The sequence below is a fragment of the Macaca fascicularis genome, chromosome 1 (genome assembly GCF_037993035.2).
Source record: "Macaca fascicularis isolate 582-1 chromosome 1, T2T-MFA8v1.1".
In the NCBI taxonomy this organism is placed as follows: Eukaryota; Metazoa; Chordata; class Mammalia; order Primates; family Cercopithecidae; genus Macaca; species Macaca fascicularis.
The window spans coordinates 29290636-30418807 of record NC_088375.1 but is presented as its reverse complement, the minus strand read 5'-3'; the positions used below and the strand labels follow the sequence as shown (position 1 = coordinate 30418807).

General features: G+C 38.3%; 7 protein-coding genes, 4 long non-coding RNA genes, 3 other non-coding genes and 5 pseudogenes across 60 annotated transcripts; 9 read left to right on the top strand and 10 right to left on the bottom strand.

Moving 5' to 3' along the window:
• Positions 1 to 145421: 145421 nt before the first annotated feature.
• Positions 145422 to 153295, bottom strand: FASLG (Fas ligand). The gene is made up of 4 exons (XM_045392855.3): positions 152731 to 153295; positions 152134 to 152179; positions 147914 to 147970; positions 145422 to 146669 (listed from the first exon to the last, which is right to left on the bottom strand). Exons 1-4 carry the CDS (start codon positions 153073 to 153075, stop codon positions 146275 to 146277), a joined length of 843 nt encoding a protein of 280 aa, XP_045248790.1. The 5' UTR covers positions 153076 to 153295; the 3' UTR covers positions 145422 to 146274.
• A 45412-nt stretch (positions 153296 to 198707) lies between these two features.
• On the bottom strand, positions 198708 to 280584 carry SUCO (SUN domain containing ossification factor). 7 transcript variants are annotated; one of them, XM_045392837.2, is made up of 24 exons: positions 280019 to 280584; positions 262216 to 262330; positions 260459 to 260569; positions 257695 to 257849; positions 256263 to 256400; positions 255890 to 256040; positions 244552 to 244675; positions 243523 to 243647; positions 242965 to 243032; positions 237008 to 237115; positions 235381 to 235486; positions 233387 to 233407; positions 233127 to 233182; positions 232549 to 232640; positions 231674 to 231739; positions 225895 to 225963; positions 225024 to 225114; positions 221020 to 222183; positions 219874 to 219961; positions 211342 to 211446; positions 208988 to 209142; positions 208422 to 208513; positions 201759 to 201814; positions 198708 to 200721 (listed from the first exon to the last, which is right to left on the bottom strand). In XM_045392837.2, the coding sequence occupies exons 1-24, from the start codon at positions 280393 to 280395 to the stop codon at positions 200278 to 200280; spliced, it is 4077 nt and encodes a 1358-aa protein (XP_045248772.1). In that variant the 5' UTR covers positions 280396 to 280584; the 3' UTR covers positions 198708 to 200277. The 7 variants fall into 7 exon arrangements, 6 of the variants coding, with proteins under 6 accessions (XP_045248772.1, XP_005540066.1, XP_045248775.1 ...); XM_005540009.5 differs by having other exon boundaries at positions 279597 to 280026; XR_006698295.3 differs by lacking the exon at positions 198708 to 200721 and adding an exon at positions 208058 to 208148 and having other exon boundaries at positions 201760 to 201814.
• Positions 280585 to 307605: 27021 nt separating this feature from the next.
• On the top strand, positions 307606 to 329376 carry LOC135968527 (uncharacterized). Its single transcript, XR_010583383.1, has 2 exons — positions 307606 to 307798; positions 327921 to 329376. It is a non-coding gene; the product is annotated as an uncharacterized lncRNA (long non-coding RNA).
• Positions 329377 to 349771: 20395 nt separating this feature from the next.
• C1H1orf105 (chromosome 1 C1orf105 homolog) lies at positions 349772 to 366120 on the bottom strand. Of its 2 annotated transcripts, XM_045397243.2 has the most exons (5): positions 365780 to 366120; positions 362483 to 362557; positions 356675 to 356742; positions 353210 to 353277; positions 349772 to 350152 (listed from the first exon to the last, which is right to left on the bottom strand). In XM_045397243.2, the coding sequence occupies exons 1-5, from the start codon at positions 365846 to 365848 to the stop codon at positions 350007 to 350009; spliced, it is 426 nt and encodes a 141-aa protein (XP_045253178.2). In that variant the 5' UTR covers positions 365849 to 366120; the 3' UTR covers positions 349772 to 350006. The 2 variants fall into 2 exon arrangements, 1 of the variants encoding a protein (XP_045253178.2); XR_010580080.1 differs by lacking the exon at positions 356675 to 356742 and having other exon boundaries at positions 350085 to 350152; positions 365780 to 365841.
• An 8748-nt stretch (positions 366121 to 374868) lies between these two features.
• Positions 374869 to 431752, top strand: PIGC (phosphatidylinositol glycan anchor biosynthesis class C). 3 transcript variants are annotated; one of them, XR_012422805.1, is made up of 2 exons: positions 374869 to 374977; positions 431576 to 431752. XR_012422805.1 is itself a non-coding variant. In XM_005540007.3 (2 exons), exon 2 carries the CDS (start codon positions 376340 to 376342, stop codon positions 377231 to 377233), a length of 894 nt encoding a protein of 297 aa, XP_005540064.1. In that variant the 5' UTR covers positions 374869 to 374977; positions 376125 to 376339; the 3' UTR covers positions 377234 to 377504. The 3 variants fall into 3 exon arrangements, 2 of the variants coding, with proteins under 2 accessions (XP_005540064.1, XP_015301010.1); XM_005540007.3 differs by lacking the exon at positions 431576 to 431752 and adding an exon at positions 376125 to 377504; XM_015445524.2 differs by lacking the exon at positions 431576 to 431752 and adding an exon at positions 376102 to 377504.
• On the bottom strand, positions 400557 to 963548 carry DNM3 (dynamin 3). 23 transcript variants are annotated; one of them, XM_045396821.2, is made up of 21 exons: positions 963239 to 963548; positions 879764 to 879837; positions 816452 to 816601; positions 815112 to 815315; positions 773833 to 773931; positions 773071 to 773231; positions 769341 to 769483; positions 764931 to 765066; positions 762609 to 762676; positions 758489 to 758627; positions 742270 to 742356; positions 730164 to 730234; positions 718916 to 718967; positions 718067 to 718096; positions 682766 to 682879; positions 563418 to 563527; positions 506019 to 506130; positions 439352 to 439516; positions 431188 to 431414; positions 430052 to 430288; positions 400557 to 400742 (listed from the first exon to the last, which is right to left on the bottom strand). In XM_045396821.2, the coding sequence occupies exons 1-21, from the start codon at positions 963397 to 963399 to the stop codon at positions 400706 to 400708; spliced, it is 2577 nt and encodes an 858-aa protein (XP_045252756.1). In that variant the 5' UTR covers positions 963400 to 963548; the 3' UTR covers positions 400557 to 400705. The 23 variants fall into 23 exon arrangements, 18 of the variants coding, with proteins under 18 accessions (XP_045252756.1, XP_073868276.1, XP_073868391.1 ...); XM_005539999.4 differs by lacking the exon at positions 400557 to 400742 and adding an exon at positions 406101 to 411048; XM_005540000.4 differs by lacking the exons at positions 400557 to 400742; positions 718067 to 718096 and adding exons at positions 406101 to 411048; positions 497749 to 497760.
• Positions 439391 to 442196, top strand: LOC102138416 (uncharacterized). The gene is made up of 4 exons (XR_010580043.2): positions 439391 to 440080; positions 440277 to 440404; positions 441865 to 441951; positions 442076 to 442196. It is a non-coding gene; the product is annotated as an uncharacterized protein (transcript).
• Positions 452552 to 452658, bottom strand: LOC123570874 (U6 spliceosomal RNA). Its single transcript, XR_006695093.1, has one exon. It is a non-coding gene; the product is annotated as a U6 spliceosomal RNA (small nuclear RNA).
• LOC135966532 (uncharacterized) lies at positions 598131 to 598359 on the bottom strand. The gene is made up of 2 exons (XR_010579868.2): positions 598240 to 598359; positions 598131 to 598209 (listed from the first exon to the last, which is right to left on the bottom strand). It is a non-coding gene; the product is annotated as an uncharacterized lncRNA (long non-coding RNA).
• LOC102134086 (uncharacterized) lies at positions 669284 to 675486 on the top strand. The gene is made up of 3 exons (XR_273008.5): positions 669284 to 669713; positions 671870 to 671944; positions 673480 to 675486. It is a non-coding gene; the product is annotated as an uncharacterized lncRNA (long non-coding RNA).
• Positions 696793 to 700089, top strand: LOC141408414 (uncharacterized). The gene is made up of 2 exons (XR_012422877.1): positions 696793 to 697077; positions 697603 to 700089. It is a non-coding gene; the product is annotated as an uncharacterized lncRNA (long non-coding RNA).
• A 16300-nt stretch (positions 963549 to 979848) lies between the features above and the next one.
• LOC123574121 (large ribosomal subunit protein P1 pseudogene) lies at positions 979849 to 980352 on the top strand (annotated as a pseudogene).
• Positions 980353 to 1001959: 21607 nt separating this feature from the next.
• Positions 1001960 to 1002491, bottom strand: LOC102132311 (small ribosomal subunit protein uS19 pseudogene; annotated as a pseudogene).
• Positions 1002492 to 1008318: 5827 nt separating this feature from the next.
• Positions 1008319 to 1024385, bottom strand: METTL13 (methyltransferase 13, eEF1A N-terminus and K55). Of its 2 annotated transcripts, none has more exons than XM_015445483.3 (8): positions 1023931 to 1024385; positions 1021578 to 1022337; positions 1019981 to 1020180; positions 1018123 to 1018318; positions 1015435 to 1015599; positions 1013809 to 1014027; positions 1011500 to 1011631; positions 1008319 to 1009553 (listed from the first exon to the last, which is right to left on the bottom strand). In XM_015445483.3, the coding sequence occupies exons 1-8, from the start codon at positions 1024081 to 1024083 to the stop codon at positions 1009279 to 1009281; spliced, it is 2100 nt and encodes a 699-aa protein (XP_015300969.3). In that variant the 5' UTR covers positions 1024084 to 1024385; the 3' UTR covers positions 1008319 to 1009278. The 2 variants fall into 2 exon arrangements, with proteins under 2 accessions (XP_015300969.3, XP_073867941.1); XM_074011840.1 differs by having other exon boundaries at positions 1022038 to 1022337.
• Positions 1024386 to 1038149: 13764 nt separating this feature from the next.
• Positions 1038150 to 1038255, bottom strand: LOC123571174 (small Cajal body-specific RNA 20). Its single transcript, XR_006695349.2, has one exon.
• A 3436-nt stretch (positions 1038256 to 1041691) lies between these two features.
• Positions 1041692 to 1061389, bottom strand: LOC102130382 (RNA-binding protein 3 pseudogene; annotated as a pseudogene).
• Positions 1061390 to 1061477: 88 nt separating this feature from the next.
• VAMP4 (vesicle associated membrane protein 4) lies at positions 1061478 to 1102418 on the top strand. 15 transcript variants are annotated; one of them, XR_012422304.1, is made up of 9 exons: positions 1061478 to 1061647; positions 1065118 to 1065228; positions 1072259 to 1072305; positions 1082623 to 1082673; positions 1091108 to 1091208; positions 1092173 to 1092252; positions 1095935 to 1095986; positions 1097821 to 1097968; positions 1100498 to 1102418. XR_012422304.1 is itself a non-coding variant. In XM_045392819.3 (8 exons), the coding sequence occupies exons 2-8, from the start codon at positions 1065163 to 1065165 to the stop codon at positions 1097847 to 1097849; spliced, it is 426 nt and encodes a 141-aa protein (XP_045248754.1). In that variant the 5' UTR covers positions 1061478 to 1061647; positions 1065118 to 1065162; the 3' UTR covers positions 1097850 to 1099863. The 15 variants fall into 15 exon arrangements, 5 of the variants coding, with proteins under 5 accessions (XP_045248754.1, XP_045248746.1, XP_015300963.1 ...); XR_012422372.1 differs by having other exon boundaries at positions 1092117 to 1092252; XR_001488636.3 differs by having other exon boundaries at positions 1065114 to 1065228.
• Positions 1102419 to 1107710: 5292 nt separating this feature from the next.
• Positions 1107711 to 1111340, top strand: LOC102129353 (large ribosomal subunit protein uL4 pseudogene; annotated as a pseudogene).
• Positions 1111341 to 1114352: 3012 nt separating this feature from the next.
• LOC102134856 (uncharacterized) lies at positions 1114353 to 1124806 on the top strand (annotated as a pseudogene).
• Positions 1124807 to 1128172: the final 3366 nt, after the last annotated feature.

Below are 1128172 nucleotides of genomic sequence, written 5' to 3'. Positions count from 1 at the left end.
GCATAATCACCAAGACAATGGGGAAAATGTCTCCAGGGCATGTAAGAGATGCAGCAGTCCCTCCCATCACAGGCCTGGAGGCCTAGGAGGGAAAAATGGTTTCATGGGCTGGGCCTAGGGCCCCCCTGCTCTATGCAGCCTCAGAACATAGTGCCCTGCATCCCAGCTGCTTCAGCTCTAGCTGTGGCTAAAAGGGGAAAATGTACAGCTCAGGCCATTGTTTCAGAGGGTTCAATTCCCAAGCCTTGGCACCTTATGCATAGTATTGGGCCTGTGGGTACATAGAAGTCAAGAATTGAGGTTTGGAAACCTCCACCTAGATTTCAGAGGATGTATGGAAATGCTTGATGTTTAGGCAGAAGTTTGCTGCAGAAACAGAGCCCTCATGGAGAACTTTTGCTAGGGTAATGCAGAAGGGAAATGTGGGGTTGGAGCCCCCACAGACAGTACCCACTGTGACACTGCCTGATGGAACTGTGAGAAGAGGGCCACCATCTTCCAGACCACAGAATGGTAGATCTACTAACAGCTCATACCATGCACCTGGAAAAGCCACAGAAACTCAATGTCAGCCCATGAAAGCAGCCTGGAAATGGGCTGTGCCCTGAAAAGCCACAGGGGCAAAGCTGCTCAAGGCTGTGGGAGTCCATCTCTTGCCTACGTGTGCCCTGGATGTAAGACACGGAGTCAAAGGAGATCATTTTGGAACTTTAAGGTTTAATGACTGCCCTTTTGGATTTTGTATTTGCACAGGAGCTGTAACCCCTTTGTTTTGGCCAATTTCTCCCATTTTGAATGTGTGTATTTACACAATGCCCTGTACCCCAACGTGTGTATTTACCCAATGCCTGTACCAAAACCAAGTAACTAACTTGCTTTTGAGTTTACAGGCTCATAGATGGAATGGATTTGCCTTGTCTCAGATGAGACTTTGGACTTGACCTTTTGAGTTAATGCTGGAATGAGTTAAGACTTTGAGGGACTGTTGGAAAGGTATGACTGTGTTTTGAAATGTGAGGACATGAGATTTGGGAGGGACCAGAAGTGGAATAATATGGTTTGACTGTGTACTCACCCAAATCTCATCTTGAATTATAGTTCCCATAATCTCTGTATGTCATGGGAGGGCCCTGGTGGGAGGTAATCAAATCATGGGGGCAATTTCCCCCATACTATTCTCATGATAGTGAGTAAGTTCTCATGAAATCTGATGTTTTATAAGGGGCTCCCCCTTCACTTGGCTCTCATACTTTGCTGCTGCCATGTGAAGGACATGTTTGCTTCCCCTTCTGCTATGATTGTAAGTTTCCTGAGGCCTCCCCAGACATGCTTAACTGTGAGTCATTTAAACCCCTTTCCTTTATAAATTATCCAGTCTCAGGTATGTCTTTATTAGCAGCATTATAATTAACTAATGCAAACATCTATAGAACACTGCTGCCTTCCACTCCTCCACCATATCAAGAGCAGAATACATGTTTTTCTCAAGAGTACATGTAGCATTCTCCAGTATTGACCATAAGTTAAGCTATAAAGCAAATCAATACAATTAAAAAGTTGAAATTATATGAAGTACATTTTGTGACTATAGGAAAAAGGCTGTTTTTCTGTACTCACAGAACTTCTGACAACAAATGTGTGGATTTTCCACAGCAAATAATTATCCATATATCTATATCTATATCTCTGTAGGTACCAACTGGGTATCATATAATTCAATTCAATTCTGACTCTATCTACCTGGAGTTAGCATCAGATCTCACAAATTAAGGGGCTCAGCCGCATACATACTTCAGTCATCAATTACATGTCCAGGCCTCCTGTACCTCTGGCTTACCAGCTATAAATCAGTTTCCCACAGCCCCCTCCTCAGGGTTGATCATTTGCTTTGTGAAAGTTATCAGAATCAAAATGGAATCACTTGTGTTTAAAAAAAAAAAAAAATACTAAAAAATAGAGCTGGGAAAGGGCATGAAGAGAGAGTTCTCACACTTGTATGCCTGATAACAAAACTATCACAAAAGAGAGCAAAAACCATAACCTTACCCAGAGGCCATTGCAGCCTTCCACAAAAATACTTCTGCAAGGATATCTGCCCAGAAACCACTTGGCACCACCCTTTTTATTGTAGCCAAGGATAATCATTTCAAAAAAAATTATATAATCCTCTTCAGTTTTCTTGTGAAAACCTGTGTCTTCCTTTGCCTCCCTGAGTATGCACAGTTTACTATGCACACATATTCCCATTGCAATGCCCTAGTCCCAAGTAAATATCTTTTTCTTTTAGAGAGCCTCTGTCTATTATTTAGGTTGACTTAAATGATGTCAGAAATGGGACCTGAAGAAAGATCACTATCAAGAAATTCTTGATTCTTGGAACCAATATGCAGTACTCAAAAGAGCTCTTTGAGCTCACCACTTCCATAGCTTGCCTTTTCTGCCCTGGTGAGTCTTTTCTTAGGCCAAGCCTTCCTATTTTTGGTAGAGGCTTTTGATATTATTTGAAATGTAGTTTGATTGTAAGGACCTCTTAATAAAGAACCTTACATGCCTCCCGCAATGATTTAAAAAAAAAATGCCTTTTGCCTTCTCTGGTAAATCCTTCCAGGTATAAAGACAGAGTACTCTGGTTTCTACTTTTTACCTGTGAGGCATATCTTTTCTGGTTAATTCAATTTGGCCTATATACCTAATTCAATATTTTATTTCATCTGCATGCCCAAGTTAAAACTTTTGTGACTACTTTTATCTTGGTTTGATTTAATTTGGTCTGTACATGATTTGGCTCTTTTCCATTGCTTATTTGCAAAAATCTTCCAAAGAGTGAAATAAGCATTCTAAGTGATGCATGCAAGATGGTTAATTAAAAGCCACTATGGCAGTCATTATCATCTAAACTCCTGACATTCCCTGACAGAATTTATAGGATTTTCTTTGCTCTTAAGAAATTAATAAGACATAGAATGGGTTTCTCAAACATTAAGGCATGCCAGGTTTTCTGGGAATCCAGCTAGCTACAGATTATGGTCTCTTCCCATGAATATTTTTAAATCGATGGGCAAATTATGTCAAGGAAAGTGTAGAATGCAGATGGCCGTTATTCAAAATCTCTTTAAAAATGTCTGCAACTATGGAGTTAACATGCAGAGTCTACTGAGTTCTCTATCTCTCTCTCTCTTTTTTTTTCCTGCTAATTTTGAATCTGCTGACTTGGCTACTGGTGTTGAGATAAAACTTACTGTCTATGGCATTCTAGCCAAGATTTTTTTAATGTCCTTAAAGGGCTTTCAAATTAATGACTTCACAAATTGCAACAGCTTCATGGTAACCAACAACCTAGGTGCCATTTGGAAAGGTAAATTTAGGTTTTCTTGATCAACAATCACTTAGGGGATGAAATAGCTAATTGAAAGATTAATCATCTAAAAGGAAAGAACTAGATAAATATGTTTATAAAGGTAAGGCTTTCAGATCAAACAGGTCACAATCCTGAACTCAGGGCAATAATATAAGGCATCTTTTTCCAGCACAAAATTTTTTGTGTCTGCCATATAGGGGCCAAAAAGAAAATTTAAAAACTGCTAAAATGCTCCCCTACCCACAATTGACTGACTAGTCAAACAAACCAGACCAGGAAACAAAATAGATCCAAGGCCACTTGGAGATTTTTGTTTTCATATACAATTCAGCCAGTCCTAGCTAAAATGTAAACACTGAAAATTTAAACTCATTTGAAAATGTAAAAAGAGGAACATGTGGTGAAAGAGGATTTTTAAAAATCAAACTGCTTCAGAATTGCTTTACCCAAAAGTTTAGTCCACAGCCTTCACTAGATTACCTATTGGGGCAAATAAAGTCTAGGCGTGTGAACAGGTTCCAATTTTGTCAGAAATACAATTTGGTCCCAATAGTTTTTTTTAATAGACAAGGAAATTTGTGTTACTATCTCATGACGAACATTCTGAGATGAAACCTGTAAGATCTTCGTGTATATGTGTGTGCATATGTGATTTGATGTGTTTAATGCATGTGTACATATATTATGTTGTATGTTGTGGCTACATGGTAATATCTAGCAGTCAGTCAGAAATTTCTTAAAGAATTCTATTAAGATTGGCTTACAAACCAGGACCATATTGATTCACAGCCAAGTTCTACCAGATATACTAAGAAGCTGGTACCATTCCTACTTAAACTATTTCTAAATATTGATAGGAGGGACTCCTCCCTAACGCATTCTCTGAGGCCAGTATCGTTCTGATATCAAAACCTAGCAGAGACCTAACAAAAAAAGAAAACTTCAGGCCAATATCCTTGATGAACATTGATGCAAAAATCTTCAACCAAATGCTAGCAAACTGAATTCAGCAGCACATCAAAGAGCGAATCCATCATGATCAAGTAGGCTTTTATCCTTGGGATATAAGGTTGATTTAACATACACAGATTAATAAATGTAATTCATCACATAAACAAAACTAAACACAAAAATCACATAATTATCTCAGTGGATGCAGAAAAGGCTTTCAATAAAATACAATACACTTTCAGGTTAAAAACCATGAATAAACTAGATATTGAAGGAATATATCTCAAAATAATAAGAACCATATATAACAAACCCACAGCTGACATTCTACAGAATGGGCAAAAGCTGGAAGCATTCTCCTTGAAAACTAGCACAAATAAGGGTGCCCTCTCCTACCACTCTTATTCAACATAGTATTGGAAGTCCTGGCCACAATGATCAGGCAAGAGAAAGAAATAAAGGGTATTCAAATAAGAAAAGGGGAAGTCAGACTACCCCTGTTTTCAGATGACATATTGCTATATCTAGAAAATCCCAGAGTCTCTGCCCAAAAGCCACTTGAGCTGATAAACAACATCAGCAAGTTTACAGGATACAAAATCAATGCAAATCAATAGCATTCTGTACATCAGCAACACCCAAGCTGAGAGCCAAATCAGAAATATAATCCCATTCACAATTGTCACAAAGAGAATAAAATACGTAGGAAAACAGCTAGCCAGGGAGGTGAAAGATCTCTACAATGAAAATTACAAAAACTTCAAAGAAATCAAAGATGACACAAAGAAATGGAAAAACATTCCATGCTCATGGATAGGAAGAACCAATATTGTTAAATGTCCATACTGCTGAAAGCAATTTACAGATTCAATGCTATTCCCATCAAACTACCAATGACATTCTTCATAGAACTAGAAAAACTACTGTAAAAGTCAAATGGAACAAAAAAAGGCCTTGAATAGCCAAATCAATCCTAAACAGAAAGAACAAAGCTAGAGACATCAAGTTACCCAACTTCAAACTATACTACACAGCCACGGTAACCAAAACAACATAATTTAAGCACAAAAGCAGACATACAGAACAATGGACTAGAATGGAAACCTATAGCCATCTGATCTTTGACAAAACTGACAAAAACAAGCAATGAGGAAAGGACTTCCTTTTCAATAAATGGTGCTGGGATTAACTGGCTAGCCATATGCAGAAAATTGAAACTGGACCACTTCTTTACACCATATACAAAAATCAACTCAAGATGGATTAAACACTTAAATGGCAAACCCAAAACTATAAAAACTCTGGAAGATAACCCTGGAAATATCATTCGGGACATAAGAATGGGTAAATATTTCAGGACGAAGATGCCAAAAGTGATTGTAACAGAAGCAAAAATTGACAAATGGGATCTCATTAAACCAAAGAGCTTCTGCACAGCACAAGAAACTATCAACAGAGTAAATGGATACCTAGAGAATAGAAGAAAACATTTGGAAACTATGCATCTGACAAAAGTCTGATATATAGCATCTATAAGGAAGTTATATTTACAAGCAAAAAACAAAAAATCTTATTAAAAAGTGGGCAGAGGACATGCACAGACATTTTCTAAAGAAGACACATGCAGTGCAATCAGCAAGCATATGAAAAAAATGTTCAATATCTTTAGAGAAATGCAAATCAAAGCCACAATGAGATATCATCTCATACCAGTCAGAATGGCTACTAATAAAAAGTCAAAGAATAACAGATGTTGGTGAGGGTGTAGCAAAATGGGGATGCTTATACTACTCCTGGTGGGTGTGTGGATTAGTTCAATCATTGTGAAAAGTAGTGCAGTGATTCCTCAAAGAGCTAAAAACAGAAATACCATTTGACCCAGCAATCCCATTACTGCATATATACCCAAAGAAATATAAAACTGTTCTACCATAAAAACACATGCAAGTGTATGCACTGCAGCAATATAAACAACAGCAAAGACATAGAATCAACTTAAATCCCCATCAACAGCAGACTGGATAAAGAAAATATGGTACATATATACCATGTAATACTACGCAGCCATAAAAAAGAATGAGGTCATATCCTTTGCAGAAACATAGATGAAGCTGGAGGCCATTATCCTTAGCAAACTAACACAGGAACAGAAAACCAAATACCACATGTTCTCACTTATAAGTGGAGCTAAATAATGAGAATCAATAGGCACAAAGAGAAGAACAGACACTGGGGCCTACTTGAGGAGGGAGGTTAGGAGGAGGGAGAGAATCAAAAAACTATCAGGTGCTATGCTTAGTACCTCAGTGATGAAATAATCTGCACAAAAAACCCCCATGACAAAAGTTTACCTATATAACAAACCTGAATATGTACCCTTGAACCTAAAAAATATATTTTAAAAAAAGACAATGGAAGAAAAAAAGACACTCCTGTTAATCCTGAAAATTCCAAGGGTTTTAAGAGTTATGTGCCAGAAACCAGGGACAATGATCAAACATATATTCCTTGTGATATGACCATATCACACTGACCACATAGAATGAAACTGGAAATCAATGACAAAAGGAAATCTGGTAATATGACAATATGTGGAAATTAAACAATGTTTTTCTAAATAATAAACAGTTAAAAATAATTAGAGGCTATATTGAGGTGAAATAAAGATGAAAGATGACAAAAATTTATGGGATGAAGCTGAAGCAGTGCTCAAAAGGAAAACTATAGCTGTAAATCCCAGTATTAAAATAGAAGAAGGCCAGATGTGGTGGCATGTACCTGTAATCCCAGCACTTTGGGAGGCTGAGACAGGAATATTACTTATACCCAGGAGTTTGAGGCTGCTCTTATTGTGCCACTTCACTCCAGTCTGGGCAATGAAGTGAGATCCTGTCTCTCTAAAAAAAGAAGTAGGATAACATTAATAAATATAATGTTCCACCTTAAGAAACTAGAAAAAGATAGCAAACTAAATGCAAAGACACAGAAGGAAAAGAATACTAAAGATTAGAGTGGAAATAAAATAACAAAACAATAGAAAAGCTCCACAAAAGAAAATTAGATTCTATAAAAAGATTAACAAATTGATAACATTTAGGTGAGCTGACCAGGGGAAACAAGACAAGGCTCAGTTATTAAAATCATGAATGAAAGAGGACACCATTACCAATTTGACTGAAAAAAAAGATGATAAGGAAATATTGGGGGCAATCATATGCCTACAAATTAGATAAATAAAATAGAAAATTATTGGAAAGATACAAGCTACAGAAACTGACTCAAGAAGGACTGGAATATCTGAATGGATTACAACAAATAAAGTGATTAAATTAGTCTCCCTCCAAAAAAAGAAAAAAAAAAAGCTCAATGGCCTCACTGGAATCTATAAATGTTTAAGGAAGAATTAATACCAACTGTTTGCAAACTCTTCCAAAACGTAGAAAAGAAGGGAACACTTTCCAATTTATTCTATGAGGCCAGTGTTACCCTAAAATCAAAGCCAGAAAAAAAGACATCAAGACAAAGGAAAACTACAGACCAATAACTCTTAGTCATAGAGAATCAAAAATATTTAACATAATACTAGTAACCTATTTCTAGAAACATATATAAAGGATTACACACTATGACAGAGTAGGATTTATCCCAGAAATGCAAGATTGGCTTAACATACAATAATCATTCAATGTAATACATCATATGAGTAGAATGAAAGACAAAAACCAGAAGACTATTTCAACTGAGGCAGTAAAAAGCATTTTAAACATTCAAGAAACCATGAATGGAAGGGGACTTTCTTGACCTAATGACTGCCTATGAAAAACCCACAGATAAGATCATAGTTCATGGTGAAGCTGAATGCTTTACCCTTAAGATCAGGGATAAAACAAAGATATCTGTTTTCACCACATCTATCCTACAGTGCACTAGAAATTCTGTCAAGGAAATTAGGAAAGAAAAAACAAATGACAGGAACTCAAGTTGGAAAGGAAGAAATAAAGCTATCTCTATTTGCAAACAACATAATTTTAAATATGGAGAATTCTAAGAAATTCTGAAATGACTATTAGAATTTAAAAAGGAGTCCATCAAATTTTCAGGATACAATGTAAATATACAAAAACTAATTGCGTTTTTATACACTAGCAATAAACAACCTAAAAAATTAAGAAAACAAATTTTACTTATAATAGCATCAAAAAATAAAATATTAACAAAAGAAGTACAAGACATACATTGAAATGACAAAACACTGTTGAAAGACATTTTATTTTATTATTTTATTCATTTACTTATTTATTTATTTTTTGAGATAGAGTCTCACTCTGTCACCCAGCGCCCAGGCCGAAGTGCAGTGGTGCGATCTCGGCTCACTGCAACCTCCGCTTCCCAGGTTCAAATGATTCTCCTGCCTCAGCCTCCTAAGTAGCTGGTATTACAGGTGTGTGCCACCATGCCTGGCAAATTTTTGTATTTTTAGTAGAGATGGGGCTATGCCATGTTAGCCAGGCTGATATTGAACTCCCAACCTCAAGTGATCCGCCCACCTCAGTCTCCCAAAGTGCTGAGATTACAAGCATGAGCCACCATGCCCAGCCCAAAGGACATTTTAAAATATAGAAATTAATGGAAAGATACCCCACATTCATGGATCAGAAAACTTGATATTGTTAAAATGGGGATACTCCAGATTAATTTATGGATTCAATATAATGCCTAACAAAAACAGGGTTTTTTGCAGAAATTGACGAAATGATTTTAAAAACACATATGGAAATGAAAAAGTAGTAGAATAGCTAAAACAATCTTCAAAAAGAACAAAATTGGGGGACTTATTTCACTATTTCAAAATCTGACTACAAAGCTACAGTAATTAAGGTAGTGTGATACAGGCATCAGGATAAGCATATAGATCAACGGAATAGAAATGAAAGTCTAGAAATACATCTTTACATTTATAGTTAACTGATTTTCAACAAGTGTATCATGACAATTCAAAGTAAACTAAATGAGGACAGAATAGTTTGTTTCATCAAATGATGCTGGGACAACTAGTTATCCACATGTAAAAGAATTACATTGGACCCTTCCCTCACAAGGTTAATTTAAAAAGGATAATAGAACTATATATAATGGTTAATACCATAACATTATTAGAAGAAAACAAAGGATTGAACCCTCATGGCCTTAAATCTAGGCAATAGGTTTCTAGATGTGACTCCAAAAGCATGAGAGAAAAGACAAAAACAGATAAATTGGGCTTTATTGAAATTTAAAGCATATGTGCTTCAGGAAAACAATCAAGAGCATGAAAAGACAACAAAAAACGAGACAAAATATTTGCAAGTTGTTATCTCATAAGGAACTTGTACCTTGAATATATAAAGAACTTTTACAACTCAATAATAAAAAGACAAGTAACCCAATCAAAGTTAAATAAATACATATTTCTCCAATAAACATATACAAATGGCCAATAAGCACATAAAGGGATGCTCAACATTAGTCAATAAGAAATTGCAAATCAAAACCATGATGAATGTCATTTTATTTCCACCAGGATAACTAAAACCAAAAAGATAAAAGCCAGCCAAGTACTGGTGAAGATTAGAGAAATTGGAACTCTATACATTGCTGGTGGGATTATAAGATGGTTCATCCATTTTGGAAAATTGTTTACCATTTCCTCAAAATATTAAACATAGAGTTATCATATGACCCAGCAACTCCACTCCTAGGTGTATTGCCATGAGAAATATAAACATATGTTACACAAATCCTTGTATAAAAATGAATATTTATAGCCTCATTATTTATTACAGCCCCAAAGTGGAAAGAACAAAACATCCATTACCTGATGAATGAAAAAAAATGTTATATATCTATATAATGGAATATTATTCAACAACTAAAAAGGAATGAAGTACTGAGACATGCTACAACATGGATGAACCTTGAAAACATAATGCTAAGAGGCCTTTCACAAAAGCACACATATTGTATAATTCCATTTAGAGGAACTGTCCAGAATAGGCAAATCCATAGGGACAGAGAACAGATGCGTTATTTCCAGGGACTAGGGTCAGGGATAATGGGGAGTGATTCCTAATGGATACAAGGTTTCCTTTGTGGGTTATGAAAGTGTTCTGGAATTGGATAATTGTGATGGTTGTATAACTCTACAACTCTGTGAACATACTAAAAACCAGCAAATTGTACACCTTTAAAAGGTAGACTTTTACGGTATATTAATATCTTACTAAAGCTATTATTGCGAAACAAATTAGGGGAAGTAAATAGGCAAAAATGATCATACTTAACTGCCCCCCTAAAAGTCCTTCTGTATTCTATGACCTTCCTCCTTTCTATCGTTCCTCATTCAGGCTGAGCTTTCCCTTCACTCTCTTTTCTCTTCCATCTTACTTATTCGGAGTCTCCTAGAATCATCAGCTTGGTTCACCCGGGGCTTTTGAAGGCCCTCTGCTTTGCCCCCTGTGCTTTGCATATGAGTACCCTGAATCACAGAGAGGACAGGTGACCCACCCAAGGCTTTGGAGTGAGGAAGTGATCAAGCAAGGGGATCTGCAATGAGAAGTTTTCTCTCTCTGGCCCCTCAGTGCTTCCTATTCACCTGCGAAGGAAAAGGGCCTGCTGAGGATTTAGGAATCCCCTGGATGGCCCTCCTTCCCGGAGAAGTTAACTAACTCATGGGTTAACTTCTGGGCCTTCCAGCCTAGACTTTTTTCTTCCTGGGCTCTCTCTTCCTCTTTCCTCTGTCCTCTGCCTCCCATTACATTTTCCTTTTCTCCCCAAACCTCTCTTCTACATCTTACCCTACCCACCTTTGACTCTAGCAGCTTTCCTCTGAACCTCCTTCCCTCCTCCACTTATCCCCACGTTTCCTCCAGAAATCCCTGCTGATGCTTCCCCAGGCTCACTCTCCCAATTCTGACAGTAGAACAAGAATATATAGGCAGTTTGGGCCATGTGCTATAATTATAGTTAATTGCCAAATTTCCTTGCTGCATATATAATGGATAAAAGTAGCAAGTAGTCTTTAACATGCATTATTAGCTTCTGAAGCTTCTTTATTCCTTGTACATATTTTATCTTCCTCCAAACACCTATGAGTATCATGAATAGCATCTAACAAACTTAGTTAAGCCTAAGAAAGTAACTGACACATAGACCATGAAAGTGAACATTTAACATCATTATACCACACACACACACATACACACTCACTCATACTCATACTCACACTCAGAGAGAGCGAGAGAGACTTGAATGCCTGGCATTACTGTAATTTTTGTCTCTGTGAGTGATCTTGCCTGCTACAGCTATGAGAGTTTCCTAAAAACTGATTAAATTGATTGGATTAGAATAGTTTTAGCCCAGTTTCTCTTTATTTCCCCTCAGAAGTGGGAGTGAATGTGGGGCTCTCTCTGACACCTCATATTTCCAGGTTCTAGGCTCCAGGGGCAGAGAGTTGCTAATAGCCAAGTAATAAACCCACGTGCCTTAAGTAGGCTCTGGGGTGGAAAAACAGACAAGTTGGCTTCATACTAACAACAGAAGAAGCTTCAACTTGTCACCTTCTTCCATTGCCCCAGGACTGGCAGCAGGGTCAGTGTTATGAACATGTAGACTGTGCAGTCACAGAGGTCCATATGCTTAGAACGACACTATGCTTGGTTTAATGCTCTGCTGTCACTGTCTTGAAATTCTTAATGATTTTTTAAGTGGGTGCCCTGCACTTTCATTTTTCATTGAATCCCGCAAATTATTTAACCAGTCATAGCCACAGTCACCTGTGAGAAGAGCGAGCATGTGCTAGGTCAGTATTTGGTCCTCTTCTCCCTCACCTCCTTGGTTTTGTAACAGATTTCTCTGATCTTCTCCTGCTCCTGATGTGGGGGATAGAAAGGTAAAAGGTAAGGGAGAGTTGAGAAGAATGTATTTTCCCAAGTATATAAATAATCAGTTGAGGGTCATCATTCTGTTCCCTAGGAAAGATGAGGGTTTTTTCAGCTTTTCTTTATAATTAAGGAGGAAAGAGTCAACCACGTAAGATGAGAGAATGAAGTGTGGTATGTGTATGTATGTGTGCATAGATTAAAGCAGTTGCATTTTCTTTGTGTCAGAGACTACATCAAGAATTTTGTGTATGTAATCAAATTTATTCCTCAAGATGAACTATGAGGTAAATATTACTATTATTCCAACTTACAGATGAAGCAAATGATTCCTGGAAAAATTAAATAGGCAAGGTGGCCGAGCAAGATGGTAGAATAGAAGGCTCCACTGATCATTCTCCCTGTAAGGACACCAATTTAACAACAGTCTACACCAAAAAAAAAAAAAAAATCACCTTCATAAGAACCAAAAATCAGGCGAGCATTCATAGTACTTGGTTTTAACTTCGTATTGGTGAAGAGGTAGGAAAAACAGTCTTGAATTGATGACACTACCCCTTCCCCATTTCCCAGCAGCAAATGGCAAAGTGCAGACATTTCTGTGCTCTGGGGAGAGGGAGATCACAGCAATTGTGAGGCGTTGAACTCAGTGCTGCACTATTATAACAGGAAATAAAACCAGACCAAACTCAGCTGATGCCTGCCCATGGACGGAGCATTTAAACCAGCCCTGGAGTTCTTGAAAGTCAGTCTAGGCCACAGGGACTGCAATGCTTTGGCAAGTCCTAGTGCTGAACTGGTCCCAGAAACAACTGACTGGGGGACCACAGGACCTACTGAGACACCAACTGGGGCAGCTAAGGGAGTGCAGGCATCACTCCTTCCCTCACCACAGGCTGCACAGCTCTTGGCTCAAAAAAAAAGTCCCCTTTTCTCCAGTTGAGGAGAGGAAAGGGAAGAATAGAGAAGACTTTGTCCTGCATCTTGGAAACCAGCTCAACCACAGCAGGATAGGACACTGGTCAGAGTCATGAGGCCCTCTTTCCAGACAACATTTCTCGATACACCCTGGGCCAGAAGGGAACTGACTGCCCTGAAGGAAAGAACTCAGTACTGTCAGTATTCCTCACTTGCTAACTGAAGAGCCCTTGGGCCCTGAATAACCAGCAGTGATACCCAGGTACTACATTGAGGGCCTTGGGTGAGACTTGGAGACTTACTGGTGTTGAGTGAGACTTGGCACGTTCCCAGCTATGGTAGCTATGGGACAAGATTGCTTCCACTTGAGAAAGGCAGAGGGAAAAATAAAGAGGACTTTGGCTTGCACTTTATGTACCAGCTTAGCCACAGGGGTTTAGAGCACCAAGCAGGCTTATGGAGTCCCCACTTCTGGTACTCGGCTTTTTGATGGCATTTCTGGACCTTCCCTGAGCCAGAGGGGAGCCCACTGCTCTGAAGGGTGAGTCTCAGATTAGGCAGCATTCACTGCAAGCTGAATGAAGAGCCCTCAGGATATAAAAGGACATCAACGGTAGTCTAGCCATACTCCTCATGGGTTTCTGGTGGCAGTGGCCATGGGGTGAGGCTCCTCTGCCTTTGGAAAGGTGAAGTAAGAGTAGAAAGGACCACATCTTGTGGTTTGAGTGGCAGCTCAGTGACAGTAAAATGGAACACCAAGTAGACTTCCAAGGTTTTTAACTCTAGTCCCTGAATCTCAGATGGCACCTCTGGACCTACCTGGGGCCTGGGGAAACTTGCCACCCTGAAGAGAAGGACACAGGCCTAGCTGGCTTTAGCCACCTACTGATGGTAGAGCCTCAGGGCCTTGAGTGAACATAAGATATAGCCATGGAGTGGTTTTGGGTGAGACCCAGTGCTGTGTGGTTTCAAGCCTGACCCAGTGCAGTCCTGGTGGTGGTGACCATAGAGCTGCCTGTGTCAGTTCACTCCAGCTCCAGGTGGCTCAGAACAGAGAGAAAGACTTCTTTCATTTGGGAGAAAATAAAAATAAATAAATAAATAAACAAACAAACAAGAATCTATGCCTAGTAATCCAGGAAATTCTTCCAGATCTTGTCTGGAAGAGCATTCTTCCAGATGGTAAGACCATCAAGGTGTTACCTCTATGAGTCTTCAAGAACCACAGCATTACTGGGCTTGGCATGCCCTCTAAAGCAGATACAGCTTAGATCACAACACCAAGCTTCTTTGAATATATGGAAAGTCTTCTCGTGAAGCACAGGTAGAAACAAGCCCAGACTGGGAATACTACTATAAATACCTAACCCTTCAATGCCCAGATACTGAAGAACATCTACAAGCATCAACACAATCCAGGAAGACATGACCTAACCAAATGAACTAATTAAGGCACCAGGACCCAATTCTGGAAAAAAAAAACAGATATGTAACCTTTCAGACAGATAATTCAAAATAGTTGTGTTGAAGAAACTCAAAAGAAATTCAAGATAATACAGAGAAGGAATTCAGAATTATATCAGATAAATTGAACAAAGAGATTGAAATAATTTGAAAGAATCAAGCAGAAATTCTGGAGCTAAAAAATGCAATTGGATTACTAAAGAATGCATAAAAGCTTTTTAATAGCAGAATTGATAACGCAGAAGAAAGAATTAGTGAGCTTGAAGACAAGCTATTTGAAAATACACAGTCAGGGAAGACAAAAGAAATAATAACAGAAAATGAAACACATCAACAGGATCTATAAAATGGTCCCCAAAGGGCAAATCTAAGAGTTATTGGCCTTAAAGATGAGCTAGAGAAAGAGATAGGGGTAGGAAGTTTATTCAAAGAGATAATAACGAAGAACTTCCCAAACCTAAAGAAAGACATCAATATCCAAGTACAAGAAGCTTGTAGAACACCAAGCAGATTTAACCCAAAAAAGACTACCTCAAGGTATTTAATAATCAAATTTCCAAAGGTCAAGGATAAAGAAAGGATCCTAAAAGCAGCCAGAGGAAACAAACAAATAACATAAAATGGAACTCCAGTATGTCTGACAGCAAACTTTTCAGTGGAAACCTTACAGACCAGGAAAGAGTGGCATGACATATTCAAAGTGCTGAAGAAAAAATCTTTTACCCTAGAATAGTATATCCAGTGAAAATATTCTTCAGACATGAAGAACAAATAAAGACTTTCCCAGACAAGCAAAAGCTGATGGATTTCATCAACACCAGAACTATCCTACAAAAAATGCTAAAGGGAGTACTTCAATCAGAAAGAAAAGCACATTAATGAGCAATAAGAAATCATCTGAAGCCACAAAATTCACTGGTAAGAGTAAGTACACAGAAAATCACAGACTTATTACACTGTAACAGTGGTATGTAAAGTCCTCTTAAGTAGAAAGACTAAATGATGAACCAATCAAACATAATAACTACAACAACTTTTTGTTTGTTTGTTTGTTTGTTTTGAGACAGAGTCTCGCTCTGTCGCCCAGGCTGGAGTGCAGTGGTGCGATCTCTACTCACTGCAAGCTCCACCTCTCAGTTTCACACCACTCTCCTGTCTCAGCCTCCTGAGTAGCTGGGACTACAGGCACCCACCACCACGCCTGACTAATTTTTTGTATTTTTAGTAGAGATGGGATTTCACCCTGTACAGTAACTTTTTAAAGATAGTACAATAAAATATAAATAGAAAAAAACAAAAACTTAAAAAGCATAGGCATGAAGTTAAGGTGTAGAGTCCTTATTAGTTTTCTTTTTGCTTGTTTATATGTTTATGCAAACAGTGTTAACTTGTTATCAGCTTAAAATAATGGGTTATAAGATAGTATCTGCAAGCCTCATGGTAACCTCATACCAAACATATGCAATGGATAAATAAGAAAATAAAAAGCAAGAAACTAAATTATATCACCAGAGAAAATTACCTTCATTAAAAGGAAGACAGAAAAGAAAGAATAAAGAAAGGGAAGACCACAAAACAACCAGAAAACAAATAACAAAATGGCAGGAGTGAGTCCTTATTCATCACTAATAACACTGAATATAAATAAATTAAACTCTCCAATCAAAAGACACAAAGTGGCTGAATGAAGGAAAAAGCAAGATCCAATGTTCTGTGGCCTGCAAGAAACACACTTCACTTATGAAGACACATATAGACTAAAAATAAAAGGATGGAAAAAAATATCCCACAGCAATGGAAACCAAAACAGAAAAGGAGTAGCTACACTTAGACAAAATCAATTTCAGAGAAAAACTGTCAGAAGGGACAAAGAAGGTCACTATATAATGATTACAGGGTCAGTTAAGCAACAGGAAGTAACAATTTAAAATACACATGCACCCAACACTGGAGAACCCATATATACAAAGCAAATATTATTAGAACTAAAGAGAGAGACAGACTCCATACAATAATAACTGGAGACTTCAACAATCCACTCTCAGCATTGGATGTGTCTACCAGACAGAAAATCAACAAAGAAACATTTGAACTTAATCTACACTATAGATCAAATGGATCTAACAGATATTTATGGAACGTTTTATCCAATGGCTAAAGAATACACATTGCTTACCTCAGCACATGGATCATTCTCAAGGACAGACCATATGTTAGGTTATAAAACAGTCTTAAAATGTTTTTAAAAATTAAAATAGTACCAAACATCTTTTCTGACCACAAGGGAATGAAACTAGAAGTCAATAACAAGAGGAATTTTGGAACTGTATGAACATGAGGAAACTAAACAATATGCTCCTGAATGACCAGTTGATCAATGAAGAAATTAAGAAGGAAATTGAAAAATTTCTTGAAACAAATGATAATGGAAACACAACATATCAAAACCTATGGGATACAGCAAAAGTAGCACTAAGAGGGAAACTTATATGAGCCTGATCAAAAAAGAAAAAAAAAAAACTTCACGTAAACAACCAAACAATGCATCTTAAGTAACTAGAAAAGCAAGAGCAAAACAAATCCAAAATTAGTAGAAGAAATAATAAAGATCAGAAGAGAAATAAATAAAATTTAAAAGATGAAAACAATACAAAGATCATAAGATAAAACAAAAGTTAATTCTTTGAAAAGTTAAACAAAATGGACAAATCTTTAGCCAGACTAAAAATAAGAAACAAGATCAAAATAAATAAAATCAGAGATGAAAAAGGAAACATTATAACTGATACCACATGAACTCAAAGGATCATTAGTGGCTGAACAACTATATACTATAAATTGGAAAACCTAGAAGAAATAGACAAATTTCTAGACATATACAACCTACCATGATTGAACCAGGAAGAAATCCAAAATCTGAACAGACCATAACAAGTAATGAAATCAAAGCTGTAATTAAAAATCTCTTAGTAAAGAAAAGCATGGGACTCAATTACTTCACTGCTGATTCCATGAAACATTAAAAGAATACCAATCTTACACAAACTAATCCAAAAAAATACAGGAGGAGGGAATACTTCCATACTAATTCTATGAAGGCAGTATTACCCTGATACGAAAACCAAACAAAGACACATCAAAAACAACAAAACTACAGGCCAATATCTCTGACAAATACTGATGCAAAAATCCTAAACAAAATACTAGCAAACTCAATTCAATAATACATTAAGGAGATTATTTATCATGGCCAAGTAGGATTTATTCCTGGAATGAAAAAAAATTGCTCAATATAAACAAATCAATCAATATGACACATCACATGAAGAAAATGAAAGACAAAAACCACATTATCTTTTCAGTTGATGCTGAAAAACTTTTGATAAAATTAAATATTCCTTCATAGTAAAACTCTTAAAAAACTGGATATATCAAAACAGCATGGTACTGGTACCAAAACAGAGATATAGATGAATGGAACAGAACAGAGCCGTCAGAAATTATACCACACATTTACAGCCATCTGATCTTTGACAACCCTGACAAAAACAAGAAATGGGGAAAGGATTCCCTATTTAATAAATGGTGCTGGGAAAATTGGCAGCCATAAGTAGAAAGCTGAAACTGGATCCTTTCCTTACTCCTTATACGAAAATTAATTCAAGATGGATTAGAGACTTAAATGTTAGACCTAAAACCATAAAAACCCTAGAAGAAAACCTAGGCAATACCATTCAGGACATAGGCATGGGCAAAGACTTCATGTCTAAAACACCAAAAGCAATGGCAACAAAAGCCAAAATTAACAAATGGGATCTAATTAAACTAAAGAGCTTCTGCACAGCAAAAGAAACAACCATCAGAGTGAACAGGCAACCTACAGAATGGGAGAAAATTTTTGCAATCTACTCATCTGACAAAGGGCTAATATCCAGAACCTACAAAGAACTCAAACAAATTTACAAGAAAAAAACAAACAACCCCATCAAAAAGTGGGCAAAGGATATGAACAGACATTTCTCAAAAGAAGACATTCATACAGCCAACAGACACAATGAAAAAATGCTCATCATCACTGGCCATCAGAGAAATGCAAATCAAAACCACAATGAGATACCATCTCATACCAGTTAGAATGGCAATCATTAAAAAGTCAGGAAACAACAGGTGCTGGAGAGGATGTGGAGAAATAGGAACACTTTTACACTGTTGGTGGGATTGTAAACTAGTTCAACCATTGTGGAAAGCAGTATGGCGATTCCTCAAGGATCTAGAACTAGAAATACCATTTGACCCAGCCATCCCATTACTGGGTATATACCCAAAGTAGTATAAATCATGCTGCTATAAAGACACATGCACACGTATGTTCACTGCGGCACTATTCACAATAGCAAAGACTTGGAACCAACCCAAATGTCCATCAGTGACAGACTGGATTAAGAAAATGTGGCACATATACACCATGGAATACTATGCAGCCATCAAAAAGGATGAGTTCATGTCCTTTGTAGGGACATGGATGCAGCTGGAAACCATCATTCTCAGCAAACTATCACAAGAACAGAAAACCAAATACTGCATGTTCTTATTCACAGGTGGGAATTGAACAATGAGATCACTTGGACACTGGAAGGGGAACATCACACACCAGGGCCTATTGTGGGGAGGGGGGTGGGAGAAGGGATGGCACTGGGAGTTATACCTGATGTAAATGACGAGTTGATGGGTGCTGATGAGTTGATGGGTGCAGCACACCAACATGGCACATGTATACATATGTAACAAACCTGCACATTGTGCACATGTACCCTAGAACTTAAAGTATAATAATAATTAAAAAAAAAACTGGATATAGAAGAAACATACCTTAACATAATAAAAGCCGTACGCAAAAACCCACAGGTAGTATCATACTGAACAGGGAAAAACTGCAAGTCTTTCCTCTAATACCTGGAACATGTGAAGGATTTCTACTTTCACCTCTGTTACTCAACATAGTACTGGAAATCCTAGAAAGAGCAACCAGACAAGTGAAAGAAATAAACGAAAATTGGAAAGGAAGAAGTCAAATTATCCTTGATTGCAGAGGATATAATCTTACATTTGGAAAAACCTAAATACTCCACCAAAAAACTATTAATACTAATAAACGAATTCAGTAAGTTGCAGGATACAAAATCAGTATACAAAAATCGGTAGCATTTCCATATGCTAACAGTGAACAATCTAAAAAAGAAATTTAAAAAGTAATCCCATTAACAACAGCCACACATAAAATTAAATACCTAGGAATTAACCAAAAAAGTGAAAGATTGCTATAATAAAAACTACAAAATACAGATGAAAGAAATTAAAGAGGACTATGGAAAGATATTCCATGTTCATGGATTGGAATAATCAATATTGTTACAATGTCCATATTATCCAAAGTAATCTACAGTTTCAATGCAACCTCTATCAAAATACCAATGACATTCTTCACAGAAATAGAAAAAAATCCTCAAATTTATATGGAACCACAAAAGACCCAGAATAGTTTAAATCATCCTAAGCAAAAGGAACAAAACTGGAGGTATCACATTATCTGACTTCAAATTATATTACAGAGCTATAATAACAAAAACAGCATGGTAGTGGCATGAAAACAGACACATAGACAATGAACAGAATAGAGAACTCAAAAACAAATCCACACACCTACAATGAACTCATTTTTGACAAATATGCCAAGAATATGCACTGAGGGAAAGATAGTCTCTTCAACTGAGACTGGGAAAACTAAATATCCATATGCAAAATAATGAAACTTGACCCATATCTCTTGCCATGTACAAAAATCAGATCAAAATGGACTAAAAACTTTAATCAAAGACCTCAAACTATGAAACTACTACAAGAAAACATTGGAGAAACTCTCTTGGACATCAGTCTGAGTGGAAATTTCTTGAGTAATATCCCACAGCATAGGCAACCAAAGCAAACATGGACAAATGGGATCAGATCAAGCAAAAAAGCTTCTGTACAGCAAAGAAAACAATAAACAAAGCTAAGAGACAATCCACAGAATGGGAGAAGATATTTGCAAACTATCCATTTGATTAATAACCAAAATATATAAGGAGCTAAAGTAACTCTATAAGAAAAAAATCTAATAATCTGATTTAAAAATGGACAAAAGGTTTGAATGGACATTTCTAAAAGAAAACATGCAAATGTCAAAGAAGCATATAGAAAGGTACCCAACATCATTGATCATCAGAGAAATACCAATCAAAACTACAATCAGATGTCATCTCGCCCCAGTTAAAATGTCTTATATCCACCAGACAGGCAATCACAAATGCTGATGAAGATGTGGAGAAAAGGGAACCTTACTATACTGTTGGTGGGAATGTAAATTAGTACAACCACTAAGGAGAACAGTTTAGAAGTTCCTCAAAAACTAAAAATAGAACTACCATATGATCCAACAATCCCACTGCTGGGCATATACCCAAAAGAAAGGAAGTCAGTATACTGAAAAGATATTTGCATTCCCATGTTTCTTGCAGCACTGTCCACAATAGGCAAAATTTTGGAAGCAACCTAAGTATCCATCAACAGATGAATGGATTAAAATGTGGTACTTATACACAACGTAGTACTATTTAGCCATAAAAAAAAAAAAAAAAAAAAAAAAGGATGAGATCCTGTCATTTGCAACAACATGGATGGAACTGCAGCTCATTATACTAAGTGAAATAAGCCAGGCATAGAAAGACAAACATCACATGTTCTCACTTATTTGTGGGAGCTAAAAATTGAAGCAATTGAACTTACGGAGATAGAAAGTAGAAGGATGGCTACCAGAGGCTGGGAAAATTAAAAACAAAATAAAAATAAATAACTTGACCTAGATCACATAGCCAGCAAGAGGCACAAGTGGGCTGACCCTAGATCCAGTCTAAGTACAAAATCCATGTGTTGCATTGCTAGGCTATGCAGCCTCGGCTAGGGGTCAGTTTGCACATAATTTCCGTGGGAAACAACTATTGAGTGCTTACCATGTGTCAAACATTTTGCATCTTTTAACTCACTTAATCTTTGCAATACTTTGTGAGATAGATTTTTTTATTATTTCCATTATACGTATGAGGAAACTGAGGCACAGAGAGTTTAAGTAAATTTCCCAAGGTTTCACAGCTAGTAAGTGGTGGAAACAGATTATTAAATCATACTATCTAGCTCAAGACTCCAGACGTTTAACCATTACCTTATACTGCTTCTGTGTGGGAGAGATTACCTAATAGAATATCGTCGAAGTTTTCTTCTGAGCACAAAGTAGTATAAAAAAAATACCAGTTTCTTTCTTTAAAATCAGCCCTTCTCTTAAATTGACTAAGGGTTATAATATTCCAATAAGAGAATACCCCTACACCATTTCCAAGGTCTACCACACAGGGACTGACAATCAACAATCCTCCCCTTAGCAGTCACCATGGCCTTATCTCCTGCCTTCCTCTCCAAAATTTGTCTACCAGCCCATGAAGATATCCCTTGAAGATCTCTTTCCTGCTCCCTCAGTCCTTAAGGGTATCTTAGCAGCAATCCTTGACTTTATTAATATAAGAACCACTAGGAAATGGACATTCAGCCCACACAGGATGACTGCTGTCTCCTCACTTACCCCACTTTGTCACACCATCCTTTCTCTGGCCTGGAGCCTGTTCATCTAGAAAAGGAACAGCTCACTGAGAACAAGAGCCACAGCCTGGGAGGGACAGTGACCAAATGGGAGGATTTTCGTATGAATAAGATGACCTTCAGGTTTTCCTGTGTTTTCTCATCCCATCATCTTTACCCAGTGTTTTCTTCAGTGAGCACGTTTCTTCATGAGAAAAGAGTCCTGCTTTCTCTCCCCGGAACGGCCACAGTGCAGGAAACCACACACTGACCTATATGCAAAATTGACCTTGACATATGTGGTTTAGAAATGTACCAGTCAAGCAGGGGTTGGGTTCCTAATCTTAGCAATATCACTGGACTGTTTTGCTGGTTTTTCATGAGAATTTTACAGACAGAAGGGGTTTTTCTTCACTGGGGTGTGGAGGAAAAAGAAGAATGAAGAAGGGGAATTATTTGTGACATTCACCTCTCACTCTACCAGATGATTGGTAAAATAATGTGAAAGGATACCACTGAATAGTATGAACAGTTCTGGCCCCCAGAATTGACAGAATTACTATTATGTCATATTCAAAGACACATTGGATTATTTTTCCTCCAAAACACCTACAGTATGCCTATAAAAGATTCTCAATAGGTGCATAAATTACTACTGACTTTTGTTTGTTTCTATGAATTGCATAGATGTACTTTTGCTCCCTACTTTCCAGGCTAGACTATAAGCTCCTTGAAGGAAGAAACTGATTCATAATTCTGTTGCACAGTCCATTATACATTTCACAATTCTGGGCATATTATAGGAATCCACAATCAAAGATCTCCTAGAAGAATCTAGGAGAAATAGATGCCATCAAGAGTACACCTTCCTCAGAGTACTTGGGCTAACTCAGAACCTTGTCAGATTTTCAGGGTACAAGCTATTGGTTTGTTAAGCTATCCTGAGATGAAAAAATGCTTGTGTTTGGGGCTTACTGTAAGAAAAGGGAATCTGACATCAGCCTCTTCAAAAAAGACATTTAATTGTACAAGAATTATAAGTGAATGAATAAACTGAGGTATGTGTACCCTTTGTCTCTCAGAGAATTCTGGGTTTGGTAATGCTTGAGGTATACACCACATCCTTAAGGCCCAAAAGAAGTTGAGAGTAGTAAACACCAACTATCATATCACACGTCTTTTTAAATAAAAAACTCTAACATTTGCACATAATTTTATATTTTTCAGTCTTTTCATATCCATTTTCAAATTTGAGTTCATATTGATTTTATGGGTTAGGGCAGGGAAACACACACAGAGAGAAATTGATTTCTCAAATGTCAAAAAGTTCAGAAAAACTAAGATAAAAATCTTAATGCAGTATTTTTCCTTCACAGCCATCCACTTCATTTGCAGACATTCCTTTAGGCAATCTATTGAAAATAATACCTTGAGTATGAATTTCAGCTTACAGTTTACAAAGCACATACATTATGTCATTATACATACCATTGTACATGGTATGTCACTATACAACTCTAGTTGTGTTAGCTCATTCCGGTCACATTAAATCCTGGTTGTAGTAAATCCCCCCAGACTCCAGTGCGTTTTATTTCTTTTTTGACTGTGGTCATTCTTGACTGTAGTCCACAACTTCTAATTTGTCATCTTCAGTTTGTTTATAATATGAAGAAAATTTTCTATTTTCTGACTTTGTGTCTCATCAAGTTATTTGCTTTTACTCAAGTTATCTTCCACTTGTTTAGACCAATCTGAGTGGGGAATGTGTGTGTGTGCATGTGTGTGTGCATGTGTACATCTGTTTTGACAACCATGTAGCATCTGTTTATTTGGTTTTTGGCTTATTTATTATTTTCATCTTACCAAAATCTGGATTGTACATGTAGTATCAACACATTTCTGTGTTAGATTTTCATGCTTCAAGGATTTTTTAAAAATGGTTCTGTATTAGAGTTACCCAAAAGCAGACACTGAAACAAGCAGTTGGGTACAAGTAGTTTATTTTGAGAGGTGATCTAAGAAACACAAGTGAGAAAGTGGGAAAAACGAAACAAGGAAAAGAGAAAAGCCGATAAGGAATATATTAACAAGTGGGTTATCAGTGTGGGCAACTGGGGCTGAGCTCTCTCGGGCACCTTATGAGAAACCATATGTAACGTGTGTCAGGAATCCTACTCCCCCTTCCCCAACACACACAAACACTTCTGGATAGCACTTGCTTGTTTTGATGGTTGATCTCAGAGACGAGGAACAAGGCTAATGTCAGGAATCCAGATGGTGCTCATATTTGTCACGAAAGACTCGCTAGCATGAGCTCATTGGTCTAAACAAGACTTTGCCAGAACTGGAAAAAGTTCACTTCTTCCCTCAGAACCTAAATGTCTCACATGTGATGAAAATAGTCAATTTTCTGGCCCATGAACTGAGATCTCCCTCTTCTTAGACTCAGTCTTCATATGGTGAGGCAAGCCAACATCAAGATCAGAGAATTATTAAGGGCAACTTAGCGCCAACCTCAAGTGCAATACCACTTGAGAATAAACTCAAAATGGAGTAAATCTAACAATAAACTTAGCAAAAAGCCTCTTTATAAAGTTTGGCTTAAAGGAAAGTGGCCTGCTCTGTCCCAGTTTGGGCAAAGTTTTCCAGATACCCGTGAGCTCATGCTCGAGCTTCTGCCTGACGACATGAGCACAATCTGGGTTTCTGACATTGGGCTTTTCCCTGACATATGAGATCATAAAGGATGATATGGGGCAATAAATTTAGTCATTTCTAGTACCTTTCACAGAAAAATTATCATCTTGGGAAACGTTGCCTTGTTTAGGTCTATGAGTAGCTGAGTGATATCCTATATCACCTGTAGATCCTTATCTGAAGTTCCTTCTGCCATTAGAAAACGTATTTATTCTAATGACATAACTGAAAATGAAGCTGAGAATCTTGAAGCTTTCCTTTTTGGCAGCTACGCTGGTTTCTGTTTGGAGACTGTCATTTATGTACCCCCTTGTGGAGCTATAATCTTACTGCAATATCTCATTGCCACGTTAACATATGCACCGTACAACATAAATGTCAGCTCTTAGGGGAAAACATATCTGACAAAAAGGATCAAAATAAGAGAAAAATACTGACAAGAAGACAAAAAATTTTTCCTTCCAGAATTAACCAGAAAATGGTAACAAAGAAAGTAAACAGACGTTAACATTTACACATAAAAGGGCTTTGCCATATGATGTAATCCAAGGCATTGCAGGAAAATACGTAAGTGGAAGTTCTCCCTAGAGGACCCTAGGTTAGTGACCCACTGTTTCTGTTTCTGTTTCTGTTTCTGTTTCTGTTTCTGATTAAGAACTGAGTTGCAATGTACCAGGTAAGGTATTTTTCACAAGCACCTCATATAATCTTCATGAGAAATTAATCGAGTATTATTGTACTAAATTTACATATGATAAAATGAAGCGCAGAAACATTAAATGATTCAGCTAAGGTCACACAACCAGAAAGAGCCAAAGCTGGGACTGTCAGAAACTCAGCTGAGAGAGAGAGAGAGAGAGAGAGAGAGACAGAGACAGAAAGCTGAGTGGCCAAGTATCAGAGCAGCCTATTAAAACAACCAGTCAAAAATGACAGGATTCAGCTTTTCATCACACGCTGCAATGGCATAAAGAAGAGGCTAAAACTGTTGGAGGCACTGACTCCCACGTTCCATTTTTCCCAACAGAAAGGCACACCAATTAAGAGTCAGATGGATCATCATAGACATGAGAAGAGGAGTGCTAGGGAGGGAAGAGGAGAAGGGCTAGCAGCGGGAAGAATCCTGAGTATTGAGTCAGAATGTGGAAAAGTGTCTTCAAGGTTTTTCCCTCCTCCTGCATAAGAAGCTTTCAGCAGAGGAACCTGAAGAACGCCTCTGTCAGGGGTGTCAGAGACCTTGGAATGAAGGTTCCTGGGTTAGGAAGGTAAATACGTGAAAGAGCATGATTGGCTGGAGGACCTGAGTCCTTGACTGCCACTCTCTCCTGAGGCTGCAGTGCATTGGCTGTAAAGTCTAGGGTGGGGAAGGCAGCTTTCCCCACAAGGCCTGCCAGGTAAAGCCATTGTAATTGCCTATGGTCAGGCCTGAATATGCACACATGGATTTTAACCAGGTGCTGAACTCTTCAGGGATTTCTTCTGAGGACTTGAGATTGTAGTTTAATTTCATTCCCGCTGCACTGGGACTAATTCCCACACATGGGGACACCATCTCTTTGTGTCTGTCCAGAATGGCATAAGCAGATTACTACTCAAATTGTCACAGAAATATTTTACATATGAGTACAAGAAAAGGAAGAAACAAGGTAGAAGAGGAAGCAAAATGGCAGAAGTGATTTTTTTTTTTTTTTAGATTTGAGAACAGTAATGGTTATTATGGCGAATTAAGGATAAATAAGCAATTGTTTAAAAACTTTCTTTGTCATGGTTCCAGATACATCACTCTCCTTTCTTCCTCCCAATTTCAGATCCTTTAATTCTTAACCCAGTGGACCAATCATGAAGTAACTGGTAACAATTCTTAAATGAAAAAATATTCGTATAACATGAAATTTAGATCTTCCTATGTTTGTAGAACATACTGAATTCATGTAGAATTCATTAACTCCTCTCACTCTTTGATGGATACATGACAGTGAAGCTTTCTGAAGCCTACTTTGATAACTGTCAAGTAGCCAACCCTCACTAAGAATCATGTCTTGTAAATTTTTCCCTAAATTCTTCCTTTTTAAATCACTTCCTTATGAAAACAAAATTATCTTCTGGCTATTTGAAATGATAGAAAATAACACTGAATATTTAAAATGTTATCAGATAAAAGATCCAACTTGAGTTCAGCTCTAAAACTATAAGCTCTTCATTGGCTTATTTTATCTTCCCAAGGCTATTATGCCAACCTCACATCTTTTCTGATCCTCTACTCCTGAAGATTATAGTCACTTCTCAGTTGCTTCACTTCCAAAATAACATTCCTTTAAAAATCACAGTTGCTTCACTTACAAAATAACATTCCTTTAAAAATCACAGTCAGCAAGGACTTGTGAGAGATTGTGTAGCCCCTCTGAAGTCCATAAAAGTAACAGTAAAAATTATTTGCTGCTACATGGGTAAAGACAGCATTTGAATTGTCTTCTTCAAATAGAGATATCCTTCAAATGGAAAATTAGAGTAACCTTGCCTCACTCTGACTACCCTCACACCCAAATTCAGCTTATTAGAAAGAAGTCAGTAAGGCAAAGGGAAGAGAAGTTTGCATCTCCACAATCTTCTTACATGTAGTGAGTTACTAGTAGGTTGGTGCAAAAGTAATTGTGGTTTTTGCCACTTCATAATATAAAGTGCTGAATGCAAGGTGTGTGTGTGTGTGTGATGTAGAGAAATAGCCATTAATATAAGATGGCCATTGAGAGCCATAATGGTATCAAGAAATGTTTAAGTTTGCTTATGGCTTTGCTCCCCCTTCCTATAGGATCCTGTCTCTGTACTTGAGCCAGCCAATTAAGAGTCAGCTTGTTGACGCACGTTAAATATGTGGTAATAAAGAAATGAGAAGAAAATAGTTTGCACAGTCCGAGTCAACGCTCATATTTCAAAAGAGAAACAAAGAATACAACTGGCCATATGTAATCCAAATCCTCCCACCTTACTTCTCAAATAAAAGCAGATAGCTGTCACATAAGTAATGCCCTTCTCTCAAAGACTATTCCTTCACTTTGATTAGGTTGACTCCCACCAAGAATTTGTGGTGGAACACATCGCTGGACATGCAATATTCACATAAAATAAATAAGAATGTTCATGAAGCTCACCGTTTTGAAGGAGTGGGTGCCAAGTGACCTATTATTTCTAGAGCCAGATGCCCCTGCGTCGCTGGATTCTGCCATCTTCTGCCCTTTACAAGCAAAAAAGTCCCTTGTTTCCTTCTCAGCACCACCATGGCATTCTCTTATCCGTGTTTTTCTCCCCTCTTCCACCTCCTTTCTCTGTTTTCACTCTTTGCCTTCTTTTCAGCCTCCTCCACTTCTCCAAGCAGGCTTCACACTCTTCTCTCTGCCAGTGTAAGGAGGCACAAATCCCAGCTGGCACATATCATTCCAATAGGCTCCATCTTGATTGCCTGGTAACAAAAATAAAACAAAACATAAACAACACAGTCACATTCTGTTCAAGAAAGATTAGGTCATTCACTTCTCAGAAGGATATGTATTATTTCTCCCCAAATCTCTGCAGTTACTTCAACCCAAAATGTGAGGAAGAAAATGGAGCTGGCCTTGCCTGAGAGCAGTGGACCTCTTCAGTATAATTTGGGGCCCTAGAGGGAATCCTAGGGGTTGCTGGAGGATAGTTGGGACCTGAATAAGACAAAATAAATGATATCGAATCACAGAGCTACTGAAAACTTCAGAGATGACCTGAGCCAATAGTTTAATTTTTACAGATGAGAAAACAGAGTGCCGTAGACAAAAGAGACTGTTCAAGATCATCTTACTGGTTACAAGCTGCCAAGAGTTAATTGTCCAATGTAGCCATGTTTTGTTTTGCTTTTTAATTGTATGCTTTCTGCAAAAAAAGAAGACATACTGTTAACACCAAACCAACTATATACTATATACCATATAACCAGACCCCCTCTTTACTTTCACCCTAATAACTATACCTTGTTTTTACCCACTCCATATCTAGCCATTCTATCTTATATCTGAGATACATGTGATATTCTAACCCTCTAATTTTATCTCCTTGTTTTAGTAATTTTAGAAGTGACTTCTGATCCCTCACCTGGCTCTGACTTCATCCCTGGTATTGATTCCCTCTCTGCTCAATCCTCCGACTCAACCCATGATGCAAATAGTTCTCATTCTCCATTTTCAGCTCCTTATCTCCATCCACTCCATAGGGCATCCAGAAACTGATATAGCTCTGCTCCTCAACCCCAGTCTGAGCTTATAAAAAACCCCACGGGATGACACACTTGAAGGGCCTCAAGGGTAACAGCTAATATGGATTCAATTAAATTGTACTGTGTACAACTCCTGGAGTCCATGCAGCAGTCCTAGTACAAAGTCTAACACCAGCAACTTTGACCCCAGAACCAATGCAATGAAGACCCACAGAGATCTGCATTGCCACACCCTCAACAACCAATATTCTGTCCAGGCGATGACTGGCTCTAGATGAACCTAAGTGCCTCTCACCACAGTCATCTCTCCAGGTGAAAGCTGGGGCCAATTGTCTTCTCAATTCCATAGCTCACCATGCCTCACATTCTGGTATCTTTACTTGTCTTCTGACACCTAAGCCCCTCCCTGTCTTAATCTTTTTTGTACCTTCATCATGATCACTGCTCTGTAATTCCAGTCTTGTGCCCTCCCTAACAGTCCTTTCCACAGGACATTTCTTCACTTTCAATCACCCCCAGACATGCCCAAAACTGTTTTACCTAGAATAGTTCCAGATTTAAAAGATTAAATTCAGTCACTCCACTCTCTGAATACACACTTTTACTTTTCACTCTTCAATTTCTCTCACTCAGTTACTCTCCTTATGCCAACTCTTCATCTTAACCAGATCTGTCATCCAATGACCCTCTGAACTTTCAGTTAGCCCCTTTCTACTGTCACTTCTTTCCCTACCTGGAATCTACTCTAAACATTGTAAAATGCAGTACACCTTTTTGAGCAATCTCATTCAGTCCCATTGGGTAAGACAATACCAAATATTATTTCTCCAACCAAGATTCCCCCGCCGAAACTCCCAATCCCCCCTGAAACTCTTGTTCTACATATCAAAGTGCTAAGTAGCTATTTCTTATTGAAGATTCCATAAACACCAAAAGCTCAGCATCTTCATAATTGAACTAGTAATTTTCCCAATAGACATTTTCTACTGAAATAGGGTGAGGTTCTGTAATCCATTAGGGAGTGAGCTGCCTTCATCTGCATAATGGCAAATTCCTGTCTGTTTACAAATGTAAACAAAAGATCCAAATCATAAACTATTTTTTACAAATGCCTTACACTGCTCCTGACATCCCAACAAAACAAGTTCTCATCCCTAGTGGGTTATCAGCAACAACTCTTAAGTAAGGCTACTTTCAAGCAATAGTGATGGAATTAACCAAAATGGTCATAAATCTGACAACTACCCACCATCATCCACACATTGCCTCGTTAATCATGTTTTGAGTCTTTCCATTGTGGATCCTGATAGATTTATTGTACTACATTACCTAATAATCTTCCTTCATTTCGTTAGTCTGGAATTTCAGCTACAGCTTGCCTATACTTTCTTTCCTCCAGGAATATTTTCTGCCCAAGCCACATATTCCTTATAAGTTAGTTTTCTACTGTCTGGTGACCCACCTAAAAAAATAATGTTTACAAGTTCATTAGTTATCTAATTGTTAATTGTTCATTATCTATGTATTTCACTAGACTATGAGCTCCATATAGATGGTGGCTTTTTAAAAATTTACCATGCTTGTGTCTTCAATACCAGGAATAGTAAGTAGTACATAGTAAGTGCCCAAAAAATAAGCATTGTTGTACACATGGAAATTTTACAATGATGGCTTTCAGGCTCATTGGTAACTGATGATTGGGGGAGAAATGAATAGAAGAATGATATTTTGGAGTGCCTGAAATAAAGAAAAATGAAAGATAAGATAAACACTGGGTAGGGAAAATGTCAAAGTATAAATATGTATATTAAGTAAGTAAATAAATACAAATAAGAGATTTGGTGTTAACAAGACAGTGGGATAAAAGTGATTAAGTAGTTCATAAGGGAAAAATATTAAAGAAAATGTGGACAGAAAGGGCAGGACCTAGAAGACTATGTAGATAATTGAGAAATATAAAACTGCAACTTTGATAATGTAGCTCTCCTTGGTTTTGTTGAATCTATTATAATAGTAATAATAACAACTACCATTTGTTAAGTTTGCATTATGTCTTTCACTATGATAAATGCTTTACATACAAAGATAACACACTTTGGGACAACCAGGTAGAGTAATCTGGGATAAAAATCAACTGAGTTGGGCATGGATCATAAAAACTGATTGTAGAGAAATAAAATCAGGAAATTTCTGTATAAGATTTACCAATGAAAGTGTACAGAACTGAATTGTGTAGCTACACCCTGGTACTAGGATTCTTCAATTCAAAATAAGGCAATTCATTGAATTCTCAATTGAGGACAAATTGGGATGCTGCGTGTGACTCACTAATCATTCCACAATGTTTATAACACTCCACTCTGTAAAAGGTAGTAGGAAACAGAAATGCATAAAATAAATCTCTGCTCCAGAAGCAGAAACCAGAAGGAAACTAGGTAATTGAAGTTCAGAACAATGAGGCCTATATAGGAGTACAAAAAAGAGGTGATGCCCTGACCATAACAGTAATAATCATAACATTTGGAAAGGATTTTTACATGAACGAGATCATACATGATGTTTTTCAGGTGGAGGAGAAAGTAGGGGAGGGCACCTTTTCTTCTAGCACCAAAGACAAACTCTGAGCGTATGTTCTTGTCTAAGAAATTGAAGCCTATCATGGGCTTCCACAACCTCTTACCCTATGTCTACGACTGCAGCCTCCCCTTTCCTTTTCTCCAGTCTCCAGAAAAGGGAAGAAACTTTTCTTGATCTTAGTTTCTCCCTTCTCCTTGTATACCTTGTTCTACTATTGATTATTGATTATTGAACTCCTCTTGCTACTATTCCTCAATCTCTCTACTATCTATAAACCTAGTCATATACTTTCCATTAAAAAAAAATTGTATAACCTTACACAACCATCCACCCAAGACACTGCCCTATCTTTTTCCTTCTCTTTGAGATCAACCTTATAGAAGGAGCAGATTATGCCTACTGTTTTAATTCTGCTCCTCCTTATTCACCCTTAAGACCCCACCATTCTATGGAAACCACTCAGACAAGGCCCCTAATAGTCAAATCCAAAGGAATCTTCTCAATGTTTACCTAATTGTTTATGGGTTAGCATTGTTTCACAGGATTCCTTGGGATCCAGTTCCCTGTACTATTATTAATAGTTGTTATGTAGGGGGAAAAGAGAGACATATGTGCCCAAATAAAGAGCTCTGGAAACTTTAATCTGGAAATTAAAATGTATGTATTTCTGTATAGCAAGACTTCTCAGAGACATTATTATGCTAATGTTTTGGGGGATTCTGCAAGAGAAGTATATAGATTTCCGTATTTATCTCACTAAATTGACCAGTTTTCCCAAAGAGTAAATCATGGAAGAGTTATTCCTTGGAACAGTCTTTGAGAAATTATTTATGCCTTGATGTAGGTGATCATTCCATTCAATATCTTTTCCCCTTTGATCCTATGATTCCTCACTTCTTGCTTTGCTCCTGCCTCCTAACACTTCTCAACCAAACTTTGCTTTACCCACTCAATCTTTAAACATTAGTATTTTCCTTGCTTCTATACTAGGCCTCTTCCTATGCATGTTCTTTTTGAATTATCTCATCTGCTATCCAGATATTACTACTTGCTATAAATTGATGATCTCCAAATCTATGTGTTTGACCAAGATCTCTTCATTCCACTCCAGGCCATATATCTACAGGTCTTTTTAATTTTTCCACCTGAATATATTCCCAGTATTTCTCACCCAGCATGTCTAAAGCTTTCCCCCAAATCCTGATTTTTTTCTTGTGTTTCCTATCATGTTTAAGGGTAACACTGGCCATTCAATGTACCAAACTACAAATCTGGGAATCAACCAAGACTTGTTCTCTGCCTTGCTTTCACATGTGATCAGTAACCAAATCCTATAATTATCATCACTAACCAAGTCTATTCATTTATTGAGCAAAAGATTATCGAGTACTAACTGTATACCAGCTATCAATCTAAGTGCTTTGGATATAGTATCAGACAAGAGACATAAGGTCTCCTCCACCATGGCACTTACATTTTAGCAGGGAAAACATAAATGATATACATGAGTCATGAGCTGAATTGTGACCTCCACTACAAAATTCATATGTGGAAGTCCTAACCCCAGTGTCTCAAAAGGTGAGTATATTTGGAGACAGGTTTTGCAGAAGTAACTAAGTTAAAATGAAGCCACTAGGGGGTCTCTAATCCAGTATCTCTGATGTCTCTAAAAGAAGAGAAAATTTTGACTCAGGTACAGAAGGAAGAAAGTGTGAAGACACAGGGAAAAGACAACCACCTACAAGTCAGGGAGAGAGGCCTTAAAAAAACCCAACCCTGCCAACACCTTGATCGCAGACTTCTGGAATCCAGAAGAGTTAGAAAATAAATTCCTGTTGTTTAAGCCACCCTTTTTGTTGTATTTTATGGCAACCTCAGCAAACTAATACAACATGTAAACAAACCAAAAAAGAAACTTATCGATGGTGAAACGTACTATTAAAAATCGTTAGGAAGGGTGCACCCAAGATGGCTGAATAGGAACAGCTCCAGCCTCAAGCTCCCAGAGTGAGTGACACAGAACAGGGGTGATTTCTGCATTTTCAACTGAGGTGCAGACACCTTACACCTCACATGGTGGGGTATACCCCTGAGACGAAGCTTCCAGAGTACGAATCAGACAGCAACACTCGCTGTTCAGCAATATTCTACCTTCTGCAGCCTCCGCAGCTGATACCCAGGCAAACAGGGTCTGGAGTGGACCTCAAGCAAACTCCAACAGACCTACAGCTGAGGGTCCTGACTGTTAGAAGGAAAACTAACAAACAGAAAGGAAATCCACACCAAAACCCCATCAGTATGTCACCATCATCAAAGACCAAAGGTAAATAAAACCACAAAAATGGGGAAAAAGCAGTGCAGAAAAGCTCGAAATTCAAAAAATCAGAGCACATCTCCCCCTCCAAAGGAACGCAGCTCATTGCCAGCAATGGAACAAAGCTGGATGGAGAATGACTTTGACGAGTTGAGAGAAGAAGGCTTCAGTCAATCAAACTTCTCAGACCTAAAGGAGGAACTATGTAACCAGCACAAAGAAACTAAAAACCTTGAAAAAAGAATGGATGAATGGGTAACTAGAATAATCAACACAGAGAAGACCTTAAAAGAACTGATACAGATGAAAACCATGACACAAGAACTACATGACAAATGCACAAGCTTCAGTAGCCAATAGACCAACTGGAAGAAAGAGTATCAGTGATTGAAGATCAAATGAATGAAATGAAGTGAGAAGAGAAGTGTAGAGACAAAAGAGTAAAAAGAAAAGAACAAAGCCTCCAAGAAGTATGGGATTATGTGAAAAGACCAAATCTGTGTATGATTGATGTGCCTGAAAGTGACGGGGAAAATGGAACCAAGTTGGAAAACACTCTGCAGGATATCATCCAGGAGAACTTCCCCAACCTAGTAAGGCAGGCCAACATTCAAATTCAGGAAATACAGAGAACACCACAAAGATACTCCTCGAGAAGAGCAACTCCAAGACACATAATTGTCAGATTCACCAAAGTTGAAATGAAGGAAAAAATGTTAAGGGCAGCCAGAGAGAAAGGTCGAGTTACACACAAAGGGAAGCCCATCAGACTAACAGTAGATCTCTCGGCAGAAACTCTACAAGCCAGAAGAGAGTAAGGGCCAATGTTCAACATTCTTAAAGAAAAGAATTTTAAACCCAGAATTTCATATGCAGCCAAACTAAGTTTCATAAGTGAAGGAGAAATAAAATCCTTTACAGACAAGCAAATGCTGAGAGATTTTGTCACCACCAGGCCTGCCCTACAAGAGATCCTGAAGGAAGCACTAAACATGGAAAGGAACAACAGGTCCCAGCCATTGCAAAAACATGTCAAAATGTAAAGTTCATCGATGCTAGGAAGAAACTGCATCAACTAGCGAGCAAAATAACCAGCTAATATCAAAACGACAGGATCGAGTTCACACATAATAATATTAACCTTAAATGTAAATGGACTAAATGGTCCAATTAAAAGACACAGACTGGCAAATTGGGTAAAGAGTCAAGACCCACCCGTTTGCAGTATTCAGGAGACCCATCTCACATGCAGAGACACACATAGGCTCAAAATAAAGGGATGGATGAAGATCTACCAAGCAAATGGAGAACAAAAAAAAGCAGGGGTTGCAATCCTAGTCTCTGATAAAACAGACTTTAAAGCATCAAAGATTAAAAGAGACAAAGAAGGCCATTACATAATGGTAAAGGGATGAATTCATCAGGAAGAGCTAACTATCCCAAATATATATGCATCCAACACAGGAGCACCCAGATTCATAAAGCAAGTCCTTAGAGACTTACAAAGAGACTTAGACTCCCACACAATAATAATGGGAGACTTTAACACCCCACTGTCAACATTAGACAGATCAACGAGACAGAAAGTTAACAAAGATATCCAGGAATTGAACTCAACTCTGCAACAAGCGGATATAATAGACATCTACAGAACTCTCCACCCCAAATCAACAGAATATACATTCTTCTCAGCACCACATCACACTTATTCCAAAATTGACCGCATAGTTGGAAGTAAAGCACTCCTCAGCAAATGTAAAAGAACAGAAATTATAACAAACTGTCTCTCAGACCACAGTGCAATCAAACTAGAATTCAGGATTAAGAAACTCACTCAAAACCACTCAACTACATGGAAACTGAACAACCTGTTCCTGAATGACTACAGAAATAAAGATGTTCTTTGAAACCAATGAGAACAAAGATACAACATACCAGAATCTCTGGGACACATTTAAAGCAGTGTGTAGAGGGAAATTTATAGCTTAAATGCCCCCAAGAGAAAGCAGGAAAGATCTAAAATTGACACCCTAACATCACAATTAAAAGAACTAGAGAAGCAAGAGCAAACACATTCAAAAGCTAGCAGAAGGCAAGAAATAACTAAGATCAGAGCAGAACTGAAGGAGATGGAGACACAGAAAAACCCTCCAAAAAATCAATGAATCCAGGAGTTAGTTTTTTGAAAAGATCAACAAAATTGATAGACAACTAGCAAGACTAACAAAGAAGAAAAGAGAGAAGAATCAAATAGACACAATAAATAATGATAAAAGGGATATCACCACTGACCCCACAGAAATACAAACTACCATCAGAGCATACTACAAACACCTCTATGCAAATAAACTAGAAAACCTAGAAGAAATGGATAATTTCCTGGACACTTACACTCTTACAAGACTAAACCAGGAAGAAGCTGAATCCCCAGCAATCAGGCAAGAGAAAGAAATAAAGGGTATTCAGTTAGGAAAAGAAGAAGTCAAATTGTCCCTGTTTGCAGATGACATGATTGTATATTTAGAAAACCCCATCGTCTCAGCCCAAAATCTCCTTAAGCTGATAAGCAACTTCAGCAAAGTCTCAGGATACAAAATCAATGCACAAAAATCACAAGCATTCTTACACACCAGTAACAGACAAACAGAGAGCCAAATCATGAATGAACTCCCATTCACAATAGCTTCAAAGAGAATAAAATACCTAGGAATCCAACTTACAAGGGATGTAAAGGACCTCTTAAAGGAGAACTACAAACTACTGCACAGTGAAATAAAAGAGGACACAAACAAATGGAGGAACATACCATGCTCATGGATAGGAAGAATGAATATTGTGAAAATGGCCATACTGCCCAAGGTAATTTATATATTCAATACCATCCCCATTAAGCTACCAATGACTTTCTTCACAGAATTGGAAAAAACTGCTTTAAAGTTCATATGGAACCAAAAAAGACCCCGCATTGCCAAGACAATCCTAAGCCAAAAGAACAAAGCTGGAGGCATCACGCTACCTGACTTCAAACTATACTACAAGGCTACAGTAACCAAAACAGCATGGTACTGGTACCAAAACCGAGATATAGATGAATGGAACAGAATAGAGCCCTCAGAAATTATACTACACATCTACAACCAACTGATCTTTGACATACCTGACAAAAACAAGAAATGGGGAAAGGATTCCCTATTTAATAAATGGTGCTGGGAAAATTGGCAGCCATAAGTAGAAAGCTGAAACTGGATCCTTTCCTTACTCCTTATACGAAAATTAATTCAAGATGGATTAGAGACTTAAATGTTAGACCTAAAACCATAAAAATCCTAGAAGAAAACCTAGGCAATACCATTCAGGACATAGGCATGGGCAAGGATTTCATGTCTAAAACACCAAAAGCAATGGCAACAAAAGCCCAAATTGACAAATGGGATCTAATTAAACTAAAGAGCTTCTGCACAGCAGAAGAAACAACCATCAGAGTGAAGAGGCGACCTACAGAATGGGAGAAAATTTTTGCAATCTACTCATCTGACAAAGGGCTAATATCCAGAACCTATAAAGAACTCAAACAAATTTACAAGAAAAAAACAAACAACCCCATCAAAAAGTGGGCAAAGGATATGAACAGACATTTCTCAAAAGAAGACATTCATATAGCCAACAGACACATGAAAAAATGCTTATCATCACTCACCATCAGAGAAATGCAAATCAAAACCACAATGAGATACCATCTCACACCAGTTAGAATGGCAATCTTTAAAAAGTCAGGAAACAACAGGTGCTGGAGAGGATGTGGAGAAATAGGAACACTTTTACACTGTTGGTGGGACTGTAAACTAGTTCAACCATTGTGGAAAACAGTATGGCGATTCCTCAAGGATCTATAACTAGAAATACCATTTGACCCAGTCATCCCATTACTGGAGATATACCGAAAGGATTATAAGTCATGCTGCTATAAAGACACATGCACACGTATGTTTATTGTGGCACTATTCACAATAGCAAAGACTTGGGATCAACCCAAATGTCCATTGGTGACAGACTGGATTAAGAAAATGTGGCACATATATACCATGGAATACTATGCAGCCATAAAAAAGGATGAGTTCATGTCCTTTGTAGGGACATGGATGCAGCTGGAAACCATCATTCTCAGCAAACTATCGAAGAACAGAAAACCAAACACCGCATGTTCTCACTCAGAGGTGAGAATTGAACAGTGAGATCACTTGGACACAGGAAGGGGATCATCACACACCAGGTCCTATTTTGGGCATTGGGGAGGGATAGCATTAGGAAATATACTTAATGTAAATGACCAGTTAATGGGTGCAGCACACCAACATGGCACATGTATACATATGTAACAAACCTGCACGTTGTGGACATGTACCCTAGAACTTAAAGTATAATAAAAAAACAAACAAACAAACAAACAACATCACTCCTGGTCTCAAGAGATTCTCCCACTTCTGTCTCCTAAAGTGCTGGGATTACAGGTGTGAGCCACCGTGCCCGATCAGTACATTTTTTAAGGCAACTTTAAATCTTTTTAAAAAAACTTTCACTAGGTGTTTTTTCTTATTGTAGCTGAAATAAAGTTTAAACTCCTTTTTGAGGGAGAAATGTGCTTTTTCGGTATTGTATTTGCCTTTTCTTCCCTAGTGGTTTAACCGAGGTTTAAATCCCTTTCACTCTTTTCTTTAAATGAAAGTTTTGTTTTCTTTTTAGTTGTCTGAAATAGGTTTTTATCGTTTACAAATATAAGCAGCTGCCTTGCCTGTAGGACAGCTCCAGAGAGGCTCGTTATAGACTCGCCCAGTCATCTTTTTTCATCTAAGGAGAATCTTCTTTCAAAGTTTTATTGCAGACTAGATGTGGTGGCTCACGCCTGTAATCTCAGCACGTGTGAGGCTGAAGTGGGATGATCTCTTGAGTCCAGGCATTCGAGACACTCCTGGGCAACATAACAAGACTTTGTCTCTAAAAAAAGTTGAAAACTTAGCGGGTTATGGTGGCATGCACCTCTAGTTCCAGTTACTTCCTGGAGGTTGAGGTGGGAGAATCACTTGAACCCAGGAGTTTGAGGCTGCAGTGAACTATAACTGTGGTACTGCATTCCAGCCTCAGCAACAGAGTGAGATCCCGTGTCTCTAAAATATAGAAATAAAAACAATTTAATTAAAAAAAAAAACATTAGGGAGATGTGATAGCAAAGTCAAATGCCCAGAGACAGAGACCAGCCTGGCATGCTGTAAGGAAGAAAGGCCTTTGCAAAGAATGAAGAGAAAAAGAAAAGAAAGGTGACAGCAGTTGAGGCTGAGAAGTAGGCAGGACAGATTCCAAAAGGCTTTATAGCCCAAAATAAGGAGCTTGGATTTTATAGAGTTCCTCAACCTCAGCACTATTGACATTTTAGATTGAAAAATGCTTTGGTGTTAGAGGTTGTACTACGCATTGTAGGATGTTCGGTGGCATCCTTGGCCTTTATCCACTGGACACCTGTAGGAGACCTTGCTCCTTCTCCCAACTCCATTGTGACAAACAAAAATGTTTTTAGACATTGCTAAATGTTACCTGGAGGTAAAACTGCCTTTGTTTTGGAATCACTGCTCTATAAGAAGCAGAAAGTCACTGAAAGGTTTTAAATGGGGGATAAAAATATTGGACTTATGTTTTCTGAATGCTACTATGACAAGAATGGGTTGGAAGAAATGAGGGTAGAAGTAGAGGGAGTTGGTAGTTTGAACTAGGGACTAGTTTAGTTCCAAAAAAGAAAGAATAAATAAAACAGAATGAAGAAATATGGAAGGTAGGGCCAACAAAACTTGCTGAACGATTCTATGTGGGGACAATGAAAAGGAAGGAAGGTTTGTGGGGAGGGCAGGGAGGCTGGGAAATCAACAGCTTTGTTTTAGACATGGTAAGTTTTAAATGACTGCTTGCTGTTGCAGAAGAGATGTCAATGAGCAGATGGATACATTAATTTGAAACTCTAAGGAGAGATCAGAACTGGAGACAAAAATTTGGGAATCAGCCTGTAGATGGCATTAAGCCACAAGCCTAGATAAGAACATCTCATGTACCCGATAAATATATATACTTTCTATGTACCCACAAAAATTAAAATAAAAAAATACTAGATGAGATCATCTAGGGATAGCATAACGACAGTGTAAAGAAGAGGCTACTTTTTTTTAAATCTATTTCTTATTTAATAAATTACCTATATATCTTTGACCATTTTTTAAATCGAGGATTTCATCATTTTGAGGGATTAAGAATATCAACTGTCTAGCTAATATGGTAATCAAATCTAGTCATTTTTTCCTCTATGGATTGTGAATTTATTACTGTGCTCCAAAAATGTCCTACTTGTTACCCTAAGATTATAGGAATATTCATAATGCTGGAACCAAGATGGGCCAAATCACTGTCCCCAATTCTTCTCTGGGTTGTAACTAACTATTGAGTAAATCTACAGTGAGCTAAAAGGAGAGTAAATATACATTAATGAAAACTCAATAATTCCTGTAGTACAGATCTCCCTGCTAAAACACTCAGCTTATAGCTGAGGCCAAAATAGGGCTTTCCTAAATCCAGAGTTCAGGAGAATATGGCCTACCAAGAAGATAACATTCCTAAATCCAGAGTTGGGGAGCATATGGCCTACCAAGAAGATGACATGAGTTTTTACCCAACTAGCTGCACCACAGGCTTATCAACTGTTGGACAGAAAGGCCAAGAAAGCCCGGCAGAGTAAGGCAACTCTAGGCCTGCTCCAACCTGACCCAGCTGCAACTCTCGTACAAAAGGAAGAAGAGCAGAGAGTACACTGTCCTTCCCTCTCCATGCTGTGGTCAGTGCAGGAGACAGAGTGTGAAGTCTGTTCCTGCTTTTAAAGCAAACCATACTTTCTATGACACTGGCCTCAACCTAGAGGATAACAGACTCTTACCCATCAGGTTAACTACTCCTCCTCCCTTAGAGAATACCATGCAAGTGATAGAAAGAAACACAGAAACCCCCTCTCAGGAACTCCCTAGAAAGGATGGAAGGATAGGTGGGATTTCCTTTTCATATGGGCTCAGAGAAATATGGGTGGGGAAGAAAAGAGTCTTCCCACTAGAATGCACCTAAATTTTTTGTTATTAATTTCAGAAAACATTACACTTTCAGGTTTTCTGCTAGTAAACAACATGCAAATATCTTCACCCCGTTCCTCAGCAAAGTTGATGCTGAATGACGGGATAGGAAAAGGTTTTGAGCCATCATGTGGTGGCCATTTCTGTGAACTAAGTGAAACAGTCTATTTATAAAGACTCTGCTACACATGGCCCAGGGCCTCATAATCTGCTTGAAGCATAAGCGACCTGGGCCGATTTTGTTCATCAGTAGCCAGAACAGCAGCAGCAGCAATAAACGTCCGCGGACTGTCTACTGGACATGGGGCACTGTGTGAGGTCCTGGGGGAAAAAAGGTATAAAGTTCTATCCTTATCTTCAACATCTGGTCAGGAGAACTATCCTTGCTGATAGAAATGTCTTTTCTAGGGAGTAGATTTTTTTATACCAGAGAACCTACCAGACTTTACTGCCATATGAAAAGGTTTAAGGCAGTTTTCTGAGTAATTATCTGGCACCCAGATATACCCAAAACCCATAAGGTAGGCAGACTTCTAAAGATGTCTCCCCAAGAGTTCCACACGCTGGCTATTCAATCAAACATTAGTCTAGGTACCGCTGTGAAGAGATGGTATTAAGGTTACTCATCAGCTGTCCTTAAAATAGAGAGGTTATCTTGGATTATCTGCATAAGTCCAGTGTAATCACATAAACCCTTTAAAGCAGAAACTGAGGCAGAAGACTCAGAGAGATGCGACAGAAAACATAGGCAGAGGAGCAATGAGGAAGAAAGGAAGGTCATGGAGAGATGAAGGATGAAAAGAACTCCAACTTCTGTTGCTAGGGGTGTGCATCAGAAAACGCAAGTGCTCTCCAGAAACTGGAACAACTCTGGACCAACAGGTAACAAGGAAATAAATCATGCAGTCCTACAACAGCATGGAACTGAATCTGGCCAATCTTGAGCGAGCCTGGAAGCTAGCTCATCCCCAGATCCTGGCATCTTCATTTCAACCTTGTGAGACCCAAACCATTTCAGGTGCTGTGCCTGAACCTCTGAGCTACAGAACTGTGAGACAATAAATGGATGCTGTTTTCCAATGGTAAATTTGAGGTAATTGGTATGGCAACAATAGAAAACTAATACAGCCCAAGAAAGTTATATCATGAGGCTAACATAAGGAGCATCTGATTAAGAAAGGAGCAGAGAGCGGTTAAGTATCCTTTTTCACAACATTATTTGAGGAGCACTAGGTTTGGGGTTATTTAACACTCTTGCCTTTCCATTAATATATTTGCCTCTCTCCAGACTCAGTGTTAGGGAAGGATATATTTCCAAAGAACTTAAATTAAACAAGGTCTCACCAGCAACCTAATCTGTACCTTTTAAAAATAACAGGATAGGCTGGGTGCAGTGGCTCATGGCTGTAATCCCAGCACTTTAGGGGGCTGAAGCAGGAGGATCGTTTAAGCTCAGGAGTTCAGCACCAATCTGAGCAACATAGTAAGACATCCTCTCTAGTAAAAATTTTAAAAATTAGCTAGGTGTGGTGGCACACACCTATGTCCTAGTTGCTAGGGAGTCTGGGACAGGAGCATTACTTGAGCCCAGGAGATTAGGGGTACAGTGAGCCATGATAGTGCCACTCCTCTCCAGCCTGGGTGACACAGCAAGCTCCTGTCTCAAAAAATAAATAAATAAATAATGAAATAAAAACAATAGGTGACTTTCAAGACATAAAGTAAGAAGAGTGTCCTTTGGGGGTTGTGATAGATGGCATTACTATTCTTCCAAATATTCCAGTTCCCCTTTCTGTGATGTCCTTCCCTGTAGGAGGATTATGTATTATCCTCCATGACATCAGCTTTAGCCATGTGATTTGCTTTTGTTCATTACATGCAAGCAGAAGTGATATTTTTTCACCTGTGAGCAGAAGCTTTAAAAGACAGCATGTGATCACTAGGCTCTATTTCCCTCTCTCATGAGCCCAGCAACACCACAGTTAGAGGCCACGCCATCATCCTGGGTCCCACAGTGAACATGGCACGGACCAGAGTCTCAGTCGGTCAATGATGGATATGTAACTTGAGCAGGAAATAAACCTGTATATCCCACTTGGATTTGGGGGTCATTAGTTACCACATAACTTAGCCAAGCTGACTGATATAAGTCCTATAACTTGCCAACCTCTTTAATGACTGGGAGTCATTAAACAAGGCCCCCTAAAGCAAACTGTTTCAGTTCAAGTTGAATACATGTAAAAGGCTCCTCTTGGTTATGCAGAGAAGTTGAGTGATATTTTCGAGGGACCGCAAAATGCCTTGAGTAATACCTATGTTGGTTAAAGAAGCATAGGCTCTGTCACAACAATGGGTAGATTCCCAAATCTCAGAAACTCACAAAATAAAAATTTCTCATGTAGACGAGCTCCAATTCAGGTTAACCACTCTCCTGATGGCTCCCCTCTAGGTAGTGATTTAAGTCTCATGCTGTTCCTAACTTGCGATGTAACCATTTTGGAATCCTTTATTTCCAAACACATAGTTAAAGAGCTCATGGAAGATCTCACAGGAAAGTTTTTATAGCAAAGCCCGGGAAAGGTAAGGCTCATATTCTCTAGGCAGATTTCATCACAGATTCCACCTAGATGTAAGGAGGACTGGAAAATGAAATTTTCCTATGTGACCAGGAAGAAAATAAAATAGTTCCATGAACATTTACATTTTATCTGCTATACTAAGGTAGTATTTTCACAGGAAAAAGATATAAAACATGTTGAATTTTGAGAGGCTTTAAAAAGACTGTGTTGCCACTTGAATGATAATGGTTAATAAGGAAGAACACTGAATATTGGTTCTTTGAGTAATAGTTATTGGAATCCAACCAGACCTCAGTATTGGTGAGCTTGTGCCTTTAGATGTGCCTGTGTGTGTTAACCAAAAGAGCTTTCTGCTAAAGCCATATCCACAGGGACTGAGTGTAGCACTTCAGAAACAGAGGTGTGTGGACGACCCAGGGCCATGCTGCTTCAGTGGACAAGCACCACTGGAGGGACGTACCTGACTTGTCTTCAGCAGCAACCCCAAGGGGTGATGGGCAATATACTGTTCAAAGCACAGTTCTCCCTATATCTAGCATTAGAAAGGACTGATCTCTCTTTGGGTCAAATAAACCCTGGAAGGAATTCTTAGGGGAATTTAAGTAGGGGAGCTTCAAAAGCTTCTTTTCACTTACAAGAAGAAACTTTAAGAGATAGCACGTGATCACTAGGCCCTACTTCCTTATCCCACGAGCCCAGCAGCATCCTGGTTAGAGGCCACACCAGCATCACCATAATGAAGCTGACATTGACCAGAGCCTCAACTGGTCAATGATGGACATGTAACTTGAGCAAGAAATAAACCTGTATGTCCCACTTGGATTTTGGGGTCATTAGTTACCACAGCATTTTCAAAAGAAAATGTGTTGCAACTCAAGAAAATAATTTGTAAACAAAAAGATGTCTCATATTTGAATAACAAATTTGTTGAGCAATTCATTCTGGTTTACTAAAAAGGGATATAGTATAAAGATAATAGAGGAGAGAAAGAAGAGCATCAGAATGAAAGAAATCTAATGTAGAGAAGTAAGCAATTCATCTTGATTAATTTTATTTTATTTTTAATCAATAACTCCCAACATGGCAGCAATGCAAACCATATAGGCCAGCAGGTCAGAACAGTGCCTACTGAGAGATGGACAGTTTTGTGGGAGGTCATTCCACTTTATAAATTCAGGGTGTAGAGAACACAGCAGCATATCTGCTCTGTGCAGTATTAAGACGTGGGTAGGAGCAAGAGGATACCCTTCTAGTATGTAATCAAAGCACTTGTGTGACTGTAGGCGTTAGATCAAACTTCCTACATAAACAGGATCTACATGTGAGAACACCTTCAAAGGTTGAATGTGGAGCTTTGCTAGAGACAGAGCAGCAGGTGGGCAGCCAGCCAACCAGTCACATGGGACTGAAACTGATGTTCTGAAGCCCATTAGTCTCCTCACAACCCTCTGCATTGGCTCAGCCCACTCAAATACAAACCCAAATGAGGTGCTTCTCACCTGTGGGTTGCCCCTACGCAAACCCCAACTGTGCATCTGATCTAATCTGAAGAGACTTTTTAATCAGAGAATAGACTTGGTCAAACACACCTCCCTCATGGGAAAATGGCATCTCTGCCCAAGAGCATGATTTTCCCTTGGGAACTACCAAATTATTTGTTCTCACTGAAAGGGTGGAATGATAGGTTTGTTAAGAAAGCTGACTGCTTTTCCATCTGTTTATCAAGTCAACTGCCTGACTCAAGGGGTCTATGATTATACAATTAGGTAGCTGTAACTCAAGCCCCCTGGCCTATGCTGGGTAGCAACTAAAGTATCTTTGATCTCTTCAGCTTCCGAACTGTGTTGACATGGCTCCAAGGCTCCCAAGTCTCATCCTTTCTCTAGTATCCCAGTGTCTACTGCTCTGTTGAATGGATGCTGATCTCTGTCACTGTGGGCTCTATCCCTACAGCTGGTGCTCTTCTCAGTAAAATGGTGGCCACTTGGCTCTGGACCCCTACTCCCACCAGAAATGAGAGACTAGCCCATAGTAGTTGCAAACCTCACCAATAAGATGCCTACATCCCCTGCCCTAGCTCTAAGTCAATACCCAAAGGAGGTTTAATGTTTTATCTCATAGCATTCTTATCAAAGAATCTGGGACATAGTCCCAAAGATTTGGCCAGAATGCATTAAAGTAACACCATACTAGGATCAACTCAAAACAGATCTCCCTAATTATAAGCCAGCATCCCAGCCACCACCACATTTTATTTTAGTGGCACTCGCTGCCCATCTCCCAAGACATCTCTCCTCCTATCCTGCAAGTCATTGTTCTCTATCTAAATAACTCTTCATTTGGTATCATCAATTCCAGAATGTCTCTCTCCAGTTAGCCCAGGAGATCCTAATGCAAACGCTACCTCTGGTCTGCCCTCATATAGCAGGTTTCCTGAGGTGGGCATGCAAACTAAACTCCTGGGCACCCCTAAGTAAAGTCTTCCTTTACAATGTGCCATCCCTGAGGATGAAGAGATGAAGAAAATGCTACCCAAGTCTTCAAGGAGCTTTAAGTCTGGTAAGCAGACAAGTCCATAAGCAGACAACTCCTTGAACAAGCACAGTGTTACTGATGACATAGATTATAGCGCAGAGTAAGGACAATTCTTGGTAAACCATAATTGTTGGAAAGAACCAAGAAATTCCCCAGCTGGGATCAGGGACAGCACCTTCTGTAGTCTTACAGTGGATTCTGTGGGATAGAGATGAATTGAACTTGTAGGAAAGGGGAAAACAGATTTATTCATTTGGGTATTTGGTTTTCCCTTCTGACAAGTTGCCAGAATCATCACTTTCATGAATAATTTGCTGTCCTAATACAACTGTGCTTTCTGAATAGCTCACTAGAGAATGACAAATCTAACTTCCAAGGAAGAATCTTCACGAAAACAAAACAAAACAAAAAAATGAGCTCAACCAATTACATCATGTCAGCATGCAAATACAGAACCTAGAACAATAAACTATAATGATTGAAAGCAACAATTATATATTATGTTAATATTACGGAAACACAGTCAAAGTAGTTTAGTTCCCACAATGCCAACAGGTACTTTATTACAAAAACCACCTAGGTTCTTCAAAAGTTTCCCAAAGTCAACTACGGAAACAAGAAGAGAACCCCACTTTTATTAACACATATGATAAGCCTAGGGAATACTGAAGGGTGAACTTGATCTCAAAACCGTTTACGTCTCTTCCTTTATTCCTCCTACTTTCTGAGGACATAAGAAAGTTTATGGCAATAGGCATGTTTGGGAGGACGTGGCTATGTATGGACTTGAGGAACCCTGCCTGTCTTTTCTAAAGGCATCTGAAGATGCCAGCATTTTCCTGAACTGGGAGAATGAGAAGCAAGAGGAATTATGAACGTAGCTAGGAGGAGAAAGAGTAGTATTGATCAAGGCTGGCAATAAATCAAATTTCTCAAGCTTATAAAATGTCTCAACAATACTGATCCTTGGAATTCAGCCACAAGTCACCCTATTGTCCTAATTAAAGCTTATATACTGCTGCTAAGTGATTCTCACTAGCCAATATGGGGTCTCTGGTAGACCATATCTCAGCCTCTCCAATTACTGCTTCTCTACTCCTTAACCACAAGTTTCTTCCATTTAATACAGAACGCCCTACCTTCCACTATAAGATAAAGGTCAGAGTCAAAACCAAAGAGTTTCACAAAAACAATAACCACCTTGTTCCCCACAACCTCTCTCTGCCTCATCACCTCCTCAAAGGGAACAAAAATGCAAGAAGGGATCTTTGTTTGAATGGAAATTGGTTAAACTTTTTTTTTCAGTTTCCACACTACTTTTTTTCTCTTGGTTTCTAGTGACCTTTCAGATACAGAATAATTAAATGCAGGAGCTGCCATAAATGAAAAATCCAAATTTAAAAGTGATGCAACAATTCTGCCATCTCTTATTTATGGGGCAACTGAGACTCTGAAATTCTGGAGATTCCCTGCCCCTTACCAGCATTGCCATGCCTTTTCAGTGATGCTGATGTTTTTTAAGCGATGAAAGAACTACAACTCACAGTTCAGAAATGTATCATAAGAATTTTGTTTTATGTCTAGAAACCTAGTAAGGGATGTTCAGGAAATATGTTCAGCTATAGATAGAGTTATCTATAACTGTAATATGTTGGAGATGCATGAGAAGTTTCTCCAATGATAAATACACACACAATCAGATTTCACTGCCTAGATCCCTAAACATTCCAGCCTTCCGAAGTATGTTTTTTAACTACCCAAATAAAATGGCCCTAGTCCAGTTCTCAAATCACCAAGTTCCAAACTGCAGGATTTCCTTGGTCATAAGACAGAAAAATGGAGTGATGTCTACTGTCCCTCCATCAGTTCATTCTGCAGAGCCTGACTCTCCATGACTACCAGGCTCTCACTCTTGGGCCTGTTCTCCCCTTCCAACACTGCCTTTCCCACCCTGAATACCAATCTTCTTTTTATTCCCTAAAGCACTTTGTTGTGTGTAATTAAATTTTAATGAAAGTTTAGGAAGAAGTACAGAGGAGCTGAGAAATTTATAGAGATATTAGTTTTTGCTATCCTAAAGATCCTTGACCATCTCCACCACAGACAATGCCTTACATGCCAACAATTTCCTCAGGCCTCATGTTGGATGCCTCTTCCGTGTATGTCCCCCCTTTTTTTTCCCCTCTGAACCTGTGAGAGAGACTGCCCATGTGTATTAGTCTCCATACTTTACCATGCAGGGTAATTAATCTCTCCCTTTGTTTTCCCCTCTCTCACCAGGTTACTCATCAAAAACACTAATAAAGGTGATTTTTCACAGCAAAACACTCTTTACTTAAGACAGATTTATACTATACCTGTGGAAGGTAGAAATGGGTGTAGCTGTTTTTGTTTTAAATAACATTCTTTTTCTTTTCACTATGAACACACACACACACACACACACACACACACACACACGCACTAAAATGTTCTGGAAGATGTACTCAATTATTAAAGAGATTATCCCCGATGGCTGTAATTTAGCAAAGTTGGGAGATTTGTGTGTGTGTGTTTGTATGTGTGTATGTGTTATAAGATACTTTTTAGTGCCCAAGTCCTACTTTTCAATAAAAAATTTAAAAGTAAAAAAATTGTTAGTGGAGACAGAAATTTGGGGATAATCCTTGATGTCTCTCCTTCCTCACATCCTATCCATTTGTAAGTTCTGCCTCTAGGATATCCTATGCCTACCCACTTCTCTCTTTCTGTACTATCACCATCCCCATTCATGAGCCACTACTTTTAACTTGAGTACCACAATAGCCTCCTAACGTGTTTCCATGCTTTCGCTTTGACAATTCATCCTTTCTACAGTAGCGATGCTAGAATTGTGTTTTGAACACTTCCCTGCTTAATATTCTTTGAAAGCTTCAAAAGGACTTAAGCCTTGCAGGACTTGACCCTGGCCTTCCTCTCCATCCTCCCTCTTGTTCACAGCGCTCTCAGTATGCCAGTCTGGAGCACACCGAATTCACCCCTGGGAGGACCCCAAACTCACCCCTGCCCCAAGAGCTGAGCCCCTGCTTATCCCCTGCCATGAGGCTGGTTTATTCATATTTTACATGTCAATGACACAACCACAGAAGGCTTTCTCCGAGCATGCTACCTGACATAGATCACAGCATCATTCTCCATCGGAGATGCTGGCAACAACATAACTGCTTAATTATTCATTTATCTGTGCCTCAAATGGAATATGAGCTCCACAGGACAGAGACTACATCTGTTTGTCCTCTGTTGCAGCCCCTGAAATTAATACAATATGTGGCTAACAGAATGTATGGATGAATAGATGAAGAAATGGATCACCTTCTTTTTGGAAGGTGTTGTGCTGGGAAATTCATACATAGGTATAAAAACATGATTTGTGCCTTCTAGGATCTTACCTCCAAAAGAGAGGAATAAGACATGAATAAATGATGACAATATGTTACAAAAATTCAGGAGAGGACGATATGCTAGTTAAGGTAACCAAGAGCTTTGCGGATGAGTGCATATTTGAGATGCACACTGATGGGTTAAGGATCAACATGGCAATAGTCCAGGTAGAATTAGCAAAGACGTGAACATATAAAGTACAAAGCACACCTGGGGATGAAGGAGGGTGATGGATTAAGCAATTTTGCTAGACGAGTTCTGTATAGCGTGACTTAAGTAGGGAAAGACAAGTTGGAACCAAATTTTCGAAGACTGTGAAAATCAGAATAAGAAGATGAAACATTTGGTTTTTAAAGAGAACATTAACATGATCACAGTAAATTTAAGCAAGGGGAATTTTGTTGTGGCCTATAAGAGCAATTGCAAGGTGTACTAGTTTGCTAGGGCTGCCCTAATAAAATATCACAGACTGGGTAACTTAAATAGTAGGAATTAATTTTCTCCCAGTCTTGAGGCTGAAAGTCCAAGACCAAGACGTCAGTAGGTTTGGTTTCTTCTGAGGGCTCTTTCCTTGGCTTGCAGATACCAGCCTTCCTGCTATGTGCTCACATGGTTTTCTCTGTGCATACCTGGGTCTGCTATTTCACTCTGTGTTCTCATCACCTATTCTTATTAGAACACCAGTCACAATGGATTAGGGCTCACCTTAATGGCATCATTTAACTTGACTGCCCTATCTCTAAATACAATCTTATTCTGAAGTACTGAGGCTTAGGGCTTCAACACATGAATTTTGAGAGGAAGCAATTCAGCCCCTAGCAGAAGGTGAGAGAGGAGAGGGGATTATGTATGTTTGAAGTTGAATGTTAAGATCTTCCATCTTCCCTTCTTGAGTGTCATGAGATCCCCTCCTTAGCTCCATGAGTCATAAAGAAATGCTGGGGGGGGGGGTGGTCTTTGATATATTCAATTTGAAAATAAACCTTGTAATTTTAATGTAAAAAAATTGAGTATGATGGGTTCTGGTTAGTGTATATTCTCTTTCTTCCTTCCTATAATACAATGAAATTCTTACAAAAGTCAAAGTCAGGTTTTTATATTCTGAATCTTTAATCTATAAAGAATGTGGGGAAAAAGCTTTTCATGGCTTTAGTATCAGGAATGAATGCTTTTCTCTTATACCACAGGTTGTTACCTGATGAATCCTAGAAATTTTGTGAACAATTATATTCACTTTGTGAACAATTATATCAGTTCCTAAACGGGCCCATCTCCAATAAGTGTAGTAAATTCTAGGATAAATTTTCTGCTCTAGTTTCACGCCTGAACCCACCTAATGTCCCACACATTTATTTTCCCAATGCCTTATTTTTCCTATTCATTTACTTTCTTTTTAGCTTTGTAAGCTTTCATAAATCCTCTTTGTAACAATGTAGAATTTTTTAAAGTATTGATTTAATAATCACATGGTTAAAGTCCTGCATATCACAGTTCTCACTAGATATATGGTCATGACCAGAAAAAAAAAAAAAAAAAGAAAAGAAAAAAGGAAAGTAAATTACAGAAAGAAAGTGGGAGGGGAGGAAAAGAGAAGTTCTCCTGTTCCAGGAGCCTATGCCTGATGGTCAGATTCTCCCCTAATCCCTAGAGCAACTTCTTTCAGTAATCCTCCAAAGATCACCAGTCTCCTCCTCCCAACTCTACTCACACACTGAATTATCCTCTCTCTTTGTTGTTCCTCATTATCAACCCCATCCTCATCTCCCTGAACTCCTTTAGCCAAGAGGTGTTACCCATGTGATATTCCAGTGAAAACCATGAAGCCATCGGCTCACGTTCTGACCGCACTTTACCTTTAGACACATGCTGTCTAATGTTGAAGTCTATTTTGTGTGTATATATCTTCTCTTCCTGAGTAGATCATCAATTTGAAGAGAAAATTTATATCTTTTGATTCTCTTAAGACCCACAGGTTTGTCACAATACTAGGAACATAGTGGTTCAACATCAAATACTTATATCACTGAATTCCTTAATTCAGAGCCTCTAAAAAGAGCAGAAAAGTTAGAAATAACAAAAATAGTAAAAGCTAAAAGGAAGGTGAAGATCCAAGAAATACCCTCCATTGTTCCTGTGTGGGAGCTTCATCTTGAGACCAGAAAAGACCACATGGGGACTGACCACAGGACATTTAAAAGAGAGAAAGTCAATAGGAGGGAGGAAGGAATGCTCACAGTGTTCTTTAGAGGAATATTCAGACTCAAGGAAAATTGTTAATCTAACAAACAAACAAAAGAGTGTAGGCTATGAAGGTAGAGAGAACCTAGAGGAAAAGAAAGGAGGATGAAAAAAGAACTGGCATTTGCTGAGCACCAGTGCCATCCAATGCACTGAATGCTTAATATGACTTAATCTTCTCAGTAAAACTGTGAGCTAGGTACACAAAGAAACAGGCTGCTGGATGCTAACAACTTCCTTAAAGTCACACAGTTCTTAAGTCACAAAGTTGAGTGCTAAGGCCCAATCTCTCTGGCATTAAAGCCCAAGCTCATGATTCAGTACCACACATTGGGTGTCAAACGCAGGCTTTCAGTGATATAAATGGTAGGAGATTCATCAAGAAAGAATGATCTTAGAAGAATGAAATAAAGTGCAAGATAGAGGTTTCAGAAGGAAAGATCGCAAGCACCAGACCTAAACAAGGGCATACATGGCCCACCAGGATGGGGCTCTCTTAAATGGCACCAAACACTGGCAGGATGTCCACTTTATTCTACAAAATTTGATAATTCACATAATCTCCCTTATGGCTCCTGTGATCATTCTCTTTAAGTTCCCATAGTTAAGAGAGTTTAACTTTTAAGTTTCCCCGTTTACCCCTTTCCTAACATTTTAATTGAGCACTCCCAGGAAACCAAGAATACTGCTTATTTGCATGACATATGTCATTTTTAAACTATGGTCCCTTCAGAGAATGAAAAGATGAGCCACAGAGAGGAAGAAAGTATTTGCAAAACAAATATCTGATAAAGGAATTGTATCCAAAATATACCAAAAACTCTTGAAATATCAAGTTAAAAAACAAACAACCCAATTTAAAAATAGGGAAAAGATGTATACATGTAGCAAAGATGGTATGCAGATGGCAGATAAATACATGGAAAGATCTTCAACATCATATGTCATTAGGGAATTGCAAATTAAAACAAGACACCACCGTATACCAATTGGAATGGCAAAAATCCAAAACCAAAATACAGACAACACTAAATGCTGGTGAGGGTGTGGAGCAACAGGAACTCTAATTTATGGCCTGTGGGAATGAAAAATTGTACAGCTGCTTTGGAAGATAGCGTGAAAATCTCTTACAAAGCAAAGCATGGTCTTACCACACAACTGCAATCCAGCAATTGCCCTCTTTGGTAGCTGTGTTTTATGTTTGAAACAAATCTTAAAGCTATTTGTCACTAGGAAATGCTGCTTACAATGAATATATCTTCTTTTCCATATGTAGTGACTCTACTAATAATAACTTTTGTATAAAATTTAACTTCAGGTTTTCAAAGAACAAAATGACATTTTGTTTCAAAATTCTGAGAATAAAGGGATGTTTATCTCTAAAGAGGTTAAAAGAGAAAGAGAAATCCCTTTTTTGAAAATCCACATCTCCTTTCATCCTTGTCCATCAAATCTTTTATTCAGGTTCAGGAACTGATTATCTTTGTTGTACCAATACCTAAAGAAAAATGAGAAAGGGGCAAGAGATTACACAGCTTCAACTAGAAATGCTGTCAATTTGAGACGAATTCCACTCCATCCTCCCACAAGACACACAGAAAAAAAAAATAATAACTGTAAAGTCCATGATGGAGTATGATCATTTGCTTGTTATGACTTTATGTGGTTTCATAAAAGGAGAGGGACAGTCATTGTGTCACCGTGTTTGCAAAAACGGGAAAGAAAGAAGAGGAAGCAATAGAACTCCTGGAAAGCTACAGACCCAGTGCAGAGTGAAACCCAGTGGGGCATTGGGACGTTGGGGAAATTCCTCCAAGTCTGGAAAGCAAAAAACTGAGACACCGGATTTCAAGTTTAGAGTACATTCAAATTAGAAGTTTAAGTTAAAAGTAGAAAAGAATACAGGTACAGGAGTGAATATTTCAGTTCAAGTGCCCTCTTTTTGACAGATTCACTTCTTTGGACAGTTTTTCACTAATGATAGATGTTTACTTCCTGATTCATGGTGGTGGTCTCAGTTGTGCGCCGGGATAGAGGGATTACGATTCGGCATTCCAGTGAGAGTTTACGCTTTGTGAGACCATTTGAATTGAGACTGTTGAGCCCTTCTTCTGTAGTTCCAGTCCATTCAGCAGGCCCCAGTGAGACCATCAATTCCTTCACGGAACCAAGAAGCGAACTAGGCAAAATATCAATTCCCCTACCGTAAGAATCATGATCCCCTGCTTTGTTCCTGAGAAAAGGGGTAGCTAGAAAACAGCTGGCCTTTTCCAACCTTCCAGAAACACCCTTGACATAGCTCCCGCATCCCCGTGAGCTACCTGGTCTATACACTCCTATCCAGGTCTCTGAATACATAAAACTTTTCCATTTTTCTTGGGTCTCTGCCTCCTCCAAGGAACCCTATGCTGAGTTCTAAGTAACTGACTGGGAACTACTGGATATCTAGATATTGCTAGTTATCGCTTCTGAATTTTCCATGTTCTTTTTGGAATAAGGAGGTGTGAAGTAATACATACAAGGAAATAAAAATTGCTCAATAAACAGTAAGCAGCAAATTAGAGAAGGTACAATAGAGGACACAAAGACTAAAAAGAAAATAATTTAAACTGGTAGTTCTCAAAATGGAAAAGCATCAAAATCACACAGAATGCCTCTCCAAAATAAATATGTCCAGACGGCAGCCAGATCCAGTGAATAAAAATGTCAGGGAGTGGAAAAAAGAGCGTGATTTTTACCAAGCTCCACAAGTGATTTGGATTATCAACCCTATCTAAAGTCACCAGCTGAATGCAGATAGAATTTGTAACTGAGCCTGAGCATTTATTTTTGTGTCTATTTTCCTCCTGTTCATTTTGAAATAAAAAGTGTGCAGTGATCAGGTATAAGGAAACAAAAATTATCCAATGCATATTAAGCAATTAGTTAAATTAAAATTAGAATATGATTCCTAGTTTTCATTGACTACATTTTCTTCTTGGATATGTAAAACAATGCTTTTAAAACTTCTTTTCAGTTTAAGAAAACAGAATACATGAAGTTTCACAGAAAGAAATCAATTAACCCGAACACATAGAGAAGAGAATTTTCAAGTTAATTCTGTGGTTAATCTGCAGTCACTTCCTTTTTTTTTTTTTTTTTTAATTTTACTTTAAGTTCCAGGATACATATGCAGAACATGCAGATTTGTTACATATGTATACATTGTTTTAATTTTTATTGCTCTAATGTTTTTGGCATTCACAAGTACAAAACAATCAACAATCTTTTTTTTTTTTTTAGGTTGTCAGCCTAATTATTTATAATTACATATATGGAAAATAGATGTAGAATAGAAGATTGGGGAGATTGAACAAAATCTGGATTGATCCCCTAGAAGTTTTATTTTGTCACTTGGCTTTTTGTCCTAAAAGTAAAATGCCTCCAAAAATTAGCTAGTAAATAGTTCATTTTAGTCGTGTACTTATTCGTAACCATTTACCGCAAGTGAACTTTAGAAGAAAGCCACCATGTTTATGTGAGGAGTTAGGATGGGGGTAGGTCACACTGGCACATCTATGAGGGGCAGCCCCCAGGGATGCTTTAATACTCTGCTAAACATTCTAAAAATCCCATAGGGCTTTGACCTCCCATATAACCTAATCCTAGTCAGAGGTGAGTTTACTGGCATCACCCAGCAAAAAAAAGGGCAGGTTCTGTGTGGGAGTAGAGATAATTAACAAGTAAAGTATGACTGGAGACTTGGGGGGCTGAGTAGTCAAAGCTGTGGTTTAACTAACAATTTCAGTTTTGAGTAGCTGGGGCCCCTCCGATGGCTAGGAAAGCGATATTTGATAGAGAGCCAGACACTAGCTCTAAAGACCTCCCGTCAGAAACTTCAGATCACCTAGAAGCAGGAAGTGCTTGGTAGAACCGTTGGCAGCTCAGAGTCTCTGGCCAATTTCTTAAAGCCACATTTTAGAGTTGGAGTTGGGCTTCTCTATCACTTTCTAGTTCTCAACCTTAGTTTTCTTTTCCCCTCAAGTCTAATTAAGGTAATAAGAAAATAGTTTTGTTTATGTGGCTTCTGTCACTTATTTCTTGGGGTACATTAAATTTTTAATTTACAAGTATAAATAACTCACCTGTCAAACTTTTATTCATTTTCCAAGACCCTGTTTAGATTTCACATACAGTATAAAGACTCCCCTAATTACCCCGGTAGTTAGGCACTCATGCTTTGTGCTGCCATTAAATTTTACAGATATACTTATTACAGAAAAAATATTACATTGTAGTTTATGACATGTCTATCTCCTTCGGGCAAAAACCATGTTTTATTCATATCCTATCTCTGTTCTTTGGTTCTAACCTCAATAAAGATTCTTGGGAAAAACAAAATAATGAGAGAAAAGAAGGAAGAAAGGAAGAGGAAAAGAAAAAAAATAAAACCTTCTTTATTTAAGCAATTATTTCTAGAGGACAAGAATTCAGTTCATTCTTTGCTCACATGAAGTGATTGGAATGAACAAAAACAGACTTTCAGACAATGTGTTGAGAGAGTAGGTCAACTTTTCTTTCTAGGAGGCCATCTCTCAAAAGCAGCTTATGTCTGGGAAGTGTTTCAGATCGCTGGTCTGGAAACTCTGTAGTTCCTTTCCCAGGAAAAAGACCAGGATGTCTGTTCGGCTTAAAAGCCCTTAGGAATAGCTTAAGTTATACATCCCCGTCCTCCAAATGAGTGGAAGTGCAAGGCTCTACATATAGCACCTCCTCAATAAATTCTTAGCAAAGTTACACAGGAATGCCTTGGAGAAATAGACAATTCATCTGAAATGAATTATATTTTCACTGGAGGGAAACAAAAGTCTGCACCAACTGCTCCAGAATGACCTAAGAAAGCAAGCTTAGGCTCAGCTTTCCAAGTTAGAACTGACGGCTAGTGCTCTCCCTAGCGGGGGGGAAAGGAATTCACAGTGAATAAATAGTTGGTTTTAGAAAAACTGAAAAATAAAAACTTTGAAAAGGAGATTATAGAGGCACAATCTGCAAAAGTTTCTTTACTATAAATATGGATTTGTGCCTGCCTTTTTTTTTGTTTTTTTGTTTTTTTGTTTTTTGTTTTTTGTTTTTTTGTTTTTTTGTTTTTTGACGGAGACTGGCTGTGTCCCCCAGGCTGGAGCGCAGCGACGCGATCTCTGCTCACTGCAAGCTCTGCCTTCCGGTTCACGCCATTCTCCTGCCTCAGCCTTCCCAGTAGCTGGCATTACAGGCGCCTGCCACCACACTAGGCTATTTTTTTTCTTTCTTTCTTTCTTTCTTTCTTTTTTTTTTTTTTTGTATTTTTAGTAGAGACAGGGTTTTACCATGTTAGCCAGGATGGTCTCAATCTCCTGACCTCATGATCCGCCCGCCTCAGCCTCCCAAAGTGATGGGATTATAGGCGTGAGCCACCGCGCCCGGCCGTGCCTGCCCTTTTAAAAGACAATTGGATAGAAGTTCAGAAATGTAGAATTCTAATTCTGTTGTTGACTGTTAATAGATAGATGACTTTAACAAGTCATTTTCATTTTCTGTACCTCAGTTTCCTGTCTCTTCGAGACGTATAACAATCTCCGATACACCTTGGAGTTGTGGTAATTCCAGTTATGTGATCAAATTCTCCGCAGTTCAAACTCCTCAGATCCTCTAACAGCCGCTGTTTGTGTCTAGACAATGAGAAAAGAATTGTTTGTGAAATAAGTGCAATGGGACAGGACAGAATGAATTTTCTGGCTTGATTTTCTGATTTTAAATAAACTTAGTCATTCTTTCAGAAAGATGTTTTGATCAATAAGATGAAAAGTATTCAGTAACATCCAAAAGCTTTTCAAAGCTCATGTCATTGTGAGATCTTTTTGTTGTTGCTGTTTCTGATTTTATTGACCATATAAAGAGATTTTCCTTATAATACATTTTGATATTTCACATTGTATTTCTTTACTTTCCATATTTCGTAATGAGATAAAGATGGCAGGAAAGAGGTAGATAGAAGAAATATCCCATCTGATAAATCATTTTCAGTCCTCATTTTCTCTCGACTATTAAATGAAGTCAATAAATTGTGAAACAAGGCATGACAGTTAAAGCATCACAGCTGCAGATATAAGAATCCAAGTACCAGACATGTGGGATGTTAAAGGGACAAACCACACTTTAACTCATCAAGAAGTTCTTCAATAATGTTAGCATAATAACTTTTCTTGAATATTTACCAAGTACAAATTGCTCAATTCAAATTTAACTTCATTTAAAACAAGAAATTATAGTCAGCTGGAAGGCCGACTAGCTGAACATGAACCAATGGATGACAGAAAGAAACTCTCCAATAAAGCAATTAAAATGACAGAGAGATGAGAAAATAATTGTGACTTTCTGGAAAGGAGTGAATTTTCTTTACTCAGAGAAGGTTAGGTAGACAATCGCTATTGTAAAATCCAAGTCCTTCCAAAAGACAACATCAAAGAAATGGCTGTCCATGCAGTCCAGAAGAGCAGTCAGGTCCTGTGGTAGAACCCTATGAGTGACTGCTCCACAGAATTTCACTAGTGTGATTCGGAAGAGGAATGAAGTGTATGGCTGTAGAATGAGGTGAGTGAGCTTTTCTGCACAAGATAACCCAAGAATCATCAGTATCGAATGGTAATCTGCACTGTATTTGGGATCTCCTGCCCCAATTATCAGATATTTGCATAAGTGCTCGGAAGAAGGAATATGTCACTTATTAGTAGTAAAAGGACACACAACACTTACATAAATAGAGATAACATAAGTGCAAAACTGAATAAAGCAAAAATTTCCCCTTCAAGAAGTTCACAGTCTAAAATTGGGGATCTTAACCTGGAGCCTATAAATAAAATTCGAAGAAATCCATGAAAATGAGTAGAAAAAAATATATGACTTTATTTTCACTAACTGCAAACTAAAATTTGGAATATTCTTTAATTATGAATGTAGGCATTAAACTAACCACAGTTGTAGAAGCAGTAATGACTTTGTCACTGGTTGAAATTACAGATAATATAATATTTCTAACACTCATTGCAGATATTGTAAGCTACAGAGCTTGTGGATAACCAAGATCCATTTATACTCATCACTACTGAAGTTACATTAATAATTAGACCCACCAGTTAACGTTATTTAATGCTTTAATAAGGAAGCACATATATTACCGTAGCATATATTTGGGATTTTTTACTACTTTGATAACCATATTTCAGTAGAATTGGTTTCCTTGGTAATCCCATGCACTTTGCTTTATACATTTTAAAATATTATTCTGAGAAGAGTTTCATAGGCTTTACCCTATGGCCAAGGGAGTTTACGTAACAGAAGATTAAGAAACCCCATTCTCCAGACCAAATGCTGCATGTTCTCACTTATAAATAGGAGCTAAATGATGCGAACGCACAGACACATAGAGTGGAACAACACACACTGGGGCCTATCAGACAGTAGAGGTTGGGAGGAGGGAGAGGATCAGGAAAAATAACTAAAGGGTACTAGGCTTAATACTTGGGTAATGAAATAATCTATACAACAAACCCCCATGACACAGGTTTACCTATATAATGAACCTTCACATGTACCCCTTAACTTAAAATAAAAGTTTAAAAAATACATTGTATATATGCATAGATATGTACTTAAAAATTTTTTTTAAAGAATCTCCACTCTCTTCTCTGAGAATCAGACAAGTACACGGCTCTTGCACCAGCCTGATGGAAGTGTGGTGACTGTCTTTTGATTGAAGTCTTATCTTCTAGATTTCTAGTTGCTTCTCTGAGCTACTCTAGAACCTTTCAGTAAGTCCTTTTTCTGCTTATATAATCTAGAGTTTATACCTATTAATTGCAACCAAGACTCTCAGCTAGAACAATATTTAATCAGTACTTGTCTATTATGATTTTAATAAATATATTTTATTAAGAAACACAAATAGCTATCACACACTAAATTTCAGAAATATTAAGAGTTTAGTAAGTCTCCCTACTGAATCTATTCTACCCTAATAGATGCTGTCATCTACTTTATAGCAACTACCAAATGACAGGCCTCGTACCTAACAAAAGTTGAAAGGGGGACCTGCCTTGCCTTGAAAATTCAGCCTCCTGTAATCCCAGCACTTGGGGAGGCTAAGGCAGGCAGATCACTTGAGTCCAGTAGTTCACAGACCAGCCTGGGCAACATTGTGAGACTCTATCTCTACAGAAAATACAAAAATTAGCCGGGCATGGTGGTGCATACCTGTAGTTCCAACTACTCAGGAGGCTGAGGTGGGACGATCGCTTGAGTCTGGGAGGCAGAGGTTGAAGTGAGCTGTGATCACTGTAGCATGGGCAACAAAGCAAGACTTCCTTTCAAAAAAAGAAAAGGAAGGAAGGAAGGAAGGAAGGAAGGAAGGAAGGAAGGAAGGAAGGAAGGAAGGAAGGAAGGAAGGAAGGAAAAAGAAGAAAATTCAGTCCCATGAAGTAAGAGCAATTTTTATAACTTATGAAATATAAACTGTCTTGAATATCTCACTAATTATTTAATACATGCTTCTTCACTACTGGGCTTTTCTTATTCTCTCCAATTGCACAAATGACTTACCAAGGCAACAGGTAGTGATGATGACTCAGTGATACAGAATTTGACAATAATTCTATTTGCACTTTCTTGGACCCAGAGGGATTTAATTATGGAGGAAAGAAAGACAGTCTCCTCAATTAGAGGACAATGGCACTCTTATGATTTGGATGCCCAAGAGCAAAGTTAAATGGAGATTCTAGGGCAGACATGCAAATGGGCTTCATCTCACTTATCTACTGTGATCTGACAGTAGTGGCTGTAAGGAGCATGGTGACGGGAAGTATCTTGAGGCTACATCCTGGCTAAGCAAGAAAAACATAAGACAATTAACAATGCTTGTCAAAGGCGCAGAAGTGGTGACAAGAGCCCATCTTGGATCTACACGTTATCATGAAAAAATTAACCAAATAGGACCACGAAGGAGAGTTAGATTACAAGAAACCCCTTATTCTGTATATTGGCCGACTATTTACAGCCTCAATTTTGATTCTCAATAGGCCTGCTGAGATTTCTTAGGGCCTGGATGAATAGTCCAATATCACAAGCCATTAACAGACACAAAAATTAAACATGTAATACTAGCAAGTGATCCTCTTGGAAATTTCCCCATCAGGTACCGGCTGACCAAATGTAAACTTATTTAAGTATGTTTGTAGATCTTGAACTCTTTAGCCACCAACATCACTTTAAATGATGAGTAAAAATAGATAAGTACTTCAAACATTGGCAAACACTCAAAGGTTCAAAACCAAATGCTTCTTCCTAGTTTACCTTGTTTAAAAAGATGACACAAACTACTCCTAAAATCTAGTGACTGCCTACATTGGTAAACATTCTGGTACTGGTGGCCTCTGGTGTTTCTTCTTTCTAGTCATATTGTCCTTTTGAGCAAGGGTCACTCTTACTCCTCAGAGGAAAGTCAACATGACTCACTTTCAGAAACTGAAAGTACACCATGTCCACATAAGCAGTGCTGCTTACTGTATAACCACAAAACCACATCAGAATAAGTCAGCTGCTCAGGAAGGAGAAGAAGGAGTGAGCTGAACAAACTCACCCCCATTCCAGACGGGGAGCCTTTAAGAGTATCCACAGACTTCTTTGTTAAGCAGAGACTTAGATCAGAGGAGAAATGTCAGTGGTGGGCAGTGTAAGCAGGGTCCCTGGCTTCAGGTTACTGAATACACTGAAACAAGAGCCCTCTCAAGGCCCCACTGTAAAGCCCTGAGGTTTTGGCTTTATCATCTCTTTCCCTTCCTTTGGTACTTTCTTTCCCTAGTTTTCATCTCTCTCTGAACATCAGGTGCTCTCTTGCCAAACCTTGTGTTAAGTGATTTTGGACAGAGTTTAAGGAAGTGGAACTTTTCTCTGTGTTGGATATTGTTGGGATCCCATGACTGGGTATCTTAATAATTCTTACCTAGAAGGTGTGAAGTATAAAACAAGACTGACTAAAGCATTTCTTGGTAAAGCAGCAGCAATCACTTATATCAATAAGGATAGGGGCACACTAGGCATTTTTGTGGTCACTTTTAGACAATGCTCTTGGTTTCATCTGTGCTCAGACAGAATTATAGAGTGGATTTTTTTTCCCCTATTGTGATCACAGAGTGCCTTTTCTGATGTTGGCATTCTATGAAATTGTTTCTGTTCAACACAAGAACACAGGCCTAGCCATGAGTGCAGCACTAGCTTTAGCAATATCAAGGTCTAGCCTGTTCTCCATTCTTTCCTTGGGACAATTCACTCTTCCAAGTGACATAAACTAATCAGAAGAATTAATATCAGTTAGCAAGAGTTAATATTTTGTCATTAAGGGGCTGGAGGGGTGTCCTGTACCTGCATTATAATAGTGACCTTTTAGAGAAAAGGCTGACCCCAGATAAACCATAATAGTGAAACTGGGTGGAAGAAAATAGATTCAGGAATTCTCCAATTAAATCGTATAGGTAACCAACTCCTCTGCCACCCTATGAGCTGATCCTACATTTCATACCCACATTTGAACTTGCAGGTAATCAAACTAAATGAAGTCCATTCATGTTACCCTACCACTCAGGCTTTTGGGATAGTTTGCCATCCACACTTCTAGAAGTCTCTCCTTTCACACAGAATCTCCTTTCATCTGGAAGACTGGTCTCTTCTTGTTTTTCTAGTTTCTAAATGAATTCATATTGGAGCTTAACTTGCCAACCCTAATGAGTTGCTTTCAGAATCATCGCAACTGTTCTCAACAAGCCACCCTTTTTTGCTTGACTTCCCACTATTTTGGAGAGTGATTGTGAATCCTTGTGACTTCTCTTCACAGCGCTCTTCTGCCACCTGTTGAAAGCTCGTAACACACAAGACACTAGAGTTGCCATTCACTTTCAAATTCTACACACCCGACACCAACACTAAGAAAACAGACACACTCACAGATGTCAGTCCATAAATACCTTGTAGGCATCTGATGCTCCCAGAAGAGGCCTGGCCCTAGGATTTCTGGGATGAGGCCCTAGGATTTCTGGGATGAGGCCCTCACCCATCTATTCTTCTTCCGCCTCTCTGAAACCCTAGCACTATAGGAAGGAAATAGCTGATTGAGAAGGATCCAGTTCTTTGCTAAGAGTTCACATTGAGACTGGAAAGGAAATGAGAATAAAAAGTATCTGGACTTCTGAAGGGGCCACAGTCAGCCCTGTGGGATAAGTGAAGCTGGAATTCCTGAGGACATCTTGCTGGTTCTCACCATCTTGTCTACAGTTGGTCTTAACAAATAAATCTGATGTCAACATTTATATCAAAGAAACAATAAATAAATACCTATCTGTTTACCTCCTGTTTATATTAGGCCAGACATTTTACTTAATCTTCAGAATAGCTCTATGAGATAATATATGTAATTGTGTAAATCTATGGGGTACAATGTGATGTTTTCTTCTATGTATACATTGTAGAAAGACTCAATCAAGCTAATTAAAATATCAATCGCTTCACCAACTTATCCTTTTTTGTAATGAGAACATTAAAAATCTATTCTTTTAGTAATTTTGAAATATATAATAACATATTATAAGCTATGGTCATCATGCAGTGCAATAGAACACTAAAATATATTCCTCTAATCTAACTGAATATTTATACCCTTTGATCAACATCTTCCCTTTCCCCACACCTCCCAGAGATATGTGAACACTCCCACTTCACAGAAGGAAAACTCAGGCATGGAGAGGCTAGGCAATGTGTCCAAAGTGACATCTCTGCTTAGCGGAAGAGTTGAGGCTGAACCTCAGAGAGACACGCCCTTGCAACTGCTGTACTTTTCTGACTTTTGCTATGCCACCTGGAGTACTGATCACTGGAGGAGAGAAAGAGGGAAAGAAACATCCTACCTCCTTCCTGAGTCGACATTCTGTGCCTCTTGGTACTGCATTTCTCAGGCACCCTAGTGCCCTTGGACCAGATTCCCAGCTTCCATGGCCTTAAGGAACGTGGAGTACTATTCATCCTTTTTCTTTGTCCTGGATAGTTGTAATAAGGAATCAGCAAGAGAAACTCAAAATCTAAATTCTCCTTCAGATCTAACTATTAAAAAATAAGAAACAAGTAAACAATTAATAAAGTATGTATGTAGACATGTAAATAGAATAATAATATTTTAAATGTAACCTAAATGTTTGAGGGAAATTTTAAATAGATTTAAAAAGAAAATTAACCTTTAAAATCAAAATAATTTCTGAATATTTTCTGCACATCAATGAACATTTAGGGTCGTGCTCAAACTGATGTATCTGAGATGTAAGAAGGACACCAGAAATGGAGTGCTTGAAACCCAGCCACCTGCCCTGATTGGCCAGCCTGGTGGCTCCTTCCTGGAGGAGAGATCAGGAGGGCTCACTGGCATGGAGAAAGGCTGATAAGTGTCACTCTCTTAAGGGAATCGCTGTACATAAGGAATGGGGAATGAAGGGGGCGGGGAAAGGAGGGACACTTTGGTCTGGATCTCATCCATGGCAGAGACCTTGAAAGGAACTCATAGATGACTCTCTGGAATAGAGACCATGAAGTGATGATGGTTCAAGAGCCAACTCTAAGCCCATAGATGTGTTTTGACTGACTCACTCAGTGCTCTGTAAACTGTGAATTAGTGCCAGCATTTACAAATCAGGAAATTTCATATCAGTTTGTATTTTTGATTTGTCATGAGAAATGGAAGATCTGGTAACACTGGGCCCACATCCCCACATGAGAACAAACTGAGTCCATCCAGGCCCTTCGGAGGGTCAAGTGACTACTACAAGCAGGCTACAGTAGTCACTCAGCTTCTGTCTGCGAACCTAGAAGCAATTGAGTCTTTGGCTTTTGATCCAGCAGTGGCTGGCCACCCCACCAACAAAGAACAGTGTACTGCAGCTAAAATCTGCCCAACCACCTAGTTCTCAGCCTGCAGACAGGGCCATGACCTCATGAATGTAGAGGCTATGGACTCTCACCCCGTTATGTCCGTAATTTAGTTATATGGCATATATGTCCATAATTTGGTTAATCTTTCTGTACTTGTCAACATGTGAATTGTTAACGGCCAGAAATTGACTCTTATTTTTCTTTGGACCCCATCCTCCTCCCCACTTTCACCCCTCTCAGTTCCTATTAAAGGGCCTTGCCCATAGTAGACTGTCAATAAGTGTTCAATACATTTTTTTAAAAAAATCACTGAGTGGGCACTGTCTTCTACTGCCATCTGCTGACCATAAAGTAGAATCATGCCTAAAGACTGACACACCTGTAGGAACCACATGTTCCTTGCCCATCCATCTATTCATTTTCTTTCCTCCTTCCTTTATTTTTTTTCATATTCTTATTTTGTCATTCCTTTGTTCATTCATCCTTTCACTCAATATGTAAGTTTTTCTCATCACCTAGGTGACAGGCGCTGTGAGTTATGAAGAATCAATACAAACGTGCATAGATACAGAGAACTCCCATTGCTAGCCAAGATAGAACAAGTCCACTACAGTCACTATCTCTCACATACTACAACTGAAAATTGTGAACAAAACATAAACTGTAACTAGTTGAGAGCTCTAAAAAATTAAGAATGCAAGCAGATTAGGAAGGAGAAGCTAAACTTGAAGAAAAATCCATTCACAGGTGAATTTCCTTAGTATTTTTCTTCTTTTGTTTTCCCACTTTGACTCAAGAGTGGTTCCATCATGGAACCAAGCAGTAAAAGCTCTAAGAGTATTTCTGATCAGAGGGCCCAGAAAAGAGGTCCCCATAAAAAGAGGACTGGGAAAAATGGGAAGGGTAGAAAATTCCCATCAGTTTTTCTATTTTTCCCCAGTTCTACACCAAGGGCAGCCCAGCCATGAACCTACAATATGGTGGCAACAATGGCTCCAGTACCTAACACCTTGAGGGAAAACCAGATTTCGGGCCAGAGGAACTAGAAAGAAACCAAAAGGAAATCCTGTAGTACAAAAAGCGTAGATGAATCACTTTTATTTTTATCTTCCTCTCTCTTTTCTCTACCACTTTGCCCTGAAGGCAGCCCCAATCATGGGGAATTATGGGTATTATGGTCAATATAGTTTCAAGTTAAATCTTATCTTTCTAGTGACCACATAACTAGGAAAAAAAGCCATTGGAAGTCAGAGAGTTTGGGGGAAGGAAATACTTGAGAGGAAAGAGATGGAGAAGGAAATCTTCTAATTCTGTGGCTAAAGACATACTGGAGTTATCTCTGAGTAGCACATGTACAGACAGACCCAAAGCAGCACAGCAAAAGCCTTGAAAATGTAACTAACATTGGAACCAGCATCCAGAAAGGTGAGCTAAAACTTGCAGCCTGAACCTAACAAAATTGAGTATCTACAAAAGCAAAATAACAACAATCAAAAAATAACCTTCCCCAGAGGACTTTCTTAGGACCTACGGTCTTCCCATATAATACTCAAATTGTCAATAAAATCCAAAATTATTTGACAAACATAGCACCAAAAACATCTAACCACTCATAAGGGAAAACAAAATCAACAGGCATCAATCCTGAGATGACCCAGATATGAGAATCAGACAAAGAATTTAGAGCAGCTACTATAATTGTGCTTCTAGAAGGAACCACTTTTGAAATGGATATAACAATAGAAGTGCTCAGTAGAGAAGCAGGAGCTACAAACACAGAACCAAATGGTGATTTTAGAACTAAAAAATATAATATCTGAAATATAAAATTTACTGGATGGACTCAAGGGAGATGACAGAAGAGTCAACAAGCAAGTATAGATCAATAAAAATTATTCAATCTGAAGAATTCAGAGGGAAAATATTTAAAATATTCAAAAGTCTAATATTCATATCACTGAAATCCCAGAAAAAGATGAGTGAGAGATTGGCACAGAAAAAAAATTTGAAGAAATAATGGCTTAAAAGATATAAATCATAAAATGAAAAACATAACATGTAGGGAGCAGGAAAAGTGTAGTTTTTCTATGCAATGGAATTTAAGGAGTTATCAGCTTAAAACATATCCTTATACCTATAAAACATTACATATACACATCATGGTGACCACAAAACAAAAACCTACAGTAGATATATAACAGACAAAGAAAAAAATCAAAGCATACCACTACAATAAATCATCAAATCACAAAAGAAGACTCAAAATAAGCCAAAAAAAAGAAAAAAGAAAGAAGAAAGAAAGAAAGAAAGAAAGAAAGAAAGAAAGAAAGAAAGAAAGAAAGAAAGAAAGAAAGAAGGAAGGAAGGAAGGAAGGAAGGAAGGAAGGAAGGAAGGAAGGAAGGAAGGAAGGAAGGAAGGAAGGATCTAACAAAATGGCAATAGGAAGTTCTTACCTATTGACAATTACCTTGAAAGTAAATAGATTAAATTCTCTAACCAAAATAGAGTGGTTGAATGGGGTGGGTTTGTTTGTTTGTTTGTTTGTTTGTTTGTTTTTGAAATGGAGTCTCACTCTGTCACCCAGCCTGGAGGGCAGTGGCACAGTCTCAGCTCACTGCAACCTCTGCCTCCCAGGTTCGAGTGATTCTCCTGCCTCAGGCTTCCAAATAGCTGGGACTGCAGGTGCACACTACCACACCTGGCTAATTTTTTGTAATTTTAGTACAGACACATTTCCCCATGTTGGTCAAGCTGGTCTCAAGCTCCTGACCTCAAGTGATCTGCCTGCCTCAGCTTCTCAAAGTGCTGAGATTACAGGGATGAGCCATCCTGAATGGATTTTTTAAAAACCTAACTATATGCTGTTTACAAGATACTCACTTCAGCTTCAAGGACATGTATAGACTGAAAGCAAAGGGATGGAAAAATATATTCCATGAAAATGGAAAGGAAAATACAGCAAACGTAGCTATACTTATGTCAAAATAGACTTTAAGTCAAAACTGTAAAAAGAAACCAAGAAGGCAATTTTTAATGACAAAGGAATCAATACATTAAGAAGATATTAACAATTATAAATATATACGCACCCAACATCAGAGTGCCTAAATACATAAAACGCATACTAATAGATCTGAAGGGAGGAATAGACAGTAAAATAATAATAGTGGAGGACTTCAATACCTCACTTTCAACAATTGATAGATCATTCATATAATCAATGAGGAAATATTGGACTTATACTACACTTTAGATCAAATGGACCTAACAGATATATACAAAACACTCTCTCCAACAGAAGCATGTACACATTTGTCTTGAGTTCACGTGAAACATTCTCTGGGATAGATCATATGTTGGCAACGAAAGAAGTAATTAAATATGTTAGAAAATTGAAATCATACCAAGTATCTTTTCTGATCACAATGGTATGAAAATAGAAATTAATAACAAGAAATTTAAAAATATGTGGAATTTAAATAATGTATTCCTGAACAACTAATGGGTGAAAAAAGAAATCAAAGGGGAAATTTTAAAATATCTTGAGACAAGCACAAATGGAAACAAACATACTAAAACTTATGGGATGCAGCAAAAGCAGTTGTAAGAGGGAAGTTCATGGCAGTTAATGCCTACATTAAAAAGAAAGAACTCAAGTAAACAACTTAATGTTACACTTCAAGGAACTAGAAAGAGAAGACCAAACTAAGCCCAAAGGTGGTAGAAGAAAGAACCAAGCAGAAATAAGTTAAATAGAGACTAGAAAGCAATATAAAAGATCAATAAAACTAAAAGGTTTTTTTTTTGAGAAGATTTTAAAAATTCAGCTAGACTAAGAAAAAAGAAACAAAAGTAAAAAAAAAAAAACAGTAATGAAAGAAGAGCCATTATGACAAATACGACAGAAATACAAAAGATTGTAAGAGACTACAGGAAACAATTATACACCAAAAAACTGAATAGTATAGAAGAAATGGATAAATCCTAAATATGTATGTGTGTGTACATATATATACACACATATATATGTACATAACCTATCAAGTCTGAATCAAAAAGAAATAGAAATCTGAACATATCAATGATGAGTAATGAGATTAAACCAGGAATAAAAAATCTCCCATCGAAGAAAAGCCCAATAATAGACGGCTTCACTGGTGAATTCTATTAAGCATTGAAAGAGGAATGAATACCAATCATTCTCAAGCTCTCCCAAAAAAATCAAACAGGAGGGAAAACTTACAAATGGATTTTTATAAGGCTAGTACTATCCTGATGCCAAAGTCAGACAAAGACACTATAAGAAAAGATTACAAGTCAATATTCCTGATGAACGTAAATGCAAAAATCCTCTAACAGAACAGCTACAGATTGAATTAAACAGCACATTAAAAGAATCCTACACTATAATCAAATGAGATTTATATCTATGATGCAAGGATGGTTCAACATATGTAACTCACTAAATGTGATGCATCACAATAACAAAATGAAGGATTAAAAGTGTATGATCATCTCAATAGATGCAGAAAAAGCATTTGAAAAAAAAAATCAGTATGCTTCTATGACAAAAACTCCCAACAAATTGCGTTTAGCAATAACGTACTTCCACACAATAAGGTCATATATCACAAGTCTACAGCCAACATTTATTCAATAGTGAAAAGTTGGGAGCCTTTCCTCTGGGATCAGGAACAAGATGAGGGTGCCAACTCCCACCACTTATATTCAACATTGCACTGGAAGTCCTAGCCAGAGAAATTAGGAAAGAAAAAGAAATAAAAGCTATCCAAATTAGAAAAGAAGAAATAAAATTTTCTCTCTTTGCAGATGACATGGCCATATATAGAAAACTTTAAAGACTCCAAACACAAAAAAACTGTTAGAACTAACAAGTGAATTCACTAAAGTTACAAAACAGAAAATCAACATACAAAAATAAGTTGCATTTTTATACATTAACAATTAACTATTCAAAAAAGAAATTAATAAAGCAATTCAATTTACGATAGCATCAAAAAGAAGAAAATACTTAGGAATAAATTTAACCAAGAAGATGAAAGATCTGTATACTGAAAACTTTAAAACATTAGTGAAAGAAGTGGAAGAAAAAGAAACCACAAATAAATGGAAAAATATCTTGTGTTTATGGATTATAGAATCAATATCAAAATGTTCATACTACCCAAAGTGATCTACAGATTCAATGTAATCTTCCACCAGCAAAAAGATTATGACTTGCTGAAGGCATAGTATACCTGTAATATAAAGCATGATGAAGAATGGTAAATAGAGAAATAAAAACCAGAGGGAAGAAATTATAAAATAATAAAAAAGTAAACCTAAATGTAGCCATATTGATAATTTCATTGAATATAAATGGTCTCAACATGCTAATTAAAAGATAGAAATTGTCAGAGTGGGAATACAAAAAAGATCACCTAAAAGCTCTGTATAACTGAAAATTAAGGCCAGGCACAGTGGTTCATGCCTGTACTCCCAGCACTTTGGGAGGCCAAGGTGGGCGGATCAATTGAAGTCAGGAGTTCAAGACCAGCCTGGCCAACATGTCAAAACCCATTCTCTACTAAAAGTACAAAGATTAACTGGGCTTGGTTGCACGTACCCATAATCCCAGTTACTCAGGAAGCTAAGGCAGGAGAATAGCTTGACCCTGGGAGGTGGAGGCTGCAGTGAGCCAAGATCATGCCACTGCACTCCAGCCTGGGCAACAGAGCAAGATTCTGCAAAGAAAGAAAGAAAGAGAAGGGGGGAGAGAGAGAGAGAAAGGAAGGCAGGCAGGCAGGCAGGCAGGCAGGAAGGAAGGAAGGAAGGAAGGAAGGAAGGAAGGAAGGAAGGAAGGAAGGAAGTTAAATAACACCCTTCTAAATAACCGATTGATCAAAAAGTCTCAAGAGAATTCAGAAAATATTTTGAACTACTTAAATATGAAAAAAAGTATCAAAAATTGGGAGATACAATTAAAGTCTACAAGCAGCTTACTATAAATATTATTATATAGATAGGCTAAAAATAAAAGAATAGAAAATGACAAACCATCAATGTACACTAATAAAAAGAATGCAAGAATGACTATATTGTTATCAAAGCAGGCTTCAGAACAAGGAACATTACCGGGGAGAAAGAGAACAAACACACCAAGAACACATAACAAAACAATCCAGGTATGTAAGTGTAAAACCATACAGCTTCAAAATACATGACTCGAAAACTGATGCAACTAAAAGGAAGAATGGACAAATCTACAATTATACTTGGAGACATCAAAGCACCTCTTGATAATTAATAGAAGTAGAAAATCAGCAAGAATTAAGAAGACCTGAACAACCAGAAAAGTGGACATTTTATAGCTGCTCAGTCCCTTCTTTGTTTTTTGAGAGAAAAAAAATATTCCAGAAAAGATAAAAATGGATTTATTTTATGAACAACCATATTTGACCCAAGTTCCATGAACACTATTCTTCATCAACTAAATACTGGTTGGAAAGGACTTATCTTTTATACAAAGTAACAGAAGTTATAATTCAATCTCTAGGTCATTTGTATGGCAGAAATATTACATATAGTTACTATTATCTACAAAGTAATGTTATTTTAACATTATGACAAATCGTGTCAGAAACGCCCAAAGTACCTCTCTTAGCTTTTTCCTGGGAGCTTAATTTTGTTTTTTCTTAGTTACGTCTAGATTTAACCATTGCTTCTGCCAATTCAGTTTCTAGGTTCTGATGTTATCAGTTGTGTATAATAGACTGTGAAATGTAGTGATCTGATAGTTTACTAGTGTATTTAAAGGAAATATCTTCTAAAAATAAATAATTTGTGGCAGATGTCAGTCTATAAAAGGGAAGACTAATTTTGAAAACGATAGGTTTTCATATTATATAATATGTGAAAATATCACATATGTGAAAACATGATCTCTGTGTATTTTTAATAGCATTATACCAGAAATTTTTAGATGATTACATACTTTTTAATTAAATTATAGCAGTGAAAATAGTTAACAAAAGAACTAGATTTTGGACAGAAGAAAGAAATACATAAAATCTCTTCCACCCTTTTTTCTCATTCTTTTTCAAAATAGCAAACTTTTGCCTGTCATGTCTGAAATGTATTACCAAATATGACTTTTCAAGATCTTTCATATTTCAAATATTGTATCAATATGCTTTATTTTTAATTCTCCAATTTATGATAATTTGTTTTTGTTGTTTGTGGTATGCAAAGATATGTACAGAGCCTTTCAAATAAAGTGACTCTGAACAAAAAAAAAGAAGATCTGAACGCTATCTGTCAACTTGACCTAATTAATATTTATGAAGTATTCTGTCCAACAATAAGAGAATATACATTCTTTTCAAGTGAGTGTGGAACATTCACCAAGGTAGACCAGAGATTAGCGAACTATAACCTGTGGACAAAATTTCACCCACCATTTATTTTTGTAAATTAGTCTTATTGAGACACAACCATGCCAATTTGTTTGTGTATTGTCTGTGGCTATTTTTGTGTCACAAAGGCAGAGATGAATAGTGCAAGAGAGACCATATGGCCCTAAAACCAAAAGTATTTACTACTGACCCTTTACAGAAAAAGTTACCTACCAATCTTCTGGACCATAAACAAACTATAGCCAATTTAAAACAACAGAAAGCACAGACTCTATTCTTTGACCTTAAGAGAATTAAATTAGAAATTAATAACGAGGGTATTTGGAAAATTCCAAACATTTTGGAAATTAAGTAACACCCTTCTAAGCAACCCATTGATCAAAAAGGAAGTCTCAAGAGAATTCAGAAAATTTTCTAAATTACCTAAATATTAAAATATAGGGCCAGACACGGTGGTTCCCACCTGTAATCCCAGCACTTTGGGGGGCCAAGGCGGGTGCTTCACTTGAGGCCAGGAGTTCAAGACCAGTCTGGCCAACATGGTGAAAACCCATCTCTACTAAAAATACAAAAAATTAGGGGAGTGGTGGCACACACATGTAGTCCTAGCTACTGAGACATGAGACATGGGAATCACTTGAACCCAGGAGGCGGAGGTTGCAGTGACCCGAGATTGCGCCACTGCACTCCAGCCTAGGTAACAGAGCAAGACTCTGTCTCAAAAAATAACTACATAAATAAATAATGTTGGGGTCCGTGCTGGGGGTGGTGGAGAATGAAAGAACACACAAAAGACAAAGACACACAGAGAACATGGCGGCCACACTCAGAGCCTCTGCCTCACTTTATTTATACTCCATAAACCCCACGTCAGCAGAAAGAATGCAATGCAAAACAAACTTTCTTTTCCCACATGTAACCTTCTACTCAGTTCCTTGTTTCTATGCTCTTCCTTATCTGCCCGCCTTCTTGGCGCCTACGGGAGTTCATTAAAAGTTCAATTGGAGATACTGTCCTTGAGCCCTATCTATTCTCAGCATACTGTTTTCAAAGGCCCTTGCAAAATAATGTTTCAACTCTGGACAATATCCATTGACTTCCAGCCAAGAAACATGGGGAAAAAAAGAAAAGAATAAAGCTTTTAAATTTATTTATTTATTTATTTATTTTATTATACTTTAAGTTCTAGGGTACATGTGCACAACATGCAGGTTTGTTACATATGTATACATGTGCCATGTTGGTGTGCTACACCCATTAACTAGTCAGTTACGTTAGGTATATCTCCTAATGCTATCCCTCCCCCACCCCCCCCATAATAGGACCCGGTGTGTGATGTTCCCCTTCCTGTGTCCAAGTGATCTCATTGCTCAATACCCACCTATGAGTGAGAACATGTGCTATTTGGTTTTCTGTCCTTGTGATAGTTTGCTGAGAATGATGGTTTCCAGCTGCATCCATGTCCCTACAAAGGACACGAACTCATCCTTTTTGATGGCTGCATAGTATTCCATGGTGTATATGTGCCACATTTTCTTAATCCAGTCTGTCACCAATGGACATTTGGGTTGATCCCAAGTCTTTGCTATTGTGAATAGTGCCACAATAAACATACGTGTGCATGTGTCTTTATAGCAGCATGACTTATAATCCTTTGGGTATATCCCCAGTAATGGAATGGCTGGGTCAAATGGTATTTCTAGTTCTAGATCCTTGAGGAATCGCCATACTGTTTTCCACAATGGTTGAACTAGTTTACAGTCCCACCAATGGCGTAAAAGTTTTCCTATTTCTCCACATCCTCTCCAGCACCTGTTATTTCCTGATTTTTTAATGATCGCCATTCTAACTGGTGTGAGATGGTATCTCATTGTGGTTTTGATTTGCATTTCTCTGATGGTGAGTGATGATGAGCATTTTTTTATGTGTCTGTCAGCTGTATGAATGACTTCTTTTGAGAAGTGTCTGTTCATATCCTTTGCCCACTTTTTGATGGGGTTGTTTTTTTTTCTTGTAAATTTGTTTGAGTTCTTTATAGGTTCTGGATATTAGCCTTTTGTCAGATGAGTAGATTGCAAAAATTTTCTCCCATTCTGTAGGTCGCCTGTTCACTCTGATGGTAGTTTCTTTTGCTGTGCAGAAGCTCTTTAGTTTAATTAGATTCCATTTGTCTATTTTAACTTTTGTTGCCGTTGCTTTTGGTGTTTTAGACATGAAGTCCTTGCCCATGCCTATGTCCTGAATGGTATTACCTAGGTTTTCTTCTAGGATTTTATGGTTTTAGGTCTAACATTTAAGTCTCTAATCCATCTTGAATATTTCAAGTTTATACCTTAAGAAACTAGAAAAATAAGAGCAAATTAAACACAAAGCAAATGGGAGGAAGAAAATAAGAAAGAGCACAAATCAATAAAATTTAAAAAAATTGAGAACATTTGTAAAAGCAATTGTATGAAAACATCAAAATTATTAATAAACCCCTAGCCAGACTAAGACAGAAAAAAGATAACACAAATTATCAATATTAGGAATGAAAGAAGGGATATTACTACAGATACTACAGACATTAAAAGGGTACAAGAGAATACTACAAATAATTTTATGCCCATACATTCAATGACTTAAATAAAATGGAATAAATCTTTAAAGATACACTACCAAAATTCACGTGAGAAGAAATAAGTAAACTGAATAGTCTATTAAAAACTGAATTTGTAGCCGGGCGCGGTGGCTCAAGCCTGTAATCCCAGCACTTTGGGAGGCCGAGACGGGCGGATCACGAGGTCAGGAGATCAAGACCATCCTGGCTAACACGGTGAAACCCCGTCTCTACTAAAAATACAAAAAATTAGCCAGGCGTGGTGGCGGGCGCCTGTAGTCCCAGCTACTCGGAGGCTGAGGCGGGAGAATGGCGGGAACCCGGGAGGCGGAGCTTGCAGTGAGCCGAGATCGCGCCACTGCACTCCAGCCTGGGAGACACAGCGAGACTCCGTCTCAAAAAAAAAAAAAAAAAAAAAAAAAAAAAACAAAAAAAAAAAAACTGAATTTGTAGTTTAAAATCTTCCAACAAAGAAAAGTACCACAAGACTTCACTGCTAACATCAACCAAACATTTAAGAAGGTAATAACATCAAATCAACATAATCTCTTCCAGAAAATAGACTAGGAGAGAATATTTTCTAAATTTTTTGTGAGGTCATCATTACCCTGATACCAAATCCAGACAAGATGTACGCAAGAGAATAAAATTACAAACCAATATCCTTCATGAACATGGTCATGAAAAATTCCCAATGAATTATTAACAAGTAATATCCAGGAACATATAAGAAGGAATATATACCATGAGCAAGAGAAGTTTATCTAAGAAATGAAAGGATGTTCTTCGTTTGAAAATCAATCAGTATAATTAATCATATCAACAAACTAAAAAAAAAGAAAAACTATGTGATTATCTTGATTATCTTAATAGATGCAGAAAAAAAAAAAAAACATTTGACCAAACTCAACGTCCAGTCATAATGTTTTTAAAAACTTACAGCACACTATAAATATAAGGTTGTCTTCTTAAACTGATTAAAGGCAGCTATGAAAAATGTACAGTTAATTTTTTTATGGAGAAATAGTGAATATTTGAAACCAAGACAAGGCTACCTGCTTGCACTACTCTTATTTGACATTGTACTTTATGTTTAGCTAGTTCAGTAACACAAAAAAAGGAAGTAAAAAACATACAGATTGGAAAGGAGGAAATAAAACTTTTTATTCAGATAGGTTTGTCTACGTGGAAAATCTTAAGGAATCCACAAAAAGACCTCAGGAATTAATAAGTGAGTTTAGCAAGGTTGCAGGATACAAGACCAATACACAAAATCGATTCTATTTCTCAATAACAGCAATGGTCAATTTTCTAATCTTTTAATTTTTTAAAATCTTAGATTCTGTTGACAATAGCACAGACAATAAAATATTTAAATATTATATATTTATTAATATAGCATATTTGATACACACACACATACATAGGATCTGTATGCTGAAAACACAAAATGAATGGAAAAAAATCAAAATAGACCTAAATAAATGTAGAGATATACTGTGTTCATGGATTGAAAGCCTCAATATTGTTAAGATGTCAGTTCTTCTCAAACTGTATAGATGTATAGATTCATGCAATATCAATCAGAATCCCCCCAGGATTTTATGTAGATGTCAACAAGCTGATTCTAAAATGCATATGAGAAAGCAAAGATATGAGAATATTCAAAACCATTTGGATAAAAAATTAAGTCTGATTTTCAAGACTTACTATAAAAAAGTGGTCCTCAATTGGAGACAGTCCCCACCCCCACCCCCACTGCCAGAGGATATTTAGTAATGTCTGAGAACATGTTTTTATTAATATACAATAATTTTACATATTTATGGGGTACATGTGATACCATGCATACAATGTGTAATGATAAGGGTAGCTGGTATATCCACCAGCTTGGATGTTTATAATTTCTTCGTGTCAAGAACACTCCACATCTTCTCTTTGAGCTTTTGAAATACACAATACATAATTGATAACTATTATCACATTACTGTGCCATTATTGAACACCAACAATTACTCTTTCTAACTAGATATTTTATACCTATTAACCAAACTCTCTTCATACCCCCTGCCCCCTACCCTTCTCAGCCTCTGGTGACCATTCTCTACATCCATGAGATTAACTCTTCTAACTCCCACATATGAGCAAAAACATGTCTTTCTGTACCAGAGTTATTTTAATTAACATAATGCCCTCCAAGTTCATCTGAAGACATTTTTGATTGTCATGACTCAGGGAATGCTACTAGCATCTAGTAAGTAGAAGTCAGGCATGCTGCTAAAATTTGCATGATGCCTTCCATGGCAAAGAATTATCTGGCCCAAAATATCAATAGGGCTAAGGGTGAGAAATTCTGCAACAAGGCTACAGTAATAAAGTCAGTGTGGTATTGACAAAAAGATAAAAAACTAAAGGAGAAAGGAAGGAAGGAAGGAAGGAAGGAAGGAAGGAAGGAAGGAAGGAAGGAAGGAGAGAGAGAGAGAGAGACAGAAAGAAAGAAAGAAAGAAAGAAAGAAAGAAAGAAAGAAAGAAAGAAAGAAAGAAAGAAAGAAAGAAAGAGAAAGAAAGAGAAGGAAGGAAGGAAGGAAGGAGGAAGGAAGGAAGGAAGGAAGGAAGGAAGGAAGGAAGGAAGGAAGGAAGGAAGGAAGGAAGGAAGGAAAGAAAGAAAGAAAGGAAAGAGAGAGAGAGAAAGAAAGAAAGAAAGAAAGAAAGAAAGAAAGAAAGAAAGAAAGAAAGAAAGAAAGAAAGAAAAAGAAAGAAAGAGAAAGAAAGAAAGAAAGAGAAAGAAAGAAACTAAAGTGTCTAGATGTAGACCAACACAAATTGACTTTGACAAAGATGCAAAGTCAATGTATTGGAGAAACGACAGTCTTTTCATAAAATGGTTCTAGGGAAATTGCACATTCATATGCAGAAAAATGAGTCTTGTCTCATATCATATATATATTTTTTTAAGTTACCTTAAAATGGATCATAGGCTTAACTGTAAATCTTCTAGAAAAAAAAATAGGGAGAAATCTTTATGAATCTGGGTTAGGCAAACATGGTATACTATATATACCCCATTTTCTTTATACAATCAAATGTTCATGAACACTTAGGTTAATTCCATGACTTTGCTATTGTGAATATGTTCATCAGAAATATTGGCCCATAGTTTTTTTTTTTTCAATGTCATTGCCTGATTTTGGTATCAGGGTGATACTGGTTTCATAGAATAAGCTTGGGAGGAATATCTCCCCATTAATGATGTGAAAAAACAGTAAAAGTGGTATCAGCCCTTCTTTGCACATCTGGTAAAATTTGGTTGTAAATCTGTCTGGTCCTGGGCTTTTTGTTGTTGTTGAAAGATTTTTTTTTATTACTGACTCAATTTCATTACTTGTCATCGGTCTGTTTAGGATTTCTATTTCTTCCTGGTTCAAATGTGGGAGGTTGCATGTTTCCAGGAATTTATCCATTTCTTCCAGATTTTCTAGTGTGTACATATAGGAATGTTGATAATTCTGGAGTTGCGTTGTTTTGTTTTGTTTTTTGAGACAGAGTTTCACTCTTGATGCCCAGGCTGGAGTGCAATGGCACAGTCTCAGCTCACCACAACCTCCGTCTCCTGGGTTCAATTGATTCTCCTGCCTCAGCCTCCAAAGTAGCTGGGGCTACAAGTACCCGCCACCACACCCAGCCAATTTTTAAATTATTATTGTTTTTGTAAAGACAGGGTTTCAACATGTTGGCCAGGCTGGTCTTGAACTCCTGACCTCAGGTGATCCACCCACCTCCGCCTCCCGAAGTGTTGGGATTACAGGCATGAGCCACCACACCCGGCCAGTTCTGGAGATCTTTTGTATTTCTGTGGTATCAGTTGTAATGTTGTCACCTTCACCATTTGTGATTGTACTTACATGATTCTTTTTTCTTGATTAAACTAGCTAGTCATTTACCTATTTTATTTATCCTTTCAAATAATCAATTTTTCATTTTGTTGATTCTTCGTCATTTCTTTTGTCTCAATCTCATTTAGTTCTGCTCTGATCTTTGTTATTTCTTTTCTTCTGCTAGCTTTGGGTTGGGTTTGCTCTTGCTTTTCTAGTCCCTTGAAGTGCAAAGTTAGGTTGCTAATTTTTTATTTTTCTATCTTTTTTATGTAGGTATATAGTGCTATAAATTTTCCTCTTAGTACTACTTTTGCTGCATTCCAGAGGTTTTGGTATCTTGTGCCTCTATATTATTTGTCTCAAAGAAAATTTGATTTTGGCCACAATTTCGTTTACCCAAAAGTCATTCAGGAGCAAGTCATTTAGTTCCCACTTACTTGTGTAAGTTTCAGAGTTCCTCTTGGCATTGATTTCTAATTTTATTTCCCTTTGGTCCAAGAAGACATTTGATATGATTTAAATTTTTTCAGAGTTATAGAGACTTGTTTTGTGGCCAAGCATATGGTCAGTTTTGGAGATTGTTTCATGTGCAGGTGAGAAAACTGTATATTCTGTGGTTGTTGGGTAGGATGTTCTGTAAATGTCTATTAAGTCCATTTGGTCTAGAGTTCAGTTTAAGTCCAGAGTTTGCTGACTTTCTACCTCAATGACCTCTCTCGTTATGTCAGGGGAGTGTTGAGGTCCCTGGCTACTACTGTTATGCTGTCCATTTCTTTTCTTAGGTCTGGAAGTATTTGTTTTATGAATCTGCATGCCCTGGTGTTGGGTACACATATATTTAGGATGGTTAAATCTGCTTGTTGTATTGAACCCTTTATAATTGCATAATACCATTTTTAGTCTTTTTTTAAATTTTGTTGGTTTAAAGTTCGTTTTATCTGATATAATAAGGATGGCCACTCCTGTTTTCTTTTGTTTTACATTTTCATGGTATGTTTTCCATCCCTTTACTTTGAGTCCGTAGGTGCTTCAACCATTAAGTGGTTCTCTTGTAGGCAAAAGATGATTGGATCTTGGTTCTTTTAATCCAGTTCTCCTAGATCTATAGTATATATATTTTATGTGGAGCATTTTGGCCATTTACATTTAAAGTTAATATTCAATGTGTAGTTTTGTTTCTTTCATAGCATTGTTAGCTAGTTGCCTTGGGTCTCAATTGTGCAATTGCTTTATAGGGTCTGTGGGCTTTCTATTTATATGTGCTTTTATAATGGCAAGTATTGTCCTTTTGTCTTCATATTTAGAACTCATTTGATCATTTCTTGCAGGGTCAGTCTAGTGGTGATGAATTTCTTTATCATTTGCTTGTCTGGAAAAGTCTTTATTTCTCCTTCATTTATGAAGCTTAGTTTGGCAGGATATAAAATTCTTGGCTGGCATTTTCTTTTCTTTAAGGAAGTGAAAAATAGCCCACTTTTCTCTTCTGGCTTGTAAGGTGTCTGCTGAGAAGTCTGCTGTTAGTCTGATGGAATTTCTTTTATCAGTGATTTAACATTTCTCTCTAGCTCCATTTAATATTTATTCTGTCACATTGACCTTGGATAGTCGGATGATTATATGCCTTGGTGATGTTTGTCTTGTATAGTATTTTCCAAGTGTTACCTGAATTTCTTCTCCCTAGATCTCTACATCTTAATAAGATCCGGAAAATTTTCCTGAATTATTCCTTAAATATGTTTTCCAAACTTCTTACTTTTTCTTCTTTTTCCTCAGGAATGTCTGTAATTTGTGGGTTTGGTCACTTTACATAATCCCATATTTCTTGAAGACTTTGTTCATTTTTTAGCATTTTTATTTGATTTTTGTCTGACTGGGTTAATTCAAACTGCCAGTCTTCAAGCTCTGAAATTCTTTATTCTGCTTGGTCTAGTCTATTGTTAAAGATTTCAACTGTGTTTTGAAATTCCTTCAGTAAATTTTTCATTTCCAGATATTCTTTTTGGGTTTTCAGAAAGATGTCTATCTTGTCTTTCATCTCCTGAATTGTTTTTCTGGTTTCCTTGTGTTGGTTTTCAACTTTCTTTTGGATATGATTGAGCTTTCCTATAATTCTGATAAGGTTTGAGTGTGCCCCTACCCAAATCTCATCTTGAATTTTAGCTCCCATAATCCCCATGTGTCATGGAAGGGACCCAGTGGGAGGTAATTGAATCATGGCAGTGTTCTTTCCTGTGCTGTTCTCATGATAGTGAATAAGTCTCATAAGATCTGATGGTTTTATAAAGGGCAGTTCCCCTGCATGTGCTCTTTTGCCTGCTGCCATGTAAGATGTGCCTTTGATCCTCCTTCACCTTCCACCATGATTGTGACGCCTCCCCAGCCATGTGGAACTATGAGTCCATTAAATTTCTTTTTCTTTATAAATTACCCAGTCTTGGGTATTTCCTCATAGTAATATGAAAATTGACTAATAAAAATCCATATCTTGAATTCTTTGTCATTTTAAAGTTTTCATTTTGGTTAGGATCCATTCCTAGAGAGCTAGTGTGTTTTTGGGAGACTGTCACAACATTCCATTTCTTCATGGTGCTGGAGTTCTTGTGCTGGTTCCTTCTCATCTGTAGAAGCTGTCACTTCTTATTTTGAATTTACTTTCATTTGGATGAGATTTTTTTTTCTTCCCCCCTTGAGGGTATGACTGTTGCATATATGGGATAGAGTCCTTTGGCTTTGTTTCTATGTGATTTTAGGGAACCAAGGCTCTATATGAATTATTTGGTCATAGATAGCCTTAGTGTAGTGGTTTTCACAAATGCTAGTTGCTTGTAGATTGTAGTGTTTGTGTGCTGTGCATGTGGTCAGGCTCACTACCTCCTATAGAAATGGGGATGTAGAAGTTTTGAGAGCCTTGTTTCCCAGCACTGCGCCCTTGTGTCAGCAGGAATCATGTTGGGGTTGTGCAGTTCACCCTACAGACCAGTAGGTGACACTTGTTGGTAAAAGCCAATCGAGTGCTATACACTGATGTCGGCAGTTGTGATGGGCCATGCAGTTTGACCTCCTGGCCAGCAGGTGGTGCTTGCAGGCAAAAGGCAGTTGCAGGGATGGCAGTGGAATTTTTACTTGGACTTTATTGATGGGGGAATGTACCAGGGTGTCCCTGGTGACTGGCAGAGTGTGGAGTTCTCAGGGGTTATGTCCCATGTTCTGCTGCCAAGGTGGCTGAAGGGGGGAAAGCTGAGCAAGGCTATGTTAGGTGAGCCCACAACCAAGCTCTCCTGTCTGGGTGCAAGCACCAAGCTTGGTGGGGTTCTATGGGTAGCTCTCAGGCCTCTGCTACAACCCTCCAGGGAGGGGCAGAGGTCCTTCAACTACACCACAGAGCACATTCAGGGGAAGAGAGGCGCCCAGGGTCTTCAGCCCAGCAGGCAGCTGTCGGGCCCACTCAGCTCCCACAACCCCAAGAACAACAGGCCTAACCCATTAAGATAGTCTCAACCCATCCATGCCAAGATCACCAAGCTATTCCACATATTCTAGACCACGAGACACCCTGCAACAGAAATCGCTATTATCAGGCCACACCCTTCCCACCAGCCTGGTGAAGAGAGGGGTGCCCAGCTCCCGCATCACCAGATGAACCTGACACACTTTTCTCTGTGTTCTGACAGAGGAGATCCTCCACTAGAGATCAGGCCATAGATCTTATCTCCATACCTCTGGGAGGAGTGCTTGAGTCCTAGAAAACCGGAACCAGGTCAACTTAATTACCCTCTGTCTCCTTGGGGTCAAGCACCAGCTGTGATGGGGGAGTGAACTGCTCCCAGGCTGCACCGAAAAACCACTCAGGCAGAGCAATAGAGGCTATATTGTGGGTCTCCTCCCAGCTCCTCCTGGGAATGGCCAGGCAAGCAGTCTTAGGAGCAACCAGCAGGCATGGGGCTATGTGGTTCGGATGCATCTTGGTCCTGTGGCAATGGCATTGAGGCTTGTCTTGGGTACATGAGAGTGCCTGACGTCCACTCTCTCCTGGCCTGGCAGACAACAGGAGCTGCAACTTCTTAGGGCAGGATGTAAAACCTTGGAGGGTGGGCACATAGAGTTGCATTTTGCTGCAACTGTGAAAAAAAGACCTTTAGGCTCCATGCAGTTTCAGGCAGTCCCTTGGTGTGGTCTCTAGGCAGCTCCCCCTGCCAGTCTGTGGAGGTCATAGGAACTTGTGTAGCTAGGAGCTCAGAGGTCCACAGCAGGAATGAGGTGTCCCAGGGCTCCTTCACTCATTGCTTCCTTGGGTCTGACCTGGGTCTAGGCGTCAGTCCTGATGCCAAGCAGGCAGCCCTGTTTCCTCTTTCTTCAACCACAAAGTCTTCTGTTACTTCTCTATTAAATTTCAGTGTTTTCTCTCAAAAGATCTGTTTGAAGTGTGAAGGTTTACTCAATATGTTGGTTTTTCTCCCTGGAAGAGGTGCATCCCAGCCACATGTAGTCAGCTATGTTTAATCCTTCCAGTTTTTACATAATTCTCGACAAATTGCAATGTCATTGAGAACCTAATATAAAGTACAAGTAAGCATTTAATCTACTTGTAGTTATAAGTCACTTTACTATTTGGTATACTCCTGCAGTTTTGACATTTGTAGTCAGAGGACATGCAGAGGAGTTCCCAGAAGTGAATTTTATTAACTGCGTAAATGAGCTGTAAACTAAAGAGAACCCTCAGAGAGTTACAGAGCTGAAGGACATCAAGATGATCATCCGTTTCAAATGCTTCAGTGTACAGACCAGAAAACTGAAGGCTGAGAAGGAAAATTACTGGTTTGCTACACTTACATGAGACTTACACATTGAGGGAGCCAGATCTTTAGAAATCAAGTCAAACAGAGAAGCAATTGTTAATTGTTAACAGCTCACATTGAAATCTCAGGATAGTTTCAATTAAATTGATCGAGGCACTTAAAAAATCATGAGTCTTAATTGTTGGTTCTAAAGTCAAGTCACCAACAATATTTAATAACTGATTCTATTCATTATCATAAATATAAATCAGACAAAATCACCCCAAACTTAAACACTAAAATGATCAAAATTAAGGTTTTGTGTTACCCATCTTCTTCCACTTTAACTTGTTGTTGCACTCGTAATATGTATTACAGCATGGGGAGGAGAGGTGTCTGATCTGTGCTTGACACAACTGGGGAACATAGACACATACCTACTGATACAATTTTATACCAGCAGACATGTTCAGCTCTAAATTCAAAGCAAGGCTGGTGTACAGCTATCTTTCCTTAATTCTCATGAGGTAATCATATATGTCTACAGTGATGGCAAAAGAAGTTTTGTTCTGCAGTCTATTTTTAAAAGGGTTTTTAAATCTTGTCTAAATAGTTAAAATATATTTTAAAAAGATATGACTCACAGATCAGATGGTTGTAGATGTGTGGTATTATTTCTGAGGGCTCTGTTCTGTTCCATCGGTCTATATCTCTGTTTTGGTACCAGTACCATGCTGTTTTGGATACATAGCCTTGTAGTATAGTTTGAAGCCAGGTAGCGTGATGCCTCCAGCTTTGTTCTTTTGTCTTAAGATTGTCTTAGCAATGCAGGCTGTTTTTTGGTTCCATGTGAACTTTAAAGTAGTTTTTTCCAATTCTGTGAAGAAAGTCATTGGTAGCTTGATGGGGATGGCATTGAATCTATAAATTACCTTGGGCAGTATGGCCATTTTCACAATATTGATTCTTCCTATCCATGAACATGGAATGTTCTTCCATTTGTTTGTGTCCTCTTTTATTTCGTTGAGCAGTGGTTTGTAGTTCTCCTTGAAGAGGTCCTTCACATCCCTTATAAGTTGGATTCCTAGGTATTTTATTCTCTTTGAAGCAATTGTGAATGGGAGTTCACTCATGATTTGGCTCTCTGTTTGTCTGTTATTGGTATATAGGAATGCTTGTGATTTTTGCACATTGATTTTGTATCCTGAGACTTTGCTGAAGTTGCTTATCAGCTTAAGGAGATTTTGGACTGAGACGATTGGGTTTTCTAAATATACAATCACGTCATGTGCAAAAAAATAATACCACACATCCACAGTCATCTGATCTGATCTTTGACAAACCTGACGGAAACAAGAAATGGGGAAAGGATTCCCTATTTAATAAATGGTGCTGGGAAAACTGACTAGCCATATGTAGAAAGCTGAAACTGGATCCCTCCCTTACACCTTATACAAAAATTAATTCGAGATGGATTCAAGACTTAAATGCTAGACCTAAAACCATAAAAACCCTAGAAGAAAACTTAGGCAATACCATTCAGGACATAGGCATGGACAAGGACTTAATGTCTGAAGCACCAAAAGTAATGGCTACAAAAGCCAAAATTGACAAATGGGATCTAATTAAACTAAAGAGCTTCTGCACAGCAAAAGAAACTACCATCAGAGTGAACAGGCAACCTACAGAATGGGAGAAAATTTTTGCAATCTACTCATCTGACAAAGGGCTGATATCCAGAATCTACAAAGAACTCAAACAAATTTACAAGAAAAAATCAAACAACCCCATCAAAAAGCGGGCAAAGGATATGAACTTTGATATGAACTCTTCTGAGACACTTCTCAGAAGAAGACATTCGTACAGCCAACAGACACATGAAAAAATGCTTATCATCACTGGCCATCAGAGAAATGCAAATCAAAACCACAATGAGATACCATCTCACACCAGTTAGAATGGTGATCATTAAAAAGTCAGGAGACAACAGGTGCTAGAGAGGATGTGGAGAAATAGCAACACTTTTACACTGTTGGTGGGATTGTAAACTAGTTCAACCACTGTGCAAGACAGTGTGGTGATTCCTCAAGGATCTAGAACTAGAAATACTATTTGACCCAGCCATCCCATTACTGGGGATATACCCAAAGGATTATAAGTCATGCTGTTATAAAGACACATGCACATGTATGTTTATTGTGGCACTATTCACAATAGCAAAGACATGGAACCAACCCAAATACCATCAATGATAGACTGGATTAAGAAAATGTGGCACATATACACCATGGAATACTATGCAGCCATCAAAAAGGATGAGTTCATGTCCTTTGTAGGGACATGGATGAAGCTGGAAACTATCATTCTCAGCAAACTATCACAAGGACAGAAAACCAAACACCACATGTTCTCACTCATAGGTTGGAATTGAACAATGGGAACACTTGGACACAGGAAAGGGAACATGACACACCGGGGTCTGTCATGGGGTAGGGGGAGGGGGGAACGATAGCATTAGGAGATATACCTAATGTAAATGATGAGTTAATGGGTGCAGCACACCAACATGGCACATGTATACATGTGTAACAAACCTGCACGTTGCGCACATGTATCCTAGAACTTAAGGTATAATAAAATAAAAAAAGAAGAAGAAAAAAATATATTTATGACTCACATTTTTATGGAATCCAGGAAATATTTTCACTGAACTCTTCTTTGGGATATAGTTTGAAAATCAGTAATATAGAGATCACTGGTTGTAAATGCAAACAGCTTGAGTGTCAGGTCTCTAGCCCTCTTCTCCTTAGGTCCACTCTAGTTTTCATACAGGTCCTGAGGACCTAGGCTTCTACTAGTAGCCATGCTAATTCCTTCCTAGAGGCAGTTTGAGGTGGCTTCAAGAGGAAGCAAGTCTTCTCTGCTTACCACCTGTGCTTGTAGATCCTCTAGATGAATTCAGACAAGATTGACTTTCAGAACGAATACAACTAAGGCTATTAATCTGTGACCTCAGTATACAGGAATTATTATCTGCATCATGAGGATGAGGCAGGTCATAGAAATTGAAGAGCTCACCCCAGTCACCTACCAAATAAATGGCAAAGTAAAGCTCTCTGAAGTGAGGTCTTCTCTGCTTACCACCTGTGTCCTATGTCCACTCTAGTTTTCACACGGGTCCTGAGGACCTAAGCTTCTACTAGTAGCCTTGCTAATTCCTTCCCAGAGGCAGTTTGAGGTGGCTTCAAGAAGAGGAAGGTCTTCTTTGTTTGCCAGCAAGCTTTGCTACTAGGTGACCACAGCACCCCTACAATCTTAGAGCATGAGACAATTGTACATTAGACATGACACAGATGGTGCTAGGGGAGATCGTGGGCTTCGGGGGTCAGGTAGATCTCGCTTCAGATAGCTTTGCTTTGCCATTTGTTTGGTAGGTGACTGCGGTGAGCTTTTCAATTTCTCTGAGCTGCCTCATCCACATGATGGGAATAATAATTCCTGTATACTGAGGTCACAGATTAATAGCCTCAGTTGTATTCATTCTGAAAGTAAGTCTGTCTGAATTCATCTAGAGAATCTATCAAGTAACCTCAAATACAAGGCAAGGAAGTTGTTCAAAGGCAGAAAGTTGTTCAAATACAAGGGAAGGAAGTTATTCCAAGGCAGAAAGAGTCCATGTGCCTGACTTTGGGCCAATGGTGCAATTGGAGAGATAGAATGGTGTGCCTTCTTATCCAGTGACAGGGCTCCACATGTTATGCCAGAATCTTGGAGAGGAGTGGCTCTAATAAAAAGAGAATTAAAAAATAAACTGTTTCCCCAAAATCTTTGCTATTACATCAAGAGTACAAAGGATTCTGATTTGAAATCCATAGAACAAAACAAGGATGAAAGAGACTTGCACATCTTTTCTTTAATTGAAATATATACAGTAAAGTGAAAACCTCACATAATTTCATCACATGAAAAGGACATAAATAACTAAAATACGTTTCCTTTCATTCCCAGAATGCTTTGAGCCTACCCCATCCCTAGTCATCTTAATCCCATCCCTCCCACTCCTAGGAAACTACAGTCATTTTGTTATATAACTTTAGAGACTTCTTTCTGTGATTATACACACACATATACACAAATGTTCTGTTTATTTTTTAATATTTTAAATTTTTAGACATTTGGGGGTAGAAGCACAGATTCCTTACATGTATGTATTGCTTAGTGGTGTTATTGCTTTTAGTATACCGATGACCTGAATAGTGAACATTGTAGCCAAGGGGTAATTTTTCAACTCTCACCATGCCCCTCCCACTCTCCCACCTTTTGTTATCTCCAATGTCTATTTTTCCACTCTCTATGTCCATGACATACACATATATTGTTCTTAAATGTGACTATGCTATGCATATTGGACTGAAATTGCTAAAAACATCTCATGCTCATGCTTTCAGGTCACTATTTACGGGTCACCATGCCAAAGCTCCTGGGAGCTTTCCCTGTTATTTCAGAGTCCTGAAAATGAATACTGCTATATATTTAAAAAAAAAAAAAAAAACATTTTCTATAAGCCTTCCTTAATCCTTTTCAAGAAGAGCAAAGTATCTCTTCAACTGTTTTCCAAAAACATGTGTGTTGCTTATATTTTCACTGTATCCTTAATTACATTCTATCTTTTAGTACAGGTGCCAGTTACCGGTAACAACAAAAAAAAATCAACCTCTGCCAGAATATCTAAAGAGGTTTATTCTGAGCCAATATGAGTGACTATAGCCTAGGGAAATCAAGAGGTCCTGAGAAGGTGTTCCCAAGTTGGGAACCCAAACGTTAACCCAATCCCAGTTGGGTTAACGTTTGGGAGGGAGACAGAAATTGCATGTCAAAACATAAATGAATACATGGGAGCTGTACATTGAATCTATCCAAAAAGGCAGGACTTCTGGCAGTGGGAGCTTACAAGCCATAGGTGAGTTTAGGGATTCTTTAGTTGGCAATTGGTTGAAAGAGTTTAGTTTTGTCTAAAACCCCGGAGCCAGTAGAAAGGAATGCTTCAGTTAAGACAAGGGGTTCTGTTATCTCTGACATGATGCCATACCAGAGTCTGGTTGCAAAAGTAAGTCACAATATACTGGGCCAAAAAAACTCAACATAATTTTATGTCTTGTAGATTTGACTCTCTCCGAGCCCCTTAAAAAGAAATCCGAGACTGGGCACAGCGGCTCACGCCTGTCATCCCAGCACTTTGGGAGGCCAAGGCGGGCGGATCAGGAGGTCAGGAGATTGAGATCATCCTGGCTAACATGGTGAAGCCCCATCTCTATTAAATACATGAAAAATTAGCTGGGAGTGGTGGCGGACACCTGTAGTCCCAGCTACTTGGTAGGCTGAGGTGGGAGAATGGTGTGAACCCGGGAGGCAGAGCTTACAGTGAGCCGAGAGCCAGACTCCGTCTCAAAAAAAAAAAAAAAAAAAAAAAGAAAGAAATCTGAGAAAGTAAAAATGTCAGAGTTCAGTCCTTACCTGTTTTTCTCCACTAGACTGCAAAGTTCTTACTGAAAAAGGCCTTCCCTACTCTTGACACCTGAACTTCCAAGGGTCCGGAATAAGGCCACTCAAGCCACAATATCTGAAAGAATATGCGATGGGAAGTCAGATCTGGGATTTACGCTCTACCCTGCTAATAATTTGCACCTCATCTGGAGAAGTTCCAGCCCACCTGGATTGTAGCTTCTTCATTTTAAAAATCTGTTTACAATCAAGGACTGGGATAAACTAGATGTCCTTTAAGGCCACTTCAAACATGTGAAACACAAAACTGATGTCTGCAACATGAAATAGTAATAGCTAAAGAGAAAAATGCATACTATCAAAATATTATTGTTGTCTGACACTAAAATACATATTTTGTGTATGAGACAGGGTATTGCTGTGTTGCCCAGGTCAGAGTGCAGTGGCATGATCTCTGCTCACTGCAGCCTCAACCTTCCAGGCTCAAGTGATCCTCCTGCCTCAGCTTCCTGAGGAGTTGGGACTACAGGAATGCACCACCATGCCTGGCTAATTTTTGTATGTTTTGTAGAGACAGTGCTTTGCCGTATGGCCTAGACTGATCTCAAACTCCTGGACTCAAGCAATCTGCCTGCCTTGGCCTTCCAAAGTGCTAGGATTACAGGTGTGTGCCACTGCGCTCTGCCTCTAAAATACACATTTTAGTCAGTAAAAGTTAGTTACATGTAACTATTCTTATTTGTATGTGAATAACTCTTAAATTCCCATCAGCAACATAGTGAGAAATTATTCTTTAGAGTAGGATATTTTACAGATGGCTTTGTGGCAGGCCAATTCTCCCTGACAATCACACAGACAGGCCTGCATGACAGTCACACAGACAGGCCTACATAACGCTCCAGTTACACAGACAAATTTCCATAGCACTGTCTTACTACCAAGCAAATCGTCAAACCTAGGGAAATCAATGCCCAGACATCAAAACTAGAAATGAAACATATGGTCAGTAGGAACCTTGCATGGGCTTCTCCCTAACCTGCAGCAAGCCAAAATAATAGAGACAGTCTTACATTCCTAGCGCCAAGAACCATCTCGCGTTGACAAAATCTGAGACAAGTCAAGGTAACAGAGGCAGCTGTTCGAATAGATTCACTGGAGAGTCTAAGGCAGCTCTCCAGACCAAGCTGTAAAGGAAGTATGATAGAAATAATCACAGTGCTACCACAGTAGACAGGCCTTGAAGGTACTGGGGCCCTTTTAATTGGACTTAGCAAGCATTTTTTGCCTCTGACCTTCTAGTTGAAACAAAATTAGTTACCAATAGACTCAGGTGAATGTTATACTGCACATAGGCACATAACCCCAGCCTACATAAGCACTAAGAAAATTGTAACACTTTGAGTTGGTGGAATTACCTCCGGCCTTCTCCGTGTATCTGGTTACAGCGATAAATTCCCTTCTTTCCTAGTTTGTCTGCTTTTCATTATTGGGCCTGGAGAAAATGCAGTCAGACCTGGCCTGGTTTGAGGAATAGCTTAGCAAACAAAATGTACTAATTATTGATTGATTTTCATTATTTTGTTTATTAAAAGGCAACTTTCCCTGACCCTGCATTACAATTCCAGGGGTTTCTCTATACTGCCTAATTGTTCTACAATCACCTAAAAGTATTACTACTATTACTAAAACTATTACTAGTATTAATTTTTATAATAATAAAGATAATAAATTATTACACGATGCTTCAAAGTTAATCTCTTTCATACCAAAGTTAAATAAAGTAGATAATATTGCTTTCTTGATTGCACAGCCTAAAAACCCTAAGCTAGAGAAATGAGATCACTTACCCAAGGTTACAAAGCTAATTACTATTGGCTCCCGGGTCAAAATCCAGGGTTTTTGTGCAAGAACAGAAAAATATGTTACTCCATCACTAACAAACAGTGGCAGTTAAACGGGGTTGGATTGCCAAAGAAGAGTCACAGGACCCAAAATGATGATGGCTCACACAAAGTATACACTATTGTAACAGCATTAATATAAGGATATACATCATGGCTAAAGCTTGACTCACAGGAAGGGGTCTGGGGATACTAGGTACAGGCTCCTACTATCCCCTCTCTGTGAAGGCTGTGACTGAACACACTTTCTCCAATTACAAACACATGGAACAACTTCAAACCAGAAAGCCCAAAATGAGATCTCAACTGAGGGTTGTTCTTTTATGTATATCTATTTTGCTGATCAAAAACGCATATTCCTGGCTGGGCACAGTGGCTCACACCTGTAATCCTAACACTTTGGGAGGCCAAGGCAGGTGGATCCCCTGAGGTCAAGAGTTCAAGACCAGCCTGGCCAACATGATGAAACCCTGTCTGTACTAAAAATACAAAAATTACTCAGGTGTGGTGGCAGACACCTGTAATTCCAGCTACTCGGGAGGCTGAGGCAGGCAAATCATTGGACCCCAGGAGGCAGAGGCTGTAGTGAGCTGAGATAGTGCCACTGTACTCCAGCCTGTGTGACAAAGAGAGACTCCATCTCAAAATAAAAATAAAAAATAAAAAACCCCTGCATATTCCTGCTATGCAACAAACCCAGTAGCAGAGCCCTCCAGAAAGCTCACTAACATCAGGTGCAAATCAACAATCTTACTCTCACAAGCCAGTACAAACTGCCCCAAAACTCCTCAGAGCAACACTCGTATTCAGTAACCAACGTAATGCCATGCAAGAACTTTAACAAAATGCCTCAGGCTAATTCCAGGCCTGCTGGAATTAACCCTGAGGACACATCTTCCTCCATTGTATTTAGCACCTAGAGAGTAAAGAAGTCCCGCAGTCTTTCGAAAGTAAAACAATTCTGCATTCTATCCTTCCCATTACTGAAGTGTTTGGACTTGTGAAAGAATTTATCCTGTTCCTACAGTGACAGGAATGCCATAGAAAGTATTATTTCAAAGTCTTTGGAGGTTTGATACATCATCAACATTTTCACATTAATACAGAGCACTCAGGTGTTTGGACACACGGTTGTACCTGAGGAACCTACCAGTAACAGCCCCTACTTTACAGGAGCTGGGGAGCTGTCTTGTCAATCTCGTCTACCAGCTCGATAACGCCTGTTCTCCAATTTATGTTCCCCTCAGATCTTCACACTCATCTGAATCCGTTCATCTCAGCTTGTTAAGGTAAAAAGCACTGATGTATTACAAAATTCCAGTCCCCAAAATCTGGTTTTGCTGACTAAGCTGCCAACTGGCAGAAGAATTCAAGCACTCATTATCAGGACAGGTTTCTTCCAAGCTCCCCAGCATTGAGCCTCACAGTTGATGCTCCATGGTTGGGATAGGGCAGGATCTCAACTTCAGGACTCTGTTAGGCTTTAAGGATCATACACTTCTTTAGAAGACTGATGCGGCCATCAAGCTTAAGTAATACGTACAATTGCCACTAGGTGGAACCAGTGAGCCAAAGGTACATGCAGGGATTAAAAAACAGAAACAAAAACAAAAATCCAGAAAAGAGAGAAGAAAAGGAGGGATATTGGTTGAATATTTACTAATACTGGTTGAATATTTACTTATATTTCATTTAGACCTATATGTGATGATCATCAGCCTGGTAGGGGAGGGAGACATGTGCCCTCTGATTTCACATCATGATATATCCACAGGTATTGTCCCAATTTAGCTTTCCAACATCTCAATATCCCTGAAGGGGAAAAATATGAAATCATCAGACAAATGATAGGACATTGAAAATTAAAGCAGATGAAATAATCAACGTATATTTTTTAAATGTAGGTCACTGTTCTATTTGTTCTGCCAGTGTATAAATTTTTTGTGCCTCATTTGAACTCTACCGTATTCATTTAAGTCAGCCTTGAAAGTTAGGTATTATTTATCGCTCCTTTCCTTGTACCATAAAGGAGGCTGAAGCTCAGAGTGATTAAGTTCGCTACCATCATAGCACTCGCAGATGCCAAGCAAGTTAGATATGCCTGACTTCAAAGTTTTTTCTTCAAGTTAAACCACAAAACAGCTCCTCAAACAACCAACTTTATGTGAGGCTTCCCAGAGAGCCAAGGGAAAAAAAAAATGCTACTTTATTTCTGGAGATGTACCTTAGCTCATATTTTATTCAAATTTCTCTTTGACAGATAGGAATTGAGCAACTTGGCCAAGGCCATCCAGCAATTCAGACACAGCACTAAGGCTAGAATCCAGTTCTCCACATGTGGTAAAGAGGAGAGGCAGGGATTACAGATGAAAGAACAAAAGGTGAGGTGGCACTGTTTCTTGGCTGAAACAGTGGCTCCACGTTCACACCAGAGTAATAATCACTAGTTATTTTATCTAGTTCTTCCAAGGGTCAGGCACTTTGCTAAGCCCTTCACAACCATCTTAGTATTGTCGGATGCCTGATAGCATCATTTTTGTCTTTTTCCTAGAACAATATGCATATTTCCTTTGGGGAATTGCCTCTTTTACATCCTTTGCAAGGTGGTTGATGTGAATTTGATTTCACTCTCCTATCTAGGAGTGAGCCTTAAGTCTAATATTCGATCTCTTTGGCCCAATGATTATTCAGAATTGTGTTTGTGAACTAATGCAGGACTTGAGACATAAGGAGACTTTTGCTGAAGACTTCTCAGAAATGATTTTTCCTTCTTCCATGGGAACTACCCGAAGAGAAATTCCCCTCTTTTATATGGTGCAATGTGAGGATGTAAGGTCCAGAATCATTGATGCTGCCTTGCAGCAAGTCTGCCTGAGCACATAGCTAATAGCAGAAGGGAAGTATAGTGAAGAGAATTGCAGAGTAATGACACAAGAGACCTTAGGGTGTTGTGAGCATCTGAATCAAACCACACCTGAAGTCAGGCCCACTTCAGGACTTCACAAATACAGTTCCTTTAAGCTGGCTTGGGTTAACTTTCTGTTGCTCACAATAAAAGGCATCTTTTTTATATATATATATATATACTTTAAGTTCTAGGGTACATGTGCACAACGTGCAGGTTTGTTACATATGTATACATGTGCCAAGTTGGTGTGCTGCACCCATTGACTCCATCTTAATTGACACATATAATTGCTAGCATTATCGCTGTTTTGTGGATAAGAAAATTGCCCAAGGTCATACCTTTTGTTAGAATAAGATTTGACCCAGAATGGTCTGGCCCCAAAACATTAACCATTAACTGCAAATTACTGCCTTCATATATCAATATCCCTAAAAGAGGAAACTGTGTCTTTCCCTTTGGCAATAGCAAGGGAGCTCTGCTTAGTCCTTTCCCTTAACCCTCAGGCTTTCTACGGACCCTCTTTTAAATAACTTCACCTAATCACACACATCCACAGGAATAAAATGCTGCTAGATTAATGATTAAGGCTCCTGGAAACAAATAGAATTGTTCCATGTGATTCCCAGGCCAGGAACTGATCACGTGTCTCCACATGATCTCTCTATGCTCAGAAGCAATCATTCCTGGAGCTCTGGTGACATCACAGAAAAATGTCTCTAGTCACTGACATTGCCAGGCAAAACAGAGTCAAAGCAAACATTGCGACAATGTGGCTTTATAAACACATTGCTGGTAGCACACTCACCAAGAAGATGAGAGCCAGATCACAAACAAACCCACAGCATCATCCAAAGCACCTCCAGGATATGATTTTGAATGGCTCGGTCTCCACTCTCAGACTGAGTCTGGGAAAAGGCTCTCAAATGTCCCCCAACCCCCACCATGCTCAAAGTGCCCATTGCCCACTTTCACTTAGCCAAGCTACAAATCACCCTTTTCTAAGGTGGATCTGTAAGGTTTATTTCATGATTAAAAAAATTAAAAAGCCCAAAGAGGGGGAAAAGTCATCAAAATATTTTCCAGTGATATCCCTCAGAAAGACTTTCTGAAAATAATTGCTCACAAAGTAAGATGACAATAAGAGGTCACCTACGTCTCTTGGCAGCTAAACTCTTCAGTCTTCGTGGTAGAAATATTCTGCCTCACTCCTTCCAGCTTGTTATTCAAGCAATTATTTTTCATTATCACCCTGACCTTTTCTGTATTTTTGCAAGCACGCCTCCTCCTCCATGACCCCCTCTGTATGTGGCCTCTGTAGTCAGTGGAATTTGAAAGGTATACCCCAGCAGCTGGGCTTTTGATGTGGGTTTTGCAACATGGTTTTCTTATTGACTATCCAAAATAATCTCAACCATTTTTTTCAATCATTCTATTTGGTCTTCTGTTTGTACTTTAGAATAGGCCTCCCCAGAGAGCAGCACAAGATGAATCTCCTCTGCATGTTTCCATCACATGACAGAGAGTCACAGGGAGGGAGAGGAGGAGGCGAGGATAGGAAACCCTGCCTATGCACAAGTGGAGGAAGATGAAAGACAGGACTCTAAATGACACCACGCCAGCCTATGCCAAGAGGGAGAGAAATAATGCTTTGAATGGGGGACAGTGATTACATATGGTTCTGGAGGGTAAGTCCAAAAGTCTGCAAATCAGTAACTTTATCTTCACATACACTGGGTGATACTCTGAACAATGATTATTAAAGTATGTTAAGAAGCTCAGCTCTGAAATTATGGGCAAGTCGGTTGACCTGAACAATAACTTCTGTGACAAACACGGAATAGACTGTGTCTGCGGGATGACCTTCCAGACTGTCCTGATCTCTCTCCAATGGCTCACTCTGATGAAATAGAAACTGGTTTGTTTTAGACATGCTGCTCAAGCGTCTCCCTAAAGGCACACAAAGGAGTCCATCAGGAGAGGTCACTGCTGCAAAGTCCCTAGGCCCCCAGATGGGCAGTAAAGAGGCGGTACCGTGGAGCCCTAAAGGCACACAAAGGAGTCCATCAGGAGAGGTCACTGCTACAGAGCCTCTAGGCCCCCAGATGAGCAGTAAAGAGGTGGTGCCGTGGAGATGAACTTCAAGTAAAAGAGCAAGACTGGGGTAGATTTCTCCTGGACTCACAGTATTAATGCTGCGTGTGGCCTTGGAAGTCATTTAGTACAAAAACCTGTTTTCTTTTCCTATTACTCTTAATTTTCTGCAGGCTACACACCCTTATTCTTTTGAACTCTTTACCTAGCTAAAGGATGAAAACCCCCTCAAATGTCCTGATCATTCTCTACTCAACATGCCACAGCTTGTCCAGGACATTCCTACGTGAGGCTCACTGAACTAGGCACAGAATTCCAAGTATAGTCTAACCAGCACGGAGAATGGAAGATCACCTTCCATGTTCTGGTCCACGGGGCAGCCGCTTGGACCACATTGGAGTCAGAAATATACAATCGTTGTTTCTGCCTTTCCTCAACAGCCTTCTCTCCAAAAGTAGGTAAAAATACTTAAACATTATAATCCACTGGACAAATATCCAGTTGTCCTTGGTTATATTTCAACTCTAGACCAACCCAATCCAGATGAGCAAAGGAGAACTGGCAGTCAAGAGTGTATGGAGGTCATAAGAAAGACACAGAAGCCAGTCCATATAAGTTAAGACAGACTCTCATCAGTCCTGCGTGGTTAAAACTTGTTCCTATTACACAGTTGATAAATAAAGTAATTTTTCAAAGAAACCTTGAATATTATGAAAAAAGAAGCAACTAGGAGTCAACTTAGCAACTTCTGAGAAGTCATTAAATATGAACAGATACCCACAGTACCACTAGGCAGTGTACACACAAGAATGAAAGATGATGTTGGTTGACTTCTCCATCTCTTCCAGCCTGTTTACAACTGTTAATTCGGTAATTAATGCTTCAAGATACTCTAAACTTTGAAGTGATGCTATATTATTTAACCTATAAAATAACAAAATGTTAGCAGAGTAATGTAGATTGACTAATTCTTAAGGTAAAGAGTCTGTCCTGAAAAGCATGACAGTGTGTCATTCAGGTGATTGGTAGAAAGGAATTATCATCATCCTCAAATAGATTATTTTTCCAGGATTTAGGCCTCTTTCCTTTAAATGACAATGATGCCAAGAAAACCAAGAAAGTGGTTAGTGCCTCAGTTAAATGCTGTAGAGCCAGTTTTGAAATTACTTAAATATCAGTGAAAGTGTTTTTCATGTGACAGATCCATATCGTGTCTAACAAGTAGGATAACCTGAATGTTGGTGGAAAAGTCCAGTCCCATGTAGTTTCAAAAGAAATATGTGAAGAATCTTCTTCAAAAAGAAATCACAGATTTCAAAAACACTAGTATTGTCTTTTTAAATTGTATTTTATTTGTTATCAGAGGGAGGTTGATAGTTTACTTCTGTCTCAGAATTTTGCACTTTCAAATAATGTCATTCTCATCTAATTTTGTTTCACTGTTAACATTTACATTTAAGGCATCTTTCTTTCTGATCTTGAGATGTGGAATGAGGCTAGAGAGGTGGCCGGATTGTCAGAGATCCTTTTAGTGTTGTTTGGTATCTCTGGGGAATTAATAGAAATATTGTGGACTAAAGAGAGCTTTGAAAAGTGCTCTAGATGATTTCTACAGTGAATACAGCTATTTTGGATACTTAAGCTTCATGAAGTACCCTCGTAAAAATGAAAAAAAAAAAAAGGAATTTTAAAGGAGGTTAAGAACACAAATCCCAATGCTAAAAGAAAAGGCAATATAATGAAGACTATGCTTTCAAAAGCTAATGTAAATTATTTGGGGGTTGGTTTTATAGCTCTTTCTCTCTAGAGAATAATACAAATGTACTTCAATATATAGATTTCTGCCTCTGCTAGCTATCATCCAAGAATGACTGGCAAATTCCCATGGGTAAAAATCTCCCCTAAACAAATTCACATACTCAGGATCAGCAGGAGAGCTTGATTCTGCCCCTTCTTTTCTTACAAGCTGAGGAGGAAAACAAGAGGCCCCTGCAAATGAACTCAAGTGTGCAAGCTACCATTTTTTCTTGTTAATCATTGGCTAAGATGAATAAAATGCTTAACCTATTATTTGCCCAAATGTCAAAATCCCTGAACTGTAGTGCAGTGTTGGTATCTGTGGGTGAAAAAGCAAATTTTCTTTCCTGCCTAATGCAGAAGGTGGAAATTAGATACACTTTGCCTTAGCAAGAGTCAACCAAGTTTTTACCTCTTAGCAAGATCAGTGGTTCTCCATGAGCACTGGAACTGCTTGGAAAGCTTGTAAAAATGCACAATCTTGGGTCCCATGGGGATTTTGATTCAGTACATTGGGAGGTAGGTCTAGGAAACTATACTAGAAACAAACACCACAGGTGTTCTTCAGTCCACACTTTGAGATACCTTTTTATAGAAACTTTATCACCCCATAGGTATACACAAAGCCACTACGAATGATCCATGTGAATGATGAAATGATAGTACATTTTTGGCACAACTAAGGATTCCTTTTATTTTTCTCCTCCTCCATCCCTTTGTCTCACTATTACTTTTCTGTTTTCTCACCACCCTTTCTGTCTTCCTCCTTTTACATTGTTTCTTTCCCCTCTGTCTTTGCACTGTCAGCTATGAATCATAGAAAAAGAAAATGGAAGCAGAAGAAAAGGCCTCACTTGTCTAGACTTTCTGAGTACCATACAGTCATTCACTGAAGTCCTTAAATTTAAGAAATTTCCATGAATCAGGTGCTGATGATACAATGACCTTAATATACAAATACATTATTTTTTATTGCTAAAAGTGTTGAAATCTTCACAAAGCAATAGATTGGAGAGATAAAAGAAAAGGAAATTCTATATAATCAATTTTTTTCATTTTTATACTAATTTTTTTTATTATACTTTAAGTTCTAGGGTACATGTGCACAAAATGCAGGTTTGTTACATATGTATACATGTGCCATATTGGTGTGCTGCACCCATTAACTCGTCATTTACTGTAATCAATTTTATGTATTGTTAGCATCTCAGAGAAAGACTTATTGAAAGAACTGAAGCTAGAGAATAAGAATATAAAGAACAAATTCATTCACTCATTCTTTCATTTATTCGAACATCAGCAAGTATATTTCTATCTTCTTTGCCAAGGCATGAGATAAAAATGAAATAAGGCATATTTTTCATTGTTGTTAAACAGTTATTCAAGAAATAATTAAAAATCAAGATAACAAAGAAAAGCAAATGGAAGACTGAAAATGTTTTTACAATATAATGTTAACTTTATTTCTTATTATCTAAAACTGAAGGATCTCTGCCATAATCCACAATTATATCTTTACTTAAGTCACTCAATCAGTATTGGGTTGACTCTTATTGAGCTCCTGACAAAATTAAGTGAAGATAGGTTATCTTACCTACTTTCATTTCTCAGAGTTATTACTTATCAACTGATGTTCATATATTCCAAGGATCCCATGGATAAAATACAATGGGTTCATTAACTCAGATGGAAAAAAAACCACATCTTTATTTTTGTTTACTTTTAACTAATATTTTACATTCTCTTCTTACATGAATGCACTAAATAAACCACAGTAATATTAGCAGTATATATGACTGATAAGGGAAATCACAGATATTTTTCTTATCACATTAAAGTTATACAAATTTGTTGAGATAGCACTTACATTTATCACTTCTAAACTATGGTAGTTTATACACAAGCTGATAGATCTTGTTATTTAATGTGTTAATATATATTAATATATCACAATTTTTCAGATAGTTCAATAACTGTATTTCAATATGATTAATTTCCTTGTAATCTTATATACTTTATTGTATCCATGTAAAATACTATTTTAAAAGAGGTCCATAGCATAAGAAAGTTAACTCTAGTAATAAATTGTCAATTCCAACAAAATGCTATTACCATGTCAAATTAGATAATCTTTAAACAAAATAATATTAGCTTAGCTCCCCATAAGATTTCCTTCAATGAGCATAACTTAATATTATGCCCTTGAATTTTGAGTGATTATAAGAGAATACCCATAGAATATCTGCACAGGCATTGCTGATTTCTGTATTTATTATCCATTATAAGGAAACCCACTAAGTTAATTTCTGTTAGAAACGAATTTTTATAGTTCTGTTTAACCAGACCACAGAAACTATGTGTCTTTTTTGTTTGCCTTTTAGTTGTTGCCATTGTTTTGCTAAGACTGCCGGGAAAGTCAGAGCGAAATGTAGTACCTAATGATAATGAAAATATCATCTCAGTTTTGCTGTAAAGTTGCCTCCTTTCCCTTAAAATAGTTTCTGTTATACTCTTTTACCTGTCCTATATTATATTTAAAAAAAATTATAGCTTGACACAAGATGTTTTTTGAAGTAGGAAGGGTGAGAAATACGAACAAATTATTCTTAATGGCTTTGCAGAATATATTATAAAGCCCTCCTATCAACATATTGTATGAGCTCTTTCCCATTCTGGGAAAGGAAAATCAAACGGTCTTTACTTCCTCCTCCCCCATCTAAGTTCTAGACACTTTCTGAGTCATCAGTGTTCATGAGCACTACAACCCTAATCCACTGCTAGAAATGGAGGGGCTTCTCCACCTGGATAGCATTTGTAGAAGCCCAGGCGGGTCATGCCCACCACAAGAAGATTCCACCAGGCCTAGTAAAAATAATCTGCCCTCATGACATTCCAGTGATTCAGTTCTCCCAAGCATTAATTAACAGTTATGCAAATATTCATGAACAGTGGAAGGACTTTGGCTTTTAAGGAGTTACTCACAAAACCAGCATCTGATTTTTTTGAATCAGTGTAATTGCCACCCACTTCCTACTCTCTTCCTCCCTTTCCCATCATCACTCTCATTCCCCCACAATCCAGATTCACTCATCTAAGGGAACTTCCAGAGGCTTCCTGAAGACTTCCCAGGAAAAACAAAGGAATAAAGGTTCCAAAAGAAAAGTGGCAACCAATTTGAATCATTTCAAATCAGGAATGAGACTCCTTGAGACTTCACCCTGAGTGAAGCACCCAATGTGCCCACCCACCAAGTGTCGATTTGGGCCTGACTCATTGGTATTGACAGGAAGCAATGAGTTTTCCTAGTGAATTCATGATTAGGAGTAAGGATAGCTGAGTGATGTAACTTTGCTCTGCCCTTGACCTGTTGGAAGATCCAAAGCATATTTTACCCATCAGTTTTTCAATGGGTGCTAAATGACTAGCCCTCCTTACAAAGTATTCTGATCTCTCAGGAAGAAAAATTATAACCAAACCCCACACAAGGCTCAACTTACAGTACCAAAGGGTAGAAAATATTTTCTGCTTAGGAAGTAGTGGTCATGGAAAAAGAAAAAGATAAAGAAAGAAGGAAAATAAGAAAGACAGAAAGGAAAACAGAAAGGAAGGATGGAAGGAAGGAAGGAAGGAAGGAAGGAAGGAAGGAAGGAAGGAAGGAAGGAAGGGCAAAACAATCCTGAGACTGAAGCCTAATTTCAAAATGTATCTTGTGTATTTTTCTTGTATTTGACTGTTTATCATAATGATGACTTAAGTTTTACCTTAGAGTCATAATTTCTCAATACAAATTCCATCCTTGAATAACTGATCAATGCCTCTCAGGAAGTCAGAAGGCTAAAAAGAGCATTAAATCATTCAACAGAGATATCATAAATAACTGCCATGTATCAAGCCCTAGAATAAAGAATCAGGTATATTTTAGAGAATAAAACAAGCCCTCAAATAAAAAAGCAGTTATATTTCAATGAATAAAAGTATATTCTACTGACTAAGGTAAATGTTAATTTCTGTAATAAACTTTCTGTAATAAACTTTAAGGACTGCAAGATTCTATCCTACATCAACTGAATGCAAATCAATCACTTTAATTAAGCTAAGCCCTCGCTCATGGAAACGTTTTTGGTCATTTTTCATAAGGTTAAATATGCATCTACCCCATGAGTCAGCAATTCCACTTCTAGGTAAATGCCCCCCCAAATGAATAATATGCCCATAAAATACTTGTTGTACAAGAATATTCATAACAAATTTATCCATAAAAGGCAAAAACTGGAAACGACCCAGATGTCATCAACAGAGAATGGAGAAACAATTTTTAGTGTATTCTTACAATGGAAGCTATTCAGCAATAAAAATAAATGAACTTCTGATACAAGCAACAACATGAATGAATCTTAAAGACATTACAACATAATGAAAGTAAGAAGCCAAGAACAGGAAAAACTGATGTATAGTGATATAAGTCCAAAAATGGTTACCTTTGGTGAGGGATTAACTGGAGAAGGGCATAAGGGAACTTTCAAGGATATTGGGAAAACTCCACATCTTATTATGCATGGTAGTTACTGAAAATTTAAAATATTCCTTATTTGTTTTATGTAAATTATACCATAACTTTTAAAATAAACCTATATATAAGTGTTTCTTCTAGTTTACCTGCTCACCTTAAAAAAAAAAAAAAAAGAAGAAAAAAGAAATGAAATGAAAACAGAGAAGAAAAGAGAAGAATAAAAGACAGGCATAGTCTTCGTAGTCCAGTAAGGAGAGGCAGACAACTCACAAGCAAATAAGCACACTGATAATCAAAAGTTATTGGTAAATGCATGAGATAATTGAACAGAGTGTGTAATACAGAGTAGCAGGGAGGGCTCTTGTTAGCGTGACTGCGGAAGGCCTTTCTGAGATTACCCGAGAGCAAACAAGCCATGTATGGAGTTTATAAGTAAAGAGAAGCATTTCAAAAAGAAGAAATAGCATGTGCAAAGACTCTGGGGTTAGACTGTGATGGTTCCTGGAGTTGAAGGAGCCAGTGCAGCTGAAGCATGGTGGTTGATGGAGAAAGTAGGATGAGATGAGGCTGGGGAGGTAGGAAGGGGCCAGACCACACAGGCCAGACAGGCCATGGTCAAAAGTTTAGATGTTATCCTTAGAGTAACAGAAAGTTATGAAGGGGTTAATGCTGGGGAATTGTACAATCTAATTTATGTTTTCTAAATCATTACTGTGGCTGCTGGCATGAACATGAACACGAGGAGCCCAAGTGCTTTGTAAATCAGGTTCTGTCATGAAAGTTATTAACTTCTTTGAGACGGGATTTAGTTTTTCGGTTGTATGAAGCAATTTTATTCTAACATTTTGATCTTAAAGGTTTGAGTGAGATGCGTAAAAGGATAGTCCTCTACTAATTAATTGAAATTGGTTAGCTTTTTTCTGATCATTTTATTTTGTTCTTCAACCCAAAGAGAAAATTACTCAAATACTCTTGATACCAGAATGGAGCTTGTTTGTTAATAAAATGCAGTCCCTACTGTTGAGGCTGAAGCTTCTGGAGGGACACAGAGAAAGGATAAAGAAGAAATTGCCCCCAACCAGCCAGTCCCATCCACTGGGTCATTTCACAATCACTTGGTGTAAGTATGGGGAGAAGGTTAGGTACAGACTTCAAAGCTAGATTGTCTTCTTCGGTATTCTGCAAGTATCTTAAAAACAAATGCATAGGTTAGCAGAAAAGAGAAGCAATTTTCTCATCTCTTCTCCCCCACATCTCATCTCCCAGCCTCATAAAGGGTAGACAATTCAGCCTGCAAAGCGAACATGGAAAACACCCATCAGATCTGCAGCTGAGGAGTCCCCAGAGAGAGACAATTTCATGCATCAAAGACTGCAAACATCCTCACGTTGTCTGATTGTGCACTACTTGGAACAATGAATAATATTCCACCCCCATGGGGTTACCTGATTAAACAAAAAGTAAAAGTTGACCAACAGTGTGGGGAAACAGTGACAAACTCACATACCTTATATCTGCAGTGGAAATCAATGCTCAGCAAATGTGAGGTGAGGAAATCCCACACCATGGGGGAGATCAAAAGAAAAAGCTCTAGCTGTTGAGCTTGTTTTCAGCCTGCCAACTGAAGCAGGTGTCTTCTCACTCAGAAACAGGTAGAGCAGGGAGTACTCAAGGTGACCTCCACCTCCCACATCCCACTTGGAAACAAAAGTTTTACTTGGGAACAGATTTCCCCAGTATCTTTAGATCACTAAGTTGTTTTAAGAACAATAAAATAAAAGGTTAGAAAGAACAACAATGCAGTCTCATCAAGTTATAAGCAAAAAAAAAAAAAAAAAAAGACCGTCAGAGAGAATGAGCTGTACCTACAGACACATCAGAACCTGATTCCCACACCCCCGGCCAGGAAAACATTTTTCTCAGAAGCCACCAACCAAGGGTTTTCGTTTACTTGAATCTGTCAGTGTCCGAGGATTCTTCATTCACCATGAATGAAGCCCTAGCCACAGTACTTGCCACGCTTTTGCCACTAAAGTCAATTCATGCTTTATTTATTGTCGAGATCTGTTCTCTCTCTCTCTGCTCCTCATATGTAAATTTTAAAAATTTAAATGTCTTGTCAAAGCAAAGAGTCTGAAGGTTAACTATTGGTTCCCACAGAATTTAGAAAATAGAAAAAGAGAATCTTGTTTCTTTTTAATTAGAGCATGAGGTTTTAACTCAGTGTACATAAATTCAGGCCCATTATCTAAAGGATAAAATAAATGTTAAGTACTGCTTGTTTATATTCAGGATCTAAACATCTCCATAGGATTCCAAAATGGAAATTTGGTGGCATTTTTGAAGTCACTAAGATGTCAAACATTCAGGAAGTCTTCATTTATTTTCAGAAAAGGCGAAATGGGTCCACTTCTAGCTCTCCTAGAAAAGAGGGTTTGCTTGCAAGTGTTTCAATTTGAATCCTTGGAAAATGAAGACAATCTGAGGGTCAATTTTGCTCTCACCCTCAGTTGATTTCACTGTCTTTTGTTCTTTTGCCAGAGAAGCCTGCGTTGAACTGAGAATGTGATGGTCAATACTTTATTTAAGAGATCTTCAATAAAGCACACTACCTAAGTGCTAGTTTTCGTGGAATCTTTGGGGTCTTGGAAACCACTGCTGAATTAGCAGTACCAGCAGGCAGGATGTGCCATGGCCAACCCATGGGGCCTCGTGCCTTCTGAAGGCCCTAAGCCTGGCTCTCTCTGATGCATCCATGGCCACAGTCACTTCCCACTCACTCTTGCTGAGAAACAAGGCAGACTCTGTGCAAGTATTCTGATGACCACACAGAGAAATTGACCCAAGAAGAAGCCAGCATGGTAGAAAGCAGAATGCTATAACCCTTTGAGCTGCGAAATCAACACTTTGAAACCTGCCCTACCTCTGAACTTTCTGACACGTGAAAAAATTGCAAACTTTATGTTAAAGGCACATTTGAGTGTGAGAATTCTGCTACTTGCTGGCAAAATCACCCTGGTCCAGGGAGTCAGCATTAGTCAGATAATGTTTTTTGGGTGCCTTTATGTGCCAGGCACAACACTGGACACTAGGTACACAGCAGTGAATAGAAGGGAATTCTTCCTTATGGTCAAGTGGAGAAGACACACATTAAATACACAAATACACATAACGAAGAAATTTCTAATATGCAAAAGTACTACAAAGAAGAATACTAGGGCCTCTGGACATGTACAACTAGGGGAACTTACAGGGTTTAGTGGAGTCAGAGAAGGCCTTCTTAAAGAAAGTCATATTTAATTTGAGCGTGAAACAATAAGTGGGAGTTATTTAAACAAAGAGTGTGTGACTTGAGGGAAGAAGGGTCAGGTAAAGGGACAGCACATGAAGGGACATTTCAGCACATGACCTTTAATTGGCCCTAGTATTCAGGTCCACACAGAAGACGGCAGGAACGGAAAGTGGGAGGCTTCAGTAGAGGCTGGAGGGGTAAGAGTCAGTGTAGCGGCACAAGTGGCCAGAGGCCACATCAGTAGGTGAGCCAAGTTAAGAAATTGGGGCTAACCTCAATGAGAAGCCCTGGAAGAGTTTTAAGCAAAGAAGTGAACAGCAGAACCAGATGTGTGATGTGTGATCTTAAAAGAATACTCCAATAGCAAGGCGAAGAATGGATTCCTGGACGTCAAGAGTAGGGCCAGAAGAGCAGGAAACTAAGTGAAAGGACAAGGATGGGAAAGAATCTGAGGGGATGGAAAGCACGGAGGTGGTAGACTTGATGATGGCTGGGAGAGAGGAGTAAAAGAGAGAGAGTAATCAGAAGAGATCCCTGATCCCTGGCCTCATGCATGTAGAATAATGCCATTTACTGAGATTCAGAGCAGGGAAGTTTGGTGGAGCAGGTGATAGGGAGGAGGACAAGGGCCATAATTTAGTTTAAGGAATGTTCATTTTCAGGTACATATGAGACAGCTAAGTTTGCTCTCTATCTCTCTCAAGAAATATGTTGATCAAATATTTATAAAGTAGGCTCAGAAATCTGGGGACCTTATTTTCAACACTGAATTTCGGTATACTCAGTTATATGCACAACAAAGCCTCCATGACCAATGCACACACCTGGCCCTTGTGGTTTTCTAGCTGGAGTAACTACCCAACATTCCCATTTAAGGTAGGGGCCCACAGTATGTTGCACTTTGCTTCTCTTTCCAGAAAATCAATAAAAGAACCATAATACAACACTCTGTACTTCTGAGACGACCAGAGATGATCTTCGATGAGATTGAAAAAATAAAATCTTAAAAAAGGGTTCTATCCCACTGTCTAAGCTCTTCCATGCTCAATACAGGCTGTCTTCGTGAAAGTCACACCGCCTGGACCATCATTGTTCTGTTCCAAAGAGACATCACAGGACATGTCAGCATATGACTTTTATTAGTCCTAGTATTTGGATCCCCACAGAGGAGAACAAAACAGCCTCAGAGAATAACACAGATACTTCACATTTGGATTGATGAGTATTCAATGGCATGATTAAATAAGATGTCTATATGCTCAGTTAAGGAGACCCTATTTCATTTATATTCACTATTATCTATATTTAATAACTACCACTACATACAAGCAAGTAAATGTGTTGCTATATACAAGCAAGCAAATGTAATAACTATTGACCACTATATACAAACAAGCAAATGACTTGAATTGTATTTTTCTTGAAAAGGAATAGATTTTAAACAACCATCAACCATATTTTAAAGTATTACAAGGTTCCTGGGAGTGTCCTTTATCTATGGCACACATTGTTCGGAATCTAACTAGGTTTTTAATTGGGAATCGAATGGGTTTATCATGTACAACATGATAATTGGAAATATGTATACACTGTGGCATGGCTAAATGAAAACGTCTCTCTCAGTCCAATGGCTATAACTATAGTGTTATAAGATGGAGCGGGCTTATCTATTTGTTTTTTTCTCCAGTGCTCCTCCCTGCTTTTGTTTTCCTATTTAATCTCTTGCAATGATGGTAAAATGGTAGCAGAACATGTCAAAATGAATCATCTATACCCCCAAATGTCTACTTACCAAAAGTAAATAAGGCTTACCTACTTGTAGCTCTTGTTCGTTATGAAAATTATTGAAACCTCAAGCAACTAAAGCCTACCTTCCGACAAGACCACAGCACACTGCCAGGAAATGTCTTTTCATAAGATGGGGCTCATAGGAAAGCAGTTTTCTATTCTTTTGTTCTGGGAGGAAAGAGACATTTGGCTATGTAGAAGAAGGGCTCAGAAAGGTAACTTAGGAGGAGAATGAGAGGTCTGGAACTAGAGAATTGTTTTTGACAACTGGCTCATCCTAACCACAGATAAGCAGAGGCTGGTTTCCTGACACAAAGGCCTGGAAGGTAACTGGGAGTGCACTTGGAAGAGGCCAGAGTGAGGGACAGGAAGGAAGCACTAAGAGAGTGCTATTGAGATGGGGAAGTGACAGTGGAAGGAGACAAAGCCAGGGCCTTCTTTTTGTGATTTTTATTCTACACATTGTTTTCATTTTCCTTTCCTTCCCTCCCCCTTTCCCCCACACCAGCTTATTCCTGCAAACCCTCTGAGGAAACAAGCATTTTCCCTATGAATTTCCTGGGCGGGTCTGAGCTGGATAATCTAGCAAGCTCCTTCAGTGTTCCTTCTCTTCACACAAGGTATAAAAGCTACAGAAGTTGAAAGGTGGTGTATGTATTGAATATGTCATTGATATGTTAATTTATAAGGGCATTTATACATTTAACTGACCTACAAAAATTCCTTTCCTCTACACACAGGTTAAGTCAATAAGACACAGTCAAAGACCAAGGAGCACTTTCTTAAAAGTCCTGGCAGACAGCAGGCTGTTGATCCCTCTGACCTGCCTGTCCTAGTGGTGTGTCACGTCCTCTTCCTCTCTCTGCCCATCTCTGGGTGTGCCATCTCTATAAGTACCACCCACAGCAGGGAAGAGGTGAGGGGATTTGCCTTTAAAGAACGGACAATTTCTTAGTTTTGTTTCTTCTTAGTGACTTAAAACTAAAGGTTCATTGAGTTCGGAAGTCACAACTATTGACTAGAAAGAGACCTTAAAAGGATTTATAGCTCTCATTGGTGTTTGTCCCACTCTTCCCCTATTCATGAAACATCTGCTCAGCACGGTGACAGAAGGAGGGATTTACTGGGCCTTGCCCACACCGAGAGCATTGCTGTTTCTTGTCTTTGCTCACATCTGTCTGCTGGGTCATTCTCATCCATCTCTCAAGGGATATAGGTCCAGTTCTTGACCCACATCTTCTCTAGAAATGAATCCCCTGACTCCTGTAATTCAGACCAGAGCTGATCCAGAACTTTTACTTGACGTTTGTCATGCCCAGAACTGCCATGGTTCTAATCTTTTTGTGATCATCTAAACATTTACATAGAAATCCTGTCCTACCAACGTGACTGTAATCTCTTTGAAGACTGAAGGGTGCAACACCCAGCCTAGGGCTGAGCATTCCTAATAAGGGCCTTTGAAAATCTTTAGAAGTATTAGTTTTCTGCTAATAAATAAATTTCTAATTTCCATCCTCCACTTTATTCTTCATCTTGCCTAACTGAATTGATTTCTTTTCCACTTCTCTTTCAAATTTCTTTATGTGGTTGGCTCTTTTTCCCTTAATAATACACTATATATTACTATAAAAGTCTTCGAGTGAATCTGTATCTGCTATCTCCAATTTTTATTCTCTTATTCTTTCTTATGCTCCTTCAAATCAGATGTTTGTTCTCAAAGCCACACCAAACCTGCTGTTATCAAGGTCACCAATGACCCCTATTTTGTTGGCTCAATTCTCAGCATTTCTAAGCACTTCATCATACTTCATCTATAAGAATCATTTGACATAGTAGACCATTCCCTACTCCTTCATACACTTTCTCCATCTGATTTCTAGGACCTCACACTCTGGTTTTCCTCCTACCCTGTGGGTCACTTCTTTTCCCTCTCCTTTACTGGTTTCTCCTCTTCTCTCCAATCTCTTTATCCCGGTGTATGCCAAGACTCAGTCCTTGGTCCTCTGTTTTTCTCTGTCAACATTAACTTATCCTGTCTCATGACTTTAAATAGTGTTATATTCCATGACTCTCAAATTTATACATCCAGCCCAAACCTCTCTCTTGAACTTTAGAATCATATCCAGAACTGCCTGCTTTATATTTTTGAATACAAAATGTTGAAATATAAAGTGTTGGAAACACAAGTCCCTTTAGGTTCAGCTTGTCCAAAACAGAACTTTTCCTCTTCTCTCTCACACCTGAACTCCTGGTCTTCCCCTGTCTTCATCTTGGTTAATTGTTACTTCATCCCTCCAGTCACTCAGGTCAAAAATAACCTGTGTGTGTCTGAGCTGGGTATCATCAAACCCACTCAGCATGCCTGACCTCTTTCTCTCTCACAACCCACATCCTATCAGTCAGTAAATCCTGTCACCTCTTGCCTTCAAAATACATCCAGGATCTGACCACTTCTCACTACCACTACTGCTCCCGCCCTGGCCCTGGTCACCCTCACCTATCGCTTGGATTGTTGTCACAGCTCTTTCCTGGTCTCCTCACCTTTACCTTTGCCCATCCGTAGTCTATTCACAATACAGAAGTCAGACCCTCTTAAAACATAAGTCAGATCATATCACTCCTTTAAAGAGGCTCCTTACCTCACTCAGAGTAAAACGCAAAGCCCTTAGAGTGCCCAATAAGGACCTGCCTGAATAACCCTTCACCTACCTCCTTAATTCTCTGACCTCACTTCATATGACTCTCCTCATCCCTCACTCCACTCCAGACAGACTGATCTCCTTGTGCTGCCTAGAACATTCCAGCAACTCTCCTTCCTTAGGTTCTTTATACCAGCTATTGCCTCTGCCTGGAAACACGCAAGCCCCTAAAATCTACCTGAATCATTCCCTCACCCCCTCTTAAGCCTTCACTCAAATGTCATTTTCTCAGCAAGACCTACTCTGGACTTCCTATGTAGTACTACAACCACATTCTACCCCATACTCTTATACTTTCCCTATCTTGCTCTACTTCTCTTTTTTTCTTAGCTCTACCATCTTATAACATGTAACATACTTATTTATTTCACTTATTATTTCTGTCTCCACCAGCAGCAATAAAAGCTTCATGAGGATAGAGGTCTATGTTTGTTCACCAGTGTGTCTCAAGTCCCTAGAATGATGCTTTCACATGTATGGAAGAATGAGTCAGTGTGTTCAGAAACCCACTCAATCCCACAGCAATAGAGAATGACCTGCTGCATATGCCCCTAACTCAGAAAAGACAAATCCCAAAAGGACCTGACTATTAATCAAAGTTAAGGCTTAGGACCCCATTTTCCCTCTGTGTTCCCACATAGGCATTGCCTGCCATCCCCTTCATACAAGTTACTGTGCAAAAAAGGAATTTATCTTGATATGTGAATCCCACTCTAAATACAGGACTGGGAATACATGAGAGAATGATGTTATGAACTGTTATCTACTTTTCTAAGAAAGAACATATTCTCTTCCTTCAATAATTATTAAGCTCTGACTCTGTGCCAAGAATGGGGAACATGCTATTAACAGGCAGAAAAGGACCCTAATCTCCTGGAGATTTAATTCTAATATAATTGCATATCCTCATCCTCAGTCTCTACCAAGGTCTGTCCTCAGATGGCCAGCTGGTAGAATGTTATTTCCCCTGGTGGGGAAAGAAGGAAAAACCCAGGCTCTACATTACTGTTATCCTTTAAAACCTTGCTACTCAAAGTGTGGTCCCCAACTAGCAGCATCAGCCTCAGCTGGAACTTACCAGAAGTGCAGTATCTCAGGTCCCATCCTAGGCCAACTGAATCAGAAACTGCATTTTAATAAGGCCTGCAGATGATTCTCATAAGCCAAAATGTTCATACATGTTGAGGTGTACTGCCTTGGAATTCTCTACTGAATGCACTCACATAGGTATTACATCAATTATGTGATAAGAAAAAATTGAAGAGTAGAAAGGAGTGAATTAACTTCATGTTTTCCTTTTGTGAAAGGACAAAATATCAATTGATTACATGAATGATAACATGAATTGTAGTAAAAAAAATCTAGATTAATGAGTCTGATCACTTAAACATTTACAGAACACAGGCTGATCTGAAGTAAACATGATAATCATTTGCTGAGATTTTGTGCTGTCATACACATTTAAAAGGCAGTATTTAAAATTATTTAAGTAAATATGCTTAAGAGGGTAGACTCTGAGGTCAGACTTTCTGATTTCTAAGCCTGTTATTCTATCACCACCTGTGTTTCCTGGGCTAATTTGCTTGGTCTCTCTTAAGTTTCAGTTTCTTCTTCTGTACAATAAGGATAATAACACTAGTACTTATTTCACAAGTTTATTATGAGAACCAAATGAGGCAATGTTTATAAAGAAAGAAATAAGCATACTGTTGGCACAATATGGTTGTTATATAATATACTGGGATGCATATAGTAAGAACTCAGTAAATGCTCTATTATTATTATTTCAATCAACATTTAATTTATCCAACAAATATTTTATTTATAGGATACAGTAATACAGAAAAATCAGGAAGGAGTATGAGGAGCCTACTTGGATAAACAGGTCAGTCAAGTCCTCTTTGGGGAGAGGAAATTTATATGGAAACCTGGAGAATGAGAAGTAGCCAGTCACAAAGCGAGAGATAAAAATCAAGCAGGTAAAGAGAAAAGCAGCTCAAGACGGGTCAAAATCAGGCAGGGCATCATAGTCCAGAAGAGGGGTTTGAATCATTTTCATAATCATTGTGAAGCTACTGAATCCTTTTAGACAAGGGAGTGAGTTAAATAGAAATGTGTGTTGGGGCTCCAGTGGGGACAAGGGTCTAGAAAAAGTTCCCAAGACATATGAAGATGTATCAACATACTGTTAGTTTCTTTTTTTTGTTTGTTTGTTTCTTTTTTTTTTTTTTTTTTTTTTTTTTGAGACAGAGTTTCGCTCTGCCGCCCAGGCTGGAGTGCAGTGGCCGGATCTCAGCTCACTGCAAGCTCCGCCTCCCGGGTTCACGCCATTCTCCTGCCTCAGCCTCCCCAGTAGCTGGGACTACAGGCGCCCGCCACCTCGCCCGGCTAGTTTTTTGTATTTTTTAGTAGAGACGGGGTTTCACCGTGTCAGCCAGGATGGTCTCGATCTCCTGACCTCGTGATCCGCCCGCCTCGGCCTCCCAAAGTGCTGGGATTACAGGCTTGAGCCACCGCGCCCGGCCCATACTGTTAGTTTCTAAGGAATTGTTACTCAAATAGTCTGACTTGAGGTTTCCTGCCAAAGTGGAAAATTCTCCTCCCAGGTCCTCCCACCCTTCATTTTGCTACCTGGTCCCTCCTCTTTTAACACGTCCAGAGCCCAGCCCACATGTCAGCTTCTTTGTGAAACTTGTCTTTGTGGAACTCTGGCTTCTGTCACCTCCATTCAGGGCTCTTTTTTCAGATCACTCAGAGCACCTGGCACATGCCTCTGTAGTAGAGCCTCTAGCTCGTGCAACTGTAAATAGCTGCAATTCCTTTCTCTCTGCCATACTTATTTAAGGCTAAATATATCCTTTCCAGCTTTATAATCTTAGCACCTATTATAAAATGGGCACACTGGCACATAGTGAGTACTCAATACATGTTATTTTGAATAAATGATCTAATCTTTAGTTATCATTTCTTTCCTTACTACAAAACTTGTGCCGAGTTCAACTTCTGCATGTCAATGGCAAACTGAGGACCCTGAGACTTGGAGTTTTCTTGAAAAAATTATCTCTTTTAGTGACAATCCCTTGGAAGAGAAAAATCTCAATTAGCAATGCATTTCACTAACAAAGTGGACATGTATTTTGCTCACTTTTTTTTTTAACTTCAGCTCAGGATTATTGCCATAGTAGCCACAGAAGAATTTCTATATCACCGGTGCTGTGTTCTGTTTTTCTTAGACTTTCCTCTCTGTAGCCCTCTGCGGTGCTTCTCATCTACAGAGGGGAAACTGAAGCACAGGAAGAGCCGGCCACACAGTGAGTCAGTGATCAGACAAGGCTTCCTGTGAGAAGGTGCTCCGGAGGCATCTCTGAGGCAGACACACTCATCCCTGACACCACCTCACCCTCCCTGCTGTCTCTCTTATGGATCCTCCCAGCTACAGCTTTAACTCTTCCCTCGTCCTATCAATCTTGGCCTGTGTTCTTGGCCACCCCAGAAAACACAGTCACCTCACCTCAGACCCCTCATCTGGGCCAAACCTCCTATGCTGTCCCCTGTCCTTATCCTCCTTCAGAACTACTCACTCTTCCTTGTCACCATTGCCTTCCTGCCACCCTTCCCCCATCTGGGCAGAGATACCCTTGAAGGCCCACTCTTTGAAACAAATATAGAACCTCAAGTTGACAAAGAACCCAAAGAATCACCAAATACCACCCCTGAAGGTATTTTCCAGAGTACTAGTTGCTAATCTGATCAACAAATCTGTGCTAATGGGAGGTTAAAGGAAAGAAGGAAAGGCCTAAACTGAAAGGAGCCAAAATTAAGTACTCTTTCAACTTTCAGAGTGACGTAACTGCTGTAACTGCTTAGTCAAGACCAGCATGCTAGCATGTTCACCGGAAGAGTTGGAATTCGTCTCTACCAAAACTTTTCTTGGGCCTGAAAGGACGGGAGAGAAGAAATTCCCTCCTGATGAATCTGTCACGTACATCCTTGCCAGAGAGTATTCGGGTTTAGGCAACCTAAAGCTTAAACAATTTTGGTGGCATCTTTTAGAAAAAAAAGAATACAACATTACAAATTACAAATACAGAATTAGGTACCAATGTGAGCATTTATTAAGAATAAGAAGAGAAATCAAAACAAATTGCACAGTTTTAAAAAGCCGAGAAATACCATTTATGGTATCATCACAAAATTCACGGCCTCCCAGGCCCAGAGTAGTGAGGAGCCCTGAAGTTTGTTTCACGGGCATGTGAAACTCTGACATCAACTCTGGAGTTCTTGTTCTCTTTCATTTCCTGCCTACATTTTTTGAAAGGTTGTCTGTCCTCATCTCCCCTGTTTTGTCACCACTGAATCACTCCCTATATGTAGGCACTTAGTTCCAGTCCATGTCACCTCAATGAAACAACTGTCTCCAACATTCCCAGTGGTTCCTAGTCCCCAAATCAGAGCCCTCATGCTCCTATCTCTCATTAGCCATAGGCACTCATAACCTTGTTTTCCTTCCAAAATTTAATCTGCCTTGGCATGCAAGAGCCTGTATCGTCACAGTTTTTCTATGGCATGTGTTCATCTTTGTTTTTCGTTGGTTTTACATCCTCTTTCCATTCACCAATCAGGTACAATCCAAGGCTCTATCATCAACATTTTTGCTCTTGTCATTCCATATGCTTCTCCATCACCTCTCAAATCTTCAAACCTACAGGTAGTTCCCCAATTGCCTCTCTGGCCCTGACATCTCTCCTGTGTGTCAGTCCTACCAATTTCACAGAACACCTCCCTGTGAAAGTACCCCTGGACCCCAAACTCAGTGTGCTCAAAACCAAACCAATTGCACTCACTCCTAAACTGGATATTGCCCTCACTACATACTGAAACTCACGGTTTCTAAAGTTGAACACTTCGTTCTCCCCCATCATTAGCTGCTTATCAAAAATTCCCCCTTTCTGTTAAAGGTTTGACCTAAGTTGGTGATATTCAGTCATAATCTCAGCATAGGAAATGACACTGTCTTTCTTTTGTCTTTTCTGCATAAAGAAATTCACTCGGGTTTCTTCCTCATGTGAACAGGAAGTTGCTCTGAAGGGCTGGCTGAGAGGAAGAGCATCTGCAACCCACAGGGTAAGGTCTGATTTAAATTTAATTCTGTCTCTGTCTCCTAGACAGCCCACCACAAGACTTACTCAGCCTAATATTCAGTCAATAGAGATGATGATTGCAAAGTCAGAAGGCCTCCTTGGCAGCATCCTAGAGACGCTTACTTCCTAAAGCTGGAAGGCAAAAAAAAAAAAAAAAAAAAAAAAAACTCTGAGGATCAGTTCTAGGTCTTAATGACAGGTTAGTAGACTCCAGGGAAACTGAAATCCTCAACTCTGGCAAGTCTGCTTTGCCAGACGAAGGACCCTAGTTGAAAAACAATGGTACCCCGAGACTTGGAAATAGGACCTTTGGGTCAATGTACTCAAAAACCTTGAAACACCAGATTCATTTGACCTTTCTAGATGAGCAGAACTATCCCACTCCTCCATATTAAAGGCTAACACTTCTCCTTGCATGAAGATGACACAGCAGCCACTGTCTTGAAAAACAATACTTTCAAAGATCAGAATTTACTCCCACCTCCCCTTCTGGCCACCTGGCCAATAACTAGGCTTATTCACAACATAATATATAATAGTGGGGAAAACCAAAGTCCACCACCACCACCACCACAACCACCCCTCAGTGAACACAGTGAATCCAAACTAATCTTGCATGCTAGGGGAAATGGCAGGGGTGGTAGTCCTTATAATATTTCCATTTAATTCACCAGTCCAACCCATCAAGAAACTCTATGGATCCTGTAGGATGCCCATGGACTGCTGCAAACTCCATCTGTACTGGCTCTAAGTGCACTTGCTGTGACAGATGTGATGTCTTTTTAGAACAGATTAGCACAGCCTCAGCTACATGTGCCATTGACGTAGCCAATGAATTCTTTTATATCCTTTCAAGACAATAGATCAAAAACAGCCCACATTCATCTGGAAGGGACAATAGTCTACATTTTTGGTCTTCCCCTAGGGTTATATTACCTTCTTTCTCTGGCATAATATAGTCTGAAGGGACTTGGACTGTCGGAACATTACAAAGAACATCATATTAGTACATTCTATAGATAACACCATGTTAATCAGCCAATGAGCAAGATGTGGCAAATATTTTGGAGGCCTTTGTAAGATGTGTGCACTCCAGAGGGTAGGAAATGTATGCTCAGAAGATTCAGGGGCCAGTCACATCAGTCAAGATTGTAGGGATCCGGTTATCTGGGGAATAATTTACACAACTCCTTTACCAGAATCTTCCTCTCCCCTTGCCCTTTTATCCTTCCACCACAATTCATGCAGACCTCCAACCACCCTATTCTTTAGCTCATGAGTGGCACCATAAACTAGAGATCCAAAACATAACTTATTATCTTCCCCAGAAACCCTCCTCCTTTTCTATTTTACATCTCTTGATGAGTGTCTTCATCACCCACTCAACTGCCCTGCCTGGAATCTGGGCATTCGCCCAGGCTTTATCTCTCTCTTTGCCCCTGCGTTCAGTTAGTCACTGAGTCCTAAACATTTCTCTTGTCTGGCTTCTCATCTGCTCTGCTACCCAAGTCAAGTCATAAGCATCCCTTTCTTGGACTGACACTGGAAACAAATATTACTTGAGAAGAATACCAACTTTGGAAACCTGTTGGTCTGTTGACTTGAGTTTAACTTTCATTTGCTTATTCTCCACTATGTGAACTTGGACAAGTAAATTGGCCTCTTTAAGCCTCAGTTTCTTCATTTGTAAAATAAGGTTGGCATGAAGATAAGATGAAACAAATGTGTAAAGTGCCTGACAGAGGAACAAGTTTATAAATGACAGCAATGGGCAAGAATGGGTATTAGTCAGAGTATAAGAGCCTTCCTTACTGATCTCACTGTCTTTAATGACAAGCCTCTAATTTATATTGCCTAAATGATTATTTCAACATGCAGATCTGGTTATGTTGCTGTGCTGCTTGTTGCCCCCTTGCATTGATTCCTATGGACTAACTGATAATATACAACCCCTTTGCATGATTAACGAGATTCTTTGAGGCCTTTCCCGTCTTTTCTCTACACTCTCTGAACCCTGTACCATCACCATTACATTTTTCATTTAGACAATAAAAACTTATCTGTGCTCCTCTGAACAACTAATGCTCTGTCGTGCCTCAATGTCTGCATATGCTAGTCTTTTACATAAAAATACAACTGCCATCTCTTCCTCGTCTCTTATGTCTTAACTAAAAGCTCTTTCCTCTGAGAAACCTTCACTGAATTTTATCTAAAGCCCCCATGAACTCTATACACTCCTCTGCTCTAGCAAGATGCCATTATATTCTGACTCTATTCATACCATTCTCCCCGACTTTAGTGCATCATCCTTGAGGTCAGGGAGTCCATCATGTTCATATTTGCCCCCTGTCCAACCCCATACCTAGTACATACTAAAAGCTGAACAAAAGAATGAAGAAATGATGGCCACCATCTCATGCAGAATTAAATGCATATTTAATTATATGTTAATGAGACAAGTCTCAACCCCCAAATTCAAGCATGAACAAAATGCAACTTTATTTTGTTACCACTTGTGATGGTTAATACTGAGTGTCAATTTGATTGGATTGAAGGATACAAAGTATCAATCCTAGGTGTGCCTGTGAGGGTGTTCCCAAAAGAGATTAACATTTGAGTCAGTGGGCTGGGGAAAGCACATTCACCCTTGATCTGGTGGGCACAATCTAAGCAGCTTCCAGCAAATATAAAGCAGGCAGAGAAACATGAAAAAGAGAGGTGGGCCTGGCCTCCCAGCCTCCATTTTTCTCCCATGCTAGTTGCTTCCTGTCCTAGAACTTCGGACTCCAAGGTCTTCAGTTTTGGGACGTGGACTTGCTTTCCTTGCTCCTCAGCTTGCAAACAGCCTATTGTGAGACCTTGTGATCATGTAAGTTAATACTTAATAAACTCATGTGTGTGTGTGTGTGTGTGTGTGCGTGTGTGTGTGTGTGTGTGTATCTCCTATTAGTTCTATCCCTGTAAGAGAACCCTGACTAATACAGATTTTGGTACCAGGAGTGGTTCTAGAGGAACAGAATATTAAGGATGGAGTTCTTTCATTGGTTTTGCGGTTTCTGGAGTTGGCTGCTTAATATGATTAGACCCCAAAATGCTAAGGACTCTACTTCTAATAGTATGGAGAACACTGATAGACCTTGGCATGAACTGTTTAGATAGTTATGCCAAATAAATACATTTGACACTCCTAGTTCACCACTCATGAGAGGCAAGGAGTTTAGTGACTCTATACATAATAACTTTGACCATATGTGTAGAACCAAGGAACATAATGAAGCTGGTTGATTGCTCCTAAGTTCAGTAGACAAAGTGATGAAAGAAAATGGTGAACTCAGGGATTCTGTCTCCTGGCTTCAGAAGCAGGTATTAAGCCTCAAATATGCTAAGATTGCCCTGAGTGAGAGTCTTATCTCCTGTAGGCAAATAGCTGAAATTGTGGAAAAACGGACACAAGCTCTTATCATGTGAGTGGCTGACCTGCAACCAAAGGTGCATACATAGCCTCTCCAGGTGTCTACTGTTAAAGTGAGGGCATTGATTGGAAAACAATGGGACCCAGCAACTTGGAATGGGGATGTGTGGGAGGACCCTGATAAAGTTGGGGACACTGAGTTTGTAAATTGTGATGAAACTATTTTTGCCAGAAGGAACAGCTTCTCCATCCCTAGTAGTGGCAACATCCCCTCCCTGACCCATGCTGCCATCAGCCTTTCCACCTTTGTCTGAGTATGAGATAAGCCCTGTGCTGCCTGAGGCAACAGTGATAGCCTCCCCAGAGGCAGTTGCCAGGCAAAATAATGTTGATTCTCCTCAGGAGCCACCCCCAAAGCCCCTGTTTGCTTCTAGACCTATAACTAAAGTCCCAGTGAGCCCCAGAGGTGAGGTTGAGAGTGTGACCCATGAGGAGGTGCACTACACTAGAAAAGAACTATTTGAGTTCTCTAATTTATATACACAGCAATCTGGAGAGCAGACATGTGAATGGATATTAAGGGCATGGGATAATGGTGGAAGGAACATAGAGTTGGATCAGGCTGAATTTATTGAATTGGGCCCACTAAGTAGGGGCTCTGCATTTAACATTGCAGCTTGGGGAGTTAAAAAAGGTTCTAATCATTTCTTTGCTTGGTTAGCTGTAATATGGCTTAAAAGATGTCCCACTGTGAGCAAGCTGGAAATGCCTAATCTCCTTGGTTTAATGTAGAGGAAAGGATACAAAGGCTTAGGGATATTGGGAAAGTGGAGTGGATTAGTCACTTTAGACTTACTCATCCCAGTTAGGAGTGTCCAGAAGATATACCTTTGACCAATGCCTTGCAAAATAGATTTGTGAAGTCATACCTACATCTTTGAAGAGCCTTGTGATTGCTGTTCTCTGTATGTCAGATCTAACCATGGGAACTGTAGTCACTCAACTACAAAATTTTAATACAATGGGAATAATTGGATCCCGACAGGGGCCAAGTGGCAGCACTCAACTGTCAAAGGCAAGGTGGGCGTAGCTACTGTAATGGACAGCAGAGGTGAAGCACCAATCAGAATAGTCTGATTTGTGTAGAGCTCTGGCATTGGCTAATTAATCACATTGTTCCTAGAAGTGAAATTGATAGGACACCTACTGCATTCCTACTTAAATTATACAAACAGAAAACTTCCAGGTCAAAAGGACAAAAGACTAATTTGAATTACAAAAACAGAGAATCACAGCTCCTCAATCAATTTCCAGACTTGAGTCAGTTTACAGACCCAAAACCCCTTGAATGAATGGGAGGCCAGGTCCCCTTGAGGAAGGACCCGACTACATCACCAGCAATTTATGCAGTGAATTTTTCCCCATCGTTTCCCAAAGAGACCTCCAGCCTTTTACCAGGGTAACTGTGCATTGGGGAAGGGGAAATGATCAGACATTTCGGGGACTACTGGACACTAGCTTTGAGCTGACATTGATTCCAGGGGACCCAAAACATCATTGTGGTCCTCCAGTTAAGGGTAGGGGCTAATGGAGGTCAGCTAATTAATGGAGTTTTAGCTCAGGTCCAACTTACAGTGATTTCAGTGGGTCCTCAGACACATCCTGTAGTCATTTCCCAACTGCTAGAATGTATAGTTGGCATAGACATACTTAGCAGCTGGTAGAACCCCCACATTAGCTCCCTGACTGGTAGGGTGAGGGCTATCATGGTGGTGAAGGCTAAATGGAAGACATTAGAGCTGCCTCTACCTGGAAAAACAATAAATAAAAAACAATATCGCATCCCTGGAGGGACTGTGGAGATGAGTGCCACCACCAAGGACTTGAAAGATGCAGGGGTGGTGATTCCCACCACATCCCTGTTCAACTCTCCCATTTGGGCTGTGCAGAAGACAGATGGATCTTGAGGAATGACAGTGGATTATCATAAGCTTAGCCAAGTGGTGACTCCTATTGCAGCTGCTGTACCAAATGTGGTTTCATTGCTTGAGCAAACTAACACATCTCCTGGTACCTGGTATGCCACCATTGACTTGGCAAATGCCTTTTTCTCCATTCCTGTCCATAAGGCCCACCAGAAGCAATTTGCCTTCAGCTGGCAAGGCCAGCGATATGCCTTTGCTGTCCTACCTCAGGGTGTATCAACTCTCTGGCTTTGGGTTTTAATCTTATTCCAAGAGACCTTGATCACTTTTTGCTTCCACAAGATATCACACTGGTCCATTACATTGATAACATTATGCTGATTGGATCCAGTGAGCAAGAAGTAGCAAACACACTGGACTTATTGGTGAGACATTTGCATGCCAGAGGATGGGAAATAAATCTGACTAAAATCCAGGGAACTTCTACCTCAGTAAAATTTCTAGGGGTCCAGTGGTGTGGGACTTGTTGAGATATCCCGTAACTTGCTGAATTTGGCCCCTCCTACGACCAAGAAACAGGCACAACGCCTAGTGGGCCTATTGGGATTTTGGAGGCAACACATTCCTCATTTGGGTGTGTTACTCCAGCCTATATATTGAGTGACTCAAAAGGCTCTCAGTTTTGAGTGGGGTCCAGAACAGGAGAAGGCTCTGCAACAGGTTCAGGCTGCTGTGCGAGCTGCTCTGCCACTTGGGCCATATGACCCAGCAGATCCAATGGTGCTTGAGGTGTCAGTGGCAGATAGGGATGCTGTTTGGAACCTCTGGCAGGCTTCCATAGGTCAATCACAGTGGAGGCCTCTAGGATTTTTGAGCAAGGCCCTGTCATCTTCTGCAGATAACTACTCTTCTTCTGAGAGGCAGCTCTTGGTCTGTTACTGGGCTTTCGTGGAAACTGAACATTTGACGGTGGGTCATCAAGTCACCATGTGATCTGAACTGCCTATCATGAACCGGAGACTTTCTCACCCATCTAGCCGTAAAGTGGGTCGTGCACAGCAGCATTCCATCATCAGATGGAAGTGGTGTATATGTGATTGTGTTTGAGCAGATCCTGAAGGCACAAGTAAGTTACATGAGGAAGTGGCTGAAATGCCCATGGTTTTCACTCCTGCCACCCTGCCTTCTCTCCCCTAGCCTGTGCCGATGGCCTCATGGGGAGTTCCCTGTGATCAATTGACAGGAAGAGAAGACTAGGGCCTGGTTCACAGATGGTTCAGCATGATATGCAGGCACCACCTGGAAGTGGACAGCTGCAGCACTACAGCCCCTTTCTAGGACATCCCTGAAGGACAGCAGTGAAGGGAAATCTTCCCAGTGGACAGAACTTCAAGCAGTGCACCTAGTTGTGCACTTTGCATGGAAGGAGAAATGGCCAGATGTGTGATTATATACTGATTCATGGACTGTAGCCAATAGTTTGACTGGATGTTCAGGGACTTGGAAGAAGCACAATTGGAAAATTGGTGACAAAGAAATTTGGGGAAGAAGTATGTGGATGGACCTTTCTGAATGGTCAAAAACTGTAAAGATATTTGTATCCCATGTGAGTGCTCACCTTAGCAGAGGACCTTAGCAGAGGTGACCTTAGCAGAGGAGGAGTTTGATAATCAAGTGGATAGGACGTCCCATTCTGTGGACACCACTCAGCATCTTTCCCTAGTCACCCCTGTCATTGCCCAATGGGCTTATGTACAAAGAGGCCATGGTTTCAGGGATGGAGGTTACGCATGGGCTCAGCAAAATGGACTTTCACTCACCAAGGCTGACCTGGCTATGTCCACTACTGAGTGCCCAGTTTGCCAGCAGCAGAGACCAACACTGAGCCCTCAATATGGCACCATTCCTCAGGGTGATCAGCTAGCTACGTGGTGGTAGGTTGGTTATATTTGACCTCTTCCGTCATGGAAGGGGCAGAGGTTTGTCCTCACTGGAATAGACACTTAATCCAGATATGGGTTTGCCTATCCTGCACGTAATGTTTCTGGCAAGACTACCATCCATGGACCATCATGATATTCCACACAGCATTGCGTCTGACCAAGGCAGTCACTTTACAGCTAAAGAAGTGTGGCAGTGGGCTCATGCTCATGGAATTCATTGGTCTTATCATGTTCCCCATCATCCTGAAGCAGCTGGATTGATAAAACAGTGGCATGGCCTTTTGAAATCACAATTATAATGCCAACTAGGTGACAATACTTTGCAGGGCTTGGGCAAAGTTCTCCAGAAGGCCATGTATGCTCTGAATCAGTGTCCAATATATGATATTGTTTCTCTCATAGCCAGGATTCTTGGGTCCAGGAATCAAGGGGTGGAAGTGGAAGTGGCACCATCACCCCTAGCGATCCACTAGCAAAATTTTTGCATCCTGTTACCATGACATTCCATTCTGCTGGCCTAGAGGTCTTAGTTCCAGAGGGAGGTACACTGCCGCCAGGAGATACAACAACTATTCCATTAAATTGGAAGTTAAGATTACCACCTGAACACTTTAGGCTCCTCCTACCTTTAAGTCAATAGGCTAAGAAGATAGTTACAGCATTGGCTGGGATGATTGACCCAGACTATCAAGATGAAATCAGTCTACTACTCCACAACGGAGGAAGAGTAGCATGGAATACAGCAGATCCATTAGGGCATCTCTTAGTATTACCATACCCTGTGATTAAGGTCAATGGGAAACTATAACGGCCCAACCCAGGCAGGCCTACTAAGGACCCAGACCCTTCAAAAATGAAGGTTTGGGTCACTCCACTAGGAAAAACCATGACCTGCTGAAGTGCTTGCAGAAGGCAAAGAGAATACAGAATGGGTAGTAGAAGAAGGTAGTCATCGATACCAGCTATGACCACGTGACCAGCTGCAGACATGAGTACTGTAACTGTCATGAGTATTTCTTTCTTCTTTTGTTAAAAACATGTTTGCACATGTATACACTTGTACTAAGAAAATATCTTCATTTTATTTCATTTCTCCTTTATCATGTGAGATAAGACTAATTAACTTCGTATCAGCATTTAAGTATTGTTAACTTTATGTAATAGTATTTGGATTGGAGATTGGTGCATTTCCTGTTGTATGAAGGATAGTTGTATTATGTTAGGTGTAATTATGACCTCATTATTGTCTTTATTTGAAGATTATATATCATCTCAGGAGATGTGTATGGGCTCAAATTGGCAAGGGGTGGATTTGTGATGATTAATACTGAGTGCCAACTTGATTGGATTGAAGGATACAAAGTATTAATCCTCAGTCTGTCTGTGTGGGTGTTGCCAAAAGAGATTAACATTTGAGTTAGTGGGCTGAGGAAGGCACATCCACCCTTAATCTGGTGGGCACAATCTAATCAGCTTCCAGCAAATATAAAGGAGGCAGAAAAACATGAAAACAAGAGACAGGTCTAGCTTCCCAGCCTACATTTTTCTCCTGTGCTGGATGCTTCCTGTCCCAGAACATCAGACACCAAGTTCTTCAGTTTTGGAACTCTGACTGGCTGTCCTCGCTCCTCAGCTTGCAGATAGACTATTGTTGGACCTTTTGATTGTGTAAATTAATACTTAATAAACTCCCCTTTATATAGGTATAAACTTACACACACACACACACACACACACACACACACACACACACACACACACACGCACATAATTCTATTAGTTCTGTCCCTCTAAGAGAACACTGACTAATCACCACTCATCTTAATTTTTGTTTTCTGCACCCATTCCTTTGCTGGAGGAAATTAAATCTTAATTTAGTTCGATTTTCTCAATTATTTGAATTTCTTTCTCCACCCTTCCCCCTGGTTGTGTCTAAGCATATCCCAGATCATAGAATGCATCAAGGCACAGGGAAGGACAATCACCTGACCTTCAGTCTTCACCTGTCCCCTTTGGCATCACCTGAGACACTGTCACACCCATCTGGTTTATAGTTTCTGTGCTGTACAAGACACAGCTACATACTTCTTGCCTTGCTCATAGATCTGCTTAGGTTGGGCTCTCTCTCAGAGACTTCCATACTGTTCTCAGTGGGCATCCAGAATATATTTAGTTGTTCTCTGCCTGCCCTATTGGGGTCTTTTTACTTAAATATAACACGTGGTCCCCTCTACTCCACTATTCCCACCTTATTCAGGGTAGAGGGAAATGCCAACAAAACTGTCACCATGCCTGGCTTCACTGAGATTATAAAGCATAGTCACTTTCTGCTCTCTGATCCCCCAAATACACATTGGATTTGTATCATATGCTCCTTTCATTTCCAGACTGAGCCTGAAGGAGGGAATGGAGAAGATCCTTTCTCAGGAACACACATCAGCATTTACTGCTGCAATACACATCACTGCTTCCCATCCAGAGCACATCTTTCCCACAGAGGTAGAAGAGTTTTCTAATCTATACTAGTAAAAACTAGCTCTGACTGATTCCCTACCCTTCCAAATCTATCATATTTGTCTTTAACTTGATTATCTGAGACTTTGGGACTACTGAAACTCCAGAACACAAGTTCTTATAACTTAAAATAAGTTCTTGAGACTGAACAGCCAAGAATCTGATTCTTCATTAATTTAACACATGTTCATTGAACACCACTATAACTGTTGCAGATTCATGGGACACCTGGCAATAAGTTGTCTCCTCAGAGAGCTTACATCCTGATGGGATCATATTTTCCTGAGTGTTTCTATAATAGCCCTTCTTTAAAGCAGCACACATACAAAATCCTAGCTAATTGTGCCATGGCAGGACAGTTCCTAGGTTAATCAAAAGGGAGAGAGGGGCTGGGCATGGTGGCTTACTCCTGCAATCCCAACAGTTTGGGAGGCTGAGGTAGGAGTATCGCTTGAGCTCACGAGTTCGAGACCATCCTGGGCAACAGGGTGAGACCTCATCTCTACTAAAAATAAGAAGAATTAGTTGGGCATGGTGGCGTGCACCTGTAGTTCCAGTTACTCAGGAGACTGAGGCAGGAGGCTCGCTTGAGCTCAGAAGAGTGAGGCTGCAGTGAAACATTATCGTGCCACTGCACTTCAGCCTGATTGACAGAGCAAAACCCTGTCTCTGAAAAAAAAAGAAAAAGAAAAAAAAAGAAAAAAACAGGCAGAAAGAGAGAAGCATATATCAGTTAATTTATTACTAAAATTTCAGTCGCTGTGGCATGCAAAACCTTCCATGAGATGCCCCACTCCTAAGCTACCTCCTGATACTCCCCCACAAATGGTCTATGTTCCAGTCACACACACTGCTGACAAAGGCAATAATGGGCTGCGCTCTCCTACTCCTTCATTCACTGATCCTTTCTTCTCCAAGACACTTTTTAAGCTGCTTCAATTGGACCTCGCCTTATGAAGCCTTCTCTGCCCACTAAGACTGAGTTAGGGGTCTTTTGTTGGTGCTGTGCTGTCATAGATTGTGTGCATTCCTTCCACAGTATTTGTCTCACAGAATTTGCTATGTGTCTGATGTTATCACCTCACCGTTAACCTCCTTGGAAACAAGGAATTGTTTTCCTTTATCTCTATATCCCCATACCTAGCCCAGAGCCTAACATATCAGATAGATTTTCAAAGAATATTTGTTAAATGATATGTAACTTTTGAAATGTACATATTTCCCAGATTAAAAATTATTTAGCATAGGTTGAAATTAGAAAATAAAATATTGGAATGATTTTAGAAAAAAAATCAAATACAGGTAGAGAATAGAGGTGTCTATTAATGAGGCTGGGCATGGTGGCTCACACCTATAATCCCAGCACTTTGGGAGGCCGAGGCAGGAGGATCTTTTGAGGCCAGGAGTTCAAGACCAGCCTGGCCAACATGGTGAAACCCCACCTCTACTAAAAACACAAAAATTAGTTGGGCATGGTGGCGCACATCTGTAATCCCTGCTACTCAGGAGACTGAGGCATGAGAATCGCTTGAACCCAGGCGGCGGAGGTTTCTGCAAGCCGAGATCATGCCACTGCACTCTAGCCTGGGCAACAGAGCAAGATTCCATCTCAGAAAAAAAGAGAGATAGATAGAGAGAGAGAGAGAGAGAGAGAGAGAGAGAGAAGGTATCTATTAATAAAAGGAAAACTGTGAGAAAATTAGAGATGGATTCCTTTACTCCTAGGTCTTAGGAACCACCTATAGACTCATAATATATTCCTAGGTCATATTATCTGTTAGTGCCTTGAGTTCAACCTGTGGTAATTATTTGATAAGTAAATAATTATCTTATATTTAATTTTTTGAAACGGGGCATTTCCTTTTTTAAAGATAAATCTCTCAATTATTCTGAATGTTGAATCACAATATCTAAAGATAAATATCTCAATTATTCTGAATGTTGGGTCGCAATATCCTTGGAATTAAGTAAGTTTGTTTTTATAATAATGACCAGCTTTTGGACTGTGCATTTAACATACAGCAAAGGTACTAATTCTGAATAATTTATTTTAGATTTGAAACAGCAGCAATGTGCATATGTGCATAAATAAAAGTATCAAAATTTAACTGATAGGTAATAAAATTTACTGGTAGCATGATCTCTGTGGTTCACTTTCACAATTGTGAATGCATGAGAATCAAATAAACTAATGGATAAAAGACTATTTGTGAAACAGAGCAACTTAAATAGAAATGAAAATTTCTAAAATTTTTACAGAAAATTTAAATTTAGCATGATAAGGAATCTAGTATTCCAATCTGTGACCTTTCCACAATCTAGGATCTTCAAACTCCCCAGTATCTAGTGTTGTGAAATGTTGCCTGGATTCTTCATGGGAAAAATGCCAACCTCCATCACTAATACGATTGCATCTTGTGTACAATTTATGTAACTGTACACCTACAACCATCCAATCTTCAACAAAGTCAACAATAACAAGCAATGCAGAAAGATTCCCTAGTGGATAAATGGTGCTGAGATAACTGGCTAGCCATATACAAAAGATTGAAACTGGACTCCTTCTTTTTACCATATACAAAAATCAACTCAAGATGGACTAAAGACTTAAACATAAAACCTAAAACTATAAAAGCTCTGGAAGAAAACCTAGCAAATATCATTCTGGACATTGGCCTTGGAAAAGATTTCATGACAGAAACTCCAAAAGAAATTGCAACAGAAACAAAAATTGACAAGTGGGGCCTAATTAAACTGGAGCTTGTGCAGAGCAAAAGAAACTATCAACAGAGTAAACAGACAACCTACAGAATGGGAGAAAATATTTGCAAACTATGCATCTGACAAATATCTAATATCCAGAATCGATAAGGAACTTAAACAAATCAACAAGCAAAAAACATAACCCCATTAAAAAATGGGCAAAGGTCATGACCAGACACTTTTCAAAAGAAGACATGAATCTGGCCAACAAGCACAGAAAAACATGCATCATTACAAGTTATTAGAGAAATGCAAATCAAAACCACAGTGAGATACCATTTCACACCTGTCAGGTTGGCTATTACGAAAAAGACAAAAAATAATAGATGCCAGTGAGGTTGCAGAGAAAAGGAGACATTTACACACTGCTGGTGGAAATGTAAATTAGTTCAGCCACTGTGGAAATCTGCTCAGAGATTTCTCAAAGAACTTAAAGTAGAACTACCATTCAACCCAGCAATCCCATTACTGGATATATATCCAAAAGAAAGCAAGTCATTCTACCAAAAAGACACATGCACATATATGTTCATCACAGCACTTTTCACAATAACAGAAAAGTAATTAACCTAGATGTCCACCAACGATGGACTGGATAAAGAAAATGTGGTATATATACACCATGGAATACTATGTGCCATAAATATAATAAAATTATGTCCTTTGCAGGAACATGGATGGAGTTGGAAGCCATTATCCTAAGCAAATTAATGCAGAAACAGAAAACCAAATACTGTATGTTCTCACTTATAAGTGGGAGCTAAACATTGAGTACACATATACACAAAGAGAAGAACAATAGACACCAAGGCCTACTTGAGGGTAGAGAGTAGGAGAAGGGTGAGGATCGGAAAACTATTTATTAGGTATTATGCTCACTACCTGGGTGACAAAACCATTTGTACACCAAATCCCAGCAACATACAATTTACCCATGTGATGAACCAGCACATGTACCCCCTGAACTTAAAATAACAGTTAGAAGAAAAAATACATATGTATATTTAATAAATGATTGGATAAAATGATTTATAAATAAGTGAAATGTCAACATGCAAGAAATTTCAAGGTCAGAAGCCTTTTTTTAACGTGAGATTCCAATTCCAAATGAATGGGGAAGGTTTAAGTCAAGTCAGGTCTTTTACAAGGTTTTATTATTGAGTATCTCAAAAGTGATGAGAAGAGTTTTCAATCAGTGATGTTACTGATGGAAGAGTCAATAATCATTGCACCAAAGGTTAGATATTCTTGCTCTAGAGCTGTCATTGAAGCTTCTAGATTGTAAACCCCAGAGGATTTGGGAACTCAGTGTATTCTGTTTGAAAATAGAAATAACACTAGTCACATACCCAGGGAAATTTAACCTGTATCACAACCTACTAGAGATAAAAGTAACCTTGAGTTTGCAGTTACATCTGCGACTCCCTGCCACAGTTAAAGTGTCATTCATTCAACAAGTACTTACTGAGCACACACTCTATGCTCACCTGAATGCAGGAACCGAGAATGTCATGGTGAGCAAAACAGACTGGATCCCTCACTAAGCTGTGAGCATGTCACTTCACAACTTCTGCCCCTCCCTTCCTCAACCCCCTGCATTTTCTGTATTTTGGCCTTATTAGGCCTGCACTACTCTCCGGCAGGAGGAAGAAGAGTGCTGGGGGCTTGCTGGAATGCTACAGATGCCTGGCTGCACCACAAAAGAGAAGCTATCTGCTGTTTGTGCTCTCTTCAGATCCCTTTACTGCTGAGGAATTGCAGGTGCGTAAAGGGAAATCAATAATCTCAATCCCCAGAGTCCCGCAAACAGTGGAAGGAACTCGAGAGGTTCTAAATGTTTCGAGTCTAAGTGTTTCATCTACTGAAAAGTAAAATTGAAGACTACTCAAGCAAAATGACCTGGCTGGTATAGTAGGAGAATTGGAACTAGGGTTCTGACTCCTCAGCCCATCTTAATGCCTCTCCATCAGAAGGGCTGTCTTAAGCCAAATCCACCATGGCTAACCCATGGGAACTCCAGCTGAGAATTCTGTCCTGCTAAGCAATGTGCTAGTGTGCAGTATGGCTAATCTAAAAATCAGATGCAAGGAGGTATGAGCACCCAGATGCTGGACTGCTAGAAGACACATCAAGCTCAAGAGGTCCCTGACACTTGATAAAAATCATTGGTACAAGTCCAATGTATGACAAAATTTCATAAGTCACACTTGTATGTGTGTCCTCTTCCATCAATCCCCACCTTGAAAACTCTCATGGAACTGAAGGCTACATTCAAGTATGGCCTAAAAACCATATTTTATGCAAGAGCTGAGATTCAGATACAACCCATGAGTGGAGCAGATGGAACCAAATGCTGTACCTGGGGCTGAAGTCAAAGACCCCTTTCTCCAAAAGGCTTTCCCACCTAACCCATGGAATTACTATAATCCCCACCACTGCAATGGTCCTGATGGGCCTTATAAGGAAAAAACACATTTTAAGTGTGTAAAGGCACTGAGTTACCTGAGAAGAATTACGCTTTAGCCTAATACTTTCTCCAGGGTGAATTTTGAACTCATTCAATCACCTCCCATTATCAAATGAGAGAATGAAACTCAAGAAGGATAAATTTTGATAAAAGGCAAAAGATAAAGACAGAAAGAAATGGAGCTTCCTGGCCTGGAGTGGTATAGCACCTTAGGTAAGGAGTATCAAAAACAAAGGGAAAAATTCCTAAAAGTGAAAAGAGATCACCAGGTATAAATGTTGCCTATTTAATCATCTTGAGCAAGTCTAAACATCTAGGGCCTACTTTGACCCACTTTCAGTTTGAGTTGAGAAAGAGTAAAATTAGATTTTAAAAAGAGTTGAAAGAAACATTAGTGAATAATGTTCTTTAAAGACACCAAACTACCAATAATCAAAATCAGACGCTATATTAAACAAGACTCTACAGGCGTGGCCAAGGCTTTGCAGACAACAGATAGACAGAGGCCCAGGCAGCATAAAGAGCCATTTCTGAACCTCCCAAGTGGTCAGTGTGGGCAAGACAGCAAGAGCACTAGGAAAATGTTGTCTATCTAATATGAATTTCACCATTGCAATTATACTATAAAATACTTTTTTGTTTCTTTTGGTTTTCAGAAGCAAAATTGTGTAGGTAGACCAAGGCTTGGCTACTTACAGTATGACATTAGCGTATGTGCATGCACCTGTGTTTTCTCATCTGTAGAAACGGAAATATCTACCACGCAAGACTGTTGTTAGAAAGTGCCTAGAATGGCCACTGTTATAAATTGGGTGTTAAATTACTGAGTTTCTCCTCTCTACCTTCCTCACCAACCTCCTTCTTCTCCTCCTCCTTGCCACCAACTGCAGAATCTCGGTCCCACAACAGCTGTCCTGCCTGAAATTCTCCCAGTAGACCTAACCACGCCATATACTTCATAGACTTGTTATGAAAATTCATCTTATTTCTTTCTGAATTCAAAAAACCTTTGAAAAAGTGTGTATCAGTGAGGGTCCAACCAGGAAAAAGAACAACACTGCAAGTGTTTAAAAGTGTTTAAAATAGCAAATGTTTGCACAAGTAAATGGAGAGCAGAGAAGGCAATGGGGGATGGTGGGGCACTAGTCCCATTAGTCAGGCAGTCAAAGGAAGGAGAAGTGATTACTAAAACCCAGTGGCCACTTGCAGAGGCTGGAGTCAAAGCCAGCCTCTCAGGCAGTAGCACAGCCATGGGGAGGATGCAGTTGTCGGTGGAGCTGCTGTGTAAATCAGGAAGGAAGGGAGAGAGGTCCCAGATTCCTCCTCTCCTCTGTCCCCTCTTCTCCCGCGAGTGCCTCCAGAAGTCTGGGAAGCACAGAGGGCAGCGGCCAAGGCAGAGCGGGGGAAGCAAAACACACTCTGTCAGGAGGCAAAGAGAGTAGGAAATGAACTGTCCCTAACACACTTCCCAATTGTCAGCCAACACCTTCATTAACAGCTAACGTTTTATTATGTACCTGTGGGTAGCAACCTGAGAGCAAAACCCTTTGGGAAAGCACTATTTGATGGTTTGAGTTCAAAAAGATGGAAAGCATCAAAGAATAAGAAAAAAAAATCTACCGCATTCATGATAAGAAGTTATAGAACTACAAAATACATAGGAAAAAGATCAAGAAATGCACAAAACCTATGTAAAGAAAACTATGACTTTTCTGAAGGACTGTAAGACACCTAAATAAATGCTGAGTCATACCAGATTTTCATAGAAAGGTAGACTTTATAGTGTAAGGCACTCAAATTCCCCCCAAGTTAAATTGTAATAAATTCCATGTAATTCTAATCAAATGGAATAGACTATGGCAGAGAAGTGGGAGGAAGGGAGGAGCGTTTGACAAATTGATTATAAAATCTGTATAAAGAATAAATATACAAAATTTGCCGAAATTTCTTTGAAGAAAAATGTTATAAGGTACATATTTAAATATATTAAAATATATTTAACATACATGCTTAACAGTAGACACATATATTAAAGTATATTTAATAATAATCTATTCATTAAAATAAAGTTATTAGTCCAGTAATAAATAATGGGATCCAAAGAACAGAAGAGAGTTCAGAACCAAACCCAAGCACAAAGGGAAGCTTAGCCTAAAATAGTACTGTCATTTCAAATGAACGAGAATTTTTTAAATGGCATTATTTGTTGTCAGTTCTCCATTTTGAAAAAATTAAGTTTACTATCTACCACACAGTAAATAAAAATAGATTTTTAAATACATCCTGGAGTTAAAACACCACAAAAACTTTACGTTAGAAACAAACAGAGAAAAGTAGATTTAACAATTTTGAGGTGAGGTAAGTCTAAGAGTGCCAAGAAGCTATAAGGGAAATAGTAGATTTGTTTAAAAAAATTAAACTTTCTGCATGGAAAAAGTTAACAGAATACACAATGGGAGGAAATATTTGTAATACATGCAACAGATAAAGAGTTACCTTCATGCCATATAAAGAGAGGCCATAAACTCTTCGACTGGGTAGTTAGGCAAACATGAACAGGAAAGGGGAGGGAATGTCAGGTGACTCCCAAATGAGAATTGGTTACAGCCGGTGCTAGGGGAAGATAATCTCCCAATAGATAGAAAACACCTGTAGCTGGTGATCAGCAGCTTCCTGATGAGATCTCAAGAGCTGAGTGAGCAGGCTCAAGCACATGCACTAAGAGGCAAAATGGCAGATGTATGACCTTTCTCTGGGGATATTTCACTGGTAAAGGAAAAATTAGCTCTAGAGAGCATGCACACACCTCAGTAAATGCACTATGCATGTGGCCCCTCCCAGGTACTGGCAGGCCACTGCACACATGGAGAGACCACCCTAAAGGAAGAATCAGGGGAGGAGAAATGCAAACCCCAAAACCAAGCCGATGTATAAAAATCCCAAGCCAAGGGCTCAACGGGGCACTTGGATCTCTCTCGGCCCTCTTCCAAGTATATTTTGCTTCCTTTTGCTCTTTCTCTAAAACTTTTTAATGAAGTCTCACTTCTGCTCTAAAGCTTGCTTCAGTCTCTCCCTCTGCCTTAAATCTACTTCTGTTCCTCAGCTGAATTTTTTCTTCCAAGGAGGCAAGGATCAAGTTTGCTGCAGACTCATACAGATTCACCACTAGTAACAAAACCAGTAACAAAAAGATAACAACTTAAATTTTAAGTGAGTAAATTACATTAGCCAATTCACTAGAAAGGAATTATAAATGGCAATAAATAAAGCTAAAAATGAAAGTTTCAGCTTCTCAAATATTTTTTAAATGCAAATTTTTAATAAGATATCATTTTTGCCTGGCAGTCTTATAAAAATTTCTACAAATGATTACATAGAATAGTGCATACAGTATAGAGAAAAGATACTCCTACATGACATGGGTGGGAATGTGAATTGGTACAATTACAGAGAGCAATTTGACAATAATCATCAAAAGTTATAACGAACGGCCTGGGCATGGTGGCTCATGCCTGTAATCCCAGCACTTTGGGAGGCTGAGGCAGGAGGATCACATGAGGTGAGGAGTTCGAGACCAGCTGGCCAACATGGCAAAACTCCTACACTACTAAAAATACAAAATTTGCCAGGCGTGGCGGCACGTGCCTATAATCCCAGATACTTGGGAAGCTGAGGCAGGAGAATTGCTTGAACCCAGGAGATGGAGGTTGTGGTGAGCTGAGATGGCACCATTGCACTCCAGCCTGGGCAGCAGAGTGAGACTCAGTTTCAAAAAAAAGTTACAGTGTATGTCTTATGCCTTGCCCTTCCAATTCTACCTTTTTATCCTAGGGAAATACACAAAGATGTATGTGTGAACGCTGCAGCAATTTGTTGTTGTTGTTGTTTGTTTGTTTTGTTCGCAAAGAGCAAAATTTGGGAATAACCTAAATGATCCTTAGCAGAAAACTAACTGAAAATGTGATGGTGTATGCAGGAAGCCATTAAAAAGAACAGGCAGGTCTGTATTTAAGGAGTAAGAGGAGACACCCATGTTGTTTGTTCACCTATTCATTCAGCACATTTACATTGAGCACCAGAATAAAAGTAGACATGGACCTAATTGGAGAAATAGAGAAATAGGAAAAAAAAAAAAAAAAAAAAAAGTCTAGGAAATAATTACCATAGGTGCTGTAAGGAAACAGATTAAAAAATAGTAGGTGTAATCCTTGATTCATCTCTTTCCCATGCACCCAACACCCAGTCAGAGGGCCTGAAAACTCTATCAAAACATGTGTCAAAATTTTCCACTTATCTCCAATTCCCCTGAAAAATAAATTATGCTTTTCAGTGGCTTCCCTTAGTACTAACAATATAATCTACATTCCTCACCGCAGTTTACAAAGCCCTACTGAATCAGTGTCCCGGTCTACCTCTCCAGCATATTCTGTTGCCATCCCTCGATCCCAGCCACACAGTTCTTTATTTTATTCCTGCTACATGCCAAGCTTTTTCTTATTTTTGGATCACTGATGTTGCCTGGTGGTTTTCAACAACCAGGGAGAAGGAAGGCGCGCCCAAAGGGCAGTTTGGAAATGAATAGGGGTCATAATTGGTTGTCACTGACTAGGAGACCTACTGTCATTTAGGCACTTAGGAATGCTAAGTGTATTGCTATGTGCATTACAGTCCCACACAATAATGCATTGTTTTATCCGAAATACCAAAAGTAGGCCAGGGAAAAGCTGCTTTCTCTATCTAAAATGTTATTTCATCTAATAATTGCACTGGCATTTTAAATGATACTTCCTCAGAGACTTCCTTCTAATGTAGCTACCTTGTCTCTCTTTCCATTAAAATTTCATTCTAATTATCTCCATAGCATTTATCAGCATTCGAAAATTTCCTGACTTATCTATTTGCTTGTTTACTTTTTCCATTCATCTTCCCCACTCCTCCAAACTGGGCTGTATATTTAAAGGGAGAAAGGAACATATATCTGTCTTGTTCACCATTCTATTACCTAAACAATGCTTGAGATCTAGTAAGTGCTTAACAAATGTGTGTTGAATAAATAAAGAATACTGGCATTATAACAGGGCAGTATTGTTACCGGGCCCCAACACTTACCCAAAGGTAGCTGTTGGGTCAGGGTGTTTGCACTATGGTCCTTTCTGTGGTCACCAGAAATAAGTTACAGGAAAGGGGTCATGATCCAGACCCCAGGAGAGGGTTCTTGGATCTTGTGCAAGAAAGAATTCAGGGTGAGTCTGCAGTGAAAAGTGAAAGCAAGTTTATCAAGAAAGTAATGGAGTAAAAGAATGGCTACTCCATAGAGAGAGCAGCCCTGAGGGCTGCCGGTTCCCCATTTTTATGGTTATTTCTTGATGATATGCTAAACAAGGGGTGGATGATTCATGCTTCCCCTGTTTAGACCCTATAGTGTAACTTCCTCACATTGCCATGGCATTCGTAAACTGTCATGGTACTGATAGGAGTGTAGTAGTGGGGATGACTAGAGGTCACTTTCACGGCCACCTTGGTTTTGCTAGGATTTAGCCGGCTTCTTTACTGCAACTTGTTTTATCAGCAAGGTCTTTATGAGCTGTATCTTGTGTCGACCTCCTATGACTTAGAATGACTCTTGTGACTTAGAAGGCCTTAACCACCTGGGAATGCAGCCCAGTAGGTCTCACCTTCATTTCACCCAGCTCCTATTTAAGATGGAGTTGCTCTGGTTCACATGCCTCTGACAGTATCAGTCTATTTGGGCTAAGAGTGCTTAGATCAAACCAGCCTGCTCTTGAATCCTAGTTCTGCTGTGACCTTGGGAAAATTACTTACCCTTTCTGAACCTCAATGAGGTTTTTTTGTTTTTGTTTTTGTTTTTTGTTGTTGTTGTTGTTGTTTTGAGGCGGAGTTTCACCCAGGCTGGAGTGCAATGGAACGATCTCGGCTCACCACAAACTCCACCTCCTGGGTTCAAGCAATGCTCCTGCCTCAGCCTCCCAAGTAGCTGGGATTACAGATGTGTGCCACCACATCCAGCTAATTTTGTATTTTTAGTAGAGATGGGGTTTCTCCATGTTGGTCAGGTTGGTCTCGAACTCCAAATCTCAGGTGATCCACCCACCTCGGCCTCCCAAAGTGATGGGATTACAGACGTGAGCCACAGCTCCCAGCCTCAATGAGTTTTTAATTTACAAAATTGAGTTAGCAATGCTTGACTTGTGGTTGATGAGGATTAGTAGACATAAATGTAGGGTGATTTGCATAATCCTTATAAAAAGAGAGTCAATAAATTAAAACTATCATTGCTTTATATATACTTCATAATTTGACTCAGGGCAAGAACAAGTCTTGTGTCCAATTATTTTTAGATAAAAGTTGATATTCTTATTCATCTAGTGAGTCATAAATGTGAACTTGGTAGTAGGGCGGAAAAAATCATGCCCACACTCATCTACTTTCAAAAGTGAATCCAGCTATCTGGCCATCTCCTCCCACTGACTACACTGCCTTCCAGAACTCCCTCCAAAAGCAGTCTTTTCCTGTACTTTTAGAAAGTTAGGAAGAGCTAATTGGCCAGCCTGGTCAACAATCACAGGGAACCCAGGAACAGAGCACTAAAGGAAGTATGAACCATCCCAGTCCCCTGCCTGGCTTTCTTCCGGTCACCACCCCTCCCAGACTCCTGCTAAGACAGACTTCCTTAGAAGCCAGAACACAGCCCACCCAAATGACGTAAAGAGGATGCTCAAGTTTGAGATAAGTCTTCCCTTATAGCTCACACTTCAGAGTTCTGTTTAACACCTTGTGTCTCTTTCTCACCATCTAGTCAAAACTGTCATCTCTTCTCAATGAAGTTGCAGTGAAGAGAATAAATACATTTCATGTTATCAGAATCCCCAGTCTCTACAGTCTTTAATCTCTGTTGGAAAAGTCTAGAATCTTAGTTCGTAGGTTTAGGGCCAGGGACAAGCTTCCTGAATCTTCCAGCAACCTTTTCTTTCAATCAGGACCAAGTTCTAAAACTTTTCCTTCCGAAAAATGTGTATGAAGTTCCCTCTCACAGACGAGAAGTGGTGCAGAAGTGGTGTTTGAGTGGAGTATGTGAGAAAATTGAACCTTAGACAAAATAAAACTAAAAGATCCTGGCCCAGAGAAATGTTTGCGACGCCAGTAGATGCTTATCTGATTCTCTACTCTTTTTGGCAAAAATTCTTGTCTTGTATCCAATGTTTTACATGTGTGGACACTAAAAGCTTGAAAATATCAAGAATGTCTCTTACTTCAACTCACATTGCCTTTGAAGTGATTCACCCACCAAAAGCCAGGGCTGCAACACAAGAACCAAGAATTTTATTCCCTCTGTGTCAAGCAGCACTGGAGGAGGGGATTTCCTCAGCAGTTCACATCCTCTGGGATGTCCCAGGTGGAGTGAAGTCTTTAACTAAGTATAAGGATAACAATGAGTTTAAGCATTATGTTACCCCAGTCAAACATTTAAATATTACCCTATTTAATTTTGTTTCAGGATTAAAATATGGGCATCAAAAAGGCTAATCAAGCCATGCGCAGTGGCTCACGCCTGTAATCCCAGCACTTTGGGAGGCGAAGGCAGGAGGATCACTTGAGTTCAGGAGTTCAAGACCAGCATGGCCAACATGGTGAAACCCCATCTCTACTAAAAATACAAAAATTAGCTGGGCATGGTGGCAGGCACCTATAATCCCAGCTAATTGGGGGGCTGAGGCAAGAGAATCGCTTGAACCCGGGAGGTGGAGATTGCAGTGAGCTGAGATCATGCCACTGCACTCTAGCCTGGGCAACAAAGCAAGACTCTGTCTCAAAAAATTAAAAAAAAAATGACTAATCATATTAATCTGTGCATGTAATGAGCACAAAATATATTAATGTATTCAAGTAACATTTATAGAGAATATGACACATACCCACAGCTGCTTTTCTGTGTATTATTTCACATTTAAAAAATAACCATAAAGACTAGAGGTATGAGAAGTTTTTTAATGGTTATGCCAATGTAAGATAGTTTTCTTTTATACCCAGAGAGTGAGATTTACCTACCCATTGTTCCTAACAGGTTTTTTTATGGTTGATGAGATTTTATGTGTGGTAGGTATATGGATGGTCAATTTTGTGGGAATATTGAACAGTCAGAATTTCTTTAACAATGACTCTATCAGGAAAGTTGATCAGGAATATAACAGTTCCACTGACCTACCTTCAGGAGGCATTTCCCAATCACAAACTGGCTTCATTCCATTTGGCATTAACAACATTTCTATAAAGTCGTAAGAATAGAAATCAGCTTCCTTATTTTACAGAGGGGACAAGTGAGTCTCAAGATGTTCATGTGACTTACTTAAGGTCACACACATAGCTAGTTGAATAGCAGGGGATGGACTCAAACCCAGGCCCTCTGATCCCAAGCTCAATTTCTTTCCTTCTTCTCTTATTAAAACTAGGATGCTATTGGTGGCATGGAGGCAATAGGGGCAATTCAGTTAGATCACAGGAGAGACAGAGAGAGGGAGAAACTGGTAACTGTCAGGAAGAAAGTAAAGAAGAGACTAAAGAAGACCACTATCTATTAGGTCACAATATCAAATATGTATTTATTAATATATTATCATATATTTATATTATATAGAGCTGAGTTATAGATATTAGGCAAAGTGAGACTGAAATTGAAATCAAAGAGATGAATGTAAAATAAGAGGTGTCACTGAAAATTAATGGAATGGGGCTTATGCTGAGTGCTGTATTTTAAGGCATAATTCTAAGCAGTCTCTTTGCATATGGAAACTCTAAAGATAAATTTTAGGTCTAGATGACTAGGATGAAGTTGCAGCACCACCATTTATTCGCTATGTCACCTTTCAGTTGTTTTCATGTATAAAATGAGGATAACAATTTACCTTACAGGATTGTAGTGAAATTTGAACACGATAAGGTACAGGAGAGAGATTTGTAAGTTATTAAATGTTGTAGGGGTATGAGGCAGCAAAACACTATGGCCAGTGTGTGGAACTTACCATATGGAGGATTTCAATTAAATCTAAGAAAGAATTTCCTACAGTGTAATAATACAGTCCAGGGCAGAATGGGCTCCCTCATGTTTCACTGAGTCCCTTCTCCAGGAAGTTTTCAAGCAGAGGCTGTGTGGCCATTTGTTGGAAATGTGGCAAAGAGGACTTCCATCTTAGAAGTTAGGGCACATAATATTATTTCTAATGATTACTTCTGAATCCAAGATCTGCGATGAGTGATATTTGGCAACTGGAGTGGCAGTTTCGGGTTTGGTACAAACTCAGTAATGTGTAGCAGGAAACAGAGTTCTCTGCCTCTATCACAGACTGTGCCTTCAACATGACAGCAGCAAAACCCTAACACGATAGGGTGGCACCAATATCCACCCAGAACGCATGTTTATGCACACACATATGTTTACACACATACACTTGTTTACACACACACACATTAATTGGGCCAAAAATCAGAGAATTATCATTTCACCCACTCCCACATCCAGTTGATTAGCAAATCTAGTTAACTGTAGTATCAAAAGTACTTCTTAACCACTTTATTACACTCAACACCCTGGTTCAAGCCACCATGATCTCTCACCTAGGTTGCTGAAGTAGCCTTTTTACTAGTATCCCAACTAAGTCTTGACCCACCACAGTCTGTTCTCCATAAGCAACTAGAAGAGTCTTTTTACACTGTAAATTCGGTCATTTCACTCTCTGCTCTCGGTCCTCTAACGACTTTCCATCACACTTAGAATAAAATCCACACTGCTTTTCAAAGCTTCCAGGGCCCTGCACCATTTGGTCCCTGAATACCTCTTCAATTTTGTTTCCTGCCAGCTCACTCCAATATACAAAGCCTTTTGGCCTTAAGATTTTGCACTTGTAGTTTCTCTGCTTGGTGTGCTCTTCCCTAGATGTCCATGTGGCTTGTTCTTTCGTGACTTATCATATGAACGTCCTTCTTCCATCACTCCCTACTGCCTTACCTTGTTTAATTTTTCTTTTTAGCACTTCCTACCACAGGACTTATTAAATATTTATTTGCTTTTTTTATTGTCTACTTACCATCCAACCATTAAAATATAATGCTATAAGGGATTTTATTCATATCATTGTATCCACAGTACCTAAAGAAGTTTCTGGTACATGATAGACATTCAATAAACACTTGTTGAATGAGTAAATGAATGAATGAATTATACTATTTCAAATACTAGAACTTTTAATGGTATGCTTAAGGAGATACTTGTAGCAAATTTAGAGAATGGTGGTGATGTCTAATACTCATTTTTAGGTGTAGTTTATTCTGTGTGTGTCGTAGGGTAATGTGTCTACATTGCCTCAAACCTTCAGTTGACTTTATACACAGCAATTTGTGGTAGTGATGCCTGGAAGGCAATAAAGGCATTCCACAGTGGGAGTGTCAGGAATGTAGATGGCATATCCACAGCAGAAACCAGTGAAAGCCAGGAAACTTGCAATAATGTGGATTGTCCAAGGGAATGAGGGTCTACCCTGACATTCTCAAAAAACCTGAAGACTAAACTTTCCCCAGAATGTGAAATGAGGCTTATGTCATTCTATGGAGAATTAGAAGAAAAGGGTGATCCCTTAGGGCAGAAGGAACCTCCAAGTAGGGGAGGAGGAATATCTGCATTGCCCTTTTTCTGAAGATGTACCAGCCAGAACTCTGGAAAAATGTTTCCCAGCAAAGGGGAAGCTTTGATAAAAGTCAAAAGTCATCACTGGGGTGATTCTTTCCTATCTTCTGGATGAACCTGTAGGGACAGAATACCAACTTAGCTATCTATATTGCCAAGGCAGATTGGTTTCCCAGTGAATCCCAAAGGTCCCTGGTACCATCAATGACTATCTTATTTCTAAATGGGATTTACTTCTGAACCCTCCCCCACAAATAATGGGGTTCTAATCTCCCTTCTCTAGAATCACCACATTCTGTCTTTGGATAATCCAAAACCTTGGGAAAGAAAAAAAATCAGAATGCAAAAATTTATCTCTGCAAACACAAGAACTTACCCAGACCCCTTAGAAAAATGTAATTCATTCAACATGTGGCCTCCATACTTCCTTAGATAAGGACCAGGGAAAGTCTAGGGATTAACCTACCAAGGAGAGTTTATACAATGGCTTTGGGGGAGGCAGGCAGCTTCTCTCTCCAATTCTTCTCTTTCTATGAGCAACTGTTTCACGTAAGTCACACTCACAATGATGTCCCCACAATAGAGCTCTTCTTCCGGTTAAGCTGTGGTAAGTCAAAACCTACTTCAGAGAAGACAAAGACACCACTTTGGGGGACCGAGAGAAGAGGTGGGTTTCATGTGTTTTTGGTTACTTGAAAAGAAAAAAAAAAAGAAAACCTCAAACTACTGAACTAGAAGCACCCTTTACGTATGTATGTGTTTGCCTGCGGTGTTCTATCTTGGATTTAGCATTTCACAGAGGAAAAATGCCAATCCAATTTTCAATAAGCATATTAAAAAGTTTTGAATTTTTTACATTTCTTATGTTCCAACTGAGGTTGAAAAAAAATCAAAGTTCCTAAAGGGAATGTCAATATCTCTTCTCTGGAATCAGTAAAGCATAGCGAGCTACAATCCTACCTTCAGAAAGTCCCAGAGGCATCCTAGAACATCTCAGACTTAGGGAGATGAAAGTGCCAGTAGTATCACTACCGGCCAATGGCATCGAGTCAGTGCAGGATGTCCAACCCCTTTCCCACTTCCTCTGTGCTGTGGTACCATTATCTAGAAGGGTCCATTAGCAAAAGAATCATGGTCTAGCAAACTTCCTATGACCCTTTGGAACTGGCATACTTGATGGTTGAAGCCAAAAGAGGAGAGACAGGATGAGGAGGATTTCACCCTGAGGGCTGAGATACAGAACAGCAGCCAGCCAAAGGAAGGGCAAATGTGCCTATCAGACTTTCTCCAGGAAGCACCTGCTCAGGAACCTGACCCTCCAGAGCAGATGAATAAATACAAAAGTTTTAGGGAGAGCAGATGACACATTCCAACGTGAAACTTTGGTTTTGTTCATTAACTTATTCAACAAGTATTTGAATATACTCTAAATGACAGTTTTACATCTCGTGACCCAGCAGTTTTCCTTGTCTCTGCCCTAACTCCTGGTAATGTCAAGGACCAAATATATCCTTCCTGTTTTCCAACGCCATGAATTAGAATGCATTATGTTTTTTCAATCTTTGGCCTCAAAATACCACTAGATAATTTACTCAAAGCTGGATAACCGCTCACACACATTCAAGATGTGGCACTAATATAGATTCAGAGTACTCTTAAAAACATATGCACATATATAAGCCGAGAGACACCTGCCTTATAACTAAGGTCAACAAATATATATTGAGTTTCTAATGTGTGTCAAGCACTAGGTGAGTTTATGTGGATGGAGCGGTAAATAAGGTATAAAAAAAAAAACAAACAAAACAAAACAAAAAAAAAACTTGCTTTTGGAAGTTTTATTCCAGTGGAAAAAAACAAATAGTTTTAAAGTGGTCAAAATATATATAATCACAAGTTTTGGTAAGTACTAAGAAAGAAAATAACAACCGTAAAATAATGAGAAAAAGAGGGGACTCTATTTAGGACACCTGAGGAGATGACACTTGAATGCCATATGAGAAACCTGCACCAGAGCAATCTGGTGATAGAAATGGAGCCCATGTGCATGGAGACAGCCTGTCCAGATGTTTGTCTCTCCTGGGAAATGAGAAATGCAGTCAGAGCTGAGGGATTATGAAGGGTAAAAAAAAAAAAAAAAAAAAAAAGTTTTCATCTGGTTTGGTCTGGAAGACGCAGGTGGTTTGGTTTGGGTTGTCTATTAAGGAAAGGGAATCTGCCCAGAGATTGCATAGCTCATAAGTGGAAGAATGAAGATTTTAATCTAAGTTTTTAGTCCAAACTCTATGTCCTTTCCACTATGCCACTGCTGTGCCCCCAGGCAAAAACAAGTAACCATCACATCTATAGAAAGTTGGGTGAGTATAACACTGGTCATAATATTGGTAATGGAAACTCTGGGAGGTGGAGAGGAAAGAGAATGTATATAGAGAAGGAAGGCCTGGAAAGATTTGCTTCATAGTTCTTCCTACCCGAATACATTATTCTTAAAGATATGTGCATATATGCATATAAAGATATGTACATATTTGAACAAATGTACATATTGTTGGAAAAGATATATACATACTTGAACAAATGTACATACTGTTGGAAATGATTTCATATACAGGGATAATTTGAGGATTCAGAGGAGAGAAGAAAATGTTAAAAAGGGACAAGGAAGGGAAGAGGAAAGGTGAGTCTAGCAGACAAATGAAAATTGTCCTATTTCTCCACTGAGACTGGATGGAAGGAAGAGATCATGCAGATGCCGGTGGAATTGTGTTTTTGTGTAGAAGAGAGTTGCATAGTGGGAGGAAGGCATGTGGTTGGTTTGCAAGAGGAAAAAATATGATATTATTGACTCTATGAGTAAAGAAAAATGCTTTCGATGGAACTGAAGAAAAGTGCTAGGCAATGTTGAATGACCATTGTGTTCATCAATGTAAGGTAGAGATTCTCAACCAGAGGCAACTTTGTCCTCCTCCCCGCCATGGGGACATTTGGCAATGTCTGGAGATATTTTTTGGTTGTCACAAGTTGGGGAAGGGAGGATGCTTCTGGCATGTAGTTGGTAGAGAGAAGGGGTGCTACTAAACATCCTACAGTGTGCAGGACAACCTCATAGTAAGCAATTTTTCAGCTCACAATGTCACAGATCCATGATTAAGAAACTATGAAGTAAAGTGATTTCATATTTATGTATATATCATCTCTGCAAGACAATGTTAAGAAACAGTGATCCTCTTTGGGGGCAAAAATGGAGCCACTAGACAGGGTGGAAAGAGGACTTATTTTCATCATATATCTTTGTATATCTTTTAAAATGTATACCATGTACATGTACTACCTATTCAAATCAATCAAAAAACAAAACTAAGTCAGTGACAGATCAATAATTGATTGATTTAAATTCGTGTTAGATAAAAATAAACTAAAACTAGGAAGCCTGTTTGGGTAGTTTTTGTTTGCAACATCCAACTTCTGAGATGACAGCTTAAAGAAAATAGGATTTTTGCAAGGGGAATACAGTGGAGGAAGAGAGTATTTTGGAGTTGAGAGTCTTTCCAAGGTACTGGTTGTCATGACAGATGATGAAATTTATGCTGGACATAGATGTCAAGATGTGGAAGGAGCTGATGTATGTATAAGAAAATAATAACGTTTATCAATTAGAAGTCTCAATATTTTCAAAAATATTTTAGAAAAGAAAATATTGGACCAATTCCACTGGAATAATAGGAGATGATATTGTGAAAATAAGACACCTAAAATCAAATTCCAAAGGAGTTACTATAATCTTTAATGATAACAAAGTCTAGGGAGAGCCCATGATAGCAAGTGGTTGAATAAAATAGGAAAAGGCCATTGTGAATGACAAGCATGAGAATACAAGAAACAAGGTGTTTACATGGATCCCACAGATCAGTGGCCTCTGGAGAATGAAGTGGCTCTAATAGGATGGCTTAGTAGTGGTAGAAACCATTTTTTGATATTCTATATGTCTGATACTTTCAGCTCTTTTTTTGTTCAAGGAAGGTCAAGTGACCTAACCAGTGATTACCTAGGCAGTACATGGAAGAACAAAGATTCAAATCTAAGTTTTTTAGTCCAAAGTGTGTGCCCTTTCCACTGTGCCGTAGTTCTGCCTTCAGGAAAATATAATTTCTCATCAAATCCATGGAAAGTTGGGTAAGCTTAACACTGGTCACAATATTGGTAACGGAAACTCTGGGAGGTGAAGAGGAAAGAGAATATATATAGAGAAGGAAGCCTTGGCAAAGGCAGAAAGATTTGCTTCATAATTCTTCTCACCCCAGTAAATTCTTCTTAAAGTTGTCTGACATCATAATGAATGAAGAAACCATGGAGGAAAGAAGTAATAAGCAAAAAAATTCAAGTATTAGTAAATTCTAAAAATTATTTGTATCCTAACATATACTTTTTATTATATGTTTTCTTTTCCCAAAAAGCACAACATATATATAAATATTTATTATATTATAGGAAAACATCTTCAGTAGCTGACAATCAATTATTTCTAAAGACTATTAGAGTTGATTGTCAGGAAGCATTCAAAATCTTCACCAAATGCAACCCATATTTTCCTAATATGTACTTCACAATATCTATATTCTCTCTTTAGACACACACACACACACACACACACACACACACCTACAATTGCACTGGAAATACACAGGCTGTGTTAGGAATGGAATGAGTCCCCAGAATATCTCTCTTGTTTCTATGTTAGCTTCACTGATGGCTCAGGAGATGCGTTTAGAAGTGAAGATGCTGCCAGTGGGGCATTGGCCTCTTTCAGCCTCTTTAGCTTATTATGCAAGCCTCTAGTCCTCCTTTTCCATCCCTTAAACCCTCAGGTCACAACCATGTATCTGAAAGACAGTCCCCCTTGAGGTAGCAAGGCCCACCCTGAGAGGTGAGTTAAAAGGTGTCCTTTTCAATGTGCCCAAATACTCTCAGGCACTAAGATGAGTGTAGAACACCTGGTGGCTGCTTTTTCATGCTTCTGCCTCTTCACATGGCAGCCCAGAGTTTTACGTTCTTCCGTCATATTCCTCCATTTGTCTGGCTCATAAACGTTAGGTGAGTTGAGGAGCTACAGACCTTTTGAACCCTGTGGTCTCAAGGTCCACTTGGTTCACGTCTTCTTACTTGACCTCAAATGCATGTAAGGAGACCCTCACTGAATACAACATTTTCAGTGCCTATAACAAAGAATAATAATGGAAAGAATCCCAAAGTGCTTTCCTTAGAGCTTATATAGGCCAAAAAATGTCTGAGATTCCTCAAAATTGACCAGAGAGAGCTCAGATACATTGACATATAAATGATCAGCACTGGTAAGATTGAACACTGCCCCCAGGTAGCTGCTGTGGGCCCACATCTGCCCAGTAGTGCAGTAGCTCATCATCTTCCCCTCCATCATCACCAGATCCTGGGGATACTTAGAGTTCCTCATGTAGACCTTGTGGCTCAGGGGCAGGTTGGTGCAAGATTGACCCCGGAAGTATACTTTGGAATATACAAAGTACAGCCCAGTTTCATTGATCACAAGGCCACCCTTCTTATATTTCACTCCAGAAAGCAGGACAATTCCATAGGTGTCTTCCCATTCCAGAGGCATGGACCTTGAGTTGGGCTTGCCTGAAATAAATCCGAAAGGAGCTTTCAGCCAGGAATAGTCATGCATCCAACAAACTAAGTTTCTAAGGCAAAACTGTGGGCCCTTCCTTGAACAAATGTTCTACTCAGAATTACAGCCTGTATAGAACTGGCTGAGGGGTCAGAACTTGATCCATCACAGAATTTCCTCAACATTGTTGTCCTATTTTGTCATCCACACAATTAGAACAATAGTATAGTCGCCTAATCCATTGCAGTAAGAAATTATTGAGAAAATATTAGCTCTCTGGAGCACAAAGATTTTATTATCTTCAGAACTAGCACCCAAACTGCTAGGCTTTGAAGTCCTTTCCTGAAGAAAAAAGCCAAATCCAAGGAACTCTAAAATTCTAAAGTTGGGAAGGATCTTAGGGACCATCTGGTCCATCATCTCACCTGCAGTAAGAATTATTCAGCCCCTCAGTTTGGGGTACAGTTTCCTTTTCTTTGTATCCCCACAACGTCATGAACATAACCTAAATCTCTGCAGTACTGAAATTATCATAAATGCCTGTCTTTCCCTATTAGATGTCAAGCTCCCTGAGGGCAAGAGCCATATGCTACTCATTTTCACATCCCCAAATTGGTGCACATCAGGTATTGAGTAAGTGTCTGCTGATGTGACCGGATCATTCTACAATTTCTGCCTAAATAATTCCAGGGACAATAGCCTACCACTTTCTGTGATATTTATTCCATTATTTATGATTTATTTTTTTGGGAGTTTATAATGGGAGTGCCCATACCATATCATTTCACTCCACTTTACAGGCACATATTGAAAGTCTACAAGTGCCAGGAGTGAGTCTCCCTTCTTGCTCCTGTTTATACTCTTGGACAAAGCAGAGTGAAGCTCTTCCAAAAAACCAAGAAAGCGCTGACTAAAACAAGTCCTCATTCCTCACCTTCTCAGCTCTCACCTCTTGGATCTGTGCCCCCAATCACCTAAGGGACTTTGGAATGACTGAAAAGAATGAGCTCCTTATGGGCACGGGTCATGTCATAATCAGCTCCAGGTCTCCAATTTAGAAGGCCTTGCCCAGAGAATAGGGGATCGAAGTGTGTTTATAAGACTGACTCGACAAGGAAAATGTTAGTATGATTGAGTTCAAATACTGTCACCAGGAAGTAACAACTCTCTAGCACCTGGTAATGGAAACCAGGCAGCCATTTTGCCTTTTGCCAAAAGCTTTCCCAAACCCCACCCGTACCTTCCAGATACAGACCTGTTAAATGGGCCACTTTCCTCTGCTCCTTTTTCTCAGGGGGTGGACTGGGGTGACCTGTATCATAGAGAGAGGAAAAATATATGTTAAAATGAAATACCAACTATTATTTTGGTGGGAATTTAAATCCCATCATTTAAAAAAAAAAGATTTTAAAACCATAAATGGCAACAGTCTAACATATACTAATCATGTAAGTCTGAACTGCGGGATTCACCGTGGTCTATATTTCAGAAACAAAGAGGTAAAAAATAAACCAAATTAAGATGGACACATGCATAAATTATAATGTTACAATAAAATATAATTAATATAAACGTTTATTCATAATGAGCTGTCATGTCAGTTATTGCATTTAGAACTCACCACAACCCTTTGAGGTATGTATTGTCCCACCCCTTATCAATTGCAAAATGAGCTTAGAAGTTGGGTGACTAATCCAACTAGTCAGCATCAGAGATGGGACCACACCCTGGTCTCCTGACTCCAATTCCAGGGCTCTGTCCACTCTGATTCTCTCGTCCCTAAGACTTACAGGAAAGAGACTGAAGAAGACCACTAATCTATCTGCGTGTCACCAGATCTTCCCCCAGGGACATTTTACAATCTTCCCCAAATTAAGTATCTTAAGTCCTCAGACAATTACCTCATATCACTGAGGCCTCAAACACCTTTAATGGCTCCTTCCTGAAGATGCAGTTGTATACAAGTCTCCCCATCACACAATCCCAGCCCATCTGTCCAGCCTTATCTCCTTACTCCCACTGAGCACTGCCACACAACGGGAGTTCTGTGGCCTACACGTACCCCCACTTCCCTTCCTCTGTGCCTTTGTTCATGCCATGCCTTTTGCCCATAATGTTCTTTCAAACAGATTTCTGTGTCAAATTCCTAAACATCCCATAAGGACTATACCTCTTTCTTTGGGAAACCCTCTCAAACCTTTTTTGATCAAATATGATCTTCCCCTCTTTTGAAATCTAGGATCATTCTGTCTTCCCCTCTCTTGTCATTTCTGACTCCTCTTCTCTGGGGTAACTACATAAATTATCTTATTCCGCTCAAATAATGACAAGTTCCTTACGATATGTTGAATTCACCAGAGAAGCCCAGTTCCTAACACAGGGCATGTTACTAGCAAATGTCAGATAAATTAAATGGAAGAATAGACAGTAGTTCTCAAAACAGACACTATTTCTCTGACTTCAACTATTTCAGACAAGATAGACAGCTGCCACTTAGCTAACGCATTCAGCTAACTGAGACCTCAATAAATATTCACACGAGATGCTTGAATATGTCAGGTTCGTGATTAGCCTGTAAAACTCACGTATGGTGTGAGAATGGCCCAATTCACAGAGAACATTACCTGAGCGATCATGACCTCTCTGGTCACCCAAGACAACCCACCATGAAGGAGGTGTTAGTGAACAGGAAAGGCAAAACTGAGTCTCTTCTGCATTCCTACACCGCAAACCACCCGAGCGACTCATCTGGCATTCAGCCATGCACCGGCAGGAAACAGAACCAAGAACCACATGTTGCCTATCTTTTTATCCCTCACAGAGCCTAGTACAACATTATTTTTACAGAACATGCTCACTAAGAATATCTGCTGTACATAGGCTGGAATAAATAAACTGCAGAGATACCTTAGACACTGGTGATGAGTGCTTCCTGCCCCAGGGTTTTTGCATGTGCCGTTCCCAGTGTTGAAATGCTCTCCCCCAGCCCCACCCCACTCCACAGCACATGCACACAGCCCTTCGCTCATCAGGCTTCTGACCCCCCAGGTGTCAGCATAAACACCTCCTTAAAAAGGATTCTCAGCTTATACTTAGTACAACTTTGGAATTGTATGGTCTGTTTGCTTGCTTTTGTTTAGCTTCTTCACCATGCTAAAAGCTCTATAAGGACAGGTCCCCTGGGCTGGCTCATCCTCGATCAGCGTCCAACACCCAACATCTAGCCTCACGCATGTGAATGAATAAAAGATTTAATTAGCTAACTGGAAAAAAATGGAAAATGTAAAAAGGAACAAGTTAGAAAGTATAAATAATCTATAGTAGTATCTCCCAGAGAAAATCACTGTTAGTATGTCAGTGTGTAGAACCTTCTAGTTCCTAAGAATATAAAAACGTGCATACATGGTTACATAGTCAGTATGAAACGAAATATATCCTTTTGTAACTTGTCTTTTTATCTAACAATACACACTGCACAATCCCCAAGGCATTAAATGTCCTTCTGATACACCATTTTTAGTTGCTGCTTATTATGTGCTTGTTTCAATACACCATAATGTATATAACTAATCTAGTATGAGGCATTCAAGTTTCTTCTGGATTGTTTATTATAAATAGGCTCATAAGGGAGTAATGAACATCCTTATATATAAATCTTCAGGCACATCTGATTATTTTCTTAAGAGAAATTCTTAGTGATAGGATTACAACATAAACTATTAGTTTCAAGCTTTTGATATGTATTTCTAAAGTGCTCTTCAGAAAAAGTTATAGCAATTTACATGTATACTGGCTGAAACTAATGTTTAAACAGCACTTTTCTTTCAAATCTTTGTCAGTCTGGGTTTTTGTTAACTTTACTAATTTGATGAAAATTGGTGTTCCCTATTTTTAGTTTGCATCTCTTTTCTTATTAGTAAAGTTACTGATTTGATTTCCTTGTGATAATTTAACAATTTCTGGTTCATCTGGGTTGATCTAGAGAAGATAATTGCTTACTGGGGTAGATGGACATGACTCGTCTGGTCATTTGATTTTTAATCACTAAATTGACTCCAGAGAGGAGGTAAAAGATGAATGCTTAGGTACCTATCAGACCAGGCACATTCCACAGGTTTTCAAAATGATCTTATTTGAGACATCCTCCAGAGGCTTTATTTTTCTAGCAAATATTTCCACTCTGCTTGTGTACATATGGACTTTCTAACATTTAAGGATTAGGACACAGACTCAGGGGCCAGAGCTTCCCAACAGTGGCTCCTATAAGAACTTAACAGTCTAGGACAGTAGACAGGCGACTGGGTTGCCTGCAGTAGCCACATCCAGAGAAACTGAAACTTACTTCACTTAATAGATGGCCAGTGCTGCCTTCTTCTTTATTCTGAGTTTCTAAGGATGCGATCTATCTATAGTCTTTGCAGAGGTATCCTGCTTTTCCTCTATTTCTCACTCCATGCTCACTACAGAGAGACAGGAGTTTCCCTACTTCATGAGGCACCAGTCCAGTACCGGAAAGCCCTGTAGGTGACAAGGCATCAAGAGCCTGTGTTCCTTCTAGCCCCAGTTCCATACTAGGGGTCTTGGGCATATTCACCTAATCTGTCTGGCATTTTGTTTCTCTTCCAAAAAAATGAAATGGCTGGACTAGATATTCTAAGCTTCCTTCCAACTCTAAACCTTCAGTGAATCTCATTGTAAATCTAAATCTAAAATTTCAATGAATCTTAGGCTAGTGAAGCACATTGTAAAATCCATCTGTACAGAGCTTGCAAAACTATGCCCTGAAATTTCACGAGATCAGTGTTCCAACATATCGTCTTCTTGCCCTAGCTCCCATACAAAGGATTTTCCTTTGTGATCAAGGGTACCTCATGACTGCCTCTGAAGCTGAACATCCTTTGAATGATGGCTGAAGTCTTCCCTTCAGCTTCTCAGTGACTTCAAGAAAAACCATTCTAATGTACGGAATTGATTAGCCACATTTTAAAAGCTTACATCCTATAAAACATTTTATAAATAAAGTTTCACTGTGATCTCTTTAGAGGCTTTAAAAGAGGAGAGGACGTTTCTCAGAAACATCTGTCTCTGCCTTCACTTCGCCTTCTCTTCCCAGAAGTCATAGCCACTGGCATGTGTGCCAGGACCAGGGTGTCTGTGGAAGGGGACAGGCCTGGAACCACTGCTCAGGGGGCAAAAGTCCACGGTTGTATATGTGTGTCTCTTTCCAAAGTCAAGCGGAAGTGATTTTGAATTGTGTGCCGTGCTCAGCTATATTGATTGTGAGCAATTCAATTCACTTCACATTTTTAAAGCAGCTCAAGGAATCATACTGACCAGAGATTCCGAATTAGCCAGGATTCCTCTCATAGTATACATAAGCCAAAGTGTAGGACAGAATATAAGGCATTCCATTAACATATTTCAGTGCTGAGGATCACCTTTAGGAACTCAATGTACATGTGAAAAAGGACTCACCTATTTGCTTCTCCAAAGATGATGCTGTATGCTTCTGGCTGGTAGACTAGTAAAAGAGAAAGAAAAAAGATGCATAATAAAAATAAAATTATTTAAGCAAAAGAGACAGAATCGTCAAATAAACCAAGCCCTGGAAAGAGAATCCAAATACCTCAGAACTTTTGCTGACTCAGGCTTTGGTCAAGCAATTTTGCTTCACTGTCCCTCAGTTTTGTGATTTGAAATCGTACCAGTATTTTAAGTATTTTCAAGATTTAGTTTGGTCATCTGAACAAATTTACTTCCAAGCAAAACTTAAAAGTTTTGTTTGTTTTTTACTCCTTAAATCACTAGGTATGAGGCAGTAAGTGGTTCAACAGACTGAGTTGACAACTGAGGAAAGAAAAACTGTTGGGCTCTGATTCTTTACAAAATAAAAAATATTCCCTTCACTCCTATGAGCCTCCATTTCTCTGCCTATAGAATAGAATAACTAGAACAACCCATTTCTAAGAAAAAAAAAAAAGGATTGAAAAGCACTTTGCAAGCCAGGCAGTGGGCCCTCCACCCCCTTATGCCTGGTGCCTCCAGGGCACAGCAGTCTGCCAGCAGGCTTACCTCTCGGAGTTCTGCCAGCTCTTTCTGTAAGTGGAAGAGCTGAAACATCCCCAGTCCCAATCCTACCAAGGCAACCAGAACCATGAAAAACATCACAAGGAGACAAAGGCCTGTGCTGTGGTTTCCCCTCTTCTTCAAGGGTGGCAGCGGTAGTGGAGGCAGTGGTGATGGCGGTGGAGGTGGTAGTGGCGGCGGTGGCGGCGGTGGTGGTGGCCTCCTTTGACCAGGCCTTCTGGGCACAGAGGTTGGACAGGGAAGAACTGTGCCTGGAGGGGCCCAGGGAGAGCTGGCACTGCTGTCCACCCAGTAGATCTGGGGATATGGGTAATTGAAGGGCTGCTGCATGGCAGCCGGTGAGTCAGGCCAGCCCCAGCAAACGGTTTTACTTCTCAATCCTGTAGAGGCTGAGGTGTCAAGGACAGGACTCCTGTTGCTGACTGCTCAAGAGGAGGCAAGCTGGATCTCTCTTATAGAGTTTCCATAGCTAAGGGAAACACCTCTGTCTTTCTCTTTCTCTATGTCTCTCTCTGATTCTGCTTCTCAAAGAAACACCCACTCACTTTGCAGCTGAAGCTGAGAAGCCTCAAGAAGCTCAGAGCAAACCCCTGGAAGTTTCCGCCCACAATCTTCTGACGAAAGCCTTGGAAGCCTCAGTTGCTATCGCTGTACTACCCAAACAGGTTGGTAGGCTATGCTCACCTTCCTGGGATCCTGTAGAGCAGGTCAGCATTGGGGTAGAGCCCTGTTGGCGTGAACTGCTCCCAGCTACAGGAGAATGGCCAGTGGGGCTATAATTTTATGAATTATAATTGTATCCTTTTTTATACATTATAATTGTATAATGTTAAGAATTCTACCATGTATACGACCAAAAAACTATTTAAAAATACCAAAATACCTCTAACAAAAATTGTTCAGAACCATATTTTTTAAACTATAAAAATTTTACTGAAATTGGCTCTGAGGGGAGAGACCATGGAGCCATGGCCAGAGAAGTCACTCCCACATTTTAGTTTTTGCAGGAGGAAAACACCTGTTGCCATCATCGCTTCCCCACACACAACTACCATTTACCCTGACCTGCCAATCACCATAATTTACAGGTTAAAAAACCTGCTACACCCTCTTTAGAAATTAGATCAGAGGCTGCAAACAGTGGAACCCACAGAACTGCTTTGTATTTCACAATGTTTTCATTTTCATTGTTTGCCCAGCTTATTTATTTACGTATTTATTTAAATAGAGACAGAGTCTCACTCTGTCACCCAAGCTGGAGTGGAGTGGTGCTATCATAGTTAACTGCAGCCTCAAACTCCTGGGCTCAAGCAATCCTCTTGCCTTGGCCTCCTAAGTAGCTGGGATTATAGGCATGAGTCACTACACCTGACTAATTTATTTATTTATTTATTTTTGTAGAGATGGGGACTCGCTATGTTGCCCAGGCTTGTCTCAAACTCCTAGCTTCAAGACATCCTCCCACCTCAGTTTCCCAAAGTGCTGGAATTACAGTCATGAGCCACTGCACTCAGCCCAATTGACCACTTTTAATATCAATATTAAAAATATTTTAATATATATACATTTTAAATACACATTAAAATACATATTTTTGTTCTGTTTTGCAATATCAGAATATCAGACACCCTCGAGGCCATCTCTGCAAACCCAATCAGTGGGAAGTAGGTAGCAGCTGCTCCTGAGAATGAGCGACAGGTGTTCTGGGTCACCCAGCCTCCGCCAGCGGCCTGTGTCTCACACATCACCTCACCATCTGAAAGGCCTGCCTGGTCCTTGCCGATATTTCTGTGTCCTGTCCCTGTTATGGTTGCCAGATTAAATACATGGTGCCCAGTTAAATTTGAATTTCAGATAAATAATACATAATTTTTAGGACGAGTATGTCTTAAACACGTCCAAACATGGAATACACTAAACAATTATTCATCATATAACTGACATTCAAATTTAACTCTGTGTCCTATTTCTTTGTTTTTCTGTTGTTGTTTAAAGTTGGCCTCTCTACTTGGGCTCACCTCACCCTTTCCTTTGGCCTCACATACCATTTTTATGCCAATAACTTCCAAGTAGTTAGCTTCAGTCTTAATCATTCCCCAATAGAAGCCAAATAAATCCCCCATAAATCCAAATTTTTCATTTTTTTCATGTTTATTACCTTTCAAATTTCATTAGTTTTTATATCATGTTTTGGGATTTCCGTGACTGTCATTCAGGCCCACTCACCTGTACCAAACCAACACCAAGGATACTCTTTCCCTGATATATTCTGCCCATCCCACCCCATCCCCATCCCCGTACAATCTGTTTCTCCTGAGGCCACTCTTTCTGGCGGCAACTTCATCTCCTTTCTTTTCCTCTCCCCCAATGTTTAACTGGTCACCCAGGACTGTTGCTTTTACCTGAGACCTGTTCCTTACCCTCCCCTCGGTTTACTGCTCCCCTCCCCCATCCTTACCACTCCCATTTTTCTTACTGCTATTGCCTGGGCTCAGACTTTTTATCTCTCACCTGAAATACTGCAATAATGACCTAACAGGTGCCCTGCCACTGACCTTTCCCAAGCCCAAATCACTCAGTAAAATGCTACAAGAAAGATGTTTTTTAAAAACAAACCTAATGATCTCACTTCCCTTCCTTGTGTTGGAAGGTTTGATTCCAAGAATAATGCAAGCTCCTTACCATTACCCAAGGCTCTTTAGCATCAGCTCCCACTGCCTCCTTATCAGGCACTCCTGCTCACATCCCACTCTCCACTCTTAAACAGTGCAAGGGATGAGACTTAACTCACATGTGGCTTTATTCATCATTATGAATTCAACTAACTTTAAACTTAGTAATAATCAGAAATTGTAATTTTAAGAATTCTATCATATATACAACAAAAATACTATTTGAAAATCCCAAAATAACTGTAACAAAAATTGTACAGAGCCATATTTTGTTTTTTATTTTTTTGAGACTGAGTGCCACTCTGTCCCCAGGCTGGCGTGCAGTGGCATGATCTTGGCTCACTACAACATCCGCCTCCCAGGTTCAAGTGATTCTCCTGCCTCAGTCTCCCGAGTAGCTGGGACTACAAGCACATGCCACCACACCCAGCTAATTTTTGTATTTTTAGTAGAGATGGGGTTTCACCATGTTGGCCAGGATGGTCTCGATCTCTTGACTTCATGATCTGCCCACCTCAGCCTCCCAAAGTGCTGGGATTACAGGCATGAGCCACCGCACCTGGCCCACATTTTTTAAATTATAAAAATTCTACTGAAAATGGCAAAGATTCAAATAAGTGGGAAAATATGCCATATCCTGGATGGGGAGGTGCTGTTGCATGATGTTTGGGGGTGAGTGGTTCTGGAGTTAAACTATGTGGCTTCCAATCCCAGCTCTTCTGCTCATTAGGACAGGTCAGCTTCCCTCCTCGATGCCACAGTTTTCTCATCTATAAAAATAAGCACGACCGTAATAGTACCTGCTTTATGGGGGTCGGGAGGAGTAAATGAGTCAAAGCATTTGATACACTTAGAATAGTCCCTAGCACCAAGGTAGGCACTCAACAGATGTTGTAAATTTAGTGAATCTTTCCCCAAATAATTTATCTATAAACATAATATAATTGACCTTCTTCCATTAAGGACAAAGTGGAGAGAGGGAAAGAGGTTGCGGGGGAAAGTGCAAAGTCAATGTTTGACACCCAATATCTCTCTGAGATCCTGCCCTGAACTGATGGGCCCCTCCATTTCAGACTAGTACCTCCCGACTTTTCTATCTCAAACTCCCCACAGAAACTTCCAGCACTGTCCAATAAGAATTATGCTGTATCTTTACATCTCCTTCTTCCCCGCTGCTTCTTTCGATTCATTCTGCAACGGAAGAAATTAGAAGCCCATACCTGCTCCCAACTCTCCTGCTATCCTCCAGGCATAGAGAGAATCTGAACTGAAATAGAGTCAAAGAGAGCATCTTTAAACACTCATATTGATCTTCAGTAATGCCACCAAACATCACAGGTCGGCAAAATCATGGAAAAATAAAACAACCCTATGTACAATAACAGGGACCCATTATGTTTTGGGGTACTTCCAAAACCTTATTAGTAAGGAGAAATAATTGTTACAAGTAGATTTTAGTTCTGTGAATGCTAAAGAAAATAGTATTTGCCATTGAGAGATGAACTTAATTATAAATCAAAGGCTGGTGGCTCCCACAGGCTGGGAATTTAAATGGAAGAGCTTTGCTAAGTCTTGCTCTACCCTCCCCAATTGCACCTGCAGAATCTTTGATTCTGGAACCAGAGGTTCCTTGAGGATAGACAGAGGAGAAATATTCAGAGCTGACAATCTCTTTTAGGAGGAGGGGGAGGCTTACCAGCCATAGAGATTCAAAGGGACCTGGGTGACACTTGGGAGCAAATTTATGTGGAGGCCCAAATAGGAGAAACCACCTTATACAAGTTGTTACAATTTTTTAAAGTATCTTCTCATTAGATGAAAATTCAAGTTATCTTTAATTGTGGTCGCTCTGGCATTGCAATTTCCTTCAGAAATTGTCTTAACCATCTAGAAAAAGGATTTAAGTATGCTGCTACACCTAGCATGTTAGTCACATGGAGGTTAAAAGGACAGGGTCATAAAGAGAACAAAGTTCCTATTTCTTTATTCCATCCAGTTAGTTCTAGCAGGGAAGTGGACTCAGTGGATTGTAACTCGGAGCTCCAGAGGTGACTCAGCAGTTGCAGAGAGTGATGCATAAGGAAAGTAGCTGCTATGAACCTTCACAAACCTAGAGAATTCCAAGGGCATCTGCCAAGTTAGTAAGAAAACCAAATCTGATTTTCCCCAGAGGTGAGCAAAGACCCCAGTACACTCCTAACTGAAACTTGTTTATTCACAGACATGCACCTACATATTTAATTTCACTAAGGGGTTTCTGGATGCTCATCTGAGTGGCTGAATGTCTTGACTCCACTACCAATTATGTAAGAGCTATTTTATCCCATGTCCTCAGCTCTACTTGGTATTATCCACCTTTTAATTTTTGCCAAGCATTATGACTGTAAAGTTATATATCATTGTCTATTGATCTTCCTTTTTCTGATCTCTTGTGAGGTTGGACATCTGATCATATGTTTGTTGGCATTCAGGTTTTCATTTCTATGTATATTTCCTGTTCATGTGCCTTGCCCATTTTTAAACTAACTGTGTTTCTTACCTTTTGTTGTGCTGATCTGCAGGATCTCCTTGTACTTAATATTCTAGATACTAATCCATAGTTGCACGGGTTTGTATTTAGACTTTAATCTATCTGGAGTCCACCTTGGTGAGATGAGACAGGAGCCTATTTTTCTCCGTGTATGGACTAACCCATCTTTTCTTCCCCTGAATTGGAATATTTATCACATATCAAGTTTCCACATATAGTTGAGTCTTTTTCTGAACTCTTATTTCTGTTTCATTGATCTGTTTATCGATTCTGATACCAGGGTCACATTGTTTCTGTAATTGCAGCTTTTTGGAATGTCTTGAGAGATGGTATGGCAAAATCCCCTCCGTTTTGTTTTTCTCTTTTCAAAATCAACTTAACTTTGGACATATTTAATTTCATTTTTTATATGTATATGCATATATATGACATATATATGAAAAATATGTGTGTGTGTATATATATATATGAAAAAACTATCAGCTTCCTAAAACATCCTACTGGCCATTAGCTGTAATTGCAATAATTTGGAGGAATTGTTATTTTTATCCTATCCGCAACAGTTTTTCATATTTTTATGACCTTTGAAATTTTTCTCCAGAGTAGTCTCATACACCGTTTCTTAGAAGAATTGCTTGATGCTTTGTAATTTTGTTGTGGTTACAACTGGTGTCTTATTTTCTGTGGTATTTTCAGATGCTGTGGTAGGTAGTCTCTAAAATGATGCCAACAATCGCCCACTTCCTGGTATTTATGCACTTCTATTATACCCTCTCCTTGACAGTGGCCTAGACTTACTGACTCAATTCTAGCTAATAGAATACAGCAGAAATGATGGGATTTCACCTCTAAGATTAAACTACAAAAAGAACTATAGTTTCCATCTCTTCCTCCCCTCCCCCATTCTAGGGGAAGCAAGCTTCCACTTTGTGAGCAGACCCATGGAGAGGCCCATGTGGCAAAGAAATAATTTTTCTGGCCAACATCCAGCAAGGACCTGAAGCCTCCAACAGCAACGTGAGTGAGTCACATGAGTGGATTCTGCTCCAGTTGAGCCTTGAGATGACTGCAGCCCAACCTATCTCATGGGTTAGCCCAAGTCACCCAGCAAAACCAAGCTTGGATTCCTGACCCACAGAAATTGTGAGATAATAAATATTTTTTTATTTCAAATAGTTATGCTTTGGGGAAATTTTTTATGCAGCAATAGAAAACTAATAACAGATGGTTATTATTGGTTTAGATGGGTGTTTTTTATTTTATAATTAATAATGTTGATTCTTGCAAACTTGTGGATCTCTCTTTTTACTTTTGATAGTGTGTCTGTTATTTCTGTTTTTTATAGAGATATATATTATCTCTATAAAATGACAATGTTTTATCTTTTTTCAATCCTTATACCTCATTCTTTTTCTTTTCATATTGTCCCAGACATCAAGAACTATTTAGAACGGTACCCGTGATTTTGGACCTGTTTATCTTCATCCTGATCTTGAAGAGTCTGCATCTGAAATTTCTCATAATAAATATGAGTATATTTTCCAAAGGTATTTGGTTTTTTTGTATGTTGCCTCTGTCACTAAGAGAATTTCCCTATTGTATCGATAGGATCTTATCTGCAAACTGATGAAACACTGAAATTAGAATAACTTAAGAAGGACTTAATAAAAGAGATTGTTTACAAACACAAAGGTGGGAAACCAAAAGGGATCATATGATGCTCTGGAGCTTGAAGGATCAGGGTTGTGATGACCACTAGGTGAGGAGAGAAGGAAGTTCTATTCTAAGGAATAGAAAATTGTGTGGAGAAGGCTGCCTAAACAGCAATCGTGACTTCCAGTTAAGAATTTCCAGCCAGTCTAAGGTGACCACACAAGGAGGAGCCGCAATCAGTACCTGTTCCACCATCTCCTTTCCTTCTGGTGGTACTCCACATTGAGCAAACTCTACTGAAGGCCAGAGAGCAAGGAAGCCCATTGAAGTGGTCCATACAGGTTAAGTTCTCAGGAGACAGAGCAAAATGTAGTCTGTATAATGTTGACCATTTGAAATTTATTGAGACTTTTCTTGCAGCTAATACTCTATTTTTGTGAGAGTGCCTCTTGTTTGAAAAAAAATCTATTTTCAATTTGCTATAAATCCATGTATTTGGTACAATTTACATATACGTATTTGTTGGGGCTTTTTAATTATGTCATTCAAGTGTGCTGTATCTTTGCTTGACATTTCAGTCTCTAAAATGAATATGTTAAAATTTCCAAGTGCAATTAATAATATATTTATTTATTTCTATATTTGTCATTTGATCTTTTGTTTTGAGCTATCTTGTTAGATACATATATGTACATAATTATTTTACTTTCATTCCTATGAGTGTATTTTTTTCATTTTGTAGCCTTAGAACATTTCTTTACCTTGGGTCTGTTCTGTCTGATACTAAAATTGCTACTGTGGTTATACTAGGGCTTATATATTAATACCATCTTATTTTGTGTTATTTATCAGGTTCCTCCTGCCCTCTTCCTTCCTTCTGCTAGATAGACCAAATTGTTTTTCTACTGGTAGGAAATGTGGATATTCTTATTTTTATTCTTCTGGTGCTAACTTTGAATTTTTCAAAAGCATGGGCTCTTGTCTATTTTTCTACCAATCCCTTAAATTTATAAATATCTATATAGTCCTCTGAACAACATTAGCACCTTAGTATACCACTCCATCCCCAGCCACTACCTCCATCATGCTGGTGAAGAGCCATGTTAATAGCACCTAAAATTTAAATTCTGGACTGTGTTGTATTTTTATGTTTCCCTTGCCTTCATACTTATATGATGGTTTACTTGAATATACATTTCCAAATATGACATACTTTTTTCTCCAAAAATTGGCAAATATAACTTTCTGTCTTCTTGTATCCAGGGCTGTTATTGAGAAGTCTGTGGTCAATCTAACTCTCATTTATTTTCAGGTGATTTGCCGTTTTCTCCAGAAGCTTTCAGAATGTTCTGTTTCTATAATTAATTACACTAATGAAATTATTAGTGTAATAATGTAATTATTGGTGTAATTGGTTATGAGAATGATTATACAATTACGATTATGTAACTATGGCAATGTGAGAAAGAGAAATGTGCAGAACCATAGCTTTGGCACCAAAGGTATCTGACACTCTTCCATTCTGAGCTGTTGTATGCGTCTACCCACAAACACGCCCAGACCCAAGCACCACCCTTCTCCCCTCAAGAGTTTCTCAGGTCTATGTCAGTTTCTCAGGCCCATCAAGATACTTCTTGTCTCTGGGGATTGAGTCTGAGTCAGAGAGTGGAGTCAGAAACCCATATTAGTATGTCACCTTGTCAGCCCTGCTACATTCCTTATCTCTGTTACTTCTAACATTATTGTGGGGATTAAGTACATGACTAATTCATGTGAGGCACTTAGAAGAGTGTTCAGCATATAGTAAATGCTCTACAACTGTTAGCTGTAATTATTATTTATCACTATCATCGTTAATAATATGCACTATGGTCCCATAAAAATTAGTATGCATATTATTTTCATAGATGAGTAATTGGACTCAGAGAAGAAAAGTAACCCTGGTGACGAGTGTAACCAGGATTCACTCACACCCCCGTCTGTCATCTCCAAGCTCTTTCTGCAGTTAAGTATCCCTTATCTCAAATGCTTGGGACCAGAAGTGTTTTGGATTTTGAACTTAATTTTAAGATTTTGGAATATTTCCACATGCATAGTGAGATATCTTGGCGCTGGGACCCAATTCTTAACACAAAATTCATCTATGTTTTGCATGCACCTTGTACACATAGCCTGAAGATGATATTATATGATACTTTCAATAATTCTGCACATGAAACAAAACTTTGATTTTGTTTTTTACTGTGATCCACGTGAGGTCACATGGGGAGTTTCCCACTTGTGGTATCAGGTTGGCTCTCAGAAAGTTTTGGATTTTGGGGCATTTTGGATTTGAGAGCATTTTGGATTGGAGATTTTGGGATTAGGAATGCTCAACCTGTATTATCCTTTATGTATATGGCCTTTTCTACTCCCACCTCACAAGATCTGATAGGCTCAGGAAATTTTGCAAGATATTAAAGATTGCTTATTGTACTTTAATAAGTAGATGGCCAAAACTTGCTTTATGCCTCAATTTGATAAGATTAGTCTCTAAGAGAAAAAGAACTTTATTGTCCTTTTCTACTGTGAAAGGATGAGTTGAGGGATAAGCTATCACACATAACTCTTTTTTCTCCAAGTTACAGGAGGTTGAAGGGGAGAATCCAGAGGCTGTGGATGGCAGTAGCAATGGAGTCAAAATTATCATTCAACTCTGACACCCCACAAAACGGTAATACTGTGATCTCAGGACTACGCCCTTTCTTTCCCTGTCCCATTTATATCAGTCGGGGTCTGCTCAGAAAAACAGAAGCCACTCTAAGTATATAGAGTAAGAAATGGTTTAATATAGAAATTAAAAGTTGGGCAAGTAAAGATCAGGAAGGCCACTTTTAGGAAACTTTGAAGTGCAGTGCTTGTGCCACAACCAATCATTTCAGTTGCCAGGAGCACTGACTTGGTGATTCTTAGGAGGATATACCCAAAAGCAGTGAGAAAATTCCACACTGCCTCTACTCTCCCAGTAGCTGCTGTGGAGAACAATGGCTTCCCCTTCTCTTCTACCCTCTAAATATCACGCAACTTCCTGTTATTGGTGAAATCCAATTGGGATCCCATTTGCCATGGAGGATAGAAATTGTAAGTGTAATTTCTAGACTTTATGCTCCTGGGGACAGGGAAAAGTATAGGATAACAGAGATGATACTGAGCACTAACAAATTATATGTGGTACTATTTGTTCACCATCAATAGTAAAAACTCACAAATACATGTTGATTGAATTAATGAATGCAGAGGGTCCCAGTTCTGGAACAGGATTCCTTGCTGAGAATCAAGATTCTTCTGCACCCTCATTCAGTGATGCCATGTGCTCCAGGCCCTGGTGGCACTCTGAAGCCCTTACTGGCTTGCTGCTGACTTTACTGTAGAAGAAGCAAGACAGCACTGTGTGTTCCCCATCTTTCACTGAGGTGGGCCCTGTCACTGCATCAGATGCCACTGATGTAAAGGTAAACCTAATCATGTCAGTTCACTGTTTCAAATAACACTTCGGTCACTTTCTGTTGACTTTAGAATAAATACAATGACTTCCAAGAACTTGCATTTTCTGGACTCTTTCTAACTCTCCAACTTGTCTCACTTTACTCTATTCCTCTCTCACCACATTATGTCTGCACAACTTTTCAGTTCATCAAACGTGGAAAGTTTTTTCCACATAAGGGCCTTGGCTTGAGATGCTCCCACTGCCTGGAATCCTCTTTGCCCCACTTCTGCCCATTCTTGTATGACCAGCTCCTAGAATCCTTCCATCTTAAACATCACTTCCTCAAAGAAGGCTTCCTGGTCACTCCATCTAGGTGAGATAATCCCTGTTAGTATTCTCTTTCATTATATTCTGTTTTTTTTTTTCTTTTTTAATACTTATCGCAATTTCTCATTAGACACACACACACATATATATACACACACATATTTACACATATTTTTATAATGTCTTTCTTCCTCACTGTACTCCAACTCCACAAATACAGGGGGTATGTAGACCCAGCCTAGCAGAGTGCTTGACAACTAATATGCACTCAATAAATAATTGTTGAAACAACTCTAACAGACTCCCCAAGTAATAGTTTTACAGTACCCTAAAATTACAATTCATTCACTTTTTCAACTTCTTATCCATTTTTGACCCTTAAATGCTGCAAAAGAAATGAGAAGATATTTAAGAGAAATTGCACAGGCTTACTCCCAACAGCATTCGTTCCCATTAATAATCCAACTGGATCCCATAGCAACTTTTGTTCTTTCCTGCCTCCAGATAATCTTCTTACCACCCACAACACATCCCAAAAAGCCAGGGTGCATCACTGTCCTCCCTCCTGGTGCAAAGGTTTAAATACCATTCAGTGCATTCACTATTGCTCTAGGGAAGCTCATCAGGCTCTCCTGCAGTTAGAACCCTCGTGACGAACCCTGATATGGTAAAGGTCAGGCAGTGACTCTGCAGATTGATCATCTTTTATTCTCAGGCCTCATATTCAAGCGCAATAAATTGTGCATGACTGAGAACAGTGTTAGAGGTCACACATGGGTTACTAAATCATATCATGACTAACAGTCTGAATTTCTCAAAAAGAAATGGCTAAGCATGAATTCCAAACTTAGATTAATGCCTGGTGTTAGAGGTATTCAACAAATATTTGTTGATCAGATGAATACAGATTAATACACTGACACTCAAATAAGTGACTTGCCTGAGATTATGCAGCCTGTTGGTGTTTCAGGCAAAATTCTAACTCAGAAGGCCCACTGTGAGAGTACTTATAAAAAACAGTGCTCCAAGTTGGGTGCAGTGGTTCATACCTGTAACCCCAGCACTTTGGGAGGCCGAAATGGGTGGATCACTTGAGGTCAGGAGACCAGCCTGGCCAACATGGTGAAACCAGTCTCTACAAAAAATTAGCCAGGCATGGTGGTGGGCACCTGTAATCCCAGCTACTTGGGAGGCTGAGGCAGGAGAATCGCTTAAATCTGGGAGGGGGAGATTGCAGTGAATCACTTAAATCTGGGAAGGGGAGATTGCAGTGAGGCGAGATCACACCACTGCACTCCAGGCTGGGCAACAGAGCAAGACTCTGTCTCAAAACAAAAACAAAAACAACAAAAGCAGTGCTCCAGGTAATGCAGTGAGTAGCACCCCCAAGTGACTAAGGCTGAAGGGACCATCACCTGCAGGGCAGTGAGGAGGTGGGATAAGGTGGGAGGTGCACTTCAAACAACATCTATTAAGACTGGAAACGCCTGGGTCTTGTGGGCTCTTTCATGCGGGCTTTTCTGGCGTTTGTAATGCTTCATTGCAAAAATATGTGTCATGGTGGGTTTGTGGGAAAGCAGATGCACCAAAGGCTGACTTAAATGTCAAAGACGTTGCTTTTGTCACCCACTGTTTCCTTTGAGTGCCTAGCAGATGTTGGTCAAGGGTGTGCAGTTGGATGCCTCGAGAGCCTTCCACCCCGGGGGGCTCATGAGAAGCAAGTTTTAAGCATATGGGCTCTGTGTCTGAGGTGTGGCTTGCTGTCTGTCACAGACCTGGGGACGATAGGAAAAGAATGGCCCCAGCCAATAGTGAAAAGGTCCCTAGCTCTTCTACCAGTTTTTACAAATGAGGTCTCTCTCCTGAGCCTTATTTGCAAGCCAGCTGCAGTACTGTTATCTTAGTCTGCTCACACTGCTATAATAAAATATTATAGACTGGATGGCCTAAACAACAGAAAGTTATTTTCTCACAGTTCTGTAAGCCAGAATTCCAAGATCAGCATGCCAGCATGGTCGGATTCTGGCCGGGCCGTCTTCCTGGCTTGCAGATTACCTCCTCACTGTGAGTTCACATGACAGAAAGTGATCTCATTCTTGCTCCTCTGATAAGGCCACCAATCCTAGCACATTCAGACCCCACCCTTTTGGCCTCATTTAACCTTAAGTACCTCAAGTGAGTCCTTTCTTCAGATATAGTCACATTAGGGATTAGGGTTTCAATGCATTAATTTGGGAGAGTACAACATTCAGTTCGTAACAACTGTCTTACCCACCTAAATCCTTACACAACTCTAGAATCTCAGCACTAGACTAACACGGAGATCATCCTGCCCTGTCTCTTATTTCAAAGATGTGGACATTGAGAGGGGAGAGGCTTTTCCCAAGACCACACAGCCAGTGTTTGGAAGAGTTAGAAAGAAAATCTGCCCTGTCTCCTAGTGCTTCCCCACCACATCTTAGATTTCTGGAAATAGAAAAATGGCAAGCATTTGTTTCTGTTCAATTCCACCCATATCTGTCTTGAGCACCTAATACACACATGGCACCCACAGGCGGTGCGAAGATGTAATGGTCACGGCACAATTCCTTAGGGAGCTCACAGTCTGGGGGCCACGTTCCTAATGTTGTCTTCACATTCCCTCAACTTCATGGGTTGTTTCCAGCCTTCAGAGTTAAAATACTAACTCAATATTCTTTTGGGATCAGTGATGAAGAAAAAGGAAAGGAAAGAAGCATTTATTTAGCACCTACTATATGCCAAGTACTGTGCCAAGAACGTTATACAAATTGTCTTATTTGGCTCCCAAGTCGTCTTCTAAGATAAGTATTATTATCCCCCTTTGCCAATGATCCACGGACGTTAAAGAACCCATGGAGTGGTTAAGCTTGGATTTGAATTCAGGTCTTTCCACCAGACCACACTGCTATTCGTCAGTTTTCTCCTCTTCTCGTGGTTGAAGAGGTTCTCATAGTTGTCCCCTCCTCTCTGTGGACTCTCACACGCCCTTAGAATGCCAAATAAGATTCCCCCCAACAAATAATACATTAAAATCTCTACTTGTTGTCCCAGGAATTCCAAATTGAAGTTTCTCATTGTCACTTTCAAACACCCCCACTCCCACTGCCATCACTTCTCCATGCCTCCTATTTTTATTTTTAAAAAAGATAAAGAAAAATTTTGAAAGCCACACTCTCAATCACTAGCTATAATCATCTCACTAAATTGTCTGTGCTCCAGGCTCTGAGCCTTCTCAGACTCACATCCTTCCCCTCACCAACAACAAGACACAGGGAGGCCAGGTGCTGTCACCTCTTCTATTTACAGAAGAGGAACTTGGGCCCCAACGAGGTTGTGTCCCTCTGCAGCGGAATCCCAAGATGAAGCACGCCTCAACTCTTCAGGGGTCCCTACTCCTAGACTTCACTGAACCCCACTGAGTGTTGGCTTTCCATGTCATGTTTGTGTGGTTTTTTTCCCATTTCCGGGGCAGTCTCTATCATTGAAGCCCCTTCATTGGTTTGTTCCCTTCATTCATAACTAATCCTATTTTATATTCTAGCTTCCTGGTTTGACATAGTTCTCCAAGTTGTGCCTGGGAATGTCCTCTGCTCAAAAAGTTCTTTCTTCTTCCTGGGGAACTCGTCCTTTCAAAAATCGGCTCAGACGTTACCACCTGTGTGAAGCCTTTCCAGGCACAGCGAATCCTTCTTTGCTCTCAGTTCCTGTAGCCTGTTTATTATAACACTTAACACACCAAGTCATTGGGAATCTCTCCTATTTCCTAAACTCAAGCATTATAACTGCCGGGACAATTTCTCGTTAATTTTGGAGTCTATAATTCCTAACTCAGAGACTGGTACACAGAAAATGCTCAGTATATATTTACTGAGTTTTGCTTGCCTATATAGACCCTATGGGGTAGAACTAGAACCAACAGCAGAAGGTTCAGCTCCACTAGACACTGAGTTTCTCAAGGACAGAAGGAACATCTTGCATCTCTGGATCCTACTGAGTTAACCATCAAAGTGCTGCAAGCAGAATGAGTTGCCCTGAGCAATGGTCGTTTGCCAGTTCCGAGAGATGTGTGAGCACCAGACAAATGATGGCAGGGGTTTGGGGCAGAGGGCTGCACTACATGTCCGGAGAGCCTCATCGTGCTCCAGAGTCCATGGTGCTATGGTGAGGGAGAGGTTGATTAAAGGAACGAAAGACAGATGAGAAAACAGGAGGACAGAGGAAGGCAGAAGTGAAAGAAGCAAAGAAAGAAAAAGAAAAGGTCAGTGAGGAAAGGGAGGTTGAAAACTGGAGGAAAAGGGAGGGGTTTGGAGGGATGGCAAGAAGAACCAAGTAAGAGAATGGGGCCTCCTGAACCTCAGGTAGGAGACCCCTCCAAGCCCATAGACACAAAGTCATATAGAGAAGAAAAGCTGAAATGCCACAAGCTGCTGTTATTAGAAGTTAGTCTGAAATAGGCCTATTACCCATCCCACCTAAACAGAAGCCAAAATCCAAAGAGGCCTGTTCTTCTGCCCCAGGCTATCCTTCCTGTGCCAGGTCCGGAGCCCCCCGATGCTGCCCTCTGACAGAGTCTCTGTCTGCCCTACTGCAGACAGCACCTTCTGGCTGTCTCCCATTCCCCTGCCTCGTCACTGTGAAGGCCAGCCTACCTGCTCTTCCATTGCCGGCTTTAGAAACTCACCCCCATCAGCACCGCGGAGGTTAAGCTTTGCATCTTGCCATCCACCTCTGATCTGCCCTTCCCCTAACAGGGCCTGGTTTTCACATACACTGAGATACTTCTGTCCATCTGCTGGACAGCTGTCCATATATGGCTCACTGGCTCAGCTGCTTCTTCCTAGACCTCTAACCAATAAACACCCTCAATCCTACAATGCACTTTACCTTGCCCCGTCCAGCCTCTCACACATCAAAGTGACTTAACCACAAAGAAAGAGAGCCCTGGCTCAGCCCTGGGGCAGTATTCCTTTGATGCCTGTACTGTAAGGGTGGGAATTTCAGCAAGGGAGCAAAGGTGACGGGGTTTCCTTTACCTCTGGATTAACCTTCCCTTACAGCTCTGTACCTCCCTCATTTCTGCATAGAAAGCACTTCTCTGGCTCCTCTGTCAAGTGTGTGTGTGTGTGTGTGTGTGTGTGTGTGTGTGTACATTTATGTGTGACCCCCTGCAGAGATTCCTGCTCCTTCTCCCTGTGCTCAGGTTACCCAGCACCAGACTCAGGGCAGAGGAGGGGGCCAGAGAGAATCAGGGGACAGAGAATAAAGACACAGATAAGGACCTAGTAACTGTGGTCACTAAAGTGGTTTCATTTCCCCAACAGTCCTTCAGTAGATTCTATCTCAGCTCCTGCTCCACACATAGGAGTGGGGGCAGCGGGATGGATGGGACATGGAGGAAGTGGTCAAAGGAGCATCAAGAGGTGCTTCCTTTTGCAGAAGGCCTGGGGGCAGAAGCTAGGCACCATGAGCTTTCCCTCCAAATCTCTCTCCTGCCCAACAGCCTCTTTCTGTGGTTCACAGACACATCTTTTCTGCATTCTCCATTTTTTCTCAATTTCCTACATCTACATACTGTTTTCTTTCTTGAAGGGAAATCCCTGTGTTCAGACATGACAGTCAGAACTAGGAGTAATTTTAGCACTCAGCCATCCATGCACTCATTCATTCATTCTGTGTGTCTACCACATGTCCCTCTGCTAGGTATGGACCCTGCCCCCGGGTCTCAACAATGTGATCATCCACCATCACTTCCTCACCATTCAGTTGGAAATCTGAAATGGAATGACCTTCGCAAACTGTACTGGGCATCGTGGTTGGCAGCCGGCCATTTCCAATAATGGAATGCCTCAGAGCAAACAGGAAAAGGTTAAATATTAAATATGTTTGGTTTAGAGATTTCCTGTGCACAGATGTCTCTCATTCCCTGCCTCATGTGGTCTGTGCTTCATGCATTCAGGGGATGATCGGATTATGGCTGGTGGGCAGCTTCATGCCACAGGGTCAGAGATACTGACAGTTGGTTGACAGTGTTCCAGACACTAAGTGTGGACCCTGTTGGGTCTGAAGATATCCATGCCCTAATGACATCTCTTGTCCTGAAGGAAGGGTTGAACATTATTATCTCTCAAACTCTCCTTCCTGAATCAAGCAGAAAATTTTGTTTTGTTTTTTTTTAACCTGTACAGCATTTAAGCTTCCTCACCTAGAAATATAGTCTGTAACTCAGATTACTATGGATTTGACTATCAGCTAAAAATCAAACTCTTTAGAAAAAATATAGACTACATTAGAGAGAGAGTATCCAGTCCAAATTGTAATATAAAAGATGAGAAAATTGAGGCCCAGGAAAACAGCGAATCACCCAGGCTCATTCAGTTGTGAGTGGCAGGGCCAGAGTCCAGACCTCCGTTCCCCCAGCATCAGTCAAGGCCAGGCACTCACCACAGAAGCACGAACCCTGGCTGCCCTGGAGATAGGAATCAAACCATATGAAAATTTACTTCTATCCAGATAAATCTGTGATGTCATTTTGCCCTTAGAAAACTGATCTTAGAAACTACACATTTGTCCTCAGCTGAGAAGCAGAGACTGTGCTTCTTGATTCTCTGAACTGGGGGGAAAAAATGATATTTGCCTTCCTCAAGAAAATATCCAACTTTTTAAAACCTGCTTATCTAAGGTATGAGGAGGGGTCTGGGGAGGGGGAGAACCAATTTCAGGAGCCCAGTCCTTGAAACATAGATAGAGAGAAATGAGTGTTTCTATATGAACACTCTTAAATATTTTTTTCTTTTTTTGAGATGGAATATCGCTCTGTAACACAGGCTGGAGTACAGTGGCACGATCTCAGCTCACCTCAACCTGTACCTCCTGGGTTCAAGCAATTCTGCTTCAGTCTCCTGAGTAGCTAGGACTACAGGCATGGGCCACCACACCTGGCTAATTTTTTTGTGTTTTTAGTACAGACGGGGTTTCACCATGCTGGTCAGGTTGGTCTCAAACTCCTGACCTCAAATGATCTACCCGCCTCGGCCTCCCAAAGTGCTGGGATTACAGGTGTGAGCCACCATGTCCGGCCAAACACTCTTAAACTGTTACACAGCAGAGTTCTTGTGGAGTGACTGCACTTGGCCATTGTAGTGTAAATTTGCCCTGCAACCATCACCCCATTTTTGCTAACAATCATCCGATTTTCTTTGAGCAACCACTTGTGCTTCCCCCAGTGCATGTGGTTCAGTCGTAGCTGGTCCCACTGCTCCAGGCATAAGCACAGAATCCAGCTTGCTTCATGAAAGCCGTGAGTCTCATCAGCTCCTGTGACTAGATTATGGATGGTCCAATGCCCCATCTCACTGTTTCTGAGCAGCACTGGGACCTTTGCTGAAGCTACTGGGAAAGAAGTGCTTTTGCTCTGCTGGGCTTGGCTGGTCATCCACATGGGAGTGTCTAAAGATGGCAGAGCTGAGAGATAGACAAAGACAGATTCGTGGATATCACCCAAGTATCTGATTCCAACTGGACCTTAATCTGGGAAATCTATCACTAAACTTTTTAAGTTGTAGAAGTCAGAATTTTCTTTTTCTTTTTCAGTGTAAGCCTATTTGAGTGGGGTTTCTGTCATTTGCAACCAAAAAAGACCTAATACACCCTCAACGAGGACATTGAGTAGATGCTTAAAGAGAATAAGAGTTTCAGTTAAAGGGCAATGAAAACGGCCTGAGTCCCGCCAGCTCCTGAGAAGAGGAAAGATTAACTTCACCCAAGTTGGGGTCCTGGCCCTAAGTAGGGTGCTTTAGTGGGAGAGCAGAGCTTACCAGGAGATGAGAGCTCATCCCGGGCTGACCTCTAGTTCCCCACCCACCTAACATTCCACTGAGTTTCAGTGTGAGAATATGAAACTGCTTTTGTTGAGGTTTCACCTCCTCTGACTCCCACAATGCTTTCCAGGTCCCCAGAATATAATTTTTCAATTAGAGGTACCCCTAAATGCCTGAAATTAGAGTTCATCACCACTACATTTTCTCTCTTGCTAAAACCCAAGTTTCCATCATTTATGATGGACATCCCGATCTCAAAGTCCTTCTTTCCCTGCCTTCATCCGGGACAAACAGGGTAGACTTCACTTCTTTCACAAAGACACAGCATTAAGCCTTCTTGACTCACTAGAATCCTACTTTTTGAGTAGAAGCCTTCACTTCTTATTGTCTCTCCTGGGTGATTTTCTGCTAACCTTCATTCCCTCCTCCCTCCCTGGAGTTTGGGGGGAGGTCAGTGGTGCAAATTATAGACTGATAAACCCCTGCAAAGCCAGGCAACCCAATCAACCATTCCACCAATCCTTCCTGAGCACCAGGCACCAGGTACCGTTGTGGGGATATAATGAAATGGAAAGTATTCCTTGTCCTCAAGGACGTTACACAGCTACCAGTGGTGGAAAGATTGTAGCTCTCAGACAGTAAAATAGCTATAAAGTTCATGGGGAGTCTAAGCATAACACATTTCTGAAGCTCATGCCATGCCGTGTGCTCTACCAGCGTGACCCGATCTGTTTGAAATGTGTAGGCAATCTGCCTGGAAATCTTCCTAGCATGTGACCAGTGCAGGTCATCAAGTCACTAGGAGTGGGCAAGGGAATGGCGAAAGGCTAAGAGCTCTTTAGTTCTACCAGTGGATCATTGAGTTCCTGTGACATAAAGCTCTACACTAACTGCTTCAGGGAGGCAAAGAGGAATGAGCCAGTCTAGGAACCCTGATTGTCCATGTTCAGAAAAACAGCACTGAAGCTGAGAAGTTCTTATATAACAGTAACTACATTAAAAAGAGAAAGTGCGAGAAACACTTTAAGGAGACTCCAAATTACTATTGTGTTAAAGAAGAGAGACGGCATATTTAGACTGGAGAAGGAGGAAAGAACAGAGTTGGGAGCTGAGGAGATGTTTCATGGAGAAGGCTGAATTTGACATGGGGCTTAAAGAATTATTACCTCCATTTATTTTAGCTTTATGTTTAAACAAATAACAACAACAAAACCTTTAGGCCCATTTTATTGAAAGCATCATATGAAGCAAATTACCAATTAAAGAGAAATGGTCAGTCTGGTAAGTGACCTGAATCCTCATTGCTACGTTTGCTCAGAACTCTCTGGGCATTCCTGCCAGCCTGGCTTAGTCTGCTCATGGAGCTACAACCATGACAGACCATCCTGTTACACAACCAGCCCTCCCTTAAAAGGCAAGGCACACACATGCTATGCCCCTGGGTGGGTATTTCTCCACAGCCAACCTTCTAGGGCACAAGCTTCACAGGCAGTCACCTGCCACCCAAGGCTGCTTCTCTCCTCAAGCAGGATTCTACCCTCGTTACTTTCCTTTGAGAGGCTCTGACATAACTTGAAAATCAGGGTTTCCAGAGATGAGACAGATCAGAGGCTGATCTGCCCACAGCACTCTGTGGTCTGGGCTCAAGAGCTCAAGCGTTCCAGAGTGCAGTGGAACATGTGTGTACTCCACCAAGCAACAGAAATTCAGCCGTCATCTTGTTCCATAGGGCAGCAACGTGCAGGGCAGAGGGAGAACCACTCTTGGGTCATCTAGAAAACCAAGCCGGCCTCCAGGCACACTCACAGGGAATCTCAGAATGTTAGACAAAGGACGCTTCACCCACCGGAAACACAGGCAGCAGAAGCCAGACAGAACCACCGCACACAGAAAGTCAAAGATACTGGGTAGATATAGAGCAGTGCCAGGAGTAGACTTTAGTGTTTGATTTTTGTCGATTATAAGTGTGCATCCTGTTTATCTGCCTAGTGAAATGCATAGAGATAAGTCACAGCCTATAGATATAAAGGACATGTCTTTTTTCATGCATGAGTGTCTGTATGAATATGCAAACAGAATGAATGTATTGATGTCTCACAACCAGGTAAAGTTAGCCTGGGTTCCTGTGACTCACCGAAAATATAAGACAACATTTCATACTCATGCATAACCAGCCCCCAAACCAAAGGAGATAAACCATGTCCTTTTACTTGGTTTTCAAATAACCTCATGCATGATGTTGTGCTTTGAGAGCAGGGGAAAGAACCTTTCTTATTGGAAAAGGAAAAGAAAAAAAACAGAGGGCGGGAGAATTCTTCTCCCATCAAGCAGCTCTTCCCCTGAAGATCTTTCCAAAGAGACTGTTCCTTTAGTCAACAAAGATTCGTGGAAAATTTAAGAATATACAGAAACCCTCAGTTTACTCACTACCTAGTGAAGGACATGGAAAAGTAACTATAAACTTAAAAAAAAAAAAAACAGTTATAACCATATGGTAAGAGTAGACAAAAGTACCTTACAAGCAAGGAGGGCGGTCATCAATTTCACACTTGCAGGATCAGAGGTGTCAGAGGCTGTGACCCTCAAGGTAGGCCCCCAAGTGATATGATAGGTAGAAGGCAGTTAAGCTGAAAGGAAGAAGAGTCATTCAAGGCAGATAGGAAAGCATGACAAGAGAGCAAGATACGTTGTGCAACCTGCCAGCTAGTGTTCACCTGGCTTTATTTTTCTCTATGGTACTTAGTGCCATCTGATATTTGACACAATTCTTTGTTTATTGTCTGTCTGCAACTACAATGTAAGCCCCCAGAGGGCAGGGACTTTGTTTTACTCTCTGCTACATCCCCAGAACATAGAATAGACTTGGTACATAGGAGGAATTAATAAATATTTGCTGGATGCACAAATGATAGAAAGGAGTGAGAAATGAGGCTGGACTGCCAGGCAAGGTAGCCCCGCAGGTCATGAGGGCCTTGTGTGCTGTGCTAATGCGTGTGGATGTTACCTTGGAGATCTAGAAGAGTGTTCACAAGCTAGCAGCTCACAAGCTAAACACAGAAGTGTTTTGATTGACCAGTATCATGTTTTTCATATTAAGATATTTTATATAAAAACCCAGGTTGCTGAATTTCCTTTAAAAATCAGAGGATGCGGTAACAAGGGGCCTGTAGTCTCGTAAGGCAAAGTCAGCTGGTGCTGAGAAATAAGTACCCCTTTAATAACACCTGTGTTCTTCAGTCCAGGACAGTCTGCCCCAGCCCCAATTGTCTTGCATCAGGCCTTCCTTGCTCATAATCATCTCCCAGTTCCAGGTAGATAAATGAGTTTGCAACCTCTAGCCTAGGTTCAGAATGTCTGGTTTAAAAATTCCACCATGCTAATGAGTCTCCAAAACACCCCCCCAACAATGAGTCACGCCTTCCAGTGTATTTATGCCCTCCCACAGTGAATGTGAGCTGCTCCTGTATAACTAACAGAATCAAGGGAAGTGATGCTGTGGGGCTTCCAAGGATAGCTCATGAGAAGGCAGACATCACATAAGAAGTCTGACTATCCTGAGGCCTCCATGCTGTAAGGAAGTCCAAGCTAACTATCTGGAGAGGCCACACAGAGAAAGAGAGTGAGATGCCCTAACAGTCCCAAGGGTTTAAGCGATCCCATCTGAGAAGCTAGATACGGGAAACCCATCTTGGACACCCAGGCCAGAAGCCATCTACCTGCAACCATTCACAGTCATGTGGGAGACCCCAAGAGAGAATTACTCAGCTGAGCCCATTCAATCCACAGAACCATGATAAATAATAGTACATTGATTTAAACCACTTCCTTTTTTGGTGGGTCATTACATAGCAATAGATTACCAAAACACCTACATTACCATTTATGAACTGTGTGGTCTTCTGAAAATTATTCGGCATTTTAAGCTTAAATGTCCTCATCTTTCAAGTAAGGATCATAATATCACTGCCTGCAGAATTTTTTGAAATTAATGAATGAGATCATGAATAGAATGTACTTAGCTGTGAAGCTAGAACAAATACAGTCAATGAATTATAAGTGCTCAATAATGGTTTATCATTATTTTACTTTGAGTCTCATTATTATTGTTATTGAAGTTTGTCTAGTGAGTAGCACACCTCAAAACCAGCATGCAGAAAAGGAAGAAGAGGGGAGAAGAAGCTGGGAAGGTGGTGACGGACAGATTAATCTCAAGGAGGGTTTCCAGGAGAAGACAGTTCTCAGTGTGGTGGGTATGACTTGATATCCCAGACTCCAGGGAGCCAGGCAACTGACTATTTCACCCATTTTGGTGTTCTGTAGTAAGCATTCTGGAAGCTCCTATAAGTCACAATTCATTAATTTGTAACTTATTAAAAATATTTATACAGCACAGATTATATATGTCAGGCATTGTACTAGGTGCTGGGGATAGCAGTGAACAAAGATTCCTGCCTTCATACAGCTTCCATTCTAAAGTTTATCAAACACATAAATGAGTAAAATAGAAAGTATGGCAGATGGTGATAAGTGATAGATACAGGAGGAAGATAAGGGGGAGGATCCCTGAAGAATATCTAACTGGCCTATGCACTGGGAGAACAGGGGGAAGTGCTGGGATTACAGGCATGAGCCACCACGCCCGGCCTAGTTTATCCTAGGTGGATAGGTGAATAAACAGAGATGATAGATGATAACAAATGATAGATAATTGATAGAAAGATATATGATTGGATAGATAAACGAAATGGAAACTGAGTCTTAGAAATGGTAGATAATTTGTCCGCAATCATACAGTTTGTAAGTAGCTGAGTTAAGATCAGAACACAGATCTGTTTGGATTTCAAACTGGTCTTAGTGACAGAGTTTGTGGACTCCATCATACTGAACAGAGTTTCGTGATACCAGGTTAGATGTTAGAAAATAAATGTGCCTTTCTGTGTTAGGTTTATCTTTGAATTTTGTTTTCATGAAGCACACTTTGAAGAACTCTCACACTTTTTTTTTCATTAAATTAAAACCCTGTCATTATTCAACTACTCTAGAGAGTACCTCAGCTCAGAAAACATGACTGTTCCACGAGAACATAGTTTGAGAATTGCCATAATTAAAGCCTCACTCTGAAACATTTTCCAACACCAACAGCTGGATTCTCCAAACACCAACTGGGTGTCCAACAATTCCATTCAATTCTGACACTAACTGCCCAGAGTTAGTGCAGACTCCACGGCTTAAGGGTCCAGTGCCACAAGACTATCCCTACTTCAGATGCTGGTCACAAGCCCTAGACCTCTTGTACTTCTAGCCAACTGGTTATTAACTGGGGGCTCCTATGATCCCCTCTTCAGGTTCAATAATTTGCTCAAACAGTTTACAAAACTCAGGAAAACACTTATGTTTACCAGTTTATTATCATCTTACAAGGGATACTAATGAATAGCCAGATAACGAGGTTCATAGAGTGAGGTTCAGAAGGGCCCCCAGGGCAGGAGCCTCTGTCTCCATAGAGTTGGGGTGGAACACCATCCTGGCACGTGGATACTTTTACCAGCCCAGAAGCTCTACAAACCCTGTCATTTAGTTGTTTTCCAGTACTTGGGCATAATTGATTAAATCATAGGCCACTGGTGTTTAGCTCAGTCTCTAGTTCCTTTCCCCATGCCAGAGATCTTGGTGTGGGGCTAGAATTTCAAACCTTCTATGCATTGGTCATTCCTGTGACCAGCCTCCATCCTGAAGCTACTTGAGTGTCCCGGAGCCACCAGTCATCATTAGCATACAAAAGACATTCTTATCACTCTGGATATTCCAAGGGTTATAGGAGCTGGTGCCAGGCAGGAACTAGGAAAAGACCAAAAAATTTTTAAAAATTGTATCACATTCACCGTGCTCAGACTAATTTTATTCCAGAATATTTAGAACTTACACCTCTGAATGTAGAGCCAATAAGCAGCTTTCAAGAAATGGATAACAGAAGGAGTGTGAGACATCGGAAAGAAACAATAAACCTCAGTATTTTATTTTATTTTATTTTATTTTATTTATTATTATTTTTTGCAACAGAGTTTTGGTCTGTCGCCCAGGCTGGAGTGCAGTGGCACAACCTCTGTTCACTGCAATCTCCACCTCCTGGGTTCAAGCAATTCTCCTGCCTCAATCTCCCAAGTAGCTGGGACTACAGGCGCCTACCACCAGGCCCAGCTAGTTTTTTTTTTTTTTTTTTTTTTTTTTTTTTTTTGTATGTTTAGTATAGATGAGATTTCATCATGTTGGCCAGCCTGGTCTCGAACTCCTGACTTCAGGTGATCCACCTATCTCTGTCTCCCAAAGTCCTGGGATTATAGGTGTGAGCCACCACACCCAGCATCCTCAGTATTTTAGAAGTTGTTCAACTGAATAGATTCTGGAAATGACTAAAACATAGCATCAATATCTGAATTATTTTTAATAGGTAGCATGTTCACACCTTCAATGTGGAGTCCCGATAAGTAAGCAACAAGGAGGAAGGGGCCCCAGGTAAAGGAAGACCTCAAGTGGGGAAGAACAATGAACAATTGTTCTAAGAGCTGGCTAATCACGCCTGCAATCCCAGCATTTTGGGAGGCTGAGGCAGATGGATCATGAGGTCAGGAGATTGAGACCATCCTGGCCAACGTGGTGAAACCCCGTCTCTATTAAAAATATAAAAAGTAGCTGTGTGTGGTGGCGCGCCTGTAATCCCAGCTACTTGGGAGACTGAGGCAGGAGAATCACTTGGACCTGGGAGGCAGAGATTGCAGTGAGCCGAGATTGCACCACTGCACTCCAGCCTGGTGACAGAGCGAGACTCCGTCTCAAAAAAAAAAAAGGCTAATCACAAACAACGGGATTAGTGCCCTTGTAAGAAGAGGCCAGCTAGCTAGCTCTCTTTCTATCATATGTGGTCACAGCAAGAAGCCAGCCATCTATAGACTAGAAGTCGGCCCTGCTGACACCCTGATCTCAGACTTCCAACCTCCAGAATTGTGAGAAGTAATTGTTTGTTGTTTAAGCCACCCAGTTTATGGTACTTTGTTATAGCAGCCTGAGCTAGACATTACCTTTCTAAAATGAAAACATTTTAAAATTCTGAAACACATTTGTTCCCACAGGTTGAATCAGAAATAGTGACTAGATTATTATCTTTTCTGTTGATGGAATTTTCCAGATATTTTGCCCACTGAACCAGCTTGAGAGCTGTTATTCTATTCCTTGTAATGATGTCTTTCCTACCTTCCCAGGCAGATATGGGACATGATTATTCTTCCTGCTCTCTGTTATCAGTGAATTATGTCACTTTTCCCGTGGCCTTTTCTCTTATTTATCTTCCTCTATTAAGACAGTGTACTCTTAGTTTTGCCATCTGTGGATGGCTTAAATGTTAGATAGCTCAGTGGAGGGTCAGTGTAATGACTCTTGTATCCTGCACCCAGATGTTTGTCCGGAATCCAGGAGGAATCAGGTCACATGAACAAATTGAAGATGGTAAATGTGGAGGAATTTATTGCCAATGAAAGTGGCTCTCAGTAGGATGGGGAACTGGAAAGGGGATGGAGTGGGAAGGTACTCTTCTCCTGGAGTTCAGCCATCCCCAGCCAAACTCTTCTCCAAGGTCCCACTGTCAAGCCGTCCCTCTGAAGTCAAGCTGTTTCTCTCCGACATTTGGCTGCTTCTTCTCTTCTCTCCTTCTCTGCCACTCTGCCATTCTGCCAGTAGAGCCTGGGTTTTTTATGAGTACAGGATAGGGGGCAAGGTGGGCCAGGTTTGTTTTAGAAAAGGCAACATTCAGGGGGTAAATGAGGAATAGATGTTCTCACTTTGGGCAGCAGGTCCAGGCTTGGGACCAGTAGGTCCAGAAATACTTCTGCCTAGTATTTCCCTAGTATTGCTTCCTGTCTGTATCAGTGCCACTCTTCTGTGTTCCTGCATAAAACTTCCTGCTCCTGGACATCTGAGCTAGTATAGAAATGTGGGCCTCTGAGGATGTTGGCTTCCCATTTCTTCCTCATTGGATACTTTGTGATTTATTGCCAGAATTTTGAAAACAGCCAGATTAAAAAAAAAAAAAGTCTCTGGTGTGATTTTTGCTCTGTCCTGGAGGTCTCTCTTTAGGGATATGTGATGCAGCACCAAAGGGAGTCTTCATTGGTTTTTTCTCTCACCCTCCATTACCCCACCAAAAAAAGAAGCAATATCTTGAAACACGTTATATTAAACTAGGGGTTTTAAGCCTATTTGGGAGTGACAGAGTCTTTCGTTAAATTAATGAAAGACTCCAAGAAAGATAAGACTTTTGGAAAAAATGTCTACAAAAATATGAACGAACTGAAATTTTTGCAAAGAATTTCAGGTTTCTCAGATACTCTCTGCTAAGCCCAGATTAAGAACTTCCATTCTAGACTGGTGATTCTCAAAGACGCCCTTGTAACAGTAAGAGAAATCTAACGTAACTGACTCCATCTTGTTTCTAACTTCACAAGCTGACTGCCTTTGCTCATCCCTGCATGTAGTCCAAGCTAAGTATGGCAGGAATTTAGTTTATAGTTCAAAGCAAGGATGATAATAGTCCCTTTCCAAAACTAAGCTCCCAAGGAGATAAGGAGGGTGTATGCACAAGTAACATTGTTATGCCAAGATTTATAGAAGCACTGTGACCAAACCAAAGACAAATAACTTTTGCAACTTCCTCGGACTCCTGCTGATGCTCGAGTGTCTGTGGTCATGAGTCACCTCCTGACTTTAACGTCCCCTTGTTCCGCCTTCCCCAACATAAAAAGAAGCTTGAGATATATGCCTTTTAAGATGGTTCTTCGACATTAGTCTATCTTCTTGGCTTGCTGACTCTCCAAAATAATAAGTAAATAAAGTCTCCTAAAAAAATAAAGTCTCTTTCCTTGCCCCAACACCTTGTCTCTCAACTAACTGGTTGTTGTCCAGTGAGCAATACCAGCTCTGGATGCGACTACAACCTGAGAGTTTCCTTAGATCCTTGGGCAGTTAGGTTCAAATTCTACACTACACTCCCCTCCCATGCTGAGACACAGGCCTGGCACCATCATCTGAGAAATCTTTTCAATAATGAGAAATGGATTCAACGTATGTCCCCAGTCTCATGTTACTCAAGTAAAATAAGTCCCCTGGGTGGGCTACCCCTTTCATCTGAAATCTTTTTTCTGTAAGAGACAGTTACCATGGAAGAGGGAAATTGTTCTGAGATAAATACCTATCAGGATTAATCTTGTCCTTGATTCAGACTTTTGAACTTAAGCTCCCTGGTCATTTGTATCTTTAGTTTCCTCCCTGTCAATTATTAAATACGATTTAACACTAAGATTTTCTCATATTTACTTTGGATTTTTTCTGTGTGCTCTATGGAGAAAAGCAATGAAGCAAGAGAGGAAGTGACTCACTTCTCTCCACTCCTTACCTGAAAGAAATGTAAAATTCCTAGGGTACCCACAGATTTTAGGAACAGAATTTAATTCAGTTGATTAGCCTAGAATACAACCAATAAGGATCCCATAAAGATCCCTGACCACAGCCAAAGACAGCTCCCCTCGCCCCAGCTAGCCATTGTCTCAAACATAAGCCATCATCTCAAACATGGACACAGGGAAGGCTCGAGAGTAATTGGAAGACTCACACCTACCAAACCCCATGAGCAGAAAAACACAAGATGGTGGCTCAGGAATTACATCTTCATATGCTGAGAAAAAGCCAAGAGGAGATATAAAAATTGGATGACTTTCACCCTAGGAAAGAAACTGAAATCCATTTGGTCCATGACCAGTTGTCGCTATGAAGCTCACTGCACTTTATGCCTCTGAGCTTCTACAGACTCTTTCTGCACAAAACGTCCTCCTGTTGCCTACTCCTAACTCCTACCCATCCCTGACAATGGTCCTCATGACTACTTCTGTTGCCTGGTAAACTCCTGCTTGTTATTCAAGACATACCTCAAGAGGCAGTTTCTCTGTGAAACCTGCCCTCCTCTGGTGGAATTATATCCTCCTGTTCCTATAGTTTTAATCATATCACTGCTAGAGCATTTAAACATGATATTATAGTAGTGGCTATTTGTTTGTGTTTCTTGGTCCACTCTCCTCACTAGATTGTAAGTTCCTGAGATTAGGGACTGTGTTTTATCCATGTACATAACACCTAAAACAGCATTTGGTCATGGTGAAGCTTCATAACTGCAAATGCAGATATTAGGTTGGTGCAAAAGTAATTGTGGTTTTCCCATTGAAAGTAATGGCAAAAACTGCAATTACTTTTTCACCAACCTAATATTAATATTTCAGACAAATATCTCCGATAATTCATAGATTATGACATTTAGCTGAATTATGCATATCTTTTGGCATTAGTTGAGGGCTTCAATTTTCCAGGAACCTCTCAGTTCTAATCAGGAGGAGAGACAGATAAGCAAATTGTCATCATCATGATAGTATGATTAAATGTTAGAACAGAGGCATTTCAAGGGTGAGGAAGATGGCTGGAACATTTTTTTCTAAATGTGTATTTAGACAATCTTTGTCTGAAAGTTATGAGATTTTTTTTCCTGAAAGGCATGTGTGTGTGTGCACAAACGTGTGCGTGTCCATGTAGACTTGTCCACATAGCACTCACAGGAGATGGAAGCAGGCCCAGGTAAAGCAGGAGGACAGGTAGGCCTGACCTTCTCCCTTCTCAGGCCGCCATGAAGGAAAATGGAGAAGGCTTGACACAACCCAGCATGACCTGAACTGGGCCTCCTGCTCCCCCACCCCCAACTCGGTGGGGGTGAATGTATTATTGGGAGAATGTATTATTGGACTATGAGGATTTTAAAGGACTGAGTTGAGCTGCTGAGGAAAAGTTTTGAAATGGGTCAAGCAATAAAAGATTTTCTCAGGCCCTTTTTTGAACTCAGGGCACTAAATCAGTTGCATATGATTTGGCAGTTACTAGGCCCCACAGAGATTCTGGAGACCTATAAAACACACAGTGAAACCCACATGATTACAAACATGGGGAGAAATTAGCTCACCTAAGTGGAAGTTTGTACATCTGTAACTCCTACTACAAGAGGCATGAAATGTATAAACAATTTATGTTTTTCAGTGGAAATTCTGGGGACAGTCAATCATTTCCTCACAATTTATTTCAAGAATTATCTTTTACTTATGTTACTACTCTTCGTTAAAAAATTTAAAAATTACAGAATGGAATTCATAACCACTTCCATACAAATTCGTGACCACTTTTCAAAAATGAATTTACTGATAATCTCTGTCAGAAATGACAGTCCACAAATCACCGTTTACAGAGTCACCATACGATTGACTAAATCTAATTAGCACCAAACTCAAAGAGGTTTACTAAATGTTCACAAATAGCCAGCAGAGATGGCTCTAAATTGACTCAGACCATAGAAAAGAAAATTAGCACTCTAAAATGCCCAGTTCTATTTATTTGATATAATTGTAACTAGGCAAACAACAGTGTGCTTCAGCTAGCCTGGGATAGGCAATGTGGCCCCGTGGCAAATATTTTCGTTATTGCTGAGCAACTTGATAAGCTCAGTTGCTCTGGGACACAAAGACATACAGACCTGAGCTAACAAAGCACATGTGAGTGGTGTTCTGGGGCTTTAGGGGGAGATCAGAGACTCTAAGGGTAAAGAGAGCCACAGCTTCCGTTCTCTGCTGTGTTCATAGTTGTTATTTTTAAATCAAGCCTCTTTGATCTGATGTATATTAGCATTTCATGCTCCCTCAAATCAATATTCTGTTTCATGTGGGGATTTTGAGTCATTTTTGTACTTTCTGTTTTAAAGTTCCATAAACCCCAATAAATAAGAATTCTGATTGCCTATTCCCGGGGTGGGGAGAATTTTCTTTACTCTGAATATAAATCCTGTTCATTTCTCCTGATTGATGCCTGGACTTTAGACCTTGACCGTATAGAGACTTCCTGACCCCTTAAGGCTGAGAGCTGTGGCAGACCCTGCCTAATCAATAGTGTTCCGAAAGTATTTATTGTGCCTCATGGAACAAAACACCTCTGTGAAAGAACTTTTATATTCTTATCTGATGACTACATGCTACATGTATTCTCAGCACTTTTCCTCTAAATTGGACATTTTAATACTCTTTAGACTCCCAATTCCCTGGACTAAATCTTTGCTTTAAAAAAAATATTTTTTCCCATTAAGAAATTTGGTACCCATAATCTGTTCAAAGAGCATTATGACTTTTTTCCAAAGTTCTATTGGAAAGTATGCTTTGGGAGGTTTTTGGCTAATTTTTTTAAAAGCAAAACTCAGAGGACAGATACTAAGTGCAGCATTCTGTCCCAAATAGGTATCAAAAGTATAAAGTTAATGCATTTCTGAGTTCTAGGTCTCACCAGGCTGTGACTACAAAATAAGGACTTTATGGGACAAGTTCCACTGGCTTAATGCCAGAAATTGATGCTTCTGCAAAGCATCCCACCTTCTGAATTCCTCAGAGGGCTGTCCCAGATATTCTCCGCTAGTGTCCCGTCATGTCTCCACCAGGAGGTGTTACAGCACGGTGGTTCCGGGCTTGGGCACTGAAGTCAGACAAATGGGGTTTGAATCCCACCTCTTTCACTTCTTAACTTTGTAACCTCATTATGTTTCAGTTTACCTATCTTTAAACTGAGACAATAACAACATATATGTGTGTGTGTGTGTGTGTGTGCGTGTGTGTTGCTAAATAGGAGAATACACATACAGTGCTTCAGCATTGTCTCAGCACATAGTACTACTTCGGTCAGATGGGAGGCTTTTGGCTGGAAGAAACACAAAACCCAGTTGCGGATGGCCTTAACGTAATAAGGATCTATTCTTCCATTTAACAAGGAGTCTTAAGGTGGAGTGGCTCCAGGATGGCTTGATTCAGTGACTCAACAATGTCAAAAGGCACTTCTTTTCCCACTCTGCAGTCTTCACCATGTCAGCTTTCTTCAGACAGGCTTCTGTCATATGTGAGAGATTTACACATATCATCCAGACAAGAAATTGTCCAGAAGGGGAAAAAAGTCCATCTTTTACTACAGCTTGCTTTATAAGAGTGAAGAAACTTTTCTCAAAAACATGCTTCTCCGCAGAATTCTCTACTTATCATTGGCTACAATTGCACCACATATCCATGCCTAAGACAGTCACTGGTAAAGAGAATAGATTTACAGTGACTGACATAAATTAACCAAAATTTACCCGATCTAGAGATAAGATCACTTCCCCAGGAATATGTGCCCCATGACGTTGGGAGAAAAAGCAACACAGGGGACTGGTATCTGAATCCCACCTAGAAAATGTAAAAGTTGAGAGAGGCTTGCTTACTATTCTGATGGCGTAGACAAAGAGTTTGCTATCACGTTGGGATTGGACAGCATTCCCAGAGTTAGTGAGCCAAGAATGCATGTTTTCTGGAGACAAAATACAAACGGCATATGAGAGCCATCTGGCAGAGATTAGATTGGGTGCATGAAGGAGCAATAAGGACTCAGCAGAAAGAAGCTAGAGGTATTGCTGGATCCTTGGTGCTGGGTAAAGAATATCAGATAAGCCAGAGATTAGTATTTCTTCCATATCAAGGGAACATAGGTGAGAAAACCTGAGCAAGACATTTCATGGGGAAACCCTCAAGAGTATCCATGAAGGAAAAATTCATTTTAAATGTCTGCTAGACCCAGAGAGCCTGAAGGCATCTTATGACTGCACAAGTCAAATCAGAATTCTCTTGCTCCCTTTACTTCTCTTTTCTTCTACTCCAGTCCTGGAGGTATCTGAAACTTCAGTTAACAAGCAAGAGGAGAATGAGTGGACAAAGAAGCAAGAAGGTGTCAACCATACTCGCCCAGGTGTCGAATCTGCCTCAGGTCTTAACCTGGGAACAGCAGAGTAGCTCTAAATTATGAAACGGAAAGTTTAGGTTTTATCTGGGACTGCATATTCTTTTATTTTTTTTTTTCTTGAGACGGATTTTCGCTCTGTCACTCAGGCTGGAGTGAAGTGGCGCGATCTCGGCTCACTGCAACGTCTGCCCCCTGGGTTCAAGCAATTCTCCTGCCTCAGCCTCCTGAGTAGTTGGGATTATAGGTGCCCGGCTAATTTTTTCATATTTTTACTAGGGGTTTCACCATATTGGACATGCTGATCTCGAACTCCTGAACTCAGGTGATCCACCCACCTCGGCCTCCCAAAGTGCTAGGATTACAGGCACGAGCCACCATGCCTGGCCTGGGACTGCATATTCTAAAAGGTAATTTGAGACTGCTTTGTAACTTACAGTGAGTGCCCAGAGCAATAATGAGGTCCACCTAATTTTTTCTCTATAAGCAAGGACAGAATTATTAAAAGTAATTGCAGTTTTTGCCATTACATATATGCATTACTATATATTATTAAATATATAGTAATTAATTATACATAGTATTACTTTTAATTGCGAAAACCACAATTAAGTTTGCCCCAACCTAATTAATGTATTACTATATAATTAAATATATAGTAATTATATACTATGTATATTTACATATTACAATGTATACTACATATACATGTTACATATATGTATATATACTATAAAATATATACCATAATACACATATTACATATATGTATATATACTATAATACACACATTACATATATGTGTATAACTATATAATTAAATATAGTAAATACTATATATTTGCAAATTACTATATATAAATATTACATATATGTATATATACACTATAAAATATATACCATATATACATATTACATATGTGTATACATATTACTATATATAATTAGACATATATAAATATATAGTGTATATAATTAAATATATACTATATATTTACTTAAATTATATATACATATATAATATACATATATACTATAATTATACTATATATAATTACATATATGTATATATAACTAACTATACAGTATATATAATTAAAATAAATTATAAATTATATAGATATATAGATTTAATTATAGCAATATATACTTAAATGTATAAATAAATATATTATATTAATATAGTTTACATTAATATTAAAATTATAAATAATTATATATTATAAAATAATTATATATTATAGAATAATAGTAAATAATATATTATAGAATAATATATATCATTAAATATATGTATATAGATAAGAATGGCAGATATATATGTATTAACTATGTATTTAATATATGTAATAACTGTATATTTATAGATGTATACATATGTATATTCATATAAACAGGTAATTAAATGCAATAATTAAAACAGCATTGGCTAAGAAAAAGATACAAAGATCAATGGAACAGAAAAGGAAATCCTGAAACCTGAGACATAAAAATAGGAAAAATGAGCATAGGAAGTGGGTGAATAGAGAGCAGAGGTTCTGGAATTGAACCCTGAGGCAGTCCAACATGAAAAGAGATGAGAACAAGGGACCAAAAAGGAGTCGCCATTGTGTATAAGGAAAACTGCAGTGCCCTGGAAGCCAAGTGAAGAAGGTGTTGCAGCAAGGGAATTATCAGCTGAGTTAAATGCTGCTAATGGGTCAGGTAAGATGAGAACTGAGAACTCTTCCCTGGTTTTAGTAACATGAGATCACTGATGCTCTTGACAAGGGCAGTTTCAGTAGTGGTGAGATTGATGACCTGATTGGGGTGAGTTCAAGAAAAAATGTTAAGAAATCAGTGGTGAGGGCAGCCATCTCTTTTGAGGAGTTTTGCTATAAAATAGAGCAGAGAAATAGGCAGTAGCTGGAGGGAAAAGTGAGGTCAAAGGGTTCATAATGGGCAGAAGTAACAGCATATTAGTATGCTGATTGGAGAGACCTATTTGAAGGGGAAAAAAAAGACGGTGTAGGAGAGAACAAAATGAGGCAATGTCCTCAGACAGGTTAAATGAAGAATGAAATTGAGGACTGAACTCTGACATGTTTTTCCTATCTTGCCAAATTCCTATCTAAGGGACCTGGGGAGTCACACCCTGCAAGTCATAAAGTCTCATCAGAGGGGCTTTATTTAACCGAGTATTAGGTGGCCTGCTTTCCAACCTGGCTCTGGCATAACATCACATAACAAATAAGGAAAGAAAGAAAAATGCTTAACCCCAAATATATTTTCTTGTCATATCTTGAAATTGCCCTGCAAAGTTGTCTCTTGTGGGAAAAATCTACATTCTGTAGAGAATCTCTTTTTGCTTTTTTTAAAAAAAATCTTTTGTTCCAGATCCAGGAGATAATTAACTAAAAGTCAGGCCCTCTTTTAGGTTCAATAAGAAAACATTTTACAACCTATTCTCTCTGAAGCCTACTAACTAAAATCTTCCTCTGCACAATAAAACTTTGGTCTCCACAATTCTTTGTCTTAATCCAAACATTTCCTTTCTATTGATCTCAGGTCCTTAGACAAACTCAACCAATTGTCAACCAGAAAATTTTAAAGTTTACCTGTGACCTGGAAGCCCCTGCTTCGAGCTGTCCCTCCTTTCTGAACCAAACTAATGTATATCTTGGATGTATTTGGCTGATGTCTCATGTCTCTTCAAATTGTAAAAAATCAGACTGTGCCCTAATCACCTTGGGCACATGTTCTTAGGACCTCCTGAGGGCTGTGTCACCAGCCACAGTAACTCATATTTGGCTCAGAGTAAATATCTTCAAATATTTTATGAAGTTGGACTCTGTTTTGTTGACACAATCTAGTTCACATGTAGAGCACTGGCTTCCAGGAGACAGGTACAGGAGTGAAGACAGATAATATGAACAGAAGTTGGTAGGTGGGAGCTTGTGAGAAGATTTTTAATTACTTCTGCATTTTCTCAGTGAAATAGGAAGGTCATCAGCTGACAGTAGGAACAGGGAGATGTGTGTGTTTTGAGGAGAAAGTTTGAAATAGTTCAGGACAATCAATAAATGCCCTAGAAAAATGTAAAATTGCCAGCGGCATTAAGGGCCTACTTGAGATAACTGTCATGAATTGATGTGAGAAGAGTCATGGCGATTCTTCCTGGTCAACTTTAGCTTTGTGAACAGAGGTGTGCAGTAGCAGAAAGTGGGAATTAACCAAGGTTTTGCTTTTCTCAGCAATATATCAAGACAAGAGATGACAAGGAAGGTGAAAATATATGAAAAAGAGCAGTGTTAAGGACTGACCATGGAATTCAAGCTGGGTAAGAAGAGTAAGGACTTCAAGGGAATGAGGGAGGGTGCAAAAGTGGTGTTGTAGGACTTTCCTTAGTTCAGCTAAAAATGGGGTCCTTGTCATATGACCATTAGGCTCACAGACACGTTGAAGGGTGAGAAAATGGAATTTATTGGGTGCAAAGGAAAAAAAGGGAAACAGGGACTCTCAGCAAAGCAAGAGTCCTGCTACCCAGTTTCCCACCTCACAGATTCAACCCCAGATTCCACCTCAGAATAGGAGAAACCAGGCTCCTCCCTGCTGCAAAGGGCATGAACTTCTGTGACTCCACCCCATTCTCCCAGTGCACAGGCTGGTTGGAGTTTCTCTGGGGACCCCTTTATACTTGGCTGTTTCATTCCTCCCTCTAAAGAAGTATATCCAAGTACCTTTAGAATAAGGATACGGACAAAGACCAATCCTAACTGCTTCCTGCTGACAGGGGGCACTGTTTTGGGGAAAATGACAGTCAGCGCTCCCTCAGAGTCCTAAGGGTTCTCAGCAGAAGGGGCCATCATCCAAGGCTCCAGTTGCATGACTGTTTGGAGTTTGATGACCTGAAGGCAAGAAGAGACAAACCAGGTCATTAGAAAACATGTATTAAAATGAGAAAAGTGGGAGGGGGGAGGGTAAGGACAGTTCAAAAATCCCAAGGTCTTTTACCATTTTGCCGGCATGTTGGACTCCTGGGTTCCCTTCCCCTGAGCCCAACCCTAAGCCAACCAGTTTGAGGTTTGGGAAATTAACTTTTCCCAGTTTGGAGGATGCATGCAAGGGGAGTGTCCCATAATATGGAGACACAATTACCTATCAGTGAAGAGAGAACAGAGGAAAAAACAAGAAGAAGGTTTTTTTTTGTTGTTGTTGTTTTTTGTTTTTGTTTTTTTTTTTAAAGGAGATTCAGGATGCTTTTGAAAGGGGTACAGACTGAAGATGAATGTCTACCCATCTAGAAAGAGGTAAGCAGGCATCCCTGGTTTCTTTCTCTTCCTAGCAGATACCCAGGGTTTGTGAGGGAGAGTAGGAAGAACATCCTCTTTTTTTCTCTGTCCTTGCAGCCCTGAGTCCCAGCGAACTTGGCAGGTACTACGATGAGTGCCAAACAGCTTGTACCCAAGAAGCAGGGAGGGCCTAGAGAATAGAAATTATCTGCTTTCACCCATGTCTCTTTCCCTCCTGCTATCAGTAGCCTTGGAGTTCCCTAGACCTCATTTTTGCAGTGATACTAGTATGACCTTTATCCATGAAACAGGAGGCTTATCTTAATCAGCGGGAATCAGCCATGCTCACCTGCGCTGTGCCTTTTAACTTCCATTATCATCTGCCTCTGGATCCTTTAGATCCAGTTTTCTTTCATAGGGATCCAAAGCTTAGAATTGACAAAATCTGGGGGGACAAAAATGTGTCTTAGTGTGGTAGAGGGGTTGCATGGGCTCCTTATCAATAAGCCAAATGCTACAGTGAAACTGTGGAACCGAGTCTTCCTCCAACAAGGGAGAGAAAAGGATGTCTTGTGACACATTCAGATGACTGGTAGCTAGTTATGCTTGCTAAGATTTGGGTGTGTGGTTCTTGGCTTTGGTTAGCTCCCTTAGTCTTACTTTCCCGAAACGAAACCTCTGAGTGATGGACATCCCGTTTATTCCCAACACCTGGCAGGATTTGCAGGATAATTGCTCAGAACTAGAATATTGATCCAGACTTCTACATTACCCATCCCTTTTGTTCTTTCTGAGCTGCAGCAGGAGATTGCTGGTTGGTTCACAGGAACAAGCAGAGTTGGTCTAAAAATTTAAGCGAAAACCTAAAAACAACTAATGAGCTTATGATTTAATGACAAATGTATGAGTTTTGATACATAATTTATCTCTCTCTAGTCCTCATTTTTGTTAAAAAAATCATGATGGGACGGAGTTGTTTGCAATAGATTTTAATCTTATACTTGATCTGATGATTTGCATAAAGTGCAACAAGAATATTTCTACACAGGCCTTTTGGATTGGCTTTGATGGAATTCTATTCTGCAAGGAATCTCAGATAAGACCTTTTAAAGCTAAGCCAAGCCAGGGGTTTGTATCCTCAAACACCTGTTAGTTGGGTGATCCTCTCCTCTTAAGGTCCCAAGATAAACTTGGAGCTCCTAGGCCTGTTAGAAAGTGATATTCTTCTGCCAATATCATACGGAAGAATATCACTTTCTAACAGGCCTAGGAGCTCCAAGTTTATCTTGGGACCTTAAGAGGAGAGGATCACCCAACTAACAGGTGTTTGAGGATACAAACCCCTGGCTTGGCTTAGCTTTAAAAGGTCTTATCTGAGATTCCATGCAGAATAGAATTCTAGAACTAGATGTACCATATGACCCAGCCATCCCATTACTGGGTATATACCCAAAGGATTATAAATTATGCTGCTATAAAGACACATGCACACGTATGTTTATTGCAGCACTATTCACAATAGCAAAGACTTGGAATCAACCCAAATGTCCATCAGTGACAGATTGGATTAAGAAAATGTGGCACATCTACACCATGGAATACTATGCAGCCATCAAAAAGGATGAGTTTGTGTCCTTTGTAGGGACATGGATGCAGCTGGAAACCATCATTCTTAGCAAACTATCACAAGAACAGAAAACCAAACACCGCATGTTCTCACTCATAGGTGGGAACTGAACAATGAGATCACTTGGACTCAGGAAGGGGAACATCACACACAGGGGCCTATCATGGGCGGGGGGAGGAGGGAGGGATTGCATTGGGAGTTATACCTGATGTAAATGACGAGTTGATGGGTGCAGCACACCAACATGGCACAAGTATACATATGTAACAAACCTGCACGTTATGCACATGTACCCTACAACTTAAAGTATAATAATAATAAATTAATTAAAAAAAATAAAATAAAATAAAATAAAATAAATAAATAAATAAATAAAAAAAAAAGAAAGTGATATTCTTTATTGACCACAGGTCAGGAACCCTGTAGAGAAACTACGTAGATAAGGGTATGAGCCCAGTTTTTTCCCCAAGGGGCTGTTATCAGCTCTGTAAGTCAGGCTTGATTCCTCAAAGGGAAGCATACCTTTCTAGTCAAAGCCTTGGTAAAACAACCAGTTTCTCAGTTGCATAGTGTTGCAAAAGAAAAATGGATTCTTATTGCAAGGACCCAAACAACTATATTACTATAAATTAAGAACACTCACAGATGGTTTCCAAATTCTAGAAGAACCAGGTAGAGAAAAACAAACATGCTCCAAATTTTGTTCACAGGAGTGTACCTTACTCAATTATTAAAGGCCATAAATAGGTCAAAGTAAGTTTCCTCAACTCTGAAAAACAAAACAAAGATCAGCAACATTTCAAGCCAAAGTAAAAAGTATTTGCTTTAGTTTCCTGAGTTCAGTCCATTTAGTTCTTGATTTGCTTGATATTCATGAACATTTCAGCTCTTCATGAGTCCTATACATTTTTCATTTATTCCAGTGTCACAATCTCCAAAGTTATCAAAAACCTGTGTTTGAGGTCACCTGTCTGTAGTTCTATAGCTTATTATAAACCGTCTTTTGAAAAAGATTAGGACAAGACAACAATTGTCTGTGAATAACAAAATGTCCAGGGTAGTTACAGTTAGAAACATGATTGACACAGAAGTGTAGTTATCTCCATGGTTTACAATAACTTAACATAACCTTAATTATGATTGATAGCATACATTTAGATATTAGAATTTTAGAAATCCCTTACAGTTTTGGAACATATATTAGTATTATTCACCAAAATATAACCTAAATAAGATTGAACATCATTTTGTCAATCCCATGTACCTAAACATGTAAAATAATCCTGTTTACCTCTCTTTTCTGAACACTCCAGAGGCCCTCTGATATATCCAAAAAGTCAGGTGTCAGGAAAGAAAATTTTGAAACTGAAGTTTGATTTTAAGAAGCTTGTCAAATATGTTAGCAGTTTAAAACACTCGATGTTATGAAATAGAATTCTAGATGACCATAAATTGCTTATTTTGCCAAAATGACTCAGAAATTTTAAAGAAGCAAAAGCCTTTTATAACACTTTACGAATTTTGCCAAAGAGCAGATCAGTTCCCCAAGAATACTCTGTTGTGCTTTAATTCCAATGCTCAACCTACAGAAAAACCACACAATATGTCCCCCTGAACCTAGTCAATATGTTCACACAGAGAACCTCTTTCACAAGACTAATTTCCACAATCCTTCCACCACTTTTTTGAACCTGAAGCTTTATCCTGTTTAAAACAATTCTTGAACCCTAGTCAAGAATTTACATTTTCATGCCTTTGTGTAATCTTTTATTAAAAACACATTTTACTGTTCTTAAACACCTTGCATGTGAATCTATTTTCAGTAGTTTCAATTACATGTTATAATGGTAACTCCTAGCAATTTTAACTTTAATGTAAAACCTGGTAAGTTGTTTTAATTGTGTGTCAGGTGCAGCCAAGGTTTGACTCCTTCCAGCATAATTAAGGGCATGGTTATTTCCATATGTCTCCAGGTCTTTACTACCAAAAAGCAGTTTGTAACCACAAAACACTTAGCAAAGCTTGCATCTGACCTGCATAATTTAGTCAACCCATTTTCATTTTGATGACATCTGCTTTTTACCAATAATCTTTAGGGCTGTTTTTATTTCTTAAATATTAAAGTAACGTGAACTGAAAGGTACCACAGCTTTTATCTTCCCTTTAAAAAATATTTGATCCAAGTGTTGTATCCAAGTATCTTCCTTTAGGCCAATTAATTAGAGCTCCTTTTCTAGACATCGCACACAACACATATATAGCTACACAGGCAGAAGAAAACCCAGTCACCAGCTGGAGCCCTTTAAGGGACAGGGCTAGAAAAACATGCAGATATCAAACCAGAAAGGACGAATTCCCTAAGGCAGGATTGCTAAACAAAGCCTTGCCACAGGGTTACAGGCCACACCCCCAAGATGCAAAACAAGATGGAGGCCTGAAGCAAAGTTTTCTGTGAACCATACAGACATGCAAAGCACACCAGTTGGCTACAGCTTAAGACCAGCCTCCAAATCCTTTTTCACAAGTAAAACTTTACAGAGAATATAAACAGTGATTCTTATCATTCTTAGCCTAGAAAAACATCTTCTAAAATGAAAAAAAAACCCTTTCTTAAAAGTCGACTCTTGACCTAGTGGAGAAAAGGAAAGAAAAAAAAAAATCTCTGGGTGAGAACCTCTAATTCTTATGCAACTGGGTTCCTCTTCAGGGGGGAGAAACTTAATTGCTGTCAGATGGGAGTTGAACCCCTTGGCAGGGGAAGATGAAGACACTGTGGATGTGTGGCATTCACCAGCCTCAAATGGTTGAGGAGGGGGAGTGAGGATCCACCACTCACCTGTCCATCCAAAAAAGGAAGGAAAAGGCCATGGAAAGACCCCTGACCCTGGGAGTAATGGGGGTGAGGGCATGGTTTCCCCTACCCTCAGAAGTCCAAAGACGAAAACACTTAGAAATGAGAGGGAAAGAGATTTCTTGGATTGCATCTCACTCTCCATTTCTTAAGCCCCATGTTGGGTGCCAATGCTGTTGTAGGATTTTCTCCTTAGTTCAGCTAAAAACAAGGTTCTTGTCACATGACCATGAGAGATTAGGCTCACAGACACTTTGAAGGTTGAGAAAAATGGAATTTATTGGGTGAAGAGGAAATAAAGGAAAAGAGGGACTCTTAGCAAAGCAAGAGTCCTGCTAGGCAGTTTCGTGCCTCACAGATTCAATGCCAAGTTCCACTCCGGAACAGGAGAGGCCAAGGTCCTCTCCACTGCAAAGGGCACAAACTTTTGTAGCTCCAACCTGTTCCCCCAGTGCACAGGCTGGTCAGAGTTTCTCCAGGGACCCCTTTATACTTGGCTGTCGTAGTGGTATGACTAATGGATTGTAGGATATGGTGGGATGAAAGAATTGTTAAGAGTTAGGGTGGGAATGGGGCATGAACCAGTAAAACAGGAGGTGGTAGTCAGAATCAGATGCTTGAAATTCATATTAAGAAAGAATTATGGATTTTGGTAATGATAAAAACTAGGATTTGATCATAGGAGTAAGTGGCCAATACAGTCTGGAGAACAAGATCATTATTAGAGAAAGCAAGGAACTGAGAAACTAGAAAAACTAATGTAAGATAGATATTGAAATCATCAAGAATTATAACAGAAGCAGCAATGGAATGAGTGACCCCAAGAATAAGGGTGAGAGAAAATGGGATCATTTGCAACAAGGAGAGACAGCAGGTGATATAGTTTGTTGACACAAGATTCAAAGAGAAATTTTAGCAAAAGTGGAGAGTAGTCTTATAGTGGCATTGAAGATTAAGGACAAAAACTAGTCTATCTTCAGGCCCATTGGTGTGAGGGGTATAGGAAAAAAAAAGTGACCTCCTGAGAAGGATTCAGGGAAGTAGTTTCAAATAGAACAGAGGCAAAGTAAAGGCTGAAAGAAATGAAAGATTCCAGGGAATTTTACTAATGATTCAATTCGAGTTCCAGAGGGCACAGAAGTGTTTTAGGCACTGGGGATGGAATGTGGATCCAGAAAAAAGGATGTTACAAGTCATATGAGGCTTCTTGTGGTTATAAAATTAACAAGAATCTAAGACATGAAATTCACCTTAATGGTTTTGAGGCACAAAGTTGGCAAGACTTATACTGGGCAGTAGAAAGGGGTGGCAACATCTTTGCAGGAGCTCTACAGAGTTCTGGGATGCCCTACTGACCCTCATGATGACAAAACTGAGGGGTGGTCTTTCTCAGAGTACACTGGACTCAAAGCTCCCTACTGACCTTTCAAATGGTGTTGATAATGGAGAGAGGCTGGAGATGATGGAAGTCTTACACCAAGCATAATGAGCTCCTTTCTTGACCCCTGCTGGTAGATGTACAGAAACCAAGGATCAGAACCCTGAGCATCTGAAAACTGATGGCTAATGTTTAGTGTGTACTATGCCAGGGACATGATAGTTATTAGCACTCTTGATTCTCAAAGCAATCCTTTGAAATAGGTGCTGTTATCTTCATTTACAGGTGAGAAAGCTCATGTTTAATGAGACTGTGGTTTGTCCAATGCCATACCCAGGAAGAGGTGGATAACTAATATGAAAACAGGCAGTCCGACTTTAAAGCATTTGCTTTTATTTTTGAGACAGGGCCTCATTCTGTTGCCTAGGCTGGAGTGCAGTGGTACAATCATAGCTCACGGCAACCTCAAACTCCTGGGCTCAAGTGGTCCTCCTGCTTCAACCTCCTGAGTAGCTAGGACTACAGGCATGGACCACCATACCCAGCTTTTATTTATTTATTTATTTATTTATTTATTTATTTATTTAGAGACAGAGTCTCACTCTGTCGCTCACCATGCCCAGCTTTTATTTATTTATTTAGAGACAGAGTCTCTCGCTCTGTCGCCCAGGCTGGAGTGCAGTGGCATGATCTTGGCTCACTGCAACCTCCACCTCCCGGGTTCAAGCAATTCCCCTGCCTCAGCCTCCCGAATAGCTGGGATTACAGGTGCATGCTATCATGCCTGGCTAATTTTTGTATTTTTTATTAGAGATGGAGTTTCCCCATGTTGGCCAGGCTGGTCTCAAAACTCCTGACCTTGTGATCCACCCACTTTGGTCTCCCAAATGCTGGGATTACAGGCATGAGCCACCACGCCCAACCATGCCCAGCTTATTTTTTAAAAACTTTTTGTGGAGATGGGGTCTTGATACGTTGTCTAGGTTAGTCTTGAACTCCTGGCCTCAAGTGATCCTCCCATCTTGGCTTCCCAACATACTGGGATTACAAATATGAGCCACTGAGCCCAGTCAGCACCCGCTCGTAAACTGTGTAATATGCCATTTCCGTGGGGAGCTGGCTATTTTAAACTATCTTGGGATTAAAACTTGCTCTTTATTCACTTTTTAAAAAAATCAGTATTTATGTTTGCTCAAAAGTCTTTACAAGTGTTATAAGGCATTTGTTTGGGTTTTAGCATTTGGTGATCTGTTGAAAAATATGAAACAGATTTGGTAGCCCAGGCTATATGACTTCAAAATAGCAGGAATAAACTCTGTTGTAAGCAAGTATTTGAAAGATTAACCTTTTTTTTTTTTTCCGAGATGGAGTCTCGCTCTGTTACCCAGGCTGGAGTGCAGTGGTGCAATCTCAGATCACTGCAACCTCCGCCTCCTGGGTTCAAGGGATTCTCCCACCTCAGCCTCCCAAGTAGCTGGGACTACAGGTGCGTGCCACCACACTTGGCTAATTTTTCTATTTTTAGTACAGATGGGGTTTCACCATGTTGGCCAGGCTGGTCTCGAACTCCTAACCTCAAATGATCCACCTGCCTTGGCCTCCCCAAATGCTGGGATTATAGGCATGAGCCACCACAACCAGCCTGAAAGATTAATTTTTAAAGTAATAGATTAAGTGGAGTGTAATGCAGAGGTTATTGCTCCAACAGGATATTTTTAAGCATGTGTTAATTATAAATACTCATGGGTTGGGATAAAATTTCAGTGACAACATTAACACATCACTCAAAAAAGCTCTTCCTGCTCACTTGGGCAGCTCATCCACTAAAACCAGGATGATTCAGAGAAAGTAAGTATGGCCCTTGTACAAGGACAATATGTAGTCAGGAAGTAGTCTATTTTTTTAAGACACTAAGTAGACAATACAACCAAATGAACCTTGAATGGACCCTGGACCAAAATAAACAAATCAGGGCAACTGAGAAATCTGACTATAAACTGTGTATTAGATATTATGGAGTTATTAATTTTCTTACATATGATACAGGTATTATGGTCACATAAGTGAAATGTCCTTAGTTTAGGAAAAAATATGCTACAGTTTAGGGGGAAAGGGTCATAATGTCCCAACTTGCTTTCAAATGGCTCACCAAAAAAATGTGTTTTTATATATATACACATAACATACATATCTTTATATATACATGTATATGTATAATACATATATACATATAAAACACATAAAGAAAACTAAAAATATTAGCAACTAGTGAATCTGGGCAAAGGTACATGGTGTTCAACTTATCTACGGATTTGAAATCAATCAGTTGAAGCAGTATTTCTAAGTTGACCTGTTGTATGATTTTGAATAGACTTATCCAATTACATTAACAAGTATAAGTTTATATATATTTTATGTTCATGCCTACAAGTTTATATATTCAAACTGAGGACACATCTAAAAATCAAAAAATAAGCAGCAAGGTAAGGGAAGCACAATAACTGGAGAGACAGAATCAAAAATGGTTGCTGCTGTGAAGCAAGAAATCTTTGATGGAGAAAGGTAGGTGGTGCTGGTAGTGTGTGTGTGTGAAATGGTACAGAATACTGTTTTCTGTTCTTACATTATAAGCCTTATAAAACTAATTTCTCAAATTATATGTATGCATAACTTTTTTTTTTTTTTTTTTTTGAGACAGTCTCACTCTGTCACCAAGGCTGGCGTGCAGGGGTGCAATGTCAGCTCACTGCAATGTCTGCCTCCTAGGTTCAAGCAATTCTCCTGCCTTAGCCTCCTAAGTAGCTGGGACTACAGGCATGCACAACCATGCCTGGCTAATTTTTTTTTTTTTTTTTAGTAGATACGGGTTTTCACCATGTTGGTCAGGCTGGTCTCAAACTCCTGACCTCAAATGATCTGCCTGCCTCGGCCTCCCAAAGTGTTAGGATTATAGGCGTGAGCCACAACTTTAATGCTTTTAAAAATTCAATTAATAGTTTTACTTTGCATCCTTGTTCTTACCAATCCCCTAGTTTCCTCTTATTTCATACTGTTTTAATGCTTTACTTAACATTAGAAGAAATAAAATGAGGTTGATCATCAGAGAACATTAAAATCCCATTGGATAAATATCTATATAGTTTTTGCTTCTTAATAGGCACAAAACTACTACTATTTTCACTTCTTAAGTTTTTTTCTCATGTAGTTATAGTGTGGGAGAGGAAAAAATAAACCTCAAGTTGCAAAATGTTATGCTGTATTTAGACATGAAACAGTTAAAGTGAAATTTTGATAGTATAGGGAGCAAAATGTTTATGTAAATGTATAATCATTTTGTAGTTGGCTGAAATGTGATCAATATTGAATGGAATGTTGCTATATTTAGTTTTAAAAGTGGCAAAAACTTAAATCTCTGTTCAAAGATTAATAATTTCTGACTTCTCTTTTAAAAGACAGAAGAGCCAGTAATTAATAAAGACAAGTGTTCAGATTTATTTGGAAATTCACAGTTTCTAATGGCACTACAGCTCCGTAGTTACATATTGAAAATTTTCTTTCCACAACACACAGACCACATAATTTCTCACTCTACCTCTGCTCTCATCTGGACCTCTTTTCAAGGGGCTTCTATAAAATCAGGCCCTCTTGCTCTGAATGACTAATTGTGCAGACAGGAAAGAAATTTAAATCTTCTAAAACACGCTGTTAACCTAAAGCAGCAACTTAAACAAACAAAAAAGGCTTTAAATAAGTCACATTACAAACAATACCCAAGAAAGGTATTAGACAAGTTTAAAAACAGTTATTACTAAAAGTGCTCAATAAGTTATAACTTAAACATCACAACACAAAATGGTCAATTCTCTCCCTTTCAAAAAGAAACATGTTCCACTTTCATTCATTACTGTACAATCACACTAAGAAATCATTGTATTCAAATACAGTTGCTGCCAATTGTTTTTTAAAGACAAAAAAAAAAAAGAGACACTGACATCACGTACGTATTACCTCTGCACATTTGTAGCCAATACAAAGCAAACATCAAGGAATAATAATCCCTTTAGACTTAACCAATTAGATGAAGCTTGACAAACTCATTAACTGGATCTGTGCATATGTACGCAGGCAGTGATTATATCATGAGACTTGTACTAATTGGCCAAACCTTCAAATTTTATATTCGTACTAATAAAAACAGTGAAAGTTTGGAGGATTAGTGTTTATTGTGTATGTTTAAAATGTAAGCTAAAGAAAACCTTCACAAATGGTTAAGTGTGTTTAAAAGGTGAATTTGTCAAAAATTTGTTTGCATATATCAGTTGTTTGCAAAAAAAGATCCTGTAGGGGTTTTTATTTTCCTCATTGAGTTAGTAACTAAGTAAGAAGTAATCCAGTCTGAATAAGTGAAAATAACAAGAGCATCACCATCTACCTAAAAGAACAGACTTAAAAATTCCATTAAGTGTTCATTTCCAGTGAGTTTGCTAAACAAAGATCCAGTTGGCAAGTCTTTAGGATCTTTAGACTGTCTGACCCACACTGCTGAGCTTCAGGCACAGACCCCTCCAAGCCTTGTAGTGTTTGTAGCTTCAAAAACCTAACACAGTTATAAAAGAAATCAAATAACAGAAAAAGTTCTCCCTCCTCTTCCAGTGGCATTATAAATAGACAAAAGGCACATAAATATGGGAAGGTGCAAGAAATAGGAACAAAGCTAAAGGAAGAGGTTTAGGCTTTCATTCCTATCCCACCTAAGGAACTGGGCTTCCAAATTACTTTTGTCCCAGTAATTAATCTTGTGAAAAAACATCTTTATAAAATGTCTACCATTGTCCTTATAGGAAGTGATCAGCTTTGTAAAACTGTAGCTCATTAACCAAGATTGACACAATCCCATCTACTTTTTAAAAAGGCAGAAACCATAATTTCTGAATGCCTTTCCCATTAATATTTTCTCCCTCCCCAAACCCTTCAAATACCACAGACTGTTCTCCAAAGAACAACAAAAAAGTCTTCAGTATGAAAAGTTCAATTAATTTTAGATATGTCCCGAGACTGCTGTAACACCAAATGTTCCCACGGTGATCTCTTTGTTTCCTTTGATTATGTCATGCAGGCTCGGCAATGATCCCGACTTAGTCTGTATTAGAGTTTTTATCAATTTTCCTTGGTCTTGAACTTTAGATCGCCTTCGTTTTAAAGCCCTCTTCTCAGTTTTTGTCTTTTGAGACTGTCCATTGCACAGACTTGTGCAAGCTGAAATGCCACAAAAATAGGACTCTTCTGACTGTGATGAAGTTTCTGAGCTTCCTTCAGATGGAGGACCTTTATAAGAAGAGTGATAAACTTCTCCTATATTAGAAAAATCTCTCTGGTTCGTAAAGGGCTTTCTTCCTTTTATGTCTCCATTGGCTATGGGGTGCAATGGTTCTGCAGGCTTTATGGTCTCAATTTTTTCAATTTTGTACTTGCAGCGCTTCTTCTATAACACAAGTAAAAGAAAAGTTAGTAATTATACTTCCCATAGTAACCTTATCAAACACCTAGAGAGCTGAGCAAATAGAGAAGTGCCACCTCCTGGTGAAAAGTAAAACAGTATTATAAACAGCACAGAACACATACCTTGTTATGTTCTATGTAGATACTACCATCACCTTCCCAATTTGTAAATACTACTGAATCAAAACTCTTTAAATTGCTTACCTGCTACCTATGAATATAGGTTTAGGGAATGATACTAATATCTGAATACCTACTAACTGCCAGATAGCATAGTTTGCTTTCATGTATTATGGCAGTTATTAACCCTGAAAGGTTGGTATTTTACCCTTGATTCTTAAATGAGAAAAGCAAGGTTCAGATGTTTGGTTCCTTGCCCAAGTTACAATGTAGTAAGTAGCCAGGTTGAGAAGGAATCTTAGGCTATTTTCCTACAAAGCCCAAGTTCTTTCACCTAGATAAAATTACTACTAATTAAAATTAGTATAACTTAATTTGAAAGGCAAAATGAAAAAGCAAAGACTTTGAAGCCAAAATATCCTAAGTACATTCCGAGTTGCTGTTTTTTCATTAAAAAAAAAAAAAAGAGGTAACATCATCTTCAGGTTGTGAGGATTTAGAGAAATGGTGTATGCTCTGTGCTTGGCATGCATTTGGTAATAAATAATGATAATCATCCAAGGATCAACAAATGTTTTTTGTAAAGGGTCAGACAGTAAATATTTTAGACTTCGCAGGTCACATATTTTCTCTCTTGCATGCTGTTCTGTTTTATTTTATCACTCTTTAAAAATGAGAAAATCTATCTGGCTCATGGCCCATATAAAATAGACTACATATGACCTGTGGGTCACAGCTTGCTGACCCCTGTAAATATTTATTTATACCATTACCATGATAGAAAATACACATTCAATTAAAGACTACTTAAAGGTAATTATACCTTGAACCTTTCAACCTCTTTTCTTCATTTATGATCACAAAATATAGCAATAAACTTAAAAAGAAATAAACAATTACCTTCTTTTCTGGAGAAAACTTGAGGGGTTCTACAATGTACAGATCATTTGGGTCTACTGTAAGTGAAAAAAAAGCAGATGTAAAATGTAAAGTGGATTTGGTGGATTTGCTATAATTACATACTGAAATAAGAAAAATCATTCCTTATTATCCTCTAGTAATAGAACCAATTAATTTATATCAGGTTAACTATATATTTATGTATTTTAAATTAGTAAGCAAAAAGAGGCAAGGTGGAAGATGATACGATTCCTATACTTGACTGGTTATCTTCAAATAACTATACTTCCTTAAGTTGTTAACTAGTAGCTGGTTATCATCAACCAATACAATAAGGATCTTTCTTTTTTTTTTTTTTTTTGAGACGGAGTCTCGCTGTGTCTCCCAGGCTGGAGCGCAGTGGCGTGATCTCGGCTCACTGCAAGCTCTGCCTCCCGGGTTCACGCCATTCTCCCGCCTCAGCCTCCCAAGTAGCTGAGACTACAGGCGCCCGCCACCACGCCCGGCTAGTTTTTTGTATTTTTAGTAGAGACGGGGTTTCACCATGTTAGCCAGGATAGTCTCGATCTCCTGACCTCGTGATCCACCCGCCTCGGCCTCCCAAAGTGCTGGGATTACAGGCTTGAGCCACCACGCCCGGCCGAATAAGGATCTTTCTTTGGGCCTAGCCCTACTTTTACCTGGTAAGAAAAGAAACATTCCTGGGTAAGCGAACACCAAACCTGCAGATCATCTGAATATTTCCCTGAAGGACTAGCCTCTAAACTGTGTCACAAAGGTAGATTAACAATGTGCAACAAGTAGTTGTGACCGTGTTTAGAAGCCAGTTAGAGAAATAAACACAAAAAGATATCCAAGATATTTTTCTCTGTTTATTACTATGATCAAAACTATGAAATCCAAATCTAAAAACAGCTTGAACGTGCAATATATATTACTAAGCAATAATGAATAAACACTTCTGGCATAGTGAATAAATTAGATTTATTAGTTTTAGCCCAAAGTTTCTAAGGTTTCATTACTCTAAGCAGATTCAAGATATATCCCTACCCCACCCCCATACTGACAAAATAGACACATATTTTTTAAAGAGAGGCTATGAGACTTTAATCCTATTCAATACACTAAAAATAAACAATTTAAGGTCTGACACAGACAAAAGCTTACACATAGCAAATTCACTATAAAAGCTTCCCATTTGGGAAATTTATTAATACAATTCAACCAACTGTAATTTTTTACATTATCTTTCAGAGATTTGAGAAAGTCATCAAATATATGAAAATATCAAAACATCCCTCTAAACAGTCATTTCTATCAGATTACTAATCTTAATTTACTTTCTTTAAAAATGATGTATATTTTTAGAAACGGCTATGTTATTCAGATCAACCTCTACAATGAAAGCAACTAGGTAATGATAGTTTGTTTTCTTAAAAAAAAATCACTAAAAGCATTGAAAAGCTGCCAAGAAAGTAATCCCTAGGCTAAAACTGAAAGAAAAGTGGGAACCCAGACAATCAAGTGGAAGACAAAAGTCATTTTTGCCCTGAAAACTTTTGCCAACACAAGAATATATGAACTTTGGTTCTCATGGTATCATAAGGGAATGGATCAGAAATCAGGTTCTAGGGCCCACCCAAAGTTTAGTGTCATAAGATACCATCTTCCTGTGTACAGCAAACTGAGACTCCAAAGGATTATACGCTCAGGGAAAGAATGAAACCATGCATGAACTTGCAGTACAAATTATCATCACCTGGTGGCCCAACAAACCTCAAGTCATGAATGTAAGGTATTACACTAATGTAAAACACACAAATTCCCTCTCAAATAAGAACCTATATTCTAGTCCTCAAATATCACTACAAATAATTTTTCAAAGAGAAAAAGTAGCACACAAAGACACAACGCACCTTGAGTAAGAGCTTACAAAGACAATGAACAGATTCACAAAAATTTAAGATACTAGATTTATCAAACACAAACTATAAAGACAATTATGCTTAATATGTCTAGAAAATAAGCTTGAAAATATCTGCAGGAAACAAATAACAAGGAAAATACAGACCTGGATTTTAAAAAAATACAAAAAGAACTCCTGGAAATGGAAAAAATAACTGAAATTGAAAAACCAACAAATAAACTTAGTAACAGTAAGACTGCTAGCCTGGAAGCATATCAGAAGATATCATCCAAAATACAGCACAAAAAGTCAAAAAGGTGGAATGTTTACAAGACAGGGAAGATACACAGAGAAGTAATAAATTAAATATGAGAATCTAAAAGAGACTGGAGCACAGGGAATATCTGGGAGGAAAAAATAATGGTTGAAAATTTCTCAATACCAATAAAAGAAACCTACCAATCCAGAGCTTCAAAGAGCCTCACGAATGTCAAAATGATAAAGAAAAAGGAGAACATTTGTTTTAACTAATGACAAATGAAAGCTCTCAAGAATAAAAAATTAGTAAACGTGGTAAATTTAAATGAACATTAAGTGTAAAAAGAAATACCTTGTTGAGTTAAAATTAAGCAGAAAAAATAGAATTAAAATATACAAGAACAGTAACACAAATAAGACTTGGGACAAATAAGAGTTTTAAGATCTATGTAGGCCGGGTGCAGTGGCTCACGCCTGTAATCTCAACACTTTGGGAGGCCGAGGAGGGTGGATCACGAGGTCAGGAGATCGAGACCATCCTGGCTAACTATAAGACATGAAACCCCGTCTCTACTAAAAATACAAAAGTTAGGCGGGCGAGGTGGTGGGCACCTGTAGTCCCAGCTACTCGGGAGGCTGAGGCAGAAGAATGGCATGAACCCAGGAAGCAGAACTTGCAGTGAGCCGAGATCGCGCCACTGCACTCCAGCCTGGGCGACAGAGAGAGACTCTGTCCCAAAAAATAAAAAAATAAAAAAATTAAAAAAAGATCTATGTATTGTTCAGGAGAAGATACAAGTATTGATGAACTTGAGACTTTGGCAAACATTAATGCTTGTGACTTCTAGGGTAACCAGTAAAAGAACAGAACCAGTACACAACTTCCAACATAATGGCAGTAAAAGGGAATATTTACTTCCCCCCAAGTAAAAAATCTTAATGAATGCATGGAAGGGGAAAAAAAAGAAAAATAAAAAGGGATACCCCTGCCCATCTAATTTTTATAACCCTTACATACCAAAATCCAACATGAGAAAATATTACATGCCAATCTTATTCATATAGGTGCAAAATTCCTAAATAATTATCTAACAAAATTATGTGGAAATAATACATACAATACAAAATTCACACACATATATATCATGACCAACTGGTATTTAAAATGCAATATAAGTTTAACATTAGAAAACTGAATATAACTCATGTTTGTAACATAAAAAATGGAAATAAAATCTAATATAAAAAATCTACAAAATACCTATGACAATAGGTAACACATAATGACAAAATACATAATAAAAAATCCACAAAACATCTATGACAAATACAATCTTAGCAGTAAAACACGGTAAGCTTTCCCTTTGGATCAAGACAAAGATGCCTATCAATTACTTTTATTTAACACTGCTGAAAATGCAAGATAACACAGTTAAGAAAGCAAAGGAAATAAAAGCTATAAGGATTGCAAAGGAAAAAACAAAACTGTCTTTGTTCTCAGTATGTGTACCTGTATTCACTGAAAATCCAAAATAATCTGCAAGTGAACTAGTAAAACGACATTGCTTATATAGAAAGTTCACCCTAAAATTCACGTAAAATCTTAAGCGACCTCAAATAAGGAAAAGAATTTTAAAAAGAAAGAAGTTAGATAACTCACACTTCCAGATTTCAAAACACATTACAAAGGTATAGTAATCAACGTGGTAGAGTACTGGCATAAACACAAATACACCAATAGCACAAAATAAAGAACCCAGAGATAAGCCCTGATGTACATGGTCAACTCATTTTTAAGAAGGGTGCTAAGAACACTCAATGGGAAAAGGACAGTCTCTTCAACAAATGGTGCTGGAAAAACGGAATATTCACATTCAAAAGAATGAAACTGGACCCTTATACTATATACAAAAATTAATATAAAATAGATTAAAGACCTAAATCTATAAAAGTCTTAGAAGAAAACATAGGGGAAAAGCTTCATGACCTTGAACTTGACGATTTCTTGGATATGACCCCAAAGTACAGACAACAAAAACACAATAGACAAACGGGACTTCATCAGACTTAAAAATTGTACATTCAAGGACACAATTCAAACAGTGAAAAAGCAAAATAAAGGATGAAAGAAAATATTCGCAAATCATATTATCTAATGAGGGTTATAATCCAGAATGGAGGTTATAAAGAATTCCCTGAACTTAAAAACAAAAAAATCAAACAATCCAACTAAAAAATGGGCAAAGAAATATTTGTATACCCCTGAACAGCACTACTCACACAACAGCCAAGAGGGGAAGCAATCCAAATGTCCACTTACAGATGAATGGATAAAGGAAATGAGGTATATAAATACCACAGATTGAATATTATTCACCCTTTAAGAGGAAAAAAATTCTATCACATGCTATAATATAGATGAACCTTGAGGACATTATGTTGAGTGAAACAAGCCAATCACAGAAAGAAAAATACTGTATGAGTTCACTTATGTGGGGTATCTGAAGTAGCTGGATTCACAGAAACAGAAAATAGAATAGTGGTTGCCAGGAACTGAGGAAAGGAGAAAAGGGGAATTGGTTAAAGGACACAGTTAAGGTTTGCAAGACAAAAGCATTCTGAAGATCTGTTTCAAAACAATGTAAACATACTTAATGAACTGTGCACTTAAAAATTGTTAAAATGATAAATTTTATGTGATTTTTATCACAATAAGAAAAAGACATGGTCTCTCCCACAGAGCTTAGAGGTAAAATAAGACAAGTAAAAATAGGTAAAATCAAAGCATACTATGATAAGTGCCATAACAAGAAAACTTATCCAACAATAGAAGAAATAAATGAATTAACTACTGGTAGAATCAGGACTAAAGTCAGTCTCCTACGTACTCTACTCAACTTTCTTTACTGGTAAAGATACACCAAGATGACACTGTTGTTTAAAATAGAAGTAATTCTATTATCAGGTGCAAAAAGCTAATCTGTTTGGCCCTAAAAAATTGGATAAAGAGAAGAGAAATTGTAAGATAGTCATGATTTCACTCAAGACTAGAAATGCTGAGAAGTAAAAATCTAATGTATTTTCTAATTGCACGGGTACACCTCAAATAAGGAATGTCTTAGAATATGGAGTAACTGTAAGTCTCATATGCAGCTGATAGAAGGGCAAATTCATAAAACAGTGTGGAAAACTGTATGACAGTATTTACTAAAACTGAACACACACATATCCTATGATCCACCAATCCCATTTCCAGTGTATACCTAACAGAAATGCACAGGTGTTTACCAAAAGTATGTAACAACCTCAAAATGAAAATAATCTAAATGTAAATGAATGATGTATAGTATATGTATATAATGGAGTACTGTAAGGAAAAAAACTAAACAAATGACTATAGTCAATGGCATGGTGAATATCACAATGGTTAGACATCAAAATACTGGCTATTTTGGGAAAGGATGGGCAGTGACTAAAAGAACACAAGTAAGTTTTTGAGGTGCTAATGTTCTACTTCTTAATTTAGGTGTTATTTGCACCTTATTAGCTTAATAAGCTTATTAGCTTAATTATTAGCTTAATTTAGCTGTATTCAGTTTGTGAAAATTCATTAAGTTTCACATATAATTATACTTTCTTGTATGTAATACTTAAATTAAAAATTTCACTTATAAAAAGACATGTCAACCAAAAGAAAAAGAAAAAAGCAAGAAGGAAGAAGAGATTTACTAGCCTTAAGTAAACACACATGTAATGGGTTAAGTCTGTAAAACTTTGTGATAATAATAAACCAGTGAAGCCCAGGAATGATTACTTGAATAATTTAATCAATTGAAACATGCCACTCAGTTACTAAATCCTACAACCAATGATTAAGAAAGCACTCCTAAATATGTAATTTAGTTATTTTAATATTAGTATGACAACAAATTCCTAATTCTCTTAATAAGCATTAACTACAAGATACTGAAATAGGAAAATATCCATTCAGTACACATCCAGTCATTTAAATGTAAGTATTTATTTAGCATTAGACAATGGAACCTAATTATAGGTTCTGGGGCTAAAAAAAGAGATCAGATTTTTGTTCAGAAAGTGCCTCATAGTCCTAAACTAGAGACAAAAGGGGTCCTACCTGTATAAGAAGAGAAGGCAGAAAAGCACAGGATGCTATGGGAGCACATTCAGGTTTTCCATATCTGTTGAACTTTCTCAAACATCCCTTTCTAAAAAGAAATACTTCTAAACAGGAGCATGTGCAAACAAAGCTACCAACTGCTAATTAAGCTAAGCCCCCCTCCCTACCCTCTGGGCTTTTAGGAACAAAGACAAATATAAAATGTGAAAATGATAAAGTGGCTTTGACACAGCACAAAGACAAAGGCTACTTGTATCCATTTTTTGTTGCAGATGGTCATGAACACAACACTGACATTGTATTTATGCCAGAAGCTAGTTTCATGTTTATATATACATATTATATATCCACAAAAATCTACCTTCTTTGCCAGTTAACTGTAGAGACTTGGATCTCATGAGCGGGAATGAAGTTCTTCTTTTCAAATTCATGTCATCGTAGGAAGAGAAGCACCTAACACATTAAGAAAAATACATATTGGTTACAAAGAGTAAAGTACTTATAATTTACTCTTTTGTTGAGGCTACACAGAGGTTATTGAGAACTGTGCATACCGCACAGGACTAACTCTAACACTCCAGTTATTGCTAATACAGGTGAAAAAAAATTTTAAAGATCTTTGTCTAAAAGGTATTGTATTAAAATATGTATTCTCTTCTTCCTTTGAATTCCACATTTGAGCATCTTTCTCAACCAAATATTTCAAGGGTTTCATGCACTTACTATTAGTGTTTTCTCTATTATAGTCTACAGAGCCAGGTTAGGCACAGGACCATCTTACTATCCAATGATGTTTTTAATGTTTTGGTTTCAAGATAATCATATAGGGAAAGAAATTACCTGTCTCCCTTTATTTGCTTAAAACTTCTCAAAAATATATAAAGCATAGTAAAAAAATAAAATTGTGAAATATAATGCTGATATTACCTTTTAGGGCTCGGATACTGATTACTTTTAGGAAGTTTTGAAATATAATCTCCATCAAATTGAGAAGTGTTTCGACAACGCTGCATACAAAGCATCAGTCCCAAGACAACACAAAGAACCAAAGATATGACAAGATAGCTTTGTCGATCTGAAACCTGAGATAAGAAGAGGGTTAAATAATAATCATAGGAAATCATATTAGGAAAAATATAAGGGTATCTAAAATTCAAAGGACCAATCATTTTAAGTATATACATATATATATATATATATATATATATTTTTATGAGACAGAGTCTCGCTCTGTCGCCCAGGCTGGAGTGCAGTGGCGCGATCTCCGGCTCGCTGCAAGTTCTGCCTCCCAGGTTCACGCCATTCTCCTGCCTCAGCCTTCCGAGTAGCTGGGACTACCACTGCCCGCTACCACGCCCAGCTAATTTTTTGTATTTTTTTTTAGTAGAGACGGGGTTTCACCGTGTTAGCCAGGATGGTTTTGATCTCCTGACCTCGTGATCCACCCGCCTCGGCCTCCCAAAGTGCTGGGATTACAGGCTTGAGCCACCGCCCCCAGGCCATTTTAAGTATTTTTTTTAAATGTGCTTCAAAGACCAGAAATGCAGGGCATGCTCTTTGAAAATAAACTATGACATTTTAAAAAAATTCTTTGCAGCATTCCAATTCTTTCTATAGGAGTGAAACCTATGGAAAAGTTTTAGAAATAAAACAATAAATATATTTACACCTTTATCCATCTCACCAATTGTTAACATTTCGTCACATTTGGTCTGTCTTTCCATTTACACTATCTACTCCTTAGGGAGAAAAAATAATTGTGCTTTTTACCCAGTCTTTCCCATCTTATAAAAATGAACTATCAACCACCCAGTTATTTAAGCCCACAACTTGGAGATCAACCTTAATTCCTCAAGGCTTATCTTTCTACAACTTAAAAATATTCTGAATTCAGTAAGTTTACACTATTCTCAACTTTTAAAATCCTACTGTAAATCAACACCATCTCATCCAGGTTACTGCAATTACTTTTTTTTTTTTGAGACAGAGCCTTGCTCTGTTGCCCAGGCTGGAATGCAGTGGTGTGACCTTGGCTTACTGCAACCTCTACCTCCCGGGTTCAAGCGATTCTCCTGCCTTGGCCTCCCAAGTTGCTAGGATTACAGGCACATGCCACCACACCGGCTAATTTTCTTGTATTTTTAGTAGAGACGGTGTTTCATCACGTTGGCCAGGCTGGTCTCCAACTCCTGACCGCGAGTGATCTGACTGCCTGGACCTCCTAAAGTGCTGGGATTACAGGCGAAAGCCATCATGCCTGGCCTGCAATTACCTCTTAATTGATTTCCTGTCTGCTTCTGCTCCTGCTGTTCCCCAACAGGCAATTCTCCACAGAGCAACAAATGGAGAGTTTCTCAAAGTGCTAAGCATTAATGACATGATCCATATCACTTCTTAATACTTTCCAATGATACAATCAATGATTCAAATAAAATTCAAACTCTAAATTGTCTACAAAGTCCTACATGACAAGGCCTCTGCCAATATCTTGAACCCATTTCTTAGCTTCACTTCTCTCACTTACTCCGCTCCAGTCATATCAGCTTTCTTTCTGCTCTCAAACACATTACACTGTTTCTACTCTCCAGTCCTTTGCCCTAGTTCTGCTATAAACAGGTTTGTTATCATTCCAGGCAATGTGCGGCTGCTAACTCCTCTTGAGTACTTAGTTGTAATACCACCTCCTGAGATAAGCTCTCCAAGATCACTCTAAAGTAGCATCCCTTACTGCCACCACCCTACACACACACATATTTAATTTTCTTCACAGTATGTATCACTAGGAGAAATTATCATCTATTTATTTATTTACTATATGTATTCTATCCCTCCCCCAGGACGTAAACCCTGTGAGGCCAGGGACTATTACCTACCGTATGCCACAACCTAGGTGTGTACAGCTCACACTTCACATATGCTAGATGCTCAATAAAAAGTTTTTAAATCAATGAAATTTTTGCTTTGTTAAGCAACTTTAAAAGCCGTTTTGAACTGAAAATGAAGTACGTGTTGCTACTATCAATGTTTACAAAAGGCCTGCTAGAAGTTTGATACCTATATTATAGGTATGGCCTAAATTATGAAAGCCATATTTTACAAAAGACTATGATAATGTATTTCCAAAACTTAAAACTTCCATATTCTGGTTTTTTAAAAAGTTCACTACAAATTACAATTTTGTTTGGTCAAAGTTTTAGGTACTATGTTCATGTTAACAAGCCTGACTTTATGACAATCTCTATACATGCACTGGGTCTCATAATACCAGCAGTAACAATTACCTCCCGTTTCAATTCTGCTACTGTTGCTGATAAATTTGAAACAAGCTGTGTCATGTTGGTCAGCTGTGCCTGTAGCAACTGGATGGCTTCAGTTTGCCGCTGATCCTACAATAAAGGAATTTATTTTTCTTTGAATATTAACTACAAACTATTAACGTTAAAAATTGAAATAAAATAATCTAAAAAAACCCCATTAAGTTATTTCAAAACAAATGTATTAATAGGAATCTCAATGAGTAAGTAAACTTTGAAATTTTAGAAATAAAACACTTGAAGTATCTGAGACTGTGTCTAACCCTCCCCAACAAGAATTATTATTTATTTATTTATTTATTTTGCCACTCACTGCTACAATGTAAAATACTGTAAAACAGAAGTTGGTAAATTACTTTTCAAATTAACATGGGTTCTATAAATAAACCAGCATATAACCAGAAATATTTAAAAAGTCACTTAGTGTTTTTAAAGCAAAGCAGTTGGCACAAAGACAAATTGAAAATTTTCTGAAGAATGTTTTTGGTTATAAAGTAGGCTCAAAACCAAGTTTTAAAAATTTCTTTCATAGCATATTATGTTGGAACTTAGGATGGGACACAGTGAAATATCTGTAATTGTTCATCTAACCAATGCTAAAATATCACCGATGAAAGAAATGCATCAAAAATGCCTATCTTTCCATTTGTTTTAGGCAGCACTGAATTTTAGAAACTTTTATAATCAACAAAGATGTCTTGTTTATAATATAATTGGCATGCATACTTTAGGGAATTATACATCACATTCATAGTTATGACTCTGTATTAGGGAGACATAAACTGAAAATTTGAACTTATTAATAAAGTTAGGGAGGAGGAAATGAGGGCAGGAAGAAGTCAAGGAAATATAAAACTCTTTTAGGACCCTATATGAAATATCTACATAACTATTATTCTAGACCTAAGTTTTTCATATTTTGATTCAAAAAAGTTTTAAGTCTCAGCTGTGTACCTGTGTGTGGAGAGGGTGTATAAAACTACAGCAAAAGATTTCACTTACTTCCCTTACTGTGATCCACTATGGTACTTTCTATCCTGCCTCATCTTTCCGAAATGCTAAATGTGACTTTTTAAATTGTTTCTTTTGAATCCTGACTTACCTTTGACTCTGATAAATTCAAGACATTTATAAACATTTAAAGGACAAGCTATTAAAGTTAATATGTTGTTTAACACTTCTAATCAGGATTAACTTCCAATACTATTAATATGCAACTTTGTTGAAAAGTACTTAAGTAAGTCTTTGAGACACAAGACATTGATGTTACATATCAACAAAGAGAAAATACACAGGAGGGGGCATTCGTATTCAAACTAATGAAAGCTAAATAAAACACTATGTTCATGAGTCAGAAGTCTTAATATTAAGATGACAATTATGCAAATTAATCTATAAATTCATCAACACAATCCCAATCAAGATTCAATTTTTTTTGGTAGAGATTAACAAGCTGAGCCCGAAATCCATACAGAAATGCAAAAAACTACTACAGCCAAAACAATCTTGTAAAATAATAAAATTGGAGGACTTAACATTACCTGACTTAAAATGTTAATATGAAGCTACAACAAACATAACATTGTGTTATTACCTTAAAGATAGACAAACAGATCAATAGAACAAAAGCCCAGAAACAGACCCACATATATATGGTTAACTGATTTTTATCAAATGTACAAAGGAAATTCTGTGGAGGAAGGACACTCATTCCAACAAATGATTCTAGAACAAATGGATGTCTATATGCTTTGCTCTTCTGACCTTGACTTTCCAAAAAGAACTTTGATCCATACCCTGTAACACACAAAAGTTAACTCAAAATGAATCATGGGCCTAATATAAAACTAAAACTATTAAGCTTCTAGAAAAAACAAAGGAAAAAATCTTTGTAATTTTGCATTAGGCAAAGATTCATAAAGCAAGAAGAAAACTGATATATTGGGCTTCAACAAATCAAAAGCTTCTGCTCTTCAAACCACACTGTAAAGAGAATAAGAAAACAAGTAATGGATTGGGAGAAAATATTTGCAAAGCGTATCTCCAATTTATAATGCGCCATGAATAGAAGAGTAAGATGCACCTAACAAAACTCTGCAGTATAAGGCCTCCTCACTTCACCATCCCCTAGTCCCAAATAACCTTTTAAAAAAGTATAAAATTTCTTTATTATGTGATAACACACATATCACACTAGAGGTGCAATATTGAAATAGTTCCCTTAAAATCAACAAGATAGGGGAATGGTCATAATTACCAGTCCTATTGCACCACTATATAGCTCTAGCCAAGAGATAGGGAAAAAAAATAAAAAGGTATGACAATCAAAAAGAAGAAACGAAACAAAGCTGTTCTTACTTGCAGTCAATAAGATTATCTACATTAAAAAAAAATGCACACACACACAAAATTTTAGAGTTTAACAAAGTTGCAGGAAAGTCCTCTGCATTTCTACCTAACACACACACACAATGTACTATGAATAATGCTCAAGAAAACTTCCTCAGAAGGTTCCAAGATGGCCGAATAGGAAAGCTCGTCTACAGCTCCCAGCATCAGCGAGGCAGAAGACAGGTGATTTCTGCATTTCCAAGTGAGGTACCAGGTTCATTTCACTGGGGCTTGTTGGACAGTGGGTATAGCCCACAGAGTGTGAGCTGAAGCAGGGCAGGGCATCACCTCACCCAGGAAGCACAAGGGGTTGGGGAATTCCCTTTCCTAGCCAAGGGAAGCTGTGCCAGATGGAACCTGGAAAATCGTGACACTCCCACCCAAATACTGTGCTTTTCCAATGGTCTTAGCAAACGGCACACCAGGAGATTACATCCTGTGCCTGGCTCGGAGGGTCCCATGCCCAGAGAGCTTTGCTCATTGCTAGCACAGCAGTCTGAGATCAAACTGCAAGGCAGTAGCGAGGCTGGGGGAGGGGTGTCCGCCACTGCTGAGGCTTGAGTAGGTAAACAAAGTGGCTGGGAAGTTTGAACTGGGTGGAGCCCACCACAGCTCAAGGATGCCTGCCTGCCTCTGGAGACTCCACCTCTGGGGGCAGGGCATAGCTGAACAAAAGGCAGCAGAAACTTCTGCAGACTTGAATGTCCCTGTCTGACAGCTTTGAAGAGAGTAGTGGTTCTCCCAGCACGGAGTTTGAGATCTGAGAACGGACAGACTGCGCCTCCTCAAGGAGGTTCCTGACCCCCGTGTAGCCTAACTGGGAGACCTACCTCCCAGTAGGGGTCGACTGATACCTCCTATAGCTGGGTGCCCCTCTGAGACAAAGCTTCCAGAGAAAGGATCAGGCAGCAACATTTGCTGTTCTACAATATTTGCTGTTCTGCAGCCTCTGCTGGTGATACCCTGGCAAACACGGTCTGGAGTGGACCTCCAGCAAACTCCAACAGACCTGCAGTTGAGGGTACTGACTGTTAAAGGGAAAACTAACACACAGAAAGGACATCCACACCAAAACCTCATTTGTATGTCACCAACATCAAAGACCAAAGGCAGATAAAACCACAAAGATGGGGAGAAACCAGAGCAGAAAGGCTGAAAATTTTAAAAATCAGAGCCTCTCTTCTCCAAAGAACACAGCTCATCACCAGAACGGAACAAAGCTGGACAGAGAATGACTTTGACAAGTTCACAGAAGTAGGCTTCAGACAATCAGTAATAACAAACTTCTCTGAGTTACAGGAGGATGTTCGAACCCATCGCAAAGAAGCTAAAAATGTTGAAAAAAGATTAGACGAATGGGTAACTAGAATAAACGCATAGAGAAGACTTTACATGACCTCATAGAGCTGAAAACCATGGCACGAGAACTACGTGATGCTTGCACAAGCTTCAGTAGCCAATATCTTGAGAAGAGTAACTCCAAGACACTAACTGTCAGATTCATCAAAGTTGAAATGAAGGAAAAAACGTTCAGGGCAGCCAGAGAAAAAGGTCGGGTACCCACAAAGGGAAGCCCATCAGACTACCAGCGGATCTCTCGGCAGAAACTCTACAAGCCAGAAGAAAGTGGGGGCCAATATAAAGAAAACAATGTTCAACCCAGAATTTAATATCCAGCCAAACTAAGCTTCGTAAGTGAAGGAGAAATAAAATCCTTTACAGACAAGCAAATGCTGAGAGATTTTGTCACCACCCAGGCCTGCCTTACAAGAGCTCCTGAAGGAAGCATTAAACATGGAAAGGAACAACCAGTACCAGCCGCTGCAAAACATGCCAAATTGTAAAGACCATCAATGTCAGGAAGAAACTGCATGAACTAATGAGCAACATAACCAGCTAACATCATTATGACAGGATCAAATTCACATATAACAATATTAACTTCAAATGTAAATGGGCTAAATGTTCCAATTAAAAGACACAGACTGGCAAATTGGATAGTGAAGACCCATCAGTGTGCTATACTCAGGAGACCCATCTCATGTGCAGAGACACACATAGGCTCAAAATAAAAGGATGGAAGAAGATCTACCAAGCAAATGGAAAACTAAAAAAAAAAAGAGCAGGCATTGCAATCCTAGTCTCTGATAAAACAGACTTTAAACCAACAAAGATGAAAAGAGACAAAGAAGGCCATTACATAATGGTAAAGGGATCAATTCAACAAGAAGAGCCAACTATCCTAAATATATATGCACCCAATACAGGAGCACCCAGATTCATAAAGCAAGTCCTTAGAGATCTACAAAGAGACTTAGACTCCCATACAATACTAATGGGAGACTTTAACACCCCACTGTCAATAATGGACAGATCAATAAGACAAAAAGTTAAGAAGGACATCCAGGACTTGAACTCAGCTCTGCACCAAGTGGACCTAATAGACATCTACAGAACTCTCCACCCCAAATCAACAGAATATACATTCTTCTCAGCACCACATCACACTTATTCCAAAATTGACCACATAGTTGGAAGTAAAGCACTCCTCAGCAAATGTAAAAGAACAGAAATTATAACAAACTGTCCCTCGGACCACAGGGCAATCAAACTAGAACTCAGGGTTAAGAAACTCACGCAAAACCACTCAACTACATGCAAACTGAACAACCTGCTCCTGAATGACTACTGGGTACATAACAAAATGAAGGCAGAAATAAAGATGTTCTTTGAAACCAATGAGAACAAAGACACAACATACTAGAATCTCAGGGACACATTTAAAGCAATGTGTGGAGGGAAATTTACAGCACTAAATGCCCACAAGAGAAAGCAGGAAAGATCCAAAATTGACACCCTAACATCACAACTAAAAGAACTAGAGAAGCAAGAGCAAACACAGTCAAAAGCTAGCAAAAGGCAAGAAATAGTAACTAAGATCAGAGCAGAACTGCAGGAGACAGAGACACAAAAAACCCTTCAAAAAAATCAATGAATGCAGGAGCTAGTTTTTTGAAAAGATCAACAAAATTGATAGACAACTCGCAAGACTAACAAAGAAGAAAAGAGAGAAGAATCAAATAGACACAATAAAAAAAGATGTAGGAGTTATCACCACCACTCCCACAGAAATACAAACTACCACCAGAGAATACTTTAAACACCTCTATACAAATAAACCAGAAAATCTAGAAGAAATGGATAAATTTCTGGACACATATGCCCTCCCAAGACCTCCCAAGACTAAACCAGGAAGAAGCTGAATCCCTGAATAGACCAATAACAGGCTCTGAAATTGAGGCAATAATTAATAGCCTACCAGCCACGAATGTCCAGGACCAGAGGAATTCACAGCTGAATTATACCAGAGGTACAAAGAGGAGCTGGTACCATTCCTTCTGAAACTATTCCAATCAATAGAAAAAGAGGGAATCCTCCCTAACTCATTTTATGAGGCCAGCATCATCCTGATACCAAAGCCTGGCAGAGACACAACCAAAAAAGAGAATTTCAGATCAATATTCCTGATAAACATCAATGCGAAAATCCTCAATACTGGCAAATCGAATCCAGCAGCACATCACAAAGCTTATCCACCACGACCAAGTGGGCTTCATCCCTGGGATGCAAGGCTGGTTCAACACACACAAATCAATAAACATAATCCATCATATAAACAGAACCAAAGACAAAAACCACATGATTATCTCAATAGATGCAGAAAAGGCCTTTGACAAAATTCAACAGCCCTTCATGCTAAAAACTCTCAATAAACTAGGTATTGATGGAACGTATCTCAAAATAATAAGAGCTATTTATGACAAACCCACAGCCAATATCATACTGAACAGGCAAAAACTGGAAGCACTCCCTTTGAAAACTGGCACAAGACAGGGATGCCCTCTCTCACCACTCCTATTCAACACAGTATTGGAAGTTCTGGCCAGGGCAATCAGGCAGGAGAAAGAAATAAAAGGTATTCAATTAGAAAAAGAGGAAGTCAAATTGTCCCTGTTTGCAGATGATATGACTATATGTTTAGAAAACCCCATTGTCTCAGCCCAAATCTCCTTAAACTGATGCAACTTCAGCAAAGTCTCAGGATACAAAATCAATGTGCAAAAATCACAAGCATTCCTATACACCAATAATAGACAAACAGAGAGCCAAATCATGAGTGAACTCCCATTCACAATTGCTTCAAAGAGAATAAAAAAGCTAGGAATCCAACTTACAAGGGATGTGAAGGACCTCTTCAAGGAGAACTACAAACAACTGCTCAACGAAATAAGAGGACACAACAAATGGAAGAACATTCCATGCTCATGGATAGGAAGAATCAGTATCATGAAAATGGCCATACTGCCCAAGATAATTTATAGATTCAATGCCATCCCCCTCAAGGTACCAATGACTTTCTTCACAGAACTGGAAAAAACTACTTTAAAGTTCATATGGAACCAAAAAGGAGCCCGCATTGCCAAGACAATCCTAAGCCAAAAGAACAAAGCTGGAGACATCACACTACCTGACTTCAAACTATACTACATGGCTACAGTAACCAAAACAGCATGGTACTGGTACCAAAACAGAGATACAAACCAGTGGAACAGAACAGAGCCCTCAGAAATAATACCACACATCTACAACCATCTGATCTTTGACAAACCTGACAAAAACAAGAAATGGGAAAAGGATTCTCTATCTAATAAATGGTGCTGGCAAAACTGGCTAGCCATATGTAGAAAGCTGAAACTGGATCCCTTCCTTACACCCTATACAAAATTTAATTCAAGATGGATTAAAGACTTAAATGTTAGACCTAAAACCATAAAAACCCTAGAAGAAAACCTAGGCAATACCATTCAGGACATAGGCATGGGCAAGGACTTCATGACTAAAACACCAAAAGCAATGGCAACAAAAGCCAAAATAAATGGGATCTAATTAAACTAAAGAGCTTCTGCACAGCAAAAGAAACTACCATCAGAGTGAACAGGAAACCTACAGAATGGGAGAAAATTTTCACAATCTACCCATCTGACAAAGGGCTAATATCCAGAACCTACAAATAACTTAAATTTACAAGAAAAAAGCAAACAACCCCATCAAAAAGGAGGCAAAGGATATGAACAGACCCTTCTCAAAAGAAGACATTTTTGCAGCCAACAGACACATGAAAAAATGCTCATCATCACTGGCCATCAGAGAAATGCAAATCAAAACCACAATGAGATACCATCTCACACCAGTTAGAATGGCGATTATTAAAAAGTCAGGAAACAACAGGTGCTGGAGAGGATGTGGAGAAATAGGAACACTTTTACACCGTTGGTGGGAGTGTAAAGTAGTTCAACCATTGTGGAAGACAGTGTGGTGATTCCTCAAGGATCTAGAACTAGAAATACCATTTGATCTAGCCATCCCATCACTGGGTATATACCCAAAGGATTATAAATCATGCTGCTATAAAGACACATGCACACGTATGTTTATTGTGGCACTATTCACAATAGCAAAGACGTGGAACCAACCCAAATGTCCACCAATGAGACTGGATTAAGAAAACGTGGCATACATGGAGTACTACACAGTCATAAAAAAGGATGAGTTCATGTCCTTTGCAGGGGCATGCATAAAGCTGGAAACCATCATTCTGAGCAAACTATCACAAGGACGGAAAACCAAACACCGCATGTTCTCACTCATAGGTGGGAACTGAACAATGAGAACATTTGGACACAGGGTGGGGAACATCACACACTGGGGCCTGTCATGGGGTCTAAGGTAAATGATGAGTTAATGTGTGCAGCACACCAACATGGCACATGTATACATATGTAACAAACTTGCACGTTGTGCACATGTACCCTAGAACTTAAAAGTATAATTAAAAAAAAAATAAATAAGAAAGCTTTCTCTAGAGAAGACAATGATGCTAATAGCTATGTAACTTTCCAAACATGACATCATATTAATATAACAGGCTTAAACACCAGCTAGCAGGGGGAAAAAGTGAAACTACAATACTTATCCTTTACCAGTGAGATCCTATAGAATTCAGTGGAAATTTATATAAAAAGTAAGTAAGGGATGAAGACGACTAACCTGCTCCTCTGCTATTCTTGAAGTATTCTGAAGTTTTACAATTGTTTTATTGAAAGCCTTTTGCATTTCTTCCATTTGTTTTCGGTACCTATGGAGTAAGAATTGGTTTAAATTAGCTTTAATTTCTTATTTATTCCACTTAGTAATGGAAACATACTTCTGATTTTGATATATGAGAGAAACCTATTTTTCTTAAAGTGACTCTTATTCAGGCCTATGCAATACAATTCTATGTATCTCTTGCTATGTAAAATTTAGTAATTTCTGTAGTTTCCTTGGGATGAAGATGGAGGTAGGAAAAAGTAAGAGCAGGTATGGGGTAGCTAAGTGGGCATGTCACACATGAACACACACACACGATTAGCCAATTAATTCTATGTATGGATTAGAAAAATTTCCTACTTCAGATATAAGACTGCCTTGGTGACACCTTATTAGTGGCATTTCAATTTCAGAGGTGTAAGAAAAGGTGGTGTTTCAGGAACTCTGGACACTTGTGCCTAGATGTTTGTAAAATGTTGGTAGAGAAGCCCTAAGGACAGACAATGAACACACAAAGGATAAAAAAAGAGTAAACAGTTTTAAAAAGCCACGCCTGGTGTCTTAATGAACTGGCACTCTCTCTGGCACTTAAAAGCAGAAATTATTACAACTAGAACTAGGATGCCGGGACCTGTTTAAAAGAGGGCAAACTGCAAATGTGCCCAGTCATCCAGTTCAGTCCATCCATGTCTTCACTTATCTAAACTCTTAAGCGATATCTGGTTAAATTCCACTAAAACCTTTAAAGTCTCTACATACTATCATTTTTTCCACGAGCTCTCTGGGAATCAGGCAGAAAAAGTGGCTAAAGTTAAGTAACAGAAAAAAGGTGAAAGTGAGTATAGATAATTCAAACTTGTTGTCAGCCTAATAATAAAAGTGGTCTTGTCACTGGGAAGTACTTTTAAAATTAAAAACAAAAAATTCATTAAGTCACTGATCAGCATTCAAGTAGCTTTCTTTCTCTCTCACTAAAATTGTGCTTACTTCTATTACACCATGAGATAATTAAATCCTCTCCTTCTGTAATCACAGGTCATACATACTCTACGCTACTTAACTCACTGTGTGAAGCTGACTGTGCTAATTCATAATAAAGCTTACCTTTGGCTAAGCTCCTCCAGATAGCGACCACTGAGAGACATGTTAACTTCTAAGGCTTTAATACGATTATTAAGTCTCATAAATACTGACTCCTTTTGGTTTGATCCATGTACAAGATTTCCATTAGCATATCCTAGATCTGTAGAATTTTGCAATTCAGCATAAAAATCTGTAGCTGTCCTCTGTAACCCTCTCAAAAGGGCATCTTCTGGAGACTGTTCTTCTTCTTTTACTTCAGGTAATGAAGAAGAATCCACAACAGAAATCAAAGTTTGCTTTGCTGTGTCAGCTACATTCATTTTGGCTTCCCCATCTTCATTGTCGGGTACAGTGGCTGTATTTATTGGTGGCACTATTGTTTCAGACAGCTTTGTGAAAATTTGCATGGAGTTCACATCTTCTTTTATAATATTATCCACTACCTCATTAACTTTATTTGTTTCATAGGTAACAGATGGTTTCTCAATAGAACTAAAGCTCTCAGACTTCTGTTCTGCTTCATTATCAATCTCAACAGAACTCTCTTGGGGAATCACTTGTGACGTTATATGTCCTGCCTCATATTCAACAGATTCAGATACTTCTATTTTAGGCAAGGGATTGATTTCTGGGGTAATATCTAAAAGAAGAGACTGAGAAAGAGTTTGAGAATGGCTTGGTTCAAGTTCAACTGCATCTACAGTGTGATTCACCAAGTCATCTTGGTGCATACTACTACTTAAATCACCAAGAACAACAGTTTCAGCTTCCCTTTCTATATTCTTATTTTCCAATTCTCCACTCAGAGGTTGCAATACCGAAATATCTACTGATTCTGCAGGTAGTAAGGGTGGTTGAGCTGACACAAGATAATCTTTTCCTTTACTCAAAGCAGTTCTGCTGCGCTGCCAATAAAGAGCAACTCTAACTGAACACCATTTATATATGTATTCCGAAAAACTAGAAATACAACAAATTGTGGTCAGTTCACTGCAAAATATTTGTGTCTCTGACTCAAACCAGGGTGATGATTCATCTTCCTGTTCACCGCTGCCCAGAAGCGTCACTGTAGATGGACTTGCCTCTTCTTCCTCCTCTTGAACTAATTGTACAATGGGACTCTCTTTTGGAGTATCTGGTGTTGACAGCTCCATGTCATTTGTGTCTACTTCAGTGGTTACATACCTAGAAATACATACATAATTATAAATCACTTACTTAGAAGTCTAAAGTTGAAATATGTTTAAGAAAAATAAATGTATCCATACATAAGACTAAAGGTTGGAAATACAGAAGAAATATAAGTTGTTTTTGGACAAATTTTCCACCTTCAAAACATTTTTATTATAAAAACAAATACTGCTCAGAAATAACAGAAATACTACAATCAAGTGACTAGCCAGACGACTCAAACCACCATATTTACCATATCAAACTTGCTTTCTTTTAATCTGTTTAAGAATTGTTTCTAAGTGAATACTTCCATTCACTGAATGTATAGTGTACCTTTCCTCTCACAAATATTCACTGAATCTTTACAAGCTTCACTATCCCTCATACATCAGAAAGTAAGTCAACTAAGAGCTAGCTTAATAAGCTAGTTTAAACAAGGTCCAGAGCTAGAACTAAAATCTAGGATTCTTAATACTTATGAGTGCACTTTGTACTTGAATATCGTATTTTCAAAAGGCAGCTAGATTTCTCAAACATAATTTTTCTAAGAATGATTTGAGGAACTCCAATGCAGCATTAAACACACACACACACACACACACACACACACACACACACACCCCTACACACATAGGATTATCTGCTTTAAGGACAAGAAACATATCTCCCTTCTTAAAATAATTTTGCTATCATCTAGGCTAATCTTCTATTATTAAAAGCCAAATACTTAACCACTTTAATAATAATTCTGGCTTATGATATGCTAATAGTGCTGCTATTAAACTACTAGCACCACTATTAATATTCTATCCCATTTTGAGGCTGTGGAGTATGTATGTGGCATACAGGAGAGTGGGGGGATGAAGCTTATGGAGACAGTGTTATAAATTATAATGCCTGTGATTCCTTCCAAGATAAAGATAGTTAATTACTGGGTGTAGCCTTATACACAAAAGGTCCAATATGAAAAAATATGGTAATTTAAATACCAAAAATAATTATGCTCAAACACACATTTTCCCATTCTGAAAAATTACTAAGCATGCCAGGAAATGTCTTCAAATAAACACGAATGTCAAAATAGCAAAGACAGAAGAAAGTAATAAAATAGACAGTATCTATGAGGTAGACTTTCATTTTGGCAGTAAAACAGTAAATGGACCAAATTAAAACATAATTAGACTACACTTTGGGATATTTATAGCCATATATATTTAGTCTCTAATAATATTTCTTACATATTCAAGTAATATATTGCTTTTCTACCAAATAATTTATGACAGTAAAAAGAAGTAATGTTTGAAGAAGGGGAGAGAAAAATTAAATTGAATTTGGTAAAAAATACTGAATATAAATGTTATATACCATCATTATACACTGTAATTAGAAATATACTTTAAAATTTTTTTCTCAAATTCACATGGCAAATCTTACTAAAACCTAGGAAAAGAAAATAAGTTGGCTTTCCATAACTTTAACAGTGACATCCTATCATGGATTCCTTCATTTTCATGCATTTGCTTCAAAAGATTGCTTCAAAAGCATTAAAAAGAATTTAAGACAAACATGAAGAAATATTGAATAAAAAATTATGGAAAGATTATCTATTAAAAATATGGAAAAATAAAAACTGCTACATTGGCCTGTGACTATAGCTTTCAACAAATATTCCTATCTACTTGTGCATATATGTATGTGTATTAAAATGTATACATATATATATAACCAAAGTAGTTTTATTTCGTTTTGAAAAATATGACATAGTGTGTTGTTAACTGAGGAAACCTAGTTACCAAATCAGGAACAGCAATCACAGCTCCACATAATTAGAAACACCAAGAATGTCTCTATCCTCAACAGATTTCTTAGGTCCTTTTAGGAATCAATAACACATATGCTATATTTTCTCTCTAATCACCCAATAAATATCTCCAGTAATTTTCAGGATTAACACAGGATAATATAATTTTCTCACTATGCCTTTCAAAGCATCAAAATCTCATTTTTGAAAGAGTATAGTTCTCAGGAATTGCAGTTCAAAGCATACCCACTGCAGGTCTCATTACATACTATCTTGAACTAAGCGGTTCATATTCAAATATCTTATACTCTTAAGTAGAGTTGTTCTAAGATAAAGGACTTGCAAAGTTGTGTAGGGAGTGTATCTAATGAAATATATATAAATTAAGTCTACAATAACTACCTGATTATCCAAATCATTATAAGCTTATTATTTATTATAGATAAGAAGTAGAGGTACCAAAAAAGTAACCACCTCTGGCAAAAAGACAAAAAATGAGTATATATTATATCTATTACCTATTTAGCTATATCCCTGCCCAAAGTGTCCCCACTGCAACCTGGGGAAAGGCCTACATGATTCAGAGAAATGAAACAGTTAAGAGCTTGCTGTGTGGCAAACACATTATTCAAGAACCACTGCTCTACGTATTTTGGTAGTTTCTAGGGATACCACAGATCAATGCTTTTAAACTTGAACTTAATTAAAAAAAAAAAGGGGGGGCTTTAAAATTTGTCTTCAAGCCTATACTTGCAGAGTAAGGTCAACTATTTGCAATATGGAGAAGAGTCACTGTTGTGAATAATGAAAGTTATATATAATACCCCCTCAAAAAAAAAGTTTGATCTGAATTATATTCCCAATATGCATGTACACTAATGGGAAGAAGCAACTCAAAGATTTTCTAAGTGGCCACAGAATGTCTATCCTATGATTCAGAGCTCTCTACAGGTAATCATTTCATACACAAATCACAAGTTCCTTTTTTTATACTAATATACTTAACCCTGCATTGCAATAAAATTCTATTTAATATCACATTATAACTTACGCAGGAGATGGAACAGGAGTTGAAACAGGAGTTGATTCAGGCATTTTAGGTGCAGCTGTGGCAGTGGCATTCTCAGATATACTTTTATTTCCTATTTTAAGAAAGATGCCCAATGTTGAGTTCAATTTTAAAAGCTGTACCATGAAAATATTTTACTAAAACAAATAAATTTCTTGGAAGAGAAGAAAAAAGCCAATTGGTTTGCTACTGCAGACTTTTCTTAAAAAATCAAAGTTCTTTTAGGAAGAAATGATCATATAAGATCACGACAAGTAATATATATTGTTTCTCAATTTCTCAGATAATTAAATCAAGTCAGATGACTATGAATGTTGTGTAATCTTATGTGATTAATATGCCTTCTAGATACTGAAAGAGTTGTTGAAGAGAATGAGAAGAAATAAATGAGTCATTTTTTAAATGTTCACTTGGATCTAAGCATTTTTTAAAAAACAAAAAGGCAAGACTGTTTCTTCTTGCCAATAATATTCTTATTTGCCACTCTCTAAGGAAAAGATGGCTTTGTAAAATCAAGTAGCTATTTAACACATGAAAGAAAAATATACTTGAAGTGCCATTAGGACGTCAAAATCTCAGCAAAGATATAAGGAATAAAATCATTGCTATTAATATTAGAGCCAGAAGTCAAAAAGCAAATTCGTAAGTTTTATATAGACAGTATCCTTTTATAAAAAAGAACGTGTGAAATTCAAATAAACAATGAATAATAAAGATTGGTAAGTTCCTCTGAATTATTTCTATATTTCTAAACGTAAAAAATCAAATTTTCTTAACTCATTACTTGATTTTCCTAAACATAAGGACCCCTGGAGTACCAGCTATTTAAAAGACTCATAAAATGATTAGGTACCTTCTGTCAGGTCTTCAGTTTTTGCTCCCAGAATATTAGCAGCAATATTCACCATATTTAGAATGGCATCTAAAACAAAATTCAATCAGAAAAAATACCAAATACCTAAATATTCTAATATAAATTAATATCAGATAGTCAAAAAATCATTTAGAATGATCTTTTGCATTTTTTGACTGGTTACTTTTGTATTCACCTCACAACTAAAGTCCAATATAGGACACAAATAAATTTTAGCCAAAAGTGTAAAGCATGTATCTAAATTTTTATGTTCAAAAGGAATTTTATATTTAAATACAGTTTTCTTTTTGAAGACGGAGTCTCGCTCTGTCGCCCAGGCTGGAGTACAATGGAGCAATCTCGACTCACTGCAACCTCTGCCTCCCAGGTTCAAGCAATTCCCCTGCCTCAGCCTCCCGAGTAGCTGGGACTACAGGCACATGCCACCACGCCCAGCTAATATTTTGCATTTTAGTAGAGACAGGGTTTCACTGTGTTGCTCAGGCTGGTCTCGAATTCCCGAGCTCAGGAAATCTGCCCACCTCAGCCTCTCAAAGTGCTAGGATTACAGCTGTGAGCCACTGCGCCTGGCCTTAAATATACTTTTCTTGTAAAACTACCCTAGACACTTTACCAAAACACTGTCTTCAGCATATTATAAATTCAAGTATAACTCAACATACAGTCTGTACCGGGACAGTGAGAAAATGTGATGATCAAAATTCTTATTTTACGGAAAAACCCATTTTTCTTTAAAAATTCTCTACAGTTTAAAATAAAAAAGCAAACGCTTTTCCTACATTATGTGATTATCACAGGTAAAACAAAACAGAGATTATCCGAAAAAAGCGGAAAATATTTTCAACGATTAGCCTATCATATCTATGGTAATATGGTTAAATTCTAAATTGATATTGCATATAATCAAATCTCTTTGATGACTTTAAAAAACTCATTGGCCAAAACTGCAATCTTTTTAAATCACAAAGCATACAAATTCTTTAGTTAATTGGTTGGGGCCAGGGATGGGGCAGATTAATGAAAAGTCAAGGTCATAAAGCAAAGTGTTGTAAAAAAGCAATCTGCATACCTGCTAACCCTACTTCTCTTTTGGAGGAGGGTATTTACATGAAAAAGTGGTACAAACCTCAATAACTACATAGATATATTTATACATGAGCATAACAAAATATCAGAACTCCATAAAACACTGGTACTGGGAATAGAAGACCTTCCTTCCAGTAATGTGATGTAATTTCAAGTGAAATTAACTTTTCATTCCCAATCTAACCTTTGAAATTCCACTAGAATTTAATTCTTTGGTATCGGGTACTCCTACTACTAAAATACTAAGATCTGGCAGGGGCTACATATTAATCATCATACATTATTTCTGTCTTAATCTCCTTTCCTAAAAGCGATCCACAGAGTATTCATCACTTTTTCAATGAAAACCAGAGATGTGAAAAGTAGAAAAGGATCTAAGAGAGAAAAATCTACTACATTAGGAAGGTTGCAAGTAAACCACAGAGTGCTGCCTGGAGCTCATCCTGTAAATACAATGCTTTAGGATGGGAGAAAGTAGTTGCAGATTTTAAACTGTTTTAAAGTGATAGCTAGGAATCAGCTATAATGTTGATCTTCACAAAATTATAAGTGTATACTCTGAAAGTCAACAAAGTAGTGGTACTTTGTTTCTAATCATTAGTATAACACACAAAGGTTCGATATTTGCCATTTTAAAATGCTTAAATAACATTTTTAATATTGTCCTTTGACCTGGCAAACTGATAAACAGAAGTGGCCTTGATTCTTACTTAAGCTAAAGAGATGCTGCAGTATGAAATAACAAAAATGGAAACTCCATATTCCCTCACAAACCAAGATGAAGTCTGGAATGGAAACTTATTTCCTCATACACCCTTTATAATGCCAACCAATACTGCAATATTATTTATGATCCCTCACCTACACTGCCACCTACAGTCAAAACTGACTGCTTCACAAAACTCAAATTGTGCAACCAACAGTTTATATACTTTGTGTTTCAAAGTGAGATCTTATCTGAGATTTCAAATTTTTTGACATTCATTATTAAATAATTCAAGAAGACAATGTATCTGTGTAACGAAAGCAGCTTTACAGTATTATTTCTGAACCTAAATTTTAACACCAGTACCTACAATAAAGAAGACCCTTCTATTCACCCTTTTAAAATATTATTTATTATCATCATTTCAGGAAACCTGGTAACAAAAGTAAAATGCAGCAAATTTCTTCTCAGTCCACTTAACCTAAAATAATTTCTCCATGTTTGCAGAACATTGCCTAATGTATCTTTTTTGAGAGAAAGCAGAATTGTGAATATTCTATTCTATGTTCAATTTGTATACAAACACATGATAGTCTGTATACGTCATGATTATCTGGCCATTAAAAACCTTCAGAATAGACTAAAATAACATCTTTGAATATAATTGCCAAACTAGAGATAAAAGTCCCTAATTTCTCCTGGATTTGTCAACTTTTAAATTTTTGAATTGGGCAACTTATTCATCCCACCTCATTCCTTTAGGAATAAAATGCTCCTAATATTTGGTCCTAAAGATCAAATATCTCCATATTATTTACTCAGTCTTCAGTGCTCCAATGGCTCTTTTTGATAAAGAAAACAAACATTTGTCCAGGCTGCTGAAGTTGAAGAGTTTATATGATACAACAGAAGATAAATCAACAAAAAAAGACTTCTTCCTATGTGTACTACCTATGAAGCATGCCCACATTTTCTAGGAAAATGGTCCTTCTAGCATCTACATTTTTTCCACAAAAATAAAACACTTTGACTTAAAAAGTAAAAACTACATTTTCTCTTAAACATACACATGCACCTATCTCCCTTTAGCAGATATAGTGATTTTAACAGAAACAAAAAACACATATTTAAGAGCAAAGGCAGACCTGCGCCAATATCAAAGCAGGCAGAGGTCTGGCAAATTCACATGAAAAAGAACAAGAAAATCAAGAGTGATATGGAGAAATCTTGTTGATGTGAAAGATTTAAATGTTTTAGTTCAAGAATATAAACAAAAGAATCAGGAAAGCATACACACAAAGCCAAGAATGCTGCTCTAAGATAACAGCTTCTCCCTTTTTAGCAGTTAAGAAATTATATAATATCAAGAATGTTTAAATATGCAGTGTGCATGCTCTTTGATATCCAACTCTCAGCAGTGGCAAAGTATTCCGGTGACATATTTCCTGTAACTATAAACTACTTGATAGCAAAAAGAAAAAGGAGTTTCTATTAAGATTAAAAACAAAGAATTCTAGCTTGTGGATACTATGTACACATTAAAAACAAGAAAAAAAACTACTTTCAAAATGGGCTAATTTCAAGCTAATTTAGAAAGCAGTGATGATTACAGTCAAACTCAGACATCCTTGTGCCAAAGACCAGTTCTTTGAATCAGAACTACTTAAGTTCTGATTCCACTTTATTATTTACTCTTCAAGTTATACCACCTTGGAGGCTATAGCTAATTCAGTCCCAAACTCTTCAGAGAAGAGTAGAAGGACACAGATACAGAAGGCGGCAGTGTTAGGCCATGTCTATAAAGTTTTGTAACAATAAAGTCTTATCACTCAGCTCTTACTGCCTCTCTTGTTCTAAAACTTCAGGAGGTGGAGATCATTTTAAATCTCATTTTAGAGACTCAGCTGACATCCTCCCACCCTTCTTATTTCTCTGTATAAATTCTTTCAATACCTAGGACACTGGAAGATAATCTAGCCCTCCCAGAGTTCTGTAAAAGGAAAATTAACCGATATACCTTCAAGGAGAAAGATCCAAACAGAAGTATCTAAATAAGATTCTATCTCTAATTAATTGATATACTGATCAAAGACATGAATAGAAACAGGGAAATGTCTTCCCCTGATATATGACTGGTTTTTTTGTTTGTTTTTTTTTGTTTTTTTTTGAGACAGAGTCTCACTCTGTCTCCCAGGCTGGAGTGCAGTGGTGCAATCTCAACTCATTGCAACCTTCGCCTCCTGGGTTCAAGCAATTCTCTTGCCTCAGCCTCCCGAGTAGCTAGGATTACAGGCGCATGCCACCATGCTTGGCTAATTTTTACATTTCTAGTAGAGACGGGGTTTCACCATGTTGGCCCGGCTGGTCTCAAACTCCTGACCTCCGGTGATCCGCACATCTCAGGCTCCCAAAGTACTGGCATTACAAGCATAAGCCACTGCGCCTGACCTATGGTTAGGTTTTAACGGCGTCTAGAAGTTAACCACATAGGAAGATACAGCAAGAAAATCCAGAATGTCAACACACTTTTCCTTTATCTGAAACTACAGTAAGACATTATTTCCTTAAGGTGTCCTCTCTTTTCCAGTAACCACCAGAAGCTAGAGATCTTTTAGTCCGGGGCTATTTTCTGACCCCAGAAAATAGCTAATTCAACTTACTGAGCTACATAAATGACAGAATAATGACTACTATGTAACATACAGAATGCAAATTAAGGGAAACAAAAACATTAATATCCAGACAGATAAGACATTTCTTTTATTCCTAAAAAATTACATCACATAGCAGTGAATGAGACTTACTTTTACATCAATAACTGGATAGCTAGGAATCCTATTTAAATGTAATCACTAATATCTAGAAAGTCAGAAGCCTAGCAATAAAGTAAAACAAAATATACTGAACTGATATGTAACAAAGTTGAATATTACTTTGCAATCACGAAAGATTTTCCTTCTACAGGTATTTTTAACACTCTTTTTCCCATTCCCTAGAAAGTCCACTGAAATCTTCACTCTTCTATGGAGGGGGAAGGAAGCAAGCAAGCAAGCAAGCAAGAAAAGGCTAAAAAGAGAGATGAAAGAGGTGATTTTAACTCTATATACTGTGGCTACACAAAATATCAACTTAAGTATTTAGATTACTGGTTGAATATCTAAAAAAGTTATAAAGTCAATGTTCACACTGACATTGGAATTCAAGTAATTCAATTCACTAAGAGCAAAAAGTGACAAGCACAAGCAACTCGTCTTCTATTTTACCAAGATTTGTTTTTATTAAATTAATAATTTTCAAATAAAAAGAAAACTACTTCTAGTTAATTTTACATTTTTCAGAAATAATCAAAAACATCATTGAAATATACCTACACAGAATCTAACCATGAAAAATAAAGTGCCAGTTGGGTAATGGTCTTTTCAGTAGTCTCCTTAGTGAGCCTACCACTAGGCTGGGATTATATTTTGGAATAACAACAAACTAAACCACTAGTATATCTTATTCACTGCTTCTTAGTGTACAAAGAGTATATTATTACTAGTATTCTTATTGGTATTCATTATTATCATGGTAGGAGCACCCTTTATATTTTGTAACTAAATGGCAAACTAACCATATTTATAAATTAACTGTTATATGGCTGTTTTAATAACTCTTCCCCCAAGAAAATCCACAGCCCTTTCTTCACTATAAGGAATTTGCCCCAAAATGTGAGTGCCTAATTAGAGTAGAAGAAACACCTTTATTATGCTTGCTTTTGTCTCTCTCCTCTTTCTTTTCATATATTTTTCTTATAGCATTTCTATAAAAATACTTTTCAAAAGTCAGTATCTTTTATTTCAATTCAAAGTTCAATACTGGGAGAAGTCTCCTCAACCATACCATGACAAAATGTCCATGTGTATCAGAATGAAAAAGTTGAGAAATGCTTTAGTAGACTGAAGAGAAAATCCTCAAAATACTCACTTGTAGCAGAACCAAGAAGATTTTTTGAGGATTTATCCTCTCCAGTATTATAATCCAGTGGATAATCTGTTTAAAAAGAAAACAAAAGTAATTATGCTGAGATCTAGCTCCAATGATAACATATTTAAAAGCTCAAATTATTGTCCTGTCAAAGTCAGCTAACATTTAAAACATTTTATAATAAATATGAATCATATATCTAAAACATGTTCACAAAAAGCACATAAGATTAAGAAACCATTTAGCAAACAATATAAACCAAGGAAAATAACTGTAATGCTTACCAGAATTTTAACCACATTTATAAGACTTTTCTATTCAAGTTTTCAATATACTTTACCAACTCTTAGTCAATGTCTTCATTTCACGCTTGAGAAAATTTAGATTGTTCAAACAATAGTATAAGACATCTTAAAACAAGGACTTAAATTGGAAATGGAGAATGTCATAAAACTTTCCTCCACCTCTGTAGAGTCACATGATTTCTCAATGGCTCACAGGAGGCCAAAATGTGCTTGCTCTTAGGCTCATGGGAAATCAAAGGAATTAAAGCTCATTTCTACTATTTCAGTATCTTGTGAGTTTAACAGATTTTTGGCCCTGGCATAGGGATATAATCATAATTTATACTATTAATATTATAGAAGGGAGTTTCAGTTACAAATAACTGATAAACTTGGAAAGCAATACGATTACAAGGCAATCATATTAGAAAACAGATTTAAGTAAAAGTTGATTAGAGCTAAAAGCAACAAAACAAAAGCCTGAAGACAACAGTCATATTGATTTAAGTAATCTATACTCCCCCATTACTATTCAATTTTTAAAAAGTAAAAAAAAATATACCTGACAGTCATCTGTTTGATGTCACTTACCATAGTCCTCATCAAATAGTTCCTGGCGTTCTGAGTGATACTGGGAATCAGCAATTTCTTCATATTCTTCCACCATGCTAGTGCCAAATACCCTATATAAACAACAATTTCATTAAAGACTTCCAAAACAAAACACTCATTAAGACTAATCTCTTCACAATATGACAAACATCAACTTTGGTCATATTTTGAGGGCCACTGGATTTTGGACTTAAAAATAATGGCTGTTCCTTACATTTTAGTCATCTACGGTTTCAATTAAAATGTAACACTAATCTATTTAAGGCATTTAGAAATATAATGGATGAGTTTTTATATCAGTCTAAAATGTTTCTGTGTAATATCATCATAGCAAAATAGCAAGCAAGTTAAAACAAATATACAAAACGAGGTTAATTTTTAAAGAGGGTATTTTGACATTTTTCCAAAATGCATTCAAAAGAAAGAAAGTTTCAGTTTTTATTTCCATGGTATTAACTAACGTAAGAGAAAATTATTTCTTCAATTTAAATATATCGAAAATTTTGTTTATCAATTTTTTTAAAAGCACTCAATAAATGTATTTTGTTCTGCATTACCTTATAAGGCTTAATGGACAAAAGTGCTCTGATCCAAAATGTGATACCAACTCAACCTAAAGAATAAAAGCACATAAAATGGGAAGCCAGCAGACAGCATGTAAGAACATCTAACAATATACTCACTTTCTTCATTATAACATTTCTAAACATTTCTATAAAGTCCTCATTTTCCCCAAAATCAATAATTGCAAAGTTTTTATAATGCATTAATATGCCATGTCCTGTTATTTAATAGTGCAAAAGAGAAGGTTGCTAACCTTTATGTACTTGATGAACATCTGAAGCAAGAGAAAGGAAAAGAAAAAGAAATCAGTTCCAAAGTCTAGACATCATGCAATAAGCAACTTTAAATACTTGTAAATTATGTTGTATAAAGTATAGAAAGCAATGTCATGTGATGGATAACACTGTAGTATTCTTAATTCCTTAAATAAAAGCAATGATTTAAATTTTTGCCATCACAACCTAAGAGTATAATCTAAATGACTGCAATGAAATAAATTAACTTAAACGTTATAAGTTAAATGATCTGCAAGCCATTGCTGTTATTTTATATAACTGTTAGATAGAAAGCATTCTAAAAGCAAATAATAAACAGTATCTAGAAACAATCTTTAAGTATTACAGACATGTATCAAGTATATATCCATATATGAATTTATTGATATATATGCACATATACATATATATTGTACACATATACATATTGATAACAGTCCATTATTAAATGGTATTTATACTTGTATACTATTATATATAACTTATTTCAGGGAAAGCATGAATTTTTGGTATGCTATGTTATTTCAAGTACAACTTACAGAAGTGGAAGATATATATCAATTGGTCTTTCAAATGTATACTATTAAAAAGTAGTAGATTTGGGTGTAGTTCTTTTAGGATAAGGAAAATCCAGGTAAAAAACTTATATAACATTATTACCATAAAACGAAAATCAGAAAGTAATTTTTCCCTGCTTTTCATGAGTTGTAAGTAAATGTTTCTTGCTTTTAGACTCAATTCTACCAAAGAGGGTTTCTTATAAAACTAATATTTAAAATGCTCTATAATCTCCCACCACAAAAGGAAGAAAGTGGAAAGTTTTGTAAGGCTTTTTTTTTGTTTCCAATAAAATATCCTTCCATTATTAACAAAGTAAATGGTACAAAGAATAATTCTCTAAAATTATTTCATTTATCTTACTTGCAAAATTAAATAAGATTTTGTTACCTAGTAAATGACTTTTAACGTTTTTGCTTCTTCGCAGTGCAGAAAGTGTACTGTATAAAGTCATTAATTGTTTCAGCACCCATTTTAAAAGGAATTGAAAACATTCTTAATTTTTTTGAATTAATAATTTTATTGAATTATTAACTGAGAATATCAACTGTATTTTAAAAATAGAATTTAGCATTTTTATAATGAGATTAAGAATACTACAAGTTTACCTATTAACAGAAATCGATTTAAAACATGCTTTAAAAAGAGATGGTAAAATCACAGAAGACAAAATTAGGTAGCTGTAAGTTCTCACATTTAAAGAAGAAAGGACAGAAATTAGAACTGCGGCCATTCCAAAAATGTCATAACATTAAATCAATAGTACTTTAAGATATGGCTATAATTTTAAAGAAGAAAAAAAAAGAGGGAAGGAAGGAGTAAGAACTTTCCCTATTTTGTCTAACCCAATTCAAAAGTGGTAGTTTTACTTGATTAGCTGGTAGAAGCAGCAGTGGAAATACAGAACATCAGTGTTTAAAAGTCTGTTTTATTTGAAACTGGTACTTGGACACAGAATATTTCATTTGGCTATACAACGAAAAAGACAAAAGCTGTAACAATGCCAAGTAAGTGGACATTAAAGATGAAATGATCTAAGAATCAGAGTCTAATAAGAAATTACACCTGCTTTAAAGACTTCACTTACCAGCAATGATTTCAGTTTCAAAATAGAAAGAAATATACTATGAAGATGACATTTTGCATAAAGACTCAAAAGACTTAAATAGTTATAATCTGGAATTTTATCAGAGCCATAAATAACAAAAAGCTGGCCTAGGCTTCCAGCAATACAAAAGGGAATGTAGCAATATTTCACTCATGAAATAATACACCCAAGTAAGAACTATCTATTAAGTGGTATAGTATAGTCTATTTCTTAATTTTTCTGATTTCTAAAAAGATGAGGTGTATAAAGTGTGAATAACACATATATTTTCAATATAGAACATAGTCCTGTATGTGTAAACATTACCTTGACATATTTTGCATACATCTGTTCATCTAAAGGGAAACTCTGTACATTCCGCTCATCTCTACCATGAAAAGTACCCAGCTTAATCCACTTATTTGTTGGATATCTACAAAATATAAAAAATATGTTTTTTAAAAATTATAAACCACACATTGAGAGGTTCCATCATATTTTCAAAATACAATTTTTTTCCTTTCCAGGTGAACATGCTGGCTTAACAGTTTAATACATAAATACATACATTTAATAAATACATTTTCTTTTCCAACTAAACTGACAGGTTTCTCTTTACGAGGAAAGAATGCCTTGAAAAATCACTCCATTACTAAAAGGTAAGACTAGTGCCACTTCTTGGGGTTTGGGAGGAGGTTTTAGAACAGAAAGTCACCAAGAGACTGTCTTGGAAGAAGGTGGCACAACTCTTTACATACTGACATGTGTGTAATAATGTAAAGTATAAATACAAGTACTGATGGAAAGAGAATGGGAAGAAAAAACTTTTAAAATCGCGTCTGAGTTTGATATATCTGTTTCCCTTTAAAGGGGAATTTAATATCTAATATAAAAGTCTAAAACTATTGTATCTGTTTACTGAAACATTATAAGAACTCCTCAAAATAATGAGCCCTCTCACCATATTAAAAAAAAATACACTTTACTTATCAGAGCTGTGTATGTTCATTTGACATATAAGAAAATTGCAGCTGAGAGAAAAGGAAGTGATCTGAGCAAGGGTAGTGGCAGGATAACAGACAGAATTCTCCAGAGGTCTTGAGAACTAATTTCAAAAACTGTATATACGCAATGCTGAATGTGAGGTGAAGGAAGAAACATCAAGGAAAACCCTTAATGATCAATGACAAAACAAAAGTGCCATAAATAAACAGCATCCTACATGGCATATCGTGGACACTCAAAAAGTATTTATGAAATGATGTAACACCTCTGTTGAACGAAAAATAACATGTACACATTAAAAAAGATATGTGTAAAAGATGAGAGTATTTCCAGGATGTAAAAAGTAAATATTTTTATAGAATTAATAAATAAGTGCATAGTAAAGACTGGAAGAAATATATTAAAATGCTAATAAGGGCTATCTCTGGTTGACAAAATGCAGTTCTAGTCTAAATTCCTCACAACATGTTTATTTCTTTTATAATCACACATGTATAAAAAAAGTTTTAGAATATATTTTAATAAAAATATACCTCATAATATAAAATAAAGCACCTATACATGTATGTTTTTAATAACTTTTAAAAGAAATGTTTAGAAGCAAGAGAGCATAATGACTGAAAGTGAGGACTTTGAAGTCAAGAGTTGTAGTTCTAAATCTTGGTTCTCAAACTCACAAGTCATGTGACCTGGGCAAGCTACTTAATCTCCCCTTTTCTGTTTCCCCACACTATAAGAGTATAATATCATATGGTTATGTTTAAAGCATCATATGAGCTAATCAAAGCAAAAGGTAAGTGATTAACAAGAGCCTACAATGCAGTCGTATTATCGCTATTACAAACTGACCTTTAAAAAATAAATGGACTGAAGTCAAAATAGTGACCCACTTTTTTGTTTTATTTCAGAGATCCAACATAGACCCTACAGACACAGCTTTAGAATTTACCTGTCACTGATAGAAACCAGAAAATCTTTAGGAGTAGAAGAAAATAATTCATAATTTGCAATATCAAGCTGCTTTACTTGAATTGGTTCACAAAGTTCAATAACAAACCTTCAAAAAGAACAAAAGACAATTACTTAAACCAATCAACAGTTCATTTTAAATATGACATTAACAGTTTCCATAAATTAGACTACCATGAAAAGTTGTTCATTAATATGTTAAGGAGGGTATGTAGCCTGAGTTGTCTATACGAAACATCTTTAAATACTTCCCAAGGATATCATTAGTGGGGCAAAAAAAAAAAAAAAACCTGTAAATAAAACAATACTGATTTTGTTCCACCATCGTTTTTAAAAGATTCTTTTTTTAGATAACACTCATTCTTGGAGAAGGGATGACTTTCCTAAAAACAGACAGTGATGGCGTAAAATGACTAGTCTGGAGGACAGTTTGGCATATACATTGCCTTAAAAAGTTATCATAGTCTTCAATTTAGTTCTCAGAAATTTATCTTAAGGATTCAAAGCTTCAGATGTCCACCTTTGTATATATATTTTGCTATATTGAAGCACACCAGTCTATAAGAGCGGGGGGGGGGGGGGGGGGAGGAAATCAACTTAAATATTTAGCAAAAAGAATTAACAAATTATGGTTCATCCAGACAATGAAATACTAAGCAGCCATTAAAACTGGTACTAAAACCTATTATTTCATTTACATAAAAATCTAGAGACTGTAAACTAATTTAGAGTAACAGAAAGCAGATCTGTAATTGCTGTGGGAGAAGAGAGTTTGTGAGAAATTACAAAGAGGTATGATGAAACTTTTGGGAATGATGGATGTTTGTTATCTTTATGGTGGTGATGATTTCAGATACATAAATGTCAAAACTTACCAAATTATACACTTTGACATGTAGTTTATTGTACATGCAATTTACTGTATGTCAACTATACCTCAATAAAGCTTTTTTTAAAATGATCCTATGATTTACATTTATTAACATGCAAAGATGTCAAAAATACTGCTGCTTAGGAAAAAATTAAAAGTATGGTTCCATGTGCATAAAATTGAATATAGCACAGCATTGGGGGAAAATAAATACCCATGACATCTAACACTCTAATCACTGCTTTGATAAATTATCAAAGGAGATTTATAGAAAGACAATTAAATGCTAAATAAATCAAAAGCATTATAATTAAGATAGTGTTTAATCTTGGAGAGCAACAGACTTAAGTCCCAGGAGATGGTTAAAAAACAAAATCAGGTTTCAGAGAAAGGCTCATGAAGAGAGGAAACTAACACCTGCTGAATGCTTACTCTGGATCAGATACCATGTTTTATGATTTTTACCCATCCTTTGATTTAATTCTTACAACCAAATTGCAAGGGATATTATCACCATTTCATAGAATAAATCAATAAACACTAATTGACTACTTCACATTTTTCCCCAGGATGTAGCTGAGCATATAGCCGTCCATCAGAGACTGTATCCTAAGCTCAGTCATGTTTATTAGTTCTCAAGGGTCTATCTAGCCAGCATGTTATGACTAAAAAAGTAAAATGTATTGGCTGGGTGCAGTGGCTCACGCCTGTAATCCCATTACTTTGGGAGGTTGAGGTGGGCAGACTAATTGAGGTGAGGAGTTCAAGACCAGCCTGGCCAACATGGTGAAACCCCATCTCTACTAAAAATGCAAAAATTAGCCAGGCGTGGAGGCGGGTGCCTGTAATCCAAGCTACTTGGGAGGCTGAGGCAGGAGAATCGCTTAAACACAGGAGGTAGAAGCTGCAGTGAGCTGAGACTGTGCCACTGCACTCCAGCCTGGGCAACAGAGCGAGACTCTGTCTCAAAAAAAAAATTACGAAAGTAACATGTAATAAAAAGGATCAGAAATTTTTTAATGGAAAAAAAATTGGTAGAGAAGGTCTAATTCTCCATAGAAACCACCGAAGAATCTGCATATTAATTACTAGAAAATAAGGCAATATAAGAAGGTAGTCCGATATAAGATCCATATGTAAAAACTGCATAATTGTATACAACAAAATGTAATTTTAAAGAGATATCATTTACAATAGTAACAAAACAAAAATTTTTAAAAAGCTGCCCGGGAAGAAAATAACCAAAGATATGTAATGCTTTCACGGAAATTTTTTAAAAAATAACTTTATTGAAAGACATTAAAGACAACAAAGAAAGATATGCCCTGCTTATGGATACAAAACCTCAGTATCTGAAAGTCATTTAAAGATCCAATAAAATTCCAAACAAAATTCCCATATGACATTCAAGGAATTCAAAAGGGAAAGTCTAAGATTTATTTTTTTACTGATTTTTTTTTTTTAGACGGAGTTTCACTCTTGATGCCCAGGCTGGAGTGCAATGGCGCAATCTCAACTCACTGAAACCTCCACCTCCTGAGTTCAAGTAATTCTCCTGCCTCAGCCTCCCGAGTAGCTGGGATTACAGGTGACTGCCACCACACCCAGCTAATTTTTTGTATTTTTAGTAGAGATGGGGTTTCGTCATGTTGGCCAGGCTGGTCTCAAACTCCTGACCTCAGGTGATCCACCCACTTCAGCCTCTCAAAGTTCTGGGATTACAAGTGTGAGCCACCGCGCCTGGCCAAAAGTCTAACATTTATAAGAAAAACCAGAAGCAGAAGAATAGCCGAGTGAGTCCTGAAGTACAAAACTTGCCTTATCAAATATTAAGAGCTACAAAGCTAAGTGGTGTCATTGCAGGTAATGGTAAATTGACCAATGAAAGAGAACAGAGAATACAAAAAAACAAAATGTATATAAGGGAACTTAACAATAAAGGTTGCATTCGAAATCAGAGGGGAACATGTAAACTACTGAATAAACAACTATCTAAACAGAAAAAATAGGGAGAAGGAATGAACCCTTCCTGTATACCATAAATAATATAAAACTATAAACAATTTCAGGAGAATAAAAACCTAATATAAAGTGCAAAGTTTTTAAATTCTAGGAAATACACGAAATAATATCTTTATAACCTCAGGGCAGGAAGAAATCTCTGACATTAAAAACAGAAAATCCCAACATTGTAAGATAGATAAATTCAACTATGTGAAAATTAAAATAGTTCGTTTCCTCAAAAGACACTATAAGCCACGTGCAGTGACTCACATCTGTAATACCAGGGCTTTGGAGGCTGAGGTGAAAGGATCGCTTGAAGCTCGCTGTTCAAGACTAGCCTGGGCAACATGGCAAGACCCTGTCTCTGCAAAAAGTTAAAAAATAAATTAGCTGGATGTGGTGGCACGCTCCTGGGAGACCATGGCACTGCACTCCAGCTTGGGCAAAAGAGTGAGACTCTGTTTCAAAAAAAAAAAAAGGCGGGGGGGGGGCTACTATAAAGAAATTAAAAGGACAGTCCATAAACCAGAGAAGGAAGATAAGTGTAACATACACAACTTAAATGTCCTATCCAGAGTTCTACAAAATAGACTAAGTTGTGCCCATTCTATAAGACAAAATGCCAAGTCTATCTAGACTTCTACTAGACAATAAGAAAAATCAAACACATAAATCAACAGAAAACAGAGGAAAAGATAGACTGCACATGAGAGGAAAAACTGAATGGCAAACACATGAAGATATGCTCAATCTCATTAGTGATCAGGGACTGACACCTCTCTAGGATACAAGTGCCATGGCAACAGAGATCTCAGTTTATGTTGTGAAAAAATGTTTTTCTAGTATCAGCGGCATAACAGGTACTCAATAAATATCAAATCAAAACATGAAAGAATAGGAAGACTCGGTATTCTAAAATGTCACTTAACCCAAAATTCATCTACAGAGTTGATAAAATTCCAATGGAAATGTCAGCATTTTTTATAGCACTTAAGATAATTCTAAAATTTAAAAGAAAAAACAATGGGGCAATAACAGTGAAGACACTTCTGAAGAGGATGAGGTATACAAATTCACTCTTTCAGATGTTAAGACTTATAAAGCTATTGTTAGAGAGTATGGTCTTACTGTTCCCTTAGATGGGGTTGGGGGGGGAGGGATCTACTTAAACCAGGTGAAATCAGTTAAAGATGTTCTGAGGCTCTTGAATCACACAATGAAAAGACACATACATAAATGTGCAAAAAGTAATATATAAATACATACCTACAAACATAAATATAATCATGTGTCACTTAACAGGGATACATCTGAGAAATGCATCAGTAGGTGTTTTGTCACAATCACAGAGTGTACTCACACAAACCTAGATGGTATAGCTTATTTATACATCTAGGCTATACAACTATTGCTCCTAGGCTACATACTTGTGAGCATGTTGCTGTATTAAATATTGTGGGCAACTGTAACACAATGTTAAGTATTTGTATGTCTAAACATAGAAAAGGCATAGTAAAAATACGGTATTATAACCTACGGGACTACCTTCATACATGCAGTCCATCGTTGACTGAAATGTATCATTATATGACATACACCATACATGCTGTCTGGAAGAAACATTAAAATACAAATGGGTAGCTATGATCACTCATTCTGCAAACCATAATAAAAAAATGACTGCTTCATATGACTTCATCCCAGCATGGCTTTGCTTGAAATACAAAATTTTTGAGCATAAAAATTTGTCACTGACAATAGAGGCTTTTACAAATAAAAACAAAAACCTCAAAATATTTAGATTATGATCTCAAATAATCATTTCTTCAATTCAATTTACAAATTGAATGGCATAAGGAAAAATTAAGTTTTCAAAATCCATCCCTTACTCCCCCTCCCCTTAAGTAGTATGATTCATTTTCAAGTGGAATCTAAACGTGCACATTTCCAAAAGAAATGAAAGCCAAGAGTAGAAAAGAATAAGCATTATTTTTAAGGTTTAAAGAGTGCCTCCTTAAGTTAAAAAAAAATTTATTAATTCATTAATTCATTCAATCTAGTGAATCAACACGATGGTGGTTTTCCTCAGTTCTTTTTCAAACAGCTGCTTTCTGCAATAAAATCAAGTAATCTAATAGAACTGTTAGTATATCACATTAATTTCCCCCATATATCTTTTCCTTTTCCTATATACTTAGTTAATGGCACAATCATAGATCCAAGCAGTGAGGCCAAAATTCCAGGAAATTTCCTGGGTGCCTCTCTCTTCTTCACATCCAAATACCAACCAAAAGCTGCCAATTTTAACTGCCATAAACCTCTTTCAGATATATTCCTCTCCTCTGAATCCAACTTGCCTATGTCTTAATTATAGTCCTTATTTCTCACTCAGGTTATGACAATAGGTTCCAAACCATGCTTACAATTCCATTCTGTAGGCCACCCTTTGAGGACAAGCCTTCCTAAAATGCCAGTGAGATCATGTCACTTCCTTACTTAAATCAAATACTGTACTTCATGGTCTTTAAGTTCAAAAATGTTTAAGTTGGGTATACATAGCACCGAATGGCCTACTTATAGATAAATGAATGCTCCAGGCTTATGTTCCACCCCTACTCTCATGGCACCTTTCTTCTTGTAATACCTAACAGTCACCCAGAAGAAACATACTCCTTTTCAGCATTACCCCCTTATTCTTACAGTTCCTGAATACTTCTGACTCATTCATCTGCCACTTCCTATTAATCCTTCAAGGTTCAGCTCAGGAATTACCTCTTCCAGGAAGCCTTCTCTCATCTCCTCTTCCAGTTACACATCACTCTTTCAATAACACCCTTTCAACAGTACTTTTTATACCATTTCATAATGGTTTAACCAGGTCTGTCACTTTTTTCTTTTTGTGACCTCCTCAAAAGGAAAGGAAGGCATTCTGTCCTCAGTTTTGCATAGTATCAGCACTAATCAATCATAAATGCTTATTAAATGATTAACCCTAATGCAAAAGCTTAACATAATATGCATATATATGCAGAATGTACTCTTTAAAACTGTCTATTACTCACCAAATTTTAGTGCTGCAAGGATTCAACATATAAAGATCCATATTTTCTATAAGAATAGCAGATGTGCTCTATTTTAAAAAGAGGAAAGGAAACAAATTACTTTAGGAATAATGAAGAAAGTATTTATTTTAACTTTAAAGTTTTCTAGGACTTCTGTATTTTTAGATCTTAAGTACACCTAAGACTTTAAAACACTCACTTGGGAAAAAAGCATAAAAGTAGCTAAGATTCACCATTCATGGCTACAGCATTAAATTAGTGTCACGACAATACATTTAAAATTCAATGTCTGTTACTTTAAAGAAAAAAATAATATTTTAGTTATTTCCTTTTTAAAATTTCATACGGTTTTTAAAAGTTAAAAAATGCAGGGTAAAATATATCAGTGAATATAAATAAGAATTCATACAAGATAATGTTTTGAAAAGCATATTCTGCTTTTGTTAGGGAATAAGGAAAATATCTCACATTAAAATATAGTTCCCAGTAAAAAAATGCCTATATTTTTAAAAGTTGTTAATTTCCTATATATATAAAATTTTATACTTAAGTACCTACCTTGGCTTCTGGATTAGCTGCTAGAATTTTGGCACCGCATTCTACTGAGGCATAATTATTTCGATTTTTCTGGACCTTTTTGGTGGCATGTGAACCTCCATTAGAAGATGGATGCATTGACTGACCTGCAGACAAACTTTATTATAAATATACATATATTTGATTATGACTGAAAATACCTCTAGCAACACTGATCTCAAAAGCAATAAGCTGTCTTCTAGAAAATAATAGGTTTTAACACTTAAGAGAATATTTTAAAAATTCACAAAAAATCAAAGTGCTCCACCTCAACAGCTTTAAAATATCCCCCAAAAACAAATTAACTACAAAATTCTACATTAATTTATGTCTAAGTAATATAACTCACAAAATGAAGCTTGTCCATGAGAATCAAAGCTTTCTGTATTTACATCTATTATAAACATCTATTAAGGATGTATTTTTTAAATTATTATTATTTTTTTACGCTCTGGGGTACACACGCAAGACGTGCAGGTTTGTTACATAGGTAAACATGTGCCATGGTGGTATGCTGCACCTAACAACCCATCACACAGGGAATAAATTAACTATAATTTTAGTCACCCTCCTCTCCCTCATAACATAAGCTTTTCTTTAGGTATGTTCTTGAAACACCATATGTAAAACACCTTTTGGTAAGTTAAAGAATATTTTAAACTCAAGGATTTTATGCAAGTACTTTTTGAGTTCCACATGAATTTTAAAATAGCTTCCATGCCTCAATTTTCCTTGTATTAACTGTGATGGAAATCACTGCTATGCCTTATTTTATGCCCGCTTAATAATTTACAAGAATGGATTTCAATTAAAACTAGAACTGTATGTAATTATATACAGGTACATGATATATGGATGGATCAACAGCAACTTGGTAAGTTTCACCTTTAAAAAGTTTTCAAAAGTAAGTTTTATTTTGTTTTACCAATCAAAAAAAGAAAGCATATTAAAACTACACCATAAACTTAAAAAAAAAAAGAAAATGTTTAAAGAACTCAAATACTTCCTTACTTTTTTCTTTTTCTACTTCCATAACTTTCTTCTTCCATTCATCAAATGTTGGTATATCTTCCGGATCTTTGGGACTTGTTACAGATGTAGGGTCAATGTCTCCTGGTTTTGTATAATCAGAGCTCTGAAAGAAACACCAAAAAATAAGACTTCAACTTTCAAATAATACAAATAAATTTTAGAAATAAATACAAATGTTTCTGTCAAATTAAAGTTCCAATTTATAATGAATGATTATATTTTGAAAAAATAAAAAAGGTAAAAAGAAAAGTTTTGGTTTACTGAAAGGCTGAATTTCTCTTGAGATAATTAAAACATTCTATTTAGGATGTGTTCCTTCACTTGTTAGTGATATAAGCATAGGTCGTTAAAAAAAATAATTACAATTACTCATACATAGTCTATACAAATGAATAAATTGTATACTTGTCATGCATCCACCTTAAAATATAAGTTAAGATAATACATCCATTAAAGGAATCTAGATAATTTTAGATGTTTTATTTCCACAAAATCCTTAAAAAGAAACACTGTGTACACAAAAATTTTAAGGCACATTAAAAAATCTAAATGTGAAAAAACAAGACTTTACATTTTAGAAGAAAATTTAAAAATCTTTATAAATCATGTTAACAAGATGCAGAATGCATATATCATTTTTAAAAGCTGATACATTTGGCTAGGCTAACCATAAATGACACGGAAGAATAAGTCACACACTGAGAGCAGTATCTGCAATACATTCAGTCAACAAACTATTATCAAGTATAAAGAGTATCAACAAATCAAATAAGGGGATGGGGTGGGTGGGAAGCAAAGAATAAAATCAATAAATCCACAAAAAGATATACAATTCAGTAATAATCATGGAATCCAAATGAAAGCCTGAGATATCATATAAATCAGTGGTCTACAATCTTTCTGAAACCAGTGGCTAGTTTCATGGAAAACAATTTTCCCACGGATGGGGTAGGGAGATAATTTTGGGATGAAACTGTTCCACCTTGGATCATAAGGCATTAGATTCTCATAAGGAATGCACAACCTAGATCCCTCACATGTGCAGTTCACAATAGAGTTCACACTCCTATAAGATTCTAACGCCACCACTGATATGACAGGAGGCAGAATTCAGGCGATAATGCTTGCTTACCCACCACTCACCACCTGTCGTGCAGCCTGTTTCCTAATAGGCCATGGACTGGTGCTGGTCTGCGGCCTGGGGGTTGGGGCATGCTGAGATAAATTATACAAATCTAATGGAGTTTAAAGTGTGATAGTCTGTGGCCACGTGTGAAATGTCTGTTGAGCCAAGAGAAATCTATCAGACTGCTAAAAGGTTTAAAATTTAACAATATTAAGATGTGCATAATCCCTAAATACACCCCATATATAAATCTAAGTGAAAACACTCACGTGTCCAAAAGATATGATAAGAATGTTCATTAGAGCATTGCTTTTAATACCAAAAATAATAACCTAAACATCCATTAAATGAGGAACAGATAACTGTAGTAGTCACTATAAACAGAGCAGTGGAAACAATGAACGAATCTCAAAAACAATGTTGAATAAAATGTTACTTATGGCAAGAACATCATTTATATTAAACTATGCCATATAATATTTATTGTTTATACTTATTGAAAAACTCTAAAACTAAACAAAAACCCACTAAATTCAAGATAGTGATTATATCTGAAGACAAGAGAAGGAATATTGGGGAAGAGCACACAATCTTGCGACTTTTTTCCCTCTTAAACTGAATAATGAATACACAGACATTTATTCCATTATTGAATCATGTCTAAAACAAAGTTTTGATGTATTCATTAATACTATCTTGAGAAGTGTACAAAATTAGATAGCAAACTCTGGTAAACAATATAAGTCTCATTTAGTATATATTTGCTATATAAGAGCATGCTTTTGAGCACTAACATGAAATATTCACAACTTCTGGGACTATTTCTTTTTTCTTCAAAGGAAGTAGAGTCATTTCCAAACCTCCTTTTAGGAAGACAGCAATTTGGTCCCCACCCAACTTCCATCTTAGAGTGCTTTACAGAACAAGTTGATTTACTAAATGAAGTCTATAGCTATTTAAAACAACACATGGCAGAAAAAGATAAAAGAGCTAGTATTACTACTAATTTAATTTTTTCAATTAGATAACAAAAATCTAGTTTGAATATAAGGAAGGAGACAGGACTTGATTGATTCTGCAGGCAGGGCTCAGACACTGAACCATATGGATGACTAGATAAAACAGGCCAGGAGCAGTTTCCAAATAAGACACGCCTACCAGCATGCCTTGTCAATTTAGCATTGCCATGGCAACACCTAGAAGTTACCACTCCTTTCCATGACAAGGATCCAGCAACCTGGAAGTTACCACCATTTTCCTAGAAATTTCTGCATAAACCACCCCTTAAATTTGCATATAATTAAAAGCACGTATAAATATGCAGAACTGCCTCTGAGCTGCTACTCTAGGCACCCTGCCTGTCGGGTAGCCCTGTTCTACAAGGAGCAGTACTTCTGCTGCTGCTGTATAAAGCCACTTCAATAAAAGTTGCTGTTTAACACTACCAGCTCGCCCTTGAATTCTTTCCTAGGTGAAGCCAAGAACCCTCCTGGGCTAAGCTGGGGGCTTCTCTGTCCTGAAACATCTGGTAACCGCGAAGGGATGAAGAAAGCAGAGATGGTGGTGAGAGGAAGAGAGGCAAGATGATGCAACAGCAGAGATGGAGAGAAGGTGATTGGCAAGAGCCAATGAGAGATGGCAGTCAGAGAAGCAGTGAGAAAACAGCAAGGGACAAGAGACAGCAGTTAACAAGACAGCGAGAGATGGCAGTGTGTGAGATGAGCAGAGAGGTAACTAAGCAGAGCTGTAATGCCTGAGCTCTAACACTAATCAAAGGCTCTTTTGAGAGCCACCATTTTTCCTGGCAGACAGCACAGCTGAGCAGATGAGAAAGTGGCTATAGTGCCACTGCCTCATATGGGACCCACTGCTCTGACAGGCAGACCAGTAGGTCACCAGTCCCTGTGCAAGCTCCTCCCACTGCAGCAGCTGAGCCCACTCTAGATGAGGGAACCTGGAGGGACCTTCGCCCAAGTCCCATGGGGAAGACTGGTCACATTTTGGCTTCTGTGGATGGGTGTGTCCCCTCTACCACCCCCCATAATATCAGGTAAGCTAGGGAACAAAAGCCTTTGGCTAAGTGGTCAGTTAAAAGCCCCCATCATTAGTGTGCCCTGAAACATATCCTAAGCACTTCTTCCACTGGTTCTCGCCCTTCTATTTTATTATTCCACCAGTCATTCCATTTTCAATCCTAAAATGTATGCAGTCTTATTGTTTGCTTTTAACTTTCTGTTAACTATATGTGGGCAACTGTTTAAGGTGGGACACTTAGTTGTGAGAGGTTCCCCCAGTGTGTTGACTGTGGGACACCAGAGTCACACTCTGTGACCTCAACTTGATTGTGGGACACTGCTGGTTGCACCCTGGGTACGCCAGGTTTTTCGGCATTAGTGAGGGGACCCTCATTGGCTGAAATGCAGGCACTCTGGGTTTTCAGCATTGGTATTCTAGACTGCACCCCAGATGCTCTGGGGTTTCTGGCATTAACATTCCCTTTAGGACTGTGGGTTATAGCCCCTCTCCCTAGGGGAATATTAGTCTTGCCCTTTTGTGTCCTAAAGTTAAAAGTATTATTTTCCTAATAGCCAGTTGCAAGCCCCTTCTTGGGAGCTGTCTTATAACTGCTTTGCTTGTAACTGTCCCTCTTGGTCAAAGGAACTGGGAGTTCACAGGCTTCTGACCTCAAATGGACAGACACCTACAGCAGCTGACAAGTGGCTACCTTTTTTCTCAGTGTCTCCGCTACCAGGTAGGTTCTCCAGCAAGTCAGGGCCTCTGAGGTCTCCCCTTTGGCAACCCTTTCCTAGGCAAATTATTTATGTTCATAGACTTTAAAATGTTTTAAATGGCATGAGAATAGAATAGAATAGAATAGAATAGAATAGAATAGAATAGAATAGAATAGAATAGAATAGAATAGAATATAGGATTGAGCTTATTGTATGGTATAAAATCTAAAAATGATAAAATGGTCCTCATCTATAAAATTCTAATGTCTGGTAGGCAGTTCAGGATTTCTTGCTAGGTTTACATAAAATGTGCTAAAGAAATGTATTTTTTATTGGGAAAACATTTTTTGTTTAATTTGGAAGTTATTAAAAGGGAAGTTCAAAATATGAGGAAACCATTAAGTAGAAAAGAGAGACATAAAGAATGTTATGGATAAAAATGTTTTCTCTCTGTTTTGCAAAGAAGGATATAAAAAAAGAGTAATTTTATATGAGGGAGAAATCTTGCATAGTAAATTCTTGTCCTAAAGTAAAATGTCTGGTTATTCAAGAAAGAGGTAACATAGGACAATGTATTAGTCCATTCTCACACTGCTATAAAGAACTACCTGAGATTGGGTGATTTATGAAAAAAAAAAAAAAAGGTTTAACTGACTCAGTTCTGCAGGCTGTACAGGAAACACAGTTGAGGAGGCCTCAGGAAACTTATAATCATGGTGGAAGTGTGAAGGGGAAGCAAGTACCTTCTACACATGGTGGCACAGGAGGAAGAGATTGAAGGGGGAAGTGCAACACACTTTTAAACAATCATATCACGTGAGAACTCATTCATTACCAAGACCCTGGGCAGCTCCACCCCTGTGGTTCTACAGGGTAGAGCCCCCATAACTGTATTCAGGAGCTGGTGTTGACTGCCTGCAACTTTTCCAGGTGCACAGCGCAAAGTGTTGGTGGATCTAACATTCTGGGGTCTGGAGGATGGTGGCCCTCTTCTCACAGCTCCACTAGGCAGAGCCCCATTTGGGATGCTGGGGGTTGGGGGTTCCTACCCCATGTTTCCCCTCTGCACTGCCCTAGTAGAGGTTCTCCATGAGGGCTCTGTTCCTGCAGCAGACTTTTGCCTGGACATCCAGACGTTTCCACACATCCTCTGAAATCTAAGTAGAAGTTTCCAAACCTCAATTCTTGCCCTTTTTGCACTCACAGAACCAATACCACATGGAAGCTGCAAAGGCTTGGGGCTTGCACCCTTTGAAGTAATGGCCTGATCTGTACCTTTGCCCCTTTCAACTACAGCTGAAGCTGGAGCAGCTGGGATGCAGGGTGCCATATCCTGAGGCTGCACAGAGCAGCAGGACACTGGGCCTGACCCACGCAACCGTTTTTCCCTCTTAGGCCTCCTGGCCTGTGATGGGAAGGGCTGCCATGAAGGTGTCTGAAACGCCCTAAAGGCATTTCCCCCACTTTCTGGGCTATTAACATTTGGCTCCTCTTTACTTATGCAAATTTCTGCAGGCTTGAATCCCTCCCCAGTAAAAGGGTTTTTCTTTTCTACCACATAGTCAGGCTGCAAATTTTCCGAATTTCTATGCTCTGCTTCCCTTTTAAACATAAGTTCCAGTTTTAGGCCATTTCTTTGTTTATGCAAATGAACACAGGCTTTTAGAAGTAACCAGGCCACATCCTGGATACTTTACTGCTTAGAAATTTCTTCTGCCAGATACCTTAAATCATCTCTCTCAAGTTTAAAGTTCCACAGATCCTTAAAGCAGAGGCACAACACCACCAGTCTCTTTGCTAAATCACAGGAAGAGTCACCTCTGTTCAAATTCCCAATGAGTTCCTCATCTCCATCTGAAACCACCTCAGCCTGAATTTCACTGCATATCACTATCAGTATTCTGGTCAAAACCATTCAACAAGTCTCTAGGAAATTCCAAACTTTCTGTTATCTTCCTGTCTTCTTCTGAGCCCTCCAAACTGTCCAACCTTGCCCATTACCCAGTTCCAAAGTCACTTCCATATTTTCAAGTATCTTTTGAACAATGCTCTACTTCTCTGGTACCAATTTTCTGTATTAGTCTGTTCTCACACTGCTATAAAGAACTACTTGAGACTGGGTATTTTATGCAGAAAAGAGGTTTAATTTTTAATTGACTCACCATTTCTCGGGCTGAACAGGAAGCATGGTTGGGGAGGCCTCAGGAAACTTAAGGGCAAAGGGGAAGCAAGTACCTGCTTTACATTGCCGTGCAGGAGGAAGAGAGTGAAGGGGGAAGCACTACACACTTTTAAACTACATCTCATAAGAAGTCATTCACTATCACAAGAACAGCAAGGGGAAATTCCACCCCCACGATTCAATCACCTCCCATCTGGCCCCTCCTCTAACATGTGGGGATTACAACTCAACATGAGATTTGGGTGGGGACACAGAGCTAAACCGTATCAGACAAGTCAGAAAATTCAAGCATGTTGTAGAGGGTCTGTGTTATGTCATGACAAGGTTCATAAAGGAGACTTTATAAAAGAAATTTTGTGTATGATTAAACTTGTCATAATTAGAAGGAAATTGTTTATAATACACTTGCTAAAGAACAGTCTAGCCGGGTGCAGTGACTCACCCCTGTAATCCCAGCACTTTGGGAGGCCAAGGCGGGTGGATCACTAGGTCAAGAGATAGAGACCACCCTGGCCATGGCCAACATGGTGAAACCCCGTTTCTACTAAAAATACAAAAACTAGCTGGGCATGGTGGCGCATACCTGTAGTCCCAGCTACGGGAGGCTGAGACAGGAGAATCGCTTGAACCTGGGAGGCGGAGGTTGCAGTGAGCAGAGATCGCACCACTGCACTCCAGCCTGGCAAAAGAGCAAGACTCCGTCTCAAAAATAAATAAATAAATAAATAAAAGAATGGTCTACATGTTAAAACTCAATTTTCTTAAAATGTTGATTTGCTAAATTACCAGAAATTTTGCTTTTTAATCCTGTAATCTACTCTTTTGAAAGCTTTTCGGATTCATTTTAACTCTTTTAGCTTTTTTTGTCAGCTCCTGTGAGTTTTTCTGCTGCAACTATGACTGCCGTTGTGGCCTGATGCTAAAATGTTTAGTCTTAGAGGTCTATGGGAGCAGTGTTTTCTTCCAGTATAGCTTAATTCTATGCTGTTGTTTCTTTTCTTGATGTGTAACCTATTTTGGCTTTTGGTTTTGACTCTTATATTGCTTAGAAGTGTTTGGGGGGCTCCTGCCCAAATCCATTCCCTTTGGCCAGGAAGGGAGCATCTGTTCAGTCTGTTGGGGGGCTATGGATTTTGATTTTTGTTCTGTATTCCTCCTTTTTGTCAGAAGGTGCTGGATGCAATGTTAATGGCAAAGATTTTATTTTCGCCTGTGCCGATGCTAAGATATTATGCTGCCTGCTCCAGGTCCACCGTATCCCTTGGTGGGAATCCTGTGGCCAGGGGACTTGGAGTCAGGAAACTTGTAGCCAGGGGATGTTCTGGGCCAGACAAGAGTGGAGGTGAGTGGGTACTCATCGGTCCTTGAACCCTTTTGAGCAGTGGGGGAGCAAAATAGTGTAATACTTCTTTTCAATCACTTTAGCCAACCTCCCAGGAAACACCGCTCTTGTCCTTGTTGGGTGTAGAGGCCATGCTAAGGTCCAATTGCAGACATCATGTTGTCACTATTAATCTTGTTTGCTCTCCCAATTACCCTGAGCTGGTGTGGCTAGAAACATAATTCTACAGTAAATGTTTCAAAAATTATAGCATCAGGGCACCACCTTCATGGTTGCTAGATTTGTCATCAACATCCCCAGGATAAAGATTTCAATCTTCTGGCTTATCCAGAAAAATCTCACAAACATGTCCCCCAAACTGCCTAACTAACCACAGCAATCCTGAAATACCCAAACCCCTACTTGATAAGTGGAACAAACTCTCCCTACTGAACAAATTCCACCTGAACCTCCCACCATTACCTGGACCTGGGAAGTTGGCTATGTATACCTCCAGTGCACTCATGATTCTACCTTCTGCACCTTTTGTGTTAAGGACACTAAAGCAGAAGTTTCCCTGCAATGCTCTGAATCCAACTCTAGATGCCAACATACCAATGCCACAGTGAGGTAAATGGGATTCCACTTGAAAACAAGGAGACTATATATGGTGGCTTTTCCTGGATTAGAATATACAGGGGAAAACAACTAACTACCTAGTCTGGGAAGGTGGCAGTGCCACCCTCTTTCAGAAAATAATTGTTCAACCACCCCTATTAGAATGGCGGAAAGTATCTCTATAGACTCAAGTTGGCAACAAAGAATAAAGATCACACCCCATAGGGTCTCCGTTTGTGCCCCAATTCAGCTCATTTTTCTTTGTGGCCATGAATGGGAAGAAGTCATACCCCATAACCACTCCTGACTCCCCAGGTAGTCATCTGCTCTTTGTCTTTTAATTCTGAATAGTTAAAAGTCAATATCTGCTCTTCTAGGGGTAGCTTTCCCTTATGTATCAAAACTTGGAACTGAGGTGAATGTATGTTGACCACTCTTGCCCCTTCAGGGGTCACTGTCATGAGACCCAAATAACACAAGAAGTAAATAAGCAATAGGATTAATTCTGGCAGGAATCAGGGCAGCAGTACCCTTGGGTGGCTTTGCTTACCACAAGTGAACCCTAAACAACTTGACTCAAACCCTAGAATCCTTAGCCACCAACACAGGTCATGCACTAAAGAGAATTCAAGAGTCCCTAGACTCTTTGGCAAATGTATTTCTCAATAACAGACTAGCACTGGACTATTTACTAGCTGAACAAGGTAGAGCATGTGCAGTTATTAATAAAACCTGCTGCACATATATGAACGACTCCAGACAGGTTGAGATTAACATTCAAGAGATCTATAAGTAAACTACCTGGTTACAGATACAACCAGGGCACTTATTGCAACTATATCTGGTCAACTATCAAAAGTGCCTTCAAAAGTTTCAACTGGCTTTTAGCTACCTCTTCTAGGACCTTTGAAGGCTGTCTTGTTACTAATTTTTGGTCCTTGCCTGTTTAACCTCTTTTGTTTCATTTTGTTTTGTCTTAAAACAGTTCCAGGTAAAGAAAATGTTAGCACAAGGCTTCCAACTCATCCTGTCTCTGGGCCCCTATCAGTTATCCAGAGATTTTCACTTCTCTGGTGCTAGACAGGGCCTACACCGTAAACTCAGCAGGAAGCAGTTACAGAAGACGGATCTCTATCCTTGTGTAGCCTTCTTAAGATTACGGAGGAGTATCTAATCTCTGAGGGAGGAATGAGGTAGGGAGGTGGGATTCAATTTTGGAGGCGGGTCTTGGACATCAGATCAAATTGAGTACCAGCTAAAACAGGTCCCAGACGGAAGCAAATTTCCATAAGCCAAGCCCACCACCAGTGTGCTATGTCTGTTTCCCACTGCCACAGCAACACCTGGAAGTTACCACATCTTTCCATGGCAACACCCAAAAGTTACCACCCCTTCCCATAACAATGGCCTGACAACCCAGAAGTTACCATCTTTTTCCTAGAAATTTCTGCATAACTACCCATTAATTTGGATATAATTAAAAGTACATATAAGCATGACTGCACAACTGCTTCTGAACTGCTATTCTGGGCACAATGCTTATGGGGTAGCGCTACTCCGCACAGAGCAGTACCTCAGCTGCTGCTGCTGCCGCTGCTGTACACTGCCACTTCAATTAAAGTCGCTGTTTAATACCACTGGCTTGCCCTTTAATTCTTGCCTGGGCTAAGCCAAGAATCATCCCGGGCTAAGCACTAATTTTGGGGCTTGCCTGTCCTGCATCAGATACATTGGGAAAATAAACAAGAAACATGCACTTAGAAAAATTTACCTAGCTGAGATACTAACAAAGTAAAACTCAAATACAAAACCTGCAACAAAAGGAACATACATTTACCCTTTGAAGCCCAGCCAAATAAATCACTATATCCTCCTGGCAACAAATAAGAGAACAAATACAATAAAAATCACTTTGTAATGCATTGTCTATAAACAACACAACAAAACCAGTTTGTAAAGCATTCTCCATATAAGCATATAAGCACGGCAATCAATGTCTCACAGACCCTTGAAATAAAAGGCTAGCACAAGGCATCAGAAAGCAAATTCTCTCCCACTCACATAAACTTAACTGGGCAGAGTTATTCTGAAGTGGATACTAAATAAAACTATTGGCTATTAGTCGTAATGTGCTCATTATCTGTCATGATTTTTCTGGGATACTAATTCATTTAGAAAGTAATTAATACAGTTAATTAAAATTCTACTCTTTTGCCTATTAGCATAGACTCACAAACAGTTTAAGTCTCTTAGGTAATAAAGAAGTTTCAGTCTGCTAAGTTAAGGAGAACAAGCAAATCTAGGACAAAGCTAGCTGCCATGCTTGAATTTTACATTTGACATTTTTATAAATACCTTCAAAGGAGATGTGTTTTAATGTTTGTCTAATTTTATTCATGGATGTGATATCTGACAACTAAACTTTAACATATACGTAATTTGGTATCATTGAGAAAAGTAGTTCCTTCAAGATGTATGAAATGCTGAGCTCCCATAAGAAGCATCATCAAAACAGTTGGTCCCATGATAGTGAAAGTCTCCAGAATGAAGTTTAGTTAGTCGTAAGTGAAGATTCACTGAAAATACGTGAAAAAGAAAGCAGAGAACAAAAGATCCCAAATTAAAGAGGAATAAATATGGATATGGTAGTCAGCACACTGAACTACCCTTGGACCCTATTTATTTTTGTTTTTGTTAAGTTTATGGAATATACTTCACCTCTTCAACTTAGTCATTGCTTACCTGAGGGAAGTTTAAATTGCTGTGCTGATACTACTTCAAGAAATTCTACAGTACATGAAGTCAAGGTACAACTCAGAAGGAGAAAAGAAAGTAAAACTGTTTCACTGTGATAAGCTCTGTCTTAATTATAAGAATCACACTCTAAAATATAAGGTGGTCTGGTTGTATTTTGCATACAAATAATGAAAGGTAAAATGTTCCATTAAAATAGTTCTGATTGAAGAGCCTAAATTTAACCTCGTACATTCTGAAGATAATTAAATGTAATTAGGCATATCTTCTTCTAGATAGCTTTCTAAGAAGCTGATTAAATAAGGACTTTATGTATCTGGTATCAAACAGCTGTGCATGGCACAAAATCATTTAATAATATATAACCAAGGAGAGTTCACGCTTGAAACAACTTTATGTAATAAACACTATATTGGAGACAGAATCACTTGCTCTCAGAGAGCACAGTTCCTGTTAGTTCCACATGTTGTTATCTACTTCATCTCCCTGATTTTACAAAAAATATAGTTAGCAAATTATTATGAGCTTAGCTAATAACAAAAATGCATTACATAAAGAAGAGATAGTGCAAGTTATATACTTACCTCATTTTTTACATTATCTGAAGCATTCAATGCAGATTTTTGATCACCACCATCCTGTTCACTTGCTGAAACTTTTGATTCAAATTCTGATTTTGTTATCTTTCCTTTACCATGTGAAGATGATACATTTTCTATATGCTGGCCAACAAGGCTATTTAAAACCAAAAGATATATTAAATAAACAGATTTTACTGGATAACAAATTCTATACAATCTCAATTCTTATAACTCATGTACAAAGTAAACCAAGGAAGAAACACAGAGAGATCAGCTTTCTCTCAAAGTGGAATTTAACATACACCAAAGTCTATTCAAACAGGACACTGCTGTTATTACAGAATCATAAGAAGGACAAACAACTGCTCCTACCCACCTGTCAGGTGGACTGACAAAGGAAGGTTGTTCAATTGGAGCACTAGCATCAAGGGCCTCACCAACATCACAATCAGTTTCAGACTGCTCGGTTTCACTTGGTTTGGCTATAGGAATAGTACCAGATTTTTCTATTTCACTAAAAAAAGAAACAAGAAACATAATCTGGTAATTAAATTAACTTGAGGTAATATACATTAAAAACACTATTAGTGATTTCCAAAACATAATGTAAACCAAAGAAAGAAAATTTTAAATCATGTCAAGTCAATTGCTGACTTGATCTGTTATTGTCCTCAGCTTCTAAATAACTACCTACCAAATATTAAAATATTAGAGGTTAATATTTGGTCGTATCAAAAATAAGATTTTTAAAAATTACTTATTCTCACTGTATCTTCTCTAAAGTTTAATTTCCATGTTACTATATTAATTCTACCAGCATTAAAGTTGTTACTTATGGCATCCTTCAAAAGTCATTATCTCAAGACATTTCACTAAAATTTTAAGGTGTTCTTAGAATTTCATTTTTACCCCTGCCTCACCTCCATTTCATTAATCAGTCATGTTTAATATAATGGGAGTATAGAATTCACTGTTCAGATATGTGGTATCTAGCCTTAAGTTCCTTCGGAATCATTTAAATTTAAAATACTATCATTAAAGTTAAAATACTATCATTATTTATCAACATGTCTTCTGTTCCCTGGCCCGTACTGAGACATGCTCCTAGCTGGTAACCATAACACCTTGTGCAACTCCTTCAACCCAGGCCCTTACATTCTTGAGAAGCAAGGGTGATATTAACGGACACATTTATCCTATGTACCAGTTATTCTTCTTGCACTTTATTTATATTAACTCATTTGATAAAGGAAATGCTTATGTAGTATTAAGAGAAGGACGTTTCGTTTTGTTCTTTGGACTGTTGCAGGAAGGAGCTAGGAGAAGTATCTAACAAATTTTCTAATTTAAGGATCACTTAAACCCAAACACTCTGAATATTTATTATCAAGTTTGAAAAAGGTAGCAATTCACACGAAGACATAAAAATGAATGAAATGGCAGTGATACTTAATGGAAATGAACAACCTGACATTTGAGTTGATAATTACAGGGAAGATAATTCAAATAAGCACTGTTTCCTAAGTAGAACCTTACTTTGCTTAGACTATATAGAGATTTCACACTTGGGATCTATCAACTTCATTGAGTTAGTTAGCTAAATAAACTTGTTATAAAATCATTACATTCAAAACACACAAAGGCATGCACACACATGCACACAAAACACAGTAACTGTAATTTAATTTAGGTCTGCTATATAGCCTAAACTTCAAACTTGAGTAGCAAGCTGCTTTATCTTTTAAAGAAATCTTTCTATCACTAACTAAGGAGATTCTTTTTTGTGTTTGTTTTTTGTAATGACTTACTCAAGCTTTGAGATTGGAGTGATTTCTGAGGTAGATGAGCTGGAAATATTTTCAACAGTTTCACTGTCCACAACTGCATTGGAAGACTCTTCATGCAAATCAACTGTAGGGAGTGTCTCCACCACCGGTGGACTTAACTTTTTTGACTCTGTATTCTGTTTAAAAAAAAAAGCCAACTAAATTAAATGTTGAGATTAATATATCATCTCTTTAGCAGAATAGGCATTTATGGAAAGCATTTCTGAAAAATGACAATATAAAAAATGTTCACTAAAAAAGTACTTTTATAAAAATCCTTTCTTCCAATATTACCACCCTAAGGAATATATTTCATATGAAAATACAGGCCCTACACATTGTTTCATGGCATTTCATAAACTAGGAAAGAACTTTCTCCCTACCTATTTCCTACTTTGCATCAGGAGCTACAAAGATTTCTGTCTTCTCTAATTGATGAACGCTAGTAGCAACAAAGAAACCCTATGGACAAGTACAAAACAGTACAATACATAGTTCTTGACCCTGAGCAGTTTAGGAAATAATGTGTATCAATAAGCAACAATATATGTTCAAGTAACAACACCAGGAAGCAATAAATGATTCTTGCTGCTCCTTTAGTCTCCAATGTCCTGGGCCTTTCAGTCCTCCAAAACACAATGTGAAATCTACCTAACACCTGTTCATATTTGAAAACCTCTATCAGCACCTCCACTTCCAAGACCAACCCTAAACAGAATTAACTACTCCCTTTCCTCTATGCCTCCACTGTTCTCTGTACACTTTTATTACTGTATCTGTAACAACTCAATTGCCATTATTCATGTCTCCCTCTCTTCTTCAAGTATACCATAAATGTCCTGAGTAAGAACTATGTTCTCTTGATCTTCATATTCCCAGTGTCTAGCACAGTACCTAGCACACGGTAGGTGTTTAAATGCTTCAATAAATGAATATCAAGTGAGAGGTACAAATATGCTCAGCTCAAGGAAAAAGAAACTAAGGACTATTATGAATTAGAAGAGCTAGGCCTTAAAGAAAAGAAGGGCCAGTACAAGAGCAGAAAAAAACCTCAAGGCATGTAGTCCAGAAAATATAAAGTATGATCATTTGGGGAATTATTTATACTGAGAAATTCACAAAAAAATATAAATAGTCGTCTGCATTTTTATGATGGAGGCCTTGAGAAAAGGACTACTGCCTTATTAGCAAATACTATATTACCATATGAACGTGTATTCATACTTTAAAAATTAGTGAGATACTTTACATGCTTTTTTTTTTTTTTTGAGACAGAGTCTCACTCTGTCACCCAGGCTGGAGTGCAGTGGCGTGATCTCGGCTCACTGCAACTTCCGTCTCTTGAGTTCAAGCGACTCTCCTGCCTGAGCCTCCTGAGTAGCTGAGACTACAGACATGCGCCACCATACCCGGCTAGTTTTTGTATTTTTGGTAGAGTCAGGGTTTCACCATGCTGGCCAGGCTGGTCTCGAACTCCTGACCTCAGATGATCCACTGTGCCCGGCCTACATGCTATTTTTTAATTAAGTCTTCAAAATCCGATGTGTATTTTATGCTAACAGTAAATTTCAATTTGGACTAGCCACATTTCAAGTGCTTAATGGCCACATGTGGCTAGTGGCTACTATAATGAACAATATAGGTATAGAAGACATGGTAAGCACTTGGAAGTATCTGAACACTACTACATCATAATAAAATTTTTATGAATAATGGTAGGAGTGTTCAGGATAGTCATACAATTGTAAGGGCTACAAGTATCACTTTTCTCTTACTCCTATGCATAAACCCTTGACAAATGTCTTGCAGAATCCAATAAAATGAAACTAATTCTATCGCTTTAGATAACTCAGTAAGTTATAAAATAGCCCTGGCTCTTGCAAAAAGTGCAAGGTTAAAAAATAAAAAACGAAAAAAAAAGAATAGCCAAGGCTGTATTTTTTTAAAAAGAAAGAATTCTCCCTCATTCTGAGTTAAAATGTGTGTTCTTTTTTTAATATTCGAGATTTTAGTTTTTCCTTAGTCCTTCTGCCTCCAGATCAAACATCCCCAGTTCCTTCAGCCATTACTGATATTAAATGGCTTCCAGATACCTCAGCATTAGCATTCTGATCAGTTTATGGTATATATATTCTAGACAATCAAATATCCCCAGTTCCTTCAGCCATTACTGATGTTAAACGGCTTCCAGATACCTCAGCATTCTGATCAGTTTATGGTGTATATATACTAGTTTTTAGTATTTTTCATAAAGTCTGGTGCACAAAGTAAACAATATTCAGAATGTAATATAAGAGAGGGAAAAAACATATTTTAACCTATTATCTATTCATACCCATAATAAGTAGAAATCTTGGTATCAAAATACTCCGAGTTCTACATAAAAATACTCCCTTTTGTTCCAAGTGATTCAGGTTAGAAAAAAATTTCCTAACAACTGAAAATCTGAAGAGACAAGATACATCATAATGAACCAAAATAGAACCGAGGAAGAAACGAGGATTTACACTCAAACCTTTACTACCAAGAGACTAGTCACATTTATTATTATTATTATTATCTGTAATTATACATGTACTCAAAAGTAGTACTATTCGCAGGTAAGCAATCTTAAGTCCAGTTACAGAGTACCTCAAAGTGAAAAAACTAACAATACACACACAATATGGTGACCGAACAGAGGTTTTCAACCTTGTGAAGTAGTTTGAAATGACATATTATTAAAAATCAAAGCAACATAGCTTACTTGTACATCCACAATAGAGTCATCTTTTAATTTATGTTCTTCTGGAGAAACAGGTAAATTTGAACCTGATTTTCCCAATGATTCAGCATTGATAGGTCCCTCTCTTTCATCCTATATAACAAACAACAACAAAAAAGATCACCTGATAAAACTGTTTTACAAAAGTTATAAAGCAATATGAAGACCATTTCTTTCCATACTTTAAAACCAAAAAATTGACTTGTGTATTTGACTCTAATTAATTTCATTTGTTTACAGGATTATTGTCTATTTCCTCCAATCCCCGCATTGCTACAACACTTAAAATGTGCAATACACCAGTTCAACAACTTCATTTGATTTCTTAATAAGCATTTTAGTCTTACCATCCAGCACTGTTTTAAGCACCTAGTAAAACTCCAATAAATATCTGACAAATGAAGGTACATAAAGCTCTTCCTTTCATCTCTTTTTTGACATACATTCGAGTTAGAATTTCTATACCTTTATGCCTTCTAGAGTGTAACTTTCATAAAAGTTCATATTCAATCTTTGTTTACCTGAGCCTATATAGCTCATACTAGGTATCTAAATGTTTGCTGAAAGAATATGCTTTCCCACTTAATGCTCTGCTTAAATTCATTTTTATGACATTTGTTTGCAAAATGCTTCATCAAAAAGGGGATTAAATCAAAATCTTACATACTGTGTGGGTGAAAATATAAAATCATAGTTTTTTTGGAGATACGTGGCAAGTCTTCAAATTTTAAATGCTCCATCCCAGAAATATATCCAACATAACTTAAATTTAAATAATCCACTCTAAATATGCAAAAGAAAACCCTCAAGTATGTAATTGTAAATATGTGTTGAAACACACACACACACACACGTGTGCACACATGGCAGGGAACAAAATGCAAAAGTTTGTCAATAAAGAAACAATTGATAAATAACATGTCTGTATAACAAGATTAAAATGCAGCCATTCAGAATATATCAACATGAAAAGATGATATATGAGCTATCACTGAGGGAAAGGGGGATGTCAATTTGTAATATATATATATACATGATATTTTCATAGAAATAAAAATATTAATTTGTGGGCATATATAAAGGTGTTATTTATACCCACAGAACAAGGTCCGAACATTTTCACAAGAGATAGTAAACTGTTGTTCCTTTGGGGAAAGGAATGAGACATAAATAATAAATATTTTATATCAATATAAATTATTTCAGTAATTTTAAATAAATACACTGAAGTTAAAGGCAAAAGCCAAATCAAGTCAATACTCACCATTTATCATTTAAAATGGTAAAATAACATGTTTTAAGATCATGAGGTTTTTTGGAGTCTTTATATTTACTGCACCTAATTACATAAAACAAACTACAAAGCCACTAACTGTAGATTCTCCCTGGAATACTCATTTCTAATAGTTTTTAATTTGCAAAATTGGGATTTCTTTAAAAACTCTAATTATTATAGATCATTAAAAACAAATCACTCGTTTTCAGCTCTCTGAACATGCACTACCCTATACTATAGGACTAAGGATGTTACAAAATTCCAAATACAAGCAACAAGAATAAACATATAAATATCTCTGAGCCATCAGAATGTAAGAATTACCTGAGTAATAGCAAAGAAAAATACAAATCTCCACCAAAAATTATGGCACAGCATTTTTGAAATTATTTTATTTTGAATGTTTTCAGGCACTCTCGGAAAGCTGACACACAAATTATAATGTTAACTTTATTTAAGGCACCTTTTTCGGGAATTGTACATCTTCATTTTCTAGCGCACAGTTGTCATCTTGAGAGTAATACGATGACGCTGAAGCTGAAGAACTCTCTTTACAACATACACGCCAGCTGGGAAGCCTGTAAAACACCCACCACCACCAGCGACAAACAGAAAAAGAGAAAGAAAAAGAAAGAAGAAGAGTTGTTAAGTCAACGTATTTCTGTATGGGCTAGAATTTGAGGCAATAAACAGACAGATGGTTCCTATCCTAATACCTTTTAACAATTTAATGATGAAAATCAATATGCATAAGAAAAACATAAACATTATTATCAGCATTCCAAGTAAGACATTACGAATTCCATGAAGGCACAACAGGGAAGTCTTCACCAGAAGCAGTATCTGATCATTATGACACAAGGAACAGAGAAAGCTGTCAAATAGCTAACCTCCTCGGAAAGCAACAGTTCTTATAAATTCTAACAAATATTTAAGAACAGATAATCCTAAAGTTACCTCAACTGTTTAAAAGCCTAGAAGCTTCCAAATTATTTTTGCATAGAGAACCTAACAGTGATATCAAAAACTAACAGAAACAGCACACACATAAATGAATACTAGAGGTGAATAGTACTTAAGAAATAACATGCAAAACTTACCAAGAAAACAATAAAAAAGAAAGTCTCTAGGAACATACCAAAGGAGAAATATACCACAATTATTATCAAGTAGAGTTCAGTTCTGACATTCAAAATTGGTCCAATATAATAAAATCAACTTGATTTGCTACGCAAAAATATCAAGGAAAAATATCTTATGATTATATCCACAGCTACTGAAAAACATCTGATAAACTTATATATCCATCAATGTTTCAAGAATCAATAATGAAACAGGAATAATTATATATTTAACATGGAAAATACATATGTAATACATAAAACTAAAAGTCAGTACTATACATAGTGAGGAAACCTAAAAAGACACCTATATAGATCTGAAATAAGACAAGAATGTCCATTTTCATTAGCATTACAAAACACGAAGATAAAAGAGGCATAAAAATGGAAAAGACAGTAAAATTATCTGTAGTTCCAAATAATGAGGGTATCTGCATTAATTGCAGACGAGTTTATATAAATGGAAAATTCAAAAGAATCACCTGTTAAAAGAACAGGTATAAAAATTATATTCCCAGATATAAAAATTATATTCCTAAGTATAAAATTAAGAAGCAAATCAACACTCTCAAACCATAACAAGTACTCATTTACAATAGAAACGATAAAGTGCCCAGATAGAAACTTGGCAAGAAATCTTCTAGTAAGTAGAAATGTTTGAAACTGCCAATATTTGACAATCTTTTTACTTGGAAAAAGTGTCAATTTCACAATTCAAAATAATAGGAGCAGTCTGAAAACCACATACTGAGGTGGTAAAAAGGGAGACTTTTTGTATAAAAAGTAAGCCAGAAATAGTCAAGAATATTCTGATATGAGGGGACTAGATCTATATGAAACTACAGTAATTACAGCAATATGATACTAAGATAACAGAGGCAAAGGAAACCCCCAGGGTGACTAGAAAGAGAAATCCCAGGAAGATAGCTGTAAACAAGGAATAGAAGGCAACCAGTCTAGGTTAGTTTATCAGAGCACCCAAATACCACCAGAAGAAATGGAATGCCTAGGTTTAAAGACTTTGGAGATTTCTTAAACCTACTGCTTTCATTTTAGAAATTGTATTTCTATTTTTTCCTTGAAGGAAGGTTTTCAACTTGAATGTGTGGTGAAAAGTTTTTCTTGTGGCAACCTACAGTCTTTAATACTTCTAGGCATCCTGCCATTTTAAGGGTGTATGTTACAACTATGTGTTTCAAAAAATAATGGTTAAGTGTTAGGGTAAAAGAGAAGTCAATTCATCCTTACTAAAAAGAATAGGAGAGGAACTCAGGAAAATTTTTCGAAAGGATATAGCAACTGAAGAGCCAAGGAAGATTTCATTAAGAAAGTGGAAAACATTCTTTATTGTGCCAAGGGAGATTTCTTTACGGAAGAAAGCATTCTTTAATGTGAAAGTGATTGAAAAAAACCATCTTTTTAAAATGGATATCCAATGGCTTGCAATGACAGCTTTTTACATTTGCCTAGCACAGAATTACTGAACCAGCTATCTTTTTGTTTTTATCATACTATCAAATAAATCTAGCAAAATAATGCAATAATGAATTCTAGAAAGACATTAATGTGCGATAAAGAATATGCTAATATGCAAATGAGCCAAGCTTAATAATCGCAGGGAAGGAGTCTGCAATTATTAAGCTTGACTAATAAAACTAAACTGGAGTCTGTCACTTTCAAATGAATTGTTTTCCTCTGAGTTTTAATGAAGAAACTTTACAAGCATGTAAGATTACCCAGTAAGTACCAATTATTATGTTAGATACAGGGCCCTGTTAGGAAACATTGGGGTAATTTTCAACTCATTTAAAAATTTGAGTAAGTACATATAGTTTTAAGAAAATATGAAAACAACAAAGCAGCCATTTTAATTAACATAGAAACCAAACAAGATGTAAAACATTATGTCATTAAGACAGCTATTTATTATATATGAGTAAAAAGAGGAAAGAATTACAAATATATATGCACCTAACAATGTAGAAAATACACTACAACCACGGGCAAAGCTACAGGTGGAAAGAGAATAATCAAAAATTATGGTGGCCTATTTTAAATTACCTCACAAAATAACAGATTAAGTGGACAAAATGATATTTATATTCCATGTAAGAAGCTCAATCAAAGATACAGAATTTTATACCAAATACAAATTAAAACATTCTTCTCGAGGACACGTGGAATATTTCCCAAATACCAATCATAAACTGAAGCCTCAAAAGAAGCCTCAAATTCCAAAAACTCAAGCTCTAAAAGATTATATTCCCCAACCAGGCTGCAACAAAATTTGAAATAACAAAAAGACAGCTAACAATATCCCAAGCCTGGAAGCAAGAAATATGTAGCAAAATAATCCTTAGGTTAAAGAGGAAACAACATTATGAAATAATCAGCAGAAGACTACCAATCAAAATTGGTGGGATGTAGATGAGACAATAGCAGGAAAATTATGCTTCTGAATATATGAAGACAAATGCTGAAAACAGAAGAGCTAATCATTCAACTCAAAAAGATAGAGGACAGTACAAATGCAAAGAAACAAGGAAGGATATATGGACAGGCACTGCTAAAATAGAGAACAAAAACAGCAAAGAAAATTAAGAAAATCAAAAGTCGGTTCTTTGAAGAAAGTATTAGACAAACTTCTGGCAAAATCAATAAATGGAAGATAGTAATGGAAATTAACAAAATATGGAATAAAAAGATAACCACAGAGAAAACATTTTTAAAATTATAAAATATTATAAATTATATATAACAATATATTTGGCAACAGGAGAAATGGATACGTTTCTAGAAAAACAGCAAAACTGCCATAAGGAATGGAAAAAACTGATAACAGACTGATAACAAATAAACTTGAATGGATCTATGAACATCTCACACATAGAAAATTCAAACCTGGTTTTTAAATTTTTTATTTGGAAATAGTTTCAAATTTCAGAAGAGTAGGCAGCATGGTACAAAAAAAAATCTACAAATGCCTTAGCTGTATCAACCCATTGTTAATATTTTACTTAATTTGTTCCATTATTTGTCATTTGCCCATGCTCACTCACTCATCCTCCCTCTCTCCCTCTGTTTCCTCTCTCCCAGTAATTTACCTCTAAAATACTGTGATATCTATTTCCACAGAAGAGGGATATTCTCTTGAATAACTACAATACAGCTATCAACTTCAATAAGTGTTACATTGACACAAAAATTTACTGTCCATATTGCAATTTTGTCAATTAAATAATGTCTTTTTTAGAATTCCATTCTCTAATACAGAATTAAATCTATGACCATGTCCTGCATTTGTCATGTCTATTCAGTATCATTTAATTTGGAACAGTTCTGGAGCTTTATTTTATGCAGCACTAACATTTTTGAAGGCTATAGTCCCTTTTCTTTTTAGATAGTATAGTCCTTATGTGAGATTTGTCTAATGTATCATGATGACCAGATTCAGATTAGGTATTCTCAGTCAGAAGCCTTTGTTGTGTCTTTCTCAGGATATTATAGTGATGTTGTGACTTTCTCAGGATATTGTATCGAGAAGCATATAATATCCATGTTCCAGCAGTTGCAATTCTACTTTTAGGTACTTCTTAACAGCAATGAAAACTATGTCCACAAAAAGCCTTGTACAAGCATGTCCCTAGTAGTTTCTACTCGGGACTAGATAGCCAAAATCTGGAAGCAGCCCAGATAACTACTAACAGAAGAATAAACAAACTGTAGTACATTCACACAGTGTACTACTACTCAGCAATAAAAAGGAACTAATTAATGACAAAGGAAACAAAATGGGTAAATCTCAGATATTACATTGAGTAAAAAGAAGTCAAACACATGAGTAAATACTGTATAATTCCATTTAGATGAAGGTCCAGAAATGGCAAAACTAATCCATGGTGACAGAAATCAGATTACTACTTGCCTCCGGGGGATTCACCAGAAAGGGACATGAGAGAACTTTCTGGGGTGATGAGAATATTCTATATCTTGAGAGGGTGTGAGTTACATATGTGTATGCATGTGTCAAAACTGATCTAACTATACAGTTAAGGTCTGTGCATTTTGCTGTACATTATTTATTTATTCTGAGACAGGGTCTCACTCTGTCACCCAGGCTGGGGTGCAGTGGTGTCATCTCAGCTCACCGTGGCCTTCCCCTTCCCGGGCTCAAGTGATCCTTCCACCTCAGCCTCCAGAATAGCTGGGACTACAGGCAAGCACCAACATGTCTGGCTAATTTTTGTATTTTTGGAAGAGATGGGGTTTTGCCACGTCGCCCAGGCTAGTCTCGAACTCCCGGGGTCAAGTGATCCACCTGCCTCGGCCTCTCAAAGTGCAAAGTGCCACTGTGCCTGGCCTATACAGGTTTTATTACCTGTTCAAGATCCTGCAACTAGTAAGTGGGGATCTGGGGTTAAAACTTGGATCTTTTTGACTCTGAAGCACGGGCCTCTTAGCTACTACACTACATGGCCTTCATCTTTATCACTTGTTGCCATTACGAAAATCAAGAAGTAGTTAATCAGAACTTCTCCTTTGTGATAGTTGTTTTATTTTTGTATTATGCTGTAACTAGCCTTGACTAGTATTACCGATTCTTGAGTGAATCTAACAGTGTTATCTTCTTACCTTTCTTTTCATTTATCTGTTGGATAGAAAATATTAAACATGAAATGTAGCAACATGGAAAAATCCAACACTTTGGAGAGAGATTTAAGTTTGCAAGGTGAGTGATGGGCAACTTATGAGCTTCAGTTTCCTTATTTGTAAAAATTAGATTAATACTTTAATCCAAGAGTATGGACAAATTTAAGAGGAGCCCAGGAGTCAAAGACCAGCCTGGACAACAAGGCAAAACCCCGTCTCTACAAAACATACAAAAATTAGCCAGGCATGGTGGCGCACACCTCTGGTCCCAGCTACTCAGGAGCCTGAGGTGGAAGGAGAATCACCAGTGCCCAGGGAGGTCAAGGCTGCAGTGAGTGGTGATCATGCTGCTGTACTCTAGCCTGGGGGACAGAGTGAGAAAAAAAAAAAAGCAAGTAAGCAAGCCTGTATGCCTCAACTCAGTATCAAAATTGTAAAATGGACTTATTAGGAGGAACTGAAATAAATGTATATGCTATGCTTAGCCTGGCACAGAATATGCACTGAAATGTCAGTTATTATCAGCCACTACCTTTTCTATCTACTTTCACTTACCAAATTTCACAGTAGTTTATACTTGTAATCTCAACTTCTTCACCTTCTACTTAGTCCTCAGCCTGCTGAAATCTAGTTTCTGCCCTCACTGTGCCACTCAGACTAGTATGGTGTGGCAGAAGTTAGATTTTTTTGATTCCTCGGCTGCATGTGGTACCTCTGACTGCTGTTTTAACTTAAACCACCTCCTTTTTGACTTGTCAAATTACACACTTCTGCTTCTCATCTCACGCTGACTCCTGCTTCTGAGTCTCCTTTGATATGCTGCTTCTGTTCACTATTTAAATTCTGATGCTCCAAGGGTCTGGTTCTGAATCTTCCCTTTATATTCTACATAGGAGACTTACCTACTCTCATGGTTTTTAGTTGACGGCTACTGAAACTTTTATCTTCAGCCCTTATCTTTTCCTAACTGGCCCATTCCTTAAAACCCTTCTGTGATACCCTACATTAATGTTGACAATACATAAAGCTCATTTAAAAGTTGCATCTCTCTTCCTTCATATTCCAAGATATCTCAAAAACATCTAAATCCAAAATTGAATACATTAGCTTCCTTTTCCAAATCTCTTCCTCTCATATCCTTGATCCCACCATCTGGTACTGCTGTCTACCCAGTCCTCAAACTAGAAACCTGAAAAACATCTGTGACTATTCCTTTGCCTTCACCCTCCCTTGACCATCTCGTTTATTCTACTCTAAATTTCTTTAAATCATTTCTCAATCCCCATTCTGACTGCCTCAACTCAAGCTCTTATCTCTTACCTAGAGCGAACTCCTAACAGATCTCCCTAATTCCTAACTTGCTACGTCTGCGAATCAACCATTAACACTGCCAAAAATCTAACAGTAAATTATCACACTACCATTCCCCTGCTTAAGACCTTTTATAGACTCCATTAACTACGTGACAAAACTCAAGCTTCTCTCCACATGCTATTTAAAAATCTCTAACAATTCTACTAACGTCTTCAGCTTCATACTTCCTGCCACTCTCCCTGCCTTTCACTTTATGCTTCAGTGATACAGAGCTACCTGTAATAGTTCCTTGAACACAGACTGTGCTGTCTCATGTCTCTGGCTCATGCTGTTTCCTCTTTCAAGAATGTTCTGTACTTACTCCCACTCCCACTATCTAAAACCTAACAAAATACCTATAATTCTCTCTTGGGGCAAGAAACTAGTAAGAAACTAAAACATTTTCCTGATTTCCACAATCTGGGGTTAGTGGGCGGCCCCTCTCTAAATTCTCACAGCCTGTTGGCTATCTCTACCTGAGCACATACACACTGAAATGAAATTAACTGTTTATTTTTGTTTCTCACATAAGACTAAGCAACTCCAAGGCAGAGAATACACTGCCCTCTTGCCAGCATGATGATCTGCTGAGCTCCTACTTTGACTATGAATTGGAAAAGCTTTTTCAGAGCTTTAAAAAGAATGAGAAAAGACTTTGTGGTAAAAGAAATAACTAAACTAGGCAATAAAGAATTGCTTCTTAAACATAAATTCAAAACTAATCCCTTGTACAGAAATATAGTGCCAGCCACTCAATTAGGGCAGTATGGTTAAAATTAACAGTGAACATTGTAGTTTTTGAGTATTACTTCCTGGATATCTGAAAAAAATTACAAAAATCCTTAAGTATTGAGAAACTTGTGGGAAATGGGTGAATAATACAGAAGCCACTTTGGTCAAACACTGGTAATAAAACAAGACCAAAAGATCACCAGGCCTCTAGTGCCTTTGCTTAAGCAACCTAGTTTCTCTCCATCACAATGTTTTATTAAAAGACAGATATTCTTCTAAACCATATTATCAGTCTGGAGTTCTTTTAAGGTTGCTTGTCTTCTGCTTGGTCTATCTGCTAACAGGTAAGAGCACACTGGACCTCTTTCTCCTTGCAGTTTTTATTCTATTTGGCTACTTCAACAGTCTTTAGTCAAACCACATGCAACTGTACAGCTTAGCTGAAGAAAGTTCTATCTTCTAGTGCCTGTTTCTAATTAAACCTTTGCATTTCAGTAGTTCTGACTTTTAATCTTCACTCTGATGTAGGATTGGGTCTTAAATTCTCTTAGCTTAATATTCCACATATCAAATTCTATTAGAAACTTGTTTCACTAAATTGGCCTATAATTTCATTGATCCAACATAGAGAAGCACTTAGTAAACAACGTGATATGTTCTGTTTTTATATCTTAACCTACCATTAGAAATTCAGTCAATACAATTTGTCCTCTAAGATGCTGGAAATAATCATACCCTATACTTGATAATAATATATTTTCAGAAATTGGGTACGGTGTATTTAGCCTCTAAAACACAAGTGACAGTACTTTTGTTACCTTAATTTTCAATTAGAAACTACAGAGTCCTCAAATCAATTACTACCAGGCCAACAGATCAGCCATGCTAAAACAAAGTCCCTATTAGGAAAAGTAGAAAATAAAGCTACAACAGTTGGTGTGGGTCAGACTGCAGGCATTTAAAAATTATCAAGGTTTAAAGTTTTATCCTTCAAGGAGCCTTTGAAAGATATTTCATTAGAGGACTGACATAATCAAAGTTGCATGTAAGATAAATCCAGCAGCACTGTGTAAAATAGGTTGTAGCAAACAAGTACGAAGCTACTCTACATGTTAACTTTTTTTTTTTTAAGTACTCTTCTACCTCCCCTCGCTGCCAAACAAATGTGTGGAATTCATGCCTATGAGCTCTCCAAGCATCTACTAATCTCCACTCCCAAAAGCTATCAATCACTTCCCTCTTTTGAAAACAAGGCCCGTTTCTCAGTTTTCAAGCTCTTCAACCTTATCTAAGACATTTTACATTGTTGACCACTCAAATGACTTACTTAAATCTTTCTCCATCTCTCTTTCCAGTTTCCTCCTTCCTTTCAGAGCTTTACTATGCTTGGCACCTTTCTTTATTCTGTTTCAAAAGTCCAATGATCTCTTTCAAAAATGATTCCCTCTATGACAGCGGTCACCAACCTTTTGGCACCAGAGACCAGTTTCATGGAAGACAACTTTGCCATGAATGGTGTTGGGGGGGTGCGCATTACATTCTCATAAGGAGCACAGAACCTAGCATGTGCGGTTCATGGTAGGGTTCGTGCTCCTATGAGAATCTAGTTCTGCTGCTAATCTGACAGGAGGTGGAGCTCAGGCAGTAATGCTCACTCACCTGCTGTTCACCTCCTGTCGTGCGGTCAGGGTCCTAACAGACTACGGACTAGCAACGGTCCCCAGCCCAGGGGTTGGGGACCTCTGCTTTATGAGGACAACGCCAAGCCAAATTTTCTTTCTTTTTTTTTTTTTCTTGAGATGGAGTTTTGCTCTTGTTGACCAGGCTGGAGTGCAATGGCACAATCCTGACTCACCAAAACCTCCGCCTCCCAGGTTCAAGTGATTCTCCTGCCAGCTTGCCAACCTTTCACAAAACCAAATCAGTTACGTCCTCAGAAATCTCTATTTATTGTACCCTCTTCTTTGTTTCTACTGCCAAGATTAAGTTGTTCTTATGACAAGCCTCAATTACTCCAAAGGCTTTTTAGGATCCGGGATTTGAAGATATTATTATCTGAGAATGCTCAAGTCTCTTATATAAAATGGCATTTGCATATCACCTATGTATATCCTCCCATATAAATATCTAGAGGTGATTTAAAATATCTAGAGGTGATTTAAAACATCTATGCATATCCTCCCATATAAATATCTAGAGGTGATTTAAAACCTAATGCTATGTAAATGCTATGTAAATAGCTGTTATACAACATTGTTTTTATTTGTATTTTTATTGTTGTATTGTTATTTTTTATTTTTTAAAATATATTTTCAACCTGAGGTTGGTTGCATCTGTGGATGTGGAAAGTCAGTTGTATTCATCCCTCTAAGTCTCTTTCCTCTAAAAAAAAATCTAGCACAATTATGTCAAAATAATGTTCTCACAACACCACTTTTCTTGCTGAATCTTTATTATCTAATTCTTTGGACTGGCTTGCAAAATCTACCAAAACCTCTGAAATCTATCTCTTTCTCCTCAAGCTTGTCTGTTTACTACCACTCCTACCCAAATCAACTAGATTATCTCTTTTATTCATAATTCTCTCTCTCCTTGACAATTAAGTGCCATCTACCCACTGCAAGCAGGCATACAGACATACACATGCACACATAAAGAAATAGCCATTTATTCATATTATCAACACCAGTATATCTTGTTTCAGCTCATGAAGCTCCTGTTTGCATAGAAGCAGAGTTTATAAACCACATATTTCCCTTGAACCCAAGTCAAGCCTTCCTTGAGAACTCTAGCCCTCATTTTCTCCTAAGCATTTACTATGCAATTCAGTTTTCTGTGTTGTTTACTAACATTCAAACCAGGTATCTTAGAATGTTAGATATACAAAAAATAAACTGAGTTAATCTAATACAGTAATACAGACTTGAATGCATAAGAGTATCCCAAACTTACTAACAAAATCTACAAGGTAAGAATCCTATGTATGTGTATTTCTTTTAAAAGTTTCATGAACAATTCCAATGCCCACTCCTTCCTAGGCCAATCCAGGCACCCACATTTCAGATGAAAAAAGTTGACACTTTGCCAGATAAAATTATTAACTAGAAAAAGTGAAGAAACTTGCCCGAGACCATCTACCAGCCAACTGGCAGCACAGCATACTGGTTAAGAGAACACAGGCTTAGAACCTGGCCTTCTTAGGTTCTGGCTCTGTTGCTTCCCGGCTGTGAGAACTTGGGCAAGCTGGTTAACTTCTCTGTGCCCACCTTTCTTCATCTTTAAAATGGAGTGTCTGCCTTAAAACATTGATACAGAGAATAAAATAATTTAATGTATATTACCTTGAATAGTATTTAGTACTTAGAAGAGAAATAATCACTCAATAAATGTTCATATTAATAATGCAAAGGAAGGACTACAACCAAGCTCTGATGTAGTTTTACGTCTTAAGCACTACACCACTATCTGTATTGTAACACACAGCTTTAATACAGAGCTCAAGTCTCACAATTCTTCTGTATCCTTCACCACACCAAATACACTGTGGATAATCAAATAATATTTTAAGTGGATTTATAAATTCCCATTTTTAACTCTGAAACCTGGGCCATCTTATTTCTACTCAACAAATTACCAAAGTATCTAGAGTCAATGAATAACTTATATAGTAGTGCTTACTATATGTGAGGCATTATTCTTAGCCTTTACATGTTTTTTCCCCAGTAGATTACAAACGCTACATAATACAAAATTAGCTTAGTACCTACAAACCGTATTAATGTTACAGAATACTTTCTAATAAAGCTAGGTGTCGCTTTCATGTAAAATATAAAATAATTTTAACTAGCAATTATAAAGTCCTAAATAAAACCAAATCTTCTTTCAAAAAAAACTTGCATTAAACAAATTTATCCCAAAGGATTAACACTCTTATACTGCAAATATTCAAAGCAATTTCCTATTCCCTTGTGACATGTACAATTTGACTTGTGAAATTAGTCTAAAATATGGCCTTGAAAAACAAAGACAGGTAACATAAAACTGGTGCTAAAGTATAACCCAAAACACGTAGATAAGTTTCAAGTAAAGAGATTTTGTCTCTTTCCAGTTATGCATAAACTACTAAACAAAAGCATCACGTGTTTCTATTTGAAGATGACTTGAGAATAATAAAGCACTTAAATTTTTATGTTTCCCTTTCGTTATAAGCATAACAGTATTAATTATACATATTGATTCATTTGTCCATTCAGACTGTTGAGAAAAGTGCAACAATAATGTACAAGTTCATGAACAAATGAAAAATGAAATAACCGATGCTCAAAAGAGCTGATACCTTTTATTTTTTCCATTGCCTGTCAACCCTACTACCTGCTTCCACTCCAGTATATCCTCAAATGTTTAATAACATAAAGGACCACCATGAAACATGTTATTTGCCATCTTTTACTGGACACAGTGTTCAGGTGTTATGCAAAGATGTCACACACCTTCTTTCACAGACCTTTTCCTATTAAGGCAAGCTGGCTTCATCTAACTTGTCTGAAGGGAATCTGACACTGTATGACCCGACACCTCTTATAAATATAAATACCAGGTGCTTTCTTTGGAATATATATCCCAGAGCAAAGATAAACTTTTTTTCCTCAGTCTTTCACATTAAGTTCCATTAAAAAAATCATTTTTGTAAAGGTCATCTTTCATTGGTTTATTCAAGGAAAGAAAAAAAAAGGGCATCGAATGATTTGGAGAAGTGGGACTATGTTATTATTTTACTTATTTCAAATATTATTCAGAGAAGAAATAGATTCAGAACCTTTAAAGTTAAGAGACAGAAGCAGAAACAAGCAAAAAATTCCTCCAGATTTTCTGGGGAATTTTCAATATGTTTTATCTATATATTTCCAATATGCTCTATTCATCACCTCAAAAAAGAAAAAAACAGCTTATATATTGTTCTAGTTTTTAAATTTTTTTCTGCTCACTTATGCATATTAATAGACCAGCAATTATGAGAGAAAAAGCAAAAGGGTACAGAAATATAATCACAAACCAGGAAATAAACCTCTTAAATTGATAAAAACTGGTCTGACATACTCAGAAAAATTACTACTAAGGTCAAAAATGCCAACATCTTGATTTAGATATCAACTCTCTTCTAGTGGGACCACGACTTAGGACCTCCTGCCTCCAAAGTATGTCCCCTACATTCCACTTTATCCTCCACATCGATCTAATTAAAAGATCCACGTGACCTCATGCTCCTGTTCTCCAGTTTAAATGACTTCACTTGCTCAGCCTCTGTCAGGTGGTTAGAATCAGAATTCATCTGCATGATAATCAAATCCCTTCAAAACCCAGCTCTAGCTTCTCTTCCCATCCCTGCTCACATACACTCACGCTCTAGATAACTGGGTAAGAGTGTTCTCTCTGCCTACAACAAAATTCTCTCATCGTGAACTATCCATCCTGCAGACCATTTTATGGATGAGAGTTGAGGTTCACAGAAGTAACTTGTCCAAAGACATACAGTTAGTGACAGAACCATAAGTAAGATATGAATTCTTCCTTTGCTATTCCTAAAGACCTTTGTAAGTACCTGCTACATTTGTCAAATGTATAAGACTTGTTTAAATGTCAAGCTCTTCCCGAAAGTCTAATATAAGCTTCTCCAAGATGATCCTTTGGGGTGAAGGAAGAACAGATTTGTTTAGTTTAAAAAAAATAAGTTTTACTAAGATTAATGTAAGGATTCATACTTGGTCTGAAGGGTCAGATGGTCACACATCAAGAACAGCAAGGACTATTGGCAGAAACCCAGGGAAAGAGTGGAAGTCTCACAAACAATAGGTTTTACTTACAGCACACCATGATTCACTGTGGTTTATGTTTGCCCAGTTAGGTAGACTTAGGAATTATTCAGTTTTAACTGAACTGACCCTCACAACATCGGGAAGCAGCTTTTTTAAAAAGTCCTGCAAAGAATTTAATAATGCAAGCACAGCCAACAAGAAAATGACAAGGCTGGCTCCTAAGTAGTTGAAGCTATTCCTCTTCTATACTACAATGTCATATAATCTAGTAGGTCAATCACGTAGCTCTTATTAAAAATTATTATTTTAATGAGAACAAAAGGCACCGTTAACGGAAATTATTTTTTTTTCTAATTTTCCTTAAATATCTAACTTGTATTATTATTACATACACTAATACACTATTATTATATTGGCACATGTATATAACGTGTGAACAATTAAGGGGCATGCACAGGTTTTACTAATTAGGGGATACACTCAGAATATCCACTAATTGTGTTTTTTTTTTCCTCTTGAAGGTAATGCAGCTTTCCCAGTTTGCCCATGACTGAGGAAGTATGGTATAGGGTATAGGCTGAATAATGCGCCCCCCTCAAAGATGTCTGCATCCTAATCCCTAAATACGTTACCTTACATAGTAAAAGAGACTTCGCAGATGTGATTAAATTAAGGATTATGAGATAGGGAGATTATCCTGGAATGTCTGGGTGGACCCAATGTAATCACAATAGTCCTTATAAGAGGGAGAGGCAGGAGGACCAGTCATAAGTAGACATAAGGAATGAAAAAAAAGGTTGGAGTGCTGATGTGAGGAAGGGGCCACAGAATACAGGCGGCCTCTATAGAAATATTCTCCCCTCAGAGCTTCCCAAATGAACCAGCCCAGTTGACATCTTAATTTTATTTAGCCCTGTGAGACATATCTTGGACTTCTCACCCACAGAATTGTAAGGTAATAAATGTTAGTTGTTTTAAGCCACTAAATTTGTGTCAATTTGTTACAGCAGGCATAGGAAACTAATGCAGGGAATTCCTAGGTTATGCGACTTCCAGTGTTAAAACCAAGACAAGCTGGTGACCCTCTATCTTAGATTTTCGGTGCTCATAAAAACATCTGGCACAGTAAGTATGAGAAAAAAAATGTGGTTGAATAATGTTATGATGAAATATTTACATAATACGCTGTTACTGTTACAAAGATCTCTCATTTGTATTATTTCATCGTCCTAACAACCCTGTGAAGTATGAGTGGATCAATTTCCCCATTCTGAGGATATAACAACTAAGGTTCAAAGAAGTTACATAACATGTCAAAGAACAGACATCTAGTAAATGATGGAGCCACATATATAAAATACAGGCCTTCTGACCTACAAAGGACTATGGTACTCAGGAGCCTGTGCTGCCTAAGTTCAAATTTAAGCTCCAAAGCTTAACAGCTGCTTAACCTTAGCCAAGTTACTTAACCTCCATACTTCCTCACATGTAAAATGCAAAAGGAAGTTATTAATAATACCTATCTTACAGGGCTCTTATAAAGATTAAAGGTGCTATTGTCAAGTAAACATCATGTGCCTGACACATAGACAGGTGTCAGTAAATATTAGCTATCATTGCTCTGTGCTGCAGCTATAGCGCATTTATGCCTAGAATACTCTATTCTACTTGATCAAAAATCATAAAGTATGCAACAGGAAAAAACAGCAAAAAAAAAAATGAGTAATGACATAGAATAGATGAAATAGTTTTTCTGTGAACATAATCTAAGGTTAGTACTCTAGGCTGGAAGATAAAAGCAGAGGGGAGACATAATCAAGATCTATGAAATTATGATAGTAAACTTACCAGCAATATTGGTAGCATGAGAGGGGAAACCTTAGAAACTAGAATACTGTAGAATAGACATACAGCACTCAAAATCTTCAAAACAAATGGATCACAAAATTTTGAGACAATTTGTGAATAACAAAAGAGTCAAAAGTGGCTACTAAAAGACACTCATCAACTCTTGCAAACGTTTTATCTAACCCTAGGACTTGCTGGTAGCCCTTTCTGTTAAAGGGAATGGGGTTGTTGGGAAAAGACATACCACACCAGATTGCAGCAAAAGTTAGAAATCCATTAAGTGCCATTAAATTCAACTTGGCAAGAAAGCAGAGTCTTCAAAGAAAAAACGCACCCTTTGCCAATCATCACCACGTACCACTCCTCTTCCCCAATTTCATTCATCATCACCCTTCAAAAAAAAAACCTTTAAGCCTTAATGTCCTATTTTAGTGCCTTTTAATCGTTTTGCTAAAGAATAATTAAAATGTCTCTAAATTTGGTGGTCTAAACAAATCTCAAAATAAACTAACCCAATAGTTTCCTAAGCTAAAGTTTCTTAAAATATTCACACTCTTTTCTTAAACTCTCCACATCCATTTTCCTCACTAGGAGTTAAAAAACTTTACAGAAGTTTATTACTACTTTCAATACCGGGCCAACCTATTTTTTCCCTAACAGGGAAATTCATTAGCTCTTCACTAGAGCTAATGATTGAAGATGAGAAAACATATTGAGGGTTAGCTTAATCAAAAGAGCCAGAAATTCCCAAAAGAAATAGAAGCAGAGTTAACTTAAATTTACAAATGATTGTAAGAATCACATTCTATTGCTTGATTTCATTTACACCATCTAACTTAAAAAAAAAAAAAAAAAAAAGCCAGAGATACTGGTGTTAGTTTTTAAACTTAAATGAAAGTGTTAACCTTTTCCTTATTCGCCATTTCAGAAAGTTTTGATGAATAAAAACATGGTTTAAAGATGGGCAAGACCAAGAAAAAAGAGGAAAGAAAATACAGTCTACGAGTATAACTAGGCAGCCCCAGAAAGAGATGAAAATGAATACAAGCTTCAGTATCTACAAATTTAAATTTAAAATGAGGTAAGTGGATTTATCTCTTACAGGCACTTCTCCGTACCCAACACAGTAAGTAGAAAGGGGAGGATTTTACTAAAAACGGGAGGTGGGTATTAAAAGGATTCAGAATGAAAGGTAAGAAGTCAAGTTTTTTTGTTCTCAAAAACTTCTACCATCCTTCCAATCAAAATCCCTCAGCCAGGCGAGACTTTTCTCTTCCCCTTGTTTATGTATTATTTTATGTGAGCAACAACTCTACAATTTCAGTGCCTCTGGAATCCATTAGGCATCCATAAGAATGAAAATAGTGTTGGTGCTCTGCAGAAATAAGCAAAACAGGAAACTTAATTTCTATTTTAATATAACAAACAGCAAATAGCCTTGACTAAAGAAAGATGTTTTCAGTCAATTGTCACATATCTTTGAAGAAATTCCCTGGGAGGAAAGAATGGCTTTTCCAAGTACGGTGAGAGCAGTCCTTCGACTTACAAGCTTTCTCTGCTCCTCAAAAAACTCCAGAAGTGCCTGCGATTAAACGGAAACTCCGTAAAACTTGGGGGGTGCTTTAGGGACAAAGCATTCTTCCCGCCTTCAAAATACAGTATTTACCTTCCCACTACTAAGGGACATTACCAAAAACTACTACACACACTACATCTAAGACACCCTCTCCACCAAACCAACTGAAAAAGTGCTTCATAACACACACACACACACACACACACACGCTCCCCCAAGTTTCCAAAAACAGTGGCCCAAGTGTACTTGGGATCAAACACTGTGCGAGAATTGTCCAGGAGAACTACTGCTTATACATTACTCTTACCTTCATGACCACTCAGTTTTAAAATCGCACGCCCGGAACGTATCACATCCGAAGTGCTTTATCCCCTTACCACACTAAGAACGCAAAGACTGGCGGCAAATCGGAGCAACTTACTTACCATCGATCTGAATACCCAACCCCAAACCCTGCACCGTCTCCAAGGGGTAGAAGAACTGAGTACAAAGGCACTTGGTGGTTCCTTCTACCTCGGCACCTCTCTCTCTCTCCCACTGAGTCTCTGTAAATTCCAAAATACACCACGGAAATCTCCGCACAGAGCACTACCAGACCAGTCAGATGGAGAGTCCAGAAGTAATCGGTTTGTCCCTTCCAAGGGGGCCTTGGAAACCCGGACCCTAAAAGCCAAGATGACTTGGGGGTGTGACCTGGGCTGCTCCCTCCCCTATACTCCCTTCACGGGACTCCCTTGTCGCGGCTACTCACCAGACCAGAGAGCACAGAAAGAGGCAGGAGACCAGGGCCAAGGCCCGCCGGTGCTTCTTCATCTTCTCCTCCTTCTTCCCCCTGTCAGAAGGCGGCACATCCTCCCGGCAGCCGCCACTGCCGAAGCCAAGATGGAGGAGCCGGAGCAGGAGCGCGAGGATGGGACCGATAATCCTAAAGGCTGTGGCGCTGGCTGAGCGGCTCCTCAGTGGCTCGCGTCCTGGCAGCCCTCTCCGAGGGCCCCACAGCCGCGCGGACAGGGGCGCTTCACAGGACTCCGGGGACCGCCGCTGCTGCGGCCGCCGGCTCGTCCACGCCCGCCTCCAGAAGCCGCCGCCGCCGCCACTGCCACCCCGTATCCTCCCCGCCCGCCCGGGGCCTTGCTCCGTGAGACCAGCGACCAACGGCCGCCGCGTACTCGCCTCTCAACAGCCAATCGCCGGCGGGGCCGCGACACCTCACACACCGCTGAGCTGGAAAGCGACGCGTCACCCACGTCCCGCGGCGCCCACACCCCCACCAGCCTCTGCGTAGGCCACGCCCCCTCCGACGCCGCAGGCGGAGAAGCCGGAGGCAGGAGACCACAAAACGCAGGAGCAGACGCTGTCGCTGCTCCGCCGCCCCAGGTCCCGCCCCCTTGCGGGCTAGCGTTCAAAAGAGCCCCGTGATCGTTCGCATTCCCCCTTACAGTGGTCCGCCCCTCGTCCCGTGCGCGCTGAGTCCGCGCAAGCGCCCTTGGGAGTTGTAGTTTGCCTTCCAGAACCCGTTTTCTTCTTTCCCTGTCCCTCCTAGAATCCATGGTTTTGTTGCGGAAGTCTGTAGTTTCGCTGCTCACCACGAGACTGATCAGCTTTGGAAGTGTTGCACTCTTTTCCTCTTTTGAGCACAGTTCGTGGGATGGCCTAGAATGACGTGGTTGAGGGTTGCGAGGGAAGCTGTACTAATAAAATTTAAAGACCCTTTCCCTGTATCAATGGACTGCCCCATCGAGCTAGATGTTGATTGGTAGATAGAAAGGGGCGAGCCAAGAATCTCTCATCTGATTGGTTGTAGCGGAAAACCTTTCGCTTTTTCTTTCCTTCAGCAAGAATTTCGCCGCTGGCCGGGTTCCTCACTTGAAGAGTGTTTCGTTGGTTTTCGTTCTGTTGCTTTCGAACTTTGGGTTCTCTGCGATGGAGTCGGAAGGGAGGAGTTGTCTCCGTTAGAGGAGCACCCACAGACGCTCCAAGTCCTGAGGTTCACCGAAAGTGGGGAAGGCAGTCGCTTACACTCACCTAAGAGCAAGAAGTGACCACTTCTCAATACTAAGTAACGGGCAGCATGCCCATTCCAAGTCTTTACGCCGCTGAGGGGACGGAGGCTGCAATGGTCTGTGCCTTGGAACATGGCATAATGTTTAGTGTGAAAAATGTTTAAAGGTGGTGTTACTTATTGTTCATGTGGCCGTAGGGAAAAAACCCTCAGTAAAATGCCTACCTAACGCCTAATTTTGAGCCGCGGAATTTCCTTATGAACCTTCTAAGTTGAATTGTATGTTAATTGTAGTCCCAAAGAACTGAATGATTTCACCCACTCTGTAATTCTTGGATATAAGTCAATTTGATGTTAGAGAAATTATACAAAGGGTGATAATTTTGGTTTTAAAGGTGTTCACCCTGAACTGCCTTTTCTGGCAGTAATTAGGTAACAGTTCCACTTATCTGCTGATGCTACTCTTAATATATGACAATAAAATCCTTTCATCTCTCACCTATTGCGGGAAGCAAATATTTATCTCACCCAAAAACAGTATCAAATGATTAATATGCAAGTTTAAAAGAAAGTAGGGGCAATGGAAGGGTAGGGATAAATTGACATTCTTTACCATGTTGGACACCCTTTTCCTCTTATTCCAGGAACTTTTATTCAGGATAGGAAACAGCTGAGGTATCCCTCAGCTGATCCTCAGTACATCACAGCCAAAGAAGTTATATTAGAATACATGCTTGTCTCAAATCTAGGAAGTTATCAAGCTACGTCTATCCCTCTCATCCCAAACTCACAGACCCATCCACTTATTTTCCACCAAGTCCCTGCAATGATTTTTTGGAATATGCAAGTACAAAGAATTTTACTTTTTTCTTTCTCTTTCTTTCCTTCCTTGACTGACTGCCTGCCTTCCTGCCTGCCTTTTTCTCTGGCAGTTGGAGCTTTATTAATACCCCCGTGGTAGGCTTCCCATTCACCTAATTATCATCCAATTATTAGCTTTTACTATTTCACTCTATAAATGTTCTTTTGTCTTTTTGAATTTCATTTCCATGGTTTCATGTTAAGGTTTAATCCTTCAGTACTCTGAGCTTTTTCCATTTTTCTCTTGGGCAAGTTTAATTTTCAACTATACTGTTGACTCCCAAACCTATTTCCCAACCTCTTCTCAAGTAGTTGCTGGACATATTAGTTAGATATTCTATCACTTCCAATTTTACCTGCACAAAATAGAACTCACTTTTCCCATAAATTAGCTTCTTTGCCTGACTTTCTATATTTATGTTGATTCTTTCCTATTCTAAGACTCCAGATGAAATAAATAGAAATTCCATAGAGCTGACCTTTAAAGAACTGGTAGACATTTTTCCACCTATCTGTTAAATATAATGAGAAAAAGAGGAGAGAAAATTTTCTTATAACTCAATAGACAAGTATAAGAAAGTAATAATTTATAAAATAAAACTAGTATAGATAAATGTCACCATACTTAAAAAGTATAACATATGCCAAAAATGGCAAGAAAGAATATAGGAAAAGTCAAAGCATGTATAATATATAATCTTTAATATATAATATTTAATTATATAATATATATAATCTTTTAAGGCTTAGGCTAATTAACCACCATCAACTACCCATTAACTATAATACAGTAATTCTCAACCTGGGGTAGACTTCCCCCCAGGGTGAAATTGGCATTGTGTGAACACACTTTTTGCTTGTCACATTGGAGAAGTACTACTGGCACCTAATGAGTGGAGGCCAGGGATGCTCTTTCACATCCTACAGTGCACAAGAAAGCCCTCCACAACAAAAATTATTTGGCCTAAAAGGTCAAAAGTGCCAAGGTTGAGAAACCCTGCTATAACCGAATCTCCCAATTCAATAAAATCTATAAAGCACTGACCACACACAGGATAACTTGTTTGCCTTGCAGATCCTTGGATTATTCAGCAAGTCACTAGGGCCTAAACTGCACAATTAACATGAGTTCTCCCATTCCTAAAAAGTTGACTAAACCAGAAACTCTAGGCAGCTCAAGTCCCTGCCTTGATAAAGATCTGATACTCTGTTTGCTTATGGTGAAAGAGAACAAGCAGACCTTAAAAAAGGAACCAACCCCTTCTGGCTATCTCGTTTGTTCTTTATCTCATATACAAATCATATTTAAGATACCCAAGAGAACTGTTTGTCTAAGTTGGTGGTATTTCATGAGCAAGCTTTTACGTATTTTGATTTAGTTGAAAAATTACCTGCTCCTTTCAATATTATAAAATGCTGAGATCCTATATGTCTCAGAAGGATCTTAGAGACCAATGACATTTAGATGCTTCCAGAGTAAAAGTCAGTTAAAACAGATGTTTCGTGGAAATCAGTCAAAGAAAGGTTGGGAGATTGAGAACACACAAATAGACAATAAAAGAGACTAAGATGGAAAATGGAAAAATGGTGAATGTAGCAATCAGCACTTAACAATTCAACCACATAAAAAGTATAAACAAAACTTTTAAAACTGTTTGTTCCCCCAATCATCTTCTTTATGTACATAAATATGTGTGTAGAATAGCATATACTTTCTTTATTTAGTTACTCCCTACCTAAAAAGAGCCTTAACTACTTAGCCAAATCTACCTTAACAGAGCACTGATAATTTGGCCACTTCAGGAGTTAAGGGTAGAAATCAGAAGGAGATAAGACATAGATTACTTCATTAGTACAGCCTGAGAACTCAGTCTCTTGAGGGCTGGAAGATCACAGAGTGCAAGGTTGGCATGCACGGTTCTGTTTTTACTGCAGATAACAAAAGGTAAGATTTCCCTTTTTAAAAATTCTACTTTGTGATCCCAAATTCAGTCTTCTATCACTGGGTTAACATATGTGTATTTTGAAGATACATGAATTGTAAATAGGCTCATAATGGAATCAACTAGAAGAAGGGAATGATTTACATGTGGGTGACAGAGAAGGAGACATCAAAGATGGTCCAATTTCTAAGAACATATGTGCCATTACATGAGTAGGAAAGTCAGGAGTTGCAGATTTACAAGTTAAGAAGACTAGTATGGTTTTGGAAGCACAGTATTGAGGTTCTGGTGGAAGTATCTAGCAAGAATTTACAAGTACAAGATTCAAAATATGGAGAGAAAGTAACAACTGAAGCAGCATGTTGGGTATTGTAACTGATGTGTCCTTTAGCACCTCCTGTATAACGCTCTCAGAAGAAGCTTCCTAAAACATTATCTTCATCATGTCCGTTCTTTGATGCAAAAATATCCCATAGGTCTGACATATTCGTCAAATAAAGTCCTGCCTCCTTGGCCTGGCATTCAAAACTTTCCATAATCAAACCCAGTTGATGTAGTTCAAGCTTTATTTCCCACTATTTTCTTTCATAACTCAACCTTCTGACCAGACTACACTGTTTGTTATGACCTGAAACACTGGTGCCTGCCCTTATTACACTGTTTTTATTTAATATTCATTTGTCTCCCCAAGCAGTGAATAAATTCCTTACTGCAAAGAGGTCATGTGTTTTATTGATATATATCACACAGTGACGTTTTTTATTACAGAGGCCCAAGAAATAATTTTTTACTTTTCACTTAACTATTTATTTGTCTAATCACCTTGAATTATAATTTGCCCTATAATTTAAACTCCTAGGAGTAGCAAGCCCTTAGGATGAGAACGTTTTATGCAATTGACTAGTCTAGAGCACCTAGTCAACTACTTCTTTCTCGATAAATTATCAAATTAGCTTTTCAGCATAACATTATTTGACTTATGTCTGACTAGATTTTCCTAGGTTCTAGTTACCCTAAGTAACCTGGAGAAATAAAGTGTTCAATAAATATTTATTGAGCCTTTTTTGTATTAAAGATGCTGAGGCAGATATTTGCTCCAGGAAAGCTTTAGTGTTCTAGCAGGGAGTCTTGATCTTCTGAACAGCACTCTTTTGGTAGTCTGGTGAAGCCCTTGAAACCCTTCTCAGAATGTTTATAAAGGTATAAAATAAAACACATAGATTACAAAGGAAACCAACTGTAGGGAAATACAGTTATTAAAATATTGCAAAGCAAATTTGTGATCTAATAAGGTGGGCTTTTTCATTAATGCATAAATAACAAGGTCTAACAGCAGGTCTCCTAATGTCAATAATTCCAAAATGGTGATGAGTATAAGAGATATTCCAAGATACCTACAATATGCATAATGTGATATGAAAATATCTGTGATTAATGTTGGTGACAAAGTTGTAGATAGAGCCAGTACTACCACAGTTTGTTACCTACATTCACAATAAAATCAAATTCTAAATTTCAGTAGAGGTTAGGAGAATAGAGATATAATTATTATTCCATCCATGGACCTGTGAATTATATACATGGATCGCAACTAAGAAGTCCTGCAAAAGAGCAATGTTTTTTAAACTGTGGGGTCACAAGTCATTAGAGAGTCAAGAAATAAATCTTGAGGGAATCCAGCAGCACTTTTTAAAAAATAAAATACAATAATTTAGAAAATATCAGAGTGTGTCTCAGCAAGAGGAAATATTTTTGTGGGGCACTCTTATTTCAGTAATATATGTGATGTGTGTATACGTGTGTGTGTGTACAGTTATATACATATATACATACTAGGTTGCAATATAAAATATACGTCTGCGTTTTTTTGTTTGTTTTTTGTTTTGTTTGTTTTTTTGTTTTGTTTTGAGACAGATTCTTGCTCTGTCGTGCAGGCTAGATGGAGTGCAGCGGCACGATCTCGGCTCACTGCAACCTCTGCCTCTCAGGTTCAAGTGATTCTCCTGCCTCAGCCCCCAGAGTAGCTGGGATTACAGGTGCACGTCACCATACCTGGCTAATTTTTGTATTTTTAGTAGAGATGGGGTTTTGCCATGTTGGCCAGGCTGGTCTTAAACTCCTGACCTCAAGTGATCTGCCAACCTCCACCTCCCAAAGTGCTGGGATTGCAGGAGTGAGCCACTGAGCCCTGCCAAATAGATGTCTTAAAGTGAGTTGCAGTCAAAATAATGTGAAAGCCACTGCACTAGGGGAAATGAAATACATAAGATGCATGGAATAAATGCCTCAAATAATGTGAATTGCGAGTGTCACAAGATTTTAGAGGAAAAGGAAATTATTATTTTTGTGAGGAAATTATCAAAGATTTAAAAGAGGCAGATTTGATGTGGTTCTTTAAAAATGAGTATGATATTCACAGAGATATGAAGAGAAGGTATTTCAGGTATAGGGAACAGTAAGCACTAGAATCCAATTTAAAACTATTTTAAAACCCTTATATGCCTTCTAATTTTAATTTACTTGACACTTATTTGGTATTCTGTGTTTGAAATAGTGAAAGTGAGCTCTAATCAAATAAAATAAACAGGTATTTTTTAAACACATAAAATACTTCACTATAGGTACTGTGGGGATTTTTTTAACAAGCATTAGAGATATTATTTTCTATGAAACAAGGTGTTCAAGAACATTAAAATAACAAAATGTGGTACAAATACAAAGTGATCAAAGTTCAAGATAATTAAATTGGGGTAAAGATAATATATTCATTGCACACATACAATTACTTTTACTCACAAAACCCCATAAAACAACAGAAAAGAGTCTGTTTGTTTGTTTGTTAATATCTAGGCTGCAAGGATGGGAGATCAGGTGAGAGGGTCATAAGAAAAAAACCTTGAAGCTGGAAAGCAGATAAGTAAGAAACGCTTCCTAACATGATGATATGCTGATCTGACAAGCGTAGTTTATCACCTTTAATAATCCTGACATAATTTATAATAGTACCAACTTTTACTTTTGTAGGAGTGGAAAAGATGTGATATTTTTACCCATCATAAGAGTCACAGCTGACACTCCTATAACAAAAGACTGGTTAACAAAGGAGAAGCATAACACATTTACTTAATCAAAAAGTTTTACTTGACACAGGAAACTTCAGAAATGAACACACAAAGACCTAGGTAAAACTGTCCATTTTTATGATTAGATTAAATGAAGAATGGACAGCCATATAGAAATGTAACTGGACAAAAAGGGTATGACAACAATAATAGATATTGTCTAATGGTACGATCATGTCTAATGATAATAGGCTGAGAGGGAAAACCCCAACAAGGACTGTCTGTTCAGATTCTTCTTGGCCTCTCTGTGTAGCATTTCTTCCTTGTGGGTATAGGGCATGACCTCTTTTAGAATGATAGTCTTATAATCTACAATCAGACATGGTAGACCTACAATCTACTATCAGACTTGGTAGGTCAGATAACTTCTTTATGGCCAGCTGCTACACAAAAAAGCAGGAGAAGATTAGAGTAGTATTTCTGGGTTTTATGACTAGTTTTGGGGAAGAGGAGCTCTAGTTTTCGTGACCTGCCTCAGGGAAGGAGAGGCAAGAGACAGGAGAGCACAGAGAGACTTTGCTTCTGAGTCCTTCCAATCTCCTTTGGTTCAAAGTGCTCAGCATGCCAAGGCTTCATACTTTAGGGTATCATTTCCTGAGCCCCAGTACTTTCAAATATGTTTTGGTTTGAACAATAAATACTGTGGTCAACCTCAACACAACAGACATGAGAAAACTGAACCTTAATTTAGCAATGAGAAATGGCAAAATTGATTCAATGTGTCATACAGAATCCCCAAAAAGCTCATTCAGGAAATAGCAGCACCAAGTCCAGCTGGCAGTGAGATTAAAGGTGTACGTGTTTGGGGCCCGGCACAGTGGCTCACACATGTAATCCTAGCACTTTGGGAGGCCGAGCTGGGTGGATCACTTGAGGTCAAGAGTTCGAGACCAGCCTGGCCAACATGGGAAAACCCCATCTCTACTAAAAATACAAAAAATAGCCAGGTGTGGTGGCACACACCTGTAGACCCAGCTACTCGGGGGCTGAGGCATGACAATCGCTGGAGCCCAGGAGGCAGAGGTCACAATGAGCTGAGATCACACCACTGCACTCCAGCCTGAGCAGCAGAGCAAGACCCTGCCTCAATAATAATAATAATATAATAAATAATAAATAATAAATAAAATTATGTGTGTTTGGTGCTTGTGGTGGTAGGAGGTAATTGCAAATTAAGAACTATCAGATACCCTCCCCAACTCTACATGGCTAAATGACTGTCCCTACCCCAGCCCCAGCAAAAGACTATAGATTTATTATCAGGGGAGAAAAAGATAAAGTCTGGAATTGGGAATGCCGAGCATAGTTTACAGCAGTGGTACCACACAAAAAAGTAAGTGCATTTTTGTGACAACTAGAGATTTGAATAAGAACTAGGCATTAAGTGATAAAAATTATTGTCATTTTTTATTAAATATGACAATACTACATGTGGTTATATAGGAAATGTTCTTATTTTTGAGGAGATATATGCTGAAATATTTTAAGAGTGAAGTCCATGATGACACTCTAGCTTCAAAGGTTTAGAGAGAAAGAGAACAGCTATGGCAAACTCTTAATTGTTGAATATAGATGGAGGATACAGTGGTAGTTGTTGTGCTATTCTTTCAATTCTTCTGTATGTTTGAAGTTTTTATAATAGCAATTTTGCGGGAAGAAATGAATGAGGACACATTTGAAGCTGAGACCTCAGGTGTCTTTCTGCATCAGCAGCCAGTGTCTCTCTCTCTCTCGGGAGAGGATTGGAAGAATCTTCTCTGAGAAATCTGATCATTCCAAGAGGACATAAATAAAAGATGACTGATATCTGACTTTTTCCAACCAGTTCACCCTACAGGGAAGATCATAGTCAAGCCCTAACCATGCACTCAGAGTATCCAGTCAGCATTTTAGTGCTCTGCTCTTAAAAAGGAGCACATAACTAATGATTACCGGGCATGAGAAAATGCTCTTACATGACAGATGGAGGTGAATATTCATAAACAGGAAAACAAAACAAAACAAAAAACAATATGGAGAATAATAAAAACTATCCATTGAGAGAGAAACTTCAAAAAAAAAAAAATTCTAACATTGCCAGATACTGCCACCCTACAATAGGAGCACGGTACTATAAGAAATGGAACTGTCAAGAACAGCAACAATCATCGAAAATGGTCTTGTAAAGCAAAGCTATGAAAGAAGAAAGAAAAAATTCAATAGAAGAATTAGAAAATAAAGTCAAAGAAATTATCAGAAAGTGGCCAAAAAGACAAAAGACTAATCCAGGAGGTCTAGTATACCTATACTAGAAAGAAAAGAGAGAAAACAGAGGTGAGAAAATAAATATTTTTGAAGACGTTTTCCTAGATTTGAAAAATCTAAGTTTCCAAACTGAAACTTAGACATCCTAGTCTAAATGCCTAGCACAGTGGGACTGTGCCTCAGTTGACATTAAGGCACATCATTGTGATATTTTGGAAACACTGGAGACAAAGAGATCATAGAAGTTTTAGAATTAAGAGAAAAAGATAGATCACACACACAAAGAACCAGGAATCAGAACCATTTCAGACCTCTCATTTACACAGAAAGTTGGAAGATAGTGGATTAATAATGTCTTTCAAACACTGGAGGAAGATTATTTCCAACCAAGAATTCTATGCTCAACTAAACTATCAATCGTCAGGGGCAATAAAGACATTATGAGACAAGCAGGACTCCAAGAAATTTACCTACTGTGGGCCATTTCTCATGAAAGGAGATCTTGCTCTACCAAAACAAGGAAGAATCCAAAAAAGAGGAAGACATGTGTTACAGGAAACAGGCAATCCAATACAGAGAAAAGAGGTGATGAGAATCCCTAGGGTGATAGTGAAGGAAGAACCCAGCATAATAACTGAATGTCAGGCATAGGAGGCAGCCTGATTGCAGCAGTGGGAGACACTGGGAGAGACCTCTTCAGGAAAATCACATCCATAGAATACCTACTGCATCTGAGCATCTTGAGGGCTAATGTACAGAATTGTGGAAAGTTACTAGAATTCATGAGAAATACTGTCTCAGTCTGTTTAGGTTGCTATAATAAAATACCATAAACTGGGTAGATTATAAACAACAGATATTTATTTCTTATAGTTCTGGAGGCTGGGAGGTCTAAGATCAAGGTGCCAGTCTAATATCTCACTAGTGTGTGAGAGCCCACTTTCTCATGCATAGACAGGACTTTCTTGCTGTGTTATTATAGGCTGGAAGGGGTGAAAAGTCTCTCTTGGGCTTGGGTCTTTTTTATAAGGATACTAACCCCACTTGTGAGGGATTTGAGCTCATGATGTAATCACCTCCCAAAGACCCCACCCCCAAATACTACCACCTTGAAGGGTAAAATTTTGACATACAAATTTGGGGGAAGACAAACATTCAGACCTTAGCAGCAAGCACTTAGAAAACTAAGAAAAAACAAAAACAATTTAGAAAAGAGAGCTATGCAGGAAAAGTTCATCTGTGAATGGTATTTATGTAATAGTCATAATAATATACACTGAAAATTAATCAAAATCATTATGTAAAATCATAATCAGGAAGATGAGGAGATAGGAAAGATTGTAAGTCTCTGGTTGGGGTTATTGGTCAGAGAAAAGGAAAAAAAGCAAAATCTCAACTTCCATAGCAGAATGTCAATAATGCCTAAAATTAAAAACTGCAACAACAGAATAACAACACATTATTTAGGACATGGAGGTAAATATCAAAATAGTTGGCTAGTAAGAGGTGAAAGCAGTTGCTTTTTAAACAGGGATAAATAGAAGGAGGTGATAGGGAACTGCTATTTTTCATAACAAATCTTTTTAGAATTATATGATTCTTGCGTATGCATATAACTGAATTTTTTTAAATTTAAGATGCTATGGTTATCATGATGTTTGTGATTTGTGGTCAAATGAGTCTGTATTTTTTATACTTTTTTCTATTGCATTCATCTATACTTCTATTACTGAATATATGGAGCAAAGAAAATTATTTATTATAATGTATAGATTTTGCAATTCTTCCGTTCAGTCGCTAGACATCAAAATCTAAAGAGAATGCAAGAAAATAATATTTGACTTTTTGAAAAAGAAATAGAGACGTGAAGCAAAGGATGAATATTTTCCTATGGATTATTTTTCTATTTTAGAATATAAAAGTATACTAGAATGCTCCCTGTAGTACCTGCTTTCAGAACTATTTAATGTACAAAATAAATTATTTTCCTTGCCTTGCATTTTCTTCTTTTTCTGTTATTTATGTGTGTATTTTATAACGATCTATTGATTCTATAAAGTTAAGCATTTAGCTAGATAATTAAGGAAAACTTACTTTACCACAGTTATTCGGACATTATACTGGTTTGAGGCCTGAATTGTAAAGATCATTATATGGATCAAATAATTTCTTCTCTTTATTTTGCACAGGGAGGTGATGTGATATTAGAGTGTGTCAGTCTGTAAATGGATCTGCATGAAATGATATTCAAGGTAAATGGATATTGAGGAGTCTTTGCAGTTTCTTTCGGTTACACAACTTTCATTTAGTTATACTTAAATGAGTCAAACAATTTAATTGAACCTTGGGAAAATCTGTTCCATAAGACAGCATTAAACATTAATCATTCCACATCACCAAATAATTAATGAAGAGTAACAGCGATGCTTCTAGGGAAGGTTAGTAACTGTTGAGAATAAAGCATTTTTATTTAAAGTTTTTGAAGGGCAGCTCAGAAGCCACTTTCTCCAAAGGGTCTTTCCCTCTTGCAGAGCCCTCCATTGCAATCCCTCCCCTCTGTGAACTTCCATGGTATGGATTATCACATTGTAACTTACACCAGTTAGTATATCCTTCCCTGGGAGAATGGAAACATCTCCACAACACCCACAGTCTTTGCATTATCCCTGGCACAAAGGAGGCAATTAACAAAGCCTAACTATGAGAATGATATCGTGATGATGATGATGACAGTGATTCAAGAAGTGGGAAATTTAAATTTCTGGAGCACCTTCTAAACACAGAATTTGAGCCTTTATGTGTATTCTTTAAAACCAAAACTAGAAAAAAAAAACCCTACAAGTAAACAATACAATCCTCATTATATTACGTATGAGCTAGAACATTAAAATCTGAGTTTTCAGAAACATTTGGCCTTTATTAGGACTATCAGTAGTTCTAGTCCCATCCTCCAAAACTGAAAAGAAAATCTATACTCCAAGGTGTTTAAAAGAAAAAGAAAATGCTTATTATTAAAGAACAGAAATGAGCTTTAAAAAAAGATTTTTGATAACTCTAAGTAGAATTTAGAATCCTGGATTAAGTTTAAAATAATTTTGGTTAATTTTAAGCATTGTATGTATTTTGATTTTTAGAGACAGGGTCTCGCTCTGTTGCACAGGTTGGAGTTCAGTGGCATGATCACGGCTCATTGCAGCCTCCATCTCCTCGGCTCAATTGATCCTCCCACCTTAGCCTCCCAAGTAGCTGGGACTACAGGTGCAAACCACCATGCCCAGCTAATTTTTGAAATTTTTTTTTGTAGAGATGAGGCTCTCACTATGTTGCCAAGACTCATCTCGAACTCCTGGGCTCAAGTGATCTGCTCACCTCGGCTCCCCAAAGTTCTGGAATTATAGGCATAAGCCACCTGCCTGGCCGAATGTTTTCACTTTTATTTTTTCCAGAGCTTACTTATCAGCTTAAAATTGTAATATGATGCATATATTTGCATAATTGCAATGAACTCTATCTGCTTTTCAATCAGAGACTTACATTTGCTGGAAATATCTTGATAAATGGACAGAATATTTTGAATTATTTTTATATTGTATTTATCTGCAATGTTGCCAATGTAGGTACAATTTGTATAATGTACATAAGGCATCTAGGAGGTGTTTTTTTTCTTTTTTTTTTTTTACTCATGCAAATAGTTCTTTGTGTTTTCATTCTTCTTTGGTCAGTTGTAATTTCTCCTAAATAGCAATTTCCCCAATTTTCCTTAAGATAGAATCTCCTGTAAAAGTATAGTTTCTTCAGCTTACCCTAGAACCTCAGAACCAGCATCTCCAAGAGTACCCTGAAATCTGTACTTAGTAGGTAGCTTTTACTGTCAGATAAGTTTGGAAACTGCTCTAGAACATTCTTTCCCAGGCTCCTAGAGCCATTATTTTTACAAAAGGAAATAAAACATTTCCAATGTACCGTACTCAAAATGTGATTGAAGAAAAAGTAGGTAAACATTATTTCTATTCTAATTTCACTCAGTGTTCTAGTTGTATCACCACTCATTAACTGGCAGCTCGCATTTCCATTTTAGGGTGAAACAGTAAGACATGTTGTATATATTATTCTGGGAATGATACATCTGATATTTCAAACAATAATGATATCTATGTAATTAGTCTGCTGTGACTCCCTCGCCCATCAAGTAAACTCTCTGAAGCCAGTTTCTCATTTTTTTTACCTGTTTCTCACAGACCCAAAAGAGGTCTATAATACATTTAAAATACATGTTTATTGAGTTGAAACAAATTAAATTGTGAAGTATTGATGAGGCTGAAAGTAAATGATAATTATGTCGGCACAACTTTTTCATTATGTTATTGCTTAGAGATCATTCTCTCTTCCATCTATCAAGATCCAACTGCTATCACTCAAGATTCCACATGGCAAAGGAAGAGTATACAGAAGCTCTTTCCACCAATCCTCCCTCCCTTAATGAACTCACATTTCTCCTTTCTCTGCTCTTTTTCCAAGCTCACTCTGTTGACTCTGTTTTATCCATTCACACCCAAGTAATGGCTTTATATCTGTATTCACAATATATAACCTAGAGTGAAAACCTCATTGAGGCAGAGATTCTCTTAGCAGAGCTTTCTGGTCTTGGTCAGAACATTAATAAAATAAATAAGCCAGCCCCAGGCTATAAGCTAAGCCATTTCAATAATGAAGGTGGAATGTTTCTTTCTCTAGTGGGAAAGTAACTTGAAACAAATACATGGTATTCTGAAGCAGGGGGTCTGTCTCTGCCATCTAAAATAGCTCTGGGCCTAAAACGCTGTGGTTCATCAGGCCCTACAGCATCAAACACCTGTGTAGCAGATACTAAATATTTGTTGAAGAAAAGGAAAATTGGAAAGGAAAGAAAAAAAGGGAAGGAAGGTTTTATCATTTTATTAAAAGTATTATCTGTAATTTTTAATATAATGTTATACTTTCAATGTTAATTTCAAAGTTCTTTAATCTGAAAACCACAAGTTGTCAATAATCATAAATTTGACATGTGTGGACATGAATATATATAAATATGAATATATAACATGAATACCTTTAGGATTTCATCTGGAAAAAGTATTGTAAGGTCTACAATTTTTCCATTATCTAATCACAAACATGTCTTTGTTATAGAAGCAAAATTGGGTCCTCAAATGGCTTTTTCACATTCCTGTTGCTTACAGAGTATATAATTACTACAGTCTAGGGATATATATATAAAGTATTAGAAAACGAAGGTAAAAAAAGAAATAAAGAACTTGGGGTTTGTTTGTTGTGTTGAAGTCTTCAGTGTATGTGCAGACTGCAGGATGACACAGGAACTGTCTGGAACTGTTTTAATATGAAGAAGCTAGGACTTTCAGGAAAAGCCTGGAAAGTCAAAGGGAGAACAACATAAGCTATTCAGTTTTTTGTTTTGGTCAAGAGGATACGGCTGGAGCCCAAAGTAGCAGCATTTATTAAGTTAAATGCAATTTCCTGAACATGTCGGTATTTTGAGTGTAGAACCTGTATGTGCCTGTTTATGTGTGTAGTGAGTGGTCTCTCCAAATTAAGAAGATAGTTTAAAAATACGAAATTAGAGTTGGAGAGGTCTTGGTGCATTTCTGGCATTTATAAGACTAACAACTGTAGGATGAAAGCCGAAGTAGAGTGAGGGATATCTAGCATGTGAGAAGACTAGTGAAAACGGGTTTCTGTAAGATACATGATCAATACTGGAAGGTGACATTTTATTTTCATCACTTTTCTCTATCTATTCTCTCTGTATTCATCACCTCTTCTCCAGACTCTCTCAGCCATGTATCTGCTTGCTTTCAGCTTCTTCACCAAGACACACACACGCGCATGTGTGCAAACACATCACACACTTTTTCAAAGTCTGGTGAGTTTTATCGAGAGCATCGCATTTGGTTTCAGAGCCAGTTTATTTTCATTATGGAGATTAACTCTCACCTGACACAGGATAAGCGTAACAGGTGTTCAGAGGAGAAAGAGCGGGATGGAGTAAGCTGAGCTGCTCAAGGAAGCTAAAGGGAGAGATGCACCTAGGACTGGGCCTCAAAACATAGATCCATTTTCACTGGCAGAGGAGGCATGTGTGTATGCCTATTAAGTTTAAGGGATGGGGTGGCACTTTCCAGGCAGTGGGAAGGGAATACAAACCAAGACATGTAAACAATGTCCCATTTACTAAAGGAAAAGAAGGATGTTCAATTTACCTTGAGACAAGGCTATGTGTGTATGTGTGTGTGTGTATGTGTATATATATACACACACATATATACATATGTACATACATACACATATACACACACACATATATACACATATATGTATATAGGCCCCATATATATACACATATATAGGCCCCATATATACACACATACACATACATGTGTGTATATACATATAGACATGTGTATATATAGGCCCCATATATGTGTATATATACACACACATGTATTATATATATACATATATATATCAGGGAGTTATAGGAGGCAAAAGTGAAAAAAAAGTGAAAAGGTAGTTTGGGAAAGATTACAGAAGACCTTAAATGCCCTGTTAAGATCACCCACCACCACCATCCCTTCTGACACACACACACACACACACACACAGACATACACATGCACACATATGCATGTGTGCTGCTCTTTTACTTGTCCAAGGATGGAATTGTCCAAGTTGTTTATATTTCCTTCCAGCAAGAAGCCACTACATATTCTCAACCTTAATCTTGGAAAAAAAAATCACTGACTGAATCTCTCACCTCCTGAAGCCCAACGGATAATTACTGTGCTGGAGAACTAATTTGCCAACTGAATGAGAAAAATTGGTCACCAGAGAACCAGAAAACTCAAAAGAACCTTCTGAGGTCATCAGAACATGTAGGTATTATTTCTTTAATATCCTTACAACATTAAAAACCTGTCCAGATAAATTGATATAGGGAGAGAGGGAAGGAGGAAGAATATGACCAATGAATCGGGAGAGACAAAAGGAGGAGTAATGGAGGGAGCTGGGGCAAGGAGAAGAGGAAGTGAATAAAGAACATGGCAAGCCCTCTAGCTTTGTATTTATCATGGAGACCCTCATGAAGCCATTACTCTGTTTCCCTGCATATTCTGAGAAAAACAATCTTCGAAAGATTGGTCTATAGTAGAAGGAAGCCTAATGAACAGTGGAAGAGATACTACTATGTCTTTTTTGTTTTTCATTGCTTTTGCAGGCAGCAGTAGATATATAGTTTTTGATGTCACATTTTATTTTATTTAGACGGAATCTTGCTCTGTCACCCAGGCTGGAGTGAGCATGATCTCGGCTCACTGCAACCTCCGCCTTCCAGGTTCAAGCTATTATCCTGCCTCAGCCTCCTGAGTAGCTGGGATTACAGGCATATGCCACCACGCCCAGCTAATTTTTATATTTTTAGTAGAGATGGGATTTCACTATGTTGGTCAGGCTGGTCTCCAACTCCTGATTTCGTGATCTACCCGCCTCAGCTTCTCAAAGTGCTGGGATTACAGGCGTCAGCCACCGCATCCGGCATTTTTTCTTTTTTCTTAAAAAAGAGGGATTTATTTAAAAATGTAAAAAGCTAAAAGCTGGATTATGATAGGAGCAATGGAGCGATAAACATAACATATTATAGGAAATAGGGCCTAGTCTCATGCCTTCCTGTTGCAGTTGCTTAAGACACTGCAAATACATAATCAGGAAGCAGTCCCTGGGTTCTTCCTTTTGCACCAGAAATGACTGGTGAAAGCCGGGGATAGAGAGAAATAGTTCCTCCTTAGCATGTTTGCATTATTATTAGCATATTTGTTTGAACATCCAAGCACTATCAGGGATTGCATAAAAGGACAAACACTGTGCAATTGTACTGCCAAGGGCCACAGTCTGACAAAATAAACCATAAGATCAGCCACTGCAACTCTCACAAAGTGTCATTTATAAGAAGAGACCATGTGAGTCAAAGTGATGCACTCTAACAACAGCGATGTTCCCAGGAAGAGAATACACAAAAAATGAAATTAACTTTATTATTAGGGAGATGTGTTTAAGGATAGTTGATTTTTCCTGTTTAATACTTCACTTGATACTTCTATTTTAAAGTTAAAAATACCAACATGTGTCCATCCAACGTTTCCCTAAAATAATTTTGTATTTGCCAAAGGACATTTCATGTGGATTTGGCAAATAGCATATTGATTAGGACAGGCTGTGTAGAAAGAACACTTATCTTTAGGATCCATATGGCTACATGATGCTCTGATATTGTCAGTGTATGTTGGAGCTTCTTCAAAGACACAGCTGTCTTCAAACTCATGCTAGCTAGGGCTTTTGATGAGTAAATAAAATTCTGGGGGAAGGGAGATAGCCCACACTTATACACTCTGCAATTCAAACCTGCTGTGTTTCAGCCTTCACACCTTTCTGCAACACAGAAAACTTGCTTACACTACAAAAATCACATACACACACATGCATTGACATGGGAAAGAACAGACGGTTTTATGTCATGCCTAATGACTACTGAAATTATAGGTGACTTTATTATCTATTGTTTCTATGCAGACTACTTAATGTTTGTTCATAAAACTAAAATTAACAAAGAAAGAGTATTTTTCTCCCACTACTCTTTAGTATCTGAATGTCACTGCTGCTCATTTGACTCTGATAAAATGAAGACAGTGCAGTCAGTGGAAGAGACACAAAGTATGGTATCAGAAAAAACCTGAACTAGAATGCCAGAACTCCAGAATCCCATTCACCACTTATGTGACCTTAGGTTAGATTCTTAATTTCTCTAAGACTCTGTAAAATTGTAATCACCCCATGTGTTCACCTTGCCTGCTGCCTAGACAGAGCTAATTTTTCATGACGGGAATTGCAATAGAGAAAGAGTAATTCACACCAAGCCAAATGTGCAGGAGACCAGAGTTTTACTATTACTCAGATCAGTCTCCCTGAGCATTCAGGGATCTGAGTTGTTAAGGACAGCTTGGTGGGTGGGGGGAAGCCAGTGGGCTCCCCAATCAGATGAGACAGTTTATCCATCTGGGTGGTGCACTTGATGGAGCCAGTTTATCCATCAAGTGCAGGGTCGGCAAAATATCTCCAGCATTGGTTTCAGGCTTTACAATAGTGATTTTTATCCCCAGGAGAAATTTGGGAAGGGTCAGAATCTTGTAGTCTCCCGCTGCATGACTCCTAAACCATAATTTCTAATCTTTTGACTAACTTGTTATCCCTGCAAAGGCACTCTGGTCCCCAGGCAAGAAGGGGGTTTGTTTTGAGAAAGGGCTGTTATCATCTTTGTCTCAAACTATAAAATAAGTTTCTCCCAAAATTAGTTCAGCGTACACCCAGGAATGAACAAGGACAGCTTGGAGGTTAGAAGCAAGATGAAATTGATAAGTTCAGATCTCTTTCACTGTCTCAGCTATAATTTTGCAATGGCAGTTTCAAACTGAGAATAATGAGACTCCTCTGGAGTTGAAGTGAGAATCGAATGAGGTAACAGCAGTATCTAGCAAAGTGCCCAGTACCAAGTAGTCATTTAGTAAATATTGAATCTGGATGTTCACTAAATGTTCAGAATCAGTTGAACGTGAATCTGAATCAATGGAGTAGAAGAGAACACGAAATGCTTGAAAAACATCCATTAGGACTATTTTTAGTCCTTAAAGCAATTCAGGTGGTTGAAGAATATGTTTGGTGTGTTGTGTTCTATTAATCTGGAGATCAATAGTAAAGTTCCCTTGTATGACTTTTTCTCAGTAATGAATCTAATCTTTTCTGTATCCCTGGCTAAGATCTGCACACAATAAATTAGACATAAATATAATTCTTTAAGTCTATATTTCCTTCCTTCCTTGTACACGTATTTCCAAAATTCTACTTATAATGATAGTGTCCTTACATTCTGCTTTACTTCTAACTATTCACTAATTACTTTTGCAAACTCCTTTCATTAACGAGGAGAAAAATATCCTTAAGCTGTGTGAACTATGACAATACCTTTAGAATATTTAAAGTTGAGGGATATAACTTAAACGTATGATGTCTATGTTTTAGAATGTCTAAATGTCTATATTATTCCTCAGGGCTGGAGAGGAAGCAAGTCCTCCCTTAAATCAGCCATGAAAGATGAAATGATAGCACAAAAGCTTGTGTCAGCAGACGAGGTGGAGCTGAAGTTTCCTATTCCTGAGCTCACTCATTGTGACTCTGTAGGCGGGGTTCTCACTGAGATCACCATGGCTAATCCAGATGAAGACAGGCCTGTAGCAAGAAGAGTCTTGCTGGCCAAGATAAATTTATTATGAGTATTTTCCTAGTACTTTATGGGAAGTAGAGGGAAGCTGACTCTTGAGGATATATCCAGAAATAACCAGAAGTACTCCTGAGGATGTACCTAGAAATACCCAGACATACTCTTAAGACTGTACCCAGAAATGTGAACACCTAATCACATACTGCTATTTGTTTATGAAAAATAAAACCGGAGAACTAATTAAAACCAAAGCTAACTCCAGTTTTAAACACGATAGTTAGAATAACTTAACATGGACATTGGTAAAAGGATCTATATCTACTATCGCTTCTAACTCACAAAGATCGGAGCCAATTTTCTAATGCCTTTGTGTTTCACTTTTCGCATCTGTGAAAGAAGCGACTACACTTAGGTAGTAGATTTTTATTATTTGTTTCAGACCATCACCAGTTTTCTTGAGACTGGACATTCCCTGTGCTTTCTGGGGTTTGACTTTGTGAGACAAGGCAATCCTTTTTTGCCTAAGCTAGTTCAAGTTGAGCTTCTGACCTTTGGAATCAAACGAGTTCCAATTTACATGCCCTAACTATTCAGAGATGACAGAAGCATATAATTTCTCAGATGAAAGGAGCAACATAATATTTCACATAATAGAGTAGTGATAGATAAATTGTTTTTTATTATTTAATCAGTTTCTAGAAAATAATTAGAAATGACAAGCAATGCTTTTGTTGACTTTACTTGACAGGATGCATAACTCATAAAAGGAATAACTGGATATTTGTTAACAACTGACTTCCTCTGTGAAATCTAAGTTATAAAGCTATTTCAAACAACATTATTTCCTACTCATCAAGCCCAGTGATTATTTTCTTCCTTTTCTTATGTCTCAAGTTAACTTACCCAACTGTGTTTGTAATCTTTCCCTTTTTGGTTCCGTGGGAAATTTTGTCCCATAATTTCCAAGTTCCCATCAATTAGAACTTGTCTTTTTGTATCTTCAATCTCCATCTCTACTGCTGTCTTCCCATCTGGTCACATGTATTATTTTATCTTCCCTGTCTTAATCTAAAAATGTCACCCTAACTTCATTTTTCTCGTAAGATAAAGATAAAACTATTTTTTCCTCTGACTTAAATAAATCTCTAAAAAGAAAGAGAGGCACAATAACCTAGTAGTCAAAACTGTTGCACAAACCTGAATTTGAATTTGAACTTCATCAGTTCCAGATTATCAGGAATGTAATGTTGTAAATCAACTTGTGTAGGTTACTATTCAGTCTGTGTTGGGATTTGCTCATCTTTAAGACGGGGATAATAATATACCTGCATGCCGAGTGTTCAGTGGAATACTGGACACACAACTAAACCTCTCCAATAAACATTAGCTGTCATTATCATCATTATTATTATAACCCCATCTCCATTTCTTTACTAGCTGCCTTTTTTCTCTATGTATTGCACTCTGTCTTTTCTCCTCTCATTCTTCTTAGCTCAACATTTCTAATTAACCTAACTCCTCAGTTGTTCAACATTACTCTTCAGCATTTGGCCTAGTAAATTACCATCTCCTTTTTGAATCTCACCCCTTCTTTGACTTTTCTCATTCTCTTCTTAGCCCTCTAAATTCTTCTGTGTTTCTTGACTAGTTCTATTTTCTTCTTTAATGGGAGTTTTATGCAGTTAATTTATTGGCTCTTTTCCTCTGTGGAGAGCAGGGCCATTGAGTAGTTGGATCCAGAACCCAAGTGCTAATGAAGTGTATTGTGTGGGGAGAGGTTTGGACCACGGGGTTCTCACCAAGAAAGTCAGGTCTTGTGTGGTGTCCAAAGATGCAGTGGAGTAAAGGACTGTAAGGGGCGATAGAAGAAGGTCAAGGACAAGTCTTCATCCATTCAGTATTCAATATTATCACACGTAGTTTTGGGCCAAATTATAATTAGACATTATAAAGGAAGATTTAAATTTGATAAAACATTTATCAGCAATTTGACATGCATCTAAATGTTAGCTTTTTATAATCATTAGACTACTTTTATAGTATAGTATAGTAATTAGTAACATAATTGCTGCAAAATGAATACTGTACATAGCTAATTTCTTGAGTCCGCATCATGATCTGCCATCCTTCTTTCATTACAAATTCCCCTGAAGTTGTCCAGCTGTTTCTATTTTCCAGAGTTCTTTCTATAATTTTATTTCTTCTTCATGTCTCATTGCAACTTTGATTATTGTCTCCTTAAGGATTCTTAAAATCTGAACATGAGAAACTTCACATTTGAGAAAGTGTGAGGATAAGATCCAAGCCATCCCCAAATCAGACAAGGAACTCCATTTTTCTGGGAGATCTGTTGTTTAGCTCTGTAAGAAATGAGGCCTGATGCATCTCATCAGGTGATCAGAGTAGTTTTTCAGTATTTGTTCAAATATGTCTTCTAATGTTTTGAATTAATCTTGATTAATCTTGATTTGAATTAATCTTGACTCTGATATAATTAACTAATAAAGATCTATAGGTTGAGTGTGGTGGCTCATGCCTGTAATCCCAGCACTTTGCAAGGCTGGGGCAGGAAGATCACTTGAGTCCAGGAGTTCAAGATCAGCCTGGGTAACATGGGAAACCCTGTATCTACACAAAATATAAACGCTAGCCAGGCATGGTGGCATGCACCTGTAGTCCCAGGTACCCAGTTGGGTGAGGGGAGGGAAGGGTGGGCTGAGGTGAGAGGATCACCTGAGCCTGGGAGGACGAGGCTGCAGTAAGCTGTAATTGTGCCACTACACTCCAGACTGGGCAACAGATTGAGACCTTGTCTCAGAAAAAAAAAAAAAAAAAAAAAATCTATATTTTTCCATTGTCTGTTTTGTGAACTATTCCTCCCTGACTTCCACTAAGGGGTCATCTCCTTTGTGCAATATTCCTTGAAAACAGGTTTGCCTTTTTCTTTTTTTCTTTCTTTCTTTTTTTTCTTTCCTTTTTTTTTTTTTTTTGAGACGTTGTCTCGCTCTATTGCCCATTCTGGAGTGCAGTGGCGTGACTCCTTGGCTCACTGCAACCTCCGCCTCCTGGGTTCAAGCGATTCTCCTCCCTCAGCCTCCCGAGTAGCTGGGACTACAGGCGCGTGCCACCACGCCCGGCTATTTATTTTTTTATTTTTTATTTTTAGTAGAGACGGGGTTTCGCCATGTTGGCCAGGCTGCTCTCAAACTCCTGACCGCAGGTGATCTGCCTGCCTTGGCCTCCCAAAGTTCTGGGATTATAGGCATGAGCCACTGCGCCTGGCCCCTGCCTTTTTCATCTTCGAAGTCCAATATCTTTCATGAGTTAGACACCTAGTCAGAAACAGGGAAATACGCTGCAAAGATTCTGATAAAACCTGCTTCTGTTGTAATAAAGGCTAATGATCCACTGAGACTCAGACTCTGCGGGATGGTTAGCCAATGAAAGCACATAATTTACCTCTTGTTTCTCTTTCCTCACAGCGATTGGCCAGAGCAGTGCAGCCTCCTGCCCATCACTTCCCTCTCTCTGAACGTGGTCTCTGTGAACTGGGATTTTGGAAGCGGATTTGCAGGATTGATTACTGGGTATGGAGAAAATGCAGTATCTACATTTTCAGGTCTCATTTGATCCTTTATACTATCAAATGAGTCAGGTAGATTAGATATAACCACATTTCATAAACAAGAAATCTAGAGTTTAAAAAGGTCAAGAGGGCTCTGTAAGATTATTCTGCTAGTGGTTACAAAATTATTCCAATAGTGGCAGTCAGGTCTTCAGACTTATATCCAATCACTGTTACTCTACACACATAGTGTAACAGGTAACAATACCCTATTGTAATGAGTATTATGGAACAATATTACTCTATGTGGTGTCAGTGTGTAACAGTAATGTTTTCCTTTTACAAAAGTAAAGTACATATATATATATATATATATAATCTAGTTTTAATTCAGGAATAAATCACTAAGACGCTAAGCCCTCCACTCTACTAGTCAGGAGGCAATCTTTCTAGGAAGTAGACTTGCTTACTTACCTGATGTATTCATTTGGCACCTCAGAAATTGCCTTGTCATTTTCCTAAAATTTTAGGTGAACTTATTTTGTTAAGAGGAATATATTTGTATCCAAGATTTACAGCAGCAATTTGATCCTCTAAGTAGGCAACCTCAGTGGTTGGATGTATTCTGATTCAAAATGAACCAAATGACTTTTAAAGTGAAAATCCCCATGTTAAAACCATAAACTTCTCCAGCAGATGATAACTCCCCTTGAGGGTAAATAAATGTCTTAAGTATCTATATTCTTAGCTCCATAGCACTCTGCCTGGTACATACTACATATTTAATAAATATTGAGTAAATAAACAGATGGCTTTGGTCATCATCATCTTCTTCTTCTTCTTCTTCTTCTTTTTTTTTTTTTTTTTTGAGATGGAGTCTCACTCTGTCACCCAGGCTGGACTACAGTGGTGCCATCTCAGCTCACTGCAACCTCTTCCCCTGGGTTCAAGTGATTCTCCTGCCTCAGCCTCCCAAGTTGCTGGGACTGTAGGCACCAGCACTATGCCCAGGTAATTTTTGTATTATTATTATTTTTTAGTAGAGACAGGGCGTCACCATGCTGGCCAGGCTGGTCTCGAACTCCTGACCTCAGGTGATCCACCTACCTCGGCCTCCCAAAGTGCTGGGATTACAGACATGTGCCACCACATCTAGCCTGATTTTACTCATCTTCTATAAAGATCTACTCTTTACAGATCCACCAGTCAACTACCAAGCAGCTTCCAAGCTTGGGGTTTTGCCATTGCCTCTGGTCCCAGAGCACAAATTCATTACAGAAAAGCCAACAGAGATATAATGGCCAACTCAGGGGTCATTAGATTAATTAGTACACTAAGAAAGGTGTAATCTTCAACAAAGACCATGGCCACAAATACACTTAGGCCCAATTCTGACTAGAAAACATGTAACATCTAAATCCACAGATATTCAAGGGAAATAGCCTACCAATAGAGACACCTAGAGATAGAAGACAAGCACTATGGTAATTGGCATGCTCTGACATTATGTATTTTCTACCTGAGAAAAATTGGGTAGTTTTAGGTGACATATCACCTTTTATTTTGCAAGGGGGAAACTGGCTCTTTCATAAGTTATGTTAGGACCCATTTGTGCTTAATCTCAATGGAAGTCAGTACTGAAAAGGAGGCCTGGACTTCAGCTAAGATGTGAAATACAAATTCTACAAAAATCAACAAATGCATTTCTTTTTGTAGGGAGAATTTTCCCCAAGGAACAGGAAGAAACAGTCTCTTATGTAACTGCTCAGAAAGGAGGCTTAAAGAAGATACTAGTTCCTTGGAGTCTGTCCTCTACAGATGAGAACCACTACCTGGTAGGCACGGAGAATTCTGAGGAGTTGCCAGACTCTAGTTCAGATACTGCCTCTAATCAGCCTGTGGCCAGGGGTGGGTTAACAGCCTCTTCTCAGGTATATAGTTTCCATCAAAAGCAGCCTGTTCTTTCCTCCCACTCCACAGAGAAACTGCTTCCAACTAGTTCTGAGTCCAGACCTGTTTTCTAAACAGTAACTGCCTAGCTGGGAGGCTTAGCTAGAGACCACTTGTTTATTGTACAAACAAGGTCAAGCTCTTTGTCTAAGGCTCTGCCTCAGCAGAATAGTAAACTTTGTTAAACCCTTTGAGGGAGTTCCGGGGAGTAAAAATAATTTATCTGCGTCCATTTCTTCACTGGATGCTTGACCTGCTTTATAGAGCTCTCTCTTCCAACAACTCAGCCCAGTTAAATTATATCTCATATATTTATAAACAAGTTACAGAACATTCTCTTGCAGCTGCACTTGAATTGTCTTTTCACTTCAGGCTTAACTGATCCTCCCAAATGGATATCCAGAGCCAAGAAATATACATTGAGATTATCAGGACCAAGATAAATCTGGCTGAGATGGCCATTTATTGCCATTCATCCATTGATTCATCAAACATATTGTTGAGCACCTAGTAAAAGCTTCTGCATTCTAGGCACTAGGTGCTGGATGCTAGAGCTACAGAGATGAAAGATGTGGTCCCTGCCCTCAAGCTGTGCACAGCCAAATGGAAGGCTTCATGATGTAGTGGGAAAAATAACAGACTTAAAGTCAGACAGATCTGTGTTCTAATCTTGATCCTGCCTCCTATTAACTATGTTAATATATGCAAATCCTCTCTAAAGTTTATCTTCCACATCTATATGACGGAAATAATAATCCTACTTTACAAGCTTGATGTGAGAATTAATGACATAAAGTATAGTACTTGGAACATAGTAAACACTCAGTAGATGACATCTATGTTGTTGTTGTCATCATCATCCTGGGGACAGCCCCATGAATCAACAATTACAATATTGCATGTGACATATGAGGATGGGAGAAGGTACTATAAGAACATAGTCTGCAATGTTGATGAGGAAGAAGACTTACAAGAGGAAGGGAATTGATACCAACCTGAGCCCAGAAGGATGAGTAGCAGAAAGTCGGGCATGAGAAGAGCATTCTCAGAAGGCAGAACAATAGCACATACAAAAGCCTGGGGTGGGGAGGGAGAAACAGGCACTTTCAGGAAATGTCAAGTAGTTCATTGTGTCTGGATCTTGGGATATATGTAGGGAAGTGTTGGGAGGGCTACCAAGGAAAGGAGGGACCATGCTGTCATCTTGGCAATGGCCAAGATGGGCCCTGCACTGCTGCTCTTTCTCTACTACCCTCCCGACCTAAATAACCAGATTGTCCCATGTCTCATAGAGACCATCTCTCTCCGCCTTAGGCTTTACAGATATGGGCTGTTTATTTCCATTTTATGTGTCTTCCCATGCCAGCCACTATAGGTGTCATAAGGGAGGAGCAGGGCTCTTATATATTCTTCAGGAGTTTCTGCTGAGAAGTTTGACCTACATTCCAACGTCATAGCAGGCTGTAAGCTTATTCAACTTCATAAAGTGCTCTGTCAGGTAGGAGAGGGCTTTATGTCTAGTAAGAACGTGAAGAGAAAAATAAATAACAACTGGTGTGTTCAACTACTGCAGAAACAATTCCTATGGCCAGAGTCTGTTTTTCTCACTGATGGCTTTGACCTAGACATAGCTTGGAAGGAGAAGCTGTAACTTGCTGCTGTGTCCTATAGGCAGGTTCAGTCAAATCAAGGTGACAAGCACTAATTGAGCATGTACCTTGTGTCTAAGACTCTGCCAGGCACTGCAGAGAAAGACTAAAACAGTGGACTGAGTCTCAAAGAGTTTACTTATTGAGTTCTGAGTTCATGGTTACATAGCCAGTAGGCCCAGCAGAATTGGAAACTGAGGTCTGCAGGACTCAAGTTCACACTCTTTCTGTTATGTTACTTTGCCCTTTTGGTATTAGGCACAGATAATTTGATTCAGGCACACCTACGAAGCAAAGTACAAGCCATGGCCAATCATGACACTATATGTCTTGTTGACTTAACATGAATGAGCCTGGCACAATAGAAATCTTCATTCGATTAGTGAAAGGAATATCGATTGGCCTTGCGAAGCATGAAGAGGTACAATATGACCAGGAATCTCTTGGTAAGCTCAGCTGACCCTGAAGGGGTCAAAGTTTGGGCTGCCATTCAACCCAGCTCTGGACATAGGAGAAACTTTAGTTAACCCTCACATTTGCCCTCAGAGTAAGTAAAATGGTCTCCAAGAAGCACTTGGGCAGGAGGTCCAATCTGTTACAGTGGGCTATGGAGAACCAAAGGCCAGAAGTAGCTTCAGTTGAGAAGGCTTGTGGACCATTCTGTTGCCTTCATTAGATTTGGTCATTGGTGTCTGCGATTATGTGTCATGCCTTATTGGTGTTGGGGTTGGAGGATGAGGCAGAAACAGCACTAAGAGAGAGACTGATGAAATTCAAAGGCAAAAACTTTGATAGATTAATGGAATCAACCTATATTAGTCTAAAAATTCACTTTGATAAACTATATGTCATTTGACTCTGTTACCTTTAGACACAAAGATTGCATTTTAGGCATCAGTGAGTGATACCTGCAATATCAAAAGAGAATATATAACCCGTTTGCCTTACCAAGGGACAAAGTGGAGATATGGCTTTAAATTCAGTCACTTTTAAGGGCTGGAAGAGATAAACATCTATAGAGTTACATAGAATGGAAATTGGGACCCTCTCTACACATTAACAAGGAAAATTGGCCCTAGAAAAGGTAGCCTAAATGGAGTGACTGCACTTCAGACCAAGAACACCAGCTGGCTCACTACAGGGATGTGGAAATAAGATTCTCACTGCCTCTATCTTGGTTTTACTACCTACGTAATGGAGATAATGATACTTCCTTTTACCTGCCTCACAGAATTGTTGAGAAGATGAATAATGCAGCATTTTAACAGGCTCTGAGACCCTTGAAAGATGGCTTTTGTAAGTACTGGGTATGATATTATCATTGTCATTATTACCTTATCACTTTATCTTTGCAGAAAATGATGCTTGGAAAAGCTTGCTGGTCATTTTGATATCAATTTCTGGCCAACTTCTTCTTCCCTAATTTCTTTCCATGCTGATGGACATTAAGCCAATTTAACTATCCGCTCAATCTCCCTAGTGTATCATGTACATCCTGACCTTCGATTCTCTGCTCCCATCATGTCCCCTGCGTGCTCTTCCTCTTCCTCTTCATCTTTCTAAATCTAGCCCTTTTCTCAAGCACTTGGAGAAGCTGGGGAGGCAAGGACTGAGTCTCCGAATGCATCCTATTCAAGCCCAATCAGGTTGGCAACTGCTAGACTTTGCATCAGGTCATTTTAAAGGTCATCAAACTGAAATATAACTTGTACACTCTTCAACTTGATTTTGATAGAGAATTATTTCCTCTGTCTTACTTCTCTGTGCAACAGTCAGAATTGAAACTGTATATAACATATACATTATTGCGATAGTAATGGGGTGGCTTTGCAGTGACCAAACTTTAGAAGAATGGATGATCTTTCAGATGTGGGTAACAGCTGCTGCAAAGTGGAGAGGTTGTCTGAAGTATCTTCTTCCTGATGTTAGATAATGCCTTGGTTTACAGTAACTCAGTAAGTTTGCAAGAGCCCATTTTATTCCAATGTAACTAAATCTCAACTCAAATTTATGAATAATAAAGTAATCTAACATTAATAGGATAAAAGTTATCTCCTCAAAGCTAGCTTTTCTGTTACTATCAATGGACTTACCGCAAAATATCCCCCAGATTTCTATATGACCCTTTCAACATTACACAGGCTTCAGTATGCAAGGTGATTCCCAAACAGCACACTCCAGGCCCTGAGCCTGAGCTAACTGTCATCACACTATCCTTTATAGGAATTGTTTTTGCTTCTGGTTTCATGATTTGGAAACACTTACTTTGGCTATGTCCATGTGTCAGTGAAACTTCTTCAGTTCATTGTCCTGCACACACTCTTGTTCCCTATGTTCCTTGTTCCCATGTGTTCCTTGTCCACATGGAGGGTGGTATAGTATGAGCTGCTGCAGGCAGCTTGAATGGTTTTTAACTCCCTCGGAAGAAGGTGACCTTTGAGTTAGTGTCCTAATGTTCTTATAAAAGGTGCCTCACATTTGTCTACTGTATTTGGAGGAAACCTCCAGCCATTACCTAGAAGTGCTAAGAAAGGATCACTCGAGTCAGCTTTGTATTAAGGACAGATGTAAAGGTGGTAGACCAGAATGAGACATGGAGAAGCTGGTCCTCCATCACGCTCTCCATCTATTAAAATCCTACTCTTCTTCCAAGATCCTTATCATCCCTAACTAAACTGATTTCCCTCACCTCTGTATTTCTATACACTTAATACTCTTCTTATGACATTTACCAATTAGCTGTGTCACCAATAATTTGGCATAATGTTAATAATCAAGAAAACTTTGCATTTACATGATGTTTTAAGGTATATGAAGTTTCACAGCATGTACTATTTCATTTGACCCTTACAACTTCTTAGAAAAATTTGTTACCTCTGTAAAACTTATTTTCTTCCTCTGTAGAAAGGAGTTGCTTCTTTCTTAAAAGAATTGGAAAACGTATTTATGTTGTCATTCTGGGGGAAAAAATACTCATTCAAATTAAGCCTTACAAAATCACGTAATCAAATAATGCTCTTCGGGTCATTGTGAGGAGTAAATGACCTAAGGGATGTGAAAACTGATTTGTGAAATATAAAGGCACATCCAGATGCAGAACCACAAAGGCCCTAAGGTTTCTGGTGTTTGCGACTGGGTGCCAAAACAGAGATTTGAAGCAATACATGACAGGGAGAAGATTTACCTGTTCTAAATCTTCTAGATGTAGAATCTAGAATATAGATGAACTCTAATCTATCAGAAGAGTATCTGATATGGCATCTATCTGTATAACTGGTCAAACTTAGGGGCTGGTGCTCAGGGAAAAATGTCAGTCCTAGTAGGTGTGAAAGTCAGTGGAATGTAGGCAGTAAGTGAAGACAGGAGTGTGAATAACATCAATGGAAGAGAATGCAGTATGAGAGAAGCCCAAGAGACCCCTTGGGATGGAGTCTCTTGGGAAAGGAAAGGAGTTGGCTGAGGAGAAGCTGAACTGGCAAGAAAAACAAAGGAAGAAATTCCAAGTTAGATACTAGATGTCAAATGAAAGGAAATGAAATTTTGGATTAGAAGCTTAAGAGGCCATTGGGAACTTTCAATATTCTAGTGGGTTGAGGAGAGAAAGGGACATGAGAAAATGGTAACAGTTAGTGGAGAGTTTGCATTGTAGGCTGTCCTTTTGAAAAAAATGGTGATGAAAGGAAACAGAAGATTGGATGGTAGCTTTGGGAAGAAAGAAATAAGACCAAGGAAATGAAAGAAAGAATAATAGCTAAGGCTTAATAATGATTTATGTCAAATATCAAACACGTAGCACTTATAGAATGCCAGGCACTGTTCTAAGTAGTTTATGAAAATTAATTCCATCCTCATCACTACCCTATGAAAGAGTTATTATTATTATCCCTATTTTACAGATGAGGAAACTGAGGCATGGAGTGGTTAAGTAAATTTCCCAAAGCCACATAGCAACAACAGAACTGGTAATTAAACTATAGGCAATCTGGTTCAAGAGTCCAGGTTTTAATTCATTTACCTTTCCTTTTATAATAATTTTGTAGTAACCAAACCATTAAGGAAGAAGTATTAAGACTTTTTCTTATTTTTAATGAGAATGATTTCAACTCACTTGGATACTAGGAAGAAGGAGCCAGCACCCTAAGAGATGAATAAGAATTTCTGAATAATAAAGAGAATAAGATCCCAGAGCACATGAGTGGCTATGGTTGGAAAGTGTGTATAAAGCAGTTAGTCTTGGGCAAGAATTTGTAATAATTCTCTCTTAAACAGGAGGAAAATAGTGAAAATAGAGATTTTAATTTTGAGGTTTTGAGAAGGGAATTTGAGCAAATCCATTTCAGATGGATGCTAGTAAAGTTTCTACTGAGAGATATTGGAGGAGTGGTTCAGGACTTGAGTAGAAAAAGCTGTAGCTTCCTAAAATGCAATGAGGAGTCAGCTTTTACCAAATTGCACTGAGAGCTGACTGAGTCCACCTGGTATGATTACTAAACACCTCCTGTATTCAAAGCCATATGCTGGGATCTCAACCTCCATTTGTCACAGCTTTTAATCAGTTGAGAAAAATATAGAAGAAGCACTTAGGAAACAATAGAAGACAAGATCAAATATCACTTGTGCGGCTTAATGCTTTTTATGGAGCTCAGAGAAGGGAGCGGTCAGAGGAGTTGGAGAAAGGCTGTAGCTTGAGCTGGTCCTTAAAGATCAGGAGAATTTGGGGGATAGCGTTGAAGGCACAATTTTTGGTGGTGGAGAAAGTGAGAAGAACAGAAGAATCGAAGGAAGAGAGGCAGGCATTAAGAGGTACTCTTGGGGCCAGGCACAGTGGCCCATGCTGTGAGGCAGAATTTTGGGAGGCCAAGGCAGGAGAATGGCTGGAGGCCAGGAGTTAGAGACCAGCTTGGGCAACATAGTGAGACTCCCATCTCTTATTTAATAAAGAAAAGGAGGCACTCTTGGTAAAAGCACAGGGACTAGGGGCCAGGAAAGCAGTGATAGTTCAGGCCAAAAGATAATCCTACCCAATGACCCACACCTGGTTGGATCCCCTCAGGCCCCACCATCAGTCTTCTTAGCTACTTCATCCCTGCCTTGCTTTTCTCCGTAGCAAGAATCACTTCCTGATACACCATATTAAAATTAATTTATTTATATTTCCTAGAATGTAGGCACTGTGAGGGCAAGAATAATTGTTTGAATCACTAGTGTATCTCCTAGGTCTACATCAAGTTTGGCTTATAAAAGGCTCTCAGTAAAGATTTGCCCAAACAAATACAGCAGCAGTCTCAGGGGTTACCTGGGGTCCCTCCAGCATAGGCTCAGGAATTTTTGGCTCACAACCTGCTGTGAAGAAAAGCCTGACCTAGACAGAAGTGACAGCCTGCTTCTCAAACAGAAGCTCTTTAATACCCAGGTGACAATAAAACTCTCAAAAATTAAAGGCAAGGAAGGGTTCCTCTAGAACTGGGGACTGAGGAAGGCTTCCCTGAGGAAGTGGGGGAGAAAGTGTTTAAGAACTGGTGGATTTTAAGCTAATTGATCAGAATGGTTTAAGTCCTTACCAAGGGCTTTACAGGGGCTGCATCAGCCCTGGTAAAAGGGACAGTTTGTTCCAGAGTTCTCTCCTAGGGAAGGAGCCTTTCCTCAGATCCTGGTCCAGGTAACAAAAGCCTCTTGTATTTTTACCAGTTTTTAAAGACTGTCCAATAGGGAAAAAATAATTTTTGCTCCAGACATTAAAGTTTAAAATTGGCCTCAAAGTAGGAAACAAAGCACATATTGCTCAGAGGCCAAGAGTTACACGTCTAAGCAGTGCCCAGTGATGAAGCTGATCCATGGCTGATATTGCCATTGTTCAGAAAGCATTTACGTGATCCTGGGTCTGGGTCCTGTGCCCATCTCGAGCTGCCAGTTCCTTCAGGCATTAGCAGAGTTATATAAATGAATCAGCCTCTCTATGAAGGGGTAATTCCATTTTCCTGTTCTGTAAAATGAGTATGAGAGTCCTCACTTGCTCTCCACAGCCCCACGTCTGCAGAAGGAAGGAGCTCTGCTCTCACCTGTGAACACCTTGTGTTCCATAAAAAGAGAACATTCGCTGTTAGTCAGTGGTACTGCTGTTTTGAAAGCCTATTGGCTATTTGTCAGGAGAGGTCATTTGTCACGAGAGGTGAGCTGGCAATTTTCTGAGAACCTTGGCACATGCCTGCAATTTCCCAGGGAGAGGCCTTTTGGCTTTTAATTTTCTTCCCCCAGAGAAAACCAGAAAGGTCCCCACCCCCCACAGCTTTGTAAAATACCCAGAAGGAAAGACTCAGTAAGAAGCCTCTGATTGCCTGCTAGGAAAGGGTAGGCAGGTGGGGAAAATCTGGTTATACCTGTCAATCCAGCCTCCTCAGCTGAAATGGCAATCATGAAGAGAAATGCCCCTCCCTCCAGCTATAATGCGCTTGGTGACAATTTCCTATTGAGAAGAGAGGCAGCTGGGAGTTGAGCCAAACTCCCTGAAGCCAGGACAGCTCTGCAAGAAGTGGGTGCCTGCTTGAGCTCTAGTCTCAGTCAGGGTTGATATAACACAGTGCTGGAGGGCTAGACTTTGATACCTGTCTCGATGCTCCCTGGCAAAGGCCTGCATGTGTCATTGTCACCTGACTGATGAGTAAGGCGAAACTGTCAAACTCCAGTCCAGAAGATTGATGTGGCAGTGTTTGGCTGAGGCAGCGCTGGAGAGTCAGTCTAGCCCCAGGATCAACAGAGGGGCTTGGGTTTCTTACCCCATTCTCCTTCCCACTCTCCCTCGCTTCCTCATCTCCTGCAGTGGACACAAACTCTCCTGAAGAGGCAGAATTACATGGTGAGGACTGATCTATACAAACGATACCTCGGTTCCAACTGGCTCCACCACTTGGTAACTGTTTGTTTTTTGGCAAATCACTTAACTTTTTTTTTTTTTTTTTTAGGTGGAGTCTCACTCTTTTTTTTTTTTTTTTTTTTTAAATTTATTTATTATTATTATACTTTAAGTTGTAGGGTACATGTGCATAACGTGCAGGTTTGTTACATATGTATACTTGTGCCATGTTGGTGTGCTGCACCCATCAACTCGTCATTTACATCAGGTATAACTCCCAATGCAATCCCTCCCCCCTCCCCCCTCCCCATGATAGGCCCTGGTGTGTGATGTTCCCCTTCCTGAGTCCAAGTGATCTCATTGTTCAGTTCCCACCTATGAGTGAGAACATGCGGTGTTTGGTTTTCTGTTCTTGTGATAGTTTGCTAAGAATGATGGTTTCCAGCTGCATCCATGTCCCTACAAAGGACACAAACTCATCCTTTTTTATGGCTGCATAGTATTCCATGGTGTATATGTGCCACATTTTCTTAATCCAATCTGTCACTGATGGACATTTGGGTTGATTCCAAGTCTTTGCTATTGTGAATAGTGCTGCAATAAACATACGTGTGCATGTGTCTTTATAGCAGCATAATTTATAATCCTTTGGGTATATACCCAGTAATGGGATGGCTGGGTCATATGGTACATCTAGTTCTAGATCCTTGAGGAATCACCATACTGTTTTCCATAATGGTTGAACTAGTTTACAATCCCACCAACAGTGTAAAAGCGTTCCTATTTCTCCACATCCTCTCCAGCACCTGTTGTTTCCTGACTTTTTAATGATCGCCATTCTAACTGGTGTGAGATGGTATCTCATTGTGGTTTTGATTTGCATTTCTCTGATGGCCAGTGGTGATGAGCATTTTTTCATGTGTCTGTTGGCTGTATGAATGTCTTCTTTTGAGAAATGTCTGTTCATATCCTTTGCCCACTTTTTGATGGGGTTGTTTGTTTTTTTCTTGTAAATTTGTTTGAGTTCTTTGTAGGTTCTGGATATTAGCCCTTTGTCAGATGAGTAGATTGCAAAAATTTTCTCCCATTCTGTAGGTTGCCTGTTCACTCTGATGGTAGTTTCTTTTGCTGTGCAGAAGCTCTTTAATTAGATCCCATTTGTCAATTTTGGCTTTTGCTGCTGTTGCTTTTGGTGTTTTAGACATGAAGTCTTTGCCCATGCCTATGTCCTGAATGGTACTACCTAGGTTTTCCTCTAGGATTTTTATGGTATTAGGTCTAACATTTAAGTCTCTAATCCATCTTGAATTAATTTTCGTATAAGGAGTAAGGAAAGGATCCAGTTTCAGCTTTCTACTTATGGCTAGCCAATTTTCCCAGCACCATTTATTAAATAGGGAATCCTTTCCCCATTTCTTGTTTCTCTCAGGTTTGTCAAAGATCAGATGGCTGTAGATGTGTGGTATTATTTCTGAGGACTCTGTTCTGTTCCATTGGTCTATATCTCTGTTTTGGTACCAGTACCATGCTGTTTTGGTTACTGTAGCCTTGTAGTATAGTTTGAAGTCAGGTAGCGTGATGCCTCCAGCTTTGTTCTTTTGACTTAGGATTGTCTTGGAGATGCAGGCCCTTTTTTGGTTCCATATGAACTTTAAAGCAGTTTTTTCCAATTCTGTGAAGAAACTCATTGGTAGCTTGATGGGGATGGCATTGAATCTATAAATTACCTTGGGCAGTATGGCCATTTTCACGATATTGATTCTTCCTATCCATGAGCATGGTATGTTCTTCCATTTGTTTGTGTCCTCTTTTATTTCACTGAGCAGTGGTTTGTAGTTCTCCTTGAAGAGGTCCTTTACATCCCTTGTAAGTTGGATTCCTAGGTATTTTATTCTCTTTGAAGCAATTGTGAATGGAAGTTCATTCCTGATTTGGCTCTCTGTTTGTCTGTTACTGGTGTATAAGAATGCTTGTGATTTTTGCACATTAATTTTGTATCCTGAGACTTTGCTGAAGTTGCTTATCAGCTTAAGGAGATTTTGGGTTTGGACAATGGGGTTTTCTAAATATACAATCATGTCATCTGCAAACAGGGACAATTTGACTTCTTCTTTTCCTAACTGAATACCCTTGATTTCTTTCTCTTGCCTAATTGCCCTAGCCAGAACTTCCAACACTATGTTGAATAGGAGTGGTGAGAGAGGGCATCCCTGTCTTGTGCCAGTTTTCAAAGGGAATGTTTCCAGTTTTTGCCCATTCAGTATGATATTGGCTGTGAGTTTGTCATAAATAGCTCTTATGATTTTGAGGTACGTTCCATCAATACCGAATTTATTGAGCGTTTTTAGCATGAAGGGCTGTTGAATTTTGTCAAAAGCCTTTTCTGCATCTATTGAGATAATCATGTGGTTCTTGTCTTTGGTTCTGTTTATATGCTGGATTATGTTTATTGATTTGCAAATGTTGAACCAGCCTTGCATCCCAGGGATGAAGCCCACTTGATCATGGTGGATAAGCTTTTTGATGTGTTGCTGAATCCGGTTTGCCAGTATTTTATTGAGGATTTTTGCATCGATGTTCATCAGGGATATTGGTCTAAAATTCTCTTTTTTTGTTGTGTCTCTGCCAGGCTTTGGTATCAGGATGATGTTGGCCTCATAAAATGAGTTAGGGAGGATTCCCTCTTTTTCTATTGATTGGAATAGTTTCGGAAGGAATGGTACCAACTCCTCCTTGTACCTCTGGTAGAATTCAGCTGTGAATCCATCTGGTCCTGGACTTTTTTTGGTTGGTAGGCTGTTAATTATTGCCTCAATTTCAGAGGCTGCTATTGGTCTATTCAGGGATTCAACTTCTTCCTTGTTTAGTCTTGGAAGAGTGTAAGTGTCCAGGAAATTATCCATTTCTTCTAGATTTTCCAGTTTATTTGCGTAGAGGTGTTTATAGTATTCTCTGATGGTAGTTTGTATTTCTGTGGGGTCGGTGGTGATATCCCCTTTATCATTTTTAATTGCGTCGATTTGATTCTTCTCTCTTTTCTTCTTTATTAGTCTTGCTAGTGGTCTGTCAATTTTGTTGATCTTTTCAAAAAACCAACTCCTGGATTCATTGATTTTTTGGAGGGTTTTTTGTGTCTCTATCTCCTTCAGTTCTGCTCTGATCTTAGTTATTTCTTGCCTTCTGCTAGCTTTCGAATGTGTTTGCTCTTGCTTCTCTAGTTCTTTTAATTGCGATGTTAGAGTGTCAATTTTAGATCTTTCCTGCTTTCTCTTGTGGGCATTTAGTGCTATAAATTTCCCTGTACACACTGCTTTAAATGTGTCCCAGAGATTCTGGTATGTTGTATCTTTGTTCTCATTGGTTTCAAGGAACATCTTTATTTCTGCCTTCATTTCGTTATGTACCCAGTAGTCATTCAGGAGCAGGTTGTTCAGTTTCCATGTAGTTGAGCGGTTTTGATTGAGTTTCTTAGTCCTGAGTTCTAGTTTGATTGCACTGTGGTCTGAGAGACAGTTTGTTATAATTTCTGTTCTTGTACATTTGCTGAGGAGTGCTTTACTTCCAATTACGTGGTCAATTTTGGAGTAAGTACGATGTGGTGCTGAGAAGAATGTATATTCTGTTGATTTGGGGTGGAGAGTTCTATAGATGTCTATTAGGTCTGCTTGCTGCAGAGATGAGTTCAATTCCTGGATATCCTTGTTAACTTTCTGTCTCGTTGATCTGTCTAATGTTGACAGTGGAGTGTTGAAGTCTCCCATTATTATTGTATGGGAGTCTAAGTCTCTTTGTAAGTCTCTAAGGACTTGCTTGATGAATCTGGGTGCTCCTGTATTGGGTGCATATATATTTAGGATAGTTAGCTCTTCCTGTTGAATTGATCCCTTTACCATTATGTAATGGCCTTCTTTGTCTCTTTTGATCTTTGATGGTTTAAAGTCTGTTTTATCAGAGACTAGTATTGCAACCCCCGCTTTTTTTTGTTCTCCATTTGCTTGGTAAATCTTCCTCCATCCCTTTATTTTGAGCCTATGTATGTCTCTGCATGTGAGATGGGTCTCCTGAATACAGCAGACTGATGGGTCTTGACTCTTTATCCAGTTTGCCAGTCTGTGTCTTTTACTTGGAGCATTTAGTCCATTTACATTTAAGGTTAAGATTGTTATGTGTGAACTTGATCCTGCCATTATATTAACTGGTTATTTTGCTCGTTAGTTGATGCAGTTTCTTCCTAGCCTCGATGGTCTTTACATTTTGGCATGTTTTTGCAATGGCTGGTACCAGTTGTTCCTTTCCATGTTTAGTGCTTCCTTCAGGGTCTCTTGTAAGGCAGGCCTAGTGGTGACAAAATCTCTAAGCATTTGCTTATCTGTAAAGGATTTTATTTCTCCTTCACTTATGAAACTTAGTTTGGCTGGATATGAAATTCTGGGTTTAAAATTCTTTTCTTTAAGAATGTTGAATATTGGCCCCCACTCTCTTCTGGCTTGGAGAGTTTCTGCCGAGAGATCTGCTGTTAGTCTGATGCGCTTCCCTTTGTGGGTAACCCGACCTTTCTCTCTGGCTGCCCTTAAGATTTTTTCCTTCATTTCAACTTTGGTGAATCTGGCAATTATGTGTCTTGGAGTTGCTCTTCTCGAGGAGTATCTTTGTGGCATTCTCTGTATTTCCTGGATTTGAATGTTGGCCTGCCCTACTAGGTTGGGGAAGTTCTCCTGGATGATATCCTGCAGAGTGTTTTCCAACTTGGTTCCATTTTCCCCCTCACTTTCAGGCACCCCAATCAGACGTAGATTTGGTATTTTTACATAATCCCATACTTCTTGCAGGCTTTGTTCATTTCTTTTTCTTCTTTTTTCTTTTGGTTTCTCTTCTCACTTCATTTCATTCATTTGATCCTCAATCGCTGATACTCTTTCTTCCAGTTGATCGAGTCGGTTACTGAAGCTTGTGCATTTGTCACGTATTTCTCGTGTCATGGTTTTCATCTCTTTCATTTCGTTTAGGACCTTCTCTGCATTAATTACTCTAGCCATCAATTCTTCCACTTTTGTTTCAAGATTTTTAGTTTCTTTACGCTGGGTACGTAATTCCTCCTTTAGCTCTGAGAAATTTGATGGACTGAAGCCTTCTTCTCTCATCTCGTCAAAGTCATTCTCCGTCCAGCTTTGATCCGTTGCTGGCGATGAGCTGCGCTCCTTTGCCGGGGGAGATGCACTCTTATTTTTTGAATTTCCAGCTTTTCTGCCCTGCTTTTTCCCCATCTTTGTGGTTTTATCTGCCTCTGGTCTTTGATGATGGTGATGTACTGATGGGGTTTTGGTATAGGTGTCCTTCCTGTTTGATAGTTTTCCTTCTAACAGTCAGGACCCTCAGCTGTAGGTCTGCTGGAGATTGCTTGAGGTCCACTCCAGACCCTGTTTGCCTGGGTGTCAGCAGCAGAGGCTGCAGAAGATAGAATATTTCTGAACAGCGAGTGTACCTGTCTGATTCTTGCTTTGGAAGCTTCCTCTCAGGGGTGTACTCCACCCTGTGAGGTGTGGGGTGTCAGACTGCCCCTAGTGGGGGATGTCTCCCAGTTAGGCTACTCAGGGGTCAGGGACCCACTTGAGCAGAGAGTCTGTCCCTTCTCAGATCTCAACCTCCGTGTTGGGAGATCCACTGCTCTCTTCAAAGCTGTCAGACAGAGTCGTTTGCGTCTGCAGAGGCTTCTGCTGTGTTTGTTATTGTTTACTGTGCCCTGTCCCCAGAGGTGGAGTCTACAGAGACAGGCAGGTTTCCTTGAGCTGCTGTGAGCTCCACCCAGTTCGAGCTTCCCAGTGGCTTTGTTTACCTACTTAAGCCTCAGCAATGGTGGGCGCCCCTCCCCCAGCCTCGCTGCTGCCTTGCCGGTAGATCACAGACTGCTGTGCTAGCAATGAGGGAGGCTCCGTGGGCGTGGGACCCTGCCGGCCAGGTGTGGGATATGATCTCCTGGTGTGCCTGTTTGCTTAAAGCGCTGTATTGGGGTGGGAGTTACCCGATTTTCCAGGTGTTGTGTGTCTCAGTTCCCCTGGCTAGGAAAAGGGATTCGCTTCCCCCTTGCGCTTCCCAGGTGAGGTGATGCCTCGCCCTGCTTCAGCTCTCGCTGGTCGGGCTGCAGCAGCTGGCCAGCACCGATCGTCCGGCACTCCCCAGTGAGATGAACCCAGTACCTCAGTTGAAAATGCAGAAATCACCGGTCTTCTGTGTGGCTCGCGCTGGGAGTTGGAGACTGGAGCTGTTCCTATTCGGCCATCTTGCTCCGCCCCGGAGTCTCACTCTTGTACCCCAGGCTGGAGTGCAATGGCGCGATCTCAGCTCACTGCAACCTCTGCTTCCCAGGTTCAAGTGATTCTTCTGTCTCAGCCTCCCGAGTAGCTGGCATTACAGGTGCCTGCCACCAAGCCCGGCTAATTTTTGTATTTTTAGTAGAGATGAGGTTTCACCATGTTGACCAGGCTGGTCTCAAACTCCTGACCTCAGGAGATCTGTCCGCCTCAGCCTCCCAAAGTGCTGGGATTACAGGCGTGAGCCACTGCACCCAGCTTACTTAAGTGTTATGTGCTTTAATTTCGTCAAATCCATCTGTAATAGAAGAATGAAAATAATGATACCTACTCCAAGTTCTACGAGAATTAAAACAATGAGCACGTGCACAGTGAATAGTGCCTGGCACAGGGGCTGTACTCGATAAATGGCAGTATTGAGTAATAACAATGATACTCCTTGCAGCCCTCTGAAGGTTGCAGCTGCAGGCTGAGCCTGGCGGAAGCAGCATGGAATATCAAGTTGCTAAAGAAAGTTGTTTAGCAACTTTCATGGGCCAACCCTTCCCCTTCCCTGATCTTGAGAAAATTGTATTACTTTTGCGTCTTTATAAAACTCAGAATTGTTCTCTGACATCTTAGCTATCTCACCTCACCTCACCTCACCCAGTTTATAAAGCTACAGTGGCCTTGGCCATATGGCTACCCACCCCCACAACACACAGACACATTCCCCAGGGGGCACGATTCATGTGGTCACTTTCCTTTTAGCTTCTCCAGCCCTTAAATTATATTTCCAGGGAATTTGAGGAAAAAAATCAATAACCACCCCAAAAACCTAGGTACCAAATGTGTTTTCTCCATCTGTGATTTAGCGTCTCAGAAAACAGAGGCCTCCATATGATGTGCCCATCAGGCCGAAAGTTAATTCACATTTCCAGACTGCCCACATTTCTAATAATTCACATTTGCAGTCGTCTGCTGCAAGATTGCCCTGTACTAAGCCCTTTCAAAACCTCTATCACCAACTTGGGTGAGGGATGGGTTGAAGAGTATCATAATGCAGTGGAAGCAACTTGAAAGCCACGTTCTGCTGTGGAGGCTGGATGCGTAATAGATGTAACAGTTAAAAGTCGACTCCAGTACTTCTGGGATATCAGTGTGCCTCTAATTCACCTGGAGAATGCTTTAAAACATAGTATCCTGGGTCTCACCCCAGAATTGGAGATTCAGTAGATCTGTGATGGAGCCTGAGAAGCTGCATTTATAACAAGTTCCTAGGGAAATGGGAAGGATGCTGCCAGGGGAGCATATTTTGAGGGCCACTAATTTACACAAACCCAAGGGATTCCCCAGCTTCTCTCTAGCCACCCAAAGTCACTGGTTTCTTGTTATTCTTTAATTCTTTTGTGCAGCAGAGCAGCACAGCAAATAATGCTGCCATTAGGAGAGCAGGCTCTGGGGCCAGACCACCTGGGTTTGAATCCTGGCCTCATTTTACAAGCTGTGTGATCCTGGCCAAATTGTTTAACCTTTCTGTGCCCCAGATTCCTCATAAAAATACATACTGATATTTTCTGACTGCTTACTATGTACTAGGCATAGTTCCAATGTATTTACTATTAATTTGTTGATTCCTATAAGACTAGGAGGTAGGTGCTATTGTCCCCAATTTACAGATGAAGGAATTGAGGCACATCGAGGGATAATAATAGTAAACACATTATTATTGTGTAGATTAAATAAAATAATCCATGCTAAATTTGAGTTTGAGCTTAAGAGAATGTTATTTACACTTACTGTGGAAGCCAAGATTGGAAGGTCCTCTCCTTTCTTTTGAAAACTTTAAGGACATTTCTAAGAGGATGAACCCTTGTGCTTTCATCTGAGTCCTACGGACAGGATCTAGCAATCATATCTCATATCCTGTCCCCCATTTAGGTCCTCCCACAAGAGAAGGGTTTCTCCCTTGCAGACTTTCTGTCTCCAGAGAGCTGCCACAGTTCTAAGGGCCCCAGGGCATATGTGGGTGGAGCAGTGGGAATGGGGGAGGCATCCAGGAGGAAGTCTGCTTGAAAGCAATGGTGTGTGTGTGCCTGATTAAGCAGGGAGTCCTGTATGAGACCTGACAGGGGCAGCTCACAAGAATGCAGGCAGTTTGCAAGCTCACTAGACCAAAAGAGGAAAGAGGGAGAGGAGAGAAAATGCCCTGAGCCCCAGAGCTGCGCCAGCACATTCCAGCATGGCCGACACTTGCTGATGGCCCTTTGTTTTTCTACCAGAGCTAGTGAGTAGGGGATAGATACCCGGGCATTGCTTTTCCTGACCTTGACACATTTTAAGCTTTCTTTTTCAGATGAGGACAGAAGGCTTTCTAAAGTAAACCTAGGTTGAATGTGAATACTAATTGGTATTTAATCACCATCATTAAATACCATCAGAGTAGCTATAAGTAAAACATTCTGATATGCAGGGAAACATCACTCAATTCTAACCAGTTGTGCCGGGTGCTGAACCTCTTGTCTGTTCCTACACCCTGCCATGTCTTGGGATCAACTAATATCTTCTCTGCCCTTGGGATGTCACCTCCCCCAGATGGTTCTTTGATTCCCTTTCTCAACCTCATCTCTCACTGGGGCTGGATTAGGTGCTGATCCCAGATGCTCTCATAGCCCCTGTTCTTACCATATTATTTCATGATGGCTTGTTTAGTTGTCTGCTTCCTCCATTCAAGAAGAAGTTATAACCGTCTTATTCATTTGATTTCCCAATGCCAAGCACAGTGCCAGGCAGATAATAGGCAACTACTAAATCTCCATTGATAACTATTTTGTGCATACTGTTCTCCCACCCAGCCTTTGCTATCCTGCTAAGTTCTGTGGGCCCTCCATTCCTCAAAGACCTGATTCCTACACTCACAGAGAACAGTAAAAGCAGAAACTGTGAGGCATTCTGCTTAGTTAGTGGTAAGCCCTGGAGTGAGAAATGTTTGATGTGTTCCAGCTTAAACTAGGGGTAAATGGATTGAGTGAACAAATGGGAGGTGACTGCCCAGTGTGAATTGGTCCAGAGTGATGGATGGATGAGAGGTGTGTCTAAGCAGAGACAGAAGAGCACAGGCTTACACAGAAGGCCTCAATAATCCACTTGATGCCTTTCTAGATACCTAGTTCCTCCCATGTTAACAATTCTGATGAGAGCAGATGCTCTGGAAGACCAGCTTTCCAGCAAGCCTTTACCATACTGATGAGGGCCATAGGCTGGCTAAGCCTGGTGTTATAGGACTCGCCACATCCAAGGGGTGAGTTATATTCTGGCCTAAATCTGAGCCTTAAAGATGTGGCTTAGGTTCTGCTGGCAGACATACCTCTCTGTACCACTTCTCAGTCCTCATCATTGCAGACTTTTCTTCTCTCATCAGTTGGTCCTAAATTATATCCTTGGTCATAAGGGAACCAGGAGGAAAAATTGTATGGGTGGAACTTGTTAATGAAAAAATCCAAATTATGTAAAATACTTTAAAAGGGTTTATTCTGAGTCAACATGAGTGTCCAGTGTCCAGTGCCCAAGGAGAAACACAAACCCAAGAATCCTTGAGTAAGTGGTCCCATGGCAGTCAGATTACATTTTGGTTTTATGTATTTCAGGGAGGCAGGAGTTACAGGCAAAGACATACATCAATACATGGAAGAGATATATTAGTTCCACCTGAAAAGGCAAGATATCTTGAAGTGGGAAGGGGGGGGGGTGCTTATAGGTTACAGGTGAATTTAGAGATGCTTTAATTTATAATTGGTTAAAGGAGTAAGGTTCTATCTACAACTTGAAGTCAATAAAAAGGAATGTCTTAAATTAAGATTAGGATGCTCTGTAGCCAGACTGATAGTCTGCAGGCATGACTTAACCCTTGTCTTCTATGGCCTTAGTCTTGTGTATACTTTGGTATCTTATTACCAGTTTGCTTTGTTAGCCTTATGATCTCTGTTTTAACAGTAATGCTGGTCAGTTGTGCCTAAACTCCAAAAGGGAGGGAGTATAAAAAGGTAGGTCCAACCTTTCTTGCTGTCATGGCCAGGAATTAAGTTTTTAAGGTTTCTCTGGGGTCCCCATGGCCAAGAGAGGGTTCAGCTGGTGAAGAACTTAGTATTTTAAGTTTACAAACTGGATGGATACCTCAAAGGGCATCTGTTAATAGATCAGTAGGGTCCCTTTTTGGTAGGAGACAGGCAATGAAGATAATGTTCAGGGTCTAGGAAGGCCTATTAGTTTGCCCTGGGTAGGATACAGTTGGGGCTCAGAAAACAATACCCCAGAATGAAGGCCTCAGAAACAGCCTCAGGAGCAAAAGGTTTTCTTTGACCTGCTGCTACCCTCTTGTCTCCCAGTCCCCTTTCTCCCCTGAGACTAATCATAGAAACCAGAATCCCTCTTCACCAAGGTGGGTAGAGAAACCAGAAGCCTTTTTCCCTAAAGCTAGCCATAAAAACTAAAAATATTACTCTAACGTTTCCTCTTTCTGTGTAAAAACTGTCCATAAAGAAATTATCTGACTTACCTTGTTTGACTGTAGGTCATAAGACCCCCGATTGCAAAGAGGGCTCTGCCCCAAACTCAGAAGGAAGGAGTGCATGCTCAGAGGCTAAGAAGAATCTAGGCAGACAGGCCTTGCTGGTTTTCCCCACTCAGTCTACTAGCATTAGATCATACCTATTTTGTCCAATCATATTTCTACACAGCTTTCCATACTTTGTTGAACTAAGCATAAAAATGAACCATTTCCCCTTTATCTTTCAGTCTTCAGTCTGAAGGTTCCTGAGTACACATGTTAAATAAATTTGCCTACCTTTTCTCCAATTAATCTGCCTTTTGTGAGTTGATTTTTTAGTGACTCTCTGGCCCCTACAGTACCTGTGCGTGCACCTGGTGCAGAGGACCCCATGATTTTAGTGCTGTCCTTGGTGACTGATTGCTCTCTGTCCATAGTTCAATGTGTTTCAGATTCTCCCTTTGTTGCTTTTGTGTGCATGTAGTTTTCTTAACATGAATATAGGCTTTTGGTGCTTCCTTTGTATTTTAGCACAGTTATAGGAACTTGGGATGAGGGGAAGAGGAAAGACAATGCTTATTGAAATTATATAAAAATCAAGAAAGGCATGGGGGACAGAGCTTCAGTCCCATCTATTGCCTTTCCAATCTAAGACTAAATTTAGTGTTCTGATTTTATTGACTTTATAAACTTCTAAATGAAAGTTTATGCAAAACATCTATGATACAGAAACAGGCTACAACAAGAACATGAGTGGTAATCTATTAAGAAAGCTCATAAATTTTTCTGAGGATGCTAGGAAGCTCAAGTGTCCACCATCAGGGAGAATCCTCTATTACCCCCGTGTCCCAAACACTCTAAGCAAGACCCAAACACTCTAAGCAAGACAAAGTTAAGCAAGACCAGAGCTACATCCTTATTTTGGAATAAACTTTGGATTTGGCTGTACCCAAGCATCACCCTTCAGTGAGCAATGGAGGCCAGATTCAACAAGACATCACAAGGGAATCTCATCCCTGGGACAAGTTCTTTTTTTCCCACAAACATTAAAACTAACTGAGATATCTGGCATAGCAAAGTGGGTGATCTCCCTAGCATTCAAGAAGAAATAACTAAAGGAAGATAGATTGGTTGTCTTCAAATATTTGAAAATTTTTTGTTATTGGAGGGGAGTGGCTGGCTCTGTACTATTACTATAGATCAGTAGGGTCCCTTTTTGGTAGGAGACAGGCGATGAAGATAATGTTCAGGGTCTGGGAAGGCCTATTAAGGGAGAAGTAGAAGAGTGGAAGCATAAAGACGTTGATTTCACCTCGGCATGAGAAACAACTTTATTTTATTTATTTATTTATTTATTTATTTATTTATTTACTTACTTACTTATTTGAGATGGAGTTTTGTTCTTGTCGCCCAGGCTGGAGCACAATGGTGCGATCTCAGCTCACTGCAACCTCCATCTCCCAGGTTCAAGCAATTCTCCTGCCTCAGTCTCCCAAGTAACTGGGATTACAGGTGTCTACAACCATGCCTGGCTAATTTTTGTATTTTTAGTAGAGATGGGGTTTTGCCATGTTGACCAGGATGGCCTCAAACTCCTGACCTCAGGTGACCCACCCACCTTGACCTCCCAAAGTGCTGGGATTACAGACGTGAGCTGCCACACCCAGCCAAGAAACAAGTTTCTGTCAATTCCAGCTACCTGAAATTCAACAGTCTGCTTTTGGGGTAATGAACTTCACACTGAAGACATTTTCAAAATATTTAATTTACTTTCTTAAATAAGTGATATATACAACACAATGATATTCAAAAGGAACAAAAAGTTATATTTTGCAAATGTCACCTCCTTCCAACCCCTTTTTCCTAAACATTTCTTTTTCTTCTGAAGAGACAATCTTTTTTTTTTTTTTTTTTTTTTTTTTTTTGAGACGGAATCTCGCTCTGTCGCCCAGGCTGGAGCGCAGTGGCCGGATCTCAGCTCACTGCAAGCTCCGCCTCCCGGGTTCACGCCATTCTCCTGCCTCAGCCTCCCGAGTAACTGGGACTATAGGCGTCCGCCACCTCGCCCAGCTAGTTTTTTGTATTTTTTAGTAGAGACGGGGTTTCACCATGTTAGCCAGGATGGTCTCGATCTCCTGACCTCGTGATCCACCCGGAAGAGACAATCTGTATTACCTGGCATTTGGTCAAAGGCCAGACAACTCTGTGAAGACTATTGTAAGTGGTCCTCGGCTTCTGGCATTGGACAAAATGACTTCTGGGGACCTTCCAACTCTTGAATCTCCTTCTTTAAATTTGCAGGCTATCATCCTTAAGGTTCTAGAACAAAATATGAATTCACTGCACAAGGGTTGGGCTGAGGACTTACAACTGACAGTGGTAATGCTGGGCTAGTTCTAGGCAGCCCTTACGGCAACAGGCAGCTTGCAACATGACACAAGTCAAATATCTGAGAGAAAATGAATTTAGACATCTGGACAAAGCTTTTAGGAATCCTTTTGCCAAATGTAGTCCTCCCACCCACCCATTTGAAGTCAAAGACAGGAATAGAACTGCAGGGTAATTGGGAAGCAGGAACAAGAGTTGGAGAAGGAGTTTAGGAAGGAAGGGAGGAGACAGGATGGGGATGGAGTGGCATGGAACAGTGATGGTGCTGTCAGGGACTGCTAAAGGTTCTAACAGCGGTGACTGGACACAATGGTCTTTCAAATTGTCCATTGGAAAACCCCACATGCTCTTCTTGTTCCTTATTCCTGGCTATCTCCTGCCTTCTCCAGATTTCTCAAATGCCTCTAAAACCTCTTGTCATATTACCTATAAAGCATGATTTATTCCCCTGACACACAGAGTCACCTATAACTGCATAAATGGAGTCTCTTTTTCACATATCTTGGAAAATTCAAAGGCATTTTTTACCCTGAAGGTAATCTTAAGCCTCTGTTTCTGACAGATGAGTTTGGTTACAGCCTTCAAGGGTATCCAGATCTCACAAATCCAGGTGGCATCTGTCCTATTTCAGGAGCTTGGCTACTTCCCCAGCACAAATGGAGGAAAGTGAAAAGGAGAAGGTCTTTCAAGTAGGGCTCAAGACTTACCTTCAATAGAAGGTACAAGAGGCCACCTTGCATAGCTCTGGTTCAGCTTTTTAGAGGGAAAACAAATAATAAAATCATTTTATTATCATGATTGTTTCAATGGCCATTATTCATTTTAAAGGCCAAGAAGTCAGTATTTATAAAATGTAAATTGAAGAAAAAAATGTCTAGACATATTTTTGTGTCAGCAATAACAAAGTACATGACAAGCAGAATCAAAAAGTCATTAAGGATTTTCTTATTCAAGACAGTTTTGCAAGATATCTCAAAGAACAGAGTGTTACAGAGTTCTATGCTTGGAAGCGGGTTTGGCGTGAGTTTTATAAGCATCTCCTCACCTATAAAGCACTTATGAACACTCTGTTCAAGAACCTTCACCAAGGAGATTTCTGGAAGTAGCGCTGGGCTGGGGCTGGAGTTGTGAGCATTATCCAAGTCACTTGAGACAACATTGTGCAATAGAAACACCACATCTGCTGAAGACAATGGTGGTATCAAGGATAAAAGTAATGTTATGAAGATCTAACATATTTAAGTACCTACCACAGAAACATTTGCTGGGTACTCGGCATGTATGGTATGTTCTTATTTTTGCCTCAACACTCATGAGATAACGAATCATTGCAACCTTGTTTTGCAGATTAAGAAGCTGAGGCTCAGAGACATCAAGCTACTTTCCCAAGGTCACTCAGCCAGGAAGTGAAGGAGCCAAGGCACAAATGCAGACTTCTTGACTTCTCAGATGTCTGCTAACTCCTATGGTAAACTATGAGGAGTCAGCCTAGGAGAAAAGAAGAAAACACAGTAGAATGATTTCACAGAATGAGCTTAGGTAAGAAGAAAGGGAACAATTAGAAAAGTGAGTAGTAGGAAGAACAAGAGGGACCAAGTGACATGCAAAAAGTAGACTGAGGTGAGTGATGTGGAACTAAATGTGTAAATGACCAATTGGCTGAGACCTGCCTTTTATTTGATGTTTGTGTGGTAGAGTAGGTATAAGCCTTAGAGGAACCCTGCTGGCATGGCTATCATCTCGTACCCCCAGCAAGGCTCCCCACACCAGGACAGGGCAGAACTGGGGAAGGAAGTATATGTGCTTCAGGGGCAACTTGGGCCCCAGGTTCAGTCCTGCAACCTATAACCAGAACCCTGTGTGTCTGGCTCTGAATCTGTCCAGAGTGTATTGTGAAGAGGATGTATTGGCTTAAAGGAGTCACACTGGGCTGAAAATGTGTATCTCTGAGGAACATGTCACAGCATACTCATCCCAAGCATTCATGTATAGGAAACCCTATTAACTTAGCAGCATGAGAAGTAGAGAAACTTTTATCAAAAACTATGTGAATGATGTAAATTGTGGGAAAATGGAAATAACAATCTACTTGTCTTGGTGAACAATGCTTATTGCAAAATACATGTAAACTAAAATTAAAATTCTAAACCACCCCCCTTCCCCACCAACTGAGCAGCTCTCCTCTTGGTCAAAGGGACCCCAGAGAAACCTTAAAAACTGGCAGTGCCTAAACTCCAAACTGTTGTGCCTAAACTCCAAAAGGGAGAGAGTATAGGGGAGAGTCCTACGTGCCTTGTTATACTCTCTCCCTTTTAGGTACAACAACTGACCAGCATTAATGTTAAAATAAATATCATCAGACTAACAAAACAAACTGCTAATAAGATACCAAATTATAAACAAGACCAAGGCCAAAGAAGGCAAGGGCTAAGTCATGCTGACAAACAATAAGTCATGCTAAACATGTCGTATTGTGGCTGACTCTGATGTAGCATTCATAACTTAATTCCTTTCTGTTAACTCCAAGCTTTTAGACAAATTTTTGTTCCTTTAATTGCAGATTACAGAATCTCTGAATCCACCTATTACTTGTAAGCCCTTGCTTCAAGATATCCCACCTTTTTGGTTAAACCAATGTATACTTTCCAGGTATCAATTTATTCTTTTGCCTGTGACACCTACCTCCTTGAAATGTATAAAGTCAATCTGTAATTTAACCACCTTAGGACCAAACTTGTTGGGTTTGTATTTTTCCTTGGGCTGTGGTCACTCGTATTTGCTCAGAATAAATATTTTAAAAATATTTTACAGAGTTTAGTTTTTCTATTAACACACACAAAAAGTATTCCTGGTGTGTCACAAATAAGCATTTCAGTATAGTGATTAGAAATAACCTTCTTCAATCTAATCTCCACTATTACAAAGATCTAAAATTGGTAACTGTGGCTCGAGCACATTCAAACTTGGATTTGAGTTTTTCCGTTGTTCACGCAAACCTCAGCCCTGTTGGAGAGGGTTTATGCATGCTAAGGTTTCTTTCTCGTTTGCTTAGAGGAAGAGGTGCAGCATGCAGAGGAGGGGTCTATATACACTTCTTCCATTGTTCATACTAGGTTAGAGGCAGAAAACTATTTCAGCCCTTGGTAGTTCCCACAGGACATCACCTATGTGCTTTTCTAAGCATGAAGCTTTATTATACTGTCGAATTTCTGTTCCCAAGCCAACTCTGAGTATCCCTTCTTCCCTTTGAGGGCTAAATGCATTGAAACCACTCAGTACTGACTTGCTTTTGAATACAGAGAGCCAAGCTCTGCTGTGCTGGAGTTGATTCCTACTGGTTATGAAAGTGATGAAAGTGATTGTTAACTTCCCAAATTTTGTGAGTTTGTTGTTAAGCCACTGGTAGCTTGAAATTGGTCATGCTAGAAGATTTACACCACAGAAACTGGTGAATGATACAAATAAAGCCACTTTAAAAAAATAAAGAGAAGAGGCCATGATTTGGCTGTGCGCAGTGGCTCACACCTGTAATCCCGACACTTTGGGAGGCTGAGATGGGCGGATCACCTGAGGTCAGGAGTTTGAGACCAGCCTGGCCAACATGGTGAAACGCTGTCTCTACTAAAAACACAAAAATTAGCCAGGCGTGGTTGTGGGTGCCTGTAATCCCAGCTACTTGGGAGGCTGAGGAAGGAGAATTGCTTGAATCTGGGAGGCGGACGTTGCAGTGAGCCAAGATCACGCCATTGTACTCCAGCCTGGGTGACCAGAGTGAAACTGTCACAAACAAACAAACAAAAAACTTGAGCATCTACTAAGCAACAGATCATATAGTAGGCATAAGAGCTATAGAGGTAGATATATGATCTTTGGACTTTGGACTAGAAGAGATTTCATCAACTTTGAAATGTTCCCTGACCATTCTTTTGCCTACTGCTGAGAAAAGTGAATAGCTTTGAAGCTATTCACACTTGAGACTGAAATATTCTGAAGTCTCTCCCACTTGCCATGATCAAATATCCCAAGAAAGGCGTTTCAGAAATTTATACCCAATTAATCTCAAAGCAAAATCTTTAGAAATGGCAGAAGAAAATGATGGAAGAGTCCCTAACTCTTCAGACATCTTATTTCCCTCCTAATTCTTATTCTGGTTTCTTGGGGGATTTTTCACACCAAATAAACGAACATAGGGTAATTTAGGGCATTTTCTTTTGCTAGTGCCTTTCAGATTGCTGAGAACCAGTTCATAGGGAATTCATAAATGTTATTTATTATATCTTCATGCCACTTATCATTGTTCAATATATGACTTTCTCTTAAGCTTGCCCCCTCTCCATTTTTAATTCCATAGCTCTGTGTCCAGAATTAAAAATGCCGAAGAGAAAAAGAGACTGACTTGGGTTATATGACTCAAGAACCCCTGTTGGCTGGAACTGGAACCTGACATCCTTGTTCTGTCGTCACTGATCTGCTGAATGACCTTGAGCTATCACTTTCAGAATCAATGTGTGATGGGATGGTATTTCCACTAACAAGCGTATTTAAAGAATTAACTGGAGCCCTTTATCATACTTAGAAAAGGTAAAGGCAATTGGGTATTATGAATCCAGTGCCGAGCTAGTTCAATAGACAGGCTTCGCATTGTGTAGATTATGGAAAGCCTTGGTTCTCTTACCTCTAAGAACCATAATCAGCTTAAAAGGACCTGAAACGGTGAATGCTCAGAATTTCCTGTTCGGGATCAGAGTTGATGCTGTGGTTGCTTGCAGGAAATAAAGCAGGATTAGGTAACAGCATCAAAGACCTGGGTCACTGGAGACTGTGACTCCTGACATGCTGTTAAGCAGAACTTGTAACTGACAAAAAAACGGAGTGAATCCCAGACTTCAAATGCAAGGAGTCAGGAGGGAGTTGAGAGGTGGGGGAATTGCAGATTTTTCTGTATTTCTTTCTTTTTCTTTTGGGTTTTAATTCTTCCTTTGCTGATCCTTATAGGATAATTCATTTTAAAACCTCATTTTTAAGTCTGCTCATTTTTAAGCCTCCTTCTTTTAAATATTTAGCCATTTTTAAAATTCCAAGCACTTTTCAGAATACCTGCTCTGTGATACAGGCTGGGGATACACTGGAGAAAGAGATGCCACATCTTCTCCCAAAGGAGCACATAACCTGTGGGGGAGGGAGAGAAGGCAACTATGTCAGCAGAGCATGATGAGGAACATGATGCAGCAGATCACGGGAAAGTAAGAGCTTATGGGAAGAGTCCCTAAGCCAAGCTGAGTATATTAGGGGGAGCTTCCTGGAAGAGCTGATATCTGGACTATTTTAGGGACAAATTGATACCAGCCAGGTGAGTGAGTGGGAAAGAATAGTTCAAGGAGAAGGAAGAATATGTACAGAAATATAAAAGAGGAAAGCAATTCAGGGAGCTCTAAGTAAAGCTGGAGCTTAGGGTTTGATCTGGGAGGAGTCGCAGGCGATGAGAAGCAGAGGCCAGCCCTGGAATGCCCCTGTAGGCCATGCTAAAGGACAGTTTATCCAGGGGGAAAATGAACAGCTATTGAAGTATTTTAAGTGGGCCTTATTAGAATTGTGATTTAGAAAACTTTTTTTTTTAAATAATAGTACGATTAGTTAATATTTATTGAGTTCCTATATTCTAGGTATATTTTAAGCACTTTTCTTGATAAAATACATTTCAGTCTCACAACAACCTTGCCCAAAGCCATAAGGAAGCAATAAGGTTTGGGCCAGGATACAAACCCAGTCAGGCTGCAACCAGTGACCCTACTTTTAGCCACTAAGTTGTAAACGTATCTTACCTTGTTGTTTCTCAGTGACAAATACTAATTCTCATTGCTTATCTTTTCCTTATTGTTTTTGAATTTTAAGCCAGTATATTCAAAAAAGAGATCCAACTTTGTGAAAACCCCCAGATTTTATTGTAAGGCCTAGGGGGCTTATTAATTGGAAAGAATGAGCAGAAAATTCCATACTTACTGGACATTTATTTTTGCGTTTCTGAGGCAGTTGTGTGGTCGCTCAATGAAGATAACTCTGAAAGGCACTTCTCTTTGTTTCACTCTGAGCTTTGCTTAGAATTTGTAAGAATCCCTATTCTGAGTTCTGTTTCTGGATCCCAGAATGAATTGTTCCTCTTTTAGGAGCCTAGGAGAAAGAAAATTTATCTTCTGTATCTCATTTGGAGCCAGTTTTTTGGATTCAAATTCCCAGTTAACAAGGAACCCAGTTCAGAAAAATCAAATCTGAGTTAAATGAGGGATAGTTAAAAAAAAATAAAAAGAAATATGTCTTTCATTTATAGAGGACAAATCTTATGCCTTTAGGAAGTCTCAGATTGTGCAGAACTCCTGAGATATGCTCACAAACATCAAATCTTACTTTTATTCAGTCAATCAACTAAATATTACGAAACAGCTGCTATGTGCCAGCTATGAGATAGAGACGTAGAGACAGCAAATATGCTAACTAGTGATAAAGAAATGATTAAGTCATGGTTTTTCCCTTTAGGCCTAATGGAGGATGTCAGAATCACTAATATTTCAATGCAGGTATTTGTTGTCTTCATTTTTCTATATACCTCCATCTCCCCCATGACTCTCGCCTCATGAATCCTTTGACTTGCAAGCAATCCTAAAATATTCCTATTCCTGAAATCCTGCAATCTTGGACAGCCATTCTCATCCAGGGAGAGGAAAGATGGTTCCTAACCTGGACAAGCTGGCTGAGCCAGTTTGTCACCAATCCATCATGTCTTCCTACTTTCCCATTTGACTAACAAATGACTAGACATACTTTAGCCTGTGTTGTTGTTGTAGGGCTATTTGAGAGATATTGGACTGTGGCCATTTTCTAAAGGGAAATGGGAATGTTTTTATTTCAAGCCGTCTGGAAAGAATTACTGTTACTTTAAGCATTGAAAACAGAAATATCTCTAAAAGAAATATCATTCAAAGCCAGGCACAGTTGCCCACATCTGTAATCCCAGCACTTTGGGAGTCTGAGGCAGGAGGCTTGCATGAGCCCAGGAGTTTGAGACCAGCTTGGGCAACATGGCGAGACCTTGTCTCTCCAAAAAAATAAATGAAATTAGCTGGGTGTGGTGATGTGCACCTGTAGTCCCAGCTGCTAGGGAGGCTGAGTTAGGAGGATTGCTTGAGTATGAAAAATGGAGGCTGTGAGGAGCCATGATTACACCACTACACTCCAGACTCCAGCCTGGGCAACAAGGTAAGAGAAGGAAGGAAGGAAGGAAGGAAGGAAGGAAGGAAGGAAGGAAGGAAGGAAGGAAGGAAGGAAGGAAGGAAGGAAAGAAGGGAGGGAGGGAGGGAGGGGAGAGGAAGGGGAGGGGAGGCGAAGGGGAGGGGAGGGAAAGGAAGGGTGGGAGAGAAAGATAGAAAGAAAAAGAGAAAGGAAAGAAAGAAAAAGAAAGAAAGAGAGAGAAAGAAAGAAAGAAAGAAAGAAAGAAAGAAAGAAAGAAAGAAAGAAGAAAGAAAGAAAGATCCTTTAGAGAGTTCTGAAAAGCCCAGCTCTTTGACCACAAGCCAACCCCATTCCTTCTCCAAACATACGAATTCCTCCTCGGGAAGGCATAAGTTATGAGATGCCAAATGCAATGGGTGAAGATCGGTTGTCATAGAAATGAAGCTAGAGTGTGAGTAGTTCATTCAGTCTCATACCCCCTTTCTAACCAGACACTGATCTAGGGAAAGAGCTGAGCAGACTGCCAAGGAGCTAATGGAACAATTGGATCAGAGAGTCCCAGATCAAAGAGCTTTGCCCTCTCAGTATTCTTCAGGAGAGCCCATCTTTCTCATTCTTGAATGAAGGAGGACTTGGAGAACTGTGAGTAAGTGAGGTTTGGAGTGAATTTTACATAAACCCCATTAACCACCTTCTCCTGTTTTCTTTCTTCTTCTCTCTTTCTCTCTACCTACTCCTCTTGTTTCCCACTTTATAGTGCCCATTTCCAATAGTATTATACCTCTTTTCCATACTCCCAAGAGTTGACAAACCAGTTACTCAACTATCATCTTCACTTCTGTAGTCATCACTAACTGCAAGTGACAGGTCAACCCTCTGAACTGGAGAGACAAGATGTGCCTTTTACAAAGAAAATTAGGGCAGTCTTCTCAAAGAGAGATGACAATCTCAGCTGTTCCTAAACATACCATTGCATTTAAACTTCCTAAGAGTATCATTGACAGCATTTTTGTATAGTGCACCAGTTAATGACACCTTGATTTTACAGATATAAAGGTTTAGCCATATTTGTTTCACCTGTATTGGTATAACACAGTATCAGGCCATAATGAGTGTATATGGTATTACCTGTTCAGCCCTACCCACTTACTTTGAAAACTATGTCTCTCCTTCCACACCATTTCATCCTTATAGAGTTCTTATTTAGTCCCATCTGAATGATTATAATCAATTATTTGATGGTAGGGCACACTTCCAAGTTGGGTCTGGTGCCTTCTAGATCTTTGGGCTTGAGATCACAAGCAGCCAAAAACTATAAGACATAAATCTTGAAAGATGTCCATAGTCTCATTTTTCACTATGAGAAAATAGTCTGCAACAGGAGAAAGAAAAAGCCAACATCTAAAGATAACAAAGAAAAATGATAGAGATAGAATCCTCACCATATTAGTTCCCTGGCTGCAATGGTTCCTGGGGTCTGCTGCATCCCTGCCCTTCTTGTGGGTTGGTTGCTCTGGGAGAAAACCAGGATCCTTCAAGTTCACTTCCATTTTTTTCTTGAAGTGTTAAGGTATGAATTGAATTCTGTCACTTGGAACCAAAAGGATTCTAACTATTTGCTGGTACATAGCAGGAACTTTGTAAATGTTTGCTGAATGATGAATGAGTGGTTTTTCAGTGTCCAAATGCAGAATATCATAAGTCTAGAAGATGCTGGAAAAACCACTTGGTTTGTTTCTTACTTCCAGGATGGATCCACAGGCACGCCAGCCAACAAAAAAGTGTTCTTATCTTTAAAACCCTCCTGGAGAAAGATTTCATAACCTCCCTTGATTACTTAACATAGGAAATGAGAGGAACATAGACAACCATGACTTCTTGAATCTCTCCTTCTTCTTATTTTAAAACTCTCCTGTCTTCCTTTCCTAGTATTGATGATTTTCTTTTCTCTCTCTCTCTCTCTCGAGACAGGGTCTCACTCTGTCATCCAGGCTGGAGTTCAGTAGTGCAATCCTCCCACCTCAGCCTCCTGAGTAGCTGGTGCCACAGGCAGGGACCTCCATGCCCAGCTAAGTTTTAAATTTCTTTTAGAGATGGGGGTCTCTCTATGTTGCCCAGGCTGGTCTTGACCTCCTGGGCTCAAGTGATCTTCCCACTTCAGCCTCCCAAGGTGCTGGGATTATGGGCATGAACCACCGCACCTGACCCCACTTCTCATTTTTAAAATGTTATTTTAAATCTTTTAACTCTTTCATCTCTTTCAATGTTTCATATGATGCACAATCTATTTCTATTTTCAAACTTTTGTTTGGTTAATATCATCACATATATCATTGTCCTCTAATAGTAAGCCTCATCAATTTCCAGAAAGTTGAAGAAGCTTATTATAAAGGGATATATAATGTGCATTCTTCCATCCAGCAAACCTTTACTGAGAACTTTGTATATAGCAGACACAATGCTAAGGGCTGTAATACTGAAACATTACAGATAGCTCCTCTGAGAAAATGAATCACTTAAAACCTAATCTGGATCGGGCTCAGTGGTTCATGCCTGTAATCCTAGCACTTTGGGAGGCCAAGGTGGGCGGATTGCCTCAGCTGAGGAGTTTGAGACCAGCCTGGGCAATGCAGTGAAACCCTGTCTCTACTAAAATACAAAAAAAAAAAAAAAAAACTAATCTAAACCTAACATCATTACATTTCATTTGTCTGAAATTGAAATAATTAAGGCTATCATCCTCACTTTCTTCACTGATTCCCCACTATTCACTCACTCAACAATTTTTTTTTTAGTTTCCATTTGGGGCCAGATGCTGTTCTAGCTCTGGGTTTGTAGAGCTGAGCAAGGTTTCTATCTTCTAGTGGGGGAAGACAGAAAAAGCAAGTTGATAATTAACTAATAGTTTCAGGCCATTTCAGAAAGTGATAATTGTTCTGACTAAAAGAAGCAAAAGAAGGGATTAAGCGTCTTGGAACATGGGTGGGCTATTATAAATGAGATAATCAATGGGGTCTTTCCTGAGGAGTGGTGTTTAAACAGAAACCTGAGTTATGCAAAAAGATGAGCCACGCAAAGATCTGATAGGATAGTCCTGCCATGTAGCCTGAGGAATTGGACTAGATGGTCTCTGGTGTTCCTTCTAAATAGAAGAACTTAGAATTTTACCTTTCCCACCTAGTTCTTGTTTTACAATAGGTTTCATATTTCCCTTAAATACCTTTACCAGCATCTGCATTTTCAGTTATGAAGCCCAGAATTAGTTTAGGAGCTCTAGGGAGGTTTTGTCAATAATTAAGACTGATGTCTCCGGGCGCTGATACCCATTTCCATAGATGCTAGCATGCTACTTAATAGAAGCTACCATACAAGAAGGATGAGCCTAAGATGCCAGACACAGAGAAACTCTGTTCTTTCAGGAAAAAGAATTGTCTAAATCAGCATCTCGGTGCTGTGGTTAATTTGCTATATAAGCCTCAATTTCTCCATCTGTAACTTTGAAGTGGTCACTATAGACAAAGTATTGCACTTAAAATTTAAACCCAGAGAATACTAGGCAGGGCAACACAGTGATACCACATCTCTACAAAAAGTAAAAATAAAAGAATTAGCTGGACATGGTGGTGTGCACCTGTAGTCCTAACTACTCGGGAGGCTGAGGCAGGAGGACCACTTGAGCCGAGCAGTTCAAGGCTGCAGTGAGCCATGATTGTGCCACTTCCCTCCAGCCTGGGTGACAGAGTGAGACCCTGTCTCAAAAATAAACATATAAATAAATAAATAAATAAATAAACTCACAGAATAGAGACTATAGTTTAAATACCTACACTATGAAGTTGGCCCGATGACTATTACCTTTTGGTTGTGTTAGAAATGACTAATTTTGATTAGTGCCAGAGTGAGTGAGCCATCATTTGGGCATTGTGAACCTTGGTTCTGAGGGTTTGCCTTTGCTTCCGCCAGTCCCTTTGAGACCACTTCATACTAAATTCTGAGATTGGGGATATTTGGGCCACACTAGCAGTGTGAAGTTAGACCACCAGTAAGAGTACCAGCTTGTAGTTTAAATTCCCAGATGAGATGTTCTTCCCACTCTCTTGACTAAAGCCAAGACTGAGACATGTAAGATTTTTTTTCTGTCTCTCTCTGTGAGGTGAGTTCATTTCTTATTTATCTTTATATTAAGGGTATAGCTCTTTGGTGTCTCAGCTTTATGTAGGGGTCCCCTATTAAGTTTCTCTTATCACACATTTATTTAAAGTACCTACAATACTGGTTCATCTTTTTCCTGATGGCTTCTTAGATTGGGCAATATATGCTAATTATTGGAAAGCTTATGTGGTATGCCAGAAAAGAATAAGAATCTAACTTGATTGACAGATATGCCCATTTGGAGTCTGAATGTCTGGGGGAGAGAGGTGACAGTAGTAGACTTTATATCTTAGGGAACCACATCAAAAGGAGTGGCTCCAAGAGTTTATGAAGTGTAACTATCATTCAATGTGAGTGCGTTCCTGTTCTTTTCCTGAAAGATAGGGCACCCGGGGGCCTTGCCCACCATTTGTTTAGTGTTTGTCTCCTCTACTAAATGTAAATTCCATTAAGAACAGGGACTTTGGTTTCCGTCTTCCTCAATGTCTTCGAGTGCCTGTAATAGTACCTGGCTCACAGTAGGGGTTTAACAAATATATGTGTAAATGAATGAATGTGTGGCAGGTCCTGGGGCCAGAGCCATGGCCATGACACTACAGGCCTCAGTTTGCAGTGCTGAGAAGGTTCTGTTACCTGGCTCAAAAAAACAATCTGAAGCTCCAGTAGAAGTGGGAGCCAAGTCATGAAGCCAAGTGGGTCAGTAAGGAGGGGAGCCAATGTGTGAGGAGGACTGGAGCAGGCAGAAGGTAGGATCCTGGAGGAGCACCCGAGCTGGAGAGCACGCTTCCTTTCATTCCTCCTGTAGTCCCTGCAGCCTCTGGCGTGGATATACTGAGAGCGGGGAGAAAAGTCAGTGTAGAGTGAGCAGAGAGGTTTCAGGTAACACTCATGGATGCAGTTTTTTAAAAAGACTCCCAATGAGATCCTCACACCATAAAAAATGTTTCCCAATTTTTTTTTTAAATCTAAAAAACAACTCATAGACAGAAACAAAGCAGTAGAGTGCTTAGGTGTCGACAGGCTTGGCTTCAAATAGGTTCCTGTCTCTCTCTCATTAAGCATACCTTTTCTTCAACCATGTCTCTCTTTCTTATCACCAAACTGCCTTTTTTTGTTCAACTCATTGCAATCCAGCTTCAGTCCCTAATACTTTAACTATGGCTACCCTAACTTTTTATTTGTGGAATCTGTTGACTTCTTTTTACTCCTTTCATATTTAAATCCTCTATAGTATTTGGCACCATTGATAACTCCTTACTTTGTAAACTTCTTCCTCCCTAGAACAACGACTTTTGGTTTATTCCGTTTAATTTGCTGTCTTTTCTTTCTTACCTTGTCCTTTGCTGGTTTTCTCTAGGCCTGCCCACTTGGACCCCTCTCCTCCCACACTATATCATGTCCTTGGGGTAGCTCATTGATATGCATAGCTTTAAATATCACCTTTAAACTGATGACTCCTAGAAATGCATCTGCAGTCCTGATCTCTTTCTATATGGTCAGACTATCTATACAGCCAGAAACTTTCAATATTACCAACCTTGCCTGGATTATTGCAAAGGCCTGATTTCTTTTTAGCTCATCTCTCCTCTCCTCTCACTCCATTTCCTTTGTTTGTTCTTTCTCAGATCTGTTCTGATCGTGCCTCTAGTTCTCTCCAGCCTATAGAGTAGGTATTGCACAGCCATATAATATCATACTAGTATAATCTACCTTTTTAACCTAATCCCCTGTTTATCTCACACAATGCTTCTATGCTTCTTGCCATGAATGCATCATTTTTGACCAATGCTTTGGTTCTCTACATAAGCAATCTCCTCTTCCTGGAATTATCCCATCCCACAGGTATCTGCTTGGGAAACTCTTATTAAAGACCTAACTAAGCAGGTTACCTTCTTCAGGAAACCTTCCCAGATGTGCAGTCAGTGTTAGTCATTACAGTACTTGGGAGGGTTCCCCAAAGCATTTTGCACAAACCTCTGCTATCACACTTTCATATGGTATTGTGATTCTCTGTCTCTCTCTCTCTTTCTCTCTCTCAAGACTGTGAGTTTCTATGGAAAAGTATTGTGTATAAATCATCTCTGTAAAGTTACCATAAAGCATAGTACCTGGCATATATTAGGAATTAAAATATTGATAAATGAATGAGAGCATATGTTGGGTTTGGCTGAGGTAGGTTTTCATTAACCATGAACTCCCTTTGAAAGCCAATGTTGCCACATTTCTAATTTATATGTCAGTCCTTGATAGAGTGCCCTCATTGACTCTTGTGTAATGTTCTACAAATGAAGAGTCAAAAACCTTAGACCAGCATTGGAAGAGAATTTCTAAGCACAGAAAACACCCTAATTAAAAGTCCCCCAAATACAATTTCAGATCCATCAGGCTGTATTGCATTTTGCATTAATTATTTATTTTTATTGAGAGCTATGTGCTAAAGTGCTTCACATAATTACTACATTTACTTCTCACAGCAACCCTGTGAGGTAGGTACTACTGGGGCTCAGAAAACAATATCCTGAAATGAAGGCCTCAGAAGCAACATTAGAAGTAAATGTTTTTCTCTGACCTTCTGCTGCCCACTTGTCTTGCAGCACCTTTCTCCCCTGAGGATAGCCACAGAAACTAGAATCCCTCTTCTCTATGGTGAGCCATAGAAACGAGAGTCCCCTTTCCCCAAAGACACCTGGCCCACCCCCAGAAGGAAAGAATGATGCTCAGAGGCACCAAGAAGAATTCAGACAGGGAGGTCTTGCTGGGTTTCCCCAGTCAGTGTACTAGCATTTGATCAGAACCTTTTTGTCCAATCATATTTCTACACAATGCTCCATACTTCTTTGAATCTAAGCATCAAAATGGATAATTTCTCCCATATCTTTGGGTCTTCATCCCAAAGGCTCTTGTGTATACATTTAAAATGAATGAGTATGTCTTGTCTCCAATTAATCTGCCTTTTAAGAGCTTATTTGTCAGTGAACCTTCACAGGGCCAAGAGGTTGGCCCCTGCAGTACCATCTTACCATCTTGATGCTATAGAGGAAGAACCCAAGGTCTAGAGAGGCAAGTTACTTGCCCAAGATTGCGCCATCTGTACTGGAACTCAGCCAACATGAGTACAGAGCCCAAACTTGTAGTCACTATGGTTCATCACTCTGCTAGAGAAACTGTCCCTTTGCACTAGATCCAGTGCCAAGTGCTCTTTGAAATTCATTTACGGTCTAAGAAATTCTTTCTACTCCTCCCCACCTTGAACTAGGGTCAGAGACCCCTCTTAGTGCCTTGTGTATACTTCTATCATAGCACTTCTAAGATTTTGTTGTTGTTATATGTTAACCTACCTCTACTGCTTAGTTAGATCACAAACTTCTCAAGGGCAGAAAATGGTTACATTCACTGTTGTACCCAAAGCACCCAACACAATGCCTGTTGCTTAGTAGGTTTTTCACAATGCCTCTGGCTTAGTAGGTTTTTCAGTGAATGTTTATTGAATAAAATAAATGAAATAGAGATAAACCCTAGGCTAACTTATTGCTCTTCCAGCACCAACATCTGATCCCAGAACTTCTGTTTTCCCCTCTGTTCTCCAAGGATTTCTCAGTATTGAAACCAATATCCTCTTGTGTTTAACATAGAAATTTCACAACTCCATTGAAAAATCACTATGCAAAAGGTAACAATTTTTAGCTAGAGTTCATGTGCACATCCTCCTGGCTAAGATTTTTTTCCAATTTGCTTTCATCATTTTGTATTATAAACATAAATATATACTTATGTATGTATATATATTGTTTGTTTGTTTGTTTGTTTGTTTTTGAGATGGAGTCTTGCTCTTTCGCCCAGGCTGGAGTGCAGTGGCGCGATCTCGGCTCACTGCAAGCTCCACCTCCCGGGTTCACGCCATTCTCCTGCCTCAGCCTCCTGAGTAGCTGGGACTACAGGCGCCCGCCACTACGCCCAACTAATTTTTTGTGTTTTTACTAGAGACGGGGTTTAACTGTGTTAGCCAGGATGGTCTCAATCTCCTGACCTTGTGATCCACCCGCCTCGGCCTCCCAAAGTGCTGGGATTACAGGCATGAGCCACGGCACCCAGACAACACAAATATATTTAGTTTTAAAATACATGTATGTAAAATATTTCAATATTGAATGCAATCTCTAACTGCATCTTTCTCCCCCATAAGTCATGATACGGCCCCACTGAGAATCCCTGGGCTTCCTAATTTTGCTCTGGTCAGACTCCCTTCCCCAGACAGAATCTAGCCCCTTGAACTTTGTGTCCAGTGACTGAGCTTTACCACAGGTAAGAAGCGCCTTTGACACTTTCAAGTATTCTCTGACACACACACACACACACACACACCTCTATTTGGTCTCCAATTGCTGACAAAAACCCCAGGACTGACTGGTGCTACACATGTTCACATGTTCAGACTTTCACATGCTCTTGGACCTAGTCTGCCTTCCTACCCGCCACCTCCCATCTCCCAAGCCTTGTCTATCCTGGTGGGCAAGTTTCATGCCAGGACCTGGCTCTCTCTGTCTCCTCCTTGCACTCCCATTCCAAAGACATGACACATTTCCAGTAAACCTGAATGTCTAGTAGGTTAAGAGGAGAGAGGCCTCTGCCTGCAGCAAGTGTGTGGCATTTCCCACTCTGGGGAAACCCTAGAAGATAAGGGCTGGCTTTGGTTTGTAACCAGATTTATCCCTCAGAAGGTAGAAGATTTCAATGAGGGAACTGCTACTTCTTACTGAACTCTAACAAGGTTGTAGTGATTGGTAGATATAATATCTTAGATACTGTATTGACCAAGGAGTGGGTATTATTCACAATCAGAGGGGCAGAATAGGGAAGTGGTAGGTGCTTCAGGTATGTACTCAAAAACACCTAAGTTCAATTCCCAACTTAGTGTAAACCTGAGCCTGTCATTTAAACTTTGTGAGATCCAGTTTTTTCATCCATGTTATAGGGATAGTGATGCCTATCTTGTAGGGCTATTCTAAGGATGAAATGTGATCTCTCTAACAGTGTTGAATAGGTAGTGGGGAATCAATTGTGCTCAACTAACCACCCTCTTTACTAGCACACAATGTGGATTGGATAAATATTAGTTTAAAGTCAGCTTTCCAAATATTAAATGAGAACATGTGTTTGCTTCTATGATCAGAGATTCTAAATAGAAACTTTGCATGCTTATTGCATCAGTCCTTCTAAGAACTGTATTACTGAGATAGATTCATTATAGAACACAGGAAAGACCCATAGATGTCTTTCCCATTGATCAAATAACTTGATCAATGTTATACCCTTATAAAGTGTCATAATTCTGAGTTTATCCTTGTGATCATGTCAACCCCAAATGATAAGAGTGCTACTTCATGTTTACCAGGATCTCTAATTGGTAGTTACATACAAATTTGTTATTAAAAAGGAAAATTAACATTATTTAATAAATGACCTTTATTTGATAGCAGCATTTGTAATGAACAACATGAAGAGCCATATTATTTAAAGAGGTCTTTGGCTTCTACAGAACAATTTATCTTTGTCTCTTCAAAAGATCAATGTAATGAAAAAGGAAGCTGAGGTGGAGTTCTAGATGAAAGGAGGAAAAATGCAATATGTCACCCTTGATATAACTTGGCTTTGAACAAACCTGCTGTAATTGTCATGTTGAGGACAAATGGGGAATTTGAGTATAGACTAAGTGAATATAACAATAATGAATTATTCACATTTTGTTAGGTGAGATAATGATGTTATGTGTTGAAGAACTGCAAGTTGAACTGTATAGAGGTATAATGTCATGATATCTATTTTAAAATGGTTCAGCAAAACAATATATAGATGAAGGAAATGTGGCAAAAATATTGACAGTTGAGGACTCTAGTGGGAGGAGCTATAGGTGTTTTGGTGCTATTATTTCTACTTCTGTGTATATTTGAATTTTTTACAATAAAATGTAAAGAAGAGCTCCCTGGGAATCCCTGATCTAAAGAGAGAGTTCTAAATTTATTCTATGGGATCTGGTTCCTGACTCTGTTCCTTTCAACACTTGTATCAAATACCTAGAAAAAGAAGACCAGATTGTCAAATGTGGGAGGACTAGTCAATGATGGAATCTGGATTCAGAGCGATGGTAACTAGCTGGAATCTAGCTAGAATAAACCCTAATAAGAAATCATATAGGGGCATGGATATAGGTGTTAAAATTTTAGCAACCTGAGGAAAGCTGTCAGAACAGTAATTCTCACTAGAAGGACAAAAAGTCTATAGCTAGTAGCAAGTCAATGTGAAAGACTGAATGTGACTTAGCGCTAGGAAGACTAAAGCCATAATAGTCTGTTTTTCAGGAAGTAGGAAATCCAGAACAAGAGAGGTTAAGATTCTTATAGCCACACTAGGCCAGGGCATTAGTGGAATTTTAGATTCTACTCTCTAGGTGCTGTAATTTGAGTGACACTGGGGTGGATCCAGAGAGAATGACTGGGTCCATGTCATACTGCCCAAATAACCTGGGATCTTAAGAGAAAAAAAAAGAGATTTTTTTTTTTTTGGTTAAAATTTCCCCAGGGAATAATTGTATTTGCTAATTAGATAGCACTGTATGAAACATTGTTGCTTTTTTTAAATGGGGACAACAACGGTAAATTTAATGCAAACAGAAAGGAAAAACAAGTGAAAGTGCTTTGAAAAGTTTAAAATGCTACATAAATGTTACTATTTGCCAGTAGAAGCCTCTCAGTGGCAAAACTTCCAAGGACCAGAGATAAAGTTTATTCTTTAAACTGGAAACTTGTCCAAATCTTGTAAGTATTCAAGGACTATGTTGTTTGAGCGTCAGGAAGACAAACAGTTATGTTAATAGCTTATCACCTAGATTAACCCTCTGGCAATTTTTAAAAGATTTTTTTGTTTGTTTCATCTTGTTCTGTTTTTGAGTCAGTGAAACATTCACATGGTTCAAAATTAAAAGAGCAAATATGGGTATACTCTGAAAAATCCTCTTTCTTGGCCAATTTCTGTCCTCCAGCCACACAGTTCCATGCCTTGGAGTCAATTAATGTTAGCAAATGTTTTTCTTGTTGTTTTTATGCACATCTTACTCTTCATGCATTTTTCTCAATGTGAGAATCTAGCAAGAAAAGGCTTCCTGACTCTAGCTATGTGACATCTCTACAGGATGATCCCCACAACACAGACAGTGGAGGACAATCCCAAGAGGTTTAAGAACAAGTTTTCCTTGAAACAGCAGACATCTGCCAGTACCTGATTCCACTCTTCTGCATTTCATTGGCCAGACAGTTAAATGTCTTGCCAAAGACTTCGCAAAGAACGAGCAATAACTTCTCATGTGGGTGAATATGGCTATTTCCCCCCTCTGACCACTTTCTTGAGATGTTCACACAACTGCCTCTTTGTTCCTGTCTAGAGAGCTGGACGGTTGGTGATATGGAGAGCTTTTTTGCTGCAATCACTGAGTGTTCCTGTTTATAACTCACGCCTATTTGCATACTGACCTGCACAACTGTTCTTCATTTGCATGCATGTTTGTGTGTATATCTTATTCTACAATTGAAACTATTAGTTCCTCAAAGGCAGAATCCTAATACCTAAATCCTTTATAGCTTTGCTGTCCCAAATTCAGGGATTTTACCTCATTTATTATTTTTTTCCATATTTCTTGGAAAGCTTAGGAATAGACTTTTATTTTTTCATTTGAAATATCTCTCAAGTGTGTTCTGGGTAGCTCCTGCAGCGATATGGTGTCAGCATGAGATATTGTTCTTGTCCTCATTAAGCTTTACATTTTTCTAGAGAGACAAGAATTAGGTATATTAAACAGGTATAATATTTAATAAAGTGCTACATTAATATGGTTTTGAGAGGGAGATGGTTGAAACAGAATTGATCATCCCTGTTTTCTCTAAGGGTTAAATTTTATCCATTTCTAAATTTTCTAATTTCGCCTTGACTCTTCAGAATTTAGTTACAGGTTTATTTATAGAAACAAGACCCATGCTTCCTCTTCATCTTGAAACTCTTCCATACTCTATTTGGTAATACTTTCTCATCCCTAAGACCTCCCTCAGACTGAGTAACTACACCCAAATAAGACATTCTAAATAGGGCTTTCCTTAGGAGCACACAAGGTAGTTCTATTAAACTCGTTACACTTAGGCTACTTGAAGTTATGTATTCTTAGACATGTTCAGAACAATGGGCAGCTCCAATGTGTGCTACCACAAGGCCTGGGAGGTGATGGCTCCTGACCGGTCTCCCCTGAGCTTTGACAGTTTGGTGAAGGGAAAATATAAGTGACCCTGAAGACAGCACATGGCAGTAGAGGCCTGTAGGATTTCCCAAGGTTAAACTGGGAACTAGATGTGACAATGAGTTAAATATTTGTTTTTAAAAGCTCCAGCGTGGCTTTTCCTAAATATAGCATTTTTCTCTATTCATGTCAATAAACGAATTTTGTAGATTGATTGGTTTTTTAAAATTCCCTGTTAGGGTGAAGAAAGATGAAATAGTGTATCTGACTCATGTCAGTGGACGTTTATTATAATAAGAGTCCTTGTTTAAAACAACAACAAAAAAAAAAAAAAAAAAAAACAGCAAAAGCAGGCTTTTATCTTAAAACAACAACAAAAATCTACCCAAGATTATCCATTTTGCAAAACTTATCTGAAATATATATTACTTTGAACCAGGAGTAACATTATCAGTAGATTTTCATAGTGAAGAAATTACCATGGCCTATTTATGAGAGATCTTTTGGATGATGCTTAAAAACATGCAGCAGGTAAAATAACTGAAAAGCTCAAGTTATCACCTCTAAGGATCCAACCCAGTGCTGGGAGGATTGGGCTAAGAGGGATAGCAGAGTCAAAACTTTGACTCCCACAGGAAAAATAGAAGCAAAGTTTGGTGTAAGAAGATTTATTTTAAATACTACTACTGGTAGAGAAAAATCACACAGCATATATGCAAATCTCTTTGCAAGTTTAAATTGAAATAATAGCATTGGGTTAGTCCCATGGAGGGGTATGTCAGAGTTGGACTTCCCAATTTAGAAAATTCTTCCCTCAGTTCTTTTATTCTCAGGATTTTGTTGTAGGAGTAAACTGAAAAGGAAGTTCACCAGCTGGCTAACTATTCAACAAAGCTGCAGATGGAGTATTACTAGTGTGCTGAGGCCACACTAGGTCCAGGTTAGACCTCAGATTCTGGGAAGTGAGTTCACACTAGCCCAAGCAAATTAACAGTCATTCATATAGAGAAATGAGATTTCAAATGGAACTAGACTTCTTGTGCTAACTGGTCAACCCACTCTATTTGAGAAACCAAATGAAGTTTATAAAGTTTTTGAGTAGACAATCTGAGCAAAGGGAGGTAAATGATGCTAAAAAGTACCATCAGACTTTGAAAACCTGCTGTTGACTTTTCTCTAATATCTCTGTCGAGTGACTAGATTAACCAGATTAGTGAGTAAAAACATCCTGGCATCCCTTTCCCTAAAGGGCTAGAGACACAAGGATACATCATGTAGACTGGAAATTCACATAGTCTGGGGACCCCTGGGAGTCTCTGAAGCCCTACCAGAGCATCTGTGAGTTACAGTTGTTTGCATAATAATACTAAGATGTTATTTTCCTTTCTTATTCTTCTCAGGAAGCCTCAAGTAGTCTCTGGAAAACCTCCTAAGTACAGTGGAGTTTTCCACAGGCTACATGACAGGTGATAATGTCATCACTCTGACAGCTGATTGGAAGTGTTTAAAATTTTTCTCCATTTTAATTTCTAATATTATAAATAGTTCTTTAGCGTTTTCAATGCCTCAGAGTGTAAAATTTCCTAAGACCAAAAGTTTAAGAACCGTTGCTATAGATCATCCATTTCTGTCATCGTACTACCAAACAACATGATGTTATTATTTTATATTTTACAAGATTTTAGAAATGTCCCAGTACTATGGATGAAGCCATCTTGAAGATATTTGGGAAGTATTCTATCTCACTAGCAACATAATATTCTGATTACCTCAAAAGTTCCAAATAATTGTGAATGGGGCATGTATCCTCTATAATGCATGGGTACAGTTACACCCAATCTTTTCACTGGATATATTAATCTGCAACAACAACAAAAGAAGGAAACATTGTTACCTGTGATGTGTCTCTCCTTTGACAACTATCTGAAATGGTATCACAATTCAAGGGCACTGTTTTTGGAGTTCTTAAACTCCAGCTGAACTGAAACTGAGAATCATAGCCTACGAGGAATTCAGGACAATCAAGCAAGTTTTTCTGTTTTTGTTTGTCTATTTTTTTTTTGGTGCAATAAGTGAGGCCAATTTAAGGACAAGGCCATTTGTTTGAGATTTTTGAAGTCCATTCTTCAAGTAAAGTCACAGACACTCTGGAAGGGCTTCAGAGACTCCGGGGGTCCCCAGATTATGTGAATTCCCAGTATCCATGATGTACCCTTGTGTCTCCAGCCCTGTACGGAAAGGGATGTCAGGATGTTTTTACTCACTTATCTGGTTAATCCAGTCACTCGACAGAGATATTAGAGAAAAGTCAACAGTAGGTTTTCAAAGTCTGATGATACTTTTAGCATTCTTCAAATACAGTCAGGCAGAAGTTGGTTCTCACATGTTGATTCAGTTTCCAGTTAGTCAGGATCTTGAGATATGACAAGATCATTGCTTCTTGAAGAACAGAGTTGTTCTTTTTATATATATAACCACCGGCCCCCACCCCGGAAGCTGGACGCATGAAACATATGTGCCTATAAATATAATATTTACTAGCCTAGAGTTTTCTTTTGTTTCCCTCATACTGCAGATGGACACAGAGACTGGGACAAATCTGGATGCATACATCTTCCAACCAAAGTAATTAAGCTACATAATACACGCACTAGGTATGGTTTTTATTAAGCAAGGATTAGCTGAACTTCTAACATATGAGAGGCACTAAAGGAAGTGACATGAGAAGGGCAAGGCAAGGCACAGTTCCTGTGCTTCTGGGTTGCAATAACAAATGTCTTGCCATTTTCCAGTCAGTACATCACAGTATCCTCTGTCGTCTACCAGAGTTAACCAACAGAGATAAGGCTAGAGGGCAACTTCTCTTTTTCTTCTTTATTCTTTTATTATTATTATTATTATTTATTCTTGTAGACATAGGGGTCTCCCTTTATTGCCCAGGCTGGTCTTAAACTCTTGGTCTCAAGTGATCCTCCTGCCTCAGTCTCCCAAAGCACTGGGACTACAGGCTTGAGCCGCTGTGCCGGGCCCCACATCTTTATTCTTTTTTACACTTATTTTATTTTATTTTGTTTGAGATGGAGTCTCACTCTGTTGCCCAGGCTGGAGTGCAGTGGTGTGATCTTGGCTCACTGCAACCTCTGTCTTCTGAGTTCAAGCGATTCTCCTGACTCAGCCTCCCGAGTAGCTGGGATTACAGGCACCTGCTACCAGCCACACCCGGCTACTTTTTGTATTTTTAGTAGAGACAGGTTTTTGCCATGTTGACCAGGCTGGTCTTGAACACTTGACTTCAAGTGATCCACCCACCTTGGCCTCCCAAAGTGCTGGGATTACAGGTGTGAGCTACTGCACCTAGCCTATTCCTTTATTCTTAATAAGCTGAATTCATGAGGGATTTCATGGAGCCATCTCTGGCCCCTGTCCTGAGGAAAGAGCTGAAATAACTTTCATAGAAAACTTGTGGCTTAAAAACAGAAGGATGTTTTCCACTTTAACATAGAGAGGAATCTTTAACAAAATAAAATGAGAGACAGTTACCATGTTCCATTTTCATCAACAGATCTTTATAATCATGTAAATTAAACCATTTTATGTTTAGGAGACATGAGAGAGAAGATAGAGGTAACAGCTAGAATACTAGCAATCTTAGGAAGGCAAAATTAAATCATCCTTTGGGAGAGGAGAGAAAATTGTGAGGAGAAGGTGCCAGTGTCAAAGATTGACTTGGCAAGGTTATTTTCTCTCTGGGAGTCTGGGAGGTGATGAGCTCCTACCGCTCACTGCCTCATCATCTTGGCTATTGGTTCCTTTCTGGGCAAGGAAGAATGTTGTCTCTCTTTTAGAGTTTTGTAGGCCTCCGTCAGTAGTCCGTGGAAGACAGCTGTCCTGGGGCCCAGAATGGGCAGTCTGTAGTGAATGCTTTCTGGATGACAGTACAAGAAGGAAGGAAGGACAAGTACTATTTAGATTCTATTCTTAAAGAAACTCAAAATAAGCACAGGCCAACAAAGACTTCTTCAACCTTATAAAACAGATTTAAAATTCACCTAATATTTTGTTTTTCAAATCCACCTTTTATTTTTTTCTTAAGAAAAGGAAGAAAAGAAAATGGAACAAAAACTTCACCTAATGATTTCTTTTAATAAAATTGCCTTTTCCCCTCACAACATTTAAACTTTTACAAATCTTGTCAATGAGGCCAAAAGGAGTATCCAGAAACAAAACTCAAGTATTAGACGTCATTACCCATTAAATTAAAAATGAAGATAAAACATGTCTGATGTTGTAATACGAGTCAGAGAGAAAAGAAGATTCAATTCTCAGGAGACTTTTAAGGGACACATATATAGTTCTGTTCTTTAAAAAAATAAAAATAAGAAATAAATATGATCTTACAAAAAGGCTACAGTAGGCAGAGAAAGTACTTTTGCATTTCAAAAGAAAACTGTATTTTGTGAAATAATTTATTTTGGGGTTCTTTAAAATCCTTACCCTACCTCTTCTTCAAATATGATTTATTAAAAGTTGGTTAATATTCTGTTTTTCCAGAAAACAGATTACTTGAATGGGGGTAAACCAGTGCATGAAATAACACCTTCCCATTGGGAATCACTGAGTGACTAAGAGAATTGGAACTCTGAATTCTCTGGAACAAGCTCCAGAGAACAAAGTCCAGCTGAATGAGAGATAGAGACATTACAGGATCACAAACCTTGGTTCCAGTTCAGTCTCATCACTGTACTGAAGAGGGAACAGCAGTCTAAGGTCACAGGCACTAATGGATTAAGAACCAGAACCCAGATATCCTTAATCCTAACCCAGTGCTCTTTGTGCCATATCCTACCACTGTGCCAGGTGGTAGGCTCACATCAGGTGGTTAGCATCTATATTAATGTTTATTGAGATTAAGAGTCTGTGGGTGTCATGGAATTCTGGGATCAGGTCAAAGATTCATGAAGGAATCTCCATCACTTGTAAAGATAAGTTCTTTCTATTTCCTTTGTTGTCATTAATAATTATTGATAATCTGTAATGAAAAGCAGAGTCCAGAAAAAAATGCTAGCAATCATTGTGACCAACAGTTGAGTTAGACAGTCATTGGCGGTAATGTTGTTCACTGGGATGAGTCAGTCACTTGGTATTTGTAGCAATCCACAGGGAACACAGCACAGGTGGAAGCTGGCTTCAGCAATAAGCAGCAAGTACCACAGTATGGACATGTCTAAGCTATATAAACCAGCGGGGCTGGAGCAGTGTCAGCAGTTTTCCTGGGTCAGTCAAAGGTGAAGACTACTTGTACCAAAGGTCTAGCTTTCAGTGGGACAACATGCTATTCTGGTTTTACAGGTGAGCACACAGAGACCAAGCCTATACAGCAAGACTAGGATTCCTACCGAGGTCTCATTGATTCTAGGCTAGTGCCTTTTTCATGACCTCTAAGAGCACATACAAGAGCAAAGTCAGCTCAGAAGGGTCATGACTATAATAAACAGTAGATCTACCAAGCTTCAGCTCCTAGCAAGTTTTACAACTACTCTCCCTGTAGTCCCACCTCTAAGATCACTGTTCTAGGATGAACTCTACGGATAAGAACCAGGGCCATCCAAAAACATAACATGCTGTTCCCGAGCACACAAAATCTAGCTCTTAAATTGCTAATTGAAGTATACTCCCAGAGATAATAAATTGATGAAAGGCATCTTGTTACATTGTTCTCTAGGGCCAAAAAATGTATTCTTGCTGAGGGAAAGGTATACAATGGTGGGTGTGTATGTGTGTGACTCATTCCTTTGCAAGGCAGGTCTGAAAAAATCCAGGTCCAAAGGAAACTCAGAATGAGTGTGTGGCTGGCACAGATAACTATGACATCAACTGCACATGCCTATCACCCATGTTCTCTTGGCTTCAAAAGAATGAGGTGGTCATAGACCAGGGAACAGCAGAGTGGGCAGCTTTTGTTGGGTGGGTACTCTTAGCTCCAGGCTCTTGGTTCCACTTTGGCTGAATGAGAGCCATGAGCTAGGCCAATATTTTGGGATACATAAGAAGTGATTGATTAGGACTGGAAGACTTTCATTCCACTCGAGTGGATATCCCCAAACCTCAGCTGTAACCTGAGTTTCTCGTCCTCCCTTTTGGCATCCCCTCAAGACATCCCTTCAATCCTCAAATTTCCTTTCTAAATATCTTTTTAGTTCTGGCCTAGTTCCCCTGCAACCTCCTAAGATAAAAGAGTTTTCCATATGTATAGAGTGAGGAAAGTGATCCTGATTTTCTTTACTGTATGTATCAAAAGAAAGAAAAATTCAAGTGGCTTCAGTTAATATGGGAGCAAATGAGAAAATGGACAGTCACTAAAGTGACAGCCTGTGCTGCAGTAAGCCCTTGAATTATATTACCCCAAATAATGGCTCACTCCATCTTCACCAGCCCAGTGTTGCCTTAACTAAAGCTGAGACTTAGGTCAATGCTGAAGCCTGAAATAGAGCTTCTTTCCTTGTTTCTATCAACAGCAAGTGAAGATAAGAATAGCACAGGCAGCTGCTGGGAGAAGGCAGGTATTTTAGGGAGCTGGTGGAGTGAAAGGTTCAGGGCCTTGGTGAGGCCACTCTGAGGGTATAGAGATGCAGTTCCCCTCCCATTTTTATTGATACCATCAGGACTGCCAATAAGGGAACTTTTATTTTGTTTGTACCCCATCTCCCCGGAAGTCTTCAGCCATATGTTGTGGACAGATCCTGGGAAGGAACATGACATGGATAAGGGCAAGTGAGGCCTAAGGAGGGCACAGGTGGTGCTGGAGTGAAAGAAGGGCTGTGAACTAATCCCAGCAGGTCAAAAGACAATATGTGAAAAAGAAAGGGATAGAAAGTGAGAATTTTCTCAGGAAATTTAGAAATTATTTTAGGGATCAGACTTTTATTCTACGGCATTTTTTTCCGTATGTTTCACACTATAAGTACTCTAAAAGAAAGCAAACCTGTTGGGATGTCATCATGGAAAGGCTCAGGGGTAGTCTGGAATTTGGGTTGATGAAGACTCATCATTCTGATTGGAAGAAATAAGAAAACACATTAGTTAATTGGCTAGGACTTGGTAGAAATGTGTCTTTATACATATTTATTTATTTATTTATTTGTTATTATTATTATTTTTGAGATGGAGTTTTTGCACTTGTTGCCCAGGCTGGAGTGCAGTGGTGTGATCTCAGCTCACTGCAACCTCTGCCTCGCGGGTTCAAGCAGTTCTTCTGCCTCAGCCTCCTGAGGGGCTGGGATTACAGGCGCACACCTCCACACCTGGCTAATTTTTGTATTTTCAGTAGAGATGGGGTTTTACCATGTTGGCCAGGCTGGTCTAAAACTCCTGACCTCAGGCAATCTGCCCACCTCAGCCTCCCAAAGTGCTGGGATTACAGGTGTGAACCAAGGTGCCCAGCCTCTTTATACATTTTTAAACACATGTGATCTCTTGAATCCAGACCTGTTAACCTGGTGATCAAGCCACTTTCTAGCAATGCGAGATGATTGGTCCAAAGACTGCTAATTCTCAACCTCTTTTTGATTAGCGTTGTTTTCATGGATTTTTGATAAAACCTTCATTTTGAATGTTTTATTCCACTGTCAGAACATATGTGGTCTGAAAATAGGAGGAATAAAGGAAAGAGTTCTCCAATTTCCAGAAGAAAAAAAAAAGCAGAACTCTTCCAGATCAATAATCAACCCTTAAAGAGTAAAGCTGAGAAAATATTTTGGTTAGAACCTTCCCATTAAAAAAAAAAAAAAAAAAAAGAACCTTCCCATTTCACAGAAAATGCCCTAACCACATCCTATTTCTCCTGGTGGCCAAGACTGTGGAGGTGACCCTTGAGGAAAATGCATATAAGCCAAAACCACTTCTACATTAGTCTAAATTGCTTAATTTCTTTTTTTTTTTTTTTTTTTTTTTTTTTTTTTTTTTTTTTGAGACGGAGTCTCGCTCTGTCGCCCAGGCTGGAGTGCAGTGGCCGGATCTCAGCTCACTGCAAGCTCCGCCTCCCGGGTTCACGCCATTCTCCTGCCTCAGCCTCCTGAGTAGCTGGGACTACAGGCGCCCACCACCTCGCCCGGCTAGTTTTTTGTATTTTTTTAGTAGAGACGGGGTTTCACCGTGTTAGCCAGGATGGTCTCGATCTCCCGACCTCGTGATCCGCCCGTCTCGGCCTCCCAAAGTGCTGGGATTACAGGCTTGAGCCACCGCGCCCGGCTAAATTGCTTAATTTCTAAAGACTGACACATTAGTAAACTTTGATGGGCCATCTAAGGCTCTACATTCATTTCATGGCTTCTACTTCCACAAAGATCTTCCAAGATTATTTTTGCTTTGCTACCAAAAATATAGCGAGTTAAGCCAGTTTGCTTTAATCAATTGTCACTGAGATTGAGAAAAAGAGAAAGCAAAACCCCTTCTATTATCCATTTTGGGCAAACAGGCAGATGGTATGTTCAGAACTGAATAGTTTAAACTCTGTCTATTCTATAATTCAACAAATATGTATCTATCCTGCCATCTTTTCTCCTTCTCTTCCTTTTTTCCTTCATTCTTTTCATTCCATAAGTATTATAATTCCTGCAATGGCTATAACTAAAGTCACTTTAAAAAAAAAACATAATTTCTGTGAAGATAATTGCACTTGCCTACATATGCAGTGATACTTAAAAAGTATGAAAAAAGAAACCAACATCTAGTGCTAGGAACAAATTTGGAAAAGTTCAAGATAGAACCAGGCCCTTGCTTTATAGTCACTCTAGTTAAGTCTCAAACAGAAGTTGTATGTTTTCCTCCAAAACACTGAAAAAAAGAATACAACAATCAGTCTCATGATACATCTGGTTGATGTTGACATGATTTTAGGATTGGTTCAATCCTTGATCTTAGTTTTAGAGGGATAAGAGCTATTTGTTTAAAATACAACTAATTAATGTTCTGGGATTTTGCATTTAAATAAAGTACAAAACTTGCAAGATAAGTAAAATGGGGCAACAAATTTCAAAAGGTTATTTCACAGAAGGGTGGAATTTTGCTCAGAAATCTCTGATTTTACATGCTTCAGTTTTCCATTTAAAGTTCATAATGAATATTTATTAGAATTACCTCTATCATATAAGAGCTCTTTAAAACTATAGAGTCAGTACAGGTAAATGTTATTATTGATGGAGCTTGTACTGCTCAAATAGCCACTTCCTCCATAACCTTGTCTACCTTGGCCAGGAACTGGGTACATGTTTTCAGTGTATCTGGGTCTATATTTGAGTCTGGAACAAATGGCCCTAAGGTCGTAAATGGAATCAGGACATGTACCACTGTGCAACATAAGGTTAAAAAAACCTATTTATTTTTCTACATTATTGCTTTCTGTATGAGGAAAAAATTAAAATGGCCATTAGATTACATATAGCTTTCTTGGTTAGTCATATGTCAGGGTGAGTATATGTCTACTTTCCAACCATCTACTGCAATGCAAGTTGACCTGTGTTGATGTCCTATTCAGAATGAGTCCATGTTTTGCATGTCGTAATAAAGTAAAAACAGAGTCCTTCTTCCCTAATAGTTAAATATAGAAGAAAAAAAATCTTTGAAAAACCAGGCCGGGCGCAGTGGCTGACACCTGTAATCACAGCACTTTGGGAGGCCGAGGTGGGTAGATCACCAGAGGTCAGGAGTTTGAGACCAGCCTGGCCAACATGGTGAAACCCCATCTCCACTAAGAAAAAAAAAAATGCCAGGCATGGTGGTGGGCACCTGTAATCCCAGCTACTTGGGAAATCGAGGCAGGAGAATTGCTTGAACCTGGGAGGTGGAGGTTGCAGTGAGCCAAGATTGCGCCACCCCACTGCAGCCTGGGCGACAGAGAGAGACTCCATCTCAAAAAGAAAAAAACAAAACAACACAAAACACACACAAAAATCAGAATTCCAATTGGATTTTATATCTGTTATACGCGATCTTGATAAAGAAAATAAAAAAGCTTTAAATAACAACCAAACAAACTGATAAAGAGGAATTTTAGTTACTAAAACGTAGCAGAGAACATCTTGGACTAAGGAAAGATTATGTGTAATCTTCCATATCTTGGAGATTAGATACGTCATCTACATGGAGAACTTGTATTTAGTTCCATCTGAATTATCAAAGAAATTTCCTATTCTATTTCTTATATTGTTCTTGTGAAGGTGGAAAGGAAGATTATACTTTCTGCAATACTTTCAGTAGTTGTTCAAGCAAAAAGGCGAACTTTCTTTTTTGATCTAATGATTTGGTTTAACCTGAAAAAAAAAAACAGTCAAGAATCCTGTTCCCAAAGCATTCCTTAAACATTCCTCTAACTATGCTTCTCAATCCACTCTCCTGTGTCCTCAGATATAATGAGAATTAAGTCATGTCCTGATTTAAATTGTTGACTTACCTATGACTCATAAAATTCTCAAAGGATACTTTTGGATCATCTGGGATTTTCACTGTTCTTGGTTGTACCTCAAGAAGAAAGTCTCATTTAGAATGCTGCCTATAACTGCATTCTAATTTAAATACATAATGTACCACTTTAGTGAATTTGAGTTGTATTTAATATCAAAGTCCTTCATACATCCTTTTGTGATGTGAATGAACCAGAAGATTTCACCCTTCCCTCAAGCCAGCGTCATTGTTCTTCCCTGGATATCAGTTGAAATTAGATATACAGATTTAGTAAATCTTTAAAATCGGTTTGTTTAGATGCCCTCACCCCCAACACACACATGTTCTTGAGGTCTCAGGTTAGCTATCACTTTCTCAGAGACTGCTGACTGCTGGACTACTGTTCGGTAGTCCTCTGCTCTATGTTCTTAGGGCCTCCTGGATCAAAATATTCATAACCTTTATATTGTAGTTACTTGTGTGATGTCTGGGTTCCCTAATAGACTTGCAGCTTTATGAGGGCATAGTCCTTGTCTCTATTTTTGTATTTCCAGCTGCTAACATAATGTCTGTTTAAGAAATATTTTTGATCAAATTAGTGAATGAATGAACCCACTTTGAAGCACACTTGAAATTTTAAAGGTGTATTTCATACAGGCCTAAAATCAATGCACAGTTACAGTATTTTTGGTTAAGAAACATCACTTTCTTGAACTTTTCCAAGTTTGTTCCCAGCACTAGATGTTGGTTTTAAGAATGTTTTCACTAGGAAGCATTTTTCCATTATTTCTCAAAAATTATTGTAGCTATAATAATAAAATGATAATCACAAAGATGTGGGTGCAGGTCACTCTACTAAGTGACTTGTACCAAGTGACTCATGATTTCAGTTTATGACATAACAAAGTTACAATTACAATGTCTTAAGGACCTTTAGAAGTGCTTGAAAATAGCAAAAAAAAAAAAAAAAAAAAAAAAAAAAAAAAAAAAAAAAAAAAACGAATGCAAAGGCTATACAAATGCCAAGAACATACTATGTTTAATCAGCTTGTTCTCCTAACTCATTAGCTGAAGAAAGGATGGGAGAGGGAGAGGAGGTGATCTGGTAACGAGGAGTCTCTGGGCATAGTGGGGGCAGCCAAGGCTTTAGTAAGAACCTGAGGAGAGATTTCTAAACATAAAAGTGGATGAGAATGTACTAGAGACAGACTGCTTTATTCAAAAATGTATATAAGTTGACTCTGCTACAAGGGAAGATGCAGGAAACCCTAACTCCTCCTGAATAGCATGATTCCTGTTCTAAATCCCCTAAATCCAGCCAGTGCTGTTGTATGAATGAACTGTGCTACAGGGGCGACATCAGAACAAAGCTGCCTGCCAAAGACAGGATTTTTGTTTTTGAGAAAAAGGGTACTGTGATAGACTCCTATTCACTCTTGAAAACCCCGAATAGTCTTTTTTCTTCAAGGAAGACTTCCCTGATATTTACTTTCACTGCCCCTTCACTCCCCATCAGATCTATTTCTATTTACATTGATCACATTCTATTGTCATTATTTATTTGTTGACTCCTTAAAGACAGGTCTTATGTCTTTCTTTTTTTTTTTTTTCTTTGCAGTTTACCTAAGTACCTGGCCCATGGCAGACAATCAATAAATATGTGTTGAAATAAACTTAAATTATTTTGAAACAATTTTTAAGTATATATGCTAGAGAATATCTGTTTACCGTATGTCTAGCTTGACCGTCCTACTTTTAAGGGACTTGAAAGTGTTAATTAGAGAGCAATGCAGATAACAGAAGGACTACAAAATAGGTGCATGAAGGGGAAAATGAGCTGTTTGGAGCAGAGATGTCATAAAACACAGCCTAGATAAAACCAAGGCAAATATCCCTGGTGATTCACAACCATAAGTGTCAGTAGGTATTTCTTCTGCACTAAATGAATGAGCTTCTGGCCCAAGGTTACATAGGAATATGAATAGTTATATAACCAGGTCCTATTTACATTTTTTTGAGATTCATTCATTTTGTGCTTTTATTTAGTGCTAATTTCTTTTTATTGGTATTTATGATATCATGTATTATAAGTCACCATCGTAATGTACAATTTAGTAGTTTTTAGTATATTCAGAAAGTTGTAAAACAATCACCATTATTTACTCCTAGAATATTTCTTGACCCCAAAAAGAAACCACATGCCTATTAGCAATTACTTCTCACTCACTCCTCCCCCCAATCTTTGACAACCACTGTCTATTTTCTGTCTCTATGAATTTTCCTATTTTGGACATTTCATATAAATGGAACCAATATAATATGTGATCTTTTGCATCTGGTTTCTTTTACTTAGCAAAATGTTTTCAAGGTTCATCCATGTTATAGCATGTTTTAGTACTTCATTCTTTTTTATGATTAATATTCTATTATATAGATAGATCACATTTTGTTTATTCATTAATCAAGCTATAAGCATTTGGGTTATTTCCACTTTTCAGCTATTAAGATATGGCTGCTATGCACATTCTTGTAGAAGTTTGTGTGTCAATATGTTTTTAATTCTCTTGAATTGCTGGGTCATATGGTAACTCGGTGTCTAAGGTTTTGAGGAATTCCCAAACTGTTTTCCAAAGCAACTGTACTGTTTTACATTCCTATCAGCAACTTATGAGGATTCTAATTTCTTCACATCCTGGCCAACACTTGTTATTATCCACTGTTTTATTATTAATATTATTACAGCCATCCTAGTGCATGGAAAGTGTATATCATTGTGGTTTTGATTTGCATTTGCCTAATAACAAATAATGTTGAGTATCTTTTCATGTGTTTATTGGTCGTTTGTAGATCTTCTTTAGAGAGTGTCTATTGAAACTTTTTGCTCACTTTTCAACTAGGGTGTTTGCCTTTTTATTGTTGAGTTGTAAGTGTTCCTTATATATTCCAGATACTAGTCCCCTATGTGATATAATCCTTCATCTGTTGATTTGCAAATATTTGGGTTGTCTTGTCATGCTCTTGATGATGTTCCTTGTAGCACAAAAGTTTAAAATTTTGATGAAGACTGATTTATCTATATTCTTTTGTTGTTTGTGCTTCGGGTGTCCTATCTTAGAAACCATTGCCTTATCCAAGGTCATGAAACTTTATACCTATGTTTTCTTCTAAGAGTTTTATGGTTTTAGGTCTTACATTTAGGTCTTTGACCTATTTTGAGTTATTTTTGTACATGGTGTGAGGAAGAGGTACAAATTCATTCTTTTGTATATATCTATGCAGCTGCCCCTGTCCCACTTATTGAAAATACTATTCTTTCCTCATTGAACTGTCTTGGTGCCTTTGTCAAAAATCAATTGTTTATAAATGTAAGAATTTACTTCTGAACTCTCAATTTTATTCCGTTGATCTATTTGTCTATCTTTATGGAAGTACCATACAGTACTTAATTTCTATTAAGAGGAATGAACAACAGACAGTCCTGACCATAGCTTTGTAGTTAGTTTTAAAATCAAGAAGTGTGAGACCTTCACCTTTGTTCTTCTTTTTAAAGGTTGTTTGGCTATCCTGGATCTCTTGCATTTTAATATAAATTTTAAGATATGATTGCAAATTTCTATAAAATGGCATCTGGGATTTTGAGGATTACATTAAATATGTAGATCAGTTTGGGGGAGTATACCATCTTTACAATGTTAAGTGTTCCAATCCATAAACACGGGGTTCTTTCCGTTTATTTAGGCCTTTTAAATTTTCTTTCCACAATGTTTTATACTTTTCATTGTATAGCTCTTGTGCTTCTCTTGTTAAATTTATTCCAAAATAATTTTTGATGGTATTACAAATGGCATTCTTTTCTTCATTTTTGGATTGTTCACTGCTATTAACATAAATTGAGGTTCATATATTGATCTTGTATCCTCAACACTGCTGTATCCATTTATTAACTCTAATAGTTTTCTATGCATTCCTTAGGACTTTCTCTATATAAGATCATATCATCTGCAAATAGACTAGTTGTACTTCTTTCTTTCTAATGTGGATGGCTTTTATTTCTTTTTCTTATGTTTCTGGATAGCGTGTATAGTAAAATGTTGAGTAGAAGTGTCAGGAACAGACTGACAACAACAGAACAGATTGTTGCCTTGTTTCTAATCTTAGGGGAAAGTATCCAGTCTTTTACCATTAAGCAGGGTGTCAGCTGTTGGTTTTCCAAGCTGCTCTTTATTAGGTTGTGGAAGTTCCCTTCTATTCCTAGGAGTCTTTTTATATATTCCCCAGTATTTCTATTCAACTCACTGCTGAGAAAGAAGGGGTGTCACAGTGACTGCAGCAGATCTGCAGTCCTTCCCCTTGGGAGGACTTTGAGGTGCTACTGCATAGAGTGAGGCAAGGGTATTTCATGTTTATTTTCTAACTTTCTGTAGTTTCTCACTAGGTTCTGACAGCAGTAGAGAAGAGTCCCTGGGCACTTTTGTGTTTGAAGCCCTTCCTTTTAGAAGCTGCAATAAATGGTAAAATTACAGCATGCTCCACTTCTATCATTCCTGGACAATGGCAAAGGTCAGAGAAGAGGTCTTGAGAAAGAGGACTGCTGCTGACGTCTCAAGTGTGCCAGCTGGCCAAGGCCAGCTTAGGCCTGGGGTTAGTGCATTCTAAATGTGGACACAAGGGATTCCAGGAATAAGACCAGGAGAAATCCCAATTCTAGTTTCCCAGACTCCAGCCAATGCTAATATTTAACACACACAATGACCCTAATTATGTAGAAAATGAACATAGATGGCAACATCCAGGTGCAGCTTTGCCAGCAGCTTCAGTTAAATTTCTAAATCCCACATAAAAATTTCACAAAACTGCCACTCTCTTTCATATCCGACTGACCTGAAGACTTGCCATGAACTCAGTGAAGGAGCTTCTCTTATACCTTCCATTTTTCTTCCATTCCTTTAAAGCACATTTAGCCTACACATTTAGCCCCACCTTTCTCCTGAAGTCAAAGGAGAATTATAGGATATCAGAGTTGAAGAAACCCTTCTTCAGCTCTTACGTCAAACCTAATCATGTTGCTAAATTAACCCTTAACCAAAGCCTCTTCCTTACCCTGACGCTAACAACCATCCCAATGCTAACTCTAATTCTTAATTTAACCCAAGTCCTAACTCCAGCCTAGTCTAGCATCCTTCCTGAATCAGGCCTCTGATTCAGCAACTGTGATAGGTGGCAGAAGTTCGTTTTTGTTCCCTCCACATCTCCCTTGCTCTCCTTCTTTCTTTTCCTAATACTCCTTCCCGACTACCATTCTCCACTACATATTACAAGTATCCAAGGCAGCTGACACCACCCCCGACTACCTAGAAAGTACTGTAGACTCTCTCCCCAGTCTTTCTCTTGAGGTGCAAACTAAATTAACAGTAAACCCAAAGATGAAGCTGTTTGTCTTCTGATTGTTATGGTGGAGAAATGAGTGTGTGCATATGTGTTGCGTGAGGGCTACATTAAGGAGGGAGAAGGAGCTTCATAATCCCCTAAGCCTCTGAGAGTCTGTAAGTTACTTAGGAGCCCAAGGCGAAGTGGCTCATTGCATCTCTACTCTGGCCCACCTATCTTGGTTACCCTTTGGCTTGTTGAAATGGAGAAGGTTTACCATGTTCTGTCAGTCGATGCTGCTTCCAGGACCAACCATTCCTCCTTGGCAGCCTTTACCTAGGCCCTCCTGGCAATGGGTCCCATCACTCTCTCTCTCCACAGGGCTTGGTGGGGAAGGGCAGTGCTGCACCCTGAGATGCCTGTGCCCATTTCTGTCTTCCCCCTTGCCTACCATTTTCATTTCTCGACATGTGGAGCACAGCTGTTGGTTTCTGAGCAGCATGGAGTCACGCTGGTTCCTCCTGGTCTGAGGGGAAAGAGAGACAGAGAAAGGTGAGGAAATGGTGGGGCACATAGGGCAGCAAAGACGTAGGAAAGCAGTGGAGGGGTGAGAGAGGTAACAGTTTTTCTTTCCATAAAACAGAGATGGGCACTCTGGTCTCAGCCCCATCCAGGGTGGGTGTTGAATCTGGAGTGTGCTGCAGTTGGTAGGTTCTGAGAGTTTAGGCAGGAGGGAGTGAGACACAGGCTAGGTGGCGGTCTTGAGGCTGCTGCATACAGTGGTATAGATAAAAAGACAGCTGGCAGAGATGGCTGGGGCCTGAAATTCAGTGCGGTCTCTACTTTCCAGCCTGAGCACCTGTGTCTGAGGGGCTGCATTCTCCTATAGGTGGGCTATATTTTCCATTTCATACAAAGGCTCTACCATATAGACTGAGGATCTCTGATGGCCTAAGAAAGAATGAAGAGAAGACTTCTCTTCCTCAAATCTTTTTTCACGGGCCTTTCCTAAGCATCACCCTCCTTTCTCATGCCTTAACCCTGGGCCAGCATCAGCTCTCATACATCCATGGTCCAGCACCATTTGGCCCTTCTGTACCTCCTAAGCACAATGATTGAAGCCACAAGCAGAACGCAAGCTTCTGTGTGGGTTCTGAGTCCCTTCAATCCTCTGGGAAAGAGAGGCTGTATCAGCAGGTGAAGAAACAACCAGTAGAGGAAGGGGAGGGGCACTGTGTCTGCTCATTGTAACCACTGGTTTTTGTTCTGACTTCATTTCTGCAAAAGGGTTAAAGAGAGGACTTTGGAGCATTTATACCTGGTTCAGGAGGTTTTCATTTGCATCTCTGATAAAGGTTTGCTTAGGAAGCATATAGGAACTTGAGGCTAAAATTATGTTTGGGGACTCTCTCTTAATCTTCCTCATTCACATTTACATCAGTCATGAGATATGGTCACAGAAAGTGTAGAATATGGGGAAGAGGAAAACCACAGTGAGAAGACTATTGACTGAAGTCTTCTCTTTCCTTTGATGCACTTGCTGGCCCATCACTACATGGTATGTCTTGACCCATTCCTGTTGCCCTGGGAGGCGTGGGAAATAGAAAGAGGAAGAATAGAAAGTGAGGAGTTTCTGAGGTGTGCTCCTAGGATGACCTCTGCCAGATTGTTCTGCAAGTAGCTTCATCCTGTGAGAGACATACAGCACTTAGGTGAGGCATCATTGGGGATTTGAGGGCTAAAAACTATTAACAAAGTTGGATTCTTTTGATAAATATTTAAAATACACTTCATTTTTATAGGGCGTTCTAAAAAGAATCAACTCAGTATCACAATGTTGTGGGTTGGTATGTCAAAGTATGTGTGTGAATAACTAGATTCATTCATTCAACAACAAACATCTATTGTGAGGCTACCAAGTAAAGGGTGCTGTGATGGGGGTCATACCGATGAATAAGGCAAAGTTTCTGGAAGGAAGTCTGTAAGGAAGACAAAAGAAGAATACAAATTTATTCATTTACCCACTCATTAGGTACTGGAGACATTTAAATAAATAAGACATAGTTTGTGACCTCAAGCTGCTCACCATCCAAGAAGTATGATGGTGTTGAAGGTGCTACAACAGAAATGTATCAAGGCCTCAATGAAGCTGAAAAGGGTCATTGAGCTTAACTGGGGGTGGGGCAGAGAGGGAAGGGTGTGAGAAGGGTGAAAAAACAGGCAATGCTTGGGTAGGTATTTATGGAGTGAACAAGGATGGTGAGGGTGTTACAAGCCCAGGAAATACTATGCAACAACCTGGAAGAATAACCTAGCCAATCAGCTTCAGGTAAGTGAATGTAGGTTGGACTGGACAGGTTGTCTGGTTGGAGGATGAATGGAGTGAGAAGAGAGACTAGAGAGGAAGTGTCTATGTGTACTGACTCCTCTGCTTTGGGCTGATTCAATTTTCTACCATGTCTTCCTGATACCCCTGGGGGTGGTATCCCCTGAAGCTCCAGCTCCTCCCTCCATCCCTCACATCTCTGAGGTATGAGAATCAGGTACATTTCTGAAACTGCAATTAAGGTAGGACACACTAGATATCACACAAGAGGCAGTAATACCTCTGTGCCTTCAGAAAACAGAGAGACCACTTCTGATTGGAGAAATCAGGGAAGACTTCCTAGAAGTGGATTTGCACTCAGTCTGAAGGGATGAGGAAGACCCGGACAGAGGGAGGCAGATATGAGAGAATCCTTGGGCAGGCTTGTTTTTAGTAGAGTTATAAGTTCTTCACTGAAATTATTTACTTCACCTTTTTCTAGACTTCTCGTTTCTGCTAAGACTACTACTAGACCATACAGGAATTGCAATCTCAGAGCTCATTGCAAATCAAGCAACAGATATTATTTGCAAGATCTCCAAAGTACATTTCAAGATCTTGCTAGGTTAAAGACAACTGTAAATGTGACTACAGAGTCCCATAACATAATGACTGTCATCTCTTAGAATCTGAGGCATGAAATGCTTATATATTGTCCCACCTGGCCTTGAGAACTACTCGTTTAAGACATAGTGTAGGTGTTACATCTTCAGAAAACCTTTCTCCTGGAGCTGCTACCATTTCTCACCCTCCTAACTTCAGTTGGGTGCCTGCCTCTTTGATTGCATCATAAACTCGGTCTAGCTTTCTTTGTATTTGCACTATTCTTCTTGTTTTTAAATGTGTTTGTTTCCTCCACTGGGTTGAGAGTTATTATATTTAAGAGCAAGAATCATGTTTTACACATCTTTGTACTCCTAGAACCTATGATAGAACCTGGCACATAGCAAGTATTCAACAAACATTGGGCGAATGAATGAATCATTGTAAGCAATTTAAATTATGAGATCTAAATATAGATACAATCAACACACACACACACATATATATATAAAACAAAAAGTGCATATGTAAATGGATATCACTATTATAACACTGTCTTTGGGGAAATGTTACAGAACATTAGTGTTGTAGTGCAACAAATTCATTCTATGTAATACATTGGGGAAGAACACTGGCTAGATGCCCAAAGAGCTCTGTTCCAGTCTTGGCTCATAAACAACTTGGGTGACTTTTGTCAATCATATAAACTCTCCAGGTCTCCCTTCCCCTACTGATAATCGTCTTTGTGGCCAAAAAGACAGAGGCAGATGCTCTAATCCTGTCCCTTTACACTTTACATGTAAAGATAAAAAGCAATCTTTGATCTGTGCCGTACTCTACCTCAGACTCGCTATCAGCTGAAGCCTGGCTTCCAAGAAGGGATGCTCCATTTCTATCTGGAGAAGGCATGAGGGCATTGAAGGGTCACGGAAGGCAGCTGTGACAGGCTACTTTAAAGGTGATGCGAACATTTAAGACTCCATGTCCTGCAGGCCTCATTTCCTCCATTCTGTCTTGCTTTCTTTCCCAGCCCTGAAACCCAGGTCTTTGGTCTTTTTCTTCTGTTGCATTCCCTTCTCACTCTTGGTTTCCTTATGACCAGCTCAGCAGCAATAACAGGAATGGAGAGGGAATTGTCCAGGTTCACAGCACAAGGCCCTGGTTTTATCAGGTCTAGAGCCAGAGGCACTGGAATGTTAATGGGGCCCTCATTTCCCAAGCAGCTGTCCTCTGGATAGCAGATGGCAGTTGTGACAGGAGAGTGACAGCAACCTATGTGTAGCCTGGCCAAGGTATGATGCAGATTTCAGCCAGTCCCCAGAAGCCAAAACACATTTGACAATTGGAAACATCCTCATATCTGAGGACAATGTCTGCTGCGGTGTCTAAGGGCTGGCTCATGGCCCAAGGCTGTGGTCTTCTTGAACCCTTGGTAAAGAAACAGAGAAACATATTTCTCTTCATCTCCCTCTCCCTCTACTCTCCTTTCTCTCTTTCACTCTCTTTCTCTCTCTCTCTTACACAGCTGTTCACATAAAAACCAAAAAAGCTTGTGATTAAAACAGGCTTCACAAGCACCCTGTGAAGACTACTGACACATTTGCCTCTGTCCTTTCCTTCAACACCTCTATTTCTTTTCTCCTTCCCACTTTTAACTTAACTGAGAGAGACCTCATAGAACACCTGGTTCAAATCTTTCAATTTATCCAGTGAGAAAGCTGTGGCCCAGAAAGGTTAAGAGATTTGTTCAATACTACATCTATTGAACTTCAGTTGGCTAGAAAGTTTTTGGATAAAAAGGATTATCTTTCCTCAGGAGAATAGTAAACTCTTAGAATCCATATAAAGGCCAACTGTATAGAATCCATATAAAGGTGGTTCACGCCTGTAATCCCAGCACTTTCGGAGGCAGAGGAAGGCGGATCACAGGATCAGGAGTTCGAGACCAGCCTGATCAACATGGTGAAACCCCGTCTCTACTAAAAATACAAAAATTAGCCAGGCGTGGTGGCATGCGCCTATAATTCCAGCTACTCAGGAGGCTGAGGCGGGAGAATCACTTGAACCTGGGAGGTGGAGGTTGCAGTGCCATAGAACTCTAGCCTGGGTGACAGAGCAAGACTCCATCTCAAAAAAAAAAAAGAATCCATATAAAGGCAGAATTATTTCTACCATGTAGAATCCCAAAAGTAGTGCTCAGAGAACTAATTTCAATATTCAAAAAACTTTATGATATTACACATGTTCCTTCTATCTGAAAATGTCAGCCATTTTAAAGAATAAAGCTGAATATACCTTCAAAAATGCTCTTAATGTTCACTAGGAAAAAACCCCGAAATGTATACAAAATAATAGACAGCCATGTCCCTACATTCAGACTTATTAAATTTGATTTTTATTACCATCACTATTTTAGGTCAATAGCATTTAATATTCTCTTTAAAAATTGTATTTGTAGTTATTTGCACTAGATCAACATAAGCAATATAAATATGAAAATGACTTAGGAGTAAACGAGCTAGTTTCCTTGGTAGTTATGAGCTTTGAAAATTTAGTCAATGTGAGAGAAATAATAAAAAGAGAGTTCTTAGTGGTGAGAAAATAGAAAGTCAACATCCTATACATCATCCCCAGCTATGCCTCTGCTACTGCACGATCTTTTTAGCCAGGGCTTTTTGCCACAGGTCTGCTAAAAGCAGAATAATAACGTTCTTATCTTCACTCTGACTCATTAGACTGGAACAACAAATCCAGATCAAAGTGAGTAGAGAGAGACTGGGGGCAGGAATTGAGAGGGTGGAGTGGCATTTTATAATCTATTAGTAACTGAGGAGTTCTAGCTAATTTACACCCAGTACCAGCAAGTGGGCAAAGGGGTTTGAGAGTCTCCAGCTGCAGTTTTCCAGGTCACCCCCACACACCTGCTGTTCCTTTGCCTTGGATCCCTGAGTCAGTCACCTCTTGACCCAGTTACCCAACTATCATGATGCACCTTTCTGTTTCTCGGCATCTTGAGGAGTCACGAGTGGATGCCTGGAAATGGCAGGTGAAAGCAATGCCTAACGAAGAAGCTTCTCCACAGTAGATGTTTAAATGAGGAAATGTTTAGGCTTCATTTGTCTTCACTAAAAATCTTTCTTCTTTGATAGACCTGCCTCTCCTTTTGTTTTGTGTTTTTTGTCCCTCATCTCTGTGGGTGTGTTTCTCTCTTGCTTTCTGCTCCCTCTCCCTGTTACTGTGTCTCTGAGCCTGTTTCCCCTTTGTCTATTCACTAGGAAATACTGCTCCAGGCACACATGCACCTGCCTCAGCCACGGGGCTGCTTCTGGGCAGGGGAGGAGTAAGCGGGTGTTTAAAGTTCTGCTCTTTGACCTGTGATGGTGAAGAGGAAGGCAGCCAGGTGGCAGGACCTTTGCACCTCTGCACAGGGTCCAGGGCCTCCAGTTGGCCTCTGGATTGCCAGCAGCTTCTTGGCAGGTCCCTGATTTAGAGGGTGAAGGAAGAGATCGTGTCCATAGTACATTCTACTCCTTTGTAACACAACAGTTTCTTTCCAGAAGGAGCAGCTGCCGGCTGAATCCATGTTTACCTCATGGCACATACGTGCAGGCCTTCATACATGCAGTAGACTCTGGGAGCCAGATTCAAATTTGAGGACGTCTGTGTGACATGAAAGAATATGACTGGAGGTACCTGCCCGGTGCCCCAACAGAGCAAGGACCCCGGGTTCCTTACTTGTGTTTCAATCTGCAGGGGTGACTCTTTCTCACGTGCAAATCAGTGGAGGGTCAGCCTGCAACAGGATGAGTGAGGGTGAGGTTGAGGGGCCTGTGTTCTCACTCGATAAGAGCAACCTATCTGGGACTTCTCACGGGTCAGCCAGGAAACTGACCTCCCAGGCACCCTTTGGGCTATGCAGCTGGAAGCTGTTGCTCTTAACTGTCATCTAGTGGCTAACCATGAATATTGCAACCACAAAAACCGCTATACCCTGCTGGAGAACGGCCTCTCACTCCCACTGGTGGTTAGGATTGGCTTTCCTTCCCCATTCTCCACCCCAGCCAGGCTGGGACTTGGTGTCCTAGCGCCTAGGTTGCCACAGTACAGAGACACAGAACAAACCTGAGATGAGGAGGCGTTCAGTGGCAGGTGAGACCTGTCTAAATAGGAAGCTCACAGCGACTTGATGACTGAAGGGCTTCTTGCTGGTTCTGCAGCAATTCTAAGCCTGTCCTGCCTCCCTGCTCATCCCCCACCTCCACCCAGTGCACGTCATGGTGGTCATGTTACCTACTTGCCTGCTCAAGGTGTTAGGGGGACTAAGAGATGACTTTTAAGCAAAGCTTGGACCCTGACACTCCGGTGTTGAAAACCTTCAATGTGTCCTCTCTGCTTTTGTCTGTTGGGCCCTGTATGCATTAGCTGGGCCCAGCTGTGTCCTTGTTTCCCTTTCATGTATGCTCATAATTCCTTGATATTCTTCAGGCATTTCCTCCTGCACACTCGGTCTCCACCTCTTTGCTGATAATCTTCTCCTCTTTCCAGTTCTTCCTCCACCCCTGGCTCTTCCCTCCACTTGAAAACAGTATCTTCTAGATCCAATGCAGATGCCACTTCCTCTTGAATCATTCCCTCACTCCCACTCTGCTTGCCCAACCTGGGGGTAACCTTTGTTCCCACCTTCTCTCACAAGTGCTGTGCCGCATCTCTGAGATGCATTCTCAGTTGTGTCCCCGTCCTGTCTGCTCACTCATCTGCATAGCTGTGGCTGACTTACTCATCTCTGATGTATTAAAGCAAATACAAAGTCCTCTGTAAACATTTATTGACTGACACCAGGGCTCCTAATAATTGTGGCTCACATTCACTGAGCTCCTGCTCTGGGTGGGGCACCGTGCCAAGTGCCTTAGGCCGCTGCTTCAGGCACTGCCTATGACAGCCCTGTGAGGAATGTGCAATTTTTCAGGTGAAAAAAGCTGCTTATCTCACCATATGTTTTCTTTCTTTCTCCACCTCAGGAAGGTGCTGACTACCCGAGCCCTGTAGCCTGTGTGCTTGCTCCACAGTGACACTGAGGGTCACTTGGCAGCCGGTCACGGTGGAGGGGAAATGAGGAGTTTTTAATGTAAAATTCCACAGGTGTCAGGAGTTGCAGGTGGGAGACATAAACATTCCTTTGGGGGAGGCATTAGAGACTCCTGATTGGTTCCAGTCACAAGCTGATAGGCATTCCCTGGAAGTCTTGGGGCAGATTCCTCCAAACTCATTTTAGTTTCCTGTTCTGTTGATTCTAACCTTATGCCTGTATTCTTAGTTCTAGTGAACTGGGGCCCTTAGGCACTTGAGACATAGTGAGGGGGGTGGGGCCATTCACTTCATTTAACAAATATTTATTGAACACTGATGGTGCACCAAGCGCAGGGCTGTGCTAAGGAGATGAGACATGTATTCATATTCTATGTCATTCTAGAACTGCTGTTGTTTTCGATAAAAATTTTTGAATACCTTAGATAAAACATCTGGAACTTGAAACAAAATTGGCAAATTCATATTCCTCTTGGACGAAGTCAGAAAAGTCGCAGAGGAAGGAGGATATCTAAGTAATTAAAACAAGAGAAAGTTAGAACCACAGTCCCCCATTTGAAGAGCCAGGCCCTTGGTTGTTTCTGAGAGAATACAAGGGACACCACAGGGAGCTGCCTTCCACTCCAGTTCTGGAGGACTCAGGCCATTGAGGAGCTCCCAAAAGATGGATTTGCCCTCCTATGTCACTTTGGCTTTTCCGTGCCTTTTGTTTTGCACTAACCAATTTTGGATTGTCAGTGTACAAACAAGGCAGGATAAAGATTGTTCACAACAGTAGACGTGTAATGAGCAAAACGAATCCCAGGTTTTCTCTTTCAAAGGGTCTGCACTCAAGTTTTCGATGTCTCACCTGTGCCTGTCCCCTTTCATACCTGGGCTGACTTCTTGGAGTTTGTGTCCTTGCACCCTGAAACAATCCACCTGTTTCCTCCCACAGAACGTCTTCTCCCTCCACCCGTTCTTTTCCTTTGCAACATTTTTTCTTTCTAGTTATCAGTTGAAGCAGTGATGTTGCAAGAACACCAGTTCTTTTTACAGGGTGACTTGCCCGTGCTCTGTCTCACTTGGTACTGTGGTTCATTTCATTACAGTGTACCGGGCCAAGACCTGCAGGGGCCTGATAATCATAAACTGTGTGTGTGGCACCATTCATGCCCCTGGCATCCAAGAAGTAGAAACTCAGAATGCTGGCAGTTTTGCCGGGAACACATCTCCTCTTTAATGAGGAAAGATTTCATTGTCCATTGTTCATTTAAAACAAAGGCATGTGGAAGGGGTTTGATGTTCATGAGGCATTTCTTGTTTCATTTCTCCCCACACTTCCCTGGACCCTGTGAGACCAGAGACGGTGGGTCTGACATCAGTGCCCTCAGGGTCTTTGTCTTTGATATGGGAATAGACTGTCTTGGACTTGTCACCCAAATGCTGATGAGGAGAGACCAGGAGGCCAGCTTAGAACTCCTTCAGCACACTATAATCTTATACAAACAGGACCTTAGTGTGACTTGAAGGGCTTTGGAGACTGACGATGAGGGTGGCTTCGAAATTGTCAGGCCAACCTGAGAGAGTCCTTGAAGGAAGTGGGTCAGTACAGGCACTTCTTATTACAGCCCAGCCGCACCTCCTCCAACCGCGCAGGTGTGTTTCCATTGCGCACAGCTGGAATTACTCTGAGCATATTTGGCTAAATGTTCCTTTATCTTTTTCAGACTGTTCTGCATTAGAACTCTTTGCTCAAGGGTATGTAACGCTTAAGGCACATTGAGAACTTTCTCCCAAAGTCTCAGTAAGGGGCTTTGCCAAAAATAAACAGCTTGGAACCCAGAGCTTTGTCCCACATGAGGAGCTTTTAATCCTTAAGATCTGTTGATACTTAAACCATCCTTTCAAAAGACTTTACATTCCTGTCTTGTCCTCCTGAGAGTTCAGGGCACCTCAGAGGTGCTGTTCGGTCACCTTTGTTGTAAGGTAGGTGTATTACATTTTTCTAAACAAGAATTGAGATTGCTACCCCAATCCTCCCAGAATAGCGATGAGTAGAGCTTCACTGCCTGCCTAAGGTAATTTCTTCTTGTGCCTAGCCTAGGTTTGGCTGGCTGGAGGAAAAACTACCCACTCCCTTTCCAGTTGGCTGTCAATAGACTGTCTGCTCTGACCCTCCAGGACCTGGCTGTGAAATTGAACAGGTGCTGCGGAAGGCCAGTTGTATTCTGGGCCTACCCTTCTCCCTGATCTTCACCCTCTGCCAAAGGCTTATATACTTAGAGACCAAGGGAGCTGGGGGCAAGAGAGCCATGCACAAGGATGCTTTGCTCTTGGCTGCTGGGGCAGGTCTAATGGACATGGGGGTAGTATGGGATGGTGGGATATTACCCTATTAGATCAAACACTAGCAATTTCACATAAAACATCCAGATTTCTAGTACTATTAGAAGACCCAGTGGATCTGGCCTCTGGACTCACATGCCTGCAGGTAACACTGCTGGGGTGCGGGTGGGCTGAAGTGGGGAGGTGATTTCCATTCACTGCAGTCCTGTTTGGCCAGCTGTACTCATTATGCCCCTCATCTCACTGTCATGGGCCTGTGAGTTTGTGTCCCACCCTCAATTAAAATATGCTAGACTATCCTTACTCATGCTGATCCATGTAGCATTAACAACTCTTAATAAGCCCTCTATCACTTAGTGCTTTTGTTTCTTAAATAGGTCTTTGAGTTTATTGAACCTCTGAAAATCTGCTTTAGACCTATTCAAAATTATGTAAAAGCAACACAACTGAATAATGAGCACTTGAAAGCACTTGTGAATTTTGTTCTGAAAATACATAAAACTGTACCTATTTACTGAGAATGTGATTTTTTTTTAAAGTAGAGTAGACAAAGTAAGGGTACGTGTTACTAAAGTGGGGATGTGGAGGTAGTGATGGGAATTCGCTCACGAAGTCATTTATCCATGGGCAGGAGGGTACATGGTAGTTATCAACAGGAGGAGAAACCCTTTTCGGGGAGTCTGGCTTTTCTAACAAGCTGTTTCACATGCCAAGGAGTGGATCCTTTTTTGTCTGTCATGTACCTTTGGAATGGCCTCTATGCCTACCTTTTCTTTGCCCTCCTTCTGGTTTCTTTCATTTACCCCAACACTGCTTCACACCTACCCTTCTGTCCATGTCCCCTTTCCAGAGTGGGGTTTATCACTACACTTAGGAACCATTTCATCAAAAATGGAGAAGGAACATGGTAACCCAATAATTTCAAGAGACAGCTGAAATGCTCCCTAGACATGTAATTCCTGCAATTTTGAAAAATAGATGTATGTGTCACATAGTAGTCTGTCTGGAAGGAATAGGACTAACAAGATTGTAGGAGGGTACCTCAAAGTTACATACAGAGTTACTATTCTATAAAGATGGGAACTTACTGTTCTAGACTTTTGATGGTAAAAATGTGAAAATTTCAGACTACAGCAGTGGAGAAAAGGTGGGGTGAGAAAGAGGATGGAAGTGTTTTAAGTGACAGTGTCTAGCGACAAAATTATCTTATACTGTTGAGTGGTAGAGGGAAATAATTTGAGATCTCATCTCCTCTAGCCAGATCTATACTCAGTGATCATTTTTGTCTGAGAAACCTGGAATATTTCTATTTTTAAAGCACTTGACTTGAGTTTCTCAATGGATCAAATGCGCCCTCTGATAATTGTATAATTATCATCCCTTAAGAAGAAATCATCTTCTGTGAGATGTTTCGTAAATCTTTTGCCCTCAGTGGCTGAGAGGTTACCTTCTGGGGAGGCTGAGCACTAGTGGCTTGTTTACGAGGCTGGCCTCACTAAGCCAAGGAATCTTGTCAAATTTTGCAACAGAAGCCTAGAGGGAAATAGAGAACATTTTACAGAATGTATCACACTTAAACATTGCTATCATTACGATGGCCGAAGTCAGCTAATAGCAGCCATATAGTGAACACTTTACAAAACATTTTTATATTTTATATTTGACTCTTTGACCATCTTATACAGTAGCCAAGTGCAAATAATGTCATCTCCATTTTACTAATGAAGAAATCCAAGGTCAGGTAGTGTGATTTGCCTTGAGTCACTGAGCTAGTAAATGGGTCATGTTTTCTGACTTTTGTATCCACTGTATCCCGTGTTTTACTACATCCCTTTGTTTATTATTTCCTTTGTTTATACATCCTTTAATATTTCTATGAACTCAGTTTAATTAGCAATCTTCTCCTTTCCTCTTTTAGGAGTTAAAGAGGAAAGAACCAAGCTTTGAATCTATGGACAACTGGATATTGATCTCTGTTCATCTACTTCCCAGGTGCCTGTCCTTGGACAAATTCAACTTATCTGAGCCTTAGATTTGTCCTCTTTGAGGGAGAAGATGATATAATCAGTGTAAAGGTCAATGTACCAAAAAAGAGAGTTTCATGAGAGCAGCAATTTTTGTCTGTTTCATTCACGGCTGTATCATGAGCACCCCCAAGGAGGGCTTGTTACCTGCAGGCATTCAGTCAGTATCTGTGGAATGAACGCATGGATGCATGGGAAGTCCCAGCTGAGGGCCTGACTTAATAAAAGGAGCGCAACAAAAGCTGCCATTATCTCTCACCCACTGGCCCAGCCTCTTTCCTTGTCCTCTCCTGCCTTACCCAGCCCTTCAGATGGCACATCCCATCTTTCAATAGGGGATTGCTGGAGATTTGCCTTCCTAGGCTCAGAGCATTCGGGTTTGGGCCAGTCTGCAGGAGAGGAGTCCGGAGGTCCTCTGAGCAGCCAGGAGGGGGCAGCAGCCACGTCGCGATGGTTCCGGCTGGGGAAGGGTGCTCTCGCTGAGGAGATTGCGGCAGACCCGGAAGTGCTCCGCCACAGTCGCAGCCCCTGCGCCCCGGAGCGGGAAAAAGGCTGGGTGCCGCCGTCCCCCAGCTGCGCATCCCTAGGAACTCTCGGGCAGGTGGGTTCCGTGTAACTGTCAGTGTTTCCGGGGCTCCTTCTCCTCTGCTGTCTCTCGCAGGCTCAAGGCTGAGTGAGGGGTGGCGGCTGGAGTGGGAGGCCCGGAGAGTGAAGGCGCACCCCTGGGGTCACCCTACCCTACCCTACCCTACCCTGTCCCCTCCCAGCCCCACTCTGCGGGCGGGCGCTGCCCTTTTGGGCGTCGCGAACCCTCCAGCCTCGGCGGCGGCCTTAAGATTCCCGGGCTGGGATCCCTGCTGCAGAGAGCGGGGTAACGGTGTCTGGCCTGCCAAGCAACACTTGTCGTGGTCTTCATGGAAAAAATAAAGTCGGGCAATATGAAATTTTTTTTCCTTAAATTTGCCGGATGCCTGTGGTGTTTCTGACTCTTAGTTTTCTCATTGTGAAAAAGGGATGATTACCTTTCTGGATCCTCACAAGAGTTTCCTTGTTTTGAGTAGACTGATAGCTCTTTAAAGGATGCTAAGCTCAGCTAATGGAAGAAGAGTCTAGTTTCTTTGAGTCTTTGATTTTGGCTAAACAAACTGTAGAGCTCATACCTTTCTGTATGGTGCAGCTTACTATTGTCTTTGGATTGGTAATTTAAAAAATATAACATGCCTTTGAGAACCAATAAAAGCTATGGATATTATCCGTATAAATTCACACAAATCCGGATATAAACATGCAATGTGATACACCGAAGGGGTATGTGAACCACTGAGTTAAGAACTGGTTTAGAGGGAGATACAGTGTCAGACACAGGCTTTGGGATAAGACTTTGGTTTGAATCCTGGCTCTGCTCTGTTACTTTAGGGCAAAGTTACTTAAGCATCTTGAATCTCAGCTTTTTTACCAAAGCAGGACTAATACTAACTTGCAAGGTTGTGAGGATTAAGTGAAAGAAGATACATAAGGCATTTAGCACATAGTAGGCACTCAATAAATGATAGCTAACAGATGTCTTTTATTATTCAAGGAATTATAATTTTCAAGTCTGAAATGCAGTTTTAATGTCCCAAATTAATAAGGTGACTACCACATACATTTTGCTCAGACTTTTAGTAAACTGAGTTGATTTGACTTTAACTCAGTACTACTCTTGACCTTTCACAACTTTTGTAGGTTCACAGTCTCTCTTTTTCTAGGAACTTGGCTGTGTTGTCCTGCCTCAGAGACAAATTCATCTGTTGTAGGCCTAGCCTGGGTTGCTGCCTTTGAAAACAAGGAAAGGTTGATAGAACATCAACCACAGCATGGAATTTCCAGGGAGGTCTCATTTCAAAACTTCATAAAGAACAAGAACCACCTGGACTTCTGTGAGGGCGATGATTAAACTGGCCTGAGTTTGAATGAAAGGATAATGTGTGCCCAACCTGTAACTAGCACCAAGGAGGTCAAGTGGCAGAAGGTCTTGTATGAGCGACAGCCCTTTCCTGATAACTATGTGGACCGGCGATTCCTGGAAGAGCTCCGGAAAAACATCCATGCTCGGAAATACCAATATTGGGCTGTGGTATTTGAGTCCAGTGTAGTGATCCAGCAGCTGTGCAGTGTTTGTGTTTTTGTGGTTATCTGGTGGTATATGGATGAGGGTCTTCTGGCCCCCCATTGGCTTTTTGGGACTGGCCTGGCTTCTTCACTGATTGGGTATGTTTTGTTTGATCTCATTGATGGAGGTGAAGGGCGGAAGAAGAGTGGGCAGACCCGATGGGCTGACCTGAAGAGTGCCCTAGTCTTCATTACTTTCACTTATGGGTTTTCACCAGTGCTGAAAACCCTTACAGAGTCTGTCAGCACTGACACCATCTATGCCATGTCAGTCTTCATGCTGTTAGGCCACCTCATCTTTTTTGACTATGGTGCCAATGCTGCCATTGTGTCCAGCACGCTATCCTTGAACATGGCCATCTTTGCTTCTGTATGCTTGGCTTCACGTCTTCCCCGGTCCCTGCATGCCTTCATCATGGTGACGTTTGCCATTCAGATTTTTGCCCTATGGCCCATGTTACAGAAGAAACTAAAGGCATGTACTCCCCGGAGCTATGTGGGGGTCACACTGCTCTTTGCATTTTCAGCCTTAGGAGGCCTACTGTCCATCAGTGCTGTGGGAGCCATACTCTTTGCCCTTCTGCTGATGTCTATCTCATGTCTCTGTCCATTCTACCTCATTCGCTTGCAGCTTTTTAAAGAAAACATTCATGGGCCTTGGGATGAAGCTGAAATCAAGGAAGACTTGTCCAGGTTCCTCAGTTAAATTAGGACATCCATTACGTTATTAAGGCAAGCTGATAGACTAGCCTCCTAACTAGTATAGAACTTAAAGACAGAGTTCCATTCTGGAAGCAGCATGTCATTGTGGTAAGAGAACAGAGATCAAAACAAAAAAGATGAACCAAAGGCTTGGGTGGTGCGGGTTCTTATCCTTTCCGTTATTTTGTGGATGAAAATACTTTCTGGGACCCTCTTGAATTACATGCTGTAACATATGAAGTGATGTGGTTTCTATTAAAAAAATAACACATTCATCAAGTTGTCTCATGATTTTTACATAAACAGTAGGCAGAGGGGCATGAAGAGTGAAGAGTGTGTGCGTGTGTGTGTGTGTGTGTGTAAAGTCACTTCTCTCTACCCTTTTCAATGTGCTAATGCTGTTTTATTTATCTAGGGCTCAAATCCTAGAACACAAGGTGCTGTGTTCAGTTTTGTTGCCCAATATCACAGAATTGGTTACCTAACCTTGACTCAGTTTCTACCTTGTTGTTACGGAAGCATATACACAACTAATTACAAAGCAGAGTGTGATGTGTCATAATAAGCAGAATGCTAGGGGGAATTCAGAAGCTGGAGATAAATTTCAGCTGGAATAATTAGGAAATACTTATGAGAGGCAGTGACATTTGAGCTTAGTCTTGGAGGATAGGGAGACTTAAGTAGGCAAAAGATGGTTTTAGGGCAATGTGTTGAAGGCCTTTAGAGGCCAGGTCAGTAACGGAAGCAAGTGAAACTGGCATGCTTTGTGTGACTGATGGCAACTGTGAACAAATGGAGATGTCCAATGGAGACACCTGCTACAGTGCTCCAACTGATAGTTTCTATTCACAGTTTGTGCATAGACCCTTAGAATTCCAGATAGGATTCTAAAAGAAGTCCCAGTAACTGTATATCTGATTTTTAATATGAAATCTGACTTGTAAATTCTGTCTCAAGTTTAAATTAATCAGGCTAAAAACACGTTTGCAGCAACATAAGATTACTACTGTACCACATCTGTCCTTAGCATGGGCACGATGATGGGACAATATTTGATGGCACTTCAGGGTTATGGGGAGTTTTGGGAGGGGATATTGGGAAAAAGTCAGAATGGGAGGTTGAGTAGCAATTCGAGGGCTGTGAATTTGGGCTCTATACTTTAGGTAATGGGGAGCAATCCATTTTGTCTAAGGAGGAAATAAATCATCACATCTTAGGCCACAGCTGTTCTATGTCTCAGTTTTCATCTGTAAAGTGGGAATAAAAGTATCTACCTCTAGAATTGTGGTAAATGGGATATATGCAAAGTGCTTTGAAGAATGCCTGACACGAAGCACTATGTATTAGCATCAGCACTATGTAATAGCTAGTACTAATGTATTAGGTGTTGTTTAAGTTGACATGTAAGAAAACCTAAAGAGAGCAGAGACAAGGTGCCAAATGCAGCAGGCACCTCCCAGGATAGCTGGTTATTCCTGTGGTAATTCATTTGCGGCAAGTTTCTGTACTGTCCTTTTATCACTAGGAATTAACTTCAAATCAGAAATTTTGTCAAGGGAGTGGTATTACTAAAAAATAATATATTTATTTGCATAAATTTCTCAAGAATGTCTGGGACATGACTTTGAACTAGTGTCTTCAGCGCTTCTCATGTCACATTCTTTTTCAGAGTTTTATTTGGGCAGATGAATATTGTGTTTTGTGATAAAAATTGGTGGTTTTCCGCAAGGTCAATTGGACTGCTTTCTATATTTAAGGACACTAGCCAATGAGGAGAAAAGGGTTTCAGGGACTAACCTCTGGAGCCCAAAGCATCTGTCCACTGCCTGCTCCTGGTTTGGCCTCATGTCTCAATAGAGGCATGCCTCATAATTATTCTATAGTCCACATCAGGAACAGGGCTAGGTGTTGGTGGTTGAAGATAGTAAAGAGTTCTATGAAATTGTAGTTTTTGTTTATATGTATTAATACATGTGTATTATTTGAGTGCATTTGTGATTGTTAACTTTAGAGAACTCAAGTAGCAACCGTGCATATTGGTGACCAGAAAGTTTCTCAAACTTTCAAGAATAGTTCCTTAGTGGGGTGACAATATGGCTGCACTAACATTTTCAGCTTTTCCCTGTCACACTGTATAGTATTTGGAGACACTGAGTCCCTTATCTTACACAATGTGGTGGTTGTAGAAATTCATTGTGAAGGTGGTGGGAGATGGAGAGTTGTGGGATAGATGCAAGGATGAAGGGTGAGGCAGTAGACTTAATTTGGACAGAAAAGTGGTGGCTGTGGGGAGAAGGTTCTTACACCTAGAATGAACAGTATGTGCCAGAGTGCACAGGACCTGATGCATCCTGGCAGTGGATAATAGCACAGGACAAATGGGCTGTAGTGAGGGACTGAAATTTGAGAGTGCTGAATACTTTGCCTTATTGTATCCTGTAGTCGGTGGCAAGTTAAGGGGATTTTGAAAAGAGATGTTATAAAACTAGATAGATAAATCATATATAAGTGTGTATATACAGACATGTACACACACACAAAGTGTGTATATACAGACATGTATACACACACACAAAGTGTGTATATACAGACATGTACACACACACACAAAGTGTGTATATACAGACGTACACACACACAAAGTGTATATACCATTCACATATATGTATACCAATATCTATCTATATACAGGCATACCTTGGAGATACTGAAGTTTGGTTCCAGACCACTACAATAAAGCTAATATTACAATAAAACAGGTCACATGAATTTTTTGGTTTTCCAGTATGTATAAAATTTATGCTTACATTGTATTAAAGTCTATAAAATGTGCAATCTCATTATGTCTAAAAAATATGCATACCCTAATTTAAAAATGCTTTTTTGCTAAAAATGCTAACAATCATCTGAGCCTTCTGTGAATCAGAATCTTTTTGCTGGTGAGGGTCTTGCCTTGATATTGATGGCTGCTGACATAAGGATGCTAGGTGCTGAAGGCTGGGGTGGCTGTGGCAATTTCTTAAGACAATAATGAAGTTTGCTGCTTCTTTCGACTCTTCCTTTCAAGAAAGATTTCTCTGTAGCACATGATGCTGTTTGATAGCATTTTACTCACAGTAGAACATTTTTCAAAATTGGGTCAACCCTCTCACACCCTGCCACTGCTATATAACAATTTCATGTAATATTCTAAAAACATTGTTATTTCTACAAAAACAATGTTCACAGCATCTTCATCAGAAGTAGATTTCATTTTGGGAAACAGTTTTCTTGCTACTTGTAGTAATCAGTTTCTCATCTCTTCAGTTCTATCATACGATTACAGCAACTCAGTCACATCTTTACATATCACTTCTAGTTCTCTTGCTGTTTCCACCACATCTGCAGTTACTTGCTCCGCTGAAGTCTTGAGCCTCTCAAAGTAATTCATGAGGGTTGGAATCAACATCTTCCAAACTCCTGTTAATGTTGATATTTTGACTTCCTCTCACAAGTTACAAATGTTCTTAATGGCAATGCCTAGATCCATCAGAGGAATCACTATGGCAGCTATAGCCTTACAAAATGTGTTTCTTAAATAATAAGACTTGAAAGTCAGAATTACTCTTTGATCCATGGGCTTCAGAATGGATGTTGTGTTAGCAGGCATGGAAACAAATTTTAAATGAACAGTAATATTTTGAAAGGAATCTTTTTTTCTGAGCAGTAGGCTCGACACTGGGCTTAAAATACTCAGTATACCATGTTGTAAACAGACGTGCTGCTATCCATGCTTTGTTGTTTTACTTATAGAGCACAAGCAGAGTAGATTTAACATAATTTTCAAGGTCCCTGGGATTTTCAGAATGGTAAACGAGCATTGATATCAAGTCACCAACTGCATTAGCCCCTAACAGCAGAGTCAACCTGTCCTTTGGAGCCAGATACTGACTTTTCCTCTTTATCTATGAAAGTCCTAGATGACACCTTCTAATAGAAGGCTCTTTTATCTACATTGAATATCTGTTGTTGAGTGTAGCTACCTTTGTCAATTTTTTTTTTAGTAGAAATAAATTGTTTTTGTTTCATTTTATTATATTATTATACTTTAAGTTCTAGGGTACATGTGCAGAATGCGCAGGTTTGTTGCACAGGTATACATGTGCCATGTTGGTTTGCTGCAACCATCAACTCGTCATTTGCATTAAGTATTTATCCTAATGCTATCTCTCCCCCAGCCCCCACCCCCCGACAGGTCCTAGTGTGTGATGTTCCCTGCCCTGTGTCCAAGTGTTCTCATTGTTCAGTTCCCACCTATGAGTGAGAACATGCAGTGTTTGGTTTCCTGTCTTTGTGATAACTTCCTGAGAATGATAGTTTCCAACTTCATCCACGTCCCTGCAAAGGACATGAACTCATCCTTTTTTATGGCTGCATGGTATTCTGTGGTGTATATGTACCACATTTTCTTAATCCAGTCTATCATTGATGGTCATTCGGATTGGTTCCAAGTCTTTGCTATTGTGAATGGTGCTGCAATAAACATACGTGTGCATGTGTCTTTATAGTAGCATGATTTTTAATCCTTTGGCTATATACCCAGTAATGGGATCGCTGGGTCAAGTGATATTTCTAGCTCTAAATCCTTGAGGAATTGCCACACCATCTTCCACAATGGTTGAACTAATTTACACTCCCACCAACAGTGTAAAAGCGTTCTTATTTCTCCACATCCTCTCCAGCATGTTGTTTCCTGACTTTTTAATGATTGCCATTCTAACTGGTGTGAGATGGTATCTCATTGTGGTTTTGATTTGCACTTCTCTGATGATCAGTGATGATGAGCATTTTTTCATGTGCCTGTTGGCTGCACAAATGTCATCTTCTGAGAAGTGTCTGTTCGTATCCTTTGCCCACTTTTTGATGGGGTTGTTTGTTTTTTTTCTTGTAAATTTGTTTACGTTCTTTGTAGATTCTAGATATTAGCCCTCTGTCAGATGGGTAGATTGCAAAAATGTTCTCCCATTCTGTAGGTTGCCTGTTCACTATGATGGTAGTTTCTTTTGCCATGCAGAAGCGCTTAAGTTTAATTAGATCCCATTTGTCTATTTTGGCTTTTGTTGCCATTGCTTTTGGTGTTTTAGTCATGAAGTCCTTGCCCATGCCTGTGTCCTGAATGGTATTGCCTAGGTTTTCTTCTAGGGTTCTTATGGTTTTAGGTCTAATGTTTACGTTTTTAATCCATCTTGAATTAATTTTTGTATAAAGCCTAAGGAAGGGATCCAGTTTCAGCTTTCTACATATGGCTAGCCAGTTTTCCCAGCACCATTTATTAAATAGGGAATCCTTTCCCCATTGCTTGTTTTGGTCTGGTTTGTCAAAGATCATATGGTTGTAGATGTGTGGTGTTATTTCTGAGGCCTCTGTTCTGTTCCATTGGTCTATATCTCTGTTTTGGAACCAGTACCATGCTGTTTTGGTTACTGTAGCCTTGTAGTATAGTTTGAAGTCAGGTAACGTGATGCCTCCAGCTTTGTTCTTTTGGCTTAGGATTGTCTTGGCAATGCGGGCTCTTTATTGGTTCCATATGAACTTTAAAGTGTTTTTTTCCAATTCTGTGAAGAAAGTCATTGGTAGCTTGATGGGGATGGCATTGAATCTATAAATTACCTTGGGCAGTATGGCCATTTTCATGATACTGATTCTTCCTATCCATGAAAATGGAATGTTCTTCCATTTGTTTGTGTCCTATTTTGTTGAGCAGTGGTTTGTAGTTCTCCTTGAAGAGGTCTTTCACATCCCTTGTAAGTTGGATTCCTAGGTGTTTTATTCTCTCTGTAGCAATTGTGAATGGGAGTTCACTCATGATTTGGCTCTCTGTTTGTCTGTTATTGGTATATAGGAAGGCTTGTGATTTTTGCACACTGATTTTGTATCCTGAGACTTTGCTGAAGTTGCTTATCAGCTTAAGGAGATTTTGGGCTGAGACAATGGGATTTTCTAAATATACAATCATGCCATCTGCAAACAGGGACAATTTTACTTCCCCTTTTCCTTTTCCCAATTGAATACCCTTTATTTTTTTGTCCTGTCTGATTGCCCTGGCCAGAACTTCCAACACTATGTTGAATAGGAGTGGTGAGAGAGGGCATCCTTGTCTTGTGCCAGTTTTCAATGGGAATGCTTCCGGTTTCTTCCCATTCAGTATGATATTGGTTGTGGGTTTATCATAATTAGCTCTTATTATTTTGAGATACGTTCCATCAACACTTAGTTAATTGAGAGGTTTTAGCATGAAGGGCTGTTGAATTTTGTCAAAGACGTTTTCTGCATTTATTGAGCTAACGATGTGGTTTTTGTCATTGGTTCTGTTTATGTGATGGATTACGTTTATTGATTTGTGTATGTTGAACCAGCCTTGCATCTGGGGAATGAAGCCAACTTGATCATGGTGGATAAGCTTTTTTATATGCAGCTGGATTTGGTTTGCCAGTATTTTATTGAGGATTTTTGCATCGATGTTCATCAGGGATATTGGCCTAAAATTCTCTTTTTTGTGTGTGTCTCTGCCAGGCTTTGGTATCAGGATGATGCTGGCCTCATAAAATGAGTTAGGGAGGATTCCCTCTGTTTTTATTGATTGGAATACTTTCAGAAGCAATGGAACCAGCTCCTCTTTGTACCTCTGTAGAATTCGGGTATGAATCTGTCTGTTCCTGGACTTTTTTTGGTTGGTAAGCTATTAATTATTGCCTCAATTTCAGAGCCTGTTATTGGTCTATTCAGAGATTCAGCTTCTTCCTGGTTTAGTCTTGGGATGGTGTATGTGTCCAGGAATTTATCCATTTCTTCTGGATTTTCTAGTTTATTTGCATAGAGGTATAGAGGTGTTTATAGTATTCTCTGATGGTAGTTTCTATTTCTGTGGGATTGATGGTGATATCCCCTGTATTATTTTTTATTGTGTCTATTTGATTCTTCTCGCTTTTCTTCTTTATTAGTCTTGCCAGTGGTCTATCAATTTTGTTGATCTTTTCAAAAAACTAGCTCCTGGATTCATTGATTTTTTGAAGGGGTTTTTCTGTGTCTCTATCTCCTTCAATTCTGCTCTGATCTTAGTTATTTCCTGCCTTCTGCTAGCTTTTGAATTTGTTTGCTCTTGCTTCTCTAGTTCTTTTAATTGTGATGTTAGGGTGTTGATTTTAGATCTTTCCTGCTTTACTTGTGGGCATTTAGTGCTATAAATTTCTCTCCACACACTGCTTTAAATGTGTCCCAGAGATTCTAGTACGTTGTGTCTTTGTTCTCATTGGTTTCAAAGAACATCTTTACGTCTGCCTTCATTTTGTTATTTACCCAGTAGTCATTCAGGAGCAGGTTGTTCAGTTTCCATGTAGTTGTGTGGCTTTAAGTGAGTTTCTTAATCCTGAGTTCTAATTTGATTGCACTATGGTCTAAGAGACAGTTTGTTGTGATTTCTGTTTTTTACATTTGCTGAGGAGTGCTTTATTTCCAACTATGTGGTCAATTTTAGAATAAGTGCGATGTGGTGCTGAGAAGAATGTATACTCTGTTGATTTGAGGTGGAGAGTTCTGTAGATGTCTATTAGGTCTGCTGGGTGCAGAGCTGAGTTCAATCCTGGATATCCTTGTTAATTTTTTGTCTCATTGATCTGTCCATTATTGACAGTGGGTTGTTAAAGTCTCCCATTATTACTGTGTGGGAGTCTAAGTCTCTTTGTAGGTCTGTAGGGACTTGCTTTATGAATTTGGGTGCTCCTGTATAGAGTGCATATATATTTAGGATAGTTAGCTCTTCTTGTTGAATTGATCCCTTTACCATTATGTAATGGCCTTCTTTGTCTCTTTTGATCTTTGTTGATTTAAAGTCTGTTTTATCAGAGACTAGGATTGCAACTCCAGCTTTTTTTTTTCTTTCCATTTGCTTGGTAGATCTTCCTCCATCCTTTTCTTCTGAGCCTATGTGTGTCTCTGCACATGAGATGGGTCTCCTGAATACAGCACATTGATGAGTTTTGACTCTTTATCCAATTTGCCAGCCTGTGTCTTTTAGTTGAAGAATTTAGACCATTTACGTTTAAGGTTAATATTGTTATGTGTGAATTTGATGCTGTCATTGTGATGTTAGCTGGATATTTTGCCAGTTAGTTGATGCAGTTTCTTCCTAGCATCGATGGTCTTTACAATTTGGCATGTTTTTGCAGTGACTGGTACCGGTTGTTCCTTTCCATGTTTAGTGCATCCTTCAGCAGCTCTTGTAACACTGGTGGTGATTAAATCTGTCAGCATTTGCTTGTCTGTAAAGGATTTTATTTCTCCTTCACTTATGAATCTTAGTTTGGCTGGATATGAAATTCTGAGTTGAAAATTCTTTTCTTTAAGAATGTTGAATATTGACCCCCACTCTCTTCTGGCTTGTAGGGTTTCTACTGAGAGATCTGCTGTTAGTCTGATGCACTTCCCTTTGTGGGTAACCCAACCTTTCTGTCTGGCTGCCCTGAACATTTTTTCCTTCATTTCAACATTGGTGAATCTGACAATTATGTGTCTTGGGGTTGCTCTTCTCAAAGAGTATCTTTGTGGTGTTCTCTGTGTTTCCTGAATTTGAATGTTGGCCTGCCTTGCTAGGTTGGGGAAGTTCTCCTGGATAATATCCTGAAGAGTGTTTTCCAACTTGGTTCCATTCTCCCCATCACTTTCAGTTATACCAGTCAAACACAGATTTGGTCTTTTCACATAGCCCCATATTTCTTGGAGGCTTTGTTCATTTCTTTTTACTCTTTTTTCTCTAAACTTGTCTTCTTGCTTTATTTCATTAATTTGATGTTCAGTCACTGATACCCTTTCTTCCACTTGATCGAATTGGCTATTGAAGCTTGTGCATGCATCACGTAGTTCTCGTGCCATGGTTTTCAGCTCCAGCAGGTCATTTAAGGTCTTCTCTACACTGTTTATTCTAGTTAGCCACTCCTGTAACCTCTTTTCAAGGTTTTTAGCTTCCTTGCGATTGGTTAGAACATGCTTCTTTAGCTTGGAGAAGTTTGTTATTACCGACCTTCTGAAGCCTACTTCTGTCAACTCATCAGAGTCATTCTCTTCATCTTTGTTCCATTGCTGGCAAGGAGCTGCAATCCTTTGGAGGAGTAGAGGTGCTCTGGTTTTTAGAATTTTCAGCTTATCTGCTCTGGTTCCTCCCCATGTTTGTGGTTTTATTTACCTTTGGTGTTTGATGTTGGTGAACTACAGATGGGGTTTTGGTGTAGATGTCCTTTAGTTGATGTTGATGCTATTCCTTTTTGTTTGTTAGTTTTCCTTCTAACAGTTAGGTCCCTCAGCTGCAGGTCTATTAGAGTTTGCTGGAGGTCCACTCCAGACCCTGTTTGCTTGGGTATCACCAGTGGAGGCTGCAGAACAGCAAATACTGCAGAACAGTAAATATTGCTGCCTGATCCTCTGAAATCTTTTTCCCAGAGATGCACCCACCTGTATGAGGTGTCTCCCAGTTAGGCTACACAGGGGTCAGGGACCCACCTGAGGAGGCAGTCTGTCCATTCTCAGAGCTCAAATGCTGTGCTGGAAGAACCACTACTCTCTTCAGAGCTGTCAGACAGGAACGATTAAGCTTGCAGAAGTTGTCTGCTGGCTTTTGTTCAGCTATGTCCTGCCCACAGAGGTGGAGTCTACAGAGGCAGTAGGCCTTGCTGCACTGCAGTGTCCTCCACCCTGTTTGAGCTTTCCGGTCGCTTTGTTTACCTACTCAAGCCTCAGCAATGGCGGACGCCCTTCCCCGAGCCAGGCTGCTGCCTCACAGTTCAATCTCAGTCTGCTGCGCTAGCAGTGAGCAAGGCTCCTTGGGCGTGGGACCCGCCAAGCCAGGCACGGGAAAGAATCTCCTTGTCTGCGAGTTACTAAGACCTTGGGAAAAGCACAGTACTTGGGGCAGGAGTGTCCTGTTTTTCCAGGTATAGTCTGTCATGATTTCCCTTGGCTAGGAAAGGGAAATTCCCAAACTTCTTGTGCTTCCCGGGTGAGGCGATGCCCTGCCCTGCTTCGACTCGCCCTGCATGGGCTGTACCCACTGTACAACCAGGCCCAGTGAGATGAACCAGATACCTCAGTTGGAAATGCAGAAATCACCTGTCTTCTGCATCGATCACTCTGGGAGCTGAGACTGGAGCTATTCCTATTTGGCCATCTTGGAATGGAAGCCTGCATCAATGTTCTTAGCTAGATCTTCTGGATAATTTGCAGCTTCTATATCAGTACTTGCTGCTTCAGTTTGCACTTTTATGTCACAGAGATGGCTGCTTTCCTTAAACCTCATGAATCAACCTCTCTTAGTTTCAAACTTTTCTTCTGCAACTTCCTCTCCTCCCTCAGCCTTTGTTAAATTGAGGAGAGTTAGGGCCTTGTTGTGGATTATGCGTTGGCCTAAGGGAATGTTGTGACTCCTTTAGTCTTTTACACAGACCACTAGTACTTTATCTGTATTAACAATAAGGCTGTTTTAGTTTTGTATCATGGGAGTACCACTTTTAATTTCCTTCAATAACTTTTTATTTGCATTCACATCTTGGCTAACTGTTTGTGACAAGCGGCCTGGCTTTCAACCTGTCTCGGCTTTTGACATGCCTTCTTCACTAAGCTTAATCATTTTTACTTTTGATGTAAAACGAGAGATGTGCGACTATTCCTTTTGCTTGAACAGTTACAAGCCATTTCAGGGTAATTAATTGGCTTAATTTTGATACTGTTGTGTCTCAGGAAATAGGGAGGCCCAAGAAGAGGAAGAAAGACAGAGAACAGCTGGTCAGTGGGGCTGTCAGAACACACACATTTATCCATTAAGTTTGCCCTCTTATATGGGTATAATTTGTGGTACCCCAAAACAATTACAATGGTAACATCAAAGATCACTGATCACAGATCAGCATAACAGATGTGATAATAAAGTTTGAAATATTATCAGAATTACCAAAATGTGACACAGGAACACGAAGTGAGCACATGCCAATTGGAACAATGCACTGACAGACTTGGTTAACACAAGGTTGCCACAAACCTTCAGTTTGTAAAAAATGCTGTGCCTGGCTGGGTGCAATGGCTCACACCTGCAATCTCAGCACTTTGGGAGGCTGAGGTGGGAAAATTGCTTGAGCCCAGCAGTTTGAGACCAGCCTGGGCAACAAAATGAGACCCACTTCTCTATAAAAATTTTAAAAAATTAACTGGAGGTGGTGGTGAGTGCCTGTGGTCCCGGCTGCATGAGAAGCTAAGGCAGGCGGATCTTGAGCCCAGGAGGTTGAGACTGCAGTGAGCTATATTCACATCACTGCACTCCAGCATAGGCAACAGAGCAAGACCCTGTCTCAAAAATAAATAAATAAATAAAGGTTTAAGAAAAATTGCAAATAAAAAAATTCATTAAATGTTCTGTTGAGAAAATGTCAAGCAATCCAGAGCCCTTAACTGCTGCCATCAGAAGGATGATAAGGCTCAAATGTGGCATGCCTCTTTGGTGGCTGCTGGCACAGGGATTCAGGCCTAGAAAACAATTGGTATAAAGTAGTATGATGGTTGTCTGGGAAGTTACTCATCACTCAAATTCAGTGACCTAGTCACTGTCTTATATTTGAATCACACTGAAAGAGTGCAAGTAGAATATGAATGATTTAGAGTTTTAGAGAATACTGTGGTGTGTGTGGGAAAGGGGGAAGGTGAGGAGGAAAAGTTTACAGTAGCATTGGAATTAAATCCCAACCTGCCAAATACTTGCCAGCATAAGACACTGTCTGCCCTTCTCCCTCTTCACCCCTTTCTCCCAGCTTTGTTTCTTATCACTCTAAGTTACAGGTAAGGTTGGAGGGTGGTGTGGCAAGTGAGATCAAGGAGAGAGGAATGGGGAGGCAACTTTGCTCACCCTTCCAAAATGGTGCCAAGGATTAAAGTTGGCATGGAAAGGATTAAGAAGAAGTAGAGCTGTAGGATGACAGGTGCACTTTATTTTGTGGCATGATGCAGCTGATTTATGACTGGCATGTAACTAGAAGGCATGTGCATCTGGCTGTAGCAACATGCCTGGTGTTCTGTGTGGAGATTGTATTGGTGTCAGTAAACTTTTGAGAAATACTTTGGGCAGCTGGGTTACATTGTGGATTTGATAATTCATACTAAGCATATAGAGGATGCATATCAAGCCATCATTTACATCCTCTAAGCCAAAGGCTCAAGGACAAGAAAAAGAAAACAAGTCAGCAGAGGGCATCAGTTACACAGCTATACAAAATTTCAAACCCAGTGTATTTAAGGAAACAGGGCTGGAACACAGTGCCATCTTGTGGAAGTTATTGATTTCCCTTTTTATAATAAGATGCAATTAGAGTCGAAATTCTTGCTGAATTGTGGTTTGTGAAATAACTACATCTGAATTAATGAATCTGAGGTCTCCATAAATTCAGGAGGTAAATGGCATACTGGGGTTTGATAAATAATAGCACCTGTATTTTAGGGCACCCAATCCATGCTAGGTAATGTGCTATGCATGTTGTGTGTGTGTGTGTGTGTGTGTGTGTGTTTGTGTGTGTGTATTTGAATTTACGTCTTACAACCATCCTGTAAGAGGTTTTATTTCAATTTCACAGTTGAAGAGACTGAGACTCAGAGTGGGTTAAGTATTACCTAAGGCTATGTAGCCAACTTGCGCTAATAGTTTGCTTTTATTACACAAAGCCTGTGCTTGTGCCTGAATGGCACCCAGGACTAAAGGATAATGGTAGGCAGTTGCTTTTAATGCTTTGTCAAATCCCTCATCATTCCCTTTATCTCTTATTCTCTTCCCCCAATATCCAACAATATTCCCCAAAATCCAACAAAATATTTCGTGTCTACATAGGCCTCCCTCTACTCACCTTCTACTGTTCAGATTTTATAATGTGTGGCATCAGGAATTTATTGACAATAAATATTTTTTGAGCACTTACTGTATGACAAATACCATTCTGCATGCTTGGAATATATCTATAAATAAAAAGGACAAAGGTTCTTGACCTCGTAGAGCTTACATTATAGCAGGAGGAGACAGATAATAAACATAAATGGAAGACAGTAAGTGCTATGGAAAAAAGAAAAAAAGTGGCATAGCATTAAATAAAGAGGTCAGAGTAGGTCTCATGGGAAAGGTAACATTTTACCAAAGACTTGAAGGAAGTGAGGGAATAATTCAGATTCCCTGGGGAAGAGCATCCCAGTCAGAGGGAAGAGCTGCTACAAAACCTGGTGTGCGTGGGGAATAGCAAGGAGTGGCTGAAGTGGAGTGAGCAACAGAAGATGAGGTCATAGAGGTAATGTGGGAAGCTAGATTATGTATGAGATTGTAAGCTATTAAAAGCTTAGGCTTTTACTGTGAGATGGGAGCCATTGGAGGGTCACGGAGAAAAAGAAGATACATATTTTGAAAGGCTCGTTCTGGTTGCTGTAGGGCAAGAGTAGACACAGGAAGAAGTATTAGGAGGATTTTGCAGTAATCCAAGCAAGGGATAATGGTGGCTCAAAACAGAGGATGGCAGAGGAAGTGGCAGAAAGTAGTCACGTTCTAGATATAATTTGAAAGTAAAGCCAGTGGGGCTACCTGATGTATTAGATGTAGGGTGTGAAAGAAAGAAAAGAGTTATAAATTAAGGTTTTTCCCCTGAACAAACTGAAATATGGATATGCCGTTAATTGAGATGGGGGCAGAGGAACGGTAACTGGAGATTTTTGGGAGGAAGATTAGGAGTTTAGTTAGGTGCATGTGGGGTAGGAAATGTCTTGAAGACATTTATATTCCCTGAGTAGGGAATATAGGAAATATGACCTTGGAGTTTGAGAGAGATGTATGAAATTCAATATAAATTTGAGATGTGTTGGCAATATAAATGATATTTAATGCTGTGAGACTGAATGAGATCACCAAGGAAATGGGTATAGACAGAGAAGAGAACCAAGAACTCCAAAGTAAAATGTTGAGAAGAAGCAGCAAAGAGATCTTGACAGCAAAACCACTGAGGCAAGGGGAAAATCAAGAGAGTTCTGTGTCCTGGAAACCAAGCATTGAATGTGTCTCCAGAGAGAGTGGGTGATCAGATAAAATGTGATCAGATAAAAACATGATAAAGCAAGTAAGACAGCTGAAAATTGACCTTTACATTTAAAAGAGCAGGTTTTTGTTGGAGTGCTGGGAATAAAAACCTGTTTGGTGTGGGTTTAAGAGAGAATAGAAGAGAAATTCAGCAGCAAGTACAGACAACTTTATAGTTTTGCTTCAAAGGGGAGCCAGGAAATAGGACAGAAACTAAAAGGGAAAGTGAAGACCAAAAAATGATAGCATGTTTGTACCTTGATTGAAATGAAATGGTAGAGAGCTGATAGTTGATGGTGTGAGAGGGAAGAATTGCTGGGGATATATTCTGGAATACGTAAGTGCACAAGTGCAAAGCCTGGCTTTTGACAAGGGCAGGGATGGTTGATCTATGGGAACAAGTGGGAGGACAGAGTATAGATGAATACCAGCATTAGTAAATGGGTAGATGAGGTGATGAGATTCTTGGGGAGTTCTTTTCTGATTGCTTCAATTTTCTCAGGGAAGTTGGAGACAGTGACTCAGCTGAGATTGAGGATGGCAGAGTGAGAGAAAATGTGTGAAACAACTTAGGACAGTGGGAGAGTGAATGAACTAGGGATACTTAGTATAATTGCTTGACAGTATTAAGGGATCACTTGAGTATGGTGGTGATTAATTTAAGGTGAAACCAGTTATCCTGGCTTTGTTCTTTGCTTGTGTGTGTGCTTTCCAGACCATGTACAGTTACATGGGTGCAAACCAGAGTAGGTAGAGAGTTAGATTTACCTAGAATGGTGGTTTTAACAAATTGAGAGAAGGGCAAGGGAGACAGGTATATATGCATAGGCATGATGATAATGATTGACCATGGAATTTAAGTTGGGTAAGGAGAGTGAACCTTAAGAAGGGTGAAGGATAGAGGGCTGAGGGACAGCATAAAGGTTAATAGATTGGAGATCCAAGAGATTAAAACAATAGAAGTAGGCTAGAAAGATAGGATATAGAGAAGAGAGAGTGGGGAAAGACAAGGTTTTAATTTTGGAAATAAGTAGCTGAGATAGAGTGGAGAGCAAGATCATTGCAAGGTCTCACTACTTAGCACTCAAGTAGAAGGAAAAAAAAGATCGTTGGAAGAGTGAAGTCAAGAAAATGAGAGGCAGGGTGGGGGTGGATTACCAACAAGCATATGAAAATCCCCAAGAATTAAAACAGGAGTATCACTGGAGGGAGTGACATTGAAACAGTAGCTAAAATCATCAAGAAATAAGCGAGAATGAATTGGGCATTGGTAGTTAAAAGCAACACGTAGGGACATATAGGTAGTGCTATAATCTGATGCCATGAGGTTCAAAGCTGGGGGTTTTAGGGAGGAGGAAGGAAGAATGATCTGAAAACAAAACAAAAAATGAGGATAACTACCCCACTTCAGGCTTAGCAGTGTGAGGGCTATGGGAGACAAACTGCCACCTTTTGAAAAGGATGCAGGGGAGGCAGTGCTTTTAGAGAAACTCTGGTTTGTTAGAGCAAGATTGTGAAGTGCATATCCAGAGAATAGGTTGAAGATATAGGGAATTTTGTTGATCATGGGCAGTGAATTATAGAGGAGACAGTGGAAGGGTTACAGAAGTTTGGGAGAGATGGGAAAAAAATAGGAACATACAGAACTGCATGGAAATTAGTGTGGAGAGTGGCCTAGAAGTCTAGGGGTTCTTGGATGATTGACACAGGCTGGGATAAAAGCTTAATGATATAAGTCCCAGTAAGTGTAAGGCAGATAATAGTAGTGAGTGTGAGGGGTGGGTACAGAGGGGTGAATTTTGGGGGCTTCCTCTTCACCTTGAAGGAGATGTGTTCTCAGAGTGTAGGCCTTTTCACATCCTCATGAGCATATTATTGCTAACTAACAGGATTAATGTGCTAATTCTCTGGGTGATGTGAATTTTGACAAGGACCTTTTGGGGATAATGTCACAAACTTCCTCAGAACAGTGCAAACTTCTACTAGCGAGCAGTGTCATTGTAGTGCTCTAAAAATTTTGATTTTGGGCAAAGTGATCAGAGCTTAGGTGACAGCCAGAGTTTGACCAACATTCTGTGGAAGGTCGGGTCTGATAAGGTATACTCCTTTGGCCACCAAGAGTGCTCAGGAGAGCTTAGCTGCAGGGGAAAGGCAGATTAGAAACAGCTGAAGGCTTGTTGGGTGTGCTAGCTTAGACCATGCCTATACTTTCTGCTTTAGTTTTCCTTTTGTAACTCACAGATGCCATCAGTGTTGGTTGTTTAACTTGGAAAACAATAACTATCATCGAAAAATTAAAACACCATTTTCCCTCAGGTATATTACTATGATTAATGAGATAATTTCCCCAGTGGCGTAGTCAGGAAGCAGCCATTTCCCAGTTGGTTGGCATGTGCTCAGCACCACAAGTCTGGCAACAGTATTTGTTGCTGCCTCCTTATGCCCATCACGTAATGCAGGGGTAAAAGTACCCAAGGAAAGGGCTTAGAAAGACAAATGGCCTTTTCTGCCACCAAATGGTACCAACTGGCATTGAGAATCAAGTAACATACAGTATGAGCCTAAGGTCTTCTGTCTTAAACAGACTAGCTCTGTAATTCTTTGACCATAATACTATTAGGATGATAGAACAAATTGATTTTACTAATGCTGAGGTCCCTCAGGTTCCCGTGAAACGTGGCTCAAGAGGAGCTGCTTCTACTTTACAAGCTCTATTGGCTCACTGCTTGCCACTCCAGGCTGGCCCTGTGGCCTTGTGCCGGGCCCGAGTGACATTTGGACTGGTTAATGAGAACACTGTGGGCCTCACACTGTTTTTAAGTTGCAAAATAAAAAAGATCTTTAAGGCATTGAGCGGATTTTGTGGATGTAGCTGAGAATATTTTTGTCTTTAAAAGAAAAAAAAAGAGGCAGAAGGAACCATCTCTTTGGCTCTAACTTGCTCTCCATTGCCTTCTGAATGTACCCTCAGAGATAAGAACAAGGAGACCAGGCACAGTGGCTCACACCTGTAAACTCAGCACTTTGGGAAACTGAGGTGGGCAGATCACTTGAGGTCAGGAGTTTAAAGACCAGCCTGGCCCACATTGTGAAACCCCATCTCTACTAAAAATACAAAAATTAGCCAGGTGTGGTGGCAGGCGTCTGTATTCCCAGCTACTCTGGAGGCTGAGGCATGAGAATTGCTTGAACCTGGGAGGCGGAGGTGGCAGTGAGCCGGGATCATGCCACTGCACTCCAGCCTGGGTCACAGAGTGAAACTCCATCTCAAAAAACAAAATAAAACCAAACCAAAAAAAAAAAAAGAAGGGGATATAACTCCTTACAGCCTGAAAGGCTAATTTTTTGATAATGTTATGTGGAACATCAAAATACTTTGTCAGTAGCTATTCTGAGAGGCAGAACCCACATCACTAACTTCTTGGTTACTGCCTTGCAAAGTCTCTTTGGTCTTCTGGGGCTTCCTTAGGCTTTCCTTATTATCTGCTCATGGCTCATGTTCGTGAGGTTTATTGAAGATGTGAACTGGGGCTGAAAATTGGGATATGACATAATGTACGATAAAATTTGATTTGATTATAAACCAAGTATGCAAGTAGGAGTTTATAGTGTTGACTCATCCAATAGCCTGCCACCTAGTCTGATCTTAATATGTTGACAGTATTTAGATTCAATAGTAACTTGTAGCATCAAAAACAATAACAAAAATATATACAGATGGTCCCTGACATACAATGGTTCAACTTGGAATTATTTTTTTGTCTCCTCTGTGTATTTTCAAACAGCCTGGCTTCAGGCTCACTGATTCTTTCTTCTGCTTGATCAGTTCTGCTAAGAGCCTCTGATGGATGCATCCTTCAGTATGTCAATGGCATTTTTCAACTCCAGAATTTCTGCTTGATTCTTTTTAATTATTTCAATTTCTTTGTTAAATTTATTTGATAGAATTCTGAATACTCCCTTTCTGTGTTATCTTGAAATTTTTTGAATTTCCTCAAAACAGCTATTTTTGAATCCCTTGTCTGAAAGGTCACATACTTCTATCTCTTCAGTATTGGTCACTGATGCCTTATTTAGTTTGTTTGGTAAGGTCATGTTTTCCTGGATGGTCTTGTGCTTGTGGATGCTTGTCAGTGTCTGGTCTGGGCTTGTTTGTATGTGTCCTTCTTGGGAATGTTTTCCAGGTATTTGAAGGGACTTGGGTGTTATGATCTAAGTTTTTGGCCACTGCAGCCATATCTGCATTAAGGGGTACCCCAAGCCCAGTAACGCTGTGGCTCTTGCAGACTCATAGAGGTACCACCTTGGTGGTCCTAGATAATATCCAGAATAATTCTCTGGATTACCAGGCAGAGACTCTTGTTCTCATCCTTTACTTTTTCCCAAAGAAACAGAGTCTCTCTTTCTGTGCTGAGCTGACTGGAGATAGGGGAGGGGTGACACAAGCACCCCTGTGGCCACCACTACTGGGACTGCCCTGGGTCAGACCTGAAGCCAGCATAGCACTGGGTCTTGCCCAAGGCCCACTGTAACTATTACCTGGCTACTATCTATGTTCGCTCAAGGTTCTAGGGCTCTACAATCAGCACGTGGCAAAACCAGCAAGGCTGTGTCCTTTCCTTTAGGGGCTCAAAGTGAATCCAGAGATGCTGTCTGGGAGTCAGGGCCTGGAGTTGGAAACTTTAGAAATCTACCTGATGTTGTATTCTACTGTGGCTGACCTGGCACCCAAACCACCGAAGTCCTTCCCACCCTTTCCTGCCCTTCCCCAGGCAAAGGAGTTTTTCCTCATGTTCACCACCACCACAGGCCCATGAGGAGTACTGCTGGGGTACTGCCAATGTTCACTTAAGGCCCAAGGGCTCTTCTGCCAGAATGTGTTGGATGTTGCCAGGAAAGTGACTTATGCTTTAGGGCAGTGGGCTCCTCTCTGGCCCAGAATAGGTCCGGAGATGCCATCCAAGAGACAAAGACTAGAATCAGGGACCCAAAGAGCTGGCTTGGTGCTCTTTCCCACCGTGGCTGAGCTGGTACCTAAGCGCAAGACAGAGTCCCCTTTATTCTTCCCTCTGCTTTTCTCAAGGAGAAGTGGTCTCTCCTCATAGCCATCAGACCTGTGAATGTGCTGGGTCACATCTGAAGCCAGTGCATTTTGGAGTCTCACCTGAGGCCCATGGTATGTACTACTTGGCTACTGCTACTGATTTTCCAGGGTCCAAAGGCTCTTTATTCAGCATGTGATGAAATCTGCCAAGACTGGGTCCTTCCCTTCAAGGCAGTGGGTTCCCTTCTGGCCCAGGGTATATCTAGAAATGTCATCCAAGAGCTAGGGCCTACAATGTGTGCTCAGGATTTTGCCCAGTACCCTATCCTACTCTGGCTGAACTGGTATCCAAATTGCAAGACAAACTCCTTTTCACTCTTCCCTCTTCTCTCCTCAAGCAAAGGAAGGAGTCCCTTTTGGAGCCATAAGCTGTGTTGCCTTGGGTTGGGGGAGGGGTGATGTAAGCACTTACTTAACCATCCTGGCTGGTGTCTTACTAGATCGTGTGATCCCCAGTCCACTGGCTCAGAGCCCAGCAGAGCACTAGGACTTGCCTGGGTATTGCAGTTGTTGTGGCCCAGACAGGCTTTCAAGTTTATTTAGGACCTCAGAGCACTTTAGCCCATGGTGGTGGAGGTAGTCGAAACTCAGTTTCTGAAACCTGGGATGGGCAATTCTCCTCTGGCTAGGGGTGGTCTAAATGGTCCCTCCATTGGCAACAGCTAAGTTCTGCCCAGTGTTGGCAGCGTGGAATTCTAGAGTCCCACAATCGCTGTGCCCTCCCTCCAAGTGCACAGATTTTCTCTCCACACTATGTGGCTGCTGCCAGGGGATGGGGGAAGGGTGGTGTCAGCAATTCAAGATTGTCTTTCTTACCTTTTTCAGTACTTCTTTCAGCAACACGAAGTTAAAACCAGGTACTGTGGTCACTTTGTGATCGCTGATTTTTGGTTCTTATGAAGGTGCTTTTTTGTTTAGATACTTGTTAAATTTGGTGTTCGTTCATGGAGAACAATCAGTGGAGGCTTCTGTTTGGCCATCTTGCTCTGCATCCTCCCCAACTTATGATTTTTTAACTTTATCATGGGTTCATCAGGGTATTGAATGCATTTTTGACTTACAATATTTTCAACCTGTGGTGGTTTATTGAGATGTAACCCTATCATAAGTGCACCTGTACTATGGTAATAGAGACAGCTAGTATATCCCTTTAAATAGGAAACATATAGTGGTACAGTGTCATAAGCTCAATATGATTTATTCAGATTTAGACCCTAGTAATTATAAAAGTCTACACAAGTTTTTTTTTTTTTTCTTTCTCAGCAATCTTAAATTCCTGTGAATGAATTTCATTGTTTTAAAATGCATTCACAGTTGAAAAGGTTTACTTCTGAATCTCAGGGAACTAGACTAAAGAATCTGGTATCAATTTTCTGAGGATTAAAAAAAAATCATACTTAATGCTGAGTTATATTAAAGATGTTGGCAAGTACAACATTTTTTTTCTAACTATAGGATAAAGAGCATTGAAATGTATCATGCTCCAAACCCATTAAAAGTATCTGCACCTGTAACTGAACATCAGATGTTATTACCTTACTTCCTTTTGGCTTTCAACTTCTAGGCTGTCTGTTGAAACACCCCTCAATGTTTATGTGACCTCCAAGGCATACAAACATTTTCAGGGGAACCCTATAAGGAAAGAATTGGAAGTTTCATTTTTTTTTTCCTACCTTTAGTTCTCTTTTTTCCATCTTTCAGATCTTTAGATGTTCTGAGTTTTTGTAGCTGGAGACTGGGGAAACCTAGCTCCCCTCACTGTGGCCAGTGGAAGACTGCTGTGGAGAACCTGAATCCAAAGTGTTTTTGTTAAGAGACAAAGTAAACAGGCCAGTTTAAAGTTTCAATACCAGTATGCCTCTTTCTCTACCAACACCCGTGTGATTTAGATCCTGAATCATATAATTCCATTCAGAATGAAAAATTCGGTTTCTGATTGGCTGAAATGAGTTCTAGTATTCCTTTCTTTGTTAGAAGTCAAAGTCACCATGTTCTGGAACATTAGCATGTGTCGGGTAAAGTTGATAACAGGATACTAAAACTCAAATAGCTGCTTCAGTACTGAAGTCAGAACAGTTCTACCTGGAAAAACGACCAAATTTTTCTCTTTTTATAGCACTACATTGTAATTGCTTATTTAGCTATTTTGTAAGCTACTTTTATTCTGTTACTTCTCTGGTACTCCCAGGGTCTAGGACATTATCATGAATTCAAGAAACGTTTGATGCATAAATAAAGGAATGAAAATGTATATGGAATGTTATGTTTACTAAAGGCACAATAGTTTGACTTTTCCTGACTCCTGAGTTATGATCAACTCTGAAAAAGGGAGTAATTTTTCAACTCTGTTAAACATAGTGGGGTGGAGGTGGGGGTAAGAAGAGTTGGGGAAGGGTACATTATGAAACACAGAAATACTATTTACTAAGTACATATTAACAAATCTTAGCATAATTTAATTTTACTCCAGGCTGTCCCCCTATCCTCTTCCCCTACCCTCTTTTTTCTGGCCTGTAGAATGTAAGGAGGGGAACACACTTCTTTGTTAAGGAAAACTGAGTAAGGTTGTCATTTCATTCTGTTATGACTGGAGTTTTTCCTTCTCATCGTTCATCAGGTCAATTTAAGTTTTGAACATCTAAACTGTGTAACACTGCATATAAAAATAAGTCCATGTTTAAGACAAAGTAGAAAGTACCAAACACTTTAAAAAAATGAATTGAAGAAAACCTTGTCTTTGACAACTTCTGTTTTTATTTGGGGAGAAGGTATGAAATCATCTAGGTACATTTTTGTCTATTGGGATGAAGAATGCTATCCAGTAAGAATATTGACTTAAAAATCAAATGCCTGGACTGGAGGGGAAGGAAAGGACAAAAGACTGCATGCTGTGTGCTATTTTGCGTCAACTCAATTCCTTTCTGCTATACATGAGCTTCAGTTGATGCCTTGGTCTGGAGCCTTTGAACTTTCTTAGTTACCAGTGATTTTAAATGGTGGTCACTGGACCGGGGATACAATTAAAATAATATAACATGCCATATGAAAATTTTAAACCAAGAAACTGATTTTTCATTTTCAAGTGGGGAATTCAGTCCTTAAAAAAGAATTGTGGTCCAAAGAAAGAGCATTACTAATGAGGACTCTCCCTTTTACAATTGAGGGTTCCTGCCTACATCTTCCTAACACCTCCTTTGCCAGGGCTTGCCTAGGTCAGATGAGAAGTAAATAGAACTGATGAATGATTTTTTTGACTCTCTTGTCACGTAGTTTTCTATCTTAATATGCTGAAGGGGAGCACATTCAGAACTGATCTCATTTGAGAAGGACTACTTTTAAGTTCTATTTTAGGCCACACAAATTTTCAAAAAATAAAATTCTGAATTCAATCTTAAACCCTTGGGAAGGCTTCCAATCACATATTTGGTGGAATGTACTATATTACCTAAATAATAAACATTTTATTTGGATACATCTTTGGGATGCTTGTTAAAAAATTATAGATTAAAATTTTAGTGTTAGAATTATGATTTGAGGATAGAGGAATAAAAAGTTCCCTTTTCCTTCAAACTTGTATGGATTCCATTTTTCTAGTGTTTTACTGACATCATGAAGAGTCTTTCTTCTCAAGGTGGGAACATGTCCTTGCCTTGTACTTTTATTCTGAATGATATGGTTTTTCTCCCTTGAATTTGCGATATAGAATTTATGAGGTTTATGTGTTTTAGCTCTACAGTTTCTTCCATGATCTTACATTTTATCTCCTCTAAGACTGTTTAGAAAAACAATAAAAATAGGAAAAAATATTTTGGTGCAATAATAAGTAAAAATGGGATTCCTGGAGGTGGATTGGAATTATTTAGTCTTCTGTGTCTTTTCTAGACATCCATAATTTTTCTTTTTCTTTTTATTCTTCTATTGGACAGAAATTTCACTTGAAGGTAGATTATTAGTCTAAAAGACCATCTTAAATCACAATGCTTTAAGAACTTTTGAATTAAGCAGCTTAGAGGAACACATAATATATTCACCTTACCTTGTTTTAGTTGAAACAAATTCTTTTTTAAATTTAGGTCTTCTTTAAAAGGAGAAACAGAACACACTTCATTTTTATATAGAATAAACTTTGTTTTTATTATAGACATGGATGAAAAATAAAAGTTTTTATGTACATACAACATATAGTGCAAACGAAAAGCTTTTAAATACCATGGATAGACATGTTGTTGGAAACAAAAGGAGATGAATGATGGGGGTTAGGATGGTCGTCCTGGAACTGCAGGAGGGGGCCGCCTAGTAAAAACAAAACAAAACAAAATAACAAAAAGAAAGACACAGATGCAGAGGAAGAAAACAATGTTTAAATTATAAAATAAACCCAAATAATAGCATGCACAAATAGCTCACAAAAGTCAAATTCAAATCACACCCAAAAACACGCAGACATGCAAAGGAAATGAAAGGACATCACATGGCTAAGTTAGCAGTTCCCAGGACTTTTCCTGGCTACTAGCAATGTTCTAGGTATGAGCAATTTGAGCTCACTCAAAAAGCTTCTTATTTTGCACCGTGGAATGATAAATCCATGCACTCTTATTCGGGAGAACTGGGACTAGTCCCCAAGCCAAATACCTTTATAACTTGAGTATTTGATTCTCAATCCTGATTTTGTGACACTCAGTTATTTCCAAAGATTTCAATGAACGTTGTGAAATCTCCATGGGGGAGAGGGAGTTGACGTAGCCAATGGCAGGTGAAATTTTTTTTTTAAGTGAGTTAAATTAGAAGGTGGTGTCAAGGGATCAAATGAACAATGTAATCACAATGCAGAGAATGCCAGAGGTTGATCTCAGAAAAAAAGGATTTGTAAATAAGAATTTGCTCCAGGTGAGTAGTCCTGGTGTGTAATAGCCTGGATTCAGGCCTAGGGAAACCAGGAGGCTAGGTCTGGTCCATGGCGACCCCAGGATTTTCTAGGATTTCCCTCTGTCTAAGAGCTAGTTATAACCGTAATTCTGATTTATTCTGAAGTGGGCCAAGGGTAAATGACATCTGGTCTGCCAGATCTTTCTCCATTTCCCTAGGCTGGCTTGCATTTCATCAGACCTATGGATAATGAAATGAGGGTCCAAGTTGTGCTTCACTTGCCATCAGCCTTTCTTGTGTTCAACAGGGAGATGATTTGCAGCTAGAGAAAATACAGTAAATGCTACATTGCAATGAAAAGCTTTGTAAGTAGGAAAACAGCAGGCCAAATAAAGCTTTCCCTCTGGTTTCTGGCAGAAGTCTACACTTTAATTTCCCCTTTCTAAGCAAACCATTAATGAACTCAACATTATAGCAAGCTGTAGAATGGTGAGGTTATCTCAAGACCCTCCTCTCTTGGACTTCTTATCTAGGTGTTCAACAACATACTCACTTCCATCTTATTCTTGTTACACTTCAGTGAGTGGAGCAATGAAGTCTATAAAAAAACAAAAACAAAAACAGAAAAACTTCTTTTTCATTTTCTATGAGATGTCAGTGGAGCCAAACTGACTGGTCTATTTCTGGGCAGGGGTAAAAAATGATCTTACCTTCCCCAAAGTCCAAAATCAATTTTTCTTGAGTCCAGTTTAAGCTGACTACACTAAAGAGGCCTCCCATCCATTTAAATGATGGAGAACTTGTTATTGGTACCTAACCTTTCAACTTCAGGGCTGGGGCGGGGGCTAGGGGGTCTCCAAGGCTTTAGCTTTAGAGATCCAGGTAATGGGTATCCCTGGTGTTTTCATGAAGAAAGTGTAATTAAATTTCTGTCGAGCTCAATGAGATTTATCACCTGCCCAGAAAACAGAAACTATTTTTGAGTTCTGAAGGGGCTTTAGAACACTTTAATGACCTCAGCAGGGTGGGGAGGTGGGCCATTAAACTGAACAGCAAGTCCACAGTGCTGAAGCGACATTCTGTTAGCATATGCCAAAACACTTTCCTGTTTGAGCTAGTTTGGTGTTCTGATCCAGAAACAGGATCAGAAACTTTATGTCTTGGAATATATTCCACTGACAGCTAGAATGTTTGCTTGAAACATCAGGGACATTTATATCCTCAGACAGCTTTTTCTTTTCATCCTCACTTTACTGTATCTACCCTTCCTTTCATTGCTGAAAAAGCATTGTTGATGATGATACCATTTACTGGGTCAAAATGAGCTCTATTGAAGATATGGGCAGTTGGGGTTTTTGCTTTTTCTTTTGCATAATTTTTATATTACTTATACAGTGCCGAAATGCTTACAGGCAAGTGATGCAAATATTTGGACTTTTTACATGTAGAGCTACAAAGGTACCTCATACAATTGCCACTCCCATATGAAAGTTGCAGTACTAAATTGGAATACTGAGTTGCTAACAAATTCTTAAGCTCACCATCCTAGTAGTCAACATATAAGCAAATTTACCTAATCAAGACTCTAATTTCAGGTTATATTTTCTTAAGCATTTTGAAAAATAACTTCAAAGCAGAATGTTTTGGCCAAAACAGGCAAAGGAGATTGCAAAAGCTGTATCTGGAACATGGGCGTAATTTATATATAAAATGCTTAATTATTAACAAGAATGATGAATTACCCACTTTTTTTTGGCTTTATGTCAATGATGCAATTTGGTCTTATGGTGACATTCCTCTGGCAAGATCTCTGAGAAAGTCTTTCTTATAGCTTTTTTCTTTTCTGTTAAAATCTCACAATAAAGGACAGGTGCAGTGGCTCATGCCTGTAATCCCAACACTTTTGGAAGCTGAGGTGGGCGGATGACTTGAGGTCAGGAGTTCGAGACCAGCCTGGCCAACATGGTGAAATGCCATCTCTACTAAAAATGCAAAAATTAGCTGGGCATGGTGGCACGTGCCTGTAATCCTAGCTACTGGGGAGGCTGAGGCATGATAATCACTTGAACTTGGGAGGCAGAGGTTGCAGTGAGCCAAGATCACACCACTGTATTGCAGCCTGGGCAACAGAGCAAGACTCTGTCAAAACAAAAACAAAAACAAAAACAAAAACAAAAAAAAACCTCATAAAAAATGCTCTGTTTGCTTTCTTTGCTCATCATTTAGGTAAGTGAATAACCCAGAGCAGTGAGTGAGCCTGAAGGCTTGGGAAAGGGAGGAAAGAAAGGCAATAGGAATAGGTATTCTTCAATATTCTTCTCTGATGATTAATCTTAAATCAACCTGGATCCCTTCCTTCACAATAATATAATGGAGGTAATTTAAAGAATCTCTTTTTTGGAGAGTCAGAGAGAAAAGGTAAGGTATAAAATTATCTGAATCCTACGTAAGTCTGTCATTAAGACTCAATGCATGTATGCCTCTAAACTGCTTTTGTGCCACCTGTTCCAATGTGACTTTCCTCCTTAAGAGTCAGATACTGCTTTGACAAAGTACCAGAGCTCCAGATGAATTGCCCTTAGTTGAGAGCTCTTGTTGCTCTTACATTTGGTCTTTTTCTTTTTTTAAGAGATGGTGGGGTCCTATTCTGCTCCTGAGGCTGGAGTGCAGTGGCACAATCATAGCTCACTGCAGTCTCAAACTCCTGGGCTCAAGTGATCCTCCTGCTTCAGCCTCCCTGGTAGCTGGAACTACAGGCATGAGCCACCATGTCCAACTAAATAAAACTTTTTTTTTTTTTTTTTAAAGAGATGAGGTCTTGCTATGTTGCCAATCTGGTCTCAAACTCCTGGGCTGAACTGATCCTCTTGCCTTAGCCTCCTGAGTAGTAGATTTGATTTTATCATCCAACTTTTTGTTAGTGAGAGTCTGTACTGAGGAAATCACACTCGATGGTTTTCCTCTGGCTTAAAGCCACTGAAGCAGTTTCCTAAGGCATGTGCCTCAGGACACTAGTTCTGTAAGATGTTCGATGGTCAAATAAGTCTGAGAAGTATGTAGACATTATTCTTTTTTTGGAGAGTCACAATGTAGTCTGATTTTAAGGCTTCTGTGAAGTCTTTCAATAAAGAAACATTTGATTTTTAGTCATTATTTCTCAAGCATATTTGGCCAAAAAATGCTTGGTGTATGTGTATGTAAAACTTATTAAGATCTCATGGAATGCACTTTGAGAAATTTCGAATTAAGGTTGTAGTTTTAGCCAATATCTCTTGTATGTATTCTAAGTATTAGGCTGCCAAAATGTAAAAAAATACTAGTAACAGGTCTGAAAAGTGGCTATGCCAGGTGTGTGTTGAAGTGCTTAGAAGCAAAGCATGAGGTCAATCTAACCCAAATACCAAACACGTTTCTCAATATGAAATTTAAAGGTTCCATCAGAAAAACAAAAATCTTGGAAACAGATTGAGCATATGTTTACACCAATGCCAGAGCTATTTAAAACACAAATGAAAAATGGTCAAATGAAATAGTTACAATACGTTTGTTTGTTTTTGGAAATTACCTTTAGAAACTATTCTGAATATATTATTAACATACTTCAAAATCATGCAGTTAAAATAAACAGAACACAAGTACACAGCATGATTCTCATCCAGAATCTTCCAGTAAGAAGCTTCCTTTGAAGGTATAGATGTTCCACTCATGGAAGATGTATAGATGTGAGAAAGAAATTCCACAGGAAACAGTAAATTAACACAACAATCTGTCCAGTTCATTTTTTCATAATAAGCATGTCCTGATCGCAGAAAGAAAATAAACCAACATCTCTCTCCTCCTATCCCCTTTTGTCTTCTGCATTTAGATGGCACAATCTGGGAATATATCAATTGATAAGGGACTTGTCATCAAAACTCTATTAGTAATAGAGAGTCTTCCTCTATTCTCTGGAAACTCAAAATTAGGACAAAGTTGTGTCATTCTTTCATTTTCTGAATACATTCTCGTAAAACTGGGGAAACTGGACCGGGCGTGGTGACTCACGCCTAAATCCCAGCACTTTGGGAGGCCGAGGTGGGCGGATCATGAGGTCAAGAGATCGAGACCATTCTGGCTAACAAGGTGAAACCCCGTCTCTACTAAAAATACAAAAAATTAGCCACGCGTGGTGGCGGGCGCCTGTAATCCCAGCTACTCGGGAGGCTGAGGCAGGAGAATGGCGTGAACCCGGGAGGCGGAGCTTACAGTGAACGGAGATCGCGCCACTGCACTCCAGCCTGGGCGACAGAGCGAGACTCGGCAAATTCTCCTCTATGCCCAGTGAACAAAAGAACAGAGGCTAATTGTTGGGTCAGACACTCAAATATTTGCTATAAGAAATGCCTTCTGTGGACCTAACATTTGGGCACACCATCTTTCCTCCTTCCACTTCCCAGAATTTTTTAAATAAATGCTTCATTTTCAACAGCAAAATGTCATGGTGCTTCTTGGCAACTGTCACATCATACCCTCCCGCTAAGGTTTGTGTTCTTCAATCTATTCCAATAATGACATCAAATCGGAAACACAATGTCTCCCACTCTCCTGCCTTTGATTTATCCAATTTGTTCCCTTTAACAATCCCATCTTTCTCCAAGTTAATGACAGAAACACAAAATGCTATCATTCTTTACTTTGTTAACTCTGGGACAGTTTAATCACAAGAGCTATGAGTATTTAGAAGTCTCAGGTATTACTGAAATGCATAGACATGATTCAAATATATACAAGAATGAGGAAAAGGGGTCCTTCAAATGTTATAATTTATTTCAGCTTCAGAAATACAGCTTCACATTTTCACAATAGGTACATGTGACCTTCAAGAATGATACAGGCTTTGAGATTTTTCTTCAAAAATTCCATTCTAAGAGTCCATATATCAGCATTAAGAAATCCTGAAAGTGCCAAGAAGACAGTGGAAAGTATCCGGCTCAGGTTAATTAAAGAATCAACAGAGAAGACAAGATTTTGCTTCTGTATATTCCTTCTTCAAAAAAAGCAAAAGAAAAATTTGACCCAAAAAAGGGAAAGTAAAATTAGACAAGCAAGCGAAACAAAGGCTGTTACATAGGAAATAAAACACAAATCAAGTAATAGTGGTGGAATTACTGGTTGGGGGGAATAATTTTTAACAAACTGGTAGCAGACAAGGCAAGAGGTTACAGTAATTTTTGTCATAATTTTAAAACATTTCATAATGAGCGAAGTTTAAGGAATTCAAGAGTAAAAATTAAAAAGAGATTAATGACTTGAGCTAAGCTATGTGTGAAACTTCCGACCAGAGGTGAGAAGTCTCACCAATATACCAGTATGAACAGGTCTTAAGACAAGCACTCCTCTTTGAGTTTCCTCTCTCTTGCTCTCACACATACACACACTCTTACATATATACAAAGACACACACACACAAATAGCAGTGCATATATTACATATGCTTCAAAAATATTCTTAAAGTTTCACCTACACAGCACCACATAATTTTAAACATACCAATTAGACAGGATGAGTAAGAGTATCTAGAAGACACATTTGAGCTTTTTAGAACGTATAATGAGTGATCTGGTGAACTAATAATCATTTCTCCAAAATCATCTAGATTCATTTACATTAACCTCTGAGCTCACAGCTAGTAGTCTTCTAATTGAAATGATACAAAACTCATGGCTTCAGACTCATACACTATCTTCTTTCATGCGTTCAACAGTGAGAGGCCTATTAGGCTTTATTCTTCATTCTGAGGAGATTCCTGTTACTTTCAAATAATTATGCCATTTGCCAAACGAAAAATGTTTACCTGAAAAAGGGGATGACCTACCTCCAAGTATTAGAGAGCTTCTCCCTTACATTTTCAGCAAATTTACTCAGAAAAATCCACTACTTTAATGTTGCTGTGTCCCTTTATTTTTTTTACTTCTACCATAGAGGAAAAATGATTATATATATCAACTTAGCTTTTTAAGATTCAGCTCAGCAACCCAAAAATAATTTATAATTCCAATTAGAGATCTTAAAGATCGGTCTCCAGATTTTACTTCTTCCCCAAAAATATTGTCAAAGGTAATTCCTTCTTAGATAGAAGTGCTGTGGATTCAGATATAAATGTTGACATAACCATGGACAACTATGGACATAACCATGTTGCCATGGTAATTATGAGCTTTATACCTCTCAAAATGACAACAATCTGGAGTTAGAAAATGTTGTATCCTTCATATATGTTATGAGAAATGAACCATTGTTACCACGTGTTATGGCAGATCATCCAAAGCTATCTGTTGTATTATCACAGTTTAAAAAATATCCTGATACTACACGTACTAAGTACATGTATACATAGATATTTACAACCATACATATACATATATTTATATATATACACACAATGCACATACAATCACACTCATGCTTGTGGCATTTTAACGAGTATTTTTAAACCTACCTACTCAAATGGACATAAAATACACATACTTACAGAAACATATTTACTAGGTCCATATCATATACACAGAGGCACATGCATAGAAAATGTGTTTGTACACAGAAAACATCAGTGTGTATCACATACTGGTATTAGGTCCCATTTCATATTTGAGAATTATGGCTACGAAGTCTATACTAAAAAGTCACAAAATTAATCTATGTGACCACTTTTTACTTCTAAGTCCAGAAGGCTTATAGTTACATCACAGGAACTGGTTTCATTAATATACTTTAGAATAAAGTGAGTTTGTATTGGAACAAATAGGAAATTTGCTAATAAACAGACCCTACTTCTCGTCTATGTTATAAAACACGGCTAAAAGCAATATTCAGACGAGTAACCTTGGTAGATGTTTTTTTAGAAATGCAATATACTTGTTCTGAATCAATACTATTTCAATAATCTGTCCATAATTGAGTAAATGGTTATTTTAATTAGTCATTATGCATGCAAGATTTAGCATGTGACAATAAAACTATATTTACCTATCAAATAAACATTTATAGTTTATTTTCCCAAATCCTAAAAACACTGAATTTTTAAATTATGCTAGACATGATAGAGCTACATCTATTGTGTTTACAATATCAGAGCAATCAGTTAAGAGGAAATTACACAAAAGATTAGAAATGGTATGGGAAACAGAAAGCTCATTAAGCTACATTCCCATCTTAAGGCTTGGTGTGCATGCTGCACGTCAACCTATGCACATCCTAGAGTTTCAGACTTCATTCAACATTGGCATCTCCTTTTAGCAGAATACAAACCCTTTGGGAAATGAGATTCATACTAATAATATGACATAGCACTGCAGCAAATTAAAATTCTCCAGTGTCACTGCTGAAATTCTAGAGTAGGCTGGGTTCTATTAGAAATAACTTAGGAGTAAAGAACAAAACTGTACCCACAAAGGTAGACAATTGGGGCGGTGCAACTGTGGGACTATAATCTAAAAGCAAATGCCAAAGATGACAAATGCCATTGTTTATTACCGCCTAACATCAGTGGAAGGAAAATTGGAAAAAAAAATCTCCAATTTTTTTTTGACATGGTTTGTGCTGATCTAAGAACACACCAGTGGTTATTCACAATATTTTCCTTTAACAGAAGGAAAAATTTGAAATACAGCAAAACACAAAACCACATTTAGCACAAAGCCAAACCCTGAAGTATATAATCTGTTAGCTGCCTATTTTAGAGAATTCAAAGGAAGAAGCAAAGGGAATCCTAAAAACAAGAAGTTTTATAAAAATATCTCACTGAAGATTATTTGTTTTACTATGGATGTTTGCTTAACATTTTTTCCATTTAGCTGAGACACTATTTTTAAAATGTAGTATGTATCTTGCACATTGGTTCCATTCACAAAGAGTTAACTTTTTCCCCCAGCTTGGGGTTTGGGGTGAGATACGAGAGGATTTAGGATTGTGATGTTTTTATACAATCACTTGTAACCTTAAAAGTTGAAATGACCTTTAGGTAAATCTTGTATTTTGTGATTTTTACCAATTATAAATGGGCTAGCTGTAAGCCTTTAGAAGAAGGTCAATACAACACCACTCAACATAGCAAGTTCTCTTTTTAATAATGGTTAAAACTTTTTACTTTATGAGTATCTGCTCTGGGTATAAACTACACAGGAAATGAAAGTTAAGTTAACATACAAATCATGTTTGCTACTTTCAAAGGGAGACATTTCAGTTGGTGAAACCTGATTTACTTCTGTAGAATATGAAATAGTGTCATGGGACACCCATACTCAGTGAATACTTGCTCTGCTGTCTGGGAACAGTTAGCACACAAAAATTCCAGTTGGCTTCTGGCTGTTTCCTACATGTGAATCATCTGGTCCTAAGTAGTCCAAAATGTAGCCTCAATACTGAACTATTAACCCCCAGGCTAAACTGTTCTGGTAAATTTTAGAAATCTTAAGAAATCGCAAATTTGCTTTAGATTTCGATGTTTCAGTACCCTTTTCTGGAGTGACCTGGATAGGGACTTTGAAATACTACAACTGTAAAAGTGTGAGCTCTGCTCTTATCCCATGTCATCTTCTACTGACTTCATTTCAGGAAGCATTCTTTAAATGTGATTATCCCATAGCCTCAAGATTTATTAAGAAAGCCTATAATGGATACAAAGTTACACTGAACCTGTTTCAAAGGTAGGATAAATTCTTACATATCAGGATTACAAATTAGCATGTAAAGAGTGATTTTTTTCTCCAACCAAAATAATAATAGTAAAACTGGAGTTAGTATCAAAGTGTAGTTAGCTATGCCAAAAATTAGAGCAAATAGAAAAGTAAACATTATCCATCTCAGCCTTCAATGTAATCCACCATGAGGTTAATATAAGTAAAGAAAAAAATTACATTTTTCCCAACACTTCTAGAGATGTGATATTTTGCTTCTTCCTTGAACTCTGAAACTAATTAGCCAAATGTATTGACTGATTAACAAAAAAAGAAGCTTTTATTCACTGTTGCATATGCTTCTAGCATGAAGCAAAACACATTGGAATGAGGAGAAGCTCTTCAGAGCAAACAGTGCAGACTTTTCCTTTGCAAACTACCTCGTGCTTCTGGAAAAGTTTATTCTTAAGGAGTCCTAATTTTAAAAAATCACTTCCTAGCAGTCTTATGACATAAAAAGGAAGAAAAGAGGAGCTAAATAGGCAATTATGGAGTAAGTAGTAGCATTCAAGGTAGACAACAGAATTACTCTCATCCTAAACAGAATGTGGGAAAAGAAATATGTATGGCTTAGGTCTAAGCCCACTCTCTCATATTTGAATAATTATATTTCATGAGCTACCTGGTAGATAGCCTAGAAAACTTGTCCAAAGCAATTTCAAATATATGCCATGGTAGGCAAATGATCCCCAAAGTATAGGGCTGCTATACAAACCTACCTTGGTCAGCACAACATATAAAGCCGCTAAAGGTCAGCAGTTTTCAAGTCAAACCCTGAAGGTTTGACGTACCATGAGCAATGAAGATGAGTGATGAACGCATTAGTAAAACTGGTTACTTGCCTACTGATGTCCACACATGCGACTACTCATGATTTACTGCAATGGTTATCACATATGTTGCTTTCGCATAATTCATTAGTGATTAATTGCCATGCCAGACACTTCATTTAGTCTAACAGGGAGGATTCTAGTGGGCGGATTATAGTGGGACGAGTTGGTGATGGGGGTGGTCTCCGGCTAGAAAGAGAGAAAGAGAAAGGTAAAGAAACAAGTAGAATATCTAGCAGAACATTGTTCCAAGGACACTGAGAAAGAGCCATTACACACATGCTCATGCACATACAGGCCAGCAGAAGTGGTTACGATCTGTAATGATTTTAACATTGTCACCTTTCATTTTTCTAGTAGTTTTAATGAAAATTACATATTTTTTCATATGCAAATCTTTCTCAAAACTGAAGTCATTCCTTCTAATACTAATAAGAAATATGAAACTATTTGAAAGCCATCTGAAACATACTGCACATATCTTAGCCAATATAATATGATAATTACATAGAATGAACTCAGGAACTAATAAAGTATATTGTTTCAGACAATGATGGTTTTTGAATTTTTATTTCTCACATATAATTTTCCTCTTCTTTTTCTTTCAGGATATTATCACTTCTCATTGCCTTTATAACTTTCTCCAGTTTGTTCTATATTATGCTTGTAATTTGCAGAGCACTAAAAATCAGAAAAGCAAGGCTTTAGAGTTCTCTGTAGCAAGTGTAAATAGGCTTAGTGTGAGTGCCTGTTTAAATTGCAGGAGCTCTAGTTCCTATTTTGGGTCTTAAAGATTTTAGTATTACTAATAGTAGTATTACTCACTTTCTAGTTGGCAGTGATGTTTCTGGTAGCTGAGTTTACTGAGCAAACGTACTTGAGATAATGAAATATTACTGTATTTGAGAGTCTCAACATTACTAAGCAATATTATTTATTACTTATTATTATATTATTTATTCCTCAAGCTTCTACATTTATTTACTGAATATATTAATAAGTTTTTTAGTGTATTTGTGTACTTGACTTCATATGTGGTATCTTGGGTAGTCATTTTATACCCCCACAAATTTGACAAAGTCTATAAATTGAAATGTTTCTTTTTGATAAAACTCTGCAACTGATTTTTTCAGAAAGACTCCTTCTGGAATTATAGTCATAAAATTTTCTTCTGTATTAGAAACTCTAAATTGATCAAATTGAATGTCCTTTCTCAGATATGAAGAAGTAAAGTTAGAAAAATGTAAGAAAGCAATTATGAAATGTTGATGAAAAATCATGGAACTATAAAATTAAATTACACAGTCAAGGAAAAATCAAAGCAGAAGAGATATTGTTGATTAATGGTGAAAACATTAACGATTTAGGCACAAACTCATAGATATTAGTAGAGTTCCTTTTACCTCATGCACTTGAAAAATGTTTAAGAGGCTTTAAAGGAAATCTTTCTTTAGGGAGGGGCAAAGCACTGGAATTACAGGTGTGAGCCATGGTACCCAGCCTTATTTTCATTTAAAATGGCCATATATGTTTAACTTATGTCCTGAATCTTGAATCTGCATAATTTTCATCTTTGATATGAAGTTTCTGAAGGCCACAGGTCACACCCACTGAACTTGTTTCATACATGTAATTACATTCTCAGTGTCATTTTGGTCATCTTCTGAGACTACTAATTAATCATTCAGGACTTACTTCAGTGAAGTCTTCTCTGACCTGCCTTCCCCTGTCCTGATACAGTTGTTCGTACAGTATCTCAACAAATCTCTATTATTAGTCATCACACTGAACTCTAATTAGGCTTATATATTATCTTCACTGATTAGAAATGAGCTATGTCTTAATCATCTTCATGTAACTGCAGTATCTAGCTCACTGCTTGTCATTCAGTCACTGAATGTTTGATAACTGAATGAAAGAAAGTTCCTCCTAGAATCAAGAAATAACTAATGAATGCTTGTGATATCCATTGGTCTTATAAATACAAGGATATTTGTGAGTAAATCATGGCCATAGCAAAAAAAAAAAAAAAAAAAAAAAAACAAAGTAGCTAAAGTGACATGTAGGATTGATATCTTTAGCGACTCTAAAGTATCTGACTGCTCAGTTCTTTAGTAGATATTTGGAATAAATACCAAATAATAAGCCTCCTGCCCTCAGGGAGTTTGACAAATAATCATGTACCCTATATATTCTTAGCAATTAACCAGTTGACTGGTGGGAGGAGAGAAATGGCCAGAATTTGAACTTTAAGGAGGGAAATTCTACCAGAAGTTTTGATAATGGAATTAATTAGGGGATTTCATTAAATTAAAAAGTTGATTTTAGACTACAAATTCAGTGAGAAGTAGGATACAGCATGGCATGATGGATTGGAAATCGTTTCATGAATATGTAATAGCTTGTATCAAGGCTTGTAGCCAAGAGAGAAAGGAATGAAACTGACTTCTCTTTTGATGCTTTTGTTCTTGGCTTAACTGTTATTCCTCAGTCCTTCTGGACCATCCCATAGTTTTCCCCACTTACTCTGCCTTCCTCTATTACTTCATGTTTGTGTCTCTCATAGCAAGTAACCCTGTTTGTGATTATGTATTTATTTATTAGATTATTACCAGTGCCCCCCAAATAGATTCAAAATTCCTTGAGAAAAGAGACTACATATTTTGCATTTATTACATATATTCAGCATTTGGTACAATGTGATTAGAAGGCAGTGGTTAAGTATTTGTTGAATAATGGACAAATGAAGAAATGACTGAAAAGTGCCTAAACAAGATGTTTAACTAGGCTAGAGTTTAGGCTAGATCAAGGTGAGTAGGTCTAGTGAGGCCAAGGATGCTACACTTCTAAGGCATTTGTCAGAAGCTTATGTTTGGGTACTATGTTTACATAGAAAGAGTCCTGGATCAGAAGTTAGAAAATGTGGATTCTAGCTCCAGTTGCCAAATTGTACAATCAGACTAGATGATCTATGTCAAGACTTCCAGTTATATATTGCAGAGATTATTTATTGAGCATCTAATATGTGGACTGCCTCATGCTACATGACTTTAAAGAGCTCAGCATCTATTCAGAATGGAAGATGAGTGGAATAAAACAAATATGCAAGTAGCTTTGTTATAGTACTCCATTTTAAGTGGAAAAATAGGGCAAAATTTTATAATTCGGAGTCTGAGAATACACTCTGGGAAGTCTGAAAATACAATAATGTGGTCAAAGTAATGGCAAACATGATTGTAACTGCTGCATATAAAACTTGGAAGTAAGGGAATGTAGGTCTATAATGAGTAAAACTGGAACTTAAATGATGGTGACTGAAGGGAAGAATTCAATGGTGTGGATAGAGAATAGAAAGACTTAAGTACTCTTATGGCACAGTAAATTCTCATTAATATCTGCTTTAATCCTTGGACTATGTGGCTGGGACAAGAGGACAATAGTAGTAGGCAGTTGCAGAAAGAAGTCAGGACAGGAGATGAGGAGAACATATGGTTCTGCTATGTGCCAGGTCTATTGTTAGTCTTATTCACTACCATGTCCCATAACTTAGCATGGCCTGTGGTTTATAGTATTGTTTTTTCCCAAATCAATCAATCAATCAGGATAACTTATTCATTATGAGCGCTTTAAGGATGTCCCTAGGGACATGCATTCAATAGGCACTGCATAGCTAGATGGTGAATTAATAATTAAAAGAATAAAAGATAAAATGTTCATGTTCTCTCAAAGTAACTATGATATCTTGGAAATATGCCTAGTTTCAGTTAAAGGAACCCATATATGTACTTAGTAATTAAAAATCCTAAAGAGCTCCTCACTAACCCTTGCAGAAGAAATAAGCATTTTATTTATTTTTTTCTAAAACAATAACAAAAATCTGTATGTACAACCCTACTAGAAAGCAATTCAGGGTGAATTTTCTTAATATGCAACGCTAAGATGTTTGCCAACTTCAACACCAGAAAACATTTAAAGTTTACTGTTAAAGTTCATTTCATTGGTCCAGCTTCTAACCATTCAAAGAGTTTCCAAAGACATTCACCTCACAAGACAGTTTGTTTTGGGGAAAGCAAAGTTATTGTTTTGTACTAAATTTTCCTCAGTTGCTTTGTTTAGTGATGAGCTTCATTAAGTAAGGCATTATATTGAAATGGAGCATCTTGTATCACTTAGTATTTATTGAAACACTGTGTTGTATGTGGGCGGTTTATGGTTACATAGAAGAGCCAAGTTTCTTCTTTCAAATCAAAGGGAAAGATGTAATACTTGAAGTTGTATTTGTAGCTGCAGGGATGGACTGTTTGCAGTATTGCGGACAATGACAAATTTTGTAAGAAAGTCAAATGCTCATGCAGGGTGGGTGGCATTGTGGGGGAGAAACTGGCTTTACCGATAAGAGAGAAGAATGCATCATTGTTTTCTTGCCTTATTTTATTGTCTTTTAAGAATAGAAGAACTAAAATTTCATCTGCTCTTCTTTGGATTAGCTGGTCCTGAGTGTTCATGATAAGAGGCCCATTTTAACAGGAGTTAAGGGAGACCTCAATAGGGCAAACTGCTTTGATGTATCAGTTTGTGGGGTGGGTGTGAAAACCACCTTTCCTCTAGCTTCTTGCCTCCAGCTAGCATAATACTGATTTGTGAAATGGATTGGTCTTTCTGTCCCTGCCCTTATTTCCCCTTAGGATGGGAAGCAGGAATTATCTGACTGGTAAATGTGTAAGCCAGAATGGGCCTATGTAGCTCATTCTTCTTCCGTTCCTATGCTTGCACTAAGATCTCATGACTTCCAGTGCAGAATTCTTTCTATTGGGCAGTTAGATTGACATGCTCTAGGCAATGGTTCTCAAATTGGACCTTGCATCAGAATTCCCTGGAAGCCTTGTTAAAACACAGCTTTCTGGGTGCCACCCAACGTTTCTAATGGGGTAGGATATTTCTAACAAGTTCCCACATGCTGCTGGTCCTGGGATTATGCTTTGAAACCACTGCTCAGTAAAAAAAAGATTTTTACTTTGCTTTATTAGCAATTCAATTTACTTGCCAGGTAAAGTAAAAACAAAAAGAGAAAGTGCTGGAAAATCTTAAGAAGGATGAAGAAATATTGTAGAAACACTTTGATACCTTTGGGAATTAGACTTAAGCATGGGTGAAAGCAGTTTTAGCCTTATGTTGTAAAGACCAAGATACTGTACTATAGTGTTTGTTGTTGTTGTTGTTAGTCATTACCAGAAGAATAACTACTGCTTGCTTAGGGAAGCTTGTATTTGCTTATGAAAATAAATAGAAGGTAAGCATCTCTAAATGTGCATTCCAAATTCTAATCTTTGGAGAGGGTAGGATTGAAGTCCAACATAATTAGTTAGGTGGACCCAAATTAAAAGAAAGGCTTCAAAAAGATATACGAAGACTGACATTTTTAGAGAAGATATCTGCTTAAAAGGGTAGTTATTTGCATTAAAAGGATATGCAATAGCTTCTTTTACACTGCAAGTTTTACTTATAAATTATAATTGAAAGTTTAAAATATAACTCTCAAAATTCAGTTTACATACACCTAGGATCAAGGGAGAGTTATACATCCCAAGTTTCCAAGGGCCACTAGAATCTGATAGCAACTTGCCTACAATTTTTTTAACTTATTTATGATTAAAAAAATGAAGGGTTTTATCTACAAAAACCATTTTCTGTGTTTTTAGGAATTGAAATGCTTTACTTCTCAATGACCCTCTTGAATCATTTAATGCTTGCATCTTTTTTTTTTTTTTTAAAGTTTTAGGTGTACATGCATATCTTATCATCTGAACAATATTCAAAACCTTCTATGAACCGAGATTACTCCTACACCTCTTGCAGCTTTCCATAGCACCTGCTGAGAGCAGTGTCCCAAGTGGTAGATCAATGAGTGTGAATGGGCCCAAAGATAAATTGGGTCGGAGCACACCTCTAGGTAAAATGGAAGGCAGCTATGATGAAGGACCCCTACTTCTTCTTGTGAATGTCTGCTCTAAGAGAACAAACTTTGGGACATTGTATTTTAAATTTTAGCAATGTATTTGCATTCTACTTCTCATTTTGGGCATTTATTTAACAAATAGGTTTTACATATCTAGAAGGTATGAGGCTAAAGTCAGAAAAATGCTGTAACAGTCATGATTTTGTCCACATGGAAGATAATATTTTATAATTTACTGTAAGAAATACTATAGGGTGCTATTCAGCATATTTTTGGAATTTTTGGCTTTAGTAACAGAATGACCCAATACTATACAAGAATAGTTTACAGTAGATGCTGGAAAGAACACAGAACTTGGAGCCCACTTAAAGGATTTAAGGAATTCTCTAATATGATTATTGCTGTGTATTAGAGCCAGCATTTCTTTCCCCTGTGAAAATGAACCCATGATTTTATAATGTATGTCATTGGGAAAATATGAATCAACTCATGGAATTTGAAATCAGAACATAGGGAGAAAAATAGTTCACAATTTTTTGATGATACAAACATACAATTTTTTGATGAAGGTAATATCCTGTATAAATTAGCCTCTGAAATAAATGGTAATATAATCTGCTTTGTCACACTTTCTTTACATTGTCCTACATATCTGACTTGGATTTCACCCATAGGTACGGTGCCTAATATAACCACTTCTGTGGTTGTGGCAGAAAAGCATCTTAAAGGATGATTTACCCACATTAACTCTGCTCAGGTTTACGATTTGTAGAAAGAATTTTACAACATTCACTCAGGCAAGCTTTTCAATATAATAGAACAAGAAAGTGTGTTTAAATTGGTTTTTAAAATAATTATCGGGCTTGTTCCAAAATAAATTTTGATTGAGGCTTGCAAGTCAATTCCTTTTATATTCCTTCATCCCCTCAGTAAGCCCTAGTTATGTGCTAGGTACTGTGTTAACAGGTAGAGACAGAAATAAAGACGGTCACTGCCCAGAAGTAGTTTCTTGTTGAGATGGAGAGAGACAAGTTAACATGACCACAGTAGGATTATGATAAAATAGTTGCTTCGGGAGTTTCAGAAACACCTGGAGTCCTAGCTTAGAGTTGGAAGGAGGATGAGAGGTTGGAAGGAATTCCAGAAAGCAGAGAAAGTTAAGGGGACTAGCATTCCAGGAACAGAAAAGGTATGTGCAAAGGAAAGAAAGCCAGAAAGTACTGAAGTTTGAGAAATCAAGGGTTGTCTTATTCTTTATCACAAATACCAAATGACTTCCTTTGTCCCAAGTCCTAATAAAGTCATGAGACAGGTAACACAGAGGATTTTTAGTTGTATTAAAATATGATTTCTAAAAAGCATTACTTTGAGACTAACTTTTAAGTATTTTGGCTTTTGTACTATATTGTTGAGAAGATAAACTGGGGGGAGGAAAGAGCTAAAAGAAACAAAGAACCGCAGAGCAGCAGAAGGCAAGAGGGATACAGTGTGAGAAAGCATGCAGAGAAAGGAAGTGGTTTTACAGAGATTTACAAGTGATTTTGTTTTCCTTTGCTCCTTCCTTCCCTCCTTTTCTCCTTTCCTGCCCCTTCCATCCTTCCCTCCTTTCTTCCTATCTCCCTTCCATCCCCCCTCCTTTCTCTCTTATTCCTAAAGAGACCTCCAGAAACTTATGTGCTGTAGAAACCTACTCCCACTGATGGTGAATGGGGTAAACCTTTTTCTGATCCATCTCGTCACTCCCACTTCAGGTACCAGGAGAGGGAGAGGCCAACTGCTACCATTTAGGGGAAGGAGGAGGCAAGAAAGGAGGTGCTGAGAACTAGCTACTGGGAGAGGCAAGTGTCTGCTTCTGAGAAGGAGGAGGAATTCAGGAGGAAGAAGGAAAAAGAAGAAAGCATAGGGAGGAAAAAGGCAACACTTCAAATCTCTATATGACTGTACAATTCATTTCTGCTTTGGGAAGATGGAAAAAACTTTTTGTCGCTTTCTGAGACACAGCAAGAACCTTTCAAGCATGGGGATGTGACTTGGGGTAACTATGTAACTAGAAACACTGATAGAAAAATAACCTTTCCTATTCCTTTTATTTTTTTTAACAACAGCAACAAAAAAGAGCATGAGGAATTTGAAGACTGAGAGATGAGTCGTGTAGCATCAACATTTTCTTTCTGCCTGACCTTAATACCTGATGAATTAAAAGGTCAGTTTTAAGTGCACCACATGATAGGCTTCTGTCACTTCTATTTGCCCAGGTGGCAAATATGAAGAAAAAGAATTACCATTTATGAATCATCCCAGTTTTTTTTTTTTCAATCCAGCAGGAGGAGCTCTAACATGCTTTAGAGCTCAAATTTTAAAAACAAAAATTTTTAAAGCAAACAGAGAAAAACAGAGAGGCATTATGCCTTGCAGGCTGCCATGTCAGTGAACAAATATGTGACTAAGTCCAATTAAATGCTTCGTGAGAAGCCAAGGAAGCCAAGCAATGATACTCGTGGAGACAGAACAGCCCACATTTCCTCCCTTCCACGAGCCTCCTCTTTCTGATGCAGTTAAGATGGGACTGGTCTGCAGTATTAGCTCTTACAAAAGAGGGAGCAAAAGGGTGATTTCTGGGCAAGACTAGATGTAATTCTTTTCCTCTGAACATGTCATATTGTTTCTAAATGAGTCTTTGACACTGGCTCAAGAATTTGAAACGCATTTAAAAACAGAATTTTCATTGTTGGTTGAAGGCAGTATGAAACTCCTAAAGGTTCCGTCACTTCTACTCAGTGGCTTGTCAGATGCTTTTTTTAAATGAGAGAAATGCTGTGTTTGTAAAAATTGGTGCTAAAAGGGTAAAGAATCATATGTCCCCTGGGCCATGTAAAGAGTCTGCAGAAAGAATTAGGGCTTTCTAACACACACACACATAAACTGGAACACAAAGAATTTACTCAAGAACAGTGAGGAGTATATGAATTTAACAGTTATGGGATTTTTAGGGTAAGCCTTTCCATTTTGGACAGTGTTGTAAGGGCGGAATAGATGAGTAGGCCTATAAGACGATCAGAATTACTTAACATGAAGGAAATTTTCAACCAATCCGTTTTAATCTCTTGCCAACAAGAAGTCAAACTTTTGTTTTACACCTTAATGGTATGCCCACATTTTAAATTTTTATACAAGCTCCTACAGAAACTTTAACTAGACCAATTCAGACCAAAAGTCACTAAATAAAGCTAGTCTAGACGGAAAATCTATGAAAACCATATGTCTTTTAGGCATCTGTCTTACAAAAACTACCATCATCCTGGAGAAATTGTTCACAAAATATGCTTTTAGGAAAACACTGCTGTACTGACCATGGAGGCTGTACTTAATAAGACGGCTGAACTTGGAAAGAGTAAAACCAAAATGTTTATAAATGAAAGGCTCTCATTTTCACATACATCTAACTGCCTGTAAACATTACTGAAAGGATGGGCCAAGCAGATATCATTTATCTTACCATTATTCTAGAAGAGATCAAAAAAGTTTACAGTTTTGTTCCTCCTCACTACTACAGAACATTAGACCAGGGGATCTCAAAGCAACCCTGTTCTCACCCACAGAGAACTGTTTTGAATAATGTTGTACGTGGATGAGGCCAATAAACCAGAACATTTTCTTCTGATTATTACCTCATCCTGCTGGCCTGCCAAACACAGCTAGCAGGCAAGTGTTCGATATAAGTAACCAGAGGAAGACTGTTCTGTATAATTGGGTGTAGGGATCATCTGAGAGACAAGGGAGATCAGAAAGACTAGGGTAGAGAGGAAGGGTGCAATGACAATGCAGTAAAAAGGAATATTCTAAAATCTTGCTTTTCCAATTCAACATTGCTTTCTGAACAGAAGACAATGGTCAGTGCTACCTTCAGTATTCTAGGTACATAATGTTTCATCTTAAAATGCATTTTAATTTTAATAAGTGGTAAGCAATCCACAGAAAAGAAATATAAATGCAAACTTTCATGACAAAAATAACATTCTAACTGAAAACTGTGAAGAGCAATGGAGCCTATGAAAGTATTTATGAACTGCAAAGATTATTTGTAATCCTCTAGAATATTTTACTGAAACTTCTTTCTCTGCAGGAAGGGAGACTTTGGAACAATTCAGTAGCAATAATTATTGGCATGAGTAACTCCATGCGTTTTTCAGTCACCTAGAAGGTTGTGAATGAACAATAGACATCAAATAGCCACATATGGCAAAAAAGTCCTAAGTTGGAAGAGGAAAATACCAGGAAAAAAAAAGTAATCTATAAGATGTAATCAATTATACACCAAAGTTTTAAGCAAACACCAGAAACACTATTTCAATGTGTTATTCAAAGATGTTGTGCTTTACAATCAATTTTCAATGTAAGTATGAGTTTTCAGGCATTAATTATTAAGATAGTGATGGAGTAATTTAGAGTGTTTGAAATATTAAAATGAATCAAGCAATTATATCAACATCCCTCATTAAAGATTCCAAACTGAACTATAGAACATTGAAGTAAGCCAATCATAGTCTACTGATGAATCACAGGGGTTTTTCTGGTCCATTCATCTTAGTCCTAAGTGGTACTATTGTTAGAGCTAAAACTGTAAGTCTATTTTCATGCAAATCATATGCAAAGCACAGATTTTATTTTGACTTTAGACCCAGGTATTTGGCGGGAAATTACTACAGTGGTTTTTCTAGTTAACACATTTACTAATGTTTCCTTAATTTTTCCACCCCAACAGGCAATAATTAAGGTGGAATTTGCCTCACATGAAGTTTTATTATTTTAGTTATTAAAATATTTTCCAACACTACTGAAAAGCAAAAAGCATTTCTCGTTGTTTTAAAAAATAAGTAGACATTTTCCTCAGTTTTTATAGCTTTTCCTCAGTGAATGGTATAATAGTGAGAGTAGTGGGGCAGACTTTCTGGTGTAGGCCCTTGAGCATGATGCTACTTAAGGGTAGATTTACTTGAGGGAAAAATTTCATTCACTCTTAAAATTGACTTTGAGAATAATCCTAATATAAACAAAAAAATACACATGGTACAGAATGTATCTTACATAAATACCGATTCCTGAGTGGAACAATTTCATTGCAGACTCTCTGGACTGCCAAATGCCTTCAAAAGGCTTTCCCATCTCCTATTCTCATAAGAGGTCTCATTCTAGATGAGATATACACTAATCTTTTGAGATAAATGAAATACTGCAAATGAATTTATATATTTAAGTATACAGACCAACAGTAAATTTAGATAATGTTACCTCACGAAAATCTGAAACCAAATACTGGTAATATTTACATGATGGAAGCAAGTGGTATATTTGATTGTAAAATAAGACCATTTCCCAAGTCATATTTAAAGCAGCATAATGCCTTCTCATACTGTCTTATTTTCTCTTAGTTTCAAAATTACCATAGAAGCTTAGGGATTCTCCTGTGGGGGTGTATTTAGTTTGTGGCTATCCAGACCTATAGCTTATTCTCTCTCTTAGTTGGTACATTAGCCCTTCTACCAAAGAAGCAGGAAAGGAATGGGGCTTATTTCTAAATTTCATATTAACTTGCACATTTAAGATGAGTACTTATACCTTTTCCTGTTTTCTAATGTTTAAATTAATTCCCAATAGGAGAAAAAGTTGACTTTATGAACATTTGGAACTTTACATGTCTCTAAGCAACTGAAATTAGGAAGACCCTACCTTGCTATGGATTATGAGTGATTGCAAATTTTGCTACTTGCTATTTTGACTTAACATATTTTCAGATCGTTGGATGGAATGTATTCTTTCTACGATTCACATGAGCTGATAACTTTGACCAGAAAATAGGAGTGGGCATTTCCTAGTGCTTATAGGAATAGTTAAAAAATAATTCAAGAAATTAGAGTATTTGCTATTTGTGGTTTTTGCCTATGGTGTGGTTGTGATGCCTGAAAAGGAGCCACAGGGCAAAAAGTGCCATGAGGAGACTGCCTAAATACCTAGTGGCTTTAGACTTTTTGCCTTGTGTAGGAGTTCTTTCTTGGTCAGAGTTGCCATGGGATCTAAACTTGATATAAATACTTAAATAATGTGGCATCAATGCACATGTAAATTCTATCGAATCTAATGCCTTTCAACACTGCCCTCCCATCCCCCACGTTTAAAATATTGGCTACACCAAAAGTGTAATAGTTTTTTGGCAACAGCAGTTGGTAAGCCAGATGGATTTAATTTGGCAACTTAAGGGTGTAAATATGTGTTTAGATTCAGAGGTTCCCCCAGACAACACTTAACAATACATTGGCATAGTAAGCTAAAGGATTTCAATGTCGAGTGTTTTAAAATTCTACCTTTGAGCAGCAATAAAGTTATGACAGGCAGGCAAAAGCCATCAAACCATCAGCTAAATCCTCAATGTTTTTCTTATATTGCTGGAGATATGCATGTAAGGCACGTTTCTGAGTGAAAGATGCAGCATTTACAATTTCATTTTTAATTTCCTGGCTCTTATTGGCTAAAGTAACTCTAGTAAACGTTATTTAAATTTTGCTTCTAGGCCTGGTGTGGTGGCTCATGGTTGTAATCCCAGCACTTTGGGAGGGTGAGGTGGATCACCTGAGATCAGGAGTTCAAGACCAAGCTGGACAACATGGTGAAACCCCATCTGTACTCAAAATACAAAAATTAGCTGAACATGGTGGTGCATGCCTGTAATCCCAGCTACTCAGGAGGCTGAGGCAGGAGAATCGCTTGAACCCGGGAGGCAAGGGTTGCAGTGAGCTGAGATCACGCCACTGCACTCCAGCCTGGGTGATAGAGACTCCGTTTCAAAAAAAAAAAAAAAAAATGCTTCCAATCTTTCACAGAAAGAAGGAAGAAGCCCCCAGGAGTCCTTTCTTCTAATTTGTTGCTTGGATAAAATTTAGAGGTGAAAGAGCTATGAACAATGTCATACCATGAATCATTGAAGTCGTTAAAAACATACCATTTAACAAGAACTGTCTGAATGTGAAGGTTTCCCTGTAAAAATCATTCTTTTCTTACAATGAGGGAAACAAAAAAGTGCAGTGATGAAATGGAAGTACTAGCTTGTGTGTCTTCTACAAGTCTGTATCTGCTTACACTGGGCAAAACTTTTTTTTTAAACCCCCTTTCTTTCAGCTAACATTAACTTGTATGTAGGAACATTCAGCAGATTCCAACTGGTGACAATTTGCTGCTGACTGCTCACAGGAAGAATAATAATCCTTGACTGTGCATTTTTCACTGGCCAGTGGCTTCTCTGCCAGACTCCTGTCTTGGCTGTTTTCCTCTATCAGTCAGGTGAAACTCAGGGCAGGGCTGGGTCCCCTGAAACTCAGGAAGGCTTTCCCTGTAATGGGTGAAGCTTCGACAATTTAGAGTCCCAAAGAGAACAATGACAGGGCTATTTGCTATTATTTGTCATGGGATGTGGAAGCAGTTGTGTTTGGTTAGCTTAATGCCAGTTACCAGTGGGCTAACAGCAGCATATTGTTATATTTACTGCTGCCTGTCTGCATTTATGTTACTTGTACTTTGCCTCATGTAGATTCTTTCTTAGTTTCCTTTTCCTTTTACCCTCTTACAACATAGGATGTTTGGAAGAGTGAGATAAGGGACACATTGAAAACAGAGAGGCAATCTGAAGGCTACCTTGACACATCTGCAAAGCTCCCAGATTCTGACTTTCACAACACTTGCATTCTGTTTCTGGGCCTTGCCTAAACAGACTGCCAGTCATCCGAACCGTGGCAGGATGGAGATGTTTGTGTAAAGTAGACTCAAGTTTGCAAGACTCAAGAAGGAAACCACCAAACTAATTTTACTTTCACTTAAACTAGATTGAAACCAAGACTTGAAGAATTAAAAACTTTGACATTAACCATTGATTCACTCCAATGAAATAATTGTGTTATAGCCAGAATCATGGTGAAATTGGAATGAGGCTTTTGATGAGATTTTTAATTGAGGGACTTATAGTAAATTGGACATTTTCTTTAGTGAACAGCATGTGGCCAAAATTCTATTTTCATGAAAGTATATTAAGCATCATGATAACTCATATTAAACCTGCAACAAATGATTAACAACATTTAGAGATTTCAAAACAAATGAGATGCCTTAAATATTAAGAATCAAAAAGAACACCTCAAAGTTGTTCCTATTCTTAGTAATTATACTTAAAAAAATCTTTCCTTGCTTTTAAAGCCAGTTGCTAAAAATAAAAACTGTTCCCTGAAAAATCAGAATACCCAATGATAAATTTATGTATTTGTTTTTTAAATGGGTGAGAAAAATAGAAAGCTCCTGGCTGACATCAGAAGTCACAAGATGAGTTCCTCGTTTGTCCAAATGACATTCAGCTGCTAAAAGAAGTCAGACTTTTAGAGGGCTGTTGAGGAGAGAGTAAGTCAGGAGGTTTTCAGTACATGACTGCAGGGGAATCAGACACAGGCTAGTCACTTAAGTTGCTTAATTGTCCGTGTACCCTTAGCCCACGACTTCAGGGCTCAGCAGCTTCATCCTTCATGGCACCAAACCTTGATTTAAGGGATTCAAAGACACACTCATAAGAATCATGAATTTGTCCTTACGCAAAATTTGGGGGACTGGCTAAAAAACCAAAACAAAACAAGGAGATCTTATCCCTAAGTGAAAGGGACTTTATATTAATTATCAATTATAACAATATATAAAATACGTAAAAGAGATATAGCGCTGCAGGTCATCAAGGTCAAACATTTAAAACAAAATTAAACTAAATTATAAGGAGGATTAAATGGCTTTTGTCTTTGTAAATAAAAGAATGTGTGTGCATTGATTGCCTATGTAGAAGGATTTATAAATCTTTTGGCATGGTCGATTTGTAATAAATTACTGAAAATGTGGGATTACAATGAAACTCTTAAAGTGTGCCACAGAAGTCAAAGAAGCCACCTAAGTCATTGGATGGGCATGAGTGACACACTCTGGAATCATCTTGATGCTACTTTGGGGCTGCCCTTGCAGGGTGGGACATCAGCTTCACTAAGGGGCTCACCAGAGACTCCTTCAAGGGAGCATTCCTTGCTTTCCATGTTGTGTTTATGTCATTTTGATGAGCTGAAGTAAAAGCCAAATCCTTTTGAATGATTCGGTTTTGTCTTTTTAAAGAGACATCATCATACTTGGTGAACAAGGGTGGTCAAAAAAAGTACTTATATTTTTCAACTTTTTTTTAGCTTGGAATATTGAGTGATGAGGTAAAAAAAAAAAAAAAAAGTTTCTTCTTCCTCGGTTGGAGACCCTTCCTCCCACCCTTATCCCCTTTTGACCATTGCAAAATAGCTTAATCCAGGGAAAGGGAAGAAGACAAATGAGTGAAATAATGCCAGAGTTAGTTATTGCCAGGAAAAACACACTCGGACTCAGTTAATTTGTTCTGTTAATGTCAAAGACTGTGATTCCCAATTAACTAATTTTAAGAAGCTATATCTGAAAGTAGTTACCTCAGCTCTAGAGTTAATGTATGATGAAGATCAGGATCTTCATTTAAAAGAATAGGGACCCTAAAGAGGTGGTGATGTCTGTTTAAGATCATCTTGTTAAGTAAATACACACGGGATTGGATTTTCAAACAGCGTTTAGCCCCTTCAGAGAAGTTGAGTGGAGGTGAGAGGGGAGGGGACAATCCAGATATTTTGGCAATAGAAAATGTTCCACAAATCACTGATTTGTGTATACTCAACTTACTAATGACAGAAGCATACATACTAGTGAGTCTCTTTGGGATAGAGATGCTTCTCTAGTTCAAGTGGAATTAATTAAAACAGGCGTGTAGTTTGCAATATTTCCAGCTCCCTCACTGAAAGGCTCCATACACATAAACCAGAACAGCTTGAGCAGCTGAGAAAAGCTGGGCCAAAAATGACTCCACCACTTCTCTCCTTCCTCTCCTTATATTGGAATGGAAAGATACAATTATATATATATATATTAAAAGCAGAACACTCATGGTTTCTGTACAAATGTAAGTGCTTTGATTACCTTTGAACGGGGTTAACATAAAAGTATATATGCTCTTAAAAGTCAAGATCATAACTTGCTAATGAAGTCATGAATTATCCAGAAGAAAACTATGCACGAGCACATGCTGAATGGCAGAATCTCTTGTCTCTAAAAGTTCAGTTATTGCCTTTGTAATATTAAAGCCCAACAGGGAGCTGGCGGGACACCTTTTGTGCTGTCTTGTCATGTTATAGGTTTCCAGTTTCAGATACAAAAGGAGAAAGAGCCCTTAAGAAAGTAAAAAACTTGAAAAAACAAATCAGACTTCCTTCTCTGAAAGCAAAGGGTTGTTTTCCCAGAGATGATGGATAATGGCATTTCAACTTTCTAAGTTTTTGATAGAGAAAATAGAGGCAAATCACAGAGGAGAAATAGAATATACTAAACAAACAGAATAAGGTAAAGTTTCAACAAGCGCTTCTCTCAATTTTTTTCTTTCTCTCGTTCTCTCTTCCTTTCTTTTTCTCCTTCTTTCATTTTTTGAAATCTTAAACCCCATTTCTGGCTTGTATTTGGTAGGATTCCTGCTCTGACTTTTATTGAAAACAGACTTTATGTGGTCAGAACTCTCCATCTAAAGCTGGGTTTAACAGGCATGGGGATCCTGACAGAGTCTTTCTTGCTCTCTCTCAGGTGACCACCCTCCCAGCCCCCTTCCCCAGGATTTCCCTCCCAAAGCGCTGAACCAGCACAGAAACTTGAAGGCTCAGCACAAAACCACCAACTTTCCTCTTTTACCCTGTACTCTCATTTCTGTTTTAAATTTGGGACTCTTTGCACGGCCAGATCAAGTAAAGTCTGGTTCTAACTTGAGAGTATTCTAGAAATTTCAAATAAGGCAACTGTCATCCTATAAATTCCCTAATGCAGTCTCATTAAGCCCTGCTGCCCATGCACCGGCCATCCAGCTCGGGCTACTCATTCTCGTTTGGCTGCCTCGTGCGTGCGAGCTGGAAAATACCAACGGCAGCTCCACCCTACTTAATAAGTCAGTTTAGCATTCAAAAGTTGATTTTTCTGAAGGGTACTAGCAAGCCAGCTCATCTGAAACCCACAGGTAAAGCAGTCAAGCAAGCAGGCAGAACATGCATGTTCATTCCCGAGGACAGGCACTACCAGCTTGCTCTGGTTTCTTCTCATAGCTAGACAGACAAAAGCAGCTCCTGCATGGGACTCCAGCCTTCCCATTCTCAACTCTTCCTCTTCCAATGGCCTCAATACCTTCCTGGTACAATGGCAGACACTTTCCCAGTCAATTTGAGGTTTTCTAAAATAATAAATTGGATCTTGCTTGTAGCAAGGCTCAATGCTGAAATTCATGTTTTTTACATGGAAGGGAATTTTTTTGAATACTACAGTGCAGTGGTTCTCACGTGGAGAGGAATTTTACTCCCCTAAGGGACACTGGGAGTGTCTACAGATATTTTTAGTGGTCACAGCTGGGGAGTGCAACTGAAATCTAGAGGGTAGAGGCGAGGGATGCTGCTAAACATCTTATAATCCACAGGACAGCTCCTCACAACAAAAACGTCAGTACTGATGAGGTTGAGAAACCCTGGGGTCATGGTCAGGAAACGGCTCTGGAAGCCGACTGCATGGGATTAAAGTCCAGCTCCACTAGGCACTTGCTGAGCAGCCTTGGGCAACCTGTTTAACCTCACTGCCGCATCTGTAAAATGTGGATAATAACCTATTTGTTATGAGCTTTAAACAAAAAATGTATATTAGGGCAATGCCTAGTAATATTGAGAGCACAATAAATGTTGGCTGTTGCTATTACTATTATTACTGGAAATTTAGCACCATTCCAAATAATTTATAAGCCAAGTCTATTGAATTTAGAGAAAAAAAAATTGGATTGAGAGTATATATATATCCTCTTTGCTTAGGACCAAAATAACAGTGGTAACAACTGTAGTCTTTACAGTGTATCAAACTCTTTCAAATACCTCATGTCATATGATCTGGAGAACAACTTTATTGAATTCTCCCTGTTTCATAGAAAAAGAACTTCCATCTCAGAGTTAAATGAGTTGCCCAAGACCTTCAGTAACCCAGGTCTTCTGATTGTAAATCTCGTGCTTATTCTTGCTGTACCACCCTCTGTGTACTAGTTTAAGATCCCTCTTCTTCTCTTCATTATGCTCAACAACATGAAGATCAAAATAAAACGTAAGTGCCACAATCAGTTGGCAAGGTGGCTCAGGCTGCAGGGGTGGGTAGAAGTCACATCTGTTTTCATGATTTGTCTAAAGTCAGATAGTCCTTCATGGAGTATATAAATATTTTAATTCCCTGAATTGAATTTAAAAAAATTAACTTTATGTATGGGCTAATTTTGTTTCCTCTTTATATTTCTGATTTTGAGGGGGAAAAAACCTTAGTACTTTATACCTTAAAAATCTCTGATTATATTCATTGTGTATATTTTGACTGTAAGTGTATGAAGGTGAAACTACAGCTCCGACTATGTATGTTTCTAGGTCCATTATTTATTAGCTGTATTGTTTCACAATTAAGCCTGAAAATCCACTTACAATTGTCAACATGTATTATTCAAATGTACAATGATCTATCTTATATATGATTAGTGACTGTATACAACAGTCATGCCTATATTAAAATACCTGTGTGTAGGTTTTAAAAAAACAATTGCAGATCGATCAGCCAGATTTATTCAGTCTATGTGAAAATTGGTAAAACTGGGTATAAGGATCACATTTCAGAAGGCAGATGGATAAAATTCTCTAAGTCAGTGGTTTTCTAGAATTCTTTTGGTAATGGAGAAGGCAAGACCTTAGTCCATGGAACTCACATGACCTATACAACATACGGCTTGCTACAATCCTCCATAACTCTTTTGTTTCAGAGTCCTCAAATTCTCCCAATAGCTGCCAAAATGCCATTCATTGGGACCCAGTGTTCTTTAGTCCTATTTAGTTTGTGCCAGTTGATAAATGAGAAATTTCAATGATCACAAGTGATTTTTAAATGGCATAACAGGGTTGGCAATTTTCCTATAGTCTCTGTTCATTGTGAAAACTGCAAACACGTATGATAAGATCTTTGCAATTTTCTCTTTCAAATAAATTTTGTCTGTCATTCTATGAGAAGAGAACCAAGCCGCACCACCACCCGAATTTCTGCTCCATGCCTTACCTTGGGACACTGGGTGGGGCCCTCGTGGGCCTAGATGGAACTTGTGGAGGGGCTCCGAAGGAGTCACTGCTGCTGGGGAAAGGAGGTAATGGGCCTGGACGGAATGGGACTGGGGGAGCCCCAGAGTGAGGGCCTGGAGAGGGAATGGCAGGAGCTGGTCCTCGGCCAGATGTGGGCCTTGTGAGGGGAGCACTTAGTGTTGGCCTCCTTTGGGTTGTGGGACTTGGAGGAGGTGACCTGAGGAAAAAGAGAAATCATAGTTTGCTCACTCCTTTCTGTCTGAATTAATCTCTAAAAATGTTTTGTAACTTCCTGCTTTTTAAAAATTATTTTTGGACTGAATAAGTCGGGTTCATATTATGAAAGTCAAAGGTATAAAAGGGTAAATGGAGAAAAGTAAGTTTTCCTCTCCCTACCCCTTCACTCTGTTGAAACAACCATAGAAGTTTCTTGTGCATCTTTTTAAACTGTATTCTACATTTCTATAAGTATATATTTTCTCTCTCTATATATAAATTGCTTTTCTGTATATCATAGAACATAGTGTTCTACAACCGCCTTTTTTTTTTTTTTTTTTTGAGGCAGAGTCTCGTTCTGTCACCCAGGCTGGAGTGCAGTGGCATGATCTCAGCTCACTGCAACCTCTGACTCCTGAATTCAAGCAATTCTCCTGCCTCAGCCTCCTGAATAGCTGGGATCACAGGCGTGCATCACCACCCCCAGCTAATTTTTGTATTCTTAGTAGAGACAGTTTTTCACTATGTTGGCCAGTCTGGTCTCAAACTCCTGACATCAGGTGATCCACCTGCCTCGGCCTCCCAAAGTGCTGGGATTACAGGTGTGAGCCACCGTGCCCAGCCTACAACCTCCTTTTTTTTTAAGCTTCCCATTAACTGGATTATCTTTTCATTTTAGGGCCTAGTAGAACTGTCTTGTTCTTTTTAGTGACTATATAACATTCCATCGTGAGGATGCACTGTGCTGCATTTTGAAGGGAGTTAGTATAATCTGATCCTTACTCCTGAATGTAAATATCTTTTCCTTTTTTTCTGTAGCTCCATCTTGGTTTAGGAAAGCACTCTCAGAAAATATCAGACAAGCGTGGCAGGCTTGGGGTTGTGGGGCCATCTTCTTACCTGCGAGAGTGCTGTATCCAGGAATCATCCACTGGAGGGGGTGCCGGAGTGGACACGGTGGCCGTGCTGATGTCCCCAATTATCCCAAGGGCTTCTTTTAGGGCTTGGTACATTCGTAGCATCTCATCCCGGCGCTGAGCCTGCTCAGCAGATTCCTCCATCAGAGTATTTTGGTCCTCTGAAGAATACAGCTGTGCTAGGAGCTCTGAATTTATGAAATCTTTAACCTGTCAGATCACCACAGAGAAATATAAATGGGAATAAATGAATGACTGAGTGGAGGTAGAAACACGGCTGTGGCACAATCTGGACAAAGTCCACCAAAGTCTGCCCTGGCAAAAGTGAAGCACCAAGCATCTGTTTACTCTTATTTTGTCTCTATCCCCAGTACCGGTGACAGTAACAGTTTCCCTCTGTCTTCTGACTGTCGACACTGAAGGATGATAAAGATGAGTAGAAGGCGGCCAAACCCGACCATCAGCAGAACAGGGCCTGCTGGCTTTGTGAGCATGTCACAGTATTGTCTGGAGCTGTTTGGCTTATAGAAGAGGGAAGGTACTATGAGGTAAGCAGCAGTATTTTCAACAGAAAACAGTGATGTGAAGAAACCTATGTAATCACACATTTTCCATTCCTTGGCATTCGCAGTCCTTTCCCTAGCTTTTACCAAAATCACTGGAAAATTACTGAGATGCCAAGTTTCAATGTTGTCTCAAAAGTGAAATTAGCACCAGTAAGTGAATATTTATTAAATACAGAATCTTATATAACTATGCAGGTTGATTTATAAACAACTCAAAGAGATGCACTCTGTTTTCCAGAAGTTTACAATACAAGTTAGTTAACAGTGATGAGGACTGACATGAGGTTACATAGTTAGCTAATATATAAAAACAAACTAAAGTGTGAACACTGTGTGGGAGTGTCAGGGGAGAGGCATTTTGTTGCAGGATGAAAATGGAGAGGATGAATATGGTGCACAACACTGAGGGTGGGAGCGCCGGCCACTGTATCTCATCAACTCTAAGACACCAGTGATTTTAAGAAACACTTCTATCGTATGTGCTATTAAGACAAAAAAAAAAAAAAATACCACCAATCAAACTATGACAGGATGTCAAGATGCCATTGAGTGTAAGATGCACTTTCATTTCAGAAATATTATATAAACAGAAGTGAATGTGAGAATCGATGAAGTATGGTATATACCAAGTGGCTTCACAAGTTATATGACAATTCTCATCACACACTGAGGAAACATGTATTAGTATTTCAGTTTTATAGATACAGAAACAAGTTCTGAGAATTTAAGTATCTTGCGCTAGGTCACACAGCATTCAGTTGAATCCAGAATCTTCTGACTTGAAGTCCAGTGCCCGTTCCCTTACCGCATTATCTCACTGTGATTGAGTGCTTAGAAAAGTAAATTTTTGTTTAAGCATCATTATTTTACAGTGGTGCAGCAATTAACTTAAGCCTAGTAAAAATAAACCAGTTTGAATTTTTCAGTTTCTCTGTTACATGAGAAAGCTAACTCTTATCTAGACTCATGAATATCTTTAAGAAAGGTCAAAGGCAAACATATATTTAATTGTTAAAAATCAGGCAGATAACAGAATAGCTGTCAGATGCTCAAAATTTCTAGGATATGGTTAAATTTGTAATTTGGAGATGACAAGAACCTAAAACACATAGCTTCATTATGTTTTAAAGGCATCAAAACATGTAAATAATTCTACTAATCAAAAAATTCAGCTAAAGCAAAGGTTTATTGTGGTGAAATAAAGTGTTTTCTGTACATATTTTATAAATCAAGAGTGATTCAAAGGTGAAGTAATCTAATACACAAGATGTATTTAGGAAACCCTCTGGTGGAGTAGAGGTTTATGCACGATAATTGTGGAAGGTAAGTTTGGCCAGGAATCCTGGGGCAGATGTGAAGGCCTTGAATGCCAAGGAAAAGTGTTTGAACTTTATTCACTTGGCAATGAGGGGCCATTGAAAGCTTTTAAGCAAGTAAGTGAAACAATAAAAGAGAGTTTTAGGAAAATTAATCTGGCTAACATTGAAAAAGAATTTGGAAGGGTGGTAGTGAAAATAAAGAAATCTGTTAGAAGGCTATTGTAGATCATTCATAAGATTTTAAAGGTTTCATTTAGTAATAATGCAGTAGTATAAAAAATGGATACATATAATGACATTATAAGGAAATAATGAACTGGACTTGGTGCTGTTGGGATGTGAAGGGTAAGGAAGAAAGGAACAATCAAAGACACCTCAAGTATTGACATTTGGGTGAGTGGGAGAATAGAAAATCAAACATCAGAAAAGAAAGTCAGCTTTAGAGGGAAGGCAGCAAATTTGGCTTTAGGAATATTTCATTCCCTTCCTTAAAGATGCATTCACTTCTAAATGTACTTGCAGGTATGCAGGGAATCATGGATGTTTGCACAAATCTCCCACTGTTGGGTGTGTATATGCACTTGGATGCATGGTGCAATTCAAAACTCAAAACCAGACAATTTTCCTGGCATTGACCATTGGTTGGGTTAAACTCTTTAGAAACTTTACGTATTACTGGAATATCACTTAGAATCTATTAAATACAATTTAAAAGAAGATTCTTCCAAGAATAGATTTAAAGCAGAGCTGAATTAAGAATCAACTGTCAAACCATGAAGTAAAATAAGGGTCTGTTTCAGCATTCTGACCAAAGATGTGCCTTGAATCTTCCACATCAATTATGACACACTGGAACTTGCCTGCTATGCAATACAGTGGATTCAGAGCACAGGCTGTGGATTTAAGTTCTAGTTCTAACACTTACTGTTCTTGGGCAAATAATGCAAACTGTTTGAATCTCAGGTTCCTCATCTGTAAAACAGGGATAAGGGTAGAGCTACCTCAACTGTTGTGAGGATTAAGGGAAAGAATGAATATAAGTTGTCTAGCATGATGCCTAGCAGACAGTTAGTACCCCTTCCAAAAAATGCTGTGATTTTTACTGTCTATAGGCTAAATTGGCATTAGGTACATCGAGACAGGAAAACAATAGATAGCTGTTGCAATAGTACAGGTATCAAGCGACAGCTAAATACAGCATATAGGTTAACATTTTATTTAGAGAGACTCTTATCTCCTTCTGCTAACCTAACTTTGTGACACTAAAATTGGAGTCTGGAATGAAGGTAGGGGGACTTCCGGGAGTTTCCAGACACTTCAGGGACTTTCTGAGAAGTCTGTATGCCAGTGGTACAAATATTTAAATCAAGAATTCTGCATGACAGTTAGGGGCCAAGTGAATCCCTTTTAGATGATAGCATTTACAAAATACTTCACCGAACATAACAAAGTGATTATACTTAAATTCGAGATTTGAAATAATATTTATGTTTTTAATTATAACACCTTATAACCTATACATCTCTGTATGGTTTGTAAAAGTTCTCACACATGAAACCTCATTCCAGCTCAAACTCTAGGCTAGATAAACAGGCATTACTGCACCATGTCGCTCTGCTCAGTGTAAAGGAATGTGAGGTCATTAAAAATGTTCCACATGTTTTCCTCTCTTACTTTAACCCTTCTCTAGCAACCCATAATGTATTTGGATCTTAAACCTTCTTTGCTGTGACTGAGACCATTTTAAATCCTTCACAAATAGAAGAGACATTTCTAGGGTTTTCCTATAGTTTCCTACAGGTCAGTTACCAAGGAGACCATTTCCTTAAAATCTCTTTGTTTCTAGAATTGGAGGGTCACAGTATGCAACACAGTGATACCTCTCATTCACATAAAACATGTATTAAAATGTAACTGAGAAGTTTAATTTTGTTTAGTTTTGGGGAGGGGGCTTGGTTAGAATTTTGTGATTGTTTGAGATCTCACAGTTCTCTCATATCTACTTAGTTCTCCTTTCCTTTTCCCAGGGATTTAATTCTGCTAAAGACCAAGGAAGTTTTCCTGCTTTAAAAAGTGCTTTGACTCACAAATGTAATGTTAAGCAAAAGAATAACATCCTTTGACTCACAAACGTAATGTTAAGCAAAAGAAGTTAGACACAAAAGGCATATAGTATATTATTACCAAGTGCAAAAACAGGTAAAACTAATCTATAATTTAAGAAAGAGAATAGTGTTAGTCTTGGCAGGGAGTGACGATGGGAGGTGGGGGCAGGGGAGAGGAGAGCGGGGCTTATGGAGTCCTAGTCGTGATCTTTTTCTTGAGCAGTATGCTGAATTCCTGACCGGTGGCAACAAATCAGTGCTTTAAGTGCCAGGATAAAGCTCTGGTATTTAAGATGTACTTTCCCCTAAAATAATGAACATTTAAAATAACACTTTACTTCATATGCATTAAAGTTACAGCAAGTTTTGAAAGTAGGGCACATGTTACTAATTTTCCACCAAAATGCCAATGGCCAAGGAAGGTAAATGTGGACCTCCAGAGGGGTCCAGGGACGCAGGCTGCAGCACACACTCCAGTGTGAAATGGCTCTATGTTTCAAATTTGGTTTTTTGAAAAATTCCTAAGAACGTTTACATTCTCGTTTGTATTATCTGGGTTTGTTTAAATATGAGAAAGATTTAAAACATTGTTTCTCATCTTCAAACAAATCCCAATTAAATATTTCAGTAAAATTAACCCTCTGGGAAAATAACTCATGCATACCCTGTGGGGGTAGGAGTCCTCTAGTTGGAGAGGACTGACTTAGAGTTTCCTAATCCTGTAACATGCATTATCCAATGATCAAATGGTGAGAACATCAGACTATGAATGAGAAGACCTGGATTTCAGTCTTGACTCTGCCACCCCCAGCTGTGTGATCTTGGGCAAGTCAACATCTCAGAACCTCAATTTCTTCATTTATAAGCTATGGAAAATAATGGATATCCAACATGTGGTTGGCTGACAGGTTCAAACAGAATTATGTGCCACTTTGCCACACCAAACACATTTTTAGAATCAAGCTGGATGCACTTCATTCTTTGATGGAGAACTTCTGGTGGGGTGAGCTACAGAGAAGAGGCCATCCAAATGGGCTTACCATGGGGTGTTATGTGTGTGTTAGCTTTAAAGTCCTGAGCAAAACTCTGCCGCTTTGACTGTAGCCTGTCCAGAACAACCGTCTGTCATAAACTTGCTATTTCTTTGTGCTGCTGTTACCTGGTATGTTTAAGTAACGAAACAGCTGCTGCATTTCAATAGACAAAGGCTTACAGTATGTCTGAGGCAAGGCATTTATTGCTAGGCTTTAAACTTCTTAAACAATTCCATATGGAGACTTGAGTGGCAGAACACTTAATGTAAACTTTCAAAGGAAACTGCCCACCAAATTCTGAACTTTATGAACGTTGGCTGAAACATATTCTTTTTCAGAAGGCCGAAACATATTCTTTTTCATTCCCATTTTAAAGAGGAAAGGCCAGAACACCGCTTTTGATAGACCAGGAAGAAATAGAGGACCCTGTTTTAGGCATTTATTGGTTCTGAAGGAACAATTAACTTTTTGATCCACACTCATTTAAAGATGCAGCAGGGTTAAGTGAATGGAATTTAGAATTAAGAGTGAAAAGACTAGTTTTCTAGTTGTGATTTTATTATTAGTTCTTTCATTTGAAGGTCTCTTCGCTTTGAATCAAATTAAAAAATCTAGATGGCACAGCGCTGGGTGTTCACTGTTTCAGTTTCCATGGACTCAACAGGTCACATATGGAATGAAGAAAATAGGCTTGGGCATTCTGTACAATAAGATGCCACGAGAATATGACTACTTTAATAAAAGAGATATATATTTTTCATATATAGAATTATACATATATAATTTTAAAATATATGTATTATATGTAAAACTATACCTTTTTATATATGTTTAAAAAGCACATAAAATAATACCCAAGAAAAGCAGTCATTCTAGATATGTAAAACTAATTTCTGGTAGATACAAAAAGTTAAATTTCAAACAAAGATAGCCACAATTTCATAAGAATTCAGCACTGCATGATACTTTCGCCTTCTCCACATTCCTATTAGTTTTTGCTTCAAGATTTGACCTTGGAGATCAGATCTTAATTGAAGTCTCCTTTCTCACGACTCTTATGTGAGGTCTCTCTCAAGACAACTATCAGAACTTTACCTCTGAGGATAATATCCTGTAGGTGGAGGTTTAGTCATTTGATTAAACAAGAAAACACACCAGTGAAGAGTGAGGGAAACTACCCCTGCATTTCTTTCTTTCTTTCTTTCTTTCTTTTCTTTCTTTCTTTTTCTTTCTTTCTTTCTTTCTTTGTGTGTGTATGTGTGTGTGCATGTGTGTATGTTTTTCTTGAGAAGGTGAAAGTAGGATAGATTTGCAAAAGGGTTTTTTTTTTTTTTTTTTTTCCTTTTAGCTAATTCGTGTCAAGCTACTCCTCATAGCTATAGGCAGGAAGTGCTATTTCCTGTGCTGATGATTTAATATAGTGCAGAGCAAAGCACTGTTTGAACTGATGGCAGCACTAATGACTCTCGGTGAAACAGTGAAAAGATAAATGATCCTTAATCAGGAAAATGTTTAAATAAGCAAGTGCCTGGATATACCACAGCAAAACAACCTGAATTCATTTAAGTAAATGAAGAAGGTACTTTTAAAAATACACAGACTATTTGTTTAATACTTTATATCTTTCTAAATGTCTTACAGTCACTTTTATTATAATCTCTGATGATTCTGTGAGGTATCTCAATGTAGTTTTAGAAGAGACTGACTTCAACTCAAAGGGGCAAAATGATTTGCTTCAGGTTACACAGTAAGCCATTGGTCAAGCTTCATAGTTTGCACATTTTTAATTTATTGCTTACCTGTTGCTGATTCTTCAAAGCATTCAGCTAACCTTGTTTGAATAAACATGTGTATGAAAATAGTGTTAAAAATAAGATTGTTCACATGAATGCTTGGCGTTTCTTACAGTCAAGGAATGCAGAGATCATGGACAATGAATGGACTGTCGTATTTAGAAATAAAATTTTGAAATGAACCAAGAAATATAAATAAGGGCTATTTACAGTTCTTAAATAGGCAGTCATATTACTTTCTTACAATTATATTTTTCACAGTACTTTCATATGTACCATCTTCTGGAACAAATCCCTAAGTCAGATACACTTACTACAATTAGTATTTTACATATGGAGGAAACAGACACATGAAAGAGACTCACCTTAGGTCAACAGAGCTTGTAGCAGAACTAGGTTTAGAACCCAGGTTTCTCCTAAATTCTACTTTGGGGCTCTGTTTACTACTTTGCCATCAATTTTAATTTCTTACAAGCAATGCTCATGATTTATCATTGGATTACATAAAAAGATGTCCTTAGAAGATAACTAGGAATAAAATTATTGGTGTCTCACTTGTCAAGATTCAGAAAAGCCCCCTATAAAACACCTCATTATAACCTATCTTATCTAAAAGACTATTTCTCAAATAACTTGTGGTATTATTTGTACTGTAAAAAGTTAACTACCAAAAGAACTAAATCAAACATAATTTAAGTATCATACTTTGACTACCATAACCTTGAAAAGGTTATTTAGACCCATTGATGGCTAGTCAAGCAGGATACTTTCAGATTTGAGGTTATAGCATCTTACCTTAGAAAAATAAAATTCTCTGACTTTTTAATCCAAGGGCATAAAGCAAGAACCCCTTTCCCAGGTTAAAATAGCATTCCATAGATTTTAGAAGCTGAAAATAATCATATTAACATAATTTATACATGTGTGTGCACATGCATGCACACGCAGAGGCATAGGAACAAATATATCCTTTGCCTTTAATCTCGAAGTCTAGGAGCCAGGGCATCTGGTTTCATTGCTGGTTTTGCAATTAATTTACATGATGCCCAGGATTATGGTGTTTTTGTTCTGCTTTACTGTGAGCAAACTCATACTCTTCTAGAAGACAGCCAATGGGGAATACCTCAGTCCTATAGCTAGAAGTTTTAAGTTTTCTTCCCTAAGTTCTCTTTCATTGGTCAGTCACATATCACGTGTAAAGGAAAATGATGAATCTGGGTAATAGTATTTCAACTATCCAGAAAATACACAAAGAAACTGAAGATAATATATGCAACTTCCACACTCAGATGGGTTAGAAGTTAAATGGAGGTAGTTTATAATCACTTACGTTATTGATCATAAGGTGCATTATTGTTTTTGGAATTAGATCTCGGATACATTTGTTGATAATGGACATGTAGGAGTCTACGAGGTTGCGAATGGTCTCCACTTGCCTCTCCAATTGTGGGTCCATGGAAAAGTTTTCTGCTTGGCCATTCTCATCATTTTCAGCCTAAAAGAAAAGAAACAAACCATGGATTATCTCGTATTCATTCAGAAGAAAATAAAATGTCAGATGTTATCAGATGATCAACTTCTGATTAGCACACTTGGAGTTTACATCAGTAGATGGTAACATTTTTCTTATTATGCATCCACTGGTTCTGAAAGGAGATGGGGGAACCTGCAGTTATTACTCAATTTTTAGCCTGCCACATTCTAGGGAAAGCAAGTAAGTATTCTAATTCTGAATGAATGTTGAGATGAATAACCAAATAAACAGTGTACCTAACAACATACCTCCAGAGAACAATCTAATCTTAAGCCATTTGCAAGCTGGCCAAAGAATTGAATCCAAACATACGATGCAAATGTAAACCTCTGAGAGGAGTCTCCAGGGATTCTATAGATTAGAAATAACCTTGGCATTGTTCTGGCACTTCTAGGTCTGCTCTGGGATGGATCAGCATTTGGATCCGCCCACATTCAAAGCTAAATTTTGTTGGGCTGGCCTGAAGCCAAAATAAGAGATATAGAAGATAATTTATTCTTCCATGCACTTGCTGGAATTTGTTATGTAAGTTCATGCTTCTGTCATCACTACTAAAGACTGGCTCCATTGTGAAAAACTTACAATTATAACTTCCAACTTGTTATTCTTTGAATAAAACAGAACACATCTATACACAAAGAATTTATTTGTGCAACATGAGAAAAGCATCTGTTTTCTATACTATGAGACTTGACTTAATTAATGTTGGCTTATCCACCAGAGGCTGAGCTGGAATGGCATCTTCATCATTAAGGGCTGACCTATTGGCTTGGCATTGAAATCAATTTAGAACAAATGGTCTCCATTTCAAGTCAGCTTGAACCATCTAAGCCCCAGAACATGACACAGGTATTATTGCTAGTGGTCTGGCTACTTTCTAGCATTTGGAAAGATTTAATTATGAATGTAAAATGGGGAAATAATTTATTGCTTCCATGTAGACATGAAGTACTTTTCTTTGGAAATGTACATACTTTGATCTGCCAGGTTTTCAATCATCCAATCAGTTCTAGGCATAGCACTGTGCTAAATAACTTAACTGGATATTAAATGACAAGCCTTTCCTTTGAATCAATATGCTTGTGTGAAAAGCATATTGATGGGCCACAAAACCAACAATAATGATAGCATTGGTTCTAATCATTTATATAGGCTTCTCTCATTCAGAAATATCTATTGTTCTAAAAAACACATTAAAATAATGCATGCTCAACTCATTTCCCAGTCCTGAGAGCATGACCTCATGATTTGGGACAATAGTATGAGGACATTTCTGAGGCTCCAGTGCATTTTAGGGCCTCCAGGAAAGTCTACTTGTAAGAAACCACAGACCAGAGAAATTCCAAGTTGAGGAGTTAGGAGTTACTACAGCTTGATGATAATGAGGATGATAAAGTGATTATGAAATAAATAAATATATATATATGTATATATAAATGAGAACAGATGATGACCTACAGCTTTCTGAAGAAAACATCTTCTATATAAAGAAATATAAGCCTCCATTAGGAATATAACACGATTCCATTTGTCTCTCTGATCTAAAACATTCTTGGATTTTAGATTTTGCCATTGTGTTTAGCAGTCGCAGGTAATGGCATTTCAGCATAAACCTATTACCACTTCCCAGGAACATTTATTGAGCAAATATTGTATTCCAGGTACTGTGCTATGTACTTTATGTAGATCTGTACCACAGCCAACCCATATAAGAATATATTCAACCTCTGAGAACTGAAATTTGTTCAATAAATGTTAGATAAATATTCTTTTAAGTCAATTTTTTCCTTAGGTATTAAGAAACCAGAACATAGAGTTTCTAGAAAAATTCCTTAAAGTACTGATATTTATAAAAAATAAATGATTGAGTCAAAGGAGAAAAGCAGAATAAATAACATGTTAAATTCATCTCTAGGAATATGAAACACCAAGAAAATTATATTACCATCCACATTTTCATATAGAAACACTAAATTTCCCCATTTTACAGCTTTCTTAACATTTAGCCATGCTTCACTTTTTTGCATATCAAAATAAGCAAAAGCCACTGACTTTCACTTTTTGGAACCAGATGCAATTAGAAAACAAAGTGTCAGAGTGAATAGAGAACTCTGGTTTAATTCTTAGCATTAAAAAAAATTAGAGGCTTTAGTAAATAATCAGTAAAACAATTTGAAATTCTTCTTAGCTTTTGGAAATACTTGCAGACATGTAGTGACATGCAAATCTTAACAATTCTGATAATACAGTGGCCATGATGGGGAGTCACAGAGTTCAGAATGCAAATTTGATTTCTTTCCTCATTTTAGAAAGAAAGAAAGAAACAGTAAACTGCCTCTTCTACCAATGTCTAAGATGAATGGGAAAAATGCATATGAATAGAATTTTTCTTTTACGTGAGTAATTGCAGAGAGCAAACACTCCCTTTTCTCTAGCCCCAGTTCTAACCAAATTCTCCATTGTGCTCTTTTCCGTATGTATATTGTGTATGACTATATTTTTTCTTTGTTTAAATTATAGGATTGCAATAAGGTTCTTTGCAGTTGAAGCACTGAAGTGACAGCTGTTTATCATTATCCTCATCAAGGGAATGTAAAATAAAAATAGTAATTTGTCTCTGATCTTTGAGGCAAAAAAGAATGGTCTGCAAACATTTAACCTTTTATGTGCAGGTTCAATGATGCTGTTTACAAAACGTGAATAATATTGTAGAAACCAGCTTGTTTCTAAAAAATACAATAGACAGGCTTTCCTATTGCAGTTTTTAAAAATAGCTATTGAGAAATCTAATTCAATTTAACCAATAAAAACACCAGCATTGTAAATGTGAAGACATTTATAAAAATTACCATAACTTTCTTTCTCACTAAATTATTCACATAGTATTTAAGAAACAGGCTGTTATATAAAGTTTTACATTATTTAAAACATACTTTTATCACTACTTTTTTTTTTTTTTAGAGACAGAGTCTTGTTCTGTCATCCAGGCTGAAGTGCAGTGGCGTGATCATAGCTGACTGCAGCCTCGAACCCCTGAACTCAAGGGATCCTCCCACATAACTGTAACTACATGCCATGCCCAGCTAATTTTGCTTTTTTTTTAGAGATGGGGTTTTGTATGTTTCCCAAGCTCATCTCAAATTCCTGGCTTTAAACAATGGTCCTACCGCAGCCTCCCAAGTAGCTGAAAATTTTAATTTAAAAGCTTTCTTTTAAAGGTTTACTACTTTAACAGGTGAGGGAATGAAAGTGTTGAATCAGAAATAATTCTCACCATACCTTAGGGCATCTATTATAGAAGCACTGGGCTTGACTGGAATGTCTTTCAGGTGTTTTGTTTTTGTCTTTTCCCTTTCCTTAAATCTCTTATTTAATCATGTCATAGACTTCCTTGAAGACTTTTTCTTAGTAAATCAGGTCATCACTAGGAAAACACTGTTACCATGGTAACGTACCTTTGAATTTTTCCAGCCCTACATTATCAAGAATGGTTTCACTGAAAACCTCTCTCCACTGCCAATCATTCACTTCGAATTTGATGAGGCTGGAAGGGTATGGTTAAGATAGTGTTGATGCTTACCTCACCACAAAAAGTGATCTACAAATACTGTGAGATAAAACATGTGTTTCCAAAAGCTACTGGGATGACTAAATCTAGTCCTATGAGAAATGCCTTATAGATATAAAACAATTGTACTGTCGATCGTGATGAAGGCTCTTTTTGACTGAGAGCGATTCCTTTGCTGCTGTTAATTCTGTAACACCATCATCATAATGTTTACATACTCAAATAGTGAAATACTATAACCACAAGAAAAACCCCAGTAGTTTCATTTGTAAGAAGATAACACCTAAAGATTAGGGGGGAAATGACACAAGAGTAATTTATATTTAGGAATTCTACTTTCATCACCTAAAAACTTGTAACTGTAAAGAAATTTTAAATTATTTTATCCTTTATACTATTTGTTTAACAGGCATTTTTAAAGCTCATTCATTTTAGCATCAGGGTATTAAGGGATTATAAGATCTATGCAATAAAGAACTATGTCTGGTTACAAAGATTGAAACATGGACAAAGGTATGAAACAAAAATCACAGATATTGTGAAGCAAAAATCTCTCAATTGTTTTGTTCTTCAAAATCATTTACATGGATGAGTATAGATACACTATATCAAAGTTAATAAAGTCCTAGAGAAAGCAAGGGCAATAAAATTCAACTAATATGAAAGCAGCATGGGCAGTCATAATAAACTATATAGCAAAATAGTAGCATAGGTATGCAGTTGATCTTATTTACCATATATATATATATATATATATATATATATTTTTTTTTTTTTTTTTTTTTTGAGACGGAGTCTCGCTCTGTCGCCCAGGCTGGAGTGCAGTGGCGCGATCTCGGCTCACTGCAAGCTCCGCCTCCCGGGTTCACACCATTCTCCTGCCTCAGCCTCCTGAGTAACTGGGACTACAGGCACCGCCACCTCGCCCGGCTAGGTTTTTTTTTTTTTTTTTTTTTTGTATTTTTAGTAGAGACGGGGTTTCACTGTGTTAGCCAGGATGGTCTCGATCTCCTGACCTTGTGATCCGCCCGCCTCGGCCTCCCAAAGTGCTGGGATTACAGGCGTGAGCCACCGTGCCCGGCGCCCTTTTCTTTATATTATGAGGCAGAAAATCAAAGTTCAATGTAAATACAATTATACTTGCTTCACATGTAAAAACTTCTTAGTAAAAAATAATGCAATGCATTAAAGCAACCAAAAAAACCACATACAACTGTAAAATTCTGTGAATAGAATCATTTCTTTCTGGAGTACAGAAGAAAAATGAAGCCATTAAAAGAGCAGCTATCATCAGGGGTTTTAAACTTCCCTGAGGTTCACTGAATACTGTAGTTGATAAAGCTGTCACCTACATCCAACTACAGAACTCCCAAAAGGCCTGAAGATAACTTTTTCAACTATTCCTACACATGAATTACTGAGTGCGCCTTCTCAGACATTCTCAGGGCCCAACAGCCTTCGTAGATGATCAAGATAAAAAAAAGACCTGAAGACTGTTTAAGGAAATTTAAGTTAATTTTTGTTAAAAGGAAAGATGAAAGCAAAATCAGAAGAAATTTGCTAGGTTGGGCTGTTGCAAATTTCTTGTTTCCAATATTCAAAGATAGAACGTAAGTGATAATAGCACCAGACCACAGCTGAGTCATCATACAGACAACACGTACATGTCCCAAAGTTGGGGAGCTACTTCCAAAGTTGCCAAAACCAGAACTACTTCTGTCACTGTAAATACTCATAACCAATTAAGAAATAAATTAAAATTTAAAGGAGCTTATCTCAATTTAGGCAAATCTTTAGTTTACAGAAAAATAACTTTATGAAGATGATAAAAATATACTGAGACTTCTGCAACTACCGACATTCAGAGGAAGATTGCTTAAACGAAGATCTATATTCTTGGAGTAATAATCATTGGGTCTGCAGGTTTTTTTCTTTTGTTACTTCTCTCTCTCATTCTTCTGAAATTGAGTGTGTGTGTATGTTGCCTGTTTGACAATCTGCAGGATGTAAAGTACAAAAACACAAAACTATCTTTGCTTCACCCTAATTCTGATATTTACGTTGGCTATCAGATTTGTCTACTTCTTATAAAGTGGCAAAAACTAAGAGAGCCAAGATTGCTTAAAGATCAACAACTATGGCTGCATTTATAATAAAAATTAAAACTATTCTAAGCAAATTTTATAGAAGGATGCAATTATTATTTGAAACAATTCTGTATTATTTTAAATTTTGTAGTGTATCAGATTGTCCTGAGTGCTTTATTAATAAGGTTTGTAAGTATTACGTGAGGTATAAAAGATAAAGCTGATGTTGGTTTTTAAAAGCTTTTTTCCTTAGACTATTTTTAAAGAAATCAGATTGCAACTACTAGTAAACATTAATGAGTTTATAAGTCTAAGTAACTTTTACGATTGGGATCAAGATGTTTCTTTACAAAGCAATAAGGTGACAGTAGACTAAAGATGTGAAATTTGCTAAGAAAGCATTATTACTGTATGTATTTACATTTTCCTTCAAATTTCTCTTTTTTTTTAAGCATGGCTTCAAAATTTCTACAAATACTATTGTTAGTGAGTACTATGTTTTTTCCTCTACCAATTGTTTACGTCTACTTAATCCATATAAACACTTTTAGAATAGATATAATGGCTTCTGAATTAAAGGCGTTTTAGTTAAATGAGCTATTTGATAAAAAGGTGTTTCCTAAAAATCTCATCACAGGCTGGGCGTGGTGGCTTATACCTGTAATCGTAACATTTTGGGAAGCCAAGGTGAGTAGATCACTTGAGCTCATTAATTTGAGACCAGCCTGGGCAATATGATGAAACCTGGTCTCTACAAAAAATTTAAAAATTAGTCAGGCATACTGCTGCATGCCTATAGTTCCAGATATTCAGAAGGCAGAGGTAGGAGGATCACTTGAGCCTGGGAGGCAGAGATTGCAGTAAGCCGAGATCACACCCCGCACTTCAGCCTGGGTGACAAAGCAAGACTCTGTCTCCAAAAAAAAAAAAATTAATTATAAGATTTCATACTACATTGGGGGCCAAATGAATCAAAAGTGATATGGTAACATTATCTATCTAATTTAATATAATTCCTAGCAATATTCTTTAATCACTTATAAACTACCTGGCAATATACATAAAATAGAAAGGGCATGATACATAGTTTTAGAGGTTTCATAAATGAATGCATACAGCTTAAGGTAGCATATAAGATAGCTTCACATAACATCAAGGTGGTATGTTTGATTAAGATAAAAGAGGAATTAAAAATAAATGAAATAATTCTGGATGGTAAATCTTGCTATTTTAATAGAATTCTTGTCAAATTTAATTATATTTTTCATATTATTGTGAATACCATATTCTACCATCTGTAGGAGAATTACCAAATCACAGAAGCTATAAGAAAAACTGGATCATACACCTATTTGCAGCATTCATCAAATACAAGTTTTAAAAATATCCACCTGACTTAGAGAGAATACCCCAAATGCTCAATCCACTTTGGTTTGAGGGAAATGTGGAATAGTGATCAACAGTATGAACTATGGAATTAGATGACCTATATTTATATCTTGACTCTGTCACTAATTAGCTTTGTGACTTTAGTGAAGTTAGTTAAGAAGTTACTCAACCTCTCTAAGCCTTAATTTCTGTGCTTATAAGTGAAGGTAATATACACACATTATACATTTTATAGGGCAGAGCAGATGTGATATCACCAAATGAGAATACAGAAATGGCACTTACCACAGTGTCAGACATATAGTAGTGCTCAAAAAAAGTGAATCATTTTTATTATTTGAGATAAATGATGTAAATGACATAAGCGACATCTGAGTTTACAAAATTTATAAATACGAGCTTGAATTAAAAAAAGAATTCAGAAGGTTCCTTGCAGACAAACTCTCCTTCTTTAGGAGTGTTTTCTAAATCAGAGAAATAAATCAGGCTACAATCTTACTAATGAACGTTTGTGGGTTTATTATACCAAATGTGTCAGATCCTTTGCTACCTATCTGAATATGAGAACACTGACAATCTTCAGAAGCCCTTTCGGCTGTCAGCCCTGACATTTTGCAACTGGGAGAAAAGGAAAGCATACTTAAGTCAAAGCTATTCTGAAATAGCAGGTATTAAAGGAGCACCAATTCTCTGCAAGAATTCAAGAGAATTCTAGACATGCTAGAAAAAGAATAGAGCATTAATGAATGAGAAAGTGGGCTGAAAGTGATGGCTTTGAGAATTATTCCAGAGACTTTGTGATTCAGTAGTGTGTCAAACCCACAGATACAAACACTTCTATTCGTTCTGAAATTACCAGGCTGTCAAGAAAGATATATAGATTTCCTGGTCAAAAGAGAAAAATAATAGCTTTATCTGAAATGTTCCTAGGAAGGCAGACAAAGAAAATAATTAACAGTCTCAGTTTTCAAATGCCTTCACATATACCATCTCAGTAGATCCTCACAACAATCTTTTGAGACACAAGTACAGGGGGAAATAAATGATGTGGTATGGAGTTAGACCAGTTGCTTCTACCACTTACTAAACTCTGGAGTCTTGAGCAGGTTAATTAATCTCTGTGTGCTTCAGTTTTCTCTCAAATAGAGTAATACTACTACCTAAAATATTCAAAGGTTTGTTGTATGGATTAAATAAATTACTAGTGTAGAAATTCAGAAGAGTACCTGGCACAAAATAATCACTCAACAAATGTCAGCTGTTATCCTCTCTTTTGTAGAAAGAAGAAATTAAAGAAAGGGTAAGGGCTATGCCTGAGATCATAAAGGTAGTAAGATCCAAATAGTACTCCAGTCTAATTTTCTTTGTGCACATTTCATCTTCTTTATATACCATCTCACTGCTTTTGCTTATTAGCAACACCAAAATAAAACTTAGTACTAAAAGGGAAATATAGTAGAAAATGGCAAGTTATTTAAAATGAGAACTTTTTCTTATTTTTTCAGCAGGTGATGATACAGTGTTTTGGTGTCCCAAATAAATAAAATCCAGTACTGTCCAATTGAAATATAATGCAAGCCACATTTCTAGTAGCCATATTTTAAAAAGTAACAATGAAGTGTTGAAATTTACCTTAATACTGCCTTTTTTAACCAAATAGGTCCAAAATATTATTATTTTGACAGGTATTATGAGTTGAGTTGTGTCCCCCACAAAATTCATGTTGAAGCCCTAACCAGCAGTCTACAGAAATGTGACTATATTGAGAGATGGGGTTTCAAAAGAAGTAATTAAGTTAAAGTGGGTTCATTAGGATGGGCCCCAATCCAATATAACTGGTGTTCTTATAACAAGAGGCAAAATGGACATGGGCACACACAGAGGGAAGATCATGTGATGACATGAACCAAGAAGAGAGGTCTCAGAAGAAATCAACCTGACGACACCTTGATCTCAGACTTCTACCTTCTAGAATTGTGAAAAATACATTTATCTTGCTTAACCCACCTAGTCTATGATAATTTGTTATGGAATCTCTAGCAAACTAATACAATATGTAATCAATTAATCAAAATAAAATTTATTAATAAGATATTTTGCATTCCTTTCTTGTAGAAAGTATTGGAAATCTAGTGTATATGTTACACTTACAGCACATCATAATTGGAACTAGCCACATTTCTTTCTCTTGCCAAATAGTACTGGCTAGAACTTCTAGTACTATGTTAAATAAGAGTTGAGAAAGTGGACATCATTGTCTTGTTCCAGTTCTTAGAGAAGAAGCTTCCAACTTTTCCTTATTTAGTATCATTTAGCTGTGGTTTTGTCATTTAAGCCCTTTATTGTGTTGAGTTAAATTCCTTCTAATTTGTTGAGAGTTTTTATCATGAAGTGATGTTGAATTTTATAAAATGTTTTTTCTGTATCTATTGAGATTATTACATAGTTTCTGTCCTTCATTCTGTTGATGTGATATACTGCATTTATTGATTTGTATATGTTGAACCATCCTTGCATCCTTGAGATAAATCCCACTCGATTATGGTGTATAATCTTTTTGATGTGCTGTAGCATTCAGTTTGCTAGTATTTCGTTGAGAGTTTTTGCATCTGTGTTCATCAGGGATATTGGCCTGTGGTTTTCTTTATTTTCTTGCATCCTTGTCTGGTTTTGGTATCAGTGTAATGCTGGCCTTATGGAATGAGTTTGAAAAAATTCCCTTCCATTTTCTGAAACAGTTTGAGAAGAATTGGTGTTAATTCTTCTTTTAAGGTTTGGTAGAATTCATCAGCAAAGCCATTTGGTCCTGGGCTTTTCTTTGTTGGGAGACTTTATTACTGATTCAGTTTCATTACTGAATTGTTCTGTTCAAGTTTTCCATTTCTTCCTGGTTCAATCTTGGTAGCTTGTATGTGCCCAGGAATGTATCCATTTCTTCTAGGTTTTTGAATTTTTTGGTATATAATTGTGCATAATACTCTAATAATCCTTTGTATTTCTGAAGTATCAGCTGTAATATTTCTTTTTTGTGGTATCAGTTGTAATGTTTCATTTTTTCACTTTGGATTTTATTTATTTGGTTCTTTTTTTCTTAGTTTAGCTAACGGTTTGCCAATTCTGTTTATCTTTTCAAAAAACCAACTTTTTGTTTCCTTGATCTTTTGTATTGTTGTTTTAATCTCTATTTCTGTTCTGATCTTTATTATTTCTTTCCTTCTTCTAATTTTGGGTTTGGCTTATTCTTGCTTTTCTAGTTCCCTGAAGTGCATCATTAGGTTGTTTATTTGAAATCTTTCTACTTTTCTGATGTAGGTGTTTATTGCTATAAACTTTCTTCTTACTACTGCTTTTGCTGTATTGCATAGGATTTGATATGTTTATATTTTCATTTGTTTCAAGAAAATTTTTAAAGTACTTCTTAATTTCTTAATTTACCCTTTGGTTGTTTTGGAGCATGTTGTTTAATTTACATGTAATTGTTCAGTTTCCAAAGTTCCACTTGATGTTGATTTCTAGTTTTATTCCATTGTGGTAAGAAAATATATTTCATATGATTTTGATTTTTAAAAATTTGTTGAGACTTGTTTTGTGGCCTAACATATTATCTATCCTGGGGAATGTTCCATGTGCTAATGAGAAGAACACATATTCTGTAGCTATTACATGGAATGGTCTGTAAATGTCTGTTAGGTCCATTTGATTTATAGTACAGTTTGAATCCAATGTTTCTTTGCTGATTTTATGCCTAGGTGATCTATCCAATGCTGACAGTGGGGTATTGTAGTCCCCAGCTATTATTGTATTGAGATCTATCTCTCCCTTTAGATCTAATAATACTTGCATTATATAGCTGGGTGCGCCACTGTTAGGTGCATATATATTTACAATTGCTATATTTTATTGATGAATTGACCTCTTTCTCTCTCTCTCTCTCTCTATATATATATATATGTGTGTGTGTCATTGTATATCTATAACATATATGTGTGTCATAATATATTATATATTATATAATTATAATTATATATTAATATAATATACTATTACATATAATATATAATATATACATTATACATTATATATTATATATTATATATACATTATATAATTATATATTACATATAATATATATTTATATATTATATGTTATATATAATTTTATATAATATATATTATATAATTACATATATAATTACATATATTATATGTAATTACACATATTATATATTATGACACATATATATAAACACACACATATAATATATACATACAATGACACACATACATATATAGAGAGAGGTCAATCATCAAGAGGACATAGCAATTGTAAATACATATATAAAAAAGTCATTTTATATATATATGTCATTATATATACTGACACAATGACTTTCTATCTCTTCTTCACAGTTTTTGACTTAAAGTCTATTTCATCTGATATATGTGTAAGTACTGTTAACAAAAACATACTCGAGACTGGGTAATTTATAAAGAAAAGTGGTTTAATTGACTCCAGTTCAGCATGGCTGGGGAGGGCTCAGAAAACTTACAATCAAGGCAGAAGAGGAAGCAAATATGTCCTCCTTCACATGGCAACAGCAAGAAGAATGAGAGCCAAGCAAAGGGGGAAGACCCTTATAAAACCATCAGATCTTGTAAGAACTTACTCTCACGAGAATAGCATGGGGGAAACTACCCCCATGATTCAATTACCTTCCACCAGGTCCCTCCCAAGATGTGGGAATTATAAGAACTATAATTCAAGATGAGATTTGGGTGGGGACACAGCCAAAACACATCAGTACTCCTGCTTATTTTGGGTTTCTGTTTGTATGGAATATATATTTTCATTCCTTCACTTTCAGTCTATGTGTATCTTCATAGGTAAAGTGAGTTTATTGTAGGCAGCATATAGTTGGGTCTTCATTTTTAACCATTCAGCCAGTTTATATCTTTTAACTGGGGAATTTAATCTACTCACATTCAAGGTTATTATTGTTAGGTGAGGAGTTAATCTTGTCATCCTGTTTATTTTCTCATTGTTTTGTATATCCTTTGTTTCTGTTTTTCCTCTCTCATGATTTATCTTTGCAGTTTGGTGGTGTCCTGACATGATAAGATTGAATTCCTTTCCCTTAATCATTTGTCTGTCTGCTCTATGAGTGAGTTTCATACTTTTGCATGTTTTTATGATGGTAGAATTATCATCTTTTTGCTTCCATGTGTAGGACTTCTTTAATAATTTTTTGTAATGCTGGTCTAGTGGTGATGAATTTCCTGTTTTTGTTTGTCTGGGAAAGACATTATTTCCCCTTCATTTCTGAAGTATAGATTTTCTGAGTATAGTATTCTTGGCTAATGTCTTTTTTTTTTTTCTTTCAGTGCTTTGAATTTATCATCCCATTCTTTCCTAGCTTACAAGGTGTCTGCTGAGAAATCTAATGTTAGCTAAATGGGGATTCCCTTATCTGTGACTTAACACTTTTCTCTTGCTATTGTGGGAATTCTTTGTCTTTGACTTTTGACACTTTGACTATAACATGATTTGGAGAGGACCTCTTTGAACTTAATGTATTTGGGCTTTTGAGTTTCCTGGATCTAGATATCCATATTTCTTCCAAGACATGCATAGTTTTCAGCTATTATTTTATTAAATAGGTTTTCTATGCCTTTCCTGAAATTCTTATACTGTGAATATTTGCTTACTTAGTGGTGTCCCAATAAGTCCTGTAAGCATTCTTAATTCTTTTTTACTTTGTTTTTCTTTTTTTCTGACTGGGTTATTTCAAAATACTCATCTTCAAGTTTAAAAATTCTTTCTTTTGGTTGATCTAGTCAATTATTGAATCTTTTCATTGTATTTTTTATTTCAGTCATTGAATTCTTCAGCTCTAAAATTTCTGTTTAGTTCTTTTTTATAATATGTATCTCTTTGTTAAATTTCTCATTCAGAAAAATATGAAATGCTTCCTGAATTTGCCTGTCATTCTTGTGCAGGGGCTGTGTTAATTTTTTCTATATCTTTCCAATTTTAGTATATGTGCTACACAAATGAGCACCCATGAATGATTTTCTAACTTGAAGGTTTTCCAGACATTCAGCTAGGTTCTGATATTAACTTACTGGCCATTTGGTTGCTCATGAATATTCTAATCACAGAGACAAGACTCTTCTCCCTGAAATCAGATAAATTTGCTAATAATCAACATTTCACTGAAAAGGTTTTTGGTGGGCTAACACTAAATTTCTGAATTAAATTGATATTGGGGAAATCCTGTGGAGTTTTCTTTGTATTTAGTTGGTTTTGTTTTGTTTCTTTAAATCAAGGACTACTTTAGCATGTTTATTTATTCATTTTTTAGTTTTTTTAGAAAAAGGGCCTCGCCCTGTTGCCCAGGCTGCAGTCAGGTAGTGTGATCATAGCTCACTTGAACTTCTGGGATCAACTAATCCTCCTACCTCAACTTCCCAAGTAGCAGGTTACAGGTGAATGCTACCATGCCCAGCTAATTAAAGAAATGTTTTTAGAGACAGGGTCTTGCTATGTTGCCCAGGCTGGTCTCAAACTCCAGTCTTCAAGCAATCCTCCTGCTTAAGCCTCTGAACTAGGTGAGATTACAGGCATTAGTCACTTTATCTGGCACTAGCATGTCTGAATGTATAGCCGTTGAAGGTCGATGTTACCTGGAATATAATCCAGTTTTTAAAGCCATTACTTTTATGACAAATCCTGTATCTTTAAAGATTATGACTTCTCACGTACAGTGTTTGGTTATTTTTTACTCTTCTCTATGCGCTCATCTACAGGATGTGCAACTCACAGATGTGCTTGCTATATAGTCTTTAGGTATAAACAGGCAAAACACAGAATAGGCTTTACATAACTGTCTAAAGTATTGCTTTCTCACCTTGGGGTTTATGGAAGTATTTCTGGGGATAAGAAATTTTTAAATGACAATTTAAACTTTTTTTGTTCTCATTTTATTATAATCTTTTAAAAATGCAATGACATCAATGTCTACATTATTTTCATTTCATGCATGAATATTTCAGTTGGTATTTCCAAAAGATAAAAATTCCTTTTCAAAAATCATAATCACATTGCCATTATCACATCAGAAATATTTAACAAGAATTTCTTAACATCAATGACTACTTTAAAAATATTTTATTTGAGAAATTTTAAATATATGTAGAAGTAGATAGAATAGAAAGAACAGTACAAATTAATCTCTCGTTACTTAACTTTAACAATTCACCACATGGCCAACCTTGTTCTGTCTATACTTCTCAACTATTTTGAGGCAAACTTAGACATCACATAATTTTATCTGTAAATATTTCAGTGTATAATCTTAAAAGATAAGAACCCTTAGAGAACATAAACACCATATTATTTTATTATCTAAAATATTAATAATTTTTTAACATTATCATATATTTAGTGTTCATATTACACTTCCCCAATTGTCTTTAAAAATGTTTTTAAGTTTATGTGTTTGAGTTTGAATTGAAATAAGTCCATATACTGTGTATATTAGTTCATTCTTGTGTTGTTATAAAGAAATACCTGAGACTCAGTAATTTATAAAGAAAAGAGATTTAACTGGCTCAGGACTCTGCAGGCTATATAGAAAGCATGATACTAGCATCTGCCAGGCTTCTGGGGAGGCTTCAAGAAATTTACAATCATGGTGGAAGGTGAAGGGGGAACAAGCACTTCACAGTAGCAAGAACAGTAACAAGAGAGGGAATAGGGAGGTGCCACATACTTTTAAATGATCAGATTTTATGAGAACTCACTCACTGTCACTAGGACAGTACGAAGGGGAGATGATGCTGAAACATTCATGAGAAATCCATCCCCATAATCCAATCACCACTCACCAGGCCCCACCTCCTACATTGGGGATTACAATTGACATGAGATTTGGTGGCGATACAGATCCAAAACATGTCACTGTGATTGGTAGATATTTCTCTTATGTCTATTTTAATCTTCAGACTTCTCCATCTCTCTATTTCTTGCTCTTGCAATTTGTTGTTATTAAAAATATTTTTTGTCCTGTAGATTCTGTCCAATCCCCCAGTGTGGATTTGGCTGATTGCATCCCCTGCATATCATTTGATATGTTCTTCCACTCCTTGTATTTCCTATAATTTGGTATTTAGATCTGGTGGCTCAATAATTACTCCTTAACTGCCTCTTTTTGAGTTAGAAAAAGGCATCTACTTCAAAACTGACATGCAAACTAGATACTAATGTTGTACAGCAGAAAATGACCCCTTTATATACAGTGTAAACATAAGTTCCTTTTGTACTTGTAGAGTCTATCTTGGTCTAAAACAGTTTATTGAAGCATAGATAATTATTACAACTAACCCAGGCTATATATTAAACATTTAACATATGATGAGACATGCACTAGGTTTCTTTGGATATTAAAGGGAAAGTCACCGCACACTTTGTGCACCTAAGAAGTTTACCCTGTATTTGGTGAGGAGCCCATCAACAGGCCAAAAACAATGTGTCATAAAGATAGCATGTAATATGAACTAAGTGGTATGGTATAGCCTCTAAGTGTAATTAGCTTTTCAAGAGAGGAGAGTTTTCTAGAGATTTCAGGAGTCAGGCAAGGCTATGGGAAGAGAGTGAGTGAGATTTGGCTTGGTTGTATTGGGACATGCAGTCCTTTAGAAAGCATCTAGGTAAGGGAAACAAATGGAATGGAGGTGGAAATTAGTTTGATGTGTTTGGGAAAATACTGGGGAGGGCATGGTAACAAATATGTTGAGTAGAAGAATATATGGCTGAATTGCAAAATGAGTAGTCAGATCGTGGAAAACTTGGGTTAGGCTAAGGAGATGAGATGAAATGTGGTGGACTTGAAAGGTCACCAGAAAGGATGTGCTCAAGCATTGTTTTAGGAAGATTAGTATGGCAACTGCAGGCTGAATTTATTTAAGGAGAGTGAGACTGGAAGCAGGGAGATCAATTATTGTCTTTAGTAAGAAACTATGTGTGAAGTCTGGATCAAGTGGGTTGCTATAAAAATGGAGAGGTAACAGTAGATCATAAAGGCATTCTAAAGAAGAAATTATTTGAAAATTGTGACAGAATGGATACAAAATCTATTAAGAGTAAAATAATATGCTCAGATGTCCAGCCTTGAAGAATGATATGGTGACTTCATTGACTGGGGCAAATAAACGGAAGCAGAGAAATTGGTTTTTATGGGAAAAAAATGAATTTTTTTTTAGTAAATTTTGTAGATGCAAAGGACGTATCTGGTGGCAACTGGAATCACAGAATGAGCATTCAGAAGTCACAACAGAAAATGTAGATTTAGAAATCTTTCATACAGAATTGGAAGCTGGAGCCATAAGAATAGAAAAGATTCTTAAAGGCAATGAGTGTACAGCAAAAAAAAAAAAAATTCTCTTTGTGTTTAGCAAAGTGCCTGGCCTAGTGTGAGTACTTAGTAAATGCTTTCAGAATGAAAGAATAAATAAGGGAATGAAACAAGAAAGAGAGGAAGGAAAGTATTCGGGGATGGATATTCACAGTTAAGGAGGTGGAAGAAGGGTGAGCAAAGGAGACCATAAAGAGTGAAAAAAAGGTGAGGAGAGTTCAAAGATCATGCAACACCCCAGGCTACTTTATATAAAAGCTTTCAAGAAAAAGGCAGTCATTAACAGTGCCACCAGATATTGCTGAGGGGCTAAATAGAATGAGGGCTGGCCAGTGGCTTTGTCTGAATGATGTAAGAATCTTTAACAGAACTTTTCTGTGGGGATGGGGGTTTGTGGATATGATTAAAGGGGGGCCAGTAGCTGGATTAGGAGGGTGAAATGGATAATGTGGAAAGGGGGCTGAAAGAAAGTATAAGTCATACTGTGAAAGTTTGGCAGAAAAATGAAGGGAATGGCACGGTGTTTATCAAGATATAAGGGTTGGGTCAAAGATGTTTCTTTTAGGCCAGGCAAGACGCGTATATATGAAGTTTAAAAAGAAGCCAGAAGGCAAAAGACTAAAGACACTAGAAATAACAACAAACAAATAAGATTCAGTATGCCGTAAAGGAGAAATATTCAGAAAGATTCACCTTCCATGCCATATTCCAGTTATACCAGACCTTTTGCTATTTCCAAATCAAACCATGCACATCACGACCTGGTGCCTTTAGCCATGTTGCGCCTTTGAATCTGAAAGCCCTTTTGCCTGATATTTGTTTGCTAAAATCTTTTCATTATTCAAGACCTGGCCCAAACGATCCCTCCTTCCTAGACCCTCATAGCTTATTAAATATTTCTTATCGTTAAGACTTTATACCCTTTTCGTGTATTATTGTTAATTGCTTTCTAATAGGTCTTCTCCCCTGTATTATTACACACAGTTTGTACTCAATCATATTTAATAAGTGAAAGTGGAATTTTTCTTTTTAACAATTTAAAGGAAGAATAAGAAGAGAATGGTAGAAGAATCTTCAGCTGAGGTAAAGATAAAGGTAATGGGCAGCTTCTTCTGCTTGACTTCTCTATTCTCTTAAGAGGTGACATTCTGGCCTACAGGAAAAGTGAGGGACAGATGTGATGGAAGATCATTTCTGGAGCAGGTGATTGGCTAGTCACAAAGAGGTAAGTAAAAGGAGGGCAGGGTCTTATAAGTGTTGGGTATTTGCAATGGTCCGGATTTCACAGCAAGTTTTCTTTTACTAAGTATTCACGGTTGGAAGGACAGAAAAAGCATAAAGACCTAGCATCAATGACTTGTGTAGAGAGCTTCACCGTAATCACTAATAAACATTTAACATGGAGAGGTGGCTATTGCAGAACGATGTCACAGACAACACTGAGATGCCAAGCAGGGAGCTCAGGGTAAGGAGAGAACCTAACACTACTTGTCAGGTCAAGACTCTCAACTTTGTTGCTGGGAGAATTACCTGGGATGGTTTTAAAGACTATCGATACCTGGGCTTGACCCTCAAAGATTATGATTTAATTGGTCTGGGGTGAAGCCAGGAGCATTTGAATTTTTTAAGTGCTCCAGTTTGAGAACACTGCAGTAAAGAGATATAGGTCTGGGAAAAGCAGAGGAGTTCAGTGATTGGAGGTTCTACTGAGGATAGAGTACAGGATGAAATAAAAAAGCTATTTATGGTCTCAGGCCTGAAAATTCCCAGGAAAAAGAAGTGTCTGACTTAGCGTAAAAGAAAGTATCTATGTTTTAACATTCAAATGGGATCTCAGCTAGTTTCTACTAGACAGACATCACCATTCCCTCATTCCCTGACAGTCATAATTGGCACTAAGGTAGGCAAATGGTTGAACGGGAAAGGAGAAGTTACGAAGCTTTCTTCTAGTCTCTACTTTAAAAAGAAAGTTTCCTCTCCCAGATAAGCCTTACTGGTTCTTTCTGAGACCCAGTGAAACTGAGAAAAAGTGCAGAAGGGACACAGGATGCTCAGGAAATCCCACAGTGGGCCAGACCCAAGGTCAGCCACCCCAGTAAGTCTCAAGAGGCATCCTGTGTGGGAGCTCAAAGCTGCTCTCTGACTTCTGTTGTAAAAGTCAGGTATAGCCCCAGTTTTCTTAGTAGCCATTTGTGGCTCTCATTCATAAATCCGGCTAAAAGATTTCTGAATTCATTTACATTTCCTGCCAGTCCCACCTTTTGGGACTAATGAGTTCCACAAGTTTATAACCTGCTATGTGAAGTAGATTTCCTTTCATTTGCCCTAAACTTACTGCACTCTGTTTTAAAGAGTGCCTTCCTTGTCCTAAGAAGAAAATGTAAACAGAATTATAAGATGAGGACAGATGATTGGCTAAAGTAAGCAGGGCAGAAAAAGAGCAAGGTGTTACAAGCAACCGCAGACTACCTTAAATCCATAGGGTAGTTTTCAAAGGCAAACATGGCTGGAATGCATGATCTGGAGGGGAGCTGGGTGTGCTACACAACAATAGCTCCATTGTTCTTAGTACTGGTTAGACCCTTGCAGGGGCTCTACTCAAGCATTCTGCTTGAGGCTCTACTGCTCAAATGAAAGGGAGAGCTTGAATATTTAGCAGATATTAAGAAAACTGATTAAAATACTGGAAGTGAAACCTGGAGGAAAAAGTAAACAAATTTGGATGTCTCAGGGTATAGAAGAGAAAGTTATTCTATATAAAAATAGTAGGATACTATGTATAAAGTAAAAAATAGTTTTTTTACATTTGAATTAAAGCACAAAGAGGAGTCAAAATGTATCAGATGATGATTTAGCTTTGCAATAAGAAGGAACTTCCTGACACTTATTATTATATGTAAGACCAAGTGGAGATAGAACACTTTGCATTTTATTTTGTTTTGAATTTTCATAATTCCAAAATGATTTGGGGTTCATCTTGCCTTTGTACATCCCTCAGTGGATTATAAAGATAGCTAAATGAGTTATTTACTCAGAGGGATATGGTAATATTGAATTAGGCATCTTACAAAATAAATAAATTTGTGATGAAAATATTAATACATACACTTTTAAAAACTACAAGGAAACAACTATTTTTTTAAAATCAATTTTAGTGTGCTAAAGTAGACTAAATAGTAGACTAAACTATCTGTTGCATTTTTTTTCCTCCAAGGTCATAGTATACAGTTGATTATAGGAAAGTCTTGTGTTTTAATGGAAAATAGGGCAAAGGTTATATGCAACAGGAATCCAGTCATGTGGAGCTTGCAGAACGCAGGTTAGGCTCATAAAACTGCTCATTAAAATGCTGTGTTCTGAAGCAAAAGCAAATAAATGAGCTCAGGGAAAAGAGCCGCAGAAAATTGTCTAGAAATATTTCCATGAAAGACTGTGAAAATAGTCCCTCCCAGTCATAAGAAATGTGCAGATATTGCTTATACAAATAGCCTACACTTAAAAGACTTTTAAATACCGTCCCTGAAATGCTGGTTTTGACCTTCTGCCAAGAGCTACTTAATGTTTTTTTTTTAATTTTTTTATATTTTTCTGAATAGACTGTATGATGAGTAAAAAATAAAAAGGCATATACACCAGAAGTTTTTAAAACAGCATGAGAAGAACAGCTTGGTTATTAACCCCTACTCCAAACTGTAGTTTAAACTTAGCAAGTTCACAAGTTCTACAATGGTTTTAAATGCCAATCTCAAATTAAATTAAGACCAAAAAAAAAAAAAAATCTTCCAGATTTAAAGGGATCCCTGATTCTCTACATTTTACTATCTTGCAGTAGAGAAAACATAGGTTGAGGAATCTAAAAAAAAAGTAACAGGAATGGCTTGCTGGCAAAATAATGAACAGCAAGAAGACTTCTAAGAAGACAGCCCCAAAGCAATTCAGACAGACCATGCTTACACAACGGCTGGCTGGTCTATAAGGCCTCAAGCCAAAAACAACAACAGCCAGCAGCTCCCATCACTTATAAAGGAAACTGCACTACTTGATGCTGATTAAGTGTGTGTGGGGTGTGTGTGTGTGTGTGTGTGTGTGTGTGTGTGTGTTATGGGAGTTGTTCAGATGCCCATCTGATTTTCAGTGTAAATTCAGTGATGTCCCAGGCCCCGTCTGAGCCACAGAAGGGGCAACCAGGTGAAATCCCACCATGCCAAGTAATAACCCAGAGTGAAGCCAGCTCACAGAAAACAGACTGCTCCAGGAAGAAGCACAAGTAATGTGTCATGTGGTATGAAATCACACCGACTACTCTGTCTGTGGTTTTTTTCCTTGCACCATTTCCACAGTGTGTTAGAATCAGGAAGGGAGACCCGGAAAGGAGTCAAATATGAGCATGGAAATTTTGTGTGCTTTTTATTATCTTAAGTAAAAAAAATTACCAGTGGCAACAATCCCTTTATACTTCTACAACTTATTTTATCTCAAGAAAAGCAGTCTGGAGCTGGCTTGTGAGAAGCAATGAATCAAACTCAGAGAGACTCCTTCTAAAAGCCAGGCTGGATCACAGCAGGCTTCTGGCCAACATTTACTCTGCTGTTTCAGTCAGGTTTCGCTGCTGTTGTTGCTGTTTCATTCTAGTGGGGGAGGGAGTTGACTGAGAGTCTTGTAGAGATTTGGCTAAAATAAAAATAGAGCTATTTTACAAAGCTAAACCAACTCACATCCTGTGAGATAGCCTAGATGTTTGATAAACCACATCTTGGCAACAACAGCTCATCTCTGAGTTAGCTGTAAAAAGGGATTTTCCTAATTCATCCAGCTCTAAACAAAATAACCCGCTCTTCTTTCTTCCCACTGGTATTTGACATACCTTATTCAGGAATAATTATTTCTTTTACTTTAGTAGATTTTAAAAGCCAGCATTGTTCTTTCCATAGTGGTAGTTTACATTTTTACCTACGCACACACACATACACACACGCGCACATTCTTGCACAAGTTAGCAAGATTTAAAGCCTCTCATTTTTTATTCTTAAAGTCCTGAAAGGGAAACTGCTATTCATGTGCCAAAGAACACAGCCATTCATTATTATTTTCTCTTTATTTCTCTGTGTATACCCTCCCAATAGGATTAAAAGCGGTCTGGGATGTAGGGTATGAAGGCAGAGGAAGGAGAGGAGTGGGAGGTAGGAAAAGATGGCATTTTAATAGCCTCTACCACACTGATTCAGCACAGTAGGAACCTTGTGCTTCAGACTCAAACTGTTTCCTTCCTTTTCAGCATTGCACTTGGCCCACTTTTCCTGAAGCCATGCATTGATGTCTGTGGATAGAACTAGGAAAGGAGGTAACTAATAAATGGCCTTTCTTAGAATATGGGAGGATGGAGAGGTTTAAGGAAACTATCATAACACTATCTTTGATTTGTAAAATAATTTTCATCTTGAAATAATTTGTCTTATTAAAAGGCTGAAAATTAATACAAAGAATTCCTGTATATCCTTCATCCAGATTCTTCGAATGTTAGTATCTTACAAAACTACACAACCATGATGAAGATAAGGAAATTGACATTATAATACTATGGCCCAGGTTCTAATCCTCAATCATATATTGCATTTAGTTTTGCCTCTTTAGTCTCCTTTAATTTGGAGCAATACCTCAGTATTTTTTCATCTTTCATGACCCTAATAATTTTGTACCGTATTGACCAGTTATTTTGTACAGTGTCCTTGAATTTGATGTTTCCTTGTTATTAATTTCAGGCTGTGCATTTTTAGCAAAAACACCCCATAAAAATGGTGTGTCTTTCTCAGTGCATTACATCAGGAGACATGTGATGTCGATCTGTCTCACTACTAGTGATGTTAACTTTGATCATTTGGTTAAGATGGTGTCTTTCAGGTTTCTCCACTGTAAAGTTTCTATTTTTTCTCCTTTGAAATTAATAAATATCGTGCTGGTGATATTTGAGGCTATGTGAATATCCTATTTCTCATCATACTTTTACCTACTCATTTTAACATCCATTGATGATTCTTAAGAGAAACTATTACTGTGATGTTTTGCGAATGGTGATTTTTAAATTTCAATCTTCTCTTCTAAATTAATTAATTGTGAGGAATAGCTTTCCCTTCTCCTTCATATAATTACTCATTCAACTGTCTATTTATGTAAGTATGGATTCTTATTTTATTCTATGGATTGTAATCCATTACTATTGTTATTTTATGTCTGAAATTGTCCCAGATTTAGTCATTGGGAGCCTCCTGTAATTTGCCTCTTGTATCTTTTTCACATGTTCCCCATAAGGTTTTGAGCACTTCCTTACTTTCTGGCATCATGAGACATTCCAGGCTCATCTTGTACTTTCTCTGCTCCAGTCCTGGAATTTCTCCAAGGATCCTTGGCTGCATTTATTGGGAGATAGTATAAAGTAACCTTATCTCTTTCTGTGAGTCACAGTGAGTACATAACTCTCCTAGTGGTAAAAAGTCACCATCATGTGGGTAGGGAGAAACAAAGGTCCTGTACTTCCAGTGTTGTGGGGGTAAAGTTTTCACAACCATAAACTTTAATATAATAATGTCTTTCCCAGCTCAGCCTAAATTGGAAATCCTTGCTTAAGTAATGACCTGGAATCATATAACAGAACGTGCAAGATCAACAACATTTTTAAAAAAAATTCTGGGGAATCTATGGCTCTTTCATTACAAATTTAAAACCCAGTAAAATGTTCAGTATGTTTGCAAAGTATAACTTGGATTAAAATAAGTAAATCTTAATCACAATGTTTACTGTTTTTTCCTGATTGGTTTATAAGTCAAAAATGAATAAAATATGGTTAAAACTTCTACATGGCAATGTAATTAAATTAAGTGCACAATAAGCTGTTTAGTATTTGTGAGAAAATAAAACTGTTCAGATGGCTTTTAATCACCATACATTACTATTATTCTTATTGTTTTAATATTGGCTTAGATTTACCTAAATGTTTACCCACTTCTTTGTCCATGTTCCTTCTGGATCATTTTCCTTCTTCCTAAAGTACATTTTTTTGTTTTGTTCCTTTTACCTTTGATGGCAAACTGTTTTTGCTGTCCGAAAGTGTCTTTACTAGGCCTCACTTTAAAACAATCCTTTAACTAGGTATTCAGCTCTAGCCTGGCAGTGTTTCCCTCTGCACTTTGAAGATTCCATTATTTCTGGTTTCCACTTTTGCTCTTAAGAAGTCCGAACTGTTGTTCTTTAGTAGTTGATATATTTTTTCTCTTGATGCTTTTATGGTTATCTCCGACTTCGGTGCTCTGCAGTTTCATTATAATGTGTGTCTGGATGTTATCTGTGGTGTTCCTAGATCTTAGCATTCATGACTTTCATCAATTCTGAAACATTTTAGTCATTCTCCTATTCTCCTCTAGAATGATGATTAAACATATATTAGACCTTCACAGCCTGTCCTTCATGTCCTATATACATTCCTATCTTTCCATCTCTCTGTGTTGCATTCTGGGTAATTTATTCAGTTATATATCCAATCGTGTATAGGAGCTGGTTTATACCAGTTCATGAGAACCAATTGTACACGTCTCTTCCCAGTTCACTGACGTCACATTGGTAGTTTAAAATTGGCTACCAATGGTGGGAGCATTCACACCATGGAAATTAGCAAATGCTACAGAACAGGGCTTTCCCCCATTCTGGACAGCTACTTATTAAACATCTATCAGCACACCACTGTGTAGAACCTATTTTATGTAGTCACTCTCCAGCTGTTTAATCTATTCATAAAATTTTAATTTCAATAACTGCACTTCATTTTTCAAGTTCTATTTGGCTATTTTAAAAATATGCCTTGTCTTTAAAAAAGTGTTCCTTTCTCAAATTTATCATTTGCTCTTTTATTTCTTTAAACTTTTTAAACATAGTCCAAAATCTTTTCTAGTGTTAGCTATTCTCTTGACTTACTCATGATGGCTTTTTGTGTGTGTGTGTCCTTTTAAATGTTGGATTGTGTATTCAAGTTTAGCTGGGCTTCTATTAGATCTGATTTGAGGGTGTGTCGCTCCAGAGAGTATTTATGTTTCTATAGGCTTCCAGGATTGCTTCCAACTTTGGTCCACTTTAAGTTAATTTCTCAGCTTTGGTTCTGTTTGCCCATGTAAGTGATACAAATTTGAATCTCAAATAACAGAATGAGGAACCTATACAAATGGATTCTCAAAGACTTTTCTCTCCTTCCATTCACAATGCAGGCCAAGACAAGTAACTTTTCTCACTTTCTCCTTTTAATGGCAAGCGGATTTTTCTTGATTCACCATTTTCACTGAAGGTGTAGGTCTGTAAGTGTCCTGGCTTACTATAGTGGTCTTGGTTCCAATTCCCCAATTTTTTTTCGGGCTGAAGTCTTTTCTCCTAGCTCCATATGTCTAAGTACATCCAAAGCTCTTGTGTGCAGTGATAGCAAATGCCCCAAGGACATTTGGCCTGTGGCTTCACCATAGGCCAACCCTCTGCTTTCCAGCTCCCTTTTTATTTTCTTACCCAGGAATTTCTCATCCTCCTGTGTGCTCAGTCAGGAATTTAAAACAGCAATTGTCACATTGTCCTTAATATTCCTAGATATTTTGAAGTCAAGATAGCCAGTCTAAAAAAAAAAAATACTAGAAATCAAACTCCACATGTCTTTGTGGACTTATTACAGGTTAGAATAATAAAGATTTGATAGTTCTCATTGTGATAGAAGCAGGAGGAAGATAAGGGGGAAAGTCCCCAGAGAATCTCCCACTGGCCTGAGCACCGAGAGGACTGCAGCCTTGCAGCCTCGGGAAGTTGGTGCTAGTTGCAGTGGGAAGGAGCCTGGCCTCTTCTATTCCTGTGTGATAAACCAGGATTCAATCTGTGAAATGGGGGCCTGTTAACGGGAACCCCTCTCACTTTGCTGATAATTTTTCCTTTTCTCCCAATTAATTCTGTTCCCTCTCATCCTTCAAAGTGTCTGCGTGCCTGACTCTTCCTGATCATGAGACAAGAACTCAAGAATCCAGTTTTTTCTACAACATTTTGTCCTTGGCCTTTTTTTTCTCCAGATATTCTTTAGCAAAAATGTCTTATTTCTCTGTCTCTCTCTCTTTCTGTCTCTCTCTCTCTTCCACACACACACACACCCCCCCCAATACCTTTATGTCCTAAGTACCTCCGAGTTAGCACTATTATTACGTATTTCAGAGAATTACTGATTCTTACAAAGCTCTCTGTGAATCATGAGTAAGTGGAATCAAAAGTTGAAACTGAAAGCAGTTTACATCCTAAGTATTCTTTTTGGCCAAATTTTATTTGGGCTCCATATACTGTAGACTTTTAGTTTCCTTTGATACTGATAATAATACTGTATACTAGTCATATAAATATGAATATATACTTTGTATGAATGTACTGGCATACAGTTTTCAAGTTGTTTTACTTATATAGTTTGTTTTGAATTTCAGGCCAACTTCACAATATAAGTAGACTTATTATTTGCTTTTTCAAAAGCTAAGAGTCTGAAAGGTTTCATAATTTTTCTAAGGTCATACAATAAATTGAGAGCGTTCACAAAATGGAAATCCAAGTTTCCAAGCTCTAAGTTCAGTGATCAATAAGCACAAATCAGTCAGGAAAATTGGGACATTTTCCTATATTTGTGGGAAAGAAAGTTCTGTTGAAATAGAAGAATCTGTGATTGGATCAGGGGGCCATATGAATACATTTCAGCTAGGGGCTCTTCTGTATATATTTTTACTTGTTTTCAACATTAGATGCAAAAATGAATAAAAGCTCTGAAGAAAAACCCTTAGCTTTCTGAGTGCTTTTAATATGTGTCATATTATCTCCTATCTACAAATCTTAATTTCATTATTAGTGAGATAGGGAAGAGACTGGCATAAACCTTAGGATGGTTGTGAAAAAGGACGACAAATTTGATTTTAAACCAGTAACAGTCAAATCTATATATTCCATGGAATGCAGAAAGAATGTATCAGAGAGTGATCTGGGTTTTGATGGGTAGGAAGATGTTCATCAGGTATAGAATAAATGAGAGCATCTTGCAGACAGGAGGAACTACACATGCAAAGGTGCAGAAATGGGGCAGAGGATGGTGTGCCTATGGCCTGTGGATATGGCTGCTTGGTGGATGAAGCATCAGGGGTGTATGTGGTGGCAGAAGTGTGAGGAGAATGCCTTGAGGTGGGGATTTGAAAAAGAAGAGTCATCTCAGATGTCCTCCTCCACTGTGCTAAATGGGGAAACAGAAAATTTAGGAAAGTGAAATGATCAGATCCCTGTTGTGTTTGATTGTGTCTACTGGAAAGGATTTTCAAGACCATTTGTTTTGCTCTTAATTTTTATTTACTTAAGTCCTCCAAAGGATCTGGATCACTCAGGATTTGGAGGACAGGAGTGCATATGGGTCTTCCAGAGAGCAGACATTAGTATATTGGAGGCCAGAGGCCCAGGGTATGGATTATTTTGAGCTGTATCTTCCAAACGTGTACCAGAATCACCAAAGGAAAGAGGTAACAATTTTTTCCTTACCACTGTAACTATTGGAGGTGAGTCACTTGGTATTTTTAAAACCACAGGTATACCCCAGACAGCCTCGAAAGACATACCCTTATTGTTTAAAATATGTTAACTAAAGGCAAGCAAGTATACTAAGGTGCTCAGTAGCTCAATTTTAGTACAGTTTGTTTATATATTTTTGAGTTTTTATTTTCCCTGAGGGTTATGCTGTAGTGATTTAGGGACTCTATAGTTCAAATAAATTCTGTGACACAGAGGACTAGAATGTTAAAGTCCTGCTCATTCCTTGCCTATTTCCAGTTAACACTCATATAAAAAGAAAAAAAAAAAAGTTCACTTTACAAATAGTCAACTAAAAGATATAAGAACTTTAGTCATTGAAATGACTTTTTTAGCCTTTAATGGAATGGCAATTTTAAGATACAATCTACCTTCATAGGCAAATCCTTGCAAACCAATAAATTGGAATTTCTTCATGAATTCTTAACACTCACAGTGAGATTTGTAGTGACAGCTTTAGGTTCAAAAGTGCATTCCTGTTATAAGTGGACTACACGGGATCATCCAGTGGAATGAAGTCCAGTATTACACACACAGCTGTACTCTGAGATGTAATTTTAGACGTCAGGATAATGTATGTTGAAGCTGTGTAAAACCACAATCCACCAGTGGATCACGATGCCTTTTGGCAAACCGTTGTTTATTGTATTAGTCTCCTTCGGCTGTACAATGATCTGGGAAGCTGACGGATTGGAATTTGTCACTTAAGCCATTCATCCTCAGCTGCCAGGAGGTGGGCACATTCTGACCTCCAGCATTAAATCTGGGCAGAGTTCCGTATGCCATTCTATGAAGAATGTAGTCACATAGTTCCAATAAAGACATCCTGTTTAGCAATACAGTGTAAAGAAAACTTCACAACAATTGTTTAGATATTTTCTGTCCAGTTTAGTTGGGTAGAAGTCTGTTTTCCTTTTACCCATGTATAAAATAAAAGGGTGTCTTGAAATGATGTATTAGAATGTGTTTCTCCTCTAGCACTAACTTGAAAACACCCCGAACTTATTTTCCTGAAAACACATAAAAACTCCTAAGCTGAGACCTGATATATCAAGTTTCAGCCTGAAGAATTTTTTTGAGCCAATGGTTTATGCAGAAAATGCTGACAGATGTTGAACAGCCTCAGCAAAGCAGTTTTTAAGGGAGTCCTGGGCAACAGACCATGTGGCTGCTTTGGAAGTGCTAAATTCTTATTGCTAAAAAAGTTTACTTTAAAAAAATCCTAGCATTCATTATATTAAAATTTTAACAAATATTTGGAGAAAGTCATCAATTATTCTATAGCTGAAGCTTTGGAACTCACTAGTTCCCTTTTTGTGTATTCATTCTCTGGAACACAAAAATTTCTTAGATTTATCATTCTAAACGGTCAGATAAGAGTCATACTTCTGGAATTATGACCTTTGAAGCAAAAGGTATAATGGATATCTAAATTTTTTAAATTGCCATGGGAAGTCTCAGAAACCAAGAGAATATAGATGGTAAACATTTCTGGCACTAAATTTTCCTTCCTAAGATACTAAAATATGAGTCAGGAGAACTACAAACAACACAGGTCTGATCAGAAACAACTGAATGTTTATGAGTGTTCTACAAGGGTTGCAGACTTTCCCAGGAGGGTAATAATTTAAAGGATGTCAGTGGATGCAAATGAATTTCAGTCATAAAAAGGAAGAAGAGGTGAATAGTACTTTTGTCTCTGGGAGACTTGGAATTTCAGACGGGCTCCATTTTGGATAATTCTATTTAGCCTGCCTACATTTTCTGATGTTGTTTCAGTTGGGAATGATAGAATGATATTGCTTATACTGCATCCTGAACTGTTCAGCAGTGTCATGCTATGCTGTTAACAGCCGCCTGCCTCCATGTATATGCAGATAGATGAGTTCCCTGCTGATATAAAAAGATTTTATGAATTGTGTCTTGTGTAAAAGAGAGCACTTTTAATGTGAGTGAGAACTGGAGCTTTTTTCTTCTCCTGTGATTCCATTAGCATACCCCAGGCTCTGATATTCTAAAATATTATCTAGATACTTTATTGCATTGCTAGGTTCCTTGAAGAATTGTTTTACGTTATTTTTTCTCCTACGCTAACTACAGAATTTCCTTTCTTGCTCTGTAGTGATACCATGACAGTTAAGTAATCTTTGAAAAGGCTGAATACCACCTAAATAATCAAATGGCACAAAATATTGGTTTGCAAAAAAAAAAAAAAATTCAGCTCTCTGTGTTCATTAGCATATTAAGTCACTAGCTGTAAGAATATTCCACATACAAGACACACACACACACACACATAAGATAAAATGGAAGGGTATGAAAAATGTGAGCAACTTTGCAATGTTATTACTATGCCAAAAAGTCCTGAGGAAGGACTGAAACTCCAAGTAAACTGCCACTAATCACCCAGAAGGTGACTTTCATTTATCATCTTCTTTGTTGGAAAAAAAATGATAAAGTGATTAGTTAAAAGGATATATATGTATATGTCTAGTAGGCTTATCAGGTTTGCACAATTTGAAAAAAGAATAGGCATTTTTATTTTCAGAAATCTATACCAATTTAGCATTTTGTATGTATTATGTGGACACATATAGCACAGCATACATGTTTACCACTTTGGTATATTTCTTCTGACTCTCCTTCTGCTTCTTTTGGCCTTAGCACGAGTTTTCTATATACATGAGGGCTTGGTGCTTCTGTGTTTTTAACTGCTGGCATTATGGCAATCCTCTTCACATATCATTGTATAAATAATATTATTTTTTTACATAATCACTCAACCATATAACCACTTAATTCAGAATAATAAATCCTAAAGGCAAAAATAGTCTTTGGCCAAATTGATCCAATTAACATGAAGCATTGTCTTCATTTATTTCATTCTAGTGAATTCAACTCAGGGGATGAAGTTTGGGAATTTTTAAAATCTCAATTTAGAAAATAGATATTTGATCATGTATTGCTATATCACATTATCTTGAAATGAAATTCAGAACAGGATATTTTATAATTAGTTTTCTTATTAACATATGCTAAAATTAATAATAACTAGGTCCAAGACTATATCAAATCACAATCAGCAGAATAAATAAAGATGGATCACTTATTCTTAGGCAAACTAGGAGACAAAATGAATTCCCCCTGACTGTAAAAGCTGTCTCCGTACCTGCAAAGGGTCTAATAATGGCAGCAGTAGTCACTTACTGAAAACTTCCAAGTGTCAGGGACTGAACTAAGAGCTTTATGGATTTCATTTTCTCAGCTAATCATTTTGAGAATCCTCAAAAGGTGTGTTATTATCCCAGTTTACATATGAGGAAGTTGAGGCGCAAATGGATTTAGTAATTTGTCTAGTAAGTGTAATAGCAAGGATTCAAAACCCTAGAACCATTAGAAAATAGTCAGCATATAGTACTTTAAATGGACGATCAAATGTGGTGGAGGAATCTGTACAGCATCCAAGTGGGAAAGAAGCCTAGAAAAGTGCAAAGGAAAAACTAACATTCCTGGACATGTCTCTGGGGGTAGTAACCCCTGACATTGGGAACGGTGGTCTCAGAAGGCTGCCAGAGAAAGTGCTCTGTTTGGGACACCTTAGGTAATATAAATCACATTATTCATTTACTGACAATGCTACTGGGAAGATGAAAGGTCAGGTGGGACTGGTCGCACCTTTCCAGAATTTGAATTTACCATTTACTAGCTTTTGAAATCAGGTAAATCATGTAATCTCTCCAAGCCTTGGTCTTTTCCACCACAAAATGGAAATAAGAACTCCAACTCGGAAATAGTTGTTATGATAACTGAATGAGATTTTTTTTTAAAGCACCAGAACTATTCCTGGCACATATTTAGGAATTTAACAAATGCTAATTCCCTTGTCTCTTTTGTACCTAAATACATGTAAATTTTAACATGTATCTAACACATGAAAAATGTTAAATTTTTAACATTTTTCATGTGTTAGATAACACTAACTTTTCTTTTTATTGGGTTTCTTCTTTCCATTGCTTTTTTGGTTTACATTTATTTCAGTACACAAAGTACTCTGTACATAAATGTGTGAAAATTTTTGGTGGAGTATTAGAAGGAACAGAGGCATAGGAATCAGAAGACATGGATCTGAATCCTGGCTCTACCACTCATCCGTTGGATAATATTGCACAGGTTAAACTAATCAGCAGTCCATCTAATTCCACTCCTTTGCAGGTGATCTAGCTTTCTGGCTTCTTTTAGGATCTTTTTTTCTTTGGTGTTCTGTAGTTTCACTATGATGTGTCTTGCTGTTACTTATTATTATATATCATTTCTTAAAAATCTTATTTGAGAATTGTTTTGTTTCCTGAGTCTAAGAATTGTTAGATTTCGACAATTTTAGAAAATTCTCAATCTCTCTCTCTCCTCCTACTTCCTCAATGTACTTTTAGTATACAGAGTTGGATTAACTATAATCCTTGGTTCATGGCACACTTTCGTCTGCATCTATTCATACAGTATCATATAATACCATCTGCCAACTCAGCCCCCTGCCTCTCCCACTCAAAGTAACTATCAGCGAGAATAATTATCATTCCCTTACTTTCCTTTTATTATGTTTTATTGCATCTATATTTAGTTTTAAAGAGTTATTTTTATCAGTTATTTTTAGTTTCATAAAAAGAATATATTCTATATAATTTTCTTTTACCTATATTGCCAATTCATGCATATCATTGAATGTACTGGAGTTCACTTGTTTGGTATGCTATATAATACTCCAATGTATAAATGCACTACAATTTACTAATTTGCCCTTCCGCTGATGGCCATTTAGGTTATTTCCAGGTTTTTACTATTACAAACAGTGCTGTTATGAATGTTCTGTTAGTCGTCTTTGAATACTGCCTTTCCCTATTCTCTCTACTATTTCCTTCTAGAACTCTGATTAGAAATATGTTAGAACTCATCTAACACAATCTATGATCTCAATCTTTTTATTTCTGGATTTTATTCTGGCTTGGCCTTTATTCTGGTCAGTGTATTCATATCACTACAGATTTTCCAGTTTACTAATTCTTTGTTCAGCTATATCTAATCTGCTTCATTGACTCCTTTAATTGAATTTTTCATTTCAATGATTATATTTTATTTCTAGAAGTCATTCCCCCAATCCGCTTGATCTTTTTTTCTCATACTTAAAACTTCTTTATTTCTAAACATATTAAGCATCTTTTTATTTCTGTACCTAATAACTCGAAAATTGTAAATATCTCATCTCTGAAGGTCTGATTTCACACCCTGTTGTTTCTCCTGTTCTCAGTAGTGGCCTATTTCCTATTTCCTTCCTTCCTTTGTTCTTTGCAAGCTATTCATTTGCCATAGAACTCTATCTTGGAGAGTTAAGGCCTGGGTCAAATTTGCATTGTTACACAGAAGAAATAATTTTTTTGGTGGTGGGTAGGGGGGCTTCTGCTTGTTTCTCTGAGGGTAGTACTAACCAAGGAGAATTAAATTGTGTACTTGAGGTTTGAGATCCTCAAACACACATGTAGTGTGAGTTCAGACCTTACACTCAAATGGGGGCAAACTTGTGGCTATAGAGTTTAAAGGCAGATCACCACCCATCACTCCCCTTTTATTTACTGCCAAAGTTAATACAAGATAATTTCCTGGCTGCATTCTTCTGGATATTTGTTTTATTTTTAGTATATTCTTAGACTAGGATAGAGTTTTTCCAGTACCAGCATGTGTGACAGGCTCCTGTTAGGAGTCTTTGGAATTGGGAATGTACTAAGCTTAACACCTATTTCCCAGGCATTATTTGGCCACCTTGATGGAAGCACAAGATCGCCAAAGTTTGGGTGAAATCCTCAGGATGAAAACCAGTGCTTTAGTTTCCTGCTTTCATGTCATTTTCTGACTTCTATGGATTTTTTCCTTCTAATTCATTTTGGTAGTGCATGTAAAACAAATTTGATCTATCTTCTTCATCATTTAAACTATAAATGTGTATATATGTCCATGAGGGTGTCTGATCTGTCATTCTGTTTAAAATAGAAGTCTGTCTATCCCCATTTCAACGTTTATTACCTATTGCAACAGTATCTTAGTCGTCAGTCCTACATCCTATATACTTACTCACTCCTAGTATAACACTCTTATTAAAATATAAAGATGATCCCATGTTTAAATGTCTTCACTGATTCCACAGTGCTCTTCAGATAAAGTCTTCCAGCCCTCGGCACACAAGGCCCAGCACGATTTGTTCTCTGTCTACCTCCCTGGCCCCTCAGTCTTCACTGCACATCTTCACATGAACTTCATGCAGCCATAGCTATGGACCTTCAGTTACGCCAATAAACTCTCATTTCTCTGAATTTTTACTTATACTGTTACTCTGTCTGGGATGCATTCTCCTTTCCATAACTTTCTTCCTGATTCTTACTTTTGAAGTGACCATTCAAAAGTCACTTTCTCTTCAAAGCATTTGCTCCTCTACATCTTTGCTTGTTAGGAAAATATAATTTAGGTACCTCTCAGCTCTACCTCCCAACATAACGATGATAGCAGTTATATTACAAGGTGATGTGAAATGATGTTCTTATCAGTCTCCCACTAAACTGGGAACTCTTTGGGAACAGGAATTATTTCATGCCCAGAATCAAGCATGATGCTAGACACATGGAAGTTGCTAACTAAATGTCTACATAATGAATAAGTAAACCAAGTGGCACAAATACACTTAAAAGTCAGGTATTTGATAAAGAAGACTTGTTCTAATGGGTAACAGTGTGTGTGCATGAGTATGTATGTATATGTATGTGTGATTTAGATTATCTGCTCTTTAAAATTATGCACAATTTTTGACTTCACATCAATAAAAAGAATGAGAACTACTTTCCATTTTGATGTGCTTGACTTTGGAGCCAAATTAATAGGGAGAGAAGGGATTCGTTCACTTAGGAAGCCCTTCATTCTCACTTGGCTGGGAACTGTTTTGTCTTCCAACATTATTTTCTCTAATATAATCAATTTCCCTTTCTGAAGAAACCTCAAATAAGAAAGCAAGGCACAGCTGAGAAAATATGTTTTGAGAACTAAGCATTTTTAACTGTGATGAAACTAAAGCTTTTTGTTTAATTCTTTTCTATGAAATGAGAAACTGAGAAACTCTGAACTAACTCTTAGGGTTTCAGGCTAATGCCTCTGAACTTTCAAGAAAGACAGTTCTTATTCCCTCTATGATTATAATTATGTTTTCTTTTCCAAGCTATATTTTAAAAGAATGCCAGTTTAGAGAAAAACTCTAGGCACATCTGATATGGACATGAGACCCTACATATTAATGATCAACAGATAGAATAGAACCTTTATAAGGCTATAAAATATGACGTGTTCTGAAAGCTTTCAGTACTAGTATGCTTAATGGAATATAGTTAATAGAATGCTTCTTTAGAAAACCACATTTTGTGATTTTGTTTGTGAGCACATGTACACATATACGTATATGTTGGTAATGGAGTATAGAATTCTGATGGCTATTTTTCTTCAAAATTCAAATCATCAGCCATTAATATTCCGAAGTGATTCCTTGTCTATTTCCAGTTTGAGTTGTGTTTCATCATAAAACACTGTGAGAAAGGAAACAAACTGCATAGATTCCATTTGGCAAATCAGAGGCCTGTAGATCTGACTGTGGTTCAGCCGCTGGCGCCATCAGTTCGGCTCCAAATCAAAAGCTGTGGAAGGAGGTAATTAGCAGGGACTCTAGACCACTCAGTTGGCAACAGCAGGCTTCTTATAGCCACTGGGAAAGTGGGTGGGAAGGGGTTCAGAAATATTCTGTAAAACAACATTTCTCCTTCAGAATAGAAGATTGCAATTATAGGGCCATTTTCGTGGGGAAAAAGCCAACTTTAACACTCGTTTTAACACATTTGTGAAGGTGTCAATATTTAATTAGAAAGTTCGGCCACTACCAAGGGCAATAATTACAGCCTCTAGTTCAATAAGAAGATGAGAATAGAAGACAATACCTTCTGACCCACTCACAACAGTAAAAGGGTAACATAACCTGGGCAGAGCAACCACTCACAATTCTTGGCAAAATATGGGCGCAATTTCTCATCCCATTAATTCCAGCAGAAATTAAACCAAGGAAAGGCATTTTGCCAACGCAATGAAAATATAATTATGTAGGTCACTTTCAGAGGATGAAGTCCTCTGAATCATGCCCGGCCAGGCTGTTGATTTTTCAAACTTCAGTGTTAAATGGGAAGAAATTGGCTACATTCGAACTGCTCAATTTGGCTATAGACATGATCATTTACAGATGAAGGCAAAGCAGCTCTGAAGTGAACAGAAGATGAGAAGACTGTGTTCCAAATTGACCAGCTGAAGAAAAGTTTATATTTTAAAAAAACAATTACTTGGTCAGTGACTCATGGGGAAAGAATTCTTAAGCTTTCTTCAGGGAAACCCCAGTAAATAACATGTAAAATAAAATGGAGATGGTGTTATCTGTTTGGTTGAGCCGTTCAGTCCACATAATAAACCTTTTGGCAAAAAAAAGGACCATTCTGAACACGATTATTCTCTCCGGGAAATCCCCAAACAGTAAGAACTACTGTGGCTTCCTTAAAATTTTACAGAATATTTTGTATCTCAGACGTGCATGTGAAATAAAAACTTGGAAGAAATATGGAAAAAAATCTGCTTTTTGTTATAGGGTTGAGGATTTTTCAGCTGGTTGCTTCAGTGATTCACACTGCACTCGACTCCTCTGAAACTCAAAACCACATATCATAAAAAGCAACATGGGCTCGAGTTAATCTTCCTGCTTTGTCCCTAGGAGAACCAACTGCTTTAAGTATGCCCCACATGACACACAACAGAAATGAATGAAAAGTTATCGGCCTGCATCAATTTACTGGAATATGGTGTAAATCATATACTTTAAGAGAGATCTGGAGTTCTACCTTTTTTTTTTTTTTAATGTGGATTTCACTGACATAATCTATAACAGTTTCAGTTCCTCTCTTTTTAATTAGCAAAAGCTTTTGGAATTTTGTTGTTTTTAGTCTCTGAGAACATCTCTCAAGAAAAAAAGGTTGAGAAAATGTGTTATAAATGATTAAAGAAAGCCCTGCTTGCTGGTGCTAGGAATAGTTAAAGCTTCTCTATTCCCCAACCCCCTGCCCAGAATGCTTTGTTCAAGCCACACGATGTCTAATCAGCATGTCTTTAGATTATTTTATGTTAATTGAAATTATGGTTAGTCTTAGAGGTTAATGTATACATGCACATGTGGCTTCAAAGCCTTCCCAAATTACTGGCTGAGCTCCCTCGCCTTAGGGAGGCCTGATCTGTGATAAAACTGACCGCATTAAACCAAGTTTATTACTGTGGAGTTTAACATAATGGAGAAAATATATTTTGCAGGTTTCTTTAAGAATTCCCCATTCTAAAACGCTCTCTCAGGCTCCCTCAAGAAAGGTAAGAAAAAAAGAGGAAATGTAAAAGAGAAGGACAAAGAAACTGACTCATATCAGAAACAATAGCTTTACAGATTACTAAGAAGCAATGGAGAAGGCAAAGAACAAGATTGTCATAGATTGTGACTTCTACAACATGTTTACTTTTTTTCCCTTTAACTTATATTTTAGGTTCAGGGGTACCTGTGCAAGTTTGTTACATAGGTAAGCTCATGTCATGGGGGTTTGGTGTAGAAACCAAAGCTATTTTTCTGATCCTTTTCTCCTCCCACTCTCCACCCTCAAGTAGGCCCCAGCAGCTGTTGTTCCTCTCCTTGGGTCCACTTGTTCTCATTATTTGACTCTCACTTTTAAATGAAAACATGCAATATTTGGTTTTCTGTTCCTGTGTTCATTTACTAAAAATAATGGTCTCTAGCTTCATCCATGTTGCTATAAAGGACATAATCTTGTTCTTTTTTATGACTGCATAGTATTTTATGGTGTATATATACCACATTTTCTTTATCCAGTCTGCCAGTGATGAGCATTTAGGTTGATTCCATGTCTTTGCTATCATGAATAGTGCTGCAAGGAACATATGCGCACATGTGTCCTTATGGTAGAACAATTTATATTCCTTTGGGCCTATAACCAATAATGGAATTGCTGGGTCAAATGGTAATTCTGTTTTTATTCTTTGAGGAAACACCATAATGCTTTCTACAATGTTTGAACTAATTTACATTCCCACCAGCAGTGTATGAGCATTCCCTTTTCTCTGCAATCTTGCCACCATCTGCTATTTTTTGATTTTTTAATAGTAGCCATTCTGACTGGTATGAGATGCTATCTCATTTTGGTTTTGATTTGAATGTCTCTTCTCTAATGATTAGTGATGTTGAGCATTTTTTCATATGCTTATTGGCTGCATGTGTATCTTCTTTCCTTTATGTACTTTTTAATGGAATTGTTTGTTTTTTGCTTGTAAATTTGTTGAAGAAGTTCCTTATAGACACTGGTTTAGTTTTATTGCAGTTGCTTTTGGTGTCTCCGTCAGGAAATATTTGCAAATTCCTATGTCCAGAATGGTATTGCCTAAGTTATCTTCCAGGGTTTTTATACTTTTAGATTTTACATTTAGGTCTTTAATCCATCTTGAGTTAATTTTTGTTTATGGTGTAAAGAAGGGGCCCAGTTTCAATCTTCTACATATGGCTAGCCAGTTATCCTAGCTCCATTTAGTGATAGGGAGTCCTTTCCCCATTGCTTTTATCAGCTTTGTTGAAAATTAGATGGCTGATGGTGTGCAGCATTATTTCTGGGCTGTCTATTCTGTTCCATTAGTCTATGTGTCTGTTTTTGTACCAGTACCATGCTGTTTTGATGACTGTAGCCCTGTAGTATAGCTTGAAGCTGGGTAACAGGATACCTCCAGCTTTGTTTTCTGATTAGGATGGCCTTGGCTATTCAGGATCATTTTTGGCTTCATCTGAATTTTAAACTAGTTTTTTCCAATTCTGTGAAGAATATTACTGAATGTTTAATAGGAATAGCATTGAGTCTATAAATTGCTTTAGGCAGTATGGCCATTTTAATGATATTGATTATTCCTATCCATAAGTATGGAATTTGCTTCTATTTTCTTGTGTCATCCCTGACTCCTTTTAGCAGTGTTTTGTAATTCTCATCATAGAGATCTTTCACCTCCCTGTTTAGTTGTATTCCTTGGTATTTTATTCTTTTTGTGGCAGCTGTGAATGGGATTGAGTTCCTGATTCAGTTCTTGGCTTGGATGTTGTTGGTGTGGGAATACTAGTGATTTTTGTATGTTGATTTTGTATCCTGAAACTTTGCTAAAGTTGCTTATCAGCTCAAGGAGCTTTTGGGCAGAGACTATGGGGTTTACTAGGCATTGATGGCACATACTTCAAAGTAATAAGAGCATCTCTGACCAACCCACAGTCAACAACATACTGAATGGGCAATAGCTGGAAGCACTTCCCTGAAAACCAGCAGAAGACAAGGATGCCCTCTCTCCCAACTCCTATTCAACAAAGTATTGGAAGTCTTGGCCAGAGCTATCAGGCAAGAGAAAGAAATAAAAGACATCCAGACAGGAAGAGGAAGTCATACTGTGCCTATTTGCAGATGACATGATTCTATATCTAGAAAACCCCAGTCTCTGCTTTCTCCGCCCCTGCCCCACTGAAATGTCTCATTGCATTGATTTAGTGAAGTGAAATCCTAATCCATGAATCAATGAAATGTGCTTAACACAGTTGATTCTTCACTTTGTATCATGAAGATTGTAAAGTTCATGGTGAATGCACCATGTTTGTCAGTGACTTATCATGAAAAGCTCCTAAGAATGGTGAGCATAAACCTCAATGCTGATCTTGCAAAGCAGGCCAGTGGGAGCTAGGCAGGGGGCCAGTATGGGAGACAGAAACCGAAATTGGGACCAGCTATGGGGACCAAGTAGCGCTTCTCCTATGGAAACAGAAAATGAGACCAGCAATGGGGACAGAGCGGTACTGCTTCCATGGAGTAGAGGCTGTCAATCAACATTTATAATACAAGGGAATATGTCGACCTACATCTGATTCTGATTACATCCTAAATTCCCAGAAAGGATCTAACCCAAAAGATTGGGAAGGGGCACAGTTTTCATTTGCATCATCATCTATTTCTTAAAACTCTCCTTGGTTCAAGTCCTTGCCAATTCTCTCCTTAACTACTACGACTCTCCTTGGCTCTCCTTAACTAGTACTACTTCTGGCTCCCACTAAATCCATTCTTCATACAGCTGCTAGATGGTACAATCTGAAACACCACTCTGATCTTTCAGAGCTTCTTGATGGCACTGGATGAAGTATACTATCTTTGGTGACTGGACTCCTTGCCTATTGTCCAGGCATATGTCCCACCACACCTGACCTCACAAATCAGGTGTCATGCATTATGACCCAGTGAACGCTGAGCACACCTTTTATCACCCTCTATTGTAAACTTCTGTTCCATAGTGAGCTCCTTAAGAACAGAAATCATGACTGACTTAGTAATCTTTTATTCTTAGCACCTAGCACGTGCTCAATAAAAAGTTGTTGAACAGAACTGATGTGAGGTAAGAGAAGCAACAAATGACATCAAACTCCAACAGACAGGGCAAGCAGGAAGGATATGTGAAAGATGGTGGGCTTTTAGGCTTCTTTCACATATCAGAGACTGGGAGGTGACTCAGGAAGACCTCAGCAGACACACTGAATGGGGGAAGATTCGGAATCTGTTGCCCTAACATATAGCTAAATACCAAGTGTTTGTTACACCTCTGGGTGCTTTGGCCCGTAAGCGCAGCATGACAAAATCTATTTCAAACTGCACGATTTTGAAGAGTAGATATCATGCCAGGCTAGGGTACCCTTGGTTCCCGAACAGGTGACTGACTGGCTAATGCTGATAATGAGGCCAGGGCAAGGGCAAGGGCAAGGGCAAGGATGTTTGACAGAGATGAGGTTGCTAAGGTGATATGAGCTAATGTGAACATTCTGGAAACATACTGGCAAGAAAATAAACACAAATAAACAGGTAAAACAGTTTGTAGTTGGGTAAAAATTTTCAAGAACAGCATTTCCATGGTGCTTCCTTCCCCCAAGGGTGGCAAATGCAAGCATTCAATACACTCAGAAGTCAGGAAGGAAATTTAGTTAGAGGTAGACTGTAAAATAATCCCAAGAGGAAAAGTCTTTTACACATTGAAAAGCAACAACTTAACATATCAAAATATAACCAACTATTTCACAATGAGGTGTTCCCCTCAACTTTTCTTCAATAGTAATCAAACTTTCTTTTTTATTTAGAAAACCAAATGTCAATGAACATCATGATCAAGGAAAAAATGTGAATACACTTTTGAACAAGTTAATATTATTTAGCAGAATAATTCTAAAAAGCAAGAATGTTAAAAGAAAGAAAACTAAAACTATACACCTGCACAAACAAACTTTCTACTATTTACATGTGTCAAGTTCGATGCACTTTCATTCTGGATTTAAAACCATAATGAAGGATTGATTATACACTTAGGTTCATCTGAAAAACTCCCTGAAAGTTTTCAGAGCTACTTAGCAGAAAAGTACAAAGAGATACGGTAATGACTTCTCTGAACAAACAAATATACAGAAAAGAGTGAGTTAGTATGAGCTCTCAGGGCACACCTGGTGGGCTGTGGCTGCTCTGATCCTGTGCCACATAGAAATGTACTAGGCTTCTCTAGATCATCCTTCCAGCTTGGGGATTGCCAACAGTCATTTTCAATGAGGAAATGGAATGACTCCCACCATCAGTGTTAGAGCTGTGAACAGAATCCATTCACAGGTTCCTGAGCTACTGGTAAAATGATTTGCTATTGCTCACAGCTGACAGGGACTTGGGAAGGATGTGATTCGAAAGCTGAATTTCTGGTAAACCCAGACTTAGGGCATGATTCTCACTACTACATCAATGTGCTTCACAGTAAAACCAAAGGCTATGGGTTTAAAAATCCTCCTCAATGGTAACGGAAGGAAAATAGTCATAGCTTTTGTAATTTACGCTCTGGCTGCTGTTAGTACCTAGCACAGTAATTTCAAAACTTTAGAGGTTATCAAAATTACTCCAGCAGTTTGTTTAAAACGAACACTCCCAGGCCATATTCCCAGATATTCAAATTCAGGAGACTTGGGATTAGCCCAGGAGTTTGCATTTGTAATTAGCAACTTGGCTATGTCTGATGCAGGGCAGATGGCCCACTTTGAGAAAACTTGAGCTAGTGGGCGCTCAGGGTCTCTTCCCTATTCTTCAACAGTGTTCCCAACTGAACACTGATACTATACTACAAGATGGTGACAGGTGTGGTTTTTTAAAATAGTGTGTTATTTGATAAAATAAATTCAGGAATTATGGTGTTAAAAACTTTTACATGTTTCTTTATCCCTGTTTTTCTCAAATACCTTAAAATGCTAATATACTTTGTGTATCACCAGAAGGGAGATGTAGAACACAAATGTTTTGGATAATGGTATCTTCTTTTCTTCTTTTTAAATAGTCTGAACATACTTTGGGAAGCACTGCCATGTAGAACTTTCATCTAAGAAAATATAACAGCAGAGAATGACTGAGATGTGTAATCTGTAATCCTGTGGAACTGGTTTAGTAGTAGGGTATATGAGAATACAGTGTTCAGGGAAGACTAGAGTAAGATGGCAGGCCATGAACAAGTTCTGAATGTAAAAGTCAGGCAGTAAATAACTCAGCAATAGGTAGCCCTAATGACGCCTATCAGGGCCGTACTAAGTAGTAAAGTCCTTGGTAAATGGTAAGCTTGGAAAAGAGGTGATGTTTGGAGAATGAGGATAATATTGTGAGTCAGAAAAACTATTGGATCCAGAATCACAGAAGGCACTTTGACAAAGATGAAAACACCCTGCAAACAACTTTTCTAAAACACACTTTTTAAAAAAAACCCACACCTGTCACCATCTTGTAGTATAGTATCAGTGTTCAGTTGGGAACACTGTTGAAGAATAGGGAAGAGACCCTGAGCGCCCACTAGCTCAAGTTTTCTCAAAGTGGGCCATCTGCCCTGCATCAGACATAGCCAAGTTGCTAATTACAAATGCAAACTCCTGGGCTAATCCCAAGTCTCCTGAATTTGAATATCTGGGAATATGGCCTGGGAGTGTTCGTTTTAAACAAACTGCTGGAGTAATTTTGATAACCTCTAAAGTTTTGAAATTACTGTGCTAGGTACTAACAGCAGCCAGAGCGTAAATTACAAAAGCTATGACTATTTTCCTTCCGTTACCATTGAGGAGGATTTTTAAACCTATAGCCTTTGGTTTTACTGTGAAGCACATTGATGTAATAGTGAGAATCATGTCCTAAGTCTGGGTTTACCAGAAATTCAGCTTTCGAATCACATCCTTCCCAAGTCTCTGTAATTTTGATAACCTCTAAAGTTTTGTACACTGCAAGTACAAAAAATAATGGAATAATGGAAGATGGCCAATACGTTTTGAGAATTAAGTTTGTTCCTTGCACTATTCTACATATTTCACAAACATTAACTCATTTAGTCTTCGTGAGGTAGATTATCATCAAGCTCCATTTAATGAATGAGGATAGAGGATCAGAGTCACTTGCACAAAGTCACCCAACTAATCAGTTAGCAGCAGAGCTGGGATTTGAGCTCAGACTGGCACTTTAAAACTCGGCATTCCCTTATCCCTCTAATTAGAGAGTCAATAGGTTTGCAGTTGCAGTTAAAGAAGACGATTATCTGAGAGGAGGAATTTTTTTTTTTTTAAAGGAAAAGACAAATGATCAAACTGTCAAGGATTAAATAAGAAGGTAAAAGAAAACAGTAGTAGTCATTGTAGGCTGCAGTTAGGTAAGATGTCAGGAATGTGAACCAGCTCCAGATTTAAGGAAAGTAAACTGATGACATGAATCAAAAACTTTATAATTTGTAGTAATATTTTTTTAAAATGTAAGATATAAATTATCCATATAATGTATATGTATAAATTATAATTATAGAAAACCTTTAATTATGCATTTCCTGTGATACTTTTCACTTCTATAAATCTACCCTAAGGAAATAATCAGAAATGTAGATGAGAAATTATGCATAAAGATGTTTATCCTAAATTTGTAGACAATAATAAATTAGATTGAAATTGAGTATAAACGTTAGAAAGTGCATTAACACTAGACTTAACCCTGGGTTTTATCAAATCCTGATGCCTTCACTTATTAGATGTGTGACCTTTGGCCAGTTTGCTAACTTTGCCAGGCTTCATGCTCTTTATCTCTAAAATGGAGAATCTCAACAGCAGTACTACTGACATTTTAGACAGGATAATTCTTTGTGTGGGGGGCTGTTCCATGCCTTATAGGGTGTTTAGCAGCATCTCTGGCCTATACCCACTAGATAGTAGCACCCCCAACCCAGTTGTGACAATCAAATGTCTTTAGAGATTGCTAAATGTCTCTAGTTGAGAACCCTTGCCTTCTTGTATTGTTGTGAGAATGAAGTGAGCTAATTTAAAGATATTTAGTGGTGAAGAGAAAGAGAAAAACAATTTTTTGAATGAGAAGCAAAAGTAGAAAAAAGAAAAGCTTATATATGTATTATATATACATACTATATATTATGTGTGCATATATATTATATATACATAAATATGTGCATATATATTATATATACACAAATATTCACATGTACCATATTATATGCATACATATGTTATATATTATATATGGATACACATGTGTGTATCCATATATAATATATAACATATGTATGCATATAATATGGTACATGTGAATATTTCATATGTAATAATACATATGTATTATGTATATATAATACATACAAACACATGTATTTTTCTCCTCTGCCTATATATATGTGTGTGTGTGTGTGTGTGCGTGTATTTATAGGAAGAAGAGAAGAAGTCAGTAGAAAGAGAGAGAATAAAGTCCAAGAGCATGGAAATAAAGAAATAACTAATAGAGCAAAGTCGTAAATATATGCTGAAGGGATGGTCAGAACCACTGCCTGACCCGGGAGTGCAGAGAGAAAGAGTGATGAAACAACAGCTCTGAGGGCTTTCCTTTCTATAATAAACTTGTTATCCCTATTTTGAAAAAAAAATTAAAATATAAGGAGTTCATTCTTTTTCCCATGGTATAAATTGTGTTGACAGCTGAGAGTTAAGCTTAATCAGATTTAAAGAATACATATTGAAAAACAAAGCTAGTTATTTATTCTATTAGCATATTATTGTGCATAGCCCTAAAAAATGAGGTGTGTAAATAGTCTAGCAATGTAAAAATTTCAGTGTATGTTGGAGAACTGGTTACAGTAACTTGAAGTGAGTCAATCATGCTGACTGGGTTAATGGCTAAAGATTTCAGAGTTATTCCTCCTCTCAATGCCACTTCCTTTTTCTCCTCCTTTCCTATATTTCTCCTGATTTTCCTTCCTTTGCACTGCCACCTACTCTAGCCCTTCAAAACTATGCCTAAATTTGTAGTTTCCAATTCATTTATTCCATCATTTATCTTCATTTATTGAATCATTTCAAAATATTTACTACCTATTATGGTAGGTAGTAAATAAACAGGACAACCTATTATGTATGTTCCAAGTACTAGAGATATAATAAGCTAACAAAACTTATACAAAAAGTATAAATTTTGCTATGTAACAAAACTTATTATACAAGAAGTTTTGTTATACAGCAAAACTTAAATAACAGAAAGGGTAAGGTGTCTTCACAGAGTCTGAAGTACAGGTACGAAGACAGACAATAAACAAATAATAAACCAATAAATGTAACAGAGAGTAGACTATCACTCAAATTACCAACATAGAAAATCCCGTTTTCTGCCAAATCTGTGCCTAAAGTTCTTTGGTACTAAAACTTTCAATACTGTGCTTTAGTTTTCTTTTTGTTTTTCGGGGGGCAGTGTTGTTTTGCTCTTTGGGAGGTCTTCTTTGTTAAGCAGTTGTATACAATGTCTTCATTAAAGACCTCTTCCTAGACCACAACCACCATGCCATCTCTTATAATTCAATAAATTCAAGCTAAAATTTGGATGTTTGCCACTCTCAGATGTGATATTTGTATTCTCTTTTCCTTCTTTTTAACTTCAGTTTTATTTTGGATTCGGGGGTAAATGTGCAGGTTTGTTACATGAGTATATCATGTGATGCTGAGGTTTGGGGTACAAATGATCCTGTCACCCAGGTAATGAGCATAGTGCCCAATAGGTAATTTTTCAGTCCACATCCCCTCTTTCCCTCCCCTCTCCAGTAGTCCCCAGTGTCTATTGTTCTCTTCTCTATATCCATGTGTACTCACTGTTTAGCTCCCACTTATAAGTGAGAACATGTGATATTTGGATTTCTATTTCTGCGTTAATTTGATTAGGATAAGAGCCTCCAGCTGCATCCTTGTTGCTGCAAAGGACATGCTGCTGCTCTTTTTCTATGGCTGCATATTATTCCATGGCATATATGGATAAAGAAAATGTGGTATGCCATTCATGGGCACCTAGGTTGATTCCGTATCTTCTTTCTATTTGTGAATAGTGCTGCAATGAATATATGAAAGCATGTGTCTTATATTCTATAAATAATATTATGCATTTTAGGCTTTTTATACCTCTATAATTCATCATAATTACAACCCTCTCAGCACTTCACCTGAATTGGAAATTTAAAATTTTTAATAGCTTTCATAAGACTTGGCTTCTATCATTGATTTCAGTAATTTTGTCACATTTGAAGAAAATCAAAGTGTAAAAGTTTTTGCTTTTGTTCCTGAAAAACTCTACCTCTAAATGGGCTGAAATTGATGTGGTAGCTCTCTCTTTGAGTCTAGCTTCAACTGTCTTATCTATATAAAAGTGACTTTAAAAAAATCTTGTTTGGCAGACAGTACATTGTACACCCTGGTCAAAAAAGTTTCTGTTTGACAATCCATGAGTCAAGTTATTGGGCCACATGGAAAGGAAAGAATTATGATTTTAAGGTTGGAAAATTAGAAAAGTTTCTCTTGATAAAGACTCAGATTTAAACTGCTCCTTAATGAGTCTATTTTTGTATCTTGTTCTCATGCTGAAATACAGAAATATTTTACTTTTTTATGTTTTAGTGGAATTCCAATTTTGAAATAGGCTTTTAGAGGAAGCACATAAAAGTTACCCAAATTTATAAAAATTAGTTTTCTTTATTTAATGAAAGACATATGTTTCCAAAAAAGTGTGGGTAAAGGCAATTCTTTGTAACATGCACAGTCCTTGACCAAGTAGGCAAGCCCAAGTATGAAAATCTGTTTGGTTATTGTCATACTTCCTAAGTCAAACCAGCAAATCAAAGGGCAGGGAATGTATTTTTCATATGAAGCAGTTACTACTGAAACATGACGGAAAGTGTGGACTGCGCATAGCCAGAGTCTGCAGACTGAACAGATTCCAATTCTTCTTCCAATCCTAAGTTAATTGAGCTCCGTTAATGAAGGACACAGGTCCAAATCTTCATAGGCTGTTTGGGGATAGGAGTATCTTGTATACTTATTTTAAGTAAGATCAGGGTTTATCAACTTTGACACTATTGACACATTTGATGGGATAATTCTTTGTTGTAGAGGATGTCCTGTGCATCAAAGGATGTTGAGTGGCACCTCTGTCTTCAATCCACTAAATGCCAGTTGTAACTCCCCAGTCTGACAATCAAAAATGTCTTCAGACATTACCAAAAATTCCCTGGAGAGAAAAATCGCCCCTGGTTGAGAATTACTGGTCTATGTGGAAATAATATATTGACAGTCTCCAATTTATGATGCCTCCACTTAAAATTTTTTGACTTTAAGATGGTGTAAAAGTGATTTCCATTCAGTACACTCTCCTATTTACAATGGGTTTGTTGGGAAGTAACTGCATCATAAGTCAAGGTGCATCTATATATCTTTTCAGTTTCTTACCTGAGAGATTAATTGTGGTGATAGAAATATTTCAAAAAGCTGATCCTTTCTTAACGCTCTATTTTGCTCTTTGATCTTTAGTTAAAATTTTATTTTTGACCTAATCCCTAGAAGTGTCACCAATTCTCTTTAAAGCCCTTGTGATACAAAATGAGAAAATTTATGAGACTAAGGGCTAATTACTTCAAAGAAGAAAATTAAAATGTCTCAATCAGAACTTTTCTTCAATTCATAGTCAATAATATTTTATGTTGAAGAATATGTGTTGTCATTATGCAAAGTTGGTCTTTAATATCCTTTTGTTTCACAGTTAGATATCCCTAAATAATATTAGCCTATTCTAATTTAGGGATAACTCAGTTAGTTGGGATGCAACTGAATGTATTTTCTAAACCCTTATTTAAATACTATTGGTTTTTTTTTTACAACTTTGTTTACTAGATTCTGCATATTCCAATAATTAAAAAAAATTTTTTTTACCTCTGAATTAAGATAATATGCATCAAGTTGAGGCATGACAAACAAAATGAAAATGCTTTAGAAAAAACTATAGTTTTAAGTTAAAATGTGCTAGTTCTCTTTGCTTATAGTTTCTTTAAAAAAAATAGGGTTCTACATAAGTGACTTATTTTTGGTTTTGTTCTGGGATATTTGTCTGCCTGCTCCATCTATTCAGATTGCTTAATTTTAATATGCAGGTGTATGGCTTCTAAGCAATTATAATCATTACTAACTGGGTCTAGGCATATGCTCACTTGGTCTTCTAGCTTCCTACAAGTGCCTCATACTCACTTGTTCAGTCTACTTAAATGTTGCTGCTCCCCCTCCACCTTCTCCCACACACTTTTAGTATAACAATTTTTTCTTAACTTATTAGATTTTCAATTAATAATACATGGATGCAGTAGCAAATAAATGAACAAATGAGTGTCTAAAAAATTCACAATAATCCCGAATTCTTCAAAACCATTTTTATGCCTGTTTATATGCTCATATATATACAGAAACACTTGTACACACACATACACAAACATACACACACACCCCTGTTCGTTTTCAGCTTGTTTTGCTGGTTTCTCCTCTTCTAATATATTTTTAAGGGATAGATATTTTGTCCTCAGCTCTCTGTTTTCAGTTTCTGCACTTTCTTCCTAGGTGCCAAGATTTTAAATACCTAACAACTTCTAAATCTCTGTCTGCAAACATCTTCCTTGAACTCTAGATTTACATATGTAACTGCCTAGAAGATGTCGCCATTTGGATAGTGAGATAGTCATCCAAATATCTGGTTCTCCTTCAAGGCACTTAGTAGGATTGTACTTCTTGTCCATTTGAATTTAGGTGTAGCCATGTGGCTTGCCTTAGACAATGAAAGGAGTGTGGAAATAACATGTTACTTTCAGTCTGAGGCATCAACAGCCAGTGTGTGATTCTCTACTCATTCATTTTGTCTGCCATAGTGATAGGCAATAATCCTACTGGCCTGGGTCCTGTAGTGAGAATAACAAAGAGAAAAGTCCCAGCTGGCTGGGCACGGTGGCTCATGCCTGTAATCCTAGCACTCTGGGAGGCCAAGGTGGGCGATTGCCTGAGCCCAGGCGTTCAAGACTAGCCTGGACAACACAGTGAAACCCCATCTGTATTAAAATACAAAACATTAGCCGGGTGTGGCAGTGTGCATCTGTAGTCCCAGCTAACCAGGATGCGAGGCAGGAGAATTGCTTTACCTCGGAAGGCAGAGGTTGCAGTGAGCTGAACTCACACTACTGTACTCCAGCCTCAGTGACACAGTGAGACTCCATCTCCAGAAAAAAGTGAAAAAGAAGAGCCCCAGCCAACTTGATGATGAATGTTCAGATGAATATGCAGCTTGAGCAAGAAATAAATCTTGTAGTTTGAGGCTACTGAGATTTGAGGAGTTGTTTGTTACAGCATTATAGCTTACTCTATCCTGACTAGAAACTCATGTGTACTAGGCATCCCAAACTTTAGCATGGTTACAACTAAATGTTCCATTCCACTTTCTCCTTTCCTTACGTTACTAAATGGCACTAACATGTACCCATTGTCTAAGACCCAATAATCCTTTTTTTTTTTATTTTGCCCTTTCTCTCATTTTTTCATATCAAATCCATCAGTAATTCAAAAGATTGGCTCTACAAAATATATCCTGAATTCAACTGCTTCTCACTATTTCCACTGCTGTGACCCTAACCCAAGCCATCATCTCTCTCCTGAACTGACACAGCAGCCTTCTGACTTGCCATCTAAACACCACTTCCCCGTTTTTTCTTTCCTTATTAAATTGTAAGAACCCATTACACTTTGACAATAATAAAATAGTAACTTTTTTTCTGTTATATGTATTCAAAATGTTCTCTTCAATTTTAATTTCTTTCTAAACCCTGTTTATTCTTTAGAGTCAGATTAAGTCACTGGCTTTTACTACCATCAGCCTTAATCTCTTTGTGCTTAAATACACTACATAGGAATCAGACACTTTATACCCCTAAGCCTTTCTGCTCTTGTTTCACTGGAGGTGTCTGGTGGGGTGCCTAGCAAACGTATACTAAGTGCTGCTCATGGGTGAAACCAAAAGAAATTGTTTTTCCTAAAGGGAGCATTTCTTAGTGGGACTCTAATTCTGAGCTTGGTATTTCAATTGTCATCCTGCTTTTCAACATTAAGAGTATACATTTAATTATGTAAATAAATGGGTTCAAGGCAAATGAGTTGACTTTTAAATTTAAATTTTACGTAATTATTCTACTAGCCTAATATTATATGTTTTCTTTAAACCTCAATGAGATTTTTAAAACAGCAGAAAAATCAAGAGCCAGAAATTAGGTCATGAAATGGCTCACTGATAATCTTAAGACAGTATACATTATTTGTACATTACACACAACACAGTCATAGTAGGCAACAGTGCTGACAGGTAGGAAACTGGAAATTAAGGAAGAACGATTGGTCCAGGAAGATGGGGAGGCTTCATCTCATGGAATTTGAGCATTTGAAAGAAAGACACGATTGAAAGCAATAGGTAATGAATGTGGGAATGAGAGCATTTGGAGACTCCTAACATGGTCCTTCAACAATATGCAATTCAGTGAGGAAAATAACATATTTGCACAGGCAGAGTAAAGGGAAAAGAGGTAACAAAATCTGTGTAATCACAACAAAAATAATCCTAATAAACATGATTATATAATTATGCCAAGCTTGTAGAGACTCAGATGCTTAGTTTCCACTTTAATTTCCACATGTATCTTTGACATTCATATAAAAGTTAATCTATTTTCTTTTAAAGTTTAATCTATTTCTTTTATGGTACATATTTCTCGTCCTAGATACTCTGTTTTCACCATTTTATACTTTTCTTTCTGTCTCACCATCTTCAAGTATCTTCCTCTTTTTCATATTTTTGTGTATTTCAAAACTTTTTTTTGAAAGTTACACAAAAGATGGTTATCACATAAAAATTAGAAAACAACACAGGACCACAAATTAAACTTGCCTGTGCTGTTAAAATTTTGGCATAAATTCTGCACCAGAATTTCTTTATTTTTAAAATTTCAACTTTTATTTTAGATACATGGGGTACATGTGCAGGTTTGTTACATGGATGTTTTGTACCCTGGTAGTGAGCGTAGTACACAATAGGTAGTTTTCTATGTGCAAACTATATGTATATATCTCATCCGATGTAAACATTTTAAGTAAAATGGAATTATGCTACCTATGGCATGCACAATATTTCGTTAATTTATCATGAAAATTTCTCTCTATATATATATCTTTATATTTTTAAAGATAAAAATGCTTTGCTTCATAGCATTTTGTTGAATTAATATACCATATTCTATTCAACCAATTTTCTATGATGGATATTAATGCTGTTTTAAAACATTGGTAATTATGAACAATGTTTCAAAATCATCTTTGAACAAATTTCTTTGCACAATTATGGAATCATTTGATAAAAATAAACTTTTAAGAGTGGAATTGTGGAGCCATAAGGTTTGAACCAAGGCATTTAATGCAGATTCTCAAGCTGGCCTCCAGGGAGGCTACACACAGAGTCGGCAACAAATGTAGTACACAAGGAGGACTGCTTCCTCATTACCACCTACCACACGACCTTCTTTCTCATGTCTCCTAATCTGGAAGCCCAATCATGATGTTTGGCTGGCTGTTTTAATTTACACTTCTTGGTTCCTGGTGAAATTGAACCTTTTTGTCATATATTAATTAGTGCTTTTGCAGGGGCTGGGAGGGCTTCTAAATGAATGCTCTATTGACTTGGCCCCCTTCCTTTTTTCCTAGTAGGTAGTGTTCTTTGCTTTGTTTTGCTTTTTTGCTTTAGCTTTTTAAATAAACTGAATAGGAATAATTCTACTCTGAGAATATTTAATCCTTTGTTATATATGCTTCAAGTATTTTACTAGTTTGTCCTTTGCCTTTTAACTCTACTGTCTCATACAAAAGCTTTACATTTGTATGTAGTTTAAGTTTTCTTATTTTTCTTTTGCTATTTTTTAATTCATTAATTTTTACTTAATGAATTTCTTTCTTTCGTCAGGCTGCAGTTGCTCTCTTTCCAATCTTCTAATTTTATTGACTTCCATTGAACAAATAATTCATTTTCAAATTAATTTTTCTCTTTGTATACTATTGGTTGTATCCTGTATAGTGTTTTCACTATTATTATATTCCAAATAGTCTGTAAGTTAAATAGTAATTTCCATTGGATCTATTTTGGAATGTATTTTCTCACTTGTAAATAGATAGGTTTTTACATATAAATTTTCTATACAGCTCTAGTTTTCTGTATTTTACCAGACATTCAATATTTATATATCCTTTAAATATGCACGTATATATCTTTTGAATCTAACTTATTTCTTATACCATTCATATCCTTTTTTATCTTGGTTTTTGCTCAGTTGATCTGCCAAAGATAGATAGAAGGCTTTTAAACCATCCCTACTGTAATGATTCTGAGTCACTTTACCATACACTACCATCGCCACATTAACATTAAAAACAAAAACGCAAATTCTTACTTTTTAATACAAATATTCTATAAGGGTTTCAATTTCAAAACAATGCTTATTACAAGGTAATGTTTAAAATCAGCCAGGCACGATGAGTCACACCTGTAATCCCAGCACTTTGGGAGGCCGAGGCAGGAGGATTGCTTGAGCCCAGGAGTCCAAGACCAGCCTGGGCAACATAGTGAGACCCTGTCTCTAAAAATAAATAAATAAATAAATAAATAAATAAAAGCAACTTCATGATAACATGTTTTCTTTTTGTTTAACTTTTATTTTAGGCTCGGAGGTAGATACGCAGGTTTGTTATATAGGTTAATTGCATGTCACAGGGTTTGGTGTGCAGATTATTTCATCACCCAGGTAATAACCATAGTACCTGATGGGAAATTTTTTGATCTTCTCCCTCCTCTCACACTCCACTCTCAAATAGGCCCTGGTGTCTGTTGCTCCCTTCTTTGTGTCCATGTGATCTTAATGTTCAGCTCCCACTTACAAGTGAGAACATGTTGTATTTGGTATTTGGTTTTCTGTTCCTGCATTAATTCACTTAGAATAATGGCCTCCAGCTCCATCCATGTTGCTGTGAAGGACATGATCTCATTCTTTTTGTGGCTGCATACTATTCCATGGTGCATATGTGCCACATTTTCTTTATCCAGATATCATGCTTTCAAAACAGGTATGAATGACTTTTGTTTTGGAGCAGTGTTAAACCAGTTCCATTAAAAATATCATGAAGCATGCAGAAAGGAGATGTCTACAATACCGGGGTGTGCACACTACAATATGTGAGAACAAATATGTTGAAGTAGCTATGAAGTCCTAAATATTATTTCCTATTAACTAGAGAGACATCACTTCATTTTTGACCCAACAGAGAAAACAAAAATATATAAACAAGCCCTGATGACCCTATCACCTACTATAAGCTTTCTAAGCAGCAGCAGATCAATTCTTGCTTCTCTACAGAGTCTATTTAGCATGATCAATAAATCTGGGAACATAATGTAGATTCCAATTTGCTTCTAGAAGTTTTCTACCCTCAATTAAACTGTCCCTTCTCCCAACAGGTTACTATTAAAGTGAGGAGATTCAAACATAAGGCTTTAACAATGCTCTTTTAAGGTTGATTTGCCAAAAACAGAAGCAAAGGTTTATTGATGATGCAATGATTGAGAGACAATTATTTTTTTTTTATATTCACATGGAACTAAAATAACACTTTGAGGCTAGGGGATTTTCATCCTTTCTTTTAACTCTAATGATATCCTTATTGGGTTATGTATAAATTTAGTCAACCAGGTGGCGGGGGTGCGGGTGTTCCTTAGACCCCAGGGCATGTATTGGCTAAACTTTTCTAAGAAAATCAGGGAAAGCACAAACATTATTGAAATAAAATAATTGAGCTGACCATACCTAAATTGCTTAGAGTGTTCTGACTTTTGGTCATGCGTTTTAAATAATACAAAGAAAAGGTACATTATGACACTGTATTCTCTGCTCGTTTCATTCACCATGATTATAACACACATCATCAGAAAGGCATTTTCACACTGTGAGGATGAGTTTTCAGTGGCTATCTATATTCTCTCATCCACAACCAAGGACAATAATTTAGGAGCTGAGGGTTTGGTGTAAAGAGGTGTAACTAATTAATACGGATTTAATATCTGTGCTCTTCAATATACGTATACTTTGGTACCATTTGATTTGGTAAATTTTATCTTTGCAAATGAGTGCTAGAATCCAACCGATCACCAAAATAATCACTCCCGGTGATAACCACTTTTCCCACGAATGAAGGCTGACCTTGTCACTGGCCTTGCTGAACATGTTAGGAAATCACTAGACAAAGTGTTTCTTAAATGTTGTAAAAACAGTTCTTCATCTGATTTGCCTTTCATTCTTCTTTTCTTAAATATGAAGGCCCTCCGATGTGTATAAAATTTTTGCTTTTAGCCTAACTAGAATTTAATTAGTAATTTTAAAATTCTGTTTTAGCATGTTTCTGTTCTATTTCTTCTTTAAAATGATCCTTCTCTCTAAGCAATACAGTCAGCCTTAAATTCTGTGGGGGAAAATATAAGAGTCCTTTAGTTTAACAATACTGAAGTTAAGTGATTATACATTTCTTTTTTAAAAGCAACAAAAGATTCCTAAGGCACAAGGTTACATGTGGCTTTTCCTTGTAACCTGAAACTTTCTGAAGCATTGATTTCTGAATCTAGGATTCATTTTAGTTTTCATTTGTGTATCTATACCAACATCGTTAAAAAATTTTAGGGCTTTTGGTATATTTTTACTCCTTACATGTTAAGATTTTCTCTACCTTTAACTTGCCTAATTTAGTATCAAAAATATTTAACTGAAACTCCAAGTATTTAATAAAAAATTAAATTAAAAGTCTATAAATTTCTAAAATTGTCCACCAAGAGAAGCCATCACATTCAAGAAGAAAATCAAATGGCTTGTCTCTTAAGACACAACATGGAGATTAATTCTTTACCTAAGGTCTCCATTCTGAAAATAACATTCTGATTTACATTTGTACTCAAGAAACAAGTTTAAAAAACAAAACAACCTCCCTTTTTCTTTATATATTTGTTCACATTCCCAGAGCTGACTCAGGGTGTCCTGGATTCTGGTCTTTCTAGTGAAGACATTGACTTGGAATCTGTGGTCCAGGGAAACCCATCTTAGGAGGAGATAGATAGACTCTACCCTGAGCAATTTAGGAAATCACTATGCCAACAGGAAAACATTTTCAAAGGGAAAAATAAGTAATAGGCCTGGAAGGAAAATTTTTCCTGAGCAACCGTGATCTCCTCACAAAAGGAAAATTTGCTTTTCAAGGAGAAATAACAACATACATATGATTGTGCAGGAAGAATGTGAACCTAGATGTTTTGTTCCATCAAGCATTCATAATGTGAATCTAAATGCATATCTATTGTAGAAGTTAGTTTTCTTGGAGTTTAGAGGATTAGCTCCCAAACTTTAAATATAGTTTAAAGATGGATGAAGCAGATCAACTTGGCTGTCATTGAGAAAACAAACAACAGGATTGTTTCATATACCCCAGGTTATATGTATGTGTGCACATGTGTGTGCACTACACTTAATGTATGTGGAAAGATGAGTCTATCCTGCTTATCTAAAAAAACATTAGTTTGAGCAGACTTCATTTTATTTAGAGTCTGTTTAATAGCAATAAATAATAAAATACCATGCACTAGATAAACAATTAGCCTTTGCAAGTCTAAAATGAGTCACACTTTACAGCTGGCTCACGTATATGGCAGGCAACAATTCAGGTATGTTGCCTTGGGGACAACTCAGAACAAGCATTCCAGCATGGGAGGAAAAAGGAATCTCATATTCTCCTTTTGAAGAATCCAGATCTATACTCCGGAGACAGCACAGCTTGTATTCCAGTGTTTTCCATTTATACTGAAATTCTAAGCTACAGGAAAATAACATGCAGATGTGCTGTTTGTGATTTGAAGAGTTTGTGTGTGTGTGTGTGTGTGTGTGTGTGTGTGTGTGTGTGTGCGCGTTTGTGTGTGTGTGCCAGAGTCTATGGTCAGTATAATGACCATATTTAAAAAGTATAAGCATTATATTTTCCACAAACTATCACTTATTCATAACAATTAAAAATAAGGCATGGGGCAATAAATACCAGCACCTCCAAAGTACTCACTTCTTTAATTCAAAATCAAAACAGTAAGTGCTTGTATCTTTGATACTCTTCAACTAACATTAGCCCTCTAACCAGCACCCAAAGCTGTCCTCACAGCACATGCGCAAGTGTTCAGCTACAGATGGTAACTAAGGGCACCTGGAGAACCTGAAGAGCCTTCTGCATCATCCTAGGGAAACCCTTAATGAACCATAATTTAAAATTTTTGAATTTTCTCATTGTATTTAGTGACTTGAAAATCAGTAAACTGTATTAAACTGAATATTTTATTTTATCCAGAAAAACTTAACCAAATAGGACACAACAAATGGATGGCTTCTGGTAAGAAGTGGGTTTCTTTGTGTGTGTGTGTGGGTGGGGGGATAAATTTTACAAACATTCTTAACTCATCAGTGAATCCACTAGTGAAAGAGACAAATCCTAAATGCTTCTTGAGTGGTCTGAGAGTTAGCACCTCCCCCAAGGGTCAGCAGCTGGCTCCCTGGTCTTCAGCATGCACAGGCTCCCTATTAGTGCACTCACAATTAGTCCAGGGTACTTTTTAAAGGTTTGTTTTGTTTTGCTTGCAAATAAGAAATGCAGCACAGGCCGGGCACGGTGGCTCACGCCTGTAATCCCAGCATTTTGGGAGGCCGAGGCGGGTAGATCACGAGGTCGGGAGATGGAGACTATCCTGGCAAACACGGTGAAACCCCGTCTCTACTAAAAGTACAAAAAATTAGCAGGGCATGGTGGCAGGTGCCTTTAGTCCCAGCTACTTGGGAGGCTGAGGCAGGAGAATGGCGTGAACCCGGGAGGCGGAGCTTGCAGTGAGCCAAGATTGCACCACTGCACTCCAGCCTGGGCAACAGAGCGAGACTTTGTCTCAAAAAAAAAAAAAAAAAAGAAGAAGAAAAAGAAATGCAGAACATGAAATTTCAGACAGAGACTCAGTGCAATACAAATGACCAGGATTAGACACACACACTATTCAATAATTGAAATATATTTCATGGTATAAGAACTAAAAATATTGTTTTTATATTTTTTCCAAATGTCTTTTCAAAGAGTGGTAGTTATAAATATCAGCCATTACTTTGTGGAAGAAATCTTTAATCAATTTCAAAAGTTACCTGCTGTTTTTAAAATTCATACTATAAGTCGGCTGAGTTCACCTCTTTACTCCTTCACAAATGCCTGTCTTGTGCTTTTCTGGTAATACTTTAACTTTATTAAATGTTATTACTTGGGTTATAAGCAGTTATATCAAGATATAAATTTATAAAGCAACACATTTTCAATACCAACCATCGATGTCAACTTATTCCATAATAGCACATTCCATCAAATTAAACTGCAAAAGATTTCCCACATTTGTTTTACATTCTATATGTATGGCTTATGAACAGAAATTTTAATGAATTCCAGCTGGTTTGAATATGCCGGCCAACTCTTATATAACAGATTCTTTTCAATTCTTATTGTATTCAATGAGGCCCATTTTAAGTGGGCCACCTGGTAGGATGAAGCACTAATATATCTCCATAGAAAAAATGAGAAAACAAATCACCCAGCTAAATGTAAGACCATCTTCTCAAACTACATGACTACTATATTTCTAATATAAGTGAGAAATAGTTCTAATCTTTTGGAAAAGTTGAATTAAAATTTAAACAAACTAGCAACTCTATGAACGATTAAATTGCTCATCGATCTATATGACAATATTAGAATAACTTCCACCATTCCTGTATGTTGCCTGGTTTCACAAAGCTATTGTACACATTTTGGCCACCCCCTGCATTCCCCACACCCGCCTGCTTCCATCCAGCTGGAAGACATCAAGGGCACAGAAGCCAAGGGAAATGTTGACCCCACCCTCCTCCATCCATTTTAAGGCACCTTCAAAGCCAGAACACTGATCTAGTTCAGTTTCGTCAACAAAGCCAGCCATACTGCTATTTGAGACTCCAGTTTGGGGTTTTTGTAACTGCACATTAACATAAGAGCTTTGAGTTTTAGTCAAAAATTTCAGCTGCACTGAATTTCATCAGATTGCTCTACCCTTTCTGCAGAAGAGTCCTCATTATTAAATCTTCAAAATCCTTACTCTCAGTGTGGGAGCTCTTTCCTTATAATGTCAACCTCTCTGAACTAGCCAATAACCAACCCTGAAGGATAGAATGCTTCCCTTCCCAAAAGTCAAAACAGAACAGCCATTATGGTGGTGCAAATGCACATTTTCCCCTAAATTTGCACACCCCATATAATTCATGCACTGTAACAGATGACAGTCATTCTAGCATGCACAGCAACACTATTGTCAAGACATGCAGGAGCGGAGCAGGGGCTGGGGGCACAGAAGAGCTGCAAGAGGACAAATAACTTACTTTGTTGTTCCCCTGTGTGTGTAGCCGCAAGGAAAAGAAAGAGAAATATGTTAAACAGAAATTTATTTTAAATTTATGAGGGTTTTTTTCTTCTTTCTCTGGATATTAAAAAAATAAAATGATGAGGTTTTTCTTGCTAGAGCGAAATCAAAGCAAATGACTTAACTATTCACTGACATCTCATACATACACATACAGCATCCGGAGCTCATGGACAAGTCAGAGAATCCACATAGGTTACATGAAATCATACGTTTATAACAGCGGAAAATTATGACAGTTCCCCCTTTCTTTCTATTTGGATTACTTGGGGTATGGGAACATGGCCAGAAAGAATTGGTTTGAATCAGTAATAAGTGAACTGTTAGCATGAAAGGCAGAGCATTTTGTGTGCCGGCTTGCCCTTTCCTGACAGCTCCTCCTCCAACATGCCAAGCAGTGGAAAATTTCATCAGCCAGTGCATTTTTAAACAAACACTGCATCCTTGGTTTCAAAGAAGGTGGAAAAAAGAAAAAAAAAAAGAAGGAAAAGAGAGCAGAGGAAAGGAGTGGGTGGTTCTGGGGAGACAGGGTAAGCAGACCAAGTTACGACCTCCATCTGGACCATTCCTTTATTTTGTAAATTATGAGTTTTGCCTTAGGTTGGCATGGGAAGCAAGGACTGTATAGTGGGGATGCTGCCAAAACAAACATGAGTCCACACTCAAGAAATGGGTCTGGAAAGGTTAGTCACAAAAATGTAGTCATTTCTAAAAGCGACTCTCTGGGTAAAGACACAGAACTGCGAGCAGCAGGCGGCAGGGCAAATGGCTCTCCTGTTTCAACCCTGAGCTGCAAGAGTATGATTTATATCAAACAATTTAACTCACATATGGCCTAAAAAAATAAGACGGTGATTCATTACTCCCGGGGCAGCCCAAGTCCTCACAAGGTCAGATCCTGTGGGGGAGACGTGATGGGATATGGGCCGGGAACAGATCTGAACTCTTCTCACAAGGGGCCCAGAAGGAATTTCTCGCTGAGACACAGGGTGGAAGAGAGCTGTGAGTAAAGTGTGTGCATCTGTGGAGACCTAGAACCGGGTGGAGTCACAGGTCTGGCTGCAGATCTGGCATTTAGTTTTAAGTTGAGGATGCGGAGGGGGAAATAATATATACAGATATTTTCTGGAGAGCAATAAGGTAATGATCCCAGGAGAGTTTGTTTTCTGGAGAACAATGCCAATTCATGATCTAGGCAAATGCCCAATCCAGGGACCATCATATTTAATAAAGAAAACGTAAATTTAAAGATACTGATAAAGTAGTGAAGAGAAATTTCTTGGCATTGTGAGTTGCTATGATATAACCGTTAACACACTGGCTTATCTGAGACATAAATAATGGCATAAGAATGAATGAAGGGAAAAAAAGAGTCCTTTTTAAAAATGATGCCAACTGTTCAATAAGGCAATAAAGATCCCCACTAGGAATTTTACCAGGAATAAAAGTCTATTTTAGAGAATAATGGGACCCTGGTTCTCCAAAGAAGTGCAATATTGCTGAAAATACCTCAAACAGATGGAGTTTATTGCATTCCACAGCAGTGCAGCTTTTGATCTACCAAATAAGTTTCAGGAGTTCAACCAAGTATTTTTGCACGTTAGGGAATGACTGGCTTCCCCACTCGATGGCAGATGGTTCTGTTTGTAGTGGCAACAATGATGTCACAGAGTAGGAGGCCTTAATCCTTAAATACAAGAAACACACAAGCGGAGGACGTGGTGTGGCTTGGCCATTTCTTGTTTCATTCAATCATTTCCCAACTGTCTATTCTGAGAGAGGCGTAACAGTCATGAATGGTGAAATGTAAATGCTTTATAATTCCCTTCACTGCTCTGTGTGGCAGCAATTTATGTTTAGATCCCTGAAAGCACTTCATTGAAGAAAAACTAAGACTCTTCAGAATTGGTCATGCAGCTCTTCTAAGTTCTGCTAAAAATGCTAAGAACAAAGTTATGTGTTGGGTGCTAAGTACCGGGCATTTTAAGTCTTGCATTATTAGACTGCTGAAAAAATGCAAATGAGGGGTCATCACCACTTTAATAAATATGTATGCAGGTCTGTGGCCATTCCTCCTCTTCTCCTACAATAACGCAGAGACTTTTTCTCCTGTTATTTGACACAGAGAAAAATTCACTTTCAGAGTTTGTCCAAGAGGAATTTCTGACGTTTCAAAAGGACTGCATTGTAAAGTGGTTTCAATCTGCAAAGCAGACCTAAGAGCATGAGTTATGGCTGGGAGAGTCCTGAGTTCAGAAGGAACGGTGAAGTTCCAGCGTGATTCACTTCCTGCCATCATTTTTAATCTCTTAAGAAAAATACACGATAGGGGAAGACCACTTATATATACAGCTAATAAAACCTCTTTAAAAGCTCTGAGGTGTCAGACTTAGTAAATATGCAAAACTGGATTTGCACCAAATTTGTTTCCGGGACATTGTTTCAGACTTCCTACCAGTAAGCGGGCATCTGAGAGCAGGCTTGTGAATTCTCAGCTCCTGACAGCCTCTCTGCTCACTCCTGACTGACTGATGGAGGCTGGCCTGTCCCCACAGAGTGCATCAGATCTCCCTTTAAACAACTCAGCTTGCTTAGCCAATAGATGGGAAATTCTCCTTCACACATCCAAATCCCATTGATAGTTTCCTAAGAGAAGGGAAGTAATACTTAATTGGGAATTACAGCTTCATGGACACAATGATTTTAAATAATAAAAAGATCATTGTTCCACTCCCACTTATGAGTAAGAACATGCAGTGTTTGGTTTTCTGTTGTTGCGTTAGTTTGCTGAGAATGAAGGTTTCCAGCTTCATCCATGTCCCTGCAAACAACATGAACTCATCCTTTTTTATGGCTGCATAGTATTCCATCGTGTATATGTGCTACATTTTCTTTATCCAGTCTATCATTGATGGGCATTTGGGTTGGTCCCAAGTCTTTGCTTTTGTGAACAGTGTTGCAATAAACATATGTGTACATGTATCTTTATAGTAGAATTTTGGGTATATGTCCAGTAATGGGATTGCTGGGTCAAATAGTATTTCTGGTTCTAGATCCTTGAGGAATCGCCACACTATCTTCCACAATGGTTGAACTAATTTACACTCCCACCAACAGTGTAAACAAGGAGGGGAACATCACACACTGGGGCCTATCGGGGGGTGGGGGGCTAGGGGAGGGATAGCATTAGGAGAAATACCTAATGTAGATGACTAGTTGATGGGTACAGCAAATCACCACGGCACATATATACCTATGTAACAAACCTGCACGTTCTGCACATGTATCCCAGAACTTAAAGTGTAATAAATAAATAAAGGCTATGAGACATTGAACACATTCATCCAGTTGAAGGCACTGAACTAGTTGTGATGCAGAAGAACCTCCATTTAATCCTATAAAATCACTCTGAGGAAGGCATTAAGTTGAGTTTAGAGAAGAATCAACAATTGGAAGGTTAAGTAAGTTGCCTGAGCCACATGGCTAGTAAATGGTGGGCTAAGGCTTCAACTGTGAGTGGATTTGACTGGAAGTCTACCTCATTCCATGGCACACATTATGTTTCAAGGAATTTAAATTTGGAATTCTTTCATGTTTTATATAATTTAAATATTGTAAGCCAACAAAACTGTGCCAGAAAAGTCATGTTTGTTTGTTATATCATGTTCTTTAGATATTTAATCAAATTCACATTTATTTATAATCACATATGTAGGAAAAATTTATGTACATGTGTCAATAAAATAATCCTTTAAAAGTTGTCTAATCGTAGCCTCTTATGACTGATACACAAACACACACACACAATACAGATTGATTATATTTCAGTCTCATCTGTGAAAATAACTATTAATGAATTACATTAGAGACATCTTTACTTTGAAACTGGATAACGTCCTACATATTTTCTTAATGATATCAAATTTTACAATGGTTGTAATTTCAATTTAGTGACCACAGAAAATAGAAATGGAAAAAATAAAATTCTGCTAAATCCAAATTCAGATTTAAATACAGTTTTAAAATATTGTGGCTGCTCAGAAATATCAGGTGACTGGTAGAATGCTAAGTCTGTGACTCAGAGGAAGTTATGTGTAAATTTACAGAGCAAGTCAGTAGCCTGAATCCAGGACTCCTCATTTAGAGCTATAGATGCCACTACTCAGACAAAAATTCTACATTTTGCTTTGGATCCAGAAAGATGAAAGAGAGTAAAAGTAATTAGAAAATCCATATGGAAAAATAGTAGGGCTGTTGTATTTTGTACAGATATCCACTGTAGTTCTTATCATATTGTAGAGCATTTATTTGCATCTTTCTCTTTCACTAGGCTTAGAATTCCTATTAAGTAGGAATCATCTTTTTAATCTTTGAATCTGTAGAGTCCACTTTAATAGTGATGGATGAAGGGAAAGAAAGAAGGGAGGAAAAGGGATGGAAGGGAAGGAAAGAAAGAAAATTTTGGAAAACCCCAAGATAAATAACTTAAGAGACAAAAGAAACAGGGGAGCAGAAGATTTTGATTTGAGTGACATAAAACTATTTCATTACTTGGACGTGATGAATAAAAATATATATGAGAATGTTATTTTTTAAAGTATGCATATATAACCTTACTAGAAAATAAGATCTGTCTAAAACAGCATTTCATTCAAATTTGGGTTATGGTTATTAATCTAATGATGTCAAACTTACACAATTTTTTAAAATGATCTATATAGAGATTTCTTTCCAGTCAAAATAGAAGTATCTTGTACAGAAAGCAGAACTTTCTAAGTTTAGACTCATGTCCATGCATGACACATAAATGTTTCATTATTAGGGTAGCAACTGACTGATTTGTAGACTCAATGGTTTATTGATATGAAAGCAAAATCATACTACTTAGACATTCTAAAAATTTACATAGACAAAGGCATCTGTTATTAGGTTATTCTAAATTAGGAATAACTACCTAAAAATAATTTCCTTCCCCCAAATATAAGTGATGTTCACAAAATAGAAACTTCAGATAAGCATTCTAGTTAATTTCATCAGTTAGCTGCCATTTAAATATCTGAAAGTTAAGCAATTATGTAATATAACCTGTAGGACTACATGGTGCATAAGAAATGCAAATATTGTTTATGATAAAAACTGAGAAAAGGCAACATCATTGCATACTGCTAAATTTAATTTCCTGTGTTGCCTTTGGTATGTACTAAAAGTTCCTTTGTCTTGATCTTCTAAGCAATTATACCAAATATGTGTTTACAAACAAATAAAAATGATATAAAAAGAATCAAAACAGATTATGTAGTGAGATTTGCTTAAAATTCAGTATTCTAATTAAAAATAGAAAATATTTATTTGTCTTTTTGATGTAGAGCTATGAATACATAAAAATCCAGCCAGTTTACTGGGAGATGAATAACTGATTTTCTAGGACAGTTTTTCCCTCATAAGAGACTCATTATAAGTTTTTGTTTTTGTTTTTGAGACAGGGTATCATTCTGTCACCCAGGCTGGAGTGAGGTGGCATGAACACTGTAGTCTGGACCTCCCAGGCTCAAGCAATCCTTCTCTCCCTCGTAGCTGGGATCACAGGTGTGTGCCACCATGCCTGGCTAAGCATTATTTTTGTTTAAATAGCAGACTTGTCTAGTGCATTTAAAAGAGGTTTAATTTACAAAATCATGACTTAACAAAACATTTTCACAAACATTATAGTTGCATGTTAAGGCAGACACACGCATGCGTGCACACACACACACTGACAAATAAGCATACAAGCATATTTGGAAGAGAGAAAATAATAAAGCGTTTATAATCTCACTGGGCTATATGGTAATATTCACAGTATTTCAACCTTCCCCTAGCTGTTAAAGAAAGTCGTTTTGATGAAAATGTTCATAATAAGAATCATAATAATTATAATTATAGATGAAAATGTAGTGCTTACTTGTACCTGCCCTGTTCAATGCTTTCCCTGCATTATCTCATTTAATCCTATCAACCGCCCTGTAAAAGACTACTGTTATCTTCATCTCAGAAACGAGAATCTTGAAATGCGGAAAGGCTAGGTAACCTGCCCAAGACCTCACAGCTTGAAGGAAGCACCTGGAATGTAAATATAGGTGGTGTGACACAACACCCCATGCTTGAACCCACATGCTTTACTACCTCTCATCATTTCCAACCATAATGAGCTTTTAAATACATAAATCTTATGTCACCAAGTGACTTGAAACCTAGTAGTGACTTCCATCTCACTCAGAATAAATTTCAAAAGACTCGCCCCTTCCTTCAAGGTCTACATCACCTGCTCCCTGATCCCTTTCTTCGTTAACCAACTACCACCTTTGTCTTCCCTCACAGTGTTCCAGACACACTGGCCTTGGTCCTCCTCTAAGACACTGAGCTTGGTTTCGCACTGGCTATCCTCTGCCAAGAGTGCTCTTCTTCAGACTTCCAGATCCTGTACTCCCTCCCTTCTTTAAAGAGCCTGCTCAAATGTCAACTCTTCGAAGAGGCCTTCCCTCATCAACTTGACTAAAATAAAGCTCACCTGCCCCTTACTCTCACTGTCTGTCCCTTTAACTTACTTAACATTTTATAGAACTTATCGCTATCTTAAATAATGGTGCACAATTATTATTATTCACTCCCTTGTTTAATGTCTGCTTCAGCGTGGGCAGAACTTTATTGCTATTGTTCACCTCTGTATCGCCAGTGCCAGGAATGGCAGCTGGCAAAAAGCATATGCTCCAAAGGTTTGTGTGGAATGAATTAATAAAAAAATAGGTATATGTACATTTTTAATATAGAACATTTGTAAAATTAAACACACTACCATCAATGGATAGGCAAGAGTAATAAGTAATAGAGGTAAAAACAAAAGTAAAAGTGGTACTGTGATGTTTAATGACTTCTCACATGTAGTATTGAGTGGTACATATCTATGCAAGTATCTATGCATGTAACACAAGAACAACTCGACAACAATCATGAAAATCATATATGAATGCTTCTGGACTCCTGGCTATTGACAGGAAAGCATCTAGTTTAACTTCCACTTGGAGGGCACAAAGCATATTGTGGGAAGTTCATAGTTTTAGGTGCCAAACAGGTATAGGATGACAAGTATAGCATGGAATGGCGTAAAGAGGTCTATGTGTGAGTTAAAATAACAGCAAAGAGGATGACATTTTGGTGCAAGTCCTCAATCCTGTATCCCTGAAACTCTGTTAAATTTTAATATAACCCCAGAGATGTGGTCAGCCCTGAAACCCCCCTAGAAATACCTTAATTGTCCTATGTTTCACCCGTATCTCAGACTTTCTCTTGAAAAGACTCTCTCCCTATTTTGAACCTAAAAAGGACCCAACTCATGCATGATCATTCCTATAAACTGATCGAGAGCCAAGTAGGCACCTCAGGAGTTAAGCTGAAGTAAATCCCCAAGGCTTAGTGTCAGTACTTTAGTTCCGGGGAGAAACCTGGACAATCTAGAGATTCAGGAGGAAGCAGCAAGTGGAGAGGTCCACTCAGTGGCAGAGTCTGTTTAATGGCGGGTGTACATATGTTGGGTGGGACTTCTGTTTAAATTTAGACTAGACTGTGTAATATTACATTTTCCAAAGAACACAAAGAAAAGGTCTGTTTATTAACTTGAATGAGAGAAGTGTCTTAAAGACACGTGAAGCATATTAATAAAGATAAGTGGAAAAAGGAATATATTTCTTTTTGTTCTTTCACACTCATGAGGACATTAAACAGAGTTTGCACACAGATATAATTATGGATACAGGAAATACAGACATAATGAAAGGGGATAGATTTTTATTAAAATGAGTATATTTTAAGCAAGTCAAAATGTTGCTGTTATGACTGATGATATACTGATTGTATTAATACCATGATAAGTATGAAATAGCATATAGAGAAAAACGAAATTTTAAAATAAAACAAAAAACTTTGCATTGGGCTGAGACTGCATATATTGTGTTTTATGGCTGAGTAGGACATTTTCTTTAACAAATATACTGATTAACTTCTTCAAATAGAAATCTAATAAGGAAAAAGCATTGTTAAAAAATATAAAAAGAGTAAACGAAGTATCAGTTAAAAGTGTGATGAATTAATTAAGTCAGTAAGAAAACTAGTTTCTCTAGTATATGGTATGTAGGATTAATATTTTCTTAAGCATAGCTAATAATAATTTTTAAATAAGAGATAGATCCAACTTACTACTGATTTATCAGGATAAACCCCCGCTCTTAGCAGAGATGCCTTCCAGCTGTCGACATCCTCCTGGGAATCACATGCCAGCTCAAGGAAGCGATAGTCTTTGTATACATTCCTGGAGTTAAAAAAAAATCATGCTTTTAGTTTGAACCAAATTCAAAGTCATTTTATGTTGCTGTAGACGATGATGATATAAGTGACAATCCAAACGGACAGTTTCTGACAGTCACTGGAGGAAAACAAAAACAACTCTTACTTTAAAATAGTTAGTGAATTTCTACATGTATTTACAATATAATTTTTTTAAAAAATCACATTACAAAGCTCAGAGTTATCTGTACTGCTACAAAATTAAAAAGTAAATACAAATGTATTAAATATTTTACACTGGGTGTGAACTGATTGGAACTTGTGCTGTGGGGAAGGAATTGCTATCGCTCAGCAGCTAGATCAATTCTCTGAAGATATTTTACGAGTCTAAATGACTAAATAGCTCATAAAACTTTAAGATGCATGGCAATAATCTTATAAACCTAAAAGACAATGCCAGATGCAAAACAGAAATGCTCATTAAATTGTGAAAAGGAAAGACTAATAACTAGTGTTTAATAGGGTGAGGTGCCAGTGAAGTGCATATTTATAACTGGGACAGTATTTTCCCTTTACATTTCTTTTCCTGATAATACATAAAATGCAATATATGCCCATTTTTAAATATTTGGAAAGTAGAGAAAAGAATTAAAATGGTAACAATTATCCAGTTTCCACAGCCTAGAGATAAACTTCTTTTCTTTTTTTAATTTAAGATTATTATTATTATTATACTTTAAGTTCTAGGGTACATGTGCACAATGTGCAGGTTTGTTACATAGGTACACATATGCCATGTTGGTTTGCTGCACCCATTAACTCGTCATTTACATTAGGTATTTCTCCTCATGCTATCCCTCCCCCAGCCCCCACCTTATGACAGGCCCTGGTGTGTGATGTTCCCCGCCCTGTGTCCAAGTATTCCATTGATCAGTTCCTACCTATGAGTGAGAACATGCGGTGTTTGGTTTTCTGTCCTTGTGATAATTTGCTCAGATTGATGGTTTCCAGCTTCATCCATGTCCTTGCAAATGACATGAACTCATCCTTTTTTATGGCTGCATAGTATTCTATGGTGTATATGTGCCACATTTTCTTAATCCAGTCTGTCACTGATGGACATTTGGGTTGGTTCCAAGTCTTTGCTATTCTGAACAGTGCTGCAATAAACATATGTGTGCATGTGTCTTTATAGCAGCATGATTTATAATCCTTTGGGTATATACCCAGTAATGGGATGGCTGGGTCAAATGGTATTTCTAGTTCTAGATCCTTGAGGAATCGCCATACTGTCTTCCACAATGGTTGAACTAGTTTACACTCCCACCAAGGGTGTAAAAGCATTCCTATTTCTCCACAACCTCTCCAGTATCTGTGTTTCCTGACTTTATTGATCGCCATTCTAACTGGTGTGAGGTGGTATCTCATTGCCTCATGACCAGTGATGATGAGCATTTTTTTCATGTGTCTGCATAAATGTCTTCTTTTGAGAAAGATCTGTTCATATGCTTTGCCCACTTTTTGATGGGGTTGTTTTTTTCTTAAACTTGTTTAAGTTCTTTGTAGATTCTGGATATTAGCCCTTTGCCAGACGGGTAGATTGCAAAATTTTTCTCCCATTCTGTAGGTTGCCTGTTCAGTATGATGGTAGTTTCTTTTGTAGTACAGAAGCTCTTTAGTTTAATTAGATCCCATTTGTCAATTTTGACTTTTGTGACCATTGCTTTTGGTGTTTTAGTCATGAAGCCCTTACCTATGCCTATGTCCTGAATGGTATTGCCTAGGTTTTCTTTTAGGGTTTTTATGGTTTTAGGTCTAACATTTAAGTATTTAATCCATTTTGAATTAAGTTTTGTATAAGGTATAAGGAAGGGATCCAGTTTCAGCTTTCCACATATGGCTAGCCAGTTTTCCCAGCACCATTTATTAAACAGGGCGTACCTTCCACATTGCTTGTTTTGGTCAGGTTTGTCGAAGATCAAGTGGTTGTAGATGTGCCGTGTTATTACTGAGGTCTCTGTTCTGTTCCATTGGTCTATATATCTGTTTGGTACCAGTACCATGCTGTTTCGGTTACTGTAGTCTTGTAGTATAGTTTGAAGTCAGGTAACGTGATGCCTCTAGCTTTGTTCTTTTGGCATAGGATTGTCTTGGCGATGAGGGGTCTTTTTTGGTTCCATATGAACTTTAAAGTGTTTTTCTCCAATTCTGTGAAGAAAGTCATTGGTAGCTTGATGGGGATGGCATTGAATCTATAAACTATCTTGGGCAGTATGGCCATTTTCACAATATTGATTCTCCCTATCCATGAGCATGGAATGTTCTTCCATTTGTTTGTGTCCTCTTTTATTTTGTTGAGCAGTGGTTTGTAGTTCTCTTTGAAGAGGTCCTTCACATCCCTTGTAAGTTGGATTCCTAGGTATTTTATTCTCTTTGAAGTAATTGTGAATGGGAGTTCCCTCTTGATTTGGCTCTCTGTTTGTTTGTTATTGGTGTATAGGTATGCTTGTGATTGATTTTGTATCCTGAGACTTTGCTGAAGTTGCTTATCAGCTTAAGGAGATTTTGGGCTGAGATGATGGGGTTTTCTGAATATACAATCATGTCATCTACAAACAGGGACAATTTGACCTCCTCTTTTCCTAACTGAATACCCTTTATTTCTTTCTCTTGCCTGATTGCCCTAGCCAGAACTTCCAACACTATGTTGAATAGGAGTGGTGAGAGAGGGCATCCCTGTCTTCTGCCAGTTTTCAAAGGAAATGCTTCTAGTTTTTGCCCATTCACTATGATACTGGCTGTGGGTTTGTCATAAATAGCTCTTACTATTTTGAGATACGTGCCATCAATACCTAGTTAATTGAGAATTTTTAGCATGAAGGGCTGTTGAATTTTGTCAAAGGCCTTTTCTACATCTATTGAGATAATCATGTGTTTTTTGTCTTTGGTTCTGTTTTTGTGACGAATTATGTTTCTGATTTGTGTGTGCTGAACCGGCCTTGCATCCCACGGTGAAGCCGACTTGATTGTGGTGAATAAGCTTTTTGATGTGCTGCTGGATTTGGTTTGCCAGTATTTTATTGAGGATTTTCACATCGATGTTCATCAGGGATATTGGTCTAAAATTCTCCTTTTGTTGTTGTGCCTCTGCCAGGCTTTGGTATAAGGATGATGCTGGACTCATAAAATGAGTTTGGGAGGATTCCCTCTTTTTCTATTGATTGGAATAGTTTCAGAAAGAATGGTACCAGCTCCTATTTGTACCTCTGGTAGAATTCGGTTATGAATCCGTCTGGTTCTGGACTTTTTTTTATAGTTGGCAGGCTATTGATTATTACCTCAATTTCAGAGTCTGTTATTGGTCTATTCAGAGATTCAACTTCTTCCTGGTTTAGTCTTAGGAGGGTGTATGTGTTCAGGAATTTATCCATTTTTTCTAGATTTTTTAGTTTATTTGCATAGAGGTGTTTAAAGTATTCTCTGATGGTACTTTGTATTTCTGTGGGTCAGTGGTGATATCTCCTTTGTCATTTTTTATTGTGTCTATTTGATTCTTCTCTCTTTTCTTCTTTATTAGTCTTGCTAGTGGTCTATTAATTTTGTTGATCTTTTCAAAAAACCAGCTCCTGGATTCATTGATTTTTTTGAAGGGTATTTTGTGTCTCTATCTCCTTCAGTTCTGCTCTGATCTTAGTTATTTCTTGCCTTCTGCTAGCTTTTGAATTTCTTTGCTTTTGCTTCTCTAGTTCTTTTAATTGTGATGTTAGGGTGTCAATTTTAGATCTTTTCTGCTTTCTCTTGTGGGCATTTAGTGCTACAAATTTCCCTCTACACACTCCCTTAAATGTGTCCCAGAGATTCTGGTACATTTTGTCTTTGGTCTCATTGGTTTCAAAGAATATCTTTATTTCTGCTTTCATTTTGTTATTTACACAGTAGTCATTCAGGAGCAGGTTGTTCAGTTCAAGTAGTTGTGTGGTTTTCAGTGAGTTTCTAAATCCTGAATTCTAGTTTGATTGCACTGCGGTCTGAGAGACATTTTGTTGTGATTTCTGTTCTTTTACATTTGCTAAGGAGTGCCTTGCTTCCAACCATGTGGTCAATTTTGGAATAAGTGTGATGTGGTGATGAGAAGAATGTATATTCTGCTGATTTGGGGTGGAGAGTTCTGTAGATGTCTATTAGGTCCACTTGGTGCAGAGCTGAGTTCAAGTCCTGGATATCCTTGTTAACCTTCTGTCTCATTGATCTGTCTAACATTGACAGTGGGGTGTTGGTCTCCCATTATTATTGTGTAGTAGTCTAAGTCTCTTTGTAGGTCTCTAAGGACTTGCTTTACAAATCTGGGTGCTCCTGTATTGGGTGCATATATATTTAGGATAGTTAGCTCTACTTGTTGAATTGAACCCTTTACTATTATGTAACAGCCTTCTTTGTCTCTTTTGATCTTTGTTGGTTTAAAGTCTGTTTTATCAGAGACTAGGATTGCAACTCCTGCTTTTTTTGGCTTTCCATTTGCCTGGTAGATCTTCCTCCATCCTTTTATTTTGAGCCTATGTGTGTCTCTGCACATGAGATTGGTCTCCTGCATACAGCACATTGATGGGTCTTGACTCTTTATCCAATTTGCCAGGCTGTGTCTTTTAGTTGGGGCATTTAGACCATTTACATTTAAGGTTAATATTGTTATGTGTGACTCTGATCCTGACATTATGATGTTAGCTGGTTATTTTGCCAGTTAGTTGATGCAGTTTCTTCCTAGCATCAGTGGTCTTTACAATTTGGCATGTTTTTGCAGTGTCTGGTACCGGTTGTTCCTTTCCATGTTTAGCACTTCCTTCAGGAGCTCTTGTAAGTCAGGCCTGGTGGTGACAAAATCTGTCAGCATTTGCTTGTCTGTAAAGGATTTTATTTCTCCTTCACTTATGAATCTTAGTTTGGCTGGATATTAAATTCTTGGTTGAAAATTCTTTTCTTTAAGAATGTTGAATATTGGCCCCCGCTTTCTTCTGGCTTGTAGGGTTTCTACTGAGAGATCCGCTGTTAGTCTGATGGGCTTCCCTTTGTGGGTAACCTGACCTTTCTCTCTGGCTGCCCTTAATATTTTTTCCTTTTTTTCAACCTTGGTGAATCTGACAATTATGTGTCTTGGGCTTGCTCTTCTCGAGGAATATCTTTGTGGTGTTCTCTGTATTTCCTGAATTTGAATGTTGGCTTGCCTCGCTAGCTGGGGAAGTTCCCCTGGATAATATCCTGAAGAATGTTTTCCAACCTGGTTCCATTCTCCCGTCACTTTCAGGTACACCAATCAAACGTATATTTGGTCTTTTCACATAGTCCTATATTTCTTGGAGGCTTTGTTCATTTCTTTTTACTCTTTTTCTCTAAAGTTCTCTTGTCGCTCTATTTCTTTAATTTGATCATCCATCACTAATACCCTTTCTTCCACTTTATTGAATTGGCTACTAAAGATTGTGCATGTATCACGTGGCTCTTGTGCCATGGTTTTCAGCTCCATCAGATCATTTAAGGTCTCTTCTACACTGTTTATTCTAGTTAGCCATTCGTCTAACCTTTTTTCAAGGTTTTTAGCTTCCTTGCAATGGGTTAGAACATGCTCCTTTTGCTCGGAGAAGTTTGTTATTACCGACTTTCTGAAGCCTACTTCTGTCAACCCATCAAAGTCATTCTCTGTCCAGCTCTGTTCCGTTGCTGGCGATGAGCTGTGATCCTTTGGAGTAGAAAAGGCACTCAGTTTTTTAGAATTTTCAACTTTTCTGCTCTCGTTTCTCCCGAGCTTTGTGGTTTTATCTCCCTTTGGTCTTTGATGTTGGTAACCTAAAGATGGGGTTTGGGTGTAGATGTCCTTTTTGTTGATGTTGATGCTATTCCTTTCTGTTTGTTAGTTTTCCTTCTAACAGTCAGGTCCCTCAGCTGCCGGTCTGCTGGAGTTTGCTGGAGGTCCACTCCAGACCCTGTTTGCCTGGGTATCACTGGTGGAGGCTGCAGAACAGCAAATATTGCTGCCCGATCCTTCCTCTGGAATCTTCATCCCAGAGGGGCACCTGCCTGTATGAAGTGTCAGTCGGCCACTACTGGGAGGTGTGTCCCAGTTAGGCTACATGGGGGTCAGGGACCCACTTGAGGAGGCAGTCTGTCCATTCTCAGAGCTGAAATGCTTTGCTGGGAGAACCACTGCTCTCTTCAGAGCTGTCAGACAGGGACATTTAAGTCTGCAGAAGTTTCTGTTGCCTTTTGTTCAGCTATGCCCTGTCCCCAGAGGTGGAGTCAATGGAGGTAGCAGGCCTTGCTGAGCTGTGGTTGGCTGCGCCTAGTTCGAGCTTCCCAGCTGCTTTGTTTATCTACTCAAGCCTCAGCAATGGGGGACGCCCCTCCCCCTGCCAGGCTGCTGCCTGGCGAGTTGATTTCAGACTGCTGTGCTAGCTGTGAGCAAGGTTCTGTGGGTGTGGGACCCGCTGAGCCAGGTGCAGGATATAATCTCCTGGTGTGCCATTTGCTAAGACCATGGAAAAGCACAGTATTTAGGCAGGAATGTCCCATTTTTCCAGGTACAGTCTGTCACGCTTTCTCTTGGCTAGGAAAGGGAAATCCGCCAACCCCAGGTGAGGCAGTGCCCTGCCCTGCTTCGGCTCGCCCGCCGTGGGCTGCACCCACTGTCCAACCAGTCCCAGTGAGATGAACCAGGTACCTCAGTTGGAAATGCAGAAATCACCCGTCTTCTGCGTCAATCATGCTGGGAGCTGCAGACCAGAGCTGTTATTATTCGGCCATCTTGGAACAGGACCATAACCTTATTTTCTTATACCCTTTCGTTGTACCTATTTTTCAGATAGTTGAGGTTCTATTTCTCTCCCTCCCACCCTCCATTCCTCTCTCGTTCTCTATTATCTTGTGTCATGCTTTTTCACTTACTGTTATATCATGGTCATTTACTTATATCATTAAATTTTTATAAATATTAGATTATAGTAGCATAATATTCATTCATATAAAGGTATGATGATTTAACCTTCTCCTAATATTAGATAATTAAATACTTTTCCTTTTTGGTTTGCTGTCATAAATAATACTTAAATATTTTCATCCATGAGCATTTGTCGCATTTATGACTATTATTTCCTGAAGATGGATTCCTATAAAAAGAGTTACTGGATCTAAAGTTTTATGTTTTTGTTTTTTGTTAGAGACAGGATATCTCTCTGTTGGCTGAGCTGGAGTGCAGTGGCACAGTCATAGCTCACTGTAGCCTCAAAATCCTGGGCTCAAGTGATCCTTCCACCTCAGTCTCCCATGTAGCTGGGACTACAGGCACATGCCACCACACCCAACTAATTTTTCTACTTTTAGTAGAGACAAGGTCTCACTGTGTTGCCCAAGCTGGTCATGAACTCCTGGACTCAAGCTATCCTCCTGCCCCGACCTCCTAAAGTGCTGGAATTACAGGAGTGACCCACCATTCCCAGTCTAAAGTTATGATCATTCTTAAAAAGAAACTCCCAATTACCTTTCCAGAAAAGATAGTCCAATTTAGACACACTAGCAGTATACAAGATTAACAAGCTTTCTTCTCCCTTATTCTCCCCCAAAGTTTGCTCAGTTATGCCTAAGAGCCTCCATCTCCACCTAAACTCAGAAGGCCCATGTGTTTACATCTGTCTAGACGTTCCCCAGAGTCATACTGCCTATTGACTTCTGCTTTTGAGTATTACCAAGGAACCTTGAAGTGAGAAACTGAACAGGTGATTTACAACTTGATCTTCTTCCAATGTTCACATTTTAGTGGTGTAATTCAGATACTTTAGGGGTATTTTGGACGCCTTTCACTCTTTATCACCTGTCTTCTATTTTACTACCTAAAAGTATCCTCTTTAAATTGTTATTATAATCACCTCTCTTTTGGACTATTATTATACAATAGCCTCCTCATTGGTCTCCCAGCATCCCATGGCCTCTTTTAACTTGCTATCTGATTTTTATAGTTTTATATCTTACATTTAAGTCTTTAATCCATCTTGAGTTAATTTTTTTATATGGTGATAGGTAAATGTCCAGCTTTGTTCTTTTGCATATGACTAGCCAATTATCCCAGTACCATCTATTGAAAAGGGAGTCCTTTCCCCATTGCTTATTTTCGTCAACTTTGTCAAAGATCAGATGGTTGTAGGTGGGGAACTTTAGAAGAAAATCTAGAAAATACCTTCCTGGACTTGATCTTGGCAAGAACTTATGACTAAATACTCAAAAGCAATTACAACAAAAATAAAAATTGACAAGAGGGACCTAATTAAACAAAAGATCTTCTAGACAGCAAAAGAAACTATCAATAGTATAAACAGACAACCTACAGAACGGGAGAAAATATTTACAAACTATGCATCTAACAAAGGTCTAATATCCAGAATTTATAAGGAACTTAAATAATTCAGTAAGTGAAAAATAACCCCACTAAAAAGTAGGCAAAGGACATGAACAGACACTTATCAAAAGAAGACATACAAGCAACCAAAAAACATGAAAAAATGCTCAACATTACTAATCATCAGAGTAATGCAAATCAAAACCATGACGAGGCACCATCTCACACCAGTCAGAATGACTACGACTAAAAAGCCAAAAAACAACAGATGTTGGTGAGGCTGAGGAGAAAGGTGAACACTTATATGCTGTTGGTAGGAATGTAAGTTAGTTTAGCCACTGTGGAAAGCAGTTTGTAGATTTCTCAAAGAACTAAAAACAGAACTACCATTTGACCCAGCAATTCCATTACTGGGTATGTATACCCAAAGGAAAAGAAATTGTTCTGCCAAAAAGACATATGTGTCTGTATGCTCATTGCAGCATTCTTCATAATAGCAAAGACATTGAATCAACCTAGGTGTCTGTTAATGGTGGACTGGATAAAGAAAATGTGGTACATATACACGATGGAATACTATGCAACCATAAAAAGAACAAAGTTATGTCCTTTGCAACAACATGGATGGAGCTGGAGGCCATTATCCTAATAATATTAATGCACAAACAGAAAACCAAATACTGCATGTTCTCACTTAAATTGGGAGCTAAACATTGGGTACATATAGATATAAAGTTGGGAACAGTAGACACTGGGGATTACCAGATGGGGAAGGGAAAAGGGAGGAAGGGTTGAAAAACCACCTACTGGATACTATGCTCACCACATGGGTAATGAGATCATTTGTACACCAAACCTCAGCATCATGTGATATACCCATGTAACAAACATGCACATATAAAATAAAATAAAATAAGTTGATGTTAAATATATAAGTAAATTTGTTATCTGCACTAAATCCTCATGATCTTCTGAAGTAAGACACTCCGATGGCTACCTGCTATTAGGAAAAAGGCCACACTCCCTATTATGGCCCACAAATCCCCCAGGGTCTGGCAGTCATTATGTTCCTCTTCAGTTTCTTTGACACTTTGCTCTTTCTGTGCCAGCCACCTTGGTCTTCTTTAGTTCCTCCAGTGTGTCAGATGTGCCACGCTTACTTCCAGTGCTTTTGAATATGCTGCTCTCTGCCTGCAGCTGTCTTTCCATCTCTCTTTGCACAGTTAATTCCTACTCTTTCTTGGGATTTCAACTCAGTCATCACTTTGTCAGGCATCACTTCCCTGACAGTCCTACCAGGCCAGCTCCTCTGTCATACATTTCTCCCCTTTGTATTATATTTACCTTTCCTTTGTAGCACTCAACACAGTTGTGATTTCAGAATTATGCATGTGTTTTTCTTTTTATCCTTCTTTCTTTCTTTCTCTTTCTTTCTTTCCTTCTTTCTTTCTTTTCTTTCTTTCTTTCTTTTCTTTCTTTCTTTCTTTTTTTTCTTTCTTTCCTTCCTTCTTTTTTTCTTTCTCTCTTGCTTTTATATTTAGTTATTTATTTTGATTAATGTCTACCTTCTCAACTAGCCCATAAACTCCAACAGAATGAGGAATGTATCATTTTTATATTCAACATTATATCCCCTGGGGATTCTGGGAAGATGATGGCTTAGGAGTGTTCCATTTCCTCTCCACTTCTTACTCACTTCAAACAGGTCCTCTTTTCTCAAGTCAAGCAGATACTGGGAGTGGTACTCAGGTAGACAGGGTGTGAGCAAGACATCTGTTGTTGCACTTTCTAGCTTTAGGACAAGAACCAACAAACATCAGATTCTTGGCTGAGCTGTCTTTGATGACTGCAGGACCTTTGAGTGGGCCTGATCCTCTGGTCCTAAGAAGGTGTGGAGGGGCTAAGTTTTTCTACTTTAATGCAGAAGGCTCCCCCGAGTCTCCCATAGCAGTGCCTATTACTGGCCCATGACAATTGAGACATCTGTGCCTCCCACACTTGTGGGATCAGCCCACTTAAAGCATCCAGCAGTTGGACTTGTGGCACAATGAACAAATGAAAATTAAAGGATACCTAAAGAAGCTAACAGTCAGAGAGGGAAAGAATGAGGAAAGCAATTACAGCAGTCCGTCAATGAAGGAGAACCTTTGGGGGAAGCAGAAGACAGAAGAAAATAACGACTTGAAGAGGCACGTGAACAGCATTAAAAAAGACTTCCTAGAACTAAAAAGTCAGTTTTAAATTAAAACACTGAGTAGATAAATAGCAAGAAAGGCTGATCAGTGTTGAGACTAGAATTAGCAGCTTTGAAGATCTAATAGAAGTGGAAAAATATGAAAAGACAGAAATGTTGAGGGTGTGGAGGAAAGACCCAGAACGTCTAACTTGTGAACAACAGGGGCTCCAGAAAACAAGAAGAGGAAGATAGAAGGAGAAAAACAATTATAAAAGACATATTTTCTTAAAAAGAAACTTTCCCTGAGATTTAGAAAGATATAAATATGTACATCAAAAGTACAATCAGGTGGAATTAATGAGAAAAGATACAACTGAGGCATATGAAGTTCTAATAAAAAAGAAGTATAAAAGAAAATGTGAGAAACATACTCCCAGATAAACCTTGTATGACAGAAGGAACCAAAAGTAAAAATTATTTAGAAAGCAATAAAGATATAAACACTTCTTATCCCAAAGAGCAAAGGCTGTAGGAAAATGTATAACCTTAAATATGCTCATCATTTAGAAAAGAAGGTTGGTATTCATCTAGATAAATTATAAAATGATTTTTAAAAAACAAAATAAACCAACAGAGAGAATTAACACAGATTAAAGCCAAAATTAAGGAAATAGGAAATATAAAAATAACAGAGGTTAAGGACATCCACAAGTATTTTCCCTTTACCAGTAGATAATACACTTACAATCCTAATTAAGGGGGAAAATGAGAAAACAAAAGTATACAAGATTGCAAATGAGAAACAATAGGACAATAACCACAAATATAGAAGAGGTTGAAAAACTTTAAATATTATTTGCAACCCTACAGCAAAAAATTAAGAATCTGGAATAAATTAACAATATCTTTAAAAATACAAATTACCAAAATTAACTCAAGAAGAATTGAAAAATCCAAGTGTTAGTATTTAACAAAACACTACCAAAATTAATAAGTTGCTTTTTTTTTTTTTTTGTGATGGAGTTTTACTCTGTTGCCCAGGCTGGAGTGCATGATCTTGGCTCATAGGAGCCTCCGCCTCCCAGGTTCAAACAATTCTCCTGCCTCAGCCTCCCAAGTAGCTGGGATTACAGGAACGCCCCACCAGGCCCAGCTAAGTTTTGCATCTTTAGTCTAGATGGGATTTCACATTGTTGGCTAGGCTAGTCTCGAACTCCTGACCTCAGGTGATCTGCCTGCCTTGGCCTCCCAAAGTGCTAGGATTACAGGTGTGAGCCACTGTGCCCAGCCAAGATGCTATGTTTAAAAGGTTAACATTAACTGCAAGACGAATATATACAAATCAATTGCTTTTCTCAATACTACCAATAACTTGGGAAATGGGAAAAGACTCCATTCACATTAGGAGCAAAGCCTTTAAAATACATAGAAATGAATTTTTTTAACTAAGGAAATGATAATATCTTATTGAATAGCATGAAACAAGACCCTAATAATTGGAAAGGGAGGTGTGGCATCACCAGGATGGTGGAAAAGAAGGTCACCTGCTAATATACCCCTGTACAGTCAGAAGTCTCTTTTGCGAGCCTCAGTGTTCAGGTAGGAGTTTGTGAAACATTGATGAAGACCTAGACAAAAGAGGGTTGTTTTGAGAGTATAGAATGACAGCGAGGTGACTAATCTACCAAGCTTGCTCCCACGTTCAAACCTGGAAATGACCCAGTCGCCCAAGGGGTTTGGCTAGTCCATTTGGTCTTTGAGCCTGCAAGCAAAATCATCTGCCAAGGGATCCAGAAGGAATCACACAACTAGTGCTTTGGTGGAGAGACTTGTCTGAATGCTGGCATCATCTTGGCAGTGAATTGAATGTTGCCCTGTGGCTCTGCTCCAACCCCTCTAATAAATTAAAAAGGATATCTGGATGACTTGATTTGATTACACTATACCCCAAGGTCTCACAAAGTGATCAGCACTAGTACGTATTCAACAGATATTTATTGAGTAATGAATCTCATACCCATAAATATTGACTGTCATCTTTAAAGTATGTTTGCTAATTTTATAACTTAAAAGTGATTCTCCATCAATGCTTTAATACTTTTGCTTACTAAGGACTTTTGAGCATTTTAGTATGTTTATAGAAATGAAGTTGTTTGTTCTGATTTCATTACATATTGTATAAAATATAATACAATATTTGTGTACAGTATTTCAAAGTCTTTTCACTTATTCTTCGCATTTGCCTGACCTATCTTTGTTTCCTTTTTTACTTTTTACCCATTTGTTTTACTTTTTTTAAAGTCCTGTTATAAATGTCAACAGTATAATTGGATTTTGGTTTTAATCCCAATCAGAAAATCATCATCTTTGATTAGGGAAGTTTCAATCGTGTTTATTTCTTGCCATGACTGTATGCTTAGCCTTAGTTTTATCATTTGGAGATACGATTTGCTTTCTTAAAATGCCCTTGACTGTTTCTTTTGTTTTGTTGACAAATAAGCTGACTTTTTGGCTTCTATATTTTTTGGCAGTTATCTTTCAGTTTTTAAAATCATTCTTGAATTCATTTTTGTATATATATATATGTATGTGTGTGTATATATATACACACACACATACACACACACACACACAAATTCAGGAATACACAAATAATCTCTGACTTCTTGAAGAATTTGGAAGCTTTTACTTTCTGCTGCTTTCTTCATGACATTTACTAATCTATCTAGAAATACTGACATATTATTTCTGAATTATTTCACATCTTTTCCTTCTTTTAATTGTATTCAATTTTGTTATATTTAAGGATTTATTAGATGGAACTCTACATATTTATCTTGAATAAATATTTATCATCAGGCATCTTCTACCTGGACTTCCCCGTTGTAAATTCTTACTTGGATTCATTTTTTGAGTTGGCCTTATAGTTCAAAGCTGCCTGTCTGGATTTCTGGTTGGCACAGTGCCTACATGTCTCAAGTTGATGTAGTAAAGAAATGTAGAGGCTTCTTTGGGTTGTCTTCTTGTTTGACCTCATTTTTCTTAATCAGGGCAAAGCAGGCACTGGTCACTGATAGATTTTCAATCCAGTTCATTCTATGAGTCTTGCAAATATTGACTGACATCTCTACTTTTCTGTGTCTTTGAGGATTCCCATCTTTGTTGTGTATGACTTTTGGGGTATAACGATAAATGATAAATAGAGAAAGGGGAAAGTGAAACTTCTAACTTTTTACTTTTTTTTTTTTTTTTTTTTTTTGAGACAAGGTCTGACTCTGCTGCCCAGGCTGTAGTGCAGTGGTGCGATCTTGGCTCACTGCCACCTCTACCTTCCAGGCTCAAACCATCCTTCCACCTCAGCTTCCCGAGTAGCTGGGACTACAGGCTTGTACCACCACGCCTGGAGAATTTTTGTATTTTTTGTAGAAATGAGGTTTTTTCAGGTTGTCTAGGTTGGTCTCGAACTTGTGAGCTCAAACGATCCTCCTGTGTTCACCTTCCAAAGTGCTGGGATTATAGGTTTGAGCCACTGCGCCTGGCCTAACTTTTTACCATTTTAAAAGAGAAAGAATCTCATTTACTCTTTATAGCAATCCTGTAAAGTTGGTAGTAAAGCTGTTTCACAGATGAGGAAACTGAAATTCAGAGAGATCAGAGGGTGTTCCCAAGATCACATAACTAATAAGTGGCATAATCTGGGTTTACCCCAATCCTTGGTTTATAGCCTCCATAAAACAAACACTTGTTGAGTGAATGAATATGAAATTGGACAAATAAATGAATGAAAACAAAATGGAATAAACTTGGACAGTGCTTATTTTTTAAACCATCTTTTTCATTTTTGACCAGATGCTAAACTTTTTATAGAAAACCTAAGATACTAAAGTTTAAAAGGATAAACCAAAACAAGCAGAATGAGTCATTTCAATTAAAAGAGGGACATATTTAAAAGAAACATATTCTCCAAGCATGAAAGTTTATTGTTGGAAATTTTCAAAAGTTATATCTTTGCTTTAGAGCAGAAAGGGTGATGGATTATCTTGACCGAATCAAAATTCATCAGTTTTTGATTATCTAATTACCTTTCTACCATAGCTTTTAGCTACCAATTAGGTTTCCATTTGGAGGTCTTTCCACTCCACAGTATGAGTTCCTTTACTATGTAAAGGTATGGGGAAGGCAGAGCTGGACAAATGTCATGGGAGCGCGTGGCCAGCTGGAAGGCACAGAAAGTAGAGGGTGCAGACTTTCCACATTCTCTGAATAGATCTGAAGAATTCAGCTTTGGCCCATTCTCACTGACCTTTCTCCAGAGTATTTTCTTTCAGGGGCTCTTCACTGGAAAATCTTAATTTTTTTTTTCCCCCTTAAAGGACAGCCAAATTCTTGAGAGGGAAAATAATTATCTGGTTGAAACATTAGAAGAGGGTCAAAGGCTTCTGGTGGCTTTGGCTGCTTCATTTTTACCCATTTTCGAAGCCTCATCTTAGGCTGTGTCTAGACATCCAAGGAGAGTTGGATACAGGTCTAAAACACTGAATTGAGCTGATTTACTGGAAGTCTCATAAATTCTGTCGATGAAGCTTCCAGGTTCTCACCACATGCTGTAGCTGTATAGATAACCCGCAGCAATTTGTACTGACTGCATTTTTTTGTTTAGTCTATTTCAGCTGCAATCATGCAGATATGAGCTTCTGAATAATTCCACTATTACAACCAAGCTGAACTATGTGTTTTAGTTTAAAGAAATAAGTCACTTCAATGCTATAAAAGAAGTATGAGAAATTTTATGCCTTAGGTAGAAGGCTTTTAAGCGTTACACTGAAGAGAACAGGACTGCATGATGAGACCATGTTTTGACTATATGTGTAACTTTCATTCACATTTCATAAGAATATCTTTGGGTGTTAAAAATCTGAAGTTTAATTCCCTTACCTATGACAGCTGTTCAAACATCTGAGCCTAGATAGTGAATGTTGGCAATTATAAACAATGTTTCAAAATCTTTGAACAAATTCCTTTGCACAATTATTGAATCATTTGATAAAAATAAACTTTTAGGAGTGGAATTTCTGGGCCACAAGGTTTGCACCTAGTTAAGGCATTTAATGCAGATTCCCAAACTGGCCTCCAGGGAGGCTGCATGCACAGTCAGCCACATGTATTACACGAGGAGGACAGCTTCCTCATTACCACCTATCATGAACCTTTCTCATGTCTCCTACTCTGAAAGCCCAATCATGATGTCTGGATGTCTGTTTTATTTTACAATTTCTGGTTGCCAGTGAAATGAAATTTTTTTTCATATGCTAATTAGCCATTTTTTGGGAGGGTCTTAAATGTATGTTTCCAACAGATGCATTGCACATTTTTTTTAAATAGTAAACTTGTCTAGTGAATTTAAAATGGGTGGAATTTATGAAACCATGACTTGATAAACATTTTCACAAACCACATATTAGGTTAGTGCAAAAGTAATTGCAGTTTTTGCAAAAACCACAATACTTTTGCACCAACTTAATAGTTGCATGTAAGGAATATACGTGTGTGTGTAAAGTCTTCTATTCTCCAAGCCAACCCTTCAGCCAATATTTTCAAGTGTTTCCCATATGAATAGGTTTCTAGTTAATGCAACATCCTTTTAGCCTTCCTATGCATTTGCTCTGTTTTAAAAGGATTTTCAGAAACTGAGATGTCAGCAGCTGATCACAAATCTCCAGATGCAAGAAAAGATATTGGTGGAGCTTTTGCCTGTTTTCTGGACAATAAATATTTGCTAATGTAAGATGAGTAAAATGTAGGATATATTAAAGACCATGAACACCTGGTCAAATCCATTTTGTGCCATTTATTATCTTATGTGACACTGCATAAGGCAACCTTTCTGAATCTGTTAACCTACCTACAAAATGGTGATGATAATATCAACTTGAGGTTTATTATAATGAAAAATGAGATTATATATGTGAAGAGCTTGCTTAACACAATGCCAAACATAAGGTAAATATATAAGAAAAATATCCAAGATTCAAACATTTTTATCATTTATTATTTCCACTGCCTTTAGGTCCTGTGCACATGGCCTCCTATAAAACCAGGCCTCTCCTATACTGAATGCATATAGTCTTTTTAAAACATAAAAGTAAATTTTATAAAACATAAAAGTAAAAAAGTAAAACATAAAAGTTTGTAAAACATAAAAATAAAAAAGTAAAACATAAAAGTAAAAAGTAAATTTTGTTTAGCATTATTATATTTCATTGTGTTAGTCTGGGCCCTTCCTTCTAGTTTGCTCAGATGTTGAATCCTGATTCTGGCAAAAAATATATTCCTATTTCTTCCTGTTTTACATTATCTGCATATTCAGACTAACATCATAGTCCTATATCATTATCAGTTTTATTAAAACTCCAGTCAAATTACTTTCTTACTCAGACCCTGTATTGCCAAATCATGCAAGAGCAAAACCATACAACTGTGCTGACTGCACTCACTTCAAAGTTATAATTATTAAATGAGCACCCAGCCCTTCCAGACATCCTTGCTATAATTCTGTAGTAAATATGCTTTCTCACTTTACCAGATGATTATTACTACACACATTTTCTTCCCTCAAATCTCTAACATACCCTTCACTCACACTTAATGGAGAATCTTGCTTCATACTTCACAGTGAAAAAATGCATAATCAGATAAGAATAATCCATCTTCTTTCCAAAAAATCCATGGGACTACCTACATTTGCAACCACAGATTCTGCCTTCATCTTGTATAATGGAAGGCCAAACCTTCAACTGAGACATGGGGTCCTATCTCTCCTAAGGTCCGCGTGAACTTCCATCCTGTGTTCATTCCTTTTATACAGGTTCTTCCTTTCAACTGCTTGGATCATTCATATCGTATACTAGCATGCCTTAAAAGCAGCCATCTGAAAACAGGTGTGCACACGTGTACATGCACACACTTTCTCTGGACCTTTCTCCACTCCCAGTAACTACTCCATTTCTATTTGCCTTTATAGAAAAACTCCTTGAGTTATCTTGAATTGTTTTTCCATTCTCTCCCTCTTTATTCTTTCCTCAGTCCACCCAAGTGAGGGCTGTAATCTTGCTACTCTATAGATGCAGCTCTCTTCACGGTCATGTGATCTACATCTTGCCCAAACAAATTGTCAATTTCCTGTTTTCACATTACTTGACTTTACTGCAGCATTTGGCATTGTTAACCACTCCCACTCTGTCCTCAAACACTTTCTCCTCCAGACTTCTGTGATATCACACCTGCCTGACTCCCACACTTCTACCTCACTGACTACAGCTTCTTAATCTCTTTCTGTCTCCTCTTCCTCTTATAGGCCTTTAAATTCTCGATTGTCCCAGGGCTCTCTCATGGCCTACTTCACTCTCAATTTCTCCAACGGTAGCCTCTAATATCATTTAAAGATGGCTTAGTTCAGATCTGTCCCCTGACCTACAGATTCCCATATCCAAGTCGCTATCTTCTCTCATTGGGATGATTATCACAACTTATAACATCTTCTTGACACTTTTCTTGCTCCACTCTCCACAAAGAAGCCACAGAGATCGAATATTTTATCACCACCCTGTTTACAATCCTCCAGTCACTTCTCATGGCGAGTGGAAAAAGATCTGGACTTCTTGCCCCCTCATTTCCTTCCTCCGTTTCAAATATTCATTTTCATTCTTCCCTTGCTCATTCTGCTCCAGCCACATTGGCTTTTTTATTTGCGTTTCTTAAATATGCCAAGCATGTTTCTTCCTTGGGATTTTGGAGGCTCCAATCCTTTTGCTGGGAATGACATTCTATCTCATTCACATTGATAATCCACTAATATCCCCTAGAGAAGCCTCCTCTAACCCCTCTAGCTAAAATCCTGCCCTCCTTCACCCATTCTTACTCTTTTCATTATTCTGTTTTCATCGTAACACTTATCTGTATGTAAAATTAGGTATGTTAACTATCTGTGGTCTCATCTAACTACAACACAAGTCCATTGATGGAGCTTTAAATGTTCACCAACATATTCCTAGCATTTACATTATATAGTAGGTGCTCGTTGACTGACTACTCTCACCAGTATTTTCTTAGCATTCAAAATTCTTCAAAGATTATTGACAATAAATTAATGACACGAAGATCTTACATTATCACAAATTAATCATCAACTTATGATGTTAATAATATAAATTTAATTAGGACTATAAATTATCTTTTATCTTACAGATAATATTTCTATTTTCACATATCTACAGTTAAAGAAAACCCAACAGTACAATAAAACTACAAATGATGATGAAAGTTAAACAGAAAAGAACAGCAAAAACACTTCAAATAAATTAAAACTCCAAGCAAATTTTTGTCAAATAGTAACTCAAAAGTATGATTACACACTAAACAAACAACCTTACACACAGTATTGAAACTTAGGACATGCAGCCAAGACTCTATTCAGAGACAAAACCACAATCATGTATGCTTTATTATTAAAAACAAACAAAAAATAGATTGTCAGCATTAAATTGAACAAGTTGGAAAATTATAAAACTAAGCAAAGAAGAATATAATATTTTATAAAGTCAAGAATTACTATGGATAACTAAATATGTTATTGTTACATTTAGGAGTTTCTTCTTTAATGAATCAGACAATAAAACAGAATTCTGTAATACAAAAGATGAGAAAACAAACAAAATTAGAAATGAGATGACATATAGTTAACAGACAAAAGATTACATTATCTTAAGAGATCCTAAGTATGCTTTTATGATAGTAAATTTGTATCAATTATGGATGTTACGTATAGGAAATATAACACCAAAATAATAAAATCCCATCTGACTAGTCTCTACAGGATAAATTGGAACATTTTTTTAAAAATCTTCTCCAGAATAGTTCTGACTTCAGAAAGTTTTATAAGCCTTTTTCCCCAGATTTGAAGAGTAAGCTTATTTTATTCAGAACCTCTCAGAAATTATAATAGTCTAATACATATTTTAAATCTCCAAGAAATGAATAGGCTACACTGGACTTCCCAAGCTGACTTCACTCTTGAATCTTTTCTTTTCCCCCTTGAGCTTCTCCTGGGGCTAGTATTAAAAGGAACAGACTTTTCAATATATCACTATAAACCAATCTCACTCATGAATAGAAATGTGAAACTCCTAAAAATATATTTTAGGAAATGCAACTTAATGAAAAATTTAAAGACCAAGGCATTAGTACCAAGTAGGATTTTTTCCTAAGATAGCTTTCTATGAGAAATACTAAGAGACTACTTGCATTTAATACTATATATAAACTGACCGCTAATAAATGCCAGACATCTCCTCTGAGCTACAGCTGCTCTCTTGATACCTCAGATTTTGAAATCTGGATGTGCTCTCAAATCTTCTCTTCCACCATAGTTCCCTCCTACTAGTAAATGGCAGCTTCTTCCAAACTGATGCTTGTGCCATATACCTAGGTATCATTCACGACATCTCTTTCTCCCCTACCTCATTTCCAATCAGTCAGTTCTGTCAATACAGCCAGTTAATAGCTCCCGGTTGTTCCTCTATTCCTTCTTTCTAGTCCAGGATATCATCACCTCTTATCTGTATCACAAAAAAAACCATCTCCTGCTCTTGTTCCTCTCTACTCTCCATTCTGCAGCCAAACTGAACCACATTACTCCCCTTCAGTGGTTTCCTGCTGCATTAAAGACCGACAAAGCAACCCTAGCATGGCCTGTAGGATCATAAATGACCTGGCCCCTGATTCTTGCCCATCAGGCTCCAGCTATCAGTTCCATGAACACACAAAGCTTCTTCCTACCTCAGGGTCTTGGCATGTGCTGTTCAGTCTGCCTGGAACAATCTCCCCTTCTCCCTTCACCTACTCTATTTCTATCCATTCTTCTAGTATTAGTTTTTAACATTCCCTGAATTCCCCTAATGGACAGGTCACTTTATTATAAATTATCACAGAAGTTGTAATTAGCAATTGTGATTAAGTAATTACTGTTTGTTATCAGCCTTTCTTGCTGTACTGTGAATTCCATGAGAATAGGGAACATGTTCCTCTTAGAACCGAAGCATAGTGCTGGCGTTTGGTAAATAATTTCCGATGAATGCATGATAGAATAAAGTGTTCACCAGTGGTTGAATTAGCTTAGTATCACTCATTTATTTAAAATACTTTTCCTTGGTCAGACATAGCAGCTCATGTAATCTCAGCACTTTGGGAGGCTGAGGCAGGAGGATGGCTTGAGCCCAGGAGTTAGAAGCTGCAAATGAACTGTGATAGTGCCACTGCACCACAGCCTGGCAACAGAGTGAGATCTTGTCTCAAAAAATGTGTGTGTGTGTGTGTGTGTGTGTGTGTGTGTGTGTGTGTGCATGTGTATATGTATATATGTATATATTATATATACTTTTTTCCGTTATCTTTCTATAGCATCCTCAAAGATCAATGCAACAACCATTTTAAATTGGAGGTTGACTGTTGCCTTTTGTCTCAAAGTACCATGATTCATTGCCAAAGGGAAGAGTTTTTTGGACCTCAGTTGATTTGATATTTGATCTATGTTATTTCCTTCTCTTGATATAGCAAAGAGCAAATAATAAAACATGAATAGAAAATTAAATAAAAATTAAAAATTTGTACAAAAATATTTTTAAATATAAGAGCATTGCAAAACACATTTACTGTAAGTGCAGCTGCAGAGTCAGCTGAGTCACCACTAGTCCTGACCTTCTCTGGCTGCCAATGGCCATGGTGCCAGGTCCTTGTCAGCATTAATCACAGTAACGAGTAATGAGCTGAAAGTGTGAATTTTGGTTATAACTGTGGAGGTCTTACTTATGATGAAAAAGGTCATAAAGAAAATAGATTACAATTTGAATGGTAGAAACCTCTCACAATATGTGATGTTTAATATCTAACTATTTTTACTCATCCCCAAATGCTAAAATAATCTGATGTCATATAAACAAAGAAAATATCTAAACAAAAATAGAAAATGCGGGAGTGATGAGTTAGTGGGAACTTGATCTCTTGGCCTCTTGAAGGGACTTCAGCTCTTGGTCCCTTTTCCTTAGCCTTCATTTTCTTCTCCTCAAAAGAGGAGGAGGAATGGCTGATTTGACTGGTGAGCTATAAAGGAGAAATTGAGCAAGATGTGCCTGCAGGACACAGGCATTTCTCTCCTATTCCAAGATGTTCTGGTGAGCTCTGCCCTCTGGTAGAGGCCTGTGGTTGCTCAGCTGTGGTTGTGATTACTGGGAGTTGAAGTATGAGGAAGACATTTGGCCACTGATCTAGATCTATTTGTTTCATGCCTTATCTGTTTGCTTTTTGTGTACTGCTTCTAAAAACAGCAACAGCAACAATTTTAACTAGACATGGGAAGTAACTGGTGTGATTAATTGGCCCCCTAAAACTCCAATAGTGAGGGATGGCTTTAAAAGGAGGGTGATGGTTTTGGTTCCAGATGGATTAAAGAGGAAGTGACAGAAGGCCTTCACAGTGAAAATGCCCAATAGGCAGTTGGAGATGTGGGGCTGGTGTCTCAGGGTAATAAATAATAACCATATTGCTTGTGGCTGTGATGCTGGGTGCCATGTGAATTTATTTTATTTTAGTACAACTTATTAGCTTCATTAAACTATTTTCCCATAGGAGGACAAGCCAAACAGCCACAGGTCATGTGTCTACTTGGGCATAACCAATAGCAGGCAAATTAGCCAATATTACAATGTCATTTTTAAAAAGTTGTTGTTGCAATCCAATTTCGTTCAGTGCAAAGCAATGAAAGGAGTGGAATGGAATAAAAGGAGCTGGTGAAGAAAGCAGAGAGAACCACAATTATTCTCAGTCTGTCTCGTTTATTAGGTCAGAATATATGGTAATAGCCTGCTGACACTCAGCATTTCTAAAATCGGAGGAATAAATAGAGAGGCTGTTGGTCCACCCATGCCATGCCTTTTCACATGACAGGAAAAATTGCTGCCCAGTCTGTCCTAGCTTGGCCTCTTCCTTCCATATTTACTACTTATAAGAATTACTCTGTGTGGGATCTTTCATTTGAGTTAATGACAATAATAATAATATATAAAAATAACTCACTTTAAAAGTTCCAAAGAATAAGATCTTTGAGGAACTATCAATGCAAAGTAAGCAGCATCTTATCCCAGAAGGCATAACATAGGTCAAGAAGCCAAAAAATAACAATCATGAAATAATATGGACAGCTGTAGATTCATGTTATCCCACAAACACCCAGAGGGAGTTAGATGTGAGCTCTAAGAGCCTGGGACTGCGTTGGGGCTGTCTGTGTTAGTTTATCAACATTAAGATACAGTGAAAGAGAAAAGGGTAGAGGAAAATTTTAAAAGAATAAGAGTGGTAGGATCATGGTGCCAATGGTTTTATGTAATGGTTCCCCACAAAACTCAGCTTTCAAATTATTTCTAAATTATTACCTCTTGGTATTATTATTATTGTTATTTAAACTCATGTCAAGTCATATCAAAGTCAGTTCCATGAATTATTACATGGAAAAATAGATCTTCATACTACTGCTCTTTCTGAGGCTTCAAAAAAATGTCTTGGATGCATCTGGGAAGTCTGGGCCTTTGTAAATAGGGTTGCCTAAGATGTGCTTGGGCCCAAGATGCTGTGCCCCCTGGTCCCACCAGGGAAACAACCACCACCACCACCACCACCACCACCACCACCACCACCACCACCTTCATTTGGACTCTGTAGCACCCCACTGCTAACATTCAGTGAGATTGGGATGGGGTGAGTTTTGCACAAAATTATTTATGGCCCAAAGTCTGGGCCACATCAATAGTCTTACTGCAAAAAGTTGGTAGAAGCCTGGTCTCCATGAAGCTTGGCTATAGAGTGACTTGTTTGGGGAAGTCGTTTCAGGTGAACCGACAGTTTTCAACATAATGGATATAACTCACTCTTCAAAGAAAAAATATCATTCTCAATTTTAAAAACATCACGCACTTCAATGGCAACCTGTGTTTTGCATGAGTGATATTTCAGCAGACAGATAATGACAGTGCTGGTGACGGTCCTGAGGTCAGGGACTGTATGGCATGCCCTTCATCCCTTTAGGCCTTTTCATGCACTGTTGCCTCTATCCCCCTGACTGCTTCACCACCTGGTAGATTTCTACTTACCCTTACAGCCTTAACTGGAATATTCCTTCCTCTGAGTTGAGCCCACTTAGCAATAATTGCATAAATTATTCTCTCCTCTGTATTCACTTAATGCCTTACTTATATATCCATTGAGTTGAACCATAACTCCCTTCTATTTGTGGGATTTATTGTCCTCAGAGGTGGTAAAAGTATAAACAACTTAGAGTTGATTTACATAAAAATCATGGATAAGAGAACCGTAATGAACTGGTAAAAACAGTAGCAATTTTTAGGCATATCTTCAACCCGAAAGTTTCTATTAAGGGAGACTTCCATGCCAAGTGTCTCTGTAGAAGATAATGGAAGGACAAATGAATTATGTAACTGATTACATGACAAGTCATTCTGTATAAATGTTCTTATGGTATTCATTTCTTGATTTATTTGTTTGATAAACACGTGTTGAGAAGCTATGTGCCAGGTATTGTGCTAGGCCCTTAGTGGTACATAGTGATGAACAGAGATAAGGTCCCTATTCTCAAGAAGCTTATATTCTGGCATTACAGAGAGAAAAAAGAGGATGGTGAATGGATTGCTAAGAAGGACACTAACAATAATTTATTTAGACTTCATTGTCAAGGTACCGAGTAAATCTCAATATCCCAATGACATTTTCCTCTTTCCCCTAAAAACAAAACAAAAAACAGACATCTGTTTTATTCCAGTAAGTTTCATCATTTTAACAATTACTCAAAGGCTGAAAATAATTCATAACCCAGATAAAGAAAATATTTACAAAGCTCCTAGTGGTTTTTAAAAATTGTTGTTTAAAAATGTACTCCACAAAGGGGTCTTTGACCAGACAGCTGTTTCAAAGAACAATGATTTCATGTTTTAAAACTAACTTTAAAATTGTCTTTGCCTTCCAGGAAAATGTAGCAGCTGTGACATTATTTCACTTCTTTTTCTTCCACATTTTCCTGGATTTAATTTTAAGCAAAAACAATATATAAAAGAGAAAATTGTAGCAACACAGAACAAAACCTATTGCAAAACAAGCAATTGCGCATTTTTAACCACAAGGAAAACCCAAAGGCAACCTTTTACAAAAACTTAGCTGAGGAAGGAGACAACATAGCACTTTCCTAGGGAAATTTGCCTCTTCCCTGCTAAATTTAGAATATAACCCTCTTACATCTCAATAAAATCAACATTGACTTGGTTTTCTTTCTTTCTTTTTTTTTTTTTTTTTTTGAGATGGAGTCTCACTCTATCACCCATGCTGGAGTGCAGTGGCACGATCTCGGTTCACTGCAACCTCTGCCTCCCAGTTTCAAGAAATTTTCCTGCCTCGGCCTCCTGAGTATCTGGGACTACAGGTGCCCACCGCCACACCTGCCTAATTTTTGGATTTTTAGTAGAGGCAGGGTTTCACCATCTTCGCCAGGATGGTCTCGATCTCTTGACCTTGTGATCTGCCCACCTTGGCCTCCCAAAGTGCTGGGATTACAGGCGTGAGCCACTGTGCCTGGCCTGACTTGGTTTTCTATAGGAATGAATATACTTGAGGAATGACTGAAAAGGCTTCAGGAAATGGCAATGGAGAAATTAGCCATAAGAAAGAATATAAGGTAACTGCTATATTGTGCCCTGTGTTGGTCAAGTCCTGCCAACCACTGTGCCCAGTTCTAGGAGCTAAATAAAGAGGTGGGGTACAGTGGGAGGGAGCTGGGGAAAGCCTCCAAAGTGACTAAAGAGAAGACAGATGAGGCTAAAAGGCTGAGGGAAGATATCTGCAAGATGACAATAGCAGATGAAGCACTGTCTGAAGCAATATGGAGCCCCTGGCGGTTTTAGTCATTGCCACTGAGGAAAAAAAAATGAGAAGAAACTGACAATGCAGCACAAGGATATGAAGGAGAATTTTCTGATGATGCAAAGAAGCCTCTGACAATCAGGTCTGCCTCTAAGATGGCTGGGACCTGGAAAGGAAGAAGTTCTGGAGTAAAACAGGTGCAAGTTGATGTGATGCTACTTGATGGAACTGTATGGGCATAAAAATATGTCCCACCCAAAGGTAAAGCCTGAAGCCCGACAGTCACATAAGCTGTCCAGGTGCCTGAACTGAAGGACTCTACTTTTCTTCTTTCCTTTTATGAGGCACACATGTGGGTGTCCACTGGGGTACAGTTGCCAAACAAGACTGATGAACCGTACTGAGAAACAAGGAACCTAAGACTCTCTCCAAGAAGAGTTAAGCCCAGCATCACAGTGGTTTAACAAAAGGTGCTTCCTGACAGAGATAAAGTCAGACTGACTTTTAAATATGTGGAGTACATAAACAGAGATATCCCATCTGGAATATCCTTATCCCCTTATCAGGTTTTTCACCAACCAGTTAAGTAAGCTTCTGGAAATTTCATCTTTTTTAAGTCTTCAGGGCTTTAGGTTTCTACAAGAATTAGTATGATGTGATGGAAGGAATGTAGACATTGCAATCAGATAGATAAATTCAAACCCTGGTACTTGTTAATTATGCGTGCTAGTCTGTGACTTTGAACCAAGTTACTCAAGTTCTCGGGGACTCAATTTATTTGTTGTTAAATGGGGATAGTACTAAGAGGGTTGTTTTAAGAATCTGAAATAATGTATGCAAAGCATTTAGCATGGTGACTGGTAGTGATTATTATTAAAATGCAAATGTTCCTGGAGAAAGTGATTAGTTCACAAGTCCAGATTTCCAAATGATGTAATTAACTGAGAAAGGAAGATCAAAGAAGGAGGTAGACAGAATGAGCAGCGAGGGTGAGCAACAGACAAGACAAAACACAAACTTCAGCTCCTCCACAGCTCTGCCCTGAGCTTGGTGGAAACAGAGATAAGCAGTCTTAGAAGCAAGTACTGCAATAGCTTTTCATCTTGCTAATGTATTTTAGATATGGTCTTGCCTATAGGTGGGATATGACATCTCTTGGTCTCTTTCAATGCCAATGTTATATAATTCAGAAATTTCAGAGCAAAGAATTGGGAGGACCAATCATTATATGTTAGATTTTTCTTTTTTAATTTTTGTAAATATGTAAGAATTATACATATTTATGGGGTATATGATATTTTGATACAAGTATTCAGTGTAGCATGATCAAATCAGTGTAACTAGGTTATCCATCACCCAAAACATTGATCTCTTTTTGTTAGGAACATTTAGCTCAGTGAGAAAGAAACAAGTATAATACTGACAAACAAGCTAACATTTAAGAACGGAAGTCTATAATTATGGAGTGGGGTCTGCAAACCAGCTCGAGTCATTGAAAAAAAAATCCTAAGATCAAGTTCATTGGTATATTTTAAAAAGTAACAATAATTACTTATATTAAATATGATAGCTATTTATTCAGTAATTTATAGCACCAAATGATATAGATCAATACTTTGGGCCATAAGCTACTTTGTAGAGGCAAAGAGCTGATCCAGGAAATGTGTTTCCTTCTATTATAGCTCCATATGGCTCAAGAATGCTTATGTTGGGGAAAATGGGGGTGTCAGCTCACAGATTACTTAATCTCCATTGGGGTAGGATTTTCCTGGTTACTCTCCTCTTGAGATTGCCATTGTGATGATTCATTTGTGAACCATGGAGAAAGAAGTCAATTTCAAGTGTAGAGTTCATCTGGAACTCTGCCCTTTTTCCATCTCTTGAAACATTTCAGCAATCTCCTCGGTTCCTCTCCCTGTGTCTCACCTTACCTCCTTTCAATCCACTCTGTATTTCATTAAATAGTATATCCTTCTCTATACTTCTGTCAGTTCTCTTCTGAAAATCTGGAGGAGTTTCTTGTTCTATAGCTTTAAAACTTCCCACAATTTAATTTTGCTATCACACTCTCTCCATCATCACACACACACACAATATTATCACATTTTTCATAACTTCCAGTTATAGAGTCTCTTTCCATCAAAGCAAAACTTGCTGTTCCTTGAACATAATTTTCTGTCTCTGACCATGGCTTCCCATATTCCAATCTCCAGATGTGGAATGCCACTTTTATCTATTCACCCATTCACAATATTTCACCCATTCACAATATTTCAGGATAACTTAATTATTTATGTTTGGCTTGAACCATTCCTTTCATCTCCCACTCTGTGTGAGCATGTGTGCATGCATGTGTGTGTTTCTAAGATCTGGATACTATTAATTTTCATGAATTTGAGTTTCAGTGACTCTCCTTATAAGATTTTCATAAACATTTTTCTTTTTGTCTTTGTATTACTAGCCTGGAATTTCTTTGGCTGACTTCTTAAACATTTAACACAATAAAACAATGTATGTCAAAGCCGAATGTAAAGTACAAAGTGCCATGTAATTATTCAGTACCATTTTCATATCTTCACAAAACATGTAGTTATTAAATGAATCAGCTGAAGCTTAAGACTGAGAGAAAAAAATCCAGTAAGAAGTAAGCTCTAGGATATTCATAATCAAGACTAAAATGTATTAACTCACTCGTTCACTCACATGCTCATTCATTCCTTCATTCCTGAATAACTACCATATGCTAGGCAGTGTTCTAGGCACTAAGGATAGAGCAGTGAATAAATTTTTTAAAAAAGATTAAATTTTTGCCTTCACTGAACTTACACTAAAATGGAGAAGACAAGGCAAACAAAAATGAATAAAAATATCAAAAAGTAATAAGTGTCATGAACAAAATAGAGCAGGATAAAAGAACAGAGTGATGAAGGTGCCTCTTTAGATAGGGTGGTCAGAAAATGAGGTGATGGCATTTGAAAACAGACATGAACTGAGGAGGTGGGGCATGACTCATGGGAGTTTCTGGGAAAGAACATTCCTGGTGAATGCAAAGGTCCTCAGACAGGAACAAGCTCAACATATTCAAGAACCAGTAAGGAGGCCAGTATCACTGGAGTAGGGTGGACAATGGGGAGACTCAGAAATGAGTTCAGAGAAGGAGCCAGAAGCCAGACAATGGAGGGGCTTATAGGCCATGATACATTTGAATGTTTTCATGAGCTTGATGGAAAAATACAAGGACTTTAAACAGAGGGGTCTGATAGAATCTGATCTACTTTTTAAAAAATACCACTCTGGTTGCCGCATGAAGAACACACTAACTGCAGGATGACAAGAGCGGGGAAGAGGCTACTGCCAAAGTCATCTCTAGGCAAGAGATGACTAGGCTGATGAGGCTGAGGGGTAAGAAAGAAGAGGCTGAATTCTAAATATATATCCAAGGAAGAGCCATCATATGTTTCTGAGAAACTGGGTGTGGAAAGTGAAGGCAAAAGAGAAATCAAATGTGATGTTTAAGTTTCCAGCATGAACAACTGGGGATCGGAGGAGCATGTCTGGGTGGAAAGATCAAGAGTTTGATTTTAAGCTGGAGTTGGTAGGAAGGAGTCCGGATATAGATTTGAAGCCCAGGAGAGTTGGATATGTACCTTTAGGGTCATCAGCATATAGAAGGAACAAGCACGCTTAGCATTTTCAAGATAAAATTGGTGACCAAGGTGTTCAGGATCTTGCTGGAAATCAAGTATGATGATATTGAAAACAGGAATGTAAAAGAACCAAGCACATGCATTTGCTAATGAGTGCCAATTTGGGAATTATTCAAGTGCAAACGCCCATACACTAGTATTCTGTGCAAATGCAGAGACAGAAAAGACCCTTTCTGGTGTACAATAGTCCACGATCCAAATCTACTCAATTAAGTATTTTTCTAAAATTTGTGTATTTCACATGAATATGCTTTTACTATAAGAATCTGTGTATTAAAAGGAACTGAAAAATGCTTCCAATTACTTTTCAATCCAATATAAATTAATTATTCTCAAGCTTTCTCACAAAAGAATTGCTCCCTCCAAAGGTGGCAAAGCATCAATCCTTTCTCCAACACACACACTCAATCATTTCCTACAATGAAGGGAGAAAAATGACATACAGTCTGGCAAGATTATGCCTATGAAACCAGATTGCTAGTGAAAATAAGCAAAGTGAATTTCAGTAACAGAAAACTGGCCTAACTCCCCTGGGTTAAGCATGGGGAGACTGATCTCATGTCCCGGGAAAAGTCACAGTGATAATAGAAACTACCAGAGAAAGAACATTTTAACCTCCAAATTAAGTCAATCACTGTGGTCTGCTAGGGTTCTTCTCTAGTCAGCATGTGCTGGGGTTTGTTATGGAAACGCCACAGAACTTTAGAGGCAGTGAAGTCAATGGTATAATGAGACACTGGCTGAGTTTGTATACTTATGCAACAAGTCACATGCTGATGTTCCTGATTTTTAACTGAAGGCAGGACACAGCAGGGATGTTTATGAGCTAAAGGGCTAGTGAATCACACACTTGCCTTCTCCCCAGTGGCATGGCAAAAAATGTGTAGTGAATGCTTCCCTGAAGGTGACTACATTTGTTACGATTCAAACTTGTCCAACCTGTGGCCCGTGGGCTGCGTGAGGCCCAGGATGGCTTTGAATGTGGTCCAACATGAATTCATAAACTTTCTTAAAACATTGTGAGTTTTCTTGCAATTTTTTTAGCTCATAAGCTATTGTTAGTGTTAGTGTATTTTATGTGTGGCCCAAGACAATTCTTCTTTCAATGTGGCCAGGGAAACCAAAAGATTGGGCACCCCTGCATTACATATTGTGAAACACTAATGGCCCTTTGAAGGGGTTATAAATGATAATACTAAAGTAGGAAAATACTTGAAATATTGACTTTGGGCAGAAAAAAAAAAAACCCTAGTATTTATACACATAAGGAAAATAGACTGGAGCATTCTTCACAAGTGCTTTGTCAGTTCGATTCTCTTGTACCTTGAACAGAATACAAAAAAAGTAGAACTATGGGTCAAACCAAGTGTTCACTTCAACTGTATTTATACAACAGAAAACATCAGGAAAGGCAAAGAGGTTTTCCTTGCAATGAATCTCTGAGCTCAGAGATGCTTTCCTTTAGGAACAAGCTAATTTTTTAGGCAGTCATAATTTTATATAAATTGTTTAGCAAGTATCTGTACCACCTCTCAGGGCTAATGTTATCTATTAGGAATATAATTGACAGAACTTCAGTGCAGCCTATATTTTTTAATTCAAGCCTTCTTATTCTAGTAGTTTCCAATTTGGGGGAAAATCACAGTCACGTAATTCAATGACATTAACAATTGAAAACATGTCTCATCTTTTCATAATGAAGAATCCTAATCCTTTTGCTATGTTCATAAAAGATAATTCTCTTACCTCATCAGTTATTTTAATTATTATTTACAGAATCTTTTCTGGTTATATTACACCTTTTTTTTGCATTTGACTGACAAGTTTTTAATATATAATGTGTTTGGTTATAAAACACCATAATTTTTTACATCAGTAGTGTGTTTTCTATTCTTGTGATGTCTACTTGACCACATCAACACATTGCATAGATACTTTCAGAACTAGTCTACAGAGACTCCTACACTCACTGTCTTTGATCAGACTCCAAGAGTCTATGAGTACAGTTCGGACCATTTTCCTCTAAATTTACATGACACCTCAGGTTTTTCCACATTGCAATTAGTCTGCCACTTTCCTGCTCACTACTAAAACCCTGTGAAATCCTCTAAAGATTGTCTTTTCACTACCCAAGTGGGCCTGATCTGCAAAATGTAAGTTTTTGCAAAGTATTTCTGATTATTTATATAAATGTTAAGACTGGTTAGAGTGCTGGAAATCTAGAAAATCAATATCCTGAGAAATCTCATTTGTTATACTATATCATTAACAGAAATATCCATCTCTTTCCAATACACCACTAGAGTAATGAATGCAGAGAACAAGGACCATTTTTGTACCCATTAGCTCCTACCTCAGAGCCTGATACATAACAGATGCTCAATAAAGCACTTATAGGTTAAATAATTTCTACCCTTAATCTACTTTCTCAGAGACAGTTTTCTAGCCACATATTTTTTTTAAAGAAAATACAATGAACTTTTTTTGAATTCCACCATGATTCAAATTTTTGTCAATGGCTATTTGAAAGCTTAAATATATACTTATTCATTGATTATTGTCACAAATATTTAACTTTCCAAGCAACTCATAGAGTTGTAAGGCGTGTTTTCCTCTCAAAAAAACTATCTTGCCTTTTGTCTAACTTATAATTCTCATATTCTTTATTGTAATTGACATCAGCTTACCTAATATGGAAGTGAGATACCCCATTTAGGATTCTGAGGATACTCTAACTCATAAGAAGAATCTCAGAAGCAGGTTGAAGGTTTCAATAATAAACAGTGGTATCACACTCAAGACTGGTTTATAATTAACAACAACACTCACTCAATAAGGCCAGCTGGAACACAGTCCTATACACCACACACACACACACACACACACACACACACACACGTTAAGATATTTTTTTTTCTGTGATTATTACAAGCTAATTTGTGTTACAGGATTTAAAAGAATTATAACACAATTTACACATAAATCTTCCTAAACATAATTTAAAATCTAATCCTTAATAATGCATTTCAGACATCTTCCTGTTTAGGGAATATTAGCAAGATAAGTTATCGGAAAAAGTTATGAGGAAATGGTTGTGCAGAAAACAGTCAAGTGAGTATGTACTATAGGGGTCACCTAAGCCAAATTCCCCCATCAGGCAGGACTCTCTTCTATGACATCTTTCACAGATAGGATTTACCATTCATTTCTTTTTGCCCAGACAGTCCCAGTTTATTGCCAAGTGCTGTCCCACATCAATTATTAATACTGTTCCCTTTTACTCTCAAGAGTGATGATAAATTAGGACATCCTACCAATAAGTTGTTATCTAGCTTCTGCTAAAGTGCTCTGGAAATGGGGGGAGGCTTGCTAACTCACAGGTTGCCCATTCTATTTTTAAAAATCTATACTATAAATATATACTATATAAGTAATACATAAAATCTTAAGAGTATTAAAAACCTCCTCTTGATGATGCACTGATATCTTTTCCTGAGTCACTTTTACACGTTACCAATTCAGTCCTCTGGAAACACAACACAGCATGAGACTCCTTCAGTTCCATAAGGCAATTTTCATGCCTTCCTTAATTTTTGACAAGTTAAACATAATACACTTCAGTAAGGAAATACCCTTCAAGGAGAAATTGCAGGGCAATAAAAATTATCTTTTAATAATAGATGATGTTACAGAACTGTATTTCAGATGTTTTCATGGGAGCCAGGTGCTCCAAAGGAGTAGCAGCACCTGACAGTTCGCCTTCTCAGACCTTCTGGCTTGAGTACACTGTGTGTATTTCCATTGGCTGGAAACAAGTATTTGTTTTCCAACAGTGTTAGACCAGTTGAGTAACGTGAAAGAAAAAAATAATAATCAACTCTGGTGGGGAGAGGCAACAGAAATTAGCAGGTAAGGTGGTTCTGAAAAGAGCAAGAAGGTTGAAATATCAACTGTATCTTTCTCAAGTTATTTTTTCCTCATTTCTGATTCAGGTATTTCAAAGAAGGCACTATAAAGGAGCAGACATGTAGCATGCCAAAAAATCCAAATATTTTCAGGATGGTGGAAGAAAATTAGATAATGTTGAAAATAATTAATGATAAAATAACTTCAGTGACAAATATTGAGCCTGCATGTTCTTGTTCTGTATGCTCTGTCATCTGTATATTCACACAGATGATAGCCTCTGTGTCAGAGGTATAGTTAATTGCAATTTGATCTATCCAATAATTTAATAAGTATCTGGATCATGTGTACTAATCTATGAGATATAAATGATATACACTTTGAATGATTTTACCTGTTGTGCCCACACTACTGTAACTAATTCTACTTGTGCACCTAGCAACAGCTACACAGATGGCAAGTCATAGTTGTCTAGGAATAATAAACCTTGACCAGACAGTGCATCTGGCAAATCCAACCTTATATTTGTGACGGCCAACAACAGAGCATTGCTTCAGGTCCCAGAACTGCTTGTTTACTAGTGTATAATGACAAAAGTACAGAAACAAAGAGTAAGCAGTTGGAAGCGCTTGTAGCAATTTGACACTGCTATGACATCCAAGCCATGATCAGTGGACTAGTCTGTCTTGTTCAAGTGTTTGAGTGCTGTTGAACTCATGAGGTGAGTCTCACGCAGTGCAAGGTGCAAACTGCTCAGGCATGCAATAGGACCTTGTATTGATCTGCAAGTAATTTAAAATTAAAAAAAAAAAAACAAAAAAAACAAAAAAACCTTCACCAGAGAATGTTTGAAAAGCAGTATTTCAGGGAAATTCTCTGTTTTAAATTTCTCACCATTTTGATCCAAGATGAAGGATATTAACCAAATAACCCTTGGCATACATAGCATTTAGTAAAAAAAAAAAAAAATCCGACAGCTCAATATTTCTTGGCTTTCATCACTTCTCAGATCTATCACAGTGGAGGGGAAGGAAGGAAAGGTATGCTTGATATCTTTACCCTAGACTACAAAAGTGACTCATTTGAGACTGAAGCCCTGTTCCTTTCCCTTTTGGGCAGAATTAGAGAGCAAGGAATATGCTTATATTGTTGGTGATAGGGCTGTCCTCTTTAGTCACTTCTTCATTTCCACACATCCTTCTTAAATGTCAACACATTTCCAGCATCTTCAATCCTGAGCTAGCTGATGATTTCTCTCCCTGACACCATCTGCCCTGCATCATCACTCAGCAAAGAGCAATGGTAGTTAAAGGGAGTAAACAAATGCTGTGGAAATTCTATCACTGTTTCAGTTTTTTATTTTGGGGGTGAGTGGGAGGGGACTGAGTGACATGGCTTTTGATGCTAAGATAAATCTATCAATTTAGCTGACATGAGTTTGACTTTTCAGACGCATTCTGTCTTTACCATCTGCTTTATGACAGTGTGTAGGGGACATGAAAAATCGAATTTGACAATCAATGTAATAGTGATTCTTCACAAGTAAGAGAAACAGCCAACAGACTTACTTATGCAATAAGCACACCCTCCATCGCATGAAAATACAGCTTAAGCTGATGTGACACCACTAAATCATTATATCACATATTGCCTAACTGCCATTTCACAATAGTCCTCAAAGCATTGTCTGGGGACTACTGGGGTCCACAGGACTCTTTCAGGAGTCCCCACGATCCTTTCGGATGTTTCTCCAGATCAAAACTATTTTTATAATACTAGTTTGCTTTTTTCACTTTCATTCTGTTATGAATATACAGAGAAGTTTATCAAAAAGGGACATGATGTGATGATGTCATTAACTGGGCAACTAATGGAAAGTAAAGTTGTGTACTAGAAATTTCAAAGAGAGTATGTGCATTTTCAGAGATTAACTCATTTGTTCTCAGTACTTCTACCACACTCTTAATAACTATTTTTGTTTATATTTGCCATAATCTTTGTTAACCTCATTATCATCCAATACATTGTGATTTTGAAGTCCTAAAATTTCCCTTGGGCCTATGTGCAGACACAACAAGAAGTAAGTATATCTTTCTGTCTTGTTTTGCAATGCTTTGATTTACAAAACTTGTAGTTTTAAAAATTTTATCTAAAATGTATTATTTTAGGATTTAGTAATTCTAAAATAAAAGAAAATATATTTTCCTTATGTTTAAGGATGGCTCATTGGCTTAAAAAAGGGAGATTTGAAGAGAAACTTTCTCAACCCTAGCTACAACAGCTACATCTAAAGATACTGAAGATAAGACTGACATGTCAGAGTTAGTGCTCTGACTCCTAGAAGGAAGGGATCTAATGCAATGAAACAGGACAAAACTATAAATAACAAAAAATTAAAAATAAGATGAAAACTATTTTTATTTTTTAATATATGTATATAATTTACCTTATTGTCTTTTGCAACTGAACACTTGAATAGCATTTTAATGCCAGTTAAGTTACAGCCTCATTTTGAGATGAATCATTGAACATTTAAATAAAAAACAATCAAATATTTTAAACATAGGTATGTTCTTTGTAAGCCCAATATTGTTTGTTAGGGCTTTTCAAACTAGAAGTAAAAAAGTCCTTGAAGCATTTTCTAGGATAAATCATTGTGCTGCATTAGCTGGAGAAGTGCGCACTAGTTGAGAGGCTAAAAGCTTTTGCACAGTTGACATTGCTGAATGTCTACTGGATAACAAAAGTCAGGAAAAAGAAATGACTATAATTTTAAAATGACAGAGTTAACTTGTCTAATTAAATATTTAGTTGCTGCCATTAAACATGAGTTTAGAAATCTAATCTGCAGAAATACGTTTGCCCTAAAATGGACAAATCTACAGAAAGACACTTGTTTTCATTCTATTTGTCTGGTATCAGTAATAACTAATCCTCAAAGATATTCATTTAAAGGAATGCTTATCAACAAACGCAAGTATTACTGAAATAGTCAAGGTGTAGAATCACTTTAATTTCATGGCTTATGGAGCAACAAATATGTTAACATGGCACTGACGGTGCAAAGGCAAGGGTAGGTGCCCTAGCACAAGCCAAGGCAACATCACAATGAGGTACTGACTGATGGTCATTGTAGCCTTCACTGCTATGTCATCACAGTTTTAAAAAAGCAAGTTTCGCTTAAGGATATCCTGATTAAGCAGTTAAACATATGAATTCTATTATATCCAAAGATTACATTTTAATTTAGATTCATATATTCTAGATAATAATTATGTATTAATTATAGTATAAGTGAATATATTCTAGAGATTAAATTTTAATATTCCATGTCACAAAATAAGAAGTACACATAAGCACTTCTGCTGTATCCTGAAGTGCGTGTCTCAAGTAAAGCAGCTGTAAGGTGAAGCAGCTGCTGTTTTTCATGGGATTCCATTTTTACTTGAAAAACTGGCTAATAGTCAATGTATGGTTACTAAAACTTCAGTTTTTGGCAGATATTTTCTCAAAAATAAACAAAATAAGCCTGTCACTTAAAGGAAAACAACCGACACTATTTGTGGCCAGTGATAAATTTGTATTAGAATTTTGGAAAACTCATATATATCACCATGGGCTTGACACCTTCCCCTTTTCTGACAAGATTGGTGGATATTAATGAATGTAATTTTTAAGCATTATAGAATGAAATGTAAAAACATTTGGAAGATCTGTGTAAATCAGTGAACCAATATTATCCGAATGACAAATGTATGTTACAAAATCACTCATAAGTAAAAGATCCATTTAAAGTGCATGATAGACCAATGAATGAGTGTAGCAGAATATAGAAAGCTCATTGATATGATTTCGGAGCCCTCATTGCAACTAACTTTTAAGAAACCATTACTTGTCGAGTTTTGGTGGGATATCAAAGAAGAAGATCCACAATTTTAAAAGGCTATTAAAATACTCTTCCATTTTCTAACTACATATCTGTGTGAGGGCAGGTTTTCTTCATAGATTTCAAGCAAAACAACATATTGTAACAGATTGAAAGCAGAAGCAGATATGGGTATCCAGCTGTCTTCTGTTAAACTACATATTAAAAAGATTTGCAAAATTGTAAAAAAGATGCCACTCTTCTCAATAATTTTTAAAGTAAAACATACAATTTATGTTAACATGAAATGGGTTTATTATGGTTAGTTTTAAATAAATTAAATAAATATTTTTAAGACTTTTCATTTTTAATTTCTAACAATAAATATAATTGGCAGTGTGCTGATAAAAGCTTAACAATAGGCTTTCCGGAAAAAGGAGAAGCTATGATTTTTTAGCATTTGCTAGTTTTCTGGTATAAATACTCTCACTATGGCCAGTTTCAAACAACAATGTGAAGTCAACCAACTCACAATATTCCTGGTATAATCCACATACAGTCCACATACAGAAAAGCTCTTTGGGGTCTTCAAGCTTGGAGAGCCATTGGTGCAGACCTTATGTAGCCAATTTATTTTAAATCCACAATCTAATTAAAATGCAGAAATATTTCAACTACCTTAGTATGCTGATGATAGAGCAACTTATTTATTTTCTGAAACATCATTTTATAATATTAAAAAGGGTTTAGGCTAATATCTGGTAGTATAACACATATCACTCATACTCTCACCTATAAAAGATTTTAGTGAGGTGTAGATTTAACACACTGAGAGCAAAGGCAGTTACTTGTTTGAATAGTCAAAACTACTCTCTGCAACTGCATTTTTTGAAACTGTTCCTTTATCTGCACAGTACTTTTTTTTCAGATTCTAAGAAATAAACACAGGCAGTTTCAAAATTAGAAAAAGAAAGAAAGGAGAAAAACTCGCTACAGTTAGACATTGCAAATATTTTCTTCATGAAACTATGCATCTGCTCAGAGTTAGCTGCAGAGTGTGACTAACATTTTCTACCAAGGCTTGTACCATGTCAGTTCCCTTTGCTGAGGCTGTGTGTTAATTAAAATTAATTACACATGCCAGTAAATAGTTTTCCTTTGAATGCAGCAAGTTGAAGCAGAATAATATAATTTATGCATAAGGAATATAATTCAAACCTTCACAGTATATTCCTTCAGCAGGTATAGTTACTAAAGACATTCTTTATGGGTAAGTTGGTGTCACCATAAGTCAACTAAAGAAAACTGAAAATATATTAGACATGCAATGTTAAGTCATACAAAGATTCTTATTTGTAAATTGGTATTTTTAAAAGACAGTTTTATCATTAATATCTTGAGTGCATGATTGAGGTAGCTCAATTATCTTCATTTAGCATTATAGATACAAGTGTTATTTGGCTTAAAGGCTTTTTTTTTTTTTTTTTTTTCAAATTCAAGAACTTGTAAGCAAGGTGTTATTACCTTAGTAATGTCAGGATAGCATATGGTAACACTGCTAATAATGGAAAACACTTACGGCTGCCAAAGATGCCATTATTCAACTCTAACTGAATTGAAACAGCAATAGACTTGCAGAATACTCCTCTTCGGACTTTTTATGTTTATTCTATTATTTGATGTAAGTTTTTTCTTACTATATTCTTTCTACATGTCACCGCTAAAAACCTGGTTATTCCAGTAGTCAATAAAACATGCCCTTAGTTTCCTTTATTTTTGTTCTAGGGAGGCCTGTAAGATGGCCAAAGAAATATTGCTATTTAGACATTTCCTTCAGGCTGGGCCCAGCTAGGGAAATTTTCGCAATCCTACTTATTCATTTCTGAAGAGCTCTGCTCCCTAGGTTGCTGACTGAAATACCTGAACACTTGCTGTCTCACTACTGGCTTCAGCCTGGGAGTCCCATGCTATCACAAATTCACAAAATCACCACCACACTGGCTAAAACGAAGCTGCAGCACACAACTCACTTTAATTCCATCCTTAACATAAGTAACCAAAATATAAACTTATTCTTTAAAATAAAAGCCTGAAACAAGACAGATAATATCTTGAATCCAGTTCTTTAGAATGACTGATAGCTTTCAAAAAGAAAAGCTAATTTTTTAACAAAGCCTAGCAACCATTTTTATCAACCTCTTTTAAGGTGGAATAGTGATCTATCAGACTTTCTCTTATAGTTTACCACTATAGTGTCTCATTTCAAGCATGCCTCTTAGAATTGATCATATTTTTTCTGTAGCATGTTTACAACTAGTGATTGGGTCCCCCATCATTAATGAACAGCAGCTGGGGTTGTTCTATGGCTCCCAAATGGAGGCACACTTCTGTCCCAAGCTGCAGTGTTTGTCTGAAGAGGGTAGTGGGGGAGGGGGATTGCCCATCAGCAAATACTTGTTCCAGAAAATAGGTGGAGAGAGGGCAATGTGTTTGCTCTGAAATCCTAGAAGAAAAGTAAACTTGCTGTGAAGGACAAAATTTCTTTTTGTTCTTGAACTTTACATAGCCGTGTTGGGCTCATTCATCAACACAGTCTTTAGACAGAAACCTGAACATGAATGCCTCAAACACTTTGACCAAAATCCCTGCTGGCACTACTAATGGCTTCAGTTACAACTCCAGTTTAAATCCTTGGGAAGAAAGAAACTGAATCCTTGGGAAGGAAGCAACTGAAGTTGCTGATTCTATCCTATCAATTTCTTTGTTTGAAATAAGCAAAGGCTTCTGAAAAGTACGATGCCTGATTCCCCTAGAAAAATGAATCTAGACTTCACACAGGTGTTTTAAGCATGAAGAATTCCTCTAAAATATTTTAACGACATTTGAAAACATGAAAAGTACTAACTTGCTATTTTTCTCCCTCAAAAAAGGCGGAAACAGTCATCCAGTTAGGACATCATACTCCTATTTCATTTCAGAGTTTCATTTGAAAAAAAAAATAAAAAATTAAATTGATTGCTTTAAGTCACAGGCATTTCACACTCAAGAAATTATGTTGTCCTTCATGAGAATATATCTTAGCTGTGAAATCAATTGTCACAGACTTAGTTCATAAAAATATTACCAAATTATATTTGATTTCTGTCTTGGTGTGGTTGGTGAATCAAATAAATCAAATGAGCCGACAATTTTGGTTCTCCAATCCATCCCTCTCCAGGCTCCCTTTAAAAATATTTTCCCCCTCCTCTCTGGTGTACCTAGGATTTCCTAATGATGCTATTTCACAACTGGAGAAAGATGCAGTATTGAGAATTGGGAAACTTGTAACAAGCAGGATCAGAACCATATGACCACAAATATCTTTGCAATGAGGGACTAGAACAAAGGAAAAGAACAAACACAAAAACAGAGATCTCTGATTCCAAGATTTGGACTTGGAATCAGCTTTCAAAATATATACTGTTCTTTTTTTTTTTTTTTTTTTTTTTTTTTTTTTACTGACTTGCTAGACACGTATTCCTATCCAGCCCCTTAACAGGAAAAGCACAGGGTTTATCTTTCCAGATTTATAATGACAAATAAACACTACCCTCGTCTTGTGAAGTCACAATCAATAACTGTGAGAGTCCTCAAGTCTTTGTCTGAGCCCTGTGAACTTAATAGTTCTAGCAGAAAACAGAAGTGAAAACTTATGAACAGAGAATTGAAATTGTCTTCTGGCTCTCCTCCTGCTTAACTTTTAAAACTAATAGAAAACTTGAAATTTGTGAATACTTCGCTAGAACTGAAGAAGTAAAGATTTAGAATGCTTAGTGTAGTTATCTACAAAGCATTTTTGAATAATAAACGTTAAGATTATGAGAACAATGTTAAGACAATTTACAATAAAACATCTATGCTCTTTTTTTTCTTAAAGGACAATGTCATGGAATTCCATTTAGTTCAAACAGCACTCATTTATACAGTTTGTATATTACTGAGGTTATTACTTTTTAAATGAACTATTTCCTTTTGTCCTCAAACTATTTCCTCTGGGAGTCTGAATCTGTATTTCCATTTTCATCCCACTTGCATTTGAAGTTCTAGACTTCTAGAGTTCACTTACTTTAAGAATGCTTTATATTAGCAACTGCCATTATTTCTATCTTCTCCATATAACAGAGGGGGAAAGTTTTGCATCCGTGCATTCTTTCCCTCACGCTATTGAGCTCACGCAAATGCTAGGCACTGTGTTAGGCCCTGGGGATACAATAATGAATAAGAAAAACAGCCTCTCCCTCATAGAAAGCAGTCTCACAGTAGAGACAATTACAGAACAGTTACATTTTAATTAAGTTAACATATCATCGTGTTAAAACCAGAAGGAAGAATAAAGTGTTAAAATGTTCACTTAACATACTCCATTTCTTAAACTCATTGTTCAGGTGATTCCCTTAGTAACACTACTCATGCCTGAGTGCCACCAAGTTCACTTGCGTTCGCCTCTGGACAATAATACATCAGGTGTCAGTTGGTCTCATATCTAGTGGAATTTTTTTCTGACTAAAGATAAAGCATGGGGAAAACCAAATTTTTATATCACACGTGAAGTTACAGAAACAGTACAATGAACTCTAGGTCAATTGAGAATGATAAAGAGTTTCTACTCTCAAACTGATTTATTTTTTCCCTCCCCCCGATACTCATAGTTAGAGGGTATTACCCACACCTCTACTGGAAAGATGACCCACCCACACTCCAAGGGGGAAAGTAGGATAACATATATTTCATTTCTCTACTTGGGTTGGGACTGATTACTGACTGAATCATCTGACAAATAAAAACCTTCTTGAATCAGGGTATTTAAAAGACAAGCAATTCTCACTTAGTATTTTGTGAGGCAAGAAGTAACGTCTTAAACATTGTTTTGACAAAAGTGGGATAAAAATGAAATAAAATAATTTATCCAGGTATCTTGTTTATGTTGCATAAACAAGCTTAATTGAATTGTGTTCCTTAGACAGTATTTCATTCCCAAGTCCAAAATATTACATGCTTTTCACCTTACTGAAATTCTCATAAATATGAGCCTCAGCCATCCCCATTTATGGAAGAGTAATTGTTCCCTTTTTAATATAGATTCAACACTCAACCATATCCAACTGAGACATGATCTTTTAGACAAAGCATTGTATATCACCCAGAATATTCATTTAAACACTTTTTCAAACGAATTTAAACTCTGAGCTTGTCTGAGTATAGAAATGTAGCCATAGAGGTATATAAATGAACAACCTGACTCTAATTTCTTTCCAGTTAACAAGTGGAAAAATATACCACTACTCAACAATGAAAATAAAGAGTCATTCTTTCAGAAAGCTTAAAGAGCACACACTAACCATATTGCGGCATTATTTGACATTTATTGAGTGTCAGCAATGTGCTGGGGACTAAGTGGAGTAGTGAAACATCCTGAAATCACTTTCTATAGGAAAAGGGGGAGGAGGTGAATTGGAACACTTGGTAATATTGATAAACCATATCCTGAATTGAAGCTACAAAGTAGAAAGAATGCCTTATTTTAAAAGAAAACAACCCCAAGGAGTGCTCAGAAAACACCATGTGCATGCCCTACAAGCCCCTGGACAGAAACAGATCTCTGTTGGCTACCAAATCTGACATACCTTGAACCAAATGGGCCTTAGCATGACCTTAAAACTGAAGGCCTGCCTGGGGAGAGCCGGCAGAAGCACAGTGAGGCCGTTATCTAGACATACTTCTACCAGAGAAAACATGGCACTTCTAACAAAATCAAATGGAACAAAAACCTGGGGGAGCATTTGAATCCTTAGTTTAGACCATGCCACAGTGAACTTTAGGAGTCTGGTAACTAAAATTTAACTTTTAATTTATGATTAGGTGAAGCGATGAATGTGAGAACAGAGTATTACAATGTTAGTCTCCCCAGATATCTATGATGCCGTCTTTCAAAGAGCCAGAGGAAGGCTCAGAAATGGGTATTCTTACCTGGAGTTTATGTAGGCTAAATCAGTCTCAGTGTGAAATTCGCTCTCCTCAAGTGCTGAAGTCACTGCAACTAGCAACAAATCCTTCCATTTATACATCTCAGCACTGAAACACTGTTTAAAATAGCTCAAAAATCTGGTCACCAGGCTTGTAAAGATTATATTAATTCACTAGGACACTAAAACCTTTTTTTTTTTTTAAAGGATGTTAAATGTATTAATTCCCACACACCTGATGATGGGGAACTACAGAGTAACTCTTTTAAAGTTTATATAATGGAAAGCTGAACTAGAACTGAATGAGCTCTTAGGAATAATGTTGCCATACAAATAGCAATGGCTAAAAGTTTATCAGGAGCTGTAGCAGGAGCACTGGTCAGTTCAATGCAGGGCTTTAAAAATGAGACTAAAAACATTCCATGGAAATTTGTACGACCTTACAGTAAACTGAAATCCCTAAAAAAGAAGTAAAAATCTCTTCATTGTTTTAGGAGCAATTCCAGTTAAAGCCTTAGGCAGAATTCCTGTTCCACAGTTAATCTCTAAACTATAGTATCAGAAACAGCCCTGAATTAGGACCTATTAGACGTGGGTTGTAGTTCTGGTTCTGTCATTAACTGTTTTTGTGACATTGGGAAGACATTTAACTGTTATAGATGTTAGCTCCTTAACCTGTGAGGTAAGAAAGACCGAAAAGATTATCTGTAAGGTCTCAGAAACTCCTGGAAAGCCATGATATTTTAAACATGCATTGGTGTTCAAACAGAAACTCTTAGTCCCAAGTCAATGCATCTCATATAGATCTGCTGAATGGAAAAATAAATTGATCCAAAACACTGATGTGGAGGACAGGGATAAAAATTACAAAGTAATGGAGGCATTAGAAAATCTCTTCTAAATTAACCAAGCATAACCTCATCTAAAGGCAAGGAAAGGGAACACTTATTTCTTATAAGGTCTTATCTCAGAAGAGAAAACAAATTAGGAACATAACCTCAGAATCAATATAAGTGGTAAAAAGAATGTAATTTAAGAATAGTTGATAGAATTATGCTAAGCATATAGGCTTTTGATAGATGCATGATTTTACCACGACACAGATTATTAAAATACATAAACTGACGTAGGTAAGTCCAGTTCAATAAATCCTATGGAAAAAAAAAGGAACATTTTTATTTTTGTCACGAGGGTTCATCTAGCCTTTGAAATTAGCTTCTTCTCATTCAGAAGAGACTAGCAACAGATTAAATAACATTTCTTGCTATTGGCTTTGACTAATATTATTTCCCATTTGAAGCAGTCTTTTCTATTTCCTCTACATCAATTCATGCCATGACCTAATGAAAGTCACCTTCTATGATGCTAATTCTATTGCTGTGGCTAAATACTATGCTGTCTGCTATTCTGACACTTCAGAACTGCAGTGGAATACCCTATCCTGTAATCTAGTTAGATGTTACCTTACATACTATAACTCATTGATTTCATGTATAATAATCTCACAACTAACTTCATTTTCTTCTTTTCTAACATAGTCCTTCTGTTTTAAGTTCATTGAAAAATAAATGTATAACACTCACTGATTATTGCAAATGTCCTCAAAAAAAGATAATATCTTATATTTTATTTGGAGTATGATATGGTTTGGCTGTGTCCCCATCCAAATCTCATCTTGAATTGTAGCTCCCATAAATCCCACATGTCATGGGAGGGACCTAGTGGGAGATAATTGCATCATAGAGACTGGTTTTTCCCATGCTGTTCTCATGATAGTGAATAAGTCTCACGAGATCTGATGATTTTATAAAGGGAAGTTCCCCCTGCACATACTCTCTTGCCTGCCACCATGTAAGATGTGTCTTTTGCCTTCTTCCATGATTGTGAGGCCTCCCCAGCCATGTGGAACTATGAGTCCATTAAACCTCTTTTTCTTTATAAATTATCCAGTCTCAGGTATATCTTTATTAGCAGCATGAGAGCAGACATAGAGAGTACCAATACTGACATTCAGAATGGATAATAAATTTCATTGATACTTTGGAATGGATAACAGAATAAATTGGAATTTCATTCCAATTGATACTTTAGAATGGGTACTTTGGAATGGATAACAGATACTTTGTTACTTTGATACTTTGGAATAAATAATGGAAAAAATACTTGTTGAGAGAATAAATTATTGCTATTTCTTTCTAATCAGTTTTTAAAACTTTCATATGTATACACACACTGAATCCCATGTTAACCTTCTAAGTTCACTATTAGCACAGTCCTCACCCCTAGCAGAAATCAGGAATGTAGTTTTTTGTTTCTGCAATCTATTGATAATGAAAGGGCACTTCATTTCAGCCAAAATTGCAGGAAGAGTATAAAAACTATGTCCTATAAGACATACGAAAAACATTATTTTACATGCCAAAGCTCCAAAATAAAAGAATTCTCAATTGCCTCCTCCCCCCAAAAGAGGAAATACATCTTTTCTCAATTTTGCCACTGGATGGCATCAATTTCAGTAACCAAAAGGATTGGATTTTAATGTCCACAAAAAGAAATAATAATAAGATCTTGGGTGAATCCAGGAACCTCCAAAGGTCACATCCTCAGAGAAGAGATGGAACAAAAAATGTTTATCCACTAGCAAAGAAAAATGACATGCAAGTATATCATGGCATGGTCAAATATAAAGAGGGTGCTTCAAGATGGCTGCCTAGATTAATCTGGTATTTGCCTCTTCCATGGAAAAGAAACAAAATACTGAGTGGATAATCATACTTTGAGTAGATCATCTAAGAGAGAACACTGGAATTCAACAGAGAAGTGACAAGAAGCACCAAAAGCAAGAAAGGAGAGGGAAACAGTTCAGCCGGATGAGCTGAGAGTCTGGAGTGGCTCCCTTATGTGGGGAAAGGGTGAATGAGAGACCCGTAGTAGTCCATGTTTCTGCTGGAGATTCCTACAGTCCTAGCCATGAGAGAACACCTCAGTCTTTATGAGTTCTGAGACTAACATAGAGAGCTGTCTGGAGACCACATGAAGGCACTGCTGCATGACACCATTTTGAGAGCACAGCCCCCACCCCATCAAACTGCATTCTGCTCCATTGCCAGGGCTGAGGCAGGAGACACAGACGGTGATCCCATGCCCATCCAACCTACCTGTGGCCCTCTGCAGAGGGGTAACTGCACATTTTCATATGCCCCCAAGGACAAACGCCACTGCCCACAACCACCACAGCTGCAAGCTGCTGCAGAGCGAAGACACAAATGAAGCCCATGTTCCCAATCCCCAGCTTATGGCTCCACCCAGGGAAGGCAACCATATGCTTCCCAGTAGAAGGGCTACAGATAGCCATTTCTGCTCTCATCTAAGCATTTTTCCAGTGGTCTGGGGATCACCCCACCTCTGCCTACCATAGCCAGTACCACTGAGGGGTCTGAGAGCAAGTCCACCTGGCTCAGCTCCACTCCCTCCCCCATTACCTGAGCATACCATCCACGGGCACGGGCATCACCTATACCCACCTTCCAGGGGCCTGAGCATCACCTGAATGTACTTTCCAGGGACCTGAAGATCACCCAGTCCAGTTGACCATCTGTGGCACCTAAGTACTTCTCCCAGGGTCTGAGACCAGCCATATTCAACTTGCACTACCACCACAGCTGGCACCCAACCATACACACCACCTGAAAGTCTGTGGGCCAGCTCACCCAACCTCTGGCAGCCACTGCTACCACAGGTGTGGACCACTTGGGTCCCAGATGGTTGTTCCACCATTGCTACTGCCATTGCCCATGCCACACCCACTGCCCAGGGGCTTAAGAACTTGTTCACTTGCCAGACCCACTGATGCCATTACCAGCATCTGAGAAAGCAACCAGGAGGCACAAGAATCAGCCTTCCTGGACCCACCAACACCAGCACCAGGGTATACTGGCCTGGGGCCTAAAGACTGGCCCACCTAGTGTTATAGTATTCAGCAAAACTTTATCACAGCCTCTATTAATAACAACTGCATTCTAAGCCACCAAGGAAGGCTCAGACATCACTCATGCTTGTCTGCAAATGAAGAAGTCATACAGAGACTATACCATTACATATAGTCAGATTCAAAAGCAAAGTACCCTACCCAACCAATACCATAGATACATGTCAGAAAAGAGTTGCCCTTTTCAAAAGCAATTTCAAAAAATTTAGAAGAAGCAACAGTTATACCAGATGTGTAGATATCAACATAAGAACACAGGAAGCATGAAAAAGCAAGAATATTTGACACCTTGAAAGGAACACAATGATTATCCAGCAACAGATCCCAATAAAAAGAAATTTACCAGTCAGACATAGTAGCATGTGCCTGTAGTCCTAGCTACGCAGGAGGCTGAATTGGGAGAATCACTTAAGCCCAGTGGTAGGAGGCTGCTATGATCAAATCACTGCATGCCAGCATGTGTGACAGAGTGAAGCCCTGTCTCAAAAGAAGGAAGGAAGGAAGGAAGGAAGGAAGGAAGGAAGGAAGGAAGGAAGGAAGGAAGGAAGGAAGGAAGGAAGGAAGGAAAGCAGGCAGGCAGGCAGGAAGGCAGGCGGGAGGGAGGGAGGGAGGGAGGGAAAGGAAGGAAAGGAGGGAAAGGAGGGAGGGAGGGAGGGAAAATTTATGAAATTCTAGGGAAAAATTAAAAATACTATCACTAAAGAAGCTCAGAGAGATACAAGAAGATTCTGAAAGACGATAGAAAGAAATCAGAAAAACAATTCAGGATATGAATGAGAAATTTACCAAAGAGATAATTTTTTAAAAAGCAGAAATTTTGGAACTGAAGAATTCATTGAATAACATACAAAATACATTCAAAAGCTTCAACAGTAAGACAGAGCAGGCAGGAGGAAGAATCTCAGAACTTGAGTACAGATCTTTTGAAATAACCCAGTCAGACAAAAATAAAAAAAAAACAACAACAATAAAAAGATTAAGGCCAGGCGTGGTGGCTCAAGCCTGTAATCCCAGCACTTTGGGAGGCCAAGACGGGCGGATCACGAGGTCAGGAGATCGAGACCATCCTGGCTAACACGGTGAAACCCCATCTCTACTAAAAAATACAAAAAAAAAAAAAAAGTAGCCGGGTGAGGTGGCGGGCGCCTGTAGTCCCAGCTACTCGGGAGGCTGAGGCAGGAGAATGGCATAAACCTGGGAGGCGGAGCTTGCAGTGAGCTGAGATCCGGCCACTGCACCCCAGCCTGGGTGGCAGAGCAAGACTCCGTCTCAAAAAAAAACAAAAAAAAAGATTAAAACCTTCAAGACATATGGGACACCATAAAGCATCCAAATATTCAAATTTTTGGTGTCCCAAGAAACAAAGAAAAAAAATGAAAGAATTAGAAAACCCATTTAATAAAATAATAGATTAAAAACTTCAAAACTTAGCAAAAGATTTAGACATTCAGATATAGTCGAAGATCCCCAAATAGATACAATTCGCAAAGGTCTTCTTCACAGCATATTATAGTCAAACTGTCAAAAATCAAAGACAAAGAGAAAAAAATTAAAAACAGCAAGAAAAAAGTATCTAACCACCTATATAAAGGAACCCCATTGGACTAACAGCAGATTTCTCAGCAGAACCCTAACAAGACAGGAGAGAATGGGATGATATCTTCACAGTGCCAAAAGAAAAAAATGTGCTAGCTAAAAATATGCCCAGCAAAATTATCCTTCCTAAATGGAGGAGATATAATGTCTTTCCCAGATGAGCAAAAGCTAAGAGAGATATCACCACTAGATCAGCCCTATCAGAAATACTTAAGGGAGACCTACACCCAAAAGCAAAAGAATAATAACTACCATTATGAAAACACATGCAAATATAAAAACCACCAGTGGAGCAAACACTGAAACAAGGAAGGGAAAAATCTTAAATGTAACCACTACAGAATGCCATCAAACCACAAAGATAAATTATGAGAGAAAAATAAAGGAAAAAAGGATATACAAAACAATAAAGAATCAAGTAAAACAATGATAAGAAGCACTCACATGTCAATAATAACCTTGAATGTAAACAGATTAAACTTTGCACTTAAACGATATAGACTGGCTGAATGAATTTTTAAAAATGATCTAACCATATGCTGCTTACAAGAAAAATTCTCACCTATAAAGACATATATAAACTGAAAATAAAGGAATGGAAAAAGATGTTCCATGTAAATGGTGCTCAAAAGTGAGTAGGAGTAGCTACACTTACATCAGATAAAACAGACTTTAAGCAATAAAAAGTGACAAAATTATTATATAATGAAAGAGGTGTCAATTCATCAAGAGGATATAATTATTGTAAACATATGTGCTCCCAACACCAGAGCACCCAGATATATAAAGTAAATATTATTAGACCTGAAGGGAAAGACTCTAATACAGGAATAGTTTGGACTTCTACACTCCACTCTCAGCATAAGACAGATCATCTAGACTGAAAATTAACAAAGAAACGTTGGATTTACACTGCATATTACACCAAATAGACCTAACAGAAATTTACAGAACATTTTATCCAGCAGCTAAAGAATAAACATTATTCTTAATTAGCACACAGAACATGTCTAGTGTAGACCATATAGTAGGACACAAAACAAATCTCAAAAAAATGTTAAAAATCAAAATCATATCAAGTATCTTTTTAGACAACAATGGAATAAAAACAGAAATCAATAACAAGAGACATTTTGGAAACAGTACAAATACAAGGAAAGTGAAAAACATGCACCTGAATGACCACTGAGTCAAGAGAAAAATTAAGGAGAAAATTTAAAAATTTCTTGAAACAAACAGAAATCAAAACACAATGTACCAAAACCTATGAAATAAAGCAAAATCAGTGCAGATGGAGGCTTATAGCAATAAATGCCTACATCAAAAGAAATAGAAAGATTTTAAATAAACAATATAATGATAGATCTCAAGGAACTAGAGATGTAAGAACAAACAAAACCCAGAATTAATAGAAGGAAATAAATAATAAAGATAAGAGCGGAACTAAATGAAATGGAGATGAAAAAGACAATACAAAAGATCAACAAAATGAAAAGTTGGGTTTTTAAAAAGATAAATAAAATCAATAAGACACTTGTAAGACTAATCAAGAAGATATTAAGACTTAAATAAACAAAATCAGAAATAAAAAAGATATTACAACTAATATAGAAATACAAAAGATCAGAGATTATTATGAAAAACTGTGCACTAACAAACTAGAAAACCTAGAAGAAATGGATACATTCCTGGACAATACAACCTACTAAGACTGAATCAGAAAGAAATTAAAAAACTGAACCAACCAATAATGAGTAATGAGATTTAATCTGTAATAAAAATCTCAACAAAAAGAGTCCAGAACCAGATGGCTTCACAGCCAAATCGTACCAAACTTTCTAAGAAAAACTAACACCAATTATTATCTATTCCAAAAAATAGCATAGTAGGGAATTCTCCCAAACTCATTTAATCAGTGGAGCATTACCCTGATACCAAGCCCAGAAAAGTATACAACAAAGAAGAAAATTACAGGATAATATTCCTGATGAACATAGATACAAAAATCCTCAACAAAATATTAGCAAACTGAGTCCGACAACATTTCAAAAAGATAACACACCATGATCAAATGAGATTTAACCCAACGATGTAAGAATGGTTCAACCCATATGAGTCAGTAAACATGATACATCACATCAACAGAATGAAGGACAATGTGATCATCTAAATAGATGCAGAAAAGCACTGGATAAAAGTCAACATTCCTTCATGATAAAAACTCTCAACAAACTAGGCACAGAGGGAACATACCTCAGCATCATAAGGAACACATGTAACAAATCCACAGCTAACATTACACTGAATGGGAAGATCTGGAGCTAGACAAGGATACCCACTTTCACAACTCTTTTCAATATAGCACTGGAAGTCCTAGCCAGAGCAGTCAGGCAAGAGAAATAAAAGGTATCCATGTTGGAAAAGAGGAAGTCAAATTGTTCCTATCTTCAGATAACATGATCTTATATTTAGAAAAACCTAAAGACTCTACCAAAACACTGTTAGGTACTATAAACAAGTTCAGCAGAGTTGCAGGATACAAAATCAACATACGAAAAATCAGTAACATTTCTATACATAAACGATGAACCAGCTGAGAAAGAAATCAAGGAGGCAGTCACATTTACAATAGCTAAATAAATAAAATGAACAAAACACCTAGGGATAACTTTAACCAAGGAGGTGGAAGACCTCTACAAGAAAAACTACAAAACATGGGTGAAAGAAATGGAAAAGGAGAAAAACAAATGGAAAGACAACCCATGCTCACGGATGGAAAAACTAATATAGTTAAAATTACCATACTGTCTAAAGCGATCTATGGATTCAGTGTGATCCCTATCAAAATACCAATGACATTTTCCCAGGAATAGAAAAAAAATCCTGATATTTGTATGGAATCAAAAAAGAACCCAAATACCTAAAGCAATCCTGAACAAAAAGAACAAAGTGAAAGGCATCACATTACTTGGCTTCAAAATATATCACAAGGCTATAGTAACCAGAACAGCATGTATTGGTACACAAACAGACACATAGACCAATGGAAATGAATAGAAAATCCCGAAATAAGCCCCCATATTTGCAGCCAACTAACTTTTGACAAAGGCACCAAGAAGATACATTGGAAAAGGACACCTTCTTCAATAAATGGTGCTGGGAAAACTGGATAGAAATACTCAAAAGAAAGAAGCTAGACCCTTATCCCTCATCATATACAAACATCATCTCAGAATAGATTAAAGACTTAAACATTACATGAAACTATGAAATTACTATAAGAAAACATAGGGGAAACACTTCAGGACATTGGCCTGGGCAAAGACTTTATGACTAAGACCCCCAAAACAAAAACAACAAAAACAAAAATAGGCAAATGGGATGATAGTAAACTAAAAACTTCATAGCAAAGGAAAAAAAAAAAAAAAAAAAAAAACAACCGAGTGAAGAGACAGCCAGTTAAATGGGAGAAAGCATTTGCAAACTATTCATCCAACAGGGAATAATATCCAGAATATATGAGGAACTCAAAAGAAAACAAACAATTCCGTTAAAAAGCAGACAAAAAGCACGAATAGACACTTCTCAAAAAAGACACACAAATGGCACACAGATATGTGAAAACATGCTTAACATCACTAGTCATCAGGGAAATGTGAATCAAAACCATGAGATATCATCTTACCCCAGTTAGAATGGCTATTATCAAAAACACACACACACAAAAGAATAATCACAATAAACACAAAAAAAATCAATAAGTAAAATCAATAAGACACTTGTAAGACTAATCAAGAAGAGAGAAGACTTAAAAAATCAAATAAAAAGATACTAAAACTGATAATACAGAAATACAAAAGATCAGAGATCAGTTGTTATTATGAACAACTATACCCTAACAAACTAGAAAACCTAGAAGAAATGGATACATTCCTGGACAATGCAACCTACCAAGATTGAATCAGAAAGAAATAAAAAACCTGAACCAACCAATAACGAGTAATGAGATTTAATCTGTTGATGGCAGTGAGGATGTGGAGAAAAGGGAACATACACTGTTGGTGGGAATGTAAATTAGCACAGCTATTATGGAAAAAAATACGGCAATTTCTAAAAATACTAAAACTAGAACTACTTCATTACTGGGTATTCAATCAAAGAAAAGGAAATTAGTATATCAAAGAGACACAGGCACCCCCATGTTTATTGTAGCACTATTCACAATAACAAAAATATGGAATCAACCTAAATATTTTAAATGGATGAATAGATAAAGAAAAGGTGGTATATTTACACAATGGAATACTATTTGCCATAAAGAGAGAATAAAATAATGTCATTTGCAGCAACATGGATAGAACTGGAAGTCACTATGTTAAGTAAGCCAAACACAGGAGGACAAATATTACATGTACTTGCTCATAAATACGAGTTTAACAAGTTTATCTTACGGAGGTAGTTAGTGGAATGATATATACCAGAGGGTGGAAATAATGTGTGTGTGTCTGTGTGTCTGTGTGTGTGTGTGTGTGTGTGTGTGTGTGTTGGTGGGGGTTGGGGAGAAAGGATGAAGAAAGGTTGGCTAATGTGTACAAACATACAGTTAAATAGAAGGAATAAATTCTAATGTTCAATACTAGAATATGGTGACTATAATTAGCAACAATATATTGTATATTTCAAAATAGCTAGAGGTAAGGACTTGGAAAGTTCTCAACACATAAATGATATACACTTGTGATGATAAATATCCTAAATACTCTGATTTGATAATTACATATGCTATGCATGTAACAGAATATCACATGTACTCCATAAATATGTATAAATATTATGTATCAATAAAAATATTAACCAAAAGTTAGTGTAGCTATATTAACATAAGACAAAATAAATTTTAAGGCAAAGTGCATTATTAGGAATGAAGAGGGCTGTCACAAAGTTATTTTTTTAAGTCACCAGGAAAATACAACACTAAATTTGTATGAATCTAATAACATCGATTGGCCTCAAGCAAAAATTGGCAGGCTTATTCAAGCTCACAATCACAAAGTGATCTTTTTAATGCTCATCTGATAAAATAAGATTCTTTGTGAGTTTTTGTCTCCCTGCCTATTCCCCTTTCTAGACTGTATCTAAAATGTTTAATTGTCTTTTTCTATTTAATTCACAAGTTTAAGGATAGAACAGTGTCTGGCACATAATAGCTGCCTAATATATACTTGTTGAATATTGGAATTATTTGAGATGAAAAAAAGATAATGACTATAGACATTGCAAAATACAATTAACAAGCATAATCCAATCAGTTCTCATGGAACCTACACTTCCAAGCTAGTAAATGTACATTCTTCTCACATATATGTGAAATGTTTATTAACACCATGTACGACCATATTATTTGATCACAATACAATTAAGTTAGAAATCAATGATACAAACAATAAGATTCCCTGCATTCTAAAATGTAAAACACACTTTTAAATAGCTCAAAGAAAAAACATAATGAAGAATAGGAAACAGAACTGAATGGTAATAAAATTGCTAAATTTCAAAAATTGTAGTAAGCTAAACACTACCTAGAGAGAAATCTATAGATCTATATGCTGATATACAAGTAAAGGAAAGGATAAAAATTGATGAGCTATACATCTAAATTAAGAAGTTTGAAAAGACCCGAAATGTAAACACAAGAAAATACAAGGAAGGAAATAATTGAGAACAGAAATTATTGGAATAGAAAAAGTATACACAATAGATGTTCAAAAGTGCCACAAGCTGGTTCTCTGAGAAGAGACAAAACTCTGGCAAGAATGATCATTAAAAAAAGATAAGGATTAATATTAGAAATAAAAATCAGTCAAGTTCCAGATATAACAGAGATTTAGAAAAATAAAATATTAAGGAATAGTTGGTGCAATATATTTAAAGCAAAACAGAATGGACAATTTTCTAAAAAAATACAATTATTCAAACGGATCCACGGAACAAACAGAAAACTTAAATAAATCTGAAATCATTAAATATATTCAATCACTAGTTAAAAGCCTACTTACCAAAAATACTTTCTAGGGCCAGATGATTTTACAGGTTACTTCCACCAAACAATCAGTTAATAGTTAATCCCTATCTTTTGTGAAGTGTTCCAAAGAACAATAAGGACTTATTCGCACCTCAATTTATGAAGCTTACAGAACCTTGATATTAAAACCAGGTAAAAATAATATAAAAAGGAAATTTATGGGTCAATCTAACTCATTAGCATTTGCTAAAATACTAGCAAACATAAGCCAAGAACTCATAATAAAGAATAGCACATTGTGACCTAACTAAGCTTAATCCCAGGAGACAAAGGACGGTTTAACATTAGAAGGTCACATGAATAGATTAAAGAAGAAGAATCATACAATCTTCCAGGTGAAGAGGTTGATAAAATTCAGCTCCTAAGCATGATTTAAAATGAAAACAGAAACCTTAGTAACTAGAAACACAAGAAATCTTCACCTGATATCTATCAAAAGGTATTTCGCTATAAAATTTTTAAAAACATCCTTAAATTAGCCTTAAAATGAGAAACAAGACAAGGATTCCAGCTTGTAGTCAACATTGTACTGGAGGTCCTTGCCAGCACAAAAATGATTTAAAGGAATCAAGATTTCAAAGGAGAAGACAATGGCCAATGTAGGTACATCTATATACTCACTGAAGTCACTGAGAAGTGGCAGCAGAATTCAGTACCTTTTTAGAACTCCAAGATTCCAAAATATCTAGATTTTTCAAAATCCAGTTTCCTTATTTCAGTGACTTTTGCTGTCATTAAAATCCACAGTTGTACTTTATGAAAAATGATAGTCTACCATAGCCTTGTTTTTACTTTACACCCAGCTCTTTTATAACATTAACTTTTCAGGTTGTCCATGGATTCAATTTTGTTTGACTTCCTGTTTGACAGCCACCTGTTCCACTCTGCATCTAGGCAAGAAGGCTGAGCACACCTCTGATGATTGCTTTAGGATCTCCTGATTCTCAGCTGCTCTGATGAAGGCATGTAAACTAGTACTGAGCTTGGCTGCGGTGTGGCAGACTCACTACTGTTCTCTCTAGAAAACCTTTTATTCTTTATTATTTGCAGAATGTTTTCATAAGCTGCTCTCAAATAATACTGTCTTCAAAAATCCCATTTGAATATTTGGTAGGGGAGTTAGTTGTATTTAATTTTCTTTCCCGTCAATTCTTTAAATGGCTTGCCTTGTGGTTTTACTAAGTATTTTTGTATTATGAGTCACTCTGAGCAACTGACTGGGAATGTAGGAAGACGTCTTCTTTTGCTATTTTAATTTACTGTGTGATTGACCCTGGGCCAGTCATTGAACCTAATCAAGTAACTTCATTCATTGCTAAATAAAGACAAAAGGCAGTCTCGAAAAATGGGTTAAAATTAGATCCTGTTACCTTAATGACTCACTGTCTTAATAACTGACTCACACAAATTAATTAGCTTCTTCCTAAAACATTTTCATTTGCAAAAACTCTCCTTTATTATCCTTTCCTAGTTGTAGCCCTTTTACACTTCTCTAGCCCATCCTCTCTTACCTCTCCATTTGCTTATTTAACTTTACTGCTAAGTTTCAGTGAAGATCATGGAACTCTGTGATGATCAGCTCAAAATACAGTTTTGATACTGCACATGAGCAACAGAATAAAATAAGCACACAATGGAAAATGAGTGGAAGCAAAAGTGTACTTAGAGGAAGTCCTGATACAAGTTCCAGCTACCCCATGCACTAGTTTTATGACCTTAAGAAAGTGAGTTAACATCCCTGAGGCTACACTTTCTTATTTATAACTGTATCCTTTTAACCTCAAGGGCAGCTGTTACAAAAACCAATGACAATGAATGTAGACAGCATTTTGAAAAACTGTAAAATACTATACATTTTTATTTACCTTAACTGAATAATTCTATTCACTGAATTTAGTCATAATATGTGAAATTTGTCTGCTCTTCAACAAGAGCTTAAGTGATATCCATTCACGTTAGAAAGATACTTTTAAAATTATCATCGAGTAGTTTGTAAGTATGTAAACAATATATTGGGACAAGAAAGACTTTAAGGTAATAAAATGCAGCTTTAAGAATGGACAGACTGGGTGCAGTGGCTCATGCATGTAATCCCAGCACTTTGGGAGGCCAAGGCAGGAGAATCTCTTGGGCCCAGGTAGTTTGAGGTCAACTACCTGGACAACACAGCAAGACCCCCATCTCTACAAAACAATTTTTAAAAAATTATCCAGAGACAATGGCATGAACCCAGTAGTCCCAGCTACTCTACAGGGCTGAGGTAGGAGTGTTGCTTGAGCCCAGGAGTTCGAGGCTGCAGTGAATCACGATCACAGCACTGTACTCTGGTCTGGATGAGAAAGCGAGATCCCGTTGCAAAAAGAAAAAAAAAAAACCAAATGGATGAAGAATTATTTTCATGCCAGGTGGAAAAGCAAGAAATAATTAGTTAACACTTGAAGATCTTTTTTAGTCTGAGTTTTTATACTTTGAAGCCATAACCCATGGTGGAATTTAAAAATACAAAATAAATGAAAGGAAAACTGAAGAGTAGACAAATTTCAAGGTGTGGCCAAAGGAACTATTTTCAAATATGATCTCTGAATCATGTAGAACTTCAAGGAAAAAAATCTGAAGACAGGGACTGTTTCAATTTCTTACCTTTGCTCTGTATTAAAGAGTGCAAAGATGTGCTTGCTAGACATAAAGCTCTTTTCCACATCCCGAACTTTCAGGTTGTCCAAGGGAAGCATGTACTTCTTTTCTTTTTCCTATTATGAGAGAGAGACAGAAAAGAGATAGGGAGAGAGGAGAGGAGAGGAGAGGAGAGGAGAGGAGAGGAGAGGAGAGGAGAGGAAAGGAGAGACAGAAAATTGACTTTAATAAAAGATCTTGAGGCATGCCAATGGCAACACATCACCTGACTTAGCTAATGCTTGATTACACTATCTTGATAATATCATCAAACCCTATTTTGATACCAACTATTAAGGCATAAAAGTTATTAGAGATAGGAGGCCCCAGTGATTCTCAACATGTGGGTTGGAAAAATGGCGGGGTGAAGTGTACAGGAAGGGTTCTGAGATGGAGAAAACACATGGTCCTCTGTCCTTTCCCCCTCATGTGGGTCCTTTTAGATGTTTTTAAATGTTAGTTTGATATTAAGACTCTAGCCATCTGTTAATATTTAACAAAAATGTTCTGGTCCTAATTCAATGAGAAATGCCAGATGGATTTCATTTCTTGCTTTATTTGCAGCCTAAGCAGTTTTGATAGCCAGTGTTGGCAGGGAAGTGGAAGCACAGGACCCCAGTATGAAATACCCCCCATAAACTATGATAAAGCATAAAAAATACTTGCTCATTTGGGTCTAGAATAAAATACGAATTCTGAAAACGAATTATTCCATAAAATTGTTGAGCTCTTTGGGGAAAACGTCATTAGGAGTGGACTGATATTAACTAGAACAAACTCTCTTTCAAAATGAACAATTGTTTAGGAAGAATATGAACATTGGAGAGGTGAGGTCTGCAAATGTGACCAAATTAGTGTTAGTAGAACATTGGATGCCAAAAAATTATTGGAAACATTTACTTTTAGGGACTGGCCCAGGGGCAATATTATTTATATGTAAAAATGCCTAACAACGAGTAGGGGAGAGCCAAATACTCAATTTAAGAAACCTAGTAAATACCTATTACCAGGGGTATAACAAGCACTGCCCTTGTTAACCATGGTCCTCTGTATGCTCCCAGGCTACATCTCTGCTGTTACCCCTGAAAGAGAGCAGGGCTAAAGTCCAGAGCTGGAGAGAATGCAGACTTAGTCATAACTTTTAATAAACGACTATTAATGCCCATGGGAAATACGTGCATCATACAAATATGTCTGACATAAGTCCTTTTGCTCCTACAGCATATAGACCTACTTCCTTGAGAATTTATAGCTTAGCTGCGTAGCATAGAGCTCTTCTGTGCTCCCTAGTCAGTTTGTGGGTAACATGTTGTTTTGTAGGGAGTATCACCCGCCTTTCCACTTCCTACTCATAAATTAATCAGAAAAAAGTTGGGCAGAGCACATTAGAATAGCAAAAAGATGGCATTCTACTTGGCTACAAAAAGTCATGTGAATAGGTGACTGAAAACATTGAAGGAAGCTGCTTAGAGAACAAAATGGCTGTTCTGACAGACAATGTCTTCAAAGAAAAGAAGAAACATAAAGGAAACTAAATAGCACTGGGAGAGGCTCAACAATAAACACGAAAAAGTAAAGCACTGTAAGAATAGTCCAATATTTCTACAACAAAAGTTAAGAATATATTATCAAACACAAGAATATTCTAAACAGCAAATACATAATTTAATCATAAATGAGCTACCATAGTTGAGTCCAACTTTCTCAAAACAGTTGTCAAATTATTTTAGGACAGAATTCTAAGAGGCAAAATTCTAGACCTAATGAAAATCTATCCAATACATAATCAAATGAAAATGCTTGAGACCCAGGGAACTTTTTTTTTAATTGAATGTTTTTCAGTGCCCTAAATTTAAGCAGCTGGATTCTTTTAAAGCACCATCCTATTCAACCTTTTGAAATGATAGATTTGCCTTTTAATGGGAAATCTGAATTTCATTGTAAAGATGGAACACAATGTCCTTGGCTTGTTTTCTATAGAAATAGGCTCTCTTTTGTACTGCATTCTTTAGCATATCGTGAAGACCAAAACTCCAGCAAGTTTATGTCAGATATTAAACACTGGAGAAATACACACACATATGCAGACTGGGGAACATGAAAAATGGTCCTCATATCCAAAGTACTAAATGTCATTTATCCCAGGTTTTTGAGGACATATTGCTAAATTGTTTCATAATCAAAACTTTGAAGACTGACAAAGAAAGAAGAAAATGTATTCAGACATTTATTTATTAAAGTTGTTAAGTCAAACAGGATTAAATGAGACAGCAGCAACTCTAGGCAATAAAACAGTATATCATGGATATTTCTCAAAAGTCTTGGTGCTTTGGGAAAAGAATGATGTTCTGCTAAAAGAACATCATGAATCTAAAATAGCTAAAACAAAAGAAATAGAGGAGAAATAATATACAGAATTATAATTTCCAAAATACAGTCTTAGAACCATCTTAATTAAGAAATGTGCCAAATCATTTTTGTCAGTTCTATGACTGTCTAATAATGTGCTGTCCAATATGGTAGCCACTAGCCACAGGCAGTTACTGAGCACTTGAAATGTGGCTCAACTGGGATTAGCTAGAAATGCAAAATAGACACCAGATTTCAAAAACTTAAAAAGAGAATGTAAACTATATTGGTAATACTTTTTAATTGATTATATGTTGAAATGATAACATTTTGAATATATTGGGGGTAAACAAAGCATTATCAAACATAATTTCACCTATTTTTTCTTACTGTTTTGAAGTTGGCTGTCAGACAATTTTAAATGACATATGTAGTTCCATTAAATTTCTACTGATAGTACTAAATCCCCCATGTACTTAACTCTTTCCTTCCTCTCATCCATCCAGTTTTCCCTTCTGACCTCTCTGTTTCTGCTATCAGGTTTATCCTTCATTCTCCCTGTCACTCCATCTGAAACCTCACTATTATTTCTGACTCATCATCTTTCCTTGCCTCGTTTACTACCTTAAGACTTTGTCACATCGTGTTTGAAGAATTTGTCCTAGTTCCCCTCCTTTGACATTCCCACAACATTATTCCAGGTCCCTGGCATCTCACAAGCATGTGGTCACAAATGGTCTCCTATCTAGTCGCTTGCCTTCCAATTTCTCTAACATCACTAGAGAAGATGATTTTTGAAAACGATTTTGTCAAATTCATTGCAATCCTTCAAAACTTTCAATAGCTTTCCATTATTTGTGGGAAAAAATCCACTAACCTCTTTAATGTGAGTTTAAAAACACTACAAATTGGCTCAATCCTGATTTGTCAATGTCTCCTTTTCTCCTCCATAAGAAGTTTATGTTTCAACCAAATATATCTTTACCAGCAGTCTTTTCCCAACTTGAGATATTCCTTCAACAGTTCCCTATCATAGCAATGTTCAGTATTCAGAGTTCAGTTCAAGTTTTACTTTCTGTGCAAAAGGTTTTCTCAAACTTGTAACCATTTATCTGTTTCTGTCACCTCCCCCATCTCTCTCCCTTATATTCATATAATAGGTATTATTTATTCCATTCATTTCAAACTATATGAGACAGCTTCAATTTATAACTGCCTTATATTTGAAAATGTATGTGAATGTTGCTTATTTGGAATTCAGAATGTTCAGTCAACTCTCTTGTTTAAGTAGCTTATATATTGTTTAAGCAGCTTATATAAGCTTACATAATATAGTTGTTTAAGTTGTTTTAATTTATTTTTAAAATATGTAATATTTGTTATAATTCTTCCCTGACTTGCTCTAACATTCTGAAAGATAACAATCTTTCTCAAGCTCATAAATAATCAGATTAGAAACAGGTTTCATGACAGACTAACAAATAATATTCTATGTTATGGAGAAAAACAAAAGCTTACAACATGTTTTTTGTAATAAATAAGAAATGAAATTTTATATTTTAAACTTTTTTTTTTTTTTTTTTTTTTTTGAGACAGAGTCTTGCTCTGTCGCCCAGGCTGGGGTGCAGTGGCCGGATCTCAGCTCACTGCAAGCTCCGCCTCCCGGGTTTAGACCATTCTCCTGCCTTAATAAACCCTTAATAAACATTGACTACCTAGACCATTGTGTTAAAAATTAACCAGAGGTGAATATAAACACTTATTTTTAATGCCTCAAAGGTTGATTTTAAATTAACTTACAGTATTTTGCTTAGCATCATATAGTTTGTTAGATGAAGTTTTACTAACCTAAACCAATATATCTGATTTGATTCATACAAACCTTCAACATATAAATATGCTGTGGCAATCCAATATACTTCAAAAGAATACAAAAAAAAAAAGGCATAGATTCTGCTCTTAGGAGGTATGAACTGATGAAAAGTTTTCAAAAATGGTAGAACTTAAAAGAGATTACATTAGAATAATAAGAACAAAGGCTGGGTGTGGTGGCTCACACCTGTAATCCCAGCACTTTGGGAGGCCAAGTTGGGTGAATCACCTGAGGTCAGGAGTTTGAGACCACCTGGTCAACATGGTGAAACCCCGTCTCTACTAAAAATACAAAAATTAGCTGGGTGTAGTGGCAGGCACCTGTAATCCCAGCTACTTTGGAGGCTGAGGCAGGAGAATCACTTGAACCCAGGAGGCAGAGGTTGCAGTGAGCCAAGATCATGCCATTGCACTCCAGCGTGGGTGACAAGAGCAAAACTCTGTCTCAAAAAAAAAATAAAAAAATAAGTAAAAAATTAGAATACAGTAATAAAGAGAAATATTAAGGTATGAAAAAGCCACTAATAGCACCAAATATGTTTTTAAAATATGCACTAATGGCAGTAAATTAATTTTTTAAATATGTGATATTTGTTAAATTCTTCACTGGCTTGCTCTAACATTCTGAAACATGACAATCTTTCTCAAGCTATCAAATAATCAGATTAGAAACAGGTTCTATGACAGACTAACAGAATATTCTATGTTGCAGAGAATACTTATGCTTCACTAGAACAAAGATTCCTAGTTTTGACCACCCCCTTCTTATACTCATATAATGTTCCATGTGTGTTCTCTATTATTGTATTTGCCATATTTTATACTCCTAATTGTTGTCTTTTCTCCTATTGAGAAACTGATATTTATTTGTCCTCTCTCAGTGCTACACTACTCTCCTGGCAATGAATGGAACGTTTCTCTGACACATCCGCATCAACAACATGCGTAGACCACATAGGAAGTACTACTGTACCAGCCAACAGAGGAGCAACAGAATGACTATGCCACCAAGAACTCAGTCCAAAAACAGGACAGTAGCGCATAGATTTGTCCAAGTTAAAAAGATCCCTCACCCAGGGACTATAAATGTTTTTGCAGAATACTGAAAACTCGTGAGATACCATGGGGTATTCAATTATTATAATTTGCTTCTTGCTCAAGAGATAATAATGTTGATCAATATTTTTCCTAACAAAGTCTCATTTTTTTCTTTGATGCATTGTGGCCAGAATGTTTGCAAGCAGGGAAACTGGAGACATTATCCTTGGTTTATGGGTAGGGACCAGAGCCAAGAAAAATGTGATGGCTCCATATATTAATCCAAGCCCTTCATGCTCTGAGTAACTGACACAGAGTCATGTAATCATTCATATTCATCATGCTCCTCACCCACACCTCATTTTCTGAGAGACACTGGATTGCCCCTGTACCCACTGCACCAGTCATGGGATTCCTGCTTCCCAGGAAAGTCCATGCATTTTCATTTTCCACGCAGAACATTTCTGATTGTATCTTCTTGTCTTTGACTAAACTATCTCTTCTACTAGAAATACCTTTGCCTATTTGCCACTCTGCTTCTCTTTGCCTCAAAATTACTGCAAAAGATTACTCTATCTAGCTCAGACTTAATTTACATTTTTTTCTAAAAGTATTATAGGTCTCATTTTCCAGCCTTCTTGTCTTTTCCCATCACAAGTGCAGACTTATTTTTTTAATCGGTGGAATCCTTTGATTAAAAAAATAATTCTCACAAGTCCTATATATTAAATAGATTAAAAAGCGGAGCTCCTCTGATTGCAACAAGTGGGGGCTATGAGGAAACCTGTCCATTCAAACTCATCTTCTCACCCTGGTATTGTCTCTAAGACACCCCTGGAATGTCTGTTGATAGGGTTTGGCTCTGTCTCCCCATCCAAATCTCATCTCTAGTTGTAATTCCCAATGTTGGAGGAAGGACCTGGTGAGAGGTGATCGGATCTTGGGGGTGAACTTCTACCTTTCTGTTCTTGTGGTAATGAGTGAATTCTCACGACATCAGATGGTTTAAAAGTGTATGTGGCACTTTCCCGTTAATTTTCTCTCTCTCCTGCCACCATATGAAAGAGGTGCTTGCTCTCTCTTCACCTTTTGCTGTGACTGTAAATTTCTTGAGGCCTCCCAGTCATGCTTCCTGTTCAGCCTGCAGAGCTATGAGTCAATTAAACCTTTTTTCTTCTTAAATTACCCAGTCTCAGGTAGTTGTTTACAGCAGTAAGAGAATGGACTAATATACCTGTGGATGACTAGAACACAGGCCTAAATTTCCAGATCCTTGTTCCCTAGCTGGTCCACCTGGCAGCCTTTTCCTCCAAGGGTTCCCACAGTGGCAGGACTCTGCCCTGACCCCCTTCTGGCTGGAACCTTATGCTCTGCCCTGTGTCATTAGGTCTTCTACATGGAGCAGCTCTATCTAGCCCCCTGGGACTCCTAACTGAGCAAACACATCTCCCAGAAATGTGGGTGCAGTTCGCTGAACCTTTCGTTCAAACTACTCCTGTGATGCCCTGTCTACCCAACTGGGCACTTTGATATGTCCACCAAATCTCAGTCAAGTCTGCAGTGCTCTGGATCCATCAGAAGCCCCACCATGGCCAGCATGGCAAGGGCCTCCTCTACCATTGCCAGGATTCCTCACATTCCCATCTAATCCCCTGTGCTTGGTTCTCGCACCCTGGTCGGATACCCTATGCTTGGTTTATACTGTCACTTTGTGCTTTTGTCTTATTTTCCGAGTCTACATGTTTCACTTAAGTGTGTCTATGCTCTGCCTTCCCAACTACAAGATAAACCCCTAAAGAAACAAGCAAGTCCATACTATTATTACCTTTATTTATTATTGTTGTTAATCATTCTATGTATCTTGCTCCCCTGTTACTCTGTAGCTATGTGCTGACTTTGCTACCAAACCATCAACTCTTTGAGGAAATAAATTATTTCTTTATTAGTTTTGGTTGTGTCATAGACATTCAGCAAACACTTGCTGAATGAACATATGAACAGCCCCCTCATGGGCTGGCATAGTGCTTTGCCTAGATCAAGGACTCAAAGATGATGACTGACTCATACAATAATCAAAGTATCAAAGAATAATGAGAGGCTATGCAAATATTGAGAATACCAGAATAATATTTCCACATGTTGTTGAAAACTAAAATCTGGTGTTTATTGCTTTTAAGAAGTTATAACTATAGAGATGCACAAGTATGAAACTCAAAATATAAACTATGCATCTTTTTATTTGGATTTTAACTCCTTGCTTTAATCAGAATTACATTTTGAATAGTAAACAGCATCTGTGAACCAGCAGGTTGCTCATCAACAGCACTTTTTAAGCTTTTTCTCTTGAGCGCTGTATAAACTGCCTGTGTTTGATGGGCTGTCCTAGTAGTCTCAAGAAAAATCCATGGTTTTTAGGCCACTGGCTTCATGGCTGCACCCCTGTACCTACTCAGATCCTGAAAGGGAGTTACACACTAGGATATCTCCACTTGGCAGAAGAAAGATAATCAGTCACACTTGACATTACCCCGGCTGGAGATCCTGCTCTTTTCCTGGTTCCTACCTTCTCTTCAGAGTCCAGCTCAATTTCCACCTCCCCCAGGAAGCCTTTCTGACCTTACAAGCCCACGGGAGGGCTCCCTTCTCCATTCCCGTGACATTCTTGGGCCATGTATTTTTTTCTTCACTTAGCATATATTGCCCTGTATTCTCAGATATGGTTAATATCCTCAAAATGCAGACTCCTCTTTCCTCCCACTAAAAAAGTACTGTATAATTTGAAAGTGAGAACATTTAAGATTTTGTTCTCAAATCTTTATATTTAATCTCTATATTCTTAAATTTAGAGAAATAGTCCTATGTATTTGTACATATGAGATTGGTAATGTATTCATGACAAACATACTAAAGAATAAATTTAAAGGACTTATGACTAAGGATGGAAGATTGATCCTATGTATGTATCTCTTCTCCTTCTCCCAAACCTACTATGATATTATAACAGTAAAATAATTTAAAAGGTTATTATTAGTCCACAATAACAAAGAAATGGGAGAGGAGAAAATAGTGAACAAAATATTTTCAAAAAGCTTTCTAAGAGAGAAGGGACAAAGGAGCATTCGTTGACCTAGCATAAAAAAAGGGTTATTCTCCAAATACCTACAGAGGGAAAGAACAGAGGAGAAACCACCTCATTTGGCTTCTGTCCTTGGAGGCACCTTATACCCACATGCGTGGTTATGGTCGTGAGGTTGAGGCAGTGGGATCACACAGAAGTCCATGTATAGAAGTATACAAAACAAGCCAGGTACAGGAGCTCATGCCTGTAATGCCAGTTGTTTGGGAAGCTGAGGCAGGAGGATCACTTGAGCCCAGGAGTTTGCCTGGGCAAGATAGTGAGATCATGTCTCTCCAAAATTTTTTTTAAAAAATTAGCCACATGTGGTGGCATCTATGATTCCAGCTACTCAGGAGGCTGAAGTGGGAGGATCACTTAAGCCCAGGAGGCAGAGGTTGCAGTGAACTGAGATCATGCCACTGCACTCCAGCCTGGGTGACAGAGTGAGATCCTGTTTCAAAAAAACCAGGAGTAGACAAAACAACTGGTGGCACAGGACTACCTTTTCTACTCACAGCAACTTATTCCTACCTTCAGCAGGAGACAAGAGGCTTTTCCCTAGAGAAGTTATACCAAAGACGTTTCAGGCTGAGAGATACCAGGCAGGGTGAACAGCAAGGGGTGAGGTAAAAACAAGAGAGTTTAGTGAAAGCCTACATACTGAAATATTGTCCTTCAGCCTATTTCTTGCCCTGCCCCAGAATGCCAGCAGCCAGATGGACTTCCCTGTCCCTGCCAGGAAAGATAGTGAACTCTTCTTCTCCGGGGACTCACAGATTCAGGGGAAATGCCCTGTATACCACGATTTCGACGAAAAAGCCAGGCTGCTGACTGATCGCCTTATAGGAAGATTCTGTATTCTGCACACTCCTCCAACAATTTTCAAGCAACTGAATGGCACAGAATCTTAATAGATTAGACACGTCAAGGCTCTTAACTGGAGTGGATTCTGAAGATGGGCTATCTCAACACTTATTCCAACGCCTTATAATGTTTGAGTGCAATTCAAAATCCTCTCACCCTTCCCAATCTTGCTCTTACAGCCAGAGTTCCAGATGAGATATACTTTCTGCCAATCAGATGTAGTCATGCCAGACTTTGATTCCAAAAAATGAGTCAAATGAGAGACCGGCAGAGCGTGTGTCACCTGTTTTGTTGGCCTGAAGGGGCTCTGGATCCAGAGGCTACAACAAAACAGTGGCTTCCTGATTATGCAGCCTCCAGACTGGTGGAGGCAACAGCTCCTTGGCGGTCCTAGGAAATTCATTTTGTGAGTCATTCCTGGAAACTCAACCTAGTTCTGCAAGTTTGCCCTCCCAGTGATTCTCAGAATGATTTGTCCCTCTTAATAAATTATTTTCTACTTAAACTAGCTAGAGTTGATTCTGTGGGTGACAATTAAGAACACTGAAAATAGTATAATAATATCTAGTCAACATATATTATTATGGCTTAGCAAAAATGAATAGCTAGTAAAGCAGAACAATAGCATTACCCTGCAATACTTCACACATAATGAGTCAAAACTTACACAAATCAATTAGTAACATGTATGTATGCCATGTTTATGCAGTTTTGAAATTCCAGCACTTTTTGCTCAAAAAGAGCTTCTAACCAAGAAATACGTGCACACACACACAGATACACACACACACACACCCCTCTATGTATATATACATATATATGATAAATACCATGCATGAAAAATTTTAAATTGAGAATTCAAGGTGTGAGTGAGAGAGATGGCATTTGAGCAACTCTACGAGAAACTAAATAAGGCAACAGAAGAGAGTAGAACAGAAAAAAAAAAATCCTGGTGGTTTGCATGTTCATAAACTATTACAAACTACCTCTATCATAGCAGTACTACTATTCATGGGTTAAATTTTCTTTACTAGTGAGCTAAGTACTGAGACTTAGTTTGTGTTTTATACTTTTTCAGTTACTAGGAAGGAAAAAATGTACTCAGCATGGCAAAACATGCTTCAAGCACTTTAAATTAGCATATTTCAAATGCTTAATGGTTGCATTTTCCTATTTCTTTTTGTGCTCCAAGGCATTGCAATTTATATTTTTTAAAAAGAGAAACTTTCAAGTTTAGAATAGTGATTGCTTTACTTGAAAGTCCATATAACATGATATGGATTTCTATTACTAAACTGCAAAGACAAATGTCTTTCAACTGACTTACGTGGCTTCATATTAAATTACAAAGTGAATTTAAGACACTCCGCAAACTGAAATTATGCTTACTGTGTAACAGCTTTTGAGTGCACATTAATCAAACATAATTCTACATGCTAGCCCTTTGGATGTACTTGCCTTAAATAAAAGTGTTATTTTGGCTAAATATACCATATGTTTGTAAAAGTTCAACATAATAAAAGCACGTTGTTTACAAATGCAGCATAATTTTTACTTCTCTGAGAAAATGGATGTCAGAAAGGCACTGTACAAATAAAATCCTCTGACAATTCCCAGAACTCAGTAGATGAATGGTTTAAATTTCCCCCCATCATTTGTCACCAAGCTGCAAACAAAAATCAAAGCTGAATGTTCCCCTCTCTCTCATAAAGAGGCAAAGAAACACTCAAAAAGAGGTAACACTAAGGAGAAAAGCAAAGGGCCTGAGCATTCAACCAAATAACCACATTAATAAAGGTTTCTGAAGCCCTGTGCATTGACTGTTGAACTGTTTTAGGTTTTGGTTTTTTCCTCCACTGACAGTAACGGAATTCTATGAGATATATACTGAGGGGAAAATGGTTTCTTTGAAAAGCAAAGCTGACCATCATGCCCTTTGTACTTTAGTTAAGAGCTCTTCTCCCTGTGTTCCAAGGAGTACAGGAGTCTGGGATGGAACAGGGAAAAGGGGGCCCCTTCCACATGCCTTCTAGGACTCAGCCCTGTATTTAAGGTGATATTTGGCTGGATCACTGCAAGTACAGCTGGTGATCTGTGCACCACTACTGGCTCCAACACATCTGCATGACGAAATTGGGCTTTGGACAGGGGAAAAAAAACAAACAAACCTGGAACAGTTCTCCTCCTCCATCAATCCTAATCATGCCTCCTAGCCTGCCCACTACAAAAATAATAATAATAATAATAAATAAAAATAAAAAAATAAAAGGACTAGAGAAAGGAAGAGGCAGAGGGGAGAGAGAGAGCCAAGAATCCAGAGAGTGACATGAGAAGGTATCATGAGAGAGAAATTAAAGCTGCCCAACCCAGAAATGCCCTCTGTGTTCACTGCATGCTCAGGTGGCCCCATCTATCTTCAGCTTCTGAGAGACAGACACCATGGAAGAGGACTCCCACGAGGGGTGGTGCAGCAAGAGGACATGACACATGGTTTGGAGTTAGCTCACAGGTTCACATAGGAGCTCTGACACTAGCTATGTGAACCTTCCGCAAGTTCCTTGATTTCTCTTCTCTCTGTATGGAGGTGATAATTCATGCCTCAGAGAGGGTATAGAGATTAAAGGAGACCATGCAGATGACTGTGTATCCAGGGACTTCAGATAAACGTTTATTTCCTTTTCCTTGGAAAAAATTTTTAGCCATCTTCCCACCCATAAACACAGTATGGTGTTCTCTCTTCAACATATTTATAACAGCAAGCTTTTATACTTATAAGCTTTTGAACTGTGAGGGGAAAATAGAAAGCTAATTACGTACCTAGTAGAGAAACACACATTGAACATGAACAATAGCAAACCAGGAGGGAGTGAAGCAGTGAAACGAGAGGGACAGCTTATTTAAACTCTGCTTTCTTATTAGAGGCAGGCATGCAAGAAATCCAGAAATATGGGACTGTGTCCATAGCCATATATAGAGAGGGAAGATGTGACTCCAGGCTGAGAGGGGGTACTCATTCCTTCCCCTTGCACTCACAGTGGATTGTGCAGAAGAGGTCAAGGAAAGTACCTGGGGGAAAAGGCAAGTTCTGGAAGAAATTGAAAACTGAAAATTCCACAAATAGAGAATCATTTGCCTTTTGTGGCAGAATGTTCTTCCACTTTAAAAACTGAGCGAGGGTCTCGAGACTGGCTAGAAAACTATAAAGTGGGAAAGGTTTCTTTTTTTTTTTTTTTTTTTTTTGTTATCCTGAAGTCTTCCATTCAGGCAGCTTTGCTTTTCTGTTGGCTTCAAACAGAGATGGCCTGGGTCAGCTGCTATTGCCGCTGCCTAGTTTCTAGGTTTCTCCCTCTGCTGTATCCCAAGAAAGCTTCCCCTCTCATTCCATTTGTTCTGTATTACCAACTGGATTTCAGGTACCATGAAAGGGACTGCAGGCTTACCTCTGCAGATCTCTGATACTAGCAGGTACTTAATACATGCTGACTTACGAAGATAACAAAACTCACCTATCCCATGTCTCGTTCCCCTAGGCTTTGTTTCATGCATGATTGTGCTTAGAATAAATTAATGTCTGCTACAGAATAAATTCTTATTAATTATTCTTCCTGGGTAATATATTTGAATTTAAGTTGGGTCATTCAGTCCTTCCATTTACAAGGAATAAATCATTCACGTGCACTAGCAAACTAGTAGGGGTGAGGTTCTTGGCTTAGGTTGCCCTTAAATCATCCCAGTGGGTAGCTGCTCAATCCAAGGTTGAACATGAAAACTCTTGACAGCTTCTCCCAGCCTTAAAGCGAGAAGTGTAGGGCAGTGTTTCTCCAACTGCAGTCGTCTGACCCCCAGGGTCTGTGAGTTCTTGTGAGAATTATAAAGAAATCTTGTGTTGGTATCTAATAAAAATTAGTAAAAGAGATTTTCTGAACTATCTGGAGCATGACTTTATAATTGGACACCGCCATTCAATTTCAGTGCTTGTGTTTACACCAAGTGGTAGTAATGTATCTATAGTATGGTCATGAAAGAAAGGGCAGAGGCAGACATCAATACATCAGTAATGTACTTTCCTTCGGTGACATCACAATGCCTTGAGTGAATGGAAGTTTCATTCTAATAGAATGAAAGTGGCAGGAGACTGGTGGGGTCACCCAGTACAGGGTAGCCTGAGAACGCCAGTCTCCAAAGAACCCACGCCTGAACACATTGCTTTGGACTAGCTAATTATGTTTCCTAAAAGAATATGATCCCTCACATTAATGTTGTTGATCAGCTAAAGTTTCTCAGTAATATGGTTCTACTTAAATTTAACCTGTAATTTTGGTTTGCTTTTTGGATGGAGAACAATAAGCATAATGTGTGTATATGTTTGTGGATATGTAAAATAAAAGAATTTTCTGTTTGTAAATACTTAAGTAACATTGTGAGTAAAATAATTTGTCTCCATTCAGAATCCATAAGGACTCATCCTTTAAAAGATATTTGTACATTACCCAAGTTTTAGAGACATTGATTTAGAAAAAGTGTATTTGGAATTATCTCAAAAGGGTTGAAGTATTCAAAATAGGTACAAACAAATGGCCTTGACTGACAAATAATTTGGATCAGAGCTTAGAAATTGCTTTAGCTTCTAACTGCCCTCAGTAAGACCAGCAGAAAAGTGCAGACCTGGCCCTCAGAACCCGGGAAGCCCAGGCACGGCTGGAACATACATTGGGTGTCCTTGGGGAGATTGTTTTCCCGCTCTCTGCTTCAGTTTCACCATATGTAAAGCAGGGATAATAATACTAACTTCAATCCTTAAGTTCAAAAAAGAAAAAAAAAATAAACCTAACTTTATGAGAACAAAGAGGCAATAGATACAAAAGCATTTCCAGCTTTTCAGGGGGAAAAGTACTATTTTAATAAGGAACTCTTGAAAATATCTCAGCAACATGCATGTAATTCATACTGACATATATAATTGAACCTATGTTTAATTTCGCTGCAAATTATCTGCTTCCTTTAAGAAGCTGAGTTAGTAAAATGCTGAGTTGTGTGGCTCAAACTAAAGAGTTGTAGATGAATTAGAAATATTGGTGAAAAGACACAATAATGTTTGGCCCTTAATAAAACAAGAGAGAATGAGTGAGACAGAGGAAGAGGAAGGGAGAACTGTAGACAAAGATTCCAAGGGTGAGAAAAGCTGCTTCACATCCAGATATCCTCAAGAAGCTGACAGAAAGGAACAGCAAGGAAGTAGGGTAGTGGCAATTTTCACACCAGACCTTTTTAATGTCATAGAAAATTTTAGCATAGGCAAGACAAGACCAATGAAAAACCAGAGCAACCGAAAGAGAGTTAACAATGTAAATGTAAATATTGAGTTTCATTTCACTTTAGATAACAGAGTATATATTCTCCTCTTCCTCCCTCTGTCCTCTTCTCTACCCTCTTCTTCCTCCTCCTTTTCCTCCTCCTCCTCCTCCTTTTTTCCTCACTTGCTCTAAGCTTAAATACTGAGTTATAATCCAGAATAATATCTCAATATGAAAACCCTAATGATTATATACAATGATAAATCTCAGATTCTTTTCTTATTTTTAACTACCCATGTTAACAAGTAGCAGCATTCATTAAAATAAAACTAGAAGTGGTCAGAACTATCCTGCCTTTCTAGAAATACCATCCCTTCTCTCTCTTTTCTCTCCAAGAAAAAGTCTCAGTTCTTGAAGCATAACAAAAACGTTGCACTACATTATTTTTGTAGGTTCTTCTGGGAAGTTCTCCTTGACATGAGACATGGCATGTCTTATTTAAAAGAACACTTAGCTGCTCTGTGGAGCTATGGGTTGGAGGTAGGGGCAAGAGCAGGAAACCATAGATTAGACTAACATGGTAGTGCAGGAAAGAGACAGAGGTCCTTCCAAGTAGTTTAGTAATTGAGGACAGCAGTGGTTAGGTTTGGGAACACATTTTGGAGTGGAGCAGTGATTGGCCAACTATAGTCCCAAGAGCTAAATTTGGATTTGGCATATGTCTGTATGGCCCCAATAGCTAAGAATATTTTTTACTTTTTTAAAGGGTTTAAAAAGAAAGAGGAGGAAGACAAGGCAGAAGAGAAAGAGGAAGAAAAATAAGAAGGAGAAGATGGAGAAAAATATGTGACATAAACTGTACATGGCCTGCAAAGCCTAAAATATTTACAGAAAAAGTTTGACAATATCTAGAATAGAATCAGCAGATCTTGAAATGAAACTGGATGGAGGGAGGAGTGAGGGAAAGAGAGGAATGGAGGAAAAAAATTATGTCTTCGGTTTGAGCAACTGGGTGATGGCCACATTCTCTTCCTTATTCCAGTCAATCATACCCGGGTTCCTTCATTGAATCTTTGCTGTTGTACTTATTTCACTATCATATTTATTTACTTACATGTCTGTCACCCTACCTTGAAAATGCAATCCTTAAGTCCTGTTTTTCTCCATATTTGCAGCACATAGCTTTTTACAAGACACAGACACCATCACCATGAATTGAACTGATGATATGTCAATTTCATTTTCAGTAGTGCTGGTAACATCAACTTAATGAAGTAAAATTATTATACAGTCACTTCTTTTAGTGTTTAAGAGTTCACAAACCATTTTTCAACTCATCTGTTCCTTACCACACTCCTGTATGTTGATATTAGAGTAAGCCCCAATTATAAGTTTCCTTTACAATAAATTATATTTTATGTTGATATATATATATATATATATATATATACATATATATATATATATATAAAATGTTAGGAACTAAATGCATTTTTGTTTTATTTTATGTAAACGGAAAGCCATCCCTTTGGGAGGATGATTAGAAAAAGAGCAGGATGAAAAGAAAGACGTGGCAGTGAAGCATTATGAAAAGTAAAGAAATGAGAGAAAGAAGACCTGAGTCTTAGAATGACACTCAGGGCAGGTGAATTGGGTTGGGGTGGGGAGGGTGAGAAAAATAGAGGAATCAAAGGGAACCTTTATGTTTTCAGCTTAATGGTGGTATCTGTTACTAAGATAAAAAAAGACTATGGGACATGTAGGTTGAGTTCTGTTTTGGAAAGTTTGAAGTGCCATTAAACACTCAAATATATATATATATATATACACACACAGACACATATGTAAATATATACATATATACACACACACATATATATAGGGTAGTTGGATATCCAAGTTTGGAGTTCAGAGTTGGAGACATAACTATGGTAGTCACATAAATATGGCATATTGATGGTATTTAAATGAGATGAACTCATCTAGGAGCTGAACTCCTAGATGAGTTCAGCTAGAGAGGATGTATGTGGACAGAAAAGAGGAGAAGGCCTATGTCATTTCAACATTTAGAGATACAAGAGAGGAAGGGAAAACTAGTCAAAGGAGACTAAGTAAGTAGAATGAGAAAAACCAGGAAAATGTAATGTTATGGAAGCCAAGAGGAGAATGTGTTCTAAGATGGAGGGAGAAGTTAATTACACTTATTTCTAAGAAATGCAGCAGGATGTGGCTAGAAAAGTAACCACCAGAACCACAGGTTTGGTAGAGTGCTAGAAACAGAAGTGTGCTTGCAATGGGCTGAAGTGGGTCAAAGAGAATGAGTAAACAGAGGAAGTACTACACACCCATGAAACATTTAACATTTAAGCTGTAATAAAAAAAAAAAAAGGCAAGTAAGAAAATAACATTGATTTAAGGGAACATTCTAATTTTGTTAAAACACTGTTACTATATTTATTTTTTCTACTTTTCAAATAGCATATGTCCTATATTGGACATAAAGTAGTTAAACAAAGGGTTCTTTCCTGAAATCAATAGAGCACCAAGTGTTCAGCAAAACAATCAATCCACTACAACAATATGCAAACTTTTACAAAACATACATATTGTAAGGAGGTAGGGAGAGTCCATAGCTTTAGTCAAGTTCTCAAAATCAACTGAATAAGTTAATTTATTAAATGCTGAGATGATGAAGAGAGTTATGAATTAGTGAAATTTTATAGGTGGGTTATCACATCCACAATTTTGTCCAATTGAAAAAAAACCAGTTTTATAGTTTGTATCCTAATCAAGAGCTTTGTCCCCATGAAATAATAAATCTGGCTCATTCTCACATGGGGCAGAGCACACCATACACAGAATTCTCAGAATACAGGCCAAACAAACAAACAAAAAAACCATGACAACACGGCAGAGCCATCATCAGAGTTACAGGTTAAGCAGGAAGTAATAGTTTTGACTCCCCCAGTGAAGGAATTAAAAAACAAAATCCTTCAGTAACACTAGAGAGGGAGCTTTGAACAAAAGCAAAAGCAAAGGATAAGAGTTGTCTGTATAGAGAAATAAAGAACTTCCATGGCAGTACACTGTCCTAGCAAAGACCAGCACAAGAAGAGAACAGGGTGGCATATACAAAGAAGAATCAGCACAATTTGGACAATGACAGAAGCAGCATTCTCCTCACCAGTTTCTCAGTAAGGAGAAGCTAGAAATTCTAGGACCCCAAGAAGCACACATGTATGTGTGTGTGTGTGTGTGTGTGTGTTGCATGTGTGTGTATTGTATTATAATCTATGTTATTATAATATACATACATATCTATGTAATGAAAAGGATGTAGTTATTATTCCATATCATGGACTCAATCATTGTCACAAAATATTAATCACTTGGGTTTTTAAATTCAAAAAGTTATTGCTAGAGTTAGAGTTAAACCTATGGATAGGATAGATCTAACCTGATTATTATCGACAACATTTTCATATGTAGAGTGGGAAAAAGAGTTTACATCACATCCTGTACAAACTGCTTTAGCTGGGCATGTGTCTGTCTGAGTGTGCTGTTCATTACAAATCAATGCTACTGATGTAGACACACATACACATTCACCAGGTATTTAATTGCCATTTGATTGTGAGTTCTTACTGACTTTCTCAGATTGTTTCATAACATATATTTCAATTATTGGTTTTATGTCTGTTTTTTCTATTATACAATGAGTCACTCCAGAGTAGAGAAATGTTTCTAGTTCTAGAATTCTGAACATACTAAGTCTCAATAATTGTTGGTTGGTTGAATGAGAATTAAGCATGATGGTTGGTTGACTGAATTTAGAGTTTTTATGAAGTCCAGTGAGTTCAAATACTCATTGATTTCCCAGATGTGTTTCTTCTTTAAGTAAGACCAGCAAAATAATGAAAGCCTAACTCACTGGATACTTTACAGCAAAATCTTGGCCAAACTAGCTTTTCATGGAAATAGCATATAGATAAGATGTTATTCAGAAATGACAGGATTCTGAGGTACAGCTTGCATTGAGCCAGTTGGAAAAAGTGTGTTTCATAGTAGAAAGTGGCAAAAGAAGAGGTCTTTGGTGACAATGATTGATAAACATTTTTAAAAATTTATTTTCACACTTTAGACTCAACTTGTGGGACTGTACTCCAAATCAACCATGAAATGAATGTAGGGTGTCTACTAAAAAACATCTGGGCATAAACCTACTAGGAAATGTACAGTGCTTATATGAATACATTTATAAAATTATGCTGAGGGATATATAACAAACCTGAAGTAGAGAAACAGATCTTGGATAAAAATCTCAATATTTAAAGTTCTAAATTCCCCTTAAATTATATAGTGATATAATAAAATCTTAGGCAAAAAAAAAAAAAAAACTTCAGAACAATTTTATAACAGGTAACTTGACAAAATGATTATAAATTTCATTTGAAGAACAGGCAGCTGCAAATAGCCAGGAAAATTCTAAACAATCACCAAAGCAAACAAAAGTAATCAGAGGGAAAATGCCCTTCAAATATTAAGATTTAAATGTAATATAAACATTAGGCATCACAAGCCTGTGGTAAAAGTCCACTGGCAGGTCAGGTGAATAGAAGAGAACTAAGAAAGAGTGAAACCGACCTGAGAAGTTAGTTTATGATAAAGGTGTTATTACAAACCAGACTTGTGAACAAACAGTTTTAGGACAACTGTCTTCTCATCTACCCTTCCACACAAAATAGAAGTTTTAGATAGCTCAAAGCTCAAAGCCCCAGAGTACAAAATAGATGACAATTTGGAGAAGATTGAAGTTAAAATTAAAAAAAATGATATTAGGCATAAAACCTGAAACTATAAAAGACTCATAGGAATGAGACACTTCTTCATGGCAAAGTAACGAACAAAATTGAAAAACAGATGATAAATTGAGGAAAGAATTGGCAATACATGTGAATAAAACTTAATAGCCATAATATTCAGAGAGCCATTAAAAATCTATTTAAAAAAATAAACACCCTAATAGAAAAGTGGTCAAGGATAGTATTAGTAGTTCTCAGATAATGCAAGACAAATGCTAAATAAAACATGTTACTAAACTTCACTAATAACCAAAGAAATGCACATTAAAATTACATAAGTGTGTGTACTTACATATTAGACTAATAACATCCACTATGACCAGATGTGCGGAAATGGATATTTTTATACACCATTGGTTGGAATATTAACTGGCACAGCCTCTTGGAGGAGGGGGGATGTTAAAACATCAAAATTCAAAATATGTCTATCTTCATTTCTCAAAAGAAGGTATACAAATGGCCAAAAAACATGAAAAAATGTTCAACATCACTAATCATCAGGGAAGCGCAAATTAAAACCACAGTGAGATACCACCTTACCCTAGCCAGAATGGCCATTATTAAAAAGTCAAAAGACAATCGATGTTGGCACGGATGTGGTAAAAAGGGAACGCTTATACACTGCTGGTGGGAATGTAAATTAGTACAACCTCTATGGAAAACAGTATGGAGATCTCTCAAAGAAAAGCATATCCATCATTCAATCCAGCAAGTCCACTACTGAGTGTCTACATCTACCCAAAGGAGAAGTTACTGTATCAAAAAGACACCTGCATGTGTATGTTTATCATAGCATAATTCACAATTGTGAAGATACAGAACCAGCCTAACTGGCCATCATCTGACGAGTGTGGCATTAGGAGACATACCTAATGTAAATGATGAGTTAGTGGGTGCAGCACACCAACATGGCATGTGTATACATATGTAACAAACCTGTATACATATGTAACAAACGTTGTGCATATATATCCGAGAACTTAAAGTATAATAAAAAATGTGATATATATATATATACACATATATATACACACATATATAGAGAGAATGAAATGTTATTTGCACAACTTGGATGTAACTGGGGGCCATTATTCTAAGTGAACTAACTCAGGAATGAAAAACCAAGTACTGCATATTCTCACTTTTAAGTGAGAGCTAAGCTATGAGTACACAAGGGCATACAAAGTGGTATAATGGACATTAGAGACTCAGAGACAGGGAGAGTGGGAGCGGAGTGAGGAATGAAAAACTGCCTACCGGTACAGTGCACACTACATGGGAGATGCGTGCATTAAAATCCCTGACTTCACACTATACAATCCATGTGACCAAAAACACTTGTACCTCCCCCAGAGCTACTGAAATAAAAAATTAAAAAATGTAAATGAAACAAAATGTCTCTTCATTTTAACCCAGTAAATCTATTTTTAATTTTAAGTAATATACCCTAAAGAAATGCTTTTACAAATGGACATATATGAAATATGACTTGCATCATTATTGTTGAAAAACTGAAAATAAAAGCCCATCAACTGGGGACTAGCTAAAAAATTATGCCACATATTAATAATAGTTAATATTTGTTGAGCGCTTATTGTTCTGAGCGTTTCCCATGTATTTAGTCATTTAATTCTTCCAATAATAATGGAAGTAATGAAGTAGGTATTTATCATCGAAGTTTAAAAATATATAGAGTAACGCACAGCGCGACTTACACTTAAGGTCATATACCTGGTGGCAGGGAGCAGGCTCCAGGGCCCATGCTCTTAGCCACCACATTTTGCTTCCTTTCATCTATGCATGAAATACTCTGAAGTCCAAAAAAGAAATGAGCTAGTACAATATGTCCTGACGTGGACATTTGGTCAGAATCCATTATTTGGTTAAAAAATAAGTTATAGTTTAGTATGTACTCTGTAATCTACTATCTTTTTAAAAAGTATCTATGTTTATAGTTTTATACTGAACTAAAGGTCTGAAGTCTATACCAGGTTTCTTTTGGAGACTGGCATAACAGCTGGGGGTTGGAGGAGACTTTCATACTTGTCTGTGTTCTGTCTTGTTTAAAGTTTTTATTTACAATAAATATTAGAGATATTTTAATTTAAAATGAAGATATCTGTTGACCCAGCACTTTCTTTTCTATGAATTTATCCTGAGGTGATTATTGGATGCAATTATATGTTCATAGTGATGTTTGTTACAGCAATAAAAAATAGTTAAAAACTAGAAACTAAATTCATAGGATGCTGGTTAAATAAATTACAATAAATTCATACAAAAGTATATTGTGTAACTATAAAAGAGAGTAATAAATCTATATTTGGTGGAAAGAGCACCAAGAGTTTTCTTGACTGAAAGAATCAAATTGTAGAATGGCATGAATAGCATACTTCTATTTATGTATATAATTCATATATATATCATATATAATATAATTCATGCATTTACACTGAAAGATGTTTAAAAGAGGTTTTCTCTGAATGATGAGATAAGATGTTGGAATTTTTTGTATTTATTTTTTGGGACAGGGTCTTGCTCGGTCACCAGGCTGAAGTGCAGTGACATGATCACACCTCACTGTAAGCTTGATCTGGGCTCAAGAGCTCTTCCCACCTCAGCCTCCTGAGTAGCTAGGACTACAGGCACATCATCATGCCTGGCTAATATTTTGTATTTTTTGTAGAGACGGGGTTTCACCATGTTACCTAAGCTGGTCTCGAACTCTTGGCTCAAGTGATCCTCCCCCGTTGGCCTTCCAAAATGCTGGGATTACAGGCAAGAGCCATCACACCCACTATAGATGTTGGAGTTAAAGATAAAAACTAAAAAAAAACTTTTCTATTATTGAGCTCTTTTCATAAAAGGTGTTCCCTTAAAATGAAGTATTTTTCACTTTGGGAAAAATGAAGTTGATAAAGCTTGTTCTAAGTTCCACTTCTAATATTATAAGAGGTGAGTAATTTAGTTCTCATATTTTCAAAATCCTGTTTATCTCCCCTCTTTTTAATCTTGTCTATTCTGGCCTCAAAATAGAATTCTTAGCTGTTTCTTTTTATTTCCCTTTATTTGTCTACATTCCCTGAAGGCTGGAATGAAACAGATTTCTTAGAACTTCCTGTCAACATGTTACCAACTTGTTAATGCATTTTTATAGGGAAAATATGGTAGTATCTTAAGAGACAGAGTTATGGCAAAAAAAAAAAAAAGTGGCCATTTGGTAGTAGTTACTAAAGAGTTGAGAATAGAAGCTATCAAAATACTCATAGAAATTCAGAAGGCCTTTTGGATCATATGTGCTAACACTGGGGAAAAGTGAAGACTAAATTGAGGTCATTAGAAGGAGGGACAGTCGGGTGCAGTGGCTCATGCCTGCAATCCCAGCACTTTGGGAGGCTGAGGCAGGTGGATCATGAGGTCAAGAGATCGAGACCATCCTGGCCAACATGGTGAAACCCCATCTCTACTAAAAATACAAAAATTAGCCAGGCATGGTGGTGTGCGCCTATAATCCCAGCTGCTCGGGAGTCTGAAGAGGGAGAATCACTTGAACCCAGGAGACAGAGGTTGCAGTAAGCTGAGATAGCACGACTGCACTCCAGTCTGGTGACAGAGCAAGACTCTGTCTCAAAAAAAAGGAAGAAGAAAAGAAGGAAGAGGAGGGACATACCACCAAAGAAAATAGCAAAGAGGAATAGGAGGACAATACTGGATTGCATGGCAGGAAACCTGAGTCCTAGTCCTGACTCTATCACTGGGCATGTCATGTCACTTCTCTGAACCTGTTTTCACTTGTAAGAAATGAAAGGGAAGAACAGATCCTTGGTTTTCAAACTGAGATGACCAGCCTTCTAGAGATTCTCTTGTTATGCTTCAGGGGCCACCATGGAAGCTGTAGAGCCGCAAGGCAGGACGGCTGGATCCTGGGCTCACACCCTGCTTTAACCAAGACAACTCTGGTTTTATTTATTTTATACAATGGAATTTCATGGAAGATTTTGATTGAATAAAGGGTTCTAATGTTTAAACCAAAAAAGGAGAGTGAAAAGTTTGAAAACCACAAACTAAGCTGATGTCTGAGGTTCCTCCTAGCTTTAAGTTCTTGTTTTGAAATTAATCTATGCCTCAAAATGTATGTAAGTAAGCAGTGAAAATGCAGTTTGCCCTGGAGAAAATTTCCAAGTCGCTGAACATCAATCATGAAGTCTCTGTTGCTAACATGTGGCAAGTTGATTTTTTTTGCTTCCCTTGGGTCAATTTACCATCTGCCTCATCTTCATCAAAACATTAATTTCAGCTTAATCCTCTTTCTTCCTCTCTGGTGGTAAAAGGACCTGGCTCACTTTGAAATAAAACAAATAGAGTACAGCTATGTTTTCATATGTGGGGTGGTTTCCATTTGATTTTCACAATACTAAAATGAATTCAGTAATTCAGCCTTTTTCTGAAACTCAAAGTCTAAAAAACTATTCAAATAAAATTAAAATGTACTAAAATTCATTAAGTGTATTGAGGATTCACTATATGAAAGGGGCAGTGCAAGGTGTGTCTGCTAATATAAATGTGGTAAGACACTGCTCACAAGAAAATTAAGTCTGTGTTGTGAGTTCTAATAGCAGAACAGCCTATCAGGCTGCAGGGAGGTCAGGAAAACCCACAGGAGTCTTGCATGTTGGGCAGGATTTGGGTAGGCATAGGTATATGGAGAAGGTATTACTGGTGAAGAGAATGCTAAACTAAGAAGTTTGGATTAAATTCAGTAAGCAGCAAAGCAGTTGGGACACATGTATGCTTTATGGAGATTAAGCTGGTATGAAAATATAGTGTAGGTAGAAGATGGCAGAGACTAAGGTAACTGGAGTGTTGGCTGCTCCAATGGCCCAGATAAAGTGGTACAATGGGATTGTGGCAGTGGGAATATCAAGAAAGTGATGGATGACAGCTACACTTAGAGAAGACTTACAGAATGGCCATATGTAGACAGAACAAGTGTGAAGCCCTTATAATAATCAAAGAAGGAGCCAGTGGTTTCTTGGGCTAAAGTGGTTGGAGAGTAGAAGAGTATATGCATTTAAAAACTATTGAGGAGGTAAAACTAACAGAGATTGAATGATGGATTGGACATGGAGGTGCTGTTCACTAAGACAGGGAACAATAGATAAAGACAAGTCATGGGTTCAGTGGGAGCCATGAGATTCAGTTTGGATGTTTTGATGCTGAGGAGTCTGAGACATCCAAGAGGAGATGGAGTAATGGGGACAAAAGTACCCTCTATTTGAGATTGTTTTGAGGATATGATGCTCTCAGAGAAGTTTTTTTTCAATGAATGTAAGAAACTATAAAGACTAATGGGTGAAAATTTATAGGATATATGGGATATTTTATGACAGAATGGATATACAATGGTACCTGCAGATATGTCTGGAGAGGTGGTACCATTAAATGAGATAATTTGATGAGGTTTTGCTGATAGTAAAAAAAAAAAAGAAAGAAACTGATACTAGAGACTGGAGAGGTAGGGTTGGGGGTAGGATGGGAAGAGATCCGTCAATAGGTAAAAAGTTACAGTTAGGAGGAATAAGTTTTGGTACTGTATTGCACAGTAGGGTGACTATAGTTAACAATATTGTACTGTATACTTAAAAATAGCTAGAAAGAGGATTTTGAATGTTCCCACCATAAAGAAAGGATAAATGTTTGAGGTGATGGATATGCTAATTAGCCTGATTTGAACATTACACAATGTATACATGTATGGAAACATCACATTGCACCCCACAACTATGTACAATTACTATGTGTCAAAAACAAAATAACACTTAAAAACATTTAAAAAGAAACTGATAATAGGAAAGGACAAGAAACGTACATACATCTTTTTCTAGATTTTGTTTGTGTACAAGTTTTCAGTGAATGAGTGAGATATCTCTTCTGAGATCTTTGACTAGTGGAATTTTCCCTTCATCATATGTTTGAATGTTTAGAACTCTGTTAATGTTCTATTTAGTTCAAGTGGTTGTATGTTGGTTCTTTGGCGCCATTGTCAATAATAAAATTCAACAAAACAAACCCCTAAATATGGCTTTGTTTTTCTCTTTTTAAACATATCCAATTCTCAGCCCAAACCAGGATCCAATTTTTTCTTCTTATGTGGGAGACAAGTGTAAGTGACTGACCACCATTGAAATGACTTTACTAAGTAGACCCCTGTCCTCTTGCTAACCTTTCTCTTTATCCGGCCTCCCAATGCTTGCGTTTCCTTGTTCTCTATAATCACCTTCCTTGATGCAAACCTTGGCCTCTTCGCCTACTTCTTGGTATATTTCCTTTACTTTCCAGGGGCAAAGCCAGGGAATCTGTGTTTTAACCAGTGTTCCAAGTAATTTTTGATATTAGGCAACTTTGAGAAAATCTGTTCAGAATTTCTTCAGGGACCACCTTGAAGAGGCAGGAGAAAAGCAAGAGCTTGGATCATATATCCATCGTGTACATTCTTGATGATGTGAATACCATAGTTTAGGTGGTGATTCTAGCTAAAGCAAATGGCCATATTTCTTTCACCTGCTTCACTCAGACCAAGTCTGCACTTAACTCTTCACATGTGGCTTCTACATGAGTTTTTATCAGAAACAAAGATCCTGTCGCTCAAGATGTTTGAAAATCAGAATTGTGGCCGGGCGCGGTGGCTCAAGCCTGTAATCCCAGCACTTTGGGAGGCCGAGACGGGCGGATCACGAGGTCAGCAGATCGAGACCATCCTGGCTAACACGGTGAAACCCCGTCTCTACTAAAAAAAATACAAAAAACTAGCCGGGTGAGGTGGCAGGCGCCGGTAGTCCCGGGAGGCAGAGGCAGGAGAATAGCGTGAACCCGGGAGGCGGAGCTTGCAGTGAGCTGAGATCCGGCCACTGCACTCCAGCGTGGGCGACAGAGCGAGACTCCGTCTCAAAAAAATAAACAAATAAATAAATTTTTAAAAAAAGATAATCAGAATTGTGAATCCATTACTATCTCTGACTTTCCTAGTTTTCTTATCTATTCCCATTGAAATAATATACTCACAATCAGCCTAGAATTCCTCAGCTACTTGATGATCAAGACTTGAACTCTGTTACTGAGGGCTTACTATGTGATAAACTCTATTATATGCAATGAACAAACCCTACAAAGTTCTTGTCTTTATCTTAATTTCAAATGGGGGATTTAAATAATAAAATAAATAGGTAACTTTTAGAATATTAGAAAGCAATTAGTGTTATTGGGAAAAATAAATCACAGAAAGAGGAATGGGGAGTCCCAGAATTCGGGGGCGGGGAGAGAGAAAGAGAGAGAGAGAGCGAGAGAGAGAGCGAGACAGAGAGACAGTGTGGTGTGTGCATGCACATAATTTTAAATAGGAAAGAAGGAAGTCCTCATCAGATGACCACACTGGAAGGAAGCCCTAAAGGATGCAAGGGAATAAGCAACATGGATATCTGGAAGAAACGCATTCCCAGGCATAGGAAATCACAGCAGATGTTTACTTAGTATTAGTCGAATGAATAGATAAAAATGTAGGAATTCCTTTACCAAGATAGTTTTCTGCTCTTGGAACCATTTCTTCCATCTCTTCCCTGTACATTGTTAAAGTGAATGGCATTTGCTTGAATTACGATCACCATCTAGACTACAGCATTCAAATAATTAAGAACATATATATTGTAGACATGATCTAAGCTCTTCTTTACAGTTGAAGAAACTGAGAGCCAAAGAGGGCATATAATTTGTCTGAAGTCATAGGGCTAACTAGGGATAGGGTAGAACTAGAGCTCAGGTTTTCTAAATTCCAGCATCAAGTTGTTTTTGGTTGAGAAGATCTTTTATACATAGACCAGAAATCTAATTGAGTACTTTTCTTAAGTAAATGTTTTCTTAGTGAATGTATACTTTTATAATAATAATGTGACCAAGTTCCTTAATAATACATTCTTTTTCTTTGAATACTGCGTCTGAGTTCCCATACCTCCACATGTCCCTATAAGGAGAAAAAATGAAGAAGGAAAAGGGGAGAAGGGAAGAGGGATGAAGGAGAAAATTGAATGAAAAGTAACATGATGTGATACAATCAACTCTCACATAATCCCAAATCTTCCTCAACCTTAGTTCTTTCTAATATGTTGTAAGAATACTTCAAGTTCTTAACAATTCTGAAGTCAAATAATATATGTATTTTTAAATGAAAACTTTAATATGCCTATCCTTTATGGCACGATTTTATTAACAAATAAGCACTCATCATCGTTATCAATTAATGGAATCTCAACAGGTCAGACTGTGATAGCTTGATGTTTACTGCTTTAACATGATATCCCCTCAAACTTCAAATCCAAATTCCACCTGGTCATTCTGTCTAGTTCTACTTAAACACACTGCTTTCCCTTCCCATCTTATTTGGTAATGCGATCTCCATTTCCTCTACCATTTAATCTTCCCTGAGAAGCACTGCTGTTTCTGACATCTGTTCCTTTCCCATCCGCCTCTGTGAACTGAGATAAAGAGAAAATTTTCAAGAAATATAAAGCTCATCTGTCAACTTACTTCCCCTACCACCTGTCAGAGGCCTCACTGCCTCCCCCATGTGCACTCTTAACTCTAATGCACTTGAAGCGTTGATTGTTGAGCTCTTTTTCGAGTTTTTCCCCCATTCTCCATATTTTTAATATTAACTCTTCGTATATTGTATTTATTCATAATGTATCTGATTGCTCCCCATTATAACCGTTTTGTAAACAGCTCCTATGCCACAAGTTCTGTTATATCAAAAGCCTGGTATTTCAAGAAACTCCTATCTAGCCCTGAAACTCAAAGGCTCAACTTTAGGGTTTAACCTATAATCTGAGTGTTTGAAGACATACCACAGCTGCTATAGCTGCCAAAATGGGTATGGAAGCAAACAACCCTTTCTCTTCAATGACCTTATCATATTTGTTCATGTCCTTAAAATATTTAGGCTGGATTAATGCAAAGAATTCTGGGTTTAGGACTCTCCTTGAAGACCTCCTGTGAGATTTAGTTAGTTTGCCTACTTTAGAACCCTGGCCAGATGAGCCATGTTTCCCATACTCTACACAGTTTACTTGTAATCTAGAAAAAGCTGGCTTTAAACTGAATTTCTTTTAAGAAATTCCCTGCTCATGTGTATTTTCTCAAGGTCTTCTATTTTGAAAGTAGAATTAAGATATAAATCTCCTATGTAAAATGTACCTTTCCCACCCTCTACTGTCACCCTTCAGGAAAAACAAAGCAAAACATCCAAATAGCTTCTTGTTTACTGGGGAAGCCAGATTTGAATTAAAGGAGCTACAGCCTGGTTTTCTGTAGCTATAGGGAGGGCATGGAAAAGTGCTCTCCATCAAGAACTTTTCTACATCTTCACCCTTGTTTCTGTCTCCCTCTGACGCCTCTCAGATTGGGGCTTTTGCGTTCTAAAAAGGTCCAGCACCTCTGTGAAGGCTCCCTTGACTGACATTCCTCCTCCCTCACCCACAGGTCACCAGGCCCATTGCCCTCATACACATCTAGATGTACACTCTCTTAGTTGGAAAACGGTAGTCACTTTCTTCTCTCTATATAATGCTATAAAAATTATCACTTACTATTTTGTATCAAGCCTCATTGTTTGCAAGTCTATTTTACATATTAGAATTCTTGAGAGCTTCATTTTTTTTCTTTTGTTTTCTTAAGACACGGTATTCCTCTGTCACCCAAGCTGGAGCGCAGTGATACTGGAGCGCAGTGATGCAATCTCAGCTCACTGCAGCCTCGACCTCTTGGGTTCAAGCAATCTTCTCACATCAGCTTCCTGAACAGCTGGGACCAGGGGTACATGTCACCATGCCCAGTTAGTTTTGTTTTGTTTTTTATTTTTTGTAGAGATGAGATCTTACTTTGTTGCCCAGACTGGTCTTGAATTCCTGGGCTCAAGCAATTCTCCCACCTCAGCCTCCCAAAGCACTGGGATTACAGGCATGAGACATTGTGCCCTGACAAAGGTTTCAATTTTTACACTTCCAGATACCATGCCTAGCACATTATATAAACTCAAGTCAAGTTTGTTGAAATAATTTAATTTTTAAAACTAAAGTATTAATAATGCATGCACATGATAACAGTTCATAGTTTTGAAGAAGGTATGGTGAGAAACAAGTCTCCTGCTCCAACCCTCTTTACCTCTACTTCAAAAAGAAATTTTTAAAAAATTTCTCTTTAGATATTCTGATCCATAACACTATATTATATGCTTATACTTTTACTTCTTGCTTTAACCACTTTAGACAACAGTTCCTGACTCTTCCTATTAAAGAGGAGGTTATAGCTCACTCATAATACCTCTTAAAGTTTTCCTCCCAATAGTCAATAGATACGCAAGTCCGCAATTCCTTAACTGAAGTCCTCGGAGCCACATATATTTCAGAATTCAGATTCCTTAACTGAAGTCCTTGGAGCCACATATATTTCAGAATTCAGATTTTTTTAGAATTTATAAAGGTAATATTTTGTATATATCATATGCCACAAACCCCCATGTTTCTACAGTAAAATATGCAAATACTCACTTAAGTGGGATAAATATTGTAAATAACATCATATTAGTGCAAATCAGATTCTGCCAACAAAAAACTTTCCAAAAGTTGTCTTCTTCACCTTGTTACAGTGAAACCACAAATTACCTAAATTCCTCAGTCCTCCTTACCCTTACTCATTAATTTTAATTTTACCAGTATAGCAAAGAACACAATTCTTTCACTTTTAAAAAATCTTCATGTACATAATCCAAACCCAAACCATCCAATTATTTAGTTTCTATCAATCTCATTATTTAATTCTCATTGGGCTACAGAGCTATTTTCTTATTAATTACTTTTCTTAAGCATCTGGCTCAATATACCAGTGTCCTTCTTTTACTCTCTTCACGTTGACTGTTCACTAAAGTACTCTCTGTAATGATATAACACTGAGATTATGTCTAGAAAATAGAATTAAATTTCACAAGTAAAAAGGACGCTTTTGAAACCCTCAAACATGTAGGAAACATTTTAAATAGCAGATAACCAGATTCTATAGACCATAATCTATTTTAGCAGGAATAAACATACTACAGAAATTTTTCCTGTCTCATTATCTAAAATATGCTGAACAAATACAGAATGTTATTCACTATAAGACTAGCATCTAATAATTCAGGAAAGACACAGCCGTTAACCATGCTAGTTTAAAATACGATCACAAACATATGAAGACAGGTAGAAAAAAAAATACATAAACTACCTGTATTTTTCCAAATGCACTCATTGTGATTTCTCTCCCACCACCATCCTACACATTTCTTTACAAAGTTTTGTCTATTCTTCTCAGTCTTTTTCCTGAGAGGAAGTCAACCATAGAACAAACTTTAGTTGATAGGCTGTAGTTTAAAAAGTAAGGAGAGAGTAGAACACTACCTGGTATATAGTAGATTCTAAAATATAGGCTAAATTTTCAGAAACAAAATTAGGAGAAGGAGAAGAAAGAGAGTTTGAGAACAGAAAAAACAAATGATCGAATAAGAGGCAGTGAGCAGAAGAAAATAAAGCGTGAAGCCAAAAGTCTATGAGGAAACACATCTCTAATGGAAAAGAGGCCTCCAGTCCATTTAGAGCCTTGTCCCATTGAATCTTCACTTACCGCTACACAAAAGGAGGCAGTAGGAGCTTTTAAATATCTCTGAGAGTAAAGGACTGAACACAATTGGTTGACAGGCCCCAACCATACCAAGACATGGCTTTCCACGAGCCATGTCTGTTTTGGATCTCTGAAAGTAGCTTTTTAGTGCTGCTGCTCCTCATAGGGACAGGGACCAGCAGCAAAATAACAGTGGAAGTGCCCAAGCTCAGAAAGACCTCTCCACCTTTCCATATTTCAAGGGATAGTAGTGATGCTCTAAGAGGGAGGTGTAAAGAGGCTGAAGAAAGTGAGAGCATCTTAAATGCCACTAAATGGCTGATAGTGCTTATGGACTATAATTATAGTCAGAACATTGTTTTATTAAGAAAGATTCCATTGTGTTTGTAACCAATAACTATAAATGTGTCACCCCAATTAATAAAGTGAGATTCTTGCAAAGCTTGTAAATGACCTAATTTTTTAAAAATCCGAAATTTGCTTGGCTGGTAGTGAAATGAAATTTTAATGTCATTTCCAGAATCCATTATGATAGTAAATGTCTAGATACATATCCAGTTACAGAGGGAAAATATCTAGGTGGGAAACTTGGCTTATCTTGACGTTGAAATCTGAACATAAGCAAAGGTCACAGACGTATTCAACAAATGTTTTGTGCTTTGTGTGGTTGCAGCGTCTGTGTGTGTGTGTGTGTGCGCATACGTGTGTGTGTATTCCCTCTACTCCCATTTCTTCTCTACATTTACCCTAAAGAAACTTTAGCAATCACAGAGGTAAAAAGAATGTTACATTTGCCCAAGGAGTTAAATTCCATTTATAAGAAAGAAACATTTACTAAAAGGAATTAACCATTTTTCTCCAATTTGGCCTTGAGTGTTTCTGAGTAACCTTTCGAATTTAAGAGATAAACAAGTAGTTTTTGGCTTCACATGTAAACTGATAAATTGAAGTCTTTTATCTAGTCATGACTTTAGCACCCATCACAAATGAGGAAGCCAGGTTTTTATTTCTGCTTATTTTTAAATGGGGAGGGAAATTTTTTCAGGAAGAAATAGATCAATACTCACTGGTTAATGTGCAGTGTAATCACTACTATGGTAGACCATGCCTCAGATACAGTCACTGATAGGGGAGTCAAGTGCTTCAAATTTTACACAGAGGTGTCTTTAAACATTTTTAGGGATGAACTGTATAAAACACATGTGAATCTTCCAAGGGAATTATACCTTCAATGGAGAAGCCACTCTTGAATATGATTTCCCAATAGATTAAGAGATTATATTTGGATGAGATATGGAATGTTGCATCTAATTTTATAACTAAATGGTAAATTTCTTGATTTTGTTCAAGTTCTCTTATGACTCTGATTTCCTTGACAGCAGGTTTGAAAAATATATGTCTGCAGGTTTGTGCTCCTCCTCATCTGGTCCCTTTCTTTCTTTCTTTCTTTCTTTTTTTTAAAGTATTAAACATAAATTATAAATTGAATTATCAGACATTTTCAAGAAAATAACTCAAGGTTTTATAACTCTTTAGGATTTATAAGAGCCAAATCTGCTTAAAATTCAAATTAAGCCGCAGGGCATAAAGATTCACACAGTGGTTCCACAGCTAGGTTTCTGATGAATCGGTTACCTGGCTCTGTCTCGTAAGCAATCACAGGGGCTAACTCTTAGTTAGTTCCAGTAAGAGAAGATGACTATTGAGTCCAACCAATGTGTACAATTTGAGGGGAAATTTTATAGTTTTACCTTAAAAAAATTTATTTTGCTATTCCCCTATCTCATTTTTTTACCTTCCAATTTTTGCTCTGACATCTTCCAAAGTTTTATCTCCCAATTTTTTCTCTGATAAAATTAAGTGCCTCCGATTACCCCGATTTTCAACTTTTGGATTGCTTCTTAATTTAAAATATACATACATAAGAAAGACTGGAGCTTGAAAACTTCACTAAGTTTATGTCATCCTCTTTGGGTTCTTATGCATTCAAAAATCATTCTATTTCCCAGCAAGCATACCTTATTTGACGCCCATAAAGACCTGTGCATGTGGATGCTGGGGCAAATGCGCATACAACTTATAATCAAGAATTTAAGTTTGCATTCCAAAGAGAAGCTACCATATGGCAGCATTTCTGGAGAACATTGTTATTTTATATGTTCCAAAAGCCAAGAGGATTCAAGTTGCTGTTCAAAAGAGTGATAGACATGGTGTCTGCCCAATCAGCTTGGAAACAATGACTACTAAAACAGTCTACACATATTGGCCAGGATTATTACAGTCAGAACCAATACTAAAGTGTTCCACTAAAATATACAAACATTCATCTTTAGGTTTAAATGTGCTTACTTGATATTTGTTGAGTACCTACAATTGAAATTTCCAAATAGTTGCATGTTGTTTATGAAATTGGTCTGTTTCCTAACAGTATTAACTTATATTAAGATATGTGAATATTTACTAGGTAAGGATCAATTACTCTGGCACTTTACACCATAGATCTGCTTTCTGCATTTTTGTCTATTTGGTCCTTTCTCTGATCAATATGCCCTTCACTGGCAGCTGTAGAAGGAAAGGACTAATTTAAAATGTTCTAATTGCAGGTATTTTCTCATTCTCTCAGTGTTACTATTTGAAAAAATGGCTGATTTATAAATATTAATTTTTTCAGCAATCTTTCTATATCCACACTCCTATGCATTTACGTTTAAATTTATATCCTAGCTTGTTCCCAGTCATTTTTATAGCTATAGGATATTAACTATAGTATATAATAATTCAGATACTATAAGATTCTAAAATGCTTCTGACTTATCCCAAACATATCTAATTACGTTTAGTACAGCTTTAGTGGTAAAATATATTCACTGTATGCCAAGTATTTGTGTGTGTGTGGGGGGGGGAATGAGGTGTTTGTATGTGTATATATGTACATATGTACATATATGTATCCAAATTTTCCTTTGTTAATAGCAATAAACAAGTAGGACAACATATTGCCCAACCAGACCAACTTCTATGTTTTATTTTCCTCCATAAGAATTATAACAGGTTACCATGAAAGTTCAAAATCAATTTCTCAAGTCGTTAGATATACATCACAAATTCAAAAGAAGAATAGAAAAAAATGCTTTCTGTCAGCTTTAATTTAGAATAATTCCCATTGTCTAAAGATGTAAGAAGCATATAACAGCTTTTATTTTTAAGTGATTCCTTCAGCAGTTACACAGTATGAAGAAGACCACAGCACCAGGAAAACGTTTCTACCTGAAGGAGTAGATTAAATTTGCTTTACAGTAAAACTCTTGCCAGATAATGATGGCTGTTTTTGTTTAAAATTTTGTTTAAAAATTGTTAAAATGTGCTTGCAGAATCATTTCTAGTGGTATTTAATTTCTCTGATGCCAATATGCTTTTTTTTTTTTTTTTTTTTGAGACAGAGTCTTGCTCTGTTGCCCAGGCTGGAGTGCAGTGACATCGTCTCTGCTCATGCAATCTCCACCTCACAGGTTCAACTGATGCTCCCACCTCAGTCTCCCGAGTAGTTGGGATGACAGGCACCCACCAACACGCCTGGTTAATCTTTTGTATTTTCAGTAGAGAAGGGGTTTCACCATGTTGGCCAATCTGGTCTCGAACTCCTGATCTCATGATCTGCCCACCTCGGCCTCCCGATCTCATGATCCGCCCACCTCGGCCTCCCAAGGTGCTGGGATTACAGGTGTGAGCCACCATGCCCGGCCACCAATATGCTTTTTTTTTTAAACAATGGATTCATAATTGTTCTGTAAGTTTTGTTTAACTTTTTGTTGAAATATCCAGAAATACACACCTCACACAATTTCCACAAACTGAATGTTCCCGTGTAACCCATATCTAGACCAAGAAACAGAACACTACCAGCACCCAGAATGCCACTCCCCCTGTGCCCTCTTCTAACAATGCTTTTTAATTAACCATGCCAATGCAGTTTCTGCAAAGAAGTCATTTCTGAAGCACATATAGAGTAAAGCAAGATCAACTTGTAATTTCTAGGTCTATTGGCCTGAAGCAAAGTTGGTTTGTGTGCAAGGAGCCTCCTCTAAAAATCAACTGTGGCCCGGCCCTGATGGTGCTGGAGTTATTACTGCTGCTGCTCTCCTGTTGCTCAGAGTAAGAGTTCAGTTGAAGAAACAGTATGTGGGAAGAGAAGAAAGAACACTGGACTTAGAAGGCTGCAAACCCACTTCAGATTTTCTTCCTCCAAGTAGCTCTTTGACCTGGGCAACTGAGTTCACCTTTCCAGTCCTTAGTTTCCTTCATCTACAAAAAAAAGATGTTTGACTATACGATGATCTCTAAGATTCGCTCCTGTGCTAAAAGACCATGATTTCACAGCAAAAGACAGGTAAGGCGAGAGTACATCGGTCAAAAAGGACTCTCTCTCCCTTCCAATACTGGTCCTACTGTGGGAGCTTTCACCTTTCATCTTTACTGTTTCTGTTTCAAAATCACATGTTCAGCATGGATTAGAATTATCTGATCTTTCCTTGTGATATACCAAAATCAGTTTGTGATATTTAAGAAATAATTTGTAAGACCATAAGTTGAAAATACTTATTTGCCTTGCTTTTAGTTCCTTGTGACAATACAATGTGAAAGGTTTGGGCTTTTTAAATGACATATCACACCTTCTCCTGTGGTGACCTGTGCACCATAAGATTAAGAATTTTGCCACACACACACACACACACACACACACACACACACACGCATATATACATATATGAAATGTGAAAAGCTCAGAAAATGTAATGCTCGTGAATGAGTTGATAATTTTTGAAGGCAATCTTGTTTAAAGATAAGGAATAGGTTAATTTTTCTGCAAAGCTATTTTCCATCATATGAAATATGTTCAGTGATTGCACAACAGTAAAAGATATACATCAACTCCTATTTAAGAACTTCAAAACTCCTGACAATTGGCTCATATGAATCATTGTCAGGAAGAAATCTTCCAGCAGCAGTGACTAGCCTCAATCTGCTGTCTAGCTGAGGTGTGATTGATACCAGGGACTGAGCAATTTTCCAACTTCTAGCAAAATATGGAAACTGCTACAAAATCAAGAATTAGCAATCTGATAACAGACGTCCTTTCTGTTCTGTTTTTGCTATTATTGCAATTGCAATATATTCCCTGTATGTCCTTTTTTCTGATTTATCAGACTTTTCGTTTGACATTACAACAAGCCTAGTGACAGCTCTCCTAAAATTATTTGTATTAGGTGAATAAAAACCAAACTACTGCCTATTAGCTACAAATTCATTCCTTTGCTAAATACAACAAATAGATAGCATTAAAGAACTTGAACAATTTGATCTTGGTTATGTAAAAGCATTACAACAAACCCTCCAACCCTCCTCCATCCTCATAAATGTCATTCTCATAAGGCAGACAGACACACTCACAAAACTCCAGGTTCCATTTTCTTTTCAATTTCCACCTGTTCCTTGAAAATCCATTTCTTCACATTTATTCTCTGATCTTATTTCAGTTTCTGAGCACGAAAACTGTGCAGAAACCCAAGTTTTAGTAATCAGTGTACAATTTTGTATGTCTAGTCTTCAAACATCCAGAGTTTTTCCTTTTGCTGTTCATCTGACCCATCAATGTAAAAAAATTGGTTTGAACTAGACATTGTATATCAGATTCAGACTGGTAACTTTCTCCAGTCACATTCAGTCCACATGAGATACTTAAGGATGTAATAAAACATAAGAAAAGCATATTCTAGCTGCTTGCTATTTTGAAAAGGGCAAAAAATCCTTTCAGACAGTAATCAATTTCATTGTGGAGGAGATTTCTGCAAAATGCATTAAGAAGTTCACGCCTGTGGCAATGGTCACTGCACATATTTTGGAATGTCTCCCAGACTATAAGACTTTTTCCAGACATCCAGGAGAGACTTTAGTATGACAGGGATCCTGCTCTGGGCCTTAAAAAGTTGTAGAAGGAAAACTTTAGAAGGTTCAGTTTCAGCTGGGTTTTGTTTCTTAGACAGCCGAGTTGCCTAGGTTATGGAAAATACTAGTAATTACGGAGTGATGATAATCAGAAAAATCTCACTGTCTTCTTTTTCTGAAGGCTTAATTAGTTAGTCAAGGTATTAGTTAAGCAATAATGCTACTTTGCTTCCTAAATATCTTTATGGATAGGGTTGATTCTATCCTACCTGAGATACTGAAATCACCAAAAGGAATTATGATAATATTTTTAACTTTTGGAAACAAACTGTAAGATATATTTCTGTTTACTCAACTGCCCTTTGGCTGCAGTAACAATCTTAAATTTCTCGTATTTGTTCAGTTTTGTTTTTAGGGAGGGAAGGATGGCTGAAATTGCTGGATGTAAAAAGTGACCTTTATTTCCTTCTCTACCATGTTTATCTCTAAATTCTTCCCTCACACTTGGCTTTTGCTATCGCTAGGAATGAAATCTGAGTATAGAAACCAACATAATTTATATCTTAAAGGACACGCTGATGTATGTTGAAGCCTCGGATTTTCCACAGACATATGTTATGCACTTTCTTGTGTCTCTCAAAGGCACAACTTTTCTTTTTTAACATATTTTGCCTTCTATAAATTGAATTCACCTTACAAATTAAAAAATGAAAGAAAAGGTTTTCTTAGTGTTTTGTTTCACATTATATCTTGGTTCCCTTTATAGGTTTTTTGATTTGTTCAGATGTAACTTTATACTTTCTTTATTATTCTTGTACTGGCTTCATATTCCCTTCTTGCTTTTTAGGCATCTTGAGTTCCAGCTCAGCTTCCTTCTGATCCCCAATCCACACAGCTCCTGGTGTTAGAAACATTGTGCTTCTTGGACTCCATTCTTCACCCTCAGTTCTTCCCACAAGGGCTAAATGTTAGTTATCCTTAGGGAGGCAAATGCCATTTTTCTCACCTTACCGAGTCTCACATTTCTTTGTTTAGAACCCAAACAGGCAAAAAAAAAAAAAAAAAAAAAAAAAAAAAAAGGCACGCTCTCTTACTCTTAATTATCTATATATTTGATGTCATTTATAAGAGAGTTGTTTTGCAAAAAGCACTAACTTAGGAATCTGAAGACTTAAATTATGCTTCAAACTCTGCCATTTACTAGAAGGGTAACCTTGACTAAAAAAAAGTGAACTTTGTTACTCAGCTTTCTCATCTGCAAAATGGGAATAATTCCTTCCTTACCTAACTCACATCTTTGTTACAAGAATTAAATGAGACAGTCTATGTCAACATATTTCAAATTTAACATCTTGTAATGAGGTTAGAATAGTGTTTGGCACACAGTAAACACTAAGTGTTAGCTACAATATTATTATTATATAATTATTGCTATTAAAATGGCAAAGCATCAAAACAATAAAGAATCACTTGCTAGTGCATTTTTTATTGTTGTATTATATCATCTTATAATTAATAATCTTTAAAATTAGTTTATTTTTTAAAATTTTACAAATCTATTTAGCTGTTTAAACCCAGACATCAGTAACTGCATTTTCCAGACAAGGGAAAAAAATGGCCTGGGAAATATTAGACTGAAAAATCACTGGGCTGTGTGAAGTGCCCTGTAATGTATGGCTCACTGGTTACATGCGCTTACGAGACATTTCTGGAGCTGCAGTTGTGGATCAGCATGGACTAAGGTAGGAGCACCCTCAGACACAGAAGTGCATTGCTATTGGGCCCTTGGGAGACATGGAAGAGTCTTCTCCTTGCTTAATGCAAATAGCAATAATCACCCTGGCCCCAGAGACCAGTCAGTGTAGCCTATCTGGGGTAGTGATAGGGTAGTTCTTGAGAACCACTCACTTGGTTCCTGGGTAAACAGAAATGTTTAATAAACCGGAATTGTGTCTACTGTAAGTAAAGTTGAAAAATGATCAATATTCACCCTTGATGCCTGTATTCCTTTGCTAGGGCTATCATAACAATACACCACAGACTGGATAGATTAAACAATGTAAAATGATTTTCTCATGATTCTGAAGGCTAGAAGTCCAAGATCAAGGTGTTAGCAGGTTTGATTTCTCCTGAGGCCTCTCCCCTTGGCTTGCAGATAACTACCTTCTTGCTGTGCCCTCACAAGGTCTTTCCTCGGTGTGGGGGGCTTTGATGCCTCACTGTATGTCAAAATTACTCTTCTTATAAGGATATCAGTCAAACTGGATTAGGGTCCCCCGTGATTACCTCATTTTAACTTAATCTCCTGTTTAAAGACCTTATCTCCAAATACAGTTAACATTCTGGCACTGAGGGTTAGGGCTTCACCATATGAATTTGGGGGTGAGGTACACCACAATTCAGCACATGACAGAGCTTTCCCAATCTTCTCTCTTCTGTTGCTTCCTCCACCAGTCGCTTCCTTTCTACCTGGATCCATGTACTTCAACAAATTTTATTTTTCCCATGGGTCCCTAGTCCTCACTGTTTCTGAATACTTCTATAGAAATAGTTGATCATGCACAAATGTGCAAGTGCTTTGAAATCTGCATTGTCATCTGAAAATGATACATTATTATGACTTCCAAGAGCCTAAGCCTGGCAGTGTCAAGGACTAGCGGAGAGGAAGGCAGCATCTTCTTCCTTGGGCTAACATAAGACCCAATACATGGGCAAGCTCCCTGTACCCTATTGGTGCTTTCCAGAAAGCAAATAGGGTATGTAGAAATAGTTTATTTTAATGAATTTGCTCTCATGGTTATGGAGGCTGGGAAGTCCAAAATCTGCACAAAAGAATGAAAAGCTGGAGACCCAGAAAAGAATTGATGCTGCAGCTTGAATCTGAAGGCAAATCCTCTTTTCCTCGGAGATCTCAGCCTTAGCCTTCAACTGATTGATAAACCTTACCTATATTATGGAGGGTAAACCTGCTTTACGCTAAATCTATTAATTTAAATGCTGATCTAATCTAAAAAATACGCTTACAGTGATATTTAGACTGGTGTTTGACCAAATTTCTGGGTATAGTGGCCTAGCCAAGTTGATGTATAAAATTAAAATTAATCATCACATCAGCAAAACATGATCTAGATAAAAATACATAAGGACTGATTTTAGAAATAGATCCTTACATGTAAAGAGCAAAGCCAAAAGTTCTGCTGTGTCTGTTTTGTGTCTTCTACTACTTGTGGTCTCCTCTCTTCTAAATCTTGGGGAAAAACTACAATTTGTAGTTGAGATACTCTCAGTCAAAATTCTCACTTGGGTTTATACAAACATCTTTGAAGCTTGTTCTGTCTCATTCAAAAAATAGTAAACTCTTTGGACAAGCAACGATTTTTTTTTCACTTTCTACATAAAGTTATACAAACTTAGCATTGTTTGTATAACTCAAAATGGAAGTAAAGGCAGTTTTTTAAAAAAGAAATACTACACTTAAAGAAGTACATTTTTTTTGTATCCTCTAAAAAGCCTGAATCTAATATAAAGTTTAAAAATCAGTGCTGAGATACTATGATATATTTTTGCAAATAATATGTTAAGGTGAGTTTTTAAATTCTAGAAGCCTTACTCTGAAACTCAGATTTCCAAAAAAAACTCAACACTGTTTTAAACACAGGAGGAGGAGGACATTTACAACGGAAATATCTATGACAACACTTACAATCTAAGCATTCATTCATAAAGCATACACATAAAAACAAAGAAACAAGAAAACTCACTTAACTTCCAAATTTCAAAATACAGAAAATAAAAGCAGTATAAATCTGAGAACCAAATTCAATGCCTTTCTCCTGTTGCTCTCCCTGTTACTCTGCTTTGAAAGTAGAATTCATGCCCTGCCTACCTTTGAATGCTGAGCACCTGGCACATAGTAAATGCTAAGCAAACGTTTCTGGAATAAAAATAAGAACTAAAACTTCAATTAATTCCCATGAAAATTATCTGAGAACTAGGAGATCCAAGGACATCTTCAGTTAGGGTGGAGTTACCTAAAATGACCCTTTGACCTATATCAAGGTTTGGACTAAAGAATACAGGGGAATTATTCACACACTTATTGAACAGAAGCTTTTTTGGTGCTATCTGCATTCATGTCACAATGTCAATATAACACTGGGACCCTAAGCATCCTGTCAGTGTTTTCTGATACTTGTGGAAGTAGCACTAAGGACATGTTGGTAAAACGTCCCTGCTTGCCTCAGAAAATTACTTGCCTCAGGCAGTAATTATTCCCCTTCTGACCCCATGGTAGACTTGGGGGAGAATAACAAAAGCCAGAATGTATAATGAGCGGATACAGGCTTCTGCTCCTTAAGAAATCCTGAGCATCTACCAGGCATTTGTTGGGTGGTACAGAAATAAAACTCAGTCCATAATAGGAGCACCTAATGGACAAAGAGAAATATGATAGGGACTACAATATACAGAAACTCAGAGAAGTAGTAACAAATTAATCTGGGGAGCTTCAGTAATCTTCACAAAGTATGTAACAGTTGAGCCTGATCTTTAAGTCTGAATACAAATTTTCCAAGCACAAAATAGGTTTAGGGAAGATACTTCAGGTCAGTAGTTCTCAAAGTGTAAACAACAGCTCCTGGGTGTCAGCAAGATCTTTTCAGAGGACCCAGATAAAAGGCCCATAGGAAGACTATTTCATAATAATGCTAACTCCTTATTTGCCTTTTTCCCTATGTTGACATTTGCACTGATGGTGCAAAAGAAAAGGTGGGTAAAACTGCTGGTGCCTAAGCACAAGTCAAGACAGTAGTGGCACCAAATTGTACCTGTAGTGGTGTTCTTCAATGCCAGGTACTTGCAGTAAAATTAAAAAAAAAAAAAAAAGCAGCGTTATTTAGGCAAATCTTTGATAAAATAGTAAAAATTATTAATTTTTAACAATATTGACCTTTCAGTACGTGACTGTTTAATATTCTGTGCAAAGAAAAGAGGAAGTAGACATCTGCTTCCCGCAGTTCAATGCTTGTTTCAAGGAAAAACACTTGTGTGATTGTTTGAGTTGTGCTTTTTTCAAAAAACACTATATTTACTTGAAAGAATCACTGACAAACTACAGTAATTCAAACGTATCACAAGCTGTGGTTACTGTCCCATGAAACCTTAATTCAGTTGTATAACATGTCAAGGAAAACAGCTGATATTATTGGATTCCAATCCTAAAATTACAGCCTGTAAGTAAAAATTAGAATTTTGCAAAACTTGTATCTGCCATAGTAAGCTTGAAGGCTTCCCAATATTTAAAGACTTATTTGATGCAATTGGTGGTGATATTAACCAATGTAATTTTTTATGTATAATGAAATGAGTGAACATTTAGAAGATTCACATATTATTCAGGGAAGCAATATGCTTCAAATGACCAACACATGATATTGCAAATTCATGCATGGGTAAAAGATCCATTCAAGGTGCAAAGGAGACTTTTGAATAGATTTTAATGTCATAGACTATGAAAAGTTAGTTGGTAGGGTATCAGACTCATTGCAACTAACATTTAAGGAACTATCACTTGTTGAGTTTTGGTGTAGTATTAAAGAAGAATATCTACAAAATAATCTGAAAATGTAATCAAAATACTCATTCCTTTTCCAAGTACATATTCATTAGAGGCTGAATTTTCTTTATATCCTTCAACCAAAACAACACATAGCAATAGAGAGAACACAGAAGCAGATGTGAGAATCTGTCTTCTATTAATTCAGACATTAAAGAGATGTGCAAAAATATAAAGCAATGTCACTCTTCTAATTTTGTTTTGTTTTGGAAAATACAGATTTTTTTCACAAAAATGTATCACTTAGGTTAACATTTAATGGATTCATTATTATTTTTAATATTAATACATATTTATTAAAATTCTCCATTTTAATTTCTTGTATGTTGCATGTTGATAAATGTAGTTTATAGTCCACTTAAACAAAGCTCCTAAGGGGTATTCAATACTTTTTAAGAATTTAAGCAGATCCTGAGACCAAAAAGTGTAAGAACTGGTAGTTCATTTAGACAAGATAGCTTGAATAAAGGCAAAGTTCATGCCAGGGAAATACAGTGAGTTCTTGAAGTGGAAATAGGAACAGGCTTCTCCAAGGAGGTGGCTAGAGACTATAGCCACTATAGAAATGTAACTTGGGAAGATTATAAAAGAAACTCTATGCCCTGATAAAAAGTTTTAATTTATCCTCCATTCTGATGGTTTTCAAACTTTCAAGACTATTACCCTTGGTCAGAAGTATATTTTGCATCATGAAACGGTACCAAAACACATGCACGTTTATATAGAAAAATACAAGTAGAACAGAGTTTCACAGAACAATGTCTTTACCAAATGTGATACACTCTATTATCTTCTTTTCCATTATATTTTAATAGCTGAATGTAATTCACTAATTTGAATTCACTACTAATTAAAAGCCTGCAACCTGTAACTTGTAAACCACTGTCCTATGTAGTGGAGAATCAAGAGGCAGCAGATGTTTTGCCCAGGGAAGTGATATGATCACATCTGTGTTTTTAGAATCACAATGTGGTGTGGAGGGTAGAACATTCAGGATGCTGCTGTAATGGCCCAGAGGCATTATGGTAAGCATGTGGCCTGAACCAGAAGATTGAGAGGAGGGGCCACATTTGAGAAAGAAAAAACCATCAGGATTTGAAGGCAAGTTTAATATAATGCTTTTTTAGAAGGAGAAAGATACACCCACAGGGACTTTGAGGACGTGTAGTTTGGGAGAAGCGTGTGGCTGCTGAGGCCATTAACAAAGACAGAACATGCAGAAGAGCAATAGGTTTGCAGGGCATGGAGGCAAAGGCAAAAAATAAACCAATTTAGTTTTGGTGAGTTTTGAGTGGGCTGGGTTTCAGAGGCCTGCAAGTTGTTCAAGTAGTGATGCTCAAGAGGGGAACAGAAATTTTATTCTATGGAAGTGGAAATAATTCAAGTCTTGAAATACAAAAATAATCGCTGTTAGGTCTCCACACTGCTATTTTAGGAACACTTCATTAGTCCTCTTAGTCTTATATTAACACAATTAGGTACATTCTTTTTGAGAACAAATAATGCACTGCTCTTATCAGTTTATGTAAAATAGTTAAGGTTCTAGAAGGCAACATCACTAAAAACAATAAAACATACCAAAAATATGCCAGTTTTAAGTTTCAAAATAAATTCACAAAGGCCATTATATTGTGATGTTTCCTCGACACGGCTCAATTACACGGCTCAATTATACAGAAGAAAAGTAGCACACGTGGTCTCTGTCAAAATATGCCATAGCACTGGGAGATGTTGCATACTGCTAAGAAAATCTTTTTCATGACAGTAAAAACCTCTGCCTGTAGAAGTATATGTTTAACAGCAATGAAACCCTTGGTACCAGGCATTTTACATGAAAAAAACCAATGATCTTTTCGCCTTTAAAAATGTGGCATACAGTTTTATACGCTTTATAGTGATGGAAATCAAGAATCAAACTGGTTAAGTAGCCTTGCAAACCTTATACACAACATAAATAACCAATTTAACCATCAAACTTACATCAGAATTTATACATTATAACATTTAGCCTTTTTACTGAAGGATTATACACATTTTAGTCTGGTACCAACCAATATAGAACACACTAATAATAGGAAGAAAACAAAGTTAAGCATTATTTTAACACATAGAGTAATTTTCTTGTAAATAAATACACACACCCTATTATACAAAAGCTAACTTCACAGACCACAGGGAAGAAATACAGATAAATAATGTGATAAATTCTATGAAAAATAACATGAGTCAACTTCACAAGGAAATCTAGTTGTTTACCATAATCATTACCAATCTCAAAAATAGATTCATATCGTGTTAAAGACATGCAAAATGTCTGGGATCAGATATCATATAAACAACTTGCTGTTGCTGCTAAAATGTTGTTCCCCTAATAATCTACTTGGGCAGTTCAGCGACCAAAAACCACTCTGTGACCCGGGTTTGTCAGCACGATGTTTATGCTTTGGTTTATCTGACCAAAAGAGGCTGAACACATCAATGAAATGCAACACCCAGTCTCAGCGGATGCAGCACTTGAGGGCTCACAAGGAATCTAAACACAGCGTCTGGAGAGAGCAGCTTGTGGCTCAGCCTTTGGGGAACACAAGGTACCTCAATTAAACAATAGCAGTTAGCAGATCACAGCAGAGATTGAAGAGACCCTCCAGCTCATTCTTTGTCCTGAACATAATATTTAATTACAGCCAAAGACTAAGCAGAAGTTTAAATTACAAGTCTAACTTCCTGTTTTGTAATTTTTAATGATCAGTTAGCCCCAGTAGAGCCCCAGTTATATGGTTATTGTGTCTATTCAGGTGTGTTCTGTTTTATGCAACAGATAATTTCCAGAAATTTAGAAAGGGGTGAATCACATTTTTATAATTCTATTAATACTTCCTTCAATGATAAACATCATCACTTTGAATTAAACTTTTAACTTCAGATATCCCTGATTCACTCTCAGTCAACCTTCTCTCAAGCAGTAAATTGTCTACAGTTCAACATTAAAATGCTACACAGAAATAAACCACTTAAAAGAACTTGGTAGATTAAACCTTTATAAAATGTAAAATCTATAATATAAATAATAGTCTTATGTTCTTCTTCTTATATCTCTGGTGCTCTCAGACATAGTGCTCATGCCCAGTTGACAATCTGGAAAAATTCAGTTCATTTCAGTCAACAATGATTGAAATGTCCAGTCATTGTGCTAAGTCTTAAGGATGCAAAATTTAAAAACATGGTTTGTACCTTCAAGAACCCCACAATTGAGTAAAAGAAATTACATATATAAAGTAATGAAGTGTGAAATATACCATATCGAAAGTATATATGGGTAATAAGTACGATATTTGAAAGAGTGATTAACCAATTCCTTGAAAGACATAATCTAGTAAAACTCACAAAAAGAAAAATAGATAATCTCAATAGGCCTACATCTATTAAATAAATTGAATCAATAACAAATAACCTTCAAAAAATAAAGCACCAGGCCTAGATGGCTTCACAGATGAATTGTACCAAACATTTAGAGAAGAAACTATACCAATTATCTACAAACTCTTTTAAATAAAAGCAGAAGGAACACTTCCTAACTCATCCTATGAGGCTAGCATTATTCTAAAATCAAAACCAGATAAAGCAAGATGGCTTACTAGAAGTAGCTAGTGTGCATGCCTCTCATGGAGAGGAATGAACAGGGCGAGTAAATACAACATCTTCAACTGAAACATCCAGATACTCACATTGGGACTAATCAAGAAAATAGCTTGATCCATAGAGAGTAAAGAAAAGCCAGACAGGACAATGGCCCACCTGGGAGCAACATGGAGCCAGGGGAACTTCCCCCTTGCAGGGAAGCACCTTCCCTGGTGATACCTCTGGGTACAGAAAAATCCGAGGCAACTATAAATTGGAGTGGACCCAAAGCATACCACAGCAGCCCTACAGAAAAATAGACAGACTGCTACATGGGTGCCCGTTCCCATATCTCCTCACTAGACAGGTCCTCCAGGCCTGGGCCTCCAGCCAACCCCTGCCAGAGCTATTGAGCCAGTAGCAATTTGGAAATTCCTTGAACTGGGCCCCCAGAGGCAACTGAAAGCCTCTCTGCCATTGCCTCTGCAGTGGAACTGCCCTTGCTACCCTTACACTAATGAAGGAGTAAAAACCCTAAATGCCTTATTCACACTAAAACAAGCTATAGTCAACCCAAGGAGAGGAAGCCAATCCATCTCCTGTGGTTCCCACACATCCCTCACTGCTCATCACCAGATAGGGAACCCCTGGTTTGGGTCCATAGCATAGACCCTCTATTCTGGGTAATTGTTGCACAGAGCAATTGTTGACCTGCATCTCTCTGGGGTGAAGCACCCAGAAGTCAAGCAAACAACCCTAGAACACAACCACTACTAAGTTCCCTTCCTCTGTTGTCTCCAAGTTGGGGAAGAAAGATAAACACAGATCACTCTAGAGCTGCAGTGGGCAGCCAAGGAGTACCAAGTCATGATCTACAGACAGCACTCAAGGGGGAGAGGAACCCACACTTTCAGAGCATTGAGAGAGAACATGGCTGCAACTGTGAGGAAACATAGGGGAGTCACATGACTGAGAAAGAGTCTACCAACTGACCAATAGGCCTAAGTGTCACCTGCTGGATCATACCTTAAAGCTTCAACACCAAAAATATCTCACTAACATATCATCCTCTTAAACCAGAGACAAAAAGGCAGCTTCAAATAAAGACCTTGCACAAAGCCTCAGCGCAGTGAAAGCATCCAAAAAAGAAGTCTATTGACTATACTCAATCTGTACTGCCATTAAAAGGAACACCCACACACAGAGATGGGAAAGAACCAACACAAGAACTTTGTGGTAACTAAAATGGCCAGAGTGTCATATGTCCTCCAAATGGCCAGGCTGAACTGGCTGTAATGACAGAAATAAAATTCAGAATATGGACAGGAACAGAGATCATCAAGATTCTGGAAGATGACAAAACCTGATCCAAGAAAATAAGAATCACAATAAAGGAAAAAGGAGCTTAAGAACAAAATAGCCAGTATAAAAAGAACCTAACGAGTCTGACAGAACTGAGTAACGCAATACAAGAATGCAATCACAAGTATTAACCGCAGAATAAACCAAGCTGAGAAAAGAATCTCAGAACTTGAAGAATGGTTCGCTGAAATAAGACAATGAGACAAAAATAAATTAAAAAGAATAAAATGGGATGAACAAAACCTCCAAGAAATATGGGTTTATGTAAAGAGGCCAAATCTACAAACTACTGGCTTCCCTGAAAGGGATGAGGAGATAGCAAATAACTTGGAAAACATATTTCAGGATATTGTCCATAAAAACTTCTCCAGCCTTGCTAGAGAGGCCAACAGTCAAATTCAGGAAGCACAGAGAACTCCTGCAAGATTCTACACAAGAAGATCATCCCAAGGCCATAATTGTCAGATTTTCCAAGGTCAAAATGAAATAACTTTAAAGGCAACTAGAGAGAAAGGGCAGGTTACCTACAAAGAAAACATCATCAGGATAACAGTGAACCTCCCAGCTGAAACCCTACAAGCCAGAAGAGACTGGGGGCCTATATTCAACATTTTTAAAGAAAAAAAATCTTCATCCAGGAATTTCATATCCAGCCAAACTAAGCTTCGTAAGTGAAGGAGAAACAAGAAAATTTTCAGATAAGAAAATGTTAAGGGAACATTTGCCACCAGATCTGCCTTACAAGAGATCTTGACAGGAACATGAAATATAGAAAGGAAAGACTACTACCAGCGAATACAAAAACACTCTGAAACACATGGACCAGTGTCACTGTAAAGCAACCACACAAACAAGCCTATGTAACAACCAGCTAACAGCACAATGACAGGATCAAATCCACACATATCAATACTAACCTGGAATGTAAATGGGTCAAATGCCCCACTTAACAAGGCACAGCGTGGCAAGGTGGATAAAAAAGCAAGAACTATTGGTATGCTGTCTTCAAGAGACCGATCTCACATGTAATGACAATCATAGGCTCAAAATAAAGGGATGGAGGAAAATCTACCAAACAAATGAAAAACAGGCAAAAAGCAGGGATTGCAATCCTAATTTCAGACAAAACAGATTTCAAACCAACAAAGATCAAAAAAGACAAAGAAGGGCATTACATAATGGTGAAGGGTTCAATTCAACAAGAAGACTATCCTAAACATACATGCACCCAACATGGGAGCACCCAGATTCATAAAGGAAGTTCTTAGAGACTTACAAAGACACATAGACTCCCACATAATAATAGTAAGAGACTTCAACACTCCCATGACAGTAATAGACAGATGATCAAGGTAGAAAACAAAGATATTCAGAACCTAAACTCAACATGGACAAAAGGGATCTGATAGATCCTTATTGAATTCTCCATCCAGAATCAAAAGAATATACATTCTTCTCTTCACTACATGGCATGTACTCTAAAATAGACCATATAATTGGACATAAAATAATCTTCTACAAATGAAAAAGAACTGAAATAAACTAAACACAGCCTTGAACCACAATGCAATAAAAATAGAAGTTGACTATGAAAAATCACTCAAAAACTATGTAATTACATGGAAATTAAACAACTTATTCCTGAATGACTTTTGGGCAAATAATAAAACTAAGGTAGAAATCAAGAAGTTCTTTGAACATAATGAAAATGAAGATACAACACACCAGAATCTCTGGGACACAGCTAAAGCTGTGTTAAGAGAGAAATTCATAGCACTAAATGCCCCCAAGAGAAAGCTGGAAAGATCTAAAATTGATACTTTAACATCACAATTAAAAGAACTAGAGAAGCAAGAGCAAACACATTCAAAAGCTAGCAGAAGGCAAGAAATAACTAAGATCAGAGCATAACTGAAGGAGACAGAGACACAAAAAACCCTCCAAAAATCAATGAATCCAGGAGCTGGTTTTTTGAAAAGATCAACAAAATTGATAGACCACTAGCAAGACTAATAAAGAAGAAAAGAGAGAAGAATCAAATAGACACAATAAAAAATGATAAAGGGGATATCACCACTGACCCCACAGAAATACAAAGTACCATCACAGAATACTATAAACACCTCTACGCAAATAAACTAGAAAATCTAGAAGAAATGGATAATTTCCTTGACACTTACACTCTCCCAAGACTAAACCAGGAATAAGTTGAATCCCTGAATAGACCAATAGCAAGCTCCAAAATTGAGGCAATAATTAATAGCCTACCAACCAAAAAAAGTCCAGGACCAGATGGATTCACAGCTGAATTCTACTGGAGGTACAAGGAGGAGCTGGTACCATTCCTTCTGAAACTATTACAATCAATAGAAAAAGAGGGAATCTCTTCATATCCTTTGCCCACTTTTTGATGGGGTCGTTTGTTTTTTTCTTGTAAATTTGTTTGAGTTCTTTGTAGGTTCTGGATATTAGCCCTTTGTCAGATGAGTAGATTGCAAAAATTTTCTCCCATTCTGTAGGTTGCCTGTTCACTCTGATGGTAGTTTCTTTTGCTGTACAGAAGCTCTTTAGTTTAATTAGATACCATTTGTCAATTTTGGCTTTTGTTGCCATTGCTTTTGGTGTTTTAGACATGAAGTTCTTGCCCATGCCTATGTCCTGAATGGTATTACCTAGGTTTTCTTCCAGAGTTTTTATTGTATTAGGTCTAACATTTAAGTCTCTAATCCATCTTGAATTAATTTTTGTATAAGGAGTAAGGAAAGGATCCAGTATCAGCTTTCTATTTATGGCTAGCCAATTTTCCCAGCACCGTTTATTAAATAGAGAATCCTTTCCCCATTTCTTGTTTTTCTCACGTTTGTCAAAGATCAGATGGCTGTAGATGTGTGGTATTATTTCTGAGGACTCTGTTCTGTTCCATTGGTCTATATCTCTGTTTTGGTACCAGTACCATGCTGTTTTGGTTACTGTAGCCTGGTAGTATAGTTTGAAGTTAGGTAGCGTGATGCCTCCAGCTTTGTTCTTTTGACTTAGGATCGTCTTGGCAATGCAGGGTCTTTTTTGGTTCCACATGAACTTTAAAGCAGTTTTTTTCCAATTCTGTGAAGAAAGTCATTGGTAGCTTGATGGGGATGGCATTGAATCTATAAATTACCTTGGGCAGTATGGCCATTTTCACGATATTGATTCTTCCTATCCATGAGCATGGTATGTTCTTCCATTTGTTTGTGTCCTCTTTGATTTCACTGAGCAGTGGTTTGTAGTTCTCCTCGAAGAGGTCCTTTACATCCCTTGTAAGTTGGATTCCTAGGTATTTTATTCTCTTTGAAGCAATTGTGAATGGAAGTTCATTCATGATTTGGCTCTCTGTTTGTCTGTTACTGGTGTATAAGAATGCTTGTGATTTTTTTGCACATTAATTTTTTATCCTGAGACTTTGCTGAAGTTGCTTATCAGCTTAAGGAGATTTTTGGGCTGAGATGATGGGGTTTTCTAAATATACAATCATGTCATCTGCAAACAGGGACAATTTGACTTCTTTTCCTAACTGAATACCCTTGATTTCTTTCTCTTGCCTGATTGCCCTAGCCAGCACTTCCAACACTATGTTGAATAGGAGTGGTGAGAGAGGGCATCCCTGTCTTGTGCCAGGTTTCAAAGGGAACGCTTCCAGTTTTTGCCCATTCAGTATGATATTGGATGTGGGTTTGTCATAAATAGCTCTTATTATTTTGAGATACATTCCATCAATACCGAATTTTTTGAGAGTTTTTAGCATGAAGGGCTGTTGAATTTTGTCAAAGGCCTTTTCTGCATCTATTGAGATAATCATGTGGTTTCTGTCTTTGGTTCTGTTTATATGCTGGATTACGTTTATTGATTTGCATATGTTGAACCAGCCTTGCATCCCAGGGATGAAGCCCACTTGATCATGGTGGATAAGCTTTCTGATGTGCTGATGGATTCGGTTTCCCAGTATTTTAATGAGGATTTTTGCATCGATGTTCATCAGGGATATTGGTCTAAAATGCTCTTTTTTTGTTGTGTCTCTGCCAGGCTTTAGTATCAGTTGGCCTCATAAAATGAGTTAGGGAGTGACAGACTGGATTATGAAAATGTGGCACCAGTGTGTGATGTTCCCCCTCCCAAGTCCAAGTGATCTCATTGTTCAGTTCCCACCTATGAGTGAGAACATGCGGTGTTTGGTTTTCTGTCCTTGTGATAGTTTGCTGAGAATGATGGTTTCCAGCTGCATCCATGTCCCTACAAAGGACACAAACTCATCCTTTTTGATGGCTGCATAGTATTCCATGGTGTATATGTGCCACATTTTCTTAATCCAGTCTGTCACTGATGGACATCTGGGTTGATTCCAAGTCTTTGCTATTGTGAATAGTGCCACAATAAACATATAATCCTTTGGGTATATACCCAGTAATGGGATGGCTGGGTCATATGGTACTTCTAGTTCTAGATCCTTGAGGAATCATCATACTGTTTTCCATAATGGTTGAACTAGTTTACAGTCCCACCAACAGTGTAAAAGTGTTCCTATTTCTCCACATCCTCTCCAGCACCTGTTGTTTCCTGACTTTTTAATGATTGCCATTCTAACTGGTGTGAGATGGTATCTCATTGTGGTTTTGATTTGCATTTCTCTGACGGCCAGTGATGATGAGCATTTTTTCATGTGTCTGTTGGCTGTATGAATGTCTTCTTTTGAGAAATGTCTGTCCATATCCTTTGCCCACTTTTTGATGGGTTGTTTTTTTCTTGTAAATTTGAGATCACTTGGACTCGGGAAGGGGAACATCACACACTGGGGCCTATCACGGGGAGCGGGGAGGGGGAGGGATTGCATTGGGAGTTAAACCTGATGTAAATGACGAGTTGATGGGTGCTGACGAGTTGATGGGTGCAGCACATCAACATGGCACAAGTATACATATGTAACAAACCTGCATGTTATGCACATGTACCCTAAAACTTAAAGTATAATAATAATAATTTTAAAAATTTAAAAAAAATATATAAAAATATTTTCTTGGGTCACAAGGAATAATTGAGTCTTGGGGCCTCTCAAATTACCTTTAGATAAGGCATCTCTTACACTTCTACTGACTTTTAAAGCAAGTTACATCCATAGTTTCATAATTTAGACAACTTGTAAGAAATGCAATAGCAAGATCCCTAGAAACTTAAAACTATTACTGAGAAGACAGAAGAATTTGGATGTGATGAAAACAGCATTTCTCAAGTGCTTTAAAAGACAAAATGCCAGTGAGTTTTAAACCATTCACAGAGAACAGAGTCATTAGAAAGCTATTGCTTAATATCTTGAAGGAAAATTTGTATCACCTATTTTTCACTAAACAAACATGTTGTATAACCTGCACACACACAAAAAAAAAAAGAAAGAAAGAAAATGTGGCACATATACACCACGGAATACTATGCAGCCATAAAAAAGGATGAGTTTCTGTCCTTTGTAGGGACATGGATGCAGCTGGAAACCATCATTCTCAGCAAACTATCGCAAGAACAGAAAACCAAACACCACATGTTCTCACTCATAGGTGGGAACTGAACAATGAGATCACGTGGACTCGGGAAGGGGAACATCACACACCGGGGCTTAGTATGGGGAGGGGGAATGGGGCAGGGATGGCATTGGGAGTTATACCTGATGTAAATGACGAGTTGATGGGTGCTGACGAGTTGATGGGTACAGCACACCAACGTGGCACAGGTATACATATGTAACAAACCTGCACGTTGTGCACATGTACCCTAGAACTTAAAGTATAATAATAATAATAATTTTTAAAAAATAAAAAATAAAATTATACATAAAAAAAACAGAGAAATATAAATCATTCTACCATAAAGACACATGCACTCAAATGTTCATTGCAGCACTATTCACAATACCAAAGACATGGAATCAACCTATATGCCTGTCAATGAAAAGCAAATATGGTACATATACACCATAGAATACTATGCAGTCATAAAAAAAAACTAGATCATCTTTTGTGGGAACATGGATAGAGCTGGAGGCTATTATCTTTAGCAAACTAATACAAGAACAGAAAACCAAATACCATATGTTCTCACTTATCGGTGGGAGCTAAATATAATAACTTATTAACACAAAGACTGAAACAAGAGACACTGGGGTCTACTTGAGGGTGGAGCATGGGGGGAGGGAGATGAGCAAAAAAGATAACTATTGGTTACTGGGCTTAATAGCTGGGTGATGAAATAATCTGTAAACAAACAACTGTGACATGAGTTTACCTATGTAACAAACCTTCATATGTTCCCCCAAACCTAAAATAGACATTTAAATGAAAACATATAAAGTTATTACAAAGAAGGAAAACTAAAGAAAAATATCTACTCAGTAACATAGATGCAGAAATCCTCAACAAAATATGAGCAAATCAAACCCAAATACACATAAAAAGAATTATACATCATAACCAAGTGAGATTTATTCCAGGTATGATAGGATGGTTCAACATTTGAAAATCAATTAATTTAATCCTTCACATCAACATATTAAAGAATAAAATATCATATGATCATATCGATAGATGCAGAAGAAAAGCATTTGACAACAACCGTCATGATAAAAACTCTCAGCAAACTAGGAATAGAAGGGAACTTCTTCAACTCGATAATGAACATCTACAAAAAAACTATAGAGCTAACATCATACTTAATGGTGAGACACTAGATGCTGTACAGGATCAGGGCAACCATGTCCCCTGTCACAACTCCCATTCACTATCATATCATACCATTCAATATCATACTGAAAATTCTAGCTGATGCCATAAGTCAAGAAAAGGAAATAAGAGACATACAGATCAGAAAGGAAAAATAAAACTTTCTTGGTTTGAAAGTGACACAACTGTGTATGCAGAAATTCTGAACAATTGCTCAAAAGTCTTTTAGAACTAATAAGTAATTAAAGCAAGGTTATAAGATTCAAGATGAATATACAAGTCAATTGCCTTCCTACATACCAGCAATGACTAATTTGATTTGAAATTAAAAATCCAACATCATTGATATGGTTTGGATGTTTGTTCTCTCCAAATCTCATGTTGAAATGTGATTCCCAATATTGGAGGTGGGGCCTAGTGGGAGGTGATTTGATTATGGGGATGGAACCCTCATGAATGGCTTAGCACTATCCTTTCGGTGACAAATGAGTTCTTGTTCAGTTAGTCCATGTGAGATCTGTTTGTTTAAAGGAGTCTTGAACCTTCCCCTTCTCTCTTTCTTGCTCCCTCTCTCAACATGTCACATCACCTGCTCCCCTTTCACCTTCTGCCATGCTAGTAAGCTTCCTGAGGCCCTCACCAGAAGCAGATGCTGGAGCCACACTTGTACAGCCTGCAGAACTGTGAATCAACTAAATCTCTTTTTTAGTAAGTTACCTAGCCTCAGGTATTTCTTTGTAGCGACACAAAAATGTGCTAATATAGTCATCTACATTAGCACCCAAAAAATAAATATGTAAATACTTAGATAAGCTTCCACTAACATTTGAAAATGATCTATATGAGGAAAATGAAACTCTAGTGAAATAAATCAAAGAACACCTCAAAAAATGGTGTGAAATTCCATGTTCATGAATAGGAAGTCTCAATTACATTAACATGTCTATTTTCCTCAACTTGATCTATAGATTAAATGCAATCCCAAATAAAAGAATAGGAAGTTATCTTGTAGACATTAACGAACTGCTTCTAAAACTTACACAGAAAAGTAAAAGACTCAGCATAGCCAACATAACACTGAAGAAGAAGAATCAGAGACTGACACTACTCAAATTCAAGGTTTACCATAAAGGTATAGTAACAAAGAAAGTATGGTATTGGTGAAAAACTAGGCAAACAGATCAACGGAACAATATAGTGAGCCCAGAAACCACACAAATCTAGTTAACTGATCTTGGACAAAGGAAAAAAGGCAATTCAATAGAGAAAGGATAGTCTTTTCAACAAAGGGTGCTGAAAGAACTATAAATCTACACGAAAAAGAACTACATGTACACACTGACCTCACACTTTTTACAAAAATTAATTCAAAATGCATCACAGACTTAGACATAAAACACAAAATTATAAAACTCTTAGAAAATAACATAGGAGAAAACCTAGGGGAACTTGGGTTTGGTGAAGAGTTTTAAAGTATAACATCAAAATCACAATCCATGAAGAAAAAAATAACTTGGGACTCCTTAAATTAAAAAACTTGACAATGCCAAATAGATGTAAAGATGCAAAGGAAAAGGAACTCACATTCATTTCTGGAAGGAATGCAAAATGATGCAGCCACCTGTAAAGACAATTTGGTAGTTTCTTACAAAACTAAACCTAGTCTTACCATATGATGCAGCAATCATATATAATCCTATTCACCCAAATGAGTTTAAAACATGTTCACACAAACATATGCGTAAAAATGCTTAGAGTAGCTTTTTTTCATAATTGCCAAAAAACTGCAAACAGCCAAGATGTCCCCCTACGGGTGAATGGGTAAACAAACTGTGGTGCAACTAGACAATGGAATATTATTTAGCAATAAAAAGAAATAGTGAGAAGAAGGACAGATTTTTAAACAAGAAGAAACCTCCACCCTGTGGTCTAGTGGTTAGGATTTGGTGCTTTCACCACCACAGCCCAGGTTCAATTCCTGATTAGAAAGCCAGTCCCATTGGTTGAAAATCCAGGCAAGGTGGTGCAAACCTGTATTCCCAGTTACTCAGGAGGCTGAAGCAGGAAAACCACCCGAGCCTAAGGAAAAGAAATCTGGAGACGTTAATCTTACCCCTAATAGTTCTGCTACCTGAGATGTCATTTAGCCATCCTGGCCTCGGTTTCCTTGCTTGTGAAATAGGAGTAATATCAGAATTGCCAAGACAAATTGATGGATTTTCAAAGTATATAAATACATAAAATAAAGAAATGAAATTTCTGGAAAGCAAATAAATTTGTCAATTTAATCACATATTACACACACACACACACACACAGACACACATACTTTTGGAATTCAAGGCATTTTTTTATTGAGTTTTGTTCTTAGTAGACATATATAGTGGGTTTGGGGTTTATATTAATCGTCTTTACCTTTTCATTGCTTACTTTATACTATTTGAATAAAGTTAAAGGTGACCTAAAGCATGAGTATTTCTCTAAACCTGCAAATAAAGGAACTGAGAAACCAGGATAAAGAATCGTTCCTTATATAAAGAAACAGGAGAAGTGGAGAGCAACAGGATATTCAGAGAAATATGAAATCTCATATGATCTGAGTTTTCTTCTGTGGAAAGAAGAAAAATAGGAAAGGAGAAAAAACGGTCTTCTCGAAATTTCTAACAATGCAAACCATCTTTGAGGGACAAGATGGAGAAGAACCTCAAAATGAGGAGGCACAAGGGCCACGCAACCCCACCTCCATGCATCTGCTGTCACATATTAAGGACCCCTGAGCTGGGAACCAAGCACTGAGGACAAAGAAAAACAAAAATAAGGCTACTATCCATTCTCAAGAAAATATAATCTCATTGAATAGATCAGGTCTATACACAGAAAAATAATTTTTAAAAGTAAAAGATGAACCATGTTTGGAAAGAACAGCACTTACTACCGGAGGGGGAGAAAAGAAGGGGTTAGGCAGAGGCGATGAAGATCTTCACTGTAACTGTAATTTCTATTTTAAAGAATCTGATGCAAGTATATGATAATGCAAAAATTGTATTAAAATGGGTGTTATTTCTATTCTCTATATACGTATTAAAATATTTTATAGTAAAAATTAATTTTAAAATAAACCAAAAGAGAGAAAAATGAATATCATACGGCTGATACAAAGCGTAAGTGGTGTGAAAAATCTGAGAGTGGTCACTCTGGGCTGCTGTTGGGGAAAGGCAGATGGAAGAGACTTTCATGCAAAGAAAAGGGGAGGAAAATAAAACCTTCCCAAACCTACGACTGAGCCTTGGAACAAGTAGTGACATAAAGTTGTGAGGTTCCCTCTAGGGAGGTCTTCTGACAAGAGGCAGGCAGAATAAGAAGAGAACAAATCATGTGCAAAGATATTTCCTTTCCACATTAAGGTGACTTGGCCATGGAGAGTAGCTTCTCAGAGAGGACAACTTGGATGGTGATGTTTTCAGAGCTTAGAGACACAAACCCTGCATAGCTAGGGTTCACAACCCATGATCCATGAACAACGTTTAAGATGGGAGAGTCTTCGGAAATCAATCTGTGAATGTGTGCAATAGCCTGAGGAAAACATCCATAACCCCTACAATGTTCTTAAATGTTTACAGAATTTCCAAAAGTTAAAGAACCACTGGTAGAGATGAAAAATACTTCCAGGCTGGCAAAGGATGCTCTCAAAACCTTTTATCACCAATTGATTCTTATTCCTTCAGTGGGAGGGGGTTGACTATCAATAGAGGGTGAGAAGTCCGTTGAAGAAGCAAGAAGTAGCAGCCTTTGTATGAAGAGAGGCAGATGCCTGGATTCTGGACCTCTCAAAAATAATCAAAGCTTTGCTCTAAATCCATGTCATCTTCAAAACTGGGGGGGGGGGGGGCTTTGTCCTTCTAAATTATTTCCCCTTTTATATTATGTCTCTTCTATATTATTTTACCCGCGGTTGGTACTACCTTAAGGTGGTCAGGAGAATGGAAACTATTTCATCATTACAAAGTTAAAAAAAACAGCAACTGACACAGGGTTAACAACCAAGTCCACATTCCCAAACCCTTGTTCATCTCTCTAGGTCATGTTGCCTTTCTGGGTTATATCTCCACATTTCTTGGAATTTGTAACCGACGTTTAAATTAACTTTTAAGCACTCTGCACTTTGAGGTAAAGTTGGTTGGTCGTAAGCAAAAATAACTTCAAAGTCTGAAGTCCTCACTCCCTTCCAGTCCCTAAGCACCCAAAAGATGTTTCGTCATCCCCCAAACTCTGGAATGTCTTCCCAGGAAGTGAGTTAAAATGACATTTCTTCTTATTCCCATTTTTATTGTAATTACTGATTAACAATGTTTGATTTCTTGCTTCTCACATTTTTGCCTTTTTGCCTTGCAAATGAGTTTTATCATGCAGGCGACCAATTATAAAACAATGTAAAATATAACAACTGTTCATAATATGACTGCTTGGAATTAAAAAACAATTTTTATTTGAGGATGAGCCAAATTCGTCAGACAAAAAAGTCAAAATGTGGCTCCTAAGACATTTCTCCAGGCTTGTTATGATAGTGGAACTAATCAATAAACCCTTCTATATTATTTTATTCCCAGTTTCAAAACCAGCTATGAAATAAACTTAGTTGACTTAATTAGATTATTCAGCAGTTGTTCTTATCTAGCTACGAAGCAGTGTTTGCAATACATTTACAATATAACTTCACAAAATGGATAAACAATTACAAAAGTCTAGAAAAATGATTCCTAAGTGCACAAACACATTAAAAATCTTCTGTTTAGGCCAGGTTGCTATATAATTCTGAGTAGACTGTGACCTTGCTTCCCTCAGAGACTCTTTGGAATTTGGCTCTGATTTCAGCCTTTCCTCTGCCAAGCATATAGAATGAATTAGGTGAAGCTCTGTTACAAATGCACCCCACCCACAATGGTTTCCAATAGAGAGCTAAATGTTTTAAACCCACAGTTCAACTTAAATGTAAAAATTGTTCTGCTTTCAAAATTGAGTTTCACTTCCCTTTGTCTTGTGCTCACCCCTTTTTCTCTGCATTCCAATTCTACTCCCCAGTGAGAGAATAAAATTGGAACAAATGTAAACAGGAAACCTAAAGTAAACAGTCTAAATGCATATTTCTAGTCTTTAGTTTCAGGTATTCACACACTGAAGGGGCCTCTTTCAATCTCATTGCTGATGCGAATAAAGGAGGCATTAGGAGTTTCCCTCGATTCCATCTTAGCTTTAGCATCCAGAGCCCATCAAAGCCCACTGAGGCAAATAGCAGAACCTACTTATCTGCAGGACCCAGCGCGATCGCTGAGTGAGAGGAGTTGCACCTATGTGTTGACTAAGCTTTCCAGCCTCCCCCTTTTTTTTTTAAATCACTTTACTTCTATTCCAGATGTTCGATGCTCTCTTAGTGTTCTAATTCTCAGCTGTTACAAAGAGAGCATCTCACGAATTAATTTATTATATGGTATAGGGCGTGCAAAGGAAAGAACACGGGCTTGCTGGCAGACCAACTGGGAGATCAAATGTCAGCTACACAGTTCATTCACTTAAGAGGGTGAAGGAAAGCGATGGAACTTCTCTAATATTTGTATTCTACATTTGTAAAACCCAAAACCCAAGTCTGCAATGAGAATGCACATATCAAGTCCATGGGTCAGATTCCATACTTAATAAATTCTAAGATGACTCTCCTTTCCCACTCCTGGGCTTACACATCCCAGAAGTATTTGTCTTTTAAAGTAGACAATATGAAAAGAGCAATATTTAACAGAAACAATACATTTCTTAAAAAGGCATGTTAGGCCCTGAGCACCTAGCCTGGGGGCATATTCTGGGAGATTATCATACCCTCCAGATTGTGTTGCTCATTACTGTGTTGAGGGTCATGGTTTAGAAGGGAGAATAAAATTTCTCAATTTCTAAAATAAATTAATTTCAAATTCCTACTTTTTAATCACCAATTTCCCAACTGCAGAAAAACTGCTGTGCCTCTGCAGATGGGTTTTATTTTATGTAATGGGTATGTCTTACAAGAAATGTGCAATTTAAATGGTGGTAAATGTAATGATATTTTCCATGTTTATTTTGTGACAACTTTCTTTGCTTGTTTAATAATTCAGGTTGTCTGATGTTATATTCAGACTACATATCTAAATCCTACATCAGTGTATCTGGGATTGTTTGAGTTCTTAGCAGGTTTTAACGTCATTTAATGGGAAGATTTAGAAAACACTGTAAACAATGGATATAGAGATGAAACAATTAACCTAATGAACTTCACAACTTGTGAGGTGAGCAGAATAGGGATCCTAAGGCTATTTTACAGAAAGAAAATTGAGATAAAGCAACGAATCCAAGGTCAAACTATTACTTGAGTGCAACTGAGCCAAGAAGACAGATTTTGTTATTATTGTTATGATTGCTGTTGTTTTGAGTACTAGCATATTAATTTCTATTACACTGCTGAGTCTCTAGCAAAAAAAAAAAAAAAAAAAAAAAAAAACCTTGAAGCCAGGTGCATTGGCTCACGCCTGTAATCCCAGCACTTTGGGAGGCCAACGCAGGAGGAATACTTGAGCCCAGGAGTTCAAGATCAGCCTGGTGAAACCCTGTCTCTCTCTTAAAAAAAAATATATATATATATATATACAAAAAAAAAAAATAGTGGGTATAGTGGTGCAACCCTGTAGTCCTAGCTACTTGGGAAGCTGAGGTGGGAGCATTGCTTGGGCCCAGAAGGTGGAGGCTGCAGTGAGCCATTATTGTACCACTGTACTCTAGCCCGGGTGACAGGGTGAGACCCTATCTAAAAAAAAAAAAAAGTTTGAATGTATTTACCAAAATAATTGGCAATAATTTTAAGCAACTAACATGTTTTATCATCTGCCAGACCAAGCACATTCATTACTTTAAAAAATCCATAATGTTTCACTGTATTTGGGTTTTGAAACCCAGAATCACTGTATTTTCCTTAAACTGGGACACAAATAATTCTCAGTATTTATTTGCCAAGTCTTCACTTATGACATCAAAATTTAATTTGTGTTAACTTAAAAAAAACTTTGTATGATATAAAATAGTTTCAACATCATGATATTATATCCATAAAGTGTATAAAATCAATATATTGAACTTTCTCAGAAATTATTTGTGTTTGAAACCAAAACTGGCTACATAAAATATATCTCTATTAGGTAGTATGTGGAGACAATATGGAGAATAACAGGCATGCTCTAGAGATGGCACTGTATGTGCATATCTATATTAATACTGAACCAAGTGATCTTCTCATCCCCTTTCCCTCTCTAGGGCCATCACTTCCCACTAACCTTTTGGCATCTGGGACAGGACAATGCCTTTCCCTACCTAGCTCCCTTTGGTTAAAAAGTTTCCTTTTTACCACTTTTTGGTACATGAACTAAGAATTTTTTTTTGATAGAAATTATATTCAGTTGTCATGATTATTAAAATTGGACTTTAAATAATTACGTGCACAATTGGAATGATACTACATTATCAATACTCTCAAAATAAAGTGCTAATACTATTCTCATATTGAAGTCACCAACTGCAGGAAAACTGACCACTGGGGTCCTTAAGCCTTCCTGCAATAGTATAAAAGATTGGGTATTCAAATTTTTCTACTTTTATTTTCTCTCTCTGAAAAAAAACAGAAACCCAATCTTAGGATTCTGTGCCTAATGAGGCCCAGAATTTAATTTTTCAGGCAGAATCTCTGAGGACTATGCAGGTAGAGGGAGGGACATGCAGGGCAGAAGGGCTCTCTGTGCTCCACTTTAGTGAGTACCTCTGAGCAGGTTCATTGCAATTGGTTTCATCATTATTTTTGTTCTTACATAGAGTAGGAGAAAAGCAAGTCTGTGGGGGAAATTTTATTGAAATGAGTTGGATTTATTGCTGGACTTGGTTATCTTGTTTTTGAGGAAATATTTGCATTTAAGGGAAAAAGTGTGTTTTATTACTTCACCTCTAGTACCATTTAAGGTATGTAATGATGGTTGGACATCAACCTGCAAAATATTTCTTCAGAGCACCCATGTCCTCTAGCTTCTCATATCCCAGTGATGCTAGATCCTAAATTAATTTCATGCACACAAGCTCAACATTATCTCCATTTTTATGCTTTATCTAGTGAGTTAAGCATCTTAGAGACATCGTTTTTTTGTTTTCCCTATATCCCCTAACTGGGACAGACTGCTAAAACAAAACAAAACAAAAACTATAAAATGCTCTCACATTTTTTCCGTCTTGACCAGACTTCACTTCCCACCTTACTGACCTTCACGCTACAGTAATGTTGCCTATTTCTAATAGTAAAAAGTTCCAGTTCATTATAACCAAAAACTCAAAGAAATCAACAACCAGTCTTGAAACCCCTTACATATTATCTTTAAATGGAGTTCATAAAGTTGTGGCAATACCCACCAAAAACAGACATGAGGCAGCTTGATTCATCAGCACCTAATGAGTTAATTAAGAAACAAAGATACAAGAACACACAGAATTATGACCAGCCTGGCCTTGCTTATTCAGTTTTAGTCAGAGACCACAACTTCTTTCAAATAACCCCAGTTTATTTTCGAGAGAAAAAAAAAATCCTGTCTTCAGACAGGATATGGGGGAGGAGTTAAGGGGTGATGTTTTACACATGCACATCTGGATACAGTCCAATTATTTCCCTTAAACATTCCCCCAGTTGTTTTCATTTTGCTCCATGCTTTGGCATTCATAAATTTGTGAGATTAATTGTGTGTCAGCAGTCTGCAGGCCTGGAGCTGGGCACCACTTTAGTAGCAATACGGCTACAAAACAACTCTGTAGAGAAATACGTTCATATATTTAAAAAGGAAAGCATAGTCACATAGTTCATTTCTGTTTAATATCAGGCATTGACATTATACATAAAGAAGGTAGTGTAATCTTTCAGGGAATTGCCCTAATAGCAAGATACATATATATGTGTGTGTGTGTGTGTGTGTGTGTGTGTGTAAACTCAACTGTTTTGAAGCATAAGAAAGGATTCATCACGAGGAAAAATGGAGAGTTCAGGGCTGGGGATTTGTGTTCCTTGTTTTTGTCTGATCATTTTGAAGGGCATGTCAACAGATTGCATTTCTTGTCCTGGAAATGCGCTAACAATTAAAATCATCTTTGCCAAAAAGAACCAACTTATCTTAGAGATGGTGGAGAAGCATCTTTGTTTTAAAAGATGTTTTGTGTAGTCTCCTATGCTTTTGAAATTACTATATGAAAAGTGAAACTAGAAGCTTTCTGCCCTGATGTGTAGGCCTCACAGTCCAGATTATGAGCTCAGCTAAGGAAGAGCTGTGTTCCCCAGAGCCCAGTGGAGTGGCGGCACTCGGTAAGTGCTCCGTACTTGCCAGTTGACAACAAAAGAACTATCATTTAAATGTTGGTAAACAGATACTTATTCCTGTTTAATGTTATCTTGCATTATATCCATGACTAGGAAATAAACCTATTAGATATTGTGACATTTTTCACAAGTAAATGCCACATGCCAAAGTAAGTTAATAGGTAGGGCAAATCTTCATGCATATACATAACAGAGCAGAGTGTTCCAGATTAAAGTTCTGAGATTTGCAACATCACTATTGGGAGGAAACTGGCAGCTTCTCCTCTAACCCTCTACAAAAACAGAAAACATACAGCTATTGGAAACATGTTGAGCATTCCTCTGGAAAATAATTAGGCTTCAAATAAATCATATGCTATTCCTGCAATAAAAGAAGGAAACTTTATGATCTTCTGTTTTCCCTCAAGTACGCTATACATTGAGAAGTTTTACCTAAATCAAACTGTAATCTAGCAGTAAGCTCTTAATTATATAAGAAATGAAAGGCATTGCAGATATTACAGTGAATCCACTTGTCCTTAGACTATTTATCTATCAGAATATTTTCTACACCAATATATTTGAAAGCTATTGAGAAAATCACACACTGTTCTTTGGCTTTAGTTTCCTTGTGAGTAAAATGAAGTGCATCTCAGCCCTATCTACGATACAGGGTAAAAGTCAGGATCTAATGAGTGAAACAAAGAATGACAAAACGATTGGTAAACCATAAAGAACAAAAACATGTTGGTTATCATGCGGTAAACATACAAACCCTCTTACTCATGGTTCTGTATTGAAAAACCAAAATACATAGGATCTTATTCTTTACATAAGTTAATGTACTGATCTTGAGACCTAATTGAATCATGATAGCATATCCACATAGACTAGATTTGTTCCTACAGGGCAAACTGCCATGCATTCTTGCTAAACTACAAGAGCAGCCACGTAACAGAAGGCAATGCTGCTTCAAAAACAATGCAAAGTTGACTCAGAGCTCAGAGACACAGTATGATATTTGTAACATATTTACAAATACAATTATGCTTTATTGAAGCAAATTGATTTTCACCACCTGAGCTTATTATCGACTAATGGTAGGGTTCTAGTTGTCAAATCCCTGCTATGTACGCCATGGGCAAAAAGTTAATTAACCTCTCAGAGCCTTAGTTTTTTAATACATACAAAAGTAATAACACCTGCTCTAATGAAGTTATTGTGAAGATTAAAATGTGAGATATGAAGAAGCGCTTTTACAGAGTAGCCACCCAGTAGTTATTGGTGATATCTAAAACTTATTGAATCCATATTCCCAAAACTATGCTGGAAAATAAGTCCAGAACTAAATAAGGCCACAAATAATCCAAGCACAAATGATCAAGCATAGCATCATTAAAATATACACACATATTTATAATATTGCCTATATACATTTTTCTTAGAAAGTCCATGTAAGTTATACAGAAGCTGAAATAAACCATAGCAAAAAAAAAAAACTTCTCCCCTCTTCTCAATGACATCTTGAATTTAGCAGTTGTAATTTTATTTTAGTAGAATAATACTTCTATTAAATCACTTTAATACTGATAATTATAATTAATACTTATATAATCCTTCACCTTTTCAAAGCATGTTCATACCAATTATTTTCTTTTGGTTTCCAAACAACACTATGAAAATATAATCTTGAATTCACTACCAATTAAATACTAGTGGGAGTAACAAACTTTGTCAAAACTAAGACGCAACAAGAGTACTCAGAAAAGTTTTGCGACACAACCAATGGACAAATTCCACTTCATTACATGTAGATTAAAGTCTGCAAATGACAATCAGTCACCACAAGTAATACACAAAAAATTCTGGATTCTAGTCCAGGCAGGGGAATGCTTTTCATGAACGCAAAATTAGAGGTGACACTCTGAAAGTAGCCTCCACCAACCAAGTAGTTCAGCATTCTGTTCTAAGTCCAGTTTCATTCAAAGTACACACAGATAACTACTATCACCGCCCTGGCTTTAGAGCATTAGCTCACCCAGCAGTTCAAAGCATTCCTTATATTTTAGACTAGAGGAGGATCACCATTTTTGTTCTATTTTATGGACTGAGACATAAAGTGATACAAACATGCCCATGAAGCTGGAATAAGACTTACTCTATTTCATCTCCATAAGGTGACCCCTTAACCCCCTGCAATCTAGCTTCTGTCTTTACCATTGTATTGACAATGAAGTCCTAAAGATCACTGATGATCAACTAATAATCAAACCCAGTGACTTACTCTTTCTTCCTTTCACTGGTATCTCTGTAATATCAGCTTGAAGCTGTAGTAAACCAGGGTCCATTCTCTGTCTGTCTCTGTATCTTTCTCTCTCTGTTTCGCTCTCTTGCTCTCTCCCTCTCTTGCACACCCTTTCTCTCTGTCTCTCTCCCTCTATTCATCATCACGGCATGCACTATCTTACTACCTTGCTTCTTTAACTGCTTCATTTTTGCTCATTCCTATCCTTTCCTTACTTGTGGATTATCTGATTTACACATCAACCTCCCACTCCTCTTTCCGGTCATCTTCACTTCATATACATATAAAATTTACTGCTGCACTCTCAGAATTATACAAACTCAAGTACATAATAAATACTCAATAAATATTTTTAAATAAATGAATAAATTACTCCCAATGGAAAAATCAATCTCTGGATACTTTCTTAAGATTTAGGTTTATTTTTTAACACCAGTGTGTTGGAGGGATTGGAATTGGATTTTTTTTCTTATTATTACAGCCATGTGCCATATAACCACGTTTCAGTTGATAAGAGACCACACCTTCAATGACAGTGGTCTTATAAGATTATATGACAGCATTTTTGCTGTAACTTTTCCTCTGTTTAGATATGTTTAGAAACACTAATACTTAGCACAGTGTTACAATTGCCTACACTATCCAGTACAGAAACAGGCTTTACAGGTTCGTAATCTAGGAACAAAACAAATAGCCTAGATGTGTAGTGGGCTATATCATCTAGGTTTGTGTAAGTACACGCTACGATGTTTGCACAGCAAAGAAAGCACCTGATAACACAATTCTTAGGATATATTTCTATTGTTAAGCAAGGTATGACTGTATATTCATTGGGCACATTAAGGGGAAAAAACCCTATAAAATGAAGTATAGTATTTACCATAGGACAATACTGAGGATGCGAATGACCTTTAGGAAGATCCAACAGAGACATTTCTCTCAGATTGTGTTTGTCTTACGGATACCAAAACCACATTACTGTTAGCATTTCATCTGGGTTGGCTGTAAGTCCACTCAGAGCCAAAGTGCTTTATAACACACAGTTAGGTATCTTTTAACATTACTTCCCCTACTCCTATCGTCTCACCCCTAACTCTTACTCTCATCCCCCAATTTTATCTCTTAGTTATCTTACATTTCTAAGCCCCACAAGGCAGGTAATAAAGTCCTTTATCCTAAACTTGCTTTCTCAACATTTTCACTTACCCAACTTGGTTTTAGAAAGTACAGTAGTGCCCCCACTTCCCCTTATGTGTGGGGGATACATTCCAAGATCCACAGTGGATGTCTGAAACCTTGGATAGTAGCAAACTCTATATATACCACGGTTTTTTTCCTAAACATACATAGCTATGATAAAGTTGAATTTATAAATTAGGCACTGTAACAGATTGATGACAATATCTAATAATAAAGTAGAACAATTATAACAATATACTACAATAAAAGTTATATGAATGTGGTCTCTCTCTCTCTCTCTCTCTCTCTATTCTTGTATTATACTCACCTATTTTTGGACCACAATTGACCACAGGTAACTGAAACTGCAAAAGCAAAACCATGGATAAGAGAGGACTACTTACTGCAAAAGAAACTTTGAAAAACTGGCTCTTACTGGAAAAAATTCCATTTTCAGAATTATACCATTGTTCTCTCAAACTCAAAACACACCATATCCAATTTCTCAGTTTCCCTTTGCCTTAAGCACCCTCAGTCACCAAGTCCTACTGAGTTTCTTTGTAGTTTTATCTATGTTCTTATCTTTCCCTTCCTATATTCACAGCCCTAGAGCAGGCTGTCATTACAATATGAAATATTATCTAAATTTACTACATCTATTTTTCCTCCCTCCAACCTCTCTTTTCTATAATATATCCAAATATATCAATCTTGGTATTATTTTGAGTTGGTCACTTTACAGATTAAAAACTTTCTGGGGTCCCCCACTGAGAAGCCAATGAGTCTAGCATCCAAAACCATCCACAAACCCTCCTCAACCTACCTTTTCACTCTGTACTAATTAGTTCTCTTTTGCTGCATAACAAATTTCCCCCAAATTAAGATGTTTAAAACAGTAACCATTGATTATCTTATATTTCTGTGGGTCAGGAATCTGTAACTGGCTTACTTAGGTGATTCTAGCTCAGGGACTCCCAGGGATTGCAGTCAAGCTCCTGACTGGAACTATTATCATCTGAAGATCTGACCAGGGAAACATCCAAGCTCACTAACCTGTCTATTTACAGGCCCCAATTCCTGCCATATTCTATTGGTCACGGCATTAGTTTCCTATTGCTGCAGTAACAAATTAACACAAACTTGGTGACTTAATGCAATGCAAATTTATCACCTTACAGTTCTGGAGATCATGAGTCTAAAACGGGTCAGCAGAGCTGCATTCCTATGAGCAGCTCTAGGGGAAAATGTTTCCTTCCTTTTCTGGCTTCTAGAAGCTACCCACATTCCTTAGTTCATAGCTTCTTTACTTTCAAAGCCAGAAAAATAGTATCTTCTCTCCTCTCTGACTCCTGCTTCCATCCTATATCTTCTCTTCAACTCTGAATCTATTGCCTCCCCCTTATACAGACCCTATGATTACACTGGCTTTACCTAGATAATCCAAAAACAATCTCTCCATCTCAAAATCCTTAACTTATTCACAAATCACATGTGCAAAGTCACTTCTGCCATATAAGATAACATATTTACAGGTTCTAGGGACTCAAATATGGACATTATTGGGAGGGTTGGAGGGATTACTTAGCCTACCATAGTTACACAGACCAATCCTAAAACAACAAGAGAAGGGATTATAAAGAATGTGTATAGAGACCATTGGAGGCTGTCTACCACAAAATCTACCTTCTACCTTTTCCCACTCTTGAGCAAACTTTGATCCTTTTAGCTGGACCTGTCCAATTTTTACTTATCATTAAAACATACCAAATGTGTGATAAAGCAAGTATAATAAAATGTCAATAGTGTGGTAGAGAGCATACTAATATTCACTGTAACATTCTTTCAACATTTGATTGTGCGAAATTTTTTATAATAAAATGTTTAGCAAAAAGTACACCTTAGCTCCCATCTCCTTCATGAAATTCTATTTCTTGCATTAGTTCTTGGGGGAGCCTCCTTCCTCCAGTTTCTTATTTGTGCTTACTATCTATACCACTCACTTAGTTTCAAATAATATGGGATTTCTAATGTCACTGAAATTAAATATATGAATGGATACTTCCACTTCTTACTGTCAGGTCTTCAAGAAATTAGGATCACACCTTATATTTTCTCTATTTTTCCCATGGCACAATCTATAACCATGGTAAATGCTCAGTGATAACTAATGGATAAATCAATATTAATAGATTTTGAGGCACTAAAATATGATTTCCCTGCTATATCAGTTTACTTGTAATCACTTGTAAAAATTAAAGAAGAAAACCAAAGTTTATACATAATTAGTGAAAAAAGATTATTGTTTGCAAATAAAGATATTACTGATTCACAGCCAGTGCATGTGCTTTTCATTATTTTTCCAAAAGTAGGAATACATTTCTGCTGATGCAGTCACACTCATCTCCTTGTCTCCTGTGTGAACAATGACAGTATTTTGTAAGGTACCTGGCTAAAGTCAGGAGAGGTTGTATGGCCATTAGATTGATAAACTGTTGTTAGAAATAAAATTTCCTGGTGCTTGTTTTGTTATAATGCTGCATGCTTCAATGAACTAAATTTACTCCATATGAAATAAGATAATAATTTTTAAAAATCAGTATATCCACAACTTGATGCTGATCCCACTATTTGATTTTCTGTTCTTGAAAGATACAAAGCCGCTTAGATAAATTATGGAAACTTACTGAACTATTTTGTGATATTTTATTCAGAAAATATTTGTTAATATTCATAACGAATTCCTATTGTAGTTTCCTTCAATGTTAGAGAATAAACCTGAAACACCAATATCCTTCACCTATTTGTGAAAATATAAAACACAAAAATCTACTTGCAGTCTACGTACATTCATAGGAAAGTCTGCCAATCTTCCCTCAGTAGACATCATTACTAACACATATGTTGCATGCTTTCTCTGATATAAGGTAAATTAACAAGTAATATTAAAGAGTAAGAAAAGAAAACATCAAGCACAACACCAACTCTAACACTGAGACATTTGTTAAAAAATGTCAGCCAAGGAAGATACATCAACAATGTGTAACTGGTCAGTCCCTTCTAAACCAAACAGTAAAAATCAAGAGTTGGTATCCAAGTCTCAGATGTAGCCAAGGAAAAAAGTGTTTTTTTGGTCTGAAATCTTCTTCCATCATTTATGGATACATTTATTTCAAAACAGATCATATTCACAATGGAGCCACAGTTCAGCAGAACAGGTCTTAAAACCTTGGATTTAAAATTTAAACTTAGGTTCCATTAATTTATATTTCCTTTCTGAGCTGATGAACTCAAGGAGAAAAAAAAAATCATTGTATACTCAATCGTCAAATTTGTTTCAGGTTCAGCTACTATACTTTTAAGAAATATTTTCTAATATTCAAAAGCATAGTCTTCATTTTGTGGAGTGTATATTTTATAAAGAATAACATCATTTGTATTTCTAGTCAATGAAATCAACAGAGCTAGTTTTTCTTATTAACATACTATTATGGTATCACCGTTACCTCATCATAATTTCAAGTCTGGCATTCCAGAGTTATGGATTTCAAGTTTGATATTCCTCTTAGGTATCTGGCTTTTAAATACTGTTGTCCTGGCTTGGTCCTGGCCATATATGATCCAGAAGACTTAAGCTGCAGAGATCTCCAGTTAGGGATGAATATGCTTTATATTCACCGTAAAATATAAAATTATAGGTGAAGCAAAATTAATGAATATTAAATCTTTGAAAGGTAAACATTAATGCTAAGAATTATCTAAACTATTAACCCTAAATTTTAATACTTTTAATGAGAAATAAATCTAACCATATTTTTGTTTCTTTTTTAAATTTCCCCTGAAATCATTCCTTGAAATTAGACTTCTCCCTGATTCATTTGGAGACTTCAAGCTCTCTTTTGAGCCTATAATCCCAGTGCTTTGGGAGGTTATAGTGGGAGGATTGCTTGACGTCAGGAGTTTGAGACTAGCTTAGGCAACACAGCAACATAGCAAGACTTTGTCAAAAAAAAAAAAAAAAAAAGCTCTCTTTTGAGACTAAGTTTTGTATTTTCAGTTGGACATCTTCACCAGAATGACATATCTGTGTGAATCTCAGTATATCCAAAACTGAAATAATTATTACATTTAACATCCCCATCACCTATATCTTCTTCTAGATTCCCTATGTGGTTATTGATACTGCCACTCTGCTCACTTGCTTTAAGAAAAACTTTGGCATCATCCCTGACTCTTCTCTCTCTCAACTCCCTTAGCAACTGCTCATCAATCATGCACTGATTCTATCACTTTAACATCCCTCTTCCATCCCTGCTCTCCATCTTCACTGTCAGTGCCTTAGTTCTAGCATCCATCATCTTTCACACATCGCAGTCACTTCTGAAATGTTTTCCCTTTCTCCAGGTGTTCCTCCTGCCAATCCATCCTTCACACCTCTACCAGAATAATCTCTCTAAAACACAAGCCTCATAAAATTGTTTCATTGCTCAAACCCCTTTAGGAGCTATTCACCACCTGTAATGGTAGCTTACTATCTTTTTTGATGTGCATAGCACAAATGATAGATAGAATTACTAGAAGAGGTTAAAAGGCCAACATTGGTTAAAAATGCCAAGTTTGGAAAAACTGGAAATGAATGTATACTCTTCCTTCAGTAGCACTTCGGCACTGCATCACTGCCTGTTTAAGAAGAAATGTTTTCCCACCCACACATGCTGTACTGCCTACTCGGGATGGCAAGAGCTTCCATAGCCCACTAAATTCCGCAGTTTTTCTTTGGTGGCTGGCTTGGCCTTACATCACATCTTGTGTCTTATCTCTGATTTACATAGAACTGTACCCTTCTGTATTGGTCACACAACCCACCAACTCAGCATAAGGCTGATATCAGTACAGTAGTAGGTATAGTAGCCCCCTGATTCACCATTTTGCTTTCCCCAAGTTTTACTCTTTTCGTGGTCAGCTGTGGTCCAAAAATACTAAATGAAAAATTACGAAAATAAACAATTCATAAGTTATAAACTGTGCACCATTCTGAGTAGCATGATGAAATCTCCCATCATCCCACCTGGGATATGAATCATCCCTTTGTCCAACGTATCCATGCTGTCTTTGCTATCCACCTGTTAGTTATTTGGTAGCTGTCTCGGTTATCAGATGAAAAAAAAAAAAAAACACAGTATGCATAGGATTCAGTACTATCTGTGGTTTTAGGCATCTATGGGGAGTCTTGGAATGTAGTCTCTGTGAATAAGGGGGTACTACTGTGTTTGCAGATGTAACAAAAATGAATAAGTGAAGGCTTGGAGACCCACCTATGAGGAACTTGAGCTTCCTCACTAGGCAGCAGCACCCAAGTTATTAACTACTTATCAAGAAGATGGAGTTTCAGTTTTTTTTTTAAATTTATTTATTATTATTATACTTTAAGTTGTAGGGTACATGTGCATAACATGCAGGTTTGTTACATATGTATACTTGTGCCATGTTGGTGTGCTGCACCCATCAACTCATCATTTACATCAGGTATGACTCCCAATGCAATCCCTCCCCCCTCCCCCCTCCCCATGATAGGCCCCTGTGTGTGATGTTCCCCTTCCTGAGTCCAAGTGATCTTATTGTTCAGTTCCCACCTATGAATGAGAACATGCGGTGTTTGGTTTTCTGTTCTTGTGATAGTTTGCTAAGAATGATGGTTTCCAGCTGCATCCATGTCCCTACAAAAGACGCAAACTCATCCTTTTTGATGGCTGCATAGTATTCCATGGTGTATATGTGCCACATTTTCTTAATCCAATCTGTCACTGATGGACATTTGGGTTGATTCCAAGTCTTTGCTATTGTGAATAGTGCTGCAATAAACATACATGTGCATGTGTCTTTATAGCAGCATAATTTATAATCCTTTGGGTATATACCCAGTAATGGGATGGCTGGGTCATATGGTACATCTAGTTCTAGATCCTTGAGGAATCGCCATACTGTTTTCCATAATGGTTGAACTACTTTACAATCCCACCAACAGTGTAAAAGCGTTCCCATTTCTCCACATCCTCTCCAGCACCTGTTGTTTCCTGACTTTTTAATGATCGCCATTCTAACTGGTGTGAGATGGTATCTCATTGTGGTTTTGATTTGCATTTCTCTGATGGCCAGTGATGATGAGCATTTTTTCATGTGTCTGTTGGCTGTATGAATGTCTTCTTTTGAGAAATGTCTGTTCATATCCTTTGCCCACTTTTTGATGGGGTTGTTTGTTTTTTTCTTGTAAATTTGTTTGAGTTCTTTGTAGGTTCTGGATATTAGCCCTTTGTCAGATGTGTAGATTGCAAAAATTTTCTCCCATTCTGTAGGTTGCCTGTTCACTCTGATGGTAGTTTCTTTTGCTGTGCAGAAGCTCTTTAATTTAATGAGATCTCATTTGTCAATTTTGGCTTTTGCTGCCGTTGCTTTTGGTGTTTTAGACATGAAGTCTTTGCCCATGCCTATGTCCTGAATGGTACTACCTAGGTTTTCCTCTAGGATTTTTATGGTATTAGGTCTAACATTTAAGTCTCTAATCCATCTTGAATTAATTTTCGTATAAGGAGTAAGGAAAGGATCCAGTTTCAGCTTTCTACTTACGGCTAGCCAATTTTCCCAGCACCATTTATTAAATAGGGAATCCTTTCCCCATTTCTTGTTTCTCTCAGGTTTGTCAAAGATCAGATGGCTGTAGATGTGTGGTATTATTTCTGAGGACTCTGTTCTGTTCCATTGGTCTATATCTCTGTTTTGGTACCAGTACCATGCTGTTTTGGTTACTGTAGCCTTGTAGTATAGTTTGAAGTCAGGTAGCGTGATGCCTCCAGCTTTGTTCTTTTGACTTAGGATTGTCTTGGAGATGCAGGGTCTTTTTTGGTTCCATATGAACTTTAAAGCAGTTTTTTCCAATTCTGTGAAGAAACTCATTGGCAGCTTGATGGGGATGGCATTGAATCTATAAATTACCTTGGGCAGTATGGCCATTTTCACGATATTGATTCTTCCTATCCATGAGCATGGTATGTTCTTCCATTTGTTTGTGTCCTCTTTTATTTCAGTGAGCAGTGGTTTGTAGTTCTCCTTGAAGAGGTCCTTTACATCCCTTGTAAGTTGGATTCCTAGGTATTTGATTCTCTTTGAAGCAATTGTGAATGGAAGTTCATTCCTGATTTGGCTCTCTGTTTGTCTGTTACTGGTGTATAAGAATGCTTGTGATTTTTGCACATTAATTTTGTATCCTGAGACTTTGCTGAAGTTGCTTATCAGCTTAAGGAGATTTTGGGCTGAGACAATGGGGTTTTCTAAATATACAATCATGTCATCTGCAAACAGGGACAGTTTGACTTCTTCTTTTCCTAACTGAATACCCTTGATTTCTTTCTCTTGCCTAATTGCCCTAGCCAGAACTTCCAACACTATGTTGAATAGGAGTGGTGAGAGAGGGCATCCCTGTCTTGTGCCAGTTTTCAAAGGCAATTTTTCCAGTTTTTGCCCATTCAGTATGATATTGGCTGTGGGTTTGTCATAAATAGCTCTTATGATTTTGAGGTATGTTCCATCAATACCGAATTTATTGAGCGTTTTTAGCATGAAGGGCTGTTGAATTTCGTCAAAAGCCTTCTCTGCATCTATTGAGATAATCATGTGGTTCTTGTCTTTGGTTCTGTTTATATGCTGGATTATGTTTATTGATTTGCATATGTTGAACCAGCCTTGCATCCCAGGGATGAAGCCCACTTGATCATGGTGGATAAGCTTTTTGATGTGTTGCTGAATCCGGTTTGCCAGTATTTTATTGAGGATTTTTGCATCGATGTTCATCAGGGATATTGGTCTAAAATTCTCTTTTTTTGTTGTGTCTCTGCCAGGCTTTGGTATCAGGATGATGTTGGCCTCATAAAATGAGTTAGGGAGGATTCCCTCTTTTTCTATTGATTGGAATAGTTTCAGAAGGAATGGTACCAACTCCTCCTTGTACCTCTGGTAGAATTCAGCTGTGAATCCATCAGGTCCTGGACTTTTTTTGGTTGGTAGGCTGTTAATTATTGCCTCAATTTCAGAGCCTGCTATTGGTCTATTCAGGGATTCAACTTCTTCCTGGTTTAGTCTTGGAAGAGTGTAAGTGTCCAGGAAATTATCCATTTCTTCTAGATTTTCCAGTTTATTTGCGTAGAGGTGTTTATAGTATTCTCTGATGGTAGTTTGTATTTCTGTGGGGTCGGTGGTGATATCCCCTTTATCATTTTTAATTGCGTCGATTTGATTCTTCTCTCTTTTCTTCTTTATTAGTCTTGCTAGTGGTCTGTCAATTTTGTTGATCTTTTCAAAAAACCAACTCCTGGATTCATTGATTTTTTGGAGGGTTTTTTGTGTCTCTATCTCCTTCAGTTCTGCTCTGATCTTAGTTATTTCTAGCCTTCTGCTAGCTTTCGAATGTGTTTGCTCTTGCTTCTCTAGTTCTTTTAATTGTGATGTTAGAGTGTCAATTTTAGATCTTTCCTGCTTTCTCTTGTGGGCATTTAGTGCTATAAATTTCCCTCTACACACTGCTTTAAATGTGTCCCAGAGATTCTGGTATGTTGTCTCTTTGTTCTCATTGGTGTCAAAGAACATCTTTATTTCTGCCTTCATTTCGTTATGTACCCAGTAGTCATTCAGGAGCAGGTTGTTCAGTTTCCATGTAGTTGAGCGGTTTTGATTGAGTTTCTTAGTCCTGAGTTCTAGTTTGATTGCACTGTGGTCTGAGAGACAGTTTGTTATAATTTCTGTTCTTGTACATTTGCTGAGGAGTGCTTTACTTCCAATTACGTGGTCGATTTTGGAGTAAGTACGATGTGGTGCTGAGAAGAATGTATATTCTGTTGATTTGGGGTGGAGAGTTCTATAGATGTCTATTACGTCTGCTTGCTGCAGAAATGAGTTCAATTCCTGGATATCCTTGTTAACTTTCTGTCTCGTTGATCTGTCTAATGTTGACAGTGGAGTATTGAAGTCTCCCATTATTATTGTATGGGAGTCTAAGTCTCTTTGTAAGTCTCTAAGGACTTGCTTGATGAATCTGGGTGCTCCTGTATTGGGTGCATATATATTTAGGATAGTTAGCTCTTCCTGTTGAATTGATCCCTTTACCATTATGTAATGGCCTTCTTTGTCTCTTTTGATCTTTGATGGTTTAAAGTCTGTTTTATCAGAGACTAGTATTGCAACCCCCGCTCTTTTTTGTTCTCCATTTGTTTGGTAAATCTTCCTCCATCCCTTTATTTTGAGCCTATGTATGTCTCTGCGTGTGAGATGGGTCTCCTGAATACAGCAGACTGATGGGTCTTGACTCTTTATCCAGTTTGCCAGTCTGTGTCTTTTAATTGGAGCATTTAGTCCATTTACATTTAAGGTTAAGATTGTTATGTGTGAACTTGATCCTGCCATTATGATATTAACTGGTTATTTTGCTCGTTAGTTGATGCAGTTTCTTCCTAGCCTCGATGGTCTTTACATTTTGGCATGTTTTTGCAATGGCTGGTACCGGTTGTTCCTTTCCATGTTTAGTGCTTCCTTCAGGGTCTCTTGTAAGGCAGGCCTAGTGGTGACAAAATCTCTAAGCATTTGCTTATCTGTAAAGGATTTTATTTCTCCTTCACTTATGAAACTTAGTTTGGCTGGATATGAAATTCTGGGTTGAAAATTCTTTTCTTTAAGAATGTTGAATATTGGCCCCCACTCTCTTCTGGCTTGTAGAGTTTCTGCCGAGAGATCTGCTGTTAGTCTGATGGGCTTCCCTTTGTGGGTAACCCGACCTTTCTCTCTGGCTGCCCTTAAGATTTTTTCCTTCATTTCAACTTTGGTGAATCTGGCAATTATGTGTCTTGGAGTTGCTCTTCTCGAGGAGTATCTTTGTGGCGTTCTCTGTATTTCCTGGATTTGAATGTTGGCCTGCCCTACTAGGTTGGGGAAGTTCTCCTGGATGATATCCTGAAGAGTGTTTTCCAACTTGGTTCCATTTTCCCCCTCACTTTCAGGCACCCCAATCAGACGTAGATTTGGTCTTTTTACATAATCCAATACTTCTTGCAGGCTTTGTTCATTTCTTTTTCTTCTTTTTTCTTTTGGTTTCTCTTCTCGCTTCATTTCATTCATTTGATCCTCAATCGCAGATACTCTTTCTTCCAGTTGATCGAGTCGGTTACTGAAGCTTGTGCATTTGTCACGTATTTCTCGTGTCATGGTTTTCATCTCTTTCATTTCGTTTAGGACCTTCTCTGCATTAATTACTCTAGCCATCAATTCTTCCACCTTTTTTTCAAGATTTTTAGTTTCTTTGCGCTGGGTACGTAATTCCTCCTTTAGCTCTGAGAAATTTGATGGACTGAAGCCTTCTTCTCTCATCTCGTCATTCTCCGTCCAGCTTTGATCCGTTGCTGGCGATGAGCTGCGCTCCTTTGCCGGGGGAGATGCGCTCTTATTTTTTGAATTTCCAGCTTTTCTGCCCTGCTTTTTCCCCATCTTTGTGGTTTTATCTGCCTCTGGTCTTTGATGATGGTGATGTACTGATGGGGTTTTGGTGTAGGTGTCCTTCCTGTTTGATAGTTTTCCTTCTAACAGTCAGGACCCTCAGCTGTAGGTCTGTTGGAGATGGCTTGAGGTCCACTCCAGACCCTGTTTGCCTGGGTATCAGCAGCAGAGGCCGCAGAAGATAGAATATTTCTGAATAGCGAGTGTACCTGTCTGATTCTTGCTTTGGAAGCTTCCTCTCAGGGGTGTACTCCAGCCTGTGAGGTGTGGGGTGTCAGACTGCCCCTAGTGGGGGATGTCTCCCAGTTAGGCTACTCAGGGGTCAGGGACCCACTTGAGCAGGGAGTCTGTCCCTTCTCAGATCTCAACCTCCGTGTTGGGAGATCCACTGCTCTCTTCAAAGCTGTCAGACAGAGTCGTTTGCGTCTGCAGAGGTTTCGGCTGTGTTTGTTATTGCCCTGTCCCCAGAGGTGGAGTCTACAGAGACAGGCAGGTTTCCTTGAGCTGCTGTGAGCTCCACCCACTTCGAGCTTCCCAGCAGCTTTGTTTACCTACTTAAGCCTCAGCAATGGAGGGCGCCCCTCCCCCAGCCTCGCTGCTGCCTTGCCGGTAGATCACAGACTGCTGTGCTAGCAATGAGGGAGGCTCCGTGGGTGTGGGACCCTCCCGGCCAGGTGTGGGATATGATCTCCTGGTGTGCCTGTTTGCTTAAAGCGCAGTATTGGGGTGGGAGTTACCCAATTTTCCAGGTGTTGTGTGTCTCAGTTCCCCTGGCTAGGAAAAGGGATTCCCTTCCCCCTTGCGCTTCCCAGGTGAGGCAATGCCTCGCCCTGCTTCAGCTCTCGCTGGTCGGGCTGCAGCAGCTGACCAGCACCGATCGTCCGGCACTCCCCAGTGAGATGAACCCAGTACCTCAGTTGAAAATGCAGAAATCACCGGTCTTCTGTGTCGCTCGTGCTGGGAGTTGGAGACTGGAGCTGTTCCTATTCGGCCATCTTGCTCCGCCCCCCGGAGTTTCAGTTCTTTAGGGGGCTCTCTACCCTTTCCCTGTTGCATCCCAGAGGGTTGTTACCCATCATTCTTCTCACAGCACCCTGTTTATTCCATCAATAGATATTTATCAATTCAGTAAGGAGCAAGCACCTCTTACTCAACAGGCACCAGGTGCTGTTCTTTAGTACCATTCTTTGATGCACCCAAACCTCCACACTGGAGATTTCTTGTGTCTGGAATAAAATTCCCCGTCCCCTTTTCTCAGCTTCCCTCTACAATGAAGAGAATAAAGACTCAAGAACTACGATTTACAGAAAATTTTTTGACACTGTCCTATTTACTTCTATCTATCATGTGAGTACAGAAATTAGCACTACTGAAGATAACCACACAATAAGTATTGGTTAAGTCAATGTTACAATCATTGTGAGAGATTGTCTTCAGCCTAACCATTCTGTCTAAGGTTGATATCAACACATTTTCCAAAGCAGGCTTATATCTCTTCACTCTACACTAAGGAGAAATTGGCACTGAGGTCTTCCTGCACAGCAGCTGTAGACAATATACAGCTACTCTACCCAACTGTTTTAAATGGAAAATAAGTAAATAACAAGTCTGGATAAAAAGCACAGCAAACCCATTTTCTGTAGTAAATAGGTAGGTGCAGCCATACCTCTCTGAAATGTAACTTTTTGCTCGGAGGAACTCATGCCTATATTCTACTCATATACTTTCTTCTGCCTTCTAATACAAAAACTACTCATATTCTTTTATCATACAGCATTCAATTCCATTTTTAAATAAAATATAATGAATTATTCAATAACACGGTCATAACAGCTAAAAAGAAAGCATTTTTATTGTTATATGTCCCCAAAAGTCAAAATAGCTGAACTTGAATAAAGAAGGTAATATACAATAAGTATAGCGGGGAAGAATCAAGATCAGTAGTTAATTCATACCAGCTACAAACCCTCTTCTGTTTGGAATTATGTGCTATTCCTCACATCTTCCTTTGGACTCATTAGAGCAATTGGAGGTATGTCCTTTGAGGCACAATACTAATCAATCTCTATTTCTCAGAAGTTATGTTGAAAAGGAACAACAACAACAACAAAAAAACAAGACCAGCATATAGAATAGATCATGAATTAAAGAATGAGCAGAAGTTAAAAACTCCAGGCTCATGAAAAATTATATCACTATTTCTAACAGTATAGAAATATCACCTCAGCTAGATCTTTTTTTCCCTCTATATTTTAGTTTACCATAAAATGAAGACAGAGTTGGCATGACCCCTAGAAACTCAGAAATGCAATTTTTCTTCTCCATGATTTAGTTATAAAAAGGTGCAATGCACCAGTCAGTCTTCTTCAAACATGTACTGTGCAAGAATTTATGATGGGGTTCGTGGGCAGACTAGAGAAGGTGAGATGTAGAGAATGCCTACTGAAATGCTCCCTGGCTCCTTCAGCCAGGAAAACAAAGCAAACAAAAAAACAGCATTGTGATATGCCATTCATAACTTCTAAACAGATTACCCTAAAATGACTGTCATTAACAAACAATTGTAATACTGACAACACCAATTAACACTGAAGTTCTTACTATATTTCATTTCCCCATACTAGGAGCCTTACACATATTAACTCATTTAATCCTATTTTCATTCACATTTTATATATATGAAACTGAAGAGACACAGAGATTAAGAACCCAAGTTTCACAGCTAGTAAGTGGTGGCCTGACTCCAGAGTGGGCCCCATGCACCTTTACCCTCCTGCTTTGTTGTTAAGTGCTTAAGTCTAGCACATCTGTGTTCAAATAGCAGCTTCTCCATTTACTAGCCATGAGACATGAGGCAAGATATCTCACATCCCAAGCCTGTTTCCTTATCCACTAAATGGGAATATTAATGGCACCTCCACTTGATATTGGGAGGACTTTAAAATAAGTATTTAACATATATTAAATGTTCAATGTATAAGAATTTAAAACATAAATTGAACAAAACAAAAAACTCTCTAGTTTATCCTCATGTGATATTATTCTACTGCCTAACCCTTCCTCTCTGAAAACATTTATCTAGAATCTAGTGCTTTGTAGTGCATAGATCTCTAGCTCCTTCAAAATCTGCTTCCTAAACATACTTAGAAAAAAATGCAACTAAGTTTATAAATAGAACTTCAAGGGGTTTCTTTGCACACTGTAAAACCCAACATTATGCTGTTAAGTTTTGCCCTTGGTTCCTTGATATTAAAACTGAAAATCAAAATTTGTCAAAAGAAGAAAAAAGAAACAAAATTATGGATAGTTCATTTGAATATCACAACAAACCATTTTTTAGTTATTAGAAACTGATGTTCACATCAAATAACAACTTAGTCCAACATCACTCAGTCAGTAAATGGAATAATATAAACCTATGTTCATGCCTACAAACACGCTTTCTAGTAAATCAATCTTGTTCACGAAGTTTTCTTTTAAGTCACCCTAGATCTTTGTAAGGTCTCTTCTATCCCCAAATTCAAAGACTTATATTAACTAGAATATTTTTAAGGGCAATTTGATCAAGGTTCAGTGGCATTAGTGACAGTGGCCTTAGAAGCCAAAAAGTCAGGCTCAACCATTTGAAAACCAAATACCCTTAGGCAAAATGTTGTTTTCTCTAAGACTAAATGCCCAATGATAGGATGAAAAGATTGTGTGATTCTTTATGATTTCATGAAAATAAGAGAATGAATCATTACCTTCTGAGAAGTAGCAGTCACAGAGATGTAGCTAAAAAGACAGGACCTGGGGTAATTAGGAGCCCAAGCGGCAAATAAAGGAGTATTTGACCCATTTAAGCTCTGAGAGTACCCAAACTCAGCTCATTCAGGTGGATGGAGAATTGGTAGAGACGCTTCTTCTTAAACGTATCTGCAGTGGAGGAAATTCCCCTCAATATGGAATTTCATTCCAAACAAATTGCAGAAATAGGGAAGGATTCTGTCTTATAAAAAGAATTGCATGGTGATGATAACTGAGCAAGATATACTATGGTGAGCGCTCAAAAGAAAAAAAGATAATGTGTATATCAAAGACGACTAGTATTTTCACCATTCCTGACTTATATTTATTTGCACCTTTGAAAATTCAAATGCAAAAGGACCACGTTCGTCTTAAAATTTATGCCAAGTTTCATCTCTTAGAACAACAGTAGAAACCCCTTCTTGATAATCTTTTATCAAAAATTATCAAGAAACCCCTTGATAATCTTTGGGTTTTGCAACTTGGCAACTTGGTACAGCTTGATAATCTATGCCTAATTTTAAAATGTCTGAAAGTTCTCATCAGAGCAGGACTCTATAGGCAATAAGACCGTGTGAGGGGCCTGTCTCATGTGGAGTTGGCTGGGGACACCTTGCAAACCTAATGTCTGCATTTGGGCTTCCTGTATAGAGGTCTGCTGTGCATTTAATATTTCCAGTGAGGCAACAAAGGCTAGAACAGGAAGAGAATACTTTCAACTAAGTCATGTCTCTCAGGATCCCATATACTTCAATTGCTTAGTGGACACAAGCCAGAGCATTTGGTTGCTCATGAGCAATTCTAATCACTCCAAGCACCCTGTGGTAATCTGGACACATACTTGGAGCTTTTCCAGAGAGCTGTTCTCAATCAGGCAATTGTCTCGATAATAGAACAATTGCATACTCAGCCCTATTTAAAGCATTCACCCTGCTATGACCACTTTTGTTAAAATATACAGGATTATCTTTTATTCTCTGTGTTAATACATACAAGGAGAAACGATGGCACATAGTGAGGAAATGGAAGGTGTGCTTTCTTGCCTTTCCAATGCAGTGTAGTTAACATTTCAAGAAAAGACAAAAAAAAAAAAAAAAAAGACAAGGAGACCATATTTAATGATTAGTAATCAAAAGACATTCATTAATTCATTAATCAAATATTTACCTAACATCCTAGCACTGAAAGCTATTGCACAGTGAATTATGGTATAGGTAGTTAAAGCCCCAAGGAAATGTTTGTTTTATTCTGAAATAGAGCAAAATTGTGCTAATGTTCAGGAAAACAGCATAACATCTCTGAATGCTAAAGAGTATAATTACTCCCGGAGATGGTATGTTCATGTTTTCCCTTTGTAGTATTTTATCTGAAGAACCCAAACCCTCAAAGCATCAGGAATTAATCTCCACTTTGCAGGAAATTGCACTTAAAAAAATCTTTCTGTGGTAATATGAGTTATCAAGACACAGTTTAAAAACTCGAAGTCTCTCTACTTCAAGTTCCTAACGTGGTATTTTGGAGCAACATGAACTAAATAATTGTGACTGCATTTAAATTTTCAGTACACTGGTTTTGATAATTCTATGAAGCCAAATTATGTACCTGTTTGTCCCAAGTAAATAAGTGAGGGGCTCAATTATATGGAAAAAAAAACAATGAGATTTCCTTTCTTAGAAAGAATCAGCAATTTTCAGTTAAGAATGCAATGCTTTGCCATTCATATAGATCTGAGAATGAACTTCTGGATGATATAAATCTTTGTTGCTCCTTTTTAGTCTCAAGCTCTCACTTTTGGCATTTTAGGATTTTAGAGGAAAAAGGCAGGAACAGTAGTAGAAAATTCAAATGAGTAAGTTCTATTTTTTAGCAGCTCTCACAAAAAATATAAGAGATTAAAATGACTAGCAAAAAATATATATATTGGGTAGGATGAGGAATTGTAATTATTCATATAATTAATTATACAAACACTTTTTATTGTATATTATGTTATAGGTACCTTCCTTGCGCTAGATACTTAGAATTCAAAAACAGATTAAAACCCACATTGGATTACTTGTCTTCAAAGGATCCAGGTCTAATCCTAACTTGATACCTGTAGCTAGAGATAATTGAATCGGCAGTGCATATTTGTTCCTGGAATTCAAAACCTTGTATATATCGGTAGTATCTATATATGATGCGATCACTGTGATGGCAAATGTATTCATATTACAGCATATATAAACCTTATGTCATGAGGCACTTTAGTGATGATGTATACATCATGATTAAAAGTATACATTAATTGGAAGAGGAGAAAGAAAAGAAATTACAAGAATGTATTTTGTTTGAAAGCTAATCACCTATTTAATTGAGGGTATCAGCTATAATTATTCCACTAATCAACCACAACTTTCAGCTGCAGTTTCTCATTCAGCACACATATATTGAGCATTTCTACATTTTTGTTCTGAGTTCAGGGGATATAACGGAAAAAGACCAAGTGTCTATTCTTAAGGTGCTTGCAGCCTGGAGGAAACAGACACATAATCCACAAACCATATGGTGCAATACCCCTAAGTATTAATAAGATAGTGATTAGGACAGGATGCAATGGGATCTCGGAAGTAAGACCCTCTGAGTTGGTCAGGGGGAAACAAGAAAGGCTTCCTTAAGAAATCTTTTTATTATGCTTCATATTCCAAGCACCCAGCACAGTGACTGGCACATAAAACATAATTGATAAAAGTTTGTGGGATTCCTTAATTAATTAAGATTTTAAGCAATGTGAAGAATTCAAAAAAAAGTATAAGGTCCTGACTTTGAAAAAGCTTAAAAATTCTAGTGGAGAGATGAGACATAAGCACATAACATGAATATTAAAAATAAGAGATTTTAATGAAGCATTAAAGGTTTCCATGCAACATTTGTCACAGAGTAATAAGGTATTACCTTGAGTTGGAGGTGATCCAGGAAGACTTCTTGAGGGAAGTGAGAATTTAAGTGTTCCTTGCAGGGTTGCTGTAGATTTCATGAGGTAGAAGGGGAAATCCCTGCTGGAGGTCAGGGAGGAGCTCAGTTTGGCTAGGGATCTGGAGCAGGATAATAGTAACCTATAACACTGGGAAGGTAGGCTGGGGCTCAATTTAAGAGACCTTTACATTCCAAGACTAACACATTTGAACTGCATCCTATAAATTACAAGAAGTCACTAAGGGATTTTGAGCAGTATGGTATAATAAAAGCTGTATTTTGTGTATGTATATAAATATGAAACATGTAGAAATATCTTTCCTCCCTTAAAGTAAAACATCTTTCCTCCCTTACGCTCACCTTTTTTTCCCCTGAAAGAGATTGTCATTTTGTTCTATCTTTTATTTTTCCATTTTCTAAAAAACTTTTTTGAGATAATTTTAGACTTACCAAAGCACTGGAAGAATAGTACAGAGAGTTTCCATTTACCCTTCATCCAATACAACTGTATTTCTAAAAAAGGAATCAGGTTAAAGACCAGTTAGGTCTTTAAGATGCACATACATATAAGTGGATTTACTAAGATGGCTTCTTTAGATAGGCTGAAAATGGACAATTAATAAAACTGGATCTCCGGACTACATTGTACACTTGGTTAAAATGACCAGCTTGTGTTTGTGCCAAGTACGCAGCCTCAGGACAAAGGGTTACATGTGCCATTAGTACAAACAGGAGGCATGCTTGCTTTGGGCTTTGAAACAAATGATTAGAAGAACTGCAGTGTAACTCAGCCACTTTTGACCACCCTTAGGGTTACCATGTCTGATGCCCTTAGGAAAAAGGGTCCTTTAAAACCACTCTCCCCACTACCTTCCTCATACTCTACCTCTGTCCTACAGGAGCAGGAGTGGCTACGGTTTGGTAGATTGGGCCGCCCTTGCTAAAGGGATTAACAGGAAAAGATCAGCACACACAGGTATAGTTGTCCCTCTGGTTTACAACTTCATGTGCTTGGCATCTTTAGGGCCAAGGCTGACGTCCCTTTACACGTGGTTAGGATGTGATAAGATGTAAAAACTTGGGTATGAACCTTGGGATAGTAAAGGCCTCCTTTGATTTGAAGCTATCTATGTCTCACCACCTCAGGAGAAGTGGTTGCTCCAGATACATGGTCTGGCCTGGCTGGCAAGAGTTTTTTGCACTAAGATTTGGGGACAAATCCCCAGAAAATAATGAGGTGTTAATTTGCTTTTCTTTGCCATTATTGCATCCTTAGCAACCATAGCGGAAGTGATTGCTGTAGTCTCAGAGGACTTGGGTATTTCTGACCCTCTGTCTGTAATGCTAAGTAATAGCACTCTAACCTGAACACAGCCCTTAACACTGCCTGTCACCTTAGATGGTATCATATTATTTTGGTTCATAGTAAGGTCTCAAAAAAATAATAATAAAATAAAATAGAGAGAGAGAGAGAAAAGGAAAAAGAAAAAAAAACATGAATTCTTTCCCCTTTTCCTTTATTACTGTAAGTAGGAAGCTACTGTTGTTTTCAACTGTATTTTTTATTTGAAAAAGCTCAGTTGGTGGTTAGTTCATTATAAAGCCTCAACCCCACATTCATTGCAGCATTATCCACAATAGCCAAGATATGGAAACAACTTAAAGGTCCATTAACAGATGAATGGATAAAGAAAATGTGAGATGTATGTATGTGTATATATGTGTGTGTATACACATACACATATGAAATATGTACATATGAGATAATGAAATATTTGGCTTTAAAAATGAAAGAAATATTGCCATTTGTGACCATGTGGATGAACGTAGAGGGCATCATGCTAAGTGAAATAAACCAGACACAGAAAGACAAATAGCATATGATCTCACTTACAAGGAATCTAAAATAGTTGAACTCATAGAAAAAGAGAGTAGAAAAGGTTGTTGCCAGAGGCCTGGGGGTGGTGGAGGAAATGGTGAAGTGTTGCTCAAAGGGTACAAACTTTCAGTAATACAACAAACTAAGTTCTGGAAACCTACTGTACAGCATGGTGACTATAGTTAAGAATATTGGCCGGGCGCGGTGGCTCACGCCTGTAATCCCAGCAGTTTGGGAGGCCAAGGAGGGGAGATCACAAGGCCAGGAGATCAAGACTATCCTGGCTAACACAGCGAAACCCTGTCTGTACTAAAAACACAAAAAATTAACTGGGCATGATGGCACACGCCTGTAGTCCCAGCTACTTGGAAGGCTGAGGCAGGAGAATGGCTTGAACCCAGGAGGTGCAGGTTGCAGTAAGCCGAGATCATGCCACTGCACTCCAGCCTGGGTGACAGAGTGACTCCGTCTCAAAAAAAAAAAAGAATATTGCACTGTAAACTTGAAATTTGCTAAGAGAATAGATCTCAAGTGTTCCCACTGCACACACACAAAAATAGTAACAATGTGAGGTGATGTATATGTTAATTAGCTTGACTGCGGTCATCATTTCGTAACATATATCAAAACATCACATTGTACACCTTAAATAGATACAATTTTTGTTTGTCAAGTATACTTCAGTAAAGCTGTAAGAAAAATAAGTCTCAAGGATGCCTGCTTTCATGAACAGGCAGAATTCTACCAAAAACTTGCTTATGCAACTGTCTTGAAAAGAATATATGCTTCTGTATTAAAGGAATATTTAAAAGATTTCACAAGTATTCATTCACAAAATATCTTTTGCATATATTACTCAAGTCACCTTATGCAAAGCCCTGAAAACAATGAAAAGAGTAACACTCTCACATAATGATCTGAGTATAGATTAAAATAGATTGAAGTAAATTATTCTGGGAAATCTGATATTTTTAATTCAAAAAAATTTGAGATTTTATTTATAAAACAAAGCCAAAGTAATTTTTAAAATTTTAAAATATTATAATGTAACATTTTAAAATTAGCAATATATTCATATAGTTCAAAATTCAAAAAGTATAAAAAGGCATGCAAGGAAAAATTATCTTTCTTACCCCTTACTGGAGTATATTTAAAGCAGGAGAAATACGTAAGAAAGCCATCAGCCATCTCTCTTTCGTTCTTTTTTTTTTTTTCTGTTTTCCATGTTTGTGTTTCTGAGTAATTGTCACCATGACAACATCATATATTAAGTAAGCTACCTGACATTAATCAGGAGGTCAGAATTTACTACCAAATGTTTGGAAAGCAGCCCTTATGTGTATGATTTAACCCAAAATGATGTTTTTTTGAACTTACAAATCATGCATTCTCTAAGGAAAATCTCAAAGCTGATAATCAAGCAACAACAACAGATATGTCATTATACTAAGTTTAAATTATTTCATTATAAAAACTGTATAAATAATCAAAAGCAGAGGTTAGGCAAGAAATTACACATTGTTTTTCAATGACAATAATAGTGCATATTCCTATGTGTCCTACCATTATAAAAATATTTACTAACATAAGTCCATGTCCAATATATACTTGTTGAATGAATGATTTAAAGTATGCAAATAGCAAATTTAACCAAATGTCAAACAAAGCTCTTTTAATTCCTTGGCAAATACACTTTATCCAAAATATCGCCCTAGAGAATCATACTTTTAGAAAACAAGACAGCCAAATTACCCAACCCCAATGGATAAATCTCATTTTAAAAAGACAATCACTGAAAGAAAACCCACAACTTATCATGATGGTACCTCTCTTTGTTCAATAGCAGTCAGTTTCATGGAGTTCATTCTTTTGCTCAATCTATCTCTCTGGTAGCAGTTTATACTAGTTTGTTTATTTTCCCTTGGAAGATGAACTGCAGCTGAACATCCTTCTTACAGTGAAATCTAATTGACTTTGAGGCAGTTAAGTCGATATTAACCTTCTACCCAAGTCAAAACAACACCTTTTCCCATAAACTTGTCCTCAGGCCCCCAATACTTACACTACCAGATTGCAATCCTGAATCATTTAGTTGCTTATCTGCGGTACCCCTCTCAAATTTTCCATCTCTCTCTTAAAGTGTAGGTATTAAATGGAGTCATGTCTCATTACCAATGTCAAGCAAAGGGGAAGTATTTTTCTTGATTGATGTATATCTTCTCTTTATCCCATTCCAGCAACGCTCTGTTGATTTACCTCATATCCCTATTATTTCATTCTAATACTGTGATAAACTTTTTAAAAATTATTAATAAGTATTCCACAATGCTGAAGTTAGGCTGAGAAATGGCCCGCGATAACATTCGAGTGTTCCGTTCTCTTCCTTCCTAGTGCCATTCATTTGTTCCTCCTGAACTGCTTTCTGTTCTTTATCCACTGTTTCACTGAATGGCAAGCACCACTTTGTATCTGGATCATACAGACACAGATATATATTATTATAAAATATGCATAAAATAATAATATATAGGAGGTGAAAACCATGGCCTAATCCAGGGTCATCCAAAGACTAGCAAACTTATTCTGAAGTCTGTCATGTAAATCACTGAGGAAAAGAGTAAATAATCCAGTCGTCGGACCAAAGTTAATAAACTGGTATTGCTTTACACAGTGTGTTTCAGCCTATTAATAAGGCAATTGTTAGAATTTTAAGGTACTATCATGCAACACATAACATTTGAGTCAAAGACAGGCTGCATATACAATGGTGGTCCCATAAGATTATAATGGAGCTGAAAAATTCCTATGGGTTAGTGATGTCATAGCCATTGTAGGGTAACACATTACTCACATGTTTATAATGATGCCGGTATAAACAAACTTACTGTGCTGTCAGTCTTATAAAAGTCTAACACATACAATTATATATAGTATATAGTACTTAATAATGATAATAAGCAACTATACTATTGAATTACATATTTACTATACTATACTTCTCTCTTTGTTTTAGAATGTACTCTTTCTACCTATTTTTTTTTCCTGAAGTTAACTGTAAAACAGTCACAGGCCGGTCCTTGAAAATGCATTCCAGAGGAGGGTATTGTTAGCAGAGGAGATGACAGCTCCATGCATGTTACTGCTCCCAAAGATCTTCCAGTGGGACAAGATGTGAAGGTGGAAAACAATGATATGGATGAATCTGATCCTGTGTAGACCTGGGCTAATGTGTGTGTTTATGTCTATTTTTTTAACAAAACAATTTAAAAAGTAAAAAATAAAAACATTTAAAAATCAAAAAAGAATATAGAATAAGGATGTTAAAAAAGAAAATTTTTACAGTTGTTCACTGTGTTTTCAGCTGTATTACAAAGAGTCAAAAAGTTTTAAAAAATTTGAAAGTTTATAAAGTAAAAATGTTACAGTAAGGTAAAGTTACTTATTGTTGAAGAAAAAATATTTTTATAAATTTAGAGTAGCCTAAGTGTACAGTGTTTCTAAAGTCTACAGTAGCATACAGTAATTTCCTAGGCCATCGCATTCACTCCCCACTCACTCACTAACTCACCCAGAGCAACTTCCAGTCCTGCAAGCACAGTTGATGGTCAACACCCTTTACAGGTGTACCATTTTTTATCTTTTATGCTGTATTTTTACTGTAGTTATTCTGTGTTTAGATACCTTTAGACACACAAATACCATTGTGTTACAACTGCCTACAGTATTCAGTACAATAACATGCCGTATGGGTTTACACCTAGGAGCAGTGGGCTACACCATATAGCCTAGGTATACAGCAGGCTCTACCTCCTAGGTTTGTGTAAATACACCCTAGGATATGTCTACAAGGATGAAATCACCTAAGGATGCATTTCTCTGAATGTATTCCCATTGTTAAGTGACACATGACTGTAATTCACATTTTACAGCACAAACAGGATTAATAACTTCGTATAGTCTTCTGGTGAAAATATATTGTGGCCATGAGCTGATATTTTGCATCTATTTCATGAAGACACTCAAGAAACTCAACAACAGAGGGAGCACACACGTCGCCAAATTCCCGCTGCAAAATAAAAGCCAGGAATAGAATCAAAAGTTTCCTAATATTCTATCCTGTACACAATTGATGGTCACATCATCTACTTCTTAAAATAGATTTCATGGAAATCAACTTAGCCCTGGGTCTCATTCACATGTTTATACATATGGTAAATTTCTGAGGAGGACCAATCCATATGAAAATAAGTTCAGTTCTAGGTGGGACAGGCTATATTTATCATGGCAGTCTTGGACAACTCAATGTGAGATGAACTTACTGTAGCAGAAGCACAAACTTATTTTCAAGTAAAAATTCTTTTTCTGAATATTACATTTTAAAAAGTGTGAGGCAAAGAAGACAAAAGTCTGATGAATCCAGTAGGATTCACACACAGGTAATGCTTGTTCTTTTCCATAGACGGCTTTTTTCTCCATCCATAACTTTTTTGCATAGCTTGGCATTGGCATTGAGTAGTATGTAAAAAGAGGCAGAAATTAATAAATAATGCCAATGGGTCTCAAGTTGCAAGATAACTGTCCAAAGGAAGAATCTGACCATTTAGATGACGACTCAGTGCCTCTCTCATTTTGCCCCTTATTTGTGAGTATGTGATCATACATACATACCAGCAAGCAAAACAATGCTTAGGTTTAAAGCTTGATCATGGGCAGAAAGAAGAGAACAAGATTCCCAGCATGTTTTTGTCAACACTGAGATGATTCATAAATGTTTATTATTTTAATAAAGTAACACCTAATTTACAAGCTGTAATGCTTACAACTATAGCTCATATAGTAGAGTGTTAGGGAATCTTTTATTTAATAGTAAATGCTTTTTTAAAGTATCAAAATTTTTTCTCTATTTTACATCAAACCTATCAATAAAACTTTACATTCTTTACTTGTCTCTGAAAACAAACCCAAATAGTATCTTTTAGCAAGAGAGAGAGTTAGTTTACGTATTGATTTTAAATTTGGACTTTAGATTTTATCATTGGTTTGCTTCTATTGACTAGAAACATCTTTTTAATCAGTAGAAACCAAAAGTCCTCTGCCGAGGTTTCAAGACCTCCATCATCCAATCTCACTCATTTATTCAACCTTGTTTCCCTCCCTTCTCACTGCACACTGGACAGGGAGGCTTGTTCTGGACAGGCAACCCTGGATGTTCTCCTGGTCTGTCTCTTCCACTGTCTGTGCCTTTGCTCATGTTCTTCCCACTACAGGCATGTTCTCCTTTATTCATATGCTTCTTCAGGGTCTCTCTATTTTCCAGATCTACCTTCTCCTCCAAGAAGGTTTCACTGGTACATTCCTGATCCCCTCTCCGTGCCCATCGTTGTACCACTCAGATCTTAAGCAGGTCCCAGTTACCAACCTTATCTACTCCTATTCTTCCTCTCACCTTATTCTAGCTCCCCTGGCCTCCAGGCACACTCTTGCTTCAGGGTCTTTGCACATGCTCTTCCCACCATTTGAAAGGCTCTTTCCTCAGCCATCTGCATGCTTACTTCCTCGCTGCTTACAAATATTATCTCAAATATTACCGTTCTTAACCATGCTACTTAACATTGCAACCCCATTCCCAGATTTTCTATTCTCTCTCCTTACTATATTGTTTGCACTTGATTATCGTGCAGGCAGGATTTTTGTCTGTTAAATTTACTGCTGTATCCCCAGTGCCTAGGATACTGTATGGCACATAGTAAGCACTCTAAATACCTGCTGAATACATCGAGTGAATTTACTGAATGTTAACTACAGTTGTCTCTTGGTATCTGTGGGGGACTGTTTCCAGGACCTACCATGGATGTCAAAATCCAAAGATGTTCAAGTCCCTTATATAAAATGGCACCATATTTGCATACAACCTATGGACATCCTCCTGTATACCTGCAATCATCTTAAAGATTGTAAGTAATCACTTATAATACCTAATGTAGTGTAAATGCTGTGTAAATAGTTGTTATACCATATTGTTTAGGGAATAATGACAAGAAAAAAGCCTGTACGTGTTCAGTGCAGACCCAATTTTTTTTCAAATATTTTCAATCTGCAATTGGTTGAATCCACAGATGTAAAACCCATGGAATTCAGAGGGTCAACTGTATCTCCTAAGTGCTTCATAAATATAATAAATTAAATGAATTTACTGAAATGTATGTCCTAAATGCTTGATAAGTATTATCTTGTTTAATCCTCACAATACTCTATGACAGAGGTCTCCAACCCCTGAACCATGAACCCAGTGCCAGTCCTTGGCCTGTTGGAAACCAGGCTATACATATTTACAGCTGCTCTCTATCACTTGCATTACCACCTGAGCTCTGCCTCAGATCAGCAGCAGTATTACGCTCTCACAGGAGTGCAAACCCAACTGTGAACTGCACATGTGAGGGATCTAGGTTGTGTGTTCCTTATGAGAATCTAATGCCTGATGATCTATCACTGTCTCCCATCATCCCCAGATGATGGAAAACAAGCTCAGGATTCCCACTGATTCTATGTTATGATAAGTTATATACATATTTCATTATATATTACAATGGAATAATAGTAGAAATCAAGTGCATAATAAATTTAATGCACTTGAATCATCCCAAAACCATCCACCCACATCCTGATCTGTGGAAAAACTGTCTTCCATGAAACCAGTCCCTGGTGCTAAAAAGGTTGGGAGTCTCCTGCTCTATGAGAAACGTTCTATTACTCCCAATTTTGCAGATGGAAAAATGTAACACAGAGTGAATTAACTACAGTTAAGTAACTACAGTTAAGTGGCAGTGTTGGGAATCAAGTCTTCTAACTTTTTTTTTTTTTTTTTTTTTGAGACAGAGTCTCGCTCTGTCGCCTAGGCTGGAGTGCAGTGGCCGGATCTCAGCTCACTGCAAGCTCCACCTCCCGGGTTTAGGCCATTCTCCTGCCTCAGCCTCCCGAGTAGCTGGGACTACAGGCGCCCGCCACCTCGCCCAGCTAGTTGTTTTGTACTTTTTAGTAGAGACGGGGTTTCACCGTGTTAGCCAGGATGGTCTCCATCTCCTGACCTCGTGATCCGCCCGTCTCGGCCTCCCAAAGTGCTGGGATTACAGGCTTGAGCCACCGCGCCCGGCCCAAGTCTTCTAACCTAAAAGGACAATGTCTTTTGCACTTTATATGTCCTTTAATGCTTTATATGTCCTAAATGCTCTTACATACATTCTATCCTTATCACAAGAAAAAAAATGAGCAATTACTGAAAAGAGTTAGTTTATTTATAGTATACAATCACTTTCTAAAAAAGAATTTAAGGCAATTAGCTTTAGATATAATTTTTCTCTTACAAAAAAAAAAAAAACCGGAGGAGGAGGGAAAGGAGGAGAAAAAAAAGAACATCTATATGATAACAATTACTAGCCAACATTAGGTGAAAAAAAGTAGAGAACCAAAGGCTTGGCTCTAGTGTCTTTCTAGGAATTATTAGGTAAGAAAAACATCCCGAATTGTCTGGAACATGAAATAAATCTATACTAAGTCTAGGTACTCAAAACTAAGAAGATTACAAAAATATAAATTGCAGGCATCTAGTAAGTCCACAGTCTGTTAGTACTACAGAGCCTGGTCCAGGAGCCATCGTCCGTAGGATAGGGTGGGGATGGAGCATGAGTTTTAAGTGGAAACAATAAAACTGATGAAGGCTAACTGAGCTTATACCTATAACATAAACACTGGGGTGGTCATAATAGATGTTTACAGCCAACAGCAGTTCTTACTGGTTGATGCCCCTACTGTCTGGGTTGCTAAATACTTTGGAAATCATCCCTGAAGCTAACATTTTTTAAGTGCTTAATATACACCGGACACTATGCTGAAAGCTTCCACAGATTAATTCATATAGTCCTCCAACATCCCTACGAAGTAGAAACACATTATCCTCATTTTATGGATGAAAAAAGCCACAGATGACAAACAACGTTCACCAAGTCACACAGCAAAGTAAGCAGTCAAGCTGGATACACACCAAGGGCCTTCCAGCTCCTTAGTCTCTCCCTCAATCACTACACTCTACTGCTTAACAACAACCAATGGTTCAGCATTGGCTAAACAGACCATATAATATTTTTAGGTAAACCTAAACATATGTGTAAATTTATATTTATCTGAAATACTAAAATCACTCTTTCTTCTTAACAATTGTTTTTGCCCCTTAAGTTATCCCAAGCAAACTCCTTGAAGTTTTGTATTTTCTACCCTAGTATCTCCAGCACAGAGTCTAACATCATAGGAGTCTGATAAATGTTTATGAAGTGAGTGAAAAAATAAAAGAATGACAAAACTGGATATTTATTTTTACATCTCACCTGAAAGATGGCACTTTCCACAGATATAAAGCTCCTTGGCTCTGAGTGTAGGCTTAGACAAATTATGTATTAATTATTAAGTGTAGCCAGCTAAAAAATTACCAGAGCAGAAGTTAAAATAGTAAAACTAACAAAAAAACAAACAAGCACCACATTAAATATGAGTATATAAAATAAACCTTAATTAGCTTCTTTTCTCTACCATAAAGCAGGAGAGAAATTAAGCCATGGAAGGAAAAGTTCTAATCTACTTAAGTAAATGATCAATTTAATGTTATAATCTTCTTGATCTTATAAAAATATTACAGGTCTTTTTTCAAAGCACAAGGCCTACCAAGTTCAGAAATGCATATTTATTACTCCTAAACATAGGTATGTATGATTTGGTCATGTTTATTAAAGGAAAATCACAATTGTATAGTTGGTCTTTATGTTTCAAATATTAACATTTTTATTCATCACAATACATTTTATCTTAACTGAGTGTGTTCCTCTTTAAATGGCAACTGCATAACATGTTTAAACTGTATAAGGATCACTAAATAGAAAATTTAAAAGGAACCTCCAGAATATTTTTCTCAAAATAAAAACAGCTCAATCTTTTTCCTCTCATCTGCTTTACTCATATACCTTTTCATATACAGAGTTTTAAATAGCTATATTAAAACATTACATTAAAATTCTCCTCTCCTTAAAAGAAACTAACAAAAAAGAGCCTTTTATTGTTTCCTTCCCTCTTCTCATTCTCAGAATAATGTCTGCCTACCAAAGACTAGAATGAGACTTTCATTTTAATTTCAACTGAAGCACATGTCATAGTTGTATTACTACACTACATCAACAGGAAACAAAATTACTCATCCATTCCACTGAGATAGCTAATACTAAAAGACTCAACACATTTTCTCCCTTCTTAAAGGACCTATGTGATAGGATTAGGTTTTGCAAATTCCAAAATACATTTACGGAGTGGGATTTAAAAATGGAATCCCTTTGCCATTCACTTTAGTTTTAAACAGCTTGTTTATCTTCTTCCTGCTAGCACAAAATGCAGTACAGAAATGGAAACCAGATTTCTTTATGTAGTGAATTTCATGTGGTTTCCACATTTCTCCTGGTAGTAGATTCCTAGCAGACAAGCATCTAAATAAATTCCTCCATGAGTGATTTTTAAGTCAGATGGCATCTGTAGCATTTTGTGGCACTTTCTAAACACACTCTCAAATGCACCAAAAATGGCCTACACATTGTGGCATTCTTCAATGCAGTTTTAAAGACTTTATTCAGGTAAATAAAGATTACATAATGTAATCTTGGAAGGTGATTTTTAGTGGCCTTGATTCTTACTCAAAAGGAATCCTCTTTCTTTGATTCCTTCCATTCAAGAAAATCTCAGATTAATTAATATGTGTTTATTCACCTGATTCCATTTGGGAAACTATTGTAGGACATACCTAGAAACTATAGGTATGGCCCTGGACCTCAAGGTGCTTCTAATCAAGTTAGAAAGATAAGATATAAATGTCAGAATAAGTGAAATGACAGTTTAAGAAGAATCAGCAGAGCACAAGCAACAAATGAATGAATGAATGAATGAATTAAACAGACAATAAGGTCTATATATGTTATTTGGAAATATTTGGTGTGCAATATTCTTTGGAACCTTAGAAAAACTGCTTTTAAATAAAAGTATGATCAATCTGTAACTCTATCCTTCTTTCTCCACCCTTCTGAAGACATTTAATGTTTAAAAAAATCAAAAGCAACTGGGTCATAGAAAAATTATTTTAAAGGCCACATGGAAGTATCAAAGCAATTAGTTTGGGAGCTATTTGTTTTTAAGAATGCATACATAGGGTTTAATTCATCTAATTGAAAATTTAAGGAGAAGAAACAAAATCTTATTAAATAACCTAACACATTTTTACCAATAGCTCAATTTCAACTCAATGTTCTAAAAAAGAAACAGGATGAATGGGGACTGGAGAGAAGAGGAATACTCAGAGAAAGCCTCGTGCTGAACAGAGGAAAGATGGAAAGAAAAGATGAAGTAGTGGAAAAGAGGAGGAGGAAAAAGGGCGAAAACTAATAAGCCTGTTTTACTGAATGCTTTCTGATCACTTGACTGATGCATATATTGAAGTATGGGAAATTAACACATATCACAGTCTTTTGATAAAATAACTAGTTTAATATTCTCTGCTCCTATTCTCTGTAAATGTTCAGGGACAACATAAAAGTCACCAAGGGTAGAAATGGTATTTGCTACAACACCATAATCACTTTCCCTAAGGCACTGCCATGGCATTCTCCAAACTGTTGCCATATGAACTTGTTGCAGAATGTTTTCAAAAGCATCCCAATTTATTTTATCCGTATCATCGAATTAGACCTCCCAACCACCTCTCAGGTAGGTATCTTTCTTTATAACATTTGGCAAATGAGAAAATGGCAGAGCTGAACTTGAACCAATCAATTCTAATGCTCCTTCTCTGATATCTCAGTTGAATTCAAAAAAGCAAAAGTTTCATTTAACTTCAAAGAAGTAGAATTTGTTAAAGATGAAGTTTTGAAACTAAATATAACTAATTAAATCTGTACAAACAATAAGTCATCAAACAGTTTCTGCTCTTGGCACTGAAACACTTGGCTTTAGTGTATTCACTGTGAATGTTAATTCAAACGTTTTATTTCACAATCACACTATACACTGGTAAGCAAGTTATCTTACATACTTATGTAAATTATCTTACATTGTTAAAAACTGTTTTTAAGATGGCCCTTCTAAACAGTTTCTGTCAGCATGTACATTTACAAAAAATTCACTAAAATTCCTCTATATTGAATGTGAAGGAGACATGTACCGTGGGAATGGTAGTTTTAAGTGGGGAATTTGATATACTCAGAAATCCTCCCATGTACATACACAGGACAAATGCATTGAAAATGATATAGTATGGGAATGCAACAGAAGTGGCATTCATCTATATTTGTCTGAATCTACAACATGCAATCCAAAACAAAATCAAATTAAATAATAATTTAGAGTTATTATTTAATAATAAAAAGAGTTACAGTTGACATTACCTCAAATCAGATCCCACCCAACCCACATAAGAATCACAGGGTAAGCAATACTAATTATTTTATGATCTGAAGACAAAGAAAGAACTAAAATTAAGGTTGATTTATGAAGTAGATAAAGCAAAATTTACTAGAAAATCAACTCCCAGTAGCTTTCTTGTCCTTTGTTAAAGATTAAAAAGAATGAGGGACTCAACTTTCCAAAAATTAACCAATTGAATTGTAGTACTGAAAACTTCAAGGTCTGGAATCATTGGAAAAAAAAAAAAAGAAAAAAGGAAGGGAAGTCCATTATCCTAAAACTGGCTTCACCACTAGCAGAAGGCAATTACTTCTAGAAAATTTGAAAGGATCTTTTTAGCCAGCACAGTGGCTCATGCCTGTAATCCCAACACACTGGGAGGCCAAGATGGGAGGATCCCTTGAGTCCAGGAGTTTCAGATCAGCCTGGGTAACACAGGGAGACTCTGTCTCTACAAAAAAATTTAAAAAATAAAAGTAACCAGGCATGGTGGTGCACACCTGTAGTCCCAGCTACTTGGGAGGCTGAGAGATTGGAGTATCACTTGATACCAGGAGGTCGAGGCTGCAGTGAGCCATTACTGTACCACCGCACTCCAGTCTGAGTGGCAGAATGTTTCAAACAAACAAACAAAGACTCCTTTTATACCACTTATCCTCACTGTTTTTCTCTCTTCAGAAAACTTAAAAAACAGAGAAACAACAATTAGTGCACTTGTCAGTACTAACTTCATGAGACTCTGAAAATGCCTATGGATGCAAGTTGAACCTCAAGCACCTGACCTAGTAGTTGACACACACATTGGCCAGGAAGCACCTGAGGCCACCCCACATATTCTCAATGGAGTACAAATCCCTTAAAGAAAAAATAATGAGTTAATAATCTACTAGCTTTTCAGCAAAACAAGACATTATTTCAAAAGCAATCATAATCCATTCTGGCCAATGAAAACCAAGGCTAGTTTTTTCTTGAAGAACCTGAGGAGAGATGGAAACAAAGTAAATTGTACCAGAGGAAACCATTTTGTCATAGGACAGAAGATTGGGAGTAAAGTGAGTGTTCCCCTAACAAAAATGAACCAATAGTACACAAAATGTGTGTGTAGTTTTAAAATGAAGTCAGTGACAGCTCCACTCAAATAGAAATCAATGCCCCTACCTTGTTGCATTTGCAAATTACAAAGGTATTTCTTACCCAATATTTCTATGTTAACCTTTAACTATCGCTATGAAGCTCTGACAGGCAAAAGTTAAAAAAAATAAAAAAGACTGAAATGTGTATACACTAAAACTAACTTTTAAGATTACAAAAAGCACTGCACATGCCCTAGGCTTAAAATAATATTACTTTAAAAGGGGTAATTTATTTTGATGTTAATAATTCTTATATAGAGATGATCTGGTTTACTTTAAATATATACATAAATACATACACATTTATATACATATTTACATATACTATATACACCTATATATGCTCACATACATTTGCACATACAATTGCACATATATCTAGACCTACTTATCAGTCTATCCATCCGTAGATCTGTAGTAAAACCAGATAAACACAAGAGTGAGAAAGGTTATGATGGCTTTTCAACAAGATTCTCCAAAGGGTTATCTTAATAAGTCAGCTTCCATTACAGTGTTTTTAAAACAATCCTGTTACCATTCCCTCAGAATCAAGCTTTTTTTTTTTTCTATTTTCATTTGTTTCATACTCACAACGCATTTACTCACTGAGATTATAAAAGCCTTGAGGAAAATAACGTACTTTCTTCCTGAACAGTGTTTGCTTTGCTGTGGCTAAGCTTTGGAGACACCAGACCTAGGGGGTCAGTAAGCATAAAGACCGGGTGACTGGTGCGTCCCGCAGCAGCAGGCTTACCTGCATAAAGCTTAGGTCTGGGCCAGGCCCTGTTCTACGCTCTTTTCTGTTTTAGAGATGAGGAAACCAGAGGTCAGAAAAGTTAAATAATTTTCCAAGGAAGCATCATAACAAGCTGTGAAGCCAGGATTCAAACCCATGCCAGCTGGCTCCAGAATACCCACACGACACTGCCTCCTTGAGCTTCTGCTTCCTCATCTGTAACCATGGAGAGATCCTACCTTTCAGAATTGCTGGATTAAATTCTATCACATGTGAAAGACACTAGCATGGACGCTGACATAAAATAAGTGCTCAAAAGAAAATACTAACTAAACAAAACAAACCTCTAAATTCAGAAAACAGTATATGTTATTACCTCTATAGCTTTTGTACTCTCATCCTGAGTGGCAGTGAAGTGGCACTGAATCTGATTCTGTGTGGCAAATGGAAATCACTTTTAGTTGATTAATACTAAAATAAGTGTTTATAAAGATATGTGGTTAATACCCATTTGCAACCTATAAATAACCTTTCGACATGAACCAATTTATATGCCAAGTACTTTTTTTGGTATGTAAAAGTAAAGCAAATTTCCATGATGGTGTGAATAGAAGTATTTTAATATGGTCTCATATGTCCTTAGAAGCTAGAATAAATTCTCTGGAAACTGAACAGAATTGAGAAGGCTAGTTAACATATTTATAATGGACGCAACTAAACAGACTTATGTTGGATCAAACCCTTTTAGAAATTCATTTAATTTGGGTTTCCCCTTTTGTATATACCAGAAGATTAAAATCCTAAAATAAAGGCAATGTGCTATGTGTTGCACAAGTATGCCTATCATTACTTAAAGACGTAGAGCTTCTAAAATGACCTACTGCATAATTGCAGGTATTCTGAGTAAAGCAGAAAGCGTCCCTTCACACACATGCATCCTTGTAGCCATTATGCTTAACTTGTATCCCCATCCACAGAAAGGGTACTTTCTGCACCCCTGCAGAAAAAAAAAGTAGTTTCTGAGTCCTTATATTATGCACATACAGATATTTTTTCTTTTGGATATCATGCATATTCATGTTTGAGTCACACTAAGGAAATAAAATGCTGGTGATGCCAAAAGACATCAGGAGTCAATACTCTAAAATTGTCAGTGACCTGACGACACCATGTTTCTCTTGTCCAAGGGAACCAGTCCTCGTTCTAAAGTCTGATTGTAACACGGAATTCAACGGAGCTCGCAGCACATAGCATTCAGATGATGCTTATCAGCTTTTGAGGGTGGAAGCAGGCAGCAGACTACACTCCTAGTACGCTCTCACTTAAAATCTGCATGAAAAGGCCAGCAACAATTTTCTAATCCCTTTAACTTGCCTTTCCCTAAAGATCTCAAGACAGTGCTTCCAATTTTACTGGAGTCATAAATCATATATTTCCTTTCTTGTGACTGGTATCCAATAGAGCTAGAGTTTTTAAGGTTTGTCTGCTGGACGTATTATGTTACTGAAATATAAAAATGGCTGCTGTGCACGCCAGTGGTTAGTAAAACTCAAAGACATAACATTAGCTTTCTCAATTGATTTGAGGAAAGAATGTTCATAAAATATATACTGCTTTTGGTTAGGAGCTTATTTCTAAATAAACAGACTCAGCAATGGAAATTTTAGAGACAGGCGAAAACAAAACATGCGTCTGTAAATGTACGTTTTAAAATCAATTCTCTCACAATCTTTGTCTTTTGTAAACTTTCTGAAGATTGTAAACTCAGTTGCATTAAGTTGATAATTTATAGCTTTCTAATTTAACTTCTTTTTCAGTTGTTGAAGGAAAATCTCTTACCCCTCTGAAATATTTCTCCTCTATTTTACAGGCTGATGTTGCATCTCTGCCTAAGAAGGCACTTCACTGCAGTGATTTGAGGGAAGCCATTTGTTTGTGATTCAGGCAAGGGAAGAAAACTGGAACGCTCTGCTACAACATATCTAGTCCTTTGGGCCCTAACAAAATAGGAAATGCAGGAGATTAGGGGACTGCATTGCCTCCAATTAAAAAAAAAAAAGTGCTAATCCACACAACATAAAGCCAAACTAAGTGGGGCTATCTTCTCTAATTAGCAATGAACGAAGGTCAGCTAGATTTTTATCTTAGCTACAAACTGGGAAGGAGAAAAGGAGAAAGGAAATACTACAACTTGGTTAGATCCTGCTTTTCACACAAGATTGTATGACTGGTAGCTGCACAGGATGCTTCCAGAAGATTAGAAGGCCAAAAATAAGCAAGGAAATATGGTTGGCTCAATGTTTACATTTATTTCAAAAAGAATAGTTCAATCTGGTATGGTAGTTGCAGACACATACATAAATATTAAAAGCACACTATGTTTTTTATGATTTTTTTAAGAGAGCTGTAATTCCTAAGTTACTATCATGACGAATATTTGACCAGAAACCACATGCATACCATATAGCTCTTTACTCATTCTTTTACAGTTTACTGAATGGCCTACAATCAGCCAGTCAAAAGAAATACAAATATATTTTTCCTGCCTTCAATTAGCTTATACTTTATCTAGGAAAAAAAAAGTTCAAATACATAAAATAACAAATAGTACAGGTAACATCTCAGTATAAAACTGTGAAAGCACAGGAGGTAATTAATTGGCATTTTAATAACAGGAAATACAAGCACTATAAGAATTTGTTAGGGGAATACGTTGTTTCTGTAGGTTGACAATATTCTTCTGAGCACGAGCATTGGTGCTAGAAAAAAACTCTGAGTTCTGCCATTTGTGGACTCTGATGAAGTAATGTTTAAGCTCTCTGAGCTTTAATTTTATCATCAATAGAATGGGGATAATAATAGCTACACTATAGGGTTATCATAAGAAACTAATACATTATACGTGAATGGATTTTGTAATCTGTAAAGAAGCTGTAAAATGACTATTGAGAAGGTAGTCAAAGGAATCATGCCAAACAGTTACCATTAGTTTGGGAAGACAGAAAGGGATAAGAAGTTGGAAGGGATAATGATGATTAATTTTTTTCTTGACATACCTCTCTATTGTTTGAACTTGTGCACTAATCTTGTACCAAAAAAAAAAAATAAGGCTATATAAATATTAGCTGAAGTACGCATATCTGGATATCACAAAATAATTGTAAACACTAGTAACCCTGCCCCTTTAGAGGTACATAGAAAGAAGCCTCAGTCCTGGTTTCAATTTGAGAATTTCCAAAGTCATAAAAATGTGCCAAGATTGGTAACAATAACTAACTGAAACTGTGTTTCCTTTTCATAACACTTTAAAATAGAGCATATTTTGTAGTCACCCAAAACCATCTATTGATTCAATAATCACTTTGGTCAACAACATTTGAAATAAGCAAATTAAGTAACTTTAGTTCCTCAAAGTCAAGTATTTGTCATGTCCAACTTTGCTTTCTAGGGCCCAATACATTTTGGGTATTCAAGTGATAACTTTACAGACATAAGAAAAGTTATTAAGGCATTTCCAAATCAATGCCAAGGACTTTTCAGAGCAGAATGACCAACTTTTTAAACAGAACTTGGTCACAGATGTGTATTCCTAACGTTTTATGTAAGTGTGAGCTTTTTGAGGGCAGGAGTCAGATCTTAATCTCTGTATGCCCAGTCCCTGGTATTGTGACTAGCAGGTGAGTAGGCGAGAATAAATATTTGTTGAACTATTTGGAGGCAAGAACACCCTCAAACACTTCAGTTAACTGGAAACTCAAGGAGATGGACATATATTCTAAGGGGAACTCAATTTCTATAGCTGTCTCTGGAGAAAATTCCTTAAAATGTTTAGAAAGTCATAAAGATAAGTAAAAAGTTAAGTCCTTTGATTGAAATATCATAAGATTCCTATTTGGTGTAGGTAGTAGAACCATTTGAGGGCATATAGATCTATGGACTAAGGGGAAATCATGGTGCAATATGATCAGAACCCCTTTTGTTTGCCTTGACAAAAATTTCCAAGGCATGTCTTATATCTAAATGGAAGGGGGCAGAAGAAAGGCTTTCACTTTCTGTGGCAGAAGGAGGCCTACTCCTGGAATGCTGGCTGACTACTGGCTCAGTGGTTTATGGTTCCTCTATGAAGACTTCATGTGAGTAAACACACAGATACTTTAAAAAATAAAATGGAGTTGGTATCCACATGTAATACAACTACTAGATTGTATGTAGTCACATTTACATTATTTCCAGTAATATGCAAGCAGTGACAGGGAAAAAGGGGAGGTGAGTCTTACAGGGCTTGTGCAAGCACTATTGAATAGGCCCTAAAGACACAAGTATGGAAGTAAAAGTACAGTGATATAAAGTCATTCCTCTGACTCCTATTGATGATATAAATATTTCTATGAATGGTATACCCAGTGCTAATCTCTGTTCCATGCTAAGATGCCAGATCATTCATGTTTATCTTATTTAATCTTCCTCACAAAATAACAAGGGTTTATCATAACTTTTGAACTCTTTAGTAGTGTGCTATTTAATGAATCAAAAGAAGTCATTTTATGAAAAGCAAATGCTTTAGGACAGTACTCACTTGAAGCTTTTTGAAATATACAATGCAGCGTATAAATAAGTGATATATTTTTCTATTTCTAAAAAGCATTTCAGAAGGCCAGTGGAAATGAATCGCTTTGGCTGTACTTCTTTAAAGGATGCTAAGTTTCTTAGTTTGGTTAGTCAAATTAAATTTGGGAGCTACCTAGAAATTTTCTCACATTTTGATCTTTAGAAGGCAATTAATCAAGCTCTTGTTTGAGGTGACTCTAGCTTTGATCAGAATCCTACGGAGGGAAAGTGAGAGAACTACATATTCAGAATATTCAACAGTATATATAATTGAAAACAGCCACAACACGGAAAGTAAAGTAGATGCCAGTGGGCTGATATCTTATAACCTTTGGTCAAGCGGTACTTGGCAAATTTCAACAGATTTAGTTAATCAGAGATAAAACTAAGCCACAGAATACCATGAAAACAAAACAAAAGTATCAAAACAGAATCAGGAATTAACAGTGAAAAACAATGCTATACCTAACGGCGTGGATCTACCAGAGGCGATTTGTTAGACCTGAGTCGTTATTTTGTAGTGGATGCTTCAAATAAAAACTTTAACGTTTCTTTAGGTCAAACTATAGCACAGCATTCAGAGAGCCAGCCAGAATAGCTGAGGGAAACTAGGAAGGCCACATGTGGAACTAATTACTCATGTAGAGGCTATGACAAAGAACATTTCTCCAGACTTTTCATGGGGGCTTCACTTTCAGGAAGTTGCTATAATTACTGTTCAAGTCTAGAGCAGCCTGCAAGCTGCTGACAGATCCAACAGACAGGAGAAGGAGGGAGAGAGAGAAGGAGTGAAAGAGAGGAGGGAGGGAGAGAGAGAGAGAGAGAGAGGGATGGGGGAGGGAGGGAGGAGGAGAGAGAGAAGGGGGGAGCGAGAGAGAGGAAGAGAGACGGAGAGAGAGAGAGAGAGAGAGAGAGAGAAAGAGAGAGAAAGAGAGAGAGAGAGAGAGAAACTTATCTGCCCTTTTTGACGAGTGAAATACCAGAAAACAAAGTGCCACAGAAAAGCTCAAAAAGGTTTCCAAATGAGCTCTGCCTTCCAGTGTTCAACTTTCTGTTTACTATTTTATCTACCCTCTATCTTCAAATTACTTCTCTAGCCTGGGTCAGACAGTAAATTTGTACATCTACACTAACTCACTTTCAGTTGGCCACAGCCGAACTGTACATCTTGACTCTTTTTTTTTTTTTTTTTTTTTTTTTTACAGCTTTTCCATACTGGGGCCCACTTCCTGCCCAGTTGAGGAAAAAAATCTGGCCTGAAGATGAAATGACTGCTTAACGTTACACTAAAACATCTGGTACCATTTTATGCACAGACCCATGTCTGAGAGCAGGCGATTCTAGCGGTCTCTCCAGCGGCACAGCGCATACCCAAACCTCCCCAGGGTGACATCATCCCATATATGGACTCTCCAGCCCAGCCCTCCCCCTTTTCCTGGTCCTAAATTCATTGCCAGTTCCCCAGTCTGCAGCAAATGTGCCACGTCAAGACTGGAAATCACAGCCCTTGAGTGTGTCTCAGTCAGCGCAGCAGAATTCAGGGGGGAAAGCTGAATGCAACCCCTGGTGCAGGAAGGGAGGCTTTTCCTGAGGACCGGGAGAGGATTTTAAGTACATGGAAGGAAGCTTCTGGAGATCCTGCTCCGTCGCCCCAGTGTTCAGACTACCTGTTCAGGACAATGCCGTTGTACAGTAGTCTGCACATTGGTTAGACTGGGCAAGGGAGAGCAACGCCATGGACTGCTGGGGACAAAATGGGCTGTTTCCAAGGAGAAGACATTTGTTTGCTCCTTTTTTGAATCTCATATCCAGTGTTTTTCTTCACAGGTTTTGCACACTAGGGACCAAGAAGCCCTCGGGGACACTGCTGAGAAAAGACTGCCGAAAGGAAGCCCAGCGGGTAAGGCCTTCTTGACTGCTCACCTGGTCTGTGACCAAGGGAACCTAGGTGGGGAGTCCATGATTTGTGTTAACATGCAAGGGAAACAGAGGTACATGTGTGATGGGTAGAGATGTGTTTAATTTTAAAAGAGCGAAAGTGTGTGGTATATAGCGATTCACTGTTTTTTTGGTTTTTTTCTGAAGATTGATAATTCGAGTGTTTTCTTAAGTGTAAAGGTTTTCCCACTTCAAAATGAAATATGAAAAAACTCACTCCAGACACTTAAGAATAGTTTAATGAGGCTACTTCTGAATTGTTTAATAATAATTCAGAGATTTAAAAACGTATATGGATGAAGGCTGTATGTGTAACTTTTAACATCCCAGGACTGAAGTCATTTTTCCCAAAGTAAAGAATACTTGCTGGTTTTTAAATGCTAAATGGATAGTGCTTTTCTGAAGATTTCCTTCTATAACATAAACACCAGGAATAATAGTACCTAACAATAAAAGAAGAACCTGCCAAGTCTTGCCTACCAGACAATGCAGATGGGATTTGCCCAGAGAAGAGCGCCAACCCACAACTTATTGAGTCAGCAATTGAATAAATCAGGAAATAAAAATCTCTATCTTCAGCTATCCCTGTAAATAGCTTTCACTTTTTTTTTTTTTTAATCAAAGAGTGATTGATACTTGCTGCTCAGCTGAGCCCTCTTGCCTATAGCTTACAATGCTTCCACTTCTCCGAGCATTTAAAATGATAAGGCACTTTGTCTAGAAACCCACTGATAAAAAAGGAATTTGTAAACGAAGGCAGAAGTTTTCTTTGGTCAATTTCCAGCTGTCCTGGAGGTGAAGGAGGGTGGGAGAGGGGGAGGAAGGTGGGAGGGAAGAAAACCCTCAAGCTGAATGAAATCCTAATAGAGAAAATAATAGAGCAAGTCTGGATTGCAATGTGATCTGTGCTGAACTTTAGAGGTGGGTCCCTTAAAGAAAGTTCTGGAAAAATGTTATTGCCTCATCACTAATTTTCTTAACCCCCATTTAGTTCAATTCCCAAACAATTCTATATAATGAAAACATCTCTTCTAGAGGGTTTGTGAAAAATAAATGTAATCTCTTTTGTCCTTTAAAGTTACAGTGGTTCCTGAACAAATTCTTTTCTAAGTTATACATTTTGCAACAATTCAAAAATTGACTCAAGTTCTCTTTAGCAAAATATTTTATTATAAAAGGTTCCCTAAGCTTTCTTTTGTCAAAACAACTTACTTTAAAAATTACCCTTCTGATCACCCCAAAATGTGTATAAAGAAAACATAAGTATTCTTATATATTCATGATTCTTAGTTAAAATATACACAGCAAGGAGAAATTTAGCTACTTTCACTTAGATGATATAGTAAAGTCATCCTTTCATTTTCTATTGTGACTTGCAGAGTTCCATATTAACTATTTTTAGCAGAACAAATGAGACGTTAAAAATCTATATAGTTTCTTTTACATAAGAAAACTTTTAAAAAAGTAACTTAGAGGAGCTCATTTTTTCAAGAAATATATTTTTTCTAATTGATACAATTACTGAAGAAGAATAGCTAACAAGGTACTTTGGTAATGTTTAAGTTTTCTCAAATTTTCTGGTTGTTTTTTTTTTAACTCTAGAAATGATTACACTTCATAATTTGCTTTCATTTAATGTATATTTAATTTCAATTTCTTTCTTCATGTTAAATGGTCTTTTTGTTTCAAAGAAATGAATCCCTACGGGTCCCTCACCTATTTTCTCCCTCAGGATGACTTTCGGTCTGGAGATAGAAGGGACATAAGGGTGCCCCTGGCATAAGTACAAGAGTAGAAATATAAGAATTACTTTGTAAAAGGATAACCAAGGAGTTCCTGCACGTGCTTGATGTGGCTCTAGCGACTTATTTTTGAGGCAAACTTTTAACAAATGAAAAGGAATAGTACTTATTTTTCAATTATATGGGCTAAATTAAAGATCAAAAGTAAAAGCTCATTTTATAAAGCTCTGCTGAATGAAGGCAGGATTGTAGTTTATGCGCTGGTACACATGCCCACATTTATATACATTATAGCCGTATCTATATCCAGGTAAATTAGAAAAATGTTTAATTTTATTTTCATATTACTTTATAAGGAGATATACAAATATTTTAGGGATCATGGAATCTATTCCAGAGGAAACTAACCAACAGTGAGCATCTTCAACTAAAACTACCCCTGGATGTAATGGTAAGTGTAAGTATTAAAATTAAACATTATACATGGTCATGAAGAGAAATTGTTTCAGGGTCTGTCCAAACTACATTTCATAGAAATTTCATAATTATTTTTCATTTTAGCATGTGAACGATTGATAAATTGGACTAGGTACTGGGTTAAAAGGACTTTTCCGCCATCTAAGCGAAAGGAAGTTCAGAGCCTTAGCTTCAACACCATAATGTCTTAATTGGAAAAGGATCAATTGAAAACGGTGTACTTCAATTTTCAAACCCATTTTTCTTTTAGGCCACAGATCTCAAAATCAAAGAAAGATTGTTTACTATAGGACAAAGTTTCACGCTGATCACTTTCCTGTAGTTAGTCAATAGGCTTAATATCTTTCCTGCTTGGCATTCGGGCTTTCGGCCCAGATAATATGTTTATGTTTGTAAAAGACCAAAATATACTATCTACCCCCACCTCTTGCCTACAGACCACCCAAGTATTTCACTCTGTGGGAAATAGTTTAGACATAAAAATCCCAATGAAAGAATTCTTCCCACTTTTTTGGTTGAAGTCTTAAGCTGTTATAAGATATAAAAAGTACAACTTGGTAATGTAAAAAAATTCACTCATCCACAAGCGTCCATGCTCGCTAAAGAGACGCCAAGCTTTCACTTACTCTATAAGGGATCCGCTCTTTATAAACAATGCACTTTACCCTGCTCTAAGCAGAAAAGCCCACCCATCACAATAACGTCAAAATAATAACTAAGAGACCATCACTCAGAAATCCTGGCTTAAAATAACTGGAAGGTCAGGCTTTAACCTAAGACAGGAAATTCCTGAGTTAAGATAGAAACTTTCTTAATTCAAATCCCTTTTTACTTTCATGTTCTGTAAATTAAGTAGATATAAATATTTACCAATTTTCAAAGGTCTCTTATGAATAATTTTTGTCAGTTTTAATAGATAGAGATAACCAAGTAAATTAGGAAAAAAATCTTCATTTTGAATTTTTTGACTTAGCGTGACAGCCAGTTTCCTGGAGTTGCTTTGGTTTAATTTTACTACAGAAGACTTAGAAGATAATTCTTTTCTTACATTTTTTTCCTTAAGAAATAAAAGACAAAAAGAAAACAAGGTATAATAACCATGCTAAAAATTACATAGTATGATAATAATACAAATAGCTGTTTTATATTTTAGCTAGTATTTTAAGTAATAATAAACTAATATCCAACCTATAATTTGGGAGATTAAAAAAAAGTCAATATGGTTTTCAGTCTTTCATCTTTTTAACAAGTTTAGGGGCAGGTTCAATATAACTATGAAGTGTGCATATGTCACATACTTACTGTAAGTGTGTTTTAAAAATCTATCAGAAACATAAAGTGTCCAAAAGCCTTATGAGTAGAACAATCATTTTCAGCGAGATTTTTTCCCCCTGAAAAACTGTTGTGGTTTTTCTGGATCAAAAATTTTTTTATATCTTGCCTTAATAAAACTGTTTTATATTAAAGCATAACATACAAACTCACAAATATTTCTTTTTATTTTTTCAGGTTGCATGCATCATTCCTTTAATTGAGCAGAGTTAACTGGATCAAATTATTTATGGGAGAGAGAGGAAAAGTTATAAAGAATTTTAGTAATTTTTAATTTCCACCACTATACTCTTTGTAAGTGAATCACTCTATAATTACTTTCTGTTGCACTGAATGCAGCAACAGTAACACAATAGTATTTTAAGGCACTGGTTTTTGGCATACTCTAACCTTGTAGCTATTTAAATAACAGACAAGTTTACTCATGTTTATTATTCTGTTAAGGAAAAAAAAAGTTCCTTTACTCGGAAGTGATGGCCAGAAACAGAATCAGAAATTTACTTTCTTGAAATTACATAAGTACACAGAAAATGGCACTTATCAGCTTTTGTTAAAACATTACCTTATCTAATCACTGCATAAAAGTCCAGATTTGTAGAAAATTGTCATTTTCTCAGTATCTAAAAACTATTTTGCTTTCCATTAAGTTTCTATTTGCTATTTTCTCAGAATTTTACAATTAAAGATAAATCACAAACTATTTGTTTTCCTTAAAGTTCTTTGAGAAAATGTCTAATTGTACAATCTGTGGACAATACTGTTTTTTGGTGCTGTGTTTTTTAAGAAGTCCTACTTACTGGAATTTTGACTATTTGGATATTTTTGCTTTTAAAAGGGGAGGGGAATTTGCTTAATACTTCTACAAATGTGAATTGATAATTGATATTAAAATAGTAGAATTATTCTCAACTCACCAGAATTAAATTTTGTATCTGCATATTTAACACTATTAGCTCATATAAATTATAGAAAATTTTTCAAAGGATCTGGTTTTAATTTTTTGGATATGAAATGAATTTGCCTTTTCTGCCTTTTCTTAAGGTACTATTTTGTAACTATGTTGCACTAACTATATCCAAAACACATTCTGAGCATCACTGTGAGTAACAACCTTCCAGTTTATACCCTTTTGATTCACAGCATGTCCCTGTGGTTAATTAAGAGGTGGATAACTTAAGCTCACAACTGCCTTTAATTTGATTTCACATCCACACTTAGAAACTTTGCATTTAAAAGGAAAATGAGACATTTAAATCGGTTCCTGTTGTTTAACATATAATTGGTAAAAACATATTCCCTTGTAAAATCCTATTATCAAAGCATCAGATACCAAAGTCAGCAGCTTGGGTTGCCAAATACATTAGGCTCATTATTTTGAAAAGCGCTGCTGTTTCCATGTCAATGGTAATTTTCTTTTTCATGGGCAAGGTTATTGTACTTATCTACTAAAAGAAACATGTATAAACATAGTTTTTATCTTTAACTTCAGTATTAAAATATGCAGTTTTTTGCAAAGAGGAAAAACATCTGGTTCAATTACTCTGAACTCTGACTACATGTGGGCCAGTACTAATATGAATTGGATTTAAGAAAAAACCTTGTGTTTAATCTCTTTTTTTCCTAAAATTTTAATGTGAGTTTTCTGTTATGCAAATTATCCATGTTAGCACATTTGGAACAAATGTATAAATGTACTTTCTGAATAAAGTCAAAAGTCTAACGTGTTTTTAGTTCCATAATGTTTTAATGTTTAATTATATTGTGTATTTTTCTCCCTTTCCCCTTACTCTCCAAAATCACCAAATCTGGAAAACAGGCTGATTGTATCTGTCTATGAGCAAAGGAAACCTGAAGGAACCAAGGGCCTGGCTGGACAGAGTTGTCATGTGTCTGCCTGTCTACACTTGCTGTGCAGAACATCCGCTCACCTGTACAGCAGGCACAGACAGGCAGTCACATGACAACCCAGCCTGAATGACAACCAGCCATTGAAAGAAAGCAGCCCTCACACCATAGCATCTACACCAAGAGCTACAACCAAAATGAGGGGCTTGGGGCCTGGGGCTTTAATCTGTTGGTTTAATACTTAACTCATGTATTATTTTATTTTGATTCAAGTATTAAAACCCACCAAAAGTAAAGTGAGTGGTGCCTATGAAATATAATAAAACCCATTTCTGAAAATGTTCCTGTGCATTCTATAGTTCTCTTTTCCTAATTGTTGTCAGTAAATCACTATCCTTGACATTTATTGTACACAGCTTTGCAGTACCCTACATCAATATAGAAACTCAATATAACAGAACAATATAACTTCAGTCTGATGCTTGACAAAGAAAAAATTATTCTAAGAATTCTCGTCCATAAACTAAATATGGTTTTCTATGTCATGATTTATTTTTAAGGGGATAGGGTGCAAAGACAGACGAAAAGGGAGGAAAAGAGTACTCCAAAGGATCAACTACTTTGAGTTACCTCTGCCAGTCTGGGTCTGGGTAAAACACAGTGAAAAGACTACTATTTCCAACATAATGTTCAACTATATTAAAACAATAGCTTCTCCTCTTTTGACACATGGAAAGTTGAAACTTTGATACTTCCATGCGTCATGGTATACATAAATTTATGACTGCATCACTCTTTCATTAAGAAGGCGCTTATGCTACAGATGCTACAGTTTTAGGAGTAGAATTTACAAGGCCAACACATTCACTTGCAACCTATGCTTCCATCACTATAAACTTTCAAGATCTTGAGATGTTCAGGCAATTCATTTATCTTCAGAAGCGTAAGGAAAGTGGTTAATGCACTTGAAATGTATATTTTGCCACATCTTTTGAGAAAATATCCAAACTTCAGTTTATGCACTGTTGACTGGAGTGAAATGATAAGGGATGGCTTTTGTCTATGAATATCTTAAATACTTAAGGGTAAAAGGTGGGAAGATGGATACAATTAGAAATGTGTCAACTTTTATTTAGTTCATTAACATGTTTTAGCTTCAGTATTTAAAATTAATTTTCATCTTTCTTAGAAAGATTCTGGTCAAGCTTAAAAAAATGTAACACAAGGGTACTCAAAACCGTTTCTTCACATTTAATTATTAAACACTTTATGTATGTATTCTGAACTAAAGCAAACTATTTTTCATTCAGCTATTTTATTTTTAAAATGAAAGTCTGTCTTAAGGCTAAGAGCCCAGTGAGTTTCAAATTTTCTGACAATGATATTTTAACCAAACCTGACATTATAGTTTTTTTAATTAAAAAAACTGAATGATGGGGCAAAACTACAAAGCAAAAATATGATCAAAGTTAAATTTCTCTCATTTAAACAATCTTGTCTTATGGCAATATGTCATCTGCTAAAATTCATCTCTGCTTTTGCAAGATACATTGTGTGATGCAGATTTTTACGTTAAATAAAAGTTCCATTACTAGCAAATAAAGTCCTAAACAATACTCACAAAACGTAGAATATAAACAGGAAGACAATATAAAAATGACTCACAGAATATCGACATCGTTCTACCCAATCTTAAATGCCTTGTACAACCTGTTGCAAATGCTGCATATGAGAGTTCACGTATGGAATTATTCTACTGGACCCTGCAAGGCAGTCTCAGGAGAGTGCTTGATAGCTCCCAGAATGAGACAATGACCTAGCCAGAACATTAAGGAGACTACACCCGTCCTTCAGACTCCAAAGGGAAAGCTAGGACGGCAGCAGAGTCATCCTAAAGTGAGACTCCCCAGGATAACATTTTCAACATTTTTCCTTAAAACATAAAGTTAACACCTTTTTTGTTAAATATTTTTTACTCAATTTTCAAAAAATGCTTAAAGAATGTTTTGTATGTATTTTAAAGTCATTAAATGAGGCACATTTAAAAATTTTCTCTTCTGGGAAAGGGTAATATAAAGGATAATATTGCTCTTCCAGGATAAACTTTTGAGTAGGACAAATAATGCATATAGGGGAGTGCGTTTGAATCTAAATTCATTTTTAACAAATTTGGAATAGGATTTGCCATTATGGTTTATTGAATAAGTACTCTTTTTTCAAAGTTATAAATCTTTAGATAATGCTAGAACATGGAAATATTTGTATGAATAATTCTATATTAAAAAGAATAACATCAGATAGTTTATGTATGTAAAAAAATACACAACTATGATCATGCAGAATTTTAAGTAATATAAGTAGATTAAAGTTCAATATTTACTGGGACTTTTGTGAAAATATCTAAGTTTTGGCTAACTAAACAACTTAACGAAGGAGTGTGAATAGTGTTCACAGGGTCGACGCTGACCTTCTCCACCACAGGGAGTGTGCAGATCTGGTAGGAAACATGTACAATCTTAAGAGTATAAGTGAAACTAGAAAGAGAGCTGAATATTTCTATAACTTCTTCATCTCACAACTTTGGTCATCCAGGGATATAACTGTCATTTTGTTTCCTATTTCTGAAATTACATTTGTCATTTGTTATTGTTACAAAATAAAAACAATGCTAAGTAAATATCCCTATAAGGGAATTATATAATCTCCTTATCAAGTTATCCAAACACTTCAACCCACAAAAATGAGGCCTGTAATTTCTTCAGAGTCCAAAGAATGTCCTTATTTCAATGCAGATGTTGGGTTTTCCTCACTAGTATAAGGTTAGTAGATTTCCACTGGAAACGCCTATGTTGCATTCTGCTTGCCTAGGAGTAGCTCATTATGATATAAATCTTTACACACTGTGCTATAGAAATAGAATAAATATTGACAAAGTGCTTTTATTATACATAAATTAAGAGTCCCCTTTCTTCAGAGATTTGAATTATCTCTTAAAATTTACACATTTATGTACTTTTAAAACAAATTTCTCATTGGTTTTAAGAAAAAATAAGCTCTTTTCTACTTGACTCAGAGTCTCCCAGTCTCCTAAAATTCACATTTTAGACATAAGTTAAAGAAAAGCCATCATTTTTTTCAAGTCTGATTTTAAAGTATTAATGTAAAATTATCTAGATTAAAAATCCATTTCAAAAAACTTTTGATGTGATAGTTTCTGTTTTATTCTCACATCTTGCTTTTTACTAAATCCCTCTCCAAAACTGTACAACATATATGGGCAATGTATGAAAACAACATTGGGAAATTAATTTTCTGTTTAAATGATTTTCAATCCAGGAAGTCACATTTATATAATCAGAGGATAAAAAACAAACAAACAACAAAAAAAAAAAACCAAAACAAAAACAAAAAACCACTAACCTTCAATGATGAAAATTAACAAAATTTAAGACAATTTAAGACAATCTACCTTTAATGGTAATTTTATTTTGTAATTCAATAATTTAATTTTGACACTTGATATGCCAGGATGTGATTAATTATTATGCTGCATTTATTCATTCATTTGCTCAGTGACACCTTTATTCAATCAATATTTAGTTAGTGCCTCCTATCAGTGCTGTGTTCCCTGGTGTAGAACAGGGAACAAACAATGGCTCCTGGTCTCAAGAGGCTTACAGTTTGCTGCAACTCTTAGCATGTGTGATGAGTTGTTCATGTCAATTTTCACCTTCCAAAAACGTCTCTTAAATCCATTCATTTTTATCAAATTCCAACAACTCACCCCAGCCCAAGCTACCATTATCTATGCAGACCACAATAGATGTAGAAAGCGATAGCTTTCTAGTAACTCCCCAGTCCAGTTTTGCCCTCTTCCAATCCATTCTCCACAAGACAACCAAAGGAATCAGTAAATAATTCAAATCTTATCATGTGACTCTCCAGCTTAAAAACTTCAAAGACTTCTCATAATTCTTAACATCAAAATCCTCATCTTTAGAGTACCCTTCTCTTTTTGTTCCAGTCACACTGGACTTAATTACACTCCTTAAATTCATCAGGCTCAATCCTGCCTCAGAACGTTAACACAAACCCTCTCTGACCACCCAGCGTAAAGTACCCCCTACCTGTGTCCTCTATCCCAGACACTCTATGTCAACTCATCACTGGCTTTATTTTCTTCCTAGCCTGTAATCAGTATCTGATAGGTTTTCCTATTCATTTGTATGTTTGCTTTACTGGGAAAGAGTCTTCATAAGAATAGGTACCATAAATTCCTTGCTAATCATTTTATCCTTAGTGATTAGGACACTGCCTGGTACATAACAAGTGTTCAGAAAGTAATTGTTGGGAAATGTTCAGATGATTAAGAACATAGCACTGACACTTAGCACATAGCTAAGTTACTCATTCTCGTTGAGCCTCAATTCTTCATCTCTAAAATGCAGAATGTAAATAATGTGCTCAGTGAACTATAAATACTCAATAACTGTTAGTCATTATGGTGATGATCCTCCTCATTAAGATCATCACTGAGTTTGAATTGTGGTTGCAAGTAGCATTCCCCCTAGTCATTATACTTGCTTAAATCATGAAGGCCAGCTTTCAGTCTCAGTGATGATCTTAATGATGAGAACTTCCTATCTTGTTTCTTGAGGAAAAAGAAACAGAAGCTAGTGACTCAATCATAGCTGTGTGTAGCCCATAAATTTGCTACCTTGAACTTAAGTGTTCTGCACCCTCACCACCAGCTACTTGCCTGGACCATGGTCAGAGTTTCCAACCTGGTCTCCCTTCTTCCATGCTAGCCATCCCCACTCCCTCCACACATCCACCCCATCCCACTTATTATGCACAATCCAGCAGCCAGGGTAATCCTTCTAAACCATCAATCCAATCATGTCACAACCTGTTGGAACACTCCAGTCATTTTCAATTATCCTTGTAATAAAATCCAAATCATTGGGTAGGGACTGATAAGGTCCCCATCCACTGGTGCCTCTGATTTTATCTCCTGCCTTTCTCCCCCACTGTTCCTATGTTACAGTCACAGACTTCCTGCTGGATCCCATCTCCAGGGTTTTTATACTTACTGTTCCCTCTACCTGGAATATTCTTCAGCAAAATCTTCTGCACAGTGCATCACCTCAGTCTCTGCTCAAGTGGTACTTCCTTCCAATCACCCAAACCTAAAGACCCCTCCCCTATCACTTTCTAACTCAATGCCCCATTTTATTTTCTTAGGAGCATTTACTATCTGATATTGTATTACTATTCTACTTGCTTGTTAGCTCCATAGAGCAGTAACTATGTCATTTCCTCTTTCTTAAAATGATCTAAATGGATAAAACTACACTTTCCTAGAGTTTTTTCATCTAAATAATTCCATTTCAAGGATCATTTCCACTCTCCCCTGACCCCAACGACCTTCCACACTATACCCTGGTTATACACAGCACACAGAGTGGGACTGTTCATGGCACTTGGTTAATATTATAAGTGTGCATATTTATTTTCCATCTGTTGTAATCAAGTACTCATGAGGAAGCTACAAGGGCAGTGATTTTGTAAAGAATTATCCTGAATCTGGAGGAGAGGAGATGAGCCAATAACCATGAGCTCACTTCACTTCAAAGCTTCTTCCTTCCCTACAGGGAGCATCCTATACCTTCCAATGGACTTATTTTCAGGACTCACACAGCCAGACTAACGCCACACTCCAACAGCAGTAGCTACTCCAGAGTCTTCAGTGTCTCTGCTGCTAACACCCAGGAACATGTCAACGATGAGATGCCTGGAATTCATCTTCATAAGTCCTCTGTGGGATGAGGTTGGCTTGGACAACTCCAGGCATCTCTGGGATTCTTGCCTTTATTTGTGGTTGAAAGCATAGGCTCTGGAGCTCAACAGCCTGGGTTCAAATTTCTGCTTTGCCACCAACTAGCTGTGTGATTTTGGTAAGTTTGTTATCCTCACCAAGACTAAATGTTCTGCAATAAGGAAAATAGTCCTGTAAAAAAGACTTTTTTTAAAAAAAAAGTTTTGTTTTATTTGTAGTTTTCTCATCAACAATAGGAATAGTAGTAGTTAAGGCTGAATATGGTTAAATGAGTTAATTAATACATATAAAACACTAGCCATCATTATTATGATTCCTTAGTAAAATATTTTCTGTGGCCTTGTATAACTGAGAAAGGTCCCAAGGTTTACATGTATTTAAATACACATAAATTATCATCTAAATCCTTGGAGTGAAAATATATCTAATAGAAGGTACCTTATTACAACTGAACAACAAAGAAGATCATCTATTTAGTGATTTTTACATCTAGGGGAGTATCTCTGAGCTCCTCAAGCTATGTTAAAACTAGAGCTTCCCACAGAATGACAGAGATAGTTAAGCAGCCAGCACAGGAAAGAAACCATTGCTAACCCTCATACTATCACAATGACCAAATCTACTTTTGACTTTGGTCAATGACATAAAAATTTAAATACAAGCTCTTAAATAGTATTTTGTTTGGACATTTCTACAGGATTTCATTTCCCTTACTGCAGAAAGTTTAGGGGCAATCAACCAATCATCCAATATTTTTCAACACACTATTACACACAGAGCTCTTGAGAAATGAAATGTACTATATAAGACATGAAACTTTTCCTCCAAGGAATGACAAAGGCACCCTGTAATGCTTTCAAAAGATGTCAGGCCAAGATAGGAAAAACCTTTAACTTTGAAATACATGCCCTTCGTGGCCACATGTAATTGAGAATCTCACCTGTACATTGTTTTGCTATCATGAGTATCCTTATCGAACGTTTGCATGCCGCATTATAAGTACCAAAAAATTATCAGGTCAGACCAGGGCTATTAAAACTTTCAAGACATAGTTTAATTTCTATCTGTGCTCCCTCACATTTAATGGTATCAATTTCTAGCACTTAAATGGCTCTGTAAGACTAATATGAGTTTTTTGTTTGCACTTTTATAGCTATCAAATTTAAATGAGCAGTAAGTCACAGGACCAAAATTATTAACATCTAACATGAACCAGAACACTATAATTACCATAATTCATGCTTTTACATAGATATCAAATTCTCAAAGAAAAAAATTTGTATAAACAATGATCTGAGACTCACTTGAAGACTAGTGATGTGGACATTCTCAAAAGCCTTTCATTTGAGACAGATGCCACAGGAACAATTCCAAAATGCTTTATTAACTCTGCATCAATATTATTAATTTCACTCTTAAAATGTTCTATTACCTTGGGTCTTTCAACACTTTCTTTAATGAAAGTTTTCACTGTACCAGTACATTGACATGATTATAAAGAAGGAGGTTTTCAACTTTGACACCTACCTCCATTTCTTCAGGTAAGCAAACATATGGTTACAGCAAAGAAATAAACAAAAAAGAAAAAGAAATTTGGTCGAATATGGTAAAAGTTTAAATCTATAAGAAAACAATAGTGCTTTTGAAAACAAACATTCCAAGCTTAATCTCACGGAAAGAGAACCACTGCTGTCTCAAAATTGCATAGTACAATAATATCAATTAATTTAAAATGAGAAACACTTTAACAAGAAAACTTTGTTACTCTCTGTGACTTACCTCATCATCTTTATACCAGGACAAGCTTTCCGCAGTAAGGACGAACCAGTATCCCTTCGAGCCCCCTTTCATGATGCCAATGTTGCTGATGGTGAGCCACCCCTTGCGAATCACCTACAAAAAAGCAGAAATCAGCAGAGGTGTTTAGTTTAACAAAAGCCAATGGAGATTAGATGCCTTGGAATAAGAGAAGTTAAAAACAAGATATTAATTGCAATAAAAATAGTATTTTCCCTCCAAACTCAACTTCTATTGAGTTATTCAAGAGAATTTATCTTCCGAAAGTGCAGATGAGTGAAGGGAAGTCTCTCCTGTCAATGAATGAAATAAAAATCTCAGACTCATTGATGGTGGAAGTGGAGTGACTGAAACAAGAATGAAGTGAGGCAAACTAATAGACTGTGTCAGGCCTGCTTATGGCATTGTTGCTACAATTAAAACATATTTGGTTGATTGGATGAACAATAGACTCTCCATATCCACTGTCCCTTCCCCACTTCCCGCCTACTGGCCCATTTGTTTGCCTGGTTTGCAGCTCATTAGGATTTCCACCAGAGACCTGGCAGCAAATGATGAAAAGAAGAAACTCAATTCAATCAATTAGCCCCTTGTTGGCCCTAAATAAGATTGATTGAGGGAGAAAGATGAAATAATAAACTAAGATGAAAAGTCTGGCGTTTTTAATAGTCTTAATTTACAATTTGAACAGCATATTGTAAAATGTCAAATCTATGAAGTTTAAATCTTCTGGTTGTTCTCTACCATATTATAAAACATGTAGCATTTTCATAAAATTTTTTAAACAGGTTTTAAGTTCTAAAACATTAACAACTTGGATTATAGATTTAACAGAAATTATTTATAGATAAGTATTTATATGATTTAAGGAAAAATGTGAGGTTTTATTCCCCTCAGAATTATTGTGAAGTTAAATTCTGTTATCCAGATGCATCACTTACCATGTCCTCTATACAAGATAATTTTGTTGTCATAGAACTAGAAATGAAATGCTAAATGCAATTGGATGATATTGTTCTAAAGTCAAAAACTGTCCTACACTTAAATTTCTGTGTCCTACACAAAAACTGTCCTACACTTAAATTTCAGGATGCCAACATGTTGACATCCTGAAATATTTAAAAATTACTCATTGAAAAACTAATGAATGTCAGTTACTAAAGGAAGATGAAAATACCCTAATAATCAGATTTCATTTTTATATTGCTATTAACTTTTCTAGTTGAAGAAGGTAGGCCAATCCCAGAGAAAATTATGGAATAGACCAAGGTTCTCAACATTGTCTTCCAAGCCTCTCTCCACATTTCTAGCCCCTGTCACCCTTGATTCCCGGTTTCAGCATTGCCTTTGTGCCCAATTTCCATTTCAGTGTGCTGTTGCTTTTATAACCCCCATATAACATCCCTCTCTGGTCGGGGCTAATGCACTTTTCTCTATGGCTTTTTAACTCTCTACTAAACAAAGAACAGACTAATACTCAAAGTATGTGATACAGTTTAGCTATGTCCCCACCCAAATCTCATCTTGACTTTTAACTCCCACAATTCCCATGTGTCATGGGAGGAAACTGGTGGGAGGTTACTGAATTATGGGGGCGACTCCTTCCTGCACTGTTCTCGTGATAGTAAATGAGTCTCACAAGATCTGATGTTTTTAAAAGTGGGAGTTTCCCTGCACAAGCTCTCTTTTTGTCTGCTGCCATGCATGTAAGATGTGACTTGCCCCTCTTTCCCTTCCACCATGATTGTAAGGCCTCCCCAGCCACGTGGAACTGTAAGTCCATTAAACCTCTTCTTCTTCCCAGTCTTGGGTATGTCTTCATCACCAGCATGAAAACAGACTAATGCAGTATGGTTTCTACCAGTTATATTACAATCATTCAAATGCTTTATAAAAATATAGATTCCTAGGCCACCTACCATTCCAAGTGAATCAGAATGCATATATATGAAACCCAAGAATCTATATTTTAATATGTTGCCAAGGTGATTCTTATTCACAATGAAGCTTGAAGCCCATGCATGCACACATACAATCAAAACTTTATTTTCCTTAGAGTAAATGGTCACATCTATTTAATAGTTTTCAGTAAGAAGGAGCTGGTTAAATTATTTCACACTAAGGTCATTACCCACCCTACCAGGGCTTATAAGTAGCATGCTAATCATACCACTCAATGAAAATATACTAGTTACTTCATTTTATCAGAGATGCAGAGCAAGGGTACTGGCATCAGTATGTATAATAAATAAATATTAAATATGAATCGGAGCTGTTTTCTTATTTTCTAGTTAAAAATATATATCAGTAGATATCTTATTATAGCACCGTGCATTTCAATGGATCTTGCATGCTCCTTGGAACAGAGAAACTAGGTTATAAAAGCCATTGCAGTAACTCAAGTGAAATATGGCCAGGATATGAATTAAAGTCATGATGTATAAAGTTAAAAGGAAATGAACCTACTGAAGAAATATCTAGGAAGTAAAATCAACAGGATTTATGAGTGAATGAGAGTGGGATTAGTGAGGGGAAAGAACAGAACTAGGTAACAGTGCAGCCACTAGCCACTAACCACATATGGTGGTTGAGCCCTATTGACTAGTTGCCATTAAGACGTGCCATAAGTGTTCAAATAAACACTGAATTTTGAAAACTTAATAGAAGAAATAATGTAAAATATATCATTAATTTAAAACAATTATTACATGTCAAAATGTATTTAACATATATTGGGCTAAATAAAATTCATTGTAAAAATTAATTTCATCTGTTTCCTTTTGTTTTTTAATGTGGCTACCAGAAATTTTTTAATTACATATGTAGCTTCCATTATATTTTTATTGAACTGTATGCTGTTTTAGAATGATTCTGAAACTATCACAGCTACTAACTTTTAAAACCAACCATTCTAAAGTTCAGAAGGAATAGAGGAAGAAGACCCAGTTTGGGAAAGTGAGGGAGTTGATGAATTCAGCAAAGGCCATGCTGACTTTGAGATAGCTGTAGGAAACACACATAGAGTGTGATCTGACCTCTGAAGCAAAAGGAAAAGGTTAGGACTGGAGGTATAGACTTGCAAGTCCTCAGCACATACACTGGTAGCAGTAAAACTCCAAGCAAAATAGCAGTGGTTCAAGATGGAATCCTGGGGGATTCCTGGAATCCTGGGATACCAACATTTCAGAGGTAGTCACAAGCGTCTGAAAAGGAATGTCAGAGAAACAAAAGCAATAAGGTCATGGAAGCCAAAGGCAAGGTGAATTTCAAGGAGTGTGAGGTTGGAAGTGTCAAATTCAGCACAGAAAGGGATATGACAGTACAATGCAGACATCACAGTGTCTTTAGCTATGCCAGTATGGTGGTGGACAAGGAGTCAGAGTTCATTGGGTTGAAAAGTGAATGGGAAACAAAATCTGGAGACAGTGACTGGGGAGAGCTCTTCTCAGAGGAAGGTGGAAGACAGTTAAAACCAGAATAGGTCACAGGGCCAAAGAAGGTGACGGTGGTGATAGCTGTTTGGTTTTAAGTTTCTTTCTTTCTCTCTCTCCTTTCTTTCTTTCTTTAGTATGGGCAACAATTGAGCATGTTTTTTGATTAATAATTAGTAGAGAGGGCTGAGCACAGTGCTCACACCTGTAATCCCAGCCCTTTGGCAGGCTGAGGTGGGCACATCACAAGGTCAGGAGATCGAGACCATCCTGGATAACATGGTGAAACCCTCTCTCTACAAAAAATTAGCCCAGCGTGGTGGTGGGTACCTGTAGTCCCAAGCTACTCGGAAGGCTGAGGCAGGAGAATCACTCAAACATAGGAGGCAGAGGTTGCAGTGAGCCGAGATCACAACACTGCGCTCCAACCTGGGCAACAGAGCGAGACTCTGTCTCAAAAATAATAATAATAATAATAATAATAATAATAATAATTAGTAGAGAGTACGAGGTTGGTGATACAATAAAGAGGATACAAGGACAAAGATAGGAGTGGATAAGATGAACAGCAAAGAGAAGGGTCTAGCCTTGAACAGGAATAAAGTTGCCTCATCTTGTGAGGCCAGGGGAGGTTCAGAGAGTAAGGATGGACGTAAGTCCTTCGCGAGGAGCAGAATAGGAGGCTTAGGAAGGTTATATTTGATCTTTCCATTTCTGTCGACAAAGCAGACAAAATTATCTGGGAGAGTGAGAGTACAAAGTTGGAAGGAAGGCTTGAAGGTAGCGACATTGGGGCAACCAGTAGTTGAGTCAGAGTGGGTACAACTAGAATTCATTTTCTTAAATGGCTGAAAGCTGAGAATGAAGAACAAACTTGCAGGGACACGATCAGTGTAGTTGTGTTCTCTTTTCCAGCAGCACTTTGCACACCTGATGTAGAAGATAAGATGATAAATGGTTATTGATCCAGGGTTCTGAGTTTCTGAATCCAAGTGACCTAAGTATAGAAGTGTAACGATGTTGAAAGTTTTAGGTGAGAAAGTAATTCAGGTGATCATCCATTCAATCTAGGTCAAGCAGAGAAATACGGTCAGGAGCTGCCAGTGGAGAGGTAGAAAATGAGAAGATAAAAGGAATAAGAGTCCAATGAAGTTAGAAAAAAAAAAAGCAGATACCGTGTAAATGAAGACAAGATGGAGTTTTCAGAGTTTAAGCTGACGTGATGCTAAATAAATTGCCTGATCTTACTGGCACTATTAGATTCATTCCTCAAAGATGCACCACTATTTCTAGAAGCATTTAATGTTGTACCTGAAAAGGATATTTATTAAACATCATCTAGTCCAGTGGGTTTAGTCAACTGAGCTACAGGACAATTATGTTACTAATAACAGTTAAAATTTTCAAAGAATTGACATAAAAATAATTAGAATATATTTAAGATTATTCCTGTGACATAATATCACTTGCAATGCAATGTGCTTTCTAATTTGAAGAGAAAAAGAAGATTACAGCTGCCATGTTGTGAAGAAACATGACCTACATCCCTTACCAGGTACCAATGGAAGTGAGTTTAGCACTGGATGCTGTCAGGAATTAAGCTGCCATCATAAAAAGGTTAAGAAGCACTAATCCAATCCCAGCCCTTCCTTTTATAATAAAGGAAGCACATCTGCCACAAATGGACTTGTTTTTCTGATAACAATCGCTCAAAATAGGATTTTAGATATAACAATTCCTACTTTTTCACTAAGGAATTGAGGGAGAGAAGCCACGAACTCAAAGTAAAACAATGGAATGAGATAAGAAAAGGCAAACATTCAAGAAAAATGGTCAGACCACAAGGAGTAAGACCACTAAGGGGAAATTAATAAAAAGAAAAAAAAAAGGAAAGTATGTGGGGACAGAAGTTAAAGACTAAATAACATTTGAAAAGAATGCCAAGACAAATAGGATTAGTGGTAGAGGCCCTTCACAAAGAAAGATACAATATAAAATGTTAATTTTATATTCAAATTTAAAACTGCCAAAATAAATCTATTGATCTTCATTACAATAACCACTTACATCTTCTTAGTATTTGAATATCAAATTCTGTTTTGAGTATTCGAGTAAACAAGAACAAGCAAACCCATAATTACATGACCAGAAAGGACCTTGAGAGCTAAAAGGGCATGTTCTCATTTGTTCAGCTGGAGACAAACTGTTTTTTAAAATTTATTGCCCATAAATATCACCCAAGCTTCTTTTGCCAAATAGGAAAACTTTGAAAGCAACTGCAAGACCAGCAATAGCAAGAGTGGAACAGCCCAGCCTCTTCTCTTGGTGATGAGCCTACCCTAAGAGAATATGTGTTCTGTTAGTTTCCTCCATGCTATGAGAAAACAAGTTTTGTCAAGGTCGGCAAAACCTGTATGTTACGGGTAGGTTCAGACCCCAACATCTGGCTGACATACTGGATCATAAAATTAATACAGAGACAAGGAATAAAATCATGAGAAGACAAAAGTACATGTGGAAGAGTTCTAGTGTGGCCAAGGTCTTGAACCCTCTGAGCAGGGGGTTTGACCTTGACCTTGCTTATGGTCGACCATGCAAGTTTTTTTCAGCTATGCAGCTGTCTTTTTTTTTTTTTTTAACTGCAGCAGCCTAGATAAAGGTTGTAATCCATGCACCATTTGATAGTTTGATCTTGGTAGATTACAAAACTTATATCTAGACTTTCTCAGTAGATGAGCAGCTGCTTTTATAAAGGTAGTTCACATACCTCAGAGCCTACCTGGCCAAATGCTGGGGAGCTGCATGTGCTCCCCGAAGGCAATGGACAGTCCAGTTACCCAGTTGGTTAGGAAAGATCTACCTTTGCAAGCACAGGCATACTCAGGATACAGGTTACCTGTCCTTGAATTCGGCTAGCAGACTCATTTCTAAGGCATGCCTAAGACAGAGATTTAACTACAGGGAAAAGAGTCTTCCCATTTACAGGCCTGGCAGGCCTCAGGAGGTGAACTAAATTTCCTAATTTTATACTATAAGGTAGCTGAGGTCTGTATGTACCACAATGCACTCTATAGGTTATGGTGTTAACCGTTAGAGCCAGGCCTAGGAAGGAAGGGTTACATCAGCTGCTGTCAGTGCCATTCTGTGCTCTGGGCCAGGGCAATAAGGGAACTGTGGAGAGTTAACCTCAATTGGTGTGGCTTATTTACAGACTAAGGGTCTCCCTCACCCCACTCACTCTTCTCCTAAGCACACATTCTGAAGCTGGCTCTGGATTCATGAGATAGAGGGGAGAATGTCTCCTCAGGAAGCCTAGGCTTCTTAGACCTATAAATTTTGCAACAGGAGGCAGGAGGAGAAATGCAAAGGAAAAAGGAAAGTAAAAATTAGGGGGTTTTGAATATGCTGCATGGAGAAGGAAGGTAACTGAAAAATATCCTGGTGGGTAACTGGAGTTGTGGACCCTGCAAATTCCTGAATTTTGCAATAGACAGCCATGTTTCAAGTGTCCTTCTCCAAGAGTATGCATATTGATGGCTTTCTCCCTTGATGGTAAATGTACGGTGGCAAAGCTAACTTCTTAAAAACGCCTTTGGGAATGTAATCCTTGAACTTTTGTATCTAGGAACTTGACAGTAGGAGAAGATTCATATTCACATTGAGGAGGGGGTTCACAAAATTCCCATGTTTATTTTGTTGATATTTTATTACTAATGTGTATTAATGATTTCATTTGATCATTGCAGAATTTTCTGATAAGCTATAGAAACAGCATGTCTGAACATAATTTGAAACAAGAAATAAGAAGCAAACACATACCCTTGTGCATAGGCTGGCCTTGAAGTGGATTCTACAAATGCACTGCTTTGACCCCTTTCGGAACCTTCTGTCCATTAGTGGTGCTAAGAGGATGCCCATAGGAGCCACGATTAGCTTTGGGGGAGTGGTATCAAGAAGGTAGAAGCAGAACTGATAGAGTGTTGACTTCTTACCTCAAAGAGGGATAGCCACAGTCCTGGTTGGTCACCAGAATAAGGATTAAACCCAATGGAATAAAAGGTGGGAGAAGATGAAGTAATACTGCTGAGGGTTGAGGAATGGAGAGGCACTCCTGTTGTTTCCTCACTCAGTCCCCCCAAGGAGGAGTAAAGTGACTTCTCACATTGATCTGGATGGATAAACAGGGAAGTGTAGTCCCAGGCCTGTCTTTCCCCCATTCCTGCCCCCATTCATCAAGGGAACTCTCCTGCCCACAGAGGGTGTGTGCTCTAACAGTGGAAGGAAGAGGGTCATGCCTGCAGTTTTCAGGGACAAGTTCAATTCAGGAAAGTGTTCAAAAGTCACTCTCACCTAAGACACTTAATAGTCAGTCATCCAGTATTTCCTAAATGCCTATGATGGATCAGGCACTGTGCCAGGTGCCCTGGCACCAGAAACACAAGTGAGGACCACCACAAATACTCCCAGGTATGACTTTTAAGTGGCCAGCTATATGGTAGAAAATAGATTTTCACATCTGATGAACTAATGCTATGACAGGGATAAAGAAGTTGTGAAAACAAGAAGATAAGATGAAGTATATATAAAGGAATTTAAAGAATAGTGAAATTGAGACACAAAATAATCAAATATTTGATGAAAATTATTTTTCTTTGTTTTCAAGACTCTACAAAATCAATTTGTTCCTAATACGAATGAATTGGCTAAGTGACTTTTTTACATTTGGATGTTACTTCATGGTTTTAACCTTCTAGGAAATGAGAGTTTCCTAAGTATCTAAAATAAGCAAAGATATAATTTGACTCCATTTTTAGAAATTCAGGAATAGTAACAATGGCTAACATTTACTAAATATTACTCAGTGCCAAGCACTATGCTAAGAGCTTCACATACATTATTTCTTTTAATCCACATAATAATCCTATGAGGGAGGGAACATTTTCCTTCCTGATAGGCGAGGAAAATAAGATTGCACTTCCGTTTAACCGACAAATCCATGTTTGTCATTAACAGGCCTTCCTTGTAGGAGTTTCCATACTGTTTGCCATTTTACTCCAATTTGCAGAGCATGCTTAGAGGATTCAACACTTGAATAAAATAAAACCTCTCTGGTGAACTGATTTCAGAGCCCCCACCCTTAACCCACACACATGCAAGGATGTTGGCTACAGTATGGCATCTAATGGCAAGCAATTAGAAGCAACTCATTTTCCTAACAGGAAACTGATTAACAGGTTGTGGCATAATCCTCTGATGTTAAATTAAGCTAAACAAAAATACCTAGTACATGATGTGAGAAAAATATTTTTGCCAGCGTGTGCTAATAGTGGGCAGAACCCTAGAGTCAGACTAACTGGGACTGGCTCCTGGTTTCAGTAGTTGCTGCCTGGGTGACACTGGGTCAGTTAAAGGGAACAACCTCCCTTTGCTTCAATTTCTTCATATGTAACATGGAATAATAATAGTAATACCTTAATATAGAGTTGTTACGAGGATCATATGAGCTAATATACATAAAAGATTTGGATTAGTACCTATTCGTATTATATATATGCTATTATCTCAGTTATGTTTGTTATTGTAAGGACAGAAAAAAAATTGTAATATATACCAAAATGATAGCTATGATTGAAACTTGATGGTAAAATATAAAGTTCTATTTATTTCCTCCTTTCATTTCCCTGTATTTTTCCTATTTTCCTATAATACTCAGGTTATTAAATAAGTAAGTTGGCATCACATTATTGCTTGTTTAAAAGAGGCAATTTCTTGAGATTCCCTTTAATGTATAATGAACACAGCATGTTGGAAAAAACTGAAACAGATTATAAGCAACCTAGTGGTGAAATAACCTAAGAGCACAACATAAAAAGAAAGCATTCTGAAGTAGTATATGGGAAATCACTGTGATGAAAGAAGCTTGACTATTTTAAAGAAGGAACTGACTGGATTGACTGAAAACATTAATAGTGTTCAATAAAAGCTGACTGAAAATAAGGAACCAATATTTAATATTCATATCAAACCTAAGCTTATTAAAATGTAGCTGCCAAAAAAAATTAATAACTTTCTGGTTCCCTGGTTCCTCTGTAAATCCCAACCTCTACCTAATAACACAGGCATAAGTTTAAATTATAACCATCTAACAAATATTTTGTAAATCAAACAGAACTCCAAGTTACTGTTTTGCAAAAGAACTTCATCACACAACTGAAGGAGCCCCTTTCTCACTTTTTTCTGGACTTCCCAAATCTACAATGACTATGTCTATGGTGCCTTCCTCATCATCCACTCATTCTGCCCTGCAAAAGCACCAGAAACCTCTTCTCAGTGAGTTTGGCTTCCAAAACATTAGCCTATGCTCACATAATGAGGGCGTTTTTTATGCCTTGTGGCTTACTGGGCTTCCGTACTATCTTGATTCTTAAAATTATTTCTAAAGATTTGTTTCTCTTCTTATTGTTTCCCAGAATTTGCTCAAATGCCTGCATATGCATTATTTTGGCCACATGTACAGTTATTTCTAAGAGTTCACTAAGAGTGAGCTGTTTATTCTCAGAGTTTACTCACCTAAACCACTATAAGATCCAGGCTATTAACCATGATGAAAATCAGGGCTCTCGTTTTTTTCACTTTTTTCCTGTGTATCTTTTCCATGTGCAGAGCTTCCTTTGAAGTTAATGGGCCCTCCATGTGGAAGGGATTCCAAATGATACAAAACAGAATGAGAACTAAGCCTGTCATCTATTTCTCACATTCAAGGACAAAAATACACACACATAGGAAAAAATACCTCACAATTATCAAGGCCTGAATAAAATGTGGATGTTTACTAAAAATAATCCAGAGTGCTTATTTAACAGAAGAAGACAAAACACCTTAGTAAATATTTATTAATTATTTAATAGAAAGTTAGTGAGCACCTTAGATGTGTCAGAAAGCATACCGGAAATACAAGAATAAACCAAGGAAACAGTAACACACATACACACAAAGGCACAGTCCTCAACCTTCATGGAGCTTATAGACTAACGAGAGAGTAGGCACTAAACAAAGTCTCACACAGATAAATGTAAAATTATAACTCTGGTTGGTGCTGCTAAGAAGTGGTTCCTTATGTGATGCGTACTCTGACCTGCAGCGGGTATAAGAAAAGGCGAACTTGAAGTGTTCAGCACTTGAGCTGAAATGAAGAGTGTGGGGCAGGAGTGGGAGAGGGAGAGGCAAACTCAGTGTGGCCACTCTTTCTAAAGCAAGAGGGAGCCTCCTACCAGGCGCGCCCAGAGGAGAGGCAAACAACACTTAGTCATGTAATTTATGTGAAGAAATTTGGTCCTTATCCTGAGAGAAATGGGAAGCCTTTCAAGTATTTAAAGTAGGGTAGCAATATGAGATTTAGATACGGTTTGGCTGTGTCCCCACGCAAATTTCATCTTGAATTGTAGCTCCTATAATACCCTCATGTCGTGGGAGGGACTCAGTGAGAGATAATTGAATCACGAGGGATGGGTCTTTCCCATGCTGTTCTCCTGATAGTGAATACGTTTCATGAGATCTGATGGTTTTATAAAGGGGAGGTCCCCTACACATGCTCTCTCTTGCCTGCCACCATGTGACTTTGCACCTCATTCGCCTTCTGTCATGATTGTGAAGGCCTCCCCAGCCACGTGGAACTGTGACTCCATTAAACCTCTTTTTCTTTGTAATTTACCCAGTCTCGAGTATGTCTTTATTAGCAGTGTGAGAACAGACTAATACATACTTGTCCATGAAAAGTTATTTTCTAGCTCTGGCTTGGTGAAGAGATTTGAGAGAGGAAAAAGGATACAGGGTGATCGATAGTTGACTATTGCAGAATCCTACATTATAAATGATGACAACTTTGACCAAAGTTTTAGAAATGAACATATGGAGATGTGAACAAATTTGAAGAATATTTAGAAAGAGAAGTTAGTATGACAATGATAAATTGGATATGGAAGATGAGAGAGAATGGGGTGTGGAAGATGACTCCCGAGGTCTACGTTTAAGAAACTAAACAGACTGTGGAGGCACATTCGTGGAGAAAGAGTAGGCAGACTATGTTTAGGGAGTGGAGGAGTCGTAAGTTCAGTCTGGACATGTCAAAATGTGAACATGTGAAATAGACCATTGACTGTAAAGATGTCTGGATCAGCTATGCAAATTTGTGAATTGTTGTTTGCCGATGTAAATAAAACTGTGGGTGTGAAAAAAGTGACTTAAAATGAGCATTTGAGTGAGAAAAGAAGAGGGCCCAGGACTGAGCCCTGATGGAAGCCAACGTGCAATGTCTGGGAGGAAAGGATGGACCCATGAAGGAAACTGAGGCAGGGCTAGAAGAGAGAACAGAGAATACTACAGAAATGAATGAAAGAGAATGTCTCAATAAGGTGAAAGGATTGAAAGGTCAAATGCCACTGTAAGGTCAAACGTAAAATTTTTTTCACTGGTTTTAAGGTTACTGAAGAGAGAATATTAAAAATATTAAACAACTGGCCAGGTGTGGTGACTCACGCCTGTCATCCTAGCACTTTGGGAGGCCGAGGCAGGCAGACCACCTGAGGTCAGGAGTTCGAGACCAGCCTGACCAGTATGGAGAAATCCCATCTCTACTAAAAATACAAAATTAGCTGGGTGTGGTGGTGCATGCCTCTAACCCCAGCTACTCAGGAGGCTGAGGCAGGAGAATCACTGGAACCTGGGAGGCAGAAGTTTTGGTGAGCCAAGATTGCGCCATTGCACTCCAGCCTGGGCAACAAGAGTGAAATTCTGTCTCAAAAAAAAAAGTTAACAACTAGTATGACATCAGTCTGACCAATCCCCAAAGGTGCTGGGGTCACAGTGCTAAAGCAGGGTACCAAAGGTTCCCTTCTGTGCCAGGCCTTTGTCTTTAGTCTCTGGACAGAGGGGAGGATGGAGGGACTCAGAGAGGAGCTTCACCATCTCTGATGAGAGAGGGGCATTTGCAGGAGCAGCCAGCTGTAACTGGTCTGAAAGCATTAAATATGAGAAAAACCATTCTGGCTCTGCTGATGCATACTGGCTGGGGAACACCACTAAGTGTTGTTGCTGTGGCCTGATGCAGAGGGGGAGCGCCGAATTAGAATGGGCGGATGACAGAGGTGAAATTTTCCCATGTGAGTCTGATTTCATATGATGAATCAATATTTTGTCAGCATGTTCCAGATGCAGAAAAAAAAAAATTATTCCAAAATTGCAAAAGAAGAAGAAAAAAAACACACACACACAAGAATTGGACAATGAAGAAAACATATCAGAGAATCAGTTTTAAAAGACTTCCTGGAAATTTTGGTCCCTATAGGGAAGCAACAAGATGTGCTGTCATTCATTCAAATTAAAGCTATAGAGCAATTTATCAATGTCAAATAATGAGAATGGCTGACAAATGTTAAGGTTTTGGGTTCCTAAGACAGTCTAGAAAAATTTATTTACCCTATTACACCTCTGAAAAAGAGTACCAATAGTATTACTAAGGAGATGCTCACACACTCAGGTATTAAATAAGTGTTAGTAGCCAATCCTTCATAGAGAACCCACTACCATAAATACTGACGTTCTAGGGAAAAATGCATGCATAGATCTAATGTAGAATCCCAGTTTTAAATCTCTTCCAATGTGAAGGAATCAAGGACCTCCCTTCCTCACCTTTGATTGTTCTGTGGATTTTGGCGTGCAGGATGTGAGGATATAGACACCATTAAGCAAATAGCTGTGGGTGACTGAGGCTTTCACCTTGTGCAAACCACAAACATACTTTCCTGTCAGTTTGGTTAACCCCGAGCACTTTAGTCTTGAGGTCCTGAGGAGTGACTTACCAACTCCCCTGTTCAGTGCCACAATCTCTTATGTATGACCCAGTTGTCTTTCCTCCTAGCAAGCCAGAGAACACACTTCATAACTTCTAACTTGCCCTTATGTATCACTACCTTTTTCAGTGTTTCTAAGGATTTAGCTGCTAGTAATTACTAGGGGACAAAATAAAATAACTCATTCCTAAAAACAATCTCTTTCTCCTCTCTCCACTTCAAACACAATTCAGCTTTCAGAGAAAGATCAAAGATGATATCTGTGGGACTCTGATTCACTATTAGTCCATTTTCACGCTGCTGATAAAGACATACCTAAGACTAGGACGAAAAAGAAGTTTAAATGGACTTACAGTTCCACATGGTTGGGAAGGCCTCAGAATCACAGTGGGAGATGAAAGGCACTTCTTACATGGTGGTGGCAAGAAAAAAATGAGGAAGAAGCAAAAGCAGAAACCCCTGATAAACCCATCAGATTTCGTGAGACTTACTCATTATCATGAGAATAGGATGGGAAAGACTGGCCCCAGTGGTTCAATTACCTCCCCCTGGGTCCCTCCCACTACACGTGGGAATTCTGAGAGATACAATTCAGGGTGAGATTTGCATGGAGACACAGCCAAACCATATCCGTCACAAAGACTAAATATAAGAGCCATGCACATATAAAAGAAAATGCCAACATTCTGATATTCTAAAATAGAGAGAGGGCTTAGGTCTCAGTGAAGACTTTTTTTTTTTTTTTTTTTTGAGATGAGATGTAGTTTTGCTCTTGTTACCCAGGCTGGAATGCAATGGCGTGATCTTGGCTCACCGCAACCTCCACCTCCCAGGTTCAAGCGACTCTCCTGCCTCAGCCTCCCAAGTAGCTGGGATTACAAGCATGCACCACCACGCCTGGATAATTTTGTATTTTTAGAAGAGACAGGGTTCCTCCATGTTGGCTAGGCTGGTCTCAAACTCCTAACCTCAGGTGATCCGCCCACCTCAGCCTCCCAAAGTGATGGGAATACAGGTGAAAGGACACAAAGATAGATGTGTACCCGCCCCCCACCCGCTACACCCTTGTTCTGCTCTCTAATCTTTGCACATACCAGAGATTTCATAAGTTCTGTGAGTACCTGGTTTTCTGCACGTACCAGAGATTTTGTTTTGCACATACCAGAGATTTTGTAAGTTCTGAGGCAAGGTCACAAGACGTGTTTAAGTAAGATAAACTCTTGCTGCCATAAACCTGCTCTCCCGCCTCAAAGTTTGAACCAAAATATCAGAAATGGCAGGAACCAATCATAGTTAGCCAAATCGCCTTGTTCAAACACTAGCCAATCATATATCTGATTTGTATAATAACTCTATGCCCACTTTTCTTAGACTATATAACATTGTTCGGAGTTGAGTGGGGGAGCTCTCCTGCCCGTCTCGTTTCACGAGCGAGGGAGAGTTCCAGGTTCGAACCTGTAATAAAGATCCTTGCTGCTTAGCTTTGACTCTGGACTCTGGTGGTCTTCTTCAGGGAATAAACGGTCTGGGCATAACACAGGTATGAGCCACCACGTCCAGCCCAGTGAAGACTTTTAAGTAACTGATGGGATTGAGGCAGGGTTTCTCAAAGTATGTTCTAAGAAATGCTATTTAAGACAGACATTCCAGGAAAAAAGTTTTCATGACTAAAAAGGTTATGGAATTCCTGCAATACCATACAGTCTTCTCTCACATACACAACGCACAATCTTCTATCAAAAATGCTGAGAAGTACCAAGATAAACACACCTTTTAACTTTGCTTAACAACTCCAAATTTGACCATGAAGCCCTATTTTAATATCTCCAAGTATTCCAGATGTACTTCCAAAAACAGTTGGTTCATAGAGCTGAGGTGGCTACCCTTGAGAATACAGGGTCCTCAGCTACAGAAGAAAGCAGGGAATCTCCACTGGAGCTTTGCATCTCCTCTGCCTTTCCCTGTTCCCCCTCCCCAACACCACCTGTCCACTCCATGCTGGACTGGCTTTGGATTAGTACCAAATGTGGAATGTGAGAAAAGAATACTGGATAAGGGACTGTCTCCGAAAACAACCAGGTCTACAGCAGTGCAAGGAAATAGGGGGATGATGAGTGCAGAAGTCAGTGAACAAGGGAAGTAAAGAGCAGACATGTGAGAACCTCCTGTGGGGTCTCTTTAGAATGATCGTATGTGTGTGAAAAAGATACATCTACCCAGACAGAATGCCATCCACAGGAAGCACAATACAAGAATGAGATACTGACACAAATTGAAAAAGGGGAAGATGCATTTAGGTATGCTTCTTCTTACAGCTTCTGATATAAACAGTCCAACAAGAAAGAACTGATATTTCATTAATATTATCACAACACAATTTATTTACATAGCAAGTGCTACCTTTTCAGAGCCAAAGATAAGCTGAGTCTACATATTAGCCAGAGACAGAAGATCCACCCATCCATCCTTCTGTTGAATAGATGGTTATTGAATACTTACCATGTGAATTGAGTACCTTTTTTTTCTTTATTCTAGGCACTAGAACTTACATTCTCCAGTTGGGGTAGAGTTGTGGGTAGAGTTCAGGAATAGACAATAAACATATAAATATATATCTGGGGATGATAAATACTATGAAAAAAACAAAGCAATCTAAGTGAGATAATGCGTGCTCTCAGTTTATGTTGGAGAGAAAATGACGTTATTCACTTAATCAGGAAGGGCCTCTTGGATAAAATAACATTTCAGCAGAGACCTGAAGGAATTTAAAGAGTATGTGGATTGTGTTGGTGTAGGGGGATGGAGGAGGGGAATGAATTCCGGGAAGAGGGAACAGTGAGTAAGTACAAAAGTCTTGAGGCAGGAACACCAAGGAAGCCAATTGCCTGATCCCAGTGAGTGAGATGGGGAGGAGCCTTAGGAACTGGGATCAGAGAGGCAGGAGGAGACAGATCCCATAGACCTTAACAGTCATTGGAGACCTTTAGATTTGATTCTCAGTAGGATGGAAATCACTAGAGGGTTTTAAACAGGGAAGTAATATGATATCACTGTTTTAAAGGGTGCTTTCTGGCTACTGAGTGGAGAGACTCACGAGAGAAAGAGGAGAAGCAGCAGGGAGGCCAATAACCCAGGTGAGAGATGATAGAGCTTTGAGCAGGGTGGTGGTAATGGGCAGAGAGAGAAGTGGTCAGATCCCAGATGACAGGATTTGCTATGGGAAAGGAGATGTGGTATGAGAGGGGAAAAAGGGAATGAGAGCTCTCTGCAGGACTAGATGCCATGCCCTTGGAGGACAGAAATATTATCTAACACCTTTCTATCTCCAGCACCAAATATACAACCTGCACTTTTTTTATTACTGAGGTATGGACAGACTCCCAGACAATGAAAAGACTGTATGCTTCATATGGATACAAATGTAAGATAAACAATCTGTTTCTTTCATTGGTATGTTCTCTTGAGAAGATGAAGATAATTTTGACGGGGATAATTTTATTGTCATTTCTTAATCAATATTTTCATCCTGTCAACAACATTTTTAGCAACTTTATCATAGCTACTAGATACTACATGGGGTGAAGGTTATAAAAGATAAAATTTTGGACTGACTTCAGGACACCCATAGCCTCATATGTGGCATGAAACTTATGCATATGGTAAAATAAGCAACTGGAAGCAATACTTCCATGGAGGTAGCAAGTCTCCAGGTACTCTAGACCCAGCTGCATCCCTCTAGAGCATGATCCTTAACCTCTCGGAGCCTCAATCTTCCCGTCCATAAATGAGGATAGTAGTACCTACTGTTGGAGGACAAATGAGAATGAACAGAGCACTAAACAGTACTTGTAACCATTACTCCAGAATATAGCATTATATGAGTAAGTGTTAGTATGGGGATCAAAAGGCATAAGTGCATGGAGAAGGAAAGGCTCTCATTCATTAGATAAATTGAGATACCTTATTTCCTTGGTACTCTTGTCAAATTGCTGTGTAGGGCAGGTGTATAAGTATATAAAGTCTTAGAGATTCTGCTAATGGAAGAACGTTTATGAAGAGTATGAAACAGGTAGAAGTGATCACCTACATTTCAATATCCACACTAAAACAGAAAGCGTGTCTTAGAACACCCAGTCTAATCTCTTTCCACTCTTTGCCACATGTTTCAGCCACACTGGGCTATCTTTCTGTTTCTACAACACACAAGTTCTTTCTAGTCCTGGCTGTGCCTTCTGACAGGACTGTACCTTCTGACCTTTCCATGGTTAGCCACAGCTTGTCATGCAGAACTCACCTTATACTATCCCTCTTCAGAGAGGCTGTCCTATTGCCTCTCTCCATACTTCCCCTCCATCTTCACTTTTCCTCATGGCAACCAATTTTAATTCTCTACACTGAAAATATATACAATTTCTTCTTGCTCATTTGTTTTTTTGTTGTTCATTTTCTGTCTTTTCCAGAAAAGACAGAAAAGACTAAAATATAAGACAGAAAAGACTAAAATATAAGCTTCATGAGAGAGTGAGGACTTAATCCGTCTTATTTACCAACCCACCCCCAGAAGAGTGTCTGGCATCAATTCAATAAATAGGAAATTAAATCAGCAAATAATGTCAAAATCCCTTTTCTAGGCAGTATTATTTGCTTCTTTGCATCAGATTATTTAAGAAGACACTCAGAAGAAATTTATGATTGAGTTTGACCTATCAGGGAATTAAAATGTGATTGACAACACAAAACGGATAACTCCCAGCTGACGCCACATGATGCAGGATGTGCTGTAAAATTTTGTGTAAATGCTTTGGGCACTTTTGTCAAGGCCAATTTTTGATGCCAGGAAGTTAAAATTTATGTTAAGAAAGCATGGACTTACTGAGTTTTTTGTTTTGTTTTGTTTTGTTTTTTTGAGAGAGAGTTTTGCTCTTATTGCCTAGGCTGGTGCGCAATGGTGTGATCTCAGCTCACTGCAACCACCCCCCGCCCTGCCTCAGCCTCCCAAGTAGCTGGGATTACAGGCGCCCGCCATCACGCCCAACTAATTTTTTGTATTTCTAGTAGAGATGGGATTTCACCATGTTGGCCAGGCTGGTCTCAAACTCCAACTTCCTGAGTTTCTTTGAGTACATCTGTTCCTCGGTTGTAAAAAAGTGGGGGAGTGGCAGAAAGAGCTAATAATAGTATATCTCCTTATAGAATTATGGTGAAAATTAAACGAGGGAATCCATAGAATAGCCCCGCACATAGCAGGAAGTTAAGGAATGTTAATGTTACCAAGATAAAATTTTAAATAACAGTGGTCATTCTTGGAGTTTATTTTCTGAATATAATTTTTTATTTCTTTCCAATTTGACTTTCTTATCTCATTAAGACAACTCTTTCACTAAGGAAACCCTGTTTACCTTTAATCATCAAACTACACTTTCAGTAAATACCCCACATTCAGTAAATAAATAAGACATTAATTATAACCTGAGGACTACTTTAAACTGTTAATGTTATTAAATTAGAGGAGCCGTGAGAACTACTGGTTAAGTTAAAGTTTACTGGCACAATTCTGAGAATTCAAAAGGACAACTTTATTAATTGTGATAATAAAAATGACTGTTAACCCTTAATGAATATTTACTATGAGCAGTGTGCACTTTACATGGATGTCCCACTAATCTTCTCAACAACTCTATGAGATTTGCACTGCTGTTCCTCTTTTATCTTTGAATGCTATGAGGCATAGAGAGACTCAACCTTATGATGTGAACGATTCGGCTTACAAGTGGCAAGTAGGGCCCCAAACTCATCTCAAGCTCCAGGCCTATGCTATTAAACGCCCCCCTCTGTTTTCAGGGATAAAAAGACAGATATCACTACAGATTTTTATCATTGGAAAAAAAGTAACCTTTGACATTCAGGAATTGGTTATGTTTTCAAGAATGGCACATACTGGAAAATGGAAACACTGAAAAGGTTCAGGGCCAGAGTCACTGTGATGAAAGAATCACTCAGATTTAAGAGTCAAAAGAGTACCAATGAGTGGAAAGGGCCAAGACTTTATAGTTGATCCCTAGCTCCACCATATGAGTCACACGGCCTGGGAGAAACTAGAGTGAAAGCAAACAATTGAGAGCCCCAGCTCTGGTGCTGGACTTCATGAGTTTAAATCCTAGCTCTACCACATACTACATGTGTCACCCCAGACAAGTTATCCAACCTCTCTGTACCCCAGTTACTGAAGCTGTTGCTACCTAGACCATAAGGTCATCGTGAAGATTAAGGAAAATAATGAATGTCAAGTGTTTACTGCAAGGCTGGTATGTAAGAAATACTTAATCATATCAGCTATTTTTATTATTATCTATTGAAATGAAGATAAGAGTATATGCTCTGCAAGATTATTTTGAAGAACAAAGCACCTAACACACTGCCTGATACAAAACACCCATGCAATAAATTATAGTTATTATAATTATGATTAAAATATCAAATATTCCAGAGAATGACAGATAGAAGTATAAATACATATAGCAGTTTCTGGACAATCCTTTCAAAAGAACCTTCTGGTCTGCAATATGGACATCATCACCAACAAAAGATCTCGTGACACCTTTATAGTCAATGAGGTTTTATAATTTGTCCTTTGCTAAACCCTTAAATGGCTAAATTGAAAGTAACACTCTAAGATTTAAAAAAAGGAATCCATCTATTATACTATTCTAACAATTAAAGAAGCTCCAGTAGCCCATGTGCCTCTCTTTCTTCTCTTATGTCTACTCTGTTCATTATCTGAGTTTAGCACTTACATCATCTTGTTTTGAGTTACTCGCCACTGTGTTTGCTATGTTCCCATTTTCCCAATAAGATTACAGCTTATTCGTTCAAAGCATAGACTTTCTGGGCTTTTAGGTCAGTTCTGCCATTTACTAGCTATGTGAACTTAGGCAGCTTACTTAATATAGCCAAGCCTCATTTATTTTCAACTAAGAATTGGAACCAATAATCCTAAATTCAAGTAGATTTTGTAAATACTAAGATGAATGTATATAAAGTACTCATTTGAATGTCTGGCATCAGTGAAGGGTTGATACTATTATCAAGTAGAGATCAACTGTGCTTTATACTCATTTGGAATACCAAATACTTATATCTTCCCTACATCACAGATTAGTCAATAAATTATTGGTCCCATGGTTCTAAATCAAGGGCAATATCAACACCAAGGGCTACTGGAAACATGTAGCAGTCTTATTGTATTGTCACAATGCCTGGGGGGTCAAAGATGATAAAGGAAAATCTCTCCCATCTAAAGCAACACTAGCATTGGGTTTTATGCTATTGTTTTGTGCTAGGGTTTTAAGTCATAATTCGGTGGTTAGCTCTAATTGTTAATCAAGCTTAAATCAGTCTCTTTCTTAGATTAGTATTTACTATGTTCAGAATCCTATTTGAGAGCTACACGTTTTTTGTTTTTGTTTTTGTTTGTTTGTTTATTTGAGACAAGGTCTCATTCTGTCACCCAGGCTGGAGTGCCCTGGCACAATTTCAGCTTACTGCACCCTCGATCTCCCTGGCTCAGGTGATCCTTCCACAACAGCCTCCTGAGTAGCTGACACTACAGACGCATGCCACCACGCCCAGCTAATTTTTGTATCTTTTGTAGAGACAGGATTTTGCCATGTTGCCCAGGCTTGTCTTCAACTCCTGGGCTCAAGCAATCCACCTGCCTCACCCTTTCAAAGTGCTAGGATTACAGGCATGAGCCACTGCACCCAACCTACATGTAATCATTGTTGTGGTGACGTATTTATTTAGATGGAAAACTGAAATAGTCAAGCCTGAAATGACAATTAAATTTCAAATACATTTTTTTCTTTGAATGACAGAAGGTAATGTCCAAAATTAATAAGCAGCTTTAATATATTTTAGAGTCTCCCTTTTGGATGTTAATGTCACAGTTTGAGTCATTCTTTTAAAGAACAATTATGTATCTGGCGATTTAATTCCAGATTTTAAAATATTTAACTCTTTCATTCATTCAAAAGTTACCTGTTGGATGTTTATAAGCAGATTCTATGTTAGACACACAGAATATGGTAGTGAAAATGGCAACTATTGTCCCTGATCTAACTGAGCATATAGCCAAATTGTGGAGATGGACATTAAACAAGTAGCTATACAATTCTTGGGTGAGAAAAGTATGTGTTTCTATGGGAAAACGCAGTTGAGGACTGAAAATAGTGTAGAAGTCAAGTACTCCTAAGAAAGTGCTACTTAAACTGATAAATGAAATGATGTTTGGGCAATAATGGAAAAGAAGAACACGGAAAGAGCCTGAGCTATTGAACATGACTGGAGACCTCGAGCACAGAATTCAGGAGTGTCAGAGGCAAGAGAAGGAACAGGGAGAAAGGAGGGAATGAATAATGGATGTTAGAACTTTAATTTTATCTTAAATGTAAACAAGTATTTTCGAATGGTTGAAAGCTGAGGAGTAACAGGTTCAGAATTTATTTTGTTTGCACCAAAACAAAACAAAAGAACAACACATTAATTGTTTGACTTGTTTGTAATTTCAGCAAAATGTTTCAGGGTAGAGTGTTGGAGCTCCTGGTTAAAGTCAGTCTTTTAATTATTTGTGGATTTTAATTACCCATATTCTTCCCAACCTGCTTAATGATGGCTAACTGAAAATTGGCTGTAACTCAAGATACTCCAGGAGGAAACTTAATAAAGTATGTAACAGATGAATTCCTGATTTCCATTGAAAACTAAAGAACATATAAGTAACAGGCATTCTGATTTCTGATGGGAAATGGAGAGGCCCTGGTAAATATCAGTCATCCAGAGCAGCTATTTTGTTAATCCCGTAAACTAGTTGCAGATGTTGGCTCAAACAGCGAGGCTTTGCATCTGTAATTTTAAAATTGTCTCATATTTCTAAAACCTGACTCTGCATGCACCGGAAATCAGTGACATGAATTATGAACTCCAGGAAGAGGAGACGCACAAGAAATGCCAGAAGTGATAGGAGATAATATTTGGAGCAGTGGTCAGGCTATGTGCACAGGATGAGTGAAGGATGACATGGTTCCTTCCTCCAGGACATGAATCCTGAGACCAGGCATTTGAAAATGAAATCCTGCAAGTGGATGTACCAAACAAGAGGAAGTCATTTATAGATAGTTGAGTTCCCAAAAACAAATCCTCCTTTTCCCTTTTCCTCCTCCACTTTTTATAGCAGGTCAACAGGAAGAACTGAGTCGCTGGAAAAGAGAAAGATGTTTGAAGAGAAAAATATATATATGCTACAAATTCCATAGCTTTATTAAGAAAATCCGTTTTAGTAGACTAGGGAAGGAAACAATAAAATGACTTACTATTAAACTAAGGTTTTTGTTATAATAGTTCTTTCTTATAAAAGACAAAAATCCATTTAGACTCAAATTAAAACTTTGAAAAGGGGCTGGAGATGGTAAAACTCCATAAAGAATTCATATTAGTGCAAACAAATAATAATCATAGGCATTAGAAATTGTTTAAATTATGATGACTATATTTAGTATTAATATTTTTATTTCCCAAGCTTATTTTATTTTTGTTCACCATTTCCAAAGTAGTTCTCCATCCAGGCAATACAAATGGTAGTACAGCTAATAATCTGCCCACAGGGGCCATCCATCACATGCTAAGTGTGTAAATAACCTTACCAAGAATCAGGACAAAAACTTCAGCCAATTATTTGGTAAGGCAAGAGTACAGTGCAAAGCTTCAAGGAACTGAAGTTTAATTATAAAACCAGGACACTCATTTCCTGGATAGGGAACATTCATCCCATATAATTCAGCCTAATGGAATTCCCTGGGGTGGGGAATGGATTGGTTGCTAAGTCAAAGAAATTTCATAGTAACTTTGGGAGTAAGACATTTCATTCCCCAATTAGTGAATGCTCCACATGTTTACATTTTTTCAAGAGATTATCTCTTAAGATTCACTTATTTTCTGCACTTATATAATTAGAAAATATATATTGCTAGGCAAATAAACCACTTTGCTCTTTCCAGAATTATTCAGATACACCTGAGACCTGCATTAACTCTTTCAAGTTACTAAGACTACTCCAATTAAGTCACAATCTTGCTGTACCATGCAAATTACTCCCAAGGGAAAGTAAAAATGATTCCACAGAAGCTGTAAGAGACTTGGTCATTGCAAATGTCTGAGGGAAAAAAGAAAAGGAGGGACTTCACTAAGCGGTGGGGGATTTACGGCAAATGGAATTTTGAACTAACATGTAGAGTTACTATATGATAAATCTGAGACCCTAAGATTAGAAGACATATATTTATCTGAGGAGGAAAAACAATTAGATTGTTCTCAAATGGGATTATCCTATTACAACACAAAATTTTAAAATTTATGATAAAATGTCCTGACAAGCCCTGGCATTTAGGTACCTTGACACTGAGACTTAAGATACAGCAGAGTCCTGAGTGAGAATGGAGCCCAGAAGGTTAACCACTGGGTACCCCATGCCTAACTGCTCTGATCAACATACACTTTCTTTTTTCTGAATACATAATGCAGGACTCCTTGAAATACCTTAAGAATGTAAAGATGTCTCATATTTTGTGGAATATCCTGACTCAGGAAAAATTCTGTAATGTTATTGCACTGAATGTGAAAAGATTCGTGCTTTGGGGACAGAAACTGCAATTTGCCTTGGTCATGGTGAATTTGGGACATATTTATTTTCAGAGGATTTAATTTCAGTATGAGAAGCAATGAACAAAAATAACAAAAGGGCACTATTGGAAATATATACAAGAATGTCTCCTCTATTTACTCTGATTTTCACTGGGATAATGAACCAGTGGCATCCTTCCAAAAGAACCTCCTGGTCTGCAATACGGACATCATCACTAACAAAAGATCTCGTGACACCTTTATAGTCAATGAGGTTTTATAATTTATCCTTTGCTAAACCCTTAAATGGCTAAATTGAAAGATCCAGAGTTCTCGCAGGATAATAAGAGAAGAAATTGACATCCCTGCACAGCAGTCTCAGCCTGTGAACTGACAGTGATTCTCCCAGCTGGCCAACAGCTGAAAACCCTTTTACCGTTTTTTCCACATCCTACTTAGTAACCATACTGAGTTTCACCATCTTCTTAAGACGTCCTTGTAACTCCTACTCCCCTCACTCCCAACAGATGAACCAGCCTCTTGTTTTATCTAGCACATTGAGATAAGCAGGAATAAAGTACACAATATTTTTTTCTCCCCAATTTTGGTGACATTTCTCTTTCAACAGGAATTTTAATAGTAGTGCATATTCATTCTTTTTTTATAAAGAATAACGTTACCTTAAATTGAATAATAAGAAAATTCATTCAGTGGCAAACGATCACTCCCAATAACCAAATAAGTCTTATAGAAGAAAAGCAAGAACGTTTCATAAGTATATCAATGTAACAAATTATGTAATTTATTCAATATGTAAGACCATAATCACTTCAGTGAAATTCAATGCCCATTTTTGATAGAGAATCTCAGATACAGAGGAATAGACGAATTTTTTTTTTTAATTTCTTTTTTAAAAAAAACTTTTAGGTTCAGGGGTATATGGGAATTTTGTTACATAGGGAAACTTGTGTCATGGGGGTTTGTTATACAGATTATTTCATCACCTAGGTACTAAACTTAGTACCCATTAGGTATCCTCTCCCTCCTCCCACCCACCTAAGTTTCTTTCTTTCTATCTCTCTTTCTTTGTCTTGCTCTGTCTCCCAGGCTGGAGTACACTGGCACAATGTTGGCTCACAACAACCTCCTCCTTCTGGGTTCAAGCAATTCTCCTGCCTCAGCCTCCTTAGTAGCTGGGATTACAGGTGCCTGCCACCACATTTGGCCAATTTTTGTATTTTTAGTAGAGACGGGGTTTTGCCATGTTGGTCAGGCTGGTCTCAAACTCCTGACCTCAAGTGGTCTGCCTGCCTTGGCCTCCCAAAGTGGTAGGATTACAGGCCCAAATTTATTTCTTTATCATACTAAATATATTTAAAACAAAAATCCAACATTAAAACTGATGGTAAAAGACTAAAAACATTCCCACTAAAGTAAAAAGCAGTTTAGAAAATCCAGTACTATTTTATATTGTTCTGTAAGGAATAATATATGAAAACAGAAATAAAAGATGCAACTACAAATGTAAAATAAAAATTATAATTGAATTTTTAAAACTACTAGAGAATCCAAGGCCAGGTGCGGTGGCTCACGCCTGTAATCGCAGCACTTTGGGAGGCCGAGACGGGCGGATCACAAGGTCAGGAGATCGAGACCACGGTGAAACCCCATCTCTACTAAAAATACAAAAAATTAGCCGGGCGCGGTGTCGGGCGCCTGTAGTCCCAGCTAGTCAGGAGGCTGAGGCAGGAGAATGGCGTGAACCCGGGAGGAGGAGCTTGCAGTGAGCCGAGATTGCGCCACTGCACTCCAGCCTGGGCGACAGAGCCAGACTCCCTCTCAAAAAATAAATAAATAAATAAATAAATAAATAAATAAATAAATATAAAAAACTACTAGAGAATCCAGTAAACTCCAGGGATACAAAATAAGTGCTTAAAAATCAATGGTTTTCATGTAGCAATAAGTAATTATAAGATATAATTGAAAAATCCTATTTAAAATTACAACATGAGTATTTTCAGTTATTTTATATTTTAACAACAAATATAAATTTACCTAAATTAAGGGGGAAAACAGAAAATTATAATAAACAGAACAAATAACTATTTTATTGGATGGGAAAACAGGAAGTGAAAAAATGAGACTTCATCCCATATTAATTTATAAGCTTTACACACACCCAATCAGCATTCAAATAGAACTCTAGGTGGGATATGACAAGATTTTAATCTTAAACTGAAAGAATAAGTAATCTACAAAAGCAAAACTCATTTTCAAAAAAAGAATAATAAAAGGAAAAACATAGCAGTTATTAAAACAAACAGCTGCAATAATTAAAAAGTGTGTCACTGTACAAAAATCAACAGATGGAGGGACAAGACAAATAACCTAGATATGGACTCTAGGTGAAGAGTTCATCCTTCAGCAGGACTGAAGCCAGAATTCTGCCACTTATCCATTGTATGACCTAGGGTAAACTATTTGACTTTTCTAAGCTTCAGTCCCATCATTTATAAAACAGGAAAACTACTGGACCCTATTTCACAGGGTTGCTGTAGAACTGCATGAGTGGATGTAAGGGACCCATTTAAGGCAATATCTAGTCATAGAGTAAATTTTAAGGAATGTGAACTGCTATTATTATTATGCTATTATTGTTGACAGTATACAATCACGGAAGTATTGCAAATCAATGGTGATAGTATGGACTGTTCATATGATTATATTTGTACATTAGCCCCTTTGGAATAAAAATAATAATAATAGCGGCCGGGCGCGGTGGCTCACGCCTGTAATCCCAGCACTTTGGGAGGCCGAGACGGGCGGATCACGAGGTCAGGAAATCGAGACCTCCTAGCTAACAGGGTGAAACCCCGTCTCTACTAAAAATACAAAAAACAAAAAATTAGCCAGGCGCGGTGGCGGGCGCCTGTAGCCCCAGCTACAGAGGAGGCTGAGGTAGGATAACGGCGTGAACCTGGGAGGCGGAGCTTGCAGTGAGTGGAGATTGCGCCACTGCACTCCAGCCCGGGCGACAGAGTGAGACTCCATCTCAAAAAAATAAATAAATAAAATAATAATAATAATAATAATAATAGCCGGTAGTAAATGAGTTGTTACGAGATACATAGTGCTTTACATAAACTAATGTGTTTAATCTTCACAACAACTCTAAGAGGTAGATGCAATAATCATACTCCTTTTGCAAATGAGGAAACAAAGAAACAGTATTAAGGCAAGTTCCTTAATACCTGGCAAGTATTATGGCTGGCAAGTGGCAGAACCAGGCATTGCAGATTCTATGCTCTTAGCCTCTATACTCTGCTCCCTAAGTTAGTGCCTCACCTCATACCCTGTGCCATGACAAATCTCAGATGGGTAACAGGGACAAATGTCAATAATTGATGCATTAAAATGCTACAAACATAAGAATGAATACTTAACTGCTCTTGAGGTAGGTACCACCTTTCTAAATGTAAACACAGTAGAAGAAATGAGAGAATAAAGAACAATAAATATTACTATAAACCATTTTTTAAAACTTTACCTCAAGAACCTCATAAATAAAATTAAATTCTACATAAGAAAAATGTTTAAAAATTGTTAATAGATATGATAAAAGGTCAGTATAATTATTGCATCAAAAATCTGTTATAAATCAGTAAAAGTTTAAAAATATCAAAGAGAATATAAACAGCAGCATGAATGGCTCATTCTAAACAGAAGATACTAGTGGTCAATAAGCATGAAAAATATTTCTCCTCACTGGTAAGTTATAGACATAAGTGACTGTGGTTTAAGAAGACAGAAGTATATGATCATCAAACAAACAAAAAAAAATTTAAATAGCTAAGTATAAAAATCCACAAAAATATTGGAAGAAAATATAAGCAAGATAAAAAATAAATGCCATAAAACGTTTCAAATTGTCTAAGCCAAAATTATAACTTTTTGTTTTATAATATACAGTAAATAAATTGAAAGTTAAGAGATAGATAAGCAGAAAATATTTGTCCTATATATAATACAAACAAAATTAATATCCAGACTATTTTAAAAATTCTAAAAATCAGTAAGTAAATATTACAATGGTTCCCTAAAATGGGCAAAAGACACATCAGACATTTCATAGGAAAAGGGATACCAAAGTCTGTTAAATAGGTATAAGGCTGGTCTGTAACTTTCTTTTTTCTTTTTTTTTTTTTTTTTTTTTTTTTTTTTGAGATGGAGTCTCGCTCTGTCACCCAGACTGGAGTGCAGTGGCATGATCTCAGCTCACTGCAACTTCCGACTCCCTGGTTCAAGCGATTCTCCTGCCTCAGTCTCCTGAGTAGCTGGGATTACAGGCATGTGCCCCACCACGCCCAACTAATTTTTGTATTTTTAGTAGAGATGGGGTTTCATCATGTTGGCCAGGCTGGTCTCGATCGCCTGACCTTGTGATCCACCCTCCTTGGCCTCCCAAAGTGCTGGGATTATAGGCGTGAGCCACCGTGCCTGGCCTCTGTAACTTTCAATAAGTAAAATGTAAATCACAACAACAATATATTATTTTCTCTGTTACATTATCAAAAATTATATAAAATATAATTATCCAGTACTGGGGATTAAGGTACTTACATATATAGTTGTTGGGTCTATGAACTGGTTCAGCTGTTTTGGGAAAACTGGAAACAGCACAAATATCTATCCCTAGGGAAATGTGAATTAAGTATGGCACATCCATACTGTAGAACACTATAATATTATGTCACAAAGAAGTTTTGTCATTTTATGTCTGCGAATTTACATGGAAAGATCCCTAAGACATATCGTTAAGTGAATAAAGTGAGTGCAACTTCAAATATTTACTCAGCAGCTACCATACACCAGCTTTTAGATGTTGTTAGGGACACATTAATTAACAAAAGAGACAAAACTCCTTGCCTTGGTGGAGTTTACAATTTTAGCACAAAATATGTACAATATTTGTCTATTCTTATTTTTTTAAATCACAGTGTCTTTGTGTGTGGGTGGGTATGCACACATGTGCTTGTGTGTGTATATATGTGTATATATACTCCAAAATGATAACAGTGGTGGTAGCTATGGAGGTGAGTGGGATTGGGTGGGGGTCAAGAGTATATTTATTTTACCTGCATTATTTAACTTTTTCACAGTAAAAATGTGTTCATATATTTACTGCTTAACTTGAAAATTATAGATTCAAAATTATGTACTTTGGATACAAGTAACAAGTGGATACTTTGTTGGCTCCGTGGATACTTTGTGCTAAATAAGCTATACAGTGGTTAATAAAATAATCTTTGGTGAGGAACATTAACATTTTTAAATGTTATCAAAATTCCAAGGAATTGGAATAATACAGGCATTTGCTTACTTGGAATCAAACATACCACACTTGTGAAAAAGAGAGCATCAAAGAGGATAAAAGAGACAGAGGGAGGAAAAGAGGGAAGCAGGGGGAGAGAGAGAGGAGCTATGGGGCAGCTGGAGGGAGGCAGGAGGAGAGATGCCTTTGTTTCACCAGTTGTTCTTCCTCTGGTGAAACAAGACCATGCTCTACTGTCTCAAAGTTAAAGCACAGCAGAAAACCTAGATTCTGCCTATTGAAGGGGTTTTTCAAAGTAATTTTGAGTAGATAAGATAATCTCTTCACTGGTTTTTATGCTCTAAGCCCTCCATTAAGATGCAACTTGGCTGTAAAAATATGGAAAGTACATCTGCTTATTTTCTGGGGAAAAAAATGTAAGTGGCATACATTAAATACTATTCCAAATAAAATTCTAGATCTCAAAGATGCAGAACAAATTAACAGGCTGTGTATTTGACAAAGTGTGGTTTTCATAAACTCTAATCTCTATTTTATTATAATAAAATAATGATTATTATATTCTATAAGCTATTGACTAGCCCCTTTGGAGATATTTTTATAGAATTAAAAAATAAAATGGCAACAAATTCAAATAGCCATTATAGTTTTTTGGTTCATCAGATTAATTTATATAAACCCAAGTTCATTCTTTTCAGATCTAATGGCTTTATTATAAGAAAAATTTTAAGTGGCCGGGTGCAGTGGCTCACTCACACCTGTAATCTCAGCACTTTGAGAGGCCGAGGCGGGTAGATCACCTGAGGTCAAGAGTTCGAGACCAGCCTGGCCAACATAGTGAAACCCCATCTCTACTAAACATACAAAAATTAGCCAGGTGTGATGGCACACATCTGTAATTCCAGCTGCTCAGGAGGCTGAGGCAGGAGAATTGCTTGAACCTGGGAGGTGGAGACTGCAGTGAGCCTGCAGTGAGCTGAGATCACACCATTGCACTCCAGCCTGGGCAACAGAGCAAAACTGTCTCAAAAAAAAAAAAAAAAAGAATTAAGTAATAAAAAAAGCAAATGAATGTAAATGATGAGATTATAAATAATTGAGACTATAAAATGAGATTCTTGATGAAATTTAAAAACCATTAGAACTCTGGTTAAACATGGTGATTAAGATTTGAATCCTGGTGCTATCATTTATGATCTGTGTGACTGGGCACATTACTTGGCCTCTCCATGCCTCAGTTTTCCTATCTGTAAAACTGAGATAATAGGGGTACCTACCTCATAGAGTCGTTGAGAGGAATTAATGAGCTGATGTGTGTAGAACACCCAAAACCATACCTAAGTACCTAACTAGTATTATCTCATTTAATACAAAAACCTTATGAAACAGTTACTATTATTATCAGCTTATTAAGGATTAGAAACCTGAGGTACAGTAAGATTTAATTAATTTGCTCATAGTGACACAGTGACTCCACTGTGTCAGCTCTGAAGAACCATTGCACCATGTTGCTTCTCAACCTAGATTATAATCTCTTGATGACCTTCACTGAATTATTATAGCAGGGTGAATTAAATTTGTATTATGCTAATCTACTGAAATCCTGAGGTTGTTTGTTACCTGGTTAATCTATTCTGATTAATACATCAACTAAAGCTACTCATGTGAGATTACACAGTCCTTTACCTCAACCTGTCTCTTAAAAACTCTAACTCATCTTCTCTCTCGACTTTCCATGCTGCCTCTCTAGTAAAACCCCAGCTCAGAATATCAATTCATTTGTCTGTGTCCTCAGCTTTATGCCATCTTCCAACTGTAGAGCAGAAGAGCAATTTACAAGGCCAAGAGAATTCCTGCTGTCACTGTACCGTCAGATAGTCCCTAACCTGCACAGGACCTTCCACAGTCCAACTATCTGACAACTTCCTTCAAGTTCCTTGAGCTCTTAGAAACATCTAACTATTGACTATTCCCTCCTTGAAATATTCTCTCCCTTTAGCTTTTGTTCTACCACTCTCCAAGTTTTCCTACCTCTCTCATCACTTCTTAAATGCCTTTTCGGTTCCCCATTCAGTTCCAGTTCTTTCTCCATCATGCTTTAAGTCTTATATTCCTTTCTATGTTCTCATCCTTTGGAGGAGGTCTCATGTACTCCTATGGCTTCAGCTACCATGTATTTATTGACAACAGTGAAAGTTATACCTCTAGTGTGCATGAGTCCTGAACCTCAAACCCCAATGATATCTCCAATAAGCACAAACATATTCAAAATTGAAATCAGCACCTTCTTTATTTTATTTTATTTTATTTTATTTTATTTTATTTTATTTTGAGACAGTCTCGCTCTGTCGCCCAAGCTGGAGTGCAGCAGTGTGATCTCAGCTCACTGCAACCTCTGCCTCCCGGGTTCAAGTGATTCTCCTGCCTCAGCCGCCAGAGAACCTTGGATTACAGGCGCTCGCCACCATGCCTGGCTAATTTTTGTATTTTTAGTAGAGATGGGGTTTCACCATGCTGGCCAGGATGGTCTCAATCTCTTGACCTCGTGATCCACCTGCCTCAGCCTCCCAAAGTGCTGGGATTACAAGCATGAGCCACCGCACCCGGCCCTAAATCAGCACCTTCTGCTCTCATCTCCCCTGACACCTGCTCCTCCTTCTCCTGTATTCCCTTTGTCAGTACATGCCCTTAGCCATAAGCCTAGAAGGATGACTTAACTCCCTGAGAACCCTTTATAACCCTTCCAATTCTACCCTCTGAATATATTTTGAATCTGTTCCTTCTGCTAAATACTACCGGCAACCAATGTTTTTCTCACCTGAATAAAAGCATCCTCACCAATTCCCATATCTCTAGTTTGTCTCCTTCAATCTATTCCATTACAGACCTTTCTAATATAAAGATCAGTTGAGTTCCCTTCCCTATTGGAAATCCTTCCATGACTCTCCAATACCTTTAGAAGAAAGAGTTCTCGGTCTCTTCTGGACTTAAACACTTTTATCCAACTTCCCACAGGACGTTTTTACTTCAAACTCCCACGGTCACTCATACTCAGAAAGCTGCCTTTCCTGACTTTGGATACCAATCTGACCTTTTCGCTATGCTCTTTTCTCCGTGAAGAGCAGCACCATCTTACTTGTACCAAAATCATAAATCTTGATGGCATTGAAGACAACCTCCAGCCTTCTCTCCAACATCCCATTCATCACAGATTTTTTGGATTCTTCCTACTTAACTCTTGAATTCATCAGCTTTTCCTCAAATTCAGTACAAACACCCAAGCCCGGATCACCACAATTTTTCATCCACATCAGCCTTCTAACTAATCTCCTTTTTCCAGTCTTGTCTCGCCTTCGAAGCCTTTCTCTACAAATGTTAATATGATTGTGCTTAAAACCTTACTATAATTCTATACTGCTTTAAGCAACATAAAAATAGCTTTAATGGGGCTTACATCCTAATGAAGGAAGACAAAAAATAATAGATAAATAAATAAGATTGTTTCAAATAATAAAATGTAATCGATAGTGAAAGACATTGGGAAGAGGAAGGGTGACTTTAAATCTGGTGACCAAGGCTGCTCTCTTGAAGAAGTGATGTTTCATTAATACCTGAAGGGTCAGAAGTAACTAGCCTTGGAAAAGGAAGTGGACTTCAGTTTGCTTACTTACCATCATCCCCGCTGGGCTGTGGGCTTCCTGAGGGTGAGGCCTGCGATTGATGCATCATCATGCTTCTCTAAACACCCACCACAGATTTTGGCACAGATAGGTTTTGAATACATGAGTGGAAGGATGAATGAAGGTTAAATTTAAAATTTTGAGCAGTCCAGCTTTCGGTAAATTATGTGCTCACATTTTTTTGTACATTTGCTGACATTGACTCGTGAAACCATTAAAATTTCTAGGCAGACATAAACAAATTGAATTTAGACTTTAAAGGGGAGTTTTGTCTTTTTCGAATCCTTCTAAAATATTTCAGAACAGATGCTGCACAACAATCTCCTACAACCAGGAGCCCTAAGAGGACAGCAGCATGGATGAATCACTTCCTAGGACGCTGCAGAGCGTTTCAGCCCTACCAACCATAAAAGCCAGCATCAGTCGGAAGGCTGGGCCCCAAAACTCCCTAGAGTTGAGCCTCTTACTAGGCAAAACTGTTTTCATATAAACCCCAATCAATATCATCTGCTGAGATTCATAAAGAAAAAATTTCAAATCATTATGGTTTATTTCTGTTAAGTAGAAACTACTAAAGATCCTTTAAATATATCGTATCATGTATATATTATTGGATTTGATTCTGGAAAATAATATATTCTAGTTCATAATCCCTTGCTTGCAAATTACATTTTTTTTTCTTAGCAAATTTGGCAGCAAAAGCTGATCTGATGTGAGAGGATTTATCTCTTATTTAAAAGTTTACTTGGTGTGACTATTCCTTTGTTTCACTGCAGAAATAGAATATGTTTCATTATAGGATGCTGTCTCTAACTCCACAAAATGTAGGGTGATATATGATATAGTTAATAAACTCCAAAAAATTCTGACCTTCAAGGCATGCTTTGCCCCAGAAGTTCTGGATAAGGAATCTATATTCCATGATAACACTGACCCAATTCTATTATCTTGAGATGTAATACTTCCATAATGTGTGAGCTTTGAAGTAGCCAGCAAAAGTAAAGTCACAGAAACACAATTAGCATGATTTGAGTATTTGGAAGTAATATAACTGAAAGCTGTTCCAAATTTCCTCTGATTTAAAGTATGCATATATGCCATTATACTATTGCTTTTCCTATATATACATACTTCTACGAGCTAAGCGATACTTCTGACTATGAGGAAACTTTTATAGGTAAATCCTTTATATCATATCCAACCACAATCTGGGCACTGCAGGCATCAGAACAATTTCCAAAGCTTCTAATTTTCCCAAGTGTTTTATTGTTCTCATTTTATAAATTTTATAATTTTCTTGTACTTAAACTTTTTCTCCCAAGAGTTTGAAGAAACAGCACCTAACCTCCGGGAGTAATGTTTCTATTCTTTACAGGGCACATATCTGGTACTGGGCTGCAAACTTCATTACGTATATAATTTCTGAATCCCACCGTCATCCCGAGAGGTATTTTCTATTCCTCCCATCACATGGCTGAGCAAACTCAGGCACAATTTGTCCTAGGCCACATGGCTCCTAAGTGACAGAACAGAATTTGAACCCAGGAATGTCTAGGTCCAAAACCTGTGTCTTCCCAAAATATCATGGGGCGAATAATTGACCTGTGCTCCAATCTCATTCTCAAACTGTGCAGAGTTGGAAGAATAAACTTGCTTTATTCATGGTAGAAATTAGAGTTTAATTTTTTTTTTCTAAATGCCTATGACAATGTCTTTACACTTCCATAAAAGAAGACACAGTATCTGGTTTTCAAAGATTTAACTCTATAGCCATATAAAATGTCCATCAACATAACTTTGTTTTTCTGTTTTTTAAAAATAAATGCAAGTAATTGGAATTGGGTAGGCTTATCAACAAACACAGAAAAATCAGATATTCAATATTTACCCACCTTTTAGAAGTATCATCTACATTTATTCGAAATATTATCATACAAGGGGAAGAGAAAGGCTTACACCTCATAACAACATAGCATAAAAGGACAGAGATGAAGATCATTAATGATTTTAATTATTTTAAGGCCCATTAAAATTAGAGAAATATCAAAGCACCCACAGTGTTAAGGGTTTATTATTATAGCATTTTAGAGTTTACTAGTTCATACCTTTCAATCACAGCAAGTTATTAGCAGTGAAGGGATGAACCCCCTTAAGAGGATTTTTATTTCAATGATAGGGTGTTATGGACAAGACAACCTAAGTTTTAAAAAAAATTAGTAGCAAGCGCTAGTTGAGTTAATCAGTTAAAGACAAACTGTGCCCTTGGGAAGCTAAATGAAAAAGCAACAGTAAAGCTTACAGAACTTAGCTCGTACAATTTGCCTTGAAGGCGGAAGATTGGTTCCCTGAAATAGCAAAGAATTATATGCTTTAGTTCAGAAAAAAAGTTTTTAAAATAAAGTCTGTTATTACCTCTTCTCCTTTCAAAACAATGGGAAAAAAATCTAGAGCAGAGGTTTCAATTTGTTCAATAATTGTACCTCTGAACGTTTTTTAAAAACTATAACACCATCATTGTTTTGACTTGAAAAGAAATAACAATGCAAATACTCATTATCACATAAAACATAAAAGACACAGCAAACTGTCGAGTTAATACAATCTCTGCAAAGCGCTATTAGTCTGAGACAGCTGGTCAGCCCAAAACACAAAAACTCAAAAGATCACATCTTCTTAGGAATTAACATCTTCATTAACCAACAAGAATTTAGTGTGGCAGAGATTAAATCCAACAACTGCCTTCTTCATGAGCTGTCCCTTCACTGATACCAAGCTGTGCAAATGTGTGAACTAGTTAGCAATCCCAGAAAGCTCATGCAACTACTCACCATATTTTAACCTTCAACTGACTCACAAACTCCATGTTAAATTAAACTTAGGGGTAATGTAAGCAAGCAAAATAGGACACGAGGAGTCAAATTTGAAATGCAGAGCAAGTAGCAGAAAAGTTATTTAAAATAAATCAATGTGGTTAACTGCATAAAATAGCCAAAAAATGCAATTCGCTCCAAAAATTTTTTAAAGCAAAAACAAATCAAAATGAAAAGCTGCATTTCAAGCAAAATTGGCACGTGATTAATTTGCATTAAAAAAATAGTCAATCAAGCGATTTAGTTCAAATTCTTTGGGACATGCATAGACTGATGCTCTTATGCAATTCCTACCTGATTTCCAATTGTGGTTTTCTTGTGAACCTGACTGCTCCTCTGCTGAGCACTGAGAAAAGCAAAGGAAAGCAGCACTGAAGAGACACATACAATTTTTTTCCTGAACAAGTAACAAATACTAAAATATATACAGGCTTTAAAAAAAAAAATCAGTGGAGGCAGACGTAATACTGAAATTCCAGGTCATTTTAATTCTAGAAGCAAAACCAACTCAATGGGACTCCTAATAGCACATAACTCCTAGTAGCACATAAACCAAAAATATAATAACATCATTGAAAGACAAGCTGCATTGCAGCATTAATAACATATGAGTTGACATATTTGCAATGTCCCACAGGTAGAGAGAAGAGTTGTAATGGAAATTAAGTTAATGCTTATTGAGTATATACCATGTTCTAAGTGCCTTATAGATATTAATCATTTTTATTCTCACAGCAACCCCATGAAGTAGTTACAATTATTCTTCTTGTTTTATAGATGAGGAGAGAAGCTAAGTGACTTTCCCAAAGTCACTCAGCTAATAAGCAGTAGTACCTAAGTAGTATGGCTCCACATCACAAACTCTTTGTGATATTATCCAGTCTCACTGCTTTGAATTCCAAGATATTCTGACAACTCCTTTAATGCATCTCTGGTTTGAATCTGCCATGTAGATCCAAACATGTATGAGTCCCAACTCTGGACTTATGCATGTTTTTAACAACTTAACATCGTCACTTGGGTATTTAATGGGCATATCATTCTTAATATTTCAAAACTGAACTCCTGAAATCCCCTTAAAATCTGCTTCACCCGCAGTCTTCCTTCCTCCTCTTAACTAGTGGCAATTCTATACCATATGTCCAAGAGCTTAGGCCAAAATCTTTGTTTCCTCTTTCTCTCACAACCCATATCCAGTCATCAGAAAATGCTGTCAACTACTTTCTTACAATACATTTAACATTTAGCCATCTTTTCATCACTTCCATTGGTCCCTCCTTGGTCCAAGACACTGCCATCCCTCATCTAGATTACTGTAATCATTTATTCTCTGGTCTCTGCTGCCACACTTGTCTCCCTGAAGTCTATTCTTAACAGACACCAGAGTGATACTTGTAGAAGGACTGTGTCACTCTTCTGCTCGAAACCCTGTACTGCATCAACACCATTCCACAAATGGTAAAAGCCAAAGTCCATACAAGGGTCTACAAGGCCCTACTCAAGCAATCCCCACCACTGGCTCTTTGACTCACCTCCTCCTACTCTTCTCCTCATTCCCTGAAGAGTTCCAGCCACACTGGCACTGGCTCTTTTTCAAACCCATCCACTGCACTCCCATTTAGAGCCTTCAGGAAAGCTAGCTCCCTAGGATTTGCTTCCCCCTTTCATCTGCATGGTTCCCAACATCTCCTTCAAGTCTTCATTCAAATCCATCTTTTCAGTAAGGACTACTCTGACCACCCTATTTATAACCCCATCCCTCCCTTCCTCCAAGACTGTCATCCCCTTTACCCTGTTTGATTTTTCTGTCTGGCATTTCTCACTTTCCAACACACTACACGGTGTATTTATTTATTTATTTATTTATTTATTTATTTTGAGATGGGGTCTCGCTCTGTCGCCCAGGCTGGAGTGCAGTGGCACGATCTTGGCTCACTGCAAGCTCCGCCTCCCAGGTTCACGCCATTCTCCTGCCTCAGCCTCCCGAGTAGCTGAGACTACAGGGGTCTGCCACCATGCCCGGCTAATTTTTTTGCATTTTTAGTGGAGACGGGGTTTCACTGAGTTAGCCGGGATGGTCTCAGTACACTACACGGTGTATTTATTTTTTGTGTTTCTCTGCCCCTTTCCATTAGATTGTAAGCTCCTCATGAGCAGGGGTTTGTGTCTGTTTTGTTCACTGCTATACCCCCAGGGCCTAGAAAGGACATGGGACCACATGCTTGGTTTCATGAAATATCTCTTGGATGAAAAGCCCAATGAGGTTGATGCCATTATAACCCTCATTTTAGACATAAGCACAGAGGGTTAAAAGCCAGACAGGACTCTACCACTTAACAACAGGGCCCACACATTTCATCACTAGGTTACTCTATCCCTCAAAAGGACAAAGGCTTTCTTTTGGTGGATCCATGAATAAACACCTATCAATATAAGAAACACAACTCATTTTGGTTATTCTGGGAAGGTCAGCAATACTCAGTATTCTTACAGGTTGTTTAATAATTTGTGGAAGCTGTTTTGGAGATCAATGAAATAGTGTAAAATAGAGAAAAGGGAGACCAAAGCCCTCAGTCAACTGTTTAAAGCAATGGGATGTTGTGCTGTAGTAGAAATCAACACCACACTTGGAACAGCTGATGCAAATAAGTTTTTAATAAACTCCTCTGATACATTTAAGCTGCTTTCCTTCACTCCAACTCATGAAAAAACACTGCTTTCAACTGAAGGTGGGCAGGGGGTGGGTGGTGAAAGTCCACACTGTATTTGGTTGCTAAAAATATTTTGTGTATGTATTTTTTTCCAATTTTAAATTTGCTAATTTCCACTTTTTCCTTCCTTGTTTTTTTTTTTTTTCTAGCTTTCTGTTAAATGGTTAATCCTCTTAATTACCATGAAATTATTTCCTCTTTAACCATTTATCTGAACAATCTAAATTTACATTATTCAGGTCTTGTAGGTCAGGCTGTGAAAGAGGTGACCAGGATCCAGTGTGCCCACACCGCCCTCTGGCCGCCCTCATGCCCTGGCACACAGAGTGTCTTGAGTAGCACTCTCCTAAGTGCTTCGGATCTCCTCCTTACTTTCTTTTTCCACATTAAATGTCACTTTTCCAGCACCCTCCAGGATTCCTGCTCTTCCAGGAATGCATGGGAAAACTACTACTATAATGAGATCATGACACCTTCATAGGTTATGTTTATCTCTTCCAAGCACCATAATTGTGTTTAAGGAGTAATGTTTTCACTAAAGCACTCACTAGTGGTGAAAACTTCCAAACTGTGATAGACCCACAGGTGCTTACTTTGAACAAATTATTGGGGACCCTAAAATTATGTATCAGTCACCTTCAAATCACTTAAGGGAAAAGAAGTTGAACATAAAGCAAAAGCCACAAAGATCGTTAATGACTCCTTTGCTACCTTAGGTGAAAAGTCTGATCAAAATGGACTTCAGTCACTTGGCCATAAAATGTGTATATATGTGTTACAAGGGAGACAGACAGAAACGGAGACAGAGAGAAGGGCTAGGGGACTAAACAAGCTGTTTCTTAAGTTCCTTTTAGGTCCAATATTCCTTGAGATGCAAAATTACTCTCAGAAGCTTATAAGCTACACTAGACAAAGACAATGTCCATTGACAGTTTCCATCTGTGAAATAATGCATATTTAGGATCTACCACTTGTAAGAATATGCCAAAGGAAAAGTAGATTTACTTTGTAAGCCAATCTCAAATATTAGAGTTAGAAAAAACATGAAGTTGCCTCTATTTTCCACCTAAAGAATATTCTTTTTGCAGCAATTGGCCCCATAAACTTAAACATTCTGTTGTTAATGATGTATTTAGCTACTTGAAGTTACTTCAAAAGCAATGAAATAAAAAAAAATAAGCTGCCTGCTTAGAATACATTCTTTATCATAATTCTTCTGTTTATTAATTGAACTGAGAGTATTTTAAAACATTTATTTAAAAATATGTTCCTGAAAAAACCTGTAAGGACTTGCAAATTAACTTGAGCCCTTGGACATGTTCTTGGATATAGTAACTTGACCAATTAACTCTGAAATATTATAAAACATACCTATGTATAGTGTTTTAGTTTAACATAAATCAAAAACTGTAGGGCACGAACTCTGTAGCAGATAAAAATATAAATAAGGTATGGTTCTTATAATCAAAAGCCTACAATTTGTCTGGTACAAGTAATGATATGCATACACAGAACAAGAATAACAAATAAAAAATAAAATCTATATTAATAAATATATGAGGATGTAATAGAAAGCAAAAAAGTGCTTCTGTTTTAAATGTGGGATATAATTACCCATATCTTCTTATATGTGTGTGTGTGCACGCACATTTGTTGTTGATCATATAAATTCCTACTGCACACAAGTCACTGTGGAAAGCCTTGCCAGAACACTAAAACATAGAACCAAATTTGTGTGTGCTGAGACATAATGATTCTAAAAGTATATAACAAGAAGTTTAAACTTTTATAAAAATAAAAGTACATTAGAAGACAATCAGAGAACCCCTAATGTTATCTCTTGGCTCAAAACTTTTTTGCACAGTCTCTTCTATCCTTGTCTATGATGTGTGACCATGTAACAAATAAATCCTATACCAAAGTAATTTCTCTGAATGGTAAGGGACAAGAAATATAATTTCAGATGATATGATCTGAAATGTTTGCAGCAAACTTGAAAAGAAGATAAACTTTAATAAAGGAAGACAAATGACTACGTTCCAAGAGAAGAGACTGGTGTTAGCAAAGCCAGGAGGTAGAAAGATGAGGCATATAAGGAAGTTGTGGAGAGTAAAACTATTATGGTAGAATTATCCAATCATAGACTGGGGTTTGTAAGTGATCTTAAAAGCCATCTAGTACAATAATTGTATGTTGGGGCCAATTATGGAGAATTTGGCTGTTACTCTGAAGGCAGAAGAAAACATTCAATGTTTCTGTGCCAGCAAATGACAAGATCGGGGCGATGTTTTAGTACAAATTAGTTCCCTGAAGTGCATAATATTGACTCAAGCAGAGAAGATAGGAAGCAGCCAGCCCAGACCCCTCTCTCTGACTATTGGAGTCTGTCCAGTCTTAAAAGTCCAATCAACTTTCATGTCTGAATTATGCCTTTTTAGAAACCTCCAGTTATCTCTCCTTTTGATGCACTCTCAAAGCCTTGGTCTGTGCCTGTATTTTATAAACAAGATTGTGTTATAGTTGGGTCTCCAACAATTCCTGCTCCTTGAGAGCCAAGAGCATTAATCTTGGTATTTCTACCTCTCTCACCACTAACATTACCTAGCAGAGGGTTTATGGTAGTATCTTAAGAAATATTTATGGAATTCTCTTTTGACGCCAGGGTTATTTACAACCAGACTATCAATGTTCATCTGTACTAGGAAACCTAAATAATTTGAAGAAGCATATCATAGGCATGTGTTAAAGCAAAAGTATGGTACAGTTAGGGATCCCAAAGTGGCCAGACTGGCTGCAGCATGGAGTTAGGGAGTAGAGTATAAAGGAATAGTGACAATAGAACAGGCTTAAGAGGTAAGCAGGATACAGATTATAGAGAGCCTTGGAAATTACATTACTAAGTTTAGACTTTATTCTGAAAGTAACAGAGAATCTCAGAAGGAATGAGAAAGAGCATGACAGGGGACAGAGAGAATGTTGTAGTAATCCAGGTAAGAGAGGACTAACTTTAGTAGCAGCAATGATGATAGAAAGAAATAGATGAATTTTAAAAATATTATGGAGATAGAATCACATGAACTTGGTAAAGATGGATGGAGACAAAGATATGAGGGGAACAAGGAGCAAAGAATAGGACTGGGAGGTGCCATCCACAGAAAGTGGGAACAACATAGAAGTTATAAACTATAAGAGCAGATGAGGAGTTTAGTTTGGGACTAGAAGGTTGAGGCTTCTCTAGGATATATAAGTAGAGATGTCCAGTAGACATCTGAATATGGTACATAGTACAGTGAAAAGTCGTGAAATGAAGATCTAGATTTGGAGTCATCAGATAAAGTTGGCAACTAAAACCATTGGAGTGGGTAAGATCCATTAGGAAAGATGCAGTGAGTGAGAAAAGAAGGGGGTCTAGGGTGGAAATTGATTAAAGAACAGTTCTTAAGCCATGATCAGAAGATGAAGAGCTCCTAAAGACTGAGAAGTGGCTAGAGTGAAAAGAGGAAAACCAGGAGAGAGTGGGAGGTTATTGAAGCAAAGGAACAGATCTCTTCAACAAGGAGTGATTAACTGTGGTGTCAAATGAAAGGCTCAGAATTGTCCATTGGATTAACTGTTTTATCCCGGACAAAAACAGTCTCAGTGGAGAGGTGCGGTAGAAACTAGATTGCAGTGGACCGAAAAGTGAAAGGAAGATGAAAAAGAAGAATGGAGCACAGACTAAGGCCACTCAAAGAGGAAATGGAGAGTCCCTTTGAGATGTAGATCCCATGGCAAATGTCAGAGTATACCTCTACCTCTACCTCTACCCGCATTTCAACTGCTCAACAGCCACATACAGGTAGTAGCTTCTGTATTAAACAGCACAGATTATACAATAGTTCCATCATCTCAGAAACTTCTATTGTGCAACAGTGCTACAGAGTAAAAAAGTTCTTTTAGACTTGTTTAGCAGCAATTAAGAGGCCTCCTTGCTTTTTCTCTTAGTCACCACTAAGCTGTCAACAAAGTAGGACCCACAGTGAAGTTCCCAGAGCCAGCAGCCAGTCACTATACTGTAGGGCTTTACCGTCCAATGCAGTAGCTGGTGGCCAGATTAAAACTTTAATTAGAATGAATTATATTAAAAATTTATTTCCTTCATGGCACTACCCACATTTCAACTGCTCAATAGCTACATACAGCTAGTGGCTTCTGTATTGAACAGCACAGATTATACAACAGTTCCATCATCTCAGAAAGTTCTATTGTGCAATGATGCTATAGAGTAAAGCTCTTTTAGACTATTCTTTTATATTATGCAAGAAAGATTATGAACACTTCACAAGAGTCCCTAGAGTGTAACTTATCACAGGTTACACTGTGATAGTCCAGGTTCCATCCAATCAGACTGAAGCCAAAGGGAGAAGAAACAATGTTGTTTCTGGAAGTTTCTAAAAAGGCATAATTCAGACATGATCCTCCTCCAGGATCTTTAGTGAAGTCTCAGGCTAATTATTATGCAAGAAAATCTTACAGAACTTGGGAGCCTGTAAAAGAAGAATCACTTACCTCCTAACATTCATGTTAAGGATGAAGATGAAGTTTAAAATAACATATCTGAGGATGAAAGAGAAAACTGGAAGTCCACTTATTTTTAAAATGGTGCTTGGAACATTGGAATTTATAACTTATTTGAACAGGAGATATGAATGATGTCCTTTCAAGTTGCTCAATCCTGTATTTCTACTTGACAACAATTTCAGTAAGCAAGCAAGCATTTAATTCCTAAATTTGCATACAAGTCAAAAAAAGGATCTTTTTATATTCCAATACCTAAGTTTTGATTCCACAAGAGTGAGAACATTCTCATGTAAGATTAGGAACTAGAAATAGTATTATAATAGAATATAATTATGCATTAGGGAAAAATAAACTAAGAATGTAAAGGAAAAGACTAAGATTGCCCTGGAATTTAGTGGCAAGGTTCAAATGCACTGCCTTTAGTAAAACGGCAACAGAGGAATTCCAGAGGATCAGGAAAAAGATATAACGAATCTCACAACCCATAGAATTTTCATGGTGCTCAAATAACAAGAACAGAAATCTGCACACTGTATCATTTCAACTGTGAGAAAACAGGTGTTGAGACCTACTGAGCAGATTGAAAAACAAACAGACCTTGGTCTGCTGCTTGCGGTGTATAGAGATATTACTCTAACGGCACATATCTATAGTCCCTCTTTCTCTTTAACCATTGGACTGCATAAACCTAGTAACTCAGAAAGCAAATTGTGTCATGGAACAAATGAAGAAGAGCAGAGGAGTTTGAAATTTCACTTCCCAAAGCATTCCACTAACAAGCTTGCCTTTTTGTTCAAATGAGGATTACTGAGGACGAGGGGAAGTGAATGAAGGAATAATCGGGCCAGTTCTTATTTTCTTAAATAGCAAAAACTAGCTATATAATGTAAAAATATATGTAACTTAGGGTTTTTTTTTTAAAGAAGAGAATGACAAATTAAAACCCTTACGTCAGAAGAAAAATTGACGTTTTATTCTGAAATGCTTAACTTTCAGACTCAGAAACTATATTATAGTTGAAAGAGCATTTAGAAGCCAGGAAATTCCAAGGCAAGCCTAGAGCAGTGCTTATTTGGACACATTACACATGGTACATATTTTACAGGCCATGTCTAAAAAATAACTAGAAGATGGAAAAAAAAAAGTGTCACATATTAAACGTGGCAACATAAATTCTATAACAGAAAGAATTTTGAGATGTCCTGAATGCTACTCTGAAACTAAATATTTTATTAATCCAATTTTAGCAATCCATTTTCATTTTTTAAAAAATTAGAACAAAAAGTCATCCCAGTTGAAAAAAATTACATGTGTAAAGTACTATGTACATCACCATCCTATAAATCTGGGAGGCAGTTCCTTCTTTCTTGGCAACTCTCTAAAAATCTCATGAAACAAATGCTTGTTTTCTTCAACCCCAGACCTTAATTTTCTGTCTTTGGAACTTAAAAATACTTACATAATTGTCTTCAAATATGGCTTGACTTTTCTTCCTTGATGGAAACAGCATTCTTGCCAACTTTAAAATTTATAGCTACAGCCATATTTTCTTAATTTTTAAAAGCACAAAAAATACCACAACTCCTCAAAGTGATTTTGAAATGAACATTTCTTCATCTTCATAATCACCCCATGTCACCCCATGTCAATTCCAAGTCGACATACAAATGGAAAAGACATTTATCTCTGAGTCTCAGAGCAAAATATCACATTTAGAGATAATGATATTAGCAACTAAAAAACATTCCAGTGACAATCATACTTAAGTCACTATAACTTAATCACAAAGTAAAATGGTACATCTAGTAATCAAATGTGAGTGTATATGTGTGTGTGTGCATGCGTGCATGTGTGTTGAGAGACAGTGAGAGACAGGGAGGATCTCTCACTTTTATAGACTACACCACAGTTTTTTTTTTTAAAGGATTTCCACATAACTTCATTAATTTGATCTTCTGACAATCCTGAAAGGTATACAAGACAAGGATTATTATTCCATTTGATACATCAGTAAACAGATAGAGAAAGGCTAAGTGCCTTGCCAAAACCCAAAGCTCATCAGTGGCATATCCTGGAAAAATAACCTGGATTTTGACTCCCAGATCCGTTCTTTAAAGAAGGTTTAAGTGTGCAATTTAAATTAGATGACAAATGTGTAGAGTTGCTGGATTTCTAAAGCAGTTTTAACTATGCTTCTTTTTTCTCCTCAATATCATAAAGATTCATAGTCTATCTTACTGCTGGAAAAGTAGGACCAGACACCTGGATTACAGAGAGTCTACATCAAAAGATTGTGTCTGGAAGTCTTAAATTTGAAAAATCGCATGCCCTTGAAAACCTATAAATCAATATAATCAATATAAAACTGTAGTTCAACAGCTTCTAAGACAGCAAATATGGAAATTTATTAGAAAAGAAACTCTAGCTCATTTATCATAGAAAAAAAGTTTCAAGAAGATTATAAAGGTGAAATTTAAATTGAAGCATGGGTTATATAATATGTTTAAACTTGAACTTTTCTAAATGGATTATGCCTTTTTCTACATTTTCCCCCTCTAATTGTGGTACCACAACAAGGCAGCATCCTTTTCACTCTTAAGTTATTGTGTCAATTTTACGTCGGTATCTGCTACATTTTTGTAAGAACCTAACTGGCATTTGTAATCCATGAAAATCAACATTAAAGGCAGAATTCCTGTTATTTTAAATGTCTCAAGGATTTGTTTGTCTTTTAAACTCCTCAGAGAAGCAGTGAGGAAAATAAAGAATGTGTCAGTTTAAATTTTTACATGTGTGTCTCTATGTTTTTCAATTACTAGGCAAGCTCCTAAAAGGCAAAAAGTTCTTTTCTTTTTCTACATTCCGCCCCCCACCCACCATAGAAACTAGAGTAGAGCTTGGTACAGGCTCCCTAGAGTTCATTGACTGTGGAGGAAACCTGGAAAAAATTCTCAGATCCCCTTTCCAGACCGAGGGATAAGGATGCACGTTACAGTCTAGGTGAATCTGCAGAAGGAAGTGAACAGAGCACATGGTGAGAGTCATGGGCCTAAAAGAGAGGGGGGCAAGTCTGTGCAAAATTCTGGTGCAGCAAATACCTATCAAGAAGGGGTGTGGGCAGGGTGGCTGCAAAGACAACTAGACTAGGGCACATATTTATGGTTGGGTTCTAACAATATTACACATATGCCACAGACAGAAAATGGTGGAATAAATCTTATCTACCATTCACTAGTAATAGCCATTGGATGCAAAATATATTTACACAATTGGCTAGGACATCACAACCACAGCCAAGTTTAGGATGAGATAATTTTCTGTTGGATAATTGGGCCTGTTCTCCCTAAAATATGCCTATAAATTCCTCAGGCCACTGTTTTGTTTAGGTCACAGGGTCTGCATATCCATTTCTTCTAAGTCAGAATGTAATAAAACAAATTAATTTGACATTCTGCCATTTTTTTTATTTGTCTCTGTTCTTGAATACTCAGTTTAAGTAAAAGTACATAGGCTCTTTTGTTTTACATTTTACATAAAATAAGCTATATTTTATACACAAAGTTGGAACCACTTAAATGCAAAAATATATTTTAGAGGTAGTATCAAGATTATTTAAATCAAATGAAAACGAGTTTCACTAATGGGCAGGAAAAGATAGTGCATTCAATGTCTTAAAAATGTCACACAGTGAATAGCCAGTCCTGAGTAACTAACCATAATGTTTGCATGATAATGTATTTGAAAAATGGCAATATTTGTATACACACTTTATAGAAAATAAAATGTTCATCCCGACAGATTACATCTAATTTCACAAAGGAAAGTTAAAAAAAAAAAAAAAAAAAAAACAGGCCTCTAGATTCTGACTTAGAAAAGTTGAAATAGCTTGCATCCTGTAAATTACACGTGCTATTTCAAATTGATGTGAAAAACTGTTCCCCTCAAAATTTTAAACATGCATTAATTACTGTTTTTCTATAGGAGGTCAAGTACAAACTGCAGAACATCATCCAAAAATGATGAGATGATAAGTATGTAAGACATACATGACTTCATATGCTGCATAATAGAGCCAACTACTTTACTGAGAGAATACTAAATATCCCTGCCCTATGACCATGGAGCTCAGACTTCCTAAGTAGGTAAACTGAGAGTTAATCTTGGCACAGATTGTATTCTCAAAGGTGGTGAAACTGTAGTAAAAATTCACAATGTGTGTTTGAGACAAACCAACAGGAGGAATGCATGTGACAATCAAGTGTTTCACGTACTTTGCGAAGCCAATGAAGTCTTCATGGTTGGTGTTGATGTAAGAGACTTGAATGTCAATCAATAGCAATACCTATAAGTCAAAGAGAAACACTTCAGTGAAAGCCCATCTAAAAATTATCAAAAATTAAATTCAGTAATTGCCCACCAAATAATTACCTTCATATAATTTTTTTAAGGATACTTCAATTAGAATGAAATGAACCTTAACTTTTCTTTATTAGACTCATAATTTTACACTCTAAATTCATAAGTTAAAAATCTACTCTAGAAAAGTAAATCTGAGTAGCACATAAAGAGAGTAGCATTATAACTTATAGGCATACACTATTTGCTACCTTAGTACAGAATCTAGAATTATTTGATTTCTCTAAAATGTAGGCATAGTGTTCAAAGGAAGGACAAGCACAAATAAGATGTGTGGCAGGAGGGCCCATGAGGGGTGCTCCGAGCTTACTCTTCCTGTAGACATCATATATTAGCTACAAATTTGTAATTCACCTCTTGTTTTCTCTCTCCTTTTCTATCTTTAGCAGCTTAAAGAACCATCTCAAGACGCTTTACACATTTCAGGAGAAGTATTTGATCAGCTAACTCAAAAAGTCAATATACAAATAAATCATTGAATCCAAACATCAATCAGAAGCTGGGCATAGTGGTGTGTGCCTATAGTCCCAGCTACTCTGGAGGTTGAGGTGAGAGAATCACTTGAGCCCGGGAGTTCAAAGCTGCAGTGAGTCATCATCAGGCCTGTGAACAGCCACTGCATTTCAGTCTGGACAACATAGCAAGACCCCATCTCATAACAATAATAATAATAATAATAATAATAGTAGTTGGTGGTTGGTAAGATGGCTGAATAGGAACAGCTCCAGTATGCAGCTCCCAGTGAGATCAACAGAAAAGCAGGTGATTTCTGTATTTCCAACTGAGGTACATGGCTCATCTCATTGGGACTGGTTAGACAGTGGGTATAGCCCATGGAGGATGAGCTGAAGCAGGGTGGGGCACTGCCTCACCCAGGAAACTTATGGGGTCAGCGAACTCCCTCCCCTAGCCAAGGGAAGCCATGACTCACTGTGCCTGCCATGAGGAACAGTACATTCTGGCCCAGATACTACACTTTTCCCATGGTCTTCTCAATCTGCAGACCAGGAGATTCCCTTGGGTACCTACATCACCAGGGCCTAGGGTTTTCAAGCACAAAACTGGGCAGCCATTTTGGTAGACACTGAGCTAGATGCAGAAGTTTTTTTTCCATACCCCAGTGGCACCTGGAATGCCAGCAAGATAGAACCGTTCACTCCCCTGGAAAGGGGCTGAAGTCAAGGAGCTAAGTGGCCTAGGTCAGCGGATCCCACCCCCAAGAAGCCCAGCAAGCTAAGATCCACTGGCTTGAAATTCTCGCTGCCATCACAGCAGTCTGAAGTCGACCTGGGACGCTACAGCTTGGTGGGGGGAGGGACATCCGCCATTACTGAGGCTTGAGTAGGCGGTTTTCCCATCACAGTGTAATCAAACCTGCTGGGAAGTTTGAACTGTGCAGAGCCAACCACAGCTCAACAAAGCTGCTGCAGTCAGACTGCCTCTCTAGATTCCTCCTCTCTGGGCAGGGCATCTCTGAAAGAAAGGCAGCAGCCCCAGCCAGGGGCTTATAGATAAAACCCCCATCTTCCTGGGACAGAGCACCTGGGGGAAGGGGTGGCTGTGGGTGCAGCTTCAGCAGACTTAAATGTTCCTGCATGCCAGCCCTGAAGAGAACGTCAGATCTCCCAGCACAGCGCCCAAGCTCTGCTAAAGGACAGACTGCCTCCTCAAGTGGGTCCCTGACTTCTGTGCCTCCTGACTGGCAGACACCTCCCAGCAGGGATCAACAGACACCTCATACAGGAGACCTCCAGCTGGCATCTGGTGGGAGCCCCTCTGGGACGAAGCTTCCAGAGGAAGGAACAGGCAGCAAGTTTTGCTGTTCTGCAGCCTCTGCTGGTGATACCCAGGCAAACAGGGTCTGGAGTGGACCTCCAGCAAACTCCAGCAGACCTGCAGCAGAGGGGCCTGCCTGTTAGAAGGAAAACTAACAAACAGAAAGGAATAGCATTAACATCAAAAAAAGGGTGTCCACACAGAAACCCCATCTGAAGGTTACCAACATCAAAGACCAAAGGTAGATAAATCCACAAAGATGAGGAAAAATCAGTGCAAAAAGACTGAAAATTCCAAAAACCAGAATGCCTCTTATCTTCTGAAGGATCACAACTCCTCTCCAGCAAGGAAACAACACTGGATAAATAATGAGTATGATGAATTGACAGAAGTAGGCTTCACAAGGTGGGTAATGACAAACTCCTCTGAGTTAAAGGAGCATGTTCTAACCCAGTGCAAGGAAGCTAACAATCTTGAAAAAATATTAGAGAAATTGCTAACTAGAATAACCAGTTTAGAGAAAAACATAAATGACCTGATGGAGCTGAGAAACAGCACGAGAACTTCGTGAAGCATACACAAGTATCGATAGACAAATCAACTAAGTGGAAAAAGGATATCAGAGATTGAAGATCAACTTAATGAAATAAAGTGTGAAAACAAAATTACAGAAAAAGGAATGAAAAGGAAAGAACAAAGCCTCCAAGAAATATGGGACTATGTGAAAAGACCAAACCTACGTTTGATTGGTGTACCTGAAAGTGACAGGGAGAATGGAACCAAGTTGGAAAACACTCTACAGGATATTATCCAGGAGAACTACTCCAACTTAGCAAGACAGGCCACATTCAAATTCAGGAAATACAGAGAACACCACAAAGGTACTCCTCAAGAAGAGCAACCCCAAGACACATAATCATCAGATTCACCAACATTGAAATGAAGGAAAAAATGTTAAGGGCAGCAAGAGAGAAAGGCCAGGTTACCCACAAAGGGAAGCCCATCAGACTAACAGCGGAAATCTCTGCAGGAACTCTACAAGCCAGAAGAGAGGGAGAGCCAATATTCCACATTCTTAAATTTCAGCCCAGAATTTCATATCCAGCCAAACTAAGCTTCATAAGTGAAGGAGAAATAAAATCCTTTACAGACTAGCAAAAGGTAGGAGATTTTGTCACTACCAGGTTTGCCTTACAAGAGCTCCTGAAGGAAGCACTAATTATGGAGAGGAAAAACCAGTACCAGCCACTGCAAAAACATACCAAATGGTGGAAAACATCAACACTATAAACACTATGAAGAAACTGCATCAACTAATGGGCAAAATAACCAGCTAGCATCATAATGACAAGATCAAATTCACACATAACAATATTAACCTTAATTGTAAATGGGCTAAATGCCCCCAATTAAAAGATACAGCCTGGCAAATTGACTAAAGAGTCAAGACCCATCAGTGTGCTGTATTCAGGAAACCCATCTCATGTGCAAAGACACACATAGGCTCAAAATAAAGGGATGAAGGAAGATTTACCAAGCAAATGGAAAGCAAAAAAAAAAAAAAAAAAAAAAAGCAGGGTTGCAATCCTAGTCGCTGATAAAGCCTGCTTTAAACCAACAAAGACCCAGCCCGGAGCGGTGGCTCATGCCTTTAATCCCAGCACTTTGGGAGGTGGAGCGGGGCAAATCACAAGGTTAGGAGATTGAGAACATCCTGGCTAACATGATGAAACCCTATCTCTATTAAAAATACAAAAAATTAGCCAGGTGTGATGGCGGGTGCCTGTAGTCCCAGCTACTCAGGAGGCTGAGGCAGGAGAATGGCATGGACCCAAGAGGAGCTTGCTGTGAGCCGAGATCGCACCACTGCACTCCAGCCTGGGTGACAGAGCAAGACTCCGTCTAAAACAACAACAACAACAACAACAAACCAACAAAGACCCCCAAAAAAAGAAGGGCATTACATAATGGTAAAGGGATCAATGCAACAAAAAGAGCTAACTATCCTAAATATATATGCGCCCAATAGAGGAGCATCCAGATTCATAATGCAAGTTCTTAGATACCTACAAAGAGATTTAGACTTTCACACAATAATACTGGGAGACTCTAGCGCCCCACCGTTGATATTAGACAGATCAACAAGACAGAAGGTTAACACACATATCCAGGACTTAAACTCAGCTCTGTACCAAGCAGACCTAATAGACATCTACAGAACTCTCCATCCCAAATCAACAGAATATACATTCTTCTCAGCACCACATCACACTTATTCCAAAATTGACCACATAAATACACTCCTCAGCAAATGCAAAAGAACAGAAATCATAACAGTCTCTCAGACCACAGTGCAATCAAATTAGAACTCAGGATTAAGAAACTCAAAACCGCACAACTACATGGAAACTGAACAACCTGCTACTGAATGACGACTGGGTAAATAACAAAATTAAGGCAGAAAGGAATAAGTTCTTTGAAACCAATGAGAACGAAGACACAATGTACCAGAATCTCTGGACACAGTTAAACCAGTTCTTATAGGGAAATTTATAGCACTAAATGCTGACAGGAGAAAGCAGGAAAGATCTAAAATCGACACCCTTATATCACAACTAAAAGAACAATAGAAGCAAGAGCAAACAAACGTAAAAGCTAACAGAAGACAAGAAATAACTAAGATCAGATCAGAACTGAAGGAGATAGAGATACAAAAACCCCTTCAAAAAAAATCAGTGAATCCAGGAGCTGTTTTTTTGAAAAGATTAACAAAATAGACAGACTGCTAGTCAGATTAGTAAAGAAGAAAAGAGAAAAATCAAACAGACACAATAGAAAATGATAAAGGGGATATCACCTTTGACAGCAAAGAAATACAAACTACCATCAGAGAATACTATAAACACCTCTACGCAAATAAACTAGAAAATCTAGAAAAGAATGGATAAATTCCTGGATACATACACCCTCCCAAAACTAAACCAGGACGAAGTCAAATCCCTGAATAGAGCAATAACAAGTTCTGAAATTGAGGCAGTAATTAACAGCCTACCAACCAAAAAATGCCGAGAACAAGCCACATTCACAGCTGAATTCTACGATAGGCACAAAGAGGAGCTGGTACCATTCCTTCTGAAACTATTCCAAACAATAGAAAAAAAGAGAATCCGCCCTAACTCATTTTATGATGCCAACATCATCCTGATACCAAAACCTGGCAGAGACACACACAAAAGAGAAAATTTCAGGCCAATATCCCGATGAACATCAATGTAAAAATCCTCAATAAAATACTGGCAAACCGAATCCAGCGGCGCATCAAAAAGCTTATCCACCACGATCAAGTCGGCTTCATCCCTGAGATTCAAGGCTTGTTCAACATATGCAAATCAATAAATGTAATCCATCACATAAAGAGAACCAATGACATAAACCACATGATTATCTCAATAGATGGAAAAAAGCCTTCAATAAAATTCAACATTCCTTCATGCTAAAAACTCTCAATAAACTAGGTATTAATGGAACATATCTCAAAATAATAAGAGTTATTTATGACAGACTCACAGCCAATATCATACTGAATGGGCAAAACCTGGAAGCATTCCCTTTGCAAACTGGCACAAGACAAGGATCCCCTCTCTGCCCATTCCTATTCACCATAGTATTGGAAGTTTTGGCCAGGGCAATCAGGCAAGAGAAAGAAATAAAGCATATTTAAATAAAAAGAGAGGAAGTTAAATTGTCTCTGTTTGCAGATGACATGACTGTATATTTAGAAAACCCCATCATCTCAGCCTGAAATTTCCTTAAGCTGATAAGCAACTTCAGCAAAATCTCAGGATACAATATCAATGTGCAAAAATCACAAGTATTCCTATACACCAATAAGAGACAAACAGAGAGTCAAATCATGAGTGAACTCCCATTCACAATTGCTACAAGGAGAATAAAATACCTAGGAATACAACTTACAAGGGATGTGAAGGATCTCTCCAAAGAGAACTACAAACCATTGCTCAAGAAAATAAAAGAGGACACAAACAATTGGAAAAAACATTCCTTGCTCAGGGATAGGAAGAATCAATATTGAGAAAATGGCAATACTGCCCAGAGTAATTTATAGGTTCAATGCTATCCCCATCAAGCTACCAATGACTTTCTTCATAGATTTAGAAAAAACTAGTTTAAATTTCATATGGAAACAAAAAAGAGTCTGTATAGCCAAGACAATCCTAAGCAAAAAGAAGAAAGCTGGAGGCATCACGCTGCCTGACTTCAAACTATACTACAAGGCTACAGTAACCAAAACAGCATGGTACTGGCACCAAAACAGATATATAGACCAATGGAACAGAACAGAGGCCTCAGAAATAATGCCACACATCTACAACCATCTGATCTTTGACAAATCTGACAAAAACAAGCAACGGGGAAAGGATTCCCTATTTAATAAATGGTGCTGGGAAAACCGGCTAGCCATATGTAGAAAACTGAAACTGGACCCCTTCCTTACACCTTATACAAAAATTAACCCAAGATGGATTAAAAACTTAAACGTAACACCTAAAAGCATAAAAATCCTAGAAGAAAACCTAGGCAATACCATTCAGGACATAGGCATGGGCAAAGACTTCATGACGAAAATACCAAAAGCAATGGCAACAAAAGCCAAAATTGACATAGGATCTAATTAAACTAAAGAGCTTCTGCATAGCAAAAGAAACTATCATCAGAGTGAACAGGCAACCTACAGAATGGGAGAAAATTTTTGCAATCTACCCATCTGACAAAGGGCTAATATCCAGAATCTACAAAGTATGTATACAAGTATACAAGAAAAAGCAAAAAAAAAAAAAAAAAATCAAAAAGTGGGCGAAGGATATGAACAGACACTTCTCAAAAGAAGATATTTATGCAGCCAAAAAACATATGAAAAAAATCTCATCATCACTGGTCTTTAAAGAAATGCAAATCAAAACCACAGTGAGATACCATCTCACACCAGTTAGAATAGAAATCATTAAAAAGTTAGGAAACAACAGATGCTGGAGAGGATGTGGAGAAATAGGAATGCTTTTACACTGTTGGTGGGAGTGTAAATTAGTTCATCCATTGTGGAAGACAGTGTGGCAATTCCTCAATGACTTAGAACCAGAAATACCATTTGACCCATCTATACCATCACTGGGTACATAACCAAAGGATTATACATTATTCTACTATAAAGACACATGCACACATATGTTTATTGCAGCACTGTTCCCAATAGCAAAGACTTGGAACCAACCCAAATGCCCATCAATGATACACTGGATAAAGAAAATGTGGCTCATATACAGCATGGAATACCATGCAGCCATAAAAAAGGATGAGTTCATGTCGTTTGCAGGAACATGGATGAAGCTGGAAACCATCATTTTCAGCAAAATATCACAAGGACACAAAACCAAACACTGCGTGTTCTCACTCATAAGTGCAAGTTGAACAATGAGAACACATGGACACAGGGAAGGGAGCATCACACACCAGGGCCTGTTGGGGGGTGGGGGGCTAGGGGAGGGAGAGCATTAGGAGAAATACCTAATGTACATGACAGGTTGATGGGTGCAGCTAACCACCATGGCACGCGTATACCTATGTAACAAACTTGCACATTCTGCACATGTATCCCAGATCTTAAAGTATAATAAATTTAAATAATAATAATAATGTCAGATCCCTGCTAAAATGTCACTCATCAGAGGGATCTTCCTGCCCATTCTATTTAAACTAGCACGCTGGTTACTCTCTATTGTGTTACCCTGCCTTCTTTTCTTTTGCAGCACTAACACTAGCTAACGTGGCAAGTTTTTACAAATTTCTTATATAGACCTCATCTGTTGTATACACTGCTACGTCCCCAGTGCCTAGAACAGTGCCTGAAACATCATGAGAATTAAATGAAGATTTGTAATGGAGTAAACTGGATACATGTCCCAGGCAACATGAAAATATTCTAAATATAAGATACTTATAATCTCTAAGTCAGAGACTTGGGAGGTCCCTCTCTAGAAAATAGCATTCAATGGGGAGACAAGGAGGCCTCCTAAAGTGCTGGGATTACAGGCATGAGCCACCATGCCCAGCCAAGAACAGTTAACTTTCCAGGGAGTGATTTATTCCCATATATAGATATATAATTAGTATGTGGCCACTTGTTCTTGTTTTGTACTCAGTACCCAGTGCTATGGGCTTGGAGGCTTTGTTTTTGTGGCCAATCTCAACCAGTCATCTGACCAAATCCTGCTGAGAGTCACAAGGGGACCTGCCAAAAAGATTTAAAAGATCACTTCAAATCCCACTACCAAAAATAAAGCCAAGGGATGGGGGTTATTGGGTCAATAACATCATACTTGTATGAAAAAAATTCATATAGTCAGATAGAGTTTTGTTTCACATCTTGAAGAAAACTGAAACATTAGGAAGCGTGATCATTATTGGATTAGTTGTAGTTTTGCCTCTCTTCTCCCAACAATAAAGCCAGATTCTGTTAAATTGTATATTCCAAATCCATTTGGCCAAAAGCTTGTACCAACAAACTGTAATATTTGAACACAAATAAATTGTTGCCACTGTAAGGAGCAAAATATCTTCATAATCCTCAGCATCGCCAAAGGTTGTCCTGAATATCTTTTGGACATTCACACACATTAACTTGGACCGTAGTACAGGGAAAAAAAAAGTGGAAAAAAAAATAAAAGCTATGGCTGTTCTCATTATATTCCTGGAAACTGGGAGTCTGTGTTCACTCTAGGAAAAGAGCCAGGTCGCATGTGGGGAATAAAAAGAAAAATAGTCCATTTTTTCTCCTCGTTTTTTCACTTTCTCAGAGTTTCTCACTGCCTTTTTCACCCACAGTTATTGAATATTTAGTTGAAGCAAAGTAAAGCTGCCCCGGTAGCAGGAGTTGCCCAGAAAGTCCACCGCTTCCACATGCAATGACACGTATGGAAGCACCGAGACTAACGGCTGGCACACTCAGACACTCAAAACACCTTTGTTTAAGAAAAAGCTACAGACAGATTTATGGCTTTCCATATTTTTAATTGTGAAGATTTTTTTCCCACAAAGCTTCCAGAGCAGAAGTTGGTAGTAACTCTACTTTTTAAAGAAAGAAAGAAAACGGCAAGAATGCCCCAGAGCTGTTCAGGCACGGAGGCCTGAGGATATGGGTCACTCTGTCTAACTGGATACTTTAAAAGTACCACATGGCCCCAGGCAGAGCACAGTCTGGAATTCAAATGTGAGATCTATCCAGAATGTCATGTCCACACTACCAAAACCAGGCACGTTTCTGCTATGCCACACAGGTCCATATATTAGAGGTGACCACTACTAGCTGTGACAGGAACTTGATAACTGTTGGACCAGACCATCTGAGATTGTGACTCAGTAGGGAGATGCCTGTCCCATCCCTTATGTCCCACTTGGGGAATAAATTAATCACTGTAACTGAGTTGCAGATTGAAAACAATTTCCCTTAAAATCAGAAAAGGCAATTCTTCCTCGAATCTATCACGTGCCATAGCTCTTTGGGAACAATAACAAAAACAAAAACAACTAAAATTAATTAAGAACTAAGAACTAAGACAGATAGATACATATGTATATTTTTTTATTATACTATAAGTTCTAGGGTACATGTGCACAATGTGCAGGTTTGTTACATATGTACACATATGTATATTAAGACAGGGTCTCGCTCTGTCACCTAGGCTGGAGTGCAGTGGCGCAACCATGGCTCACTGCAGCCTAAATCCCCGGGCTCACGTGATCCTTCCACCTCAGCCTCTGAGTAGCTGTGACTACTGGTAGTGCAGGCCACCATGCCCAGCTAATTGTTTAATTTTTTGTAGAGACAGGGTTTCACCATGTTTCCCAGGCAGGTCTCGAACTCCTGACCTCAAGCAATCTGCCTGCTTGGCCTCCCAAAGTGCTGGGATTACAGGTGTGAGCCACTATGCCTGGTCTTGCATTTTGATTACTTCTTCCATCTTCACAAAATGGCTGTGAGTTAACTACCACTATTGTCTCACTTTAAGATGAGAAAATTGAAGTGTAAAGATGTCAAATAGGCCGGGCGCGGTGGCTCAAGCCTGTAATCCCAGCACTTTGGGAGGCCGAGACGGGCGGATCACGAGGTCAGGAGATCGAGACCATCCTGGCTAACACGGTGAAACCCCGTCTCTACTAAAAAATACAAAAAACTAGCCGGGCGAAGTGGCGGGCGCCTGTAGTCCCAGCTACTTGGGAGGCTGAGGCAGGAAATGGCGTGAACCCGGGAGGCGGAGCTTGCAGTGAGCTGAGATCCGGCCACTGCACTCCAGCCTGGGCGACAGAGCATGACTCCGTCTCAAAAAAAAAAAAAGATGTCAAATAACTTGTCACAAGTTACACAAAATGTTAACAACAGAGCTTGAATTCAAAATCAGGTAGTCTGAGCCCAGAACCCACAATCTTAACAACATTGTGATGTTTGAACATGCCATTTTGCTAAAACAAAAACTCTGAAATATGAAGAAGCTAACAACTGACATAGATATGATTAGAAATATTTAAAATGGTTTAAATAATTATCCTATATTTTCTCCAATATTATTTTGACAGAGGATCCCAAAGAGTTAAGTAGGATTTATTATCATTTGAATATTATAGATGAAAGACACTAAATTAAAACAGTTAGCTTATTTACTTAAGGTCAAGAGTACAGCTGATTCCTAAGATTTTACGGTTTCTCAGCCCAGGAGGGGCCAAGACACCAGACATTAGGGAGAACCTCTGGCCCTGGGGCTCCATATCTGGCTCTAGGTTTGACTTCACTGACTCAGGAGTTAATACTGATTTGTTCATCTCAACTGAAACACAAAGCCTGTTTTCTCCTCTTTTGGCTATTTCAGCTATTCAAGAGTGTGAAAGTTGATAAACAAGTGAAAACTATAAATAGTGATTAACTTTCAAAACACAATGATAAAAAGTAGTGACAATGAATCCACAGTTCAAGCAGAGAAAAGGTGGATACTGGAATCACTCACGAATGTCCCAACCTGCTGGGTCTCCATCCCTCTGTCCCCTTTCTCCTCCACCTGCTTCTCTTCCTGACACACACGCTATGTGTTGTGTGTGTCTCTCCCTGTAGTTTGTTACTCTCTCTTTCATTTTGTCTTCTTCCTTTTCCCTATTTCTCCCTCACCTCCTTCCCACTCATTTGAGAATCACAAAATCCGGTAATACTAACTTACACAGGCTTTCAGAGAGCATATAGACCAATATATTAATGCTGTACATGAGAAAACAACAGTCCAAAGAAGTGATTTACACAAGAACATGATGTTATTTTGTGGAGAGCACATGGCCTAAGTCCAGTGTTCTCTCCACAACATCACACGTGCAGCTGTGTCATGGAATTCAAGGGTATGTAAAACCCTTTGTATTTCCTGTTACAATGTTTTATAAGTAACTAAGAAAAATCCATTTAAACGTAAGAAGATTTTTATTCTTTCCATGTAGTCCTTTATTTTTTAAATGGATTATTCTCACTTGAAAATAATCTTTCCAAATCACAGAGCTAGGATTAGAAAACAATTTCAGGGTCATTCTTACAAACCACAAACATTCATAAAATAGAAATGTTTAAAAGAGTAGTTCTCAATTTTTCTTTTCAATCATAGGTTATATGGATAAGCTGATGAAAAGCTAGGTCCACTGTCTCCTTAGAAAACAATAAAAACACTGAGCATTTTTGCATAATGTTTTAGGAGTTTGTGAATTTTCTGGAGCCCATCTGTGGGCCCATTAAAAGTTAAGAACTCCTGTCTTAAAGAGAAAATGTGGTATGTTTCTGGATTAGTGGTTTTCAAAGTAGGATATATGCATGATCCATGGAGTGCTGAGAAAAAAAAAATAACGAAACTCCTGTTACTGCTTTTGCATCTCATTCTTCTGAATGAAGTCTTTCTATTTGCTCATATATTTAACATAAGTAAGATATGAATATAGTATGTGTATAATTCATAAATAAGTAAAAATAAATGTAGTTGTGTTCCACTATTTTTTTTTTCCTTTAAGCGACAGGCTGACTGTTGGGAACTACCAGACAACCTCGCAGAGACCTTCGACCTCCCACCAGGGAAGACCTCTCCTTACCTGGTCCTTTGTCTTCCCTTCTCGCTCACGAATGTGGTTAGCAACAATCCTTTCCGTCTCCTCGCAGAGCCTGGGGAAGTTTGCCAGCTGTCAAGAAAAGCAGATCTGAGTATTAATACTCAAAAAGTTACACTACCAAAAGAGAAGCAGAGATAAATTATGTATTTTACAGAAGATACTCATTGCCGTTCTGGAAGCAAAAATGAAATATCATCAACTTCTAAAGAAGAATGTCAAGGTGATGGGAGAGGCTTCACAAACTATCATCAGAAGTAACCTTGTTATGTTGAGGAAACACTTCAAAACCAGTGGAGCAATTCCCTAGGAAGAAAGCAGAACCGTGGATACCATCTAGCACTGGGCTCCTGCCGAGTTGGCACTTAATAAAATTCAAAGATGAAGAAGTCAGAAAACAGGACAAAGAAAAGGATAAAGACTAACATTTTATATAGTGCCTACCATGTGCCAGGAGCTAAGGACTTCATGAATTACCTCCTTCAATATTCACAGCAATCAGAAAAGACAGATATAATTATTAACCTCATTTATTTATTTATTTATTTATTTTTCCGAGATAGAGTTTCGCTCTTGTCACCCAGGCTAGAGTGCAGCTCACTGCAACCTCCACCTCCTGTCTCAAGCGATTCTCCTGCCTCAGCCTCCTGAGTACCTGGGATTACAGGCACATGCCACCAAGCTCAGCTAATTTTTGTATTTGTAGTAAAGACGGGGTTTCACCATGTTGGCCAGGCTGGTCTCTAACTTCTGACCTCAGGTGATCCACCTGCCTTGGCCTCCTAAAGTGCTGGGATTATAGGCGTGAACCACCATGCCCAGCCAATCCCATTTAATAGAGGAGAAAAGTGAAGCACAGAGAGATTAAGTAACTCATGCCCATGACTAAACAGCTCAAAAATGGTGGATTCAGGATTCCAACCTAAGTCCTAGGACTCCAGAGCCCATGGTCTTGTCCATTACTCTTCAAGGATGATTCATCCCATGAAGCACAGAGAGACTCCTTTAACTTTTTAAATTCTCCCCATAGAAAATAGATGTGTATATGTACATTTTTCCCCAAAACTATGGAAATTGTGTATGTCAATCACTTAACCCCATCTAAGTTATGCAGGTAATTGTTCAAAAAATAGTTTGTAAAAGTGAATAGATTAATTACAATTGTTTTCAATATAAGGAAGAAAGAGAATGGGATGCTATGAAAATGTTTAAGGAACCCTAATCCAGAAGGAAGACTTAGACAGGCAAAGGTATGTAAGAATGGCCATGGAGAAGATGAAGTTTGCCAGGAACAGAAACATGTGTGAAGGTGAGATGGAAGTGCAGGCAATTAGCAGTGATAAAAGTAAAAGAAAGTCAGTGCAGAAATTGAGGATTATGATCCTGAGACAAAGCTAGAAAAGTAGAGAGGGGCCACATCAAGCAGATCCTTGCAATTCTGTTAGGAATTTAGGCTACTGAAGCAATTCAGATGGAATGGAAATAATGGTGGCTTCTACTGGGATGACAGCCATGGAAATGGAGAAAAGTGGGCGCATTCATGACACGCCAGGCAAAATATTAATTCCAATTTTTAAAGTACTTGCAAATTAAAGGAGACTACTAGATAGCTCAATATAAAATAGGCAAAGAATATGATTCAATTCACAAAAAAGTAAGAGTCAATAAACAGAAGGAAAAATGAACTGTAAAGTGATCTAATGCAAAGAAAAGCAATAACTATTATGTTGGCAAATTGCTATGATTTTTTTATAAGACTTACTACAGGTGAAGGTATACTGAGATTAGCACAATTTAAACTTGCTGAGGGGTATCAACAAGAGAAATCTTTCTGGAAAGCAATTTGGCATTACGTATAAAAAGTCTTGCGTGCGTGCACACACACACACACAGACAGGGAGAAAGAGGCAGAGATCTCAACCTAATAACCTCACAGAGTACTGAACTACAATGATAAGGACATTCATCACAGCATTAGTTGGAAAAGCAACAATAAGATAAACAAATAAAACTATAAACTACCTAGTATCCGATGACGTTAAATAAATGAAGGTAGATCCACTTACGTGATGTAATGTAACCATTTTGAATGACACTTTTTTTTTTTTATTATACTTTAAGTTCTAGGGTACTGTGCATAACCTGCAGGTTTGTTACATATGTATACTTGTGCCATGTTGGTGTGCTGCAACCATCAACTCGTCAGCACCCATCAACTCGTCATTTACATCAGGTATAACTCCCAATGCAATCTCTCCCCTCTCCCCCCTCCCCATGATAGGCCCCAGTGTGTGATGTTCCCCTTACCGAGTCCAAGTGATCTCATTGCTCAGTTCCCACCTATGAGTGAGAACATGCGGTGTTTGGTTTTCTGTTCTTGTGATAGTTTGCTAAGAATGATGGTTTCCAGCTGCATCCATGTCCCTACAAAGGACACAAACTCATCCTTTTCTATGGCTGCATAGTATTCCATGGTGTATATGGGCCACATTTTCTTAATCCAGTCTGTCACTGATGGACATTTGGGTTGATTCCAAGTCTTTGCTATTGTGAATAGTGCCGCAATAAACATACGTGTGCATGTGTCTTTATAGCAGCATGATTTATAATCCTTTGGGTATATACCCAGTAATGGGATGGCTGGGTCATATGGTACATCTAGTTCTAGATCCTTGAGGAATCGCCATACTGTTTTCCATAATGGTTGAACTAGTTTACAATCCCACCAACAGTGTAAAAGTGTTCCTATTTCTCCACATCCTCTCCAGAACCTATTGTTTCCTGACTTTTTAATGATCGCCATTCTAACTGGTGTGAGATGGTATCTCATTGTGGTTTTGATTTGCATTTCTCTGATGGCCAGTGATGATGAGCATTTTTTCATGTGTCTGTTGGCTGTATGAATGTCTTCTTTTGAGAAATGTCTGTTCATATCCTTTGCCCACTTTTTGATGGGGTTGTTTGTTTTTTTCTTGTAAATTTGTTTGAGTTCTTTGTAGGTTCTGGATATTAGCCCTTTGTCAGATGAGTAGATTGCAAAAATTTTCTCCCATTCTGTAGGTTGCCTGTTCACTCTGATGGTAGTTTCTTTTGCTGTGCAGAAGCTCTTTAGTTTAATTAGATCCCATTTGTCAATTTTGGCTTTTGCTGCCATTGCTTTTGGTGTTTTAGACATGAAGTCTTTGCCCATGCCTATGTCCTGAATGGTACTACCTAGGTTTTCTTCTAGGATTTTTATGGTATTAGGTCTAACATTTAAGTCTCTAATCCATCTTGAATTAATTTTTATATAAGGAGTAAGGACAGGATCCAGTTTCAGCTTTCTACTTATGGCTAGCCAATTTTCCCAGCACCATTTATTAAATAGGGAATCCTTTCCCCATTTCTTGTTTCTCTCATGTTTGTCAAAGATCAGATGGCTGTAGATGTGTGGTATTATTTCTGAGGACTCTGTTCTGTTCCATTGGTCTATATCTCTGTTTTGGTACCAGTACCATGCTGTTTTGGTTACTGTAGCCTTGTAGTATAGTTTGAAGTCAGGTAGCGTGATGCCTCCAGCTTTGTTCTTTTGACTTAGGATTGTCTTGGCAATGCGGGCTCTTTTTTGGTTCCATATGAACTTTAAAGCAGTTTTTTCCAATTCTGTGAAGAAACTCATTGGTAGCTTGATGGGGATGGCATTGAATCTATAAATAACCTTGGGCAGTATGGCCATTTTCACAATATCGATTCTTCCTATCCATGAGCATGGTATGTTCTTCCATTTGTTTGTATCCTCTTTTATTTCACTGAGCAGTGGTTTGTAGTTCTCCTTGAAGAGGTCCTTTACATCCCTTGTAAATTGGATTCCTAGGTATTTTATTCTCTTTGAAGCAATTGTGAATGGAAGTTCATTCCTGATTTGGCTCTCTGTTTGTCTGTTACTGGTGTATAAGAATGCTTGTGATTTTTGCACATTAATTTTGTATAGCTAATGACACGGTAAGGTATTTACAACACTAAGTGAAGAAAATTAGGCTACTAAATATATAATGTGATTATGCACAAGCATAGTGTTTTGGTTTGGATATTTCTTCCCTCCAAATTCATACTAAAATTCAATCCCCAATGTGGCTACACTGACCAGTCGGGCTTTTAAGAGGTGATTGGGTCATGAAGGCTCAGCCATCATGAGTGGATTAATCCATTCATGGATTAATAGATTAATAGGTTATCATGGGAGTGGGACTAGTAGCTTTATAAGAAGAGGACTAGCAACCTGAGCTAGCATGCTACCACACTCAGTGCCCTTACTATATGACTGATACCCTGTACCACCTTGGGACTCTGCACAGAGTCCCCACCAGCAAGAAGGCCCTTACCAGAGGCAGACCCTCAGTGCTGGACTCCTCAGCTTCCATAACTGTAAGAAATAAATTCCTTTTCTGTATACAGAAATAAATCCCTTTTCTGTATACCAGGTTTCAGGTATTCTGTTACAAACAACAGAAAATGAACTAAGACACATCCACACACACATGCACACACGCACAGAGTCACACACCACCATATACCCTCGATATTTTTCAAGGATATAGCCCAATCTTACAAATACCAACATTCTTGAGTAATATGGTAGCATATAATATTTCTCCAAACTTGTAAGGACTTGGATCAAGGCCTCCCTGAAATGTGGCTTCTGTATGGTCACCTGCGGTCACTGTACACATTACCTTTACAGCATGCACAACATATATTAGTGTGTTAGCAAGATAACAAACTACAGTACTTCATGGAACCATCATAATCACAAGATCTCATATATGTTAAATCTTCCGTTGCTGCAAGTCTACTCTCTCTGCATAGAAAAAGATTTGCACGATACTAAAAAGTGTTAATAGAGATAATTCTTTGAATAATGCATAATTTTATTTATCTACATTTTCCAAATATTTCTACAGTGGATATAGATTATGTTCATAACATCATAAAAGCATAGAAACCTGACTGCTTTAGTTACCTCAAAAATCATCACCAGTGTCTCTATGAGGTCCTCGATTTCTCATCCCCTTACTGGCTCTTATCTGAATCCTGAGATGTATGCTCACCTGGGGGCTTATTTCATGAATTATTGCAAGATACAAATGGAGCTCATACTTCTCATTTTGGCAACATTCTCCAGAAAAAGCTCTATTATACCAGAACCCCTCTTAACTCTCTGAAAGTCCTGCAAGTTATTTTTTGTGAGGCTTATAAAAGCCTTCAGAGTGGAAGAGATGGCTGATCAATTCCAGTCCTTCTTGACTAGTGCAAACCTGAGTGATGTATCTGACACCAACCATTAGCCTGCCCTAGGCCACCAAGACAATCAATTCCCCTGCACCCAGACAGCCTCCCAAGCTATTCAATGACAGCCAGACTATTATAGAATCACTTTGCCTCAGAGAAGTAACTACGCAAGCAATGGAGGTCTACCAAGGAAGACTGGGATGCCTTTAACAACATTTAGAAAACAGATTACAGCAGAAAGTTATTTTTAAAACCATCAAATAGTGGCAATATAAATATTTATTCAGAAACTAAACACTTGATAGCTGAAGGACCCCAGGCCAGTACATGGCCATCATTAAGTCAGGGAAAGGCCAAAATGACAAGAATATCCCATGAAGTACAGACATCTAAGAATGCCTCCAATCTACTGGCCTTGGCAGGAGGATTGATCTATGTGCATGCGTGTATCTCCTGATCTTTCCAAGATTACTGCCCGTGGGCTTAATTCTACCAGAAAAGGAATCTGTAAGAGCCACAGTTTTGTACCTACAATTGAGACAACTGGAAGTCAATAAGCCTAAATTCTAAGCAGAACAAAAGAAAAAGAGTATACACTAGAAGAACTACCATTATGGAGACAAAGGAGGAAAAACCTTGAAGAGACACTAAGCAATGTAAGATTTAGGCATCACTGAATGGCATTAATGAAACAACTGGTTTGTTTACTAGCTGGTTGATATTGAACTGATTGTGGGAGTATAAGAGTCAAAATCTTGGTTTTAACTGCTGGCTTTCAAATATATATAAATAGTCCCAATTCTTTTTATATATAAATAGTCCCAAATATATAAATAGTCCCAATTCTTAAGATACATACATAGAGAGGCTTAAAAAAAAAAGTCCTACTGATGTTTAAAATTATTTCTGATTAGGCTTTCTACCACTCATTTCATTATTTCATTTAATCTCATAATGAGATTATTTCATGATCTCATTCAAACTGTGCCCTGCTCAGTTTGCGTCACCCTTTACTTAGCTTTAAAACATACTTAACTTTGATTGCTCAATTCAATCCCTCACCTCTCTTCTATGTCTCTTATTTAATGTGCAATCACCATTTCTTCAATCATTTATTCCATTATAATTGTCAATTATTTTTGCACTTTTTAAATTTGAATGTCAAATTAAAAGCCTACAGTTGTAAGAATATGGGAGTTATTATTTGTCAAAGTAATCAGAATATTAATTATGTATGCCCAAATAATATTGATGTAGAAGACGTCATCTTTAGGCCTTTATTCCTCTAATGATTAATTAAATAACCTATAAATTGGTTTATAGAGAGTTAAGGGATTAAGGATTTGCTATTCGTTATAATAACTACATTCCTAAATTTATGTCACATCAGTCATTCATTGTGCAACTGCTACAGTCCAGCTCCATGCTCAGTTTATGTCATAACACCTGATATTAGAAACCACATAGTCTTGAGTGGCAGGTTGCCTATACAGATAAATAGTCGTATAAGAGAAATATTTTCTAAAAACCAAGGGGAAATATGAAGAAATAAATGCATAAACCAGGTATGAGAGGTCCTCTGAAGATTTGATGCTTACATTATAATAGTGAAACTTGTAGTCAAAGCTATACATTTATTATACAGCAAATTAGTTCTAAATGGCTTATTGTTAAAATTGCATTGAACATCCTTTTTTTTTTTTTTTAAGACAGAGTCTCACTCTGTTGCCCAGGCTGGAGTGCAGTGACACATCTTGGCTCACTGCAACCTCCACCTCCTGGGTTCAAGCAATGCTCCTTTCTCAGCCTCCTGAATAGTTGGAACTATAGGCACCCACCACCACGTCTGGCCTGCGTTGAGTATTCTTAAATAATAAAGAAGATTCAATGGAGAAACAATACAATATACATGACTTTAGGAATCAAAACCTTCAACATTTAATTCAAGGAGAATATTTTAATTATACATGTTCTGAGAGAAAGCAGCAAAACATGTTTTAATAAGGTCCAATGTTATAAGTGTTATTTAGGGTAGTGATTAATTATTTTGGTGGAACCTCAATATAAAAATTTAATTTCAATAAGTCACATTTTCCTAGAGAAAAAAAAAAAACTTGGAAGACATTTCTATCCAACAAAACAAAAATTATACACTTCCAAAATGTATTTACAGTTTATCAAATCATAAGATCTATGCTATGCTAGTACATTTTCTTAAAATGGTCAAGAGACCAGACAAGATTTCTGTATCTTCAAGAGGAACAAGTTCGATGCCTCTAGCAAAAACTGGAGTTATTAGGTAACCATCTGTTCATAGTTCCATACCAAACCTCACTAAGAAAATAAAGTCAGAACAAAATTTTTTCTATACTTAAATTGACTTGATTGGTTTGGCTGACCTAAAGATAAGGGTTTTTATGAAAAAGCTATAAACCTTTAAATGCTAGCTGCTTGCTACAAACCAAGTAGAAATAATTCAAGTGATGAGTGAATTTTAGCACTCATAAGAGCATTCAATTTTTTTATTTCATTTTCTGTGAATTAACCACCCACCCAACCTGACAAAATCCCTTGCCATCCTTTGTTTTGGTATAGCATAGTGTTGGATTTATTCAGGATATGAGAAGACACTCATCTGCGCATAACACATTTGCTATGAAAAAAAATTTTTTTAACAGATGTATTTGTAGAAAAATTTACAAAGGTGATTGAAGATGAGAAGCAATTGTAATATAAAGAGATCAAGAAATAGTGACTGTTTTCTAAGTTGCACAGGGGTTAATGGGAAAGTTCCTTATGGGGTGTTCTACATTGGCATATGAGTGGCATGTGAGAAGTCAAGGAAGGTCAAAGTGAAGTTGGCAGGAAGCGGAAAGGAGTGCCAGATCCCAACTAGGCGAACTGGGACCAAGTGGGCTAATGTTAGGCTTCCTTCTCCAGGTGGGCAAATACTTAATCTAGAAACCTCAAATATTTTCCACAAAGAGCAGGAGAAGTGGTGAGGTATAAGATGGAAAAACTTTTAAACAGAGAAATGAAGAGAACTCTAGTGTTATTTACAAAATGCTAAGGAATAAGAAACAAGGAGAGTAGAAAAACAAAAACAAAATTAAAAGTCCAACCTTGAGTGAATAAAACTGGGTGCCGCAGAGTAGTCAAAAGGCCTGTTACTTAAGTAATTCAGAAAACATCCAAAAAGGAAGTCAGGGTGGGTTGACATGGTGGCAAAACAACACCTGAAGATCATAATCAGATTTTCATCTCTCTCTTCCCAAGTTTATCTCTGGTAGACACATTAATGAGCAGTTAAAATGGAAAAAAAAAAAAAAAAAACCTTCAAAACAGAAAGTGGGAGAAAAATCAGGGACCATGGTAAATTATAAATTAAGAACCAAGTATAAAGATTACAAATCCTTTAATGAGTTTTAAGATTAAAAGGTGAGATTCTATCACATTAAAACTGAGTCCCAGGCCTGAATTTCCTAAAATACCCAACAAAAGTTTCAGACTTTAATAACCTGTCTGATTTGAAGCCTGGTCACCAGGCTATTACATGGCACCAACCTGGGCACCATGTCTATTACATTAGACAGGTATTGTATGCAAAGCACAGCACAGAGTTTGACTGGGTGGCAGCCATTAGGAGGTGAAATGCAAGTATTTTCATGCAGCGTAAAAATCACAGCACATCTATATAAACCTAAAAGAAAGTCCTAAATAGTATGATACTTTGAAGCCATTTTCCTTCATCCTACTTCAGACAAATTGACCGTCACCTACTGCATCAATGAGATATAATTCATTTTTTTAATCATTCATTCAATAATTACTGTTGAAAACCAGGCTGTTTTAGGGTTGACAAACAGAGCAATGAGCTTAATAAGCCAAGTTCTTATTCTCATGCAACTTGTATTCTCAAGGCCCCTTGATTATCTTATGACAACAACAACAGACATAAATAATATAATTAATATATTAAGAGTAATATATACGGCAAAGAAAAATAAAGTTTGGTAAGTAGATGAACGATGGCGTGTGTGTGTGTGTGTGTGTGTGTGTGTGTGTGTGTGTGTGTGTCTGTTTGGGGGAGGGCTATGCAACTGTAAACAGAAAAGTCAGGGAAAGACTCTGCTTTATGGGGCATTTGAATAGCAGAGACCTGAAACAAGCAATGGTTTGATCCATGCAGCTATCTTGGGGCAGATCATTTCCTACATGAAGAATGAGAAGTGCAAAGACTCTACAGTCATGTTTCACTGGCCTGCTAAATAAATAAGGAATCCAGTGCAGCTGGAAAGGACCGCGAGGAGGAGAGAAAGGGGAGGAGATGAGTTTAGAGATGAAAAGCTGGGGGCAAGACTGTGCAGGGCCTTGGAAGCCATGGTAAGGACTTGGATTCACTTGTTTAGTTATGTGTATTCAGAGCTAGATATTTACTTACCTAATAAGCCACAAGATTCAGCATTTCTTCTAACAGCACTTCTTAATGGAAAATCTTTCCCTTTATTTATTTCTTTAATTTTTTTTTTGGAAATGGAGTCTCACTGTTGTCACCTGGGCTGGAGTGCAAAGGTGCGATCTCGACTCACTGCAACCTCCACCTCCCGGGTTCCAGCAATCCTCCTGCCTTAGCCTCCTGAGTAGTTGAGACTATAGGCACCCCCTACCACGTTCAGCTAATTTTTGTATTTTTATTAGAGATGGGGTTTTACCACATTGGCCAGGCTGGTCTCAAACTCCTGACCTCAGGTGATCCACCTGTCTTGGCCTCCCAAAGTGCTGAGATTACAGGCGTGAGCCACCACGCCTGGCCCTTTCCCTGTATTTCTAATAGCTGACTAAGGTATCTTTTTTTTCCCCCCTTGCAAAACTTTTTTTTTCTAAACAGGAAAAAAATCAATTAATTAGTATGATAATGATCCAAGAATGCGGTTTCCCAAAAGGCCAGTAAATGTCACAGTTGCTAAACTGTGGTTAAAAAAACCAAGATGTTCCTCTCAGTGCTTCCTGAAAAGACCTTCAGCACCCTGTGATGATGATGCACTGGAGAAGAGGAGGTAAGGAAAAGCAGCTGAAAAGAGATGCCCGCCAAAATAATTTTAAAGTTGAGATGTCCCTGGCATGAAGCCAAATAGCTCATAAAGCTCTAATGTTCCTGTCTTATCCTCCAGTGCCCCAGAGACAACAGTGAGAAAATATCTGGGAAGAAATGCATTCCCCCAGGTTAGGAGTCTAGCTTTGTTTTGTTGTTTGAACACACATAAATCCCATATGTTCTTCACTGATGTTTATTTAATGCAGCTGAAGAAAAAAGCATTTAAGGTTTTTACACATAAGGCATCACATGAGGAGTTGTAAATGAAAACTGTATTTTATGTTTATATATGTATATACGCTATAACAGAAATATATATATAATTACAGTATAGCTGGAATTACTTATTTTCACATTGCCTGGGGCAGTCTTTGAATACTCCTATTACTCCAGTGAAAGTATTCATAGCACCCCCTTTAAGTCTCAGAAATGTCTTGTACTGAACAATAAATTACATAGTCACCTTATCTATGGCTCATGTTCAAAAGAAGGCAAGTAATAAAGTCCCAGCAGACTCAACTCTAATTAGGATTATTTTGCTTTGCAAAATATTTTAATTAGACCAGTTTTTAAATAAAAGATATTGAAAGTATACCTAATAAGGCCAAAAATGAAAAACATCAAAATGCAGCATAAGGAAAAGGATAGATGTTTGAAATAAAATCTGCCTAAATTTTATCATCTTAAAAGGAATGGCTAAAATACTCTTTTAAAACCAAGTATATATATTTGTGACCACTGGATAACTTTAGAACATCTAAATTGTCATTAAATGTTTATAAAATGCCCATATGTGGAGTTGGTCACTGTGTTACAGTCTAGTTAGATAAGATAAAAAACACAGTGCCTTTTTTTCAAAGGAGCTTATAATCAACAAGAGGAGATATGTAAACAAATAAATACAAACAAATCTCAGGGCAGTATCATAAATGCTATGATACAAATACACATAGGGTATCAACAGAAGCACTAAAAGGGGAGTTGGGAGAGAGACCAGGAAGGGACTCACAGAGGCCCTTTGGGAAGATTTTAAGGAAAATAGAATGATTGAGCTGGCTCCCTAAAAATGAGAGGGGATGGCAGGTAAACACAGGAGGGAAAGTGAGACATTCTAGACAAAAGGAATCACTTATGCAAACGGCAAAGGCATGAAAAATCATTGAAGATAGTGCAAATCATCTAGAATGGCTGAAGCAAGCGGTGGGACCAAAGATATAGCTGGAGAAGTATTCAGAGATCAGACGGGGAAGCTAAATACAATCCTAAATTAGCTGAACTTTATTCTCAAGGCTCTGAGAAGTCGTTGAATAATTTTGAGGATATAGGCAAAAGGTATATCTGTTTTTTAGAAAAATCACTTTGCAAGCAGTGGCAAAGATGAATTTGAGGGTGACCAGGCTAGAAGTAGATCTGTTAGGGGGCCACTGGAGTAATTCAGGCTTAAAAGTAATGCTCAGCACTTTAAGTAAGAAAAGAGAATAGTTGCAGTCAAGCCTCCCTTAAAGAGGCTTGAGCTAGAAGTACAGATTTGGGAATCAGCAATACTTTAAGTGGTAGTTGAACTATCACAGACATGATCTGTCAAGGAGAAAATATAGTAAGAACAGAATAAAACCGGGAGTAACCTCTGTGGGATCCCAGTGTTTAGAGGCAAGCAAAAATGGACGAATGCTCAAAGGAGGTGGAGAAGGAATAAAGAGAAAAGAGGGAAGACAGCCCATAAGAGAGGAGTGCCAGCTTTATAAAGAGAGTGGAATACAGTCTCAGGAATAAGAGTGTCCATTAGGCTTGGCAATCAGGACTCTCACTGATCTTTGCAATAATTAACTCTAGAGAATAGTGGGTTAGAAGCCAAATTTCAGTTGAGGAATTAACTGGAGATGAGACAGCAAAGATGCAAAGCATAAATTACTTTTTTCCCAAGAAGGCTGACCATGAAAGGAGAAAAGTAGGGCAGCAGATGAGTCTTTGTCACTGTTTTTTTTTTAAATTTGGACAGACATAGATATGTTTATAAGCTGATTTTTTTAAATGTGATGGTGAAGATGATGATTCAGGAAATAAAAGGCTAAAAAGAGTACATCCTCAAAAGTGGTGAGAGTACAGATAGGAAACCATCCCCTACCCCCTTGGTCAGGAATAGTATCTCAACAGAGAGGATAAGAAGGGGGTGTGGCTGTGAATACAGGTAAGTTTGAGGGATAGAAGACAAGAATCAATGTTTCATAGTGCCCATTTATGGCCCCTATTTTCTCTGCGAAATCTTCATTGAAAGTGAGAATGAAAGTGATGAGTCAGGTGGCTTGAAGAGAGTGCTAAAAGTGTAACATCATTATCATGGAGAACACAGGAAGTTGCTAATTACTAAGATACTGAAGCACTACTGGGCGGCAGTTGAAATTGGACTAAGAGGAAGACCATGAATATATTGTGGCACCAGTTCACACAAATAGACAAATATCTCCAAGCTCTTCAGAAGCCTGTGGGGAAAGGAAAATAAAGACAAGCAGTAAATTTTAGCAGTCCTGGAGTTTCAAAAGGTGGCCAAGTTAATCCAAGTGGAACTGAAGTAATAGATAAGAAAACTAATGATGGATGTATATCTGCTCACCCGTACACCTTATGGGCTCTAAGGTTTAATGCTGGAAGGGGAAATAACAGAAGGCTCCCACTTTAGCAGCAAGGCCCAGACACATTTTCCAACCTAGACATGTCAGCAGTGAAGTGGACACTAAATTTCAAACCTTCAAAATAGAGCTTTTCCGTTAATTTCCCAATTGGCTTAAAATCTAAAGAGGATGAAGGGGGTGATCAGCATTCTGCAGGCCCTTTAAAAGGGTTTACGATTTCCTAGTAAAACATTTTTTGATGACAACAAGAGCCAGACGTCATGAAACTATGTGCTAGCTCAGACTGAATGGAGAGCAAAGATCTCAAGGAAAAGTTGCTTTCAGGCATTGGACATGATATCCGCATGGACATTGAACACTTCCAAGTTGAAGGTGAATTGGGGATGGAGAGGAAAAATGTAAGCCAGGTTCTAAAGATCCTGAAGAATGCAAGGGAGTGACCTGGAACTTGGTGGTGACAGTGAATATAAGGAACAGGTACAGCTGGCACCACCTAGGCCTTAATGGAAGACTGTGAGAAAGTGAAGGAATAATCTTTGGAAGCCACAAAAGGAGAAGTGGGCAAATGTCATACCCAATAAAGGCCCTCAGATTTTTCCAGTTTGGGCTAGAATAAATATCCTTCACTGAAGAAAGCTAAAGGGTAAACAGTAACCTCAGGGGAAAAGCTAGATTTTATGTTTATCTAAGGCAAACTATAAAATGTTTTGAGAAGATAGTAAAAATATATAGAAGACCAATCCAAGGAGCATAATGGAAAGGGTGGAGAGCAAGAATAGAAGCCAAAAAGTGTCTGGGAACAAGCTGTCTCATCCCATGCCATCAGAACTGACTGTTGGCTTTCCAGTAGGTTGGATAAAATGGGAAATGATAAAAAAAAAAAAGAAAGATTCATGCATACCATAAACACTTTATATAACTTAAAACATAAATGTCCACACATGTGCCAATCTTTTGATGTAAGGCCAAGGTCTGTTCTCTGCATATGGATCTGCTGATCGGAGTTATGCATCTTCTGTCTTACATAAACCACATCCTTCATCTATGATTTCCAGTTTTGCTTTCTTTACAGTGGAGGGAGAACCTGAAGATACTTGTGAAATAATTTGAATGCCAAACTTATTCAGATTTTTATAATCCCCTCCTCACACACACACACATTCTTTTGCCATTATCCTGCCTACACCTAGTCAATAGCAAAGCTTTTGCAGCTAACATTTATCAAGTCTTCTCACAGCATTCAGGTTAGTTTTCATAGAAACAAAACTCAAAGTCTTTTTTGCATTGGATCAGTTTAATTACTCTGTTTATTCAAAGTATATTATTCAAATAAGTACGACTGGCTAAATGGGTTTGGGAACAAACGCAGCACAACTGTCCCTCGTAAAGAAGACAGGTTAATTGGTAGGAGTAAGAGACATGGACAACCTAAAGAGAAGGCTCTGGCTAAACACATCTGTGTGCTGAGAGTGGCAATCCTTAGGAAACTCAGTATCAGTTAATCTTGAAAGTCAGCAAAGAGATCAATTAAGAGAGCTTTAAATGTACAAGGGACATGATAGGTTGCATTTTGAAGAGTAGGTGAGGGTAGCAGGGATGAGAACTGTTAGCAACTGACTTCAGCTTTCCAAGAGGTGAGCCAGTAGAAAGATTGATTTTTTTCAACTCCATGTGCATTCTTCTTTCTGTCCCTCAGTCCCTTTACTCCTGTGGCTCTTCTTGTTTTGGAGAAGAAAAACCAGGAGTTTAGGAAATGAGGTGGAAGAGCAGTAGGAGCTCTAGAAAAGGGGTCTGAAACTCCCAGTCACCTCTGGGTCCCAAGCTAGTTCCATTTACTGCTTTTCTTTCAGCCTTCACATCTAGGAATTCGGCCCACTTGCCTCTTCTCCTATGTACATCTGTTCTTTACCTGAGCCCTTCTGTCAGGTAAATGGGAACTAATATTCATATTCATTCTAATTCTCTGTCCCTCTCATTCTCTCTCTTTCTTCCCACTAGTTTTTCAGAAAGGTAACTCCTCGTAACCATCTATAAAGGGAAAGATAACAAAACTAACAAAAACAGAATTATCATAGGTTGGAGAAATATTAAAAGCATGAGTGTTAACTGTCAGGGGGCTAGACCTACCCTACTGTAAACACCATCACTAATTCTCTTTTTGTGTTTTTCAATACAAGATATTCCTTCCATGAACCGAGAAATTCAGCACATGTTCTCCATATTCCTCAGTGAGGAGTCCTCCTACTTGGGAAGTCTTACCCCAGCACTCTACAGCATAGATTTAATAGATACTCAGGGTAGAGAATATCTATTAATATTTATGTTATTTATTAATATCTATTTATAAATATCTATTAATATTTATGCAGGCTGCAGGCTTTGGCACTGGATCCTCCCCACTCCTAAGCCCTCTTCCCTCCCCTCCTCACCACCTCTTAATTCGTTAACTTCTCTTCCTGCAACTGAATTCTATAGTACCTCTTTTGGAAAATCTTTTCAACACTTCCCTGCTGCTAAAATGGCAATTTATGGATCACCCACCATTTACTGAGCACTTAAACTATGGTTAATCAGTGTGTTAGGTGGCCCATAGGTTTCAGGCATCATCTTGTTTAATCCTCACTGAAGTGGTATTACCATTATCATCACCATCCTCGTTTGACAGATAAATTAACAAGACTAGAGAGGTTAAACCCAAGGTCACATAGAAAGTATCAGAGCCAGGATTTCAATCTAGGTCACTGAAACTCCAAGGCTGGGTTCTTATCCACTACACTACACTGCCCCTTCCCAGAACACCCAGGCTCAAGTGGAATACATATTCGCAATTTGGAAGAATTTTCTTATGATATACGTACTATCGATGATTTCCTTCTCTAACAATTACCCTCATCCATGCACCACAGGAAAAATAAGCTTAGGGCATTTGCCTAATAGTTTGGAAATAATATTTATTTGTTTAAGACAACAAGGGGAAAATCAGCCAAAGAAATACACTCTTTCTAAACCACCGTATTAGGAATGATAGAAAACAGTATGTCTGCCCTCCATGAAAGCAATTCCCACTCAGTATTTTCCACAACCCTTCCCTGTAGGCAAACACACAACATCTGTAACAAAGTGAGGGTCAGGGAAAGAGAATCATGCAATGAGATAGGGAATGTTGGTAAACCAAAGCCATGTCCTGGAAAGTTAAATAATTCCAACTTACTTTTTTGGTACACTTCTTCACAGTGTTGATTAATTCTTGTATTACCAGATCCACACTCTTCAAAGAAGGCCCTTTCAACTTTACAATCTGTTTCTTGACTATCGCTTCAAATGCCATGTCTGGAGTAAACAATCCTGTCCTGAAGGTAAGAAAGCAAGCAGCCCATGAGATTTTTTAAATTGAGTAATATTCAAAAATCTTTTGAAAAATGTTTCAATTAACATCCTTTTTAAATTAAGCATGTAATAGACCAAGTTTAAAAGTTACATAGTGATTTGTTCCATCCACAGCACTGCTATAATAATATCTTTTTTTTTTTTTTTTTTTTTTTTTTTTTTGAGACGGAGTTTCGCTCTGTTGCCCAGGCTGGAGTGCAGTGGCCCGATCTCAGCTCACCACAAGCTTCGCCTCCCGGGTTCACGCCATTCTCCTGCCTCAGCTTCCCGAGCAGCTGGGACTACAGGCGCCCGCCACCTCGCCCAGCTAGTTTTTTGTATTTTTTAGTAGAGACGGGGTTTCACCGTGTTAGCCAGGATGGTCTTGATCTCCTGACCTCGTGATCCGCCCATCTCGGCCTCCCAAAGTGCTGGGATTACAGGCTTGAGCCACCGCGCCCGGCAATAATATCTTTAATATTGCTAAACCATAATAAGTTCTAATCTATGGAAGATTAGTATTAGCTGAAAACAGTGCCCAAAATGTTTATATGGCACATCTTGTGACCCTTAACTAATATGTAACTGTAATTTGTCTTATCTCACTGTTTCACAGCAATAAAAAGAAATGCTACAATAGAAATGGTGTTCTCAATTTAGATTCCTATTTCTAAAAGATTCCAAAATCAATTCCTTTTCCTTTGTGGAACAGCCAGTGAGCTTCACTTTTTATACACTGAAATAGTAGATTATACAATTTATCCATTCCAGGACAGCTATATTACTGTCAGCCTGACAGTTCCCACTCTGAGGTCCTGGGGTACTGGGAGAATAAGACAGTAAGGGGAGTTATGAATTAATTTTAATATTTCAAGATGCCTAAATTAAATAATGACTTTACAAAAATAACAAATGATAACCAAAGTAACAAGTGTCTTCCTTTGGGCTCTAATTAATTCAAATTGGTGTTATAACAATGCGTCTCTCATGCTGAACAGGAACTCAGGAAAGCAGATATATACATGTGCATATGTGTATGTGTTTCATAAAAAGTGAAAAATGATTACTCAAATTTAAACAAAAGGTCAATAGAGAGAAGCTACAATAACAGAGGCCTTTGAACTCTGAGACTTGGCCATAACTGAAGGCTGGCAGGCTGCAGGCTTTGGCACTGGATCCTCTCCACTCCTAGGCCCTCTTCCCTCCCCTCCTCACCTCTTCTTAATTAGTTAACTTCTCTTCCTGCAACTGAATTCTACAGTACCTCTTTTGGAAAATCTTTTCACACTTCCCTTATACTATCTTGACTTAACGCTCCTTCTTATCATTTGCTTAGCACCCTATGCTCACCTCTATTTCTAACTGTAGTAATCATACTATATTATAATGGTAATTTCTCCAAACTAGGTATGAATCAAATTCAAACTGTTCAGTACAATATTAAAATTTTTTCACTCTTTGACTATAATCTTTCTTCATAGTTACTTTTCTCCTCGCCTTTCGCATACCCTATGTTTTAGTCAATTTGCCTTTGCTTATATTGTATGTCTTTGCCTTTGTCTATGATGTTCATTTCACGCTCTTCACAATTTTGGTCTATTCAAATCCCACCTGTGCTATAAAGCCCAGATGCAAAGCAAGCACTTATAGTTCCAGTCTTTCCCCAGTCCTGCTGCTGAGACCTTCCTTCTTGGAAGCCCAGCATTCTATTTCACATTGCAGAAAGCTGGGCACATGTTTTAGTCCCATCACTACACAGGAGGGAGAGTTGTTACCCTATTTATCTTGATTTGCCCCATAAGGACCGTCTCCCTCCCTTGCTCATAGTCAGCATTCAGTGTTAACAAAACAATGGAGAAAAACAAAGCATCTCTTCCATCAAGTCCTTCATGGGCAAAGAGGGCTTCTACTACTCAAATAGCCAATGGAATCAAATGGGAAAAAAATTGTCAAACCAAGCATATTTAAAGGCCTAAATAAGCATACCGTGAGTATGTCTTAAGCTCAGGACATTGTGCATTTCTTATCATCTTACAGGCAAATTTATAATAACAACCAACAATCTCCTGTTGTTAGGCGTATAAGTCAGAAATCAACAACTCTGAATTACTGAGATTTTGCAGTTATATTTGACAAAAGCTACATATGGTAATGAGTTTTACAAGTGAAGTAAAAATACTGTATTTGGCTGAGTTCAAATACTGCATGACCCAAAAAATGTAATTTGATTCCACTGCATCTATCAGATAAACATGTCCAAATACCAGATCTGCCCAGCTAAAAAGTAAAACAGTTTCTACACCATATGTATTCTGGATTTGGTGTAGAAGAAATAGAATAGGGAGCTTAGAAATCCTATCGATGATAAAAGAAAAAACATTAGGTTTGGTTATAGAGGTTTTCTCCTCTTCACTTTGTAAACTCATATCTGCCCATACTATTTGAGATTTGTGGAGCAGATTGTCTAAATTTTAAAACAATAAACAACTCAAGCATCATAACTCCTTTGTAAAATCACTCATCACATGCACGCTCAGTGTCAAGCTTTGCCTTCTCAGGGTCTGTTCCCAGCATAGTCTCAACTCGGCCCTTTTGCAGAGGCTGAGCCACAAACGACAACAGGCAGAGGCCACCTCCTACATATGAGGCAATCTGTGTACTAGGCAACTTAAGTTTTATTTCCTTGAATTAAGGACACTACAATTCAACATATGCTCATTAAGTTATGTTTAGCCTTCTGTACATGAAATGAAGAAATAAGTATTTTAAAATCATTTGTTTTCATCATAGTTCTTTAAAGAAATTGTTACAAACTGAATGTTTGTGTTCCCCTAAAACTTCATATGGTGAAACCGTACCCCTCAATGTGATGGTAGTAGGAGGTGGGGCCTTTGGGGGATAATTACATCATGAGGGCAGAACCCTCATGAATGGGATTAGTGCCCTTACAAGAAGAGGCCAGAGAGCTGACTAGCTTTCTCTCTGCCACATGAGGACAGAATGAGAAGACAGCAATGTGCAGGCTGGAAAAGGGCTCTCACCAGAACCCAACCATGCTCACACCCTGACCTAGGATTTTCAAACTCCAGAACCATGAGAAATAAATTTCTGTTGTTTATAAGCCACCCAGGCTGTGGTCATTTGTTACAGCAGTCCAAACAGACTAAGATAGAAGGTAATTTAGAATAAACTCACTTTAAACAAGTGGAAATTCAGACACAAGTTCCACCCCACCCCCAGCTCCACCCAGCTCAGGTCCCTCTGCTCTCCTGACCACATTCCTCAAGACAGTCCCAATGCACATGCATGATTCCTGGCTCCATGGGTACATGCTGTGCCCTCTCATCTCTGTACCTTTGGTCATCCCACACCTTCCACCAGAAAGCCCTTTCTTTTATCCTCCAGCCTCAACAACCTCCATTCCATCCTTCCATCCTCTCCTGTCTCATCACACTGCCACCCACTTCATATACATGCCCCCACACGCGCAAGCACACATGCACACACAACACCCCCTAGCCTGTTGAAATCATTCTCTCCACATGCAAGGATAAACTTGAAAGTAACTACCTCCATTCATCTTTCCCAATCTTGCTCCACAACATTAATCAGAATTAATCTGTCCCTTCTCCGGTATAAGTAATGATTAATTTGAGCATGTCTGGCCTCCCTCATGAAAAACGAAGGCTCTGGAGAATGGGGTCTTGCTAATCTGTGAATCCCCTATTGTGCAGAGTACAGGCTGGAAGTGCAGAAGACGTTTTTGCTTTTTCACTTGGAAAAAACTGACTACAGCAATACAGGAAGTTACCATTAAACTTCAAAGCAGGATTTCCTGTTTCTGACTCCCACCTCTGTATTCTACCCTGTTCAATGATGAAAAGACGAGTTTCCTAGCTATTTATAAACATTAATTTTCTTTTGGTACCTTGAACAGATGACAAAAAAAAATGTGAATCACTTGCCTGATACCATGTATGTTTTTGATTGCATAGCTTATTTCTCTTCGCAATTCTTTCTCATTGAACTCCATCTGCAGATGCAAAATGAGCCATGGTTATGACACTTAATTCCTTTGAATAATATTGTTGAACAATACAGAATGAGAATAACTTGACTTCGTTATTAATAAGTGGATACTCATGTCTTTCCTAACCTAAACCCAGATGGCCAAAACATCTGTTTATATAAAGTCCAAGGCAACACAGAACACCAGGGATTTTGGGGAGTTTAGGGGCAGTGGATTTTAACTCTATTATAGATATGGAGTGCAATGCATAAGGATGCCTTCTGGACATAAATCTAGCCATTCATTTGAAATGTATAATTCTTCATTCTTTTGCTAAATACGGTAAATTTGAAGGCACAGGAGAATGCATAAATGAGGGTATCACCTGATGTGCAGTAGCAGTACAGATGTCCTGAAATTAACAATGACTGTCTTTTGTCCCTGGCCACTTAAACCATTTGAGTTAAAGACCTCTTTGTAAAAGAAAATTAGTGCTATTTTAAAAAGACAACACAGGATAGATTACTGTACAAACATTTCTCAGAAGCCCAGGGTACCATAAATCTACTTGGAAGTAGGATCAAAGTGTCACAGAGCTTAGACCTTGAAGGGGTGGCCAGAGAACACTGAGTTCAGCCCTGACTTCTGAGATTTGGCCTCTCCAGCTTCATTGTCTGTCTACTTCCCCCTCATACTTTATGTCCTGGAATGACGAATTGCTCTAGGTCTCTACCCACAACCAATGGCTTCATAGCTCAGGGCCTTTATCGTTCCTCTCCTGTCTAGATCACCCCCTCCTGTAACCTACCTCTTCCTGCTTAACTAGCTGCTCATCCTTCCAAACTCAGCTCAGAAGCCTGGCTCCTTCACACACTTGAGCTGGGATTCATGTCTGTGGGCTGTGTTTCCATAGCACTTTGTGCTGAAGTTTATCACTTTACTTAGCACATTTGAATGAAACTATCTATTTACCCATTTGCTTCCCACACGAAGACATAAGCACTCGCCTCTCTGTTTGAGACAAGTAGCATGGTCCCTAAAACCACTCAACTGCTATTGGGCATTTTACACTTTGCACATCCAAAGCAGAACTCCTAATTCACTTCTCCATACAAACAGAGCTTTTCCTTCATTTCCCTCATCTGATGGGCACCACCACTCACTCAGCTGTGAAAGCCAAAACCTTGGAAGTCATCTAAAAACTTATCTTTCTTCCATTCCCCCATTTCAGTCGAAGCCCTAGCAACTTTATCTCCAAAACCCCAAAGCCACCCATCTCTCTCTATCCTTTCTTGCTAGAGCACTTTTACTGGAAAGCTAAAGAAGTTTAATTCTCAGCATTTCTCCCTTGCACCAGCCTCTTCCAAGACCCTGTGCCTGACTGTGTGTTTATAATTTTGTATTCTTCTTCAAGGGGACCTGCAAAATTGTAGAAGTTTCAGACCCCACAGAAAATGAATCCACCCCTTGTCTGACCCACTGTTCTCCTCACGTCTCTTGGCTCTTTACAACTCAGCAGGTATACTATTCTTCTAAAATCATCAACGAATCAAGTCACATTACTGCTTAAAACCCTCCTGTAACTTCCCATTGTTCAGCATAGACTTTACCTCAACCTAGAAAGCCTTGTGTGAACTGGACACTTCCTCCCTCTCTGAATTCATTTCATGCCCTCTCCTTCATCAGCCACATCTCTTCATACTTTAGTGTCTTATCCGAGGTTGCTACTTCTGCCTTGAACAACCCCTTTTCCCCAGAGCTTTACCCAGCTGACCTCTTCATGCCATTCTGGGCACAGTTTAAATGTCCCCTGCTCAGACAGAACTTGCCTGATTATTCCATTAACAGTGGCTCATCCGGCCCCTTTCTTTTATATCATGTTACATAAAAACATTTGCAACTTTCTTATTTTGTCTGTTTGTTAATTTTCTGTCTTTCCCCACTAGACAAGCAAGGGCCTTGCCTGTCTTAATCACTAGCACCTAGAAATTTGGTGCATAGTATATGCTTAAGAAATATTTTTAAATTAATTAGACAACAAACATCATAGGAAACTCAATTAGTATTTGTGTTTGAAATGTAGTTAAAACTCATTAAATAAAATCAGAATCATCAGTAAGAACACATTTCTCTCCTGAATTTCATTACCTGAATATGGAGGTTTTGTTCAAAGAACTATGTTAGTTCTATACCACTCACACAATATTTTATTGAGTTGTATAAAACAGAATACGGAAATGAAGTGAAACTAAGGGAAAAAATAACGTTTGACACAAACCTTTACTATCTCAAAAGGAAAGCGTTCATGAAAAATACGATTGATTTTAGCACCACCTGAGAGTTCCAGGGTATCTACTTGATCCCCTGACCCTTCAATTCTCTTCTCAAAGTCCACAGCAAATTGCTGAACCATCCTGTAATTTTAAAGAGAAATAGATTCAAGTCAAAGTTACAAGCCTTTGCACTCTTCATTTTCTTTTCCTATGATTATTCCTTAGAATCGTTTTCCAGGTACTTTTAGTGGCACCTACTGGCAGAGTTAACACTGCACTCTATGTAGCACTCACAGTGTGATTATATGAAATACACATCAAGATTTTAGACATTTAATTAGAATAAATATTTAAATATATTTGTCTTTCAATGCATTCCGTTCATTTGATTACAGTCATAAAATGGTATTTAAAGAATACTTGATGGGGCCGGGTGCGGTGGCTCATGCCTATAATCCCAGCACTTTGGGAGGCCAAGGCGGGTGGATCACCTGAGGTCAGGAGTTCGAGACCAACCAGGCTAACATAGTGAAACCCCATCTCTACTGAAAATACAAAACATTAGCCAGGCGTGGTGCAGATAGTCCCAGCTACTCGGGAGGCTGAGGCAGGAGAATGGCGTGAATCCAGGAGGCGGAGCTTGCAGTGAGCCGAGATGGCACCACTGCACTCCAGCCTGGGTGACAGAGCGAGACTCCGTCTCAAAAAAAAAAAAAAAAAAGAATACTTGAAATAGAGAGTTAATCAATTAAACTTTATGTAGAATAGTCAAATGGACCCGGACTCCCATGACATCACAGCCACCTAGTGTTCCAAATGCTCCAGCACTATCACTCCCCCAATGTCACAGCCTCAATCTCTCCTCACACTCATCCCTAGGTGATTTCAAGGTTACTATAGCTTCAAGGGTTATTGAGAAATAGTTTCTCCACACCTTCCGCTTTAGCCCATAACTCTCAGAAGACAGTGGCCCATATGCTCAACTGTACTGGATGTTTATTTCCTCTTAGCTGCCTTGAACTCAACACATCTAAAACAACCTCTTAACGTCTTTCACTCCCAAACCTGCTGATCCTCCTGCATTCCCAAATCTCCCCTCATGGAGGATGACACCACCCACCCCAGGCAGGGAAGATGGGGCATCCAGCATGCCTCCCTTTCCCTCACCCAACAGTTTCAGGGAGCCAACAGTTGTAGGTCATTTCTCCTCCATTACAGTTCAGCTAGTTGAGCTTTTCCTCCTCAACCTGCTAACACTGCCTTGGTTCAGCTCTCAGCAACACCTCCCGGCATCACTGAAGGCTCCTCTAGATGATCATCCTGCTTTTGGGTTTATCTTTGTCCAAATCAGACCTCACCCTATCAGAATAACACATATTTGTGACTTCTCTACAACTAGCTCTAGCCTTGTTTTTCAATGGATCCCCACAATTTGAATATACAATCAAAACTCTTTAGCCCATCTCCCAGAATTTCATGGTCTGGCCTTGGCTGCCTCTTCAGCCCCATCTCTTACCACTCATCCCACTCACCTTCCAGCCAACCATAAGGAAGTCATTGCAGTTCCCCAAATGCACCATGCCCCTGTGCTTTTACACTTGTTTTTCCTTCTGCTCAGAACACCATTCTCTCTGTCTCTTGCTGCTTTGCCTGACTAATTTTTACATGTCCTTTAAGATTCAGATCAAGCATTGGTTCTTCCCAGAAACTTTTCATGATCCATGACTTTATCCAGCACCACTCCTCATTGCCCCTCCTCTGCATCTTCAGCGTATTTCCTGCAGAGCACTTGGCACAGTACATTTACATTGCTACGTCTATTAGTCACTCTCCTAAGGGCAAGGACCGTGTGTTTTCTTTACCTTTTCCTGCTCAACATAATTGGGAGATTTAATAAATATTTGTTCCATGAAAGAATGAATTACCTTACACTGGCTGCCAAGAAGAAGAAGAAGAGGAAGAGGAAGAGGAAGAGGAAGAGGAAGAGGAAGAGGAAGAGGAAGAAGAAGAAGAAGAAGAAGAAGAAGAAGAAGAAGAAGAAGAAGAAGAAGAAGAAGAAGGAGGAGGAGGAGGAGGAGGAGGAGGAGGAGGAAGAGGAGGAGGAGGAGGAGGAAAGAAGAAAGAAAGAAAGAAGAAAGAAAGAAAGAAAGAAAGAAAGAAAGAAAGAAAGAAAGAAAGAAAGAAAGAAAGAAAGAAAAAGAAGAAAGAAAAGAAAGAAAGAGAAAGGAAGGAAGGAAGGAAGGAGAAAAGAAAAAGAAAAGGAAGGAAGGAAGGAAGGAAGGAAGGAAGGAAGGAAGGAAGGAAGGAAGGAAGAAAGAAAGAAAGAAAGAAAGAAAGAAAGAAAGAAAGAAAGAAAGAAAGAAAGAAAGAAAAGAAAGAAAGAAAGAGAAAAGAAAGAAAAAAACTATGTTCATTTATGATTACCAGGTTTAGAAACTCCAATTTAAACATACTGGAACTACTTTCAAATTCAAAATCTAAAAGGAAAAAAATTCAAACTATCTAAAACTTGTATCTTTTTATTCTCTTCCATCAAAATCATAGGTGAATGAAAAGTAACTACAAATTATTTAGGCCAAAGAAGCTAGACTATAATTGGATTTAGTTATGTTCACATATATGCAAATTTTATTTTTTAAAAACACCTGGAGAGGCATGACATACATACTGAAACATGAAAAAATTTTCAGAATGTGTACGTCTAGCTGCTCCTTCCCCTAAACCCTATACCTCAGCTACCTGATCCATATACTAACCCTAGAAAAAATGTCACCAAAGTTCTCACGATTCTCTTGCCCTCCTCCTTCCACATGACTCTCCTACCTCACAACCTGTTTTCTCTGCAAATTCACATCCTTCCTCACATGTAACTGCTTCCTCATCTGGGCTCCCTTAATATTTTACACTTACAGAAATATAGCATTTATTAGCTTTAACACAATTGTGTTAAATTGTGTTAAATTTTATGTCCATTTTTCCCTACTCTACTGGGACTTCTTGAGGGCAAGAATCTTATTTATCGTTCAACTCACAGAACCAGACACGGAGTGCATGAAGAGATTAGAGGAAGGAGGAAGAACAGAGAAAATAAGGCAGGAGGAAATGATAGAATAGAGAAAAGAAATAGGTCAGAAAGAATAGGGCCATAAAGAGGAAGCTGAATCAGCCCTCTGCAAGTCAAGAATCTAGCTGTGAAAAGTTCTGTAATCTGAGTCCAATAAAGTCACAGAGGCAAGACCCAGTATTTGCAAGCAGAATAGTTTTAGCTGGATATTAAGATAATGATCTAGGGCCTAAACAGAAATAGCTTTCTCTGTAACTTGAAGAGTTTTTACAAGAGCTCAACCAAACCCAAGAATGAAAACAAAGAATAAATTAGGAAAGAGTTACATCGGAAAAAAAAAACTCTTTCCTTTGTATAATATTTTTGATGAGGAAATAGAGGAAATAGAGGATGAAGCAATTAATATTGTATTTAAATATTTGAGTATTTGGGAATCTCCTCACAAAGAAAGAAATAATAGTGTGCGCTTTAAATGCCAATTGAAGGATGCTTTGATTGTCAGGCTGCAGGAGAAAAAAGGGAGCCATAAGAGGTACCAAACATCATCTTCAGAGGTAGACCTCGGGTATCCTGCAGTGTGTGCTGGGCAGGGGAGCCTTCGCGTTGAGAGGGACTTGACACAATTGGCAGCACAGGATAAAGGAACTGATGGCACCAGAAGGAGTCAAGGGAGAGAAGACAGTGTAAGATATAAAGAGCTAGGAATTCTCTAACAATTCTCTGCTATCCTACTCCAAGACACCACAGAAATAACTCTAGTAACCCAAAGATAAGATGGGAAGATCATGAAGGGGTGAAAAGATGCTTGGCAGTTTCACATTTGCATTTTCAAAGGGCTACATCAAAATCATTATGTAAAAGGAAAAAAAAAACTAGAGCCTTATTGTTAGCACTTTTTAATTAAATCCTTGGTTTTCATTCCACTGAAAAATGCACACAAATAAGTTACATGAAATAATTGGAATAAAGGATAATAAGTACAATTGACATCCATAGAAACAGCTGAAAAATATATTTTAATCTGTATTTACCCACTTCTAAGACAAGGGACAAAAATTCCTGCTGGGTCATCCCTAATAGTTTTACTCACTTAATCCAGTTTTAAAAACACAATGTAAATGGGCATAGTGATGCTCAATTGGTAAGTTGATAATAACAGAATAATACCAATAATTCATGTTCAACAAAGCATAAAAATTCAAGAGTTCTTGTATATCATATAGATAGTCTCAGATAGTTTACTTGCTGCCTCTGTTAAGCCTAAGAAACAACATGACAAATAGACTAAGGCAAAAGAAAACTAAAAAAATTAGTTTAAAATGCTGTGCCAAGGAAGGGAAAGGTGACCTACTGCAGCAATGCTTTGGTCTTCCTGGTTGGGTCTTCTGGTTTGAAATTTTTGTAGGCTTCTACTTCGTGTTCTATGGAGAGCAACTGTCCCTGTAGTTTGTTCCTGAAGTTTGGTAGGGTATCCCGAATGTGGTTGGTAAGTTGCTAAACAAAACAAAATCATACACACAGATTGAAGATTGAATCATATACACAGATTAAAGACTAACTCAGGAGACAAATATCAGCCTCCATTGTGTTTATAATCATTCAAAATTTCAAACATTATGTCTACATTTGAGAATGACTATTATGTAGATAGGGAGAAGAAACACCAACTCCCTCCTCCACTGCCCTTCAGAGATGCTCAAAATTCCCTCATTTAGAGTCACTCACTTGAGCTATCTCTTTAAATCTGGGAAGATCCTGTTAAAATGCAGCTAATGTTACTAATGAGGCTGCCCAATAACACCTTAGTTAGCATGGATTGACTTATCAGATCTCCTACCTGGTACAAAGGAACCTTAAGTTAGAATGTGATAGAAATGAAGGACGCTAGGAGTCACAGGTGCTGCCTGGTGTTCTCAGGACTAAGTGGTTTACCACACAGGTGGAGCTCAGGTAGCCAAGGTGCCAGAGGCACCTGCCAGCTGTTGACTTTCTCCACATTCTTCAGCTGAGGCAGCAACTTACTCGTACTTCCACCTCTAGGTCCCAGTGCAACTCCATGACTGAGTAAGGGAAAGCTCTCTCTGCTATTGAAGGCTCGACATAACCATCTACTTGATATTTCCACTGAGATCAGCAGGCACCTCAAGCTCAGTACAATGAAAACTTCTCCTAGAGCTTAAGAGTGCATGATTAATTAAGAACAAAGGTGAGATAAAAACCTAGATTGTTTAGGTCTTACGGTCTTTCTATTACAATGCAGTTAAAGAAAGTCTTAATTAAAAGAAAAAAACAGATAACCTTCTTGAACTGCCTAAGTGATGAACTTGAAATCAATAAAAAGAATATAAACTTCCTAGAAATGCAGAAAAAAGAAAAAATATTAAAATTAGGGAGAATTAATATACCCAGATTGACTGAAGAAACTATTTTCAGTCATCTTTATGTTTATCTGAGGTCACCTGAATGTATTTATTAAATAAATCTAGAGTTATCTGTCAATAGTTTATAACTGTATTACCCCCTTGCTCACAGTAATAAATTGTTATGTTAGCACCCTGGAATGCACTGCTGTTCTAACTATGAAGCAGGGGAAAAAAGAGCTGAGAGGACAGCATTCCCGATAGCAACGTCACGAGAGACAAAGACCCAAATCTAACAGAAACAGCAACCACAAGAAACCAGCAACCAACTGATTGCCATGTGAACTGGTAAATAATAAAAATACCTGATTTTCACCTTTTGCTTCTCAGACATCTCCAGAGCAAAGCAATACTGTGGCTTTCTAAAACACTTCTTCCCCTGGCTTCCATGACTCCAGCTTCTCTAATTTTTCTGCTATCCATTCTCGATATATCTTCTCTATTTCCTTGGACAATTCACCCTCTTTGCCAGAACAGTAATTATTGAAATTCCTCAAATCTGGGTCCGAGGCCTCTTTTTTGTTTACTCTCTGTTCTCTCTTCAGGGAATCTCATTCCATCCATGGCTTCAATAAATATCCAAATACCTATAGTTGTAAGATGTTGTCTCCAAACAAGATTTATCTTTGCTGTGGCATGCATATTTGACCAACTGCTTGACTTCTCCTCTTGGATGTTTCAATGACATCTCAAGCTCAACACTTCCAAAATCAAGTATTTGATCTTCCCTTCAGGGTTCCCCATCTTGGTGACTTTATAAGAACCTGGAAACCTGGGACATAACCTTGACTCCACCTCTCCCAACACCCAACAGCTCTAATCTACCACCTAGTCCTCAATTTTCCTGAACATTTCTCAAACCTGCCCCTTCTTTTCATCTCCACTGGCCCTTACAACCAAATTCCCATAATTTCTCTTTTACTCCTAACTGGTCTACTCTTGGTCATCCTGTCTTCAATACCATATTCTTTTTTCACCCATGGATCTGATCTTGTTATTCCTCTACTCAGGACCCTTAAATGACTCCTTATTGGTCTTAGGTAAGAGCCAAAATCCTCAATTTGGTCTAGAAACATTACAGGATTCAGCCACTGCCTACATCTCCAATATCATCTCATACAACTCACTACCTCTTTCTCTGCCTTCCCCCCACAATGAAAATTTCATTCAATTTTTCAAAAATGTCATGTCATTTTGCAGTATTTTCCATATGAATTATCCTATAGGACCAGAAGTATTGGTACACATACATAGCCATAGAATTATCTTAGTTTCAAACATAGTATAAATATTCTTGAAGCAATAAAGAGAGAGTGATTATCCAGGAAAGGAGACATCTTCAGAAAAAAAAATCCAATTGTGTCATAACTTGGGCGTCACCTGTAATAATCTAATAGTTAACCACCTCCTTCTGTTTTTCCAGTATTCAAAACTTAACTCATTTCCAGCTTTATCTTTCTAACCATATTAGTGATTTTCTTCTAAGATTTTCTCAGTTTATTTGCGTTTTTTGTAGGCCAATACAGCTGTGAAAGCAGTATTCTAAAGAGAGTTTTGACAATGCAAAATATATTGGTAGAGTGTTGGGATTCTTGCATAACAATGCTCCTTCTCTAAAATATATTCATATTTTTAAATGATACAATCATAGTGATGTTTCCTAGAGTCCAAATATTTATCTTTAATTAAAAAGTATAAACTTTACAATAGTCTGCGTTGAAATCTCTTAAAATGGAATTATAACACAATTTTTTATTTTCTAAAATTTCTTCTCAGTCGTTTTGCCTAAATTGTTCAGGTATAATGTCACATATTATGACAGCTATTGATACTTTCTAGGAGCTAAGAATCAGAAATCTACTTGATTGATTGATTGATTGCCTGATTAAGTTTGTACGTAACAGTTAAAGCATAACTTATAAGAGTATTTGTGAGAAAGGCTGCTAGTCACATGAAGTCAATATAATCAAAACTCAGGGAGGGGGCCCTGCATTCAATGACAATGATGCTTGTCATAACACTTAACTCCAATAGGGGAAGGAATATCTGTAACCAAGTAAGAGCATTGAGGATTTATGGAAGAAGTTTGTGCATAGTGCATGGAGCGGGGTAGGCAGAAGGCCCAATTCTAAATTATTGTGGGAAAAGGGGTTATCTGGAAAAGCATCTTAGATGAGTGGAAATCAATGATTATTAAACCAGGATTTGTGATTCTAAAGGTTTTAAATTAAGAAACAAATCAATTCTAAACAAAGTCATAAAAAAAAATTAGCGGAAAGTGTAACCTAGCCATTACAGATTGGTGCTTCAAAAACAGATCCCAAGAGATCAACTTTTCAAAGTTATAAAAATTTAACTTCTCAAGGTAACTACATATTACAAATGAATATATGCTAAAATGTATATCCCTGTTCACTGTTCCTAAATAGGTATGTGTTTCTGCTTTGAGAGCTCTTCTTTCAATAACAGGAAGATGAGTTCTATTCACTGAGAATGGTAATAGTGTGAATCTGAGGTACTAATACCCATTTTTAAAATCCCTATCATTGAAGCTGCATGTCTTGTTTTGGAAAAAAATAAACTTAAAAATAATAAATACAAATTCCAGCATCCACTTACATATTTCATAACTGTTCTTGTTGCTTGAAATAACATTTTTACCTGATTAAGGACCTTCTGCAGGTGTGGAGTTCCCATTCGGTCAGCGATATGTCTGTAAGCCGGGTGGGAAAGGAAAAACTTCCTCTCTGCCAACATGGCTGCCTTTATGTCCTTCTTCCCATCTATGTCCTTCTGGCTTCTGTTTACCACCCCCACGTAACCTGAAACAAAACACAAATCTATGGAGTTGGGGACACTTTTTGTGGCTTATTCCAGGGAGATTTCAAGGCTCTCACATAGGCAGACTAAGAAAAGCAAAACTAGTTTTAGGTGTGAAGACTGAGTCCCTTTATAAAACTCAATGGGAAACATCAGTATTGAACACAGGCTACTGATTGAGCTCACAATAATTTTTTAGCGTCAATACAATAGTGTCTCTCACCCTTAAACTGTGTGCATTTTAAGAGAGTGTGTATCTTCGCAGTTTTGTCATATAGCAGGCAAGTAAATATCAGGCTTACAATAGTATAAGTTTATGCAGTCTATGATGAATATTTATAACCTCACTTCAAACTCCTTCCTTTTCCTGTTTTATTATTCCTGTTATTTTAAAGAATAGTTCTCCCTTTGTATTATTTTCTAATATATCATTCGGGAATGTACAGCCATTCCATAAAAAGTATAACTAATGATAAATCCATTCCTTACAACTGAGAAGGCATTAAAACCAAAACTCCTAGTGGCTTCCCAATCATTTCTCTTCCATATAACCAAAAACAAACAAACAAACAAAAAAGTATTGTATAGACCACAGTACATTACCCCTGCGAAGAGGCAACAGTTTGTTCTCTAGAACATCCCTGGCATCTGTTCCTTCATCCATAAGGTCCAGTTTGGTGATAACTCCAATGGTTCTCAGACCTGCATCATAAAGAAACCCAACATTACACAATTTGCAGAAGACTAACAAATTTTAAAGACATATATGTCACAATGCTAAATGTAAAGCACATTTTCCTGGTCGTTTTCCCATTTCCTTCTGTCTTACTTTGTTTTCTAAGTGCTACTTGAGTTTGGTGATTTCAAAGTGATGAGGAGGAGAGTTGCCAAACCACCCATCCAGAAGATAACCTTCAACCCAAGGGGGAAAAACAAACAGCTGTAGCACTAAATAATTTCCAAATATATGAGTTTATTTTTGTACCAGGCATATATGGAAATTATACATTTTCATTTCTTCCCAAGTTCTCCACCAAATATGAATGTTTGAAGTTTTATGTATTACATTATTAAAAGCAAATAAATAAATAGGTTATACATGGACCAATTGTGAGAGTGTGTCATAAACCAAGGATTAGTATTGATCCAGTTCTAGTCACTGAGGTCAAAAAAAAATAAAGGAAGAAAAGCAGGTATAGTGTCATCACCAAAAATAAACTCGTAAGCCACACAGCATTCACCATGCCTTAGAAAAGGAAATACGATTTAATGGAAAGAAGACTGTACTAGGCTTGGATTCTAGTCTCAAGGCATGTCACCAAAACTCCACAGGTCTCAGTTTTCCTCATCTGTCAAATAAATAGTTAGAAACCATGATCTCCAAGGTTTCTTTCAGTAATAAATAATGTAAGAACCTAGACATTTTGGCCGGGCGCGGTGGCTCAAGCCTGTAATCCCAGCACTTTGGGAGGCCGAGACGGGCGGATCACGAGGTCAGGAGATCGAGACCATCCTGGCTAACACAGTGAAACCCCGTCTCTACTAAAAAATACAAAAAAAAAAAAAAAACACTAGCCGGGCGAGGTGGCGGGCGCCTGTAGTCCCAGCTACTCGGGAGGCTGAGGCAGGAGAATGGCGTAAACCCGGGAGGCGGAGCTTGCAGTGAGCCGAGATCCGGCCACTGCGCTCCAGCCTGGGCGACAGAGCAAGACTCTGTCTCAAAAAAAAAAAAAAAAAAAAGAACCTAGACATTTTGAGTAGCACATCAGATACATGATATTTGCCATTTGCTTTCTTCATTAGATGAAATGGATGGTATGTGCCTAGTAATTTATATTGCTTTTTGTTTTATTTTACTTTAAGTTCCAGGATACAAGTGCAGAATGTGTAGATCTGTTACATAGGTATACGAGTGCCATGGTGGTTTGCTGCACCTATCAACCTGTCATTTAGGTTTTAAGCCCTGCATGCATTAGCTGTTTGTCCTAATGTTCTCCCTCCTCTCACCCCCAACCTCCTGACTGGCCCCAGTGTGTGTTGTTCCCCTCCCTGTGTCTATGTGTTCTCGTTCAACTCCCACTTATGAGTGAGAACATGTGGTGTTTGGTTTTCTGTTCCTGTGTTAGTTTGCTGAGGATGATGGCTTCCAGCTTCATTCATGTCCCTGCAAAGGACACGAACTCATTCCTTTCTATGGCTACATAGTACTCCATGGTATATATGTACCACATTTTCTTTAGCAATCTATCATTGATGTCCATTTGGGTTGGCTCCAAGTCTTTGCTACTGTAAATAGTGCATCAATAAACATACGTATGCATGTGTCTTTATAGTAGGATAATTTATATTTCTTTGGGTATATACCTAGTAATGGGATTGCTGGGTCAAATGGTATTTCTGGTTCTAGATCCTTAAGGGGTTGCCACACTGTCTTCCACAGTGGTTGAACTAATTTACACTCCCACCAACAGTGTAAAAGCATTTCTATTTCTCCACATCCTCTCCAGCATCTGTTGTTTCCTAACTCTTTAATGGTCACCATTCTAACTGGCATGAGATGGTATCTCATTGTGGTTTTAATTTGCATTTCTCTAATGACCAGTGATGATGAGCTTTTCTTCATATGTTTGTTGGCTGCATAAATGTCTTCATTCAAGAAGAGTCTGTTCATAACCTTCACCCACTTTTTGATGGGATTGTTTTTCTCTTGTAAATTTGTTTACATTCCTTGTAGATTATGGATATTAGCCCTTTGTCAGATGGGTAGATTGCAAACATTTTCTCCCATTCTGTAGGCTGCCTGTTCACTCTGATTATAGTTTCTTTTGCTGTGCAGAAGATCTTTCATTAGATCCCATTTGTCAGTTTTGGCTTTTGTTGCCATTGCTTTTGGTGTTTTAGTCATGAAGTCTTTGTCCATGCCTATGTCCTGAATAGTATTGCCTAGGTTTTACTCTAGGGTTTTTATGGTTTTGGGTCTTGCATTTAAGTCTTTAATCCATCTTAGGTTAATTTTTGTATAAGGTGTAAGGAAGGGGTCCAGTTTCAGTTTTCTGCATATGGCTAGCCAGTTTTCCCAACAACATTTGTTAAATAGGAAATCCTTTCCCCCTTGCTTGTTTTTATCAGGTTTGTCAAAGATCAGATGGTTGTAGATGTGGGGCATTATTTCTGAGGCCTCTGTTCTGTTCCATTGGTCTATGTATCTGTTTTGGTACCAGTACCATGCTGTTTTGGTTACTGCAGGCTTGTAGTATAATTTGAAGTCAGGTAGTATCGTGCCTCCAGCTTTGTTCTTTTTGCTTAGGATTGTCTTGGCAATGCGGGCTCTTTTTTGATTCCATATGAAATTTAAAGTAGATTTTTCTAATTCTGTGAAGAAAGTCAGTGGCAGCTTGATAGAGATAGCATTGAATCTATAAATTACTTTGGACACTATGGCCATTTTCATGATATTGATTCTTCCTATCCATGAGCGTGGAATGTTTTTCCATTTGTTTATGTCCTCTTTTATTTCCTTGAGCAGTGGTTTGTAGTTCTCCTTGAAGAGGTCCTCCACATCCCTTGTAAGTTGTATTCCTAGGTATTTGATTCTCCTTGTAGCAATTGCAAATGAGAGTTCATGCATAATTTGGCTGTTTGTCTATTATTGGTGTATAGGAATGCTTGTGATTTTTGCACATTGATTTTGTACCCTGAGACTTTGCTGAAGTTGCTTATCAGCTTAAGGAGATTTCAGGCTGAGATGATGGGGTTTTCTAAATATACAATCATGTCATCTGCAAACAGGGATAATTTCACTTCCTCTCTTCCTATTTAAATATGCTTTATTTCTTTCTCTTGCCTGATTTCCCTGGCCAGAACTTCCTATGTTGAATAGGAGTGGTGAGAGAGGGCATCCTGGTCTTGTGCCAGTTTTCAAAGGGAATGCTATCAACTTTTGCCCATTCAGTATGATATTGGCTGTGGGTTTGTCATAAATAGCTCTTATTATTTTGAGATATGTTCCATCAATACCTCATTTATTGAGAGTTTTTAGCATGAAGGGATGTTGAATTTTATTGAAGGCCTTTCTGCATCTATTGAGATAATCATGTGATTTTTGTTGTTGGTTGTGTTTATGTGATGGATTACGTTTATTGATTTGTGTATGTTGAGCCAGCCTTGCATCCCAGGGATGAAGTCAACTTGATCATGGTGGATAAGCTTTTTGATGTGCTGCTAGGTTTGGTATGCCAGTATTTTATTGAAGATTTTTGCATCAATGTTCATCAGGGATATTGGCCTGAAATTTTCTTTTTTTATTGTGTCTCCACCAGGTTTTAGTATCAGGATGATGGTGCCTCATAAAATGAGTTAGGGAGGAGTCCCTCTTTTTTTATTGTTTGGAATAGTTTCAGAAGGAATGCTACCACCTCCTCTTTGTACCTCTGGTAGAATTTGTCTGTGAAATCTACCTGGTCCTGGGCTTTTTTTGGTTGGTAGGCTATTAATTACTGCCTCAATTTCAGACTTGTTATTGGTCTATTCAGGGATTTGACTTCTTCCTGGTTTAGTTCTGGGAGGGTGTATGTGTCTAGTAATTTATCCATTGTTTCTAGATTTCCTCGTTTATTTGCTTAGAGGTGTTTATAGTATTCTCTGATGGTAGTTTGTATTCCTGTGGGATCAGTGGTGATATTCCCTTTATCATTTTTTATTGTGTTTGATTCTTCTCTCTTTTATTCTTTATTAATCTGGCTAGTGGTCTATTTTGTTAATCTTTTCAAAAAACCAGCTCCTGAATTCATTGATTTTTTGAAGGGCTTCTCGTGTCTCTGTCTCCTTCAGTTCTGCTCTTGTCTTAGTTATTTCCTCTCTTCTGCTAGCTTTTGAATATTTTTGCTCTTGCTTCTCTAGTTATTTTAATCATGATGTTAGGGTGTTGATTTTAGATCTTTCCTGCTTTCTCCTGTGAGCATTTGGTACTATAAATTCCTCTATAAACACTGCTTTAGCTGTGTCCCAGAGATTCTGGTACATTGTATCTTTATTCTCATTGGTTTCAAAGAAATTTCTGCCTTAATTTCGTTATTTACCCAGTAGTCATTCATGACCAGGTTGTTCAGTTTTCACAAAGTTGCGCGGTTTTCAGTGAGTTTCTTAATCCTGAGTTCTAATTTGATGGCACTGTGGTCAGAGAGACTGTTAGTTATTATTTCCATTCTTTTGCATTTGCTGAGGAGTGTTTTACTTCCAATAATGTGGTCAATTTTGGAATAAGTATGTTGTGGTGCTGAGAAAAATGTATATTCTGTTGATTTGGGGTGGAGAGTTCTATAGATGTCTAGTACATCCTTTTGGTCCAGAGCTGAGTTCAAGTCCTGAATATCCTCATTAATTTCCTGTCTCATTGACCTAATATTGACAGTGTGGTGTTAAAGTCTCCCACTATTATTATGTGGGAGTCCAAGTCTCTCTGTAGGCCTCTAAGAACTTGCTTTATGAATCTGGGTGCTCCTGTATTGGGTGCATATATATTTCGGATAGTTAGCTTTTCCTGTTGCATTGATCCCTTTACTATTATGTAATGCCCTTCTTTGATCTTTGTTGGTTTAAAGTCTGTTTAATCAGATACTAGGATTGCAACCCCTGCTTTTTTTTTGCTTTCCATTTGCTTGGTAAATATTCTTCCATCCCTTTATTTTGAGTCTATGTGTGTCTTTGCATGTGCTATGGGTCTCCTGAATACAGTACACCAATGGGTCTTGACTCTTTATCCAATTTGCCTCTGTGTGTGTGTGTGTGTGTGTGTGTGTGTGTGTGTGTTTTCTTGAGACAGAGTCTTTCTGTGTCACCCAAGCTGGAGTGCAGTGGCACAATCTCAGCTCACTGCCACCTCTGCCTCCCGGGTTCCAGTGATTCTCCTGCCTCAGTCTCCCGAGTAGCTGGGACTACATGCGCATGCCACCACGCCAGGCTAATTTTTGTATTTTTTTACTAAAGACGGGGTTTCAGCATCTTGTCCAGGCTGGTCTCGAACTCCTGACCTCATGATCCACCCACCTTGGCATCTTAAAGTGCTGGGATTACAGGTGTGAGCTACTGTGCCCAGCCCAGTGTGTGTTTTTTAATTGGGTGATTTAGCCCTTTTACATTTAAGGTTAATATTGTTATGTGTGAATTTGATCCTGTCATTACAATGCCAGTTGGCTATTTTGCCTGTTATTTGATGCACTTTCTTTGTAGTGTCAATGGTCTTTATAATTCAGTATGTTTTTGCAGTGGCTGGAATCAGTTGTTCCTTTCCATGTTTAGTGCTCCCTTCAGGAGCTCTTGTAACGCAATCCTGGTGGTGACAAAATCTCTCAGTATTTGATTGTCTGTAAAGGATTTTATTTCTCCTTCACTTATGAAGCTTAGTTTGGCTGGATATGAATTTCTGGGTTGAAAATTATTTTCTTTAAGAATGTTGATCATGCCTGTAATCCCAGCACTTTGGGAGGCCGAGATGGGTGGATCACGAGGATAGGAGATTGAGACTATCCTGGCTAACACGGTGAAACCCTGTCTCTACTAAAAATACAAAAAATTAGCCAGGCATGGTGGCAGGTTCCCGTAGTCCCAGCTACTCAGGAGGCTGAGGCAGTAGAACGGAGTGAACCCGGGAGGCGGAGCTTGCAGTGAGCTGAGATTGCGCCACTGCATTCCAGCCTGAGTAACAAAGTGCGAATCTGTCTCAAAAAAAAGAATGTTGAATATTGGCCTCCACTCTCTTCTGGCTTGTAGGGTTTCTACAGAGAGATCTGCTGTTAGTCTGATGGGCTTCCTTTTGTGTGTAACCCAACCTTTCCCTCAGGCTGCCCTTAACATTTTTTCCTTCATTTCAACTTTGGTGAATCTGATGATTATGTGTCTTGGGGTTGCTCTTCTCAAGGAGTATCTTTGTGGTGTTTTCTGTATTTCCGGAATTTGACTGTTGCTCTGTCTTGCTAGGTTGGGGAAGGTCTCCTGGATAATATCCTGAAAAGTGTTTCTCAACTTGGTTCCATTCTCCCTGTCACTTTCAGGTACACCAATCACATGCAGGTTTGATCTTTTCACATAGTCCCATATTTCTTGGAGGCTTTGTTCATTCCTTTTCATACTTTTTTCTCTAATCTTGTCTTCATGCTTTATTTCTTTAAGGTGATCTTCAATCTCTGATATCCTTTCTTCCACTTGATTGATTTGGCTACTGATACTTGTGAATGCTTCACGAAGTTCTCGTGCTGTGTTTTTCAGGTCCATCAGGTCATTTGTGTTCTCCTCTAAAGTGGTTATTCTAGTTAGCAATTCCTCTAACTTTTTTTCAAGGTTCTTAGCTTCCTTGCATTGCGTTAGAACATCCTCCTTTAGCTCAGAGGAGTTTGTTATGAACTTGTGAAGCCTGTTTCTGTCAATTCACCAAACTCAATCTCCATCCAGTTTTGTTCCCTTGCTAGTGAGGAGTTGTGATCCTTTGGAGAAGAGGCATTCTGGTTTTTGGAATTTTCAGCCTTGTTGTGCTGTTTTTCCTTCATCTTCATGGATTTATCTACCTTTGGTCTTTGAGGTTGGTGATCTTCAGATGGGGTTTCTGTGTGGGCGTTCTTTTTGTTGATGTTGATTCTTTTCTTTTCTGTTTGTTAGTTTTCCTTCTAATAGGCCCCTCTGCTGCAGGTCTGCTGGAGTTTGCTGGAGGTCCACTTCAGATCCTGTTTGCCCGGGTATCATCAGCGGAGGCTGCAGAACAGCAAAGATTGCTGTCTATTCCTTCCTCTGGAAGTTTCATCCCAGAGGGGCACCTGCTAGATGTCAGCCAGAGCTCTCCTGTATAGGGTGTCCGTCAACCCCTGCTGGGAGGTGTTTCCCAGTCAGGAGGTACGCAGGTCAGGGACCCACTTAAGGAGACATTCTGTCCCTTAGCAGAGCTCAAATGCTGTTCTGAGAGATCCGCTGCTCTCTTCAGAGCTGGCAGACAGGAACGTTTAAGTCCGCTGAAGCTGTGCCCACAGCCACCCTTTCCCCCAGGTGCTCTGTCCTAAGAAGATAGGAGTTTTATCTATATGGGACTGCTGCCTTTCTTTCAGAGATGCCCTGCCCAGAGAGGAGGAATCTAAAGAAGCAATCTGGCTACAATGGCTTTGCTGAGCTGCAGTGGGCTCCACTCAGTTCGAACTTCCCAGTGGCTTTGTTTACACTGTGAGGGGAAAACCACCTACTCCAGCCTCAGTAATGGCAGACGCCCCTCCCCAAACCAAGTTCAAGCGTCCCAAGTCAATTTCAGACTGTTGTGCTGGCAGTGAGAATTTCAAGCTAGTGGATCTTAGCTTGCTGAGCTCTGTGGGTGTGGGATCCACTGAGCTAGACCACTTGGCTCCCTGGCTTCAGCCCCCTTTCCAGGGGAGTGAATGGTTCTGTCTAGCCGGTGCCAGGTACAACTGGGGTATGACCAAAAAAAAACTGCTACAGCTAGCTCAGTGTCTGCCCAAACAGCCACCCAGTTTTGTGCTTGAAACCCTGGGCCCTGGTGGTGTAGGCACCTGAGTGAATCTCTTGCCTGTGGGTTGTAAAGACCATGGGAAAAGCATAGTATCTGGGTTGGAATGCACCATTCCTCTAGGCACAGTCCCTCCCAGCTTCCCTTCACTAGGGGAGGGAGTTTCCCAACCCCAAGCACTTCCCAGGTGAGGTAACACCCCATCCTGCTTTGGCTTGCCCTACATGGGCTGCACCCACTATCTAACCAGTCCCAATAAGATAAGCTGGGTACCTCAGTTGGATTACAGAAATCACCTGCCTTCTGCATTGATCTTACTGTCAGCTGCACACCAGAGCTGTTCCTATTCGGCTTGCCAGCCCAAGACTATTATTACTCTTTATTCAGGAACTAGTATATACTGAATTAATTGTATAAACCAAATTTGGTCATGATATAACCTCCTTATAAAATATAGCTGGATTTTTGAATAGGATATATAAATTTAGTTCCAAAATGATCATGGTCTGTAAATTTCCCTTCTTGTAATTGCATTGTCAGATATGGATACCAAAATTTACCTATTCTTATAAAATTAACAGTTTTTTTCCATTGTTTCTATTCTCTGAAGGATATTGAGTCAATGGATATTATTATTTTTTTGAATGTTTACTGTTGGTCACAATAAAAACTTTTGTGAAAATTGAAAGAAAGAAAGAAAGAAAGAAAGAAAGAAAGAAAGAAAGAAAGAAAGAAAGAAAGAAAGAAAGAAAGAAAGAAAGAAAGAAAGAAAGAAAGAAAGAAGGAAGGAAGGAAGGAAGGAAAGAAAGAAAGGAAGGCAGGCAGGCAGGCCAAAAAGATTCTCAGAGACCAAAACAAATAAATATTGTAACATGAAACCTGAAGGAAAAAAAGATAATGCAAAATACAGAATACAACTTGATCATTTTTACTAATATTCTGAGAGAAAGGAGAACTTATTGCATTCATGGAACAAAATTAGAAGGCCATAAACAGAAACATCAGGCAAAAAAAAATCTCAATAACTGAAAATAGGAGAGCAGAAATTAAAAGGTTAGTAAAACGGAAGAAAAACTTAAGGAACTGTTCCAGAAAACAAAAGAAAAAAAAATAAGTAAACAATAGGAAAAGAAAAACCCACCACATTTTTAAAACTAGAGAAATGGTACAGAAGATTCAATATTTGAATAACTGGCATTCCAAAGAGAGAAAATCAAACAGAAACAGTTTGTGGTTGGGGAGATCCTATCCAAGAAAATGACCTATAAGTATAAGGAATTTATGGATTGAACAAACTCAACAAGTACCTAACAGAAAATGAGCACACGCACACATGCACATACACACAAAATGGCATATCAGTAAAAGATTTCAAAACACTGAGAGCTGATAAAAGATACTAAAAAGTTCCCAGAGAACTTAAAGAAAGAAAAGACACAAAGAAAGTATTGGGAATCACTACAGCATCTGTCTTCCCAGCAGCAAACTGGAAACTAAAAAACAATACAGCAATGTTTTTGAAATTCTGAGAGAAAAAATCATTTCTAACCTAGAATTCTAAATTATCAATAAATGTGACAGTAGGAAAAGATATTTCCAGACTTGCAAATCTCAAAATATTTTACCTCCCTTTCACCTTTTTAAGAACATTGTTAAATAATGTGTTCTACAAAACAAGGAAGCAAACTAATAAAGAGGACGACATGAGATCCAGGAAGCAGGTATACAACCAAGAAAAGAAGGAAGTTTTCAGGATGGTATAGATCCCAGTACGAGACCAAGAGAGTAACTGATATCTATTGGAATGAGAGAACAGAGAGTCCTGAAGAGATTTCTTCCTCCACCAAGAAAATAAACATAAAAGTACCTAATCCTGAATGTTTTTAAGGTTTTAAACATTAGAGTTAGAGTCTGATTTCTGAGAGATTGAGACTTCTGTAGGAGAGATTGGGAATGCGTTAGTGATAGATGTACAGAAAACTATGCAAACAGACCAAAGAGAGATAATTATCAACCTCAAAAAAGACCATATCATGGAAGAAATAATCAAAATTTATCACATAGCTCAGCTATGAATAACATTTTCAGGATTATAAAAATGTATTTAGCAAAATATGATTCTTTTAGTAGAATGTAGGAGGATAAGTGCATATGTGAGTGTATGAGTGCATATAAGTATAGGAGAAGGATATAAGATAGCTAAATCCTCCTTCTCTACAGTGAGAAGTCAAAAGAGAGTATCTAAAACTAAGAAAAATCAAAAATAGTAATATGAACAGATTACATAAAAATATGGTGGTAACTATCAAAATCAATAGCTAAAAGGATTGAAAGTGGTAGCCTCTGGAAATCAATAATCAAGATAATCAAGAGTCAGGAGGGGTGGGCAAGGGACGGATAGTTTCTTCCTTTTTTTTTTTTTGAGACAGAGTCTCGCTCTGTCGCCCAGGCTGGAGTGCAGTGGCACGATCTCAGCTCACTACAAGCTCTGCCTCCCGGGTTCACGCCATTCTCCTGCCTCAGCCTCCCTAGTAGCTGGAACTACACAGGCGCCTGCTACCACGCCCAGCTAATTTTTTTTTTTTTTTTTTTTTTTGTATTTTTAGTAGAGTTTCACTGTGTTAGCCAGGATGGTCTTGATCTCCTCACCTTGTGATCCGCCTGCCTCAGCCTCCCAAAGCGCTGGGATTACAGGCGTGAGCCACCGCGCCTGGCCCACTCTGTTCTTACCAAGGTCTGACCTTAAGAGAAGTTATTTAACAAGAGCCTATACTACTGAGGGTTTTCCAGATCCTAACATATTGGGGAGAAGGAAATGCCTAACTTCAGCATCTGTGGTCTTCTATATAGGGGAAGAAAAATACACAACTCTAGTCCACTCTAGCCATCCAGTCCCACCTAAAGGGGTGGGGCAGCAACTAAGCAGCATGTGTGAGACTCGCAGTCCAGAAGCACAGGCTCATTAAAAGACATGAGATCTAATCATAGGACTACAGCATGCTTCCTCTCACTCCGCACCTTACCACCACATGACTACGGCCTAGTTATCACAATGTCTTGTACCCAGTACATCATACAGCACCCAGTCTGCCTATCAAGAAAACATTACAAGGCATATTAAAAGGCAAACAAAGAAAACCCCACAGTTTGAAGAGACAAAGCAAGCATCAGAACCAGACTCAGAACTCTAACTCTAATGCTAGAGTTATCAGACTGGGAATTTAAAAAAAAAACAAAACTGTGATTAACATCCTAAGGCTTCCAGTAGATAAGATATACAGCCTACAAGAACAGATGGGCAATGTAAGCAGAGATATGGAAATGCTAAGAAAGAATAAAAAGAAATGCTGGAGATCAAAAAGACTAACAGAAATGAAGAATGCTTTTGATTGAGTTCATTTGACTAGACTGGAAAAAGTTGAGGAAACAATCACGAAGCTTGAGCATATTTCAATAGAAACATCTAAAATTGAAAAGAAAAAAAAATACTGGGGGATAGGGTGGGGAAACAGAACAGAATATCCAAGAATGGTGAGACAACTACACAAGGCTTAACATATACAGAAGAAAGAGAGAAGGGAACAGATATTCAAAGAAATAATGACTGAGAATTCCCCCCAACATCAGACATCAAACCACAGGTCCAGGAAGCTCTAAGAGCAAGTGGGATAAATGCCCCCCAAAAGTTATAACTAGGCATAGTATATTTGAATGCAAAAAAAAAAAAAGCAAAAATAAAAATCTTGAAAGAAGCCCCGGGGTGGGGGAGAACTTTACCTAAAGGATTGCAAACATAAGAATTATGTCAGAATTCTCCTCACAAACCGTGCACACAAGAAGAGGTGAAAGTGAAATATTTAAAGTGCTGAAAAATAAAACATCAACTTAGAATTCTGTACCCTGCAAATTATCTTTCAAAAGTGAAGGAGATCCTGGTGCACCAGACTCATGAAAGAAAAGAAAAGAAAAAAAAACAGAAAGGAAAAGGAAAAGGAAAAGGAAAAGGAAGGAAGGAAGGAAGGAAGGAAGGAAGGAAGGAAGGAAGGAAGGAAGGAAGGAAGGAAGGGGAAGTAAAGAAGAAAAGAAAAAAGAGAAGAGAGAGAGAAAGAAAAGAGAGGAGAGAGAGGAAGAAGGAGACAGAGAAAGGAAAGAAGGAAGGAACAAAGGAAGCAAGGAAGAAAAAAGGAAAGAAGGAAGGGAAGGAGGGAGGGAGGAAAGGAAGGAAGGAGGGAGGGAAGGAAGGAGGGAGGGAAGCAAGGAGGGAGGGAGGGAAGGAGGGGGAAGTAAAACTGAAGGAGAAATAGACTTTCTCAGATAAACAAAAATGGAGGAAGTTTGTTGCCAGTGGAATTACTTCACAAAGAAACGTTAAAATAAATTATTTAGAGAAAAGGAAAATAATGTTGTCAGAAACTCAGATGTACATAAAGAAAACAAGAGAATAAGAAAAGGAATAAGTAAGGTAACAATCCTTAATCGATCTAACAGATAACAATTTGTTCAAAATAATAGCAACAATGTATTTTATTCCTATTCATATGCTTATATGTAAGTAAAATAATTGACAGCAACAATACAAGGAACAGGATGAAAGAATTAAAATTATTTTGTTATTATCAGGTGCTCGCACTACTCTTAAAGTGGTACAGATGCTCCTCTATTTACAATGGGGTTGTAATTGGGACATAACACCATAATAAGTCAAGAAGTGTACTGAATTTCTATCACTTTCTCACCATCAAAAAGTCAAAAAATTGAAAGTTAAACCATCATAAGTCGGGGAGTGTATAGTGTTATTTGAAAGTGGACATGAATTAATTGTAAATGTATATAGCAAATTCTAGAGCAACCATTTAGAAAGTTTTAGACAAGTGCAACTTATATACTAAGAAAGAAGATAAAATGGAATCACATAAAATGCTCAACTAAAGGCACAAATGGGAGAAAAAGAGTGGGAGACAAAAATAAGAAAAGAAAACAGGGGCAACAAATAGAAACAGTAACAAATTAATAGATATTAATTCAACTGTATCAGTAATCACCTTGAATGTCAATGGTCTAAATGCACCAACTAAAAGACAGATTGTCAGAGTGGATCAAAAAACAAGATACAACTATATATTATCTACAAAAAAAATCACTTTAAATATAAAAAGATATAGATTAAAAGTAAATAGATGAGGAAAGATATACCATGCTAACACTAATAAAAAGAAACTGGGATTAGCTACACTAACATCCAACAGAATAGACTTCATAGCAAGGAGAGTTGTTAAGAGAAAAAAGGGGCATTACATAACAATAAAAACATCATTTCTCCAAGAAGGCATAACAATTCTTAACATGTATGAATCTAACAGCAGAGCATAAAAAATACATGAGGAGAAACAGAAAGAACTGCAAAGAAATAGATGGATCCACTATTACAGTTACAGACTTAACACTTCTCTATCAGAAATGGATAGATTCAGCAGGCAGAAAATCCGTAAGGAAGGACATAGTTGAACTAAAAAGCAACATAATCAACTGGATATAATGGACATTTATAGGCTACTTCATCCAACAGGAGAATAAACATTTTTATCTAGTTCACATGAACTTGACGAAGTTCATGGATACTCACCAAGATAGACCACTGTCTGGGTCATAAAACACCCTAACAAAATTAAAAGAATAGAAATCATACAATTCTGTTATCAGATCACAGTGGAATTAAAATAGAAATCAATAACAGAAAGATAGCTGGAAAATCTCATGATGTTTGGAGATTAAACTACACACTTCTAAATAACACACGGGTAAAAAAAAAATCTTATGAGAAACTTAAACAGTTTGAACTAAATGAAAATACAACTTACCAAATTTGTGGAATGCAGTAAAAGCATTGCTTAGAAGGAAATGCATAATATTGAATACATATATTAGAAAAAGAGAAAGATCTGAAATTAATAATCTAAGCTTCTACCTTAGATACTAGAAAAAGAAGAGCAAATTAAATCCAAAGTAAGCAAATGAAAGAAATAATAAAAACTGGAGCAGAAAATCAAACTAAATCCAGTTTTTTTAAAGATTTATAAAATCAATAAGTCTCTAGCCAGACTAAGTAATCAAAAAGAGAGAACATGCAAATTACTAATGTCAGAAATGAAAGAAAGGACATGACTACAGGTCTCATGAACAGTAAAAGAATAATAAGAGAATATTATGAACAACTGTATACCCATAAATTTGAAAACCTAAATACAATGAACCAATTCCCAGGAGGCTGAGGTGAGAGGATTGCTTGAGCCCAGGAGTTTGAGGCTGCAATGAGCTATGACTGCAACACTGCCCTCCAGCCTGGGTGACAGATTAAGATGGTTTTTATTTTTCATTAATTAATTAAAAATAAATTTTAAATGAACCAATTTCTTAAAAGACACAATTTTCCAAAATCACACCAGAAGAAACAGGTCATTGGAAGGGGCTTATATTCATCAAAGAAATTAAATTAATAATAACCTTCCAAAACAGAAAGCATGAGACCCACATGGGTTTACTGATGAATTTTACCAAATATTTAAGAAAGAAATCATACCAATTTTTCACAATCTCTCCCAGAAGTTAGAATCAGAGGAATACTAACTCCTTCTATAACACCAGCATTACCCTAATACCAAAACCATGTAAAGACATTCAAAGAAAACTACAGACCAATATCTCTTATGAATATAGGTACAACAATCCTCAACAGAATGTTAGTAAGTCAAGTCCAACAATGTAGTGTGATTTATCCCAAGTATAGAAATACTGGGCTGGTTAAACATTTGAAAATCAATTAATGTAATCTACCACATCGACAGGATAAAGCAGGAAAAAAATCGCATGATCCTATTAATATAAATGTAGAAAAATTTAAAAAGATGCAGAAAAATTGACAAAATTCAATACCAATTCATAAGTTTTTTAATGTCAGCAAAGTAAAAATAGAGGGTAACTTTCTCAACTTGATAAAGAACATCTACATCTACAAAACACCTACAACACCTACAGTTAACATCATTCTTTTTTTTTTTTTTTTTAGATGGACTGTCATTCTCTTGCCCAGCCTAGAGTGCAGTGGTGCAATCTCGGCTCACTGCAACCTCCGCATCCTGAGTTCAAGTGATTCTCCTACCTCAGCCTCCCAAGTAGCTGGGATTACAGGAATCCAGCACCACGCCTGGTTAATTTTTTTTGAAATTTTAGTAGAGATGGGGTTTCACCATGTTGGCCAAGCTGGTCTCAAACTCTTGACCTCAGGTGATCCACCCCACCCACCTCGGCCTCCCAAAGTGCTGGGATTACAGGCATGAGCCACCGCGCCCAGCCAACATCATTCTTAATGGTGAGAACCTCAAAACTTTCCCACTGAGATCAGGAAAAAGGCAAAAATGTTCTCTCTCACCAGTGCTTTTCAGCATCACACTGGAAGTCCTAGCTAATGCAATAAGAAAAGAAAATGAAATAACTCTTTATAGGTTGTAAAGAAAGAAATAAATGTGTCTTTGCTCACAGATGACATAATTATGTATATAGAAAATCCAAAAGTATTGACAAAAATACTCCTGAAACTAATAAGCAATTATAGCAAGTTTACAGAATACAAGGTTAATATATAAAAGTCATTTTCCTATATACCGGTAATAAACAAGCAGAATTTGAAATTAAAAGTATGTTACCATTTACATCAGAACCCCCAAAAATGAAATATTAAAGTATAAATTTAACAAAATATGTGCAAGATCTGCATGAGGAAAACTACAAAACACTGATGAAAGATATTAAAGAAGAGCTAAATAAATGAAGAGATATTTACATGTTAACAAGTAGAAAGACTCAATATTGCAAAGACATTAGTTCTTCCCAACTTAATCTATAGATTCAATGAAATCTCAATCAAAATCCCAGTAAGTTATTTTGTGGATATCAACAAACTGATTCTAAGTTTTGTATGGAGAAGCAAAGAGCCCAGGATAACCAACACAATATAAAAGAAGAACAAAGTTGGAGGACTGACACATCTGCCTTTAAGACTTACAATAAAACTGCAGTAATTGACACAGTGTGGTACTAGTGAAAGTACAGACATGTAAAACAATAAAATAGAGCCCAGAAACAGACCCATATAAACATAGTCAACAGATCCTTGACAAAGATACACAGGCAAAGATAGTTTTTACGAAAAATTTTGCTGAAACAACTGGACGGCTACATGGAAAAAGATGAATACAGACACAAACCTCACACTCTTAATAAAAATTAACTCAAGGTGGGTAATAGACTCACAAAACTGAAAAGACTCCTAAAAGTTAACATAGGAGAAAATCACATCACCCTGGTATAGCAATGACTTTCTAGACACAACACCAAAGACATGATCCATGAAAGAAATAATCAATAAGGGGAACTTCATTAAAACTTAAAAGCTGTGCTCAGAAACAAAAATTCAAGAGAGTGAGAAAACAAGTCACAGACTAGAAGAAAATAATTGCAAAAGAAACCCCACATCTTATAAAGAACTGTTATCCAAAATATATAAAAATACTCTTAAAACTCAACAGTAACAACTCAATTAAAAAATAAGAAAAATACCTGAAGAGCCTTACCAAAGAAGAGAAACAGATGACAAGTAAGCCTATGAAAAAAATGTTCAACATCATATTCCATTAGGAAATTGCAACTTCAAACAACAATGAAATGCTACTACACATCTATTAGAATGGCTAAAATCCACAAAACTGACAATACCAAATTTGGTGAGGATGTGGAGCAACAGGAACCCTCGTTTATGGCTGGAGGGAATGCAAAATGGTATAGCCACTTTGGAAGACAGTTTGCAAGTTTCTAACAAAACTAAAAATATTATTGCCATATGATTCAGGAATTGTCCTCCTTTGTATTTACCCAAATAGATTAAAATTTTATGTCTACATTCCTGAGTTACTTCACTTAGAATAATAGTCTCCAGTTCCATCCAGGTTGCTGCAAATGACATTAATTTGTTCCTTTTCATGGCTGAATAGTATTCCATCGTATATATTTATACCACAATTTCTTTATCCACTCATGGATTGATGGGCATTTAGGCTGGTTCCATATTTTCACCATCGCAAATCATGCTGCTATAAATGTGTGTGCAAGTGTCTGTGGGACAATTGATTACAATGTACCACTCTGGTGTGGAATGCTGATAGTAGGAGAAGTTGTACATGGTGGGGATGAGATTATATGGGAACTCTCTGTACTTGCTGCCTAATTTTGCTAAGTACTTAAAACTGCTCAAAACAATAAAGTGTATTAATTTAAATAGTACTTGTAAAGTATGTGGTACATAAAAATCATTCAATAAGTAAAAGTTGTGATCTCACCAGCTTCATTTCTCAACAATATCTTTGACCTACTGCAATACTAAGCCTCAGTCAAACCCAATGACTTTTACTTCTTCACATGCCCCCCTCACCTTTATAATCCCATTCCCATAAGCTCCAAATATCCTTCTCTTACTTTTTTGGTCAACTCCTACCCATCCTTCAAAATTTCTTTCAGACCTCATTAACGGGTCCTCAATCAGGCTCCCAAAAGCAGAACTCAGAGCCCTTTCTTTGTGCCCTTAAATCTTCCTATTTACACTGAAATCATAGCTCTTATACAACACTAGGAGCCTGCTTATATTTCAGTTTTCCCTACCGAGGCATAGTCTCTTCAAAACCAGGAACTACATACATATTCTAAGCTATTCACATCACTGCCAAACACAGAATAAGAACTCAGTAAATATTTATTAAGTGAATAAATTAATTTTAAAAATAAGCTTACTTTTTTAGGATCACCCAAGCATTGAAATATAAAATCCAGAGAAGATATATGATACCATTCTACAATGTTACCTAGATGTGTTGTCAGCACGGTTATTTTCCTATAAAAACACCGACATTTCTACCATTTTTATGTAACTAAATTATAAGTGGGGTGTCATTTCATCTAATTAAGAAATGGGACCAAACATAGCCACAAACCACATCAGCAGTTGCCAGAAAAGTAATCTGGAACACTGTGTACACTGGAACAACAGCAATGAAAAAAATCAATATAGAGTTAATATAAAAATGTATACAGCAAAATTAAAAACAGACTCGGGAAATTAGATGTCCTTCAGTTAATGCATTTTTTTTTTTGTTTTGTTTTGGATTTTGATGGGAGTTGTGGGGGAGGGTGATTTGAAATCAATGTTGTTCTTTCTGTCTGGCAAAGATTATGGAATATTTTAATTCTGAAAGCAAACGGTGATGAATAGGAAGAATTTCATCTTTTTTTCTATAAGTTTTCCGACTAGTAGTTTCTTGTTACTTTCAACAATTCTGAATAACACAGTTTTTATTTTAAAAATCATCAGGTAATATTACTGTATGTGATGCTTGGTAAAATATTAGGTAAATAATGGAGAACAAAAATTACTGTCACTCTGGTGGCAAGGACTCTGCCTTGCTTACCAACATAGTCCAGATTCTAGCAAAGTACTTGGAAGATTTAATATTTGTAGGAAAAAAGAGAAATGAAAAAGAGAGGGAAAAAAGAAAAGGGAAAGAGGCAAGAGAAGAAAGAATTATCTCAAAAATAAGGAAATTTAGATGTGAAGTGGGTCTCTGAGAATTTGCACTCCAAAATAAGCTGAGACATGAAGAAACAACAAAAAAAAAGAATCCACATACACTTAAATCTTCCTGCTATTTGTCCACCTGAATCCATTTTCTTCTTCATCCTTGGCACATGGCTAAGTTACATTTGCAAATCCTTCTTACAATTGAATTACAATCTCCCTTAGGTTATACCTGTGATTGAATTCTAGCTAGTGGAATGTGATATGTGCCACTTTTAGAGTTGGTCCATATAACTTCCCACATGTGCTCTTGCATGGTGCTTTACCTTCCCTTTGCTGAATCTAACCATAATAATTCCCAACGTCCCTAAGGGTGACAAGATGGAAGGATTCTGGAGCTCTGCAAAACATCATGGAGAAGAAATACCACAGCACCCTGAACATCGACGTAGGACTATTGTTTGCACCATTACATGTTTGAGTCTACTTATTACATATTATTAGTAGAAACAACGGTACTGTGAAGAAGAGAGCTGCCATAATGAAAAGCTGGCATAACAAAGTTAAATGGCAAGGAAACAAATGTTACAAGTTAGAAAGATGAAGATTCATGTGATGCAGTAGTTGCATATTTTGCAAACCTGCTGCATGTGATAACATTTAAGGTGGATTTGAAAGGAGAAGCTGTTGGAAAGGGTCAGAATATCAATTTGTCTTGATTGTTCCTTGATGCTTAAAGCAAGATATTTAAGAATGATATGAGTTCACACAAGAAATTTATCATTTTGCAAGTGGAAATTAAAAGGGATTAGGGAACATCTAAAAATTTGAATCTATTGATTTTGAAAAAGCTAACCTGTTTTTGTGATACAAACAATAGAATAAGAGACTGAAAAGGCTCTAAGCAACAAAGGTTCACTAAGAATTTTCAGTTAAACCCAGGGTTTGGAAATTTCTGTTTCTGAGTTTAAGAGAATAATAGAGTTCAGGCATATCTTTCTTCTGTAAACTACTAGAAAACCGGATACAATATATAAAACAGTCATTTTCAGACATTACCCACTTTCTGCTTGGAGGTAATTTCTTGGCCACAAGGCAAGGAGGAAAAATCCAAGGAGATAACCATCAATTAAACATTGGTCATGCTAAATTGAGGAGACATAGACTAAGATCAAGGAGACCACGGAACTAGACTTTGCAGGACAGTATGCCAGATAAAAGGGAGGTCCAGAAATTTTCACAGGGGTCCCATTGTGTCTTTGTTTAAATGCATGCATGGTATATAGGTTACAAAAAGAATAATTCTACATGCACGGCAGGGGAGAAAAGAACTTCCAGGAAGCTGTAAGCCAAATAATTCAAAGAGCTCACAAAAGGACAGGAATCATTTAAGTTCCCACCAGCTACAATGGAAAGATCTTATTGAATATGTTGCATTTATGAGAGACACCAGAGAGGTCAAATCTCAGTAAACTCTACCATGGACCTATTCTTTAATAAACCAAAAAACAAACATCAAAAATATGAAATTGATCTTCAAGTAATATAGCTATCTGCTAAAACAAAATCCAACATATTTTTAAGGAATATTGTACAATTCAGCACTCACATAAAATTCAAAATATCCAGTACTCAACCAAAAACCACTAGATACATGAAGAATACAGAAAGTATGACCTATCGTCAGGGAAAAAGTATCTGTCAATAGAATCCTACTAGAAGCAATGGAATTCACAAATGACATTTAAACAGTTATTATAAATATGCACAAAATTCTCAAAAATATAAAATAAAACATGAACATGAGTAAATAAAAGGAATGAAAAGAAAAAACAATTGATGAAAACTACAAACTTACAGATTCTAAAGCTCAAAGAACATCAATCGCGCACACACACACACAAAACATACCAAGGCACACTATAATTAAATTGCTGACACCAGTGACAAAAAAAAAAAAAAAATAGAGGGAAAAAAGAGACACACACACAGAGATACTAATAACAGTAGACTTCTCATCAGAAACTATGAAAGCAAGAAAACATTAGAAGACATCTTTAAAGTGCTAATAACAACAACAACAAAAGATTATGACCTAAAATTCAATATCCAGTGAAAATATATTTTAAAAGTAAAGGCAATAACTTTTTTAGACAAAGAAAAGCTAAGACAATTTGTTTTCAGAGATCTGTCCTACAAGAAATTGTAAGTTCTTCAAGCTGAAGGAAATACAAGTTGGTAACTCAAATCTACACAAAGGTATTTTTAAAAACCTTTGCAAATAATAAGTGTATGGATAAATGCAGAATATTTCTTTCTCATTTTTGACATCTTTAAAAGATAACTTAAAGCGAAAATAATGTCAGTGCTTTCCAGGTGTCATTTAAAACGTATGCAGAAAATATAGCATGTGTTTGTATATAGAAAGATTTATGACATAGGTAGAAGACAAATTGCACAATTTCAGACTTAAATAAACTGATATTGATAACTACATTGAATATAAATGGTCTAAATTCTACTATTAAAAGGCAGAGATTGAAAGTTTGAATTTTAAAAAGCACCTAAGCAAAAGTTAACAGAACTGAAGGGAGAAGTGAATAAATTCACAAATATAGTTAAGGATATAACATTCCTGTCTCAGTAATGGAAAGAACAAGTAAATTAAAAAATCAAGAGGTATACAAGATTTAAATAACACTATCAACAAACTTGACCTAAAATACATCTATAGAACACATCACCCAATAATAGTACTTCTACCGTTATACATTTAATAAGATATTTTCATAATATGTAAACTGAAATCTATAATATATTACAGAGACTACTGAAATAAATGGAAAAAAAACCATGTTCACTGACTGGAGCATTCAATACTGTTAAGTCAGTTCTCTACTAATCGGTCTACAATAGTGCTGTTTGATAGAACTTACTGCAATAATGGAAATGTACTGTACTGAGCTTTCCAAGACATTGACCACATGTGGCTATTGAACACTTGACATGTTGTAGTGTGAATGAGGAACCAATTTTCAAGTTTTGTTTAATTTTAATTAATTAAATTTTAATTAATTTAAGTGATTTAAACCTTAATAGCCACATGTGGATAAAGGCTAGAATACTGGACAGTACATGCTACAGATTTAATGTAATTCCAAACAAAATCCAAGTAATATTTTTGCAGAAACTGACAAGCTGATTACAAATTCAAATAAAAAGATAAACTATTATTTTAAAGAACAATGATAAAAAATACACTATCTGATTTCAAAGCTTACTATAAAGCTATGGTAATTAAGATAGTACATTATTGGCACGGGGTAGATACACAGATCAATGAAACAAAATATTAAGTCCAGAATTATAAATATAGGTTTAATATGTATTAAACTTATAACATATGCATATACATACACATATGTAAACATATATAATTGGTTTCGGACAAAGATTCCCATGTTATTCCATGGAGAAAGGACAGTCCATTCAAACTAAATGGTACGGGAATAATTACATATCTATATGAAAAATAATGAACTTTGACTCTTACTTCACACAATATACAAGAAAAAAAAAAGGTTGAGGCTTCAGTGAGCAATGATTGCATCACTGCACTACAATATATGTAAAGAGCAAGACCCTGTCTCAAATAAATAAATTAAACTTTTTTAAAACCGAAAACTACAACATTTCTAGATAAAAGCATAGAAGAAAAATCTCTGCAAACTTGGGATAGGCAAAGTCTAATGTGATTACGGACATAATCAGAAGAACCATATAAAAACTTGATAAATTGAACATAATCAAAAGTAAAACTTGCTCTTCAAAAGATAGGTAAAGAATATGAGAAAATGAACTATAGACGAGAAAATATTATAAATACATAATGAAAGATTTGTTTCAGATATATTTTTGACTCATTACTTAATCCTAAGAAGACAAACACAACTCAATTTAAAATAGGCAAAAGATTTGAACAGATGTTTCACAAAGCAGATATATAAATGTCCTATAAGGACATGAACTGATGCTCAGCATCACCACTAAGATGACACTCAGAGACATGCACATCAATGCTGCCTCACAGACAAAACAATGGAAAAAATTAAAATAAAACTAACAGCACCAAGTGTTGGTGAGAACGTGGAGCAATTAAACACTCATATTGCTCTTGGGGATAAAAATTGTACAACCATGTTGGAAAACAGTTTAGTAGTTTTTAAAAATTTTTTAACACGTGCAATTTTTCTCTCAGGTATTTTCCTAAGTGAAATGAAACATATGAACATGGAAAACTTGTGCATTAATATTTACAGCAGCTTTATTTGCAATAGCCCAAAACTAGAAACAACCTAAAGATCCACTAACAAATAAATGGATTGACAGAATATGGCATATTCACAGAATGAGATACAATTCACCTATTTTTAAAAAATGAACTACTGAAAACACACAGCAGCGTAAATGAATCTCAAAAACATTATGCTGAGCAGAAGCCAGGCACAAAGAGTACTTAGTGTATGATTCCGTTCACATGAAACTCTAGAAAAGACAAATCCAATTTATAGTGACAGAAAACAGTTCAATGGTATCTTGGAGCCAGGAGTTGGATACTAGAATAGAGACTGACTGGCAAGTGACACAAGGGAGATTTTATGGGTGATGAAAATGTTCTGTATCTTGGTTGTGGTACATGGGTCAACATTTGTCAAAGCTCATCAAACTTTACACTTAGAATGCGTACCTCCCTACTCAAGCCTACTGTCTCAGGTAGCTTCAAGGTAACCACAATAAGTTGAAAGAGACAGAAGAAGGGGGTGGAAGGTATTGGCAACATGAAAAATAAATAAATAAAATAGATTTAAGATCTATGCCTAGGAAAAAATCATTGGGTACAGTTATTTGTACATGGAATTAACAAGAAGCAGATAGTAGAGAAGCTTACTGAGTTTTTAAAGTTAATGAATTCACAAAGAAACAAAAGGCCTGGCCTGAAAAAGCCTCTGAGTTTTAAAACAACCTTTATCACCCCAAGTTTTTACAAGAAGAAGGCAGGCTGTGAAAGCTGTGAATCTCTCAAGAAAGTCACAATCCCCTATTTCTACTTCAGATATGTCAAAGAAGATAATGGACAAGGAAGAAACTTTCAGAAGTTGAACACAGGAAGAATAATAGACAATAGACAAGAGGAGTTCCTCCCAGAAAGCACAATTAGGATTTAATCAAGAAACTTCCCTCACCGCCAGCATAGAAAGACTTCACAATTGCCTGCCCTGTAGGCACCCACCACTGCTGTGGACTTGGGACTGTGAGGTGTTTCCCAGTCTTGCTTTCTCACAGGAGTTTACGTCTCAGTTAATAACTAATCAAGCTCCACATACAGCCTTCAGCAATCTATTTGGAATCCTGAACACATACCTCATATTAATGACTATTGACCACAAAATGTCCTGGGCTCAGAACACCATCCAGTGACTCTTATCAGCAACAGCAGGAAATTCTTTTAACTGTTTCCAGTGGGTTAACTTGTAAACAGTTAGTACTACCAGATCTTTCTCAGTCAATTTTGTTCTTCACTCACAAACCAAATCCAAGCTCCTCTGGTCATCTGTCCTCCATGATCAGGAATTTCTACTACAGTAAAAGTTTCCATTAAGTTCATTGGTTTTGTTGGGACCTACTAAATAGGGAACATGATTTGCATTAAACAGACCTCTACAGGTACCATTACTGAAAATTGTAATTTTCTGTTTTTCTTTTAATAATTGTAATTGTAATTGGCTTTTTAAAAAACAAGAAGCACACACACACAATCGCATAGGTAACACAACTGCTTTTTGAAAGGGCGGCTCTGGCTTTGTGCATCCTGTATAACACATCAATGTGCAAGGAGCCTTAGATGAGTGATAGTGTCGGCAGTCCTAGGAGAAAAGGGCAAGAAGGGAGTGTAATGCAAAGGTTAACATTGCTGAGTGAGATTTAAGTTTTATAGCTATATGCTTCCTAAAATTGCTACAACTATTGGTTTTTGAAAGTCCTTATAACGATTCCTGCTAGAAAAATAATTTTATAAATCTGAAATCCATATGCCACAAACTCACTTTTTAACTAACTTAACAAATTATTTTTATGTAACACTTTTATATAGTTTATCAAGTGCCAGGCACTGTACTAAGTACTTTGTAGACATTAACTCATTTAATATCAAAACAGTCCTATAAGGAAGGTATTATTATTACTCCATTTTACAGAGGAGGAACCTGACACACAGAGAAATTAAGAAATTTGCCCAAGGTCACACAACTAGTAAATGGTGAAGCCATGATTCAAATCAGACAGTTTGGCTCCAGAGTGCTGCTATTAACCACTGCGGGCTGTATTGTTTTAAAATGTAATTTTTATATGTTTACGCGTTTATTAATGCAAATTCTTATTAAAGCAAAATTTTTTCAGAATGTTTCTCTGTTACTTTAGCAGAACAGCTTGTACTTTCGTTCCAACATGCTGCCTGCTTCCTCCTCTTGCTGCCTATTTGCCAATCCTTTTCACTGTGCCATCTGGAACCATCTTTATTGTCACCAAATTACTCCAACACACTCACACTCTTGTCTAAACAATAGCTCTCACTTCCTTGCCTTTATTTAAACTGGGTTTTCTTTTTCATGCCTTTCAGGTAAAGACTGTATATGCTCCCAGGCTCCATAGAGCCCAGGGTTAGAGGAAAAGAGTAGAGATTAAAGAATTTTTCTTATTCCTTGTTGCTTCTCCAAACCCAAATCTTCCACCTTCACATTGAAACACTGCTTTGGAACCTGACATCATCTGGGAAAAGCAACTTCTATTCCCCCTTGTTGCTGTCTTCCACCAAATGTCTACCACACCCATTTTCAACACAAACACACACATATCTTTTGAAGGTTTTAGCATCATCATGCTAGTCCTCACTCCCCTTAGTTCCACCATTATCCAAGCAGCAGCAATGTGCATGACGACGATGTATCCAGTCTGGTGGCTATTGAGTTCCTTGCCTGCTTCTATTCAATAACTTTTCACCTGCATGCCATTTTAGTAATTTTCTCCCATGACCACATCATGGACATTTATAACCTGGACTTGTTCCAGCTGTAAATCATAAACTCTAATATACATCTCTTTAACCACAAACTCCTATTCTCCCATTTTCTTTCTTCTCTTTATAGGAACACATTGCAATTCTTCAAGCTTGTCCAGAACCCATCCCTGAAACCATTTCATTTTCCTCAAAACATACAGATTCTTTTTTATTTCATTTTCTTCCAAGTATTTCACAGTCTGTCTTTCCAATTATTATTTTGCCAATATCCTCGACTCTGTTGCCCACTTTTATCTTCCATTCAACCCTCCCTGCAAAATCCTTATCTAAAAGCAACCCAAGTATTTGCCTCTTCAACCTCCCAGCTGCTGAGTGGTTTTGGGAATTACACAACCACTAAGCTTGGTGCAGATGCTCCGTGGCCTCAATAGAGTCCCACTTTCTCCTTCCACATTTCTCCACAGCAGCTGGTCAAAATGAATTTCTCGCCAAATGTCTTATACAACCCCCTTCTCTCTTAACATCCTTACCCCACCCCCAACCCAGTTCTTCCTCAGCTGATAGTCTTGCTCCCCACTTACAGTGAGAAAATCTATGTCAACAGGCAATAAATTATTCAAATACCTCTCCAGATATCTACGTATAAGCCTCATGTACACTTCCTTACTTCACTCTTGTCTCAATGGAAAAAAATAGTTTTTCTTCTATTCAAGGTACATGGTAGCCACTCAAGAAATGTTGAAGAGCAAGAAGGGGAGGGGGAAGAAATAGAGGAAAAAGAGGAAGGGGAGGGGACAAGAGAGGAGGGAGGGGAAGATCCTAAAACTCAGCAATGAAAAATGGAGTTCTTACAGAAGTTTAGAAGAATTTCGCTTTTTTTATTGTCATATTTTATTTATACTGCCAACAAAATAACTATATGAATCTAGTTTAATTATATATTCTGAGGATGGCTTATAGAATATGTTTTCATAACAACTTTTCAAAGAGCTACTCCATTAATGGAAATGTTAGAAACTCGTGGTCACATTAGAATCCAGGAGTAAGATTTAATTGCATAGGAAACTATTAATTGTGTTTTAATGTCCTTGAAATAAGAAAGACATAAGAGCACAATTATTCTGTAACACTAAAGTCATCATTATTAAACGCTTTTACCTTGAAGAGCAATGCAACACATCCATATATTAATATAAAGAGAATTTCAGGAAAAAATGAAGATTCATATTACTAATTGGCAATTAAATTCAGAAAAAGAGAGAATATGTTTATTATCTTCTTACTTTTTTAAGTCTTTTTCATGAACAGTGTTTCTTTTCTACATTAAATTTCTACATTCAAACTCCACAGAGAGCATCAGGGAAGTTTTAAACTTCTTTAAGCAGCGTCTTTACAGTGACCCCCAGTGGCAAAAAGAAACGAACGCGTTAGAAATCCACGTTGAGGCCTTTTACACTGATGACAATAACAAGCTCCATTTTAACAGCACATTCACTTTGTCATCGTGCCTTCACATTTTTCTTTTGTTTGTACTTTTAAAAACTCCAAATGTTACACACACACATTCACATTCAAGTCCTAAACATATTCTTCCTTCTTTTTCACAGTAAATTTTATAATCATACCATCTTATTTTCCCAATTAAATCAGCATATCAAAGAATATATACTTTCATAAAAAGCTTTGGTAAGCCTATAAAGCTAATGTATTTGTTGTCATATTTTCAAATCTAAATAAGACTCAATTTGCTTTTTTAAAGGCTAAAATGAAAGTGTTCCTTTATACTTGGGCAAGCCCATTTCTCCACATGCAGATAAATGATCTATTCTTTGCAAACAAGCTGAATTATAACATGGCTTAGCGTTTGTCTTGTTCAAGCCCAATGCATAGTAAATTATCACTTTAAAAGAACAAGGAATTGGATAGAACTTGTAAAACAATTTTTTCAAGGACTCCAAACCCTTCAGGTTTAGTCTCTGTTTCTATTTTCTAATTGAGTTTATGAGTCTCACCCATATTATAAAAAGCTCAAAAACATATTCCTGAAGAAGTCAAAACACGGCTTCTATGAGTTACATACTAAGTTATTTTTAATCTGATTTTTTCATACATATTAACTGATTCAATACATATCAAGTAGCATTTGGGCATTCAATGCAATTAATTAGCATCTATTAAGTTTTTTAAATTGGTCAAATACTTAGGCAAAGCATTTTAAGGTTAAATGGAAATCTAATTCAGGTGAAGAATAGGTTCAGAGACAGATATAGTACCTGGAAAATAGGTTTCCTCCATGAATTGTTTTTATTTTTGCAGTTTATAAACATCATCATTATATTCTGAGTGTTGACAATACCTGGATGTTTGAAGCTTCTGTTCAACTTAGCAGCATCTCCACCATCTCTGTGACCAGACAGCAAATTGGATATCTGCTAAATGTTGCCAAAGGTCAATGAATATCAGTTTACATCACCCATGGATTTTTAACATTTTCCAGATTTAAGAGGGAGACATCAAAAAGCAAACTCTGAAGGAGGTATGTAGGGACACACCCCCATAAGTCAAATTTAAAAGTCTGCCACCAGCTTAGTAGTTAATTCTGACCCAATGCACGAATTTCATCTCAAGAGAAGATGGTCTCACACTCCTCTTGGGATGGTTTTATACTCCAGGAAGACCTCTGGTCATGCTAGATTTAGAAATGAAATTCATTTGCTGTGAAATAAATCACCGTGAAAGGGATTTCCAGACACATTTGCCTCCCTAGCGAGGCCTTTGAACAGCCCTCTATTGTAGACGACAAGCTGGATGGGTAATGCTAAAATACTGCTGTGCTCAGAAGATAAAAGGCACAGTTATAGTCTTCATGGGTAATGAACTCATGATCAAGTAATCAATCAACACCACCACTAACTCCTCTGCTTTCCATACAGGAAATGGAATGTCTCTCAAGGGTGAACGGCTCAGCCAGGGTGTAGCACTATCAATAAAATAAGCAGATGTCAGCGACACTGCTAGGCACCTTGAGCAGCAGTGTAAACATAGTGTCTTTATTATACAATCATTAGGACCTATCAGGATACGCAGATATTCAGTCATCATAAACTCAACACGATAAAAAGCTATCTCCCCACTAATCAGTTTATCAACTAATCTCATCTGTCTCCATGTTCTCTTCCTTTCCTACGATTAAAATGGAAGAATAATCCAATTCTCTTCAATCTATGGCCAGGACTCTTACAGGTACCCTGTATCTCATCCTCATTCCCCTAAATCAAGGACTTCTCTCACACATTTATCCTGTCTTTATCCCATTCTCCTGTATTTATCTCTTCTCTATCCTCCATCACCAATTTAATTTATCTTCTACATCATTTCCATCAACACACAAACAAGTTATAGTATCTCCCATCTTTCAGAAACATTCTCTTCATCTTACACTATGATTGTTAGTGTTTCATTTTTCTGTTTCCCTCTACAGTGGGCCTTAAAGAGCTGTTTATTATTCCTGTCTTCACTTCCTCACAGCCAAGTTTTCCTTGAACCCTCTTTAAGGGCACTTTCCTACCAAACCCCTCTTATCAAGGTCACCAGTGACCCTCAACTGCCAGATCCAATGGTCAGTTCTCCACCCTTATCTCCATTGGATGAAACATAGAAGTCTAATTTTAATACAAAGATTGGAGGTGATGATATCTTGGACCCAGTTCAAGGTTGTTTTCTTTCTGTTTACTACTGAATCTTCCAGCAATGGATGGAAAGGAATCAGGAGCTAAGAATACGAGTGACTGAATGGATGCAGCTTCTCAGCATCTCTCTGGCTCCTCACAGAGCAGCATTTTAAGTTTGAAGTCCAGTACAGCCTGTGAGAACTGGGGAAAACTGACAAGCCAGAGGGACAAAGAAATATGGGTGCTCTGTCTTTGATATCTTTAGTTTGGGAGCAAGGCTGTATTACAATGTAGGAGAAATCTCACTCCCCAACACTTACTGACTCCTGTGTTTCATTTCTAACTGTTATTGGGCTTCCTCACCATTCCTAAGCAGTAGGCCTGGTTGACCTGCCACATCACCCTCCTCCATCTCTCAGCCACATTTGGCATGGCCGATTACATTGCCCATCTTGAAGTCATTTTTCTCTTGTCCTCTGGAAAGCTATAGTCACTTGATTCTCTACCGCTTCTTCATCACCTCTGCTATTTTCCCTCCTGTTCACCAATGCTAAAATACTGGAGTGTCCCAGGGTTCCTTCTCTGGCCCTCTTCTCTTCTCTACCTACACTCATCTCCTAAGTAATCTCAACTCAACTAGTCTCAAAGCTGTAGACACCACCTGAATTAATTCCCTAGGGCTGTCATAACAAATTACCACAAACGAGTGGCTTAAAACAACAGGAATTTGTTGTCTCACAGTTCTGCAAGCCAGACATCCAAAATCCAGCTGTCAGTAGTGTCATGCTCACTCCCTCCAAAGGCTCTACAGGAGGGTTCTTCCTTGCCTCTGCCAACTTCTGGTGACTCCTGACATTCTTTGGCTGTGGCAAAATAACTCCAATCTCTGCCTCCATCTTCACATGGCCTTCTATCTTGTCTCTCTCTGTCTTAAATATCTCTCTCTTTTCTCTTATAAAGACACCAATTACTGGATTTTAGGGCCCACCCTAAATCCAGGATTATCTCATCTCAAGATACTTAACTTAAAAACATCTGCAAAGACCTTCAAATATTCACAGGTATGGGATAGGGGAGAGGAGACTGTTGGGCCTTACAAATATCTTTCTTAGAGGGGTGAGGGGCATGGTTTAAACCTGCATACCAGTATAGACTGATAACTCAATGATTCATAAATCCAGTTTGAAACTCTGCTCTTGAGCTGGATCCAATCTCTTATATGTAATACCACCACTTAGGTGTTTAATGAGCACCTCAGATTTTACATATCCAAAATAGAACTCTTAATCTCCCACAATATTTTCCTCTCTGAATATTCCTAATCTCAGTAAATGATACAACCACTTAACCTGTTCCTTTGGGTAACCCTTGGAGTCATCCTTGACTTCTTTCTTTTAAACACATGAAGCAAACCATTAGTAAACTCTATCAGCTCTACTTTCACAGTATACCTTGAATCAGACAACTTCTTCCCTCAGTACCATTCCTCTCTTATTCCAAAACACATCACCTCTCCCCGTGCTGGACCTCTCTGATAGAATAACCTAACTGGTCTCCTTGCTTCTCTTCATGCCGGTCTTCAGTGTTTTCTTCTCACAGCAGCCACATTGACCTATGAAAACATCAGTCAGACCTTGCCTCTCTACTCTTAAAACCCTTCACTGGTTGCTCAGCCCACTTTGAAAAAAATACAAAGCCGCTGTTGTGATCTGTAAAACCCCACATGATCTGAGCCCTGCCTACCTCTCTGATTGCAGAACCAACAACACTTTTCTGCTGAGGTCCAGCCTCAACATCCTCCTGGCTGTTCCTGAACATGTCAAGCCAGTTCCACTCTCATTCCTTTGTGCTTACTGTCCCCTTTGCCTGGAACACTCTACTTCTAGGTGGTCACAGGGCTTATTCCCTCACTTCATCAGTTATCTGCTTAAATGCTGCCTCCTTAGGCCATCTGTCTAAGACAGCATTCCCAATCAATCTCTCTTCCCTTATTCTGTTTCATTTTTCTTTGCAGTACTTATTTTTCTTCATAACACCTGACATTATACTAATGGGTTATCTGTTATCTGTCTGTTTCCCCCGTTAGAATACAAGCTCTAGAAGGCCAAGAATTTTGTCTTGTTCACCACTGTATTCCTGGTGGTAAGAATGGTACTTGACACATAGTAAGTGCGCATTCATTATTTGTTAAATAAATGAACAAGCAACCAGAATAATCTTTTAAAATTAATTAAAGCAACGTAGCCATATTAATAACTGATACGGAAAAGTGAAAATTACATTAAACCAATTGAAGACGATGCTGACTGAGTGCTTTGGGGAAGTAATCAAGAAGCATTCATGTAGTAACATAAGTGTGAACTCCTAAACCAATTGGTTCTCCTGGATTTACAATATTTGCTCTAGAAGTTTAGAGCAAACCACAGTGTAACTTTAACAGTGTTTCACCATATTTAGTACTATAAAATTTCATTATTTGGGCTTCATATATATATATATATTTTTTAATTCTAACATGTGTTCATGATTATTGCTGAATAAAGTGCTTAAAACAGAGAGAGATAGATGATATAATGGAAAGAATTAGCACTATTGGCATCTGAGACAGGCACTTATATCATGCATCTGCCTCTTGCCAGCTGCTTGACAGTGATCAAGTTCCAAGACCTCTCTAGCTCAATTCCACCTATAGAAAACTGCGGTGATACCACCTGACTGGCATACTTGGGATTATAACATATGACACATGGTGTTATTACACAACTCATTTCACTTGAATTAATATATGCTGTGGGCCAAACCACATCCCCTAAAACATGAAAATGTTCATTTCATAAAGCTGATCATCCAGGGACTTCTGTGACTTTCCACACACAAGATGCCATGTAAACAAATAGCCTATTTTTTAGAATGGTGAAGAAACAAGAAGATAATCAGAAACATGCACTGAGCACCTGCCTAGTCTGGTGTCCTACCAGGTGGTACATACAGCACATTGAATTTACACGACTGACCAGGAGCGTTTTGCTGGCTCAACAGATGCCTGATAAATGTCTTTGAAGCAACAAATTAATGAACTAAAAAAGGGAGTGACTGAATTGTTAATGTATATGAGCAGGATTGTAAAGAGCTGAAGGGTTCCTGTCCCATCTGGGGTGCCAATAAATAAATAAATAAACAAACAAAATAGCTGGAGGAAGTGCTCCTTTGAGAAAGCACTGAACGCTCCCTCTGCAGCGAGACTGTGCTAGGAATCTTAGTCTGCTCGTTTACTCTAAATCCATGAGCAGCAGCTAGCATAATCCTGAAACAAATCAAGCCAAGCTCAGGAAAATCCTCCTTCTATGCCACCCCAGCCCCAACCTCCCTAAGACCTTCTTTCACCTATAGTTAATCTAGCAATTTGCAGATGAATCTGAAATTATGCTTATTGCATAACACATTATTAAAATATTCAAAACAATTTTATTATAATTCTATTTTTTGTATTATCAAGCCTCATTAAATCACATTGGTGTGGTAGTTTGAATTATGAAATATATGAATTATGAATTATATGAATATGAATTATGAAATATATATGAAATTACGAAATTGAATTATGAAATATAACTGCTTTAAAGAAAAGTATATTAAATCTACAAGTTATATACAACAAATAAAATAACAAAGCCTGGTAAAGTTTCCTTTAATTCTTTTCAAGAGGAAAATAACTGCTAGCATTTGGTTAGCTATTTCGAGTAGGTGGTTTTTTGTTTTTTTATTTTTTGAGACAAGGTCTCACTCTGTCACCTAGGCTGGAGTGCGGTAGTGTGATCACATCTCACCACAGCCTCGACCTCCTGTGCTCGTATAATCCTCCCACTTTAGTCTCCCAAGAAGGTGGGACTACAGGCATGCACCACCACATCCCGCTAATTTTTTTATATTTTTTTATTTTTTTATAATTTTTTTATATTTTAGTTACTGCCTAAAATACACTACCTCTCAGAAGACGGGGTTTCACATGTTGCCCAGGCTGGTCTTGAACCCCTGAGCTCAAGCAATCTGCCCACCTTGGCCTCCCAAAGTGTTAGAATTATGGCTGTGAGCCACCACACCGATCCAATTATTATTATCTTTATAATAATTTATCTTAATTATTATAGCAACCTTTTGAGGTAAGGGTTATGATAATTTCACTTCATTTTAGAGATTAAGTAATAAGGTTCAAATAAGTTAAATAACTTGCCCAAGGACACACAATCAGGATGTGATGGATCTGCTTCCAAGCCCTGTGTTTATTTTTATCTACATCATTTAATAAGGCAACTAGCAGAGGAATGGTCTGATGAAGTGGAAAACGTACTGGAGGAGGAGGGGAAGGGCTATACCATACGCACATGGTGTGTTTACAGGTATGTTATTCAACCACTGAATATATCACCTAGATAAACTTCCTTACCCCAAAATAGGACCTCACCCATACCAACCTCCAGTATTCTTGTGAAACTAAAGCAAAAGTAAGAGCACTTTGAAAAGTAAAAACCACTCTACAGAGAAAAATATATTCAAAACATCATATAATTCTGATGGCTAGGAGTTTGACATTTCAAATTATATAGCCATTCCCCTTGAAATTATACTAAAAACTCTTTTACTCAGTAAAACCATTTTTCATAAATGATGCAAAAGATGAGCTTGAACTTTGTCTAGCCACAAATTTGTGACATTCTACATATGCTGAGAGAATAATTTCACATGAAACTTAATATAAAACATATATAAATATATCCCAACATTTAATAATACTTATTTTATAGAAGTTTTCAATCTGAATATTATTATGCAAATAATTTATAATTAACTTATCAACATGAGCTGTCTTCCTAAGTATATATTCAAATATACTCAAATCCCATTTAGGTGAAAATTGCCTGTCTATGTCAAAAAGATTTAATTTAGTACAAAGTAGCTACTGCCTAAAATACACTACCTCTCAGAAAATGATAATTATGTACCTTGGTGGATAAGATTCTAATTCAGATAAATAAAGAATGAAGAATGGTCCTCTATTATCTAAATAGGTCATCCTGTTTAGCCAAGGGCAAAATATCAAAAAAGATGTACATTAAGTGGTGAGAACAGGCCACTTTCACAGACAGCCAAATCATTCCTGAAGACCAACAGGGTAACAGATGTCATAACCAGATTGCCCTCACCATCCCAACTCCAATGACTGTTATATGAAAAGTTTCTTGTTATTATAGTTGTATAGGACCAGAATGAGGAATATAAATGGGAATTCTGGAATAAGGACCTCTGAAAAGACCACTTCTCCATAAACACAGTAAGAAAGAACAGGCAAAAATTGTTAAAGCCAACTGTTTCAGAACTCTGGAAATTAACCAAAGGCTTACAATAATCTAAGGAGTAAATATTCAAAAAAAAAAAAAAACACCTGGATTTCTGGCCAAGCACAGTGTCTCACACCTGTAATCCCAACACTTTGGGAGGCTGAGGCAGGTGGATCACTCGAGGTCAGGAGTATGAGACCAGCCTGACCAACATGGTGAAACCCCGTCTCCACTAAATGCAAAAAATTGGCCGGGGATGGTGGCACATGCCTGTAATCCCAGCTACTTGGGAGGCCGAGGCAGGAGAATCACTTGAACCCAGGAGGCAGAAGTTGCAGTGAGTCGAGACTGTGCCATTGCACTCCAGCCTGGGCAACAAGAGCAAAAACTCCATTTGAAAAAAAAAAAAACCCTGGATTTCAGTAAGAACAACAAGCCATGTGGTGTTTGAACTTGCCCTATGCCCATACCCCTCTCATCTCTACAGTAGTCTTGAAAACAAAAACTCCACAATCACGGTGAAAATCAGAAGCCTAGAAACCCCTGAAGGGGACAGAATGGGGTTGGAGAACATCAAAACTACAATTTTCAGACAATTGTAATTATTTAACCTGTCTAGCAGTTCCCTAAAAACCCCCATTCACAGGACTTTTCTTTATTTGACCTGACTCAGAGCTTATTCAGTGCGAAAAGCCTTTTTCCCCAGAAAATATTTGTCAAAAATAATCAGTGGCAATTGTTCAACATCACATGTCTCAAGCAGCAATAAAAATTGGGGCAAAAAAAAAAAAAAAGAAAAGAAAAGAAAAAAACTAACCAAAAAACTTAAAAGGAAAAGCTTAGGAATGAGACGGCCACAAAGGTCATTGAAAATTTTGTATATATGTACAATCTAGAATCTAGAAAGCCACATGCATGCTTGGGGTTTTGTGTAAGCACAGCAAAGACCTCAGAAGATCCTAAATTCTCACCTCTAGCTCACCTTGAGGCTCTGCACAGGCAAGAAGTTAGGATTAAGGCAGAGTTGTAAACTGCCTGCCTGAGCATTGAAGCCATACCCCAAAATGCACATTGAGAGCTTTGGTAAATGTTTAGAGATCTACTGGCTCTGGTATTTAAGAAAATCTCTGTCCTGACCACTAAAAAAATAAAGCTGAGCAAAGACTTAAGTGGCCACACACAACAAAGAATATAGCTTACAGAATTGGTTCATGAAAATTAGTAACCAAATAAATAGCACCTGCGGCAACAACAATAAATAGCAACGAAAACTGGGATGGAGAGAGGAATCTGGTTTCTAGTGCTGCCACATCACATTATTTAAATATCTCATTTTCAACCAAAACAAAAAATTTTAACATATGCAAAGAAAGTATGTTCCACCCAAAAGAAAACATACAGTCAATAGAAACTGTCCCTGAAAAAGTCCAGAAATTGAAATTACTAGACAAAGGCTTTAAATCATTTTAAATATGTTTTAAAAACCAAAAAAAAAATAATAATCTAAAGAACAAACAGAATGTATGAGAATAATGTTTCACCAAATATAGGATATCAGTAAGGATATAGATATTATTTTTTTAAAAAAAAAAGAACCAAATAGAAAATCTGGAGATAAAATAACGGAAATTTAAAAATTCACTATAGAGATTTAATAGCAGATCTGAATAGGCAGAAAGAATCAGCAAACTTGAAGACAGATCAATTGAGATTGTTCCTCCCAGTCTAAAGAAAAGAAAGACAAAAGAAAGAATGAAGAAACATGAACAAAGTCTCAGAGATATGTGAAAACATCATACCAACATACACATAATGTGATTCTCAGAAAGAGAAGAGGAGGGAAAGAGGAAGAAAGAATCGTTGAAGAAATAATGGCTGAAAATTTCTTAAATTTGATTTAAAAAGCATTAATCTACACATCCAAGAAGGTCAACAAACTCCAAGTAGGATAAACTCAACAAGATCTGTACCTACAGATATCATAATCAAACTGCCAAAAGACAAAAAAAAAAAAAAAAAGAGAGAGAGAGAGAGAGAGAATCTTAAAAGCAGGAAGAGAGAAGAAAATCATGTTCAAGGGATCCTCAATGAGATTAACAGCTGAATTTTGACCATGGAAGTCAGATGGTAGTAGGATGACATGCTCAAATTGACAAAAGGAAAAGAAGTAAAAATTCTCCTTCAAAATTTAAGGAGAAATTAAGACATTCCAAGATAAACAAAAACCAAGAGAATCCCTTACTGACAGACATAGCCTACAATAAATACTAATGAGAGCCTTTCAGGCAGAAATAAAAGGACACTGGACAGTAACTCAAACACCAAGAAAAAACTGAAGAACACCAGTAAAGTTAACTACATAGTTAAACATAATAGACAATATAAACATATTTTTGTTTGTAACTCTTTTTTCTCACATCTGATTTAAAAGACAATCATATAAAGCTATAATTATATTTCTGTGTTGATAGGCATGTATTGTATAAAGTTGTGATTTGTATGACAATAATAGCGCATAGGAAGGGGAGGGAGTGGAGCTTTAATATAGGAGCAAAATGTTGTGTATTATTGAAATTAAGTTGGTATTGATCCAAACTAGACTGTTATAAATTAAGATGTTAATTGTAATCCTATGGCAACCACTAAGAAAATAACAAAAAAAGTAAAATAAATGACCAAGGAATTAAAATTATATACTAGAAAATAAATATTCAACACAAAAGAAGATAGTAACAGAGAAATAGAGAAACAAAAAAACACAGGTCATACACAAAACCAATGGCAAAATAACACACATAAATTCTATCTCATCAGTAATGACTCCTACCAAAACTTTCAAAAGTTTCCTCTTGGGACCACCATATATAGAATATAAAAACTGGGGGCAAGTAAGTCTGTAAATGGTGGAGCAGAACTTCTAATGATCCACAAAAAAGGAGATTTATTTTAGGTAAGTTCATGAACATTTACATGACAATTTCTAAGTGGCATCTAATAAAAATGAGCTTGTAAATAAGCCAAGCCTATGATTTTTTTTTTTAATCTCAGTTGACTTTCTGGAGTAGATTTGTGGCATAAAATGACACACTCCTGACTGACAGTCAATGCTCTATTTTTCTTATGCTATAACAACACGTCGAATATACTGGGAATGACATTATGGAGATTGACTCCTTTCTGGCAAACTGATGACTCCCTCCACAAACATTCATTGCTCTCACCTAATGATCTGTGATCACATGAGTTATTATTTTAGGTCATAAATGAATCTTCTTTTGAAAAGCCTGAGAAATGAGATGTAGTTGCTGCCCATTAATATTCCCCATGTGCACAACAGGGGTAAAATACAGCATGAATATGTTAAACCAATTTTAAGAAATCACTTTACAAGATTTATTAGTTGGCCTAATTTTTTAGTTTATATTTATTATAAAATTCATAATACACACAAAATATTCTCCAATGGCTTTTCTTCTACTAGATTTGAAGTTGTGAGGATGTGAGGCAGGATATCTACAGCCATCTTGTCACCTGTGAAAAGAATTTATCTTAAAAAAGAAACAATTTCAAGGAGGCTGAACCAAGGTGGGGCAAAAGAGAAATCAGGGACTGAATGGTATCATTTGCGGTACTCCATGAAGCTTCATCTGGATTGTCATGTTGTGGTATGCATTTTTAATCTTCATCCCTATTCCGCAGCATACAACTACTAAAGTCCTTGGAATCTTCAAAGTGATAAATATCTTTTTGTAGGCTAATGGGTTGGTAAGTGGCTGGCAGCTCCTGGATAGCTTCAGCACGTGGACTGGTCACTAGAAAGAACAGGCATGACCTCCTAGGAGGGATGAGGGGCTGAAGTTTAAGTTGATCACCATAACTGATGATTTAATCAATCATGCCTACATAATGAAGCTTCCGTAAAAATCCAAAATGGACTGGGTTCTGAGAGCTTCTGGATAGCTGGACATGCAGAGGTTTCTAGAGGGTGGTGTGCCCAGAGAGAACATGAAAGCTCCACATCACTTCTCATACACTGCCCTATGCATCTCTTCATCTGTATCCCTTGTAATATTCTTTATAACAAAGAACTGTTTCTCTTGAGTTCTGTGAGCCCCTCTAGCAAATTAATAGAACACAAAAGAAGAAGGTTGTAGAAACCCCAATTTATAGCCAGTCGGTCAGAGCACAGGGTAAACAACCTGGATCTTGTGACTGGCATCAGAAGTGGGGCTGGTCTTGTAGGACTGAACCCTCAACAAGTGTGATCTGATGCTATTTCCAGGTAAACAGTATAAGAATTGAATTTAATCAGAGGATACCTAGCTGATGTCTGCTGCAGAAAAGAATCAATTGCTTGTTTGCAGTCGAAGAAATCACCACACATCTGGAGTCAGAAGCATGTTTGAAAGTATAGTAGGAGAAGCTGAGTTTGTTTTCTACATGGACTCTTCAGGAATGTGACTGGGCCGAACTCACTAGAATTCACTGATGGTATGACTCTCTCTGTCCCAATCTGACAACCATGGCTCAATCTCCTATGGGATAAGAAGGCTGTAAGACAGGAATGGTTCAGCACCATTTTTATGACTAGATTCCAGTCCCAGTTTATAATCTGACTCTTCCAAGTCACTGATGCTGTAAAGGGAGTCCTGGTGATGGTCCTAACTTGCCACCTGGGAGCCTCTACCTGCTTTGTTATAAGACCCAGTTTCAGGGATGGTGGAGGAAACCAAGAAGAAAAAAAACAGTTACCATTGCAGAATTCTGCAAAGGCCCAAGAATTGAAGAACCAATGCTAGGGTATAGAAGGAGCTGAAAATAAAAGAATTGACTGAAGGCTCCTAGAGGACACACCCACATAGCTACCCTTCCTCCACCTCAGCAGAGTACTGAAGACGTGCTTCAAAAGAGGTTGAACCAGAGGGACTCTGGACTCCAGAAAACTTTCAGGAATGCCATTATGAAAGCAGAGGATTAATTAAAAGTGTACACACTGAATAGTGAGAACCATCCTCCTCCCACTCCATCCCCTGCCCCACCAATTCTTGGCTCCAAGAACACTAGACATCAGGCTTATACTGGAGCAGCTCAGGAGAAAATACTCTTAGAACCTAACGATTGAGGAAGTCTCCTAACAAAATGGTCAACTCTCAGCACAGTTACTCCACGGGAAAACCCACTGGTCAATGAATCCCTCTCATGTACACAAATTAGCTTTTGGTGCTCCACTTTCATGCACGAACAAGTGGCAAAAGATGGACAAACATTTGAAAAAGGTCTCTAACATCAAAGACAGAAACAAAAACAAACAATCAGAAAACAATGGACTCAGACAATGTCGATTACAAAAGAAAACCTTCAAAAAGCTCTCACTAAAATCCTTGGAGGAAGATATTATATTTGTGAAAACAAGAACAAGATGCTATTTTTAAAAATAAAAATAACATTCACTAAGTAAAAAAAAATGAACTTTTAAAATGAATCGGAAAAGCAGAAGATAAAGTTGAGTAAATCTTGCTAAAAGTAGAACAAAAAGACAAGAAATAGATTATAGAAAAGAAAGATTGAAATAAAGGATTCATTCAGGAGTTCTAACCTGCTAATAATAAGAACTACAGATAAAAAGAACAAAGAAAATTGGGGCAATTAATTATGAAACAAAGAAAAATTCCTAAAATTGAAGTACATGCATCTCCGTATTAAAAGGGCACATCACTAAATGCCCTTCCGCAATCACTTTATTATTATTATGTTTTTTTTTGTTTGTTTTTGTTTTTTTGAGATGGAGTCTTGCTCTCTTGCTGTGTCGCCCAGGCTGGAATGCAATGGTGCGACCTCAGCTCACTGCAACCTCCTCTGCCTCAACCTCCCAAGTAGCTGGGATTGTAGGCGCCCATCACCACGCCCAGCTAATTTTTGTATTTTTAGTAGAGATGGGGTTTCACCATCTTGGCCAGACTGGTCTTAAACTCCTGACCTCGTGATCCACCTGCCTCAGCCTCCCAAAGTGCTGGGATTACAGGCGTGAGCCACTGCACCCGGCCCCGTGGTCACTTTAAACAGACACACACCGAGGCCAGCATTGAGGTCTCTGATGATAAACTGTCATTATTCAACTCAGAGAAATAAAAAGCTAAAACATCCGCCTAAGAAAGGAACTTTTCTGGATTTTGAGATGGCAATAACAAATAAATCCCTGCTTTTATATATATTGGTTCTCAAATAATTATAAACTAAATAATATCTTACATGCATTAATAGAGCTTCCTATTTTAAAGAAACAAGACAAAGAAAAAACACAGAAAGACTTTTCGTTGGGAGTATATGCAGGTAACTCATAATATTAGTAGATTGTCTGAATTCTGCTGTACCAGAAGTTTACTTTATCAACTTTTTAAAATACATAGCCCATGAGGCTTAGAAATGTCTATTTTCTTGATCTCATTATTCTTAGATTTATATAGGTTTTGACTATATAAATTTCATTATTTTAGTAAATCTTTACTAAATTATTTTTAATATTAAATACTGAATTTGTATTTAAAATACAAAAGGTTTAACAATATTAACAATGCCTAATTTATTTATAATGAAATCGAGTCTTGAGAATTTGTGTTACCTTTAAAGATACCAAAACTCCTGACACTTTAATTCCCTCTCATCTTAGTAGTCACACACTCACCTTGAGGATCAACTTCTTTAGCTAGCTTCAGCGCATCTGAGTTTGCAAGATCAGTATTGGCTGGAGTAACAGCTAAAATCAGACAGTTCTCCCTCGTGATGAACTGCATAATCATTTCTCTGATCTGATACTCAATATCTGGTGGCTGATCTCCCACGGGCACTTTGGTTATCCCAGGTAGATCAATAAGGGTTAGATTTAACACTGTGTGGAAAGGATAAAAGAGTCTTACATACACCTTCAATGCTAAAAGATAACACAGAACCATTTGTCACTTAGCTCAGCTTTCTACATTGTGTATCTGAACAACTCAAACCCATGTGTGAAGAATAAAAAGCATAAAATAAAAATGGTTTTGCTAGTTTTCTCTAATTTTATGATATGATTGTGCTATGCCAAATGATCACTTTAACATAATTTGAAAGGCACTGATTTGCATGCCTAACAGTTTGCTCAGAAAGCTGTCATATCTGTAACTAGGGGGTTATAATTAAAACACCAAACGAAAAATGCATATGCTGTCTGCCAGTCTTGTACATCGCCTTCAAGTGGTATAAAAACTCGCAGGGTAAGATTTGCCCTTTCCTTAAAAAGTATCATATGTTTTTTATAGAAAGTTAACCACTTAGCCTAGTAGAAAGCTGTTAGCCATTCGTGGTGCCCTGGGTTTACTGAATTAGCTGTATGAACAGAGTCAGCAACAACATGACTCTAGCCCAACCTCTCTGTACAAATAATGTTGGCACCAAGTACCCTTGGGAAGTCCTAATTGAGCTTATGTCATTTATATTCTGTTTTAAAAGCAATAGAGCTAAGTAGGGAATAAGAAATGAAAATTTGCCCACTAAAAATTTAGTCAGCATAGAGGCTATTTCCCATCACACCTTATGGATTGGTTATCTAATTTATAAGTTTCTACCGATAGTCTGGGGGGAAAACTCAGAGCTGATTTCTCAGGAAGAAAATAAATAGGACTATATATGGCTGCAAGAAATCCAATAGGGGAGGATGCAACCATAGTAACATGTACCTCTAAGATTTCAGCAAAGACTGAAAAATGGAAGTTTTCATACATACCCTTCTCAAATTCTAAAAGCTTATTATGAAAATGAAGAAAAAATATTTAATGACTAACTCAATTCTGTTTTTATTAAAGTCATCTCCTCCTCCCTCTCCTTAAATGTTCTAAGAGCTCTTTGAACCATAACATTAATGGGCAGTATCCAAAGGATACCCTAGAAAGCCAGCACTGTTTGTATCTTCTGTACAAATGATGTATGTTAATTAATGTAGTAAAAATGTTTGGGGAGAAGAATTTGGAATTTTATTATTTTACTTACCATGTGGGGAATAGACTCGTAAATTAATGGGTATGGAGGAAATGCCTTTATTCATTCCAGTCACGCGATCTGTTTCTGCTTCAATCTCATGCCGAACTTCATCAAAATCTGTAAATTTCTTTCCTTTGCAATGTAGAAACTCAGCATATTCTACAAAAACAAAACCAAAATGACACGACTTAAATTCATGCATTTTTGCCATATTATAAAAAATGTTTCTTTAATTATAAGTCAAATTATCCGATATTCTCTCTTCATCCCTCATGAACATCCCACAGAACACAGTAGTTACTAAGAATCACAATTAATACTTCAGAAATATTAAACATAGTACAGATGCTATAGATGCTAAATTTGCTAATTTTCAGTTGAGCAATTAAATACTATAACCAGTCCCTAAAGCACAAAGCCTATTAAATAATTTAAAGAAAATTTTGGCTGTCCAAATGACAAAGCAAACAACAGCACCTGATTGTTAAAAACATTAGATCTAGGATACCACTGAGTTCTGTTAGCATTTCCCTCTTCAGTATCACCATTTCATCAGGATGGAATGCCAAGTTATATAAATATATCTTCAGAAGGTAAAATAAGTTAGGGGGAATCATTTGATTAATTTGTTAAAAATAAATAATATATGGAATCCTTTAGCTTAAAAACATACTATTGAAATTACGACATCAGCTTGTATAAAGACAATTTCTCAAGGCAAAAAAGTTATAAAGTATTATATCAAAGAAAATATTTACCTGTAATCTAAAATTTTTAAAAAATCCCTCAGCAGAGGGAAAAACACTAAAATAACTACATAAATAACAAAACTGGGTTTTTTAAATTTCAGTAACATCCTACAAAGTGTTGTATTATCAATTTCTATACCTACTTTGAGAGAAATCAGGTATATGAAAAACACCACAATTTAAAAGAAAAGCTAGTACAGTACTATTAGATTTTTTTAAATGAGTATAAATCTAACAAAGAAACAAACCTCAGCAAAGATTTTAGTTTATCTAATATCTCAATGAAGAATTGTACCGCTAACCTTAGACTATGGCTAAGCACCTTGGACCCAAATGCCAGATAAGAGCCAGAGAGATCGAGGCTGCAGCGAGCCGTGATCGTGCCACTGCACTCCAGCCTGGGCAAGAAAGTAAGCCCTCATCTAAAAAAAAATAAAATAAAATAAAAATAAAAATAAAAATAAAAAAAGCCAGATGAGGCAATTATTGGTAGCCTTACTACCATTCCCCATCACAAACAGTTAATATTCACTCTTGGAGATGAAATGTCAAGCCAAATAGCAAGAGAGCTGTCAGATGTGGTCCGTGTCTTCAAGTAGGTTAGCATTAACTCAAAAAGCTAAGGATTAGACTACTGAGAAAAAACATTATGCAGGTAGCATAACATAAATGCTGAGCTGCCCTTAAAATGATAGGAAAGGTAGAGATAGAAAAGATTATTTTAAGTGGTGGTACCCAAAAAAGGAAGTGGGGTATGGACTGAATATTGAACAGTAGGGAGGATTTTGACATGTGCAGGGAGAAAGAGAGGTCTTCCAGAGAATCAGAGAATCTTTGTAGGTTCAACAAATCTGGTAGGTTGTCATGCAGTCTCTGCTTGGACCCATCCACTAATGGTTAACGGAAACTTTGACCTCGTTGGAAAAAAAACTCTGATTGGAAAATGTTTATGTTTGGTATGAAATCTGCTTTCTTGTCATATTCCACGGGTCCAACTTTTGTCCTCTGGTGCTACTCAGCTGTGAAAAGGCCGTGTGCATTAACGTGAGTGTCAGCACCCCGAGTTTGTCTCCTTCCTGGGCCTTACACCCCTACCTTGCTTTGTCTCACCACTACTCGGGCCCTCTGGTGGCAAAGATTTCCCAGTTCCAACCCCAGCCACTCTGAACTGGAAAGGTCACAGACTCCCAAAGTGGACCAAAAAGTTTCCACTTTAATTTACCAAAGAATTGAAATGACCTAGCTTTTGGGATGTTAGAATGAGAATCAGAGACAGACTTAATTTCTGTCTTTCCTGACAACATGCATGGACATGAGTATTTCTCTTTCTATCTTAGTTTCTCCATATAATGTGCCACTTTCTGAAAAACAGCAAGCTAAGTCTCCTGAAAGCTCATTCCTCTAATGTTGGAAGTATACCCAACAGTAAAGACTCAACAGGCTGCAGAAATCTGGCCTGAAGCGATCAGTTCATCAAGATCAGGCATGTTCTTCTACACTTACCCTCACAGGCAGTGTCTTTATTAGAATATAAATTCCCAGAAGATGGAGCCTTCATTTTATTACCCATTCAATGCTTAGGCCAGTACCATGTGAATGTAAGAGTATATAGATAAGTAGAGGACAAAACAGGAAGAAAAACAAAGGAAAAAAAGAAATCAGATCCCAGAAAACAAGCAAAAATTAAATGGAAAAATTAGAAATAATTTAGAAGAAATAGAACTGTGTTTTTTTCAATGCCACCTATTCCGTGGAAAGTGCACCCTTGAGAACTTATGGCTATCACAACTGTTCTGTCATACAGTTCATAAGCTTCTGGATCAGGACTTGCTAATCGATACATTTCAGTTAACATAAATGTGGACCTCCTTTGTTGCCACTAGATGGCACCTACTTGCTTTCTCTGTAGGAAGCATGCCCTTCCGGAAGGGTGTAAAACCAATGCTATTTTCAAATTAGATTTAAATGAGTTCTCAAACTCTTGAAAATACTTTTATCTTGGAATCAAGAGATGATAATTGTGCAGGACCATCTCAAACCTTTGTGTATTTTTATTTTGTCAACCCCTTGGTCAATTTGCAGTGTCTTGTTGAGGATAGTGTCCCCCAGACAAATCCAAGGATACCTATACTCATTTATTTATTTGATTAACATTTTTTGAGATCACTCTACTTGCCAAGAACTGTTTTAGAAATTGGGATATAGTAAAGGGGGGAAAATAAGTCTCTAGGCTCACGAACCTTAAATTCTAATCAGGTAAAACAGTAAACAATGTGTGTGTGTCTGATGCTAAGTGCTATGGAGAAAATAAAATAGCAGGGGGATAGTAAATGCTTTGGGAAAGGGGTTGCTTGGTTATGTGGTATAGATGAGGAAGGCTTCCATGACAGGGTAAAGTGACCTTTGAGCAATGACTCAAGAAAGGAAGGCAGCAGGTCGTACTGTATGGAAGGGCATCCAGGCAGAGTGCCTAAAGCAGATGTGTGCTCGGCATGTTGAGGGAGAGCCAGGTCCATGTGGCTGGAGCACCAGGCGGTGTGGAGGGGAGGGAGGTGGGAAACAAGGCCAGTGCTGTAGACAGGCCTGGATGTGGAGGGCCCATGGACCGTTTTAAGGATTTTGATTTTTCTGAGTGAGTTGGTAGAGCATCTGAAGGATTTGGGGTAGAGCAGAAACATGCTGTGACCTAGGTTTGAAACAACTGTGGCTGCTGTGTTGAGGACAGACATGAGGAGCGAGAAAGGAAGCTTGCTACTGGAATTATCCCGGGGAGAGCTGCTGAGGCTTGGACCAGGGTGACAACAGTAGGGTGGTGATAAGTGGTTAAATTCTAATGTATTTTGAAGAAAAAACCAACAGAATTTGCTGAAGGATTTAAGCTGGGGAATGAGAGAAAGAGAAGCATCAAGGATAACTTCAAAGAGTTTGACCTCAGCCACCAGAAAATGTTTGAAATAGAAAAGACTGAAGGGAAGAGGATGGGATGGGATGGGATGGATGGGATGGGATGGGATGGGATGGGATGTGGGTTGGGACCTATTAAGCTTGTGATACCCATTACACACCCAGCCAAGTTGAGAAAAAGCACTTCTAAGGTTGAGGACAACACAGCTGAAGGAGACACCATTCACATTCAGTCTTTGGATAGGTGTCTCTACTCTGAAAAATTTCCAGAAGATGGCAGTCATGTGCTTGAGGAAAGGGCAGTTTTTTCTAATTCGTATAAAAATGTCTTCAGGGCTAGATATATGCATCTTTTGTTCACGGAGAAGTCCAAGTGAGAGATATATATTTGGGAGTCATTCAAGTCAGGCAAGTGATGAGATCACTAAGCAAGAGTTATAGAAGAGGTCAGAGTACCAGGCCCTGGGTTTTCCAAAGTTTAGGGGTCAGGAAATGGAGACTTAGAAGGTAGGAGAAAACAGTAAGGGGAAAACAAAGCCAAGAAAAGAGGAGACCTACTCCATCCAACCCTGCCTACAACATGTCCAATAACATGTCCAGTAACAGGAAGACTAAGACTGGATCTTAGAATTTAGCAACTTGAGGATCCTTCAGGAGGAGGTTGAAGAGAGAAGAGAAGAAACCAAGTAGAGACTGATTATAGAATAATTCTTTTTTTTTTTTTTTTTTTTTTTGAGACAGGGTCTCACTCTGTCACCCAGGCTGGAGTGGAGTGGTGCCATCATTACGCACTGCAGCCTCGAACTCCTGGGCTCAAGTGATCCCCCCACCTTAGCCTCTGGAGTAGCTGGGACTACAGGCAGTGTGCCATCACATCTGGCTAACTTTTATTTATTTTTTGTGGTGATGAGGTCTCACTGTGTTGCCCAGGCTGGTTTCGACCTTTTGGCCTCAAGTCATGTTCCCAACTCAGTCTCTCAAAGTGCTGGGATTATAGGAGTGAACCACTGTGCCCAGCCAACAGTTCTTTAAGGAGTTTTGTTGTAAAGAAGAGGAGAGAAGGGAGAGGGCAGCTACAGAGGTATGTAAAGTCAAGAGAGAATTTTGTAAAGATAGCAAATTAATGGCATGTTCATAGGCTGAAATGGTGACACCCAGGATAAGTGAAGTGAGAAGACACAAATGCTGAAGTGATGTCTGAGGGGAGGGGAATAGGAGGCCAGAAAGAAACAAACAAACATGCCAGGGCATCCATAGGAACAGGAAGAAGGCAGAACAATGAGCATGGATGAGATGAATAGGTAGAACTAATGGTGGTGGGAGCCTGTGAAATTCATCAGGGGACAGTAGGGATTGATTATATTTGTCTGAGGTCATTTTATATCTTTACTGGTTAACTAGGTGGTTTACTTGTTAACCATTTAACCATCTCACTGGTTAAACTGTATAAGTACTATTATACAGTTTATATACTACTATAGTACTGTATAAGTACAAAATACATTATACACACACACGCACGCAAAAAGTGATCCTAAATGAGTGACCTCAGAGTAATCACAGCAGGTATGACAATTTGGGTCTAATCTATGTCAATCACTGGGGTTCAGACCTGCCCCAGCATATCTGGAAAACCAATAGGGTAGGAACCACAAAATACTCTTTTCTCTGGGAACCAAAGAGCTTCCTGGAAAAGAATTCCACCTACAGGATGGAAAATTCAGCAAAACCAGCTGACCTGGCTTTTCAGGAAAGGGCTACCTGTAATCCATCCTCTACCCAGCTCCAGAGATTCATAGATCCATATCCCCTTGTCTCTGTGATGATAATTGTAGTTTGAGGATGAAGGAAATTCTAGCATCTAAGTCAGACTCTATAGAACGAATTGCACTAGCTGATCAATAGCTAGACCTTTTAAGAGCTGCTAAATGTGTGTCTTCTACTATGGTATACCGTGGTAAACTATGGTTTACCATATTTTTATACTATGGTGAACTAACATGTCTGAAGGTTACACAATCTCATCTTATAGTTTTGAGATACTTTCTTTCTCACAGAAAGGTACAATTTCCAGTGGCACGAGCTCTCTTGACATGTTCTCAGTATTCCTTTCATTCTAAATGTTTCATATTTGGGCACATGAAATGGTCTTTTCCTCAAACAATTTGAGGCTTCAGCCCAGCATCAATGTGAGTAGTCAGTGTATTAAATCTCCTAGCCACAAAGTCATACAAAGGACGAAGGTTATGTGTACGTAAGCATTGAAACCGTGATAATGCATCCACGAAATTCTTTTCTGTTGCAGCATAACCTGTCTTATTGAAATTTATGTTTCATTTTCACAAAATAAAATTTCTGTTTTTAGTTTCACAAAATAAAACTCCTAGTTTTGATTATTTTCTCTGTTTTTACCATGTTAAAAATAGCCTACAATTGAAGCAAAGGTTAAGATACATTACTATATCAAAGAGTGATTAGGGAGGAAAAAAGGGGAATATTAAAAAATCAGAGCTATAACTCTATTTTATTTTTATTTCCTTTTAAAACATTTTAGCACTGTCATTTTTACTGGTCATGAAAAACAAATTATGCTAGGTTAAACAACTGACAAATTGTTTGGGGGAAGGATGAGACGGGTTTATGCCTGGGCAATGTTCCAATCATCTGTGAAAAGCACAGCATGACCATAAGAATTTAAATATTTCCACTATGCCCCTTCCATGGGGAAAAATATGTATATCTTTTCATTAATCGAGGTTAAGTAGAAAGGAATAATTACAGAGCACTAGAACATAATCTCTTGTCCATCTTTATTCTAAGAATCGAGGTTCCTCAAAATTTTAACTGGAGTTTTCTTATTTCTAATAGCAATGTTTTGTGAGCACAGGGCTCCAGTGAAAACAGAGTACAGGGGTCATATACATAAGGGACTGTTTTCAATGCAACAAGCTGAATTCACTGGCTATATAGAGCATTGATGTATGATTATATTTAAAAACATATTTCCTCAAAGGCAGAGATACATTTTACTCTTCTGTGTTTCCCTAATGCCTATTACATTTAGAGTAAAGAACATCTGTAGGCCGGGCACGGTGGCTCACACCTATAATCCCAGCACTTTGGGAGGCCAAGGCGGGTGGATCACCTGAGGTCAGGAGTTCGAGACCAGCCTGGCCAACATGGTGAAACCTCATCTCTACCAAAAATACAAAAACTAGCCAGGTGTGATGGCAGGTGCCTGTAATCCCAGCTACTCAGGAGGCTGAGACAGGGGAATCACTTGAACCTAGGAGGTGGAGGTTGTAGTGAGCCTAGATCATGCCGCCTCATTCCAGCCTGGCTGACAGAGCGAGACTCGGTCTCAAAAGAAAAAGAAAGAAAAAAAAAAAAGGACATCTGTAGATTTATTTCTTCTTTAAAGCAGTCCACTTTGGATATAACAATGCTTCCAATAAATACTCCATGTTCTTACCCATATGTGACAGCTTAAAAAAAAAGTTGATCTCTTAGAATTAGAGAGTAGAATAGTGGTCACTGGAGACTGAGAAGTGTTGGGGGCAAAGGAGATAGAGAGAGGTTGGGGAGCAGATACAAAAGTACAGCTAGATAGGAGTAGTAAATTCTAGGATTGTGTAGCACTGAAGGGTAACTACAATTAAGAATAATAAATTGTACATTTTCAAATAGCTAGATGAGAAGATTTTGAATGTTCCCAACACTAAGAAATGCTAAGTGTCTGAGGTGATGGATAGGCTAACTACCCTAATTTGATCATTACACATGGTATATATGTACTGAAATATCACACTATATTCCATAAATATGTATAATTATTATGTGTTAATTAAAAGTAGTAATTTCTAAATGCTCCCATCAAGTCATTCCAAATTGAAGGCAAGATCCTAGAATTTTAGTTTAGTTATATATTAATTACATAGGACCCAGATATGAAACAGAACTCAACTGTATTGCTAAGATAAACAGGGAAAGTCTAGCAATCAAAGAAAAAAGGAAATCTAAAGAAGCAAACAATTACCCTCAGGGAGTTCTGCAGTGGGTAAAAGGTAGAGGTCTCAGTAGGAGAGTTAAGAACAATAGGGTGAGATGCGAGTAAGTCAGGGGGTGCCAAGATTTCATAAAAGACAAAAAGCTGGTGCCAAGCAGGTATCAGACCAGACACAGACCAGGGTTTAAGATCAGGGCTCTGGTACTCTCAAGACAAAGTAGGAAATTAAAACAAAACTCCAGATGCAAACGAGGCTGAAAACCAAGATGCAAATTCAGTCATGGAATGGAAGGCAGAGCTATTTTGTCAAGATACAAAGCCGAAGCCAGTTGAACAGTATTCAGGGTCAAGAGAAATTAATATCAGTGCCATCTTGAAATTTACTGCTGAACAACAGCCTTTACAGTTTTCTTCTGCTTCTAAAGCCTGGATAAGGCTGAGCCAAGAGGTGAAGGTTAAGGGGCCCCATGTAACTGGAATAGTGCTAGTGGACAAGACCAAGGCCAGCATTTACAGAAATCCCCAGAGATGGGGGACTTTTATGGAATATTCTACCACAAGTATCCAAAATAACAATCAGAATCTAGCAGCTGTTGATACCTACATAGCTCAACTTAGTTCTATATTTTTTTCCAAAGGAGCTCGAAGAGTATAACAAAAATCAACTCTATTTCATACTCATAGTTTATTTCCACGTAAAACACAATCAAGAGATAAACTATATTCCAAATCTTAGCACCAGAGTTATTTCTAGACCTTCTTATCCTCTTTTTCATCTCTATCCTAAGTGCTCTCATCTAATCTCATTGCCTTAAAATTTTTTACATATGTCCTCTAAATTCACATCTCAGACATTCACCTCTCCTTTGAATTCCAGATTTGTCTATATCTAATTCTAATGCTTAATTGATATTTTCACTCAGATGTCTAACAGATATCTCAAAAATCACCTGTTCAAAGCTTCCTTTCCTCAACTCTCTTCCAAACACTGTCTCACTGCCTCCACTATGGCCATGCTGCTTCTAAGCCTGCTGCACCTCTTACCTGTACTACCGAAAAAATAGCCTAACTAGTCTTTCTGACTCCACTCTTGTTCCACTGAATCCATTCTCCACCCAGTAGCTGGAAAGATCTCCTTAAAACATACATCACATCATGCTTCTCCCCTGTTTAAAGACTTTTACTGGTTTTCCAGTACATTTAGAAAAATACAGATTCCTCACCCTGGCCTACTCTAGAAAGTCCGATACAGTCTGCCACCCATCTGCCTCTGATGCCATCTCTATCACTACCTCCACCCTACCTGCTCATTCACTCTGCCTGCAATGGCCTCCCTTCCGCAGCTCAAGAGTACCAAGTCCCTTCCTACCTCAGGGCCTCTCTATAAGCTGCTCCTCTTCTGGAATGTTCGTCCATCTAGTGTCTGCATGTGTGGCTCCTTCCTGTCATTTACTCATCCAAAATATCATCTCTTTAGAGAGGTTTCCCTGACCAGACAAAGTAAAGTAGCATCTCTTAGTCATATCCTATTACATTGCCCAATTCTTTTTCTTCAGTGCACATGGTCACTGTCTAAAGTTTTTCGTATTTGTCTTTTATTGTCTGTCTTCATCCACTGGAATATAAGCACCATGAGAACAGGAGCATTATCTGTCTTACCCCTGCTATATTCCCAGTACCTAAACAAGTTGCATATTTGTAGAATTGAGGAATAAATAAATGAATGAGTAGATGACTGAAAGAATCAACAAATAAACCTTGGAGGAGGTTTGAGGTTTGTGGATAAGGAGAAAAAAATGTTTATAAATATGGCTTTTGACATGCTGAGCTTGAGATACATTTGAAATATCCAAGTAGAGTTTCAAGCAGTCAGTTAAAAATATGAGTCTGGAGTTTAGCCCAGGAGCTAAACATGTGAGAGTTGTAATGTTTAGGTTGTAATTGAAGCCACAGTGTGGAAGACATTGTCAAAGGGAGAATATGAAATGACAACCAAAAAGGAGCCTTGGGCAGATGTAACCTTAGAGGCCAGATAGAAGATAATGCATTGGCAAGGGAGCCTGAAAGAGTGAAAAAAGAGATAGAAGGAAAACCAGGAATATTTGGCATATAAGCCAAAGAGTAATTGATAATGTCAAAAGCTGTTGAAAGGGCAAGGTAAGTTAATTTTAAGGATGTAGGAAACCAGATAATACATGTTGAATTTCTATCCAATTCCAACTGGATAGAAAATTTAAACACTTTTTATTATTTCAACGATTTTTGCTATAGATTACTTTGTTTACTTAAAAGTATTTTATGTGCTATTTTATGCTTTTTTTCCTCCCTTGTGTCTCTTCCCTTGCTATCACGTTTACAGTTGTCACTTCTCACTGTTGGCAACACATCTGTTTTTAAGTCATATTCCCATTCTCATTTGTGGTTTTATATTTTACCCTAGACTGAGAAATCCAATAACCCAGTATGCATGGTCTAAGTCTAAAATAAGGCTGGAAAGGCCAGAATAAGGCTGGGACCCTCTAATGCATGAGATTTACATCAAAGACTTTGTAATATCAGTTGGGTACTCAAGGATCTTTTTGCTTCCTCTTGATAATCAGCTAAGTTTAGAAACTGAAATATCAAAAAGAGTTTCTGAATAAGGAGCTATTCCAATGTTTTTAAGAATAATTGAATGTACAAATTCTGAGACAGCAAATGTCAGTCCTTGTTTTAATAATGAAAAATAAGATGATCTGCCAAATAAAAATCTATAGAGTAATTAAAAGCAAAATGATGAGACTTTGTCATGAAAATTCAAATAATCAGATTTCAACACAAAAAATACAATAGGAAGTCTAAGATTTACAAAATGAAAATATTGTTTCCCCACAGAATCTTGGCCACTAGGAATAAAATTTATAAATGACATCTAAGTAGTAGCTGTATCAGAACTGTAAGTATGTATATACGTAACTAAAAATTTTTAAAGAAAATATTAGAGTTGCAATACGCATTGCTGGATACATTATAATATCTCAAAAATTCAACCACAAAAAACTTTTTCTATGAGTATATAATGTTATACACAAGTTGCCACCAACATTATTTCATCTAAATATTTAAAGGAGATTTTTAGTGTGTTTTTGGTAAGCTCCTTAAATGTCAATGATATGGTTTGACTGTGTCCCCACCCAAATCTCATCCTGAGTTGTAGCTCCCATAATTCCCACATGTCATGGTAGGCACACAGTGGGAGGTAATTGAATCATGGGGTTGGGTCTTTCCTATTCTGTTCTCATGATAGTGAAGAAGTCTCACAAGATCTGATGGTTTTATAAAAAGGAGTTCCCCTGCACATGTTCTCTTGCCTGCCACCATGTAAGATGTGACTTTGCTCCTCATTCACCTTCCATCATGAGTGTGAGGCCTCCTCAGCCATGTGGAACTGTAAGTCAATTAAGCCTCTTTCCTTTATAAATTACCCAGTCTCGGGTATGTCTTTACTAGCAGCATGAGAACAGACTACTACAGTCGTCATACCAAATTCCTGGAAGTTGTTAGCAGCTAGAAACAGCCAATTTAATTTTTGTATATGGTGGAAATTATTAATCCAAGTTTACTTCCAGTAACCTTTGTTGGAAAGACTACCATTTCTCCACTGAATTGCCTTTGCGCCTTTGTCTAAAATCCATTGTCTACATATGTGTAGATCCATTTTTTGAATCTATCCTGTTCCATTGATCTATTTGTCTCTTTATGCCAATGCCACATCATTGATTATCGTAACTTTATAAGCCCTCATTTTAAGAGATAGGGTCTTGCTAAGTTGCCCAGGCTGAAGTGCAATGGTTATTCACAGGCACAATCATAGCGCTCTACAGCCTGAACTCCTGGGCTCAAGCAGTCTCTCTACTAGCTAGGAATACAGGCACAAACCATGGCACCTGTATAATGAGATCAGATAACGTTAATTCTCCAACCTCAGTGTTATTTGTCAAAGTTGTTTTGGCTATTCTGGGTTATTTTATTTTCACATAAATTTTAGAATCAGCTTGTCAGTTTCTACAAAACAATCTATCTTTTAAATCTTTATCTACAACATTGTAACATCATTCAGAAAAATTTTCCTCTTCTGGCCCAAGTTTGCACATATATACCCACAACATGTTTTGCTAAAAGCACAAGTATGTTCCCATGATGCTTACTCTGATAAATGTATTAAACTTTAACAAAATCACAGATTCTTATAACTGGGAGTGATATCGCTTCTAAATGCTTTCCTAATAGAGAAGTCAGTTAAGTTTTGTTTGGAGCCCTACAAAAATGTTTATTATCAATTATGTCTCAAGCAACATCTACCTAGTCTGTACAGTATAACTTGATAATAAGAGTACATATTCTTACATTGAAAGGTCTAAACATATGAAAATAAAGATTTTATCTTGTAAATATCATGTAAATTCTTGGACACGATATGAAAATTGGTTATATAAAACTAAAATGCCAAGCCACTTCATCTGACAAGATGCCTTTGCTTAGAAGTGGTAGAAATAATTCTATGGCTCAGGCAATAGAGTCAACCCAATCATTTCTTGAAAAGTTTTTTAAAAAGGAAAACAATGGCCAGGTGCAGTGGCTCATGCCTGTAATCCTAGTGCTTTGGGAGGCCAAGACACAAGGATCACTTGAGGCCAGGAGATCAAGACCAGAATGGGCAATAAAGCAAAACTCCCTGTTTAAAAAAAAAAAAAAAAATCTTTTTTTTCATTAGCAAGGCATGGTGGCATGCATGTGCAGTCTTAGCTATTCGGTAAACTGAGACAGGAGGATTGCTTGAGTCCAGGAGTTCAAGGGTGCAGTGAGCCATGTTTTCACCACTGAACTCCAGCCTGGGTGACAGACCAAGACCCCAACTCAACAAAAAAAAAAAAGAATAAGAGGGGAAGAAGGATAGGGAGCAAAAAGAAAACCAAATTTTGTCCCTAGTATGAAGAAAACTCAATTAATGAAACAGGTCAATTAGTGTATAAATTATATAAATTGGGATAAATAAACTTAAAATATTTAGAAGTTTCCCTTAGATAATTCTTGAAAGAATAGCCAGCACTCAATAAAACCTAATGCATTATGCAGTCAGTTTAAATGATGCTAACAGAAATGCACCTATAAAGAAAACAAATTAAAGTTCAGATCCAAAACTCTGAAATTTTGGTTTTCTTCAACTCAATTTGTATGTAAATTAATACTTAGCTATGATAGTCACTAATTTTCTCAATTGGAACTTAATGGAAAACTCACAAGGACACCCACCTCCCTTAAAAGGGGCTTAAATATGAAAAGTAATTCATTTCTTTTGCAAAATAGATAAAATTATGGGAGTAGAAAAATGGACAATCAGTGAAAAATATATGAGAAAAAAATCTGTCTTACTTGAAAAGCAAGCACACTCATTTTAGAGGGTTCTTAATACGAATAACATAGATCACAATGAAAAATGCAGTTTCAGTAACAGTATAGTTACTACTCAGTGATCTGATTGTGTCATCATATGAATAACTGATTTGAAATACTCCATTATATAATAATACTTCTTAGTAGTTTCATAAAGTTAGAAGAGTCTATCCAAAATATCTGTAGCATCCCTCTCTCAACCTTTGAGTTTATATGCAAATTTTTCCTGAAATAAAGTAAGTTTCCCCTTGTTAACATTCTCACAAGAGTCAGCCATGCCTACAGTATTCTGAAGTAAAAAACACTAGTGATTAAGACTTTGGGCCAGGAGTCGGGGCTCATGCCTACAATTTTAGCGTGTTGGGAGGCCGAGGCGGGTTGATCTCCTGAGCTCAAGAGTTCAAGACTAGCCTGGGCAACATGGTGAAATCCTGTCTCTACCAAAAATACAAAAAATTAGCCAGGCATAGTGGCATATGCCTGTAGACCCAACTACTTGGAAGGCTGAGGTGGGAGGATCACTTGAGCCCTGGAGGTGGAGGCTGCAGTGAGCCAAGATTATGCCACAGCCTGGGTGACAGAGGAAGATCTTGTCTCAAAAAAAAAAAAAAAATTGGAGTCAGACCCATGTTTGAAGGTTCTGCAATTTCCTTATCACAAGACTGAGAAATCACTTAACTTCCCCAAGCCTCAGTTCCCTCTACTGCAAAATAGTGTCTCTTTCATAGGTTTCAGTGAGGGCAAGAGAATAAATACTTCTGCTTCATTCACCAAAATTCTCCCAGTAACTAGGTATAGGATCTCAACAAATTCATACCGTATCAAAGAATATATGAATGAAGGCATTTAACACATAGTAAACCCTTAATTTAAAAAAAAAAAAAAGAGAGAGAGAGAGAGAGAGTAAATCTGTAACAATTAATCTAAATAGCAAAAGCCTTAGTCTCAAAGAGGTTAAACGAATTGCCTAGGTTACACAGGTAGGAGATGTCAGTTCAAGATTTAAATCCAGACATTCTGACTCCCGGTTACAATCTGTTAGCCACCCCACATTAACTGTGTCTCACTACTTCAAGCTCTCCCCTCCCAGGGGCTTTGATTCCAATTCTTAGCTTTTAACATCTTGTTATCAACTGCTCCTTCTTTCCACCAGCACCACTATCCGTCCTCCCCCGCCCCCTACACATGGGCATTTTCGAAAATACAGGAATCTCATCTCCTACTCTTCATACCGCGGTTCTTGTTTCTGGGGTTATGGACTACTTTAAGCATTTGAGAAAAGCCATGGAAACTTTCCCCATAAAAATGTACAAACTTACATGTACACAAAATTGTACAAATAACTTCAGGGTATTGAGAGATAACTCTGCTCCACCCTCTTCCCCACAGGAATATGGGGTTTTTTGTCTGTTTGTTTCTTTGTTTTTTGTTTGTTCGTTTGTATTCGAGATGGAGTTTCGCTGTTGTTTTCCAGGCTGGCGTGCAATGGCGCAATCTCGGCCCGCCGCAACCTCCGCCTCCCGGGTTCAAGCGATTCTCCTGCCTCAGTCTCCCAAGTAGCTGGAATTAGAGGCGTGCACCACCACGCCCAGCTAATTTTGTATTTTTAGTAGAGACAGGGTTTCTCCATGTTGATCAGGCAGGTCTTCACCGCCCGACCCCAGGTGATCCGCCCGCCTCGGCCTCCCAAAGTGCTGGGATTACAAGTGTGAGCCACTGCGCCCGGCCTAGGAATCTGTATTTAAAGTGCCTCACATACTGCCTTCTGCACAGCAAACACTCAATAACTGGTTTTATCACTATCATCGTCTATGCCTTTCAAAACAACCTAACAAGGCCCTCTTCAAATATCATTTCCACTAAGAAATTTCCCTTGATCTCTCCACTGCAAGGAATGTGCTTCTCCTCTAAAGTTTTTCAAGGTCTTGTGAATGTACTACTTATGTGATTTTGCATGTAGAAACGGCCTTAAAGATTTTCTACCAAAGCCAGTGCTTGCTCCTTACAAATAAAGAAACTAAATCCCAGGAGGCTAAGTAACATGTTCAAGGCTATTCACGTAACATGTATTATGCCTTCTACAGCATAGTAACTACTTGTTTGTGTTTTATCTCCAATGCTACAATGAAAGTGCTTAGAGAGTAGGGACTATGTCTTCTACAACTTTGATTTAACATTCCTTAAGGATACAGGAATGATTACAAGAAAAAAATGAATGAATGAATGAATGAATGAATGAATGAATGATTCCAAGTCAAAACTGAACTATGTACTGTTTTTCAAAGACTATGAGGTCTTGAATGCCTCTTTCAGCGTTTTAGAAGGTCTAATGTTCTTTTCCTCTTTCAGTATGAACCAACACTCTGGAGCAAAATCTCTGAGACTTTCTTTTTAGGAGCAGATCTTTTTATGAGCCATCTCCTCCCCTTCTGGTCTAGTCATTTATACAGACTAGCTCACGATAAGACTCTTAAAGAGTATGTTGTTGCTGTCTGGACTTCATTTTCATATGAAGCTTAATACCATGAAAATATTGTATTTTCCATTTCCCAAAACCTGTTTTGGCTTTTGTGATAAGGTCTTCTCGGGGGTTTGGGGGGTTTTTGTTGTTGTTGTTGTTTTTGATATTTTTTGTTGTTGTTTGTTTGTTTTTTGAGCAAGCCTGCAATTACACATTGTGCTTCTTAGGTTACAGAATTCAGACTATTTTGCTTCTTAGGTTACAGAATTCAGATTATTTTCCATTCTGTAATATATCCTTTCGATTGGGAGTGGAGTTTTCAGGCCATATGAAAATCTGCTACTCATTAAACAACCACTAGTATAGGGAAACAAAGTGTTAAGCTATATTTCATAATTGAAGGACTTACCAAAGTTGGAAAAGAAGACAAACTTGTGAAAATTAAGCAAAAGATTTAAATAAAATTTCAAGATAAACAGCTTAATGAATAATTGTCAAATGAATGCTATGTAGATTTCACAAAGGGAGGGGTCTTTTTAGGGTAGAGTGGTCTGTAAAGGATTTATAGAAAGGGTAGAATCTGAATTACACTTAGGAGATTTCATATAATTGGGAAAAAACCAAGAGGAGAAAAGAGAACATTTAAAACTATAAACAAGTGATTAACAAAAGCACCAAAGAGAAAAAACAAAAGGAAACAGGATATATACGGCTGGGCAAATAACAACACATACCACATTTTTAAAAATAAAAATGTGTGAAATTAATGAGTGAAATCATAAAGCATTTACTCAGAAGTGTAAGAGACAGAATGCATTCCTCTTTGTGGTTAAATGTTAAATAAGATAATGCACAGAAAGAATTTAGCACAATGCCCATTGCATACTAAGTATATTTAAAATGTAGGCTACTGTTACAGTTTTTTTTAAAATGTTCAACATAAAAGTAATGCCGAAATTTGACAAGCACATCATTGGACTGTTATAACCTGTCAGGGAAAGAGATTTTCACAAAAAACAAAACTGAATTCTGATAATAGCTACTTGATACTTCTTTTTAACATCCTGAAAGAAGAAACTTTAAAAAAAACAATTGAGACCCATTGAAAAACAGTGACCAGTAAAAGTTAGAAGGAATGTTGGTTGTATACACATCACATATACAATATTGAGCTCAGTGGTCCTAATGGTGATTCTTACTATACCCTATATTTGATTTAAAAACTAATTTTAGAATACAGCGCTTACATAAGATGGAACTGCATTGCATATAAAAGTTCATACTTATCCTAAAAATAATTTGGAGGATAATTATATATCTTAGCAAAAATATTTTTATTTATCATATTTAAAATCAAATTTGAATCCAAAAACATATTTTATATACATATTCTTAAGATACATCTGTTACCTAAGTTAGTATGTAAATTAACACACATTAAGTACTGTTAATACCCCACAAAAGTTCTGGAAAATAGGTATTATCCTGGCTAACCTGTAACTTCTCTGTGCTTCAATTTCTTCCTATGTAAAATGGAACTAATAATGATCATGATAATAATAATAATATCCCATATAGCTAAAAAAAGTCAATTTCCCAAAAATGTTACCTTTACAATTTTTAATATATATTGTCTTACCTTTATTATTCTTCAGTAGTTCTGAGTTTGTTATTGGATTGTTTTAAAAATTATTTCAAGATATAATGATTTTTCCTGCCTCAAAGTATTCCATCCATAAAGTGAAAATAGCAGTAGGATGCAGAAGAAAGGAACTATCTATGCCAAATAAGAATAAGTGCTTATGTTTATCTGTTTCCTCCAAAACTTGTGGTTTTGCCCAATGAAAGCCCCAAAGTCACATGGACTTCTATAATTACTAACTCTTGACCCTTAGAGTAAATTAAAAATGACTGAGAATCTGCTGTACTATACACCAAGCTTTTATTCACACACATTATTTCATGTTAATACTCCAAACAACCCTGATTGTCCTGGGTAAACTGTAATTTCTCTGTGCCTCAGTTTCCTCTATGTAAAATGGGAATAATGTCACCTACCTCCTAGGATTGTTGTGAGAATTAGATAAGACGATATATTTATTAGGGCCTAGAGAACAATACCTCAAAATATGGCGTTTTGACACGCTGAACTAAAGAAGCAGCCCCAAGGTCTCTCTCTGGCCTTCACCTGCCTATCTGTTTAATCTCTTTTTTTGCTGAAGCACACTGGGAGAGACTCTTTCTAGAATTTCCTTTATATGACTAAGAAAGCTTCTTTACCAAAGAAATGCAATTTTCTTAAGATCCCCCATTTCTAGGAATCCCAATGAAGAGACTAGGAGTCATCACCATGTCCAGAGAGACTTCTCATCTATTCTTCTAAGGGCAGCTCCAGAGATTACCTGGGAGACACCACCTGCATAAGAAGACAACTTTTGTTCACAGTGAAGTTCAGCCCCTCACGTTCCCACTGCCTTGCTCGGAGCTCACTGGAACTTCATCCTGACTATAATTTATCACTGTTCTTTGTGCTCATTCATTCCCCCTAAAAATCAATTACTCCTACACCTCCACTTCCCTTAACCCAGTAAGGAGGGTATTTTAGCATCAACCATGTGGCCCTTCTTTGAGCTTTCCTATTTTTTGTTGGTTCCCATGCTTATACACATTAATAAATCATTATGCTTCTCTCTTGTTAACCTGTCATTTGTTATAGGACTGTCAGCCATGATGGGGAGCAAAGGGATCACCCCCTTTCTGTCCCCACATTTGGAAAGCACTTAGACAAGTGCCCAGTAAGCATGTACACGCTAAAGCCTGTGTAAATGTCATTATTAAAGTAATGATAACAGTTATTCTAGCTTTTCTAAGAAATAAAGTGTTTTTCCATCAAAGCTGAATGAGCCAATTGAAGGCAGAATCTGAGACATCTCTACAAGTTTCAGCTGTAACCACTAAAGTTCACATTTGAACAACACAACAATAGCATAATTTTGCATTTGGTACTTGAAATGCACCTTTATACAGCAATCACTCATTTGTTCCAACAGAAAATTGAAAACAATATTTAAATTTAAAGTCCCATTTTTTTTCCCTTAGTATAGGTTAGTAAGCAAATGGGACAGAAGAATGGACTTTCACTCCAACTATAATTCCTTAAGACTGTTATAGGAGGCCATTGGTTTGGACTGAGCTCCTGCACTAAGCCCAACACATACCAAAACAAAATGGGGTAACTCAAGTTAAAGTTCCACACCACCAAGCCAAAACTAAGTTATTTATCCGATCTTGCAAGAAATCAGGAGAGAGAGATAATAGCCAAATTTCCAAACAAGCCAGTGCTAGCTGGCATGATAATGAAGTGCCCTCTGCTTTAACCTTTGCAAGAAAAGTAACCTTGAAACAACCCAGACTTTTTTGGTTTTCTGTTTCTGCCTTCTTAGTCCATTTCTGTCTATAAAACCAACCTCTGCTCAATTCATTGGAACACTCATTTTATTTTGTAAAATGAAGTGTTGTCTGATTCTAGAATCACAAATAAAAGCCAGTTAAGATCTTTAAACTAAATTTGTTGTAATTTTGTCTTTTGACAAGATGGAAGTTTTCAGTACCAGAAGAAAAAAAAAGGTAAGCTTTTGAGTTTCTGTCATCACAGAATCATACTGATTAGAAGCCTCAATAGAAGAGAAAGTGCTTTGAACTAACAACAGAGCATTTTTCATGTGTTTAGCACATATATACATTCAAAGCATCTTCATTTGCTCTATCTCATTCAATCTTCAAAACCATTTTATGGAAAGTGATCATCAAAGAGATTAAGTTGTAGGGGCGGAGGGAAGACTTCCTCTGTGCCCACTGAAGGTTTGCTGAAAATAACCTGACAAAAGGCAGTTTAGTAGGAGAAAAAGGCATACAAAATTTAATTTGCATAAACGCAGAAGCAATATACAAAGTATGAGACTCAAAGACGGTCCAGATGATTGAGGCTTCAAATCTCTCTTCATAGAGGAGAGATATATGGACCTGTGAGGTATATATTATTTTGTAAATGATTCTCTTTGAAAGCTGGATGGAACAAGTTATGGGAAGGTAAGGGGTGGGCAGAACTGCACAGGAACAAAGGTGGTCTTATTATGCAAATAAATTTCCCCAGTTAATTTCTTGGAGCTGCACTCAGAAGAACAGATGAAAAGTCTGTCTGGGCATGTTGACTTGGTGACGATTCCCAGTCCCTTCTGTTTCTCTGAAGGTTGATTTTTCCTAGCTATTTGATGAGATTTCTAGGGAGGGTGCTTTTAAAACAATTGCACTTCTTTGTGAAATACACTTTCTTAGATAAGGAAATTCCAGAGAGAGTCTCTCCCCCTCTTCTTCCTGGGAAAAAAAGGAGGATGAGAGGCAGAGGAAAGTCAGAGAGAGACCTTGGTTTTGAGGCCTATTTCCAAGGCCTTTCCATTTTCAAAGCACTCAGTATTTCAAAAAGCTAGATTTTGGGGAATTGTTTTCTGTATCCCAACAAAGTAATTTATTTATAAAGTCACAAACTAAAAGACGGTAGAAATACAAGAACTCAGGTCATTTCACCACTGGTCCAGAGCTCACTTCACCATACCAAGCCAAACACCATACCAAACACATCATGAACAGTATTTCAGTTACAGTGGGAATCTGTAAGTATGAGACTGCCACTGTATGTAGAATTGACCTAAAAAATGACTCAGAACTGACTTTTTACCTCTTGGGCCTGTGATCTGAGAGACCAAAATAGATGCCCTTTTGTCAACTAAGACAAACCCTAAGATTAAGGAAACAAAAGTTACCTACAGGTCTAGGGTTCAGGGCTCAGCTGGCATGACAACTTCCTAAATTCCTGAGGCTACAAGAAAAACCACACCCTTGCTATACTCCATAACAAAAGGAGTTATTCGACCATTCTTAACTCTGATTCACAACCCAGACCACTAAGACTCAATGACTGAACAGAAGGCTGGCTTTATAAACATTTTTTTCTGATAAGCAACTACAAACCTTAAGCCAATTTCAGCCACGTTATAGAGGTTGCGCACAAACTGTCTTTGTGTCCTATAGTTTGCCTTTTGATTTAAAGAGCCAAATTCTACCTCATTTTAATGCTAAAACCCCACCCCAAAGTCAACACAGTATGTATGTTACACATGTTTACTCACTGCATATGCACTTGGCTCCTCTTGTAAATATGGGTAGCTTTCCCCTCAAACTTGCTGAATGTGTATGACTGTATTGTGTAATACAACTCTGTGGAGCATAAAACCCAACCTGCCCCTTCCCACTTCAAAGGGAGAGTACCCTGGGTCGATGCCAGAGACTCTCTTCCTGATTTGCAAACTGATATTGCTAACAAAGCTCTTCTTTCTACTATTTAGTCATCCTGGTGGTCTTTTGGATGGCAAGCCCCTTAACACTTCTGAGAATATAATAATAAAAGGATCAGGAGAAGTAAAGATCTGTGAACCCCACCCTCTGCCCATGAAGGGCAAGGGAGGGAAATGCCTTCTTCTGCCCTCATGCTTAGTGAGAGACCTTTCAGAGAGCTTGAGATCCTGCAGCTGAGGGACACGGAGGCTTCTGTGCCTGGCTTAGGCCAGAGAAAGCTCAAGCCTATGGGAGTAGACTGGGCACCATCAGGGCAAAGGATAGAATACGTGAATATTTTCCATAGAACAGATGCAGGCCACGTGGGGAAAGAAGCTGCCCAAAAGACATTTAAGTGTTGTTTAGGAGGGCCACCTGAGAGGGCAAGGGGGACTTCAACAGGGAGTATCTCTATGGACCAGGTGGTGAATGCAACATAGTAAGAAATATGTATTTGGTATCTGCCCATGGTGCCTGACACAGAGCTTCTAAAGCACTTGGAATTTGCTGAGTCATGGGGATGAGAGAAGTATCATTTGTTATTCATAACAGATCCCTTTCAACCATACCTGAGTTTACGCTAATGAGGGGATTCTTGATTGACCCCTGGTTGCCAGAGAACCCAACTACATGACTAGAAAGTTGGAATTCTCAGCCCTACCCCCTAATCTCCAGGGAGGGGAGAGGAGCTAAATATAGATCACCAATGGCCAATGATTTAATCAATCACACCTACATAATGAACTTCCATAAAAACTCTCACTGAAGGGTTTCAGAGAGCTTCAAGGTTGTTAAATGCATCCATGTGCTGGGAGGGGGACATGCCTGAACTACATGGGGACAGAATCTCTCATGCTTCAGACACTTCTGGACCTCGCCCTATGTACTTCTTTTGGCTGTTCCTTTATAATATCCATCCCCACCCCCCAACCTTTTATTTTTTTGAGACAGGGCCTTGCTCTGCTGTCCAGGCTTTACAGTGGCATAATCTTGGCTCACTATAGCTTCAACCTCTTCAGGCTCTGGTAATCCTCCTACCTCAGCCTTTCAAGTGGCTGGGACTACAGACACATGTCACCATGCCCAGCTAATTTTTGTGGGTTTTTTTTTTTTTGTAGACACAGGGTCTTGCCATGTTGCCTGGGCTGGTCTCAAACGCTTGGCCTCAAGCAATTCACCCACCTCAGCCTCCCAAAGTGCTGGGATTACAGACATGAGCTACCATGCCCAGCCTATTATATCCTTTTAAATAAACAAGTAAACAAAAGTGTTTCCTTGAAATATATGAGCTGTTATAGCAAATGATTGAATCTGAGGAAGGGGTCATGTGAACCCCTAATTTGCATGTAAACCCCTAGTCAAATTGCACAGAAGTATGGATTACCTGGGGACTCACTACCTGAGATTAGCATTTGAACTGGGGATAGTCTTATGGGAATAAGACATCAACCTGTGGAGTCTGTGTTAACTGAATAATGTCAGAATTGAATTAAATTGTAGGACACCCAGTTGGTGTCCAGAGAATTGAGAGAATTGCTTGGTGTAGAAAATCCACACATTTGGTGTCACAAGTGTCATAAGCAGAGAAACAGTTTTCTATCAATTGGGGGGAAAAAAAAAAAAAGAGGTGCCACAATGGAGGTTTCCAGGGAAGAGAAATCACCGAGGGGACCAAGCTAGACAAAGTCTTTTTGCCCCTCTTGCATCCTGTTTATTCAACTTTCTGGTTATATTTAAACTAAAATACCATCAAAAATACAAAGTATAGTGTTTAATTATTTGGTAGAATACCATGAATCAAGGTATTCTCAATAAAGTTGCCAGTGAAAAGAGTCAAACTCTGTAAAATATTTGAAGAGATTTATTCTGAGCCAAATATGAATGACCATGACCCATGACACAACCCCAGGAGATCCTGACAACATGTGCCCAAGGTGGTTGGGCTGCAGCTTGGTTTTATGCATTTTAGGGAGACATAAGACATCCATCAGTATACGTAAGATGTACATTGGTTTGGTCTGGAAAGGCAAGGGTGGAGAGGGTGGCTTCCAGGTCATAGGGTGGATTCAAAGATTTCCTGATTGGCAATTGGTTGAAAGTTTATCCAAACACCTGGAATCAATAGAAGGGAGTTTCTGGGTTAATATAAGAGGTTGTAGAGGCTGAGGTTCTTATTATGTAGGTGAAGCCTCCCGGTAGCAGGCTTCAGACAGAATAGACTGTAAATGTTTCTTATCAGACTTAAAAAGGTGCCAGACTGTTAATTCTCTCCTGGATCAGGACAAAGACCTGGAAAGGGAAGACCATTCTCTACAGAATGTAGATTTTCCCCACAGGAGACAGTTTTACAGGGCCATTTCAAAATATGTCAAAGAAATGTATTTTAGGGTAAAATACTTTGATTTATTTTAGGGCCTGCTAACCATCATGTTGGTATCTTATTGTAAAAAGGGTCTGTTTTGTCAGTCTAAGGGCTCTGTTCTAATGTTAATGCTGGTCAGCTGTGCCTGAGTTCCAACGGGAGGAAGATACAATGAGACACATCTGACCACCCATTCCTATCATGGCCTGAACTAGTATTTCAGGCTAACTTTTGAATGCCCTTGACTGAGAGTCATCCATTCGGTTGGTTGTGTGGCTTGGAATTTTATTTCTGGTTTACACAGTCAATAGTTTTGAAAACAATCTCTTAGTAATTTTTTTTATGCTGTGAATATATATATATATGTTATCTATATAGAGATAATATAATATCTCTATATAGAGATAATGTAATATCTCTATATAGAGATAATATAATTCATTATTTTCACTTTTTTAAAAAATAGACCATTTTTAGAGCAGCTTTAGGGTCACAGAGAAATTGACCAGAAAGTACAGAGTTCCCATATACCCCACCTCCTGCCCCGGTGTATGCACTACCCCAATATCAACATGTATCACCAGAGGAGGACATTTGTTACAATAGATGAACTTATATTGACACATCATTATCACCCAAAGTCTATAGTTTACGTTAGGGGTCCCTCTTGGTGTTGTATATTCTATGGGTTTTGACAAATGTTGTGTCTACCATATAGTATCATACAGAGTATTTTCTTGCTCTAAAAATCCTCCATGACCCACCCATTCATCTCTCCCTCTCCCCTAACCCCAGGCAACCACTGATCTTTTTATTTTCTCCAGTTTTTTCTTTTCAGGAATGTCACATAGTTGGAGTCATATAATATGTAGCTTTTTCAGATTGATTTCTTTCACTTAGTAATATGCATTAAGTTTTCTCCTTGTCTCTTCAAGGCTCATTTCTTTTTAGCACTGAATAATATTCCATTGTCCGGGTATACCATAGTTTATTTACTGTAAAGTAAACACTGAAGGACATCTTGGTTGCTTCCAAGTTTGGGCAATTATGAATAAAGCTGTGATAAACCTTCATGTGCCAGTTTCTGCAGGGACACAAATTTTCACCTCACTTGAGTAAATGGCAAGGAGTAAGGATGCTGGATAGTATGTTAAGGATATGTTTAGTTTCCTAAGAAACCACTGAACTGTCTTCCAAAGTGGCTATACTGTGTTTGCATTCCCACCAGCAACAAATGAGAATTCCTGTTGCTCCACATCCTTGCTAGCATTTGGTACTGTTAGTTTTTAGGTTTTTGCCATTCTGATAGGTGTGATTTTAAGTGTTCAATCAGTGACATTAAGTACATTCACAGTTTTATGTAACTGCTGTAGACTGAATGTCTGTGTCTCCCCAAAATTCATGTGTTGAAGCCCTAACCTTTCATGTAATCATATTAGGAGGAGGGGACTTTGGGAGGTAATTAGGTTTAGATGAAGTCAGGAGAGGGGAGTATTCAAATCAGTGCTCTCTTCTTACAGCTCTTGCTTACTCTCTCTCTACCACATGAGGTCATGGCATGAAGATGGCTATCTGTAAGCCAGAAAGAGGGACCTCACCAGGAACTGAATCAGCTAGCATCTTAATCTCCAGAACTATGAGAAATAAATGCCTGTTGTTTAAGCTACCCAGTCTCTGATATTTTGTTATAGCAGCCCAAACTGACTAAGACAGTGACCATTACCACTACTTCCAGAAACTCTGTTCTCACTAAACAATAACTCTCTCTTCTGCCTTTCCTCCAGCCCCTGGTATCTTCTATTCTATTTTCTGTCTCTAGGAATTTACCTTTTCTCAGTATTTCATATAAGTGGAACCATATAGAATCTGTCTACTATGGTTTGAATGTGTCTATAAACTGAATGTGTTATGCAGCAGTAGTGAAAGAAGAAGACTTTAAGAGGTGATCGGATCTTGAAGGCTCTGACTTCATAAATTGATTATTACATTCATGGATTAATTGATTCATGGGTTAATTAATGGGTTATCATGAGGATGAAACTAATGATTTCATAAGAAGAGAAAGTGAAACCTGAGCAAATACATTAGCACACTCAGCCCCCTAACAGTGTGATACCCTATGTCACCTCAGGACTCTGCAGAGAGCCCCCATCAGTAAGAAGGTCCTCACCAGATGCAATCACTTGATCTTACACTTCTCAGCCTCCATGAATGTGAAAAATAAATTCCTTTTCTTTATAAATTACCCATTTTGGCATATCCATTCTATTATCCATTTGGCATATCCATTCTATTATCCATTTGGCATATCCATTCTATTATTGGCAACAGATAATGAACCACGGTACCGTCTTTTTGTGGCTGGCTTATTTTACTTAGCATAATGTTTTCAAGTTCATCCTTTTGTAGCAAATGTCAGAATTCTATTCCTTTTTATGGCTGAGCAATATTCCATTGTATGTATGTATCATACTTTGTTTATCCATTCATCTGTGGATGGACACAGGTTGTTTCAATTGTTTATCTATTGTAAAGAATGCTTGTATGAACATTGGTGGGCACATAACTGTTTGAGCCCCTGCTTTCCAAACTTTTGAGTATATACACAGAAGTAGAATTGCTGTATTATATAGTAGTTAATTGTATATTTAACTTTTTGAGATACCACCAAACTGTTTCATGCAATGGCTGTACCAATTTCCATTCCTACCAGTAACGCAGAAGAGTTCCAATTTCTCCACATCCTCTTCAGCACTTATTATTTTCTATTGTACCTTAGTTCTGAGTACAGTATAAGTTATACTAAATGTTCACAGATGACAATGGCCATGCCTTGTCAAAAACACATGGATCAAAAGTATGTTTCTAGCTGACATCATGGCTGCTCTTGTCACTGTCACCATAAAGTTTTTCATGCCCTCTGCCCTCTAGCTCTTCCTTTCTACCCAGGTTGGAGTGCACTGCTGGTCATGAGCTCATTGTCTCACCAACATCCTCTTCTCTTCTTCCTTGTACCAATATCCCTCCATTGCATCCATCTTATAAAATCCCAACTCTAGGAGCCACTTTTCCTGCTGTAACCCTCAGGAGTCTGAGTGCTGTCTGGAAACATCTCACAATAGTGTAGTACATCTTTAATACAAATCAATGGTTTCCAAACTCAGCTGAGACCTGGACACTTACTGTCAATTATAGGTAATCTCTGGTCAGCTTTCTGGTCTTGAACAACTATTCCAAACTTCCACTACTACTTCCAACTCAACTGCCTCCCTTACCCTCATCCTCAGCAGAAGAACTAATCTCTTTAAGAAAAATGAAGTCATCAAGGATGCACTTTCTTTACTTCCTGCTCTCTTATCTACAATCTAACTACCACCTCATGCCATCCTGCTTTTTTTCTTCCAGTCACAGAGTACACTGTTTACATTTTAAAACCAATGAACTCTGCCTGGACCCCTGAGCTCATGGTTCTTGGGACTTCCAGGATTGTGCTCCACCAAGCATTCCCTATCCCTCCCTTATCTTTATCCTTTCCTGCTCTCCTAATATATCTGCTCAGGTTTCTCTTCCTCTTCTTACGAAATCATCAGTTCCACCCTCATAATAACCGACTATTTAACCCATTAATCCACTAACCCATGAAGATATTAATCCATTCATGATGGCAGAGCCTTCAAGATCCAATCCCCTCTTCAAGTCTCCACCTTTCAATACTGCCACTTTCTCTTGTTCTGCAAATGTACTAAGTCTCATCCATCCTATAAAAAGTGGAGCCCTCTCTTTATTTAATCACACACCAGTTATCATTCATTATATTTGTTTCCTGGGGCTGCTATAACAAAGTATGCCAAATTGGGTAACTTTAAACAACATAAATTTTATTATTCCACAGTCCAATAGCCTAGAAGCCTAAGTTGTGCTGGCAGGGCCATCTAAATGCTCTAGGAAAGCATCTGTTCCATGTCATTCTTCTAGCCTCACGTGGTTGTCAGCAATGGCTTGACTTATGGATGCACTACTCCAATCTCTGCCTCTTGTCACATGGTGTTCTCCCAGTGTGTTTGTGTCCAAATTTTTCTCATTTTATAACTTCAGCAGTCATTGGATTTGAAACCACCCTAATCTAGTCTTCATTCCTGATTTTAACCCAATTACATTTGCAAAGATCCTATTTTTGAATAGAGTGCTATACTGAGGTTCCAGGAGAACTTGAATTTTGGGAGGGCACTATTCACCCCAGAACACTCATATTCTACAAACATTCCTCTACCCCCTCCACTGTACCTGCTGTCCTGCTCCCCAGACCCCTCTCCCCACTTCAGTTGGCTTCTGTCCCCACAGCTCTGAAACAGAGTTCGCTAAGGTCAGCACAAACCTCTTAACTCCAGGCCTCACCATAGTAAATGGTCTGGTGTATCTGACACTGATAATCACCCCTCCTTCACGAAACTTTACCCCCTTGGCTTTCTCCATGATGCCACTCACTTTTCCTCCTATCTTTTGACCCATTCCTTCTCTGTATGGACTTCTCTTTCTCCTGATACTTCAATGCTGGTGCTCCCCAGGAGTACTTTCTTTCCACTTTTGTTGTTGTTGCTGTTGTTTTTAATTCTTCCCGGGTAATTTTATCCATTTTTTGGTTTGAAAGACGACTGCATATTTATGACTTACAAATCTGCATATGTAGCCTAGATTTTCTCCCCAAGCTGCAGGCTTGCATATCCATCTGTTTAGATGTGCTTCAAGAACCTTAGCTCATCATTGTTCCTGAATAAATGTCTAATTGTCTCTATTTATTTTATACTATCACGATCCCATAACCCAAGCTAGAAACCTGGGGATATCTTGCCCTTATTTCCACTTATGTATCTGTTTTTCCCTTATTATCTTTTTGATATATTAAATAATACAAAATACTACATTTGACATATATATAATGAATAATAATAAAACCAGAACCCATGAACCCACCACTAATATAAGAATCAACTGTCCAATGCCATTCTATCCACCCATATACTTCCCCCTTCTGTATTCTTTCCCTCACCTTCCCCACCATGAGAATTAACCATAATCTTTAATTTTATTTTATTATTTCCTTTTCCATGTTGGTTTATTACATACCTGTGCATCTCTAACCAACACATTTTTCAGTTTTATTTGTTTTTAAGCTTTATAAAAATGCAGTCATTCATTTGGGACTTGCTTTATTCATTCAAGATTATGGTCCTTAGACTTACTACTGTTGATGCACATGGCTGCAGTTCACTAGTTTTACTGCTACATAATATTCTACCATGAGAATTAATTAGAAAACATAATTTTTAAAAAATATGACTTGCAACATTAGCAGAAACTATGTGGTATCTAGAAACAAACCTAACAAAAGATATATAAGATAGGTATATCTATCTGATATTACTTTCTAAAAATTTATTGACCTCCCCCTCCCCAAATCACTATCACCAAGGCCAAGTGAGGTTGGTTCTATCATCTCTCATCTGGACAGCTTACTCCACAGTCATACCCCAAATCTTGCCATGTTCCATCTATCCTGCCCATTGTAATCAAAGCAATCCACCCAGCATGTAAAGCTGATTATACCATCCCCTTGCTCCAACACCTTTGATGGATTCCCTTTGTCCACAAGCTCCTTGTGTATCCCACTCCAACCTAAACTCATCCAGACAATCTATATACTCCAGCCATCTCACAGTGTCTCTCACTTCCAAGCTTTTGTTCCAACTCACTTTCAGGAATATCACAGTCCTTTTCCTTGTTCTCCCAAACACACAGATGCCTCCACATACATACACATAAAAATGTAAGTACAAACACATACACACACATCATAATCTGTGATATGGTTTGGCTGCGTCCCCACCCAAATCTCATCTTGAATTGTAGCTCCCACAATTGCCACATATCATGGCAGGGACCCAGTGGGAGATCACTGAATCATGGGGACAGGTCTTTCTCATGCTGTTCTCATAATAGTGAATAAGTCTCATGAGATCTGATGGTTTTATAAAGGGGAGTTTCTCTTGTCTGCCGCCATGTCAGGCCTCCCCAGTCACGTGGAACTATGAGTCCATTAAATCTCTTTCTTTTGTCAATTACCCAGCCTTGGGTATGTCTTTATCAGCAACATGAAGACAGACTAATGAACTAATACAGTAAATTGGTACCAGCAGACTGGGGCGCTGCTATAAAGATACCCAAAGGTGTGGGAACAACTTTGGATCTGGGTAACAGGCAGAGGTTAGAACAGTTTGGAGGGCTCAGAAGACAGGAAAATGTGGGAAAGTTTGGAACTTCCTAGAGATTTGTTGAATGGCTTTGACCAAAATGCTAACAATGAATTCCAGGTTGAGGTGGTCTCAGACAGAGGTGAGGAACTTGTTGGGAACTGGAGTAAAGGTGATTCTTGCTATATTTTAGCAAAGAGATTGGCAGCATTTTACCCCTGCCCTACAGATTTGTGGAACTTTGAACTTGAGAGAGATGATTTAGGGTATCTGACAGAAGAAATTTCTAAGCAGTAAAGCATTCAAGAGATGACTTGGGTGCTGTTAAAAGCATTCAGTTTTAAAAGGGAAACAGCATAAAAGTTTGGAAAATTTGCAGCCTGATGATGCAACAGAAAAGAAAAACTCATTTTCTGAGAAGAAATTCAAGCAGACTGTAGAAATTTGCATAAGTAATAAGGAACCTAATGTTAATTGCCAAGCCAATGGGGAAAATGTCTCCAGGGCATTTCAGATGTCTTCACAGCAGCCCTGCCCATCACAGTTCTGGAGGCCAAGGAGGAAAAAAATGTTTTTGTGGGCCCAGGGTACCCCTGCTCTGTGCAGCCTAGGGACTTGGTGCCCTACATCACAGCCACTCCAGTCATGGTTAAAAGGGGCCAAGGTATGGCTTGGGCTGTTGCTTCTGAGGGTGTAAGTCCCAAGCCCTGGTGGCTTCCATGTGGTGTTGAGTCTGCAGGGACACAGAAGTCAAGAATTGAGGTTTGGGAACCTCTGCCTAGATTTCAGAGGATATATGGAAATGCCTGGATGCCCAGACAGAAGTTTGCTGCAGGGGTGGGGCCCTCATGGAGAACCTCTGCTGGGGCAGTGTGGAAAGGAAATGTGGAGTCAGAGCCCTCACATAGAGTCCCTTACTGGGGCACTGCCTAGTGAAGCTGTGAGAGAGGGCCACCATCCTCCAGACCCCAGAATGGTAGATCCATCAACAGCCTGCACTGTGTACCTGGAAAAGCCACAGACACCCAGTGCCAGCCCATGAAAGCAGTCAGGAGGGGGGGCTATACCCTACGAAGTCACAGGGGCAGAGCTACTCAAGGCCATAGCAGCCCACTTGTATCAGCATGATCTGGATGTAAGACATGGAGTCAAAGGAGATCATTTTGGAGCTTTAAGATTTAACTGCTCCACTGGATTTCAGACTTGCATGGGGCCTTTAGCCCCTTTGTTTTGGTCAATTTCTCCCTTTTGGAATGGGTGCATTTATCCAGGGGGTACCCCCACTGTTTCTAGGAAGTAACTAACTTGCTTTTGATTTTACACGCTCTTAGGCCAAACAGACTTGCCTTGTCTCAGATGAGACTTTCAACTGTGGACTTTTGAGTTAATGCTGACATGACTTAAGACTTTAGGGGACTGTTGGGAAGGCATGATTGGTTTTGAAATGTGAGGACATGGGATTTGGGAGGGGCCAAGAGCAGAATGATATGTTTGGCTATGTCCCCACCCAAATCTCATCTTGAACTGTAGCTCCCACAATTGCCACATGTCATGGGAGGGACCTGATGGGAGATAATTGAATCATGGGGGTGGGTCTTTCCCATGCTGTTCTCGTGATAATGAATAAGCCTCATGAGACTGATGGTTTTATAAAGGGGAGTTTCCCTGCAGAAGCTCTATTCTCTTGTCTGCTGCCATGTAAGACATGCCTTTCACCCTCTGCCATGATTGTGAGGCCTCCCCAGCCATGTGGAACTATGAGTCCATTAAACCTCTATCTTTTGTCAATTGCCCAGTCTCAGGTATGTATTTATCAGAAGCATGAAAACAGACTAATACAGCCCAGTTAGCTTCTACTAATTAAGATTCAACTTAAGCTTCAATAGAAAATTTTCTTTTAATGCTACCCATGCCTCTCACCTATTAGGGCAGGTATCCCTCCTCCATATTCCCACAATAGATGTGGTTATAGTTATGGGAATGGAAATATGTATGGGCATGTGTATGGATATGTATAAGGATATAGATAATAGCTTTATCATTTTATTGACCACATCGTACCATTAAGTCTCTGACTCCCCTTCTGGTCTATGGGCCAAAACTATCTCATATTCCTCTCTGACTCCCTTATATCTGCCACATAGCTTGAAACACACAGTGCACTCAATGTATTAGAAAAAGTGAGTTACTTTATCATTGTTTTGTGTAACCATAAAAGTTAAAATTAATATATTTTAGGGAGTTATATTCTCTTTGAAATGTTCAAATTTATTATGTTTTATAAGTGGATATTTATCAAATTTTCTAAAGTACAGTGGTGCATAGCTTTCCTGCCATTTAGCAGTTCATTCAGCCAATGCAGCCATGCAAGCAGTAAATTTATGGCAGCTATTTTACGGCTAAGGGATAACACTTATCCAGCAACTCACTTACTCATAACAGAGTAAGAGCCAAGAGCCCACCCAGCTAGAACTACAAGGTAGAAGGTTGCTATCACATAGTAGTACTACCCACAGAAGTACTTCAAATTTTATTTTAACATGCTGAGCCCGGTGTTTAAAAAAGAGAATATTAATTTAATTCTACCAGAACTTCTCTACCTTCAAATTGTGTTAACATTTTATTAGTAAGTTAAATATTTTAATTAAAACAGAACTGCTTAGCATCAAATCACTACGATTCATTAATTCTCTGCTGAGAACATATTTTTAGCTTTCCCAGGAAAAATTGCATAACACAATGTTGCCCCAGTTTCTGCAATTCTAGTTATTCTACTTGAAATGCCACACTGTGAAAATATGTTTTCATTAAAAATTCTCTATCTTCTGGTGGTATTTTCCTTTGGTGTAATTTAGAATTTTCTAGACTTGTTACCAAGGACTAAACCTCCCCTTGCACGAGTGAGCAGGCATGCTAAATTGAAATGAAAGGTGATATGATGTAAACCGTCACTGCCCACAGAGGGAAGTGCACATTAGCTGTGAGAGTACTAAGCAGCAAAGTGATTTAAGAGCATTACAGTCGACAGCCACTTTACTATCTTAGGATTTCATTTTCCATTTTGTCAACAAGGAACAATATACTTTGCATCCAGAAATTAAAGAAGGGTAAGAATGTGTGAAGAAGAACAAGATGATATTCCAGAAAGTCCTTGACCCCCTTCTAACAAGCATTGTTTCCCCCAGGAATTTGGATGAAGTTAGCTAGTAAGCTTATTTTAACCTCAAAGGAGAAATTGCAACCAAGTCATAAAAGAGAATCAGGACCCAAAATTATCTCACCAGGCTGGAATCATCAGTCAAATTTAACAAAAGAGATTTACTATGATAATAAATGTAAAGTCCTGTTCTTAAATCAATGCTAATAGAGGATCCAGGCCAAGTGTAAAAAAGAAAAAAAATATTTGGCAGTTACAATGGACTACAAGTTCACTATAAACTAGTAATAAAGTGTCCTGGCCCAAAAATTAATGTGATCTAAGACTGCATTAATTGCAGGTTAATGTCTACAACAGAAGGGGCAGTATTCCCTCTGAGTTATGTGCTAGGTTGAGCCCACAGGGATTGCATGCAGTATTGGATGTCATGCTTTAACAACTTTACTAACAAACTGGAGTATATGAAAAAGGACAATGACCACAACCGTGAGGAAACTAAAGCCCACATCCCATAATTTCCTACAACAAATTAAAATAAAAGCATAATGGGAATTCTATGCCATTTATTATGAAGACATTTCTTTTAAAACTAAACCTTCTTTGCATCCTTCCTTCCTCTATTAGTAATCCTTTGGTTAAAATTTTTTTAATGAGGTCAAAAAATGAGGTATTGTAAATAAAAATAAAGAATTGGGGTCACGTATGGTGGCCTGTAATCCCAGCACTTTGGGAAGCCAAGGTGGGTAGATCACCTGAGGTCAGGAGTTCGAGATCAGCCTGGCCAACATGGTGAAACCCCGTCTCTACTAAAAATACAAAAAGTTAGCCAAGCATCGTGGCATGCGCCTATAATCCCAGCTACTCGGAAGACTGAGGCAGGAGAATCGCTTTAACCTGGGAGGCGGAGGTTGCCATGGGCCGAGATCATGCCCCTGCACTCCAACCTGGGCAACAGAGCAAGACTCCATCTCGGGAGAGAAAAAAAAAAAGAATTGAGCATGGGGCATGCTGAATGCTTCCCTAAGTTCTCATCTATTTAAAGGTCAGATAACTGATATCACGAAAAGTGCAAGATGACTTGACTAAACTCCTAAAATCATAAATGTAATCATCTAAATAGAAGGTGTGCATATGGCATTTAATGACAAAGTAAAAAAATAACAGCAAAGTTTGTGATCTGTAGGCGACAGCAAGTATCACATTCAGCTAGCATATGATGTTTCAAAGAAATAAATCTGCAAGAACTAGATATGAGTGTGAGGGCATAGATGTTAGTCCTCTAGATATCTTCATTTAATACAAACTAAATAAGCAGATCATCTCTTACATGGCAATTTTTATTTAGTTGAAATTTAAGTATTTTAAAGTTTTGAAGTCCTTCCTTCCAAAAAAGGACTATCATGGAAATGCCTCGAATTATCACTCATTTCTTACCAAAAGCCATGACATAATAACTAACTTTCTAAATTGAGAGAATAAAATAATGTAAAAAGGAGAGTGTTTTATTCATGTTGGCAGTAAAACTGGTTCTATTAATGATGAGAAATACAAATTACAACATTCTAAGAGAAAATAATTATTTAAACATAAAGGTACTACTTGTCCCAGTCATACAAAGTTATTTGGTTTCTATAGCAGCAAAGAAGCAACTACATAAGCTATTCATTGATTCATATTGCAAAATAACTCTCTTCAAAATAGCCAATAAATTTACTAGTCTTTCCATTTATAATAAATTCCATGTACTAAATTTTGTGTTATTAAATTTTCATGGAATACAAACTTCTACTGTATTTGCCCCTGTAAATCAAAAATAAAATCCTAACCCTCCCCAACCGATTGAATGGATCCCCTCTGGGCCAAGGGAACCCCAGAGAAACCTGAAAGTTTGAATTCTCAGCCATGATGGAAAGGGAGGTTGGACATGTCTCATTATACCCCCTCCCCCTTAAAGTTTAGGCACAACTGACTGACCAGCATTACCATTAAAATAGAGATCATTAAGACCGAAAAAACAAACTCTTTGTGCAATAAGATACCAAATTCCAACCTGACTCATGTAGCATCACATGACAGATGGAAGATCCTAAAGGAAATCAAAATGTTTTATCTCCAAGTTTATTTCTTTGACATATTTTGACATGGTCCTGCAAAGCCATCTTTTATGGAGGAAGTTTGCATTTGCAGAGAATCTCCATTAATGTAGCCACACTTTTCCCAGGTTTAGGAAGGATTTACTAAAAGTGTGACATTTTAAGGTCCCCCAAAAAAGACATCTGCCATCTATTCTCTCTGAAGGCTGTTACCCGGAGGTTTCATCTACATAACAAGAACCTTGGTCTCCACAACCTCCCTTATCTTAATTCAAGAACTTTTTTCCACCAACTTGAAGTCTTCAGACAAAGCTTAACTCTTTCAACTGATTGCCAATCAGAAAATCTTTGACTCCACCTATGACCTGCAACACCCCAACTCTTACTTTAAGATATCCTTTCTTTTTAGGCTGAACCAATGTACACCTGCTATGTATTGATTTATGATTTTACCTACAATTTGTATCTCCCTAAAAATGTATAAAACCAATCTGTAACCACTCAAGTTCACTTTCTCAGGACCTCTCAAAGCTGTTTCCTGGGCCATAGCCATTAATATGGGCTCATAATAAACCTCTTGAAATGTTTTACAGAGTTTAGTTTTTTGTTAACACCCTCACTAAAGCCTAAACTGAGTAGGATTTCACAAGATCTCAAATTAAGTATTCAGTAAGGATGTTGGGGGAACACAGTCATTCATTCAAGGAGCATTTATATAAATGCCTATAATTTCCCAGGAGCTGTAAGGAGGTGCTTAGAATACAATATAAATAGGGCATGGGCCTTCACTCTCAAGATACTCATTGACCACTAGAGAAAACAATTAGATAAACCCCTAAACTTTAGAGAATGAGAATGGTTTTGCCAAACATAAGCACAGTTTAAAAAGAGAAAATCAAGTAGATGACAAATAAAACTTTTGTAATGCAAAACACTGCATGTAATATATTTCAAAGTTTGGCTCCTATTTCAATAATTTTGCCACTTGATAACCAAGTAGGCACCAAGTCTTACATTTATCTGGAGAGTTAGGAATATGAGATTTGCATCTTCCCTACCTTGAGAGCAAAGTGTGCGTTTTATCAAAGTAATCATCATGTCTTAGGTAAAAGAACAGAAGGGAACGTCAGTCACTAGGATCATTAGAATTGATAAAGCAACCACCAGGTTTTATTATTTGAAGTAAGTACTCAACAAATATGAGGCAAGTAGAGTTTACAGTATCTTAAAGATAATTTAGCCTTTAAAAAAATACGTATGTGATTAGTCATGTTGTCTTTATTACGTAATGTGTTTGGGAAACCCAGAGAACAGAAGTCGAAGCATGACCAGACGACACAGCACAACCTCCTTTCCCCACCCAAAAAATGGAAGAGGGGAGGAGGAGGAAGAGGAGGAGAAGGAGGAGGAGGAAGATGAGGAGTTTCTGCATGTGATTAAGCCACAAAATTAGAGCAATATGGCTTATGGACACATATTTTCATAGCTTTATTGCAGTATAATGGATATACAATAAAATACACATATTAGAGTGAACAATTTGTAAGTATACATATGTGTACCCCTGAGAAACCATCAGTATAATCAAGTTAAAGAACATTTTCATCACCCCAAAAAGTTTAACCATGCTCCTTGGTAATTCCTTCTTCCCCACAGAACCACTTCCCATCCTCCACCAAAAACCATTAATGGGCTTTGTGTCACTACAGATTAATTTGCATTTTCTATAATTTTATATAAATATAGATGTCCCTGACTTACAGTGAGGTTGTGTCCTGATAAATCCATCATAAGTTGAAAATATTTTAAGTCACAAATGCATTTAATATGCTGAATCTACCAAGCCTAGCCTACTATAAATGCACTCAGAATACTTACATTAGTACACAATTGGGCAAAATCATCTAGTAACACAGTATGCTGAAGAATATCAGTGTTCACCTCCTGATCTCATGGTTGACTGACTGGCAAGTATCCTACCACATATCACTAGACCAGCAAAAGATAAAAATTTAAATTATGGTTTCTACCGAATGCGTATTGCTTTCACACCATCATAAAATCAACAATTTCCACTGTAAGTCGGAGACCATCTACAGAATCATATTATATATACTCTTTTTTGTCTGGCTTCTTTCACTCTGCATCATTATTTCGAGATTCTCGCCAGCCATTGAGCACATAATTCCTTTTTATTGCTAAGTTGTATTCCATTGTAGGAATGTTCCATAATATGTTTGTCCATTCACTTGCTGATGATCATTTGTGTTGTTTCCAGTTTCTGGCTATTTGTATACAAATTGTTGTGAGGACAAATGCATAAATTTCTCTTGGGTAAATCCTGCATCTCAGAGTGGATTGGCTGAGTCATATGGTACATGTGTAACTTTTTGAGAAAGTGCAAAACCCTTTTCCAAAGTGGTTGTGCCATTTTACATTTGACACCAACAGTGTGTAAGAGTTCTAGTTCCTCTGCATCCTGGTCAACCCTTTGTATGGTCAGTCTTTTTAATTTTAGACATTCTAATAGGTGTATAATAATACATCATTGTGAGGTCAGGTGCAGTGGTTCACTCCTGTAATCCCAGCACTTTGGGAAACCAAGACAGGAGGACAGGTTGAGCCCAGGAGTTCAAGACCAACCTTGGCAACCGTGGCAAGACCTCGTCTCTACAAAAAAAAAAGTTTTTACTAGCCAGGCATGCTGGTGTGTGTGTCTGTGGTCCCAGCTACTCAGGAGGCTGAAGTGGGAGGATTGCTCGAGTCTGGGAAGTCCAGGCTACAGTGAGCGATGATCATGCTACTGCACTCCAGTTTGGGCGACAGCAGGAGACCCTGTCTCAAATGAACACACAGTAATACCTGGTTGTGGTTTTAATTTTTATTTCCCTCATGACTACTGATGTTGAGCATCTTTTCATGTGTTTATTTGCTACCGCTTCTTATGCCTGCACTTGCAATTCCACACTCCTCACCCTACCCTTGGTGGATTCTTGATCCTTGTCCCCAGAGGAAAAACCCAGGCCTAACATTTCTATTTATATACTGAGCTTAAACTAGAAGTCAGTATTGGTGGAGTAATATGTTTTTGTTATAAATATTTTATTTATAATATTTAAAATATACTCCACAATTTCCCATATTAAAACAGTCTATGAATAGGGAAGTGATTTATCTCATGAAAATGGTAAATTTCTGAGGTTTCTCTATGATAAAAAAAAGGATTTTATTTTTAAGTAACTTTATGCTTTTCTCTTTCAAAAAATTTGGAACAGATAAGAATATTCTTTTTCATATAAGAATCAGATAAAATTGGAGGTACTTCCTAACCAATCTGTCTAAACAAATTACTTAATTGAGGAAGTCACATAACAGTGCATTTTTTCAGACCTCTTGAGTGCCTGAATACTAGGAAGAAGAATCATTTTCATAATTTAGTTGTAGTTTACAAATCTTGACCTTAGTACTTCCTCTATCTGGATTCTGTTTTAACCACAGGAGTTGTTTAGTGTTTTGGTCAGATTATCATTCAGGAATTTAGCTCTTTCAGGAAACTGTTTGAGGAAGTATGTTAACAGGGTTCCAGCAGAACCAGTAACATGTAGTAGCTGTTTTCCTTGGCAGCATTTATTTCAATTACCCAAGTTATTCGTGAGGAGCTGTCATCCTTTTCTCGCTAAAGTGGTCATTAGTGAGAAGCTCATTCAGCTGTAAGCTTATCTATATAATGTGGACATTTTCACCTTGGCATTGGCCATTTGACAGTCTACAATATCACCCTTCCATTCTCAAGCACCCAAAAACCAAAAAAATAAAAATGATAGTTTAACTTGGGCATGCAAATAAATATAATTCTCAGCCTGGATCATTCTTAAAACATCTCAGTATTAACTCCTCCTACTTTCCTTATCCATTATACATTAGTATCTTGATTAAAAATTTAGTAAGCCAGCTTAAATCGTCAGGTCTTAAACAATTTACCAATTAAAATTTTTATTTGTATAATGCATTAACACCTTTCCAAATGCTTTCAAATGTTATTTTGCTTCTCTAAAATGTGGTATTTCTCTCATCAGCTGTCAAACAGATGGAATTGCTGTCTGTTTGCTATAAGTAGAGTGCTTTAAAGAACAGAAATAATTTATAAAGCACTCTGAACTTACTGAAGATGGAATTACCTTTAGGTGCTAACCCTGGGTAGAAGCAGACCTGTATCCACCTAGGTGGTGTGATTTTAAGAGCTTGAAAAAGCCTCTACAGATTAAAAGCAAACAAACAATGAGAAAAGTAAAAGCAAAGCCCCCTCACCTTCCCAACAGAAACCTCCACTAGTAGAGACAGATCTCTGTAACATGTAAGGACTCTCATTTTCTCTGCTAAAATTCAAAGACCTTTGTGATATTAAACACTTTAAAATGTATCCGTTACTTGTATCTGAGTGTAAATGAACTTGTCAGATGCTCTTGCAAAGGCTTTCAAGGTGCTAGGAAGATATGAAAGTCCAAGCGCCTGGGAGAGAGGAGATGCGCAAAGAGTAAAAACATATAGAAACGGCAGGGTGGGGCCAAAGCAAACAAATTTAATTTGTTTAGCTATTTTATTATCTTAACTTAGAGAAATCCTGAAATTCTACATAAATATTAAGGGAAGTTATTGTTATTAATATGCCTGAAATTATTACTAATAAGCTCTTGAAAAGTAAATTCAAATATAACAGCTCCAGTATTTCCTGAGAAATACTGATTTTTTTCAGCCTGTTATGATGAAATTTAAAACACTTAAACTATGAGTAACATTTTGAAAAAAAATCTAAGCCTAGTCAAATCAGAAGCCTTGATGAATAATGCACATCCTTTTCTCCAACATACATACATGCTGTAAGAAATTCACATAAGAACAGCACGCAGACACACACAAGTCCTATTATTATACCCATTTTGAAACTAGTGATAAGGCTAGAGACATAAAGAGAAAAAATGAAGCCTCAGTCCAAAGACAGCCCCCCACCCCCACTCACAAAAATCACAAACCTCACCTGCCTTCCACCATGCTGCCATTAAAGGAATAGCTATCTGTTCCCTGTTCCTCTTGTGTAACTTCTGATAGCTCCCCCTGCAAGGTAATCCCACCACTGCACCAATTGAAATGAATATGTGATGGACAGCTCACCAAATTGCCTAGCATTGGGCATTTTTATGGTTTGGATACGGTTTGCTTGGTCCCACCAAGTCTCATGTTAAAATCTGATCCCCAGTGTTGGAGGTGTTTGGGTCATGAAGCGGATCCCTCCTGAATGGCTTGGTGCTATCCTGGCAGTAATAGTGAGTTCTCGCTGTATCAGTTCCTATGAGAGTTCCCCCAAGAGCTGGTGGTTAAAAAAAGAGTCTCGTCCTTCTTTCCTCTCTCTCTTTCTCTCTTGCCTCCTGTCTTGACATATGTTCTGTACATACTGGCTCCCCTTCATTTTCTGACATGAATGGAAGCTTTCTAAGGTTCTCATCAGAAGCAGTTGCTGACACCATGCTTCTTGTACAGCCTTCAGAACCATGAGCCAAATAAACCTCTTTCCTTTATATATTACCCAGCCTCAGCATTCCTTTACAGCAACACAAATGGACTAAGGCAGTTATATTCAAGCACATGCCTATCACAAGTTCATAATTACCTTATCTTCTAGCCAACAACAAATAAGCAGAGAAAGGATGCCTGTCAATCAGCATTAGCTTAGCACAACTCCCCAGTCTCCACAAATACCATACCACACCCAAATAGACATTGTCACAAAGCTATCATATCTCCTATGTTCTCCCAAAGGCCCACTTATCTTCCAAAAAAGTTGATTCTTTTCCAATAAGTGCCGTTCTCTCCCTTCCCTTTCCCTATTAAGATAGTATATAAGTCCCAAATTCTAACCACCCTTTTGAGTCACATTTTTCTGTAAACTCTAGTACATATATGAATAAAAATATCTTTTCTCTTGCTAATCTGTCTTTTGTCAGTTTCATTTGCAGGCCCCAGATAACTGAACTAAGAGAGCAGAGAAAAAGTTTTTCCTCCCTAACAAATGCTTCCTAACAATATGGTCTTTGAAACGCACAAAGAAAACTTAAAATGTAAATCAGAATATGACGGTCCTTGTCTTAAAACTCTTGAGAGACTTCCATTGCAATTAGAATAAAATTAAAACTGCAAATCTTGCAAGATCTTCCCCTCCCTGTCTCTCCAGCTGCGCAAGGCACCACACTCCTACATTCTCACTATGATCCAGCCATGTTGGTCTTCTTTAGTTTCCTATAGCATGCTTAACTGCTGTACCATGGGATTCCTGCACTTGCAAATTCTCCTGTTTAGAACATTCTCTCCCACTTTCCACATTTATCACTGCTAATCCTCAGACTCCTACCTGAAATTCCACCTCCTTAGAAATAACTTTTAATCACCCTATATGAAGTAGGTTATCCATCATCCCACTGCCGATCCCCATTGTTCCCAATCTCAGCCTCTTGTCTCTTGTTTCAGAGTGAGATAAAAATAAAAATCATTTTAGGAAGACACTTTTCAGTAACTTTCAAACAAACAAACAAACAAACAAAAAAACCTCTTAGGCTACCAACTCAACTTCTACCTGTTCATCCTCTGCTTCTGTGGTCAATTTCCTCCATTTCCCCCACTTCCTCATTGTTGAATGAGGATATATGATGGATTTAAAAATTTTGAAATAACATCTCATAATTACTTGCTAAGAAATTTTTAAGAAGTTGGCTGCAATAACAAAGTGTGAATTGCAAAAATCCATTTTCTGAAATTCTCCTTTATGAAACATTTGAATTTGTCATCTTATCAGATTTTACACTTTTTCCAATGGTTAATTCTTCTGTTCCTGAACTCTTTACTATCTATGCATTTATACATCTGTGCTATATATTATCTAAACAATAGTTTCTTAAATGAAACCCTATGAACCAAAAATGCAAATAACTGGTTTTTGCAATTTTACATCATTCTTTTCTTGGAAAAAAATGCAATGATGTAGGATACTCTTATAGAGGATTAAAACTTAATATAGGCCAGGCACAGTAGCTCATACCTGTAATCCCAACACTTTGGGAGGCTGAAGCAGTAGGATCACTTGAGCCCAGGAGTTCTAGACCAACCTGGACAACATAGCAAGGTCCCTTCACAAATAATAATTTTTTAAAAAATCAGTCAGGCATGGTGATGTGTTCCCATGATCCCAGCTACTTGGGAGGCTGAAGCAGGAGGATCACCTGTGCCCAGAAGGTCAAGGCTTCAGTGAGACGTGATTGTGCCACTGCACTCCAACCTGGGTGACAGAGTGAGACCCTGCCTCAAAAACAAAATGAACAAAAAAAGAAAGAAAACAAACAAACAAAAAAACACTTTAGTATAAACTTATACCAAGACAACTTATTTCTAATATTGTACAATAATAAATGATTCTTGGACCAACATTCCTTAGGCACTATAGAATACTATATCGTTTGCAAATTAACAAAAATTTAATTGTATTTTAAATAAGGAATTGAGTCTGGGCATGGTGGCTCATGCCTGTAATCCCAGCACTTTGGGAAGCCAAGGCAGGTGGATCACTGAGCTCAGTAATTTGAGACCAGCCTGTGCAGCATGGTGAAACCCTGTCTCTAGCAAAAATACAGAAAATTAGCTGGGCATGATGGCACACGCTTGTGGTCCCAGCCACTGCGGGGGTGATGGGAGGATAGCTTGAACCTGGGAAGCAGAGGTTGCATTGAGCAGAGATCCCACCACTATACTCCAGCCTCGGTGACAGAGTGAGACCCCATCTATAGATAAATAAATAAATAATAAATAAATAAATAAATTTTAGCCTCTGAGCTAAATCCTACCCAATCTGACATCTGTTTTTGTACAGTCTCTAAACTAAGAATGGTTTTTATTGTTTTAAATGGCTAAAAACAATATTTTAAGAATAATATTTCCTGGCATGTGAGGATTGTATGAAATTCAAATATCAGAGATCATTAAGTTAATTGGAACAAAGCCAGACCCATTCATTTATATATTGTCTATGGCTGCTTTCACAGTACAACAGCAGAGTTGAGTAGCTGCAACAGAGACAGTATGTCCTGCAAAGCCTAAAAATATCTGGCCCTTTACAGAAAAAGATTGCTGACCCCTGTTTAAAACAACTTTTTTTTTTCTTAAAATATACTTTATTGAATTTATTCTTTCAAAAATCAATAATACATTCATAGGGCAAATGATTACTCCCTGTTAGCCAGACTAGTAATCAGCCAAGACACTATAATCCTCACCCATTACATATAAAAATGTCGATAAAAAGAGTCAAACTATAAAAGGTTTGAAGACATTTATTCTGAGCTAAATATGAGTGACCAATGGCCATGACACAGCCCTGAGGAGATCCTGAAAACATGTGCCCAAGGTAGTCAGACTATTACATGGTTTAGGACATAGGACATAGTTAATACATATCAGATATAGATCGGTTTGGTCCAGAAAAATGAGACAATTGGAAGCAGGGGGCTTCCAGGTCATGGGCAGATTTTTCCATTGGTAGTTGATTGAAAGAGTTAAGTTATTGTCTAAAAACTTAGAATCAATAGAAAAAAATGTCTGGGCTAAGATAAGAGTTGTGGAGACCAAGGTTTTATCATGTAGGTGAAGCCTCCAGGTAGCAGGCTTTAGAGATAGATTGTAAATATTTCTTATCAGTGTTAAAGAGTCTGTTCTATTGGTAATTCCAAAATGGAGGGGGGTATAATGAGGCATGTTCAACCCTACCTCTCCCCATCATGTCCTGAACTAGTTTCTCAGATTAACTTTGGAATACCCTTGGCCAAAAAGAGGGGTCCATTCAAATGGTTGGTGGGCTTAGAATTTTATTTTTGGTTGACAAAAACAAGAATTTCTTGTGCTACAGTCCATACTAGTCTCCCTGCTTTTCCCCAGTAAGCCAGGCATATGTCTACCTTAAGGCTTTGCACTGGCTTTTTTTTTTTTTTTTTTTAGACAGTGTTTCACTCTGTTGCTCAGGTTGAGTAGAGTGGCATGATCACAGCTCACTGCAGCCTTGACCACCCAGGCTCAAATGATCCCCTGACCTCAGCCTCCTGAGTAGCTGGGACTACAGATGAATGTCACCTCACCTGGCTAATTTTTGACTGTTTGTAGAAATGAAGTCTTATTATGTTGCCTAGGCTGGTCTCAAACCTCCTGGACACAAGCAATCCTTCTGCCTCCGCTTCCCAAAGTGCTAGGACTGCAGGCAAGAGCCACTGCACCCAACCTTGCACTGGCTCTTGCTTCTGCCTGGAATACTCCTCCTCATGATAGCCACTTGGATCACCCTTTCAGCTCCAGGAAGACTTTGTGACATACAAAAACTCCATAAAACTGCAATCCAGTACTCTCAGTTCCCTTATCCTAACCTTTTTAAGTTCCATAGCATTTAACACTATCTAAAATACTACATAACTTACTTACTTAGTTTTGTTTATTGTGTGTCTTACCCCATAAATTCAAAATTGCCCACTTCATTCAATATGTGTCTGGTACATAAAAGCTCCCAATAAATATTTGTGAAATGAATGAATAAATGAATGAAATTTTCAATTAACATCTAATATTTACCTATTATTTCCCTTCACACTGGTGTACCACTTACGTTCTTTTACTCCTTTGAGGTTGTGTTAGTTTAAATACATGTGTTAGTTTTGCATATGCTTATTTCCTTATATAAAATTTGCTGTAGATCTCTACAACTTTCATTTCAGCGACTTTTAACTAGGACTTAACATATGGTTCCTTGATATAGGCTTAACTCTGTGCCAGTATCTCAGACAGCAGTAACTGAGGTCCAGACTCCAAGCAGAAAAACAGTATCAGATCCCTTATTCCACTTAAAAAAAAAAAAAATCAAGTGAGCAGCATTTAAAAACATTCTGGACCTAAGATATCACATATCTTTCCCCAACAGCTTGCTCAATAAATACCCAAGCCACCTTTGCTAAGTTCACTCTGTACTAGTCTTGGAAATCATTTACCTAGCCATCCTCAATTCAAATATATGAACAAAAAATACAGATTTTTTATAACAAAAAATGCAAAGAAATCACCCTCCAATATAAAATATAGCAAAATATAAACTTTAGTATAGTCATCCTTAATCAGAAATCCCCTTATGCCAAAAATGTATATGGGGATACATGTATTAATATCTGCATGCTTTCCTTTAACCACAGAAACTCAGCTTTATTATGTACATATTAAAAGTCACTGCTGTTGGGCATAATTAGAAAATGATAGCACTGACATAGAAATGGGAAATATGTGTGGCTTGGTTAGGGATTCATTCAATAAATTCACTTTCTTTCCTAATTAATATGTGGGGAAAACAATGAACCCATAAAGTAGGGATACTATGGACAAGGATATTAAGCTTTACACACTGGTCTCTTCCCTTGAGAAGCAAACATCCTATTAGGATGAACACAAGTATACCAGTCAATAGCACCCAAGATGGACTCTACGGTAGACATCTCAGTTCAGAACTGGTGCGGCACAAAGAGGAAGAGGGCTGACTTTTCCTGAGGGGGAGTATTCTCCAGGCCTGACTTCTAAACATTCACCTCCACTATTCTTCCTCACTCTACAATTGCAGTATGTGTACCTTCCTCAATCATATTATTTCTTCATATCACTCCTGTGGGTAACTCTGCTATTAGAGTACCCAGGAAATATTTAAGGATTTGGCTAAGCATTAAAAGGGTTATACTGTAGTGTCCAACAGGTAAGAATAAATCCCAAGCCACCTTTGCTAAATCCACCCTGTATTTGTCTTGTAAATTTTTTACCTAGCCATCCTCAATTTGAACATATGCTCACCGTATTTGTTGGACACTATAGTATAACCCACTTAATGTAAGCACTTTGTCGTATGTGTAGCTTTGTTTATCCTTCAGAAACCTAAAAAAATACAGCTTTGACATGAGGAAAGGTAATCAATAAACATTTGTTAAGTATGTGTTCTTCATGAGTTTTTTTAATGAATACTCAAGTTTAACAATCTCAATAGCATAGATACAAAATAATTTAAAATTTTATTTTAAAGCAAACAACAATTTAGATAATAATAAACAATTGAGACCATTTTAAAAGATTACACCTACATTGTAAATCAAAATAAACCAGTATCATATTTAAATATATTTATGTTTATTCTGAATTCTGCACTAGTACATGATCAATGAAATGCCTACATGGTGTCTAATATGAATATTGGTAGACATGTACATAGAAAAATAAAAATGTTAAAATAGTACAATGATGAAAAGTCAGGTATATCATATACACGTCAAGAAAAAGGGTTTTGATGGGGAATGAGAGGAACAAGGGCACATGGACATTTAAAATGGAAATTGTAGTGGATATGCTTTAGATTAAAGACTCTTCCAAGAACAGAGACTCTCAAGTTGCTTTCAACGTGCCTTACAGAGACACATTCCTTCTAAGTCCAACTGTTTATGGTGCTTGTAAAGAATTGCATCACCCCAAATTGCTATGTAATGTAACAGTAAAAACTGAAGTTAACTGAGGGAAACAATCCATGCAGTGTGTTAATTATGCAGAGGTTAAAAACAAAACAAAACAAACAAACAAAAAAAACTCAGGTCTCTTTAAATATTAGCCAAGATGAGAATAACAGGAAAACAACTGAAACATGGTCTGCAAGACACAAACTGGCAACCTCTTTGTTGTGCAGCACACTACAGGCATTCAAAATCTGTTAATGAAGAGATGAATGAATAAATGAATGCAAAAACTTAAAGATAAAAATTTACGAAACAAATACACTTTGGGAAAATAATGAGAAGAAAATTCCACCAGGCTTGCAGGAGACTGTTAATATTAAACTAACACAATTATTTGAAAAGTACTTAATGAGAATTTAGTTCACTTTGAAAAATAAACACCTAGAGTAAGTACAAAACCATCTTATAAATCAGCAGAGTAACCCAATTATCATCTGTTCTTACGCTGTTCAGACACCCTAACAACAAGCTTCCTAAACTCACTGATCATACATTCAACAATAAATGAAATAACCTGTCCTTCTCTGCGTGGTCAATGCCTACTGATCAATAAGAGTGACATGGGGAGGAAGACAGGCTGTAGCAGCAGGAAGGATAAAGCATGCCCCCTGAGGAAGGGAAGACAGAGAAAATGCCTTCCAGACTACTCCAACTCACCTAACAAATGCAAATACAGGGGCATCTGTGATCTATGATTTCTGTTGTTAGAGGCCCAACAGAAAACAATACGAGTAAGAAGGGGTAGGTAAGTAACAATTATTATCAACTATAGACACAGGCATGATATAAAACAAGTGTATTCATGTTCTTTCTTTAAAAAAAATTACACTTCTTCCTCTCAGATTTAAACAGATATTAACAACTCTACAGTTTGTCTTTTAGTTTGCTTCAATATCAATTATTTCAAGACAATCTATTTTTTCTAAATGGGAATGAGGAAGGGAATAGAAAAAAGAAAAGTCCTAAAACTAAGGAACTTGTCTTTCTTCCATCCAATCTCTTTTAGCAGACATTAATTCTGGAGTAGACGTTACATGAACCAAAGGGAACTAAGTTCGGAGAACAATAATTGTTGGTTTGGAAACTCAAGGCAGCAACAAACCTCAATATCTCCTCCAAAAGTAGACAATAGACAAATAGACCTAAAATACAACAAATTATCACCAATTCAAAAATCACATTAACCTCACAATCATGAGTGGTAATTCTACTGAAATATATTATTTCTCTTCAAAGAGAAATATAATACCTTTGATTTAGTAATTTCCCTACTAAATGGAAATGTATGTGGTGTTAAAAGGCAGTGATCTAACAGTGAAGAAATAAAATTTGGGTCAGTTGCTTTTCTCAAAACTTTGAGAATTGAGCAAAAATTGCTCTCAATTTTGGAAGGTTCATAATTTACTACTAGAAATTTTGTCTGTTAAGAAATGCTTAAGCCAAGGGAAAAAAGTAACAAAAGAAAGTGGGTTAAAAATAAGTTTTGGGGTGTTGTCAGTAAGGAAAAAAAGGAAGAAAAAATTAACATAACCAGCAATTCACTGTGGTATCCCAATAACCAAGCATAAAATAAAGATAAGTTGAATTTATTAAGCTATGCAAATATTAGAAGAACAGTGACCTGAAAAAACACAATCAAATAAGATTTAAAGTAGGTCTGAATGACAGTCCCAGATAGCACCAACTACCCTTTTTTCCCCTCAAAAACAGGGTTTATAAGATTTCAGAAAGAGAACCATTTTTGACCTCTCAGTGAAATAGGTTACAAATGTGGGAATATTTGGACCAAGTCTGACCTTAATATATGTATGATGTATCTGCATCTCTCTCCATTTAATAAGCATGTCTTTCCAACTAGGACCTTTGGAGGTTCATTTATTACATTGTATCCAATATTCAAGGAAAAGTATCACAAAGCATCCCCCCGAAAGATAAATACCTTTGAACCCTTCTGTTCCAGTGATCCTCAAACTTTTTAAAAATTTCAACATTCTCATTATCCAACTCCTCCACCAAATATATATATATATATATATATATATATATATATATATATATATATTTTTTTTTTTTTTTTTTTTTTTTTTTTTTGAGACGGAGATCTGGCTCTGTGGCCCAGGCTGGAGTGCAGTGGCGGGATCTCGGCTCACTGCAAGCTCCGCCTCCCGGGTTCACGCCATTCTCCTGCCTCAGCCTCCTGAGTAGCTGAGACTACAGGCACCCGCCAACTGCCCGGCTAATTTTTTTGTATTTTTAGTAGAGACGGGGTTTCACCGTGTTAGCCAGGATGGTCTCGATCTCCTGACCTCGTGATCTGCCCACCTCGGCCTCCCAAAATGCTGGGATTACAGGCGTGAGCCACCGCGCCCGGCCCACCAAATATATTTTAATTTATTTTGATAGTTACAGTTTCCAGAATTAAAATTATGTGCTTGAAAACTGTCTGACATTCCATGGGGCCAATGGAAATTCCTTGGCTTATCAGAAATCAAGGACGAGGTGCCGAGCTCCAAGGGACAAGTGTATATGCACCACTGGTTTGTACAGGGATTTCAGTGGGATGGTTTTCATCTTTGTTTATGCCTGGAAGGTGGGTTGGTTATGTAACAACAAAAAAAAAAACCTTGAAGTTATTAGAATTTCAACCTCTGATAGTGAAAGGTCTTGAAACACCACAGCCAGGGGTGCTGGTATCTGAGCTAGATGCCCAGGTAGCAAGAGAACAGAGTTCAACATTGAATGAGTGCCTGGTTATGTTCAAAGCACCGTGCTTAGACTTCTGTACAGATACCATGACTGAACATTTAGACAATTATAAAAAGAACAATTGCTCATTTCATAAAAAGAAAAAAAAACTCTATTAAAAGGAAGAAGTAAAAATATCTAGAGAAAGAAAATAATAGTGAGATAATTTGATGAAACCATTGAGAGTGTTTCTCAAAATGTGATTCAAAGACCAACAGCTTTAGAAGCAACTGATACTAGTCCTCGAAAATGCAGATCTGGCCGGGCACAGTGGCTCATACCTGTAATCCCAGCAGTTTAGGGGGCTTGCTGGGATTGAAGCAGGTGAATTGCTTAAGCCCAGGAGTTTAAAACCAGCCCGGGCAACATGCTGAAACCCCATCTCTGTACAAAAAATAGAAAAATTAGCCAAATGTGGTGGCACACCCCTGTAGTCCCAGCTACTCTGGAGTCTGAGGTGGGATAATAGGTTGAGCCTGGGAGATCAAGGTTGCAGTGAGCCATGATGGCACCACTCCACTCCAGTCTGAGTGACAGAGTGAGACCATGTCTCAAATAAATAAATAAATAAGTAAATAAAGCAGGTTCCTGGGCCCTACTTCAGACTTCATGAATCAAACCTCTGAGGGATGATGTCCAGGAATCAGTATATTTAGGAAGCCTACCCAGTGTATCTTATGCACATTAAAATTTAAGAATAACAATATTAAAGAGATTTAAACTATGAATCTGTAACCTGCACTTTAGCAGCAATAGGGAACCAGCAGTGAAGTAGAACAAGGTCAAAGCTGTAGTTTAAGAAGGAATGTTTTCAGAAGCACATTTATTTTTACCACGAGGCTAATTTGTTATAATGGAAAAAATAAATAAAATAAATCCTTTGCAAAAGCAGATTATCTTATTCTAAAATATCAATTTTAATTAAATTCAGATATTTAAATGTAAAACAAAGCGAGAAATGTAGTTTTAAAATATTTTCAATGTTGTTATTCAAAACAAGATTTGAATGTTTTTTGCTATGTATCAGTCTAATTTATGAAACTAGAGAACAAGTCCTGGACATTGCACAGAAATCAAAACTTAAAGTCTAACTATCTATAAACATCTTTAAAGTATCTCATCTGTGAAAAGTTGACATTGTTCTCATATTAGTGACTCCTGAGTATTGTCGTGGGAAGCTATCTCTTGCCTTTTGCTCAGTCTGCCTAGACTCGCAGTGCTCTAAGGCTGCTCTAAACGTGACCCCCATTGTGGAGCCCCTCTCCCAGAATGTGGTGATTCACCACCTTCACAAGCCTTTCTGCAGCGTCTCAGACCTGCTGCCTGAACTTTGCGTCTCCGCATTACCTTGCTGCTTACCAGATGCCTCCAAACAAGTTTTCTGATTTCTGTTACTGGGTATCTTTCTTTATTAAGATAATTATTTATAGCAATTCCAACCAAGGATCCCAAATACTGAATACTGAATACTGATAATTCTCTAATAAATTACAAGTCATATAAAAATTTTAAAACATGGACACCCTTTACATTATGTAATAGATGCAATATAAAGGTGGTAAATTAAATGAATAATACATTTGACATCCATGAAAGGAAGAAATAGCAAGAAAACCTTCTATAAAAGAAAGAATACTTCTGTAATTTAAAGTTACCCTTAACTTATTTACTTGGTGATTTCTTATTTTCAGTATCTTCCTTTCTTATACTAATGTCATTGAAATAAAGAAAAGTAAACAACATAGTAGAATTTAGAGAAATATTTTCACAGAAAAATTATGCAGGAGACAAAACCATTTGTCCTTAACCTTGATCCACAGACTTTACTATTATAACCCGCCAACAGTAACTTTCTTTTTTTGTTTTTTGTTTTTTGTTTTTCTTGAGACAGAGTCTCACTTTGTTGCCTAGACTGGAGTGTAGTGGTGTGATCTTGACTCACTGCAACCTCTGCTTCCCGGGTTCAAGTGATTCTCCTGCCTTAGTCTCCCAAGGAGCTGGGATTACAGATGTGTGCTACTATGCCCGGCTGTTTCATGTTTTTAGTGGAGATGTGGTTTCACCATGTTGGCCAGGCTGGTCTCGAACTTCTGACCTTAAGTGATTTGCCCACCTTGGCCTCCCAAAATGCTGGGATTATAGGCGTGACCCATCACACCCGGCCTACAGTAACTTTTAATGCAAAGAGTGACTTGTATTCTGGTGTCTTAAAAAAAAAAAAAAAAAAAAAACTTTCTTCAGGGGCCATATCAAATTCCAAATGGATCATTTCTTAAATTGGCAACACTGTAATATGTTAAATGTGCTCAACAGTTCATCAAATTACCCTCAGGTACATTTGCTTTCTCTGCCTGTTTACAGCTTAACCAGCAAACAGTAAGATCAGGTATTGAGAAAGGAAGAATTAGTGGTGTACTGGTAAATGCTTAACAACTGGCTCCCTAGGTGGGGGAAAAAACAGTTTTGATTTGTAGCATTTGCCAATTTCTGAAGTGTAAATACTCCAACCATGACTAATTTCTAGCTACCATCATGATGTCACTGAATACGGACATGGGAAGAGAGGCACACAATCAGATCTTAGGAGCTGGCATAAGCCAGTGTCAACATGGCACTGGAGGAAGCCACAACGCACTGAAACTGTCCCATTGTCTTACAAAGACCCTCTCCTGCTCCCTTGCTCAGGACACTGCAGTCATCACCCAACACCTCATCAATGTTTTGTCTGTCTCTTGTCCTCCCAAGCCACACCTTCAGAAATGTCCCTCTCTGAAACCAAATTACCTTGACCTAGCACTTAAAATTTTTACCTTTATTAATAAAAAAGAAGCCGTGATTTTCCTTACCTTTCTCGCAATACTATGTGATATCTTGAAATGCTCTTCTGTACTAAGTACTAAATGTCCTATAACAAATTATGCTGAATAAGGCTTAGGGCCTCTAATTTTTTGGCTCAGTTTAGCAACTAATACAGCAGCAGATGGAGACAAGCAGTTAAATATTACTAAATACGCATTGTGTTGGAAATTAGATAGTAATTCTGAATTAACCAAATAATACTTAATATTCATATAATTATTCTTTTTTAAAAAATATACTATAAAATATATAATATATTCTGCAAATATAAAAGCAAGCACTGGGAGCTTTCTCTTTTTAAAATGCAGTATTAGCAGTATCATACAGATACGAGTAAAAATCCCCACTCCTACCAACCTTGTGGCTTTGGATAAATTGCTTAGGTCTCTTTTTCTAAAATGGGTCTCTTATTCTAAATGGAAATCATAATATCTATCTCAGAAGATTTTGTAAGGATTAAATGAAAATAGCATCAAAATGTGCAGTGCTGGTAATGCTGATTATGCTCAAAAAATGGTAGCTACTTATCATTATAGTTTCCTACATAGTATTTGTCTGGGCCTGCCAATCTCATTATAAGACTTTCTAGGGTTATGAAGAAGTCACTGCATTGGACACTCAGTATCCACATGATTTTGGATAGTCCCTGAGTGTCCTGACATCCCACACCTGTGGACCCAGGTGACACCACATCCCCAGGTCTAACCTTGCCTAAGCTCTTACCATAGCTGCTAGCTCTGAAGCCCTGAGTCAAAGACATACCCTTTGTAAAAAGCAAGGCTAGCAGCGCTCCTTAATTGGAAACAGAGACTAAAATGTGTCACTGGGCTTTTAAGAATTGCAAAAGCTAATAGAAGAAAGTAAAAGAGAAGAAGAGGGAGAGTTACTAACTTATTCTATGCTGACTAGTATAGCTTTGATTCAATACCTTGACAATAATAAATAAATGTTTATGGAGACAATGAAATGTAAATAACGTAAATAAATTAGTGGAATTACTTCAATAGTACAATAAAAGTATTAATTGCTATAATCAAGTATATCTTTAAAATGCAAGGATGCTTAAATAAGAAATCTATAAATGTAAGGGTAAACATGTCAAAGAGTTTTGTAACTCAATAGATCATCTCAACAGATGCCAAAATGGCACTCAAGAAAATGACACACCTATTTGTTATGCTTTAAAATCTTTTTAAAATCTAAAATAAAATAATTCCTCACCAGGACAAATGAACAGTAAATAATATATGCATAGTTTAACACAAAAGGCATTTTCATCACAACTAGGAGAAAGGCATGGTTCTGAAGTCCTAGCCAATAGTAATAAAACTTTGAAGAGGAATGAGAGACAGAACTAATGGAAATGAGAAGAGAAAATGATTACTATCAGCAAATACCTTATCTTCTACTTCCTGGAGAGAATAAAGTCAGCAAATGAAGAATCCCTTAACTCTCTACCGCTAAAAGTACAGACATATCCACAGCTGCCCACATTTTCTTTTTTCCATTTGGTTGCAATAGAGGAGGTGTCTTCCCGTCCTCCTTGTGTATAAAGGAATTATCCTAGCTCACTCTCCAATATGTCAATCACATTATCCTTTCTTTCACTTACAGTCAGTGGCCCCCACTTTCAGGCGCTAATGCTTCTATCACATTCCCTTTCATCATCGCTGGCTCACAAGACCCTCCCCAATCAGCTTTCTTACTGTTTCAGCAACAGTAGATCTCTACCCCATTTCCTGCCACCCCTTCTCATTCATCCACCTCCAGCCCTGCTTGCCTCCTTGCTAAACTTCAAACACATAAGCCGCTCCCATTTACAACCTTCTAACTTACCTCTGCCTACATAAATATCAGCATGGCTTGAAAGCTCACTTTCTTTATCATCTAACATTCTGTGTATTTGTTTTGTTCATTGTTGGTTTCTCTCCAGCTAGAATGTAAGCCCCATGATGACAGTAATATTTGCCTGGCACCTAGTAATCATTCAATAAATATTTGTTGAATAAATGAATGAATCAAAAGGAAGTCATACTTATGTCCCAATTAAGATCTGAAGGCACAAGCAACTGCATGAGCAGTGAACACAAACCCCAGATTGCTTCTTTCCCCCATTTTATTAGCCCACCGTCAACCCAAGTCTGCAGTCACATGAGATTTCTCTATGAACAAGTTCACTTCGGATGAAAACATATTAGCCCAGTTTTCAGCTGACACCAGCCAGAGTGGAGTGCTGTAATGCAAAAGCCCCTTTTTGAGGTACCTGAAAGACAGTAGACAGAAAGTCTTCCCTGAAGAAACAATTTCTAGTCTACTTTGCCTGAAAAGTGATGTGCTATGTGTGGTATGATCCTCACTGATTAACAGGAATAAAAGAAGGAATGGTCAAGGACTTAGAAGACACAAGGCAAAAGGGTATGGGAAAGAAGCACGTTAGACCTTGAAAGAGCTCAATATGTAAGAATATTTTCCCAGGTCTATACTCACCAAAAGGCCCCCACTGCAAAGAAATTTATTAATATTCTAGTCAATGTCTCTTTTCTCAGCCATTCCAGTATTTGCATGATGAGTATTTACTGAATAAATTAAGAAGTGCAAATGAAATGGCTGTATAACTAAAATACCCAAGAGAATAAATTTAAAACACTTTAATCTACCAAATGTGGAATAAGATGGTTAATTAAAAAGTTTAAAATGCAACGGCTTTTAAGATCAGCAATAAGGAGTTTCAAAATATAATTTTAAAATAACCTATGTAAACTACAAGAACAATAAAAATAAAAATGAATATCCTATCTAGAAAAGCATGAACGCTATATGAAACCATCAAAAATTTTAATAGGATGCCTGAAGTGAGGGAAAGGAAAAAATTTTTTACTAAGAAATACAAAGAAAAAGGTGGGGGGTTGGTGGGGAGTACAGTGGCTCATGCCTGTAATCCCAGCACTTTGAGAAGCCAATGCAGGTAAACTGCTTTGGGAAGATCACTTGAGCCAAGGAATTCAAGACCAGCCTAAGCAACATAGCAAGACTCCATCTCTACCAAAAAAAAAAAAAAAAATTAAATTAAAAATTAGCCTTGCATGGTGGTGCATGACTGTAGTCCTAGCTATTTGGGAGGTAGAGGCAGAAGGATCGCTTTAGCTGAGGAGTTGGAGGTTACTGAGCAATGATCATGCCACTGCACTACAACCTGGGTAAAAGAGTGAGACCCTATCTCAAAAACGAGGAAAGAAAGAAAGAAGAGAGAGAGAGAGAGAGAGAGAGAGAGAGAGAGAGAGAGAGAAAGAAAGAAAGAAAGAAAGAAAGAAAGAAAGAAAGAAAGAAAGAAAGAAAGAAAGAAAGGAAGGAAGGAAGGAAGGAAGGAAGGAAGGAAGGAAGGAAGGAAGGAAGGAAGGAAGGAAGGAAGGAAGGAAGGAAGGAAGGGAGAAAGGGAGAGAGAGGGAGAGGGAGAGGGAGGCAGACGGAGAGGGAGAGGGAGAGGGAGAGGGAGACGGGGAGGAAGGGAGGGAGGGAGGGAGGGGGAGGGAGGGAGGGAGGAAGGAAGGAAGGAAGGAAGGAAGGAAGGAAGGAAGGAAGGAAGGAAGGAAGGAAGGAAGGAAGGAAGGAAGGAAGGAAGGAGAAAGGGAAAGGAAAGGAAAGGAAGGGAAGGGAAGGGAAAGGAAAGGAAAAGAAAGGGTACGGTATGATCCTTGGATTGAAAAAAATAATAAATATTTTTAAGGTATCAGTTATTCCCTAGTAAATCTATCGGTTCAAAATAATTCTAGTAGAATAGTTTCATCTTTACAAAATTTTTCTAGACTTTTCCACACAATTATAATGGAACCCCTAAATTTAAAAAAAGTAATAGGAGAGGACTAGAGCCTTGCCAGGTGAGATATTAAAGCAAATTGTGAATCTACAAAAGTAAAACACTGTGGAATTGGTACAATAAAGCAGAAAGATATTCAGAAATAGATGGTAGTAGTTACCACACTGTAATATGAGATAAAGGGAACTGGGAAAAAAATTGTTTCAGCATACAGGAAAACAAATTTCAGATAAAGTAAAGAACTGTTTAAAATTGTTTATGTATGAAAGTGAAGAGCACTGTGCTAAATACTTTTAAAAAATCTAAATGTACAGATTTCACAACCATAATGAGTAAAACTTCTATATATTTAAAATAATAAATCCAGAATATAAATAACCAGAAGTACAGAAACTTTATCCTAATCACTTTTATATCCTCAGGGCCACAAACAGTGCCTGCTGCATTGTAGATTTACAAATAATTTACTTTTGTCAAATGACAGGACTTGAGTGTATCCTTTGAATCAAACTTAAGACAGATTTTATAACATTATAAAAATAGTTTAAAATATCTGATTTCTCCAGATGTCAGCTAGGATTCTGACAGGGATTGCACTGAATCTGTAGATCAGTTTTTAAGGTATTGCCATCTTAACATAGTTACATCTTCCAATCATTGAGCAAGGAATGTTTTTCCAAATATTTAGATCTTCTCTAATTTCTTTCAACAATAATTTATAGCTTTCATAGCATAAGTTTTTCATTTCTTTTGTTAAATTGGTGAAAAATCCAGAAAAGAAGTCTATCAACTGTACTCAATCTACACTGCAGTTAAAGGAACACCCCACATGCAGAGATGAGAAAGAACCAAAGCAAGAACTCCAGTAACTCAAATGGCCAGAGTATTATATGTCCTCCAAACGATCACACAAGTTCTCCAACATGAGTTCTTAACCAGGCTAAGCTGGCTGAAATGACAGAAATAGAATTCAGAATATGGACAGGAACGAAGATCATTGAGATTCAGGAGGATGGCAAAACCTAAAGGAAACTAAGAATTACAATAAAGAACAATATAGCCAGCTCCCTCCATGTTCCTGCATTATCTTGTCCTTTTTTAAGGCGGTATGGTATTCCATGGTGTATATGTACTACATTTTTTTTATCCAATCTGTCATTGGTGGGCATTTAGGTAGATTTCATGTCTTTGCTATTGTGAATAGTGCTGCAATAAACATTCATATGTGTGTGTCTTTATGGAGGCTATATTGTCCTTGGCAAACTAACGCAGGAACAAAAAACCAAATATTGCATGTTCTCACTTACAAGTGGGAGCTAAATGATGATAATTTTTGAACACAAAGAAGGAAACAATAGACACTGGGGTCTACTTGAAGGTGGAGAGTGGGAAGAGGGAGAGGAGCAGAAAAGATAACTACTGAGCACTGGGCTTACTGGACTTAAAACCTGGGTAATGAAATAATCTGTACAACAAACCTCCATGACATGGGTTTATCTATGCGACAGACCTTCACACACACCCCCAAACCTAAAATAAAAGTTTAAAAAAAAACTGATTGTTGTGTATTGATAGTGTATCCTGAAATCTTGCTAACATAGTTTAGTAGTTCTAACAGTTTTTTAGTGGACTCTTTCACATGTATAGTTCTTCTATACATATGATCACATCATCTTCAAAAAGAGATAAATTTACATCTTCCTTTCCAGGGTAGATGCCTTTTATTTCTTTCTTTCCCCAGCTGTCCTGGTTAGAACCTACCGTACAATGTTGAATAAGAGTGACAAGAGCAGACATCCTTGTATTATTACTGATTTTAGACAGAAAGCATCCAGTCTGTCACCATGAAGTATGAAGTTAGCTATGTGGTTTTCATACATGCCCTTTATCAGGTTGAGGAAGTTCCTTCCCCTTTATTTACTAAGTTTTATCATGAATGCATGTTGGATTTTCTCAAATACTTTTTCTGAATCTATTGAGGTAATCCTGTGATTTTTTTTTTCATTCTACTGATATGATTTTCAGATGTTAAACCAATCTTACATTCCTGGGATAAAACAAGCTGATTCTAAAATTCATATTGAACTTCAAGGGATCCAGGATAGCCAAAACAATCCCGAAAAAAAAACAAAGTAGAAGGACTCACAATTCTCAATTTTGAAACTTACCATAAAGCAAGGGTAATTAAGAGAGTACACTATTAGCACAAGGATAAACATAAACATCAGTCGAATAGAACTGAGAGTCCAAAAATAAACCTATGTATCTATGGTCAACAGATTTTCGACAAAGGTGCCAGGATCCTACAGTGAGGAAAGAATAGTCTTTTTAACAAATTGTGCTGGGACTGCTGGATATTCACGCAGTAAATGAAATTGGACACTTACTGTATAAAATTATTAATTCAAAATGGATCAAAGCACAAACAAATGGAAAGACATCCCATGCTCACGGATTAGAAGAATCAATATGGTTAAAATGACTATACTGCCCAAAGCAATCTACAGATTCTATGCAATTCCTATCAAATTAACAACATCATCTTTCACAGAATTAGAAAAAATAATACTAAAATTCACGGGGAACAAAAAGAGAGCCCAAATAGCCAAAGCAATCCTAAGCAAAAAGAACAAAGCCAGAGGCATCACATTACCCAACTTCAAACTACTCTATACTAAACTATACAAGGCTATAGTAACCAAAACATTATGGTACTTGTATGAAAATAGACACATAGATCAGTGTAAAAGAACAGAGAACTCAGAAGTAAAGCCACATATTTTCAACCAACACGTCTTCGACAAAGTCAACAAAAAACAATGAGGAAAGAAAATCCTATTCAATAAATGGTGCTGGGAAAACCGCCTAACCATATGCAGAAGAAAATAACTGGACCCCTATCTCTCACTACATACAAAAATTAACTCATGATTGATTAAAGACTTAAATGTAAGTCCTCAAACTATAAAAATTCTAGAAGAAAACCTAGGAAAAACTTCTCCGGACATCAGCCCAGGAAAAGAACTTCTCACTAAGACCCCAAAAGCAATGCAACAAAAACAGAAATAGGTAAATGGGACTTAAATAAACTAAAGACATTATGCACTGCAAAATAAACTATCAACAGAGTAAACAGACAATCTACAGGATGAGAGAAAATTTTTGCAACCTATGCATCCAATAAAGGACTGATATCCAGAATCTATAAGGACTTTAAACAAATCGACAAGAAAAAAACAAATAATCCCATTAAAAAGTGGGCAAAGGGTTGGGTGTGGTGGCTCATGCCTGTAATCCCAGCACTTTGGGAGGCCGAGGTGGGTGGATCACCTGAGGTCAGGAGTTCAAGACCAGCCTGGCCAACATGGTGAAACCCCGTCTCTACTAAAAATACAAAAAATTAGCTGGGCAGGGTGGTGGGCACCTGTAATCCCAGCTACTTGGGAGGCTGAGGCAAGAGAATCACTTGAACCCAGGAGGCAGAGGTTACAGTGAGCCAAGATCCCGCCACTGCACTCCAGCCTGGGCAACAAGAGTGACACTCTGTCTCAAAAAGGAAAAAAAAAAAAAAAAGTGGGCAAAGGATGGGAACAGACAGTTCTCAAAAGAAAACATAAAAGCAGTCAACAAACATAAGAAAAAATGCTCAACATAATTAATCATCAAAGAAATACAGATCAAAACTACAATAAGATATCATCTCATACCAGTCAGAATGGCTATTGATATGGTTAGGCTTTGTGTCCCCAGCCAAATCTCATCTTGAATTGTAATCCCCATAATCTTCACAATCCCCACATGTCAAAGGAGAGACCAGGTGGAGGTAATTAATGGGGGATAGTTTCCCCCATGCTGTTCTCATGATAGTAAGAGAGTTCTCATGAAATCTGATAGTTTTAAGTGGCTCCTCCCCCTTTGCTGGGCTCTTCTCCTTCCTGCCACCTTGTGAAGAAGGTGCCATGCTTCCCCTTTGCCTTCCACCATGATTGTAAGTTTTCTGAGACCTCCCCAGCAATGCTGAACTGTGAGTTAATTAAACCTCTTTCTTTTATAAAATACCCAGTCTTGGGCAGTTCTTTACAGCAGTGTGAAAATAGACTAATACAGCTCTTATTAAAAAGTCAAAAATAACACATGATGGCAGGGCTGCAGAGGAAAGGGAACACTTATAACCTATTGGTGGCAATGTAAATCAGTTCAACCCCTATGGAAAACAGTATAGAGAGATCTCAAAGAACTAAAAATAGAACTACCATTTGACCCAGCAATCCCACTACTGGGTAGCTACCCAAAGGAAAAGAAATTATTATTTCAAAAAGATGCCCATACTTGTATGTTTACTGCAGCACTATTCACAATATCAAAATCGTGGAATCAACCTAAGTCTACCAACACTTAACTGGATAAAGAAAATAGGGGACACATACATCATGGAATACTATGCAGCCATAAAAAAGAATGAAATCATGTCCTTCACATTCATACAGCCAACAGACACATGAAAAAATGCGCATCATCACTGGCCATCAGAGAAATGCAAATCAAAACCACAATGAGATACCATCTCACACCAGTTAGAATGGCAATCATTAAAAAGTCAGGAAACAACAGGTGCTGGAGAGGATGTGGAGAAATAGGAACACTTTTACACTGTTGGTGGGATTGTAAACTAGTTCAACCATTATGGAAAACAGTATGGCAATTCCTCAAGGATCTAGAACTAGATGTACCATATGATCCAGCCATCCCATTACTGAGTATGTACCCAAAGGATTATAAATCATGCTGCTATAAAGACACATGCACACGTATGTTTATTGCAGCACTATTCACAATAGCAAAGACTTGGAATCAACCCAAATGTCCATCAATGACAGACTGGATTAAGAAAATGTGGCACATACACACCATGGAATACTATGCAGCCATCAAAAAGGATGAGTTTGTGTCCTTTGTAGGGACATGGATGCAGCTGGAAACCATCATTCTCAGCAAACTATCACAAGAACAGAAAACCAAACACCGCATGTTCTCACTCATAGGTGGGAACTGAACAATGAGATCACTTGAACTCGGGAAGGGGAACATCACACACCGGGGCCTATCATGGGGAGCGGGGAGGGGGAAGGATTGCGTTGGGAGTTATACCTGATGTAAATGACGAGTTGATGGGTGCAGCACACCAACATGGCACAAGTATACATATGTAACAAACCTGCACGTTATGCACATGTACCCTAGAACTTAAAGTATAATAAAAAAAAAAAAATTGCATTCCCTAAACCAAAATAACAGTATCATTAGGGTACAGTGAAAAAAAAAAGAAATCATGTCCTTCACAGCAACATGGACTGAGCTGGAGGTCATTATTCTAAGAGAAATAACAGAAATAGGAAATAAAATACCACACATTCACACTTATAAGTGTGAACTAAACAGTGGGTAAACATGGATATAAAGATGGGAAAAACAGACGCAAAGAACTCCAAAAAGGGGAAAAGTGGAAGAGGAGTGAAGGCTCAAATACTACCTATTGGGGACTATGTTTACTATTTGGTTGAGAGTTTCACTAGAAACCCAAACCTCAGCATTACATATTATGCAATATAACAAACTTCCACCTATCCCCAAATGTAAAATGAAATTTCAAATTTAAAAATTAGTAATTTTAAAAAATAGATCAAAGACTTAAGTGTAAGATCAAAACTATAAACCTCCTAGAAGAAAACATAGAATAAACTTTTATAACCTTGGTTTTGGCAAAGGATTCTTAGATATATACAAAAATAATGAGAAATGAAAGAATGAGTAGATAAATTGGACTTCACCAAAATAAAAAAAATCTTGTGCTTCAAAGGACACTGTCAAGAAAATGAAAAGGGCCTATAAAATAGAAAAAAAATGCAAATCAAATATCTGATATTGGACTTGTATCTAATATATATCTGTTACAATTCAGTAATACAAAGGCAAATAACCAAATTTAAAACTGGGCAAAGGTAATGAATACACATTTATCTAAATAAGATATACAAATGATCATTAAGCACATGAAAAGATGCTCAGTATCCTTAGTCACTAGGAAAATGCAAGTCAAAACCACAATGAGATATCACTTCTTACCCACAAGGGTTAGCAAGGATATAGAAAAACTGTAACCCTCATACACTGCTGGTAGGAATGTAAAATGGGGCAGCTGCTTTGAAAACAGTCTGTCAGTTCCTTAAACAATTAAACATAGAGTTACTACATGGCCCAGTAATTATATTCAGGTATATTTCTAAGAGAAATGAAAACACATGTCCACGCAGAAACATGTACATGAATGTTTATAACAACATTATTCATAAGAACCAAAGGGTGGAAACAACTCAAATGCTCCTCAGTTAATAAATGGACAAACAAAATGTGGTCTATCCAGACAATGAAATATGTTAGGCCATAAAAAGAAATGAAGTTCCAATACATGCTACAACATGGATGAACCTTGAAGATTATCCCAAGCAAGAAAAGCCTATTACAAAAGACCACATATTAAATGATTCCATTCATATGACATGTCCAGAATAGGGAAATCCATAGAGACAGAACATAGGTTAGTAGTGCCTATGCTGGAGTGGTGGGAAAAGGTGTTATGAAAAGGGGTGACAGCAGAAGCATGCAGGCTTTCTTTTGGGAGTGATCAAACAGTCCTAAAGCTGATTGTGGAGATGGTTGCATATACCTGTGAAAAGACTAAAACCTATTGAACTGTTAACTTCTATTTGGTCAAGTTAAATGGTATGTAAACGGTATCTTTAACAAGCTATTAAAAATATTTACAATTTATGATAGATGATTTTTATGAGGTGCTTCAGTCTTAAGCATTCAAAGAAATTGATAGGAAAAGTAGTAAAATCCCCAAAAAGAAATGGGGAAAAAGAAAAATGGCCAGTTCACAAGAGAAGAAATACAAATGGCAAGGAAACCTGAAAAAAAAAATTCAACATCACCAGTTGCTAAAATAAAATGAAAATAAAAACAAGCATCATTTACCTATCAAATTATCATGGTGCAAGAGAGAGGAACAAGCATAGCACGGTGTAAATATAGATACGCACATACACATCCATACAGATATTATATGGTTGTTGAATTTTATAAGTTAATCCCCAAGTGCACGTGCACACACACACACACACAGAAAGCATACCAAAAGAGTATTAGTGGTTGTGCTGTACTGTAAAATTATATAGATGGATTACAATGAGCAATAAAAAATTTTTTAAGTAGGTATTTTTAAAAATCCATGAAACTATCCCCTTTAATGTAATCAAAGGAATGAAAAGATCAACGAAGAAGGCAGCATTCTGGAGAGAAATGTGGGCAGCTGCTCACAGTGGGGTGACCACAAACACGTTTCTATTGGTACAACCCCACACCTATGAAGGCAAAAGGTGCCACAGGATATGCCCATCCATGTGGTAGACATCTTCATTCATTACCTGCTTTAGAAGTAACAAGCTGTAGCACAAGAGGTCGTCTTGTTACAATGCCCGACCCGCGAGGAAGAAAGTCCCTAAAAAAAGTAAGAAATATCGATTAAGTCATGAAGGAATTCCGATCACCTATACATTCATAAACCAAGTTCCACAGCAATTCTCCTAATTCCCAACCTTTCAATGTATCACTTATCCAAAAAATGATAGGCCCATCTTAATAAAAGAAGCATTTTCAAAATTAAAAAAAAAGAAGGAGGTCCTTATATTGATTGCATAGAAATCCATGTATATTATCATAATGACCTCATTGGAATATGCCATTCATTCATCTAGCTGAAATTTATAAAAGTTTCCACTTAGTTCCTGTGTATTATCAATTAATTTTGATTTTCAGAGAATCAGCATTAAAGAAAATATTTGATACTGAAATTAATTCTTAAACTCTTTTTGATAATTAAAAAAACCCAGTACACTCTTTGGCCTCAAGATCAATATTAGCACCGTCAAATACTGACCATTACTAAAGGCACATTAGATTGTATCCTCTAAATATACTGACATTTTTCTCCAATAAAAGGAAACAAGGCCAGGCACAGTGGTCTACACCTGTAATTCCAGCGCTCTGGGAGGCCGAGGCTGTTGAATCGCTTGAGCCCAGGAGTTCGAGACCAGCCTGGACAATGTAGCAAAAACCCAGCTCTACCAAAAAAAAAAAAAAACAACCTACAAAAATTAGCCAGCCAGACATGGTGGTGTGGGCCTCTAGTCCCAGCTACTCAGAAGGCTGAGGTGGGAGGATCGCTTGAGCCTAGGAGGCGGAGTTGCAGTGAGCCAAGGTCACACCACTGCACTCCAGCCTGTGCAACAGAGTGAGACTCTTGTCTAAAAAAAAGGACACATAAAACGTGAGATCAAGCAGAAACAGATATTTCGTCTGTAGAAATTAACAGCAGAAAACAAACATTGCAACTTGAGTTTTGTTTGTTCTCATTCCATTTGTTCTTATTCCTGATAAATGGAGGTTTTGATCAAGTTCATATTTCAAATGGCATATTACTAAACACTAAGCCAATAAAACTGCAGCAAAGAGAGTACTACATAACATTACATCTGCAATGCCACATAAATTATTGCTGATTCTGCAATGTCAAAGAATTCATAAACATATCTATAGCACAGTTCATAAACACATTTAGAATGTCTCACAACTTTTAGAGGAATCATCACAGAATTCCACTCAAAATAAACTTTTCACTCAATGGCAGTGTTTCTCAAAATGTGGTTCCAGGCCCACCAGAAAGTGTTATAACCACGGACACCCAGGACTACTCCTGAAGCTACAGATTCATTATATTCAGGGGAAGGCATGCAGCATTTGTACTCTTAACAAGCTCTCAGATGTTTCTGATGCTCACCAAGGTTTGAAAACCACTGGCCTCAAGTCAGGATATGTTACTCAACAATTCAGTGGGCAATAATGGCACGTGGCATACTATGAGTTTTGTAGGAAATTTGGCAGAACAGAGCTTCAACACAGATGGGATTTCAATGAACAGCAGCTTATAAAATAGGCAAAGGACAGTGAGAATGCTCCAAAACCCAAGCGTTTAGCTGCACTGATAGTTTGGAATGGAGAGTCAAAAAGATAGAATCAAGCCAAATTTCTCCCACTACAACTAATTTATTTGGCAAGTGCTACTGTATGTTCTGACAGAGGAAATAGTACTAAACAACCTTGAGTTAATGACTTTTCTCATTGACTTCAAGGACCAAAGTTCATTTAGAATGTCAGTGTATATGACTACAATAGAAAATAGTGAAATTACAGATTTGCACGTGCTTTTGAAAATGCCACTGAAATAGCATTATTTATTCAATGAAAAAAATTCACTGAGAAATTAAGAAGTGCTAGGGAGACGCTGTGGGCATGGACTCATGCTGGGTAGACACCAGGAATTTGGAACCTAATGGGAACAAAACATATTCATGAAAACCATTAAAGAAGGGAAGACAAACTACATTGGAGTTCAGAAAAGAGAAAGAACAATAGTCTCCTTATAATGATGATTTGAATATATTTAAATACATATAACTAAATAACTTTTAATATTCTTCATGTGCTATATTAGAATAACTGGTAGTTTAGATAGCTTCAACAATCATTTAAAATTTAATCAAAATAAACAAAGCATCTACTTTGTTTTGTTTGTTTTATTTTAAACCAAAAAGGAAGAGGTTAATTTGAGAATCAAAATGAATTGAGGAAGGGAAAAAAGCAAAACTCCAGAGTAAAGAGCTAGATGGCACCATGGAATACTACCCAGCCATAAAGAAGGATGAGTTTATGTCCTTTGCAGGGACATGAATAAAGCTGGAAACCATCATTCTCAGCAAACTAACACAAGAACAGAAAACCAAACACCGCATGTTCTCACTCATGAGTGGGAGCTGAACAGTGAGAACACATGGACACAGGGAGGGGAATATCACACACCAGGGCCTGTCAGGCAGTGGAGGGTCAAGGGAGGGACAGCATTAGGAGAAATACCTAAAGTAGATGACAGGTTGATGGGTGCAGCAAACCACCATGGCACACGTATACCTATGTAACAAACCTGCACGTTCTGCATATGTATCCCAGAACTTCAAAGTACAATAATAATTAAAAAAAATTTAAGTTGGGATATAAAAAGAAAAGGAGCTGGAGGGCATCTGTTTGAGCCATGAGGACCATGAGTGAAATTTCAGGATGTATAAAATGCCAAGGAAAAATGATGAATGGCCTGAATAACGCCATTTAACAAGTCAATAAAATATTTTCTTCAAGAAAAAAAGGCAGAGAAGAAAGGACAGAGAGAAGAAAGAACAAAAAAAGGTTTAGTCACTCTATACCTTCATGCTGAGACCTGTTTCAATTCATGCTTGTGACCATAAATTTATATGCAGATTTAGTAACAATCCCTGTGAACACTGGTAAAGCAAAATAGAACATATCAAACATTATAAATAGCAAATAATTGTGTGTTGACTAAAAATCCACAGATACATCTAACATTTTTCTCTACATTTTTTTATTAAGCAAACAGACCTTTTCATTAAGAGTAATAAATAGATTCCGGTATCCAACCCCCTTCTTATTAACTCACAGTTACTAGTTCCCTTCATGGCTCTCACCAGTCCTACCTCTGACAGATACATTCTCACAAAAAGCCAAAAATTTTGATAATCAAATTTTACTATTTGGAAGTCTCTCCCGCTTCACAGGCATCTCTGAAGTACAACAAAGTGCTAAAGAAAAGCTTCTCTCTTCTGAAGAGTGAGCAGCTAATCTGGCCATCCTAAAGATACATCTCCTTCTGATGGCCCAGCACACTCTTGCTGTGTGAACTAAGGAGATGAGTCCTCAAGTGAGAAACACAGAACCTTGCTTTGAATATTAGCTCTGCCACTGAATGGGCAAAATTCTCTCAGAACCCATTTCTTTTACTACTAAACTGAGATAATGCTAACTATGGTCCAAGTTGTATGGATCAAATGAAATGCAACATACGCCAACAATTTTAAAATTTTAAAACCCAAGCACCACGGGAAAATGTTACTACTATTTTTGATATAACACAGCCACAGTGTGTTTTCCTTGATACTATAGTATTCATTTGCCTTGAAAAACTAAGCACCTACATACAATATTTTAACATTTTGCTACTGGAATTTGAAGATAGGAGCCACAGACCCCACTTGAACTATCCTCTTAGTGTTGATGACTTACAAGGGTTGGGAAAGCCCTCATGCCTGCCTTCAGCAACAGGGAGCCAAAGCACTGACATGAACAACATTGAATAATTCATTAGCCACTGAGCACCACCATCCAACTGAATTGTATCATTTTCTGTGCAATAGATTTTTCTCCCATAAGCATATTTTATGGGAAAACCTGTAAGCATGTTTTATGGGAAAACATTTTTTAAATTAATGCTGGAAAAATAATGACTATTCCTTTAGTATTACTTTGGATTTAGACTACATACTTTTAATTTATTTTCTAATAAATCTATATAAAAATAAAATATGTATGCCATTTTTCCTGAAAAATGTACCTTCAAAGAGTAACCTGAAAACTCAGTGTTATTAAATTGATTCTGTTATATTGCCCAAATGCCTTATTTGTGGTTGAACTGTACAGATTTTTAGTCAGAGAAAGTGCTTCCCTCTGGGTGCCATATGCCAGCTACAAATCAAATGCCTTTCTTTTCTCTCAACCCATCTCAATAAAGCATTAATCTTCAGTGTTAACAGCTGGTCTTCATGCAATAAGTCAATGCTCTTTCACAGCTTCCTGACTCCTAGACAAAAAATAGAGTACAATTCCCACACTATGGTTTAAGAACCACCTTGATGACATTTCTTATTGGCTCTTCCAGTAACTGAGTTACCAGGAAATATAGTTATTGTTCCACTAGGAAAAGAATGACCTTTGGAAGCCTGAAAAAGGACAGCACACTAGCTGTATCAACAAAACTCCAAAAAATTCCCCCCTGGCAGCAAATAAAGTAACTACAGAGATGGTCTCTTCAATATAGATGTAAATGATTGTTAACCAGATAATCTGTACAGTAAATAAATGTGTAACATCTGCCCTTAACTGAAGATGGGGGCATAACTCATAGTTTCCTAGAAGTTGATTCATGGAGCCAATGTATTCAAAAATAAAGAAGCTCAGCCTTGGAGGAAGACAATATGCAAATAAAAAATAACTATAATAAGCATAACAGGTACTATGCTTAAGTTCCACACAAGATACCGTATCAACACACAGCAAAGAATATCTACCCTGCTTGGAGGAGCTGCCAGAAACAATATCTGAGAAGAAATATGAGGTAGGAGGCCTTCCACAGAAAACCAGATGTACGAAGACATGGAAGACCAGAGTAGCACAAAACATCACAGAACTGTAAACATTAAAGAGGGATCAGAATGAGATAGAGAAGAGTCTAGAGAAGGAAGCCAGAACAGACCTCAGAGGTCTTTACTGGTAGTTTGTGTTTGTCTATTTTCTGTGAGAACAAGAAGGCACTATAGAGTTTTAAGTGATCACATTTGCATTTCAGAATAATCACTGGGGATATATAGAGAACATTGAAAAAGAGAAAGATCAAAGACAGAATGATGAGTCACTAGTCACTAGCCAGTCTAGGTCATTCAGAACGAAGATAATAAAGGTCAAGTCCAAGGCAGTAATGGTAGAGATGGAAAGAAGACAAATGGCAGGATTTAATTATTGCTTTGATATGGAATCTCCTTCTGATGCCGCTCCTTCTGATGAATCTCCTTCTGATGTAGTGATATGGAAGAGTTAGGATAAATGTCACATTTCTGGTTTGGGTAGCTGGTTGAACAATGGTATCACTAACCAGGGCAAGAAATAAAGGAAGATCTGGTTAACATAGTGCTTACCATGTGCCAGCACCAATCTGATAGCTTTATATGCATTAACTTGTTTGATCTCATAATATCCTATGCGGTAGGTACTATTGTTATTCTTACTTCACAGATGAGAAAACAGAAGCACACAAAAGTCAGATAATTTGCACAGGGTCATAAAGCTAGTAAGTGACATATGGGACTCAAATCTAGAGAGTCTAACTCTAGCATTTGTGCTCTTGACCATTTTTCTCTACATTGTAAAAGAAATGGGGGAAGAAAATGAGCAGTCCTTATTTGTACACATTGATCTTTACATGCCTGGGGAATACCCAGATTGAAACAACATGTAGACAGTTAGACTGAACAGTTGGCACTCAGGACAAAAGTCTTGTCTGGAGACAATAATTTGATAGTCAGCAACAGAGCAGAAAGTTGAAGCCAAAAGAACAGATGAATAGGAATGGAGTGGAAAAAAGTGATTAATATGGACTCTCAGGAAATACCAACGTTTAATGGGTACCTGAAAGAAGTGGAACTGAGAGAATAGAAAGGGACTACCAGAGAGGTAAGCCAAACACTAGAACTCAAAATCATATTAACCTCTTAAACAGCTCCACTATGTGTCTGGAAGCAAACATCTCTACAACTCAATTCATTACAATCTATCCAAATGTTTCTCCACCTTCATTCCCAATCATAATCCACATCATCAGCATCCATATACGTCAGCCAAGCCAAGCACCTCGGAATCATCCATCCTCCATCTACCTCTATCCTCATGCTCCAAGTTGGTCACCATGTCCTCCTGATTCTATCTTAATATCTCTTAAATTCACCCTCTCTTGTCTATTTGGATCACCACTCTAGCTGCCACCAACTCTCATATAAAGTGCTACACTACTCTCACGACTAATTTCCCTGCATCTAATTGGAGCACCCTCCTATCCAACTTTAACAGGGACATCGGTTCTATCACATCATTACCAGACTTTAAATCACTGAATGACTCCCCATTATCTTTAGCATGAAATCCAAATCTTATTATCACTTACAAAATATTTTATTTCTGACCACTCCCCAAGTGAAACCCTACTCAGAGGCATAGAACCCCTTACAATTAATTTAACCTATTATTTCAACAAATGTGCATTATGTGTCTACTACAAGCTAAATGAAGCTTTAGACACTGGAGATATAATAGTAAACAAAGCAGAAATAAAGCCTTGTCCTCAAGTGGAAGTCTCCGTGTGCATCTGTGCTCTCAGACTTGGTGTCTAGGCACATCCCTATCCCCCTAAATCTTCAACACTCAGCTGTATGTCATCTTCTCTGGGAGTCTTCTCGAGATCCCCCCACCCCACATGTCTCTACCTAAGCTCTCAACACACATTGTCTGCTCCCTCACCCCTGTGTGTTCCCTCAGAGCCTCCTTCAGTGCCTAGGCACTAAATATTTTTTACTTTCTACATACCCTTTCAAGAAGATTCATCATTGCTCCATACAGTCATGACATGGAGAGAAAACAATCCTATATCTAATTTACAACTGGCAGACAGTTACAAGGCATTATATGGACCAAAAGAATAGGCAAGATGACTCTCAACTCACCAATAATTTGCTGGGGTCATTTAAATTGATATTATGAACATTTAAGACTCAAACGTATTCACCAAATTACAAACTACAGAATACTAGGTGGGCCAATATTATTGACCCTGTCTAATGACATGGAATGGAATTTGAAGAAAATAAAATTTTTTAAAAATACGGAACCAATACATTTTTAAAATTTTTTCCTTAAAAACAGAGAAATCTCAGCCAGGCACGGTGGCTCACGCCTGCAATCCCAGCACTTTGGGAGGACGAGGTGGGCAGATCACCTGAGGTTGGGAGTTTGAGACAAGCCTGACCAACATGGAGAAACCCCATCTCTACCAAAAATACAAAATTAGCCGGGGGTGGTGGCGGACGCCTGTAATCCCAGCTACTCAGGAGGCTGAGGTAGGAGAATCACTTGAACCCAGGAGGCGGAGGTTGCGGTGAACCGAGATTGTGCCATTGCACTCCAGCCTGGGCGACAAGAGCAAAACTCCATCTCAAAAAAACAAACAAACAAACAAACAAACAGAGAAATCTCTTTTAAAACTTAATTTTCAAAGTATTTAATATAATGTTCTGGCCATGCACAGTGGCTTACGTCTGTAATCCCAACAATTTGGGAGGCCAAGGCAGGAGGATCACTTGAGCCCAGGAGTTCCAGACCAGCCTGAGCAACATGGCGAGACTCCCCTCTCTACAAAAAATTTAAAAATTAGCTGGGCTTGGTGGCTTCAGCCTGTAGTCCCAGCTACTCAGGAGCCTGAGGCAGGAGGATTGCTTGAACCCAGGAGATCGAGGTTGCTGTGAGCCATGTTCATGCCACTGCACTTCAGCCTGGGTGACAGAATGAGACCGTCTTAAAAAAAAAAAAAAAAAAAATCTGTGCACCATAATAATTCCTATAGGAGTACTATCTCACAATATTTCAATATACTGATCCAACAAAAAAAGAAACAGAAGGAAAGGGAAACAGGGAAAGAGGGAAAAGAAAGGAGATAGGAAGAGAAAGACAGACAAATCACACTAATACTGCCCACCTCCTGCTCCAAGAAGCACTGAGGTCAAGAATCCAATTCCACACCCTGAACACAATAGTGCTATTAAAATAGCTCTGTACTTTCATGTCCAAATCCAGGAACTTTGCCAACCATTACAATGCCATTTTAATCGCTAGAGGAAGTAATTTTACCAAAATCTACAGATTTAATTGGAAATTTTCTACTGCAGTTTACTTTTTTCTCTAAATTATTGCCATATATTAAGAATATTAATACTTACAGATTTGCAAATAATCATATTTTGATGCTGTCAGCTACTCTATAATATGAAGTACTCAACACCATCATAATTTTATTTGAAAAACACACCTACAAATTCAATTGCAGGAAACACAATGCTTTTACTTATTTTTTACTGACATCTTTAAGAATCTCAATATTTTACTTTTTGAGGAGTCAACACAGAAGTGTGAAATTAGTGTGGAATCACTTCGGAGCCAGCTGTTCTGGGAATAAAAAATTTGCATGGAGGAATCATGGATGTGGCTTCCAGAGAGTGAGAGAAAAGCTGGATCCAAGAATCCACTTAAATCCTTCCTGGTTAATTGGAAAATCAGATTCCATTCTTTTAAAATAAACAGGATGTGACCATGGTGGTGCTCCATTCTGTTTTAGTGGTGAAACCAACCTACACTTTTTTGGCTTCCAATTAAATACCTCATTTTCCCCCTAACATCTTTTTTTTTTTTTTTTGAGACAGAGTTTTGCTCTTGTTGCCCAGGCTGGAGTGCAGTGGCGCTCCAGCTCACTGCAACCTCCACCTCCCCCGTTCAAGCGATTCTCCTGCCTCAGCCTCCTGAATAGCTGGGATTACAGGCACGTGGCACCACGCCCAGCTAATTTTTGTATTTTTTATTCTTTACCCAACTCACTCTTAAAGACATGTTGACACAGCCTCCTGTGGGAAGCATTTCCTGATATGCCAGCATATTTAGATACCCCTACTGTTTATTCCAAAAGTACCAGGAGTCCAAGTCAAATCCTCTCCTATGTAAGCTCTCTTAGGACAGGACCACCTTGCTCATTTCTATAAGGCATAGTCTTACAGGCCCATAGTAAGTAGTCAAATATATTAGCTGCTATTATCCTTATCATCATCATTACTATCATTGTCATCATTTTTAGTATTGGTAAGTTATTCCGGATTCATTTATTATTTACCTAAATTCATTTCTGAAGCTAATATATCACCATATCAACAAGTGGTGATTATCTCTTGCTAGTCACAGGTAAGCATGTAGCTTGAGGGTAGGCTACATCCAATTTGTCACACTGTTCAGTAGCTCCCCCTTACCTAAAGGAGACATGTCCCAAGACTCCCAGTGGGTGCCTGAAACCACAGATAGTCACTGACTCTATAATACTAACAGGTAGATAGTATATACCACGTGGATATGTTAGGCAAAGAGATAATTTACATCCCATGTGGGACAAAGCAGAATGAGGAGAGATTTAACTAACTACTCAGAATAACACGCAATTTAAAGTATAAATTGTGTATTTCTGGAATTTTCCATTTAGTCTTTTCAGACCACAACTGACCATAGGTAACTGAAACAGCAGAGTATAAAACTTCAGATAAGGGAAGACTACTCTATCTAGATTTTAGGGTGATATGAAAAGGAAAATATATCAACGTAAACACTTATAACTTTAACCTTTTAAAGTCATCAGCTACCTAAAGACCTCATTCTCTAAGAGCTCTCACTATTCTGTCTTCCATGAGAAAAGGTTAATGCAAAACATGGAATGAATGTGTAAATCAACAAGAGTCAACACACATTCCAACTGCAGTGTGCTCAATTCAAATACAGAATAAAATGAACCCCCTGGCATCAAGAGTATTCCGCGAGCGTGTGGCAAGTGTTATTTCTAACCACTTAAAAGCACCAGTGAAAAGAGCTCAAATACATAGAAAAGAAAAGATCTCCGTTCCCATGAGGAGAGGCATTTATTAGCACTTAATGGCCCTCTTTCATTGCCTTTCCACTGACGCATCTCTAATTGTTCCAATTCTAATTTCAAGGAACAAAACCAATAATGGTAGAAGTCTATGGTTGAGTGTGTGCATTTTGAAAAGAGGTCTTTGACAGCACAAACCACATACAAAAATATATGACAACACGGGATCTGGGCAGGCAATATGATAGTCAAGAGAGAAGAGGTGGTAAGGAAAGAACACTAGTCAAGAAACCAGCTTGGGTTTCAGCTGTAACCTCACCACATCATCTGATCTATGAGACTCAGTTTCTACATCTTTAAAATATGAAGACTCAAGAGTATCTTCTGATGCCTCTTCTAATTCATCACAGAATCTGATTCCACCTCTGACTTTTTTTTTTTTAAAGACAGAGTCTCACTCTGTTGCCCAGGCTAGAGTGCAGTGGCACAATCTCGGTTCGGCCCACTGCAACCTCTGCCTCTAGGACTCAAGCAATTCTCCCACCTTAGCCTCCCAAGTAGCTGGGATTACAGGCGTGCACCACCATACCCGGCTAATTTTTGTAGTTTTAGTAGAGACACTATTTTGGCCAGGCTGGTCTTGAACTCCTGACCACAAGTGATCCACCCACCTCGGCCTCCCAAAGTGCTGACATTACAGGCATGAGCCATAATGCCCAGCCACCACCTCTGTCTTTCTAAATAATCTTAAAGCTTTCTGTTTTCACTTTCATAAATGGGACTGTTAGTATTCAGTTTGAGTTCAGTGACAGCAAAGACTATGTCATTTATTTTCTTCCCACTACTACACATGGCACATAGCAGGTGTTCAAAAATATTAGTTAAAGGGAAGGAAAAAAGGGAGGGAGGAAGGAAAGGAAGGAGGCAGAAAGGCAGGAGGAAGGAAAGATAGAAGGAAGGGAAGTAGGCAAGGAGGGAGGGACAAGCCAATTTAATATGTCTGTAGCATTACATGTAAGAGGACAATGGTAAAAGATAAGCTCGGAATATATATCTCCTACATTTAAGAAAGATTATATTAGGAAATTTCAAATTTAGAGACTACACTATATTAGAGAATATTATAGAGGTATCAATGTTTTCAGTGCTAAGAAATTAAGATACCAATAAACAAATGTACAATAAGCTATGTAGGGTTATATGTTAATTATTATTGTGATACTTTAAAACAATGAAGCATAAATTTTATTATTGAATATTTTTCTTCATTGTATCTAATATCAATAAAGATGGGAAAATAAGCACCAGCCAAAAATTAAAATACTGAAATTTGGATATTGGGGGGGGGGAAAAAACGATAGAAATCTCCTGATCCACTAGATGGAAAAAAACACTTCTAATGTAAGAGTTCTACCATTAGCAAATAATATTAACAAAATATAAGCACTTATAATTATTTAATTACATATTTATGCAACATAATCTATACTACTTTTGTTAATCTGAGCATGAATATGCAAAATGCACTAATAGCTACATGCCAATAACTCAGAAGTATGAATGACTTTTCAATCATCACCCTCTGCAGTGTACGTTTTCAAGAAGTTAATGCAAAAAATTCATATCTTATCTCCTGAATTAATGGGATTTGAAGAATAGCCCAATATTTTTAAACTATAGGTTGTAACCAATAAATGAGTTGTGAAATAAATTTTGTAGAACTTGACCAACATATTTTCATAATGGAAAAGAAAGGAATGGAATTCAATGGAAAATATATGAGTATAACACACAGAAATGCTAAGTATTTTGTAAAACTTTTATTTCCATTTTATATAGATACACGAGGTCACAATAAAATGTATTTCTTGCAATGAGATACAGTCAATGATCAGAAAATACTATGTGTGTCCTTACTATTCTACTTATAAATATATGTTTTTGGTGTTTTAGATATATTCCTATTCTGTATTTCAAAATGAAAAAAAAAGTAGTTCTCAATGAACATAGCAGAGAATTTTAGATATCTAAAGCATGTAATCAAAGTCCTGAAAATCCCAAATTATTCCATCTTAAGTCCCACTGGGGTTGCAGTTTTAAACAGTGGATCAAAGTAAGCCTCATTGTGAAAGTGAGAGTTTAGTAATGACTTGAAGGGGTAAGTGAATTAGCCATGCAGACATGTGCTTGGCAAGCTAGAGAGGAATGAGCAAGGGGAAGAAGTCAGAGATTAGGTCAGAGAGAAAGAAAGGGACACCAGATCACCTCAGTCATTGTAGGAACTCTGTATTTTCTCCATGTGAAATGGGGAGTGATGGAAGAATTTTGAACAGAGGAATAACATGACCTGATTTACTTTTTTTTCTTTTTTCTTTTGTGTGTGTGTGTGTGTGTGTGTGTGAGAGAGAGAGAGAGAGAGAGAGATGGAGTCTCGCTTTTGTTGCCCAGGTTGGAGTGCAATGGCACAATCGTGGCTCACCGCAACCTCCACCTCCCGAGTTCAAGCAATTCTCCTGCCTCAGCCTCCTGAGTACCTGGAATTACAGGCATGCACCACCTTGCCCGACTAATTTTGTATTTTTAGTAGAGATGGGGTTTCTCCATGTTGGTCAGGCTGATCTTGAACTCACAACCTCAGGTGATCTGCCCGCCTCAGCCTCCCAAAGTGCTAGGATTACAGGAGTGAGCCACCGTGCCCAGCCTGACTTACGTTTTTAAAGGATTGCATTAGCTATTAAAAATCAACTGCAGGGATCAAAGAGAGAAGCAGGGAAAACAATTAGGAGATGTTACAGTAATAGAGGCAAAACATCAGGGAAACCTAGACCAGAATGGTAGCAGTGGAGACAGTGAGAGGTCCGTTTCTGGCTATAAATAAAAATAGAGCCAGGATGGAATTATTTTTTCCCTGCAATGAAATGTGATGAGAATCAGACAAATTTTGTTTCTAGAAAGACTTGGGTTCAAATCTCAGCTTCACCTCTCACTGAGACTGTATTATCTTGGCTATATTTTACATCCTCTCTCTAAATCTCATGATCCACATCTACAAAATAAAAATAGTATCACTTACTTGAAAAGTTTTTGAAAGGACTAAATAACATGTATAAAGCACATAGCAGGACTGCAATAAAAGTAACCTCTTTTCCTTCATGATGATTATTAGATGTCTCTAACATCTAACATCATATTTAAATATAATAACATCATATTTAAAATACAAAAAAAAAACCAGGAAATTCTAAGTAGTGGACATTCTGTAAGTTAAGAATTTTTATGAAAATAACATATAGCTTCCCAAATAAATTGGATATCTGTAAAAAATGTAAATGATTAATGATTTTCATTAAAAAACAAAAATAGTAGACTCAAGATTATTTCATACTTTTCAAGTTAAAACACATTCCGTGCAAACATTTCTTGTCCAAGTTATTTGAAAAGAAACTATTATAAGGAAGAAATCAAAAGTTTTGTTGCTGGGGGTCAGGCAAAAAAAAAAAAAGTTTTGTTGGCAGGGCATACATAGTAGCTCACACCTGTAATCTCAGGAGTTTGAGAGGCTGAGATAGGAGGATCTCTTGGGTCCAGGAGTTCAAGACTAGCCTGGGCAAGATGGTAAGACTCCATCTGTACAAAAATTTAAAAATTAGCTAGGTGTGGTGGCATGTGGCTTTGGTACCAACTATATGGGAGGCTGACATGGGAGAATTGCTTGAGCCCAGGAATTTGAGGTTGCAGTGAGCCATGTTCACACCACTGCACTCCAGCCTGGGTGACAGGAGACCCTGTCGCAAAAAAAAAACACAATGCAACAGAACTATAGCTAGAAATATCTTACTAATACTTGACAAGTTATTTCATTCATTTCTTCAGCAAACCTTTGAAAGCAACCATATTACAAGCATGTGAAGAGGCTAAATAATCTAGTAACAGCCTCCTCTCTGGGAAATGAGTCTGGTACATCCATCCTTCACATACTAAATCACAGTCTGCTTACATCAGTAGAGGGCCACCTCCTGGAATGAAAAACTCTTTACTTCCAAAATAGCCCATTTTTTTTGTCTTGAGACAATACTTTTAAGCCTATTCATAGTTTTCGCCCTCACAATCTACTAGTCTCCATGATGATTTTCCTGTCTGTCCAGCTCTTTCACTCTTCAATAAAATTAATTTTGTGTACCATTTCCAGAAATCTATTCAAAATACCTCCCTCATCTATTGAGAAGTTGTCTCCTTTTAACTACCTTATTATGTTAAAAGTCCTCTTCCTGAGTTTTAATATTCTCCCCTAAATCTAGTCTCACATGAAGTAAATATTTTTTAGCTATTTTCCTCCCCACCACATATACCAAAAAAGAAAAATCCTCAGCTACCTTGAGACAGGTCTCCCTCAGGTTCTCTCCCCATGCATATCAAATTTCTCCACACCATGCTTTTGCGACTCGGACTCTCCCACCCTTAGCTACTTTCCGTCTCTTTAAGATAAGTCATTTCATTCAATCCTCATAACCAGCTGTGATTTAAGCAAGGCAGGCAATATCTCTATATCACAAATTAAGAAGCCAAGAATTATTTTTAGACTCCTTACTCCCTGCATACTCAAAAAGGAAGACTGATATTTTACATGAATTTTCAGTGATGAGTTAGCATTTTCTAGGTTGTCAGATGAGGGTGATGACATTTCAGGGTGGATATGTAAAGACCACAGAGGTATTAAAGAGAAGTATGCAGTATACAGTAAGATATACATGTGTGTATGAATGAATGTATGCACATAAAGCTATGAACTGCTCCATAAGACTCAAGAAACAAAAAATGCCACGTTTTCATTTTTCAAATTCAAATCAGTTCAGACTTCAAAGCTAACAGTCAGCCACATCAGTAATAAATCTAAATATCAGATATGCCTAAGAGCTCTCCTGTCACCACTTGAGTGGTGTAAGGGCCTCAAAGATAATACAATGAAGGAAAATTAGGCAAGGCCTGTAGTCACTTGCCCAGGGCAATCCCCCTGGAGACATTCATTGTCTAAATCCGATGGTCCTGTAGAAGGTTTCTTCTTTCCACCGGCAGCACCCACTGCTTACCCTCCATGCCAGCCTCTGTACCAAGTTATCTATAAGGACCTTCGCCATGGATATCAAAGTCATGGTCTCAGTGCTCAGTCCTCCCTAACACCCACATAGCCCTACCTACCCTCAGGACCTCCAAGACACTGCTTCAGTAAAGCACCAGCTTCAACGACCCACCAAAAAAAAAAAAAAAACCAGGTCATCTTTGACTTCCTCTCTCTGGGAAATGTCTTTCTTTCCTGGGAGAAATTGGCCAATCTTCTAAAGACAACCCTCATGTCTTTCCTATTATCTTTCAACAGCAGTAGGGTTTGGTTGTTTCCCCCAAGGGCTTTAGGTGCAGGATGATCCTAAAAGCCTGGGCCATGAATTCTAGGACCATCCAAGAGCCTATTTACCTTCCTTGGGAATAAGAAGGATTCATTATTTAGGAACACAGTGGACAATCTCCCATCCCCAAGGATGGATTGTATGCTTCTCTTAATGCTGTAGAACAAACAATAAAGTTGCATGTTCCCATCAAGCTATGGTAATTTTTTTTTTTTAATCTTTTTTTTGAGACAGGGTCTTACTCTGCCACCCAGGCTGGAATGCAGTGACACAATCTCAGCTCATTGCAACCTCTATCTCCTGGGCTCAGGTGATCCACCTCAGCCTCCCGAGTAGCTGGGACTACAGGCACACAACACCATGCCAGCTCTGTTTTGTTTTTAATTTTTTGTAGAGATGGGGTTTCACCATGTTGCCCAGGATAGTCTTGAACTCCTGGGCTCAAGAGATCCACCCACCACAGCCTCTCAAAGTGCTGGGATTACAGCTGTGAGCCACTGAGCCAAGCCTAGTAAATTCTTAATAAGCTGCCTTGTTACATGTATAAGTAACTTAAGTCTTCTTTCTTTCCCAATTATATTTCTACTAAACACTAGTTGGTTACAATGAATGTAGTGCCCATGTCTAGTAGAGAATGGATTCTAGCTCTGTGATTATCTTGGCTATAACAGAACATTTTAAGCAGTATTTAAGCAAAATTTTAAAATGTTCAAGGTCTATGTAAAATTTCTAGCCCTTATGTCTTTTCAGTTTAGGTTACTTAAGCCCTCTTTTTCAGGAGTAAAATGTCTACAAGATAAATTTTCAAGTTCAAAGTTCAATTAAACTTCCAACAAAAATATCTTAACCAATTTCCACATTAATAATGTGCTATGATTAAAAGACAATGAAGTACACGTAAGAAAGAGTTTAGTCTTGACGCTAGCTACAGGGCCTTAAACAAGTTACTGAACTCTCTTTTACCTGTACTTTCATTTGTAAAATAACAATAGTATATTTACCTTCCCCAGTGTACTTGAATCGCATATTAATAAATAAGACAGTCCTTGGGAAATATCTCTAAAAATTGTAATGTGGAAAAAGAAAGTAAGGTGGTATTACTGTTAACTTCTATCTTGGAGCATAAATTTAAGTGGAAAAAAATACACACAGAAAAATAAAATTCAAAATGGTATCCAAGTACAAAGGAAAGATCTATGATAAAGTTACAGTATTTGCCACTGTCTAGTCTATGACAGCAAACTATACACATACTTTTTTTTTTTTTTTTTTTTTTTTGAGACGGAGTCTCGCTTTGTTGCCCAGGCTGGAGTGCAGTGGCCGGATCTCAGCTCACTGCAAGCTCCGCCTCCCGGGTTTACGCCATTCTCCTGCCTCAGCCTCTGAGTAGCTGGGATTACAGGCGCCCGCCACCTCGCCCAGCTAGTTTTTTGTATTTTTTAGTAGAGACGGGGTTTCACTGTGTTAGCCAGGATGGTCTCGATCTCCTGACCTTGTGATCCACCCGTCTTGCCCTCCGAAAGTGCTGGGATTACAGGCTTGAGCCACCGCGCCCAGCACACATACATTTTTTAAGAATGATACTTTTATCTTATTTCTCTCAATTATAATTTTTCCTTATGCTCCTACCTCATTTTCACCCCTAATTAAACTCTTTATTTTTATTTATTTATTTATTTATTTATTTATTTATTGAGACAGGGTCTCGCTCTGTCACCCAGGATCACGTATAGTGGCATGATCTCAGCTCACCTCAGCCTTGACCTCCTGCGCTCAAGCAATCCTCCCACCTCATCCTCCCTAACAGCTGGGACTATTTGGCAGTCCACCACCATGCCTGGATAATTTGTTTATTTTTTGTAGAAACGAGGTCCCACTATGCTGCCCAGGCTGGTCTTGAACTCATGGACTAAAGTGATCTTCCTGCCTGAGCCTTCCAAAGTGCTGGGATTACAGGCATGACAGTTCAACCCTTTAATAAGCATTTTTAAACATAGATGCTGTAGAAATTTTTCACTCATAGCACAGAAGAACACAAGTAGTTTTTAACCAGTAACTGTACTTTTACATGGCAAATTGGAATTTCCAATCCTTGATAAACACCTAACAACATGTCACAACCTGTCATCACCAACAGATAAGTCAATCACTAAAGTATGTTGCTTCTGACATAGTGACTTTGTCTCAGGCTTATCAAATCTCCCACATGTAAATTTCAATGTAAAAAACAGCAGCAAACACTGACTGAACCAACAGTTAGTAAAATAATAATAAAGATTTAAGCCTTTGATCAATTAAAAAAATACTCCCTCCTTTTAGCAAAGATTATCACTTCTCAACACATTTCTGTAGAGTCAACAACATTCCAGATCACTATTTTGATTTTAAGCCATTGTCCAGATTTCAGACTCTTGCTTATAAAAGACAAAGACATTTCTCACGTCAGAAACTTTGGATCTCAGGAGGTTTCAAGGCTTATCCTTCCTGAATATCAACAGGGCTACCACAATTCAATCATGAGCATTTTTACTTTCAATTTACAAAAGTCTGATTTTGTTCATTGGCAGTTCTCAAAGAACAATTAAAATACTTATTTCTTGTAACTGGTTAAAGAAATTTAATGGACCTTTTATTATTGATTTTTAATAATTTCTACCATAGGTTACTCTTTCAATTAAATGTATTAAAAGGGCAACACTATAGTTTAGAATTAAAAGAGGAATATTTGCTACTTGAAAGCTAATAAAGTTAATGCGTTTTCCAGGTTTCAGAGTAGAATGGGGTTATTTATTCTTGAAAAATTCTATTTATTAACCTTTTTATGATTTCACAGGGCAATACAGATTGAAAATGATTATTTTTTAAAATGTGCTATGGAAATGTAAACTTGAACTGATATAGCTTCCTGGGCATTCCTTTCACCTATAACCAGGTTTTCTATACCTTCTACACATCACAGCTCTATCTCTCATCAATTGATGTAAGAAGCACTAAGTCTTGGATGGCCTACAAATAGTAACGGAGTGAGACCCTTTAGGAAAGGTCCTAGCTAGCACTTGAATTGCCAAAGTTTCATTTTAATGTCAAACTATAAAATGCGGTTGGCATTTTCTTGTTCACATTCTTAAAACATAGTATACCGAGTATTTAAGCATTTCTTGATGGAGCATTCATTTGAAATACCAATTATTGTTACTATGCTAAAACAGGGATGCCTTCAGTTGATATTACAGAGGAGTCTGGTAACCCTGCACAAATTGGTGAGCTTTTATTGGCATTATTATTCCTTTTGGAGGCATTTTCTGACATGTCTGTCCCTCCTTTGTTATCAGCATATTGGGTACCACTTCTCCCAGGCATCAGCGTGCCTGCCCTGACCCGCGCGGCTCCTCCTTGCTCCTCCCCTGTAATGGGTGTAGATGTCAGACAAGCTGGCTGGTGAGAGTTGTGTGGAGGTGAGTGGGCTCTGTGCAAGCGCCTGAATTGTTCACTGGTGAGTAATCCAGAGGAACTTTGCCCTGAATATCAACTTTGCTCCACCACCTCAGCTGCTCAGGGCCTATTTCATTCACCTCTTGTATCTCCGTGCTGTCTTCTCTCAGGATTATATGGAAAAATCAAGAGTGTGAAAATGCTTTATAAGGCATCGTACATGATTTATATTCTGTCACAATTACAGAACAATAAATTTTTGGATTTCTCAATTCTGGCCAGGTAGGATATGACTGACTACAGGAGTGTCATCTTTCCTAGGTGCTGAACTTCATACATTTCAAAGTATCAAGAATATGCATATTTTATCGGCATTAATATAAAAATGTTCCAGCTTTTTAACCTTGGTGAAAAAGACAAGCAAACCATCATCTCTCTCCATCCTGTTTCATACAGTCCCAGATCTGCCATCATCCCTCACTCCTTCCTCCACAGACAAGATTCTTAAAGGAAAATTCTTAAACCACACCACCCTGACTGCTGCCCTGCTGAAATTCAGGTCAGTTTCCTACTTCACACTGGAAGCCGCCCTCACCAAGATCACCAATGGCCTCATTCCTAAAAGTGGTGAAAATTTATCTGATTTCTTCTTTCAGAAACACTTGATACTGCTGACCTCTGTCTCCTTTCCTCTCTTCTCCTGTGCTTTTCCTCCAACTCCTTGCCTCCTTCTCAGTGTCTTTCATTGTCCGCCCCTTCTTGGGGTTTTTTTTTCCAGTCATCTTTTCACTCTCCATGTGCTCCCCCTCGGTGGTTTCATCCACCCCCTGCTAATGGCTACCAGCCGTGAATCTGCAGCCCCAATCTCTCTTCTGAGCTCCAGATTTCTACTTGTTATGTCAATATATCACAAGCACCCCAAACACATCATGTCCTAATTTAAACACGCTATTATCCTCTTTGAATCCGCCCCTCCTTGTTTATTTTTCTGCAAGGAAAACACAGTATGAATAGCACTACCAACCAAGTAAAAATCTGGGAGTCATCCTTGATTTTTCTCTGCCTCCCTTACTGTCTTAACTCAAGCCCTCATAAATTACTTCTTGCAACCCTCCCCCACTGGACATTCTCTCTTGCTGTACACTGAACTCCTTGCAGTGCCTGGATATTCCAGCTTCCTTCTTGCATCCTTGCCTTTCCCCATGCAGTTTCTTCTATCTGGTGTACCTTCTCCCTTGCCCACTTGTCCTTCAAGTCTCATCTCAGGTATCAACCCCTACGAAAAGACTTTTCTTAACCTGCCTAGTCTGTACTACGAACTTCCATGTTATTTGTAGAAACCTTTACTATAGAACGCACTATATATGTTTTGTCTATTTTCCATCTTCCCAACCAGATTGTCAACCCGTAAAAAAGCAGGAACCATGTTTAATTCATTCTTGGGTATACAAAATCTAGTATAACTCCTGGTACAGCATAGGCCCTCAACTAATGTTTTATGGATGAGTTCACAAACAATCCCTGAGTAACTTCCATTATCCACATTTCTGTGTTTCCTGCCACCCATTACTATTCTTTATCCCCTCATTCAAATATTATTTCATTTAGGAAATCTTCCCGATTTCCCACCCTCACTCTCTCATTTCCCACCTCTACCATGGTGATTTACTATAATGCAAAGTAGGCAAGGAAACCTGAGTACTTACTTTCCTATTTTACTACTGTTCCTCCATAGGAAGCATGGAGGAAATGATAATTTAATTCATTTTTAGTCGCCTCAAAACTAGTGCTTTCCTTACCTAGGATTCTTTAGAGGAAGGCACAGTCACATTTGAAAGAAACCAAAAGCGGCACGCTAGCAAAAATCTCCCCTCCACTGAAACGCAGCAGCATCTCACAATAGAGCTTTCAAAAGGAGTTACAGATCCAGTGTGTAGCGCTGCTTACGAGCCATCACATGGCAGCAGCGGGGAAAACACACCAGCACCAAATCCAGACAAAGGGCAGAGATGAAGCCTGCTCTGTTCCTGCTGACGCCACTGAGGCCACTGCTCTTGCAGCTGGGCTAACAGCAAACAGGCCTCAGCCTGCCTCAGCCGAGCTAGGCAAGCATCTGGAGGGGCTAAGAGGAGCAATGCCCCAGAGCAATGGCTCCCAATATCCGGAGGGCACGACTGCCCTACAAACTCACGTTAGCTTCAAATACTACTCATCGTCCCTTTCTTGTAAAAAGCAAAATGCATAACCTCCTGTCGAACTAACGACAGTTAAAATGAAATTGTTATCAGAAATAATATAAACATCCAAAAAGAGAGGATTTTCACCCACTGTAGACTAAGTAACCACTAAGAATGAGGTAACAGAATAGTAAACATGAAAAAAAAATTCACTCTCTAGTATTAAATGAAAAAGAAAGCTAACGAGCCCAAATGTAGAATATGATTTCTATCTATATATATGTATATGCATGCACACTTTTAAATCATATAACAGTATAATACAATATAGCATAAGATAAATCTATGCCAAATGTTAAAAGTGGCTAATTTCCAAGTAACTGGATTATAGGTGATTTTTCTTTTCTTTTAGTTTTATCTGTTTTTAAAATATCCTTTAATGAACATGTATTTCTTTAATAAGAAGAAAAAACAGGTTTTAAAAATGAAATAATCTCTTGATTAAATTTTATAAATCTCTAAATCTTCATAAATATATTCACTTGTATTTGTATCTTGAAGATCTAAAATCAATGTTATTGTATCAGTCTTGTTGATTCTTACAGATGGGATAGGACTTGTAGAATCATTAGGTCAGCAGGGGGGCATCCCGGATGTTCAGTAAAAATGCTTACTTGTGAAATTACATTCAAAATGAAAATGGTTAATAAGAAATGTACTAATTTTAAACAAATTTCTTATTAAGAAAAAGTCTAAGACAATGAAAACCAAGGTTAAATTTTACCACTGGCCAATTACGGCAAAGATCACATTTTTATTATTTCCATCCATAAAATGTAGAAAATGCCAGATTGTTAAAAGTAAATGAAGTTCTTGCCAAATACAACACAATTCCAAGGTATGGTCTACACGCCACAGCATCATAATCTGACCTATACATATCCTGAATAGGAAAATCCCTCTCCTAATTAAATCCTGGAAATGTTATAGACAATAGTAATAAACTCCAAAGAAAAGGTTCTGTACAAATACAAGTATTAGTCAAAAGAAAATAAACCTCAAACCTAGAAACTTGATTAGTCCTTTTTGATAGCATTTATCAAACAAAAGCCATTTGATCAAAAGTAATTTAAACATTTAACTGTATTTTTCTAGTTGGTCTAATTGATTTCACAAGCAAATGTTAACACAGTATGAAAAATCCAGGCGAAGAGACAAGCCACGGAAAGAAACAAAAAGAACAGAACTTGTTATAGAATTATTTAAGAAAGTTCAGTGTTATTAACATGCTAGATTTTATATCTTCATGTCAATGAATGAGAATTTGGGAAGTTTTTTTATTTATTTGGCATGTATTCATTAAGCATTCACTATGGCATAGCATGTACTAATCTAGGTTTTCAACAAAAGAAACAATTCTCCACAGCATTTCCCTCACTTAAAATCAAAAGATTGACAAGAGATAGACATGATTATTCACTACTGTCAAATCCCTGACATCTGTTCTACTCATTAAAGGTCTATCCTTGACATTTGTGGAGTAGAGGATAATAGCTAAAGTGTTTAAGAATAATGCACTTCAAATAAAAATGAATTAGGGAAAAATATGTAAAATATTCTAATTAGAAAAAAGTACATAGTATAAATTTTAAATTAGACATTTGGAAGGAGCAAAACAAATCCAACCTAGTGAAAACTTTGTTTGGTGTTCATTTACTATGACCTGATTTAACAAAAATAAAAAGGTGGCAACTCTACAGTAATTGCCATTTTTTTTAAAACTGATCCATGAAATTCAGTAGTCTGGAAGCCACTGGTTCCAAGTGCATTTTAGCTACCCAGAAGGTGGCTGATCTACAATTTGGAATTCTGCCCCTAACACATGAAGAAGATGCTAAAAAAAATATGTGTTGAACGAAGAAATACAACCCTGTTTCATGTAGATGTGGCTCAGGATCGCTTTAAGATGGTCCAAAAGACCTAAGTGGTTTCAGAAAATGAAATGAGAGAAGGAGTAGTATGTAACGGACAATTAAGGGAGCAAATTTTTCCCTTTTGAAAGCAAAATTTCCCCACACTGCCTACAGGTTTTTAATTCATTGATAACCCTGCCTAAAATCCTCACACTGGGTAGGACATATTTGAATTAGTATCTACTCTTCATTGAAAATGTACATATTTAGAGATGTTGAAGGAATATAACCATTTAACATGACTATTTGATCAGAAAAAAATTGCAGGCTTTTGTCAGAGTGTTTACTAACTATATAAAAATATAACTATGTAAGTGTTGGAAGTTCTGTCCAGGGCAATCAGGCAAGAGAAAGAAATAAAGGGTATTCAATTAGGAAAAGAGGAAGTCAGATTGTCCCTGTTTACAGATGGCATGATTGTATATTTAGAAAACCCCATCATCTCAGCCTAAAATCTCCTTAAGCTGATAAGCAACTTCAGCAGTCTCAGGATACAAAATATACAAAATCAATGTGCAAAAATCACAAGCATTCCTATACACCAATAATAGACAAACAGAGAGCCAAATCATGAGTGAACTCCCATTCACAATTGCTACAGAGAGAATAAAATACCTAGGAATACAACTTACAAGGGATGTGAAAGACCTCTTCAAGGAGAACTACAAACCACTGCTCAATGAAATAAAACAGTACACAAACAAATGGAAGAATATTCCATGCTCATGGATAGGAGGAATCAATATCATGAAAATGGCCATAACTGCCCAAGGTAATTTATAGATTCAATGCCATCCCCATCAAGCTACCAATGACTTTCTTCACAGAACTGGAAAAATCTACTTTAAAATTCATATGGAACCAGAAAGGAGCCCGCATTGCCAAGAAAATCCTAAGCAAAAAGAACAAAGTTGGAGGCATCACACTACCTGATTTCAAACTATACTACAAGGCTACAGTCACCAAAACAGCATAATACTGGTACCAAAACAGAGATATAGACCAATGGAACAGAACAGAGGCCTCAGAAATAACACCGCCCATCTATAACCATGTGATCTTTGACAAACCTGACAAAAACAAGAAATGGGGAAAGGATTCCCTGTTTAATAAATGGTGCTGGGAAAACTGACTAGCCATATGTAGAAAGCTGAAACTGGATCCCTTCCTTACACCTTATACGAAAATCAACTCAATATGAATTAGAGACTTAAATGTTAGACCTAAAACCATTAAAAGCCCTGGAAGAAAACCTAGGCAATACCATTCAGGACATAGGCATGGGCAAGGACTTCATGACTAAAACACCAAAAGCAATGGCAACAAAAGCCAAAATAGACAAATGGGATCTTATTAAACTAAAGAGCTTCTGCATGGTAAAAGAAACTACCATCAGAGTGAACAGGCAACCTACAGAATGGGAGAAAATTTTTGCAATCTACCCAGCTGACAAAGGGCTAATATCCAGAATCTACAAAGAACTTAAACAAACGTATAAGAAAAAAATAAAACAACCCCATCAAAAAGTGGGCAAAGGATATGAACAGACACTTCTCAAAAGAAGACATTTATGCAGCCAACAGACACATGAAAAAATGCTCATCATCACTGATCATCAGAGAAATGCAAATCAAAACCACAATGAGATACCATCTCATACCAGTTAGAATGGTGATCATTTAAAAATCAGGAAACAACAGATGCCGGAGAGAATGTGGAGAAATAGGAACGCTTTTACAGTGTTGGTGGGAGGGTAAATTAGTTCAACCATTGTGGAAGACAGTGTGGTGATTCCTCAAGGATCTAGAACTACAAATACCATTTCACCCAGCGATCCCATTACTGGGTATATACCTAAAGGATTATAAATCATGCTACTATAAGGATACATGCACAGGTACGTTTATTGCAGCACTATTCACAATAGCAAAGACTTGGAACCAACCCAAATGTCCATCAGTGATAGACTGGATTAAGAAAATGTGGCACATATACATCATGGAATATTACGCAGCCATTAAAAAGGATGAGCTCATGTCCTTTGCAGGGACATAGATGAAGCCAGAAACCATCATTCTCAGCAAACTATCACAAGGACAGAAAACCAAACACTGCATGTTCTCATTCATAGGTGGGAAATGAACAATGAGAATTCTTGGACACAGGGTGGGGAACATCACACACCAGGGCCTGTCAGGGGGTGGAGGGCTGGGGGAGGGATAGCATTAGGAGAAATATCTAATGTAAATGACGAGTTGATGGGTGCAACAAACCAACATGGCACATGTATACCTATGTAACAAACCTGCACATTGTGCACGTGTACCCTAGAACTTAAAGTATAATAAAAATCAGTCAATCAATACAAACAAATTAGCCAGGCATGGTGGTGGACACCTGTAATCCCAGCTACTCAGAAGGCTGAGGCAGGAGAACTGCATCAACCTGGGAAGTGGAGGTTGCAGTGAGCCAAGATCATGCCACTGCATTCCAGCCTGGGCGATATAGAGAGCTTCTGTATCAAAAATAAAATAAAATAAAATAAGTAAAAATAAAGCATATAGCTTTTGAGGAAAGACCAGAGCTTTCTGGTTTTCCAGTGGCAAAGAAGATCCTGACTCTTTCTCTTTTCACAACTTTCCCTGCTCAAGTACAGTGGGAGAAATCACAGAGAGGAAAGGTGGGGGCCAGATGTGGTGGCTCATGCCTGTAAACCCAGCACTTTGGGAGGCCAAAGTGGGCAGATCACTTGAGATCAGGAGTTCGAGACCAGCCTGGCCAAAATGGTAAAACCTCGTCTCTACTAAAAATACAAAAATTAGGCCAGGCGCTGTGGCTCATGCCTGTAATCCCAGCACTTTGGGAGGCCGATATGGGTGGATCATGAGGTCAGGAGATCGAGACCATCCCGGCCAACATGGTGAAATCCCATCTCTACTAAAAATACAAAATTAGCTTGGCATGGCGGTGCGTGCCTGTAATCCCAACTACTCAGGAGGCTGAGGCAGGAGAAAATATATATGTATATAACTATGTAGTTAAGATTATGAGATATCTTTATGATAATAATACTCAAAATTTTAGCTATTTCATGTAACTGCATGTAAAAAATAGATTGGCTTAAATTTCAACTTATATTGGATTGAACCACTCAAAATTGCCGGTCCAAAAAAAATAGTCAAGGCTGGGTACAGTGGCTCATGCCTGTAAACCCAGCACTTTGGGAGGCCAAGGCAGGAGGATCACTTGACCCCAGGAGTTTGAGACCAACCTGGCTGATATAGTGAGACCTCATCTCGACAAAAATTTTTTTTAATTAGTTGGGTGTGTTGGTGTGCATCTGTGGTCCTAGTTACTTGGGAGGCTGAGGTGGAAGGATTGCTTGAGCCCAGGAAATCAAGGTTGCAGTGAACCGTGTCAAGCCACCACACTCCAGCCTGGGTGAAAGAGTGAGACCCTGTCTCAAAAGGCAAAAAAATAAAAAAAAAAAAGTCAAATATTAAATAATTGAAAATAGTTTGAAGATGGCCGAATAGGAACAGCTCCAGTCTCCAACTCCCAGCGCGAGCGACACAGAAGACCGGTGATTTCTGCATTTTCAACTGAGGTACTGGGTTCATCTCACTGGGGAGTGCCGGACGATCGGTGCTGGTCAGCTGCTGCAGCCCGACCAGCGAGAGCTGAAGCAGGGCGAGGCATTGCCTCACCTGGGAAGCGCAAGGGGAAAGAGAATCCCTTTTCCTAGCCAGGGGAACTGAGACACACAACACCTGGAAAATCGGGTAACTCCCACCCCAATACTGCGCTTTAAGCAAACAGGCACACCAGGAGATCATATCCCACACCTGGCCGAGAGGGTCCCACACCCATGGAGCCTCCCTCATTGCTAGCACAGCAGTCTGTGATCTACCGGCAAGGCAGCAGCGAGGCTGGGGGAGGGGCGCCCGCCATTGCTGAGGCTTAAGTAGGTAAACAAAGCTGCTGGGAAGCTCGAACTGGGTGGAGCTCACAGCAGCTCAAGGAAACCTGCCTGTCTCTGTAGACTCCACCTCTGGGGACAGGGCAATAACAAACACAGCCGAAACCTCTGCAGACGCAAACGACTCTGTCTGACAGCTTTGAAGAGAGCAGCGGATCTCCCAACACAGAGGTTGAGATCTGAGAAGGGACAGACTCCCTGCTCAAGTGGGTCCCTGACCCCTGAGTAGCCTAACTGGGAGACATCCCCCACTAGGGGCAGTCTGACACCCCACACCTCACAGGGTGGAGTACACCCCTGAAAGGAAGCTTCCAAAGCAAGAATCAAACAGGTACACTCGCTGTTCAGAAATATTCTATCTTCTGCAGCCTCTGCTGCTGATACCCAGGCAAACAGGGTCTGGAGTGGACCTCAAGCCATCTCCAACAGACCTACAGCTGAGGGTCCTGACTGTTAGAAGGAAAACTATCAAACAGGAAGGACACCTACACCAAAACCCCATCAGTACGTCACCATCATCAAAGACCAGAGGCAGATAAAACCACAAAGATGGGGAAAAAGCAGGGCAGAAAAGCTGGAAATTCAAAAAATAAGAGCGCATCTCCCCCGGCAAAGGAGCGCAGCTCATCGCCAGCAACGGATCAAAGCTGGACGGAGAATGACTTTGACGAGATGAGAGAAGAAGGCTTCAGTCCATCAAATTTCTCAGAGCTAAAGGAGGAATTACGTACCCAGCGCAAAGAAACTAAAAATCTTGAAAAAAAAGGTGGAAGAATTGATGGCTAGAGTAATTAATGCAGAGAAGGTCATAAACGAAATGAAAGAGATGAAAACCGTGACACGAGAAATACGTGACAAATGCACAAGCTTCAGTAACGGACTCGATCAACTGGAAGAAAGAGTATCTGCGATTGAGGATCAAATGAATGAAATGAAGCGAGAAGAGAAACCAAAAGAAAAAAGAAGAAAAAGAAATGAACAAAGCCTGCAAGAAGTATGGGATTATGTAAAAAGACCAAATCTACATCTGATTGGGGTGCCTGAAAGTGAGGGGGAAAATGGAACCAAGTTGGAAAACACTCTTCAGGATATCATCCAGGAGAACGTCCCCAGCCTAGTAGGGCAGGCCAACATTCAAATCCAGGAAATACAGAGAACGCCACAAAGATACTCCTCGAGAAGAGCAACTCCAAGACACATAATTGCCAGATTCACCAAAGTTGAAATGAAGGAAAAAATCTTAAGGGCAGCCAGAGAAAAAGGTCGGGTTACCCACAAAGGGAAGCCCATCAGACTAACAGCAGATCTCTCAGCAGAAACTCTCCAAGCCAGAAGAGAGTGGGGGCCAATATTCAACATTCTTAAAGAAAAGAATTTTAAACCCAGAATTTCATATCCAGCCAAACTAAGTTTCATAAGTGAAGGAGAAATAAAATCCTTTACAGATAAGCAAATGCTTAGAGATTTTGTCACCACTAGGCCTGCCTTACAAGAGACCCTGAAGGAAGCACTAAACATGGAAAGGAACAACCGGTACCAGCCATTGCAAAAAACATGCCAAAATGTAAAGACCATCGAGGCTAGGAAGAAACTGCATCAACTAATGAGCAAAATAACCACTTAATATCATAATGGCAGGATCAAGTTCACACATAACAATCTTAACCTTAAATGTAAATGGACTAAATGCTCCAATTAAAAGACACAGACTGGCAAACTGGATAAAGAGTCAAGACCCATCAGTCTGCTGTATTCAGGAGACCCATCTCACACGCAGAGACATACATAGGCTCAAAATAAAGGGATGGAGGAAGATTTACCAAGCAAATGGAGAACAAAAAAAAGCAGGGGTTGCAATACTAGTCTCTGATAAAACAGACTTTAAACCATCAAAGATCAAAAGAGACAAAGAAGGCCATTACATAATGGTAAAGGGATCAATTCAACAGGAAGAGCTAACTATCCTAAATATATATGCACCCAATACAGGAGCACCCAGATTCATAAAGCAAGTCCTTAGAGACTTACAAAGAGACTTAGACTCCCATACAATAATAATGGGAGACTTCAACACTCCACTGTCAACATTAGACAGATCAACCAGACAGAAAGTTAACAAGGATATCCAGGAATTGAACTCATCTCTGCAGCAAGCAGACCTAATAGACATCTATAGAACTCTCCACCCCAAATCAACAGAATATACATTCTTCTCAGCACCACATCGTACTTACTCCAAAATCGACCACGTAATTGGAAGTAAAGCACTCCTCAGCAAATGTACAAGAACAGAAATTATAACAAACTGTCTCTCAGACCACAGTGCAATCAAACTAGAACTCAGGACTAAGAAACTCAATCAAAACCGCTCAACTACATGGAAACTGAACAACCTGCTCCTGAATGACTACTGGGTACATAACGAAATGAAGGCAGAAATAAAGATGTTCTTTGACACCAATGAGAACAAAGATACAACATACCAGAATCTCTGGGACACATTTAAAGCAGTGTGTAGAGGGAAATTTATAGCACTAAATGCCCACAAGAGAAAGCAGGAAAGATCAAAAATTGACACTCTAACATCGCAATTAAAAGAACTAGAGAAGCAAGAGCAAACACATTCGAAAGCTAGCAGAAGGCAAGAAATAACTAAGATCAGAGCAGAACTGAAGGAGATAGAGACACAAAAAACTCTCCAAAAAATCAATGAATCCAGGAGTTGGTTTTTTGAAAAGATCAACAAAATTGACAGACCACTAGCAAGACTAATAAAGAAGAAAAGAGAGAAGAATCAAATCGACGCAATTAAAAATGACAAAGGGGATATCACCACCGACCCCACAGAAATACAAACTACCATCAGAGAATACTATAAACACCTCTACGCAAATAAACTGGAAAATCTAGAAGAAATGGATAATTTCCTGGACACTTACACTCTTCCAAGACTAAACCAGGAAGAAGTTGAATCCCTGAATAGACCAATAGCAGGCTCTGAAATTGAGGCAATAATTAATAGCCTACCAACCAAAAAAAGTCCAGGACCACATGGATTCACAGCTGAATTCTACCAGAGGTACAAGGAGGAGTTGGTACCATTCCTTCTGAAACTATTCCAATCAATAGAAAAAGAGGGAATCCTCCCTAACTCATTTTATGAGGCCAACATCATCCTGATACCAAAGCCTGGCAGAGACACAACAAAAAAAGAGAATTTTAGACCAATATCCCTGATGAACATCGATGCAAAAATCCTCAGTAAAATACTGGCAAACCGGATTCAGCAACACATCAAAAAGCTTATCCACCATGATCAAGTGGGCTTCATCCCTGGGATGCAAGGCTGGTTCAACATTCGCAAATCAATAAACATAACAGCATATAAACAGAACCAAAGACAAGAACCACATGATTATCTCAATAGATGCAGAAAAGGCTTTTGACAAAATTCAACAGCCCTTCATGCTAAAAACGCTCAATAAATTCGGTATTGATGGAACGTACCTCAAAATAATAAGAGCTATTTATGACAAACCCAGAGCCAATATCATACTGAATGGGCAAAAACTGGAAAAATTCCCTTTGAAAACTGGCACAAGACAGGGATGCCCTCTCTCACCACTCCTATTCAACATAGTGTTGGAAGTTCTGGCTAGGGCAATTAGGCAAGAGAAAGAAATCAAGGGTATTCAGTTAGGAAAAGAAGAAGTCAAACTGTCCCTGTTTGCAGATGACATGATTGTATATTTAGAAAACCCCATTGTCTCAGCCCAAAATCTCCTTAAGCTGATAAGCAACTTCAGCAAAGTCTCAGGATACAAAATTAATGTGCAAAAATCACAAGCATTCTTATACACCAGTAACAGACAAACAGAGAGCCAAATCAGGAATGAACTTCCATTCACAATTGCTTCAAAGAGAATAAAATACCTAGGAATCCAACTTACAAGGGATGTAAAGGACCTCTGAACTACAAACCACTGCTCAGTGAAATCAAAGAGGACACAAACAAATGGAAGAACATACCATGCTCATGGATAGGAAGAATCAATATCGTGAAAATGGCCATACTGCCCAAGGTAATTTATAGATTCAATGCCATCCCCATCAAGCTATCAATGAGTTTCTTCACAGAATTGGAAAAAACTGCTTCAAAGTTCATATGGAACCAAAAAAGAGCTCGCATCTCCAAGACAATCCTAAGTCAAAAGAACAAAGCTGGAGGCATCACGCTACCTGACTTCAAACTATACTACAAGGCTACAGTAACCAAAACAGCATGGTACTGGTACCAAAACAGAGATATAGACCAATGGAACAGAACAGAGTCCTCAGAAATAATACCACACATCTACAGCCATCTGATCTTTGACAAACCTGAGAGAAACAAGAAATGGGGAAAGGATTCCCTATTTAATAAATGGTGCTGGGAAAATTGGCTAGCCATAAGTAGAAAGCTGAAACTGGATCCTTTCCTTACTCCTTATACGAAAATTAATTCAAGATGGATTAGAGACTTAAATGTTAGACCTAATACCATAAAAATCCTAGAGGAAAACCTAGGTAGTACCATTCAGGACATAGGCATGGGCAAAGACTTCATGTCTAAAACACCAAAAGCAACAGCAGCAAAAGCCAAAATTGACAAATGGGATCTCATTAAACTAAAGAGCTTCTGCACAGCAAAAGAAACTACCATCAGAGTGAACAGGCAACCTACAGAATGGGAGAAAATTTTTGCAATCTACTCATCTGACAAAGGGCTAATATCCAGAACCTACAAAGAACTCAAACAAATTTACAAGAAAAAAACAAACAACCCCATCAAAAAGTGGGCAAAGGATATGAACAGACATTTCTCAAAAGAAGACATTCATACAGCCAACAGACACATGAAAAAATGCTCAACATCACTGGCCATCAGAGAAATGCAAATCAAAACCACAATGAGATACCATCTCACCCCAGTTAGAATGGCGATCATTAAAAAGTCAGGAAACAACAGGTGCTGGAGAGGATGTGGAGAAATAGGAACACTTTTACACTGTTGGTGGGATTGTAAACTAGTTCAACCATTATGGAAAACAGTATGGCGATTCCTCAAGGATCTAGAACTAGATGTACCATATGACCCAGTCATCCCATTACTGGGTATATACCCAAAGGATTATAAATTATGCTGCTATAAAGACACATGCACACGTATGTTTATTGCAGCACTATTCACAATAGCAAAGACTTGGAATCAACCCAAATGTCCATCAGTGACAGATTGGATTAAGAAAATGTGGCACATATACACCATGGAATACTATGCAGCCATCAAAAAGGATGAGTTTGTGTCCTTTGTAGGGACATGGATGCAGCTGGAAACCATCATTCTTAGCAAACTATCACAAGAACAGAAAACCAAACACCGCATGTTCTCACTCATAGGTGGGAACTGAACAATGAGAGCACTTGGACTCAGGAAGGGGAACATCACACACCGGGACCTATCATGGGGAGGGGGGAGGGGGGAGGGATTGCATTGGGAGTTATACCTGATGTAAATGATGAGTTGATGGGTGCAGCACACCAACATGGCACAAGTATACATATGTAACAAACCTGCACGTTATGCACATGTACCCTACAACTTAAAGTATAATAATAATAAATAAATTAAAAAAAAAAAAAAAAGAAAATAGTTTGGACTATTTCAAAACCCTACTTTATGGGTTTTGACAATGCATTGTACTGGTAAGTAACATAAAATAATACAATATAATAATATACAATTAAATAGCTCAAACTATCTTAGTATGTATTAGCAAATACATGGCACAAGGCATTGTCAAAACCCATAAAACTTTACAGCACAAAAAGTAAATCCTAATGTATGCAATTTAAACAAAAATAATGAAGAACATCAAAGGACCCCAGAATAGAATGCAGAATGTGACAAAACAAACAATCTAACTCTATTACAAATGTGTGAAACAACCTCACTGAAGGGGTAAGGGGAGAGGGGAGTTGACCTAAATAACTTTGGAAATGAGCGGAGTCTGCAAGACTATAGGGAAAAGGAACCACACATAACCACTGTTCTCTAGTTCAAGGGTCCCCAGCTCTTGCGCCACAGACCAGTACCTACCCGTGGCCTATTAGGAACTGGGCCGCATGGCAGGAGGCGAACCGTGGGCGAGAGCATTACCACCTGAGCCCTGCTTCCTGTCAAATCAGTGGTGGCATTAGATTCTCACAGCAGTGTAAACCCTATTATGAACTGCCTATGCAAGGGATGTAGGTTGCATGCACCTTAGGTCAACTAAGTGACACACGGGCAGTTTCATCCCAAAACACTCCCTACCACAGCCAGCCATGGAAAAATTGTCTTCCACAAAACCAGCCCCTGGTGCCAAAAAGGTTGGAAACTGCTGCTCTAGTTGATAAAGCTCTTGCCCCTGCGGGTATCAGTTAACAATTCTGATACTGTTATCATGTATACTTAAATGAAAAATTAAGTGGATGGATGGCAACCAAGTTTCTGACTGTTAGAATGGGAAGTTATAGGTAAGCAAGAGGAGGAGGCTAGAATTATCCATGCAATGATGAATTAGAATTGGAGATATCAATGTAAACTCATATTTAGCCTAACATAGATACAGATGATTACATACAGAAATATTTATAGATATGTGTATATACACAGGTTGGTATACATATATACATTCCCTTGCTCTGTCAGCTGAGAGAGCCTAAAAGCAGCTATACTCCAATAACAATGAGTACACCTAGTGCCTAGATTTTGGTTTCTAACACCATTTCCAAACAAAAGAACCAGGGCTCCTTGGAAAAATAGTCAATTACAGAACTAGGGGAGGATATATAGATGATGATCTAGGAGCATCTTATAGTGACAGAATTAGGAAGTACTCAAAACACACACACACACACACACACACACACACCACACACACACACAATGATGGGAATATGTCAAAAGGACATAAGAACCCACTGAAAGAGCTCCCATGGAAACAGTTTGAGCAAAAATTATAGCATTGAATTATAACCTAAAGTTTAAACTATTCATGAGCCCATACTGATATAAATTATTGAATAAGTAAATAAGTGGAGAATAATAGAGAAACCTCCCATGCAGATGAGTTCCAAATAATTTATGTAGATAATACAATACACTCTCTGGAGATGGAGCACAACTCCCCACTCCATAAGTGTGGGTTATGCATAGTGACTTCTTTACAAAGAATACAGGATAGAAAGAGAAAGCCTGACAACCATGACCAGAGCCAGGTGACGATGGACATCAACAGTGATAAGTCACTAACAGTATGCACCTTTGATATGATGTGATATGATGGTAATTTCCCTCTGTGATCTTTCTCCCAAAAACACATAACTCCATGAGAAAAACGTCAGAGAAATCTCAATTAAGAGGTATTTTATAAAATACCTAACAAGTACTCCTCAAAACTGTCAAGGTCATAAGAAATAAAGTCTGAGAAATTGTCACATCTAAGAAGAACCTAGAGACATGATGATGAAATGTAATGTGGTATCCTGGATATGATCCTGGATAGAAAAAGGCCAGTAGGCTAAAAACCTCAAAAATCTGAATAAAATATGGATTTTAATTAATAATATTGTGACAGTAGTGGTTCATTAATTGCAACAAACATACCATACTAATGTAAGATATTAGTAAATGCAAAAACAGGTGTGGCATGTATAGAGACTCTGTAAGTAATTTTTCTTTTTTTTTTTTTTTTTGAGACGGAGTCTCGCTGGGTCGCCCAGGCTGGAGCGCAGTGGCCGGATCTCAGCTCACTGTGAGCTCCGCCTCCCGGGTTTACGCCATTCTCCTGCCTCAGCCTCCCAAGTAGCTGGGACTACAGGCGCCCGCCACCTCGCCCGGCTAGTTTTTTGTATTTTTTTAGTAGAGACGGGGTTTCACTGGGTTAGCCAGGATGGTCTCGATCTCCTGACCTTGTGGATCCGACCGTCTCAGCCTCCCAAAGTGCTGGGATTACAGGCTTGAGCCACCGCGCCCAGCCAGTTTTTCTGTTTTTCTTTAAGCACTTGCCCATGTAAGTTTTTCTATTAATCTAAAACTCTTCTTAAAGAAAATGTTCATTTAAAAAAATAATTTGGAAAGAGCTGTGATGTTTACTGTATATGACGGCTGCCAAATCTATACCTGCAGCCCCATCTCTAATGCCATAATTTGTATCACCTGCCTCCTTCACCTTCCTTACATAGGAGACTATGTTGGTCATTGCAGCCTTTTCACTTCGATGCTCTTCCTCTCTTGGGTAGACTATGGGCCCTTCCAGCACAATTTAGTTGCAAAACAATATGAAGTCAATTATACAGGAAGATTTTCAGAAACCAACTATTTTTAAGACAAGACTTTTCAATAGCCATGTGGAGTGACTTTTAGAAACTATGTCCCAGTTGGGTGCCAGTGGCTCACATCTGTAATCCCAGTGCTTTGGGAGGTAAAGGTGGGAGGATTACTTGAGGCCAGGAGTTCAAGAAACCATGTCCAGTGTTATTTTTACCTTCCATTCAGGATGCGTAACTGTTTGTTGTTGTTGTTGTTGTTGTTGTTGTTTTGGTTTTTGTTTTTTTGCTGCTATGATTCATCTCTAGTAATCATCACAAAAATAATCCTCCTAAATAGATGTATACATATTTCCCTCCCCCCATACACACAGAATTGAAGGTTATTATTAGTAGTATTCTAACATGAACTATGCCACCTTTATAATTCTCGAATACATTTTTCAGGAACAGTATCAACAAAAAAACAACTTAATGATATCTTTTCCCAGTGGAAGTTGGTTATAAGTTAATTCAACTGACACCTAAAACTTTATGTGAATACTTTTTCATTCAGTGAGTCAAGGAATAAGTAGCTAGTTAGAACTTTGAAATATGGTTTGTTAAATGCATATTTTAAAGTCAATTTTACACAAGGAAGTCACCAACTCAATTTTAAATAAACTCAAATATGCTTTATCTCTAGGAAAGCATCTGGTAGTTTTCTAGGAAAATGAACCAACTAGTTGTTTTTTCTACTTGGCCAGAAATGCTACTTCTATATAAATTCACAGAATGAGTACTTCCAAACAAGGATGGAGAAAACTTTAAAAAGCCAAGTCTAAAATAAAACCAGAAAGCAGATTTACTATGAATATTATTTTTAGCACCCAATTAGCATTCTAATTGGTAGATCCCACACTGTATGAGAACATATATCTGAAGAACTATACCCAAGATCATTGTTTGATTCATTCATCATACTCTAAATAATTAGAAATGGTTTGGAGAATAAAGGTGGATATACTTGTAGTTTTTCTCTTTGAATTTTCCTCTTATCCTAGTTCTCAGCAGTTGATGTCACTACAAATCTGTAAAATATGGCTGGTAAATCTTGGTAAGAACAACACAAAATGAAGCTTAAACTCAAATCAGGACAGCTACAACACACCTAGATGTCCATATAAGCATGTCAGCTATACTAAATGTATTATATATTAATGGGTGAAATAAAAACACTTAAAGCCCAACTTTCACCTTCTACAGTTATCCCAGATGACTGTTCAGTCAGTCTCTGCTAATATATTTCCAGTAAAGAATAACTTTAAAGAGGCTTTTCCATCTTCCCTAATCAATGGCTTTCTCTCTTCTGACTTCTAGATAAACTTTTTAAAAAATTCTTTCTCCTGTCTTTAACCCATTTTTCGTTTTGTTTTTACCTTAACCTTTTCAAAAACTTTGTCCAATTCTCAGTTTTAGCCTCTCTGACGCTATCATACCTAAACCTTCAAGCAAATTCTTTCTGTCATAGAGTGAGGGAGTAGCTAGTAGACATTCTTTTAACTTTGAAGTATGTTCTGTTAATGCATAGTTTATTAAAGCCAATTCTACTACTGGAAAGTTACCAGCTCCTTTTTAATTAAAAGCCACTTTTGTATTTTTCCTTAGTATATGCCCCTACCTTGATTTTTAAAATACTATTCACATACTTTATGGCTAGAGAATTGTCTATATAAATACAGTGGATGGATTTTTGCGGTTGTTTTGCTTTGTTTGTAATAAATCACCTTGTCCATACACCTCTCTCTCCTATTCAAATTCATGGCCAAGCACGGTGGCTCACACATGTAATCCTAGAACTTTGGGAGGCCAAGGTGGGAGGACTCCTTGAGACTAGGAGTTGCAGACCAGCCCAGGCAACATAGCAAGACCCTGTCTCTACAAAAACAAAAAAAATTGGCCAGGCGTGGGTGTGCATGCCTGTGGCCCCAGCTACTAAGGAGACTGAGGTGAGAGGATCACTTGAGCCAGGCAGATTGAGGCTAACAGTGTGCCGTGATTGCACCACTGTAATCCAGCCTCAGTGAGAAAGAGAAACACCCTGTCTCAAAAAGAAACCAAAAAATCATTCATAAGTAAACCATTGGAATTGCATTTTCTTATTATGTACCATCCTTATGAGTCACAATCCCTTCTAAAATATCTACTTTGTTTCTAAGTTTCTTAAAAACTACTTTAAAAAAATGATACCCAATGCTGCCTTGTTTTTATATTATAAACTGTAATATGGTCACCTCTTCCCAGAATTCATTTAAGACCTTATGACCGAGATATCTTTGTTAGTTATTACAAGACGCAGAATTGCAATTCTCCCCACTGCTTTGTCCACCTTCAAAGAGATGACACCGCTGCTGGGAAGACAAAACAAGAATGCATCAGATGCTCTGGCTTAATGCTAACACATCCATACAGCACTGTTGTATTATCATATTTGATCTTCATAATAACCTTAGAAGTATAGAAAAACAGGTATTATCATCCCAAGGCTGAAAACAGTTAAATTATTTACTCGAGGTCAGGAGGCCAAGCAAATGGAGATTGAGACCTATTTCTGCATCCTTTCCTCTACACTGCAGAATTAGATTCCCAGTTAACATTAGAATGCTATTATTTTTTAATCTATGCCAGTTTTATAATCCATATTTAAAATTCTCTTAAATGTTTCTAATAGCTACAGAGTATGTTCTCTGGGGAAATGACATTATTCCCCCCTTACTCTAAGTGAGAATGAATTTCATTTGACCTTGGCTTTATTCCCAGCTCCACTATCCTTTAACTGTATAGCCTTGAGATCTGGCTTGAGATCTGTATAGCCTTGAGATTCTACTGCAAATATAACATTACCCTTTTTTCACACTCTACAAGCAAATGATTTTTCTAATGACAAAGAAAAATATCTATTACTTAACTCCTAGATTCTTATTATATAATTGTCAAAACATGCTGATTTCTAACTATAAGAGAATAAGAAGAAGAAAAAAGAAGGACTAAGAAAAAAAAAAAGGAAGAAGAAAGCTTCAGTAGGATATAACTAAGAACTGTTTGACCATATGGATATTCAAATACAAGACAGGTTTCAGAGAACATAATAGAATCAAAATCCTTTTTGACTTTCAAAAATCAATTAGATTTTCACCTATACGGATTGTTTTACATATATCCTGAAGGTCCCATTCATCTCTATTGAGGAAAAAAAAGACGGTGGAAAGAAAAATTAGATTATGCCTTAAAATAATTTACCAACTTGATTACAATAAACTAATAATGAATTAAATAAATCCCCAGATTTTCTCAAATCTACAGGTATGCATATACATTGACATATATTTAAGTTACACAAAAGTGTTTAGAGATTATAAAAGAAATGTTAAAATACAGCAGAGATTTTTTTGAACCACGTGTAAGAATTTTATCCAGTCAACAAAGTAAACAAAAAATTAATTAATTAATTAAAGGTTTATCTTAAGTTTCCCATAAATCATCAGAAAAAGATCCATAAAGAATGGAGTTATTTTGCTACCCTGAAATACCCTGGCAATAATGAAGTCAAACCAAAGAACTTACAAGCAGGCCAAGAATTTGGCTTTATAGTACATGCATCCATGAAAACTATGGAAAATCCTTTAAATAGTACACAAAAGACATTTTTTAAGAAAAATCCTGCCCCCAAAATATATACTCTATGGACCAAGAACAGATACTATCTGTATTTCAAAGTAACAGTCCCTAGTTCAGGAGAACAGTGTTGGGTTCTGGCCCCAATCACTGACTGCAGTGTGGCCTTGGACATGGGAACTTTCACCTCAATATCCTTACTTTTAAAGTGAGGGTACTAGATTAGATGATTTCTAAGATTCTTCTATTTCTATAATCCTTGATTCTATTAATAACAGCAGAAGACTTCTACTAGCCTGAAGCTAATCAATTTTAGATCCCCATCAGGAAATAGGAAGCTCTTTGTCCACAGCCCACAGGTAATTGGGTTTTCTCTCACAGCAATAGCATCTCTAGTAATTCAATTACCTGATAAATCTACCTTCTCCTGCCCTCGTATTTGACAACTTTACATTATTATCAAATCACATCACATTAAAATACAATTTTACTATAACCAAAGGGAAATATCTTTCTACTAAGGAATTGTATAATGACTCTTTCAAAACATTAAACCAGAAAAGATGACAACTCTGTGCCAACTCACAAAAAAAAAGTTGGCTTTAAGAGAGCTGTGTGCATTTGAAGTAATGTTTTTAGTGTAGTCACTAATCAAATGCCTTGTAAATGGAATTACTAGACACTTGTTCACTACTACTGACTTCTTAACCTAATCTTCAGGTTAGAAAGATTAAAACTCGTACTTCTGCCTTTCTCATTTCAAATTCAAGCCATAGCCTGGAAACAATAAGCTTTGATTCTTACTCTTCTATTATAGACTCTCATATCATTCTAAAATTCCTAAAAGCATAATGTAAATAACAAAGGCAAAGGCAATTTTTCAGGCAAGCAGTGACTGGCCATAGATTCTTTAAAAAAAAAAAAAAAATGGGTTGGGGAAGTGGGAACCAGAAAAGCATCACTAAAATTTGTTCCAGCCACAGTGATACCAGTACCCCCTAATTGTTTTTTGTGTCCACTTTGCCCTCAAACTTTCCCTCTCTGAATCTTCTTAAAACAATTTTAAATGCCTCTTTATGAATCTCTATTACCATCCCCTCTATTATATACCCATTAAGTGGCCATCTGATTTATAGACAAACACTAAAGTCACATGTTCCTGGTACTGACTGGATCTACTATCTGTGAGACTGTATAGACAAATCACTTAGACCACAAACAAAAGAGGAAAAGGAACTTAACAATTTGACAGGTTTCCTAAAAGATAAATTCTAATCTCACGCTTTTGCCATATATTTACAAGAACCAATATTTCAGGTGTAGCTCATTATATCTCAGAAGCCATACTTATTTTAGCAAAATTCCCAAATTTAAGTTGAGACAAGTCTGACTATTGCTCCCATGGAAGATTCCACTCCTGTCAACAGCTTTATGAGATCCCGGATCAGGCCAACCCCAGTCTTCGCAGTCAGGTCAAAGTGGTCCCTAGCCTAAGGCCTGTCAACGTCTCATCCTACTCTCAGTTTCATCCTGTACCCTCAGGGGTCTCCAAAGCAAGGTTATAAGCACCCCAAACCAAAGTCCAAGATCTATCCACCCCCTAGCCCTCACTGTGCAAACAGCTACCCTTGGCTACCCCTTGGGCCTAGAAAGGGTACACACTGGTAGAGTCTGCCTTTAGGAGAAAAGCAAAGGAGCCCACGCAGGTCCTGAAAGCAGCTTGAGCCCATTTAGGCAGAGAATTTTACAGTCCTAGTTTCCTGCAACATGGGTTAGAAGGTGGAAGGGTTCAAGCTCTAGGTGGGCATATCCCCTGTCACATCTCTGACCCCCCCAATACTAGCAACATGGGGATAGGCAAAGCCAGAAAAAATAGCAAGGCCCTCTAAAATTTTAGGCCTAAGAAAGCAACCCACATCACGTAGGTTTAAGGATGATTCTATTTCTGGTTATTCAAAATTTCAAAAAAAGATTCAGAGGCCTTGACTCTGAGAATGTGGGGCCAGGTCAAACATGGCTACGTACTCTCTCCCTACTTATTCACAAAATAAAACCAGATTAAATTAACATGAGGAACATCCTTTGAAAGAAAAATAAAAGCACAACATTAAGTATGTATGTTTTGCTTAGGAGATAAAAAGTGTTATTAGCATTCCATAAAACAATCTCCTGATTTTTTTTTTTTTTTTTTACCAAGTACCATACCCATTTTCTCTCCATAGACTTTCCTCACTAAAAGCCAGCTGCAAAACCTCCCTTAAAGCTCAGCATCCAAGAGTATTGCCTGATGCCCTCCTTGTGCCCTGGAGATTACTCAAGTTTCAGGGGATGCTAAATGGGCTAGATAACTATATAGATCAATTCGCCATTCCCCAAGCAACTACCTTGTGCCAAGCAACATGATAGGATCTAGAGATGAAAAGATGGTGGAGATGTAACCCTGACATCAAGGAACATGTACTGAACTGATTGCAGTAATGCCTCATTTGTTCACACATCCCTGTATCCACACCCTTTTGTAGTGCTCTCACACAATAACTCTGGGCTTAGCCATGTGACTTGTTCTGGACAGTGGGACAGAAGCAAATATATCAGAAGCAGAAATTTGAAAGTTCTTATACATTAAAGGATATGCTCTGCTGATGCTTTTGGGAACCCTGTTGACATCATGTGAACAAGTCTGAACTAGCCTGTTGAAGGTTGGGAAACCACAAGAGAATAAGTGAGGTATCCCAGTCATCCATCAGCCAGCCCCCAGCCGACCATATGAGTGAGTCCCATCAGAAAGCAGCTGAGCCCTACTGAGCCCAGACCAAACTGCTGATTCCACAGAATCATGAGCTAAATTAATGACTATTGTTCTAAGCCACTAAGTTTTGGGGTGGTTTATTGCAGGGCTAACGGATCTAATGGATATAAAATCCAGTGCCTCACAGGGAAGCTAGACTTGTATACAATTGGATGTAAGACAGTGCAAAGGCTGTAATAGACCTAAATATAACATATATGGGTAACTCAAAGGAGAAGGTGATTAACCCTGCTGGGTCCAGCATGGAAGATGAACAGGAGTGTCAGGAAAAAGTTCATACAGGAAATGATGCCTAGTCTTTATTCTGATAAAAAGAACCATCATTCTCAGCAAACTATCGCAAGAACAGAAAATCAAACACCGCATGTTCTCACTCATAGGTGGGAACTGAACAATGAGATCACTTGGACACAGGAAGGGGAACATCACACACCGGGGCCTATTGTGCGGAGCAGGGAGAGGGGAGGCATAGCATTAGGAGATATACCTAATGTAAACGATGAGTTAATGGGTGCAGCACACAAACATGGCACATGTATACATATGTAACAAATCTGCACGTTGTGCACATGTACCCTAGAACTTAAAGTATAATAAAAAAAATAAAATAAAAAAATAAATAAAAACCAATCCAGGCCAAAAAAAAATGAACAGTGAAAACAACACAATGTTATTAAATTTTAAAAATTAAAATAGAGAATTAACAGCCCTTAAAAAAAAAAAAAAAAAGAACCACTTCAGGAGGCAACAGACTTAACCAACCTTTCCTTCTTTTCATCACTGATACAAATCTCCAAAGAGAACACCAGAAACTAATCAGAATCCATGCGCTTCTGTTTCCACTAAGAAACGATGGGATATTCCTTCAACCACAAACTTTCTCTTTCTCCCAGAGCCCTAGAAGTTTCGTCAGGACTGGAACCGGACAAGACTTTGAAGATGCAGCCATGTTGAACATCTGTTTAACTCAGCAGCACTCAGCTCCCTGTGATCGCCCAGCAGTCAGACTGAGAGAATGACAATACATTGTCACCACAGATGGTGTGGTAAGCACACTGAGCAGATGATACACTACGGGAAAGCAAACTTTTACGAGATAGAGGCCCCAAAAATCAGACTGGGAAATGTTTTGTGTTTCTGCACACATCAAGACTTTAATTACTGGTTTACGAGTAAGTCCACCATGAAAAGTCATTTGTTTAATATACATGTGCTTAAGTAATTTTAGGAAAAAGAGGAATCAGGGGTTGGGTGCAGTGGCTTATGCCTGTAATCCCAGCACTTTGGGAGGCCGAGGCAGGCAGTTCACAAGGTGAGGAGTTCGAGACCAGCCTGACCAACATGGTAAAACTCTGCTTCTACTAAAAATTCAAAAATTAGACAGGTGTGGTGGTGTGTGCCTGTAATCTCAGCTACTCAGGAGGCTGAGGCAGGAGAATCGCAAGAACCTGGGAGGTGGAGGTTGCAGTGAGCCAAGATCGCGCTATTACACTTCAGCCTGAGCAACAGAGTGAGACTCCGTCTCAAAAAAAAAAAGAAAAGAGAAAGAAAAAGAGGAATCAAATGCAGTTTATAGATTGATGGTATTCGTTCTAACAGGGTGTGTGTGGGTGTGTGGGTGTGTGGGTGTGTGTGTGTATGTGTGTGTTGCTCTTTTCTGTTTTTATAGAAATGGAGTCTCACTGTGTTGTCTAGGCTAATCTCAAACCCCTAGCATCAAATGATCCTTTCACCTCAGCCTCCTGAGTATCAGGGATTATACGGGCGAGCCACTGCATGCAGTCACAGTGTTTTTGTAATAAGAAAAATAGAAACAATTTAAATGTCCAACAATAAGAGAATATTTAGATATATGATAGTATAACTGTAATAAGGAACATTAGGGAGCTACGAAAATATGCTTTCAAAGAGCATTTAATGAGATGGAAAAATACTCATAAAATCAGATACAAAAATTGAACATACAGAATAATCTCATATTTTTATACATATTAATATGTATACATATTATTTTTATGTACTTTATACATTTATACACTTATAATTTTTATACATATTATATGTATAAAAATATAGTCATAGGAAAAATGGAAGTATGCCTAAATGCCTAAAAGTATGCCTAATGCCTAAATGTCAGAAGTATCCTTGTACAGCAGGATCAAGGGTGAATGTTTTCTTCCTATTTCCAAGTTTTTCAAATTAAAGTATAAAGTCATTGATAAAAAATATTGAATCATACAAATCAAAATAAAGATTGGTCTATACAACAAGTGGTAAATACTCTTCAAAAATATCAATGTCATGAAAGAAAATGGAGCTACGAGATTATTCCAGATTAAAGATTTAAAAGACATGACAACTAAATGTAATATGTAGTCATGACTTATTTGGCCAAGAGGAAATATGCTCTTAAAAATATTATTGGGATAATAGGCAAATTTTGAATATGGGCTGTATATGTGGTTATATAAGAGAATGTCCTTGTTCTTACGAAATATATGCTGAAATGATTAGGAGTAAAGGGGTGTGATGTTGACCATTAACTCTCAAATGGTGCGTGTGTGTGCGCGTGTGCGTGTGCGTGTGCGTGTGTGTGTGGAGAGAGAGACAGAGACAAAGTGAGATAAATAAAGCAAATGTGGCAAAGCATTCATAGGTGCTATGCAAGAGGGCTTTTTTTTTTTTTTTTTTTTTTTTTTTTGAGATGGAGTCTCGCTCGGTCACCCAGACTGGAGTGCAGTGGCGCAATCTCGGCTCACTGCAAGTTCCGCGTTCCGGGTTCACACCATTCTCCTGGAGTAGCTGGGACTACAGGCACCCGCCACCACGCCCGGCTAATTTTTTGTATTTTTAGTAGAGACGGGGTTTCACCGTGTTAACCAGGATGCTCTCGATCTCCTGAGCTCGTGATCTACCCGCCTCGGCCTCCCAGAGTGCTGGGATTACAGGCGTGAGCTACCGCGCCCGGCCTCAAGAGGGCTTTTTAATACTCTTCTTGCAACTCTTCTACAAGTTTGAAATTATTTCAAAATAAAGTTAAAATAACTCTAGATCTGAAAAAAATACTTTTAAAGAAAAAATCTTTGATAATTATTGTAAATGTACTATTTTAAAGGAAATTCTAGGATTTAATTCCTAAAATGTTATGCAACATTTTCATGCCAATTAACAAAACCCTCTCCTTGAGTAAACTGAGGTAACAGAGGGACAAATCCCTTCATTAATCCTGCTCCTCTGCTAACAGACATCTTTGCTGAGTCTGGAATCTCTCCAACTCAACACCCACTGGAGGCCAAAGGTGCTTGGTAGCACATCAAAGTCAGACACTCTGGGTGCTAGAATTTGCATATCTATACTGTACAGAGAGGTCTGCCATTTCAGCAGAATGCCCAGAATTATATTTTACCCATGATCTTCATCCTGACTCTCCAGCTCCCTGACCCTGGCTCTGTGGTGCTGCTTGTGGCTCACCCTGGCCCTCTGCCTGGAGTCCCCTATTATCTCATTTGAGAATTTCCCACTCCTATAAATTTTCCCAAGTGTAACTGACAACCACACCCTTCAGGCCCTCTGCTTAGGCCTAACATGAAAAGACAAAACTTCACAGAAGAATTTTCATAATTAAATAGCATCATACATTGCCCATTTCCTTAAATTTTAATTTCCTGAAAGAATGGCCAATATCATAAGTATATTCCATATCATACTTAATGTATACTAAATATCATAATCACAAAATTAAAAGATTTTAACTATGTCCTAAAAAGGCTGCATCATTAAGAATTAATTCCATTGTATCTATGAATGGTAATTTGTGGTTGATTTGACATCTTAGTAGACTAAACAAATGTTTTATATGGAATTAACTGAAAAAGTAAATAGATCAATATAATGTGAATGCAACTTATTATTATACAGTTATTAGGAAAAGTGACAAGATGGTATCTAACTGCCTTTAATAAAATAAATAATTTATGATTATGCCCTAAGACTTGGGGAGATATCAACAAAAGACATTTATTCCCAACGAAAAAATACTTTTCAATAAATTAGCCACAAACTAATTAAAGTCTGTCACATGTATCTATGTAAGATAGCAGAGAAATAAAAGACACATAGGTTTTTTTTATTTTACTATTTATTCTGCCTATGTATTTTGAATAGAACTCCTGGTTGATAAAACTCATAGAAGAACTTTTTGGAATCACTTTCTTATAAGATGATGTACTCATGGGATTCAATGTTTTTAATATAAATAAACCAAAAAAACTATTCTAATTCACAAGAAGCAATGCAAATATTTTCTCTTAGACTATCCTAGACATTGTTACACATATATTTTTCATGAAAAGATTGCAGGAAACACTCTACATATTGTTTTCTATCTAACCTTGGGTTAGACTAGTTATCCTGACAGTATGTAGCATGGAAAGGAAAAATTACTTGATAGAACATTCCAGAGTATGCTGTTTAACCTTTATAGACTCCTTAAATTCATTATTTATTCAACTAACGTTGCTTATGCTCCATTTGCTCTAATTAATGTTCGCTGTGCCAAAAAATAATCCCAATTAAATGCACTAACATAATCACCAGTAAGAAAAAGCTTAATTTCAAAAGATGGCTAAGTTCTAAACAGAAGAAATATAGGATTCAAGCTACAAACACATACAGATACCTGAATCATTCCAACTGGCACATCTGACTATGCAATTACTGATTACTGTATGCTCTTCTGGATTCTCAGATAATGCAAACAAAAAAAATATATTTTAAAAATCTACTTGGAGACTGTAATATATAAGGTTTACATCTGAAAATTGTTTCCTTACTCAATCAGCCAGAGTCTAAGTTTGTTTTCTAGCCATCACAGGAAATAAGAGAAAAGCATCTGTGGCTGATACAGCACATTGGCCAGCTCAACTTCTGTTCCAGTCTCCATATTTGCCTTCTTATGCTGCAGATGCCAGAAAACTAAAAACCTCATTCCCCAGACTTGCTCGTAACTAGCATTCTCAACACAATTTAGGTTTCACCATTATGATGCACTTCCATAAGACCTGAATTCCAGTTTGGGTTTCACCATGAGAGGCACTTACATAAAACTTGAATTCAGAGTTAACTGCAAAAGAAGAAGCACCCAAGGTGTTGTCTTGCTAGTGCAGATCTAACAGGCAGCAGACAGCTCTGAAGCTAACAATGCTGGTAGCAGTCTGATCCCTGAATCACAGCTAAAATAGAATATTCCAGAAGACAACAGTTGCTTCGTGACTCCTGGTTGTGGTGTGATTTGAAACCAGCAGTTGGCATACAGACTTTTTCAGTTCCCAGCTTCCTAGGAGTAACAATGGAAGTAACGCCCCTGGCACTCAGTCTACTGTGCCTTTCTGGAAGCTATTCTTGGAGGCCCAGTCTAGAGTCCAGTGATTAGATTAGTAAGCACCGAATTCCTTATGCTAAATGCTTTCGTTTTTATTATTCTATTTTGTTCTTAAATTAGAACTATTTCCATTATCTGTAACTGACTCCTAAGTGATAAAATATTAAGACAACTACTTGGAAACATTCAACTGCAAACACTTTCATGCTTTCAAATATTCAAAATAATCTAAAGTGGTGTAGATTTTCAGTAGACAGCACTAATCAAAGTACATCATATAATTTTTCATTCTTCTCTCTGAGCAATAACAAAAAGAACCCTAGACTTTTAAAACATAGCTACTAAATACATTAAATTATTTTTCACTCAAACTTGTGATGATTTGATATTTGAAAACAATAGCAAAGGAAGAACATTCTAACTACTTCCAGCCCTTGCTTCTTTGAACAACTAAAACAGCACCTTTCATATGGCAGACCCTGAATATATGTTAGTTTTACTGAGTATGGGCAGAATAATATAAATGATTCAAACTAGTACATAAGCCAAAAGCATATTAGTTTTGATTTGGGAGCAGCAGATTGAATCATGAGGATGTTCCATAAAATTAAGTGCACTTCCATAACTATATATACTCTGACAGAAAAGACAGGGGACTCCATGTGGGGATTTTAGGAAATTTCTATAGGTTGGAATAATGTAATAATTTCCCACAATGACAAAGGATCTAATCAGATGGATCATTCATTCCCCCTGGTTATTTCCATTTTTTCATATAGTTTTGTTTTATATATTCAAAAAAAAAAAAGAAAGCTTGAGCCGGAAAAGTCAGAAATACATTCAGTGAAGTAGTTGGAATCTGCTTGATGAAGGTCCCGACAGTACCCAAGTACCACTAGGGATTAAAACGATATGCTTATTCCTTAAGAGTACTAATGGTATGCCCTTTCATGTAAAAATACCATATAAAAGAAAATAAAGTTGTGGCCACCTGGCTTTCCTCTGGGTAATAAATCAAACAATCTGAGTTCACACCCATGCAGAAAAAGAAGGGAATAGATTAGGGCTTGCTTTCTCTCTGTCACTTAACACAAATCTCTCCAGTTCATGAGGGAAACAGAGGTAGTCCAGCAGAACCTTCTACAGAAACATGCTTGGTATCTGAGAGAGGTAAGCTTCAGTTACAATAATCTTTTATGAATAAATTTCCAAAAAGCCAATTTCCCAACAGATCTGAGTTTTTCCAAATTTCTAAAAAAAAATGAAAGGAATTTTTTCTGATTATTCAATTTGTACAAAGTACCTTATTAACTGCCATGGAGAGATACAACAGAACAGGAAACAAGGTCCCTATTCCCCAGGAATTATGATCTACAGGGAGAAATGATCTCACATCTTTTTTTTTCAATCCATGTTAAAACTAATTTCATTAAAGCTTCAACAAGCTGTTAGTAATTTTCCTTTTGGGGAGTTGGAAGTCTTATCTTTAATACCTACTCTTTCATTTTTCTTAATAATTTCATGTGTTATGTTTTTAAATAAAAATTTTACTTTACTTTTAAATTATCTCAAAATCACATTTGTCAGCCAAAGACAGCATGATAGGCCACAACGACAGTGCTGAGAATCATTGTCGTAAGTACTACAGAAACTCTAAATGAATCAACGAAGCAACACAGCTGAGCAAGTACAGATCTTCACAAAGGAACACCCACTCTCACTTGCAGCCTACTCATAATCAGACACCAGCCTAAGTCCTAACCATGATCCAAACCTTGCAGATATGAATGGGCAATTCACATCTTGTGAATTTGAATTCTTCAGTGTAATAGCCAAAGGTCAAGGAATTGGGTTAATGAGAACATGCCACTGGGTTGGTAACAGAGCAGCAAGTGGAGAAAAATCAAAAGCAGATTTTTTTTTTTTTAACTCTCCATTGCAAGTGAGAAAGTCATGGCAATAATGCCTTCAGGCAATATAACCCCATTCTTGATGTTTTGAGGAATTCGATTACTTAGTTTATAGATTACCTATATTCTTTGGCACTTTTTGCTCTTAGTATCAGTTTTAAACTATTTCACTTATAATTAGCACCTCCATTGAGGATGGAAATAGAAAGGAGGTCAAAGTGAAACTCAAGGTAGCCCAATTTCACTACTTGACTTTTGTTGAAGTTCAACAAAAATGATTTATTGTGGAGAAGAGACTAAAATGAAGTACTCACCTTAGATAAGTTCAACTTATAAACAAGTAAACTTGCAAAACATCTAAATGAGAGGTTAAGGAGAATTCTTTGCTCTAAAATAGTCTTTGCTTTATAAAATTATTTCATTTAAGAATATGTTTAACAGACATAAAATTCTTGGGTTTAAAATATTCCTTAACTTACCAACAGGTGTTTTACAGGTGTTTTAAGAACACGCCTAAAGAAAAGCTTACCTATGTTATGAGGGAAGGGAGAATGGCTAAAATTATAATTTATTCCCATGGTTTCAGGAAGTATCCTAAAGCAAAACAAAGTTCTGTGATTTAGGTTTTCAATGTTAACTTTTTCCAGTTTCATACTAGGCTCTTCTCTGCATCATTTAAGTGAGTAAATAGAAAAAATAATGTGGGCCCACAGATGAAAAAATATTACTTTCCATAACCACAAAATAGAACACAAGTATTTCACATGTTCAGATTCTCAACATGCCAGAATTAGAAGGACATATTTGTAATTTTGCTAATAGCCTGGAACAACATTAACTTTCTAAATGAAGTCCTTGAAAAGAATTTTTAAATATGCCCCCAAACAGCAAAAAATTTTAATATAAAGTCACAGGTATTCCTATTTCAAAGTACCACTAAAAAATTTGAATAACAACTTTTCATCCCAAAACATGGTTCTTTAGTAATAACTGTGACACACAAAATAATTGTTTTTGCTCTTTCTAGATTATAGTCAACAGATGTCATTTGTTCAACAAAGGTTTGATGGGCACCTACTGTGTGCAAGGTGTCTGCCCTGAAAGTCACTAAGATGATCCTAATCCACTTGGAGGTTAGCCTGGAAGAAGGAAAGGATGCTCAGGAATAAATACAAAGCCACAACATGTACAGGTGCTCAAGAAGAGTCCAGGGGGCTGCATGAGGAGAAGAGAAGAGATGAGATGTGGCTGGGGTTATCAAGGAGGCTTCACAACAGGTAGCATTTGAACTATAACCCAAAATACAGGAATGATATGCCAGATTTAGGGGAGAAAAAGACAAGAAAAAAAAAGGAAAGAACATTGGAAGAAGTGAACTGTCCTTTATTTCGTTTTGACTTTTTATTTGGAAAATTACAAGGCTTACATAAATGAGGCCTAGTAGTATAATAAATCCTATATTCCAGTTCAATGGTTATCAGCCCATGGGCCATCTTGATCCATCTACTCTCCCACCACTTCATGCCCCACTCTCTGACCAGATTACTTTCAAACAAATCTAAGATGTGCCATCATTTCATCAATAAATACATAAGTATGTATCTTTAAAAGATAACTCTTTTTGGCGGGGCGCAGTGGCTCACGCCTGTAATCCCAGCACGTCGGGAGGCCGAGGGGGGCAGATCACAAGGTCAAGAGATCAAGATCATCCTGGCCAACATGGTGAAACCCCATCTCTACTAAAAATGCAAAAATTAGCTGGGCACAGTGGCCCGTGCCTGTAGTCCCAGCTACTTGGGAGGCTGAGGCATGAGAATCACTTGAACCCAGGAGGCGGAGGCTGCAGTGAGCCCAGATCACACCACTGCACTCCAGCCTGGTGACAGAGCAAGACTCCATCTCAAAAAAAAGAAAAAGAAAAGACAAAAGAGATAACTCTTTTCTTAGACTTGCTGGGGTATTTATTTATATCTACTTAATAAACACTGGACTAAGTGCTTTACCAATAACTCATTTAATTCTTAACACAATGCAGTAAGGTAGGCACTACTATTTTTATACTTTCACAGATGAGGAAAGTAAATTCTAGAAGGCTAATTAACTTCCCCAAGGTTGTAAGTGGCAAGGCAAGATTTGAACCCAGGTATTCAGGCTCATTCCAATGCTCTCAAACACTGTGGCACACTCTATTGCCAGTAAATATTTGGTTTACTCCTTCAGATGCCAAACCTAACTTATGTGTCATTCTTACATACTATATTCCAACTCATCTTAAAAAGACAACTAAGAAAAAAAGGTACAACAGCACAATGATTTCAATGAAATAATACTGGCTTTTTAAGTAACTTTGGTACAAACATTCAGACAAAGTAATAATGAACTCTAGAAGTGGCTGAGTAAGATGCTGGCAAGGCTGCAGAGGAAAGGGAAGGCTTACACGCTGCTGGTGGGAATGTAAATTAGTTCAGCCACTGTGGAAAGCAGTTTGGATATTTCTCAAAGAACTTAAAACAGAACTACCATTCGGCCCAGCAATCCCATTACTGGGCATATAACCAAAGGAAAATAAATTGCTCTACCAAAAGGACACATGCACTCATATGTTCATCACAGCACTATTCACAATAACAAAGACATGGAATCAACCTAGGTGCCCATCAACAGTAAATTGGATAAAGAAAATATGACAGCTATACACCGTGGAATACTATGCAGCCATTAAAAAGAAACAAAATCATGTCCTGAAAAATGACCTACTGGATACTATGGGTACTATGCTCACTACCTGGGTGACAGGATCATTCATACTCCAAACCTCAGCATCATGCAATCTACCCATGTAACAAACTTCATATATGCCCCCTGAATCTAAAATAAAAGTTGACATTATTTTTTTAAGTGGTTGACTAGCAAGGCTACACTAATCCAGGCTCACTAATCATCCATGTGCATTTGCCATGTAATGAACTATATGAATATTATATTTTGATGATAAAAGCATAATAGTCTCAAATATGTGATAAAAATCCAATTTCATAAACTCTACCACTGGATACTTTCTCACTGCAACATCTAAGCCTAAGAACTATCACAGATACTATCACTACCAAAACACTGAATTATTTTAACTTGCACCAATGCTATAATTAATTAATTTCAAGGAATATTTAACTGTAAAAAATGCTGGTTTCCCCAATTCTTTGAATTAATTAAGAAATTAAGAGATAACCTAATCAACTAAACTATGCATATGTGTACATCTACACATATACACATATGTATATATAGATGCATATATATACACATATTAATGACATCCCATTTTAATATCTGAGAAATTTATGTGTGTTTGTATATATGTACAGGGATGTGATATCCAATTTTAAAATACAGAAAAACTACCATCTCTAATTAGGAATTGAAAAAACGTAGTTCACATTACAATAAATGTTCAAATGAGTTTCAAGGAAATAACGGTCTACCATTTACTAAATAATGTACTCTAATACATACTTCAGCTGTGGCAAGAGGCCTTCTCACATTCCTTTCCTGTGTTCGAGTGACACTTACAAGAAAAATAGAAACCACTCACTATAATAATGTCGTATCAGAAAAGACTCAAAAGGTGCTTCTGGTTTGGATTAGAGTTAATCCATTAGGAAGTAAAGAAAACAGCTTCTAAAAAAGATTTGATAATATCATCAGGGATACTTATTTTATTGTCACTGAGGGGAAAAAGAAAGGGACAGTATTTTCTTACTTTGCGGAGAATGAGAAAAGAAAAAGCGTACAGTTTTTTCATATGTTTTAAGTCTAACAGTTAAGAACATCAGGCATTTTCACAGTCATTTATCTTGCCATTTGAAACGTCAACTCTTGACTAAGGAGATGAAAACACGAGCTGTCACCTCCCTCAAGTCCTTGCTTACATCTCACCTCCTCTTCCTGGACATGCCTGATCCCCCTTACCCTGCTTTGCCTTTCCTTCGGTCCGTGGCCCTAATAATCTTGTAATCTGCCACATAATTTACGTGTTTACTTTGAGTATTGTTTATCCATCTCCCCAGTTAAAACGTGAGTTCCTCAAACACAGGAGTCTGTGTTTGCTTTACAGCTTTTTTTCTAGCTCTTAAAACAGTGCCTGACACACAGTAGGTGTTCAATAAATGTCTGCTGAATTCAGGGTTTTAAATAACGTTTTAAATAATAGTAATATTTTATAGCTAACATTTATGGACCACCTACTACAGGCCAGGCACCATGCTGTACCCTTCAAACCCACTAAAGGAACTCTTCAACACCCTGGGAAATACAGATCATTTTTCTGATGAGAAATGTGCTACTTACAGAGATTGGATAACTTCACAGCTAGTGAAGCTCCTTTCAAGATCTCTTTATCTTATATGATTCAACTTGACTTCTTAAAGAATAGACACTTTTATATCTTCCAAATATCCAAATCCATCTGATAACTACAATAATAAAATGTGAGTTAAAGCTAATCAAACACAAGACTCAGACCCCAAGAGTAATTATGGGATGATTCTGCTCCTCCTTCTGTCTTAATAACAACAAAATAATAATAATTTCTGTAATACTTTACAGTTCATAACCCAGTTTTACAAATTTTATCAAGTTTGATCTGAACCCTTGAAAAGTACACCTGTTATCTTGCTCTTCAATTAACTCGAAAAAGCAAAAGAATATCTTGTCCAAATTGGACCTGAATTAAAAAAAAAAAAAAAAAAAAAAACAGTTCTTCAGAAAGAAGGACCTTCTGAGTGGAAATTTCTATAACTTCCAGGGCAGACATCAACTTTCCGTATTTTCTCTTACCTACAGATAGGGACTAGGAGAAAAACAATGTGATTCTGTGGACTGAGACAGAGCACAACTGGGGTCTGGCCAGCATGCTGACAGACTAGCAGGGGCATACTCTTGGTGTCTTCATTACTAATATCTTGACTTCACTTTCCTAGGAAATGCTAACAGAAAAATAAACAAACAATTTGCACCTAAGAATAGCTTATTCATTCCTACATACATTATTTTGACAATATCTGAAGCCCAATATGCCTAGCACTACAGGAGATCCAGTAAAGTATGTGGCATAGTTTCTATCCTCATAAAGTCTATCCTCATAAAGACCAGATCTAAATATGAAAAAACAAATGATAGAGAACTGCAGAAAGAAAAAAAAGGAAAAACTATTTTGGGGTGGGAGATAACAAAGAAGCTTCTTCATCTCGAAATATATTAGGCATTTGGTAATTCATTGCAAAGTCTATATAATTAATAGGATTTGAGAGTCACTTCAAATTCAACTTTCTGTTATAAAGAAGTACACTCTTAAATCCTGTTAAAATTATTCTTTAAGCTCTAACTCAAATGTGATGATCTCTGTCATTTTCCCTGATCTTCCCTCAACCCTCTACAATGCTTTGTCATCTCTCAAATTCTCCCTACACACTTTATCACATTCCTTTCCTGATGGGTTATCAGCCAGCTATGTGAGCTCAATGGCCATAGCTTGTCCGCGTGGAGCCCAGCAGTCAGTAGGGGCTTAGCAATTGTTGGCTAAATTGAAAAAAAACATTTACTACCTCTTAACCCACTGAATCTATCTTTCTAGAGAAAAATACACTTTGAATATTCTATTTAGCAAATAAAAACAAGACGACAACTAAAATTTTAATAGAAAAAGAGAAATTAGGATATGTAACTTATATAGTCACCAATAAAGAAATAATTTACTACCTCTTAAACCCACATAATCTAACTTTCCAGAGAAAATACATTTTAAATATTCTATTTAGCAAGTAAAAAAAAAAATAAAGCAACAACTAAAATTTTAACCAAAAAAGGCAAATTAGGATATATAACTTACATGGTCACTAATATAGAAATAAGGCAATAGTTACTAGAGGGAAGGTGACCAATTAAAAAATTTGTGAGGATGTTTCATGGTGTTCATAGGACCAGGAATGTTAAACATCCCACAGTTCTTGGGAGAATCCTATGCACTGAACAATGATCCCATATCCTGCATGATTTTTCAGTCTTTTGCTGCACATTCATGTAGGTGAAATTATCTGGGCTGGAGCCTAATCCTGTTTTATCCAGAAACACCAAAGATTTAGGCAATGCATTGAATTTTCTGGAAATGCAACTATCATGTAAATTGAGAGAAGACTATACTTTGTTTTGTTGGGAACTTTATAAAGAGTTGTTTCGTGTTTTGAAAAATCAGGTCCCTGACAGCAATGCTCCCGGTGGAATGTGAGTTGCCAAAATAACACCCTCTGTATCCTGGGGCTCTGGGCATTGAGTATAGAGTGGTGAGCACATACATAATTGCACATCATGTCACTTGTCTCTCGACAACATGTACTGATCCCTTCCTGACCTCCCTCTCTAGCCCAATACTTCTGACAATGTCCATTGCAAACTTTTGATTTTTACCATTTGAGATCTTTTGGAATCTTGCCTCTTCAGCACATCTTGCCTCTTTAGCCTCTTTAGTCAACCCTCTGCCCAAGTTATTCCCTGAAAACTCCAGAATTTGTCTTCAAGTGTTTATTCGTGCCATTCTTTCTCCAGACACACCTTCCACCTTTTTCTCTGTCTTCTCAACTTCTGTCGTGCTCTGGGGCCCATCTCAAATGATACTTCTTTCAAAAACTCTTCCTGGGTACTACCTTTCAACACAGATTATTTCCCTGTGGACTTCACATTACAAATACAGGCAGTTTGGGTACCTGACTGTGTTCAGTTTAGCATCTTATTTTTCTAGCCTTATGCTGTTTTCTTATTGTTTCATGTCTTATCTTTCCCCAGAAGTATATAATTGTGAGCTCGAGAACCACTCTAAACCTCCTTTGATACGTAATCTAATTTGCAAAGTGATAGGCATATAATAAGCATTCGAAAGACTCTTACTGAAGATCAGTTCCTCACTTTTTATTTCAGGGAATTAGGGCCAACCTTTTACAGAACACAGAATAGTGCATGAGAGACTTCAGAGGTTTTTCTTTTTTTGAGATGGAGTCTCACTCTGAGATGAGTCTCACCCAGGCTGCAGAGGCTTTTAACTGAGTAAAAGACTCCTGGTCTTCAGCTAGACCGCGTTAGTTTGTAATTGGTCTCACCTAAAATTTATCTTCAGTAATGCCTTCTTAATGAGAACAGAGTGAGAGTCTATAAAAATTATATGTTACCCCAATTTTACTTTAAATCAGTAAGGAATATAAAAGGCAATTCGTGTCAAACAGCTATTGTTATTTAATCATTTTTTCAGAATAATGGAAAATGTAATAGCAGACGTGCTAGTGTTTAAGTAGGTCCTGAAGCAAGCCATCAGACCTAGTTAAGACTAGTTCTTCCCTGAGCAAGGAGAGTTCTTCCATGGCTAGTTCTTCAGTGGACATTTATGTCTTCCTAGACACTATATCTGCACTTCTGCACTTCGTCTAATGAGCCTAACTATAGCTTTACAACCCAAATGATTAGAGAAGAAAACTGAGGGTCAGATATGAGCTACTGTAATTAAAATTATAGGAATCGTCAGAACTTCCCTAATCTAAAAATTATCTTGCGTTCATGTAAAAGTTATCAGTCTCCACTTTTAACTAGATGAAGGTTAAATTAAACTCAAAGTCATTGGTCAGGATTCAATTTCTGTCCTGAGGTAGCATGATTGCCTATAAGCATTACTTCACATTTTCAAACAATAACAATAAGGCAGGGCAGTGAAATATTTTAGCAGCTATAACTCAGCATCATCTGTCAGTGAGAACTAATGATTACCCTTCATGATACGAATCCATTTGTAATTAAGTAAGTGGAAAAAGGAGAAATGAACAGCCAGAAAAATTCAGGTCAAGAGCTTAAGTTTCTATATGGATATTAGTACAGGAAAAACCTGGTTAGTATAACTAGAGAAGAGGAATTCTAGGGTAAAACAGCACAATTCTACAGCTAATTGTAACTGACAGATATAACTACCTTCTTTCCTTATGAGGAAATGCTTCTGGAGAGACACACTCGAGCGAGACTGAAAATCACACACTGGAGATCTTGGGGAAATTTGAACTCTGCTAAGATCCTATGTGGCTGAGCTGTAAGCAAGCAGCCCACAGCTCCTCAGGCATGGGGAGGGCAGCACTAGATGGCGAGGGCAAAGGAAACAGCGCTTGGGCTCTGTGCCAGGTGTTTTCACATACCTTAATTCAGAGTGGAAAGCAATTATTTGTATCCAAAAGCATTCATAAAATGGGTTTCTCCAAAAAAACCAAACACATGATGTTTAGATACACAGCCTTATAAAAGCACATGCAAGAACAATTAGCTCTGCAATTGTAGTTTAAGAAATTGTACAGGCCAGGCGCGGTGGCTCATGCCTATAATCCCAGCACTTTGGGAGACTGAGGCAGGTGGATCACCTGAGGTCAGGAGTTCGAGACCAGCCTGACCAACATGGAGAAACCCTGTCTCTACTAAAAATACAAAATCAGCTGGGCGTGGTGGCGCATGCCTGTAATCCCAGCTACTGCAGAGGCTGAGGCAGGAGAATTGCTTGAACCCAGGAGGCAGAGGTTGCAGTGAGCCGAGACTGCACCACTGCACTCCAGCCTGGGTGACAGCGTAATACTCCATCTCACAAAAAAAAAAAAAAAAAAAAAAAAAAAAGAACGGAAAAAAGAAAAAAGAAAAAAAGAAATTGTACAAAGGACACCAGAAGCATCTTTTGTTCCTTCTCACACCACAAATGCTCAATGAATGTACAAGGGTACACCAAAAATTAAGTTTTTCAATAGAGAGGTTCATCCCTGCTGGATAGAACAAGCCAGAGTTGCCAGAAGGTACTAACTTAGAAGACAGTCAATTCTCCTTTCTTCCTGCCTGAAAAATTGTCTAAGCTGTGACATCTCTAACTCAATTATGCATGGCTGTGAAGATGCCATTAAATAGGTGGTTTGAACATTTCAAATAGAACTGGCATGAAGCTATTTCTTGCTCAAAAATTTCCACTTATTCACGCAATGCGCAGATTGCAGTGTCAAGGTTGAAAACAGGAAAAATCACTTGGCTGGGTACCAAGTATTTGAGGGCAGTTCAGTTTCTGCCTCTTGGCCTGAGCAGACCACAGAGAAGATGAATGCCTGGCATGCCAGGAGCTGTGTGCGGGACACCTCTTGTCACCCTTATCAGGGAGGGTAGGACCCAGGGCTTGACCAAAGAATTCCCAAACTGATTACCCCAAGAGATCCTGTCTCTTAGAAAATAACACTCACTCAAGCAAGAAGCATCCTTTTGAGAAATGCTTCACCACCAATATTCTTAGTAGCATGGGGGATGACAATGGGTAGAAAAACACAGATAACAATTGTGAGCTGAAGGAAGATTTATAAAGAGTTGGACTCAATGTGAAGTAGTTTACCAATTTATTTCGTTTATATCTTACAGTGTGTATACCCATAAGAGTGGCATATGATACAAATCTTTCTACAACCCAAGAGCTTTTCCACTAACTATAAAACAAAAATGTTAAGTGATAAGAAAGTATCTTAGTTTAATTAACAATGATTTTCTTTTTCTTTCTTAGCTGTATATAAAATAATGCTGCATCTTAAGTTTGTGACATCTTTGATGGGTAAAATACGGTAGGTTATGGTAAATACAGAACCTATATATGTGATACATGACCAAAGGTACCACTGAAGTAAAACCCACAAATGCCAAATACTTGGATGATGGGGATGTTTTTGACACTCAGTTCATGTGAGTTTGGAACCTATTAAAAATGTCCAAAGTGGATAATAAATATGATGAATAATAAATATTATTCCACGAAGAGATTATATTTAAATAAAAGTAGATCCAAAGGAGGTATGGAAAAATTTATGAGTGACAATACTATACACAAAAACTAGTTTGGGTGCCTCCAACCTTAGCATAGAGTTAATATCTGAAAGAAAAACAATGTGTCCTGCGTCTCCCCATGGCATGCCACTTGGCTATTAGCAGAAGAATCATGGACTGGATAAACCAGGGATGCAGCCTACTGGAGACTATCGCAGATGTGACTTCATATCCCAAATATATGAGGTTTCAAGCCTGAACAGTCATATTAAAATACAATTTTTTAGTGAAATAAAGCAATCACGGAGGGGCAAGAAGCAGAGTATTCCTCAACTACTTAACCAGTAGCCGTTTTCACAATGGATTAGCCAGAATTATATCAAATTTCAAAAGCAATCACCTCTAACATAGACACAAGTTTTCTTCAAATCAGTTCAAAGGCTGACCTTCAGCTCCTTTATCCTTTAGGGAGCCCTGCCCTAAAGGCCACACTACTATCCCTGTCCTAAGTGTTCCAGGCTCTTCTCTACATGCTGTGTGGAGTTCCTGCTGACTTCAAAGGCTGAACTCCATGTGTGCTTACACACGTCACTTAAAAGTTTAAAAACATTTAGCCTTTGTTGGAACCTTATGTGCACCTAAACTTTTAAAATAAGACCTAAAAGCAGCTTTTAAAACAAGACCCTAAAAGTACAACTGAGTGTGACTGCTTTGACAGTGATACCTACCTCTCATGATCTATGGGCCATCTCAGCACGCTGACCATGTAGAATACCTACTATGTGACAGTTATAATGTGGCATGCCTAAAGACCTAAGGACCCAGATAACATGATGCCATAGAAGCTTATAATAAAATGGGGCATATGAAATAATTTATATTTAAAACGTCCATACATTCTATTTGAAAAGTACGAGTAAGGGTTATTTAAAAAAAAAAAAAAAAAAAAAAAGCATATAAAAAAGAAAAATTAATTTAAACTTGAAAATTAGGAAAACTTTATAGAGGAAGTAATATGTCAACTTCAACTTACCAATTCTTCTACGTAAGTCTGTGAGATCTTTGAGGGAAAGGATAATTATCCTCATCTTTGGAACCACAGTAGTTGGCACAATTCTTCGGCATGTAGCAAACGCTCAGTACAGATTTGATGGATTCAATTGAAACAGGAAGAATAGAAGGAGCAAAAGCATTCTAGATGGAGGGAATGGTATGAGTGATGATACAAAGGAGAGAAAGTACAAGGACTGTTTCAGAGAATGGCTACCTATGATGGTAGCCATTACCTATAAAGGAAATGGAAAATTATGCTGGGAAGTAGTTGGTGGCCAGATCATTAAAAGCTTTTAAAGTTATTCCAAGAAGTTAGGATTGTATTGTGTAGGGAAAGGGAGTGATTAGAGTTTGCGAGAATTCTGGCAAGAGTATTTACAATGACTAAGGTGGGGGTTGACGCTGGAAGAACTGATGCTATTAAATAAGTTATTAAGATAAATCAGGCAAGAGAAAAGCTCTGAGCTGGGACAACAGCAACAGAAATGGAAGGGCACCAACAGAGAGCAAATGCACCACTCAAGTAGAACGCACAAAATTTAGTAGATGTGGGGAAAGGAAAGATGAAGAAAATATGAAAGCTTCAAGGTTTGTTGATTAAGAGAATATACAGAGGAAATGACCTCTCTGGGGAAGATGCTGAATCCATTAGTAAAAGTATGAGTATTTATGTTGAAATCTCAACATGGATCTGAAAATGTAGGAAAGGGATCCAGACTCAAGATCCAAGCTAAACTCTGCTAAGCCCACCCAGTTAAACCCTGATGAGAAGTGAGATCACAGAGAAAGGAAGCTACTATATTTGCTATTATAAAATATGAGACATTGTTTTTTACTCACCTCTAAAGGAATGTGTATGAATAACAATGTTTCTTAATCCTTGAAGATAACAAAACTGTCTAAGTGATCATATTTCACTTTTTCCCCTAATGGGGTGTTTACATGTGCTTAATCCTATTATTAGGTCAATATTTAGGTTTGGGGATTTTTCATTCTCCATGTCTTGGTTTTATCTTACTTTTTTTCTCTTGGTCCTGCCTCTTCAGTTCTTTTTTCTTTTCTTTTTTTTTTTTTTTTTTTTTTTTTTGAGACAGGTTCTCGCTCTGTCACCCAGGCTGGAGTGCAGTGGTATGATCACGGCTCACTGCAGCCTCAACCTCCCAGTCTCAAGAGATCCTCCAGTCCCAGCCTCTCAAGTACTGGGAGTACAGGCATGCACCACTATACCTGGCTAATTCTTGTATTTTTTTTGTAGACATGAGGTTTCACCACGTTGCCCAGGCTTGTCTGGAACTCCTGGGCTCAAGCGATCTGCCTGCCTCAGCCTCCCAGAGTACTGGGGTTACAGGCATAAGGTTACCACACCCAGCCCTGCCTCTTCACTTCTGTTTTACTTTATTGTTTTATTTTACATGTCCAATAATTCCACAAATAGTTATAGAAAAGAATGAATGAATAAATGAATACAGTTTGTAGGAAGCCACCTCAATTCTTTTGCAGAAAAGCAAGACATAAATAAATTTAAATTTAAAAATAATTTCATTTGCAGAGAAGATAACTTCTTATGAACTACAAGAATGTCTCTGTGCAATTAAGAAAACCCGCTAGATTTTAAATAAGTCTGTATTTTAAAAGGCAACTTAATGAATGATTGATTTCATTACAAAACAATTTAGCCTCACAAAAAGATTCTCATTCTAAATTTGGAACTCCAAGCTATACAATTAGTTTTTTTTAATTTAAGCAAGAATTAGAAAATTTTTGGCAAGCAAAACTGAAGATTAACGCATTACTAACATAATAATGTAAATCAATAATAAAACACTATTTACAAATATTCAATCTATATAAAAATTTTTGAGGGAATTTATTGAAAAAAGCAAGCCACACAACGACAATTCCACAATAAGTGTTGTGCCTCATTCCAAACAGAGGTGTCTGTTGCATATTTATAAACTATGATCTCTTTATGCTTCTCTTGGTTCCTGCCTAATAGGAAAGCCCCTTTTTCCAAGCTCAGGGGCCTACACTTAACACACTATGCTTCCACAAGTCCTGTCTGTTCTATAGACAACTGGCAGTTTGTCCTCTAGGCTGGCAAGCCTTATCATGAGCTCTGTTAGCTTCTTTTAACCAGTTACCAGGTCTTGTCCTCCTTACTGGCACAGCTCCTTAATGTTCAGGCAGCTGGAGACCTTAATGGAAAATATGTAGAGTAGATCGGAATATATATATATTTTTTCCTTCTATACCAAATGTGTTCTTCCACTCACTACCCACAGGTCCAAACCAGGAAATTACCTTTTGGAAAAACAGGCTTCAGTTACAGGTTTTTGTAATTTGTCTTAAATGGTATGCCAAGAAAATGCAGCATTTTAAATACAGCAGGTGTCCTTGCAATCCCTGCAATGAAAGCAATCTCTCAGGCATGTTTTGCTACATGCAAATCTTCACTTAAGTACTATTTTTAAATGATCATTTATTGATGAGTATATTAGACATTTAAAACCCACTTTTTAGACTCTGCAAAGGGAATTGAGATAATGTTTATTGACTCCATTCTGCAGATGAGTAAATAAACCAAGAAAGCCATGAGTAAATTTTAAAGTCCTTGGCATTTTGCACATACAGCCCAGACTCTCTGGATAACTATTCTGTGTTCAAAGAGTTCATTCATTCAATAAGGCTCATACTAAGTATCTCCAGTTTTTCAACACATATTTAGTAAGTACCTTCTACCTGTGGGCTTAGTGAAGGCTTTCAAGGAGAGGCGATAAATAGTTCTTGTAAGTAGAGTTAGACTGGCAACGGGGAACCCAAAGAGCCTTCCATGTAGAGGGGAACATGTGTAACGCTACGGAGACATGAAAGGGCTTGCTGCATTCTAGAAACCTGAGTTGTTCAGCAGGACTACATACCTCAGTGCATAGAAGGAGAAGGAGAGAACAGACATAAAGGCAGATGGCAGATCATGAAGGAAACTCTACAGCATGCTAAGAAGCTGGGTAATGGGGATTTTAGCAGTACAGTGGTTGGATAAAACATGCATTTTAGAAAATTCATGTAACTGTTGTTGATTTATGAAAAGGGAAATTTCGTAAATATTTTGAATATATTTCTCTACTAAGCTCACATTCCCATTTCCTCAAATAGTCTTTGTATACCTTTTCCTGTTTTTCTGCCCCTCCCTCTGCTTCCTACCCTACCATCGGCTGATGCTATCACTTCATCAAACTGGAGCTTCCCTACATTCCCCACCAAATCAATACACCCTTCTTGTCTGCACCAGCTTCTTTACCTTTCAGTTACAGTGGATAAGATACCCCTACTCCTCTGTGGGAGTCCCACCTCACAATACTTTCTCAAGCATGTCCTACCTCTCTCTCCTGCCTTTCTGTACTTTGTCATCTGTATCTTCTTCTTGGTCTTACCTTACTTCTTGGGTCTTACTTCTGGGTCATTCCCACTAGCAAACAAAAATGCTCTAATATCTACCATCAAAAAAAAGCATCCCCTTTGAATGTTATGTATTGTTTTTAAAAAACAAAAAAAAAAGCACACACTCCTTTGCCCTACACTCTCCTCCAACTTTTCAGAAGAGTTATCTACACACTCTGTCCCCATTTACTCACGTCTCATCTCCTCAACCCACTCCAGTCAGGCTTCCCAATTCCTACCACTCCGACAAAAGTACTCTTTTCTCTCAGTTCGAAAGAGTCTCTAGATTCTTTCTACTTCTTTGGCCTCTCCTTCTTGGGCTCCTTTGCAGGGTCCTTCTTCTACTGCTTCTCTTTCCCTTCTTTCATATACTCTCCCTCAAAGTGATTTAACTCTGTACTAAGGTTTTCTTTTAATTGAGATATAATTTAAAGATCATAAAAGTTACCCTTTGGAAGTGTAATTTGGTGATTTTTTAGTATATTCATGATATTATAAAACACCATCTCTATTTAATTCCAGAACATTTTTATCACCCAAGAAAAATTCCATACCCATTACCAGTCATTCTCTATTCTTTCCTCTCCCTAGGCCCTGGCAAACACCAATCTGCTTTCTGTCTCTACTCTGTACATTTCATATAAATGGAATAATATATTCTGTGGCCTCTTGCATTGACTTCTTTCACTTAGTATATAATGTTTTTAAGATTTATTCATGTTGTAGCATGCATGTATCAGTACTTAATTCCCTTTTATGGTTGAATAATACTCTATTGTATTCAATGTATGTCACATTTTGTTTATTCTTTGATCAATTGATGGGCATTTGGGTGTTTCCACCTTTGGGCTATTATGAACAATGCTACTATAAACATTTATGCACAAGTTTTTGTGTGTACATATTTGTGTTTTAATTTGTCTTCAGCATGAATCTAGGAGTTGAATTGCTTTGTATAACATTAAGATAACTATGTTTAACTTTTGAGGAGTTTGCCAAACTGTTTTCCAAAGTGTCTGTACAATCTGACACTCCCACCAGTAATGCATGAGTGTTCCAATTTCTCCACATCGTCACCAGCAGTTGTTACTATCCATCCTTTTTATCATAGCCATCCTAGTGAGATACCTGGTGGCATATCATTGCATTTTAATTTGCTTCCCTACTGACTACTGATGTTAAGCATCTTTCCATGTGCATATTAGCTATTTATACATTCTTTAGAAAATCAAGTCTTCTGTCTATTTTTTTAATTGGGTTGTCTTTTTATTGTTTTGTTATAAGAGTTCCTTATAACATATATAATTTGCAAAACTTTCCCCCCATTCTCTGGGTTATCTTTTTACATCCTTAATAGTGTCCCTTGAAGCACAAAAGTTTTTAATTTTGATGCTGTTCAGTTTAACAATTTTTTATTTTGTCACTTATGCTTTGGGTATCATAGCTAAGAAACTACTGTCTAATCTAAAATCGCCAAGATTTATACTTGTGTTTTCTTCTAAGAATTTTGTAGCTTTAGCTCTTACATTTAGGTCTTTGATCCATTTTGAGTTAATCTGTATATACGATGTGAGGTAGGGGCCTCAATGTATTCTTTTGCACATGGATATACTGCTATCCCAATACCATTTGTTGAAAAGGCTACTCTTTCCTCCATTGAATTGTCTTGGTACTCTTGTTAAAAATCAATTGACCATGAATGTAACAGTTTATTTCTGGACTCTCAAGTCTATTCCATTCATTTAGCATGTGTATCTTCACACCAGTATTACACTGATTTGTAGTAAGTTTTAGAACTGGGAAGTGTGAGTCCTTCAACTTAATTGTTTTGTTTTGCTTTCAACATTGTTTTGGTCATTCTGAATCCTACGCAACTCCATAAAAACTTTAAGATCAGTTTGTCAATTTCTGCAAAAATGGCACCTGGAATTTTAATAGAAATTTCATTGAGTCTGCAGATTGATTTGAGGTGTATTGCCATTTTAACACTTAAGTTTTCAAGTTCATGAACATAGGATATCTTTCCATTTTAGTTGGTCTTCTTTAATTTTTTTCAATGATGTTGCATAGTTTTTGGTGTACAGTCTTAAGGTTTTAAATACCAATGATATATTGACAAGTACTGATTAACATCTTCAGTTAAACTCTCCTCTGTGCCCCAGGCTCTTATATCCAACCACCTGCATACCTTACAGGTTCTAACATGTCCAAATCCATACCCTAGATGTTCAACTCCCAACTTTTTTCTCAGTCTTCCAACTATACCAGTCACAAGTCAAAATCTTGAGAGTCGTTTTTCATTCTTCCCTTCCCCATCTAGTCCATCAGCAAGTCATGATGACTCTACTTCCAAAACATTTGTAGACTCTTTACACTTCTTTCCATTTCCACTGCCACTCCCTAATCAAAGATATCATTATCACCCACCTAGACAACTGCAAAAGATTCCTAACCCGTCTCTCTGCTGCTACTTTGTCTCCCTCCCATTTATTATCATCACAGCATCTAGTGCAATGCAAGTCTAATGGAAATATAATATAAGCCATGCAAATAATTTTAAATATTCTAATAGCCACATTACAAAAAGTAAAAAGAAGCAAGTAAAATTAAACAATACATTTTATTTAGCCCAATTTCTCCAAATTATAATCATTTCAATATGTATTAATAATCAATATAAAATCATTAATAAGGCAGTTTGTATTCTTTTTCATAGCAAATCTCTGAAATTTCATGTGTATTTTACACTTAGAGCACATCTCAACTTGGATGCTAAAATTTTTATCAGAAATACCTGATCTATATTTAAATTTCACAAAATTTATAGTTGGAAAAAGTAGCTTCATATGCCAAAACATACTTAACTGAATTCATTATGTTTTTAAATGCAGATTTAAAGTAATTAAAATTAAATTGGAAATTCAGTTTATCAGTAGCATTAGTTACAATAGCTACCTGGGGTAGTGACTATTGTCTTGAAAAGCACTGACCTAGAGTAATCTTTCTCTAATGTAAATCAGATTACATAACTAACCTGATTAAAATCCTTCCTTCAGTCACTTACCATAGCACTCTGGATAAAATCTATTTTTGGCACCAACAGAGCCTACCTAAACTTCCCTCTGCTATCTTTCCTTGCTATAATTCTCCCTCTCGACTGAGCTCTGGAGACACTGACTTACCTTAAGTTCCTCCAACACACAGACTTTTGTGACCCCTCAAAGTCTTAGCACCTACTATTCCTTCTGCAAGGAATGCTTTTTACTAGCTCTTCTTATGACTGATTCTTTGTCCTTCAGCTGAAATGTCATCTGATCAGACTGACTTCCCTGACCAACTGATAAATACGTCCCTCTCTGCCATGTTCTATCACTATCCTGATCATTTCTGTCATGGCATCCATACTGATTTATAATTATACATTTTTATTAGTTTATTATATGTCTCTTCATTAGACTGCAAGCTCTGAAATGACAAGGAGTGTGCTTTTTCACTTATTACTGTCTTTCTGGTGCTTAAGACAGTGCCTGGCACACAGTGGGTGTTCAATAAAAGGCATCATATGTTGCAGATAAATCAGGTATGAAAAAGGCTGAAAGCTCTCCATTATATCTGTAGATTAACGCATTCAATATTTATTCAGAAATTACCATATGCTAGAAGTGAAAATCAACAAATAAATAAAAGAGACTCTACCCTCAAGAGGCTCACAATTTAGTGATAGAAGCAGATAAGATAATTTAACACAATGTGGTAAGTATAACGTGAGAGAAATGCTCAGAGAATGATGTGTACCCAGAAGAGGGACAGGAAACCCAGGAGACATGAGGAGGTGGGAGGCAATTGGGGTATCCCAGAGGAAAGGAGACCCAAATTCGAGATAATAATAGTGGGGAGAAAAACAATAATGACGTGAACAAAGGCAATGAAACAGTGCGGTGGGTGTCTAGGGGGTACGCTGTGCAGCCAGGTAAAAGAATAACAACTCACAACCTGGAGAGGCTGGGCTACACAGGGCCTTGTATGACATCCCAAGAAGCTTTGATGATTTTATGCTGTTGGCATTAGGAACTGAAAAATTTTAACTATGACAGTGATGTGATTTAATTTGAATTCCATATCAATTATGCTATGGCTGTGTGAAAGCCAGATTGGAAGGTTACAGATGGGGAAAGTATTATGAGTCTATTGTTATAGTCCAGAAGATGAACGATGACAACTTGTATTCAGCCTGTAGTTGTAGGAATTAAGCATAGATGATCAGTTTCAGACATATTTGGAAAGTAAATTAAGCTGTCTGGAGGTCGTTGGTGACCTTGGGAAGGGCAGTTTCAGTGTACTGACGAGGAAGGAAGACACACTGCATTCCTTATCCTCAGCTGCAGAAATAATGGGAATTGTGGAAGTGGTGATTAATAGCTCCCATATCTGGCTGCTTATCAGGAGCATGAGGAGAACTTCTGAAAAATACTGATTACCCTGGCTTACCTCCAGACCCACTGAGTGGGCCTCCCTCAGTGGAGCCCAGGAACCTTTATTTCATAAGTTCCTCAGGTAAATCTTACACAGATATCCATATACTTCTTTGAGAGATGCTGGGATGGACCAATCTTTTCAGTATCATAATCTTTTTTTTCAAATCCATTAGGTTCCTGCATTCAGACAGTGAGAGTTGTGTGACGGTTATGAAGGGAAGGAAAGCTAAGTCAGCAGCTGAAGAGGGCAAAGGTTAAGATGGGAGAATCACAAGTAGCTTACATCATTAAGAAAATGAAGAGAGAAGTACAGGTGAAAGAATAGATACCTCAAAAACTGAGGCACATGGGCTAAGGATACTAGTTTATCAAGCTAAGAATATTAGTGCATCAGTCAATTTTTTCTCATAAATGTAAAAATAAATCTCTTATTTAAACCCATGATCCTCACTCTCAGTACCAACCCATCTAAGTCAGATCAACAATTTAATTAGCAAAAACTCAATAAAAGTTAAGTACTTGTATTAGTCTGTTCAGGCTACCATAACAAAATACCACATGCTGGGTCACTTAAATAAAAGAGATTTATTTATTAAAGTTCTGGAAGCTAGAAGTCCAAAATTAAGATTCAGCTGGTTCAGGTTCTGGTGTGGGCTGTCTTCCTGACTTGAACAGAACTAGAAAAAAACTATTTTAAAATTTAAATGGAACCAAAAAAGAGCCCAAATAGCCAAGGCAATGCTAAGCAAAAAGAACACAGCTAAAGTAATTATACTACCTGACTTCAAACTATACTACAGGGCAACAGTAATCAAAACAACATGGTACTGGTACAAAAACAAACACATAGACTGATGGGACAGAATACAGAATAGAGAGCCCAGAAATAAGTCCACACACCTATGACTATCTGATCTTCAACAAAGCTGACAAAAACAAGCAATGTGGAAAGGACTACCTATTCAATAAATAGTGCTGGGATAACTGGTTAGCCATATGCAGAAGATTGAAGCTGGACCCCTTCCTTACACCATATATAAAAATCAACTCAAGATAGATTAAGGACTTAAACGTAAAACGCAAAATTATAAAAACCCTGGAAGACAACTTAGGCAATACCATCTGAGATGTAGGAATGGGCAAAGATTTCATACATAACAAAGACACCAAAAGCAATCACAACAAAAGCAAAAATTGACAAGAGGGATTCTAATTAAACTTAAGAGCTTCTGCAAAAGAAACTATCAATAGAGTAAACAGACAACCTACAGAATGGGAGAAAATTTTTGCAAACTATGCATCTGACAAAGGTCTAATATCCAGCATCTGTAAGTAACTTAAATTTACAAGAAAAAAGTGGGCAAAGGACATGAACAGACATTTTTCAAAAGAAGACATACATACGGCCAACAGGGATATGAAAAAATTAAAAAAAAAAAAACAGCTCAACATCACTGATCATCAGAAAAAATGCAAATCAAAACCACAATGAAGATACCATCTCACACCAGTCAGAATGGCTACTATATAAAAGTCAAAAAATAACAGATGCTGACAAGGATATGGAGAAATGGTAACACTTATACACTGTTGGTGAGAGTGTAAATTATTTCAACCATTGCAGAAAGGATATGGCAATTCCTCAAAGAACTAAAAACAGAAGTACCATTCAATCCAACAATCCCATTACTGGGTATATACCCAGAGAAATATAACTATGTCATTCTATCATAAAGACACATGAATATGAATGTTCACTGCAGCACTATTCACAATAGCAAAGACATGGAATCAACCTAAATGCCCATCAGTGACAGACTAGATAAAGAAAATGTGGTACATATACACCATGGAATACCATGTAGCCTTAAAGGAATGAGATTATGTTCTTTGCAGGAACACGGACGGAGCTGGAGACCGCTATGTTTAGCAAACTAATGCAGGAGCAGAAAACCAAATGTTGCCTGTTCTCACTCATTAGCGGGAGCTAAATGATTAGAACACATAAACACAAAGGAAACAATAGACACTGGGGCCTCCTTGAGGGTGAAGGGTGGGAGAAGGGAGAGGATCAGAAAAAATAACTATTAGGTACTAGATTTAGTACCTGGGTGAAGAAATAATCTGTACAAGCCCCCATGACACGAGTTTACCTATAAAACAAACCTGCACATGTGCCCCTGAACCTAAAATAATAATTTTCAAAAAAGGAAAAATTGGGACGGAGGCTCACACCTGTAATCCCAGCACTTTGGGAGGTGGAGGCAGGCGAATCACCTGAGGTCAGAAGTTTGAGACCAGCCTAGCCAACATGGTGAAACTCTATCTCTACAAAAAATAAATAAATAAATAAAATTAGCCTGGCATGCTGGCGGGTGCCTGTAACCCCAGCTACTCAGGAGGCTGAGGCAGGAGAATCGCTTGAATCTTTGAATCTGGGAGGCGGAGGTCTTTCAAGTTTTCTTTGGAGAGTCCAAGAAAGATTCCATGTAAACTAGCAGTATTTGAAATGGGCATTAAATAGTAAGAATTTGATAGATTGAGCCAAGATCGCGCCACTGCACTCCAGCCTGGGTGACAAGAACGAGACTCTGTCTCAAAAAAAAAAGGGAAAAATTGTTCTTTTCCTTTGATCATCCAGAACACTCTGCACCTCTAAAGGCACCCAAATTCTGTCTAAACTTCCATCCCCAATAATAATACTCACAAACAGGTAACTATGTTCCCATGTGACAGACACTCTCCTAAGTGTTTCACATGTATTAATTTAATTTTTACAACCACCACATGAGGAGGGTACTACTATTGTCCCATTGTACCGGTGAGGAAGCTGAGGCACAGGCAGGTTAAGTGATTACTTAGATCGCAGAACTATTAAGTGGCAGAACGGGGATGTGAACCCAGGGCGTCAGGCTCCACAGAATACATGTTCTTTACCTCAACACTGTGTAAGTTCTGACTACACTCTATGCTAGTCTACACTCGATTTTGTTAAGGGCAAATTTTTTTTTTCTATCCCAAAACAGTGTCTTTCACAAGGTAGGAACTCAAGTATAAGTGGATTGTTTAAACTCCTTTTGGTCACAAAATATGTTCTACTCAAGCTATGCCTGTTCTTAAGTAATCAGAAATGGCCACTGCATACACAGAAAAGATGAAAAAAAATGAGGTGAAAACCTCTGGGAGGAGTGGAAAGCAAAAGTTGAATGGGTAGAAAGTTTTGAAAACCAAGTAGAGATTTTTAAAGGGGAGGGAGGGGACTGCAGGTTATTGAGGACAGAGACATTAAACTTGTGCTTTGGAAGATTAACCTGAGAGCAGCAATGTTTACATGGAATGGATGAATAAGAAATGGAGAGAGTGAGAGGGCAGGATGCTGTCAGAGTTATCCCACGTGCGAAAGGAGGACAGCTGAGACTCTGATGGTCAGAATGAGAAGAAAGAGGAAAAGGTGTTTCCTTTATTCAAAAAGATGTTTTGAATAAAGAAATTACAATATGTGTTAGATATAGGAAGATTTTAAAAATAAAAAAGGAAACTAAACTATGTTTATTTTCTAAGTTTCTAGACTGGTACACCACTGAAAGAAACTGCATCAATTAGAAAAGCAGATTTTAAAATTGAGCTTTCTAAAAAAATAAATAAATAAATACAGACCAGGCACAGTGGCTCATACCTATAATCCCAGCACTTTGGGAGGCCAAGGCAAGATAATTACTTGAGCCCAGGAAGGAGTTCAAGACCAGCCTGGGCAACGTAGGGAGACCCTGTGTCTACAAAAAAAAATTTAAAATTAGCTGGGCATGGTGGTGCACACTTGTGGTCTCAGCTACTTGGAAGGCTGAGGTGGGAGGATCTCATCAGCCAGGGAGATTGAGGCTACAGTGAGCAGTTTTCCTGCTATTGCCCCACAGCCTGGGTGACAGAGCTAGACCCTGTCTCAAAAAAAAAAAAAAAAAAAAAAAAGAAGAAGAAGAAGAAATACAGTTTACCTGTAAAACACCCTTAATCACAGCTGCTTCATGGAATTGGCCATTCCATACGCTGACAGGCACAATGATTTTTTGAAGGGCTAGACCCAGAGAGGTCTTAACTCTTTTATAAGTCTGTCATTTCTTACCTACCTACAGATAACCTATAGAAAACACACATTTTTTTAAGGCCAGGTTTCTGGCATCCATCAAGCCTAATCATAAGACTGTTCAAAACAAACAAACAACAACAAAAAAAAAAAAACCTCCTTTTGCTCAACCCCCCTCCTGACTACACCATGCCAAGCAGCCAGCAAGTCATCAATCGCCAGTCTCTACCCTTATGGGGATGGAATACTTACTGTTTCACAGGCAATCCATTCCATGTTTTAAAGTGTTCTATTGAACAGTCTCCCCTACGTTAAGTTTAAGTCTGTCTGCCTGTAACGTTCACCCATTTGTTCTAATGATGTCTTCTGGGGAGATACTGAGTCAGTCTAATCTTTTTCCAAGTAACAGCTCCTCAAATATTTAGAGACAGTATCATGAACTCACCAACGATTCTCTGACAAATGGCTCTCATAACAATTGTTAGCCTGGGTATCCTGACAACACAGTGCATAGCAATCCTGTACCCACTGGATCAGCAAGCTCGTTGAAGGAGCTGCTGCACATCAGAGCCTCGCACAATTTCTGGCATACTGTGGACTCGCAACATATGATTCTTTGTAAATGACTCAGTAAATGCACAAATCCATCTGCTAATAGAATTTTCAAACATGGCCTTTCTTAACTGGTTGTATCATCTACCTACAAACAACTTTATTAAATTCTGTCTGTCCTCAAAACTCAAATAAATTTCATATAAAGAAAATACAAATTAAGAAGTAATCTGGAAGACAGGCAGGTAAATGAAACATCTTACTAGGAAACCTCAATAGGGGAAAGGCATTTGTATGGTATACATAAAAGGTATTTTGGAATGTCTGAATTTGTATTACATGTACATATCACTTTTTCGATTAAAAGACATAAATAATAAAGTGATTTATTTATTATTAAAATAATAAAGTTATTTCCATTTTAATTCATCCTAGTGGAATAGTAACGGTATAGTGTGAATTGTGCCTTCTCTAATAAAAAGATGTGTCCTGGGCCGGGCACGGTGGCTCACGTGTGTAATCCCAGCACTTTGGGAGGTCGAGGCAGGTGGATCACGAGGTCAGGAGATCGAGACCACCCTGGCTAACACAGTGAAACCCTGTCTCTACCAAAAAAAAAAAAATACAAAAAATGAGCCGGGCACGGTGGCAGGTGCTTGTAGTCCCAGCTACTTAGGAGGCTGAGGCAGGAGAATGGCATGAACCTGGGAGACGGAGCTTACAGTGAGCGGAGATCAGGCCACTGCACTCCAGCCTGGGCGACAGAGCGAGACTCCGTCTCAAAAAAAAAAAAAAAGATATGTCCTGCCATTTAAACAGAGAATAACCAAATAAGCACCTAGAAGTAATATTAGATTTAATCTAGACCAGAGGCATTCAACAATTTTGAAGATAACCCACAGTAAGAAATACATTTTATATTGCAGCCTAGTATGCATATACAAATATGCAACTAATACAAAACTTTCACAAAGCAGTACTTATAACTACCTTGGATGTAGTCTGATACTTTATTTAACACTGTCAAACACAATCTCACTAAATTGATATCATGGCCCACTATTAGGTCACAATCTACAGTTTAAAAAACACCGTTCAGGCCGGGTGCAGTGGCTCATGCCTATAATCCCAGCATTTTGGGAGGCCGAGGCGGGCGGATCACCTGAGGTCAGGAGTTGAAGACAAGCCTGGCCAACATAGCGAAACCCCATCTCTACTAAACATATGAAAATTAGCCAGGTGTGGTGGTGCACCCCTGTAGTCCCAGCTACTTAGGAGGCTGAGGCATGAGAATTGCTTGAACCTGGGAGGCAGAGGTTGCAGTGAGCAGAGATCATGCCATTCACTGCACTTCAGCCTGGGCGACAGAGCGAGACTCAGTCTCAAAAAAAAAAACCACTGTTCTAATCCAAGCCCACTCTACTATTTTCGACCAATTTATTGATGACAAAGGTTATGTTTCAGCTTAGATAAATGGCTTGTACAGAGTCAAGTAGCTGATTCATTCAGTTAGCTCCTGCCGTATGCCAGCACTGCACTATGGAAAATGATAAAGGAGACACAGCTCCTGGCTTCATGGAAGCTGCAAATAGTTGGGCAGACAGATGAGGCAACCAACTGTTCAGTAGATTCCTGTGCAGTGAAGTGTTAACAAGGGCCACCAAGGAGGGGCCTCTAAATCAGACAGAGAGAGCTGAGGAAGACCAGCGGATGACAGCAGAGGCCAGACTAAACCCAGCTCTCACTGTTCTTGGCGTGCAATCTTACTTACCTTTGGCACACCTTCAACAAATACGCAGGGACCACCTGCCACAGGGAGTTGGGGGGGGAACCAAATACACCCCAAACTAACTTATTCACAGATACTCCTAATTCCCACAGCAGTTGAACCTTATGGGTCTTTTCTCTTCGTATGTCCCTACAATCTAGTGGACACTCACAAAAGCATTGCTTCCTCCTTCTCATCTCCCCGCTTGCTCTGCAAGCGAGGCACTCATGATCCTTCTGCCACTTCCCTTCTTAATTGACTCTGGGGGGAAAAAAAAAGCCCTAAGAGAATACTTAACATTCAAAGTACATAATTCAAATCAAGTACCCACACATATATTTTACGTGATATGTTTTTAGGATTAAATAAACAGGCTAAAGTTTCTTAAGTTGAACTTACAAGGACTTCAGTATGCAGGTCATTCTATTGGTATTCAGATACGAGTGCAGAAATCTCACCACACAATTGTTGCTGTCCTGGTAGTAGGACTCAGAACCATGAAGGCTAGGATCCATAAAAATAATTGCAAGCCTTTGTCCCTCTCTTCAAAATATGAAGAGAATGGGTTTCAGTTTTATTAACCAGAAAACATAAACAGACACACATATACAGGGTTCTAAACCTCCACTAGATAAGAAACCCAAAGCTATCCTTTTCAAAGCCTCTGAGGTATATCTAGTAACTTAAAAATAATGTAATTCCAAATAGAACCAGCTAACTAGCTCAGAGCTAAAACTGACGGTTAACAAGTTATGGGAATATCAATCAAATCAGAATATGAATCTTTATACTGGAAAAAAAAAAAGGAGCTATTGGGTATTATTTCAACATCTACTACAAAAATGTTGGTACTTCTTTTAAGGTCTAATTACATCTTACCTCCTGAACCCTTGGTTGTAGATGTTTTCCTTGGGCTCAGACCATACTCTTGCTAAGTAGTTCTGCTTCACCAACTAGACTTCCTCAATTGTTTTTCCCCCTTCTATCCCACCTTTGCCTGCAATTTCATCTAACACTTCCAAAAGAAAAGGAACATGCTAAGAATGGTTTACTTTATATCACAGAATCGACTATCTTCCTTAAAATCTATTCTCTAGGAAAAAGCTAAAAATAACGTCAGAAAAATTCATTTGAATTCCATTATCTCTGTTATTAATTCTATTTTGTTCATTAATCTCTAGTACTCACCATGTGACCCCTAGTATGTCACCTAACTTTTTTCCAGCTTAATCTTTTTTTATTTCTAAATTAAAGTAAACAAAACATGCTTTTGCTATCTTCTCACAGAAATTCGAAGGATTAATGAAATAACAGAAACTGCTTCGGAACTCTTGGAAGGGAAGAGTATACAAACTGGGTTCACTTTGCATATATCGATTTAAAAAAAACAAGAACGCACTGTGACAATGCATTTAACGAACGTGGGCAATGCTTTCTTTAAAGAAGGCTCATATATATATATATTCTATTAGCCTTGTCTACAAGTAAGCATTTTGATGCAACTGTAATTTTCCAACATTCACAAAAAGAATTTGCAAATATGCATTACCATCTGCCTCAACTTACTTTTGTTTTTAAAATACTCAAAAAATGTCCAGTCTAAATAACTGATTTAAATTAAGACCAATCAGTTATTGAATGCATACTATGGGCCAGGCACTTGATACCATCTTACTCAGAACTCGCACACAGATTAAAAGGTGAAGTCTGCAATCCCTATTTTGCAGATGAAGAAACTGAGGCCAAGTGAGGCTAGGTTCCGTAATGAGGAGCCATGCTACCAGCGAGAGTCAGAGGCAGGACTCAAGAGCAGCCAGCAAAGCCTGCACTCCATCACCACACTGTGATGATTCCTCTTCAAATATTCACTTTTGGGGAATCTAAAAAAACAAGCACCATAAACAAGTTTAGTCACCTACTAAATTACTTATTAAATACATTAGTCTTTCAATTCCAAGCCACTGAAAGGATAAACAAAGAGGTCCTTCAGAAGCCCTAGCTACTGCTATCATGTGTGTATATGCTATTCATGGGTATATCATGACCTTGAAGCAGTGGGAAATAAAAATGACACACTGTCACAAAGGAGCACTGAGGCACATTTTCAACCCTTGGAAATAGAGGACTTGCAGCAGGGATACTAGGGAAAAACAAGATCTAAAGCAATCCTGTATCATTCATATAATTCAGGCATTAAATGTATCATCATTTTCCTCAACAACTGCTCTGTTTTTATTATCAATTAACACTAAAGATTTAACACATTAATGCTTGCTGAAAAATTAATTGTTAAAATAATCTCTATAACATTAATGGACCTCAGTGTCACCCAATGCACTCTAAGAATACAAACACACACACACAAAGAATAGAAAACAGGCAAACTGAAGGAAGCAGATTTGCTACACAAAAATATCTTTAATTTACCTAAAAGTTCACCCACTTGTTTAAATAATAACATTTCTGTTTAGATTATTTATTTACATACAACTTTTCAGAAGCTTGTGTTGGTTTAAGCAAGGCCTATTGATGACCATCTCAGGCATATCTTTCTAGCTAATGCCCACCTTGTGGATAAATATTAATAATGTGTAAAAACATCCAATATCTTATTCAGTCTTTTCCTGGGCCCATCTGTTCCCTAAAAGTCACACTTTACTCACGAGTATGCTATTTCAGTCAAATTAACTTCCCTAAGTCTGAGAAAAATTCTGCTCCCTGTCTCCACTATTCTGTATGGGGAAAAAAAAAAATGTAATAAAATGTAATGTCACTGCTGGTCAACTATCAAGAAGAGTAATGAAGGAGAGTATCATGGAAGAGAAAAAGGCTGGCCCAATGCAAAGGGATGGGAAAAGGAGGAGGCAGGGTAAGGGTTGGAGGGAGGTGCTCTAAAACAATAAGAGGAGGAAGAGAAGATGATGAACTGGCACAGGCCTCCCAGTTCCTAACATTAAGTTCCAAACCTAGCTCTGATTTTTTCTGACCTTGGGCAAATCTCTGGTTTCTCTGTATCTTACTGTGGCTCCAGCAAGTTAGAGAAAATCAAGCCAGAGGAAAGCTTCTTATAATAATGTCATCAAATGCCAGTCTTGCTACTAATAGAGGAAGAAAAAGCTAAGCTACCTATGACCACACACACACACACACACAGAGAGAGAGTAATAAATATGGTATTAATGAACCCTCTAATTTGTTGGAAATGATTTTTAATTCATGAAATGCAAATCGTTTGGTGTCAATTCCTTTACCCTCCTCCCATTCTAAACAATTCATTCCATTTTCAGGTTTGCCTTTAGGACATTTTCCCTGACATTTGTATCTTCGACTTATTCTACTCCTTTAACTAAATAACTTATTCTTTAAAACGAAAATAGAATTCACCTCCCTTAAGTATTAGTGTCTTGGAGGTCCTTATAAAATAGTTGATCTGATCCATCCCACTCTCAATTAACCTTCACTGCATCCAGTTATATTTTTAATCTCTCCAACCTCTTTTTTTTTCCTTGCTGTTCTTCTTTAGGGCCCTCTCCAATATACAGTATCTCTTTGTGATAAAGTCACAGTCTAAATTCAATGCCTTGTTGTCAACTCAGAAACTGAGACACAGATCACCACCTTCCTGCTTTGACATAGATACTTCAGTACATGCAGGCTTGAGCTAAAATGATACGGGCTGCCAGATGCCACTGGAAACTCATATATTGTCTACTTTCCACTTATATTCAGTTCAATTTCAGAACTGTAGTTTTTTGGGGATTTTTGTAAAAATAAATTGACATACTATAATTTTTTATCCTGATTAGTTTGCATTATATCTGACTACCTTCATTTTACATATGCATTTGAAAGTTGTCTCATACTTTATCCTATCAGTTCTCTTTTTATACATACATCAGCTTCATATTTTCTTATATATTCTTACCCAGTATACTTAGAACTCAATAAATACATGTTCATTGGTTTTATGTGTCCATATTTCTCAAGAGTTCCAGTAGGAGTCATACCGAATGCCAGCTTGGCTGCTTACTAGCCATATGATTCTGGGTGAATGACTTGTCTCTCCAACCCTGAATTTTCTCCCCTATTGACATGGGGATATGGAAACAGGTAAGGAATAGAAGGTATGAAAAGTGTCTAGCAGAATCCACGTCTGCCACCCCATAATGGCTAAGCAAATGTTGGCCCCCTTTTTCCCCTCTACTTTATAAAATGTATTTAGTATAACATAATCCACAAGAATTTTTAAATCAATGCAGAGAGTGTACGAAATTGCAATGCAAACTTGGACTAGGATAAATTGCAAAACTTTGGCCATACAGAAAATTAAATTGGATCATTCTATATAGCATATGAGCTTGGGACTCTCTTGACTTGGCTCTGGTAGCAGAGGAAAAAAAATAATCTATTTCTTTCTAGATACTTGAAGTCCCTCTAACATAAATCACAATAATGAATAAAACTTCATAATTTAACTTACTAGCCCTGCAAAAGGTACTATCTAAGAAGATCTAACACTCTAAATGTATGCTCCATTGATAGAGAACCCGATAGCCTACCCTCTAATCCAGCTAAAGATTAAGTTTCCATTCCTCCAAGGTTCTGGGTGACTGCCCAACTTCATTCGTAAAGAAGTTAAATCAAGTGCATTTTTGGATAACTGTTAATCATAAGTAGATTCTAAAACAGAGATATCCTATCCAGTCCAGTTACCTTAGTTGTATTGCTTCTCACACATTGTTAATAAAAAAAGAATTCATTTGACGGTGGTAATTAAGTACCACCAACTGTGAATTTGTGATAACCTAAACATATATTATATAATGTTAATTCAGCAAAAATATTTTTGTGATTTCAAGTTCTACCAATTCATTGTTGGATGAAGAAAAGTTCATGTTTTGACACTTTATTTATAGACCCTTGGGAACTATGAAGTATGGTTCTCAATAATTATGACATTTTAATTCTTAGCACCATTTATCTAATAATACTTAGAAGCAATTTCTTGAAAAATATCAGCATAATCACTTTTTTAAAATGTTTTATTTCATTCCCATTAATCACAAAACTTTTTCTATTTGTGCAGAATTGAGAGTCTATTTACAACTCAGACTAGAATAAAATAATGTGGACTCTTCTGCCTATATAATTAGCATTGAAAAACTAATGCTTCTAACAAGTGTGTCATTTTAAAACATCTGCGTATTAGCAACCAGTACAGTTTTCACTTAACACCTCTATAAACGAGTTATATGCATTCGAAAAACATACTTAAATAAACAATCCAATTACATTTTAAAACTCTCTTTAACAATGTCTAAAATAGCAAAGAAAAATACTTATCTTTTAATAAATGTTGCTTCTACCTAAAGGGTCACCTCAAATTTTCTGTGAAACGAGGCAAGGTAAACATATATAAATAAATATGAATAAAATCATTAACATAGTTAACTTCTTGTTCACTATTATTATTTGAGACAGAGTCTTGCTCTGTCAGCCATGCCGGAGTGCAGTGGCACGATCCTGGCTCACTACAGCCTTGACCTCCTGGACTCAAGTGATCCTCCTACCTCAGCATCCCGAGTAGTTGGCACTACAGGCATGCTCCACCATACCTGGCTAATTTTTTTTTGTTTTTTTGTAGAGACAAGATCTCACTATGTTGCCTAGACTGGTCTCAAACTCCTGAGCTCAAGCAATCCTCCCGCCTTGGCTTCCCAAAATGCTGGGGTTACAGGCATGAGCACTGTGCCTGGCCAGCTTCTTATTAATACAGGCAGCATTTATATAGGGAGCAAGAAAGAAGTTAAAAGTATTTATCAGAGGAAACAGTAAACTTCAATATGGAGGATGCAATATGGCACAGAGATTCTAGAACATGGGTTATAGTGATCAACACCTCTAGTTGAATCTTAGCTCCATTGTTTTCATATTAAATTAAATTATCCTTGAGTGAGTTACTCAAACTCTCTAAATCTTAATTTCCTCTTCTGTAAAATGGAAATCATAAGAGTACCTACCTCTTTGGGGTTTTATGAGGACTAAACGAGATTATTCATATAAAAGCACCCAGAATAGTACCTACAAATAACAAGCAGTCAATAAATGTTAACCATTATTATCATCACCACTGTACTATAAATATATGTATATGTATAATGAAAATAGTTGAATAAATTTAATTCTTCTGTATACAAACCAGACCAATAGGCAGACCTAAGCCAGCTAGTAAACCCCTATGTTGAGATTAGAGGTCTCAGGTTCTATTCATTAGATCTTAAGCTGCCTCTCATTGCCAACATATATCTCATTCTGCACCACCAAAAGAACAATCTGGTTACTCGTGCTATATCAAATTAATATGCACGTTCATCACTTCAGCAAGAAAATCACAAACAAGTGGTTCATTCATGACTCATTTTATTCATAACAATCTCAAACCTGTCACCCAAAAACCAGCTTTTACAGCGACCGCTAAATGAAGTAAACATATTCACATCCGAATTCATTCATTGGTGTCAAAAAAACTCAATATAAACAAACTATCTGAGAGAAGATACAGTTAGTCCACTAAATAAGGATTGTTGAGAAAATGCATCATTATTTTGTAGAGAAGAAGCTTAAGTCAAGAGCAAACACAATTAATTTACACAAGTGATGACCCTTGGTTTTTATGGCTGCATTCAATAACTGCACATTAGATCAGAGTCTTAAAATGAAAACAGTTTCGTGTAAAAGAGCAAAGTTGCATCCTTAGTAAAGAAACGTATTTTTATTGCAAAATTCCTGGATAATGACAAGAAAGCACTAAGATGTTATAGTAGAAAATGGATACAATTTTTTCCACCTAGGCTGAATATCTTATCAAAATAGAAAACTCCATTTTCCCTAAGGTTGGCTTATAATTGGAAATTAGATTCCTCAATAATTCAATGACCGAAATCTTTATTAAAGTCAAATGACCTTCCTAATTAAATTTTCTCCTTAATATATAAGCTCTGCTAGGCAGGTGTTATCTCTACATATAATACAGATTTTACATATGGATTAAATGACCTTTTTCCTCTGTGTTCACCCTTTTCTTTGATTTGACATTCTAACGGTTAATTAGAGGTAAAACTTTTTAAAGTACAACAAATTACTAATGCATTCTGGTAAGTGTTCTGATTGTTATACTTGTAATGTCCCTATTTTTTATTCCATCTTGAAAAATATTCAAGCTTAAATATTTTACTCTTCTATATTTCTTTTTTCAAATTATCATTTCAAAAGAACATAGCTACTGTGGGGAAATGTGTACAATTTTATTATAACATTAAGAAGAATGTTAGGATTTCAAAACCTAGAAAGTAGAATTGTGATATGTGCATAAAATTGACATTAAGTTCAAAAGCTCTGACTACAAACAATGCACTTACATATAATATAGGCTCATCCAAGTAAATATATGGAAGATGCATAAAAATATGGTAATTTCATTTGAAATACTTACAATTTTAATCTAAGTATTTGTTTAAAAAACAAAAATAGTTAAATAACTCTTAAAGTGTCATGACAAAAATGCCCTGGCATTTGGAAAACCAAAAATATATTATCAAAACTCACTCTTTGGATGCCACTTTAAATCTAGTAAATTTCATTGGCAACAAATCAAAGAAAGTAACTGTTATATGTTTGAAATAACACATTTATCCATCACTTCACCAGAAGGCTAAGATGACGTAGGCAAAATACTTTACCTTCACTTTGCTCGTTAATCAAAAAAATGTATAAAAATGGGGTGTAGTAATTAAGTGAATTACTCAAGGATACAAAACAATTTTTACTTTATTAGGTTTCTTATCTTTCTAGTTCATACAGGAAAAAAAAGTATCATCTGAAAGATGGAACATCATTTGGGAGAAAGGAATATGTACTTTATGAACACTGGCATTTCCAAAGGAAATGTGGGCATATCCAGCTCTAAATTTTACACATCACCAAACACTAACAAAAAAAGAAAAAAGGAACAGAAACAGGAATCTTCTGCATTCCAAGTCACAAATGAGTCAAATAAAAAGAATAAAGTACAATCTCGCCAGCATTTTTTCTTGGATACTGTATATTTCTACCTGGTTTTCTACTACTAGGAAACAGATTTCAGCTTTCATAATGCTTTCAAATGGGCTCTTCTTAGCAAATGTCTGCACTCTTCAGTCTAGGCCATTAAGGTAACTTAATCCCTCATGAATTGCTCAGTGGAAGAAATGCTGATTCCCAATTCAAAAATTAATTCTTTAGCTGTTTCTGTATTAAGAGTCATGAGGAAAACCACAACTACAATTTAGATTCAGAACGTTATCTTGAAGGCTAGCAAGACAAATAGGAGCTTAGAGAACGGAAGATGATGCTGGGGGAGGGGGCGCAGTGAGAGTGCGAGAAAGATGCTGGTCAGTTCCGAGATGATGCAGGAATGACATGGCACCTGGACAACACAAGTCCACCCACTGCCAAGTCTGTGCCTAGGGCTCTCTCACAGTTGTCTGGAGCTGTGAATAGGTGCACACGCAAACACACCACCTTTTATTCTTCGACTCTCCGAGAGGAGAATGGTGGGGGAGCGTCTCCGGATAAAGCTTCACCACAACAAACGACGTCTTTCTCCTCGCACCCCGCCTCCCCAGCTAGAGGCAGGCAACAGTAGACAGCTGAGAGGAACGAGAACCCAGGCAGAAGGAAAGCATCTCCACCTAGGGGAGGGGGCTCGGGGGATAAAGCCCCACAGCCTCGCAGGGAGCCTCGCGGAGGGCGACAGGAAAAGGAGGCGGGTGTTGAGCCGGGAAAACAGGAGAGGGGCACTGGGAAGCTTTCGGCGCGCTACGCAGGGAGGCTGCCCGGGGCTGGCGCGCACCGAGGGGGTGGGGGTCGATCCCGGGGCGGAACCCTCCCCCGACTCCCCGACTGGAGGACAGGGAGGAAATGGCTTTGTATCGCACGATGAAAGGCAGGCAGGAGGGCCACCCGGCGGGGGGTGGCAGGGGACGGAGGATGCCCAGAGCTGGAGGACCCCGCCCGCCCCACGGACACCGCCACTCTGCCCCCCATTCCACCACAGCGCCTGGTCCACACACCCTCTGGCTCCCGCTGCCCGTCCACGTTCCAACGGCCCGGAGCGGGGTCGCCCCCCGCCGCATCCTCACTCAGCGCCCTGCGCGCTCACCTGCCCACGAAGTTCTCGAGCACCGAGCTCTTGCCGGCGCTCTGGCCGCCCACTACGGCGATCTGCGGCAGCTCCAGCAGGCAGCTCTGTCCCAGCGCCGAAAAGGCGTCCTGCAGACGGTTCACCAGTGGGATCAGCTCCTCCATCTCCCGGTTCCCCATCTTCCCCGAGGCGCCAGCGACCAGCTCGCCTCTACGACCTGACCGGGAGTAGGGGCCGCGCTGCCCTGGCTGCGGCTGCTGCGCCGGGCTCAGCCCGCCGGGTCCTGGCGCAGACGTCGGAGCCCGCCGCCAGCCCGCCGCTTGGCTCTGACAGCTAACGGCCCGCAGCGCGCCTGCGCGGGCGAGCAGGGGCGTGGCCTGGCTCCGCGGTGCCCCGCCCCCGGCCCGCGGCTACCCCGCCCCAGGCTTCCCAACCCACCACCCGGCCCCGCGCGCAAGCACTGCCTCCCAGCTGCGGCCTGATGCCACGGCCTCTGCGTTCTGTGGCCAAGGCTCAGAGGCCAAGTTACAGAGCCAGGTCAGGGAATGGCATGAAATCAGCAGCAGCGGCAGCGTTGTTCTCTTTCAGCGGCTACCAAGCCAAAGCCCAGTGGAAAGCACTATCTCCGCTAACAACACCACACGGTCACCAGCAGGAGCAGCACCGCCGCCGCCACCACCGGGGCACAGCTGCCAGAGTACACTTCCCAAAAGGAAATCTCTGTCACGCCCTTCTCCAGAACCCGCGATGACTCCTCCCAGGGTGGCAGGCCTGTTGGAGTCTAAATTCTTCATGTGACATCCATCTAAGGCCCTGAGTGGTCTGACCTTACCTAATTCTTCATCTGTAATGACTCGTCCTCCCCAGCCCCGCATAAGCACAGGTAGAGTCTGTAGGGTTTACCTGCCCCTACACACCCCTTCAATCACTCTGGCCTGTGAGACTTCTCATGCCATTTGCCCTCCCGGTCTATCTCCTTCTACGGAGTCTATCCAGAACCAGGTACCCTGGACGCATTCTGTGAAATTTAGCACATTGAGAAGTGACTGTGTGTGGGGTCCTGTGCCTGATGATCGGGACACAAAGATAAATGGCCATGCTTCTCTTAGCCTCCACAGAGGGTTCCTTTTTAGTCTGCTCCTCAAATACTGATGCTTCTCAGGATTTAATATATGGGCATTTTCTTGTCTAATGCTTGTCCTTCAGCTGAGGACTTTCCCATAGCTTTAACTCTACATAAAGGCTGGCGACTACAGAAATTTACATTGCTAGACCCTGTCTCTCTTCTGCAACTTAGACTGTACTCCAAGAGGGGCCCAGACTACTACCTGAGTGTCCGACAAGTACCACAAACTCAATTTATTCAAAACTGAAGTCATCTTTTGTAATCTCAGCCTTTAATGTACAGTTCCTTCTAACTCTAAAAAGACTTGTATTAAAATGTTCATAATGACCAAAAAAAAACCTGAAAATAACCTAAATGTCTATCAACAGGTGAATGAATAAACAAATGTGGTATGTATATATAGTGAAATATTATCTGCAACAAAAAGAAGACTTTTGATATAGCAACAATCTCAGATACATTATGTAGAATGAAAAAGGCCAAAGAGCATATATTATTTGATTTCATGTACGTGAAGTTCTACAACCAGCAAAGCTATTCTACGGTGATAGAAATCAGAACTGTGGTTGTCTTTGAGGAGTGGAGATTGACTGTAGGAGGCATGAGGAAACTTTTTGGAGTGACGGAAATGTCCTATGTCTTGACTGGGATGTGGGCATACATTCGTCAAAACTCCTCAGACTAAACTTTTAAGTGATGTGTATTTTACTGTACATTACATCTCAACTTTTTTTTAAAGCAGCAGAAAAAGACAAAACTGAATGCATCTCCACTGAAGTGGATCTCTATTAGAATGTCTGCCCAGGAAACATTTTCTAAGAAACACTCCATCCAATGCATGGTTGTAGCCAGAGCAGTCATGAAGATAGAAAGGCATGAAGAAAAACTGAGCCCTGGCCATAGCTGTGTGCACCAGACTGGGCACCTGACTCGAGCTGTACAAATCAAAGCCCTTTCCCAGGAATATGCAATTGAGAGAGAGATTGGCCTTTGTCTGAGTGACTGAACTATAAATGAGGAATAACATCAGCAACTATGGTTAGTAAGATTTCACCAGTAGAAGGGAAGTGCTCATCTTCAGAGAAACAGAAAAGTAAAAAGACACAAGGAGAGGAGCAGAGGGAAAGAAGAGGGAAGATCCTGATAGTACTTGTATCCTCAATCTTGTTCATGTCTGATGCCCAACTATAATCCTGTCCTGAGTTCCTTGTACAACCTCCCCCCCAATAAACTTATAATAAATTCTCCTCTTTGCCTAACCTAATTCAACTCAGATTTCTTTTACTTGCAATCAAAGAATCCTATAAACACGTTCTCATGCTAGAGTTAGTGTGCTCCCTATCTCAGGGAGAAGCCTGCCCAATCCCAATCCAGAATCTGGAAGTCATTCTCACTTCGCTTTTCCCTCTCTCTCCTTCATCACCTACACCAAATTGGTACCCAAATAATACCCATTCTACCTTCCTAGAACCCATTTTCTCTCCATCCTTGCTGCCAGAGCCTCAGTTATAACCATCATTTATCAACAACCATCTTCCTCTATGCTCTTCGTATATATATGTACCCTGAATAGATTTTCATTATTGCCCTTGGCATATTGCATTAAGTCACTAATTTACATGTCCCTCTCTTTCACTCTGATGCCCTTCCCAAAGATGCCCACTTTTTAATCCCTGGAACCTGTGAATGTTACCTGAAGTGGCAAATGGTTCTTTGTATATATAACTAAGGACCTTGGAATGGGAAGATTATTCTAGATTATCCAAGTGGATGCGGTCTACGCACATGAATTCTTCAGAGCAGAGAACCTTTCCAATCTGCATCAGAGGGAGATATAACTGGGGAAGAGTCTCAGAGATGCATGGAGAAAGGGGACCAGAAGCCAAGGAATGCAGGCAGCCTCTAGAAAGTGGGAAAGGCAGGAAACACATTCTCCCTCAGAGCCTCCAAAAAGAACATAGCCCTGCTGACACGTTGATTTTATTCCGGGGAGACCTGCATCAGACTTTTTATTTATTTATTTATTTATTTATTTATTTATTTATTTATTTATTTGAGATGCAGTCTCACTTTGTTGTCCAGGCTGGAGTGCAATGGCATGATCTCAGCTCACTGCAACCTCTGCCTCCCGGGTTCAAGGGATTCTCCCACCTCAGCCTCCCGAGTAGCTGGGACTGCAGGTGTGCACCACCACATCTAGCTAATTTTTTTTTGTTTTGTACTTTTAGTAGAAATGGGTTTTCACCATGTTGACCAGGCTGGTCTCGAACTCCTGACCTCAAGTGATCCACCTGCCTCGGCCTCCCAAAGTGCTGGAATTACAGGCATGAGCCACCATGCCCAGCCCTGCATCAGACTTCTAACCCATGGTACTGTAAGAAAATAAATCTATGTTGTTTGAAAACACTAAGTTTGTCATAACTTGTTACAGCAGCAATAGAAAATTAATACAACTCCTTGAGGGCAGGATCCATCTTTGTGATTCTCAAATGTCCGGCACAGTGCACAGCACCTGAGAAGACCACAGTCCCCTAGCAGCAGACATAAACAAATTGTTACAACACACATAAGATGTTCAAGGGTACAATAGACTGAACTGTGCCTCCCCCAAATTCATATGTTAATAACCTAACCCCCAGTGTGGCTATATTTGGAGTGAGAAATTAATTGTATTAGTCCATTCTCACACTGCTATGAAGAAATACCTGAGACTGGGTAATTTATAAAGGAAAGAAGTTTTATAGACTCACAGTTCCACATTCCTCAGGAAACTTACAATCATGGTGAGAGGCAACTTTTTACAGGGTGGCAGGACTGAGTGAGTGGAAGCACGGGAAATGCCAGATGCTTATAAAACCATCAGATCTCATGAGAACTCACTCACTATCACGAGAACAGCACGGGGTAAACCACCTCCATGATTGAATCACCTCCACCTGGTCCCACCCTTGACACGTGGGGATTATGGGGATTACGATTCAAGATGAGATTTTGGGTGAGGACACAGCCAAACTCTATCAGCAATTACAGTTAAATGAAGTCATAAGGATGAAACACTGATTCAATAGGATAAGCGGCCTTATAAGAGGAGACATCAGAGCACTCTCGTGCTGGCTAGCTCCCTTTCTCTTTCTCTGTGTCTGTCTCTCTCTTCCTCCCTCCACTCCCCTCCTCATTGTATGAGGACACAGCAGGAAAGTGGCCATCTACAAGGCAAGAGAGTCCTCATCAGGAATAGAATCAGTGAGTACCTTGATCTTAAACATCTCAGCCTTGAGAACTATAAGAAATAAATGTCTATTGTTTAAGCTACCCAGTCCATGGTATTTTGTTATAGCAGCCCATGCTGACCAAGACACAGAGTTTGCTTAAAGAAACATGTGATGAAAACCGAGGAGTAACAACTCTGTCAGGAGAGGGTCATGGAAAGCTTCAGAGAGGAGCTGACACTTGACCTGAGCCTTGATGAGTACATCCCGCACTCTGCTACTTGCTGTAAGGTAGAAAAGATCAGGAGCACTAGCCCTTGCCCTAAGTATTTTGTGTTCTAATGTAGGAGACAATGCTACCATGCATTAGATGGAAAATGTATAGCCATTATACAAATTTAAAGTTTGTGTGCACTGAAGCAATGCCTGTCATCTCTATCCTCCAGAACTTAGTTCAAATCAGTTTCACCCACCTACTTTAAGAAACCATCCTAAACTACTCTTGCCAATTGCTTTCCTTCTTTACTTCCCATTTCTAGAATCAGTACTGTGATAACATAGAACTAAGAGAAATTTAACGCACAAAAACACTCAAGTCTTACAGTGATGTAGACCTTTTCTTATAAGGTAATATGGATAAAAGAAAAAGCAAAAGAAAACCTGAAGGGAAAAAGCAGAGGGAAAATTTTGACAAAAACAAACTTTCACCTTTGAAGGTGATATGGTATGGCTGTGTTCCCACCCAAATCTCATCTTGAATTGTAGTTCCCATAATTCCCATATGTTGTGGGAGGGACCCAGTAGGAGATAATTGAATCATGAGGGCGGTTTCCCCCATACTGTTCTCGTGGTAGTGAAAAAGTCTAACAATATCTGATGGTTTTATAAGGGGAAACCCCTTTCACTTGGTTCTCATTTCTCTCTTGTTGGCTGCCATGTAAGACATGCCTTTTGCTTTCTGCCATGATTGTGAGGCCTCCTTACCCACATGGAACTGTGAGTTCATTAAACCTCTTTTTCTTTATAAATTACCCAGTCTCTGGTATGTCCCCATCAGCAGTATGAAAACAGACTAATGCAGAGGGTGTGTGTAAAATCAAAGAGGGGAGCCCAGTCAGTCGCCTGGCTTCCTAACCTACCACACAATCACCACAGCCCTATTTCAGCACCATGTAATCAATGCCAGCTCCTGCTCTCAGGCTTTCATGTTTGTTTCCATACCACTTTCCTAGCAAGCAAAAAGTTCACAGCCTTTTTTAGGTGTGGCTCTATATATAGAGTTAGAACTTTTAATAAACACATCAGAACACATATCTAAATGAGTATTTTCCTTCAGGTTCATTTGAAAAGCAACAAACTTATTGTAATAATGCTGCTTTTTTCACACAATATAAGTGGAACTCCTCCTTTGAAAGTGAAAAGCCTTACCAAGTCTGAAAAAGAGTCAGACTCAGTAATCCACAGTCATACTTCATTTTAGATAGAGTATTACCCATCTTGATTTCCTACCTCATTCATAAGACATAGCACTAAATAACACCTACTAGTTACAAAACTTAAATATGTATTACATATATATATACATACACATATAGATACATATTATATACATAAATGTTTAAATACATTGAAGGTTGAAGGCAAGCTCTAAGAGAGGAGTTAGAATTTTTTTTTTTTTTTTTTGAGACAGAGTCTCACTCTTTTGCCCAGGCTAGAGTGCAGTGGCATGATCTTGGCTCACTGCAGCCTCTGCCTGCTGAGTTCAAGTGATTCTCATGTCTCAGCCTCCCAAGTAGCTGAGATTATAGGTGCGCACCACCACACCCGGCTAATTTTTGTATTTTTAGTAGAGATGGTGTTTCACCATGTTGGCCAGGCTGATCTCTAACTCCTGGCCTCTAACTCCTGATCTGCCTGCCTTGGCCTCCCAAAGTACTGGAATTACAGGTGTGAGCCACCACACCCAGCCTTAGAAAATTTTTGAGTAGTAAAAATATCTCTGGAAAAATATTTAAACTCTCTAAGAAGAGCATATAATCAAATATGTGAATTTAGGAATTCATGTTTTTAAAAAATCGGTCACATTACTGCAGAGTCACATCTCATATATTTCACACAGTGGCCAGCTCAATAAATATTTATGAAGCAGAACCAAACCAAATTTTTAAGCATTTTTCATGTCCATTGCATCACTGGGAAAGTAATATTGTTACTCCATATACAATTTATGACCTATTCAGGTCCTTCAGTTCTTTCTCCAAAGGTTTTCTCTTGGATGTATTTGAGATCTTACTGAAAATCAGCCTATCTGCAGGTGTCTTTTGAGTTCCATTAAGCTCAGTGAACATCCAATGCAGACACACAGACTTTCAATACTGTTGCCATTATGGTTGACACTTACGTCTCTCAGGGCTACTCTCCTTCAGAAGGCAAAGACTCCGAACTTTATTGCCATATTCTTCATCAGCTACCATCAGGAAGTAACATAACTCTGGTCTCCTATCCCAATTACTTCTGTCCATTTGACATTCGACAGATGGAAACTCACCAGTAGTCTCATTGAAGCATGGATAAATCAGCACACATGCAGGGTAGAAAATTCCAGTAGGCAATTTAAGGTGTTAAGAAAAAAGGGTTAGGGATAACTCTCTCCAGCACATAAGTCTGATTAAGCAGCCAGTTTGTGCGTTTTTCTATCAAGTAGGTATAGCTATGTTCTCTTGTAAGCATAATCCATATATACTGATGGAAAACAAGAACCACACAGGGTGCCTTTAAAGGGAACATCTCTAGTGCTTTTTAAATCTCTTTTTTTTAAAAAAATGAAACCCTCTCTATATATCAATCTATATCTCTATCTCTATATCTATATATTAGGCAAACTGTAAATGCCCATTTAAGATTATGTTTATGAAGTTTTCAATGACACAGAAATGAAATAAGTAAAATAGTAAATGAGAAAAGAGTACAAAATTGTATATAAAGTATTATCATAGCTATATAAAAAAACTATGTCTAGAAAAAAAAACCTAGAAATAAATGTACCAAGAAGTTCAATGTTATTCTCTATCAGATAATATGGAAAAAGATTTATTGTGCTTTTCCTTTTATTTCCCAACTTTCTACCACAAGTATGTATTATTTCTATAACTTAAAAAAATAAAATAAATGTCATTTGATTGAATCAAATTGGTTTATATACACGCCAGCTTATCAGCAACAAAAATGTTATGTAGTATAAGGTTAAAATAACTTTGCAAATAGAAACAGAGGAATCCACAAACTCGCCTGTCCCTAAACCTTTGCCACTAACTAGTAGCTAATAACTGTCTGAAGATAACCAAGATTTAGCCAGGCAGTGGCTCAGGCCTAAAATCTCAGCACTTTGGGAGGCCAAGGTGGGCGGATCACTTGACATCAGGAATTCAAGACCAGCCTGGCCAACATGGTGAAACCCCATCTTTACTAAAAACACAAAAATTAGCCAGGTCTGGTGACACGTGACTGTAGTCCCAGCTACTCAGGAGGCTGAGGCACAAGAATCTCTTGAACCCAGGAGCTGGAGGCTGCAGTGAGCCAAGATCATACCACAGCACTCCAGCCTGGGTAACAGACCGAGACGTCATCACAAAAAAAAAAAAAAAAAAAAGATATCCAAGATGTTTTAACTGGAAACATTTCTTTCTGACTTGAAGAGCAGAATGCCACACACCCAGGCTACCATGGTCACATGGACTTTTGTTAGTCAAGAATGCATTCAATATACTAAACTGCAGATTCTCCATAAATGTATAGTTCATAAAGGGAGTAGGTACAATGTCATAATCTATGGCACAATAAGCAAGGCACAAAATATTACAAAATTGTATGAACCCATCTATAGGACATTCCAGAGAAAGCAGAACTAATCTATAATGACAAAAAGCAGCTGGGTTGAGGGTAGGGACAGGGGATTGACTGTAAGGAGGCATGTGGAAACTATCTTGTCTGTGGTACTGACTATATGGTTGGATATGTTTGTCCAAACTCATCAAACGGTACATTGTTTTAAATGGTGTATTTTATTTTATGTAAATTACACTTTAATAAAACAACCTTTGGGATTTATGATATATTCTCATATGGCATGTAATGATAATACAGAGTATGACAGTCTCACTCTGGGGCAATCTTGGTAATAGGCAGCCATAATCAGGCTATGTTTTGAGAGTTCAAAACAAAAATATTCCCACCCACTCCAAGAAGCTTCCAGTGTCTCCACGATTCTACCAATGTAGAGTCATTCTTATGGAATCTCTGAGTATTTTGTTGATGGGAAAACATCACTTGAAGAAGAGGAGAGTAAGACTTCAAGCCTAGCCAGGAACAGCAGCTAATGCTTGTAATCCCAGCACCTTGGGAGGCCAAGATGCGTGGATCACTTGAGTCTAGGAATTCAAGACCACCCTAGCCAACATGGCAAAATCCCCTCTCTACAAAAAAATACAAAAATTAACCAAGGGTGGTGGCACATACCTGTAGTTCCAGCTACCTTGAGGGGCTGAGGCTAGAGGATCTCTTGAGGCCAGGAAGTCAAGGCTGTAGTGAGCTGATCACGCCACTGCACTCCAGTTTGGAAGACAGAGCGAGAGTCTGCCTTGGAAAAAAACAAAAAACAATAAAACAACCTCAAACCACTATCAACTATCTCTTACAAAAAATTGCTTTCCAGGCCGACCATGGTGGTTCATGCCTGTAATCCCAGCACTTTGGGAGGCCGAGGCGGGCGGATCACTTGAGGCCAGGAGTTTTGAGACCAGCCTGGAGCCTGGCAAACATGGTGAAACCCCACCTCTACTAAAAATACAAAAATTAGCTGGACATGGTAGCAGGCACCCGGTTAATTTTAATCCCAGCTACTTGGGAGGCTGAGACATGAGAATTGCTTGAACCTGAAAGGCAGAGGTTGCAGTGAGCCAAGATCATGTCACTGCACTCCAGTCAGGCAACAGAGTGAGACTCCATCTCAAAAAAAAAAAAGAAAAAAGAAAAGAACTTTCCAGCAGTATCAGCTATGGAAGGAAGGTCTAGGAGTGGGGCAAAGAGACAAGAATGGAGAGGGTCTGAGAGATACCCCAGAGAGTGTTCTAAGACAAATTTTGCCTATTTCACATAGTCGCCTGTCTTTCATTTTACAGGAGAAATATAAACCTTAGAAAAGCTCATCCCCTAAGTATGCATGTGAAGCCCAGTTGAATCCCACTTTCCTCCCTCCTAGAAGTTTTGTCCAAGATGGTGGTGATGAGCAACATCCCCGGCTCCTGAATACTTCTTTCCATCCACCAACTATTTTCACATCAGTTATTTCATTAGATCAACTCAACTACCTTTGAAGTAATAACTAATGGGTAGGTAGCAGTAGCATTCCTATTCTATAGTTAAGAAAACCGAGAGAAATCGGAGCCATTAGTGGACTTAACCAATGCCCCACAGGTAAGAGCTACCAGAAATGCTCCCTGATGTGCTTCAATAGACCATACTTGGATTGTCCTCACAAAACCTTGAACACGGTAACACATAACTGTCAACCTTTGCCAACCTAATATGGAGATTGGAAAATGCATGGTAAATTATTGCCCTGAACATGCTTATGAACAAAAGCAGGTTTTATCTTTATATAAATTATTTCAATTTCCATGGTTTAGAATCAGCAGACTGGGATTCAAATTCCTACTGGCTGTAAGATTCACCATCCTAGGCCTTAATTTCTTCAGTAAAATGAGCATATTAATGTCTGTTCTTATTCATAGAACTTTTGTGAAATCAAATAAATGATGAACACTAAAATATTCTGTGAATTGCTTGGCACTGAATGACTATTAGATGTTTTACTTATAACTAAATAGAGATTGTAAATACATTTTGTTAATTACCAAAAGGTGTTTTCTAGATTAATTGTAATTTTAAAATGAATTATGTGATAAAGATCTAGGTAATAAAAATATTTTCGGAGAACTTACTACTCATGTGTATCATCAATTTTAGGATTCCTTTCATCTGTTAAATTAGGATTGTGGAATATTTTGCTCTCAGAAAGAGCCCAGAAATAACCAGAGTGTGCCACTGAAAATAACAATTCAGCAGAAATCAAACATGATACAGTAATGGAAAGCAAGATAAGTTTTCACAAATATGTGATGACATCCAGGAAGCAGTAAGCTAAGAAGAGGCAAAAATGGGCTAAGATTGGCTTTGATGGAGAAAATACAATTAAGCTTAATTCCTTTTTAACTTTTGTTGTTCTTCTTGTACTGCTGAAAAGGGCTTAAAATAGAATCACAGTAGCCACTGACAAGTCTAATTTCCGGATTCGCTAGCAAAACTGTGCAAAGGAACCCAATATTTCTGCAGCCAAGGATCCCCCAAAATGCCCCCTTCCTGCAGAGGTCTCTTTAGACTTTTAGACTAAGACTAATAATCCTTTAGACTTTTGTTAGTGTCTGTCTCAGCAGAGCTCCTATCCTGTGTCCTCAGCCTGCTGACCTTCCTCCTGGCTATCTTTCTCATTTGCCTTTGAAAAGTATTTGCAGATCTGAAAATTAGTCCTTTATCAAGTCTGTCAAAGAGCAATTCATTGTGAGAAGTCAATATCCCAAAGCCCCATAGCTGAACCTGGAAAAAAGTCAAACTACAGACCCTAGATTTTATCACTGCACTAGTCATGCACTAATCACTCTGATAAAAGACTCCATGCTTCCCTGATGACCCTCAAAATCTCCTCATTCTCAAGTAGAAAGAGAAAATTTTCTTTTCTCTTTTTCTTCTGTCACAACATAACTTGATTTTAGGAGTGTAAATGTTGGCAGATACATGCTGAGAAAACAGAAAGAGAAAATTCAAATAAATAGTAATAGGCAGGCTTGAAGCCATCTTCCTCTTACACAATTTTATTTTTTAAAATTGGTGAAAGTTGCCAGAAAACAGGTTATTGCTGAAGAAATATGTTCTGAAAAACAAAAATTGAACTGAGAAAACTGAGCTCCAATTCCAGTGGATATGGTATCTCTGATTCCATTAGGACATGCGCTACTTACTCCCTGCTACAGAATGAGAATTTGTCACACACGCACACACACACACGAGCACTGAGAGTCCCCTGCAAGCCATTGACATCAGCAAAATGACATCTCCACCAAGGAGGCCATGACAGGAGCCAGAAAACAATTATGCTTCCTGTGAGTATGCACAAGTTTCAGAAGAGTCATTTATCATCTCTCCCAGTAGAAATTCATTTTCTTTCTTGTTTCTTTCCTTTTTAAAACTAATCTTCATTGATAGCTGGTTAGAGAAGTGTTTGGCTGGAGTGTTGGTGATGACCCTCCATCCACTGACACAATTTATCTCACAATCCAAAGGGGCTAACACTACAGTGAGACAGGACAGTTTTCCAGTGCCAAGTCTTCTGCAGTTGAAATGGGCCTGTCAAATATTTTTCTTTCCTACTCCAAAAGTACCCCAGTACCTCCATCCAAACAGAGGGAGAAAATCAGAGTCCTCTTTCAGGGCAGTTGGCTAGAGAGTAGGCTGAGGGCTATCTCTAATTCTGCGGTATTCATTGACTGAGGGCCTCTTTATTATCTGCTTTCCCTTTCTGTCCCAGGAGCTGGTTCCGTTTTAGAGAGGAGAGAACTGGGACACACTACTTGCCACAGGCAGAGACCCGGTTTGTGGAAAACAATAATAGAAGAAAGTGAGGGAAAGAATTTTCTCACACCATCATTAATAATCAGTATCTTACATATGACAATGTCATTATTTTCATCAGGCTCCACCGAGGGTCTGTCATAAGGGTATGTCTCTTCTTTCTCCAGTCCCCAACTCTTGAAACCCTTCCTTGTGCACTCTGCACCCTACAGTCCATTAGCAGTAAAACCTCTATACCCTCAACTTTTCTGCAAACTCAGTAACAGAAATCTGGTTCTCCCCTGAGAATTCCGTTTCTACTGGAGTAGTCTCAAGTGGTCACTTCCATCTCTCTCATGCCTCCTAAACTCCTAGGCTTAAACACAGGGAAGGAATACTTCATGTTCCACATTGCTGCTTTTATACCATTCTCTCTCCCTTTCTCTAGAGTTTTCCAGCTTTGAATCTGTATAAGCAGTCTATCATCACTTCCTTTTTTTTTTTTTTTTTTTCTGTAGACATCTATCAACCTCTTGGTCATTCCTCCTCATGTGTCCAAGATTTTAGCTCATGACTCACTGCCACTTTCTAACAATATGCCTGTTTTTCATTCTTGGTAATTTCAATTCCATACTGATGTTACTTTCAACACTGCCCTCATTGCTCTTTGATCTTCTCCAGTGACTTTATTCTTTACTCTACCTCTACCAATCTTCCAAGGGTCAATCCCTAGTCCTTATTTCCAAAATCTACAACCACCCATCACAGCAAATTTGAACACTCCACTCAGACCTCCATCTACTCTCTTTCCAGTTCACTCCCTATTTTGCCCATCTGCAATAATCCTTCAGCCCCTCTATGGAATACAATCCATTAATTGTACCATCTGCTCGCTGTCCCTCCCGACTTCATGTCCTCACTTCCGTGATTCTGTTTAAATGCCATACTCTATCATTATGAAAACTCTCTTACATACACCCTCCACCCTCTTGCTTCTCTCTCTTATTATACTTGCTTAGAAAACTTTAGGCCTGGGAAAATACAACTCTTCTCCCACTGTGTGCTGGCACCCATGTAGCTGAACAAGGCTATAGAAAAATGCACTACCATGCTAATATGATTTGGCTCTGTGTCCCCACCCAAATCTCACCTCAAATTGTAATCCCCATAATCCCCAGGTGTCGAGGGTGGGACCAGGTGGAAGTAATTGTATCATTGGGGTTGTTTTCCCCATGCTGTTCTTATGATAGGGAGTCAGTCTCACAAGATCTGATGGTTTTATACATGTCTGACATTTCCCCTGCTTGCACTCATTCTCTCCTGCTGCCCCATAAAGAGGTGCCTTCTGCTATGATTGTAAGTTTCCAGAGGGCTCTCTAGCAATGTGGAACTATGAGTTAATTAAACCTCTTTTCTTTATAAATTACCCAGTCTCCAGTATTTCTTCATAGTAGCATGAGAACAGACTAATATAGTAAATTGGTACTGGGTACAGTGGGGTGCTGCTGTAAAGATACCCAAAAATGTTGAAGTGACTTTGGAACTGGATAACAGACAGAGGTTCAGACAGTATGGAGGGCTCAGAAGACGACAGGAAGATATAGGAAATTCTGGAACTTCCTAGAGACTTGGAGGGCTCAGAAGACGGGAATATATGGGAAAGTTTGGAACTTCCTAGAGACTTGTGGAATGGTTTTGACCGAAATGCTGATAGTGATATAGACAATGAAGTCCAGGCTGAGGTGGTCTCAGATGGAGATAAGGAACCTTTTGGGAACCAGAGTAAAGGTGACTCTTGCTATGCTTTAGCAAAGAGACTGGTGGCCCCCTAGAGATCTGTGAAACTTTGAACTTGAGAGACATTATTTAGGGTATCTGACAGAAGACATTTCTAGGTGAAAGCATTCAAGAGGAAGCAGAACATATAAGTTTGAAAAATTTTGCACCCTGATGATGAGATAGAAAAGAAAAACCAATTTTCTGGGAGAGAAATTCAAGTCTGCTACAGAAATTTGCATAAGTGACGAGGAGCCAAAATGTTAATCACCAAGACAATGGGGAAAATGTCTTCAGGACATGTCAGAGACCTTTGTGGCAGCCCCTCCCATCACAGACTGGGAGGTCTAGGAGGGAAAAAATGGTTTTGTGGGCCAGGCCCAGGGACCCCCTGCTCTGTGCAGCTTCAGGACACGGTGCCCAGTGTTCCAATTGCTTCAGCTCCAGTCATGGCTGAGGGGCCTAGGTACAGCTCAGGCCATTGCCTCATTCAGAGGTGCCTCATTACCACCAAACCCCAAGCCTCTGTGGCTTCTATGTGGTGTTGAGCTTGTGGATGCACAGAAATCAAGAATTGAGGTTTGAGAACCTCCACCTAGATTTCAGAGGACATATGGAAATGCCTGGATGTCCGGGCAGAATTTTGCTGCAGGGGTGTAGCCCTCATGTAGAACCTCTGCTAGGGCAGTGCAGAAGGGAAATGAGGGGTGGGAACCCCCACACAGAGTCCCCACTGGGGCACTGCCTAGTGAAGCTGTGAGAAGAGGGTCACCATCCTCCAGACACCGGAATGGTAGATCAACCAATAACTTGCACTATGGGCCTGGAAAAGCTGCAGACACTCAACACTAGACCTTGAAAGCAACCTGGAGGGAGGCTGTACCCTGAAAAGCCACAGAGGCAGACCTGCCCAAGGCCATGGGAGCCCACCTCTTGCATCCTGGATGTGAGACATGGAGTCAAAGTAGATCATTTTGAAACTTCAAGGTTTAATGACTGCCCTATTGGATTTTGGAAACACATGGGGCCTACAGACCCTTTGTTTTGGCCAATTTTTCCCATTTGGAATGGGTGTATTTACCCAATGCCTGTACCCTCATTTTACCTAGGAAATAACTAACTTGCTTTTGATTTTACGGGCTCATAAATGGAAGGGACTTGCCTTGTCTCAGATGAGACTTTGGACTTGGACTTTTGGGTTAATACTGGAATGAGTTAAGACTATGGGGGATGGTTGGAAAGGCATGATTGTGTTTTGAAATGTGAGAACATGAGATGTGGGAGGGGCCAGGGGCAGAGTAATATGATTTGGCTCCGTTCCTCACCCAAATTTCACCTTGTATTGTAATCCCCATAATCCCCATGTGTCAAGGGTGGGACAAGTTGGAGGTAATTGGATCATGGGGGCAGTTCTCCATGCTGTTCTCATGATAGTAAGTCTCATGAGATCTGATGGTTTTATAAGCATATGGAATTTCCCCTGCTTGCACTCATTCTCTCTCCTATCACCCTGTAAAGAGGTGCCTTCCACCATATTGTAAGTTCCCTGAGGCCTCCCCAGCCATGTGGAGCTGTAAGTCAATTAAACCTCTCTTCTTTAAAAATTACCCAGTCTTGGGTATTTCTTCATAGCAGTGTAAGAATGGACTAATATACAGGTTGACAGGAATCATTTTTTGTTAATGACTTTGAATCTCAAATGAACCCAGTAATACTACTGCCTTTCCATGGTTCATTCACTTTCTTACTCTTCTAGATGACAATTTCATACTTTTCTCTTCTCTCCTGAGACCTCCCATGCTTCTTCCCACATCCTTATTCTCAAATGGCAAATCGTATCCTATTTCACTGAGAAAATAGAAACAATCAAAAGAGAAATTCTGTTATTATCTCAATACAAACTCACCAGCTTCTGCACCATATACTCTTCCTTTCCTAGTGCTTCTGTAGATGGACCATCCAAATCTCTGCCTATGACTGTCTGCATATATGCACTAGATTCTACTTTCATTATTTGATTACAGATATTCTCTCTTGTTTACCGCATCATTACTTTTTTTTCCTCTCTGTTGGATCATTCCAACAGCATTCAAACATGCTATTTTCCAGTCAGCATTCAATCTGTCATTTTTCTGACCTATTCTAATTAATGAAAACTCTACCTTTTGAGTTTCTCAAGCAAAAAGCATGGTCATTCCTGACCTCTCTTTTTCTCACACCACATATCCAGTTCATCAAGAAATCCCACTGACTCTACCTTCAAAAACTGGTTACTTCTCACCATTTCTTCTATTATGCCCTGGTCTAAGCAAGCATTTAGTGTCTAGATGATTACCATGGCTTCCTAGCTGACCTCCCTACTTCTATCTTTACCCTCCTACTATTCTCAGTGCAGCAGCCAAAGTAATCCTTGTCTTGTCACCCCCCTACTCAAAGCTCTCCAATGTCTGCCCATCTGACTCAGACCAAAAGCCTAAGTAAGTCCTTACAAAGACCTAAAGAGCCTTTGCTATTTGTCCCCTACTCTCCTGTTCCCACTTTGACTTTGTCTCCACCTCTGCCCTTCACTCACTTTGCTATAGCCATAGTGACTTTCTTGTTTCTTGAAAATACCCAATACATCTCTTCATGAGGGTTTTCTCACGTGCTCTTCCCTCTGCTTGAAACACTCTTGTTCCAGTAGTCATGAAGCTCATCCTCTCCCCTCCTTTTAAAGTCTTTTCTCAAATGTTACTTTCTCAGGAACATCTTATTTGACACTGTTCTTGAAATTGTCCTTTTCTCTGCTGCCACCAAGGTTCTGCACCCTTCCCAGGAAGCTAAGGCTGCATGGAGGTGAGGGGCTTGCCCACACTATGGCCTTAATCTCCCAGCTTGCCTGCATCTATTCGGCCTTCATTCTACATGAGAATTAAGTGACCATCAGGGAGGATAAGATCAATGCCCTCATTAAAGCAGCTAATGTAAACGTTAAAGCTTTTCAGCCTGGCTTGTTTGCAAAGGCCCTGGTCAATGTCTGCATCAGGAGCCTCATCTGCAATGAAGGGGCTGGTGGACCTGCTCCAGCAGCTGGTGCTGCACCAGCAGGAGGTCCTGCCCTCTCCACCACCACTGCCTTAACCACAGAGAAAAAAGCGGAAGCAAATAAAGAATCTGAGGAGTCTGTTGAGGACAAGAGCTTTGGTCTTTTATGACATGTTCAATAAAAAGCTGAATTCCGTTGGCTATAGTGGCTCAAACCTGTAGTCCCAGCTACTCTGGAGGCTTGGGCAGTACCATCTCTTGAGCCCAGGAGTTTGAGGCTGCAGTGAACAAAGACTGTGCCACTGCACTCCAACCTGGGTGACAGAGCAAGTCTCAAAAAAACAAAACAATACAAAAATAGAAAAAGAAAATGAACTCAGAAAAAGGGTTTTAATTATACTCTATCAGACACACTTTCTATTCTCCCTGTTTTGTTTTTCTTCATGGCTCTTATCATCTTCTAATATCCCATATAATTAACTGTTTTATTGGTTGTTATTGTATTTTTCCTGTTTGACACACAGACTCCTGAAAGTAAACTCCACGAAGTAAGACTTTTTGTTTGTTTGGTTGGTCAGTTGGTTTACAGCTATATACCCAGCACCTAGTAGAATGCCTGCCACATTGTAGATGCTTACATATTTGCTAAAGGAATGATTTTAACATCTTAACTAGGTGTTCTATATTATTTTGTACCTATTCAGGTGTACAAGTCTGGCAGTATTGTAAGCTTCTTGATGGCCAGAATCATGACACTTACTTTGCTGACTTCCCTCCACAGCACAAATTATAAAGATCAGCTTCCACTTTAAATGCCTACTGAATTGAACTGCACAATAAATATCCTGATCAGCATTCAGCTGAGTCCTTCACAAATTCCTAAGAGAAATAATAAAATGGTTGTTGTTTCAAGACATTTTTAAAAACATTTTAAAACTTTTAGTTTTGGCGGGGGTACATGTGCAAGTTTGTTATGTGGGTATATTGCATGATGCTGTGGTTTGGGCTTCTAATGATCTCATAGCCCAGGTAGTTGACACAGTACCCAATAGGTAGATTTTCAACCCTTTCTGCCCTCCCTACCTCTCTCCTTTTGGAATCCCCAGAAAACAATAAGTTTCAGAGTCATCTATTACACAATAGAAGCCTAGTGAGACAATTTTGTAGCATTGCTTTTAGAAATTATGGGTAATTCCCATATTATCAAGTTAGCTGTTCCATGTTAAGTTTTCTCCCTATCTAGTAATTTACGTACCAACAAAATGATTTAACTCACTGCATATCTTTATCGGTTAAGTAGGCCATTTATGCAGCAAATGTAATAGATCACAAAATGTACAAGAGTCCAACAACAATATAAAAGTATTTTTTGCTTGCATAACAGTACAGGGAAAGTAGATAGGGTGAGGAGGTCTTCCTCCATGAAGTCAAGTCTAATAGAACCTCTGTTTTCTTCAACACGTAGCTTCCAAAGTCACCCTAGAAGTTTTCTCCATCCTAACCAAACAAAAATGGAAAGAACATGCAGGAGCACATATGGGAGGTTTTCGTGGGCCAGTCTTAGAAGTGGCCCATCACATCTACAAAAATTTCACTGGAGGGACTCAGTCACATGGCCACATCCACTGGGAAGTATAGTTTAGCTAAGAGCTCAGGAAGTAGATTTGCCAGATTTAGGGAAAATACAAAATAAAACAAACTACAGTGTACTTATCTGGTTATTATACCAGGAAAAAAAAAGAACATTTCTGTCAAACAGAGAGTATCCAAATAAGAATGTAGGAATGAGATCCCACTATATTCTTAATATGTCCTGGCCCTTTGATGGCATCTATTGCAGAATGCTCAAGACCAGTTTCTAACAACTCAAAATCAGTGTGATTACAGATGGCACTTACGAACTCACAGAAGTTTTCACTGAAGAAAACACAGAGGTAAGAAACTACAGAGAAAGGGAAATAAAGACATCGCTAGTACTGCTAAAGATAATGGCCATATTTGGAAAGCCCTTGTAACTCATCTGTAAAAAAAAAATTATCAAAACATCTAAAGTAGATTTATCCAATGACTATTTATTGGCCTCATTTATTTCTGTGGCAAGAATGTTTGACCTTATATGTTGCTAACAGGAGATGGTGGAAAGGAGACAACAGATTTTAGGAACTTTATCATGACCTTCTATCTGAAGATCATCAACCCTTCTTAGCTGTCTTCTTCTGCTACCAAGGTAATCATTTTAACATAACTTTACCTCCAGGAAAAACAGTTATTCTGACAATTTTTATTCAGGTATGTTCCACAAAGCCTACAAAGGGCCCCCAGCTAGGACCCTACTAACTAAGTGATTAGCTCAGGAAAAGCTGAGTATGACTGGCAGGGTGAGAGAAGTATTATTCTTCAGAGTGACCCTGAAATTTTTTAATTGCCTAAAGATTTAGTCTCAGCTCTCAATTTAAAACATCTTAGAATGTTTTTAATTATCAGAAGAAATTTTAAGTATTAGGGAAGGGAGGTTGATTACTAGTAGTGGGAAAAATAAATTACTACCAAGAAGAGCCTGATTGCAGACATCACCCCAATACCTGGGCCAGTGCTAGGTCAGTTGAGAATGTGGGTGCTAAATTATATAGTTTCTGAACTCATCTAAACTTAACAATTCTAGAGAGTTAACCTACTTATTAAGAAAGGTAGCACACAATATGGTTTCTATTTTCATATCATTTTCCACATTTCTCTGTTTTAGTATAAATCTATTTTTGCAGATAAAAAACCTAACTGTGATGTGAGACTATTCCTGGGATGCTCAGTTTTCTCCTGCTCACATGGAACACACATTACCTTGTCCATTTGCCTCAAAAAATGCGCATCAGAAAGAGGTGATGGCCAAGTGAAGGAGAAATCCGGTCCAAGCCAGAGATGTTGAAATCGATGGCTCACATGAGAAGATCCTCAATACTTCACCATAATAAGTTTATCTGTGGGTCTCCCACAAGACTTTGCAAGAGCTCATCATCCTCCACATGTGAACTGATGAGAAATGAAGCATAGAGGGATATCTTAACATTAAATACAAGTTGGAAGTCTTGCCAAAAATCAGAGATTACTCAGCAACAAAGTTAAGATGGAAACTCATGGGTTTTGGTTGCTCCACTTTAAGAGATGCTCAAGCCCACCAAGTGAGGGTTTGCTATTTGATCCATTTGTCTTTCTAGGGCATATTTTAAAATAAAACTTCAAAGCAAAAAAAAAGTTCCATTAATAGCATAGTTTTAATAAATGTTGCCTCTGAGAAAGTCCTTCATCTGTTTCCATATCCACACCATCATCTAGGAATGTTTGTTAGGCTCTATTTGCAAATGGTATCCTTCTCCATGTGACTCAAAGAGAGCTGAATAAAATCTACATGTGAGAATATACCATCTAAATCCTGCTACAGATCTACTCAAGGGAAAAAAAAGACATATATTTAAAATACTTTGGTTGAGTTAAAATGCAACAGGGAATGAAAAGATGTTCAACATCATTAGTCACCAGGAAAAGCAAGTCAAAATCACAATGAGAAACTACTTCATATGCACTAGGATAGCTAACATTTTTTAAATGGAAAATAAGTGTTGGCAAAGATGTGGAGAAATTAGGACCATCATACATTGCTAGTTGGAATGTAAAATGGTGCTGTTACTGTGGAAAACAGTTTGGTGGCTCCTCAATAAGTTAAACTAAAATTATTATATGACCTAGCAATTCCACTTCTAGATATATACCCAAAATAATTGAAAACGGGTATTTTAAAAAATCTTGTACACAAATGTTTGTAGTAGCACTATTCACAATAGCCAAAAGGTAGAAATAACCCAAATATCCATCAACTGATAAAAGATAAACAAAATGTGGTACGTCCATACAGTGGAATATTATTCAGCCAAAAAAATGTGTCGGATGAAGCACCAACATGTTACAACATGGATTAACCTTGGAAACATTATGCTAAGTGAAAAAAGCCAGACACAAAAGATCACGTTTTATATTATTCCACTGATATGAAACATCCAGAATAGATAAATCCCTAGAGACAAATCAGATTGGTGGTTACCAGAAATAGGATTCGGGGGAGAATGGGAAGCAACTACTTAATGTATATTGCATTTCCTTTTGGGGTGATGAAAATAAAATGTCTTGGAGCTAGATAGTGATGATGGTTGCACAACTCAGTGAACTTACTAAATGCCACCGAATTGTATACTTTTAAATGATTCTATGTTATGTGACTGTTACCTGAATTTAAATAATCAACAGAGAGGCCCCATCTATACATATAAACCCTGTATCATCCACAGCCCTTGATCAAGGCTTGACAGCCTTGATTTAGGTTGGGATGTGGCACAGTTTTTCTTTGGTCATTGGAAGCCTGATTTCCACCTTGCATGCCTGCCGCGTGGAGACTGGGGAAGAGAGCAGGGCTGGAAAAAAATATGACTTTGAATGGGCCATGTTCTCTTCTTTCTTCTGCAGGGAGCTGATGGTAGGTGCAGGCTGTGCTTTTCCCCCACAACCTTCAGACAATCCCAAGAGCTCCTACGAGTTATCAACTTATCCAAAGACCAAGAAGCCTTGGCCTTGCTGCAGAGCTCTGTTCTCTGGGCTGTGCCCCATGGGCTCAGAGCCAGTGCTCTCTGCATCTGCAGCACTGATTCTGAATAGTCCCACACCAGTATGATTTCCACTTATATTTGCCTAGAAATGTTTAGATGGTGTTACTTCAACTTTCCCTTTTATTACCACACCCTGAGTCTTAGACTATTAATATTTATGCAAAGGTATTTGAGTGCTAAACACTATTTTTGTTTTGTTTGTTTTTGTTTGTTTGTTTGTTTTCAAGCCCATGGCAGAAAAGGAACACTATTTTTAAGCTTTGCAATAACCTGACAAGCATATGAGGAAACTATCACCAACCTCACTCAACTTCTTTCTACTGAGCTCCAGAAGCATGGGTAGGACATGCATGTCTGCCATGCCATAGGCTCTTAATAAACTAAACATCTCCCAAAGAACAGTCATTTTCTGTCTTGAAATTTTGAGATTGCACCTATGCACACATTAATCTTACACAAATCACTTACCTAAAGCATATGCTAAGCTCAATCACTGTGTCTTCTGTGGCCTCAGTGGTACAGTATTTCAAACAGCATTGGAAGAATTCTCATAGAGACCACGCTATAGGAAGGCGTTGTTATTAAATGTATTTTCTTCTCCCATTTAATAAAGTAGTACAAATACCTTTTTTGTTAACTGATTCATTTAATAAACACTTCTTGAGGGCCTTTAAAATACTGTTCCAAGCATTGGAGATAAAAAGAATAATAAGCAATAATATATAAACTCAAATAATATATAAACTCAAAAAATTTAAATACTTTACTCTCTTTCTTTAAAAGTCTACTTGCCGGGCGCGGTGGCTCAAGCCTGTAATCCCAGCACTTTGGGAGGCCGAGACGGGCGGATCACGAGGTCAGGAGATCGAGACCATCCTGGCTGACACGGTGAAACCCCATCTCTACTAAAAAATACAAAAACTTAGCCGGGCGAGGTGGCGGGCGCCTGTAGTCCCAGCTACTCGGGAGGCTGAGGCAGGAGAATGGCGTAAACCCAGGAGGCGGAGCTTGCAGTGAGCTGAGATCCGACCACTGCACTCCAGCCTGGGCGACAGAGCGAGACTCCGTCTCAAAAAAAAATAAAAATAAAATAAAATAAAAAAATAAATAAAAGTCTACTTCTAAACCTGGACAGACAATAACATCCCCAACAGGTCAGTAGGTTGGCACCTCAAGACCTAGTTTCCAATGCAAAACTCTATTCTTCTGAACACCCTTTTTTATTGTTCCTATCCAGTTCTAATTATTTCTATATGTATTGTTTCATTTTGCATATGTGGTTGCATTACTTTGTGTAGATGGATGGATAGATAAATGGATGATTACATAGATAGATAATTACCTTCATATCTTTCCATGCATTTCATACATTGATATATGAATACACACACAGACACATACACACACACACACACACACTCTCTCTCTACACACCTATTCATATCTTTCTTTGTAACTATATTATAGGCTATTGAGGGAGCGTTGGCTATGTCTTACAACTGTCATCACATTTTTTTATAGCCCACCCATCTTTGTTCCCCATGCTCACTCCTGGCATCCAGTATGTGCTACATGCAAAGTAAGATCTCAAGAAGGGGTGGTGAACCAACCAGGAGGGAAGGAATTTACTTGAGTAACATAGTGTTTCCCTTCTCTGTGAAAAGTAGCAGCTGTAGAGCAACTTCATACTCAACATTTGCAGAGCACTTCAGGGCCTTTCAAATCCTTTTATCTAACTCCACTCTCACAACGCTGCCAAGAAGGTAGAGTGATTTTCCCATTTCACTGATGAATAAAACTGAGACCCACATGAGGTAACTGGCTTGTCTAGCTAGTGGCTTGTGCTAGATGTTTTCTGCATCCCCCCAGAGCCACTCTCCAGCTTCTCCACCCTGCTGTCTTCCTCAGGAGCTGGTCTGTGTGGCCAACATCAACAACTCCCTTCTCTCTGACTTTTGGTAAGATGTGGCCAATGGAAGGGTCTCCAATGGGAGAGTGGGAGGACAGTGAAGTGGGTATGTATAACCCTGACTCCATCCCTGTTGGTTCACTCTAAGTTGCGTGTGGCCTTGAGATGATGGTCACCGCTCCTCTCAGGTGACTTTCTCCAACTTCTACTCCCCCCTGCTCAAATAGCCACTCTCCCCACTCTTGCTTCATCAGCCAAGTAATGGCTCCCCACACTTGCTTTCTCTGAGACCTTACACCATCCCTTGTTGGTTTCCCTGAACTCTGCTCACACCCTTGTGAATAGTCTCTCTACCCAGCACTCTTCAGTTGCCCATTGTGACTATGCCATGTGTCTTACTGGGTTCCTGGGTGATATGTTAGTCCTGTTCCCACCTTCTAACTCTTGCTCAATCCTCTGGGCTCTAATTCTAAGCAGTTGCTTCTCTTGATACCAAATCAAAGGAAAGAGCATCATCACATCACATCAAGCAGCTCCCACTGGCTGTTACCCGTGAGGACCTTCCAGGAGTGCAAAAGCTCCTCACATCCACCCTGCTCAGCTCTGCTGGTAAGTTCTGGAGTACAAATATCTGTACCTGCAGACAGCTGTAGCTTTCTCTCAGTAAACAAATTGGCCCCAGCCACAGATACATTAGTGGAAGCAAGACAGTGACTCATCAGAGAAGCTACAGTCACTTGACCTCCTGTGACTCAGACACATTGTGTTGTCAACAGGGCACTGAGCTGAATAAAAGCTGAATAAACCAATGATTTGCCTCACCCAGGCTCCTGGCAATCAATGAGTTTAAAAGCACTGAGAATATTAGTCTATTTGCTCCTCCCCTCAAATATCTCTCCTGTGTATCTTCCAGCCTTTCTTTGTCATCCCGCCCCTTTCTTCCCCACCCACAAAAAAAAAAAAAAAAAAAAAAAAAATTGTTGAAAATAAATCAGATAGAGGACACAAGGGCTGCACTTCCAAGATAACAAGCCCACGGCCACCAGCCAGCACTGCACTTTGCTTTAATCATTTAGTGGTGCTTGGTATCCACAATTCCAAAAGCCCTGCTTCTCCTGTCTTCCAATTTTAGTCTTAACAAAAGAACACAATTTGAAAAGCAAGTACACTTAGCTGACTGGCTTCTGAGCCAGTCTCTCTTCCCTAATTATTTCCTCTATTTGTTGGAGTTCCTTCAGCTTTTATAATTTTAAGACCTGTGCCTTTGGCATGGCCTTGCAAAACTTTGCATATATTAGCTAGATAACATGTTGAGCATAACATGTTCAATGAAATAACAATGAGCAAGTACCAAGTGTTCAGCATGTGCTAAGGCCTTTACTTAGGTTATCTCATTTAATTATTTTAATAACCATGGGAGACTGTGTGTGTGTGTGTGTGTGTGTGTGTGATTAAATGAGGACAGGCTCAGATGAGTTAAGTGATTTAGCTATGGCCATGTAGTTACAGTTAATGATGAAAACAGAATGTAAATTTGAATCCAGGTCTATCTATCCCTCAATTCCATACTCTTTACCATTTTCCTACTTCAGTATAGATTTAATTTAATTTTCAAAATACAGAGTTCTTCAACTTCAGACAAAAATTCTCAAGAGAAGGCAAAATATGCCATGTTAATTTTTGTAATTAAGTTTAGCACTCATTTATTGAGCACATACTAGGTCCCAGGTCATGTGCAATATACCAGGGGCACAAAAGTGGAAAAGATGCCATCTCGGCTTTGAAAGATCTCACAGTCTACATAGCAACATAGCGACACAGCTTCTAAATTTCTTTTAAGTCCCCTGGTTTCCCTTCAACCCTAGGACTATATAAAAATAATTTTTCCCTTTGTTTGTGTCAACATCATAGCTGAAAGATTTCTACTTCTTACTCAGCAACTACAATTAAGACCAGAATAGATGATCACCTTTGTGTGTATTTTAGAAAAAGGAAGAAAGGAAAAAGAAAGAAAAAAAAGGAGGGAAGGAGGGAAGGAGGGAGGGAGGAGAGGGAAGGAGGAGGGGAAGGGAAGAGAAGGGAAGGGGAGGGAAGGGAAGGGAAGGGAACAGAACGGAAGGGAAGGGAAGGAAGTAGGGAGATAGGGAGGAAAGAAGAGAGAAAAGGAAGAATCAGTACATTGGCCTGATTAGTGCTTAAGGAAACAAAGGAACAAGTGCTTGAAATTGAAGCTGTCTCCAGAATTCCATAGTATAAGGTCACTATACCTACATGGCAGGATTCATTCAACAAAAATTTCTTGAACATTTATTATAAGATACGAATAGAGCCAAAGGGTTCATAGTCAAATGGGTAGAAGGACAAGTTAATCAACAATTACAGCCCAATGTGAGAAAAATCATAGCAGTTCTCGTAACACCCCATGTGAAAACAGGAGAGGAAAATGTAATGAACACGGGATAGCAGAGAAAGTGAGGATAAGGGAAGAAAGTGATATTTGAGCCAAGACCTGAGGTGAAGTGGGAGTTAGCCAAGAGGAAAAGTTGGGAGAAAAACTCCAGAAAGTACACAGGTTAAGCAAAAAAAAAATGGGGGTAAAAGAACCCAAGGCCTTTTGGTGAGAACCATTGAATACTTGCCTGAAATTGTTTTAACTTTTATATATTTTATTTTATTTTATTTAATAATTTTACTTTAAGTTCCAGGATACTTGTGCTGAACGTGCAGGTTTGTTACATAGGTATACATGTGCCATGGTGGTTTGCTGTGCCCATCAACCTTATTTTTATATTTTTAAATAGGTGATACAACCATGGCTCAAAAATTAAAACAATATGAAAGGGAACCTACTGAAAAAACTTGTACCTGTACCTATCTTCGTCCTCCCCATTCTCCCCAGCCCATGCACCTGTAACTATTATGAAATAGTCCTTTGGATGTCCTTCCACTGCTTCTTTATGCAGATACAAGTCAATACGACTATATATATGCACATAATCCAAGGCTTTCTGAAGGTGTATGCGTTTTTTACTACAGTAAAGCATTGTGTTACTTGGAGAAAGTAAAATACATTGATTGTTATTGTTGGTAGTCTTCATGGATGGAGTGTCCCCTACATATCATTACAGCTAAGGTCACAACTTCATTTTATAGTTGAAGAGAAATGAGACTTAGAAAATTCAAGTAACTTGTCAGGTGCAGACAGCTAGTGAGTGGCAGAACCAGGGTCAGCGGAGGGAGGCAGTGCCGCCTCCTCCAGAATCCTATTTCAGCGAAATGGTTCTACTATTCACCTAATTGCTAGAGCTAGAAACCTGAATCCCTCTCAGCTCACATGAGGTTAATCACCAAGTCCTATTGATCTGAGCCTGTTATTATCTTTCAAATCCATTCTCTCCTCTCCACCCCATCATTGTCTCTCACCTGGTCAAGACCTAGATTTCTGACTGGTCTTTCTCTCTCTAAGCTGAGGTTGCCTGCAATGTAGCCTCCATTCTGCTGCCGGAGTGATCTTTATAACACATAAATCTGATGGTATCTCTCTGCCTCAAAATCCTTCCAAGGATCCCAGTTGCTAACAGTATGAAACCTAACTCCTTTGCAAGGCATAGTTGAGCCCTACTCACATTTCCTGACATTCCCACCACAAACCTAATGCTACAGAAAAACCAAACCACTTCAAGTCTCTAGAATCCTCCAGATGTCTTCTGTTCTGGGTCTTTGCCCAGCCAAGTCCTCTGGCTAAACCACTCTTCTCTCCCTTGGCAAACTCCCCATCTTCAGCTCATGTGATACCTTTTCTGGAAGCCATTCATGTCTCCCCCAAGCAGAATGGCACAGTCTTTGCCTGTGTTTTTGTTCATAACTATACAAAAGCAGTCACTTCGTGGTCATGAATGGTTTTTGTGTGTTTCTCCACATTAATCTTCACATTCTTTTAAAGTAAGAATAACAGTAATTGACTCTAATTTTATTTTATTTTTAATTTAGTCAAATGAAGCAGTGGGAACGGGAAGGAACAAAGAAATCTGTTACTGGTTGTGATCAATTGGTTATAAACACCACTGCATTGCACTGCTACATCAGCCACTTTTTTTTTTTTTTTTTTTTTAGATGGAGCCTCATTCTGCAGCCCTGGCTGGAATGCAGAGGTGCAATCTCAGCTCACTGCAACCACCACCTTTCAGGTTCAAGTGATTCTCCCGCCTCAGCCTCCCAAGTAGCTGGGATTACAGGTGCGCACCACCACTACTAATTTTTGTATTTTTAGTAGAGATGGGGTTTCATGTTGGCCAGGCAAGTCTTGAACTCCTGACCTCAAGGAATCTTCCTGCCTCAGCCTCCCAAAGTGTTGGAATTACAGGCGTGAGCCACCACACCCGGCCTGCACCAGCCACTTCTAATTTTAGATTCACAGTGCCGAGGATGGTGCCTGTCACATAAAAAAGGCTTCAGTATGTATTTTTAAGTGTTTGTTATATGAATAATTCCCAAACCCAGGCTCTTTTCATTTATTACCCAGACTGTCTCCCTCAGTTGTTCATTATTACCACAAGGGTGGTTTCACCTGGTACAGAGATTTGAAGGAAATCTCTTGGATTATGGGCACATGATCCAACCTCAATAGAGAGCAGTAGGAGGAGTGAAGAGTCTCGCAGAACCCTGAGTTATTTTGAAGGCATGGTGAGCCTGCAGGAGGAGGAGGATCTGAAACGAGGAAACAAAGGTCAAGAAGATAAATCTTACCTACTTTCTAATTTTACTTTTGGCAGGTCTAGAGTCAAGCAGATGTATTTGAGGTTCAGGCTTAATAACCCTGAATATTAATCATGAGTTTATCAGTGTTATGCTACTACATGCAGCTAGGAAAGAAACTAAATATTAAGGGCTCAGAATTCTATAAAAATTAGCACCATGACTCTTAGGAATAGAAAGAGAAATACCTCTAATAAGTGATTCTAAAACTTGGGTTAATATAAGAATCATCTCAGCAGGTTTTTAAGTTTTCAAGTTCCCATCATAGAGCCACTGATACAGGGGGACCTGGAAATTTTCTTTTTCCAACAAGCAACCCAAGTGATAATAATGTAAACAATGCTTAAAGTGGTCTCCAAAGCTTTTTTATTACACACCCCATATATTTAATTTTTTATTCATAAATTGTACTCTGTGTTTCTGCACCTATACATAGAACATACTCAGAATTAAAATATTCAAAAGATAAAATGAAAATAAATCTAAATATAATTTTTAACATTATCTTTCCACCCATCAATGGATCATCCCAAATATGTATCAATGTGCATCCCAAGAGCAAGGCTGCCCCTCAGTAAAATCAGCATCTATTTTAATGGTCTCGAGGGCCTCATTTAGGGACATGTCCAACTACACAGTTTTTTTTTATCTATTGAGGTTCTTCTGTGTACCAGGGACTGTGCTAGACTATTTTACCCCATATTATCTCATGTAATCCACCTAGTAACCCTGCAAGATAGATATTATTAATAACAAATTACATATTTGGAGACTGAAATTCAGTGAGATCCATGTAGGTTGCCTAATGTCTCATAGATAACAAATAATGAAAAACAAATGTGAATCCAGGTTTCTAATGTTTTCCACTATATTATGTATCTATGTCAGTTAAGAGTATATTTAGCTGCAAGGGAACAGAAATTCAGTCACAATGATTTAACTGGATAGTGGTTTATTTTTTTCTGTAACAAAACGTCCCCATGCATGGAATCCAGGCTGGTAAAGAGGTTCTATAATAGTACCAGGGACACAGGTTTCTTCTCTCCTTCTATCCTGCCATCTTTAGTAAGTAGTTTTTGTCACAAAATAGGTATTTCTACCTCAGGCATCACAGCTCTATTCCTACAAGAAAATAAAAATGGGAGGAAGGACAAAAGATAAAAGCTAAAAAGGCCCTTACTCAGCCCCGTTTAATAGCTTTTTCAGGAGCCCCACCTGGTAACTTGATCTTGAATCTCATTGGCCAGAATTGTGCCACAAACCCCACCTGTAGCCGCAAGCTGTGTACTTTAAGCTGGGCATAGTTGGGACAAAACTGGATTTCTCCTAATTAAGAAGCAGAAATTGAATTCAGTGGATGCAACCAGGAATATCTGCCACATTGCTTCTGTCTTAACCCCAGAACTACCACAGCATTGTAGCTACTACAGAAACTAATGCAGTCTTGCCGGGCGCCGTGGCTCACGCCTGTAATCCCAGCACTTTGGGAGGCCGAGGCGGGTGGATCACCTGAGGTCGGGAGTTCAAGACCAGCCTGACCAACATGGAGAAACCCCGCCTCTACTAAAAATACAAAAATTAGCCGGGCATGGTGGCACATGCCTGTAATCCCAGCTACTTGAGAGGCTGAGGCAGGAGAATCGCTTGAACCCAGGAGGCAGAGGTTGCGGTGAGCTGAGATCGCGCCACTGCACTCCAGCCTGGGCAAAAAGAGTGAAACTCCATCTCAAAAAAAAAAAGAAACTAATACAGTCTTAACATCCCAGGAAGAGAATCTTTTCAAGTCATGTAGTGCATATCCCCATCTAATGCTAGAATCCAGTCTACTCTATCATGACCAAGAGATCATCCAGCATCTGCTTGAAACTCCGAGGATGGGAAAGCTTACAACTTTACTTCGAAATTTATTCTACTTGTGAGAAGCTTTAATTATTGGAATTTCTATTCCAGTAAAAATCACAATGTATCATATACACATTTTTTATACTGGGGTCTTAGGACTGGAGGCTGTTACTTATTCATCTCTGTACCTGGTACAGTTGTCATAAAGAGGTGACTCAAGAAAAGATTCAAGGAATAAACTGATAAATCTTTTTTTATATTGAGATTAAATGATTCTTCTAACCAGTAAAAAACAAACAAACAAACAAACAAACAAAAAAACCTCTTTTTTCTCTCCCAGGCCCATTCCATTCAACTGCACTGTCATGTTCAGTTAATAAGCAATATGAAGAGTGATATATTAGGGTCACATGCCAGGAGCTGGTCAGGATGTGTAAGAGGCCCTGCAGAGCTCTGGAAATAAGCTTTGATCAGGAAGAAGTGAATGTGCGTTAGAGAACAGCTTGTGGTCTGGACCCACACACCACTGAGAAGAAATGCGGCTCCTGTAGGGAAGCCCCCAACCCAAAATTCACCACTCTTTTCCTGGTCTCTGCCAATCTGGGTTTCCATTACTGCTTGGCAAATTTTCCACTACAACACAGGGAATCAAGGAAAATGATGCACATGCATGTGCACGTGTGTGTGTGTGTGTGTGTGTGTGTGTGTGTGTGTGTGTTTTCAAACAATTTTCTCTCTGGGATTATGGCTCTTCCCACACTTTCTCTTCCAAGACCACAATCACTGCATCCTCTGGTATGCTCACATGCATAAGTAGTTTTTACTCCAAAGTAAATGGAAGAAACAAACTGTCTAAGTGGAGATGTAAGTTCACAAGGTTCAAGTGATTGAAAGCTAAGATCTCCGGCTAGGCAGGACAAGATCTGATCTTATGATGACTTAACTTCCCTAAGCTCCTGGTTCCTCATCAGTGAAGTGGGAACAGCAATATCACCACCTCAAATGTTGTGCAGATTAAATGAGATACAGCCTGTAAAACACCACAATGCCTGGTACATACAGTGCTTGGTAAGTATCAGCCAATCATTGTCAATGTCATTCTACTTAGCACATGAGTTTGGCACAGGTTCTTCTCCTTTTGCAGGCTCTTTCCCTAGCCCTGACCTTCAAGATAATTCCTAGGCCAGGTGCAGTGGCTCATGCCTGTAACCTCAGCACTTTGAGAAGGCAACGCTGGAGAATCGCTTGAGGCCAGGAGTTTGAGACCAGCCTGAGTAACACAGCAAGACCCTGTCTTTACCAAAAAAAAAAAAAAAATGTTTAATTAGCTGGGCAGGGTGGTGCATGCCTGTAGTCCCAGCTACCCAGTAGGCTGAGGAGGGAGAATCCCTTGACCCCAGAAGGTTGAGGCTGCATTGAGCTGTGATTACACCTCTGCACTCCAGCCTGAATAACAGAGTGTAAGACCCTGTCTCAAAAAAAAAAAAAAAAAAGAAAAAATATCACACCTGTTTCTTGCTCTTCACACCACATACCCAAGCCATAGGCAGTTCCCTCAGTACTACAGGCCTATGGAAAAGGAAACCCTTTTTCTAACTGGGCTCCTTCTTTGCACCTGGCTCATAGACTTGCTAGTAATTCCCAGGTTCCCTTCCCAGAAATTGTCTCATCCACCCTTCTTGATGATGAACCAGCACAATTTGGATACCCCCAAGTTATCTCTCTTTTCATTTCCTTCCATTTATTCTTTGCCTTTTTCATATAGTAGTAACAAGCACCCAAATCCTAAATCCTTCTATCCTTCTTCTTATTTTAAGAGACGGGGTCTTATTTTGTTGCCCAGGCTGGAGGTAGTAACTACTCACAGACATGATCATGACACACACTACAGCCTCATATTCCTGGGCTCAAGAGATCATCTCACCTCAGCCTCTCAAACAACTGGGTCTATAGGCATGCACCACCACTGCTGGCTCCCCAAATCTTTCTCTTTTTCTTTTTTTTTTTTTTTTTTTTTTTTGTTTGTTTGTTTGTTTGAGACGGAGTCTGGCTCTGTCGCCCAGGCTGGAGTGCAGTGGCCGGATCTCAGCTCACTGCAAGCTCCGCCTCCTGGGTTTACGCCATTCTCCTGCCTCAGCCTCCCGAGTAGCTGGGACTACAGGCGCCCGCCATAATTTTTAAAAACATTTTACAATACATTATCTTTTATTAAACACTTCCACTTAATACATCTCATTTTAACTTTACAATAGCTTTGCGAAGGACTGTTATTCCCATTTTGAAGATGCGAAAACAGATTCAGAGAGCTGACAACACCCGCCCAAGGACCCAAAGGCAGTTAGAATGAATCTGAGACTCCATTTCTGCTGCTTTGAAATTCATGGTTTGGTCTCTGCCACCTTGACTTAGTACATGGGTCACTATATGTTGAGCAACTAGGGGAGGAGATACATTACCAAAATTTCATGTCAATGTAGATACAGGTGTGCTGGGACATAGGGAAGGCTGCCTTCTATCCTCTCACTGTCTCTATGATAGGAGCTAGATGTGCTGGTACAAGCCAATGGCACTAGAATAACCCGGCTTCTGCTGTCTACTATGACTACTAGAATAGTAGTCACTTTGGAGGTAAAGACCTCCAAAAGAATCCAAGCTATCTCACTCCATCAAATATTTATTGTATACCTAGAATGTATTCAAAACCATAGAATATACTAGGATCTAAGACCTAGTCTAATGGCCCCCAAAAGCTTCCAGTCTAGTCAGGGACTGAGACTAAGAATATAAAATAATACATAATTAATTTTAAATTGGACAGAAGAAATCATAGATGCTGAAGTAGTTCAGAGAAAAGGTAGATTCGTGGGGTCTGAAATAATAAAGAGAGATTTTATGGAGGAAAAGCTTCAGCTAAAATGAGAAGATGCATCATGAAAGAAATGAAGACCATATGGCTACTCATAGATCCCCCCCGTGTATTTAGTATACCAGGCACATTTACCCATAATCACTCAGAAGCCCTAAAGCAACAACCCAGGAGTCATCACTTAATAGGTAAAGAAACTGAAGATCAGAGAGGTTAAGTAGTTTGCCCAAAGTCACAGGTCTTTTAAGTGATAAATCCAGAATTGAAAGTAAGCTTTATCTGATGCTAAAGTTGGTGCTTTTTCTGCTACCTTGCTGCTTACTACTGACAGGTAAATCCAAGAGCTAAAACAAATGTTATTGGTCCATAAAGAGCCTGTTGAGAGAAAGGGGTATAGTGAGAAGAGCACTGGAACTAGAATCAGCAGGCCAAATTTGTAATTAAGTTTTCATTTCTAACGTATTTGGTAAATCCTCCCTTGACTTTCAGTTGTCTTATCTGAGGTAAATGGAGAAAATGCTAGCATCTTTTTCAAATAACTATAATAAAGATTAAATGATAAACATACAGATATAACTAAAACATTAAACACCCACTTTTACATGTGAATTTTAATAAAATAAAAATACAAATTAAAGTACTTATGTATTTCACTGGATTTACCTAATCACATTTCTATTAAATAACCACCATAGCATCTTCAAGACCTAGGTGGGTGTTAGTTAGAAAGGCTAGATAACCTTTTGGGCACTTCTAAAACTAACAGGGGCTCTTAAGCTATCAGGGTTATCAACCTCCCTCCAAAGCTGACCCTTCTAGGCTCCCATGTATTAGCGCTGAGTGTTCTGGCCTCAGACTGAGGAGTTAAGGAGTGGGACATCTACCCAACAGGAAGCCAAAGACCACTTCTATAAGAGCATGAAGCTGAGTGCATGGCATATGCTTCATGAATAGAGGGTAAATTGAACTGAATTCTAAAGGGTCCTGGATTTCCTAAAGGGCAGCCTCTATGACTTACCATTTTGTGGAAACAAGCAACGGATGGAGATGCGACCATGCCTACAAGACACAGACACGTGTGTGGGATTGGGACAGAACTTTTCAATCTGGTCCCTCCCCTTTGTTCCATAGCCCACTGGGCTACAAAGGACCTCCTAGGAAGAACGTGCTCAGCTTTCTTTGCAATGGCTGGGCATGCCAGAAACAGAGGCTTTGAATCATCTCATCACCTGGTCAGCAGGAGCTATTTATGCCAGAAGTGTCTTAGGAAGAAAAGTGTCCTTTTATTAATTTCATGGCTTTCTTGCTAACATTTACAGTCCAAAACAAGTACAATCTGAATTTCAGACTTAGGTTTCTGACTTGAGGAAAAGAACAAAGAAATAACCGCCTTCAATTCATGTAACTATAATTGGTGACTTTTTCCCCCCAACAGTTCAATGTACTTGGTAGTTCTTCCTTTGTGAATTCTTATAAACTCAGAAATAATGTTAGGGCATAGGGGAGGGAGTCTCAAGAAAGCCAGAGATCCTGGTTGAGCTACTGGGGCCAGACAACGAACCACTGATGCTAATAGGATTTCACTGGCATCCAGGGATTGCAGAGGCCCGAGAACTCCTTCTGTGTTCACTGGGAGAAGGCAAGGAAGGAGACTGTACCCTACTTACTCTATAGTCAATTATGTATGCACTCATTTATTTATTCATTCACCTGTCGTTTATTGAGAACCTGTTTGCATGCCCAACACTGCACTAAGCACTTGGGGAAGAAAGAAGTTTTAAAGGAGAACAACTTTATAGAATAGGGTTATCTTTTTAAAGAGAACTGGAAATCAGGCTGAAATTATGGGGCCTGTAAAAAGAGGAAGAAAAGACAGCCTTGGCCTAAAGAGTAGCCCTGGGGCAAAGCAATTGAAAGTTCTCTTGGGTTCTGTGGCATAGAAAATTTACATGACTTAACTAAGATCATACAGATCTTTGAAGTCAGAGACTGGCCTAAAACCCAGCCTGAGTGCCTTTCAGATGACCCCATCAACCTTGTACAGTGAAAAGAACTCAGACCTTGGAAAGAAAAATACCTTGATTTAAACCCTGCTTTTACCTTCAGTTACTTTAGAACTAAACCCCTCTGAGCTATAGTATTGCATGTAAAAAACATAGTGATAAAAAATATTCATTGTAAAATGTGGTTACTATAGGATTAAAATACATGCTGTGATTTCTGCTACAAGAAAAATGGAGTAGTAGAGTCCAGATTTTCTTTCCCAGTTGATACAAGACAAAATATATGAAACAATGGTTTCTTTTTTTTTTTTTTTTTTTTTTTTTCTGAGATAGAGTCTCCTTCTATTGCCCAGGCTGGAGTGCAGTGGTGCCATCACTGCTCACTGCAACCTTTTCCTCCCAGGTTCAAATGATTCTCTGCCTCAGCCTCCCAAGTAGCTGGGATTACAGACACATGCCACCACACCCGGCTAATTTTTGTATTTTTAGTAAAGATGGTGTTTCACCATGTTGAACAGGCTGGTCTCGAACTCCTGACCCCAAGTGATCTGCCTGCCTCGGCCTCCCAAATTGCTGGGATTACAGGCATGAGCCACTGCGCCCAGCCTGAAACAATGGTTTTCAAGACATTGGACATCGGTCAATAAAAAGCAATAATCCCTGAGAGAAGGGAAACAAATGAGATGAACCCTATGATTGAGACAAGTTACTCCCTTGAGAGGGTTTCCAGGTTATGGCCCAGAGAGTGGAAACTGACATATAGCCTTATAGAGTCCATGAGTTGTAAAGACACAGCTGAAAGTCCAGAGAGACTGACCAATCTCTGCCTTTATGAAAAAAGAAAGAAAGAAAGAAAGAAAGAAAGAAAGAAAGAAAGAAAGAAAGAAAGAAAGAAAGAAAGAAAGAAAGAAAGAAAGAAAGAAAGAAAGAAAGAAAGAAAGAGAGAGAAAGAGAGAGAGAGAGAAAGAGAGAGAGAGAGAGGGAGGGAGAGAGGGAGGAAGGAAGGAAGGAAGGAAGGAAGGAAGGAAGGAAGGAAGGAAGGAAGGAAGGAAGGAAGGAAGGAAGGAAGGAAGGAAGGAAAGAAGGAAGGAAGGAAGGAAGGAAGGGGAAAGAAAGGGAAAAAAGGAAGGGAGAGAAGGAGCGAGAGAGAGAAAAAGAGAAAGAGAAAAAGAAAGAGGAAGAAAGAAAAAGAAAGAAAGAAAAGAGAGAGAGAAAGAAAGAAAGAGAAAGGAAGGAAAGAAAAGAAAGAAATAAGAGGAAGGAAGAAAGGAAGGAAGAAGTCATCAAGCAAAAAAGAATACATACTATATGATTTCGTTAATGTAAAATTCTAGAAAATGTAAACGAATTTGTAGTGATAGGAAGCAGACCACTGGTTGTCTAAGGACAAGACTAGGGGTGGGAAAAGTGGGATGAAGGAATTACAAGGAGCATAAGGTAACTTTGTGGAGTGATGGACATGTATATACATATCATATATATTAATCATATATATATTTTAGAGGCGGAGTCTCTCTGTCACCCAGGCTGGAGTGCAGTGGCACGATCAGGGCTCACTGCAGCCTAAACTCCAGTGGCTCAAACAATCCTCCTACCTCAGCTTCCCAAGCAGCTGGGACTACAGGCATGTGCCACCAAGCCTGGCTAATCATTATCATGATTGTGGTGATGATTTCATGGGTATATACAAATGTAAAAACTTATTAAGTGGTATGATTTAAACATGTGCAGTTTGTTATATGTCAATCACACTTCAATAAAGTTGCTTTTAAAATTTCCTGATGTTTCTACGGTACCTCTAACATAGTAAGTCCTTAATAAATGTTAGTTCTCTTTCTTTTAACAACTATGTTTTACAACTAGGAACTAATAGGATCATAATTCCTGACTAGGGGAAGTCTTTCTCACTAGAAAAGTATAGGAACTATTTTTGAAAGGCTGAACTGTTTGGTCATCTTTGCTTTCGGTTTTACTAAGGCTGGCAGCTCTCTATACCAGCAACGCCCCCAAAGAGCCAGGCAAAGTGAGTGAGGCCAGCCTAGCTTTCCTCCTCTCCACCCTCACCCCTCAGAGCCATCACCTTGGCAACCTAACCCAATTTGATGGCTTATGAAAACGCAAGGTTCTTGATGTTTGTACCCCCATTGCCCCAGCATACTGTTTGGCGTGTGGCTAGAGCTTAACAAAGGATCAAAGAGAGGAGTGAAGGAAAAGAGTAAAGCTTCTATCCCTGTGCCTGTGTGCCTGCATGGTGACCTCCAGGTCTTCGTGTAGTGCAGGTCTCAGCTAAGTCTCAATAAAGGAAATTCTCTGCTCTGGCTGAGGTACCAGACCACTGCAGCTCTGGGTCCTGATAACACCCACAGCTTTCACACCAATGCCTTTCCACAACTACTTCACTTGCTGGGTCTACTGAGCACTCTGCTAGGGCATCACAACCATTCTCGGTCCATCAATCTTGATTGGACAGCAAAACAGATGACATTTTAACATCTTCATGTTGCTAGGGTTCTCAACTTTTGCATTCAAAGAAACAAGATGGTTATCATAGTGGCAAGCGCTGAACTGGAAACCTAGAGACATGTAGCTAGTCCTGGCTCTGCCCTCTCACCAATGAATGACCTGGAATCAACCTAGTCTATACTTGTAACTCATTGGCCAGCCTTCCTTACCACAACTGTGCTGTTTCACGGGAGGCAAAATGTTTAAGAATCACATCACCAGCCTTGGGTTGGGGGTAAGCCCTAGATCTGCCACGTGATAACTAGAAAATGGGTTGAGTGGCCTAGCCCATCCACAGGGCCCTTTATAGGAAATTTTTCTGTGGTCCATTTTTCAAATGGCCTGAGGCTTATTCATTCTCCTATGGGGAAGCAGATGCTGTGGTGGCCATGAGAAAATAGCTCTTCTGGTAAGCAAAGTGCTAGGTATGCAAACATTCAGTTGGCGGTACCCCTGAAATTTAACTTGAAAATTGCACCTAATGGCTTCTGCAAATTAATAGCATTCAATGGGGGCTCAGCCTTGTTTCTCTGCAGGACATGCTAATATAAGAGCCTTAAAAATTAATAAATTAATATAGACCACATAACAGTCATACTTCCTATGAAAAGCACCTGCCACACATTAATGAAGCTATCCTTTCATTTTTCTTAAGTATAAGGCTCATGAACAAGGACTTGTATTACTTTTATTCATTACAGTACTCCTAGTGCAATAGAAAAGTGCCTGATACATAGTAGGCACTCCAATAAATGTTAATTGAATAAAAGAATCATTTAATAAAGTCCTTATGAGTTGAATCTGTATGCAGTGCTTTGTAGTATTGTAACCTTCCTTGACCAAAATAACGGCAACTTCATTTCCCCTAACAACCTTCTTTAAATACCCTCACAATTTCCTTCTTCCTTCCTGGGTAGTCTATTAGCATCCTCAGAAGACTGGTAGAGATCCAAGCCTTATTTTCAAGAATAAAAGCTGGAAATCATTATTTCCAGCTTTTTTCAGCGTTATAGATTAAATCTCAACAGAACCCGGGTGGGCTATAGGACTTGTTGACCTGCTGAAGAGGCCCTGCAGAGGACAGTACCATCTTGTAGGCATAGTACTGGTTCAGCTGAGATTTAATCTACAACTCTGAAATAACTATTTCCAGCTTTTATGAGAATAAACAGAGAAGACGGGCTATAGGACTTGTTGATGTGCTGAAGGGGTCCTGCAGAGTATTGTACCATCTTGCCTAGATAAATAAAAGATATCACTATATTGATTAGGTGTTTATTTTATGCCTTCATTAAAGAACCAATCTTGTTTTGCCACTCTTGGTTTGTAGCTAGAAACCAAGTTTCTTGGTTTCATAAATAGAACGAATCTAATTCAAACCCTTAGCTCCACAAAATATTGCAATCATTCAAATTTCCGTGAGAAAAGACATTTTGTTATTTATTTATTTTTTTTTTAATTTAAGAAATGTGTGTGCCTTTATTGGCTGAGCAGACTCCTTGAGGGCGGTGAAACGGGAAGAGTGGGTGGTTCTGATGCCTGGCCGGGCAGTGCTTCACAAGATTGTAGGTGATCGAGGTAATGGCCAATCCTCTCGGGCTTGCCCTCCACTTGGTTGAAGGCTTTGCCGTTGTAGACGCCCACCATGCTATCCACCATCTTGTCTCCCATCTCGGGCAGGATGATCATGTCCTGCAGGTGCGCGTTCACCACCTCTGGCTTCTGCATAGGCAGTGCCCACTTCTTGACCTTGCACAGGCCCTTCAGCAGCGAGTGCTGGTTCTGCCATAGGCCACAGTGCAGCTTCATTCGCTGCTCGCGTGACAAGTCCCGCAGCAGGTCGGGGTGCACGCCGCAGGAGGTGAACTTGCAGAAGGTCTGCTGCTTCTGCTTCGCTGCTTTTTCTGCTGCACTTCTGCCATCTTGACTTTTTTTTAAAACAACATGCCTCAAAGATCTCCAGTGAAATAGAAAACCCAAACTGCCTCCCTTTCCAGTGCTGAAAAATAATATCCTATGGCAGCTATTTCTAGGCCTGTTTATTATCAGAATTGCTTGAAGAGTTTTATAAATGCAGATTCCTTGGCTCTACCACCGTCCTACTCCATCACTTCCCCACCACCCCAACCCACACACACACCCCCCCAAGATTCTGACATAGTAGGTCTGGGATATGGTCCAGAATCAGTACATAGGAAATGGACCCCAGATGGTTTTGTTGTGCAACCAGATTTTGAAACCACCTTCTAAGCTGTGCTGCTATATAACAAAAAAACACCCAGAACTACTGACTACAAAACCAGGAACTCCTTTCCCCATATTCTAAAAAAGGGATTGTGTCTCCCAGCCTACCTATCCTGACACATTTGTAGGAGCTACAAACTATAATGCCTGCAGGACCAGGCATGTAACATAAATGCACGAAAGACACAGAAAGCAGTGAGGACTGTGGCAAACACCACCCATCCACAAGGCACAGATGCTTGCCAGTTCCAGCCAAGCATGAACATGGGCCTGTCATCACAGGAACTTCTAAATTCTCAAAAGAATCCAGAGATTTTAAAGATTTTGTATAAAATGATTTTCTAATCTATCGATTTTATTTAAAATGTCTGGTGAAGGCTAAACACATCTGGGGTAGCATGTGGCCCGGAGCCCATGCACTTTGGGAAGCCAAACTCCTCACACCACTGCCATTCACTCAAAGGGCAAGGAGCTAAGGTGTGGGCTAGTGTGAAGGTGGGAGGGGAATATATTCCAATTACCAAGTGACTGCTGATGTTTGCATTTCAGAGCCAAACCAGCAGTCATTAATGAGACTAACGTTAATGGTTCTGTGGGGTGGCACAAAGCCCTTTTAGGCTATATATTCATTCCCCAAGGCTGCTGAAACAAATTACCACAAACTTGATGGCTTAAGCCAATTGACATTTATTCTCTCACAACTGTAAAGGCCAGAAGTCTGCAAAGTGTCAGCGGGTGGGTCCCTCTGGAGGCTCTGAGGGAGAATCATTCCTTGCCTCTTTCCTAGCTTCTGGTAGCTGCTAGCAATCCCTGTCATTCTTTGGCTTGCAGGGATGTCTCCCCAGTCTACCTCTGTCTTCATATGTCCTTCTCCCGTGTCTCCCTTGTCTCGTTTCCCCTTCCATTCTAAGTCCTTATCATTGGATTTAAGGTCCACGCCAATCCAACATAATCTCAGCTTGAGATTCTCAACTTAATTACATCTGCAAAAGGCCCTTTTTCCAAATAAGCTCACATTTATAGGTTCTGGGGTTTAACGCTTGGATATTTCTTTTTAGAGTCACTATTCAACCCACTGCAGGTAGGTTTCCAAAAAAAAATCCATTTCAATCAAATTTTACTTCTACTAGCATTTATCTACCAGTTTACTACTATGATAAAAATGACTTACATCTTGGCAGAAAACTTGAAGACATGCCAGCTCAGGCCCAGATGTATGTTGTTACATTTTTGTCTTCTTATATGCCGCTAGCTTCACGTCTTACTAGCATTATTCCATTGCTGTATTTCCTGCCATTACTTCTAAAATCAGGGATGTAGGGGTAAAAGGATCTCTGCCTTATACAGGCTTCCACCGTTGGAAAAAATGGTGCTGTCTCCATGTGCGTGGCAAGGAAAACAGGTGACAGTGGAAGAGCAGAGGGCATAGGCTACCAGGTGAAGCAAGAGAACAATAGGTCAAGTAGAAGTCTGTCTTTACTGACCAGAGAAAGACACAGGAAATATGGCTCAGGTGAAAGAGCCTCTGGAAGTGCCATGTTCCCAAGAAGAATTATTTACAGCACCCAAGCACTTAAATGTGATTTCTAGTGCCATCTAGTGGGAAGCACAGGAACCAAGTGAGACCTGGGATGGAAAAACAAAACCATGAGTCCAGCCTTCCGTCACTTTAAGGGGGCAGTTTTTATTGAGGCTGGATTTTTTTGTCTGCCCAGCGGGAGGATCTAAGAAGACTCTTACCAAACATCTGACCATTTCGTATGCTGCCCTTACACTTTATGCACAGGTGGTTGCTGAACTCATCCACGTGCTGTGTAATTTGTTCTCCCCAGCTAGTTGGTGAGCAGAAGCTGTCTTTCTTTTTATTAGCACAAGCACAGTGTCTGGCACAGAACAACCTCTCCAAAAAAAATGCCAATTGGGTATAAAAAAAAAGAAAAATCCAACTTAATGATTCTTTTTATGATCGACCATTTAGCTGTTAAAAATCTGCAGGAACCAAATGGCAAGACAAGCCACAAGAGGGAAACTGCATGACTTATGGTTTGCTAGACTTTGAGCTTTATTAAGCAGTCCTTGGGAGGTACACTCAGGGCCCAATTATAGCAGGGAGTGAGGGTGCTGTGCGCCATGGAGGAAATCGCCCAATGCAACAAGTTGACTCCTCACACTACTGCCATCCACTCAAAGGGCAAAGAGCTAAAAGGTGTGGGCTAGTGTGAAGGTGGGAGGGAAGTATGTTCCAATCACCAAGTGACTGCTGATGTTTGCATTTCAGAGCTAAGCCAGCAGTCATTAATGAGACTAGCAATTCCTTCCCCCTTACCTTGTAACATATCCATCCACAGAACCTCTACCCCAGGGGTCCTCAATTTTGGCTGCAAAACAGCATCCATCACCTGGAAAGCTTTTTTAAAATTCTGATGCACAGGCTGCACTCCAGGCCAATTAAATCAGTCTGTGGGGGTGGGGCCAGGCCTAGGCATTTTTTAAAGCTTCCCAGGTAAATTCCATTTCTAGGGGTGCTGTAAAGTTACTGCAAATGTAGGGGCTTAAAACAACACAAATTCATTATCTTATAGTTCCGTATCAGAAGTCCAAAATGGGTCTCACTGAGCTACACTCAAGGTATTGGTGGAGTTGCACTCCCTGCCGGAAGCTCTAGGGAAGCTCTAGTTTTCTTACCTTCTCCAGCTTCTAGAGGCTGCCCACGTTCCTTAGCTAGTGGCCTATGGTCTTCAAAGCTAGCAGTGAGTGGTGAGTCTTCCTCACATTGCTTCACTCTGACACTGACTCTTCTGCCTCCCTCTTCCACATTTTAAGACTCTTGAGATTATGTGGAGTCCACCAAGTGTCTGAATTTGATTACTCAAAATAATCTCCCTATTTTGAAGACAACTCATTAACAACACCAAATCCATCTGCTACATTAATTTCCCTTTGTCATGTAGTGTAATGTAACATTCATAGGTTGCAAGGATTAGGACATGGACATCTTTGGGAGAACATTATTTTGCTTACCATATCCGATGACTCCAATGTGCAGCTGAGAATAACTGCTGGTTGTGCCAGGCACCGTGGCTCACATCTGTAATCCTAGCACTTTGGGAGGCCAAGGCAGGCAGATTGCTTGAGCCCAGGAGTTCAAGACCAGCCTGGACAACATGGTGAAACCCTGTCTCCACCAAAAATACAAAAATGAGCTGGGCATGGTGGTGTGCGCCTGTAGTCCCAGCTACTCAGGAGGCTGAGGCGAGAGGGCTCCTTGAGACTGGGAGGCAGAGGTGGCAGTAAGCCAAAATCGTGCCTCTTCACTCCAGTCTGGGCAACAGAGTGAGACCCTATCTCAAAAAAAAAAAAAAAAAAAAAAAAAAGAGTAACTACTGGTCTACCCAACCCATAAGAAGACAGACTTAGAGAAGAGGCCCAGTTAGCAGGCAGCCATGACAGAAGACTGGAGGCACACACTGAAAAATTGGTAGGGAACAAGGGCAAAAAGGCAGAGAAGGGCAATAGGCAGCCTTACCAATTTTACATTGTCACAGAACTTGTTTAGGAAGGGGGGGGGCAGAGGCGCAAACTGTCATGTGATTTATTCTCATTCAGTTCTCTGATAGTCCTGGGAAGCTAAATTGTACACTCTCCCAAGGATGATGGGACCATCCCCACTCAGCTGTAGCCATTAAAGAAAATTGAGGTCATAGATAAGACTTTTCCAGACTTTTGTAACTCATTGCTATCGGCTTGCTCCTTGTTTTGTACTCAGAACCAGGGTGCATGCCAGATTCTCAGGCATTTTGTAGGCTGTCTCCCCTATAATCTGTCTCTATGCAAAATAGATTATAGCTTGAAGATGTATACTGATTGGCCAACATTTTAATGTCAACACACACACACACGAGATTTCTGGCTTCTCTTAAAAGACCTAGCTATGCTAAGACAGTGCTCCTGCAAGACAACTCAGCTGGGACAGCCGCTGCCTTTAGAGGAGACATTTATTCTCTGGTTTGCCACAGGTCTCATCCTAGCCTTTTTGTTTTATACCTGGTTCACTCGCTCTACATATTTGTTACTTGCTTGGTCTGGTAGGCATTGAAGCTTCCAACCCTCCCCCTCCTCTAGAGCTCTCACCCCTAAAGTTAGGCAAAATTCCCATAAGGAACCATTTGCCTGTCATTAGTGCAAAAGCGAAAAGCTCTCCAGTGGAAAAGATGGGATTCAGGCCAATGGCTGTCTGTACACACACAACTTTCCTCACAATCCAGCAAGCTCCAGAGGGCAGTCAGACTAGGGTTTGAGTAAGCAGGCTGCAGCCACCAAGTGTTCTGGTGAACATACTGGTCTCCATTGGTACAAATTTCCTTTGTAGGAAATTAAGCCAAAAACTGACTCCTGTCCCTTGGTCTTTCTCAAGCCTTCAGCACATAACCAATTTCCTTCTTCTTTTATACTTAAGTCTTGATAATCATCACCCATGAGTGCCTCTTCCCACCTCCGAATGTGGGAAGCGACATGTAAATCCGTGCCTAACTCTGTGGACCATTCCCCCTAAGATGTAACTGAAACCTTATCATTCTGATGATGCCGAGCTTGGCCGTGCCACCCAAATGTGCTGCTCCAAACTCTGCACAGCATGAGGGTGATATGACCAAGGACAGGCAGACAAGCTCCTCTGACTCAGACCCTGGGCCTCTATAACCCATCCTGACACTGCACGAGCTCAGAGATTAAAAAAAAAAAAAAAAAAAAAAATGAAGTGGCCAGGCACAGTGGCTCACGCCTGTAATCTCAACACTTTGGGAGGCCAAGGCAGGTGGATGGCTTCAGCCCAGGAGTCAAGAGACCAGCCTGGGCAACATGGCGAAACTGTGTCTCTACGAAAAAATGAGCCAGGTGTGGTGGTACATGCTGTAGCCCCAGCTACCTGGGAGGCTGAGAGTTGGGAGGATCATCTGAGCCCAAAAGGTCAAGGCTGTAGTGAGCCGTGATGGTGCCAATGCACTCCAGCCTGGGTGACAGAGAGACCCTGTCTCAAAAAAAAAGAAGAAAAAAGAAAAGACTTGCCAAGTAAGGTCCTCTGGGGTACACAGACCTGACATGAGGGATAATCTTCCCATTACGGGGTTCCGGGGAAGACTCCGGCCTAAAGAAAGAGCACCAAGTATTTCTAATGGATAAGATCTAAAAACACTTCTCTGCACTCTCTCCTCTCCTTAATGGACTGACACTATTTTCTAAGGATGACAACCTCACTGAAATACAGACAGTCTCTGACTTACAACTTTTCAAGTTTACAACGGCTTATCAGGGTATTAAATGCATTTTCTATTTATGATAGATTTATGAGGGTATAACCCCATCGTAGGATGAAGAGCATCTGTATGCTTCACCTGAAAGGTTGGGGTCCATTTTTAAAGGGTCTGTGGAAAGATAAGCCAGGTGGTGAATGGTGACAATGCCTATTTTCCACGGCACTGCTCATTAAATCAACCTTGGTATAATTAGGAAAGACAAAATTCAAGCCAGTCTTGGAATCATTGGTTTAATGGTTCTCAATAAATGGTTAAGATTGATGTTTCCAGCCAAGTGAGATTTGGGTTTAGATACAGTTTGGGCTTAACTATCCTTTATCTCAGATTAAATGAGACAGTGCATGTAAACCACTTAGAAGAATGCCTGGAACACATTAACTTTCATTAGTAATGTTTTTGGTCATTCTTAAACATTTTCACTTCTGCCACCACTCTTTACGCAGAGTCTGGCACATAGCTGTCACTCAACGAATGTGAGTAAACAAACACCAGACACTTTAGTCTGCCAGGTCTTTGACATGCAAAGCCATGGGGCCAGGTCCATACACTCCCTCCACTGAGCAAAAGACAAATGGCTTAGGCTACAAGGTTTGGGTCATCAAGGAAAGCTGTCAAATAATGAAGTGGGTTAGCAGATTCCTAAAAATTGGAACCATTTCAGCAGCAGTTTCACCCACAGGGAGACAGAGTAAATGCTCTCTCAGATCTGTCTCACATCTATAGAAACCTTACTCTGTTTATAGTCTTTTGGCATCTTGCTCTGCTATCTCACTTGAGATCACTCCTACAGAACTAATAGAGGAATAAATCAAAAGCAAACCAGTATAAGTAGAGATGCAATAAAATCTGGCTGTCTTGAATCCTGAGGGGCTTGCACATACTTGTTAAGGCATGCAGTGTGTGCTAGGGGCTTCAGCAGGGAATTCTACACAAGGACATGGTGTAGGAAGCAAAGACGAACCAACCCAAGTGGTACTAAAGAGGACAAGATGGGAAGGACATTTTTATTTTCCCTAATCTTCAGGCAACCTCACTAAGCTGGAGGTCACATGTAGCTGAGTGTGAAACCGAGAAAAATATGAAGCTTAAAAAGTACTGTGCGTTGTATTTCTTCAATCTCTGGCAGGCTGGGAGTCCAAGGTCAGTCTAGGCAGGAGGGCTGCTTGGCCTAAGCAATCATACAATCTTCACCGTCTTGAGCATATCTGACAAGACATACGTGTCATCCCAACCCCTCCCAGGCTTCCTCAGGGTCTGCTCCAAAGCCTGGGCTGTTTCTAGGAGCTCTGGTGTGGCAAGTTTTTGCTCAGGGTGCAGCTGACAGAACAGGATCTCATTCACTTCACCCTCAATTCGCCGGACATATAGGAGGGGGAACACTGCCTTGAGCCCAGCCAGCACTGAGTCCTTTAGCCCCAAGTCTCGGCACACGAGGTTGAGAATAAAAACACCTATAGGGTAGGAAGAAAAGTCAGAATGACCTCACATCAGGAGACATATCAAAGATAAGGATCGGCTTTGAGGAAAATACCAATTCCTGTCCCAAGGAGACTGATGGGCTAAAACGCACTTATGATGGTGGTGAGTTTGCAGAGAATACACAGCATAGAAAGGCAGATGGAGAAAAGCATGGGGAGCATGTGAGCCATAGACAAACTTCAGCTTTATTTCTTGCTCTTCTGTGCTACTCACACATTATCTTACCATTCTCCACGCCTCAGTTTCCCAAAGAATTGCTTTGAGAAAGAAGTGATTCCCAGCCGGGCACGGTGGCTCAGGTCTATGATCATATCACTTTGGGAGGCTGAGGCAGGCATATCACTGAAAGTCATGAGTTTGAGACCAGCCTGGCCAAAATGGTGAAACCTCGGCTCTACTAAAAATATAAAAATTAGCTGGGCATGGTGGTGAACCCCTGTAATCCCAGCTGCTAGGGAGGCTGAGGCAGGAGCTGCTAGGGGGGCTGAGGCAGGAGAATCTCTTGAACCTGGGAGGCAGAGGTTGCAGTGAGCCAAAATCCAGCCTGGGTGACAGAATGAGACTTCGTCTCAATCAATTCATAGAAAGTGATTCCCTACAAAAGTAAAATTTACCAACTCTACAGGGATATTACATTCTTGACATACATACCATAGAGTATTTATTAACCAGTGAGAGGGCCAAGGTTACCTTGACTTCTGACAATTAAGATTCCAAATCAAGTCAGTTACCACAGTGCCTTACACCAAATCAAAAACACCTAGAGGGCTGTTAACATAAGGATTAAAGGCTCCAGTTTTGAGGTGACAAGGCACTAGGTTGGAGCCCCAACTGTTACCTTGCGTCACCTTGGGAAATCTTCAACCTCAGTTTCCTCATTCAAACAATGGACTGCTATGAAGATTAAATAACACACTGCCTGGTACAGCACGTGTAGGAAGCATCACGTAGTAGCTAGCATCACCATGCTAGGGGGAGTGTGAACTGCTACAACCACTTTGTAAAACTGTGTGGTAGCATCTACAAAAGCCAAACATACCCATAACCTATGATCCAGCAATTACAACCCTGTGTATAGACCCAAGAGATCTGAAAACATAATTCATCAAAAGGCATATACTAACATGCTAATGGCAGCACTACTTATAATAGACCCACACAGGAAACAAACCAAATACCAACAGCAGAATGGATAAATGAATTGCGTTAAGTCACATGATACAACACAGCAATAAAAATAAGCCATGTAAACACAACACTGTGAATGAGTCTCACAAACATCATGTTGAGTGAAAGAAAATGGGCACTGAAAGAGTACATTCAGCCAAGTGCCGTGGCTCATGCCTGTAATCCCAGCACTTTGGGAGGCCAAGGTAGGAGGATCGCTTGAGGCTAGGAGTTTGAGACCAGCCTCGGCAACATAGTGAGATCCTGTCTCTACAAAAAATAAAAATAAAAAAATTAGCCAGGCCTGGTGGCATCCACCTGTAGTCCCAGCTACTCAGATGACTGAGGTGGGAGGATTCCTTGAGACCAGGAGTTTGAGGCTACAGTGAGCCATGATCATGCCACTGCACTCCAGCCTGGGAAACAAAGCAACACCCTGTCTCAAAAAAAAAAAGAACATTCCAACATTCCATATGATTCCATTTATATAAAGAACAAGAACAGGCACAATTAAGCTGGGCGGACAGATGTTAAGATAGTGATTACTCTTGCGAGGACAAGTTACTGAAAGGGGATAAGAGATAGACTTCTGGCAAGCTGGAAATTTTCTGTGTCTGGTGCTAGTAAATGGGTGTATTCAATTTGGAAAAGCTGATCGAGCTCGCACTTCTGTGCATTTCTCATTAAAAAGATAAATTTTTCTTTTAATGGTCCCTTCCCTCCTCCCTCTCCAACCTTTTGTTCTCCATACCTTCAGGAGTCAAGATGCTTTTAACGTTCTGTAGAAAAGATTGCTCCACAAATGCCGGGGGTGGACAACTCATTCCCAGTGTTGGGTCCTTACTGTCAACATCAAACATTATGACATCGTAGCAAGGCCGTGCTGGGAAAAAGAAGGAAACAAGTCCTTGTCTTTGCTGGATAAAATAATACCATTTTACATTCCTACACTATACCTCCTCTTTACCAGTGGTGGGCATGGTGACTAAGTCAGAAGGATGACACAGAGGATGTGGTTTGCCTATAAGGGCACTGACATCATGGCCCAGGGCAGTCCTTGTCATCAGGGTTCAGAGTGTCCCATAGTAAAGATGGAACATTCTTCCACATTTAAAAGCACCTTCCAAAGGCAAAAACATTAATGGGGTCCACTTTAGCATGAATATTTCTTGGTTAAGAGGCCATCAACACCAGTGGCTTTTGACTGTGGCAGAACATTACAATCACCTTGGGAAGCTTCTAATGCGGACTACACTGTGACCAACAGAATAAAACATCCTGGAGTGGTAGGGGGCAGATGAGAGGAGAGATGGGAAGCCTCTGGTATTTTTCTTGAGCTTTCCAGGTAATTCTAAATACAGTCAGAGTTGAGGACCACTGATCTAGACAAAGCAGCTGACTAAGCCTTTAAAGGCTGACCCAGTAAATGGTAACTTTTAACTCTGAAAACAGCGTATTTTACCTCATAGGAGAAAATGTTCTGAAATTTCAGTTAGTGTTATCTTTATAGTTCCATGAACAAGAGCTGACTCAAGAAAGAAATGATTTTGCTAAATGGGTGAGAAAGAACTGATGAAGAATTGGATCTGCTCCTTACTATAATGTTAAATTGTTTTTATAGGGCCAGGTCTGCAATGCCACTGACATGTTTTTAGAAAATTTTGAGACTGTGGTAGTAATTATTCAATAATTAATAAGTATTTAATTAGGACTGCTGCATGCTTATCATTGTTCATAGCACAGATCTGATTTTGGTTTCTTACAAAGAGAACATGTTGGCTCATCAAAGTCCAAGGAAAACAATAGCCTGCATTTGCAGCCTTGAGCGCTCCAGTAATCTAAAACATTTTAGTGTCACAGAAGATGGGCAGAGCCATTGAAAATTAATCTATAGATAACAACAGCAGTAACATCGTGGATTAAGTACTTACCATGTGCATGGCACTGTCGTAAATACTTCACCGTATTAGCTATCTGGGCTTGGGCACCTAAACTAACCCTAGCCTCAGAGAGGGAACCTGTGAAACTGTTATAATTCAATTCAGCTTGCAATTAAAATTAAGATAGCATCGGTTCAATACTCGTCCCAGGCATCCTAGTTTGCCACACTCTTACTGGAAAATATTCTAATCCAATGAGACCAGAGTATCTGTTATGGAATAAGCAGACCAGGAAGGGTGTCCTGAGCTCCCCAGCAGAACTGAACCAACCTAACTGCCTTCTCCCCGAAGGACTTAAGCTCCAGAAAGTACTAAAGTCACCAGCAGCCTATTTGTATAATAAGCAGAGTTACTGTCCCTAGTATTTTGCAGAAAATTATTATGCTTATGGTTTTTGTCCTAAATCTGGGATGCAAATTACTAGAGCAAATGGAACCTTAATTCTAGTTGCAGAAGGCCTATCAGAATTCCCATAGAGTAGCATCTGCATCAAGGTTTCTCCACCTCAGCACCGTGGAAATTCTAGGCCAGATAATTCTATCATCAGTGCCTGTCCTGCACATTGTAAAATGTTTACTAGCATCCTAGATCTCTACCAGTTAGATGTCAGTAGCAACATCCCTCACCCCCTGATCTGTGACAACCAAAAATTGTCTCCATACATTACCAAATGTCGGACCCTGAGGTTGTAAACCACTGATCTTACATGAATACTGTTTTGCTCTATTTCTGGCTTTACCTCCAGTCGAAATATTTACAAGAAACACCTCCCAACACACATTCCACCTTTTCTTCTCTGTTTCTTTGCCCAGTTAGACTTCAGGTTTCTTAAGATGGTGAGGAAATGACAAGCTTACAGGTCAGAAAAAAGCCCACTGGTCTGTTAGCACCATAAGGGCAGGAATGGCCTGTTTTACTTATTGCTATACATTCATACCTGACACAGTGCTAAGCATATAGCTGGTACTCTAGTGAGTAAGTATATCAACAAATGAACAGGCTGAAGACTGGAATGAACTCATGCCACTCTCTTAGAGATAAATTGTAGAGGCCCTTAGGGGCCTGACAATGTCAGACCAATCATCCTTCAACACCTCTTCAAATGCTCCAAGAGCAGTACCTTCTCCTCCTCCTGCCAGGCTGGCGATATAGTCCAGGCCATCTGCAATGTGGACCTTCATTCGGTCACTCTGGGAGAAGCCAAACCACTGGGTGGCCACTTCCAACATGGAGGGGTCGATCTCCACAGCATCGATGCAGGACTTTGGGAAATGATCGTGGACAAAGAGGGGGAGGCTGCCTCCGCCCAGGCCTACCACCAACAATGCCAGTGGGATCTCTGTAAAAAAAGAATAGAGCATCACATTGCCATCTGTTCACTGGAAAATTCTGTACCAGCCTCAGGGAAGGCAAAAGCCTAGGTCAGCTCACTGTCTCCACTCAGGGGATACAAGATTTAGAGGTCTCCCTGTCTCATTCCAGAAATCTAAGAGTCAATTTGACATCTGATAACTCAACCCTGGATTCATGATGACTAGATCCAGAAGGTGAACTAATGTGTTATTATTATGGTCTCTTAAAGATCTCAAAGTGGCCGGGGCAGTAGCTCACACCTGTAATCCCAGCACTTTGGGAGGTCGAGGTGGGCAGATTACTTGAGCTCAGGAGTTCGAGACCAGCCTGGGCAACATGGTGAAATCCTGTCTATAGAAAGTAGAAAAATTAGCTGGGCATGGTGACACACACCGGTGGTACCAGCTACATGGTAAGCTGAGGTGGGAGCCTGAGGAGGTCAAGGCTGCAGTGAGCTGTGATCGTACCACTGCACTCTAGCCTGGGCAAGAGTGAATCCCTGTCTCAAAAAAAAGAAGATTCCTCACTATAAGAGTTATTAGACCCTCTCTAGGAAAGGGAGGAAGAGTGGCCAAGCAATCCTGCTCATGATTAAAAGGCAAGAGAAGTGCAATGCCCCTTGCCCCTGACTCAAAAGGCCACACTGTCTTCTCAGACACCCTCACCAAGTAAGGGTAAGCCATTCAAGTTCCACACATCACAGGAAAACAAAGGCCCAACTCCTGCTCCTAAGCATACAGCACAGCCACCACAGGGGGATCAAAGGAAGACAACAAAAAAACAAGTCACCCAAAGGAGACAATCCCTGAGAATTAAATCTAAGAACTGAGGTTCTAGTGACATGTATCAACACTACAATAGGACAAAAGTATAGGGTGTTCCAAGAAGGCACATTCAGGGACTTCAGGTGAAAATGGTTATAATCACAGACAGAAACATGAACATTTTTACTAATGCAGTCAGATCCAAACCTGCTATTAGTAATAAGGCTATGACTGCATTAACTATAATATGAATCTTTTTAGAAAGTAGAACTTCAAGATACAATTGCATCTTATGTTCAAGTGATGCATTATAGAAAAGCTGAACAATTAAACTCTGTGTATTTTTACATGTCTCACTGAATACACGATATACCTTAATTTTAAAAAGAAATGAACAGAAAAAATGCCATTTAGACCCTAACATATTTCAATACAATTTCAATATAACAGGTTGAGTTGGAGGCAACAGTTAATTAGACTGCTCATTAACTTTTAACATGGTTGAGATGAAGAAAGATACACTGTCAGCTTATAATCGCTGTTCTTCAACTACAATGCAGGTGACACCAATTGTTTAGGTCTGTAATCTTTATGCTCCCTTCTGTGGAAGGCAGTGACATCTCTCTCACCTAGGAGTAGCTCTGGGTTTCTCAGCAGGGCAAGGCCAGCGATCATGGCTTTGTGGTGTTCACAACACAGGTAACTCTTATCAATGGACTGTCCTGGGGCTGCAGGGAAGTCCTCCACATCAGCAGGCCGCTGCTTCTTCCTGTCCTTTTTCCGCTTCTTCTGGGCTAAACAAGAGATATGAAGTTCCATGCTTAGTACACTAGTCCTCAGGAAGCAAGGGTTACCAGCAGCAGTGTGCTCCAGATGGCTTGAATAGACTCAAAAGACCTAATCGTTAAAATTTTGCAAACTGGTTGACATCATGTTGATAGCCTGAAACTGGCCATAGTGAAATCATTTAGACGTTTGTCCCCTACAAACCTCATGTTGAAATGTGATCCCCAATGTCACAGCCACCATGCTGGTCATGAGGGCAGATCCCTCATGAATGGCTGGGTGCCTTCCCCATGGTATTGAGTGAGTTCTCACTCTAGAGCTGTTGTTGAAAAAAGCCTGGCATCTCTCTTGCTATGTGATGTGCTTGCTCTCCCTTCACCTTCTGTGATAATTGTAAGCTTCCTGAAGCCTCACCAGAAGCAGATGTTGGTACCATGCTTCTTGTACAGTCTGCAGAACCATAAGCCAAAATAAACTTTTTTTCTTTATAAACTACTCAGTCTCAGGTATTCCTTTATAAGCAACGTAAAACAAACAAACACAGTGGTGGTATTTATACTAGAGAACTGATAAACACTATAAATCAGGATGTGCCCCCCCCCACCCTGCCCCACAACGAGACAGTTGTTAAACATTTAACATATACAATGGATGCAAGGAACCTGGAAAAGGAAATGGCAAATGCACACTCAAAAACCTGGGAAAACTCAACTGAGGAGCCTTGGTACCTCCCCTCTGAGAAATGTAAGGCCACTAACAGGAGAAAAGATTACTCATAAAGTCCTTTAAAGAAAGGTAAAGTTACTAATCACCTCCTATGTGCCAATTACTATACCGTAACTTTTATTCTTTTCGCTCTTCTACCTTATCATTCCAATTCTTGGCACATGAACACACTGAGCCACTGAAGTGTTAAGTAAATAGGGAATCAGCAGATGGTAGAGACAGGAGTTGAACCTCGGACTGCCTGTCTCCATCACCTATCATCTTTCTGCTATGCCACACAGGTAGCACTACCAACCTCTGCTGAAGAAGAAAATCACAAGTATTCAAAAAGAAATAAATCCGAAAAAGCCACTCCCGTTTCCCTCTCCCCACTCCCTTCACTGCTGCAGGATATCATACTAAACAGATGGCTGTGTCTTCATAGGGATCAGCTGCATTCCCCAGCAGCAAAAGGCATTGATGAGTGGGGTCGGGATGCTTTTCAGATATGAAATCACTTTTTAATATGCTCTCCTTCTTGCTCACCAATACTCCCATGAGAGGGAACATTCTTTCCATGAGAACAAAGTGCTACCAAGAAGTCAAGGAACATGACAATGGTGAAAAAACCTGAAACCCAAACTGAAAGGGGCAAAATGTCCTTTTAAGCAATTTTACTGAGATTTTAGTGAGATGAAACTGGACCAACCTGTAGCCAGAGTGACCAAATAATAGGGCAGAAACCCAACAATCTTGGGTGCTCTTGGCCAGGGAAAACCCCTAAAGAAAAAAACCATTTCGCTGGGTAACTTGATCCTAGTTCAGAGCAAGTCCACAACCTCAAGCATCTGAATTCTCTGTCTCCACCCTCCTCCCAGATGGCCTTGCTATGAGGGCAGGCAAGCCAGGCAAAGGGAACAACTGGGAATCAGGAGAGCCATTTCAGCTCCCATCCCTGAATCTCTGTGCCTCAGACAGGGAAAATGCACTAGAGACGGAGAGGTGAGGGGCGTTCACTTTTCACTCTCTACATTTGACTTATGAAGTGATTTCAATGAGCAAGTATCACCTTTAAAACACAAACTAACACAGCCTGTGAGAAACACAGGTAAAAACAAACTATTGATTCCCCATCAGGGGGAGTTTCTGAGTGACAGCTGGGAGACCACTTAAAGGGATCCTAGAGGAGATGGTTTAGATCTACACTGTCCAATACTAGCCACTAGCCCCCTGTGTCTGTTGAAATGTAAATGTAAATTAATTAGAATTAAAGAAAATAAAAATTCAATTCCTCAGTTACACTAGCCACATTCCAAACGCTCAGCACTACATAAGGTTAGTCACGACCACATTAGAAACTCAGGTACTAAACATCTCCTTCATCACAGACAGTTCTACTGAACAGTGCTATACTAGATGGCCTCTAAATCACCCGCCAACTCCAAAACCCTCTGAAACAGGTGAGTCACACGATGGAGGGCAGGGCTCACCTGCAACTTCCATGGTTCTGGCTCACCTCACAGACGCCTACTGAAACAATACACAGATGTACATGGAGCACCTGCAAAACAGATGCCCTTAAACTGAAGACATTAAGGCGATTATCACATGTATTTGGCTTCACTACCCACGCCCCTTATCACTTCAGAGCCAGACTCTGCTCAAGAACAGAATGTACTCTGCTTATCACTGCTCACACCCTAAGAGTCCAGATGGTTAAGAATTCACAGACACCCAGGTCCATTCTACATCTCGGCCAAGCTCCCAGGAAATGTAGTCCATGCCACGGCGACCTGGGTCCCACCACGGCGCCTATGACATCTCACCTTTGTAAGACACATCCTTCAGCAACCTGGCTTCTGACTGCACCACATTCCTGTTGCTAAGGAAAATCAGTCGCCGGAAGTATCGCTTGTCATCCCCTTGCACGTCCTCGATGACATAGTTACCGCTCAAGGCACTGCAGTCTTGGTGCTGAACAGTCCGGACCCCAATGTCCCCACCCACAGACAGAAAGGGCACCTGAAGGTACAACCAGAGATGTGGTCAAAACAGTAGTTCATTTAAGAAATAAGAGAAATTATAACCCCTTCCTCTTTGTGTGTATATATCCCTATACCATGGTTCTAAACAACAACTACTCCAAAGATTTGCCATTCTATGAAAGCACTTTTCTGGAGCCTTTGAACCGATCTAAGAGGTTTAACTCATCTTTTGAAAATCAACTGAACACATAAGTATCTTCCAAACAACTAGTGAGATGCAGTTGATTCTCCCCAAGTTCTTTTAGGGGTTTCTCATCAGTAAACCCTAAAAGAACTCTCAATAGTCCAGAATAACACAAGCTAGAGGGAACCCTCAGGAAGAGGCTGTGATTATGGGAAGGAATCTACACAAGAATAAAGATAACAAAATCCATGGGGGAAACAACCACTCCAAATCTAGAGAAATTTTCCTTTCCTCTAATTATTCTCATCTATTTTTCCCCCATTTTTCTAAACCTTACGAGAAAGATATACTTTCCCCCTAAACTTTCCCACTCCTTCCCCCTATCTTTATATTTATTTCTTTTTTTAAAGACCTATAAGACTATTTAATAATCACCAGTATCTCCTGACCCTGCAGACTCAGGCACTGGTGAGAGGTCACAAATGAAGCTCCCCAGAGGATCTGGGCTTCCCTGAAATAGGGGTCACCAACCCCAAAGTTGGCCAGGAAGAATCAAACACACATTCTTCTGTAAACACAAGTCAGCCTAGTGGACAGAACCACAGGCCAGGCACCCAGAAGCCTAGGTTCTTTTTTTCAGAACTGTTACTATTTGCACCAAGCCTCTAGATACCTTTGCTTTCCCACCTATCAAGAAGGATCAAAGCTTGGCCAACACAGGGAGACCCTGTCTCTAAAAAAAATGTAAAAAAACTAGCCAGGTATGGTGGTTTGCACCTATAGTCCCAGTTACTACCAGAGGCTGAGGTGGGAGGACGGTCTGAACCCAGGAGGTTGAGGCTGAGGCTGCAGTGAGCCGTGATCACACCACTGAACTCCAGTCCAGCCTGGGCAACAGAGCAAGACCCTATCTCAAAAAAGAAAAAAAAAGGATCAACTCCTCAACATGAAGTTCTTGCAGTAAAATCACTTGTTCATTACCCATGGTGACCAGGATGGCACAGTTGGTGTTAACTGATAATACCGTATCACCATTTAGGCAAAAACCTTCAGTTTCCTTCCCAATAAAACACCTGACCAGCAACGTGAATACCTGGATAACCGTGCTGAGCTGTTTTGGCCCTTTCCCATTTATACCCTTAGATAATGATAGTTCTAAGAAGCAAAATGACCAAGAAAATCCAGCTCAAAAAGTGTGGAAGAAGAAACCCACAGTCAGAGCAACTCAAATTAAGAAGAACTGGAGCCCGCAATGTATAGAGCATTTCCGTCCTGCCATTTCTATCGAGTCTGAGAGGCTCCCCCAGACACAGACCCTACTGTACTCACTTTCCTCTCATTGCCTGGGGCAAAGGACAGGGTTTCCCTGCCATGTAACCCTTAGCTGCTGATACCCATCCAGGATTAGATGAGAGTCACAGACTCTAGTCCTAGATCCTGACAAGGCTCCCTCTGCCTCCCTGGCTGCTAACATGACCTCAGAGACCCATGAAAGCTGTACGAAAGCTGTGTTACCTGCTGCTGGGCGGGCATCCCAGCTGGGGCCAGCTCCATGACTCTAGCCGACAGCTCAGCTTGGATGTGGTCCATGCTTTCATACTGCTGACCTCGGTGAAGGGCCACTGTAATCAGCCTCCTGAAGCCAGCACTGGCCGCCAGCTGTTTCCGGCCCTCATCCATGCCAAAGAGCCACTCAGTCTCCCGGCCCTGGGGGACTAGAAAAAAGAACTTGGTTACAGGGAGTCCTGGAAAGAGTGTTCAAGCCCACAACCAATATGGCCCAAATGGAAGGGAGCCAGTCCCTGTCCAAGACCAGCATCTTCCCCAACTGTGACCCACTGAGGAGCTAACGACTCTCTAGTTCACAACACCTAGGGCAAAGCAGCCCACCAGACAAGACGTAGGACCAAGGGTGGAGAAGAAGTGTGGGCATGTCTGTAGGGGAAGGAGGCAGGCACCTACCACAAGAAAAACAGCAATAATGCCAACACAAATAAGTCATGCCAGGCATGACTCCAAGCTGTTGACAAATACATATTAATGGAATCCTCCAACAGCCCAAGCTGCAGGTAGTAGTATTATCCCCATTTTTACAAATGAGGAAATTGAGAAACAGAAGTTACACTATTTGCCCAACTTCACACAATAAGTAAATGGTGAAGCTGGGACTCAAACCCAGGCAGTCTAGCCCCAGACTCTACCCACGCTTGTATTCACTACACTATTTATTTCCACCCATGGATGGATAGAATTACAGAATACTTGAAAAACTGGTTCAGTCACCAGGAAACAAACTACCATAACACCAAGACCATAAACACTTTGCATTTGTCTAGAATGTTCTACTTTTGAAAGCATTTCCTCCTGCTTTTTTATCCTTTTTAAGGTAAATCTGGTATCACTTACTGCTTTCAATAATAATGGTTAATATTTACACAGCACTTCCAAGGCCAGGTACCATTTCTAAGAGCTTTTATACTTCTCACCACTATACCAGAGTTACACTCCCACTTTATAGGTGAGAAAACCAAGGCAGAGAAAGAAAAGTAACCTGTCTAATGTCATACCATCAGGAAATGACTGAGCCAAAACTGAAACCCAAACAGTCTGGTTCCAGACCTCACTTTTTTAGCTGCTATCCTATGCTGCCTCTCTAAATTTTGCAGACAAGCACAGCAACTTTCCCAGGTCCTGCAGCTCACAGGATACAGCTGGGACTAGAACCTATGTCTTAGACTTGCTAGTCTAGCATTACTTCCATTACTCCATGCTACCAAGAAACTAGCATCTCTATGTCATATGTGACCTCCTAAATGTATCTCTATTCTCTCTCCCCTACCAACCCCATTCTCACAATTCATCAAGCCTTTGCAATGGCAAATGAGAAGGAATAGGTCTCAACTCGCAGTAGGTTGCTAGAAAGCTATTACTCTCTTTTCATCATGCCTTGGGTAGTCTAATCCTCTGGAAGTACAAACCCCTGCAAGATAAAAACAGTCAAGAATCCCACCAAAGCCCCAACCCAGCCTCAGCCCCAGCCCAAACCCCAGCCCAAGTCCCAGCCCCTGTAAGCCAGCCCCTCCAGGGAAGAGAGGGAGCAATCCCAACTCACTGATGAAAATCGCAAAATGATTGTCCCGCGATGGTTTCACAGTGGGGCTGTCCACCACGTGGAGGGTGTAGCGTGGCTCCCCCGTGTCCCCATCGCACAAGTCCAGAGACACACTCCCCAGCTTGGCCTTGCGGCGCAGCTGGCTGCACAGCCAGGCATACTGCTGCCGCTCCCGCACCGCCTCGGCCAGCCGCTCGGCACTCTCCAGCCGCACAGGCTTGCCCTGCTCCTGAGCACACAGCTCAAAGATCTGAAGGGCAGAGCCAGGGACTGGCCTGAACTTGGTCATGATGAAGGCAAAGACAGGCAAGGAGAACTGAGGCTCTGCTTCCAACACCTGGTCCTGGCTGTTGGCCACTTGGTGCACCCTCACCATCCACCCCTCCCGGGAGAAGTGGCCCACTGCTTTCTTCAGGATGTGAGCCTGAGCCAGGGAGATGCAGAGATAGCGACCGCCCACCTGCAGGACACGGCCAACCTCAGCCAGCATCCTGTCCACCTGTTGCAGGGTCTTCTCTTCCTCATCTGTCAGGACAGCATCCAGGGTGCCCTTGTCCAACACCACCTGGAACGAGGCATCGGGAAACTCCATCTGTGTCATGTCCATCTTCAAGAAGCTCATCTGGGGCCGTCGCGTGGCATTGCATTCCTTCATTTGCTTGATGACAACCTCACTGATGTCGATGTTCACTATATCCCGATAGCCCACATCATACAGTTGCTCACTCAGTTCTGAGTTGCCACACCCAATCACCAGCACCTGGAGAAAAAATTCGCAGACAAGAGGAAGGTAATCAAAGCAAAGGACTGTGCTTCAGGTACTTCAAGGAATCAAGTCTCACCTTGGCTGAGGCACATTTGCAGAAGGTGGAGATGCTACTACCAGGGAAACAGCAACATTGCAGAGCTGATTCTAGACTCTATCTTGAACCACCACATAGATACTCACTAGTGAAAACCACATTCAGCTACAAGTTATATAAGAATGGGCTTTGTGTTGCAGAAACAAATTAATCATAATTGTTCTTTTCTCTAAAACATGCACTTATTACTTGGGAATTAATAGGAAGTCAGAGAATCCAAATATAGAGTTACAGTTGAAATCCTAGGCCGGGAATAACCATATTTCCTCAATCTACTCATGCCTTTGGCTCCATTAGACAATAAAGTACACTTTGTGAGGATTCAAATCTTACTTCCATCACAGATTCCATCTCACAATATTCAGCTATTTTCTGAAGCCAAACTTAAAATTCAGATTGTTGTCTCCCTCTCCAGGGAGCAATCTTCCATTCAAACTTAGAAATTCTGATATTGCCATCTCTGGAAAAGCATGGTACAAAGAGATGTGCATATGCTTTTGAGCCAGACAGGCCTGAGTTTAAATCCCCACATGACCACTTGGGCATGATCTTGGGCAAAAAAAAAAAAAAAGTGGCTCTCAAGGCCTCAGTTTCCTCATCTGTAAAATGCATCCAGGGCCACTCACCTGAGTTTATGATGAGAATTGAAAGACTGCACATGCATATACACGGCACCCAATAAAGGTCTGGCACATAAAGCTTACCCGCAAATGTTAGTTTTCTACCTTTCCTCCTTCCCAACCTCCAGTACAATCTCACCTATTACCAAACCCATTATTGTACTTATCATGTTTCACTTCTGGAACATGTGCAGGGTTTATGTCTTAATGCTCTTATAGCTTAAGGACTGGGCACAGTGCCTGAAACTCGGAGAGCACTGAACAACTATTTGAAAAACAAATTCATACACAAGGTCACAACTGCCGCAGGTTGCACAGGAATACAGTGACAGAAGATTGGAAGTCACTCTTCAAGTAGGGTCATTAATCCAAGAATGAGTTGGGGTGGGAGGTTTATTACCTGCAAACCTTTAAAAAAAATTTTGAGACAGCGTCTCACTCTGTCACCCAGGTTGGAGTGCAGTGGAGTGATCATGGCTCACTGCAGCCTCAACCTCCTGGGCTCAAGCGATCCTCCCACCTAAGCCTCCTGAGTAGCTGGAACTACAGATGCGCGCCACCACGCCCAGCTATTTTTTTCATTTTTTGTAGAGACGAGGTCTCATTATGTTACCCCGGCTGGTCTCGAACTCCTGGGTTCAAGCGATCCTCCCACCTCGCTCTCCCAAAGTGTTGGGATTACAGGCGTGAGCCACCACGCCCAGGCTGAAAATTTTAGTTTGTCTTTTAGCAGGGACAATTCAGGAAATGCTGAAATATGCGTCCAGCTAGGGTCCTCCCGCCTGTCACTGTCCACCAAGTGCAAGACTCCTGTTACTAGTTCCCACCTTCCGGAGCACGTACGAAGGGCTGACAGGCCGCGCTCCTCACCTTTTCCCTGGGCTTGATGTATTTGTGTAGAACCCCGCACAGTTCCAGGTAGGTTCCATACCACTCGAAAGCTTTCTTTCCTCGCTGCTGGAAGAACTTCTCCCAGTAGTCAACGGAGCCAAACTCCTTGGAACTTTTAGGTAAGAGGTTCATGTTCCTACCGCCGGAGCTGCGTTTTCAAGACTCCCCTACTCCCTGTGAGATACCATCTGAGGAGCTTGCCCACCACACGCAGGCTCCGGGACGCTGCAGTGGCAATTCTTTCCACGGAAAAACAGCCACATTGATTTGTTCCCCCTGGATGACCCTTACACAACAAACGCACGGGCCACTGAATCTCACACACGCTCACCCCCTCCTCCGCGCCTGCTGTCCTTGCCCCACGTGAAGAGTCCCTCACGCTTTTCCCGAGCTAGATTTCCGAGCCCAGCAACCATATCCGGGTGCGAGACCTCGTGATTCGTCGGCCGGCCCAGCCCATCCCAGCTAGTCGTTGGTCGCTGCTTTGCATTTCTATCACCTCATTGGCTGAGACGTGCTCGCCTTTCTCCCGAGGCTCGGTCGCAGGCACCTAAACGCTTTTTAGACGTGAGGCCGGCCGACCATTCACGGGACGGGGCGGGACCGCGGGCTGCACTTGTGGCGGAAGAGGCCGGGCCTCTGTGAGAACTAGGTCACGTCCGGGTGCCGAGGGAGCGCTGCTGTGCTGAGGCTGGGCCTTCCCTCTAGGCGGGGCGGAGAGCGCGCTTCCTTCCCGGGCTCGGCGTCCGCCTTGTCTTGCAGCCGGCTTAATCCACTGACTGCGATCCTGCGCCACACAGGGGCGGAGCGCGGCAGACGGGAGCGTACTGATAACGGAAGATGAAAAGAAAAACCTATGCAGATCGGAGAGAAGTGAGGCAGGAAATGAGTAAAACCAGTCTGTCGTAAAAACGCTGCACATTCTAACCTTGTCAGCTTCTGCGCACCACCAGCCCCCGCCTTATTTTGCCACCTCTGCACCAAAATACAGGATTCTGCTATCAAAAGTGTAATAACGTGAAAATTCAGGACGAAAAAGTAACAAGTAGGCATTCAGAGGTGCCTCCCCTCCTTCTTCCTTCTCCCCTCAAAGCACAACATGCAAAACTCTAGCCTTTCATTTTGATCATTGGCCTCCTTGTTATTCTGACGTTACCTATAACTGCTTATTTTATTGTTTGATAAACATACTGTACTTTCACATGCTCATGCTAATACCCTGAGGAAGCTTCTGTGAAGGGCACTTTTTTTTTCAGACAGGGTCTCACTCTCGCCCAGACTGCAGGGCGGTGATGCAGTCATGGCTCACTGCAGTCTCCACCTCCCAGGGGTCAGGGGATCCTCCCACCTCAGCCTCCGAAGTAGCTGGGAATACAGGTGCACGCCACTACAGGTGGCTAATTTTTTTTTTTTTTTTTTTTTTTTTTTTTAGAAATGGGGTTTCGTCATGTTGTCCAGGCTGGTCTCAAACTCAAGCGATCATCTCGCCTCAGCCTACCAAAGTGCTGGGATGACTGGTGTGAGCCCAGGCATTATTTGAAAATGATCAAACATGTGTATCATTGCGCCTTTCACACCATAATAAATTGCAGGAGAAATATACAGATTGAGGAGAGCAGATAGGCTTGGAATTGAGCATGTGTACTGTGGGCTGTTATATACTACACTAGCCAGGTAGACTGTTAATAGTTAAGTAGGTTAGATTGGACTTAAACATTGGTTTTAAAAAGTGATTCTCAAACTGGCATGCATCAGAATCACCTGGAGAACTTGTTAAAACACAGAATTCCCCCAGTCACATCCCAGTTCCGAGTCGTTAGTTCAGTGGTGAGGCCCAAGGATTTGTGTTTCTAACAAGTTCCCACAATGCTGATGATGTTGGTCCCGGAACCACACTTAGAACCACTGTTTTAAAATACAATTAAGAGATAAGTCAAAATGGATATGGTTCCAAATTCGCTATTTTCAATGGTAAATCTAAAAGCTTTCTACAAGTAACATAAGAGAAAATCTGTTTTCATGCTCCCCTTGCTGAGTTCACATTGTTCCTTTCTACCCAAGATAAAGAGAAGGAGTCCTTGAAGTAGCTTCAGCTACTACACCATGCAAGGTTCCGAATGGGTGAAATGTGGGTTCTTTGGGAAGCACGTATTGAGAGCAGAGGACATCACTTGGTACTGAATGTGCTACACAATTCCAAAGAAGCAAAACACCATCGCAGCCAGGCGCAGTGGTTCACGCCTGTAATCCCACCACTTTGGTAGGCGGAGGCGGGCTGATCACTTGAGATCAGGAGTTTCAGATCAACCTGACTAACATGGTGAAACAATGTCTCTAATAAAAATACAAAAATTAGCCGGGTGTAGTTATGTATGCCTGTAGTCTCAGCTACTCAGGAGGCTGAGGCAGGAGAATCGCTTGAACCCGGGAGGCAGAGGTTGCAGTGAGCCAAGAGATCGCGCCACCGCACTCCATCCTGGCCAACAGAGGGAGACTCCGTCTCAAAAACAACAACAAAAACAAACAAATCCATAGCAGCTGCTCTGTGCCCCCCAAAGCTTTATTCAATTCAATTCAACAAATATTTTAATTGTCTAATAGGAGCCAATCACTGTGGTAGAAGCTAAGGATGCAATGGTAAGCATGTTAATCACGTGGAGGGCACATTAAACAATTACAAAAATAACCTGTAATGGGGGTTATAAGTGCTGTGAAGGAGAACCATACCAGTCCAAAATAGTATATCTTTGTGACCCCTACTGATCTAGGGGGTGACCAGAGAAGGCTTCCCTGAGGAAGGGACAAAAATGCTATATAATCTGACTGCTTAATATCAGCATGACATAGGTGAGAAAACAAAAAGCATGGTTCACCCTCTAGAACCTTTACAAGAACTTTTGGCTGCTGCTTTTCCCTCTGTCTCTATTGTCTGTTCTGTTAAGGTCATGTTATTAGAAAAGACAAAGTTATTTCTATCACAGCCCAGGCTCCAGCCCCATATTTGATACTCTAAAAGTATGATTACTGTTTGCAATGTTTTTCAGACCAAGAGGATAAGTAACTTACCTTTTTCCATCGGTGCCTGCCTCCCTTCTGTGAGCCTAAAAAAGTGATAACAACCAGAACATTTTAAGCTAAAACATACTAGAGATTTTCTAAAATTGTAAGATTAACACAGAAATATTTTAGATATATTGTAACATTAGACCCTAGCATTAACCTTTCAAAATACTTATTTGAAGCTTATTTCTCTCAAGGTTTAACTATGAAATATAATTGATAGGTATGTGTTATCATTATTATAGTTAGTTAATTTAAGCCAATAAGATGTTAAAATGCTTTGTGTTTTGTTAGGATCCCCAGAGTGGTTACCAATATGATTTAAAATGCAAGTTAATTTTAGATAAAGCCCTTCAGTATTGTGGAGTTTTTTCCTAAAAATATAAATCCAGACCTCTGGATATATAATTTACAGTCAAATTTACTTAATTGAAACATACTCATTATTGTGGTAATAATATTCAGTTGATTGTTACTACGATTAATTGTAAAATTAAAAAAGAGGAAATAAAAAGCATCTCTTGACAATTTGGGAGGCAGAGGATGAGAGAGGCAAAATAATGCTCCCCCAAAAATGTCTACCTCCTAATCCCCAGAACCGAAACTGTGAAGGTAACAGGTTACAAGGCAAAGAAGAATTAAGATTGTAGATGCCATTAAGGATGCTAATCAGCTGAAGTAGCAAAACTATCTAACTGAGCTCAATGTAATCACAAGAGTCCTTTTTCATTTTCTTTTTTTTTTAAGATGGAGTCTTACTCTGTTGCCCAGTCTGGAGTGCAGTGGCACAATCTTGGCTCACTGCAACCTCTGCCTCCCAGGTTCAAGCAATTCTCCTGCCTCAGCCTCCTGAGTAGCTGGGGATTACAGGCGTCCACACACCCAGCTAATTTTTGTATTTTTAGTAGAGACGAGTTCTCACCATGTTGGCCAGGCTGGGTCACAAGGTCCTTTAGAGTGGAAGAGGGAGAGACAGAAGGGCTTGGCCCAATGTTTCTGGCTTTGAAGCGAAGGCAGCCATGAACCAAGGAAAGGGGGTGGCCTCTAGAACCTGGAAAAGGGAAAGAAATGGTTGCTCCTATAGAGCCTCCAGAAGAAATACGGCCCTGTTGACACCTTGATTTTAATTTATTGAGACTTGTCAGACTTCTGACTGATCCAACTGTAAGATAATAAATTTGTATTGCGTATGGCACTAGTTTTTGGTAATTTGTTACAGTAGTGATAGGAAACTAATACAGAACATAAACAGGAGAGAGAAAGAGAGAGAGAGAGAGTATGTGCGGTTGGGGCAGAAGGTCACAGTGGGAAGAAAGCAGCAGAAGATACAACTAGAGGCTGAGGTAAAGAGCAGGTTTTGAGGAGTCTTCTATTCCACATATTTAGCTTCAGCCTGTTGGGCCACAGGAAATAACAGAGAACCAGGGTCATGACAGAAAGACCTGATCTGAGAGATGTTCTCAGGAAAGACTGAGGCACTTGATGTCTGATTGAATAGGGGGAATAAAAGACTGAGGGACTCATAAGTGACTCCTACATTGGCCTCTGGATGACTGAAGAAATAGTCTGTAGAAAGAAACGGGGAAGGAGAAAGGGGTATTATTTGTAGAACTGTTACTTGAAAAGAATTTAGAGGTTATCACTCCAGTAAAAACCAGAGCCAGAGCTAAAAGCCAGTCTCCCCACCCTGCTGTGCCTAGCCCAGGGCTCATACCCTTCTCACTTCCTGCCAGTGGTATCCAGTTGGAGTTGGTAGGTCCAAGACATGAAAATGTTTCATGAGTGGGATATAAAATTGAGTAAAGGGAATGTCTCTTTGGTGTACAGGGAGTGGCTCATACAATGCTGGAAACTATTTCAAATTGGAAATCATCTTAGCCAATGGGTTTGTTTTCCACATTTGAAAAGTTTAAAAATGAATGTTCTCCTGTGTCTTGGGATAATAGAAGGCAGACATAATAACATCCTAGGGTAACATTATACCATTTTATTAGCTGAGTGTCAACACTTTTCTTGATGGTATTGTTGACCTGAAAAGTGACTATCAAGCTGATACTGGATTCCTAAGATTGGGTTGATGATAATAGCTACTTATTTATTTATTTGTTTAAGACAGGGTCTCACTCTATCACCCAGGCTGGAGTGCAGTGGTGCAATTACAGCTTACTGCAGCCTCGACTTCCTGGGCTCAAGCGAGCCTTCCACCTCAGTCTCCCAAGTAGCTGGGACTACAGGTACGAGCCTCCATGCCTGGCTAGTTTAAATATATATATATTTTTGTAGAGACAGGGTCTCCCTATGTTGCCCAGGCTGTTCTCAAATTCCTGGCTTCAAGGGATCCTCCCACCTCAGTCTCTCAAAGTGCTAGGATTACAGATGTAAGCCACCATGCCCAGTGCACAATAGTATTTTTTAGTTTGTATAGCATTTGTGATTGGCCAAGAATTTTTCTCATACATTACTTTGAATCCATGGGAAGGAGGTTCAGAGCTACAGATTTAATTTTCACATTGGCAGAGAATCCCTTTGGGAGAATGTGCCAGCCTTGTACAAGATTAACAAATTAGTTTCAACATAGATGATTACACACTGCTTTCTAAAATATATAGGTAAATATATATATATATACACATATGTAATTAAGGCAAAATTCCAATTGATTAAAAATAAGTGAAAAAAAGTTATATATGACTGAGCGAATTCAGCCATGACTGCCTCTGGGTATTATATTTGATTCCCATGATTTTCTTTGTGCAGTAGTTTCCTACTCTGTCACTAAGGACATCTGTTGATGGATTGGTTTCCTCATATGCATGGACTGCAAGGCATTAATATAGGGCATATTATACACGGCAAGTTGTTTGCCTTTGGGGCCAGTAGGCAATAACATTTTGAAAGCTGGAAGTCTGGGGAGATGAAGGAATGATGCCAAGGTTAACAGGCTGTGCCTGAATACATTTGACCACTATATGAGGGGGCTCACAAGGCCTCCTTTTGACTGTCTTTTGTTTTCTACAGCCTGGATACTGGGAAAAACCACAAGGGTAAGCTATTAGACTGTTTTCTTCCTAATTTTATTCCAAACTTCAGTTTCTTTGCAGGAAAAGAAAAACTTGAAAAACATTTTTGTTTTTCTCCTACACTCTAGCACTTGGGTGCCTAACCCATGACCATTTCACGTATCCCATTTTTATAGATGATCTCTGTCCTCAGCCCATAACAATATTTTTCCACCACTAAGGGAACGGATTTTAAAACAGCATTTAATAAATAAAATTCACTTGAGTACTCCACCCAGAGTATTTTTTAACGTTCAGATCCAGAGTCCTCAAATAAACTAGAAGAACAAAATTCCCTTTAGTCCAACAAAAAAAATTATAGTATGTAATACTTCTCTAAAACTAAAACTGTTTTCTTGCCATGGGGCTGCAAGAATGACCTTTTCCTAAGAAGAATCACACATTATGGTGCCAAAACATCTTACTGTTCTTAATTCATCTCATCTTTAAATAGTATATCTTCATCCTCATTGCTGACATAGAAAAAATTTTCCAAATATGTCAAAATTTCATCCAAGCAGCAGTTCTGATGTTTTTCATTTTTTTAATTTTTAAAACATTTTAAACAGTTCATCATGTAAGCTCTGGTGTTTGAAGACTCAAAAGAGAAATGTCCTCAGAGAATATGGTATATTTCTGAAGAGAGCTGACAGAAGAGGGAATCCTTAGCTAGAAACTATATAGCATAGAAGTTAAGCTTGGGATTTGGAATCAGAATGATCTCGACAGGAGCCACCATGCTGGGCTGATTTTAAAACAGGATATTTTTGAACTGAGATATGCTTCACATAAAATTTACCATTTAAAAGTGTACACTGGGCAAGCATGGTGACTCACACCTGTAATCCCAGAACTTTGGGAATCTGAAGCAGGAGGATCACTTGAAGCCAGGAGTTCAAGACCAGCCTGGGCAACATAGGGTGACCCTGTCTCTACAAAACAATTTAAAAATTAGCAGGGCACGGCCGGGCACGGTGGCTCAAGCCTGTAATCCCAGCACTTTGGGAGGCCGAGACGGGTGGATCACGAGGTCAGGAGATCGAGACCATCCTGGCTAACACGGTGAAACCCCTTCTCTACTAAGAAATACAAAAAACTAGCCGGGCGAGGTGGCGGGCGCCTGTAGTCCCAGCTACTTGGGAGGCTGAGGCCGGAGAATGGCGTGAACCCGGGAGGCGGAGCTTGCAGTGAGCTGAGATCCGGCCACTGCACTCCAGCCTGGGCTACAGAGTGAGACTCCGTCTCAAAAAAAATAAATAAATAAATTAGCAGGGCACGATGGTGTATGCATATGATCCCAGCTACTTGGGAAGTTGAGGTGTGAGAATCACTAGAGCCTGGGGCTGGCAGGGTTAGGGGTGGGAGTGGTTCAAAACTACAGTGAGCTGTGATTGTACTACTATACTCCAGCCTGGGTGACAGAGTGAGACCCTGTCTCAAAACATAAAAAATTAAAAGGTATACACTTCCGTATTTTTTAGTACATTCACAATGCTGTGCAATCATTACCGCTGTCTAATTCCGGAACATTTCCATCATCCCTACCTCTTAGCAATTAGTCCTATTTTCCCCTCCTTCCCCTCGAAACCACTTACCTATTTTCTGTCTTTAATAGATGTGCCTATTCTGGATGTTTGACGTAAATAGAATTATATATTATGTGGTCTTTTGTGTCTGACTTCTTCCACTTAGTATACTGTTTTCAAGGTTCATCTTTGTCATAGCATATAACAGTATATATATATTCCATTTTATGACTGATAATATTCCATTGTGTAAATAAATGTGGTATATCTATTTATCCATGGAGGGAGTTTGGGTTGTTTCCACTATTTGGCTATTATGAATAATCTTGCTATGAACATTAGTGTACAAGAATTTGTGTGAAAAATGTGTTTTTAGTTATTTAGAATATAAAGGAGTAGAACTGCCGGATCACGTGGTAATTTTATGTTTAACTTTTTGAGGAACACAATGATCATTTAAAAGTATAAATCTGTCCATGTCACTCTCCAGTGGCTTCCCAATGCATTGAGAAAGAAATCTAGAATCTTAGCATACCCTTTCATGATCCAACCTTATCTTCTATCATTCTCTTTGTTCACCAAGCTCCAGACACACTCACCTGCCCCTTCCTTCTCAAAAATGCCAATTCCCTTGGTGTTGGGGAAACTGGATATCTATATGCAAAAGAATGAAGTTGGACCCTTACCCAACACCATATACAAAAACTAAAAATGGATAAGACTATAAAACTTCTAGAGGAAAACTTAGGGGGAAAGTTTCAAAACATAAGATTTGGTAGTAACTTTTTGGTTATGACACCAAAAGCATAGGTAACAAAAGCAAAAATAGACAAATGGGACTACATTAAACTTAAAATCTCCTGTGCATCAAAGGAAACAATCAGAGAGTGAAAAGGCAACCTATGTGATGGAAGAAAATACTTACAAATCATATATCTGATAAGTTGTTAATATCTAGACTACACAAACACAAGCAACAACAACAGCAGCAGCAAATTTTTAAAAAGGGCAAAGGACTTGAAATTTCTCCAAAGAAGATATACAAATGGCCAACAGCATGTGAGAAGGTGTTCAACATCACTAATCATTAAAGAAATGCAAATTTTAAAAAAACAGATAGCATCTCACACCCATTAGTATGGCAAAACAAGCAAACAAACAAAAAAGAAAACAGAAAACAAGTATTGAGGATGTGGAAAAACTGGAACCCTGTGAACTATTGGTAGGAATATAAAACAGTGCAGTCACTGTGGAAAACAGTATGGAAGTTCCTCAAAATGTAAAAGGAGAATTACCACATGATCTGGCAAACCCACCACTGGGTATATATTCAAAATAATTTAAAGCAGACTCTTGAATAGATATTCGCATACCCATGTTCACTGCAGCACTATTCACAATAGCCAAGAGTTGGAAGCAACCCAAATGTCCATGGATGGATGAATGGATAAACAACGTGGTGTATACGTGCTGTGGAATATTATTCTGCTTGAAAAAGAGAGAAATCCTGTCACATGATACAATATGGATAAACCTTGAGAACATTATGCTAAGTGACATAAACCAGTCACAGAAAAGATAAATACTGAATGATTCCACTTATATGAGGTATCTAAAGTAGTCAAATGATAGAAGCAGAAAGTAGAATTGTAGTTGCCAAGGGCTCGGGGACCAGGAATGAGGAGTTGTTTTTCAATAGGTATAGATTTCAGTATTGTAAGATGAGGAAGTTCTAGACATCTATTGCACAACAATGTGAATGTAGTTAACACCACTGAACTGTACACTTAGAAATGGTTAAGATGGTAAATTGGGTTTTGTTTTGTTTGAGATGGAGTCTCAATCTGTTGCCCAGGCTGGAGTGCAGTGGTGCAATCTTGGCTCACCGAAACCTCCACCTCCTGGGTTCAAGAGATTCTTGTGCTTCAGCCTCCCAAGTAGCTGGGATTACAGGGGTGTGCCACCACACCCAGCTAATTTTTTGTATTGTTTTGCTAGAGATGGGGTTTCACCGTGTTGGCCAGTGTGGTCTCGAACTCCTGGCCTCAAGTGATCATCTCTCCTCTGCCTCCCAAAGTGCTGGGATTACAGGTGTGTACCACTGTGCCTGGCTTAAGATGGTAAATTGTTTGTGATGTTTTTTACTACACTTTTAAAAATAATACTTTTTTAAAATGCCAAAATCTTTCCTGCCTAACAGCCTTCGCTCTTGCTGTCCTTTCTGCCTGGGACACTCTTGCTTTTTGCATGATTGGTTTCTTTTCATACTTCTACTTTCAGCGTAAATGTTACTTCCTCAGAGATAGCTCCCTTCACAATCCTATTCCTTTAAGTAGGTCCCCCATGAGTCTCAGTCTCAACAGCTTGTTTGTTCTTTTTAAAAGACTTATCACAATTTGTAATTAGATAATTTATATATTTTTGTCTGTCTTTCCTACTAGAATATAAAGTCTATTAGGACAGCAACTATGTCTGTATTTTATTCTTTATTATTCTTCTTCTTATTTTATTATTATTATTATTATTATTGAAATAGGCTGTCACTCTATCAGCCAGGCTGGAGTGCAGTGGTGTGGTCTCAGTTCACTTGTAACCTTGACCTCCCAGGCTCCGGTGATCCTTCTACCGCAGCCTGCTGAGTAGCCAGGACTACAGACGCTTGCCACCATGCCTGGCTGATTTTTGTGGTTTTAGGGATTTTTTTTTATTTTTATTTTTTGGAAAGATGGGGTTTCACCATGTTGCCCACGCTGGTCTCGAACTCTTGGGCTCAAGCGATCTGCCCACCTCAGCCTCTCAAAGCGCTAGGATTACAGGCGTGAGCCATCGTGACTGGCCTATGTCTGAATTTTAAACCACACACCTACCTTAGTAATGGATACACAATAGATAACTAATATATTTTTCTTTCTGAATGAACAAATGAGTCTATGTAAACTGGGAAGAATCACTTCTACCTCATGGAGTTGCTGTGATAGTCAGGTGTGTTACATGTATAGCTCAGGGCCTGCCTCCTGGTAAAAACTCAACCATTTTTTTCATGAAAAGGTATGTTGATTGTACGAGATGATTTTTGATTGTCAGTCCAACTCCAAGGTTCTCAATGGTACAAGGGTACCGGGCAAGGCAGGGCTATAGGCAGACTAGCAAGCAGAACACCTGCATTCTGGTCAGGAAGTGCAACCCTGCCAACAAGTAAGATCTTTCATGCCTGGGCCCTACAGGTGAGGAAGTCATTGTTCTTTGCTCAGAATCTCCCAGTATTCTCAAAGTTGTCCACACCTTGTGGAAAAGGATAAAATACTTAAAGTAGGAGTTCCAAACCTAGGGAGGCTTGAGGAACCATGGAGAGAATTCAGAAGGTCTGTGAACTTGGATGGGGAACAAATGACATCTTTATTTCCATTAAGTCAGCATTTCCTTTATTATAAATGTTGCCCTCCTCAAAAAATCAAAACCCTCAGTAGTACTAGCTGTACCTGCGATTTTGTTACCAAATCACTAAGATGGTCCTACATTACAATCGTAACTGTCTTGAAATAGTTTATGCTCATTATTAATTCAAAATTATGACAAAAATTAGGCCTGCCATTAGATTTTGTTATTTAATAAGTTAAAAAGCATAGATATTAATATTTCACAAATTTTACCTTTAAAATGTGTGATAACATTATTTCAATATCACAGGGTTACTCTGTAATTCTGTGTATTTTATTTTGATATATCTGGAAACATTCTAAGTGGTCCATTAACTTCACCAGATTGCCAAAAGGGTTCTTGGTACATTTACGTGTTAATTATGCACAGAGCATGTTATGAGAAAAACTTGGGACTATAAGTCCCGCCACCCTGCTCCCCATTCAAATTAGGAGGGTGCCGAGAGAACAAAGAATGACTCAGATGTCCAGTTCGACAAGTAGATGAGTTTATTAGGACTTACATGCAGGGCACTCCTGGACGGCCGCAGGAGAGCTCTAGAGGTTCGCAACTACCACCTGTCTTTAAGCTCCTTCTAAGCTAATTTTCTGGCTCTTTGCCTACTGCATTTGAGCAATGAAACTTTTTCTTGGTAGGTTCTCAGGGACACCTGCTTCTTGGCTGGGCACCATAGCCGTGGCTCACCACCCAGGCTTCAGGGTTCAGACAGTAGACATACACCTTTAAATAACCTGAGGACCTGGCTGGGCATGGTGTAATCCTAACACTTTGGGAGCTGAGGCAGGCAGATCACTTGAGATCAGGAGTTTGAGACCAGCCAGGCCAACATAGTGAAACCCCATCTCTACTTAAAATACAAAAATTAGCTGGGTGTGATAGTTCATGTCTGTAGTACCAGCTACTTGAGAGACTGAGGCAACAGAATCACTTGAACCTGGAAGGCAGAGGTTGCAGTGAGCCAAGATCACGCCACTGCACTCCAGCCTGGGCAACAGAACAAGACCCCCATCTCAAAACAACGACAACAAAATATCTGAGGACCCATCACATTACACAATTCCTCTCACACAACAGAGGTTCCATGAATGATTCTTCATGATCATAAGACATTATATTCTCATACTTTGGGTTCTACTTTGACTCTGTAATCATGTAAAGAATAAATTAGAAAGGCCAGTTTGGTTCTTAGGGATAATTTGCCTATGTTTTTTTTTAATCTTGTTAGCAAAAGACTTGTTTCACTTCAATTTTTCATCATGTGAAGAAAATCTGAAATGTATCTATTTAAGGTATTTTGCTGACACCATTCCATTCCTTCTAAATAACTGCTTATATACCACTTATGACTATAGCACCTCAGGCAAGGAACTCTAATAGAGCCCTTGTGATTTGTGATGTCATTTTAATTCAGTGAAGTATAACTATGACTCCGAGACCAACTTTTCATGGATTTTGTTTTAATGTTTCAAATGAATGTCAGCAGAGGATGTAGAATCTCCTTGCTTATAAAAGAGTAAAAATTGAAAACATAAAAACATTCTTAACTCTAACAAAGGAAAACTGCAATGCCAAATACTCAAACTAATGATGAATTATTTTATACTCAATATTTTATATTCAGTATTTAATATTGAAGAAATATCCAAACTTATTAGGCATGCTAAAAGACAGAGTCGTACGATCAAAAGTCAAGAAAAAATAGACAATAGAAAGTAACCCATAGGTAATCCGTGTATTAGATTAGCAAACAAGGACTGACTGAAATGTTCAAGAAAATAGACAAAAAGATATAGAAATTCACCAGAGAATTATAATCTATTTTTCAATGTAAATTATGGAACCAAAAAATTTACAATAACTAAAATTAAGAGAAGCCAGGAAAATCAAGGGCATATGGCAACAGCAACCACAGAGCAGATGGGGAAATGTTGCTATGCACATGGATGCTGACGCTGACTCAGCTGCACCTCTGGAGCCCTGTGTCAGGCCGGAACCCTGAAATCTAATGCAGACTCAAAAAACTTGTACACCCATTTTAAAAAATAAAACTTCAAAAATGTAAACTCTGACATTTATCTTCAAGAGTATCCTCCTAGTACTACATTGCAGTTAATAGGTACCAAAACATAAAGTTCTCTGTCAAGAGCAATTCTTCAAGAAGCACATGCCTATAGTCCCAGCTGCTCAGGAGGCTGAGACGGGAGGATGCCTTAAGCCCAGGGGTCCAAGGCTACAGTGAGCCATGATCACGCCACTGCACTCCAACTTAGGTGATGGAGTAAGATCTAGTCTCCCCATGCCCCCCAACCCAAAATTGTCAAAATGATTCTAAACCCAAGTACATTTTAAAATTTTCTATCATGACATTTTTAAAATAGTTGGACAATTAACTGTTGCTCTATTTATAAAGGATTAGGGAAAAAATGATGGCACAGCAATTGCCAAAAAGCTTTCTTTAAAATTACTACATAAGGGTGGCTGATACAGTTTGGCTCTGTGTCCCTTCCAAATCCCATGTTGAAATGTAATTCCCAGTGCTGGGGGAGGGACCTGGTGGGAGGTGACTGGATCTTAAGAGCAGATTTTCCCCTTGGTGTTCTCATGGCAGTGGGTCCTCACAGGATCCAATGGTTTAAAAGTGTGTGGCACTCCCCACTTCATTCTTTTCCTCCTGAAGACATGCTTGCTTTCCCTTTGCCCTTCTGCCATGATTGTAAATTTCCTGAGACCTTCCAGCCATGCTTTCTGTACAGCCTGTGGAACCATGAGCCAATTAAACCTCTTTTCTTTATAAATTACTCAGTCTCAGGTAGTTCTTTATAGCAATGTGAGAACAGACTAACACAGTGGCTATCCCTGGGGCTGCGGCCAGATTTCCTACAGTTAATTTTATAATCCATATTTCAGACTTGGACCTGCCTAACATTAAAGCATACATTATAACCAACATTATGAATTCAGAGTCACAGAAAAGATGCTAGGGAGTTTTTTGGTTAAATAATTCCCTTTAAAAGCGGGGAGGGGTTGGTCTTACACAAAATAACAACAAACCCAGAGCCAGAAGGAAAACTGCTTTATTATTATTACTATTATTATTTCTTTTTTCTTTCTTTTCACATGTTTGCGGCAGGAAAACAAGGTGGCTCAGCTCATGGCAGTCCTGATGATGATCCCTGAGGGCTGATCTTGGCCTCCAGCCTTGGCTGAGGAGAAAAGGGGTAGCTTATTATTAATGATCAAAAATAGACATGTGATCTACCTCAGCATAGGGAAACTTGGATAGGTGACTTGGCAAACCATGGATGATATTTAGAAAGCTATTGTCTGGTTAACTTTTAAAAATAATCATTTTGCTTATTTATACTTTATGAGTAAAATACAAAGGGAAACTGTCTCCTGGAAATCAATCATGAAATTAAAATGCAACTTCAAGTGTACTGATGAGATAGAATAATTGCATGAAACTCCAAGAGATATTTAAAGACAATGATATTGACTGGTAAGGTTGAAAGTAATCAAACATCCTTTCCTTTCATTTCATTTCTCCATTTTATTTTTGGCACAAATTTTCATTGCTCGTATTATTTCCCCTTCTATTGTCTTAAAATCAATGTCAACAGGCCAAACTCTTGCTAACCAATCTATAATAATAAACAGCCCAGAAAAGAGAAGCAAATCTATAAAAATGAGGAAATTAAATATTCTCTTTTCTATAAGGCAACCAAAAGAGTATACAAATATTATTTTACTAAGAGTATACAAATATTATTTTACTAAATAATATTATTTATTTATGATGTTCTTGGAAGACAAAAAGGAGGCAGAGATTATTTCCCCTGTTTTGCTGCCTAGGAAATGAAGCCAGTATTGAAAAGGTGACTTGGTAAAGGTCATTAAGCAAGCAAAGCACTTCTGAGATTCCCATGCCCTGGGAAAGCTGAAGCAAAGCGCTTCTGAGATTCCCATGCCCTGGGAAAGCTGAAACACTCTCTTGCTTTCACTTTCCTTGTTTTCTTTTTTTCTCTTGTCTTTTCCTCTCATTCAAAAGAAAACTTTAAAAAATTAGAATCAATTCAACAATATTTAGTGTGTGTTTGTTCTACACAAAGTATCATGCAGGACAGTCCTTGATTTAAAGGAGTAGTTAAAAATCACTATTCTAGCCTGAATCCTCACAGCTGCTCAGCCACTCACTTGTTTACCATTTGCCATGCATATTTATCTGCTAAGATAACTGTTCCAAAACTCCTTTTTCTTAAAGCTCCCAACTTCAACACTGCTCCTTTGACTCTTGACTTTGCTGGTCTTTCTTTTCTTTTGTTTTTTTTTAGATGAAGTCTTGCTCCGTCTCTCAGGCTGGAGTGCAACGGTGCAATCTCAGCTTACTGCAACCTCTGCCTGCCAGGTTCAAGCGATTCTCCTGCCTCAGCCTCCCAAGTAGCTTACAGGCACCTGCCACCATGTAGGATTATAGGCGCCTGCCACCATGCCCAGCTAATTTTGTATTTTTAGTAGAGTTGGGGTTTTGCCATGTTGGCCAGGCTGATCTGGAACTCCTGACTTCAGTTGATACACACTCCTCAGCCTCCCAAAGTGCTAGGATTACAGGCGTGAGCCACCATGCCTGGCCACGTTTATCATTTCTTTCTGGTGAGAACATTCAAAATCCTCTCTTCTAGCTTTTTTGAAATATACAATATTGTTAACCATTGTCACCCTACTGTGACTAGAACACCAGAACTTCTTCTAACAGTCGCTTTGTACTTTTTGACCAATTGCTTCCTATGCCCCCATTCCCTTTCCCCTCCACAGCCTCTAGTAACAACTATTCTATTCTCTACTTCTGTGAGATAAACTTTTTTAGATTCCATGCATGATTGAAATCATGTTTGTCTTTCTGTGTCTTGCTTATTCCACTTAGCATAGTGTCCTCCAGGTTCGTCCGTGTTGCCACCGTTCCACTACTGGGTATCTATCCAAATGAAATGAAATCAGTATGTGGGGGAGACATCTGTGCTCCCATGTTTATTGCAGCATTATTCACAACAGCGTATAGAAGCAGCCTAAGTGTCCATTGACAGATGAATGGATAAAGAAAATGTGGTGCTTATATACAAAGAAATACTACTCGGCCTGTGAGGAGAAGAGCTCCAGTTCCTTCAGAACCCTCCTGAGGGGGCACCATGGCAGCTTCAGGAGGACCTGGGGCACCATCCCGGGGAAGAAACAGCTTCTGTCTGTGGGCACAGCTGCTGAGGAGGAAACTTTGGTGTGGATTCTCTGGGGCATTTTTCCTACCTCATCCATACATGTTGCTGTAATGACATGATTTCATGAATTTTTAAGGCTGAAGAGCATTCCATTGTGTATATATATTGCATTTTCTTTATCCCTTCCTCTCTTCATGGACAGAATCTTGCCTCAAGAATATGAGAATGTTGTGGAGTCCTGATAAGTAAGCGACAATAAAGAAGGGGCCTCAGGTGGGGAAGGGCCCCAGGTGGAGAACAATGAACAACTGTTCTGAGAGATGACCTCTGCATGCAGCCCCCTCTAGCACAACCCTATAAAACTTCCCTCCAGCCCTTGCCTTTTTGCAGGCAGCCCCTTCTCTGCTGTGCTGCCTGTTGCAATCTTGCAATGTATTTTCATATTTTCTCTAATAAATCTGCCTTTCTTTACCTACAACTATCTTGGTAAATTCCTTTACCACCTGCAACACCAGCCCGGCCCCAGATAGTCACATCTGTGATGTTTTGGTGGCCCGTACAGGGACTGTTCGGGGACCTCTTCCTCTACTCTCTCCCTTTCCTGTCCTCCAACTCCAACCTCTTGGTGACAGCATCCAAGCACAGAGACAGCTGAAGGTCCCCAGCCGGGGCCACTCCTCAGCAGACCAGAAGGTCCCTGTGAAAAGATGTCTGACCACCACTGCCTGATGAGGTGAGAGCTCAGAGTTTGCTTTCCTTTCCTGTCTTCCAGCAGACGAACTCCAGCATCCCTCTGGCAACTGATCACAACTGGCCAGGCCCACACCTTGGTGTAGCCTGAAGGCCAGAGGGTGAACAACTTTGGCTGCCTTGCCCAGAAGGGAGGAAGACCCTCTCCTATCCTTTCTGGTTGAAAGTCCCCAATCCCTTTGTGTGGCACAATTGGCACACAGGTTTTGGGGAACTCAGACGCCCTCTTTCTCACTCTAAATTCTCCCATGAAGACAGCCAGACATCCTGCTCTGGATGCTCCCAAATCAGGTGATCTCAAGCGGCCTCAGAGCAGTGAGTGTCCCCATTCCTGTCCCTTCTCCAGGGCTGGCAGCACTCTGTCTCTCTCTTTACCCTTTTTCCTCATACTTGGGCTGATCACCCAACTTAAGGCGCCAGCACTGAAAGGTCCATTCTAATGGGGGTGGAACGCCCCTTTAGAAAGTGCACTTGTATCCCTTTGTGATGTGAGCAGAACCCTTTTCCTCAGCAGGATGCCCCTAAAGAAAGTGTGGTTCATGTTCCCAGCAGACATTACCCCCCAGCAGCTCATCATTTTCTAGTCCCAACATGGGACAAACCCCATCTATTTCTTCAGACTCACCTCTGGGCTACATCCTAAAACATTAAGACAAATTTAACTCTCAGATTCTCAAAAAGAAACATCTAATTTTCCTTTTTTTTTTTTTTCCAGTTTCATCTTTTTAATAAGCTCTGTGAAGGACATCCTAAGCAGTATATAAGACAAACAACATTTTTTTCTTCTGGTATTAAAAAAAAAAAGACATTTGCAAACATTTTAAAGCAACTCTTCTATATAGTCAGTTTGGTGATCTGAATTAAAGAAAATCCCTAGATAATCATGTTCTTGATGCAGATTTCTTATAGGTACATTTGGAAATTGCTTCCTAACCACAATAAATACTGTGTACAGGTTTTTAAAATGTCCCTGGATACACATTAATTTTCAAAAACCAGTCTGGTCAAATGCCAGGACCAGTTATTGCTAGATCCAATAATCCAGAGAGCTCAAACTAAAAAACTGGTAAAAAGAAAAATACTCAGACCCTGCAAATGTTTTATAATTTGGCTTCAAATGGGAGGAAAAAATTTAAACAAAGATGGAGCTGTCTAAAAGGTCTTTAACTAGCTACCTTGGGAGCTCAATTTAAAAACAAGAGGTTGATATACTATAAAATAAAATGTTTCCATGCAGCTCGAAAAACCTTTATAAATACAGCCTTTTGGAAGGATGATCCTGGATCAGAAGAGCTATTCCTTGTGTATATTATGTGCACATGTATCATTTCAGTTGTCATAACTGCCTCTGTAATTCCTTCTGAGTAGCATTCATAACTACCCTGGTTTCTGACATTATAGTAGCTGGACTGTCCATATCCATATCTATATCCTCCAGGTCAACTGTCACACCTGCCACTCCCATAGTCCTGGTTCCCACCACTTCTAGAGTAGCTGCGACCATGCCCATGGGTCCCAAAAGCACCTCCTCTGGTTCCCCAGCAGACTTGCCTGCATGATCCACGCGGATCTGGTGACCATCCAGGGACTCTCTGTTCATGGCTCTCATGGCATCTGAGGCATGCTCTGGGTTGGTGATGGTGACGAAACCAAAACCCTGGACCGCTGAGTTTCCTTGACAACCACCACAGAGATAGGCCTGAAGGTGCTGAAGTGGCCTTCCAGCACCTGCTCATCAGTGTTAAAGTTGAACCCTTCTTCAGTGGACATGGCAGCGAGTTCAAGTCTTGGAAATTAAAACTTAAAAAAGTCGAACAGACAGTGAGCTCAGAGGTGCAGAGAAAACAGGGCACATCTAATTTTCTTGTGTAATACATTAATAGCATGGCCCCTATGCAGGAAATTCTCAAATTAGCCTCCTCAGTCTTTTATAACTGAGAGCAGAATAAAAAGGACAGAGCTAAGGGGAAAGAAAAACACAGAAAACACAAGGACAAAAGGCAGGCTCAACTGCTGGCTGCTTTATGAGCCCCCAGCCCTGTCTAGGTTGCCCTCAGAATATCCTCCAGGTAACTGCCATCAGTACAGAAGGCCAGGCCACTGAAAGGCAAACTGTCCCAATGGGACAAATGGGGAAAAGCCTTACACAGTTTGCCCCCTCAGCCACAAGCTTGGCCATGGAAATGGGACTGCTTGAAGGGCCCCCAGGACAGAATCCCATCCGACACCCCTGATGGCCCTCTGCTGGGGTGGGGGTCTCCGCTCCAGCTGGCTTCCAACTCAAACATCATTACCAACAAAACAAAGCCAAGGGCAACTCCGCAGGCAGCAAATAAAATTATAAATTTCCCTTTTGAGTTCAAAAGCTGTCTGTCATGGAGGCGCCTCCTCTACCCCTTTCTGGAAATAACCTTTTGCTTACATGGTAAAAACCTAGAAAATTACTATCTGGATGTTAACAGCCTTTTAGATTGGGTCACTACTGGAACTGGGTAGACGGATAAAAGAAAAAGGTTAAATTGAAAGAAGGATGCAAAATAACAACATGGCTAGTCTTAGAAAATTATCTTGAGCAGTTAAAATCCTTCGCAAGCTTGAAAACGCTTTAAACTCCTTCTGGAAAAAACGGCAGTCACCTTGTGCTGTAGATCAGTGGCTAAAGCTTTGCCCTATCACAATGTGTTCAAGTCTTGTCTTTCAAAGTGAGTCCTTTGTGGTTTAATACTTGTGGTATTTTTGCTCTTTATTGATTCTTTTCCCCTCCATGAACAGCTTCTGATTTCCTGTCTTGAAATTTTCTTTTCTCTGAATTACCTTTGGGGCAATTCTAGATCTTGTAAATCACTGACCATCTCTTTGGAGACAGCTCATGTGTCTGTGTTGAAGTCTTCTTCTTGGTTAAGGCTTACCAATATCATGTTATAAATTACCTTTAGTAAAATATTCAAAAGCCAGAAATACTAGCCATTTGTCCTGACTGAAATCTGGCAATAAAAGATTTTTAAAAGATTGTTCTTTTAAAAGCTCTGTAGTTAGAAATCAACTTAAAGCTGATATTTGGTCTGCATGTATACAGATATTGGTTTTATAGAGAAAGCCCCTGCTTTCTCTCTAAAAACTTCTCAGTTGATGGAGTTTTGTCTTAATTCTCCATTTCTGTCTGTGTATTTATATGTGATTATATAAAAGAGTTCTAATTGGCTTAAAGAAAAATAAGCACTTAAACATATTGTCAGAAAAATAAAACTTTAATGCCTTTTAGGTCACGTGACATAATCTTTTAAAAAGACAGTTTAAAGATTATTGGTAAAGTAAAATAAAATATGTCATCAAAGTTCACACATTTAAACTAAATTAGGCAGTCGGATACTGCTTACTAGATGCTTTAAGGCCATAAACTGCTTCTATGACTTTTAATAATTGACTTGTTTTATAGCCATTAGATTCCAGATAAGGCCTGGGGACATATGAAGTTAGCCTGGTCCCCTGGTTAGTCTGGGAAGAGTCTGACATAATCTACAGCTTGTCCTGAGCTCTGCAATCTTATACATGGTTAAAATTACTCATCAGGACAGAGCACGGTGGCTCATGCTTGTAATCCCAGCACTTTGGGAGGCTGAGGCGGGTGGATCATGAGGTCAGGAGCTCGAGACCAGCCTGGCCAACACAGTGAAACTCTGTCTCTACGAAAAATACAAAAATTAGCTGAGCATGGTGGCGGGCACCTGTAATCCCAGCTACTTGTTGGTGGGGGGGATGCCGAGGCAGGAGAACTGCTTGAACCCAGGGGAGGCGGAGGTTGCAGTGAGCCGAGATCGCGCCATTGCACTCCAGCATGGACGACAGAGCTAGACTCCATCTCAAAAAAAAAAAAAAAAAAAAAAAAAAAAAATTACTCATGAGATTTTTCGCCAAAAATAACAGTTGCTAAGAGTTAACATTGTAACAGGTACTTGAGACTGCTGGAGAAACAGTTTACATGCAAAGTATAGAAGGAAAGTAGAATATGCTTTTGGTGGGAGGTTATAAGAAGGCATGAAAATATGGCTTTCGTTAAAGGGAATGTACTTTTGTCTTGCTCAGAGGGTTTTAAGGATTGGCCTAACCTACAGGAGTAATGAAATAAAGCTGAAGGTTTAAGCAAGTTAAAAAGTAAGTTGTGGAGGGCTGATCTTGTAAAAAGTTCTGTGGGTATTAAAACACTGGCTAAGACTTGAAGGGAAGTATTTAGTTTTCCCATGGGTTGAAAATTGAAATAAAAGCACATTAATGCGGGTCCAGAATCTGGGCCCATGTGTCTGAATAATAGTTTTCTTAGATAATTAATCTGCCGTTTAACAGAAAACGATAAAAGGTTATAAGAGGCTTATGGAAATCTTACCTTATGGTCAAGCTAATAAAGATTGGACAGATTTGTTTATAAGGTTTTATTAATAATTGGATTTAACATTAATAGAACACTAGTACAAAGATGTAATTTGGCTTTCTCTTTTAAACAAGATTTTCATGTGATATAAACAAAAATGAAAGAATTTTGTTTGCCTTTTAAATGAATGACAGAAAAAGGAGGGAAGAAAAAGGAGACAGATCCAGTCGTCCTCATGCTGTCTTTATTGCAGCCTGTTTTGAAAGTTGAGTCTCCCCTCTATCAGCGAGTAAAGATTTTTGCCTTTTAAAAATTTTGGACTTATATTTTGGCTAAATGACTTATAGTAACTTTGTACTAATCTCCTTCTCTAAGCAACTCTCCTCCAAATCCTGTTGGGTAATGGAAAAAGTGGCACCCTCTCCCTCCAAAAGAAAAATTCACATCCCTTTATACTATGTAAGGGCTCAATTACCATTTTCCCTCCATGCCCTGGTAATATCTAAATACCACACACCCCTTTGGGGCAAAAACATATTTTCCAAGATGGGTGCCTGCTTCATATTTACCCAACCTCTGAATTCATCTTTCCCTCTAATAGACCCATTTCTCCTGGGAAAGCTATCTAAATCTTTAACAAATAACTTCAACCTAGATAGTCTTATTTCAGGGGTTTAAAATAGCCCATACTTATTCAGACAAGCCCTAGCAAGAAAGCTAACTGAGTAATCTCTTGATGGAACAACTTCTACAATATGTAAATAACCTCCTCATTTGCTTCCCTTCCACAGAACTCACACAGAAACACACAGCATAAACCACAAACTCCTAAAAAAAGGAAAATAACTCCCTACAACTTAAAGTATAATAATAATAAATAAATAAATAAATAAATAAAGGAAAATAACTTTTGTCTAATTCAAAGGTTAATTGTTATATGTAAAACAAGATAAAATGGAACCAGGAAATAAGAGAAACATAAAGAAAGTTATAAAGGTAAAGAGTTGTTTTTGGTAATGAAGGTTATGAAGGTTTTACATGAGAAAGGATTTGAATGGTAAATTCTTGTCCTAAAGTAAAATGACTGCTTGTTTAAGAAAGAGGGATGCTTAGGACAAGTCAGAAAGTCTGGGCACATCATAGATGGTCTGTGTAAATGAGAAAATTTGTGAAATTCATAAAAGGAACATTATATGTAATTAAGATATAATAGTCTCTCTAAAATTGGCTCCCTATGCTGTGTCTAATTAAATTCAAACACTTTTTCATCAAGTATAACTTCCAGGTTATCTAAATGGGCTTCCAATAAGGAAAAACAGTCACACTACAAAGGGTTTTTCTTTGCCTTTTTGGTAACTGGTTCAAGAAACAAAATTTTATCTTCTAGAATTCAGTAGTTTCACCTTCAAATGGTGCTATGAACAGGATATTGGACTCTCCTCAATGATGTCTGCTACCTTTAGGAGTCTCCCATTCAGCTGAAGGCCAGTTTTGCCTAGACATGCTCCCCCTCTCCAATGAATGCTCTCCTCCAGCATGATCCAATATCCTAGGTCCTACAACCCAGGACAATGGCTCACAAGGTCTCCTGACAGACCAACAACCATAGGTTGGGTCAACTCCACGCCCCTGGTCAGCAGGAAGCAGTTGGAAGATGAGACCTCTACCCCAATGCCAAAGCTTTGTCATTGCTGTTCTGTCATAGGGGGAACGTGGATTCCTGATAAGTAAGCAAAAATGAGGAAGGGGCCTCAGGTGGGGAGGGGCTCCAGGTGGGGAAGAAGAATAAATAATTGTTCTGAGAGATGACCTCATTCCACACAATGACCTTGTTCTGCACATAACCCTGTCCAGTACAACCCTATAAAACTTTCCTTCTGCCCCTGCCTCTTTGCAGACAGCCCCTTCTCTGCTGTGCTGCCCATTGTAATCTTACAATGTATTTTCATACTTTCTTTAACAAACCTGCCTTTCTTTACCTATAGCTGTCTTGGTAAATTCCTCTACTACCTGTGACAACAGCCGCAGACAGTCGCATCTGTGAGAAACATATCTTCAGTGGTCCAGAAGATATGCTGCCTGCCCCAAGCAGTGGGTCAAAACCATCTGGTCACATAACAGAGTACACACTGGGGAGCAATTCACTGGAGCTTCTGCCGAAGACCTGGTAGGGGATTTTCCAAGTGAGAGGTCAGAGAAGGAGGTCTCATCTGTGGTCAACGTGGACTCAAAAGCAAGTGAAAATCTTTCTGTCGAGGACATACTGAAGCAGCTTCCTTGTTACAGGGCATTGGAGAAGGTACCATGGAAGACCAAGGCAGCTTCAAGAACATGGAATACAATTCTCCTCTGGACATCATTTATGAAGGTAGCTATAAGGATGAAGACTATTCAGCTGCTCCTGAAAGATCTCAGCATAACATCTGGCAAATCAATGGATAAGGAAGAAGATGGTTCCCATATGTCAATTTCACATAATCTTTGGTTCCCATATGTCAACTTCATGGAATCTTGAGTGGATTCTGGAGAATTTCAGCAGCGATGAGGATGATGCTTCAGCTTCCCGTGAGGATCATGTGCACAATGACCTCGTTCTGCACATTTTAAAGATCTGAAAAGAAGATGCTGGCAATATATCATCAACTTCAGGGGAAAGTAAGTGGATTCTGAAGAGGATAAGTGGTGAGGAGGACTCTCCAGCTCCCTGACCACCTTCACATCACCAGTACACTCTTCAGCGGGAACCTCTACACCAAGGTCCCTAAGCAGACATCAGAGTGAGAGACAGAGATGGAGCTCCTTACAGCTAGAAAGTTATTTCTCATCCTGATAACTCTCATTGCATCATATGGGTCCCATCAGTACAGATATATCCAAATGGGCCACTCTTGTTACATAGACTAAATTTCTCATTACCTTGAGACTCTAATTATAGATGTTTTCTTCCTTGCCATCTACTGTAAAAGAGTCAATCAACAGTGGGTTCCAGGGTCTCAGTGAACTTGTGGTCAGCCTTATTCATAGGATCAGAGTTCACCTATAGAACAGAAAACTGCTTTTAGTTTAGTGACTGTCCTAAATAAGTGGAGTACACTATCTGAGCTTTGCCATTTTTGTCTTTTTCATTCTTCTATCCATCCTAGTTATCCTGGGAATCTCTCTGTTCACTAAACTCATTCCTGTTGTACATACTGTCAAAACTGTCCAACATGAATGACATCTTGTGCTGATGAGGATGAGAAGACATCCTCACACTCCAAAGCTGTTGGAAAGAACCTACGTAAAGGACCAGTGAAACCATTTATCTGCTTTGTTGCTGTTTCATTAATTCACTATGAGACTATGTGCTTGGGCACCATGCTCTCTGCCTGAGCCCAGGGCACCAAGAGAGGAGCTAAGAGGCCATCTGTGGGTCGGCCCAGGCCACTCAGAACGATGGTGATGGTGACACTTGGCTGGAATGCTCCTTGCCCCTGGCCGCGAGGCCAGCAGCTGGGATTATTGACACCTCTGCCTCCCAGCACAGGCCCCAGGCAAGGACCAGTGGACTCCAGAGCACTCACTGCCCAGGGGCCACAGATGGTTGATCCAGCAGGGGCACCTCTTGGCCGGGTCCCTGGTGCCCCCTCGTATGAACCAGCCTGGGGAACTAAGAGCTCCACAGCTGTGGGTATAATACAGTGCCCAGGTCCGGGATTTGGGGTGGGGTAGTGGTGTTCAGGACAGGAGACTGGGGCAAGTTGCCTGTGGACTTGTGAAAGTGAAAAGAAGTCAAGGGAAATGTTTATCTCTGTCCTTGTCCTAATGCTAGCAGTATACGCCACAGGCTAAGGATTCCTTTTAAAGCCCACAGTATTCCCCCACCTAAGTCCCAGTATAACCATCATTTCCATGAGTGCACATGCAACAGCTGCTATGCCAAGCTCCATGATTGTATTCGATCTTCACAAACTACTACTGCCATAAGGCAGTAGTTAGTGGCATTTCCCATTTTACCTCCAAGGAATCTGAGGCTGGGGGATAAATAACTTGCCCATGGTGAGTGGAGAAGCTAGGACTGGAATCGGCATCTGCTTTTCTCTAGAGCCTGGGGTGTTTGCCCTTAAGTTGCTCTCCTGCCTTCTCTGTGGTGGGTACTTTCTAGTTACTGTTTGTGCTTTACCAAGAGGAGTTGGCCCTGTTGCCTTCCTCACCTCTTCTTCCCTTCCTTACTTTGGTGACTTCCTATGGCCAAGAAGAGGGTCTGCAAGACTGTCTCTGTAATCCATGTAAAATGACTGGAATCTTTTGGAGAAATTGTGAAGTAGACTTGGGAACACACTAAAGAAGCCTATGTTGGGAGCTTGGGGAAAAACAGTACCCGGAGACAAGTACTCCAATGGAAGCTCTGCCTTCACTGTGAGAACATACCAGGGCTATGTATGGAGGGAGACATGTGGAGCAGAACTAAGTCACCCCAGCCAACCTCCAGACCTGGGAGGCACCAGCTGATAGCCAGCTTTTCCCCAGTCTCATGAGTGAGCCCAGCTGAGACCTGAAGAGCTGCCCAGGCTGAATCACCAACCTATAGATTTGTGAGCTGAAAGGAGAAATGATGAAGAAAATGTTCTTAGAATTCACTTCTGGCAGACTCTTGTCAGCTTTGCTTTCATTTGTTAGTGAAATGCTTGACATCTTTCCTTTACTTTATAAACATTATGTGCACATTATTCAGAATTCTAATAGAAAGTAATTTCCCATTAATGCAGGCTGTAAAATGCCATTTTACTTGAAACTATGCCTCAGGAACAAACAGTACAGGACACCTTTACACTTGCAAATTCCACTCACAAATCAAGGAAGTCCAGTGTCGAGTGAGACAGGGACTTAAAGCTACTGTCAAGGGAAATTTAGAAGAGCAGCCTAGGACAGGCATAGGCAAATGGCAGACAGTGGCACACAGCAGAGTTTGCAGCAGTGGAGAATCCAATTATAGGACACTGAATTTTTTTTAAAGCCAACTTTTGCGTATCTGTGATCTCTGGCTGACCAGCACCCTTCTAAGAACTTCATCTGCCTAGACACTGAGATACTGGCCAACAAGGGGACAGAAGCACTGACATGCATGGCCTGGATAAGGAAGCCAAAGAATTCACTGTTCTATCAGTGTTTTTCCTTCTAGGTTGAATATATACAGTGGACTTTCTTTGTGACCATTTGCTGACCACACAATGTCTGCAATCATGAATTTTGGAAATAAATAATTCCCAATGCTCTTAAACAAATACACTATGATCTGTGAACTTTAAAAACTGACTTAAAGTCGCAGTAGTTATTTTAGAGAAGGTCATGAATATCATTATGGACCTAGTCCAGCAGTCCAGTAAACAGAAATAACATGACAGATTTTTAGCAGAAATAAGTAGTACCTGATTCAAGTTACAAAATAATTTCAAGAAGCCCCGAAAGAGCGTTTTCCCTTTCCAAAAAATAAAAGTGGATTTAGTAGAAGAAATGCAATGATTAAGAAACTTTAGAACCTATTAACAGCAACGTTAGTGAGAAGGTGAAATTGTGTGTTATTAATAACTGTTACCCTGAAGAAAAAGAAAAAAAGAAAATAGAATACAAAAAAAATTTTTTAAGAGAAAAAAGTTTTAAAAATTTCAAAAAGAAATTGTATGTTAGTTATATCAATAACAAATTTAAAAAGACAATTACAAATTCTGAAAAAACAAATCTGTGCAATAAAACAAGGGCTAAGTATAAAGTTAATTACGATGAGCATTACTTTGAGAATACAAGAGATTATAAACATTAAAAAACAATACATGGCCAGGCATGGTGGCTCACACATGTAATCCCAGCACTTTGGAGGCCAAGGTGGCAGGGTCACTTGAGTGCAGGAGGTCGAGGCTGCAGTGAGTTGTGATCGCACCACTGCACTCAACCTGGGCAACAGAGAGAAACCCCGTCTCAAGAAAATTTTTTAAAAATTGTATTTATTTTAAAAAATGATACCCTAAAATATTACCTTGGAACTTCCCAGGTGTGATTTTTATTCATTGTGGTCAATCACATGTATGTCTTGGATCTATGGAGAAAGAATTTTACACAATCTTAATAGCAAAAATTCTATTAAATCAACATAGAAACAAAGTATGGACAACTTAATTACAATTACAGAGAACCATTTAAACTCTATGAAAATTAGCTGTTTAAAAATAACGTTAGAGTTGGCTAGGTGTGGTGGTTCATGCCTGTAATCCCAGCACTTTGGGAGACCGAGGCAGGTGGATCACCTGAGGTAAAGAGTTTGAGACCAGCCTGGCCAACATAGCAAAACCTCATCTCTATTAAAAAGTACAAAAATTAGCAGCGAGTGGTGGCATGCACCTGTAGTCCCAGCTACTTGGGAGGCTGAGGCAGGAGAATCACTTGAACCCAGGATGTGAAAGTTGCAGTGAGCTGAGATCACGCCACTGCACTTCAGCCAGGATGAGAGAGCGAGACTCCATCTCAAAAAAAAAAAAAAAAGAAGTTAGAGTTGACAGAATTTGGGGGTAGGATGTATAAGGAACATGTAAGGATTCCAATTGTTATGGGACCTTGTGAATATTAAGTACATAGATACATAGTAAACATGATAGATCCAGAAATACAGCTTGAGAAAGCACTTTAAAAGTTACAAACATAACCACTAGACAAACTGAAAATAATAATGAGATAATAAGAGTTGGGCAGCAGAGACAAGTAGAATGATTTTGTAATGAACCCAAAATTTGATTTTTTTGAAATTGTGAGTCCTGAAGGAAAAGTTTTAAGTGTGTTTTTAGAATTTTGCAGGAAAATACCAAAACTATTATACACAGAAACAAAAACTGGAAATCTATAGCTGAGTAGGTGTGCTGTATCGCCTGTGCTGGGCTCCTCAGAGCAGTACAGGGGAGCAAATCAATTTACATGTAGAAAAGACAGGATGAAGAAATTCTGGCACTGATGTTATTGTGCAGCACTGCCTATCAAGCATGGAGAAGTCTTTTAAGAAGGCTGCCTGCATCCTCTGTGGCCACCTAAAGCTGCTGCCCATGTTTCTCAGGGGGAGACCAGGGATGATCGGCCCTGATTTGTACAGCCTTCCCAATTGGCTAAGAGAGAAACAGAAGCTCTGCTATTCTCCCCTTCACATGGAATCCCCCCTGCTTCACAGTTCCTACATTGAGTGGGATAAACTGGGCACCTAGGCCTAAAGGTTATCATCCTTATAATGCTCAACCACATTGTTTGGGTTTCATTGGTACAGATACCTCCAAATGGGTCACTCTTCCATTACACAGGGTCAATGGCTAGTTACTTTGGGCCTCTATTTTTAGCTATTTTTCTGCGTGTCATCTACTGTAAAACAGTCAATGAGCAGGAGCCTCTGGGGACTCACTGGATTGTTTTCAGTCCCATTCAGATGATCAGGGAATTCCTTGGTGGCTGGTGACTGTTCTGAGATGGAGTGTGCTGCCTGTACTTCATCATTATGGTCCTTTTTGTATTCATCCCGACTATTCTGAGAATTTCCCTGTTTACCAAACCCTTTCTTGCTATACATGTGAGCCATGACTCATAAGTAAATGTTAAAGCATGTTCATTTATAAAAGAAAAGGAAAGAAGGCCAGCTGCGGTGGCTCACATCTATAATGCCAGCCCTTTGGGAGGCCGAGGGGGGTGGATCATGAGATCAAGAGATGGAGACCATCCTAGCCAACATGGTGAAACCCCGTCTCTACTAAAAATACAAAAAATTAGCTGGGCGTGGTGGCAGGCGCCTGTAGTCCCAGCTACTCGGGAGGCTGAGGCAGAAGAATTGATTGAACCTGGGAGGCCGAGGTTGCAGTGAGCCAAGATCACGCCACTGCACTCCAGCCTGGTGACAGAGTGAGACTCGGTCTCAAAAAAAAAAAGAAAGAAAGAAAGAAAGAAAAGATGTAAACATCACAGAGTGTAGGCACACAAACCTAGATGGTATAGCCTACTACACACCTAGGCTATACGGCATAGCCTATTGCTCCTAGGCTACAAGCCTGTCTAGCATGTTACTGTATTGAATACTGCAGGCAATTATAAATAATAAGTATTTGTTTAGATACACATAGGAAAGGCACAATAAAAATATGTATAAAAGGTTTAAAGATGATACACTTGTATAGGGCACTTCCTGAATGAAGCTGGCAGGACCGGAAGTTGCTCTGGGCAAGTCAGTGAGTGAGTGGTGAGTGAACTGGAAGACCTAGGACATTACTGTACACCACTGTATACTTGATAAACACTGTACACTTAGGTTACACTAAATATATTTCTAAAAACTTTTTCTTCAATAAATTAACCTTAGCTTACTGTAATTTTTTACTCTATAAACTTTTAAACTTTTTGACTGATAACACTTAGCTTAAAACACAAATACATTGTATAGCTGTATAAAAACTTTTTCTATTTTCACTCTATAAGCTTTTACTATTTTTACTTTTTTTTTGTTTTTTGTGTTTTTCTTTTTTTTTTGAGACAGAGTCTTACTCTGCCACCCAGGCTGGAGGGCAGCACAATCAGGGCCCAATGCAGCCTCAACCTCCCAGGATCAAGCAATCCTCCTACCTCAGCCTCCTGAGTAGCTGGAACTACAGGTGTGTGCCACATGCCTGGCTACTTTTTACATTTTTTGTAGAAATGGGGTCTCACCGTGTTCCCCTGGCTAGTCTCAAACTCCTGGGCTCAAGCAATCCACTCGCCTTGGCCTCCCAAAGTACTGGGATTACAGGCATGAGCCACCACACCTGGACCATTTTTTACTATTTTTAAATTTTATATATTTTTACTGTCTAAACTTTTTTGTTAAAAATTAAGGCACAGCCACGCCCATTAATCTAGGTCTACACAGGGTCAGGATCACCAATATTGCTGTTTCCCTCCACATCTTGTCCCACTGGAAGGTCTTCAGGAACAATAACACACACTGTTTTAACACACACTAATTTAACAATGTTTTCTTCTGGAATGCTTCCCGAAGGACCTGCCTGAGGCTGTTTTACAGTTAACTTTTCGTATAAGTATATTTTGTATATACTCTAAAATAATGATATATAGTATAACAAATACATAAACTGGTAAGAGTCATTTATGATCAATTATCACAGACTGTACATAATTGTGTATGCTACACTTTTATAAGATTGGCAGGGCGGGTTTGTTCACACCAACATCACCACAAACTCTTGAGTAATCCATGGCACTACAACAGCAACAACATCGCTAGGTGGAATTTTTCAGATGATAATCTTACATATATGCAGTCCTTTGTTGCCTGAAACGTCGTTCTGTGGCACATGGCTGTAGTTGCTTACTCTTGTTTTTCTGTGCAAGCTTGTAAGTTTTTAGAGGACAGTAAAGGTGGTTTGCCATTTTTGTATCCCCAGACTTTAACAGAACACCTGTCACACATATCTGATGGACAAATTGATTCTCTTTGATATAGCACCCAAGATTAACAAACTATAGAAATGATCCCTGAAAGTACAGTCTTCACTCAAGATTAATATTACCATCTTCAGCAAGAAATTACAGTTGTATTTTACCTTGAGCGACTAAAGCCTCTTGAATTAAGTGAGATCATAACAAGACATTATGCTTGATGGATTCTACCTATGTGAAGCTTTAAGAAAAAACTGCCTAATCTTTTTTTTTTTTTAAGACAGAGTCTCCCTCTGTCACCCAGGTGCAGTGTCACGATTTTGGCTCACTCACTGCAACCTCCACCTCCTGGGTTGAAGCAATTCTCCTGCCTCAGCCTCCTGAGTAGCTGGGACTACAGGTGTGTGCCACCAGGCTGGGCTAATTTTTTTTTGTATTTTTAGTAGAAACGGGGTTTCACCATGTTAGCCAGGCTGGTCTGGAACTCCTGACCTCGGGCAATCTGCACACCTCGGCCTCCCAAAGTGCTGAGATTACAGGTGTGAGCCACTGCGCCCAGCAGCCTAATCTCTATTATAAGGGAAAAGCATGTGATTCATTTAGAGAAAATATTTATCTAAATTTAAGCTTATTGCTCTGCAATATTTTCTAGTGTTCTCAGTTGTACCACTCTCTAACTTTGGACAAATCACATGTCATCTCAGAACCTTGAGGTCCAAATGATAAAATGAAGAAAATGACACTTGATATCAGAGAGGATTTGTGCAGAAACATATGCTAATCATGAAGCATAGTTCTTAAGAAAATAGGTGTGAAACCAAGAAAATAAATGGCAACCATTTTTAACTTTCAGAGAAGTAGTAAAATAAATTCATAACACAATTACAGCATATTATTATGCAGGTTCTTCTAATGTTGCCATCTTTGTGGAAGGTAATTTCTCCAAGATAAAATTCTTGCAACATGTCACTACATCAATAAACAAGAACAGTTAGAAGAGAAACAAAGCACCTCTCTGAGTCCATCTTATAATGTCACGTCTAAAGTTTCATGAGGAAGGCATCAGGGCATTTCCCACATTATTATATATATTAAAAATAATTAAACTATAGTTGAACTTATCCTTAAAAACTAAATTCCACTTGCTTTGTTACTCATTACTCTCCATTCTCTCTGTAGACTATACTCACATTGCAAAGGACATAACTGAGACTGCTGGCAAACTTTGATATGGATGCTTTGATAGAAAATAATATTGTATCAATGTTAAATTTTCTGAATTTGACAACTGAATTAGAGTTATGAAGAGAATGTTCTTGTTCTTGGTGATACCTACTGAAGTATTTAGGGGAAAAGAGGCATGACATCTATAACTAATTCTCAAATAATGCATGCTGGGGGGAGATACATATTTCAAAGAGAAGTAATAAAGCAAACTTAGTGAAATGTTAACAAACCACGTAAACTCTCTGGCACTCTGTTTCTTCATCTGCTTGGAGATAAAAAGAGGGCTGAACTATTTTGGTTTTATTCACACTTTCATGAAATCCATTTAGGAGTTGAGGTCAGCATTAGAAAAGTGTTATTAATGAATCTGGATAAAGGATTTAAAAGCATTTAAAATCAAAACTAAAATAAACTAATACCATATTTATATAACACCAAGGCACTCTAAGCATGAAAAGATAATGGTTAACTACATGATACCTGTATACTTCCTCTCCAAACTAATTGAGTTATATGCTTACAAGAGTCAATTTGCATTTGTACTCCAAAGTATTTATGTCTATTATACTTATAGAATCTATTTAAATATGTAAATAGATTTCTAATGAAATACAAATAGAAAGTTATTTTCTATAAAAACTAAGTTGATTAACATGAACAACAAATAAAAATTACTGTAGAACTAGGCATAGGTAAGGCAAATCTGTAAAACTTTGGAGAAAAAATTGTACAAAAATCTAGACTGACTGGGCATTCAAACTGCTTGAAAGGTGTCTTTAACTTCTTGTTCCACCTTGAAGAAAATGAAACTGGAAACTGTAAACAATGCAAATTGTAACAAAGACAAATTGTTCCAACAAGCAAACTCATGCTCAGATAAAAGGTCTTGGGCCTACTACCAAGACTGGTGAGTGAACATATAATTATACATTTGAGTCAAAATAAAATGACTAAAGTATATATTTGCCATTTTAAAATATGTACCACTATAACTGACTTTTTAAATTAACTGATCAATTGGTCCCAATTTTAGGGGAAGAGAGTGCCTCCACTATTGTTTTAATTGAAAAAGTACTATACATGGTAAAGATAATTCGAATGGTACAAAACACTACACATCAAGAAAGTTTCCCTTCTGTATTAGTCTTCTAGGGCTGCTATAATGAAATAATATGGACTAGGTGGCTTAATTACAGAAATTTATTTTCTCACAGTACTAGAGGCTAAAAGTCCAGGATCAAGGGGCCATCAGGCTTGGTTTACTGTGTGGCCTCTCTTTCTGGACTGCAAATGGCCATCTTCTGTGTTCTCATATGGCCTATTCTCTGTGCCCATGCACTCAGACACTAGCTCCATAGGATTAGGGTTTTGCCCTTCTGACTTCGTTTAACCTTAATTATTGTCCTAAAGGCCCTATCTCCAAATCTAGTCACACTGGAAGTTAGGACTTCAACATATGAATTTTGAGGGGATATAATTCAGTCCGTAATACTTTCCATGCCAGAATCACCGTCCTACTGATGTGTGTGTGTGTGATGCTCAAATGGAAGTAGAGTCTACACATTATTTTGCACCTTACTTTTCTCACCTTATAGCATCATACAGGTATTCCATGTGAGCACATATAGATCTATCTAGTTTATTTTAATGACTACATACTATTCTATTGAATGGCTACATTATGACTTATTTCAGCGATTTCCTATTGCTGAACAGTTAAGAGGTTTTTTTTCACTCTATTACAAAAATCCTGTAACAGATATTTTTATAGAATACTTTTATATACAACCTGTATACCCATGGGATAAATTTTAGAAGTAAAATTGTTAGATCAAAAAGAACTTCATATAAAGTTTTGATACATATAATTACCGTGAACTTTTAAAAAAAATGCACCAATTTTTATACTCCTACTAAGTGTTTAAGAATGCTTGTTCCGGCCGGGCGCGGTGGCTCAAGCCTGTAATCCCAGCACTTTGGTAGGCCGAGGCGGGCGGATCACGAGGTCAGGAGATCGAGACCATCCTGGCTAACACAATGAAACCCCGTCTCCACTAAAAATACAAAAAAATTAGCCGGGCGTGGTGGCGGCGCCTGTAGTCCCAGCTACTCGGGAGGCTGAGGCAGGAGAATGGCGGGAACCCGGGAGGCGGAGCTTGCAGTGAGCCGAGATCGCGCCACTGCACTCCAGCCTGGGCGACAGAGCGAGACTCCGCCTCAAAAAAAAAAAGAAAAAAGAATGCTTGTTCCTCCCACCCTGCTCTCATACTACACACACACACACCCCCCCAATACTGTAGTATCAATTTTTTTATTTTTGTCATTGAGCTGACACAAAGGACCAAACTGTCAAATCAGAGATTTTACTCAGTATCAAGCTTTACTAATAATTTCAAGAATACCAGTAATTCCCAGGTCCTTTCTTCTTGCTTTGGATGCATCCTGGCCCAGGACAGATGTGGTTTCTAAACCAAGAATATAGTCATCCCACTTACACAGAAGGAGCCAACTCAGTTACAAAACACTTCCATTTTACGCTAAGTTATATAACTTCCGCGGTATTTTCCAGTTAATCGTACCCCTGAAATCCACACTGATTCTGTTTTGTTTTGTGAGAGGGAGTCTCGATCTGTCTACCAGGCTGGAGTGCGGTGGCGCGCTCTCTGCTCACTGCAACCTCTGCCTCTCCGGTGCAAGCGAGTCTCCTGCTTCAGCCTCCTGAGCAGATGGGATTACAAGTGTATGCCCCCACACCCAGCCAATTTTTGTATTTTTGGTAGAGATGGGGTTGTACCATGTTGGCCAGGCTGGTAAGTCCTGACCTCAAGTGATCCGCCTGCCTCAGCTTCCCAAAGTGCTGGGATTACCAGATCGATTCTTAATGTGTTTACCATAAACAATTCCAGGACAATCCGGGACATCTTGATAGAGGAATTCCATAAATATGGACTCTTCAGCTAGCAAATACCACTGGTCTGTTTGCCAGGAGGTCTGTAATTACCATATTTATAAAAATTACACGCTCGCTTGCTTGCTCTCCTGAGAGTATTTCCCTACGAGAGGAGAGACTGGATTGAAGATCTTCTGCTCAACTCCTTTCTCAGTCACTGATAGAGGAAAAATGGTATTTCCTTGTTCACTTTTACATTTTAAGTAATGTTGAACATTTAGCAATTAAATATTGAAAGCTAGAAGGGAGATGAATCAAGAAGCAATTACCTTAGCAGACTGGAAAAGTAGGAATTCCAAGCAGGCCATGAAGCAACCTGATGCACACAGTGAAACCCTGCACAAGGCTCAGGAATTGGAAGCACCGGGTAAAGCTGAAGAGAGCATGATGTGAGCTAGAAATAAAGGGGGAATGGTAGAAAGTCTGTTTAAGAATGAATCAGATGCTCAGATTCCCTTTGTTATCCCATCAAAAGCCCAGAGATTTAGTCTTGGGAGAATAAGCAAAACGCTGATTCTCTAGCTCGGAGGACAGCAGGCACTCTTAAGGATGAAGGTGTCACGTTGCAAAAGGGGAAAAGAAAATTAGAGGACTAACATCTGAATAACTGAAGCTCACTAAAAAGAAAATGGAGGAAATAAGTAACTCAAGTTGCTTATTGAGTTACTTATTTAGAGTTCTGATTCTAAGCTCAGTGCTACTTATAATCTTTTAGGCTTACTGGTATATTTGATTCACGTTAACTGTAAAATGACATTTTCTAAGTTTCGCAAATATTGGGGATAGTCAAAGGGACTTTGTTCAGGTGATTAAAGGGTGGGACTTGCATTACCCCTCTCCTAAGTGACCATTCCAAAATGACTGGTGGGACTAAAGAATTATGGTTAAAAAACAAAGAAACCCAAAGAAAGGATTATCCATAAAAGCTATGCAATGACGTGCTGTTGGAGCTCACTGACCACACCTTAAGTTGTCTATGCACAAAAGACGAGGCTATAACTAGCTAAAGCTCCAACTGGCTAAGGCACCAAAGCCAGAAAATATCCTATAACATGCAAATATATAGACATAAAATCAACTGTAAGTGCTGGGCACAGCTGCTTGTGCCTGTAATTCCAACTACTTGGGAGGCAGAGGCAGGAAGATCACTTTAGACCAGGAGTTCACAGCTGCTGTGAGATATAATTGTGTCACCGCACTCCAGCCTGGGAGAAGAAGTGATAACTCGTCTCAAAAGAAAAAATCAGCTGTAAAAGGAAAAATGATGTCTGGGTTACCTGTGGAGTCTGGGGGTAGTCCCACTATCACGCCTAGACAGAGATATAAACCATGAGAGGTTTCTAAGTGGGCCGTTTCAGTCCAAGTCAGCAACTTGGCATAAACATAGGCAACTGAGTTTAGCATCAAGCTTTCAGAACCTTCAACTGACAACCCAACGGCTGTTTCTAAATCTCAGACCATTTAAATCAGAATCTAGGTAACACGTGGGCACCTACGCAGTTTTAAAAGCTTTCCAAGTGATTCAACTCCAAGTGAATCAGAGTTGAGCATCATTGCCTTAGTCATGGCATTTTTCAAATTCGTTAGTACAGTTTTACATTAAAAAAAAAATCAAAAGAAGAGCAACTTTTTGGTAAGAGGGTGTCTATTCTTTCCTTTCCTTTAGTGTCCTCAGATCTTTCCTCCTGCTGTTTTGTCTACTCTTGTTCTTGAACACCCCCTCTTATTTTTATATCTTTAGAAAGTGCCTGGCAAAGCATTTCAGACAGTTAAAATACTCTATCAACAAAGGACCCATAGACACTGTATTCATTTTAAAAGATGTGTAGTGAATATGATTCAATGAGTAAAATAATCCAGCTGGGGCGTGGGAGGAATGGATAATAAAACAAATAAGAGAACGGAAAAACAAAATTAGGACTTGTTTTTGGTAGCCAGCTACAGCGGGCTTCGAGATCTAAACATGATACCAAATTGGGCGGAGGGGGAGGGAGTGAGGGAGGAATGGGCAGAGTGGCGGAATGGCCTGGCAAGGGCGATTTCCCTGAAACCTGAAGGCTTTCAGGTTACAACTAAGGGATACCAGGAAAAGAACACCGAGCCCTCGTTCCGTATCTATCTAAACTAGCTGTGTAACTTTAAGTCAGTCTCCTCTCTGAACCAGATATTCCACCTATCTAAAGGGAGGAGCCTGGCCTAGGAACCCCTAACATCTCTTTCCAAGTGTAGCTAATTCTGTAAACAAGGGATCGAACAGATCTCCTTTCTTCAGAAAAGGCCCCAGACGAACCCGAAGCAGGTCCACCGGATCGCGACCGGAACCTGGAGAACCGGTGGTCGTTCCTCCCCTAAAGCACAGCATAACCTTGGAAAGCTGCACCTAAACTGCGTGTGGGTCCGGGCTCTTTTAGGCGAAGCGCGTTCGGCGGAATCGACTTCCTCGACTATCTCCGTGCCCTGGACCCGCCCTCTCCGCCTGGCGCCAGGCCGCCGAGCGCCGATCGGCTCGATGAGCGGAGGCGCTTCTGCGGCGCTGCGGCCGACGCCGGGTCTGCATCCACTGTCTCCCCCTCCCAGCTTTTTACCTCGGCTTCCCACTCCTTCCCCCGCCCGCCCAGCACCGCCCGCCCAGCACCGCCAGCCCGGGAGAGCTGCCGGGAGTTCCCCGGGAGCCTCAGGTACTGGCGCTGGCCTGTTCCCAGCGGGAGGGGCTGGTGTGAGGAGGAAGGAAACGAAGAAGACGCCCTGCCTCGCCGCCCCCCGACGTCCTAGTCGGGCTGGTCGGCCGGCCTCCGGCATCTAGGAAGGGACCCCGGAGTGGGAAAAGGCTGGGGCCCGGGGTGTCGTGAGGAAGGAAGACGAGGACAGGGGTGTGCGGACGGGGAGCAGTTGAGGAAGAGAAGACTTGGAATGGAAGGGAACTCTGGGTGATGGGAAGAAAACAGTGCCATGGATGGGGAAGGTTTGTTAAGAGTGGGATGCAGTCAGGAATGCCAGGGGGTACCGTGGGGCAGGAAGGGCCAGTGTTAGGAGCAGATATATCCAGGGACGTGGCCTGGTGCGACAGATTGGGTGTGGGGGGTGAACGGAGCTGCCTGGAATTGTGTATTTAAAGGGCTCAGGAGAAAGAGCGCCAACCCTGCTGTGTTTATAATGACCGGAAGGTGGGGGTGAATCGTTACACTTGACAGGTTTTGCAAATGACATCTCCGGTTTGTGTCCATCCAAGTCACTTTATTTCTGTGAAACTGCATCAAGCAAGACGGCTGATGACAGACAAGGAAGACGAGTCAGAAAGGGAATGGAGGCTGGGAAAAGGAGAGCCTCTGCCCAGATTCAAAGCTGTTGACTAGATAACGTACTACTTACAAAAATGCATACATAGACATTTAAGTATATGCCGATGTATAAGAAGCATACGGTGATGTGACTTTTTTAAGTGAATTTTATAGTGGTGGTCTATCCTCAATGTGGAAGTACATGATAGCTCTCTTATTTACATGTATACCTAGTCACAAACACCTGAATTCACATGTCTTTTTTGTAGGAGAATCTTAGGCGGACGATATCCTTGTCTACTTTCTGAGCATGATTCATTTCTACTAGTTGTTTGATACACATGTCATCAGTTACTAATAATCACCAGTTGCAAATAACGTCAAAGTTCATCAACGTAGCTAATTAATCTGCCTACTGCTTTGCTGATGGGCTTTCTATTTGTTGCACATGGTTTCCTGGGATTAAGAGACCTGAATATGGGGTTTGCTCCTCCTTAAGATTGTAGTTTTACCCTATGTCTCATAAAGGCATTATATAAGTCAGCCTGTTGTTTGCTTTGAGATGTTGAGGGAGCCTCTTTGCAGGGGTTAAAATCTAAATACAGATATAGTTAAAAGCACAAGTTCTTCAGTAATTTGCCTTGTCATCTGTTTTTCCATGCATTCTGTTACATTTCTGCAAGAATTAAGTATTCTGAAATCAAAGTATGAGGAATAAAAGGGCCAGATGTATGTGACAGAAATATTGTGGAACCAAGAACTCAAGAGCTGTTAGGCAGCAAGAGTTTGGTTTTTGTTACAAGTGAATAATTTCTGATTTGGAAGCATTTCTTACCAAAGAAAAGTGTTTGTGTCCGTTTGTTTTGACAAGCAGCTGACTTAAAATATTACTTTTATTTGGTTCGTGAAACATGATTCTGGGATTATTCTTTTTTAAGTGTATATCATTAACCAACAAACTGATATCTAACTATACCTAATTTAAAGGGCTGTGTTTCTTCTTGTGGAGAAGGAAACAGGACTATTGGGTTGTTACCAGGAAGTGGGTCTTTCTAGAACAGAATTCTGTAAACCTGATGAGCAACTAATTGAAAAAAACAGTTAAAACTGATAATGCACAGCCATTGATTAATTTAGGCCTGTATCTCTGCTGTTTCAATGAGTGTAGTGACTAACGTTATCGTTACTAAACTTTAGTTTTCTCCTAGTTTCTTGGTGCCTACTTCAAAGAAGGGTCATAAAGAGTAAAAGAAAATGCATGCATATCACTGAGCACAGTGCCTAGCACACAGTATAACATTATTTCTGAGCTATCCTGAATTGCTGAGTATTCATCTACCATCTAGTCAAAAATACTGAAAATTCATTATTTGCATAGAACAACTTTTTCTCAAAAAAAATTTTTAATATGTTGCATACACAAGCATTTTCCTGGAAAGTCACAATGCATATTAGCATATAACAGGATGTGAGTCATTCTGTAGCAAAGAAAACTAGTTTTGTTTAATCCAGTTGTTTTGATAGAAGAAAAATTGAGTTTCTCCTATTCTCTCTCAACACAGAATACTCCTGTGACCCCAAAAAGACTTCTCCTCACAAGCAAGCAGGCAGTTCTGCAGCAGGTTCTCCAGCTGGGTGTTCTCTCATTCAATTCTGATACTGTATACCTAGAGATAGCATCAGATCGGGCAGGTTGAGGGCTTAAGCCTACAAGATTCCCCCCTTCAGGTGCCAGTCACAAGTTCCAGGTTGTTTTACCTGTGCTTCCAACTGACTGGCTATAAATCATAGTTCCCACAATCCCTTCCTTGTGTTCCATTTATTTGCTAGAGTGGCTCACAGAATTCAGAGAAACACTTTGTTTACTGGTTTATTATAAAGGATAGAGATCAACAGCCAGATGGAAGAGGTGCATAGGGCAAGGGGTACAGAGCTTCTGTGCCCTCTCCAGGTGTGCCACCGTCCAGGAACCCTCTACTTGTTCAGCTTTCGGGAAGCTCTCTGAACCCTGTCCTTTTTGGGTTCTATGGAGTCTTCATTAGTAGGCATGATTGATTACATCATTGGCCATTGGAAATCAGTTCAACCTGGAGCCCTCCTCCCCTCCCAGGAAGCTAGGGGGTGGGGCTGAAAAGTCACAGTCTTATAATCATACCTAGGTTTTTCTGTGACCAGCCTCCATCTTGAATCTATGTGGGGGCTAAGCTACCAGGCATCTTACTAGCATACACAAGACACATCACTGCAGGGATTCCAAGGATATGTCAGGAAATGGGGATTAAAACCAAATATATATATATATATTTTATAAATCACAATATCACACAGTACTTACCAAACTTACCCCTTTTTATGGAGTACCAATGGGACATTATAGTTTGCAGAATATTTTTGCATGTATTATCCAATTTGACCATCCCAACTCTGCCGAAGCCTGAAAATCACTATTTTACACATGAGGAAACTGAATCATTGTTTAAGCAGCCAACTAAAAGTGAGAGAAATAGACATGTTATCCTGTCTTCTGACTCCAAATTTAAATTGTAAAGCATTTAATGTCTCAGTGAGACATCTTCCCTCTACTGTCTGCTCTTTCATTTTATAAAAATCTATCTTAAGTCACTCATATCCTACACATGTTCTCTTAGGGCAATTACATCCATTTTCTCATAGTTTTAACTATTTCTTATGTGTTGAGGTCTAGCATGGAGGCCCCATTCACTGGAATGGAACAAGTGAGAGGGGAGGAACTGAAGTCAGAAAAATGAGGGAGTCACCATTATACGGGGTCTTGTGTATATTGTTTTAAGTACTTTAGCTTATACCCCAAAGTCTCAAATCTGATGAAATTTATTTTCTCTTTAAGGCAGTCATTATCCTGTTGAGAAGTAGAAAATACTTCACAAGTAAAAAATATGCCTCCCAAGTTTAAGCGCCACCTCAATGATGATGATGTCACGGGTTCTGTGAAAAGTGAAAGGGTAAGTTCAGAATCTTAAGCTTTAAAAACAAAAGATTCAAAATATGTTTTCATTCCCTTTGTAAATAATAGAAAAAAACCATCCGGGCACGGTTGCTCATGCCTGCAGTCGCAGCACTTGGGACACTGCAGCAGAATAGCTCGAGCCCGGAAGTTCAAGACCATCTTGGACAACCTAGGGAGACCCTGTCTCTACAAATATTTTTTTAAAAATTAGTGAGGCATGGTAGCACGCGCCTGTGGTTCCAGCTATTTGGGAGGCTAAGGCAGGAGGATCACCTGAGCCTGAGAGATAAAGGCTGTGGTGAACTGTGATCTGCACTCCAACCTGAGCAACAGAGCAAGACCCTGTCTCAAAAATTAATTAATTAATTAATAATAGGAAAATCAAAAGTTTATGACTATATTCTAATCCTAATTGTTTTCTTCATAGTAAATGTATTTAAAAACATGTTACTTAGATTGGTGACAACTGAATCCTACTTCTATTATTGATCAAATCATTATTCTCATAGCTTCTTTCTAGTTTTTGAAAGGGAGTTTTATACAAATACACAATATCTTTTTAAGAACTTTGAAGCTGAATATATTTGGAATTTTTCAGATTTTAGAAAGTTAAGAACATATTATGTAACAGCATTTTTGGGGCCTGGACCAGTGCCTCCAAAAATATTAGTATTTCTCAGTGAAGTGTATATTTAGTTATACCTAACTAATGTAAATAAAGTGTGTAAATAAACTAGCTAACATCAGTTCAGGTCAGAGTTTCCTCCAAAACCTTTTGATTTTCAGAAGCTTTTAGATTTTGGAATTCCAAATAAAGGTCTCCAGACCTGTAATTATCTTAGGTTCCAGAGTATCTTTCACATAATGCTTCAATTTCTAGTTTATTCCAGAACATTCTGTGCAAAGATACATGAACCTAGAAATTATGCAGCATTTTGAAAGACATTTTATATGAATGTTGTAGGCAGATTACTTTTAGAATAAATAATACATATTTATTGGGGGAAATAATTCACATTCTTATTTTTTTAATGCACCATTCTGAAGCCCTCCTTCCCTTCCTTCTTGCCTTGATTCATTCGACAAATATATATTGACCGCCTACTGTGTGCTAGGCACTGGGCTAAAAATTGGATGACATAATCTGTGCCTTTGCAAAGCTTTTAGTCTGCTTTGTTTTACATGCTCTTTTTGGACAACCTCAGAACTTCATATTATCCACTCTGTCCACCATCTTATGACTTTTAGCCCTAAGTTTATTTTAGTACAACACAGGAAACGTTTTCTTCCCCTTAATCTAACCCTTTGTACAGCTTTTTGGGTTTTGTGTGTTTTTGATGGTTTGTTTTTATTTTTTGAGACCAGGGTCTCACTCTGTCGTTGAGGCTGAAGTGCAGTGGTGCTATCACGGCTCACTGCAGCCTCCACCTTTTGGGCTGAAGCTATCCTCCCACCATAGCCTCCTGAGTAGCAAGGACTACAGGTGCATGATACCACACCCGGCTAGTTTTTGTTTTTCTTATAGAGATGGGGTCTCGCCGTGTTGCTCACGCTGGTCTCCAATTCCTCAGCTCAAGTGATCCATCTGCCTTGGCCTCCCAAAGTGCTGGAAAGTGCTGGGATTACAGACATTTGACACTGTTCTCAGCCTGGTTTTTTTTTTTTTTTTTTTTTTTTTTTTTTTTTATGGGGAATAGAATCCACCAATAGACTAATTGTTAGCAAGCTTTAAAAAATAAACTTTAAGGAGTCACCAATGATTTCCATGTTACCAAATCCAATTATTCCTTCTTTGCCATAATTTCAACTGCTTACCAGCATTTGGTGCAGTTTCAACAATTTTGGTCACCTGTCTTTGCCTCCACGCCATGGTGAAACTCTTAGTGTCTGCTTGAGCTATTTCCCCATGCAAGGAATTGAGAAATGCCTTGAGGAAATAAACCAATCTGGGTGAACTGGGAAGGCTGTGGCAGAGAGAAGGCAGAGAATGATCAGGGATTGAGAAATCACTCACAGGGATAAGCCAGGGTCTCTTTCTTTATGTAATATCTTTCAAGATAAACCTCCAAGAAAAAGTGATTCAGAAAATTTGACATACCTGTGCTGGAATTCCATACACTGAAGAATTACTATCAAAAGCATGTCTTGGCCAGGCATGGTGGCTTACGCCTGTAATCCCAACACTTTGGGAGGCCGAGGCAGGCAGATCACGAGGTCAGGAGTTGGAGACCAGTCTGGCCAACATGGTGAAACCCATCTCTACCAAAAATACAAAAATTAGTTGGGTGCAGTGGTGCACACCTATAATCCTAGCTACCCAGGAGGCTGAGGCAGGAGAATCGCTTGAATCTGGGAGGCAGAGGTTGCACTGAGCTGAGATTGTGCCATTGCACTTCAGCCTGGGTGACAGAGTGAAATTCCATCTCAAAAAGGAAAAAAAAAAAAGCATGTCTTTACAAAGCAGAAGGTTTGGAGAAATACTAAACCCGTTCAGAGAATAAATGTCAGTTTGTTAAAGTAAATGATACCAATTGTGAACCTATAAAGGAATTCAGTGTAAAACAACACAGACTTGATGTGCATTCAGTACAAGCTGACTGAAAGCTCCTGATGAATATTCAGTGATCAGCGTGCACAAAATATGTTGAAATATTTTTTAAATCATCGGTTAGAATAATCTGAGCCTCTTTCTTATTGTCCCAAGGAAATTTTTAGTCACTTACCCAGAGATGCTTGCAAAGCATTAATATCCTGGAAGATGATCAATAAATGCTGACAGTTGATTGACTGATATCTGAGATATGTCAGGTAAATACCTCAGTCCTGGACAGAGAGCCTCTAAGTCACATCTAACTTTGTGTAAGATGAAGACTGAAGTATGGAAATGTATGCAGTAAAATCACCTCTCGGAACTTGTTTGTAATTCATACAATCTATGTCAATTTTGAAAAATGTATGTAAAGCAGAGAAAGTTGTAGCCAAATTCAATGTATAGTATGTTCAAGTTTCAAATTTTTATGTAATCAAATATGTTAATCTTTTTCTTTCAGATTTCTGGAGTTATGTGTTTTTTAGGAATAACTTACCCATCTTAAAAGTTAAATATTTATTTTATATATTTTCAATCTTTGTGATTTCATAACAAAATATATCTAAAGTCCCATTTTCCTTTAAGTACTGCTGTGGCCGTACTCTGCAGATTTTGACCTGTGATCTTCCCAGTGTCTTTCATTTCAAAATAATCTAATTTTATTTACATTTTAACATAAGAGTTCATGAGAAGAGTGTTTTTTGTTTTTTGTGAGTTTTTTTGCTACAGGGTCTCGTTTTGTCACCCAAGTTGGAGTGCAGTGGCATGATCATAGCTCACTGTAACCTCAAATTCCTGGGCTCAAAAGATCCTCCCAGCTCAGCCTACTGAATAGCTAGGACTACAGGCATGAGCCACCATGCCTGGCTAATTTTTTTTTTTTTTCATAGAGACACGGTCTTGCCATGTTGCCCATGCTGGTCTTGAACTCCTGGGCTCAAGCAGTCCCCCTACTTTGGCCTCCCAGAGTGCTGGGATTATAGGTGTGAGCCACTGCACCCAGCTGAGAAGAGTATTTTTAAACTTCCTTTTTCCATCGCATTATGGTCAGAGAATATGACTTGCGTAATTTCTATTTTTTGGATTTTATTAAATGTCATTTATGGCTTACCCATAAAGGAAAATAAAATAAGATTTGCTGTTTAGTTTCAAAGTTCTAGTTTTTTTTTGTATTTGGCCTCTCCATCTCTGAAGGTTATGTTAAATCCTTCCTATGATTTTGATGTAACTGTTACTTGTTAGCTGGAATATTACTCAAGAAATACTTATTTTAAAAATGACCTAATGCATTTCCTTGAATATTAATTGGTTTTAAACATTTCATGTGGTCATTGGCCATTTCTTCTATTGGGTATTATCTATTTCTATTCTTTGTTCTTCTATAATGTCTCTTTTTCTTACTAGCTTTCTCATAATTTGCACAGCTTTTGTTTTAGATATTTTAAGCTATATTATTAGGTATTTAAACATTCGTTGCTATTAAATCTTCTTGATGGATTGTACATTTTATTATTGTAAAATCATCTTATTTGATTGTTTAATACTTTGTCCTAAAATTCCTCTTTATATTGCTAACTGTAACAGTCTTTTTGTTAGAATTTGCTGATGTATGTTTTCTACCCCTGCTTTTCCCCATCCTTTATTCGATATTTGTTTTAGATGAATTTCTTGCAAACAGATATTGGCTAGAATTTTTTTGAACCCTGATTACATATAGTTTTTGTTATTAAATGGGGACATTCAAACTAGTCACATTTATTGTGAATAACTAATACACTCGGACTTTTTCTGTGCCAGCCAGCTAGTCCTGCAGCAGTGAATGCTCTTCACCCTAATCTTTGGCTGACTCTTTGTTATTTGGATCTCAGCTTAAATTTCACCTCTTCAGAGTGATTTTTTATGACAGCCTAATCTCACATAGTCACCCCATCACTTTCTGTCCCATCACTGTTTTAATTCTCTGCGTAGCATTTGTCGCAATCTTGTTTTTCTGTGAGAGCTCAGACTTTTTGTTCAAAACCAGTGCTTAGTACTTAAAACAGTGCACATAGAAGCACGTAAAAGATGCCCAAAAATACTTGTTAAATGAATATTGAATACATCCTTCTTTCATTTTTTTCACTCTTTAGTATATGTCATATATTATACGTAGATATAGTGATATTCATTGTATTTCTTATATTTTCCTTTTCCCGTATGCCTTTTATGCTAGATTCTCTTATGCCTTCCCTTATGCTAGATTGATTATTTTCACTCATCTTCCTCCTTGCCCCCAGAACCACCATATCTAAACCACAGTTTAGATATTTTACTCCCTTCCGCCTCCTTCCCTCTCTCTTTTGTTACTAACTTTATATTTTAATGGTAGTATTAATCTGTGTTCTCTGTCAACATACCAAAAACTAAGCCCCTTCCCTTGTTTTACTTTTTAATTCTAGTCCTGTTCCCACTTCCTCCATTCCACTCCTCGTCAAGATGACCATATTGGCAATGCTTTCACTTCCTCACTTCACTCTCCCACTCCCAGCTTCTGGGCTTTGTTGGAAAAGTTTTAGATTCTTTTTAAGCTTTTCTGTATAATACGTATTTTTTTCAAAAGCTTTAACTTATTGTTTACAGTCACATTATCATCAACTATTTAGATTTGGCCACACATTGTATTAGATTCGTTGATCGCATCATCCATCTCAGTCTTAAGGTCTTTGTTTTGATTTCATTTTCTTTTTGGCTGCTGTAATTCCTTGAGGAATTTCCTCAGAAAAAGTACATGGGTAGTGTATTAATTTCCCATTGCTGCTGCTACAAATTACCACAGACTTGAAACAACACAAATTTATTGTCTTATGGTTCTGGTGACCAGAGGTCTAAAATGAGCTTATGGGGCTAAAATCAAGGTGCCAGTAGGGCTGTGTTCTTTCTGGAGGCTTTAGGGAAGAAACTGTTCTTTTGCTTTTCCTAGCTCCTAGAGGCTGTTTACCTTTTTAGGCTCATGCCCCTTCCTGTGTCTTCAAAACCATCAGTGTAATGTCTGTCTGTCTGTCTGTCTGTCTGTCTCTTCTCTGCATTGGGCCCATATGAATAATTCATAATGATCTTTTCTTCTCAAGATCCGTAATCACATCTGCAAAGTCCCTTTTACCATTCAAGGTAACACATTCACAGGTTTTGGTGATTATATTAGCCAGGCGTGGTGGCACGCACCTGTAGTCCCAGCTACTTGGGAGGCTAAAGCAGGAGAATCGCTTGAACCCGGGAGGTGGAGGTTGCAGTGAGCCGAGATTGCACCACTGCACTCCAGCCTATGCGACAGAGCAAGACTCCATCTCAAACAAAACAAAACAAAAAAACAGGTTTTCGTAATTAGGAAATGAACATCTTTGGGAGCTATTATGCCGCCTACAACAAGTGGTACAGTTTGAGCATCCCTAATCTGAAAATCCAAAATGCTCCCAAATCTGAAACTTTTTAAGTACCAGCATGATGCCACAATGGAAAATTCCACACCTGACCTTATGTGATGGGTTGCAGTCAAAACGCAGTCAAAATTTTGTTTCATGCACAAAGGTATTAAAAAATATTGTGTAAAATTACCCTTAGGCCATGTATATAAGGTGTATTTGAAACTCAAGGTCTTTATGAAGCATGATGAATTTTGTGTTGAGACTTCGGTCCCATCCCCAAGATGTTTCCTTATATATATGCAAATATTCTAAAATCCAAAATTTGAAATACTTCTGGTCCCAAGCATTTAGGATGAGGGCTCCTTGTATACTATTTGAGCTCTTGTGTGTCTGAAAAGGTCTGGGTTTTACTCTTCTTTAGCCACCTTTTGGACTTTATACCCACCCCTTTTGGGGAGAAGGTGAGACTGTCCTCATTTTAAGGAAAATTGTTGTATGTTGTAAAAGTAAGGTTGCTTTTGTTTGGAAGTTCAGATTTGTTTAGGGGACTGTTTGTGGGTAGAGTAGCTAAAAAGTAGAACATGACCATTTTTAAGCCCTTGTCCTCAGCTCCAAACTATCCCTCTGTACTCTTCTCTGATGCTGCAATTGGAATCCACAAATTATATTTCTTCTTTCCACCTGGCTCCCTAAGTTCTGCCAATAGACAGACACTGGCAGTCAGAAGGAAGGAGAGGGGACTTGCTCCCTCCTGACTACCTGCAGTTCCTCACTCCCATACCAGCTTCAGTGACCTTTCTACCTTTTTAAGTCAGTTATAGGATTCTATAATTATGAGCATTTTCTTTGCAAAGTCTATAAATGTTGTCCCAAATCTTCTAGGTTCCAGTGAAGGATATGTAATTACTTTTCCCTCTTTATGGACACTTGGAGTTAAGATATTTCACTAGTATAGGACTTATTTCATTACTCCTCTGTGGCATTTTGTAAGCCCTCTGAATCTGAAAACTCAAGTCTTTTTGTTTTTTTGACAGAGAAATCTTTTGGAAGATGATTCAGATGAAGAAGAGGACTTTTTTCTGTAAGTCTTTTTTACAGCTTTATTAGGGTGTAATTGACATATAATACATGCATATATATGTATTATATATCTACATATATATATGTATACAATATATCTAAAGTATACTGTATACATTTTGACAGACATACAGTAGTCTCCCTTATACATGAGAGATGCATTCCAAGATCCCCCAGTGGATATGTGAAAACACAGAGTAGCAAACCATATATATATATGTATGTGTATATATACATACATATATGTTTTATATATATATGTGTGTGTGTATGTATACACACACATATATATGTTTTTTCCCTATACATACATACCTATCATAAAGTTTAATTTATAAATTAGGCACTGTAAGAGATTAACAGCAAAAGCTAATAATAGAACACTTATAACAATATACTATAATAAAACTTTTGTACACATGGTCTCTGTCTCTCTCTTAAAATATCATCCTATGCTCACCTTTCTTCTTGTGATGATGTGAGATAATAAAATGCGTACATGATAAGATGAAGTGAGGTGAAGGATATAGACATTATGACATAACATTAGGTACTGTTGACCTCTGATGATATGTCAGAAGAATCATCATCTATTTAGGTGGTCTTGGATCATGAAGCCAAGAAGATGTTGATAACTAAAGGGATGAGTAGCATATACAATGTGGATATGCAGGACAAAGGGGTGATTCACATTTCAGGTGGGACAAAGCAGGGCAACTTGAGGTTTCATCATGCTACTCAGAATGGTGCACAATTTAAAACTTAAAAATTGTTTATTTCTGGAATTTTCCATTTAATATTTTCAGACTGCAGTTGACCATGGGTAACTGAAACTGTGGAAAGCAAAACCATGGGTGAGGGAGAGCTTACTGTACTATATACCTGTGACATCATCACCAAAATCAAATAATGAACCATCTGTTGCCCTGCAGATTTCCTCATAACCCTTGGTAATCCATTGCTGTCGCAGTCCCTAGGCAACCAGTGCTCTGCTTTCTGTCACCGTAGTTTGTATTTTCTAAAATTTTTTATAAATGAAATCATGTAGTATGCCCCCTTTTTAAAACCTGGCTTTATTCAGCATGGTTTTTGAGATTCATCCATGTGTTAATAGTTGGGTTTTTTGGCCGGGCGCGGTGGCTCAAGCCTGTAATCCCAGCACTTTGGGAGGCCGAGACGGGCGGATCACGAGGTCAGGAGTTCGAGACCATCCTGGCTAACACGGTGAAACCCCGTCTCTACTAAAAAATACAAAAAACTAGCCGGGCGAGGTGGTGGGCGCCTGTAGTCCCGGCTACTCGGGAGGCTGAGGCAGGAGAATGGCGTAAAAACCCGGGAGGCGGAGCTTGCAGTGAGCTGAGATCCGGCCACTGCACTCCACCCTGGGCGACATAGCGAGACTCCGTCTCAAAAAAAAAAAAAAAAAAAAAAAATAGTTGGGTTTTTAATTTTCTGAGTAGTATTCCATTGTATGATGCTGCGGTTTGTTTATGCAGTCACTTGTGTGTGGATTTTTGGGTTGTTTCTACTTTTTGGCTTTTACATATAAAGCTGTTAACAAACATTTGTGTGCAGGTTTTTGTGTGGATATATGCTATTATTTCTCTTGGAAATAAAAATACCTAGGAGTAGAATGGCTGGTGTAAGTTTACAATTGTTTTCCAAAGTGGTTGTACCATATTATATTGTCACCAGCATTGTATGAGAATTCCAGTTGCTCCATATCCTCATCAACACTACGTATGGTCAGTCTTCTTCAGTCTTTTTCGTTCTAGCCATTCTAGTGGGTGTGTAATGGTATCTTGTTGTGGTTTTAATTTGCATTTCCTTAATGATATGTGATGTTGAATATGTTAGTGTGCTTATTTTTCACCCTCATACCTTCTTTGGTGAAGTATGTGTTCAAATCTTGCCCATTTTAAACTTTTTCTCATTGAGTTGTGTTTTTTTGCTTTTTATTTTTATTTTATTTATTATTATTTTTTTGAGGCAAGGTATTACTCTTGCTCAGGTTGGTGGAGTGTCGTGGTGCAGTCTTGGCTCACCGCAGCTTCAAACTCCTGGACTCAAATGATTTTCTCGCCTCAGCCTCCCAAGTAGCTGGGACTATGGGTATGTGCCATCACACCCGACTAATTATTATATTTATTTATATTTTGCAGAGATTAGGTCTCACTTTGTTTCCCAGGCTGGTCTCAAACTCCTGGCCTCAATTGATCCTCCCACCTCAGCCTCCTAAAGTGCTGGGATTACAGGGATGAGCCACTATGCCTGGCCAAGAGTTTTTATACAAGATACAAGTTTTCTGTCAGATATGTGTTCTGTAAATATTTACTACAAATCTATAACTTAACCTTTTCATTTTGTAATAGTAGCTTTTGAAGATTAAAATTTTGATTTTGATGGCATCAGTTTATTGAATTTTTTTCCTATTGTTTTTGCTATTTTTTTCATATACAAGAAATCTTTCCCCAACTCAAAGTCACTAAGATTGTTACCTGTATTTTCTTCTAGGACTTTTATAGTTTCGATTTTTACATTTAGGCCTACAATCCCTTTTAAGTTAATTTTTGTATATATTTGAGGTAAGGATGAAACTGGGAGAATATGGCCATCCAGCTGTTTCATTGTAATTTGATAAAAAGATCATCCTTTCCCCACTGAATTACCTTGGCATCTCATAAAAAATTAGTTGAACTGATCAATCCTTTGTAGTTATGATTAGAAAGAGTTCTCGAACAGGTCTAGGTTTACATTTGTCAAGTCAGGAAGGACAACGTTGTGGGAGTTTTCTCTGGGGATTGATGTAGAGGGAAATATGCGTGAGAGGAAACATTTACCTCTTACTTTGTTAAAATATTGTAATTTGGCCGTGGCTCACGCCTGTAATCCCAGCTCTTTGGCAGGCCGAGGCAGGCGGATCACAAGGTCAGGAGTTCAAGACCAGCCTGGCCAACATAGTGAAAACCCGTCTCTACTAAAAATACAAAAATTAGCCAGGTATGGTGGCTCGTGCCTATAGTCCCACCTACTTGGGAGACTGAGGCAGGAGAATCGCTTGAACCCAGGAGTTGGAGGTTGCAGTGAGCCGAGATTGCACCACTGCACTCCAGCTTTGGCAACAGAGTGACACTTCATCTCAAAAAAAAAAAAAAAAAAAAAAAAAAAAAAAAAATTGTGACTTCTTTTATTGAGGCTGGGTTTTTTTCCAAATGAAAACATTTTATAAAAATTAACAGAAACCTGGCCAGGCACGGTGGCTCGTGCCTGTAATCGCAGCACTTTGGGAGACTGAGGCAGGCAGATCACCTGAGGTCAGGAGTTCGAGACCAGCCTGGCCAACACAGTGAAGCATCTCTGCTAAAAATACAAAAATTAGCCAGGCATGGTGGTGTACACCTGTAAATCCTAGCTACTCAGGAGGCTAAGGCAGGAGAATCGCTTGAACCTGAGAGGCGGAGGTTGCAGTGAGCCAAGATCACAACACTGCATTCTAGCCTGGGTGACAGAGAAAAAGACTCCATCTAAAAAATTAAAAAAAATTTAAAAAAAGAGGAAACCCATGAAGCAATGAAGAAAGAGCTTACAGGATAGATAGCAGCAAATCTAGTAACAGAAAATAGTATCATTTTTGGCAGAATGTCAGATAATGTGGGGAGATAATTTTCTTTTTATTTATTTATTCATTTATTTTATTATACTTTAAGTTCTAAGGTACATGTGCACAATGTGCAGGTTTGTTACATATGTATACATGTGCCATGTTGGTGTGCTGCACCCATTAACTCGTTATTTACATTAGGTGTATCTCCTAATGCTATTCCTCCACCCTCCCCCCTCCCCACAATAGGCCCCGGTGTGTGATGTTCCCCTTCCTGTGTCCAAGTGTTCTCATTGTTCAGTTCCCACCTATGAGTGAGAACATGCGATGTTTGGTTTTCTGTTCTTGTGATAGTTTGCTGAGAATGATGGTTTCCAACTGCATCCATGTCCCTACAAAGGACACGAACTCATCCCTTTTATGGCTGCATAGTATTCCATGGTGTACATGTGCCACATTTTCTTAATCCAGTCTGTCACTGATGGACATCTGGGTTGATTCCAAGTCTTTGCTATTGTGAATAGTGCTGCAATAAACATACGTGTGCATGTGTCTTCATAGCAGCATGATTTATAATCCTTTGGGTATATACCCAGTAATGGGATGGCTGGGTCAAACGGTATTTCTAGTTCTAGATCCTTGAGGAATTACCACACTGTCTTCCACAGTGGTTGAACTAGTTTACAGTCCCACCAGCAGTGTAAAAGTGTTGTTATTTCTCCACATCCTCTCCAGCACCTGTTGTTTCCTGACTTTTTAATGATTGCCATTCTAACTGGTGTGAGATGGTATCTCATTGTGGTTTTGATTTGCATTTCTCTGATGGCCAGTGATGATGAGCATTTTTTCATGTGTCTGTTGGTTGTATGAATGTCTTCTTTTGAGAAGTGTCTGTTCATATCCTTTGCTTACTTTTTGATGGGGTTGTTTGTTTTTTTCTTGTAAATTTGATTGAGTTCTTTATAGGTTCTGGATATTAGCCCTTTGTCAGATGAGTAGATTGCAAAAATTTTCTCCCATTCTGTAGGTTGCCTGTTCACTCTGATTGTAGTTTCTTTTGCTGTGCAGAAGCTCTTTAGTTTAATTAGATCCCATTTGTCAATTTTGGCTTTTGTTGCCATTGCTTTTGGTATTTTAGACATGAAGTCCTTGCCCATGCCTATGTCCTGAATGGTATTACCTAGGTTTTCTTCTAGGGTTTTTATGGTTTTAGGTCTAACGTTTAAATCTCTAATCCATCTTGAATTAATTTTCATATAAGGAGTAAGGAAAGGATCCTGTTTCAGCTTTCTACTTATGGCTAGCCAATTTTCCCAGCACCATTTATTAAATAGGGAATCCTTTCCCCATTTCTTGTTTTTGTCAGGTTTATCAAAGATCAGATGGCTGTTGATGTGTGGCAATATGGGTGACAAGATTTCTATAGAGTCGTGTGAATTGCCTACAATGCTACTTGTGGTGCAAAGCCTTAGATTAGAGCAGTAGCTACCTCTCAAAAGGGAACTCAGTTTTTTTAATTTTTTAAATTGTTTGCTGATTGATTGACTGACTGAGACAGGGTCTCATTATGTTGGCCAGGATGGTCTTGAACTCCTCACTTCAAGTGCTTCTCCTGCCTCAATTCCCCTACCAGAGTAGCTAGAATTAATAGCACAAGCCTCTACACCCAGGAACTCAATATTGAATACATACATGGAATTTATTCAGCCTTAAAAAGTTTGGAAGGAAATTCTGACATATGTTAAAACATGGATGAACCTTGAAGACTGTATGCTAAGTAAAAGAAACCAGTCATAAAAGGAAAAATACTGCATGATTCCACTTATATGAGGTACCTAGAGTAATCAAATTCATAGAAACACAAAATAGAATGGTGTTTGCCAGGGCCTTTGAGGAGAAGGGAATGGCGAGTTAGGGGACAGAGTTTCAGTTTTGCAAGATGAAAAAGTTCTAGAGATGAATGGTGATGATAGTTCATTAAGTGAATTACTTAATGCCACAGAACTGTATGCTTAAAAATAGTTAAAATAGTAAATATATGTTATATATATTTACCACAATAAAAATTTATTGACCATATATGTGTGGCTCTATTTCTGGACTCTATGTCTTTCTTACATCAATACCATAGTGATCACTGTCTTGAGTACTGCGACTTTATAGTAAGTTGTGAGGTAGTATAGTGTATATCCTTCAACTTTGCATTGCCTTTTCAAAGTTCTTTTGGCTATTGGAGGCTCTAAGCATTTTCATATGAATTTTAGAATCATCTTGTCAGTTTCCAACAAGCCTGCTGGAATTTTGGTTGAGATTGTATTGAACCTGTAGATCAGTTTGGGGATAATTCACATTTTAATATTTGGTTTTGAGACCCATGAAATGGTATATCTTTTTATTTATTTGGGTAATTTCTTCCAGCAGTGTTTTGTGGTTTTCAGTGTCCAGATTTTTTTTTTTTTTTTTTTTTTTTTTTTTTTGTCAAATTGATCCTTAAGTATTTTCTTTTTTTAATTATTTTTTATTATTATACTTTAAGTTCTAGGGTACATGTGCACAATGTGCAGGTTTGTTATGTATGTATAGATGTGCCATGTTGGTGTGCTGCACCCGTTAACTTGTCATTTACATTAGGTATATCTCCTAATGCTATCCCTCCCCTCTCTCCCCACCTCAAGACAGGCCCCAGTGCATGATGTTCCCCACCCTGTGTCCAAGTGTTCTTATTGTTCAGTTCCCACCTATGAGTGAGAACATACGGTGTTTGGTTTTCTGTCCTTGCGATAGTTTGCTCAGAATGATGGTTTCCAGTTTCATCCATGTGCTTACAAAGGACATGAACTCATCCTTTTTTATGGCTGCATAGTATTCCATGGTATATATGTGCCACATTTTCTTAATCCAGTCTATCATTGATGGATATTTGGGTTGGTTCCAAGTCTTTGCTATTGTGAATAGTGCCGCAATAAACATACATGTACATGTGTCTTTGTAGCAGCATGATTTATAAACCTTTGAGTATATGCTCAGTAAGGGGATGGCTGGGTCAAATGGTATTTCTAGTTCTAGATCCTTGAGGAATTACCACACTGTCTTCCACAGTGGTTGAACTAGTTTACAGTCCCACCAGCAGTGTAAAAGTGTTGTTATTTCTCCACATCCTCTCCAGCACCTGTTGTTTCCTGACTTTTTAATGATTGCCATTCTAACTGGGGTGAGATGGTATCTCATTGTGGTTTTGATTTGCATTTCTCTGATGGCCAGTGATGATGAGCATTTTTTCATATGTCTATTGGCTGCATAAATGTCTTCTTTTGAGAAGTGTCTGTTCATATCCTTTGCTTACTTTTTGATGGGGTTGTTTGTTTTTTTCTTGTAAATTTGATTGAGTTCTTTGTAGGTTCTGGATATTAGCCGTTTGTCAGATAGGCAGATTGTAAAAATTTTCTCCCATTCTGTAGGTTGCCTGTTCACTCTGATGGTAGTTTCTTTTGCTGTGCAGAAGCTCTTTAGTTTAATTAGATCCCATTTGTCTATTTTGGCTTTTGTTGCCATTGCTTTTGGTGTTTTAGTCATGAAGTCCTTGCCTATGCCTATGTCCTAAATGGTATTGCCTAGGTTTTCTTCTAGGGTTTTTATGGTTTTAGGTCTAACATTTAAGTCTCTAATCCATCTTGAATTAATTTTTGTATAAAGTGTAAGGAAGGGATCCAGTTTCAGCTTTCTACATATGGCTAGCCAGTTTTCCCAGCACCATTTATTAAATAGGGAATCCTTTCCCCATTTCTTGTTTTTGTCAGGTTTGTCAAAGAGCAGATAGTTGTAGATGTGTGGTATTATTTCCGAGGGTTCTATTCTATTCCATTGGTATACATCTCTGTTTTGGTACCAGTACCATGGTGTTTTGGTTACTGTAGCCTTGTAGCATAGTTTGAAGTCAGGTAGTATGATGCCTCCAGCTTTGTTCTTTTGGCTTAGGATTGTCTTGGCAATGCAGGCTCTTTTGGTTCCATATGAACTTTAAAGTAGTGTTTTCCAATTCTGTGAAGAAAGTCATTGGTAGCTTGATGGGGATGGCATTGAATCTATAAATTACCTTGGGCAGTATGGCCATTTTCACAGTATTGATTCTTCCTATCCATGAGTATGGAATGTTCTTCCATTTGTTTGTGTCCTCTTTTATCTCATTGAGCAGTGGTTTGTAGTTCTCCTTGAAGAGGTCCTTCACATCCCTTGTAAGTTGGATTCCTAGGTATTTTATTCTCTTTGAAGCAATTGTGAATGGGAGTTCACTCATGATTTGGCTCTCTGTTTGTTTGTTATTGGTGTATAGGAATGCTTGTGATTTTTGCACAATGATTTTCATAATTTCTGATGCTACTAAAAATGACATTTCAAATGGTGTTTCAAAATTTTTAAATGTCGTACTCATTGCTAGTATAAATATCATTTTTGTAAATTAACCTTGTATTCTACAATCTTGCCAAACCCCCTTAGTAGTTTTAGTAGTGTTTTTATAGATCCTATTGGATTTTCTACATAGAACAATTATACTTTCTGCAAATAAAAACAGTTTTATTTCCTCCTTGTCTATGTTTGCCTTTCATTTTTTATTACCTTATTGCTCTGACTAGAACATCCAGTACAATATTGGGTATAGATGGTGAGAGTGAATGTCCTTGCTTTGTTCCTGATCTCCTTTAGGGGAAGCATTCATCTTTCATATTATGTTTCATTTTCATTGTATGTTGTTATGGTTGTTTGTAGATTTATCAGGTTGAGGATGTTTCCTTCTATTCCTAGTTTGTGAAGAGTTTTTATCATTAGCTGATGTTGGATTTTGTCAAGCATTTATTTTGTATCTGTTGAGATGATCATATGTTTTTTGTGTTTTTTTTGTCTGTGAATGTGGTGAATTATGTTGATTTTGAAATTTTAAACAATTGTTGCATTTCTGATGTAAACCCTACTTGGTCATCATGTATTATTCTTTTAAAACATTGTTGGAATCAATTTGTTAAGAGTTTGTTAAGAATTTTTGCATCTGTGTTCGTTAGGATATGTTGGTTGGTTGATAGTTATGTCTTTTTCTTGTTGTGTCTTTATCTGGTTTTTGTGGTAGATTCATACTGGCCCCGGGATAATGAGTTGGGAAGGTTCTGTCTTTTTTAGTTTTCCAGAAGAGTTTGCATAGAATTCATATTTTTTCTTCATTAAATGTTTGGTAGAATTCATGACTGAACAAATCCAGTCCTGGAATTTTCTTTGGGGGATTTTTTTAAAGTAATTTTAGATCCACAGAAGAGTTGCACAGATAGTATGGAGAGTTCCTATCTACGCTTCACTTAGCTTCTGTTAATAAGTCTTATATAACCATGGTACATTTGTCTGTAGTGATGTTCCCTCTTCCATTCCTATTACTAATTTATGCCTTCTCTCTTTTTTTCCTAATCAGTCTGGCTAGAAGTTTATCAAGTTTTAATTTTCAAAGAACCAGCTTTTGATTTTGTGTTTTTCTATAAGTATTTTGAAGTCTCATGTTACTTGATAGATGAAACAGACATAGCTGCTGCTTTTTTTTTAAACTGTAGTGGGATAATTTTAATTCAATAATTTTCAGATTCTATTTCACTTTATATATAGTTTCCTCATTTAATAACTGCTTTTCTTTGTTTTTCGGTTGACCAGCTCTTGTAAGTTCTTGCCTAATTTTTAGGAATGGCCTCTGGTTCAGAATATTAGTTTTCTCTATGAAATTCAATGTTTAACATCATTTTGGAATGGAATACCGTTCCAGTATTCTGAGGCTTCGCTGGAGCTTAAAAGACTTTAAGGAAAAAGCTTAGAGGAACTAAGGCAAGATGATATATTCACACTTATACATTATGTTAAATAAGTTTCAGTAAACAGTTTTATTTTGTTTTCAAAATTTTTTTATCAATTGCTGTATTTTTTCACTTCCTTTAGAAATTGCCATGTCTAGAAATTTAAGAACCTAGTTTCTTTTGAGTTTTGTAGTTTATATCTTATTCTCAATCTCCGGAAGAATCATAATTACTTTAACCAAATGTTTTCATTTCAAGAATATTAAAATGGATTGGTTAAGGTGTGATATACATTCAACTACAATAAGGAGATAATAGTCTGAGTAATGTTAATATTTTCTTAATATCTTGCATTTCCCTTTTGCTATGTTGATAAGTTTAAAATGGGTAATCAAAAACATACTTAAAATTGTTAGTGTTTTGAATGAGTTTTTCTCTATATCCATCTTTGTCAATCAGCATTTCACTTCGTAGTTTCCTCATTTCATTATAGTCTAAATTCAAGGTGAATTGCGCTTTTAGTTCTACAGTTGACCATAAAGATATTAATATTCACTAGCAGTTAAGTAGTTAGGATATTTCAGAGTTTAATGATCAGAACAAACTCTGTGTAACTTTGTTATATAAGATAATATAAACCCTAATTTCTCTGAAAGTTTTAACATTCAGAAGAATTAGCTTAAATGTGGCTAGTAATAAGTACCAATGAAGTAAAGACATGATTACCTATTATTCAGTTTTACCAGTATCAGTAAAATGTGGTCCCTTATGATAAATAACTGATCCATGTTTAGAGTTCAGCTTGATTGTTTGCATTTGTTTATACTTTCTCTTTTTTTTGTTTTGTTTTAATCCTATAACTACTAATATGTACTTGGTATGCACTTATTTTCAGAAGGGGACCATCTGGACCAAGATTTGGACCTAGAAATGATAAAATTAAGCAGTAAGTTTTGTTCATTTGTTTAAATGATAATCATATTTCTGTGTAGACTAGAGATTGGCAAACTGCAGCCTGTGAGCCAAATTTGGCTACAGCCTGTTTTTGTAAATAAAGTTTTATTGGAACATAGCTATGCCCATTTGTTTTCATATTATCGATAGGTGCTATCAAGCTACAATGGCAAAGTTGAGTAGTTGTGACAAATCTGTGGCAGATTTTATGGCCCACAAAATCTAAAATATCTGCTGAGTGTCTGGTCCTTTACAGAAAAAGTTGTTGACCCCTGATAAGACTAAATACAACTGCTAGGTTATAAAAACCTAATTCATTTTATTTTATAGACTAAATATAACTGCTGGGTTATAAAATCTAAATTCTTTTTATTTTCTCAGAATTATAGCTAAAGAAATGCAGGATTGTTGGGTTTTTTTAATGACTTGATTACCTTATGTCAAATCCATTTATTTAGGATAGTCTGAAGGTCTATTTTGTTTTTAAATCCATAGCTTGATTCCTATTTTCATAATGATAATAAAGGTAATATAATAGATTTAATTTGTTGATCTACTGCATGTTTTTATCTACTTCCAGAATTTTTTCATATCTCTTATTTATTGTAACCTATATATTGAACTAAGCTTTATGGCTAATTAATTTGCAGTTTAAAACCTTTGAGGTATATATTATTTGGTGATAGATGGAGATAATATGCTGTAATCAATGTGTCTAATGTTGGAAAGATATGAGTCCTGACAGGACGGGAGAAGGAATGGAAAGAGCAGTGAGTCACTTGAGGGAAGACTCTGGAAACTGACCAAGCTATAAAGACTAACTGTGGAAGGTGAACTGCATGGCCCAGGTTCAAGACCTAAGGAGGCATAATAGTCACTACCCTAAGTCTGGGTATAGATGGCACATTGTGGGAAGGGTTCTATAATGGAGTATCTGGTTATTGGTGAGATACTTGGGCTTTACTCAGGTAGCTGTTGGCGTGAAGAAATATTTCCATACTTAGCCTAATTCTAACTAATGGATTTTGAGATATGGAACCAAAGAACCAACAAATGATTACAAGTACTAGACTGGATGTATTAGATTTCTGTTGCAAGGTAACAAATTGCCATAAATTTAGCAGCTTAAAACAACACACATTTATCACCTCACAGTTTCCTTGGGTCAGGAATTCAGGCACTTCTTAGGTGAGCCTTTTGCTCAGGTTTAACAAGATGGCAATCAGGGTATCACCAGGTATGACCAACTCAGGTAGTTGTCAGAATTTATTTTCTGCAGCTATAGATTTCATAGTGCTTCTTCAAGGCCAGTAGAAGAGAGAATCGGTACTATTTCAAGTCTCTGATTTGACTAAAGATGTAACAAGCCACTTTTAGATGCAATTTATTGCTTATATAGTAAAAGGAAGAGTAGCTAAAGTTAGTAGCTCTCAGGGTCATTGTCCCACACACCAAAAATAATGATACAGCTGGGTGCAGTGTTTCACGCCTGTAATCACAGCACTTTGGAATTCTCCTTCAAAGGAGGATTGCTGGAAGCCAAAAGTTTTGAGACCAGCCTGAGCAACAAAGTGAGACCCCCTTCTCTTAAAAAAAAGAGGGGGGGTGGTCAATGGCTGCAGTACAAATTGTGGGATACTCTATTGCAAGGAGCTATTTCTAAACTGTGGTTTTTATAGTCTGCACGTAGAGCCTGCAGAAAGTTTATACCTCATCAGAACCTGGGAGGTGATGAGAAACTGCCTTATGATAGTCTCATAAGGGAAACAGGGAGGTGGATGGAAGAAGACCTCATGAGCCACTCATTCTCTCATGTTCCAGGGAGGTCACAAGCATTCTACCAAGACTCAAATTAGCTGTAGTTCAAGCCTGTATGGCATATGTGGATGCCAATGTGTAATGACTGAGCCATTCTCCCCCACTGAGCCAGAGTGACTTCTGTATCGACTCACATGTTCCCTTTTACCTAAGCTGCCACTGGAGAAGAGGGCTCCGCTAATGACACACCTATTTTTTGTCCTGCCAGTATGCTCTGTTTCCTGTCTGATATCCTTCTGAAGAGTGAACCTAGTAAGGAGTGTTGCCGATTGGGGTCTTTTGAGTATGATTTTCCAGCTGAATCCCCAAACCACAACCAGTTGTACAGAGTAGGCATTAAAGAATATATGTCTATGTTAGTAAATGCCAAACATACACACATGAATTTGTATATGTATATTTATGTATTACACTATTAATATCACAATAACTTTGGTGATCACAGAATTTTAGACTAGTAAGGGATTGTTAAGTATATTTGTGTTTTTACTGTAGAGCTGAAAGCTTGCTGGATCTAATTAGAATAAGGTCATTCATCAAGCATGAATTAAACCTTGATTAATGCTTATCTAAGCAGGACATGACTCACCAGTGTGCCCAAGATGGAGAAGCACAACTTGCCACACAATTTACCCAAGGACAAATCCCTGGCATTATTTTAGTACACAAAATTGCTAGCACTGGTCAGTTTCTTTACTTAAGCTGTTATCACCACTTAATTTATAACATTTCAATACAGAGTGTTTTCTACTGCATAGATTAGCAACATCGTTGCTTTCTTTGAACTTGGTTGGCCACATTTATTAGTGTTGTTAACAGATTAATCCCACAAAAAATATTTGACATCACTTCTTAGGAAAGACTCTTTTTGAGGAAAATTTTTAAATATTCACATGTCTACATAAAATTTATGCTTCTCTTTGAAATGTTTCCTTTGCTTTTTAAATTTTGCTTTGTTTTTAAAGAGAGTTTGTTCAAGCATAAAGTATGGAGATGGACCACCTGGAAATACCAGCTCCAAGGGAATGGAGTCAGCAATCAAGAGTAGGGACGTTAAGATTTCATTTATATAAGCAGGCAGGAACTTTTAGCAGGATTAAATTTCCTTTGCCTTTAAATTAAACAGTAGCATTATAAATGCCACTCTAGTGAATTGTAGACATTCTGTGTTAGGGGTAGGGAATCTCCTAATTATAGCCTTGGTCAGACCAGCTTAACTTTTATGAGATTCCCTCCCCCACATCCCAGGGAATGTTCCATGGTGTAACAGCCATATGTAGTTGCAAAAAATACAGCTTAACTTTAAAATTTCTTTTGTCAGCAGTACCTTAAAAAACCAGAAGATGGGGATATTAACTATGAAAATAAATATTTGATTTCAGGGGTTTTTCACTTTGTCTGTTTTTTGAAACAGGGTTTTGCTCTGTCACCCAGGCTAGAGTGCAGTGGCACAATCACAGCTCACTGCAGCCTTGAAATCCTGGGCTCAATTGATCCTTCCACCTCAACTCCTGAGTAACTGGAAACTTCAGGCAGGTACCACCATGCTTGGCTAATTTTTTGTAGAGACGGGGTTTCCCTATGTTGCCTGGACTGATCTCGAACTCCTGGGCTCAAGTGATCCTCCCACTTCAGTCTCCCAAAATGCTGGATTGCAGGCATGAGCCACTGCACCTGGCCAGTGTTTTCTTTATAAAATAAGAGGTGCATATTGCAGAGTGTAAATTTGTTTCTTAACCGAAGAGCACTGATATTTTATCAGGTATGTGCTATGTGTTAGGCACTATGCTAAGTATTTGAAAAACACTATCTCATTTAATTCTCACAAATAAAGTAGAGTTTATCAGCTTCATTTTAAAGGTGAGAAAACGTGAGGCTAAAACAGACTTGCAAGGTGAATTCCAAAGTCACATACGTAGTAAGTGATAAAGTTGTACTGCAAACCCAGGTTTGTCTGAATACAGAACCCAGGGGTTCTACACTATACCTTACAGCTTCTCTGTCGGTAATTAGAATAGAGCCATTTCAGAAACACAGGTGCTCTCAGACTCTTAAAAGGATGGAAAACAGTATTGAAAATGTCTTTTCCTCATTATGTTCTCTCTCATGTCTTTTATTATCTCATATGAATCGCCTTTGACTGGCCATGATATAAAAATCTCCACCCTTCCTTCACAAATTACCTTTTCCTTTGCATTCTTAATTTTTTATTTTAGTTCATAGCCATCGTCTACTACCACTTAATTGCTCAAATTATAAATCTAGGAGTTATCTAGTCTTTTCCCAATTCCTTCACTCACATCAAGTTAATCTCCTAGTTCTTAAAATATTGCCTCCTCTTACATATATCTCCTTATCCTAGAACCTTCTCACCATCCACGGCCTCTTTTACTCTCCCTGATTAACTCTTGACTCCTCAAAACTCAGCACAGGGGTCTTGATGTCGTCTCTGGTCCAGGCTGAATTCATCTAGGCTACATGTCAGATACTGTGGGCTTCCTTCCATTATATCCCTTAACACATGGTAGTATAATCATGGATATCAGTTTTCCCTACTGGAATATAATCTTTCTAAATACCAGGCTCGTAACCTTCATGATGGTAACCTTGATGAATAGCATAATAACAACTTTTTTTTATTCTTAGACACACGTTCTCAGTCTTGTCACCCAGGCTGGAGTGCAATAGTACAATCTTGGCTCACTGCAACCTCCACCTCCCGGAGGAGGATCCTCCCACCTCAGCTTCCTGAGTAGCTGAGACTACAGGCACATACCACAATGCTCAGCTAATTTTGTATTTTTTGTAGAGACAGGGTTTTGACATGTTGGCAAGGCGTCTCAAACTCCTGGGCTCAAGCGATCCTCCCGCCTCAGCCTCCTGAAGTGCTGGGATTATAGCCCTGAGCCACCACACCTAGCCATAACTTTTTAATAAATGTTTTTTGAGTGAATGATATATTTAACTCAGATTTGAAAATGTTTGTTAAATGCTTACCTTGTACCAACCACATTTCACATGACCTGGGAAATAAAGGGATAAGTGGGTCAGTCTCTGTTTTTAAGGCATTTGTAGTATAACAATGGGGACAAGACCAGTGTGAAATACAAATAGAAATCAAAGGACTATAACTATTGTGAAAATGTAAAAGATCGTGGGGAAGTATGTTATCACTTGCTTTGTAAACCAAACTATCTCCATATTAAAGTAAATAAGTAGATCATTTTCTTTATTCTACAAAAATTGTGTTCTGGGTGGGGAAATATCCTGACACACAGAAAACAGTCATGAGATTTTTCATCATTGAGTGAAGGTTACACAGTAGCTGGATTCAGAGTGTTACACCAGCAGATAGTAATGTGTGAAGGACAAAGCAGCAATAACTCACGAATCATGTAGCAGAAAAATTAAAATATTATTTGGGGTTTCCATTATCAATAGTGATTTATTACATGTGTGCCATGTTGTTGGAATACTTGTAGGTTTATGATACTCTAGTAAGAATCTGGAATTTTATGGGTCTGTCCCAATTAATCTGCCTATATCCATGGAATGTTATCCTTAAAGGGTTTTGTTGGGGGTTTTTTTGTTTGTTTGTTTGTTTGTTTCCTTTGAGACAGGTCTCACTCTGTTGCTCAGGCTGAAATGCAGTGGTGCAGTCACAGTTCACTGCACCTCAACCTCCTGGACTCAAGGAAATCTCCCACCCCAGCCTCCCAAGTGGCTGGGACCACAGGCACATGCCACCATAACCAGCTTATTTTTAAATCTTTTTGTAAAGACGGGGCCTCACTGTGTTGCCTAGTCTGGTCTCAAACTCCCAGGCTCAGTGGATCCATCCGCCTTGCAGAAGTGTTGAGATTACAGGCATGAATCACCAGGCCTGGCCTTAGAGAGATTCTGGGACCATAACTATTTTATTAGCTTTTTGTTTTCATTTTAAAAGTATATATAATGTCTACGGCCATACCACCCTGAACGTACCCAATCTCGTCTAAAAGTATATATAGTATATGTATATTAATATCCATAATAGCTATAATCTGATCGTGTGTAGGAGCCTTAGTACATTTTGTCCATTCCTGTCCTGCCATAGCACCCTACTTTAAGCCATTAATTATCATCATTTGCATATGACAAAAAAAACTAGCTGGGAATTTCAAAATTGATCCTTGATGAACAGTAGCTTTACTTTTGTTTGTAGTTAAATGGAGGTCTCTACACTCACTGCTTTATATCTCCCCCTCAAGTAGCTGGATATGCTTTATAGGATTTATACTCAAATTGTTCATTTATTCAGCAAATATTTGTTGAATGGCCACTGTGCCCCATGCACGACTATAGGTACTGGACTTACAAAAGTGAACAAAATAGGCAAGGTCACTGCATTCATTGAGCTTACCTTCTGGTGGGGAGAGGCAGAAAATAAGCATGTAAATAAGTAAATAGGTACAATTACTATCACTTTATATTTGCTTACATGCTATAAATAAGATAGAGTAATGGGGTAGAGCATGCTGTTTCACAGCTATAAGGTTAATACAGTGCATTCAATGTACGTTCGAACATATGTTCCGTAAGGGCTGGGATTACTTGTCTATTTTGTTCAATGTTACTTCCTCAGTACCTAAAACAGTACGTAGTAGGTTCTCGTTATTTGTTGAAGAAATTAATTAGTTGTGTATTTGTGCCATTGTTCTTAAATAAGATGAACACCTTCAACTCTCTACTTAGGGGACTGGGAGTTGCAACAAGATGTCTTAGAGACTTAGGGGTTCTTTCAGATCTGTTTGGACAGAAGAGAACTCTGCATGCCCAACTTGGTTGAGCTTCAGTCTTATATCCTCCAGTGGAATAATATGTGGGAAGCACAGAACTCTGGGATGCTGTGAAAAATCTTGAAGTTTATGTGTGGGTAATCAGTGGGTGTACATAATGCTTTTAACCTGGGATGGAGGTTACTGTCATCAAGCTTAGTAATTGCTACTTGAATCTGAGAGTACTTCTGAATCCACCTATGTCTAAATGGGCCTTCATTTTGTTTTTATAGCAAATTTTTTAAAGAACTAGCTCAGTGATCGGAAAGGATAGAACTCTTTCAAAATTAAACATGACCGTGCCTCACTCCTCACTTACTACATTAGTTTGGGGACTTGTGTGGGGTAGAGGGCGGAGACCATATCTGTGTATTGTAAAAAATTGTTAAAGCCCCCTACTCACTTCTTCCTTTTCCAACTAGAAACGCAATTGCATATCTTCATTTATTTAAATATTTATACATTTAATGTTTATAACCGTCATGGACCCTTAATGACAGGCTACGTTTGGAGACATGCATCATTAGGCAGTTTCATTGTGTGAACATCATAGAGTACTTACACAAACCTACAGAGTGTAGTCTACTACACACCTAGGTTATATGGTATGGCCTGTAGCTCCTAGGCTACAAAGCCATACAGCGTGTGACTGCACTCAATACTGCAGGTAATTATAACACAATGGTAAGTATCTGTGTGTCTAAACTTATCTAAACGTAGAAAACATGCAGTAAACATATGGTATTATAACTTATAGGACCACTGTTGTAAATGTGCTTTATCATTGACCAAAATGTTATGCAGCACATGTCTGCAGTAAGTAATCCAGTGCACTTTAAACAGTGTTTAGTTGTGAGGACCATGGATTTGCTTTATTTCTCCTTTTAAATATTTCATTGTTGTGACTTATTTCATAAAGTAATTTAAGATAACTTTTTGTCTTGTGGTTAGAGCCACAGAGGAGAATAAGACACTTAAAATGATTAAACATGTCCATGTTTGTGTACTCTGGAGTTAACTCCTGAATGAGAGTGGATAGCTGAAGACAGTTATTACAATTTTAAGTTTAGGTTAAGTCTTTACTGAACAGCCTGAAATTTGGTTAAAACAGACCCCCATCATCTAATATAAAGGATGAACAAACAATCGAAAAACAGAAAACAATTTTTTCCTTTTTGCTTCCTGGTGGGTTCTTCAAAATATTCCCAGGTGTCCCCAGTTATCTTATACCCTGTTTAAGAAAAATCTGATGAGCAGTGAAGAATTCTACCCATTGAGCATCAGTATCTCTTAGAATATGCCCTACATTTCCATTCTGGAAACTAGGAATGTTTCATAAGCCTTTACCGTACCTGAGCAAAAGGTATGTTAAAAAGTATGTTAACATACCTCCTTTGTTAGCCTTCGTGTATGAAATATATAGCAAAAGTAGGGTGCAGCCTCAATAGCCTGTTGAAAAGAAAACCTGATTATTTTTAGTGAAGCGGTTTAAACTCTGCACTTAATGAGCATGCTGACAGTACATTTAACTTGCTTATGGGTTGCAAGTCAGAAGCAGGGCTAAAAGTAAGCTATCTTTAAATATTACTTTAATTTATATCAAATTGTCTTTCATTATCTGAATACTGAAGCCCACAAATGGAAGAACATTGCTATAAAGTCCTAAATTTAAATTTAATAGTTGAATAATTCTCCGAGAATTTGCTGTTCTTTATTATGTCTAATGAAATTTCAGAAATTGTAAATATTCTCAAAAGAAGGATAAATAATTGTTTAACTTTTTTAAACTAGTGTTCAGAATCAAGTGGATGAAGTTATTGATGTCATGCAAGAAAATATTACAAAGGTAATTGAGAGAGGGGAGAGACTAGATGAACTACAGGACAAATCAGGTACAGATCTTCATGTATTCCTTGATATTACTAATCTGTTTGCTAGTTTTTTTCTTCTACTTATCTAGCCAGCATTTACAAATCTTGGCTTAGGAAACTGGTATTTGGTTCTTAAGTGTATGATTTTAATGGTTTAATTTTAACTCCTTTACTTTGAGTCATCTTATTGTTACATTATTTTTTAATTGTTCATTGGAGAATGAAGAATTTAAAATTTCATTGTTGAAGAGTGAAGAGTAGAGCTGTTTTTTCTTTCGCACTTTGATGTTGATGAACTTTGTGTTTCTCACGATCTCAGGGCCGAAAGACCTACTCACTTTTCAACACTTGTTTCAAACTTATCTGCTATTTTTATTTTATGTTTCATTTGGTAACTTAGTCACCTTTCTTTACTTTCAGTCATTACACCTATAACCTATATACCCATACCTGGCATGTACTTGGCACTCAAATATTGTTTGAATGGTGAATGGCTGAATACCTGATTAATCTTTGACAGACTTAAAAAAAAGACAACCTCGCTTAGTCACTTTTAAAATGTATATTGTTTTCCTTTAAAATCAGTCACTTTTGATATCTTCTAAAAAGCTAACTTCTCTACATGTAATTTTTTTTCTAGAGGTGTGCCAAGTGTTTGAATTTTTAAAGAGTATTTTCTTATTAGAATTCCTAAGCTTATTTATAAGCATTAAGGCCCTAAAAAGACTTTTCTTAATTTTATAATAAAAAAGGATTGAGCAAACTGATCTGCAAACTGTTTTTTACTTTTTGTTTTTGTTTTTGTTTTTTTTATAATGTAGAATGCCAGAGTTTGTGGGTGGAAAAAAGGGAGAATGTTGTTTTCATGCTTAAAAGGGAATAAATTTGCAGAAGTAGAAATTAATATTTTCTTATCTTTGTGTGACTAGATAAAAGAATCCTGTTATGTCGTTTAATCCTTCTCTCCATCCTCTATGTGATATAGAAAGCTTATCGGATAATGCAACAGCTTTTAGCAACAGATCCAAACAACTTCGAAGGCAAATGTGGTGGCGCGGATGCAAAGTAAGTAAATCAGAAGCTCCTGGATAGATTGGTCAGCATCTGAAGTGGTATTCAAACACATGAAGGAAAAAGGGCCTCTAGAGCATAACATCTGTGAGAACAGGGCCTATAACTGTCCTGAGACATGGTAGAAATTCAGTAAATACTTGTTAACTTAATTGCTTTTGGGATAGGGATAACTAAATAAATCAGTATGCCTAAAAGGATGTTTTCATAGATTTTTTTTCATGAGAGTAATCCACATTTTATTAATATTTGGCTACCTCTAGACTTATTAACTTGTAACAAATATACATTTTTTTCTTGAAATTTACTGTTAGTACTTTTTTGAGCAACCTCTAGCATTATATAGAGATATCAAAAAAATAAAGTGAGAGCTAGAGAAAAATACGACTTTTAGTTGAAAGGGGAAATAATAACAGCAGCTTACATATCCGAATCTGTTAAGGCAAATGGAGTTAAGAAAAAACTCCACTTCCCTCATTATTCCAGAAAAATAAAAAGTAAAGGAAATTTTTAACATTTTTAACAAGGAAAACATTGAGAATGTCTACATACTAATATACTCCTCCAAAACATTGTATAGAAATACATTTACTTCTTAAATCAACTGTGGCTACTAATCATTAACAGAAAATGTTTTTCATGTTATATAAGCAAATCTTTTTTTCTGATTCTAGGTATAATTTTTGGCTTTGTTAAAAATTTAGACAAGAACTGTTTTTAGTCTCTCATTTTCAAGTTTAGCAATAACTTTCTTTTCTTTCTTTCTTTATTTTTTTTTTTTTGAGATAGAGTTTTGCTCTTGTTGCCCAGGCTGGAGTGTAATCTCCACCTCCAGGGTTCAAGCGATTCTCCTGCCTCAGCCTCCCGAGTAGCTTGGATTAACAGGCCTGCACCACCACATCTGGCTAATTTTGGGTTTTTTTGTTGTTGTTGTTTTTTGTTTTTTTAGTAGAGACGGGGTTTCTCCATGTTGATCAAGCTGGTCTCGAACTCCCGACCTCAGGTGATCCGCCTGCCTCGACCTCCCAAAGTGCTGAAATTACAGGCATGAGCTACTGTGCCAGCCAGCAGTAACTTTCTAAACCTGACTTAGCCATATGCTAAGGATTTTTTCCAAGAGTTACCTTGGATTTATTTATTTTTATCTGTCTACCTATTGAATTGTCCTACTTTCAGAAGTGGAACTGAGGAAAGAAACAAACTGTTTCATTTCTCCCCTTGTTCAGAATTTAAATTTTCTATTCAAAATTACTTTATTCTTTAAAGAATGAATTTATTTTCTTTAAAGTCTTTTTCTTTTTCTTTTTCTTTTTTTTTTTTTTTTTTTTTGAGGCAGTCTTGATGTGTCTCCCAAGCTGGAATGCAGTGGCGCAATCTCGGCTCACTGCAACTTCTGCCTCCCAGGTTCAAGTGATTCTCATGCCTCAGCCTCACAAGTAGCCCAGGTTCAAGCAATTCTCCTGCCTTGGCCTCCCGAGTAGCTGGGATTACAGACATGTGCCACCACACCTGGCTAATTTTTGTATTTTTAGTAGAGACGGGGTTTCACTGTGTTGGCCAGGCTGGTCTTGAACTTCTGGCCTCAAACAATCTGCCCACCTCAGCCTCCCAAAGTGCTGGATTACAGGCATGAGCCACCACACCTGGCCTAAAGTTTCTATATCTATAGAAATTTACAATCTGCCCACCTCAGCCTCCCAAAGTGCTGGATTACAGGCATGAGCCACCACACCTGGCCTAAAGTTTCTATATCTATAGAAATTTTCTATTCTATGGGCTAATTTGGAAAAACAAAAGGTCTATGAACCATTCACCCCTTCTCTCCCCCCAAACTCATGTACCCCATTCATGTATCCACAAAAAAGATGGTCATAATGAACATTTTGCCTAACTTTTTTTTTTAACCATTTCTAAAAATGTTTGCTTTGTACTTTATGGGGTTTGGGTCAGAGGAATAGTGTGCTTTTGAGGAGGAAAAAACATTGAGTTATATTTTTAAATAGTCATCACCTTGAGGACCTCTGGAGACCATGAATAGCATTGACCATGTAATGAAAACCATTGTTCCATAACATAACAAAGACCATTTACAGTAGCAAGTATTCTTCATTTATTATTTTCTAATGCTTCCTTCAATTTTACTGTACCCCATTAATACTTCATTGTGCTACTATTCATCTGGGGCAGCCTCCCTGTGCCTGCCATTTTCTAGATTGACTTCCATAATGAGTAATTTCTGAAGGGTTTTAAGAAAAAGGATATAAGGGCAGAATACAGATCAGGAGTTTCCAGTGGCTAAGGGGAATGTGGTGCGGTTGGAGACTGACAACAGGTCATGAGGAAACTTGTTGAGGGTGGTGGTGGAAATGTCCTATATTTGATGGTGCTCATGCCTATTAACAGCTGGATATATTTGTCAAAACCTATCAAAAGCACTTTTAGAGGATAAGTTTTATTCTGTGTAAAGTGTATCTCAATATACCTGGCTTTAAAAATAAATGAATTAATAAAATTATTCATGGGTGGGGAAAGAGAATCGCTAACACCTTTTAATGTATCTGGGGGGTCGTGAAGCTCTTATATGTTTAATGCCACACAGATTTTTGTTCATGAGCTTTGGACTTGCATGAATACAATACTGCCATTTGCAATTGTAAACATTTTCTGCCCAGTGTTAGAAACCCAAGGAAGAAAACTATTCATTGAGGTGTTTTTAAATTGATATTGATGTTCTCATTCAAATCTTAAGTAAAGCCGAACACACATTTAACAGCAAATTAATGTACATTTTAGGTAAGGTTGAAAAACTACTGTAGAAATTCCAAATTATTTTAGAAATGTTTCAGATTAATAAAAACGGATTAAAGTACTTTAGTTTATCGTATAATGTGGACCCAGACACCTACTAAAAATACAGCTCCTATCTCCAATCCATTCTGATTCTCTGTCTACATTTTTTTGTTACCATAATAATTGTAATAGGCACTGGTATCCAAATTACAAATCTTCCATATATTCTCTGGGTCACTTTGTTATAACATATTAAGGAGCTGACCAAGAACTGACCTTAAGGTTTCTTAACTACAAAACTGACACAGAATGCTCTTAGGCAAAGTTGCTTATTAAATGAGGCTATTCATAAATAATCTAAAATATATGCCTCAAAATGGAGATAAAAATGCCAAGAAGAAAGTAAGGGGAGAAAAAACTTAACAGAATTCTCATTTACTTTGAAAAAAACTGCTGTAAACTGCTACTTTATATGTATTGAACCATTTGAATTGCATGGCCTATGTTATTCATCGTATCTTGACACTTGAACAGAGTTGCTAAAATACTGTATGTTTTCTCTGGTCTCACATTAGTAATAAGCGCATCAAATCATAGCGGTTCAAGCCCATGAAGGCTTTGATTGTTACTGTTTTCTCTGCAGTACAGCTTTTGACCAACAAAATCCAGTAAAGAAAAACACCTCAAATTTGGGGAATTCTGATTGTTTCCCAAAGAATGAAAAATAGCCAGCAAATTCATATGGCAAAAATTTGAAGACATTTCAAGAAATGTGCCTATTTATTGAGATGATTTAGTATGATGCAGTAAATAGAACAACAAATAGTCTTGACTTTATTAACGAGTCAAATATTAATATCTTTATATGGCCTTTTGTGTGTTGTAGATAAAAGCCATCATGGCTTTGGTTGCTGCTATCCTTTTGCTAGTGATTATCAGTAAGTATTTATTGGATTATTACTTCGTAGGGTATCATTTGTTTTAGAGTTCATTTTAATTCCCTTTTTATTTTCAGTTGACCTAGCATGTCTGAAGTCAGGATTGAGTAATGACTTCTGACCTGTCTCAGGAGCTCTTAGAATCTATAGATCTCTGAAAATGCTCTTAAGTAATATGTAAAATTTTTTGTGACTATGTATATGTACATTTTTATAGAGAGTCTATATCTTTTATCAGATTCTCAAAGGGAACTCCTGTTCTGCCCCCAACCCTTACCCCCAAATCCAGGGCTAAGTGATTTGTTCCAGGCCAAATCTGGTTCCTGTTACACTAAGGTCTAAAATACTCATGTTCTTCTATTTATTATTAACTCTCAGGAATGGCAGTTTGCATCTTGTAATATTGTTTTGGAAGGATACATCCAAATGCATTCTCCAGATGATTTTTGTTTGGTTTTTGTTTTGTTCTGTAGTTGAGCATAATTTCTATCATTAAAGCATGACTCCTTCCCTTCCTTTTCCCCTTAATATTCTTTTGAAAATCAGATCATTTTAAATATCTCTTTTTCTTCAAGGCCTCTCTACCTGTGGTTACAGAGGTTTTATGAAGATTTGGAAAGTATCTAAAAATAATCATTTGAAAAATTCTATTATGCTGTTATTTTTTTAAACAGAAAAAAAATGTTTTATTACAAAGAAATACAGTCAGTCCTCATTATTCATAGATTCTGTGTTTGCAAATCCACTTACCAGGTAAAATTATTTGTAACCCCAAAATCAGTACTCATGGTGCTTTCACAGTCATTTACAAACATGTTCAGAGTAACAAAAAATTTAAGTCCCCCAACCCACACATCCCTAGCTGAGGTTAAACAAAGCCATTTCTGCCTTTTTATTTCAGCACTCATAACATAAACATGTTCTTTTTGTAGTCTGTTTAGTACCACATTTTCTGCATTGCCGTGCTTTTCGTTGGTGATTTCACTGTTTAAAACAGCCCCGTGCGTAGAGCTGAAGTGCTCTCTAGTGTTGCTCAGTACAAGCGAGCTGTGATGTGTGTTCCTGGAGAAAATACACAGTAGGCAGACTTTGTTCAGGCATGAGTTATAGTGCTGCTGGCCTTGAGCTCAGTGTTACTGAATCAATCATACGTATTAAATAAAATGTCTTTAAACAGAAACACATATAAAACAAGGTTATGTATTGATTGACAAAAATCTAGTAGCCAGAGACTCACAGGAACTTAACCTTGTATCTTCCCTAGCAGTAGTGGTTCAGTATTCACTAATTTCGTGTTTGTAGTGACCTTATAGAAAATAACTACCTCAAAAACCAAGACTTAATCATGTATATATGGTGGGCAATTGGAAAATGTGAAATATTAAAAACAAAAAGAAAAATTCAACTATAATCTACAACTACAACACAGAGATAGCTACTACTACAAATATAACTATTATATATACTTCTCTTTTCCTATTAATATACAAGCATGTTTTTTTAAAAAACTTAAGACTATATTATATATACTTTCTAATAAATATATTGTGAATATTTTCCCAGGTTATCAAAATTTTTATTAATATTTTAACAGCAGATACAAGCTATGGCTATGCCATTATTTACTTAAGATGCCAATGTTAGACATTTAGGTTGTTTTATGATTTTTTTGCTTCTCCTTTCCCATTTATTATTTATTACCTCAGATAAAAGTTCAGTCAATCCTCATTACCCATTTCTAAAAGTAGACACAACTACATTTAGGAATATTGCTTCAAACATGGCATATATATATGATGTTGATATATTGCTTTTTTCATGTTTTCTCTTACAGTTCTTATAGTCATGAAATACCGTACTTGATTTGATGACAGAGATCTTCATTAAACAAGATCTGGGACAGTAATAAAAGATTGCTGCATAATTTAAATGAAACCTTTGTGTATATAACTTTCAAAACTTCTTTTTCAAGAAACTAAGAGGCAAGTATCACTTCAAATTGGAACGTTGAGAATGTCCAATTATCTTCTCCCCTTCTAACAAAATGTTCTTTTAATAATTATGTTTAAGGCAAAGAGAACTAGCCTCTATTTTTCCATATTTCAAGGATCTAATTTGAAACGAGATACTTGCCAGTTCATTATTTGTGTATATAGTTAAACACTGATGCCGGGCGCGGTGGCTCACGCCTGTAATCCCAGCACTTTGGGAGGCCGAGGCGGGCGGATCACAAGGTCAGGAGATCGAGACCACGGTGAAACCCCGTCTCTACTAAAAATACAAAAAATTAGCCGGGCGCGGTGGCGGGCGCCTGTAGTCTCAGCTACTCAGGAGGCTGAGGCAGGAGAATGGCGTAAACCCAGGAGGCGGAGCTTGCAGTGAGCCGAGATCGCGCCACTGCACTCCAGCCTGGGCGACAGAGCGAGACTCCGTCTCAAAAAAAAAATAAATAAATAAATAAAAATAAACACTGATGATAATATTTCATACTAGTAATTTAATGGCATAAGCACTTGCATTATTGCAATAGGGAGTGGGTCATGCTGGGGGTCAGGAAACCTGTGTAGAGTACCAAATTATATGCTGAAAGAGATGCATAACCATTCTGTCAATATTTGCAGAAATATCATTCTTTTCATATTACAGTTGTTTTGCAAGCAATTTCCATATTTATAGGTGTAACAAAAGCTAAATGTTGTAAATGTTGTTGCCTTCAGCTATAACTAAAAACATTCCAGTAAATATATTTTTGACTGTGTAAGAGAATGTGTAGTAATTTTTTTGGCGTTTGGATTATGGAAATGGAAATTTTTAAACAGTGTGAAAAAACAGTATGGCACCATAAAACTGGACATAATAAAGTTATTGAAGAGTGTCATTGGAGTATTTGAAAATGACCAATATATAGCTGCCAGTCATGGTCCAGTCTGTTTTCAGTTAAACTCCAATAAAGAGAGACGAGGCAGTCCTAATGTGAGTAAATGAAATTCACAGGTAACTTACTCCTTAATTTTATTTTAGTTAATAGCCTCTAACTTCCAACTATCTCATTTACCAAAAGTATGAAAAGTAGCAAAACCATCTATTAATACTTTGAATTTTATATCTTTGCATTTCCTGTTCATCCTTGAGGAGATGTATGTTGCACAATCAAGTTTTGCATCAGCCAACAATAATGAGTAGTAGAAAGTCAGGAACCTAGGTGTATATATATATATATACAGGATAATCAGTCAGTCACCAGATGCTAGAGAGTGACCATTAACCTAAGCCTGTTTTTATAATAAAAAAATGTGTTAACTTTAAAATATGCCAACCTCCTTGTGTCTTTTAAACAAGTCAGAGTGAAAATATATTGTCCCCTAAGGTGTGGGGAGAGGAAGCTTTATAATAAAATTAGTGATTCTGCAGAAACTTGTGCACTGGATATCTTGAGAATATGAATATAAAACTCCCTACATTAAAAATAGGGTTAATAGAAATTACCAGTATTTAAATAGGGAAAAATGATTTTATGTTTATTTTATTTAAGTTTTATTTCTTTGGTCATCTTAATGCGAAATGAATAAAGCATAGAATCTGGGTTTGGTGTTTTGTTTTTTGTTTGTTTTTAAAATTCTACAGGATTATTACTAGGAGGCAAAAAATGTTATTTAGAATGGAAAGAAATTTGAAGAGAAAAAGCAGACTGAGACACTCAAGACACCTGCAAGTTATCTAAGAAGATCTAAATAGAATTTCTAAACTTTATAGTTTGCTTAGAGCATTAAGGAGGAGATAAAGGTCTTACATACTATAGCATATTGTCTCTGGTCTCTATGCTCTTTGTAAATGTCAATGTAAACAGCGTCTGAACTGCTAATAAATCTTTTAACAAGATACCCAGAAAAATGAGCATTTTTAGAATTTCAGTAGCTAATAATTCAGAAATGGAAATATCTTAACTGAATGGACAGAATCAGTCCTAACATTTGTATGTATGTTCTTTATTTGAATTGGAACTAGGCTTGTAAGTTTTAATTTTCCATTAGTTGATGTAGAAATCCAGTTCCTCCATAATATCTACAAGTGAAGATGAAGATTACTTCTCAAAAAGCATCCATATTTCCAGTGTTTCTTTTAATAAAGTATGCCACTTTTAAATAAATTACAAAAAGTAAAATTATAAATTTTTTAAAGTTTAAATAAGTAAAAGTAATATTTATTTGACAATATATATGTCACTGTCTTTGTAATTTAAACATATTGTTACCTGGGATATGGGTAACAGACATATCACTCATGGAACTTTGTAGTAGTGATGGCTTGGTTTGTAGTTTGTCATTTCATCTTTCTTGGTCTTGATTAATCCTGAAATCCTTTTAAAATGGCTGGCATGGTTATGACTTTATTGTGGTAACCTCAGAGATGTAAGCCCTCTTATGATCAAAAACAGAAGAAAAAATACATTGTTCAAACTGATGCCAGGCCTACCTTCATTACCTCCCTTAATTACTGTTTTTCTCATTCAGCTCAGATCATCCTGCACTTGAAAAATGAAGTTTTACCATCATCAAAACTATCATTATTTAACAACAAGTGAAGATCAACAGAAAAATTCAAGTAGCTTTGCAAATACTAGTTGATTCTCAGTGAAATCACGTCACTATTTTCATGCCTGAATCCATACCCTTGTGATTTATGTTTAATTACAGAAGCCTATTGCCTTGCAGCAATTTTGTTGTTATAATACTGATAATTAGTTACTCCTTCTTCTTATAACTCAGTAATACCTGTGGTCGTTTGGTTCCTCTATCCTGACAAAGTTCACTGGAAATTGCCCTCAGATTTTATAAACTGGGGGATTTCTTAATTAGATGAAAGTTCACTATTAAAGATGGAATATTATATAAGATGGAGGAAGGGTAATTAATACACATGAGATATAGAAATACTTTGTTAGCCCTCCTATAGATTGCCTATTTTAGTCTTTCTGTGCATTTCAGTACTCTGTATTAGAAAATTATAACTTCAGCACTTTTGATAGCAAAAACTGGCATCTTTCAATTCTGTATAGTATGTGGGTATCCTGTAAATGATAATACGTGTACAGACTGAGAAGGCAGGAATATAATATAAAGAAATTGAAATCTCTCATTGCCGGTATACTCTAAAACAGGCTTGATGCCTTGTCAGCATCATTGCCCACATTGACTCTGTAATCTGTATATACACTATGATTAGAAAATACGCAAGAAATTGTTTTTCCATGTCAAGAACAAATGCCAATAGAAGATGTCCCCTTAATTGTATTGTCAGAGTATTACTATGTCAAGGATGATTGTTCTGTTAACCTAATTTTGTGTTTTCACATGGAAATGTGATTGGACTCCATTTTTCTGTGAGTTGAGAGTAAGAGCATAAGTCACTTTGAAAGCATTTACAAGTTTGTTTTAGAATGTAGTGTAGGGCTTATATTTGTGCAGGAAATTGCCACAAAGCAGTGGAAAGACACTGGATCCTAAGGGCTGAAAGGTGCTCTACTTCTCGTTTTTTCCCATGTTGTAGACAAATGACATCATGCCTTAGATTGATGTAGAGTTTAGGTCCTCTTTAATACTCTGATGTTAGTCTTATTCTGACTTCTTTTTCTGGAAACCAAGTAGAATTAGGGATGGGAACACAAATGCATTTATTCTGGCTCCTGTTTTATTCCATGAAACTTCTTGGAACAAATCAGTAGGAATTGAAAAGAAAGCATGACCCACCCAGTTACAGGGGATAAGTGTAAGCTTGTGAAAGTAAGCACCACACCATGTTTCTGTCTCCCCAGCACCCAGCACAGTGCTGTGTACCTTGGCAGATGCTAGATAAATGTGTGTTGAATGAATGTGCCTATGAAGCCACAGAGATGCCACATGTTAGTATATCAGTGAGAGCTGACTCCATAGTGCTCCCTGGAGAAGCAACATGAGCCTTTCGCTTTTGCCTGGATATAGTGGTGCTCTTCTACTGTAATTGGGTGTGGAAAAACTCTGGCTTTATGGTATTCCATTAGGTTCTTTTCATTTAAAGTAGTCTTAAAGTATCAAATATTTTAAAGCCACAAAGTAGATTACATAATTAGCAGAGATTTTAGTCAGTAAAATGTTAGAAATCAAACTATAAGAAAACTCAAGCCATTTATTTTGTGTCTTGAGTATCTGTCATTATTTTAAATTCCACGCTCCCTTACTGAATCACTTTGGTAAGTGCCTTTGATGTTTGTTTTGAGATGTATAGTGGGAGATGAGTAAATGTAAATGTCATGTGCCCTGTTCCCTAGCTTCTCAATTCCTCATAACCATTTTTACCAGTGTTGGCAAAGTTTAGTCCTTTGTGTTAATATCAGAAATGTATTTGTAGCCCCTCCATAGTGAACAGTGAAATAAACTATTTCATAGAAAACAAAAATTAAGCACTTTGGCTTATTCAATATGTGTTACCTGTTGCCTTAACTTCAAAGCATAGCTTATTTAATAATAACATCTGGATAATCACCCCTGATTTAATCTATCCTATTTTCCCAATAAAGTGCAATGGAGGAAAAATAAGAAAAAGAAAAGGCATTCTTTCACCAAAACTTATGCCTGATACTGACGAAATCTAAGAGGAATTTCTCAGTGATTTTTAACTTAGTATAGCAATGTCTTTATCTCAGTCAATAGTGTGTAAGAGAGGAAGGCATGTAAGTGTCTGTAAACTTACATGCCCTAATCAGAAAACCTGGTCCTGTCCCTCAGCTGCCTGGTGCTTTAGGCAACCAGAGTAATGTTCATTCTCTCTAGCCTCCCTCCATCCACACACTAAACTGTGTCTTTTTGTTTTTGTTTTTGAGACAGGATCTTGTTCTGTCTCCCAGGTTGAAGTGCAGTGGCGCGATCACAACTCACTGCAGCCTTGAACTCCTGGGCTCAAGCCATCCTCCCACCTCAGTTCTCCCAAGTGGCTGGGACTACAGGCATGCACCACCATGCCCAGCTAAGTTTTTAATTTTTTTTATAGACAGGGTCTCACTGTGTTACCCAGGCTGGTCTCAAATTCCTAGACTACTGCCATCCTTCTGCCTCAGTGTCCCAAAATGCTACGATTACAGGTATGAGCCACCACATCAGGCCTTTATTGTCTTAATACTACAAAAAGGCATGGGAGGGGAGATGACATTGGAGGCACATTGTACCCTGAGATAGATAAAGTGCTGTAGTCAGAAATGGAGATGGGAAGCAGCCTGGTAAGTGCACTCTGAGAATGATGGTGTTTAATACAATCCACCATCAACAGATGAGAGAACCGGGCAGGAAGATCAGATACTACCTGAATCCAACAGAATCATACTTAGTGTGCCCATCACACACTAAAAATTGCTGAGGAGCTGTGACTATCGGCCTGCTTTTCAGTTGTCAGTATAAGAAGGGATTCTGACTAGTAAGCAGAGACTGAGCAGTCAGTGGTGGTGCACTTACCCTATTTTTTGAGTAACTGGGCAAGATCTCATCTGAGGATGTCTAAGAAGATGCACATGGACCTGTGAGTAACATTGTAAAAACACAGAAAAGGCCGGGCGCGGTGGCTCAAGCCTGTAATCCCAGCACTTTGGGAGGCCGAGGCGGGCGGATCACAAGGTCAGGAGATCGAGACCACAGTGAAACCCCGTCTCTACTAAAAATACAAAAAATTAGCCGGGCGCGGTGGCGGGCGCCTGTAGTCCCAGCTACTCAGGAGGCTGAGGCAGGAGAATGGCGGGAACCCGGGAGGCGGAGCTTGCAGTGAGCCGAGATCGCGCCACTGCACTCCAGCCTGGGCAACAGCGTGAGACTCCGTCTCAAAAAAAAAAAAAAAAAAAAAAACACAGAAAAGAGAACATCCTCCCAATCATTCCCCAGCAACATACTCTGTCTTCTTTAAAAAGCTCCATCTCTTTTCTCCACTTCCCCCCAGCCCCCTGCCAAATTCCACTATAGATACATACATACACACATCTATACATCCATACATTTTTTTCTTTTTTCTTTTCTTTTTTTTTTAGAGGCAAGGTCTTGCTCCAGCATGTAAGCTGGAGTGCAGTGGCACAATCATAGCCCACTGCAGCCTTGAACTCCCAAGTGATCCTCCTGCCTCAGCCTCCCGAGTAGATGGGATTACAGGCATGAGCCAATGCAACCAGCCCTCATTGCTATACATTTTTGATAATTGTCCTCTTCCTGACATATACTTTCCTGTGGCAGAATTTAGAGAGGCAGAATAGTATATGACTAGTATAGTAGAAATAACATGGGTGCTGAAATCATGGGCTCTGGGTTTTTGTTTGTTTGTTTTTAGAGACGGGTTCTCACTATGTTGCCCAGGCTAGTCTTGAACTCCTGGGCTCAAGTGGTCCTCCCACTTTGGCCTCCCAAAGTGCTGGGATTATAGGAGTAAAGTACCATGCCTGGCTACAGGGAATTTTTTGTCTTGTTTTTGAGACAGGGTCACTGTCACCCAAGCTGGAGTACAGTGGCACAATCATAGCTCATTGCAGCCTTGAACTCCTGGGCTCAAGCACTCCTCCTGTCTCCGTCTCACTTGTAGCTAGCATTACAGGTGCATGCCACCACACCTGGCTCCACTCCATATCTTTACTCCTCTTTATAGTAATAGTCCTTGAAAGATTTCAGTATACTTGCTGTTTCCAGTTTTTTTGTTTATTCTCCTAAACAGTTCAGTCAAGATTTTCCCTCCACACTCCACCACACTTACTCTTGGGAAGGTGACCAGTGACCTCTGCATTGCTAGATCCAGTGGTCCATTGTCAGCCCTGATCTCTGTGCAGCAGCATCATTTGATGCAGTTAATTACTCTCTTCTCCTTCATAAGTGCTTCCAGGGCTTTGTTTCTTCTTGCCCTCATGGTTGTTCCTCCTGTTCTCCTCAGCTCTTAATATCGGAGTGTCCAGGATTCAGCTCTTGGTCCAGTCTTTACACACATTCCCTTAGAAAGCTTACCTAATTGTGTCATTCGAAATCACATCTTTGTGCTGACAAATCTCAAGTTGTTGTCTCCCACTTGACTTCCCTTGAATTTGGAGTCATCCAGTACTCTTTTTGATGTCTTTATTATTTCAAGTTTAGCATGTCCCAAACATATTCCAGTCTTCTTTCATAGACCTCCTCCACATGCATTCTGCCCCATCTCAGTTGATGGCAACTGAATCCTTCCAATTACTTAGACCAAAAACTGTGGAGTCATACTGACTTCATAATTTCTCTCTCAACTCACCTCTAATTCATCAGGAAATCCTCTGGTGCTACCTTTAAAATATCTTTAGAATCTGACCAGTTCGCACTGCCTACATCATGACCACCTGGTCCTTTCCTACCATCATCTCTCACCTGGAATACTGCAGTAGCTTTCTAACTGGTCTCAGGCTACTGTTCCCCCTCTCCCCAGAGTCTGTTCTCAACAGAATGGTGAAAATAATTCTTTCAAAATGTAATCAGATTATGCCATTGCTTTGCTCAAAACTCTTCAATGGCTTCCCATCTTCCTCGGAGTGAAAGCCAAAATTCTTTCAGTGGCCTACAGGGTCTCGTGATGCATCCCCAAGTCACCTTGCTGACCTCTGCCCTTGTCTTTGCCTTCTTTGCTGTGCTGCAGCCACACCAGCCTCTTTGCTGTTCCTCAGACAAACCAGCTCCAGGCCTTGGACTTGCTGTTTCTCCTGCCAGAAAAGCCCTTCCTCCTCAACCACTGCGTGAACAGTTCTCTTGAATGACTTTCTCAAAATCTCCCCGAGTACACCATCCAATCCCTTTACCCTCTGTTTTTCCAGAACATTCTAATATTCCAGAATTTTCTCTGATATATCCCAAACCACTCACTACAACAGCAAGTGTCATAGTGAGTGCTCAAATAATTATTGAATGTATTAATTATCCTGAAGATGCAAAGGAAGATGGTAGTTTTGAAAATGATGTACTACAAGAACTAAATTGATTTTGAGCACCTCAGCATCTGCAGCAGGATGAAACTGATGCTTTTGGAATTCCAAAAGTCATAAAGAGAAAAGGCAAGAAAAAAAGTACAATTAAATGTGTTATGTAGACAATTAGGTCAGCCATAAGGGGAGCAGGTTAAAATAATTTGCCAGGAAACAAATTGCAACACAAACATTAAGCCCTTCACTGAAGCAGTGAGGAGTAGAATTGATTGAAGAAAATCAGTAATGCAGAAGAGAGGTTCAAGAAGCTGCCACAGAACACAGAGGAAAAAGATCAAAACTGTAAATGGACAGTGTGATGTTAGATCTAGGAGACCAAAAAAAGACAAGAATTTACATAGTGTTCCTGTGGAAGAAATCCAAAAAGAGTGGAACAGAGAAGTCATCAAAAAACATTATTCTTTGATGTATTCTTTGATGAAAACTTAAGCTTTTATAAAGTCCTTCGGGAGAAAACAAAATTGTCAAAAGACACAGTAAGCTACATTGTAGTAGAGTATATGAATCATAAGATTAAAGGGGTAAATTCTATAAGGATTGACACCTGAAAAATGTGTTACCTACAAGGAAGCAAAAATTAAGCTTACCTCTGTCTTTTCTGCCACTGAATTATAGAGTAGTAAAACAGCATCTGTAGATTTTTGAGAGGATATAGCTGTGACTCAAGAATTTTTATACCAAATCAGTTGTCACTTAAGAATGAAAACCATTGAGGATTCTGTGGACCATTGGAAAAATTTTTCAAAAGAACGCAAACCAGGCTGGGCTCAGTGGCTCACACCTGTAATTCCAACACTTTGGGAGGCTGAAGCAGGAGGATCACTTGAGCCCAGGAGTTTGAGACCAGCCTGGACAACACAGTGAGACCCTGTCTCTACAAAAATTTAAAAAATTAGCCAAGCATGGTGGCACATGCCTGGAGTCCCAGCGACTCAGGAGGCTGAGGTGGGAGAATCATTTGAGCTCTGGAATTCAAGGCTGCATTGAGCCATGATGGCACCATTGCATTCCAGCCTGGGTGACAGAGCAATACCCGGTCTTAAAAAAAAAGAAAAAATGAAAACCACAAACACAATACTCTTAAAATATGAGAGTTCAGAAAACATGACGTCCTTGTCTCTTTTCTTGATAAAAACATTACTGGAAAATTTACGTTATACAGGCAGCTAAGAGAGAAATCAAAATTGAGAGTTCGAAAACAGACAATTCTTCTACTTGAAACCCTTTGATGAAGTCTCATTGCACTTACAGTGAAAACTGAACTGCTTACCTTCCTTGATCTCATCAGTTACCACCAGGGTAGCATTCTGTTTTACGCCACAGGACACTCAAAATAACTCAAGGAGAATTTAATAAAGGTAAATTTATAAAGGTGGTAGGGCTTAAAGAAACTACAAAGGATAGTACAGCTTGAAGGGTTGAGGGAAGGCAGAGGTTACCGACACCTGGAAGAACAAAGTCACATGAAGAGGGCTACCTTGACTTTTGGCCAAGGGATGCAGCCAGCCTAAGGTGATCTTACGGGGAGGACACCAGGGGAATAAATAACCTGGCCTAGTTGTTTTATTCCCTGTGATCTGGTGCTAGGACTTCCCTATTATTTATATATATATATATAATTTTGTTTTTTTTGGAGATAAAGTTTTACTCTGTCGCCCCGACTGGAGTGCAGTGGTGCAATCTCAGCTCACTGCTAACTCCGCCTCCCAGGTTCAAGCAATTCACCTGCCTCCGCTTCCTGAGTAGCTGGGATTACAGGCACGCGCGACACACCAGGCTAATTTTTGTTTTTTTAGTAGAGATGGGGTTTCACCGTATCGACTGGCCAGGCCGGTCTCATACTCTGGACCTCAAGTGATCCCACCTCAGCCTCCCAAAGTGCTGGGGTTACAGGCATGAGCCACCATGCCTGGCCAGACTCCCCTATTTTTGAAACTGATTAAAAAAGAAACGGCAAGGAATCCTAGCGGTGTAAGCCACACTGGTCACCATCCTGAAAGGAGGGTAGAAAGTGCATCTGATGCCAGATTCCATTCCCCAGCTATTGTGGATGTTAACGTTGCTGCCAATGGCTCACAGTTTCCCCCTTCTCTGGAGAACTGCTGTCTGCCAATGGGAGCCACTTCACCTCTGAATTGAGTCCCATCCCTGGGGGTACCTTGGAGCCAATGGTAGACTGATATTGGGGTCCAAAAGCCTGAACCCCTTATCTGAAGGTGGGACAACTCGATGTTGTGATATATGCTTGAGATGCCACACACGCCCTTGAATCTGGCCAAGGCTAGACTTTATCTGAGACCATTTTTGCTTGGCCTTTTCCCTTCGTTGTCTTTCATCTCTTCGTCTCTTAGAGAGCTGAGCACTCCTTCGATAAATCACATGCGTCTGAATCCTTGTAGCCAACTGTTTCTAAAGGGCCCAACTGAAGAAGGTTAGTACCCGTATTGGTCCCAGAAAACAGGTTCTAAGGATGGGATTCTGGAATTAGATCACCGACTGAAGAGAGAGCAAGAAGGATCACATCACTGGTGGTAGGTGGAGTAAGTACTGTTATCAGTAGTCTCTGACATGCAGTAGCAGTGGCATTCATTGCTAAAATGTTCACCTCTGGTGAAGTGAGAGGGATACAAGTAGAGGGGAATGTGAAAGTCATGCCATCTCTAGCATTTGAGAGGAACAGGAGATACGGTCATTTTAAGGATTTTGAAATGGAGCAGCTCCTGCTAAACTCCATTCTTAGCTTGGAAAAAAGAAAATGACAGATGTGACAGATGCAGGGCAATCAATTGTGAATTTAAAGCAAAATATGAGAATCAGAGATTCTCTAATTCTCTAATTGAAAGTATTTAAAGAGACCTTTATTTCCTGAAGCTGAAGAGCAGAGAGAGTTGAAGACCAGGCCCAGAATTCATTTTAAGGTGGCAGAATTTCAAAGAACAGTGAATTTTCAGCCTCAGCAAGTTTCCTATGCCAAAGTCAGGATCTTGTTAGGGAAAGAACAGGGCCTAGAGACTTGGGATGGGATATCTGGGTAGATGCCCCTGAGGGTCTTTTTTTTTTTTTTTTTTGAGACAGGATTTCACTCTGTTGCCCGGGCTGGAATGCAGTGGCACGATCACAGCTCACTGCAGCCTCAACATCCTGGGCTTAAGCAATCCTCCTGCCTCACCCTCCTGAGTAGTTAGGTCTACAGGCACATGCCACCATGCCTGGCTAATTGTTTTGTTTTTTATTGGGATGAGGTCTCGCTATGTTACTTAGGCTGATCTCAAACTCCTGGGCTCAAACAGTCCTCCTGCCTCGGCTTCCCAAAGTGCTGAGATTACAGACGTGAGTCACTGCACTCAGCCCACTTGAGGATCTTGAATGCTCAGATTCCACAGAACTCTCTGGCCCTGCAGAAGTGGCCCAGTCCCCCTTGTTGAAAGATAAACCCCATTTCCCCCTTCACTCTTGCTTGTTTGAAAGCTATTCAGTAGCCTCTAAACAAGGCAAGTAACTTCCAGGAGGATGCTGGCCCATCTCAGGATCTGCCCCCTCCTACCTGCCTGGCCACCAGACCCATAACTCCTCTGAAATCAAGGCTCAAGAGAGAGGTTTAATGATTTGCCCAGCACTTACACAGGTGATGTGTGACAGAGCGAGGCTGTAATCCAAAGTGGAACTAGTGATGAGATTCTTTACAGCAAGCTGCATTCACTAAGGCAGTTTTCCTTTCTAAATAAATCTCTCAGACTTTCACTGAGTCAATAGAGATGGGAAACCGGTGATGATCACTATCTCCCTATAAACAAGTATCATACACTCAGATTATTAAGTTACTACCCAGTCCATTTTTTTTTTCATTGACATTTCCCATATGCAAGGCTGGCTACATAATTTGCAGGACCCAGTGCAAAATTAAAATGTGGGGCACATTTTTAAAAGCACAGAAAACTTTTCCTGTGGCAGCAGCGGTGCTGAGAGGAGCATGGCTCTCTCCTCTCCGCCATGGTGTGTGCTCGCCCACTGATATCGCTGTACTCTGAAAAGGGGGAGTCATCTGACAAAAATGTCACTTTGCCTGCTGTATTCAAGGCTCCTATTCGACCAGATATTGTGAACTTTGTTCACACCAACTTGCACAAACACAACAGACAGCTGTATGCTGTCGGTGAATTAGCAGGTCATCAGACCAGTGCTGAGTCTTTGGGTACTGACAGAGCTGTGACTCAAATTCCCAGAGTTCGAGGTGGTGGGACTCACCTTTCTGGCCAGGGTGCTTCTGGAAACGTGTTATGGAGGCCGAATGTTTGCACCAACCAAAACCTGATGCCGTTAGCATCATAGAGTGAACCCAACCCAAAAACGATATGCCATCTGTTCTACCCTGGCTGCCTCAGCCTTACTAGCACTGGTCATATCTAAAGGTCATCGTATTGAGGAAGTTCCTGAACTTCCTTTGGTAGTCGAAGATAAAGTTGGAGGATACAAGAAGATCAAGGAGGCTGTTTTGCTTCTTAAGAAACTTAAAGCCTGGAATGATATCAAAAAGGACTATGCCTCTCAGCAAATGAGAGTTGGCAAGGGCAAAATGAGAAACCGTCACCGTATCCAGCACAGAGGCCCCTGCATCATCCATCATGAGGATAATGGTATCATCAAGGCCTTCAGAAACATCCCTGGAATTACTCTGCTTAACGTAAGCAAACTGAACATTTTGAAACTTGCTCCTGGTGGGCCTGTGGGACGTTTCTGCATTTGGACCGAAAGTGCTTTCCGGAAGTTAGATGAATTGTATGGCATTTGCCGTAAAGCTGCTTCCCCCAAGAGTAACTACAATCTTCCCATCCACAAGATGATCAATACAGATCGTAGCAAAATCTTAAAAAGCCCAGAGATCCAGAGAGCCCTTCGAGCACCACGCAAGGAGATTCATTGCAGAGTCCTAAAGAAGAACCCACTGAAAAATGTGAGAATCATGTTGAAGCTAAACCCATATGCAAAGACCATGCGTCGGAACACCATTCTTCGCCAGGCCAGGAATCACAAGCTCGGAGTGGATAAGGCAGCAGCGGCAGCTGCTGCACTAGAAGCCAAATCGGATGAGAAGTAGGTTGCAGGCAAGAAGCCTGTGGTAGGTAAGAAAGGAAAGAAGCCTGCTGTTGATGTTAAAAAGCAGAAGAAACCTCTGGTGGGAAAAAAGGCAGCAGCTACCAAAAAACCAGCCCCTGAAAAGAAGCCAGCAGAAAAGAAGCCTACTACAGAGGAAGAGAAGTCTGCTGCATAAACTCTTAAATTTGACTATTCCATAAAGATCAAATCATTTTGGACAGCTTCTTTTGAATAAAGACCTGATCAAAGAGGCAGTGAGAAAAAAAGAGCACAGAGAAAATGATGTTAAAGTACCAATATATGGCTTTTTCCTTTAAAAATATTTTTATTAATTACAAAGCATAAGAGGGTCAACATCAGTAATTATTGCGGAAATCAAAATCAAAATCACAATGAAATACTACCTCAGGTCAGGCACGGTGGCTCATGCCTGTAATCCCAGCACTTTGGGAGGCGGAGGCGGGTGGATCACTTGAGGTCAGGAGATGGAGACCAGCCTGACCAACATGGTGAAACCCCATCTGTACTAAAAATACAAAATTAGCCAGATGTAGGGGTGCATGCCTGTAGTCCCAGCTACTCATGAGGCTGAGGCAGCAGAATCTTTTGAACCTGGGAGGCGGAGGTTGCAGTGAGCCGAGATCACGCCACTGCACTCCAGCCTGGGTGACAAAGTAGGACTGTCTCAAAAAACAAAAAAAGAAATACCACCTCACACTTACTAGAATGGATACTATTTAAAAAATAAATAAATAAGTATTGGTGAGGATGTGGGAAAATTGGAACCCTTGTACACTGTTGTTGGGAAGGTAAATTGTTATAGACTTTAGGGAAAACATTGTGCCAGTTCCTCAAAAAACTAAAAATAGAAGTACCATATGATCCTGCAATTCCACTTCTGGGTATATACCCAAAATAATTGAAAGCAGGGGTTCAAACAGATACTGGTATACTCATGTTCATGACAGCACCATTCACAATAATCAAGGAGTAGAAGCAACCAAGTGTGCACTGACAGATGAATGGATAACAAAATGTGGAATGTACATACAATGGAATATTATGCAGCTTTAAATAAAGGAAGGGAATTCTGACACTTCTAAAAGACGGATGAATTTTGAGGACATTATATAAAGTAGAATAAGCCAGTCAGTCCCAAAAGGACAAATATTTTACGATTCCACTTCTATGAGGTATCTAGAGTAATCAAATTCAGTAGTCAAAGTAGAATGGTGGTTGGCAGGGGCTGGAGAGAGGAGAGAATGAGGAGTTAATATTTACTAGGTACAGATGGACAGGTGCAGTGGCTCATGGCCTGTAATCCCAGCACTTTTGGAGGCCGAGGCAGGCAGATCACGAGGTCAGGAGATCGAGACCATCCTGGCAAACATGGTGAAACCCCATCTCTACTAAGAATACAAAAAAATTAGCCAGACATGGTGGAAGGCTCCTGTAGTCCCAGCTACTCAGGAGGCTGAGGCAGGAGAATGGCATGAACCCAGGGGGCAGAGCTTGCAGTGAGCGGAGATCGCGTCACTGCACTCCAACCTGGACGACAGAGCGAGACTCCGTCTCTCTCTCTCTATATATATATGTGCGTGCACGCACACACACACACACACACACATGTATATGTATATAATAGGTACAGAATTTCAGTTTTGCTAGTTTAAAAAATTCTAGAATTGGATCGTGGTGATCATTGCACAACAATGTGAATGTGCTTAATGTCACCAAACTGTACACTTAAAAATGGTTAAGATAGTAAATTTTATGTTATATGTATTTTACCACATTTAAAAATAATGTTTTTTAAGTGTAATAGAAGTATTCTAAATTTTAAAGTTTAAATTTAATTATTAGAATGAATTTTACCATTCATCTTATTTTATGCAATGCCAGTTTTAAATAGAAATTACAAGAGCTTTTATCTTATATGCGGAATCACTAAAATTTCACAGTTTGCATTTTACAGCTCATAAATATAAATTGTTTCATTCTTATTAGAACAAGGATGATAATACTACATAAAACTGGTTTTTTTTTTTAATTTCTTGATATGTTCACATTCTACCAACACTCTCTACCTTTGGATCACTGATGATTAAGAAAGAACTCATTCCTGGCTGGGTGCAGTGTCTCCCACCTGTAATCCCAGCACTTTGAGAGGTCAAGGCAGGTAGATCACCTGAGGTCAGGAGTTTGATACCAGCCTGGCCAATATGGCAAAACCCCATCTCTACTAAAAATACAAAAGTTAGCTGGTCCTGGTGGTGCACGCCTGTACTCTCAGCTACTCGTGAGGCTGAGGCAGGAGAATTGCTTGAACCTGGGAGGCAGAGGTTGCAGTGAGCCAAGATCATGCCACTGTACTCCAGCCTGGTCAACAGAGAGAGACTCTGTCTAAAAAAAAAAAAAAAGAAATAACTTATTCCTTATAATATGGCAACTAGGGATGGACCTATTTCCCCTTTCCTTCTATGTCAACATTTTTAACATAAGTGATTGGGTCATACAGGAAATAATGCAAGTAAAAGTGTATATGATAGAGGCCGGACTCAGTGGCTCATACCTATAACCCCAGAACTTTGGGAGGCCGAGGTAGGTGGATCACCTGAGGCCAGGAGTTCAAGACCAGCCTGGCCAACATGGCAAAACCTCATTTCTACTAAAAAATACAAAAATTAGCTGGATATGGTGGCACATGCCTGTAATCGCTTAAAGTCAAGAGGCAGAGGTTGCAGTGATCCGAGATCATGCCACTGCACTCAAGCCTGGGTGACAGAGCAAGACTCCGTCTTAAAAAAATAAAAAACTGTATATGATAGGGTTGCTAGGTCATTCTTATTTCTCTGAATACCATTACCTTCTTTCTGCATTGGAAACAAGTTCTGGTTCTAATGGAAAGGATGGCCTCTTGGTGCTATCAGCACTTCTGCTGTTGTAGATGTGTTGGTCTGGGCACATGTTGATACATGTGGAGCATATGCCAGTATGAGCATCTGCTGATATGAGGTGTGTAGACATGAGCACAGAATTCTGGTGGACCCACATACATAGGAGTTGGGCAAGACTCAAAGCAAGCACAAGCAAGTAGACACACTTCTTGTGTGTCATGGGAGTGGGGTAGCAATCATGAATGTTATGTGCAAATGAATTGCAAGGCATGAGGGAAACAAGCATGCCCGTATCTCCTCTGCTCACATGCGTGCTCCATTGTCCCACTGGACTTCACTCACAGCACACAAGTTCAAAGATAAAATATTAAAAATTTCAAGATGACAGAGCTTTTAACCACCAAGTGCAGTGCCCTTCTGAGAGTGGCCTGCTGGGACTGCGCTTGTCGTATGCCCATGAAGTCAGCCCTGCTTCTGGCTACTCTCTTGGAGCATTTTCACATTCTCGACATTGTCTTAAAAGGTGGGCCCCATACTGAGTGTCAGTTTAGCAAGGTTGGGTAGAGTGGGAGAAGGATCTCATAAAACTTGGTGGTTTTACTTCTGCTAATACCAGTATCATGTTAATTTCTTTTTCTTTTTAATCCAGAACTTTCTCTGGCCCATCAAGTCCTTGCTGCATACATTTCTCATTTCTCAACCTTATATTTTTCTTCTGAATTAATTAGTAGTCTTTGGTAAGACCATGCTTGATTCCACTTTGTATCCTAGCCCAAACCTAACACAGGGCATGTGCTTTACACTTGTTGCATTGATGGATTATCTTATTCAGTGCTCAGAAGCAAATATTCTGTGGTGGCAGTTCTACTGTCATTCAGTCATGTATTCAATTATCTATTCAGTTACAAATATTTCTGGTGCATCTACACCATGCCAGGCCCTCTCTCCTTCCCTTTCAGGCCTCTTCCTCATTCCTCTCACCTTTCTCTTTAGATCAAAGTTGAGGAATGGTGATGACATCAACATCAAGGTGCAGAGAGATTACTGCTATATATATATATATATATATTTTTTTTTTTTTTTTTTTGAGACGGAGTCTCACTCTGTCGCCCAGGCTGGAGTGCAGTGGCCGGATCTCAGCTCACTGCAAGCTCCGCCTCCCGGGTTTACGCCATTCTCCTGCCTCAGCCTCCCGAGTAGCTGGGACTACAGGTGCCCGCCACCTCGCCCGGCTAGTTTTTTGTATTTTTTAGTAGAGACGGGGTTTCACCATGTTAGCCAGGATGGTCTCGATCTCCTAACGTCGTGATCCGCCCGTCTCGGCCTCCCAAAGTGCTGGGATTACAGGTTTGAGCCACCGCGCCTGGCCAGATTACTGCTATATTTTCATCCCACTTCTCTTAAATTTCTTCCCATTTTTACTAGCCATATACTCCCTTTTAATTGGCAAATTTGTCCTCTTAATAGTCTACCCTCCTTAGTGTGACCTGCAAGCTCAATGAAATATGTTTTTTATAGAACTTAGTTATTAGCTAAAAGCATTCGAAGCACTAGCCCCAAGCAGGGTGATACTCAAAATACTTTAAAATTGGTACTGTACAACGAGGAATTGGGAGGACTGGGCCCAGGGCTCAGGGTAGGAGCACTCAGGGGCTCAGGAAAGCAACTGTTTACCAAAGAAAAAGAAGTAGTTAAATAAGTTAAGACTAGTACAGCTGACCGGGCATGGTGGCTCACTCCTATTATCCCAGAATTCTGAGAAGCTGAGGCAGTAGGATCACTTGAAGTCAGGAGTTCAAGGCCAGCCTGGGTAACATAGTGAGACCTGTCTGTACAAAAAATAACTAGCCGGACACTAAAGCCCGCCTGTAGTCCCAGCTACTCAGGAGCCTGAGGCAGGAGTATCACTTGAGCACAGGAGGTTGAGGCTGCAGTGAGTCATGATCATACCACTGCACTCTAGCCTGGGCAATAGAGCGAGACCCCCATCTAAACAAACAAACAAACAAAACTAGTATAGCTGTACTCACATATACCCACTGGCTAATATCAGGCAGGCACTACAGTAGGCTTCTATTGACACCCCTGAGGGTTCTTCTTGCTTTCTGCAATGGTACAAAACCAATAAGAAATCTCTATTAGAACTATTTGGCTGGGCATGATGGCTCACACCTATAATCTCAGCATTTTGGGAGGCCAACGCGGGTGGATCACCAGAGGTCAGGAGTTCAAGACTAGCCTAAGCAACATGGTGAAACCCTGTCTCTACTTTAAAAATACAAAATTTAGCTGGGCATGGTTGTGGGTGCCTGTAATCCCAGTTACTCAGGAGGCTGAGGCAGGAGAATCACTTGAACCCAGGAGGCGGAGGTTGCAGTGAGCCGAGATTGTGCCATTGCACTCCAGCCTGGGTGACAAGAGCAAAACTGTGTCTCAAAAACAAACAAACTACCTTAATGGTTGTCCTTCTTAATGCAGCAGCCGGATCCCTAGTAGAACGCCATCCACAACAACGTCTTTAACTCTGGCTCCCTTTAGCAGTATAAGCGAGCAACAGGGTGTTGCTGACAGGCCTAAGGAGTGGAAGAGGGAGATGGAGGAAAAGAGACAACAAAGAGAAAAAAGGTATGAGGGGAAGAAAATAAGCCATCTGCCATTTCTCAGGAGCAGCATGGTTTGCCCGCGTCCAGTTGTACGCAATTGAGTTCATGAAGAGCAGCTGTGTGGTGGCAGAAAGGGCCACGGCCTGAGGGAAGAAAGACCTGTGCTCACGTGTCAGAATAAGTTGAGAGTTTTCCTGGGCAACCACTTATCTTTTCTGAGTCTCGTATCCTCCCTTTAAATGGGTAGGACATCTTCCTCCCAAGATGCTTGCTGGTATTCACTGAAGTAAAGTTAATAGAAGTGCATGCAATTAACATTTATTAGTGTGTCACACACATTAAATATTTATGGAATCTATACACAAAATGAGTGTGAACTTAAGTAAATACAAATGTAATATGAGAACGTTTAATGCCTTAATGAATCAAGTAATGTACATGTACTTTCTCTAATCTGCCCTGGAAATAAATCCTACTTGTCTGATGGGTGTGTATTTTTCTAAAACCAAGTTGATCTTAATTTGTACCAGAAAATGCCCTGTGTGTAAGGAAGTTAAGCCCTAGAGATAACTGTAACAAGAAAAAATAATATTTTGAATGAAAAACCCATCCCTTTTTTTCTTTTTTTTTTTTGAGACAGAGTCTTGCTCTGTCACCCAGGCTGGAGTGCAGTGGCATGATCTTGGCTCACTGCAACTTCCGCCTCCCAGGTTCAAGTAATTCTCCTGCCTCAGCCGCCCAAGTAGCTGGGATTACAAGCGCCCGCCACAACGGCTGGCTAATTTTTGTATTTTTAGTAGAGACAGAGTTTCACCATGTTGGCCAGGCTGGTCCTGAACTCCTGACCTCAGGTGATCCACCCACCTCGGCCTCCCAAAGTGCTGGAATTACAGGAGTGAGCCACCACACCTGGCCAAACCCATCCAATTCTTTTACCTCCCACATGACTGCTCCCCTCTCCTCTGCCTCCTCCCTGCTCACCAGCTCTGAGTTGGTACCAAGTGAGAATCAGAATCAGCTGATTCTATACATTTCCAAGCAGAGAGAGTATAACATATGCCTGTGCTCATCCTCTCACTCATTTCCTTTCTCCTCCTCTTCTCCGTCCCTCCTCTCCTTCCTTCCCCCTTTCCATTGCCTTCAGAGCCATCATTATCATCACTGGTATTTTTAAGTACTGAAGTGGTGCCAGGCACAGTCTAGGTTCTTTATATGGATTATCTCAACTCCAATTACTTTGTCACAAGCACACTATTGTTGAGCATATTAACTAAACAAGCTTACTGTACTGCTACTGTAATTAGAAAGTGAATCTTAAGTAGCATATCTTAACACTATTAAAATAAACCAGTGGTTCACAACTGGAGATGATTTTGCCCTTTAGAGAACATCTGTCACTATCTGGAGACATTTTTGGTTCTCATAGCTAGAGGGGATGCTCTAGTTAGGGGAGGCCCTGAGCATCCTTCGATGCACAGAACAGCCCCCCACTTCAAAGAAATATCTGGCCCAAAATGTTAAGAGTGCTAATGGTGATAAACCCTGAGATAAACTAATTTTTATAGGGATTAGAAAAAAATGCACCACTAAGAAAAACTTAGGTTGCCATTAACTCTTTTACATCAAATTATACAATTTTTAAAACAATTTTCACACCTTGCTGCAGTCATGATAACTACATTTCTTTCTTTTTTTTTTTTTTTTTTTTTTTTTGAGACGAAGTCTCACTTTGTTGCCCAGGCTAGGGTGAAGTGGCACAATCTCAACTCACTGCAGCCTCCGCCTCCCAGGTTCAAACAATTCTGCTGCCTCAGCCTCCCAAGTAGCTGGGATCACAGGCATGCACCATCATACCCGGCTAATTTTTATATTTTTAGTAGAGACGGGGTTTCACCATGTTGGCTAGGCTGGTCTTGAACTCCTGACCTCAGGAGATCTGCCCACCTCGGCCTCCCAAAGTGCTGGGATTATAGGTGCTGCCACCATGCCTACTGGCTAGGCATGGTAGCTTACACCTGTAATCCCAGCTACTCAGGAGGCTAAGGCAGGAGAATCGCTTGAACCCGGGGGACAGAGGTTGCAGTGAGCCGAGATCGCGCCACTTCATTCCAGCCTGGGCAAAAGAACGAAACTCTGTCTCCAAACCAAAAAAAAAAAAAGACATAAAACAACTACAAATCAAAGCACATTTTATCTCCATAAAGTGAAGAGCAAAAAAGTAGGGCTGTTAGCCTTATAAAAACGTAATTTTCTTAACGAAAAAAATGTTACTAGCTCAGTGAACAATGGCTTCTTTCATAAGAAAACTGGGAAAATATCATTGTTTTGCAACTTTTTCTCTTTAACTCTCAATCTTGCTGGCTATCCTTAAACTAAACCTGTTTATTATCCTGTAAGGTGAAACTTTTATTTCCCATCTTACCTTCCTTGAGTCAAGGAGTTTCTTCAGCATTGTCAAGGTAGATTTAAAACAAAAGTTTAAAATCCTCTATTTCAGACAAAGATCAGCCAACAACAATGAAAAGCCAACTATTTACTTAGTTTTCTTTCATTTCTGATACTTAACCTTACATTCTTCTATCTAATTTATTCAATGGAGCATTTCCCCATACTATGTCTTTCCTTCAAGTAGTGTCCATCGTTTCCTAGCGTTCCTAAAAAGTTTGTTGTCCCCAAAATTTTGTTATGCTGCTTTCCCAAAAAGCGTATGTTGTCTCCTAAGATCAATCTCTGTAAACATAGCCCAAATCCCAGTTCTTGATGGCTTTTACACCGAGCTGTTTTCAGGTCCACCGCCTGCTCTGGGCTCAGCCAAGTTGGCTCAGTATTGTATGTGCCTAAAGTTGCCTGGAGACATCCTGGTGCCAGGAACAAACTTCAGGCATTTCAGACTTCATTGTTTATTTTTAAAGTCCATATTCCTTTTATTTAAGAACTCTTCTTCCTCTCTCTTCTCCCAAAAAATCATTCAGCTTTCAAAACAGGGCTCATTCTAGAGCCACAAAGTCTTGTTTACCCTGGAAACTTGGCCAGCAGGTTTTGAATTCTGAACAGTATGCCCTACTTAATGGGAGACGTTAGAAGGAGAGAAAATCACTTTCCCAGAAGTGTGCAGCTAAAATTCTAACTAATCTACTTTTAAAATTTGAAGTGATTTCTTCCTTCCTTATTTTATTATAAGGAAGGCTGAAGACCATTGGTGATGACTTTCTAAAGCAGTCCAGGCCTGTTTTTGTAAGCACGGTGTCTCTTGCTGAAGGCCTTCGTCCTCGCTCTAGTCTTTAGTGCTTCCTACTTTTGTCCATTCACCAGTAGTTCATATTATATTTGAAAGGAAATTTTGATAAGATACTTGCTGTACTGTATTAATTGGAAGTATATGTCAGCTCTGAAGAGACTGATGATTTCCTTCTTGGCGTTCTGCTTGTGATTGTAGATGATATTACCAAGTAAATATTGGATCCCTGCATTTGGCAACAGCCCCCAATTATAAACATACTCCAGATGTGATTGAAATAATCCAAAGTATGATCTAACAATGAAAAGTGTAAATATGAATGTAACTTTCCCCACAACTACTTTGCTTAATATAAATAAATAATTTTAGAAAGACTTAAAGAAACCCCAGATACAATCTAGGCTCTCTTTTTCCATGAAACTGAAGCATTAAGTATCACCATTTAATTCTTATTTCTCCCATTTTTCCATAAAGATGTTTAAAAACTTCTTCCACTTGGAGTTTATCAGATGCCTAAACAGTTCTGTCTGTTCCAACCATGTCTGCCTTAATAACAACTATATTCTGCAGTTTGTCACCTTGCTATTAATTCTAATTCTCTAATAAAAGACCCTTTCTTGGGGTTTTATCGTGATATATAATATCTAAAGTCCAGATCCCTTAAGATTTTTCTTTGTGCAATTTTCTTTTTCAGCTCAGAAAATGGAGAAAGCTAAAGAACTTCTTGCCCTGTAATAGTCTCTTTCTATCGAAAAAAACTGCTAAAGAGCCACATCTTAAAAGAGCATGTCAATCATCCCCCAAGCACCTTCTTTTCTGTCATATTTTCTCTCTTTAGCTCTCTGTGGTGCCATCTTGACAACATATATTATCTTTTTCCAAAATTTCAAATCTGCTTGTTCTTTTATTTTTATAATGTCATATTATTTTCTTAGGATTTTAAGTATTTATGTCAAGTCTTCAATTATTTTTAAATGTCTGTTTTGAGTTCTCTTTGATATTATTGTTGTGGCAATATTATGAAGTTCTTGGGCTCTAATCCCCCTGTTGCAATGCCTGCTGGTTCTTGCTGATGGTAAACGGTTTCTGGGGCCACCACAACATATATACACTGTAGGGGCTCTGTTCTCATCATCCTCCATGTGCCCTTGCTGCGTGCAACACACAAGTTAAGAAGACATCTATGGTGTGCCTAATGGGTTCTGCCTTGTTGTATACATTTTTATCAGTAACTTATCTTTAATAGGGGTATTTTTTTCCTGTGGGAATCTCAGTAGAAATTGCTCTCCTGTTTTACATGAATTGTGCCAAGCATTCAGAGGGAATTATCAGGTATCAGGTATCAATTTTTTTTTTTTTTTTTTGAGAGAGAGAGTCTCACTCTGTCTGGCCCAGGCTGGAATGCAGTGGTGCGAATCTTGGCTCAATGCAGTTTCTGCCTCCTAGTTTCAAGTGATTCTCCTGTCTCAGCCTCCTGACTAGCTGGGACTACAGGCATCTGCCACCACACCCAGCTAATTTTGTATTTTTAGTAGAGATGGGGTTGCACCATGTTGGCCAGGCTGGTCTCAAACTCCTGACCTCAGGTGATCCACTCGCCTTAGCCTCCCAAACTGGGATCCCAAGCTGGGATTACAGGCATGAGCCACCATGCCTGGGCCAGGTATCAATTTTTAAATGATTATTTCTTTTAAACAATGGAGGTTTCTGGACCCCTCAGGCGTTATCAACTCAATCATCAAATCTGTGCAAGGTGCAAGGCAGTTTCAGTTTTTCAAGAGACTTCTCAGAAGTGACTCAAGCTTACTTTTCATTTTCTTAAGTAGGTAAATGATTGTTTTCCTTTTGCCTTTCTCTCACTGAAAGCACACCCCCTCAGGGATTCCTACTTTATATAGCGTCTCAGCCACAATAGGCAACTGTAAGTAAACCCGAGACTCCTCTCCTGTGCTCACATGGTTGTTTACCCCAAGTCCCTAGGTCAGTAGAAACTTTATACCCTGATCCTTACCCGCATGAAAAAATACAGGCAGCTACCTGTATTGATCCATATACTCAGCACACTACTTTCAGATCCCTTCTCATTTTTTGCACAGGAAATTTCCTGGTTTTTCTTATAAACCAAGCTTTGTATTAAAAGTAGTTTTTGTTTTATTTTATCTAGTATATCTGGTGCTACAAGTACAAAAGATGTGTATACTTTACGAAAGGAAAGATACAGATAATAAATAACATTATGTCATCTTTCCAGAACCAAAAATGTTATATTGTTGAAATTTTAAGAAAAAATACTCCATACCACATACAAAACTTAACACAAAATGAACCATAGGTCTAAATGTGAAACATAAAATCATAAAATTTTTAGAAGAAGACAGGAGAAAAATCTCTGTGATGTTGACTTAGGCAAATTTCTTAGATAAGACACAAAAAGCATGAACAAAAATTTTAAAAGAAGATAAAATGGACTTTATCACTAAGCATAAAAAGCATAAACAAACATTTTAAAAGAAGATAAAATGGACTTTATCAAAATGAAAATTTTCTGCTTTTCAAGACATTCTTAAGAAAATGAAAAGACTATTTTTCTCAGGGGAAAAAAAGAAAATGAAAAGACAAGCTACAGACTGAATGAAAATATTTACAAATCTCATGTTTGCCAAAGGACTCGTATCTAGAATATATAATATATATAAGACATATATATGTAGTGAGTCTCATGACTCACTAAAAAAAAGTAATCTAATTTTGAAAATGGGCAAAAGATGTGTACCATTTCACTTTGTTCAAAGTTTCACTTTGTCAGTGAAAATATACGGATGATAAATAACATCATTAGTCTTTAGGGATGTGAAATTAAAGCCACAAGGAGATACTACCACACACTTGTCAGAATGACTACAATTTTTAAAAACCTGACAATACCAAATGTTGACAAGGATGTGGAGCCACAGGAACTCTTATACACCGCTGGTAGGAATATGAAATAGTACAGCCATCCTGGAAAACAGTTTGGCAGTTTCTTATAAAGTTAAACATACAATTACCCTATGATCCAGCAATTCTATTCCTATGTATTTACCCAAGAGAAATGAAAATATATGACTACACAAAGACTTATACACAAATGCTTATAGCAGCTTTACTATTTGTTACGGGTTGAATTACCCCCTGTTCCTCACTTAATATGATGAAGTCCTAACCCCAGTACCTCAGAATGTGACCTTATTTGGAAATAGGGTGGTTACAGATATAATTAATTAACATGAAATCATACTGGAGTAGAGTGGGCTTTTAATCCAGTATGACTGGAGTCTTTTTAAAAGGAGAAACGTGAACACAGGCACAGATACAGGGAGCATGCCATGTAAACATAAAGATAGCCAGAGAGAGAGAACGGGAAAAGATCCTTCTTCCCTCATGACCCAGGGAAGGAACAAACCGGGGGTGGTACGAAGGCTGCTGCACAGCGAGCGGAGCCAGGGTCTGGACTGCAGCGCGTGCCCCCAGCTCTCCACCTCCACCTCCCGCCGCCCGCCAGGGAAGGCAGCCCAAGCGCAGCCCGCGGCCCCAGCAGCAGCGCCATGGACGGGTGGACGCCTACATCGACAACCTCATGGCAGAAGTCCCTTCCGTCTGTCAGGACGCGGCCATCATGGGCTACAAGGACTCGCCCTCCATCTGGGCCGCCATCTCCTGGAAAACCTTCGCTAGCATCACGCCAGCTGAGGCTAGTGTCCTAGCTGGCAAAGACCGGTCAAGTGTTTTTGTGAATGGGCTGACGCTTGGGGGCCAGAAATGTTCAGTGATCCGGGACTCACTGCTGCAGGATGGGGAATTTTGCATGGATCTTAGTATACCAAGAGTACCGGTGGAGCCCCCACTTTCAATGTCACTGTCACCAAGACTGACGCTAGTCCTGCTGATGGGCAAAGAAAGTGTCCACGGTGGTTTGATCAACAAGAAATGTTATGAAATGACCTCCCACTTTTGGCGTTCCCAGTACTGCCTTCGTCCCTCTCTTGCCCTTTACCGCCCCCTACAGCTTTGCATCCCCCTTCCCTACCCATACACCATTTTATTTGGGGGACCATTATCCCACACCCCTTATTGCTGCCAAAACCACATGGGCTGGGGGACAGGGCTGATGCCCAGACACGTCCCCCTACCCATACCCCTTCTGTGTGTGGTTGGAAAACTTTTTTGGGGGAATTTTTTTTCTGAATAAAAAAGATTCTACCAAAAAAAAAAAAAAAAACAGGAACAAATCTTGCTGGAACCTCGATTTTCGATTTGTAGCCTTTAGAACTGTCGAACAGTATATTTCTGTTGTTTAAGCTACCCAGTGAGTGGTACTTAGTTAGGGCAGCACTAGCAAGTTGATATAATTAGTCCAAAATTGAAGACAACCCAATGTCCACTAACCGATGAAAACACATTATGGTACCTCTATGCTGTGAAGTATGGCTTATTAATGCAAAGAAACGAACTACTTGTAAGTGCAACAACATGGCTGACTCTCAAAAGCACTCATGCCAATTGACATAAGCCAGCAACAAAAGGCTACAGTCTATATATGTTTTTATTTATATGACATTAAAGAAAAGGCAAAACTGTCAAGACTAAAATAAGATCAGTGGTTGCCAAGGGCCGGTAACTAGGGGGAGGGAATTGGCTACAAAACGGCACAAAGGAACTTTTAGGGGCAAAGGAATATTCTGTATTTTGATTATGGTAGTGGATACATTATTGTAGATATTGGTCAAAACACATACACCTAAAATGGGTGAGTTTTAGATGTAAATAATCCTTCAATAAACCTGACTCCTAAAAATTATATTACAAAAAATACAAAGATGGAAGCCAAAATATCATATATTCTCATCACCTAAATATAATCACTATGAACATTTTGCTATATTTAAATCTAGCTTTTATATAGATAATATATATTTAAAAGTATAGGGTGACATTGTATATCAAGTTTTATGATTTACTTATTTCATTTAACAAAATATTGTAAATAACAATATTATTCTGAAATTTTACGTCTGACTATTTATTTCATAGGGTATAGATATGCTGCAGTTTCTTCAACCAATGCCCTGTTGTTGAAAACTGGGGGTTGCTGGGTGCAGTGGGTCACATCTGTAATCCCAGCACTATGGGAAGCAAAGGTGGAAGGATTGCTTCAGCTGAGGAGTTCAAGACCAGCCTGGGCAACATAGAGAGACCTTGTCCCTACTAAAAATTTGAAAAACAAAATCAGCCGGGCATGGTGGCACATACCTGTAGTCCCAACTACTTGGGAGGCTAAAGTGGGAGGATCACTTAAGCTCAGGATGTCGAGGCTGCAAGGAGCCGTGATCCCACCACTGCACTCCAGCCTAGGCGACAGAGTGAGACTCCGTCTCAAGCAAACAAACAAACACCTGTGGGTTTCCTTGCAATGTTTTGCAATAATAATGCTTCAATCAATCTCTTTAAAGCTTAGTTGCTATTTAATCTATAAAAATGGAATCATGATTTTTGTTAAACGAGAGGTATCATATATTAAAATTATTAATTTAAAAAGTAATCTATTTCTTAATATAATATATCCCATTGCTATACTTTTTTTTTTTTTTTTTTCAGAGACAGGGTCTTACTCTGTAACCTGAGTTAGAGTGCAGTGGCCGGGTCATAGCTCACTACAGCATCGAACTTGAACACCTGGGCTCAAATGATCCTCCTGCCTCAGCCTCCCATGTAGCTGGAACTACAGGTGCATGAACCACCGCACCCAGCCCCCATTACTACATATTTTTGAGAGTTGTCCTCTTTTTGACTTATACTTTCCTGTGGCAGAATTTAGAAAGGCTGAGTAGTATAGTGAAATAACATAGGTGCTGGAGTCATGGGACTTGGGTTTGTGCTGAGTAATGAGAAAGCACATTAGCTTCCTCATCTGTAAATTGGTGAGCTTCTCTCTTGCCTACCTCCACTAGAGACAGCCTGTAAACGCTAAATAATTGCTTTATCATTCTCCTTTGTAGTAAGGATGGCCAGGTGACACAGTTCTGGCCAATGAAAAGTCTGTTGAGAGGGCCAGGTGTGGTGGCTCACGCCTGTAATCCCAGCACTTTGGGAAGCCAAGGCAGGAGGATTGCGTGAGTCCAGTAGTTTGAGATCAGCCTTGGCGATATAGCAAGACCCATGTGTACCAAAAAAAAAATTTTTTTTTTTAATTTAGCTGGGCATGGTGGCATGTTTCTAAAGTCCCAGCTTCTCAGGAGGCTGAGGTGGGAGGATCACTTGAGCTCAGGAGTTTGAGGCTGCAGTGAGCTATGATCACACCACTCCACACCTGCCTGGGTGACAGAGTGAAGCCCTGTCCCTAAAAAAAAAAAAAAAAAAAAATTTAGAAAACAAAGTCTGTTGGGAAAGCTTTTGCCTTTTAATAAAAGCAAAGATGCCCTGGTGCCTGCTCCTTCCCTTCCTCCTCCTTCCAGTTGTGAACACAAGTGTAACAACTGGAGCAGCTGTCCCACAGCCAGGTGACATTCATGAGTGTAAGTGGCTAACATGGTAAGAGTGGTGACGTGGAAGGTCTAAGAGGCCTGGATCCTTGAAGACACTGTTGGTCCTCCCGCACCAGTCCCGAATGCCACCTCCAGGCCTCTTTTGAATGAGGAAAACAACCTCCATCTGTTTAAACCAGGTTTTCTGTTACTTGTAGATTAAAGATATTAGAGCTAATATACCAATTATTGTGAAGGCAAATGAGGTATATACAGGACAGTGCTTTATAAAATGGGAACCAATGTATTGCTGAACAATTAAATATAAAATTAGGCTGGGCACAGTGGCTCACGCCTGTAATCCTAGCACTTTGGGAGGCCAAAGTGGTCAGGATGGATCGAGACCATCCTGGCTAACACAGTGAAACCTCGTCGCTACTAAAAATACAAAAAAATTAGTCAGGTGTGGTGGCAGGCGCCTGCAGTCCCTCAAGTTCAGCTACTTGAGTTCAGCTACTCAAGAAGCTGAAGCAGGGGAATGGCTCAACACGGGAGGCAGAGGTTGCAGTGAGCCGAGATTGCGCCACTGCACTCCAGCCTGGGGGACAGAGCCAGACTCTGTCTCAAAAAATGAAATGAAATGAAATGAAATGAAATGAAATGAAATGAAATGAAATAAAATAAAATAAAATAAAATAAAATAAAATAAAATAAATAGCAGGCTGACTGGCCAGGCACGGTGGCTCACACCAATAATCCCAGCACTTTAGGAGGCTGAGGCAGGAGGGTCACTTAAGCCCAGGAATTTGAGACTAGCCTAGGCAACAGAGTGAAACTCCATCTCTATAAATTTTTTTTTAAAAGTTTTTTTTAAATGTTGTCTTTCTACTTGTGATCTGTTTTTTTTCTCTCCAAGCTTCTCATTCATCTAGAGTTTATATTACATTTCCTATACTCTTTCAACATTATTTTCAATTGTATAATGCTGTGATTATTTTTTAAAATGTATATAATTAAACCAAAATATTCTGTGCATAATTTTTTTTTAAATACAAAGATTTAGTTGTCTTATTCAGAGAGATGTGTTGTAAAACAGTACCACGCCTGTATCATTTAGATGATCAGACACCTTTAGAAGAGTCAGATATCCCAAGTGACTGCTTCCAAGTGCATTACTTTCCTGAGCTAGGAATTTTCATTCCAATTCACTAGATGAGAAGTGTTGGAAACAAAGGTTGATAATGTTTTCAGGATACAGACCCCCACATATATTGTAATTCATGTTAAACATGAAAAAGACTTGGAGCAAGTCACTAGCCCCTGAATCTTGGTTTTCTTACTTGTAAAAAGGGGATGTATACAGACTTACCCGAAAGGATACTATAAACATGATTAACTAATGTCAATAAAGCACTTGGGTATTATATTTACTGGGTGCTGGTGACACAGAAGCTTAGCTTCCACACCAGAATAGGCGTCTGTCTACCTCTTCATTCGTAGGCACAGCAGTTCAGACGCCCTGTTTTTAAATTACCACCCATTGTGTGAGCTTGGATAAAGTGTCACTTTTTCCTCTGTAAAATATTATAATAATAGTACCTACTTTATAAGAGTGTTATGAAAGATTAGTGAAGCAATCCTGGTAAAGTGCTCAGCGTGGCTCCTGGCACATGAATGTGCCTAATAAATGTCAGCTATTATTAGCGTCATAACTTGTGCCTTTTCTGCTCTGTTGGCTCTTTCCCTCTAGCATATAAACACCTTAAGTTTTTTTCACCTAAAATAAATAATATCCCTTCGATATTACCTTTTATTTCTTTTTCTCCTTCAATTTATTTTTCTCTGGTCATATCCTCCACT

Bases quoted from the DNA above. Each gene is read 5' to 3' on its own strand.
- METTL13 (XM_015445483.3), bottom strand. From the start codon at position 1,024,083: ATGAACCTCTTACCTAAAAGTTCCAAGGAGTTTGGCTCCGTTGACTAC. The intron at 1,018,319-1,019,980 runs GTAACACAGCTT...TTGTACCTTCAG, and splicing joins GGATGCCCGCCCAGCAGCAG to GTGCCCTTTCTGTCTGTGGG. The intron at 1,009,554-1,011,499 runs GTATGGAGAACA...CCTACCCTATAG, and splicing joins AAGCATCTTGACTCCTGAAG to GTGTTTTTATTCTCAACCTC.
- DNM3 (XM_005539999.4), bottom strand. From the start codon at position 963,399: ATGGGGAACCGGGAGATGGAGGAGCTGATCCCACTGGTGAACCGTCTG. The intron at 506,131-563,417 runs GTAAGAAATTGA...TTTTAACTCCAG, and splicing joins CTCTTTAATACAGAGCAAAG to GAATGTATACAAAGACTATC. The intron at 411,049-430,051 runs GTAAGGCATGGA...CTCTCTTTCTAG, and splicing joins GCCCCACCCAGTGTCCCAAG to CCGGAGACCACCCCCATCAC.
- PIGC (XM_005540007.3), top strand. From the start codon at position 376,340: ATGTGTGCCCAACCTGTAACTAGCACCAAGGAGGTCAAGTGGCAGAAG.
- SUCO (XM_045392837.2), bottom strand. From the start codon at position 280,395: ATGGATTCTAGGAGGGACAGGGAAAGAAGAAAACGGGTTCTGGAAGGC. The intron at 225,964-231,673 runs GTGAGTATTTTG...ATTTTGTTTTAG, and splicing joins TCTTCTTGGTTCTGCTACAA to ATGCCATTCTAAATATGGTG. The intron at 211,447-219,873 runs GTTAGTCGTCTT...CCTTTATTGTAG, and splicing joins CAAGAATAGCAGAGGAGCAG to GATCAGCGGCAAACTGAAGC.
- FASLG (XM_045392855.3), bottom strand. From the start codon at position 153,075: ATGCAGCAGCCCTTCAATTACCCATATCCCCAGATCTACTGGGTGGAC. The intron at 152,180-152,730 runs GTAAGCCTGCTG...CTCTTTTACTAG, and splicing joins AGCTGGCAGAACTCCGAGAG to TCTACCAGCCAGAAGCATAC. The intron at 146,670-147,913 runs GTCTGTATCTGG...GATTTATTTCAG, and splicing joins GAAAGTGGCCCATTTAACAG to GCAAGCCCAACTCAAGGTCC.
- C1H1orf105 (XM_045397243.2), bottom strand. From the start codon at position 365,848: ATGCCTTCTCCAGATAGAAATGGAGCATCCCTTCTTGGAAGCCAGGCT. The intron at 356,743-362,482 runs GTAGGCAAGGGG...TTTCTTCTTGAG, and splicing joins CATGTCGAGAAATGAAAATG to GTACAACCAAGAACAGTGAA. The intron at 350,153-353,209 runs GTTTGCTTTCTT...ACTGTCATCCAG, and splicing joins CCATGATGACATCCCAACAG to AAAGCATTCACTACAGACTG.
- VAMP4 (XM_045392819.3), top strand. From the start codon at position 1,065,163: ATGCCTCCCAAGTTTAAGCGCCACCTCAATGATGATGATGTCACGGGT. The intron at 1,065,229-1,072,258 runs GTAAGTTCAGAA...TTTTTTTGACAG, and splicing joins GTTCTGTGAAAAGTGAAAGG to AGAAATCTTTTGGAAGATGA. The intron at 1,072,306-1,082,622 runs GTAAGTCTTTTT...ACTTATTTTCAG, and splicing joins GAAGAAGAGGACTTTTTTCT to AAGGGGACCATCTGGACCAA.